The 1153433-nt window shown below is 43.8% G+C and overlaps 2 protein-coding genes and 1 long non-coding RNA gene across 4 annotated transcripts; 1 reads left to right on the top strand and 2 right to left on the bottom strand.

Moving 5' to 3' along the window:
- The first annotated feature begins 42295 nt into the window (after positions 1 to 42295).
- Positions 42296 to 47714, top strand: LOC143996537 (uncharacterized). 2 transcript variants are annotated; one of them, XR_013277568.1, is made up of 4 exons: positions 42306 to 42583; positions 45458 to 45479; positions 46984 to 47281; positions 47442 to 47714. It is a non-coding gene; the product is annotated as an uncharacterized LOC143996537 (long non-coding RNA). The 2 variants fall into 2 exon arrangements; XR_013277567.1 differs by having other exon boundaries at positions 42296 to 42583; positions 46984 to 47714.
- Positions 47715 to 90431: 42717 nt separating this feature from the next.
- On the bottom strand, positions 90432 to 91274 carry LOC143996535 (eukaryotic translation initiation factor 5A-1-like). Its single transcript, XM_077491627.1, has one exon. It carries the CDS (start codon positions 91257 to 91259, stop codon positions 90900 to 90902), a length of 360 nt encoding a protein of 119 aa, XP_077347753.1. The 5' UTR covers positions 91260 to 91274; the 3' UTR covers positions 90432 to 90899.
- Positions 91275 to 345078: 253804 nt separating this feature from the next.
- On the bottom strand, positions 345079 to 1003123 carry NPSR1 (neuropeptide S receptor 1). Its single transcript, XM_077493935.1, has 9 exons — positions 1002804 to 1003123; positions 876279 to 876420; positions 672965 to 673068; positions 661628 to 661721; positions 660202 to 660403; positions 588675 to 588751; positions 403701 to 403790; positions 357816 to 357996; positions 345079 to 345663 (listed from the first exon to the last, which is right to left on the bottom strand). Exons 1-9 carry the CDS (start codon positions 1002948 to 1002950, stop codon positions 345573 to 345575), a joined length of 1128 nt encoding a protein of 375 aa, XP_077350061.1. The 5' UTR covers positions 1002951 to 1003123; the 3' UTR covers positions 345079 to 345572.
- Positions 1003124 to 1153433: the final 150310 nt, after the last annotated feature.

The raw sequence follows: 1153433 nt of genomic DNA, 5'->3' as shown, positions 1-1153433 counted from the left end.
TTTGTTTTGTAGGTGATGTGGAAGAAGAGTCCCGTTTTACCAGTGAAAGTGCCCAGATCTTGATCAGGGAGATAATGGGGTGCCATCGGGATTTGGAAATGGTCCAACAAATCATCAATGATGTTAAAAATAAAGTGAAGAACATCATTGATGTTTTGGGGAGAGTGTGAAACAACAAAAACTAGATAGGGTTTTATTTTTGCTATTTTAAAAACAAAATGTTGTATTTTGCCAAATTAAAAATTTGGAAGATGCACAGAGTGTGTAAACATGCACTATCTCCCATCATGGGGGATCAATGTACGCGTTTTGTGTAAAGTGGCTGAGATGAAGGGGTTGCAGCCCCAAAGCATGTACATTGATCCCCCATGATGGGAGATAGCATATGTTGACACACTGTGTGCATCTTCCAAATTTGTTTTTTTCAGGGGTGACACCCCATGTAATGAAGGCAATATCAGCCCAGTTTGTACATACTCATGTCTGATATTGTCTTCACTTTTCAAAGTTGAACTTTGTAAGTTCCTGTGTTCTGTATTTTACGGTTTAATACATGCCTGTTTTCACAAAAACAACAAGGAAACAAAATTCTGATTAAACTCTGTTTTGGATACACAAAATCTCTTGGTTTGTTGAAAAAACCTTTTCAAAACGCACATGTGAATGTGCTTGTATTAAAAAGTTGAATTCTCAACAATGTGTGGCTTACTTTTTCATTGCGCATAAAATCTATTTGGAGTCAAATTTGAGTTTGTGCTGAGAAGGAGAGTGATTTACTAAAGGCAACTCCACTTTGCACTCCAAGTGCAGTTTCAGGTGTACTTTTGCAGTGCACTTGTAGTGCATAGTGGATGTGCCTTTAGTAAATAACACCCAGAGTGTGGTGTAAATTTGGACAATCATGCCATTTTCCTGCCATGGTGCTGAAAATGAGCACGATTTTGGTCAGTAATGCACTACATACATTAGTTACAAAAAGAAGGTGTGTGTGTAGCAGACCCACAACATAATAACATTATCTGAAGAAGAGACTGTCCCCTCATCTCGCTCTGAACTTGGGTTTGCACTGTTGGTGAAAAAGGCACAACTTAAAAAAAACTGGCAAAGTGGGAGGCCACAGTCTGCCATTCCTGTGGCGTTGAAGGACACTGTGTAGTGAAACAAGAACAAAAACTAGTAATTTGACAAATCAACATTGCAAGCAGATTAGACACCCACATTTTTGGTAAAAATTCTTATAACATTTTGTGAACTGAGTATTTAAAGCCTAAAGTATAAGGTCCCCTTATGAGAGTCATAACCCCCCATCCCCCCCATATGATGGGCCCTTGCTAAAAAATGAGGGGGGATGTTTAGGACAGGTAACCCTCTCCACTTGATTGAGAGCTGAATGCCTAAATAATGTGTGATACTTTGGGAAGCCCCTCCTTACTTACACTATTGGCAGCCCACCGGACAGGTAAGAAGTGTCATAATAACAAAGTGAAAGCACATTTCAACATTCTGCTAGTACATAACAAGAAAATGAATGTGTTAAAAAAATTAAAATAGCATTTGAAAGTATTGAGGCAGGCCCTTACACTACATGCTTTGGTGAATTTGTCCATAAATGTGATCATGAAAAAGGTAGGTATAGTGTGTATTGGGTTTGGTCAAGTCATCATATAGAAGATTGCTATCAGCTGAGGTAGCAGTTGGGGAGAGGGGGGTTACTAATGAGTTTGGCACAACTCCAAAAATAAAAAAAAGGTCACTTTGCATGAATTGAAGCACACACATCACATTTGTAGACATTTTAGGGGGTGTTTAGGGGAAAGCAATACTATGGAGCTGCCAAAAGACATTGTTAAGTGACTAGACTATAGTTTTATGGGCCAAGAAGAGCATGGTGGGGAAGTTAGTGAGGCAAATATGCATGAGGACAAAGGGGCAGGGCATATGAATTAGAGCATATTGCAATGATGGTAATTAGGGAATCAGAAAAGAAATGCAAGACATTAGCAATCATGAAATACATAGAATGTGATGTTTAAGGATAAAACTTAGCATAATATAGTCCTTCTGCAGGAGCTGAATGATGGCAGAACAGGTCTCTGGAATAATGATCCCCAGAGCCTGGGGGGAGATGCCTGTAGAGAACTTGAGGTCCTGAAGACTTCTCCCTGTCGCCAAGTAGCGCAACGTGGCAATGAGCCTCTGCTCCAGAGTGATGGCTTGCCACATGCAGGTATCCTGCCTACTGATATAAGGGGTCAGCAAAGCCAGCAGACGGTGAAAAACGGGGTCCGTCATCCTGAGAAAATTCCTGAAATGATCAGGATTATTCCCGCGGATCTCACGGAGCAAAGGCATGTGCGAGAACTGGTGATGCTGGCGCAACCAATTCTTGGTCCACAAACGCCTCCCCTTCCTGTTCATGGACTGGGCTTGTGTCAAAGTAAGAACCCCAACACGAAGCCCCTGCACAGCACAAACTGTACGACGAGTACGTAGAGGAAACATGGTTTGAAAACGGTCGGCTGGTCAGAACGGACACCAGAAAGCACCGATAAACAGCAAGGCCTGAAAGAACGACCTGAATAGCAGAAGCAAGCAGACAATAAAAAATGCCTTTCAAAGCGTACTATACCAAGATATAGTCCACAATGAGAAACAAATACTGAATGACTGCACGCACTGATTATCAGATACGCAAAGACAAGCACAAAATGAAGAGCGGTAGCGATCTGAATCACAAATCTGAAAAGCGCGAATCCTCTCTCACCAAACTTCTACTAACACGCGATAGACACGAGATCAGCAGAAGGAGCCCAAAGGGTGCAGGACGTGGTGCTGAACTTCCCTTTTCTAGTCCCACCGTACACGGCTTACGTCACCGCGTTCTTGGCAACCGCAAAATCAGACAACTTGGTCCGACCGTGTGTATGCAACAGTTTCGGACACAATCCGTCGGACAAAATCCGACGGACAAAATCCGACGGATTTGGTTGGCAGAATGTCCGACCGTGTGTACAGGGGCTTAGAAAGCCTGAAGGCGGTGCTTGGTTTTTGGGGTCCTGTACGTGGCTAGGCTCCCAAAAAGTCTCACACATGAGTTATCCCCATGCTTATGAGAATGTATTTTGGGGTGTAATTGCACATATAACCATGGCCCGTGTGAGCAATATATCATTTAGTGACAACTTTGTGTAATTTTTATTTTTATTTATTTTTTGTCATTTTTCAATCACTTGTGACAAAAAAATATTCAATGGGCTCAACATGCCCCTCAGCAATTTCCTTGGGGTGTCTATTTTCCAAAATGGGGTCATTTGGGGATGGGAGTTTGTACTGCTCTGCCATTTTAGCACCTCGAGAGATGAGATAGGTAGTCATGAACTAAAAGCTGTGTAAATTCCAGAAAATGTACCCTAGTTTGTAGACGTTATAACTTTTGCGCAAACCAATAAATATACACTTATTGAATTTTTTTTTTTACCAAAGACATGAGGCTGAATACATTTTGGCCTACATTTTTTTTTAAAACAAAAAGTAGAAAATATATTTTTTTTTTTCAAAATTTTTGGGCTTCTTCAGTTTATATCGCAAAAAATAAAAATTGCAGAGGCAATCAAATACCATCAAAAGAAAGCTCTATTTGTGGGGGGAAAAAAAGGACGCAAAATTTTGTTTGGGTACATCATTGCATGACCTTGCAATTACCTTGCAAGTTAAAGCAGCACAGTGACAAATTCTAAAAAGGGCTCTGGTCATTGAGCAGCAAAATCCTCCAGAGCTGAAGTGGTCAAAATAACATACATGTTAAACTTACCTGCCTAGTGCAATTATTTTGCACAGAGTGGCCCTGATCTTCCTCTTCTGGGGTCCCCCACCGGTGCATCAGAGTCCTCCTCTTCTCCGTGTGACACCATTGTAATCCGCTTCTTATGGTGGCATATATGCAGGCTCTACCCTGCCCCCTGCTCTACCATCATTGGATTTTATTAACAGCAGCAGGAGCCAATGGTCTCAGGCACAGCACTGGATCAAGGTTAGGTTCTGTTTTTTTTTTTATCCTTAATGCAGAGAAAGCATTAGGGTAAAAAACCTGAAGCCTTTACAACCAGTTTAACTTTTTTTCTTGGGTTTAGACACCCTCTAACCTTTTCACTAATATTTAACATGATGCTTCATTTTAAAAAGAAATTCAAATATTCTGTTTTGTCACTCATGTTATAATGTGCCAGCGCATAAAGTGTGATTTTTTTTTTACTTCTAGTCTTCCCACTAGTTTAAAAATGTACCCTTTATATTGTTGGGCATGCATTCAAAGTTAACTGGAACAGATTTTTCAGCTGATCTGACATCTTTCAAGAAATTGGATTGTAAGTGAATTTGTGCCTTTCATGCAAATAACAGACAAATACGCTGTATAATACATTTTTAGATCGTAGCTACGTTCATAGAATGGATCAGTTTATGGTAGATATAGAGAATATATATATTTTTCATATAATTTTCACTGTAAAGAATATAATCTGTTTCTCGTTTATTTTTTTTATTTTTTTTCTTGCATTTAAGCATGCAATTAATGCAGTTTCTCTGTCTTTACCAAGATGGCTTGTAAAATGTGGATAATGTAAGCATTCTGTGACTGAAAAGATGATGAGATGAGTAGAAAACATGCACAAAAGAACTGACAGGGAAAAATATTGAACTGTATTGGGTGTAGACCTGCAGATGTACTGTAATGAGAATATGTTCTCTCTTAGTGATGAGGTGAGCATTTTAAAACCAAAAATACAATTTAAGCCATGGTATTGAGTGACATAAATAAACTGTGTTTGTGTTTCTGAAAAAGATCTTAAAGTATGACATACTGATACATCTCATTCTTAGAAATACTCCAATTGGGTGAGGTTCCAAGGAAAGTATGTTGCCACATGTCATGTTATTTGATTACATGCATGAACTGTTTCTGAAGATGAAATAAACCACATCTACAAACAAACATTTTCTTTTTCAAAAATGTTATTAAAAGGTTTAAAATTAATGATACATATTAAAACTGAATATAAACCAAAAGACAGAGTCAAAACAAGAAATGAATGCATTACAGTAACCAATGCAAGTAAGCAATTGGCTGACATCACTTCAAGAAGTTCCAGGTGCTCATCCGAGAATTAGTCTAGAGATTTGACAAATTACCGGGTGCTTCATATGTTAAGTAGTAAGTGGGTGAGTAACATACAGTATAATATGTGTAACATCAGCCTGGAGCTAATACAAACATACATTTTATACGTACAGTACAGTGTTAATTTTTGTCAATCTAAATTTTCATTTTCAGCAAAAATGACTGACTGTAGTAAATTACATAAGTATTTTATTCCATATGACATACAGTGCGAAAAAACACAAATGTATTTTATTAGGATGTTATGTGATAGACCAACACAAAGTGGCACATAATTGTGAAGTGGGAGGAAAATGATAAATGGTTTTCAACATTTTTTACAAATAAATATCTGAAAAGTCTGGCGTACATTTGTATTCAGCCCCCTTTACTCTGATCCCCCTAACTAAAATCTAGTGGAACCAATTGCCTTCAGAAGTCATCTAATTAGTAAATAGAGTTCACTTGTGTATAATTTAATCTCAGTATAAATACAGATGTTATGTGAAGCCCTCAGAGGTTTGTTAGAGAACCTTAGTGAATAAACAGTATAATGAAGGCCAAGAAACACACCAGACAGGTCAGGGATAAAGTTATGGAGAAGTTTAAAGCTGTGTTAGATTTTACAAAATATCCCACGCTTTGAACATCTCACAGAGCACTGTTCAATCCATCATCCTAAAATGGAAAGAGAGTGGCACAACTGCAAACTTACCAAGACATAGCTGTCCACCTAAACTGACAGGCCTGGCAAGGAGAGCATTAATCAGAGAAGCAGCCAAGAGGCGCATAGAGACTCTGGAGGAACTGCAGAGATCCACAACTTAGGTGGGATAATCTCTTCACAGGACAACTATTAGTTGTGCCCTCCACAAATCGGGCCTTAATGGAAGAGTGGCAAAAAGAAAGTCATTGTTGAAAGAAAGCCATAAGAAGTCCTTTTGTCCTGGATGACATTCAAGAAGTCCCAGCTATTTAAAGAGCTTACACAGGGGTCAACATGACCGGATCGTTAACAAACAAGAACTGAGGCAAGTCGAAACCCCCTTAACTTAGAGATAAAGCTATACACTCCAGTCAACTCCCTGAATAAGGGGAGAGAGGGTCCCGTTGGTCTCACTTCCGTTCCACGCAAAAAATGTATGCTCTACTTGCTCCACTTTCGATTTCTAATGCCTTTTCCAAACCACATATCCCCCCTGTACAACCCCCCCCCCTTTTTTTTTTCTCCCTCTCTCCTGTTTTATGGTTTGAGTTATTATTGATTCATGATACTATTGTTACTTTCACTGGTCTTTTCCTAAGAGTGACTACGGGGAACTCTTTTTCCGAAAGATTAACATAATTGTAAATGATTACCTTTTGTGTGCAAAACAACAAAATCCTGCGAGCCTTAACCACTTCCCGACCAGCGCACGACGATGTACGTCGACAGAATGGCACGGGCAGGCATATTGGCGTACATGTACGTCCAATATTCGTTGCCGCCGTGCCATCGGGAGCGCGCCGCCGGCGGCGCGCTCCCGCGCTGGTCGGAACCCCCGTGAGTCCGGTCGCGGGACCCGCGGACTCGATCGCCGCGGGCATCCCCGCGATCGTCTCACGGAGCGGCCGAATGGAGGAAATGCTGTATAAACAACATTTTCCCATTCTGCCTAGCAACTAGTGACGCTGATCTCTGCTCCATGTGATTGGAGCAGAGATCAGTGTACACTAAATGACAGCCCAACCCCCCCACAGTTAGTAACACACCCCTAGGAACACTTAACCCCTACACTGCCACCCACTGGTTAACCCTTTCACTGCCAGTGTCATTTACACAGGAATCACTGCATTTATATAGCAGTGATTACTGTATAAATGACAATGGTCCCAAAAATGTGTCAAAAATGTCCGATGGGTCCCCCACAATGTCGCAGTCACAATAAAAATCGCAGATCGCCGCCATTACTAGTAAAAAAAAAAATAATAAAAAATTATTAATAAAAATGCTATAAAACTATCCCTATTTGTAAACGCTATAACTTTTGCGCAAACCAATCAATAATCGCTTATTGCGATTTTTTTTACCAAAAATATGTAGAAGAATACGTATCGGCCTAAACTGAGGGAAAAAAATGTTTTTTTATATATTTTTGGGGGATATTTATTATTACAAAAAGTAAAAAATAATGCGTTTTTTTCAAAATTATCGCTCTATTTTTGTTTATAGCGCAAAAAATAAAAACCACAGGGGTGATCAAATACCACCAAAAGAAAGCTCTATTTGTGGGAAAAAAAGGACGTTAATTTTGTTTGGGAGCCACGTCGCACGACCGCACAATTGTCAGTTAAAGCGACGCAGTGCCGAATCGCAAAAAGTGGTCTGGTCTTTGACCAGCAAATTGGTCCGGTCTGAAAGTGGTTAAAGAACCCCCTATCTATCTGCCACTAACAAGCTGCAAACGTTAAACATGTATCATACGTTTGTGCACATTAAAACCAAAATTTTATATACGCTGCGCTGGAATGGCTATGCACTGAATAATCTGTATCTTAATCTATAGTTATAGATCCACAAGAATATGATAATGTGCATAAAATAGTAAACATACAACTGGTGTAAAGTGCAAGTGCAAAATATAGCAAAACAAATAACGTGCACAAAATCTGTAAACGCGTAACTAAAGCGCACAACTAAATATAAAGTGCACAAGTGCCAATAAAACTCTGTGAGGTTATTTGGACCCATTAGAGTTACAAGGTGCCATCCCACCGTGAAACATGGTGGTGACATCATCATGTTGTGGGGATGATTTTCTTCAGCAGGGACAGGGAATCTGGTCAAAGTTGATGGGAAGATGGATGGAGTCAAATACAGGGCAATCTTTGAAGAAAACCTGTTAGGGTCTGCAAAAGATTTGGGACTGGGGCGGAGGTTCACCTTCCAACACCACGACGACCCTAAACATACAGCCAGAGCTACAATGTGATGGTTTAGATCAAGGCATATTCATGTCTTAGAATGGCCCAGTCAAAGTCCAGACCTAAATCCAATTGAGAATCTGTGGCAAGACTTGAAAATTGCTGTGCACAGACACTCTCCATCCAATCTAACAGAGCTTGAGCTATTTTGCAAAGAAAAATTTGCAAAAATGTCACTCTGTAGATGTACAAAGCTGGTAGAGACATCCCCAAAAAGACTTGCAGCTGTAATTGCAGAGAAAAGTGGTTCTGCAAAGTATTGGCTCGGGGGCTGAATACAAATGTACACTACACTTTTCAAATATTTATTTGTAAAACATTTTCAAAACAATTTTCCCTTCACTTCACAGCTATGTGCCACGTTGTGTTATGCTCTATCACATAAAATCCCAATAAAATGCATTCACACTTTTGGTTGTAACGTGACAAAATGTGAAAAATGTCAAGGGGTAGGAATACTTTTTCAAGGCACTGTAAATCAATCAAGTTCAAGCTCAAGGTGCATATTTGTTTAAGCAGGACAAAGCAACAGGTGTGTGCCCCAAAATTACATAATTATATTTTATACATTCAGCTCTATTTAGTATTTGGAAGTAAAGAAATTAAGTCATGTGTAAGCTCTATTTGTAGTCTACTTAGGACTGAAAGCACTCACCCCCTCCTTCATGTTGGAGTACTGGACCAACAAGCTATAACTGACCAGATGTGAACAGAGCAGTGAAGGAGTGAAATAAATTAATATGTGCTTACATATAAAATATGATTGCATACACACGGAACTATAACCATGACTTTAGTCAGGCTAGACTTTGGTAGCTATGGTCTTGTACCCATCAGCTCCTCCAAACTCATAGAGAGTTAGATTACTTGTAAAGTCTTATTTTTCTTAAATAACAAACACGTTTATACTTACCTGCTCTGTGCAATAGAATTGCACAGAGCGTCCCCAATCCTCCATATCTGGGGTCCCCCATCAGCGCTTCTGGCTCCTCCTTTTCTCTGTGGGTATCCCATAAGTAGCTGCTTTCCATGGGGGCCCACTTGTGGGCTCGATCCTGAGGTGTGCTGTCTGCATCTGTTGACAGCATGGCTCTGCCCCGGCCCCCCTGCTCTCTTGTCACCGAGTTTGACTGACAGCAATAGGAACCAATGGCTCTCTCTGCCTTAGCAAAGTCTGTGAGAGCAGGGAGAGCCGCTACAGATGGGCACAGCACTGGATCAAGTAAGGATCATTTTGTAATGAGATTAGGAGGAAATACTAGTAATAACATTTTTTTTAATCCTAATTTGGGGACTGCATTAAGGTAAAAAGTGTTAAGGCTTTAGAACCACTTTAAAAAAAAAAAAAAGAGTGTGTGATTATGTAAGAGGTTTGTTAGACTGCCTGTAGCATGTTGTGAGTAAGAATTTGAGTGGCAAATTCATATTTTGGGAGGCATAGAGGATTTCATAAGTGAGTTCAGATGGTATTAATAAAGGGTATGTCATATTTTAATCTGCACTTTTTGCATAACTTATCAAAATGGTATAAATATATCCTGTTTTAGTGGCGCTTTTGCAGAGCTTTTCAGCTCCTGGCGGGGGTATCTTTACCCAAAAAAAGGTAAAAAGTGTCGTTTTGCGGCGCTTTCAAAAAGTTTTGCAGGTGCTTTGGAAGCGCTGTCTATTCATTGCAATGGAAGTGAGTAGAAAATTCTGGACAGCCGCACTCCAAATAATAATAGAGAACCAAAAACATCTGACACGTTTCACACTAAAAGGAAAGTTGGCGCTATACCTTTAAATTTGTCATATATATAAATTCACAAAACTCATTACTCATTTCTAGTGATGGCTGAACAGTTCACCCGGCGGTCGTTTCGCGGCGAATTTCGGCTGTTCGCGATTCGTCCGATCGGCGGACTATTGCCTCTGTTCGCCCGGCGGACTTCCGTGTTTACTGTGTAAAAGAAGTTTGACCTATGATGACACATCCATCATGGGGTACAGGACAGCCAATTGAGACATTACAGCACATGGACACTTGGACATTCCCCCTAACTTATAAATACACCCGATCCGGCGGCCATTTTACATTCTTTCTTCTGTCACTATAGGGAGAGGTTGCTGTATGGAGCAGGGAGAGATTGCAGTGACCCAAATCGCTAGCTATTTGGTACACAAAAGTTCTTTTCAGGACTGGTATAGGTGTTAGGTGTAGTTCAGGATATAGGTTTGAGGCAGTGCTGTGCTAGTGATTGTTGCAGCAGCCTGAGTGTCTTTTGTCAGTTTAGAGAAAGGGACAGGACGGTGTGTGCTGCAGGGACAGTCAGTTTAATCATTTGCTGTTACTATCAGGTCCACAAAAGTGCTATTCCAGTAACCAGTTATTGTTCCAGCAGCCTCTGTTTTGTCAGTTTATATAGGGACAGGCAGGAAGCTGTGTGTGAGGCAGTGAGGGTCAGTTTAATCAGTAGCTGTTACTATATCAGGTCCACAAAGGTTCTTTTCAGGACTGGTATCAGTGGTATAGTAATAGGCTTGTACACATATAATATTCTTTCTTCCAAATATAGAAAGAATATTATACTTGACTGCTGCCCTTCTGCTGCAAGGTCCTTATAAGGACTGGTAACCTGGTGTAGCGTGCTACAGTACATAGGGTTGAGTGAGGTACAGTCTGCTATTCCGTAAGGACTGGTATAGGTCCACAATACATAGGGTTGAGGTGCACTACTGCTGACCGCTGCCCTATATTGCAGCAGTCCTTTATCAGTATAGGGACTGACGTACAGTCTGCTAATCAGTCACACACAACCTACTTGTTCCACAAAGGTCCTTATAAGGACTGGTAAGGTATAGGGTACTACAGTACATAGGGTTGAGTGAGGTACAGTCTGCTATTCTGTAAGGACTGGTATAGGTCCACAATACATAGGGTTGAGGTGCACTACTGCTGACCGCTGCCCTATACTGCAGCAGTCCTTCATCAGTATAGGGACTGACGTACAGTCTGCTAATCAGTCACACACAACCTACTTGTTCCACAAAGGTCCTTATAAGGACTGGTAAGGTATAGGGTACTACAGTACATAGGGTTGAGTGAGGTACAATCTTCTATTCTGTAAGGACTGGTATAGGTCCACAATACATAGGGTTGAGGTGCACTACTGCTGACCGCTGCCCTATACTGCAGCAGCCCTTCATCAGTATAGGGACTGACGTACAGTCTGCTAATCAGTCACACACAACCTACTTGTTCCACAAAGGTCCTTATAAGGACTGGTAAGGTATAGGGTACTACAGTACATAGGGTTGAGTGAGGTACAGTCTGCTATTCTGTAAGGACTGGTATAGGTCCACAATACATAAGGTTGAGGTGCACTACTGCTGACCGCTGCCCTATACTGCAGCAGTCCTTCATCAGTATAGGGACTGAGAGCTTTGTCACAGGGTCATTTAAAAAATGAAAGGCAGAGGAAGAGGCAGGCCCTTCCACAGGGGTGGTAGGGGTAGGGCAGGAGCAACAGGCTTGAGCCAAAGTGGGAAGTTGCAGAAGGTGCATTCAATTACTTTAAAGGACGCACCAAACTTGGTTGAGTGGCTCACTCAGCCTTACTCCTCTGCACCCTCCTCATCCTCTTGATCTGCACCCTCTTCTTCACTCTCTGCTATGTGCACCCCCAAAGACACTACCACCAACAACACCACCACCACCACATACCTTCCGCTTGAGTCACAGGAATTATTTTCCGATCTATATCAAGACATTTCTGATGCGCAGCCACTCTTGGTATTGGATCAGGAAGAGGAGGTAGCAACAACTGCTACTCAGCAGTCTGACGACAGTACCCAGATCAGCCCAAGGAGGAGGTTGGTCCCCGGTGTTGCTGCCTACTCCGAGATCTCTACTTATAGCGGTGGGGAAGGTGATGTCAATGATGACGTGTCTAGTGATGTCACGTGGGTGCCCACAAGAGAGGAAGAGGAGGGGAGTTCAGAGGGAGATATGGACCAGCAGATAGGGAGGAGAAGCAGGAATAACTTACATTGCACAGGAGGGACAAAGCAGACTGAAAATGTATCAGGAGCGAGTCATCGACCATGTATGGTCCCATCTGGCGTTCCCAGGACACCGGCACATGGCTCCGCAGTGTGGGCTTTTTTTAACGTGTCCGCTGCTTACAATAGCGTTGCCATCTGCAATCTTTGCAGTCAACGCATTAGTCGCGGTAAGCCCAACACTCACCTAGGGACGACCGCCTTTATGAAGGCACATGACTAGCCATCACCGAGCCCAGTGGGAGCAACGGAACACACAAAGCCACACTCCAGGCTCTCACCGTCCAGCCTCGTCTTCTACTTCTCCTTCTCCTCTCTCCTCACAATTGTCCTCCACTCCACTTTCCATCACGCCAAGCTCACGTTTTTCTGCAAAAGGGCAGGCTTCCGTGGGCCTAATGTTCGAGCGTAAAAAAATAATGACGCCGGATAACCCTCTTGCCCAACGGTTGACGGCTGGCTTGTCAGAACTGATAGCCCGCCAACTACTGCCATATAAACTGGTGGACTCAGAGGCCTTTAGAAAATTTGTGGCCATTGGAACACCACAATGGAAGGTCCCAGGAAGGAAGCATTTCTCAGAGAAGGGCATCCCAGAGCTATATGGCCATGTTCAGCGGCAAGTGAATCTATCTCTGGCACACAGTGTCGGTGCCAAGATACATCTGACCACAGACACGTGGTCTAGCAAACACGGGCAGGGAAGGTATATCACGTTTACTGCCCACTGGGTGAACCTTCTGACGGCCGTCAAGCATGTAACCCGTGGCACCCATGTAGATTTGATTTTACCGCCACGGATTGCATGCAGGCCTGGCTCTTCTTCTCCTCCTCCTCCTACTCCATCCTCCTCCCTCTCCTCCTCGGCTGACTCCTCCTTTTCCGCTGCTAGCGTCTCTTCCGCTGCGCCGCCCAAGCTCCCCAGAACCTTTTCGACATGCCAGGTGAGACGTTGCCATGCCGCGCTGCGTCTGTTGTGCCTGGAAGCCAAGAGCCACACTGGCCCGGCACTCCTTTCAGCTTTGTGTTCACAGGCAGATCAGTGGCTAACACCGCTCAATTTGACAGTTGGTAAAGTGGTGTGTGACAACAGTGCCAATCTGCTTAGCGCATTGAAACAGGGCAAAATCACGCACGTGCCATGCATGGCACACGTCTTAAACTTGGTCGTACAGCGATTCGTTGTCAAATACCCTGGGTCCAGGACATCTTGCGGCAGGCAAGGAAAATCTCGGCCCATTTCAGAAGATCTTACACGGCCATGGCTCGCCTTGCTGACATTCAGCGGCGACACAATCTGCCGGTCAGACGTTTTATTTGCGATTGCCCGACGCGATGGAACTCAACCTTCTATATGCTTGATAGGCTGCTCCAGCAGAAACGTGTAGTTAACGTCTACCTGTATGAACTCTGTGGCAGAACAGGTTCTGGGGAGCTGGGGTTTTTTTCACCGCGCCAGTGGCTGCTCATGCGCCACGCATGCAGACTTCTGTGCCCATTTGAGGAGATCACCAAACTGGTCAGTCGCAGCCATGGCGCCATCAGTGACATGGTACCTTATGCCTTCTTTATGGAGCGTGCATTGCGTTGTGTCATTGATAAAGCTGTGGAGTAGCAGGAGCGGGAAGATGAGGAAGTTGGAATGCTGGATGAATTCCCAGGGGGGGCTACTCTATCTGAGACAAGTCAACAACAGGAGTCTGAAGAGGAGTCAGAGGAGGATGGTGCCGGAGCGGATGAGGAGGAGCAAGAAGAGCATGCTTTAAACCTTTCTGGGACCCCTGTTGTTGTGCGTGGTTGGGGAGAGGAGAATGAAGAGGACGATATTATCCTGGATGATGAGCAGGAGCCAGGCCACCACACCGCTTCCACTTTAGTGCAAATGGGGGCCTTCATGCTCCGGTGTTTTAATAGGGACCCCCGTATAAAAAGCATAAGGGTCAAGGACCAGGACTGGGTGGCAACGTACTTAGACCCCCGGTACAAACACAAAATGGCGGAAATGCTACCGCTATCACAGAGGGCTGTCAGAATGCAGCACTTCCAGGCCTTGCTTCGAGAAATGCTGCATTCTGCTTTTGCGTGCGCTGGCAGAGGAGCAATTCCCACTCCCAGAGAAGGAGTTGCGGGTACCAATCCAACAGCGCCTGCAAGAAGAGGCCGGTTTGAAGATGTGTTGGTTACTTCGTATATGAGGTCATTCTTTCAGCCGACCCATCGACAGGTGTCATCCGGATCCAGCATCAGGGAACGCCTAGACCGTCAGGTGTCCGACTACATCGGGTTAACGGCCGATGTGGACGCTCTGAGGATTGATGAACCCCTGGACTACTGGGTGGGCAGGCTTGACCTCTGGCCAGAGCTTTCCCAATTTGCAATCGAACTGTTGGCTTGCCCCTCGTCTAGTGTCCTGTCCGAAAGGACGTTCAGCGCAGCAGGGGGGATTGTGACCGATAAGCGTACTCGCCTAGCTCACGACAGAGTTAACGGCGTCACATTTCTAAAAATGAATGAGGCATGGATCTCGGAGGAATTCAACACATGTGACCAGTAGACCATGTATACGTCTATAAACAATTTTTTAAATCGAGCACACAGACCTTCTTTCTTTATTTGGCTCACTTCCTTGTCCAAAGAAAGCACACCGTACTATATGCCTGTACCCTCCTGTTTGAAGAGGTTGAGCGGTGTCATATTTCTACTGGGGCTGCTTATTATGAGGGGCTCCCACCATCCCTGTGCTGTGCTGACTTCCTCCTGGGGCTGCTTATTATGAGGGGATCCCACCATCCCTGTGCTATGCTTATTATGAGGGGCTCCCACCATCCCTGTGCTGTGCTGACTTCCTCCTGGGGCTGCTTATTATGAGGGGCTCCCACCATCCCTGTGCTGTGCTGACTTCCTCCTGGGGCTGCTTATTATGAGGGGCTCCCACCATCCCTGTGCTATGCTGACATCCTCCTGGGGCTGCTTATTATGAGGGGCTCCCACCATCCCTGTGCTATGCTGACATCCTCCTGGGGCTGCTTATTATGAGGGGCTCCCACCATCCCTGTGCTGTGCTGACTTCCTCCTGGGGCTGTACCTCTGCTGTGCATATTATGAGGGGCTCCCACCATCCCTGTGCTATGCTCATTATGAGGGGCTCCCACCATCCCTGTGCTATGCTCATTATGAGGGGCTCCCACCATCCCTCTGCTATGCTCATTATGAGGGGCTCCCACCATCCCTGTGCTATGCTGACTTCCTCCTGGGGCTGCTTACGGTGCAGGTGTCATTGCTGTATGTCACGCTGCTGATGTCAGTGCTCTCTACCACGGTGCTGCTGTCAGTGCTGTATATCACGGTGCTGGTGTTAGTGCTTTATGTCACGCTGATGATGTCAGTACTCTCTATCACGGTGCTGTTGTCAGATCACTCTATCACGGTGCAGGTGTCATTGCTGTATGTCACGCTGCTGATGTCAGTGCTCTCTATCATGGTGCTGCTGTCAGTGCTGTATATCACGGTGCTGGTGTTTGTGCTTTATGTCACGCTGCTGATGTCAGTGCTCTCTATCATGGTGCTGCTGTCAGTGCTGTATATCACGGTGCTGGTGTTAGTGCTTTATGTCACGCTGCTGATGTCAGTGCTCTCTATCGCAGTGCTGTTGTCAGATCACTCTATCACGGTGCAGGTGTCATTGCTGTATGTCACGCTGCTGATGTCAGTGCTCTCTATCACGGTGCTGCTGTCAGTGCTGTATATCACGGTGCTGGTGTTAGTGCTTTATGCCATGCTGCTGATGTCAGTGCTCTCTATCACGGTGCTGTTGTCAGATCACTCTATCACGGTGCAGGTGTCATTGCTGTATGTCACGCTGCTGATGTCAGTGCTCTCTATCACGGTGCTGCTGTCAGATCACTCTATCACGGTGCAGGTGTCATTGCTGTATGTCACGCTGCTGATGTCAGTGCTCTCTATCACGGTGCTGGTGTCAGATGACTCTATCATGGTGCAGGTGTCATTACTGTATGTCACGCTGCTGGTGATCATCTCCTGCACCCTCTTCTTTGCCTACCCTGACCTTCCCTCTCCTCCATTGCCTTCATGCGCTCCACAGTCCTGAATTGTCACAACAATTTCCCATATAAAAAAAGAAGGCTTGTAGTTGTCGATCCCAGATTCACCTCATACATGTGTTATGTCATTGGCCATGTGGTGGGACTGTTTGCACAGCTATTAATTATTTTGTGGCTGCAAATTTGAAACGTCCTGTCGCACGTCCTGTTGGACACGGCCGTCATGTGATCAGGAGGGCCAATCACAGAGCCCTCCTGCCGATCTGAGATGTGCCGTGTCCGGGTGACACGAGCACATCGGGATCGCGCCGCTGCGCGGGCGCGCGCGATACCGCTACTCCTGAAGGACGTTCCTGAACGTCCTATCAGGAGTAGACGGCTCCCACCCGGGCGTATATATGCATTGGCCGGGTGGGAAGTGGTTAAAGACATACTACACTGTGGGCTTCCTTCTTTTTCTATGCAATACATGAATGAGAATTTCCCCGGTGGATGACTAACCAGATTCCCAGGGAGGCACCAGAGTGGCACAGGGGCTAACACTGTGGAGGCGTTTTTTCCCCAGTACGGGTAAGGATCTGGTGAGCGCAATATAATTTAATTTCACCAAAGCGCACCGGGGATTTTCTTTGGATACTTGCACAAGTCACCATTTAGAAATGAAATACTGGTTGTGAACTGTTTTGCATATCACAAAGCATTTGCCAGCATTCTACATTCATAGGAAAAAAGACTGGAGGATTTGAATTTTATTTTTATTTTTCTTGGATCTTTCACTTGCTAATTTTAACAAAAAATTCTTTGGTATCTGATATAATCACTCGGTATAAATGTTAATTAATGTCTTTGTAGCACTAAGGAATTTTCACATACACTTATATATTACACAACTCTTACAGAACTTCTGCAAGCGGCTTCTATCAGATATAGATGGGGCTTCCCTGCGGCACTGATTGCCTCTGCCAATGGCAAAACCTCCGTTCTCAGATTCCCGGAGGACCTGCTACAATTTTGTGCTGACCTGAATGTCACCACGCCGGATCTACCGGGTTGGAGTGATGTCGTCCCGCCACCACCAAAGATCTCCAACCGACAATGGCAGAGAGTGGGACGGAAGCACCATGATGCGGCCCAGGAACCCCAGGCGCACCCCTGAAGGGCGCGCTGTGTGGCCCTTGCCATCTGCCCTACTCCAATTCTCCAATTGGTACGGGAATCTTGGATCCTGCAAGTAAGCTGTTATTTTACTTTTATTTGCAACTGCCTTGTTTATTTGCCTCAGTTTCTCCCCTTCATGTCCATATCTCTGATGCCCTAGACTATTACATGTGATCGGGATATGACGCTATACACGTATACACCTAGCTAGGTGTCTGGGATATTGCCTTACTCTGTAGCAAACCTGTGAGCCCACATGGTGACCTATCTTTGGGCTTGCTCACTCCTCTCCTAACGTGGTCATCAGATGTTGCTTGGACTCGGTTACAGTTCATTGATCCCGTTTGGGCCAATATACCTCTCACGGTTTGTTGTTTACTGTTTTGATTTATTTACTGTTTTTATTTATTGACGTTTTTTTTTTCTTGTCGGAAATGTTACAGTAGTGTGAGACCATTAGAGGTGCCGGTGCCGGACTGCCGTGGCGTGCCCTTGACCCCCCTATGGTGTGGTTACCGCCCGACCGTCCGGCTCCCACCGCCCCTCTTTATGGCGGGGGCCGCCTGGCGCGGGGCCCGCCCTCGCACTGCAGCTCTCTGTGTGCAGTTAGATTTATTGCTATACTGATCTCTTTCTTGCTCTTTTCTTTGCTGTTCTATTTTCCCCTCTGTACTTATCCCTCTTTCTTTTCTCCTCCCTTGGTTGTCCTCTCCTCCCCCGTCCCCGCCCGTACCCATTCTTGTCCCCTTGGTTGTAGGGGGCCCTGTTTGCCTCGGTACTTCTGTAATGTAGGGGTGTGGGAGGCGGTTCCCCTTTCTGTGACCCAATGGCTACGGTGAATCCTGTTTCGTTCAATGTTAGGGGCCTTCACGCTCCTGGGAAAAGACATAATTTGTTTCGAGAACTGAACCGTCTGCGCGGAGATGTGTTTTTTCTCCAAGAGACCCACCTCACTCACTCCACTTTGGTTAAATTGTACTCCCCCAAATACCCTACTTGGTATTACAGCCTGTCAGATATTTCTAAAGCCAAGGGCGTGGCCATTGGGTTTCGGAGGGGCACCACGTTCAAGCTAGAATTTATGTTGAGTGACCCGGCTGGCCGCTTTCTATTTCTGCGGGGTACCCTGGGCAGCATGCCATGCACTCTGGCTACTCTTTATTCTCTCAATAAGGACCAGGCACCATTTATTGCTTCGACTCTTTCCAAACTAGGGGGGTGTGTGGTTCTGACGGGTGATTTCAGTGCAGCTCTGAAACCCACTTTGGACACTTCCAGGGGGAGTTCACCCTTGTCCTATAAAAAATTGAAATATATCCGCACAAAACTCCATGAGCTGCAGTTAATGGACACCTGGAGGATCACGCACCCACGCGACCGTGATTTGACATACTACTCCACGGTACACCGCACGTATTCGAGAATAGACCTCTGTTTTCTTGACCACCAGCATCTGCCTCTCCTAGTACGGTCAACCATAGAAACATCTCCCCTGTCCGATCACGCTCCAACTTTGATTACTCTTAAAGTAGACTCCCTGCCCCTCAAGGCTGCCAACTGAACGAAACCCTCATTTCCGTAGAAGCGGACAGGAAGGTCTTAGGTGAGGAGTTAGATTTTTATTTTCAAACTAATGTGAGTGCCGAGATTTCCCCGGGTGTACTGTGGGAAGAGCACAAAGTCTTTATTAGAGGCAAACTCATTGAGCTGGGCGCCAGGAAGAAAAGGGAGCGATTTGCTCAACAACTTAAGTTGATACAAGAGATTAGGAGTTTAGATCGGATCCATAAACGGAACCTCTCTTTGTCCATCTTACGCACCCTCACCGAAAAACTGGAATCCCTGAAGACCCTCCTACACCTAGATCAGAAGTATAGATCGAGGCTGGTGTCCCAACGTTTCTACGAGTGGGGGGACAGACCCAGTAGATTATTAGCTAATTCCATTAGGCAACGGAAAACCGCCGCGTTCATCCCTAAAATCAGGACCGCCGGGGGGTCCATGGCCTTCACCACTCCACAGATAGCTAGGGAATTCAGGGAGTTTTACCAGCATCTTTATCACGTCCGACAAACTGATGTTGGCGGAAATGATAAACAGAGGCTTATTCAGGACTACCTGAACCGGGCTGCCCTTCCTCAGCTCCTGTCTGAAGCCCTGGTCGCCCTGGAAGGGGAATTTACCTCGGCGGAGTTATTGAGAGCCCTGCGGGGTATGGCGAGGGGCAAAGCTCCGGGTCCTGATGGCCTCACAGTGTCATATTACCGCTCCTATGCAGATAAGCCTTTAAACGGCGGAGCTCTCCGCCTGGAAACTACCCATGCCCATGTTACGGTTATACCTAAAGACGGGAAGGATCCAGCCGATTGTGCTAGCTATCGCCCTATCTCGCTGCTTAATATAGACACTAAAATCTACGCTAAAGCGATTGCGAATAGATTACTACCCCTAGTCCCACAATGGATAACACGGGACCAAACTGGTTTTATACCGGGAAGGGAGGCTCGCGATAATTCCTTGCGCACCTTTACTTTGATGTCGTTTGTGAGGCGTCACTCCCAGCCCACCCTGTTGCTCTCTACAGATGCTGAAAAAGCCTTTGACAGGGTGGACTGGGAGTTTCTTATGGCAACGTTGTCCCACCTCGGTGTCGGCCCTTCCCTTAGGTCAAAAATTTCAGCCCTCTACTGTCAACCCACGGCCAAACTGAGAGTTAACGGTACTCTTAGTGACCCCTTCACCTTATATAATGGCACGCGTCAGGGCTGTCCGATTTCGCCCATACTATTCGCGATCTCGTTGGAGCCCTTCCTGTCCATTGTCCGAAGTAACCCGAACATACATGGTATTACAGTCGGCAAGTCGGAACACAAATACGCTGCGTATGCAGATGATATTTTGTTTTACGTGCAACAACCCCTGGTTTCTCTCCCTAACCTCATATCCGAATTCTCAGCTTTTGGCAGGGTATCTAATTTCAAAATAAATATGTCTAAATCCGAAATACTAAACGTAACGGTCCCCCCACTCGACGCAGCACACATTAAACAAACTTTCCCCTTTACCTGGCAGACACGGCACATGAAATACTTAAGTATTTACTTAACGCCCAACCCACTCGCACTCTTCCGTACCAATTTTCTACCGCTCCTCAACGCACTCAGATCGGACCTTCAGAAATGGTCTCAGCTAGGCCATTCCTGGCTGGGGAGAATTGGGTTGATAAAGATGAATCTGCTGCCCAGGGTGCTCTTCATGCTGCAAATGATCCCATTTGGGGTGCCAGTGGGTTTCTTTACTATATTGAACTCTATGGTATATAAGTATATATGGAACAGGAAGAAACCCAGACTTCCACGGTCCCTACTTTAGCGACCACGAAGCGCTGGGGGCCTGGCAGTACCGTATTTCCGACTGTACTTCCGCTCCGTTGTGCTAACCAGACTGTCGGATTGGAAATATTGTAAGAATACTAAACTGTGGGTCGAATTAGAAACAATACTGGGTGAGACGGACCTTTCCAACCTTATGTGGATACCAAAAAAATGTAGGACTTTGTCTACCAACTCATCACCACTAACAACCTCTTCTCTCGCAGTCTGGGACTTCCTGGGCAAAAAACGGAACTGGCCCTACAATTCACTGTTGATGTCCTTATCGGGTCATAATTACTTTCCACCTGGTAATATGGGACCTCGCTCACATTCCTTTTGGAGTCTAGGGGGTAAGACTCTCCTACATCAGTTCACTGGCCCCTCCGGTGTTCTCCCACTCTCTGTCATCATGGGGGAGTTACCCATTTCATTTATGGACCGCTGGAAATACTGCCAACTAATGGCCTTTGTTCGCTCCCTTCCTAGACCTCTACGTTCCATAGACGAGCTTACGCCTCTGGAGTCCGCTTTCTCAGATGACTTGCCTGTGGAGAGGCCTGTCTCTAATTTTTACCACGCGTTGCTGACCCTGGAGCCTCACAAGACCCCTACTTTCATTCGCAATTGGGAGCTGGACCTAGCTAAAGAACTCACCCCCTACCCAGGTGTCCAACATCCTTACCATGGCACACACCGCTTCAGGCTCCGCAAAAACATCTGAGATGGTCTACAAGTTGTTAACCAGGTGGCACTACACGCCTGTGACACTGCACCAATTTTTCCCCTTAACCTCCCCGTTCTGTTGGAGGGAGTGTGGCGAGTGGGCCACTCATGCTTACATCTGGTGGTTCTGTCCGCGGATACGCCCGTTCTGGCTCGCAGTTCTGTATTGGATTAAGCACATTCAGGGTCAGGAGGTCCCTAATGACCCTTGGTATATCTTGTTTCATTGTTCGGATGAACCAGCAGGCTCATATAAACGCTCAATTACACCCCATCTCCTCAACGCTGCGAAAACTCTTATCCCCACGATACTGGAAGCAGAGGAGGATCCCCACGCTCCGCTGCTGGCTACTCAAAGTCGACCATCTATATTACATGGAAGACTTGACGCTTTCCCTGAGAGGCAAATCTGATCTCGCCACAAAAATATGGGCCTGCTGGGTCGCCTTCAAGTACACCTCTGTATATGCGGATATTGTTTCTCAACCTGTGTGATGTAATGTAACAATGTCTTATCAATGAAAACCTGTTTTAATCTTTAATCGTTAATCTTCACTTTGATGATCAGGGCAGTAATTGGACTCTGTGGAGGCGAATGGACAACCCCCCCCGCTTTCTCTCTGTCTTCTCACCAGACTTTTATAGATAAAACCGGAAGGAGTTATGTGCACTTGGTGAAATGTTACCGTTGGAGTCTCAGTGCACTAAGTGAGGTTACTGCTGCTGCCAGGAGGAATTTTTGAGTTACCTGGTAATCTGTGGCTATGCCCCCCCCCCCCTCCTGGAGGAGAGCCACCGAGCCCTTATCTGCTGTTTCCTCTACTTTTGTATATGATATGACTGTTTATCTGTTTATAATGCTCCTCTGATAATTGATTTGTGATGAGTTGTATGTGCTCCTTTTCATTAATAAAAACTAATTAAAAAAAAAAAGACTGTGTTACTGGAGCTGGTGTGAATGAACTGGTTCTTGCAGTGGTGGACAGCTTCTGTACTATTGCATAAATAATAGTTATTGGGGGGGCGTGGCCGGAAGCGGAGGAGGACAGACGCGCCGTTGTGGAGCTCCGCCTAGCCTCTTCTACATTTATTGCCATCCAAGTCCAGCGCTCCACCAAACGCCAGTCCGTGATCCTGGACACACTAGGGATGACCCGGCGCTGTTATTGGGTGCCCCAGATGACCATCCGTGCAGTTTCCTAGCCCGCGGCCAGCTTCAACAGCAGACGTACCACAGCCATCTTGCCGCCTATCCAGCCTATCCGTCCACCGTGCTCACCTGTGGCGATCTGCAGGACAACAACCCTCCCTGACAGCACCTCTGACAGCCTCCCAAGCCAGGGAGAATGGGACACAGGCTGCCAGACGGACGCCAGAGAAGGCCTGCTGGGCTCAGTCTCTCCGGTACTCAGGTGAGCGGCGGCCATATTGCTACACCTTAGGCCTAAGAGGTGCCTTACCCTCCCTCCTACTCCAGTTTAATCCACCACGGTTCACTTAAAATACCCAGCTCCCTAGAGGGTTGACATGCATTTAAGGAGACTTTCATACTATTAACACCCCCTGGAAAGCCCAAGGCATTATCTTCATAACATATACTTGACGGCCATCTTGCTACACCTAACAATAGTGAGGCTGCAGATGCTCCATCTCCAACAGGCCTACCTTACAATTTGCTCTACTGTTTTCTGTACTCCCTTCTCAGAACAATTGCACAAATCCTGAAAGCTTGTTAAACTAGTGGCACACTCTATAGTGAACCAGAATCAAGCATTTACAGAGACCCACCTCCACCCTCCATAGCCACAAGTGCGATTTGAACGCCACCAGTTCCTGTGCGCTTGCTTACACAGTGCAAAATGCTGGATATGCACAGCTTCTAGACATGCCAGATGGGTGAGACTGGGGCCCTGGTCTCCTGCCATCTCTCCGAGACCCCCGCTAACTATTTTGAAGCTTCAACATACACGGGTGTCAACTCTTCAGCCTCTCATAGCTACTGCACACCCCATTGGTAAAATTGGCGATCAAAGACGCAACTACTCCACAACTATTAAACCTCAGACCTCTCAAGCAATGGAACACTTCCTAAGCAGACCTCCATCCATGGCCTCGGGGGGCTCCCGAAGGCATGCAGACCACAGTGGAGCAATCTGAACTAAACACTAGCCCTAGTATATTTTTTGACATTACCCCCACTCTTATATTGGAGGTCTCCCCCTCACTGACAGTGGAGGTACTAGATGCTAAACTACACTCCTTACTCCAGGCTATCACCCATAATATCACACAGGTGATAGGAAAAGTGGCTAAAGAATTGAGAGGGGAGATTGACCAACTTGGGGAACGTACTGACTCCCTAGAATATAAGTTTGATGAGATGGTACAATATTTAGAGGTACTGGAGGAAGACAATGCCACCATAAAGAACACTCTCACTCAGCTACAGGCTCAGCAGGAAGGAACCCAAGATTTAGAGGCATACCTGAGGCTGTGGAAGATAAAGATCTCCGTGCCTATCTCTTAAGCTTTTTTAGTGTGGTTGCCCCTAATATCCCTGACTAGGGATGAGCTTCGAGTTTGAGTTGAACCCTTCTGATGTAACTGAAACCTGCTGGAAGGCTGCCAGGATTCCCATGGTGTCTCTGATGGAGACAGGATGCGCTGCACATCATCGGGAGAGATCATCCATCGCTGGACCCTGGAGAAGAGATAATCCATCGCTGGATACCAAGAGTGGATTACCACGGCTGGAATCTTTTTTAATTTTTTTAATTTTTAATAAAGGACTTATCCCAACGGTGTCTGTGTGTTTTTTAACAATTTTTTACACTTTGTTTGTGAAATGGTAGGAGTACAATGTACCTGTTACCATTTCAAATTGGGGGCTGGGATCTGGGGGTTCCCTTGTTAAAGGGGGCTTCCAGATTCTGATAAGCCCCCCGCCCGCAGACCCCCACAACCACTGGCCAGGGTTGTGGGGATGAGGCCTTGTCCCCATCAATGGGGACATGGTGCTTTGGATCTATTCTGAATCTGAAATTGTCATTCCCATCAAAGAAATTATGACCCAGATATGTTGGTTCATTTACAGTTGGGCGAAGAATTAACCCAGTGGAATATAAATTGTATTTACCTAAGTCATATAAGATCCATCATATCTTTCACATCTCATTGTTGAAAACCGCTGTGCTATATCCTTTTCTGAATAAGGGCTCAGGACCTCCACCCCCAATTATGATACATGGCTCTGAGGAGTATGAAGTAGAGGCTATCTTCAGGACAAGAGGGGGACCCACCTAGTACTCGATCAAGTGAAATGGCTTACGGACGGAAGAAAATGTGCATGCTTTGGATCTGTTGCAGGCTTTTGCTGCAATACATTCAGTAAGGAGGTCCTGATTGAACATCTGGAGTTGCCCTTAATGTCAGGGGCAATGTCAGGAAAACTGTGCTTAAGCCTATGCTCAAGCTTGTGCTGAAAGGAATGGGCTCAGAACGTAAACTGTGCACAGAATTGCACTCTTGCGTCTATACAAGCATGTGCATGTTTGATGAATTTTGGCACCCAGTGGCCTATTTAAAGCCCTACAGGATCATTGCCGGATGGCCATCAGATCCTACTGCTTGTGACCTGATCCTGTGTACATCCATATTCTGACCCGACTTGTTCCTGAACTTCTGTTTCTAACTCTGTTCTGTGACCCGATCATATTCCCTGCCTGCTCTTCCGGTACCTCCTTTGCTAGCTTGATACTGACCCTGGCCTGGCTCGGACTCTATTTTGTTCTTTGTGTTGGATTTTGAATTTTCCTTATATTATGGAGCATTAGTGGACATAACAAACAGTGGATAAAAGGACTATCAAAGCAAAACTTATTAACTCAGTCTCAAAGAGCTCTGAGAAGCCAGCCAGTGACTATGAACACTGGATTCCACCTATACAGTGTGTAAAATATAATTTTTGGATTATATCACATTTTTTTACTAAAATATACCCCCTACTACTGTTCTGAGATTTTTTGATGCCGATGATCATCAACAAAAAATAAAATACCGGTATAAAAAAATATATATATTTTCTGAAATAGATAAATAGTGCAAAAGGCCTGAAACTGAAAAAGTTCAGAGAGATCTGACAGCATACATTTATGACAGTATGTGATACCCTTTGTATTTGACAGCTGGATCTGGATTCCTGCCCTCTTTGATGATGAAACACCAAACAGTTAATCTGTAATAATAACTGCACATACCAGCAAGGAAGGAAGATTCATTTTTCAAGTGTAACACAGAGAAAGGTAAAAATTCAGGACTCCTGATGAGTTAGAAGGCACACATCTTGCTAAAGAGGAGAAGATGATTCAGCACCCATATTTCAAAAAAGAGAATAGAAGCAAATATAGCCTTTCAAAATAAAATGGCTGAAGTCAATTTAGTGGAATGAGTCACATTCATGACTCATTCAGTAATCCAGATATGAAGGATGATGGTTACAAAAACCACCATTCTAAAGACTAAGCTACATAATTTATTCATTGGCAGCATGATTAAATTTATGTTCACATTAATTTATTTGCAACATATAAATTTCAGTGTTGCAAATAAAATGATTCTTAGCTAGGTTAATCCCATGATACTAAGCACCTGAGAAAATATATCAATCCACAATCTACTGGTTTTATTCAAGAGTGTAACATCAACATACTTGGATTTTTTTAGATAAAGGTGTTCTTTAGATGGGAATGGGGAGTTGTTTTAATGCTTTAGTTGTACATATAAAATACATCTTTTTATTTATAATATGTCAAAACAAGGTGCATAAAAAAGTAAAAATATTGAAGACTAAAACCCCAAATTCCTTCTACCCTTTTCTTTCCTCATTCGATGATTTAATAAATGTATTTTGAAAGTGCTTCAAAAAACCATTTGCTTTTAAAATTAAATTTGAAAGTGAATGTACTTTCTTGAAGAAAAAACACATTCATTGTTAGAAATTCCTTAATTTTTTTTCCCTCCAGGTCCTTTGAATTTTTCTGTATCTGTGGTAAAAGATTAAAAATGTTTATTTGAACCCAGTAACAATTATAAAATCAAATGAATATTCTATTTTTGTTTAATGAATGTTTATTGCACAATTTGACAATAAAACACAAATTATAATCACATTTTTTACAGTACACAAACTGTTATTGATTACATGGTACAAGATACAACATGAATATCAAATCAAAATAAATAAACCGGGGGGCATGGCTACCACGCTGTGCTATGGACATCTGAGGCATGAGCTCCGCTCCAGCGATGGGAACTAACGCTCACTGAGGCATACCACAGCGACCATGCTGACTGAATGGAGAGATTTCTTCTCCCCTAAAGGACGCAGTGATGGCCAAGATGGCGCCGCCGGCTGCTCGCCAGTGTACGCAGGCGGATCTCCCTCGGACACACAGAGCCAGAGTTCTAAAGCAGGCTTCCAGCAGCACTATCGGGCAGCCCAGCTAAATCAAGGCCCCGCATGGCAGAAGACTCATACGGCCATAAGGTTAGTACACCACAGGGATCCATGGAGGACACGAGGGAGATGGCGGATATGATTACCTCCTTCCCCACCACTAAACAGCCCATTTCTGACACCACATTAAAAGACATGTTGGTTTCTCTACGCAGCTCACTACATGCTGAGTTAATGGAATGTATGAGGAATTTTAAGGCTGATGTGAAAGAGCTGGGGGGTAGAATGGATCATGGGGAAAAGAAAATGGGAGAATATGCAGCATCATACAATACATTGGTAGATGCCCACAACGATCAGTCTGATGAGGTGGCCTGGCTGAAAGCCATGGTCGCTGATTTAGAAGACTGATTGGGCAGGAACAATGTGAAGCTGCGGGGCATCCCAGAATCCATTCAACCGACACAATTAAATCAATATGCACAAGAGTTGATATCAGCTTATCTGCCTACACTATCCTCTGCAGATTTGATTATTGACAGAATACACTGACTCCCTAAGCCAACACATCTACCAGGGAACATACCCAGAGATGTTCTAATGCGGGTGCACTTTTTCCACATGAAGGAACAATTCATGCAGGCCTTTAGGAAAAATGCACCACCCCCTGACCAATATTGCACTATACAAGTTTTTGCAGATCTTTCACAGTACACCATGCTGAAGCGCAAATCACTAGTGACCATAACTAAGGCATTGCGCAATCACAACTTTGGATACAAATGGGGGTATCCCACTAAGCTTACAATCACACATAGGGGCACAACCTCTATGGTAACCTGCCTGAATTAAGTATTTGCACTATTACACTCATGGGACATACTTCCAGCACAAATATCGGAGGGATCCTCCCCCTCAACCCGGCTTGACTCAAATAGTGAATGGCAGGTTGTAACCCATAAAAAGAAGTCCAAAAAGCGGCACACACAATTGCCTCGCTAGCCAAAAAACAACTACAAGTTCCCTGATACATTATGGAGGTTAGGGCCCATGAAGTTCCCCTCTAAATAATGTGTAGTTTAACTGCCATCAGATTTCGAATGTAATCAAACTTTTTAAGTTATCTGTTTATGATATTTCTTTCTCCTCCCTCTACCCTATCTTACCCATGATCATACACCCAAGAGGTTGCATGCGAGCAGCACAATGGATGGAAGGCATGTTCCCTGTCGACTCCTCCAACCCTGGGTTATTTTCTGGTTATTAGAACAATTCAATAAACATATACACTACCTGAAAGTAAATAATTACTCCTCAGGTAACCGAGTGGGGAAGCTCCTAGCCAACAGACTGAAAGAATGTAAAGCACAAACAAGAATCCCTTTCCTCATTCACAAGTCAGACAATAGTAAAATCTTTAACTCAAAAGAAATTGCAAATGCATTTGCAGAGTACTACTCCTCTCTTTATAATCTCAAAGAAGACATTGACGTGCCACAACCCTCGGAAGCTACTATTCAAGCTTTCCTGGCAGATCTATCACTCCCCTCCTTATCACAGGAACCCCTTGATTTTCTCAATTCACCACTTACTGTGATCAGCGAGCCATCCTCCGCTCGATCTGTCACATTGCCAGGCTCCATTCCCTGTGAGCGTTGCGACGCACGGGGACAGAGTTCGGCGCCAAATTCAAAAAGTAAAATACACAGTATAGATACAGTATACGGTAATCTTACAGATTACAGTACTGTATCAAATAATTACACATCCCCTTTGTCCCTAGTGGTTTGTCCAGTGTCCTGCATACAGTTTTATTAATACTGTTCTTTATGCCAGGAAACTGGAGATTGTCCATAGCAACTAAAAAATGTCAGTTTACATCAAAAGTGGTTATAGACCAGCTAGAAAACAGCGGAAAGGGAAGGATCCAGAGGCACCCTGACGGAGGTAACTGAGGACTCCTGGTGACCTTGTGAAGCGGAACAGCGTGACGGCGTGGCCGCAGAAAATAGACTGAGATCTTGTGAAGTGGAGGCATCCATCTGTTTGGACTCTGTAGTCCCACAGAGGACTTAAACAAAATAGCTAGCAGAAGATAGAAGACTAAACACTACATCTGTATTGCAAGGCCTTGCATTCAATTACTATAGGAAAGGACTGCATTATAATGCAGGGGGAGCTCCCTAGCAATTGTATTGTATGGTGTTGATAGCTTTGCATTTCTGTGTTTAGTACAGTGTGCTGGAAGTGGGAAGGTGCCCGGAGTTAAGGCATTGTCACTCTGAGCATTGATCCCACTTGAAGACACGTGTGCAGGGGTTATATAAGAATTCTTTACAAGTTAAAATTGTTGTAAATATCTATTGTACTGTCACATTACGTTTGTGTGATGGTGTTGTTATTGTAATTATTGTTTTATACCAGTTTCAGTAAAAACACATTCTGGTTAAGTACAATTGGTGTGCAGTGTTGTTCCTTTTCCTACAGGTGGAGCAACAGATAAACCAGGTAAAGGTAAAGGTATGCTATTGTTGTATTGCACATTGTGGGGTCATCCTCTGTTGTTAGATTCACACCAACACTGCACCACAGCTGTCAAGGGGATTGAGCTAAGTTAATAGGGGTGTAATAGCAGAGTGCAGGCCCAAACAAATACTAGCAGCTCCTTCAGGGTCAGTGTTAGACAAGTGTGAGGCCGCGTACACACGCGGGGACTGTTCGCTCAACTTTGTCCGTCAAACAGTTTCAGCAAACAGTCCGCTCAAAATTAGCATGGACGGACTTGCCCACACACGACGAACGAACAGTTTGCTGAAACCGTGCGCGATGACGTGAACGGCACGTACGACGGGATGGAAAATACAACGTCCTATACACTGCATTACAACTTTCAGCGTGTAAATCCTTTCTGAGCATGCGCGGAACTTAGTTTGACGAACAAGCCTACACACGAGGGGACTGTTCGCTGAAACCAAGTTTCAGCGGACAGTTTTTCGGAAATTCCGAAAAACCTTGTTCAGCAAACTGTTCGCTGAAACTGTCCGCTGAAAGCCCACACACGGGCGGACTGTCCGCCGAAACACTGTTCAGCGGACAAAGTTGGGCGAACAGTCCCCGCGTGTACGTGTACGCGGCCTGACACAAAGCGAAGATCTTCTACCGCTCTCATTGACACACACACAGCCTCTTACCAAACATGATTGACTGATATTTCAGGCAGTCAAACTGCACAGATGATCACCCAGATAGGCAAACAGCAATCAAATTCAAGACTCAGCTAGATTTCCTTCTGGCAACAGCAGCCTCATGCTCATCAATGTGTGTATCTTAACCACTTCCCGACTGGCGCACGCCGATGTATGTTGGCAGAATGGCACGGGCAGGCATATTGGCGTACAGGTACGTCCAATTTTAAATGCCGCCCTGCCATCGCGAGCGCGCCGCCGGCAGCATGCTCGCATGCCGGTCGGGACACCTGTGAGTCCGGTCATGGGTCCCGCAGACTCGATCGCCGCAGGCATACCTGCGATCATCTCACGGGGCGGCTGAACTGGGAGATGCCATTGTAAACAGCATTTCCCAGTTCTGCCTAGCAACAAGTGACACTGATCTCTGCTCCATGTGATTGAAGCACATATCAGTGTTCACTAAAAGAAAGCTCAGCCCCCCACAGTTAGTAACACACCCCTAGGAACACTTAACCCCTACACTGCCCCCACTGGTTAACCCCTTCACTGCCAGTGTCATTTACACAGAAATCACTGCATTTGTATAGCAGTGATTGCTGTATAAATGACAATGGTCCCAAAAATGTGTCAAAAATGTCCGATGTGTCCGCCATAATGTCACAGTCACAATAAAAATCGCTGATCGCCGCCATTACTAGTAAAAAAAAAAATAATAAATATGTCATAAAACTATCCCCTATTTTGTAAACGCTATAACTTTTGCGCAAACCAATCAATAATCGCTTATTGCGATTTTTTTACCAAAAATATGTAGAAGAATATGTATCAGCCTAAACTGAGGGAAAAGATTTTTTTATATATTTTTGGGGGATATTTATTATAACAAAAAGTAAAAAGTAATGCGTTTTTTTTTAAATTGTCGCTCTATTTTTGTTTATATCGCAAAAAATAAAAACCGCAGGGGTGATCAAATACCACCAAAAGAAAGCTCTATTTGTGGGAAAAAAAGGAAGCAATTTTGTTTGGAAGCCACGTCGCATGACCGCGCAATTGTCAGTTAAAGCGACGCAGTGCCGAATCGCAAAAAGTGGTCTGGTCTTTGGCCAGCAAAATGGTCCGGGGCTGAACTGGTTAAAGCGAAAATACACTCTCATGGTGCAGTATATCATTACACAAAAGATTTATGGAAGTAAAAATCAACTAACACGATTTTTTCTAGTCGGAAATATGGTTGTCCTCGGCTCCACTCTATTGCGTGATGATGTCACATAAAAAATATTTAAAGCGTAGCCTATAGAGATTTTTAAATACTGAAGTTTGGCACTGTTCCACGAATGTGTGCAATTTTAAAGTGTGACATGTTAGTTATCTATTTACTCAGAGTAACATCATCTGTTATATTTTACAAAAAAAAGGAATATGTATTGTGTTTTGTTGCGTTAAGATTCATTAAAGTGTATATTTTTGCCAAAAAATTGTGTTTGAAAAAAAAAAAATTCTGCACAAATACCATGTTATGTAACAAATTGCAATAACCACCATTTTATTCTCTAGGGTCCCTGCTAAAAAAACTAAATAATGTTTGTGGGTTCTGAGTAATTTTCTAGCAAAAAAAATAAATTAAAAATTATGATTTTTACATGTAGGAGAGAAATGCCAGAACTGGTCTGGGTGGGAAGTAGTTAAATGATTTGCTCTTATGAAAGTCAATGGCAACACATATAGCTTTATAAATATCTAGTGTTGGGTGAGTGGTTCGGAATGAGCACGTGTTCTGCCCGAACATTGCCGGTTCAGTAAACACCCGAATTTGTGGGGCGCTCTGCGGTTTTTCTGACCAGTATCCCACAAAGCCCTGATTGGGGGAACTTTGGCGAATCAGGCACAGTGAATACCTGGTTGTCAAGGAGCAGGCCATGCAGCCAGCCACTGCATCCTTAGCAATGGATGAGTCATCAGCTGTCAATGGGCTTCCCCGCTGACAGCTAAATAAAAAAAAAACATTTTTGGCAATACAAAAATCTAAAAAACAAAATCAGCATGGGGTCCCCCCAAATACATACCAGGCCCTTTGAATCAGGTATGAATTTTAAGGGGAACCCCATGCCAAACTTAAATAAAATGGCGTGAGCCCCCCAAAATCCATACCAGGCCCTTATCCAAGCATGCAGCCTGGCAGACCCCCACAACCTGTGCTGTGGTTGTGGGGGTCTACGGGCAGGGGGCTTATCAGAATCTTGAAGCCCCTTTAACCACTTGCTTACTGGGCACTTAAACCCCCCTCAGTCCCAGACCAATTTTCAGCTTTCAGCGCTGATGCACTTTGAATGACAATTGCGCGGGCATACAACACTGTACCCAAATGAAATTTTTATCATTTTTTTCCCACAAATAGAGCTTTCTTTTGGTGGTATTTAGTTACAGCTCGGAGTTTTATTTTTTGCTAAACAAACAAAAAAAGATGCAAAAAAAAAAAAATCATGTTTTAATAGTTTGTTATAAAATTTTGCAAACGGGTCATTTTTCTCCTTCATTGAAGTGCGCTGATTAGGCGGCACTGATGGCTGCATTGGTGGGCACTGATGGGCTGCATTGGTGGGCACTGATGGGCTGCATTGGTGGGCACTGATGGGCTGCACTGGTGGGCACTGATAGGCATAGTTAAGGCGGCACTAATAGGCACAGATAAGGCGGCACCGATGGGCACAGATAAGGCGGCACTGATGGGCAAAGATGGGCACAGATAAGATGGCATGGATGGGTGGCACGGATAAGTGGCACGGATGGGTGGCACGGATGGGCACTGATAGGTACCACTGATAGATGGGACTGATGGGCACTGATAGGTGGCACTGCTGGGCACTGATGGGCGGCACTGCTGGGCACTGATGGGCGGCACTGCTGGGCACTGATGGGCGGCACTGGGTCGCAGCACCTTTGAGGCAGATTGTGGGCACTGTGGGTGGCACTGTTGGTGGCACTGCTGGATGGCACTGTGGGTGGCATTGTGGGTGGCACTGTAGGTGGCACTGTGGGCACTATGGGCACTGATGGGGGGCACTGATGGGGGGCACTTACTTTTATTCAGGATGGCACGGCGGTGGGCAGGTGGGCACTGGCAGGGGGCAGGTGGTCAGCTGTATTGCTGGCCGTGATCGGGACTGATGTCACGGCCGCCGGTGATCGGCTTTTTTTTCTCTCCTCGCGCTGTCAGCGCGAGGAGGAATAATAGCTGATTACCGGCTCCGTTCTATCACATGATCAGCTGTCATTGGCTGACAGCTGATCACGTGATAAGGGGTCGGGATCGACCCCTTGCACGGATCGGTGATCAGGCGAGTCTCACGGACTCGCCGATCACAGAGCGCGCCGCGCGCGCCCCTCAGGGGGCGCGCAGGCCGCTCGTATCCGGGACGACGTCAATAGACGTAGTCCCGGAAATGTAGGTCCGCGCTGATGCCGTCATTTGGCAATAGCGCGGATCTGTAGTGGTTAATAAGGGGGCCCCCAGATCCGAGCCATCCTCTATGTAAATCAATATTGGCTACATTGTACCCCTACTCATTTATCAAAAAAGTGTGAAAAGGAAATAAACACACACGCACACAGTTTTTGGATTTTTTTTAATTAAAAATAAAAAAAACAATTTCCCCCATTTAGCTTGATCATGAATCATGATGCCCACCACACTGCCGGCCCCGAAAAAAAAAAAGAAACACTATGCCTGTAACAAATGCTAACGCCAACTGCGTACTCATCTGTTTGATGGTTCTTAATTAGGTAAGGAGTGGAGTCACCCAACCACCGACCCAGCATGCAACGACTGGTGATGGTGACGTCACATAGGGGCAATGCCACCATGTGACATTACCAGGTGGCTCCACCCATTACCTATTTAGGAACTGTCAGATGATGGAGCAGGCAGACGGTGGTTAGTCTTCATCACAGACGGAGTGTTTTTTGGGGGTTTTCTGGTTTGGCAGTGCAGCAGGCGTCATTATTGATGATGGATCTATGGATTGTTTTTATTTATTTTTGACACTTTTTTTGGTGAATGGGTATGTATCCCATACTCATTCACATGGGGGGTGGGATCTGGGTGCCCCTTGTTAAAGTGGGGTTCCATATTCTGATAATCCCACTGCCTGCAGACCCCCACAACCACAGCCCAGGGTTGTCGGGAAGAGTTCCTTGTCCCCGTCATCATTGGGGGCATGTAAAACCATTTTGTAAAAATGGTAAATGTAAAACTATTTTAAACATATACAATATAACATCTAAATCAATTACCACACATATATATATATATATATATATATATATATATATATATATAAAATGCAATGTTCTTATTAATATCCTAATCAAGAAATATTATAAAGAAACTATGATCTTTAACTAAAACGTTTTCATCTTAAAGAGGGAGTCCGCCGGGAGTCGGCGTTTTTTTTTTTAAAAGCCAGCAGCTACAAATACTGCAGCTGCTGACTTTTAAAATAGTGACACTTACCTGTCCAGCGCGCCCACGATGTCGGCACCCGAAGCCGATCTCTCGATCGTCTCTCGGGTGCTGCCGCCGCCATCTTGGGTATGGGAATCAGAAAGTGGAGCCTTTCGGCTTCATTTCCCGGTTCCCTACTGTGCATGCGCGAGTCGCGCTGCGCAATAAGGATGGACCCGCTGCCTCTGGGATCTGTGTGTTTCCCAGCAGGCAGCGGGGGACTTTCGGAAAGGGGCATAATCAACGCCCCTTTCCGCAGAGAGCTATCCCGGAAGTGGGTGCAGATACCTGTACTGTACAGGTACCTGCACCCCCCTCCCCCCTGAAAGGTGCCAATTGTGGCGCCGGAGGGGGGGAGGATTCCAATGAGCGGAAGGTCCACTTTAGGGTGGACCTCCGCTTTAAGTAATATAAAACCTTCCTTCTCACGTGATGGGGGAGGTGAGTATCCTTGGAGAAACCAATTCAGACTAATTACTACCACATGTTAGAGCTCTTTGGAAAAGCATTTGAAGCTTCAAACAAAATGCATATTTTCACAAATATAACAGTCTTATATAATTTCACTTTTTCCATACATAGAAGAAATATATATATATATATAAATATATATATTTATATATATATATATATATATATATATATATATATATATATATATATATATATATATATATATATATATATATATATACACACACACACACACACACAATTCAATTATTATGTAAGACTTTATCCATTCATAAATATTATAACGTTATTGATTAAATAATCTTATAATTTTCTTGCTAAATCCATATATACCTCAAATGCATCACATTTGTATCCATACATACTTTTAGATCTTAAGATAATTGTTTTGGATATATTTTCAATTTTGATTCTATATAAGGAAAAGTGAACTCTGTAAACCTTTGGCTTCATATACCATGAAAAATATTTTCACCCTTATTATCTTTTTATTTTACCAAATAAATCAATCCCCTTAATTTTATAATCCATAAATGTACCCTTGTTGTACAATACTTTGAAGTATGGATATCACTTCAGAAATTGATGTTTTATATTTTCCCTCCAAATTGTGTTTAGCATACACCTATAATTCATACAACCTTTCAAATAATCTTTGTCTAAATTCGAACTTAAAATATGTTTCTTAACTTCAATTCATTCATATATGTGAGATGATTTTTAAAATAATTACATATTACAATGTAAAAGTTAGTCCTTACTTGTTTATATGACTTTAGAAAAATGTACTATTATCTTAATTAGCACCAGATGTTCCTTCTAACTTGAATGACTCTATTGTAAGGACGTTTACCCTTTCAACTCTGAAAACACACTATGTGTGTTTGTAAAAATTGGTGTGTAAAAAATATCTCATCTTAATATGATAAACATATCCAGTCACATAAAAATGTTTATATATATAAAAAAACTGCAATATATATGATGGATAAATTATTTTATCAGTAGTCAAAAATCAAAAGTCAATTGTTTTTAGAAGTTTCTCTATTATTAGAGATCGTGAGTGTTTTTTTTCTTATTATTATTCTTCTTCCTGTATTCTGTAAAGTTGGAAAAAATTTGTTGAACATTAAAACGACAACAATAATTATAACGAATTAAGCTCTTCTTATCAACTCTTCTCCCAGAACTGATATTCTTAAACTTCAAGGTTTCGTTTTCATCTGGAAGGTCTAGAAATATTCAATTTATTTTCTATGGTGACTTACAAGTTACATCCTGAAACAGAATGCAGTATCCTTATTGGGAATTTACTATTGCAAAAAAAAATCTTATTCATTTTACATACCACAATTCTAATATTTTATTATGCCATGAAAGACATATTTTAGTAATAACATTCCTAATTACCTTACTTTACTCTATTTTTCTTAAACTGACCTATACTTCTTAATCTATTATTCTGTGTATTTTAACCACTTGCCTACTGGGCACTTAAACCCCCTCCTACCCAGACCAATTTGAATTATGATTACTCAGCCTCTGGCTTTATTTTTTTTGCGCTATAAATGAAAAAAGACTGAAAATTTTGAAAAAAAATGCATTTTTCTTTATATCTGTGATAACATTTTGCAAATTATTAATTTGCTTCATTAATTTTGGCCACAATTGATACTGCTACATATCTTTCGTAAAAACAACCCAAATTAGTGGATATTATTTGGTCTTTGTGAAAGTTGGAGAGTCTACAAGCTATGATGCAAATCATAAAAAAATTGATCACATCTGATGTAGTGAAGTTTCTTACAAACACCCCCCAAATTACACCTTTTTTGAAAGTAGGCATTCCAAGGTATTTAATAAAATGCATGGGGAGGGTTTGTCATTTTTTCCTACAATGTTTTGCAAAATTAAGTTTTTTTCCCCCCACAAAATTGTCATTGGAATAGGTTATTTCTCTCACATGGCATGTGTATACCACAAATGACACTCCCAAAATACATTCTGCTACTCCTCCTGAGTATTAAGATACCATATGTGTGGTATTTTTTCACAGCCTGGCCACATAGAGAGGCCCAACATGCAGGGAGCACCATTACGTGTTCTAGGAGCATAAATTATACATCTAACTTGTTGACTACCTATTACACTTCTGAAGGCCCTGGAGCACCAGGACAATGACACATTACACTGATGTGGCACTGATGACAGATGGCACTGATATGTGGCACTGATGACAGAAGGCACTAACGACACGTGGCACTAATGACAGGTGGCACTATGTGGCACTGATGACAGATGGCACTAACATGTGGCACTGATGACACTGATGACAGATGGCACTGATACTTGGCACTGATGACACGTGACACTGATAACAGATGGCACATGACACTAACAGGTGGCACTGATGACAGATGGCACTGATACGTGGAATTGATGAAACATGACACTGATAACAGATGGCACGTGGTACTGGGGACAGATGGCACTGGGGGCAGGTGGTAGTGGAGACAGGTGGCAATGGGAACAGATGGCACTGATAGGTGGCACTGGGGACATATGGAGCTTATGGGTGGCACTGGGGAAAGTTGGTGCTGATGGGTGGCACTGGGGTCAGGTGTTACTGGGGACAGATGCCACTGTAGGCACTTTGTTGTGAGATCTTTAACTCACCGCTGCAGCCGTTCGCTCTCCCTCCTCACACGCTGTCTCTGTGTGAGGAGGGAGAGCTGGCGATGAGAGATGATCTCATATGTTTACATACGAGATCATCTGTCATTGGAAGCTCCAATCGCGTGCTAAATGGCTGCTGTGATTGCCCATTTACCACGAGCTGTGATTGGCTGTGTGCAAGGTTCATGGCCAACACAGAATTTCCCCGATGTGCACCTGCGGTGGTGATCATTGTAAGTAAATAAACTGGAGGACGTCCAGGGAAAAAAATGGGCAATATTTGTCATATAATTCTCCTGAATTGATTTTCTTTAAAGAAGAAGTAAACTCTACAGGTTTGAAAATATCAGTTTGTAAATGGATAGAAAATTGTCTAAAAGACTGAATTCAGAGAGTAGTGATTAATGATTCTTACTCTGAATGGTCTAAGGTTATCAATGATGTACCCCAAGATTCAGTGCTGGGACTCTTACTTTTTTAACATCTTTATAAATGATATTGGGTCTGGGATCAAAAGTAACATTTCTGTCTTTGCAGATGACACCAAGATATGCAGTGGGATAACATCCTTACAGGATGTCTCCAATTTACAAGCCGACCTCAATACACTGTCTAATTGGGCGATTATGTGGCAGATGAGTAGGGATGAGCCGAACACCCCCCTGTTCGGTTCGCACCAGAACCTGCGAACAGACCTAAACTTCGTGTGAACTTTAGAACCCTATTAAAGTCTATGGGACTCGAACGTTCACAATCTAAAGTGCTCATTTTAAAGGGTAATATGCAGGTTACTGTCCTAAAAAGTGTTTGGGGACCCGGGTCCTGCCCCAGGGGACATGGATCAATGCAAAAAAAAGTTTTAAAAACGGCCGTTTTTTCAGGAGCAGTGATTTTAATAATGATTAAAGTGAAACAATAAAAGTGTAATATTCCTTTAAATTTACTGTCCCTGCACAAAGTGTCAATTGTGCAGGAAAAAAAGTCTTTTAAAATCACTTGCGGCTAAATTGTCGGGTCTCCATAATACAGAGAACACTCAATGAGTGTTCTCTGTATTAGCCGACAATTCATTCATTCATTGATTAAAAAAATAAAAAAAATAAAATAAAAAAAAAGCGTGGGGGTTCCCCTAAATTAAATTACCAGGCCCTTCAGGTCTGACATGGATATTAAGGGGAACCCCGCATCAAATTAAAAAAAAAAAATTGACGTGGGGTCCCCCTAAAAATCCACATCAGACCCTTTATCCGAGCACGCAACCTGGCAGGCCGCAGGAAAAGAGGGGGGGACGAGAGAGCGGCCCCCCTCCCTCCTGAACCATACCAGGCCACATACCCTCAACATTGGGAGGATGCTTTGGGGGTCTGTGACCCCTCAAAGCACCTTGTCCCCATGTTGATAAGGACAAGGGCCTCATCCTTACAACCCTGGCCGTTGGTTGTGAGGGTCTGCGGGCGGGGGGCTTATCAGAATCTGGAAGCCCCCTTTAACAAGGGGACCCCCAGATCCCGCCCCCCCGTTTGAAATGGTAAGGGGGTACAAAAGCACCCCTACCATTTCACAAAGAAAGTGTCAAAATGGTTAAATAAGACAAACACACTTTTGAAAAATTCCTTTATTAAAAATGAAAAAAATAAAAAAAAGATTCCAGCGGTGCTAATCCACTCTTGCTATCCAGCGACGGGTCTCCGGGGTCCAGCGATGGATGATCATATCCAGCGACGGGGGATCTCTCAGTCCAGCGCTGTCCATACATCCTTCTTCTGTCTCCACTCCGGAGACACTGCAGATAGCCCAGCGCTGACGTTTCTTATATTAGGAAGGCGGGGCCACCCGTCACCTGACCCCGCCCCTCTGACGCTGGAGAGGGAAGCCAGGGGTTCCCCAGTGACGTGTGGGTGACCCCGCCCCCTCTGATGTAACGCAGGTTTCCGTTACATCAGAGGGGGCGGGGTCACCCACACGTCACTGGGGAACCCCTGGCTCCCTTCACCAGCGTCAGAGGGGGCGGGGTCAGGTGACGGGTGGCCCCGCCCTCCTAATATAAGAAACGTCAGCGCTGGGCTCTCTGCAGTGTCTCCGGAGTGGAGACAGAAGAAGGATGTATGGACAGCGCTGGACTGAGAGATCCCCCGTCGCTGGATATGATCATCCATCGCTGGACCCCGGAGATCCGTCGCTGGATAGCAAGAGTGGATTAGCACCGCTGGAATCTTTTTTTTTTTTTTTTTTTTCATTTTTAATAAAGGAATTTTTCAAAAGTGTGTTTGTCTTATTTAACCATTTTGACACTTTCTTTGTGAAATGGTAGGGGTACTTTTGTACCCCCTTACCATTTCAAACAGGGGGGGGGCGGGATCTGGGGGTCCCCTTGTTAAAGGGGGCTTCCAGATTCTGATAAGCCCCCCGCCCGCAGACCCTCACAACCAACGGCCAGGGTTGTGAGGATGAGGCCCTTGTCCTTATCAACATGGGGACAAGGTGCTTTGAGGGGTCACAGACCCCCAAAGCATCCTCCCAATGTTGAGGGTATGTGGCCTGGTACGGTTCAGGAGGGAGGGGGGCGCTCTCTCGCCCCCCCCCCTCTTTTCCTGCGGCCTGCCAGGTTGCGTGCTCGGATAAAGGGTCTGGTATGGATTTTTAGGGGGACCCCCACGTCAATTTTTTTTTTTAATTTGATGCGGGGTTCCCCTTAATATCCATATCAGACCTGAAGGGTCTGGTATGGATATTTGGGGGGACCGCCACGTCAATTTTTTTTTTAATTTGACACGGGGTTCCCCTTAATATCCATGTCAGACCTGAAGGGCCTGGTAATTGAATTTAGGGGAACCCCCACACTTTTTTTTTTTTAATCAATGAATGAATGAATTGTCGGCTAATACAGAGAACACTCATTGAGTGTTCTCTGTATTACGGAGACCCGACAATTTAGCCGCAAGTGATTTTAAAAGACTTTTTTTCCTGCACAAATGATACTTTGTGCAGGGACAGTTCTAAGCACCAGAAACATGTGCCCCTTCACAGGCATACTATAGATACCCCCCAGCTACGAAATTTAAAGGAATATTACACTTTTATTGTTTCACTTTAATCATTATTAAAATCACTGCTCCTGAAAAAACTGCAGTTTTTAAAACTTTTTTTTGCATTGATCCATGTCCCCTGGGGCAGGACCCAGGTCCCCAAACACTTTTTAGGACAGTAACCTGCATATTACCCTTTAAAATGAGCACTTTAGATTTCTCCCATAGACTTGTATAGGGTGTTCCGGCTTTTCGAATTTGCTGCGAACAGCCCAAATTGTTCACTGTTCGCTGAACAGGCGAACAGGCAATGTTCGAGTAGAACATGAGTTTGACTCGAACTCGAAGCTCATCCCTACAGATGAGGTTTAATGTTGATAAATGTAAAGTTATGCACTTGGGGGCTAAGAATATGCATGCATCATACATGCTAGGGGGAGTACAACTGGGGGAATCCATAGTGGAGAAGGATCTGGGGGTTTTGGTAGATCATAAACTCAATAACACCATGCAATGCCAAGCTGCTGTTTCCAAAGCGAGCAAAGTCCTTTCTTGTATTTAGAGAGGTATGGACTCCAGAGGGAGAGATATAATTTTGTCCCTGTTCAAATCATTAGTAAGACCTCACCTGGAATATGCAGTTCAGTTTTGGGCACCGGTTCTCAAAAAGGATACCGGGGAACTGGAGAAAGTGCAGAGAAGGGCAACCAAACTGATAAGAGGCATGGAGGAGCTCAGCTATGAGGAAAGATTAGAGGAACTAAATGTATTCACTCTTGAGAAGAGGAGAATAAGTGGGGATATGATCAACATGTTTAAATATATAAGGGGTCCATATAGTGAACTTGGTGTTGAGTTATTTTCTGTACGTTCAACCCAGAGGACACGGGGGGCACTCTTTACGTCTAGAGGAAAAGAGATTTCATCTTCAAATACGGAAAGGTTTCTTCACAGTAAGAGCTGTGAAAATGTGGAATAGACTCCCACCAGAGGTGGTTCTGGCCAGCTCAGTAGATTGCTTTAAGAAAGGCATGGATACTTTCCTGAATGTACATAATATAACTGGGTACTGACATTTATAGGTTAAGTTGATCCAGGGAAAATCCGATTGCCTCTTGGGAGATCAGAAAGGAATTTTTTTCCCCTGCTGTAGCAAATTGGAGCATGCTCTGCTGGGGTTTTTGTCGCCTTCCTCTGGCTCAATTGTGGGCATAAATTTGGGTATATTGGATTGTATGATTATTTTTTATTTGATTTATTTGTTTTTAAGGTTGAATTGGTTGGACTTGTGTCTTTTTTCAACCTGACTAACTATGTAACTATGTAACTATGAAATGATCCTACTAGATCTCACAATATTTTCTGTTACTTTGACTGCAAAACAAATACTTAAAGTGGTTTTCCAGCCAAAATGTGACTTTTTAAATAAAAATAACCTATCATACACTTATCATACACAAGCTTAAAGCATTCTAGTAAAGTTAGTCTGTAAACAAAGGTCCGTTTTGTTAGGTTATTACAGCATTTTGTAACTTTATAAACTTGCAGCAGACTGTGGCCATCCTTGGTGTGGGCATCTGAAGCCAGACTGTATTTCTTCCTGGATCTCAGCCTTGCAAATCTCGCACATGCTCAGTGCTACACAAGCAGTGAAATAGGTTTCAGGTCAGGTTTCCATAGCAACGGCAGTGCCAGAGGAAGTTGCCGCCCCTTAGCTATGCAAACCCCTCCTCCCTCCAGGAACCAGGAAATATACTGCATTTATAACAGACACCAGCAGCAAAAAGGTAAGAGGCTTAAAAATATACTAATTGTAAACTAAATCATTTGCTTCTGTGCAGATATATCTACATAACAAGAGATATATATCTTGTTTTATATATATATATATATATATATATGTGTGTGTATGTATATAGATATATCTATATCTCTTGTTATACATGTATCTTATATATGTATCTCGTTATATATATGTGTGTGTGTGTGTTTCTCTCTCTCTCTCATATATATATATATATATATATATATATATATATATATATATATATCTATCTATATGTGTGTGTGTGTATATCTACACCCAGCGGCTACTTTTTTCTGTACAGCTTTTCATTAAAAAAATAATTGCAGCAACAAAATTAATATATGCGTTGTTCGATCACCACTTTGCTCACCCATTGCTGCCTGCCAGTCCCGCACTTACCCCATCCACGTCATGGCTACAGTGGCTTACCCCTGCATCTCCCCTGAGTCATGGCGTTTGCTGATTATCACGGCCAATCGGGTCTTAGGTAGGACTCCCACCCAGTTGTGTCTCAGAACCCTTTTCCCATGAATGACCAAGAGGAAATCAGTGTCACAATAATGAGTTTAAATTTGCTAATGTCACACAAGTGGGTGGGCTTTGAGCACGGTGCTCTCTGCGCCATGGTCACCCTTTCTTGAAGCCTATTAGAGCCTTTGGGCTCTAATCCAATGCTTACAAAAATAAACAACCCCACGTTGTAATCCATGCATCCATCAACCTTCATGTAGATATAGGGGCATGGATATGGGGGTGTGGTGCGTTTGCCTCCATTATGGACCATTTGTTATGTGTGTGTTAAAATCCCTACTTCATATGTGAGTTCAGAGTTTTTAATGGTACAGATTTTAGAAAGGCAACATTTACTCAAATAACCACTATTTACAACCAAGGTATGCAGAATACCATCTCTTTATGCCCAACACATTGAAACTTCAAGCAGATGGGCTACAGCAGCAGAAAACCACACTGGGTGCCACTCCAGTCATCTAAGTACATGATGATATTGAGGCTACAGTTGTCACAGATTCACCAAATTTGGTCAATAGAAGATTGAAAAAATGTTGACTGGTCCGATGAGTCTCATTTTCTGTTGTAACATTCAGATGGTAGGGTTTTAAATTTGCATTAAAAAAAAAAAAGTGAAAGCATGAATCAATCCATCCTGCCTTGTATCACGGGGTTCAGGTTGGTGGTGGGGGTGTAATCAGGGCTGGTGCAAGAATTTTTGACACCCTAGGCGAAACCTCATTTTGCTGCCCCCCCCATTGGTTCTGCCCATGGCTCCACTGCCTTTGCAATATGTGACCCGCCCGACCATTACACACACACACACACTGACCCACCTACCTGACACATACACTGACCTACCTGACCATTACACACACACACTGACCCACCTACCAGACACATACACTGACCTACCTACCTATTACACATACACTGACCCACCTACCTGACCATTACACACACACACTGACCCACTTACCTGACACATACACTGATCTACCTGACCATTACACACACACACACACACACACACACACACACACACACACACATACTGACCTACCTACCTGACACATACACTGACCTACCTGACCATTACACACACACGCACTGACCTACCTACTTGACCATTACACACACTGACCCACCAACCTGACACATACATTGACCTACCTGACCATTACACATACACTGACCCACCTACCTGACACACACACACATACACTGACCTACCTGACCATTACACACACACACACACTGACCTACCTACTTGACCATTACACACACTGACCCACCAACCTGACGCATACATTGACCTACCTGACCATTACACACACACACACACACACACACATACACTGACCTACCTGACCATTACACACACACTGACCTACCTGACCATTACACACACACACACTGACCTACCTACCTGACACATACACTGACCTACCTGACCATTACACACACACCCTGACCCACACATTGAGCTACCTGACCATTACACATACACTGACCCACCTACCTGACACACACACACATACACTGACCTACCTGACCATTACAAACACACACACACATACTGACCTACCTAGCTGACTTCTTATTTCCTGCACTACTCTTCCCCCCCCCCCCCTCCCTCCACAGCTCGCTGTAGATAGTGATCCTCCCTCCTCCTTACTTCTGCTTCATCGATCATTACATCCGGGGCTCTCCTCAGCACTGGGCGGTGTTGCTCTGGTGTCGGCTAACAGATGCTGCACCTCTCGATGCTCTGTTCTCCACCGAACCCCCGCCCCTCCTCCCCACACACACACACACACTGCTGTGAGCTTTTACTCTGTGAAGACATTGGGGGATTGGAGGCATACAGAGGTTGTGGCTGCGCCCTGGGGGGTAGTGCGCCCTAGGCGACTGCCTACTCCGCCTAGTGGTAGCACCGGCCCTGGGTGTAATGGTGAGGGGTATATTTTCCTTGCCACACTTTGGACCCCTTAGTACCAATTGAGTATCATTTAAACACCACGGCCTACCTGAGTATTGTTGCGGACCATGTCCATCCCTTTATAGCTGCAGTGTCCCCATCTTCTGATGGCTCCTTCCAGTTCTACACTCAAAACGGTGCTGTGAAAGCTGTACATAATAAAGTGTCCAGTATGTATGTATTTATACCTATACACAAACACTTTTTGTTTCATTATATGTGCGTTACTATACATATTATGTGTGTACATATATACGTTTTTTCTTTACTAACTATACAAAATATAATTTTAGTTATTTCTCATTTAACCCAATTTATAATTTTTTGTGATCTAATAATTTTTTTTATTCTTACATCTAACAGATCTTACTGATAAAAAATAATGGTAAGTAACTTTTTAAATTTCAAAAACAAACTTACGTTTATAATGTAAAAGTTACATGTCTCTACTTCGTATTGTAGTCATGCATGAGCTTGTTTGGCTGTGCTTCTCCCGTTTTCAGCTGGTCTGAAGTCCGCTCTCTGCTGACATCACACAGATCAGTCCAGGCACCGTGTCATCTCGACTCTGGAAGTCTGGATGCGCCAGGTGCTTGGACTGCGAGACATCTCAGTGGAGAACCGCTGAGTGACAGGCAGTAGCTCTCCGATTGGCTTGGTTCTCACGGATCCCCCTTGGCGATGTTTGATCGCTCTATTCTCAGTGCAAGGCACCGGTGGACAGATGCAGCATCGGTCACATGCTGCATCCACCTTGGTAAGTATAACGTACAAAAAAAATCCACCACAATTCTCTTTTAATGTTTTTTTCAGTGTGTGCCAAAAAATAAATGTAAAATCCACAGCTACAAATACAGTAGCTGGTGACTTAATCTATGGACACTTACCTGTCCAGTGAGGCTGCAATGTCTTTTCAGATCAGCTGTTGGTAGCTGCCGCCACCATGACCAGTATGAGAAACTGGCATTGAATCCATTGGGATTCATGGTCATATCCCTAATGTGCAAGCGCAAATCATGATGCACTCTCCAAATGTCATGGGGGCAAAGGAGGGAGGTTCTAACGTTTGATGTACCAAACATCGCCTATATCAGATTGAAGTGTAAATATGTACCTGTCAAAAACAGTTGTGGGAAGGCAGATAAGTGTAGCTATAACTCCAATTGGAGCCTTGCAACTTCACAGCTAGTTTCCCAATGTGCATGCTTAAACCATGTTGCGCTTTGACAATGGAAATGTTGCATGTAAAGGAGGAAGGGGGAGACAAACCTATTGGACAGACCATTTCTCGTACCAATGTTGACTGTGAAGTGTGGTCAAGGAAGCAAGACAGTTAATTCATTGTTTGATTTAAAAAGCCCTCATTTTATTGGCGTAGGTATCTAAGGGATGGGGTAGGTGAGAATACAGGAGGACATTGGATAGGGGGGGTTATTTTCTGAAGGCATTCCTGTAGGCATTACAAGTGCAATCTCTAAGTGTGTGTGTGTGTCCATAAAGAATTGTAAAATTGACAATGCTCTTGATAAGTAGAAAATATCTTTTAATGTAAAAAAATTATTATTAAAACATGGTGCAATACTGCCTCAGATTGAAGTTGAAACCCCCTCTGTTAGCAACTACATGGGAGAGTGTAAGCATTATTAGAAATAGCTTGAGGTATCATGAAGTGTAACATGTGTAATTATAAAATTAAATAAAAAAAAGAACCATGATGAATTACTATCAAACATTATTTATTTAAATTAAAATAAAAAACATCTTTCTTTAAATACATTTTTGCCAAACAAGAATAAATATTAAATCAAAATTCGTAATAAAATTGATTTTATTTATTAACCTATAAAGGATAAATAGGTAAAGAAAATATTTTTTGGTTTATGCTACAGAGACAAATGTTGCTTGAGGAACTATGGTCACAATATACAGAGCCAGAAAACGATCCAGCGTTTCCATGTAATCCATTACAAAAGATTTTCATGCTTCAATCAACAGAAACTAAAGAGGAAGGTGAAACAGAACGTCTTGGGAATAGGAAATGGTGCAAGTGCAGAAAATGCATTCCAATATTACTGATAATCTATAAAAAAAGCCCAAAAAAAAAAAAAAAAAAGTGATCTGTTGGCAGTGTATAAAAAAAATTATAATAATAAGCTGGTGTGGCGACATTCCTAGACTCCAGGACAGGTAAGTGTCCTAATATTAAAAATCTACAGCTGTAGTCTGTAGCTGCTGGCTTTTAGATTTCTGAAAAAGGTAGGCAGACCTACGATTTAACAAATTAAAAGTTCCAATATATAGTGAATTATTTGTTATGCAACTGTAATCATTTTTATTTATTTTTAAGACGATTGCGGAAGACAGCTTATAGAACGTTTACTGCATGGATCTATGGCTACTTGGGAAAGGGAAACCGGAGAGTCATCCCATCTTGTGCTGTTAATGCTGTACGAAACGCTTTGTTCCAGATCCCAACGATTCATGTCGAATTCATGTACTCTAATGCTTATGAAGCCTCAGAACTGGCCTTAGAGTAACATTCAATTTAAATTATTTTATATAATTTTTTTTACATTATGTTAAAAATGTTATGAAAAAAAATAAAAATAGTAAAACTGAATGAGAATATGTATACCTTTTTTCATTTTTTATTTTATACTTACAAGGTTGTTAGATACCACAAACCAGAAATGGATATCCTAGTTTAAATAAAACATATTCGGAATCGGTCTCCTCTCTTGTCTTCCAGTATCAAAGGTATAAATTGTTCAACCATTGGGCTGTGCATTTCAGCATTTCTAAAAGAAGTATAAAAATAAAAAAAATAAAAATGTAAACTCCATAAAAATTTGGAGAATTGTAATATAAGAGCACCTGGATCATAAATCAAAACGGTATTGTCTACAGCAGGGGTGGATCCAGAGCCTAGTCTCAGGAGGGGCACTGCCAGAAAATATGTTTTTTGGGGGTAAATTTATCAGGGAAATTGCTGGTGTTAGCGATTCAATCATCACGGCGCCACGGTTGTTATGGTGTCAGGATGATTGAAGCACATTACTATTATTACATTGTTATAAAAAATTAAATGGTTCAACTTACCATAATGCAGAATCAGTGGGAGCCCCGAGCGTGTCACCTGCTGCTGTCACCTGCCATTGCGGATTGTCACTTGCCACGTCGCCTGTCACCAGATGCAGATTGTCACGCCACCAGATGCAGATTGTCACTTGATACGTCACCAGATGCAGATTGTCACTCACCACGTCCCATGCCACACGTTGCAGAGTGTCACTTGCCACGTCACCTTTCACCAGCTGCAGTTTGTCACATCCCATGCCACACAATGTGGATTGTCACTTGCCATGTCCCATGCCACACAATGCAGATTGTCTCTTGCTCTGTCCCAGGCAGCAGATTACCAGTCAAGCAACAGAGAGATGAAGTAATCTCTCTGCTGCCGTGGCTGCCTGCACACTGCAGTGAGGGCGGAACTGCAGGGATGCAGGGCGGGCGCCTGGCAGTGAGAGATGTCATCTCTTTTCTCCCCCGCCCGCCGGCTCCCTGATTGGCCAGCAGATGCTCAAATACTGTCAGTGAGCTGAGCCAAGCCACCCGCTGTCTCTCAACAGAGCCGCCGGCTCTCTCATCCTCGGCGACACCTGCCCGCCCACTCACATTCTCGGAGGTGGCAATTGTCCCTTTTTTTTTTTTTTTTTAAGGCATTTGGATTGCAGATAGGCTTGTGTAAGCAGATAAAAGTCTGTTTACATATGCCGCTCTATAGAGGTGAATGGAGGGTCCTCATGAAAAACAGACAGGTAGACCTCATCGGACCAATCGTGTGAAAGGGGCCTAAGGCTGCTTTCACACAGATGCATTGTGGTTTTCTTACATCTCAACTGACCTTGATCTTCACTTCTTCCTCAGGATTCCTGCAGCTGGTTGTGGCTGTCCCCCATGTGGCTATAACTGGTGTCTGCTGCTGGCTGTCCTCAAGGGCTGGTACTTCGGACAGGTGCTGGTACTGCTGGCTCTTAGGTCTGATTCACACCTATGGCATTTTTTGTGCTTTTTGCAGATTTGCTCTACAGAACGTGTTCCATTTCAATCCAATGTTAAATGGATGTGGTGCAAATTTGCAAAAAGCACAAAAAAATGCATAGGTGTGAATCAGGCGTTACTGCTGTTGGGCACTGCCTGCTGATACCACCGGCTGGTACTTGTACTGCTGGCTGGTACTGGTGGCGGTTACTGCTGTTTGATACTGGTAATGCTGCTGGGTACTGTTGTTCAAATTGTGGGTTCCCATGCGTTAGTGTGACAGAAAACAGAAGCATGCGGCTGCTGTAGAGAGCAGAAGCGATGCTTCATGTCATAGGCGGGAGTACATTTGGTATCACGCCACCTGAGAAGGAGCCAGCTGGCTTCCTCTAGCGAGGGCTCCATTCTTTGTGCTGATGCTCAAAGATGGAGGGTCGGGAACCCGCGATCTGGGCATGCTGACCCGACATCTCAGAGCAAGACATGGCGGGCCACATCAGAGTGCCAGCGGTTGGGCACCCCTCGAATAGCCCATTGAGCTTATGCGTAGAAAAAAAAAAAAATTTTTTATAGTTGTCACCACACACTTCTGTGATAAAAAGTGTGACCAGGTGCACAACAAAGACTAATAAATTTCCACCCAAAAATATAGCTCCACTCACGAGAGAGAGAGATTTGTTTACTTTCTGGTGTGATATAGAAATACTAAATGTATGTATTCTTAGTGTAACGTGACCTTAGATATAATCTGACCTATAACCATATATTTAAAAAAAAAAAAAAAAACGCACACACAAATGTATGAGAATATAGAATTTTATTTCGAGAGAGAGAGAGAGGAGAGAGAGAGAGAGAGAGAGAGAGAGAGAGAGAGAGAGAGAGTATTATTTAGCTTAGAGTAATGAACCTTTTTCATACTATATTTCTTAATTTTTAGTTTTCCAAAATCATTTGGATCTTCAACCTAGAGGATTAAAATAAAACAAAAATTAAATTATGAATTTAATAAAAATATATACACATTTGTGAATAAATTGCATTATTTTGTTCATTGCTTACCTGTAAATGGCGTAGACCAAGTAAAGATGAATTTCTACAGTCCAACAGCTTCTGCAATAAAAATAAATAAATTCACTGACTATATTTCATCATTCTATGATAAGGGGGTATAGAGACATAAAATCTACCTGCCCAGCACAGCACACGTCCCACCACCGCACATCTGACCCCACACCTCCCCCCACCACACATCTCCCATGTCCCCCAGCACAGCCCACCCCCCCACCACACATGTCCCCCCACCACACAGCACATCTCACCTCACACCACATATCTCCAATGTTCCCCAGCACAGCCCACGTCCCCCAAGCCCATGCCCCCCATCGCACAGCACATGTCATCGCACATGTCCCCCCACCACACAGCACATCTCACCTCACACCACACATCTCCCATGTCCCCCACCGCACATGTCCCCCCAACGCACAACACATTCCCACCGCACAGCACATGTCCCATGTCCCCCCCATCGCACAGCACATGTCCCATGGAGGACAGTGTCAGTAGGGCAGAGGACAGTGTCGGTAGAGTAAATGGTGTCAGTAGGGCAGAGGACAGTGTCAGTAGAGTAAATAGTGTCAGCAGGGCAGAGGACAGTGTCAGTAGAGTAAATAGTGTCAGCAGGGCAGAGGACAGTGTCAGTAGAGTAAATAGTGTCAGCAGGGCAGAGGGCAGTGTCAGCAGGGTAAATGGTGTCAGTAGGGCAGAGGACAGTGTCAGAGTAAATGGTGTCAGCAGGGCAGAGGGCAGTGTCAGCAGGGCAGAGGGCAGTGTCAGCAGAGTAAATGGTGTCAGTAGGGCAGAGGACAGTGTCGGTAGAGTAAATGGTGTCAGCAGGGCAGAGGGCAGTGTCAGCAGGGCAGAGGGCAGTGTCAGCAGGGCAGAGGGCAGTGTCAGCAGACTAAATTGTGTCAGTAGGGCAGAGGACAGTGTCGGTAGACTAAATTGTGTCAGTAGGGCAGAGGACAGTGTCAGTAGGGCAGAGGACAGTGTCGGTAGAGTAAATGGTGTCAGTAGGGCAGAGGACAGTGTCAGTAGAGTAAATAGTGTCAGCAGGGCAGAGGGCAGTGTCAGCAGGGCAGAGGGCAGTGTCAGCAGGGCAGAGGGCAGTGTCAGTAGAGTAAATGGTGTAAGCAGGGCAGAGTCAGCAGGGCAGAGGGCAGTGTCAGTAGAGTAAATGGTGTCAGCAGGGCAGAGGACGGTGTCAGCAGGGCAGCGGACGGTGTCACTTGGTGAGAACAGTATATATGGATGGTGTATGGAGGGGTGTGTATGTATAGTGTATGGTGGGGGAGGGGGGTGTATGGTGAGGGGAGGAGGGTGTACATAGTGTATGGTGGGGGGAGGGGTGTATATAGTGTATGGTTGGGGGGGTTGTATGGTGGGTGGAGGGGTGTATGTATAGTGTATGGTGGGGGGAAGGGTGTATGTGTAGTGTATGGTGGGGGGAGGGGTGTATGTATATAGTGTATGGTGGGGGGGTTGTATGGTGGGGGGAGGGGAGTATGTATAGTGTATGGTGGGGGGAGGGGTGTATGTATAGTGTATGGTGGGAGGAGGGGTGTATGTATAGTGTATGGTGGGGGGGGTGGAGAGGTGAGAGTACTTTGAAATCCTGACAATGAAAAAAATAAAATAAAAAATTACCTTACAAGCTGTGCTGCAGTCTTAGCGATCTTTGCACACATTCCAGAGCAGCAGGGAATGGGGATGTTCCGCCCACCTCCTTGTCCCTTCTGCAGCCATCCAGAGGATTTGAGGAGAGTGCCATGGAGGCTCTGCCACATGTTCCCCCACCACCACCACACAGCACACGTTTCCCCCTCCACCACCACCACACAGCACACGTTTCCCCCTCCACCACCACCACACAGCACACCTTTCCCCCCCCACCACCACCACACAGCACACCTTTCCCCCCCCACCACCACCACACAGCACACCTTTCCCCCCCCACCACCACCACACAGCACACCTTTCCCCCCCCACCACCACCACACAGCACACCTTTCCCCCCCCACCACCACCACCACACCTTTCCCCCCCCACCACCACCACCACACAGCACACCTTTCCCCCCCCCCACCACCACCACACAGCACACCTTTCCCCCCCCCCCACCACCACCACACAGCACACCTTTCTCCCCCCCCCACCACCACACAGCACACCTTTCCCCCCCCCACCACACACAGCACACCTTTCCCCCCCCACCACACACAGCACACCTTTCCCCCCCCCACCACACACAGCACACGTCCCCCCCCCCACCACACACAGCACACGTCCCCCCCCCCCACCACACACAGCACACGTCCCCCCCCCCCACCACACACAGCACACGTCCCCCCCCCCACCACACACAGCACACGTTCCCCCCCCCACCACACAGCACACGTTCCACCGCACAGCACACCACACACACAGCACATGTTCGTCCACCACCGCACAGCACACATGTCACCGCACAGCACACATGTCACCGCACAGCGCCCATGTACTTACCGCTGAGCAGTAGCTTGCTTGCTTCTTTATCTTCCACTAGGCAGGCTCTTGTTCTCCTCAGCAGCGGCGGCGACAACGAGAACGACGCTGCTGCTTAGGGTGATCACATGTCCAAACTGCCATTCAGGGACATCCCCCCATTCCCCCCTCCCAGCATGCATCAGTCGATGATGTCACAAGGGGTGGTGACATCACCGGGTGGCCCCGCCCCTTACTTATTTAAGAAATGACACTCACAGTTGGCGGGGGACCGTGCCTGAGAGTGGAGCAGGGTTTATGTGCTACTTAGTGCCTTAGATAGAAAAAGCATTTGTTTCATGTATGTGAGCTCAATATTGCAGTTACAGGCAGCCCCTTTGTTTCAAAAAGTGCAATTGTTCTTTCAATGTCAGGCTAAGATACATGAAACAAATGCTCTTTATTTCTAAGACAATAAAGTTGCATATAAAAAAAAACCTGTACTTTACACTACAAAAGGAATATAAATGACGTGAGGGATCTAGAGTTAACATTGGACATACACCAACCCACCTGTCCACTACACTAACCTACTACACTGCCCCTACCTGTCCACTACACTGCCCCTTTGCCTGTCCACTACACTGCCCCTTTGCCTGTCCACTACACTGCCCCTTTGCCTGTCCACTACACTGCCCCTTTGCCTGTCCACTACACTGCCCCTTTGCCTGTCCACTACACCGCCCCTTTGCCTGTCCACTACACCGCCCCTTTGCCTGTCCACTACACCGCCCCTTTGCCTGTCCACTACACCGCCCCTTTGCCTGTCCACTACACCGCCCCTTTGCCTGTCCACTACACTAACCCACAACACTGCCCCTGCCTGTCTACTACACCGCCCCTGCCTGTCCACTACACCGCCCCTGCCTGTCCACTACACCGCCCCTGCCTGTCCACTACACCGCCCCTGCCTGTCCACTACACCGCCCCTGCCTGTCCACTACACCGCCCCTGCCTGTCCACTACACCGCCCCTGCCTGTCCACTACACTAACCCACAACACTGCCCCTGCCTGTCCACTACACCGCCCCTGCCTGTCCACTACACTAACCCACAACACTGCCCCTGCCTGTCTACTACACCGCCCCTGCCTGTCCACTACACCGCCCCTGCCTGTCCACTACACCGCCCCTGCCTGTCCACTACACCGCCCCTGCCTGTCCACTACACCGCCCCTGCCTGTCCACTACACTAACCCACAACACTGCCCCTGCCTGTCCACTACACCGCCCCTGCCTGTCCACTACACTAACCCACAACACTGCCCCTGCCTGTCCACTACACTAACCCACTACACTGCCCCTGCCTGTCCACTACACCGCCCCTGCCTGTCCACTACACTGCCCCTGCCTGTCCACTACACTAACCCACTACACTGCCCCTGCCTGTCCACTACACTAACCCACTACACTGCCCCTGCCTGTCCACTACACTAACCCACTACACTGCCCCTGCCTGTCCACTATACTAACCCACTACACTGCCCCTGCCTGTCCACTACACCGCCCCTGCCTGTCCACTACACCGACCCTGCCTGTCCACTACACCGACCCTGCCTGTCCACTACACCGACCCTGCCTGTCCACTACACCGACCCTGCCTGTCCACTACACCGACCCTGCCTGTCCACTACACTAACCCACAACACTGCCCCTACCTGTCCACTACACCGCCCCTGCCTGTCCACTACACTAACCTACTACACTGCCCCTACCTAACCTACCAGTCCACTACACTGCCCCTACCTGTCCACTACACTAACCCACCTGTCCACTAAACTGCCCCCTCCTGTCTACTACACTAACCTACCAGTCCACTACACTGCCCAACCTGATCCCTACATTGACATACATGTCCACTACACTGCCCTACCTACCTTTCTAAACTGCCCCACCTGTCCACTACACTGACATACATGTCAACTACACTGACCTTCCTACCTGACCCACTGCACTCCGTCCTGCACTACTCCCCCACACATGTACAATCCAGGTAGATTTGTGGATTTTGCTTACCTGTCTCCAGGGCCTCCCTCCATGATGATCACCCATCAGATCAGTGCACTCCCCCAGCTGTTCCTCTGTATCCCACGCTGCGTGCACACTCATCTGCGCTAAGCACCGCACCGCACGCACACACCAGCCGCCCGAGTTCCGCACCTGAGGAATCATGGGGAACAGGCTGTACCACAGGAGTCCCTTGGCGGGGGGAGGGTGCTGCGGAGGAGTGCCTTGCCCGGGACATGCCTAACTGAATAAAATTCTAAGGTGGTGGGTGGGGCTGGAGTAAACACTTGCACAGTTGGGCCACTCTTGGGTCAGCAGTAATCATGGCAGCACAGGAATGATGTTGCACTTGGGACAGAGCACTGACCCCCCGTCTATACCATTGGGACTGCCTGGGCCAGATGACATCATCTGTGTCAATACCTACTGCTGCTATAGCTGGATTAACACTGGCAGCAAAGTAAACGTTGCCCTTAATTAAAATGGCGCCGGCCGGCGCCGCCTTGTATAGCGTCATTTCCGGTTTCGAAATAACGCGATACTACGGCCCAGCAGCCCCTATTGCCTTCTGGGATTGATAAAAAACATTTCCCAGGAGGCATAGCAGACGGGGGAAGACGCGCTCGGGCCGCGGCCGGAAACAGGAAGCTGAAACAACTACTAACTAAAAAACTGTGAGTTTAAAAAAAAAAAAAAAAATATATGCCAAATGTGTATAAGGGGCCAGAGAAGAAGGGGATGCAGAGGACTTAAAAAAGAGGGTGGAGCTCCACTTTAACAATTGCTTCATATTTGTGTCAAAAGTATTTTCCATTTTTGTCAAACCTCTGGAGAAAAAAAATATTATTTCCGGTTCACCTTTTTTTAATTGAGACAAAATCACTGAGGTGGAATTCTCAGATACATCAGTATACAAGAGAACAGGCTTTGATATATCAATTTCAATTGCATTTAATGAAGGAGCAATCTGAAAATCTCTTTTCAACATTTTAAAGGCATCTGTCTGTGTTTGACCCCATTGATCAAACACAACATCTTTTTGTTTTAAGAAATCAAATAACGGAAAATTGTATACTCACCTTTCCGTAATTTTCCTTTCCTGACGCATCCCATGGCAGCACACACAGTGGGTTGTGACTCCGCCTCCACAACCTGATAGGACTGGTTAGCTATAAGATTTGAAGAGGAGTCCACCGTTGCATTCTCATTAACTATCACCTTAGAGGGGTGGGATTCTGTGTGCTGCCATGGGATGCGTCAGGAAAGGAAAATTACGGAAAGGTGAGTATACAATTTTCCGTTTTCCTGACGCATCATGGCAGCACACACAGTGGGAAATAACTCGCTACATGGGAGGGTGCCTTTCAGAAGTTTTTTTATTTACTCAAGTACAGGATATGGATGAGTTTGATTGAATAATTGATCTCCCGAACTCAACCGTAGTTAATTGAGCCGGGTCTATTCTATAGTGTGACATGAATGTGGTTTTTGACGACCAGGTTGCTGCCTTGCAAATAGTCTCTGGTGATACTCTGCTGTACGCTGCCCATGAGGTCGCCATCGCTCTCGTTGAATGCGCTTTCAGGTTTTCCGGTATTGGAAGGTGTTGAACTAGATATGCTTTCTTGATGACTTTAATCAACCATGAGGATATTGTCCTTGAAGAAGCCGCTTGGCCTTTTTTGGCGCCATGCGGAATGACCAGGAGGTTTTCTGACTTCCTGAATGGAGTGGTAGCCTCCAGGTAGGCGGATATTGCAGACTTCACGTCCAGAGGGTGTGGATTTCCATCTGTGTTGAGAAAAACAGGAAGATTGATCTCCGGATTAAAGTGGAAGCTAGATGCTACCTTTGGCACAAACTGTTCCGAAGGTCTGAGTACGACCCTGTCTGGGAAAAAGACTAGGTGTGGTTCTTTGATTAATAGAGCTTGCAGCTCGGAGACCCTTTTGGCCGATGTGATTGCAACTAGAAACGATAGTTTTAGTGTCAAGTCCCATAGGGATATTGATCCCCCCGTCGAGAAAGGTTCTTTTGTTAAAGCTTCTAGGACGATCGATAGGTCCCAGGTCGGAAAAATTGGTTTTCTAGGAGGCCTTATTTTTAGGCATGCTTTTTGAAACTGAATGATGAGGGGGTTTAAAGCCCACTTGATTCCTGTCATTGCGGATATGGCAGAGACGTGAACTTTTAAGGTGCTTGACCTTAAACCTTTCTCTAGGCCTAGTTGTAGGAATTCTAACACCTGAGAGACTGATGGAGAAAGGGGATTCCAGGACTGTAGTTGGGCTATTGCAGAATTTTTTTTCCAAATCTTATTATATATGTTGTTTGTCGATTTCTTCCTTGCTTGTTGTAAGGTGGATATTACTCTTAATGAACAACCCTGATCTAGTAACCTTTCCCTTTCAGTTTCCAAGCCGTCAGGTGTAGTCGCTCTGGTGACGGGTGTAGAAATTTCCCCTGTGAGAGCAAGTCTGGGAACAGCGGAAGTGGGAGAGGCTCTTCTGTGTTCAATTGCAGGATGGTCGGAAACCATGGTCTTCTGGGCCAGAAGGGCAACACTGCTATTACCGTGGAAGACGAAGTCCTCAGTCTGGCCAGAAACCTGGCTATCAAGGGCACCGGAGGGAATATGTAACCTAGGCGAAATTCCCAAGGGTGGTGGAGACAGTCGATCCCTGTGGCTGCTGGATAGGCGGTCCTTGCTAAGAAGCGAGTACATTTGCGATTCGCTGGAGTTGCTGCCAGATCCATATCGGGAACACCCCATTTGTGTGTCAGAAGAGTAAAGGCCTTGTGACTGAGAGACCACTCGTTGTTTGAAATAAATATTCGACTTAGATCGTCCGCGAGTTGGTTGTGAATCGCGGGTACGTATACCGCCTTCAGATCCGTCGGGTAGACTTGAGCCCACTCGATTATAGGTCGTACCTCCTGCATTAGGACTTTGCTTCTGGTGCCCCCTTGCCTGTGGACATAGTTCACAGCCACTGTGTTGTCCATACGCAGGAGGACACACTTCCCTGAAAGGAGGGGACTGAAAGTTAGGAGTGCTTGCCATGCAGCCCTGAGCTCCAGAACATTTGAGACTTTCCCTTGTGGACAGAAGGACCAGCGGCCCTGTGCTCCCCGATCTAGATGATACGCTCCCCAGCCAAGGGAACTGGCATCCGACGTTACTATTTCTGGGAGTGGATGAACGATGGGACGACGGCGAGTTAAATTGCTGGTTTGAGTCCACCAACGTACTGACTCCTTGACTGCCCTGGTGATTGTTATTTGTTGTGACATTGACACCCCGTTCCATTGCTTTAGGAACGAATTCTGGAATACCCTCGAGTTCCATTGAGACCACTGAACCATTAGGAAGGTTGATGACATTGAGCCCAGAACACTTAAGCATTTTCTTGCAGACAGGTGGTCTACCGATAGTAGCTTTCTCACTTTGCGGATAAGAGGATGAAGTTTCTCCTGGGGAAGCCCTACTGTGTTGGATCTGGTGTCCAATTCGGCTCCTAGGAAGACCATCTTCTGTACTGGGACCAGGCTGCTCTTCCTCCAATTCACTATCCACCCGAATTGCTGGAGCGTGGAAATCAGAATTGAACGATGTCGTAGAAGTGTTTCTCGACTGTCTGCTAGAAGAAGAATATCGTCGAGATAGTGTAGGACTCTTAGACCCCTTTCTCTCAATAGTGCTATAACCGGAAGTAACACCTTTGTGAAGCTCCTGGGTGCTGTTGATATCCCAAATGGGAGGCTTTTGAATTGAAAATTTTGCCTGCCTATCGCAAAGCGTAGGTACTTTTGAAAGGTTTGATGCACTGGAATGTGTAGATAAGCGTCGGATAAATCGACCGAGAGCATCCAATCTTTCTCCCCTATTGATAGTAATATTGATTGGAGACTCTCCATCCTGAATGATTCGACTAGAATCATTTGGTTTAACTTCTTTAAATCCAACACGGGCCTCAGGTCTCCTGTTTTCTTTGACACCAAGAAAAGGGGAGAGTAAAACCCCTCTCCTCTCTGCTCCTGTGGAACTTCTATGATTGCTTGCTTCTGGAGTAACTCCATAATGTATCTGACCAAAAGCTTTCGTTTTAGGCGCGAAAAGGGGAGTTTGGTAGGTTTGTAGTGGTTTTTTGGCGGTTTTCGCTTGAACTTCCACCTGTGACCTTGCTGAATGGTGGATATCGCCCAGGGTTCCTTTATTTTGTCTATCCAAATTTGGGCAAATAGTCTCAGCCTCGCACCTACTATTGCGGGCTGGGCATGCGTGGCATCAAAAAGATTTTTGTTGGTCTCCCGGCATGGTTGTCTTCGATTTTTGGACTCTCACAAAAGAGGGTTGTGTGCTTCGCCAATTCCGTTTGAATTCTTTCCCAGGTCTATAAGACCTTACGTCCCGGTACCTTTCCGGAAGGTGACGTCTGAAGGGCGGATTTTTCTGTTGCTTGGGTCTTCTGTCCGACGGTATTAGACCCGATTTTCCCCCTGTGACCTTTGATATTGCGGAATCTAATTTTGAACCAAAAAGGTTAGTGCCGTCATAAGGGATCTTACACCAGCTGGATTTGGAAGTCGCATCAGCCACCCAAGGTTTTAGCCAGAGAGCTCTTCTGGAAGTTACTGAGGCCAGCATTGCTCTTGCTGAGGACCGAATGACGTCCACCGCCGCCTCCGCTACGAAATCACCCGCAAGGCTGAGTTCCTGCAGTGCTGAAATAATTTTGTCTTGGTCTGCTGCTTCTGCAATGAATTTTTCAACTCCAGACGTCCAGGAGGTGATGGCTCTACCGACCGCTGCTAGAGCGATTGCTGGCCTACAGGCCCCCCCCCCCCCCGCTGCTGAGTAGGCCTTCTTAAGGTCGAGATCGATTTTGCGATCCATCACATCTTTAAAGGTTACGGCGTCTTTTATTGGTAGGGTTACATGGCGCGCTAAGCGCATCAGTGAGGAGTCTACCACGGGAGCGGAGATAAGAGGGTTCACTGCTGGCTCTTTTAGGGGATAGAGCTTCGCTAATCTGTTGTTTAAGCCGGACTTCTTTTCTGGTTTTTGCCATTCATCTTTTATGAGCTCCTCTAGCTCTTCGATAAAGGGGAAGACCTCAGGGTCTTTTTTTAGGTTAGGGAAGTATTTCCTTAACTTCGGCGGGACATCTCTCTCTTCCTCCCAACCGATCGCTTCCTTAACCGATTTCGCAAAAGAGTTTATTAATGCAAAGTCGAAAACTGTAGGAGTCAGGGGATCCTCATCCTCTGGGGAGTCATCTGGATCCTGAGGGGTGTGAGAGGTTGAGGCTGAGTTGGATGACCTGATTGGATCATAAGCTGTCACCTGTAGGATTGTTTCCTTAACTGAGTCTCTTATAATATTGGAGGCTTCTCTAGCGTCAGCTTCCTTGTCCCGAGTTGCTTCCTCCAGACAGATTTGGCAAACAAGCTTACTAGGTAATGCTTGCGCTCCACAGACCCAGCAGGTATTAACCGCAGGACGGGTATTGTGTTCCTCTCGATGTGAGGATGGCGCTTCTCTGCGATGACGGGAAGACCTTGACCGACTTCGCCGAGAGTGAGAGTGTCTTGAGGGGGAACGTTCCTTTCTTTTAGAATGGGATGACCCCGAAGACCTGCCAGAGCTACCAAAATGAAAGGTATTAGTGGCAGTGCTCTCTTTTTTCTCCTCTTCACTACTTACCAATCCATACATCCCCTTACCTTGCGGTTCTAGGATGGTCTACTAAGGCAGCGGTCTCCATAGGGAAGAATAGAGTACACCTGTGACCAGAGGTTTTCAGTGTAAGAGCCAATGCAGAGTATGGGCAGAAGGTGCAGCACATAAATGAATGGCAAAGTGCATAAAGATGAAAGAAAAGAGGCTTACCAGAGTTCAGGAGGACTTGTCTTGCAAGGCAGCAGGCTGTGTGCAGAGATCAGGATGGTAGATGGTGTGGAAAGCACAAGCAGCACTTCCAAACGAAAATGACATTTTTTAAATAGCCCGCCGTCGCTGGCCGGCTGCGCCGTCCTGCGCCATCTTGGATGCTGGCAAATGCAGAGGGCAAGGGGAAAACGTCACTTCCTGAGCGCCGATCGTCCGAACGGAACCGCCAAGATGGAGAGGTCACAGCGCTGTGGAACTACAGGGCTCAGCGTGCCCAGAGGGGGAAAAAAAGGAGGAAAAGGAAAAAAAAGGTGAAGAAAACTGAGGACTGAAAATGGAAGGTAGGCAGAAAAGGAGACATGCCTGGGAGCACAACAGATAGGAAGGGGGAGACCGCTGCATTCATTACAACCTTTTTAAGGTTTTTCCTTTTAAAAGTCCGCTGCTTTGTAATTTTGAACCTGAGACCACCAGAGTGGGGCTCCCTGCGTTATGGCTCATTTAGAGACCGTACGGACAGGGACTTCCAAGTAGGAGAGGCTGAACCTAGCTGGGGTAGTGCGGTAAGGGGTTCCATGCTAACCGAACTCGAAACGTAATGTCCCATACAGGTGAGGAAAAAAAGGAGAATGCAACGGTGGACTCCTCTTCAAATCTTATAGCTAACCAGTCCTATCAGGTTGTGGAGGCGGAGTCACAACCCACTGTGTGTGCTGCCATGATGCGTCAGGAAAATGGGTTTAACTTTATCATCATATTTCTGTAAAAACTCTTTGCAACAATTTACTTCACTCAAAATTGATATAATGCCTTGGAATTGGAATAGCAGAAATGTTTCTAACTTTTTCCTGTGATAATTGTCTCTGTCCATGACTAATTTGCATATGAAGAAATGTAACTTTACCTTTCATCAACTGAACTGACTCTGTGTTCAATTTCAGCCCTGCTGTTTGTAACAGAGTAAATAACTCCGCTAAAAGAGTGACATGTTCCTCTAAACTTTGTGTAAACAGCAACATTTTGTCCACATGCTGGAAAATACATTTTGGTCTAGAGAATTTTGATAATACTTTCTCCAAATACTTGTGCACTGTCACTAATATCCAATCCTGGAATTATTCTTGTGAATGCATACGTTTCTTTATTAAAGCTGAAGGCAAGTTTATATTGACAGCTTTTAGTTAATCTTACTGAAAAATGACTATTGGCTGGGCAAATGGGAGTACCTGTATGTCCCTCTAAATTTGCCACTGTGCCATTGCTTGAATGCCGGCCAGGACCTCCGTGAGTCGGGTCGCATGTCCCCTGGACTTGATCGCCACAGGGATACCCACGATCGCCTCACGGGGAGGAAGAACGGGGAGATACTAATGTAAACAAGCATCTCCCCGTTCTGCCTAGTGACAGTGTCACTGATCTCTGCTCCCTGTGATCGGCCACATGTAGCCACTCACAGTTAGAAACACTCCCCAGGACACAATTAACCCTTACACTGCCCCCTAGTGGTTAACCCCTTCACTGCCACCAGTCTCATTTACACAGGAATCCATGCATTTGTATAGCACTGATTGCTGTATAAATGACAATGGTCCCAAAAATGTGCGATGTGTCCGCCATAATGTCGCAGTCATGATAAAAATCACTGATTGCTACCATTACTAGTAAAAAAAAAATATTAATAAAAATGCCATAAAACGATTCCCTATTTTTTAAACGCTATAACTTTTATGCAAACCAATCAATAAACGCTTATTGCAATTTATTTTACCAAAAATATGTAGAGGAATACATATCGGCCTAAACTGAGGAAAAAATATGTTTTTTTATATATTTTTGGGGATATGTATTCTAGCAAAATGTAAAACATAATGCGTTTTTGTTTCAAAATCATCACTCTTTTTTTGTTTATAGCACAAAAAATAAAAACCGCAGGGGTGATCAAATACCCACAAAAGAAAGCTCTATTTATGGGGAAAAAATGACATCAATTTTGTTTGGGAACCAAGTTGTACAGCCGCGCAATTGTCAGTTAAAGTGATGGAGTTTCTGGTCAGGAAGGGGGTAGAATCTTCCGGGGGTGAAGTGGTTACATTTAAATTAGGAACAATAGGTTTGCTATTTGTAATGCATTTATTCAGTGATCTTAAATCAACTGATAAAGAATACAAATCATCAGCATTTTTGGTAGGCCAAATACAATTATTTACCACTGATTGTGCCTTCTTTAATATTCCTTGTTGTAAAAATGATTGTACAATGTCAGAAACTGGACCTATTAATTCTTGTGGCAACTTATTTTGAATTTGAGGCTTGGGATCTTTTCCATCAATTTCTATTTCAATATCTTTAACTACTTGCCTACTGAGCAATTAAACTCCCCTCCTGCCCAGACCAATTTTTAGCTTTCAGCACACTTAAATGACAATTACTCAGTCATGTAATACTATACCCACATACATTTTTTGTCCTTTTTTTTCATACAAATAGAGCTTTCTTTTGGGGTATTTGATCACCTCTGGGTTTTTTTTAATTTTTTGCGCTATAAATGAAAAAAGATCGAAAATTTAGAAACAAAAATGCATTTTTCTTTGTTTCTGTGTTAAAATTTTGCAAATTATTAATGTTTCTTCATACATTTTGGCCGCAATTTATACTGCTACATATCTTTGGTAAAAATAATGCAAATTAGTGGATATTATTTGGTCTTTTGATAGTTAGAGAGTCTACAAACCATGGTGCAAATCATAAAAAAATCATCACACCCGATGTACTGGTGGCCTATCACATTTCTTGCGACCATAACAAGCCAGGAAAGTACAAATACCACCAAATGACTCCTTTTTTTAAAGTAGACATTCCAAGGTATTTAGTGAGATGCATGGGAAGGTTTTGTCATTTTTTCCTACAATTGTTTTCAAAATTACATTTTTTTCCCCCACAAAATTGTCATTATAATAGGTTATTTCTCTCACATGGCATGTGTATACCACAAATGACGCCCCAAAATAAATTATGCTACTCCTCCTGAGTATTACGATACCACATGTGTGGAATTTTTTCACAGCATGGCCACATAGAGAGGCCCAACATGCAGGGATCACCATCACGTGTTCTAGGAGCATAAATTATACATCTAACTTGTTGACTACCTATTACACTTTTGAAGGCCCTGGAGCACCAGGACAATGACACGTGACACTGATGTGACACTGATGACAGATGGCACTGATATGTGGCACTGATGGCACGTGACACTGATGTGGCACTGATGACAGATGGCACTAACGACACGTGGCACTGATGACAGATGGCACTAATATGTGCCACTGAGGACAGTTGGCACTAATATGTGGCACTGATGACAGATGCCACTAATATGTGGCACTGGTGACACATGACACTGATGACAGATGGCACTGATATGTGGCACTGATGACAGGTGACACTGACAGGTGGCACTGATATGTGGAATTGATGAAACATGACACTGATAACAGATGGCATGTGGCACTGGGGACAGGTGGCACTGGGGGGCAGGTGGAACTTGAGACAGGTGGCACTGGGGACAGATGGCACTGGAGACAGGTGGCACTGGAGACAGGTGGCACTGGGGACAGATGGCACTGGAGACAGGTGGGACTGGGGACAGATGGTGCTTATGAGTGGCACTGGGGACAGAGGGCACTGACAGGTGGCACTGGGGACAGGTGTTAAAGGGGACAGATGGCACTGTAGGCACTTTGTTGTGAGATTTTCCACTCATGGCTGCAGCCATTCGCTCTTCCTCCTCACACGCTGTTACTGTGTGATGAGGGAGAGCCGGCGATGAGAGATGATCTCATATGTTTACATAAGAGATCATCTCTCATTGGAAGCTCTGATTCCATGCTAAATGGCCGCTGTGATTGGCCATTTAACACGAGCTGTGATTGGCTGTGTCCAAGGGACATGGTCAAAACAGAATTTCCCTGATGTGCCCCTGTGGCGGTGCGCATTGGGGAGGTAAACAGGAGGATGTCCAGGGATGCCCTCCCGGAAATTGGGGTCCTCGCTGTAGACACCTTTTGTCTATAGCGTGGGCACGAAGTGGTTAACTATAACAGGACGTAATTTCTCTTTTCTTGTCATGATTCAAAGCCTTGTTTTCACAAACAAAGAAAGGTTTCAAATCAACCCCAGAAGACTGAAGCAAACTGTATCCATTCACTTCTCCTTTTTAAGATTTAGAGTAATGCGTGCTGTACTGTCATTTTTTGGCATCTTTCAATTCAGCATTTTCTGTAGAATTTTTGCTGAATGACATAACCATTCTTTGGGTAACACATAGTGAGACCTGCTGAATGACTCATAATATTATTACCAAATACTGGCTCAAAGTCTCTTTCAGCACTTGTTCTAAAAATTTACAGGTTTTCTGAATACATTTGACTGAGAATGTTCTGTTACCAAATTTACCTGTATAGTTTTAAATTGTAAAGTTTTTAAAATTGTTATATAATTCTCGTGAATTAATTTTCTTTAATGAGGAAGTAAACCCTGATGGGTTTACTTCCTCTTTGTTGCCCTGCAAAGGTAAAGCATAATATGCTACTATGCATCGCATAGTAGCCCATTATGTGTCACTTACCTGACACAGGAGCCAGCAATGTCACTGCTGTCCCCTCTTCTAGGGAGCATCCATCTTCTTTCCAGGTATCATGCCTCCGGTGCTGTGATTGGCCGGAGCCGTGATGACATCACTCCTGCACATGTGCACAGGAGCCGCCACTAATGGCATATTGCCGTTAGCAGCGGCATACTTAGTGCACCTGCGCGTCGCTGTCTACGACGCATGTGCCGTAGACAGCGATGCCTTTCTTTTTGCAAATGTCTCCTAAACTGTGTAGGTTTAGGAGGTATTTCTTGGACCTATAGGTAAGCTTTAATCTAGGCTTACCTCTAGGTCAAAGTGGTCTGTAAGGGTTTACAACCACTTTAAAACTATTTTAATGACATATAAGGTATCTGTAATATGATCCTACTAGATCTCACAATATTTTCTGTTACTTTGACTGCAAAATAAATACTTAACAATTGCTTCATTATTTGTGTCAAAAGTATTTTCCATTTTTGTCAAACCTCTGGAGAAAAAAAATATTATTTCCGGTTCACCTTATTTTAATTGAGACAAAATCACTGAGGTGGAATTCTCAGATACATCAGTATACAAGAGAACAGGCTTTGATATATCAATTTCAATTGTATTTAATGAAGGAGCATTCTGCAAATCTCTTTTCAACATCTGTCTGGGTTTGACCCCATTGATCAAACACAACATCTTTTTGTTTCAAGAAATCAAATAATGGTTTAACTTTATCATCATATTTCTGTAAACACTCTTTGCAACAATTTACTTCACTCAAAAATTGATATAATGCATTGTAAGATGTTGGAATTGGAATAACAGAAATGTTTCTAACTTTTTCCTGTGATAATTGTCTCTGTCCATGACTAATTTGCATATGAAGAAATCTTTACCTTTCATAAACTGAATTGACTCTGTGTTCAATTTCAGACCTGCTGTTTGTAACAGAGTAAATAACTCCGTCAAAAGAGTGAGGCCGCGTACACACGCGCGGACTGTTCGCCCAACTTTGTCCGTCCAACAGTTTCGGCAAACAGTCCGCTCAAACTTAGCATGGACGGACATGGCCACACACGACGGACGAACAGTTTGCTGAAACCGTGCGCGATGACGTGAACGGCACGTACGACGGGACGGAAAATACGACATCCTATACACTGCATTATAGCTTTCGGCGTGAAAATCCTTTCTGAGCATGCGCGCAACTTTGTTTGACGAACAAGCCTACACACGGGCGGACTGTTCGCTCAAACAAGGTTTCAGCGGACAGTTTTTCGGAAATTCCGAAAAACCTTGTCCGTCCAACTGTCCGCTGAAACTGTTCGCTGAAAGCCCACACACGAGCGGACTGTCCGCCCAAACACTGTTCAGCGGACAAAGTTGGGCGAACAGTCCGCCCGTGTGTACGCGGCCTGACATGTTCCTCTAAACTTTGTGTAAACAGCAACATTTTGTCCACATGTTGGAAAATACATTTTGGTCTAGAGAATTTTGATAATACTTTCTCCAAATACTTGTGCACTGTCACTAATAGGGATGAGCTTCGAGTTCGAGTCGAACTCATATTCTACTCGAACATTGCCTGTTCGCCTGTTCAGCGAACAGTGAACAATTTGGGCTGTTCGCAGCAAATTCGAAAAGCCAGAACACCCTATACAAGTCTATGGGAGAAATCTAAAGTGCTCATTTTAAAGGGTAATATGCAGGTTACTGTCCTAAAAAGTGTTTGGGGACCTGGGTCCTGCCCCAGGGGACATGGATCAATGCAAAAAAAAGTTTTAAAAACGGCCGTTTTTTCAGGAGCAGTGATTTTAATAATGATTAAAGTGAAACAATAAAAGTGTAATATTCCTTTAAATTTCGTAGCTGGGGGGTATCTATAGTATGCCTGTGAAGGGGCGCATGTTTCTGGTGCTTAGAACTGTCGCTGCACAAAGTGTCATTTGTGCAGGAAAAAAAGTCTTTTAAAATCACTTGCGGCTAAATTGTCGGGTCTCCGTAATACAGAGAACACTCAATGAGTGTTCTCTGTATTAGCCGACAATTCATTCATTCATTGATTAAAAAAAAAAAAAAAAAAAAAAAAAGCGTGGGGGTTCCCCTAAATTCAATCAAAAGGCCCTTCAGGTCTGACATGGATATTAAGGGGAACCCCGTGTCAAATTAAAAAAAAAAATTGACGTGGGGGTCCCCCCAAATATCCATACCAGACCCTTCAGGTCTGATATGGATATTAAGGGGAACCCCGCATCAAATTTTAAAAAAAAATTGATGTGGGGGTCCCCCTAAATATCCATACCAGACCCTTTATCCGAGCACGCAACCTGGCAGGCCGCAGGAAAAGAGGGGGGGACGAGAGAGCGGCCCCCCCTCCCTCCTGAACCGTACCAGGCCACATACCCTCAACATTGGGAGGATGCTTTGGGGGTCTGTGACCCCTCAAAGCACCTTGTCCCCATGTTGATAAGGACAAGGGCCTCATCCTCACAACCCTGGCCGTTGGTTGTGAGGGTCTGCGGGCGGGGGGCTTATCAGAATCTGGAAGCCCCCTTTAACAAGGGGACCCCCAGATCCCGGCCCCCCCCCTGTTTGAAATGGTAAGGGGGTACAAAAGTACCCCTACCATTTCACAAAGAAAGTGTCAAAATGGTTAAATAAGACAAACACACTTTTGAAAAATTCCTTTATTAAAAATAAAAAAAATAAAAAAAAAATTCCAGCGGTGCTAATCCACTCTTGCTATCCAGCGACGGGTCTCCGGGGTCCAGCGATGGATGATCATATCCAGCGACGGGGGATCTCTCAGTCCAGCGCTGTCCATACCTCCTTCTTCTGTCTCCACTGCGGAGACACTGCAGAGAGCCGAGCGCTGACATTTCTTATATTGGGAGGGCGGGGCCACCCGTCACCTGACCCCGCCCCTCTGACGCAGGAGAGGGAAGCCAGGGGTTCCCCAGTGACGTGTGGGTGACCCCGCCCCCTCTGATGTAACGGAAACCTGCGTTACATCAGAGGGGGCGGGGTCACCCACACGTCACTGGGGAACCCCTGGCTTCCCTCTCCTGCTTCAGAGGGGCGGGGTCAGGTGACGGGTGGCCCCGCCCTCCCAATATAAGAAATGTCAGCGCTCGGCTCTCTGCAGTGTCTCCGCAGTGGAGACAGAAGAAGGAGGTATGGACAGCGCTGGACTGAGAGATCCCCCGTCGCTGGATATGATCATCCATCGCTGGACCCCGGAGACCCGTCGCTGGATAGCAAGAGTGGATTAGCACCGCTGGAATTTTTTTTTATTTTTTTTTTATTTTTAATAAAGGAATTTTTCAAAAGTGTGTTTGTCTTATTTAACCATTTTGACACTTTCTTTGTGAAATGGTAGGGGTACTTTTGTACCCCCTTACCATTTCAAACAGGGGGGGGGCCGGGATCTGGGGGTCCCCTTGTTAAAGGGGGCTTCCAGATTCTGATAAGCCCCCCGCCCGCAGACCCTCACAACCAACGGCCAGGGTTGTGAGGATGAGGCCCTTGTCCTTATCAACATGGGGACAAGGTGCTTTGAGGGGTCACAGACCCCCAAAGCATCCTCCCAATGTTGAGGGTATGTGGCCTGGTACGGTTCAGGAGGGAGGGGGGGCCGCTCTCTCGTCCCCCCCTCTTTTCCTGCGGCCTGCCAGGTTGCGTGCTCGGATAAAGGGTCTGGTATGGATATTTAGGGGGACCCCCACGTAAAAAATTTTTTTAAATTTGATGCGGGGTTCCCCTTAATATCCATATCAGACCTGAAGGGTCTGGTATGGATATTTGGGGGGACCCCCACGTCATTTTTTTTTTAAAATTTGACACGGGGTTCCCCTTAATATCCATGTCAGACCTGAAGGGCCTTTTGATTGAATTTAGGGGAACCCCCACGCTTTTTTTTTTTTTTTTTTTAATCAATGAATGAATGAATTGTCGGCTAATACAGAGAACACTCATTGAGTGTTCTCTGTATTACGGAGACCCGACAATTTAGCCGCAAGTGATTTTAAAAGACTTTTTTTCCTGCACAAATGACACTTTGTGCAGCGACAGTTCTAAGCACCAGAAACATGCGCCCCTTCACAGGCATACTATAGATACCCCCCAGCTACGAAATTTAGAGGAATATTACACTTTTATTGTTTCACTTTAATCATTATTAAAATCACTGCTCCTGAAAAAACGGCCGTTTTTAAAACTTTTTTTTGCATTGATCCATGTCCCCTGGGGCAGGACCCAGGTCCCCAAACACTTTTTAGGACAGTAACTTTCATATTACCCTTTAAAATGAGCACTTTAGATTGTGAACGTTCGAGTCCCATAGACTTTAATAGGGTTCTAAAGTTCACACGAAGTTTAGGTCTGTTCGCAGGTTCTGGTGCGAACCGAACAGGGGGGTGTTCGGCTCATCCCTAGTCACTAATATCCAATCCTGGAATCATTCTTGTGAATGCATACGTTTCTTTATTAAAGCTGAAGGCAAGTTTATATTGACAGCTTTAGTTAATGGTACTGAAAAATGACTATTGGCTGGGAAAATGGGCGTACCTGTATGTCTCTTTAAATTTGCCACCGTGCCATTGCTTGAATGCGGGCCGGGACCTCCGTGAGTCAGGTCGCATGTCCCGTGGACTTGATCGCCACAGGGATACCCGCGATCGTCTCACGGGGAGGAAGAGCGGGGAGATGCTAATGTAAACAAGCATCTCCCGTTCTGCCTAGTGACAGTGTCACTGATCTCTGCTCCCTGTGATCGGGAGCAGAGATCAGTGATGTGTCACATGTAGCCACGCCCCCCACAGTTAGAAACACTCCCCAGGACACACTTAACCCTTACCCTGCCCCCTAGTGGTTAACCCCTTCACTGCATTTGTATAGCACTGATTGCTGTATAAATGACAATGGTCCCAAAAATGTGTAAAAAATGTCCGATGTGTCCGCCATAATGTCGCAGTCATGATAAAAAAATCACTGATTGCTGCCATTACTAGTAAAAAAAAAATATTAATAAAAATGTCATAAAACTATTCCCTATTTTATAAACGCTATAACTTTTACGTAAACCAATCAATAAACGCTTATTGCAATTTATTTTACCAAAAATATGTAGAAGAATATGTATTGGCCTAAACTGAGGAAAAAAAATATGTTTTTTTACATATTTTTGGGGGGTATGTATTATAGCAAAATGTAAAACATAATGCGTTTTTTTTTCAAAATTGTTGCTCTTTTTTTGTTTATAGCGCAAAAAATAAAAACCGCAGGGGTGATCAAATACCCCCCCAAAAAAGCTCTATTTGTGGGGAAAAAAATGCAGGGCAATTGTCAGTTAAAGAGATGGACTGCCGAATCACAAAAAGTGCTCTGGCCAGGAAGGGGGTAAAATCTTCCGTGGGTGAAGCGGTTACATTTAAATTAGGAACAATAGGTTTGTTATTTGTAATGCATTTATTCAGTGATCTTAACCCTTTCATGACTAAGCCTATTTTTGGAATTTGGTGTTTACAAGTTAAAATCCATATTTTTTTTGCTAGAAAATTACTTGGAACCCCCAAACATTATATATATTTTTTTAGCAGAGACTCTAGAGAATAAAACGGCGATTGTTGCAATATTTTATGTCACACTGTATTTGTGCAGTGGTGTTTTAAACGCAACTTTTTGGGAAAAGGGACACTTTCATGAATAAAAAAAAAACAAAACAGTAAAATTAGCCCAATTCTTTTACGTAATGTGAAAGATAATGTTACGCCGAGTAAATAGATACCAAACATGTCACACTTTATAATTGCGCGCACTTGTAGATTGACGACAAAGTACGGTTCCTAAAAATCTCAATAGGCGATGCTTTAAAAAAAATTTACGGTTACCAGGTTAGCGTTACAGAGGAGTTCTAGTGCTAGAATTATTGCTCTCGCTCTGACGATCGCGGCGATACCTCACATGTGTGATTTGAACACCGTTTACATACGCGGGCGCGACTTCCGTATGCGTTTTCTTTGCTTCGCGAGCTTGCGGGGACGGCGGGCGCTTTAAAAAAATTTTTTTAATTTTTTTATTTATTTTATTTATTTTAAAATGACTAAATTGTTTTAAAAAAATAAAAATAAATGATCACTTTTATTGCTGTCACAAGGAATGTAAACATCCCTTGTGACAGTAATAGGTGGTGACAGGTCCTCTTTATGGAGGGATCGGGGGTCTAAAAGACCCCCCACCCCTCCTTTACACTTCAATGTATTCAGATCGCCGAAAACGGCGATTCTGAATACTGGATATTTTTTTAAAACCGGCGCCATTGGCAGCCGAGTAAACGGGAAGTGACATCATGACATCGCTTCCGTGTTTACGATGAGGAGACTGGAACGAAGCTGATTACGGCTTCGTTCCAGTTCCTCCGCAGCAGCCGGAGGCGTCGGATCACTGATCGGTGCTCCCGATCGAGCGGGAGCACCGGTAAAAGCGGCGAGAGGCGGCGGGAGGGTGGGACGTCCCCTCCCGCTCCTCCGGCATAACAGCCGAGCGGCTTTTAGCCGCATCGGTTGTTATGCCTGGATAGCCAATCGCCCGCTGCAAAAAACGGTACCGGGATGATGCCTGCAGGTGCGGGCATCATCTCAGTATAACCCCCAGAAGCCGAGTACGCATATCTGCGTACGCTCGGTGGGAAAGGGTTAAATAAACTGGTAAAGAATACAAATCATCAGCCTTCTTGGTAGGCCAAATTTGATTATTTACCACATATTCTTTAATATTCCTTGGTATAAAAATTATTGTACAATGCCAGAAACTGGACCTATTGATTCTTGTGGCAACTTATTTTGAATTTGAGGCTTGGGATCTTTTCCATCAATTTCTATTTCAATATCTTTAACCACTTGCCTACTGGGCACTTAAACACCCCTCCTGCCCAGACCAATTTTTAGCTATCAGTGCTCTCACACTTTGAATAACAATTACTCAGTCATGCAACACTGTACCCAAATTAATTTTTGTCCTTTTTTTCCCACAAATAGAGCTTTCTTTTGGTGGTATTGATCACCTCTGGGTTTTTTATTTTCTGCACTATAAATGAAAAAAGACCGAAAATTTTGAAAAAAAAACGCATTCCCTTTGTTTCTGTGATACAATTTTGCAAATTATTAATTTTTCTTCATACATTTTGGCCACAATTTATACTGCTACATATCTTTGGTAAAATAGCCCAAATTAGTGGATATTATTTGGTCTTTGTGAAAGTTAGAGAGTCTACAAGCTGTGGTGCAAATCACACAAAATTTATCACATCTGATGTATCGGTGGCCGATCTCATTTCTTGCGACCCAAACAAGCCAGGAAAGTACAAATACCCCCCAAATTACCCCTTTTTTGAAAGTAGACATTCCAAGGTATTTAGTAAGAGGCATGGTGAGGTTTTTGATGCTGTCTTTTTTTCCCACAATTCTTTGCAAAATGAAGATTTTTTTATTTTATTTACATTTTTTCCATAAAATTGTCATTTTAATAGTTATTTCTCTCACATGGCATGTGTAGACCACAAATAATGCCCCAAAATAAATTCTGCTACTCCTCCTGAGTATTACGATATCACATATGTGGGACTTTTCCACAGCTTGACCACAGAGAGGCTCAACATGCAGGGAGCACCATCACGTGTTCTAGGAGTATAAATTACACATCTAACTTGTTGACTTCCTATTACACTTTTGAAGGCCCTGGAGCACCAGGGCAATGCCATGTGACACCGACATGGCACTGATGACAGATGGCACTGATACGTGGCACTGATACGTGGCACTGATGACAGATGCCACTAATACGTGGCACGGATGGCATGTGACACTGACAGAGACACTGATATGTAGCACTGATGACAGATGGCACTTATACGTGGCACTGATGACACATGGCACTGATGACACATGGCACTAATACATGACACTGATGACAGATGGCACTGATACCTGGCATTGATGACACGTGACACTGATAACAGATGGCACGTGACAATGGCAGGTGGCACTGATGACAGATGGCAATAATATGTGGTGCTGGTGACATGTGACACTGATATGGCACTGATGACAGATGGCACTATGTGGCACTGATGACACCTGGCACTGATGTGGCACTGATGACAGATGGCACTATGTGGCACTGATGACACGTGGCACTGATGTGGCACTGATGACAGGTGGCACTGATGACAGATGGCACTTATATGTGGCACTGGGGACAGAGGGTACTGGGGACAGGTGGCACTGGGGACAGATGGCACTGGGGACAGGTGGCACTGATGACAGGTGGCACTGATGACAGGTGGCAGTGGGGGCAGATGGCACTGACAAGTGGCAGTGGGGGCAGATGGCAGTGGGGGCAGTTGGGACAGGTGGCAGTGGGGACAGATGGGCACTTTTTCGTTTTATTTATTTTTTATTTTATTTTTTTACACTAACCGCTGCATCTCTGCAACGGTTCATCTCTCCTTCCTCACAATCTGTCTGTGTAAGGAGGGAGAGCCGGCGATGAGAGATGATCTCATATGTTTACATATGAGATCATCTCTCATTGGGCACGCTGATCGCGCTGTAAACGGCCGCTGTGATTGGCTGTTTACAGCGATCTGTGACTGGCTGTTTCCGGGGGCCATGGCCAGCACAGAACTTCCCCGATGTGCGCTCACGACGGCGCGCAGAGGGGAAGTTAAAGGGGGGCATCCAGGGACGCCCTCCCAACAGATAGCGTCCGCGCTGTAGCCGTCTTTTGGCTATAGTGCATGTGCAAATTGGTTAAACACTTGCCTACTGCGCACCTAAACTCCCCTCCTGCCCAGACTAAACTCCCCTCCTGCCCAGACCAATTTTCAGCTTTCAGTGCTCTCACACTTTGAATGGCAATTACCCCCTACAGTCATGTAATACTGTACCCAAATGAATTTTTTGTCCTTTTTTTCCTTTTGTCCTTTTTTTCATACAAATAGAGTTTTCTGGTGGTATTTGATCAGCTCTGGGTTTTTTATTTTTTGTGCTATGAATGAAAAAAGATCAAACATTTCTTTGTTTCTGTGACCACAATTTATACTGCTACAGATCTTTGGTAAAATAAGCCAAATTAGTGGATATTATTTGGTCTTTGTGAAAGTTAGAGAGTCTACAAACTATGGTGCAAATCATAAAAAAATTATCACACCTGATGTACTGGTGTCTTCATTTCTTGCGACCCGGAAAATACAAATACCCCCCAAATCACCCCTTTTTTGAAAGTAGACATTCCAAGGTATTTAGTAAGATGCATGGTGAAGTTTTTTATGTTGTATTTTTTTTCTACAATTCTTTGCAAAATTAAGATTTTTTTTCCCACAAAATTGTCATTGTAGTTATTTCTCTCACATGGCATAGTTATACCACAAATGACCCCCCAAAATACATTCTGCTACGCCTCCTGAGTATTATAATACTACATGTGTGGGACTTTTTCACAGTCTAGCCACTTAGAGAGGCCCAACATGCAGGGAGCACCATCAGGTGTTCTAGGAGCATAAATTATACATCTAACTTGTTGACTACCTATTACACTTTTGAAGGCCCTGGAGCACCAAGACAATGACATGGGACAATGATGTGGCACTGATGACAGATGGCACTGATATGTGGCACTGATGGCACGTGACACTGATGACAGATGGCACTTATACATGACACTGACGACATGTGACACTGATGACAGATGGCACTAATATGTGGCACTGATGACAGATGGCACTAATACATGGCACTGAGGACAGATGGCACTAATATGTGGCACTGATGACACATGGCACTGATACATGGCACTGATAACATGTGACATGTGGCCCTGATGACAGATGACACTGATACGGGGCACTGATGACAGATGGCACTGATAACAGATGGTACGTGGCACTGGGGACAGGTGGCACTGGGGGCATGTGGCACTGAAGACAGCTAGCACTGGGGACAGATGGCACTGATAGGTGGCACTGGGGACAGGTGTTACTGGGAACAGATGTTACTGGGGACAGATGGCACTGTAGGCACTATGTTGTGAGATCTTTCACTCACTGCTGCAGCCGTTCGCTCTCCCTCCTCACACGCTGTCTCTGTGTGAGGAGGGAGAGCTGTCGATGAGAGATGATCTCATATGTTTACATACGAGATCATCTGTCATTGGAAGCTCCAATTGCATGCTAAATGGCGTTGTGATTGGTCATTTAGCATTATTATGCAGATTGGGGAAGTAAACAGGAGGAACGTCTATAGCGTGGGCGCGAAGTGGTTAAACAAACCTATATCAATTTTGATCTGACTTCAAATACTTTTATGTTCTCGAACCGATTGTTCCAATACTAGATTGGTTCCTGTATGTGGCCAATTATAATCTGAAGACCCGTCAGTGACTACCGTACAAATATTTCCAACATTACTGTACACTGAAGAATCTATTAACATAGGTTTGGGCCTAGATGAAACCTTCCATATAGTAGAATTACATAAATTAATAATCCAATCTAATTTACTAATCACATCCATGCCTAAAATATTCTCTGTATTTTGGCAAAAGCAGATGTCTATAGTAATTTTCACAATTCCTGGAATATCAAAAGTCACATCAGAAACTTTAGTTGCAACTATATTTTATTTTTCACTGAAACCAATTACATTACATTTTGGAGAATCAATATTCACAGGTAATTTGTGTTTAGTTAGTTTAGCTCCTTAATCATTTAGTTTTCCTACCATTTAATAAACCATGTACCCATGGCCTTCCACCTTCATCTATTAAAATTGAAGCAACGTAGTTCTCAGAAACTTTTTTCTTAAATCTTGATAGCGATGGAAGTAATCCATCCCCCTCATTGTCATCATTGTTTGTCATATTGATTGAACTGTCATTAACAGACAGTGTACTGATCTGTTTGACTTCTGAGGCATAAGGAAAATCAATCAACCTATTGTTTGGAGAAGAAAGAATACATTGCTCAGAAATGTCCTCATTTTCTACTTCCAAAGTTTTTCTTTGTGAATCTATTTTATATTTTAAACTTTCTTTCTGTATATGACCACATTTCTTACAATGTAATCAAGTAACATTTCCTGTCTGCTCTGAAACTTTAATTCCACCTGTGACGTGTATCTTACCATCTCTGGGCGTGGTCATACATGGGGCAACTCTCTGATCGCCATTTTCCTTTTGTCTGTCTAGACTTTGTGTGCATATTGCATCTTTTTTAATTATTTTTAGTTTAAGGGCCGGTTCACACTTGTGCGAGTTGATAACAAATGCGATGCGTTAAACAAAAACTAGATTCGCATGTCATACAAAAAGTAATTGGTTTTCATTACGTTCGTTCACATATATGCGTTGCGATTCCTCTCCGAATGCGATGCGTTAAAAAAAAGGGTCTTGTGCGATTTTAAAGCGTTGCGTTGCGAATTTAGTTTCTATAGACATCAATGAAAATCGTTCTGGAATCGCATTGTTGGTTCAGATAGATGCAAATTCTTCACCTCCAGCTCCTCCTTCCAGTTTAGCCTCCTCACTTCCTGTTTCCTGTCACATGTCCATCTGTAATCAGTCAAGATGGCCCCCAAGCGTCGCAACAGTGTGGACAATGAGGAGCTTATCAGACTCGTCCGTGACAGGCCATATATATGGGACAGCCGGATAGAAGAGTACAAAAATAATGCCATGAAGAGCAGAGGCTGGGATGAGATTTGCAGGAGTCTGTATGCAGACTGGGATGACTTCACACCTCAGGTTCGCAAACACAAACGTAAGTATATTTCCATTTCCCACTGACCACCAATCGAACTCACCACCAATCCCACTGACCACCAATCCCATTGACCACCAATCCCATTGACCACCAATTCCACTGACCACCAATGTAAGGGCATGCATCCCACTGACCACCAATCCCACTGACCACCAATGTAAGGGCATGCATCCCACTGACCACCAATCCCACTGACCACCAATGTAAGGGCATGCATCCCACTGACCACCAATCCCACTGACCACCAATCCCATTGACGACCAATCCCACTGACCACCAATGTAAGGGCATGCATCCCACTGACCACCAATCCCATTGACCACCAATCCCATTGACCACCAATCCCACTGACCACCAATGTAAGGGCATGCATCCCACTGACCACCAATCCCACTGACCACCAATGTAAGGGCATGCATCCCACTGACCACCAATCCCACTGACCACCAATGTAAGGGCATGCATCCCACTGACCACCAATCCCACTGACCACCAATCCCATTGACGACCAATCCCACTGACCACCAATGTAAGGGCATGCATCCCACTGACCACCAATCCCACTGACCACCAATGTAAGGGCATGCATCCCACTGACCACCAATCCCACTGACCACCAATGTAAGGGCATGCATCCCACTGACCACCAATCCCACTGACCACCAATCCCATTGACCACCAATCCCACTGACCACCAATGTAAGGGCATGCATCCCACTGACCACCAATCCCACTGACCACCAATGTAGGGGCATGCATCCCACTGACCACCAATCCCATTGACCACCAATCCCACTGACCACCAATGTAAGGGCATGCATCCCACTGACCACCAATCCCACTGACCACCAATGTAAGGGCATGCATCCCACTGACCACCAATCCCACTGACCACCAATGTAGGGGCATGCATCCCACTGACCACCAATCCCATTGACCACCAATCCCACTGACCACCAATGTAATGTTGTGTAATGATATTGCAAGCTGAGTATGTTGACACAAAGTGCAAAAAATAGATGGACACACTGTTGAACAATAAAACTTAATCACATTTATTGAAAAAGTACAGATAGTAGACAATGCAGGAAAAAAGTTTTGGTGTTTATTGAATTGCATCAAGCTGCCATGATACCTGACCGGCAGGACTCATAAAGAAGTCGGTAAACTTCTCTCGGATGCTGGCCCCTCTGTAATTGCCCCTTGTATGTGTCCAATCTGTGCCTTCCATCTCATCCATCAAAGAGTCCTCGAAAAGGTATCCGTCCCTTTCACGGACAAAATTGTGGAGTGCACAGGCAGCTTTTACTGCAATTATGGCATTTTCCATGTTCATAGTTATTGGGGTGTGAAGAAAACGCCATTTGTTTGCCAGGATTCCAAATGTACACTCCACAACTCTTCTTGCTCTTGTTAGCCGGTAATTAAATACCCTTTTCTCCACAGAGAGTGACCGGTTAGCATATGGCCTGAGCATTTTTTCAGACAGAGCGAAAGCCTCATCACCGACAAATATTAAAGGGAGAGAGGGTTCAGATGTTCCAGGGAGTGGTCGTTCATTTGGGAGGTCAAGTGTGTTCTCCCGAATCATTCTTCCGAAACTGGAGTGGGAAAAAATGCTGGAGTCAGAACTGCTCCCATAAGAGCCAATGTCTATGTAGGTGAACCAGTAGTTTGCATCAGCCACTGCCAGAAGAACAAAAGAAAAATATTTTTTATAATTAAAAAATTTTGTCCCACTACCAACTGGCCTCACAATTCTTATGTGCTTGCCGTCTATGGCACCAACACAGTTAGGGAAGTTGCAGCGCTCCCAAAACAGCTCAGCTTTGGTGTTCCATTCCTCTTTGCTTGGTTTTCTCATGACCACATCTCTTAGGACCTCCCAGATGGCGATACAGGTGTCTCGCACAATTGTGCTCACCGTAGATTTTCCCAACTTGAACTCGTAGTGTAAGCTCGTAAATGAATTTCCAGTTGCTAGGTACCTGTAAAATAATATGAAATTACTTAGTTATTTGTTTTTTTTTTTTATTACAGAAGGTCTCATACGCACTAGGTGGCGGAGCCTCAAGGACACACTTCAGAGACACCAGAGATTGCAACGTGAAGCAAGGAGTGGGTCTGGTGCTGCCCCAAAGCGTCCCTATGCCTTCGCCAGATACATGGATTTTTTGAAGCCAGTTTTAGAATTGAGGAAGTAAGTTATCATACATAAACAGGTAACTCTACAATCTCTATCTAATTAACCTGTGCTACCCCTAACCTTTACTCCCCCTATCAGCTTTATACTTTTTCAATCATAACACAGATTTAATTTTTATTTTTTTGTATTTCAGCACGGAAGCAAGTTGGGAGGAGGAGGAGGAGGAGGAGGAGGAGGAGGAGGAGGAGCATGCTGCTAGTGTTGATGATGAAGAAGGAGTATCATTTGCTTGCACATATCATGAGGAGTCATCTATGGAGCTCCAGGGTGAGCAGAGCGAGTTACATGAGTCCTCTACTCAGGAGCCGGACAATAAGGATAGCAACATTTCAACACCTTCCATCAGAAGGCCAAGGCAAACCTCTACTTCCCGCAGGAAGAAAAGCAGGGCAGTAGAACAGGTTGAAGAACAAGACCAGACCAAAAAATTACTACACATAGTGTCAGGGATCACTGAACAAATCGATGCCCAGCGATTTCCTCACACTTTGTTTGCCATTAGTTTGGTGCCTCTTCTCAAAGAGGTATTGCCAGACCAGTACTTTAATATGAGGATTGCAGTGGAACATTGCATCCATTCCTTCACTGTGCCACGCCATGTTTCTGTGCCAACACACGACCGTCCTAATACCCAAATAATTCCTCCTATTTCTTCAGCCTCAGACACCGTGCTAAACCCTTATCCCTCTAGTTTTGACGAACCCTCTAGTATGTATGAGACCCCAAGATCACGAATACCATATCCCATTCCTTCACCAGTTGCCTCTGTAATTTCACCCCCAAGTAGAACCACGGATATTAGCAGACAAATTGATAAGAGACCACTTGATTCAACATCTTACCATGTCCTGACACAAAACAGACCACTACAGCAATATGAGCAAATAACGTCCCTGCCAAAACAATTCCCTCCTGTAGCAAAACCAATTGAACAGCACAAACCGATAATTCCAAATCATTATCCATATCATAATCAATCTCTTGAATTTCCCTCAAACATGCCTACACCCTATCGACACTATGGACCCCCAAGTGTACTACGGGATGCCGAGATATCACCACCTGAGTCATGCAGGAAATATCCCTCAACACAAGGTGAAGCCTTGCAGCAAACACCACCGAGCTGCTCAACAGCAACACTACAACGGCATGCTGTAACCAAGCCGAATGAACATAGTTCGACAAGTTATTTGAATTTGTAGATGACTACCGCTACCAACTTTATGTTATGTTTTTGTTAAATTATTTTTTGCCATTTTGATGGTTTGTTCAAAAAATGTTATATTTTTTTAAAGGCTCAGGGAAATAGAGATGGAGAGAAAAAAAGATTAGGGGGGAAAGTGGAGATGAAGATGCGAGGGAGGGAGGATGAGAGAGTGGGAGATGACAGGGAGGAGGAGGTGGAGAGGTAGAGTTTCAGTTACTAAACTTTTGAAAGTTAGAATTAATGTTCAGTGCAGTTCAAGACAGACAGACAGTCAGAAGATGCGAGGGAGGGAGGATGAGAGAGTGGGAGATGACAGGGAGGAGGAGGTGGAGAGGTAGAGTTTCAGTTACTAAACTTTTGAAAGTTAGAATTAATGTTCAGTGCAGTTCAAGACAGACAGACAGTCAGAAGATGCGAGGGAGGGAGGATGAGAGAGTGGGAGATGACAGGGAGGAGGAGGTGGAGAGGTAGAGTTTCAGTTACTAAACTTTTGAAAGTTAGAATTAATGTTCAGTGCAGTTCAAGACAGACAGACAGTCAGAAGATGCGAGGGAGGGAGGATGAGAGAGTGGGAGATGACAGGGAGGAGGAGGTGGAGAGGTAGCGTTTCAATTACAAAAGTTTTGAAAGTTAGCATTAAAGTTCAGTGCAGGTAAAGACAGACAGACAGTCAGAAGATGCGAGGGAGGGAGGATGAGAGAGTGGGAGATGACAGGGAGGAGGAGGTGGAGAGGTAGCGTTTCAATTACAAAAGTTTTGAAAGTTAGCATTAAAGTTCAGTGCAGGTAAAGACAGACAGACAGTCAGAAGATGCGAGGGAGGGAGGATGAGAGAGTGGGAGATGACAGGGAGGAGGAGGTGGAGAGGTAGCATTTCAATTACAAAAGTTTTGAAAGTTAGCATTAAAGTTCAGTGCAGGTAAAGACAGACAGTCAGAGGAAGTTAGAGAGTCAGAGGAAGTCAGAGGAAGTTAGAGAGTCAGAGGAAGTCAGAGAGTCAGAGCAAGTCAGAGAGTCAGAGGAAGTCAGAGAGTCAGAGGAAGTCAGAGAGTCAGAGGAAGTTAAAGAGTCAGAGGAAGTTAGAGAGTCAGAGGAAGTTAGAGAGTCAGAGGAAGTCAGAGAGTCAGAGGAAGTTAGAGAGTCAGAGGAAGTCAGAGATTCAGAGGAAGTTAAAGAGTCAGAGGAAGTTAGAGAGTCAGAGGAAGTTAGAGAGTCAGAGGAAGTCAGAGAGTCAGAGGAAGTCAGAGAGTCAGAGGAAGTCAGAGAGTCAGAGGAAGTCAGAGAGTCAGAGGAAGTTAGAGAGTCAGAGGAAGTTGGAGGAGTTAGATTATTTTGAAAATATTTCCTGCAAAATATTTAATTGCTAAATAATTACAAGTTTTTTTAAAAAAATAAAAAAATACTTTTTTGGAAGACACTTTTGTTGTGATATCTGTCTGCATTCTTTGCATTCATTACTAGTGCTTACTATGGTGTATAGCAAAAATTTTAACAAAGTATATCTAAGAAATTTACCTTAATGTAACAAGCAACCTTTCCGCTGGCTCCACACTATTCCGAAAGGTGGTGTTCTGATACTCCAAACGTCTACCAAGCAGCTGAAGCAATTCATCGAAACTAAGAATAAAACCACAATACCAATGTAAGTGACAGGATAAAGCACATACTCATAATCAAATAATATGGTCAGAGACAAGAGTTCTAGTAAAAGGAGAAAAAAGATAGCAAATGGGATTGGTGGTCAGTGGGATGCATGCCCTTACATTGGTGGTCAGTGGGATTGGTGGTCAGTGGGATGCATGCCCTTACATTGGTGGTCAGTGGGATTGGTGGTCAGTGCGATGCATGTCAGTGATTAGAAAGGAGGGAGGAGAAGGAAATGAGGTACAGTTACTAACCTATTTACTGACATCCGGGAATAGTTGAAGAACATCTCCTGATGCTGCCTGAGATCATTGTAGAGGATCCTGAACTGGCCTCTCTCATCCCTATTTTGGATAATAGGATGGACCCAATATCTTCATGTACTCATCAGTCTCTTCCTGCTCCTTTTCCTCCTGGCTTTGGTCATCATCACTGCAGCAGTAGCAGTAACAACTGCTGCCATTATTAACGGCATATGATGGAACATAATGGCCAAAAATCAAAATCCTCTCTCACTACACACAAAGAAACCACACTCACGACACTACTCTCCCCACAAAAGAAAAGCGGGAAGAGCACAGGAACACCCCTTTTTTCTTGCCTTTTTGATTGGCCTGAGCACAAAACGCAACTGTACCTCATTTACATTCTAAGCGCATTGAATTCGCATTAAATTCGCAATACAATCGCGCTGGTAATAACCAAACACGCAATAAAAAAATTACCGTCCCAATCGCATCGCACAAGTGTGAACCGGCACTAAAAAAGCCTTCCTGGTCATGGTCATATTTACCTATAGACGGCTTATCTTGTACAAAAGACTTCTGTTTAGAGTTTGCACTATCATTACTCACTAAACTCTTTACTTTATCCTTTAATTCAGACAACTGAATATCTTTTATTTGAATTGCACTCTGCAAATCATCTATCCACTCAGACAAACATACACTGTTATCCTGTTGAATCCAACAACATTCCTTTCAGTAACTCCTAATATCATTGTGTCAAAACTAGCTTTATCACATTTCTAACCGGTTTGCTGAATTTCTTAAAAGTAAATTTTGACTTTTGCATCTTAATATTTGCTTGTAAGCATTCATTGAACATGTAACTCCATAATTCATCATCTTTAACAAACTTTGACAGATGTTTGAATTCTAATTTATTCTCACTAGACAATACATCAATAAAATCCATACTTACCAATTTAGAAACAGACTTCCTTCATGTAACACGCATTCCCTCTCTTGGCAGGAAATTAAGTTATGAAGAAACTGAATTTTCTTGCACATGTGCAAACGTCTCTCCAATTCTGATAATTCTATGATTCCAAGCTCATTCAATGCTGCCAAAATGAATTTGCTTTTTCAATTTCTCCTGAAAGCTTGACTGAATAGTCAATGTTCATTCTTGAATTTCCTCTCGGCAAGCGGAAGGAGAAATAATTCACAAATTTTCGATATTTGGACAAAATGAAGCTGGCAAAGGCTCGCCAGTGTAATATCGATAATTTTTACAGTAATAATTCAGATATTTCAATAATTCATATTGATGAGGAAAGTTCCAAGAAATTTTGTTCAGTTCTCGTGTAAAAACTCAAAAATGTATTTAATAATAAAAATAGCAAAATATTACAAAATCAATGTAAAAATATCATTCTGTCAGGTCACCTGAGACTAGGTGACAGATGCACTCCGTAGGAGTCAGAAGTGCACTGCTAGGTAGTGGACCTTAGGACTGACTGCTGCGGATTGTACCCAGGGAGATTCAGGACACAGGTCTACAGGATCACTAACACAGATCCCAATGGGAGCTGGAGCATAGATTCCCCAGGGTGCGGAGTCTAAGAGCCAGCAGGTGTTCACCAGAGCCTCCAGTGGTGAGGATGGACTTCGCTGCAGTCTGGCTCCAGGTTGCGGCCCCTAGGGTCTCACAGCTCACGCTCACAGTAGACTACAGGAGAAGGAAGCAGCAGGCTAGAACGACAAGGATAGTAAGGGGATACGGCAGAGGTCAGGGCAACTAGCAGACAGGAACGACAGAGTACATGCCAAAGGTTCAGGGTCACAGGCAGACAGGGATGGTCAGGGACATGCAAAAGGTCAAGGTCACAAGCAGACAGGAATCGTAGAGAACACGCCAAGGTCAGTAACAGAGTCAAACATAGAGCACACGGCAAGCAGGAAACAGGAAGCCAAACACACAATGATACACAATGGTTGATCAGCACTGCTGCCTTGCAGTGCACAGGTTAATATAGGGTTCCCAGATAGGGCCTGGGGTGGAGCCATGCTTAGAGGAGAAGTTATAAAAACCACCAGGTGGAAGTGGCTGGCCTCTTAGTCAGAACACATGAGGGGAGGTAAGCAAACAGAGGAAGATCACTGCATAACTATGACACATTCATAATGTATTAAAGTCTAAAGATAAAGATTAAATCAGATATGTGTGTATGTAGATGTGTGAGAATAGCTGTATCAGCTTCCTTCAATGTCTCATGATATCTGGTGTCTGCTGCAGCATCTGCTGGAGTCCTCTGTTACTAGCTTTCTACTCCTAAAATCAGCCCCTGAAGATAAGCCCCCACCTTTCTAAAAAGGGTTGGTTTGTCTTAAAAGTTTTTAATGCACTTGTCCTATAGAAATTTGCGGGCTTTCCTGAAACATATCTTTCCTCTCACCAGGGTGTTCCTGAGGTGTGGGCTAAGAGTGCTATGTAAAAACATTTTAAACATATACAATATAACATCTAAATCAATTACTACATATAATTATATCAATATATATATCAATATATATATATATATCAATATATATATATATATATCAATATATATATATATATATATATATATATATATATATATATATATATATATATATATATATATATATATATATCAATATATCAATATATATATATATATATATATATATATATATATATATCAATATATATATATATCAATATATCAATATATATATATATATCAATATATATATATATATATATCAATATATCAATATATATCAATATTTATATATATATATATATATATATATATATATATATATATATATATATATATATATATATATATATATATATATATATATTCATTTAAAACTCAATGTTCTTATTAATATCCCAATCAAGAAATATTATAATAGTATATAAAAAACTATGACATTTAACTAAAACTTTAAAACGTTTGCATCTTAAGTAATATAAAACCTTCCCTCTCATGTGATAGGGGAGGTGAGTATCCTTGGAGAAACTAATTCAGACTAATTACTACCACATGTTAGCGCTCTTTAGAAAAGCATTTAAAGCTTCAAACAAAATGTATATTTTCACAAATATAATAGTCTTATATAGTTTCACTTTTTTCATACATAGAAGATATATATTCTAACAAAACAAAATTCATGTTTTGAGTTTGCGAAAAGGCATGTAGGAGACTCACAAAATATTTGGAGGAAGGTGACTGATCTGATGAGACTAAAATTGAACTTTTTGGCCATCAAAGAAAACGCTATGTCTGGTGCAAACCCAACACTAGGCATGTGCATTCGTTTTCGTCCAAATTTCAGGTATTTACGTCATCGTTTTAACAAACGATAACGAAAGTGCAGAATCCGAAAAATGAAAGATCCAACATAAATAAATGCTTTATTTTCATTTTCATTGTGACAACAGTTCGATACAGATAGGAGATTCGACATGACGCTGACAATAACAATCTGTGTCTATCGAACCTGTGGTCGAATGTGCCTAACCTTAACTCTATTAGTCCAAGATTATTCTACATAGAGAGAAAAGATTTGACAGAGAGAAAAGATTCGACAGAGAGAGAAAAGAATCGACAGAGAGAGAGAGAGAGAGAGAGAGAGAGAGAGAGAGAGAAAAGATTTGACAGAGAGAGAAAAGATTCGACAGAGAGAGAAAAGATTGCTGCTGGAATTGGGTGGGGTAAGTGAAATAAAAATAATGATGATGAATGTTATTGGCTGATTGTAACCAAAGAGGAGGAGCAGTAAAATAGCTAGAACTAAGTACACACGTACAGCCAACTTACTTTCACTTACGATTGCTAGCAGAGAGAGACACACACACTGAATCATTTCAGAAGACAGTCAATCTTAACTGGTCCGTTTGTCAGAGATCCTAAATTATTTAGCAATTAAGCATAAGCACAGCAGCAGAACAATAGTGAAGCAAGCTACAGTTTAACTTAACTTTTTCATATTAATCTCCTGCTATTGTGTTTGTGTTGTGAACCTGATAGTGATACTAGTGTTGCTATAGCCTCAGAGGCTGACCGTGATGTTGGGGGGGAGGGATTTATTATTTAGATTCTATATTATAGATTGATATTCTATATAGATTCTATATACCCTATCTTGTTACCTGTCTGATCAGTGATCACTATCACCAGGCCATTTTCTGTTTGAACTATATACATTCAACATGAACGACAAAGATTTGACAAAGCAGCGAAAAACATACAACGTTGAATCTTTGGCTTATGGTGTGTGTCGAAAGTTCTAAGAAGATTCGACGGAGCAGCTAAACTATATGGAGTCATACAGTTTAGCTGCTCCGTCGAACCTTCTTTGAACATTCGACAGACACCATAAGCCTTCAATGACAGATTCAACCTTAATTAATTTGGATTTTTGGACGAATGCATTTTTTTAACGAAAAACAAAATAAATAAAAACGAATTTCGGGAGTAGCTAAATAAATGTATTTTTCGGACAAAAACAAAATTCCGAAATGAAATATTTCCGTGTGCACATGTCCACCCAACACATCACATTACCCAAAGAGCACCATCCCCACAGTGAAACAGGGTGGTGGTAGCATCATGCTGTGGGGATGTTTTTCAGCAGTCGGGACTTGAGTTGAGGGAAAGATGGATAGTGATAAAACAGGGATATTCTTGAGCAAAAGCTGTACCACTCTGTATGTGATTTTAGGCTAGGTTCACCTTCCAGCAGGAAAATGATCCCAAACACACAGCTGGGCAACACTTGAGTGGTTTAAGGGGAAACATGTACTGTAAATGTGTTGCAAAGACCTCATCAAAGTCCAGACCTCAATCCAATAGAAAATTTGTGGTCAGACTTAAAGATTGCTGTTCGCAAGTGCAAAGTGGAGCAGTTTTACAAGGCGGAATGGGCAAAAATCCCAGTGGTAAGATGTGGCAAGCTCATAGAGTCTTATCCAAAGAAACTTGGAGCTGTGATAGCCGCAAAAGTCTATCTGACGCAAGTATTGACTTTAGGGGGGTGAATAGGTATGCACAGTCACTTTTTGTGTTATTTTGTCCTATTTGTTGTTTGCTTCACAATAAAAAAAAATCTTCAAAGTTGTGGGAGCGTTCTGTAAATTAAATGATGCAAATCCTCAAACAATCCATGTTAATTCCAGGTTGTGAGGCAACAAAACACAAACAATTCCAAGGGGGTGAATACTTTTGCAACGATATTCCAAAAAGTAAATTCCACAGAATTCAAAATAATTGTACCCGAGACCTTGATTTTGACAGTCAGGGAGAGCTTCTCAGTACTAAATTCCTTGAGAAACGTTATCAACCTCCTTTAGTGTCTAAAGCCTTTGAACACTATAAAAACCCACCCCAAAAAGAAAAAAAAAGAAAAATCAGTAATACAAAGTTCCATGCCAAATATAAAAATAGGGCAAGACTTACACATTCAAAGAGTTCCACAATTGCTCCAGTGAATATGTGGTCTACTGTTTAATCTGCCCTTGTGGCTTACTATATGTAGGGGGGACTATTCACACCCTGCGTAAACGCTTTGGTGAGCATAGATGGTTTATTGAGAAAGGGTTTGACATGCACAGCGTACCCAAAAATTTTCTAAACAAACACCAAAAATCCACAGCAGGTCTAAAAGTACAAGTGTTCAAGTCGATTTCTAACAGTCAACAGGAGACATTCTGGATTTATTCCCTCAATACACTCAAGCCTGGGGGACTCAATGAAGAGATTGAAATACACACGATATTGTAATATGTATAGTACTAATAATAGTGCATATTTTGCCCAATTTTTTACTGATGTTCCCTTTTCTTGCTACATTATTATTTTTTATCATTATTCCCTACAGCAGATCCTAATGGTCATTTAATCTGGATAGTGTATAGTAGACATGTGTGCCATCAATAAATTTGTTTAGTTTGCTTCCAGTCCATTCAGTATTAGCCGTTAATTCACATTTCATAATTTGTGTCCAAAATTCAGTTTGGATTCGTATGAAATACGAATTTTCATTAGGTTTGTTAACTTTTTGTAACAATTATGAATGTTTGTTATGCTGAATTTATCATTATGAGGGGCTCCCACCATCCCTGTGCTGTGTTCATTATGAGGGGCTCCCACCACCCCTGTGCTGTGCTGACTTCCTGGGTTTTTAACTTCATCATAACGAATAATCATAATTAACGAAAATTCTTATTTTTACGATTCTGAATCTCGCATCGACTACCAGTACCAGTCTCCCACAGTCTTCCCAACCCTCACTTGCAGCAGAAGAAAACCTCTGGTCAACAAAACACCAGTCACGTTTCCATTGTAATGGAATTTGGATCCGAAATTCGTAAACTAAATTTCGTATTTCGTACAAAATTCAGAAGCATAGCAATTCGTATTTCGGATCCTCCTGAAAGTATGAACTTACTTACCCCTTTTTTGTTTCATTTAATTCAATTGATTCTTCCCTTTGGGTTTCTAGTCCAGAGGTTTTGTGTGTGTGTGTGTATATATATATATATATATATATATATATATATATATATAAACACACACACACACACACACACACACACACACACACACACACTGTGCCTTGCAAAAGTGCAAACGTTTTCACCCCTTTGGCTTTTTACCTATTTTGATAGGTTACAGCCTTTAGTTCAATGTTTGTTTTTTATTCTGAATTGTATGTGATGGATCAGAACACAAGTTGGCAAAGTAAAATTAGAAAAATATATACATAAAACTATTTTTCAGAAATAAATAGTGTGTGCGTATGTATTCACCCTTTTTGTTATGAAGCCCATAAAAAGCTCTGGTGCAACCAATTACCTTCAGAAGTCACATAATTTGTGAAATGATGTCCACCTGTGTGCAATCTAAGTGTCACATGAATTATCATTACATATACACACCTTTTTGACAGGCCCAAGAGGCTGCAGGACCTAAGCAAGAGGCACCACTAACCAAACACTGCCATGAAGACCAAGGAACTCTCCAAACAAAAAGTAAGGGGCAATGTTGTTAAGTAAAAATCAGGGTTAGGTTATAAAAAATATCCTACTCTTTGATGATCCCTAGGAGCACATCAAATCTATCATAACCAAATGGAAAGAACATGACACAACAGCAAACCTGCCAAGAGACTGCACACCAAAACTCACGGACCTGGCAAGGAGGGCATTAATCAGAGAGGCAGCATACAGACCTAAGATAACCCTGGGGGAGCTGCAGAGTTTCACAGCAGAGACTGGAGTATCTGTACATAGGATGACAATAAGCCGTACACTCCATACAGTTGGGCTTTATGGCAGAGTGGCCAGAAGAAAGCCATTACTTTCAGCAAAAAACAAAATGGCACAATTTGAGTTTGCAAAAAGGCATGTGGGAGACTCCCAAAATGTATGGGGAAATGTGCTCTGGTCTGATGAGACTAAAATTTTACTTTTCCTCAGGTTTCAGCCAGTCCTGGGACAAGTGCATCAGGTAGTACAGCTGTGCAGGGGCAGTCTTAGCCTTGGTAAAGTGCCAGCCATAGACTCGGTACGCCCTTAAAGCGACAGTCACTCCCAGCCTGGCTTGGAGTTTTGCTTTCCGCCGTTTATTTTTTTTATTTTTTATTTTTTTCCTGGGAAGGTCTTTACTTTAATATTTCAAGATAAATACAATAAAAGAAAAAGAGCAACTGAACTGCATTTTCTTTATTTTTTTCAGTCGGACGACAAAGGCCTCGAGTGAAAATCTATAGCATTTACAACTCGAATCCTCATTTTGTGCCATGTATGCCTGCTGTGTAGAATCACCCAACATACCCATGTGCCTGTGGGCAGGCTTTGACACTATTTTGATAAAGTTACAATATACAAGCCAACATGTTGGCAGGAGAGCACAGAGGTAATACAATTTACTTGCACATGGCCACCAGGAATAGTTCTTTTCTAAGGAAGGGGGCAGGAAAATGCATCAACTGGCAATCTTAAATCACGTTATTTTGAAGTGTCCCAAGCGAATGCATTTGGAAGTTCCAAATGCTGACATGCAAAAGAAATTTTAGATTTGTTTCCATTAACCTAAGCGGAATACAAAGTTGGCTTAACACTAAAATTACCTTTATCACTTTTAGATGCATTCACCCATTACAGGCTTGATCTAAAGTATGCATCACAAGTAAACAGATTCTGAACTCCACTGCAGAGGCGTTTGATCTGTTCATTTGGACTTAATGGCTTTAGGTATGTTAAAGGTAATTTGAGTACTGAAGTTTAAAACTGCAGCGATTTTGGAAATTGCCAGTTAGACTGCATAACCAAAATTTTGACTCCAGCAGTATTTGCAAACAAAAAAAAAAAAAAACGAATGAGGTTTTTGTGAAGGTCATAGCTTTGGTGACAATCAGAACCAAATTTAAGATCTGTGGTTAATCTTGACCTGAGCAGATTGCTCGAGTCTCTGGACCCCTGTTTATTTGGTCATGGCCTTGATGGCTACCGCACATTCTTCTTCCATTGCTTACAAAACCGAGATCATTATCTCATCACCCGCTTCATATCTACCCTCTATTTCCTTTCCCAGGTCTCCGTCTGGCAGCTTGAGATCATCACGAACGTCACCATTGTCACACAACAGGGACAGGTATCCCTCAGTTATTCCAATAAGCTGATAGTCATTTCTTTTTATATTAGGAACATCCATATTGTGGGTGGATGGACAGATATCTTCATACTTCTTTCCAGTGAAGATATCAATACCAACAAGGTGAACCTTGGCATGACCATGCTTGCCAGTTTTGGAAGTTGACATTTCAACAATTTTGCAGGGAAGTGATTTCAAAACCACAAACCCATTCTTATGCAGGGTAGAGCACTGCATAGGGAAGGTGGCAGAAGCCCCAGTATCTCCAGTGTGGAAATCAATATCATCTGACTAGGGATGAGCTGAACACCCCCCGGTTCGGTTCGCACCAGAACTTTCCAACGGACCCCAAATTCGTACGAACTTTAGAACCCCCATTGAAGTCTATGGGACTCGAACATTTGAAATTAAAAGTGCTAATTTTAACGGCTAATATGCAAGATACTGTCCTAAAAAGGGTTTGGGGACCTGGCTCCTGCCCCAGGGGACATGGGTCAATGCCTAAAATGTTTTTAAAAATGGCCGTTTTGGCGGGAGCACTGATTTTAATGACGATTAAAGTGAAAAAAAAGTGAAATATTCCTTTAAATATCGTGCCTGGGGGGTGTCTGTAGTATGCCTGTGAAGTGCCACGTGTTTCCCGTGTTTAGAACAGTCCCTGCACAAAATGACATTAAACGGAAATAACATAATTTAAAACTGCTTGCGGTTTTAATGTTATATCTGGTTCCTGCAATATGGTTGAAAATCATTGAGAAAAATGGCATGGGTAGCCCTCCCTGCCCATTACCAGCCCCTTTGGGTCTTGTATAATTTAAGGGGAACCCCGTACCCATATTAAAAAAGGAAATGCGTGTGGCCCCCAGGCCCTATATACTCAGAACAGCAGTATACAGGCGGTGCAAACAAGACAGGGACTGTGTAGGTTTGTTGTGTTAAGTTGAATCTGTTTGTAATTGTCAACTGGTACATTTTTAAAGTGTAGCTCCAGTCAAAAAAACTATTTTTAAGCTTTTTGGAAAACATAGGGAAGGGTTATCACCCCTGTATAATTTGTTTTGTCGTAAATCTTTTTTCATCTCACTTGCTGTTGTCTCCTTCCGTTTGCAAGTAGGAGATGTTTGTAAGTTGGATGTTTGAAAGTAGGGGCCTGCCCTATATGCTCTGCAGAAATGGCGGAACAAGGTGTTGGTTTTGCCACAACATTGTAAGCCCTCAAAGTGACTGTTGGTGGGCGCTGGAGAGCCCTGCTGTGAACGATTATATCAAGAATTGTAATTACATGCCATTGTTGAACAGTGGTAGAAAAATTGACCTTTGGTGGTTGTGGTGCTGGTGCCACAACACTATAAGTCCTCACAGTTACTCTGGGTGGGCACAGGAACGGGCCCTCCTGGGAAATATTATATCAAAAATTGTAATTAAATGCCCCTGTTAAACAGGGGCAGAAAAATTGGGCCTTAGGCACTGATGCTGGTGCCACGACACTGCAACCTCTCCCATATACTCTAGTTTTATTGCAGAAATTAGCCCTGCTGCAAAGCATTGCATCAAAAATTGTAATTAAACGCCCCTGTTAAACAGGGGTAGAAAAATTGGGCCTTAAGCACTAGTGCTGGTGCCACGACACTGCAACCTCTCCCATATACTCTAGTTTTATTGCAGGAATTAGCCCTGCTGCAAAGCATTGCATCAAAAATTGTAATTAAACTCCCCTGTTAAACAGGGGCAGAAAAAATTGGGCCTTAGGCACTGGTGCTGGTGCCACGACACTGCAACCTCTCCCATATACTCTTGTTTTATTGCAGGAATTAGCCCTGCTGGAAAGCATTGCATCAAAAACTGTAATTAAACGCCCCTGTTAAACAGGGGCAGAAAAATTGGGCTGATGGCATCACCCAGAACCAGAAATGTTCTTCCAACATATCAGCGGAGGAGGAAGAGGATAGACAATCAACATAACAGGACAGTCACTCAGCATCAGCATAGGCAGTCTTGAAGGGATGTGATATTTCCCAAAAAATTATTCGGTTACATCAGCTTCAGGTGCTTGGTAGCTGTGGGTTATCCAAGACTGATTCATCTTGATGAAGGTCAGTCGATCAACTGATTCGGTGGACAGGGGCACCCTGTGATCGGTAACAAAGCCACCAGCAGCACTGAAGGTGTGTTCCGAAAGAACGCTGGATGCAGGACAGGCCAGTAGCTCAATTGCATACTGTGCAAGCTCTGGCCAGTGATCCATCCTCAAGACCCAGTAAGCCAGAGGATTTTCGGTGGGAAAGGTGTCCAAGTCTGACCTTGCCCCTAGGTATTCCTGCACCATGTAAATCAGACGCTGGCGATGGTTGCTGGAACCGATCATACCTTGGGGCTGCGGACTAAAAAATTGTCTGAAAGCATCAGTCAGACGGCCACCTTCTCCACCGCTCCTTCTGACCGATGCCTCAGCAACACGTTGTCCAGGACCAGGAGTTTGTAACCTCACAGTCTCTGGGAACGTGTTGCACAGACCTTTCTGCAAGGCCTACCGGAGATGTCTCATCATCTGCTCCCTCTGCGATGGCAAGATAAGGTCGGCAACCTTACCCTTGTACCGTGGATCAAGGAGAGTGGCCAGCCAGTAATGGTCCCTCTCCTTGATCCGAAGAATACGAGGATCCTTCCGCAGGCTTTGCAGGATCAGGGAGGCCATGCAGCGTAGGTTAGCTGAGGCATTCGGTCCGGAGTCCTCTGGGTCACTAAGGACAACATGATCCGCAGCTACCTCCTCCCAGCCACGTACAAGTCCACGGGTTTCTTGGGACTGTAAATCATCCCTACAAGACTGCTGCTGCTGCTGATGCTGAGTGCCAGCCAGCACCTCCATGCTGACACAATTATCCTCCTCCTCCTCTTCCTCCTCCTCATCCTCTTCCTGTGTGATGGGTGGCACAGCAGGAACACTGTCTGGATAAAGGGGGCCTTGAGAGGCAAGGAAGTCCTCCTCTTCCTGCCTCTGTTCTGCCTCAAGTGCCCTGTCCATTATTCCACGCAGCGTATGCTCCAAGAGGTGGACAAGAGGTACAGTGTCACTGATGCATGCACTGTCCCTGCTCACCATCCTTGTGGCCTCCTCAAACGGTGACAGGACAGTGCATGCATCCCTGATCATGCCCCACTGGCGTGGTGAGAAAAAACCAAGCTCCCCTGATCCTGTCCTGGTGCCGTAGTCGCACAGGTACTCATTGATGGCCCTCTGCTGCATGTGCAGCCGCTGCAGCATGGCCAACGTTGAGTTCCACCTGGTGGGCATGTCACATATAAGGCGGTTCTTGGGCAGGTTCAACTCCTTTTGGAGCTCAGCCAGCCGAGCACAGGCATTAAATGATCGGCGGAAATGCACACAGACTTTCCTGGCCTGCTTCAGGACATCCTGTAAGCCCGGGTACCTGCCCAAGAACCGCTGCACCACCAGGTTAAGGACGTGAGCTACACAGGGCACATGGGTCAGTTGTCCCTGTCGGAGGGCGGAGAGGAGGTTGGTTCCATTGTCGCAAACCACCATTCCTGGCTTAAGCTGGCGTGGCGTCAACCACTTCTCGGCCTGCCCCTGCAGAGCTGACAAAACATCCGCCCCAGTGTGGCTCCTGTCCCCCAAACAAACCAGCGCAAGCACGGCATGGCATCGTTTTGCCTGCGTACTTGCGTAGCCCCTGGAACGCCTACGGAGCACCGCTGGTTCTGAGGACAGAGCACTGGAAGAGGCCATGGAGGAAGAAGAAGAGGAGGGGGAGGAGGAGAGAGGTGTGTCACAACCAATAGTAGCATTTTGGAGGCGTGGTGGCGTAACAACCTCCAACACTACTGCACCTTGTCCTGCATCCTTCCCAGCTGCCAGAAGAGTGACCCAATGGGCCGTGAAAGACAGGTAACGTCCCTGTCTATGCCTGCTGGACCATGAGTCAGCGGTAATATGCACCTTACCGCTGACCGCCCTGTCCAGCGAGGCAAGGACATTGCCTTCCACATGCCGGTAGAGAGCCGGACTCGCCTTCCGTGAGAAAAAGTGGCGTTTGGGGACCTGCCACTGAGGAACCGCACATTGTACAAACTCACGGAAGGGGCAGAGTCTGAAAAGGCAGCAGTTAGGGGCGGACTGACAACTAATGGGGCCCCCGGGCAATAGAAGCTCATGGGGCCCCCTTGGGCGCCACACCTTGCCAGGGAGACAAGGGGGGGAGCACACAGGGGGAAACTGGAGGGAGAACGCACACGCACACACACTCACACAAACACAGGGAGACACACACACACACAGGTGGACACTCACACACCACACACAGGGGGACACACTCTCACACAGGGAGACACACACACGGGGACACTCACACACACACCACACACGGGGGGAGGGCACACACAGGGGGAAAAACTCACGTGCACACACACAGGGGGACACACACACACTCACACGGGGGGGAGGACACACTCTCACACACACACACAGGGGGACACACTCTCACACACACACACACACACAGGGGGGCACACTCTCACACACACACACACACAGGGGGACACACTCTCACACACACACACACACACACACACACGGGGACACACTCTCACACACACACACACACACACACACAGGGGGACACACTCACACAGGGGACACACACACACACACCACACACACACACACACACACACAGGGGGATACACTCACACACACACACAGGGGGATACACTCACACACACACACAGGGGGATACACTCTCACACACACACACACACACACAGGGGGATACACACACACACACACGGGGATACACACACACACACCACACAGGGACACACACACACACACTCACACACATACGGGGACACTCACACATACGGGAACACTCACACACACACACATACGGGGACACTCACACACACACACACATACAGGGACACTCACACACACACATACGGGGACACTCACACACATACGGGGACACTCACACACATACGGGGACACTCACACACATACGGGGACACTCACACACACACACACACACACATACGGGGACACTCACACACAAACACATACGGGGACACTCACACACACACACATACGGGGACACACACACATACGGGGACACTCACACACACACACATACGGGGACACTCACACACTCACACGGGGGGGAGGACACACTCTCACACACACACACAGGGGGACACACTCTCACACACACACACACACACAGGGGGGCACACTCTCACACACACACACACACAGGGGGACACACTCTCACACACACACACACACACACACGGGGACACACTCTCACACACACACACGGGGACACACTCTCACACACACACACACACACACACACACACACACACACGGGGACACACTCTCACACACACACACACACACACACACACACACACACACACACAGGGGGACACACTCACACAGGGGACACACACACACACACCACACACACACACACACACACAGGGGGATACACTCACACACACACACAGGGGGATACACACACACAGGGGGATACACTCTCACACACACACACACACACACACAGGGGGATACACACACACACACACGGGGATACACACACACACACACCACACAGGGACACACACACACACACACTCACACACATACGGGGACACTCACACATACGGGAACACTCACACACACACACATACGGGGACACTCACACACACACACACATACAGGGACACTCACACACACACATACGGGGACACTCACACACATACGGGGACACTCACACACATACGGGGACACTCACACACATACGGGGACACTCACACACACATACGGGGACACTCACACACAAACACATACGGGGACACTCACACACACACACATACGGGGACACACACACATACGGGGACACTCACACACACACACATACGGGGACACTCACACACATACGGGAACACTCACACACATACGGGGACACACACACACGGGAGGGCACAGGGGGACACACACAGGGGAGGACACACACAGGGGAGGACACACACAGGGGAGGACACACACACGGACACACACAGGGGAGGACACACACACGGGGAGGACACACACACGGGGAGGACACACACACACAGGGGGGACACTGGGTTGGGGGGATCCGGGGCCCCATGCATCTGTACCGCCACCCCCCCATCACTTGTGGCAGGCCCAGGCTTCACTTACCGGCGGATGACGATAATACTTTTAACGGCGCAGCTCCCCGTCGGCCCCTGCACTATTCTGCTGTGCCCGTATCTCATGCCGATTACAATACGGCTAACTCCGCGCTGCTCCCCGCTGGCCCCTCCTTCCCTCCCGTCCATCCCAGGTGCTTTTACTGTATGCGTTGTGACATCACCTGGGACGGACGGGAGGGAAGGAGGGGCCGGCGGGGAGCAGCGCGCCGTATTGTAATCGGCATGATCGCAGCATGTGATACGGGCACAGCCGCTTCAAGTGGCCTCTCATGTGGCCGAGACCGGGCCCCTAATGACCTCGGGCACTGGTCAGTCCGCCCCTGGCAGCAGTTGAAGTGCTAGCAATTTAGCCAAGCTAGCATTCAACCGCTGGGCATGTGGATGGCTGGGAGTGAACTTCTTTCGCCGGTCCAGCAGCTGGGGCAGGGACATTTGCCTGCTATAATCGGACGTGGGTGTACTGCTAGCAGAGTGCCCGGAAGCACTTGGCTGTGACACACCTAATTCTACACCTTCATTCCTCTCAGAGCAGGTTTCAGAGAGGACTGAAGGTCTAGTGGGGTTGGAGATGCCAGCTGATGAGGAGCAAGGAGAGGACAAGCGTGTCCCATGGCCATGTGCTTATGACGATGCACCACGTCCACGACCAGCACTGTTGTCTCTAGACACAGAGCCTGCTTGCCCTCTTTTATCGGCTCTCGCCTGTCTGCCTCTCCTTGCTGGCCTTCCAGACATGGTAATGGCCTGAAGGGAGTTGGGTAAAACAGCAATTGGGTAGTGTATATTGTGCTGGAGGCACACAACACCCACTAACTCCTGCAGATGCCTTTATTATAGAACACCAGCAATAAAGGGTAGATCAAGGGGTATACTGTACTGGAGGCACACAACACCCACTCAGCCCTGCAGATGGTTCTATTAGAGAACAGCAATAAAGGGTAGATACAGGTGTATATTGTGCTGGAGGCACACAACACCCACTAACTCCTGCAGATGCCTTTATTATAGAACACCAGCAATAAAGGGTAGATAAAGGGGTATACTGTACTGGAGGCACACAACTTCCAATAACTCCTGCAGATGGCAGATGGCTCAAATAGAGAAGAGCTATGTAGGTGGATATAGCGGTGTGTACTGGGTACAGAGCACGCAGACAGCACGCATAAGCTCCTAACACTGACTGCAAGCTCTATTATAAAATATAGATATATCGCTAGCTATATAAGTGAGGTGAATATAGCGGTGTATACTGCGGTCAGGGCACGCAGACAACAACCACCACAGAAGAGCAAGATCGAAAAATCGGCTGATAACGATCGGTGTATACTGTGTTGAAGGTACACAGAACACCCACTAACTGCTTCAGACGCCAACACACTACACAAGGCCACCGCGCTGGCGGCCTTATATAGTGTGGGGCGTGTACTACACAGCCTGAGCTATGATTGGCTACAGGCATCCTGCCTGTGGCCAATCATGGCTCTCCTCGCTGCCGGCGCTGTGATTGGCCAAGCATGCGGGGTCACAGTGCATGCTTGGCCAATCTTGAGCCAGCAATGCACTGCGCCATTGCAGTGCATTGTGGGCCGTGAGCGCCACACGAATTTGTCGCGAACGGCCCATAACGTTCGGAATTCGCCGAACGGGCGAACAGCCCATGTTCGAGTCGAACGTATGTTCGACTCGAACACGAAGCTCATCCCTACATCTGACATATTGCTGGGTGTCTACTTGTACTTCCAATAAAAAAAAAAGGCCCGATGTTTAGAGTTTATAGTCCCGTGCAGATTCAGGGACCAAGTCACAGTACGCTTGTTTTGGGTCTGCGGTCAGAAAAGAAGACAGTACATCTGCCCAGTCTTTATCCAGGAGATCTGCCCTTGCTGCAACATGTTCAAACATTGCCAGTTATGCTTCCACGTTGTCTGAGGCTGTCATTTTTTGCAGGATCCGCTGCACTACCTTCTGGGGGTCACTCTTTATACTGGGGTCACCGTTTATTTCAGCCTGCTGGGTCACCACCTTTTGTAATTCCACTATCTGTTCACTCAGTAAGTGGTTTGTTTCCTGTTGTACAGCGACTGTCTGTGCCGGAGTCTGCTCCCGCCCAGCCTGGGCCTCCTCATAGCGGGCCTGCGCTTTATTCAGCAAAACAAACTGGCTTTTCTTATTACACAAGTGCAGATATAGGAAAAGTTCAGTCTTTCTAGCCAACAGGCTGGTATGTAGACAAAATACATGGCTCTAGCTAGAGCTACAGTCTCTGATACGGTTTTGCTCACCCCAGCAGGTACACAATCCAGCAAAGGATCCTCTCACACAGCATACTGCTGTGTCTCTCTCTCCAAACACATTGCTCCTCTCTGACATTTTCATCTGGCAATAAGCAGGTCCGAAGGGGAAGTACCCGCCCTCTTCAATTAACCCCTTCTTAACCTCTTAACCCTGCCCCAGGCTGACTCTCTACAATATATATATATATATATATATATATATATATATATATATATATATATATATATATATATATATATATAACCCACCCCCCAGAGCATCCTGGCAAAATGCCCAGACAGTGTCCCTGTTGTTTAGCCTCAGTATCAGCACAGTAGAAGCAATCAGGGTTTCAGAGTGCAGCAGCCAGCAGCCAGCCCCCCTTCTATTGTGCCCTATCCCCTCCGTTTAATAGGGGTCACCCTGAAAAGCATGAAATTACTGAGAGGTCTTAGATGCCAGCAATTGACAGTGCACAGTTGAGGAAACTCCTAGACTCCTCCTCGAGGTATCATATGACACAGCCAAAGGGAGACTGGGGATGCAGAAGTTTCCTACTTCTGTGCCGTGCTGAATCTGAGGTCTGGTAAGTGGGGAGGCATCAATTTTCTGTTTTAGGGAGGAGAAAATAAGAATTCCAGTCTGGGGTAGATTATTTTGATGGGGTAAGGAAAGGGGGTGGGTTTGCGTTTTGGAGAGGGGGGGAGTTTCTAGTAGAGAAGTTTACAGGGGGTGGTTAATGGCAGGGATTTTCTTCTGGGAGGGAGTTTTATTGGATGAAGGGAGATTTTCTTCATAATTATAAATCTATAAAGAGGGTATTGAGGGAGAAATTTTTGCTTTGGTGGGTCGGTTTAGTGACAGAGGGTTTAATTTTTGGGGGGATATTTGAGGGAGGGAGATATTTTACAGTGGGAATCTTTGCTTGGGGAGAGAGGTTTCTTAGGAGGGAGAGGGGGATTTTTTCCTTTAATTATACTTACCTAGGTGGATGGAGCATCGATCCAATGTTGCATCTGTCCCCAGCTGCTTCTAAGCCCATCCACAGAGCGATCAAAGACCGCTGATTACTCAGTTCTCAGCCTTCAGTGAGCAAAGAGGGGTGACTGTCAGTCCCTGGCTCTGCCCTCCCTCCCCTAATCTCTCTGGAATGCCAGACTGTGGAGGGGGGCAGGAGCGGCTGGCTCAGGGTCTCTACAGCTCACTGAGATGCTGAGCGAGCTGCTGGTCCAGGTATCTGGGTGAATCATGACTAAGGATCTTTCCACAGCCTTGACTTGCTGAGCAATGTTATCTGACAGCAGGATATAGCTGGCTGTCGGCTAAAAATAGGTCACAAAATTGCAGGATGAACTGCAATCCTCCCCAGGAGAAGTACAACAAAGCAGCATGCCATCCCTTCAGAGCGAATGCACCAGTGACATCACCTGCTGCTTTCCATGTGAATATCTCCTAAACACCACAAGTTTAGGATATATTCACTATACCTACAGATAAGCGTTATTATAGGCTTACTTGTAGGTACAAGTTCCAAAGCTGGGTTTGCTACAGTTTAATAAAAGCCAACAATATTGACCAGGTGCAAAGGGCACCATCCTGTGTTAGGCAGTGCACACTATTTTTATTTTTTTTCATCTCTTAAAACATTTCATTTTAGGACACTTTTTTTTAAGGATTTGATCAAAGATTGTATGGCTCAGTGCAGTGGGAAACAAAGTCTTACTTTGGAAGTTTGCAGTCATGGTGTCCTAGCTGAGGAGTCCTCCCACACACCAATAGACAAACGGTTATCGAATAAAAGCAGCCGGCAACTCTATACCATCAAGCGTATTTATTTTCAAGCCTTCACAGTGAGTACAGTTAGCAGCAGACTAGTGTCAGCGATAAGCCTTGTTCACAGTACTCCAGTGCTGTGAACAAGGCTTATCGCCGAAACTAGTCTGCTGGTGACTGTACTCACTGTGAAGGCTTGAAAATAAATATGCTTGATGGTGTGGAGTTGCTGGCTGCTTTTATTCAATAAATTTTTTTTTTAAGGTTTAAATAAATCACTGAATTTACTGCCCATCACAATATACTGCCCCTTGCACCTCCTCAACTTGCACAGTAAGGTTAGCTAAAATCCAGTCTTGGGTCTCATTCATATATCCTACATGACCATGGTGCAGCAAGTATACTGCAAATACCTGCATTCGGGATCAGATGCTCTAATATCTGCTCAGCCTGTCCACCAGAGTGATGGGCTGAAAAGAGCCAAGGCTGTCTGATGCTGTAAACTTGTATCCACCTGTATCTTCACATCCAGTGGTTTCCTGCTGGTAGGGATACATTTTTTCTCTGTGATAAAATCTCTCTGCATCAAGGGTCAGAAATGTGTCCCTAACTAGTGATGGCCGAACGGTTCGCCCGGCGGTCGTTTCGCGGCGAATTTCCGACTTTCGCCGTCCGCGGGTTCGAACGCCTTTTTCCGTCGTTCGCCCCGGCGGACTTACGTGTTTAATGTATACAAGAACTTTAACCTTTCGTGACACGTTTATCATGTGTTACAGGACAACCAATTGAGACATGACAGCTCATGGACACTTGGACATTCCCCCTAACCTATAAATACACCCGATCCGGTGGCCATTTTACATTCTTTCTTCTGTCACTGTAGGGAAAGGATCCTGTGTGGAGTAGGGACAGAGAAAACGCTAGCTATTTGGTACACAAAAGTTCTTTTCAGGACTGGTATAGGTGTTAGGTCAGCAGCCTGAGTTTCTTTTGTCAGTTTAGATAAAGGGACAGAGCGCTGTATGCTGCTATTTTAGGGACAGCTCAGCCAGATTAGTCTTTCTTCATCATCATCATCATCATCATCATTAGCTGTTACTATCAGGTCCACAAAAGAGCTGTTCCAGCTAATCGTTCCAGCCTACTCTTTTTTGCCAATTTGTATAGGGACAGGCAGGAAGCAGTGTGTCAGGCAGTGAGGATAATTTTAAAGACTTGCTGTTACTATTAGTTCCACAAAGGTTCTTTTCAGGACTGGTATCAGTGGTACGGTAATAGGCTTGTACACGTATAATATTCTTTCTTCCAAATATAGAAAGAATATTATACTTGACTGCTGCCCTTCTGCTGCAGTCTGCTAATCATTCACAACTCACTTGTTCCACAAAAGTTCTTATAAGGACTGGTAACTTGGTCTGTCTAGGGTGCTACGGTACATAGGCTTGGGTGCGGTACAGTCTGCTGTTCTGTAAGGACCGCTATCGGTCCACAATAGATAGGGTTGCCGTGCACTACTGCTGACCGCTGCCCTATACTGCAGCAGTCCTTCAGCGGTATAGGGACTGACGCACAGTCTGCTAAACACTAATACACAACCTGCTTGGTCCACAAAAGTTCTTATAAGGACTGGTAACTTGGTATAGGGTGCTACGGTACATAGGCCTGAGTGCGTTACAGTCTGCTGTTCTGTAAGGACCGCTATCGGTCCACAATACATAGGGTTGACGTGCACTACTGCTGACCGCTGCCCTATACTGCAGCAGTCCTTCAGCGGTATAGGGACTGACGCACAGTCTGCTAAACACTAACACACAACCTGCTTGGTCCACAAAAGTTCTTATAAGGACTGGTAACTTGGTATAGGGTGCTACGGTACATAGGCCTGAGTGCAGTACAGTCTGCTGTTCTGTAAGGACTGCTATCGGTCCACAATACATAGGGTTGCCGTGCACTACTGCTGACCGCTGCCCTATACTGCAGCAGTCCTTCAGCGGTATAGGGACTGACGCACAGTCTGCTAAACACTAATACACAACCTGCTTGGTCCACAAAAGTTCTTATAAGGACTGGTAACTTGGTATAGGGTGCTACGGTACATAGGCCTGAGTGCGTTACAGTCTGCTGTTCTGTAAGGACCGCTATCGGTCCACAATACATAGGGTTGCCGTGCACTACTGCTGACCGCTGCCCTATACTGCAGCAGTCCTTCATTGGTATAGGGACTGACGTACAGTCTGCTAATCACTAACACACAACCTGCTTGGTCCACAAAAGTTCTTATAAGGACTGGTAACTTGGTATAGGGTGCTACGGTACATAGGCCTGAGTGCGTTACAGTCTGCTGTTCTGTAAGGACCGCTATCGGTCCACAATACATAGGGTTGCCGTGCACTACTGCTGACCGCTGCCCTATACTGCAGCAGTCCTTCATTGGTATAGGGACTGACGTACAGTCTGCTAATCACTAACACACAACCTGCTTGGTCCACAAAAGTTCTTATAAGGACTGGTAACTTGGTATAGGGTGCTACGGTACATAGGCCTGAGTGCGTTACAGTCTGCTGTTCTGTAAGGACCGCTATCGGTCCACAATACATAGGGTTGCCGTGCACTACTGCTGACCGCTGCCCTATACTGCAGCAGTCCTTCATTGGTATAGGGACTGACGTACAGTCTGCTAATCACTAACACACAACCTGCTTGGTCCACAAAAGTTCTTATAAGGACTGGTAACTTGGTATAGGGTGCTACGGTACATAGGCCTGAGTGCGTTACAGTCTGCTGTTCTGTAAGGACCGCTATCGGTCCACAATACATAGGGTTGCCGTGCACTACTGCTGACCGCTGCCCTATACTGCAGCAGTCCTTCAGCGGTATAGGGACTGACGCACAGTCTGCTAAACACTAACACACAACCTGCTTGGTCCACAAAAGTTCTTATAAGGACTGGTAACTTGGTATAGGGTGCTACGGTACATAGGCCTGAGTGCAGTACAGTCTGCTGTTCTGTAAGGACCGCTATCGGTCCACAATACATAGGGTTGCCGTGCACTACTGCTGACCGCTGCCCTATACTGCAGCAGTCCTTCATTGGTATAGGGACTGACGTACAGTCTGCTAATCACTAACACACAACCTGCTTGGTCCACAAAAGTTCTTATAAGGACTGGTAACTTGGTATAGGGTGCTACGGTACATAGGCCTGAGTGCGTTACAGTCTGCTGTTCTGTAAGGACCGCTATCGGTCCACAATACATAGGGTTGACGTGCACTACTGCTGACCGCTGCCCTATACTGCAGCAGTCCTTCATTGGTATAGGGACTGACGTACAGTCTGCTAATCACTAACACACAACCTGCTTGGTCCACAAAAGTTCTTATAAGGACTGGTAACTTGGTATAGGGTGCTACGGTACATAGGCCTGAGTGCAGTACAGTCTGCTGTTCTGTAAGGACCGCTATCGGTCCACAATACATAGGGTTGACGTGCACTACTGCTGACCGCTGCCCTATACTGCAGCAGTCCTTCAGCGGTATAGGGACTAAGAGTTTTGTCACAGGGTGATTTAAAAAATGACAGGCAGAGGAAGAGGCAGGCCCTTCCGCAGGGGTGGTAGGGGTAGGGCAGGAGCAACAGCCTTGAGCCAAAGTGGGAAGTTGCAGAAGGTGCGTTCAATTACTTTAAAGGACGCACCAGACTTGGTTGAGTGGCTCACTCAGCCTTATTCTTCTGCACCCTCCTCATCCTCTCGATCTGCACCCTCTTCTTCACTCTCTGCTATGTGCACCCCCAAAGACACTACCACCAACAACACCACCACCACCACATACCTTCCGCTTGAGTGCAAATGGGGGCCTTCATGCTCCAGTGTTTTAATAGGGACCCCCGTATAAAAAGCATGAGGGTCAAGGACCAGTACTGGGTGGCAACGTACTTAGATCCCCGGTACAAACACAAAATGGCGGAAATGTTACCGCCGTCGCAGAGGGCTGTCAGAATGCAGCACTTCCAGGCCTTGCTTCGAGAAATGCTGCATTCTGCTTTTGCGTGCGCTGGCAGAGGAGCAATTCCCACTCCCAGAGAAGGATTTGCGGGTACCAATCCAACAGCGCCTGCAAGAAGAGGCCGGTTTGAAGATGTGTTGGTGACTTCGGATATGAGGTCATTCTTTCAGCCGACCCATCGACAGGTGTCATCCGGATCCAGCATCAGGGAACGCCTAGACCGTCAGGTGTCCGACTACATTGGGTTAACGGCCGATGTGGACGCTCTGAGGAGTGATGAACCCCTAGACTACTGGGTGGGCAGGCTTGACCTCTGGCCAGAGCTTGCCCAATTTGCAATCGAACTGTTGGCTTGCCCCTCATCCAGTGTCCTGTCCGAAAGGACGTTCAGCGCAGCAGGGGGGATTGTGACCGATAAGCGTACTCGCCTAGCTCACGACAGTGTTAACTACCTCACATTTCTAAAAATGAATGAGGCATGGATCTCGGAGGAATTCAACACATGTGATCAGTAGACCATGTATATGTCTATAAACAATTTTTGGAATCAAGCACACAGACCTTCTTAATTCATTTGGCTCACTTCCCTGACCCAAAAAAGCACACCGTACTATATGCCCCTACCCTCCTCTTTGAAGAGGTTGAGCGGTGTCATATTTCTACTGGGGCTGCTTATTATGAGGGGTTCCCACCATCCCTGTGCTGTGCTGACTTCCTCCTGGGTGTTCTTATTATGAGGGGCTCCCACCATCCCTGTGCTGTGCTGACTTCCTCCTGGGGGTTCTTATTATGAGGGGCTCCCACCATCCCTGTGCTGTGCTGACTTCCTCCTGGGGGTTCTTATTATGAGGGGATCACACCATCCCTGTGCTGTGCTGACTTCCTCCTGGGGCTGCTTACGGTGCTGCTGTCAGCGCTGTATGTCACGGAGCTGCTGTCAGCGCTGTATGTCACGGAGCTGCTGTCAGCGCTGTATGTCACGGAGCTGCTGTCAGCGCTGTATGTCACGGAGCTGCTGTCAGCGCTGTATGTCACGGAGCTGCTGTCAGCGCTGTATGTCACGGAGCTGCTGTCAGCGCTGTATGTCACGGAGCTGCTGTCAGCGCTGTATGTCACGGAGCTGCTGTCAGCGCTGTATGTCACGGAGCTGCTGTCAGCGCTGTATGTCACGGAGCTGCTGTCAGCGCTGTATGTCACGGTGCTGCTGTCAGCGCTGTATGTCACGGAGCTGCTGTCAGCGCTGTATGTCACGGAGCTGCTGTCAGTGCTGTATGTCACGGAGCTGCTGTCAGCGCTGTATGTCACGGAGCTGCTGTCAGCGCTGTATGTCACGGAGCTGCTGTCAGCGCTGTATGTCACGGTGCTGCTGTCAGCGCTGTATGTCACGGAGCTGCTGTCAGCGCTGTATGTCACGGAGCTGCTGTCAGTGCTGTATGTCACGGAGCTGCTGTCAGCGCTGTATGTCACGGAGCTGCTGTCAGCGCTGTATGTCACGGAGCTGCTGTCAGCGCTGTATGTCACGGTGCTGCTGTCAGCGCTGTATGTCACGGAGCTGCTGTCAGCGCTGTATGTCACGGAGCTGCTGTCAGCGCTGTATGTCACGGAGCTGCTGTCAGCGCTGTATGTCACGGAGCTGCTGTCAGCGCTGTATGTCACGGAGCTGCTGTCAGCGCTGTATGTCACGGTGCTGATGTCAGTGCTCTGTATTACGGTGCTGCTGTCAGTGCTCTGTATCTCCTGCACCCTCTTGTTTGCCTACCCTGGTCCCTGACCTTCCCTCTCCTCCATTGCCTTCATTAGCTCCATAGTCCTGAATTGTCAGAACAATTTCCCAAATAAAAAAAAAATGCTTGTAGTTATCGATCCCAAATTCACCTCATACATGTATTATGCTATTGTCCAGGTGGTGGGACTACGTGCTACCCCCTAATAATTACCCCGTGGCCGCAAATTCGACCTAAAGGTTTGCGAAATTCGCCTCCCATTGAAGTCAATGGAGCCCGCGGCGAACGGTCGTTTTCGCGAACGTTTGTGCCCGTTCGCGTTTCGCGTTCGCGAAACGTCCCGTCGGAAGTTCGTCCATCACTATCCCTAACAGCAGGTAACCACTGTGACCCATGGTTTGTTAGTGTGTCGTTCAGGCTCAATTCATGTGGGTAGTAATGTAGATGATACCGAATGTGATGCTGGAGTTGGAAAAAATGTAAACATCTGGGATCCTGGCTGTAGGTATTCATAGTATATTTGCCATTCCATGGCCATTTAGAACATATGAATGAGATCTAAAGCCTGGTTCACATGGTAAGTTTTTTTTATTTAAACAAATAGGGCTGAAGGAAACAAAAAACTAGGGAGTTTAGGAGGCGCTCGCTGTACTAATGAGTACAATACCGCACCACAACTGCATGCATTGCATTCTATTCAGTTGAATGGGGATCATTTTTGCTGCACTACATTGCAAAGTCTCATGACCCCACTCTGCTGTCACATGTTTTTACCATACCTCCCCCAAAATAAAAGTGTAAATGATGCCTTTAAGTTTGAAAGACCTGAACCGCCCCAGGGAAAAACAAATCATCTACGGCCCTGATTATAATTATATATATTATATAAATAAAATATAATATAATATAATATATACACACATACACACACACACACACACACACACACACACACACACTAGACTGCCTGCACTGTGTATATATATATAAGTCTACACTGAATGCAGAGTACGAGATATAGAGATATAGCAATATAGTGGGGATCACCTTTTTTCTGAATGACATTCAGCAAATGGGCACTTTCTTAAAAATCTGGTTTATTTGCAGGAGGTTTGCAAAATAAAACAAACGGTAAATGAAATCCTTGCCGTCCAGTGCTAACTAAATAGTCTCCTCTCTATACAGTGCGGGACTGGTCCCCGTCACCCACAAAACATGTGGAAAAGCAAACCTTTTAGTCCAAAACCCAGAGCTCCTCTCCCTCAGGTTCCTTCCTGAGTCTCAAAACCAGAGTGCCCTGCTGTGCTCTCTTCCTGGATATTTAAAGTCCAGCTGACTGTGGACTCCAGTGGACCCGAACATCCGGACTGGAACTCAGCCTGCCACAGAGGCTGGAAAAACTGGGGCAGATTCCGGTTTAGTCCCTTACAATGAAACAAATGTGAGCTAAAATATACCTATTATCGTGTATCTCACCTCGCATACTGACACATATCCTCCCCCTCTGCTCAAGCCCCTGTGCCTGAGCACTTGACCCAGCCATACAGTGAATGCGAGAGAGGGCATCTGCGTTATTTTTGAATTTTCCCAGCTTGTGCTCCACCGTAAACTGAAAGGGCTGTAAAGCCAGGAGCCACTTTGTCACATGGCCATTTATCTCCCTGTTATCACACATCCCCTTTAGGGGAGTATGGTCGATGCCCAGTTTAAACCACCTCCCCAGTAGGTAATACCTTAATTAGTCTAAGGCCCATTTAATGGCGAGACACCCCATTTAAAGACGAGACACTCCTTTAAATTCTGAAATGCCTCCTCGGCTTCAAGATTCCACTTGACCATGACCGACCCTCTACCCTTCGTCAGGTCATTCAGAGGGGCGGCCATGGTGACAAAGTTGGGTATGAATCTGTAATACCCCGTAATGCCCAGGAAGGCCCTCACTTGTTTTTTATTGATCGGCTGGGGCCTTTTTTGAATTGCGCCAACCTTATTGGTCTGCGGCTTGACCACTCCCCAGCCAATAATGTACCCAAGGTATTTGGCCTCCTCCAGGCCTATGGCACATTTTTTGGGTTAGTCCCTATGGGGCCGCCAAAATAAAGAAAGAGTTTAGGACTTTGTATGAGGTGTGTTCCCAACAGTTGATGCAATGATCATGTCCTAGGTGTGAATACATTGATCCATAAACCAAGGGTAAATGCACGTTTTAAAAGAACACTTTATTAAGGCATCAAATCACGGTTATAGGCAAGTGGATCAAAGCGTTACATTGAAACAATTGCTTCAGCAAAGTTACAATAATAAAACATACAGCAATCAAAACAAAAACAGTGGAGTACATGGTATTAAAATATTGGGGTTGTCGCACAGCATGCTCAACGCCTTTCGTGAACTATCACTCATCAGGAGCAAGCGCCAGCCATCCATCTATAAATAAGATATATATAAAAAGGGAAAACACTGCGCTATAATTTGTGAAAAAATGGCCACAACGGCCACAACAGCAGCCAACACCAAAAACAAACAAAGTTCAACAGGTAAAATAAAAAATATAGTGTAGCGCTTCAATAATAAGTGTAATCAACACAAATTCTATAAAGATAATAGTAGCAAAACAGAGATCACACAGAACCAAATGCCTAGAAATCAAAGTCCAACATAAAACAGTCATTCAACTGTGTTGATGGCGTAGAAGTGACCAAACCGTCACCTAGAAGGACAATGATGTACTGGACGAATGAGTTCATGCGGGTAAACTTAATTGTAAGCATCAAACTGAAAAGTGAATAAATACTTCTTACCGGAACGGTTGGACTCACACAGTCATATGACGGTTGAGTCTAGAAGGCTTGGGGTCACACTCTGGGACCAAAGACTGTAAGGAGAGAGGTCAGTTGGGCTGGTGCAGAAACTCCTGACGGTTGTAGGCTCGAAGGTGGATCCTTTCAGATGAAACCTCAAAGGTCAAGCCCAGACGCAGCTCACTGTACCAACAATCCTGCCACCCCCGAATGGAGAGGGAGGTACTCGTAAAATTTTACACCAAGGCAACGGAGAGGGGAAAAAAGAAAAAAAGGCTCCACATGGTGCGGGTCAAACAATATAAAAAAGTTGATTTATTAAAGTCAAAAAGATAATAAATTGACTTAGTGATCACATAAAAAGCAAAATGAACTAAAAGCAATGTGGGGTACCAACAGCTCGCCCGACGCGTTTCGACATATGTGTCTTCAACTGGGGCATGTTGGAACCCACCACATTGCTAACAAATATATAGAGAATGAGGAAGAGGTCACGCCTAACAAGAGGCGGGGCATCCAATCTCAAACAGTCTCTTAAAGCTACAGTGTACAATTTGATCAAACCAAAGTCTACCAATTCAAACACTATAAACAGATACAAATAACATCCAAAAATGTCATTCATGCAGACTATTAGATAAGTATTAATGGCAATAAAATCTAAAATAAAATAAAAAATATTTTTTTTTTTTTTTTATTTTAGATTTTATTGCCATTAATACTTATCTAATAGTCTGCATGAATGACATTTTTGGATGTTATTTGTATCTGTTTATAGTGTTTGAATTGGTAGACTTTGGTTTGATCAAATTGTACACTGTAGCTTTAAGAGACTGTTTGAGATTGGATGCCCCGCCTCTTGTTAGGCGTGACCTCTTCCTCATTCTCTATATATTTGTTAGCAATGTGGTGGGTTCCAACATGCCCCAGTTGAAGACACATATGTCGAAACGCGTCGGGCGAGCTGTTGGTACCCCACATTGCTTTTAGTTCATTTTGCTTTTTATGTGATCACTAAGTCAATTTATTATCTTTTTGACTTTAATAAATCAACTTTTTTATATTGTTTGACCCGCACCATGTGGAGCCTTTTTTTCTTTTTTCCCCTCTCCGTTGCCTTGGTGTAAAATTTTACGAGTACCTCCCTCTCCATTCGGGGGTGGCAGGATTGTTGGTACAGTGAGCTGCGTCTGGGCTTGACCTTTGAGGTTTCATCTGAAAGGATCCACCTTCGAGCCTACAACCGTCAGGAGTTTCTGCACCAGCCCAACTGACCTCTCTCCTTACAGTCTTTGGTCCCAGAGTGTGACCCCAAGCCTTCTAGACTCAACCGTCATATGACTGTGTGAGTCCAACCGTTCCGGTAAGAAGTATTTATTCACTTTTCAGTTTGATGCTTACAATTAAGTTTACCCGCATGAACTCATTCGTCCAGTACATCATTGTCCTTCTAGGTGACGGTTTGGTCACTTCTACGCCATCAACACAGTTGAATGACTGTTTTATGTTGGACTTTGATTTCTAGGCATTTGGTTCTGTGTGATCTCTGTTTTGCTACTATTATCTTTATAGAATTTGTGTTGATTACACTTATTATTGAAGCGCTACACTATATTTTTTATTTTATTTTATAAATAAGATATGAGTATGCATAAGTACCACTGTATTCACTGTAATCCTGAGGTAAAAGATTAAGCCCAAAAGAGGGAAAGAGTTAAGGAATGGTTAGAGTTACTCACAAAACCGGCTAGCACTGTGAGCACTGAGCTCCGACAACCAACAGGCCATCCAAAAAGTGTCCACCAGGGGAGCTGAGGTGGCCACACTAATGCACACCGGGTTGCAGGTTCTAGACTAAACAGGAGAAACAAGGTATCCATGACAAGATCACCAGTGGTCAATTGACCATCCGTCCTGCTTCCCTAAGGGAATCTATCACTGCTTGTACATGGAGCAGGTGTGATTCCCAATCTGGGCTGTGGATGACCACATCGTCCAAATATGCAGCTGCATATGGGCGATGTGGTCTCAAGGCTTTGCCCATCATTCACTGGAATAAAGCAGGGGCCTCTTGCAGACCAAAAGGCCCTCAGGAGTAGAAAAGGCAGCCTTCTCCTTGGCCGATTCAGTTAGCGGCATTTGCCAAAAGCCTTTTGTTAGGTCTAGGGTCATTATGTAGTGAGCCTGTCCTAACCTGTCCACGAGTTCGTCGACCCGGGGCATTGGGTATGCATCGAACTTGGACACACTGTTGAGTTTCCTGAAGTCATTACAAAACCTGAGAGTACCATAAGGTTTTGGGACCAGCACTATGGGGCTCGGCCACTCACTGTGGGACTCTTCTATCACATCCAACTCTAAACATATTTTTTATTTCCTTCATGACTGTCGCCCTAACATCACTTTGTTGTGCCACGGACAGGGTATCTGTTATGGGGACGTCAGGTGTCACCGGTACCCGGTCTGTTAGAGGTATGGACATGGCCAGTAAAGTCTCTCTGTCCTTCCAGGGCTTTAAGAGATTCACGTGGTAAATTTGGTGTGCTTCCCTTTTCCCTGGCTGGTAGACTTTGTAATTTACCTCCCCCACCCTTTCGACAACCTCAAAGGGACCTTGCCACTTGGCTAGGAACTTACTTTCCACCGTGGAAACCAGTACTAACACTCTGTCCCCGGGGCTGAAAGTATGGACCTTGGCACCCCGGTCATAGACTCTCTTCTGGGCCTCCTGGGATCACTCCATATGTTCCTGCACCAGGAGCAGGACAGCTATGATTCGATCCTGCATCAAGGAGATATGCTCTATGATGCTTCTATATGGGGTGGCCTTCCCTTCCCATGTTTCTTTGGCAAAATCGAGCAGCCCACTGGGATGTCTACCATACAAAAGCTCAAAGGGGGAATAGCCTGTGGATGCCTGCAGAACCTCACGTGTGGCAAACATGAGATATGGTAGCAAAAAATCCCAGTTTCTCCCATCGTTGTCAGCATACTTTTCAAAGTTTTATTAAATCTCTCAACCAGACCATCCGTTTGGGGGTGGTAAACAGAGGTACGGGGATGGGAGATTTTGTATAGTCTGCACAGTTCCTTGGTAACCCTAGACATAAATAGGGTGCCCTGATCGGTTAAGTCTCTTTTGGGATCCTCACTCGACTAGACACCTGCACCAATTCCTTGGTGATAGCCTTAGCGGAAGTGTTGCGCAAGGGTATGGCCTCAGGATAGCGCGTTGCATAGTCTAGGATTACCAGAATATGCTGGTGACCCCAGGCAGATTTCACAACCAACCCCACCAAGTCCAGTCCAATCCTCTTAAAGGGGACCTTGATTATTGGTAGAGGGACAAGAGGGCTGTGAAAATGGGGCGACGGTGCTGACATTTGGCACTCGGGGCACAATTCGCAGTACTCCTTGACATCTGCATGCAACCCGGGCCATAAAAACCTCTGGGCGATTCTCTCCCTGTTTTTTTTTTTATACCAAGTCTAGCACCACCCTACAGAAGGGTTTGGGAACCAGTAGCTACCTCGTCCTCCCCATGTTTTATCACTCGATGCAATAAATTGTTTTTAACGGCCATGTAGGGGAAATACACATCCAATCAGGATCCGCCCGCTCCCCGTACAACATCTTAATGTTAGCTTCTAGGTCCCTTCGGCTTATGACAGGGAAAGGAAGAGGATCCCTGGCTTCCTTGATCCCACCAACAGTATCCCCTTCCCTTTGGCAAAAAGGGTCTGGTGAGAGTTCCCGTGCTTCCCCAGCAGGGGGATCCCTATCTACCAGCCTCCCTTTGCTCTCCCATAAATTCCAAAAATGGGGAAAATCTCTCCCCACTAAAGTTTCATGAAGCAGTGAAGGTACCACCCCCCAATGAATGTGCTACGAATAGTCCTGGGGTGTAGCTTTGTGGGGTTCACACAATCATTCCTGACTAAGGTCACCACACTACCAGAGTCTAGCAAGGCTGTGAGTGGCTTCATCCACTGAAATAACACACATCTGTTTTTCAATGCAACTCTGACATGATGCAGTACATGCGACCTGTGCAAACAGAGGAATGCGCATTTTCATAAAAGCATAATCACATTGCATAAGTTCATCATCTATAGAACAGTTTGCAGCAATATGCCTTAATGCATAGCAATGAAAACACCGTATGTGGCCTACCTCCAGTCCTCTTAACAGCCCCAAAGACCTTCCTGGCTTCTTTGGCCAGTCTCCAGGTCTAGGACCCACAGTCTCATCAGCTGTAAGAGTCTTATCCACCTTCCCCATTCTCTTTAACCCTGGAACAGTCTTACCAGAACCGCTGGGCCATCTTGCACCCCTAGAGACACCAAAGTGGGGCGTAGATGGGTTCACCAAGTCCTCAGTGGTGGTGTACCTCTCCACTAGGTCCACCAACTGGGTTGAAGTTTTGGGGTCTCCCTGTCTGACCATCTTCCTCAGGGCAGCAGGGAGCACATGCAGGTACCAGTCCATTACCACACGCTCCATGATCTGAGGGCTTGTCAAGGCCTCTGGCTGCAACTACTTCCTGGTGAGGTGGACCAGATCAAACATTTGTGAACGGGGTGGCTTGTTGCTGGAGTAGGACCACTGATGCACACACTGGGCCTGGACTGCCATGGTGACATCCAAGCATGCGAGTATCTCTGTCTTTAGAGTTTCATAGTACTGGGCCTTATCTGGTTCTAGATCAAAATAGGCCTTTTGGGGTTCTCCTGTTAGAAATGGGGCCAACAGACCCGCCCACTGCTCTTTTGGCCATCCCCCGTGGACAGCGACTCTCTCAAAGCTCGAAATGTATGCCTTAACATCATCTGCAGGTGTCATCTTTTGCAGGTGGTAAAAGGCCCTTTGGTTCCGCTGACACAGGAGGTGCAGACCCCTTTTTCAGTTCCATCAGAGTCTCTGCAAACTGCCAGTTAATTTCCTGATGGGCCACTTGTTGTTGTGCAGCGGCCTCTGCGACTTGCTGGTGCATCTCCTGATAGGCCACCTGTTGTGCTGCACCAGCCTCTGCGACTTGGCGGTGCTTCTCGCCACCCATTGTGCTGCAGCAGCCTCTGTGTATTGGTGGTTGGTTTCCCACTGAGCTGCATTGGCCTGTAGCAGGGCCTTTATTATTTCCTCCATCTTCAGAAATTGCTCGCTGAATCCACCACGTGTGGGGAATTAGCTTGTGGGGATAATTTTTTTTCTGAATGACAGTCAGCAAACGGACACTTTCTTAAAAATCTGGTTAATGTCAGATTTATTTGCAGGATGTTCCACAAAATAAAACAAACAAACAGTAAATTAAATCCTTGCTGTCCGGCACTAATTAAAAAAATAGTCTCCTCTCTATACAGTGCGGGGTTGGTCCCCGTTTCCCACAAAACATGCGGAAAAGCAAACCTTTTAGTCCAACACCCAGAGCTCTTCTCACTCAAGTTCCTTCCTGAGTCTCAAATGCAGAGCGACCTGCTGTGCTCTCTTCCTGGATATTTAAAGTCCAGCTGACTGTGGACTCCAGTGGACCCGAACATCCAGAGCGGAACCCAGCCTGCCACAGAGGATGGAAAAACCGGGTCGGATTCCAGTTTAGTCCCTTACAATGGAACGAATACGAGGTGAAATGTACCTATTATCATGTATCTCACCTCGCATACCGTCACAATATATATACATTGGGACCATCCCTAATTATCATAAAACATCTATTTTATTTACAATTCATATAAAATTTCATACCATAAAAAACTAGCATCCTATGCATCAAACATAGACACTGTCAGGGTATATAAAGCATTCCCATAAAAATTTGATGTGATTGCTTATAAGCTTTTTTGTCTTTTTTTTTTTTTTTTTTTGCGGTGTACTTCACACTTCAAAGCTTGAATAAAAGTACTAAATCACTGAAAGATGTAACTGTTTAATGACCCCTTTGAATAAATATTTTATTATCTTTATCATTAGCATTCAGCCTGAGAGCAGGTGCCGATCACATGCGATCTCTGAGCAATGTGAGTTCAGCCATACAGTTGTATAGCGGAACTTGCATTGGATTTGCTTGCATTGGATTCGCAACTTGCACTGGATTCGGATGGGTGTTCGCTCTTCAATCTGTGAACTAAATTGCGGGTGTCATTAACTTTGTGGGAACTGCTTGCGGGAGAGGAGCGGTGCAGGAACTGGCGCTGGTTCCCGTATCGCACTAGTGTGAATCTAGGGTTAGTGTTAAGAAACTCTTTTTTGCTGTTTGCATTTGTAACATTGACATCTCATGTTTGGATGCTATGCATACCAGAACTCGAGTAGTTTTTAATGTGTGTGCTTTTATCATATATCTGTAAGCAATAAAGAACTTTTTTTGATATATTCTATTCATTAAATTTTTTTCTAGCTGCCTATAGGCCCTTGGGAATAATTTTTCTAATTAATTATGTTTATCATTTAGCTCATTTAGCTCAAGTAGCAATCTTGCACATTTAGCAATTGAGCTACGCAGTTGTCGCTTAAGTTTTATTTATAACTATGACAAGTGTACAAAAACAGTGCTTACATAGCATGTATTTTTATACAAATTCAGCTAAAATTAGTTACCGGTAAGACAGTATTTGATCAGTACTGTGGAAGTTAACTTTGAGGGAGTTACTAGAAGCACTGTTCCACTTACAGTAAGACATGGATTTGCTCCTTTCTACCTTAGTTCATAAAAATAAATTGACCCGTACTTGATGTAAAAATGTTCATTATGGTTCTGATTGCACTGATATTTATGCTCTAGTGCACAATGAAGAAAACTAAGCATTCATGTAGCTTTTGTATTTAGTAAATTAAAGATCTATTTAGGGAAAAATGAGTCATGGTGGATTTTAAATACATTATAGAATAATTGTTGAAAATACACTCAGTGGAAATGGAAATGTATAACAGTTCATTATCTAAAGTATTCAAATGCATAGTAAAAGCTAGTTGAAATTATGTTTAAAAAGCTCATGAATGAGCTACAATTAACAATTTAAAGTAGATTTGATGTATTTGACACATTTTATCTTGCAATAATTAAGGCTGTGAAGTTAAGCTAATGAATTAAGTGAGCTTTACAGTATGCTGTTTTCACCCCATCGAAAAATACACTTAATTGAGTTCTTACACATAAGTAAAAAGGCTAAATTTAGTTAGAAGCATATAGCTTTCAGAAATGTACTGTATATATTAACCACTTAAATACAGGGCACTTCCCCTCCTTCCTGCCCAGGCTAATTTTCAGCATTTAGTGCTGTCGCATTTTAAATGACAATTGCGCGGTCATTCAACACTGTACCCAAACAAAATTTTTATCATTTTGTTCCCACAAATAGAGCTTTCTTTTGGTGGTATTTGATTACCACTGGGGTTTTTATTTTTTGCTAAATACATTAAAAAAAACAGAAAATTTTGAAAAAAAAATGTTTCTTTGTTTCTGTTATTACATTTTGTAAATAAGTACATTTTCTTCTTCACTGATGGGCACTAATGAGGCTGCACTGACAGGCAATGATAAGGCGGCACTGATGGGCACTGATGAGATGGCACTTATGAGGTGGCACTGATGAGGTGGCACTGATGGTCACTGATGATGAGGAACTAACATGCAACACTGATGTGCACTGACGGGCACTGATGGGCACTGATAGATGGCTCTGATAGGCAGCACCGATGAGGAGGCACTGGGAGACATTACTGATGGGCACTGATTGCCACCTCTAATGGGCACTGATTGGCAACCCTGGTGGTTATGGGTGGGCATACCTGGTGGTTAAGGATGGGCTTTTTATGTTTGGTTTGAACATGAGTTTGACTCGAACACTAGCTGTTTGCCCATTTGCTGAATAGCAAACAATTTGGGGTGTTCGCGGGACATTCGAAAGCCGCGGAACACCCTTTAAAAGTCTATGGGAGAAATCAAAAGTGCTAATTTTAAAGGTTAACATGCAAGTTGTTGTCATAAAAAGTGTTTGGAGACCCGGGTCCTGCCCCAGGGGACATGTATCAATGCAAAAAAAAGTTTTAACCACTTCAATACAGGGCACTTAAACACCTTCCTGCCCAGACCAATTTTGAGCTTTCAGCGCTGTCGCACTTTGAATGACAATTGCGCGGTCATGCTACACTGTACCCAAATGAAATTTTTATCATTTTTTTCCCACAAATAGAGCTTTCTTTTGGTGGTATTTGATCACCTCTACGGTTTTTATTTTTTGCGCTACAAATAAAAAAATACCGAAATTTAAAAAAAAAAAAATGTTTTTTTTTGTTTCAGTTTCAAAACTTTGTAAATAAGTACGTTTTCTCCTTCACTGATGGGCACTGATGGGGCTACACTGATGGGCACTGATAAGGTGGCACTGATGGGCACCAATGTGGCACCAATGAAGTGGCACTGATAGGCGGCACTGATGGGCGACACGGATGGGCGACACGGAATGGGCGACACGGACGGACACTGATAGGTGGCACAAATTGGCACTGATAGCTGGCACAGATGGGAGGCACGGATGGGCGGCACGGATGGGCGGCACGGATGGGCATGGATAGGCGGCACAGGTGGGCATGGATAGGCAGCACAGGTGGGCATGGATAGGCGGCACAGGTGGGCATAGATAGGCGGCACAGGTGGGCATGGATAGGCGGCACAGGTGGGCACTCATAGGCGGCACAGGTGGGCACTCAGGCGGCACAGGTGGGCACTCATAGGCGGCACAGGTGGGCACTCATAGGCGGCATCGGTGTTATAGTAATGGATGCCAATCAGTGCCAAACAATAATGCATGCCAATCAGTGATGCCCATTGTGGCCACTGATTGGCATCCATTATGGGCACTGATTGGCACCCATTGTGCTGACTGGCACCCTGGTGGTCTAGGGAGGATTATGGATTTTTATTACCTTTTCTCTGGTGGTCTAGTGGTGTCCCTGGTGGTCCAGTGTGGGCATCCTCGGGGGGGCTGTGCTGATAATCGATCAGCACAGACCCCCCCTGTCAGAGGAGCAGCCGATCGGCTCTCCTCTACTCGCGTCTGACAGACGCGAGTGAGGGAAAGCCGATCACCGGCTCTTCCCATTTACACTGTGATCAGCCGTGATTGGACACGGCTGATCACATGGTAAAGAGTCTCCGTCGGAGACTCTTTACCGAGATCGTAGTTGCCGGGTGTCAGACTGACACCCCGCAACAACGATCGCCGCGATGCGCGCCCCCGGGGGCGCGCAGCGGCTCATAATCCTAATCACGTCATATGACGTCCGGTTAGGATTATGAAACCACTTTGCCGCCGTCAATTTGTAATAGGGCGGGCGGCAAGTGGTTAAAAACGGGCCTTTTTTCGGATGCAGTGATTTTAATAATGCTTAAAGCGAAACAATAAAAGTGTAATATTCCTTTAAATTTCGTACCTGGGGGGTGTCTATAGTATACCTGTAAAGTGGCGCATGTTTCCCTTTGTTTAGAACAGTCCAAGAGCAAAATGACATTTCTAAAAGGAATACACATAAAAGTAATTGAAAATAAATGGCCTGGGGTTCCCCCACAGTGCATTGCCAGGTCCTTTGGGTCTGGTATGAATATTAAGAGGAACCCCCCGAACCAAAATAAAAAAATTCCTGGGGGCCCCCCTAAATTCCATACCAGGCCCTTCAGGTCTGGTATGGATATTAAGGGGAACCCCATGCCAAAATAAAAAAAAATGGCGTGGGGGTTCACCTCAAAATCCAAATAAATAGATTTTAACCACTTCAGCCCCGGAAGAATTTACCCCCTTCCTGACCAGAGCACTTTTTGCGATTTGGCATTGGGTTGTTTTGACTGACAATTGCAGGGTCGTGAGACGTGGCTTCCAAACAAAATTGACGTCCTTTTTTCCCACAAATAGAGATTTATTTTGGTGGTATTTGATCCCCCCTGCGGTTGTAGTATTCTTCTACATATTTTTGGTAAAAAAAATTGTAATAAGCGTTTATTGATTGGTTTGCTCAAAAGGTACAAAATAGGGGATAGTTTTATGGCATTTTTATTAATTGTATACATTTTTTTTTACTAGTAATGGCAGCGATCAGCAATTTTTATCATGACTGCGACATTATGGTGGAAACATTGGACATTTTTGACACATTTTTGGGACCATTGTCATTTATACAGCAATCAGTGCTATGCAAATGCCTGTGTAAATGACACTGGCAATAAAGGGGTTAATCACTAGGGGGCAGTGTAGGGGTTAAGTGTGTCCTGGGAAGTGTTTCTAACTGTGGGGGGGGGGGCTGGCACGTCACTGATCTCTGCTCCCGATCACAGGTCACTAGGCAGAATGGGGAGATGCTTGTTTACATTAGCATCTCCCGTTCTTCCTCTCCATGAGACAATTGCGGGTCTCCCCGTGGTGATCGAGTCCATGGGACCTGCGTCCTGACTCACGGTGCTTGCTGCGTGCCCACAGGCCGCCTCTTAAAGGGCAACGTACAGGTACATTAGTTTGCCTGTAGGAGCCCTTCTGCTGATGTATATCGGAGTAAGGTGGTCGGCAAGTGGTTAATGGGAACCCCACACTAAAATAAAACAAAAAAATGGCGTGGGGGTCCCACTAAAAATCCATACTAGACCCTTATCTGAGCATGCAACCTGGCAGGCCACAGGAAAAGAGGGGAATGAGAGAGTGCCCCCCCCCCATCCTGAACCATACCAGGCCACATGATCTCAACATAGGGGAGACTGTCCCCATGTTGATGGGGACAAGGGCCTTATTCCCACAACCCGTGTCCGGTGGTTGTGGGGGTATGCCGGCGGGGGCGTATCAGAATCTGAAAGCCCCCTTTAACAAGGGGATCCCCCTGTATGAAATGGTAATGCCTACCATTTCACAAAAAAAGTGTCAAAAATGTAAAAAAAAAAGTAAACAGTTTTTGACAATTTCTTTATTAATCTCTACTTCTTTCTCCGCTTTTTCTTCCATCTTCTTCTGGTCTTCTTTCCATTTTCTTCCTCCATCTTGCTCTACCCCCGCTTCTTCCTCTTCTTTCTCCGATCCTCTTCTTCCTCAGTCTTCTCGTCTGCATCTTCCTCCGGCTTCTTTGTACTCTGGAGTCCGGACTATCCGCCACAATGGGAGGCTCACACTGTGTGACGCTTCTGTTGTTCTGACACTTCTTATATAACTGAGGGGGGCCACCCACCTGACACACGGGAACATCCCTATGTCTTTCCCCATAGTGTCAGAGCGGGTGGGGACACCCAGTTACGTAACGGATGACTCCACCCCCTCTGAAACCACAGGGAAAGACATAGGGAATTCCCTGTGCATCGGAGGGGGTGGGGTCACCAGGTGGTCCCGCCCTCAGTTATATAAGAAAGATGCGGATGAGAAGACCAAAGGAAGAAGAAGAGGACCGGAGAAAAAAGAAGAGGAAGAAGTGGGGAAGAACAGATAGAGGAGGAAAACCAAATGAAGACCAGAAGAAAATGGAAGAAGAAGCAGAGAAAGAAGAAGAGATTAATAAAGGAATTGCCAAAAAATGTCTACTGTCTTTTTTAACATTTTTGATACTTATTTTGTGAAATGATAGGGGTACATTTGTACCCCCATTACCATTTCCCACAGGGGGGCAGGATCTGGGGGTCCCCTTGTTAAAGGGGGCTTCCAGATTACGATAAGCCTGCCGCCCGCAGACCCCCACAACCACCGGGCAAGGGTTGTGGGGATGAGGCCCTTCTCCCCATTCTCCCCATGTTGAGGGCATGTGGCCTGGTATGGTTCAGGGGGGGTGCTCTCTTGTCCCTACCTCTTTTCCTGCAGCCTGCCAGGTTGTGTGCTCAGATAAGGGTCTGGTGTAGATTTTAGGGGGACCCCCAAGTCATTTTTTAATTTTGACGTGGGGTTCCCCTTTATATCCATACCAGAAGGGCCTGGTAATGCACTATGGGGGAACCCCAAGCCTTTTTTTTCAATGGCTTTTATGTGTATTGCAGAGGCCCTAAAATTCATTATAGCCAGCACTGGTGCTAGTACTTTTAAATGGCTTTTTTTTCCTTTAGAAATGTAATTTTGCACTCAGACTTGTGCCACTTTACAGGCATACTATAGACATCCCCCAGGTATGAAATTTAAAGGAATATTACACTTTTATTTTTTATGTCATAATGTAGAGTATAAGATTTCCTATCATTTGAGCCCAGTCTTGCCACAAAGAGTTAATCCAGCTCTGAGCAATCCTCTTTAATTGTTCAGCGAGATAAATCTTGACAAACAGAGAAAAACTTTGTCAAATCCTCCCCCTTGCTGTGAGTGACAGGTGATTTACATATCTTATGCACTAGCCTAAGAGACATGCATTATTTTTAATTCCCTCCCACTCCTTTCTTTTGCTGCTCTGCCAGGATTGAATGTTCCACACCTCAGCATAATTGGGCTTGCTGAAGTCATGTGGTTACTTTCCTGTCTTTTCACTGGATGTTAGAGATCATAGCAGAAGTTGTGTAAGAAATACACAGGAGAAAATACATATTGACAAGGGGAGTGTAGAGGTGGGCGGGGAGTCCACTGACATCATGACTCCACCCACCGAGCTCCAGACAACAGATCCACAAACAGAATCTGCAGTTTTTCATGTCTTATAACAGACAGAGGGGAGACATTTGACAGGAAAGATACATGAAGGAGGCATGTATATCCTTATAGATAACCCCTATGACAGTAGTTTAGAAAGGAGGACATTGGGTTTACATCAACTTTAAGCATTATTAAAGTCACTGCTCCCAAAAAAAGGGACATTTTTAAAACATTTTTTACATTGATACTTGTCCCCTGGGGCCGGACCCGGGTCCCCAAACACTTTTTATGACAATATCATGCATACAATCCTTTAAAATTAGCACTTTTGATTTTTCATGTTCGTGTCCCATAGACTTTGCGTGTTCAAACAAATTTTTGGCCTATTCGCATTTTCTGCTGCGAACCGAACAGGGGGGTGTTCGGCTCATCCCTACTGGTGGTCATGGGTGACATACCTGGTGATCCTGGGTGGGAATTCCTGGTGGGCACGGGTGGGTATCCTGGGTGGGGCTGCACTGATAACCAATCAGCGCAGACCCCCCTGTCAGGAGAGCAGCCGATTGCCTCTCCTCTACTCGCTTCTGCCAGTGCGAGTGGAGAAAAAGTCTGATAAGTGGCTCTTAGTGCCCGTTAACACAGGGGCGACGCGACTTGCAGTGCGACTCACAGACGCGACCTGCACACGACTTCAGCAGCGACTTGCAAAACGACTACTGTATAAAAGTCAATGCAAGTCACCTGAAGTCGCCCCAAAAATAGTACAGGAACCTTTTTCTAAGTCAGAGCGACTTGAGTCGCCCCTATTAGAACGGTTCCATAGTACAGAACGGAGCGCGACTTGTCAGGCGGCTAAGTCGCCTGACAATTCGCGGTAGTGTGAACGGGCACCTCCTGTTTACCCTGTAATCAGCTGTGATTGGACACAGCTGATCACATTCTAAAGAGCCTACGTCAGAGGCTTTTTACCAAGATCAGTGATGCCGTGTGTCAGACTGAAAAACCACACCAACGATCGTCGCGCGGCAGGTTATCCTGCTAAACATCATATGATGCCCAGTCAGGATAACAGAACCACTTTCCAGCCATCATTCTGCTATATGGCAGGTGGGAAGTGGTTAAAGTGTCTGTAAAGGATGAAGGTTTTTTGAACTATTCATGGTAAAATGGTAAAGGTAAAAAGGTAAAAAGGTAAAAATCCTTCAGTGTGCAGTTCCCCCTCAGCCCCCCCCCCCCCACCTAATACTTACCTAAGCCCAATCTCGATCAAGTGATGTGAACGAGACCTGAGGCTCTCCTGGTCTCTCTCTCCTGATTGGATGAGATGTAACAGCAGGAGCCATTGGCTCCTGCTGCTGTCAATCACAGCAAGTGCGGCTGGAGAGGGTGCAGCCCTGAACCGTTCACTCTGTGTTTTATGCAACTATTTTACAGTGTGCCTCAGCTATATTACAGAACAGGGTGCCTCAGAGGAGTATAATAAAAAATTTACACATACTTGAATTTATGGAAAAATATGCAAACTTTATTCATCTGCCATTATCTTCTGAGAATAAACAAGTTAAATGAGTTACAGTTTTGGAATTTTGAAGTCAGGATGTGCCAGTCCCAGACAGAATAGAGAAGATATGGCTTACGTGTTTTGCAGACAGTTTCGCTTCATCAGGGCCTTGAGAGTAGCAGCACAGTGGATATCACATGAATTCTAAAAATGTCAATGAACAATGTGTAAGTGACATGATTTAGCATAGGGAATTACAAATAAATAGAAAATAAAAGAAGAAAAAAGGATATGATGATACACTCATTTCACATAGGTGTATAAAAATATTATATCATATAGAACATTTGTTAATATACCTTATATGTTATATATTACAAGAAATCCAACAGTGTATAGATACACAGTTGTTACATTGCATAAATGAACAGCAGTGTTTTCACGTGCACGCCGCTGTTCGCTGTGCAGGAGACCCAAGAAGAGATGGACTGGGGCTGTTCTGTGCAAAACCACTGTACAGCTCAGGTAAGTAAGGCATGTGTCACCACACAGGCCAGAGTTCTCGGAGAGGATTAGCAATTTCTGAAGAGTCACAGGAGAGATAAATGTTATGGTCTCCTTACTGGACCTTTTTACTATGAAGTTGATGCTTACTTGCTGAAATGTGAGTGCATTTTTTGTGCTGTTAAAAAATTACGCTATTAGTGTTCTTTTTCTCTCTATATATTGATCAGACTATTTCAACAATCCAAAGTGTCTAAGTCAACATCAAGAGGTACAAAGTGGTCTACCCATGGATGCCAAATTTTATTATGCTTGGGGAGGCGGTCAAGGATCTTGGCCTCGATCCTGCAGTGGATCATGGCCTGCGTTACCCTATTCCGAAATGCGGGCAAGGGTAAAGTTGCAGTCTTCCAGGCATGTGCTATAGTTTGTTTCGCTGCTGTGGTGAGTTGGAGGAATAGTTTTAGCTGATTACGGGTGCAGCATTCGGGTGATTTGTTAAGTATAGCGAAGATAGGGTCTGGTTTTAGTATGAACTTAAATAGAGTAGATGCCATTTGGAATATTGCCTCCCAAAACTGCCGGACTATCGGACACGTCCACCAGATGTGCAGATGCGTGCCAATGTCCGTGCAGCCCCTAAAGCACAGCGCTGAGTATCCTGGAACGTACCTGGCAATTCTAGCTGGGACTAGATACCAACGCATTAGCACTTTAAAATTAGCCTCAGAGGCAACAACATTTTGGGATGCGTTTTTGGTATTGATCCAAATCTCGCTCCAGGTCTCAGCGTCTAGATCTCTAGAAAAATCAGTCGACCATCTCGTCGCATAAGCTGGAAGGGAAGGGGGGGGGAGTGTGAGGTGGGCATATAGTTGCGATATAATGCCTGGAGTGTGCGGGTCTGAGTCACATATTTTTCGTAAGATGATGTATGATGCTGAGTAGGACTGGGCTTGGGCAGTGATTGTAAAAAATGTAGAATTTGGAGGTAACGGAAGTATTCCGTATGAGGGAGGTGATATTGATCGTGGAGGTCTTGAAAGGATTTTGGTAAACCACCTTTCAGGAGGTCTGAGACTTTTTCTACGCCTGCTCTGGACCAGGCCACAAAAAGACCTGGTTCCAAAAAAGCTGGGGGAAAGAGCGGGTTACCAAAAATAGATAATAATGGGGAGTGCGTAGATATGAGTGAGGAAGATTTGCGGGTTACGTCCCATATTTTCAAAGAATGTGCTGTAACAGGGTTTACAAGTGAACCTCTCTTGGAAGGGGGTAACCAGAGTAGATTGGAAATGGCAATAGGGTGAAGGTCTACAGCCTCGAGGCTAACCCACAAAGGAACTTCTGATTTAGCATGGTAAAGAGCTAGTTGTGCTATCTGGGCCGCACGATAGTAATGTGAGAAATTGGGCACCCCAAGGCCGCCCTGTGTCCTGTGGCGGAAGAGTATGGATCTAGCGATTCTTGGTCTGGTTGGTTCCCAAATATACTTAAGAGTTCTATTTTGTATAATACGATGAAAGTATGGGGGAACCGTGATAGGAAGGACCCTGTAGAGGTAGAGTAATTTAGGTAGTAGAGATATTTTTATCGCTGTGATTCTACCCAGCCACGAGACACAGAGCGGTTGCCAAGAAGCTAAGATACTTGCAAATTTCCTGAGTAAAGGGAGGTAATTCGATCGATAAAGGGAGGACGGGTCACTTGTCAATTGGATGCCCAGGTAAGGAATAGAGGACGAGGACCATACAAAGGGGAAGTTACTTTGTAACCGTGTGAACTCGTCTGTTGGCAGGGACACATTGAGGGCTCTGGATTTGGCTTGGTTGACTTCTAAGCCTGATATCTTAGCAAAACCATCTAAAAGTTTACAGAGATTAGGTAAAGTAGTATGGGGGGCAGTAATGAAAAGCAGGGCATCATCGGCAAATAAACATAGCTTATGGGTGGTCGAGGCTAGTTCGAGGCCGCGTATATCGGGGTGTGCCCTAATCAGGGCCGCCAGGGGTTCTATCGCCAATGCGAATAGAATGGGGGAGAGGGGGCATCTCTGACGTAGGCTTGGGGTTGAGCATACAAAGCATCTATCCAACGAAGGAAATAAGGGCCAAAACCCCAGCGTTGTAAAATATAGTGAAGGTATTGCCAAGATATCGTGCCGAATGCTTTACGTATATCGAGCGAGAGCAGATGCATAGGGATGTGTCTAGATTTTGGTATATGTTGGAGAAGGATCACGCGACGGATATTATCGCTGGCCTGCCTCCGGGGGATGAACCCCACTTGGTCCTTATGGATCAGCTTACCTATAAGCAGGTTCAAGCGTAGCGCCAAGACCTTAGCAAGGATCTTGACGTCTACGTTGAGCAAGGAAATGGGTCTGAAATTGAACCAAATTGTATGGTCGGAATTGGGTTTGGGGATCATAGTAATGATGGCTGTCAAGGTGTCCCTGCCAAGGGAATGGTCTTGTAGGAGGGAGTTAGTTAGCAGCGGGGCTAGTGTGTCAGAGAATTTTCTGTAGTAGGATGCCGGTAGACCGTCAGGTCCGGGGCGTTTATGTGGTTTGAGGGTTTTGATGGGCGCAAGAACTTCAGTCAATGTGATGGGAGCTTCAATTGAGTCGTGATTTACAGAAGATAACTGGGGAAGTTGTAATGAATGAAGTAAAGCGTCAGCTTGAGAAGTAGAAAAGGGGGTTTTGGCTTCGTATAATTTGGATAATTGAGTGCTGAACTCAGAGAGAATCTTGGCGGGATTACTAGTGGGTCCCTTTTGTGCTATTCGGAGTCTAATGGGTTTGTAAGATTTCTCGGGATTCCGTAAGCGCATCGCCAGAAAAGTGTCGGGTTTGTTGGCTTTGGTATAGGCAGTGTGGGAAGATCTACGGATTTGCTTGTCAGCCTCTTCGGTCAGAAGTAGGTCCAACTCTAATTTCTTCCTTTCAAATGTCAACCTGTTGGATTCAGTAGGGTTGGATTGGAAACGGAGATAGTGATGGTGGAGGGTAGATTCTAGCTGGCTGGATCTCTCCTGTCTGATCTTCTTGAGGTGTGAGGCGACAGAAATACAGGTGCCTCTGATGACCGGCTTATGGGCCTCCCATAGGAGGGTGGGGGAGATGCCTGGGATAGCGTTATGGGAGAGATATTCCGTAAGTGCTACCTGGATATCTAAGCAATATGATTGATTGGAAAGGAGAGCTTCGTTCATGCTCCACTCTCTACCTGCGGACAGAGGGATAATGGAGGAAACGGTCGTGATTGTAGCGCAGTGGTCTGACCATGTGATAGGATGTACACGTGAGTGAAGGAGGGTGGAGGCAGATGTTATGGGTATAAAAATATGATCTATTCTGGAGAAAGACTTATGAGGGTTGGAATAGAAAGTGAAATTTCTTTTGAGGGGATTGCATTCCCTCCAGGTATCCACTAGTGCTGCCTGTTGAAGTTGTTTACGAAGTTTTATAGAGGGGGCAAGATGTTCCGGGGAGTAGGGTGACTTATCCAAATGTGGGTAAAGAATTGGTTAGAGTCGCCGCACATAAAAAGGGCACCTACCCGGTGTACTCGAATGGTCTGGAGGAGGTGGGAGAAAAACGGATTAGGGTTCGTATTAGGGGCATAGTAGGAAACGACCGTGACTTCTGTGTCTTGGAGTAGGCCTGTGACTATAAGGTACCGGCCCTCTGGGTCTCTGATTTCAGTTCTGGGGGTGAACAGAAGGGTATGATGGAAATCGAGGAGGCCGTAAAAACTTGGGGATATTTGGAATGGAAAAATTTGGGGGTAGAGTGTGAGGAGAAATGGGTTTCCTGGAGAGCCACTATACCGACTTTCAGCGAAAGAAAAGTGCAGAAAGCCTTGACCCGTTTCTGGGGTGAGTTGAGTCCTTTAACATTCAAGGACAAGATATTTATGGAGGCCATAGCGTGTGAAAAGAGGTGCGCTTAACAGACCACTGAGGACCCGAGCGGGCCAACCAACCAAGGGGAGGAAGAGGGGCGGGAAGGGAAAAGCAATGGGAAAGAAAAAGTGAGGAGACATGGGTTTGTGTGGGGGAAGGGAGGGAGGTGTGAGGCGGTGCGGGTAAAGTCGCACCACCCAACTTGTAGGTGTTGCAGTCCGCCTGACCACAGACCAGACAGGCGGAGTGTGCATCAACAAATAGGGGGAGCAGTGACAGCTCACCGCCGCGTACCCGTACAACTATCAATGAAAAATGCAAATAAAAGGATTTAAACCTTAACATCAACAAACTCTATCGGTTAAGAGCGACATTTACAGCGTAAATAGAGGGGAGGTCAAAGGATATTGGTCACATTAAAGAAAATTGCTGTGAAGAAACATTATGGAAAATGGAGATAAACCAAAATATATAAAGGAGGGAAGATACAGAAGGCAGCCTTTTCAGTGGAGGGAAAAAAAAAAAAAAGGGGGGGGTTAATTTGGAAGGGGGAAAAAGGGTCCCAAAATTTTTTTTGTGGTTTAGCTTTTGTAAAACAGATAAAAAGACATAGGATGGGTAGAGATGTCTATGTTGAAACAAAATAAACAAAGTCCAGAAGGAAGATCAGGATATGTTAAGTCCCAAAATCTGGCGGTTCAAAAGTGAAAAGACGCCAGAGCAAAAAAGAGAACACAAAAATTGTAGAAGGCGTGCGTCAGCGAGGGACAAATACCTTCTGGCTAGGGAAGCCCAAACTGGAAGAGCGCTTAGGTGTACCTCGCCTGACTGAAGAGGAGCTCGGAGTAGCTTGGTGGTTCCTCCTTGGTGTGGCTGTATAGGTGTAGGGAGCAGGACGTGCTGGCGTGCGAGGAAGAGCTGTTTCTTGAGGTACGGCAAGGTGGAGAGTCTCCAATAGGTTTTGCAAGGTTTCGGATGAAGAGCAGGTATGTTGCTGACCTTGGTAGGAGAAATAGAGCGCAAAAGGAAAGTGCCACGCATATTTTATCTGGTGTTGCATTAATATTTGGAGCTGCGGTTTCATGGCACGCCTCTTCGCAATCGTCGAGGGTGCCAGATCAGTGAAAAGCTGATATGTGTGGCCCTGGAACTGTAGTTCTTGCTTATTTCGTGCCACAGAGATCAATTGCTCTTTCGTTCGGAAATAGTGGAGTTTCACGATGATATCGCGTGGAGGACCTTCAGGTTGACGTCGCGTTAGTGCCCTATGGATCCGATCGAATTCAAGTCGTTCGATCAGTATCGCCGGGGATAGTTCTTGGAAGAGCGTGGTGGTGAAGGACTGAAGGTCGTCCACAGTTTCGGGGATGCCCCGGAGGCGAAGGTTCGACCTCCGTGAACGATTTTCCGTGTCCTCTAAACGAGACAAGAGGACCGCGTTGTCATCACGAAGGCTTGCTTGTTCGCGGGCCAGTTCTTGAAGGGTGAGCTCCGTGTCATCAGCCCTTGTCTCGAGGTCAGCCGTGCGTTGGCCTAGGTCACGAATCTCACGGGTCAGTTTATCTGTGATTTGGTCAGATGTGGCTTTAAGGGCCTTGTGCAGCATGGTCTCCATGTGCTTTAGAAAATCCGTCTGAGACATACCTGTCGGAGGGGGGGATTGCGCCGTATCTGTGCACTCTGCCGGGATGTCCTCCTCCTCGATGCTCTCATGATGGTGCGGGTTGGTGGAGTGCTGGGCGGCCGCTGAGGCCTTTGCCGCCATTTTGGAGGAAGCACGCACCAGTGCTTCTTTTATTGGTTTTGGCTTGTTTTTGCCCCGATGGCCGGTCAGAACCATACCAGGAGGAGCACGGGAGGATCCGCTATGGGGGTCCACAACAGCAGGGGTGATGGCCGCCTGGGACTGCAAGATTATAGCTTGGGATCGCGGCGGTGAGAGCGGAGCCCTAACGGGATGCGTCCGTCATGGTGAGCTTCGCGCATGCACCCCCCAAAAGTGAAAATTTTTAAGGCTAATATGCAAGTTATTGTCATAAAAAGTGTTTGGGGACCCAGGTCCTGTCCCAGGGGACATGAATCAATGCAAAAAAAAAAGTTTTAAAAACGGGCGTTTTTTCAGGAGCAGTGATTTTAATAATGCTTAAAGTGAAACAATAAATGTGAAATATTCCTTTAAATATCTTGCCTGGGGGTGTCTATAGTATGCCTGTAAAGTGGCAAATGTTTCCCCTGTTTAGAACAGTCCCTGCACAAAATTACATTCTAAAGGAATAAAAGTCATTTAAAACTGCTTGCGGCTGTAATGCAATGTTGCCCCCCCCTCCCCAGCCCATTACCAGGCTCTTAGGCCCTTTGGGTCTGGTATGGATATTAAAGTGGAGGGCCACCCTGAAAAACAAAAATACATTAAAATTTAGAAAAAAATCTGATTTTTTTTTTACCAGAAATGCCTGTTGCTAGGCACATCATCCTAATCTGCCTCTTCCTCCTCCGCAGTGATCTTCGGTCTTCTCTCCTCCGTGCGGCGTCTTCTGGGTAATGGGGCGCTGTGTGTTCTGGGAACTGTGTGTCCCAGAACACAGCGCGCCCCATTCACAAAGCGCTGCGCGACTCGCGCATGCACAGTAGGAAACGGGCAGTGAAGCCGCAAGGCTCCACTGCCCGTTTCCCTTAATTAAAATGGCAGAGCCAGGACCCGAGAGCCGAGGGACGGGTCAGCCTCGGGCGGCCGACATCGCGGGCGCCCTGGACAGGTAAGTCTGCTTATTAAAAGTCAGCAGCTACAGTGTTTGCAGCTGCTGACTTTTAAATTTTTTTTTTAAAACTGGCTTTCCTCTTTAAGGTGAACACCACACCCAAATTAATAAAAAAGACATGGGGCCCCAGGCACTATATAATCTGAACAGCAGCAGTATACAAGCTGTCCCCGGGTTACAAACAAGATAGGGACTGTAGGTTTGTTCTTAAGTTGAATCTGTTGTAATTTGGAACAGGTACATTTTAAAAGTGTAGCTCCAGCCAAAAAATCTATTTTTAAGTTTTTTGGATAACATAGGGAAGGGTTATCATCACTGTAAAGCCTCACAGATACTTTTGTTGAGCGCAGGAACAGTTCAAGCTGTGAAATATTGGATCAAAAATTGTAATGACGCGCCCCTGTTAAACAGGGGCATAAAAACTGTGCCTTAAGCGGTGGTGGTGGCAAAACACTGTAAAGCCTCACAGATACTTTTGTTGAGGGCAGGAACAGGCCCTGTTTTGAAATATTAGCTCATAAATTTTAATTACGCACCCCTGTTAAACAGGGGCAGAAAAATTGGGCCTTAGGCAGTGGTGGTGGTGCCACAACACTGCAACCCCTCATAGATACTCTTGTTGCACGCAGGAATGAGACCTGCTGTTAAATATTTGATCAAAAATTGTAATTACGTGTCCCTGTTAAACAGGGGCAGAAAAAATGGCCATTAAGCAGTGGTGGTGGTGCCCTGAACCAAAAATATTCCTAGAAGCTATCATCATTAAGATTGCAGAGGAACAGGATTGTCACTCAGCATAATAGGATAGCCACTCAGCATATGCAGTCTTCAAGGGATCCCACATCCATAGAAAAATCAATCAGTTATATCAGCATGAGGTGCTTGGTAGCTGGTGGTCCAAGACTGATTAGTTTTTATGAATGTGAGCCAATCAGCAAAGTCTGTGGACAGGCGCACTCTGTGATCGGTTACAAAGCCTCCAGCAGCACTAATTTACAATTTACTGGTGCTGGACAACATGTTGCTGAGGCTTTGTGCATTTAGAAATCAAGAACCAGTAACCCAGTGGATGCTCTGGTGGAAAGGTCTCCAAGTTTGATCTTGATCGGACCTGGGCGCTGAGATCTGAAGAATTGTCTGAAGGCATCGGTCAGCTGGCCACCTTCTCCGCCGCTCTTTCTGTGACTGCACAAAGCCTCAGCAACATGTTGTCCACCACCAGTAAATTGTAACCTCCCAGGCTCTGGAAACGCATTGCACAAACCTTTCTGCAAGGCCTCCTGAAGATGTTTCATCCTCTGCTCCCTCTGTGAATGCTGGATAAGTTCTGTCACCTTACCTTTGTAACATGGATCAAGAAGGGTTGCCAGTCACAATCCTCCCCCTCCTCTTCTTGCTGTGATCTGCAGGCCTGCGTAAATACTAGTATCTGGATAAAGGGGGCCTTGAGAAGTAAGGAAGTCCTCCTCTTCCCGCCTCAAGTGCCCTGTCCATTATTCCACGAAGAGTGTGCTCCAACAGGATGACAAGAGAGACAGTATCACTGATGCATGCACTGTCACTGATCACCATCCTAGTGGCCTCCTGAAATGGTGACAGGACAGTGCATGCATCCTTAATCAGTAGCCACTGGCATGGCGAAAAAAACAAGTTCCCCCTTACCCTGTCCTGGTGCCATACTCACACAGGTACTCATTGATGGCCATCTGCTGCATGTGCAGCTACTGCAGCATTGCCAACATTGAGTTCCACCTGGTGGGCATGTCACAAATGAGGTGGTTCTTGGGCAGGTTGCATTCTCTTTGAATGTCAGCCAGCAGATCACTGGCATTATATGACCAGCACAAATGACCACAGACTTTCCTGCCCTGCCTCAGGAGATTCTGTAAGCCTGTGTACCTGCTCAAGAATCGCTGCACCACCAAATTCAGGATGTGAGCCAAACAGGGAACATGGGTCAAGTGTCCCTGTCAGAGGGCGGACAGGAGGTCAGTGCCGTTGTCACATACAACCATTCCCAGCTGAAGCTGGCATGGCGTCAACCACCTCTGAGCCTGCTCCTGCAGAGCTGACATAATATTTGCCCCAGTGTGGCTCCTGGCCCCTAAGCAGACCAACTCAAGCACCGCACGGCATAGCCCCTTGAATGCCTATGGAGCACCGCTAGTTCAGAGGAGAAATCTGCAGAGGAAGAGGCCATAGAGGAAGAAGAGGAGGAAGGGGTGGAGGAGAGAGCTGTGGCAGAATCACCACTAGCATTTTGGAGGTGTGGTGGTGGAACAAGCTCCAACAATATTGAACACTTTCCTGCATCCTTCCCAGCTGCCAGCGGAGTTACCCAGTGCACCGTGAAAGAAAGGTAATAGCCTTCCACATGCTGGTAGAGAGCCAAAATGGTCTCCCGTGAAAATAAATGGTGTTTGGGAACCTGCCACTGAGGTACCGCACATTCCACAAATTCACGAAAGGGGGCAGAGTCTACCAGCTGAAAGGGCAGCAGTCGCAGTGCTAGCAATTTGGCCAAGATAGCATTCAGACACTGAGCATGTGGATGGCTGGGACCAAATTTCTTTTGATGGTTTAGCAACTGGGGTAGGGAAATTTGCCTGCTAAAATCCGATGTTGGTGCACTGCTAGCAGATTTGCCGCAAGTACTTGGGTCACATATTTCTATACCTTCATTCCTCTCAGTGCAGGTTTCTGAGAGGACTGGAGGTATAGTGGGGTTGGAGATCCCAGCTGATAAGGACCAAGGAGAGGATTTAATAAATAACTAAATATTAAATAAATATTACCTATAGTGAATAAATATTGCATTTAGTAAATGTGCTTATTTAATTTACTTGTTTATGGAATGCATAAAAAAAAAAAAACAAACATACTTTTTCTATCTTGATCAGTACTACTTTAAAGTGCTTGTAAACCTTTACATATACTCAGTGAAGTGACTGGCCTCAGGTGATACACAGAAATGAAACAAATCCTCCAAAATTTGTTGGACCTGTTTATCTATAGCCGTCTCTACATTTATTTAAACTGCAGAATTTACACAGGAACTTTTCAGCTGTGAAAAGCAAAGGGTGGAGAGTTAGGGATGAGCTTCAACCCTTCAGGTCTGGTATGGATTTTAAGGGGAACTCCACGCCAAATAAAAAAAAATGGTGTGGAGTTCCCGCTAAAAATCCAAACCAGACCCTTTATTGGAGCATGCAACCTGACAGGCCGCAGGAAAAGAGAGGGGGCCGAGAGAGCACCCCCCCTCCTGAACCGTGCCAGGCCACATGCCCTCAACATTGGGAGGATGCTTTGGGGTTTGTGACCCCTCAAAGCACCTTGTCCCCATGTTGATGAGGACAAGGGCCTCATCCCCACAACCCTGGCCGGTGGTTGTGGGGTCTGCGGACGGGGGGCTTATCGGAATCTGGTAGCCCCCTTTAACAAGGGGACCTCCAGATCCCAGCCCCACTACCATTTCACAAAGAAAGTGTAAAAGAATGTTAAAAAAGACACACACACCATTGCAAAAGTCCTTTATTAAAAAGAATAAAAAAAAAAAAAAAAAAAGATTCCAGTGGTGGTAATCCACTCTTGCTATCCAGTGACGAATGATCATCTCTCCGAGTTCCAGCGATGGCTGATCTGATCCAGCGACGGGTGATCTCTCCCTGATTATTCGTCGCTGGATAGCAAGAGTGGATTACCACCGCTGGAATCATTTTTTATTTTTTTTAAATAAAGGACTTTTGCAAGGGTCTTTTTAAGCACTTGACCACTGGGCACTTTAACACCCTTAATAACTAGACCAATTTTCAGCTTTCCGTGCTCTCAAATGACAATTACTCAGTCATACAACACTGTACCCATATGAAATTTTTGTCCTTTTTTTCACACAAATAGAGCTTTCTTTTTATGGTATTTAATCACCGCTGGCTTTTTAATTTTTTGTGCTATAAAAAAAATAACGAAAATTCTGTAAAAAAATGAATTTTTCTTTGTTTCTGTTATAAAATTTAGCAGATTAGTAATTTTTCTTCGTAAATTTTGGCCAAAATTTATACTACTACATATCTTTGGTAAAAAATAAGTACAAATTGGTGGATATTATTTGGTCTTTGTGAAAGTTATAGAGTCCACAAGCTATAGTGCCAATATCTGAAAATTGATAACACCTGAAGGACTGACGGCCTATCTCATTTCTTGAGACCCTAACATGCCATAAAAGTACAAATACCCCCCAAATGACCCCTTTTTGGAAAGAAGACATTCCAAGGTATTTAGTAAGAGGCATGATTCGTTTTTTGAAGTTGTCATATTTTCCTAAAATTCTTTGCAATATCAAGATTTTTTTTCCTTTTTTTTTCACAAAATTGTCATATTATCAGGTTATTTCTCACCGAAAGCATATGCATACCACAAATTGCACCCCAAAACACATTCTGCTATTACTCCTGAGTATGACGATACCACATGTGTGAGACTTTTACACAGCGTGGCCACATACAGAGGCCCAACATGCAGGGAGCACCATCAGGCGTTCTGGAGCACCCAGGCCAATTCTGACATTTCTCTCGTACATGTAAAAATCATCATTTATTTGCTAGAAAATTACATAGAACCCCAAAACATTATATATGTTTTTTTAGCAAAGACCCTAGAAAACACAATGGTGGTCATTGCAACTTTTTATCATGCATGGTATTTGCGCAGCAATTTTTCAAACATGTTTTTTTTTTGAAAAAAAAAAAAAACAGTTTTGTGCTTAAAAAAAAAACAGTAAACTTAGCCCAATGTTTTTGCATAACGTGAAAGATGAAGTTACGCTGAGTAAATAGATACCTAACATGTCACTCTTCAAAATTGCACACGCTCGTGGAATGGCGCCAAATGTCGCTACTTAAAAATCCCCATAGGCAAAGCTTTAAAAATGTTTACTGGTTGCATGTTTTGAGTTACAGAGGAGGTCTAGGGCCAAAATTATTGCTCACGCTCTAACGTTTGCAGATATACCTTGCATGTGTGGTTTGAACACCGTTTTGTGGGCGGGACTTACGTATGCGTTCACTTCTGCATGCGAGCACATGGGGACAGGGGCGCTTTTAATATATTTTTTTTTTTTTATTGTTCATTTTACTTTATTTATTTTAGTTTGACTTTTTTTCCCCCAAAAACAAACTTTTTGATCACTTTTATTCCTATTACAAGGAATGTAAACATCCCTTGTAATAGGAATATGGCATGAAAGGTCCTCTTTACAGCGAGATATGGGGTCAATAAGACCCTGCATCTCACCTCTAGGCTGGGAAGCCTGAAATAAAAAAAATGAAAAATGGCAGAGTATTGGCAGAGTATTGGCAGGGTATTGCAGAGTATTGGCAGGGTATTGCAGGCTATTGCAGAGTATTGCAGATCATTTCTGGGTATTGCAGAGTATTGGCAGGGTATTGGGTATTGGGTATTGCAGAGTATTGGCAGGGTATTGCAGAATATTGCAGAGTATTGGCAGGGTATTGGGTATTGCAGAGTATTGTAGGGTATTGCAGAGTATTTGCAGGGTATTGCAGGGTATTGCAGAGTATTGGCAGGGTATTGGGTATTGCAGAGTATTGGCAGGGTATTGCGGAGTATTGGCAGGGTATTGGGTATTGCAGAGTATTGCAAGGTATTGCAGACTGAGTAATGCAGGGTATTGGGTATTGCAGAGTATTACAGGTTATTGGGTATTGCAGGTTATTGGATATTGCAGAGTATTGCAGAGTATTGGCAGGTTATTGGGTATTGCAGAGTATTGCAGAGTATTGTAGGGTATTGCAGAGTATTTGCAGGGTATTGCAGGGTATTGCAGAGTATTGGCAGGGTATTGGGTATTGCAGAGTATTGGCAGGGTATTGCGGAGTATTGGCAGGGTATTGGGTATTGCAGAGTATTGCAAGGTATTGCAGACTGAGTAATGCAGGGTATTGGGTATTGCAGAGTATTGCAGGTTATTGGGTATTGCAGGTTATTGGATATTGCAGAGTATTGGCAGGGTATTGGGTATCGCAGAGTATTGGCAGGGTATTGGGTATTGCAGAGTATTGCAGGGTATTGCAGAGTATTGGCAGGGAATTGAGGGGTTCATTTTCAGTGAGCAGCACTGTGGGCACTGCAGGTCCAGCCCACAGCACTGCTGAAACCGATCTCTTCCCCCTCCGCTGTACCGATCGGTACAGAGAGGGGAGGGAGGAACCGGTGTCATAAAATGACACCAGTTTGTTTACAAGTGATCGCTCTGTCATTTGTTTACCGTGATCCGTGATGCCACGGAGGTCACGGATACTCTCGAGTGCGGAATTCTGGGAGGACGTCATATGACGGTCTCTCAGAGTTAAACAACTGCCCTGTAGCCATCATTCAGCTATGGGTCGGTTGTTAAGTGGTTAACATTCTTTTACACTTTGTTTGTGAAATGGTAGGGGTACTTTTGTACCCCCTTACCATTTCAAACAGGGGGGGTGGGATCTGGAGGTCCCCTTGTTAAAGGGGGCTTTCAGATTCTGATAGGCCACCCACCCGCAGACCCCCACAACCACCGACCAGTGTTGTGGGGATGAGGCCCTTGTCCTCATCAACATGGGGACAAGGTGCTTTGAGGGGTCACAGACCCCCAAAGCATCCTCCCAATGTTGAGGGCATGTGGCCTGGTTCGGTTCAGGGGGGGGGCGCTCTCTCATCCCCCCTCTTTTCCTGAAGGGTCTGGTATGGATATTTGGGGGAACCCCACGCCATTTTTTTTTTAAATTTGACGCGGGGTTCCCCTTAATATCCATACCAGACCTGAAGGGCCTGGAAATTGAATTTGGGGGAGCCCCATGTTTTTTTTTTATCAATGAATTTCAATGACTGTTCTCTATATTACGGGAGCCGACAATTCATTATAGCCGCGAGTGATTTTAAATTACTTTTTTTCCTGCAGAAATTACACTTTGTGCAGAGACAGTTCCAAGCATGGGAAACATGCACCCCTTTACAAGCATACTATAGACACCCCCCAGGCACGAAATTTAAAGGAATATTACACTTTTATTGTTTCACTTTAAGCATTATTAAAATCACTCGTCCCAAAAAAACTGCCATTTTTAAAACTTTTTTTTGCATTGATACATATCCCCTGGGACAGGACCCGGGTCCCCAAACACTTTTTAGGACAATAACTTGCATATTAGCCTTTAAAATTAGCACTTTAGATTTTGAACGTTTGAGTCCCATAGACTTTAACCACCTAACAACCGGCCCATAGCCGAATGACGGCTACAGGGCGGTTGTTTAACTCTGGGAGGCCGTCATATGACGTCTTCCCAGAATTCCGCTCTCGCACGCCCCCTTGGGCGCGCACTCGAGAGCATCTGTGACCGCCGGGTCCACAGGACCCGGCGCATCACGGATCACGGTAAACGGCCGCTCATCGCGGTCGTTTACCACGTGATCGCTCCGTCAAATTACGGAGTGATCACTTGTAAACAAACCGGCGTCATAACATCCCCCTCTCCGTACCGATCAGAACAGTGGAGGGGGAAGAGATGGGTGTCAGCAGCGATGTGGGCTGCATCTGCAGTGCCCACATCGCTGCTCACCGAAATTTAACCCCTCAATTCCCTGCCAATACTCTGCATTACTCTGCATTACTCTGCATTACTGTGCAATACTCTGCATTACTCTGCATTACTCTGCAATACCCTGCAACACTCTGCAATACCCTGCAATACCCTGCAACACTCTGCAATACTCTGCAACACTGCAATACCCTGCAACACTCTGCAATGCTCTGCAACACCCGCCAATACCCCGCAACATTCTGCAACACCCGCCAATACCCTGCAACACTCTGCAATGCTCTGCAACACCCGCCAATACCCTGCAACACTCTGCAACACCCACCAATACCCTGCAACACTCTGCAACACCCGCCAATACCCTGCAACACTCTGCAATGCTCTGCAACACCCGCCAATACCCTGCAACACTCTGCAATGCTCTGCAACACCCACCAATACCCTGCAACACTCTGCAATGCTCTGCAACACCCGCCAATACCCTGCAACACTCTGCAATGCTCTGCAACACCCGCCAATACCCTGCAATACTCTGCAACACCGCCAATACCCTGCAACACTCTGCAATGCTCTGCAACATCCAGCAATACCCTGCAACACTCTGCAATGCTCTGCAACACCCGCCAATACCCTGCAACACTCTGTAATGCTCTGCAACACCCGCCAATATCCTGCAATGCTCTGCAACGCAATACTCTGCAACGCCATACTCTGAGATACCCAGCCATAGTCGGTGATACCCTGCAATACCCAGCCATAGACATCCCCCCCCGCCGCCCTCCGGTGCTTCTACCGACTTGCCAATACGATCAAAGCCAGAACCTTTTTTTTGTTTTTTCTTTTAACATATTTTATTAACATGCAATATAGCAGTTACACAGTACAAATCACATGTTGGAGTGCATAATTACAAACCGTTTAGTGACAAAGTAACAAATGCTATACAATCGTAGCGGGCGTCAAAACCCGAACAGTATAACAGGGTGATCACAGAAGGATGCATTATAAAGAAGATGCACAACAAATGTATAGTAAGGAAGGTTATGGGTAAAAAGGCACTTAGGAACGGGGAACGGAGCCTTCCCAAGTTGGAGGGTTGATCCCGAGTAGGGATCATGGTACTGCGTAGCGGGTTATTTTCAGTAAGGGGGGGTATACAGAGGAAAGGGAGAGAAAAGAAGGAAGCAGGAAAGATGGATTGGGGGTAGTAGAGAGGGGGGAGGAGAGTGAAAAGGAGGGGGGGAGGTCGGCCGGCCCGCCCGGGTCCGAGGGCTTAGAATGAACAACGTTTCATACAATGGCGATCAGACTATTTCAACAATCCAATGTGTCTAAGTCAACATCAAGAGGTAAAAAGTGGTCTACCCATGGTTGCCAAATGTTATTATGTTTGGGGAGGCGGTCAAGGATCTTGGCCTCGATCCTGCAGTGGATCATGGCCTGTGTTACCCTATTCCTAAATGCGGGCAAGGGTAGAGTTGCAGTCTTCCAAGCCTGTGCTATAGTTTGTTTCGCTGCTGTGGTGAGTTGGAGGAATAATCTTAGCTGGTTACGGGTGCAGCATTCAGGTGATTTGTTAAGTATAGCGAAGATAGGATCTGGTTGTAGTGTGAACTTAAATAGAGTAGATGCCATTTGGAACACTGCCTCCCAAAACTGCCGGACTATCGGACACGTCCACCAGATGTGCAAATGAGTGCCAATGTCCGTGCAGCCCCTAAAGCACATCGCTGAGTATCCTGGAACGTACTTGGCAATTCTAGCTGGGACTAGATACCAACGCATTAGCACTTTAAAATTAGCCTCAGAGGCAACAACATTTTGGGATGCGTTTTTGGTATTGGTCCAAATCTCGCTCCAGGTCTCAGCATCTAGATCTCTAGAAAAGTCAGTCGATCATCTCGTCGCATAAGCTGGGAGGGAAGGAGGGGGGAGTGTGAAATGGGCATATAGTTGTGATATAATGCCTGGGGCGTGTGGATCTGAGTCACATATTTTTTCGTAAGATGATATATGGTACTGAGTAGGACTGGGCTTAGGCAGTGATTGTAAAAAATTTAGGATTTGGAGATAACGGAAGTATTCCGTATGAGGGAGGTGATATTGATCGTGGAGGTCCTGAAAGGATTTTGGTAAACCACCTTTCAGGAGGTCTGAGACTTTATCCACGCCTGCTCTGGACCAGGCCGCAAAAAGACCTGGTTCCAAGAAAGCCGGGGGAAAGAGCGGATAAAATAGATAGTAACGGGGAGTGCGTAGATATGAGTGGGGAAGATTTGCGGGTTACGTCCCAAATTTTCAAAGAGTGTGCTGTAACAGGGTTTGTAAGAGACCCTCTCTTGGAAGGGGGTAACCAGAGTAGATTAGAAATGGCAATAGGGTGAACGTCTACAGCCTCGAGGCTAACCCACAAAGGAACTTCTGATTTAGCATGGTAAAGAGCTAGTTGGGCTAACTGGGCCGCACGATAGTAATGTGAGAAATTGGGCACCCCAAGGCCGCCCTGTGTCCTGTGGCGGAAGAGTACAGATTTAGCGATTCTAGGTCTAGTAGGTTCCCAAATATACTTAAGAGTTTTATTTTGTATAACACGATGAAAATATGGGGGAACCACGATAGGAAGGACCCTATAGAGATAGAGTAATTTAGGCAGTAGAGACATTTTTATCGCTGTAATTCTACCCAGCCACGAGACACAGAGCGGTTGCCAAGAAGCTAAGATGTTTGCAAATTTTCTGAGTAGAGGGAGGTAGTTCGATCGATAGAGGGAGGACGGGTCACTTGTCAATTGGATGCCCAGGTAAGGGATAGAGGACGAGGACCATAAAAAGGGGAAGTTACTTTGTAGCCGTGTGAACTCGTCCGTTGGCAGGGACACATTGAGGGCTCTGGATTTGGCTTGATTGACTTCTAAGCCTGATATTTTAGCAAAACTATCTAATAGTTTACAAAGATTAGGTAAAGTAGTATGGGGGGCAGTAATGAAAAGCAGGGCATCATCGGCAAATAAGCATAGCTTATGGGAGGCCGAGGCTAGTTCAAGGCCGCGTATACCGGGGTGTGCCCTAATCAGGGCAGCCAGGGGTTCTATCGCCAATGCGAATAGAATGGGGGAGAGGGGGCATCCCTGCCTCGTCCCCCTTTGTATGGGGAAGCATACTGAGCGTGAACCCGCATATCTGACGTAGGCTTGGGGTTGAGCATACAAAGCGTCTATCCAACGAAGGAAATGGGGGCCAAAACCCCAGCGTTGTAAAATATAGTGAAGGTATTGCCAAGATATCGTATCAAATGCTTTACGTATATCGAGAGAGAGCAGATGCATAGGGATGTTTCTAGATTTTGCTATATGTTGGAGAAGAATCACACGACGGACATTATCGCTGGCCTGCCTCTGGGGGATGAACCCCACTTGGTCCTTATGAATCAGCCTACCTATAAGCGGGTTCAAGCGTAGCGCCAAGACCTTAGCAAGGATCTTGACGTCTACGTTGAGCAAGGAAATGGGTCTGAAATTGGACCAAATTGTATGGTCGGAATTGGGTTTGGGGATCATAGTAATAATGGCTGTCAAGGTGTCCCTGCCAAGGGAGTGGTCTTGTAGGAGGAAAATAAAATAGTTAGTTAGAAGCGGGGCTAATGTGTCAGAGAATTCTTTGTAATAGGATGCCGGTAGACCGTCAGGTCCGGGGCGTTTATGTGGTTTGAGGGTTTTGATGGCCGCAAGAACTTCAGTCAATGTGATAGGAACTTCAATTAAGTCGTGAATTACAGAAGATAGCTGGGGAAGTTGCAAAGAATGGAGCAAAGCGTCAGCTTGGGAAGTAGAAAAGGGGGTTTTGGCTTCATATAACTTGGATAATTGAGTGCTGAACTCAGTGAGAATCTTGGTGGGATTACTAGTAGGTCCCTTTTGTGCTATTCGGAGTCTAATGGGTTTGTAAGACTTCTCGGGATTTCTTAAGCGCATTGCCAGAAAAGTGTCGGGCTTGTTGGCTTTGATATAGGCAGTGTGGGAAGATTTACGGATTTGCTTGTCAGCCTCTTCAGTCAGAAGTAGGTCCAACTCTAATTTCGTCCTTTCGAGTGTCAACCTGTTTGAATCAGTAGGGTTGGATTGGAATCGAAGATAGTGTTGGTGGAGGGTAGTCTCTAGTTGGCAGGATCTCTCCTGTCTGATCTTCTTGAGATGTGAGGCTACAGAAATACAGGTGCCTCTGATGACCGGCTTATGGGCCTCCCAGAGGAGGGTGGGGGAGATGCCTGGGGAAGCGTTATGAGTGAGATATTCCGTAAGTGCTACCTGGATATCTAAGCAATACGACTGATTGGAGAGGAGAGCTTCGTTCATGCTCCACTCTCTACCTGCGGACAGAGGGATAATGGAGGAGACAGTCGTGATTGTAGCGCAGTGGTCTGACCATGTGATAGGATGTATACGTGAGTGAAGGAGGGTGGAAGCAGATGTTATGGGTATAAAGATATGATCTATTCTGGAGAAAGACTTATGAGGGTTGGAATAAAAAGTAAAGTTTTTCTTGAGGGGATTACATTCTCTCCAGGTATCTACTAGTGCTGCCTGTTGAAGTTGTTTACGAAGTTTTATGGAGGGGGCAAGATGTTCCGGGGAGTAGGGTGACTTATCCAGATGTGGGTAGAGAACTAGGTTAGAGTTGCCGCACATAAAAAGGGTACCTACCCGATGTACTCGAATGGTCTGGAGGAGGTGGGAGAAAAATGGATTAGGGTTCGTATTAGGGGCGTAGTAGGAAACGACCGTGACTTCCGTGTCTTGGAGTAGGCCTGTGACTATAAGGTACCGGCCCTCTGGGTCTCTGATTTCAGTTCTGGGGGTGAAGAGGAGGGTATGATGGAAAGCGAGGAGAACTCCTCTGTGTTTCGTGTCTGCGGAGGCTGTAAAGACTTGAGGATATTTGGAATGGAAAAATTTGGTACGGAAAGCCTTGACCTGTTTCTGGGGTGAGTTGAGTCCTTTAACATTCAAGGACAAGATATTTAGGGGGGCCATAGCGTGAGAGGAGGGGTGAGTTTAACAGACCACTGAGGACCCGGGCAGGCCAACCAACCAAGGGGAGGAGGAAGGGCAGGATGGGGAAAGCATAGGGATAGAGAAAGTGAGAAGAAAGGAGGTTTGTATGGGGGAAGGAAGAGAAGTGTGAGGCGGTGCGGGTAAGGCCGCATCGCCCAACAAGTAGGTGTTGCAGTCCGCCCGACCGAAGGCCAGACAGGCGGAGTGTGCATCAACAAGAGGGGGGAGCAGTGACAGCTCACCGCCGCGTACCCGTACAACTATCAATGAACAGTGCAAAAAAAAAATTAAACCTTAACATCAACAAACTCTACCGGATAAAAGCGACATTTTCAGCTTAAATAGAGGGGGTCAAAGGATATTGGTCACATTAAAGAAAATTACTGTGAAGAACATTATGGAAAATAAAAATAAACCAGAAGATATAAAGGAGGGAAGATACAGAAGGGAGCCTTTTCTGTGAAAAAAAAAAGGGTCCCAAAAATTTTTGTGGTTTAGCTCTTGTAAAACAGACAAAAAGTCATAGGATGGGTAGAGATGCCTATGTTAAAACAAAATAAACAAAGTCCTGAAGGAAGACCAGGACATGTTAAGTCCCAAAATCTGGCGGTTCGAAGGTGAAAGGACGCCAGAGCAAAAAAAAGAACACAAAAACTGTAGATAACGTGAGTCAGCGAGGGACAAATACCTTCGGGCTAGGGAAGCCCAAACTGGTAGAGCGCTTAGGTGTACCTCGCCTGATGGAAGAGGAGCTCGGTGTAGCTTGGTGGTTCCTCCTCGGTGTGGCTGTATAGGAGTAGGGAGCAGGATGAGCTGGTGTGCGAGGAAGAGCTGTTTCTTGAGGTTCAGGCACGGCAAGGTGGAGTGTCTCCAATAGGTTTTGCAAGGTTTCGGATGAGGAACAGGTATGCTGCTGACCTTGGTAGGAGAAATGGAGCGCAAAAGGAAAGCGCCAAGCATATTTTATCTGGTGTTGCATTAATATTTGGAGCTGAGGTTTCATGGCATGCCTCTTCGCAATCGTGGAAGGTGCCAGATCCGTGAAAAGCTGGTATGTGTGGCCCTGGAACTGTAGGTCTTGCTTATTTCGTGCCGCAGAGATCAGTTGCTCCTTCTGTGCAGTGGAGTTTCACGATTATATCGCGTGGAGGACCCTCGGGTTGACGGCGCGTTAGTGCCCTATGGATCCGATCGAATTCGAGTCGTTCGATCGGTATCGCCGGGGATAGTTCTTGGAAGAGTGCTGTGGTGAAGGACTGAAGGTCGTCCAAGGTCTCGGGGATGCCCGGGAGGCGAAGATTCGACCTCCGTGAGCGATTTTCCGCGCCCTCTAAACGGGACAAGAGGACCGCATTGTCATCACGAAGGCTTGCTTGTTCACGGGCCAGTTCTTGTAGGGTGAGCTCAGTGTCATCAGCCCTTGTCTCGAGGTCAGCCGTGCGCTGGCCTAGGTCACGAATCTCACGGGTGAGTCTATCTGTGATTTGGTCAGATGTGGCTTTAAGGGCCTTGTGCAGCATGGTCTCCATGTGCTTTAGGAAATCTGTCTGAGACATACCTGTCGGAGGGGGAGATTACGCCGTATCTATGCATTCTGCTGGGATGTCCTCCTCCTCGCTACTCTCATGATGGTGCGGGTTGGTGGAGTGCTGGGCGGCCGCTGAGGCTTTCGCCGCCATCTTGGAGGAAGCACGCGCCAGTGCTTCTTTTATCGGTTTTGGCTTGTTTTTGCCCCGATGGCCGGTCAGAACCATACCGGGAGGAGCACGGGGGGATCCGCTACGGGGGTCCACAACAGCAGGGGTGATGGCCGCCTGGGACTGCAAGATTATAGCTCGGGATCGCGGCGGTGAGAGCGGAGCTCTAACGGGATGCGTCCGTCATGGTGAGCTTCGCGCATGCGCCCCCCCTTTTTTTTTGTTTTTTATTTATTTTTATTTTTTCAGGCTTCCCAGCTTAGAGGTGAGATGCGGGGTCTTATTGACCCCATATCTCACTGTAAAGAAGACCTGTCATTCCATATTCCTATTACAAGGGATGTTTACATTTCTTGTAATAGGAATAAAAGTGATTAAAAAATGTATTTTTGGGGAAAAATATGTCAAACTAAAATAAATAAAGTAACATTTTTTAAAGCGCCCCTGTCCCCATGTGCTCGCATGCAGAAGCGAACGCATACGTAAGTCCCGCCCACATATGAAAACGGTGTTCAAACCACACATGTGAGGTATCGATGCGAACGTTAGAGCGAGAGCAATAATTCTAGCCCTAGACCTCCTCTGTGACTCAAAATATATAACAAGTAAAAAAAAATTAAATCGTCACCTATGGGGATTTTTATAGTACCGACGTTTGGCGCCATTTCATGAGCGTGTGCAATTTTGAAGAGTGACATGTTAGGTATCTATTTACTCAGCGTAACTTCATCTTTCACATTATGCAAATATTGGGCTAACTTTACTGTGTTTTTTTTGTTTAAGCACAAAACAGTTTTTTTTCCCAAAAAAAGCATTCAAAAAATTGCTGCGCAAATACCGTGCAAGATAAAAAGTTGCAACGACCACCATTGTATTCTCCAGGGTGTTTGCTAAAAAAACATATATAATGTTTTGGGATTCTATGTAATTTTCTAGCAAATAAATGATGATTTTTAGATGTAGGAGAGAAATGTCAGAATTGTCCTGGGTGCTCCTGATGGCGCTCCCTGCATGTTGGGCCTCTGTATGTGGCCACACTGTGTAAAAGTCTCACACATGTGGTATCACCGTACTCGGGAGTAATAGCAGAATGTGTTTTGGGGTGTAATTTGTGGTATGCATATGCTGTGTGTGAGAAATTAACTGCTAATATGACAATTTTGTGAAAAAAAAAGTAAAAAAAATCTTGATTTTGCAAAGAATTGTGGGAAAAAATGACAACTTCAAAAAACTCATCATGCCTCTTACTAAATACCTTGGAATGTCTTCTTTCCAAAAAGGGGTCATTTGGGGGGTATTTGTACTTTTCTGGCATGTTAGGGTCTCAAGAATTGAAATAGGCCGTCAGTACTTCAGGTGTGATACATTTTCAGATATTGGCACCATAGCTTGTGGACTCTATAACTTTCACAAAGACCAAATAATATCCACCAATTTGTACTTATTTTTACCAAAGATATGTAGTAGTATAAATTTTGGCCAAAATTTATGAAGAAAAAATTACTAATCTGCTAAATTTTATAACAGAAACAAAGAAAAGTTCATTTTTTTACAGAATTTTCAGTATTTTTTCTTTTATAGCACAAAAAATAAAAAAACGAGCGGTGATTAAATACCACCAAAAGAAAGCTCCATTTGTGTGAAAAAAAGGACAAAAATTTAATATAGGTCCAGTGTTGCATGACTGAGCAATTGTCATTCAAAATGTGAGAGCACCGATAGCTGAAAATTGGTCTGTTATTAAGGGTGTTTAAGTGCCCAGTGGTCAAGTGGTTAATAGGGTTCTAAAGTTCACACAAAGTTTAGGTCTGTTCACTGGTTCTGGTGCGAACCGAACCGGGGGGGGTGTTTGGCTTATCCTTAGTGGAGAGCTGAAGTTACATCAGTGAGGAGGAAAATAACACACACCCTTCACACAGCACACAGAAACAGATCAGCTGTGTCAATCAGCTGAAGGTCCCTCCTCTGAAACTATTTTTCTCCTGGTGTCAAGAAAACATAGAGCGGAGGGACGGGGAAGCAGACAGAAATGACACTTAGTGCTCTGGATTGAGACATGCACACACTATAGAGAGATATGCTTTGTTCATATTTAACACTCAGGCCGCGTACACACGCGGGGACTGTTCGCCCAACTTTGTCCGTCAAACAGTTTCGGCAAACAGTCCGCTCAAAATTAGCATGGACGGACATGGCCACACACGACGGACGAACAGTTTGCTGAAACCGTGCGCGATGACGTGAACGGCACGTACGACGGGACGAAAAATACGACGTCCTATACACTGCATTATAACTTTCGGCGTGTAAATCCTTTCTGAGCATGCGCGGAACTTAGTTTGACGAACAAGCCTACACACGAGGGGACTGTTCGCTGAATCAAGGTTTCAGAGGACAGTTTTTCGGAATTTCCGAAAAACCTTGTTCAGCGGACTGTTCGCTGAAACTGTCCGCTGAAAGCCCACACACGAGCGGACTGTTTGCCGAAACACTGTTCAGCGGACAAAGTTGGGCGAACAGTCCCCGCGTGTGTACGCGGCCTCAAGGTTTACAATCATTTAAAACAAAAATAGCATTACTATAGATAAAATGTATTCATTATATTCTATAATTTGTAAAAAAAGTTATTTTACAAATGAAATAAAAATGATGCATTTCAATTAAGCATACTTTGAAAGTAATTAAAGGTTAATGAGGTGTTAAACAGAGCCACATTTTATCATAAAAAATAAAAACTTTTATTCTTTACTTGTCCAATTGCTTAAACTGATATCATAAGAGGACCCAAGCCCATTCCTTTGATCTGCAGATGAATTAAACAGAGTAAATAGAATGATAACAGTGTTATTTTTGTATCTCTTTAAAGTGGTTGTAAAGGCACAAGGTTTTAAAAAACCTCTGTGTGCAGAAGCTCCTCTAATACTTACCCAAACCCCCTCTCAATCCAGTGATGTCCACGAGAGCCTTGCCTCTCCAGGGACTTGCACTCCTGGTTGGCTTTAGGCAGCAGTGGGAGCAATTGGCTCCCACTACTGTTAATCACAACCAGTGAGCCAATCAGGAGAGGGAGGGGCAGAGCTAAACTGTGGCTCCATGTGTGAATGGACACACCGAGCACTGACTTAGTTCGGATGCCCCCATAGCCAGCTGCTTGCTGTGGGGTCACTCAGCAGAAAGAAGGAGCCAGGAGCACCGACGTGGGACCAGGGAAGAGGATAATCTGGGCCACTCCCTGCAAAACCACTGCACAGAGCAGATAAGTATAACATGTTTATTATTGTAGTGAAAAAAAAATGAAATTAAAGCTTTTGAATGAATGACTGAATGAAATACTTATATAGCGCACAATGCGAACTGAATCGCCTCTAGGCGCTGTGGCGAGCTTTGATCATCTGCTAAAAGAGGAAGGTCTTGAGTTTTTTCCTAAAAGCCAGGTGATTTTCTTCCAGGCGGATGTTGATTGGTAGAGCATTCCATAGCCGAGGCCCTTGGACAGCGAATCTCCGATCACCCTTGGATTTATACCGGGCTTTGGGCACGAGGAGGAGGTTTTTGTTGGCTGATCGAAGACTGCGGTTTGGTGTGTAATGATTTATTTTCTTCATTAGGTATTGCGGAGCTTCTCTATGCACGCATTTGTGGGTGAGGCAAAGGGTCTTGAACGTGATCCGATTTTTTACGGTTAGCCAATGTAAGCTCCTCAGTGAAGGAGAAATGGATTCCCAGGGTTTTTTTCCTGTTATCAGCCTTGCCGCCGTGTTTTGGATCAGTTGTAATCGCGCAATTTGATATTGTGGTAATCCTATGTAAAGCGAGTTTGCGTAGTCCAGTCGTGAATTAATGATTGTTCCAACTACCACTGCTTTGTCATTCTTTGGGATAAAAGGGATGAGTCTGTGAAGCATGCGCAGCAGATGGTGAGATCGACTGACTACAGATCCTATTTGCGCATCCATTGACATTTGTGCGTCTAAAATAACCCCGAGACTCTTCGCTTTGGTCTTTGGGGAGATAGTCTGCCCAAAGACGGTTGGTGGAGACCAGGAGGTTTTGGTTGCCGGCTTATGATTTGGATGTAAGATAAGAAGCTCGGTCTTTGATTGGTTCAGCTGGAGGGAGTTGGTGGTCATCCAGTCCTCTATTGATTTGAGGCAGTTTTCAAGTTGTTGTTGGTGATCTTTTTTTCCATTGATCCGGAAATAAAGTTGCGTGTCGTCAGCGTAAGAGTGGAAGCAGAGATCTGAGCATCTGATGATTTGAAGGAGTGGGCGAATGTAAATGTTGAAGAGAACGGGTGACAACGGAGAGCCTTGAGGGACTCCGCAGGTGACTGCCCGAGTTTCGGAGAGGAATTTTCCTAGTTTCACTGTCTGTGACCGATTTCCTAGGAATCAATCACTTTAATTTGCACCTGAATAGTGTTTATAGACCATGGGGTTGATTGAGGCTGGGTTTACATATGTGCATCTGTGGTTTGCAGTTCTGGGGTCTGGTGTGTTTTTGTTCATTAGTTCAGGTGCTATACAAGTGCAAATTTTTGCCTGAATTCGCACCTGAACCAGACACAGGACCCTTTTTTGAAACCGTACCATGGCTCCTTTGGGGGGCCAGTCACATTCACGTGTCATGCGAATTGGATGTAGTTTAAAATGCATCCAATTTTCTCATATGTGAACCCAGCTTGACTATAATTGGAGAGTGCAAAATCTGGTGCAGCCCTGCATAGAAACCAAACAGCTTCCAGGTGTTTTACAAAAGCTTATTTGAACCATGCACACTGCACCAGATTTTACACTCTTCAGTATTAGTAAATCAACCCCAACACACCCAGTGTCCTCAAATAGTTAAGCACAACTAGTAAGACAAGATACATTTGACTGAGCCACAGACCGAACCTATGTACTGTATCGGATGGTCGGTGTAAAGATAATGAGGTCTGATGACCCCAAACAGAGCAGAGAATGGGGCGTTGTACTGAAAATTTGCGAATCTGCCACACAATTTTTTTCAGAACAAATAAGGTTTTGTTTTTGTGACATTGTCTTGCTAAATTGATTTAAAGTTTTGTATGGAATCTATAGACAAAAAAGAAACTAGTTTAAAAAACAGGGAGAGGGAGGGTGCTATTAATTAGCCTTGATGCCCGGCAATACCTTCTAAAGGTTAATTAGCCATCATAAATAATATTAAGGCAGAGCCCGGGAAACCAGGTACCTTTTATTAAACCTATCATAAACGTAATCTAGGCTTATTAAAAAAAAATGATGTTTGAGAGGAAACAAGCCCAGATTGTTAAACCTATTAGTTGTTATCTCTTGAGCCAAGATATAAAGGTTATGGCATAAAGGTATAAGCTTCACAAGGGAATGTACTGTTGAATTCATAAACTGGCAAGATATATATATATATATATATATATATACTTTTTTTACTTTCTTTTTAACTTTTTACTTAAAACACCTTGAGGAAACTTCCTACTGGCTTATTGCTTTTTCTGCAAATTTCTAAGTTAGCTTAAGGTACTTATGGCTTCAAACTCAGCAGGGATGTAGGAGAAAAAAAGCAAGCCAATGAAATTCTATGACAAAAACAATGAAACATTGCTTTCCAATGAACAACTACAGACAAATGTTCTTGTAAGCCATACTTGTCTCAATTTTGCCTCATAGCTTTATTGAAGCATTGCATTTTCTCTCTGTTGTGTATTTGAAAATAAATCCTAAACAATTTTGCTTTCTTTTAGATTGTCTGAAGATAATGCTAGAAAATGTACATTACTCTCCATTATGCCCCTAAGTTAAAATTGAGATAATCATGTCTTATATTCTATCACTTCATTATGGCAACCGAGTCTGCTAAGGTCTCAACAGGTCACAGCAGAGAAGGCAGACACCAGCATTCCAAATAGATTTGGTTGTTTGCTAAACTCCACTTCCACAGTCTGTCCTCCAGCTACAAGTGATCTGGACTTCCAGGAGAGACTGCTAACCAATACAGTATGCCAGACATAACAGATTGTGTGGTGATGGAGTTTAAACCCTATTAACTAACTTGACAAGTAAATATATTTTAGCAACTTCAAAAGGTGATCCCTTCTTTACATGTCGCTATTTAATGGAGAACTGAAATCATGTTTACAATTTCCAATTTTGTCCCCCTTCCCCACCCTTCCTATAGGGTGACCACATTTCCAAACTGCCATTCAGGGACAATTTTGCCAATGACCGAGGTGGGTGGGGATCAGGTGGGGGTTGTTTTGTGTTGAATGTAGTCTCGGGGTTGACAGGATTTTGGTGGCGAGTGATTTGTCGGGTGAATGGCTGGTTTTAGCATTTATATCATCCCAAAATCAACACCCTCCTTATATCATCACTTATATCATTCCAGCACCATACTTTAAATGTATTTCTATTATTACATTGTAATAATAGACCCCCCTCCCTTAGTACAGACCCCTCTCTCCACTAACTATAGACCCCCTCCCTAAGTACGGACCCCCCTCTCCACTATGTATAGACCCCCTCTCTCAGTACAGACCTCCCTCTCCACTAACTATAGACCCCCTCCCTCAGTACAGACCCCTCTCTACACTAACTATAGACCCCCTCCCTCAGTACAGACCCCCCTCTCCATTAACTATAGACCCCCTCCCTCAGTATGGACCCCCTCCACTAAGTATAGACCCCTCCCTCAGTATAGACCCCTCCCTCAGTATAGGCCCTCCTCTCCACTAACTATAGACCCCCTCCCTCAGTACAGACCCCCCTGTCAACTAAGTGTAGACCCCCTCCCTCAGTATAGGCCCCTCTCCACTAAGTATAGACCCCCTCTCTCAGTACAGACCCCCCCACAGTACTGAACCCCCTTCCTCAGTACAGACCCCACCCCCACTACTGACCCCTTCCTACTTGTGCTAGAGAGTCTCAGGGTGGAAAATTCCCTTAAAGCTAAACTCCAGCAAACAGCTTCACACACAGCTGAAATACACATGCAGTTACTGCCTTACCTATGAAAGGATTTGAAATCCTGTCCCCTTACCTTCATACACCTCTGTCAAATAATACAGCCATGTAGGGGACACCGTCTTCTCTGTTCCAGTTAAGGAATACAGTGGAGTCATCTCTCTGCTCCCAGAGTGCAGATTGGACAATAAAGGAACAAACATGCACTGATAAGCTATTGACTCTGATCACTTGTAGGCAGGGCTTACAGTTCTGTACTGCCTGGATTAATGTTTGCTTACTGTGGGGTTAACTGTTAATGGTCGTGACAGTTGTGCGTCAACCTGAGGTTAGGTCATGTGGAGAGCATTCGGCTCGGATGAGGAGAAACTTCTCCACTTTTTATGATGGACAGAGTGAGTAGCGGCTGTGAGGTATTGCAACCAATGGCCACAGTGTCAGGTGGAGCTGGAGGCGGAGTGAGTACCGGCGCTATGGCGGGGTTTGCTTCCTCTGTCAATCTCATTACGGGGCACTGTATTGTCCTGGAATGAAGGTGCCCAGGCCCTGGGACAGACCTGCTAATTGCGGGATTTTCCCGGGCAATCCGGGACATGTGAGCACTCTACCTTCCTAACATGTACATATATCAAAAAAGTCAGGCCTCAGATCATTAACTGTGACTTTCCCCCTAGCAGCATCTTTCTCAATTAGGGATGAGCTGATAGTTTTGGCTGTCCAGATAAGACTCAAACTTTAGGGACATTCCTTGGGATTTGTGCTGTGGAATGTCACATTCTGTCAGGTGTCTTTTGCTTGCAATGTGTTAACTCCTTGACACCGACGTAACGCAAATATGCAGCCTTCGGCTTCAAGGGGTTGTACCAGGGTGATGCCCAGGGGCATTGCTAGGAGGCAAAAAGACCAGGGGCTTCAGCCCGAAGTCAGAGGCCGATATCAGGGGGGCTGGAGGTGGAGGGTGGTGGGATTTTATGGAGGGGGTGGGGTGGTGTTACCTATCTGACATGCACCTCTCTACCCTACCTGACTCACACTGACCTACCTGGCTGACATACACTGACCTACCTGACGCACACTGACCTATCTGACATGCACTGACCTACCTGACACGCACTGACCTACCTGGCTGACATACACTGACCTACATGACCTACCTGACACGCACTGACCTACCTGACATACACTGACCTATCTGACACACACTGACCTACCTGACACATACTGACCTACCGGGCTGACTCGGCTCGGCCGTGAACCTATCCCTGTGACCGGGACCTCGTCATCATACCTAAAGACAGCCATCCATGCACATTTGACCCACTGCCATATGGTATGTGTGTCCACCTCTGCTGGTAAGAGTACATCATTGAGTGTTTTAAGCATTGATGTTCTCCATGTCACAAGTATTACATCCTTGTGTAGTCATCACCTCTGAGACATTACTGTTGATCTTCATTCGGATTTAAATCTTCCAGACAGACTTTCATTCACCAGTTTCACACTGGCAACTGGACTTTCCCTTGCACATTGCACATTATTGTTCACTTTGTGATTTTCATTTATTTTTCACATGGCTATTACAAGCCTTAGAGCTACACATTGTTTGCTTGAGCTCATTTAGAGAAGCATCCAAATGCCAGTTTTTGGCAGGAAAAAGACTGCATCCACCTCCTCCTCCCAGCTACTCCCTTTTCACCTCTACCCTCTTTATACAAGATTCTCTATCAGCAACCTCCAGTGATAGGGATGAAAGTCGTTCATGGGATGTCACAGATTTAACTTATGGCTCTTCCAGTGGGAAAGCGATTCAACAGGTTGCCATACAAGGGGAGGCTTGGCAAAATTGTTGACTTAACAGATCCTACATTTATAGCTGGTGGATTCAGCCACCTTTCATGAATTTACAGGATGTGATTTATCACAGTGGCAGGTTCCCAGCCAGCATTTCTTTGCCCATAGGGCCATCTCTGTCCTCCACCATCATGTGGAAATTAATGAAATGGATGTTTTATATCATTTTCAGCCCACTGAGTACACTGCTGGTAGCCTGAAAGGATGCAAAACAGAGCACGTCATTGGAGCTGGTTGTACCACTGGACCTTACAGCTGTTGATGGTGATAATGCAGTGCAGTGCATCTCCTCTTGCCCTCCTCTGCTTACAGGGTAGGTACATTGGCTTACATGAGGATAATCTGTAGCCATACAGCTATTGTGGCATAACCAGCTAGTGTGCAGATTGTGAAATTTAGAAATATCTGCCACACCATCTGATATGTGACATACCTTTCCAGTGGAACACTACTAGGGATGAGCCGAACACCCCCCGGTTCGGTTCGCACCAGAACTTTCGAACAGACCCCAAATTCGTACGAACTTTAGAACCCCATTGAAGTCTATGGGACTCGAACTTTCGAAATTAAAAGTGCTAATTTTAACGGCTAATATGCAAGATACTGTCCTAAAAAGGGTTTGGGGACCTGGCTCCTACCCCAGGGGACATGGGTCAATGCCTAAAATGTTTTTAAAAATTGCCGTTTTGGCGGGAGCACTGATTTTAATGACGATTAAAGTGAACAAAAAGTGAAATATTCCTTTAAATATGGTACCTGGGGGGTGTCTGTAGTATGCCTGTGAAGTGCCACGTGTTTCCCGTGTTTAGAACAGTCCCTGCACAAAATGACATTAAACGGAAATAACATCATTTAAAACTGCTTGCGGTTTTAATGTTATATCTGGTTCCTGCAATATGGTTGAAAATCATTGAGAAAAATGGCATGGGTAGCCCTCCCTGCCCATTACCAGCCCCTTTGGGTCTTGTACGCATATTAAGGGGAACCCAGTACCCATATTAAAAAAAGGAAATGCGTGTGGCCCCCAGGCCCTATATACTCAGAACAGCAGTATACAGGCGGTGCAAACAAGACAGGGACTGTGTAGGTTTGTTGTATTAAGTTGAATCTGTTTGTAATTTTCAACTGGTACATTTTTAAAGTGTAGCTCCAGTCAAAAAAACTATTTTTAAGCTTTTTGGAAAACATAGGGAAGGGTTATCACCCCTGTATAATTTGTTTTGTCGTACATCTTTTTTCATCTCACTTGCTGTTGTCTCCTTCCGTTTGCAAGTAGGAGATGTTTGTAAGTTGGATGTTTGAAAGTAGGGGCCTGCCCTATATGCTCTGCAGAAATGGCGGAACAAGGTGTTGGTTTTGCCACAACATTGTAAGCCCTCAAAGTGACTCTTGGTGGGCGCTGGAGCGCCCTGCTGTGAACGATTATATCAAGAATTGTAATTATATGCCATTGTTGAACAGTGGTAGAAAAATTGATCTTTGGTGGTTGTGGTGCTGGTGCCACAACACTATAAGGCTGCTTTCACACTGGGGCGGTATTCAGGTGTTACAGCGCTAAAAATAGCGCCTGTGTAGCGCCTGAAAAAAACCGACCCCTTTCACTCCAGTGTGAAAACCGGAGGGCTTTCACACTGGAGCGATGCGCTGGCCGCATCTTTGGAGCGGTGAAGGAGCGGTGTATTCACCGCTCCTACCCATTGAAATCGATGGGACACCGCAGCAATACCGCCGGCAAAGCGCCGCTGCAGCGGTGCTTTGCGGGCGGGTTTAACCCTTTTTCGGCCGCTAGCGGTTTAGCGCCCGCAGACCGCCGCTAAAACGACGGTAAAGCGCCGCTAAAAATAGCGGCACTTTACCGCCGACGCCGCTCCCGCCCCAGTGTGAAAGCAGCCTAAGTCCTCACAGTTACTCTGGGTGGGCACAGGAACGGGCCCTCCTGTGAAATATTATATCAAGAATTGTAATTACATGTCCCTGTTAAACAGGGGCAGAAAAATTGGGCCTTAGGCACTGGTGCTGGTGCCACGACACTGCAACCTCTCCCATATACTCTTGTTTTATTGCAGGAATTAGCCCTGCTGCAAAGCATTGCATCAAAAATTGTAATTAAACGCCCCTGTTAAACAGGGGCAGAAAAATGTTGCCTTAGGCACTGGTGCTGGTGCCACCACACTGCAACCTCTCCCATATATTCTAGTTTTATTGCAGGAATTAGCCCTGCTGCAAAGCATTGCATCAAAAATTGTACTTAAACGCCCCTGTTAAACAGGGGCAGAAAAATTGGGCCTTAGGCACTGGTGCTGGTGCCACGACACTGCAACCTCTCCCATATACTCTTGTTTTATTGCAGGAATTAGCCCTGCTGCAAAGCATTGCATCAAAAATTTTAATTAAACGCCCCTGTTAAACAGGGGCAGAAAAATGTTGCCTTAGGCACTGGTGCTGGTGCCACCACACTGCAACCTCTCCCATATATTCTAGTTTTATTGCAGGAATTAGCCCTGCTGCAAAGCATTGCATCAAAAATTGTACTTAAACGCCCCTGTTAAACAGGGGCAGAAAAATTGGGCCTTAGGCACTGGTGCTGGTGCCACGACACTGCAACCTCTCCCATATACTCTTGTTTTATTGCAGGAATTAGCCCTGCTGCAAAGCATTGCATCAAAAATTTTAATTAAACGCCCCTGTTAAACAGGGGCAGAAAAATTGGGCCTTAGGCACTGGTGCTGGTGCCACCACACTGCAACCTCTCCCATATATTCTAGTTTTATTGCAGGAATTAGCCCTGCTGCAAAGCATTGCATCAAAAATTGTACTTAAACGCCCCTGTTAAACAGGGGCAGAAAAATTGGGCCTTAGGCACTGGTGCTGGTGCCACGACACTGCAACCTCTCCCATATACTCTTGTTTTATTGCAGGAATTAGCCCTGCTGCAAAGCATTGCATCAAAAATTTTAATTAAACGCCCCTGTTAAACAGGGGCAGAAAAATTGGGCCTTAGGCACTGGTGCTGGTGCCACCACACTGCAACCTCTCCCATATACTCTTGTTTTATTGCAGGAATTAGCCCTGCTGCAAAGCATTGCATCAAAAATTGTAATTAAACGCCCCTGTTAAACAGGGGCAGAAAAATTGGGCCTTAGGCACTGGTGCTGGTGCCACCACACTGCAACCTCTCCCATATACTCTATTTTTATTGCAGGAATTAGCCCTGCTGCAAAGCATTGCATCAAAAATTGTAATTAAACGCCCATGTTAAACAGGGGCAGAAAAATTGGGCTGATGGCATCACCCAGAACCAGAAATGTTCTTCCAACATATCAGCGGAGGAGGAAGAGGATAGACAATCAACATAACAGGACAGTCACTCAGCATCAGCATAGGCAGTCTTGAAGGGATGTGATATTTCAAAAAAAACTATTCTGTTACATCAGCTTCAGGTGCTTGGTAGCTGTGGGTGATCCAAGACTGATTCATCTTGATGAAGGTCAGTCGATCAACTGATTCGGTAGACAGGCGCAACCTGTGATCGGTAACAAAGCCACCAGCAGCACTGAAGGTGCGTTCCGAAAGAACGCTGGATGCAGGACAGGCCAGTAGCTCAATTGCATACTGTGCAACCTCTGGCCAGTGATACATCCTCAAGACCCAGTAAGCCAGAGGATTTTCGGTGGGAAAGGTGTCCAAGTCTGACCTTGCCCCTAGGTATTCCTGCACCATGTAAATCAGACACTGGCGATGGTTGCTGGAACCGATCATACCTTGGGGCTGCGGACTAAAAAATTGTCTGAAAGCTTCAGTCAGACGGCCACCTTCTCCACCGCTCCTTCTGACCGATGCCTCAGCAACACGTTGTCGAGGACCAGGAGTTTGTAACCTCCCAGTCTCTGGGAACGCGTTGCACAGACCTTTCTGCAAGGCCTCCCGGAGATGTCTCATCCTCTGCTCCCTCTGCAATGGCAAGATAAGCTCGGCAACCTTACCCTTGTACCGTGGATCAAGGAGAGTGGCCAGCCAGTAATGGTCCCTGTCCTTGATCCGAAGAATACGAGGATCCTTCCGCCGGCTTTGCAGGATCAGGGAGGCCATGCAGTGTAGGTTAGCTGTGGCATTCGGTCCGGAGTCCTCTGGGTCACTAAGGACAACATGATCCGCAGCTACCTCCTCCCAGCCACGTACAAGTCCACGTGTTTCTTGGGACTGTAAATCATCCCTGCAAGACTGCTGCTGCTGATGCTGAGTGACAGCCTCCACCTCCATGCTGACACAATCATCCTCCTCCTCCTCTTCCTCCTCCTCATCTTCTTCCTGTGTGATGGGTGGCACAGCAGGAACACTGTCTGGATAAAGGGGGTCTTGAGAGGCAAGGAAGTCCTCCTCTTCCTGCCTCTGTTCTGCCTCAAGTGCCCTGTCCATTATTCCATGCAGCGTATGCTCCAAGAGGTGGACAATAGGTACAGTGTCACTGATGCATGCACTGTCACTGCTCACCATCCTTGTGGCCTCCTCAAATGGTGACAGGACAGTGCATGCATCCCTGATCATGCCCCACTGGCGTGGTGAGAAAAAACCGAGCTCCCCTGACCCTGTCCTGGTGCCGTAGTCGCACAGGTACTCATTGATGGCCCTCTGCTGCGTGTGCAGCCACTGCAGCATGGCCAACGTTGAGTTCCACCTGGTGGGCATGTCACATATAAGGCGGTTCTTGGGCAGGTTCAACTCCTTTTGGAGCTCAGCCAGCCGAGCACAGGCATTAAATGATTGGCGGAAATGCACACAGACTTTCCTGGCCTGCTTCAGGACATCCTGTAAGCCCGGGTACCTGCCCAAGAACTGCTGCACCACCAGGTTAAGGACGTGAGCTACACAGGGCACATGGATCAGTTGTCCCTGTCGGAGGGCGGAGAGGAGGTTGGTGCCATTGTCGCAAACCACCATTCCTGGCTTAAGCTGGCGTGGCGTCAACCACCTCTCGGCCTGCCCCTGCAGAACTGACAAAACATCCACCCCAGTGTGGCTCCTGTCCCCCAAACAAACCAGTGCAAGCACGGCATGGCATCGCTTTGCCTGCGTACTTGCGTAGCCCCTGGAACGCCTACGGAGCACCGCTGGTTCTGAGGACAGAGCACTGGAACAGGCCATGGAAGAAGAAGAAGAGGAGGGGTGGAGGAGAGAGGTGTGTCACAACCAAAAGTAGCATTTTGGAGGCGTGGTGGCGGAACAACCTCCAACACTACTGCACCTTGTCCTGCATCCTTCCCAGCTGCCAGAAGAGTGACCCAATGGGCCATGAAAGACAGGTAACGTCCCTGTCCATGCCTGCTGGACTATGAGTCTGCGGTAATATGCACCTTACCGCTGACCGCCCTGTCCAGCGAGGCAAGGACATTGCCTTCCACATGCCGGTAGAGAGCCGGAATCGCCTTCCATGAGAAAAAGTGGTGTTTGGGGACCTGCCACTGAGGAACCGCACATTGTACAAACTCACGGAAGGGGGCCGAGTCTACCAACTGAAAAGGCAGCAGTTGAAGTGCTAGCAATTTAGCCAAGCTAGCATTTAACCGCTGGGCATGTGGATGGCTGGGAGTGAACTTCTTTCGCCGGTCCAGCAGCTGGGGCAGGGACATTCGCCTGCTATAATCGGACATGGGTGTACTGCTAGCAGAGTGCCCGGAAGCACTTAGCTGTGACACACCTAATTCTACACCTTCATTCCTCTCAGAGCAGGTTTCAGAGAGGACTGAAGGTCTAGTGGGGTTGGAGATGCCAGCTGATGAGGAGCAAGGAGAGGTCCGCTTTGTTCTTTGGTGTTGGTCTTTGAGGTACGCTTGCCAACGAGCTGCATGGCAGGTCAACATATGTCTGGTCAAGCATGTGGTGCCCAAGCGGCTTATGTTTTAGCCACGCGAGATACGCTTGAGACATATGTTGCAAATAGCAGCGGTGCGATCTGATGCACTCGTCTCAAAAAAGGCCCACACCAAAGAACTTTTAGAATAACGCGCAGAGGCAGCGCCCTGCACAGGCGGAACTCTGCGGTGTGATTCAGTCGGTGTGCTGCCCCTAAACTGGCCCCCGGAGGGCATCCTGCCTTGTTGGACATGTGCCTCCTCCTCCTCCTCCTCCTCCTCTCTCCTACCAGGCACCCACGTGGAGTCAGTGCCCTCATCATCCCCTCCCTCTTCATCGCTGTAGCAAACCTGGCAATATGCTGCAGCTTGTGGAACATGACTGCCAGATTGCTGTCCTTCTTGAGCATCCCCTCTCTCTGCATTCACGCTACTGCCTTCCTCTAGCTGAGTGTCATCATCAGAGCCTACAAAACACTGGGCATCCTCCTGGAGCATGTTCCCAACACTGTGCTCAAAGAGTTCAGGAGACTCCTCAGGAGGACATGGTGGGTCTAGGGAAGGAGTTACTGATGGTGACATTGAGACGAGGGAAGACGATGCGTTGGCAGCTGCTTTGCTTGTACCCTGAGACTGGGTGAGAGAGGATGAGGAGGATGAAGAGGGCTTGGTCATCCACTCTACCAAGTCGTTGGCATGTTGCAGTTCAACATGTCCAGCTGCCGAAAAGAAGGACAAGCGTGTCCCATGGCCACGTGCTGATGACAATGCACCGCGTCCACGACCAGCACTGTTGTCTCTAGACACAGAGCCTGCTTGCCCTCTTTTATCGGCTCGCGCCTGTCTGCCTCTCCTTGCTGACCTTCCAGACATGGTAATGGCCTGAAGGGAGTTGGGTAAAACAGCAGTTGGGTAGTGTATATTGTGCTGGAGGCACACAACACCCACTAACTCCTGCAGATGCCTTTATTATAGAACACCAGAGATAAAGGGGTATACTGTACTGGAGGCACACAACACCCACTAAGCCCTGCAAATGGCTCTATTAAAGAACAGCAATAAAGGGTAGATACAGGTGTATATTGTGCTGGAGGCACACAACACCCACTAACTCCTGCAGATGCCTTTATTCTAGAACACCAGAGATAAAGGGGTATACTGTACTGGAGGCACACAACACCCACTAAGCCCTGCAGATGGCTCTATTAGAGAACAGCAATAAAGGGTAGATACAGGTGTATATTGTGCTGGAGGCACACAACACCCACTAACTCCTGCAGATGCCTTTATTATAGAACACCAGAGATAAAGGGGTATACTGTACTGGAGGCACACAACACCCACTAAGCCCTGCAGATGGCTCTATTAGAGAACAGCAATAAAGGGTAGATACAGGTGTATATTGTGCTGGAGGCACAAAACACCCACTAACTCCTGCAGATGCCTTTATTATAGAACACCAGAGATAAAGGGGTATATAGAGATGTATACTGTGCTGTGCTGGAGGCACACACAACTTCCAATAACTCCTGCAGATGGCTCAAATAGAGAAGAGCTATGTAGGTGGATATAGCGGTGTGTACTGGGTACAGAGCACGCAGACAGCACGCACAAGCTCCTAACACTACTGACTGCAAGCTCTATTATAAAAGATAGATCACTAGCTATATAGGTGAGGTGAATATATCGGTGTATACTGCGGTCAGGGCACGCAGACAACAACCACTACAGAAGAGCAAGATCGAAAATCGGGCGATAACGATCGGTGTATACTGTGTTGAAGGTACACAGAACACCCACTAACTGCTTCAGACGCCAACACACTACACAAGGCCGCCACGCTGGCGGCCTTATATAGTGTGGGGCGTGTACTACACAGCCTGAGCTATGATTGGCCACAGGCATCCTGCCTGTGGCCAATCATGGCTCTCCTCGCTACTGGCGCTGTGATTGGCCAAGCATGCGCGGTCACAGTGCATGCTTGGCCAATCATGAGCCAGCAATGCACTGCGATGACGCAGTGCATTGTGGGCCGTGAGCGCCACACGAATTTGCCACGAACGGCCCATAATGTTCGGAATTCGCCGAACGGGCGAACAGCCGATGTTCGAGTCGAACGTATGTTCGACTCGAACACAAAGCTCATCCCTAAACACTACCTTGGCTATGTTGCACTGAATGCACAAGCATTAGCAGACCATAAATAATCTGTGCTAATAGGCTCAGTGGTATTGGAGTGCACATGCATTAACAGACCATAAATAATTATTTGTGCGAGTATGTCATGAGGACAGGCTCAGTGGTGTTGGAGTGCACATGCATTAGCAAACCATAAATAATTATTTGTGCGAGTATGTCATGAGGACAGGCTCAGTGGTGCTGGGGTTCTTTTCCAGTCATCATTGATCCCTCACACAGAATGCAGGCATCATAATTTAACTGTTTGTGAAAACAACCAGAATGTTGAGCTGTGACAATGCATCGTACAGCTGTTGTCGGTGACAGTTCAGTTGCCTCCATCCTTCTTGCCTTCCACAAGTGAGTCATCCTCTAAACTACATTGCATACAAACAAAAGATTTTCCAGCACACTTACCAGCCAGCTTGCCAAACAACCAATTGGCCCTGTCTGACAGTTTGCATTAAAAACAGAGAGTTTTTCTCATCCTCTCAGGATTTGTTCTTAACTATTAACATGTACATCTATGTTTTCAATATGCTTGCTTTTGTTAGACTAAGCTTCCCAACTGGAAGCAACGACTACATCTACACGAAAATGTAAGTCCTATATTGCTGTTATCTTTTGTGCAAAATTTAATAAAAAATAAGATTTAAAAAAAAAACAGAGAGTTTTGTTTGCACACATTTTCAAATACATGCGTAAGCTGCAGTGTCCATATAAAGGGACCATTGTATATACTGCGACCCTAACTCTAAAATTTACAAAGCCTCCATAGTAGGAGGACATATATCATTGAATAGGTTAAGGGTAGGTGTGCCTGGTGGAAGCGCATCTCTCCTTAAAGGCATAGGAATGCATGTATTGCCCAGCAATAGCACAATGGCAGAGAAGGCATCTAGAGCAACGCACATTGCAAACAAAAGGTTTCCCAGCACACTTACCAGCCAGCCTGCAAAACAACCAATTGGCCTTGTCTAACAATTTATGTTAAAATTAGAAGGTTTTGTTTGCACACAAAAACCCTCTGTTTTAATGCAAACCACCAGCCTACTGCAAGAGTTCAAGAGGCTGGGGGCGCATGCATGGCAGATATGTGAAGGCTCATCTCCAATGCCTGTCGGCACTTCAGAGCACCCGCTCCACCTCACATCACTCACACTGCATTGAAGGCAACCGTTCTTCAATCCTGCTATCCCGGGGAACCCCATGGGAAAGATCGGGTGGCAGAAAAACTCCTCCCTGCCAACTGCAGAGCCATGGGTCCTGCCAAGCATGAACTGCTTTTCCGGTACTGCTTACAACGGAGAATCTGCCTGCTAACACAGAACCCCCTATAGTAGCCATGCATGCTCTGTCTTCAGCCTCCTCTTCTGCAAAACAATCAATATTAACCCCTGAGGGGCTGGATGAAAAGCTGCAGGCTCTGTTACATCAACTAATACGCAGTATTTCTTGGGGAAAATTTCTCAAGAGTTACATGGAGAGATTGCTCAAATAGTTGAGCACACAGAAGATTTAGAAATTAAATTGGTTCAATATGTGCATGTTTTAGAAGTTGAAAATTCAGCGTTAAACCATACTGTCTCCCAGCTTCACTTGCAGCAGGAAGACCTGAAAAAGAGAGAAGCGCCCACCTTTATGACTCATAAAAAAATCACAGATCGAATACAAGGGTGGAAAGCTTCAGATCTTTAGCGACATCTTCCCTATAACTTGCTAAACGGTATAATTTTTTTATGCCCCATCACCAGTCATCTGCAGAATAATGGGATACCTTATCATTGGGGATGGGCCTATCCTTATCACTGGTGCTTTCACTCCCTAAAATATTTAGGAGTTCACTTGACACCTTCCTACGCCACACTTTCTTCTGTAAATTACCCTCCTTTGTTTCAGGAAATTAACTGTTTACTGCAACAATGGGATACCTACTTAATTTCTGCATTGAAGGGTGAATATACTCAAAATGTACATTTTTCCTAAATTGCTTTATTTATTTAACCCCTACCTGTTCCCATTCCCACGATGCAACTTAAATGTCTTCAGTGATGGTTTCTTAACTTCATATAGCATAATACATCTCATCATATTGCTGACTCTGCTTCTTTATATATTGGGGTTGGAAGCTCCTGGTATCAATTACCAATCAAAATATTGTTATGTAATGCACCTCTACACTATTACTTCTTGGTCTAGTCAATATGCTCCTAATAGATCATCAGAAATTGAAATAGGCTCCCTCTACCCCATGCATGTCTGTTCTCTGATATGGTCCTTCTTCATATCTTCCTCTTTCCAATTATTTTTTCAAATTTGTATCCACTTATCCTGGTTAGCTTGTCTTCTGGCATAATACTATATTGTGCTCAAGTGACTCTTTTCCAACTTTGCCACATTGTACACCCTACATCTCATAGACTACATACCTTTGAGGACCCCTGGGCAAAATAAAGTTCCTACAAATATGTTTTTCTCCTATCTTCAGTTTAAACATTACTCTTCATCTATGGTACATCCCTTACCCTGGATAGGCCTATTACATTTGGATATGTGTGTGCCTAGGGCCCTTATCAGTTATGCTTTATTTCTACCATAAATAAAATTCCCCATGAAGCAATGCCTCTTTCAGAGGTATAACCCTTAACCCAATGGGAAAAGATTCGGGCATCAGCTTCAAAAACATCATGATGCTTGGTGCAGAGGGAGACTGCCTTCAAAATTTTGATGTTTTAGTATAGAATACCTGAGGTCGCAACCTGCTCCTCTCCGTGCAGCGCTGGTGGTGTGTGCATGAATTTGTTTCTCATTATCATATTTTCTGGCAATGTTCTTGATACAGCCTTTTTAGGCAATTGTCATGTCATTGCTTCAACGTCTATCTAGCGTGTCCTTTCCCGTGGACCCAATCCATTACTTATTAGGTCTCCCTTTCTCTGGTATCAGTAAATCTGCCAAAAGATTAATTTCTTATGTCCTAGCTGCCAGGAGAGCTATCCCATTGTGCTGGCTGTCTACTGACATACCTTCTCATGCTCTTTTGAATATTATAGCCGATATCAGGAAAATAGAGAATCGTACTGCTATTGCGTCGATACCCTCTGACAATTTAATACAAAATAAGAGGTGTGGAACCTGACTAATATGGTCTTTCCTCTCTCTCGCAGGCACAGCCAACTTCCCTCTTGATATTGTCTACAGTATTCCATTACCATATACCCCTGGTGTGTTTTCTTCCTTTGTAAAACTGCTGTCTTATTTGACTTGTATTAGCTAGGCTTTTGTGTATTGTATTTTGTATGTATTATACGTTGTATTTGAGGTAAACCTCACTCTTGACAGGTCTTTGCTTCTATATACTTTATTAGTGTTTAGAAAACTGAATAGAAAATATAATTTCAAAAAAAGTGCTCAAGAGGCTATGACATTCAATGGCTTAAACATATGCCATGTAATATTTTAGCTGGTATGCCTAGGGAACAGGAGCCATACTGGGGCAGAGATTTATAAGCTCTGAAGTGGTAGGCCAAGAGGTGGTTAACCCCACACCATCTTGTGCTAGGAAAGGTGATGTGTGACAAGGACAGGGAAAGTTCACAAAAATGCTAAATGATTACCTTTCAGAATGTGTCCCAAGGACAGGCTCGGGGGTAAGGGGGTTTTTCTTTCTGCATCTTGTATTGTAACTGTTTGAGATGAAACCAAAATAGTGAGCCGTGACAAAACTGTGGGTATCAGACTCAATATTCTTGTGGTGTTCCTGCTGGAGTAGATGCTGCATGACATTATAGACAAGGGTACAGGAAACACTGCAGCAGGAGGTGGGGACTTCCTGGTGACTTAAACTCACTATATCCAGACACCAGCCCCTGTAAAATCTTAGCAGGTACAGGTGTCTGGTTGCAGTGCCAGTGTTCAGGAGAAGGATGAGGACATGGGGCAGACTTCTAGGGGTGGGATTTTGTCCATCACAAACCCTGGGAGTTGTATGCGGCTGGGGAGGTAACTAAGGACAATGTCATCATTAGCCCTAAAGACTCGGGTTCCTCTGCCTCCAGAAACATATAGTGAATGGGCTTGTTTATATTCCAAAATCTGAGAAAGACCTCCTGAGATTTGTGGCATCAAGGAGAGGGGCTACTACTGGTTGTTGGAAAAAAATATTTCTGGAGGGAATTTTTTAGGCACCAAACATGACAAAATAATAAATACAAAACATTTTAAAACAAATGTTAACTTCCAGCCTCCTATGATGTCACTTCTGGATGTCCTTTGCATTAATATCATTATACACTATGGGGTGGACTTGGATGGAAAGTTCCTAGTTTCACCTGTTTTTGTTACCTCTATGTCAGAAACCATGAATCAGACTGAGACAGAAGTACAGTTAAATCACCGAAGTGATTGGACACAGATGGTTGTATACCCACTGAGTCAATCAAGCCCCAGATGATGTCCAATAGGACGAAACGCGTCGGGAAGGACTGCTGAATCCACTGTTACTGCCTTGTTCAAAGCACTTGATTGTTACCACTAAAATGTGAGTGTCTCTCTTTCTTAATAAATATGCTGTACATTTTCTTACAGAATTACGCTATGTGCCCTCCTTTTTTGTTTTCTCTTCTTTGTTAACTATCCATGTGGCTATTTTAATACAACATTGAAAGTTATCTAACCGTTTCCTGAAACTTGTGGCTGTGGAATTGGTATTACCACTACTCAAGCTTGATTGACCCAGTGGGTGTTCACCCATCTGTGTCCAATCACTCCGGTAAGCCTGCTAATATTCATGGTGGCAGATCTTTCATTACTCCACCCACTGAATATCACCCACTAGACTGCATATTGTTACTTCACTGTTTGAATCACCATCACGATTATTTGCTTCTGGATTTATTTGGACTTTGCCAATAGGATTTTGGATTATCCTTCTGACTACATTTTTTCTCATTGACGAGGACTTTCATAAATTACACCATTATTGTTTTTGCACATATAGAGCACTGGTGTATGTTATATCAAATACTGTCTATTAATTGATTTGCGTCACTTTTCATAGTATTTCACTATTTTCATTTATATGTGATTTTTGGAGCGCTGCACTTTTCTATCTTCTATTACCTTTTGCAATATCGATCCCTTGCTGTGCTGGCGGCTTATTGTTATCTTAATTTAAAGGGACAGCACGGTGTATATACTATATAAATTTTAACCTAAAGTATACCTGCCACCAAAGATCTAAAAAAGCTTACCTGAGCAAATGTCTAAAGTTGTGAATATGCAATATGAAAAATCGGTCCCTTGAAAACATCAGGTGCCTCAAATCAGCCAGTTATGATGCTTCCTCATAGCATAAAGCTTGGTTCACTTCTTGCGTGCCTTTCTTTAGAATAGTAAAAATGTCCACATGCCAATATGTGTAGATGGGAATGGCAGAAAAGGGATGGGTTACCCTTATACACATATATATATATATATATATATATATATATATATATATATATATATATATATATATATATATATATCCGAAATTGTCAGGGATTTGGGAGAACTGTGGCACGTTTGCAGAGTGCTGAGGAAAGTATTGATTGGTTTGCGCAAACGTTATAACATCTACAAATTAGGGGATCGTTTATGGCATTTTTATTGATATTTTTTTTTTACTAGTAATGATGGTGATTAGCATATTTTATCATGACTGTGACATTATGGCGGACACATCGGACAATTTTGACAATTTTTTTGGGCCATTGGCATTAATACAGCGATCAATGCTAAAAAATTGTATTGATTACTGTAAAAATGTCACTGGCAGTGAAGGGGTTAACCACTAGGTGACGCTGTAGGGGTTAAGTGTGTCCTAGGGAGTGATTCTAACTGGGGGAGAGGGGCTGTGTGTGACATGTCACTGATCAGCGCTCTTGATCACAGGGAGACAGTGTCACTAAGCAGAACGGGGAGAGGCTTGTTTACATTAGCATCTCCCTATTCATTCTCAGCGTAAGACGATCGTGGGTATCCCCACAGACATTGGGTCTGCGGGACCCAGCGACCGCGGTCACAGAGCGGCGCACGTGCACCCGCGAACCACCTCACCACCACCAACATACTGGTACGTTAATCTGCCTGTACGTGCCCTTCTGCCACAGTATATCTGCGTGAGGCGGTCAATAATTATTTTTAAAACAGGAAGATTGGTGTATAAATCCATTGGTGTAAGTATGGACTGAGAACAATAAAAATAAATAACATTTATTTTACAGAAGTCACTTAACAAGCACCATAAATAAAAGTTAGATTGGGATTTGAATGGACACTAAGATTTTGCAATGACTTTCTAAAATTGACCCTGTTACAACAGATTTTTATATTACCCTATTTATCTGCGTATAACACACACTTTTTCCCCCTTGAAATCAGGGGAAAATCATGGGTGCGTGTTATACGCCGATCCCCTGCCAATTGTGAGTCTGTAGGCAGCTTTTGGCCACCTTCAGCTGTTCTCTGTGGCTTTTGGCTGCCTTCGGCTGTTCTTGGCAGCTTTCGGTTGCCTTCAGCCGTTCTCGGCGACTTTTGGCTGCCTTCGAGAGCGATCAAAAGTTGCCGAGAATGGCCGAGAGTGTCCAAAAGCCGCAGAGAATGGCCGAAAGCTACCGAGAACGGCCAAAGGCAGCCGAAAGCTCTGTATCTCGGCAGTGCCATTTTTAAATCGCAAAGCTGAAAATAACACTGACAAGGCTGCATGACAAAGCCGAATGACAAGGCTGCAAATGACCCTGACAAAGCTGAATGACAAGGCTGCAAATTACCCTGACAAAGCTGAATGACAAGGCTGCAAATGACCCTGACAAAGCTGAATGACAAGGCTGCAAATGACCCTGACAAAGCTGAATGACAAGGCTGCAAATGACACTGACAAAGCTGAATGACAAGGCTGTAAATGACCCTGACAAGGCTGAATGACAAGGCTGCAAATTACACTGACAAGGCTGCAGATGGACACTGACAAGGCTGCAATGATGGACACTGATAAGGCTGCATTGATGGGCATTTAAATGTAACTCTTTTTCCTTAAACTTCCCTCCTAAACTTGGGGTGCGTGTTATATGCTGATAAATACGGTATCTAAACATTTAGTTCCCCTTCATAGATACCCTAACTAGTTTTATTACATTTGGCAGACAGTAATCTTTATATGGCCACTGACAGTGAACCTGCTGCAGTTAAATTTCCTGGATGGAGTCTGTCTAAATTATGCCAATGAGGCAAATTAAAATAACCAATTAAAAGATAAAGGTGAGATTGCGCTATGGATTGATATTAGAGTGAGTAAAAACACAGTGGGTAAGAGCTGCCTCTACCTTGTATGTCCAATCAATTAAGGTGGACTATGCTGTATGAAAAAAAAAGTGTTAAGTAGAGTTGGTGCTATACCTTTAAATTGTGGATTAAATCTTTCCAATGAAAAGAGATGTTGTGTTCCTTTTTGTGCCGTGATATATACCCTTCCTACTGGGTATTAGAGTGAATAGTTCAATGGTGACAGTGATCGAATATGTCAGGGTATTTTACCCCTTGGAGCCCCAGATGACGTCTTGATGACGAAACGCGTAGGGGTTGGCCATAGGACGTACACTCTCCACAGTAAACAACAGTGGCTGGCAGTGGATTTACATGTATTGTGATTTTTAATTCTTGTCACATGTGAGTAGTTTTATCTCTGTCAGGGATTCTCCCGCGCGGAACGGGCGGATGCGCATGGGTGCGCGCGCGTGTGCACGTTAGCGCGGTTTGGCGCTAGTGGCCCTATTTAAAGGAGGCTGCTGCATCTACTCGGTGCTGTTTGTCTGCAGCTCTGATCGCTAGAGGCGATTCAGTTCGCATTGTGCGCTATACAAGTATTTCATTCATTCATTCATTCAGCTCTGTACCCGAACTACCTGCTATTGCCTGCTGTTGTGATATCTGACCCGGCTACCGTCTGACCTCGCTGACCTCTCCTGCTCTGACCCTGGCCTGCCTGACCTTGCTTTGGACTGTACCTCTGTTGCCGAACCTCTGCCTGCCTGCACTTCTCTTCTGCCTGCTGTACTTACCTGTCTGCTTATCCGTTGTTACCCGGCCCGCCTGACTATTCTTCTGCTGTTCAAGTGTGCTGTACCCGGTCCTTGCTGCCGCTGCCTTGCCTGCTGATCACTACCTGTCTACCGTCTTCTCTGCAGTTCCAGCATCCAGAAGTAACCAGCCGCTGCTTCCAGTCAGACACTCCTACCCCGCTGCGCTCACGGGGCCACTGTCTCCATTCCAGTGGTCCCTGAACCAGAGCTGTAAGAGAAGTCTTCTTCCATCAAGTCGGGCTTATCACCAGTACAAACAGCCATGACTGAGCCTGTGGGAGAAGCTTCTGCCATGAAGGAGATCTGCACCCACCTAGCGGCCCTTACACAGGCTGTGAAGTCGCTCCAAGAGGGATATACCAGACTGGAAGAGCGAGTTCAGCACCTTTCCGGGACCAGTCCTTCTACCTCCGCATCACCTCCTCTTCCTACTCAGCCTGCTACCCAGCCTGCAGTGGTGATGTTCCCTCCTGAACCGAGAGTACCTGTTCCAGAAAGGTTCTCGGGAGACCGATCCAAGTTCCGGGCCTTTCGTAATGCCTGTCAGCTATACTTCGCCCTCCAACCCAGGACTTTTTCACTTGAAGCTACCAAGGTGGGATTTGTGATATCGCTACTACAGGGAGAACCCCAGACGTGGGCTCACCGTCTCCTGGAAGGTGACAGTACTATTACCCATTCTCTTTCTTCATTCTTCGAGGCTATGGCACAGCTTTATGAAGATACTCAGCAAACTGCCACAGCCGAATCCGCTCTGTCTGCGCTCCAGCAGGACCACCGTGCGGCCGAGGACTATGTTACTGACATTCAGCGCTGGAGCGCAGACACCCAATGGAATGACTCTGCTCTAAGACATCAGTTCCGCATGGGCCTCTCTGAGGGACTGAAAGATGAACTGGCCCGTGTCGGTATCCCGGACTCTTTGGAGCAGTTGATCACCTTGGCCATACAGATTGACCATCGACTTCGGGGATGGCGGGCCGAGCGCTCAACTCAGCCCCATCGCTCGAATTGGATGACTGCAAGGGTTCCTATTCCCGCCTTCTGTCCTCAGCCTGCTCTGCAAAGGGACCCTGCCAGTCCTGCTCCTGACACTCCTGAGCCAATGCAGCTGGGATTGATGCGTCCCACCTTGTCTCCAGAGGAATGTGCCCGTCATCGCCAGTTGAACTTGTGTCTTTACTGCGGGGGGTCCGGACATTATGTTAACAATTGCCCTGTTAGGACACGTAAGTGCCTTTCCTCTGTGTCTCCTGTTCCTGTTTCCCTGCCAGCCAGCACAACCCACCTTGCTCTCCCTCTCTCATTGCAGTTCCAGGGAAGGACGGTCTCTACCAGCGCCATCGTTGATTCCGGGGCTTGTAGTTGTTTTGTCGATGCCACCTTTGCCAGTCTGAAAGCCTTGCCCCTTCAGAAGAAAACCCACAGACTGTCTGTGTTCTTGGCTGATGGGTCCCGCATCAAGTCGGGACAAGTAACCCAAGAGACGCTACCCCTGATGGCTTATACCCCTTCCCAGCACAAGGAGCTCCTCACCCTTGATGTGATTTCTTCCCCTCTATTTCCTGTGATCCTGGGCATCCCCTGGCTTCAGGCCCATAATCCCTGCATCAACTGGGCCACAGGGGAGATCAAGTTCCAGTCCAGTTACTGCCAAGAGCACTGTCTTCGTGTGAACTCTGTTGTGCCCTCTACCCTTCTTTGCCTTGATTCTGATCAGGACTTATGCCAGCTGGTGCCTGAAGCATACCATGAATTTTTAGACGTTTTCAGCAAGCGAGGAGCAGACACACTTCCACCTCACCGCCTCTATGACTGCCCCATTGAACTTCTTCGAGGAGCTGAGATCCCGTTTGGGCGTATCTTTCTCCTGTCTGAAAAGGAGCAGGAGGCTTTAAAGGTTTATATTACAGAAAACTTAGAGAAGGGGTGCATTCATCATTCCACCTCCCCAGCAGGCGCTGGAATATTTTTTGTGACCAAGAAAGACCAGCCGCTCCGGCCCTGCGTGGACTATCGTGAGCTTAACAAGATCACGGTCAAGAACCGTTATCCTCTTCCTCTGATGCCGGAGCTCTATCAGAAACTGAGATCAGCCACGGTTTTCTCTAAGTTGTACTTAAGGGGGGCTTACAACCCGGTTCGCATTCGGGCTGGGGACGAGTGGAAGAAATTATTCAGGGCCCGTTTCGGGCATTACAAATACCTGGTCATGCCCTTTGGCCTTTGTAATGCTCCTGCCACCTTCCAGCATCTTATTAATGACGTGTTCAAAGACTTCCTGGACATTTTTGTGATCGTCTACTTGGACGACATTTTGATTTTTTTGGGGTCCCTCGAACAGCATCAGGGTCATGTGGGCAGGGTGTTACTCCGGCTCCGTCAGCATGGACTGTATGCTAAGGCTGAGAAGTGTAGCTTTGAGCAATGGAACATCCAATTCCTTGGGCTTGAGATCTCCCCGGCTGGCATCAAGATGGATCCTCAGAAGGTTTACGCCGTTCTGGACTGGCCTGCACCTACGGATAAAAAGGGGGTACAATGTTTTGTGAGCTTTGCAAATTTTTTAAGAAAATTTATTAAGGGATTTTCCACCATAATTGCCCCCATTACCCAGTTGACAAACAGTGTGTACGCTTCCACTGGGGGTCAGAAGCCCAGGAGGCCTTTGAGAGACTCAAAAGACTGTTCACCTCTGCCCCCATCCTCAGCCACCCAGATCCTTCCCTACCATATATTCTTGAAGTGGACGCTTCCGAAGTAGCTGTGGGGGCAGTTGTGTCCCAGAGGCAAGGCAGCAACGATTTGATGCATCCCGTGGGGTTCTTCTCCCGAAAACTTTCCCCTGCCGAGAAGAACTATGATGTCGGTGACCATGAATTACTCGCTATCAAATCTGCTTTGGAGGAATGGAGGTACTTGTTGGAAGGTGCAGTTCGTTCAGTGCTGATCTACACCAACCACAAGAACCTCGAATACCTGAGGCCTGCCAAGCGTCTGAAGCCCCGACAGGTCCGTTGGGCCCTGTTTTGATCAAAAATGTGAAACCAGACGCGCTCTTGCATATGTACGATTGCCCCAAAGACCTTGCTGCTCCGGACACTATACTACCTGCGAGTACCTTTCTACTTGTGCAACCAGACTTGCTGGCACAGATCAGGGAGGCATCCACTAATTCACTTGCACCACCAGAGGTCACACTGATTTCCAGAGGGGGTCTTCTATGGAAGGAGAGCCAAGTTTTTGTGCCTGAAAGCATCCGGATTAGAGTTCTAGCCCTCCTCCATGATCACCCGTTAGCAGGACACTTTGGGCCCCATAAGACCTTGGAAGTGGTACAGCGTACCTTCTGGTGGGTCGGCCTGAACGAATTCTGCAAGAAGTATGTCGACTCCTGTCCTGTGTGCATCCGGAGCAAGGCAACAAGGAATCGGGCCTGGGGACTACTGAAGCCTCTTTCTACACCTTATCGGCTTTGGAAGATGATCACGATGGACTTTATTGTCGAGCTTCCCTGCACTGAAGGTTGCACAGCCATTTTTGTGGTCATAGATAGACTGACTAAGATGGCCCATTTCTTGCCCTTGAAAGGGACTCCATCTGCTCCAGAGATGGCCCGTGTCTTCATAAAGGAGATAGTCAGGCTGCATGGAGTACCTGCTAACATTGTGTCTGACAGGCGGGTCCAATTCACCTCCCGGTTCTGGAGGGCCCTGTGTGAGTGTTTGAAGATCGAGCTGGCTCTGTCATCTGCCTACCACCCCCAGACCAATGGACAGACTGAGCGTACCAACCAGACCCTGGAGCAGTACATTAGATGCTTCACGTCCTTTGTCCAGGATGATTGGGTATCTCTGCTGCCCCTTGTGGCGTTTGCCTACAACAACACTAGTCACTCAGCCACAGGGCAGTCCCTGTTTTTTGCTAATTACGGGTTTCACTTAACCTTTCAGCCTGACTTTCTTCCGGAGTCACCAGTTCCAGCGGTCCAGGACACTGTGACCTTCCTCAGTCATAACAACCGGGTGTTACAAGAGGCGGTATCCAAAGCTCAAGCAGACAGTAAGAAGACCTTCGATCGTAAGAGAAGAGGGGAAATGAACCTGCAGGTCGGAGATCAGGTATGGCTTTTTTACGAACAATCTTAAATTAGCCTGTCCTTCTAAGAAACTTGCGCCCACATTTTTGGGACCCTTTCCTGTAAAGAGAAGGATTAATGAGGTGTCGTATGAGTTGGTCTTGCCTGATTCAATGAAAATCCACCCGGTCTTTCATGTGTCCTTGCTGAAGCCCTTGGTGCCCAATCCCTTCCTGGGTAGAAGTTCCAGACCACCTGAACCCATTTTTATCGATGGTAGCAAAGAGTATGAGGTGGAGGCTATCCTCAATTGTAGAAGGAGACAAGGTCAGAGACAGTTTTTGGTTAAGTGGAAGGGGTATGGTCCAGAAAGTAATTCGTGGGAACCCGATTGCAAATTGCATGCCAACAGACTGGTCCGTGCCTTTTTCTCCGCTCATCCGGAAAAGAGGCACCTTATGGGCACCCGGGGCAATGTCAGGGTTTTTCCCGCACGGAACGGGCGGATGCACGGGTGCGCGTGCGGCATGCACGCGCGTGTGCGCGTTAGCGCGGTTTGGCGCCAGTGGCCCTATTTAAAGGAGGCTGCTGCATCTACTCGGTGCTGTTTGTCTGCAGCTCTGTACCCGAACTACCTGCTATTGCCTGCTGTTGTGATATCTGACCCGGCTACCGTCTGACCTCGCTGACCACTCCTGCTCTGACCCCGGCCTGCCTGACCTTGCTTTGGACTGTACCTCTGTTGCCGAACCTCTGCCTTCCTGCACTTCCTTTTCTGCCTGCTGTACTTACCTGTCTGCTTATCCGTTGTGACCTGGCCCGCCTGACTATTCTTCTGCTGTTCAAGTGTGCTGCACCCGGTCCTTGCTGCTGCTGCTTTGCCTGCTGATCGCTGCCTGCCTGTCTACCATCTTCTCTGCAGTTCCAGCATCCAGAAGTAACCAGCCGCTGCTTCCAGTCAGACACTCCTACTCCGCTGCGCTCACGGGGCCACTGTCTCCATTCCAGTGGTCCCTGAACCAGAGCTGTAAGAGAAGTCTTCTTTCATCAAGTCGGGCTCATCACCAGGTACCTAACACTCTCTTAATAAATTATTTGTGGAAATATACTACACTATGGATACCCTTCTTTTTTATTAAATATGTGAATGAGGCAATAACACCAGCAGATGAGAAACGAAGCTCCCGGGGAAACACCAGAGAGCGGCACAGGGGCTTACACTGTGAAGGCGAATCTACCCCTGCAGGGGCAGGGTATCTGGCGAGGGCAATATCATTCATTTGCACCGAAAAGCGCATCGGGAGCTCTTTCCATCTTTGGAATAGTTACAGATTGTCTGCACAAGTCACCTTCAATATTATTTTTGGGACTGTTTATGTAGCAATTTAATTCATTTAATTAGTTTTATCTATGTACATTATTATATGCATGCATTCTTGTATAATTAAAAGTTTATTATATACACCATAGGCATGTATGCACGTATATTGGTTGTCAACTGTTATAGATTGGTTATTAGGTATTGATCTTAGACACGTATAATAATTCACTGTTCTACACATTTTTATCACAAAATATTTTTTCTATTTATTTTTTTCCTATTATTTATCTTCATCACATCTTGTAAGCGTCCTTTCTCGGGTTGGGAGGGACGTAAAATCAATTCAGGGGGTAAAATACCCTGACATATTCAATCACGGTCACCATTGAACTATTCACTCTAATACCCAGTAGGAAGGTTATATATCACGCCACAAAAAGGAACACAACATCTCTTTTCATTGGAAAGTTTTTATTCACAATTTAAAGGTATAGCGCCAACTCTACTTAACCCTTTTTTTTTTCATAAAATAACCAATTCACAGGGTGTAAGGGATTCTAATGGGGCAGCAAATCAACCAGAACAAAATTATTGCAACCAGAAAATGACTAGAATGATCAAGAAAAATGGAGAAAGTATATTTCCTGGTTGACAATCAGGAATAATCGATGTGGTGGTGGGGGCAGTTACAGGCATAGATCTCCCTGTATAGCTTTCAATGAAGCACCACTTCTCCTCCTCTCTATCCCACAGCTTCCAGCTGCTTCATTGAAGTTCTACAGGTAGATCAGTGCCTGTAACTGCCCCAACTGATCACCCCCAACTGTCCCTCAGTGTGCTCCTTCAACCTCCCTGTGTCCACCTCCGGGTCCCCCCTCATCCCCCCGCAGTGCTTCCGGCTTCCTCTGCTCTCCCACTGGATGTTGCAGGGGATCTGTCAGGAGAGAGAGCAGAAGAAGGGGCTGGTAAACCTGTAATTCCCTGGCCCTTTATTTTTCTGAATGAGCAGAGTCCGTGATCACTGATTGTCCATTAATAACTGAGTCATCATAAACTGTGTTTGTGATGCTTCAGTTTATAAATGAACAGGAGCCTTTATCTCCTGTTCATTCATCTTCAATGCACCTGACTCTTCAGATAATGGGACTTGGGAATCTCTATCCTCAGTCCCTTTCCCTGCAGCCCCCCCACCCCAAAGCACCTTGTTCCCATGTTGATAAGGACAAGGGCCTCTTCCCGACAACCCTGGCCGTTGGTTGTCGGGGTCTGCGGGTGAGGGGCTTATCGGAATCCAGGAGCCCCCTTTAATAAGGGGGTCCCCAAATCCCGCCCCCCACCCTATGTGAATGAGTTTGGGGTACCTAGTACCCCTACCCATTGATCTGGTGAAAAAAGTGTTAATAAAAAAAAACACACAACAGGTTTTCAAAGTAATTTATTAGGCAACTCCAGGGGTCTTCTTCCGACTTTGGGGGTCTTCTCGCCGGGCTCCTCCGCTATCTTCTTCCAGCTCTTTTACTAGTGGAGGAGCCCGGCTTTCTAAAATGAGTAGCATTGGTTCCCTGCACACCAGCCAGGAGGGAGAAATCCAGCAGTGCTGCAAGGATTTTACAGGCTTCACAAGGCAGTACAGTCAGCTCTCCTCTCCTGCAGGTGTCCGGGCCACTCTTTGGATTGCCTCGGACCCCCTACAGGAGGGCCAGTTGTACTGCCTTATCAGCGGCCCTGCCTGTTAGACCACCAGACATAAAGAACTTGTTTTTAGGTGTGGCAGCCCTTTTCACTCATTTGAAAATCGATCCATGTTGGGTCGATTTTTCAGAAGCATTTGACAGGCAGTAATGAGGTGAAATGTCATCTCTTGGCAGAGTGTTTTACCCTGAAAATGCAGAGTGGTTGTGCCTGTTTTACTGTGTATGGTATATGTATGCCTCAGTAAGTTTTATCAAGAGATGTATACAGCACTGAACGAATAAATCAAAGAAGGATCACATTTAATGTACATTACATCAATACATAAGAAACAAAGCTGAAAAGAAAATTATAGTGCAAGGTAAACAAAAGATGTCTTGACAGATGAAATAAACATGTCAGTTATGTAATCAAGTTTTGTAAGTAAATTTTTATAAATTGCACCTAATAATATGGACAATGGAGTAGAACAATACATGAACATAATAATACAATATTACAAAACAAGAAAACATTTAAGGAAGATCAAGGAAAATTCTTTATTGACCATGTTCTTAAACACCTGTTGCCCGAAGAGTATTAATCCCTGACAATCACTGATTTAGTCAAACAAAATGCATTCTTGCCTCATATTGTTACAAATGGAAGTCTGCATTCTACTGCTTGGAATCTTTTTATTGTGGTATTAAAAGAAAAATATTCAGAACTTCTTTAAAGATTCCACTTTCATTGTACAGAAACAATTTCAAATAGAGCTTGTGGTTTAAAATAAGTAAATATTATGTTGAGAATAATACAGGCTTAGTGCTGATAGCCAGCTGAACAGCTAAAGTCTGATTTTAGACTAGATAAATAGATTAGCTATAATGTTTGCTATATAAGCCAGGAGCTGCAGACGCAGCTTAAGCAGAAGGCTTGCATGAATGGGTTTGACAGGCTAGAATGTAGTAATGTATGCGTTCATTTTAATAGTGTGAATTTAGGACAGGCCTTAACTCATTGGTGGAGAGTAGGGTGGGGTAGGATGTGGTTACAGAGGACTAGTGGGGGGCTTGTCTTTGGCATCAGTTGTTCAGGGGACAGCACCAGACAAGCTACTGTGGAGAACATGGAGGAGATTGAGAATATGCTCACTAGTATCTGGGCGGCAGCAATTGGCAATGGACCCCAATGGTTGCATGCTTAGCTGGCAGGTATGCTGCAGGGATTGGGGCAGGTGTAGCAGGTACCTGCCCCAATCCCTGCAGCATACCTGCCAGCTAGGCACGCACAAGCATGTACAACAATGCACTAGGAGGTCACGGCCGAAGTGGTAGCCGAAGACTTGGGAGCCCCATAGCAGACCCTTCAACCTCATCTGCCAAGAGATTGCCTCACTCTTCGCCAGGTGAGGCTGGGAGGAGTCCCCTTCATAGTCGGGCGCCGCGCCGCGCAGGAGATCTGAATCAGCCTCCTTCTCCCGTCCCTCTCCTGCTGCCAATCATGACCCCACGGCCGGCTCTGCAGGTGTAGTGCCAGAGGGGTAACAATCTCGGGCTCTGCTGCTCGTGCAAGCTACTAAGAAATATCAAGTTTGATTTTTTTTGATTGCGATACTTTTTACTGACACTATTGTGATTTGTTCAGACATAGTTTCCAGGACTTCCTGACGTCTGACCAGATCAGTAGACAGGGTCAATATGGCCAGAATAAAAGTTAACAAGGAGGTGGCAAGGTTTTTTGTCCAAAACGGTGGGCTGGCAATTTGATATTTGGAGTTGAAGAAGGACTCTAAGTCTGCAAGAAGGTATCCAGTGAGCTCTTTAGGTGTGGAGGGCAAAGGGTTTCACGCTGGACATCTGTGGCAGAGGATGCAGGGTTTTTGAAGGCGGGGATGGTTTTCCTTCTTTGGCGAACGATGGGTTGGGCACATCCTCGGTATGGGTGTACCTGCCTGAATAAGTGTCAGAAGTATATGGGATTGGTTAGCTGGCTGTATCAGCTGGAGAATTAATAAACAATTGTCCCAGAGTCAGTGTAGTTGCGGCTGGGGACCGTGGAGATGCAACATTTGGTGCCAGATACAGCTGGGTGGTCATTCAAGTGTGCCTTCAAATGTCCTAAGACTTAGTAGAAGAGCTGGTAATTACATTAGGATGTTATGTTTTGGTTTAATTGTGAATGTAATGTTAATATAATAAAGAGAAATATTATTGATGGTTGTTTAAAGGGCTGCTATGGCCATTTAAACCCATAGAAAGATGTTTGGTCTGCGTTATTATAGTTGTATTAAAGGGATTGTAAGTGGTAGTAAGGGTAATTGGGTAAGTGGCACAACAGCCGTAACATGGGCAATACCACAGTCAAGTGTTTTATATGGCCTTTTCACATACAAATCTGTGCTGGCAATACAAAAGGCATACCTGTATGGCAGCATTTCTGGGCTCTGTGTACATATATGTAGGGTTTCAACCAAGAGGAGAAATATAAATTTGAAAGCATATGTTTAGGCAGACAATATTTTAATGAAGAACTGAACTCTGGAAGCAGGCAGATGGCAAATGACTAGGTATTAGCATTAAAGTCCATAATGATCCTGTGCAAACAAATAAGTATATAAAATGATAATAAGTCTATAAAGTGACAAGTGCTGTTAAAAAAAGGTAAATACATGTGATAAAAATCAGAAAGCAAGCACCATTAATATGTCCATATAAGTGAGTCTCTTAATGGCTTAGATGACACCAAAGGCACTAAAATTGATTCCCATCAAAGAAACAAAAGGCAAAACGAATGCACGGAAAAATATGGGCTCTCAGAACTCTCACCTCCACGCCTTGATTGAACAGCACATCAAGTAAAATAAATGAATCTTCTGTCCATTCTATCATCTACCACCAGGGGGTCTTCTACTATTAGCAGCTTGAAAAATGTGGACAAACCACATTAGACCACCAGGGGGCCGTCCATTCCTGTAGCAGTTGTATTAAGAACCAGGCAGCGACCTCCACAAACGTATGCCACTCAGTACAAAATAGAGGGAAAAGGGAAAGATGCTCCAATAGTGTAGTATTTTTTAAAAACGAAGATTCAATTTATTAAAAATAAAGATTAAACTCTCACATTAAAAATGAATGGAAACTGCACATAAGAAAAATTACTTCCTGGCATCTTCTGCCAGTCTTATGTCATTTCCGGTATTGCGTCTGACTCACGGCCACCCCCTACACGTTACGTCAATCACGTGATTTCATCAGGGGATCCCTTGATGGTCTAATGTGAACGGCCCCCTGGTGGTCTAATGTGGGTGCAGGATCATTATGGACTTTACTTTTATTTTGGTATTATGTGAATACTATTAGATCCAGCTGCATTCTTTAGCACTTCGTTTGCAATTTGCACGTGTATATATTTTATTTTACTTTTTATTGCTGTTAGTGAGTGTTTACTTTATGAGGATTCTCTATAGCACTTTATACGAGCAGTTGTTTGCAATTTTTAATTTTTGTATAGGAAATTTACCATTATTTATTCACCATATACGTAGTTTTCACTTTTAGGTAGTAGTGCGAAGGCTATTTTTATTATTAGTTATTAGCATTGCCTGTTGTCTCCTTGTAGCTAATCTTTCAGCTGATTTACTATGCCATTTTCTTCTCTGTGTAGAGTAAGCCAAATTAGTGAGGGCATGGCTTTGCTTCCTTACATGAGAGACTCTGGGAACAACAGTGAGCAGCACAGAAATTACATCACCATATCTCAACAAGAAAAAAAAATCTTATCAGACTAGGAGTCAGAGGTAGCAGGACCTTAAAGTAGAAGCATAGTTATGTAATTCTTTATAGCTTTAGCAAACTAACTTACCTGTAATGAAGTATGTCCAGTATTGTGTGCTGGATCCTGAAGAAATGTTCTGGGCAGGGATGCCCCATCCTTTTCTTCTTTCTGAACTTCCAGATGCTGTGAGGGTTAAAAGCTTTAGATCTTCTGTGAAGCTGCTGTAAAAATGTTTCTGATATTGACCCCCAACTCTTCACCACTCCTCGATTGAAAGGCATTCTTTTATTGCTTTCACTTCTTGTAACAAGATATGTGAATGGGGGCGAGTCTGATCAGTCACATAATTCTCTCACCCATTCGCAGGTTGTGGTACAGGCAGTGAAAGCAATAACATAATGTTTCCCAATAGAGGAGGGATGAGTGAATCCTTATGAGGAACTTTTTCACAGAAGCTTCAAAAGAAGACCTCCCACAGTGCTGGAAGTTCAGAGATAAGAAGAGGACAGGGCATCCCTGTAATGAAGACTTCCACAGGGTCCAGCTGTCTGCATGATGTGAGGCATCCTTCATTACAGGTGGGTTAGCTCACTAAAGCTATTATTTTTTATGAGTAAACTACAGCTTTATTCTCAAACTGAAGATATACAGCTATGAGGCTTAGGGACCCTCACATTACAGGAAGTGCACTATTTTGTGAGGAGGAAATCAAATAGAAAAGTATTTATTTTTTATGGCGCTGCTTAGGCAATTTAACATCTCTAAGTTTTCCCTATAGCATGTCAGTTCAGTTGCACTTTACGGATAATTCTTTGGCCAGTGTGCATCTATACAATATAGCATTTACGCAGCCTCTTTTTTGTTGCCTGACACTGTTCACAACCGCATGCATGAGAAAAACAAGGAAATAGCATTAGACTGTCAGTATTGCTATCATAGCATTATAATGCTGTATTGTATATAAAATAGTATGTTTTAGATACAGATAGCTTCACTTTCTTTTATGATACTTTAGGGTTGATTTACCAAAGGTAAAAAGGAAATTTTCTCTTAGGTTAGAGAATGAGATGAAGCTCTGCTGACTTCCATCATCTAATCATGTTCAATCAAAAACACTATATTTCCTTTTCAAGTGATTGGATATCCTTTGCGAAGTGTTCTTTTTTACCACATTCGCTAAGCTAAGAGAAAATGCACCAACAGGTCAACATTCCCTTGCAAAAAGATTAGCCTACCTGCCGTGTACCTTATTCTTTCATTTCACAACCAGTTCTGTAAGACCAAAAAGTGATATCTAAAATGTGCTATATTCATGTTATAGCAAATCCAAGTACACAGTACATACAGCACTCTTAGGAGCAGTGCAGAGTCCCTTGGTCCATTGGAACGTTCTAATGTAGACCATCAACAAGGTAGAGGAATGGATGGGGCAACTGGATGGATGAATGGATAGCTGAACAGGAGAGGGGACTGAGACTGGAACCTCTGCAGCTCATGCAGAAGAACTAGATACGATCAACTCAATGTGGAAGAAAATGAACAGCAGGGCACTGAGGTCAGTATCAAATAAAAAAAACACTTTATTAAAAATAAGTAGCCCACTTGAAGTTAGCATGAAACAGCATGGATAGAAAACACCTGAGACCAAGCAGCTGTGATCAGTTTGGGGCTATAGGCATCACTGAGCAAACAGAGACCAAACAGAGACCAAGGATGACAGGGAGCCAGTCAGTTCAAAGTGTGGATATTAGCGGTGGGGTTCTAAGCTGCACACGAGGGTGACAGCAGTCAGAATGCCTGGTGGATGTCGGGAGAGGGGTTGTGCATAATGTTTTTCCAGGGACTTTGCCCTCTTTTTCAAATTCCTTTTTCACACTTTGAATTGGCTGGCTCCCTGTTATCCTCGGTCTCTGTTTGCTCAGTGATGCCTACAGCCTAACACTGATCAGAGCTGCTTGGTCTCAGGTGTTTCCTATCCATGCTATTTCATGCTAACTTCAATGTAATTATGCTGCTTATTTTAATAAAGTGTTTTTTATTTGATATCACTCTCAGCACCCTGCTGTTCATTTTCTTTTATGTTAATTTTATACTCTGTGGGGTTTATTTAATAAAGTAAAATAGACTGTGCACCCTGTAAGTACAGTTGCACTCATGTTCTCCAATATTTAGTAAATGTGGTAAACTTTTGTGGAGTTCCATCATTCAATCACATGCAAGCAAACATTTTTTTCCTTGCACCATGATGCTCTTTACAAAGTGAAGCTTTACTACTTTGACATTTAGATTTAAGAAAAAAAAAATAACCACTGTCCTTGCAAAGTGCACAGTCTATCTGCTTTTAATTAATTAACCCCAGTTTCTCCTACACTGGCTACACAGAATTAACATAATCAAACATTTGATAAGCTTTCAAACAAGTGTTTCAAAGCATCTTTGTTGTCTGCTACATGTTGCCAGATGCACATGACCTGAAAAAGCAAGTGACAGATGAACGGTCAGCGATCCAAAAAAAGTATTCTCAAAAGTAACTAAAAACAAAATGTATATAGGTATAGAAAGGTTCCTGCTAAGTGATTTAACACTTAAATTCTTTTCTGGAAAGCTCAGTGAAAATAAAAGATTGGAACAGAAACAAAAGTCATTACTACAGAAGGTACTTGTGAAAATCCATAAAACATTGCTGCACAGTATAGCATAAAGGAATTGTGTTTGGATACTACTAAAATATAATACATTAGAGAAGTATGGGTTTGTTTTTTCCCCCATCATACTTACCTAGATGGATGCAGAATCAGTCCGATGCTTTATCCGTCACCCTGTGCCTCTGCCCTGAGAACCGAGTGATCAAACACTTGCAAATAATTCAGTGCTTGGAACCCTGCATAGCGGGGGCATCTGGTATTATTCACTTATTTCTTATTGGTGGATCCTGCTACCGATCAATTATGTGCTTGTACAAGCATTAGCACAATCATCTCTATACTCATAATACAGATTTTCAGGGAGAACAATTTTTTTTTATAATACCTCAACCTTATAGCATCTAATCTTTATAGTATACTAATTTTGATTTTATAAAAATGTAACACAGCTATTTTAGCTAAAAGGCATAAACTGTCCTGAGAGTCTGGTCGCTTTATTTATGACTGTTAATCTTTTGATATATTACCATCTACACATAAAATCTTAGCTACAACAATATGTAAATTCATACATAGTGGACCATAATTAAAACATTAATGACACACAAAGAATAAATTGTATACTTAAACTACTACCTGGGTATGTCTTTCCATTTTCGTGCTCTACCTACAGCACCTGTATCTCCCCCTCCCCACCCCATTCCTGTAATTTTCATGGTCTTTAGAGATTATATTGCTGAAAAAAAACCACACTGCCATTACTATTGCCCCAAAAAAGAACCTATCATGGGCACTCATTGTGGAGACTTTACAACCTGTCAGGACGCAGCAGATACTCACGAAAATCCGGTGTTCCTGACAGTATTTTACATGGCCGAAGGAATGTATGCTGTAGCATGGACCAAACTAGTGCCAAATGGCCTTTATAAGGGAGCTAGTTTTTCTCTGTGATTGCTGCTTGATCTTTGGCTCTCCATTGTGTTTGTTCCTGAGTTAACCTGTTACTGACTCGGCTTGCCCCTGGACCTGTCTACTGCCTGCCTCCTGATCTGACCTCAGCTTGTTAAATGGACTGTCTTATCCGGCTCTTCTATGTATGACCTTGGCTACCCTTCCAATAATGCTTGCTCTTGTCCACACCAGGCACCTGACCCTGACATTGAACTGGCTTCTCTCTTGCCTCCTGCTATGCCGGAATCCTGTTACTTCCCACCGGCATCACTGGTCTGCAGACATTATTCTGGTGTTTCATCTGACAATACTCCAGTCAGAGCATTTCTGCACACAACTCCAATAGGCAACCCGTGTTTCTTTGTGCCTGACTCCTGTTCCACATTCAGGGGAGTCTGGAACTCAGCCGCAAGGGAAGCCCTCTCTCCATTGGCCTCCAACACTAGGTATGTGATACAACCTTTTTAATCTAAAATTTATAAAAAATTGTGCGAAAAACAGGCTAAAAAAAAATACACGCAGGAACATGCGTTCCCGCTATGCAAATGTGAATGGGGCCTCAGGGATGGCATATAGTAATGGCTGAGCAGAGATGTCTGTCAGGTGGAGGGAGAGGTGTATTCATTGGCCCCTAACTACAACACTGCAATGGTAGCCAGTGTCTACCTGCAGTTCTAGGTTGGCTCTTGCCACATTCTCCCCCTTTCTGAATCCTGAACTTTTTACACAGCCTGAGAACAAATCCAACATGGGACAGCTTGCTTAATATAGAAACTGGGGGCAAATGAGTAGCATTTATTCCCTGCACACCAGCCAGGAGGGAGAAATCCAGGAGTACTGCAAGAGTTTCACAGGAGCCACAAGGCAATACAGTCAGCTCTCCTCTTTAGCCCCCTACAGGAGGGCCAGTTGTACTGCCTTATCAGTGGCCCTACCTGTTAGACCACCAGATATAAAGAACTTGTTTTTAGGTGTGGCAGCCCTTTTCACTCATTTGAAAATCGATCCATGGTGGGTCGATTTTTCAGGAGCATTTGACAGGCGGTGATGAGATGATATATCATCTCTTTGCAGAGTGTTTTACCTTGAAAATGCAGAGTGAGTGTGCCCGTTTTACTGTGTACAGTATATGTATGCTTCAATAGGTTTTATCCAGAGTGTATACAACACTGTAAGAATAAATCAAAGAAGGAATGAGTTTAAAAGGAACAAATTATCGGTGAGGTATGGTTCACATTTACTGTACATTACATATATATATATAAGAAACAAAACTGAAAAGAAAATTATAGTGCAAGGTAAACAAATGATGTCTTGACAGATGAACTAAACATGTCAGTTATGTAATCAAGTCTTGTAAGTTCATTTTTTTAAATTCAACCTAATAATATGGACAAAGGAGTAGAACAATACATGAATGTAATAATAAAATATAACAGAACAAGAAAACATTTAAGGAAGATCAAGAAACGTTCTTTATTGACCATGTTCTTAAACACCTGGTGCCCGAAGAGTACTAATTCCTGACATTCACTGATTTAGTCAAACAAAATGCATTCTTGCCTCATATTTTTACAAATGGAAGTCTGCATTCTACTGCTTGGAATCTTTTTCTTGGTATTAAAAGAAAATAATTCAGAACTTCTTTAAAGATTCCACTTTCATCGTACAGAAACAATTTCAAATAGATCTTGTGGTTTAAAATAAGTACATATTATGTTGAGAAAAATAGAGGCTTCGTGCTGATAGCCAGCTGAACAGCTAAAGTCTGAGTTTAGACTAGATAAACAATTTAGCTATAATGTTTGAGCATTTTATATGGACTTTTCACATAAAAATCTGTGCTGGCAATACAGAAAGCATACATGTATGGCAGAATTTCTGGGCTCTCTGTACATACCTGTGGGGTTTCAACCAAGGGGAGAAATATACATTTGAAAGCACATGTTTAGGCAGACAATATTTTGGGCATATGTTTAGGGAGAAAATATTTTAATGAGAACTGAACTCTGGAAGCAGGCAGATAGCAAATGACTAGTTATTAGCATTGCCTGTTTTCTCCTTGTAGCTAATCTTTCAGCTGATTTACTATGCCCTTTTCTACTCTGTGTAGAGTAAGCCATATTAGTGAGGGCATGGCTTTGCTTCCTTACATGAGAGACTCCGGGAACAAGTGAGTCAGAGGTAGCAGGACCTTAAAGTAGAAGCATATTTATGTCATTCTTTATAGCTTTAGTGAACTAACTTACCTGTAATGAAGTATGTCCAGTATTGTGTGCTGGATCCTGAAGAAATGTTCTGGGCAGGGATACCCCATCCTTTTCTTGTCTCTGAACTTCCAGGTGCTGTGGGATTTAAAAGCTTTAGATTTTCTGTGAAACTGCTGTAAAAATGTTTCTGATATGGACCCCCAACTCTTCACTACTCCTCCATTGAAAGGCATTCTTTTATTGCTTTCACTTCTTGTAACAAGATATGTGAATGGGGGTAAGTCTGACCAGTCACATAATTCTCTCACCCATTCACAGATTGTGGTACAGGCAGTGAAAGCAATAACATAATGCTCTACGTTATGTTATTGAACGTTCTACTGTATCTGTAGACCATCAACAGGGCAGAGGAATGTATGAGGCAACTGGATGGATGAATGGATGGCTGAACAGGAAAGGGGACTGAGACAGGAACCTCTGTAGCTCCTGCAGAAGAGCTGGATAGGATCACTTCAGTGTGGAAGAAAATGAACAGCAGGGCACTGAGGTCAGTATTAAATAAAAAAAACACTTTGATTAAAATAAGCAGCACACTTACATTGAAGTTGGCTTGAAACAGCATGGATATGAAACACCTGACACCAAGCAGCTGTGATCAGTTTTAGGCTGTAGACATCACTAAGCAATCAGAGACAGGGAAACAGGAAGCCAGCCAGTTCAAAGTGAGGATATTAGCGGTGGGGTTATAAGCTGCACACAAAGATGACAGCAGTCAAAATGCCTGGTGGACGTCGGGAGGGGGAGTGTGCATGACGTGTTTCCAGGGACTTTGCCCTCTTTTTCAAATGCCTTTTTCACACTTTGAGCTGGCTGGCTCCCTGTCATCCTCGTTCATTTTTTTTCCCTTGCACCTGGATGCTCTTTACAAAGTGAAGCTTTACCACATTGACATTTACATTTAAGAAAAAAAAAGTGCAACTGCCCTTGCAAAGTGCACAGTCTATCTGCCTTTAATTAATCAGCCTCAGTGTCTCCTACACTGGCTACACAGAATTCACATAATCAAACATTGTGACAAGCTTTCAAACAAGTGTTCCAAAGCATCTGTGTTGTCTGCTACTTGTTGCCAGATGCAGCTGAACTGAACAAGCAAGTGACAGATGAGCGGTGAGCGATCCAAAAAAAGTATACTCAAAAGTTACTAAAAACTAAATGTTTATAGGTATAGCAAGGTTCCTGCTAAGTGATTTAACACTGAAATTCTTTTCTGGAAAGCTCAGTGAAAATGAAAGATTGGAACAGAAACTAAAGTCATTACTACAGAAGGTACTTGTGAAAAACCATAAAACATTGCTGCACAGTATAGCCAAAAAAGGAATTGTGTTCTCACAGCTCCCTGAGCAAAGAGCTGCTGACTGTCAATCAGAATCTGTCTGCTCTGCTCCTCCATGCTCACTGCAGCGCTGAGCTTTGGAGGGGCGGGGAGCGGCTGTCCCAGGCTCTCAGCAGCTCGCTGAGAGGCTGAGACAGGAGTCAGTGCAGGAACCTGGAGGATCTAGACTTCCATTGTCAGGATGACGTGGTACCTGGACTTATTCCTGTGATGTTAGCAGAGAGCTCTCTGCTGAAAAAGACGTAAAAAATGCTAAGGGGGTAGCTGCGGCGCTCACCTGCTATTAATTAGACCTAGTCCCTGCAGGGATCAATTTAAAATCAAAAAGTGTAACTGAAGTGAATTCTTATTACCAAAATACTTAATTATAATTTTACACACATAAATAATAAAAACATTTTTTGTGCAATATATATAATGACTAACAGATGGCAATATGAAACATGCATGAAAGTGTTATAGAAATCACAGTATGCAAAAATGCCATGTATTAGTGCAAAAAACTTCAATACTCTTTGCACAGTGTTAAAAAGTGCATATGTGCATTTATGCAAATCACAAATGAAAAAAGTGCTAAGTGCTTATAAAGGTGCCACAATTACAATATATACTGTCACAAAAGTGCTACGTGCTTCTATAAGGGCCACAATATGTAAATACAGTGTTTTACACTTTATAAAGTCGCTAGATGGAAAAATACAAATATAAATTGATGAACAAGTCCAAACAGCAGAAATTAATATCAGAAAGTTCCTTTAGAACAGAAGTGACAGTGTGCTTCAGTGCTTAGTGGGTTCCTGGATTGCAACCGGTGCGATTTCCGTGCATAAAGACAATATTCCACACTCACCAGCTCCCCTGCCCCTTAAGGGGTTAATGCGCCTCCACAGTGTTAGCCCCTGTGTCGCTATATAGAGCTGCTAAGGTTACCATCCAGTAATTTCCCTGATTGTAGAACTTTTTTAGACACTGCAGGGACTAGGTATAATTAATAGCAGGTGAGTGCCCCAGCTACCCCCTTAGCATTTTTTACGTCTTTTCATCCTTTTAGGTTGAATATGTAAGGTAGTGGCAGCCCCTCCTTTCACCCCTCTCACTTTATCGTCTCGTTTATACGTTTTCATGTTTTGGTTCTCACCTTTTGTATGGTTTTCTGATCTCAAAATTTTTTTTTGTAATAATTTAGTGTCCATAGCGCACCTTACCCCCCTTTTCTATTGCTCTGCTGAAAAAGGGTCACATGAGTGCAAAATGAATTGCACTCCTGTGATCCATAGGAGAAGTACAACCAATTGAGCTTAGACTGGACTTATTTGCTGGGAATTTAACCAATCTTCAAGATGGAAAAGAAAGTACCACTCAAATGTCACTGTGTACAACCAACTCCGATTCCTCACTGATGCCGCGTTCACACGATCGGAATTTTGGCCTGAAAAAGCTTTGATGGTTTTCCTGATGGAATTCCGACAGGATTTCACAGCTGTCTTGCATACACATGATCACACCAAATTCCAACCTTCAAGAACACGGTGACACACAACACGTATGATGGGACTAGAAAAAAGAAGTTCAATATCCAGTAGCCAATAGCTTCCATCTCCTACTTGAATCTGAGCATGCGTGCGTTTTTGCACTTCGGAATTGCATACAAATGTTCGGAATTTCCGATAGAAAGTTTTTCCATCAGAAAAATTGAGAACATGCTCTCAAAGTTACTTATAAAGTAACCATTCTTATATTTTTTTAATTAATATGATTGATATTAGGGCTATACATGAGCAAGCAGAGGCACAAGCTGAGGCTATACATATGCAGGCATAGAAACAGGAAAAGAAGATTACAGCTTAAGAGTTGGAGACCCAGCTATAAGAACCTAATTAAAAAGAGAGAAAGCAGCAGTCATAACAAGGTTAACCACCTAACAAAAGATATGGAGAGAAAAAAATAGTAAATTCACAGTTTCTGGTAATCCTGCAGGAAGTTAAGCGATATTAAAGGCAATTTTTTGTTGTAAAATAAAAAACATGTCATACCTGTAGTGTGCAACCATATTGCATAGAGAGGTTCCTTACCTCCATTTTAGTGGTCTCCGATTGGTGCTGTCTCCTCTCCTTACTACATGCCCCCCCCCTCCCCCCCTCAGCAAGCCATGTGCTTAAAAAATTTCATATATTTCAGGTTTAAAGCATGTGTCATGATCTACATTCTCTGTCATAGGCATACATCAACAGTACACAGGTTTTTTTTTTACTATATAAACCCAAATCACCTACATATAGGCACCATTTTGACTGCTGTCATAGGCTACATATACATGTAGTATAATAGTGCACCCCCTGTCTGTGGTAGGTGTGTGTGATGCCCACTACCTTCCATGCTCCTTCCAGTGACTGTCCCAGGCGAGTAGCATTCCCTGGCTGTCTGCACCTCCCGTCGGTCCTCTAGTGGCCTCAATCCGCCTGCCCCTGGGGGCTGGAAGTCAAAATTGGGGTTGGAGAGGAGGGCAAACAGCAGTCCCTGGCTGCATGCATCTGCTGCTGGTCCTCCGGGGCCCCGATGCACCTGCTCTCGGGCCCGCTGTCAGAGCTGGGGGTGAAGAGGAGGATGGGTAGCAGCCCCTGGCTGCCTGTGCCTCTCAACAGTCCTCTGAGGGACCCAATCTACCTGCTCTCGGGCCTGCAGTCAGAGCTGGGGTGGAGAGGAGGTTGGACAAATACAGGCTCTTGGTGGCGTCACCGCTGCCATGTCAGGTATGCTGTGCCAGCTTTGCTTCTCCCTGCTCCCACTGCCACCGGTCCTGGCTTTCCCATGACAAGGGGCTCAAGGGGCACCTGCTTTGGGTCCCTCAACAATAAATGGGCCCAGGACAGCTGCCCCTTTTTCCTCACGTTAAAGATGGCCCTGCCCATATGTACGTCCGAGGGTGCCTATTTGGGCCATGTTTGCCCCACCCCACCGTGTCAAACAAATAAAAAAATATATGATAATAAACACACCCTGAAGAGTAAAACTACATGATTTGATTAGCTATATATAGCATGTTACAAAATAGTAATCTAAAATCCCCTAATCCCTTACAAAATAAAACAAGGGAAGTCGCAAAGATAATAAATTACTTCAACTGGTTTTATATCTTCCCCAAAAAAACATTTAAACCAGACTATCCATATAATCCATCCTATCAACAATGGAGATGGAAATATGCATTCAGTGAATTCAAATGTAATTGAGTTCCTCGATTTACTGATTCGTAAAGAAGACTGTAAAATAGTAACAAGTACCTTTAGGAAACTCACAGCGGGTAATACCCTTCTCCACGCCATTGTTCATCTTTATTTAAAACAGCTCTAATCTCTTGTTCCATCCCACTATCAATGTGAAATACCATATCTGGAAATGCGTCAATTACCTACAATCAAATACAACAAAACCACCATACAACAAAAAACAACAAAACAAAAAACTAAGCCGGAGGCAGGGCAGCATACTACACACAGAAAATGACTATCAAAGGGAGGAGGAAGGAAAATCCCACAAAGTATAAAATAAATCCACCAGACTGCAAACCACTAATTACATATTCTACATTATGGTCTGTTCCCCATATAAACAAAGGGGTTAAAAATAGGGGAGGAAATACATGGGGAACCTAAAAGGTTAGACAAGGGGAGACATAGCAATAAAATATATATGCAATGTCAGATAATCTTTAATCCAAGCCTTGCTTGGTAAATTCAGGCAGGACTCAATCATGTATGGGTTAAAAAACACCCAGATCCATATATAGAGACAAAAATGTGAATATATGGGAATCCCACCTCATTTAATATGTAGCACTCACCGATTAATTATGGTGGGGTGTAATCAATGACAGTAGTACATCTAAAGTAAAAAAAATTCTAAAACATATGATAATAAACACACCCTGCATTCAGTGAATTCAAATCAAATTGAGTTCCTCGATTTACTGATTCGTAAAGAAGACTAAAATAGTAACAAGTATCTTTAGGAAACTCACAGCGGGTAATACCCTTCTCCATGCCACCAGCCATCACCCATGGTCACTATTTGGGGGAATCCCAGTGGGACAGTTCCTGCGTATATGCAGGAACTGTTCAAACTTTAGGGATTTCAAAAATGAGAGCAAGGATCTAACCAAAAGATTCAAAAGTAAAGGATATCCAAACTCTGTTATTAGACAGGCAAAATTAAAAGCCGGAAAAAAACGGAGAGAAACTATACTAGGACCGGAAAAGGATAAGGAAAAAACAAATAAAACTGCTCGAGAACAAATGGGACTGGTGACTCACTGGAACCATTTGAAAAATGTATAAACCCTTGTACACACGGTCGAACATTCTGACAACCAAATCCGTTGGATTTTGTCTGACGGATTTTGTCCGACGGATTTTGTCCGAAACTGTTGCATACACACGGTCGGACAAAGTTGTCAGAAAATCCGATTGTACATAACGTGATGACGTTATTTCGTTACGACGGGACTACGTTCAGGCTAGTAGCCAATAGCTTTGGTCTAGGAATTTGATCTGAGCATGCGTGGCACTTTGTCCGTCGGAGTAGGCTACACATGATCGGAGTATGTCCGATCGGAGCATTTTGTCAGAAAATTTTACTGGCAAGTTGGAAAAGCTGGTCCATCGGATATTCCGATGGAAACAGTCCGATGGAGACCACACACATATATCCGACAAAACGGTCCGATAGGACACATTCCGTCGGAATCTCCGACCGTGTGTACAAGGGCTTAGGCAAGCACTGGCATTTGCTTATGCATGATAATAGACTTGGTGCATTGGTCCATAGTGAGTATACACAGAGAGTTAAAAGTAACCCTTGTCTATCATTTGCGCAACAAATTGAGGATATGTATCCATTATGAAGACAAACACTTTCAAGGATTCCACTGGGAAGCAAACATACAGAATAAAATCATTTGTTCTACTACGTATGTGGTGTATCAAATAATTTGTCCCTGCGGTAAAATATACGTAGGATAGACAATAATGCGGCGTACACACGACCAGACTTTTCAACATCAAAAGTCTGACGGAATGATTCCGGCAGACTATTCGATCGTGTGTGGGCTGCAGCGGACTTTTGATTTGCAAAAGTCTGACAGACTTTAGAAATGGAACATGTTTCAAATTTTTCTGCCAGAACTCCGCCGAACCCAGTTCCTACCGAGAAATCCGCTCGTGTGTGTGCTAGTCCGACGGACAAAAACCGATGTGAGGGCAGCTATTGGCTACTGGCTATGAACTTCCTTATTCTAGTCTGGTCGTACGTCATCACATTCAAATCCGTCGGACTTTGGTGTGATTGTGTGTGGCCAAGTCTGTTAATTCGGAAAGTCCATCAGAACTCTGTCAGAACTCCGTCAGAACTCCGTCGAAAGTCTGCCAGACTTAAGTCCGGTCGTGTGTACGCGGCATAAGAGAATTTAAAAAAAAACTGGGGGAACATGTCTCTAGTATACTCACCAGTTATGAAGACTCACCTGTAGCGATACACTTCAGGGATCATCATGAGGCAAAACCTACTGGTCTGCAATGTATGGTTATCTACAAGTTGGAGATGTCCAATAGGAGAGGAGACTGGGACAAGATACTATTACAAAAGGAAGCAAAATGGATATTCCTTTTGAATTCAATGGCCCCTAGGGGGTTAAATAATGACATATCCAAGCAATGTTTCCTGTGAGGGCAAGATAGAAATATATGATAAATATTAAAATTTGTCAATGGGACTACTAATTGTTTTTCTCCTGCGATTTCCCCACCCCTTGGTGTAAATAAATTCATATATTCATCTTTCCCTCTGACGGTCGTTAGCCTTGATTGACCCGTTAACCCATCTATGATACAAAAAATAAGATTTTAATTTATAAGTAAGTGATGATCTGCAGGTATAAAATACATGAGCTCCGTTGTGAAGCATTGAAATGAATATACTAATCTAAAGTTTTTTGTTTATTTTCAGCCCCTATGTAATGAAACCAATACTATTGTGTGTATGATGGTTGAAAATAACCTGCTCTATTGTTTTAAGGAAATAGGTGTGCCGGGGCTCACATTAGTGCTGAGATTTGATTAGCACATATGTGGCAGCGGCAACTAATATGTAGGATATCACAGACAGGATTAGAAATGATGCCTACCTGCGCTGAGTGTTGAGATGGAATCGGTATGTAGATGGACACAGTTATTGTATGTCCTGCATCAGATGGATCTGATTTAGGAAGGGTGCTTCTCAGGGCCAGATTAAGAGCGTCATGTGCTTGGTGCTGAGGATTTTGGTGGACCTTTTACTGGACACCCTTCTGCTTTCCAAGAGCCTGTGCTGGCATGCGCCCAAACTCAAAAGTGCGCAGCTGCACAGGCATAACACTAGGGAAGCCTGGCATTTGATTTGCCAAGTTTCTGTAAGGGCCGTGCATTGGCGTGCACTCTGAGCTGAAAGAGTGCAGCTGCGCAGGCCTAACATTATGGAAGCCCCAGACTTCTGTAAGAGCCTTGCATTGGCATGCCCCAGGCTTCTGTTAGGACTGCTCATGCAGTGCCCATTATCAATCCCATCACCCTGCCCAGGTGGTGCAAGTGGAAAGCAGGGTCCGTCAGGGGAGATCTGTTCCCATTGGCCCATTGCTTTCCATGTCCTTTTTGGGTGGTTGGGCCTATATAAAGGTAGGGGCCTGGAGCTGCAGCTCCAATAGCCCCTACGTTAATCCAGCCCTGGTGCTTCTATTATCCTGATATCCCACTGGATCATATTAATGAATCGTCTATATATATTAAATGGGGGTAAAACGGTTTACTCTTTCCACTCTAGAATTGGCAATTCATTTGCAGGATATTACAGACAGGATTAGGAATGATTCCTGTCAACGCTAGGCTGCATTCTGATACTGAGTTGAAATTGGCATGTATATGGATACAGTGACTGTATGTCTGCATCTCATGGATCTGATTTAGGAGGGGGGTCTTTATAATACTGATATCCCATTATAGGAGAACATAACTGTACTGATATATGATCAACATGTATGTGGACATTGCAACCAATATGCAGGGTATCACAGACAGGACCAGAAATGATCCCTACCTGCTCTGAGGTTTATTTTAGTGCTGGAATGAAATCGGCATGTATATGGACACAGAGATTTTAAGTCCTGCATTCGAAGGACCTGATTTAGGAAAGGAGCTTCTATGGTTCTGATTACATCTCAGCACTAATAGATGAGAGTATACCAGTGAACAGCCTACATATACTTAAAGGGAGATGGATTTAAATGAAAAGTCCACTTATATATTGTGGATGCACATAGAGAAGGCTGGTGGTGATTGTGGTATTATCTATGTGTGTGTGTGTATATATATCTACTCAGCGGTATAAAATGCATATTTTTTTGAGGGACAAATTTGTTCATTATAATTCCAGGAAAATAAGCACTGGATATTTATAGGAAGACTCTCATGTCTGTATAAACAAATACACTACCGTTCAAAAGTTTGGGGTCACATTGAAATGTCCTTATTTTTGAAGGAAAAGCACTGTACTTTTCAATGAAGCTAACTTTAAACTAGTCCTAACTTTAAACAAATATACTCTATACATTGCTAATGTGGTAAATGACTATTCTAACTTCAAATGTCTAGTTTTTGGTGCAATATCTACATAGGTGTATAGAGGCCCATTTCCAGCAACTATCACTCCAGTGTTCTAATGGTACAATGTGTTTGCTCATTGGCTCAGAAGGCTAATTGATGATTAGCAAACCCTTGTGCAATCATGTTCACACATCTAAAAACAGTCTAGCTCCTTCCAGAAGCTACAAAACTGACCTTCCTGTGAGCAGATTGAGTTTCTGGAGCATCACATTTGTGGGGTCAATTAAACGCTCAAAATGGCCAGAAAAAGAGAACTTTCATCTGAAACTCGACAGTCTATTCTTGTTCTTAGAAATGAAGGCTATTCCATGCGAGAAATTGCAAAGAAATTGAAGATTTCCTACAACGGTGTGTACTACTCCCTTCAGAGGACAGCACAAACAGGCTCTAACCAGAGTAGAAAAAGAAGTGGGAGGCCGCGTTGCACAACTAAGCAAGAAGATAAGCACATTAGAGTCTCTAGTTTGAGAAACAGACGCCTCACAGGTCCCCAACTGGCATCTTCATTAAATAGTACCCGCAAAACACCAGTGTCAACATCTACAGTGAAGAGGCGGCTGCAGGATTTTGGGCTTCAGGGCAGAGTGGCAAAGAAAAAGCCATATCTGAGACTGGCCAATAAAAGAAAAAGATTAAGATGGGCAAAAGAACACAGACATTGGACAGAGGAAGACTGGAAAAAAGTGTTGTGGACGGATGAATCCAAGTTTGAGGTGTTTGGATCACAAAGAAGAACGTTTGTGAGACGCAGAACAAATGAAAAGATGCTGGAAGAATGCCTGACGCCATCTGTTAAGCATGGTGGAGGTAATGTGATGGTCTGGGGTTGCTTTGGTGCTGGTAAGGTGGGAGCTTTGTAGTGATGGCCGAACGGTTCGCCCGGCGGTCGTTTCGCGGCGAATTTCCGACTTTCGCCGTCCGCGGGTTCGAACGCCTTTTTCCGTCGTTCGCCCCGGCGGACTTACGTGTTTAATGTATACAAGAACTTTAACCTTTCGTGACACGTTTATCATGTGTTACAGGACAACCAATTGAGACATGACAGCTCATGGACACTTGGACATTCCCCCTAACCTATAAATACACCCGATCCGGTGGCCATTTTACATTCTTTCTTCTGTCACTGTAGGGAAAGGATCCTGTGTGGAGTAGGGACAGAGAAAACGCTAGCTATTTGGTACACAAAAGTTCTTTTCAGGACTGGTATAGGTGTTAGGTCAGCAGCCTGAGTTTCTTTTGTCAGTTTAGATAAAGGGACAGAGCGCTGTATGCTGCTATTTTAGGGACAGCTCAGCCAGATTAGTCTTTCTTCATCATCATCATCATCATCATCATTAGCTGTTACTATCAGGTCCACAAAAGAGCTGTTCCAGCTAATCGTTCCAGCCTACTCTTTTTTGCCAATTTGTATAGGGACAGGCAGGAAGCAGTGTGTCAGGCAGTGAGGATAATTTTAAAGACTTGCTGTTACTATTAGTTCCACAAAGGTTCTTTTCAGGACTGGTATCAGTGGTACGGTAATAGGCTTGTACACGTATAATATTCTTTCTTCCAAATATAGAAAGAATATTATACTTGACTGCTGCCCTTCTGCTGCAGTCTGCTAATCATTCACAACTCACTTGTTCCACAAAGCTCTTTATCAGGACTGGTAACTTGGTCTGTCTAGGGTGCTACGGTACATAGGCTTGGGTGCGGTACAGTCTGCTGTTCTGTAAGGACCGCTATCGGTCCACAATACATAGGGTTGCCGTGCACTACTGCTGACCGCTGCCCTATACTGCAGCAGTCCTTCAGCGGTATAGGGACTGACGCACAGTCTGCTAAACACTAATACACAACCTGCTTGGTCCACAAAAGTTCTTATAAGGACTGGTAACTTGGTATAGGGTGCTACGGTACATAGGCCTGAGTGCAGTACAGTCTGCTGTTCTGTAAGGACCGCTATCGGTCCACAATACATAGGGTTGCCGTGCACTACTGCTGACCGCTGCCCTATACTGCAGCAGTCCTTCATTGGTATAGGGACTGACGTACAGTCTGCTAATCACTAACACACAACCTGCTTGGTCCACAAAAGTTCTTATAAGGACTGGTAACTTGGTATAGGGTGCTACGGTACATAGGCCTGAGTGCAGTACAGTCTGCTGTTCTGTAAGGACCGCTATCGGTCCACAATACATAGGGTTGCCGTGCACTACTGCTGACCGCTGCCCTATACTGCAGCAGTCCTTCATTGGTATAGGGACTGACGTACAGTCTGCTAATCACTAACACACAACCTGCTTGGTCCACAAAAGTTCTTATAAGGACTGGTAACTTGGTATAGGGTGCTACGGTACATAGGCCTGAGTGCGTTACAGTCTGCTGTTCTGTAAGGACCGCTATCGGTCCACAATACATAGGGTTGCCGTGCACTACTGCTGACCGCTGCCCTATACTGCAGCAGTCCTTCAGCGGTATAGGGACTGACGCACAGTCTGCTAAACACTAATACACAACCTGCTTGGTCCACAAAAGTTCTTATAAGGACTGGTAACTTGGTATAGGGTGCTACGGTACATAGGCCTGAGTGCAGTACAGTCTGCTGTTCTGTAAGGACCGCTATCGGTCCACAATACATAGGGTTGCCGTGCACTACTGCTGACCGCTGCCCTATACTGCAGCAGTCCTTCATTGGTATAGGGACTGACGTACAGTCTGCTAATCACTAACACACAACCTGCTTGGTCCACAAAAGTTCTTATAAGGACTGGTAACTTGGTATAGGGTGCTACGGTACATAGGCCTGAGTGCAGTACAGTCTGCTGTTCTGTAAGGACCGCTATCGGTCCACAATACATAGGGTTGCCGTGCACTACTGCTGACCGCTGCCCTATACTGCAGCAGTCCTTCATTGGTATAGGGACTGACGTACAGTCTGCTAATCACTAACACACAACCTGCTTGGTCCACAAAAGTTCTTATAAGGACTGGTAACTTGGTATAGGGTGCTACGGTACATAGGCCTGAGTGCGTTACAGTCTGCTGTTCTGTAAGGACCGCTATCGGTCCACAATACATAGGGTTGCCGTGCACTACTGCTGACCGCTGCCCTATACTGCAGCAGTCCTTCAGCGGTATAGGGACTGACGCACAGTCTGCTAAACACTAACACACAACCTGCTTGGTCCACAAAAGTTTTTATAAGGACTGGTAACTTGGTATAGGGTGCTACGGTACATAGGCCTGAGTGCAGTACAGTCTGCTGTTCTGTAAGGACCGCTATCGGTCCACAATACATAGGGTTGCCGTGCACTACTGCTGACCGCTGCCCTATACTGCAGCAGTCCTTCATTGGTATAGGGACTGACGTACAGTCTGCTAATCACTAACACACAACCTGCTTGGTCCACAAAAGTTCTTATAAGGACTGGTAACTTGGTATAGGGTGCTACGGTACATAGGCCTGAGTGCGTTACAGTCTGCTGTTCTGTAAGGACCGCTATCGGTCCACAATACATAGGGTTGCCGTGCACTACTGCTGACCGCTGCCCTATACTGCAGCAGTCCTTCATTGGTATAGGGACTGACGTACAGTCTGCTAATCACTAACACACAACCTGCTTGGTCCACAAAAGTTCTTATAAGGACTGGTAACTTGGTATAGGGTGCTACGGTACATAGGCCTGAGTGCGTTACAGTCTGCTGTTCTGTAAGGACCGCTATCGGTCCACAATACATAGGGTTGCCGTGCACTACTGCTGACCGCTGCCCTATACTGCAGCAGTCCTTCAGCGGTATAGGGACTGACGTACAGTCTGCTAATCACTAACACACAACCTGCTTGGTCCACAAAAGTTCTTATAAGGACTGGTAACTTGGTATAGGGTGCTACGGTACATAGGCCTGAGTGCGTTACAGTCTGCTGTTCTGTAAGGACCGCTATCGGTCCACAATACATAGGGTTGCCGTGCACTACTGCTGACCGCTGCCCTATACTGCAGCAGTCCTTCAGCGGTATAGGGACTGACGTACAGTCTGCTAATCACTAACACACAACCTGCTTGGTCCACAAAAGTTCTTATAAGGACTGGTAACTTGGTATAGGGTGCTACGGTACATAGGCTTGAGTGCGGTACAGTCTGCTGTTCTGTAAGGACCGCTATCGGTCCACAATAGATAGGGTTGACGTGCACCACTGCTGACCGCTCACCTATACTGCAGCAGTCCTTCAGCGGTATAGGGACTGACGTACAGTCTGCTAATCACTAACACACAACCTGCTTGTTCCACAAAAGTTCTTATAAGGACTGGTAACTTGGTATAGGGTGCTACGGTACATAGGCCTGAGTGCGTTACAGTCTGCTGTTCTGTAAGGACCGCTATCGGTCCACAATACATAGGGTTGCCGTGCACTACTGCTGACCGCTGCCCTATACTGCAGCAGTCCTTCATTGGTATAGGGACTGACGTACAGTCTGCTAATCACTAACACACAACCTGCTTGGTCCACAAAAGTTCTTATAAGGACTGGTAACTTGGTATAGGGTGCTACGGTACATAGGCTTGAGTGCGGTACAGTCTGCTGTTCTGTAAGGACCGCTATCGGTCCACAATAGATAGGGTTGACGTGCACCACTGCTGACCGCTCACCTATACTGCAGCAGTCCTTCAGCGGTATAGGGACTGACGTACAGTCTGCTAAACACTAATACACAACCTGCTTGGTCCACAAAAGTTCTTATAAGGACTGGTAACTTGGTATAGGGTGCTACGGTACATAGGCTTGAGTGCGGTACAGTCTGCTGTTCTGTAAGGACCGCTATAGGTCCACAATAGATAGGGTTGACGTGCACCACTGCTGACCGCTCACCTATACTGCAGCAGTCCTTCAGCGGTATAGGGACTAAGAGTTTTGTCACAGGGTCATTTAAAAAATGACATGCAGAGGAAGAGGCAGGCCCTTCCGCAGGGGTGGTAGGGGTAGGGCAGGAGCAACAGGCTTGAGCCAAAGTGGGAAGTTGCAGAAGGTGCGTTCAATTACTTTAAAGGATGCACCAGACTTGGTTGAGTGGCTCGCTCAGCCTTACTCTTCTGCACCCTCCTCATCCTCTCGATCTGCACCCTCTTCTTCACTCTCTGCTATGTGCACCCCCAAAGACACTACCACCAACAACACGACCACCACCACCACCACCACATACCTTCCGCTTGAGTCACTGGAATTATTTTCCGATCCATATCAAGAGGACATTTCTGATGCGCAGCCACTCTTGGTATTGGATCAGGAAGAGGAGGTAGCAACAAGCGCTACTCAGCAGTCTGACGCCAGTACCCAGATCAGCCCAAGGAGGAGGTTGGTCCCCGGTGTTGCTGCCTACTCTACTTATAGCGGTGGGGAAGGTGACGTTGATGATGACGTGTCTAGTGATGTCACGTGGGTGCCCACAAGAGAGGAAGAGGAGGGGAGTTCAGAGGGAGATATGGACCAGCAGATAGGGAGGAGAAGCAGCAATGACTTACATTGCACAGCAGGGACAAAGCAGACTGCAAATGTATCAGGAGCGAGTCATCGACCATGTACGGTCACATCTGGCGCTCCCAGGACACCGGCACATGGCTCCGCAGTGTGGGCTTTTTTTAACGTGTCCGCTGCTGACAATAGCGTTGCCATCTGCAATCTTTGCAGTCAACGCGTTAGTCGCGGTAAGCCCAATACTCACCTAGGGACGACCGCCTTAAGAAGGCACATGAGCAGCCATCACCGAGCCCAGTGGGAGCAACGGAACACACAAAGCCACACTGCAGGCTCTCACCGTCCAGCCTCGTCTTCTACTTCTCCTTCTCCTCTCTCCTCACAATTGTCCTCCACTCCACCTTCCATCACGCCAAGCTCACATTTTTCTGCAAAAAGGCAGGCTTCCGTGGGCCTAATGTTTGAGCGTAAAAAAATGATGACGCCGGATAACCCTCTTGCCCAACGGTTGGCGGCTGGCTTGTCAGAACTCATAGCCCGCCAACTACTGCCATATAAACTGGTGGACTCGGAGGCCTTTCGCAAATTTGTGGCCATTGGAACACCACAATGGAAGGTCCCAGGAAGGAAGTATTTCTCAGAGAAGGGCATCCCAGAGCTATATGGCCATGTTCAGCGGCAAGTGAATGTATCTCTGGCACACAGTGTCGGTGCCAAGATACATCTGACCACAGACACGTGGTCTAGCAAACACGGGCAGGGAAGGTATATCAGTTTTACTGCCCACTGGGTGAACCTTCTGACGGCCGTCAAGCATGTAACCCGTGGCACCCGTGTAGATTTGGTTTTACCGCCACGGATTGCATGCAGGCCTGACTCTTCTTCTCCTCCTCCTACTCCATCCTCCTCCCTCTCCTCCTCAGCTGCCTCCTCCTTTTCTGCTGCTAGCGTCTCTTCCACTGCACCGCCCAAGCTCCCCAGAACCTATTCCACATGCCAGGTGAGACGTTGCCATGCCGTGCTGCGTCTGTTGTGCCTGGAAGCAAAGAGCCACACTGGCCCGGCACTCCTTTCAGCTTTGCGTTCACAGGCAGATGAGTGGCTAACACCGCTCAATTTGACAGTTGGTAAAGTGGTGTGTGACAACGGTGCCAATCTGCTTAGCGCATTGAAACAGGGCAAAATCACGCACGTGCCGTGCATGGCACACGTCTTAAACTTGGTCGTGCAGCGATTCCTTGTCAAATACCCTGGGGTCCAGGACATCTTGCGGCAGGCAAGGAAAATCTCGGCCCATTTCAGAAGATCTTACACGGCCATGGCTCGCCTTGCTGACATTCAGCGGCGACACCATCTGCCGGTCAGACGTCTTATTTGCGATTGCCCGACGCGATGGAACTCAACCTTCTATATGCTTGATAGGCTGCTCCAGCAGAAACGTGCAGTTAACGTCTACCTGTATGAACTCTGCGAAAGAAACGGTTCTGGGGAGCTGGGTTTTTTTTCACCGCGCCAGTGGCTGCTCATGCGCGACACATGCAGACTTCTGCGGCCATTTGAGGAGATCACCAAACTGGTCAGTCGCAGCCATGGCGCCATCAGTGACATGGTACCTTATGCCTTCTTTCTGGAGCGTGCATTGCGTCGTGTCATTGATCAGGCTGTGGAGGAGCAGGAGCGGGAAGATGAGGAAGTCGCAATGCTGGATGAATTCCCAGGGGGGGCTACTCTATCTGAGACAAGTCAACAACAGGAGTCTGATGAGGAGTCAGAGGAGGATGGTGCCGGGGCGGATGAGCAGGAGCAAGAAGAGCATGCTTTAAACCTTTCTGGGATCCCTGTTGTGCGAGGATGGGGAGAGGAGAATGAAGAGGACGACATTATCCTGGATGATGAGCAGGAGCCAGGCCACCACACCGCTTCCACTTTAGTGCAAATGGGGGCCTTCATGCTCCAGTGTTTTAATAGGGACCCCCGTATAAAAAGCATGAGGGTCAAGGACCAGTACTGGGTGGCAACGTACTTAGACCCCCGGTACAAACACAAAATGGCGGAAATGTTACCGCCGTCGCAGAGGGCTGTCAGAATGCAGCACTTCCAGGCCTTGCTTCGAGAAATGCTGCATTCTGCTTTTGCGTGCGCTGGCAGAGGAGCAATTCCCACTCCCAGAGAAGGATTTGCGGGTACCAATCCAACAGCGCCTGCAAGAAGAGGCCGGTTTGAAGATGTGTTGGTGACTTCGGATATGAGGTCATTCTTTCAGCCGACCCATCGACAGGTGTCATCCGGATCCAGCATCAGGGAACGCCTAGACCGTCAGGTGTCCGACTACATTGGGTTAACGGCCGATGTGGACGCTCTGAGGAGTGATGAACCCCTAGACTACTGGGTGGGCAGGCTTGACCTCTGGCCAGAGCTTGCCCAATTTGCAATCGAACTGTTGGCTTGCCCCTCATCCAGTGTCCTGTCCGAAAGGACGTTCAGCGCAGCAGGGGGGATTGTGACCGATAAGCGTACTCGCCTAGCTCACCACAGTGTTAACTACCTCACATTTCTAAAAATGAATGAGGCATGGATCTCGGAGGAATTCAACACATGTGATCAGTAGACCATGTATATGTCTATAAACAATTTTTGGAATCAAGCACACAGACCTTCTTAATTCATTTGGCTCACTTCCCTGACCCAAAAAAGCACACCGTACTATATGCCCCTACCCTCCTCTTTGAAGAGGTTGAGCGGTGTCATATTTCTACTGGGGCTGCTTATTATGAGGGGTTCCCACCATCCCTGTGCTGTGCTGACTTCCTCCTGGGTGTTCTTATTATGAGGGGCTCCCACCATCCCTGTGCTGTGCTGACTTCCTCCTGGGGGTTCTTATTATGAGGGGATCACACCATCCCTGTGCTGTGCTGACTTCCTCCTGGGGCTGCTTACGGTGCTGCTGTCAGCGCTGTATGTCACGGAGCTGCTGTCAGCGCTGTATGTCACGGAGCTGCTGTCAGCGCTGTATGTCACGGAGCTGCTGTCAGCGCTGTATGTCACGGAGCTGCTGTCAGCGCTGTATGTCACGGAGCTGCTGTCAGCGCTGTATGTCACGGAGCTGCTGTCAGCGCTGTATGTCACGGAGCTGCTGTCAGCGCTGTATGTCACGGAGCTGCTGTCAGCGCTGTATGTCACGGAGCTGCTGTCAGCGCTGTATGTCACGGAGCTGCTGTCAGCGCTGTATGTCACGGAGCTGCTGTCAGCGCTGTATGTCACGGAGCTGCTGTCAGCGCTGTATGTCACGGAGCTGCTGTCAGCGCTGTATGTCACGGTGCTGCTGTCAGCGCTGTATGTCACGGAGCTGCTGTCAGCGCTGTATGTCACGGAGCTGCTGTCAGCGCTGTATGTCACGGAGCTGCTGTCAGCGCTGTATGTCACGGAGCTGCTGTCAGCGCTGTATGTCACGGAGCTGCTGTCAGCGCTGTATGTCACGGTGCTGCTGTCAGCGCTGTATGTCACGGAGCTGCTGTCAGCGCTGTATGTCACGGAGCTGCTGTCAGCGCTGTATGTCACGGAGCTGCTGTCAGCGCTGTATGTCACGGAGCTGCTGTCAGCGCTGTATGTCACGGAGCTGCTGTCAGCGCTGTATGTCACGGTGCTGATGTCAGTGCTCTGTATTACGGTGCTGCTGTCAGTGCTCTGTATCTCCTGCACCCTCTTGTTTGCCTACCCTGGTCCCTGACCTTCCCTCTCCTCCATTGCCTTCATTAGCTCCATAGTCCTGAATTGTCAGAACAATTTCCCAAATAAAAAAAAAATGCTTGTAGTTATCGATCCCAAATTCACCTCATACATGTATTATGCTATTGTCCAGGTGGTGGGACTACGTGCTACCCCCTAATAATTACCCCGTGGCCGCAAATTCGACCTAAAGGTTTGCGAAATTCGCCTCCCATTGAAGTCAATGGAGCCCGCGGCGAACGGTCGTTTTCGCGAACGTTTGTGTCCGTTCGCGTTTCGCGTTCGCGAAACGTCCCGTCGGAAGTTCGTCCATCACTAGAGCTTTGTACAGGGTAAAAGGGATTCTGAATAAGGAAGGCTATCACTCCATTTTGCAACGCCATGCCATACCCAGTGGACAGCGCTTGATTGGAGCCAATTTCATCCTACAACAGGACAATGACCCTAAACACACCTCCAAATTGTGCAAGAACTATTTACAGCAGAAGCAGGCAGCTGGTATTCTATCGGTAATGGAGTGGCCAGCACAGTCACCAGATCTGAACCCCATTGAGCTGTTGTGGGAGCAGCTTGACCGTATGGTACGCCAGAAGTGCCCATCCAACCAATCCAACTTGTGGGAGCTGCTTCTAGAAGCGTGGGGTGCAATTTCTCCAGCTTACCTCAATAAATTAACAGCTAGAATGCCAAAGGTGTGCAATGCTGTAATTGCTGCAAAAGGAGGATTCTTTGACGAAAGCAAAGTTTGATGTAAAAACAATGTTATTTCAAATACAAATCATTATTTCTAACCTTGTCAATGTCTTGACTCTATTTTCTATTCATTTCACAACGTATGGTGGTGAATAAGTGTGACTTTTCATGGAAAACACAAAATTGTTTGGGTGACCCCAAACTTTTGAACGGTAGTGTATATGTTGAAAAGATCTATGTGTGTATGGTGACCTGGGAATTGAATTAAATTACTAGTTAGTTAGTTGAATTAAATTATTAAATTATTAGTAAGTAAGGGTGAATAAAGACACCAGCGTGTGTGTTGTCCCACAATTGTCTACAATTGTCCCCATCACTGTACATTGCACTCACATCGGTCCCTACCCTCAAGGAGCCCACAATCCAAGGTCCCCATTTATATACTAGGGCCAATTTTGGACAGAAGCAAATGAACCTACCTGCATATCTTTGGAGTGTGGGAGGAAACCGGAGTACCCAGAGGAAACCCACGCAGGCTCAGGGAGAACATGCAAACTCCAGGCAGGTAGTGTCGTGGTTGGGACTGACTTCTGACATTCTGGTTATATGTCTATGCACAGGTCTTAAGCTGCTTTAATTGTATCATTCCGTATTGAGCAGTGTAAATAACTCTGTATATCAGCATCACACTACTCTTTACAGGAAAATTCACAGTCCAGTCCTTGCTTAAAGCGGTTCTTCACCCTAAAGCGGAAGTTCCACTCATCTTATCCCTCCCCCCTCCGGTGCCACAATCGGCACCTTTCAGGGGGGAGGGGGGTGCAGTTACCTGGATAATCCAGGTATCTGCACCCACTTCCGGGACAGACAGCCACAGACCGCCGCAGATGCCCTGCCTCCCCGTTGTGTTCTGGGAAACACACAGTTCCCAGGACACAGCGGGGACCAGCAGAGACGTGCAGCGTGACTCGTGCATGCGCAGTAGGGAACCGGGCAGTGAAGCTTTCCGTGACAGAGGATGGCGGCGGGGGCAGCAGAGAGACGAGCGATAGCTCGTCATCTGCCGCTGACATCGCTGGACCCTGGGACAGGTAAGTGTGATTTTATTAAAAGTCAGCAGCTGCAATATTTTTTTTAAAGGTGCAGAACCGCTTTAACCACTTCCCGACCAGCGCACGACGATGTACGTCGACAGAATGGCACGGGCAGGCATATTGGCGTACAGGTACGTCCAATATTCAATGCCGCCCTGCCATCGGGAGCGCGCCGCCGGCGGCGCGCTCCCGCGCTGGTCGGGGCCCCCGTGAGTCCGGTCGTGGGACCCGCGGACTCGATCGCCGCGGGCATCCCCGCGATTGTCTCACGGAGCGGCCGAATGGAGTAAATGCTGTGTAAACAACATTTTTCCATTCTGCCTAGCAACTAGTGACGCTGATCTCTGCTCCATGTGATTGGAGCAGAGATCAGTGTACACTAAATGAAAGCCCAGCCCCCACAGTTAGTAACACACCCCTAGGAACAATTAACCCCTACACTGCCACCCACTGGTTAACCCTTTCACTGCCAGTCTCATTTACACAGGAATCAGTGCATTTATATAGCAGTGATTACTGTATAAATGACAATGGTCCCAAAAATGTGTCAAAAATGTCCGATGGGTCCCCCACAATGTCGCAGTCACAATAAAAATCGCAGATCGCCGCCATTACTAGTAAAAAAAAAAATAATAAAAAATTATTAATAAAAATGCTATAAAACTATCCCTATTTTGTAAACACTATAACTTTTGCGCAAACCAATCAATAATCGCTTATTGCGATTTTTTTTCCCAAAAATATGTAGAAGAATACGTATCGGCCTAAACTGAGGGAAAAAAATATTTTTTTATATATTTTTGGGGGATATTTATTAGAACAAAAAGTAAAAAATAATGCGTTTTTTTTTTTAAATTATCGCTCTATTTTTGTTTATAGCGCAAAAAATAAAAACCGCAGGGGTGATCAAATACCACCAAAAGAAAGCTCTATTTGTGGGAAAAAAAGGACGTCAATTTTGTTTGGGAGCCACGTCGCACGACCGCGCAATTGTCAGTTAAAGCGACGCAGTGCCGAATCGCAAAAAGTGGTCTGGTCTTTGACCAGCAAATTGGTCCGGTCTGAAAGTGGTTAAGGTAGCGGGGGTTAATAATTTAGTTTTTTTTTGGTTTTGGGGAGTGCTCTTTATCAAAGGGAGGGAGGAATTCACTGAATGCATATTTCCATCTCCATTGTGGATAGGATGGATAATATGGATGGTCTGGTTCAAATGTTTTTTGGGGGAGGATATAAAACCAGTGGAAGTCATTTATTATCTTTGCGACTTCCCTTGTTTTATTTTGTAAGGGATTAGGGGATTTTAGATTACTATTTTGTAACTTGCTATATATAGCTAATAAAATCATGTAGTTTTACTCTTCAGGGTGTGTTTATTAGCATTTATTTTTTTATTTTTTTGCTTTGGATGTACTACTGTCATTGATTACACCCCACGATAATTAATCGGTGAGTGCTATATATTAAATGAGGCGGGATTCCCATATATTCACATTTTTGTCTCTATATATAAGGGACCACATGGTGGTAGCCATTTTGTGGATGTCCAGGGAGCCTGACACCAGTTACATAGTTAGTAGTGTTAAATAAAGACACCAGTCCATCCAGTTCAACCTGAGTGAGTGTGGGATAGTGAGAGCAGGAATGGAGCACTTCATCATCATCTGTTAACATGTGATGTAAATTTAGCCACTTTATGATATTTGAGGCATGTGCCCCATAGACTTGGTGCTCTATGTGTTTTTATAGGTTGGGGAGTTCACACCCCTCTCTTTGATAGAGGTGTTGGTTTGTCTTCCTCCATTCCTTCCATCTCAGCCCTGTTCATCTAATGATGTGATGAACTGTGGATCCTAAACAGATCAGGTGGGTCCTATTGTGTGCAGGTAAATTCTCTGTCTGGCTTTAATGACATCATTAGGCAAGACAAGTGTGTTTATTCATTCTCAAACTTACAAATGCTTCTCCTGTTGTATTTGGCAGTTTTTTCAGCCTCATTTGGGATTTATCTGAATGTTTAGTGCCATCTAGTGTTTAATCAGGCTCCCTGCATCCCTTATGCTGATGATGCAGAATTAAGTTGTTTTGACGTGGAATAACATAGGATTATCTAATTAATAGGAAAGGTAATGAACCGAATGATTATTAAAAAAATTCTTATTAATCTCTAGTTTATATCTTTCTTGTATATTGATATATATACGTCATGCTTTATCCCTCCCTGCAGGAGATCTGGCAATTATTTGGGAGGTTCAGACCTGATATATCTGGGCTTCTCTGGGCCACCTGGACAGACTCCTATTTCTGTGTGTTTGGCAATAACTGGATTTTATCAACTGGATCATTGAGGTATGACTCCATTTAGGGAACTCTTGCCAATGGATAAGATGCATTTATGTATCAAATTTATTGTATACGCTATGCATAGTGCCAAAGGCATGATATTTATAGGAACATTTCATTTTTATTGTTTCACTTTAAAGTGGCTGTACACCCTGTACAACCACTTTTACCTACAGGTAAGCCTCCTGTAGGTGCTTGAAATATCTCCTAAACCTCCACGGTTTAGGAGATATTTACTAAAATTACGAATGGCGCTGACTACTGTACATGCACCCTTTAGAAAGGGCACATCATGCCGTTTCTAATCAAGGTCATGCTGTAACGTCATGCGACTCCGGCCAGTCACAAAGCCAGAGTTCGCGGCCCAGGAAGGAAGAGGGACGAAGATGGAAGCTCCCTGCTTGTGGGGACAACAGCAACAGTGTAGGCTTCGGTGTCAAGTAAGTGATACATAATGAGCTACTATGTGATACATAGTAGCCCATTATGCTTTACCTCTGCAGGGAAATAAAGAGGAGGTAAAACCCACCAGGGTTTACTTCCTATTTAAGCATTATTAAAATTAATGCTCCCAAAAAAACTGTCATTTTTTCAACTTTTTTTTGCATTGATACATGTCCCCTGGGGCAGAATCCGGGTCCCCAAACACGTTTTATGACAATAACTTGCATATAAGCTTTTAAAATTAGCCCTTTTGGTTTTCCATGTTAGTGTCCCATAGACTTTAACAGTGTTCCGTGGCTTTTCAAATTTGCTGTGAACACCGCATAATGATCGCTGTTCACCGAACAACCAAAATTTGGCCCAAACTTATGCTCAGGCTGAACCGTTCACCCATCCCTATCCACAATAAAAGTACTACTATAAGTAGTTTAAAATGATAGTAAATATCTGTTGTTTGCATAAAATCAGCAATACCAAAGTGTTTCACAGCATAGTAAAATAAGTCTATCTGGAGAAAATTAAACATATTATATTCAAGTCTGTCTAAACTGTGATACCACAAATGTAATTTATATTTTGGAGTGACCTTGTGGGCTTCATGAATTAAAGACAAGGATGGGAAGTATGTACAAAATACTAGAAAAAGTCTGATTACCCACAGTCTGTCTGAACATTACAGACACATTTGGGAAAGAAATCCTGGGGGTTTAAAAGTATGTGAAATAGAAATGTCAGCTATAATTGAAGGAGTGGGAATGCATTAAAGCCCTTTTAAAAAAAGAGGCAAAGTGGATCTTTTAAATTAATACTCTACACTTAAAGGACTGAATGTAGGGAAACATTTGAAATGCTTTGTAAAGGAACATGAGTTTAGACGTTTAAAAGAAATACAGTAGATATAGTTGCTTATAAGAGAGAACATTTCTAACTGTTGTTGGAAGGATAGTATTTATATACTGTGAGTTTGATGTTATATGCATGTATGTATTTGTTTACAACATTGTGACCTAAACTGAACCCCTGCTTTGCACACGTTGTCCATGTCTTCTACCTTTCCTCTGTTCCAGCCCTGAAGCCTCCTTTAGATTCTTTGTCATTGTATACACATGTGCGATTCAGTAAATGACAAATCTATTTTCATACGAAAGTTAATTATTCGGACATTCAGATATAAGCAAATATACAAATCACAACAGAAATTAATTACAATGAATCCAAAAGAAATTCGGATCCATGTGTATATTCGGATAACATAACCAAATGCAATAGATTTTCAAATTTGTTCGATAATTCTGATTTGGATAATGAATGGATCCACATTTCGTTCCGTTAATTTCATTCAGCTAAACATGGCACCAGTTGAATTTCTAATCAGCTCATGCCACTTCTTTTGGTGGGTTGGACTAGCAGGAATGTATATAAGGCAATGCAAGACAGGCTGTGTGTCCTCAGTCAGACTCTTTGTCTGTAAGGCTGGGTAATAATTGTGTTAATGGATGAGCTGTTTGCAAGCATCCTTAGCAACCATTGACAGCAGGAAGCTGGCATGGTTGTCTGTGCCGAATGCCCTAATCATTTGTTTGGGTGAATGTCCAGACTCAGCTAACCCCTAATGCTGAGGTTGAATCTGAGAGAACAGGAATGTAAGACTGAGAATGTGGAGAGGGGAGCCTAAGAGGATTAAGGAGTACTGTTATTTTCATGTTAGCTAAATCTATGTGATACCAAAACATAACTACTTTCATTGGTTTTCCTTCTCCAATCTGACTCTCTTCTTGTCAAAAACCATGAAATCAGACCGAGACAGAAGTACAGTTAAATTACACATGTTTAATAATAACAGTAAAAAGAGAAAACGTAGTCAAAACATAGCCAAAGTTCAGTAGCTTGAAAAGGCTGTTACACAGTCAGCTGACCTGATTAGAATTTACCCATTACACTATTACATGGGTACTAAGTATGGAAAACTGTTCACCCTTTCTGTGAGGCTTACATTGTTTTGATAGAATCTAGAAAATAACTATGAAATCCACAAAAATAAAACATAAGACATTCAAAAACTCATTTTAATCAGGTTCTTAGGAGGAGGCTTCACATGTCAACCAAGTCAGAGGAAGATCATTTAACCTCCTGGCGGTATTCCCGAGTCTGGCTCAGGGTGAAAATGTTATACCCCGAGCCAGACTCGGGACCGCATCGCTGGATCCAGGGAGAGCTTACTTACCTTGTCTCCTGGATCCAGCAATGTCTCCCCGCTGTACGAGCGAGCCGTCCTCCGCTCGATCTATCACGGAGCCGAGCTCTGTTCCCTGCGAGCGTTGCGATGCATGGGGATGGAGAACGGCGCCGAATTCAAAAAGTGAAACACACAGTATACATACAGTATAATGTAATCTTACAGATCACATTTCTGTAATTATTTCACATCCCCTTTGTCCCTAGTGTTCTATCCAGTGTCCTGAATGCAGTTTTATATTATAAAAACTGTTCTTTATGCCTGGAAACTGGAGATTGTCCATAGCAACCAAACATGTCCCTTTACATCAAAAATAGTTTTAGACCAGCTAGAAAACAGTGATAATAAATTAGAATCACTCGCAGAATTGAGCGATAGCGATTTGTGGGGACATCAGTCATCAAATACTGAAAAGTAATGACATTGACAATTCTGCAACTGAGCAAATTTTAGTGTTTTTGATTTGATTGCATTATTGAATATTTTTTACTATTGTTATATTATTATTTGGTATAATTATTTATAGTTATTTATTATATTATAATTTATAATTTCATTTTTCAAACTTTATCATACCTGCAATGTCTGCTAGACTCTTGTTTGGACAGATTTAAGTGAGTTACAGTATTACTAAGAATTACAGGACTACAATATAAAACGCCAAATTTCCATGCAAAATAATTGTACCACTTTAAGCACCTAAAATCTGAAATAATCATACCGCCAGGGAGGTTAAGAAAAAAGGGCAACATTCAGTTAGCAAAAAGAGCTTACTTGTCAGCAGAGGATTTTCCGATTGACCCAAGATGTTCTTTCTGCTTTTGTCAGGTTTCAGCATCAGCTGTAAGGGATTCTCCCAGTCAGTGAAGCCAAATTATGACTATAGTATTACAATTGCTATAGATTAAAGAGACCCACACCAGCACCAGGAAAAACAAGTCACAAAAATAGTATAAAATGAATGTTAAAGATATAACGTGGAGATTATCTAACAAAATGGCTCCACTTCAGCTAAAGCATGAACTCATTTGCTCTCCAGTGCATACAGTAGTTAGTTAGCTCCCTAGTTATTTAAGAGACACAAAAATATTTATATATATTGAATGGAAGGAAGAATATGTTTGGATTACTTGATTATATACAAGTGTGCCCTCATCCATTCCACACAAATAATGTGTAATGGGGGGGGCGTGGCTTGGACGCCGAAGGGAATGGACGCTGCATGCTGAGCTGAGCTGAGCTCCGCTCCGTCGGACCGTGATACCAGCTTCCCCTCCAGCCATATCGAATCGTGCGACGGACGCCATACCGAATTGTGCGATGGACGCCGCTTGCTGAGCTTTCCCTCCAGCTTTCCCTCCAGCTATAACGAATTGTGCGATGGACATTGCTTGCTGAACCCCCCCTCCAGCTATATCGAATTCTGCGATGGACACCGTTTGCTGAGCTCCCCCTTCAGTTATATCGAATTGTGCGATGGACACCGCTTGCTGAGTTGAGCTGAGCTCCGTCGGATTGTGATACCAGCTTCCTTACCAGCTATATCGAATAGTGCGATGGGCAGACGAGATAGACTGCCTGAGAGTCCTGAACCACAGAGCTCCTATCCCACCTCTGGAGTACGCCGTATAGCGGACATTTTCGACCCTCAAGCACAGAGGATACAGAGGAGTAGGGGCCGCCCTGCTAGTAAGATGGCGCTGAGAAGCCACGAGGTAGAACACAGCGAGGACTCCAGGTCGGCTTCAGAGGATAGGGTAAGGGAGCAGGATTGCTCAGATCACCCTCTTAAGCTCTCAGAAATGACAAAAATAGCGGCTGATATTAAAGGCACTTTGTTTTCTGCTATTAATGACCTAAAGGCTGACTTTTTAGCTCTGTCGGATCGACTGTCCCAGAATGAAAGAGCAGAGGCAAAAAGGGATAGAGCGGTGGAGAGGCTGTGCTCCACTGTCTCATCCCATACCATTCATCTTATTCAGATGAACAAGCACCTCGAGGAACTTGACAATCGGGGGCGCAGACAGAATATTAGAGTGAGGGGGATCCCCGAGAAGATTGAGCCTGCGCAGATAAAACAAGCTTTGCAGTCAGTGTTTAACGGAGTGTTGGAGAGACCTAAGGATACTGATATTGAGTTTGTAAGAGTGCATAGAACGTTAGCATCAAAGCCAAGTGACACAGCCCCCCCAAGGGATATTATATGCTGCCTACAAAGCTACCTACTGAAGGAAGAGATACTGGGGAAAGCAAGGAGGAATGATCAGATCTTTTTTAATGATCATGCTGTGGCACTATACCAGGATCTTTCTTACATCACACTACAGAATAGGCGAGCTTTGCGCCCATTGACTAACGTTCTAAGGGAGAGGGGTATCCCTTATCGATGGCGCTTCCCTTTTGCGTTGAACGCCACGTTTTCGGGAAAACAATATTATCTGCGCATGCCTGAGGATATTTCAAGCTTCTGTGCACAGCTACAAATTCCATTGACTGAAGTACCGGAATGGTATAGGGAGTTTCATTGCCCCCCGCTGGAGACCTCTCCACCGCATACCCCACAGCCATCTCCGTCGAAGCTAGCAGCCAAAAAACCTCGCCCGGATAAACCTCAAAGCTTGAATAGGGGCAGACCTTCACAACTTGGGACAGAGCATTGGCTACAGCCACATGGATAAGCTTAGAGTGGGAGCTTGTCTTCCTTCCTTTTTTTTCCTTTTTTTTGGCTTTTCTCCATACGGACATTTTTTGTAGTTGAATTGAATATGTTTATAAGGAGAATGGTCCGAGTGTTATAAGGATATGATTATTTCTTTTTTCAGATATAGTAAGCTAGGGAAGGAATCACACACCGCTATAAGGGGAATGTGGGGGTGATAAGAGTGGCAGTTGGGGGTATAGTGAGCACTAAGATCAGTCAGAGTATTATGGGTGGTATGGTAGTCGGTGACTATTGCAGTTCTCATTATAGTTTTTATTATAGTTGTTGTTTATTAAAGGCACCTATAGCGCAATATTAAAATAAATCTCATGTACTTAATTTTGTTCATGATCTTATCCTTCTGGCTGGAAGGGTATATATGTGGCCTTAATATGTGCTTAATTTTTGAATCACGGAAGGACTGGAGTGGTTTTTTATTATATTTAAACAGATAATTAATAGTTTTTGTATTTTGGGTTTTATTTTTATTACCATTTTCTGAAGGAAAGTCCTCCCATTGCTTCCACATGTGAATCGCTGACTGGTTTATCCAGACGGGGATTCACAACGTTTTTTTTTTTTTTTTCTTCTCCTCTCCTACAGTTGATAGGCGGAGACATTTTTCCTAGTCACTCCATTTGGGTGTCTATCCACCTGAGTGTTTTTTTTTTTTTTTTTTCTCCCTTCTTGTATTTATTTAGTTATTGTATTTAATATGGCGTACTCTATGCTAGATGAACATGCTTTTGTGATCTCCCATAACGTTAGGGGTCTAAATACACCGGAGAAGCGATTGGCGGTGCTTAGGGAACTCCACAAGCAGAAACCGATAGTGGTGTTTCTTCAGGAGACCCACTTCCGGTCCGGCAAGATTCCTAGATTGCATGATAGACATTATCCATATGTTTTCCATGCAACAAATCCCGAGGCCAAATCTAAGGGGGTGACAATTCTGCTATATAAAAATGCTGATTTCATTGTACATCAGCAGAAGGCGGACATTGCCGGAAGGTATTTATTTTTGAAGGGGATCTGGGCGGGAACTCCGGTTACCTTGGCTAACGTTTACTTCCCCAACACTGCACAGGTTACTTTTTGTCAACATGTGGTAGATGAATTGAAGGGCTTTGCATCTGGATGTGTGGTGCTGGGGGGAGATTTCAACTTAGCGCTAAATCCCCTTCAGGATACATCAGATGGCAGGTCCAGCATTCCGTATAAAAAGTTGCGTAAAATCAAGACACTTCTAGCTTCCCTTACTTTAGTAGATACTTGGCGCTTGGCAAACCCCTCAGGCAGGGACTACACATATTTTTCACCCTTGCATAATAAATTTACACGCATAGACTACATTTTTGTTACTCAAAGGGATATATCCCGTATAAAATCTGCTAAAATAGGTGCGCAGACTCTATCTGACCACGCACCTATATCGTTGCAATTTCACAAAATAAACATACATCGCGGCCCCCACTCGTGGAGACTAAACCCCTACCTGCTCACGGATAAGGACAACACTGACAAAATAGCAGATATAATTAAATTATATTTTACAGAAAATGTCTCTGAAGAATTGTCGCCGTTTACAATTTGGGCGGCCCATAAATGCGCGGTTCGGGGGGAGCTCATACGGCTGGGGGCCACGAGAAAAAGGGTTGCTGAGAGGGAGATTAATGATTTGATACAGACCATTAGAGACCTAGAGGGGAAGCATAAACAATCCTTAGCAACTGATACAGCAGTAACTTTATTAGAATTGAGGAAAAAATTACAAGCCCATTTGAACCTTAAAGCACAAAAGATCCTTTTCTTGAAGAAGGGGTTCTTCTATGAACACAATGATAAAACAGGCAAACTTTTAGCAAAGGCCCTTAAAGAAACATTATTATCGACGAATATTGCTGCAATTAAAACCAGTGACGGTCAGACAACACAGGATGCTGCGAAAATCGCGCAAAGTTTTCAGGAATATTATTCCAATTTGTATAATCTACCGCAGTTACATAAACCTAGCGACCTAAGGGGGACGACAGCAGAGATTACTAATAAATTCCTGGCTGACAGCGGACTCCCCAAACTTACTGAGGAGGAAGCGCTGTCGCTGGAAGAACCGATAACTGAAGGTGAACTCACCGCAGCTATTAAGGAACTAAAAAAGGGGAAAAGCCCTGGACCGGACGGTTTAACAGCCCACTATTATAAAATCTTTATGGAATTATTGATTCCATATATGATTAATACATTTAACCACTTCCGAGACCCACAAACGTTACCAGAAGATTTCCTGAGAGCGCACGTTACAGTATTGCCTAAACCTAATAAAGACCCTCTAGATTGTGCTAGCTATAGGCCGATTTCTTTATTGAATGTGGACCTAAAAATTTATACGAAAATACTAGCGAACAGACTGCGCCCATTGTTGCACAAACTTATAGGTCCCGAGCAGGTAGGTTTTATGCCTGGTAGGGAGGCGAAAGATAACGTGATTAAAGCCCTTAATCTTATACACAGGGCCCAAACAGAACAATTTGAAGGCATGCTCTTATCTACAGATGCAGAGAAAGCCTTCGACCGTGTGTCGTGGGACTTCCTGTATGCGACTTGCTCTCATATAGGTCTGAGAGCACATATGCTATCCTGGATTAAAACTATTTATTATAATCCTACGGCGCAAATTAAGGTGAATGGGACACTGTCAGACAAGGTGCAGATACGGAATGGGACTAGGCAAGGGTGTCCTCTTTCGCCCTTGTTGTTTATACTCACCTTGGAACCATTAATCCGCACAGTTAATTTATCATCCTCTATACATGGCTTCCACGTAGGCGATAAGGAATACAAGTGTGCTGCGTATGCGGATGATTTATTGTTTTTTATAACACAGCCGCATGTTACTATGCCTAATCTGTGCACTATATTTAAGCATTACAGTTATATGGCGAATTTCAAAATTAATTATAAAAAATCTGAGGCCCTCAATCTTACGCTACAAGAGACCACACGGGAGGCTGTTTTACGTAACTGTAAATTTAAGTGGGAATCCCGCTCCCTTAAATATTTAGGAGTTCATTTGACTCCCAGTCTAACTGAGATATATAGCCAAAATTTTTTGCCATTGTTACAAAACGTGAAAAAAGACCTGGAGAGATGGACACTCAAACATTTCTCCTGGTTTGGTAGGGCAGCGATCGTCAAAATGACAATCCTGCCCAGATTTTTGTATTTTTTCCAGACTTTGCCAATATGGCTACCTGCAAAATTTTTTCAGTCATTGAATGCTATTCTTAGACACTTCTTATGGGCATCTAAAAAGCCACGCATAAGCCCTGCAATACTCACTAGAGATAAAGGCAGTGGGGGAATGGGATTCCCCAATTTCAAAAATTATTATAAGGCCACTCATCTTACCAGAATGATTGATTGGACCTGCCATGCGGATAATAAAGATTGGGTGAAACTTGAAAACGATGTAGGTCCTATTCCAGTGACATATTCCCCTTGGATTCCGTGGGACTTGTGCCCTAAACAGCTTAAGCAACATCCCCTTATAGGGACCACTTTAAGATTATTACAAACAGTGGCTCAAACAACGGGTTTGACTACTTCACCTGGCCCATAAACACCGCTAGTAGATAATCCTGACTTTATACCAGGCATGCATAAACCTATCCGGCACTTTATATGTGGGAATCTGCCCTTATTAGCCACTCATTGTCTTGAGGGTAATAAGATTAAATCAATGTTGGACTTACAACATACTTTGGGTTTAACCGTTTTGGGGCAATGGACGTATAGACAAATACATGATTATATTTTGAGCCCGCGGAGGATCAAACATTTTATACGACCATTAACGCCTTTTGAGGCGGTTTGCCTTCGTGCCAAGGCTTCTACGAAAAATATCTCTCTCACGTATGCGTGGTTACAATCCGCAGCACGTCTGGAACCTAATAAACATAAGCTTTTCTGGGAAGCAGCATTAAATGCATCATTTACAAACGACCAATGGCTACAGGCATGTGTATTTGCTCATAAATGTGCAATTAGCACTAGATTACAGGAAACTTCTTTTAAACTTCTGACGAATTGGTATAACACGCCAGTTAAATTGCATAAGTGGTTCCCCGATGTTCCAGACCTATGTTGGCGTTGTAATCAAGCTAAGGGCACTTTACAACATATATGGTGGGAGTGTGACCTAATCAGACCATTTTGGGGCCAAGTGATTAGTATTATACAACAAATAACTGATACACAGATCCCCCTTGATGCTAAATGTTGTCTACTACATATTACTGACCTTTCTATGAGTAAATATAAAAAATCGCTGATTAGATTTCTTCTAACTGCCGCCAAGACAGTGATACCGAGATATTGGAGGAACACTATGACTCCCTCAATTATGGAATGGCTGGGGGAGATAGGATATTTGCATAAAATGGAAGAAATTAGGGCTATAGCCCATGAAAGCATGGGTAAGTATATAGTTATATGGCGACCTTGGGTAGTGTTTAGCAATTCCTCTGTAAACGCCTTTTTGATACAAACATGAGGTGGAGGGGGCGCTGTGTGATCAGGCTAGCAATGCCCGCTTGATTATTTAGGGACAATTGTATTGTCTTTTTTTTTTTTTTTTTTTTTTGTTTTTTTTGTTTTGTTTTGTTTTTGTTTTTTATATCTATTAGTCACATTTGGCCTTTGTATGATAGGCAATAGGGTGTATTTAGAGTGGTATAAAGTTATAAGGCAGATATGCTGGGACAGGCTTTTACAACCCATTGATATATATGTTTAGATCCTATTGACGCTTTGGGAATGGTAGGGTACCTACCCTTTTACTAATGGGCCTTTCCATTTTTTTTGTTTTGGAGGGGCTTATTAGTCTAACAGGGATCTTCTGTCAATCTGTTTATATGCAAACAAGAGGACTAAAAGTATGAGTTTGAGTCTGTAACGCTATTGTTACCCTATGGTACACACAGGCAATTGTATTTGCGCTTGTTATGTATTGCTATATTTGTATTGTAACTGGCTATTTCTTTAATAAAATCTAATTGTAAAAAAAAAAAAAAAAAAAATAATGTGTAATGGTGATCACTTTTTATTTGAATCACTTTCTTTTGACAGTATGTGCTACCTCCTGAAATGTGGTCATGCTATGGGAGCTAAACTTTCTATTTCCCACACCAATCTATACATGGAATAGTGGGAACGGTCCTTAAATTTGGAGGTAGTAACTATTTTAGATTTCATATTAACTTCTATACACTGTATATTAATGATGCATTGTTAATTGGCACTTAAGAATCAATTTTTTTTATTTTTTGGCATATCTGAATGATAGTTAATCAACATTTTGGTTTTACTAGGCAGCTAAAGATAAAAGTCATTTTGTGTTTGGATATCAGTTTGAAAAGGGTTTACAATTCAGTTCAGTTTGGATTGTATAGAAAATCTTGATCCAGAGATTTTTTGTTGTGTGTAGATTCTGGGCATCCTGTGGATAATGTTAAAACATTCCTTTTGAATACTTCATCAAATTACGTCAACTCTGCAGAAATGATGATACATTTAAGTATAAAGCCAAGGCGATGCAAGCTTTTATATTATTGTACTTGGAATTAGAGAGGAAGTCTGGAATGAGATGGCTACATTTTAAAGGTATTCATAGGTTTGGTTCAAATAGGTGTCCAAGTTGTGTATATATAAACATACGAGTAATGGAGTTAAGTCGGTATGTTGTTGCATGTGCAGAAAGTCAGTTTTTACATGTATAAAATGTTGAGTACAATATGTTGGGAGGACTACCTGAAGGTTCAGAAATGTTTTTTAGTGATTATTTGTATGCTATGTATAAAAACAATCCTACAAATATTACAAGAAATTAGTCTATAGTTCAGGTTCCTGTAGTAGTAATATAATTAAGGAAGTGTTGCTCTGTCAAAAAAGTGATATAATGTGGTATGGCTTTCCTTAATAAATATTATCAAAGGATAAAGGAGAAACATTAAAGTCCATCACACACTCCAAATAAACACTGAATGAATGTTAAGGTGATAAAAAAAAACACCAGCAAAAGTCTTTAGGTAAAAAAAGGGTAGTTTCCTTCCAATCAAAAATAGATATGACACCTCGTGTTCCCCAAGGGATAGAAAATATAAAAATATCTTCTTACCAGATATTAAGACCTTTCAAGGCCGATATGCGCATTAGTGAGTAATCACCCCTCACTTCGGCTATATGCCAGCGTTACTGTTCAGCCTGTTAAGGGACACCAATAATGCATATAATGGTCTCATAGCCTCAGACCCCATCTTGCCTTAAGCAATGCAAGGAATAACGGTGATGTCTTAGCACTCGTGAAGAGTATTTGACTGATGGTTTTTTTCTGATATGCTTGTGTAACTAATCTTTGCTGCAAGATGATTTGCTATTAAAACTATTGTGCTTTTAAGTGAACGCTGCACAAAGAGCTTGTTTTCTCTTCTTTCTGGCATATCGCCAGGGCCGTCTTTAATATTAATTGGACCCTGGGCAAAAATTTTCTTAGGGCCCCCCTCCCCCCATGCAATTTCGCTCTCCACCTTCTCTAAGACATACAATAAATAGCAGCTAGACTTAAAATCAGTTTACTGTATCAGATCAGGCAGCGATTGCGATTGGTTGCCAGAAGTTACAGCATATCATTACTGCTTACTGATTGGTTGCTAGAGGTTACAGCACTCCTTAAGGCTCACTGATTAGTTGCTAGAGGTTACAGCACATTTCTGCTTGTTGATTGGCTGCTAGAGATTGCTGTACAGTAATACTGCTCACTGGTTGCTATAGGTTACAGCACATCTTCTCCTCACTGCAGGGGGCATGATATACCTATGAATGCTGCCTTTATTTACATATCAATGCAGTTGGCCTCAGCTATTTTCATATGCATGTCACTGCTATTTACATATGAATACCAGTATTTACATGTAAACACAGGTCTGCAGGTGAGTGACCTGTACACAACAATAGGGCAGAGCTGGGCAGCATTAGTAGCAGCACAGGACTAAAACTTCAAGGGACAAGAGAATGTAAACTGGGATAGTTGGCAAGTATGAGGTAGCTGCTTTGGGCCCCACAACAATGACAGGGCCCAGGGCAGCTGCCCCTTTTGCCCTGCCTTAAAGACGGCCCTGAATATCGCATGATCAGGTCTGAGGCTCCTATGAGACCATTATCCCTTAACAGGCTGAGCAGTAAAACCGCCATATACCGAAGTGAGGGGTAATTACTCACTAATACGCATATAGGCCTTGAAAGGTCTCAATATCTGGCAAGAATATATTTTTATCCTATCTATCACTTGGGGAACATGAGGTGTTGCACCTATTTTGGAAGGAAACTACAATTTTTCACCTAAGGACTTATGCTGGTGTCTTTCTTTTGGACACTTATATCACCTTAACATTCATTCAATGTTTATTTGGAGTATGTGATGGACTTTAATGTTTTTCTTTTATCCTTTGATAATATTTATTAAGGAAGGACATACCACATTATATCACTTTTTTGACAGTGCAACACTTTATTATATTTTCTTATAAGGTGTATACATATTTGTGAGTGCTGCTGTTGTGTCATATAATCACCTTGCTTAGCTCACTAAGCACATTTTTTCCCATTGTGGCAGCACGCAGGTAAAGTCACCTGGTTGTATCCAGGATGGGAAATATGTGTGCCCTAGATTCAGGCTTTATGCAGACTTTTACAATTAGAGGGGAAGAGTTAATGAGCCCAGCTGAAGTAAGTGGGCTCATTAAGACCTCTACAAAAAACCCCAGCATGCTTAGGGAGATGCTCCATCCTGGAACCAGTTTTGTGTGTATAGACTGGGGAGTGTGATACCTGTTCTGTGCGGTGAGTTAACGCCTGTGTGGCAAACCTCTACAACAGAGACAGGGACTGGTGCAGCACAAGGCTGCACTCAGTTGTTAGACAGGGAATCTAAGTGTGTAATTAGAGGTCAAGCTGACCAGGATTTATTTTCATGTTTTATTTTTGTTTGGCTGTTATATGTTTCACTGCATGTAGCATAAATAAACCGCATCTTTTTTTGCACCTACAACGCTGTCTGCTGTGCCTGATTTTGTGTTGTGAACCCATCCAGGGGGTCACACACACCCGCTGCCGAGCTAACCCCTCACAGTTGGTGGAGAATTTTGGCAGTTTTTATTTTTTATTTTTTTTAAGGCCAGCATGGAGGAGATACTGAGACAGCTGGCTCTAGCAAATGCCAATCAGCAGCAAACAAATGCGGGTTTACAAAGGAGCCTTTGTAAACCCGCACAAAGCAGTTTACAAAGCAGCAGACAAATGCAACTTTGCAGCAGAGTCTGGAAGCTCAGCAACAAGCCCAGCAGCAATCTGAAGCCCGCTTCATAGACCTGTTGCAGAAGCAAGAGCAGAATTTTCAACAGAAAATAGAGACATTAATACAGCAACGTCCGCAGACCAATGAAGCAAGTGGTTACAATAATACCGCATCCTTTGGTGTGAGCCGTTTACTGACAAAAATGACGGGAGATGATGATCCGGAGGTGTTTTTGACCACATTTGAAATGACTGCTGAAAGGGAAAAGTGGCCTAAGGAGCAATGGGCTGGACTGGTGGCCCCTCTGTTAACTGGGGAATCGCAGAAAGCTTATTATGACCTAGAGCCTGACCAAGCAAAAGACTATGTGGTGCTAAAAACAGAAATATTGGCACGGCTGGGTGTCACCCTGGCCGTCCGGGCTCAGCGTGTGCATAATTGGACTTTTCAGGTTGGAAAACCTCCCAGCAGGAAGTGGCTGCAGCCAGAGACTTTGACAGCACCAAACATTGTGGAACGTGTTGTCATGGATCGTTTCCTGAGAGCTCTTCCTACTGCCATCCAAAAATGGGTAAGCCATGGAGACCCAGAAAATGCAGATAAACTTGTGGATCTGGTTGAGAGGTACTTGGCTACAGAGAACCTGACCACCTCTTCCAGGGACTCACGGACTTTCTACCCTAAGACCAGATCATCCCCAGTGGCGGGTAAGATGACTCCAAGGGGTGAGGGTGGAGAGAGTGAGAGGGTGGGAGTTCTACCTAAGGTCTGGCGGGAGCAGCCCAGGAAGCCCATGCTGCAAGAGGCAGCGAAAAAGATTATTTGCTACCGCTGCCGCCAAGAGGGACATATTGCAGCCAATTGCCCAGTTGTGGATGAGCCTATGCAATGTGACTTTATAAGGGAGAGATGTCAGTCGCTGTTTGCGACAGTTGCATGCACTGCCATTCGGGGACCTGAGAAACATTTATGTAAAATGTGTATTAATGGTAGAAATGTTGATGTGTTGCTGGATTCAGGTAGCCTGGTAACATTGATAAAAGCTGAATTAGTTACTACAGAGGTCTCTGGGAAGAACAGGGTGGCTGTTATTTGTGTGCATGGGGACACCCGAGAGTATCCTGTAACTTCAGTGTTTTTTGAGACCCCCAAAGGTAACCTCTCTCATCAGGTGGGGTTAGTGTCTCACTTACCACATGATGCTATTGTGGGAAGGGATTTTCCAAAATTCTGGGAACTCTGGGATTGTCCTGAGCCCCCCACTGGTGCCCCTATAAACCAGGAAGATGACCAGAATTCCTCTGGGAGTGGTAAGGACTCTCCTGAATTTCCCTTGTCGGTATTGGCGGGGGAAACTCGAGAAACTGGGGAGGAGCCAACATCCTCAGATGAAAACATGCCGTCTGTGGAGTTTTCGGATCTTGAAGTTCACAGGGAAAATTTTGCCACAGAACAGTTAAAAGACCCCACCCTAATAAAGGCACAGGAAAATGTGGTGAAAATAGATGGCGAGTTAGTGAACCCAGATAAGACTTGCACTTATCCTTACTTCACTATGGAAAGGGACCTGCTGTATCGAGTGGCTCAAAGGGCAGAAGAAACCATTGAGCAACTTGTAGTGCCCAAACCTTACAGGAAGTTGGTGTTAGAATTGGCCCATGGGCACATTCTGGGAGGTCATCTGGGGACAGAGAAAACCAGAGAGAGGATATTGCAGAGATTCTATTGGCCTGGGGTCATGACGGAAATAGAAAATTATTGTTCCTCCTGCCCTGTGTGTCAGAAGTCGGCACCTATGCCACATTTCTGTAACCCGCTGGTACCTCTTCCTATCATTGAGGTCCCCTTTGAAAGGATCGCAATGGATTTGGTAGGTCCGATAATGAAGTCCGCCAGGGGGCATCAGTACATTTTGGTTATATTGGACTATGCCACCCGTTATCCGGAAGCAATTCCTCTTCGAAATACCTCGGCCAAAACCATAGCCAAAGAGCTATCTCTTGTTTTTAGCCGCGTGGGTATTTGTAAGGAACTGCTTACGGACCAAGGTACACCCTTTATGTCCCGGGTTATGAAAGAATTGTGCAAGTTGTACAAAGTGACGCAATTGCGTACATCTGTGTATCACCCCCAAACAGATGGGTTGGTTGAAAGATTCAACAAAACCCTAAAACAAATGTTAAAGAAGGTGGTGGATAGAGATGGAAAGAATTGGGACTGTCTAATACCCTATCTGATGTTTGCCATTAGGGAGGTACCCCAATCCTCTACGGGTTTCTCACCCTTCGAGTTGCTCTATGGGAGACACCCAAGAGGGCTGCTGGATATCGCCAAGGACACTTGGGAAAATGAGAGTTCTCCTCACAGGAGTGTGATTGAGCATGTCGCCCTGATGCAAGATAGAATTGCACAGGTAATGCCAATTGTAAAGGAACATTTAACCCAAGCGCAGTTAGCACAGCAGAGAGTGTACAACCGTGGGGCCAAGACCCGTACTTTTTCCCCGGGGGATAGGGTCTTGGTGCTAGTCCCTACGGTTGAAAGCAAATTTCTGGCCAAATGGCAAGGTCCATATGAAGTAATTGAAAAAATTAGTGAGGTGAACTACAGGGTTAGACAGCCAGGAAGGCGAAAGCCGGAGCAGATCTATCACGTCAATCTGCTGAAAGCCTGGAGGGATAGGGAATCCCTAGTCGCAGAGACTTTGTCACAAGTACAGCCTGATTGCTTAGTCCCTGAGGTTGGAATAGCAGACACATTATCGAAACCCCAACAACAGGAGGTTAAAGAGTTTGTACTTCGTAACAAAGAGATTTTCTCTGAGCTTCCGGAACAAACATCTGGCGTAGAGCATGACATTATCACTCCGCCAGGAGAAAGGGTAAAACTAAAACCTTATAGAATACCAGAGGCCCGACGGGAGGCAATACGTGGGGAGGTTCAAAGGATGTTGGAATTGGGTGTGATAGAGGAGTCCCAGAGTGACTGGTCCAGTCCTATCGTACTAGTGCCCAAACCTGATGGGAGCTGGCGGTTTTGTAACGATTTTCGACAATTAAATAAAGTTACAAAATTTGACACCTACCCCATGCCGCGTATAGATGAGTTGATTGACCGGCTGGGAACAGCCCGATATATGACAACTCTTGATCTCACCAAAGGGTATTGGCAAATTCCCCTGGCCAAGTCGGCCAAGGAGAAAACTGCGTTTGTAACCCCAGATGGGGCATTCCAATATAAGAGAATGTCGTTTGGGTTACAGAATGCACCGGCAACATTCCAGCGGAAAATGGATAAGATTCTGAGGCCCCATCAGAAATATGCTGCAGCTTACCTGGATGATGTGATTATCCATAGCACAGACTGGGTCTCACATTTGCCAAAAGTACAAGCAGTCCTAGACTCTATCCGGAAAGCTGGGTTTACGGCCAATCCAAAGAAGTGTACCATTGGACAGGAGGAGGCCAAATATCTTGGGTACACTATTGGGAGGGGGGTGATAAAACCCCAAGTCAATAAAGTCGAGGCCATACAGAGTTGGCCACGTCCCAACAGCAAGAAACAGGTACGAGCCTTTCTGGGAATCGCTGGCTATTATCGAAGATTCATTCCCCATTTTGCTTCTCAGGCTGTGCCCCTCACCAACCTGACAAAAGGGAAAGAGTCTGTTATGGTTAAATGGTCCCCAGAGGCTGAAGAAGCATTTCAGTCCTTAAAAACAGCCTTATGTAGCCAGCCAGTGTTGTACTCACCAGACTTCTCTAAGGACTTTGTTGTACAAACTGATGCATCAGACGTTGGGTTAGGAGCAGTGTTATCCCAGGTCTGGAACGGGGAAGAGCACCCAGTCATTTACCTCAGCAGGAAGTTGAAGTCCCATGAGGTAAATTACGCCACAAGTGAGAAGGAATGTTTAGCAGTGAAGTGGGCTCTAGATTCCCTTCGGTACTATCTGCTAGGTAGGCACTTTGACCTGGTGACTGATCACGCTCCTTTAAAGTGGATGGCTCAGAACAAGGAGACCAATAGAAGGGTAAATAGGTGGTTCCTGGCCCTACAAGAATTTAACTTTACAGTTAAGCATCGCCCTGGTGTTAAAATGGGGAATGTGGATGCTTTGTCTCGGATACATGCGTGTCTGAATGCTTGTGTTACAACCCCAAGGTTGAAACAAGAGGGGGGGGGGGGGTATGTGGCAGCACGCAGGTAAAGTCACCTGGTTGTATCCAGGATGGGAAATATGTGTGCCCTAGATTCAGGCTTTATGCAGACTTTTACAATTAGAGGGGAAGAGTTAATGAGCCCAGCTGAAGTAAGTGGGCTCATTAAGACCTCTACAAAAAACCCCAGCATGCTTAGGGAGATGCTCCATCCTGGAACCAGTTTTGTGTGTATAGACTGGGGAGTGTGATACCTGTTCTGTGCGGTGATTTAACGCCTGTGTGGCAAACCTCTACAACAGAGACAGGGACTGGTGCAGCACAAGGCTGCACTCAGTTGTTAGACAGGGAATCTAAGTGTGTAATTAGAGGTCAAGCTGACCAGGATTTATTTTCATGTTTTATTTTTGTTTGGCTGTTATATGTTTCACTGCATGTAGCATAAATAAACCGCATCTTTTGTTTTTTTGCACCTACAACGCTGTCTGCTGTGCCTGATTTTGTGTTGTGAACCCATCCAGGGGGTCACACACACCCGCTGCCGAGCTAACCCCTCACACCATATATAGATTTTGTGGTAGTGAACCCTTTTAGAATGCCAACCTAGGGTTCCCTAGGCCAGAGAGTCTAAGCCCCAATCTGCTTCTTCACCAGGGCCACTGATGCTGGGGATGGACTTGCAGCAAGCTGGAAGCAGATCACGGCCCTCATGTACACCCAGCTAACAAAATAGAGGCCACTTACTTATGTAGAACTTCTAGACCACATCTCTCTTCCCACTAACACGGAAAATCTCCCTATCCCTAGATGGACTTATTTCCAACTAAGACACTTCCTCAGGGCCACAGACCGAGATGCTTCGTTATCTAGACAGCTGGCTCCCTTTGAGACTTTATGCTCTCAATCATCACCTCAAAGACATTTAATCTCAGCAACCCACTCTTTACTCTTCTCATCCCTCTCCCCGAAAGAAGGAAAAGCCTGTCAAGCTTAGGAAGGGGAACTTCAATTAAACTTCCATGAGGAGGAGTGGGAAAGAATTCTACTGATTGCTCATAAAGGTTCCCTAAATGTAAATATCCAAGAAAATAATTTCAAACTCCTCTCCAGATGGTATCGAACACCTGACATTATCCACAAATTCCACTCGGAAGTTTCAAATAACTGCTGGAGGTGTCTCAACGAAGTGGGGAAACTCTTACATGTTTGGTGGACTTGCCCAAAGATCCAACAGTTCTGGACCCAGGTACACGCCATAACCTCTTCAATTACGGGCCTTAACATAGAATATTCACCAGCTCGCATGATATTCCACCATACACACACCCCTGCACATATTTACAGAAAATCCCTTAGCCTACATTTACTTAATGCCGCCAAGTTGTGCATCCCAGCTCACTGGGGTTCCTCTGACGTCCCATCCATTCGCGAATGGCTCCATAGTGTGGAGAAGATAGCTGAGATGGAGGAGCTCATACACACAGCAAGAGACTCCCCACACAAATATGCCCAGACCTGGGAAAAATGGACGCGCTACTTAACCAATAGGCCGTTATTCAATGATAACAGTGCTGTAGACACACACAACGCATCTACCTAATCTCCCACTTCACTCCTTCTTTAAGGTCCTCATAACTAACCCTGAACGGAAAACACCTCACATCCCTACATTTAAAGGGAGAGAAGTCAAGACTAATACAACTTATCCATATGCCAGATATCCATTTTCGTACATCACTCCATGCACTTGGAGCCTGGGGGAGACCGAAGAGACGCTTCCTTGCCCCATCCACTCTTCCTACCCCCTGCCCCTCCCCATCAACTCTTCTCCCCACTCTTCTTTTCCTTATCCCCCCTTCTCCTTTCTCTTCTTCTCCCTCTCTCCTACTATCCCCCTATTCCCTCTAAACACACTCTTCTTTTACTATGCTTTATTACTAGTCATGACACTACAGTTACGGACGTCCCAAACAAATGGAGAGCTAATCGACGACATACGACATTGGAACTATACCCCCGATTTCATTCCCGACGATCTCATCTATCGCCCACATGTGACAACCCCTAGCACAATAGATATATCCATGTCGATTCATACCCCATTAACAGACGTACACCTCCAACAGATTCATCTATACAGTCACCTGTTGCTCCGAGAGCCATGATAAGAGACCATTATAATATCCTCTCATATAAACACTATTTTAGATAGGGGTTACCCCTACCCACTTAAGAATTCATAGAGAAAACCATGGCAGTTGTTAATGAAGAACTTTCTGTATCCTGCAGTTGTCATTTGTATTGCATACATTATGTTATTATGTAACCTCATGTTACTGTTTTTTTTTCTTATGAAACTTCCAATAAAACTTTTATGGAAAAAAAAAAAACCCACAATGCCCATAGGTGAGCACAGAAGCAAACTAAAACAACAGTTCCCTTTTCAATGGATATCTAAATCCATTCCATACCTGAGAATTAAATTAGCATTTCCAACATCCTCCACATATAAAGCTAATTTTCCAGCCTTAGAAACTATAACCCATAGCTCTTCCTATGAGTTTTCCTGGTTAGGTGAAATAGTAGCCCTTAAGATGCTTCTCTTGCCTAAACTCATTTATTACTTTAGAACAATACCCGTCTGTCTGCCGGAGTCCTTTTTTTAACTTAACAAATATATTTTTCAGACAGTTTATATGGGAAGAAGGCATGGCTAAAATATCATACTCAATAATCCAGAGATATAGACATAAAGGGGGAGCTAGCTTCCCAGTCATCTGTAACTATTATCTGACAGCAATACTAGACCAAATGAAAGCATGATTTTACCAGAATCTGAGAAACTTTTAGTGAAAATTGAAAAGGCCACATTGAACAATAGGGACGAACCCTCCTTACTACTAGCTAAATTAAGGAATATACAATTAAATTACCCACATTTTTCTTCTGTAACAGTCACTTTATCAGCTTGGGAAAAATGAAACATTCAGATAGACCCTAAATATAAATTACATCAAAATGAACTACTTCTTCAGGTTTATGAATACTTAAATCCAAACCTCAGAATCCATCTATGGTTGCAAGACAACATATTGACATACAAAGAATTACTTTCTAAACAACTGGTGCCACCCTCTTATGCCTTGATCCAAATTCAGCACTTTCATGCCACCCACTCAGATATACATTATGAAATACATAAATACTTATTGCAATATTTGATGACTAATTATGATAAACCTAAAGGGTTGTCTTGATTCTATTCCCTTATTCAAAACAAAAATATTTTTTTCAAAACATCCAATATAACCAATTGGGAAAAAGAACTTGGTTCAGTACACTCCCCTAAAGATGGGCAAGATGCTATTCAATCCTTCTACCGGTATTCCCACTGCACTAATCTATGGGTTTTAAAGCTGAAAATACCTCATAGATCCAATCTTACCCCAGTAAGATTATCTTTAATCTTCCCTTCGGAATCCAACTCCTGTTGGAGATGTGAAGAAAAAAGGTAGCATTACACATACAGTATATTAAGGGAATGTAAAAATATATGCAGCTTTTGATACGCAGTCTTTAAGCAAATTCTCTCAGTAATTGGCCTTATTATTAAACCTACCCCTCATTTAGCTCTACTCAACCTCTCTATTAACAATGTACCAACCCAGTTTAGAAGCATGATAATCCAAATACTCATCATTGCTCATTTAACAATAACAGAGAAATTGAAATCTACCCTATCCCTGAATACTGACAAAGTAATACAAGGGGTTAAAACACAACATTCCTATGAGAGATACTTTGCAACTCAATCTAATAAATGTAAAGGCCTTTAATAGGCAAAGGTTGCCATGGACTTCAAGATTTCCAGATAGTGATTCATTCTTCTGTAATTCTTATAAACAATAACTTAGTGGGCAATTGTGTTATGGTACAGTCTTATTTGTCTTTCTCTTTACTTTATGCCTTTTCACTGTTACTTCTATAGTAGCTTGCTTAACACAGGTGATACATATATTTTTTATAACACTCTAAAGCTAACCTATGCCTAAAGGGTTTGTGGCATGCACATTGTGAAGTAGGACACACATGCCCTCCAAATAAAAGAAATATCCACAGGTGTACTATTATTTAATAAGCTATACTACTGTCGCTTAATATTCCATGAAATGCTACTGTTGTAATTTACAATGTTAAACTTTAATAAAAATCAATTGAAAAGAAAAATGATATTATATGAAAAAATAGAAAAACTTGAAACTATTTTTTTTTTCAGCTTTTATGAGGGGAGGCATATACAGTGCCTTGCGAAAGTATTCGGCCCCCTTGAACTTTTCAACCTTTTGCCACATTTCAGGCTTCAAACATAAAGATATAAAATTTAAATTTTTTGTGAAGAATCATCAACAAGTGGGACACAATTGTGAAGTGGAACGAAATCTAGTGGATATTTTAAACTTTTTTAGCAAATAAAAAACTGAAAAGTGGTGCGTGCAAAATTATTCGGCCCCTTTACTTTCAGTGCAGCAAACTCACTTCAGAAGTTCAGCGAGGATCTCTGAATGATCCAATGTTGTCCTAAATGACTGATGGTGATAAATAGAATCCACCTGTGTGTAATCAAGTCTCTGTATAAATGCACCTGCTCTGTGATAGTCTCAGGGTTCTGTTTAAAGCGCAGAGAGCATCATGAAGACCAAGGAACACACCAGGCAGGTCTGTAATACTGTTGTGGAGAAGTTTAAAGCCAGATTTGGATACAAAAAGATTTCCCAAGCTTTAAACATCCCAAGGAGCACTGTGCAAGCGATCATTTTGAAATGGAAGGAGTATCAGACCACTGCAAATCTACCAAGACCTGGCCGTCCCTCTAAACTTTCAGCTCAGACAAAGGAGAAGACTGATCAGAGATGCAGCCAAGAGGCCCATGATCACTCTGGATGAACTGCAGAGAACTACAGCTGAGGAGGGAGAGTCTGTCCATAGGACAACAATCAGTCGTACACTGCACAAATCTGGCCTTTATGGAAGAGTGGCAAGAAGAAAGCCATTTCTCAAAGATATCCATAAAAAGTCTTGTCTAAAGTTTGCCACAAGCCACCTGGGAGACACACCAAACATGTGGAAGAAGGTGCTCTGGTCAGATGAAACCAAAATCGAACTTTTTGCCCACAATGCAAAACGATATGTTTGGCGTAAAAGCAACACAGCTCATCACCCTCAACACACCATCCCCATTGTCAAACATGGTGGTGGCAGCATCATGGTTTGGGCCTGCTTTTCTTCAACAGGGAAAGGGAAGATGGTTAAAATTGAGGGGAAGATGGATGCAGCCAAATACAGGATGATTCTGGATGAAAACCTGTTGGAGTCTGCAAAAGACCTGAAACTGGGACGGAGATTTATCTTCCAACAAGACAGTAATCCCAAACATACAGCAACATCTACAAAGGAATGGTTCACAAATAAACGTATCCAGGTGTTAGAATGGCCAAGTCAAAGTCCAGACCTGAATCCAATCGAGAATCTGTGGAAAGAGCTGAAAACTGCTGTTCACAAACGCTCTCCATCCAACCTCACTGAGCTCGAGCTGTTTTGCAAGGAAGAATGGGCAAGAATTTCAGTCTCTCGATGTGCAAAACTGATAGAGACATACCCCAAGCGACTTGCAGCTGTAATCGCAGCAAAGGGTGACTCTACAAAGCATTAACGCAAGGGGGCCGAATAATTTTGCACGCCCCACTTTTAATTTTTTTATTAGTTAAAAAAGTTTAAAAAATCCAATAGATTTCGTTCCACTTCACAATTGTGTCCCACTTGTTGGTGATTCTTCACAAAAAATTAAAATTTTATATCTTTATGTTTGAAGCCTGAAATGTGGCAAAAGGTTGAAAAGTTCAAGGGGGCCGAATTCTTTCGCAAGGCATTGTAGGATCTTTTTTAACCACTTGACAACTGGGCACTTAAACCCCCCTCGTAACAGACCAATTTTCCGCTTTTAGTTCTCTCACACTTTGAATGACACTTACTCATTCATGTAACACTGTACCCAAATGTATTTTTTGTCCTTTTTTTCCCACAAATAGAGCTTTCTTTTGGTGGTATTTGATCACCTCTGGGTTTTTTTCATTTTTTGCGCCATAAATTAAAAAAGACCGAACATTTTGAAAAAAAACATTTTTTTTTTGTTTTTGTGGTAAAATTTAGCAAATTATACATTTTTATTCAGAAATTTTGGCCACAATTTATACTGCTACATATCTTTGGTAAAAATAACCCAAATTAGTGGATATAATTTGGTCTTTATGAAAGTTAGAGAGTCTACAAACTGTGGTGCAAATCATACAAAATTGATCACATCTGATGTACTGGTGGCCTATCTCATTTCTTGAGACCCAAACAAGCCAGAAAAGTACAAATAACCCCCAAATGGCCCATTTTTTTCAAAGTAGACATTCCAAGGTATTTAGTAAGAGGCAAGGTGAGCTTTTTGATGTTGTAATTTTTTCCCACAATTCTTTGAAAAATTAAGATTTTTTTTTCCACAAAATTGTCATTGTAATAGGTTATTCCTCTCACGTGGCATGTGTATACCACAAATGATGCCCCAAAATAAATTCTGCTACTCCTCCTGAGTATTACAATACCACATGTGTGGGACTTTTCCACAGCCTAGTCACTCAGAGAGGCCCAACATGCAGGGGGCACCATCAGCTGTTCTAGGAGCATAAATTACACATCTAACTTTTTGACTACCTATTACATTTTTAAAGGCCTTGGAGCACCAGGACAATGACACGTGACACTGACGTGGCACTGATGACAGATGGCACTGATACGTGGCACTGATGACATGTGACACTGATGTGACACTGATGACAGATGGCACTAATATGTGGCACTGATGACACTGATGACAGATGGCACTAATATGTGGCACTGATGACACATGGCACTAACACATGGCACTGATGACAGATGGCACTAATACGTGGCACTGTTGACAGAGGGCACTAATACTTGGCACTTATGACAGATGGCACTGATATGTGGCATTGATGACATGTGACACTGATAACAGATGGCACATGACCCTGACAGGTGCCACTGATGACAGATGGCACTGATACGTGGCACTGATGACAGATGGCACGTGACACTGACAGGTGGCACTGATGACAGATGGCACTGATACGTGGCACTGATGATATGTGACACTGATAAGGCACTGATGACAGATGGCACTATGTGGCACTGATGACACGTGGCACTTATACGTGGCGCTGATGACAGATGGCACTTATACATGGCACTGGGGACTTATGGCATTGGCAGGTGGCACTGGGGTCAAATGGCACTGACAGGTGGCACTGGGGACAAGTGGCACTGAGGACAGGTGGCACTGGGGACAGGTGGAAGTTGGGACAGATGGCACTTACATTTACTTTGGGCACTTTATTTTCAGTTTTTTTTTTTTTTTGCTAATGGCCGCTGCAGCTGTTCATCTCTCCCTCCTGAAACACTGTCTCTGTGTGAGGAGGGAGAGCCGGTGATGAGAGATAATCTCATATGTTTACATATGAGATCACCTCTCATTGGACACGCCGATCGCGCTGTAAATGGTCGCTGTGATTGGCCATTTACAGTGATCTGTGACTGGCTGTGTCCAAGGGACACGGCCAGCATAGAACTTCCCCGATTCGCACTCGCGGGAGCGCGCAACGCGGAAGTAAACAGGAGGAAGTCCAGGGATGGCCTCCCGGCAATTGGTGTCCGCGCTGCAGCCATCTTTCGGCTTTAGCGTGGACACCTAGTGGTTAAGATGATAGAAACCCATGTGGTCTAATCATAAATGGGATGTGTCTTATACTGTATATATTAATTTGTTAATGTGCCTCCCTTATATAAATTCACATCATTATTTTTATTTTATTTATTTATGTCCTCATAAATTGTTTCAGTCGTATGCTCTGGTTCATTTTAGGAATAATATAGATTAGTTGCTTGAAAGTTTTATATAATATTTTTTTTTTTAATTAATCTAAATTGCTTAATGAGAATGTGCAAGCAGACATTACAAGCATAGACAAGAATGTTAATACAATGGTTTGTACATGTGAAAAGAGCATAATGCCATACCGTATATTCTGCATCATTTGAAGAAGTATAACATCTGTACAAGGCATTATAACACATCTTAACCACAAAGAAATTATATTTCTTCCTAACTTAAAATACCAGCTGAGACTAAATTTACAACATCACAAAAAGCAGTGAAAGGAATAAAAAAAAAGTGAATCTTGTATTAAAACTAATAATGTATTAAAGAACTACTACAAACATTCTCATGTCTAAATGCATACAATCAATTAACAGTGATGATCTACTATTTTCACATCCTCAATATGAACTTTGTAATAACCATATAAAATGATCAATACACATGTGCAATTATAATGTATATATTAACTGCACCTTCTATGTGAGGGTTAGAGGGCATGCTCCACATCCTCACATGTAAAACAATTTAAAACCATGGTACAACCATCTATCTCATGTTTTGTGAAATATAACTGCACAGCCCCTATGAATTTAATGAAATAGTAGCATTGACTTCTTTAAGTTGCTAAAAAGTTTTCACCAGGCCGCCATGCACTACATAGGGATGAGCCGAACACCCCCGGTTCGGTTCGCACCAGAACTTTCGAACGGACCCCAAATTCGTACGAACTTTAGAACCCCATTGAAGTCTATGGAACTCGAACGTTCGAAATTAAAAGTGCTAATTTTAACGGCTAATATGCAAGATACTGTCCTAAAAAGGGTTTGGGGACCTGGCTCCTGCCCCAGGGGACATGGGTCAATGCCTAAAATGTTTTTAAAAATGGCCGTTTTGGCGGGAGCACTGATTTTAATGACGATTAAAGTGAAAAAAAGTGAAATATTCCTTTAAATATCGTGCCTGGGGGGTGTCTGTAGTATGCCTGTGAAGTGCCACGTGTTTCCCATGTTTAGAACAGTCCCTGCACAAAATGACATTAAACGGAAATAACATCATTTAAAACTGCTTGCGGTTTTAATGTTATATCTGGTTCCTGCAATATGGTTGAAAATCATTGAGAAAAATGGCATGGGTAGCCCTCCCTGCCCATTACCAGCCCCTTTGGGTCTTGTACGCATATTAAGGGGAACCCCGTACCCATATTAAAAAAAGGAAATGCGTGTGGCCCCCAGGCCCTATATACTCAGAACAGCAGTATACAGGCGGTGCAAACAAGACAGGGACTGTGTTGGTTTGTTGTGTTAAGTTGAATCTGTTTGTAATTTTCAACTGGCACATTTTTAAAGTGTAGCTCCAGTCAAAAAAACAATTTTTAAGCTTTTTGGAAAACATAGGGAAGGGTTATCACCCCCGTATAATTTATTTTGTCGTACATTTTTTTTTCATCTCACTTGCTGTTGTCTCCTTCCGTTTGCAAGTAGGAGATGTTTGTAAGTTGGATGTTTGAAAGTAGGGGCCTGCCCTATATGCTCTGCAGAAATGGCGGAACAAGGTGTTGGTTTTGCCACAACATTGTAAGCCCTGAAAGTGACTCTTGGTGGGCGCTGGAGCGCCCTGCTGTGCACGATTATATCAAGAATTGTAATTAAATGCCATTGTTGAACAGTGGTAGAAAAATTGACCTTTGGTGGTTGTGGTGCTGGTGCCACAACACTATAAGTCCTCACAGTTACTCTGGGTGGGCACAGGAACGGGCCCTCCTGTGAAATATTATATCAAGAATTGTAATTACATGTCCCTGTTAAACAGGGGCAGAAAAATTGGGCCTTAGGCACTGGTACTGGTGCCACCACACTGCAACCTCTCCCATATACTCTAGTTTTATTGCATGAATTAGCCCTGCTGCAAAGCATTGCATCAAAAATTGTACTTAAACGCCCCTGTTAAACAGGGGCAGAAAAATTGGGCCTTAGGCACTGGTGCTGTTGCCACCACACTGCAACCTCTCCCATATACTCTAGTTTTATTGCAGGAATTAGCCCTGCTGCAAAGCATTGCATCAAAAATTGTAATTAAACGCCCCTGTTAAACACAGGCAGAAAAATTGGGCCTTAGGCACTGGTGCTGGTGCCACCACACTGCAACCTATCCCATATACTCTTTTTTTATTGCAGGAATTAGCCCTGCTGCAAAGCATTGCATCAAAAATTGTAATTAAACGCCCCTGTTAAACAGGGGCAGAAAAATTGGACCTTAGGCACTGGTGCTGGTGCCACGACACTGCAACCTCTCCCATATACTCTATTTTTATTGCAGGAATTAGCCCTGCTGCAAAGCATTGCATCAAAAATTGTAATTAAACGCCCCTGTTAAACAGGGGCAGAAAAATTGGGCTGATGGCATCACCCAGAACCAGAAATGTTCTTCCAACATATCAGCGGAGGAGGAAGAGGATAGACAATCAACATAACAGGACAGTCACTCAGCATCAGCATAGGCAGTCTTGAAGGGATGTGATATTTCAAAAAAAACTATTCGGTTACATCAGCTTCAGGTGCTTGGTAGCTGTGGGTGATCCAAGACTGATTCATCTTGATGAAGGTCAGTCGATCAACTGGTTCGGTGGACAGGCGCACCCTGTGATCGGTAACAAAGCCACCAGCAGCACTGAAGGTGCGTTCCGAAAGAACGCTGGATGCAGGACAGGCCAGTAGCTCAATTGCATACTGTGCAAGCTCTGGCCAGTGATCCATCCTCAAGACCCAGTAAGCCAGAGGATTTTCAGTGGGAAAGGTGGTCAAGTCTGACCTTGCCCCTAGGTATTCCTGCACCATGTAAATCAAACGCTGGCGATGGTTGCTGGAACCGATCATACCTTGGGGCTGCGGACTAAAAAATTGTCTGAAAGCATCAGTCAGACGGCCACCTTCTCCACAGCTCCTTCTGACCGATGCCTCAGCAACACGTTGTCCAGGACCAGGAGTTTGTAACCTCCCAGTCTCTGGGAACGCGTTGCACAGACCTTTCTGCAAGGCCTCCCGGAGATGTCTCATCCTCTGCTCCCTCTGCGATGGCAAGATAAGGTCGGAAACCTTACCCTTGTACCGTGGATCAAGGAGAGTGGCCAGCCAGTAATGGTCCCTCTCCTTGATCCGAAGAATACGAGGATCCTTCCGCAGGCTTTGCAGGATCAGGGAGGCCATGCAGCGTAGGTTAGCTGAGGCATTCAGTCTGGAGTCCTTTGGGTCACTAAGGACAACATGATCCGCAGCTACCTCCTCCCAGCCACGTACAAGTCTACGGGTTTCTTGGGACTGTAAATCATCCCTACATGACTGCTGCTGCTGCTGATGCTGAGTGCCAGCCTCCACCTCCATGCTGACACAAGCATCCTCCTCTTCCTCCTCCTCATCCTCTTCCTGTGTGATGGGTGGCACAGCGGGAACACTGTCTGGATAAAGGGGGCCTTGAGAGGCAAGGAAGTCCTCCTCTTTCTGCCTCTGTTCTGCCTCAAGTGCCCTGTCCATTATTCCACGCAGCATATGCTCCAAGAGGTGGACAAGAGGTACAGTGTCACTGATGCATGCACTGTCACTGCTCACCATCCTTGTGGCCTCCTCAAACGGTGACAGGACAGTGCATGCATCCCTGATCATGCCCCACTGGCGTGGTGAGAAAAAACCGAGCTCCCCTGACCCTGTCCTGGTGCCGTAGTCACACAGGTACTCATTGATGGCCCTCTGCTGCGTGTGCAGCCGCTGCAGCATGGCCAACGTTGAGTTCCACCTGGTGGGCATGTCACATATAAGGCGGTTCTTGGACAGGTTCAACTCCTTTTGGAGCTCAGCCAGCCGAGCACAGGCATTAAATGATCGGCGGAAATGCAGACAGACTTTCCTGGCCTGCTTCAGGACATCCTGTAAGCCCGGGTACCTGCCCAAGAACCGCTGCACCACCAGGTTAAGGACGTGAGCTACACTGGACACATGGGTCAGTTGTCCCTGTCGGAGGGCGGAGAGGAGGTTGGTGCCATTGTCGCAAACCACCATTCCTGGCTTAAGCGTCAACCACCTCTCGGCCTACGCCTGCAGAGCTGACAAAACATCCGCTCCAGTGTGGCTCCTGTCCCCCAAACAAACCAGCGCAAGCACGGCATGGCATCGTTTTGCCTGCGTACTTGCGTAGCCCCTGGAACGCCTACGGAGCACCGCTGGTTCTGAGGACAGAGCACTGGAAGAGGCCATGGAGGAAGAAGAAGAGGAGGGGGTGGGGGAGAGAGGTGTGTCACAACCAATAGTAGCATTTTGGAGGCGTGGTGGCGGAACAACCTCCAACACTACTGCACCTTGTCCTGCATCCTTCCCAGCTGCCAGAAGAGTGACCCAATGCAGTGAAAGACAGGTAACGTCCCTGTCCATGCCTGCTGGACCATGAGTCAGCGGTAATATGCACCTTACCGCTGACCGCCCTGTCCAGCGAGGCAAGGACATTGCCTTCCACATGCCGGTAGAGAGCCGGAATCGCCTTCCGTGAGAAAAAGTGGCGTTTGGGGACCTGCCACTGAGGAACCGCACATTGTACAAACTCACGGAAGGGGGCCGAGTCTACCAACTGAAAAGGCAGCAGTTGAAGTGCTAGCAATTTAGCCAAGCTAGCATTCAACCGCTGGGCATGTGGATGGCTGGGAGTGAACTTCTTTCGCCGGTCCAGCAGCTGGGGCAGGGACATTTGCCTGCTATAATCGGACGTGGGTGTACTGCTAGCAGAGTGCCCGGAAGCACTTGGCTGTGACACACCTAATTCTACACCTTCATTCCTCTCAGAGCAGGTTTCAGAGAGGACTGAAGGTCTAGTGGGGTTGGAGATGCCAGCTGATGAGGAGCAAGGAGAGGGCCGCTTTGTTCTTTGGTGTGGGTCTTTGAGGTACGCTTGCCAACGAGCTGCATGGCAGGTCAACATATGTCTGGTCAAGCATGTGGTGCCCAAGCGGCTGATGTTTTGGCCACCCGAGATACGCTGAGACATATGTTGCAAATAGCAGCGGCGCGATCTGATGCACTCGTCTCAAAAAAGGCCCACACCAAAGAACTTAGAATAACGCGCAGAGGCAGCGCCCTTCACAGGCGGAGCTCTGCGGTGTGATTCAGTCGGTGTGCTGCCCCTAATCTGGCCCCCGGAGGGCATCCTGCCTCGTTGGACATGTGCCTCCTCCTCCTCTCTCCTACCAGGCACCCACGTGGAGTCAGTGCCCTCATCATCCCCTCCCTCTTCATCGCTATAGCAAACCTGGCAATATGCTGCAGCTTGTGGAACATGACTGCCAGATTGCTGTCCTTCTTGAGCATCCCCTCTCTCTGCATTCACGCTACTGCCTTCCTCTAGCTCAGTGTCATCATCAGAGGCTACAAAACACTGGGCATCCTCCTGGAGCATGTACCCAACACTGTGCTCAAAGAGTTCAGGAGACTCCTCAGGAGGACATGGTGGGTCTAGGGAAATTGTCACTGATGATGACATTGAGACGAGGGAAGACAATGCGTTGGCAGCTGCTTTGCTAGTACCCTGAGACTGGGTGAGAGAGGATGAGTTGGATGAAGAGGGCTTGGTCATCCACTCTACCAAGTCGTTGGCATGTTGCGGTTCAACATGTCCAGCTGCCGAAAAGAAGGACAAGCGTGTCCCATGGCCACGTGCTGATGACAATGCACCGCGTCCACGACCAGCACTGTTGTCTCTAGACACAGAGCCTGCTTGCCCTCTTTTATCGGCTCGCGCCTGTCTGCCTCTCCTTGCTGGCCTTCCAGACATGGTAATGGCCTGAAGGGAGTTGGGTAAAACAGCAGTTGGGTAGTGTATATTGTGCTGGAGGCACACAACACCCACTAACTCCCGCAGATGCCTTTATTATAGAACACCAGAGATAAAGGGGTATACTGTACTGGAGGCACAAAACACCCACTAAGCCCTGCAGATGGCTCTATTAGAGAACAGCAATAAAGGGTAGATACAGGTGTAAATTGTGCTGGAGGCACACAACACCCACTAACTCCCGCAGATGCCTTTATTATAGAACACCAGAGATAAAGGGGTATACTGTACTGGAGGCACACAACACCCACTAAGCCCTGCAGATGGCTCTATTAGAGAACAGCAATAAAGGGTAGATACAGGTGTATATTGTGCTGGAGGCACACAACACCCACTAACTCCTGCAGATGCCTTTATTATAGAACACCAGAGATAAAGGGGTATACTGTAATGGAGTCACACAACACCCACTAAGCCCTGCAGATGGCTCTATTAGAGAACAGCAATAAAGGGTAGATACAGGTGTATATTGTGCTGGAGGCACAAAACACCCACTAACTCCTGCAGATGCCTTTATTATAGAACACCAGAGATAAAGGGGTATATACAGATGTATACTGTGCTGTGCTGGAGGCACACACAACTTCCAATAACTCCTGCAGATGGCAGATGGCTCAAATAGAGAAGAGCTATGTAGGTGGATATAGCGGTGTGTACTGGGTACAGAGCACGCAGACAGCACGCACAAGCTCCTAACACTACTGACTGCAAGCTCTATCATAAAAGATAGATCACTAGCTATATAGGTGAGGTGAATATAGCGGTGTATACTGCGGTCAGGGCACGCAGACAACAACCACTACAGAAGAGCAAGATCAAAAATCGGCCGATAACGATCAGTGTATACTGTGTTGAAGGTACACAGAACACCCACTAACTGCTTACGACGCCAACACACTACACAAGTCCGCCGCGCTGTTGGCCTTATATAGTGTGGGGCGTGTACTACACAGCCTGAGCAATATTGGCCACAGGCATCCTGCCTGTGGCTAATGATGGCTCTCCTCACTGCTGGCGCTGTGATTGGCCAAGCATGCGGGGTCACAGTGCATGCTTGGCCAATCATGAGCCAGCAATGCACTGCGATGACGCAGTGCATTGTGGGCCGTGAGCGCCACACGAATTTGGCACGAACGGCCCATAATGTTCGGAATTAGCCGAATGGGCGAACAGCCGATGTTCAGCCGAACACGAAGCTCATCCCTAGCACTACATGATGAAGATATATAAGCCTCTATCAATGCCACAAACCAGGGTCAAGGAGCTACTTAAAGTGATTGTAAACTATCACCGTTTAAAACAACCCATTCAGTTTAAAATAGAAATGAAAGGAAAAACATTTGAGTATAGATATATAAAAAAAAACATTATAAATGTGTTTTTGCCTTTTCTATAAGTGATCACATTCCCTCTATTCTCAGCTGCATAAGAGCTGGGGGGAGGAGAAGCAGCAGCACACTGAGCTTCCCAGTGAATGACTGTGCAGTGGGGGCATGTCAGGACAAGTCTGATCATTGGGGTAGAGCATACTGAGTTCCCACCATGGCGAGAACTGACCATGTTGTGCCCCCTTGCTTAGTGTGGTTAGTTTTTAATAGGAAAGCAGAGAAACTGGCAGGATCAGCAGAGATTTCACACAAACAAAGCAATGTAAAGAGAACAGGATACTTCTTCATACAAGTACATGGTACAGAAGGCACATATTAGAAATACAAGTACATGTACATGGTATAGCAGGCACATATTAGAAATATGAAGTGTTGAGGTAACAAACGCTTTCAATTCTGCAAGTTTTATAAGAGGAATATGGGTATGAGGACCAGATACATGTAGCTTATTTAGAGCTAGGTCCCATACCATAAAAGCTTGAGTTAGAAGATAATTTTGCAACTCATATCTGAGAGATAAATTTTTAGTGCCTTTTTTCAGTATCTGAAGTTCCTTGAATCCGTATAGATAAGTGAATCTGTTCCCCTTTGGCCCAATAGTGAATATGGGATAGTGAGGCTGCAATGTAGTACCACCCTTATGTCCCATACATACGATCGGAAATCCTGCCAGCAAAAGTTCAATGAGAGCTTTTGGTCGGAAAATGCGATCATGTGTATGCTCCATCAGATTTTTGCTGGCGGAATTTCGGCCAGCAAAAGATTGAGAGCATGTTCTCAATTTTTCGGTCGGAAAAAGTTCAGATCGGAAATTCCGATCGTCTGTACAAATTCCGACGCTCAAAATTCCTACGCATGCTTGGAAACAATTCGACACATGTTTGGAAACATCGAACTTAATTTCCTTGGCTTGTCATAGTGTTGCACGTCACTGCGTCTTGATGGTCGAAAGTTCAGCGAACTTTTGTGTGACCGCGTATATGCAAGACAGCTTGAGTGAAATCCTGTCAGAATTCCGTCCGACCAAAATTCTGATCGTGTGTATGCGGCATAAGTCTTGTAAAGCTAGACCCCCACTATCCAAGGGATTAGTAAGAAACGCTATTTGAGTTTATGCCTACTTATTCTCCACATAAATGGTTTCAGTTTAGACTCCAGCAATTTAAAATATTAAATTTGTAAATAGACTGGAGAAAGACACAAAATATAAATAATTTTTTGGGAGTAGGATAATCTTTTATAAGATAAATGTAACTTAACACATAGATTCATTGTGATCTGCTACATAATATATATAATTTTTATATAGTACCTACATTGTTTTATATCGTATCACAATGTTTTAATGTGTGTTGGCTTAAGATTTCTAGTACTGAGATTGCAATTTATTGATAGACAACTGAGTTTGGGCTGCTCCCAAGATGTAGTAGGAGTGTAATGAAATAACAAAAAATGATGCTTATCGTATGACAGATCATCCTTTTTTTTTTGTGGTTGCTAGTCTCATATGGAAAATGAAGAGTTTATTAAAGTGATGAAAACTCTCACATGACATTATGGTTGGTAGCGGCGGAGGCGATCGGATTCTTCTCCCTGTACGGTATGGAGACGAGTGAGAGGAGATGGCCCCACCCATCTCCATATCATTGCAGGGCGGAAGCAACTTCAACACGTCACTTCCGCCCATAGCTCTTAAAAAGACATTTTGTTTCCTTCAAATGACATTAAATTATTTTTTATTTAGCGTGTTAGACCAAACTTAGTTGTGAGGTCACACATCCTAAAGTGAGGGCATTACCAAAGGGGAGCACTTATGTTTAGTACTTACTTCCAAGTTTGGATCACTCATCACAAGGATTTTCATAAACGTCTATCCCATAAGGATATTTTTAGCACACTATTCGTTATGGACTTTCACCATTAATGCATGTTTTGCACGTTGAATGCTATTTGAATATAGAGCACATGAGCACTTTATTATAAATAACTGTAATGAGTTTTTTTGTATATGACAACATACCAGGATTACTCCAATGTAGTAGGTTGTTTAGTCATCAGAGAGAATTTTTTCAATGTGACACTTTGCTGTTTAATATTGGAGCACAGGAGCACTTTATTGTATATGTATTGTTTTGATATCTGCATATAGATGTTTTTTAGGATTGCACTTTTTATGCTGCACAGGTATTAGTTATTGATTATTCAGTCAACCAATCAATATACACTCATTGCAATTTTTTTTTATTTTTTTTACCAAAAATATGTAGAATAATACATATCGGCCTAAACTGAGGAATCGTGTTTTTTATATACACTACCGTTCAAAAGTTTGGGGTCACATTGAAATGTCCTTATTTTTGAAGGAAAAGCACTGTACTTTTCAATGAAGCTAACTTTAAACTAGTCCTAACTTTAAACAAATATACTCTATACATTGCTAATGTGGTAAATGACTATTCTAACTGCAAATGTCTAGTTTTTGGTGCAATATCTACATAGGTGTATAGAGGCCCATTTCCAGCAACTATCACTCCAGTGTTCTAATGGTACAATGTGTTTGCTCATTGGCTCAGAAGGCTAATTGATGATTAGCAAACCCTTGTGCAATCATGTTCACACATCTAAAAACAGTCTAACTCCTTCCAGAAGCTACAAAACTGACCTTCCTGTGAGCAGATTGAGTTTCTGGAGCATCACATTTGTGGGGTCAATTAAATGCTCAAAATGGCCAGAAAAAGAGAACTTTCATCTGAAACTCGACAGTCTATTCTTGTTCTTAGAAATGAAGGCTATTCCATGCGAGAAATTGCAAAGAAATTGAAGATTTCCTACAACGGTGTGTACTACTCCCTTCAGAGGACAGCACAAACAGGCTCTAACCAGAGTAGAAAAAGAAGTGGGAGGCCGCGTTGCACAACTAAGCAAGAAGATAAGCACATTAGAGTCTCTAGTTTGAGAAACAGACGCCTCACAGGTCCCCAACTGGCATCTTCATTAAATAAATGAATAAGGAAGGCTATCACTCCATTTTGCAAGGCCATGCCATACCCAGTGGACAGCGCTTGATTGGAGCCAATTTCATCCTACAACAGGACAATGACCCTAAACACACCTCCAAATTGTGCAAGAACTATTTACAGCAGAAGCAGGCAGCTGGTATTCTATCGGTAATGGAGTGGCCAGCACAGTCACCAGATCTGAACCCCATTGAGCTGTTGTGGGAGCAGCTTGACCGTATGGTACGCCAGAAGTGCCCATCCAACCAATCCAACTTGTGGGAGCTGCTTCTAGAAGCGTGGGGTGCAATTTCTCCAGCTTACCTCAATAAATTAACAGCTAGAATGCCAAAGGTGTGCAATGCTGTAATTGCTGCAAAAGGAGGATTCTTTGACGAAAGCAAAGTTTGATGTAAAAACAATGTTATTTCAAATACAAATCATTATTTCTAACCTTGTCAATGTCTTGACTCTATTTTCTATTCATTTCACAACGTATGGTGGTGAATAAGTGTGACTTTTCATGGAAAACACAAAATTGTTTGGGTGACCCCAAACTTTTGAACGGTAGTGTATTTTTAGGTGATATTTATTATAGCAAGAAGTAAAAAATATAGCTTTTTTTTCAAAATTGTCGCTCTTTTTTTGTTTATAGCTCAAAAAATAAAAGCCGAAGAGGTGATCAAATACCACCAAAAGAAAGCTCTATTTGTGGGAAAAAAAGGACTTCAATTTTTTGTTTTGGTGTAACGATGCACAACTGCACAATTGTCAGTTAAAACAATGCAGTGCTGAATCCTAAAAAGTGCTCTGGTCAGGAAGGGGGTAAATTCTTCCCGGGGCTGAAGCGGTTAATAATATGTAACTGTATTTGTTTTTTTTTTATTTCTGCCTGGAGTTTGTTTCCTGCAGCCACAAAACAAGTCCCTGTACTTTTAGAACTTGTTTCATAGTCAGTTTTATAGATAAAAGGCCAAATCATTTTCTAAGCCGGTAAAAATAAAACGCTTTTTATTCCTTGTTCTATGAATGGAGAAACTGATTTGTCCTATATATTCTGAACCACATTGACATTTCTGCAAACAAATTACTACAAATCAATTACAGATGAAAAAAAAAAAAATCTCTGACTGGAAGTCTTTGTGCATTGTCTATGAAAATGACTGTACTCACCTTTAACCACTTTGGTTCCTACATCTGTTTACCCTATATGGAGCAGAATGATTTTTACATTTAAGTTGGGGGCCTATTGATTGGCAATAACTTTCCTATTATAAGACAACAAAGTAACACATATATTGTTTTTTGTGACAAAAATAGTAGGTACTTCCTCTCAAGATTTATTTTATTTTCTATATATTTCCAAGCAAAAAGATGTTAAAAAAAGCATCAACTTTTTTTTATTTATTTTTTAGTTTTACGAATAGTAGTTTTATTAAGTGTTAATGTGTTAATATGTATACAATAATGTGTATAAGTATATGTATATGTTAATGTGTATACCGTATATACTCGAGTATAAGCCGAGATTTTCAGCCTCTTTTTTGAGGCTGAAAGTGCCCCCTCGGCTTATACTCGAGTCACCGCTGTCTGACTGCTCGATCAGCGTATCGAGCAGACAGACGGCGGACATTAAAATTCAAAAGCCGCGCCTCCTTCTCCGCCTCCGCCTGTGATAGGCGGAACACTGAATTTCCCAGCAGTCAGTGTTCCGCCTATCACGGACATCCGCTCATTCTCATACTACGGACGAGTATGAGAGGATGTCCGTGATAGGCGGAACACAGGCTGCTGGGAAATTGAGTGTTCCGCCTATCACAGGCGGAGGCGGAGGCGCGGCTTTTGAATTGTAGAATGGCCGCCGAGAAGAGCGGCGATCCATCGGCACGACACGGGACGGAGGAGGCACGGGACGGAGGAGGCACGGGACGGAGGAGGCACGGGACGGAGGAGGCTCGGGACGACGGCGGCTCGGGACGGAGGCTTGGGACACAGGTAGGCTGGACACACACACAAGGCTGCACGGACACACACACACACACACACACACACACACACACACACACACACACACACACACAGGGATGGATGGATGGATGGATGGATACACACACACACACACACACACAGGGATGGATGGATGGATGAATACACACACACACACACACACACACAGGGATGGATGGATGGATGGATACACACACAGGGATGGATGGACGGACACACACACAGGGATGGATGGATGGATGGATGGATGGACACACACACAGGGATGGATGGACGGACACACACACAGGGATGGACGGACACACAGGGATGGACAGCCATGTCTCACCCTCGGCTTATACACGAGTCAATAAGTTTTCCAGTTTTTTGGGGGTAAATTGGGGGCCTCGGCTTATATTCGGGTCGGCCTATACTCGAGTATATACGGTAAGTGCAAGTGTTAATGTGTATACAAAGTACATATTTGGTGTATATGTTAATGTGTATAAGTGCAAGAGTTGTTTTCCTTTTTTTTATGACTAGAGATGAAATCCAACACTAGCATGGATTTGAGGTGAATTCTTCAGTTTCAGGCCCTGGTGATTTTTGTGCAAATTTGCCCAGGAGAAAATTTTGAAACCATAGTGAACTTCATGATCTCTGAACTATTCCCAACAGGCTTAAAGAATATGTAAACCCAACACTTTGTATTCGTATTCCGGTGTGAGCCTGCTTTACAATGTATGAAAAAGCCTCCTGTTCTTTTTGTATAGCTTCCTTTGTGTGAAATCTCTGGTGTTCCTGCTAGTCCCCCTGCTTTCTTATTAAAAACTGACCACCCTAGGCATCAGAACACAGCCTTGTCAGTTCTCTAGCTGTGCTGGGAATGCAGTGTGCTCTTCTCCATTGATCGGATTATGCTGACATGTCCCCCTGCACAGCCATTCACTGGGAAGTTCAGTATTCTGCTGTTTCTCATCCCCAAGCTTCTTATGCAGCTGAGAACAGAGATTATGTTATCACTTCTAAAAAGGGGAAAAGATTAGGTATAATAGTTTTTGTATATACAGTATCTCACAAACGTGAGTACACCCCTCACATTTTTGTAACTATTTTATTATATCTTTTCATGTGACAACACTGAAGAAATTAAACTTTGCTACATTTTGCCTGTTCTGAGTGGAACCTGTCCTGTTAAATTGCTGTATGGTCCTGCCCACCATGCTGCAGCTCAGTTTCGGGGTCTTGGCAATCTTCTTATAGCTTATGCCATCTTTATGTAGAGCAACATTTTTATTTTTATTTTTTCAGATCCTCAGAGAGTTCTTTGCCATGAGGTCCCATGTTGAACTTCCAGTGACCAGTATTAGAGAGTGAGAGCGATGACACCAAATTTAACACACCTGCTCCCCATTCACACCTGAGACCTTGTAACACTAATGAGTTTCATGACACCGTGAAGGGAAAAAGGTTCATTGGGACCAATTTGGGACCCAATTTGGACAGTTTAACTTGGGGTGTGCTCACTTTTGTTGCCAGTGGTTTAGACATTACTGGTGTTCAGCTATTTTGAGAGGACAGCAAATTGACACTGTTATACAAGCTGTACATTCACTTTACATTGTAGCAAAGTGTGATTTCTTCAGTGCTGTCACGTGAAAAGATATAATAAAATATTTACAAAAAAGTGAGGGGTGTACTCACTTTTGTGAGATACTGTGTGTGTGTATGTGTATATATATATATATATATATATATATATATATATATATATATATATACCAGAAATATGTTACAGCAAGTACCAAAACATTAGTTGCGGCGCTAATCAATCACACTATTTTTAAGTTTGTGATAAAGAGTCCACTTTATAGATAAAATGTGGGTAGTAAATTATCCAACAAGGAAAGTTCATTCAGGGTTAACGCCAGTCGATCACCTTCACCACACTGCATGTGCAACACTCCCCCAAGGTAATCAATTTACCAGATGGCACTACAGTAGGTCATATGCTTGTGTTTAGGCAATCACTGTCAACAAATACTGCATCTCTCCATCTGCACATAGCATAATCCAGTAACTTGTAATTTTTATTAAAAATAATCCCCTTATAAATGTGCACTTACAATTTTTAAAAAGTAAAAAGACATATATCAAGTTATATGTACATCAGAGGATCTTGTCGTTATCTCCTGTCTACCTTTCACCACTCGACTGATCTCTCATACAGTGGTGTTCAGGTGAACAGAGTGTTGCTGCATGCAAAGGAAGCCCTCTCTCCATTGGCCTCCAGCACCAGGTACGTGACAGTAGGCTAACTGATACTGTCACATACCTGGTGCTGGAGGCCAATGGAAGAGAGTCTGCAGGCAGGTGGCACCTATGAGGTGAAACAGGTCTGTAAAGTCACTGAGACAAGGGAGTAGTCAGCACAAGCCAAGATCAGAATCAGGTTTAAAGCGTAGCAGACAAAGTCAGGTGGAAGCTGGGTCAAACAGAAGAAGCAGGCAGAGGGTATCCAGGTATCTATGAGACAAGGCGGGGTCAGGGACCGGAGATAGGCAGACAGGTCAGAAACAAGCTTGGTCAGAAACTAGGGAAACACAGGAGCCATGAATCACAGGAACAGATGTAACAAGCTGAGATTAGTCAGCAGATTCAAGCACTGATATACTTCCTTATAAAGGCCCATGTGATGTGCTGCTGGGGACGCTGGGTTCTAAACACCCTCTCCTGCTGTCAGCGCCCTGACAGGGGGTTGGGTGGGCAATCGATGCGCCACGCCCACATGTCGAGGCTGTGGTGTTATCCAAGGCACCATGCGCTGACACGTTGTTTCTTCCATCTGTGCATTGAATGAGGAGGGTTTTGAGCCCCAATCGCCGAGCGTGAATTGTCACTCAGGAGATGGTGCTGCCCCCCCCCTCCATTACACTGCATGACGTTGGTGGTCCCCTGTGGAGTTTGGAGTTTCCCAGGGTATTTAACCGGTTCCCGACCAGCGCACGCCGATGTATGTCGGTAGAATGGCACGGGCAGGCATATTGGCGTACAGGTACGTCCAATCTTCAATGCCGTGCCACCGGCGGTGTGCTCGCGTGCCGGTCGGGCCCCCCATGAGTCCAGTCGTGGGTCCACCGGACTCGATCGCCGCGGGCATACCCACGATCATCTCACGGGATGGCTGAATGGAGAAGTGCCGTTGTAAACAGCAGTTCTCCATTCTGCCTAGCAACTAGTGACACTGAGCTCTGCTCCATGTGATTGGAGCAGAGATCAGTGTTCACTAAATGAAAGCCCAACCCCCCACAGCTAGTAACACACCCCTAGGAACATTTAACCCCTACACTGCCACCCACTGGTTAACCCCTTCACTGCCAGTGTCATTTACACAGGAATCACTGCATTTGTATAGCAGTGATTGCTGTATAACTGACAATGGTCCCAAAAATGTGTCAAAAATGTCCGATGTGTCTGCCATAATGTCGCAGCCACAATAAAAATTGCTGATCACTGCCATTACTAGTAAAAAAAAATAATAAAAAATTATTAATAAAAATGCCATAAAACTATCCCTATTTTGTAAACGCTATAACTTTTGCGCAAACCAATCAATAATTGCTTATTGCGATTTTTTTACCAAAAATATGTAGAAGAATATGTATCAGCCTAAACTGAGGGAAAAAATTTTTTTTTATATATTTTTGGGGGATATTTATTATAACAAAAAGTAAAAAAATAATGCGTTTTTTTCAAAATTTCCCTCTATTTTTGTTTATAGCGCAAAAAATAAAAACCGCAGGGGTGATTAAATACCACCAAAAGAAAGCTCTGTTTGTGGGAAAAAAAGGACGTCAATTTTGTTTGGGAGCCACGTCGCACGACCGCGCAATTGTCAGTTAAAGCGATGCACTGCCGAATCGCAAAAAGTGGTCTGGTCTTCGACCAGCAAAATGGTCCGGTCTGTAAGTGGTTAAGGTCATCCCAAAGTTTCAGAGAGTGCAATGTGATAAGGTTTTGTATAAAAGTCCTGTCCCTTGGGAGGAGCCATGGTAAACTATCTACTGTATACACAGGGGGTCACAGTCAGCTGCCTCCAAAGAGGAAACATGATATTTAGTAAGAGATGCCAATTGAGCAGCCTGAAAATACTTCTGAAGGTGCAAAAACCCTGGTCCGTCCTGGGGTCTGCTGCAATAAAAAGTATAGCTAGTTAAAGTATTTTGGGTTTGCTGTGGTACCAAATGAATCAAAACACTTGATTTTTCTGTGTGCATGCAACATGTGATGGGATGCACAGGGACAGGACCTAGAAAAGGTATAAAAACCTCAGCAAGTAGGTAATTTTAATTGCCATGATACAACCTAACTAGGATAGAGGAAAGGTGGCATTAACAAGTTTTTTAGTTCATGAAAGAGGGTTGGGTAAATGTTGTATGAGGCAGGGAGATTACTATAATTCCTAAATATGAGAGGCATTTTAGTTTCCACGAGTAGGGGAAAGATGTACGCAATTAAGAGACTAAATGTGGTGGTAAGGAAATGTTCAGAATCTTTGATTTGGTGTGGTTGTTATGGAGACCCAAGAAACTACTAAAATAGGACACAAGAGTTGTAAGGGGGGAGTGACAGTAGGATTGGTGCTGAACATTATAATATTGTGAGCAAAAAGGCTGAGTTTATGTTGATAGTAATTTCAGGGCCTTAATTGTCAGGATGGTGATACAATATCTCACAAAAATGAGTGAACCCTTCACATTTTTGTAAATATTTTATGATATATTTAGCTGAACTGTAGCTCCCCAGTTCCGGCAGCATCCATACAGCCCCAGACCATGACATTCCCACCACCATGCTTGACTGTAGGCAAGACACACTTGTCTTTGTACTCCTCACCTGGTTGCCGCCACAAACACTTGACACCATCTGAACCAAATAAGTTTATCTTGGTCTCATCAGACCAGAGGACATGGTTCCAGTAATGCATACCCTTAGTCTGCTTGTCTATAGCCAACTGTTTGCGGGCTTTCTTGTGCATCATCTTTAAAAGAGGCTTCCTTCTGGGATGACAGCCATGCAGACCAATTTAATGCAGTGTGTGGTGTATGGTCCGAACACTGACAGGCTGACCCCCCACCCCTTCAACCTCTGCAGCAATGCTGGCAGCACACATATGTCTATTTCCCAAAGACAATCTCTGGATATGACGCTGAGCACGTGCACTCAACTTCTTTGGTCAACCATTTTTGAGGCCTGTTCTGAGTAGAACCAGTCCTGTTAAACCACTGTATGGTCTTGGTCACCATGCTGCAGCTCTGTTTTAGCATCTTGGCAATCTTCTTATAGCCTAGGCCATCTTTATGTAGACCAACAATTCTTTTTTCAGATCCTCAGAGAGTTCTTTGCCATGAGGTGCCATGTTGAACATTCAGTGACCAGTATGAAAGAGTGAGAGCGATAACACCAAATTTAACACACCTACTCCTCATTCACACCTGAGAACTTGTAACACTAACGAGTCACATGACATGGAGGGAAAATGGCTATTTGTGCCCAATTTGGACATTTTCACTTAGGGGTGTACTCTTTTTTGTTTCCAGAAGTTTAGAATTAATAGCTGTGTGTTTAGTTATTTTGAGGGGACAGCAAATTGACACTGTTATACAAGCTGTACACTCCTTTACATTGTAGCAAAGTGCCATTTCTTCATTGTTGTCACATGAAAAGATATAATAAAATATTTACAAAAATGTGAGGGGTGTACTCACTTTTGTGAGATACTGTATATACAGTAAGTTGTGCTAAAGGCTCTATAGCAGGGGTCTCAAACTGGCGGTCCTCCAGCTTTTGCAAAACTGTTGCAAAAAGTCCCATCATGCCTCTGCCTGTGGGCATTATGCTTGTAACTGTAAGCCTTGCAATGCCTCATGGGACTGCAACTGCTGGAGGGCCAACAATTTGAGACCCCTCCTCTATAGCTAGCACAAAAAGCAGTGGAGATAAAGGGTAGCCTTGCCATGTACCCCTAAAGACAGGGAAGACAAATGACTGAAACTTGAGCCTGAAGAAAAGAATATATCACAGCTACCCAAGTGCAGAACTGTGCCCCAAAATCGAATTTCTTAAAATGGTCTCCCATCACCCTCATTTTTTTAAGACCCCTACCTTCATAAAGGTGAGTTCTGCACAGTTTAGATACTCCCCCACCCAGTAGATCCAACAGTGTCCAGTGGAGATTCTCCTCTCTTATGGCAGCGCTCAGTCCTGTGCCTCCTTGTTCTACTGTGGCATCATGGAAAGGTATGCTGGCTGTTTCACCCCTGCCTCCTCCCGTTAAGGAGTTGGGCACTTTTTTAATGTCGAGGAATATAAATGGTATGTTACACTTGTGAACAGCTATGATTAAAAGAAGGTCCCGACATATGTTATCTCCTGACTGGTGAACAGGCATGAATCCCACTTATTCATAATGAATAAGACGGCAAATGCAAGGATTAAGCCCAATGGCCAACATTTTTCTAATAGCTCAACATCCATGTATAACAAAGAAATAAGACAGTCATTTTCCCAATTAATTTTATCTGTATTCAGTTTTAGAATTATGCATACTGTAGCCAGGAGGGATTCTGGCCAAAGTGGTGCTCTTGTCACAGGTTATTGAAAGTGTCTACAATCGGGGGCATGACTGGCTGCAGACCAAGACGGGTGGCTGATCTCCAATCTCCACTCAGCTTTAGGACCCATAGCGGCTTTCTGCACCATATATCGCTTTATCTCCCCTCTCTTCTGCACCAGAGGGGTGACACTTCATGCAGCACCTGGGTGGTTTGACGGGCAAGAGGAATAATAACCTTCAGAAACCATGCCACCTCACAGACTTTTTCTGTCCATCTGCCATGAAGAATAGCCAAGATGGTTCTGGAGCAGCACCTCGCTCCTCACCCCTGGAAGCCTGCAACCCACAGGAAGCAAAAGCATACAGGAGGCAATGCACAATGTTACACAAGAGCCCACACTCTCCTATGGATCAAGTTAAGCAGGCAGCACAATCCCTGGCACCCTGTCCCACCAAAGGACCCCTCCATAAGAAACATGCCCTGAAGCTCATGATCCTATCCTTGCAAAATGACCTCGGCAATGAGCTCTGTTCCTCCTCGAATCATCACTCCAGAATTGAGTGGAAGAATGCACAGAGGACCTAGAAAGGTTGATATCCAGGTGGAGGAAATCAGATTCTTACAGGCTAAAGTTGCAGATCTGGAAGACCGATCTAGGAGGAACAATGTTAAGTTTAGGGGCATACCAGAAACCGTCAAACCTCCAGATCTGATCCCTTACATCCAACAACTGTTCCTCAAGCTCATCCAGTAACTACACCAAGATGATCTTATTATAGATCGTGTCCACCGAATTGTCAAACCAATCATTTATCTGCATCAGTCCCTTGTGATGTATTAGTACGCGTCCATTTTTTTCACATCAAGTATATAATGGTTGCAGCCCAAACCATTTCCTCTCTGCCTGATTCTAATGCCGCGTACACACGAGCGGACTTTTCAACATCCAAAGTCCGACGGACTGATTCCGTCAGACTATTCGATCGTGTGTGGGCTGCAATGGACTTTTGATTTACCAAAGTCTGACGGACTTTAGAATATGGAACATGCTTCAAATTTTCCCGACGGAACTCCGCCGGACCCGGTCCCTTCGAAAAATTCGCTCGTGTGTATGCTATTCCGACGGACTAAAACCGACGCTAGGGCAGCTATTGGCTACTGGCTATGAACTTCCTTATTCGAGTCCAGTCGTACGTCATCACGTTCGAATCCATCGGAGTTTAGTGTGATTGTGTGTGGCCAAGTCCGCTCAGTCGAAAAGTCCGTCAGAACTCTGTCGGAACTCCGGCAGAACTCCGGAAGAACTCCTTCGGAAGTCTGTAGGACATAAGTCCTCTCGTGTGTACGGGGCTTTACTCTACCCAAAAACATTGAGAATTTTCCAGAGTCACTACTTTCCTCAGAGAGCATAATGTCTCCTACAAGTGGGGTTTACTTACTAAGTTGGTAGTTACTTACCAAAAACAGTCCATCAGATTGGTAAACTGGGGCCTCCTCACCTTGTCTCCATCTGACCTACAACCACAACATTTTCCTACACATAATCAAGGCTTTATGGGCTCCAACTCCATGCCCTTACACTCTCATAGCTTACTGCGGTCTAGTTCCTGAAAAGCACTACCAGTTACCCATGATGTTATCTCAACATTACTGAAGCTTTGTTTTTGGCACCGACAGCTTTTCTCACATTCTTTCTCTCCCTGAGAAGAAAGGGGTGCCAAGCACTGCAGTGCATGTTTTTTTTTTCTTACCTTTCTGTTTAGGATTTTCTTGATTATTTCAGATACTGTGTGTATTGCTTGCCTTGACATATGGTTCAACTACATTTATTCCTTTCTTGTTTGTCAATTGTATATGGTACTTGTTATATAACTGCTTCTTTTTGTGTGCAATGTTAGAAGGCATCACCTCTCTTTCTCCTACGAAAGCTAACAGGTCTATGACCCATCATGTCCATCAATATCACATCTCTCAATGCTAAGTGTTTAAAATCTACATTTAAAATGAGTTTACTTTGGAAAGAAGCTCTCAGGCATAACTCTGATGTGTTAGGTATTCAGGGGATTCCCTTTTCCCACCAGTAAATCATCCTACCTGCTCTCACAAACAATTCCTGCTCTGTTTCTTTGCCAACTCCCTTAAGAAAAAAATCTGGGGTCTTAATTGGCATACGCTCCTATGTCTCCTTTAAACAGATAAATATACTCTCCAATTGGTTCAAGAAGCCATAATAGGCATCATCCCATGGTCTGACCATGCCATCATCTCTTTAAACTTGTTCCCTACCCATCATAAGAAAGGGTTGACTTGGAGACTCAACGCCTCTCTCATTTCCCAGCCTCACTACCAGAAACATATCGGATCGGAGATTCAGAAGTTTTTTTCATTAAATGCTGGCTCTGTTACCAACCCTACTGTTTTATGGAATACTCAAAAAGCATATATTAGGGGTATTCTTATTCAACTAGCAGCCCACTAGAAAAAAACAACACAATGTCACTACTGGCAAATTTCAAAGCATCCGTACTCTCGAACATGCAAATAAAGCGCAACCCTCTCTCCAATTAGATTCCGAACTATGTCTCACAAGACAATCCCTGCACACCTCCACAATAATTCAATAATTTAAATCTCTCCCTTAAGTGTCATCGGCTACACTTCTACATGCAAACACAACAAACCTGGGGCCTGTCTGGCCAAACAACTTATACGGCGTCTCCACAAAAACCTCATACCTCACCTCCCTCTCCAATGTTTGACTCACTAACCCTCTGGGAAATTGAAAATCTATTTAGTTCTTTCTATGCAAAGCTGTACAACCTTACCACTTCCAGTTCTGTCCCACCCCATCACCAACAGACATCCATCAATTTCTAGACCACCTACACTTGCCACCTACATCTGCCATCAGATCAATTACAATCCCTCTCTTTTCCTCTAAGCCCTTGTACACACGGTCGGACGGGTGTGGGCTCCATCGGACTGTTTCCATCGGAATATCCGACGGACAAAGTTTTAGAGCTGGGCTATAAAACTTTCTGACAACATGATCCGATCGGACTTTGTCCGATTGTGTGTAGAGAATTCTGATCGGACAAAGTGCCACGCATGCTCAGATCAAATTCCTAGACCAAAGCTATTGGCTACTAGCCTGAACGTAGTCCTGTCGTAACGAAAAAAGGTTATCATGTTACGTACGATCGGATTTTCTGACAACTTTGTCCGACCGCGTGAATGCAACACAAGTTTCGGACAAAATCCGTCAGACAAAATCCGTCGGACAAAATCCGACGGATTTTGTTGTTGGAATGTCCGACCGTGTGTACAAGGGCTTACAATATCTGAAATTGAGAAAGCTACCTCTCTCCTACTGCACAAAGCCTCAGGCCCTGATGGGTTCAGTAATGATTACTATAAGCAATTTACCAAATCCCTCAACTCTCATCTTGAATCCCTTGGTCATATTCTAACCACTGGTTCCATTCCCCTGAAATCACTAGAAGCCACTATCACAACCATCCCTAAGTCAGGTAAGCCACTCGATGATCCTCCCAGCTATAGACCCATCTCCTTGTTGAACACTGACACCAAACTCTAGGCTAAATTGCTAGCCACGTTATCCCTCAACTGTTTCATATGGATCAGATGGGGTTTGTGGATGACAGGCAAGCGTCGGATGGCACAAGCCGATTCATTGACTTGTTACAGTGGGTAGAGCACCATCAAATGCCTTCTCTGCTCATCTCTCTTGATGCAGAGAAAGCATTTAATATAATCGATTGGAACTAACTACTCCTACCTCTTGACTTCTCTGACTTAATTTCTCCACTCTCGTTTCCAAACTTCAAAGAGTTGCACATGATCTCTGACATGTCCAAGCTTCCTGGGCAGGCTTTATCTCTCTATTCAAGATGTAGCTCCTACTGCATGTCCTGTATGCCTTTCGCACAATGCCTCTACCCTTTATACAGGCTCACCTTCATAAGATACAAGCTTTAATATACTCCTTTATTTGGAATGGAAAATGTCCCAGAATTAAACACACCAGTTTATGTACACCTAGTGTATGTACACCTATATGTACACCTATAACTTCTATAACTTCTGTAGCTATGGGAGCACCTAACATCTCAACCCACTTTAAAGCAACCATCTTGGACCAAGCTAAGACTTGGTGGAACCCCACACTACAATCAATGTGGCTCCAGATAGAAAGAACTGTCCTTGCAACCCAACCTTGCTGGTCGTTGGCGTCTTATTCTTGCAACGTATTCCTAACTTAGCCCCGTCAACGTGACTATCAAAATATTGTGGGCACTGTATCAATATGTCACGGTTATCCCTCTCCATGCATTAAATTTTATTAAAAGCCCTGCAGCTCATCATCTCATATATATCGCTGTAGGATTGGCGTGCTGCTGGTATCTCTGCTGTTGGAAATCTATTTCAAAGCTCCCTACTACTTTCCTTTCAAAAATTGCAAGCTAAGTATCAATTATCCTTCAAAGACTTTTTCAAGTACCTAAGGCTTTGCTCAGCCCTCTCCCATATACATATATCAGAAAAGCCTTTTCTTCACATACCTCCTCAAATTCTACAAATGGTTATCTCCCCACATTTACAAGCTCCTCACTGACGTTCCTCACTCACCAAAGACCTCTGTGTTGCTATATTGGGGATCAACTGTTACACTGTTCCTATACGTCTCAACAATGGCTACAATCTCTCCAACTACCCCTACAGATTTCTCAATGCATACTCCACTGGGAATCTCTACAGAAAATCTTCTATAAATTATTTCTCACTCCCTCAAAACTCAAATGGATCTACCCTCATATCTCTAACACCTGCTGGAGAAAGTGTGGACTTCCAGGGACTTCTCTGCATATATGGTGGAACTGCCCAGAGCTTATCACTTTCTGGTCCTTACTCAATAAATGTCTCTCCTCTCTGTTCCTGTTCCACTCTCCCCGCAGCTGGTCCTATTGGGTCTAGACTTTGACTTCTGGTCTCACTCTTTCCACAGTATGCTATTCCATGTTTTCATTGCTGTTTGACAGGCTATTGAAAGAAAATGGAAATCTTCCCTTCCCCCTCTATAACAGAGGTCATATCCATTTTAAATAACCATTGCCATATACTGTACATGTTTGCCAGGGCTCACTTTCCAATTCTTGCATTCAATAAAAATGTGTATAAATTTAAACTAAGCTCTCAACTTCCTTGTGGGAAAGATCTTCCCCCACACCCATTACGACCACCTGTCCACTCGCCTCTGCACTTGGGTTCACCCTTTAATATTACAATTGATACTCCTTCGTTTGACCTTAATGTTTTATCACTAGCTGTGTTGACAAATCTTAAATAGCCTATCTCGGTTTATATTTTATTGACCCTGATTGAAAATCATCCATGAATTGTACTCTACACTTTACCTACAGAACCTATTCATGTATTACCTCCTTTTTTGTATTGCATGTTTGTTTGATGTAATACTGTAAAACCTCAATAAACTTTAAGTTTGAAAAAAATGTGTTTTCAAAGAAGGGGGCTAAAAGTTCCCTAGAGTGTTTGTAGTACATTACTTTGAAACCTGGCAGGGCTAGGCATAGGGTGGCAGGGCCAGAGAGTTTTATTTAAAAATAAAGGGAAAAAATACAACAATCATGCAGAGGATTGCAGGAGGGGTGGAGAGATTTAATCGCCACTACAACTTCAGTTAAGTCTATAGGGTCTTCCATTGTTTCCCTAAAATATTCATGTAGATGAGGCAGCTTAATCTGTGCATCAGCTGCTGCCAATGAGAAAGAGTTGTTTGAGGCTTATCAAATAGATAGGGACAAGCAAACTCCAACATGATCTTTGCCAGGTTACATATTAAAGTGCCATCAGTAAGATGAAGGAGGAGTGGCTTCTGCATGGAATCTAGTTTATGAAGTCTGGTTGATCAGAAGCATTAAGGTCTTGCCTAGCTTTATTTATTGCTGCTGAGGGGGTCTCTTTAAAAATGCACATACTCTTTGGTATACTTTGTTATGCATTATACATTTGAGAATAATTTCCCGATTGATAATTATAACAAGTTATTTTATCAATCACATTTCTTTTTAAAAACACACATCAATCAATAGGACTACTGACTAAATAGGGAACATATATATATATTTATTTACAAGACCATAGTTAGATATGGGTGACATAAAAACAAAACAAAATCTTACATAAAATACAAAATTATTTGCAACACTCGCTAATGGGTTTTGCTCAGCAATATGGATGAAAAGTAAGGATTAAAGTGGAGTTCCACCCACTTTTTCATCTGAACACTATCAGTTTCAGAAAAAGCATTGGGCATTTTTTCTCTCCCTTTACCTTGTTTGCATGGTTTAGATTATAGCTTCCTGTTTCTCCCACCTGCGGCTATTTACGTCACCTCCTGTGGCGCACTGGCTACTGGAATCAGTGGGCATCACCGCTATATACAACAGAAGTGACGCTGCATTGCGGCCATCTTGGTACACCCGCAATGGTCCGCAGTAGAGTTAGATGTCGGCAAGTGAACATTTGTATACTCTTGCTTTTCACAGTTATTTTTAAAAGTAAACTCTGCTTATATAGTGAAATACTGTATTTAGAAGATGTCTGCTTGCTGACTTCTAATTCCAGGATTACTGTGGACGAGTGCGGGTATACCAAAATGGCCACGATGCAACGTCACTTCGGCTGTATATTCTGATGGGCAGCGGATTTCTGATAGAACACTGCCTCTTAACATCACCATGGCAACCAGAGACACTCCCTTCGCTGCTCACTGCGTATAATGCACCTTATCCCTGAAAAGAGACCTAGTGGGCTTCACATGCCCAGATGCAAGATGGAAACGCTCAGCATAGGAAAGATAAAGGTTTGTTTAAGAAAAAAAAACAGGAATTACAGCAGCGGTTTTACTGACATCCTCATTTATAAAATGAAATTTATAACAGCAGAATGGGTGCCTTTTAAAAAAAAAATGTGGGGATTCTTCCTGTGGGGGGTCTTGCTTGGTATTTTTCTCAAAGCCGAGACAATCACGGGTTACTTAATAACTAGCTTTGCAGACAATTGTAGGTTTATCTGAAATCACCTGGGGCCTTCACACTCCACTTTCGTGTTAACATCAGGCCAGTTTAATAATTACCCAGGTATGTGAGTAAATCATAAACCATTGTTTCGATCTCCAGTTCGGTAAGCAAACTTGTTTGCAGATTTCCAGCAAGGTGATAAAAATGCAGGACGTTCTGTTTAAAAAAAACTCTATGTGTCTGACCCGAGGCTACCCTTGTTTTTGAGATCTATTCAACTTTACACCTCGATCTGAAATTTATGAAATATGTCTATTTCTTTATCATAGTTCTGACACCTTTTTCAAACTGAGTAGAAGCTAGCCTAATGCATTCCACTCTAATGACTACTTTGTGTGCCTCCCACAGTGTCTAGAGTGACATCAGTGTACCATGGTTATTAGAGAGGTAGTATTGAATGGATTATTACATTTAGGCCCTGGAGGAAACATCTGTTAGAAGAGAGTCATTAAATGAACAGTATCAATCTGTTGGGGCTCCTCACAGAAAGGAGAAGGTAAGAGTGACTGTGTCATGATGGTATTGAGAAATTTTTTTAGATACCATCATAGATATAAAAAAGCATATGCTGTGCAAAAATATGATCAATGAAGAACATTTTATGTGGCTGAGAATAATGTAAAGTCTTTTGTAGCAAGATTCAGTTCCCTCCAACAGCCTTGAGACCATATTGACCGGACAGATCAGGGTAGCAGACTTGTCTTGTGTCGGTTGTGTCGTAATCTTTAAGTCTCTGCAAAAGACAAGTATGAGGTGTGTTCTGGCCAAATTAAAAAGGTTAAAAAAGGTAATTTATTAACCTATGGAGCCTAATGTGTAATTCCCACAGGGTTTTTGATCTTCTTGCTGCACCAAAATTGCATGGCTGTACTGAAACCCCATAGGAACCCTGTATGCATAGTATGATCAAGGGCCAGGAAAGGGGACAAAGGGGTAAAGGAGAAAGAAGTAGAAGAAAAACAAGAAAAGGAACACTGAAAGCTGAAAAAAACATTCAGTATAAAACAAGTCATGAGATACCAACTATGCACTGGTTTTTCCCCTTGCCCATTCGGGTATGCCACTAAACGCCAGACCCAAGGTCTAAAATCAGGGAGACGAGGGGGTAGCAGTGAAACCCTCTCAAACTCCAGGGGCAACTATAGATCAAATAATTTTTAGGATAATCATATTAAGAAGAACACCAAACTCAACCCAAGAAGATGAAGATCTAAGTGTCACCCCCCCCCATCCACCACCATATTGGAAAAATAAAAAAGCAATGCACAGGTAGCCCTCCCAAAAGAGGGTGAAACAGAAGTGTAAGAAGGGGAGGCAGAATCCTGAACAAAGAGGGAATACTGTGATATAAATCAATAATTACAGTATACCAAGTATCTTGTTTCTTTCTCCCTACTGGTGCAGTAGAACAGCACCTCAGATAAGGGCCAGTTAGTAACTATGATTTTATAATAAACAATGTATTACATACAGTCTATATTTTCACACGCTGATCATGGTGATTTATTTTGGTGCATATAAAACATTAATGATTTTTATGGCATGCAATAAATACTGATATTTTTTATTTGTGATTCTATATTGCTCACTTAGTTATACAAAGAAAAGGTATTTGCATGGCACTTCTCTAAAGAACATTTAAGTAAATGTAAATCATAGCTGAGAAAAAATGGTGGGTAAACAGCATAACTTTCTTCCCATTTGTCAACTACGTCCATGCTCTGCCGCAGCAGAAAGATGAAAGACCATTAAGAGAATGGAAGCAGTCATACTGGAAATATCCAGTGGGGAAATTCTGCTGGTTTGCATCTGCTTGTTGTTGGCGAGGGTCTAGGTGTAGAATGTCAGTCTAGATATTCTACTAGACGATGGTGGATATCTGGTTAGTGCCCTGATACTGGCGTTTCTGATATGTGAACCAAAGGTGGAATGGGAAACCTCATCTACAGGGAATAATATGGTGTTCCCAAATCTAGCTAGGAAGGCCAAATCAGCAAAAATATAGTAGTCATGTGCCTGAAAACACAACTTTTCTTGAGCCTGAGCTGCAGACAGTATGCTCTCTTGTGTGCAATAGTACAGGAGTTTGATATTGATGTCTCTAGGTGGACCATCTCATGTCTGACGGGTTAGGGCTCAATGGATTTGATCAAACTCTAAGAGGTTCATTGGTATAACTGGTACATGTTTCTGGAACAGGGCAGTGATGGTCCCCTGCAGATCTATTACTGGAAGCCATGGTGACACAGGTACACCCTGGTGTGCATTCCAAATAGGCTCTACCCACAATGGCCTCCCCTTTTGGATCATCCCTCCTTTGGTGCGGCTCTATGATGTCAGTTCCGGCCATGTGAATGGCCCTGGCTTTCCATCCAACACATCCTGGGCACATGTTCTCCAGCATCTGAGCTCGGGTTTGGCCTGTTTATCGGTGTGGCTCCAGTGACGTCAGTTCAGGGCTCAAGCTCACTGGCTGTATCCCCATTCATACATTCAGGAGGTTATGCCTACATCATGGTAATGGTTTCCCCACACCCCAACAGCCAAGTCACAGCCCAAAAGCTGACAGCTCCCCTCTATAGCATCCCCATCAGGAAAGCCTCCACCACAGGCTATGAGGCTTAAGACATTTTCTTGGGTAGGACCTATGGTTATTGTTCTTACCACCCAGCTCTATGTACATATGAACCATTAGAAGGTATTATTGATAGGAATTTATTGGTTTTATGCATTGAAACTATTCTTTTTAAACATGCTTTCTATATGATCAACTGGAACTTTCATTGACTGAAATATTGCATGCATTATCTCATTGGTGGAGATACAACATATTATGCACCTTATCCAGTTTCTAAGGGATTCATGGATGGTAGCAGTAGTTAGAACTCCTTGAATCTGTTGACTCCAGGGGTTATTCCCAGCAGCTATGAACAGGTGTCTGGGGAGGACACTTCCTGTGTCAGTCCTTGCTCCCATTAGCATCTGATCTTTTTTGTTGCAGGTTTCTTAGTCGGCTGTCCTCTGTGCCAGTTCTCTGATCTTCCTGGTGAGCTTATCAATGATTTGTGTGGAAGCAGCATGCAAGGCATTTTGCAGCATTTGTTCAAATTGGTGTACAGTTCTTGCCTGCCCTGGGTTTTCATGTGGGTCAGAAGGAGCACTTGCATGACTGTCTGTCTCTTCTGCTTTAGAGAGATGCTGTGAATCCATGTGAGTAGGTGGTATATCTTAATCATCCACTGCCATCTTTAAAGCAGCCTGCTGTAAGGCTTCCTTGACCCCCCTAGCGGTAATCCCGAGTCTGGCTCGGGGTAGGAATATACTGATAGGAGCGGTAACCCCCAGCCAGACTGGGGATGGCTTCGCTGGATGCAGGGGAGGACACAGGGAGAGTTACTTACCTTGTCCCCTGGATCCAGCGATGTCCTCCGCGCTGTGTGATCGAACTGTCCTCCGCTCGATTCACAGTGCCGAATGCCACCGAGCTCCGTTCCCTGCGACGTTACGGCGCACGGGAGCGGAGAATGGCGGCAAATTCAAAAAAGTAAAAACACACAAAACACACACAGCACTGTAATCTTACAGATTACAGTGCTGTATTAAAAAATGCACACACCCTTTGTCCCTAGTGGTCTGTGTAATGCCCTGCATGCACTTTTATATTATAAATACTGTTTTTTACTGCCTGGAATTTGGAGATTGTCCATAGCAACCAAAAAGTGTCAATTTTTCTGTGTTTTTGGATTTGATTACATTATTGAATCATTTTTATTATTCTTTATTATATTATAAACTTTATCATACCTGGGATGTCTGCTAGACTCTGGTTTGAACAGATTTAAGAGCGTTATTCCTAAGAATTACAGGACTACAAAATAAAAGCCAGATTTCCGTGCAAAATAATTGTACCGCTTTCAGCACATAATTCCAGACTGAATCATACCGCCAGGGAGGTTAATAGAGCAGGTTTTTGCTTGCTCTGGGTGTTTTGTACCAGCATGTTAGAATCACCAGTTCGCTGCAGGTTTCCCTCGACTATGAGATCGGGTGTAGAGCAACTTTCAAAATGATGTTGCCCCAAGTGCCGTTTGAGAGGGAGCATTCTGCATCTTTCATCATGTTTCTTGGTTTTATGCTGTTCTTTTAAAGGCTTTTCACTTTTTTCACTCTGCTTGTTATGTTGTTATCTGGCCCTTACTTTCTTTTTATAAATTTTATAATCTATAATACTCTATTCTTAATTGCTCCCCTGCTCACATGTTTCTATGTTCTTCTTCTGTTTGCATCATATTGGTTTTGGAGGGGTTCTTCCACTCCTAAAGTAAATTGACCACAACAGAATAAAGCTTGAACCTTAAATTAGTTAAAACGTAATTAATGGTTTGGTAAACATTTAAATGCAATTTAAGAGTAATGCAGGCCATACACGGTCGAATTTCGAACGAATTTTCTTTTCAAAATCAGAAAATTTGTTTTTTTTGTGATCCGATGATGCCACCATTGATTTTCAAAATTAGGCCGACCAAGCCTTCAATTTCACCTCATGTTGCTACAGAAAATAATTTTCTTGGCTGGGAATCTTCTTTTCTCTCCGTAAATTTTCTTTTATCTCCGTACATTTTCTTTTATCTCCGTACATTTTCTTTTCTTATTACGTTTCTCGCACGATTCTCCCATCATTGATTAGAAAATCGTTTGTTTTTCTAAAAATTTCCAACATGTCCGATTCCTCAAATTTTATTTCCGCACGAAAATCGCCTGTTGCTGCAGCCCACTAATGGTGCGAAATTCATACGAAAATTCTTAGATACGATTTTCGAAAGAAAATTCTTTCGAAATTCGAACCGTGTATGGCCGGCATAAGGGTGGCAAATGCAGTTAGGTTTAGGAGATGTTTTTTTTAAGACAAATATGACCAGGGAGTGTTTGATGAACACAGACTTTTAGAAAGGGGTGCATACTTTAAATTACATCTATTGCATTAAAGCTGAGAAACTGTGGTTATAGTCATGTTAGGCCCTTCACCTTTCCTTTTACAGTTGGCCAAGGCAGCAAAAAATAGAAAAGCTACTGACCACTGCCATAGATTCATACTGCAAAATACTGTTTATATGTGCCAATAAACAAGTGAATTTTAAGACTTTTCAACAACTTTGACCTTGGAGGATGATTTATACCTTAGCAATCTGTTGCAATGTGTTAATGCACGTGTTTTAACATGCATTACCTTGAGTGATAATGGGGGTTATTTACGAAATGCAAATCCACTTTGCACTGCAAGTGCGCTTGGAAGTGCAGCCACTCTAAATCTAAGGGGTAGATCTGAAATGAGTGGAAGCTCAGCTGATTTTATCATCCAATCATGTGCAAGCTAAAATGCTGTTTTTTATTTTCCTTGCATGTCCCCCTCAGGTCTACAGCAACTTTATTTCCAAGTGCACTTTCAGTGCAAAGTGGAGTTTCCTTTAGTAAATAACCCCCAATGTGTGTTACATTATGGCAGCCCATTCATTAAAGTGTTACTAAACCTAGGAACCTTCATTCACTATATCCGGTCTCCCACAGAACATGAAAATGCAATTATTTTAGTAAATATAAATGGCTAAATACTAGACATGGGCGCCGTCAATAAATTTGTTTCGTTCCGTTCCGTTCTGGTTCGTGTTAGAATTAAATCGTACTTCGTATATCGTGTCCGAAATTCAATTTCAATTCGTACGAAATACGAATTGTCGTTAGGTTCGTTAACTTGTACGACCGTTCTTTACGATGAATTTAAAGGAAAAAATATATACCTCAATATGACAATATGTCCAAATTTCATTACTACGGAAACAACATGTGACTTGGTTGACCAATCAGAGGTTTTCTTCTGCTGCTGAGGTCTACAGGGCAGGCCCGATCATGTGACTTCCCTTTGTGGGTTAGTTAGTGTAGTGGAGCAGATCACACGATTATTTATCTGTGCATCTGAGCGAATATCTTTGCAATCCTTAGTTTTTCATTGTTCATTTTAGTTTATATCTGTTGTAGTTTGCAAGTGTATCATCTCTTAGTGTTTAGTTTCTGGTTTTATTCATTTTTTGGTTGGTTTTGAGAGATAATTTTTTTTTCATTTCTTGTTTCATTTAGTTAATATTTAGTTATTTTCTGTTTGTATAATTTTTTTTTGTACATTTGGTGATTTTGGTGTTAGTTTGCTGCAATCAAAATCATTTTTTTTTGTCTACATTTTTCTAACTTTTAAAGGAAAAATGAGCAGCAAACAAGGCCAAAAAAGCAGTAAGAGTGCTGCTGGGAGAGGGAGAGCTATGAGCTGTGTACATGAGCAGCAGGCGGGACGTTCTGTCTCTGCTCCCTCTGAGCTCAGCTCAACTCCCATAAAGCTGAGGAGACTGGGAGTGTAGACTGCTGGTGGTAAAAAGCCTGGCAAACAGCAGACATTTGCATGTCGCCAGCTGTTCCAGAATTTACCTCCTAGAACCAGCAGCACAATTCATAGCAAAAGTGGCGCTACCACCTCTCCCACTGCTGCTGGTAACATGCTGCCCATTGGTACCTTTTATGGAAGAGGGCAGGCCAAAGGGGTTCCCAGTGCACATACATTTGTGCAGCCAAAGCTGGAGATCCTGGCCATGCAGCAGGAAACATGTCAGTAGGCCGAGGCTCATGATGATGTCACCACCACCATTGCTGCCAGTACCATCACCATCAGCACTACAGGGAGCTTGGCAGTGGTCAGCAAGGAGACAGAGTTTACTGCTTCTAATGATCACGGTTCCCTTGGCAATGTGAAAGAGGTGGAAGCAGGCTTTCCTGACATTGTTGTAGAAAAATTTAATTTCCAGCCCTCTACCTCTACCCATGTTGGCACCACGACAGCCCAGAAAGTATCTCCCCTCAGTCCCCACTACTTTTTTCTCCTGAAAAGACCCCTGCCCAAGTGCTTTCTAAGCCTTCAGCATCAGAATGGGCCAATGCAACCATTAGACCTCAATCCATCACAGAACTCAAAATACCTGGGATGTTCAGGTCTCTTCCTCCCGCTCCTGCTGAACCTCAGAAAGAGAGTGTGACCACTGCAGTGGAAGGTATTCCATCAGGCAGTGTCCGAGGTGGTGGCTGCCGTTCCAGCATTTGGCAGCATTTTAAAAGAATTGGTGTCGGTCAGAAGGCCAAATGCAATCACTGTGGCAGGGAGGTCAGCCGGGCCGAGACATAGGGCATCTCAGTAATAGTGGCATGAACCAGCACATGCGTGTGCACCACCATGCAGTGCTGTTAGGGGAGAAAAGTATTATGGCCATTCCTCCAAACACCAAAAGGGGAACCAATAGTGGCACCGCCACAGCCACCATGAGTGCCAGCACCCCCAGCCAATATAAGGCAGAAAAGAATGCTGTTACCATCCCACATCCAATCCATACCAGCCAGGCCACCCAGGAAGATTTTGGTGGCTTTCAGAGTAAGGGTATGTCTCGGGCGCAGGTGCATAAAATAACACGTCTGATTGGCCAGCTTGTTGCAGTTGGAGGAGCACCTTTCAACATGGTGGAAGGTGAGCCTTTCAAGCAATTGATGCAGGCTGTTGCACCACAGTACCGTGTGCCATCCCTGTGCTATGCTGACTTCCTCCTGGGGCTGTACCTCTGCTGTGCTCATTATGAGGGGCTCCCACCATCCCTGTGCTATGCTGACTTCCTCCTGGGGCTATACCTCTGCTGTGCTCATTATGAGGGGCTCCCACCATCCCTGTGCTATGCTGACTTCCTCCTGGGGCTGCTTATTATGAGGGGCTCCCACCATCCCTGTGCTGTGCTGACTTCCTCCTGGTGCTGTACCCCTGTTGTGCTCAGTATGTCAGTACAGCACAGGAATGGTGGAAACCCCTCATAATGAGCACAGCAGAGGTACAGCCCCAGGTGGAAGTCAGCACTCAGATCTATTCAACTTTACACCTCGATCTGAAATTTATGAAATATGTCTATTTCTTTATCATAGTTCTGACACCTTTTTCAAACTGAGTAGAAGCTAGCCTAATGCATTCCACTCTAATGACTACTTTGTGTGCCTCCCACAGTGTCTAGAGTGACATCAGTGTACCATGGTTATTAGAGAGGTAGTATTGAATGGATTATTACATTTAGGCCCTGGAGGAAACATCTGTTAGAAGAGAGTCATTAAATGAACAGTATCAATCTGTTGGGGCTCCTCACAGAAAGGAGAAGGTAAGAGTGACTGTGTCATGATGGTATTGAGAAATTTTTTTAGATACCATCATAGATATAAAAAAGCATATGCTGTGCAAAAATATGATCAATGAAGAACATTTTATGTGGCTGAGAATAATGTAAAGTCTTTTGTAGCAAGATTCAGTTCCCTCCAACAGCCTTGAGACCATATTGACCGGACAGATCAGGGTAGCAGACTTGTCTTGTGTCGGTTGTGTCGTAATCTTTAAGTCTCTGCAAAAGACAAGTATGAGGTGTGTTCTGGCCAAATTAAAAAGGTTAAAAAAGGTAATTTATTAACCTATGGAGCCTAATGTGTAATTCCCACAGGGTTTTTGATCTTCTTGCTGCACCAAAATTGCATGGCTGTACTGAAACCCCATAGGAACCCTGTATGCATAGTATGATCAAGGGCCAGGAAAGGGGACAAAGGGGTAAAGGAGAAAGAAGTAGAAGAAAAACAAGAAAAGGAACACTGAAAGCTGAAAAAAACATTCAGTATAAAACAAGTCATGAGATACCAACTATGCACTGGTTTTTCCCCTTGCCCATTCGGGTATGCCACTAAACGCCAGACCCAAGGTCTAAAATCAGGGAGACGAGGGGGTAGCAGTGAAACCCTCTCAAACTCCAGGGGCAACTATAGATCAAATAATTTTTAGGATAATCATATTAAGAAGAACACCAAACTCAACCCAAGAAGATGAAGATCTAAGTGTCACCCCCCCCCATCCACCACCATATTGGAAAAATAAAAAAGCAATGCACAGGTAGCCCTCCCAAAAGAGGGTGAAACAGAAGTGTAAGAAGGGGAGGCAGAATCCTGAACAAAGAGGGAATACTGTGATATAAATCAATAATTACAGTATACCAAGTATCTTGTTTCTTTCTCCCTACTGGTGCAGTAGAACAGCACCTCAGATAAGGGCCAGTTAGTAACTATGATTTTATAATAAACAATGTATTACATACAGTCTATATTTTCACACGCTGATCATGGTGATTTATTTTGGTGCATATAAAACATTAATGATTTTTATGGCATGCAATAAATACTGATATTTTTTATTTGTGATTCTATATTGCTCACTTAGTTATACAAAGAAAAGGTATTTGCATGGCACTTCTCTAAAGAACATTTAAGTAAATGTAAATCATAGCTGAGAAAAAATGGTGGGTAAACAGCATAACTTTCTTCCCATTTGTCAACTACGTCCATGCTCTGCCGCAGCAGAAAGATGAAAGACCATTAAGAGAATGGAAGCAGTCATACTGGAAATATCCAGTGGGGAAATTCTGCTGGTTTGCATCTGCTTGTTGTTGGCGAGGGTCTAGGTGTAGAATGTCAGTCTAGATATTCTACTAGACGATGGTGGATATCTGGTTAGTGCCCTGATACTGGCGTTTCTGATATGTGAACCAAAGGTGGAATGGGAAACCTCATCTACAGGGAATAATATGGTGTTCCCAAATCTAGCTAGGAAGGCCAAATCAGCAAAAATATAGTAGTCATGTGCCTGAAAACACAACTTTTCTTGAGCCTGAGCTGCAGACAGTATGCTCTCTTGTGTGCAATAGTACAGGAGTTTGATATTGATGTCTCTAGGTGGACCATCTCATGTCTGACGGGTTAGGGCTCAATGGATTTGATCAAACTCTAAGAGGTTCATTGGTATAACTGGTACATGTTTCTGGAACAGGGCAGTGATGGTCCCCTGCAGATCTATTACTGGAAGCCATGGTGACACAGGTACACCCTGGTGTGCATTCCAAATAGGCTCTACCCACAATGGCCTCCCCTTTTGGATCATCCCTCCTTTGGTGCGGCTCTATGATGTCAGTTCCGGCCATGTGAATGGCCCTGGCTTTCCATCCAACACATCCTGGGCACATGTTCTCCAGCATCTGAGCTCGGGTTTGGCCTGTTTATCGGTGTGGCTCCAGTGACGTCAGTTCAGGGCTCAAGCTCACTGGCTGTATCCCCATTCATACATTCAGGAGGTTATGCCTACATCATGGTAATGGTTTCCCCACACCCCAACAGCCAAGTCACAGCCCAAAAGCTGACAGCTCCCCTCTATAGCATCCCCATCAGGAAAGCCTCCACCACAGGCTATGAGGCTTAAGACATTTTCTTGGGTAGGACCTATGGTTATTGTTCTTACCACCCAGCTCTATGTACATATGAACCATTAGAAGGTATTATTGATAGGAATTTATTGGTTTTATGCATTGAAACTATTCTTTTTAAACATGCTTTCTATATGATCAACTGGAACTTTCATTGACTGAAATATTGCATGCATTATCTCATTGGTGGAGATACAACATATTATGCACCTTATCCAGTTTCTAAGGGATTCATGGATGGTAGCAGTAGTTAGAACTCCTTGAATCTGTTGACTCCAGGGGTTATTCCCAGCAGCTATGAACAGGTGTCTGGGGAGGACACTTCCTGTGTCAGTCCTTGCTCCCATTAGCATCTGATCTTTTTTGTTGCAGGTTTCTTAGTCGGCTGTCCTCTGTGCCAGTTCTCTGATCTTCCTGGTGAGCTTATCAATGATTTGTGTGGAAGCAGCATGCAAGGCATTTTGCAGCATTTGTTCAAATTGGTGTACAGTTCTTGCCTGCCCTGGGTTTTCATGTGGGTCAGAAGGAGCACTTGCATGACTGTCTGTCTCTTCTGCTTTAGAGAGATGCTGTGAATCCATGTGAGTAGGTGGTATATCTTAATCATCCACTGCCATCTTTAAAGCAGCCTGCTGTAAGGCTTCCTTGACCCCCCTAGCGGTAATCCCGAGTCTGGCTCGGGGTAGGAATATACTGATAGGAGCGGTAACCCCCAGCCAGACTGGGGATGGCTTCGCTGGATGCAGGGGAGGACACAGGGAGAGTTACTTACCTTGTCCCCTGGATCCAGCGATGTCCTCCGCGCTGTGTGATCGAACTGTCCTCCGCTCGATTCACAGTGCCGAATGCCACCGAGCTCCGTTCCCTGCGACGTTACGGCGCACGGGAGCGGAGAATGGCGGCAAATTCAAAAAAGTAAAAACACACAAAACACACACAGCACTGTAATCTTACAGATTACAGTGCTGTATTAAAAAATGCACACACCCTTTGTCCCTAGTGGTCTGTGTAATGCCCTGCATGCACTTTTATATTATAAATACTGTTTTTTACTGCCTGGAATTTGGAGATTGTCCATAGCAACCAAAAAGTGTCAATTTTTCTGTGTTTTTGGATTTGATTACATTATTGAATCATTTTTATTATTCTTTATTATATTATAAACTTTATCATACCTGGGATGTCTGCTAGACTCTGGTTTGAACAGATTTAAGAGCGTTATTCCTAAGAATTACAGGACTACAAAATAAAAGCCAGATTTCCGTGCAAAATAATTGTACCGCTTTCAGCACATAATTCCAGACTGAATCATACCGCCAGGGAGGTTAATAGAGCAGGTTTTTGCTTGCTCTGGGTGTTTTGTACCAGCATGTTAGAATCACCAGTTCGCTGCAGGTTTCCCTCGACTATGAGATCGGGTGTAGAGCAACTTTCAAAATGATGTTGCCCCAAGTGCCGTTTGAGAGGGAGCATTCTGCATCTTTCATCATGTTTCTTGGTTTTATGCTGTTCTTTTAAAGGCTTTTCACTTTTTTCACTCTGCTTGTTATGTTGTTATCTGGCCCTTACTTTCTTTTTATAAATTTTATAATCTATAATACTCTATTCTTAATTGCTCCCCTGCTCACATGTTTCTATGTTCTTCTTCTGTTTGCATCATATTGGTTTTGGAGGGGTTCTTCCACTCCTAAAGTAAATTGACCACAACAGAATAAAGCTTGAACCTTAAATTAGTTAAAACGTAATTAATGGTTTGGTAAACATTTAAATGCAATTTAAGAGTAATGCAGGCCATACACGGTCGAATTTCGAACGAATTTTCTTTTCAAAATCAGAAAATTTGTTTTTTTTGTGATCCGATGATGCCACCATTGATTTTCAAAATTAGGCCGACCAAGCCTTCAATTTCACCTCATGTTGCTACAGAAAATAATTTTCTTGGCTGGGAATCTTCTTTTCTCTCCGTAAATTTTCTTTTATCTCCGTACATTTTCTTTTATCTCCGTACATTTTCTTTTCTTATTACGTTTCTCGCACGATTCTCCCATCATTGATTAGAAAATCGTTTGTTTTTCTAAAAATTTCCAACATGTCCGATTCCTCAAATTTTATTTCCGCACGAAAATCGCCTGTTGCTGCAGCCCACTAATGGTGCGAAATTCATACGAAAATTCTTAGATACGATTTTCGAAAGAAAATTCTTTCGAAATTCGAACCGTGTATGGCCGGCATAAGGGTGGCAAATGCAGTTAGGTTTAGGAGATGTTTTTTTTAAGACAAATATGACCAGGGAGTGTTTGATGAACACAGACTTTTAGAAAGGGGTGCATACTTTAAATTACATCTATTGCATTAAAGCTGAGAAACTGTGGTTATAGTCATGTTAGGCCCTTCACCTTTCCTTTTACAGTTGGCCAAGGCAGCAAAAAATAGAAAAGCTACTGACCACTGCCATAGATTCATACTGCAAAATACTGTTTATATGTGCCAATAAACAAGTGAATTTTAAGACTTTTCAACAACTTTGACCTTGGAGGATGATTTATACCTTAGCAATCTGTTGCAATGTGTTAATGCACGTGTTTTAACATGCATTACCTTGAGTGATAATGGGGGTTATTTACGAAATGCAAATCCACTTTGCACTGCAAGTGCGCTTGGAAGTGCAGCCACTCTAAATCTAAGGGGTAGATCTGAAATGAGTGGAAGCTCAGCTGATTTTATCATCCAATCATGTGCAAGCTAAAATGCTGTTTTTTATTTTCCTTGCATGTCCCCCTCAGGTCTACAGCAACTTTATTTCCAAGTGCACTTTCAGTGCAAAGTGGAGTTTCCTTTAGTAAATAACCCCCAATGTGTGTTACATTATGGCAGCCCATTCATTAAAGTGTTACTAAACCTAGGAACCTTCATTCACTATATCCGGTCTCCCACAGAACATGAAAATGCAATTATTTTAGTAAATATAAATGGCTAAATACTAGACATGGGCGCCGTCAATAAATTTGTTTCGTTCCGTTCCGTTCTGGTTCGTGTTAGAATTAAATCGTACTTCGTATATCGTGTCCGAAATTCAATTTCAATTCGTACGAAATACGAATTGTCGTTAGGTTCGTTAACTTGTACGACCGTTCTTTACGATGAATTTAAAGGAAAAAATATATACCTCAATATGACAATATGTCCAAATTTCATTACTACGGAAACAACATGTGACTTGGTTGACCAATCAGAGGTTTTCTTCTGCTGCTGAGGTCTACAGGGCAGGCCCGATCATGTGACTTCCCTTTGTGGGTTAGTTAGTGTAGTGGAGCAGATCACACGATTATTTATCTGTGCATCTGAGCGAATATCTTTGCAATCCTTAGTTTTTCATTGTTCATTTTAGTTTATATCTGTTGTAGTTTGCAAGTGTATCATCTCTTAGTGTTTAGTTTCTGGTTTTATTCATTTTTTGGTTGGTTTTGAGAGATAATTTTTTTTTCATTTCTTGTTTCATTTAGTTAATATTTAGTTATTTTCTGTTTGTATAATTTTTTTTTGTACATTTGGTGATTTTGGTGTTAGTTTGCTGCAATCAAAATCATTTTTTTTTGTCTACATTTTTCTAACTTTTAAAGGAAAAATGAGCAGCAAACAAGGCCAAAAAAGCAGTAAGAGTGCTGCTGGGAGAGGGAGAGCTATGAGCTGTGTACATGAGCAGCAGGCGGGACGTTCTGTCTCTGCTCCCTCTGAGCTCAGCTCAACTCCCATAAAGCTGAGGAGACTGGGAGTGTAGACTGCTGGTGGTAAAAAGCCTGGCAAACAGCAGACATTTGCATGTCGCCAGCTGTTCCAGAATTTACCTCCTAGAACCAGCAGCACAATTCATAGCAAAAGTGGCGCTACCACCTCTCCCACTGCTGCTGGTAACATGCTGCCCATTGGTACCTTTTATGGAAGAGGGCAGGCCAAAGGGGTTCCCAGTGCACATACATTTGTGCAGCCAAAGCTGGAGATCCTGGCCATGCAGCAGGAAACATGTCAGGAGGCCGAGGCTCATGATGATGTCACCACCACCATTTCTGCCAGTACCATCACCATCAGCACTACAGGGAGCTTGGCAGTGGTCAGCAAGGAGACAGAGTTTACTGCTTCTAATGATCACGGTTCCCTTGGCAATGTGAAAGAGGTGGAAGCAGGCTTTCCTGACATTGTTGTAGAAAAATTTAATTTCCAGCCCTCTACCTCTACCCATGTTGGCACCACGACAGCCCAGAAAGTATCTCCCCTCAGTCCCCACTACTTTTTTCTCCTGAAAAGACCCCTGCCCAAGTGCTTTCTAAGCCTTCAGCATCAGAATGGGCCAATGCAACCATTAGACCTCAATCCATCACAGAACTCAAAATACCTGGGATGTTCAGGTCTCTTCCTCCCGCTCCTGCTGAACCTCAGAAAGAGAGTGTGACCACTGCAGTGGAAGGTATTCCATCAGGCAGTGTCCGAGGTGGTGGCTGCCGTTCCAGCATTTGGCAGCATTTTAAAAGAATTGGTGTCGGTCAGAAGGCCAAATGCAATCACTGTGGCAGGGAGGTCAGCCGGGCCGAGACATAGGGCATCTCAGTAATAGTGGCATGAACCAGCACATGCGTGTGCACCACCATGCAGTGCTGTTAGGGGAGAAAAGTATTATGGCCATTCCTCCAAACACCAAAAGGGGAACCAATAGTGGCACCGCCACAGCCACCATGAGTGCCAGCACCCCCAGCCAATATAAGGCAGAAAAGAATGCTGTTACCATCCCACATCCAATCCATACCAGCCAGGCCACCCAGGAAGATTTTGGTGGCTTTCAGAGTAAGGGTATGTCTCGGGCGCAGGTGCATAAAATAACACGTCTGATTGGCCAGCTTGTTGCAGTTGGAGGAGCACCTTTCAACATGGTGGAAGGTGAGCCTTTCAAGCAATTGATGCAGGCTGTTGCACCACAGTACCGTGTGCCATCCCTGTGCTATGCTGACTTCCTCCTGGGGCTGTACCTCTGCTGTGCTCATTATGAGGGGCTCCCACCATCCCTGTGCTATGCTGACTTCCTCCTGGGGCTATACCTCTGCTGTGCTCATTATGAGGGGCTCCCACCATCCCTGTGCTATGCTGACTTCCTCCTGGGGCTGCTTATTATGAGGGGCTCCCACCATCCCTGTGCTGTGCTGACTTCCTCCTGGTGCTGTACCCCTGTTGTGCTCAGTATGTCAGTACAGCACAGGAATGGTGGAAACCCCTCATAATGAGCACAGCAGAGGTACAGCCCCAGGTGGAAGTCAGCACAGCACAGGAATGGTGGAAACCCCTCATAATGAGCACAGCAGAGGTACAGCCCCAGGAGGAAGTCAGCACAGCACAGGGATGGTGGGAGCCCCTCATAATATGCACAGCAGAGGTACAGCCCCAGGAGGAAGTCAGCACAGTACAGAGATGGTGGGAGCCCCTCATAATATACACAGCAGAGGTACAGCCCCAGGAGGAAGTCAGCATAGCACAGGGATGGTGGGAGCCCCTCATAATAAGCAGCCCCAGGAGGAAGTCAGCATAGCACAGGGATGGTGGGAGCCCCTCATAATAAGCAGCCCCAGGAGGAAGTCAGCATAGCACAGGGATGGTGGGAGCCCCTCATAATAAGCATAATGACTGAGTCGTCGATGCAACGACAACTGATCCGAAATCCTAAATTCGTAAACAAAAGTTCGTATTGCGTACAGAATTCGGACGTATGGCAATTCGTATTTCGGATCCTTCCGAACGTACGAATTTTGGGAAATTCATACGAATTTGAGATTCGTACGAAACGAATCGCACATGTCTACTAAATACCTTTTCTTATCAGCACTTAGAGAAGTCGATTAACCCCTTAGGTATTGCAAGCGAGTATTGCAAGCATGCTTTACTGTATATACAGACTGGTTTTAGTTGTGGGTTTAGAAACACTTTAAGAACAGGCTGCCAACACAACACTTTGGATGAAAAAAAAGTATATGACCCTTTTTGTGCTCTGTATTCTACTGCACATATGTTGGGGTTCCATTGCTATCTATTTCTGCTGCAACACACAAGTGTAAATGGGTCTTAAGTGTTGTGTTTCAATGCAAAGCAAGATGAAGAGATCAAATTATAGGACACCATATCCTCAGTATAAAGAGTTTCAGAAACAAACAGGGCTAAGAGGTAACAAACCTCGGGACTTTCCAGGTGTCAAATGTAAAGGTCTAACCACAATGGGTAAAAAATATAAGAATTTTATTACAAAATAGTAAAAACATGAGAGAAAATCCACAATAATACATCCAAGACAGAGGATAAATTAATCAAATGTGTATACAAGGCACTACCATTCTCGACATGTTTCACTTGTTGGAGTTTCCTCAGGAGATTGATGGTGTGACTCTTTTGTATGCTGAAATCACAAAATACAATATAATAAAACATCTCATAAATGCATACACAGTGAATGCATCGTAGCAAAAAGAGCACATTGGCTTAGCAATCTCAAGACCAAGCAACATTCATAAATAACAATAACAAACATTGAGAATACAAGGACATAGAAACAGATGATCAAAAATAGAAACCGATCTCACCACATTTGCTTAAATTCAACAGATGGATACAGATAAGATGAAAATTTAAAATTTATTGAAAAGAAGAGACAACCGATCAGCCAGCAAAGCCATCTAAATTGCTTGCAGAGATAATGAATCTATAAAAAAATGTATATACACATATGTATTAAATAAGGTGGCTAAGCTGGAAGAAGGAAAAAAGAATTCCCCATTTAGCAATAATTACCTTAAGGTAGGTTCAAAGGTTGAATCAATATAACTGTATTAGATTAAAGCAACGTGCTGGTCTATAGTGGGATGGATAAGGGACAGCAAGAGCACCAGCGTGTGGATGAACCCAAACACTAGTTGCTAAGTGCACCTGAGTAAGGCTTGATTCACACTTATGCATTTTTAGTGCTTTTTGCATTTTACAGATTTGCACTACATTCCATTTAACATGGTTTCCTATTGAACACGTTCTGTAGTGCAAATCTGCAAAATGCAAAAAGCACTAAAAATACATAGGTGTGGCGGACATGTAAGCAGCGCCAGAGAGGAGCTCCTCTGACACCCCTAGATCCTGCACAGCATCCGGGCACAGATTAACACTACCGAGTACACGGGGAGCTCAGGGATACACCCGAGACTATCCACCACCTGAAAAGATGGTTCGGAATGGTCCAGCGGGACCTAAAACAGCCATGGAATGCCAGCTAGCACAGGCCGTGGGAAGAATCAAAGATGGCGCCGGTCATCTGTCCTCATGCAAGAAACCGCCAAGGGACAAATGGCCACTGACTGGTAAGTCTCACTCCCCCACTCATACACAAAACTCCACAGTCTCCACCAAGAAGGGAAAACCCCCAACCACAATAAAAGAACATTTTGCTGATCCCCGCAGAGCCCATGGTTATCAGCCACGCCAGCTTTCCCCGAGGGGGAAGAGTCAGACCCTTGGGAGAATACAGGCATATGGGAGGAGGACAGTGAACTAGGAGGCCCCTCACAACCAGATATGATAGCGGAAGAAGAGGGAGCGGATACCGGGGGTGAATAGGGGCTTACGCTCAAACATGTTATGGATGCAATTCAACAGTGTCAGTCCTCACTAACCACACAGATTGAAACGGTTAGGCTGGACCTTTCTATTGTTAAACATGGCATGCAAAAAATACACTACAGGATCACTGGAGTGGGGCATTGTATTAGGGACATTGAGGACACTATGCAACCTATGTCTGTGAGTCTGAGAATGCAGCAACAGGATTTAAAAGACCAAGCTACAAAACTGCGATTTGTTGGCTTCCCGGAAGGAGCCAAAAGCAGGGAACCGGAATTGTTTTTGGAAAACTGGCTTAAAGCAACTGTGGGACCGGAGAATTTATCCTCCCTGTTTGCAACTGAAAGGGCGCACAGGGTAACCACATGTCCCCTTCCGTGGGAGCTCCTCCGCGACCCCTCCTGGCAAAAATACTGCATTTCAGGGATAAGGAGGTTATTATGCATACAGCCAGAAACGTCTCTGATATTAAATTCAATGGAAAAAAAATATCAATCTTTCTAGACTTTTCGGCTGTTACACAAAAACAAAGAGCAGCATTTACAGTTGTAAAGAGACGTCTTCGGGACAAACAGCTCAGCTACAGTATGTTATACCCTGCTAAACTGAGAGTCATTAACCACTTGAGACCCGTGCTATAGCCGAATGACGGCTACAGCGCGGATCTCCTTTTCCGGGACGACGTCAATAGACGCAGTCCCGTGCACGAACGGCCTGCGCGCCCCCTGAGGGGTGCGCACGGCGCGCTCTGTGATCGGCGAGTCTACGAGACTCGCCTGATCACTGATCCGTGCAAGGGGTCGATCCCGACCCCTTATCACGTGATCAGCTGTCAGCCAATGACAGCTGATCATGTGATATAACGGAGCCGGCAATCGGCTATTATTCCTCCTCGCGCTGACAGCGCGAGGAGAAAAGAAAAAAGCCGATCACCGGCGGCCGTGATCGGAACATCAGTCCCGATCACGGCCAGCCCTGCCAGTGCCCACCTGCCCCCTGCCAGTGCCCACCTGCCCCCTCATAACTACACATAATAAAAAATGAGTGCCCCCCGTCAGTGCCACCCAGCAGTGCCCATAGTGCCACCCAGCAGTGCCCACAGTGCCACCCAGCAGTGCCCACAGTGCCACCCAGCAGTGCCACCCAGCAGTGCCCACAGTGCTACCCAGCAGTGCCCACAATCTGCCTCAACAAAGGTGCTGCACCCCAGTGCCACATATCCGTGCCCATCAGTGTCATCTACCAGTGCCCATCAGTGCCCAGCAGTGCCGCCAATCAGTGCCCAGCAGTGCCACCTATCAGAGCCACCTATCAGTGCCACCTATCAGTGCCCATCAGTCCCATCTATCAGTGGTACCTATCAGTGCCCATCCGTGCCACCCATCCGTGCCACCCATCTGTGCCACCCATCCGTGCCATCTTATCTGTGCCCATCTTTGCCCATCAGTGCCGCCTTATCTGTGCCCATCGGTGCCGCCTTATCTGTGCCTATTAGTGCCGCCTTAACTATGCCTATCAGTGCCCACCAGTGCAGCCTATCAGTGCCCACCAATGCAGCCTATCAGTGCCCACCAATGCAGCCCATTAGTGCCCACCAGTGCAGCCTGTCAGTGCCACCTCATCAGCGCACTTCAATGAAGGAGTAAAATGACCTGTTTGCAAAATTTTATAACAAACTATTAAACATGATTTTTTTTTTTTTGCTTTTTGTTTGTTTAGCAAAAAATAAAACTCCCAGCTGTGATTAAATACCACCAAAAGAAAGCTCTATTTGTGGGGAAAAAAAATGATAAAAATTTCATTTGGGTACAGTGTTGTATGCCCGCGCAATTGTCATTCAAAGTGCATCAGCGCTGAAAGCTGAAAATTGGTCTGGGGCTGAGGGGGGTTTAAGTGCCCAGTAAGCAAGTGGTTAATGATGGTAAAGCTCAATTCTTTCTATCCCCCACGGAGGCTTCGGATTGGCTCGATGGTTTGGGCTAATTCTTTCCATCTTATTGTTGAGTTTTTACTGGATTACTACCTAACCTAGACTGTATATAAAAGGCAACTATTGAACTGATTATGATGGATTGCTTGAATTCTACCTAGTTGTTACTCCACATCCCTTTTGCTACCTCTCCACTCGAGAATCCCTAAGATAAGAAGGAACTATTGATAGAACATGAGGAGCTAAGAGAGGAAATGGTGGAGGTTACATCGTCCTACATAAGTAAGAAAATGAAGATTTGATTCATGGACGGCAAAGCGGTAAGATGTGATGACTGTTCGACAAAATTGAGTGAAGACATTAATGTATTCTATACCTGTCTACGCCTGAGCTAGGGATTACCTGGTTACAGAGGACTCAGTAGCAGAATTTGTGATACAGGATGCACTATTCTGGATTTCATGCTATGGAGGTGTCAATGTTGCTCCCTATGGCACCTATATTTTTCCTTTTCTTTTTTTTTTTCTACTTTTTCTTTGAAACGTAGCATTTCATATACCCCTCTGTTTTTTTTTTTTTTGCGCAGACTACATGGAACTGACACCAGTTTAATTGGGGGATCTTTTTGGTCAACGCACGGGTTACTGTTATGGTTATTGGGACAAGGCTTGTTGAAGTTCGGGACAATGAGCAGGGTGGGGGGAAGGGGAAGTTGGTAGATACTGGTTTGTTTTATTTTGTTTTGAGTTTCTCTTTTTACACTGCACAGAACTGCTCTCAAGGAATATTAATAACAAGCTGTTTCTCATTTGACTGCACTAAGAATATAATAGCCTATGCCATGGTAACTATGGGTAACAATGCACTGTTTACACGGTCCAGGAATTGCAATGTTATATTTTCTGAACTATTTTTATTTATCCCTCTAGATGGGTCTTAGGTGTATTACTTGGAACGTCAGAGGCTTAAACTTGAGGATCAAGCGATCTTTGGTTTTTGACTATCTCAAACGCACAAAGCCACATTTGATCACGGGTTATGGCTCTAAAAAGACCCCACTTCGCTCATGCATTTCATGCAGCATACTCCTCTTATTCCAGGGGGGTATCCATACTAATTCTTAGCCCTTGTACACGCAGTCGGACATTCCGACAACAAAAGCCATCGGATTTTTTCCGACGGATTTTGTCCGAAACTGGTGTTGCATACACACGGTTGGACAAAGTTGTCGGAAAATCGGATCGTTCAGAACGTGATGATGTTCATACATTATGACGGAACTTTGTTCAGGCTAGTAGCCAATAGCTTTGGTCTCATAATTTAATATGAGCATGTGTGGCACTTTGTCCGATCGGAATTCTCTACAAACAATCGGACAAAGCCTGTTTGGATCATGTTGTCAGAAAATTTTATATACAGCTCTCAAACTTTGTTGGTCGGACACTGATGGAAAAAGTCCAATGGAGCCCACACACGGTCGGATTATCCGACAACACGGTCCGATCGGATATTTTCCATCTGAATTTCCGACCGTGTATACAAGGGCAAAGATCTTTACCGATTCAAGTAGTGGAAGTGAAGACTGATCCTCAGGGATGCTACGTTGCTTTGGTATTTAAATATAGGGAGACGTTGTATACTATAGTAAATGTGTATATCCCATCACATTTTGAGTTACAAAAACTAGAAAACTGTATGTCTGCGGTGCTTCCTGTGGTGCAGGGTCACCTCATTATAGGAGGAGACTTCAACAGAGATATGGATGTGGAGCTGGATACACTCAGATGCACTAGACCACAATCTCACGCATTAAGAGATTGGGCTGCTGCCTACGGTCTGATAGATGTGTGGAGATGGAAACACCCAGATAGGAGGGAATTTTCTTGTGCATCAGAGTCTTATAAGACTCTGTCCCGACTGGATATGTTCTTCACTTCACAGGATGTGCTGCAGAAAGTGGAGTAAGTAGCTTATCTCCCAAGAGCATTCTCCAATCATTCTCCCCTGGAGCTCACCATGTGTGAACCAGGACTTTCAGCTGACCGGGTCTGGCGCATGAGTCCATATTGGTTGAAAGAACCAATGGTACTAAGCTCCTGTGTGGAAGCTATAAATACATGAGAATGTTCGGGAGGTGCTGGAACTGATCACATGGGATGCCTTTAAAGTAGTACTGAAGGGAGCATATATGAAAGGGGTTTCAAACCTAAAAAGAGCCAGTGGGGAACAAATGCATACTTTATCTACGGAATTAAAAGAAGCAGAGGAAGATTATGTCAGGGACCCATCTCCAGCCAGATGCCAGATGCTACAGGATGTCTGGAGGATGTACAAGCTGGCACTGGTATCCAAAACCCAGAAATGATTACTATATCAAAGAAAGAGAATTTATGACTCAGGAGACAAGAATGGAAAGATCCTGGCCTTTTTGGCCAAACCGATACATGACCCAATTATCATTTCTTGTGTATATGAGGACTCAGCTACTCTCCAAGATTCCAGGGAGGGGATCACAAAAGCCTTCCTTAAAAGAGATTGAACAGGCCATAAAAACTTTTGCTAAACATAAGACCCCAGCACCAGACAGTCTTCCTATTGAATGGTATATGGAACATAGAGAGGCCATGATACCGAGACTACACAAACTTTATTCCACTATTTTCACACAGAAAAGCCTTCCCTCATCTATGAAAGAGGCTCTAATAGTGTTAATCCCTAAACCCAACAAGGACCCCCTTTATTGTGAATCTTATAGGCCAATCTTGCTAATTAATACAGATTAAAAAATTCTAACAAAAATTTTAGCCTCCCGCATAAGCTCAGTAACTACAACATTAACCCCCCATGGCGGTATTCCCGGGTCTGGCTCGGGGTGGAATTTTTATACCAAAAGCGGTAACCCAGAGCCAGACTCGGGACCGCATCGCTGTATGCAGGGAGAGGTTTACTTACCTTCTCCCTTGGATCCAGCGATGTCCCCGCGCTGAACGAGCGAGCCGCGTCTTGCTCGATCTATCACATCGCCGATCTCCGTGCCCTGCGAGCGTTTCGACGCATTGGGGACGGAGATCCGCGCTAAATTCAAAAAGTGAAACACTCACTATACATACAGTATAATGTAATCTTACAGATTACATTGCTGTATGTAATAATTTCACATTCCTTTTGTCCCTAGTGTTCTGCCCAGTGTCCTGTATGCAGTTTTATATAATAAAAACAGTTTTTTATGCCTGGAAACTGGAGATTGTCCATAGCAACCAAAACTGTCCCTTTACATCAAAAATGATTTTAGACCAGCTAGAAAACAGCGATACTAAATTAGAATCACTCGTAGAATTGAGCGATAACGATTTGTGGGGAGATCCGTCATCAAATATTGAAAAGTAATGACAGTGACAATTCTGCAACTGAGCAAATTTCAGTGTTTTTGATTTGATTACATTATTGAATAATTTTTATTATTGTTATATTATTATTTGGTATAATTATTTATAATTATTTATTATAATATAATTTATGATTTAATTTTTCAAACTTCATCATACCCGGGATGTCGGCTAGACTCTGGTTGGACAGATTTAAGTGAGTTATTGCTAAGAATTACAGGACTACAATATAAAACGCCAAATTTTCATGCAAAATAATTGTACCGGTTTTAGCACCTAAAATCCGAAATAATCATACCGCCAGGGAGGTTAATAAGTTCAGACCAGACCGGTTTCATTCCTGGCAGATCTACGTATAGTAACATACGTAGACTGTTCACCAATCTTCAAGCTCCCAACACGTTATCAATCCCCAGAGCAGTGGTATCTCTCAATGTTCACAAAGCATTCGATTCTGTCAAATGGCCCTATCTTTTTTATATATTAGAGAAATTCGGATTTGGAAGAAATGTTATTAATTGGATCACAATACTGTATGACCAGCCTATCGCCCGTATCAGAATTAATGGAATAATCTCTAAATCATTTATTATTCACAGAGGTACTCGACAGGCATGTCCATTGTCACCATTACTATTCGTGCTCGCTATAGAACCCCTAGCCAGATTACTTTGGTCATCATTAGATATGCAAGGTATGAAAATTGGCACCCTAGAAGAACGCATATCTATGCGGATGATATGCTGCTGTACCCATCTAACCCCCAACACACGATCCCTGTTATGCTTCAGATAATTAGTTAATTTGAAAAATTCTCAGGCCTTAAAATAAATTGGATTAAATCTAATGTCTTTTCAGTAGACCATGCTCTCCCATTTGATCTACCCTCAGACTGCCCATTACAGATGACCTCTAGGCTCTTTCCACTTATATTGCATATAATCTTTTGCCATGTATAGACTCCTTTAAAAGCAAAATAATGAGTTGAGCAAACCTGCCATTAACGTTGATGGGTAGGGTAACCCTTTTTTGGCATTTGGTGTTTACAAGTTAAAATCCATATTTTTTGCTAGAAAATTACTTGGAACCCACAAATATTATATATATTTTTTTAGCAGAGACTCTAGAAAATAAAACGGTGATTGTTGCAATATTTTATGTCACACGGTATTTGCGCAGCAGTGTTTTAAATGCAACTTTTTGGGAAAAGGGACACTTTCATGAATTTTAAAAAAATGAAACAGTAAAATTAGCCAAATTTTTTTGCATAATGTGAAAGATAATGTTATGCTGTGTAAATAGATACCAAACATGTCACACTTTATAATTGCATGCACTCGTGGAATGACGACAAACTACGGTACCTAAAAATCTCAATAGGCACCACTATAAAAAAAAATGTATGTTTACCAGGTTAGAGTTACAGAGGAGGTCAAGTGCTAGAATTATTGCTCTCACTCTGACGATCGCGGCGATACCTCACATGTGTGATTTGAACACCGTTTACATATGCGGGTGTGACTTCCATATGTGTTTTCTTTGCTTCGCGAGCTTGTGGGGACGGCGGGCGCTTTAAAAAAAAATATATTTTTTTTATTTATTTTTTAATTAATAAATTATTATTATTTTTATTTTATTTTTTTATCACTTTTATTGCTGTCACAAGGAATGTAAACATCCCCTGTGACAGTAATAGGTGGTGACAGGTACTCTTTATAGAGGGATTGGGGGTCTAAAAGACCCCCAATCCCTCCTTTACACTTCAATGTATTCAGATGGCTGAAAACGGCGATTCTGAATACTGTATATATTTTTTAAAACTGGCGCCATTGGCAGCCGAGTAAACGGGAAGTGATGTCATGACGTAGCTTCCGTGTTTGTTATTAGGAGACTGGAATGAAGCCACTTACGGCTTCATTCCAGTCCCTGCCCAACAGCCGGAGGCATCCGATCATGCATCGGTGCTCCCGATTGAGCGGGGGCACCGGTAAGAGCGGTGGGAGGCGGCGGGAGGCGGCAGGAGGGGGGATGTCCTCTCCCGCTCCTCCGGCATAACAGCCGAGCGGCTTTTAGCTGCATCAGTTGTTATGGCTGGATAGCTGATCGCCCACTGGGAAAAACGGTACCGGAATGATGCCTGCAGGTGCGGGCATCATGCCAGTATAACCTCCGGAAGCCGAGTACGCACATCTGCGTACGCTCGGCGGGAAGGGGGTGAACCTATTTAAAATGATATTTTTGCATAAATTCTTGTACATTCTTGCAAATAGCCCAGTATATGTCCCTAAAAAAATCTTCCAAGAAATTGATTCTCTACTATCAACTTTCTTATGGTTTCCTAAACACCCTAGAATAGCCTTAAAGACACAGCTCAGGGGGGACTGGCACTGCCAAACTTAAGACTTTACTATTTTGCATCACAGCTAGTCTGCTAGTCTACATGCAATGGTGGCTGTTCTCTCAGATTGAAAACGCTGATACAGCAGCAGAAGCGGCTATACTTTCCTCTTATGAGGCTCTCAATAATTTAATATTCCGAAGAACAACTAGGAATGTAGAGGGCACAAGCATAATTAAAGTATCTCTAGAAATATATAAACAATGTCTCCAGCTGAATCCAGGGGACACTCTGTCAATATCCCCTAATCACCCTATATAGTGTAACCCCACTTTCTCTCACTTTTTAGACCTACCTGATGCTTCCTTGTGGGCTACAAAGGGTTTGACCAGCTATATGACCAAGGGAATTTTAAATCTTTTTCAATACTAGGACAGGAATTTGGGGTGCCAGCTACATGGCACTTAAGATACCTGCAATTAAAACATGCGGCCATGGCTCAGCTGGGACTACGAAATGTCTCCTTTCAAAATTCTCCACTAGAGGGAGCACTAATACAACCTGAACATGCAGGCCTGAACTCTATGTATTATACAGTATTAGGGCAACACGACTCTAGTCAGCTACAGACTTTAAAAAATCACTGGCAGTCAGATATACTGGATCTTTCAGATGATAACTGGAAGGAACTTGTTAATATGTACTTTGTCACTACTCTCTCTGCTAAAGATAAAATTATACAGTTGCGTATCTTTCATAGAGTTTACTACACCCCTCTGCGGCTCTGCGGAAAATAAACAGCCCTACCTGTCATAAATGTAATAAACATACCGGTGACTTGCTCCACATGCTTTGCGCCTGCGAAAAGATACGACCATTTTGGTCACAAGTAATTCAGTTTATTGTGACTAACTTTGACCTACCCAATGTACAGCTCAAAATGGTGCATATTGGCGGTCTTTGAGGATGTGGACTTGGGCACATATCAAAAACTATTTCTACATCTTTTGCTATACTATGCTAGGAAAACTGTGGTTATGCAATGGATATACTCCACACCAATTCCTCTAAACCAGTGGAAAGCATTAATTAACCAGGTATTGCCGATTTACAAACTCACATAATAGGCCAGAGGGTGTGCGGGTAAATTCATGAAGGTCTGGGGGAGGTAGATTGACCTTACGGATACATGTGAATATCCAAAAATGAGCTGAATCCTTGAGAGAATGTAATAAAATGAAATAAAAGGATGGGTCTCCTGGGGCTGATGGGTGGACCGAGATCTCTCTCCAGGTGGGATACCAGTGAAGTGTGAAATATGGTGGCTTCTAAAACCTATTACGGACTGTGCAAAAGTGTAACTACTTAAGGTTGTTAATAATACAAAAATATAAAACCTTTCTTCATCACGGAAATTGGTACCATTGGTTTAATTCTTGTTGCATAGGAGGTGAAGAGGAGCGAAGATACATTTACAGTAAAAGACATAAGTGGTTGATGATTTGATAATTGTATAAGGATTTTTTTCTGTAATATGTTTGCAAATGTATCCTTTATGTTATGAAGAATAATAAAAACAGTATAAAAAAAATGCATAGGTGTGAATCAAGCCTAAAAGAAAACCACTTATGAATTTCATTCCATAACAGAGCCCCCTCAAAATGTTGATGGCGACTCAGACTAAATATGAAGTGAGATACGGCTTGTAAAGATTTCTTACCCGGAGATTGATTAAGTACGGTTCCACGAGCGCAGCAGGGGATATCGCTAGACCCCTCATGCAGCTGTCTGTGACAGAATGTGAAGGTAGGATACTACTGCCTGATATTCACCTACTTTGACTGGCGTCACTGCCGAGTCGCGGGATGCCAACAGGAGGAGTGTTGATTTTCACGCATCCGCAAAAGGCGACCGTGCATGCTCCAAAGACAGCAGACACGTCATCGGTGCACATCTTGCAAACTCCCTTGCCCTCAACTATACGTGAAGAGGGGGGCAGGAACCATGGTGAGTAGATGGGCCCGAAGGTAAGGCCTATCCCAATCATCTGGACGAGAGTCAGCAAGCATCAGGCCGGGCAACAAACAAAACAAAAAGTGAGGCACACCCACGGCCAAGTGATTGATTAGCACTTCGGTCAATGGGATGCCCCGGGCACCCATACAAGCTCTAAGAACAGCTGTAGTTGGCAACAAAAGGGAGTCAATCTTAAAGCAATAAAATGCCATTGGAAATTAAATTCAAATGAATGCAGAAAAATAGCACTAGCATGTGATAAATTCCTAAACGTATATATAACAAGAAGAACAGCAATGTGGAAAAATCATCTTCAACCATCTGTTTATACATAATTAGCAAAAATAATTTACATTTATTACAAAATAAATTGTACAAGTCAGCAAAAATTAAAGGACAATGATGAACATAAATGGAAAAACGCAAAAAAAACTAAGAAACACAGAATCAAAGAAAAAACTCAGGGCATCCTTGAGGCCGGGGGGAGTAAGGGCACCGAGGTCAAAGGTCCAGCGCTCCTCTCGTTGGAGTAAAATGCTGTTATTATCACCTCTTCTATCAGCTGGGGGCACATGTTCAAGTGCAAAAAAGTGCATTAACGTATCATCAAAATTATGATATAAGCCCATATTGATAGGCAATTCCATTTTCTTCCCACATACCAGAGAAACATGGTCCCTGATACAGTGAAAAAAGGACGCTTAGTTTTGCCAATGTAGAAGGCGTCACAGCCGCAAATCATAATGTAAACTATTTCAACCGACTGACAGGTAGCTAAAAAATTAGGTATATACAGTTTACCATTGGGCAGCAAAATATGCTTGGATGCATGTATATAGCGACAAAATTGAACAAGGTTTAGTGCCATATGATTTTGTCTGAGCAGGCGATGAAGGGGCATAGTGACTATGCACTAACGTGTCTCTTAGGGGCCTAGACCTCCTGAACATGATCTCCGGGTGATCCCCAAGATGTTTAGAAACATTCGGATCCCCTTTGAGGAGATACCAATATTTCTTGAAAATGTTTCACACTTGGTGATGTTGACCGGAGAATCGTGTGTTTATTCTAATCCCAGGATCAGATCAAAAAATCCCAAGTTTTTGAACATTTCAGTCCCCAAACCCCCCACTTTGTATGCTTTGCTTAAAATCCATAAGAATGCCATTAATCCACCAGGGCGCCCAATAGTCTCAGTGAAAGGCTGTCTTACTGAGAATGCATCTCATTGGTTGATGATTTCCTTCGACAGCACGTCGAGGGATTGATCTCTTATTTGCAAGATACCAGTGACCTCTTGCTGGATGGAATTTCAGTCCCCGAGGGTTCTTGGCTCGTTGCTCTTGACGTTGAGGCCCTCCATTCCCCATACAACTCCATTCCCCATGATTTGTTTGTCAGACTTGTGGAGGGCTTCATTTCCGAGAGGCACCCAAAAGATACAATGAATTCATTTAGAATTTTCTTAGATTAATTTTGACCAATAATATCTTCCTTTTTGGAGGCTCCCGCTACCTCCAGATGCAGGGGGTGGCTATGGGGACCAAGTGTGCCCCCTCTTATACCAACCTGCATCTGGGGGGGGTGGGAGTGACACCTTTTCCACAGAGATGATATGCAGATCTTTTTCGACCAGATTCCCATTTGGAGACGATACATTGACAATGTCTTCTTCATTTGGACTGGGACTAGAGAGGATCTTTTGGCATTTGTTGACACTTTGAAGATAAATACTTTTAATTTAAAGTTTACTATGGATATGAGCCAATCACATTTGACCTTTTTGGATATGCAAATTTTTGTTAAACCTGATGGCACCATTGGATCTACCCTATACTGTAAATCGTCAGCAGGAAATACCTTGCTGCACGCAACAAGTTCTCATCCGGCTCCATTGGTAGCCAGTGTACCATATGGCCAATACCTCTGGCTTAAAAGAACCTGCAATGAAGAAGCTCAATTTGAATCTGAGGCAAAGAAACACCAGTCGCATTTGCGACTTTGGGGATATAGCAACACATGCCTGAAGAGGTCCTATCTCAAATCCAAGCAGCGAGATAGGTCTGCTCTGATTCATGGTAAGAAAAACACTAGATCTGATCCTGGGATTAGAATAATCACACAATTCTCCGGTCAACATCACCAAGTGCAAAACATTTTCAAGAAATATTGGTATCTCATCAAAGGGGATCCACATGTTTCTAAACATCTTGGGGATCACCCGGAGATCACGTTCAGGAGGTCTAGGTCCCTAAGAGACACGTTAGTGTGTAGTCACTATGCCCCTTTATCGCCCTTTCACAAGTTCAATTTTTGTTGTTATATACATGCATCCAAGCACATTTTACTGCCCAATGGTAAACTGTATAGAGCTACATTTTTAGCTACCTGTCAGTCGGTGGGAATAGTTTACATTGTGATTTGCTGCTGCGACGCCTTCTACATTGGCAAAACTACCATGAATCAGAGCAGACCTATCTTACTGCTTGGATTTGAGATAGGACCTCTTCAGGTATGTTTTTTTTTCCACCATATCAAGGACCATGTTTCTCTGGTACGTGGGAAGTAAATGGAAATGCCTATCAGCTGCTATATGGGCTTATATAATAATTTTGATGATACTTTAATGCACTTTTTTGCACTTGAACATGTGCCCCCAGGCGATAGAGGAGGCAAAAATGACCGCATTTTACTCCAATGAGAGACGCGCTGGACCTTTGACCTTGGTGCCCTTACTCCCCCCGGCCTCAATGATGCCCTGAGTTTGAAGTCTTTTCTTTGATTCTGTTTTTTTTTGCACCTTTTCCATCTATGTTCATCATTGTCCTTTAATTTTCGCTGCCTTTTGTACAATTTATTTTGTAATAAATGTAAATTATTTTTGCTAATTATGTATAAACAGATGGTTGAAGATGATTGAGCCAGGTGTTTTTCCACATTACTGTTCTTTTTGTTATAGATATGTTTAGGAATTTATCACATGCTAGTGCTATTTTTCTGCATGCATTGAATTTAATTTCCAACAGCATTTTATTGCTTTAGATTGACTCCCTTTTGTTGCCAGCTACAGCTGTTTTTAGAGCTTGTGTGGGCGCCTGGGGCATCCCACTGACTGAAGTGCTAATCAATCAGGTGGCCGTGAGTGTGCCTCACTTTTGGTTTTGTTTGTTGCCTGGCTGGATGCTTGCTTATTCTCGTCCAGATGATGGGGATGGGCCTCACCTTCGGGCCCGCCCATCTCCTCACCTTGGCCCCTACCCTCCTCTTCACGTCTAGTTGAGGGCAAGGGAGTTTGCAAGATGGTAGCCGTGCTCCAATAACGTGTCCACTGTCTTTGGAGCATGCATGGTCGCCTTTTTCAGATGCATGCACATCAACACTCCTCCTGATTGTGCCGGCGACTCAGCAGTGACATCAGACACCGCTGAGTCGGAGTAGATCAATATTAGGCAGTAGTATCCTACCTTCACATTCTGTTAGAGACAGCTGCATGAGGGGTCTAGCGATATCCCCTGCTGCGCTCGTGGAGCCATACTTAATCAATCTTCGGGTAAGATATCTTTACAAGCCGTATCTCACTTCGTATTTAGTCTGAGTCACCCTCAACATTTTGAGGGGGCTCTGTTATGGAATGAAATTCATAAGTGGTTTTCTTTTACTCAGGTGCACTTGCCAACTAGTGTTTGGGTTCATTCACACGCTGGTGCTCTTGCTGTCCCTTATCCATCCCACTATAGACCAGAAAGTTGCTTTAATCTAATACAGTTATTGATTCAACTTTTGAACCTACCTTAAGGTAATTATTGCTAAATGGGGAATTCTTTTTTCCTTCCTCCAGCTTAGCCACCTTATTTAATACATATGTGTATATACATTTTTTATAGATTCATTATTAGCATTGCCCTTCTCTGCAAGCAAGTTAGATGGCTTTGCTGGCTGATCGGTTGTCTCTTCTTTTCAATAAATTTTAAATTGTTATCTTATCTTTATCCATCTGTGGAATTTAAGCAAATGTGGTGAGACTGGTTTCTTTTTTGATCATCTGTTTCTATGTCCTTGTATTCTTAATGTTTGTTATTATTATTTATGAATGTTGCTTGGTCTTGAGATTGCTAAGCCAATATGCTCTTTTGCTATGATGCATTTACTGTGTATGCATTTATGAGATGTTGTATTCTATTGTATTTTGTGATTTCAGCATACAAAAGAGTGGAACATGTCAAGAGTGATAGTGCCTTGTATACACGTGTTTTATTAATTTATCCTCTGTCTTGGATGTATTATTGTGGATGTTTTTACGATTTTGTCATAAAATTCTTATATTTTGTACCCATGGTGGTGAGACCTTTATATTTGACACCTGAAAAGTCCAGAGGTTTGTTACCACTTAGCCCTGTTTGTTTGTGAAACTCTTAAGTGTTGTGTTGTTAGGTGCTTATTTTGGTTCTAAGGTATTCCTAACCAGTAGCAATTAAAACAGTTCAAAGAAAGTAAATAATAATAAAAGAGATTCCATATAGAAATAAATTGTTCTGTAAAATTTTTATTAATCATACAAATCCCATACATAGTATCTACTTTTCTATAGAATTGACATTCTAAAAAAAATTACTTTTACTGTATTGCTTTATATTTTTTCATAACAAGTTACATTTGCTTGGCTTTAAAGCACACTATAGCCTACACTTCTTGCTTTCATCATCATCAAACGACAAAAAACAGGGATCATAAAACCAATAGATTTTTTGTGAACATTGTCAGATCTATTTTGCCTTTTATAGTCTAACCTTGCTTCCTGAAAAAGCCCAACATTACAAAAAAGAACATTAAAACATTAAATCATTATTTTTTTTTAAATATCAAGTTCTAAAGCATAAATGCATTTGAGTCCATTCAAGTACAATGTTTGCTATTAATAATTGATTGTGCTGTGTAAATTCATCTGCAAGCATACAGAGATAAGTATTCATCTGCATACATCTGCAAACAAGGGCAATTGGGGGCTTTATGCATTAATTCATGAACATAGCTTGCAAATACAAATATTTTATCTCTAAATTTCTTATTCACATTTCTCTACAGAGTGTTAACAGCATTTTACTTGTCCTTTCGATTTCTATTGACAACTTAGGATTCCAAAGTAAGTATTAGGCAGTGTAACAAGGCATAAAGCAGTAAATGTGACCAAACATTCACTGATGGGAAATCTGTCATTGTCATTTAAAACATGCACCTGTGTGATTCACATGCAGTACATGTTTGGTGAATATCAAATTTACTGATTTATACAAATGTCACATAGTCTTAACTAATAAGGATGTTATTAATATTAATAGGATGATGCTATGACTATGTGCAAGTTGCAGTAATCCATAGCAGGTATTACATGTCTATTTAATGTATTTTACAGGCATGAAAATATATTTTGGTTAAGAATTTTATTAGAAAGGTATCTAGACTAATATTACTGAGCTTTTCTTATTCAGAAATGTAGTTGTCTGACTTTAATGACCTTTGGCTTTGATGCTTTCTAAGCCACTAACAAAAAATAAGCAGGCAGATGTGAAGCTTTGACCTTTTTTTCTGATTCCACTGGCTACTTACATGTTTTGGGTCTGTGAATGAAATTGTTAAAGATAGGGACAGCCACACAACTAGTATTTTTAGAATATAATCTCCCATATTTCTCTCACTGCTGGTTTCTTTAAAAGGTATAGTCAGTCCTCTTATTTACACTGTGGAAATAGCATATCTTGATTTCAGCAAGGCATTTGATACTGTACAGTTCCACATAATGATCTAATGCAAAAGTTGTACAAGCTAGGACTTAACGCTAGGGTGGTTAAGTGGTTATGCATTTGGATAAAGGATAGATACCCGATGTGGTTGTAAATGGGGTTCACTCAGCACAGAGACCAGTCACTAGTGGGGTACCACAAGGCTCTGTACTGGATCCTATTCTATTTAACCTATATCGGAGTTATATATCTAAAGGTTTATTGGACAAGGTATATATTTTTGCTGATGACACAAAGATGTGTAATAGGGTTGATATCCCTGGAGGTGTCTGTAACATGGAACATGATTTTGCATTGCTGGAAGATTGGTCAAAGCAGTGGAGAATGCAGTTCAATATTTCTAAATGTAAAATAATGCACCTAGGGAAAAATAATCCTCTGAGAGATTATAACATTGGGGGTACAGTGTTAGCCAGTACTACAGAAGAAAATGATTTGGGGGGTACTTATTTCAGATGATTGCAACATTACCAAACTTTGTGACCAAGTAGTCTGTAAAGTGAATAGAATACTAGGACGCATCACTAGAGGGATCACCTGCAGGAGGAAGGTGGTCCTGATTCCCTTATATAGATCTTTAGTGTGACATCATTTAGAATACTGTGTCCAGTTCTGGAGACCTCACTTACAGAAAGATATTGATAAGGTAGAATGAGTCCAGAGATGGTTAACAAAAATGGTGAAAGGTGTGGGGGATAAAACAAACCAAGAGTGACTTAAGGAACTTAATATGTACAGTCTGGAGGAAAGAAGGGAAAGGGGAGACATGATTGAAACCTTTAAATACATCAAGGAGTGAATAAGGTTCAGGAAGGCAGTCTTTTTAATATGAAACTAAAATCAAACACATGAGGACATGATCTCAAGCTAACTGTATTGAAGTTCAAAATGAATCTTAGAAAGTATTATATTACTGAAAGAGTAGTTGATGATTGGCATAAACTACAAACAGAGTTAGTGAGACAGTCAACAGTAAATGGCTTCAAACGTGCTTGGGATAAACATAGCTCTATAATCAGACAACAAAGTTAATGAAAAAAAAAAAAACTAAATGTAGAAACATCTTTTACCTCTCCCATTCTAATGATAACCTTCAAGGGAAAAGACAGCTGACATCCTTCAATATGTAGTGGGGGACTTCCGGTTCCGGCGCCACATGAACAGGCTGTGAGTGGACGTAGCTCCCGCCGAACCCCTCTACATCGCTGCCTCCAGTTCTGCTACAACTCCGGGGTTGCTCCCCAAAAGTCCGCCTCACCCACGGGAGACTCATGGACCGCTTCGTGGAGCGGTCTTATGCCCGGGCTGTCTCCTCTTTGCCAGCCTCGGCAGAAGACGCGGCCCTCAGCGCGGCCAAGATGGCGACCACGCTTCCAGCGGACCAGGTCGGGCCCTTGCTCCCAGCAGAACTGCAGGGAAATCACCAACCGGTGGGCATAGCCCAAGAAGTTGTGGCCCTTCTAGGCCCTACTTTAACCGCCACAGTGGATGCAGCCGTACACAAAGGGCTGGAGCAGCTCCATATAGAGCTACAAGTACAAGCGCAACACATCACCCAGACGGAAGATCGGATCTCTTATCTGGAAGATGATACTACGACGCAATCGGCGACGCTCGCCCGCCTCACGGCGGAGACGAGAGACCTGTGGGATAAGATCGATGACCTCGAGAATCGCTCCAGAAGGAACAATCTACGAATCATTGGTCTTCCGGAAACGGTCACCGCGAATCACCTCGCTGACATTTGTGCTAAAATCATACCGGAACAATTGGGTCTCCGCATACCCTGTACGATCGAACGTGCTCATCGCATCGGCCAATATGAGGATACCCGCACTAAGCCTAGGCATGTCATTGTGAGGTATCTCAATTATGCTGACAAGGCAGCGATTTTGCAAGCATTTCGGCGCAATCGTACCTTAACCGTTGATGGAGCTAAACTTCTGCTCTTTGCCGACTATTCAGTTGAGGTCATGAAACGCAGGAAGGCGTTCGCTCCGGTATGTACTACGCTGCACCAACAACAAGTAAAGTTCTCCTTAGCCTACCCTGCTATTCTACGAATGGAAGCGCCTTCGGGAGAACGCCTATCTTTCACGTCACCGGACGAAGCAGCGAGATACTTGGCCCAAGCCACCACGGAAATGGACCATACGGATGCTTCGGTCGGCTCTCCGTCCCGACCTGAACCTGGCGATCGCAGACCACGCTCCAGCCCTAGCAAGCCGCCGTATAAGCGCACCCGACTCACTCAGCTTTCGCATCGTGAAGGAAATCGCGGCCGCTGAAATCGGACGTTTTGGATATGAAGACGACCGCGCTACTGTTCATCACACTGACGATGGAATTGGCCGGAAGAGTACACGTTTGTTTGCTTTTTCTCTCTCTCATGTGCCCACACTTCTACAATCTACGTTATGTTAACAGTTCTTTAGTGTTATGGTTCTGGACTCTTGCTAGCTTACGGCGGATATGAAGTGGTCGCTCAACCTAAGTTCTGTTTCTAATCCTTTACTCTCCGTCTCACTGCGGTGGTAACCTGCTTTTGACTGCTGACCTACGGTGTATACGAGAAGGTTATGTACTTTTAACCCTCCACTCTGATCCCATATGGCACTGCTATATACTATATATCTACAACGGTTGTCCGTTCGGAAGCGGGCTCTTTTAGCGCCCTCGGCCTGGGCCATTCCCACTGCAACCTCTATGCTGTCCCCCACGTGAGGAGCTATACTCGGCTCTTGATCCCTCCTGGACAATACTTAAGAGTGAGGGGGAGGCGGGAGGGTCGGTATCCACGTACGGTCGGATGTGGAAAAAAGAGTAGTACATGATAGATGGTTTAGATACTTTATGGGTATTACTTTGTGCTGTACTCACTACAGGTTATGTTCTACGTTACATGTGGTTTTTTACTTCGTGTTTTTATGAATGTTATATGCCTGTCAGCCTAGCAACGACACGATCTTTGAGTGCTCCCCTATCTGGCGGATCGAGCTTATGGGGGAGATTTCCCCGCTACCTCTTAGAGCTGACATCTGAATTATTACTACTATGGCTTCGTCAGTCGAGGGGAGTCACTTGAAGATCGTGTCGTGGAATGTTAAGGGGCTTCGCTCCCCATGTAAACGCTTGATGATCCTTAGACATTTGAAACGATACGAGCGGATGTGGCTCTATTGCAAGAGACACACCTCTCGAGCGAAGATATGCAACGCCTCCGTAGATTGTGGGTGGGAGAGGTTTTTGGGTCTCCATCTGATGGCCGTAAGGCCGGGGTAGTGATTCTGATACACAAAAAGCTAACCTATACAGTTAAGAACGTACAAGTGGATCAGTTAGGTCGCATGGTCACCATATCACTTAAGTTAGCCCATTCGGATATAGCTATTACTAATGTCTATGCCCCCAACTCACCTGACTCTGCCTTTTTTCGTGATTTGACTACCTGGACGACGATGGTGCCAGAAGCTTTGCACGTTTTGGGAGGGGATTTTAACGCGGTGATGTCCCCCACCCTTGACCGTTCTAACAGATCCGCCAGCATAGGGTCAACTCGGGACAGACCTCTCACCACATCAACGCTCTTAGCCAGAACGGTAGACCAATTACAACTACTAGACCCGTGGAGGATAGCTCATCCGACGGGTAGCGACTTTACGTTTTATTCACCTCCTCACGACTCGTTTTCTCGCATAGATTACTTTTTTGTCACCCAAGCGCTTTTTCCATTGACCCGGGATCCTGAAATCTACGACCCAAGGATTTCGGACCACAGCCCAATAGCCCTTAATTTGCTAGATACTCGCGCGGGAGCCCTGCCGCCTCTGTGGCGATTCCCCTCGTACTTAGCGGACAACGAAGATTTTCGTTCGGTTCTAGAGCTAGCATGGTCGGAATATGTCTCTGACAATAGGGAATACATTTCCAAGCCAAATTTGTTCTGGGAGGCTGGCAAAGCCTTCTTAAGGGGTAAAATCATTTCATATGTCACTCAATTTAAACGTAACGCCAAGCGCCAATATATGGCGGCGAGCGAGAAATTGCGGTGTGCTCACGAACGTTTGGTTTCTAATCGTTCGCAGGCCAATATTAAATTATGGACGAAGGCCAAGGGGGAGTTTGATCTCTGGGCACAGCAGCAGGAATCGGCCAAAACGTCGTACTCCACTCTATATTTTCACAAATTCGGTAACAAGGCGGGTAAGCTACTTGCCAGGATGTGCGCCTGCACTAGAAAACCTACGCGTATTATGTCTATGAAAGATGATGAGGGGGTTCTACACACGTCCTCAGATGAAATTAACAAAATCCTTACGGATTATTACACTCGATTGTACTCGACGGATTCGGTGGATCCGGAGGGAGCAGCGACCCTCCTACGTCAATTACAATTACCTGAACTCACCACTGAAGCTCTGGATGCTCTCAATGCTCCCGTTACGATTGAGGACATTCAGATCACAATTAAATCTTTGGCATCGTCTAAAGCGCCGGGTCCGGACGGCCTCACTGCCGAATTCTATAAAATGACCAAGGACTTTGTCCCGGCCACGTTGCAAGCCGTCTTTAAGTCAATGTGGGAGGGCGGCCCATACCTACCTACGGGAACTTAGGCATATATACGACTTATCGGCAAAAAAGATAGAGATCCTACTCTACCAGGGTCATACCGACCGATATCGTTGATTAACGTAGACGTGAAAATTTTGTCTAAAATTGTCGCCACTCGTCTTGCGTCTCTACTCCCTTCCCTTCTACACCCAGCTCAATCGGGGTTCGTTAAAGGTCGTTCGGCAACGTTAAACATCCGTAAGGTCCTGACGGTTCTAGAGTACGCCAAATCCCACCCGGACAAAGATGTGGCTATTATGTCGCTAGACGCCGAAAAGGCCTTCGACAACATTAGTCTGTCTTGGCTCTTTCAAGTATTGGAAAAGCTGGCGTTCTCCGGTCCGATCCTGCAATTTTTACGTCGTATGTACGAATCCCCGACGGCGCGCTTGGTGACCCCTGACTTTATATCGGCCTCAATCCCCTTGTCGAAGGGGACAAGACAGGGTTGTCCCCTGTCTCCTTTATTGTTCAACTTAGCCGTTGAGCCGTTGTCGAGATTGATTAATTCGCCTAACGGGATTAGTGGAATCAAGTTAGGGGACCACACGCTTCGTTCGGCCTTTTTTGCGGACGATATTTTGTTGTTCTCTACGGATCCGTCGGGAGACTTTAGACGCCTTGCAGACTTATTCCACAAGTTCCGGTCGTACTCTGGACTGCGCATTAATTTTGACAAAAGCGAAATCCTATCCCTTCGACCTAACCTGGCCACTGCCTGGTCCTCTAGCTCCCCCTTGGCCGTAGCAAAACACTATATCACTTACCTCGGGATACGCATTGGCAGGACACCCTCAACTATTTATTCCCTTAATTTCCCCCCGGTGATATCGAAGATTGTACACGAACTAGAGGCTTGGACGGCTCTTCCTCTCTCGCTCTTCGGGAGATGTCATCTTTTTAAAATGGTTTCATTTGCCCGCTTACTGTACCCAATGCAAACCGTCCCTCTCTTAGTTAAACATTCGGATATTAGATTAATTCACTCAGCTTTAACTAAATTTTTATGGGCCGGGAAGAAACCGAGGATTTCTTTGAATAAACTATGCCTCCCGAAGATGGAGGGAGGAGCGAGCCTACCCAATATCCGATTTTACAATCTAGCATGTCTGCTTCGCCAGGGCCTAGATTGGCTTTCAGGAAATTCTAGGTACTCCAATAACTCATTAGAAGCTGCGGTGGTCTCGCCGTTTGCCCTATCGGCTATCCTTCATTCAAATCCAAACAAATTACCCACTCATTTCCGATCTAATCTATTGATTAGAGATACAGTGATAGCGTGGCGGGAGTCGCGCAAATTGATAGGGCTACCGTCCGATATTTCCCGATATTTGCCAATCCAATCAAACCCCATGTTCCCTCCTTCCACAATGCATAGTGTATTTACTTACTGGGCATCTAAAGGTCTCACGAAGGTGTATGATGTTTATTCGAATGTCTCTGGCAAGCCCAAGCCGTTCTCGCTGCTAGCCAGAGAATTCTCCTTGCCGTTAACTCATTCCTTCCACTACCACCAGCTCCTTAGTTACCTGGGTGACAGGCATAGACATATAACGAATCAGTTCCAGAAATCCTTCATAGATACGATCATACACAATGGTGACTATTCTATCTCTACTATTTATACCTCCCTTATTGAATACCACTCTGCCAAACACCGCTTGCAACCTTTCCGGAAATGGGCGGACATTTTTGAGGATGTGGATCTTCCCGGAAAATTGCTAGAGGGTTATGTTAAGACTAGAAAGATTACAGTTTCCGAAACATGGAGAGAAACCCAATTCAAGATTCTTCATAGGGCGTATTACCCCTTCCGTATCAACCGAACTGACCCTAGCCAGGAATGTTGTCCATGGTGCTCAAAACTGCATCCTACGCTTCTCCATCGTTTATGGGAATGCCCACACGTTGTGACCTTTTGGAACTTGGTGCGACAATTTATTCATGATGTGACAAATCGGGACCTGCCCAGGGACCGACTTATATGTCTCTTCGGATATACCACATTGGCTGAACCCCACCTCTCAGATAGCTATACAGCTGTACCCCAATGGGCGCATTTATGTCTACTGGTTGCACGGAGAACTATCCTGACACAATGGATCAAACCCTCACCACCCTCAATACAGGCTGTGAAAAAAGCCCTGGAAGCTCTGTTCTACCTAGAACGATTAGATACTATTCTGCTAAATTTCAAATCAACCTCACGTTTCTTTTCAAGATGGCGCACATTTATGGAACATGTCTTTGCAAAAGAGGATATACACAGGATTATGCAGCCATTCAGATACACAGAATGGTATCTAAAGAGGGATATTACTAATTCTCTGGGACCGCTAAAAATACCCAGGGAAGCACTTGGGGAGGAGCCCCCCAGTCTTGATCTACAGCGTACTGATTCTTAGCTTAAGTCCTATGCTGACTCTGTATTGCTCTACCATGTATTTTTCTCTTTGCTAGGTTGTGTTATCGATCCCATAGACTCTGATGTACACATATAGGCTTTTTAGGCATATGGCTGTTGAGTACGAACCATGTATCGTTATTCAGTGTTTCTTGTATATTTACTGTTTCTGTTTCTTGACTGCTTGTCATTTACAGTAAAAAGCAATAAAAATTTTATTAAAAAAAAAAAATATGTAGTGGGTTGTGAGGCATAGTGGGTGCAAAAGGTGGTGAAATCCATTGGGTGTCAGACACTTCTTGAATGCAAAATAGGTTTTATTTCTTTTAACAGTCCTTTTTATATTTTGCAAGGGAAAGAGGATTAGGGCCAGGACACCTTAAAGTAGTTGCAATTTCAATAGACAGACTCCAAGACTTCAATAGGAAGACACCCATGCAGGAAAAGGCCCCAACAAGGTGCCACTTCTGCACTTGCAGGTTTTCTGTCTCTTATGGCAACACAATCTAACAGTTCCTAACACAAAGTTCAACAGTACTCAGGTTCACTAAAATGTCCACTTGTAGCTCTTCAGCCCCTTGAGCTCCTAGCCCCTCACTGAGCTCTCTGATTCACTGACTCTGAATCCTGTGAGCTCCTCAAGGCTTTTGCAGTGATATCTCCCTCAAGTGTCACCCGCGCTTCCTTGCTGGGTCCCTAGCTTGGCACTCCGGATACCTTTCAAGCTTCACCCCTGCTGACGGGCTTGGTCCCTGGCTTGACACACAAGGCTGCTCTGCAAGTGTCACCTCAGCTGTTTGGGTCTCTGACTTGATTACCGCCTATAGTTTACCTATTCTTTACCACACCCAATTGGTGAGAATGTTGCTCTGGTATTTGCTTCAGTTACAAAACTGTCACTGTTGGTTGGACTGCAAGGCATTGTGCCAACCCTGTGCTTCCCTCTTACTTCTGGATAGGCCCTCACACAGCCTGGCAGACAGATGCCCCTGGGATAGGCCCAATATCTGTCTGGGTGGCACAGAGCATAGATCATCTGACTCCACCGAATATATAGGTTCTCCCAGCAGGCTAAGGGATTCAAGCAAACCCCAGTCCATTGGCTGAGATACCCCATATACCGATGACTTGACCTTGAAATGTCCTTCTCATATCTAATGCCACCAAGTGCCCGGCCACCTAGTGGCAGAAGATAAACATACAATAAGGCCAAACTTAGGGAGAAATCAGTGGATCTCTAAGAACTATCTACAGTAGCTACTCTTGACAAGGAATTTGGTGAGGAGCTCCCTGACTAAATCCCTGTGTGGTACATCCTCCCCCTGCCCAAGAAACGACATCTCTGGGTTTTCAAAACAATTTGAGCTCCCAAGCCTGAGAGTGGATGTCCTGGAAAAAAACTGGGTAAGGAAACAGAGAAGGGGTTAACAGTATAACAGTATAACAAAATGAATGTGGCGTACCACATGAATAAGCATTAGTATCACATGAAAAATAGTCAAGTATGACACTCAAGTATCAAAAATAGTTATGTACATCTTGAAAGCAAATAAGCAATAATACTATCACCTATCTATCTAATATATACAGTCATAGCAATATATAAAGACTTAGTGTTGTCACCCTGATAGATCCCTGTCTCTCCTTAGCAAAGGAAGATGCACCGACACAGCAACACCTGAAAGAGAGAAATCAGAACAATGCAAAAGGTATCCTACCCTATAACTTGCAATATGTACACAAGGGCAGCATGAAAATGTAAAACATCCTAGACATGTCTACGTATTTACATTTTGAAAGCAGGCCCCATTCTCTGTAAAAATGCCACCCCCTTTCATATTCAGTATAGAACTATAAAACTTCAGCAATACTTTCATCCAAAAACAGCCCTGACAGATGTGTTTGAGTCCATTATTTGAAGAAATAGGCAATAACTTTCCTATCACAGCCTATTCTAACTAGCTACATGCTCTATGTCCATGACGGGTTACCGTTCATTTAAAGGGGTTGTAAACTGAAGAATATTATTTATGTCTATATTCTCGTATCTCAGAGGCGTTTCCGAATCAATAGCATTGATAGTCAAACTGACTTAAAAGAAAGTGTGAGTTTATTTGTCACACAGTTGGCATCATAAATACAATGTAAAAAGTATAATAGTTCAGTTCAGTGTAGGTAAAAATATATAAAATTGAATAGTTATAAAGCTGTAATAAGCTTATGAAAACGTGTGTTTCAATGGCTGCTGTCTTGCTGTCTTGTGTGTCCTTCAAGAAGCAACAGGAAATGACATTCTTAGACTTCTGGCAGAATTCAGCTGTCCCAAGTCATCAGTCTCTGTGTGAATATGTCAGGGTGTGTGTGTTTCTGTGAGAGTATGAGGGTACGTGTATGTGTCAGTCAATGAGTGCCCTGTGAGTGTCTTGAGAGCTCTGAAAACATAGGCTTAAATATTACATACGAATGTCATAACCTCACAAACTTAGTACCTTGTATGGCACACATTCATGTCTGCTAACTTCCGCAATGTGCGATCCAAAACGAACTCAGAGAGTCATATGAAGCTTGATTGACAAGCTCACATGTAACACTCCATACTTGACATCATGTGCTGTTCATGTAATGTCATATAACCATACATTTACATAATATGAACACATATTAGCAACTTTACATTAAATAACTATATACTAATATGTATTAACATGACTGAGACTACTCTAAACTTATTTTAACAAGATATAATCCACAATGTATCATTTCTTTGGCTACATAGACACATGTCTATTTTTGTCTTCTCATGACATTCTGTACCAAGATACCATATATGTCATGCTCAAATTGGTTACATCAGAAACTTATTACTAACTCTGCTTTCGATGAGAATATGTTTCACTGAACACTTGATCAAGGTCATTCACACATACTATTTATTATGATTAATCATAAAACCAAATATGTTTTGCAAGCTTGCCATAAATATATTATCACACCTATAAGTGCTGAATTATGAATTTGGAATAATATTCTAACATAAACCCTCATGTCCCTCATGTTTTTTCACCTTAATGCATCCTATGCATTTATAGCATCAGGGCACCCACCATTTATTACCCAATAAAGGTTTAACCCCCTGATCACCCAGCGGGTGATTTCAATTAGATTTTAGGGCCAGGGTCTGCGTCGCCCCAGGCAGCACTAGGTTAGTGATAGTACCGCTAACACCCACGCACAAAGCATACACCTCCCGTAGTGGTATAGAATCTGAACAGATCAATATCTGATCTGATCAGATACTACTAGCGTCCCCAGCAGTTTAGGGTTCCAAAAAAATGCATTGTTAGCGGGATCAGCCCAGATACCTGCTAGCACCTGCGTTTTGCCCCTCCGCCCAGCCCACCCAAGTGCAGTATCAATCAATCACTGTCACTTACAAAACACTAAACACATAACTGCAGCGTTTGCAGAGTCAGGCCTGATCCCTGCGATCGCTAACAGTTTTTTTTTGGTAGCGTTTTATATTTAAATCCTGAAGGCAGTTCTTGGTTTTCAGGGTCCTGTGCGCAGCTAGGCTCCCAAAAAGTCCCCCACATGTGGTATCCCCATACTCAGGAGAAGCAGCAGAATTTATTTTGGGGGGTAATTTCACTTATGCCCATAGCATGTGTGAGCAATATATCATTAAGTGACAACTTTGTGCAAAAAAAAAAAAAAGTAATATTCCTGCAACTTGTGGCAAAATATAAAATATTTCATGGACTCAACATGCCTCTCAGTAAATAGCTTGGGGTGTCTACTTTCCAAAATGGGGTCATTTGGGGGGGTTTGTTTTGTGCTATTTTTGCATTTTATGGCCTTCGAAACTGTGATAGGTAGTGAGGAGTGAAATCAAAAATTTGCACCCTTAGAAATCTTGAAGGCAGTGATTGGTTTTCGGGGTGCCGTACGTGGCTAGGCTCCCAAAAAGTCCCACATATGTGGTATCCCCGTACTCAGGAGAAGCAGCAGAATATATTTTGGGGTGCAATTCCACATATAACTATGGCATGTGTGAGCAATATATCATTTAGTGACAACTTTTTGTAAACTTTTTTTTTGTGTCATTATTCAATCACTTGGGACAAAAAAAAGAAAATATGCAATGGGCTCAAGATGCCCCTCAGCAATTTCCTTGGGGTGTCTACTTTCAAAAATGGGGTCATTTGGGGGGGGGTTTGTGTTATTTTGGCATTTTATGGCCTTCGAAAATGTGAAAGGTAGTGAAGAGTGAAATCAAAAATTTGCACCCTTAGAAATCCTGAAGGCAGTGATTGGTTTCCGGGGTGCCGTACACGACTAGACTCCCAAAAAGTCCCACATATATGGTATCCCCATACTCAGGAGAAGCAGCAGAATATATTTTGGGGTGCAACTCCACATATAACTATGGCATGTGTGAGTAATATATCATTTAGTGACAACTTTTTGTAAACTTTTTTTTTTGTGTGTCATTATACAATCACTTGGGACAAAAAAAAAAAATATGCAATGGGCTCAACATGCCCCTCAGCAATTTCCTTGGGGTGTCTACTTTCCAAAATGGGGTCATTTGGGGGGGTTTTGTGTTATTTTGGCATTTTATGGCCTTCGAAAATGTGAAAGGTAGTGAAGAGTGAAATCAAAAATTTGCACCCTTAGAAATCCTGAAGGCAGTGATTGGTTTCCGGGGTGCCGTACACGACTAGACTCCCAAAAAGTCCCACATATATGGTATCCCCGTACTCAGGAGAAGCAGCAGAATATACTTTGGGGTGCAACTCCACATATAACTATGGCATGTGTGAGTAATATATCATTTAGTGACAACTTTTTGTAAACTTTTTTTTTTGTGTGTCATTATTCAATCACTTGGGACAAAAAAAAATATTCAATGGGCTCAAGATGCCCCTCAGCAATTTCCTTGGGGTGTCTACTTTCCAAAATTGTGTCATTTGGGGGGGTTTGTACTGCCCTGGCATTTTAGCACCTCAAGAAATGAGATCATTCATAAATTAAAAGCTGTGTAAATTCCAGAAAATGTACTCTAGTTTGTAGACGCTATAACTTTTGCGCAAACCAATAAATATACGCTTATTGACATTTTTTTTACTAAAGACATGTGGCTGGCTGAATACATTTTGGCCTAAATGTATGACTAAAATTTAGTTTATTCTATTTTTCTTATAACAAAAAGTAGAAAATATCTTTTTTTTTTTAATTTTCAGTCTTTTTCCTTTTATATCATAAAAAATAAATATCGCAGAGGCAATCAAATGCCATCAAAAGAAAGCTCTATTTGTGGGAAGAAAATTTCATTTGGGTTCAACATTGCATGATCGCGCAATTACCAGTTAAAGCAGTGCAGTGCAAAATTGTAAAAAGACCTCTGGTCCTTAGGCTGACAATTGGTCCGGGGCTTAAGTTGTTAAAGAACACTAAACACCTGGGGACCACCACCTCACTGAACCTCCCCCTGGGAAGAAAGCCAACTAATCATTAGGAAAGGAAAATGATAATGATAATGACCAAGCCATTTTTTGCGATATGGCACTGTGTCGCTTTAACTGACAGTTGCGTGGTCATACAACGTTGTAACCAAACAAAATTGATGTCCTTTTTTTCCCACAAATAGAGCTTTCTTTTGGTGGTATTTGATCATCTCTGCGGTTTTTATTTTTTGCACTATAAACAAAAAAGAGCGTCAATTTTGAAAAAAAAAATATTTTTTACTTTTTGCTATAATAAATGTCCACATTTTAAAAAACAAAAACACATTTCTTCATCAGTTTAGACCAATATGTATTCTTCTACATATTTATGGTTAAAAAAAAATCCCAATAAGTGCAAAATATAGCGTCTACAAAATAGGGGATACATTTATAGCATTTTTATTTAATTTTTACTATTATTATTTTTTTACTAGTAATGACGGTAATATGTAGTGTTTAGTGGGACTGAGCTATTGCGGCCGACAGATTAGATACTTTTGATACATTTTTGGGACCATTGACATTTATACAGCGATCAGTGCTATAAAAATGCACTGATTACTGTATAAATGTCACCGGCAGGGAAGGAGTTAAAACTAGGGGGCGATAAAGAGGTTAAATGTGCTCCCTAGTTAGTGGGACTGACTGGGGGAGGAGACATATCACTGTTCGCAATTACTGCAAAAAGCAGATCTGTCTCTACTCCCTTGTCTGAATGAGGATTTGTGTGTTTACGTACACAAATCCCAATTCTGGCTCTTGTGCCCATGATCGCCGGTGGCCGGCAGCGATCACGCCCATCGGCCATGCACATAGCTTGCCTGCTATGGCTCTTAAAGGAGCTGCCATACATATACAGCGATTTGCACGGGAGAGCGCAGGAGAGCCAACATGCAGCCATATATGCACAGGAGCTGGTCGGCAAGTGGTTAAAGTGAAATAATAAAAATTAAAAATTCATTTAAATATACTGCCTGGGGGGGTCTGCCTGTAATGTGACACACATGTACTGTGTATAGAACCTGCTGTAGCAAAAATTGCATAAATAAAGGCCAAAAAATGAAATTTTCCCCCCAAGCTTTCTTTATTTTATAAACAATGACTTGGAGAGCCAGTCTGTATATTGAGACGTTTGGTCCTCTTTGTTGGCCTCCCAAACATGATAGGGGTGCTTATTACCAAAATGTAATTGTGAAGGGAAAATGTGTACTTGGATGCACTTTAATCAATGGAAATTGGTGATTGGTTCACTTTAACTTGAGTATTTACTACTACTACTAGTAATGTGCCACAGGGAGATGGGGTAGTGTTGAGTTTACGCAGGTGCAAGTAGCTAGTCCAATAAATCTACCTGCACCTGCTTTAACTGAACACCACCCCCATCTCCCTATGGCACATTACTTCCATTTGTGGAAATCCACTGCCTGTCTGCGTTGATAAGTACCAGATTGACGTTCCATCTATTTTGCACTGAGTTTGCTACTTTCAATGTGATCTTCATTAAAATATGGCCGAGGATCTTACCCAGTAAATTTTACCTGCTTCAGCAAAGAGTCCCTTCTTTTTCACATACACTTCTCTCAAGTTGCTGAATAACTTCATCTCTGATTCCTGGACTGTGTAATCACTATACTGACAGGTTTACTGTCCTAGTGCCTGACTGAACCTGGGACTGGCAGTTCATTTTTCATCTACCAGCAATATTTCCTTTATTGGATACCTGATGTGTGATAGTGTGTGTGTGAGCATGAAGGTTTGAGCATGGTGGTTGTAAGTCTGTTACTGACAACGTTGTCAATTTCTACTATGAAATGGTGAAGGTAATTGTGGTTTTATGTACGTTTATGTAATAAAGCAATTTGTACTTTTGCTTGAACCTGCTTACTCCTCATTAATGAGTCTCGTGACGAGTTCTTCCTCCTTTTATTATATGTCAGTGTGTCAGTGAGGGCCTTCATAACAGTGGGGTGAATTTGTGACTGAACAGCTATATTTTATAAACCTGGTGTTGTATTTTAAATGTACAGTGTTTTATATTTTTGGGGAGTTTAAAATAATTCATTGGGGTGCTGGGGGGAATAAAGGCAGCTCTATAACAGACTGTCAGCAACAATTGCTTAAGGCGGTCCAACTAACACAAAGTTAAAATAATGTTGTAAATAAAAATAACATTATAGAAATATACAGATAAAATACAACAAAGGTGCCCCTTTGACAAAGTCTTAGTGACGAAACCGGTCAGAGAGGGGCGACCGGAAGTTACGCCTGTGCACGCTGAAACCCGGACAAACACAGTAAGGGAGCTAGAGCCTGTGTGTAAGCAGCAAGTCGACCCAGGTATTTGCCGGAGTGATTGAGTTGAATACACAATAGGAACAGGGCTGGTGGGCATTATACTGTGTCATCTGACTGTACGGTCCGGTTTGGGATTAGGTGTGCCTTGCTATTTTAATTGTTTAAAAGACTTGTGGCAGTGTGAAGTGTCCATTACACTTGCCTTAATAGAAATTATTTTAGTTTTAATAAAATGAAATAAAAAGGATCCACTCGATGTGGAGTTTATTTCCTTTTATGTGCTGCTGACATTGCTGAATAATGGAGGGGTAAACCACAAGTGGAGTAGTTGATGTGTGAGTTGGAGTAAGGCTCAGTATACGCGTCTCTCTGCTGCCTATTATTTTTGGATGAAGGAAGTGCTCATTAAAAGTGGATGTGATGATCTGACAGTTGGATCAAGGCTCATTTACATAGCTTTCTGGTGAGTTTAACCCCCTGAGGGGACGTGCATGACAGCAGGGTATTGTTATCATTTATTATGTGATGACATCAGGAAAATAATGTCAGATGGAAACTAAGGACTTGTGTTATCTAGCTAAAACTAACAACAGAGCAAGTAATGAGAAATGTATAATATTACCAGGAAAAAGTTGTATTTTTGAAACATGAAACTGGAGTTCTTACACAAACAGCATATTAGAAAACAAGCCATCGTAATATATTTATGCAAGCTGGACCCAGTAATGAAGGGTTCACCCCAATATATCAAAGCTGTAGCGTTATGCAAAGGTGCTATTAGACAAAGTTATAGACATTATTTTGGTCAAGTATGAAATGGTCCCACATTCTGTGCCGCAAATATACAGCGAACTAAATGTTTGTCTAATGAAAGGTTCGAAATATTAATGTGTTTTGTTTGTTTATGTGCAAATCTAACCATGAAAAATGTGGCTGGCACCTTATTGGCTCTATTGGAGGAGGCTGGAAACAAAGAAAGCCACATGTGTTAAATTGATGATGTAGGAATCAGCTGCTGTGAGCCCAGTGCAGAACACACTCCCTGATGACCCAGATATTTAATTTTTTGTAGTTTTTTTGTAGATTTGATACCGGATTTATACTGAGGATGGCAACACCCTTACTGAGTATGCTCTGACCAGTTTAGTCGCACAGACTTCAACTGAGGCTCAGAGAGTTGCTTACATGATACTACAGTGATGACGCTCTGTGCTCCACAGCCCTCCGAGCTCTAACCAGCAGTGAGAGATACTTCCTGCAGGATGAAAGTGCTTCTGGAAACAGCTGAGTATGGGGAGAGCGCCCTCTGCATGCGTTCATTCATTGATGCTGATTACATTTTATGTGATGTACGCAGCTTTTACCTAAGGGATGATTTTATTTGTATGGGGAAGTTTGTTTGAATAAAAGGTATTACTCTATGTGCGAATCTGTTTTGCCTTATATGTTAACCCCCGCATTCCTGGTAAAATATGGTGAGGAGGAAATAGGAAGATTTCTCTGATGTATATTGGATATCTACTTGATGAGAAAAGTCTTTTCCCCTGCACACCTGGTGATCTATGGTGAGGATGAGGAAATGAGACACAGCTAATGGTCTGCAAGCTTTGATTGAGTCCCTCCTTACCCAGTTTTTTCTGGTGAGTTTGCCCCCCAGAGGGAGTGTGCAAGCACATGGTGAATTGCATATTTGGTGACAGGTGCACCCTTTGGTATTAACCCTGAGTTTGCCAGTCTTTACCAACTCTTCATATGAACTGTATATCACTTCATTATACATCTAATTTCGATTTTAAGGTGGATGAGACATTATTGAGGATTTGTGATCCTTCAAATGTATATTCGTTTGGATCCAATACATCTGGTAAGCGTATATCTCGCTTGGTGAAGGGAATACCACGTGGTGCCTGCATGATCTTTGTATGTAAAGAAGGCGGATGGTGATTTCTTGCACACCTGTGGATCAGACACAGATATCACATAAAAGAGACTTTGTATCTCAGTTTTTTTGGACTTCTTCTCTGTTTGGATTTTCTTTTGGTTAAAAATTTTTTTTACTTACCTGTAATTACTATATATATGTGACTTACAGTAAGATTTTATAGGTCACCCCATTTTTTTCACGTTGTTAATGTTTAAGAACACATGTACACATGTTTCATATATGAGTATATATTATTTCATTTAAGGATGGTATAATATGCCTGGTTTTGAGCGCTACACCTTTGTATAGAATCTATAATGTTACACTTTTAAATATCCTTGTGGTGTGTTAGCAGCTTTCTTTTGTTATCATTTTTGTTTTAAAGGATAGCGCAGTGTTTGTTTGATAGTTTGTGACATTATTGAGGATTTTCATGATTGGACTCATCTCTGATTTTTTAGCGCTGTTTTAGTAATTTTATTCTCAGCATTTGCACTGCGTTTATATTTTTTACTAACCCTTTGAGATTTTATATTACATAATTATATTCTCCACAATGGAGTTTTTGCCTCTTTGGCCAGGACTACCCCCACCTAAGCATGTGGAGGTTCCAGGTTAAAGGTGATAGCAGACATGGTTAGTGATCAAAATATTGATCAAAAGAGAGGAGACTGTAGGAAGGAAATTTGTAAGTTCTATATATAATTGTATTATATTTTATATGTATTGCAATCTGCCCTCACTGTGCACACAGCACTAATAATGTTTTCAGTACATGTCCTGATTAGAATTAGCCTGCCTATGTTACGCCCCTTGTTACCATAAAAGTACAATTGTAATATTAATGTGATACCTACTTAATCATGTGTATAAAAACCTTCAATTGTGTCATAATAAATCAGAACAGTTATTTGGAAAGATGCGGAGTGTATCTTTTGAGTCTGTTCCCTACTGCAGTAGTGATTATAAATTTGGAACCACTAATGAATATGATGATAGGAGTTGCCCATTTATAAATTTCCATGTTTCTCCCTTTCACAAAAAAGTTTTATCCCTATTGTGGGGGGTCACCACCAGTATGGTATTTGTAAATTGAAATTATATCCCCTCTCAAGTGTCTCTTCTCCGGAAACAATAAGTTCAGTGCTTGCAACCTTTTTTCATAACTAATATCCTCCAGACCCTTTATTAGCTGTGTTTCCCTTCTTTGTACTCGCTCCAAAAGAAAGCTCTACCTGTCTACAAAAAACAAATGATTAAAATGTCATTTGGGTACAGCATTGCATGACTACGCAATTGTTATTCAAAGTGAAAGGGAAGAAAAAAGGCCTGGACAGGAAGAGGGTGAAAGTGCTTAGAAAGTGGTTAATAAAAAAAACAAAAACAAAAAAAAAAACGAATCTTGAGAGTGTTATTTGATTGAAAAAAAGAAAGAAAAATTGTTCAGTTCACGCCATCTCTTGAGCTCCGCCACCACTCAATTCCTATATCAGGATGTTCTCCATTGCATCCCCCAGTTCATCCTGATGCATTGCACGCTGGCCCATCACTTCCTGGTCGTGAACCTCTGCCATCCCTGAGCACAATGTGGAGCAGGTTCATCAGCCACATTGGCAGATCCAGGACTCACTATTATACCTCAGATTGTAGAAATATGCCTGCGTTTTCTCGTTTAGATGTAAGTCACCTATTGGCATTTTAATAAAAACTGTATTTTAATACTAATTTTAGTTGGAGCCCCCTTGTTTTTGTATACTTACAGAGTTTGCTTTGCTCTATGGGAATGTTACCACTTGTTGTAAAGTTTATATTTATTTACCATGGACTACTATGGGCATTCATTTATATTGACTGTGCTTATTCTGAAAATTGTGCATTGTTGGTAATTGTATGCTATAGACTGCAACAGTTAAACCATTGTCCCAAATCACAAACAATTTGGGTTCTGAACCTGAAGCTCATCCCTATTTTTCACGTTCAATAACCTAAGCTAATTCATCCGGGACACTGTTTTGGCTTTTTATAGCCAGCATTATTTAACCCACTTCCTCTGAGCCCATCTGCCCTGAATGTGCTCTGTCACTGCTTTCTCTTTCTATGCAAAAAAATTAACAGAACTACATGTGAAAATTAACTAGACTTGGTCTTTTTTCTGCCATTACTTCTCCTATGTTTCTATGTTTTAAAACAGCAGCATGCATTTCAGCTCATGTGATGTGATCAGTTCCTTGTTCTGCTTCTTCCTCTAACACTCCAGCCCTACTATACAGAGACTGCAAGGAGCCAATACCAGGTCTATTTCAGGTATTCACAGTGCTTGCCTTTTAAAAAATGCATATAATGATGCATTAACGCTTAAAGAACTGAATTCATGTTTGTTTTTATATCTGCCCAGAGTACAGCTTTAAAAGTGAAACATACAAAGTATCACAAGCAGCATATTAGATAGCACAAGCAGCATATTAGATAGCACCAAGATAACCAAGATAAGTTAACACTAAAGCCCCATACACACTATCAGTTTTTCTGCTGAGTTTTTCCTTCAGATTTACCAAAACCATGTAGTGCAAGGGCCTGCCTGATTTCATACAAATTGAAACTCCTAAGGTTTGACCTCATATTATATGGTTTTGGTAAATCTGAAGGAAAAACTCAGCAGAAAAACTGATAGTGTGTATGGGGCTTAAGGATGAGCCGAACACCCCCCAGTTCGGTTTACACCAGAACATGTGAGCAGGCAAAAAACTTGGACGAACACACAAACACTGTTAAAGTCTATGGGACACTAACATGAAAAATCAAAAGTGCTCATTTTAAAAGATTATATGCAAGTTAGTGTCATAAAAAAATGTTTGGTGACCCGGATCCTGCCCCAGGGGACATGTATCAATGCAAAACATTTTTTTTAAAACTGACGTTTTTTCGGGGACATTGAATATTTTAATGCTTAAAGTGAACCAATAAAAATGAAATAGTCCTTTAAATATCATGCCTGGGGAGGTGTTATTTAAAACTTTTTAAATTGTGGCTGTAATGAATTGTTGGGTCTTGGCAATACGGATAAAACTCATTGAGAAAAATGGCATGGGTTCCCCCCCAGTCCATTAACCAGGCCCTTTGGGTCTGGTATGAATATAAAGGGGTACCCCAAATCCCCCAAAATCCATACCAGGCCCCTCAGGTCTGGAATAGAAATTAAGGTGACCCCATACCAGGCCACATGCCCTCAACATAGGGAGGTTGCTTTGGGGTCTGACCCCAAAGCACCTTGTCCCCATGTTGATAGGGACAAGGGCCTCATCCCCACAAACCTTGCATGGTGGTTGTGGGGGTATATGGATGGGGGGCTTATCGGAATCTGGAAACCCCCAGATCCTGGCCCCTCCATGTGAATTGGTAACGGTACATTTTACCCCTACCATTTTACAAAAAAGTGTTAAAAAATGGTAAAAAAAGACAAGAGACAGCTTTCTTCTTTTCTGGTTTGTCAGGCGGCATTGATTTACATTGCAGGATATTTTTATTTTTTTAATAAAGGACTTGTCCCAAGCTGTCTTTTGTCTTTTTTTACAATCTTTGACACTGTTTTTGTGAGATGATAGGGGTACAATGTACCCCGTAACCAATTCACATAGGGGGGGCTGGGGTCTGGGGGATTCCAATAAGCCCCCACCCTCATACCCCCACAACCACTGTGCAATGGTTATGGGGATGAGGACCTTGTCCCTGTAAACATTGGGACAAGATACTTTGGGGTCAGACCCCAAAGCACCTTCCCCATGTTGAGGGCATGTGGCCTGGTATGATTCAGGAGGGGGGGCACTCTCTCATCCCCCTCTTTTCCTGGGGCCTGCCAGGTTGCATTCTCAGATAAGGGTCTGCTATGGATTTGGGGAACCCCTATGCCATTTTTTTTTTAAATTTGGTGCAGGGTTCCCCTTAATTTCCATACCAGACCTGAAGGGCTAGCTATTGATTTTGGGGGGGGGCACATTTTTTTTTTACATTTTGGTTCGGGGGTCCCCTTTATATTCATACCAGACCCAAAGGACCTGGTAATGGACTGGGGAGGCCATGCCATTTTTTTCAATGAGTTTTATCTATATTGCCAAGACCTGACAATTCATTACAGATCAGTTTTAAATGCAAATTTTTCTTTTAGAAATGTAATTTTACTGTGGTACTGTTCTAAACACATGAAAAATGCGCCAATTTACAGGCATACAATAGACCCCCCCCCCCCCCCCCCCCGGCATGATATTTAAAGGAGTATTTAATTTTTATTGTTTCACTTTAAGTATTAAAAAAATAGCTCCCGAAAAAACGTCAGTTTAAAAAAAAAAAAAAATTTGCATTGATACATGTCCCCTGGGGCAGGACCCAGGTCCAAAAAACACTTTTTATGACACTAACTTGCATCTAATCCTTTAAAATTAGCACTTTTAAATTCTCATGTTAGTGTCTCCTAGACTTTAACGGTGTTCCAGTGGCTTTCGAATTAGCCGCGAACACCGCATATTGTTCGGTGTTTGCTGAACATCTGAACAACCAAAGTTCTGCACAAACTAATGCTCGGGCCGAACCGTTCACCCATCCCTAGTTAACACATGCATAATAAAAGAGAAAAAAGGTAAAAATGAACACTCATCTACCCCATCCAAAATTATTATACAAATGTGTCATCAAAATCAATGGACTTTACTGGCATTAAAGGGGAACACACAAATATTCATGTAAAAGTAAGTAATGCTTTATTACAAAAGATTAAAATACACAAGGCCAGAAGCCATTAAAAACAAAATACAACAATTCACACAGTAATAAATCCAGCTGCCAACTCAATGACCACCTCTTATATTATTAGGTAATAACACTCTAATTTTATGTCTTATAATGATGTATGGTGTGGTCATGAGCCCTCATGAGTCAACACGCTTCTCGTTTCTGCTTCTTCGGGGCGCATGGGAGTTTAGCAGCAATAATTGGACATATAACAAAAAAGAGAAAAAACATATATAGTACATACATTTACTACATAGGCTTCATACAATATATATTTGCATTCCTTAGTTTAAAATAAGGTTGTGCAACAAGCAACTTGTACGTGTGTGCGTATAAGATATGAAGAATCCCCATGGGCACCGGAGTATAAAGAGACTAGACAGGTAGCAAACAAAGTTGTTTATGGAAAGCTCATCTTAATAGTGCAATAATAGTATAGAATCATAATCACATTCTAAAAATCAAAAAAGAAGCTATTAATAGATTAGCGCTTAGGCTTCTTGCATATACCAACCAAAAAAGGGAAATTCGGGAGTTTAACATTAACCTTAAATTGCAACAGACAGCCACTTCAATTCCAAATTTCCAAGGTACAACCATCTATATGAAAAAAATAATAACTTCAAATAATACCAGATTAAAGTATTAAATAAAATCAAACAAATCCACCAACAAATTATATAAATATAAAAACACATGGCGATTAGCGGCACTAAATAGGGATGCAATCCTTCAGGCAAACATGTCTAGTCTATTCAAATTCAGTTACTGTCCCCATAGCTGATCCAGAATTGGTTGCATTGAATAATTAATACATTTTTTAGTAGGTACAGTATAGCCCCATAGTGGCTAATTAGATTTAAATGTGTAATCTCTGGAAACTTAGGTAATCTAACCGGGTAATGTGGATAAGTTCTTCATTTTTTGTGGAGAACTTTATTTCTACAGTTTTTTTTTTGTTTTTTTTGTTTTTATGGGGTTTTGTGTATATGGGATTGTATTTTTTTTTTTTTATTGGTTGAACTAGATGGACTTTGTGTCTTTTTTCAATGTGACTAACTATGTAACTATGTCATTTGTATTTTTTTTATATCTGCCCAGAGTACAGCTTTAAATATGTTAAGTGAAGTTTTAATTAGTTAAAGTGAAACATACAAAAGTATCATAAGCAGCTTATTAGAGCACCAATATATCTTTGACACATGCATAATAAAAAAAAATAAAGGTAGATTAAAAGAATTAGGATTCATGCACACTGAGGTGTTTAGGTATAAAATATGCCTAGCCTATGCCTAGCAGAGAGCTGCGGGTGGGGCACACAGCCAGTCATAAAAATAAATGGCTGTAATGCCCTGCACTTATAAAAATCTAGTTGTGCCTCTGCATTTACCCCTGCATGTGAGTTTAACCACTTGCTTACTGGGCACTTAAACCCCCCTCAGTCCCAGACCAATTTTCAGCTTTCAGCGCTGATGCACTTTGAGTGACAATTACGCGGTCATACAACACTGTACCCAAATGAAATTTTTATCATTTTTTTCCCACAAATAGAGCTTTCTTTTGGTGGTATTTAGTTACAGCTCGGAGTTTTATTTTTTGCTAAACAAACAAAAAAAGATGCAAAAAAAAAAAAAATCATGTTTTAATAGTTTGTTATAAAATTTTGCAAACGGGTCATTTTTCTCCTTCATTGAAGTGCGCTGATTAGGCGGCACTGATAGGCTGCATTGGTGGGCACTGATGGGCTGCATTGGTGGGCACTGATGGGCTGCATTGGTGGGCACTGATAGGCTGCACCGGTGGGCACTGATAGGCATAGTTAAGGCGGCACTAATAGGCACAGATAAGGCGGCACCGATGGGCACAGATAAGGCAGCACTGATGGGCAAAGATGGGCACAGATAAGATGGCACGGATGGGTGGCACGGATAAGTGGCACGGATGGGTGGCACGGATGGGCACTGATAGGTACCACAGATAGATGGGACTGATGGGCACTGATAGGTGGCACTGATAGGTGGCTCTGATAGGTGGCACTGCTGGGCACTGATGGGCGGCACTGCTGGGCACAGATGGGCGGCACTGCTGGGCACTGATGGGCGGCACTGGGGTGCAGCACCTTTGAGGCAGATTGGGTGGCACTGTGGGTGGCACTGTGGGTGGCACTGTGGGGTGGCACTGTGGGTGGCACTGTGGGTGGCACTGTGGGCACTATGGGCACTGACGGGGGGCACTGACGGGGGGCACTTACTTTTGCTTTTATTTTATTTCAGGATGGCACTGCGGGAGGCAGGTGGGCACAGGCAGGTGGCAGGTGGTCCCTTGTATTGATGGCCGTGATCGGGACTGATGTCCGGATCACGGCCGCCGGCGATCGGCTTTTTTTTTCTCTCCTCGCGCTGTCAGCGCGAGGAGGAATAATAGCCGATTACCGGCTCCGTTCTATCACATGATCAGCTGTCATTGGCTGACAGCTGATCACGTGATAAGGGGTCGGGATCGACCCCTTACACGGATCGGTGATCAGGCGAGTCTCACGGACTCGCCGATCACAGAGCGCGCCGCGCGCGCCCCTCAGGGGGCGCGCAGGCCGCTCGTAACCGGGACCACGTCAATAGACGTAGTCCCGGAAATGTAGGTCCGCGCTAATGCCGTCATTTGGCAATAGCGCGGATCTGTAGTGGTTAATGAAATTTGCCTAATGCGACACTTCATGCTGGGGTAACTGCTGATGCAAAGAAGCATCAACATTTACACAAGTACAGGGGTGTACAGCCATTTACTTGTATGGCCAGCTGTACGCCCCACTTTCAGCTCCCTAACTGCAGAAAAATTATTTGTTTTTTTATACTAGGTATATTTTGTACCTAATTATGTCCCTGCGCATGTAGCCTTACCGATAATGCAATGACCTCCAGAATAATGGGACATGCACAAGAAAACAGTCATTAAATTGTTATATCCTTTTATCATATGCTATTGTTCAAATTGGAGAATCTTATATAGTCTTCAGCATATAAAAAAAGAACACAAGTTTTTTTTCTCAGACACATTATGTGCAATACAAGTACTTTTAGTTTAATGGCACATTCTAAACAGCTCTATTTTTACACATCTCTCTCTCTCTCTCTTGTGATGTAGCCATAGATACCTGCATTAGCCACAAAAAAAAAAAAATTAACTTTTAATGGAGACATGAATCATGATCTATCTTTAGTTGAGGAAAGGAAAAGAGTTATCAGGGTCTTCATGAGCTTTATCCAAAAGGAATCCATAGCCGATACTGATGATGTAGTATCTTGTAGGTATCAGTTTCAAGCATTTTAGAGTTTAAAAGAGTATAAATTATTACACATCCCTCTTGGCTAAAGTTAGAGTGGCTGCACACCCTTAAATATACTAATAGTTGAAGTAACCAGCATCAGGTGATACACATAGATGAAAAAAAATCCTTCTACATGAGTTGTACCTGTTTATATGCAGCCATTTCCCCTAGAGAGCCTTGTAAAAAAAAAAAAAAAAACTGAAAGCAGCGGGTGGGGATCTGATGTCACACACACAGAGCTCCATGAAAGCTGATTGGAGAGGACGAAAACACCCCTATCTAACAGGCTCAAAGAATAAACACAGAGCTGAGCCTATGAGTTACCTGCTGTGTGCTGTTGAGGTGTAGAGTTCTGTCAGTAAATTATGCAGATAGCAGAGAGAGGAGAGATCAGAGAAGAACCAGACTCAGTGCTTTGGGTTCAGGTTAGTACACATTAGAGGGATGTGCTTTGTTTACTATTCATGCCTCAGGTTTAAAAGGAATTTAAAGTTTACTATGTGTAAACTTTGATTATGTTTTGATTCTAGTATTGATTATTTGATTTGAGATAGATAGCAGTGGTTGTCACCTCATGGATTCTCATGTTTTTCAGGGACTGCAGTACTGAGGCAGTTTCATTGAGTGTCTTATGATGTTACAATCATAAAGTTACAGTCTTATTTTCACAATAAGAGCAAAAGGTCTCCAAATAGGTCTCCATTACCAGTACCATATTTGCCGGTGTATAAGGCGACCTGGCACATAAGACAACCCCTTAATCTTACAGGACAAAAACGCTTTTAAAACTACTTACCGTATAAGACGACCCGGCTTCCAAGGATTCAGAGACTTCGTATTTCTTCCTTCTTCCTGCTTTTGCTGGAGCCAATCACGGCGAGCAATGTATTCTATTAATGAATACAAAGCCTGCTTGGATCAGCAGAGGCTGTAACATCATCAGCCCGCACCTCTCTGACTCTCAAAGCCAATCCGAGCAGACTACAGAGTAGCCTGCTCGGATTGGCAGAGGTTGTTACTCCAATCCGAGCAGGCTTTGTATTCATTTGAATACATCGCTCACCAGGATTGGCTCAGCGGTATATACTGTATGTAGCCAAAGCTACATACAGTATTACCAAACACCAAGCAGGCATCCAAGGGGCTGAACCGGCGTATAAGATGACCCCTGCTTTTTAGCCAGTTTTTTTACATGTAAAAGGTCGTCTTATACACCAGAAAATACGGTATACATTATTCTGGTAAACACAGGAATCAGCTATTTTTTTTGAAGATAAACAAATGTATATTTCCTGGCCCACTTCACGTCAGCACACAATGGGTTAATGCCTTTTCTGGAGCTCACAGGACTCCCTCTTCATAGCTAAATAAAAGACAGCCCCTCCCCCACTGAAGTGTTCTTTTTTTTGGTAAGGCTCCAGGCCATCTGTGCATTGCAGTTTTGTAGTTGGTAAGTACTTTTTTTGCTGCAAGGATTACCCCCCCCCCCCCCTCCGCCGAACCTACCCCTCCATGGTCAGCCTCTCAGGGAGTTGGAATATCCCAAATATTGGATGGTAAACCCTCCTACATACTGGGTGTCCTTTATGCTGTTACTTAGATAGCACAAATATTCCACAGGTGTGGTGTTACTAAGCTCTGCAATGTCACCATTGGGGTTTTTCTTCAGTCTGGTGGTAGATGATGTCACAAAGTGCACGGAGACGGGCGGCATGGGGTAGTGATCGACAGGCACAAAGCAGCAATTTCTCTCTCCCTCTCTGCAGTCCTGCCAGTTTTCTCCTATGAGGTAAAGACTTGTTGCTGTTTGCTGCCCTGCTATGCTGTGTTCCAGGAGGTTAGACAATCTGTTTTTTGTCTCAGATTCTGTGTCTCCTGTCTGCCTCTGGAAGGCTGCCTGATCTCACCTGCTGCTGCTTCTGAAGTAAGTGGATGAAACCAGATGGGTCTTAAAGGCACAGTGTACCTGTTTTTCTTAGTGAAATTATTTTCCATATTTTCCATATTTTTTTGCATGAGCTCACCACACCTGTTAGTGGCACAGAAGATTAGCAAAATATAGGAGAGGCGGCATGGGACATATATTCAAAAGAGTGCTCAAAGTATGCTCAAGGAATGCAACATATAGTGTTTTTCAAGAATTTAGAAGCCAAAGCCTTAAATGTAAACACTGCAAAAAACATAAGACCTGCCTGAATTCCGGTCTGAATTCTCTCACCTTATTTTGATACTGCTTCCTTCCCTGGGAGCGTCTTTGTTTTGGTTTCACATCTTGCGGGCACATACCTGACTTGCCTGCGGTGATTTTTGAAATCACTGATTCAATTTTATTGCCAAAGAGGGCAGTTCCGTAGAACGGAATGCAACACCAATTTATCTTTGATGATATATCTGCCCTCCACAGCTTAAGCCACAGCGCCCTCCTCGCCATTAATGATGGCTGCATGGCTCTGGCTGAGCAGCGCATGGCATCAATTGCTGCTTTGCCAACAAAGTCACCTAACAGTTTAATGTTGGATAACAATTTGAGAGCTGAGGTCATATCGGTTTCTGATTGCATATCTGCCTCTACGCTCTCTGCCCATGACGTAATGGCTTTGGCCAAAGAAGTAAGTGCCAGGACAGGCCTACATGCATTGCCTGCTGCTATGTAGGCTCTTTTTATGTCTGCATCCATCCTTCTATCTAAAGGCTCCTTGAAGGACACTGCGTTGTCCATGGGAAGGGTTACATGGCGGGCGAGTCTCATAACTGCCGCATCCACGAGATGTGGCGTTTCCAGGGAGTGCATATCCTCCATCTTGAAGGGGTGCATAGGATTACATCTGTTGACTGGGGACAGCTTCTTGTCCACCTTCTCCCACTCTTCCTTGATAATGTATTTTACCGCTTCTATAAGTGGAAACGAGAGGCTTGTTTTTTTCAACTGGGGATAATCCTTCCTTGTTTTAGTGTGTTGTGCTGTCTTTTCTTCTCATTCTAGTGCTTCCCTAACTGCCTTTACCAGAGGCTGTACTGAGGAGTATCTGAAACGTATAGTGTCCTCCTGCTGGGACTCCTTTCCGGGGCTGCCGTCAAGGTCACCCCACTTTCCCTGGGCTGACTAGTTGTGGTCGTTAGGTCTTGTAGAGACTCTTTTACCGTTTGCTTGATTAATCGGACCATTTTGGCTTTTTCGGCTTCATCTGTTGCCGCTTCTAGTAGGCAAACTCTACATAACATTTTCCCTGTAAGGGCTTTTAGTCCACATCCTACACATAGATCATCTCTAGATTCGTCTTCCTGATGTGTATATTCTACTCTGTGCCAGCTTTGTTTGCGGGCCTTTATTGTGTGTAGCTGACTTCTCAGAGCTTGAGGCGTGTTGCTGCTGCGTCTCCCTGCTCTTGGAGGAGTGTTGTGGCTGATAAGGGTTGAAACAGATTACAGCCTGTCAGTATGGGCACTCTTTTTTTTATGATGTCATACAGACACATACACCTACCTTCCCTCACCTTAAGATACGTGGCTGGTCCCTAGGAGACCTCATCTTTGACTCTGAAATTCACATATAGTACTGCCTCAGTCACTTGTCCCAACAATTGGCAATGCAACAAATTTTGATTTGCATGTCTCCTACCTGTGTCCTTTGATCGATTACCGTGGCGCCTGACAACTTCACGCTGGTGCATTTGTGCCTTCACAGACTGCGCACTGTCCTCCACTCCTTGAAGCTATTTAAGTGCTGGGGTGGGCGAGCCCCTCTTGTGGCTTCCTGAGACTCTCCTCGCGCTGTTCTCCAGGATCTTTGGGGGGTGAGGTCTCTACCATATAGGCATTCGTGTCAGTCTTTACAGCGGTGAGCTTCGTCACAGGAGAGGCTTGAACCTGTGTGGCTTGGTCGGAAGTGTCTGACAAGGTGAGGGAAAAATAAAAAAATCCTGCTTTTTCAGCAGCAGCATAACTGGCTGTTAACAGTGAGGAAAAAAGAGAGAATACTGGAGGTAGGGAGGAGACCTAATCTTATAGTATAACCGGGCCTGTGATTGGGCAGGGAGCGGAACCTACCCATGCATATATGCTGTCATGCTTTGTCAGGAACGATCTAATAAGAAGACCAAATTACAGTAAAATGTCTCCAGGCTTTAGCCAATGAAGCTGGCTGATGCATCTTTAATCACTTCAGCCCCGGAAGCATTTGTCCTCTTAATGACCAGGCCATTTTTTTTTTTTGCGATATGGCACTGCGTTGCTTTAGCTGACAATAGTGCGGTGTCAGGTCAGCTGAGACCAGGTGACAGATGCACTCTGTAGGAGACGAAAGTGCACCGCTAGGTAGTGGACCTTAGGACTGACTGCTGCAGATTGTACCCAGGGAGATTCAGAACACAGGTCTACAGGATCACTAACACAGATCCCAATGGGAGCTTGAGCATAGATTCCCCAGGGCGCGGAATCTAAGAGCCAGCGGGTGTTCACCAGAGCCTCCAGTGGTGAGGATGGACTTCGCTGCAGTCTGGCTCCAGGTCGTGACCCCTAGGGTCTCACAGCTCACGCTCACAGTAAAATACAGGAGAAGGAAGCAGCAGGCTGGAACAACAAGGATAGTAAGGGGATATGGCAGAGGTCAGGGCAACTAGCAGACAGGAACAACAGAGTGCACGCCAAAGGTTCAGGGTCACAGGCAGACAGGGATGGTTGGAGACATGCAAAAGGTCAAGGTCGCAAGCAGACAGGAATCGTAGAGAACACGCCAAGGTCGGTAACAGAGTCGTAGAGCACACGGCAAGCAGGAAACAGGAAGCCAAACACACAATGATACACAATGGTTGATCAGCACCGATGGCTTGCAGTGCACAGGTTAATATAGGGTTCCCTGATAGGGCCTGGGGTGGAGCCATGCTTAGAGGAGAGGTTATAAAAACCACCAGGTGGAAGTGGCTGGCCTCTTAGTCTGAACACATGAGGGGAGGTAAGCAAACACAGGAAGATCACTGCATAACCATGACATGTGTAATTGCGACGCTGTACCCAAACAAAATTGACGTCCTTTTTTCCCACAAATAGAGCTTTCTTTTGGTGGTATTGGATCACCTCTGTGTTTTTTATTGTTTGCTCTATAAACAAGAAAAGACTGACACTGTTGAAAAAAAATATATATATTTTTTTACTTTCTGCTATAATATCCCCTAATTTTCTTTTAAAGAACACATTGATTCATCAGTTTAGACCAATATGTATTCTTCTACATATTTTTGGTAAAAAAAAAAAAAAAAATTGCAATAAGTGTATATTGATTGGTTTACGCAAAAAGTATAGCATCTACAAAAAAGGGGATAGATTTATGGCATTTTTATTATTATTATTATTTTTTTACTAGTAATGGCAGAGATCTGCGATTTTTAGCAGGACTGCAACATTGCAGCAGACAGATCGAACACTTTTGGCAGTTTTTCGGGACTATTGACATTTATACAGGGATCAGTGCTTTAAAAATGCACTGATTACTGTGTAAATGTCACTAGGGGGCGATCAAGGGGTTAAATGTGTTCCCTTGTGTATGTTTCTAACTGTGGGGGCAGTGTACTGACTAGAGGAGGAGATAGATCACTGTTCCTAATTACTAGGAACAGACGATCTGTCTTTTCCCTCCTGTCAAAATGGGGATTTGTGTGTTTACATACACAAATCTGGCTGCCGTACATTGTGCCCCCTGGCCACATGCATTGTGTCCACCACGCACCTGCTATGACTCTTAAAGGAGCCGATGTACAGTTACGGCAATTGTGTGTAACGCAGTATATATCAATGCGTTACTGTATGTTTAAAGCAGTATATATCAGTGTGTTACTGCACATTAACGCAGTAGATATCAGTGCCTTACTGTGCATATCAGTGCCTTACTGTGCATTTAACGCAGACTATATTAGTGTCATTGATTAAAGTGCATCCAGGTACACATTTGCACATCTTTATTACATTTATTTATTTATTACATAGGAAGACAACAAATACGTGTCCACAACAAGCAAAGGTGAACGTGGTCCGTCCTCAGGTAGGGCATCATTTCCTCTGTTTAGTGATGTTGTCTGTGCCATCCAGCCACAGCATGCAAAGGAGGTGGTGGACTGGCTTACTAAACCATCCTCCTCTTCCTCATCCATGTCAAACAAGCAGAGACTAGTGCACAGAACACTGTATCAGCCAGAGTGGCTTATTCTGCCTCCTTGTTCACTGGTTCTCCTGCCATGGCCCCAGCAGATGGAGGAGTCAGCTGAGATATTTGAACACAGCATCAGCCACTTACTCCTTGACGTTGCACAACCGTTACTTGATTCAGATCTTGGTTCTGAGGTTGAGGAAGGTAGGAACAGGAGCCTACAGAGAGTGGAGAACACCGGTAAACAACACATTCGCAGTAATGTTCCCCCAGCCACAGTGTATTGCCAAGTTGTCTTCAGTGATAATGAGGATGGAGTGGATGATGAAGATGTCACTTGGGTGCAGAAATGAGGAAAGTGAGGGTGAGGCACAACCCCAAAGAGGCAGCCATCATGGAAGAGTAGAGAGCAGCCACCCTATTCCACTAGATTGTGGAGTGGTTATCTCCCGGCCCATTGCCCACAGCTCAGCTGTTTGGCCCTTTTTTTAGCACACATGCAGCCAATCGCACGGTTGCAATATGCAAACTTTCTAACAAAAAATTGTGTAGCGCTATTCTGCAATAATAAAAAACACAAATGTAGAAATATCAAAAGATATACAGCATATGAAATTTAAATCATATATAGTGTATAAATCAAAAAAGTCAATATTAATATGTGGTAATTTAACCATAACCATTTCCCCACGTGTAAGACCCTTTATAGTACAAAAAAAAGAGTCCAATGGGTAAATGTAGAAGCACCACTTTTACGTGAACTCCTGGAAAGTGAAAGAAACACCACCACCACCGTGAAAAATGGAGGAGGCTTACTGGAACAAATGGACTTAGCTGGGCTTATGCCCCCCAAGTCTCACAAGGCTTGTATACTACAACTGGCCTGGTAAGGGTAAACGGTCCTCCGTCAAAAGCGGCACTTACAAATATTGGGTAATTTTTATTGGAGGATATCAAGAGGATGAATAAGACCGTAAGGGTCCTTATGCCGCATAGCACAGGCCGATCCCACACTCCCCAGTCTGCTCCATCCTGGAACCAGTTCTGTGTTGTGTAGACTGGGGAGTGTGGGATCAGCCTGTGCTGTGCGGCATAAGCCACCCTGGAGCAGAGATTCTCGCAGCTCTTCAGGGGCAAGCCCAGAGGTGCATCATGCCATGCCAGCTGGAGCAAGGAATGGTGGTGTGCAAAAATGCTCAAACCTCCTGTCCTGCCTTAGACAGGAAAAGTTGACACATGTGCCATGCTCAATTTTGTGGTGCTGCATTTTTTAAATAGGTACTTAGGGTTGGAAAATCTACTGAAGCAGGCCAGAAGAGTCTGTGGCCATTTCAGGTGGTCATACACAGCCAGTGCTCGGTTCCCTGAAATTCAACTGCTCATAAACCGCCTCATTTGTGACATGCCCACCAGATAGAGCTTGACTTTGGCAATGCTGCAGCGGCTGCACATGCAGCAGAGGGTTGTCACTGAGTTCCTGTGTGAGTATAGCACAATGACAGGCTCAGGCTTTTTCCCCCACGCCAATGACTGCTGATAAAGGATGCACTATACTGTCACAATTTGAGGAGGCCACAAGGATGGTGAGCTGTGACAATGCATGCATCAGTGACATAATATCTGTTGTGTTCCTGTTGGAACAGACTCTGCATGGCATTATGGACAGGGCACTCACGGCAGAGCAGTGGGAGGAAAAGGAGGACATCCTTTCCTCTCAATGCACGCTTTATGCAGACACCATTCTTGCCATGCCACAGAACATACAAGAGGAGAGGGAGGAGGATGATTTGGAGGCATTAAAGTAGAGCAAGACACATATCAAACTTTAACAGATGGTTTTCCTTCCCATAACTCTTGGAAGTAGCACATGGCTGGGGGGAGGCAGTTCCAGATATTGTTATCCTCAGTGACCCTGAGAGGTCTGTTTCTCATGCCTCCGCAAACTTGCAGTGCATAGACTCCATCATTCTTCAAAGCCTGCAAAAGGACACGAGAATACGTGGCATCAAGGAAAATAATCACTATTGGTTGGCAACCTTCCTAGAATACTGATACAAGGGAAAAGTCTCAGAAGCCATCCTGTCCCCACAAAGTGAGCAGAAGATTAAATCTCTTGAGGACACCCTAAAGAGGAGTTTATGTAATGCCTTTCTCTACTCTGGTAGCTTACTGTCTGGTGGAAAATGTCCTTTTGAGGCTTCTGTTAGTCAAGAGAGGAGTGGTGGAGAAGGGGGGCGCTTCAGTGATGCATTTTTAAAGAATTTTAGTCCTCGGTGCCCAGGGCTGTCAGCTTCCACATCCCATCAACAGTGTCTTCATCATATGGTGGGAGGTTATCTAGAGGCGAAAGATATGGAGAGCTTTCCAGGTGACGATCCACTGAGTTACTGGGTCATGAGAATAGACCACTGGCCAGAACTTGCGAAGTATGCAATAGAGCTGCTGGGCTACCCTGCATCCAGTGTGCTTTCCAAATGGGCATTTAGTGCTGCTGGAGGTTTTGCGACAGATAAGAGAGCACATTGTTCACAGACTCTGTGGTCCGGCTGACATTTATCAAAATGAATCAGTCCTGGATTAGCAGCAGCTATTAAGGCCCTGGTGCCAATGTTGCTGATTAAGTGCTTTCTGGATCTTGAATCTCTGAAAGACTGTCTAGGCTGCCTAGCTTTGTGGGTGTTGATTTCACCTGGAAGAATTTTTTTGGTGAAGGTTTCATGGGCACAATTAACACCCAAGGACCAATTTTTCTGCACCTGTTTGACAGGTGCATATCATTGCACTTTTTGACAGCAAGGCCAACTCTTGCTTTCATCAACAGTATCTCTATGGGGTTACAGCATGAAGGCACCACCAATATTAAAAGCCCAATTCATCAGCACCTGCTTGACAGGGGCATATCATTAAAATTTTTGACAGCATGGCCAATTCTGTCTTTCATACATTTTTCCACACCTGTTACTTCTATCCAAAGTCTGCGAAAGAGACACCAGAATTTATCCAAAAAATCTATAATCTTGTTCTGAGTGCACTAAATTGTGGCCTCATCTTACGGACTGGCTCCCTGAGCCGTAGTTTATAAAATTAAGAAAGTTTGAATGGAATATTGGCTTTATAAATGCCATTATTGCTGCAGCAGACTCTATACACGATACAGATGTGCCACGTTACAGGCAAACTAAGGGGACCCCCCAGGCACTATACTTAAAGGAATTTTTCATTTTTATTGTTATTTCTCATATTGATGGTTTCGCTTTAAGCATCAATAAATCACTGTTCATTTAAAAATTATGTTTTTGTTTTACAAATTTTTTTTTTAAAGATACATGTTTCCCAGGGCAGTACCCGGACCCCATAACCATTGTATGCCCATTTACCTGCATATAAGCCTTTAAAATGGGCACTTTTGATTTTTCCAGCTCGGGTCCCATAGACTTCAATGGGGTTTGTTATTCGGTTCTGAACGTTTGCGATGTTCAAAAGTTCTGCCGCAAACTGAACAGGGGGTCATTCGGCCCATCTCTAACTGGTACATTTTATACAATTCTGGGTTTGATGTGCGAGTTTCACATGCCCTTTATGTATACTGTATGCAACAGCAGTGATTTACTAAAGGAAGACTGTTATCTCATACAAGTAAATGTTTCCTTTGCAAAATGAATGCTTACTTGCTTTATTGAATAAAGTGAAGCTGTGTTCACTTTGAATACTCAATCGTGCAAAAAAAACCCTCAAAAAAGGGTTTTGCTAGCACATGAGCAGATAATTGAATTAAACACAGTAACTCTGGTTGTACTTTTTTGGCAACTCCAACATTTGAATTATTGGGAAAGCTGCTCCTCCATAACAACCTCTTAAAGGAAGGGAAAGGGAGGCATACCTACGTCTAGTATTAAAATACAAGATTCATTGCTCGAGATTAAACAGTAGAAGGAGCTGTGTGCTCGAAGCGTGTAGCCTGTCTTCACGTCCTCTCCATGATCCAGGTCCTGCCAATCCAGCGACGTCACTTCCTCCCATGCAGTCCCCACCGGGTAGCCTGGACTTCGTAGACGCTCCTGGCATCCTAGCTCTCATTTCCACAGCCATCTGGACCCCTGACAGATTTACTGGATATCAGCAGTGCGTTTATTCTGGAGCAATAAATCTTGTATATTAATACTACACTAGGTGCACTACCTTTTCCTTCCTTTATGTTGTTTCTTACAGTCATTGGACACACTCTTGGGATGGCTGCCACCTAAATAATAATTTTAACCATTAATCCTCCTGGACTATGGATACTGTATACCAATAGTATGGACTCTATTTTTCCATGCTATTGAACAACTTATGGATTACTAGCCTAACCTTGAGTGGTAGGCAAATACATTTGGGATGCTCTGGATCAGCGTATATGACAGCATGTTCCAATTCCTGCCAATATCCAGCAACTTAGCACAGCCATTGGATCAGAGGAATGGATCAACATTCCACAGGCCACATGCAACAACCTGATAAGCTCTATGTGATAGAGATAAGCTGCACTACATGACCACATAAAAGTGTGAATGGAGCACAAAGAAAACTGAAACATAGAACTCCACAACTTAAATAAATGAAAACATAATATCAAAACCAATTAATTGTAGCTGCCATGGTTAACTCAATGTGCTAAATAAATCCAGACACCAAACATAAAAATCAATGAAAATTGCGCTGCTATGTAATTAAATTAGGCTTTAAAAACCACATACATAATGTCACTATAAAACATAAGTATATACTGTGCAACATAAACAATGATAACAAATAATCCAATGAAAATCCCAGTATAAAAGGGCTCTCATATAATGTGCTTCTATGGGCAAAAGCAAGTGTTCCACTTAGAGTGCGTATGGTGTCCCCCACATCAACTGACACTTACCACAGGATATTGACCTGCTATTGATAGTTAGGTCACACCACTTTTAGGGTAACATCTTTTTGTTTTTTGTCACCATTTACACTTAACCTGATGATCTTCCACATGTAGTATGCCTCCACTCAGGAAAGAAGATACCAGGGAAGAGGTCTCATAGCATAAAACTGGTCAGTTTGTTTAAAAATACAAAGCAAAAATATTCCACTCACTTGTTACAGTGCATATATAAAACAGTCCCTAGGTGCACACACTTGTGTAGGGGGAAGATAGCAGCTTCTACTCTGATGCCAGAAGCGACGTGCGTTCCACTGGCCCGATGTGACATAGTGGCTCGTAAACAATGCCTCAACACATTTTGGTGATTTTGTGATTGGACATCTTCAGGAAGCCATTGTTGGTGGAACGCATGCCGCTTCTGACATTGGAGAAGCAGTGGCCATCTTCCCCCTATACAAGCTGTGTAGACCTAGTGTTGGTTTTATATAGGCACTGTAACAAGTGAGTAGAATATTTTTACTTAGTTTTTTTAAATAAACTGAAACATTTTATGTAATGAGTCCTCTCCCCTGGTATCTTCTTTTCTGAGTGAAGGTATCCTACAAGTGGAAACACAGCATGATCTAACTAGAAATAGTAGGTCAAATTCCTGTGGTGAGTGTCAGTCCATGTGGGGACAGAAACACTCTGAGTGGAGCACATGTTTTTGTCCATAGAAGAATGAGCACTTTATATTGAGAGCACTGTTATTGAACTTTTATTAGACTATTTATTATTACTGTTTACATTGCACAGCATACAGTTATGTTTTATATTGAAATTATGCATGTTTCTTTTTAATTTAGGTAGATAGCAGTGGCAATTATTTTTAATAAAGAAAACAAGATTGTAATTCACACTACTGCATATGTGTTAATCTTGTTGCCCTAAAGCATGAAAACATCCAAAAGCAAATTGGCAACTCACATGAAGACTATGGAAAGAATACATTTATGTTAATGTATTTGGCCCAATAACCTGTCATAACAGAAACTCCTCTAAATAAAATAATTAGAAACTAAAGACCAACCTTATACCTGGCATGCTCCTCTAAATGAATTCATCACATTTATACCAAAATTCACATATATGATACCTATAATGGGATCCTGTTGACCTAACATCCAGGTGAATAGATGTAGGGTGAGGAGGTTAAAGTGGTTGCAAACCCTTACATATATCCAGTGAAGTGACTAGCCTCAGGTGATACACAGAGATGAAACACATTTGCCTACATACTTTGAACCTGTTTATTTGCAGTGTTCAGAAACAGAGCTGCGGTTGTAAATCACCTGGTGCTCCCTCCCCTGTCAACTTTTTTTCTCTTGGTGTCATAAAAACTTGTCAGACATGATTAATTATAATAGCAGAGGAGCAAAGAAGCAGACAGATGTGACACTTAGCCCTTGTACACACAGTCGGAGATTCCGACAACCAAATCCGTCTGAGTAATTCCGACGGATTAATTCCAGAAGAGGTCCGGAAGTGATGTTGCATACACACGGTCGGACAAAGTTGTCAGAAAATCCGATTGTACATAACGTGATGACGTTATTTCGTTACGACGGGACTACGTTCAGGCTAGTAGCCAATAGCTTTGGTCTAGGAATTTGATCTGAGCATGCATGGCACTTTGTCCGTCGGAGTAGGCTACACATGATCGGAGTATGTCCGATAGGAGCATTTTGTCTGAAAATTTTACTGGCAAGTTGGAAAACTTGGTCCGTTGGACATTCCGATGGAAACAGTCTGATGCAGACCACACACAGCCGGAAAATATCCGACAAAACGGTCCGATAGGAAACATTCCGTCGGAATCTCCCACCGTGTGTACAAGGGCTTAGAGGTTAATTTACTAAAGGCAAATCCACTTTGCACTAAAAGTGCACTTGGAAGTGTAGTCGCTTTAGATCTGAGGGGAAGATCTGAAATGAGGGGAGGCTCTGCTGACTTTATCATGCAATCATGTGCAAGCAAAAATGCATTTTTTTTTAATTTCCTTGCATAACCCCCTCGGATCTACAGTGACTACACTTCCAAGTGCACTTCCAATATATATATATTGTCTAAATAAAATTATTTTATTTTTATTATACCATATGTCTGATAATCCATGCCTTTAAAGTCCCACCCTTATGGGGAAAACTGTGTATTTTACGAATTTGGGATGTTGGCTGGTAAATAGCAGTTTAGTACGTTAAACCTCCATTTTTTTGATAATTCCATTTAAATAATTTATTAAAACACTGATCCTCCTTACAATATTGCAAATAAATCACAACGATCCTGCACTGCTAGCATGTAAATCTCTCACCGCTCAACCGATCCCTCGGAGAGCGGTGTACCCGGTAGACATGTGCAGTTCGTTTTGTTACAAATTGATATTTTTTCATTCTGATATATCCGAATACCCGAATTACAATATAAACTAATTTGACCTAATGCTCCAAATAACATAACAAAATGTGTCCAAATTTTGGAAATTCAGACTGAAATTCGAAAAGAATTTTACATTGAACACCAGTCGAATTCTAACTGCACATATTGCTGAAATCAAAGACTGTGTGTATTATTAGAGTACCGTTTCAAAATAATGCTGTTTTTGTTAAGCCAACGGTGATTTAAAGAGTCATTGTAATCATTTGATGAAGATTTTTATTTTTTTTGTTCACTTTGCTGCATTTGAATCAAAAACAATATAACATTTTCATTTCGACCTATTCGAAAATGTATCAATTTGATTGTTTTGAAGAAATTTGAAAATTCCAAATACAAATTCTGAAAACGAATTTTTAACCACTTCAGCCCCAAAAGGATTTACCCCCTTCCTGACCAAGCCATTTTTTGCGATATGGCACTGCGCCAGTTTAACTGAGAATTACGTGTCGTCAATTGTACCCAAACAAAATTGAGGTCTTTTTTTCCCACAAACAAAGCTTTCTTTTGGTGGTATTTGATCACCTCTGCATTTTTTATTTTTTGCTCTATAAACAGTAGAGCGGTAATTTTGAAAAAGACACAATATTTTTTACTTTTTGCTATAATAAATATCCCAAAATAAAAAAAAAATATTTCATCAGTTAAGGCCGCTATAAATTCTTCTAAACATTTTTGGTAAAAAAAAAAAAATCGCAATAAGCGTATATTGATTGGTTTGCACAAAAGTTATAGCGTCTATAAAATAGAGGTTAGATTTATGGCATTTTTATTTTGTTTATTCTTTTACTAGTAATGGCGGCGATCTGCGATTTATATTGGGACTGCGACATTGTGGCGCACAGATCAGACACTTTTGACACATTTTTTGGACCATTGACATTAATACAGCGATCGGTGCTATAAACATGTACGGATTACTGTATAAATGTTACTGTCAGGGAAGGGGTTAACACTAAGGGACGATCAAGGGGTTAAATATGTCCCCTTACTGTGTGTTCCCAACAGTGGGGGGATGGGACTGACTTGGGGAGGAGACTGATTGTTGTTCCTATATACTAAGTTCACAAAATCTGTCTCCTCTCCTCTGACAGGATGTGGATTAGTGTGTTTACACACACAAATCATTTTTCTTACTCTGTTAGGAGTGATCATGGGTGCCCATCAGAGATTGCATGCACGTGCATTGGCTCCTTAGGGGCACAGCAGGTCCACGCACCTCCGGCCACTGTACAGGTAAGGCGATTTGCGCAGGGAGTGACGGCGGGCAGTCGGCAAGTTGTTGACTAAACAAAATAACTAGGTTAACGAATGAAACTAAACACTAAACACTAAATGAAACTAAATGAAACTAAACACATTTTTCATCATGCACATGTCCAGTACCCTGGTCAAGACAACAGCTGCTTGACAGTCTTGGTAGTTGCGTGGTTACGTACTGATGCACTTTGTCATCATTTTGCCAAAGGGTGTCTGATTGGATTTATGCTGTTGTCTCCACCTAGGTACACCGCTCTCTGAGGGATTGGTTGAGCGGTGAGAGATTTAAAAACTATCAGTGCAGGATCGTAATTTCATGCTTTTATTTACGTTGTTCTTGTAAGTGCAATATTGTAAGGGGGATTGGTGTTTTAATAATCAACTCGGCCAGAACAAGAAGAAAAAAAACATACAACGTTTCCACAACCACCGAGATTTACTCTGGTCCCAATCACCATTGACACCACCAAAACCATCATCAGAAACCTCAGAGACGGCACATTGCCAAACCACATTATTCCCACAAAACTTCTGAAAGAATGTACCAACATCTTGGCACCTATCATAACATATCTCATAAACCAGTCATTAAAAGAAGGAATTGTCCCGAACTCCCTCAAGCAAGGCCCAATCAAACCCTTCCTAAAGAAGCCTAACCTCAATCCCAAAGACCCAAACGACCACAGACCTGTCACAAGCCTCAACACCTTCTCCAAAATTATCGAGGAAGCAGTAGTACAACAGCTATAACTCCATCTGGACACCCATAAACTCTTGGACCCATTACAATCTGGTTTCTGCCTTGGCCACGGGACAAACTGCACTCCTCAAAATCTGGGATGACACCATTGAAGCAGCAGATGAAGGAGAATCATGTCTTGTGGTGCTGCTGAACCTCAGTGCAGTGTTCGACACAGTAGACCACAAAACCCTGCTCACTCATCTCACAGAAGTAACTGGAGTTGCAGACTCAGACTTACCCTGGTATGCATCCTTCCTAGAGAACCAATCTCAGTAAGTGAAACTAGGAATGTTCACTTCGGAAGCACGAAAAAAATTACATGCGGAATCCCTCAAGGATCACCCCTGTCGCCCATGCTCTTTAACGTCTACCTCTGCCAACTCCTCAAAATCATCAGCAACCAGGATCTACTTTATCACTTCTATGACATCCAACTCTACCTATGCATCACCAACAAAAAAGACCAATACTAGGCACTGGAAAACTGTCTCTCATATTGATCGATGATTGAATGGCAGAGAGCTCCCTTATACTCAACAGATCCAAAACAGAACTCCTCTTCCTCCACGCAAACTGAAACAAACCCTGGTACGATGTCAACACCACTCACCATCCTCGGTTAACCCATCACCCCCAGCACTAAAGCCAAAAGCCTCAGTCATCTTTGCCTCAAACATGATGATGGATGCACAAATAGGATCAGTAGTCAGCGGATCCCACTACCTTCTTCATCCTGGAAGGAGATACAGCAGCAGTAGTTGGAACAATCATCAATACCCGACTCCACTATGCAAATTCTCTCTAGCTAGGACTTCCAAAATACCAAATGTCATGTCTACAAACCATCCAGAACACAGCAGCCAGACTGGTAACTGGAAAAAAAACATGGGAATTAATCACACCGTCCCTGAGGACCTTGCATTGGCTAACTGTGAAGGATCGAGTTACATTTAAGACCCTCTATCTCACTCACAAATGTACACAAGGAAAAGCCCCGAAATACCTCTGTGACAAAATAAAGCACTACACACCAGGTCGCACTCTCCGGTCAACTAATCAGAACCTCCTCCACGTCCAAGACCCGTTATAAATTGCAAACGAAGGTTCGCAGTCCAAGGACTACAGCTATGGAATGCTCTACCCGTGGACATCCACTCGGAAGAAAACTATCTGGCCTTCAAGAAGAAGCCCGAGACCCATCTCTTCTGAAAACCCAGATGGACACTGGTGGCAAAAGTTCACATATGTAACGCTATACAAATTATTCATTCATTTATTCATAATTTCTTTAAATGGAATTACGCTATCTGCATACATTTATTGTGCTGAGTGACATATAGACGGAAGCACGCCCCCTGATTTAGAGTACAGATTGCAATACCATTCCATTACCATAGGGGAGAGGTCTCATGAGGTGTGGTGACGGGACCCTAATTGAACTATGGGCATTCAAAACATATTGATATATAGCGTCAAATATATTTATTAAGGGCTGCTAATGTTATATCTTAGATTTAATATATGCATGATTGGTTTTATTTATAGTAGATGCTAATAGTGCTAATTTATCCATATAAGAGGGAGTTCTATGTGTGCTGGGAGTGAAGCATTTTTTAACACTGTTGATTGATTTACTTATTGTGATTTGAGTGTTTAACTCTAGTTACAATTAGGGATGAGCCGAACACCCCCCGGTTCGGTTCGCACCAGAACTTGCGAACGACCCCCGCGTTCGTTACGAACGTTCGAACCCCATTGAAGTCTATGGGACTCGAACGTTTGAAATGGAAAGTGCTAATTTTAACGGCTAATATGCAAGATAGTGTCCTAAAAAGGGTTTGGGGACCTGCCTCCTGCCTCAGGGGACATGGGTCACTGCAAAAAAAAGTTTTAAAAACTGCCGTTTTGGCGGGAGCACTGATTTTAATGACGATTAAAGTGAACAAAAAGGTGAAATATTCCTTTAAATATGGTGCCTGGGGGGTGTCTGTAGTATGCCTGTGAAGTGCCACGTGTTTCCCGTGTTTGGAACAGTCCCTGCACAAAATGACATTAAACGGAAATAACACCATTTAAAACTGCTTGCGGTTTTAATGTTATATCTGGTTCCTGCAATATGGTTGAAAATCATTGAGAAAAATGGCATGGGTAGCCCTCCCTGCCCATTACCAGCCTATTTGGGTCTTGTACGCATATTAAGGGGAACCCCGTACCCATATTAAAAACAGGAAATGCGTGTGGCCCCCAGGCCCTATATACTCAGAACAGCAGTATACAGGCGGTGCAAACAAGACAGGGACTGTGTAGGTTTGTTGTGTTAAGTTGAATCTGTTTGTAATTTTCAACCGGTACATTTTTAAAGTGTAGCTCCAGTCAAACAAACTATTTTTAAGCTTTTTGGAAAACAGAGGGAAGGGTTATCACCCCTGTATAATTTGTTTTGTCGTCCATCTTTTTTCATCTCACTTGCTGCTGTCTCCTTGCGTTTGCAAGTAGGAGATGTTTGTAAGTTGGATGTTTGAAAGTAGGGGCCTGCCCTATATTATAGCGGCATGTACTGGGTACAGAGCACGCAGACAGCACGCACTATCTCCTAACACTACTGACTGCAAGCTCTATTATTAACCACTTGACCACTGGGCACTTAAACACCCTTAATAACCAGACCAATTTTCAGCTTTCGGTGCCCTCACATTTTGAATGACAATTACTCAGTCATGCAACACTGGACCTATAGGAAATGTTTGTCCTTTTTTTCACACAAATAGAGCTTTCTTTTGGTGGTATTTAATCACCTCTCAGTTTTTTATTTTTTGTGCTATAAAAGAAAAAAGACCGAAAATTCTGCGAAAAAATGAATTTTTCTTCGTTTCTGTTATAAAATTTAGCAGATTGGTAATTTTTTCTTCATAAATTTTGGCCAAAATTCATACTACTACATATCTTTGGTAAAAATAAGTACAAATTGGTGGATATTATTTGGTCTTTGTGAAAGTTATAGAGTCCACAAGCTATGGTGCCAATATCTGAAAATTGATCACACCTGAAGTACTGACGGCCTATTTCCTTTTTTTTTTTTTTTTTCACAAAATTGTCATATTATCAGGTTATTTCACACACACAGCATATGCATACCAAAAGACCCTGGAGAATACAATGGTGGTCGTTGCAAATTTTTATCTCACACGGTATTTGCACAGCAATTTTTCAAACGCGTTTTTTGGGGGGAAAAACAGTTTTGTGCTTAAAAAACAAACAAAAAAAACAGTAAAGTTAGCCCAATGTTTGCATAAAGTGAAAGATGAAGTTATGCTGAGTAAATAGATATCAAACATGTCACTCTTCAAAATTGCACATGCCCGTGGAATGGCGCCAAACGTCGCTACTTAAAAAATCCCCATAGGCGACGCTTACATTTTTTTTTTACTGGTTACATGTTTTGAGTTGCAGAGGAGGTCTAGGACTAGAATTATTGCTCTCGCTCTAACGTTCTCGGCGATACCTCACATGTGTGGTTTGAACACCATTTTCATATGTGGGCGGGGCTTACGCATGCGTTCGCTTCTGCATGCGAGCACATGGGGACATGGGCGCTTTAAAAAATTTTTTATTTTTTTATTGTTCATTTTACTTTATTTATTTTAGTTTGACATTTTTTTCCCCAAAAATATATTTTTGATCACTTTTATTCCTATTACAAGGAATGTAAACATCCCTTGTAATAGGAATATGGGGTGACAGGTCCTCTTTACAGTGAAATCTGGGGGTCAATATGACCCCACATCTCACCTCTAGGCTGGGAAGCCTGAAATAAAAAATAAAAAAAAGATTCTGGCTTTGATCGTACTGGCAAGTTGGTAGAAGCACCGGAGGGCGGTGAGGGGTGGGGGGCGTCTATGGCTTGGTATTTCAGGGTATCACAGAGTATGGCTGGGTATCTCCGAGTATGGCTGGGTATGGCAATTTATGGCAGGGTATTGCAGAGTATTGGCGGGGTATTGGCGGGGTACTACAGAGTAATAGCAGGGTACTGCAGAGTATTGGGGGGGACTCCAGAGTAATGGCAGGGTACTGCAGAGTAATGGGGGTTACTGCAGAGTAATGGGGGGTACTGCAGAGTAATGGCAGGGTACTGCAGAGTAATGGCAGGGTACTGCACTGCAGAGTAATGGCGGGGTACTGCAGAGTAATGGCGGGTACTGCAGAGTATTGGGGGGTACTGCAGAGTATTGGGGGGTACTGCAGAGTAATGGGGGGTACTGCAGAGTAATGGCAGGGTACTGCAGAGTAATGGGGGGTACTGCAGAGTAATGGCAGGGTACTGCAGAGTAATGGCAGGGTACTGCACTGCAGAGTAATGGCGGGGTACTGCAGAGTAATGGCGGGTACTGCAGAGTATTGGGGGGGTACTGCAGAGTATTGGGGGGTACTGCAGAGTAATGGGGGGTACTGCAGAGTAATGGCAGGGTACTGCAGAGTAATGGGGGGTACTGCAGAGTAATGGCAGGGTACTGCAGAGTAATGGTGGGGTACTGCACTGCAGAGTAATGGTGGGGTACTGCAGAGTAATGGCGGGGTACTGCAGAGTAATGGCAGGGTACTGCAGAGTATGCACTGGTATTGCAGAGTATTGGCAGGGAATTGAGGGGTTAAATTCGGTGAGCAGCGATGTGGGCACTGCAGATGCAGCCCACATCGCTGCTGACACCGATCTCTTTCCCCTCCGCTGTACCGATCGGTACAGAGAGGGGAGGGAGGAACCGGCGTCATAACATGACGCCGGTTTGTTTACAAGTGATCACTCCGTCATTTGACGGAGCGATCGCGTGGTAAACGGCCGCGACGAGCGGCCGTTTACCGTGATCCGTGATGCGCCGGGTCCTGTGGACCCGGCGGTCACGGATGCTCTCGAGTGCGCGCCCCAGGGGGCGCACAAGAGCAGAATTCTGGGAGGCCGTTAATTAACGGCCTCTCAGAGTTAAACAACCGCCCTGAAGCCGTTAATCGGCAATGGGCAGTTGTTAAGTGGTTAAAGCTAGATCACTAGCTATATAGGTGAGGTGAATATAGTGGTGTATACTGCGGTCAGGGCACAGACAACAACCACTACACAGCAGCAAGATAGGAAATCAGCCAAAAACGATCGGTGTGTACTGTGTTGAAGGTACACAGAACACCCACTGCTTCAGATGCTAACACACTACACGAGGCCGCCTCAAAGGCGGCCTTATATAGTGTGGGGCGTGCACTACACAGCCTGAGCTATGATTGGCCACAGGCAGGATGCCTGTGGCCAATCATGGCTCTCCTCGCTGCTGGCGCTACGATTGGCCAAGCATGCGGGGTCACAGTGCATGCTTGGCCAATCATGAGCCAGCAATGCACTGCGCCACTGCAGTGCATTGTGGTCCGCGCGCGCCACTCTAATTTTGACGCGAACGGCCCAAACGTTCGGAATTCGCCGAACGGCCGAACAGCCAATGTTCGAGTCGAACTTACGTTCGACTCGAACACGAAGCTCATCCCTAGTTACAATTAATAACGAAGCTCTACCTGCACAGTACAGACATGGTTAATTGCAGCAAATACAGATGCTCAGCTCACTCATAAATAAAGAGAATTAATTAGTAGGATTTTCTTTCCTAGAGGGTACAAAAAAAGAGCATAAAAAAGGTAAGCCATGCTATGGGAATTGGAACACGTAACAAATGCAAAGTATGCATTATTCCAAGTTGGCTGCAAAAGTGGTAATACCCTTTAAGGTGTTAAAGGATATATAAATGTTTTTTTTTTTTTAACAAACATGTCATGCTTACCTCCTCTGTGCAGTTTGGTTTTGCACAGAGTGGCCAGAATCCTCCTCTTTTGGGGTCCCTCAGCGGAGCTCCTGTCTCTTTCTCTTCTCAAGTGCCCCATCGGAGAAGCGATCTCCCTCAGGGCACCCATGCAGATGCGCTCCTGTGTCCTGCTGCTGTGTCCATTGACACAGACAACAGGACTCGACTCCGCCCCGACTCCCACGTCATTAGATTTGATTGACAGCAGTCTGAGCAAATAGCTTCGCTGCTATCAATCTATCCAATCAGGACCTGAGACACCAACTGGAGCACGTGTGCTTATCCCCGGCCCAGGAACAATCAAGCTCAGGTAAGTAAAAGGGGGCTCTGGGGGGCTGGTGCATTCTAAGAGGTTTTTCACCTCAGTGCATAGAATGCATTGATTTGAAGAAGCGCAAGGATGTACAACACCTTTTAAGTGCTCATGTTAAGATTAGGTTGGAGAGACCCTTTCATCTTGCCCATTCAGGGTTCAGTTTAAAGCCCATCACCCAACCACCCTATGCTCACTTTCACAGGGGGGAACATGTGACTTCCTCCCATGATTCCATTGCTAGACTCATGTACTGTACATGGTAGAATGAGTGATGTCACTGACCCTTTTAAGCTCTGACACTGGGGTTTTGTAGCAGTAACGATGAAAATTATAATAGGAGAGCGCTGTGAAGGTGAGCATAAGGTGGCTGGGGATTGAGCATTAAACATACCCTTTCCCTCTGCCCTGAATGGGTAAGGTAACAGGGTCTCTTTAATCCCCTGTAAGGGATTTCTGATGGGGCTATAGCCCCAAAAGCCACCCACTAGTAACGCCCTTGTTTGCATGTAATTTTTTTGTTTTCAAAATTTGCCAAACTTTGATGCTTCCAAAAATAAGGAATCCATAAAATTAACCTTTACACGTAAACATAACATTTAAAAGAGAAGGTAACCTACCAGCTGAGTGGGTGGGCCTTGGTGCAAAGTGGCTGCATATTTGTGTCAATTAGTATAAATAAAGCTGTGCTGAGAGCACGCACCCTGCAGGCTCCTGGAGCAGTTACCAGCAGCTAACGGAAAGTTCCCAATTACTAGTTGCGATTGCGAGCTTTCTAATCATGTGTTACATATTATCTTGCAAAGCCCTCCCTTAGCCCAGGCTCACACTGAGCTACAGGAGTGAAGCCGTGCAAGTTCAGCTGAGCTCGCACTATTTCACTCCCGCATGTCAGTCCTGATTTTGTCCACAATTTCAGAGACATCAGTGCAGGTTTCTGCACAGATGTCAATGTAAATCACAGCCTGAAATCGCAAAAAGTAGAACAGAAACTACTTTTTGAAAATGGTGCAGCGCCACAGATGCGGCGTTGCACCTACTAGGACAGTGCCATTGATGGCAATTACCGCCATTTTAACATGTCAAAACGGTCCAGTGTGAACCAGGGCTTATATTCACTGTTTTTCTCTGCACATGACATATAATTTCAAATGATAATGATACAGAAGTATTTGCTCTAGCTGATGAAATAAAAGTGGAGGAAGGGAGCAGGAATTAGTGGCATCCATTCAGTTTTATATATTGTATTATCTACTAAAACCCTACAGTAAATTGCAGCAATAATGGTGAACAAATAGAGTCTGTACATCTGTCAAAAGAGATTGAACCATCATAAATTAATAATTGTAAGATCATATAAAGTCCAGCTCTCTTCAGAATAAAGCAGCCATAAACAATGGAGGATGCTGACAGAACCAAATGTTGCATTTTTTTTTACTGTGGTTCTTATTTTAGCATTTATTTTATGCATTCTCGTGAATAACAAGACTGATGTTAATATACTGTAAACAGGAACTGCAGCAGATTACAAAAAAATATATAAACATTTTTTAAACAGAAATGAACTGTCCTATTTAGAGAAAGGTAAAACTTGAGGAATATTATGCAGGGCTACAGTACAGCTACAGTTTCCATTAGTATGTATGGCCTTTTAACAAATGTGCTATTTCAAAATTTCCCCCAAAAAAACGATTCTTGGAATAAAGAACTTTACAATTTACATATTATTCCTATACTAACAAGGGCTGCGAACTCATCTAATAGCAAACCTAGTACAAACGCAAGCAATCCAAACTGAGGTGGAGATAAAAAAATACATAATCATGGGTTATCCTCTGTGAAGGCTACATAGTAAATACAATTATTAAACTAAAATATATAAGCAACTGAATATGTAAGATTAAACATTTTCCTTAAAAGCAATGTTTGGACTCGCCAATTTAAAGCATCCAAATATAACTTAAACATCACATTCCAAATAATTCCTTAAATGTCACTTTGTGCATTGAAAGAAATATTAAGGCTGGCCATACATTATGCAAATTTATCTTCTTCAACTAAGGGTTGAAGGAAAGAAAATCACTTAATTCCCCCATCAACAGTCAGTGTTTATGAGGGAATCCCTCTCGCTATGCTGTTGTATTCTGACAGCAGGAGGTTTTTCTGGCTGTCATAATACAATGATCACTGCTGCCAGTTATAGCCAGTGGCAGCGATCGTATGAAAAAAAAACTCAACAGGCTTGTACTGAAATCGCTTGATGGATTAACTTCAGTACAACCAGCCTACCCATAGATGGATCGAAATTCGTCCAGTTCCTGCTGAACCAGTCAAATTTCGATCTGTCTATGGCTGGTTTTAGTCAGATAGAGCCCATCTCATTCCCTGGTTATAGGATGTCCAACACTTTTTTTGTCCACCCTAACTGTAAGTGACCCACCCTATTCATGTGTTGTATTTCAGTTCTTTTAAGAGGAGTTTAATTTCAGTTCTTTAGAGGCTCAGCATCACTTGTTGGCATTAGCTAGGTCAGTCTCTAGAAACTCCCACTTCTTCATACTCACATCCACCCATCAAGGCTTTTTGATATTTTGAAAACTCCTTCCAAAAGCCAGCTACCTTCTTGTATCAGGGCTGAGGGCTCTTGAGAGGAGCATTAAAGTTGATATGTGGATAAAGGGGTATCACCTGCCCTCCTGTGTGGGGTCAAGGCCCTATCAGTTCAACAGGGAGGCCAGGTCAACTTTATTGTACAAGCAGTTCCAAAAGCTGCTGGTCACAGCTCAATGCCTCCTTTCTCCTTGCAGTACAGCTGGCGTTATCTCTCTTTCAGAGATTGCTCCCCATCACTCCTATCAAACCCTCTCTTGTCCATGGCCCCCTTCCCCTGCATCTCTAATCCCCCCTGAGTTCCCTCACCCTGCAGTGCTGCCAGCTTCTCCTTCTCTCCCTTCAATTGGATGTCAGCTGCTGTGGGCACAAAGGGGGTTATTTTCAATATGTTCATTCATAACTGAAGCATAGTAAACAATGTTTTCTTTGCTTCCATGTGGTAATAGAAAAGAAGAAAAGATTGTGGATAAATGCTCTCAGTCTCCTTCTTTTACTAAAAAAGAGAGACATCAGGAGTCTGATAAGACTCCCGATATTTCACCAAAGCCCCCCCCCCCCTCCATGATTTCTAACAGTAGTCCTGTTGGCTATACAATGCTAGCTTTTCAAATGAGTGTTCATATAAATATTTGTACAAAAATTCTCATCAGTACATTTAAAGATTTGGCAAAATCCATTTGAAAGTACTTAAAAAAATCTTTTAACTGCCAGCTTCTCCTTTTCTCCCTTTGGTTGGATGTCAGCTGCTGTGGGCACAAAGGGGGGTTATTTTCAATATGTTCATTCACAACTGAAGCATAGGAAACAATGTTTCCTATGCTTCCATGTGGTAATAGAAAAGGAGGAAGGATTGTGGATATATGCTCTCAGTCTCTTTCTTTGTCTAAAAAAGAGAGACATCAGGAGTCTGTTTAGACCCCTGATATTTTCAATGTAATTTTCCATTCTATGCCTTTGAATTTTCTCATTACCGTGGTCTCAAAAACAAAAACCATGATGTTCTTTTAACAAAAAATGTTGAATAAAATTCTACAAGTGTATGGCCAGCTTAAGAAGAGAAGAGGTGCTTTGATGTTTTCAGGAAGCTATTAACAGTACCCTGTTGACCTTTTCCACCAGTCATAATCTGCCTGCAATGTATAGAGAAGCACAGAGACCGATGACACAGATACTGATGACACAACTAGGTCTATATTATTATATGTAATAATAACAGGTTTTATTTAAAAATTTAATTTTGCATGAGAATGGAGGGGGAGGGAGGGGCGGAATCGGGGAGGGTAAAATATATCAGCTTTAGGAAGTATCTTCTTAGACATTTTTCATCATAGGCTCAGTTTAAATTGTCCAGATTTGACCCGTTTATCAATAAATATAAACTTTACAGGTTCTGTAGCTGACTAAATATAGTAAAGTCACTAACCTGCATCTAAATAACCATTAAACTATTATAGTATTCGTCAGCAATCAGAGTAATGAGTTTACAACCTTGTAACTAACAAAGTAGACACTGTATATTTAAAATCCGGTAAGAAACAATTTCACAACTATGAAAACTATTAACATCACAAATGCCCTGTGTGTAAAATTTGCATCTCATTGTGTACTGTAATCAAAGGAGCCAAAGTATGCTCATTTGAATTATAACTTAGTTATATCTTTTGTCTTGATGACAGCCCATGCATTAGATGTATTCTGGCTTGGACACAATTTGCATTTCTACTCCTTCAGTTTTGTCTCTGAGGGTGCCTTGATATTTTCCTGAGCTTCGGTCCCTGTAGGGGAAAACAAACAAACAAATGTAACTCTTAAATTATTATTATTATTATTAATTATCTAAACCCGTGAACAGAAATTTTCAATTTTTTTTTACAAATATGTGAAAAGTATGGCGTGCATTTGTATTCAGCCTCCTTTATTCTGATTTCCCTAACTAAAATCTAGTGGAATCAATCATTTTGAAATTTTCGAAATGTTTTACAAATATGTGAACAGTGTGGTGTGCATTTGTATTCAGCCTCCTTTATTCTGATAGCCCTAACTAAGATCTTGTGGAATCAATTGCCTTCAGAAGTCACCTAATTAGTAAATAAAATCCACCTGTGTGTAATTTAATCTCAATATAAATACAGCTGTTCTGTGAAGCCCTCGGGGGTTTGTTAGAGAACTTTAGGGCCAGTTCACACTATTGCGATGCGAGAATCCTGCGAATCAACTGCGGGTTCCCGCATCGCACCCGACACGCACGGCAGTTCACACTGCCATATGCAAACTGCTGGGGAGTGTCATTATATGTTAACGACACCCCCATTTCAGCTCGCATATCGCACTGCGAACTGACAGTTCAGACATGAATCGGATCGCATATGTTTGAACACACATGCGATCCGATTCTGGTCTGAACATAAAAAAGGGTCCTGTGCGTGTTTGCACCGAATGCGGTGCGATATCAGCCATACTATCTGTATGGCTGACATCGCACCACACAGACATTGCATGTAATGTTAACAGCAGTGCACTGCGAATTACATGCAATGTCTGCCATCACAATAGTGGGACCCTGCCCTTAGTGAACAAACAGCATCATGAAAGCCAAGGAACACACCAGATAGGTCAGGGATAAAGTTGTGGAGAAGTTTAAAGCAGGGTTAGGTTTTAAAATATATCCCAAGCTTTGGAGCACTGTTCAATCCATCCAAAAATGGAAAGCGTATGGTACAACTACAAACCTACCAAGACATGGCCGTCCACTTAAGCTGACAGGCTGGGCAAGAAGAGCATTAATCAGAGAAGCAGGCAACTCTAGAGGAGCTGTGGAGATCCACAGCTCAGGCGGGAGAATCTGTCCAAAGGATAACTATAATGCCGCGTACAAACGACCGGACTTTCCAGCAGAAAAGATCAGGCAGAATCATTCTGTCGGATATTCTGATCATCTATGGGATAATCCGATCATTTTTCTTGAAAAAATTCAGACGGACCTAGAAATAGAACATGCTTTAAATGTTTCCAACGGAATCAATTTCTATTGGGAAAACCTGTATGCTGGTTCGACGAACCAAATATGAAGACAGGGCAGCTATTGGCTACTGGCTATTGAAGTTTCTTTTCTAGTCCCGTCATAAGTCATCGTGTTTGAAATGAACAGACTTTGGTCCGATCATGTGTGGGCAAGTCCATTTGGTCAGAACTGTGTCAGGAAGACTGTCGGAGTTTATTCTGATGGAAAGTCTGGTCGTGTGTACTCGGCATAAGTCATACACTCCACAAATCTGGCCATTATGGAAGAGTGGCAAGGAGAAAGCCAATGTTGAAAATCAATGAGAAGTTCCATTTGCTGTTTGCAAGAAGCCATGTGGGGGACATAGTAAACATGTGGAAGAAGGTGCTCTGGTCAGATGAGGCCAAAATGTAACTTTTTTCCATAAAAGCCATGTGTGGCAGACAACTAACAATGCACATCACCTTGAACACATCATCCCCACTGTGAAACATAGTGGTGGTAGCATCATGTTGTGGGGATGCTTTTCTTCAGCAGGGACAGGGAAGCTGATCAGAGTTGATGGGAAGATGAATGAAGCTTAATACACGGCGATCTTAGAAGAAAACCTGTTATGCCGCATACACATGACTGGACTTTCCGGCAAACTAGGTCTGAGGGGATCAGTCCGTCGGACAATCCGAGCATGTGTGGGCTAATCCGATAGTTTTTTCATGATAAAAATCTGACTGACCTAGAAATAGAACATGTTTCAAATCTGTCCAACAGACTCAATTCCTATCGGGAAAAACGTTTGTCTGTATGCTGGTCCGACGGGCCAAATATGACGCACGGGAAGCTATTGGGTACTGGCTATTGAACTTCCTTGTTTAGTCCCGTCTTACATCATCACATTCAAAACAAACTGACTTTTGAACGGATTTAGTCTGTTCGTGTGTGGCCAAGTCTGTTCGTTCGGAAGTCTGTCGGAACTCCTCTGAAAAGTCAGTCGGAAAGACCGTCAGACCTATTCTGCCGGAAAGTCCGGTTGTGTGTACGCGGCATAAGAGTCTGCAAAAGACTTGAGACTGGAGTGGAGGTTCACCTTCAAGCAGGACAACGACCCTAAACATACAAAATGGTCCAGTCAAAGTCTAGACCTAAATACAATTGAAAATCTGTGACAAGACTTGAAAAATGCTGTTCACAGATGCTATCCATCTGACAGAGATTGAGCTATTTTGCAAAGAAGAATGGACAAAAATTTCACTCTCTAGATGTGCAAAGCTGTTAAAGACATACCCAATAAAACACTTGCAGCTGTATTTGCAGCGAAAAGTAGTTGTACAAAGTATTGACTTGGGGGCTGAATACAAATGCACACCACACTTTTTTCAGATATTTATTTGTAAAAAACGAATTTGAAAACCATTTATCATTTTCCTTAAACTTCACAATTATGCGCCACTTTGCGTTGGTCTGTCACATAAAATTCCAATAAAATAAATGTAAGAAAATAAATGTAAGTTTTTGGTTGTAACATAACAAAATATGGAAAATTTCAATTGGTATGAATACTTTTTCAAGGCACTGCAGGTTTATTGTCCCACCTGAGTAAGGGTCTTTTCACATGGGCTGTTCGATCAGGTCCGCCTTTGATAGTTTTTCAGGTGGACCTGATTGGACCTTGCAGTCACCTCTATGGAGCTGCGGGTGTCAGCAGACACATCTGCTGACATCCGCTGCTATCCAATCCGATCCTGCCTGCAAAATCCAGACAAACACTACATGGCCTGCCTAAAGCCAGCCTATATGTCCCCTCCTAATTCAATTCTGGCACACATGTCAAAAAAATATTATCATTTCCTATTGCCCCATGCTACCTTAGCAGAATACTGTATATGGTTCTAACACAACAGTAAAGGCTTAGTAAGGAAAAACCCTGTTTTATGACACTGAATACAACAACAAACACAAACAAAATGGATAGATATAACTGTTTTTTTTAATTCTCTTTCAACTAAAAAAATCCTACAGCTTTAGTCACACCACTTATCTATAATGAAGTATGTCCATTCACAGGTAACCACGTAACAGAAGAGTCAGTAGAACAATCCAGGGGTCAGAGTCTGGGATAAAGACAGGACAGGTCAAAGGCAAGCCGGGTCAGTAACAGTGAATTCAATAATAGCAAACAAGAGCACAGGAACAGGGAGGGCCGACAGCCATCCAGAAACTTGTGGACCAGACTGTTGTCTCACATTGCACACGACATGGTGCACAGGCATGCCCTATTGCGTGCCACGGCCTGCAGCCGTGCGCGGTTGTGCAGGCATGTGCATTCACACAGAATGTCTGAGCCCATGTCTGAGCAAATTAGCGTGGCCATGCTAAGTGTTGACAGATGTGCCAGTTCTTCTGTGATTCATTCTCTGACATAGAAAGAGGACAGGTGGAAGGGGCGGGGCTTGGGACCGAGACGAATGGTCACCTAACTGCATAGCTCCGTCCTCGGGAGTCCTCCGTGTGACAGCCTGCGAGCCTTTTCTCACTTCCACTATGGGGAGAAGCAAAGGTAAGGGATTGCCATCCCGCTCACGGTCCCCGAGGGGACCCGAATCACAAGCCGGGCGCAACATACCCGAAATCTTCAGGCCCGCTCACGCGAGGCCGAGGCTTCGCCGCAGGCCTGCATGGAGCCTCGCTCCCCCAGTGGAAGCCCGCCGGGAGATGGTGCCAGGCAAGGAGCAGAGAACCCGCCCAAAACACACACGCTGACGATGGCTGATTTCCGGTCAGTCGCGGCAGATATAAAATGCTTCTTCACTGCCGCAATCTCGGAGCTAAGGAGAGATATTCACTCTATGCATATGGGGATGTCTGACCTGGAAGAGGCAGCCGACTGCCATAACACTGCTATACAGCAGCTACATCACACATCCCAGGCCTACAACTCCCAGCTCAGAGAAGTCCACAGGCACTTAGAAGATCTCCATAACAGGGAATGCCGCCACAACCTGCGGATCAGAGGCATCCCTGAAAATGTGGAGCAAGCCAACCTGTCACAAGCCACTGTACAAATATTTAATAACATTCTAGGCAGACCACCCGAGACACCCGTGGAATTTGAGAGGCTGCACAGAGCCCTTAAACCCAAAGGGAGGGACACAGATCCACCGAGAGACGTGATTTGTTGCATTGTTAATTTCAAGCTCAAAGAGGACATTCTGAGAGGAGCCAGGGACCGTCGCAACTTGCTCTTTTAGGGATCAGAGATTAAAATATTTCAGGATCTATCCCCTCTGACCCTCCAGCACAGGAGGGACCTGCGACTGCTACTTGACGTTCTACGCCACAAAGGCATACAGTATCGATGGAGATTTCCATTTTGCTTGTCAGCCTCTGTAGGAGGCTGCACTGCAAACCTGAGGGTCCCGGAGGACCTCAGAGGTTTCTGCACTACACTTCAAATACCGCCTGTGGAGCTCCTAGACTGGTACAAAGTGTTCTGTACAGCTCACCTACAAAGAACCGCCTTGATGGACACCATACCGGAAAGGGATTTCCACATCAGGAGACGCAGATCCTCCTCACCGAGACCACTTACACAGAGGGGTCAGGGGGATAGAGTGTGTCCAAGTCCCACGGCCTCCCCTGCACATAGAAGGGCCAGGCCCGATAACTCTTGAACAGGCATCCTTCAAAGAACTAAGGAGGAAGACAAGGGAAGCATAGATCAACATAAAGCGTGAACCCCTCCAGGTGATCCATGACTGATCCAGATACTCCGGAAGCCCTATGGCGACTGACGACTTTTTTCAGACTCCCGCCACAATGGACATCACCCTCCAACGGAATGAAGACCCAGCAACTCCCCCCATAATCAGCTACTCGTCATCAGCGGACCTTGCAAGGAAACACCGAACCCCTTAGGAACTTCGTTATCCGAGGAACTGATCGCTACCCTTATCTATAAGAAGTCTATCCTGTACAGCGCAAGACTCATCACGGAAAACACTGAGCCCCTTAGGAACTTTGTCCCTCGAGGAACTGATCGTCGTCCTTATCCGTAAAAAATCCAAACTGTACAGCACAAGATTCATCACGGACATCAAGGACCGCATGTCACCCCCCCCCCCCCCATTTTTTTTTTTTTGCTACAGCCAACCTTTGGGCCTACCATCTACCCCCGACTATGTTCTACCAGGTAATCACTTATGTGGGAGGGGGAGAGGCCTAAGAACACCATCTGATATCTGACCCTTAAGCCCCCACAGGCTCGTCTACCAAAGATATGGCCCATCCACACCAAAAGGTACTCGGGAACTGAACCCCCCCTCCCCCCGCCCAGAGATTTCCTCTACTGTTCCTCTACTGATATGGTCCGTTGGTGAACCTCTTTCAATCTGGGGCGAGGAGAGGGGGGGAGGGGGAGAAGGAAGAAAAACAAAAAAGAGAGAAAGGGGGCTACAAAGAGACAGCCAGTCATCTCCCTACACCTTGCAGCCTACCCTCTATTAGATACACAGGCAGACAGCGGATTTGCATCCATACTATGGCAGCACAGTGGTGTAGGGCAGCACAGTGGTGTAGTGGTTAGCACTCTCACCTAGCAGTAAGAAGCGTCGCTGGTTCAAATCCCAACCACGACACTACCTGCCTGGAGTTTTCATGTTGTCCCTGTGCCTGCGTGGGTTTCCTCCGGGTGCTCCGGTTTCCTCCCACAATCCAAAGACATGCAGGTAGGTTAATTGGCTTCTGTCCAAAATTGGCCCTAGTATATGAATTGGGACCTAGGACAGTGGGCTCCTTGAGGGTAGGAACTGATGTGAGTGTGCAATGTACAGGGATAGGGACAATTGTAGACACTTGCTCAGGTTGGACTGGTGTCTTTATTCAACCTTACTAACTATGAAACTATGAAACTCCGTAAGCGACTTGCCACCTTCCCTGAACAAGGCAAATTGCTTACATGCTAACTCCTTACCTGGAGGTGGCTGGCTTTCCTACCCCTAACTGGTCGCACCTATGCCTGGCAAGATGAGATGTTTTTATAGATGTTGTAAATTACACAAACATATCACAATTGTATTGCTGGTTAATGCCCCAATTAACAGAGTAGACCTAATGTCCATCCTTTGAGCTATCAATATATTGCAATGTTGTCAGTCGGGTCACCACAGCTGGCATTACTATGCAACTTACAACCCTATCCATTGATTTGACCAATTACCTGGAGGGGGTAAGTCCATAAGTGGATCCACTTCCCCATCTACCTCCCCCTAGTTTTTCTGATACCTGCCCCTCTCAATCCATTACATCAAGAGGGACTTCTAGACTGTAAACAGTTTGATTACAACTCTCGTGTAATCTCTTTATGCTCATGTTGTTATGTTGTACCTGGTTAACATTTTACTGTTGTTACTGAATCATTTTGTGTTTGAAATATCTTGAGATCTCTGCTTGACTGGACTTAACGCCTCCCCATAGGATGTGTTTACTTTAATAGTAGGCTCCTTCCCTTTATCTAACTGAGAATTAAGAGGACTCCCGTAGGACCGGACGTCACACCCCTTTGTCTCGGACTACCTTCCACACCTCCACACAGCGGAAGAAACGACCCGACCCCGGACTTCTCATCTTGACTTAGGGTAAGGTAGCAGTGCTACACACCCCTCCGATTTCTCTACGCCCCCCTTACTGACTGATCCCTTCCTCTCAAACCCTACCCTTGACTCCTCCCTTCGCACCCTCCCCCTCTCTCCTACCCATCTTGCTTTTCCAACTCCCCTAATACCTGAGCCTGGTCCCTCTGACTCCCGCCGAGACCTTTCGGGCTTCCTGATCAGGACACTCCCCAAAATCGCTCACTCACTCCTGGCCCCCTCTGCTCCCAGATGCACCGAGATACTATAGCCCATATTTCTGGCATTATCAAACATATACCCATATACAACCTGAGCACCATGGCTCCGGCACACCCACAGGCCCGATCAACCACCCTCAAAGTGGTATCGCAAAACGTAAAGGGGTTAAATATACCTGAAAAATGCAGTCAGATCCTAAATATCATGCATGCCCTAAAGGCAGATGTTATATTCCTACAGGAAACCCACTTCTGCTCAAAAAATGTCCCCAAACTGAAACTATAGATACCCCACAGCTTTCCATGCCACCAATCCTCTAGCAAAAACTAAGGGGGTCTCAATTCTAATATCCAAGTCTACCCCATGGCAACTGCTCGACTCTTTTATAGACTCAGAAGGCCGGTACCTATTCCTTAAGGGTACCATTCACAACCGACCCGTCACTCTGGTGAACATTTACAGTCCTATCACTGCCCAAGTCAGCTTTTTTCACTCGGTTACCGAACACCTGACAAACTTCCAATCTGGTATCACTATCCTGGGAGGTGACTTTAATGTGGCACTCCAACCCCTCCTGGATTCCTCCTCAGGCTCTTCCTCTCTCCCCTATAAAACCTTGAGACAGATCAAAATGTTTCTACATAATCTCGCCTTGCATGATTCCTGGCGCACTTTATACCCACACGATAAAGATTACACGTTCTTTCCCGCACCACATAATAGATACTACAGGCTCGATTATCTATTCCTCTCCCAAAAATATCTTCCCTTATTGGAGGCAGCCACCATCGAACCTCTGCTCATAGCAGACCACCACCCTGTTACCCTCCTTCTCTCATTTACTGAGAAGAACTGGTCCACTAAAACCTGGAGACTAGATACCTCACTTCTTACCTTAGAGACTGATATCAACTCGATCCATAGCAGTCTAACCAGTTACTTTCAGGAGAACAACACCCCCGATATTGCACCCCTGACGATATGGAAAGCACATAAGTGTACCATTTGCCGGAAGTTTATCGAACTCACAGCCATTAGGAATAAAGCACATCAAGAGTGTATGACCACATTAATCACTAAAATTAGGGGACTGGAATCATCCCACAAGCATACTCAAGCACAGAATACCCTTCAGGACCTGATAGAAACCAGAAAGCAACTCTTAGAAATACTTGGACGCAAGGCACGTCGCAAACTCACCCTTGCTCACAAACTCTTCTACGAACAAGGCAACAAATGTGGGAGACTACTAGCGAGAGCAATCCAAGCCCAAAAAGCAAGCACAAACATACATACCATTAAAGATTCCCAAGGTATTGCGCACACCTCCCCTAAAGATATAGCGGCCCAGTTCGAGAGATACTACAAAGGGCTATATAATCTCTCCCCCCCCCCACATGTAAACGACAAGGAACACAAACAGAGAGAGACACTCATCACACAATTTTTAACTAAATTTAGCCCTACCAAGTTACCTAGAGAGGTTGCTCAAGACATGGACCACCCAATTACTGAGGAAGAGTTTAAAACGGCTATTAAACAACTTAAACCAGGCAAAAGCCCTAGTCCAGACGGCCTTACAGCTCCTTATTACAAAACCTTCTCAGATATACTAACGAAGCCATTCCTTAGAGCATTCAATTCACTAAACGCAACAGCCCTACCCTTTCACAGGCTATTGGAGGCTCACATCACAGTGATCCCGGAAAGCGGCAAAGACGCCACAGCTGTCACTAACTACAGACCGATTTCATTACTGGACGTAGACCTGAAGCTGTTTGCCAAGATTCTGGTGAACCGCCTTCTTCTTTTTCTCCCCACACTAATTGGCAACCAGCAGGTGGGCTTTGTCCCTTTTCGAAAGGCCAGGGACAACACCATAAAAGCAATCAACCTACATCATTGGTTAACATCCAATAAACAAAAGGGATTCTTCCTGTCCCTGGATGCGGAGAAGGCGTTTGACAGGTTGGCCTGGGACTATTTAGGGGTGGTACTACGCTACCTGGGCTTACCAGACAGGTTATACAATATGATTATGTCCCTATACACCACCCCAACGGGAAGAATCAGGATCAACGGCCACCTGTCAGACGCCTTCCCCATCCAAAACGGAACGAGACAGGGATGCCCTCTCTCCCTAATCCTTTTCATCCTGACACTCGAGCCACTATTACGATGCCTTCAGGCAAACGACAATATCAAAGGAATACACGTAGCTGGACACACTTATAAACTAACGGCATTTGCCGATGATATCCTCCTATTCCTTAGTGACCCGCTAACATCTTTTCCCAACTTATTGAAAGACTTTGAATTATTCAACCTCCTATCTAACCTAAAAATACATTTTTCAAAATCCAACGCCCTGAATATCTCCCTCCCTCCAGACATAGTCATACAATGCCAGGAGAACTTCCCATTTTCCTGGAAGAATGATTCAATTACATATCTAGGTATCCAGCTCCCCTCCCACTTATCTGATCTATTCCCAAAAAATTATCTCCCACTAGCTCGCACAATAGCAGAGGACTTATGCAGATGGGACAAACCCCACTTTTCGTGGTTTGGCCACGCAGCCATTTTAAAAATGAAGGTTCTCCCACGTTTTCTCTACTTGCTACAGACGGTCCCCATCAAGATCCCTAACTCGTTCTTCCAACATATCAAACGCCTATCCCAACAATTCCTCTGGAAGAATAAACAGCGAGGATAAGCTTTTCCCAACTCACAAAACCCAAACACTTGGGTGGCATCGGCCTTCCAAATCTACTGAACGACTCTTTTGCTTGCCACCTGGGTAGAATCGTAGATTGGACAACCCATGAGAAGTCCAAGGGTTGGGTTCATCTTGAGGGCTCGTTCTCAAACCTAGCTATTAAGACTTTACCGTGGATTCTCCCTCCCCACATACCTAAGTTAGCTAAAGAACATCCCCTAGTAGGAGCTACCCTGAATAGCTTCAGGGAAGCCTGCAAACAATTCCAACTATCATCAAACCCAGGACCACTTACACCGATTTGCATGAACCCCGCCTTTATTCCTGGCATGACCAACTGTTTTTTAGAATCTGAATGGCCCCATGAAGATATACAAGCACACCACTTCTACAAGGACGGAAAGCTTTTAGATCACAATGCCCTCCCTACTATACCCGACAGAGAGCCTCTCCCATTTTGGTCCTATTTTCAGATACGCCACTTTCTTAGAGCATCTAACCTAAAGGAAACTCTATCACGGAAATTCACCCCGTTTGAGACTCTTTGTTCCCAAGTCACTCCACAGCAACACTTGATATCGAGTATACACTCTATGCTTTTTTTGCTGAACTCCCCAAAAGATGGGTGGGCCTGTCCTGCATGGGAGAAAGAGTTACAAACGGAATTTTCAGAAGCCAACTGGGAAAGCATTCTAACCATTGCACACAAGGGCTCTCTAAATGTACATACACAAGAAAATAACTACAAAATCCTCTTTAGGTGGTACCGAACACCGACTCTCCTACACAAATTTAACGCAGCAGTACCGGAAAACTGCTGGAGATGCCGGATGGAACTGAGGTCATTCATTCACATCTGGTGGTCATGTCCCAAAATTCAGAATTTCTGGACCCAGGTTCACACGATCACTTCCCAAGTCACGAACCAGCAAATTGAATTCACACCGGCCAGGCTCCTTCTCCACCACTCTTCCACCTCCAGCTCTTCCTATAGAAAGTCCCTGGGCCTGCACATGCTGAACGCAGCCAAGCTATGCATACCGGTACATTGGGGATCTACGGAGATTCTGACCATCCCTGAGTGGCTGAATAGGGTGGGGAGGATAGCGGAAATGGAGGAGCTCATTCATATTGCTCAAGACTCTCCCCACAAATACGCCCATACCTGGGAACGATGGACCCAATTCCGCTCTTCTGCTGGTTTCGGGGCTTTTACAAGCCCCACCGCGCATGACTCCAGGAACAGTCAAACCTCTGAGTAAAATTGATCCCACATACCCCTGATATGGCGGTGCGCCCAGGAGTGGACAGGGCCTCTCATACCAGCCCCAGCACTAACGGGGGAGCCCACCTCCGGAGACAAAGCTACCATACTTGGCCCCCGTCGGTTGTGTTTGTCTCGGTGGGAGTCAGAGAGTCGATCATGAAGGTCCTTATCCTTTCCCTTCCTCTCCTCTCCCTGTTGTCCCTTACACACCCCCCTTATCCCCCTCTCTCCTCCCCTCCCTCATACCCCCTTCCCCTTTCCCTCTTCATTCCAGACACCCCTTCTGTTACCCGCATGCCCTATGACTTGACGCCAGATGCATAATCCCCATACCCATACACAGAAGACCGTCTTGCGCGTGCTAGCTGCCAGGAAAATCTGATGCCACACCACACACTTGATGCCCAGGAGAGACCGCCCTGTAGCACAGGGTTGATCAGGCTGACCCCGATCACGCAGAGCGCCAACGCTTTTTGAATAGACTTTGTTATAGCGTGAATGCCGACATCTAGGCTACCTTTCCTTCCCTCTCTCCCCTCCAAAGCTTATATTCCTATCTTCAGACAGAGTCCTTAGGGTAAGGGGATTTTTCCAGACGATGTGTATTGATTGATCAAAAATCACAAACCTAGAAACATGATTGTTACACAGTTATCAATGTATGGGATACTTGTTTGCTACCTATCTGAATGTAATTCTGGCATACTCTGAAATGAAATCTGTATTTTTTTTTCCTTTATGAAAATAAAAACTTTTATGGAAAAAAAAAAAAGAAAGAGGACAGGCATCCGTGCAGTGAAGATTTTTTTCCAGGATTCAGCTGCCTGCACAACCTGAGTCATACTTCATTACAGGTAAGTGTAAAAGCTGTAGGAATTTTTTTTAGCTAACTTTCAGTTTTAAATATATGCATGGAGTTCATACTGTATGAACAATAGTGCTGACATTTAAAGCAATAATATACAAAAAAATATATATTTCATAGTGATTTACTGAAAATTTGTTTTGTTTTGAAGCCAGCAGGTTTTTAGCATTTACTCACTGACTCTGTAGGATAAATTGCTTACATTATTTAATGTTAATTAATGTCTTACCTGGATAATCTGCAGTGTCTGTTGCTAAATATGCAGTAAATTATTGGATTGACAGCACTGTTTAAAACTGGTAAGTTCTGAATAATTACAGATGCATAGTTTCGCGCTTGAGTCTTTGGTAAAATTTCAAAGTTATCCAGAATGTCAAAAAGGAAATAGGGGCTCCAACACAATATAAAAGCTGTATGAAGAAACACATAGCAAATGTCTTTAAAACATGATCATTTCGGTGTGTTGAATTATTACATTTAGTTTTGAGTTGAGTTTTGGGTTATACAAACCCATTTCAAAATTCTTAAAACCTGAATCTAGTAAAGATGTTTTATTTTGGTTAGTGAAAAGGAAAAGCTTTGGTCAGGTTTTATTGCTGTCTATGCTCAGCCTCCCAGTCCCAATGCTACCTTATGCTAGTGACTACTAGGCTCATTGGAACCTCTTTTGCCTGTTATTGGGGAAAAGGGGATGACGGAGGTCTTATGTACCAACTAGCAATTAGGTCATTGACCTCTTCTAGGTGAACCAATTTTAGTGGTCCCTTGGACACCTAAGCAGTTCCTGTGTTGCTTGCAATAAAACAAAAGTAGATAAAAACAGGACACATAAAATGCCTTATCTAAAATCTATTTTTCCTATAATTTACTTTTTAGGCTCCAGAAATGCTTGAAGGTGCTTATGGAATCTTAGCCAGTGCTAGTTTGGAGGGAAGGGCACCGGCTTCCCTTTTCTTAATACTCAAACTCTGTTTAAATGATGAGGATTTACCTCATCCTTTGAATGCCCATGGAACTTGAGGAGAGAAGTTCCTGGTCCATATTTGGACTAATAACAATAAAGTATGTTCTTTCCATGGCTGACATAGGTGTTTGTGCTGTAAATACTGAATAGGAACAGTAGTTGAAGCAGCACCAACATTCATAACTAATCTGATGCCACTTGATCAAACAGAGGAGATGGATAGTGATTATTCTTACTTATTATTATACAGGATTTATATAGCGCCGCAGTGGGGCAGACAGTACGCTTACAATACAAATCAATACAGGAGGGTTTAGAGGGCCCTGCTCATTAGAGCTTACAATCTAGAAGGGAGGGTCAAGTGGAAATGAAAAGGTAATAACTGTGGTGGGTGGGCTGATGGAGAAAATAAAAATACAGTTGTTAGGTTTGGGTAGGGTAGGCTTCTCTGAAAAGATGGGTTTTCAGTGATTGTCTAAAAGCTAATAGAGTAGGAGATAAGTGGACAGATTGGGGTAAGGCATTCCATAGGATTGCAGAGGCTTTGGAAAGGTCCTGGAGGTGAGCATGGGAGGAGGTGACGAGGGAGCTAGAGAGCAGGAGGTCTTGAGAGGAACGAAGAGAACGAGTAGGTTGGTATTTAGAGACTATGCTAGTGATGTAGTTGGGGGCTAAATTGTGGATGTTTTTGTAAGTAGTTATTAGTATTTTTAATTTAATTTTTTGGCCGAGCGGAAGCCAGTGGAGGGATTGACAGAGAAGGGTAGCAGACACAGAGTGATTGGTAAGGTGGATGAGTCTGGCAGCAGCATTCATGATGGATTGAAGAGGTGATAGACTATGTAGAGGTAAGCCAATGAGAAGGGAGTTGCAGTAGTCGAGGTGAGAGATGACCAGTGAGTGAATTAAGAGCTTTGTTGTAAAGCTCACACTGCAAACGTTGTTTCAACTCGAATATCTGGACACAATCCTATGGAATTTCCACTTCAATGAACGCTTCTTTGCCAGATGGAGAAAATTCATAGAATACACCTATGACACCAAAGAGATATCTTCGATAGTTTACCCATTTCGCTATACTGACTGGTATCTGAAACGGAATATCACCAACTCATTGGGGAAACTAGCGATCCAGAACCACAACAACTCACGCTAACCGGTCTAAGGAAGAGATCCTATTGTTAAGATAATCACATCCAATTGGGTCACCCGACTTGGCATAACCCTCTGAATCAGGCAATTTCTAACACAGAGTATCAGTTATACATAATAGGCCCCCTACAGATAACAATCCTTCAACTAAAATTTGGTCAATCTGGCAAGCCTCCACTCCTACAATAGGCAACGGGGAGGTACTAGTGCAACAAAACATTTGCTCCTCTTTGGCCTCCTCGACCCACGCACAATTAATTGGGATATTGATGCTTACTTGTTATTATAGTGCTCTACTGTACAATTATGTCATGTAAAATGTTAATCAGACCCCGGGTCAACCAGTTCAAGCTTCCTTATTCTATTTCCCATCCCTCCCCCCCTCCCCTTCCCCCCTTATCTAAGTGCTAATAGGGTCTTTTGCTTAACTCTACTGTCCATCTGGGATTGTAAATTAGTTGAAGGGGAATATACCCCCATCTAAATGCTTGCTTGTATTTTATTGTATACCCATAACTTTCAAGGACTCTGTGATTCACTGTATGATGTTTAAAAACCAATAAAAATTGTTATAAAAAAAGATCTTTGTTGTGTCATTGGTTATAAAGGGGCGTATTTTGGAGATGTTGCGGAGATTTAGGCGGCAGGATTTGGACAGTGATTGGACACGGTGCTTAGAGGAGAGTTCAGAGTCCAGGAATACACCTAGAACCTTGGCATGTGGGGATGGGCTTACAGTTGTGCCATCGATTTTGACAGAGAGATCAGGGGAAGGGGCATATGAGGGAGGAAAAATTATAAGTTCCGTTTTGGATAGATTGAGTTTGAGGAAGTGGTGTGACATCCAGACTGATATATCTGATGGTAAATTAGTGATATATGAGGAGACAGAGGTGGGGGACAGGGATGAGCTTTATGTTTGAGTCAAACTCATGTTCGACTAGAACATTGGCTGCTCGCCAGTCCGCCGAACAGCAAACATTTGGGTGTTCAAGTCAAATTCAAAAGCCGCGGAACACCCTTTAAAAGTCTATGGGAGAAATCAAAAGTGCTAAATTTAAAGGCTTATATGCATGGTATTGTCATAAAAAGTGTTTGGGGACCCGGGTCCTGCCCCAGGGGACATGTATCAATGCAAAAAAAAGTTTTAAAAACGGCTGTTCATTTCGGGAGCAGTGATTTTAATAATGCTTAAAGTGAAACCATAAAAGTGTAATATTCCTTTAAATTTTGTACCTGGGGGGTGTCTATAGTATGACTGTAAAGGGGCACATGTTCCCTGTGTTTAGAACAGTCTTACAGCAAAATGACATTTCTAAAGCAAAAAAAAGTAATTTAAAACTACTCGCGGCTACAATGAATTGACGGTCCGCAATACACATAAAAGTTCATTGATAAAAACGGCATGGGGATTTCCCCACAGGGGAACCAACATTTTTAAAAAAATGCGTGGGGGTCCCCCTAAATTCCATACCAGGCCCTTCAGGTCTGGTATGGATATTAATGGGAACCTCGTGACAAAATTTTAAAAAAAATGGCGTGGGGGTCCCCCTCAAAATCCATACCAGAACCTACAGGTTTGGTATGGATTTTAAGGGGAACCCCACACCAAAATAAAAAAAATGGCATGAGGTCCCCCCAAAAATCCATACCAGACCCTTATCAGAGCACACAACCTGGCAGGCCACAAGAAAAGAGGGGGGACAAAAGAGTGGCTCCCCCCTCCTGAACTGTACCAGGCCACATGGCCTCAACATTGGGAGGGTGCTTTGAGACAGCCCCTCAAAGCACCTTGTTCCTATGTTTATGGGGAAAAGGGCCTCATCCTCAGAAGGTCCTTCAGAAGTAGGGGGATCGCATGCCCGCACAGTGGCGCGATCCCGATGCGCTCGTGTCACCTGGACATGCCGCATCTGGGATCGGCAGGAGGGCTCTGTGATTGGCCCTCCTGATCACATGACAGTCCTGTCCAATCACAGCCATCATGTGATGTAAACAAACAGCCGGTTGCTAGGCAATCAGCTCTCCTCTCCAGGCACGTGTCCTGGTATGGATCAGGAGGGGGGGCGCTCATTCGTCCCCACCCCCTTTCCTGGCCGGCCGGGCTGCGTGCTCGGATAGGGGTCTGGTATGGATTTTGGGGGGGACCCCACACCGTTTTTTTCGGCGAAGGGGATTCCCCTTAAAATCCCTACCGGACCTAAGGGCCTGGTATGCCTCCCAAGGGGGAACTCACGCCGTTTTTTTTTACATTTGACGTGGAGTTCTCCCATAGGATTCATACCAAACACAGTGCCTGGTATTGGCGGGAATCCAATTCGGATCCCCGCACCAGTGTCAACCCGGCCAGCGATGCTTGTCGCTTATCGGGAAAGGAAAATAAACATTTTTCCTTTCCCGATGCGAGCCAGCTTAGCGCTGGCTCCCGAGACAGAGCTCATAGGGTGTCAATCTCGCCGCTAGAAGCGGCGAGATTGACACAATATCGGCGGCACCTACTGTAGATCGGACATTCCAACAACAAAATCCATGGATTTTTTCCGATGGATGTTGGTTCAAATTTGTCTTGCATACACACGGTCCCTCAAAGTTGGTCAGAAATTGCGAACGTCAACAACACGTACGACGAGCCGAGAAAAATGAAATTCAATAGCCAGTGCTGCTCTTTTGCTTGATTCCGTGCATGCATGGAACTTTGTGTGTCAGAATTGTGTACACACGATCAGAATTTCTGAAAACGGATTTTGTTGTCGGAAAATTTGAGAACCAGATCTCAAATTTTGTGCGACGGAAATTGTGATGAAAAATGTGATGGAGCCTACACACGCTCCCATCGAATATTTTCCATCAGAAAATCCAACCACGTGCCACAGGCGCACATGAGCACAACTATGTTTTTTCAGACTTCTAGTATCATCTGTTTGCCAAGGTTGAAGGGGTCTGAGCTTGAGTCTGTGTGTAGTGAGGGGAGCCAGTCAGTCCAGTGAGGCTAGAAGTGAAGCATTGTAGACAGAAATGGCTAGGTTGGGGCAGGATAGGGGTGAGATTTTGTTGTAGAGGTTGTCAATAGCAGAGTAAAGAAGAGAAGGGTTGAGATGACGTAGGTTTCTGTGGGTAACTTTTAGGCGGTTGGAGGGAGAGGAAGTGGAGGAGAGGGAGAGAGTTAAACTAATGAGGTTAGTGATGTTAGTGAGGTTAGGAGCTTTCACTTCGGAAGCACGTAAAATTACATGCAGAGTCCCTCAAGGATCACCCCTGTCACTCGTGCTCTTTAACAACTATCCATGCCTCAAAATCATCAGCAACCAGGACCTGCTTTACCACTCCTATACAGATGACATCCAACTCTACCTACACATTTCCCTATCCCAGTTGCTGAACCGTAAAAATGTATTCGGTCCCAGTCATCCACATGCGCATACTCTAAATGCTAGCTTGGCCAAATTGCTAGCATTGCAACTGCAGACTTTTCAGCTGGTAGACTGCGCCCCCTTTCGTTAATTTATATAATGTACTGTACCTCAGTGACAGGTTTCAAAACACCATTTCTTTTCAAGGAAAACTGGAAGGCTCTCTACCGGCATGTGGAAGGCAATGTGTTGTTGGTGCTTTTTCTGCCACAACGCCTCCAAAAATGCTAGTGGTGATTCTGCCACAGCTCTCTCCTCCACCCTCTCCTCTTCTTCTTCCTCTATGGCCTCTTCTGCAGATTTTTCGTCTGAACCAGCGATGTTCAAAGGGCTACGCAATCAGTCAGGCTAAAATATGACATGCGATGCCATGCAGTAAAATATGTATTTATACTACTCTTTATCTGGGCAGAAATTTTTCTATACCCAGGTTGAGTAGAACTAATTCCAGAGAGGGCTTTGAGGGTATTTGTGATATATTTGAGATGGGAAAAGATTTGTCTCCAAAAGGAGCTAAGGGATCTGTGAAACCAGAGGAGGTGTGTTATAGCACCCACGCTGCTGCAGGCCCTCTAACAGGTATTAGGCAAGTTTGGGTATATTTTTGATAGCCTGTAGGGTGTTATGTACCACCTATGCACAGTTTTCTGATAGTTTTTCCAGTGGTTAGAGCAGTGGGATGGCTGTGTGAGAGGATTTGAAGGCCATTTGCCACATAGTAGGGTTCACCTTGACATTTAGTTCTTATTCCCATTTTGAAAGGGTGTTTATTTGGAATTTTGGTAGTTGGTCATTTAGGGCCTCGTTTATCATGGAGATACCATGCTTTGGGTATATGGGTTGGGAGTAGAATCTGTGGAATGTTTTAGGTATAAGGACTGTAGGAGGGAGTTTAGAGGTTTTGAATAAGTGGCTTATCCTTAAATAATTGTAGGGCTCGGAGATAGGTAGACTGAATTTGTTTTGGAGGGCACAAAATGTATTCAGTGATTGCTGGAAACTGAGGTGGCTTAGGGAATTCATTCCATATGTATGCCAGTGTTGGATTTTAAGGTTTGAGATTTGACTTTCTAACACTCTGAGAGGGATGGGGTAGGGGTGTGGGTGGTTGGGGAGGGGGGGGTGTTAAGGGTACTTTTTTTCCAGACCAACAGTGACGCTCTGACCACTAGGGAGAGGGGTGCCATAGGTAGAGAGGAGCCGGCCGTAATGAGAAGGAGGGTATCTAGTAGTTTATTGGTAGTGGGATGGAGGGATTCCATACCTGACTAAGTTTTGTTGGGGAAAGGGTGCATCCAACAGCACATTTAGTCTAAGATTGCTGCGTAGTAATAGGTATGTATGTTGGATAGTCCGACTCCACCTTTATCGCAGTGTCTCACTAGTATATGGTGAGCACATCTGGGTGGTTTCTTATCCCATACGAATCTCATGATTTGTCTTTGTATTGAGGAGAGAAAGTCATGAGGGATCGGTAGTATTACTGTGTGAAAGAGATATATGAGTTTGGGTAGGTAATCATCTTGAAAGAGGCTATTCTTCCCATTTTGGACATACCAGAGACTTGTAGATTCTTAAGTAACTGAAGAAGTTGCTTTTAGAAAGTTTTGTAATTCAGATCAAGGAGTTGGTTTGGGGATTGGTACAGTTTAATCCCTAGGTAAGAAATAGCTTGGTCGGCTCAAGGAAAAGGGAGGTTCATTTTTAAAAGAGATTCTTGCTTGTTAGAGAGGTTTTAGGGATTTGTTGGAGTTAAGTGTGTAAAGGGATACTATACTAAATTGGTGGAGAATTTCCTGAATCGCCTGGAGGGAGTGATTCGGGTTGGAGATCATAAGAATAATGTCATCTGCAAAGAGACTGATTTTGCGGGCTATACAATTACAAGAAATTCCAGAAATACATTGGTCATTTCTAATTTTAGATGTTAGGGGTTCCAGTAGGAGGGCAACCATGATAGGGGAGTAAGGACAACCCTGGCAGGTGCCATTGGAGATCCCAAAGGGTTTAGATAGTGAATCTTCAGTCAACACTCTAGCAGAGGGGTTGGAATATAGAGAGTAGTGTGGCCTGGAACCAGCCATGTATGACAAATTTAGAGAGCACCACCTTCAAAAATCCCCAATGCACTCTGTCAAACGCCTTCTCTGCATCTAGGGATAGAAGCAGAGAAGGCGTCCGTGATTGGTTGGCCTGGTGGATTAGATTTCTGATCTTCCTAGTCACATCAGGAGCTTGTCTATTGGGTATAAACACAAAGAAAGGATGGTGCCCTCTAAGTGCAGCATATACAATAAAACCATTTATTTATAGGGTATAAAAACACTCACATTTGTGTAGTATAATGCCAGCTTATCTGTAATAGTATTTTTCATCCACGCGTTGCATAGTATAGGAAGAGGTCATAGGCTGTAGATGTACATAAAAATCCTGTGTCCCAATAGGTTTCTGGAGGTGCTGCAGGTAATAAACACTTCCTGGTTGGTGGAGCGCAGGAAGGGGACACTCCATGATCCACAGCACTGCAAGGCACAGGGTGGTTGATGTCACTTCCGGGAATGATGCAGGCGGGCAGTGCTCTGGTATAAACCCGACTTGTTCTGGGTGGACTAAGACTGGGAAGAAGGGTATCAATCTGGATGCTACCACTTTGGCGAATAACTTAATGTCAGTGTTAAGAAGAGAGGTAGGTCTGTAGTTAGCCCTGGAGGAAGCATCCTTGTCTGGCTTAGGGATAGTAATAATGATCAAGCGCAACATATCTAATGAAAGAGAACCAGAGGAGGCAGCAAAATTGAAAAGAGTAGTGAGCTGTGGGGAGAGGATGTTGATGAATTGTTTGAAATACTCATTGATCAAAACCATCTTCCCCAGGAGACTTATTTCTGGGAAGGGTTTTAATTGCTTTTATAATTTCATAATTTGTGAATTGCTTGGATAGCTGATGAAGTTGGTCAGGGGCGATGGCTGGGAGGTCAGCTGATGTCATGAATTTTTGGATAAGTGGATCTGTTGGTTGAGGGGTGGTGGGGTCATTGGCAAGGTAACAGAGGGAGGAATAGTAGTCGCTGAAAGCATTTTCTATGTCTTGGGGGTTAGTTAGTAAGCGTTTAGTAGTAGGGTGGTGAAGGGAAGCGATTTTACATTTGGTTCTTTGAGCCTCGAAGAGGTGGGGGAATACAGGACTCAGAAATCATCTATTTTTCTGTATGGAAATGCCTTCTATGGTGACCACTACCCCAATGACTGTGTGAGGACTTGGCTTCTGTGTCAAAGGTCTCCAGATCAGATGTCTCCAATTTTGGTATTTGCCAATGCAAGCCCGTTTGACCCATAGGACATATGTCCTTTTGAGTTCAAACCATTTGGTAAGCCTTCATCCTATCAGTGGTGGACTACTTTAACATATTGTTTCATTACCTATTCACCAATTTTGGATGTCTTAACGATGATATGAACACTTGGCGAACGTCCCTTTAAGGGCCATCCAGTTTCACTTGACCTATGGACTCAATGTTTATTTAATCAATTTGTTTCCTTTTTTGATTTGTTCATACAAAATCACTGAGTAGTAATATCATTAGAGCTTCACATTGTTTGTATTAACTATTGTGAGACCCACTCAATCATCTTTTTAACTTAAAGTTTCAGCGATACACTTTTTATCTTTATTACCAATATTGAAATTGTCCGTTTGCTGTGTTAGCTGCTTTATCATAGGACGCAGTGAGGCATTATACTTGCATGGTTCTTTGAACCTTTGATGGGCAAGTAGAGAGATGGCTCTGTTACCCAAAGCATATAAGTTGGTCTTACTAATTTTAAGATTAGTTTCAAATTTATAGAGAAGTAAAGAGTGGAGTTTTTGCCTCTGGACTAGAAGCTTATTAGCTATGCTATGAGAAAGGGGATCCTTTACTTTCTCCAGCTGGTCAATTTGGAATAGTATCTCTTCAATTTGCTGCATCCTCTGTTTTTTAGTTACTGTGCAATTTAATGAGGATCCCCCACATATATGCTTCGCATGTAGCTCAAAGAACAAAATGGTCAATATCTAGATGGTCACTGAGTTCAAAGAAAGTGCATTGCTCATCGGTAATAGTTTGGGTGATACCAGAGTCTGCAAGAAAAGAGTTGTTTAGTCTCTCAGAGACGAGTCTGGTTTCTCTTTCTCTCATAGTGATTATAATAGGAGCATGGTCAGACCATGCAATGGTTCCGCATGATGAGTCCATAAAATCTTGAAATGTCTGTTAATGAGGAAGAAGTCAATTTGGGAATAGGATAGTTGAGATGAAGAAAAGTAGAAGTCCCTCTCTGAGCCATGATGGCATCTTCAGATGTCGATTTAAGCCAGTTGCTTGAAGAAAACGGTTCAAAGCTGGGTGTTGGTGACAGGTTGTTGTTTTAGTGTCAAAGTCAGGTTAGCGACTATATTGAAGTCAACACCCATAATTATTCTGACTTTTGTGACCTTACATAGTTACATAGTAGGTGAGGTTGAAAAAAGACACAAGTCCATCAAGTCAAACCTATGTTTGTGGTTATATGTCAGTATTACAATGTATATCCCTGTATGTTGCGGTCGTTCAGGTGCTTATCTAATAGTTTTTTGAAACTATCGATGCTCCCTGCAGAAACCACATCCTGTGGAAGGGAATTCCACATCCTTGCCGCTCTTACAGTAAAGAAGGTTCTCCCCCCAGTGTATAGAACTTTTTGAGTAAGCGTTTGTAGAAGCATACTTGCTGCCTATTCAGACCATAGGCATCGACTAGGGCTTACATGACTCCATTGATATTGCAAATTGCAATTAGATAGCGACCCTCTGGGTCTGTGATGGTTTGTTGGAGATGGAAGTGAAGAGAATCTTGTATAGCTATAAAGACTCCATTCTTTTTCTTTGCATTGGAGGCTAAAAGGATCTGGTGGTAGTTTTTCAGCTTGAACTGAGGGGTTTTGGTTAGTGCGAAATGCATTTCCTGCAAAAAGGATATCGGCCTTTTGGGTGTTGTCCTCCTTTAGCAATGCAGATCTCTTCTGAGGGGTGTTCAGGCCTCTAGCATTTACGGACACACTTTTAAATGCCATGGTAGAGTATTGTTGTCCAGGAGTTCTGATGCAGGTTTTTGGTAGATTAAACAAAAATGGTAGGGTAGTAGCTGGTACAGGTATAAGGAAGGTTAAATAAAAAGGGAGAGCTCAAGAAGAAGTGAAGTTCTCAAGCTCAATGGGCAACTGTACGAAATCACCAGGATGGGGGTAGATAGACTTACTGTGGAACAGGTAAGTCTATGATCAACAGTCTAGGCAGACGGGTGCAAATGAACGGAGCTGCAAGTAGTCAGCATCTGTTGAATTAAAGGTAACAGGGTCATAATATAGATTCAGGCATTCTGGTATGCTCCTCCAGTCTCCATTTGGTGGGTTGATTGGTCTTGAGGGTAAGGGGTATCCTTAGGTATTATGCACCAGGCTTTTTTTTTTTTTTTTTCAAAATATTTTTTATTGAGTTTAGTGAACATACAACAATGCAAATAGGCAGTAGGTACAAACGGTACTACAGGTACAACAGGTATGGTAGGTACAATAGGTACAATATAATGTTCATTTTAGTACATAACAGTCTATAATATCAGCTTGTAAACAGCAATGACGAAAAGGAAGGGTGGGAGGTACAGGAGGGAGGGGAGTGGGAGGGGGGAGAGGGGAGGAAGGGGAAGAAAAAGAGGGGGGGGGGAGAAGAGGAGGTGGAAAAAAGGGAGGGGGGAGGATAGGAGGGGAAGAAGCAAGAGAGGATGGAGAGTCATAGTATTATCCAGAGTCAAAGAGTTAATCAAACATTGCGGTAATGGTCATACCATACCGACCAGGGATTCCAGAGAGTTTTAATGCGATGATGGTTGTGTTTCCCTCTAGAGAGGACAATTTCATATGTATAGTGAGTTTGGACTACCATGATAATTTCGTCCAGTGATGGGGCTGTAGTTGTCTTCCATTTTCTTGCTATTAAGAGTTTTGTGGCTAAAAGAATGTGTGTGGTGATTAAACGTAGGTCTGATGGAATGTCGTTGATGGTGATATTGAGGATTGCCAGAGAAGGAGTTAGTGGAATGTGTAGGTGCAGAACTTCATGTAGTAGTGTTTTTACTTTGGACCAGACTTGTTTTATACGCGGGCATGACCAGAAAATATGTAGGAGTGTCCCAGGCAAGTTACATTCTCTCCAACAGGTATGCGTTGTTTGTTTGGTGAATTTGGCCATTCTATATGGTGTCAAGTACCATCTCATTGTAATTTTTGGGGCGAGCTCCCAAAGTGCGGAGCAAGCAGTGTATGTGTAAGTGGACTTAATTGCTTGTTGCCACTGACAATCTGAGAATTGTGTTTCAAGGTCTGTCTCCCAGTCTGTAAGGGGTTTGGACTTGTAAAACATGTGTTTTCCCTGTAAGGTGGAGTATACTATTGAGATCCCTTAAGGCCGCGTACACACGCGGGGACTGTTCGCTCAACTTTGTTCGTCAAACAGTTTCAGCGGACAGTCCGCTCAAAATTAGCATGGACGGACTTGCCCACACACGACGAACGAACAGTCCGCTGAAACCGTGCGCGATGACGTGAACGGCACGTACGACGGGACTAGAAAACGACGTCCTATACACTGCAATGCAACCTTCGGCGTGTAAATTCTTTCTGAGCATGCGCGAGACTTAGTTTGACGAACAAGCCTACACACGGGCGGACTGTCCGCTCAAACCAAGTTTCAGCGGACAGTTTTTCGGAATTTCCGAAAAACTTTGTTCGTCAGACTGTCCGCTGAAACTGTCCGCTGAAGCCCACACACGAGCGGACTGTCCGCCGAAACACTGTTCAGCGGACAAAGTTGAGCGAACAGTCCCCGCGTATGTACGCGGCCTTAGAGTTATGATCGTTAAGAAAGAGGAACTTCCAAATGTTTAGTGGTAAAGAACTTTCTAAAGAAGGGTGAGCAGCGAGGCAATGTCTAATCCTGTAGTATGTTAGATAGTCCGTCATATGAGTGACCGACTGTTGTTGCGTGAGTGTATGTGATTGGATTTAATTAGAGAGCGAAGTTCTGACGTGTAAGTTGCCATGGCAGATATCCAGACAGGAATGTGTAGGTCGGGAGTAAGTAGTTGCAGTGTTTCAAGGGGGACTGGGATGGGTCGCAGGGGAAGATTAGTCCATTTAGTGTAGTGTAATGTTCTCCAAGTTTTAACAGTGGCTTGTATGGTAGGTGAGTATAGAGATAATTGTGGAATCTTAGTGGAGGTGCTAAACAACCAGGTGGATAGATTAGTGCCAGGTGTCATTGTGTTCTCTATAGCTCCCCACAGGGTGTTGGCGTGTGTGTTAAACCATTCTTTCGTTTGGGATATGATGGTAGCAATATAGTAATCCTTAATATCTATGTGTCCCATACCACCCACTGATCTGTGTTTGATGAGCTTTGTATGGTTGCATCGAGGTTTCTTGCCTTGCCAGAGGAAGCGTGTTAATGCAGATTGCAGTGAATTAAGATAAGCAAGCGGTACCGGTATAGGCAGTGTATGAAAGATATATAACAATTTAGGTAATGAATGCACGAAACTAATGCGCTCCACCTGGCTAATATTAAATGTGTAAAAAATACCTACAAAATATATGTATGTGAACCTAAAAAATATCTAAATACGTGTACATATATAGGAAGCCGCCAGCAAAAAATAGTGATCTCAACACCAAAAGAAATAAAAAAAAATGCAAGAAATGCGGCGCTACCTAGAATCAAATACAATACTCAAACACATGTGGTGCAACAGTGAATTCACCTCACTAAAAGTGATAAATGTGCAATATTCAACCGTGAATATTATAGTATCCTGATAAAATAAAGTGTATAAATCTTCAAAACATCATGCATGAAATATTAACAAAATATTAAATGTGAAAATTGCTGAATAAATACTCTTATGGAAACAGTCCGAGAAACGACGGATAATAATAAAATGACAAATAATAAATAAAAAGTGCTTCTCTAATGAAGTCCATGCAATTAAATAGTGAGCATGTATCTCAGTTCATGCAAAATTAATAAAGTGTTCTCCAGATCCGTGACTGTCCACCGATCAACTTCAGTGCCCAATTTCAGTGCCACAACTCCGTGCACCCACTGTTTCCCCCAGCCTCTCACCTCAGAAATCAAATGTATAAGCACTGCAACAAAACCGATATTCACTCGTCCTTAGCAGTCCAGCTTCAGCAGCATACCACTATATATATAGGAATAGTGTTTCTCCAATGTCTTCAAACAGGTGAAATTATCGTTCGTGGTACATAGGAAAGATAAGGGGAGGCTCTCATGGGTAGTAATCAATAGCAGCGTTTTAATAGATAAAATAAATCACTTACCGTATATACTCGAGTATAAGCCGAGATTTTCAGCCTCTTTTTTGAGGCTGAAAGTGCCCCCCTCGGCTTATACTCGAGTCATCGCTGTCTGCCTGCTCGATCAGCGTGTCGAGCAGACAGACAGCGGCCATTCTATAATTCAAAAGCCGCGCCTCCGGCTCCGCCTTCGCCTGTGATAGGCGGAACACTGAATTTCCCAGCAGCCTGTGTTCCGCCTATCACGGACATCGTCTCATCCTCGTACTACGGACGAGGATGAGACGATGTCCGTGATAGGCGGAACACAGGCTGCTGGGAAATTGTGTTCCGCCTATCACAGACAGGGAGGCGCGGCATTTGAACAGGGGAATGGGCGCCGACGAAGAGCGGTGATCCTGGGACGGGACCGGACGGAGGCTCGGCTCGGGACGGGACGGGACCGGACGGAGTCTCGGGACGGGACGGGACCGGACGGAGTCTCGGGACGGGACGGGACCGGACGGAGGCTCGGGACGGGACGGGACCGGACGGAGGCTCGGGACCGGACGGAGGCTCGGGACACAGGTAGGCTGGACACACAAGGCCACACACACACACACACACACACACACACACGGATGGACACACACACACACAGGGATGGATGGATGGATGGACACACACACAGGGATGGATGGATGGATGGATGGACACACACACACACAGGGATGGATGGATGGATGGACACACACACAGGGATGGATGGATGGATGGACACACACACACACAGGGATGGATGGACACACACACACACAGGGATGGATGGATGGATGGACACACACACAGGGATGGACAGGCATATCTCACCCTCGGCTTATACACGAGTCAATAGGTTTCCCAGTTTTTTGGGGGTAAATTGGGGGCCTCGGCTTATACTCGGGTCGGCCTATACTCGAGTATATACGGTACATTAAAGCAAATGACAGCAAACTTCGCAAGTACGAACGGAGCAGATGACAACAAACTACGCAAATACGAACGGAACTTCCGGTCTCGGCCGCGAACGGAAGTGATGAATGCAACACCAAAAGCTCCCTCCCTGACACGTTGCGTCACGACCTCATGACTTTTTCAAAGGGTGAAAAAGTCACGAGGTCGTGACGCAACGCGTCAGGGAGGGAGCTTTTGGTGTTGCATTCATCACTTCCGTTCGCGCCCGAGACCGGAAGTTCCGTTCGTATTTGCGTAGTTTGTTGTCATCTGCTCCGTTCGTACTTGCGAAGTTTGCTGTCATTTGCTTTAATGTAAGTGATTTATTTTATCTATTAAAACGCTGCTATTGATTACTACCCATGAGAGCCTCCCCTTATCTTTCCTATGTACCACGAACGATAATTTCACCTGTTTGAAGACATTGGAGAAACACTATTCCTATATATATAGTGGTATGCTGCTGAAGCTGGACTGCTAAGGACGAGTGAATATCGGTTTTGTTGCAGTGCTTATACATTTGATTTCTGAGGTGAGAGGCTGGGGGAAACAGTGGGTGCACGGAGTTGTGGCACTGAAATTGGGCACTGAAGTTGATCGGTGGACAGTCACGGATCTGGAGAACACTTTATTAATTTTGCATGAACTGAGATACATGCTCACTATTTAATTGCATGGACTTCATTAGAGAAGCACTTTTTATTTATTATTTGTCATTTTATTATTATCCGTCGTTTCTCGGACTGTTTCCATAAGAGTATTTATTCAGCAATTTTCACATTTAATATTTTGTTAATATTTCACGCATGATGTTTTGAAGATTTATACACTTTATTTTATCAGGATACTATAATATTCACGGTTGAATATTGCACATTTATCACTTTTAGTGAGGTGAATTCACTGTTGCACCACATGTGTTTGAGTATTGTATTTGATTCTAGGTAGCGCCGCATTTCTTGCATTTTTTTTTATTTCTTTTGGTGTTGAGATCACTATTTTTTGCTGGCGGCTTCCTATATATGTACACGTATTTAGATATTTTTTAGGTTCACATACATATATTTTGTAGGTATTTTTTACACATTTAATATTAGCCAGGTGGAGCGCATTAGTTTCGTGCATTCATTACCTAAATTGTTATATATCTTTCATACACTGCCTATACCGGTACCGCTTGCTTATCTTAATTCACTGCAATCTGCATTAACACGCTTCCTCTGGCAAGGCAAGAAACCTCGATGCAACCATACAAAGCTCATCAAACACAGATCAGTGGGTGGTATGGGACACATAGATATTAAGGATTACTATATTGCTACCATCATATCCCAAACGAAAGAATGGTTTAACACACACGCCAACACCCTGTGGGGAGCTATAGAGAACACAATGACACCTTTTCACATTTAATATTTTGTTAATATTTCATGCATGATGTTTTGAAGATTTATACACTTTATTTTATCAGGATACTATAATATTCACGGTTGAATATTGCACATTTATCACTTTTAGTGAGGTGAATTCACTGTTGCACCACATGTGTTTGAGTATTGTATTTGATTCTAGGTAGCGCCGCATTTCTTGCATTTTTTTTTTTTTTTTTAACAATTTAGGTAATGCCATCATCTTGAAGGCAGCTAGACGACCTGCCCAAGAAAATTCATGTTTTGATATCTTTTCCATGTCTTGGAGTAGCGTTTGTTTGATGTCAGGGTAGTTACGGGAGAAGAGTAACTTTGTAAATCTAGTAATATGTATACCCAGATAGGGTAAACCAGTGTCAGCCCAAGAGTAAGGGAACACATTTCTAAGAAGGTTACCAGTGGTCGCATCCAAACCCATGTCTAAAATAAGGGATTTATGTTCATTCACTTTATAATATGATATATCACCGAACCTTTTCAATAATGATTGTACCGAAGCCAGGGAAGAAAGGGGATCCGTGATCATCAATATGACGTCATCAGCAAATAAATTAATTTTGTGTTCTGTCTGGCCAATGGTGAGTCCTTTGATGTTGCAATGTGTTCTAATGTGTTTGGCCAGGGGTTCTATTATTAAGTTAAAAACTAGTGGCGATAAGGGGCACCCTTGGCGTGTGCCATTAGTGATCTGGAATGGTCTGGATAACATTTCAGAGGTATATACTTGGGCAGATGGTGACGAGTATAGAGCTAAAATTGCAGAGAGTATCGTATCTTGGAATCCAAACTTAAGTAGGGTTGCTTTCATATATTGCCAGTGTACTCTATCGAACGCCTTCTCTGCATCTAAAGACAGAAGCAGAGAAGACATTCTAGTGAGCTCAGCATGGTGTACTACATTAATTATTCTACGGGTAGCATCAAAGGCTTGTCTCCCCTTGGTAAATCCGGATTGGTCTCTATGTATTAAATGGGGCATTAAGTCTATCAGTCTGTTAGCTATAAGTTTGGCGTAAATCTTGGTGCCTACATTTAGAAGAGAGATTGGCCTAAAATTCTGTGGATGTGATGGGTCCTTCCCTGGCTTCGGCAATGTAATAATTAGAGCAGATAACATTTCTGGAGGTAGAGAGGAGGAGGAGGCAGCGTCGTTGCATACTCTGGAAAAGTAGGGACTGAGGAGTGAGCTAAATGTTTTATAATATTCACCAGTGAGACCGTCTGGGCCTGGAGATTTGTTGGATGGCAGGGCAGAAATGGTGTTAATAATTTCCTGTGGTGTGAATGGTGCATTCAGTGACTGAAGTTGATCACTTGAGAGTCTGGGAAGTTTTATTTCTTGGAGAAAGGAATCTATGTCATGAGGAGAGGGTTGTATGGTATTGGGGTCTGATTTTAAATTGTAGAGGGATTCATAGTAGTGGCTGAATGCGTCTGCTATTGCAGAAGGATCTATTACTTTTTTGTTTGTGGTGGGATGAAATATAAAAGGAATTTTAGTCTTGGAGTAATGACCTTTAATTCTGGTAGCCATGGCTCGGCCAGCTTTGTTACTAGTAGAATAATGTACAGCTCTAAAGTAAGTATGTGCTTTTTGGTAATTATCAAGTAGGTGAGCTCGTAATTCTTGTCTAAGGTGATCTAATTTAAGTTTAGTGGAGGGGTTAGGATTGGATTGATTTTGGTTTTCTAGGATTTTGATGTCTGAAGTAAGCGTGTCTAGTCGCTGTGATCTCCTCCTCCTCTCTTTGGCCCCCAATTGTATAAATACTCCTCTTATGAATGCTTTATGAGCGTTCCATAGTGTGAAATTATCGTTAACAGATTCTTCATTGAGGGAGAAGTACTCCTCCAGTGCTTGTTTGAGATGTTCTGAATATTGCGGGGAGTTAAGAAGTGAGGCATTAGCTCTCCAGAGTCGAGTTTTGGATGTGGTCGGAGAGTCCTCCACAGTTATCATAATCGGTGCATGGTCGGACCATGTAATGGTAGAAATCTCTGAAGCAGATATACGAGGTAATGTCCATTTGTCCACCAAGAAGTAATCTATGCGTGTGTAAGAGTTGTGGCGTGGAGAGAAGTAGGAATAGTCTCTTTCCGTAGTGTGGTGACATCTCCAAACGTCATAGAAATCGTTATTCCTTATGAAGGGTCCCATTTGGGAGGCAGGTCTAGTAGTGTGAGAGGAGGTATCGATGATGATGTCCGGGACTATGTTGAAGTCCGCACAGATTATGAGTTGGCCATGTTTAAATTTATTTATTTTCTTCAGAAGCTTGGAGAGAAAGTTAATTTTGCTTTTTGTTGGGAGCATAAAGGGCCAAAATAGTATATCTGACGTAATTTAAAGAGAAATCTAGTGCAAGATATCTGCCATTGGGATTTACTAGGCTATCGTGTAGCGAAAAGGAGACTGTATTTTTAATTGCTATGAGAACTCTGTTTCTTTTTTCGGGCCCCGAGGCTCGAAAAATATTTGGGAAGTGTTTATTGGTACATGGGGGTTCTGTTGTGATTTTAAAGTGCGTCTCTTGAACGCAAAGGACATCGCAGTGAGAGGATATTGCAGTTTTCCACAGAGATGACCTCTTGGCTGGGTGATTAAGACCCTTAACATTGAGAGATAAGAATTTAGGCATTCTGTGCAATGGTGAAGGAGGGTCGTGAGAGGTGCAGTAGTACTCACAGTTGACGGCTTATCAGGTATTGTCGGTGTAGAAGTTGCGGAGACGATGAATCCACTGGTCGGTTGTTGGAGCAGGTGTGGAAGTCAGTAAAGGTCTGAAGGATGTGCTCTCCAAGGAAAGGATGGGTGGGGGAAATAAGCAGACAGTCAATATACACGAACTGAAATAACAAAAAAATGGAGATAAAAACAATGGAAAGGGGGTGAGATGGTCAGAGGAAGAAAGGTAGCGCTCGGTAGTAAGGTGGTAGAACTACCTAGCAATCTGTGGGGGTAGTGTTCGTGAACAATCTGCAACGAGCAGGCACTGGAACGGAGGTTGTAGTAGGTTTCTAAACAGTTATACCACTAATCTCATGCTCAGTAGCTGGAGTGGATCCTAGGATCAGAAGAGCCATGGAGTTGGGTTTTAGTATGCAGCTGCTGGATTGGCAGTGTTGGTTCAGGGACAATGCCCCATTCACGGAGAAGCTGAATACCTTCTTCAACTGTATGGATGCTGAATTTCTTTCCATTTCTGTTGATCAGGAGTTTGGTGGGGTATCCCCATTGATATGGAATCTTGTGGTTGTTTAGTGGCTTAGTAATGGTGTGCAGTTGGCGCCGTTGCTGGCGCGTGTACTGGGATATATCTGCATAGAATTGCAGTTTTTGGTATGGTGGAGGAAGATGTTCCATTCTTCTGGTTTTGGCTAGAAGCATATCTTTAGTGTGGAAGAAATGTATTCTCATGAGGGTATCTCGTGGGACCTCCACAGATAAGTGATGCGGTTTCGGAAGTCGGTGAATACGATCGATGACCGTTTCAATTGGGGGTAGCTCAGGTAGGATTGAGGAAATCATTTTTCTAGCATAGGATTGTAGATCTGAGGGCAAGATTGTTTTGGGGATCCCCCTGATTTTTATATTGTTGCGCCTCGAGCGGTCTTCAAGGTCTGCCATTTTGGCGCGAACCCATTGTTGTTCTTCTCTGGTGTGGTCGTGAGCATCGACTAAATCATTAACTGTGACAGCCATTGTGCTCATCTGTTGTTCAAGAACATTTACTTTGCTGCTCACGGTGACCATTTCAGATTTGAATGCTGTGACTAGAGAGGCGATATCAGAATGTAGGGAGCTGTGTAGAGAGATCAGCATGTCTTTTAACATGGTGTCTATCACAGGCTGATTAGCAGTGGAGAAGGCCGCAATAGGGGAGGATGCTGGTGTCTGTGTGAGGAGACTGTCCAGAGTAGGCCTTACCTCCAGAGCTGGACTAGTAGCTTCGAGGTTCATTCGTGACTTAGCCGGGCTGTTGGATGCTGACTGGGGTCCCTGGGATGATGTGGAGTTCACATCTTCGTCCTGTGCCTGCGTGTTCAGGACGTCCGCATCAGGCAGATCAGTATAGGCCCGTTCGTTGTGCTGTGAGGTATCGCGGGCACCATTTTGAGAGCTCCCGGAGGAGAAGAAATCCGTCAATTTTTTCGGGTGTCGGTACTCTTTTCGTTTCCGTGATGTTCCGTTCTGGTTCCCGAACGTGTGGGGATCCGGTTGGTTCATTTTTTAGCGGTCGGATTAGCAGTATACAGCCGTTATCACCCGTTCAGTGCAGGAGCTGAGGATTCAGGCTTCCATTCAGCTCGGCAGTTGGCCACGCCCCCCTATGCACCAGGCTTTTAATAGTTGGAGACCCGCAGGGTGCGTTCTCACCGCATGGGTCTTTTTCTCGTGGGTGATAAGTAGTTTGGTGGGAAATCCCTATTTGTAAGGTATTTTGAGGTTCTGGAGTGCATTGGTAATTGTAGCAAGTTGGCAGCGGTTTTCAGTGGTCGCTTTGGAGAGGTCAGCGTAGAGATTGACAGTTAAAAGGGTCTGGAAGCCTGACCGTGCGTTTCGCTGCATACATGATTTTATGTTGTTCATCCTCATGGTCAGTGACTGCGTCAACCATGTCATTATGGGCAGTGTACAAATCACCAACTCTGGACGTTTATCTTGGTGCTGCACTGAAACAGACAATGATGATACAGCTGTGGACAGATCGTTGTACACGGTCTGTCTAAGGGATAGAAGAATCTATGTTTTTCATAGATTGTTCAGAGAGAGGCTGGTCTGAAGCAGGAAGCTATTCCAGCACTGATGACTGCTGAGAAGGAGGGAGAAAGAACAGACAGGAGGCTGTGCTGGGCTGTGTGTGCTCTGGCTCTGTTGTTCTGAGTCTTGATTTAGCTGGGCTTGCTGTGGAGGGTGAGTTAGGAGGAGAAGACTCACCCTGGTCTTCTGTGGTGGAGGGTGTCCCAGTGTTCTGGAGGAATTCTTGTCCTGGAGGAGGTGAGGAGAGTTGAACTGATCTTCCACAGGCCCTGCCGGTGCCATCTTGGCCATTAGTGATACCAGGCAGAGAGAAGACGCTGTCAGCTTTTTAGGAGATTTATACTCCTTCCTCCGTTTTGACACCGTGGTCGGGTGGTGTGGGGGTGGTGAGGAGTAATGTGAGCTGTTTGTTCATCCTGTATATAGTCTCTGTGTGGCAACTTTAGTGGATTTCCTTGAGTTGCTGAGGGATTAGACAGCCATTCACGCGTGGCGTCAAGCCATGCCCCCCCCCATACACTTTTCACGGCAATAACTTGCATATAACCTTTAAAATGAGCACTTTTGATTTTTCATGTTCGTGTCCCATAGACTTTAAAGAGGAAGTAAAGCCTCTTAAAAAAAAAAAATACACCCTGCAAGACAAAGGCATAATGAGCTAGTATGCATAGCATACTAGCTCATTATGAATTACTTACCTGAGATCGAAGCCCCCGCAACGACCCTCAATCACCTCCTCCAATGCCACCATCTATCCCGGAGTGACTTCCAGGTATTGCGGCTCCGATGACGTCACTCCTCCACATGCACGCTGGTGCCGCCACTAACGGCATGAACGGCGTTAAAAACGGCATGCTCAGTGCGTCTGCGCCTGATGTCTACAGCGCATGTGCCATAGACATCGGTACTGCTACTTCTGCAAATATCTCCTAAACCTTTTGGGTTTGGGAGATATTCCTTGCACCTACAGGTAAGCCTTAATCTAGGCTTACCTGTAGGTTAAAGTAGTTGTAATGGGTTTACAACCACTTTAATGGTGTTTGCATAAACTGTTTGCCTGTTCGTATGTTCTGCTGTGAACCGAACCAGGGGGGTGTTCAGCTCATCCCTAATGAGCAGGGCCCTCTGATTCCTCCTGTATTAAATTGTATTGCAACTGTACTGCATACTCTCATGCTGTAAAGCAACTGTGGCACTATATAAATCCTGTATAATAATAATAATAATAATAACATAGATGCTAAAGGGGGACACTACACAAAAAAATGGTGTAGGGATCCCCCCAAAAATACATACCAATACTTTAATCTTGATGTGGGTCTGGTATGGATGTCAAAAGGGACACCACACAAAAAAAAAAAACAGGTGTGAATTTTCCCCCATTTTTAATACCATAATGTTATGCCGTGGGGTCCTGCTGCTTCACTCAGCATACATTTAAATGTATTGGTCCCCACTGCTAACTGTAAACAAAAAGTTGGGGTCTCCTAGATGATGTCATTGATCAAATATAGCCATGGCCATATGGCAATATTTGTTCAGTGATGTCAACACTATCCCTGGCTTTTTGTTTACATGCCTGGGGATTCCCTGCTAGTCAAAGTATGGGACTGGGAAAAGTCACTGATTGCTACAGACAGGTCAGGTGCTAGCTCCCCAACTTCCTTTACAACCATTGACAGGGCTGTCATATTACGCTACTATACTTGACATTCAGACGAATGCCCAGACAGGCAAAGTTCGTTCAAAACCTGTGTTTGGACCTAACCTTGCATTTATCTCTAATCCCAATTTGGGGCAGGTGCTTTGTCAAAAGGGATAATCCTGTATTCCGGTTACTTCAATCTCTAAGAGATTCCTCTACTCTGTGGATGAAAGTTTCAGAGTAAAAAAGTTAGACAGACCTTGATATTTACTAAAGGCATGTAAAAAAGAAAGAGGTTCAACTCTGCTAAAATAGTGGCCACATTCCTGATAGATTGAGAGAAAAAAAACTCCCCTCACATATGGGACTTTAAGGGCTCTAAGGAAGGAGGGTGAAGGAACCTTTATCCTGCCTACCCCCCCCCCCCCCCAAACCACCATATCACCACTACGTCTAATTTATATTGCTGTATATATATATATATACCTATGCATACAATGCATACAGCTACATATATTTTGTTCTTTTTTCAGAGATCCTCAACTAAACAACCAATGTCTGGATACTGTCCATGTGTGGACGCCTTACAGCCTTACATTGTAGAGGACCTCCTCACTAAGGGTAACTCATAAATACTCTCCCTCCGCTGATGAAGGAGTTCAACTATGATCCCCTAGCTACCTTTCTGGCTGAGGCTTTCCCGGTTTATGACAGGCTAATTCTCTCTATGATAAGGTATGTGAGGTTGAACTAAAACATTTACAATTACACACATATACATATATCCCCCCTTCTTCTTTCCCCCCCTGTCCATACCAGGTGATCCCTGTGCACCTCACGTGGCTGTCCAGTAGCCAAGAGGGCCTCATATACTTTTTCTTCTTCTGGTTTTTACTCCAGTTGGATTTATTACAAACATAAATCTTACCATTGGTCAACCCTGCTTTTTTCCTCCACTCTTGCATTTTTTTTGTTTTTCTATTCCTCACTCCCCTCCACCTCTATCCTGTTTTGTCATCAACAGTCAATAATAAAGGCTCTAATATATGTTGTTTTGTAGATTGTAATTATCAAGATTATAAAAAACCTTCCCTGAAGAAGGAGCTATACAGTCTTTGAAACATGTTAGTGTATGTTTTTTCTGTATTAATCTTCAATATTATTACTGAGCAAAACAACCTACATTGACTTGTGGTTTTGACCATTTTTTCATGTGTTTATGTACTGTATTGAGGATACCCTTTAAACTGTTTTTGTAACATATATTTTGATACCAATAAAAATATCTTTCATACAATTTGATTGTTTGCACCTTTGTTAGAGCCCTTAAAGTCCCATATGTGAGGGGAGTTTTCTTTTTCTCCCTTACTAACGACATAAGCACAGGACAAGGAAAGAATATAATTTTAACTACTATATAACAATGTGCTATGATTTTGTGTTGGGGTATTTCCTTTTTAACCTCCTCCCACCAAGTGTATGCACAATTTGGCAGCTTGGAAGTGGGCCCTGTTCCATGCTGCCATATATATGTATATATATATATAAATTGCTGTTTTGTACTGGGAGCATGCTCAAATGGGTGCCCAAAAGCACTGTGGCTGCACTGCAGTGGACAGTTCCCAGTCACACAGGGGTTGATTTACTAAAATTGGAGAGTGTAAAATCTGGTGTAGCTCGACATGAAAACAAATCAGATTCCAGGCTTTATTGCCAAAGCTTAGCTGAGCAAGCTGAAGTTAGAAGCTGATTGGCTACCATGCACAACTGCACCAGATTCTGTGTGCACCAGTTTTAGTAAAGCTACCCCACAGTGACAATAGCAGAAGCTGGTAGGATGAGCTTCCAGTCACATGATCAATGTGAGAGCCAATCAAACTGATTACATGATCAAAAGCCCACAACATTTACATTTCTTAAAAATGCGGTGAGAGCCAATGGGAAGGGGTTAAAATAAAGATTATTGATGTCTGTGCATGTGAATGAGTAAGAAGTCCCTCGTTTACCCATTCACGAATGCAGAAGTAACAATCTCCCCCATATCATGGACATGTAGGTTACAACATGTATTTTGGGGTTGTATAACAGAGCAGCAACATTCTGGATTTGTTTTGGGGACTATTGTTTTTGGATCCTTTTTTAAACTTCCACCTAATGCTCATAAACATCCAAGTTAGGACACAAGGTGGTCTTTTTGATTCTTTCCCCTGGCTATATTGATACTAGTGCTGGTATTACAATAGACAAAGTGCAGTGGAAATACCTGACTTAAAGTGGGAGTCCGCCGGGACTCCGCGTTTTTTTTTTTTTTAAAGCCAGCAGCTACAAATACTGCAGCTGCTGACTTTTAAAATAGTGACACTTACCTGTCCATCACGCCCGAAGCCGATCTCTCGATCGTCTCTCGGGTGCTGCCGCCGCCATCTTGGGTATGGGAATCAGGAAGTGGAGCCTTTCGGCTTCATTTCCTGGTTCCCTACTGCGCATGCGCGAGTCGCGCTGTGCAATAAGGATGGACCCGCTGCCTCTGGGATCTGTGTGTTTCCCAGCAGGCAGCGGGGGACTTTCGGAAAGGGGCATAATCTACGCCCCTTTCCACAGAGAGCTATCCCGGAAGTGGGTGCAGATACCTGTACTGTACAGGTACCTGCACCCCCCTCCCCCCTGAAAGGTGCCATTTGTGGCGCCGGAGGGGGGGAGGGTTCCGATGAGTGGAAGGTCCACTTTAGGGTGGACCTCCGCTTTAATATCCAACCAAAGGACCAAATGTTTGATACTCTTCAACCTGTAGTAGTTATATGTACCTTAAGAGCAATTATGTTAAGTGTCTCCAAGATCATTTGCCTTATAAGCACCACTCCTTTTTCTGAGCGAGGGTGTTAGAATTTGGAAAAGGGTAACATTAGGAGGACAATGGGACCTCAGTACTAGATGCATAAATGAGACTTGGGAACAACGTTTCTAAAATAGCTCATAAGATGAAACTTCTATTTGAAGAAGTGTAACAGTAAGACAGGAAAGGATATATATAGGGGACCGTTTGATTAAAAGAGGATTGACAAACAACAACCAGACATTTGATCTCAGAATAGGGCTGTGATACAAACTAATCAGCAGACTTTGAAGAGAAACAAACATTTATAATGACAATAATAACCCAAAAATCAATACAATGAAAAAGGCAACTTTAGACTGAGATGGGAAAACCAACAGATTTATATGACACAGGGATATGATTTTAAGAACAGCAAGAGGGTCAAGATAGAAAAAAAAAACATACTAAATGCACCAGCAATCACATAGAGAACAGGAATAATTATCCAAAAGACAGAATTCAGACAGATAAGACTAAAAAGCAACAGACAATGAATGAGCAGTTAAATTAAGCCAGGATGCTTGCTGTGCTGCAGTTACAGCAGTAATCTAAAAATCATGTATAGACTTCTAATGCCACATACACACAGATGGAATTTCGGCCATTAAAAGACCGATGAGAGCTTTTTGTCTGAAAATGCGACCGTGTGTATGCGACATGCCTTGGAATTTTGCTGGCCGAATTTCCGTCAGCAAAAGATTGAGAGCAGGTTCGGAAAAAGTTTCTATCAGAAATTTTAATCGTGTGTATACAATTCCATCACGCAAAAACTCACGCATGCTCAGATTCAACTACGAGACGGAAGCTACTGGCTATTGAACTTCCTGTTTCTAGTCCCGTTGTACGTGTTGTACGTCAACACGTTCTTGATGGTCGGAATTTGGTGTGACCACATGTATGCAAGACAGCTTGAGTGAAATCCCATCGAAATTCTATTGGGAAAACCATCAGAGCTTTTTCAAAATTCCGATCAAGTCAAACATTTGAAACTAAACAGGACTTTTATAATGTGCTATTTTTTGGCTTTGTTTTCATTCATTCCAAATTACTTTTAAGGGAATTTGCTTCTAATCTGTTTTAAATTGATCCTAACTGATTAAAATTGGCATTAGTGTGCCGTTTGCATTTTTTGTAAGCTTACATTTACCGAATGTATAATGTAGCATACACACGGTCGGATTTTCCAATGGGAAATGTTGGATGTGAGCTTGTTGTCGGAAAGTCTGACCGTGTGTATGCTCCATCGAACATTTGCTGTCGGACTTTCCCGCAAACAAATGTTTGCTAGCAGGTCCTCAAATTTTCCGCCAACAAAACGTTGTTGTCGGAAAGACCGATCGTGTGTACACAAGTCAGCACACAAAAGTTCACGCATGCTCGGAATCAAGTATGAGCCGGAAGTGCTCAGTCTTGTAAAACTAGTGTTCGTAATGGAGATAACACATTCGTCACGCGGCAGATTTTGAAATCTCTCAATGCAGTGCATTCTCTTCTTCTTTATAATGCTTTAATAATGAAGTTGCTTTGCTGCAGATATTCACAGAGTTTTGTCAAACAGATATTTTATTATTTCTCGTGATCTCCATAATAATTTTTTTTTTTTTTTTTTTCTTGTGATCTCCAGAATAATCTTTTTTTATTTTTTATTTTTTTATCTCGTGATCTCCAGAATAATCTTTTTTGTTTTGTTTTGTTTCTTTTTATGCTCTCCAGAATAATCTTTTTTTTTTCTAGTGATCTCCATCATTTTTTTGGTAGTTTTGTGTGTCAAGTTACCACAACACCTTTATTATCTTGTATTTTTTAACCTCAAAGATACAACTATGTTGGTGTCCCTTGTTAATTTGACATTGTATTTTGGAAATGTACCTGCCTACTCACAAGCAAACTGTCCATTTTGAAGTAAAACACATAGCCAAGTATTTGTCAAAACAAAAATTTGAAATTTAATAAGGGTCATAACAAAATAAAGAGGAAGGCAACACTGAAGAAACAGTTGGAATTGGTGAAGCCATTGTACCCCAGGGCAGACATCAATTATTTGACTGTCAAAATTGGTAACCTGAGGAATCCATTTAATAGGGAGCACAATATGGTCTGGGACTCAGAGAGATCGGGGGGCAGCAGCAGATGACATATATGTCCCGAGGTTGTGGTCTTACAACAGTCCTGTGTTTTTTGCCAGACCACACCAAACCCAGGCCATCACTATCAACACTTCCATGCTTTCTTCCATGTTTCTCTGGTGGGTTGGGTGGCTGTGGTGTTGGTGGTGTTGCTGGAGGTAGTGGAGGAGTATGGTCCAACTCACACAGATGGGTTTTATTTTTGAATTGGTCCGTCATTCTCTTGTTTAGGGCCTTCAAAATGATTTCCTCACAGATTGTGTGTTGGCTCTCCTCCATGCATTCCAGTTTGCTTGCTGTTATACAGCCAAATGCCTCGTGGCCACCAGGGATCGTGTTAAGTGGCGCAGCAGCCTGATGAAGGAAAACAGTCGCTGACTCCTCCAGGTTCCTTGCCTTCCTGGTCCTTTTGGTTGGAGGGCGGCGGGGAGGAACCTGGGATTCCATCAGGCTGCTTGCCATGGCCACCTCCTGGCTAAGACGTTCCTGTGTATGAAAATGGTACATAGTTTTAGTTTTTTGGTCATCAATCACACACAATTTTGAGCTCATGACTGTTGCAAATTGAATGTTAACAAATAGAACAGAGTATCATTCTGACCCCAGCATTTTTCATTCTTGTCCCAATCATTTTTGGCTACTACTGTTCATTGATATGTAAACCACTTTGTTAAATCTTAAATTAGTGATCAATAACATCTAGTTAACATCATTCAATTTTTGACAAGAAATATGTTCAACAATGCTATACCTGGCTCAAGTTGGGCTCCTCCACATCTTCTTCCTGGGTGGAAGGCCCAGGTTGGACTTCAGGTGCCTCAGCTGATGTGGAAGGAAGTGTTGAAGGAAGTGTAGATAGTGATGGCCTGGGTTCCATCTGGTCTGACAAAAAACGCAGTCTATCTTAGTACCACAGCCTGGGTACTGTCAGGAAGGGCATGCCAGCACCCAAGATGGCTGCCGAAGAAAACGACCGGTTACCTCTTCATGTCAGGAAGGGCATGCCAACACCCAAGATGGCTTCTGAAGAAGATGACCTATTACCTCTGAGACAGCTTTTGCCGCTCAAACAGGCTAGGCTATACAAGGCTGCTCTACAGTGTTCCCTGTGTAACCTGCAATTAGATACCTGACTTCTGTTCCTGTTGTGACCTGGCTTGCTTCCTGATGTCCCTGTTTCCTGCCTGCATCCGACCCCGGCTTGTCCCCCACTCAGCACCTGCCTGCTCCTTCTGCCACTCCACTGCCAGCCTGTTAACGACCCGGCCTCTGATTCTGCTTCTGCTTAAGCCCCTGTTCCTGACGTGCCCATTGTGTATGACCCGGCCTGCCTGTACTTGCCTTATCTTCAGCCTTGAGGATGCCACCATCCCTTCTGCTGCATCTGCACTCCTGCCTATGGGGACCAGTTGTCTACTTGTTCCAGCTACCTGCCTACCACTGCTCTGGGATTTCTACAGACACCTCTACAGCCCGGCCGAGTGCTCCGAGCCAGCTCCAGGTTCAGCGATCCCGCCAGGCACTCGTGGGACTCTGCATCTCAGTGCTTCCTGTCAGCTCTATCAGGGGCTCCAAGCCAGAGTTGTAAGAGAGGCTGTCCTCTGCATATCAGGCTCCATCACCAGGTACGTGACAGTAGCAGACAGCCATGTCCGAGCCTGTGCAAGGACCCTCTCCTATGGAGGAACTCTGCCAACACCTAGTCGGTTTAACCCAAGCCGTAAAAGACTTACAACAGGGTTATACCCAGCTGGAAGGCCAAATACAGACCTTGTCTGCCTCTGCTCCTGCTCAAGCACCTTCCACTTCTGGGATGCCAGCAACCCCCACAGTTGTTATGCTACCACCTGAACCCAGAGTTCCAACTCCTGAAAAGTTCCAAGGAGAACGCAAAAAGTTCAGAGCCTTTTGCAACGCATGCAAACTCTATTTTTCGCTACAACCACGCACCTTCTCCCTGGAAGCCACCAAGGTCGGGCTTGTCATTTCCTTGCTTCAGGGGGACCGCAGGCCTGGGCCACCTGCTCCTTGAACAAAAGCCCACATCTCTGACGGACTTAGCCTCTTTTTTAGCCTCTTTTTTTGGAGCCATGGCTCAGTTATATGAAGACCCCCAGCAAGCCGCTACTGCGGAAGCTGCTCTTCACACGCTTCGGCAAGGTAGCAGGGCCGTGGAGGACTATGTTTATGAATTTAGGCGCTGGAGTTCACCATACCAGCTGGAACGATGCTGCCCTGCGCTACCAGTTCGGCATGGGCCTTTCTGATTAGCTCAAGGACGAGCTAGCACGAACAGGTTTCCCTTCCACCTTGGAGACACTTATAAATTTGTCAATCCAGATTGACCGTCGCCTAAGGGAACGTAGGTCGGAACGAGCCACCGACCAATCACGCCCAGTATGGATGCTTCCAAGAGTGCCTGGTTCTTTCAGTCCCACTTCACCTGCTCCAGTCACATCCACTTCAGATGCATCTGAACCCATGCAGCTTGGTCTCCTCCGCCCTTCTTTGACTACGGAAGAATGCCAGCGCAGACGCCAGCTAAATCTTTGCCTGTACTGTGGAGGATCAGGACATTATGTGAGGTCTTGCCCAGTCAAAATCCGTAAGTGCCTCTCAGTTACATCTGCTTCTCCTCCATCTCTACCCAATAACTCTGCTCATCTTGCTCTTTCCATTTTGTTGCAGCTCCCAGGAGGAGTTATCCAGACTCCCGCTATAATTGACTCTGGAGCTTGCAGCTGTTTCATAGATTTAGCTTTTGCTGCCAAACATCACATTCCTCTACTACCCAAGGCTCAGAGACTTTCTGTACATCTGGCAGACGGATCCACCATTAAATCTGGATTGGTTACTCATGAAACCATCCCGTTATCCACCACCATTGCCAAGAACCATCAAGAGCTTCTACGCCTAGGTGCCATTGTCTCCCCTCTGTTCCCAATCATTCTGGGTATGCCTTGGTTAAAAGCTCATAACCCTCACATTAACTGGGTTACAGAAGAAATCAAGTTTCTTTCCCCCTATTTCCTTCAGCATTGCTGGCAAGAGAATCATCAGAACCTGCTGTGCATCCATGTGGAGTCTGAAGCTCGTCAATTTGTTCAAGTGGCATACCACGACTTTTTGGACGTTTTCAGCAAAAAGGGGGCAGAAACGCTTCCTCCTCATAGAGCCTATGACTGTGCAATTGAGCTCCTCCCTGGGGTTGAAGTTCCTTTTGGCAGGATCTTTCCTCTATCTGAATCTGAACTTGTTGCTTTGAAAGACTACATTGATGACAACCTTAAAAAGGGGTTCATTCGCCCTTCCACGTCTCCTGCCGGTGCGGGGATTTTCTTTGTAGAAAAAAAGGACCACTCATTACGCCCCTGTGTGGACTACAGTGAACTTAATAAGATCACTGTAAAAAAACGTTACCCTCTTCCACTTGTGCCTGAACTATTCCAGCGACTCGGTACGGCCACTAATTTTAACGAAATTGGATCTTCGGGGTGTTTATAACCTGGTTCGCATATGAGAGGGGGATGAATGGAAGACGGCGTTCCGCACACGGTTTGGGCATTTTGAATACCTCGTAATGCTCTTTGGACTTTGCAATGCTCCGGCTACTTTTCAGCACTTCATCAACGATGTCTTCCGAGATTTCCTGGATCTTTTTGTTGTCGTTTATCTTGATGATATACTAATCTCTCTAGATCACCACCATAGTCACATCAAGAATGTATTGAGTCGCCTTCGACAACACGGACTTTATGCAAAACCAGAGAAATGTGTATTTGAACGCCAAAGCATCCAATTCCTGGGTTTAATCATTTCCACCAAAGGCATCCAGATGGATCCCCAGAAGGTTACAGCCATCCTGGATTGGCCTGCTCCCAGTGATAAGAAGGGTGTCCAACGTTTCGTGGGGTTTGCAAATTTTTATCGAAAATTCATCAGAAATTTTTCTGCAATCATATCCCCCATTACAAGTTTAACCAAGCAAGGTACACGATTCTCTTGGTCTCTGGAAGCTCAGAAAGCTTTTGACACCCTAAAAAGACTTTTCACATCTGCATCTGTCCTGAAACACCCTGTTTCAGCCCTGCCCTATGTCTTGGAAGTAGATGCATCAGAAACAGCGGTCGGAGCAATATTATCTCAGAGGCAGGGAGCTAAGGCTCTACTGCATCCAGTTGCTTTTTTTTCCCGCAAGCTGTCATGTGCTGAAAGGAACTACGACATCGGGGACCGTGAACTTTTGACCATCAAAGCCACTCTGGAGGAATGGAGGTACCTGCTAGAGGGGGCTGCACACCCAATCTTGATCTATACAGATCATAAGAACCTCGAGTATTTAAGAACAGCAAAAAGATTGAAATCCAGACAAGCCAGTTGGGCACTATTTTTTTCTAGATTCACTTTCCACTTAACATTCAGCCCTGGATCGAAGAATACAAAACCCGATGCGCTATCACGCATGTTCAGCAAACCTGAAGAAATCTCCTCTCCCGATACCATTCTATCCCCTGGGAACTTCATGTTTCTTCAAGGAGAGTTAATAAAACAAATTAAACAAACTCTAGTAAGGAACTCTTCACCAGCTGGGGTCTCTCTACTGGCAAAGGATGGGCTACTTTGGCACGAAGACAAGGTCTTTGTGCCGGAAGACCTCCAAATGGCCAACCTGGGGCGATGCCATGATCATGTGCTGGCAGGTCACTTTGGCATTGGCAAGACAACTGAATTAGTAAAACTGACATTTTGGTGGCCGGGGGTGGAGAAAGATTGTAGGAAATATGTAGAATCTTGTACCACTTGCATCAGCAATAAAACCAGTAGATCCAGAGCCTGGGGTCTGCTAAAACCCTTACCAGTCCCCAGTAGACCTTGGAAGATGATGATTTTATTGTAGAACTCCCCTCATCTGAGGGCCACAACACCATTTTTGTAGTTGTCGATAGGCTGTCTATGATGGCACACTTCCTGCCCATGTTTCTCTGCTCGAGAAATAGCTCAAACCTTTGTTAAGGAGATCGTAAGGCTTCACGGGATTCCAGCCAATATTGTGTCCGACCGTGGGGTGCAGTTTACATCCAGATTCTGGAGAGCCTTATGCGATTCACTCGGGATTAAACTTTCATTTTCTTCTGCATATCACCCACAAACGAATGGGCAAACAGAGAGGACTAATCGGACCCTTGAACAGTACCTGCGATGTTTCTCCTCATTTTCTCAAGACGATTGGGCTTCTCTGCTTCCCCTGGCCGAGTTTTCTTATAACAATTCAGTACACTCTGCTACAAAGCAATCTCCATTTTTTGCAAACTACGGTTTCCACCCTTCTTTTTTGTCTAATACAATTCCAGATTCCCCTGTACCAGCTGTTTCCGAAACTATAAATTTCTTCAACGCCAATAACAAACTGCTACAGGAAACAATGGCCAAGACACAGGTATACAATACAGGCATACTAATTTGAAACTGGCCTGTCGCTCGAAGAAACTGGGCCCTAAATTTATAGGACCCTTTCCGGTGAAGAGAGACGGATCAATGAGGTTGCGTATGAATTAGAGTTGCCTGAGTCTTTTAGAATCCACCCTGTGTTCCACATAACCTTGTTGAAACCTGCCATTCCTGACCCCTTTCCAGGACGAAGTTCCCGGCCCGCCTGAACTTGTAATTATTGACGGGGAGGAAGAGTTTGAGGTAGAAACAATCTTAGGCTGCAGGAAGAGAAGAAATCAGATCCAGTTCCTGATAAAATGGAAAGGATATGGGCCAGAGGACAACTCCTGGGAACCCGAAGGTAATATCCATGCCCGAGATTTGGTTCAGGCTTTTAAGAACTCCCACCCTGACAAGTGGGCCAAGTTGGGCATCTGGAGGCTGCCCTTTGGGGAGGGGCAGCGTCAGGAAGGGCATGCCAGCACCCAAGAGGGCTGCCGAAGAAGATGACCTATTACCTCTGCCCCTGTCAGGATGCCATTGGTGTGCACGCACCATGTGACAGCTTTTGCCGCCCAAACAGGCTATTTAAACTCAGCCAGTTTTCAAGCTCAGTGCTGTCTGCTCTACAGCGTTCCCTGTGTAACCTGCAATTAGCTACCTGATTCTGTTCCTGTCGTGACCCGGCTTGCTTCCTGATGTTCCTGTTTCCTGCCTGCATCCGACCCCGGCTTGTCCCCCCCTCCGCACCTGCCTGCTCCTTCTGCCACTCCGCTGCCAGCCTGTTGACGACCCGGCCTGTAATCTGATTCTGCTTCTGCTTCAGCCCCTGTTCCTGACGTGCCCGTTGTGTATGACCCGGCCTGCCTGTACTTGCCTTCTCTTCAGCCTTGAGGGTGCCACCATCCCTTCTGCTGAATCTGCACTCCTGCCTGTGGGGACAAGTTGTCTACTTGTTCCAGCTACCTGCCTACCACTGCTCTGGGATTTCTACAGACACCTCTACAGCCCGGCCGAGTGCTCCGAGCCAGCTCCAGGTTCAGCGATCCCACCAGGCACTCGTGGGACTCTGCATCTCAGTGCTTCCTGTCAGCTCTATCAGGGGCTCCAAGTCAGAGTTGTAAGAGAGGCCATCCTCTGCATATCAGGCTCCATCAACAGGTACGTGACAGGTACATATACGTCATCTGCTGCTGCTCCAAATCTCATGGAATCCTGGACCCTCTTGCACTCCCTATTATATGTGCTCCTCAGGCTATCAATTTTGGCTTTCAAATAGGTGATGTCTGCCGTGGGAAACACAGGCTTCTCCAATTCCAACAGTTTCTCCAGCACTGCCTTCCTCTTTAGCTTGTTGGAATAGTCCCTGTTTTGGACTTACCAGAGACATGGCTGCTTCCTGTACATTTTTCGGAATTTGGGCAGAAAGTCCAGGTCAGGGAACTTATCCACCATTTTAGCTGCAAGACACAACATAAGACAATGTCAGGCTAAGCTCTCCTAATCTTATCCCAATATAGGCCTCAATCTATAAGCAGTATAGGCCACTAACCACTGATGCCCCAAGTTACACTTGTACCTTCGTTTGAAAGATCAGAGCTTACGATCCCCTGTCCTCCACTCATAGATCGTACGTACGACGCACGCGTGTTATGCTTTATATACACTATGCATACATGAAACTCCGCCCCTGTCCTTCTTTCTAGTATATTTCCCACTTCTTCTCTTTCAGGGCAGTGGGAAAGCACATGGCGGAGACACAGCAGGTGCCTGCAGAGAGCAGACAAGGGCAAGGAAAGCCTGGAGAAAGGCAGTTCCACATCCAGGAGGAGATATAAGGCCCCCAATATGTCAATTGTAGAGATGGTGGAGATGGTGGACATCTTGAAGAGGACAGACTATGATGGGAATCATGGACCGTACAGAAACCCAAATGTAAGAAAGGTCAAGATCATGACTAAAGTTATGAGACGTCTGCACAGGACGTTTGGGGTACGACGATCCAAGAAGCAATTGAAGAAATGCTGGTCAGACCTGAAATTGAGGGAGCACAATCAATATAGAAGGATCAGGAAAGTGCTTATTAAAAGTAAGTATTTGTCGTGTGTTCCTATTATTATTATTACTTTCATGCTAGTCCATGTGCTTTTCTTTACTGTTGTACAGTTAAAATGCTAAGTTTGAGGTTCGTTGGCATAGAAACCGTTCGTATTAAACATTGTTAATTCGCCCACTAATACAATGTTTTTGGCAGATGCAGGATAACTACATTTGTTCATGCCTGTTTGTATTAAAATAAGTTTATTACATTGTTTATTACAATGTTGTCTAGATGTGTTTGAAACTAGAATGAAATGCAAATGCAAACACATTTCAGTGTATAAGGAGAGGAAACTTAGAAGCTGTTTACATATCTGGACACAGGAGCACTAGTGTGGGACACCAGAACAACCTTTTAGGCTGGGTTCACACTGCTGCGGGGGGAGATCCGGATGTGATTCGCACAGCAAATCACATCCGATCTCCGTAGCACTGCGAGTTCAGCCATACAGATAGTATGGCTGAACTCGCAGCTGTCCCGCAGCAAACTCGCACAGGACCCTTTTTTGGGTCCGCAACGGAATCGGATCGCATGGGGGTTCACACCATGCGATCCGATTCCTGTGCGAGTCGGCAGATCGCACTGCGATATGCCGACGGATCTGGGGGTGTCATTAACATAACATTGACACCCCCAGCCGTCCGCATAGGGCAGTGTGAACTGCCGGCGGGAGGTGAGCGATGCGGGAAAACGCCGCGGATTCGCGGCGTTCCCGCATCGCAATAGTGTGAACCTAGCCTTAATGGTGTCCCACGCAGGTGCTCCAGCAGAGGCGGCTCTCTAATTAGGCAAATTAGGTGGTCGCCTTAGGCTTCGCTCCCCACATGGGGCCTCGCTGCTGCCTAATCTGCCCATACTGCAACCTCGATGATTCGCTGAAACCATCCTGCAATATGATCCATTCTCGACGCGGATTCCCAGTGAATAAGAGTCCCGCAATGCCCACGGCTTGTGCGAGGTGTCTCCATTCCTGCACGCCACGAGCTCCACTGTGCATTGCAGCCGGAATCTCTTCCCAGCTGTCTGATACACACAGGGCACTGCGGAGGGAAATGAATGCACTGCGCAATTCATATGTGACCCGAGTGCAGTGCAATTTCAGCCCATTCATGTCTGCGGCATCTGACCATCTCTTGCAGTGGCAGCCCATCCATTAGCCCGGGTTCACACGTATGTGATGCGGGAACCAGTGTGATTACAGCGCCGGTTCCCGCATCACATTTCTCCCGCAGGCAGTTCACACTGCCTTCTGCGAACCGCTGTGGGTGTCAATACATTGTTAATGACATTCTGATATATGGGGGAATTCTGTGCTGGCTGGGTTTTACTAACCTGGCCTTCATGTAAATGGAGAAATATGCATGTAATACTGTATATAATATATATGTAATATATATATTTGATTAAAGAAGAATTGGTTAGAGAAAATTCTATAAAACGGTGAATTCATAGTTCATAGAATTTAAAACTCTTAATATATGCAATTTATACTGTTCATTTTTATTGCTTTAATTATTTTTCCCATTATGGATGTGAATGGGGCCTCATGTCTCAGATTTGCCTAAGGCTTCACAAACCCTAGAGCCGCCTCTGTGCTCCAGTAGATACTAGGGGTCTCTCTGTGCGAAACTTGCACAAAACAGGTAAGTATTCCAGCTTTTGAAAGGGAAAAAATCATGTCTTCAGCTTGGAACTCTGCCAAAACAGACAATTGGACAACACTTCCAAGCAATATTTCATATTATTATTTCTCGCCTCAAATATCTGTCTGCCAAGTATACCTTTTTTGTACTCACATAGGGGAGCAAAGAATCGGGACATCTAAGGACACCAGGAACCCCACACCTCCTAAAGAAGGGGAACTCAGCACACAACCTGAGGATGTTGATGCCGAGGTTCAGGAAGTGGTCAAAATGGTGACCACAACAGTTCAGTGTCTGAGACCACATCTTTTTAAGTGATGTGGATGTTGTGGAAGAAGAAACTCACTTCAACAGTGCAAATACACAAGTCCTCATCAGTGAGATAATGGTGTGCAATCGGGATTTAGAGGAGGTCAAGCAAAAAAGACTGACCAACATAATTGATGTTTTAGCCAAAATCTCAAACCACCCAAAAATGTAAATTTTGTCATTATTGTTTTAAGTTTTTAAAATCCTTTAAAGTAATTACAATGCTAAATTTTGAAGATGCACACAGTGGGGGTTATTTATGAAAGGCAAATTCACTTTGCACTGCAAGTGCACTTGGAAGTGCAGTCGCCCTGAATCTGAGGGGTAGATCTGAAATGAGTGGAAGCTCTGCTGATTTTATCATCCAATCAATGTGCAAGCTAAAATGCTGTTTTTTTATTTTCCTTGCATGTCCCCCTTGGATCTACAGCGACTTTACTTCCAAGTGCACTTGCAGTGCAAAGTAGATTTTCCTTTAGTAAATAACTCCCAGTGTGTCAACATGTGCTATCTGCCATCATAGGATATCAATGTACGCGTTTTGTGGGTGCAACTCCTTCCTTGCAACTAAAGTATGTGAGAGGGAGGGGTTGCACCCCTGAAACACGTCCATTGATGCCACATGATGGGAGCTAGCACATGTTGACACACTGTGGCTTATTTCAAAAAAGCAAAAACTACTTGAAAGTGCATTTGTAGGGCAAAGTAGATTTTCCTTTCTGAAATAAGGCCCAGTGTGTCAACATGTGCTAGCTCCCATCATGGGGGATCAATAGACGTGTTTCGGGGGTGCAACCCCTTCCTCTCACCTACTTTAGTTACGAGGAAGGGGTTGCACCCACAAAATGTGCACATTGATATCCCATGATGTCAGATAGCACATGCTGACACACTGTGTGTTTTGTGGCTTTCAAAAAAATAGATGTAGGGAAAGGACACACATTTTAGGCATGAGATGAGGGAAATACATATTTTGAGACTCAATTTGTGTGCATCTACAAAATGTGGCTTTTACAGGGGGGAGATCACCCCATATGATGAAGGCAAAATCAACAAAGTTTTGACATACTAATGTCTCATATGACCTTCACTTCATAAAAGTTGAACTTTGCAAGTTTCTAAGTTGGGGATGTGTATGTTATGATTTTAAACATACCTGTTAGCCACAAAAAAGACTATATACTGTCAAACATACATGTAATACACCAAAGATGTTAGTTTGTTAAAAAAAAAAACTATTTTAATGCACTTGTGAATGTGCTTGGAGTAAAATGTTTTATACTCAACAATGTGTGGCATCTTCTTTTAATGTTCAATACCAGGTTTTTTAGTAAGTTGGTGTAGTTACAGTGACAGTGGGGGTTATTTACTAAAGACAAATCCACTTTGCATTATAAGTGCACTTTCAGTGCACTTTCAAATGCACTGAAAGTGCACTTTAGTACAAAGTGGATTTGTCTTTAGTAAATAACGCCCACTGTGCGGTAAAATTTCCCAAAATCAGGCCATTTTAGGGACTACAAGCAATTAATTCCTGAAGTTAAAAAGGAGGAATTTTTTTTATCATTAATGCATTACATACATTAGCAATAAAAACATTGTGTGTGTAGCAGACTCACAGCACAACGTAATAGCTGAAAAATAGATTGCCACATCATGTATCAAATAAGTTACGTTTTCACTACTGAAGAACATGGCCAAAAATAAAAGGCCATTGGAGAACCTAGGAAACAGATAAGAAACACAACTAGTAAATCAAATGAAATATGAGTTTAGATTTTTCTTAAAAAATGTATTTGAAACAGCTTAAAGATTCTCTGGCATATCAGTTGGCCCCCTACCCATGAAGTACTCCACATAGCTTTGCCGTACCTCGTTGGCACTTTGGGGGGGGGGGGGGCAAGCCAGGATGGCCATGATCAAGCGCCATCATTGTTTCTGCCGGCGATTGACCTCATTTGCAACTGAGGCCAGATAGTTGGCTGCATTCTTATGCAGAAAATTATGCAGAATGCAGCAGCTTAAAATTATGTGATTCAGTTTGTATTCCGCCATGTTTATGGCCATTTGGAATAGCCGGAACAGGTTGGCCATTATGCCAAATTAATTAAATAAAATAATTAAAAACCCTCTGGTCTGGTGTCAGGGTTCTCACGGGGAATGGCCTCATTGAATGCTCCCCCAGTGCAAAGGCCTCATCTGCCACAAAGACAAATGGGAGGCCCGCCACTTTATCCACTGGAGGTGGCATGACCAAGCTGTCATTCTGGAGCCATCTGTAAAATTCAGTCTGGGCGATGACTCCTCCATCGGATATACAGCCATTCTTCTCCACATCCAGATACAGAAACTCATAAGCCACCGACACCACTGCCAACAACACAATACTACTGTACCCCTTGTAGTTATAGTAGTATGACCCCGAGTTGGGGGGTGGGATGATCCGGACATGCTTCCCATCCATCACACCACTACAGTTGGGAAAGTCCCACTTCTGGTGGAATCGGGAGGCAACAGTCTGCCATTCCTGTGGGTTGGAAGGAAACTGTGGAGTCAAACAGGAAAATAAAAAATAGTACTTTTGCACATAACATTGCAAGCAGATCAGACACAAACATTCTTGGCCAACATGAGTATAACTAAAACATTTATTGAAATTAGTATTTAAAGACAAAAGTATAAGGTCCACTTATCAAATACCCCCCCCCCCCCCCGATGGCCCATTGGAAAACTTTTATGGTGGGGGGAAGATGTTTTGGACAGGTAATCGTCTCCACTTCATTGAGAGCTGAATGCATAAATAATGTGTGTTACTTTGGCCAGCCCCTCCTTACTTACACTATTGGCAGCCCACTGGACAGGAGAAGTTTCATAATCCAAAAACATGAATACACACTGTACAAATTGAAGCACATTTTTACACATTACATTCTGCAATTACCTATCAAGATAATAGGAGAACAAAACGTTAAACAGTACCATTTGAAAGTATTCAGGCAGGCCCTTGCACTACATGCTTTGGTGAATTCATCCATAAATCTGAAATAAATATGAATGAAGGACAAAAAGGAGCAGTAAAAGCTTACAGCATGCATGAGGACAAAGATGACATTCACAGCATATTACAATCAAGGTAATAATGGAATGAAGAAATTAATACAATACATTAGCAAACATTAAATACATAGAATGTGATGTTAAAGGATAAAACTTACCTTAATACAGTCCTTCTGCGGGACCTGTATGATGGCAGAACAGGTCTCTGGAATAATGATTCCCAGAGCCTGGGGGGAGATCCCAGTCGTGAACTTAATATCCTGGAGGCTTCTCCCCATTGGCAAGTACCGCAAAGTGGCGACAAGCCTTTGCTCGTGAGTGATGGCTTGCCGCATGCAGGTGTCCTGCTTGGTAATATAGGGAGACAGCAAAGCCAACATACGGTGAAAAATGGGGTCCGTCATCTGGAGATAGTTCCTGAAATCTTCAGGATTATTCTTCTGGAACTCTCGCAGCAAAGGCATATGAGAGAATTGGTCATGATTAAGTAACCAATTCTTGGTCCATGAACTCCTCCTCCCCCTGTTCATGGACTGGACTTGGATCAAAGCAAGAACTCCAACACCAAGCCCAACAACAGATCAAACTCTACTATGAGTACATAACCACAACATGGCTGCTTAGAACGAACTGACAGAACGCACTGAAAATCAGAAAGGACCTGAAAAGAATGAACTGAAAATCAGAAACAAGCAGACAAGAATGCACTGAAAAACGGAAGCGAACTATAAATAGAATGCACTGAAAGAAGGAACGAACTGACAACACCTACTGAAGAACAGATACGAACCGACAAGCACAAACTGATAAGCAGAAACAAACTAAAAAGCACGAAGCTGAAAAGCGCGAATCGTCTCTCACCAACTTCTACTAGCATGAGATTGTGGCGCAATGGCAATTGAACTTCCTTTTTATCGGCTCGTCATACGTGTTGTACATCACTGCGTTCTCATGTTTGTTATTGTTGCCCAACATTTGTGTGACCGTGTGTATGCAAGACAAGTTTGAGCCAACAACCTTCAAACTAAAATCCACAGTTTTGTTGTGGGAAAGTTCTTGTGTACGAGGCACAAGAGTGAAATAGAACTTTCATAAGCTGAAACAATTTGCCACTGCATAATGTACTGTAGTTTTCTGCTCTTTGTATGTGCTAACAAAGGAAACCCCCATATTCACATTATTAGAACAGTTGGGTTAACATTTTGAGTTTTTTTATATTTCATTATGAATGTGCTGGATCGGTTCTTTTTATTTTAGGCTACAGAACAATCCAAAAGCAACATTTGTTAGAAGCTTGATGCAAATGCTACATAGGAGAGTAGACAAACAACTTTTCTTTTCTAGCTCCACAAACTGTACATCTGAAAGTGATGTAGTTAAAGAAAAGCAAGCAGAGCACACTGCTGCATTGTGCATAGTATTGTGCATAGCATAAATAATGATTACATTGCACTTGTTAAGTGAAGACTCAATCAGAGCATATCAACAGACACAGAATTCCTTTTTAATATCAGGTCACAAGGAAGCAGATCTATCTGTAGGCAGATGCTTTATTGTCATTGTTGTAGTGTGGTTATTCAGGGACTAATTTATGCTGGGGTGTAGCTTCCCACTCTGTGTGTCTCTTCTTGTTTGGAGAAGATACAGTGAGGGAAAAAGGTATTTGATTCCCTGCTGATTTTGTATGTTTGCCCACTGACAAAGAAATTATCAGTCTATATTTTTAATGGTCGGTTTATTTTACCAGTGAAAGACAGAATAACAACAAAAATATCCAGAAAAAATGCATTTCAGAACAGTTATAAATTGATATGCATTTTAATGAGTGAAACATGACTTAGTACATAGTTACATAGTTACATAGTTACATAGTTAGCCAGGTTGAAAAAAGACACAAGTCCATCCAGTTCAACCTTAAAAACAAATAAATAAAATAAAAAATAATCGTACAATCCAGATACCCAATTTTATGCCCACAATTGATCCAGAGGAAGGCGAAAAAAAACCCCAGCAGAGCATGCTCCAATTTACTACAGCAGGGGAAAAAAATTCCTTCCTGATCCCCCAATAGGCGATCGGATTTTCCCTGGATCAACTTTACCTATGTTAGTACCTAGTTATATTATGTACCATCAGGAAAGTATCCAAGCCTTTCTTAAAGCAATCTACTGAACTGGCCAGAACCACCTCTGGTGGGAGTCTATTCCACATTTTCACTGCTCTAACTGTGAAGAAACCTTTCCATACTTGAAGCTGAAATCTCTTTTCCTCTAGACGTAAAGAGTGCCCCCGTGTCCTCTGGGTTGACCGTACAGAGAACAACTCAACACCAAGTTCACTATATGGACCCCTAATATATTTGAACATGTTAATCATATCCCCCCTTAATCTCCTCTTCTCAAGAGTGAATAAATTTAGTTCCTCTAATCTCTCCTCATAGCTGAGTTCCTCCATGCCTCTTATCAGTTTGGTTGCCCTTCTCTGCACTTTCTCCAGTTCCCCGATATCCTTTTTGAGAACTGGTGCCCAAAACTGAACGGCATATTCCAGGTGAGGTCTTACTAATGATTTGAACAGGGGCAAAATTATATCTCTTTCTCTGGAGTCCATACCTCTCTTAATACAAGAAAGGACTTTGCTCGCTTTGCAAACAGCAGCTTGGCATTGCATGTTGTTATTGAGCTTATGGTCTACCAAAACCCCCAGATCCTTCTCCACTATGGATTCCCCCAGTTGTACTCCCCCTAGCATGTATGATGCATGCATATTCTTAGGCCCCAAGTGCATAACTTTACATTTATCAACATTAAACCTCATCTGCCACATAGTCGCCCAATTAGACAGTGTATTGAGGTCGGCTTGTAAATTGGAGACATCCTGTAAAGACGTTATTCCACTGCATATCTTGGTGTCATCTGCAAAGACAGAAATATTACTTTTGATGCCAGACCCAATATCATTTATAAAGATGTTAAAAAGTAAGGGTCCCAACACTGAACCTTGGGGTACACCACTGATAACCTTAGACCATTCAGAGTAAGAGTCATTAACCACGACTCTTTGAATTCTGTCTTCTAGCCAATTTTCTATCCATTTACAAACTGATATTTCCAAACCTGTAGACTTTACCTTACACATGAGCCGTGTGTGCGGAACTGTATCGAATGCTTTTGCAAAATCCAAGTATACCACGTCCACCGCCACCCCTCTGTCCAAGGTTTTACTTACCTCCTCATAAAAAGAAATCAGATTTGTCTGACAACTTCTGTCTTTCATGAATCCATGCTGTCTGTTGCTTAAAGTGTTATTGTTCAGCAAGAACTCGTCGATGTGGTCTTTTATTAAACGCTCCAGTATCTTCCCAGCTATAGAAGTTAAGCTAACAGGTCTATAGTTACTTGGTAAAGACTTTGATCCCTTTTTAAATATAGGCACCACGTTCGCCCTGCGCCAATCCAGTGGGACTATTCCCGTCATTAATGAGTCCCTAAAAATTAGATACAATGGCTCTGAAATTACAGAGCTCAATTCTTTTAGGATCCGTGGGTGGATGCCATCAGGTCCAGGTGCTTTATCCACCTTTATTCTGTCTAAGTATTTCTGGACCATATCCCTTTTGAGCCATTGTGGATCATTTGGGGCTGTGTCACTACCACCCCCATTATGGACATGAGCTCCCCCATGCTCTTTTGTGTACACAGAGCTGAAGAAAGTGTTTAATAAATTAGCCTTCTCTTTGTCCCCAGTCACCAACTCTAGATTGTTTTGTAAAGGGCCTACATGCTCAGACTTGACCTTTTTACTATTAATATATTTGAAGTACTTGGTGGAAAAAACCTTGTTGGCAATCACAGAGGTCAGATGTTTCTTGTAGTTGTCCATCAGGTTCACACACATCTCAGGAGGGATTTTATCCCACTTCTCAGCAGATCCTCTCCAAGTCATTAAGGTTTTGAGGCTGACGTTTGGTAACTCGAACCTTCAGCTCTCTCCACATATTTTCTATGGGATTAAGGTCTGGAGACTGACTAGGCCACTCCGGGTCCTTAATGGGCTTCTTCTTGAGACACTTTTTTGTTGCCTTGGCTGTGTGTTTTGGGTCATTGTCATGCTGGAATTACCATGCATGACACATTTTCAATACCCTGACTGAGGGAAGGAAGTTCTCACCAAAGATTTTACAAAACATGGCCCCGTCCATTGACCCTTTAATGTGGTAAAGTTGTCCTGTCCCCTTAGCAGAAAAACACCCCCAAAACATAATGTTTCTACCTCCATGTTTGACAGTGGGCATCATGTTCTTGTGGTTATAGGCAGCATTCTTCCTCCTCCAAACATGGCGAGTTAAGGTAATGCCAAAGAGATTGATTTTGATTTCATCTGACCACAACACTTTCACACAGTTCTCCTCTGAATCATTCAGATGTTCATTAGCAAACTTCATATGGGCCTGTACATGTGCTTTCTTGAGCAGGGGGACCTTACGGGTGCTTCAAGATTTCAGTCCTTCATGGCATAGTGTGTTAGCAATTGTTTTCTTGGTGACTATGGTCCCAGCTACCTTGAGATCATTGACAAGATTCTCCTGTGTAGTTCTGGGCTGATTTCTCACCATCATCATATGATCATTGAAACTCCAAGAAGTGAGCCCCAGACTGAGGGAGATTGACAGTTATTTTGTGTTTCTTCCATTTGTGAATAAACCCACAAACTGTTGATACCCTCTCACCAAGCTGCTTAGCGATGGTCTTGTAGCTCATTCCAGCCTTGTGTAGATCAACAATCTTGTCCCTGACATCCTTGGACAGCTCTTTGATCTTGGCCATGGTGGAGAGATTGGGATCTGATTAATTGCTTCTGTGGACAGGTGTCTTTTATACAGGTAACAAGCTGAGATTAGGAGCACTCCCTTAAAGGGAGTGCTCCTAATCTCAGTTTGTTACCGGTATAGAAGACACCTGTGAGCCAGAAATCTTGCTGATTGATAGGGGATCAATAATTTAGTTTATACATTAAAATTCAAATCAGTTTATAACTTTTTTTAAATGCGTTTTATGGATATTTTTGTTGTTATACTGTCTCTCACTGTTAAAATAAACCTACCATTAAAATTATAGACTGATCATTTCTTTGTCAGTGGGCAAATGTACAAAATCAGCAGGGGATCAAATACCTTTTCCCTTCACTGTATATGTAGGAGGACAACACTGAAGAAATTACACTTTGCTACAATGTAAAGTAGTGAGTGAAAACTGGGCCGCAGGGCAGTATTCCAACATGATAACGACCCCAAACACACCTCCAAGATGACCACTGTCTTGCTAAAGAAGCTGAGGGTAATGGTGATAGACTGGCTAAGAATGTCTCCCAACGTAAATCCTATTGAGCATCTGTGGGGCATCCTCAAATGGAAGGTGGAGGAGCGCAAGGTCTTTAACATCCACCAGCTCTGTCATGTCATCATGGAGGAGTGGAAGAGGACTTCAGTGGCAACCTGTGAAGCTCTGATGGACTCCATGCCCAAGAGGGTTAAAGTGCTGGAAAATAATGGTGGCCACACAAAATATTGACACTTTGGGCCCAATTTGGACATTTTCACTTAGGGGTGTACTCACATTTGTTGCCAGCAGTTTGGACATTAATGGCTGTGTGTTGAGTTATTTTGATGTGACAGCAAAGTTGTACACGCACTACTTTACATTGTAGCAAAGTGTAATTTCTTCATTGTTGTCACATGAAAAGATATAATAAAATATTTACAAAAATGTGAGGGGTGTACTTTTGTGAGATACTGTATTTAGCTGCTTGGTTTCAATTATTTTTAATGCTAGATGATTTGTAGTTACTTACCAAGGATGACCACAATGCTATATTTGATAGCTTTCATTTTTGCCTTTGATATGAGACCTCGATGATTGTAACTTGCACAGAACTTTCCATCTAGATAAAACAAAACCAGCAAATTGTTTAAAAAAACAAGAAAAAATAGTTGGTCACATGGTTGATGCTACCAAAAATAAAGACAACTCTAACTACCAAAATAACACTCATGTGTATGCTGCTGCTCCAGATGGGTCCGGCACACGGTTCCTTTCACCTCTAGTGTATTCAGGTGCAAGCACTGCTCATTTAGTTATGTGGAACAAATGCAATGGGATCCAAAGGGCTGCACACTTGAAAACTGCTTCCACTTTATTGATAATCTTTAAACTGCCATATACAGCAAAGAGTAGACACAGTGGGAGCAAGGAAATACAGTAATTTTCCGCTGTTAGCTCTTATTCAGGATTCACAGAGCACAGGAGCGACCACTCTTTAAAAAGCTGTACCCTCAGCCAGTGGCATAACTAGAACCTTCAGGGCCCCGATGCAGGAAACCATGGCGGGCCCCCCCCTCCCCCCGACCTCCGGACAGGGCTCTTTTCTTCGAGCCCGATGGTTGAACACCAGGGCCCAGTCCCAAGTGGGTGGCCGCATTTAAAGGAACCGATTTAAAAAACATCAATTACAGCCACTGTGCCCATCAAACGTCACTACTGTGCCCATCAAACGTCACTACTGTGCCCATCAAACTCTGCCGCTGTGCCATCAAACTCTGACGCTGTGCCCATCAAATGCCACCAGTGTACCCATCAAATGCTGCCACTGTGCCCATCAAATGCTGCCACTGTGCCCATCAAATGCCGCTACTGTGCCCATCAAATGCCGCTACTGTGCCCATCAAATGCTGCCACTGTGAATCCCCATAGCCCGCTCGATGTCTGCCCGCCACTTACCCTGTCTTGGTGGGGCAGTGGGTAATGGCCATGAGCGGGGTCCTCCATACATCTCCTGCCATCCTCATCTCCCGTCCTCTCCTCCTGATGGGCGTCCAATACCTGTGTCTATCGTTTCAGCCAATCGGGTGATGGGTAACAGACCTGCACAACTGATTGGTGGAGAGGCGGTTCAGTGTTAGGAAAGTGAATATTAATTAACTTTTTTAACACGCCTGGGTAGACTGTGAGCGTCAAGCATGGTGCTCGCAGTTCACCTATTTTGAAGCCTATTAGAGCCCATGGCTCTAATAAGGTGCTGCAAAAACACCCCCCCCCCCCCCCCGCCGCTGTAATTCAGGCACCCCAAAAGGGACCAGACACCTAAATATGGGGGTGGCAGCGGTGGCCATGGATAGATTCATGCTCACACACACACATGCACATACAAGCATGCTCACACGCACATACAAGCATGTTCATACACGCACATACAAGCATGCTCACACACGCACATACAAGCATGCTCACACACATACAAGCATACTCACACACACACACATGCACATACAAGCATGCTCACACACACACACACACACACACACACACACACACACACACACACACAAGCATGCTCACACACACAAATACAAGCATACTCACACACACACATGCACACACAAGCATGCTCACACACACACACACACACAAGAATGCTCACACACACACACAAGCATGCTCACACACATACATACAAGCATGCGCACACACACACACAAGCATGCTCACACACAAGCATGCTCACTCACACACACACACACACACACACACACACACACACACAAGCATGCTCACAAACACACACACACAAGCATGCTCACACACACACACACATACAAATACAGTAGCTAGTGGGCTGGTGGCACTGGAGGGCAGATGGTGGCACTGGAGGGGGGTGGCACAGTCTAGAGGGGTGGAGGTGGCACTGGAGGGGGGTGGTGGCACTGGAGAGGGAGTGGTGGGCTGGTGGCACTGAAGGGGGGTGGTGGCTGGCACAATCTGGAGGGGGGGTGGTGACTTACCACCAATCAATCGATGATCGATCGATTCCCCCTCCTCAGAATCCTGCAGACGCAAAGTTCCTCCACAAAGCGTGCCTCCTCCAGGAATGCCTTGCTTCAGAGAGCTCCTCCCCGCCTTCACTGAATTGGCACCCCCGGCCGGACAGTCAGGTGGGCCCCCCAGGTGGTGGGCGGCGTGCGGGCGAGCTGCCGGTGGGCCCCCTGAAGTGGCAGAGAATTACAGGGCCCCGTCGCACTTGCGACTGTTGCGACCCTGATAATTCCGCCACTGCCCTCAGCACATTCATTAGCAGCAGCTGTGATTGATCCCTCCTGGCTCCACTTCCTTCTTTGCATAATTTGTGCACAAGATACATATATACAAATAAAACTTGAACTTAACCTGAAAACAAGTTACATAGTTACATAGTTACATAGTTAGTCAGGTTGAAAAAAAGACACAAGTCCATCCAGTTCAACCTTAAAAGTGGTTCTAAAGCCTAAACATTTTCTACCTTATTGCCTTTATTTTCATTAAGATAAAAGATGTTTAGGCATCAATTTTGGCCCATCAGCCCACCTGAGCCCTCATTCGATCCAGAGCCATGTACATCTTCTGCTCTTCCATCCCCTTACTTCCATGTCCCACTGGCTTTAATTAAAAATGTGACAAATGAGTCAACACATCCAGTAGCACATTATACTACACAATATACTATAGTACACATATACATGTTACATGTTACCCTTTAAATATTTGTACTCTTTTAATATATGTAACATGTTTGATATCACACCCCATTTTTTAATGGCACCCATTCAAAACAGTGGGATTTAAGTCTCAGCGACTATGAAAAAGTGCCTGCACTACTTTGGTTCTACTTAGACGCATTGAGTGTCAAGTTGAATCTAAAACGCATCAAAGGTGTACTCCAAATCGTGCAACTTTTGAGATGCGATACTGTGAATGGAGCCTTAAAGAGCAGTCTCTCCTGTGTTCTGTACACCATGAATGAGCATTAGCAGTACAAAACATATTGACTGTGTTATGATGCTTTAAAGATAATCAATAAAGTGGATGGAGTTTTCAAGTGTGCCCTCTTTTGATTCCTATTGTATTTGTTCCATTAAAATAGCACTGTTGGACCTGCTATTAGTACTACCAAAGTATTTTTTAATGGCCTCCTGGGGAGGGGTATTCCTCCACTGCATTACAAGGAAGATTACTAAAAAAAACCATAAATAACGTACATGAATTCAATTTGAAAGGAATACTTAAAGAGAATGTACTAAATTATTATATTCAGGAATAAAGCATTACTTTTTTTTTATTTATAAGCCAGCTAAGTACTGTAAAATATAACCTATAAATATTTAATATTTATTTTGTTTCAGAAAAAAGTTGGAGACTCCTTTTCATATGCTAGCCAGGTTAATCTTAAAGGGGTTGTAAAGGGGTTGTAAAGGTTATACTTACCTCCTCCTCTTCTGGGGGTACCCCGTTGGTGCTCCCCTTCATTGGGTGCTCCCACAGAAAGCCGCTTTCCATGGGTGCACCCTTGTGGGCGGGCTCCCTAGTCCCCCACAGAAAATATGACTTGGCCCCGACCCAGCTCCCATGTCACTGAATTTGATTGACAAAATCTATACAATGAGGACAGAGACAGCAGCTGGAGCTTGTGCACATTGCTGGAACAGATGAGCTCGGGTAAGAAAAAAGGGGGCACTATGGGCAGCTGCAGCACAGAAGGTTTTTCACCTTATTGCAAAGAATGCATTCAGGTGAAAAACCTTCAAACTTTACAACCTGTTTAACTTCTTTGCTAAAAAAAAAGAAAAACAAAGTCTGTTGTTATTTACAATGCAATGCTTTATGGAATATTTCCAGTTTTGCAGTAAAAATTTCAGAAAATTCCACTATATTTTTGTATCTGTTTCCATTCCCACATAATACCTAAAAAATGGATGTTTCTAAGTATCTTGGCTTATTCTAAGAATTTCTGAATAATCTTGCAGTATTTGTCCCTTTTACCATACCCCATTAGCATACAATGCAGGGTGGTTTCTACATTTTTATTGCTGTGTTATCAGGAACATGTAAAGTTGTCCATAGATGGATCGAATCTAGGCTTTTATAGCAAGGACCAGCCGAGATTTGATCCGTCTTTAAGCAGGCTGATTGTATCCAAGTAGGTCCATAAATTGATTTGAGTACAACCAGCATGTTGGGATTCTTAGAACTTGATTATTGCCAGCTGCTATAGCTGCTAGCAGTAATCACTCTGTCCTCCTGGCCAGGGCTGTCTTTAAGGCGGGGCAAATAGGGCAGCTGCCCTGGGCCCAAGCATTGTTGTAGGACCCACAATCTGGCCACATAGTGCAGCTACAGCTGAAGAGAAAAAGAAGCAGTAAGCAGCACCATGGCTGACAGCTAGCCGAGTGGAGAGAAACACTGACAAACAGATGCAGGGGTTGGAGGAGTATCACAGAGAGGAGGCAATGACATTCTTCAGGCGAGATGGATGAGCGGAAAGCTGGTGGGTGGTGAGAGTTCTGACGCTGAATGAGGATGTGTACTTAGTTGATCTGATGTTTGTCTCAGCAGTCAGCAGCAGATAGGAGGACAGATCTTATGCTTCTCTGTGCAGCAAGAGCACCCCTCTTCTCCACCTCCCCTGATCTCAGCATTCAGCAAAATGTGGTCCTCCTCCAGAAGCCTGCGATGAAATTGAATTTGACACCACTGCCACATAGGATCCCCTAGTCGCCAAAACACAGACTAAAGAAGACTTTCACTATAACCATCACAAATACAAACTTGGACTCAACTTCAACTTGAGCGCTTGCCCTATTGCTATTAAACCTGATTAAATATTAGCCTTTAAAGATACTAAGTCGGGAGGGCATGGCGCAGCGTCTGCGCTCCTGTCAGGGCTGGGCTCAGCCCTTCCTTCTCTGGGCTCAGCCCTTCCTTCTCTGGGCTGGCTTCTCATCTGTTGGCTAATTACCAGCTCCTATCTCTCCACAGTGACTCACCTGTTGATATCCTGAGCTCATCAGTCCTGACAACTTAAGCCATCCAGTCCAGATGATCTCTGCCTTCGCCTTGGTTACATCTCTAGAGACACTCTCCTGTGTTCCTGTTAAAGACTTGTTTGGCTGACATTCCTTCTAGCTCCAGATCCTGCTTGCTGTTCTTTGGCTCCCTGACATTTTGGCCTGTCTGACATTCCATTCCGGTTCCTGAACTCTGGCTATGTTTTGACTACATTTACTCTGTTTTCCTTTTTTTATTATTATTAAACAAGTGTGATTTAACTGTACTTCTGTCTCAGTCTGATAGATCCTGCCAGCTATCCACCCGCCATTCTGTCACTTCTGCCTCACAGGTAGTTCAGGCCGCGTCTGTTTCTCCCTTGTTATAAAGGAAGCAGATCTCTGGGAAGCTGAGGGGGACTGAGGGGCTGATGACAGGCTTAAGAGAACCTCACATACAGGAGAGCCTGCAGAGGGGGAAGAAGTGAATGATTCTGCAGGAGAAGGGCTCACCCTCAAACATATTATGGAGGCTTTACACTCATGTCAGATTGTTTTAACCACCCAGATTGAAATGGTCTGGCTGAATCTTTCTATTGTTAAACATGATGTGCAAAAATCCATTCCAGAATCACTACAGCTGAACAGAGGATCAGGGATATTGAGGACACAGTGACCCCTCGGTCAGTGCATTCTCACTTAAATTATTTTTTATTAAAGAATATGTTCAGCACATTACAAGTAGTAATTGAACAAACAACATTATCCATGTACATATAGCAATAGGACAATTACCCTTCATAGCTCAATATTTTGCCAGTTATACATATAAGTATATCTGCATATTATTATTCTACTATGGATGGAGACCTGTCATATGATGTCAATCACAGTGTATAAAAGACAGTAGGGTGAGGACGTATATATTAGTGGGTATCAGGGTATGACTAGGGAAGAATATAAAACAACATAATAATAAGCTAAATAAAAATAAAAACAAAAACTAAAGTTTACCACCGTTAAAATGCTATTAAGTATCATTACATTGTATGCTGGCAATAATACAAGTATATCAAGGAGGAGTCTGGAAATCTTGTGGACCATATAAGCCATTTTACTGTAAATTGGGAGACTGTGTTAGATGAATAAGCAAAGAACTTTTTGTAGAGATGTTGGGTTTTTACTCTATTTATTATGTAGATTACATTATGTGTTTTATCAGTTCTCCAAATTAATGTAATGGTTAGGCGTGCTGCTATGACATGAGTGACTGGACATGTGTGATTACACATCTATGTTGCGTGGGTATATTTTCGATCCCTAGGCTGAGAAGGGCTAATTCGGGATTAGAAGGGAGGATATTTCCTGTCATTTTTGCCGATAAGGAGAATATTGAGTTCCAGAAGCTCCTCACAAATTTACACTCCCACAATAAGTGGAATAGTGATCTTTTGGAACCGCAATCCCTCCAACAGGAACTAGTAGCATCCTTAAAAATGTGTGATAGTCTCACAGGTGTTAAGTAGCTCCTGTGGAGAAGTTTGAGGGCTAAGTGCCAATGATTCATGCAGTGAGCATGTTTGTAGTTAGACTGAATTGCTCTATTCCATTCTGACAGAGCATACGTGGCATTTATCTACCAGTTTATCATACTTGAGGTTTTACTATAGTTATAGTTATTTTGTAGTTTTTGGCAAAACCAAGAAAGGCCTTTGGGTTTATGAAATGAGGTAGTCAGGTATTCCCATATGTCTGGTTGTAAAGTGCAGAAGGAATTTGGGTTATTATTATGGCAATTATGTAGTTGATTGTCTGCAAAGGATGCTTTGGGGGGGAGGGGGGGGGGGCGTTTCAGGAAAATTATATATATGTGGTTTCCTTTGTGAAGGATCTGCTAGTTATTTTCAAGGCGGGGATAAGATATTCGTAAACTCCCAAGGTGAGATCTTTCCTATGTAAGGATTTACTATGATTTGTTTGTTTGTTTAGAGCCCTCCAAACGAATATCGTTGCATCAATGGAGGGAAACTTGGGGTAAAATATTGGTCTTTGAGTTAATGCTACCAGTAAGAGTGAGGGTAGATCTCTTTGTATAACTATTGTGCATTCTATCTGCACCCATAGTTTATCAATGTCTTGGTTAAATCATGACTTTGCCTGATCTAGCAATGCTGCATAATAATATTTGTGCAGGTTGGGAAACCCTGCTGCCCCTCTCTGTCTTTGTTTAAGTAGTATAGGGTAAGAGAGCTTTGCTATTTTACCAGCCCATATAAAATTTCATGAACATTTTGTCGACAGTAGTGAAAAAAGTTTCGGGTAAACGGATGGGGATAGTGCGAAAAATAGCAGATTATTTTTGACAACAATGTCATTTTTAAGGCAGCTATTTTCCCTAGCCAGGTAAATTAATGGGAAGAGATATGTGCTAGATTGTTTTTGATTGTATTTAAAAGGGTGAAATGTAGTGTTGGAAGGGTAGGAAAGGTTAATCCCTAGATATTGTAGACCTTTATTAGCCCATTGAAATGGAAATTTCAGTTTTAATTTGTTTAGAGTTGGGGCGAGTAAGTGCATAGGGAGAATAGAGGATTTAGTGAGGCTAAGTTTATCCCTTTCATGACTAAGCCTATTTTTGGCATTTGGTGTTTACAAGTTAAAATCCATATTTTTTGCTCGAAAATTACTTGGAACCCCCAAACATTATATATTTTTTTAGCAGAGACTCTAGAGAATAAAACGGCGATTGTTGCAATATTTTATGTCACACGGTATTTGCACAGCGGTGTTTTAGACGCAACTTTTTGGGAAAATGGACACTTTCATTAATTAAAAAAAAACGAAACAGTCAAATTAGCCCAATTTTTTTGCATAATGTGAAAGATAATGTTACACTGAGTAAATAGATACCAAACATGTCACACTTTATAATTGCACGCACTCGTGGAATGACAACAAACTACGGTACCTTAAAATCTCAATAGGCGATGCTTTAAAAAAAAATTCCAGTTACCCAGTTAGAGTTACAGAGGAGGTCTAGTGCTAGAATTATTGTTCTCGCTCTGACGATCGCAGCAATACCTCACATGTGTGATTTGAACACCATTTACATATGTGGGCGTGACTTCCGTATGCGTTTTCTTTGCTTCGCGAGCTCGCGGGGACGGCGGGCACTTTAAAAAAAATAATTTATTTTAAAATTAATAAATTGTTTAAAAAAAATAAATACAATTTTGATCACTTTTATTGCTGTCACAAGGAATGTAAACATCCCTTGTGACAGTAATAGGTGGTGACAAGTACTCTTTATGGAGGGATCCGATCCCTCCTTTACACTTCAAACTATTCAGATCGCCATTTTCTGTGATTCTGAATAGTGTATTTTTTTTTTAATCCAGCGCCATTGGCAGCCGAGTAAACGGGAAGTGACGTCATGATGTCGCTTCCGTGTTTACCATTAGGAGACTGGAATGAAGCCACTTACGCCTGCCCAACCGCCGGAGGAATCGGATGCCGATTGAACAGGAGCACTGGTAAGAGCGGTGGGAGGCGGCGAGTCCCCTCCCGCTCCTCCAGCATAACAGCGGCTTTTAGTCGCATCGGTTGTTATGGCTGGAAAGCCAATTGCTCGCTCTGAAAAACGGTATCGGGATGATGCCTGCAGGTGCGGGCATCATCCCGGTATAACCCCCGGAAGCCGAGTACGCACATCTGCGTAAGCTCAACGGCAAGGGGATAAAGTACGATACTCACCCAAAGTGAGTCAGTAAGTTACCTTTGTGTCATGTCGAGGGAGCTAAGTTTAAGGTCAGTACCACATCATCCGTGAATAAGCTGATTTTGTGGTCCATGTCAGCTACTGAATGCCCTTAATAAGAGCATCCCGCCTAATTACTTCCACCAGGAGCTCCATCACCAATGAAAAAATTTAAGGGAACAGAGGGCATCCCTGGCAAGTACCATTAGTCATATAGAATTTATCTGACATAGCACTAGAGGTATACACACGCGCAGTCGGCACAGTATACAGTGCCGAGATAGCTGAATGAATAAGACAGATAAAAAGTCAAACTTGTTGTTTCACTTTTAGGAACTCCCAGTGAACCCAATCAAATGCTTTTTCAGCATCAAGTGTCAGGAACACTGTGGGCACCTTGTGAGTCTCCACAATTTTGAGTTTATACATTCTACGAGTGCCATCTGGGGCCTGTCTACCCTTCACAAATCCCACTTGATCTGCTTTGATTAAGTGGGGAGTAACGTCTTCTAACCTTTTGGCTAGAATTTTTAATACATTTTCAAGTCAGTGTTGAGGAGGAATATAGGTCAGAAGTTTTGGGGAGTATATGGTTTTTTCTCTGGTTTTGGAAGGGCCACTATCACAGCTTGAAACATCTCTTCTGGAAATGAGGTGGAGGATGTAGCCTTGTGAAAGAACTTGCTCATGTATGGAACTAGTATGTTTTGGAAGGCCTTGTAATACTCGGCCGAGAAGCCACCAGCTTCTGGTGAATTATTGGGAGGTAGTGAATGAATTGCTTGGAGAATTTCACTGTCGGAAATGGCAGAGTTTTAGGACTGCAACATATGAGCATTTATGGATGGGCGTTTGATAGAACACAGGATGTCATTGATATTTATATCGGTGGGTTGAGGTGTTGAGGTGTTGAGGGATCTGACTATAAATTATATAGTTGTTTATAATATGTGCAGAATGCGTTGGCAATGTCTATAGGGTGATATACAGGTTTGGCCGTGTTGGGATCAATCATATGGGAAAGTTTAGTCTTTTGCTGTTTCTTGCGAATATAAGCAGCTAAAAATGTGCCAGCTTTGTTTCCCTGAGTATAGTGAGTGGCTTTGAGTCTTTGCAAGTAAGATTGGTGATCGAAAATTAAATGCATACGTATATCCTGTCTGGTCTGGAACAATGCAGATTGTACAAGAGGGGTTGGGTTAGATTTGTCCTGCACTTCAAGGGATTTAAATTTACTCAATAGTGTAGTCAATACCTGTAATTTCCGCTTTTTTCCCTTAATGCTGCCTGAAGTAGTAAGCCTCTGCTGTACGCTTTATGGGCGCACCACAGAGAGAAAATAGAAGTGTCAGGCAGATCATTGTAAAGGAAAAAGTCCTTGATCTGAACTTGCAATCGGCTCTTATATTGTGGATTATTCCATATAGCCGTATTGTTGCACCACAAATGCACTGGCCCCACAATATTTTGTTCTTTGTTTTTATGGACAGGGAGACCGGTGCATGATCAGACCATGTGATTGAATGAATGTTGGCTAACAAAACATTTTTTAAAAGCGACAAATCAGAAGCAAATAAATCAATACTTGAATATGATTTGTGCAGAGCAGAATAGTAAGTAAAATTTTCCCGGAATTAACACAATGCCATATATCATACAAGTCAGAGGAATATAAAAAAGGTTGGCGTTCACTTTGTGCTGAACTCTGTGGAGTGGAGCATTCCACCTATCTGTTGGGTACACAGTTGAAGTCTCCACAGTACAGCAGTAAACCCTTCTTAATTTTTATCAACTTTTTTTTTTAAGGGCATATAGAAAGGGCAATTGTCCACAATTGGGAGCATAGAGGTTGACTAAAGTGTACATGACATTGTTCAGTTCACAAACAAGTATGATAAATCTCCCCACTTTGTCCTTGATCATATCATGAAGGCGGAAAGCCATGGGGTGGCTAACAGCAATTAACACTCCACTTTTTTTTTGGGCTGGATGCTGTGAAAATTTAGGAGAATAGTTTGTTGGTGCACAAAGGTTGTTTCTGCTATGCAAAGTGAGTCTCCTGTATGCACAGAATGTCACCTTTAAGGTATTTTGCCTGTGGCCCTTCTTTTAAATGGGCTGTTTAGTCCATGTGCATTCATTGACACACAATTAAGGACCATTGTCCATTAAAGAGGAAATGCTGTGCAGAGGTAGCTTAAGAGTCAATGGCGGGAGCTCATAGATATGGGTATCTTTGGGTGGAGATTCAATGTCCCTAGAGCAGATGCAAGGAAGTTCCTGTAGTGGAGGACAGTGATGAGCAGATTCCAGAGAGATGTCATCAAGTTTTCCATGTAGGACTGTAGGTGGTAGAACAGGGGAAGGAAAAACAAAAATGTCAATAACAAAACAATAGAGGTAACATAAAAATGTGAGAAAGTGAACCTCAATGTGCGAGAAGTTTCACATAAGAGCAACTGGGGACATTAGCTCTTAGGCCGCGTACACACGCGGGGACTGTTCGCCCAACTTTGTCCGTCAAACAGTTTCAGCAAACAGTCCGCTCAAAATGAGCATGGACGGACATGGCCACACACGACGAACGAACAGTTTGCTGAAACCGTGCGCGATGACGTGAACGGCACATACGACGGGACGAAAAATACGACGTCCTATACACTGCATTATAACTTTCGGCGTGTAAATCCTTTCTGAGCATGCGCGGAACTTAGTTTGACGAACAAGCCTACACATGAGGGGACTGTTCGCTGAAACAAAGTTTCAGCGGACAGTTTTTCGGAATTTCCGAAAAACCTTGTTCAGCGGACTGTTCGCTGAAACTGTCCGCTGAAAGCCCACACACGGGCGGACTTCCGCCGAAACACTGTTCAGCGGACAAAGTTGGCCGAACAGTCCCCGCGTGTGTATGCGGCCTTAGTATCCAACTTCAACCTTTGCATTTATTAAGCAGTGAACCTTCATGGGTCCACAAAATGAAAGCTGAGAGAGTAGGTTCAAGTTGCATCTATTTGTCTCTATTCTGATGAAATGCACCCGGGAATGGTGTTGCTTGTGCGGTCTCCTCCTCACGTGGGAGTAAACCCCATTTTTTGGTGAGTTGAAGACCCTCTTCCAAGTATCTGATAGCATAGGTGCGACCGTCCTTGATAACGAGTAATTTGGTTGGAAAACACCAAGAGTATGCAAGGTGGTTGTTTCGCAGTAGTTTATTAAGCAGCACTAGTCTTTTGTGTGCCAGCATGGTGTGTTAGGAAAGGTCAGCGTATATGGCAATTCCTGAGTATAGATTAGGCAATGGAGAGTGTTGTCTCACAATCTGCATCATGTCATCCTTTACTGTACGTGGAAAAAGTGTGTGCTGGCTATGACGTCTCGCAGGATTTTGTCTGGAAGATGTTGTGACTTAGGCAGTCTATGGGCCCGATCTACAATGATTTTGCCAGCTGGTGTGTCAGGGAGTAAGTCATTTATTAGCTGCTGCACATAGTGCCGGAGGCAATAGGGGGGCAAGGATTCCGCCACTCCATGGAGTTTAATATTATTTCTGTGGGACCTGTCCTCCAGGTCCGCCATTTTGTTTTTTTAGGGCCTCCATTTCCTCATCTTTATCATTATGTGCATCCACAAATTCATTGTGAGCTGATGCAAATTCTGACATTTTGTTTTCCACATGACTGACGCGGTCCCCCACTTCAGCTATATCAGACTTCATTTGCGAAACTCATTCCATGAGGTCCCTGTGCATAGATCCCCCTAGAGATACCAGCATTTCTTCCATGGTACTGTCGCTAAGGGGTTGCCCAGTATTTGGGAATTCATGTATTTGCGTTTTGGTGCTGCTTTTTGTGGGCTGTGCAATGGGGTATTACATAAGGAGGAGCAGCTGCTGTGGCTGGGTGATATGGAGGCAAGTTTATTTCTGCTCCTCTCATCCCCTCGTGTGCGGTCTTGTGACTTTGGTGTGCTAGCCAATGTAAAAAAGTCCATTAGTTTGCCGGGCGGTCCTGGGTCTTTGCTTACCCATGTCTTCTGGGTCATTGGCGGGGTTCTCAGGGACCCAGGTATACTGCCATCATCGGCCCACTTTGCTGTTGGCAGATTGGGAGAGCTGGAAGACACAGAGCTCTCTCCTTAAGCCGCCATCTCCGTTGGCTGCCGGCCACGCCCCCCCCCCCCCCCAGCCAATGTGCGTTCTCAACAGCATGATTTAAAGGAACATTTTGCCAAACCGGGAGATTTAGTGGACCATCTCCGCAGAAATAATTTATGTTTCATTGGATTCCCAGAAGGAGGGAGGGTAAATACCCAGAAGTTTTGCTTGAGACCTGTCTGAAATCCATAGTGGGTACAGATAACTTATCTGCATTGTTTGCGATTGAGCGAGCACACATGGTCCCTATATGACCTCCGCCCCACCCTCTGGAGCTCCTCTGAGACCCTTGCTGGCAAAACTACTTCAGAGATAAAGAAAATATTTATAAGTTTAATGGCAACCAGATCTCTATTTTCCCGGACTTCTCTGCTGCCACCCAGAAAGTTTTCTTTCACTGTGGTTAAACGTTGCCTTTGTTACAAACAACTCAATTACAGCATACTATATCCGGCTGCGGGTAATTAATGATGGTAAAGCGCAATTCTTCTTGTCTCTTTTGGAAGCATCTGATTGGCTGGATGTTTTGGGATGATCGCTCATATCACACATGGTGTCCTAGATTGCTATATTCTGGAATCTTTGCAGTTGTTATCACAGTCATGAATATATTTCTACTAAAAGTATCTTTCTACAGAGCTTATTAACATTTTGGAAATTGCTCTCTTAGCTTTGCCTTAGCCATTTACTCAACGGTTGATCCTTTCTGGAATTTTTACACTATAATGCTCTGTACACACAGTCGGACTTTCCACCGGAAAATGTGGGATCATATCTTGTTGTCGGAAAATCTGATCGTGTCTGGGCTCTATCGGACTTTTTCCGTCTGAATTTCTGACACACAAAGTTTGAGAGCAGGATCTAAAATTTTCCGACAACAAAATCCGATTGTTTAAATTCCGATCATGTGTAGACAATTCCGATGGACAAAGTGCCATGCATGCTCAGAATAAATTACGAGACAAAAGCTATTGGCTAGTGCCCTCTTTATAGTCCCGTTGTACGTGTTCTATGTCACTGCGTTCTGAAAGATCGGATTTTCCAAAAACTTTGTGTGACTGTGTTTGGGCCAAAATCCATCAGAAAAAATCTGATGGATTTTGTAGTCGGACTGTCCGACCATGTGTACAGGACATTAGGGTAATGGTGCTCTGTTGCCTATGGGCGAATGGCTGGGCCTTGTTATGCTTTGGGATAGACGACATTCCTAGACTACTTAGAAATGGAGATGATGGATCACTTATATTGTCTCTATGGTTATCTGCTGAAGGCCTGAAGTCTAAGACAGGAGATCTTGGGTGGATAGAGGTGGATAGAGGTGTGTATATATACTATATCTTAGATGGGTGCCTTGCCCACTCATCTTGAACTGAGAACACTTTTCTTATTACAGTAAAAACAAATAGATTTTTTTTAACCCTAACTTTTTGCTAGGACTGCATAAGGGTTATGTGTTTTGATAGTTAAGAGATCTGCTTTGACATGTCTCCCAATGTTCTTGGGTCAAAGCTTGTTTTGGGCAAACAGCGGGGAGTGGGGAATGGGTGGTTCTTGTTTTTCTTTTTTTTTTGTTATTTTTGTGATACACAGCTACTCTACAGGTTTGCATTGACTATTTGCAGGTCTAGTGACAAGTTTTTCATGGGGCACCAGGTTTATTTTGTTCAAGATAATTGTATTATTCAGGCAATAATATTTACTCTCATTTGGGTTACTATCATTTTTGAGTAATTTCTCTTTGTGCTCCTATCATGAGTCTTGGCATACTTACATGGAAATTCAGGGGCCTGAACTCTAAAATAAAGAGGTCTCTTTATCAAAGGCTATCTGACTGTATGACTAAAATTCTTCCCATGGTACAGGGTACTCTCATTATAGGGGGTGATTGTAACATGGTTATGAACATGGAATTGGATAGACTGCGCTGTTCTAAACCTCAGTCTTTCCTATTGCGAGAATGGGCAAATGATTATCACTTAGAGGAAGTATGGCGGTGGAAACACCCAGATAATAGATAATACTCATGTTCATTGGATAATTATAAGTCTCTTTCTAGACTTGATATGTTCTTTATCTCTCAATATGTGTTACATAAGGTTGATGAGGTATCTTATTTGCCTAGAACAATATCTGACCACTCTCCACTAGAACTTACAATTCCTGTAGTTAGTTCCAGTGATAACCAGGTTTGGCGTAGGAGCCCCTACTGGCTTGCTGAACCTATGGTTCTTTATACTTGTGTAGACTCCATTGCCAGGTACTGGGTGGAGAATGCTCAGGGCGTAGATGATTTGATGACTTGGGATGACTTTAAGGCAGTGATGAGGGGTGCCTATATGACAGATCTTAAGAAAGCTATCAAAGAACAGATATCCCACTTGACTGGTAGGCTATGAGAACCGGAGGATTCCTATGATCGGTACCCTTCCCCTCTACATTATCAGCTATGGGGGGATGTGTACAGAGCGTATGAATTGGCTCTGGTGGCTAAGACACAGAAACTGCTTCTTTATCAGCATCAAAGTGTCTTTGATCCAGGAGACAAAAATGGGTGGCTCCTGGCCTTTTTGGCCAAGACAATACCAGACTTGATTACTGTTTCTAGAATTTATGACAGTTCTGCTACTCTCCATGTATCTCAAGAAAGGATAGTAGATTCCTTCCTACAATTTTACTCAGAACTTTATAGATCCCAAGCTCATTACACCCAACCAGAACTTTACGAGTAGACTTTATCCCTTTTCGTAGGTTGACGCAGGAACAACAAATGTCCCTGGACAAATCCATCTCGGTAGAAGAAATAAATAGGGCACTTAAGGCTTTTGCCAAACATAAAATGCATGGCCCAGATGAGTTTCCCAATTGAATGGCTTTGACTCATAGAGACACATTGGTTCCCAGGTTAACCATTAGAGATCCGCGCTATAGCCGAATGACAGCTACAGTGCGGACCTGCTTTGCCGGAACTACATCTATTGACGTCGTCCCGTGCACGAGCGGCCTGCGCGCCCCGTGATCGGCGAGTCTATGAGACTCGCCTGATCACGGATCCGAGCAAGGGGTCGATCACGACCCCTTACCACGTGATCAGCTGTCAGCCAATGACAGCTGATCATGTGACAAAACAGAGCCGGTAATCGGCTATTTTTCCTCCTCGCTCTGACAGCGTGAGGAGAGAAAAAAAAAGCCGATCACCGACGGCCGTGTTTGGGACATCAGTCCCGATCACGGCCAACTTATCAGTGCCCACCTGCCCCCTGCAAGTACCAGACAGTTATTAATAAAAGTGCCACCCAGCAGTGCCACCCATCAGTGCCCATAGTGCCATACATCAGTGCCATACATCAGTGCCCACAGTGCCATACATCAGTGCCCATAGTGCCATACATCAGTACCCACAGTGCCACCTATCAGTGCCCACAGTGCCACCTATAAGTGCCCACAATCTGCCTCAACAACAGTGCTGCACCTCAGTGCCACATATCCGTGCCCATCAGTGTCATCTACCAGTGTCCATCAGTGCCGCCCATCAGTGCCCAGCAGTGCCACTTATCAGAGCCACCTATCAGTGCCCATCAGTCCCATCAATCAGTGGTACCTATCAGTGCCCCTTAGTGCCACCTATCAGTGCAATCTTATCTGTGCCCATCTTTGCCCATCAGTGCCGCCTTATTTGTGCACATCAGTACTGCCTTAACTGTCAGTGCCCACCAGTGCAGCCTATCAGTGCCCACCAGTGCCGCCTATCAGTGCCCACCAGTGCCGCCTCATCAGCGCATTTCAATGAAGGAGAAAAATGACCTGTTTGCAACATTTTATAACAAACTATTAAACGTGATTTTTATTTTATTTTTGCTTTTTTTTTTTTGTTTGTTTAGCAAAAAATAAAACTCCCAGCTGTAATTAAATACCACCAAAAGAAAGCTCTATTTGTGGGAAAAAAATGATAAAAATTTCATTTGGGTACAGTGTTGTATGACCGCGCAATTGTCATTCAAAGTGCATCAGTGCTGAAAGCTGAAAATTGGTCTGGGCAGGAGGGGGGTTTAAGTGCCCAGTAAGCAAGTGGTTAAGAAACCTTTATTCAGTCATTTTTTAAAAATGTAACACTCCCCCTCATCTAAGCGTGAAGCGCTAGTAATTTTGATCCTTAAACCTAACAAAAACCCCCTCTATTGTGAATCATATTGATCTTAACATATCCTTAATAAACATAATAAATAAACACGACTCTCAAGATTATTTCTAAAATATTAGCCATTCATCTAAATTTGGTGATCACAACATTAATTAACCAAATCAAACTGGCTTCACCACTGGGCACTCCACACATTAATATCCATAGATTATTCACTATTCTTCAATCTCCTAATGCATTAGACATACTTCGGGCAGTTGTGATCCTCGATACACATAAAGCACTTGACTCTGTTGAATGGCCCTATCTGTTATATATATTAGACAAATTTGGATTTGGCCCTAATTTTCCTAAATGGATCCATGTTTTGTATGATCAACCCTTAGCCAGGCTTCATATAAATGGTAACATTTCTAGACCCTTCACTATCCACCGTGGCACTAGGTAAGGTTGCCCACTTTCCCCGTTATTATTTGCCCTTGCCATAGAACCCCTGGAGCAGCTTCTTAGGTCTTCCCTGGACGTGCAAAGGATGTGGATAGGATCAAGAACGGGTCTCCCTATACGCGGACGACATGTTGCTATATCTTTCTAATCCTCAAGTTACCATTCCTATAGTACTGCAACTCATTACTGGTTTCAGAGCTTTCTCCAGATTTAAGGTAAATTGCACTAAGTCTAGTGTTTTCTCTGCAGACCGCTCCCTTCCATTTGATCTTCCTCCAAATTGCCCCCTCCAAATTGCTTCCTCAAAGTATTTAGGAATTACAGTAAATTTAGCAATTTCTACTTATATTGCAAACAACTTTCAACCATGCATAGCCTCTTTTAAACATAAATCAACTAGTTGGGCTACATTACCATTGATATTGGTGGGACAAGTTAATCTCTTTAAGATCATTTTTCTACCCAAATTTTTGTATATTGCCCGAAATATATACCTAAATGAATCTTTCGGGAGACTGACTTTCTCCTATCAACCTTTCTTTGGTACCACAAGCACCCCAGAATTTCCTTAGAGACACTGCAGTTGCTTGATTGTGGATCCCCGGCAGATGCCGGGGATCCTAGATACTGTACCCTTCGGGACGCCGAGGGAGCCACACCAAAATGGCTGATAGGAGCCACTGGGACAGCTGGGTTAAGGGATGGGGGGGGGGGGGGGGTGAGTGCTGTGGCAGTTGAGGCCAATTGCCTCACTAAAATGTAATATATATATATATATCACTCAGACTCCAGTTGATCCGTCTGAGATCCCTGGAAGGCTGTATAATCTATGGGTACACTGACATATTATCTCTCAAGGCAAGCTACACAGGCAGACCATTTTTTTTTTATAGATTTTGCTTGTTGGCTTTTTGATTCAACTAAAATATAGACCTATTTAGAATTTTTATGTATTTTTACCTTTGTTTTAGAGCTACAGAATAGATATGGATGAACTTCCGACGGGACGTTTCGCAAACGCGAACCGGGAACGTGGCCGAAAGTTTGCAAACCGCAAAGTTTGCAGCGGGCCCCATTGACTTCAATGGCAGACGAACTTTAAAAACCTACAGGTCATATTTCCAGCCAAAAAATAATTACTAGCTGTGCACACATAGTCCCACCACATGGCCACTGACATAACACATGTATGAAGTGAATCTGGGATCGACAACTACAAGCATTCTTTTTATATATGTGAAAGTTTGACCATTCAGGACTCAGGAGCGCATGAAGGCAATGGAGGAGAGGAAAGGTCAGGGTAGGCTATGAAGAGGGTGCAGGAGATGATCACCAGCACCGTGATATAGAGCACTGACACCAGCACCGTGATAGAGTGCACTGACACCAGCACCGTGATATAGAGCACTGGCACCAGCAGCGTGATAGAGTGCACTGACACCAGCACCGTGATATAGAGCACTGACACCAGCACCGTGATATAGAGCACTGACACCAGCACCGTGATATAGAGCACTGACACCAGCACCATGATATAGAGCACTGACACCAGCACCGTGATAGAGAGCACTGAGACCAGCACCGTGATAGAGAGCACTGAGACCAGCACTGTGATATAGAGCACCGACACCAGCACCGAGATATAGAGCACTGACACCAGCACCGTGATAGAGTGCACTGACATCAGCACCATGATATAGAGAACTGACACCAGCACCGTGATATAGAGCACTGACACCAGCACCGTGATAGAGTGCACTGACACCAGCACTGTGATATAGAGCACTTACACCAGCACTGTGATATAGAGCACTTACACCAGCACCGTGATAGAGTGCACTGACACCAGCACCATGATAGAGAGCACTGACACCCCACCAGCACCAAGATAGAGAGCACTGACACCACACCAGCACCATGATAGAGAACGCTGACACCAGCACTGAGATAGAGTGCACTGACACCAGCACCGTGATATAGAGCACTGACACCAGCACCGTGATATAGAGAACTGACACCAGCACCAAGATATAGAGCACTGACACCAGCACCGAGATATAGAGCACTGACACCAGCACCCTGATATAGAGCACTGACACCAGCACCGTGATAGAGTGCACTGACACCAGCACCGTGATACAGAGCACTGACACCAGCACCATGATAGAGAGCACTGACACCCCACCAGCACCGAGATAGAGAGCACTGACACCACACCAGCACCATGATAGAGAGCACTGACACCAGCACCAAGATAGAGAGCACTGACACCACACCAGCACCGCGATAGAGAGCACTGACACCAGCACCGAGATAAAGAGCACTGACACCACATCAGCACCATGATAGAGAGCACTGACACCAGCACGTGATAGAGAGCACTGACACCACACCAGCACCATGATAGAGAGCACTGACACCAGCACCGAGATAGAGAGCACTGACACCACACCAGCACCGCGATAGAGAGCACTGACACCAGCACCGATATAAAGAGCACTGACACCAGCACCGAGATAAAAAGCACTGACACCAGCACCGTGATAGAGAGCACTGACACCAGCACCGAGATAGAGAGCACTGACACCATACCAGCACAGTGATAAAGAGCACTGACACCAGCACCGTGATAGAGAGCACTGAGACAAGCACTGAGATAGAGTGCACTGACACCAGCACCGTGATATAGAGCACTGACACCAGCACCGTGATATAGAGCACTGACACCAGCACCGTGATGTAGAGCACTGACACCAGCACCAAGATATAGTGCACTGACACCAGCACTGTGATATAGAGCACTGACACCAGCACCGTGATATAGAGCACTAACACTAGCACCGAGATAGAGAGCACTGACAACTCGCTGCTGGGCCCCAAAAATATGACACCGCTCAACCTCTTGAAACAGGAGGGTGCCCGTACCCTGTACGGTGTGCTTTTTTTGTACAAGGGAGTGAGCCAAATGTAGAAAAAAGGTCTGTGTGCTTGATTAAATAAATCGTTTATAGAGATATACATGGTCTACTGGTCACATGTGTTGAGATCCATGTCTCATTCATTTTTAGAAATGTGAGGTAGTCAACACTGTCGTGAGCTAGGCGAGTGTGCTTATCGGTCACGATCCCCACTGCTGCGCTGAGCGTCCTTTCGGACAGGACACTGGATGAGGGGCAAGCCAACGGTTCCATTGCAAATTGGGCAAGCTCTGGCCAGAGGTCAAGCCTACCCACCCAGTAGTCCAGGGGTTCATCACTCCTCAGAGCGTCCCGATGTAGTCGGACACCTGACGGTCTAGGCGTTCCCTGATGCTGGATCCAGATGACACCTGTAGATGGGTCGGCTGAAAGAATGACCTCATATCAGAAGTCACCAACACATCTTCAAACCGGCCTCTTCTTGCAGGCGCTGTTGGATTGGTACCCGCAACTCTTTCTCTGGGAGAGGGAATTAATCCTCTGCCAGTGCACGCAAAAGCAGAATGCAGCATTTCTCGAAGGAAGGCCTGGAAGTGCTCCATTCTGACAGCCCTCTGTGACGGCGGTAACATTTCCGCCATTTTGTGTTTGTACCGGGGGTCTAAGTACGTTGCCACCCAGTACTGGTCCTTGACCCTTATGCTTTTTATACGGGGTCCCTGTTAAAACACTGGAGCATGAAGGCCCCATTTTGCAATAAACTGGAAGCAGTGTGGTAGCCTGGCTCCTGCTCATCATCCAGGATAATGTCGTCCGAGGGAGCCACGCCAAAATGGCTGATAGGAGCCACTGGGACAGCTGGGTTAAGGGATGGGGGGGGGTGAGTGCTGTGGCAGTTGAGGCCAATTGCCTCACTAAAATGTAATATATATATATATATATATATATATCACCCAGACTCCAGTTGATCCGTCTGAGATCCCTGGAAGGCTGTGTAATCTATGGGCACACTGACATATTATCTGTCAAGGCAAGCTACACAGGCAGACCATTTTTTTTTATAGATTTTGCTTGTTGGCTTTTTGATTCAACTAAAATATAGACCTATTTAGAATTTTTATGTATTTTTACCTTTGTTTTAGAGCTACAGAATAGATATGGATGAACTTCCGATGGGACGTTTCGCAAACGCGAACCGGGAACGCGGATGAAAGTTTGCAAACCGCAAAGTTTGCAGCGGGCCCCATTGACTTCAATGTCAGATGAACTTTAAAAACCTACAGGTCATATTTCCAGCCACAAAATAATTACTAGCTGTGCACACATAGTCCCACCACATGGCCACTGACATGTCATTAGCGGACATGTTAAAAAAAGGCCATACTGCGGAGCCATGTGCCGGCGTTCTGGGAGCGCCAGATGTGACCGTACATGGATGATGCCTTGCTCCTGATGTATTCGCATTCTGCTTCGTCCCTCCTGTGCAATCTAAGTTCTTCCTGCTTCTCCTCCCTATCTGATGTTCCATATCTCCCTCTGAACTCCCCTCCTCTTCCTCTCTTGTGGGCACTCACGTGGCATCACTAGACACATCATCATCAACGTCACCTTCCCCACCATTATAATTAGAGATCTCGGAGTAGGCAGCAACAGCGGGGACAAACCTCCTCCTTGGGCTGATCTGGGTACTGTCGTCAGACTGCTGAGCGGCGGTTGTTGCTACCTCCTCTTCCTGATCCAATGCCAAGAGTGGCTGTGCATCAGAAATGTCTTGATATGGATCAGAAAATAGTTCCTGTGACTCAAGCGGAAGGTATATGGTGGTGGTGGTGTTGGTGGTAGTGTCTTTGGGGGTGCACACAGCAGAGAGTGAAGAAGAGGGTGTAGATCGAGAGGATGAGGAGGGTGCAGAAGAGTAAGGCTGAGTGAGCCACCCAACCAAGTCTGGCGCATCCTTTGATGCAATCGCACGCACCTTCTGCAATTTGCCACTTTGGCTCAAGTCTGTTGGTCCTGCCCTACCCCTACCACCCCTGCGGAAAGGCCTGTCTCTTCCTCTGCCTGTCATTTTTTAAATGACCCTGTGACAAAAGTCTCTAGAGAAGTGCTGTATGTATGTGGAAGAAGGTATATAACACCCCGCTTCAATCTGTTGTTTTTGGGGGGCACTGGTCTATCACACCAGTTATAATACTTTTTTTATTGCGTTTGTCACGATTTGTAGTATCGCTGTAGAACCGCTCAGCAGTCACAATGCTGCACAGTGGAAATGCACTATACTATGCTTTCTATATGTGCAAGTATTTTATACGTGTATTACACACCTATATACTGCACACCAAATAGTACACCTATACCAGTCCTTACAAGGACCTTTGTGGACCTAGTAGCTAGTGATTTGCAGACTGTACCTCAGTCCCTACACTGATAAAGGTCTGCTGCAGAAAAGGACAGCAGTCAGCAGCAGTGCACCACAACCCTATATATTGTACACCTATACCATTCCTTACAAGGACCTTTGTGGACCTAGTAGCAAGTGATTTGCAGAATGCACCTCAGTCCCTACACTGATAAAGGACTGATGCAGAATAGGGCAGTAATCTGCAGCACAGCTCTGCACTAGAACCATATATATTGTACACCTATACCAGTCCTTACAAAGACCTTTGTGGACCTAGTAGCTAGTGATTTGCAGATTGTATCTCAGTCCCTACACTGATAAAGGACTGCTGCAGAATAGGGCAGTAATCTGCAGCAGTGCACCACAACCCTAAATATTGTACACCTATACCAGTCCTTACAAGGACCTTTGTGGACCTAGTAGCTAGTGATTTGCAGACTGTACCTCAGTCCCTACACTAATAATGGACTGCTGCATTAATAGGGCAGCAGTCAGCAGCAGTGCACTACAACCCTATATATTGTACACCTATACCAGTCCTTACAAGGACCGTTGTGGACCTAGTAGCTAGTGATTTGCAGACTATACCTCAGTCCCTACACTGATAAAGGACTGCTGCAGAATAGGGCAGTAATCTACAGCAGTGCACCACAACCCTATATATTGTACACCTATACCAGTCCCTACAAGGACCTTTGTGGACCTAGTAGCTAGTGATTTGCAGATTGTATCTCAGTCCCTACACTGATAAAGGACTGCTGCAGAATAGGGCAGTAATCTGCAGCAGTGCACCACAACCCTAAATATTGTACACCTATACCAGTCCTTACAAGGACCATTGTGGACCTAGTAGCTAGTGATTTGCAGATATACCTCAGTCCCTACACTGATAAAAGACTGCTGCAGAATAGGGCAGTAATCTACAGAAGTGCACCAGCACCCTGTATATTGTACACCTATACCAGTCCTTACAAGGACAATTGTGTACCTAGTAGCTAGTGATTTGCAGACTGTACCTCAGTCTCTACACTGATAAAGGACTGCTGCAGAATAGGGCAGTAATCTGCAGCAGTGCACCACAACCCTATATATTGTACACATATACCAGTCCTTACAAGGACCTTTTTGGACTTAGTAGCTAGTGATTTGCAGACTGTACCTCAGCCCCTACACTGATAAATGACTTCTGCAGAATAGGGCAGTAATCTGCAGCAGTGCACCACAACCCTATATATTGTACACCTATACCAGTCCTTACAAGGACCTTTGTGAACCTAGTAGCTAGTGATTTGCAGACTGCACCTCAGTTCCCTACACTGATAATGGACTGCTGCAGAATAGGGCAGCAGTCAGCAGCAGTGCACCACAACCCTACATATTGTACACCTATACCAGTCCTTACAAGGACCTTTGTGGACCTAGTAGCTAGTGATTTGCAGACTATACCTCAGTCCCTACACTGATAAAGGACTGCTGCAAAATAGGGCAGTAATCTACAGCACAGCTCTGCACTAGAACCATATATATTGTACACCTATACCAGTCCTTACAAGGACCTTTGTGGACCTAGTAGCTAGTGATTTGCAGATTGTATATCAGTCCCTACACTGATAAAGGACTGTTGCAGAATAGGGCAGTAATCTGCAGCAGTGCACCACAACCCTATATATTGTACACCTATACCAGTCCTTACAAGGACCTTTGTGGACCTAGTAGCTAGTGATTTGCAGACTGTACCTCAGTCCCTACACTGATAAAGGACTGATGCAGAATAGGGCAGTGATCTACAGCAGTGCACCAGCACTCTATATATTGTACACTTATACCAGTCCTTACAAGGACCTTTGTGGACCTAGTAGCTAGTGATTTGCAGACTGTACCTCAGTCCCTACACTGATAATGGACTGCTGCAGAACAGGGCAGCAGTCAGCAGCAGTGCACCATAACCCCATATATTGTACACCTATACCAGTCCTTACAAGGACCTTTGTGGACCTAGTAGCTAGTGATTTGCAGATTATACCTCAGTCCCTACACTGATAAAGGACTGCTGCAGAATAGGGCAGTAATCTACAGCAGTGCACCAGCACCCTATATATTGTACACCTATACCAGTCCTTACAAGGACCTTTGTGGACCTAGTAGCTAGTGATTTGCAGACTGTACCTCAGTCCCTACACTGATAATGGACTGCTTCAGAATAGGGCAGCAGTAAGCAGCAGTGCACCACAACCCTATATATTGTACACCTATACCAGTCTTTACAAGGACCTTTGTGGACCTAGTAGCTAGTGATTTGCAGATATACCTCAGTCCCTACACTGATAAAAGACTGCTGCAGAATAGGGCAGTAATCTACAGAAGTGCACCAGCACCCTGTATATTGTACACCTATACCAGTCCTTACAAGGACATTTGTGTACCTAGTAGCTAGTGATTTGCAGACTGTACCTCAGTCTCTACACTGATAAAGGACTGCTGCAGAATAGGGCAGTAATCTGCAGCAGTGCACCACAACCCTATATATTGTACACATATACCAGTCCTTACAAGGACCTTTTTGGACTTAGTAGCTAGTGATTTGCAGACTGTACCTCAGCCCCTACACTGATAAATGACTTCTGCAGAATAGGGCAGTAATCTGCAGCAGTGCACCACAACCCTATATATTGTACACCTATACCAGTCCTTACAAGGACCTTTGTGAACCTAGTAGCTAGTGATTTGCAGACTGCACCTCAGTTCCCTACACTGATAATGGACTGCTGCAGAATAGGGCAGCAGTCAGCAGCAGTGCACCACAACCCTACATATTGTACACCTATACCAGTCCTTACAAGGACCTTTGTGGACCTAGTAGCTAGTGATTTGCAGACTATACCTCAGTCCCTACACTGATAAAGGACTGCTGCAGAATAGGGCAGTAATCTACAGCACAGCTCTGCACTAGAACCATATATATTGTACACCTATACCAGTCCTTACAAGGACCTTTGTGGACCTAGTAGCTAGTGATTTGCAGATTGTATATCAGTCCCTACACTGATAAAGGACTGCTGCAGAATAGGGCAGTAATCTGCAGCAGTGCACCACAACCCTATATATTGTACACCTATACCAGTCCTTACAAGGACCTTTGTGGACCTAGTAGCTAGTGATTTCCAGACTGTACCTCAGTCCCTACACTGATAAAGGACTGATGCAGAATAGGGCAGTGATCTACAGCAGTGCACCAGCACTCTATATATTGTACACTTATACCAGTCCTTACAAGGACCTTTGTGGACCTAGTAGCTAGTGATTTGCAGACTGTACCTTAGTCCCTACACTGATAATGGACTGCTGCAGAATAGGGCAGCAGTCAGCAACAGTGCACCACAACCCTATATATTGTACACCTATACCAGTCCTTACAAGGACCCTTGTGGACCTAGTAGCTAGTGATTTGCAGACTATACCTCAGTCCCTACACTGATAAAGGACTGCTGAAGAATAGGGCAGTAATCTACAGCAGTGCACCAGCACCCTATATATTGTACACATATACCAGTCCTTACAAGGACCTTTGTGGACCTAGTAGCTAGTGATTTGCAGACTGTACCTCAGTCCCTACAATGATAAAGGACTGCTGCAGAATAGGACAGCAGTCAGCAGCAGTGCACCACAACCCTATATATTGTACACATATACCAGTCCTTACAAGGACCTTTGTGGAACTAGTAGCTAGTGATTTGCAGACTGTACCTCAGTCCCTACACTGATAAAAGACTGCTGTGGAATAGGGCAGTAATCTAAAGCAGTGCACCAGCACCATATATATTGAACACCTATACCAGTCCTTACAAGGACCTTTGTGGACCTAGTAGCTAGTGATTTGCAGACTGTACCTCAGTCCCTACACTGATAAAGGACTGCTGCAGAATAGGACTGCAGTCAGCAGCAGTGCACCACAACCCTATATATTGTACACCTATACCAGTCCTTACAAGGACCTTTGTGTACCTAGTAGCTAGTGATTTGCAGACTGTACCTCAGTCTCTACACTGATAAAGGACTGCTGCAGAATAGGGCAGTAATCTGCAGCAGTGCACCACAACCCTATATATTGTAAACATATACCAGTCCTTACAGGGACCCTTTTGGACTTAGTAGCTAGTGATTTGCAGACTGTACCTCAGCCCCTACACTGATAAATGACTTCTGCAGAATAGGGCAGTAATCTGCAGCAGTGCACCACAACCCTATATATTGTACACCTAAACCAGTCCTTACAAGGACCTTTGAGGACCTAGTAGCTAGTGATTTGCAGACTGTACCTCAGTCCCTACACTGATAAAGGACTGCTGTGGAATAGGGCAGTAATCTAAAGCAGTGCACCAGCACCATATATATTGTACACCTATACCAGTCCTTACAAGGACCTTTGTGGACCTAGTAGCTAGTGATTTGCAGACTGTACCTCAGTCCCTACACTGATAAAGGACTGCTGCAGAATAGGACTGCAGTCAGCAGCAGTGCACCACAACCTTATATATTGTACACCTATACCATTCCTTACAAGGACCTTTGTGGACCTAGTAGCTAGTGATTTGCAGACTGTACCTCAGTCCCTACACTGATAAAGGACTGCTGCAGAATAGGGTAGTAATCTGCAGCACAGCTCTGCACTAGAACCATATATATTGTACACCTATACCAGTCCTTACAAGGACCTTTGTGGACCTAGTATCTAGTGATTTGCAGATTGCATCTCAGTCCCTACACTGATAAAGGACTGCTGCAGAATAGGGCAGTAATATGCAGCAGTGCACCACAACCCTATATATTGTACACCTATACCAGTCCTTACAAGGACCTTTGTGGACCTAGTAGCTAGTGATTTGCAGACTATACCTCAGTCCCTACACTGATAAAGGACTGCTGCAGAATAGGGCAGTAATCTGCAGCAGTGCACCACAACCCTATATATTGTACACCTATACCAGTCCTTACAAGGACCTTTGTGGACCTAGTAGCTAGTGATTTGCAGATTGTATCTCAGTCCCTACACTGATAAAGGACTGCTGCAGAATAGGGCAGTAATCTACAGCAGTGCATCAGCACCTTATATATTGTACACCCATACCAGTCCTTACAAGGACCTTTGTGGACCTAGTAGCTAGTGATTTGCAGACTGTACCTCAGTCTCTACACTGATAAAGGACTGCTGCAGAATAGGGCAGTAATCTGCAGCAGTGCACCACAACCCTATATATTGTACACCTATACCAGTCCTTACAAGGACCTCTGTGGACCTAGTAGCTAGTGATTTGCAGACTGTACCTCAGTCCCTACACTGATAAATGACTTCTGCAGAATAGGGCAGTAATCTGCAGCAGTGCACCACAACCCTATATATTGTACACCTATACCAGTCCTTACAAGGACCTTTGTGGACCTAGTAGCTAGTGATTTGCAGTCTGTACCTCAGTCCCTACACTGATAAAGGACTGCTGCAGAATAGGGCAGTAATCTACAGCAGTGCACCAGCACCCTATATATTGCACACCTATACCAGTCCTTACAAGGACCTTTGTGGACCTAGTAGCTAGTGATTTGCAGACTGTACCTCAGTCCCTACAATGATAAAGAACTGCTGCAGAATAGGACAGCAGTCAGCAGCAGTGCACCACAACCCTATATATTGTACACCTATACCAGTCCTTACAAGGACCTTTGTGGACCTATTAGCTAGTGATTTGCAGACTGTACCTCAGTCCCTACACTGATAATGGACTGCTGCAGAATAGGGCAGTAATCTGCAGCAGTGCACCACAACCCTATATATTGTACACCTATACCAGTCCTTACAAGGACCTTTGTGGACCTAGTAGCTAGTGATTTGCAGATTGTATCTCAGTCCCTACACTGATAAAGGACTGCTGCAGAATAGGGCAGTAATCTACAGCAGTGCATCAGCACCTTATATATTGTACACCCATACCAGTCCTTACAAGGACCTTTGTGGACCTAGTAGCTAGTGATTTGCAGACTGTACCTCAGTCTCTACACTGATAAAGGACTGCTGCAGAATAGGGCAGTAATCTGCAGCAGTGCACCACAACCCTATATATTGTACACCTATACCAGTCCTTACAAGGACCTCTGTGGACCTAGTAGCTAGTGATTTGCAGACTGTACCTCAGTCCCTACACTGATAAATGACTTCTGCAGAATAGGGCAGTAATATGCAGCAGTGCACCACAACCCTATATATTGTACACCTATACCAGTCCTTACAAGGACCTTTGTGGACCTAGTAGCTAGTGATTTGCAGATTGTATCTCAGTCCCTACACTGATAAAGGACTGCTGCAGAATAGGGCAGTAATCTGCAGCAGTGCACCACAACCCTATATATTGTACACCTATACCAGTCCTTACAAGGACCTTTGTGGACCTAGTAGCTAGTGATTTGCAGACTGTACCTCAGTCCCTACAATGATAAAGGACTGCTGCAGAATAGGACAGCAGTCAGCAGCAGTGCACCACAACCCTATATATTGTACACATATACCAGTCCTTACAAGGACCTTTGTGGAACTAGTAGCTAGTGATTTGCAGACTGTACCTCAGTCCCTACACTGATAAAAGACTGCTGTGGAATAGGGCAGTAATCTAAAGCAGTGCACCAGCACCATATATATTGTACACCTATACCAGTCCTTACAAGGACCTTTGTGGACCTAGTAGCTAGTGATTTGCAGACTGTACCTCAGTCCCTACACTGATAAAGGACTGCTGCAGAATAGGACTGCAGTCAGCAGCAGTGCACCACAACCCTATATATTGTACACCTATACCAGTCCTTACAAGGACCTTTGTGTACCTAGTAGCTAGTGATTTGCAGACTGTACCTCAGTCTCTACACTGATAAAGGACTGCTGCAGAATAGGGCAGTAATCTGCAGCAGTGCACCACAACCCTATATATTGTACACATATACCAGTCCTTACAGGGACCCTTTTGGACTTAGTAGCTAGTGATTTGCAGACTGTACCTCAGCCCCTACACTGATAAATGACTTCTGCAGAATAGGGCAGTAATCTGCAGCAGTGCACCACAACCCTATATATTGTACACCTAAACCAGTCCTTACAAGGACCTTTGAGGACCTAGTAGCTAGTGATTTGCAGACTGTACCTCAGTCCCTACACTGATAAAGGACTGCTGTGGAATAGGGCAGTAATCTAAAGCAGTGCACCAGCACCATATATATTGTACACCTATACCAGTCCTTACAAGGACCTTTGTGGACCTAGTAGCTAGTGATTTGCAGACTGTACCTCAGTCCCTACACTGATAAAGGACTGCTGCAGAATAGGACTGCAGTCAGCAGCAGTGCACCACAACCTTATATATTGTACACCTATACCATTCCTTACAAGGACCTTTGTGGACCTAGTAGCTAGTGATTTGCAGACTGTACCTCAGTCCCTACACTGATAAAGGACTGCTGCAGAATAGGGCAGTAATCTGCAGCACAGCTCTGCACTAGAACCATATATATTGTACACCTATACCAGTCCTTACAAGGACCTTTGTGGACCTAGTATCTAGTGATTTGCAGATTGCATCTCAGTCCCTACACTGATAAAGGACTGCTGCAGAATAGGGCAGTAATCTGCAGCAGTGCACCACAACCCTATATATTGTACACCTATACCAGTCCTTACAAGGACCTTTGTGGACCTAGTAGCTAGTGATTTGCAGACTATACCTCAGTCCCTACACTGATAAAGGACTGCTGCAGAATAGGGCAGTAATCTGCAGCAGTGCACCACAACCCTATATATTGTACACCTATACCAGTCCTTACAAGGACCTTTGTGGACCTAGTAGCTAGTGATTTGCAGATTGTATCTCAGTCCCTACACTGATAAAGGACTGCTGCAGAATAGGGCAGTAATCTACAGCAGTGCATCAGCACCTTATATATTGTACACCCATACCAGTCCTTACAAGGACCATTGTGGACCTAGTAGCTAGTGATTTGCAGACTGTACCTCAGTCTCTACACTGATAAAGGACTGCTGCAGAATAGGGCAGTAATCTGCAGCAGTGCACCACAACCCTATATATTGTACACCTATACCAGTCCTTACAAGGACCTCTGTGGACCTAGTAGCTAGTGATTTGCAGACTGTACCTCAGTCCCTACACTGATAAATGACTTCTGCAGAATAGGGCAGTAATATGCAGCAGTGCACCACAACCCTATATATTGTACACCTATACCAGACCTTACAAGGACCTTTGTGGACCTAGTAGCTAGTGATTTGCAGATTGTATCTCAGTCCCTACACTGATAAAGGACTGCTGCAGAATAGGGCAGTAATCTGCAGCAGTGCACCACAACCCTATATATTGTACACCTATACCAGTCCTTACAAGGACCTTTGTGGACCTAGTAGCTAGTGATTTGCAGTCTGTACCTCAGTCCCTACACTGATAAAGGACTGCTGCAGAATAGGGCAGTAATCTACAGCAGTGCACCAGCACCCTATATATTGCACACCTATACCAGTCCTTACAAGGACCTTTGTGGACCTAGTAGCTAGTGATTTGCAGACTGTACCTCAGTCCCTACAATGATAAAGAACTGCTGCAGAATAGGACAGCAGTCAGCAGCAGTGCACCACAACCCTATATATTGTACACCTATACCAGTCCTTACAAGGACCTTTGTGGACCTATTAGCTAGTGATTTGCAGACTGTACCTCAGTCCCTACACTGATAATGGACTGCTGCAGAATAGGGCAGTAATCTGCAGCAGTGCACCACAACCCTATATATTGTACACCTATACCAGTCCTTACAAGGACCTTTGTGGACCTAGTAGCTAGTGATTTGCAGATTGTATCTCAGTCCCTACACTGATAAAGGACTGCTGCAGAATAGGGCAGTAATCTACAGCAGTGCATCAGCACCTTATATATTGTACACCCATACCAGTCCTTACAAGGACCTTTGTGGACCTAGTAGCTAGTGATTTGCAGACTGTACCTCAGTCTCTACACTGATAAAGGACTGCTGCAGAATAGGGCAGTAATCTGCAGCAGTGCACCACAACCCTATATATTGTACACCTATACCAGTCCTTACAAGGACCTCTGTGGACCTAGTAGCTAGTGATTTGCAGACTGTACCTCAGTCCCTACACTGATAAATGACTTCTGCAGAATAGGGCAGTAATATGCAGCAGTGCACCACAACCCTATATATTGTACACCTATACCAGTCCTTACAAGGACCTTTGTGGACCTAGTAGCTAGTGATTTGCAGATTGTATCTCAGTCCCTACACTGATAAAGGACTGCTGCAGAATAGGGCAGTAATCTGCAGCAGTGCACCACAACCCTATATATTGTACACCTATACCAGTCCTTACAAGGACCTTTGTGGACCTAGTAGCTAGTGATTTGCAGTCTGTACCTCAGTCCCTACACTGATAAAGGACTGCTGCAGAATAGGGCAGTAATCTACAGCAGTGCACCAGCACCCTATATATTGCACACCTATACCAGTCCTTACAAGGACCTTTGTGGACCTAGTAGCTAGTGATTTGCAGACTGTACCTCAGTCCCTACACTGATAATGGACTGTTGCAGAATAGGGCAGTAATCTGCAGCAGTGCACCACAACCCTATATATTGTACACCTATACCAGTCCTTACAAGGACCTTTGTGGACCTAGTAGCTAGTGATTTGCAGACTGTACCTCAGCCCCTACAGTGATAAAGGACTTCTGCAGAATAGGGCAGTAATCTGCAGCAGTGCACCACAACCCTATATATTGTACACCTATACCAGTCCTTACAAGGACCTTTGTGGACCTATTAGCTAGTGATTTGCAGACTGTACCTCAGTCCCTACACTGATAATGGACTGCTGCAGAATAGGGCAGTGATCTACAGCAGTGCACCAGCACCCTATATATTGTACACCTATACCAGTCCTTACAAGGACCTTTGTGGACCTAGTAGCTAGTGATTTGCAGACTGTACCTCAGTCCCTACACTGATAATGGACTGCTGCAGAATAGGGCAGCAGTCAGCAGCAGTGCACCACAACCCTATATATTGTACACCTATACCAGTCCTTACAAGGACCTTTGTGGACCTAGTAGCTAGTGATTTGCAGACTATACCTCAGTCCCTACACTGATAAAGGACTGCAGCAGAATAGGGCAGTAATCTACAGCAGTGCACCAGCACCCTATATATTGTACACCTATACCAGTCCTTACAAGGACCTTTGTGGACCTAGTAGCTAGTGATTTGCAGACTGTACCTCAGTCCCTACAATGATAAAGGACTGCTGCAGAATAGGACAGCAGTCAGCAGTAGTGCACCACAACCCTATATATTGTACACATATACCAGTCCTTACAAGGACCTTTTTGGACTTAGTAGCTAGTGATTTGCAGACTGTACTTCAGCCCCTACACTGATAAATGACTGCTGCAGAATAGGGCAGTAATCTACAGCAGTGCACCAGCACCCTATATATTGTACACCTATAACAGTCCTTACAAGGACCTTTGTGTACCTAGTAGCTAGTGATTTGCAGACTGTGCCTCAGTCTCTACACTGATAAAGGACTGCTGCAGAATAGGGCAGTAATCTGCAGCAGTGCACCACAACCCTATATATTGTACACATATACCAGTCCTTACAAGGACCTTTTTGGACTTAGTAGCTAGTGATTTTCAGACTGTACCTCAGCCCCTACACTGATAAAGGACTGCTTCAGAATAAGGCAGCAGTCAGCAGCAGTGCACCACAACCCTATATATTGTACCCCTAAACCAGTCCTTACAAGGACCTTTGTGGACCTAGTAGCTAGTGATTTGCAGATATACCTCAGTCCCTACACTGATAAAGGTCTGCTGCAGAATAGGGCAGTAATCTACAGCAGTGCACCAGCACCCTATATATTGTACACCTATACCAGTCCTTACAAGGACCTTTGTGGACCTAGTAGGTAGTGATTTGCAGACTGTACCTCAGCCCCTACACTGATAAAGGACTGCTTCAGAATAAGGCAGCGGTCAGCAGCAGTGCACCACAACCCTATATATTGTACCCCTAAACCAGTCCTTACAAGGACCTTTGTGGACCTAGTAGCTAGTGATTTGCAGTCTGTACCTCAGTCCCTACACTGATAAAGGACTGCTGCAGAATAGGGCAGTAATCTACAGCAGTGCACCAGCACCCTATATATTGCACACCTATACCAGTCCTTACAAGGACCTTTGTGGACCTAGTAGCTAGTGATTTGCAGACTGTACCTCAGTCCCTACAATGATAAAGAACTGCTGCAGAATAGGACAGCAGTCAGCAGCAGTGCACCACAACCCTATATATTGTACACCTATACCAGTCCTTACAAGGACCTTTGTGGACCTATTAGCTAGTGATTTGCAGACTGTACCTCAGTCCCTACACTGATAATGGACTGCTGCAGAATAGGGCAGTAATCTGCAGCAGTGCACCACAACCCTATATATTGTACACCTATACCAGTCCTTACAAGGACCTTTGTGGACCTAGTAGCTAGTGATTTGCAGATTGTATCTCAGTCCCTACACTGATAAAGGACTGCTGCAGAATAGGGCAGTAATCTACAGCAGTGCATCAGCACCTTATATATTGTACACCCATACCAGTCCTTACAAGGACCTTTGTGGACCTAGTAGCTAGTGATTTGCAGACTGTACCTCAGTCTCTACACTGATAAAGGACTGCTGCAGAATAGGGCAGTAATCTGCAGCAGTGCACCACAACCCTATATATTGTACACCTATACCAGTCCTTACAAGGACCTCTGTGGACCTAGTAGCTAGTGATTTGCAGACTGTACCTCAGTCCCTACACTGATAAATGACTTCTGCAGAATAGGGCAGTAATATGCAGCAGTGCACCACAACCCTATATATTGTACACCTATACCAGTCCTTACAAGGACCTTTGTGGACCTAGTAGCTAGTGATTTGCAGATTGTATCTCAGTCCCTACACTGATAAAGGACTGCTGCAGAATAGGGCAGTAATCTGCAGCAGTGCACCACAACCCTATATATTGTACACCTATACCAGTCCTTACAAGGACCTTTGTGGACCTAGTAGCTAGTGATTTGCAGACTGTACCTCAGTCCCTACAATGATAAAGGACTGCTGCAGAATAGGACAGCAGTCAGCAGCAGTGCACCACAACCCTATATATTGTACACATATACCAGTCCTTACAAGGACCTTTGTGGAACTAGTAGCTAGTGATTTGCAGACTGTACCTCAGTCCCTACACTGATAAAAGACTGCTGTGGAATAGGGCAGTAATCTAAAGCAGTGCACCAGCACCATATATATTGTACACCTATACCAGTCCTTACAAGGACCTTTGTGGACCTAGTAGCTAGTGATTTGCAGACTGTACCTCAGTCCCTACACTGATAAAGGACTGCTGCAGAATAGGACTGCAGTCAGCAGCAGTGCACCACAACCCTATATATTGTACACCTATACCAGTCCTTACAAGGACCTTTGTGTACCTAGTAGCTAGTGATTTGCAGACTGTACCTCAGTCTCTACACTGATAAAGGACTGCTGCAGAATAGGGCAGTAATCTGCAGCAGTGCACCACAACCCTATATATTGTACACATATACCAGTCCTTACAGGGACCCTTTTGGACTTAGTAGCTAGTGATTTGCAGACTGTACCTCAGCCCCTACACTGATAAATGACTTCTGCAGAATAGGGCAGTAATCTGCAGCAGTGCACCACAACCCTATATATTGTACACCTAAACCAGTCCTTACAAGGACCTTTGAGGACCTAGTAGCTAGTGATTTGCAGACTGTACCTCAGTCCCTACACTGATAAAGGACTGCTGTGGAATAGGGCAGTAATCTAAAGCAGTGCACCAGCACCATATATATTGTACACCTATACCAGTCCTTACAAGGACCTTTGTGGACCTAGTAGCTAGTGATTTGCAGACTGTACCTCAGTCCCTACACTGATAAAGGACTGCTGCAGAATAGGACTGCAGTCAGCAGCAGTGCACCACAACCTTATATATTGTACACCTATACCATTCCTTACAAGGACCTTTGTGGACCTAGTAGCTAGTGATTTGCAGACTGTACCTCAGTCCCTACACTGATAAAGGACTGCTGCAGAATAGGGCAGTAATCTGCAGCACAGCTCTGCACTAGAACCATATATATTGTACACCTATACCAGTCCTTACAAGGACCTTTGTGGACCTAGTATCTAGTGATTTGCAGATTGCATCTCAGTCCCTACACTGATAAAGGACTGCTGCAGAATAGGGCAGTAATCTGCAGCAGTGCACCACAACCCTATATATTGTACACCTATACCAGTCCTTACAAGGACCTTTGTGGACCTAGTAGCTAGTGATTTGCAGACTATACCTCAGTCCCTACACTGATAAAGGACTGCTGCAGAATAGGGCAGTAATCTGCAGCAGTGCACCACAACCCTATATATTGTACACCTATACCAGTCCTTACAAGGACCTTTGTGGACCTAGTAGCTAGTGATTTGCAGATTGTATCTCAGTCCCTACACTGATAAAGGACTGCTGCAGAATAGGGCAGTAATCTACAGCAGTGCATCAGCACCTTATATATTGTACACCCATACCAGTCCTTACAAGGACCTTTGTGGACCTAGTAGCTAGTGATTTGCAGACTGTACCTCAGTCTCTACACTGATAAAGGACTGCTGCAGAATAGGGCAGTAATCTGCAGCAGTGCACCACAACCCTATATATTGTACACCTATACCAGTCCTTACAAGGACCTCTGTGGACCTAGTAGCTAGTGATTTGCAGACTGTACCTCAGTCCCTACACTGATAAATGACTTCTGCAGAATAGGGCAGTAATATGCAGCAGTGCACCACAACCCTATATATTGTACACCTATACCAGACCTTACAAGGACCTTTGTGGACCTAGTAGCTAGTGATTTGCAGATTGTATCTCAGTCCCTACACTGATAAAGGACTGCTGCAGAATAGGGCAGTAATCTGCAGCAGTGCACCACAACCCTATATATTGTACACCTATACCAGTCCTTACAAGGACCTTTGTGGACCTAGTAGCTAGTGATTTGCAGTCTGTACCTCAGTCCCTACACTGATAAAGGACTGCTGCAGAATAGGGCAGTAATCTACAGCAGTGCACCAGCACCCTATATATTGCACACCTATACCAGTCCTTACAAGGACCTTTGTGGACCTAGTAGCTAGTGATTTGCAGACTGTACCTCAGTCCCTACAATGATAAAGAACTGCTGCAGAATAGGACAGCAGTCAGCAGCAGTGCACCACAACCCTATATATTGTACACCTATACCAGTCCTTACAAGGACCTTTGTGGACCTATTAGCTAGTGATTTGCAGACTGTACCTCAGTCCCTACACTGATAATGGACTGCTGCAGAATAGGGCAGTAATCTGCAGCAGTGCACCACAACCCTATATATTGTACACCTATACCAGTCCTTACAAGGACCTTTGTGGACCTAGTAGCTAGTGATTTGCAGATTGTACCTCAGTCCCTACACTGATAAAGGACTGCTGCAGAATAGGGCAGTAATCTACAGCAGTGCATCAGCACCTTATATATTGTACACCCATACCAGTCCTTACAAGGACCTTTGTGGACCTAGTAGCTAGTGATTTGCAGACTGTACCTCAGTCTCTACACTGATAAAGGACTGCTGCAGAATAGGGCAGTAATCTGCAGCAGTGCACCACAACCCTATATATTGTACACCTATACCAGTCCTTACAAGGACCTCTGTGGACCTAGTAGCTAGTGATTTGCAGACTGTACCTCAGTCCCTACACTGATAAATGACTTCTGCAGAATAGGGCAGTAATATGCAGCAGTGCACCACAACCCTATATATTGTACACCTATACCAGTCCTTACAAGGACCTTTGTGGACCTAGTAGCTAGTGATTTGCAGATTGTATCTCAGTCCCTACACTGATAAAGGACTGCTGCAGAATAGGGCAGTAATCTGCAGCAGTGCACCACAACCCTATATATTGTACACCTATACCAGTCCTTACAAGGACCTTTGTGGACCTAGTAGCTAGTGATTTGCAGTCTGTACCTCAGTCCCTACACTGATAAAGGACTGCTGCAGAATAGGGCAGTAATCTACAGCAGTGCACCAGCACCCTATATATTGCACACCTATACCAGTCCTTACAAGGACCTTTGTGGACCTAGTAGCTAGTGATTTGCAGACTGTACCTCAGTCCCTACACTGATAATGGACTGTTGCAGAATAGGGCAGTAATCTGCAGCAGTGCACCACAACCCTATATATTGTACACCTATACCAGTCCTTACAAGGACCTTTGTGGACCTAGTAGCTAGTGATTTGCAGACTGTACCTCAGCCCCTACAGTGATAAAGGACTTCTGCAGAATAGGGCAGTAATCTGCAGCAGTGCACCACAACCCTATATATTGTACACCTATACCAGTCCTTACAAGGACCTTTGTGGACCTATTAGCTAGTGATTTGCAGACTGTACCTCAGTCCCTACACTGATAATGGACTGCTGCAGAATAGGGCAGTGATCTACAGCAGTGCACCAGCACCCTATATATTGTACACCTATACCAGTCCTTACAAGGACCTTTGTGGACCTAGTAGCTAGTGATTTGCAGACTGTACCTCAGTCCCTACACTGATAATGGACTGCTGCAGAATAGGGCAGCAGTCAGCAGCAGTGCACCACAACCCTATATATTGTACACCTATACCAGTCCTTACAAGGACCTTTGTGGACCTAGTAGCTAGTGATTTGCAGACTATACCTCAGTCCCTACACTGATAAAGGACTGCAGCAGAATAGGGCAGTAATCTACAGCAGTGCACCAGCACCCTATATATTGTACACCTATACCAGTCCTTACAAGGACCTTTGTGGACCTAGTAGCTAGTGATTTGCAGACTGTACCTCAGTCCCTACAATGATAAAGGACTGCTGCAGAATAGGACAGCAGTCAGCAGTAGTGCACCACAACCCTATATATTGTACACATATACCAGTCCTTACAAGGACCTTTTTGGACTTAGTAGCTAGTGATTTGCAGACTGTACTTCAGCCCCTACACTGATAAATGACTGCTGCAGAATAGGGCAGTAATCTACAGCAGTGCACCAGCACCCTATATATTGTACACCTATAACAGTCCTTACAAGGACCTTTGTGTACCTAGTAGCTAGTGATTTGCAGACTGTGCCTCAGTCTCTACACTGATAAAGGACTGCTGCAGAATAGGGCAGTAATCTGCAGCAGTGCACCACAACCCTATATATTGTACACATATACCAGTCCTTACAAGGACCTTTTTGGACTTAGTAGCTAGTGATTTTCAGACTGTACCTCAGCCCCTACACTGATAAAGGACTGCTTCAGAATAAGGCAGCAGTCAGCAGCAGTGCACCACAACCCTATATATTGTACCCCTAAACCAGTCCTTACAAGGACCTTTGTGGACCTAGTAGCTAGTGATTTGCAGATATACCTCAGTCCCTACACTGATAAAGGTCTGCTGCAGAATAGGGCAGTAATCTACAGCAGTGCACCAGCACCCTATATATTGTACACCTATACCAGTCCTTACAAGGACCTTTGTGTACCTAGTAGCTAGTGATTTGCAGACTGTACCTCAGTCTCTACACTGATAAAGGACTGCTGCAGAATAGGGCAGTAATCTGCAGCAGTGCACCACAACCCTATATATTGTCCACATATACCAGTCCTTACAAGGACCCTTTTGGACTTAGTAGCTAGTGATTTGCAGACTGTACCTCAGCCCCTACACTGATAAATGACTTCTGCAGAATAGGGCAGTAATCTGCAGCAGTGCACCACAACCCTATATATTGTACACCTATACCAGTCCTTACAAGGACCTTTGTGGACCTAGTAGGTAGTGATTTGCAGACTGTACCTCAGTCCCTACACTGATAAAGGACTGCTGCAGAATAGGACTGCAGTCAGCAGCAGTGCACTACAACCCTATATATTGTACACCTATACCAGTCCTTACAAGGACCTTTGTGGACCTAGTAGCTAGTGATTTGCAGATATACCTCAGTCCCTACACTGATAAAGGTCTGCTGCAGAATAGGGCAGTAATCTACAGCAGTGCACCAGCACCCTATATATTGTACACCTATAACAGTCCTTACAAGGACCTTTGTGTACCTAGTAGCTAGTGATTTGCAGACTGTGCCTCAGTCTCTACACTGATAAAGGACTGCTGCAGAATAGGGCAGTAATCTGCAGCAGTGCACCACAACCCTATATATTGTACACATATACCAGTCCTTACAAGGACCTTTTTGGACTTAGTAGCTAGTGATTTTCAGACTGTACCTCAGCCCCTACACTGATAAAGGACTGCTTCAGAATAAGGCAGCAGTCAGCAGCAGTGCACCACAACCCTATATATTGTACCCCTAAACCAGTCCTTACAAGGACCTTTGTGGATCTAGTAGCTAGTGATTTGCAGATATACCTCAGTCCCTACACTGATAAAGGTCTGCTGCAGAATAGGGCAGTAATCTACAGCAGTGCACCAGCACCCTATATATTGTACACCTATACCAGTCCTTACAAGGACCTTTGTGTACCTAGTAGCTAGTGATTTGCAGACTGTACCTCAGTCTCTACACTGATAAAGGACTGCTGCAGAATAGGGCAGTAATCTGCAGCAGTGCACCACAACCCTATATATTGTCCACATATACCAGTCCTTACAAGGACCCTTTTGGACTTAGTAGCTAGTGATTTGCAGACTGTACCTCAGCCCCTACACTGATAAATGACTTCTGCAGAATAGGGCAGTAATCTGCAGCAGTGCACCACAACCCTATATATTGTACACCTATACCAGTCCTTACAAGGACCTTTGTGGACCTAGTAGGTAGTGATTTGCAGACTGTACCTCAGTCCCTACACTGATAAAGGACTGCTGCAGAATAGGACTGCAGTCAGCAGCAGTGCACTACAACCCTATATATTGTACACCTATACCAGTCCTTACAAGGACCTTTGTGTACCTAGTAGCTAGTGATTTGCAGACTGTACCTCAGTCTCTACACTGATAAAGGACTGCTGCAGAATAGGGCAGTAATCTGCAGCAGTGCACCACAACCCTATATATTGTACACATATACCAGTCCTTACAGGGGCCCTTTTGGACTTAGTAGCTAGTGATTTGCAGACTGTACCTCAGCCCCTACACTGATAAAGGACTGCTGCAGAATAGGGCAGTAATCTGCAGCAGTGCACCAGCACCCTATATATTGTACACCTATACCAGTCCTCACAAGGACCTTTGTGGACCTAGTAGTTAGTGATTTGCAGACTGCACCTCAGTCCCTACACTGATAAAGGACTGCTGCAGAATAGGGCAGTAATCTACAGCAGTGCACCAGCACCCTATATATTGCACACCTATACCAGTCCTTACAAGGACCTTTGTGGACCTAGTAGCTAGTGATTTGCAGACTATACCTTAGTCCCTACACTGATAAAGGACTGCTGCAGAATAGGGCAGTAATCTACAGCAGTGCACCAGCACCTTATATATTGTACACCCATACCAGTCCTTACAAGGACCTTTGTGGACCTAGTAGCTAGTGATTTGCAGACTGTACCTCAGTCTCTACACTGATAAAAGACTGCTGCAGAATAGGGCAGTAATCTGCAGCAGTGCACCACAACCCTATATATTGTACACCTATACCAGTCCTTACAAGGACCTTTGTGGACCTAGTAGCTAGTGATTTGCAGACTGTACCTCAGTCCCTACACTGATAAATGACTTCTGCAGAATAGGGCAGTAATCTGCAGCAGTGCACCACAACCCTATATATTGTACACCTATACCAGTCCTTACAAGGACCTTTGTGGACCTAGTAGCTAGTGATTTGCAGATTGTATCTCAGTCCCTACACCGATAATGGACTGCTGCAGAATAGGGCAGTAATCTGCAGCAGTGCACCACAACCCTATATATTGTACACCTATATCAGTCCTTACAAGGACCTTTGTGGACCTAGTAGCTAGTGATTTGCAGTCTGTACCTCAGTCCCTACACTGATAAAGGACTTCTGCAGAATAGGGCAGTAATCTACAGCAGTGCACCAGCACCCTATATATTGCACACCTATACCAGTCCTTACAAGGACCTTTGTGGACCTAGTAGCTAGTGATTTGCAGTCTGTACCTCAGTCCCTACACTGATAAAGGACTTCTGCAGAATAGGGCAGTAATCTACAGCAGTGCACCAGCACCCTATATATTGCACACCTATACCAGTCCTTACAAGGACCTTTGTGGACCTAGTAGCTAGTGATTTGCAGACTGTACCTCAGTCCCTACACTGATAATGGACTGTTGCAGAATAGGGCAGTAATCTGCAGCAGTGCACCACAACCCTATATATTGTACACCTATACCAGTCCTTACAAGGACCTTTGTGGACCTAGTAGCTAGTGATTTGCAGACTGTACCTCAGCCCCTACACTGATAAAGGACTTCTGCAGAATAGGGCAGTAATCTGCAGCAGTGCACCACAACCCTATATATTGTACACCTATACCAGTCCTTACAAGGACCTTTGTGGACCTATTAGCTAGTGATTTGCAGACTGTACCTCAGTCCCTACACTGATAAAGGACTGCTGTGGAATAGGGCAGTAATCTAAAGCAGTGCACCAGCACCCTATATATTGTACCCCTATACCAGTCCTTACAAGGACCTTTGTGGACCTAGTAGCTAGTGATTTGCAGACTGTACCTCAGTCCCTACACTGATAAAGGACTGCTGCAGAATAGGACAGCAGTCAGCAGCAGTGCATCACAACCCTATATATTGTACACCTATACCATTCCTTACAAGGACCTTTGTGGACCTAGCAGCTAGTGATTTGCAGACTGCACCTCAGTCCCTACACTGATAAAGGACTTTTGCAGAATAGGGCAGTAATCTGCAGCACAGCTCTGCACTAGAACCATATATATTGTACACCTATACCAGTCCTTACAAGGGCCTTTGTGGACCTAGTAGCTAGTGATTTACAGATTGTATCTCAGTCCCTACACTGATAAAGGACTGCTGCAGAATAGGGACGTAATCTGCAGCAGTGCACCACAACCCTATATATTGTACACCTATACCAGTCCTTACAAGGACCTTTGTGGACCTAGTAGCTAGTGATTTGCAGACTGTACCTCAGTCCCTACACTGATAAAGGACTGCTGCAGAATAGGGCAGTAATCTACAGCAGTGCACCAGCACCCTATATATTGTACACCTATACCAGTCCTTACAAGGACCTTTGTGGACCTAGTAGCTAGTGATTTGCAGACTGTATCTCAGTCCCTATACTGATAATGGACTGCTGCAGAATAGGGCAGCAGTCAGCAGCAGTGCACCACAACCCTATATATTGCACACCTATACCAGTCCTTACAAGGACCTTTGTGGACCTAGTAGCTAGTGATTTGCAGACTGTACCTCAGTCCCTACACTGATGAAGGACTGCTGCGGAATAGGGCAGTAATCTAAAGCAGTGCAGCAGCACCCTATATAGTGTACACCTATACCAGTCCTTACAAGGACCTTTGTGGACCTAGTATCTAGTGATTTGCAGATTGTATCTCAGTCCCTACACTGATAAAGGACTGCTGCAGAATAGGGCAGTAATCTGCAGCAGTGCACCACAACCCTATATATTGTACACCTATACCAGTCCTTAGAAGGACCTTTGTGGACGTAGTAGCTAGTGATTTGCAGACTCTACCTCAGTCCCTACACTGATAAAGGACTGCTGCAGAATAAAGCAGTAATCTACAGCAGTGCACCAGCATCCTATTTATTGTATAGCTATACCAGTCCTTACAAGGACCTTTGTGGACCTAGTAGCTAGTGATTTGCAGACTGTACCTCAGTCCCTACAATGATAATGGACTGTTGCAGAATAGGGCAGTAATCTGCAGCAGTGCACCACAACCTTATATATTGTACACCTATACCAGTCCTTACAAGGACCTTTTGGACCTAGTAGCTAGTGATTTGCAGACTGTACCTCAGCCCCTACACTGATAAAGGACTTCTGCAGAAAAGGGCAGTAATCTGCAGCAGTGCACCACAACCCTATATATTGTACACCTATACCAGTCCTTACCAGGACCTTTGTGGACCTATTAGCTAGTGATTTGCAGACTGTACCTCAGTCCCTACACTGATAAAGGAGTGCTGCAGAATAGGGCAGTAATCTGCAGCAGTGCACCAGCACCCTATATATTGTACACATATACCAGTCCTTACAAGGACCTTTGTCAACCTAGTAGCTAGTGATTTGGAGATTGTACCTCAGTCCCTACACTGATAAAGGACTGCTGCAGAATAGGGCAGCAGTCAAGTATAATATTCTTTCTATATTTGGAAGAAAGTATATTATACGTGTACAACCCTATATACTGTACACCTATATCAGTCCTTAATTTCAATAAATTTTTATTGAATATCACAAATTCACAGTATCATACAAAAGTCAGGTATTTATACATTCAATGCTTACAAGAACCCATCATGGGGTAATAGCCAGTGATATTCGGTAACACAAGAACATTGAAAGAAAATCATGAAAAATTAAAATAAAAGAAGATAAGAAAACTGGATGCCTATTTCGTTTTTGTGTTTTTTTTTTTTAAGAAATATATACTATATTTTGCGTAAGTGCATGTAGACATATGATATCAGCAAAAACTTTACTACAAGATTTCTAAGAAAATAGTTTAACCCAGATGCATTCAATAGTATTAGCAAGAAGCAGATTTATTCCAATCTATCCAGGGCTGCCATAAGACTCGTTTGGTTGCTAGGTTGCCTTGAGATGCTGCAAACATTAATTCGTACCGTATGTGTAAGTCCACCTCTCTAATGATCTCCCCTAGCTGTGGTACGTCTTCGGTCCTCCATCGTCTTAGTATCGCTAGTCTAGTGCTCGCTAATATGTGAAAGACTACCAGTCTGTATTTTTTCGGGAATCTATCTATCCCTAGTGTTAACACCGCTAGGCCAGGGTCCCCACCTGTAAGGACACCTGTTATTGTGGAAATCAAGTTGAACACCTGGCGCCACACCATATTTAGTTTTGGGCACATCCAAAGTATGTGACCCAGCGACCCCCTACAACCGCAAAGTCTCCAGCATAGCGGCGAGGCCTGGGGATGAAAACCCGCCAGCCTCACCGGAGTTAGATACCATCTTAGAAAGATCTTAGTAGAAAGTTCCCACAGGTTTGCTGATTTAGTTGCCAAGTATACAACCTTTATAGATTCTTCCCATTGTTCCTGAGAATAGGGAGACCCCAACTCTAGTTCCCAAGATCTCATAGATGGAGACCTCCGGAACTCAGATTTGTGGTTTAAGAGGTTATAAAACAATGATATGCCTTTAATTTTTGTCTGTTCATTTCGGTAGTACATATATACTCTCACCGGGAGGGGTATTTCGGTTGTAGGGATTGTACTAAGGAGATGTACTATCTGCATGTAAGTGTATTGATCCCTAGGCTCCAACCCAAACTCTAGTTGTAACGCTCTGAATGTTTTAATACCTGGGCCTAACATAATATCTTGCACTGATAAAATCCCCCTCCTCTGCCAGCTTCCAACGGATATTTGAGGGATGAGGAGTCGTAGACTTGATAGTGGTAAAGGGATTGCCTTGGTGGGTTGATCTGGGATGGCATTGTCTAGAAGTATTTTCCAGGCCGCCAGCGTGGCTCTCATAGGGGGAGACAGGATACCCACCAACCTCGGGATGAGTGAGCTCGTTAACAATAGATCTGCAATGGAATGCTGTGGGCATTGAGCTTGTTCTATTTCTAACCATCTAGGACCCTTGCCCTAAACAAACCAATACCTTGCCTGAGCCAAGATAGCCGCCAGGTAATAATCTCGCAGCAGAACATGTCCCGCTCCTCCCACTCTTTTCGTATGAATCAGTTCCTTGAAGGCGCACCTAGCTTTTTTACCTTGCCATAAAAAGGAGTTAATCCTAGATTGTGCTTTAGCGAAAAAGTCGTTCGGAACCGGAATAGGAAGGGTCCTAAATATATATAATATTTGGGGTAATATCATCATCTTAAAAGCAGCTAATCTACCTGACCAAGTCAATTCTTTTTTAGAAATAGACAACAGTTTGAATTCTAGACCCTCCAGGAATGGCACATAGTTGTCGTTGTACAATTTACCTATTTTCTCAGAGAGCACTATACCCAAATATTTGATACCAGTGGAGCTCCAAGCATAAGGGAAGATCCGCTGCAGTCTGGACTTTATTACATCATCTATCCCCAGTCCCAGTATCTGGGATTTTCCCTCGTTTACCTTGTAATACGAAACCCGGTTGAACAGTGTTAGAGATTCATGTGCCTCAGCCAGGGAAGTCTCCACATTAGTCAACATCAATATCACATCATCAGCAAACAGGCTGATACTATGACTCCCCGACCCCACTCCGAAGCCCACTATACGTGGATGAGATCTAATGTGGATTGCCAGGGGTTCCATCAGTAGATTAATTATCAATGGAGAGAGAGGGCACCCCTGCCGTGTTCCATTCGAAATAGAAAATGGGGAGGACATAACCCCTGATACAAAAACTCTAGCCGAGGGTTTAAAATATAGTGCCTTAATTGCCGAATCGATGCCGCCTTCAAATCCAAAAGCCCTCAGAACCTCACCGAGATACTGCCAGTGAATGCGGTCAAAGGCCTTCTCTGCGTCCAGTGATAGAAGCAGAGAAGGCCTCCCCTCCGTCTCGGCTAGGTGGATTAAGTTAACAAGTCTACGGGTCACATTCGAGGCTTGTCTATTTTTTGTGAAGCCCGTCTGATCGGGATGAATGATCGTAGGTAGTATATCCACCATACGAGCGGCAATTATTTTGGCATATAGTTTCAAATCACTATTGAGTAAAGAAATTGGCCTAAAGTTTGGCGGAGAAATTGGATCCTTCCCGGGCTTAGGCAAAGTTATGATCAGAGCTTCCAACATCTCTGGCGGGAAAGAGGCAGAGGCAGCAGCTTTATTGAAAATTGTAGTAAGGTGCGGGGTGAGAGTGTTTTTGAACAGTTTATAGTATTCACCACTAAAGCCGTCCGGTCCAGGGGATTTATTGGACGGTAAGGAATTAATGGATGTCTGGACTTCAGCATCAGTAAATGGGGCATTGAGCAAATCCAATTGCTCCTGGGTTAATCGCGGGATTGGGAGTTGGGAAAGGAAATCCACAATGTGTTCCTGATTTGGCTGGTGAATCGTGGGGTCGTCTTTAAGGTTATAAAGCGAGCTATAATAGGAGCTAAAAGCGTCCGCAATTTTCTTAGGGTGGGTTTCTTTTATGTTAGAAGTAGGGGGGATGATATATGGGATTTTAGTTCTATATCTGTGACCTTTGATTTTATGGGCTAGGAGTTTACCAGCCTTATTGTCATAGGCATAAAACGTCATTTTCCTACGTTTGCTATATTTCTCAAAGTTTTCAAGTAGTAGTACACGCAAATCATGTCTATGCTGAGCTAGTTTTTGGGATAGGAGGACTGTCGGTTTAGTCTTGTTAAGTGCCTCTAGTTTCTCGATGTCCGACAATAAGCCTGTAAGTTTGCTTTGCCTCTGCCTCTTTAACCTCGCTCCCATTTGAATACAAATTCCCCTCATAAACGCCTTATGGGCATTCCATAACACAAATGGATCTGTAACGGAATTAACATTGTCATTAAAAATTCAGTCAGATGCTTCTGGAGAACCTCCTCTCTCTGCAGCACGTAGGTGTTGATTCTCCACAGTGGGCTTGCATTAACAGCTGCCGAGCCCTCCACGGAGAGCACCACCGGTGCATGATCAGACCAAGTCATTGGTTTGATAGCCACCGAAGATGTCCGCATCAGAGTCTGCTGGTCAACCAAAAACAGGTCTATTCTAGAATATACCTGGTGTGGGGGGAAAAGTAGGTAAAGTCTCGCTCGTTTGCGTGCAGGCATCTCCAAGCGTCATATAGACCGTGTTGATGTATAGCGGGCTGCATAGCTGGGCGCAGTCGTGTGGACTGAGACGTAGAATCCGAAGCAGGGTCTGGGGTCAAGTTGAAATCCCCACACATTAACAGCAATCCTTTTTGAATTTTCCGTATTTTTCGCATCAGGCTGTTAAAAAATCTCACCTGGTGATTGTTAGGGGAGTATACGTTTACAATTGTGTAGGTAGTCAAGTTTACATCACAGATCAATATCAAGAATCTGCCATGGGGATCACTAATAGCTTCGTGCAGTTGAAAGGCCACAGAGTCCCTGATAGCTGTTAGGACCCCTTTCCTTTTGGTTGTTGCATTAGCTGTGAATATGTGCGGGAAATTTTTGTGCGAGCACTTGGGAGCTTTGGCAGTCACAAAGTGAGTCTCCTGGGCACAGACAATGTCGCATTTGTGCGATTCCGCTTCTTTCCAGAGCGAGTGACGTTTCACGGGGTGGTTGAGCCCCTTAGTGTTAATAGATAAGATATTTAGAGCCATAGAGGGAATGGGTGCAAGGAATGCAGAAAAGTGTGCTGATCAGCCCCACCATATATGGGCTCTCCTCTCCATGGGGGATCCATATCCCCTCCAAGTATGCCACATGGGCTGTTAGGTAAACAGTGCTCACTATTGCGAGGAGGAATGTTCCGATCCTGGTGCCGTGTAGGTCCTTTGATTCTTTCTATGAAGCAATCTGTGATGTCTGTCAAAGCACCCATCCTCCATACGGTAAGCAGGCTACAGTTAGCAAGTGGTGTAGCATCCAAACAAAAAAAATAAAAAAATAAAAGAACGTAACAGAAGAAATTAAAATAGCACATTAATTAGTGAACGAATTAGCAACGCCCGCTCTATGAGTTCTAGAGCAGGTCTAACAAAGTAAAACCGTGGGCAGCGGGTGCTGCAAAGTTAACTGGGGGGAAGAGTTCAGCCTGAGGCTCCTCAGTAACAGTGACAATGGGAACTCAATGTTAGATGAATACATCCATCCCAACTCACGAATGCGATTTGGCGTTCCTTGACGTGACGGTTTTCCATTCCTGGTCAACCAATTTCGGAGCAGAAGACAGTGCTGCGCTTACTTCCAAGTCCGAAAGTATGCCCCACTCTCGTAAGAGGGTACTGCCTTTGTCCAACGAGGTAATGGAGTATGTGCGATTGTCCTTAATCACAGACAGTTTCGTAGGGAATCCCCACTTGTATACAATTTTATGGTTTCTCAAAGCTTTGGTAATGGTATTCAGGTTTCTCCTCTTCTGAAGAGTATATTGTGAAAGGTCTGTGAAAAACTGCAAGTGCTGAAGTTGTGGCGGAATACGTTCTTTTCGACGCATGGCTGCCATAAGGTCCTCTTTCACATGGAAGAATTGTAGGCTTAAAAGTACATCTCTCGGGACCTGATCAGACAAGTGAGTCGGTTTGGGAAGACCATGAATCCTGTCGATCGTCACATCAAGATCCAACACCTCTGGAAGTATTTGTTTAAACACCGTCACCACATGTGCGTGTAGGTCGGCCTGTAAGATCGTTTCGGGGATACCCCTGATTTTGATATTGTTTCTTCGTGATCTATCTTCCAGGTCTGCTAATTTCTCCTTAAGCTTCTCCACCTCCCCCTCCCTCTCCTCATGTGCATCCACTAGATCGTTTATGGTCCCAGCATATTCTCCCATCTTAGTTTCTATGTGATCCACTCTATCTCCAATAGCATTAAGATCTTTATGAAACCGTGCATGCAGGCTGCCATGTCCGACTGGATGGTGCTGCGGAGCGATAATAACATGTCTTTCAGAACAGTATCAACCACCGGTTGATTCTGAGTGGGAGAGGATTCGATGGGTTCGGGTAACTCCCGGGTGTCATCCCCTGAGTCTGCGGATGGGCTGCCCTCCCCACTCAATCCGCTGCCATCCAGCCTGGGTTTCGACTTAGCCGGGCTGCTAGTGGAAGGGGAGGAGGGGTAGGAGTGCTGGCCAGTGGTGGAGGCCTGTTTGTGCTGCCGGTTACCTGGTTCTGCTCCCCTCGTGCGTGGTGAAGCTCTCTGCGGAGAGTAGGCCCGGGCGCCATCTTGGGACTCCCTGTCAGGGAGCCTAGCATAGAAGTCCGTGAGCCGTTGCGGTTTACCCGCACCTCGGCGCTTACCGGGCATGGTCCCGAGGGGTTGGGGAGATCGTCCGCTGCCAGGTGAGGCTTCCAAAGGGCACGGATGATGTCGCTTTTAGCCGCTTAGATCCCCTGTCACCGGAGCTCCGGGATTATGCGACCATCCGGAACTTGCGTCAGGCCACGCCCCCCACCTATACCAGTCCTTAAAAGGACTAGCATGCTAGTGATTAAACTGACTGCCCCTGCTGCACACAGCGTCCTGTCCCTCCATGCACTGACAAAAGACAGACTGCTGCAATCACCAACACAGCAGTGCACTGAACCCTATATACTGTACACCTATACCATTCCTTAAAAGGACCTCTGTGGACCTAATAGTAATAGCTAGTGATTAAACTGACTGTCCCTGCTGCACACAGCGTCTTGTCCCTCCCTGCACTGACAAAAGACAGGCTGCTGCAATCACCAGCACAGCAGTGCACTCAACTCTATATACTGTACTCCATTTATACCATACCAGTCCTTAAAAGGACTTCTGTGGACCTAATAGCCAGCGATTTGTGTCACTACAGTCTCTCCCTGCTCCACACAGCATCCTGTCCCTACACTGAAATAAGACAGAATGTAAAATGGCCGCCAGATCAGGTCTATTTTTAAGGTAGGGGAAATGTCCAATTGTCCATGTGCTGAAATGTCTCAATTGGCTGTCCTGTACCCCGTGATGGATGTGTCATCATGGGTCAAAGTTCTTTCACACTGTAAACACATATGTCCACCGGGCGAACAGCGGCAATAGTCCGCCGATCGGGCAAATCGCGAGCATGCAAAATTCGCCGTGAAACGACCGCCGGGCGAACAGTTCGGCCATCCCTACTACAGAAGCTGGTGTAAGGCTCTAATGGCTGCAACACTAAATAACATCCGATTGTGTGTAGGCGGCATAACAGTTTTTTTGGTAGCGTTTGAAGCAGTTGCTGACAGTCAGGTGCTCTTTTTTCCTGCGACTCTCACTAGTTGTACCAGTAAATTTAGAAAATGTCCAATCGAAGATACACTAGTGAAGAGGCCTACACGTTTCTGAGCATGATAGATGAGACTGAAGAGGAGCTCACCCATCTGTCAGATTCAGGCTCAGAATACGAACCTGTAGACAGAAGCGGCATGCTGACAGATAGCTCTGATGATGGAGTAGTGGCCCCTGCCAAGGTCAGGCATACCCAACCCCATTCTTCTGCTGTTGAGGTGCAAAAACGGCAGGGCTCTCGTATGGAGCAGAGAGCCAGTACTAGTGCCGCTCATCCTTCTGGTGAACTGGAAAGCACCAGCGCCCTAGTACTTTCTGGTCATACATCCAGCACTGCAGTCTCGTGTGGGGACATGGTGAGTCCCATAAGTGCAGTTCAAGCCGGTGAGGTGGCTAGCTCAACTATTGTCCAGCTGCCACCAAAAAGACAAAGACAGATCCATCGAGCCCATAGTGCCCTTCCTGCTGCATTTGCCAATCTGAATTGGGAGCCCACCACTTCTGCAGCACCTGTACTTCCCCCATTCACTGGCCAACCCAGAATTCAGGTTGAAACAGTTGATTGTACGTCACTTGATTTTTATTCGCTGTTTTTCACGGAAGATCTCTATAGATCTATTGTGGGCCAAAGCATTTTGTAAGCTGGTCAATTCACTGCCGCCCCAATTGACCCTTGCGAAAATTGAACCTTGCCAAAATGAAAAATTATTATGAAAAATGAATAAAAAATAAAAAATAATAATAATAAAAAAATAAAAGTAAAAAATAATGATGATAATGAAATTATGATGAAAATCTCATTATCATCATTATTTTTTATTATTATTATTTTTTATATTTTATTATTTTTTTATTCATTTTTCATTATTATTATTATTATTTTTTTCGCCTAATACATACAGAGATATATATCACCTTTAAATATACTAGCTAGGTCCACTGTACTCCTCTTCTATTTATTTTTTCCCCACATTATCCCCTAGATTAGTCTACGTGAAAAATTTTTCCATATGTGTCACTCTTAGCTACATATATTTTTTTTTATACTGGCTTGCTGATTTTATATGATATAATAATTTTTCATTGCATATATGACACTGGCTATTTATTTGTCTTTCACTATTCTTTATACATGTAGTATTTATTGGGAGTTTTATTATTTTTTATCAATATTTATCATTTTTTTTTGTTATTTTTTTGTATTTTTTTCTTTTCTTTCTTATTATTTGTATTTTTATTAATATTTTTCCACCAAGTTTTTTAAGTTTTCCCATATACTGTAACCCATTTTGGTTCATGGTTTTTATGTATCGGCTCAGCATTTATTGTTTTCCACTTCCTGCCCCATTTTCATATTTGTATTTTCCTCCTTCACTGGCCCCGCCCCCTCTTTCCCCGTCTCCGCTACTTATTCTCTCTTCTTGATCCCGAACGGCCAGCTTGACAAAGGAGCGCAGCCGTCGCATCATCCACGGCTCTGCTGGATCAGGAAACGCGTCGCATCCCTCGTGACATCATCTCCCCTCGCCTGAAGTTCTTTTTGCGTTCCGGCTTGTATGGACATTAGCATGGCCACAACGAGCGGAAACATTCTGACAGGACCCTACAGCGCTTTGGAATGACCCCACTGAGGCTTCTCTTCCCCTCTGTTATATGGGATCAGTACACCGCGTGATTGTAACTGCTAAAATGTGAGTTTTTTTATCATGGATCTCTGATATGTATATGTAATTTACCAATAGCATATTTTTTATGCTTTTAGGTCTACATTTTGAGCACTGTATTATTATCGGTTTTCATTGTGAAAATTACGGTAGATTGTTGCTTTATTTTTTAGCGCCATATACTTGTATATACCCACATTTTAATCTGCAGGGCCATTGTTTTAAAAAATATATAAAATGTTTGGGGGTTCAAAGTAATTTTCTAGCAAAAAAAATATATTCTTTCATGTAAACAAAAAGTGTCAGAAAGGGCTTTGTCTTCAAGTGGTTAGAAGAGTGGGTGATGTGTGACATAAGCTTCTAATGTTGTGCATAAAATGGAAGGACAGTTCAACCCCCCCCCCCCCCCATGACCCCTTTTTGTAAAGTAGATACCCCAAGCTATTTGATGTTGAGTCCATGGAATATTTTATATTTTGCCAAAGGTTTCGGATAAACGATAAACTTTTTTTTGCACAAAGTTTTCACCAAATGATATATTGCTCACACGTGCCATGGTCATCTGTGGAATTACACCCCAAAAAACATGGCATGTTTGAGCAATATATTATTTAGTGACAACTTTGTGCAAAAAAAAATAAAAGTTTGTAATTTTCCTGCGACTCGTAGCCAAATATAAAATATTCCATGGACTCAACATGCCTCTCATCAAATAGCTTTGGGGGGTTGTGCTATCTTGGCATCTTATGGTCTTTGAAACTGTGATAGGTAGTGAGAAGTGAAATCAAAAATTTACACTTTAGAAATCCTGAAGGCAGTGCTTGGTTTTTGGGGTCCTGTACACGGCTAGGCTGGCTCCCAAAAAGTCTCACACATGAGGTATCCTCATACTCAGGAGAAGCAGCAGAATGTATTTTGTGGTATAATTCCACATATAACTATGGCACGTGTGAGCAATAATGATATTTTCTACTTTTTGTTATAAAAAAAAAATCCAACAAACAAAATTTTAGTCAAATATTTAGGTCAAAATGTATTCAGCCACAAGTCTTTGGTAGGAAAAATGTCACTAAGCATTTCTTTATTGGTTTGTGAAAAAAATATAGCGTCTACAAACTAGGGTACATTTTCTGGAATTTACACAGCTTTTAGTTTATGACTGCCTTCTCATTTCTTGAAGTGCTAAAATGACAGGGCAGTACAAACCTCCCTAAATTACCCCTTTTTTGAAAGAAGACACCCCAAGCTGAGAGGCATGCTGAGCCCATTGTATATTTTAAATTTTTTTGTCACAAGTGATTGAAATATTACAAAACAAAATTATACAAAATTGTGACTAAATTATATTTTTTTCAAAATGTTTGGTATTTTTCCATTTATATCGCAAAAAATAAAAATCACATAGGCAGTCAAATACCATCTAAAGAAGGCTCTATTTGTGCGAAAAAATAGACACACATTTTGTTTGGGTACATGACCGCACAATTACTAGTTAAGGCAACGATGTGCCAAATTGTAAAACGTGCTCTGGTCATTGAGCAGCCAAATCCTCTGGGGCTGTTTTGGTTAACCGCTTCCCGACCAGCGCACGATGATGTACGTTGGCAGAATGGCATGGACAGGCAAATTGGCTTTCAGGTACGTCCATTTAAAATTGCCGCCATGCCATCACGTGCACGCCACCGGTGGCACACGAGTGCCGGTCGGGGCCCCTGTGAGTCCGACCTGCGGGTCCTGCAATCGTCTCACGGGGAGGGAGAACATGGAGATGCCGATGTAAACAGCATCTCCCCATTCTGCTTAGCAACAAGTGACGCTGATCTCTGCTCCCTGTGATTCGAGCAGAGATCAGTGATCTGTAAATCACAGCCATGCCTCCCACAGTTAGAAACACACCCCTAGGACACAATTAACCCCTACACTGCCACCCCCTGGTTAACCCCTTCACTGCCAGTGTCATTTACCCAGGAGTGCATTTGTATAGCACTGATTGCTGTATAAATGACAATGGTCCCAAAAATGTGTCAAAAATGTCCGATGTGTCTGCCATAATGTCACAGTTACAATAAAAATTTCTGGTAAAAAAAAAATTATTAATAGAAATGCCATAAAACTATCCCCTGTTTTGTAAACACTATAACTTTTGCGCCAACCAACCAATAATCGCTTATTGATTTTTTTTACCAAAAATATGTAGAAAAATACGTATCGGCCTAAACTGAGGAAAAAAATGTTTTTTTAATATATTTTTTGGGGATATTAATTATAGCAAAAATAATGTTTTTTTCAAAATTGTTGCTCTTTTTTTGTTTATAGCGCAAAAAATAAAAACCGCAGAGGTGATCAAATACCACCAAAAGAATGCTCTATTTGTGGGAAAAAAAGGACATCAATTTTGTTTGGGAGCCACATCGCACGACCGCACAATTGTCAGTTAAACCGATGCAGTGCCGAATCGCAAAAAGTGGTCTGGTCTTAAGCCAGCAAAATGGTCCGGGGCTTAAATGGTTAAAATGAATCGAAACACATGGAAGTGTTTTATTCTCAAGGTATTTATATTTCTCACATAAGAATCATACATAATACTTGTGAGTTGTGCTTATGCGATAGGAAGAATCAATGTTATCAACAACAGTTCTAATTGTCAATTTAAATTCATAGGAAAAATGCACAGGCTACAACAACAAATGCCATTAGTATGTGAAACTATAACAACCTCCACTTTTTATCAATTCCTCTCTCTCTTAGCATTGACAGATTTGACAATAGAGGTAAATATCACACTAATGAAAAAGAAATAGATCAGTAACTGTCAAAAAGGGCAGCCTTAAGTCAGGGTCCTGCCCCTAGTAGTCATTTTAGTGTGATATTTACCTTTATTGTCATTGTGAATGCTGAGAGAGAGAGAGAGAGAGAGAGAGAGAGTGAGGAGTTGATAAAAAGTGGTGACTGTTAAAATCTACACACTAATGGCATTATTGTAGACTGTGTATTTTTTTCTTTGAATGTATCTAAGAATTAGAACTGTTGAAATAATAAACTTATTGTTTTGCTGTGTTTTAAAAACCCCAAAAAATCTTTGCGTGATGAAGCCAGTGCCACTATGTAGTGCACATTTCCATGAACTTTAACAGTTCAAGAAACTGAACAGAACTTCTGTTTGGTTTCTTGAACTGTTAAAGTTAATGGAACTTTCAAGGTGGCTTCATCATGCTAAGATTTATTTTTTTCTTATTTTAATGTTACACATCTGTCAAAAAAGCAATATTCTTGTACCAAAGCTTTTTGTTTAACCCCTAAGGACCAGAAGGATTTCTCCCCTTAACCAGTTGCCGACCGCCGCACGCCGATGTACGTCGGTAGAATGGCACGGGCAGGCATAAGGACATACATGTACGTCCCTTGCCTCCCGCGGGTTGGGGGCCCGATCGGGCCCCCGCCCGGTGCCTGCGGCGGTCGGTTTTCGTCCGGGAGCGATCCGGGACGAGGGGGCGGCCATTCATTCATGGCCACCCCCTCGCGATCGCTCCCGACGAATAGAAATCCCCGGTGACATCACTTCCTCTCCTGTAATGTAAACACAGGAGAGGAAGTGATGTATTCTCTCCTCCGTGTCGGTATTTTTCGTTCCGACACGGAGGAGAGCGGATCGGTGAGTTGCACCAACACTCTACACACACAGTAGAACATGCCAGGCACATTCACACCCCCCCTTTACCCCCTGATCACCCCCCCAATTACCCCTGCCCCCCAGTCACAGTGACACCAATGTCATTTTTTTTTTTTTTTTTGCATTGGTGTCATTTGTGACTGTAATAACTGTTAGGGCAGTTAGAGTTAGCCCCCTTTAGTTCTAATGTACCCCCCTAACCCCCCCAATAAAGGTTTAACCCCGTGATCACCCCCCGTCGCCAGTGTCACTAAGGCTGGGTTCACATTGCAGCGGTTTATGAGAACGAATGTGATTCGCACCGCACTGCAGTGCAAATCACATCCGATCTCTGTGCGATTCGAGTTCAGCCATTCGCCGCACCCGCCACACCCGCCGCACCCGCCGCAAATTTGCACGGGACCCTTTTTTTGGCCCGCAGCAGAATCGGATCGCATGGGTGTTCACACCATGCGATCCGAGTTTGCAGATCGCACTGCGATATGCGAACTGATCTGGGGGTGTCAGTAACATTTCACTGACACTCCCAGCAGTTCGCATAGGGCAGTGTGAACTGCCGCCGGGAGGCATGCGATGCGGGAACCCGCCGCGGATTCGCGGCGTTTCCGCATCGCTCCAGTGTGAACCCAGCCTAATAAGCGATCATTTTTCTGATCGCCGTATTAGTGTCACAGGTGACGCTAGTTAGGCAGGTAGGTATTTAGGTTCGCTGCAGCTTTTTATAGCGCCAGGGACCCCCATATACTACCGCATAAAGCCCCCTGATTGCCCCCTAGTTAACCCTTTCACCAGTGATCACCATATAACTGTTACAGGTGACGCTGGTTGGTTAGTTATTTTTTTATAGTTTCAGGGCACCCGCCATTTATTACCTAATAAAGGTTTAACCCCCTGATCACCCGGCGGGTGTCATTTGTGACTAATAACTGTTAGGGCAGTTAGGGTTAGCCCCCTTTAGTTCTAAGGTACCCCCCTAACCCCCCAATAAAGGTTTAATCCCGTGATCACCCCCCGTCGCCAGTGTCACTAAGGCTGGGTTCACATTACAGCGGTTTATGAGAACGGATGTGATTCGCACCGCACTGCAGTGCAAATCACATCCGATCTCTGTGCGATTCGAGTTCAGCCATTCGCCGCACCCGCCGCAAATTCGCACGGGACCCTTTTTTTGGCCCGCAGCAGAATCGGATCGCATGGGTGTTCACACCATGCGATCCGAGTTTGCAGATCGCACTGCGATATGCGAACTGATCTGGGGGTGTCAGTAACATTTCACTGACACTCCCAGCAGTTCGCATAGGGCAGTGTGAACTGCCGCCGGGAGGCATGCGATGCGGGAACCCGCCGCGCATTCGTGGCGTTCCCGCATCGCTCCAGTGTGAACCCAGCCTAATAAGCGATCGTTTTTCTGATCGCTGTATTAGTGTCACAGGTGACGCTAGTTAGGCAGGTAGGTATTTAGGTTCGCTGCAGCTTTTTATAGCGCCAGGGACCCCCATATACTACCGCATAAAGCCCCCTAATTGCCCCCTAGTTAACCCTTTCACCAGTGATCACCATATAACTGTTACAGGTGACGCTGGTTGGTTAGTTATTTTTTTATAGTTTCAGGGCACCCGCCATTTATTACCTAGTCTCACTAGTGTACCCCTAAATTTAGGGGTGTCTACTTTCCAAAATGGGGTCATTTGGGGGGGGTTTGTGCCATCTTGGCATTTTATGGCCTTCAAAACTGTAACGCCCTTAGAAAGCCAGAAGGCGGTGCTTGGTTTTCGGGGCCCCGTACGCGGCTAGGCTCCCAAAAAGTCCCACATATGTGGTATCCTCGTACTCAGGAGAAGCAGCAGAATTTATTTTGGGGTGTCGTTTCACATATGCCCATGGCATGCGTGAGCAATATATCATTTAGTGACAACTTTGTGAAAAAAAAAAAAAAAGTTTGTAATTTTCCCGCAACTTGTGGCAAAATATAAAATATTCCATGGACTCAACATGCCTCTCAGCAAATAGCTTGGGGTGTCTACTTTCTAAAATGGGGTCATTTGTGGGGGTTTTGTGCCATCTTGGCATTTTATGGCCTTCAAAACTGTAATAGGTAGTGAGAAGTGAACTCAAAAATTTACGCCCTTAGAAAGCCTGAAGGCGGTGCTTGGTTTTCGGGGCCCCGTACGCGGCTAGGCTCCCAAAAAGTCCCACATATGTGGTATCCCCGTACTCAGAAGAAGCAGCAGAATTTATTTTGGGGTGTCATTTCACATATGCCCAATGGCATGCATGAGCAATATATCATTTAGTGACAACTTTGTTAAAAAAAAAAAAAAAAAAAAAAGTTTGTAATTTTCCCGCAACTTGTGGCAAAATATAAAATATTCCATGAACTCAACATGCCTCTCAGCAAATAGCTTGGGGTGTCTACTTTCTAAAATGGGGTCATTTGTGGGGGTTTTGTGCCATCTTGGCATTTTATGGCCTTCAAAACTGTAATAGGTAGTGAGAAGTGAACTCAAAAATTTACGCCCTTAGAAAGCCTGAAGGCGGTGCTTGGTTTTCGGGGCCCCGTACGCGGCTAGGCTCCCAAAAAGTCCCACATATGTGGTATCCCCATACTCAGGAGAAGCAGCAGAATTTATTTTGGGGTGTCATTTCACATACGCCCATAGCATGTGTGAGCAATATATCATTTAGTGACAACTTTGTGTAAAAAAAAAAAAAAAATTTTTTTTTGTCATTATTCAATCGCTTGAGGCAAAAAAATTAAATATTCAATGGGCTCAACATGCCTCTTATCAATTTCCTTAGGGGGTCTACTTTCCAAAATGGGGTCATTTGGGGGGGTTTTGTACTGCCCTGCCATTTTAGCACCTCAAGAAATGAGATAGGCAGTCGTAAACTAAAAGCTGCGTAAATTCCAGAAAACGTACCTTAGTTTGTAGATGTGACAACTTTTGCGCAAACCAATAAATATACAATTATTGACTTTTTTTTTACCAAAGACATGTGGCTGAATACATTTTGGCCTAAATGTATGACTAAAATTGAGTTTATTGGATTTTTCTAATAACAAAAAGTAGAAAATATCATTTTTTTTCAAAATTTGCGGTCTTTTTACGTTTATATCGCAAAAAATAAAAATTGCAGAGGCAATCAAATACCATCAAAAGAAAGCTCTATTTGTGGGAAGAAAAGGACGCAAATTTTGTTTGGGTACAACATTGCATGACCGCGCAATTACCAGTTAAAGCAGCGCAGTGCCAAAGTGTAAAAAGACCTCTGGTCATTTACCAGCAAAATGGTCCGGTCTGAAAGTGGTTAAGGACCAGGGCATTTTTTGCTTTTTTGTGATAGGGCACTGCGTCACTTTAACTGACAATTGCACAGTGACGCAACATTGTACCCAAACAAAAAAATTTTGCGCTACAAACAAAAAATGCAACAATTCTGAAAAAAAATTATATATATATATATATATATATATATATATATATATATATATATATATATGTATATATACCCTGCTTCCCCTAAAATAAGACCTAGCGTGATTGTCGGTGTTGGCTGCAATATAAGCCCTACCACCCAAATAAGCCCTACTCTGTTTCCTCAAAAATAAGCCCTACCCTGAAAAGAAGACCTACAAGGACTTTAACTAGGGCTTATTTGGGGGGTAGGGCCTTTATTGCAGCTATCACCGACAATCACACTAGGTCTTATTTTAGGGAAAACAGGGTATATATATATATATATATATATATATATATATATATATATATATATTTTTTTTACTTTTTGCTATAATAATATATATATATATATATATATATATATATATATATATATATATATATATATATATATATATATATATATATATATATATTTAAAAAAAATGTCTTCATGAGTTTAGGCCAATATATATTCTTCTACATATTTTTGGTAAAAAAATCTAAAAAATTCGCAATAAGCGTATATTGAGTGCTTTGCGCAAAAGTAATGGCATCTACAAAATAGGGAATAGATTTATGGCGTTTTTTTTACACTAGTAATGGTGGTGATCTGTGATTTTTAGCGGGACTGCGACATTGTTGAGGACAGTTTGGACACTTTTGACACATTTTTAGGTCCATTGACATAAAAATGCACTGATTACTGTGTAAATGTCACTGGCAGGGAAGGGGTCAACACTACTGAGCAATAAGGGGTTAAATGTGTTCCCTGGGACATGTTTCTAACTGTGGGGGATGGGACTGACTGGAGAAGGAGAGAGATCGCTGTACCTGATCACTAGGAACAGCAGGTCTGTCTCTCCTCCCCTGTCAGAATGGGGATCTGTCTGTTTACATTGATAAATCCCTGTTCTGGCTCTCTTTCCCACAATCGCAGGTGGCCGGCAGATATCAAAGCTGCTGGCTACGCGATGCGTGTCCCTCTCCATGCAGCGGGCGCACCCACCTGCTATGGCTCTCAAAGGAGCGGGCGTACAGGTACGGCGATTCGCTGGAACATGCCAACCTGCCGTATAATGATGGTGGCTGGTCAGCAAATGGTCAAATAAATACATTGTATAAACACTAGATCTGTGTCTGTAGTGCATGTTCAAACCTTAATACCATAAATAATAATATATTAGATTTTTCACTCTAGGAGTGTATAATGAGTTTGGATATTGTAGAGAAATGCTTATATAATGCATTTCAATCAAAATTAGTTTTAGTGAACTAAAATGTACTGGAGATTGTAGTCGACTAAAATGTAATGGAGATTTTAGTCGACTAAATACGACTAAAACTAAAACAATTGCAGATGACTAAAACACAAATGGCATGTTAGACTAATGCCGTGTACACACGGTCAGACTTTCCGGCAGAAAAAGTAGAACGGAATCTCTTCATTGGTTATTCCGATTGTGTGTGGGCCTCATCTGACTTTTTTTTTTCGAAAATTCGGAAAGACCTAGAAATAGAACATGTTTTAAAACTTTGTCTCTGTATGCTGTTCCGACGGCCAAAAATTACGCATGGCCAGCTATTGGCTACTGGCTATTGAACTTCCTTTTTATAGTCCCGTCGTACGCGTTGTACGTCACTGCGTTCTAGACAATCGGAACGGACTTTGGTGTGATCGTGTGTAGGCAAGACCATTTCAGAGGAACTCCATCGGAACTCCGTCGGAACTCCGTCGGAACTCCGTCGGAAAAACCGTCAGAGTTTATTGTGATGGAAAACCTGGCCGTGTGTACGTGGCATAAGACTAAAACTAAAGCCCCATACACACTATCATATTTTCTGCTGATTTTTTCCCTTAGATTTACCAAAACCATATAATATGAGGTATAACCTTAGGAATTTCAATTTGTATGCAATCAGGCAGGCCCTTACAAGACATGGTTTTAGTAAATCTAAAAACATAGATCAGCAGAAAATCTGATAGCGTGTATGGGGCTTAAATCAAAATTTGCTGCCAAAATGAACACTGTCTAAGCACTCCGATCATGTGTAGAGAATTCCGGTCGGACAAAGTGCCACGCATGCTCAGATCAAATTCCTACATCAAAGCTATTGGCTACTAGCCTGAACGTAGTCCCATCGTAAAGAAATTACGTCATCACGTTCTGAAAGATCAGATTTTTCGACAACTTTGTCCGACCGTGTGTATGCAACAGTTTCGGACACAATCCGACAGACAAAATCCGTCGGACAAAATCCGACAGATTTGGTTGGCAGAATGTCCGACCGTGTGTACGGGGGCTTCCAGTACCTATTTCTGTTTTTCAACTCTCTTCCTGGATATATAATTGCTCCTTTATAATTTTAGTGGTATTCAGTATGTTGAAGATCTCTATTTAAACAGTGATCTCAAATCTTTTACCGATCACCAAAGACAGTTTCACCTATCCATTACAGAACACTATAGATATATCCAGATATCGCAATGTATTAAAAGCAGTTCAAATCATCCAGTTAAAACTGAATTGGAAAGTGTGGCATTACTATAAACCTGAGCAAATTAAAGTAGTATAACCAATTTTATTGTAAAGAAAAAAAAAATGATAAAACAAAGTTTTATTGAATGAAAGTTGTACCATTATATGCTTGTAGCATGAATATAGTAATGAGTGCAAACATTCACATAAGTAATTGTTGAAAGATAATAAATGCAATGCGAATTGACAGATTAATCAGTAGAAACTCCTTCTACAACCTTAACAATATATGACTGATCACCAATAATACTTTGTTTTATAATTCACTTCAGAATAAATTTGCTTTATAAAAAAACCCTTCCTTTGAAAAGGGGAAAAATAAATAGGCTTTCAGTACACAGTATCTCAATGACACACAGGTATTTTAGCAACATACAAATCTAGGTCTAGTACCAATTTGTAAGACCACTCACCAAAAAAAAAAAAATCACACTAAGGTGGAATTTAACACCTTTTTGCATCTGTAAATTTGATGTTAACACCTCTCCAGAATGCTGGAGAGGTTTCCTGCTTGTGAAGTGGCACATGGTACAACCTACTTCAGCAAAACTAAATAACAATGTTGCCAAATGACAGTTTTGGCCACTTTACTTTTGTTGGCAAACAAATGTCAGGGGATCTTCATTTATACCAGACCTTTATCCTAGATGAGGGTCTGATATAGATGTTATAACAAAAATAAATCTCATTGGAATTAGATTGCTGCTTGAGTTGATTCAGCTGTTGTATTTTATTTTATTTATGTATTTATTTTTTTGATATTTAAATATTTTTATTTAGTTTTCCACATTTACAAAAGACAGTAAAAAATATTTCTTATACATACTATTACAAATCACTTTGTTTAGCATTCATGATATTTCAATATTATCAACATTCATAAAAAAATAAAGAATAAGAAAGTACACATTGGGTACCCGATCCTTAATATACCTCTAAGAAAAAAAAAAGGGGCGGGGAAGCTATCTTCACCCTAGTGATCTAAGTTATCCTCTTGTGATCTTATCTTACCCTTACTATTTCCTCTCCCCCGTGACTCCTTTTCTTAATTTTAATATGTGATATATATATAAGGTGTAGATTCCTCTCCCCCCCCCCCCCCCGAAGAAAAAAAAAAAGCCATGAGTTATAGAGACAGCTGTTGTAGACATTAGACTATCATGAAATTAGTGTAGCTATCATTTAGTTTACCATATTAGAGGGTAGGTTTTCATAAACTGTAATTGTACTTTAATTAACAAAACAATGAGGGTTATTTACGAAAGGCAAATCCACTTGGAAGTGCAGTCGCTCTAAATCTAAGGGGTAGATCTGAAATTAGTGGAAGCTCTGCTGATTTTATCATCCAATCATGTGCAAGCTAAAATGCTGTTTGTTTTTTATTTTCCTTGCATGTCCCCCTCGGATCTACAGTGACTTTACTTCCAAGTGCACTTGCAGTGCAAAGAATATTTTCCTTTAGTAAATAACCCCCAATGTGTACTGTTAATTGCTGGAATTCCTACAAGATGATTTACCTGTGTACAAAACAGGACATCATCTTTGTAATTTTTTAGGCTAAATTTTTGACAGACTGAAAAAAGATGACATTTATTCATCTATTCTTTAGAAAAGAAATGCTTAAATTGGAAGTAAAGCCTCATATAAGTCATGTTAAAAACATTGCTTCCCCATTCCTCATACCTATGCTGTATACTGTAAAAGTGTAATTGTAAAAGATATCAGTGTAAATATATATTTTTTTATCAGCTTTGGTGCAGTCATATAACCAAAAATCTCTGGCTCCTCTGTGTCAGCATTTAGCTGCTGCAGGGGACAGAAGGGAGCACCGTCAATAGCAGTTATTGTCACAGCTCTTTGAATTCACCCCTGTTGTTGAGTGTGTGTGTTAGACGTGGTGAGGCTACAGTGACATACAGTCCAGATGTAATAGAGAGAACTTGTATTGCAGTCAAAGTATAACAGTTCACAACAAGCCTGGCGGGAAGGCAGCCCAAATGGGAGCACTCACATATGAACAGAAGATTGTAACAGAGCAGATCTTAGCCGAACTGGCAGCGTAGGTCTTGAGGGGTGGAATGTGGCCCGGTTGGTCTGTTCCCAAGTAGGGAGATTTTCAGGAAAAGTGGAAGATTCCTAAGCTATCCCTACTTGTCTAGAACCTTTCACTGCCACTGTTAGTATCCCTGACAGATGGGTGACCTGTCCCTACACTAGCCACACGAAAAAATGCATAACAAAACTCAGGAGCCAAGGTCTTAAATAGACTCTGCCTGACCCAAGATGCCTGTCAGAGTCACATGGGCTGTAAGCATCCAATCAAATTGCTGCCCCAGTGACGCAGGAAACCATAGAGGATTCATGTTCCTCTTGATTTTCTCTCCTTCTGCATTGCTGAGGCAGTTGAGCACCATGTGCAGTTAAATGTTTAATTGGGCTTATATTAGCCTTTGCTTCTTCTTTAAGTTTATTTTTACATACTGTCTCACTCTGTCTTGCTTACGTGTTGCCAGCATCCCAAGATCATAAATCATATAAAGAAAGTACCCCCCCCCCCCCCATAGAAATATTAAGGGACTTTAAGGGCAACTGATCAAATGACAAAATATGAAAAAATGAAAATGTATTATTAATATAAAATATGTGGTGCATACATCACCATGAATCGAATAAATAAAAACAAAAAGCAGAATTAGATCATGTAAATGCAGTTCCTTCAATATTGGGCCCGACACGTTTCAGGACCTATGTACAGTCCTTTATTCAGGGGCATGCTATGCAAAATGTTACTGCTATACAACATTGTACAATGCAACAAAGTTACATATCAAAATCAACATCAGGGACAGAGAAATTTGCATAATTGAAGCCAAGTCTAGAAACGCATACCAATCAAATGTGGGATCTGCAATAAGGTACCACCTGATACAAAGCCGAAGATGTAAACAGGCTCGAATGTTACAGGGAAACTTGGAGGAATATGGGACCTGGAAGAGTGATCATGTATATTGAAGTGTTTGCGGACAGCAGATAAGTTTGAATCGGTAGAAAGCCATTTTTCAAAAACGCAAACCTAAACGGTGTTGCTGATTATTGGTAATGTTAACAAATGCCCAAGGAACAGAAATGTTGCTGTGAAAAGAGCAGATTTTTAGTAAAAACATAGTTGGCTATTAGCAAATTAGCTAATATTGAATGGTATATTTAGCAGTAGAGATATTATTGATAGTATATCATGATTGATAGTATAGCATTTAAGTAAAAAACGGGTTATACGCTGGTTTAAAAAGTGCTGTGCTATTATCATATGGATGAAATGTGGACAGCCTGAGCCCTATGAGGGGGTTCTTTAAGGTCAGGGTATTGCAGGGTATTGCAGAGTATGGCAGGGTATTGCAGAGTATTGCAGAGTATGGCAGGGTATTGCAAAGTATTGCAGGGTATTGCAGAGTATGGCAGAGTATTGCAGAGGCTTATTTATTTTAAAAAAATACACAATAATTACATTAATTTCCCCCACTTTGCTAGCAAATTTTGCCATGAGTTGTAAAAGTTATTATATTTAAGATACAGTATGTGAAAAAAGTGGTTGGAAAACTGTCAAGAGAAAGATAGAAAGAATGAGTAACTCATGGTTTAGTGATGTGCAAACTATCGACTAATATTTTGCAGCATAAGTTTATTATACCTTTGTTAAGTCAATCTACAAACCAACTTTTCTTGGTTATTTTGATTAATTGTTTTAAAAATGTGAAGAAAAACTATCTAGATTGGGTAAAACTGCTGGAGACTATATTTTCCATAATAAAATAGACAACATACTAATTTCGACATCCTGGGCTTGATTTACTAAAGGTGTGTAGAGCATGTTCATTTTCAAAGTGTATTGCCATCTATCCTAATGAATGAGGTGAGGCAAAGCGAACATATTCTACTCCTATAGTAAATGACAATCATTAGATTAGTGCACCAAGACCAGATGGTCTCTACATTGGCTTGTCTGAGTTGACATGACCTATAAAAAATGTTGCTCTGAAAGGTGAATTATTTTATATGAAATTATTGTGGACAACAATGTAAAGTCTTGTAACGATTTATAATTATGCTGCAACTGCCCCTGTGCTCTTAGGGTGACATTTTCAATGACTGCACTTTTGCTTCAAGAATGTACATATCAAGTAAATAGTTATTTTTATAAAGGTCACATCTGAGACTCATTCAAGATTGACATATAGTAGGAATGGTTAAACTGTGGAAAACTTTATCAAAGGGGGTAGTGGTAGCAAAAAAATAATGGGATTAAAAAAAAAGAATTTGATGACTTTTTTCATATAATAACCACAGTTATAGATAAAAAAAAAATGATAGTGTAATTTTATTCTGGGAATTGCCTCCCCAGCAGTTACTTTGTTTTTTCTGCTGCGAAAGTCTGAATTAGACATCCCTCTTACCTGAGTTACCATCTGAGGACAAATAATTTGTCTAATTTATAAAGGATGTTTGCTTTCCTGTTTCACCAACACCTTCGCCCACCCAACCCCTATATCACTACTGTACTGTAATAATATACAGGCCTGTGGGAAGAACCACAGCTGTGGATGTAGACAACAGAGACTTCCAGAAGTTCTGAATACTGAACACTTTAACCCCTTCCCATCTGTGCTATATCCAAAAGATGGCTACAGTGTGGCTACAGTGTGGCTCTCCAGCACATGAATGTACCCATAGAAGGACACCTCCTGATCACCCCCTGGGGGGTGCATCAAGTGTGCTCTTTGACTGTTGTGTCCTTTAGACCCAGCTCATCACAGATCGTGGTAAAGGATCAATCACAGTGCCCATTTACCATGTGACAGCTGGTCACATGTAAACAGACTTGGCAGTTATCAGTCCCTTCCTCACATGCTGTCTCTGTGTGAGGAAAGGAGAGCCAATAACGGGCTGACAGGGCACAGTGAGTACATCCTTTACACTGATAATCGTGGCACTGATAATCAGTGCTGTGATTAAAGTAGAAGTAAACTCCCCTATCGTTTTCAGCCAAGGAAGCTGCCATCTTTGCCTCTGTTTAATCTTAAACTGGTGCTGCACATGTGATTCATTATGACACCAGCCATTGGATAGTTTGATAGTTTGGCTGAGAGCACAGCCAATGTGCAGTTAGCATTCCCGGCATGCCTTTTTTTTTAACTGTTTAAATCGATGGGTTTACTTCCACTTTAACAGTGCAGCACATCAGTTTTAATCAGTGTCCATCAGTGTAGATTAGTGAAGCTTATCAGAGCCCATCAGTGCAACTTATCAGTGCTCATCAATGCTGCCTCATTAGTGCAGCCTCATCAGTGCAGCTTATCAGTACCCATCAGTGCTACCTCATCAATGCAGCCTCATCAGTGCAGCCTCATCAGTGCCCATCAGTGTAGCCTCATCAGTGCCCATAAGTGTAGCCTCATCAGTGCCCATCAGTGCAACCTATCAGTGCCCGTCAGTGCAGCCTCATCGTTGCCCATCAGTGCAGCCTCATCAGTGCACATCAGGGAAGAAGACAAATTATTTATTTGCAAAATTTTATAACAGAAACCAAATAAAACTCTTTTTTTTTGTTTAGCAAGAAAAAAATCCAGTGGTAATTAAATACCACTAAAAGAAAGCTATATCTGTCTCAAAAAATACTAAAAATATATTTTGAGTACAGTGTTGCATGTCTATGCAATTGTCAAAATGCAACAGACCTGAAAGCTGAAAATTGGCCTGGGCAGGAAATGGGTGAAAGTGTCTGGTATTGAATTGGATAGGCAAGGCCACAATGCTGGAACACAAAGGGATTTGAACTCACTGCCCACCAAAGAGGTAAGTAGTCATTGTCTTCTATTGCAAGACAAATGCTTTTGATTTTTAGCTGTAGCACTACCTCTTTGGCACTCTGATCAACCTAAACAGTAGCAAGGCTACCTCAAGTGCAGCAGTAAGTGGTAGTAAAGTTTAATCTACTGAGTGCTGGAAATATACTGCCAAAGCGCATTTATGGTGGCACTGCTAGTTCGAGTGCATTGGTACACTTAACAACAGTCCCAGTTAACACGCATGCAGTATAGGTACAGTATACAGTAGGTATGGTATAGTCCCAGTACAGGTAAAAAGGTAAATGGTAATGTCTGGATGCTGTCTGCAATAAAAGCTCACAAAGACCTGGCATTTCTGCCAGTATCCTATATGGCACAGGAATATGTGCAGGCACATAATGAAAGCCACACCTGCCCTCATCCTGGATTGACACAAAATGGCCTTTATAAAGGGAGTTAGCTGCCTCCCTGCCTCCAGAGATTGCTGATTGATCTTCAAATCTCTAGTGTTCTTGTTCCGGTGAACTTGGTATCTGTGGATTCCCCATTCCTGGCTTGGCTTGCTCCTGGACCCATCTTCTGTCTTCTCCATGATATTACCCGGGCTTGTTCAATGAACTTGCTTGTTTGACTCTCCTGTGTATGACTCTGGATTACCCTCCTAATTATGAGTAGCACTGACCCCTCGAAGGAGCTGCTGAATTTGTTTGGGCCTGTACTCTGCTGGTGAACCCCCAAATTTGGTGTGAAGCTAATGGTGAAGAATGACCACACAATATGCAATATAATAACAGTATACCTTTGTTATTACCTGGGTATCCAATGGCTCCACCTGCTTGAAAAGTAACAACAATCCACACCAGTTGTACTTAACCAAGAATGTATATTTACTGAGGTTAGTGTAAAATAGAAATTACAGCGTTGGCACTGTCACACCAACATAATGCGACAGCACAGTAGGAACACACAAAAGTATGCACATGTACAGTTGTTTTAAGTGATCCCTGAGAATGTGTCTCCAATTGGGATTAGTGCTCAGAGTGACTATGCCTTACTCTAGGCACCTTGTCACTTCCAGCAAACTCTAGTAGCTATAGAAATGCAGGATCAATAATAAATTACAACACAATCCCTAAAGAGGTCCCCCTACTTTAATAGGATGCAAGGCCTTGCAATAAAGGATGCAGTCTTTGATCGTCTTTCTTCTGCTAGCTATAGTTGTTGTAACAATTGTAATCCAACAGTAATCCGACAGTGGAACAACAAGGGTTAACGTGAGATGAATATTAGAACTGTTCCTGTAGTGTGATACACCTGTAATTGCCTCTGGTATAACACAGTGTTAATATTGAAGTACAGGATAGGCTTGAGGCCTGCTTAAACTCAGTCTGTCTATTAGATTCTCCTTCGTGGGACTACAGGTCCCAGTAACACTGCGTTAAAGTCTAGGTGTATGCAAGTGTATAAGAAACTGTGGGCAACAGTCCTCTCACCAAACTGGGTTTGAAGAATAAGTCAGCTCCACTCCACTGATCTCAATCCATTTGCTGCGGCCATGCTGTTCTGCTTCACAAGGTCACCAGGAGCTCTCAGTTACCTCTGTCAGGGTGCCTCTGGATCCTTCCCGATCTGACCACACTGCTGTCCCAGCACTCTGTGGTGTGAAGTCCTCCCCTGGCTTTAGATTGCTGCTCCGCAGACTGCAGTTCTCTGGAGACCTTACAGGTCCTCACAGGCAGGTCATATGTCCAGAAGAGAAAGAAAATGGCCGCATGGCTCTTTTATAGCCTACCGAGCATGCAGTTCTGTGCAAGGGCACCATGGGTAGGTCATCTGGCATTCTGGGTAGGCAAAGGTCAAATAAAAGGAACATAAACATAGTCACTTCCTGTGATGCTTTTCAACATTATGAAAAGGAAAATCATCTAAGTCCATTTCTAGTTTTGGTCACTAGATGGCAACAAATACTAAGTAATAACATTGTCCATAGGTTTACATTGTATTCACATTAACATTGCATTAGAAGGCAAAAATGTCAGCGCTACATATGCTTCTCTACGCCTACACCTGGTACCTGACTTGGCATTGAATCGGCTACTACTTCTGGCTTCCACTCTGCTTGAGACCTGCTACTTACCATGGCTGCCACCTGCCTCCAGTCACTGTGTTGTAGAATCTCATATTAGCCAATATATTTCATATTATTCACATGGATTTACATATGTTTTATTGATAATATAATTATTGTTATTATTATTATATAGTAGTGGTCTTATCAATACTGTTGTTAAATAGTAAAACAATAATTATTCATCTTTATTAATGTATAAATATAGAGAATTTTTTTAAATACTGAACTGTAGATGACCTCTCTGCTTCTTTCTCATACTTTTTATTAGATGAAAGTTCATTAGAATAGATTTAAGTTATATAGAACTGCCCCGAGTCCTTGAAATGCGTATAATTAAACAGATAAGATAACAAAACAGGTGAGTAAAATAATTATGTGGAATACCGGAAAGTTATGTACAGAACATTAATTACGTTGGACAGGGTCAAACAAAGGTCTGTTTTTGCCCTCATTAAAACTGTTAAAATACATACATATAGTGAGACATATAACACATCTGGTGGGGTTATTGAAAGTTCATGCTCCCAAAAGTCGTAAATCTGTAGTTCTTGAACTTAGTTACATCTTATCTAGAGGAGGAGAGTTTGATAACACAGCTGGGTGTCAAACTGTCTCTACAGGTGTTTTTAATTATACAAAAGCAGTTATGAATCACTTTAATGAACATATAGGAATTTTGGGAATAACTTTGTCTGGTTATAGAACAGGTGTCAGATTTATGGTTAGTTACACTGACACTGAACTTAGCGACCAATCACATGTAGGAGAGATGATTAAGATAAAGCTTGTAAAAAGGGTATACAAATGCAAGCTCTACAATTGTTAGTCAGACAAGTCAGATAGGCATCTATCAGGCAGACTGTTTGTCTATGCAGCCCTATTGCAAGGGTGGCAGACGGTCAGAACCAATAGGCAAATATCTGTCCGTAACTTGTCTCCTTGTATGAGTCAGAGAAGACTTCTTAACTTGTTCCAGAGTGTGATCTTGGGTGAATTTCCCTCACGAACTTGGTCGAGCTGGAACCCAGAACTCTGTGAGGGGACCGGACCACTGGTCGACCGACTGGTCCCTATCAGGTGATGGGTTCCCAAGAATTGTCAGAAAAGACCTTATTCTGGTTCAGGGTGAGAACAATTCACAATTGTTTCAATTTGGTTAGAGAATAAGAATACCTATATCTAATATGCTTGCATTGTAAGAAACTGTATACGTTAGACCTGTATCTTGTAATACTTTGACTATAAACCAGTATGTTATCAGCTGTTAATAAACCTGCATTGCTGAAGTTCTGCCTGGTTTGATATTTTACTATTCTACTTCAACTGCTTCAGTGCCTCGGTTGACTATCTGTATGTCTTGCCCAACAACACTCCAGTCAGAACATCCTAACAAGCAGGTTCAGCAGGCAACCCATACTTCTTTGAGCCTAGCACCTCCTGTTCTGACCTTCAGGGGTGCCTGGAGCTTAGCCGCAAGGGAACGCCTCTCATCATTTGGCCTCCAACCAGGTGCGTGATAGGTAAAGGTTCAGTATAATGCAGAATAGGGTTGTTATAGGTGCATTCTAGGTTTGGAATGTGTGTAGTATATAGTGCAGTATGGGTGTGGTATATATTTGGTACACTTGGTGCTACTCTCAGTTGTTCAGTCCCTTCTAGCAGTATCAGCAATGGGCAGATAGCCTTCTCACCAGTCCCTGAGATTCTGCAGTGACTTCTCATTTTAGAAGAGGGGCCCCGAAAAGCCATGGGAGCAGTGGGAATCAGATAGTGAGTGGATGCTCCAGTCTCTCTGTAGCAGTGGTGCAGGTGCTGTTATGTGGACGGTGCTGTGCTGCCCCAATTGTCCTCATTCCCAGTTTCAGCTCTCAGAGCTCTTAGATCTCAGCTTGTATGGTCTCCCATTGGCAGGAAAATATTCAGACAGAGGTGCTCTCTTTCTAACTCCCTTGGTGCTAAGTGTCAGAAACCATGAAATCCGGCAGAGACAGAAGTACAGTTAAATCAGTTGTTTTATAATAAAAGTAATAAAAAATTAATAAAAGTATTTGTTTAAGAACAAAACGTAGTCAAAACATAGCTATAGTTCAGTAACCGAAGCCGATAGTCAGCCAATCCAGAAGTCAGGTATCAATGTAGTGGGACAGCAAGCAGAATCTGGAGCCAAAAAGGATGTCAGCAAAGCAAGTCTTGAACAGGATCGCAGGAAATAGTTTCTGTGATGTTGACCAAGGCAAAGGCAGAGATCCTCTGGACTGGACTGACTAAGTAGGCAGGACTGACCAGCAGGATATCATCAACAGCTGAGTAAATGTGCAGAGATAGGAGCTGGCAATTAGCCGACAGCTGAGCTGCCAGCTTAGAGAAGGAAGGGCTGAACCTAGCCCTGACACCAAGAGAATGAATGTTCCTGAGCAGTTTAATAAAAATAATTTTTCACTCCTCTTACTGCCCAGTGTCTATTGGGATCTGTAATGTAAGCCAATTGGTCCCATTTAATGGCTGCAGTCTCAAACCGCAGCATGATTCTCTGTGCTCTGCACAGAAGTATGGGCTTGCTTGGATTTAGAACTCTCCCTGCTGACCAGAGGTGAATGGCAAGCATAACATCAGCATCTCGGTAGCGTGTGAGGAAAAAAAAGGCAATTTCTCCTTCTCTATATTGTTGTAGCCCTGCACCTGGCTACATAGCTTTTAAAGCAAAGTAATAACATTGGCTGGGTTTATAAAATGCAAAGGTTACAACAAGGTTCATCCATTAACATGTTCTACTACAAACTCAGGAATTTTGATTAATTGTACATAAAGTGATAAAATAAAGACTCTGTGGGTACATTTTTCAAAGCTATAGCTTAGCCTTATTGTGTGAGTATATGTACAGTACATGTCTATTTAGTGTAGTTTAGACTGTAGACTCCTTGGGGCAAGAGCTGGTATAAATAGTTCAGTGCACTAAAGTGCTGCTTAATAAGTTGGAGCTGTATAATTAAATTGAATAAATAAACTATTTTCATGTTTCAAGGGAAAAATGTACATTGTATGACATGAGTCATGAATAATTTAACATTCTAGGAAAAATGCATTTATTTACTTCTACCATTACAGGCAGAAATAAGAAAAACTGATTCCCTTTTGGTCTGTTGTTTAAATGAGAAGCACAGCCAACTCTTTTTTGCAGATGACATGAGTGCAGTTCACTCTGCACTCCTGTGACCCGTTTTTCAGCTGACAGAGGGTTAAAGCCTACTGTCGGCTGACATTACAGAGCTGATTCAGGCTGGGGAAAGATCACAAGTCGGGATCCACCCAGAAGTCTGGAACGGCACCTGGCTCAGGCTCTTAGCAAGCTACTGAGAGCCTGAGCCAGACACTGAGCCACCCTCCACATCCTAGTACTCCAGTGAGCGTGGGGAAGGGAGGGACAGAACAGACAGCTCAACAAAAGTGAGTAAGTCCCTAAGAGAAAATGTCCAAATTGGGACCAATGTGTCAATATTTTGTGTGGCCACCATTATTTTCCAGCACTGTCTTAACCCTCTTGGGAATGGAGTTCACCAGAGCTTCACAGATTGCAACTGGAGTCCTCTTCCACTCCTCCACAACGACATCATGGAGCTGGTGGATGTTGGAGACCTTGCGCTCCTTCCCCTTCCATTTCAGGATGCCCCATAGATGCTCAATAGGGTTTAGGTCTGGAGACATGCTTGGCCAGTCCATCACCTTTACCCTCAGCTTCTTTAGCAAGGCAGTGATCATCTTGGAGGTGTTTTTGGGGTCATTATCATGTTGAAATACTGCCCTGCGGCCCAGTCTCTGAAGGGAGGGGATCATGCTCTGCTTCAGTATGTCACAGTACATGTTGGCATTTATGGTCCCCTCAATGAACTGTAAGCTCCCCAGCGCCAGCAGCACTCATGCAGCCCCAGACCATGACACTCCCACCACTATGCTTGACTTTAGGCAAGACACACTTGTCTTGTCCTTGTACTCCTCACCTGGTTGCTGCCACACACACTTGACACCATCTAAACCAAATATGTTTTTCTTGCTCTCATCAGACTGCAGGACATGGTTCCGGTAATCCATGGCCTTAGTCTGCTTGTCTTCAGAAAACTGTTTGTGGGCCTTCTTGTGTATTGTTTTCAGAAGAGGCTTCCTTCTGGGATGACAGCCATGTAGACCAATTTGATGCAGTGTGCAGCGTATGGTCTAAGCACTGACAGGCTGATCCCCCCACCCCTTTAACCTCTGCAGCAATGCTGGCAGCACTCATACATCTATTTCCCAAAGACAACCTCTGGATATGACGCTGACCATATGCACTCAACTTCTTTGGTTGACCATGGCGAGGCCTGTTTTGAGTGGAACCTGTTCTGTTAAACTGGTGTATGGTCTTGGCCACCATGCTGCAGCTCAGTTTCATGGTCTTGACAATCTTCTTATAGTCTAGGCCTTCTTTATGTAGAGCAACAATTCTTTTTTCAGATCCTCAGAGACTCCTTTACCCTGAGGTGCCATGTTGAACTTCCAGTGACCCGTATGAGAGAGTGAGAGCGATAACACTAAATTTAACACACCTGCTACTCCTTCACACCTGAGACCTTGTAACATTAACGAGTCACATGACACTGGGGAGGGAAAATGGCTAATTGGGCCCAATTCAGATATTTTCACTTAGGGGTGTACTCACTCCCTTCGTCAGCTGTTTAGACATTAATGACTATGTGTTGAGTTATTTTGAGGGGACAGCAAATGTACACTGTTATACAAGTTGTACACTAACTACTTTACATTTTAGCAAAGTGTAATTTCTTCAGTGTTGTCACATGAAAAGATATAATAAAGTATTTACAAAAATGTGTGATACTGTGTGTGTGTGTGTGTGTGTGTGTGTGTGTGTGTATGTATATATATATATATATATATATATATATATATATAATTCCATACAAATTGGGCAAAATTTATTGTACTCAGGCTTTATTCTCAGCGGAACTGAGAATGTGTAAATGGGGGAAAGTACCCCAATAGAGCCACTAGATGGTGCTGACTATCATAGAAAATAAGTATGTGAAAGTGAAACAAACTCCAACAAGAAGTTCAAACCACAACTTTAGGTAGACATCAAAAGAACTAGAAGGTAATGTGTTTTGAGGCGTGAAAGAATCTTGTAAAGAGCCCCCCTAATATTTTCACTGCTTTGTGCTATTACTCCTTTAAATGTATTATTGCTCTGAAGTTAGAAGTAGTAGATATGTTTCCATAGAGAAAAAGGAAGTCTTATTTTAGACTGGGTAACCACAAAACTAGCATCTGGGTCAAAGTGATGTGATAGCCTGTGTCTGTGCCTGGTATAAAAACTGTCAGTACATTGTCAGGCGAGAATATTCTATGAATAAATGTATATATGTGAAGGAGTGTTTAGCCTAGCTTGGATTGGTAATGACCAATGGGTGGGCTATGTCTTGATTGTATACTATAAATATGCTCTACTCGGAACAATAAATTTAGCAGTGTATAGATCTGATCTGTGTTGGGTCATTATTATTATATATACTGTTACCTGTGCAGATCTTAGTGTGGCAGAATGCTGGCAACTAAGGTAAGGTAACGTTGACAGTAATAAGGTGATAGCTAGTGATAGAAGTATAGGATAACAGTATGGTGTTGGCCCTTGTACACACGGTCGGAGAATCCGTTGGAATGTGTGCTATTGGACCGTGTTGTCGGATAATCCGACTGTGTGTGGTATGCATTGGACTGTTTCCGTCGGAATATCCGTCGGACCCAATTTTCCAACTTGTTGGAAATATTTTCCGACAAACTGGACCGATCGGACATACTCCGATCGTGTGTAGAGAATTCCGATTGGACAAAGTGCCACGCATGCTCAGATCAAATTCCTACACCAAAGCTATTGGCTACTAGCCTGAACGTAGTCCCGTCGTAACGAAATAACGTCATCACGTTCTGAACGATCGGATTTTCCGACAACTTGGTACGACCGTGTGTATGCAACAGTTTCGGACACAATCCGTCTGACAAAATCCAACGAATTTGGTTGGCAGAATGTCCGACTGTGTGTACAAGGGCTTAGAAGTGGGACAAGATGTCAACATTTACACTGATTCCAAATACGCACATGGTATGACAAAGGACTTAGGAAGAGAAGGGGCTTTGTTGCAGCATATGGGAAAGGCATATCACATGCATCGCTACTACTCACTGATCCTTTGGATGCTATATACAAGCCAAGGTCTATTGCAGTGTTCAAAGGCAAAGCACATACCACTTCTATTTATCCTGTAGCTTTGGGAAATGCCTTGGCAGACAGAGAAGCTAGAAAGGCTGCTCAACTGCACATAAGACCCCAAGTTAGTGTCTATTTGGCCATGTTAGAACCACCACAATTCCAGAACATCAACTTTTACAGGAACTTCAAATCACTGCCACACAGGCTGATATTGAATATTGGAACAAGAAAGGTTTGTCGTTTAGATCCACATGCCCTTATGACAAAATGGGAGATAATAGGCATACCCCAACACAGTGCACCCATATTGATTGCACAGTTCCATGGTATAGGACACATCAGTTGATATTGCAGGAACATTGAACATGAACATTTCACACCTCCACAAGGAAATTGTTCCCAGATGGGGTTGTCCTAAAAACCATAAATTCAGACAGCTGTTACCTTACAGGCAACATGGACAGTCTCAAAACTAATGGCAATTAATTGGAAATTTTACATTCCCTATCATCCTTGATTGAAAAAAGCCACAGGTGGAACATTTGTAAAGTGGGAAACATATTTACCTGTTGTCCTAACAGACATAAGACTCCTAATAAAGCATCCAAATTGTCACCTTTTGACATTTTGATGGGGAGATCTTTTCCCACACCTTGGACCACTGGTCCCACAAAGGTTTGTAAAATAGGGAAATGTTATATTTATTAGGGTATAGAAAGAACTTTGATGCATTTATAGGTTTACAGTATGTTTTATTACATGTTTGTTTTTTGGTTTGGTTGTTGAGAAGTCTCCAACAAATATTGGTAAATATAGAATGTGATGGGCACATAGTATTAAGCCCATACCCAATGCACTGCTTAATTGGAATTATATGTGGAGAATGAGACTTCACTACTAAATTATATGTATTTAATGGTACCAAATTTCCTCTGCTGAGGAATCTGTACACATCTGAGCCACATATAGGTGGGGATACCCCTTGGCTGTCATTGTTAAAAAGGAAAGACAGAGTTATACCCTACGAGATCCTGCGCAACTGCCCAAACTTTTTGGTTTTCTGGGAGTAGAGGCGATTGAAGTACCAAATTGGACAGAACTACCAGCATTAATGGAACAAGTCCCCCAGGACCAACAGGGACGATAGAAAATACGGCATATGAATAATGACAGAGTGACAGAAGTTATAGTATGTGGACTGCCTTTACCAGAATCTTTCCTTTATGCCAAATAATAATTTAGGATGGAAAGAGACAGAAAGATTTTTTTTTCCCCCTTTTATCCCGCAAGGTTCGTTTTCCTCCTGATGTGAGGCTGAATAATGAGTTTGTTCCTTTTCTGGTGTTAAATGCGGGGTGGAGGAGAGAGGGAAAAATTATTTTCCTTTTGCTTTTTTTTTTTTGAGCTTTGCGTTATGGTGGAATGAATAAGAGAAATAACAAATAAAGATTTAATAGGGGGGAGGGGTGGGATAGCTGGATTGGATAATGCCTTTACGTGTTTAGTTTTTGATGGAGGGGGACACATAAGAAGTATCTAATAATAAAATTTGATTTTTTTTTTTTTCTCTCTCTCTTTTTTCTCTCCCTGTATTTTTCCCTGATATTAGTGGGACAGCGGTGAGGGGTGCATGGCTGATTGACTTATATTTATAATATGACACATATGACACATATGTATAGGTTAAATTATTATTATTATTTTTTTATGTGATTATGTGAAATATAAATGACTGGGGAGAACACTTTATAGGGTGTGGTGCCAATTTACAATAAAGATAATTACAGGGGTTATAGGGGTAGACACTAGAGTGAGGATGAATGTAGAACACTAAAGTAAAAAATAAAGCAAAAAGTAACTTAATATTAGGATGATTATGTATATATATTATTATTATAATTTTTTTTCCGTTTCCTCACGGGGGGGGGGGTGTTCGTTTAAAAATATTACAAACCTGTTAGCTGCGCTGAAAAAATGTTTCATACATAACTTATGACACCAAAAAAAAAATTATTTGTGCAAATATGCTTGTGGCCGGTCAGTGAAACGACACAATCTCCAAGATAATTAATAATTTAGGAAATAGCTATACACACATTCCCAAACATCCGATCAAACAAATGAAAGAAATAAAAAAGTCCTTTAAATGTGCCTGTATCCTTAAAAGTCCATACCTCGTGACATCACATAATAAATGTGCACCCGAAAAGTGATGACCCATTTCAAGAAAGAGATCCTCCACCTCTATTCACACTGTCGCTTACCAGATTTTATGATCTCTTTTTAGGGAGATCTACACAGGCGTAGAAACCTTTTCACAGGCAGGGGTTCACTTTAAGGATCTGAAGTATGGCTTGCACAGAGACGTCGCAGGTGGCACTGAGATATTCTAGGCAATATTTCTCCCCCATGTGGAAAACAAGAATGCCTCCATAGTGTAATTCATACATACAACAATTTATTAAAAATAAAGAATTGCACTTACATGCATATTCTTTCTCATACGCGTTCAAGTTAAAAATAAACAAGCCGGCTGGCTCAATTAGACGCTGGACGTGTCTTCCGGGTCCATCGCAGTACAAGGTGATATCAGCACGTCGCTCCTCCCTATGCCGTTTCATCACAACTGACGTTCTTCCAGGTGCCCAGCATCGTGATATAGAGCACTGACACCAGCACCGTGATAGATTGCACTGACACCAGCACCGTGAGAGCACTGACACCAGCACCGTGATAGAGAGCACTGACACCAGCACCGAGATAGAGAGCACTGACACCAGCACCGTGATAGAGAGCACTGACACCAGCACTGAGATAGAGAGCACTGACAGCAGCACTGATACCAGCAACTCGCTGCTGGGCCCCAAAAATATGACACGCTCAACCTCTTGAAACAGGAGGGTACGTGGATATAGTACGGTGTGCTTTTTTTGTACAAGGAAGTGAGCCAAATGTAGAAAAAAGGTCTGTGTGCTCGATTAAATAAATCATTTATAGAGATATACATGGTCTACTGGTCACATGTGTTGAATTCCTCCGAGATCCATGCCTCATTCATTTTTAGAAATGTGAGGTAGTCAACACTGTCTTAAGCTAGGCGAGTGCTCTTATTGGTCACGATCCCCCCTGCTGCGCTGAACGTCCTTTCGGACAGGACACTGGATGAGGGGCAAGCCAACAGTTCCATTGCAAATTGGGCAAGCTCTGGCCAGAGGTCAAGCCTGCCCACCCAGTAGTCCAGGGGTTCATTACTCCTCAGAGCGTCCATATCGGCCATTAACCCGATGTAGTCGGACACCTGTCGGTCTAGGCGTTCCCTGATGCTGGATCCGGATGAGACCTGTCGATGGGTCGGCTGAAAGAATGATCTCATATCAGAAGTCACCAACACATCTTCAAACCACCCTCTTCTTGCAGGCGCTGATGGATTGGTACCCGCAACTCTTTCTCTGGGAGTGGGAATTCCTCCTCTGCCAGTGCACACAAAAGCAGAATGCGGCATTTCTCGAAGCAAGGCCTGGAAGTGCTCCATTCTGACAGCCCTCTGTGACGGTGGTAACATTTCCGCCATTTTGTGTTTGTACCGGGGGTCTAAGTACGTTGCCACCCACTACTGGTCCTTGACCCTTATGCTTTTTATATGGGGGTCCCTGTTAAAACACTGAAGCATGAAGAACAAGATAGAGTAGCCCCCCCTGGAAATTCATCCAGCATTGCGACTTCCTCATCTTCCCGCTCCTGCTCCTCCACGGCTTGATCAATGACACAACGCAATGCACGCTCCATAAAGAAGGCATAAGGTACCATGTCACTGATGGCGCCATGGCTGTGACTGACCAGTTTGGTGATCTCATCAAATGGCCGCAGAAGTCTGCATGCATCGCCCATGAGCAGCCACTGGCGCTGTGAAAAAAAACCCAGCTCTCCAGAACCTGTTCTGCTGCAGAGTTCATACAGGTAGACGTTAACTGCACGTTTCTGCTGGAGCAGCCTATCAAATATATAGAATGTTGAGTTCCATCGTGTCGGGCAATCGCAAATAAGACGTCTGACCAGCAGATTGTATCACCACTGAATGTCAGCAAGGCGAGCCATGGGCGTGTAAGATCTTCTGAAATGGGCCGAAATTTTCCTTGCCTGCCGCAAGATGTCCTGAACCCCAGGGTATTTGACAACGAATTGCTGCACGACCAAGTTTAAGACATGTGCCATGCATGGCACATGCATAATTTTGCCCTGTTTCAATGAGCTAAGCAGATTGGCACCGTTGTCACACACCATTTTACCAACTGTCAAATTGAGCGGTGTTAGCCACTGATCTGCCTGTGAACGCAAAGCTGAAAGGAGTGCAGGGCCAGTGTGGCTCTTGGCTTCCAGGCACAACAGATGCAGCACAGCATGGCAACGTCTCACCTGGCATGTCAACTAGGTTCTGGGGAGCTTGGGTGGCGCAGCGTAAGAGACGCTAGCAGCGGAAAAGGAGGAGTCAGCCGAGGAGAAGAGGAAGGAGGATGGAGTAGGAGGAGGAGAAGAAGAGGCAGGCCTGCATGCAATCCGTGGCGGTAAAACCAAATCTACACGGGTGCCACGGGTTACATGCTTGACGGCCGTCAGAAGGTTCACCCAGTGGGCAGTAAAAGTTATATACCTTCCCTGCCTGTGTTTGCTAGATCACGTGTCTCACTTGCCGCTGAACATATAGCTCTGGGATGCCCTTCTGTGAGAAATACTTCCTTCCTGGGACCTTCCATTGTGGTGTTTCAATGGCCACAAATTTTCGAAAGGCCTCCGAGTCCACCAGTTTATATGGCAGTAGTTGGTGGGCTATCAGTTCTGACAAGCCAGACGTCAACCGTTGGGCAAGAGGGTTATCCGGTGTCATAATTTTTTTATGTTTGAACATTTGGCCCACGGAAGCCTGCCTTTTAGCATAAAAACGTGAGCTTGGCATGATGGAAGGTGGAGTGGAGGACAATTGTGAGGAGAGAGGAGAAGGAGAAGTAGAAGACAAGGCTGAACGGTGAGAGCCTGGAATGTGGCTTTGTGTGTTCCGTTGCTCCCACTGGGCTCGGTGATGGCAGCTCATGTGCCTTCTTAAGGAGGTCATCCCTAGGTGAGTGTTGGGCTTAACGCGACTTATGCGTCGTCTGCAAAGATTGCAGATGGCAACACTATCGTCAGCAGCGGACACATTAAAAAAATCCCACACTGCGGAGCCATGTGCCGGCGTCCTGGGAGCACCAGATTTGACCGTACATGGTTGATGCCTCGCTCCTGATACATTCGCAGTCTGCTTTGTCCCTCCTGTGCAATGTAAGTTCTTCCTGCTTCTCCTCCCTATCTGCTGGTCCATATCTCCCTCTGAACTCCCCTCCTCTTCCTCTCTTGTGGGCACCCACGTGACATCACTAGACACGTCATCATCGATGTCACCTTCCCCACCTCTATAATTAGAGATCTCAGAGTAGGCAGCAACAACGGGGACCAACCTCCTCCTTGGGCTGATCTGGGTACTGTCGTCAGACTGCTGAGTGGCGGTTGTTGCTACCTCCTCTTCCTGATCCAATGCCAAGAGTGGCTGCGCATCGGAAATGTCTTGATATGGATCGGAAAATAATTCCTGTGACTCAAGCGGAAGGTATATGGTGGTGGTGGTGTTGGTGTTGGTGGTAGTGTCTTTGGAGGTGCACATAGTGAAGTAGAGGGTGCAGATCGAGAGGATGAGGAGGGTGCAGAAGAGTAAGGCTGAGTGAGCCACTCAACCAAGTCTGGTGCGTCCTTTGACGTAATCGCACGCACCTTCTGCAATTTCCCACTTTTGCTCAAGCCTGTTGCTCCTGCCCTACCCCTACCACCCCTGCGGAAGGGCCTGCCTCTTCCTCTGCCTGTCATTTTTTTTTTTCAATTGTATTTTTATTGAAAAATTTTCAGAGAGAATATACAAAGGGAAGTACAACAACAAATAATTGTCAGTGTCAACAATGTTACAGACAAAAGGCCAAAGAGCAAGAAAAAGAAAATAAACACAAAAAATGTGATGGTTAGGCAATATCTAGTCACAGGCACAATTAAAGCAGTAATTCATCCAATAACAGGAGGGACAGGGGGGGGGAGTGTCAGGAGGAGGGGGGGTAGGAAAGGATCCAATGGGTGGGTAGGCCAGATATCTAAGTGTCTGCAAAGGAAGCATAGCCAACCATCGGATCTGGGGTACGCTCATTTCCCGGAGGAGCCTATACCAGACTGAGACAGCCTCGGGGAGAGACATATACAGGCGGGAGGGTAAGGGAAAACATCAAGTAATCTTGAACGGTCTATAGGAAGGGGGGTAATGGGACTGCCCCCTCCTACCTCCGCTCAAGAGGGTCAGCAATGTTAGGGGGGGCTGTAGGGAGTCCTGGATTAAGCTGGGAATGGTCCCATAAGTCCCAAACTCAGAAGAACCTAGGTAGTGTGTCGTGAATAACAGCGGTAAGGTTCTCCATTCTACGGATCTGTTCCAGAGTTTGTAATACCTGTGGGAGCGTTGGCGGAGACTGCAATAACCATCTGACTGGTATGGCCCGTCTCGCTGCCAGTAGAATAAAACCTAAAAGTTTCTGAGTGTTTGCAGGCAAGTCAGGAATAGGTAAGCCTAAAAGAAAGTGGATTGGGGTTAGAGGGAGGGTAATGTCAAAAAAGGTCTTGCAAATATACATGGACAGCAGACCAAAAAGGTTGTATGACCGAACATTCCCAGAAAATGTGAAAAAGAGATCCAGTAGCCTTCCGACATCTCCAGCAGAGTGGGGAAACCCCAGCATAGTATTTATGTAGGATCTTCGGGGTCCTGTACCGAAACATTCAAATTTTATAGATTGTCTCTTTTTGTTCTACACATCGAGACGATTTAGAGGCTGTCTCCCAAATTTTCAGCCATTGGGGGGTGGTAATGGCCTGGCCAAGAAGCCAAGACCATTTCTGCATATAGAGGTGACCTGGGCCAGAAAGAGAGGGGGAGGCATGTAGGTATTTGTAAATCTCGGAGATGAGTCGCGTTTGGTATGGACCTTGGGAACAAAGAAGTTCAAAAGGGGTAGGATTGTTCAGAGTAAGGGTGGGGTTTTTGGAGCTAAAGTAGTGTCTGATTTGAAGATAGGAGTAAAATAGACCTTTGGGGATCTGAAATTTACGTTGGATATCAGCGAAGGACAGGAGCGAATGTGTAAGTGGGTGTACCAAATTACGAAGTTGGAAGATACCCGCACGTGTCCAAGGGAGCATGCGTGAGTAAGACAGGCTGTCTGGAATGTCAGGGTTAAACAATATGTTTAATAGAGGTGAACAGGAAGAGGCAAGGGAAAAACGCTGGGCACATTTCTTCCATATAGAAAGAGTAAAGAGCATGGGGTGCAGACAAAGGTTCCTAAGCTGGTGTATGGAGGTTTCCAATCCTGCCCAAACCATCGAGCAGGGGTGGACCGGGGTAGTAATGCTCATTTCAATGTCAGACCACACACTGGACGACATTCTATGTGACCATACCGTGATCGGTTTCAAGTGTGTAGCAAAATAATATTTAAGGAGGTCCGGGGCCCCCAGTCCACCTCCAGCTCTAGGAGTGAGCACTACGGAACTAGCTATCCTGTGAGCCTTATAGCGCCAGATGAAGTTAAGGAAGGACCTCTGGGTCGCTTTAAGTTGGAACATGGGAACGGGGATCGGTAACGTTTCAAATAGGTATAAGAGTCGTGGCATAATAGACATCTTCAAGACATTGATGCGACCCAAGAGAGATATGGGATATGAGTCCCATTGTCGCAAGAGACGGTCAATATCCCGAAAGAGTGGTGGGAAATTAGCTTGATACAGACTAGAGTAGGAAGATGTGAGGTTGACCCCTAGGTATTTGAGGGAATCTGTACACCAATGATAGGTGTAGTTGCTCTGCAAAGGGACAAGGTCTGCGGGGGGAATAAGGATAGGTAAAGCTTCTGTCTTGTTGGTGTTGATTTTCTATCCAGAGAGTGAGCTAAATTGGTGCAAGAGGGCATGGAGAGAGGGAAGGGAGATATGGGGTCTGGTCAAGGTCAGCAGAATATCGTCAGCATATAGAGACAATTTATACTCTGTTTGGCGAAGTTGCACCCCTCGAATATCAGGGTGACTATGAATAGCAGCTGCCAGAGGTTCCAAACAGAGAATAAAGAGCAAGGGGGACAACGGACAGCCCTGCCTAGTGCCATTACTGAGGGAGAAGGAAGGTGATAGGTAGGAGGATAGCTGAACTTGCGAAGAGGGTCTGGAATACAGTGCCCTAAGGGCAGCAATAAAGGGACCTTCAATGCCAAAGTGGGAGAGCGTGGCAAACATAAAAGGCCAGCTGAGTCTATCGAACGCCTTTTGAGCGTCAAGGCTCAGTATCAGAGCTGGGCGGTTCGTTTTATTTAGTAAGTCAATCAAATCTACGGTGCGTCTAGTATTGTCCCCTGCATGTCTAGCCAGTACAAAACCTACTTGGTCCTTGTGGATGAGCTGTGGGGTTAAACGGGATAGTCTATTTGCCAAGATTTTGGTAAAGATTTTGTAATCAGAATTTAGCAAGGCAATAGGCCTGTAATTATCTGGGAGGGAGGGGTCTTTACCCGGTTTTGGAATCACAGAAACGTGGGCATGAAGAAACTGGGGGTCAGGAATGGTGCCTTTCAGTAAGGAGGAGAATAGGGAAAGTAGGTGTGGACTCAGAAACGGAAGAAAGGTTTTGTAGTAGGAATATGGTAGGCCATCAGGGCCAGGGGCTTTTTGGTTGGGAAGATTCTCCACCACCTCAGCTAATTCCTCAGTGGAGATAGCGGAGTTCAGGGATGGGAGCTTGGGAAGGGGCAATGACTCCACGAAGGAGTTGAATTTCTCCTGTGTGAAAGCGTATTGATCATCAGTGAGTAAACAGTTATACAACTTATGGTAGAATTGGCCAAATATTTTGGACATGGTGAGAGGGCAGTAAGAGGGGGAACCATCAAGTTGTTTAAGGGAATCAGGATATGCTTGGAAGGGTCTAGGTTTAAGTTTGTTTACTAGTATCCTGTGGGGCTTGTTAGAGTACTCGTAAAATTTCTGTTTAGACCATAGGAGGGATTTATCTATTTTCTGCATATCCAATGATCTAAGGTGGTTGCGTAAGTAGACAACAGTCCTAAGCCCTGACACCGTGGGAGAAGAGAACAAACAGTCCTCGGCCTTGCGAAGCCTGAGAAGAGCGAGGCTCGTTGGTGTGTGGCATTTCTTTCGAGTCGGGAGCTCATTGCAATACAATGCCCCCTGAACACAGGTTTATGTGCCTCCCACAGAGTCGAGGGCTCGGAGACGGTGCCAGTGTTGAGCTCAAAATACTCAGTAAGGCAAGCGGACAGTTGAGCCTTAGTCTCAGGGTTACGCAGAAGAGTCTCATTGAGCCGCCAGTGACAGGTGCGGGGGAAGGCCGAGGATAGGGAGAGTTCCAGATGGACAGAGGAATGATCCGACCAGGGAACGGGATTAATTTCCGAGGAGACTGCAGCTGTCAAGAGGGGTGTGGAGATGAAAAAATGGTCTAGTCTAGAGAAGAGTTTATGAGGGTGGGAGTAGAAAGTATAGTTTTTCTGAGTGGGGTGTTTAATCCTCCATATACAGTGGTGTGAAAAAAGTGTTTGCCCCCTTCCTCATTTCCTGTTCCTTTGCATGTTTGTCACACTTAAGTGTTTTGGAACATCAAACCAATTTAAACAATAGTCAAGGACAACACAAGTAAACACAAAATGCAATTTGTAAATGAAGGTGTTTATTATTAAAGGTGAAAAAAAATCCAAACCATCATGGCCCTGTGTGAAAAAGTGATTGCCCCCTTGTTAAAACATACTATAACTGTGGTTGTCCACACCTGAGTTCAATTTCTCTAGCCACGCCCAGGCCTGATTATTGCCACACCTGTTCACAATCAAGGCATCACTTAAATAGGAGCTGCTTGACACAGCAAGGTCCACCAGAAGATCCTTAAAAGCTACACATCATGCCGAGACCCAAAGAAATTCAGGAACAATTGAGAAAGAAAGTAATTGAGATCTATCAGTCTGGAAAGGGTTATAAAGCCATTTCCAAAGCTTTGGGAATCCAGCGAACCACAGTGAGAGCCATTATCCACAAATGGCGAAGACATGGAACAGTGGTGAACCTTCCCAGGAGTGGCCGGCCGCCCAAAATTACCCCAAGAGCGCAGCGACGACTCATCCAAGAGGTCACAAAAGACCCCACAACAACGTCCAAGGAACTGCAGGCCTCACTTGCCTCAGTTAAGGTCAGCGTTCATGCCTCCACCATCAGGAAAAGACTGGGCAAAAATGGCCTGCATGGCAGAGTTCCAAGGAGAAAACCACTGCTGAGCAAAAAGAACATCAAAGCTCGTCTCAATTTCTCCACAACACATCTTGATGATCCCCAAGACTTTTGGGACAACATTCTGTGGACCGATGAGACAAAAGTGGAACTCTTTGGAAGGTGTGTGTCCAAGTATATCTGGCGTAGAAGGAACACTGCATTTCATAAAAAGAACATTATACCAACCGTAAAATATGGTGGTGGTAGTGTGATGGTCTGGGGCTGTTTTGCTGCTTCAGGACCTGGAAGACTTGCCGTGATAAAAGGAACTATGAATTCTGCTGTCTACCAAGAGATCCTGAAGGAGAATGTCCGACCATCTGTTCGTGTACTCAAGCTGAAACGAACTTGGGTTCTGCAGCAGGACAATGATCCTAAACACACCAGCAAGTCCACCACCGAATGGCTGAAGAAAAACAAAATGAAGACTTTGGAGTGGCCTAGCCAAAGTCCTGACCTGAATCCTATTGAGATGTTGTGGTATGACCTTAAAAAGGCCGTTCATGCTCGAAAACCCTCTAATGTAACTGAATTAGGACAATTCTGCAAAGATGAGTGGGCCAAAATTCCTCCAGGACGCTGTAAAAGCCTCATTGCACGTTATCGCAAACACTTGGTTGCAGTTGTTGCTGCTAAGGGTGGCCCAACCAGTTATTAAGTTTAGGGGGCAATCACTTTTTCACACAGGGCCATGATGGTTTGGATTTTTTTTCACCTTTAATAATAAACACCTTCATTTACAAATTGCATTTTGTGTTTACTTGTGTTGTCCTTGACTATTATTTAAATTGGTTTGATGTTCCGAAACACTTAAGTGTGACAAACATGCAAAGGAACAGGAAATGAGGAAGGGGGCAAACACTTTTTCACACCACTGTATCTAATAAACGTCGGGCTCTGATAAGTCTGCGGAACGATTTGGAAAGGGAGTCTACATTGGAGGGGGTCTTAGAGGGGAACAAGACATCTTTACCAGGGGACATGACCATATTAAAATCTCCACCAATCACTGTAAAAGGGTGTGCATATTTATCTAACATGTCAAAGACAACATTGAGAAAGCGTACCTGACCTGAGTTGGGAGCATATACATTCAGGATTGTGAGAGGTTGAGAATGAAATGTGCAATCCAGAATAATAAATCTGCCCTGGGGGTCCAGGTAAGAGGATTGAATTCGCAACTGGCAGGAACGGCCAATCAGGACCGCCACGCCTGCCTTGCCAGACAGATCCGAAGCCAGAAAAGAGGTTGGAAATGCTTTGCTGGCAAATTTAAGGGAGCCCCCAAAACGGAAGTGTGTCTCCTGGATCAGTATCACTTCAGCCCTGGAAGCTTTAAACTCTTTCAGAGCCAACCACCTCTTCCGAACAGAGTTTAAACCTTTCACATTACTGGTAAAAAATTTCAGCGACATATCAAAGAAGACTGGTGAAAAAGCATAGAAAGAATTACAGAACAATCAGCGGGTACTGAGTCCCAAGTGGTAGGGAGTAAGAAGCAAGAGGAGAAGAGGGAGAGCCTGACACTCTGGGGTACATTGATATAACAGCAATATTGACAATGACATTCATCTAAAAAATTGCGGCTATCGGTCACCAAGAAATACAAAGGAGACCGAGGCCTGAACAAAAGGGACTTCCCGAAAAACTTAATGTAAAATTGAGCGGCATCACAAGGATATGTGAAGCACCGGGAAAAATCTGTAGACAAAAAACAAAAACTAAAAGAAACAAAAAAAACAGCCTATGGGGAGACTAATGTGGCAGCAGGCAGGTGAAGTCACCTGGTTGTATCCAGGATGGTAAATATGTGTGTCCTAGATTCAGGCTTTATGCAGACTTTTACAATTAGAGGGGAAGAGTTAATGAGCCCAGCTGAAGTAAGTGGGCTCATTAAGGCCTCTACAAAAAACCCCAGCATGCATAGGGAGATGCTCCATCCTGGAACCAGTTTTGTGTTGTATAGACTGGGGAGTGTGTCACCTGTACTGTGCGGTGAGTTAACGCCTGTGTGGCAAAACCTTTACAACAAAGGCAGGGACTGGTACAGCACAAGGCTGTACCCAGTTGTTAGACAGGGAGTCTATGTGTGTAGTTAGAGGTCAAGCTGACCAGGATTTATTTTCTTGTTTTATTTTGTTTGGCTGTTATATGTATCACTGCATGGAGCATAAATAAACCGGATCTTTTGTTTTTTGAACCTACACCGCTGTCTGCTGTGCCTGACTTTGTTGTAAAGGTTTTGCCACACAGGCGTTAACGCACCGCACAGTACAAGTGACACACTCCCCAGTCTATACAACACAAAACTGGTTCCAGGATGGAGCATCTCCCTATGCATGCTGGGGTTTTTTGTAGAGGCCTTAATGAGCCCACTTACTTCAGCTGGGCTCATTAACTCTTCCCCTCTAATTGTAAAAGTCTGCATAAAGCCTGAATCTAGGACACACATATTTACCATCCTGGATACAACCAGGTGACTTCACCTGCCTGCTGCCACACTAACAAAAGAAAAAAACAGAAAAAAAGAAAAACCAAAAATAGAAATGACATCCGAAGAGAAACCTGGAGAAAAATAACCTCCAGGAAGCCCAGGTCTGAGCCCGGGACCAGAGCGGGGGCCACGAGGACCACCTAGTATGGGGGAGGGGAGCCTAGAGGCCACCCCCGCCTTCTATAGCTGGAAAAATGAAGTCAGCCAGCGTTCAAAAAAGAGCCAAGCAACTGTGTAAGAAAATGTAAAAAAAAGATAAAATAACAGTCAAAATGCAATATACCAGAGCTGTAAACAGTAAATAATGAACAATGAACAATGAACAGTGCACCCCGTGGGTGTCAGGGGAATAGGTATGGGGGATCCACCACGGTATAACAGCAAAAGATTGCACCATGGAAAATCCAACAAAGCCCCAGCAGAGGGGGTAGATAAACTCAATAGTGTTCCGATGCGGTGTCCCTCAAGTCGGGGGTCTGAAGGACAGTCTCCGTTGAGGGGTGAGGTTGGATCTAGAAGGCTTTGGTCGAACTGGGGTCCAAATCCGGGCTGGAAGTGCGGACGGCCGAGGTGTAGAGGGAAGCGGAGCAGGCTCTTCATCTGGAGAAGGAGGGAGGCCAAGGTTGCGCAGGAAGGCGTCGCTTTCATGTAGATCGTGAAGAGAGAATTGAGTGCCTTCTCGGGTTACTGAGAGGCGGAAGGGAAAACCCCATCTGTATGGAATCTTGTGGGTTTGGAGATGAAGCGTCAGTGGACGGAGGTTCCTTCGTCTCGCTAAGGTAATGGGCGAGAGATCATTGAATATTTGAATTTTGGCTCCTTTAAAGTCCAGCCTGGGTTGATTACGAGTGGCGAGCGTAAGTGCTTCCTTGCTGTCAAAGAAGTGGAACCGAACCACCACGTCCCTTGGGTTAGCACCAGCAGGGGGTTTAGGCGCCAGTGATCTATGAGCCCTGTCTAATCGCCAATCAATATCCGGAACTTGGGGGGCTACCACGTTAAACAAGCTCAAAAGGTAGGAGCGGAGATCCCTGTCCTCTACCGCTTCAGGGATGCCTCTGATCCGCAGGTTTTGTCTGCGTTCACGATTTTCGAGGTCTTCTTGTTGAGTTTGGAGTTGAGAAAAAGAGTGTTTAACAGCAGCGTTATCTTCCTCCAATACTTGAACATATTGAACCAGTTCATCAAATTTAGTCTCTAGGGTGTCCATTCGGCCGCCCAATTGGTCAATCTCCCCCCTCAGCTCCTTGGCAAGCTTCCCAACTTCCTGCGTTATGGAGTGTGTGATAGCTTTGAGCAGGGATTGGAGCTTAGCGTCTAGGACATCTGCCGTCAGCAAAGTGGGTGAACCCTGGTCTAGGGTGGGCGAAAGAGCGTCCGAGACGTTTAAATCTGGTTCATGGCGAGGATGAGGGTCTGATGCAGGGTCTCCCTCCAGTTGGGAGGAGGGGGTGGGTTTGTGTAGAAAATGGTCCATGGTGGATGAAGCTTGGGGGAGAAGTGAAGAAGCGTAGGACTTTCTTTGGTCTCCTATTTTCCCCATGGGGTGCACGGCTGGGCTGAGTGGGTGAGGATGCGACTACCGGAGGTAGTAAAGCTGCAAAATGTTGAACAGGAGTCTCAGGAAGGCGGGGTGAGGGCATGGTTTCAAAATCACATGGTTGTCATAGTAGAGGGGTGCTCACATGTTCTGAGAGGCAATAGGCCTGGTCAGATTGGCACAGGGGTTGAAGGGGGGGCAGGGGAGGCACAGGGAGACTCGGGGGGTGGGGGCAAAGCAATTAGCCCAGGTGAACATGGGGGGAGGCAAGGGCACAGGGGGGAATGAGGGGGGGGGGGGTGGATGCAGGAGAGTACCTGGTTAGAAGGCCGGAACACTGTGCTGTATCAATGAGTCCAGGCAGGGTCAGGTGCGATGGGGGAGAACAATCCGGTATCCTCTAGGGCCCTCTGACAGGCTGCACCACAGATGGAGGGTGGTGGTGGATGTAGACCACCACAACAGAGGCCCCCAGCACCTCCGCTGGGTGAGTGGGCTGTACAGGCCTGAGGTCTAAAGATGGCGGCCGGCCGTGTGTGGATGGGGCTCCCGCAATAGGCCTCAGTGCGGCCGGATCGTCCGGAGTTGTTTCAGGCCAGCTCTGCTTGTTGGCCTCTTCCCCGACGGCCGTGGGGAGGCGTCCACCGCGCCGGAGAACACCGGAGGCAGCACGGAGGTCCGGAGGTGAGGTAGGCCCCAAGATGGCGGCGGTGGTCCGGCAGACAGGAGTAGGCTGTGAGCCTGAACGGGGCTCGAGCGGCCAACGAGGCAAACAAACCCCCCCCCCCCCGGGATGGTGCGGGGGTGTTCCGGTACCCAGCGGGGGGAGTCTAGGGCTCTCTCCCCACGCGGATCGCCCCGATGGCGGCAGAATAGGCGGCGGCTGTGTCGGAGCTGTGGCACAGCACGTCCGCTCCCATCGACTTCCGGTCACGCCCCCTTTGCCTGTCATTTTTTATTTTCAAAAATAATTTAATTGCGATATATCACGATAACAAGCATACGACATAAACATATTGTACACTACGTGCTGTAAGGCATTGAATTTTAGAACAAGTTGTACATTAACACACTAAATATTCATTAGAGAACGCAGGCTGCTAGTACCTGAGAACACGGGCTTAGAGCCCTTCTGCTAAATTCCGCAGTCTCTGCATGGTGAGGTCCGGTAATTCCGGTAGTGTCTCATCCCCCCCAAACACCCATATGGGCTGTGTCCTGGGGGGATGCGACACCATTGAGCAATGAAGAGACAAATCTGACCATGGGTAAAACATAGTCCCATAATGTGGAAGAGGTGACTGAGAGAAATAACCAGGAGCTTCAAGTGAAATACAGCTAACTTATCAATGCTAGGCCGTCTCCGTCTGGTCTGGGTGAGATGCTAAAAGAGGTCATGTAAGTTTTATGCAACCTGGGAGTGTCAACCAGGAAGGTTCTATCATGTTTACTTTAGAAAAAAGAAATTCCATGCGACAGTGTTCATTGAGGGTAGTTATGAGCTCATGAAGGGTTGGGGGGAGGGGTTTTTTCCACGCATTGGGCTATGAGCAGGCATGCTGAGATTAGTATATGATGTACCAGAGGTAGACTGGTGGTGGGCCAGTGGTGGGAGTCCAGACCAAAGAGAGCCATACGTGAAGTCAGCTGTTGGGGAGAGTTGGTCAGAGACTGAACAAAGGAGGAAACTTGGTACCAAAAGGTAGCGATAATAGGGCAGCTCCACCAGATGTGGAACATATCCCCTGTTGAGTCACAGTTCCTCCAACACTTTGGAGAATGTGTGGGAAAGATGGTTGCTAATTTGTCGGGTGTGTAATACCACTTATGAAAGATTTTCATGAGCGTTTCCCAATGTGTGATGTTCTTGGAGATGACTAGTGGGGTAAGTAGAACTCGATGCCAATCATCTGAGGAGAAAGAGTGTTGTAACTTCGATTCCCAGTAGGTTACATTCGAAGGTTTAGGAGAAGAGGTAGATCTGGAGAGAAGGGTGTAAATGAAGGATATGCCTTTGGTAGTACTAGAGGAACGGTTGTAGTATTTGAGGAGCTCCTTAGAGGTGGCATCTGTAGAAGTCAAAATTTTGGAGAGGATATGTCTGATTCTGAGGTATATGTAAAAGTCTTTATACGAGAGTCTGAATTCCGAGGTCAGTCATTGAAAACTCTTTAGGTCCGACTGAAGGTAAAGATCTCCAATGGTTTTGATTCCAGCATCATACCAGTGTTGGATAGAGAGGTCTGGGGATAGTAGTTGTAGCGCCAAAAAAGGTAGACTTTTCAATGAGTCTCCATGGATACCCCATGGGACAAGTCATATTGCGGCCCATTGCATTAAATAAGCACGAACTGTGGGGAGGATAGACCGTGTGATGGGCAGAGACATCCAGATTGCTGCTAAAGTCAATTGTGGACTATCGGGAAATGCTACCGATTCTATTTGTTGCCACCTTGCGTCTGAATTGTGCGACCATAGTTGCTTCCCTTGATCCAATAGCACTGCCTTGTAATATTTTTTAACATCTGGTGCCCCCATCCCACCAGAAACAGTGGGTGTACATAGGACGGAGGACTTCAAGCGGGGCTTACGCCCAGCCCATATGAATGAGTCTAGGATACGCTGGATTTTAGATAGATCCGCTGTAAGAATGGGGAGTGGAAGAGTCCTAAAAAAATAGAGTACATGCGGGAGGAGAAACATTTTGGTTAGAGCTATCCTACCAACTCATGAAGCTTTTATGGAGGTCAAATTCGAGGACAGGTTGTTTAACTTCACCAACAGAGAGGCAAGATTGTTTCTAAGCATTGCAGAGGAGGGGGAAACCAGTTGGATGCCCAAATATATCATAGAGGAACTGGGGGCCCAGGAGAAGGGAGAGATTTTGGATATTTCTGATTTTAGCGCTGGAGGAATCCCAATACCAAGCATGGCAGATTTCGTGTGGTTCAATTTGTACATGGACACCTCACTAAAATTATGCAAAACTTCAGTCAAGGCGGGCAAGGACTTAACCGGGTCAGTGAGAGCTATGATTACATCATCTGCGTATAACCCTATCTTATGGCATGCATCCTTCACCTTGATACCTTCAATATTAGGATGTGAGCGAATCATCTTTGCCAGTGGTTCCATTACCAGAGCAAAAATCAAGGGTGAAAGTGGGCATCCCTGTCGAGTGCTGTTAGTGATTCTAAAGGGGTTGGAAAAATGCCCGAGGTACGAATCCACGCAGTAGGTGATGAGTATAGGCCCAAAATAGCTTTCAAAAAGTTGCCCTCTACACCACATTTTTTCTGGACTGCTTCAAGGTATCCCCAATGAACTCTGTCAAACACCTTCTCTGCATCTAAAGAAATCAGCAGAGAAGGCGTTCGACTATGTTCAGCCCAGTGGATGAGATCCACAAACCTACGGGTACCATCTGAGGCCTGACGTCGGGGGATGAACCCTACTTGGTCCGGGTGTATAAGGTGAGTCATGTGTTGTGACAGACGTGTGGCCAGGAGTTTGGCAAACATTTTCAGGTCGGAGTTGAGAAGTGAGATAGGACGGTAGTTTGCTGGGTCGTGTGGCACTTTCCCTGGTTTGTGTATAGTGGAAATAGTGGCTTCTAGGGATTCTGTGGGGATCTCCCCGGTGGTGAGCATTCGATTAAAGGAGTTACATAAATGCAGGATTAGTGTTCCTACAAATGTTTTGTAATATTTGTTTCCAAAGCCTTCCGGGCCCGGTGCCTTGTGTAATGGTAGGTCTTTAATGGCGTTCTTAATTTCTTGGGTCGAAAAAGGTAGAGCTAAGTCAGCTGACTGTGAAGGGGATAAAGAGGGGAGAGAAACATTGGAGAGAAAAGTCTGGATATTTGTGGTAATGGGCTGTGTCTCAGTTGGGGAGTCTTTTAAGTTGTATAATTGTTGATAAAACGAACCAAAACAGTTGGCTATATCCTTGGGATTGGTAAGTCTGTCGCCCTTAGGATCTTCCAGGTATGGGATTGTGGATTGGGCTGTCTTAGGTTTGTATTGTTGGGCTAGGGTTTTCCCTGTTTTGTTTCCCTGTGAGTACCATGTAAGCTTAAGTTTTCGTAGGTAGAACTCATGTTTGTTCTGAAGGTAAGTACTCAGTTCTGACCTCAGTTTGCCGAGTTCAGTGTGGGTGGAGTCAGAGGGTGAAAGCATGTTTCGTTTCTCTAGGGACTTTATTTTGTCTAGGAGGGTGTTAAAAGTCGCAGAGCGTTTTTTCTTCTCCTGGCCCCCCAGTTTTAGTATAACCCATCGTATGACCGCCTTATGGGCATTCCAATATGTAGTGTCATTGGAGACAGAATGTCGGTTCAAAGTAAAGTACTCATCTATGGCAGATTTGACCTGTTCCTTACTGTCCTTAGTGCTGATTAAGTTGGCGTTTAAACGCCACAATGTGATTGGGGTAGTAGATGGGGATAAATTGAGAACCATTGAGAGAGAGGCGTGGTCTGACCACAAAATTACTCCAATACTGGTGGAGGAAACTGCTTGGAGCAACACTTTGGATGTCAAGAACAGGTCAATCCTGGAATATGATCTCTGGGCATTAGAGTAGAACGTGTAATCTCTCTCATTACCATGTTGACACTTCCAAGGGTCATAGAAGTCTTCTAAGCGTAGCAAGGAGGAGAGGGCGGTAGACCGTCTCCTGCGAGTGGTTGAGGAATCAAGCGTGTGATCTATCACCGCATTGAAGTCCCCGCATAAAATAATTTGATCTTTCGGATAGTGTTGAATTTTAGCAAGAATGGACTTGAGAAAGGGCTTTTGATGCGAATTAGGAGCGTATATGTTGACAATTACCAAGGGCTTTTTATTGAAACGTGCAGCTAATATTAGGAACCTACCTTCAGGGTCTTGTTCTATGTTGGAGACTGTGAGTGCGACAGTGGCTCGCACTGCTATCAATACTCCTCTGACTTTTTTGTTTGTGCGGGGGGGGAAGATATGTGGGCACAGTTTATTGGTACATTGGGGGGGGTTCTGTGAGGACAGGTGGGTCTCCTGGACGCATAAAATGTCAGATCGGGAAGTAGTTGCTTCCCTCCATAAGAGGGATCGCTTGAAAGGACTATTCATTCCCTTAACGTTTAGGGATGTGATTGTAAGGGACGTGATATATTAAGTGCAGTTGTCAAGATGGTACTGAGGTTGATTGAACCTTATAAGGAGGCAAGTAGTGATTAGTTACACAATATGCATAAACAAATCCGTAAACTTTAGCCGAAGCTAGCAGTTGTCACAAGAAATAACAAGAAATCAATACAGAAAAAAAGACTGTGTTCAAGCTTCTATATCGCTAACCGGGTGATATAGAGGCGTAAGTAACTCAATTAAACGGTTCCTGTAGGAACAACAGAAGGAGAAAAACAAGGTTGAATGGGAACACGGATGAAAAAAAAAAAAAAAAAAAAGAATGCCGTGTGCTTAGCACACAGTGGCAGGTTGGCGTGGAAGGTTCGAGGGAAATGAGATTGTCATCCACACGCACATGTTAACAGAAAACCAGCTAATAAAGAGGGTGACCAAAAAGGTTACCCTAATGTCCTCGGAGAGTTATGATTTAACTTTAGTAGCCCATTTAGTAGGGATCCTGGTGGATCTAGCATTTAAAGGTGGCACCGGGGGTATGTTGGGTGAGATGCCCCAGTTATGCAGCTGTTTGAACCCGTCTTTGGGAGTTAGGAAGGCGACCTGTTGTTGCTGGTAGCTTACCAGAAGCTTAGTGGGGAATCCCCATTTGTATGCGATTTTGTGTTCTATGAGGATCGCAGTGATCTGTGAGAATGCTCTGCGCGCCTGTGAGGTGGCAGCCGAGATATCGTTATACAGCTGAATTTTAGTGAAGGGTTCAGGAAGGTTGCGTATGGTTCTCGCTGCCCTCATGATCAGTTCCTTAGAGTTAAAGAAGTGTATCCTAGCCAGGATATCTCTGGGTATTGAGTCAGGCAGGTGCGGCAGTTTGTGGATCCTATGCTCTCTATCGATGAGGAGATCCTGCGGTGTTAAGGTAGGTACAATCTTACGAAACAGTTAATGCAGGTATGGGATTATATCAGGAGATGACACATTTTCTGGCACCCCTCGGATTTTAATATTATTCCACCTTGAGCGGTCTTCGTGGTCTGCGACTTTAAGATGCAGCTGGTGGATAGCTGCAGAGTGTTCATCCTGAATGTCAACCATAGTGTTGTGGGAACTGGTGGCTGCAGAGAGATGGTGCTCAATGTGATCAATACGATTTTCCATGTCATCAACTCTGTCTAATAAATGGTTAATGGATGATCTAAGTTACTTCTGCGTGTCTACTTGCAAAGAAAGTAACATGGCCTTCAGGGTATGTTCAGAAGCAGGGCTGTCAGATGTGTTGTAAGCTGCTAGAGAGGAGTTAGATTCTCCTGGTGCTGCTGTGGGACTACAGGTGTCAGCGCCATGTTGTCTCTTCACTAGGGGAGGCTTAGAGGGAGAGTGTGCTGGAGATATCGCTGATCTCTTACCTCTATCAGCCGGTGACATGTTTGGCGGTCGCTGTTGTACCCCAGATTCCTCCATGTCAGAGAGGGGGTCCTCCGTGAGTGTTAGGGCTGCCGAGGCCGCGGGTGTCTCCTGAGGCGCAGGGAGTCCGTCCCGCTCGGCGCCATCTTGGGCCTGCACGCTGGCGGGCTTCATGTAAAACTCTGTGAGTTTTCTTGCTCCGTGGGCGGTGGATCTACCGCGGGTCATGTCCCCGGTAATGTGGGGTGATTTCTGTCTCTCCGTGGGACGGATCGGTGAGGCTGATGGCGCTGGATGCTAATTATTGCTCGGTGGATGTGAGGAGCTCTGTGACTATGCGGCCATTCCGGTCTGCGGCCAAGCCACGCCCCTGCCTGTAATTTTTTAACCACTTGCCGCCCGCCCTATAGCAAATGGACGGCGGCAAAGTGGTTTCATAATCCTGACCGGATGTCATATGACGTGATCTGGATTATGAGCCGCTGCGCGCCCCCGGGGGCGCGCATCGCGGCGATCGTTGTTGCGGGGTGTCAGTCTGACACCCGGCAACTACGATCTCGGTAAAGAGTCTCCGACAGAGACTCTTTACCACGTGATTAGCCGTGTCCAATCACGGCTGATCACAGTGTAAATAGGAAAAGCCGGTGATCGGCTTTTCCTCACTCGCGTCTGTCAGACGCGAGTAGAGGAGAGCCGATCGGCTGCTCCTCTGACAGGGGGGTCTGTGCTGATCGATTATCAGCACAGCCCCCCCGAGGATGCCCACACTGGACCACCAGGGATGCCACCAGACCACCAGGGATGCCAAGGTAAAGGTATGCCACCCTAGACCACCAGGGATTCTAGTCAGTGCCACAATGGATGCCAATCAGTGCCCATAATGGATGCAAATCAGTGCCCACAATGGGCATCACTGATTGGCATGCATTATTGATTGGCACTGATTGGCATCCATTAGTGCAATATATTATAATACAATGCCACCTATCAGTTCCCATCTGTGCCGCCTATCAGTGCCTACCCATGCCCACCTGTGCCGCCTACCCATGCCCACTTGTGCCGCCTACCCATGCCCACCTGTGCCGCCTACCCATGCCCACCTGTGCCGCCTAACCCATGCCCACCTGTGCCACTTATCCATGCCCATCCATGCCAATCCGTGCCAATTTGTGCCACCTATCAGTGCCCATCCGTGTCGCCCATCAGTGCCACCCATCAGTGCCGCCTATCAGTGCCACATATCGGTGTCCATCAATGCCACCTCATCAGTGCCACTTCATTGGTGCCACCTCATCGGTGCCCATCAGTGCCGCCTTATCATTGCCCATCAGTGTAACCCCATCAGTGCCCATCAGTGAAGGAGAAAATTTACTTATTTGCAAAGTTTTGAAACTGAAACAAAAAAAAAACATTTTTTTTTTCAAAATTTTCGGTATTTTTTTATTTGTTTAGCAAAAAATAAAAACCGTAGAGGTGATCAAATACCACCAAAAGAAAGCTCTATTTGTGGGAAAAAAATGATACAAATTTCATTTGGGTACAGTGTAGCATGACCGCGCAATTGTCATTCAAAGTGCGACAGCGCTGAAAGCTCAAAATTGGTCTGGGCAGGAAGGTGTTTAAGTGCCCGGTATTGAAGTGGTTAAATGACCCTGTGACAAAAGTCTCTAGAGAAGCGCAGTATGTATGTGGAAGAAGGTATATAACACCCCGCTTCAATCTGTCATTTTTGGGGGCCACTGGTCTATCACACCAGTTATAATACTTTTTTTTATTGCGTTTGTCACTCTTTGTAGTATAGCTGCAGAACTGCTCAGCAGTCACAATGCTGCACAGTGGAAATGCACTATACTATTTTTTCTATTTGGGCAAGTATTTTATACGTGTATTACACACCTATATACTGCACACCAAATAGTACACCTATACCAGTTCTTAAAAGGACCTTTGTGGACCTAGTATCTAGTGATTTGCAGACTATCTCTCAGTCCCTACAATGATAAAGGACTGCTGCAGAATAGGGCAGTAATCTGCAGCACAGCCCTGCACCAGCACCCTATATATTGTACACCTATACCAGTCCTTACAAGGACCTTTGTGGACCTAGTAGCTAGTGATTTGCAGACTGTTCCTCAGTCCCTACACTGATAAAAGACTGCTGCAGAATAGGGCAGTAATCTGCAGCAGTGCACCAGCACCCTATATATTGTACACCTATACCAGTCCTTAAAAGGACCTTTGTGGACCTAGTAGCTAGTGATTTGCAGACTGTCCCTCAGTCCCTACACTGATAAAAGACTTCTGCAGAATCGGGCAGCAGTCAAGTATAATATTCTTTCTATATTTGGAAGAAAGTATATTATACGTGTACAACCCTAGGAAACCCACGCAGGCACAGGGAGAACATGCAAACTCCAGGCTGGTAGTGGGATGGTTGTTGGGATTTGAACCAGCGACCCTTCTTACCGCTAGGTGAGAGTGCTAACCACTACACCACTGTGCTGCCGGCTCTCCTGAGTATAAAAGGATATTTGGGTGAACAAAAGGTCACACTAGTTAACCTATATCTACCGAATGAGGACCAAGGTACAGCACTGGAGACATATTTAAATGTAGTACATCAAAATAAATAAGAGACCCTGAAATTGGGAGGAGACCTGAATATGGCACTGGATCCGAGTCTGGACGTTTCAAGGGGGGCCTCACATCTCTCATATGCAAAACTGTGCAGAGCCAGGAGGCTACTTCAGGATTTACAATTAATGGACAGCTGGAGAACCTTCCATGTACACGACAGGGACTATACATTTTTTTCTCCAAGACACAAGACATACAGTAGAATTGATTACATTTTTATATCTCAAGATGCCCTGATGTGTATATCTGAGGCCTCCATAGGTTAATTTACATTGTCGGATCATGCACCAACTAACTGTGTAATTGAATGGGGAGATTCAGGTCCCCAGGAATGGAATTGGAAGATCAATGAAACATTATTGAGGGATAAGAAAAGATAGCCCGAGAATTGGAATTCTTCTTTGTAACTAATGAATCTGATGAAATAACCCCACTATGTTTAAGGAATCTCATAAATGTTACATGAGAGGAGTTCTCATTTCTTTGGGAGCGTATAGGAAACGGACTCTGAGTGCTAAGTAGGCTTGTGCAATTTGTTTTGTAACGAATGGAAATTCGGCCGAATTTTGCATCTTTCGGACATTCGGATGCATCCGAATGTCCGAATAAAAATAATAACGAATAACAACGAATACGAAAGAAATATAACGAATGAATTCGAATGAATTCAACATGATTCGGTAATTCTTTAAAGATCTAATGAAACAAAAGGTCAGCTCAAAGTAAATCTTATAGTCCAATCAGCTAATTAATTTTGTGCCGGAGGATGGATTACTGGCAAAGTGCATTCCTGAGAACTGAGTTAGAAGGGTGTTATATTGTATTTGAGCCGAGGAGAAGAGACGTTGTCATTGTGTGTGTTAAAAGATTCAATAAACAAACGACTTTCCAAACTACGAATCATTATCACGAATGTCTATACATACATAAATAGCGAATTTCAACGAATACGAACAAATTAATTTGACACTCTACGAACAATAACGAATTATCCGAAAACGTATTAATGTAACATAACTAATATAACAGAACGAAATGATGTATTTTACGAATGACAACGAACCGAAACTAAACAAAATTTTCCGTTGTGCACAAGTCTAGTGCTAAGTTAGATTCCTTGCTCAGTGAAATCCGGGTATTGGAGTCGACACATAAGAAGTCCCTGGCACAGCAGACCGAGGAGAAGCTCGCACAGTTACGGGAAGAATTAAATATGCTATTAATGGATAAAGCAAAAGCCAAGTTAACCAGATGTAGGCATGTTTTTTATGAATATGGGAACAAACCGAGTAAGATGTTGGCTAACACACTCAGAGAGACGAGAGCACGAAATCACATTGAGCGTATCAAAACTCAGGGTGATGTATTAGTTAACTCCTCACAGTCCAGACCAAGTGGAGTTTACACCTGGTAGAGAAGGCAGAGAAAATATGCAGAGGGTCGTAAGCGCAATACACTTCTCCCAACATCATCAGAAACCGTTAGTACTTGTATCTACAGATGCAGAAAAAGCATTTGATAGGGTGAATTGGACATTCCTGAAAGCCACGTTACAACATATAGGATTGGAAAGGGGGCTGCTGAACTGGATTACAAGCTTATAATCGGCCCCTCAGGCAAGAGTTAAGATAAATAATACAATGTCGGAACCTTTTCTATATGTAACGGGACATGACAGGGGTGTCCACCCTCGCCTATCATTTTTATTTTAACATTGGAACCTTTGTTAAGAACTGTACGAGCCAACCCAAATATTGGGGGAATCGCAATAAAGGGAAAATAACACAAATTGGCTGCATATGCAGACGATTTGTTATTTTTTATAACTTCTCTACTTATATCTCTTCCTTCTTTAATATCTGAAATACGCATGTATTGGGTAATGTCCAACTTTAAGGTAAATTATGGTAAATCAGACGTGATGGGAGTGGGAGTGAATGCTGATTTTTACAATCAGCTATCCTCAGACTTTGCCTTTAGATGGACAGACTCCCATATATGCTACTTAGGGACGAAAATACCAAACTAATTAAGTAGAGTATTTAAATTAAATTTTTTACCACTGGCATAGCAGATTAAAGTAGACTTCCAGCGATGGGATAAGGAAACCTTTACTTGGTTTGGTAGAATTAATATTATAAAAATGAACATAATGCCAAGAATACTATATCTATTCCAGACCTTGCCGATTAAGATATCCCGTGGATTCCTAGAGGACCTGAGAACTAGGCTTATGTGATTTATTTGGGCAGGAAAACCTGTACGAGTCCGTAGAGATATCTTAACCCTGCCAAAAGAAAGAGGAGGGGTCAGATCCCCAGACCCAGTTGGTTATTGAAGCCCCGCATTTAGCACGAGTACTGGACTGGTGTGTAGGCCAAAAAGATAAGCCGTGGATACATATGGAACAAGCATTTATTGGTCTACCTCTGGAGGGAATTGCATGGCTTAGGGATGAAGAAATACCTTACATGGCAAAGAAACACCGATAGTGGGCGCCACGCTGCGAATTATCAAAAAAATATTTAAGAAAACCGGAGTGTCAAATTATCCAAGTCCTTTGATTCCAATATTGGGCAATCCGGGGTTTGAACCAGGCGTGGTAGATCAGGGCTTTAACCACTTTCAGACCGGACCAATTTGCTGGTCAAAGACCAGACCACTTTTTGCAATTCGGCACTGCGTCGCTTTAACTGACAATTGCGCGGTCGTGCAACGTGGCTCCCAAACAAAATTGACGTCCTTTTTTCCCCACAAATAGAGCTTTCTTTTGGTGGTATTTGATCACCCCTGCGGTTTTTATTTTTTGCGCTATAAACAAAAATAGAGCGACAATTTTGAAAAAAACGCATTATTTTTTACTTTTTGTTATAATAAATATCCCCCAAAAATATATAAAAAAACTTTTTTTCACTCAGTTTAGGCCGATACGTATTCTTCTACACATTTTTGGTAAAAAAAATCGCAATAAGCGATTATTGATTGGTTTGCGCAAAAGTTATAGCGTTTACAAAATAGGGATAGTTTTATAGCATTTTTATTAATTATTTTTTATTATTTTTTTTTTACTAGTAATGGCGGCGATCAGCGATTTTTATTGTGACTGCGACATTGTGGGGGACCCATCGGACATTTTTGACACATTTTTGGGACCATTGTCATTGATACAGTAATCACTGCTATATAAATGCAATTGATTCCTGTGTAAATGACACTGGCAGTGAAGGGGTTAACCAGTGGGTGGCAGTGTAGGGGTTCAGTGTTCCTAGGGGTGTGTTAATAACTGTGGGGGGGTTGGGCTTTCATTTAGTGAACACTGATCTCTGCTCCAATCACATGGAGCAGAGATCAGCGTCACTAGTTGCTAGGCAGAATGGAGAAATGCTGTTTACAACGGCATTTCTTAATTTGGCCGCTCCGTGAGACGATCGCGGGTATGCCCGTGGCGATCGAGTCCGCGGGTCCCGCGACCGGACTCACGGGGGTCCCGACCAGCGCGGGAGCGCACCACCAGCGGCACGCTCCCGATGGCAGGGCGGCAAATTTAAAGGGACGTACATGTACGCCCATTTGCCTGCCCGTGCCATTCTGTCGACGTACATCGGCGTGAGCTGGTCGGCAAGTGGTTAAAGACTTGAGGCGGTGGGGAATTAGCAGGGCTTTGCACTTCTCAGTAGACAACCATATGATGGCAAATGAGGAGCTTAATCAGGCGATGGGAGAGGAATTAGAACCATTTAGACGAACAAGTTCGAGCAAATACGTTTAAAGGGGGAACCAGTGAGGCATTCACTATCTTTAATATACTCCCTGTTAATTGAGCTGCAAGCCCCACAAGAACTGGTGTTTGTCCAAGCATGGGAAAGGGAGCTAGGTGTAACATTTTCTAAAGCACAGAAAAATAAGATTCTTTTGTTTACGCATAAGGCCTCAATGGCTACTTGATACCAAAAGGGGGTTATAAAATCTTGACTAGATGGTACAGAACCCCAACAGTATTGAACCGGATATCACCACAGGTATCGAATTTATGTTGGTGATGCCGGGGGGCTGAGGGCTCTATGGTACACATATTTTTGTGCCCGAGATTAAAAGAATTTTGGAGGGTGATCTCTGATACAATTCAGGAAATTACGGAAGTGTCTCTAGGAGAAAATTCAGTAGCTTTCCTACTAATTGATATTCCAGTATCTATTGATAAATACCAAAACTCTCTCTTAAGGCATTTGCTGACGGCAGCAAAAGCATGTATCCTCGTTCTCTGGAAAAATACTGCATCTCCAACCAGATCACAATGGCTAGGTAGAATATCAGAAATCCAGCAAATGGAAAATCTTACTATGATGCTGAGAGAGCAGAAGGATAAATATTGGAAAGTTTGGACGCCCTATATTAAATATAGGGAACAAAATCCCTAAATAAAATCAGTACCAAAGAATTTTGGGGTGCGCATTCAGGACGACAGAAGATGGGGGGATGGAGGAGGGAAGAGGTAGGGGATAGATTATACAGAATTTTTTTTTTGTTTGTTTGTTAGTTATTTTTGGAGAGTGGAGGAAGGAAAAGGGAACAAGGGTAGAAAGAAAATAGTCATAGAGGGAATTATATGGAAATGACAGATTAAATATAAGACAACATCATTATAGTAATTCATTTCAGTGTGAGGAAGAATGGGATAAACAGAGGAGATGTTGTATAGCTGTACTCATATGCAATGTTGTATTAGTATCCTTGTTAAAAAAATTAAGAATTTATAAAAAAGAAATCTGTACAACTATAAAGTAGAAATATTTAAAAGGTTAAGATAATTGCAAAATACACATTTTAAGAACAAAAATAAAAATGCTCTAATAATAAGAGGTTTTATTTCTTTAACCACTTGCTTACAGGGCACTTAAACACCTTCCTGCCCAGACCAATTTTCAGCTTTCGGTGCTCTCACAATTTGAATGACAATTACTCAGTCATGCAACACTGTACCCAAATGAATTTTTTGTCCTTTTTTTCCCACAAATAGAGCTTTCTTTTGGTGGTATTTGATCACCTCTGGGGTTTTTATTTTTTGCGCTATAAATGAAAAAAGACCGAAAATTTTGAAAAAAAACGCATATTTCTTTGTTTCTGTGACAGAATTATGCAAATTATTAATTTTTCTTCATAAATTTTGGTCACAATTTATACTGCTACATGTCTTTGGTAAAAATAACCCAAATTAGTGGATATTATTTGGTCTTTGTGAAAGTTAGAGAGTCTACAAGCTGTGGTGCGAATCGCACAAAATTGATCACATCTGATGTACTGGTGGCCTATCTCGCTTCTTGTGACCCGAACAAGTCAGGAAAGTACAAATACCCCCCAAATGACCCCTTTTTGGAAAGTAGACATTCCAAGGTATTTAGTAAGAGGTATAGTGAGCTTTTTGATGTTGTCATTTTTTTCCCACAATTCTTTGCAAAATTAAGATTTTTCATTTTTTTTTTTTTCTCCACAAAATTGTCATTGTAATAGGTTATTTCTCTCACGTGGCATGTGTATACCACAAATGACACCCCCCAAAAAATTCTGCTACTCCTCCTGAGTATTACAATACCACATGTGTGGGACTTTTTCACAGCCTGGCCACATAGAGAGGCCCAACATGCAGGGAGCGCCATCATGTGTTCTAGGAACATAAGTTACACATCTAACTTGTTGACTATTTATTACACTTTTGAAGCACCAGGACAATGACACGTGACACTGATGACAGATGGCACTGATACGTGGCAATGATGACAGGTGGCACTGATGACAGATGGCACTAATATGTGGCACTGATGACAGATGGCACTAATATGTGGCACTGATGACGCGTGGCACTTATACGTGGCACTGATGACACGTGGCACTAATACGTGGCACTGATGACACGTGGCACTGAAACGTGGCACCGATGACAGATGGCACTAATACGTGGCACTAATATGTGCCACCGATGACAGATGGCACTAATACATGGCACCGATGACGCGTGACACTGATGACAGATGGCACTGATAAGTGGCATTGATGACACGTGACACTGACAACAGATGGCACGTGACACTGACAGGTGGCACTGATGACAAATGGCACTGATACGTGGCACTGATGACAGATGGCACTATGTGGCACTGATGACACGTGGCACTGACGGCAGGTGGCACTGACGGCAGGTGGCACTGACGGCAGGTGGCACTGGGGGCAGGTGGCACTGGGGGCAGGTGGCACTGACGGCAGGTGGCACTGGGGTGGATGGCACTGGGGGCAGGTAGCACTGGGGTGGATGGCACTGGGGGCAGGTAGCACTGGGGTGGATGGCACTGGGGGCAGGTAGCACTGGGGTGGATGGCACTGGGGGCAGGTGGCACTGGGGTGGATGGCACTGGGGCAGATAGCACTGCTGGGGGCGGATGGCACTGCTGGGGGCGGATGGCACTGCTGGGGGCGGATGGCACTTTTTATTTCATTTTTTTAATTTTTTTTTTTCCAGAATCAGAACGGCTGCCGCTGCAGCCGTTCATCTCTCCCCTCTCGCACTGTCTGTGCGAGGAAGGAGAGCGGCGCTGCGAGATGATCTCATATATTTACATATGAGATCATCTCCCATTGGACACGCCGATCACGCTGTAAACGGCCGCTGTGATTGGCCGTTTACAGCGATCTGTGTTTGCCTGTCCCCGGGGGACACGGCGAACACAGAACTTCCGCGATGCGCGCCCGCGGCGGCGCGCATTGCGGAAGTAAACATCAGGCCGTCCAGGGACGACCGCCCAAATGAACGCGCCTGCTCTACGGCCGTAATTCGGCTATAGGGCGGGCGCGAGGAGGTTAAAATCTTAAAATTGAGGTAGGCAAGATGGCACCGGCCGTTCATCCACCCCGGCCCACAACACACACTCCACCCCTGCTACCTCTGCATCTTTTTCACCAAAAATAGTGGGTCTCCGAACAGCCAGCAATCCTACGCTATTACCCCTCAGTCTGCAAGCCCAGCTAAAGCCAAATTCCGTATGGATTGCACTGGATGCTGCCCCACAGCTAGTCCTAGCACTGACTCTGGGGAGGACACTAGAGAGCTGCCTGACAGCATAGAGGTGTTCCCAATGAATAATCAGCCAGTTATGGACACAGTGATAAAAGACATGTTACTGTCCCTAAGGAGCTCAATCCAAACTGACATGATGTCTTGCATGCAAAATTTCAATAAGGAGATACAGGCTGTAAAATCCAGAGTGGGGCACATTGAAAACAAGATGGGGGAGTTTGCAGATACTGTGAACAATTTAGTAGATGCTCAAAAGAGAAGGTAATAGAAGGGCTCAAATCTAAAATGGCTGACATGGAGGACATAAATAGAAGGAACAATCTAAAAATCAGATCCCAGAGTCTGTACAGCTAGGAGATCTGCATGAGTACGCCACTTCTCTGTTTAAAGAAATCCTTCCTGACCTTACGGATCTAGATGTAATCATAGACAGGATCCATCGCCTGCTTAAACCTTCATACCTCCCCGATCAGATCCCTAGGGATGTAATACTACAGTTAAATTTTTACCATGCAAAAGAAAAATTAATGTCTGCAATGCGTGCTAAGGATAATATCCCTCCACAGCATCAAAATCTGCAATTTTTTGCAGATCTAACGCAATACACTCTCCAAAAAAGAAGAAGCCTCACCACAATTACCAAAGCCCTCAGGAATCATAGGATCAACTACAGATGGGGTTTCTCCACAAAAATCACGATTACCAAAGAGGGTCATACCTTCGACATAGACTCCCTGGAAAAAGGTCTGTCCCTGCTCAAAGAATGGCAGATACTTCCAGAGCCTGTCAGCGGGCCTGACTCCCCTAGGAGCATTCCCCATGCAGATCCTGGATGGCAAAATATAATGGCTAAAAATGCTAAAGGGCACTGAATACCTGGAAAGCTAATAAGTATTATCTTCTGTTCTATGACAAGAGTAGCCTCTCTCAGCTCACAACGTCACCCCCATGATACTACTTGAGCAGCAAAATGCTGCATACGGGTATGCAATACCCATACTTGGATCAAAATTTTCACTTGAAAAGTTTAAACATGTTATTCAAAGTTCAAGTTTTATGTTCATAGTGAGTTTTATTTTCTTCTTGTTATATTTTTCCAACACAGTCAGAATTTACAGACTACTTTACAGTTCTCAGATGAAGCCACTACTGTTTCTCCCAGGTCAACACCTCTAAGCCCACGTACACACGGTCGGAGATTTTGCCAACCAAATCCGTCGGATTTTGCCTGTCGGATTTAGTCCGACGGATTGTGTCCGAAACTGTTGCATACACACGGTCGGGCCAAGTTGGTGAAAAATCAGATCTTTCAGAATGTGATGATGTAATTTCGTTACGATGGGACTACATTCAGGCTAGTAGCCAATAGCTTTGATGTAGGAATTTGATCTGAGCATGCGTGGCACTTGGTCCGATGAAAATGCTCTACACATGATCGGATTAGGTCCGTCTGGCCCAGTTGGTCGGGAAATATTTCCAACATGTTGGAAAATTGGGTCGGCGGAGATTCGGACGGAATCAGTCCGATACATACCACACACAGTCGGATTATCTGACGACACGGTCCGATAAGACTCATTCCGACAGATTCTCCGACCGTGTGTACAAGGGCTAAAGAGACTTCACCAACACAGCCAGGCTGGAAAGATGCCTACACTTCTAAATGTGAATACAACAACTCTCTGGTCTGCACTAGCACTTAACAATATAATCTATACCATCTCTGACCACTTGAGGGAACTCTCTACTCACAAAAGAATTTACATGAACATAGAATGTCAAACATCTAAACCTATGTTTTCTACATGGGGGTGACATTTCTTTCTATAAATACCAAAGGACTTAACCACCCTGTCAAGCATAAATCATTATGGAAGGAAGCTCAACAATTCAAAAGCGATGACCTATGTGCTCAGGAAATGCATTTTAACAGTTCATCCTCCCCAAAATGTACAAAAAAAAAGATCTCCCATATCTTTACTGCAAACGCAGATTCAAAAAAAAGAGGAGTTCTTATTGCAATAAGGGACACATTTCAACTCCATGAAGTGATTGCAGAACCACAAGGACGGATCATAATATTAATTTGCAGTATCAACTCCTCAACGTACACTATTGTGAAGCTTTATGCCCCAAATTCCAACCAAATACGTTTTATTAACCACTTAACCCCCGGACCATTTTCCAGCTAAAGGACCAAGCCCCTTTTTGCCATTTGGCACTGTGTCGCTTTAACTGACAACTGCGCGGTCGTGCGACGTGGCTCCCAAACAAAATTGGCATCCTTTTTTTTGCCACAAATAGAGCTTTCTTTTGGTGATATTTGATTACCTCTGCGGTTTTTATTTTTTGCACTATAAACAAAAATATCTACAATTTTGAAAAAAAATTCAATATTTTTTACTTTTTGCTATAATAAATATCCCCCAAAAATATATAAAAAATAAATACATTTCCCTCAGTTTAGGCCGATACGTATTCTTCTACATATTTTTGGTAAAAAAATTGCAATAAGCATTTATTGATTGGTTTGCGCAAAAGTTATAGCGTCTACAAAATAGGGGATAGTTTTATGCCATTTTTATTAATAATTTTTTTTTACTAGTAATGGCAGCGATCAGCGATTTTTATTTGACTGCGACATTATGGCGGACATGTCGGACAATTTTGTCCCATTTTTGGGACCATTGTCATTAATATAGCAATCAGTGAGATACGCTACCAATAAACAAGTCCCCAGGTCCTGATGGATATATAGGAGAATACTACAAAACATTCAGGTACATCCTCACACCCCACCTAACCAATATTTTCAACGCTGCAGCTGCCTCTTCCTCCTTCCCATCAGAAATGTTGAAAGCACTTATAATCACCCTGCCCAAACCAGGGAAGGAACTATCTCTTCCACAGGATTTCAGGCCAATATTATTACTTAATAACGACCTGAAACTATATGCCAAACCGATCGCACTAAGGCTGATAGACATACTTCCACAGCTAATACATATGGATCAATCCGGATTTACAAAAGGACGTCAAACCACTGATGCCACTAGGCACCTAATATAATCCATCACGCAAATCTGAAGGGAACGCCTTCTCTGCTCCTAGCTTTGGATGCATTTCATATTACAAATGGAACTCACCAGGGGTGCCCACTTTCACCGTTAATTTTCAACTTTCTCATGGAACCTCTGGCGAGTTACATATGCAACCACCCTCAAATTACAGGACAAAGGTTTAACAACTCAGCACACACCATCAGTCTATTTGCTGATGATGTTATACTCATGATCAGAGACGTAATGACCTCATTAGCCTCGATACATCAAACACTCAAAATGTTCAACGGTATATCCTACTACAAAGTAAACAACACTAATTCATACATCCTTGGCATCAATATACCTCCTAAAACTAGGCGCAAAATGGAACAATTATACCCATACACGTGGAACACCACCCGTATAAATTACTTAGGCATCACCTTAACACCTAAGACAGAGGAATTGTTCAAAGCAAATTACTCCATTTTCTTAGATAAACTACACCCTAAACACCAAGATCTAGCAAAAACAGAATTATCCTGGTCCAGGAGACTGGCAGCCTTTAAAATGGTACTGCTACCGCAATTTCTATACCTATTTAGGACCATCCCTATCCCAGTGCCTAACATCTTCTTTATTAAAGCCCAATCTATTATTAACACATAAAAAATGCACTGTAAAAATTTCACTGGCAGTGAAGGGGTTAACCACTAGGGGGCAGTGTAGGGGTTAAGTGTGTGTGGTTTTTTTTACTGTAGGGGGCGTGGCTTGGTGTCTGATGTCACTGATCGTCTTTCCCTATAACAGGGAACAGCCACACTAAGAAGCACGAGGAGAGGTTTGTTTACACTTACCTCTCCTCGTTCTTCAACTCTGTGACCCACGCATGACCCACGGCTGGGCATTTAAAGGCAACGTACAGGTACGTAATTGTGCCCAGCCGTGCCATTCTGCCAACGTATATTGGCGTAAGGCGGTCCTTAAACGGTTAACAAAACTTTTCGGAAGATACGGGCCCACAAAAAAGGAGCCCTGGTGATATGTGGGGACTTCAACCTTATCCCAGACTCACACCTTGATTCCACTTCTACCCCCATCAGAAAAACCCAAATGCTTCAAAACACCATACATCTGCAAAATGTATTCGACGCCTGGAGATGTCTTCACACACAGGAAAAATACTTTTTTTTCTTCACCACACAGGTCATACTCACGAATTGATCTATTCTTAGTAGATCAATGGACCTTGTCCAGAACTGTAGCAGTATCCATAAATGATATTACGTGGTCAGATCATGCGTCTGTAGTGCTGACAATCAGTGACTCATTTTCCTCGAACCCTGTTCCGATCTGGAGAGCTAACCTGCTTCTTTTACATGAGAAACCTACTCAAACTATAATGGAACAACATTTAATACAATATTTTAGCGATAATGTGAATTCTGTGGATGATAAGTTTACATTGTAGAATGCCCATAAGGTGTTCATGAGGGGTATCTTTATTAAACTGGGGGCAAGGAGGAAGAGACAGAACCAACACCCTCAATTGCTAAACAATTATCCCAACACAATTATGATCTTCGATTGCTGCTATTAGAACATTTTGAAAAGTCTACTAGATGTCTAAATATGAACTATTATGTAAATAGTAACAGGACGGGGAAACTCCTAGCACAACGCTTACGGGGCTGCAGGTACAAAACCAAGATACCATACATCCAACACCCAATCACTAACCCTTTCATGACTAAGCCTATTTTTGGCATTTGGTATTTACAAGTTAAAATCCATATTTTTTGCTAGAAAATTACTTGGAACCCCCAAACATTATATATATATATGTTTTTAGCAGAGACTCTAGAGAATAAAACGGCGATTGTTGCAATATTTTATGTCACACGGTATTTGCTCAGTGGTGTTTTAAACGCAACTTTTTGGGAAAAGGGACACTTTCATGAATTTAAAAAAAACGAAACAGTAAAATTAGCCCACTTTTTTGCATAATATGAAAGATAATGTTACGCCGAGTAAATAGATACCAAACATGTCACACTTTATAATTGCACGCACTCGTGGAATGACGACAAAGTACGGTACCTAAAAATCTCAATAGGTGACACTTACATTTTTTTTTACGGTTACCAGGTTAGCGTTACAGAGGCCGTCTAGTGCTAGAATTATTGCTCTCACTCTGACGATCGCGGTGATACCTCACATGTGTGATTTGAACACCGTTTATATATGCGGGCGCGACTTTCGTATGCGTTTTCTTTGCTTCGCAAGCTCGAGGGGACGGCGGGCGCTTTAAAAAATATATTTTTTTTTTTTAAATGAATAAATAGTTTTTAAAAAAAAAATGTGATCACTTTTATTGCTGTCACAGGGAATGTAAACATCCCTTGTGACAGTAATAGGTGGTGACAGGTACTCTTTATGGAGGGATCGGGGGTCTAAAAGACCCCCGATCCCTCCTTTACACTTCAAAGTATTCAGATTGCCGAAAACAGCAATTCTGAATACTGTATATTTTTTTAAAACCGGCGCCATTGGCAGCCGAGTAAATGGGAAGTGACGTCATGATGTCGCTTCCGTGTTTTCTATTAGGAGACTGGAATGAAGCTGCTTACGGCTTCATTCCAGTCCCTGCCCAGCAGCCGGAGGCATCAAATCGTGAATCGTTGCTCCTGATTGAGCGGGAGCGCTGGTAACAGCGGCGGGAGGGGGGGACGTCCCCTCCGCTCCTCCGGCATAACTGCCGAGCGGCTTTTAGCCGCATTGGTTGTTATGGCTGGATAACCAATCGCCCACTGTGAAAAACCGTACCGGGATGATGCCTGCAGGTGCGGGCATATCCGGTATAACCCCCGGAAGCCGAGTACACACATCTGCATACGCTCGGCGGGAAGGTTATAGATAAACATCAACACCCACAAAAAATTGCTGACACATTTAGCCATTATGATGGATCTCTGTACAACTTGGCAGATGATCCAAATACCATTCAACCGACCCCTGAGGCTATACAGGGCTTTCTGAAGAAAGCGTCTCTTCCCCAATTAACCCCTATACAACTACAGCACCTTAATTCTCCCTTCACAAACCAGGAGGTGTCTCATGCTATAGATACGCTACCAATAAACAAGTCCCCAGGTCCTGATGGATACATAGGAGAATACTACAAAAAATTCAGGTACATCCTCACACCCCACCAAACCAATATTTTCAACGCTGCAGCTGCCTCTTCCTCCTTCCCATCAGAAATGTTGAAAGCACTTGTAATCACCCTGCCCAAACCAGGGAAGGAACCATCTCTTCCACAGGATTTCAGGCCAATATTATTACTTAATAACGACCTGAAACTATATGCCAAACTGACTGCATTAAGGCTGATAGACATACTTCCATAGCTAATACATATGGATCAATCCGGATTTACAAAAGGACGTCAAACCACTGATGCCACTAGGCACCTAATTAATATAATCCACCACACAAATCTGAAGGGAACGCCTTCTCTGCTCCTAGCTTTGGATGCATTTAATATTACAAATGGAACTCACCAGGGGTGCCCACTTTCACCGTTAATTTTCAACCTTCTTATGGACCTCTGGCGAGTTACATATGCAACCACCCTCAAATTACAGGACATAGGTTTAACAACTCAGCACACACCATCAGTCTATTTGCTGATGAGGTTATACTCATGATCAGAGACGTAATGACCTCATTAGCCTCGATACATCAAACACTCAAAATGTTCAACGGTATATCCTACTACAAAGTAAACAACACTAATTCATACATCCTTGGCATCAATATACCTCCTAAAACTAGGCGCAAAATGGAACAATTATACCCATACACGTGGAACACCACCCGTATAAATTACTTAGGCATCACCTTAACACCTAAGACAGAGGAATTGTTCAAAGCAAATGACTCCATATTCTTAGATAAACTACACCCCAAACTCCAAGATCTAGCAAAAACAGAATTATCCTGGTACGGGAGACTGGCAGCCTTTAAAAGGGTACTGCTACCACAATTTCTATACCTATTTAGGACCATCCCTATCCCAGTGCCTAACATCTTCTTTATTAAAGCCCAATCTATGATCAACAGATATCTTTGGCAAGAAAAGTGGGCGAGGTGTGCATTCTCCAAACTAATCAATACTAGGAAGGCGGGAGTAGTGGGCTTAGTAGTGCTTAAAGACTACTACATTGCCTCAATATTGGAGCAAATTAAAACTTGGTTCCCCCAAAGCCCCAATACCAGATGGAATGAATTGAAAATATACAACCTAAAGCAATATTTATCACTTTCTTCTTACTAGCCAACAATACACCCCTAGATAGCATTGCTTTCTCCCACCATCACAGCATCATGTTATGCCTGGAGAGCTTTGTTAAACACTCCATCTCAGGACTCCATTACCTCCATGCTATCAATGCCAACCTATAGCTTGACACACATCATACCTGACTTAAACGTCTCAAGCTCAGTGGAAAAGGGGATAGTAAACATTGAAGATATGATGATAGGTCCAACACCAAAAACCTTCAGGTCCTTACAAATAGAATACAACCTAGCTAACTCAGAATATTACACATACCATAGAATTTCACATCTACTACGCTCCAACTTGAAAACAAATATTGAGATTAGTGATGGCCTTGCGGTTCGCCCGGCGGTCGGTTTGCTGCAAATTTTGCATGTTCGCGATTCGCCAAACCGGCGGACTTCTGGCACTGTTCGCCCGGTGGACATATGCGTTTACATTGTGAAAAAACTTTGACCCATGATGACACATCCATCATGGGGTACAGGACAGCCATTTGAGACATTTCAGCACATGGACAATTGGACATTCCCCCTACCTTATAAATAGACCTGATCTGGCGGCCATTTTACATTCTGTCTTTTGTCAGTGTAGGGAGAGGTTGCTGTGTGGAGCAGGGACAGACTGTTGTGACACAAATCACTAGCTATTAGGTCCACAAAAGTCCTTTTAAGGACTGGTATAGGTGTACAGTATATAGGGTTCTGGTGCACTGCTGCTGACTGCTGTGCTGCTGATTGCTGAGTGCACTGCTGACCGATTCTGCAGCTGTCTTTTGTCAGTGTAGGGACAGGATGCTGTGGGCACCAGGGACAGTCAGTTTAATCACTAGCTATTACTATTAGGTCCACAAAGGTCCTTTTAATGTCTGGTAAAGGTGTACAGTATATAGGGTTGTACACGTATAATATACTTTCTTTCAAATATAGAAAGCCTATTTCACTTGACTGCTGAGTTGAGTGCTGACTGATTCTGCAGCTGTCTTTTATCAGTGTAGGGACTGAGGGACAGTCTGCAAATCACTATCTACTAGGTCCACAAAGGTCCTTTTAAGGACTGGTATAGGTGTACAGTATATAGGGTTGTATACATATAATATACTTTCTTTCAAATATAGAAAGCCTATTATACTTGACTGCTGAGCTGAGTGCTGACTGATTCTGCAGCTGTCTTTTATCAGTTTAGGGACTGAGGGACAGTCTGAAAATCACTAGCTACTAGGTCCACAGAGGTCATTTTAAGGACTGGTATAGGTGTACAGTATATAGGGTTCTGGGGACTGCTGCTGACTGCTGTGCTGCTGATTGCCGAGTGCACTGCTGACCGATTCTGCAGCTGTCTTTTGTCAGTGTAGGGACAGGACACTGTGCGGAGCAGGGACAGTCAGTTTAATCACTAGCTATTACTATTAGGTCCACAAAGGTCCCTTTAAGGACTGTGTGGCAGCAGGCAGGTGAAGTCACCTGGTTGTATCCAGGATGGTAAATATGTGTGTCCTAGATTCAGGCTTTATGCAGACTTTTACAATTAGAGGGGAAGAGTTAATGAGCCCAGCTGAAGCAAGTGGGCTCATTAAGGCCTCTACAAAAAACCCCAGCATGCATAGGGAGATGCTCCATCCTGGAACCAGTTTTGTGTTGTATAGACTGGGGAGTGTGTCACCTGTACTGTGCGGTGAGTTAACGCCTGTGTGGCAAAACCTTTACAACAAAGGCAGGGACTGGTACAGCACAAGGCTGTACCCAGTTGTTAGACAGGGAGTCTATGTGTGTAGTTAGAGGTCAAGCTGACCAGGATTTATTTTCTTGTTTTATTTTGTTTGGCTGTTATATGTATCACTGCATGGAGCATAAATAAACCGGATCTTTTGTTTTTTGAACCTACACCGCTGTCTGCTGTGCCTGACTTTGTGTTGTGAACCCAATCCAGGGGGTCACACACACCCGCTGCCGAGCTAACCCCTCACAGTTGGTGGAGAATGCGGGCACTTTTTTTTTTTTTGTTAAGGCCAGCATGGAGGAGATACTGAGACAGCTGGCTCTAGCAAATGCAAACCAGCAACAAGCAAATGCAAATCAGCAGCAAACAAATGCAGGTTTACAAAAGAGCCTTGCAGCTCAACAACAGAGCCTTGCAGCCCAGCAGCAGACAAATGCAACTTTGCAGCAGAGTTTGGAAAATCAGCAGAAGGCTCACCAGCAGAGTTTGGAAGCTCAGCAACAAGCCCAGCAGCGATCTGAAGCCCGCTTCATAGACCTGTTGCAGAAGCAAGAGCAGAATTTTCAACAGAAAATAGAGACATTAATACAGCAACGTCCGCAGACCAATGAAGCAAGTGGTTACAATAATACCGCATCCTTTACTGACAAAAATGACTGGAGAGGATGATCCGGAGGTGTTTTTGACCACATTTGAAAGGACTGCTGAAAGGGAAAAGTGGCCTAAGGAGCAATGGGCTGGACTGGTGGCCCCTCTGTTAACTGGGGAATCGCAGAAAGCTTATTATGACCTAGAGCCTGACCAAGCAAAAGACTATGTGGTGCTAAAAGCAGAAATATTGGCACGGCTGGGTGTCACCCTGGCCGTCCGGGCTCAGCGTGTGCATAACTGGACTTTTCAGGTTGGAAAACCTCCCAGGTCTCAAATGTATGATCTCATTCACCTGAGCAGGAAGTGGCTGCAGCCAGAGACTTTGACTGCACCAAACATTGTGGAACGTGTGGTTATGGATCGTTTCCTGAGAGCTCTTCCTACTGCCATCCAAAAATGGGTAAGCCATGGAGACCCAGAAAATGCAGATAAACTTGTGGATCTGGTTGAGAGGTACTTGGCTACAGAGAACCTGACCACCTCTTCCAGGGACTCACGGACTTTCCCCCCTAAGACCAGATCATCCCCAGTGGCGGGTAAGATGACTCCAAGGGGTGAGGGTGCAGAGAGTGAGAGGGTGGGAGTTCTACCTAAGGTCTGGCGGGAGCAGCCCAGGAAGCCCATGCTGCAAGAGGCAGCGAAAAAGATTATTTGCTACCGCTGCCGGCAAGAGGGACATATTGCAGCCAATTGCCCAGTTGTGGATGAGCCTATGCAATGTGACTTTATAAGGGAGAGACGTCAGTCGCTGTTTGCGACAGTTGCATGCACTGCCATTCGGGGACCTGAGAAACATTTATGTAAAATGTGTATTAATGGTAGACATGTTGATGTGTTGCTAGATTCAGGTAGCCTGGTAACATTGATAAAAGCTGAATTAGTTACTACAGAGGTCTCTGGGAAGAACAGGGTGGCTGTTATTTGTGTGCATGGGGACACCCGAGAGTATCCTGTAACTTCAGTGTTTTTTGAGACCCCCAAAGGTAACCTCTCTCATCAGGTGGGGTTAGTGGCTCACTTACCACATGATGCTATTGTGGGAAGGGATTTTCCAAAATTCTGGGAACTCTGGGATTGTACTGAGGCCCCCATTGGTGCCCCTATAAACCAGGAAGATGACCAGAATTCCTCTGGGAGTGGTGAGGACTCTCCTGAATTTCCCTTGTCGGTATTGGCGGGGGAAACTCGAGAAACTGGGGAGGAGCCAACATCCTCAGATGAAAACATGCCGTCTGTGGAGTTTTCGGATCTTGAGGTTCACAGGGAAAATTTTGCCACAGAACAGTTAAAAGACCCCACCCTAATAAAGGCACGGGAAAATGTGGTGAAAATAGATGGCGAGTTAGTGAACCCAGATAAGACTTGCCCTTATCCTTACTTCACTATGGAAAGGGACCTGCTATATCGAGTGGCTCAAAGGGCAGAAGAAACCATTGAGCAACTTGTAGTGCCCAAACCTTACAGGAAGTTGGTGTTAGAATTGGCTCATGGACACATTCTGGGAGGTCATCTGGGGACAGAGAAAACCAGAGAGAGGGTACTGCAGAGATTCTATTGGCCTGGGGTCATGAAGGAAATAGAAAAGTATTGTTCCTCCTGCCCTGTGTGTCAGAAGTCGGCACCTATGCCACATTTCCGTAACCCACTGGTACCTCTTCCTATCATTGAGGTCCCCTTTGAGAGGATCGCAATGGATTTGGTAGGTCCGATAATGAAGTCGGCTAGGGGGCATCAGTACATTTTGGTTATTTTGGACTATGCCACCCGTTATCCGGAAGCAATTCCTCTCCGAAATACCTCGGCCAAAACCATAGCCAAAGAGCTATCTCTTGTTTTTAGCCGCGTGGGTATTTGTAAGGAACTGCTTACGGACCAAGGTACACCCTTTATGTCCCGGGTTATGAAAGAATTATGCAAGTTGTACAAAGTGAAGCAATTGCGTACATCTGTGTATCACCCCCAAACAGATGGGTTGGTTGAAAGATTCAACAAAACCCTAAAACAAATGTTAAAGAAGGTGGTGGATAGAGATGGAAAGAATTGGGATTGTCTAATACCCTATCTGATGTTTGCCATTAGGGAGGTACCCCAATCCTCTACGGGTTTCTCACCCTTCGAGTTGCTCTATGGGAGACACCCAAGAGGGCTGCTGGATATCGCCAAGGAAACTTGGGAAAATGAGAGTTCTCCTCACAGGAGTGTGATTGAGCATGTCGCCCTGATGCAAGATAGAATTGCACAGGTAATGCCAATTGTAAAGGAACATTTAACCCAAGCGCAGTTAGCACAGCAGAGAGTGTACAACCGTGGGGCCAAGACCCGTACTTTTTCCCCGGGGGATAGGGTCTTGGTGCTAGTCCCTACGGTTGAAAGCAAATTTCTGGCCAAATGGCAAGGTCCATATGAAGTAATTGAAAAAATTAGTGAGGTGAACTACAGGGTTAGACAGCCAGGAAGGCGAAAGCCGGAGCAGATCTATCACGTCAATCTGCTGAATGCCTGGAGGGATAGGGAATCCCTAGTCGCAGAGACTTTGTCACAAGTACAGCCTGATTGCTTAGTTCCTGAGGTTGGAATAGCAGACACCTTATCGAAACCCCAACAACAGGAGGTTAAAGAGTTTGTACTTCGTAACAAAGAGATTTTCTCTGAGCTTCCGGGACAAACATCTGGCGTAGAGCATGACATTATCACCCCGCCAGGAGAAAGGGTAAAACTAAAACCTTATAGAATACCAGAGGCCCGACGGGAGGCAATACGTGGGGAGGTTCAAAGGATGCTGGAATTGGGTGTGATAGAGGAGTCCCAGAGTGACTGGTCCAGTCCTATCGTACTAGTGCCCAAACCTGATGGGAGCTGGCGGTTTTGTAACGATTTTAGACAATTAAATAAAGTTACAAAATTTGACACCTACCCCATGCCACGTATAGATGAGTTGATTGACCGGCTGGGAACAGCCCAATATATGACAACTCTTGATCTCACCAAAGGGTATTGGCAAATTCCCCTGGCCGAGTCAGCCAACGAGAAAACTGCGTTTGTAACCCCAGATGGGGCATTCCAATATAAGAGAATGCCGTTTGGGTTACAGAATGCACCGGCAACATTCCAGCGGAAAATGGATACGATTCTGAGGCCCCATCAGAAATATGCTGCAGCTTACCTGGATGATGTGATTATCCATAGCACAGACTGGGTCTCACATTTGCCAAAAGTACAAGCAGTCCTAGACTCTATCCGGGAAGCTGGGTTTACGGCCAATCCAAAGAAGTGTACCATTGGACAGGAGGAGGCCAAATATCTTGGGTACACTATTGGGAGGGGGGTGATAAAACCCCAAGTCAATAAAGTCGAGGCCATACAGAGTTGGCCACGTCCCAACAGCAAGAAACAGGTACGAGCCTTTCTGGGAATCGCTGGCTATTATCGACGATTCATTCCCCATTTTGCTTCTCAGGCTGTGCCCCTCACCAACCTGACAAAAGGGAAAGAGTCGGTTATGGTTAAATGGTCCCCAGAGGCTGAGGAAGCATTTCAGTCCTTAAAAACAGCCTTATGTAGCCAGCCAGTGTTGTACTCACCAGACTTCTCTAAGGACTTCGTGGTACAAACTGATGCATCAGACGTTGGGTTAGGAGCAGTGTTATCCCAGGTCTGGAAGGCGGAAGAGCACCCAGTCATTTACCTCAGCAGGAAGTTAAAGTCCCATGAGGTAAATTACTCCACGATTGAGAAGGAATGTTTAGCAGTGAAGTGGGCTCTAGATTCCCTTCGGTACTATCTGCTAGGTAGGCACTTTGACCTGGTGATCACGCTCCTTTAAAGTGGATGGCTCAGAACAAGGAGACCAATAGAAGAGTAAATAGGTGGTTCCTAGCCCTACAGGAATTTAACTTTACAGTTAAGCATCGCCCTGGTGTTAAAATGGGGAATGTGGATGCTTTGTCTCGGATACATGCGTGTCTGACTGCTGGTGTTACAACCCCAAGGTTGAAACAAGAGGGGGGGGGTATGTGGCAGCAGGCAGGTGAAGTCACCTGGTTGTATCCAGGATGGTAAATATGTGTGTCCTAGATTCAGGCTTTATGCAGACTTTTACAATTAGAGGGGAAGAGTTAATGAGCCCAGCTGAAGCAAGTGGGCTCATTAAGGCCTCTACAAAAAACCCCAGCATGCATAGGGAGATGCTCCATCCTGGAACCAGTTTTGTGTTGTATAGACTGGGGAGTGTGTCACCTGTACTGTGCGGTGAGTTAACGCCTGTGTGGCAAAACCTTTACAACAAAGGCAGGGACTGGTACAGCACAAGGCTGTACCCAGTTGTTAGACAGGGAGTCTATGTGTGTAGTTAGAGGTCAAGCTGACCAGGATTTATTTTCTTGTTTTATTTTGTTTGGCTGTTATATGTATCACTGCATGGAGCATAAATAAACCGGATCTTTTGTTTTTTGAACCTACACCGCTGTCTGCTGTGCCTGACTTTGTGTTGTGAACCCAATCCAGGGGGTCACACACACCCGCTGCCGAGCTAACCCCTCACAACTGGTATAGGTGTACAGTATATAGGGTTGCACACGTATAATATACTTTCTTTCAAATATAGAAAGCCTATTATATTTGACTGCTGAGCTGAGTGCTGACTGATTCTGAAGCTGTCTTTTATCAGTGTAGGGACTGAGGGACAGTCTGCAAATCACTATCTACTAGGTCCACAAAGGTCCTTTTAAGGACTGGTATAGGTGTACAGTATATATGGTTGTACACATATAATATACTTTCTTTCAAATATAGAAAGCCTACTATACTTAGCTGCAGAATCGGTCAGCCCTCAGTTCAGCAGTCGTCTTTTATCAGTGTAGGGACTGAGGGACAGTCTGCAAATCACTAGCTACTAGGTTCACAAATGTCCTTTTATAGTATAGTATAGTATAGTGCATTTCCACTGTGCAGCACTGTGACTGCTGAGCGGTTCTGCAGGAAAACTACAAAGAGTGACAAACGTAATTTAAAAAAAAGTATTACAACTGGTATGATAGACCAGTGGCCCCCAAAAACAACAGATTGAAGCGGGGTATTATATGCCTTCTTCCACATACATACTGCACTTCTCTAGAGACTTTTGTCACAGGGTCATTTAAAAAATGACAGGCAGAGGAAGAGGCAGGCCCTTCCGCAGGGGTGGTAGGGGTAGGGCAGGAGCAACAGACTTGAGCCAAAGTGGCAAATTGCAGAAGGTGCGTGCGATTACGTCAAAGGACGCACCAGACTTGGTTGAGTGGCTCACTCAGCCTTACTCTTCTCCACCCTTCTCATCCTCTCAATCTACACCCTCTTCATTCTCTGCTGTGTGCACCCCCAAAGACACTACCACCAACACCACCACCACCATATACCCTCCGCTTGAGTCACAGGAATTATTTTCCGATCCATCACAAGACATTTCCAATGCGCAGCCATTCTTGGCATTGGATCAGGAAGAGGAGGTAGCAACAACCGCCACTCAGCAGTCTGACGACAGTACCCAGATCAGCCCAAGGAGGTTGGTCCCCACTGTTGCTGCCTACTCCGAGATCTCTAATTATAGAGGTGGGGAAGGTGACGTTGATGATGACGTTTCTAGTGATGTCTCATGGGTGCCCACAAGAGAGGAAGAGGAGGGGAGTTCAGAGGGAGATATGGACCAGCAGATAGGGAAGAGAAGCAGGTGGAACTTGGATTTCACAGGAGGGACAAAGCAGACTGCTAATGTATCAGGAGTGAGGCATCAACCATGTACGGTCACATCTGGTGCTCCAGAACGCCTGCACATGGCTCCGCAGTGTGGGTTTTTTTTTAACATGTCCACTGCTGACAATAGTGTTGCCAACTGCAATCTTTGCAGTCAACGCAAAAGTCGCGGTAAGCCCAACACTCAACTAGGGACGACCGCCTTAAGAAGGCACATGAGCTGCCATCACTGAGCCAAGTGAGAGCAATGGAAGTTGGAACCCACAAAGCCACACTCCAGGCTCTCATCGTCCAGCCTCGTCTTCTACTTCTCCTTCTCCTCTCTCCTCACAATTGTCCTCCACTCCACCTTGCATCATGCCGTCCTCACGTTTTTCTGCAAAAAGGCAGGCTTCTGTGGGCCAAATGTTCGAGCGTAAAAAAATGATGACGCCAGATAACCCTCTTGCCCAACGGTTGATGGCTGGCTTGTCAGAACTGACAGCCCGCCAACTATTGCCAAATAAACTGGTGGACTCGGAGGCCTTTTGAAAATGTGTGGCCATTGGAACACCACAATGGAAGGTCCTGGGTAGGGATGAGCCGAACACCCACCGGTTCGGTTCGCACCAGAACTTTCGAACGGACCCCAAATTCGTGCGAACTTTAGAACCCCATTGAAGTCTATGGGACTCGAACGTTCGAAATTAAAAGTGCTAATTTTAACGGCTAATATGCAAGATACTGTCCTAAAAAGGGTTTGGGGACCTGGCTCCTGCCCCAGGGGACATGGGTCAATGCCTAAAATGTTTTTAAAAATGGCCGTTTTGGCGGGAGCACTGATTTCAATGACGATTAAAAGGGAAAAAAAAGGGAAATATTCCTTTAAATATGGTGCCTGGGGAGTGTTTGTAGTATGCCTGTGAAGTGCCACGTGTTTCCCATGTTTAGAACAGTCCCTGCACAAAATGACATTAAACGGAAATAACATCATTTAAAACTGCTTGCGGTTTTAATGTTATATCTGGTTCCTGCAATATGGTTGGTTGAAAATCATTGAGAAAAATGGCATGGGTAGCCCTCCATGCCCATTACCAGCCCCTTTGGGTCTTGTACGCATATTAAGGGGAACTCCGTACCCATATTAAAAAAAGGAAATGCGTGTGGCCCCCAGGCCCTATATACTCAGAACAGCAGTATACAGGCGGTGCAAACAAGACAGGGACTGTGTAGGTTTGTTGTGTTAAGTTGAATCTGTTTGTAATTTTCAACTGGTACATTTTTAAAGTGTAGCTCCAGTCAAAAAAACTATTTTTAAGCTTTTTGGAAAACATAGGGAAGGGTCATCACCCCTGTATAATTTGTTTTGTCGTCCATCTTTTTTCATCTCACTTGCTGTTGTCTCCTTCCGTTTGCAAGTAGGAGTTGTTTGTAAGTTGGATGTTTGAAAGTAGGGGCCTGCCCTATATGCTCTGCAGAAATGGAAGAACAAGGTGTTGGTTTTGCCACAACATTGTAAGCCCTCAAAGTGACTCTTGGTGGGCGCTGGAGCGCCCTGCTGTGAACGATTATATCAAGAATTGTAATTACATGCCATTGTTGAACAGTGGTAGAAAAATTGACCTTTGGTGGTTGTGGTGCTGGTGCCACAACACTATAAGTCCTCACAGTTACTCTGGGTGGGCACAGGAACGGGCCCTCCTGTGAAATATTATATCAAGAATTGTAATTACATGTCCCTGTTAAACAGGGGCAGAAAAATTGGGCCTTAGGCACTGGTGCTGGTGCCACCACACTGCAACCTCTCCCATATACTCTTGTTTTATTGCAGGAATTAGCCCTGCTGCAAAGCATTGCATCAAAATTGTAATTAAACGCCCCTGTTAAACAGGGGCAGAAAAATTGGGCCTTAGGCACTGGTGCTGGTGCCACCACACTGCAACCTCTCCCATATACTCTAGTTTTATTGCAGGAATTAGCCCTGCTGCAAAGCATTGCATCAAAAATTGTAATTAAACGCCCCTGTTAAACAGGGGCAGAAAAATTGGGCTGATGGCATCACCCAGAGCCAGAAATGTTCTTCCAACATATCAGCGGAGGAGGAAGAGGATAGACAATCAACATAACAGGACAGTCACTCAGCATCGGCATAGGCAGTCTTGAAGGGATGTGATATTTCAAAAAAAATTATTCGGTTACATCAGCTTCAGGTGCTTGGTAGCTGTGGGTGATCCAAGACTGATTCATCTTGATGAAGGTCAGTCGATCAACTGATTTGGTGGACAGGCACCCTGTGATCGGTAACAAAGCCACCAGCAGCACTGAAGGTGCGTTCCAAAAGAACGCTGGATGCAGGACAGGCCAGTAGCTCAATTGCATACTGTGCAAGCTCTGGCCAGTGATCCATCCTCAAGACCCAATAAGCCAGAGGATTTTCGGTAGGAAAGGTGTCCAAGTCTGACCTTGCCCCTAGGTATTCCTGTACCATGTATATCAGACGCTGGCAATGGTTGCTGGAACCGATCATACCTTGGGGCTGCGGACTAAAAAATTGTCTGAAAGCATTAGTCAGACAGCCACCTTCTCCACCGCTCCTTCTGACCAATGCCTCAGCAACACGTTGTCCAGGACCAGGAGTTTGTAACCTCCCAGTCTCTGGGAACGCATTGCACAGACCTTTCTGCAAGGCCTCCCAGAGATGTCTCATCCTCTGCTCCCTCTGCGATGGCAAGATAAGGTCGGCAACCTTACCCTTGTACCGTGGATTAAAGGAGAGTGGCCAGCCAGTAATGGTCCCTCTCCTTGATCCGAAGAATACGAGGATCCTTCCGCAGGCTTTGCAGGATCAGGGAGGCTGTGCAGCATAGGTTAGCTGAGGCATTCGGTCCGGAGTCCTCTGGGTCACTAAGGAGCTACCTCCTCCCAGCCATGTACAAGTCCACGTGTTTCTTGGGACTGTAAATCATCCCTACAAGACTGCTGCTGCTGCTGCTGATGCTGAGTTCCAGCCTCCACCTCCATGCTGACACAATCATCCTCCTCCTCCTCTTCCTCCTCCTCATTCTCTTCCTGTGTGATGGGTGGCACAGCAGGAACACTGTCTGGATAAAGGGGGCCTTGAGAGGCAAGGAAGTCCTCCTCTTCCTGCCTTTGTTCTGCCTCAAGTGCCCTGTCCATTATTCCACGCAGCGTATGCTCCAAGAGGTGGAAAAGAGGTACAGTGTCACTGATGCATGCACTGTCACTGCTCACCATCCTTGTGGCCTCCTCAAACGGTGACAGGACAGTGCATGCATCCCTGATCATGCCCCACTGGCGTGGTGAAAAAACCGAGCTCCCCTGACCCTGTCCTGGTGCCGTAGTCGCACAGGTACTCATTGATGGCCCTCTGCTGCGTGTGCAGCCACTGCAGCATGGCCAACGTTGAGTTCCACCTGGTGGGCATGTCACATATAAGGCGGTTCTTGGGCAGGTTCAACTCCTTTTGAAGCTTAGCCAGCCGAGCACAGGCATTAAATGATCGGCGGAAATGCACACAGACTTTCCTGGCCTGCTTCAGGACATCCTGTAAGCCGGGGTACCTGCCCAAGAACCGCTGCACCACCAGGTTAAGGATGTGAGCTACACAGGGCACATGGGTCAGTTGTCCCTGTCGGAGGGCGGAGAGGAGGTTGGTGCCATTGTCGCAAACCACCATTCCTGGCTTAAGCTGGCGTGGCATCAACCACCTCTCGGCCTGCCCCTGCAGAGCTGACAAAACATCCGCCCTAGTGTGGCTCCTGTCCCTCAAACAAACCAGCGCAAGCACGGCATGGCATCGTTTTGCCTGCGTACTTGCGTAGCCCCTGAAACGCCTACGGAGCACCGCTGGTTCTGAGGACAGAGCACTGGAAGAGGCCATGGAGGAAGAAGAAGAAGAGGGGGTGGAGGAGAGAGGTGTGTCACAACCAATAGTAGCATTTTGGAGGCATGGTGGCGGAACAACCTCCAACACTACTGCACCTTGTCCTGCATCCTTCCCAGCTGCCAGAAGAGTGACCCAATGGGCCGTGAAAGACAGGTAACGTCCCTGTCCATGCCTGCTGGACCATGAGTCAGCGGTAATATGCACCTTACCAATGACCGCCCTGTCCAGCGAGGCAAGGACATTGCCTTCCACATGTCGGTAGAGAGCCGGAATCGCCTTCCGTGAGAAAAAGTGGCGTTTGGGGACCTGCCACTGAGAAACCGAACATTGTACAAACTCACGGAAGGGGGCCGATTCTACCAACTGAAAAGGCAGCAGTTGAAGTGCTAGCAATTTAGCCAAGCTAGCATTCAACCGCTGGGCATGTGGATGGCTGGGAGTGAACTTCTTTCGCCGGTCCAGCAGCTGGGGCAAGGACATTTGCCTGCTATAATCGGACGTGGGTGTACTGCTATCAGAGTGCCCGGAAGCACTTGGTTGTGACACACCTAATTCTACACCTTCATTCCTCTCAGAGCAGGTTTCAGAGAGGACTGAAGGTCTAGTGGGGTTGGAGATACCAGCTGATGAGGAGCAAGGAGAGGTCCGCTTTGTTCTTTGGTGTGGGTCTTTGAGGTACGCTTGCCAACGAGCTGCATGGCAGGTCAACATATGTCTGGTCAAGCATGTGGTGCCCAAGCGGCTGATGTTTTGGCCATGCGAGATACGCTTGAGACATATGTTGCAAATAGCAGCGGTGCGATCTGATGCACTGGTCTCAAAAAAGGCCCACACCAAAGAACTTTTAGAATAACGCGCAGAGGCAGCGCCCTGCACAGGCGGAGCTCTACGGTGTGATTCAGTCGGTGTGCTGCCCCTAAGCTGGCCCCCGGAGGGCATCCTGCCTCGTTGGACATGTGCCTCCTCCTCCTCCTCCTCCTCCTCCTCCTCTCTCCTACCAGGCACCCACGTGAAGTCAGTGCCCTCATCATCCCCTCCCTCTTCATCGCTGTAGCAAACCTGGCAATATGCTGCAGCTTGTGGAACATGACTGCCAGATTGCTGTCCTTCTTGAGCATCCCCTCTCTCTGCATTCACGCTACTGCCTTCCTCTAGCTGAGTGTCATCATCAGAGGCTACAAAACACTGGGCATCCTCCTGGAGCATGTACCCAACACTGTGCTCAAAGAGTTCAGGAGACTCCTCAGGAGGACGTGGTGGGTATAGGGAAGGAGTCACTGATGATGACATTGAGACCAGGGAAGACGATGCGTTGGCAGCTGCTTTGCTAGTACCCTGAGACTGGGTGAGAGAGGATGAGGAGGATGAAGAGGGCTTGGTCATCCACTTTACCAAGTCATTGGCATGTTGCAGATGCCTTTATTATAGAACACCAGAGATAAAGGGGTATACTGTAATGGAGTCACACAACACCCACTAAGCCCTGCAGATGCCTTTATTATAGAACACCAGAGATAAAGGGGTATACTGTAATGGAGTCACACAACACCCACTAAGCCCTGCAGATGGCTCTATTAGAGAACAGCAATAAAGGGTAGATACAGGTGTATATTGTGCTGGAGGCACAAAACACCCACTAACTCCTGCAGATGCCTTTTTTATAGAACACCAGAGATAAAGGGGTATATACAGATGTATACTGTGCTGTGCTGGAGGCACACACAACTTCCAATAACTGCTGCAGATGGCAAGTGGGCTCAAATAGAGAAGAGCTATGTAGGTGGATATAGCGATGTGTACAGGGTACAGAGCATGCAGACAGCACGCACAAGCTCCTAACACTACTGACTGCAAGCTCTATTATAAAAGATAGATCACTAGCTATATAGGTGAGGTGAATATAGCGGTGTATACTGCGGTCAGAGCACACAGACAACAACCACTACAGAAGAGCAAGATCGAAAATCGCCCGATAACGATCGGTGTATACTGTGTTGAAGGTACACAGAACACCCACTAACTGCTTCAGACGCCAACACACTACACAAGGCCGCCACGCTGGCGGCCTTATATAGTGTGGGGCGTGTACTATACAGCCTGAGCTATGATTGGCCACAGGCATCCTGCCTGTGGCCAATCATGGCTCTCCTCGCTGCTGGAGCTGTGATTGGCCAAGCATGCAGGGTCACAGTGCATGCTTGGCCAATCATGAGCCAGCAATGCACTGCGATGACGCAGTGCATTGTGGGCCGTGAGCGCCACATGAATTTGGCGCGAACAGCCCATAACGTTCGGACTTCGCCGAACGGGCGAACAGCCGATGTTCGAGTCGAACGTATGTTCGACTCGAACACGAAGCTCATCCCTAGTCCTGGGAAGGAAGTATTTCTCACAGAAGGGCATCCCAAAATACTATTGGGCTAGTCTCCTGGGTAGAATTGTGGACTGGAATGTCCACTCCAACACTAAAGCTTGGGTGCAGGTGGAAAACGCCTTCTCTTGTACTCCGATCAAATATCTACCATGGCTGAAGCCTGAACATGTCCCAACACCTTGCAAACTTCACCCTCTAATTACCAGTACTTTACAGGCCTTTCGTTCTGCATGCTTCGCACACCGCATTTCCACCACCCATAGTCCGATGACCCCAATAAAACATAATCCAGCGTTCCCTGCAGGAAGTTCGGACACTTTTCTTTCAGGTCTGTGGCCCTCTTCTGATATTAGGGCTCTACTCTTCTTTTCAAATACTCAATTCCGGCCTCTTTCAGAACTCCCCACTCTTCCCTCGGGACGCTCCTTTCCGTTGTGGGTGTATTTCCAAATTAGACACTTTTTACTGGACAGACATTACACACTCGATTTCTCTAGACAACTCACGCCATTTAAAACATTATGCAACCAAACAGAACCTCAACGTCATGTCATATCCAACATTTATGGGATGTTTTTTGCCTCAGGCAGCCCAAAAGCTAACTTAGCCGTTCGCAGTTGGGAAACAGACATCTCCCAATCGTTTCGGTTCAGGAAACTAATTTTAAAATTTTCACTCAATGGTATCTCACGCCTGTCAAGCTTCATAAACGCGACGCCGGTATTACACCCTCTTGCTGGAGATGTTCAGATAATATAGGCTCCTTTCTACATGTATGGTGGGCCTGCCCCCGCCTCCAGCCTTTTTGGAAGGAGATTCACCGCCTCGTATGTCATATCACCATGTTCTCCATAGATTTCTCCCCTGCAGCAATGCTCCTACACCACTCAACTATCACTCTGAAAACGTACCACCGCTCTCTAGCACAACACCTGCTAAATGCCGCTAAGATGTGCATTCCACCGTTGTGGAAATCCACTTCTTCCCCTTCTGTCTCTGATTGGATTAAGAGAGTATCCAAAATAGAAGAAATGGAAAACTTGATTTGCCAAGCCAAAGACACTCCATCTAAATTCTGGGCTACTTGGGCTTGCTGGCACCACTTTAGAACCTCAAATGATTGCACTCAACTACTAAATGGAGTCCCCCCACCTTAAAACCGGGAAGCAGTTTTTACTTATTTGTGGGATCCTATCCCGCTTATCCGGTCCCCTCCCCTAGACGTCCCGATTTACTGTGGTCCCCCCCCTTTTTTTTTTTTTCTTTTTGATGCTAATATTCGTTGGCTCAAGATTCAATTAGACAATTGGATAATGTTAGTTTTTCATTGGTTAGGTTCTTCCCCTCCATTTTATTTCCAGATAGGTGTTTTCGTGGAATAAGCTTCCGGGGGAAGTGCACCAAGCCTCTACATCGGCACATAATAGTTACGCATTTGCAACTTGTCGAATTTATAGTGCTGTTTGATTGCCAATCACAGGTCTCTATGTTGTTTAAGCACCTTTGTAGGTTATGTTCCGAGCTAAAATGTGGCCCCTTTTCTTTTACTTACCTTTGTCGACTGTGTTTATTGTAACCCTTAATAAAAGACTTTTGGAACAGAAGGGCATCCCAGAGCTATATGGCCATGTTCAACGGCAAGTGAATGTATCTCTGGCACACAGTGTCGGTGCCAAGATACATCTGACCACAGACACGTGGTCTAGCAAACACGGGCAGGGAAGGTATATAACTTTTACTGCCCACTGGGTGAACCTTCTGACGGGCGTCAAGCATGTAACCCGTGGCACCCGTGTAGATTTGGTTTTACCGCCACTGAGTGCATGCAGGCCTGCCTCCTCTTCTCTTCCTCCTACTCCATCCTCCTCCCTCTCCTCCTCGGCTGACTCCTCCTTTTCCGCTGCTAGTGTCTCTTCTGCTGCGCCGCTCAAGCTCCCCAGAACCTATTTGACATGCCAGGTGAGACGTTGCCATGCTGTGCTGCGTCTGTTGTGCCTGGAAGCCAAGAACCACACTGGCACTGCACTCCTTTCAGGTTTGCGTTCACAGGCAGATCAGTGGCTAACACCGCTCAATTTGACAGTTGGTAAAGTGGTGTGTGACAACGGTGCCAATCTGCTTAGCGCATTGAAACAGGGCAAAATTACGCACGTGCCATGCATGGCACACGTCTTAAACTTGGTCGTGCAGCGATTCGTTGTCAAATACCCTGGGGTCCAGGACATCTTGCAGCAAGCAAGGAAAATCTCGGCCCATTTCAGAAGATCTTACAGCGCCATGGCTCGCCTTGCTGACATTCATCTGCGACACAATCTGCCGGTCAGATGTCTTATTTGCGATTGCCCCACGCGATGGAACTCAACCTTCTATATGCTTTATAGGCTGCTCTATCAGAAACGTGCAGTTAACGACTACCTGTACGAACTCTGCAGCAGAACAGGTTCTGGGGAGCTTGGTTTTTTTTCACCGTGCCAGTGGCTGCTCATGCGTGACGCATGCAGACTTCTGCGCCCATTTGATGAGATCACCAAACTGGTCAGTCGCAGCCATGGCACCATCAGTGACATGGTACCTTATGCCTTCTTTATGGAGCGTGCATTGCATCATGTCATTGATCAAGCCATGGAGGAGCAGGAGCAGGAAGATGAGCAAGTCCCAATGCTGGATGAATTTCCAGGGGGGCTACTCTATCTGAGACAAGTCAACAACAGGAGTCTGAAGAGGAGTCAGAGGAGGATGGTGGGCCTTCATGCTCCAGTGTTTTAACAGGGACCCCCGTATAAAAAGCATAAGGGTCAAGGACCAGTACTGGGTGGCAACGTACTTAGACCCCCGGTACAAACACAAAATGGCGGAAATGTTACCACCGTCACAGAGGGCTGTCAGAATGGAGCACTTCTAGGCCTTGCTTCGAGAAATGCTGCATTCTGCTTTTGCATGAACTGGCAGAGGAGGAATTCCCACTCCCAGAGAAAGAGTTGCGGGTACCAATCCAACAGCGTCTGCAAGAAGAGGGTGGTTTGAAGATGTGTTGGTGACTTCTGATATGAGGTCATTCTTTTAGCCGACCCATCGACAGGTCTCCCATCGGGTTAACGGCCAATGTGGACGCTCTGAGGAGTGATGAACCCCTGGACTACGGGGTGGGCAGGCTTGACCTTTGGCCAGAGCTTGCCCAATTTGCAATGGAACTGTTGGCTTTCCCCTCATCCAGTGTCCTGTCCGAAAGGACATTCAGCGCAGCAGGGGGGATCGTGACCAATAAGCGCACTCGCCTAGCTTACGACAGTGTTGACTACCTCACATTTATAAAAATGAATGAGGCATGGATCTCAGAGGAATTCAACACATGTGACCAGTAGACCATGTATATGCATAACTCTATAAATGATTTATTTAATCAAGCACACGGACCTTCTGTTTGAAGAGGTTGAGCGGTGTCATATTTTTGGGTGCAAGTTGCTGGTATCAGTGCTGCTGTCAGTACTCTCTATCTCGGTGCTGGTGTCAGTGCTCTCTCTCTATCTCAGCGCTGGTGTGGTCTCAGTGCTCTCTATCTCGCTGCTGGTGTGGTCTCAGTGCTCTCTATTATGGTGCTGATGTGGTGTCAGTGCTCTCTATCTCGCTGCTAGTGACAGTGCTCTCTCTCTATCTCGGTGCTGGTGTCAGTGCTCTCTCTCTATCTCGGTGCTGGTGTGGTGTCAGTGCTCTCTATCTCATTGCTGGTGTGGTCTCAGTGCTCTCTATCATGGTGCTGGTGTCAGTGCTCTTTATCACGGTGCTTGTGTCAGTGCTCTCTATCATGGTGCCGGTGTCAGTGCTCTCTATCTCAGTGCTGGTGTCAGCGCTCTCTATCTCGGTGCTGGTGTCAGTGCTCTCTATCACGGTGCTGGTGTCAGTGCTCAGTCTCTATCGCGGTGCTGATTTCAGACAGTGAGGGAGATAGCAGCGGAGAAGCCAATCAGCAGGCATGGCTGAGGATCAGCACTGGACTGTCACCTCCAGACCACTGCAGTGGAGCCCTGGGTGGGGGTAAGAGCCGGGCAGAGGGAGGGGCTCAAGCACAGGTTGGCACACTGGCACACTGGCAAAGGACTGCGCTGCCCTGACTGTGGCACTGATTATCTCCTGCACCCCTTCATAGCCTGCCCTGACCTTGCCTCTCCTCCATGGCCTTCATGCGCTCTTGAATTGTCAAAATTTCACAGATAAAAAAAGAATGCTTGTCGTTGTCGATCCTAGATTCACTTAATACTTTTGTTATGTCAGTGTCCATGTTGTGGGACTATAGGTGCACAGCTAGTAAGTATTTTGTGGCTGAAAATATGACCTGTAGGTTTTTAAGGTTCGCCTGCCATTAAAGTCAATGGGGTCTGCCACAAACTTTGCGGTTTGCAAACTTTTGGCCGCGAAACATCCCGTTGGAAGTTCGTCCATCACTAATTGAGATGCCATGGAGAGTACTCCAATACTACACAAACCCTACCACCAAGATTAAAGGTATATTGTTGTTCTATAATATACTGAAAATAAGGATATACCCTTGACAATAACTCATATGATTGCCTGGGAGAAGGACTTAGATACTTCTTACTCCCTGGAACAATGGCGAAAGGCACTTCACATCATTTATGCTGCAACAAAGAGTGTAAACTTATGGATATTTTTGAAGGAAATCCTCTTCAGATGGTATCTGACACCCCATAGCATAGCTAAATTCTCACCACAAAGTTCCAATACCTGCTGGAAGAACTGCTGGGAACATTGTACCATATAGGCTGGGCTTGCCCTACTATAATCCCCTTTTGGAAAGGAGTATATGGAGTAATTTCACAAATATTGAATATTAAAGTACCCATGCCAATGCAATTTTATCCTTATACATAGAGTTAATTTCACCAGAATACAGGACCATAGCCATGCACATTCTTCTGAGTGCACAATTAACGATAATGCGCCATTGGAGAGATCAACAAACCCCTTCTCTACATGAAGTAATAAATATGACTAACACTCATGCAGCATACAAGATGTTATATGCATCAACCCAAAACAATTACAGTAAAGCCCAAAAAATATGGGAACAATGGGTAGATTGGTACACAATGAAACATAAGACCTAAATGTATCATTTATAAACCATATTGTACTACCAAAGAGAAGTAACTATCTGGCTGTGTTTTTTTTTTCTTTTTTTCCTAATTTTATTTTATATTATTTTATACTTTTATATTTTATAGTTCTTACTTTTTTCTTTTTCGAAACATGTATTTTTCATATACTACTTAGTCTAACACTAAAAATTATCTAACAATGAAAACAATACAACAACCCCCAAAAGAGGGCTGGGGGTCGCCGCTCTCCTCTTGAGCGCAGTTTTCCCAGTTGGGGTGCCTGGGCAGAGGAGTGGTGTTCCTCACTCTATATAAAGATATACTTTATATATCACATTTTTTACCTTGGTTTACATGTCTGTTGTATACAGACTTTGTTATAGAATAATCCTCAAGACTGCGCAACAAGCTGAAGAAGTGCATGTCTGAGTGACTATTTTTCTACATGTTCTTCCACTTATGTTCTGTAAAATATTCAATAAAAAAATATTGATTTAAAAAAAAATCTTAATTTTTTTTTGATTAACATGTCTTGTGAAATTAGGAAGTTAATTTGATGCAGCCAGTCTCAAACCACAAGTAAGACATTTTGAAATGGATATATAACAAGGTGTGAAAAGCTTAAAAAGGGTAGCATTAAAGAGGAAGTAAACCCTGATGAGTTTACTTCCTCTTTCATTCCCTGCAAAGGCAAAGCATAATGGACTACTATGCATCGCATAGTAGTCCATTATGTGTCACTTACCTGACACAGGAGCCTGACACAGGAGCCAGCGAAGTCGCCGCTGTCCCATGTAGTCCGCTGCATCCATCTTCTTGGTGGGGTCTCGCAGCTCCACCGCTGTCATCCGATGACGTATCTCCCACGCATGCGCACGTGAGCCGACACGCGCGGCAGCTCCGCCTCTGAGAATGTCGCGCTCAGTGCACCTGCGCGCCGCTGTCTATGGCGCATGTGCCATAGACAGCGGTGCCTGTCTTCGGGAAAATATCTCCTAAACCGTATAGGTTTAGGAGATATTTCTTGGACCTACAGGTAAGCCTTAATCTAGTCTTACCTGTAGGTCAAAGTGGTTTGTAAGGGTTTACAACCACTTTAAGTAGAATGTTCTACTGTACTGACTACTGAAATAATACAATTTTAAATTATAGCTGGGATATAAGTGTTTTTAAAAAAAAAATTATTTCCAGTGCTCAAATTGTCGCAAATCTGGAGGGATAGTACTTTTATTTTAAAGGTATCTGGGGTACTGCATACATGATTTGAGCAATAATCACCTAATTCTAGCACATGTAATATTGCCAATTTGCCATGTTATATTTTATATTTAACATTGGAAATTAAATAGAGATTTAATTATTCCATAATATGTATTCAGTGTAAAGCAACACTCACATTGATATACATATTTTTAATAGGTTTTGGGGGAAAAAAAAGAGTAAAGAACCTCAGTCTTAGTTAAACATTTATATATTTAAAAGAAATTATGTTTGAAAGTATTGTGACAATAAGCCCATGTGTTATTATTAAAACTAGGAAAAAGAAGAACTTGACATTGGACAAAAACATTGCCTGTTACAAGACATAGAAAATATTTTATTTGTGCAAATGTTTGTTTTTAAAAATAGTAATAATAATTATGTTTCAGCTGTTATGCATAGGAATTCAAAAATCTGTGACATACAGAGGGTCCTAGGCATGAAGTGTCTAAATTGTGTTGTTAACCTATACCGGTGATGGCGAACCTTGGCACCCCAGATGTTTTGGAACTACATTTCCCATGATGCTCAACTACACTGCAGAGTGCATGAGCATCATGGGAAATGTAGTTCCAAAAGATCTGGGGTGCCAAGGTTCACCATCACTGACCTATACTATTGGAAAGTTGATAGCGTTCATACAATTGATGTAATTTTGGTGAAATAAAAAAAAAAGGGGGATTTGTGATATACTGTAAATATAGCAGAAATATGTCAGAATACATTCTAAATGAATAGATGAATGGAAGGGCCAGTGAATGCGAATGAAGGAATGAGAAGATGTTTTATTGTATCAAGAAAAAATGAGTTATGGTTTATGGATTCACATTTAATGATTGAAATACCTAAGGCAAGCTTATTTTATGTACTGTACAGTTGCAAATAAAATTATGTGAACCCTTTTGGAATGATATGGATTTCTGCACAAATTGGTCATAAAATGTGATCTGATCTTCATCTAAGTCACAACAATAGACAATCACAGTCTGCTTAAACTAATAAACACACAAATAATTAAATGTTACTATTTTTTATTGAACACACCATGTAAACATTCACAGTGCAGGTGGGAAAAGTATGTGAACCCTTGGATTTAACAACTGGTTGAACCTCCTTTGGCAGCAAGAACTTCAACCAAACGTTTCCTGTAGTTGCAGATCAGACGTGCGCAATGGTCAGGAGTAATTTTTGACTATTCCTCTTTACAGAACTGTTTCAGTTCAGCAATATTCGTGTGATGTCTGGTGCAAATCGCTTTCTTGAGGTCATGCCACAGCATGTCAATCGGGTTGAGGTAAGGACTCTGACTGGGCCACTCCAGAAGGCATATTTTCTTCTGTTTAAGCCATTCTGTTGTTGATTTACTTCTATGCTTTGGGTCTTTGTCCTGTTGCAACACCAATCTTCTGTTGAGCTTCAGCTGGTGGACAGATGGCCTTAAATTCTCCTGCAAAATGTCTTGGTAAATTTGGAATTAATTTTTCCTTCAATGATAGCCATCCGTCCAGGCCCTGACGCAGCAAAGCAGCAGCAAACCATTATGCCCCCACCACCATACTTAACAGTTGGGATGAGATTTTTAGGTTGGTGTGCTTCTTCCAAACAACTTAACTTTAGTTTCATCTGTCCACAGAATATTTTGCTAGTACTGCTGTGGAACATTCAGGTGCTCTTGTGCAAACTGTAAACGTGCAGCAATGTTTTTTTTTTTGGACAGCAGTGGCTTCCTCTATGGTATCCTGCCATGAAATGCACTCTTGTTTAGTGTTTTACGTATCGTAGATTCACTAACAAGGATGTTAGCATATGCCAGAGACTTTTGTAAGTCTTTAGCTGACACTCTAGGATTCTTCTTCACCTCATTGAGCAGTCTACGCTGTGCTCTTGCAGTCATATTTACAGGACGCCCACTCCTAGGGAGAGTAGTAGCAGTGCTGAACTTTCTCCATTTATAGACAATTTGTCTTTCCATGACGAACAGCAAGGCTTTTGGAGATACTTTTATAACCCTTTCCAGCTTTATGCAAGTCAAAAATTCTTAAATTCTTAGGCCGCGTACACACGGGCGGACTGTTCGCCCAACCTTGTCCGCTGAACAGTGTTTGGGCGGACAGTCCGCTCGTGTGTGGGCTTTCAGCGGACAGTTTCAGCGGACAGTTTGACGGACAAAGTCTTTCGGAAATTCCGAAAAACTGTCCGCTGAAACTGTGTTTGAGCGAACAGTCCGCCCGTGTGTAGGCTACTTTCGAAAAGAGCAAACTGTTCCCACTCGGAGGAAAGTCTGCTCATTTCGAGCGCGTGTGAAGGTAGGCGGGGCCCGCGACGGAGACGTCGCGGGCTCCGCCGCCTGGAATGGGCTTAAAGGGGAACCCCAACGCCGAAAAAAATCGGCGTGGGGGTTCCCCCCAAAGTCCACAACAGACCCTTGTCCGAGCACGCTACCCGGCCGGCCAGGAAAGGGGGGCGAGCGAGCGCGCCCCCCCTATTGAGCCGTACCAGGCCGCGTGCCCTCAACATGGGGGTGCCTTGGGGAAGGGGGGGGCCGCGCGGCCCCCCCACCCCAAAGCACCTTGTCCCCATGTTGATGAGGACAAGGGCCTCTTCCCGACAACCCTGGCCGTTGGTTGTCGGGGTCTGCGGGCGGGGGGCTTATCGGAATCCGGGAGCCCCCTTTAAGAAGGGGGCCCCCGGATACCGGCCCCCCACCCTATGTGAATGAGTATGGGGTACAATGTACCCCTACCCATTCACCTGTGAAATAAAGTACAAAAAAAAACACAACACAGAGAAAAAATATTTTATTGCACAGCTCCGGGGGTCTTCTCGCCGGACTCCTCCGCTATCTTCGTGTAGCTCTTTTACTAGCGGAGGAGCCCGGCTTTCTTCCTCCCCGCCGCCGGCCTCTTCTCCCGACTTCGGGGGTCTTGTCCCCCTCTTCGGTTCTTCTGCCGGGCCACCGCGCCTTCTTGTAGCTCTTTTGCAGGCGGTGGCCCGGTCTTCTGTCGCCGCTGCCTTCCGTTCTTCTGTCGCCGCCTTCGGTTCTTCTGCCGGGCCACCGCGCCTTCTTGTAGCTCTTTTACAGGCGGTGGCCCGGTCTTCTGTCGCCGCTGTCGCTGTCGCCGTCGCCGCCTTCCGTTCTTCTTCTTCTTCTTGTTCTTCTTCTTCTTCCCCAGGAGATGTTGACACGTCGCTCTCTCCGGCCGGAATGCCAGAGCCGCGCTGTGCGGTCACTTATATAGTGACAATGGGGCGGTGTCACATGGTATATGTCACATGGGTTGGTCACATGGGTTGATGTCACATGGGGACTATGACATCGTAAGGGGGCGGGGTCACCATGTGACCAACCCATGTGACATATACCATGTGACACCGCCCCATTGTCACTATATAAGTGACCGCACAGCGCGGCTCTGGCATTCCGGCCGGAGAGAGCGACGTGTCAACATCTCCTGGGGAAGAAGAAGAAGAACAAGAAGAAGAAGAAGAACGGAAGGCGGCGACGGCGACAGCGACAGCGGCGACAGAAGACCGGGCCACCGCCTGTAAAAGAGCTACAAGAAGGCGCGGTGGCCCGGCAGAAGAACCGAAGGCGGCGACAGAAGAACGGAAGGCAGCGGCGACAGAAGACCGGGCCACCGCCTGCAAAAGAGCTACAAGAAGGCGCGGTGGCCCGGCAGAAGAACCGAAGAGGGGGACAAGACCCCCGAAGTCGGGAGAAGAGGCCGGCGGCGGGGAGGAAGAAAGCCGGGCTCCTCCGCTAGTAAAAGAGCTACACGAAGATAGCGGAGGAGTCCGGCGAGAAGACCCCCGAAGACGGAAGACCCCCGGAGCTGTGCAATAAAATATTTTTTCTCTGTGTTGTGTTTTTTTTTGTACTTTATTTCACAGGTGAATGGGTAGGGGTACATTGTACCCCATACTCATTCACATAGGGTGGGGGGCCGGTATCCGGGGGCCCCCTTCTTAAAGGGGGCTCCCGGATTCCGATAAGCCCCCCGCCCGCAGACCCCGACAACCAACGGCCAGGGTTGTCGGGAAGAGGCCCTTGTCCTCATCAACATGGGGACAAGGTGCTTTGGGGTGGGGGGGCCGCGTGGCCCCCCCTTCCCCAAGGCACCCCCTCATGTTGAGGGCACGCGGCCTGGTACGGCTCAGGAGGGGGGGCGCGCTCACTCGCCCCCCTTTCCTGGCCGGCCGGGTAGCGTGCTCGGACAAGGGTCTGTTGTGGACTTTGGGGGGACCCCACGCCGATTTTTTTCGGCGTTGGGGTTCCCCTTTAAGTCCATTCCAGGCGGCGGAGCCCGCGACGTCTCCTTCGCGGGCCCCGCCTACCTGTACACGCGCTCGAAATGGGCGGATTTGCCTCCGCCTTACGTGGGCGAGTCCGTTCATTTCAAAAGTTGAGCGAACTGTTTGGCAAACAGTTCGCTGAAACAGTCCGCTCAAAAAGTGCCGTGTGTGGCCATGTCCGTCCATGCTAATTTTGAGCGGACTGTTTGCCGAAACTGTTTGACAAACAAAGTTGGGCGAACAGTCCGCCCGTGTGTACGCGGCCTTAATCGTAGGTCTTCTGAGAGCTCTTTTGTGCGAGGCATCATTCACATCAGGCCGCGTACACACGCGGGGACTGTTCGCTCAACTTTGTCCGTCAAACAGTTTCAGCGGACAGTCCGCTCAAAATTAGCATGGACGGACTTGGCCACACACGACGAACGAACAGTCCGCTGAAACCGTGCGCGATGACGTGAACGGCACGTACGACGGGACTAGAAAACGACGTCCTATACACTGCAATGCAAACTTCGGCGTGTAAATCCTTTCTGAGCATGCGCGGAACTTAGTTTGACGAACAAGCCTACACACGAGGGGACTGTTCGCTGAAACTTTGTTTCAGCGGACAGTTTTTCGGAATTTCCGAAAAACTTTGTTCAGCAGACTGTCCGCTGAAACTGTCCGCTGAAAGCCCACACACGAGCGGACTGTCCGCCGAAACACTGTTCAGCGGACAAAGTTGAGCGAACAGTCCCCGCGTGTGTACGCGGCCTTAGGCAATGCTTCTTGTGAAAAGCAAACCCAGAACTGGTGTGTGTTTTTTTATAGGGCAGGGCAGCTGTAACCAACACCTTCAATCTTATCTCATTGACTGAACTCCAGTTGGCTGACACCTCACTCCAATTAGCTCTTGGAGATCTTATTAGTATAGGGGTTCACATACTTTTTCTGCCGGCACTGCAAATGTTTACATGGTGTGTTCAATAAAAACATGGTAAAATGTAATTCTTTGTGTGTTATTAGTTTAAGCAGACTGTTATTGTCTATTGTTGTGACTTAGATGAAGATCAGATCACATTTTATGACCAATTTGTGCAGAAATCCATATCATTCCAAAAGGGTTCACTTTTTTTAAACCTTTGTTTGCAATTCCAGAGATCATATGTTTCCTGTAGTTCTTTACTGCAGTAGTGATTTTGGCACACTCCTACATACAGACCTTCTCCGGATCCTTCAGGTTTCGGGGCCATCGCTGGGCAATACGGACTTTCAGCTCCCTCCAAAGATTTTCTATTGGGTTCAGGTCTGGAGACTGGCTATGCCACTCCAGGAACATGAGATTCTTCTTATGGAGCCACTCCTTAGTTGCCCTGGCTGTGTGCTTTGGGTTGTTGTCATGCTGGAAGACCTAGCCACAACTCATCTTCAATGCACTTACTGAGGGAAGTAGGTTGTTGGCCAAGATCTCACAATATATGGCCCCATCCATCCTCCCCTCAATACGGTGCAGCCATCCTGTCCCCTTTGCAGAAAAGCAGCCCCAAAGAATGATGTTTCCACCTCCATGCTTCACGGTTGGGATGGTGTTCTTGGGATTGTACTCATCCTTTTTCCTCCAAACACAGCAAGTGGAGTTTAGACCAAAAAGCTCTATTTTGTCTCATCAGACCACATGACTTTCTCCCATTCCCACTCTGGATCATTCAGATGGTCATTGGCAAACTTCAGATGGGCCTGGACATGTGCTGGCTTGAGCAGGGGAACATTGAGTGTACTGTAGGATTTTAATCCATGACCTGTAACATGACATGTTACTAATGGTTTTCAGCCTTCCATGGGGGCACCTGATGAAGAGGAGATGCCTGGAGTGTCAGCAGGGGACCCCAGAAGAAGAGGATCAGGGCTGCTCTGTGCAAAACCATTGCACAGAGCAGGTAAGTATAAGCAGATAAGTATAAGTGGTTTACAGCCACTTTAAACACCCGCTTGCTGTACTTGCAACACACATGCTCTGGAGTATGTCTTAAAGTGCTTGCTGACCAGATTATGTTGACAGTTTATCAAAATAACAAAGTCTTAATGCACATTTGGTTGTATTACACTGTACAACCACTGTAATTCCAACTCCATGGGTGTGGCTTCAGTGAATTGTAAGATAAACTTTCATTCAGTTTATAAGCATAAATGGATTGTGTCTGACATACTGTATGTCTGTAACCACAAGCTATGCCTAAGTGTATAAATACAGTACATACAGATACATGCTTATGGCGCAGCTGAAAAGTCTGTCATTGAGTTGTACAAGTTGAGCAGGTGCCACTGTTTGCAGCAACCAGGTATCCTGACTGCAGATATCTGAAGATATATTTACACATTATGTAAGTTTAGCACATGTGAATGAAGCCTAAGTGGCAGTTCACACCAGAAGGCTGTATGGGAAACCCATGTTCCATGCACGTTTTTCACACCGCATTCAAAATACACTGCATTTGCAATCTGCAGAAGGGGTCAGTGTTATCTGCTTGCCGATCGTCTCACGCCAATATACGTTGGCAGAAGGGCTCGTACAGGCAAACTAACATACCTGTACGTTGCCCTTTAAGAGGCGGCCTGCAGACTTGATAACTCCATGTCCGCGGTGATACCCGCGATCGTCTCATAGAGAGGAAGAACGGGGAGATGCTAATGTAAACAAGCATCTCTCCATTCTGCCTAGTGACAGTGTCATTGATCTCTGCTCCCTTTGATAGGGAGCAGAGATCAGTCACATGCCACACGTAGCCACCCCCCCCCACAGTTAGAATCACTCCCCAGGACATATTTAACCCCTACACTGCCCCTTAGTGGTTAACCCCTTCACTGCCAGTGTTATTTACACAGGAATCAGTGCATTTGTATAGCACTGATTGCTGAATAAATGGCAATGGTCCCAAAAATGTGTCAAAAATGTCCAATGTGTTCACCCTAATATCGCAGTCATGCTAAAAATCGCTGATTGCCGCCATTACTAGTAAAAAATAATAATAAAAATGACATAAAACTATCCCCTATTTTGTAAATGCTATAACTTTTGCACAAACCAGTCAATAAACGCTTATTGCGTTTTTTTTTTTATACCAAAAATATGTAGAAGAATACGTATCAGCCTAAACTGAAGGAAAAATTTTTTTTTTTATATACTTATTTATTATAGAAAATTGTTAAAAAAATGTGTTTTCGCTCAAAATTATCGCTCTTTTTTTCTTTATAGCGCAAAAAATAAAAAATGCTGGGGTGATAAAATACCACCAAAAGAAAGTTCTATTTGTGGGAAAAAAAGGACATCAATTTTGTTTGGGAGCCATGTCGCACAACCGTGCAATTATCAGTTAAAGCGTTGCAGTGTCGAATCGCAAAAAAGTGCTCTGGTCTTTGGGCAGCAAAATGGTTAAAGACAACCCAAATGCAGGCCACAAACACAGTGTGTTTGCCTGCACTGGCTCTCATGGTACAGTAGTGCAAAGCGATCTGGTTGCTTTGCATTTTTTAAAGCAGTGCATGCACTACTTTTGGTGTGGTCCAGGCCGATTTCAGCCCATGCAAATGAATGCTAAATCATGGATATATTATATAATTATTTTTGTATTTGAACTGTAAACATTACATCTCTGTGCTCAATTTTTTCTCCTCAGTTTCCTCTTTAACTGCATTCATTTTCATTATTCTTTTGCCTTTACAAAAATATACACGATTTCGTTTAAAAAAAAAAAAGAATACAATGTAGTTATTACAAGAATAATTGAAGTTCAAAATACAATTCTAAAGTCAGCTTTAAAAGTTATACTGTCATGACCGGTGTCCAATTATAAAACTGGCTAGCATTGTGTTAGAACAGAGTAAAAATGTATAGTTATTTTACAGCTGATTATAATATACCATTTTGCAGAGTGAAATGTCAGACTGCAGATTCACTGCACTGACAGGTATTAAAGGGAACTTCAATTTAAACCAGGAATGACAAACTTAGAGCGAAAGACCTCCTAAAATCTTTTCTGTCTATACTTTACTGTCAGTTAATTTAATCTTCTGCATTCCCCAATGTAATGTGCAAGCTAGCTTTAGACAGAAATGTATTTATTATTCATCATACTTTATAGGACTCAGGATCGGAGTCTTATGGCCCGTACACACACTCGGACTTTCCGTCAGACTTGGTGCGGTGGACCGGAATCCTTCAGACAATTCGATCGTGTGTGGGCTCCGTCTGACTTTTTTTCCCCAAAAGTCCGACGGACCTAGAAATAGAACATGTTTTAAATGTTCCCGCCAGACCAAACACGATGCACAGGCAGCTACAGTACCTGCCCGCAAGAATGTTTCCAGCGCGATCCTATCACGCTGGTTCTCTGCGACAGGGTACTCTACATCTCGAGCTGGCTGCAATAGGAAAAACACCTTTTCCTATTACAGTGAGCGTGAGGGGACATGCCCCTCCAGGGGCATACCAGGCCCTTAGGTCTGGTATGACTTTTAAGTGGAACCCCTACGCCAAAAAAAACGGTGTGGGGGCCCTCCAAAGTCCATACCAGACCCTTATCCGAGCACGCAGCCCGGCTGGTCAGGAAAGGGGGTGGGGACGAGCGAGCACCCCCCTCCTGAACTGTACCAGGCCGCGCCCTGCTGGCCCCCCACCCCAAAGCACCTTGTCCCCATGCTGATGAGGACAAGGGCCTCTTCCCGACAACTCTGGCCGTTGGTTGTCGGGCTTTGCGGGCGGGGGCTTATCGGAATTTGGGAGCCCCTTTAATAAAGGGGCTCCAAGATCCAAGCCCCCACCCTATGTGAATGAGTATAGGGTACACCGTACCCCTACCCATTCACCTGGGGGAAAAAGTGTCAATAAAAAAAACACACTACACAGGTTTTTAAAGTACTTTATTAGGCAGCTCCGGGGGTCTTCTTCCGACTTCGGGGGTCCCTTCTGACTTCTCCATGCTTTCCGGTTCTTCTCACGCTCTCTGGCCTCTTCTCCCGATCTCTGATCTTCTTCTTCTGATGTTGACATGACGCTCTCTCCAACTGTAATGCTGTGGACACGGTGAGCAACGACTTATATAGGCATAAGGGACGGGGTCACAGGGTGATGTAGCCCGGTGACCCCACCCCTTATGATGTCACAGTCCCGGGGCATGCCCAGTGACCCTGCTCCTTATGCCTATATAAGCCATTGCTCACCGTGTCTATGGCATTGCAGTAGGAGTAAGCGTTGTGTCAAAATCGGAAGAGCAGAAGAAGGAAGAAGAAGAAGAAGATGGCGACGACGGCAACGGTGACAACAAAGGAGAAAGCCGGGCCACCGCTAGCAAAAGAGCAGTAAAAGAGCAGAAGATAGAGGAAGAGCCTGGCAGAAGAATCGGAAAGTGCAGAGAAGTCAGAAGGGACCCCCAAAGTCAGAAGAAGACCCCAGGAGCTGCCTAATAAACTACCTTAAAAACATGTGTAGTGTGTTTTTTTACTGACACTTTTTCCCCCAGGTGAATGGATAGGGATACGATGTACCCCATACTCATTCACATAGGGTGCGGGGCCGGGATCTGGGGGTCCCCTTATTAAAGGGGGCTCCTGAATTCCAATAAGCCCCCCGTCCGCAGACCCCGACAATCAATGGCCAGGGTTGTCGGGTGGTGCTTTGCGGTGGGGGGGGCAAACCACACATCACCCTATGTTGAAGGCATGGGGCCTGGTATGGTTCAGGGTGGGGGGGAGCTCGCTCGTGCCAACCCTATTTCCTGACCAGCCAGGCTGCGTGCTCAGATAAGGGTCTGGTATGGACTTTGGGGGGGGACCATTTTTTTCGGTGTAGAGGGTTTCCCTTAAAATCCATACCAGGCAATGGGGCTCGCAAGGTGTCAATCTCGCCGATGAAAGCGGTGAGATTGACTTCCCTTTCTAGTCCCATCAGGGCCGGCGCTACCACTAGGCGAAGTAGGCAGCCGCCTAGGGCGCACTACCACCTAGGGCGCAACCACGGCCTCTGTCCAGTGTGGGCTCCTCTTCTGATCTCTCACCCCCCACCGTAGTGGGCCACCGGCGCCACCAATCCCCCATGTTTCCCGCTGAGCGCCCCACCGTGCTCACATGTGTTTATCTCACAGCGCCGCTCCGGGACTCCTTTGCTCCAGCCTGTCCCTCTGGAGCGGCGCTGTGTGTCTATGTGAGTGCAGCGGAGGGGCGGGGCTCAGCGGAAATGGGAGCATTGAGAGGTTGGTCAGCTGACCTCCTGCCCGGCGGGGACATCGTGGAGCGGGGTGGACGGCGCTGGCCTGGTCCCGGCGGGGATATGATGGAGGCGGAGCGGGTGCACGGCGCTGGCGTGGCCCCGCGGAGTGGGTGTTCTGTGTTCCCCGGTGGAGTGGGTGTGGAATTCTGCACACCCAGTGCGGAGTAGTCGGAGAGGCCCGGATGATGGTCGCTGAAGGCAGCATCAAAGAGCAGAGGTAAGGAGGAGGATGGATCCATTGAGCTGTATGGAGGGGGTTTGTGTGTGAGTAATGCAGGGAGTAGGAGTCAGGTAGGTCAGTGTGATGTGTGTCAGTGTGATGTGTGTCAGTGTATGTGTCAGTGCCATTGTATGTGTCAGTGTATGTGTCAGTGCCAGTGTATGTGTCAGTGTGATGGTCAGTGCATGTGTCAGTGTGATGCCTCAGTGTATGTGTCAGTGTATGCGTCAGTGTGATGGTCAGTGTATGTGTCAGTGTCAGTGCATGTGTCAGTGCATGTGCCAGTGTATGTGTTAGTGTATGTGTCAGTGCCAGTGTATGTGTCAGTGTGATGTGTCATGGTATGTGTATGTGTCAGTGTGATGTGTCAGTGTCACGGTATGTGTCAGTGTGATGGGTCAGTGTGATGGGTAAGTGTGATGGGTCAATGTATGCGTCAGTGTATGCGTCAGTGTGATGGTCAGTGTGATGTGTCAGTGTGATGGTCAGTGCGATGTGTCAGTGTGATGCGTCAGTGTATGCGTCATTGTATGCGTCAGTGTGAGGGTCAGTGCGATGTGTCAGTGCGATGTTTCAGTGTGATGGTCAGTGTGATGGTCAGTGCGATGTGTCAGTGTATGCGTCATTGTATGCATCATTGTATGCGTCAGTGTATGCGTCAGTGTGAGGGTCAGTGCGATGGGTCAGTGCGATGGGTCAGTGCGATGGGTCAGTGTATGCGTCAGTGTGATGGTCAGTGTGATGGTCAGTGTATGCGTCAGTGTGATGGTCATTGTATGCGTCAGTGTGATGGTCAGTGTATGCGTCAGTGTGATGGTCAGTGTATGCGTCAGTGTGATGGTCAGTGTATGCGTCAGTGTGATGATCAGTGTATGCGTCAGTGTGATGGTCAGTGTAGGTGTCAGTGTGATGGTCAGTGTATGTGTCAGTGTGATGTGTCAGGGTATGTGTATGTGTCAGTGTATGTGTCAGTGTATGTGTCAGTGTATGTGTCAGTGCGACTGGTCAGTGCGATGTGTCAGTGTATGCGTCAGTGTATGCGTCATTGTATGCGTCAGTGTGAGGGTCAGTGTATGCGTCAGTGTGATGGTCAGTGTATGCGTCAGTGTGATGGTCAGTGTATGTGTCAGTGTCGGTGCATGTGTCAGTGTATGTGTCAGTGTATGTGTCAGTGCCAGTGTATGTGTCAGTGTATGTGTCAGTGTCAGTGCCATTGTATGTGTTAGTGTATGTGTCAGTGTATGTGTCAGTGTATGTGTCAGTGTCAGTGTATGTGTCAGTGTCAGTGTACGTGTCAGTGTGATGTGTCAGAGTCAGGGTATGTGTCAGGGTATGTGTTTTCAGGGTATGTGTTTTCAGGGTATGTGTCAGTGTGATGTGTCAGTGTGATGGGCCAGGGTGATGGGCCAGGGTGATGGGTCAGGGTGATGTGTCAGAGTCAGGGTATGTGTCAGTGTAATGTGTCAGTGTAATGTGTTTTCAGTGTATGTGTTTTCAGGGTGATGTGTCAGGGTGATGTGTCAGAGTCAGTGTAATGTGTCAAAGTCAGTGTAATGTGTCAGAGTCAGTGTATGTGTTGTCAGGGTATGTGTCAGTGTATGTGTTGTCAGTGTATGTGTTGTCAGGGTATGTGTTGTCAGGGTATGTGTTGTCAGGGTATGTGTCAGTGTATGTGTTGTCAGGGTATGTGTCAGTGTATGTGTCAGGGTAGGTGTCAGTGTGATTGTCAGGGTATGTGTCAGTGTAGGTGTCAGTGTGATTGTCAAGGTATGTGTCAGGGTATGTGTCAGCGTGATTGTCAGGGTATGTGTCAGCGTGATGGTCAGTATAGGTGTCAGCGTGATGGTCAGTGTCAGTGTAATTGGCAGTGTAGGTGTCAGGTGGGTTAGTGTAGGTGTCAGGTAGGTCGGTGTAATTATCAGGTAGGTCAGTGTAGGGGGTCAGTGTGATGTGAGTAGTGCAGGAAGTAGGAGTCAGGTGGATTAGTTTATGTGTCAAGGGGTCAGTGTAGGGGTCAGATAGGTCATGTGTAGCAAGGGCAGGGTAAGGTGGAGTCATGGGCGCAGCCGGGGGGGGGGGGGCGTCAAAATTAGGTTTCGCCTAGGGTGTCAACGATCCTTGCACCAGCCCTGAGTCCCATCATACCTTGAGTCATGTTCAAAATTAATGGACTTTAGTCCATGTGTGGGCAAGTCCAGTCTGGCGGAACGCTGCTGAAAGTCAGTCAGGTAGTCCGTCAGATCTAGTCTGGCGGAAAGTCCGTTTGTGTGTGCCCAAGTCCGCTCGTTCGGAAAGTCAGTCGAACCTAGTCTGCTGGAAAGTCTGGGCGTGTGTACATGGCATTAAACTATGGAATACGCAGCTGCCTTCAGGTGACTGGGCACTGAAAAACAAAGCTATAACAGCAGCCCCAACATAACTCCTTCCACTCTGAGCCAAGCCATTTTTTGCTAGCATCCTTAGGTGTTCGGTTGCATTCCCTCTTCTCTGAGGTAAGAAACCATTAGCTTTAATTGTCTTATTTTTCCATTATTATTTTTCCAGCAAATTTACTAACTGCTACACAGCCACTGTGGCCTCCACCTTGCAGCTTGACAGATGAGTTTACTTTTTGGCTGCCTGTTGGCGGATCATACTAGGACCCCACCTTGTAGAAGAGTTGCTTTGTCACTGGATCCTGCATTAAGTGCTTACCTAGCCATGTAATACAATGTGATGAGTTAGCTAGAGGGGGCTATGCTGGATCTGATGGAGGAACACTGTCCCTGATGACACCCTAAGGTGTAGGGGAGGGCAAAGATTTAGATGTGACCTAGTCCTTAATATCCATTCTTGACTGCTGGAAAGACCACAAGACTGCAATAGTAAATCAGGGCTGCGTTTTTTTTTTTGGAATCCCTGTTTGCTTTTGTCCCAAAAGGGTTACTATGAAGCAGGTTGTTTTTTCACTTGAAATTTTTAAATTTGGTGCCCATTTTTTGTTGGTATCCCATGAACCTATGCAGGCTGGGGAATTCATTGTGCTTGTGAGGCCTCTTTCTCATGGAGACTTTCTGTATATTGCATGCCATTTTGTTCTCAAGCACATGGATCACCGTTTCTCAGCTCCTATACTCTCTCTTGCCATACAGTACAGTGATCCTTGGATGTTATTGAGCCTACAGTGACTAGTCACAAAAGGCTTAAAGTAGTTGTAGAGCTCTGTCATAAAATCTGCACAAAGCACATACTAAAGATATACAATGTTTACTTATCTCCAAAGCTTTAAGTGTCGTTTCTCTCTGGTACTTCATTCCTCTGTTATCAGCATGAGTCATTTCTGAAAAGTTTTCCCAACACATAAGATAAATGTGTGATGGGGAGGGAGCACAGCACACAGCTTGTCTATTCAGAGCACAACACTGTATCCTTCCTTTGTTCCTGTGCAGTGTGTGGAGAGGAGTGTGTCCTTTTCCTCAAATCAGCTCTCACATACTGTAACTGCAGCTCACCACCCCTCCTCTCTGCTCCTCACAGATGCAGAAGAATTTTATCACAAATCTGCACTTTTGAACAAATGTAGAGAAGCAAACACTACGGATAAACAAGTAAAATGCATGTAGTAAGATTTGTTTCATCTCTGTGTATCACCTGATTCTATTGACTTCATTGGCTATATGAGAGGGTTTAGAACCACTTTAACCCTTTATATTCTGCAGTACAGGTCATGAGTACCCCTTGTGGGACAACCCTCACTATACATATATATCATAGGCACAATGGGAGTGAAATAAGATGCAGTGCAATCCAAAAAAACAATATTATAAAGACATATAAATCATAGGGTTTATTTACTAAAACTAGAGCATGCAAAATCTAGTGCAGTTGTGCATGGTAGCCAATCGGCTTCTAACTTCAGCTTGTTCAATTAAGCTTTGACAATAAAACCTGGAAGCTGATTGGTTACTATGCAGAGCTGCACCAGATTTTGCACTCTCCAATTTTAGTAAGTCAACCCCCTTATGTAATACCACTTAACCACTTGCTGACCGGCTCACACTGATATACGTCTGCAAAGTGGCACATTCCTATGAAACCCCACACGGTACGTCTTCCCCTTTAAGAGCCACCAGAGGCATGCAAACGCCACTGGGGAACAACGATATGTCTCCTCCCCCAGTCAGTCCTATCCCCATACAGTTAGAACACACCCCGGGAACACACATTTAACCCCTTGATCACTCCTAGTGTTAACCCCTTTTCTGCCAGTGACATTTGCACACTAATCAGTGCATTTTTATAGCTCTGATCACTGCATAAATGTCAATGGTCCCAAAAATTTGCCAAAGTGTCCAATCTGTCCGCCACAATGTTGCAGTACCACTAAAAATCACCGACATTACTAGTAAAAAAAAAAATTATAAATATGTCATAAAAATGCCATAAATATTTATCATAGTTTGTAGTCGCTATAACTTTTGCATAAACCAATCAATATACGTTTCTTGCAATTTTTTTACAAAAAATATGTAGAAGAATATATATCGGCTTAAACTGATGAAGAAATTTGTGTTTTAAAAACATTATGGGCATATTTATTATACTTTTTTATTTTTAGAATTGTCATTATTTTTTTGTTTATAGAGCAAAAAATAAAAAACGCAGAGTTGATCAAATACCATCAAAAGAATGCTCTATTTGTGGGGAAAAAAAGGACATCAATTTTGTTTGGGTACAACGTTGCACGACCACGCAATTGTTAGTTAAACTGATGCAGTGCCGTATCACAAAAAATGGCCTGGTCATTAAACAGCCAAATCTTCCTGTCTGTAAGCATTTGAAGCACCACTAACAAAAAATAATTATGATGCAAATAAATAAAATGTGGGTATATGAATGGTGGTGAAACCCTCTGTATCTAAACACCTCTCAATCAATTCAATTCTAATCCATTCAAATCAATTTTGCAACAAAAAGAGTTATGTATTTAAAATATGCGTACATGGAGAATATTCCTCTATGGAACTTTAAGGCTGGGTTCACACCGCTGCGGGGGGAGAACCGGATGTGATTCGCACAGCAAATCACATCCGATCTCCGTAGCGCTGCGAGTTCAGCCATACAGATAGTATGGCTGAACTCGCAGCGGTCCCGCAGCAAACTCGCACGGGACCCTTTTTTGGGTCCGCAACGGAATCGGATCGCATGGGGGTTCACACCATGCGATCCGATTCCTGTGCGAGTCGGCAGATCGCACTGCGATATGCCGACGGATCTGGGGGTGTCATTAACATAACATTGACACCCCCAGCCGTCCGCATAGGGCAGTGTGAACTGCCGGCGGGAGGTATGCGATGCGGGAAAACGCTGCGGATTCGCGGCGTTCCCGCATCGCAGCAATGTGAACCTAGCCTAAAGGGAACAGACAACTACTAAGTGTAATAATGTGTAGTAAAGTAATGAGAAGAAAAGTATATAGGTGAACAGCCTACAACTGCAAAAAGTTTTTAATTATTATTTTATTCATGTAGTGCTCCCCAGACCTCCAGTTGCTGTCCCCCTCGCTTTTGTTGTTTGCCTACATTTGCTCTCACTGCTCCGCCCCCAGGCCCCCTTTTATCCTTGTTAATGAGGTGTGGGTTCTACCTGCCCTCCCCCCGCAGATATCTCCACACACTCCAGTCAAGCAGCTCTGGTCAACTGCATAGTTCCTATACCCAGGGGGCTGGCCCGTAGTGATGGACGAACTTCCGACGGGACATTTCGCGAACGCGGACCGCGAACGATAGAGTCATCTGACACCAGCACCGTGATAGAGAGCACTGACATCAGCAGCGTGACATAAAGCACTAACACCAGCACTGTGATATACAGCACTGACAGAAGCACCGAGATAGAGAGTACTGACATCAGCAGCTTGACATACAGCAATGACACCTGCACCGTGATAGAGTCATCTGACACCAGCACCGTGATAGAGAGCACTGACATCAGCAGCGTGACATACAGCAATGACACCTGCACCGTGATAGAGTGATCTGACAACAACACCGTGATAGAGAGCACTGACATCAGCAGCGTGACATAAAGCACTAACACCAGCACCGTGATATACAGCACTGACAGCAGCACCGTGATAGAGAGTACTGACATCAGCACTGTGATATACAGCACTGACACCTCCACTGTAAGCAGCCCCAGGAGGAAGTCAGCATAGCACAGGGATGGTGTGAGCCCCTCATAATGAGCATAGCACAGGGATGGTGGGAGCCCCTCATAATGAGCATAGCACAGGGATGGTGGGAGCCCCTCATAATATGCACAGCAGAGGTACAGCCCCAGGAGGAAGTCAGCACAGCACAGGGATGGTGGGAGCCCCTCATAATAAGCAGCCCCAGGAGGAAGTCAGCAGAGCACAGGGATGGTGGGAGCCCCTCATAATAAGCATCCCCAGGAGGATGTCAGCATAGCACAGGGATGGTGGGAGCCCCTCATAATAAGCAGCCCCAGGAGGATGTCAGCATAGCACAGGGATGGTGGGAGCCCCTCATAATATGCACAGCAGAGGTACAGCCCCAGGAGGAAGTCAGCACAGCACAGGGATGGTGGGAGACCCTCATAATAAGCAGCCCCAGTAGAAATATGACACCGCTCAACCTCTTCAAACAGGAGGGTACGGGCATATAGTACGGTGTGCTTTTTTTGGACAAGGAAGTGAGCCAAATGAAGAAAGAAGGTCTGTGTGCTTGATTAAAAAAATTGTTTATAGACATATACATGGTCTACTGGTCACATGTGTTGAATTCCTCCGAGATCCATGCCTCATTCATTTTTAGAAATGTGAGGTAGTTAACACTGTCGTGAGCTAGGCGAGTACGCTTATCGGTCACGATTCCCCCTGCTGCGCTGAACGTCCTTTCGGACAGGACACTGGATGAGGGGCAAGCCAACAGTTCCATTGCAAATTGGGCAAGCTCTGGCCAGAGGTCCAGCCTGCCCACCCAGTAGTCCATGGGTTCATCACTCCTCAGAGCGTCCACATCGGCCGTTAACCCGATGTAGTCGGACACCTGATGGTCTAGGCGTTCCCTGATGCTGGATCCGGATGACACCTGTCGATGGGTCGGCTGAAAGAATGACCTCATATCCAAAGTCACCAACACATCTTCAAACCGGCCTCTTCTTGCAGGCACTGTTGGATTGGTACCCGCAACTCCTTCTCTGGGAGTGGGAATTGCTCCTCTGCCAGCACACGCAAAAGCAGAATGCAGCATTTCTCAAAGCAAGGCTTGGAAGTGCTGCATTCTGACAGCCCTCTGTGACGGCGGTAACATTTCTGCCATTTTGTGTTTATACCGGGGGTCTAAGTACGTTGCCACCCAGTACTGGTCCTTGACCCTTATGCTTTTTATACGGGGGTCCCTATTAAAACACTGGAGCATGAAGGCCCCCATTTGCACAAAACTGGAAGCGGTGTGGTGGACTGACTCCTGCTCATCATCCAGGATAATGTCGTCCTCTTCATTCTCCTCTCCCCATCCACTCACAACAGGGATCCCAGAAAGGTTTAAAGCATGCTGTTCTTGCTCCTCCTCATCCGCCCCGACACCATCCTCCTCTGACTCCTCTTCAGACTCCTGTTGTTCACTTGTCTCAGATAGAGTAGCCCCCCCTGGGAATTCATCCAGCCTTGCGACTTCCTCATCTTCCCACTCCTGCTCCTCCACAGCTTGATCAATGACACAACGCAATGCACGCTCCATAAAGAAGGCATAAGGTACCATGTCACTGATGGCGCCATGGCTGCGACTGACCAGTTTGGTGATCTCCTCAAATGGCCGCAGAAGTCTGCATGCGTCGCGCATGAGCAGCCACTGGCGCGGTGAAAAAAACCCTCAGCTCCCTAGAACCTGTTCTGCCGCAGAGTTCATACAGGTAGACGTTAACTGCACGTTTCTGCTGGAGCAGCCTATCAAGCATATAGAAGGCTGAGTTCCATCGCGTCGGGCAATCGCAAATAAGACGTCTGACCGGCAGATTGTGTCGCCCCTGAATGTCAGCAAGGCGAGCCATTGCCATGTAAGATCTTCTGAAATGGGCCGAGATTTTCCTTGCCTGCCGCAAGATGTCCTGGACCCCAGGGTATTTGACAACGAATCGCTGCACGACCACGTTTAAGATGTGTGCCATGCATGGCACGTGCGTGATTTTGCCCTGTTTCAATGCGCTAAGCAGATTGGCACCGTTGTCACACACCACCTTACCAACTGTCAAATTGAGCGGTGTTAGCCACTAATCTGCCTGTGAACGCAAAGCTGAAAGGAGTGCCGGGCCAGTGTGGCTCTTGGCTTCCAGGCACAACAGACGCAGCACGGCATGGCAACGTCTCACCTGGTATGTCAAATAGAGAGCTTGGGCGGCGCAGCAGAAGAGACGCTAGCAGCGGAAAAGGAGGAGTCAGCCGAGGAGGAGAGGGAGGAGGATGGAGTAGGAGGAGGAGGAGGAGAAGAAGAGCCAGGCCTGCATGCAATCCGTGGAGGTAAAACCAAATCTACACGGGTGCCACGGGTTAGATGCTTGACGGCCGTCAGAAGGTTCACCCAGTGGGCAGTAAAAGTGATATACCTTCCCTGCCCGTGTTTGCTAGACCACGTGTCTGTGGTCAGATGTATCTTGGCACCGACACTGTGTGCCAGAGATACATTCACTTGCTGCTGAACATGGCCATATAGCTCTGGGATGCCCTTCTCTGAGAAATACTTCCTTCCTGGGACCTTCCATTGTGGTGTTCCAATGGCCACAAATTTTCAAAAAGGCCTCCGAGTCCACCAGTTTATATGGCAGTAAATGGCGGGCTATGAGTTCTGACAAGCCAGCCGTCAACCGTTGGGCAAGAGGGTTATCCGGTGTCATCATTTTTTTACGCTCGAACATTTGGCCCATGGAAGCCTGCCTTTTTGCAGAAAAACGTGAGCTTGGCGTGATGGAAGGTGGAGTGGAGGACAATTGTGAGGAGAGAGGAGAAGTAGAAGACGAGGCTGGATGGTGAGAGCCTGGAGTGTGGCTTTGTGTTTTCCGTTGCTCCCACTGGGCTCGGTGATGGCAGCTCATGTGCCTTCTTAAGGCGGTCCTCCCTAGGTGAGTGTTGGGCTTACCGCGACTAATGCGTTGACTGCAAAGATTGCAGATGGCAACGCTATTGTCAGCAGTGGACACGTTAAAAAAAGCCCACAGTGCAGAGCCATGTGCCGTGTCCTGGGAGCACCAGATGTGACCGTACATGGTCGATGACTCGCTCCTGATACATTAGCAGTCTGCTTTGTCCCTCCTGTGCAATGTAAGTTATTCCTGCTTCTCCTCCCTATCTGATGGTCCATATCTCCCTCTGAACTCCCCTCCTCTTCCTCTGTTGTGGGCACCCACGTGACATCACTAGACACGTCATCATCGATGTCACCTTCCCCACCGCTATAAGTAGAGATCTCGGAGTAGGCAGCAACCCCGGGGACCAACCTCCTCCTTGGGCTGATCTGGGTACTGTCGTCAGACTGCTGAGTAGCGGTTGTTGCTACCTCCTCTTCCTGATCCAATACCAAGAGTGGCTGCGCATCAGAAATGTCTTGATATGGATCGAAAAATAATTCCTGTGACTCAAGCGGAAGGTATGTGGTAGTGGTGGTGTTGTTGGTGGTAGTGTCTTTGGGGATGCACATAGCAGAGAGTGAAGAAGAGGGTGCAGATCGAGAGGATGAGGAGGGTGCAGAAGAGTAAGGCTGAGTGAGCCACTCAACCAAGTCTGGTGCGTCCTTTAAAGTAATTGAACGCACCTTCTGCAACTTCCCACTTTGGCTCACACCTGTTGCTCCTGCCCTACCCCTACCACCCCTGTGGAAGGGCCTGCCTCTTCCTCTGCCTGTCATTTTTTAAATGACCCTGTGACAAAACTCTCAGTCCCTATACTGATGAAGGACTGCTGCAGTATAGGGCAGCAGTCAGCAGTAGTGCACCTCAACCCCATGTATTGTGGACCTATATCAGTCCTTAAGGAATTGCAGACTGTACCTCACTCAAACCTATGTACTGTAGCACCCTAGACCTTACCAGTCCTTATAAGGACCTTTGTGGAACAAGTAGGTTGTGAATGATTAGCAGACTGTACGTCAGTCCCTATACTGATGAAGGACTGCTGCAGTATAGGGCAGCAGTCAGCAGTAGTGCACCTCAACCCCATGTATTGTGGACCTATACCAGTCCTTAACGAATAGCAGACTGTACCTCACTCAACCCTATGTACTGTAGCACCCTAGACCTTACCAGTCCTTATAAGGACCTTTGTGGAACAAGTAGGTTGTGAATGATTAGCAGACTGTACGTCAGTCCCTATACTGATGAAGGACTGCTGCAGTATAGGGCAGCAGTCAGCAGTAGTGCACCTCAACCCTATGTATTGTGGACCTATACCAGTCCTTAACGAATAGCAGACTGTACCTCACTCAACCCTATGTACTGTAGCACCCTAGACCTTACCAGTCCTTATAAGGACCTTTGTGGAACAAGTAGGTTGTGAATGATTAGCAGACTGTACGTCAGTCCCTATACTGATGAAAGACTGCTGCAGTATAGGGCAGCAGTCAGCAGTAGTGCACCTCAACCCTATGTATTGTGGACCTATACCAGTATTTAACGAACAGCAGACTGTACCTCACTTAACCCTATGTACTGTAGCACCCTAGACCTTACCAGTCCTTATAAGGACCTTTGTGGAACAAGTAGGTTGTGAATGATTAGCAGACTGTACGTCAGTCCCTATACTGATGAAGGACTGCTGCAGTATAGGGCAGCAGTCAGCAGTAGTGCACCTCAATCCTATGTATTGTGGACCTATACCAGTCCTTAACGAATAGCAGACTGTACCTCACTCAACCCTATGTACTGTAGCACCCTAGACCTTACCAGTCCTTATAAGGACCTTTGTGGAACAAGTAGGTTGTGAATGATTAGCAGACTGTACGTCAGTCCCTATACTGATGAAGGACTGCTGCAGTATATGGCAGCAGTCAGCAGTAGTGCACCTCAACCCTATGTATTGTGGACCTATACCAGTCCTTAACGAATAGCAGACTGTACCTCACTTAACCCTATGTACTGTAGCACCCTAGACCTTACCAGTCCTTATAAGGACCTTTGTGGAACAAGTAGGTTGTGAATGATTAGCAGACTGTACATCAGTCCCTATACTGATGAAGGACTGCTGCAGTATAGGGCAGCAGTCAGCAGTAGTGCACCTCAACCCTATGTATTGTGGACCTATACCAGTCCTTAACGAATAGCAGACTGTACCTCACTCAACCCTATGTACTGTAGCACCCTAGACCTTACCAGTCCTTTTAAGGACCTTTGTGGAACAAGTAGGTTGTGAATGATTAGCAGACTGTACGTCAGTCCCTATACTGATGAAGGACTGCTGCAGTATATGGCAGCAGTCAGCAGTAGTGCACCTCAACCCTATGTATTGTGGACCTATACCAGTCCTTAACGAATAGCAGACTGTACCTCACTTAACCCTATGTACTGTAGCACCCTAGACCTTACCAGTCCTTATAAGGACCTTTGTGGAACAAGTAGGTTGTGAATGATTAGCAGACTGTACATCAGTCCCTATACTGATGAAGGACTGCTGCAGTATAGGGCAGCAGTCAGCAGTAGTGCACCTCAACCCTATGTATTGTGGACCTATACCAGTCCTTAACGAATAGCAGACTGTACCTCATTCAACCCTATGTACTGTAGCACCCTAGACCTTACCAGTCCTTATAAGGACCTTTGTGGAACAAGTAGGTTGTGAATGATTAGCAGACTGTACGTCAGTCCCTATACTGATGAAAGACTGCTGCAGTATAGGGCAGCAGTCAGCAGTAGTGCACCTCAACCCTATGTATTGTGGACCTATACCAGTCCTTAACAAATAGCAGACTGTACCTCACTCAACCCTATGTACTGTAGCACCCTAGACCTTACCAGTCCTTATAAGGACCTTTGTGGAACAAGTAGGCTGTGAATGATTAGCAAACTGTACGTCAGTCCCTATACTGATGAAGGACTGCTGCAGTATAGGGCAGCAGTCAGCAGTAGTGCACCTCAACCCTATGTATTGTGGACCTATACCAGTCCTTAACGAATAGCAGACTGTACCTCACTCAACCCTATGTACTGTAGCACCCTAGACCTTACCAGTCCTTATAAGGACCTTTGTGGAACAAGTAGGTTGTGAATGATTAGCAGACTGCAGCAGAAGGGCAGCAGTCAAGTATAAATTTCTTTCTATATTTGAAAGAAAGAATATTATACGTGTACAGGCCTATTACCATACCAGTCCTGAAAAGAACCTTTGTGGACCTAATAGTCACAGCTACTGATTAAACTGACTGTCCCTCACTGCCTCACACAAGGCTTCCTGCCTGTCCCTATTTAAACTGACAAAACAGAGGCTGCTGGAACAATAACTTGAATAGCACTTTTGTGGACCTAATAGTAACAGCTAATGATTAAACTGACTGTCCCTGCAGCACACAGCGTCCTGTCCCTCTCTCTACACTGACAAAAGACACTCAGGCTGCTGCAACAATCAGTAGCACAGCAGTGCCTCAAACCTATATCCTGAACTACACCTAACACCTATACCAGTCCTGAAAAGAACTTTTGTGGACCAAATAGCTAGCGATTTGGGTCACTGCAATCTCTCCCTGCTCCACACAGCAACCTCTCTCTATAGTGATAGAAGAAAGAATGTAAAATGGCCGCCGGATCGGGTCTATTTATAAGTTAGGGGGAATGTCCAAGTGTCCATGTGCTGTAATGTCTCAATTGGCTGTCCTGTACCCCATGATGGATGTGTCATCATAGGTCAAAGTTCTTTTACACAGTAAACACGGAAGTCCGCCGGGCGAACGGCGGCAATAGTCTGCCGATCGGGCGGACGGCGAACAGCCGAAATTCGCCGCGAAACGACCGCCGGGCGAACCGTTCAACCATCCCTACTGGCCCATGTGCCACCGACCCGGGAGGCGTCACCCCTTCCACCCTCGGTCATTGGCAACCCAGCCCACCATCCCTATTTATGGCCATTAGCAACACTACACACAGGCCTGCTGCATGACCATTTCCACCTGGATTACTGCTGCAACCCAGATCTCAGGTGCAGTTGATTTAAGTGTTTTTGAATCTTCTAATATTCCTTAGCCCCACCCCCCTCTTTTTGCTGATATGTTGGATCATTGTTTATTTTGATGCCAATTAGCACTGCAACAATTGCTGTTTTTTATTCCATCTCTCTAGATCCATTAACAATTAAATTTATTGTAGGTATCATGGGTGTCCTAACACTTGTATTGGGCATTTTATGCCTCTTCAGCTGAGCCAGCTATTTACGCGTTCATACCTACCTGTAACCCAACTGGACCCACATAACAGGTACCTCCCTTTCTTGTATTGCTATACCAATCTTCCCTAATGGTCCTTTCATGCACACCTATTATATTTTCACTTACCATCACCTTTTTAGGTATTGTCTGGGTCCCTGTCCTGTTTCATTACAGACCCCTTTCAGCAGTCTCCAGTCCTCCTTTAACATAACATTTAACCTGACCACATTTTTTGCTATCTCTAGCACACCGTCTTGGCCTTATATCAGTTATTCTTTGTCTGATTAGCTACTTCCTAACATGATGTTCTGCTGCCTTTTACTACTTATCGTATTGACTGTGGCTATTAAGTTTTGGATACACTATGATGATTGCTAGATACATCACAGGGTCAGTATATATGTTTCAATCTACCTAAGATGTGTGCGTACTTGATCACCTATCATTGTGCTTACCTTTATATATGTACCAGCCATGTCTTTCTTACGCTGTTTTTTCTTTATAGATACATATATTTTCCGGGATGTGGGTCAGACCTAATCCAGACCAATCCTAGCACCTCCTTCTAATCTCATTAGTTTACGGGTAATAAATACCCATTCCTCCTCGCTTGGTGCGCAGGTGGCCAGTACATATTAATTACTTTGCTTTATATAATCTCTTCCAACATCACCATGACCAATTACGGCAATAAGAATTGGGACAGTGTTATGTCCGGACACTACAAAAACTTTTCACAAAAAGAGCAAAAGGACACTGAACTATCTTCAGTCTTCTTCAATCTAAAAAAATTATTGGAAGAAAAATCCCTCAACCACTGGCACGTTCACTCCTTTGAACAATATATGGCCAAAAATATAAATCCCTTTGGCCTTAGAATTCAGATTTTCCCAACTATGGAGAACATCAACCCCAATTTTAAAAAAGAATGGGAGGAGAATCTCTTGGCTTGCTCCAATAAATTGATGGCCCTCCTTATTGATGAATACAAAAAAACAATCAGGGAACTTGACAAAGAACTTGACCCCCTGTATGCACAACTAGCCACTTTCAAAACTCATACTTTATATAACCAACTGGACAAAGCGCTCAACGAGCACTTGGAACAGTTTAATGTGACATACTTATAAAAAAGGAAAAGAAGCTTCTGAGAGACTCAAAAGCCTTCCAGGAATCTAAAGCCTACAACTGGAAAAATTCCAATTTCTGTAATTGGTCTAACCCCAAATCCTCTACATTTATGAATGATCCCAACTTTTCGGATGCTTCTTCAGCATCATCTGTTTCCTCTAGAAGGCAATGTAACTATAATAGACCCAAGAAATCCAAAAGGAATTCCCAGGGAGTAGTTCCCACGGTATTTCCCAGAAAAAACAGCACATAATTATCTGTATCCAATATACCACATCATGATTCTGTGGTCCCCGCCAACACTGCTCCACCCCTTTACTCTATGTTTCAATCTGACACTAACACTCTACTCCTGAGAATCTCATTATCAGGTACAAAAGCCTTACCTCTAAACACATCTCGGGAAGATCCCACCATCGGAACCACCCAAAACTCCGAAGGCACATGACAATCAGGTCAGGTAAGGACCGAACTTTCTTTAACTATTGATCCTGTAGCAGAAAACCTGCACGTTGTTAATTTATCTTCATACAAATTATCCAATCTACAAATGCAAGTCCTGGCTAGGGGGCTAAGCTTTTGCCCCAACCAGGATATAGACCGATTTTAAGTTGTTAAAGACATTCAACTCTTTGCAAGGAAACTCATCCTAAAACAAATGTATACGAAAGAAATCCTCACTCAATCAGATTTCCAACCGTATGAATTGGAAGCACTGGAAAAACTTGTAAAGTTGCTAGAGGAAAATGAAACACCTGATCTCATTGATCAAATAGACCTGGAGTAACTCCTGGGTCGTTTTGATCAGTCTGATCTCCCCACTCCACCACCTCCTCCTGTAAAAAAGAAGTCCGATAAGTTCCCCAATCTAAATACGAGCCCTAATTGTTAAACTAGTCACCCAAGACATATGCAAGATCAAATCATCGGTTCGCAATAAGGACAACCTGTCTGGACCCGAACGGGAAGCCCTGAGCTCTCTTAAGATGTCGAGGCAATGTATAGTTCAATTCCGCATGACAAGGGCCTTGCATGTATAAGACATGTCCTTTTTCAAAATAGCCAGCTTAACCCCAACACAAATGAGTTTCTCCTGGCAGCTCTTGAATTTATCTTGTTTCATAATTACTTCACTTTCAATGGTTCCCACTACCTCCAGGTGCAGGGGGTGGATATGGGGACTTCCTGTGCCCCATCATACGCCAACCTGTACCTGGGGGAGTGGGAACAAATGATTCAGCACTCAGCGCCCTTGGTCCAATACATGGAAAATGTTGCAATGTGGTTCCGATACATTGATGACATGCTCCTAGTTTGGAATGGACCCACAGAGCTATTACCCACCTTTCTCGAACAACTCAATATCAACTTGTTCAATTTGTCATTTACCATGACGTGGAACAAGGAAACCATTACCTTTCTTGACACCACGGTCCAAAAAGATCCCCAAGGCACACTCTCAATGGGACTGTTCAGGAAACCCTCTGATGGGAACTCAATACTCCACGCCAGCAGCTTTCACCCTCAACTTCTCATTTCTTCAATCCTATATAGTCAATACTTACGCATTAGGCATAACTGCATGGGTGACACCGTGTTCAAGGAGGAAGCTGATTCATTGAGATCCCGCCTATTGGCACAAGGATACTCACAGAAATGCCTCAAAAGAGCCTATAAAAGGGCCCTTGGGAGAATCTGCGCCAATATACTTTACAACCCCTTATCTAAAAAGAGCAAACCCCACCCAATTTCCATCATTACTACCTTTTCTAACCAACGCCGGGCCATCAAACGGGCTCTTACAAAATATTGGCACATGATAACAATGGACCCACAGATAGGTCCATTTGTGCTAGTGGCCCACGTGCTCACGTACAGGCAAGCTCACTCTCTTTAAGATCGGCTCATCTGTAGTGTGTTTAGGAGTGGCGGAACGTGTGACCCCTGCAGGAACAAGGGGACGTTTTCTTGCGGGGGATGCAACTATTGCAGATTTCTCATTACATCCCACAATATTACCCTACCCAATGGTGAAAAATGTACCCCAAGACACTATGCTAACTGCCAGACCTGTGGGGTGGTATATCTTCTTGTATGTGAATGTTACAGCTTTTACGTGGGTAAAACCATTCAAAAATTCTGGCACAGAGCATACAAACATATCCTTTCAATGAAAACATGCAACCCAAACCTACCCCTGGGCAGACATGTTACTAGGGTACATGAAAGTATTTGCCCAAAATTTTCCTTCTTGATCTTGGACTGAGTGCATGATGGCATTCACGGAAGAGACACTAACAAAATACTACTTCAATTAGAACAGAGGTGGATTTTTAGGCTTAAAGCCCCCCAACCACCTGGATTGAACAGTGCCATATCTTTTAAACTCTTTTTGGAGGGTTTCACCTCTGGAGGCTTGGAATGGGAACCCCATGAATAGCAAGCCTCCCCCTCCCCTTCTGTTTTTTTTTCTTTCTCCGCCTTCTTGTACGTACTTATTTACATTGTTTACATTGGATGTTTATGCTGCTCTGCAAAAAGTTTTTAATTATCCTTTTATTCATATAGTGCTCCCCAGACCTCCAGCTGCTGTCCCCCTCACTTTTGTTGTTTGCCTACATTTGCTCTCACTATTCCACCCCCAGGCCAACCTTTTGTGGTCTGATGAGACCAAGATAAACTTATTTGGTTCAGAAGATGTCAAGCATGTGAAGGCAACCAGGTGAGGAGTACAAAGGCACGCGTGTCTTGCCTACAGTCAAACATGTTAGTGGGAGTATTATGGTCTGGGGCTGCATGAGTGCTACTGACACCGAGGAGCTACAGCTCATTGAGGGAACCATGAATGCCAACATGTACTGTGACATACTGAAGCAGGGCATGATCCCGTCCCTTCGGAGACTGGGCCACTTGGCAGTATTCCAACATGATAACGACCCCGAACACCCCTTCAAGACAACCACTGCTTTGTTAAAGAAACTGAGGGTAAAGGTGATGGACTGGCCAAGCAGGTCTCCAGGCCTAAACCCTATTGAGCATATGTGCCGCATCATCAAATGGAAGGTGGAGGAGCACAAGCTCTCTAACATCCACCAGCTCTGTGATGTCATCATGAAGGAGTGGAAGAGGACTGCAGTGCCAACCTGTGAAGCTCTGGTGAACTCCATACCCAAGAGGGTTAAGGTGATGGAAAATAATGGTGATCTCACAAAATATTGACACTTTGGGTCCAATGTGGACATTTTCACTTAGGGGATGTATTCATTTTTGTTGCCAGCGGTTTAGACCTTAATAGCTGTGTGTTAAGAGAGCAAATTTACACTGTTATACAAGCTGTACACTCACTACTTTACATTGTAGTAAAGTGTCATCTCTTCAGTGTTGTCACATGAAAAAAATATAATAAAATATTTACAAAAATGTGAGGGGTGTACACACTTTTGTGAGATACTGTATGAATCCATGACTTGACTTCACCAAATCTTCAGTGTAAACAGGGATAATTCCAATAATGTGTGTGATAAGTCTAACCACTCACCAGAAAGTGGAAAAAAAATCCAGCATGAAATAAACATCACCCAATGTGCTTGGGAACAATTTAACAATACACTCACCAGATGGCAAATTATATTGAGCCTTAGGTCATTACTCTGAAGTGAAGAGACATCTTGCCCTGGTATACTGGTAGAATGGTCGCCCTCAATAAAGACAGGTACTGTGCAAAAGAAGCTCACCCATAGGAGCCCAAATGATGCTCATATAGTATAGTAGTTTATTAAACTTAAAATCAAGTACAAAAGCTGCAGCATAAAAACAAATAAAGCCAAAAAACTTATATAATCAGCCACGGATCCTACCACGAGGATGTGGTGGCAATGACTTCAGCACGTAGGCCCCTCCCAACGTGTTTTGTGCTCATGCATGTTCTCAAGTGTGAGTAAATTCAATTTATATTTAAATAAATTTGGATATCAAATTATTATTTTTTTGTTTTGTTTTTTTACATACTGTTCCTGATCACCACCATGCCAGTCATATTATGATGCTAAACTGCACTGTTGACAGTATGTAAAAAAAATTGTGGAAAAAAAAAACACATTTTATTGAATTTCTTCATTTTCAAAAAAACGTTGACAAAAAAAATTACAAATTAAAATAACTTGCCATACTGTTACTAAATGTCATTTGGGGGATATTTGTACTATTTTGTACATCAGGATTGATCAATTTTCAAATATACACTATATAAGCAAAAGTATTGGGACACCTGCCTTTACACTCACATGATCTTTAATGGCATCCCAGTCTTAGTCCACAGGGTTTAATATTAATATTGAGTTGCAGCTATAACAGCTTCAAGTCTTCTGGGAAGGCTGTCCACAAGTTTTAGGAGTGTGTCTATGGGAATGTTTGACCATTCTCCCAGAAGCGCATTTGTGAGGTCAGGCACTGATCGGACGAGAAGGCCTGGCTCGCAGTCTTCGCTCTAATTTATCCCTATGGTGTTCTGTTGGGTTGAGATCAGGACTCTGTGCAGGCCAGTCAAGTTCCTCTGCCCCAAACTCGCTCACTCAGGAAAGCTAATCCTCTGATGTTCGTTGGAAGTGAATTCCAGAAGGCTCTGGATAGCAGGCAACAGGCAGGATAGCAGGCACGCGCGCACTCACCATGTACAGCGTGACCGTGCCTGCTGGACTGGCAGACTTGATGTCAACCGGTCTCCTAGCAATCATGTCACAGAGCCTCAGAATGGGGAGGTGCCTATGTAAACAAGGCACTTTCCATTCTGGCTCGTGTCATGACATCAAGAGCAGTGATCACTGTTATGTGACTAGTAGCCCATCCCCCCACAGTTAGAATCACTCCCTAGGACATACTTAACCCCTTCATCACCCCCTAGTGGTTAACCCCTTCACTGCCAGTGTCATTTACACAGTAATAAATGCATTTTATAGCACTGATCGCTGTATAAATGACAATGGTCCCAAAATAGAGTAAAAAACGTCTGATGGGTCTGCCATAATGTCGCAGTCCCGATAAAAATAGCAGATTGTCGTCATTACAAAAAAAAAAATAATAATAATAAAAATGCCATAAAACTATCCCCTATTTTGTAGATGCTATAACTTTCGCGCAAATCAATCAATATACGCTTATTGCAACTTTTTTTTTTACCAAAAATATGTAGAAGAATACATATCGGCCTAAACTGAGGAAAAAAAATTGGAGTTACTTACTGGTAACATCTTTTCCGGGAGTCTTTCAGGACAGCAACCTATGAGAGACATTGGCTCCTCCTTTTTCAGGAAACACCGCCCAGCCTAGATTTAAAAGGCATGCTTACCTGCCAGATTTTCAGTTCTTCAAGAGCAACTCCGGCCAGCTGGGGAGACACAAGAACACATCATACACCATAAATAGCTTTTTTGATGGTTCCTGAGTGGGGAACCCAAAAGGAAAAACCAACAAGGGTGTGTACTTGGTACTGTCCTGAAAGATTCCCGGAAAAGACGTTACCAGTAAGGAAATTTTCCCATATCGTCTTTCAGGACAGCAACCTATGAGAGGATAAGTGAGCACTTACCCTTAGGTTGGGACTAAGACTTACAGGACTCTGTGTCCAAAGAGCCTGATCCCTTTGCTGACAACTAGAGATGGACAAACTTCCGACGGGACGTTTCGCGAGCACGAACTGCGAACGTGGCCGAAAGTTTGCAAACCACAAAGTTCGCGGCGGGCCCCATTGACTTCAATGGCAGGCAAACTTTAAAAACTTACAGGTCATATTTCCAGCCACAAAATAATTACTAGCTCACACATAGTCCCACCACATGGCCACTGACATAACACATGTATGAAGTGAATCTGGAATCGGCAACTACAAGCATTCTTTTTTTATATGTGAAATTTTGACAATTCAGGTCTCAGGAGCGCATGAAGGCAATGGAGGAGAGGAAAGATCAGGGTAGGCTTTGAAGAGGGTGCAGGAGATGATCACTAGCACTGTGATATAGAGCACTGACACCAGCACCATGATAGAGTGCACTTACACCAGCACCATGATAGAGTGCACTGACACCAGCATCGTGATATAGAGCACTGACACCAGCACTGAAATATAGAGCACTGACACCAGCACCGTGATATAGATCACTGACACCAGCACCATGATATAGAGCACTGACACCAGCACCGTGATATAGAGCACTGACACCAGCACCGTGATATAGAGCACTGACACCAGCACCATGATATAGAGCACTGACACCAGCACTGAGATAGAGAGCACTGACACCAGCACCGTGATAGAGTGCACTGACACCAGCACCGTGATATAGAGCACTGACACCAGAACCGTGATATAGAGCACTGACACCAGCACCGAGATATAGAGCACTGACACCAGCACCAAGATATAGAGCACTGACACCAGCACCGTGATATAGATCACTGACACCAGCACTGTGATATAGAGCACTGACACCAACACCGAGATAGAGAGCACTGACACCAGCACCGTGATAGAGAGCACTGAGCGGAGGGTGCAGAAGAGTAAGGCTGAGTGAGCCACTCAACCAAGTCTGGTGTGTCCTTTGATGTAATCGCACGCACCTTCTGCAATTTGCCACTTTGGCTCAAGTCTGTTGCTTCTGCCCTACCCCTACCACCCCTGCGGAAGGGCCTGCCTCTTCCTCTGCCTGTCATTTTTTAAATAACCCTGTGACAAAAGTCTCTAGAGAAGTGCAGTATGTATGTGGAAGAAGGTATATAACACCCCACTTCAATCTGTTGTTTTTGGGGGCCACTGGTCTATCACACCAGTTATAATACTTTTTTTTAATTGCGTTTGTCACTCTTTGTAGTATCGCTGCAGGACCGCTCAGCAGTCACAATGCTGCACAATGGAAATGCACTATACTATGCTTTCTATATGTGAAAGTATTTTATACGTGTATTACACACCTATATACTGAACACCAAATAGTACACCTATACCAGTCCTTACAAGGACCTTTGTGGGCCTAATAGCTAGTGATTTTCAGACTGTACCTCAGTTGCTACACTGATAAAGGACTGCTGCAGAATAGGGCAGTAGTCAGCAGCAGTGCACCACAACCCTATATATTGTACACAAAAAGAAAAACAACTGGTCTATAATAACGTGTAGTGAGTAATGAGTGGGATTGTCCTCTAACCTCCAACACAGTATCAATAAAAAGATTGTGTGGGTCCCCATAGAAGGGTGACCCTAGAAAAAAGTGAGGATCACTGAGGACAATAACAACTAGTACATAGCCATTTCCAAAAGTTTAATTCATAAAAAATGTCTTTACTATCCAACATAGATTATGGAAATTCATAAATGTATCACTAAAACACGTAGGACATAATATGTGGAAGGGCCACCTTAGAAAAGAACCTTTATAAAGTTAACTGCCAGGATTCGGAAGCAGTCTCCGATCCTGGCAGGCACTGACCTAGGGGGGACATAAACACACAGACAAACCCGTGTTAACAAAAAACATAAAACATATACAAAGTCCGGACGCCAGTGGGATCTGACGCTGGTCCCAAATGCGCATAGAAAATTAAAAATTGAGTCTTAAATTAAGCCAGGGGGCTGAATGATCAGCATAGACCTGGCAATATGGGGCCAGAATCGGATCCCCCCAGTGGCTCGAGCCGAAAAAAAGAAAAATTAGACAGAGGCTGGCCAGGAGAATATTCAAAATGACACTATACTACCAAATATAAACCATAACCCCCTTAATGCAACTGGCATAATTTTATATCCACACTAATTACTATTATGTCGTCAGTCAATGTAGAGCAACAGATTGCATATTGGACCTATATGGATATTGGGACACTGATAGTAAGAGTCTAGAAACATGCCTCTATATATAGTCATATCAAAGTTCCAAATGTGGATGACTTTTGCTTTTTCAACGGAAGTGTAATGTCTTATACCAGGTGTTTAACCGCTGATGCATGCATGTCCATAACATCCACAACAGTCACAGCGTTGACATGAACAAGTTAGCTGTATTGAGATATGGGTACTTAGGTGGATCACCGACTCCTCTCGGTCTTGAATAAAACATTTAGGTCACGAATTGCCACACAGAGGTGCCTCACCTAGCGCAGCAATCCTGCATGCGCTGATATACAGATACCAGCATAGATAGACTCCTGGTAAGCTCGTATTCAGTCCTGTGTCCTATACCGGTCGGCTCACAGCCTCATGGGGGATCCCCTCTGCTGCTTCGCAGCGTGACGTCCGGGCGGAAATGACGTCAAAAGCGTTTCACAAACAATAGTGTGTAGCTTCATCTGGACGTAATGAGCATGCGAGGGTACTCCCTTATATTCGGTCCACCTCCCGCAGCAATTCTTAATTATTGAAATCTAAAGGAGTATTCCCCGCCAGTGCAAAAAAGGAAGCATACCTTAAACTTCAGCAGAGCAAAGTCCATGTTCATATTTTATCAGAGAACCTCTTCATCATATCCAAATACAGTAGTCACAAGTCTATGGTACATTAACTATTGTTAATATTTTCCCCAATTTCTTATGGGATTATTCTGAGGGACACATGCCAGAATTTACAAATGCCAGACATGATTGTTAAATCCCATGTGAGCAGATCAAGTAAACAGCTTCCATATAAAGTATCTATAACAGGGAAAGTATAAGCAAAAGCATGAGAAAAGGACAGAAAGGAAAGAGTGACACAGATCAGACAAACCAACGGACAGGATAGTGACAGTGAATTATACCGTAGCACTTCAAACTGTATGGTTATTGAACAATTGTTTAAATCTACAATATATGTATATTGGCCAACTAATTATAATGGAATATTACAAAAAGAAAATTGTCTAAATTCCACAATGAAGGACCACCGTTAACTCAGTATACACATATTATTTTGATGAAAATCTACCCATTACCGTATTTATCATATATAAACCAACAACAACTGAAGTTATCATAGATGTTAAAACAGCTGATCAAATGGGATATCAATATTCACCAAAAAGATTCTGTCACGTATCAATGTCCTGAATTTATACAGAAAGAAATGGTTGTAAACTCAATTCCGTGTTTAACCCCCGCGGGGTAAGTGTACCTAAACGGAATATACATTTCTTTTCTTTCTGTTATAATATCGGCAAGTGGACAAGTTTAGGGCATAAATCCCTTTAACTTACATGCCCTTTAGTCTTCCCTGGTGAAATTGCGCAAAGTGCCGGGAAACAGGTTTGTCTGGGTTTTTTTCAAGGATTTCCCTCATATGTTCCCCAATGCGGATTCTAAATTGCCTTTTGGTTTTCCCTATGTATAATTTATTGCATGGACAGGTCAACATGTAAACTATTTTCGTTCTGGCACAATTAATCAGACTTTGAATTTCAAAGCTTTTTTTATTCTGTGCGTCGCTGAAACCTGAAGTCCGATGTACAAAGGGACAAACCTGGCAATGTCCGCATGGGAACATCCCCTTACTTCATGGAAACTGGGATAACCATGACTCATCTGTACCCCTAACGTATTCCTAAGCAATAAACCGTTCGCCTAGATTTCTTGCCCATCTAGCCACCATTGTGGGTTTCGGACCCATGATTTTGGCAATACCTGGTTTGCTTGTGAGAATATCCCAATGTTTCTGAAGGATTGAGCGTACTGTTTCCCATTCTGCACCAAAATGAGTGGATTATCCTAACAGGGGATCCTTCAACCTCTGTAGAAGGGATTTCGGGGGTATTCTTCTCTAGAGGAGAGGATCGATTCCTCTCTCCTGCTTTCCGTTTTGCTCTTCTAATTTGTTTATGTGGATACCCCCTTTCCCGGAATCGTTTGTAAAGTTCGTCGCTTTCTCGTTTGTAATCCTCTGCATTTGAACAGTTTTGTTTAATACAAAGAAACTGTCCCACTGGGATACCGTTTTTTAGCCACTGTGGATGGTGACTATCAGCCATCAACAGTGTATTCGCCGAGGTATCTTTCCGGAAAGTTTGAGTAGATAGAGAGAGATCAGACATGCTGATCGATAGATCTAAAAATGAAATTCTTTCCGGATCCCATACATACGTTAATCTGATATTGCGATCATTGATATTGAGGAAATCCATAAACTCCCTGAGGGAATGTTCATCTCCCTTCCAGATCATCAGGACATCATCTATGTACCTGAGATCTGGCATCCGGACGTTGTATATGTTTTATGTTTTTTGTTAACACGGGTTTGTCTGTGTGTTTATGTCCCCCCTAGGTCAGTGCCTGCCAGGATCAGAGACTGCTTCCGAATCCTGGCAGTTAATTTTATAAAGGTTCTTTTCTAAGGTGGCCCTTCCACATATGTCCTATGTGTTTTAGTGATACACCTATATATTGTACACCTATACCAGTCCTTTACAAGGACCTTTGTGGACTTAGTAGCTAGTGATTTGCAGACTGTCCCTCAGTCCCTACACTGAAAAAGAACTGATGCAGAATAGGGCAGTAATCTGCAGGAGTGCACCACCACCCTATATATTGTACACCTATACCAGTCCTTACAAGGACCTTTGTGGACCTAGTAGCTAGTGATTTGCAGACTGTACCTCAGTCCATACACTGATAAAGGACTGCTGCAGAATAGGGCAGTAATCTACAGCAGTGCACCACAACCCTATATATTGTACACCTATACCAGTCCTTACAAGGACCTTTTTGGACCTAGTAGCTAGTGATTTGCAGACTGTACCTCAGTCCCTACACTGATAAAGGACTGCTGCAGAATAGGGCAGTAATCTGCAGCACAGCCCTGCACCAGCACCCTATATATTGTACACCTATACCAGTCCTTACAAGGACCTTTGTGGACCTAGTAGCTAGTGATTTGCAGACTGTACCTCAGTCCCTACACTGATAAAGGACTGCTGCAGAATAGGGCAGTAATCTGCAGCAGTGCACCACAACCCTATATATTGTACACTTATACCAGTCCTTACAAGGACCTTTATGGACCTAGTAGCTAGTGATTTGCAGACTGTACCTCAGTCCCTACACTGATAAAGGACTGCTGCAGAACAGGGCAGTAATCTGCAGCAGTGCACCACAACCCTATATATTGTACACCTATACCAGTCCTTACAAGGACCTTTGTGGACCTAGTAGCTAGTGATTTGCAGACTGTACCTCAGTCCCTACACTGATAAAGGACTGCTGCAGAATAGGGCAGCAGTCAAGTATAATATTCTTTCTATATTTGGAAGAAAGTATAATATACGTGTACAGCCCTATATACTGTACACCTATACCAGTCCTTACAAGGACCTTTGATGACCTAATAGTAATAGCTAGTGATTAAACTGACTGTCCCTGCTGCACACAGCGTCCTATCCCTCCCTGCACTGACAAAAGACAGGCTGCTGCAATCACCAGCATAGCAGTGTACTCAACCCTATATATTGTACTACACCTATACCATACCAGTCCTTAAAAGGACTTTTGTGGACCTAATAGCTAGCGATTTGTGTCACCACAGTTTCTCCCTGCTCCACACAGCATCCTCTCTCTATAATGACATAAGACAGAATGTAAAATGGCTGCCAGATCAGGTCTATTTATAAGGTAGTGGGAAATGTCCAATTGCCCATGTGCTGAAATGTCTCAATTGGCTGTCCTGTACCCCATGATGGATGTGTCATCATGGGTCAAAGTTCTTTCACACTGTAAACACATATGTCCGCCAGGCAAACAGCGGCAATAGTCCGCCGATCGGGCGAATCACGAACACTCAAAATTCACCGTGAAACGACCGCCAGGCGAACAGTTCGGCCATCCCTACTGACAACAAGATCCGCCTCTAGTGTCAGGTAAAAGGTGAGCTGAATCACGTTGCTGCTGTACAGATCTGGCATGGAGTAGCATCAGGGTCTCTGAGATCTCCCTACATATAGGCTTGTCTGATTGTTAGCTAATGTCATCTTCACCAGGTACTGCTAGAGATTTTAACCCTTACTTTTTAGGAAGGAAACTCCACTCTGCCTGTCTGCCAACTGCAAGTACCTGTTTGCTTTGCTCAGTTCAGTTAACATTGTGTATAAGTCCTGGGGTCAACCAAGTACCAGTAGGCCTGCTTGCCTTATGGGAAAGGGGGCTGCTATAGGTGAAGAACACAATAACTAGCTATAATATCTGACCACCTGCATTAGGGATAAGCATGACACGTGGGAGAAATTTTTGGATCTAGAAGTCTCAATTCGACCCTTATATTCACACAATGGTCCTTCCAAACATGATAATAAATAGTCAGGCCAGAACATTTCTACCTACGCTAAAGTCTCCACAGGACTGCCTTCATTGGTTGCAAGTGGTTATTTTGAGTTCTTAATATGGCAAATGTGTCAAGGGAAGATGAAAGCACATGATTAAGGGCATCTATTTTGTGAACAAGGGTGTCAGAAATGGAGATGCAGAGTAGGGAGGAATTAACAGAATTAGTAAAAATGTGGGCTGATCAATAGAAGCCCAGTTGCGGTAATTTACAGATTGAGACAGGGAGGTGTTGGAAACAGCTAATTCCAGATTGAAAAGAATTGCTAGGTGGTCAGACAGCCCTAAGTCAAGAGAAAAGCAGTCAGACAAATGAGTGATTGGCAATCATAGGGTCCAGGGTGTGTTCTTTGATATGCTTGGGGATGCAAACAAATTGAGTTAGTTTAAAGCATCCCTGCAAAGTCAGAAAATCTTTTGCAAAATTGGAAGTCCTGGAATTAATGTGTATATTAAACTATCCAAGGATAAGGATTATCTTAAAACTAAGGCAAAAAAAAAAAGAAAGCAAGTCAGCAAATTCACTTAAGAAAGCTTTACAAGACTTGTGTTGTCGGAAAATAGCAGCAATAACATGGGAGTGGGGGGCACAGACCTTGAGAACAAGGCATTTAAATAAAGAGAGAGTGTACATTAACAGGATAAATTGTGGAGCAAGCTGTAAATTACAATTGTACCTCCACCCTTACATACCCAAACAATCCATACCCCAGAAGGGTGAGTTGGTTGAAAAGGATGGCATCAATTAGTTTGTACAAAGAAGGGGAAGGCGCACTGACCTAGTGCATTACCATAAAACAGCTTTATTTAAAATTGAATCAAATAGCAAAATGGCTACTCACAAACGAGTAATGATCACAGGCAAAATCAATACAAATAAATCCATCGCACCAAACGTTTGGCGACTCCAGACCAGATGTCCGAGGAATTTGATGAGTACCTCTACGGAAATGGCTAACGCGTTTCGGGAGTGACCCCCTTTCTTCAGAGCCAAAGAGGGCTATGGTCTCTCGCTGGAGGCTGCCAGTAAATATATATAAAAAGACCTCTAAGCCCATGAGGTAGAAAAGGTCAGAAAACTCCACCCCAGGTCAGACAGGTCAGAAAGCTCCACCCCCCAAAAAAAAAAAAAAAGGAGGGAGAGAGGCGACTACAAGTGTCGCATCTTATGCGGAAACGCACGCGTGTGCTCATGCACACGTGTGTGGATATACATATGTACTCCTGTTCAAGAATAATACTAACCGCCACATACGATAGAGATTTTTTGTGTTAATATCTGCCACATAGAAATTACTGATGATCTTAGTGGTACACTCGAGGGGGAAGGTGCTACACCGAATTTCATTTTATTTTATTTTATTGAAATACATTTAGTGCTGTACACAACCTGTATGTGTGCAAAGGTGATGTCCTCGTGGAACGCTATCTGCTGGCTGGAGCGCACCTGGTTTCTTGTAGCAGGAAGTGCGGGTGGATATGCGTTCCACCCGCAACTTCCTGCTACAAGAAACCAGGTGCGCTCCAGCCAGCAGATAGCGTTCCACGAGGACATCACCTTTGCACACATACAGGTTGTGTACAGCACTAAATGTATTTCAATAAAATAAAATAAAATGAAATTCGGTGTAGCACCTTCCCCCTGTAAGGTTTGGGGACACTAGCTCCGCTGGACCAATAAGGCTTTTCTTCAGCATACAAAACGTAAATTAAAGTCCGCTTATCTTCAGCACAAATAATAAGAAAAGAAAGCACCTACAGTTCTGTAGTCTGGTCTTCACCCCAAAGTTTTCAGAGTCCTTACAGAGATCTTTTGCACCCTCCAAAACAGCAAAACAGCAAGATAGCTCCTCAGACAGGTGTTAATCTCCTTATCCTCCTCACCACCACCTCTCTACTACGTCCTGTCTTATGGGCTGTCTTCTTGGAGGCCTTTAACCCCCTGTGTGCCTAATCCCTGTGTTCAGGGAGGGAGGCTCTTTTCCACCCAAATGTCACTTCAGAGCCCCCCAAATTCCGGGTCCCAACTATCTCTCTTAATATAGAGAGGACCGCGAAGTCCTCTCCTAAAAACTATCCCTGGAATTTGTCACCCATTTTTGGGTGACCCCCTGAGGCCTACCAGGATTCCCTTAAAGGGACCACAACCCTTGAAGTGCCCTGGGGATCTGGGAGGGGCGGCCCTGCCGGACTTCGCCCTGTATTACCTGGCGGCCCAGGTGTCCCACTTTTTCCACCTGGACAAACAGGACAGGGATAGGTATTTAGCATTTATTTGCCCCAGGCGTGGACACTTGATCACCCATCCCTTCCAAATGCTCTTTAAAGCCTGCGCCTCGGCGGACTTCCGGGGAGGTCGCAGAGGACTCCTTTATGCACATTGCAGGATTTGGGAGGTGGTGGGTAGGAAGCTGGCTTTTCCTGAGACCCACTCCCACACCCCACTTTGGGATAACCCCGGCCTGGGCGAATTGCGCCTGCTTCCGGGATACTCGGTCTGGCTCACGCATGGGATTAGATTTCTCTCCGACTTATACCGAGATCGGGTGCTAAAATCGTTTCAAGAACTTAAGGAGGAATTTGCACTCCCGAACTCCATGCTCTACAGGTACCTCCAGCTTCGCCATGCTCTTCAGGCACAATTTGGGCAGTCCCCACCTGGGGTGGGGAGCCTGGCGGTGGTGGATGTGCTCTTGGGGCAGGACCCACGTAAACTGATCTCTAGCGTATACAATCTTTTGACTCGACCCCCGGCGATTGTACTGTCAGAGGCCCTTAGGAGGAGGTGGTTGGAGGATGTTGGGGGACTTGAGGTTGATGAATGGGAAGATGCCCTGGATGCTGGTAAAAAGGTCTCACCTAGACTCTCAGATCGGTTCACCCACCTGAATATTCTACATAGAACGTACTTGACCCCGATGCGCATTGCTAAATATAAACCAGCTTACAGCCCCCTCTGCCCCAGGTGTGGTAGCCTACAAAGCACCTTTTTTCATATCCTGTGGTCTTGCCCGGTGATTCAATGTTTCTGGTCTCAAATTGTCAGATTTATCCACGACAAGATGGGATCACCTCTGACACTATGCCCCAAACAGTGCCTTTTGGGGGTTTTCCCTGATCCAGACTCGGACAAGTACCACAAGATATTTTTACATGAATCTTTATGTATGGCTAGGTTACTGGTGGCGAGAAAATGGCTACAAGTCCAGCCCCCCACGTTTCAGGAATGGGTGGCTGCGATCAATCAGGTACTCCCGTACAAGAAAGAACTATATGCCCATAGGGGTTGTCACTCTAAGTATGCTAAAGTCTGGGACACATGGTTGAATGAAGCCGCCACTTGCGATGAGCTTCCCTCACAAGGGCTAGGTGACCCTGCGTAATTGGACCGAAGAGGGTCGGCACTGCACTGCGCAATGAGAATATTGCAATGGTGAAACCTATGATCCCCTGATGTAATGTCCCCTTGGATTCGCCTTATGGACCCGTTCCCCCTGCTGCTTATGTATACTTTCGTTTCTGTTTTTATGCGTTTCTTTCAGTATCTTGCTCCTATTGATGTATTGGGGACCTGCGCGCCCCCCTTGCCACACAGAATGCATTTCTTCTAAGTTTCCCACTGTCGCGTTCTTTGTATTGACCAATGTCTGTACAATATCTTTTTTGTATGTTACATTCTCAATAAACCACCACGTTGTTTGTAAAAAAAGGGACCACAACCCGAATATAGGTGCTACATAGGACCCGTCCAGGACCCAAACTTGGCGTCCTGTACATATCCCCCTCCTCTGCCTCAACGTGGAGGTGTTGGAGGCACCACTTGACACCATACAGTGGACCCAGGAGAGGGCATCGGCATTCTGATGTAGTCTCCCGGATCTGTGCTCTACCACAAAATTGAACTCCTGGAGAGACAGGAACTACCTCGTTACCCTGGCATTAGTGTGCTTATTTTGCCTCATCCAGGTCAGTGGGGCATGGTCGGATACCAGGCGAAACCTTCTGCCTAGGAGGAAATACCGCAAGGAGTCCAAGGCCCACTTAATGGCAAGACACTCCCGCTCCACCACCGCATAGTTTTTCTCCGCTGCCGTCAGCTTTCTACTTAGAAAAACGACAGGGTGCTATTCCCCGTTGATTACCTGTGACAGGACTGCTCCTAACCCTTCATTTGAAGCATCTGTCTGTACTACAAAATCCTTAGTAAAGTCCGGAGCAACGAGCACCGGATCCTGGCACAATGCCGTCTTAAGCTTCTGAAAAGCTTTTTTGGCATCATCATTTCATTTTACCATCACCGACTTTCTGCCTTTGGTCAGGTCAATCAATGGTGCAGCAATGGTGGCAAAGTTGGGGATAAACCTCCGGTAGTAGCCAACTATGCCCAAAAACGCTCTGACCTGCTTCTTGGTTAGGGGACGGGGCCAGTCCTGTATGGCTTTCACTTTACTCATTTGGGGCTTTACCAGCCCTCTACCCACAATGTACCCTAGGTACTTGGCTTCCTCCACCCCAACTGCACATTTTTTGGGTTTGATGGTAAATCCTGCTCTTCTTAGGGAGTCTACGAATGCCTGAACTCGGGGAAGATGGGACTCCCAAATCAGGACTGAAGATGACGATGTCATCCAAATAAACTGAAGCGTACCGATGATGTGGACGCAAAGTTTTGTCCATGGCCCTTTGGAACGTAGCGGGGGCAGAGTGTAAACCAAATGGCATTCTTTTGTATTGGAAGTGGCCTTTCGGGGTAGAGAAGGCCATTTTCTCCCTAGCTTCCTTGGTCAGGGGAATCTGCCAGTACCCTTTTGTGAGGTCCAACGTGGTAATATACCTGGCAGGACCCAACCTCTCAATGAGCTCATCTACCCGTGGCATGGGGTAAGCATCAAACTTGGAGATTTCATTAAGTTTTCTAAAGTCATTGCAGAAGCGAAGAGTGCCATTGGGTTTGGGTACCAACACAATTGGACTTGACCACCCGCTCTGCGACTCCTCGACATCAAGCTCGAGCATTCTTTTGACCTCTTCAGACACTGCCACTCTATGAGCTTCTGGGATACGGTAAGGCGTTAACCGAATTTTTACATTGGGTTCAGTTACGATGTCATGCTTGATGACATTGGTGAGTCCCAGCAACCCTGAAAACATGTCCCTATTTCTTTGGAGGAACTCTTTTGCTTGCTGGGTTTGGGGCCTAGTTAAGGTAGCAGCCACCTGCACCAGGTCGATCCCTGCATGGTCTCCTGACTGTACCGCTACCACCGTGGACACCTGGTCTCTGTCTCTCCAGGGTTTCAACAAATTCACGTGATAGATCTGGTATGGTTTTCTTTTCCCTGGCTGGTGTACTTTGTAGTTTACCTCCCTCACTTTTTCCACTATCTCAAATGGACCTTGCCACTTGGCCAAGAGCTTTCTCTCCACTGTGGGTATTAGGACAGCCAGCCGGTCTCCTACTTGAAACTGTCTGACTTTTGCAGATCGGTTATACACCCTTCTTTGGACTTCTTGAGCCTTCTGCATGTGCTCCCTCACCAGCGGCATCACCTTTCGCATTTGAGAGATATGCTCTACCACGGTTTTGTGTGGTGAGGACTCACTTTCCCACGTTTCCTTTACAAGATTCAGCAACCCCCGGGGCCGTCGCCCATGCACTAGCTCAAATGGTGAGAAGCCCATGGACGCTTGTGGAACCTCCCGGATGGCAAACAAGAGGGCAGGGAGTAACATATCCCAATCCTTCCCGTCTTTCTGGACCACTCTTTTTAGCATGGACTTTAGGGTTTTATTAAACCTCTCAACTAGGCCATTGGTCTGCGGGTGATAGACGGATGTCCACAACTGCTTAATCTGAAACAGTTTGCACAAGTCCGCCATCACCTTAGACATAAAAGGGGTGCCCTGGTCCGTTAGTATCTCCTTGGGAAATCCAGTTCGTGAAAACATTTGAAATAGTTCCCGGGCAATGGCTTTAGAGGAAGTTTTCCTCAAAGGAACTGCTTCTGGATACCTGGTTGCGTAGTCCAGAATGACTAATATATATTGGTGCCCCCTTGCCGACTTTACCAGGGGTCCCATGATATCCATAGCGATCCGCTCGAATGGAACCTCAATAATTGGCAAGGGTACCAGAGGGCTTCTATAGTGGGGCACTGGGGTAGTTAACTAGAAAATGGGACAAGATGCACAATATCTTTTAACCTCAACCTTCACCCCTGGCCAGTAAAACCAGTCGGTTATCCTGGCCTCTGTTTTCTCTGCCCCCAAGTGTCCTCCCAGTGCGTCGTTGTGGGTTAGATCAAGTAGCATCCGCCTATACGGTTGAGGAACCAGCAACTGCTCTATAGTTTCCCCACGGCTTTCAGCCACTCGATAAAGCAAGTCCCCCTTCAACGCAAAATGAGGAAACCTCTGATCTGCTCCTGGCATTTGTGAGATCCCATCCACAACAGAAACCTGCTCTCGGGCATTGACCAAGGTAGGATCCCGCACCTGGGCGGTGCCAAACGCACCCCTGGGTACATCTAGGTCTGGGTGCACTGGCCTTGAGGATGTTTCCCCTTCACCCTCCTCAACCGGGAACTGCAATGGGGAGAGCTCCTCATCATCCTCCCCCAGGATAACCTGTAACAAGAAGACTTGCCCCCCCTCAGAGTATAACTTAACTTAACATTCTCTGCAGTATCATTATCAGTAATCGGTATCTCCGTATCAGTGGGGTGTGTTGTGGGGGTTTCAGGCCCAGGTCCCTCAGACTCTGTCTCTTCCAGGCTCAGTGTCCCCAGTTCTCCTGGCTGTCCTGGCAGCCTCATCTGTACCTGGCTCCACAGTTCGAAAAATAGTGGACAGTCCTTCCCCACTATAATGTCATGTATTAGGCTTCTCACTACCCCGACCTCTTGGGTCACTGAGGTATGGCCATAGGACACAGTCACCAAAACCAAGGGGTACTCCTTGGTGTCCCCATGGATGTACACTAACCGTAGGATTTTCCTTTATGGGGCCAAGTCTCCCAATCACCCTGGCATGTACAAGTGTTACCATGATACCAGAGTCCAGTAGCGGCCTGGCAGGAAGGTGGTTCACCCACACTTCACACTCGAACTGTCCTGCAATTGGATCCAGATGAGTGGTGCAGACTCTTTGCACGTAGAAGGAGCTTCTCCGACCACTCCTGCAGTCCATAGGCTCCTCCTGAAGTGGGCATTGCGCCGGGTATGTCCCCAGGACCGACATCGCCAACACTGTAGGTCTCCTGTTCTTGGGACAGGAACCACCCTTTGAGGCTCTGTAGCAGACGATGCAGTTTTGCGGGTCCCAGGATCTGGCAGGACTTCTCTTCTAGGTGCTATGGCTGGCCTGGTTGCCCTTGGTGGGAGTTCTCTACGCTTGGCAGGCCCAAGCAGGTCCTCCACTATGGTGTACCTTTCAACCAACTCAACCAGCTGGTCAGCGGTTGCAGGGTCTCCATGGCTTACCCAGCTCTGTAGGTCATCTGGCAGGGACCGCAGGTACCAGTCCATTACTATTCGTTCCACCATCTGTGAGCCTGACAGTTTTTCTGGCGGCAGCCATTTTTTAACCAGCTGTACCAGTTCATGCATTTGCGACCTGGGTGATCGGTCAGGTTTGTACCGCCAGCGATGCACCCTCTGAGCCCGGACAGCTGTGGTCCTAGGCGGGCCAGGATCTCTGCCTTCAGACGCTCATAGTCGCTGATATTTTCCATTGGGAGGTCAAAATAGGCCTTTTGCAGGGTCACCGGTGATAAAAGGGGAGATAATGCTGGCCCATTGGTCACGGGGCCACCCCTCTCTCTCCGCTATCCTCTCAAAGGTGGTGAGAAAGGCCTCTAGATCATCACTAGGTGTTCGTTTTTGTAAAAAATGTCTGGCCCTCACAGACACCTGGTTGCCAGCAGCGACAGCCGCTTGTTCTCGTCCCTGAGCCAGCCGCTGTACTGCCTCCTGCAAGGCAGCCACCTATGCTTGAGTGGACTCCTGCTGAGCAGTAAACTGGGCAGCTAGTAGCCGTGTGCTTTCCTGCTGTGCAGCTATGGCCTGTGCTAGGGCCTGCTGCTGCTGAGCCATCACTTTCTCATGGCGAGGGTTTGCATCTGCTGAAGCTTGCTGCTGGGTACAGGTGGCTTGTGCCAAAGCCCTGATGACCTCCTCCATGTCTTTGCCTGCTGCTTGCAGCGTCTAAGCTGACTTCACCCAAGACATGCAATTTGTACACAGTCTCTTTTAAATGTCAGTTTTTAAACGGTTTTTGCGGCTGCAAATGCACTTTTGCCAGCATCCAAGACACCAGTTGAAATGTTTGGGGATACTAGCTCCGTGGGATCAAGTGCATAAACCGGTAAAAGGTGAAACCAAAAATACTTTTATTTATAATTAAGTAAAAAATAAGGCTTTTCTTCAGCATACAAAATGTAAATTAAAGTCTGCTTATCTTCAGCACAAATAATAAGAAAAGAAAGCACCTACAGTTCTGTAGTCGGGTCTTCACCCCAAAGTTTTCAGAGTCCTTACAGGGATCTTTTGCAGCCTCCAAAACTGCAAAACTTCCTTCATCCCAGTTGAAGTCACGTGACAGTGACGTAACGTGTAGGACACTGGAAGTGACATTCGCACACGAGCAGGACGCTCGTTATTGTACTGTGTTATATGCATCTTCAATTTGTGAGTAGTTTTAATCTCAATTAAATTAGTGTTTTTTGTAAAACTACTACACTATGGTGGGCTTTATGTTTATCTCCTGGGCATCTCCTTTGAGTTAACTCGAGGATTAACCCCGTATTGGGAGGCAGTGAGGTTACAAGAGATCGAGGCTCCTTCCCTGGTTTCCCCTTAGAAGGCTATATACATGCTGTATACCTTACAGCTGTAAGGTAATCACCCAGTGTGCTCAGTGAACACCCGGATATCACCGTTGTTGCTTTGGATATTTCTTGCCACATATGTGTGTTTCACTATTGTGTGGAGGATGTTATCCACTGTGTCATAGATTTTCACTTTGAGTGACACTTTCACTTGGACTATTTATTTATTGATTATATGGATTTTTCACTTTGAGTGACACCATCACTTTGCTTTTATTTTTTTGTTTATTTGTTTCCTCCGTTGTCCACTACATAATTTTACTCATTTATTCTTTATGTATATTTTATGATATTTATGGGTGGGTTTATTTATTTTATGTAGTGATTTGTTATGCACATCAGCACTTTTTTGGTTTTGAACACCAACATAATTGCACACGTGACACATTTGTTTTTATATTTGAGATTGGTTTATTAATAATAATGATTGGTCTTCTTTTGTGATATTTATATATATATTCACGTGTGGGAGCGCAACACCACTTTTATTATCACCATAGGTGCTACATAGCACCCGTCCAGGACCCAACCTTGGTGTCCTGTACAATATATATATATATATATATATATATATATATATATATATATATATATATATATATATATATATATATATATATATACATTTATATGTTTTTTTTAGCAGAGACCATAGAGAATAAAATGGCGATTGTTGCAATATTTTATGTTACATGCTTAAACACTTACCTGTATTCATTCTCAATCCAGCACTGTTCCATCTGCAGCATCTCTTCTCCCCTTTTCCCTCTATCCCAGGCTTGGCTGAGAGCTGCAGAAACCATTGGCTCCTGCTGTTGTCAGTCAAATCCTGTTAGTCACACTATGTATCAATAAACGCTCACAGCCCAGCTCAGAAGTGCACCTACACATCAGCCCCCATAGCAAGTGGTTTGTTACGGGGGCAGATGGGGAAGAGGAGGAACAGACAGCTGCAGGGGCCCCAAAGGGACAGGTTTGGGGCCACTCTGTGCAAAACCGTTGCACACATCAGGTAAGAATGACATGTTTGTTATTTTTTTTCAAAGGAGTGAACCTTTACAATGCCTTTAACCTCCACCAGACAATTATGTGGGGCATCTTTAACTGCTTTACCAAAATTCAACTATATCACATCAGTAGGATTTCCTACAAAAATTTACTCCCTCATAAAAAGAAAATTATGTTATTTAGATACAACAGATCGTTGAAAAACCTCTGCTAATTATCTGTTATTAGATTGCTTCCTTCAGAATAACTGTAAAAAATACACATACTAAAAGATAAAAGGTACCTATAGACATGACTGAATGAATGGGTCATCAGACCTCAGTAAAATGCCTTTTTACTATAGTATTAAGCATAAGCTAGTCATTGTCATGATATAATATACTGAGCTCATTAGTAAGCCACAGTGAAATATTTTCCCTTCAGATTGGGTCTAGACATTAGATGTCATGATTTAAATATCTTTACATAAACATATACATTCACTTCAACTACAGTGAATGTTTATGTGCAACTACAGTTTATGTATTTAATAGACATTCCTGGATTTAGGTCAGGGAAACAACAATGATCATTTGGAAAAATCCATTTTAGATGATATGTATTTTTTTCACTCAGAATTGATCATACAGGAGATGACTACAAAGGGTACAGAGTGTTCAATATATGCCACAGTTTCATGCCTGTGGGCAGTCTTACGTTGTAATCAGTCAATACTTTAATCAATCACTGTCACTAACCAAACTGGTGTAATTTCTGAGAAATTTGAACTGCTCGTGGTCCTTGCAGACTTGCAGACTTTTATTGGGGAATAGATTATTACTATGTAAACTGTCCACAGCAGAAACAAAGGGATATACTGTATTTATAATGTTCTGTTAAACATAATCCAAAAGAATGCAGCAAAGTTTTTAAAATTATTTTTCACAATAGTCTGAAAAGCCAATAAAAAAAAATTTTATTAATGTCGAAATTCCATCAGTCAAACCTTTCAATAAACTGAATATCATTTTTAAATGTAATTAATGAAAAATTATGTAACTGTATTTCTTTGGCTTTTTTTTATTTATTTAATTTAAAAACAAATTAATAATCAAAGCTACATTTTCAGGCTCACTGTTTAATTTTGGACAGATATAATCAATAATTCTCTTGTTGATAATAAAGTTTATTTTATAATAAGAAGTAACTATTTATATGGAAGTTTTCAGTGTTATAATGCTATATGCTATATATGCTAATGCTATAAGAATTGTATGAATTCTTAGGCACTTAGTGCCCGCCTGCAATGTACTGTGGATGAGCGGCCGTTATAGGCAAACCGATGTACCTATACGTTGTTGCCTACTTCTAGGTTTAGGGAGCGTATATGCATGCCCTCACCAGCATCCACTTTGATTGTACACAGCGGGAGCCTGTCATCAAGTCCCAGCAAATGATTTATGGCTGGGACCTGCTGATCGGCTGTGTGCATTCAAAACCCACAATCACAATCACACAAAGCTATGTACAGAGGGAATGATCTCTGTGCAAAGCATGGATGAGAAAATTAGAGATCAATTAATAAAAGAAGCACACACTTTACACACATTACACATAGTTAACTACACATTAACCCCTTGATCGCCCTAGATGTTAAGCTCTTCCATTATTAGTGTATAGCATTATCACTTATCACTGTATTAATATCACTAGTAATGTCAATGGCAGTTAGTCTGTTCCCCCCGTCAGTTAGTGTCAGATTGCCTAAAAATGAAAATTCCCCTACATACCCCATAGTTTGTAAATGCTTTAACGTTCACACAAACCAATGAATATGCACTTATTGAGATTTTTTTAATCAAAAGTATGTAGTTAAATACAATTTGGCCAACATTTATGAAGAAATTCGATTTTTTAAATGTTTTTATTGGATATGTTTTATAGCAGAAAGTAAAAAAATATATATTTTTTTTACAAAATGTTTGTTCTTTTTTCAATATGACTATTACAAATTATACAAGAGAATTTCCTTACCAGTACAGTTGGAAATTATCACGGAATGTGATTTACTCTTTGCCCATATAGTTCTGATCACAATGAAATAAATGACACTGTTGGAGAAAAAAAAAGTAAATTTTTTTTTACCATACTGTCTGATTGATTAGTAATTAAGTAAATTTTAAGTAAATATTACATGGTATAATTGATAGTAATTGTGTTGTGTAATCTTGTGTTAAAACGTAAAAAAAATTGACCCCTTAGTTCCCCATAATGTAATTATTCCACATTCTTTCTCTGGTGGCTACCTATATTTAAAAAAATCAGTGAGCCTTCCTGACCCAAGATGATAAGATAACGGAAAATTGAATTCAAATACTTACTGAATTGAATTCAAATACTTACTTAATTTCCCTTTCCCGACGAGCTTCATGGCAGTACAGCTGGGGTATAGGCCCCGCTCCCCATGCCTCCAGGACTTAACTCAAATACATTTGAGCCCACCTACAGCCTCTGCATTCTGTAACTAGTCCTACCAAGCTGGATGGGATCTGTGCTGCCATGAAGCTCATCAGGAAAGGAAAATTACGGTAATATTTGAATTCAATTTTCCATTTTCCTGACGCTCTATGTCAGCACAGCTGGGAACCATCTAGCCAAAACAGGGGAAGGATAATGCTACACACCCCTCAATTGTGACTTAAAAAAAAACAGAAGCCAGGATTCCTCTGCCAAACTCAACTATCATTAAGCCATGAATATTTTGGTGCCCACATACAGTAGCTGCCTTGCAGTTTCAGACACTCAGCATGCTGACACTCTCAAGGTCGAGACCCTTCTAGTGAACGGTGCCATTATTCTCCTGGCACGGCCAACTCTTTCAACTTGTAGGCCAAGGAGATGAGCTTTACCAACCAAGAGGCAATAATCTTGCTGGAAGCCCTTAAAATCATTGTGTTCCACCTGGAATGACAAACAGATGCTCCAACTTCCTGATGGCAGAAGTCGCCTTGATTAAACATTTTAAAGCTTGGCCCACATCCAATGGGCTAATTATTTGAGTACTCCTAAAAAGGAATGTAGGAGGACAACCTCTTGTGTGATATGGACTCTGAAGGTCAGTTCAGGCACAAAATTTGAGCATTGGCGCGAGTACCACCCTGTCTGGAACTACGCGAGTATGGGTTCTTTAAACCCAAAGGCCACCAATGCTGATTCTTCTGGCTGATGTTATTGCCACCAGTAAAGCAGTTTTCATTGAGAGGTACCACAGGGTGATTGAAGGCATCTGATGCAATAACGTCCAACAGCGATGGAAGATCCCATTTCGGAAACAATCCCAAAATAACAGAAAGCATCCTGACATGGAACTCTTTATTGACTTACTGCGTTAGCTTCCCAGTTTTTCCTGGACTCCCAGACAGAAATGCAGAAGCTAACCTCTCTGGAGTGAGAGTGAGCGTATAAACTGACACTTGAGTTTTTCGGTCTCCTTTAACTCAGTAGACATTAATCTTGAGGCAGGCCAAACTGCCCACTATTAAATTTAGGCTTGACCTTCTATGACCAAGACAAATGCAGTGATAGCATTTGTCCTTGAAGGCCACAACATCTGATGGTAAGGACATGCATTTGGCCAATCCCACAAGGGACAAACACTGACCAGAGGGGTGATCCCAACCCCTAGACATCTTTCAGTTTAAAAGAGCATAACTTTCACATCCTGCTGTGATGACATACCCCAATCTTTTACACCAAGCACTTGACCCATCTAACATAAGAGAATTGTCAAGCTGTCCTCTGGAGGTACTTCAAATACTTCCAAACCTTCACTTCTATTTAAAGGCATTTCACCAATCATACCAATTTGGACAAAGGTCCTCATCTTCCTGTTCAGAAGAGACTGAAGAGGATTGATTGGCTTGAGAAGGCCCTGAATAGAAGACTGGACATTGCCAGAATAGATGGCCCTGGCAGAAGATGAATTCAACAATTCCTTTAGAGTGTATTGACCATATGCTTAATTTTGACAACTTGGTCGCCATCATCTTAATCACAGCCTGCCTGACACAAAGTAGGAATTACATTTATTGCCCTCTACTTGGGAAGAACAACAACCGGATAGGTGTTGTTGTCATCTTTATCCTTGGTCAAGGTTGATCCTTGAACAGGGCAACATTCTTGCAGTCATTCTCATCTGTCTTCTCTTTGGAAGAATCCGAAGCAGATTGCTTGCTTGGGAAGGCTTGAGACTGCTCAGTAACCCTTTCACAGGGCGAGTGGAAACACTCCTTTAGAGTGTATTGACCACAGGCTTAATGAATGTGACAACCTGTTAGGTGGCATCATCCTTATTATTGGTTGCTTGAACAAAGCAGAATTATGCAGTCATGTCCATCCGGAAATTCAGAAAACAGCTGTTTCACCTGGTATTGCTAAGCAGCTTCTCATTGCCAGAGCAGGTAACCCTTTCAAATGGTGAGCAGAAAACACTTTAGACTTTAGAGTCTATTGACAATGTGTTTATTGAATGTGACATCCTATTAGGTGCCATCCTTATCCCTGGCTGCTTGAGCCAGTAGGGATACATACTGTTATGCCCATCTGTGTATTCCTCTTAGAGTCTTAAGAGGGATGTTTTGCTTGGGAAAGCTGTGAGACTGCTCCTTACCAGAGAATTCAACCCCTTCACAGGGTAAGTGGGAATAACTCCTTTGAGTGTATTGGCCACTTGTTTAATAAATAAGACAACCTGTATCATCATCCTCATCTCTGGTTGCTTAATCAAAGCAAAATTCACACAGTCATGTTCCTCCACATCTTCCCCTTTGGAGAGTCTGAAGAGGCTGATTTGCCTGTGAAGGCTATTAGACTGGTCATTGCCAGAGCATATAACCATATAAAAGCAAGACTAGATACAGCCATGTTCATCCACATCTTCTATAGTGAAGAGCCTGAAGAGGGCTGTTTTGCTCTGAGACTGGTAATTACCAATAGATAACCTTTCCACAAGGCTTGCGTGCCATTTAACAAACCAGCCCATAAAAATAATTAAATGTGGTAAAATAGTTAGCTTAGTAAAAAAAAAAAAAAACCTAAAGGGTTAACCACTGCTAGAGGGAGACTGAAGCCTCCATCTACAGCCCTGATTCAGCAGGTGGTTCATGAGCTAAACCTAGCCCTGCCAGGAATCAGGATATAATGAAAAAGTTTGTTCAGAACAGTGACAAAAAAGGTAAGAATTTTCAATAGAATTACAATATTCTGCAATGTACACAAATCAAGAGAATTGTAGACATCATAAACATGCTTCTCCCCATTTTGTTTTTGCTTGAAAAACTGGAGAGCACATAGAAATATAAAACGATATCCCATATCTCAACAGGCCAAGGCTGGCTCCAGTAGTCATCCACAGGTGACTCCTCTACCTTCTCTGGAAATGCTAGTCTTTTGAGGGGTTGGCATAATGGCAACAGTAAAGTAAACATGAGAAGTCACCAACAGGTTATTGCCATGCGTGAACAGACAAAGTGTTACTTTGTGTACCTGGTATGCAGAGTACTCCCTGTGCAGGAGCTTAGGCTATGTATAGAGGCTGCAGGGATCAAGGCACCACAATACCCAGCAATGCAGCATTCATTTGGATACAAAACATTTTTCATATTTAGCTCACTCATCCTCTGTCATCCGACCATAAACAGCGGCACAGAGCAGGTATGCGTGCATAGGGGAGACTCTGCCAACACCGCTGCCCACTTTACATAGACACAGTGGACCCCAGACAAGGCTGTTAGCCCTGACAAAAGCTGCCCCAAGGACCAGCAGCAGGGTTCCCTGGATTATGGGTCATTTAGCGGAGACAACAGGGACTGTCTCCAGTCTAGTCCACACATGGACGGACGGCCGGCCAGCCATTTAGACCAGCCAGGTAGAGGAGCACACCCAGATCTTGCGCATAGAAGGAAAAAAGAAGAACGCCAAGGCTGTAGGTGGGTTCAAATTTGTATGAGTCAGGAAAAAATCTTAGACACATAAAAAGCCCATTACTTGCCAGACAGACCAGAGATGGATATGCATTAAAAGTTAGGACCAGCGAAAACGAAACAAAGCTTTTTATTAAAAAATATACCAACTAATCACCTGTGTGTTCTTAAAAATGATAAATATTACTTAGGTATGCAAACTAGTCAAATAATTATTGTCAAGTAAACTGATGCATGCTGCTAAATTTTATCTGGGCATCTTAACATCAATCACCTTTTGGGCATGAAAGAGTTAAAGTGCAACTAAAGACAAAACTTTTTTTTCAGTCTTGGATGGGGGGGGGGGGGGGGGTGTGGATTAGAATGCCTGTCAATTTTTATTGCTGTCTGTGCCCCCACTAGAAAGATTCAGCCTCTCTATTTGTCCTGCTTCCCACTATCATTGAACGTGAAAGTATAGAAAATCTCATATTTTGGGTTGTCCCAAAAAAGCAACAGAGAGGAAACATTCCAATGGGGACACTAGTTCTGGTGACCTGCAGGTCCCCAATAGATTTCCTTAATTTGCAGGGATTTCCTCTCACTTCCTGTTTGGCTATGGGACAGGAAGTGAAGATACATTTCTCCGGTGGGACAAAGATGGCAAAAAAAAACCTTACAGGGGTTGGTATAACCCTCCCTTACTCTATCCAAAATGAAAAAATATATTTTGTCTATAGTTCTATAGTAATAAAAAATAATTTTATTTATGCAAAGATTTAATTTGCTTATTATATTAGATGCAAACAACGATGTGCCCAGGCGTGGCCCGTCCATTAGGGGCACCCGGGTGCTGCCCTCATCCTCTCTACCCCCTATATGTAGTGGATATATTCATGCATACCATGAATCTATCCATGGCAGCTGCGGCCACCCCCTATTCATGTGTCCGGCCCCTTTTGGGTCACCAGGCATATGAATTAGAGTGGCCAGGGTTGGTTTTGAAGAACCTGATTAGAGCCATAGGCTCTAATAGGCTTCAAAATAGGGTGGACTCAGGATGCAGAGCATTGTGTCTGGAGCTCACCCAGGTGTGTTGCAACAGCAAATGAAAATTCAGTGTTGCAACACTGATCCTCCTCCAGGTCAATCGGGAAGCATGTATGAAACCTGTTTCCCAATTGACCAAAACGTCAGGCGATTCTATTGGGTGCCTAGCACCGGGAGGAGGAGAGAGGAGAACCGCGGAAGCTGAGCCAGGAAAGGACAGCGGTCACCGGAGCAGCTTTCCCCGAGCCTGCCACGCTCTCACTACCCGCATCCTTGGTAAGGAAAGTGGGGTGGTGGTGGGGGGGACTGTGTTAGTGTTGCGGGTGGGAGTAGTGACGCTTCACCGGTGGCCCTGGGGGGGTGTTTTCCTTAGTTTTTAACTAAATTGGTAACCACCTCTTCTAGAGGCTGTCTTAAATTGGTCTCTAGGGCTGGGCTCATTGAGAATTTAGTTGCTAATCAGCACCACCTGGGTATGAGCTGGCTAGCGTTTGCTCAGTCTATGGAGGTAAGGTAGGACAACAACTACTAATAGTAGGGTGTCCAACTATTTTAGGATTTGTTCCTTCACTGGTGGTGAAGGTTTAGTATCTACAGCACAGGCTATGCCTATGAAATAAATTGCCTGTTGGTTATTTCATAAAGGGATAGACCATGACTCCTCATTGGCTGCACACCAGTAGACCTCAGTAGTGAAGGTTTGTCCTTGCTGGGATGTTTTTGTGGCACAACAGAAATACACATTGAGATTTGTGACATCTCTGCTCATAAGGGCTATATTGGTGTACATCAGAAATGTGCTGCACTGAAGCTTGTTTGCTGTCCTTTATATCCTAAAGGTACTGCTTTATTTGGCTACAGATCAGAAAAATACAACAGTGAAGGTGGTCTGTACTTTCTGGTTTTGTGCTGCACAGCATAAATGCACATCATTGAGTCTGGTGACATCTCTGCTCATAATGGTTATATTGCTGCACATCAGACATACACAAGATTGAGGTCTGTCTGTGGGGCTTTGTGTCCTGTATTACTGCCTTGTTGGTTACTTATCAGAAAGGCAGCAGTGAAGTCTGATGGTCCTGATTTGAGTGGCATTGTTCTGATTCAGACAGTGCTATTAACGGCAATGGCTGCTGAGTTTAAACATGCGATTTGACATGTTGAGTCGCATGACAAATCATTTCAATATGGATGTGCTATCTCTATTCAGAGTGTTTTATTTTTGCACATCAGACATATACAGGATTAAGGTCTGTGAGGTTTTGTGTCCTGTATTACTGCCTTATCAGAAAGGCAGCAGTGAAAATTGATGGTTCGAATTTGTTGGGCTACATAGCAGAAATACAAATTGAACCCCTGCCAGGTGTAGTACATATACTGCCTTTGGTAATCCGTGTAGCACCACAAAGTGGTGTTGTGCTGATTTTAGCCATGCGATTTGACATGTTGAGTCGCAAGGCCAAATCACTTCAATATGGATGTGCTATCTCTATTCAGAATTGTTATATTGTTGCACATCAGACATATACAAGATTGAAGGTTGTCTGTCCTTTATGTCTTGCATATACTGCCTTATTGGCTGCATATCAGAAAGGACACAGCAGTGAAGATTGCTTGTCTTTTTCTGATTTTGTTTTTGCTGCTCAGTTGAGAGACACATTGAGGATGGTGGCATCCCTGCTCAGTATTGGTATATTGCTACACATCAGACATACACAAAGATTGAATATTTGTGTCCTGTATGTCCTATATTTACCGCCTTATCATTTGTATATCAGGTACAGCAGTGAGTAGTGTTTCTCATTGATCTACCTTTCTGCATCTTAGGGATACACAGCAGGGGTTTGTTGGTTGCAATCCTCCAGGGAGTCACAGCATTGGGGACCCCTTACTTGTTTGACCTGAAAATTGCTATTTTTCTCCTTGCGACCTGTGTAATCTTGAGGTCTGTGGATCCAGGAATCAGGGACTGCTGCAGTCGCACAGACACAAATGGTACCCATTGGAAGCCATAGTGTATGACTTCTCATGCTTCTTGCAGTCCCCAGTCGCAGGTTGGGTCGCACGGGTGTGGGAACCCTAAACTTATCTGTCCCTTCTGATTGAGGTTTTGCTACACAGCAGGAATACTCATCATGGCATTATTGTTTTTTTTTGCAGCAGACCAGAAAGATTGCAGCTGTAAAGGCTGTCTGTCTTTTTCCTCAGTGTCTGCTTTTATGTTGTTGCACAGCAGAAATACTCAAGATTGAAGCTTGTTGGTGCTTTCTGTTTCAGAAAAACACAATGCTGCAGGTTGCTTGTGTCCTTTCTCAGTGTTGGTTCTATCTGAACTACACTACAGAAGTGCATGACAGAAAGGATTGTCTTGTGTTCCATATTTTACCCTGTGGCATAGCAGAAATGCACAACACGGGAGTTGGTGTTCATATTGATCTTATATTTGGTGGTTTGTCAGAAATACACAACATAGAAGTAAAGGGGGTTCCTGTCCTTTCTGTATTTATATATCAGTTATGACCTAGCTAGCTGCACTAAAGAAATACGCAGCATTTAGGGTTTGCTTGTGTCTTAATGTTTTTACGTCTTGGCAGCACATCAGAAAACCAGACTGTGAGGACTGTTTGTCTACATTGAGGTTCAGATTTGGGTCTCTTCCCATATTTGATATATGGGTTTAGCTAGTCACACTCAGGCACACAACATTGTTGTCTATGCTTGTGTCCTTTCTGTCTAAATCTATTGTGCCGTGCCCACAATCTATGATCATTTTATTTGTGATATTAATAACACATAAAAAGTACCAGTACAGCGCAGATAAAAATTAACAAAAATAAATATAAATATAGTGCGTATAGAACGGTCTCTAAATGAAATATAGGATAGAGTAAATAGATTTTCAAGAAGAATCCGCTTGTGCAGTGTGTCTTCAATCAGCAAAAACAGGTGATGATGTGATCCCTTCCACCAAAGAGCAACTCCCATTATATATAGCCTGCCGAAAATACACAAGGATTGTGTTAGTCCTCCCGGCAGGCTTATAGTTAATGGCATTGATTCCATCACTTCTAGGGTGGGTCAATATATTGATAGTTTTCTACAGCCCCTAGTGTCAAAAACCAAGGCATTCCTCAAGGATACCAAACACATTATTCAAATTCTTGAATCATTAGAGTGTTCGGCATCATGTTTTCTGGTTACTGCTGACGTAGGCTCTCTTTACACTATCATTGGGCATGATGATGCGCTGGCTTTGGTACAGTGGGCCATGTCCAGATATTCTGATCTCTCTGAGGGCCACAAAAAAGTACCTCCGCAAGTGTCTAGATTTTTGTTTGACTAGAAATTATTTTTGGTTTAATCAACAGTTTTACTTGCAGACAAGAGGGGTGGCTATGGGGGCCAGGTTCGCTCCCAGTGTGGCCAATTTATTTATGGCCCACTGGGAGGAGGATGTCGTTTTCCATGGCCGCCCCCCTGAATTAATCTGTTACAAAAGATTTATTGATGACTTGATCATGATATGGGAGGGTGATCGTTCTGTTTTGGATAGGTTTGTTGGGAACATGAATGCTAATAATAAGAATATTCAGTTGTCCTGGAATATCAGTCAAGAAAAGATGGTCTTCTTGGACCTTGAGATTAGCAGAGATGTAGATGGGTTGTTGTTGCTAAAAAAATTATTTTAAACCAACCGAACGTAACTCGTACATTCCTCTGGGGAGTTGCCACCATAAGTCTTGGTTGTGCAATATCCCCAGAGGACAATATGTGAGACTGAGGCGTAACTGTTCCAATGTGGATGATTTTGTGCGTCAGTCTCAGATTTTGTCCTCTAGATTTCAGGAGAAAGGTTATGACAAACCTGGTCTTGACCATGAAGTTGCTCAAGTTAAACAGTTGGACAGATCTCTATTGGTTGGTGATAGAGTAAAAGAACCAATAGGAGAAGGTGTTAATTTTAGAATGGTCTTGGACTATAATGTACAGTACAAAAAATTTGAAAAATTGGTGGCCAAAAACTGGTCCATATTGAAGCAGGATCGGGTATTGGGACCTCTCTTACCTGAACGCCCTTCTTTTATATACAAAAAGGCCCCCTCATTACGTGATCAGATAGCCCCTAGTGTTATAGATCCCGCTGTGCAAACAGAAAGTAGGTTATTTTTGTCTGGTTTTTATGCGTGCGGTCGGTGTACAACATTCCAGATGTAATATAAAAAAGAGAAAATCTTTTGTTGCTGCAAGTAATAAGAGGGAGTATATAATTGATCAGTTGATTACGTGTTCTACGGTAGGGGTTGTGTATATGCTCCAATGTGGCTGTGGTCTTCAATATATTGGTAGTACCTTTAGGCCCCTTCATGTTAGGCTTGGTGAGCATGTTAACAATAGCAAGAAGGGCCTTAGAACACACAATGTGTCCCATCACTTTAAATTGGTACATGCTCAGAACCCAAAAATCTTGAGTTTTTGGGGGATTGAAAAAGTTACGAAACATTGGCGTGGAGGTAACTTCATACGCCAATTAAGTCGGCGAGAATCATACTGGATTCATGAAACCAAGGTTCTTGCCCTGAGGGGCTTGAACGTTGAGTTTGATTTAAATTGTTTCATTTCAGATAGGTGATGTATTTTTTTTTTTATATATATTTATATTTATTTTTATTTTCATTATACATATTTTTCTCTTTTTATTTTTATTTTATTTTTTATATTTTATTTTTTATTTATCATTCATTTATTTTTTGTACTAAATTTTTCTTGGCAGTATACTTTATTTTTATTTGGACATGTATTCATTTATTTTTTTCTTCTTTATATATTCTTTCTATTTACTGTACGGATTTTTTATGAATGTTTACTTCTCTGTTATATAGATATATATTTTTCTGTTGAAGTTTTGCCTCATGCGCGGATCAGTGTTGCTATGGGTGATGTTAGCGGCTATGTGGTTTTACTTATAGTTTTTGCAGGTTAGGACTGATCGGTTGAGGGATTTATATACCCCCGTTTAGTGCAAACACTGCGTGAAAATTTTCAGCGGCAATATAATATTTTACTGCTATTTCGGTGTGGGATATGTGTTTAAACTGCACCTTTTAAGGGCAGCTGGAGGTGTAGTGTGTACTGTGTACTAATCACCACCAATTATTACGCTCTTTGTGTATCCCTCCGGTGTTTTTTATCATTTAGCTTTTAGTTATTTTTGTATCTCCTCTCTCTCTCTACTCATTGTGTGTGCATTGGGCTTCCGGGGTCACGATTGTTGTATCTGCCCCGTGTAGCTGTCTTGCGCACACTTGCTTTTTTTATTGGTCATCTATCAGTGTGTGTTAACTTAAAAGCGGCTGTCCGACGTCACGCCGTCGCCGCTGATGAAGTCCCGCCTACTTTCGGGGACGCAATGCGTACGGACCACGTGACTCAAGCCGTGACGTCACCCGCAAGCCGCAACACTGATCCGTGCATGGAAATCTGATTGCTCCTATTTTTATGCTTACCACTCGGCACTGGAGATCAGTGCAAAAAAATGTGAGTGTACCATTTTATTTTGTTTCTCTTTTAATAAATCCTTCATAAACGGAGAGCACTAGATCTTGTCTTTTATGCTTTTATGTGGAATCATGCTGGTATTTGGGACATGAAAAGGATCCACCTCCGGAGTACTCCCATTATGTTTGCTGATTGCTGTGATTAACCCTTGATGGGAATATGCTTTTTTGACCTGTCTGATTTATCAGGGGTCCAGTATTTGAGGTGAGAGTCCATCTTGCTCTTTGGTGGAAGGGATCACATCATCGCCTGTTTTTGCTGATTGAAGACACACTGCACACACGGATTCTTCTTGAAAATCTATTTACTCTATCCTATATTTCATTTAGAGACTTTTCTATACGCACTATATTTATATTTATTTTTTGTTATTTTTTATCTGCGCTGTACTGGTACGTTTTATTTGCAATGTGGGATTTGGTATTTTGACCTATAGTATTCTAGCTGCAGTATTTATTTATTTTTCTATTTTATTTTATTTTGTTCAGCGCTGATTGATTTTGTTTAAAATATTAATAACACATGTATCACCTTTTGTATTTCAGCCTTCTTTTCCATGGAGGGGCCAGGAGTTCGGGCTGCAGATGCCACATATCAGAAAACCTTGACCACTTACATTCAGGGATGCCAGAACCATTTCCTAGGGTTGAAGCCCTGTAGGGTTATGGGACACTGGAGGAAGGGGATAATGAATCGCCCTGTTTAGTAAGAACTTGGAGAGTTCCGTTCAGAGGAGTATTAGGGCCTGAGGCTGATGTATAAAGATGTATACCCGATCGAATAGGTTTCGGCTCGGTGCATGGTCTTCATTTCGCCCTTTTAGCAAAACTAGATGTAGCAATATGGGTAGTCTACTCCTGCTAGTGGCTTTAATCTCCTGAAGTATATAGGAAAAAACTAGTGCGCTCCACCTAAAATCTCATAAGGAAAGAAATAATGTATCAAGGAAGCAGCCAGCATAAAAAAGTGATCTCTACACCAAAAATGAATATAAATAAGTAAAAAATGCGGCGCTACCAAAAAAGTGCTAAAACCAATCCGTGAATAATACTCTTAAAAAAATATATATAAATCAACTAATTTCCACTGAGTGTAACATAAATACCATAAAATAAATCAATATCGATAATTCAAAAATTCTCGTGTATATAATACATGTGCAACAATTAGTGAGCAAAAATCCGTGAAGAAAAAATTAAACACCTAAAATGATCCACATAAATAATCCAAAACATGTAAAATTACAAATTAAGTGTAAAAATGGTGAAGAGAAAATACGTGAAAAAATAAAAAATTGATCAAACAATCAATATATACACGTGATAGTCCATAATTAACGTGCACTAATAACTGATGCCATTGCAAAATATATAAATAAAGTTCATGCAAAAAGATGTGCAAAGATGATTCCCACGGGTGACAAATCACTGCAAACTTCAGTGCATTAAATGGGTGCACCACCTATTTCCCCCAGCCTCTCACCTCCAATAACTGGTAAACAGGCACTGTGTATAGGGATAACTGCAGGCTTCTACTTCGTTCACACTGCTCCACCGCTGATTGTTTTTCACTGTGATATTGAATATTAAATGCCCTCCCAATAGCTCCAGGATATCCAGATCATACAAGGTGGAAAAACACAGAGGGCTCTCATGTGCAGTAACTTCAATATTTATTGAAAACAACAGTAACAGTTCACTTACATTTAAAACTACAGCAGAGTGTGCAGCAGACAGTTACGTTTGTAACGCAACGCGTCAGGGAAGGAATTCGGTGTCGGACCCATTACTTCCGGTTTACGGCCGAAACCGGAAGTCCGCGTCTGCTGCACACTCTGCTGTAGTTTTAAATGTAAGTGAACTGTTACTGTTGTTTTCAATAAATATTGAAGTTACTGCACATGAGAGCCCTCTGTGTTTTTCCACCTTGTATGATCTGGATATCCTGGAGCTATTGGGAGGGCATTTAATATTCAATATCACAGTGAAAAACAATCAGCGGTGGAGCAGTGTGAACGAAGTAGAAGCCTGCAGTTATCCCTATACACAGTGCCTGTTTACCAGTTATTGGAGGTGAGAGGCTGGGGGAAATAGGTGGTGCACCCATTTAATGCACTGAAGTTTGCAGTGATTTGTCACCCGTGGGAATCATCTTTGCACATCTTTTTGCATGAACTTTATTTATATATTTTGCAATGGCATCAGTTATTAGTGCACGTTAATTATGGACTATCACGTGTATATATTGATTGTTTGATCAATTTTTTATTTTTTCACGTATTTTCTCTTCACCATTTTTACACTTAATTTGTAATTTTACATGTTTTGGATTATTTATGTGGATCATTTTAGGTGTTTAATTTTTTCTTCACGGATTTTTGCTCACTAATTGTTGCACATGTATTATATACACGAGAATTTTTGAATTATCGATATTGATTTATTTTATGGTATTTATGTTACACTCAGTGGAAATTAGTTGATTTATATATATTTTTTTAAGAGTATTATTCACGGATTGGTTTTAGCACTTTTTTGGTAGCGCCGCATTTTTTACTTATTTATAATCTCCTGAAGTAGGCTCTCAGGCGTAAGTAAAGATATAGATTGGGCATGCCTTAAACCCAGGGATCAAGCTTTTGTTAATCTATTTCCCTTAAGTAGGCTTCCCTTTAGTCTTTGCTGACATAAAAATAGAAAAGGAACAAAAAAAATTGTCTGTCAGGGCCCCCCCTTTTTTTTTGCAGTTTTATTTCTCTGAACAGGGTAGTGTTAAGACAGGCCCTCTTATTGATTAATGTAGTGTCCTTGTCTTACACAGGTCTCTTAGGCCGCGTACACACGGGCGGATTGTCTGCCCAACTAAGTTCGTCAGACAATCCGACAGACAGTCCATTCAAAATTTGCATGAACGGACTTGACCACACACGATGAGCAGACAGTCCGCTGAAAGCGTGTGCGATGACGTGTACAGCACGTACGACGGGACTAGAAAAACGACGTCCTATACACTGCAATGCAACCTTCGGCCGTGTAAATCCTTTCTGAGCATGCGCCATACTTAGTCCGTCCAACTTGCCTACACACGAGCGGACTGTCCGCTGAAACCAAGTTTGGACGGACAAAACCAAGTTTGAACGGACAAAATTTCGGAAATTCCGTAAGACTTTGTTTGTCAGACAGTCCGCTGAAAAAGTCAGCTGAAGCCCACACACGAGCGGATTGTCCGCTGAAACACGGTTCAGCGGACTAAGTTGGACAGACAATCCGCCCGTGTGTACGCGGCCTTTTTTATCTTTTTAGTGGTTCTAAGTAGCACCTACAGGCACAATAGGCCATGGTTGTTAGATTTGTGAGATGGGCAACATTGCTAACCTACAAGTTTAACATGTTTTCTGATTCCATCTTTAAGAGCCCATTTCACCTAGATACTGCATCCGAAGCGTAAAAGGCAGGGACATCTGTGGAGCAGACCTGCAGATCAGCCGTATGAGCCAGCTAAGATACCTTCATCAAGCATATGAGCATAAGGAGTGGAGGTAAAGCTCACTGCAGAACCAAGGTTCGCCAAGAGGGACTTGCAGTGGCCCCACCCTAAGGTAGGCCTGAGGTACTTGTTTATCCTCTCATGGCTTGAGAAAGGTACCAGTTACTTACCAGTAACTGTCTTTCTGGGAAATCTTCCAGGACGGCAGGCCTACTTCCCGCCCATTGGAGAAGGGAAAATTCTAGAACACTAGAAGGTGAGTACCTATGAGGAATAATTTCCCTTGTGAACCGGGTTCAGGAGTTACTTCTCTACAAACTGAGGATCAAGGGGAAGGGTGGGGACTTAAAACAGCTGTCGATTGATTGTGTTTCCTGTAGGGAGGAGCCTCTCATCTCTCAGGTGTGGAAGATTTCCCAGAAAGACAGTTACCGGTAAGTAACTGGTACCTTTTATAAAATGTTGGGCAAGGTAGGGTTTTAACCTTGCCACCTGTGTCCCATTGGAGCTATTTCTGTTGACTTCATGTTCTTTAGCCATAAAACAAAGTGAGAGGAAATTTTAGGAGGAATCTCTGAAGTCACCAGGGTCACCACAACTAGTGTTCCCACTCATAGATTTTCCTTCTATTCATGTTCTGGTGACCACTTCAAATTTGAGACTTTATTTTACTCTAACTGATAATGGTCACCAGGAAAAATCTCCCTAATGGTGACTCAAACACTAATACAAACCAGAAAGGGTTTCTAATTCCTCTAGGGATAGGCCAAATGACCCCCTGTTCGGTTCGCACCAGAACTTTGGAACATCTGGAAAGTTCAGAACCGAATAACAAACCCTATTGAAGTCTATGGGACCCAAACTTATATGCCAGCAATTGTACATACAATGGTTATGGAGGTCTGAGTACTGCCCTGGAAGACATGTATCAATGAAAACAAAAGTTTGTAAAAAGCTTAATTTTTAAATGAGCAATAATTTATTGATGCTTAAAGTGAAAAGTATAAAAATTAAAAATTCCTTTCAATATAGTGCCTGGGGGTCCCCTTAGTCCACATTTAAGGTGTCACATCTCCATTGTGTATAGAAGCTGCTACAATAATAATTGCATTTATAAAACCCAAAAAATTACATTCTCCCTGCAAGCTTTCTTTATTTTGTGAGCAACGGCTCGGGGAGTCAGTCTGCATGATGAGGCCACAATGTAGTGCACTGGGAACAAGATTAGAGTTTTTTGGATAAATTCTGGTGTCTTTACCATAGACTTTGGATTTCTACTTTAAGCTTGTCAAAGCTGCTGGCTCTACAACTTCTGCCTTTCCGTCTGGTGGATTCTGACTCCTTCCGTGAATCTGCAGAATGTGTTGTGCCACAATGACAGGTTCCCAGTCGCTATTTCTTTTCATGTAAGACCACTCCAGCTCTCTACCATCACGTGGATTAGGCTTGTGTGATTCATTCGTAACAAATTGAAATTCGGACGAAATATTACAAATAACAACGAATTCCACATGGACTCCACCGCGGGTACCAAGAGACATGCCTCACCACTGCGCAAATTCATCTATTCAAACGATTTGTTCGACATGTGGAGATGTTGTCACGCGAGTGAACGTGAATATACATACCCATCACCGCGATACAACACCTACTCACGCATAGATTTATTTCTTTCTGATAAATGACTGCTTCAAAAAGTTTCAGCTTCGGGAATCCATACTACCACCTGGTCTGACAACGCCCCTATTAGTATCACTATTGATGCCAAATCATCCCAATCCAATTCATACCTATGGAGAACTAACTACCTCCTCCACAATCCATCCATTGCTAATAATCTTCAACAACACTTAGAAGAATTTTTCTCCACTAACTCGCAATCAGTATCTGACCCAGTGGTGGTGTGGAGTGCCCACAAAGCTGTCATCAGGGGTGTCTTTATTCAATTAGGGGCTAGAGAAAAGAAAAGGAGATCACAAAAATTAGACCAACTCACGACTAACATTCCCTCTTCTCCAAACGAAAAATTTCAAACGACGTCATGAGTTGCGCTCGCTACTACTGGAATCATTTGAAAAAGCATTTACCAAACTTAGGGCAAATACCTATTCAACGGGTAACAAAGCAGGGAAACCGATGGCACTAAGATTGAAAGGTTATAGAACCAAATCCAAAATCCCATATATACAGTATATTCCACCCCCATACAAAAGAAAAACTACTGAAACCTCACGAGATTGCAAATGCGTTCAGCTCCTACTATAATGATCTTTACAATATTAAGGAAGACAAGCACACTATACAACCCTCCCTAGATGAACTAAATTACTTCCTAGCACAAATTAAACTCCCTTCCATCTCACCAGCACAGCTCTCTACTATTAACGATCCTTTCACAGTCCCCAAAATACTAAACGTATATATACCCATTCACTTAAAATCCCCGGGGCCAGACGGATTCAATGAGGAATATTAGAAAAAATTCCAACAAATCTTAGCTCCCACACTTTGCAAAGTATATAACTCTGCTGTGACCTCCTCCTCTTTCCCCTCAGAAATGTTAAGTGCAATAGTAGTTACACTCCAAAAACCTGGAAAAGAACCGACTACTCCCCAAAATTTCTGCCCCATTTCCCTACTTAATGTAGATGTCAAGATCTACGCGGAACGGATAGCCAACAGACTAATTGACATTATCCCCACCCTTATCCACAAGGACCAATCAAGATTCACGAAGGGCCGCCAATCTTCAGACGCCACTAGAAGGTTGATAGACATCATCCATCAAGCGGGGAACTCAGGTACCCCCTCTGTACTCTTGTCCCTGGATGCTGAAAAAGCATTTGACAGAGTACATTGGGGGTACCTTTTTTCTATATTAAAAAAGTTTGGATTCACCGGACCAATACATAATGCTATTATGGCATTATACTCCTCTCTCTCAGCCTGGGTGTATTCAGCTGAGTCACTATCTTCCCCATTCGATATCTCCAATGGTACTAGGCAGGGGTGCCCCCTGTCCCCTCTAATATTTAACTTAATAATGGAACCCCTTGCACAAACGATCCGTACGAATGAACAAATAAAAGGAATAACCATAGGAGACCAAAAAACATAAAATCAGTCTATTCATGGATGATGTGATACTCATGAATTCTGACCCTATTACCTCCCTCCCGGCAGTTCAGAAGATGCTAGCCTGGTTCAGCAACGTATCCTACTACAAAGTCAACGATACAAAATCCTACATTTTGAACTTAGTAGTTGACTCCACTGCCAGCTTGATTTTACAACAACTACTATTCACATGGGCAGATAAAAGCATAACTTACCTTGGAGTTCAACCAACTAAAACAACTGCAGAACTTTACTCCGACAATTTTATTCCCTTTTGTAGTAAACTTCAAGAAGACTTGCGCAGGCTGGCGTCCTTTCAGCTGTTGTGGATGGGCCGTCTAGCAGCCTTTAAAATGCTACATCTCCCCCAAATTTTATAACTATTTAGGACACTACCAATCGTCATCCCTAGTAATTACTTCGGATCACTACAAATCATACTTTCCTCTTTCCTATGGCAAGGTAAGAAAGCCAGAAGTGCGCATACAAAACTGATCAAACTCCGTATGGCCGGAGATGCAGGATTTGTTGATTTCCAGGACTATTATATGGCATCAGTATTAACTCAAGCTGGGGATTGGTTTTCACCCTCCCAACACACTATTTGGGGACAAGTGGAAGCTTCTCTCATCCCAGGGAAAAATGTATCTGTATGGCTACTTTTTAATCTACCCCATTAAACACACCGTACCAACCCCCCTGCTGGTATTGAAAAACAAAATAGACCTAGTATCCTTCAAAAATTGGCAGAAAAAAGGCATCTTGTACATCAATGATCTCTTCATCAACTACAAGCTTAATACCTTCCATGACCTACAAAGAGAATTTCAAATTCCCAACTCTAACCTCTATCTATATCTCCGAACACAACACTATCTACAGTACATATATCACCAACATGGTCACATGAAATCCCCCAACCTGCAGGGACATTTATCAAAAACCATTCAGATAACCATAAGGGTAGCTCTCTTTTCTATAACATACTTCAGCAGAAAAGTATATTCACCAAATCCAAGCCTATACTTACATGGGAATCAGACTTAGGCCACACTTACATGACAGAACAATGGGCTAAAGCATGCAACTCCACCTTCAGTCACCAGATGCTCCAACCTTTGGGAACTATCCATCAAGATAACACAATGATGGTACCTGACCCCCGCAAGGATATCAAAATTCTGTAAAACTCAAGGTGCCCAATGCTGGAGACATTGTGGTAAAAAAGGGGATATGCTCCACACATTCTGGAGCTGCCCCAGTTTGTTACCCTTTTGGGAGTCAACGTTCCACCTAATGTCTGAAATGGCCCAAACAAAAATAACCCCACAACCCAGTCTAGCACTTCTATCCCTAGATCTGGACAAATATCCAAAACAAATGAATGATGTAATTTCACACATCTTTCTCTCCACTAGAATGTGGAAAAATCCTACACCACCCACATTGGGAGAGGTGGTGCGAACAACTCGCTTACATTTTATATATGAACAGATGGTTGCACTCAGTCACAGTAACCGGAAACGCATCTCCCAGGTATGGCTTCCATGGTCAACGTGGGTCAATAGCAACAATTTAATCCCCATAAAATGAACGCGACCCCCACAACCTGGTTACGGATGTCAAGGTGTAGAGCCAGCAGATCCAAAGTTCTTTGCATTAAAGTTGTGTTATCGTTCCTTCGTATTGTGTTTTTCAGCTGAATCAATAGAAAAAAACAAATGGAATTATTTCCGCTATCGGAGGGATGGGCTCGCTTCCTAGGCACAGTCTTGATCCCGCAAGGGGTGCCTGGGATGGGAGCCCGCATCTCCCTTTAACCGCTCTTGGTGACAAGATAATACATATATTGTTGTTCAAAGGATTTCAGTAGAGGAAAATATAAGGATCTCAAAAGAGGACATCTATGAGCAACCAAGAGGGGAGGAGGGGGGACTATTGCGGTACCAAAGAAATAGAATTATTTGGAAAAAGTATTTTTCTAAAAATACATTTATTCAAAATATTAATGGACACTGACATCACAAAAAAAGGAAAACAATTCCAAAAGACAAACATACATCTCAAAGAATACTACATAGACATTACAAAGATATATTACAGCAAAGTATAATGCTCTTTCAGAGGAGGCAAAGGTCATTGGATACAGGGTTTTTTGACGTATTTCCTCAACTAGTTTCGCGACAGAGCGTCGCTTTCTCAAGAGGTGTCACCCGTACAATCCATGTAAACAGACAGATCCAAAAAAAGGCAGAGGGGGCAATTTAGTGAGGTGCCCTGAAACAAAGGACAGGGACACCCCCCTGGGGACGGACAAGGGGGGTAAAACAGAAGTAGCGGCAAAGGCAGTTATCAGCCCATATAATTCGAGAAATAGCTCGCAGCTGGAACGGCTAGAGTTTGTATAGATGCAATAGATAGGGACTTGGCATCAAAATTCAGGGTATCCAAGGCTGACTCTAAAGTGGAGGTGTGCGATCGTTCGCCCAGCTGCTGCCGCTCTTACTCCCCTTAACCTATCCATGGCGTTGTTCCACCGCCGTTAGTCATACAATTGTTTTTGTATTCTCTTACCAATGTATTGAAATATTTTTCTGTACTAAATGTTCAAATTTCAATAAAAGTCTATATTAAAAAATAAAAAATAAATGAAGGGGGAATCATAAATTACATACTGAAAACTGGTGCCAAATGTGGTAGTTTCTTGAAATGATTCTGAGATTAAACAGAACTCGCATCAAGAGGAATGGACAAGAAAATAAAACACATGTCTCTTGGCTGGCTGCCATAAACCCCAAATGAAAGGAAGCATTAATATGACCACAGTGTCCTCACGTGAAGAAGAAAATACCAGGGAGATGTTTACTGTTGGAGACAGGGTAAAAGCTCTAAAGCCAAGTGATATTTTTCCTAAGTCACGCATGGTAAAGTACTGCATTTAATTCCTACCTTTGAGTGTGCTATATGTAGGGGTCAGGAAAAAGTGAAGTTGGTATATGCATTGGAGGAGTGATGAAGTGGGATGCACATGCACACACTGCAGGATATGGTGGTTTTATCTTTGGATACAGACCACAAATTAGTGTGCACTCTGCAAAGCCTCAATTCCCCCATTTTTAGAGCAGCAGAAGAGGTGCCAGAAGCACCTGCTTTAAAAACCTGGCTAGGATGTCATATCTGGTCCATTTTCTCTCCACTCTCATCCAATGTTTGTGCTACTGCCAGCATAACTGAAATCAGATGCATTATAATGTAAGCTTGATGGTTTAGGTGCTATTACACCCTGCCCCTTCCCCCCCTACACAGACACATAGCTCCCACACGCTATGACAACTATTTTATCCCCAACAGTCACCTCCTCTGAATTATATATCTAAGAGGTGTGGTAGTCGAAAAAGGCATTTTGCTGAGAATCTCATTTTAAACTCATGATCCACCAAGTCAACTCTTCAAAATTTGTATTTTTGTCATTGTCATTTTTTATTTTTTTGCTGGTGCTACCCCGGTCCTCTTTTTTCCAAAGAAAAAAAAACACGTAGAATGCAAACCAAACAAAATTAGAATTATTCTTTGGGGAAAAATAAATCTTCTTTTTTATAATATTTCTTCTCCGGGCAGCTTATATACTCATTTAGACTTCAGGATGTCAGTGAATTGTATAAGTACTTAGAAGTCCAGAGTAGGGTACAAGTTTGTGCTATTAACTGGATTGTGGAAGGAATTTGGTGAATTTCAGCAGGATCATTTGGGGTTCATGCAGAAAGGTGAGATCTTTCTCTTATGTTACCCCAATGAAACATCCCAGTAAAAATCAGCTTTACCTCAGAGAATAAAAGGGTGCAGATTCATGCACCTTTTTTACCATATTATTTCCTGTTTATTATTATGTAATAACTGTCATCAATAAAGCAATACAAAATTTTAAAAAAGAGAGGAGTGGTGGAGAAGGTGGCCGCCTAAGTGATGCATTTCTGAATTTATTTAGTACTCGATACCCAGGGTTGTCAGCTTCCACAGCCCATTGGCAGTGTCTGCATCATATGGTGGACCATTATCTAGGGTTGAAAACAGAGATGGGGAGTTTTCTAATTGACGATCCACTTTCTGAATGGGCATTCAGTGCTGCTGGAGGTTTTGTTACTGATCATGTAACGTGTCTGTCCATAGACTCCCTGGAATGTCTGCCTTTATCAAAATGAATCAGTCCTGGATTACCAGCAGCTATGAAGCCCCTGATGCCGATGTTGTTGATTAAGTGTTTTTGGGATGTTGAATCTCTGCAGGACTTCTAGGCTGCCTAGTGTTGTGGGTGTTGATTTCATTTTGAAGAATATTTTTGGTGTAGGTTTATATTGGCACAATTAGCACTCAAAGAACAATTTTTCCACAACTGTTTGAAAGGGACTGTATTTTTTTCTGCTGCAGCAGATGGGGCAGAGAAATTTGCCGGCTATAGTCTAGAGCTGGTGGTGTGCTGCTGGCAGATGTGCTGCAGGGACCTGGGACACCCTGTGCCATACCATCATCCCTGTCAGTGGAGGCTGCTGAGAGGTCATGAGGTATAGCAGGAACAGACTGAGGTGAGTAAGGAGGAGGGACAGATTTGTGCCCCTTTTTTGTGGCTTTTAGTTGCTCTTGCCAAAAGGCTAAGTAGTGGGAGGTCAAATGCCTTGATAAGCACGAGGTACCCAAATGGTTTGTGTTTTGCCACGTTTGATGCGCTTGAGACAAAGTTTGCAAATAGCAACATTGTGATCAGCTGTGCCTGTACTAAAAAAGGCCCAGACAGCTGAGCTGCGGGAAGTGGGCCGGGAAATAACAGCTCCACAATGTTATTGAATAGGATGGCTGCTCTCTACTCTTCCATGATGGATGCCTCATTGGGGTTGTGGATGCACTTTATTCAATGGAAAGTGGTGTTTGGTGCACTTTAATTTGAGTATTCACAATACAGACACACTCCATGGATACACTATAATATACTGTGTCAAACGTGCAGTAATGCACAGAACTATATGGTTAAAGTTGCAGTAACCCACAGAACTATACGGCGGTAAAGTTGCAATAACGCACAGAACTATGTGGCATTAAACTTACAGTAACACACAGAACTATATGGCATTAAACGTGCAGTAATGCAATGAAGAAATATATGGCGTTAAACTTGCAGTAACCCACAGAAATATATGGCATTAAAATTGCAGTAACGCAAAGAAATATACAGCTTTAAACTTGCAGTAATGCAATGAAATATACAGCGGTAAACTTGTAGTAGCTCAATGAAATATACATTGTTAAACTTGCGGTAACACAGTGAAATATACGGCATTAAACTTGAAGTAATGCACAGAACTATATGGTGTTAAACTTGCAGTAACAATATGAAATACACGGCTTTAATAGATTACTACACTAATACCGACTGAACTATCCCTACATTCACACTAATGTAAAGATGAATGGTCATACTACACTCACACTGAACTATCCTTAGATGCACACTAAACTGATATTCTACACTGATAATAGAGTCAGAATAGAACACTATAGCACACTAACTGACTAATAGCACTGAATAGAGCCCTTTTCTATCTCTCTCCACGCAGCTAGCACACTACAAATGGCCGCTATGGAAAGAATACTTTAACCTCCCTGGCGGTATGATTATTTCGGAATTTAGGTGCTAAAAGCGGTACAATTATTTTGCATGAAAATTTGGTGTTGTATATTGTAGTCCTGTAATTCTTAGGAATAACTCTCTTAAATCTGTTCAAACCAGAGTCTAGCAGACATCCCGGATATGATCAAGTTTGAAAAATGAAATCATAAATTATAATATAATAAATAACTATAAATAATTATACCAAATAATAATATGACAATAATAAAAATTATTCAATAATGTAATCAAATCAAAAACACTGAAATTTGCTCAGTTGCAGAATTGTCACTGTCATTACTTTTCAATATTTGATGAGGGATCTCCGCACAAATCGCTATCGCTCAATTCTGCGAGTGATTCCAATTTATTATGGCTGTTTTCTAGCTAGTCTAAAATCATTTTTGATGTAAAGTGACAGTTTTGGTTGCTATGGACAATCTCCAGTTTCCAGCCATAAAGAACAGCTTTTATAATATAAAATTGCATGCAGGACACTGGACAGACCACTAGGGACAAAGGGGATGTGAAATAATTACATACAGCAATGTAATCTGTAAGATTACATTTTACTGTATGTATACTGTGTGTTTCACTTTTTGAATTTGGCGCCGATCTCCGTCCCGGTGCGTCGCAACGCTCGTAGGGAACCGAGATCGGCTCCGTGATAGATCCGGCGGAGGACGGGCCGCTCGTACAGCGGGGCAACATCGCTGGATCCAGGGGAGAAGGTAAGTAATCTCCTCCTGCATTCAGCGATGCGGTCCCGAGTCTGGCTCGGGGTTACCGCTTTTGGTACAAAATCTCCACCCCGAGCCAGACTTGGGAACACAGCCAGGGGGGTTAATAGTGTGGGGCAGAATTAAGAGCAATGAGCCATGATTAGATACAGTCATCATGACAGTGTCCAATCACGGCTCTGACAATGCTCTGTGCCCTGATTTGGTGACGCTTTCAGGGATTTCAATGCACTGTGCGATGGGCATAGTGCATTATGGTTGTTTGGAAGGCTGAACAAATGGTCAAACGACTCTATAATTTGGTTGTTCCGGGAACTTTCGAACAGCCAATGTTTGGACCGGACTCATGCTCGGGCTGAACGGTTCGCCCATCCATACTCTCTATTCTACTTAAAACAAAAAAAACAAAAACATTTTTTCTTCAATTACACTTTAACATTAACATTAAAATATTACTGAATTGTATAGCATTTTTGCATTACAGTTCATATCAGACAAAATATGTTCAGTATTTCAAAATACCCAGTCAATAGACAAGACTCTTGTTTTCAGAAAGTGTTATGTTGCCATGGTTAAAAATCAAGGATCATAGCATCTATGAAGTTGTAACTTAGCAACATGTGATGATAATGTAGTAAAACAGATTTCAATCTAATAAGCCTTTATGGTATTCAGTTGAAAAATATGCACCCTTAGGTATGTTTTACATTTAGAAAGAAATCATCAAAACTCTGCTCTACTTGTGGTTAAAAGTTGATTCCAACTTTCTGTTCACTGGAGCCAAATGGAATGATCAATTCTAACTTAGATCATACCTCTGTACCATGACACTCAGTTGTCTACAGATCCCATGATATTCTGGGTTTAGTTGTGGCTTTGTGTCATGTGACACTCTGCATATCCTGCTAATAGACTGTTCCTTCCACAGCCACTTCCTACAGTGATCAGAGTCGGCACACTCCCCTTTCTAGTCTTTCAGACTGTAAATTATGTAATTTCACTCACAGCTCTGATGATGGGTGAGATTGAATACATCCTAATTAGCATCACACCTGTAGAAAGTTTCCAAATCTCCCAAGTTCCACCTTACAGATCACATCATTATTAAAGAAGGAAACCCCTTCACATAATATACATAAAATGCTGTGAAAGATAGCTGTGCTGATGCTGGGAGTGTTTGAATAGATCATAATTAGTCCTGGTTAACACTAGTGTGGCATGAAAGTTGTTCGACTTCCATCGCAACTTTGCTGTATGACTTCTCCATAAGCAGGTACAACTTCAAAGCAATTTTATTGATAAGAAGCATTCCTATGCCACGTTGATGGAGCAGTTTTTTTTTTTTCTTTAAAACTCACCTCTCCTCGCAGGTCATCCTTGCTGCCTAAAAACTTGATTGGGTTTGCTCTCTGCAAAAACTATTAATCAGAGCAGGTAAGTATAATGTTTATTGTTTTTAAAAAGTTTCTGTGAACTTGTCCTTTTTTTTTTGTGTGGAATTCTCTCAAACATGGAATAGAATTAATGGGGTCTCATGCCATTTTATTTAGTTTTAGTTTTTTGGGTCACCCTTAAAAATCAATGAATACTTGAAGGGCCTGGTATGAATGAGGATAACCTGCACATCATTTTTTTGTGAGGGGTCCCCCATTAACACCTATGCCAGAACCACATCTAAGATAAGAGTCTGGTTAAAATGAAGGGAATCCTGCCTGTTTTGTTTATAAACAGAATAAAGTGGTTAGGAGCTGTCATTTTGCTGGCAATCCAAACATATATTTTTCTATATAATTGTCAATAATGCTGTTGTACATATCCATTACTTAACAGACAGGTTCTGTGAATTCTTGTAAAAGCATAGTGTTGCACCCCACCAACTAATTTGTTTTAGTATATGTTCCCAGGGCAGTGCCCAGATCCCCCAACTGCTGCACTAGGGTGTTGCTTTGATGAGATCGGAATGCTTTTGGGATCCATGCCTGTCTTCTGCTGTGTTCTATGAAGATCATATTTTTCCCTTGGCTCATTGGAACTCATATGTTTATTACATTTGATGCTTGTTCTTATATTATTTAACATATTATTTGCACAATTTAGTCAGGCTGGAAGTTGATTTACGAGTTTTTACACATATGTATCAATCAATATTTGACTATTATTAATACATATATGAGTATAACGTTTTTAATGCTGCACTCTTGTTAATCCAGAAGCCGCACTAATTTGAATTCGATACAAACAATAGCTTGCAGAAATCACAATATACTCAATTGGCAAATCTCGACAAATACCAAAGTGAAGGTCCCTAAAAGGATTGGCTAATCAAATAAATTCAATTAAATGTGTGAAGTAGTCCAAAAAATAAAAAAAATACATGAACCAGTCCAAAACAGCAAATAATGCAAAATATAACACAAAAAAGAATGTGTTTACTTAAAGTCCAAACTTATGTATATAATCAATCCAGTGCTTGAACAAGTGAAGATAAATACACCCCGTGACTTTATCTTAAAAAAATGCACCATCACCTTGTGGAAAACATGCTTACCATAAAGTAAGCCAAATACGCAGATGGCTTTAGCTCAGCCCTGGCCTTTTGTTTGCAAGAAGACACAATAATGCAATGTAATCGTTGCAAGCTTCTTAGCACAGGTTAACGTAGATTCCACAAATCATGATCAACCCAAAGGAGAAAAATATATATATACTATAGCGTAATATTGTCAAATTTCAATATACAATATATGCAATTGCACTTACAGTGTAAAACAGGAAGTGTGTAAACAAAAAACACCCAGTGAGTGAATCAAGGGCCTCCTTGCCAAATGACAAGTCAAAAATATAGATATCCCCTCAGGCAGAGGAATTCTCAGCTGTATATAAGCAATTAATGGATGGATGGAGGGAGCCATTCGTTCCCCATTGAAAACTTAAATTCATGACGAAAGGTGTCTGAGCAGGTACGTGCTGACGTCCCCGTGCCGTGTCTCATTGAAGAGGATGGGAGCTTTGTCTTGTAGTCGGCGGCTTCATTTATGCAACATTTTATTGTATCTTTGTAAGTATATCCTTTTTTTTTTTTACTTTATTAAATCAATTTTTGACACTATTACAATATCGTCTATTATATTCTTTTTTGGTCTGATATCTATTATGATCCATGGGATATACGGAGCATTTGGTTCACTGCTGGGAGGTTCCCTCCATCCATTAATTCCATGCTTGTATCCAGCTGAGGATTCATCTGCCTGAGGGGATATCTGTATTTTTGGCTTGTCATTTGGTAAGAAGGCCCTCTGTGTGGTGTCGGTGCACTGAATTTGATTCACTCACTGAGTGTTTTTTGTTTGCACACTTCCTGTTTTTACACTGTAAGTGCAATTGCATATATTGTATATTGAAATTTGACAATATACGTCACGGGTAGGGATGGGCTATCTGTTCGAGTCAAACATGAGTTTGGCTCGAACATTGGCTGTTGACAAATTCAAAAAGCCACGGAACACCCTTTAAAAGTCTATGGGAGAAATCTAAAGTGCTAATTTTAAAGGTTAATATACAAGTTATTGTCAGAAAAAGTTTTTGGGGACCTGGGTCCTGCCCCAGGGGATATGTATCAATGCAAAAAAAGTTTTAAAAACTGCAGTTTTTTCAGGAGCAGTGATTTTAATAATGCTTAAAGTGAAACAATAAAATCGAAAAAAAATTCCTTTAAATTTGTACTGGGGGGGGGGGGGGGGGGTCTATAGTATGCCTGTAAAGTGGCACATGTTTCCCGTGTTTATAGCAGTCCGAGAGCAAAATTAAATTTCTAAAGGAAAAAAAGTCATTTATAGTACTAGCGCTAGTGCCGGCTATTAATGAATTGTCGGTCCCAAAAATTCACATAAAAGTTCCTGAAGGGTCTGGTATGGGTTTTAAGAGGAACTCCATGCCAAGATTTAAAAAAAATGCGTGGGGTTCCCCCAAAAATCCACACCAGACCCTTATCCAAGCACGCAACCTGGCAGGCCGCAGGAAAAGGGGGGGGGATGAGAGAGCGTCCTCCCTCCAGAACGATACCAGGCCACATGCCCTCAACATGGGGAGGATGTCCCCATGTTGATGGGGACAAAGGCCTCATCCCCACAACCCTTGCCCGGTGGTTGTGGGGGTCTGCAGGTGGGGGCTTATCGGAATCTGGAAACCACCTTTAACAAGGGGACCCCCAGATCCCAGGCCCCTCCTGTTTGAAATGGTAATGGGTACATTGTACCCCTACCATTTCACAAAAAGAAAGTGTCAAAATGGTAAAAAAAAAAAACACACACCATGGGAGAAGTCCTTTATTAAAAATAAAAAAGTGATTCCAGTGATGTAATCCAATAAATACATGCTCCTACTCCAGCGATGTAATCCAATTTTCGAGATCCAGCGATGGATGATCTCCAGCGGCTCCAGCGAGGAACACGCACAGGTCCTGCCTCCACCCAGCCAATGATGCGACGCCATCTTGACACTACTTATGTAGAAGAGGGCGGGGCCATATGTCACGTGACCCTGCCCCCTCTGACAAGCGGAAACACCGGGGTTTCCCAGGGATGTGTGTGGGTGACTCCGCCCCCCTCTGATGCAACGGAATTCCTGCGTTGCATCAGAGCTCCTGAAAAAATGTGTTGCATAAGAGCTCCAATCACTGCTCCTGAAAAAAATGCCGTCCTCGGCTTCTCGTCACTCCTGTGGGCCCCCGGGGGCCCGCAGCATGGCGGGCAGGGATGATCCATGTAAAGAGACAATAAAAAATGGCTATTTACCACGTGACCAGCTGTGTCCAATCACAGCTGGTCACATGTACTGTCCACGTGCCAATTTCATTTACAGCCGGTCACAGAATATCCACAAACCACGGTAACAAGATGTTACCGGGTTCTCCTCCTCACACACAGATTGTGTGTGAGAAGGAGATTGCAGTAACATCTCGGTACCACTCACAATGTACACAAAACACACTGATTGCCCCCCTAATAAAGAGGACCTGTCACCAGCCATCAAGGTACCGGTCACCAGCCATCAAAGTACCGGTCACCAGCCATCAAAGTACCGGTCACCAGCCATCAATGTACCGGTCACCAGCCATCAATGTACCGGTCACCAGCCATCAATGTACCGGTCACCAGCCATCAAAGTACCTGTCCTCCCCCATCAAAGTACCTGTCCTCCCCCATTAAAGTACCTGTCCTCCCCCATTAAAGTACCTGTCACAGTCCATCTGAGTACCTGAGGACCTCAGTACCTGTCACAGTTGATCTGAGTACCTGAGGACCTGACTTGTGTAAAAAAAAAAAAAAGAACTATTCAAAAGACTCATAATGCTTCATAGAATATACGTTGGGGTGTTGGTTTTCCAAAATGGGGTCATTTTGTGGGTAATTCCATTGTCCTGGTGCTCCAGGGCCTTCAAAAGTGTAAAAGGCCATTAGGAAATTAGGCATAATTTATGCTCCAGAACACCTGACAGTGCTCCCTGCATGTTGGGCCTCTGTATGGGTCCAGGCTGTGTAAAAGTCTCCCACATGTGATATTGCCAGTAGCAGAATGTGTTTTGGGGTGTCATTTTTGCTATATACATTCTTAATTTCCCCAAGAATTGTGGGAAAAAATTACAACTACAAAACACTCACCATGCCTCTTACTAAATATCTTTGACTGTCTGCTTTTCAAAAAGGGCTCATTGTAATTTCCTGACATTTCAAGAAATGAGATATGCCATCAGTGCATCAGGTGGGATCAATTTTCAATGATTTGCACCATAGCTTGTGGACTCTATAACTTTCACAGAGACTAAATAATATCCACTAAGTTTGGTTATTATAGATGTAGCAGTATACATTTTGGCATACATTTATGAACAAAAATGAATTATTATTCTACTTACATAGAAACTAAAAAAAAGTGTTTTATTTTTTCAAAATTGTTGCACTTTTTTCACTTATGTTGCAAAAAATGAAAAAAACCCAGTGATGATTAAATACCACCAAAAGAAAGCTCTATTTGTATGAAAATGTATAACAATTTTGTTTGGGTACAGTGTTACATGACTGAGTAATTGCCATTCAAAGTGTGAGAGTGCTGAAAGCTAAAAATTGTTCTGGGCAGGAAGGATGTATAAATGTCCTGTATTGAAGTGTTTAATGGTTTCAGACATGGGAGGCAATGACAAGGCCGATGACAAACAACTGAAAATATGGTGAAACTTTCTTAAAGTCACAACCTAATTCTTAGAATTATTCTTGCTCTAAAATCTTTGAATGTTGCTTGCACACAAATAATGATAATAATAATAATAATAATAATAATAATAATAATAATAATAATGATAATAATAAGATACGGTGAGGTACAGAACTATTCTAAAACAAAAAACATCTTGTTTTTTATTCTGTTTGGCCTTGCTTCTTGATACACTATGTCTGACCTGTATCCAATGTATCTGTGCCTGACCTAATTTTGTTTTCTTTTGCTTACAGTTGGTCTGCCCCACAATTTGACTCTTGACCTCCAACTGCACTTGACCCTGCTACCTAATTAACACTATTCAGGTCTCTCTGTGTTTTACCTTTACCCTTTTGATCCAAGGTACTACCCAGTCTTGTTCTGGCTAGGTCCTGTCTCTGGCACTACTTGCACTCTTTTGCTGTTTGTAGTTGGTATTTCAGAATAGGACATCTCATGGGCTGCCACCGAACAAGTTAGGCCTGATTCACACCTATGCAGATTACAGTTTGCATATTGCAGATTCATTTAGCATTTTTTCCTCCACGTTTTGATTCATTGAAGTCTATGGAACCAAAAATCAGAAAAAAGTCTCTGCCCCTTTCCATAATAATGCACAGATGTGAACTACGTCCATAAGAAACCATTGTAAATGGACTGTAGTGCGTTTCTGCAAAACTGTAAATGCACTGAAAAATGCATAGGTGTGAACCAGGCCTTGAGGTGGGGGAGGGGGTAGTTTAAGGGGGAGGAGGATATGGTCAGGTACTGTGGTGGTGAGAACAAGGAAAAAGATATGCAGTCATGGAGTTGAGAGGAGGGTGCAGGCATGGTGTTGAAAGTTGGAGGTAAGTGAGGGCTAGGATGCAGGTGTGTACATCATAGTGGTGAGACTGGGGATCAGGAGTGTGAGAACAGGGGTATTGACCATGCAGGTGGAGTGGTAAACAGGGAAGTGCCGAAGCTGCACACTCATAGGAGGGATGAGAAAGGCTACTCTGTACCCCACATGTGTTTGTGTTAACCACCATAATTGCTGGCTGATTTTACTCTACGTGCGTGAATTTGAAATAATTTGCGATTTTTTATGAGCAACAAACTGTTTTCTTGTGGGAACATCTCTTCTAGGCAGTGATGTAAACCCTCCAAATCCTGCCCATTTGTTTACATGGCCTGAAATTCGATTGGGCTGAGTGATGCTAGTGGTTGGCAAAGAAGCACTTGCTTCTTCTTTGACAAGCATTGACAGCCCAACGTTGAACTCCTTAGCATTCAGCATTTAGACTAACGTCCAAACAGCAAGTGTACATTTAAAGAAAAAAAAATGGATGGCAGAGAATGCAAGTGCACTTGGAAGTGCAGTCACTCTAAATCTAAAAAAGGGGTAGATCTGAAATGAGTGGAAGCTCTGCTGATTTTATCATCCAATCATGTGCAAGCTAAAATGCTGTTTTTTATTTTCCTTGCATGTCTCCCTCGGATCTACAGCGACTTTGCTTCCAAGTGCACTTTCAGTGCAAAGTGGATTTTCCTTTAGTAAATAACCCCCAATAAGCCTTTAATGACAGATTCAACCTTAATTATTTTAGATTTTCGGACGAATGCATTTTTTAACAAAACAAAACAAATAAAAACTAATTTCTGGAGTAACAAAATAAATTTATTTTTCAGACGAAAACAAAATTCCAAAACAAAATATATCAGTGTGCACATGTCTATAATACAGGACATCAAGGCCAGGTTCACACTTGTATGATACGACAGTTGTTCTACTTTGGAACCAACTTTGCCCTGTGACTTGAAGTCCGACATGCATCTGACTTTAATGAACAGGGATCTGACTTTGATCCCCAACAATACCAGGCACTGTGTCTGGTATGAATCTTTAGTGGGAACGCCATGCAAAATGTTAAAAAAACGGCATGGGTTCCCCCTCAAAGAACATACCAGGTCCTTCAGTCTGGTGTGGATTTTAAGGTAAACCCCCACACCAAAAAAAGGCATGGGGTCTCCCCCAAAATCCATACCAGACCCTTATTAGAGCACACAACCTGGCAGGTCAGGAAAGGGGGTGGGGAAGAGCGAGCACCCCCCCCCCCCCTGAACCTACCAGGCTGCATGCCCACCCCAAAGCACCTTGTCTCCATGTTGATGAAGGCCTCTTCCCAACAACCCTGGCCATTGATTGCCGGGGTCTGCAGGCGGGAGCTTATCAGAATCTAGAAGCCCCCTTTAACAGATTCCATCCCCCCACCCTATGTGAATGAGTATGAGTAGCCCTACTCATTCACCTAAAAAAAGTGTCAAAAAAAAAACATATTACACATTTTTCTAAAGTAATTTATTAAGGCAGCATTATTGGCATGGGGAGGGGTCACCAGGTGTTGTAATTCGGAGGCTCCACCCCTTATAATGTCACGACTCCATAATGCCTCCAGTGACCCTGCCCCATGCCAATGTAAGTAGTGGCACACCGTGCATCCAGCATTAGAGTGGGAGAGAGCCAGCATTGAAAGAAGGACAGAGGGAGAAGACAGCGGAGAAGACCCATCAAAAGAGCGAGAAGATAGCGGAGAAGACCAAGCAGAGGCAGAAGACAGCAGACAGAGTGAGAAGAACCGGAGAGGGCTAGAAGCCATCAATGTCGAGCAGAGACAACCCAGAGAGGGGAATAGAACCCGCAGAGACAGAAGACGTCAGTGGAGAAGGCAGAAGAGCCGGAGTGGGGAGAAGAGATCAGAAGAGACGACGAAGCTGTCTTAATAAATTACTTTAAAAACATGTGTAATGTGTTTTATTTTTGACACTTTTTTAGGTGAATGGGTAGGGGTACAATGTATGGATTTTGGGGGGGGGGGGCATGCCATATTTTTGGTGTGGGGGTTCCTCTTAAAATCCATACCAGACTGAAGGGCCTGGTATGCTCTTGGAGGGGGAACCCATTTTTTTATTTGATGTGAAGTTCCCCTTCAAGATCATCAGCGCACAAGTCGCATGCCAAATTCAGATCAGTTAGGACAACGACTTTGATCCGACTTCAGTGATATTCCATGGGCTAAAGTAGGGTCAAAGTCGGACCAAAGTAGTGCAGGGAGCATTTTCAAAGTCGGACCGACTTGTGTCGGACCAGTTAAGACAACTCTCATAGGGAAATATTGATTTTCACACGTCATGCGACAGGAGCTCCCAATGTCAGAGCGCTTGTCGAACCAGTGTGAACCCGATCTTAGGCCATGTCATTATTTTACCATTTTAAATGTATTGATCTTTAAAACAAGAGAAACTAAAGAAAACTAAATGCATTCAGAAAACAAAAGCAGTAAAAACTACATTCCAGTGAGACTTTTTGGAGGTATATCCCATAAATGATATATAAATCTAAGTTTCATTCAACATTCATATGCATAAAAATAATATTATTTTAAAGCACTGATTTACTGACATGTGTCTTACACAGATAAAATCTATTTCTGTGTACAATCAAAACCTTCAGCTTAACCGGTTCCCGACCGGTGCACGCCGATGTACGTCGGCAAAATGGCACGGGCAGGCATATTGGCGTACAGGTATGTCCAATCTTTAATGCCGCCCTGCCATCGTGAGTGCGTCGGGACCCCCGTGAGTCCGGTCGCGGGTCCCGCGGACTCGATTGCCGCGGGCATACCCGCAATCATCTCACAGGGTGGCTGAACGGAGAAATGCCATTGTAAACAGCATTTCCTCGTTCTGCCTAGCAACTAGTGACGCTGATCTCTGCTCGATGTGATTGGAGATCAGTGTTCACTAAATGAAAGCCCAGCCCCCCATAGTAACACACCCCTAGGAACACTTAACCCCTACACTGCCACCCACTGGTTAACCCCTTCACTGCCAGTGTCATTTACACAGGAATCACTGCATTTATATAGCAGTGATTGCTGTATAAATGACAATGGTCCCAAAAATGTGTCAAAAATGTCCGATGTGTCCGCCATAATGTCGCAGTCACAATAAAAATCACTGATCGCCGGCATTACTAGCAAAAAAAAAAATATTAATAAAAATGCCATAAAACTATTCCCTATTTTGTAAACGCTATAGGTTTTGCGCAAACCAATCAATAATCGCTTATTGCGATTTTCTTTTTTTTTACCAAAAATATGTAGAAGAATACGTATCGGCCTAAACTGAGGGAAAAAAATGTTCTTTTATATATTTTTGGGGGATATTTATTATAACAAAAAGTAAAAAATAATGCGTTTTTTTCAAAATTGTCTCTCTATTTTTGTTTATAGCGCAAAAAATAAAAACCGCAGAGGTGATCAAATACCACCAAAAGAAAGCTCTATTTGTGGGAAAAAAAGGACGCCAATTTTGTTCGGGAGCAACGTTGCATGGCCATGCAATTGTCAGTTAAAGTGACGCAGTGCCGAATCGCAAAAAGTGGTCTGGTCTTTGACCAGCAAAATGGTCCAGGGCTGAAGTGGCTAAACAATGATTATGTGAACTTGCAAGATGCACAGACCGTTTCACAAATTTCAGCACGTTTCGGGAAAAAAAGGTACTTAATCAGAAGTTGATGGATTTTGTTCATGAAAAAGCATTAAAATAAAAATAAAATAAAAATCTCTCTATTTTCAAGGCTAATACTGTAGGCAGGAGACTGTCAAAAGAAATACCAGGAGGATATGTACTAATACGAAAAATAAAATAAAATAAATAATGGGGAGCAGCACTTTTAAAAAGGGCTAAGGTGTCCATTTTATGAAGCAGTGAAATTTATTCACTGCTTCATTCTCCAGCATTCACAGAAGAGATGTTTCTCCTCTGTGTGCCTGTTTTTGAAGCAGAGTAGATCTCTCTTCACTCCCCGATTCTCCACCTCTGAGCTGGTGAATCTGGGAGGGTGAACTCTGAATTTGCCAGTGAAGCGCTGAGATTGCAGCTTCCTTTTAAACATTTTATTGAAGACAATACAGTACATATTATTAGTACATATTTTACAATAAAATATGATATATAATATGAATAGAGAAACTTCTCAAATAAACATATAAGAGTAAAAATAATAAATGAATGTCTTAAAGATAAGGTATATGTGTAAACTTTTCTGCACTTTTCAAATTATAATTATTATTGTTAGTACAATACTTGGTGAGGTTAAGATTAAACAAGAAGAATAATAGTACAATATTTATAAAGATTGATTAAAAAAAGTATTATCTATTTATGACAGTTCATCAGTCCATCCAAATGGGGCCAGGTTCCAGCTATTGGCCTGGTTTGTCCTATATGGATGGACAATGATCCCGGCCATCACAAGTATGTAACTTTACCTATAGTAATAAATAAAAATCTATAATCTATATGGTTGAATAATATAAGATGGAATGAAAGAGTTTAATGTAATGTAAGAGAGGGGGAGAGGGGGGAGGAGGGATCATCAGAAGAATCAATAAATCAATGATGTTATGGATCATATAGCAGTAATGGGGGTGAATATCAAGCGATCTCAAAGTAAGAGGAGTGAATTATTAAATCCTGGTGGTAGATCGTTTTTAATCCAGGGGGACCACATTTTTTCAAACTTAGCAATATTATCAAGTAAGGTCGCTTCCATTTTGGCATGAATCATAGCTTGTTTTACACTCTATTTAACTGACACAACGCAAAGTGTATTTGATTTCCAAGCCTTCGCAATGGATTGTTTAGCAGCCGTTGTAACATACAGTAGAAGCTTGAATTGACAATGTGTTAGATTAGATGGTTTGCTGTTTAAAAGCGCCACCAGTGGATCAGGTAATATGTTTATTGCAAACATTGTAGAAAGTATATTAAATATTTTTGACCAAAAGGTTTGAACAATGGGACAGGTCCACCAAATATGAATATGGGCACCAGGGTCACAACAGCCTCGAAAGCATTAGGAGGGATATTGGTGAATACATTTGGATATTCTTGCAGGAACTAGATACCACCTAGTAAGAACCTTGTAGTTTGTTTCAAGGGCTACAATGTTTGGAGAAGCTGACTTTGGGTCAAGTTGGAGATTTAACTCATTCTCCCATTTAGATGTGTAGGATGGGGGGGGGGGGGGGATGTTGTGTGTGAGAGTAGCTGTGTATATAAATCTGAAATGAGTCATCGTCTATGGGGGTCTGTTGTACAAGATCTTTCAAAGATTGTAAAATTAGGAGATGTCAAATTTGAGGGAGAATATTGTGACAGGAAAATCTTAATTTGTAAATATCTAAAAGTTTCATTATGTGGTAAGCTGTGGGTATTATAAAGTGTAGGAAAGGGTGTGATTTTGTAAGATACATAAAAGTGATGGGCTCGCGTAAGATCAGCATTAAGCCAGGCGGAGAAGGAGGATGGAGAGGTCCAAGCTGGATAAAAGGAGGGATTATTCAGGAAAGAAAGAAGTGGGTTATGCTGAGATTGGAGACCAAAACGTGTTTTAAGTCTATCCCAAATTGAGAGGCTATGTTTAGTAATGGGATTTGTGATTGTACGGCGTTGAGTTGGTATAAGCCAAAGTAAATTTGATACAGAAAGAGGATCACATTCAACTGATTCAATTGCTACCCAAAGTGGAATTTCTTTAGTAGCATGATATTTGGGTAATTGAGCAAGTTGTGAGGCGTAATAATATTTTGAAAAAATTGGAACACTCAGACCTCCTTTAATTCGGGGCATGTACAGTGTAGGTTGTGGTAAACGAGGTTTAAGTTTGCCCCAAATAAATTGAACTATCTTGCATTGGAGGATCCGTAAAAAAATGTGCAGGAACCTGGATAGGGAGCAGCCCAAATAAGTATAAAATCTTAGGCAATATTGACATTTTTACCACAGAGATTCTACCCAACCAAACCAGTGGTAAGGATGACCATTTTTTCAGTAAAGAGGAAAGATGAGCTAGCATGGGTTGGTAGTTTGCTGAGAATACGTTGTCAGGATTAGCTGTGAGTGAGACTCCTAAATAAGTTATATGTGTTGTTGCCCAAGTAAATGGAGGGAGTTTTGTAGCTGTGTTTGTAATTCTGGTGTGAGTGAAATATTCAGGACTTTAGATTTATGTGGATTCATTTTGAGGCCTGATATTGAACCAAATTTATTAAATGTATCAATGAGATTTGGGGCTGATATTAGTGGAGATGTAAGGAATATCAAAACATCATTGGAAAATAGACATAATTTGTGTTAGTGTCCTCCTAATTCAAGGCCCTTTATGTTTGTATTGGATCTTATACGTTGGGCAAGGGGTTCTATTGCCAGGGCAAAAAGAAGAGGGCACAAGGGGCATCCCTGCCTAGTTCCCCTTTCAATATGGAAGGGATCAGAGCGAAATCCCAAGTAGGATATCTATGCTTTCGGGTTATGATAAAGAAAGGATACCCATGTCAGGAACTGCGCTCCAAACCCCAATTTGTGAAGAATAGCATCAAAATAAGGCCATGACAGAGAATTGACAGGATGCAGGCAGGGATGTGGCGTTTTCGGGCTATATGGGTTAGTAAGGTAGCACGACAAATGTTGTCACCTGTGCATCTGGAGGGAATGAACCCAGTTTGATCCTAATGTATTAGGGTTCCTATAACCGGATTTAGACGATTAGTGAGGATCTTAGCTAGTATTTTGACATCCAAGTTTAATATGAGATTGGTCTATAATTGGATCAGGGTGAATCGTCAGAATGTGGTTTAGGAATCATAGCTATAGATGCATATAACGATTCTGTTTGGAAGGAATTTCTTTCCAAGAGAGAATTGAAAGCGCCAATCATTAATAGGGAGTGTAGGCTAATAAATCGTTTATAGTAGGTTCAAAAGAAAAGCTGTGCTGAAAATCTAATATATATATTATATGCATAAGTGTACGTGATAAGTTATACACTTATATAACAATAAGTGCTACAAATTGCAGTATGAATAAACACTGCTACCGTGCAAAAATATTAATCAATCAAAATCACATTTGTGTAATTTTTCAATGACCAACGTGAAATAAACCGTGTAAATAAATCAAAAAATGTACAAATATAATTGAATAACAAGTGCACGTAGTCCACAGTTTAATTGGAGTAAAGAAATGTAAAGGTAGATCTTCAATCTTCTCTAGTGACACTGCACACAACACCCTCAAAAAGTGACAGAATACACCAAGGGGGAGATCCTCCACCAATAAATCTACTGCAGCTTACCAGCTGGCTAGATCTCTTTTTAGGGAGATCCAACGTGCCTATGGCTTATCCCCCAGCCTGGGTCTTTGTGCAGGATTGCATACGATGGTCCACTTGGATCCAAATACCTCCTGCTTTAATCTCTACTCCCAGCCATATTAGTATATGATCATTTGAGCAGATAAAAACAGAAAAGATCCCATAGCGTAAATTCACAAATAAGTTTAATAAAACACGTATGCGTCAATTATGCACTTACAGTTAAGCTGTATTAAAAAAGTGTGTATCCAAATAACGAGCCAGCCGGCTCTCTCTCAATGCCTGTCACTTCCTGGACAGACGGGGAATGGTGGCGACATCAGCACGCCGCTCAACCCTACGTAATTTCATCAAAGTTGACTTCTTCCTGGGTCACGGGCGGCGCGCTGACCCACCGCCTTAAGTACATAATAGACACGATTAGAGATGCCCATCTCTGAGATCCTGGTTTGCCTCCCCTAATCTACCATTTTGGAGTAGGGCAAATGCCCACAACCCCAAAAGTAAATGTTGAAATAACATAAATTATCACCCGGCCACACACTTGGGTATATGTTTGGCATATTCGGGGACGTCCGGCTCATAGCTCTCGGTTCGCCTCCATCAGTCAACCATTTTAAAATAGGGCAAATGCCCATACCTTAAGCCTATATTGAAAATATATAAATTAACCTACCAATTCTATATCTACAGGGTAACCATATCGAATAGATCACAATAATTGAGAGTATGAACATTCAATAAAAACACTCAATTATTTAAATTATTTAAATCAAGATGAATGCTTAGTTCAAATGAGAGACATATACCATCTTTATTAAAGCTACCACCTATTGGTTACCTGGCCCTTGTTCAAACAGGACTCTTATAATCGTGGCACTAAATACTTTACTTTATTGTTAAAAATAAAATATATATATTTTTTTTTTTATAAAATTATATAAAGGAAGGGGATGATTTATTTCCCCTTCTCTCTGATATCAACCCCTTAATAACTAATATAAAAAATAAAATATAAAAAAGAGGAAAAATAATTTATATATCATAAAAAAGGAAAATATCTTAATAATTTAAATCCTGATATATGACAAAAATATAAATATTATAATAAAAAAATATATATATAAGTCATGCTCGTTCAAAGCAATAACCCTCCCAATATTTTTCTCACATCCATCCTATAAAAGGAAAGATGATGTGAGTTGAAAAAAATATATACAAAAATGGAGAGCAGACTAAAATCAATGACAGAAAATTCTTAAATGTCATCCCCACTCTACAGGGAAGATATCCGCTACCCTGATTTCAATCTTAATCTATACTCACATGCGTGTTAAGTATACATACCCCCCCTTTCTCTCCCCACCTAGGAACTCAGAGTTGGTTCACATCATAAAAGCCTAACTGTTGTCTATGAAGGCGTTTAAGTACACATCAACGTTAAGGCCATACGGGGTGTAACAACGTACCCTGTGTATCCACGCCATTTCCAATCTAGACAGATCCCACACTAGGGAGCTACCCCTCCAATGAGCATTGAACTTGTCTATTCCCATAAAACGTGTATTTGCAGGGTTACGGTTATGGTGCAAAGCATAATGTTTAGATACTGAATGGAATCAGTATCCACTCTTGATATTCGTAATATGCTCCCCCAAGCGAACCTGCATAGCTCGCTTGGTCCTGCCTGCATGGACATTGCAAAAGGTACACAACACCCTTTGAACTGCATGTTATGAAAGGCTCAATTTTGTGTTCTCCCAAGGTGCTAGTGGAGATGAATGATTTAGTTTTTCTCTGTTTGTAATTCTTTTCGGAATTGATTTCAGCCAGGAGTTATGATGGCAACATACTACCGGTATAAAGGAAGTCCTATCAGTCTTCTTAAAATAAGAGACCGTTTTAAACATACCCTCACTCTTACTGATTGTCAAATCTAAAAAAATAATGCTCTCCTGGCTGGCCTCCAATGAGAATTTAATACCCCTATCATTGTTATTGATACTAGTGAAGAATTCCTCCAATTGGGGCATGGTCCCTTCCCATAGGAGGAGGATGTCATCTATGTACCTCGCCCAGAAGGTCAAAAAAGGGCTTCGGTCCTTATAGATGATCTCCTCCTCCCACTTGGCCATGAACAAGTTTGCCAAGCTGGGGGCATACTTAGCTCCCATTGCCACACCTCGAATTTGTTGATAATATTGCTGTTCAATCCAAAAATAATTGTGGCCTGCCGCATATTCAAGCAATTCTATTTGAACGGTATTGTATTGTGTGTATCTCACATTAAGTTGCAGCAGAAATTAATTTTATTTATAATTTTTGTATTTGTTTACTATCTTTTAGGATTATTAGACAGCGCTGTTTTTCCACTAATCACGGTTTATAGTAGGTGGCTGAAAAGCCATCTGGACCTGGGCGTTTGTGTAATTTAAGGGTTTTGATTGCTTCTTTGACTTTCAAATCAGTTATATGTTATCTAATATTTCTTGATGGGTAATGGGGAGAGTAGGAAGTTGGATGGATGATAGTAGAGTATCAAATTGTTTTTAATCAAATTTATGTGTGTTTTTATATAATCTTATGAGTTTCCTGCAAAATTCGTTGAGTATCTTCAGTGGGTTACTAGTATAAGTATTTGCATTTATTTTAAGTTTTACTGGTTTTGGAATGTGTTCAGTTCTTCGTAGTTGTAGGGCTAAGAATGTGTTTGGTTTGTTTGCCTTCATGTAAAGACTATGTTTGGATTTCCCATGGACCTGCACTGCCGAGTCTGTTAGAAAGAGATCCAGTTCTAATTTAGCTTTATCATAATCAAGTTTAGTTGATGAAGAAGGTTTATTTTGGAAATTTTCAGAGGCTTTATAGAAGGCATCTTCAAGTTGTTTATGTAGTTGTCTTTTTTTTATGATGATGATATGTTTCACTTATACAGACTCCCAGAATAGTTGGTTTTAGAGCCTCCCATAATGTTAGGGGATTCGTGTCTGTGGATGAATTATTAGAGATATAATCTTGAATGGTAGTTTCTAAAGTTTGTCTGTAAGTTGGATTTTCCAATAAATTGTCATTAATGCACCAAGATCTATGTTTAGATTTTGGGATTAGAGAAGAGAAGGTAGTCATGACTGCATTGTGGGATTATAAAAGAATTCAGTATACAATGGTGATCTATACGGGAAAACTTGCTTGTGGGGGGAGGACTGTAAGGAAAATGTGTTTCCTGAAAGCAAAGAACATGGGCAGAGAGTGTTGAGTATGAATGAAAAGCTTTAGTTCTTTTGGGAGGGGAATTGAGACCTTGGACATTATGGGTGATCACATTCAATGACATCATTGACTAGTATGTGAGCAAATATAAGATCTTAAGTTGTTTACCTAGGAATGAGTTAGAATTTCTAGGGGGGGGGGGGGGAAATAGGGAGTTTAAACTTGAGGGAAAAGATATATGTAGATTCGTAATATAAATATTATCAGGTGTTAAGGCAGAAAAAGAGAAGTTTTATTTGAATAGATAGGAATATTTTTCCCAAGTGGAGCTAGTATCCAGAGAGTGATGAAAAGTCACCAATCCAGGGATACAGTGTGTCCAAAGAGTATCCGATCAATAAGATCGGCTATTCGAGGACTAAGTGGGAGGTGCAGTGAACTGTCTCCAGGACAAAGACAGCCTCTTTTAAAAAGTACTTAGTAATTATAAAATTAACGATTCACTATTTAAAAAGGAAAAATAAAATAATAAATAAAACCATATCAATTAGATATATTTATAAACCGGTATTTGAACAAATAGGGTACAGAAAATGTGATAAATATCACGTTATCAAGATAAATAAAATAAAGAAATAAATAGAGTATATAGAATGAAATAAAGTAAATGACCTGAAAATACACTAAAGATATATAGGAGATATGAGGGGATAGTATTTAGGGAAGGTATGAAGATATAAATCAGTGTATGTGCAGGTGGCAGTTAACATTGCTGAAAAAATTAATAAAAAGAAATACCTCACAAAGGATTTTAATTTCTTTAGATATGATGAGTTAGGGAAATAATGTAAAGCTCATGACATCTCAAGAAACACCAAATCTGTTATGTGTGGAAAGAAAGTAATAGCAATTTTAAGAGCATATTTATGTGTCCTAAAATTAAAGAACAATTGGGGAATAGAGAATATATTCCCATTTAAGGATTACATATATTTTGTCATTCTAAATGTTATGTCAATAAGTATACATTTAACTTATAGGGTCCCCAAGAAGAAAAATTCATCCCATTTGATCTTAGTATACAAAAAAAACAGATATCTATGGAGGGACTTATGGACTTTAGAGGCACCAATACAGAACAATAATTCTTTTTATTAAACAATTTTATTACAAAAATACAAAAATGCAATTAAAAACTAGAAACAGATGATATGTTCATTAATGGAGACCTCAATCAGCTCTTAGTCCCTCCCCACACTATAAAAACATTCTCCCCATATCGGGCATTTGCAGTGTGATATTGGCGTGGAGAGAGATAGAACAGGTCTCTGTTCAGTGCTACTAGTGAATTTGTGTGCTATATTGTTTCTAATATAGTGTTTTTGTAATTCAGTGTAGATTATCAGTTTAGTGTGAATCTAGTGATAGTGTAGTGTGAGTGTAATGTGACCATGCATTCTTACTTTAGTGTCAGTTTATTTTGTCAGGGTAGGTTTCCTGCAGTATATTTCAGTGTGTTAGTGATTGTTTAACGCAGTATAATTCAGTGCGTTACTGCATATTTAAAGCAGTATATTTCAGTGTGTCACTGCACATTTAATGCAGTATATTTCAGTGCATTAGTGCATGTTTAACGCAGTATATTTCAGTGCGTTAGTGCACGTTTAACGCAGTATATTTCCGTGCATCACTGCACATTTACTGCAGTATATCTCAGTGTGTTAGTGCACGTTTACTGCAGTATATTTCAGTGCAGTACTGCAAGTTTAACACAGTATATTTTAGTGCATTAGTGCATATTTACCACAGTTTATTGCAATGCGTTAGGGCACATTTAACACAGTATGTTTCAGTGCATTGGTGCGTTTAACAAACTATATTGCAGTGCATTAGTGCATGTTTAACACACTAAGGGGGTTGTTTACGAAAGGCAAATTCACTTTATACTGCAATAAAAGTGCACTTGGAAGTCCAGCCACTCTAAATCTACAGGGTAGATCTGAAATGAGTGGAAGCTCTGCTGATTTTTTTTTTTTTCAACAAGTTTTTATTGAAGTATACAGAAAAATACAACTGAAAGCCAAAGTAACAGGAACCGTTTTGACAAGATATAACATTACAACTTGTGCAAACATGAAGTAACAACCGTGTGTTATTTATGCTAAGTTCAAGACTTCATTAAACAGCTTGAGGAGTATAAGGTCACATACTATAAATGGTGCATGTAAAAAATTCGTTTTTCAAATGGGTGGGGGGGGGGGGAGTGGCTCCACCCAGACACCCCGACAGGGAGCTGGACTGTGTCCAAGCGGAGGCAGACCCAACCCCCCACCATAAATTCCTGTTAGTCTTATTACGGCTTGTTAACCGACACATAGGTCAAAGGCAGCGACTTTGAATCCGAATATGTATAAAAGAACAGCCTCAGTTAAGCTAGAAGAACTGAATAGCATAATAAAAAAAAAAATAATAATTTGACAACCTGTGAGGCTCATTAATGTGAACCGTGAGATGCGTGAGTGTAACCACAACCTAAGACCACCGGAAGCTATCTCCACAGTTTATCTTGTAGCCTAATGGGTGGTGTATAACCAGGATACTATCATCTACAAGTATAGAAAAAATCTCTTCAGAGACAAGTTTTCTTGTGAAGAGGGGATCTAAATCTCTCCTCAGGGAGAAAAGAGGCTCCCCGGAGTTCTGAGGTTAGGGCTCCATCGTAAGAGGGAGCAGAAACAGAGACAAAAAAGGGGGAAGAATACAGGAAAGGAAAATTAAGAAAGATATAAGAAGTAAGAAGTCTGTCCATCGACTCCGCACCTTCTACCCACTATGATGTGTGAGCGATTTATATTCAGGGGTAGAAAGGAAGTGGAACCAACAAGCCCAGGTAGAGGTGAATTTTTCTGGTTTGTCATGGGCTTGATGAATCAAGTCCTCCATTTCCGCAGTTTTGCGGACTCTCGCCAGCCATTCTGCGATCGTGGGTGGATCGGAATTGCGCCATTTGGTCGGTACACAAAGTTTGGCTGCATTTAACATGTGCATTGGTAATGAGCGAAAATAATGTTTTTTGGGAATAGAGGGCAAGCCTAATAGAAATTGTGAAGGTCGGAAGGCCAAGTCAAAGGTGGTAACCTGTTTGATCACCCTGTGGACTTCTTTCCAAAACGGTTGTAATTTGGGGCAAGACCACCAAATATGTAAGAAAGATCCTATTCTGTCTAAGCAGCGCCAACAGTGTGGGGAGAGGTGTGGAACAAAACGTTGTATTTGGAGAGGTGTTCTGTACCATCGTGAGATTATTTTAAATGCATTCTCCTGTGTGTGAGAGTTCAGGGTCCCTTTATGAGCCATCTTGAATATAGTTTCCCAGTCTTCTACTGAAAAGGACTGGGACAAGTCATCTTCCCACTTCTGTTTCAGTCTATCGAAAACCGACTTAAGAGGTGATAATAGCAGCGCATAGATCTGTGAAGTGAGGTGTCGTTGTGGTTCTGTTAGCGTACATAGTTGTTCGAATGTAGTTAAGGGGGGAGACCATTGATAAGGGGATGGAGCCGTCTGGAGGAAGTGTCTCAACTGAACGTAAGACCAGAAGGGGACAGAATTCGTCTGTGTCATCGCTACTAAGGATTCGTATGATTTCATTTTATCCCCCACATAAAAGTGTCGAACTTGCAGGGGATCCTGAAAGCAAACATCGTTCAAGAAGTTTGTCTCCAAACCTGGGACAAAATCGGGGTTACCTCTGACGGGTGTTAAGGGGCTGTGAAGGGAGGACACTGCATATTTTGTGAAGCTTTCTTTGGATGCTATTAACGTGGGACCAATTAGGGGATGGTTTCGTATGGCGAGCGGTATGTGCTTTGTATGTATCCAGGGAAGTGACCCCAGTAGCGATGGGATTAGGGATTTCTCAAGTTGTACCCAATCCTTCCCTTGAGCGTGTAAGTTCCAATCGAGGACCCTGGTGAGATGGCTAGAGAGGTAGTATTTATAAATGTCTGGAAGACCCAGACCTCCCACATCCTTAGGGGCGGTGAGTTTCAGGAAACTAAGTCGGGGAGGTGCCTGTCTCCAAATAAACGAAGTGCAAAGTCTACGCAGAGAGGCAAAAAACATGTTTGGGACTGTAATGGGGAGAGCTTGTAAGACGTATAACACCCTAGGAAGAATATTCATCTTGATTATAGCTACTCTCCCGAACCAAGAGAACAACCCTCCCGACCACTTGGAAAGATCTTTGGTAATAGATCGGAGTAGCGGTAGAAAGTTAGAGGCATACCAATCTTGGATAGACGTGGTAAGGTGAAGTCCCAGGTATTTGATGTCATGTGTACTCCAAATGAATGGGAATTTAGCTTTGCATTGATTACAGGTCTCTTTTGAAAGAGTCAGGTTAAGAGCAGTGGACTTTGAATAATTAATTTGAAGGTTGGACAGGATATGGTAATGTTGTAGTGTGGAAAGCAGGGCAGGGATAGTTGACAGGGGATCTGTTAAAAATAAGAGGATATCGTCTGCAAAGGCCGCTGTTTTAAACTGACGATGGTGTATTTGTATCCCTTTAATGGCCTGGTCCGCTCTAATGCAGTTGAGGAGGGGTTCAAGTGTAAGAATAAAAATTAGTGGGGATAGCGGACAGCCCTGGCGGGTACCATTTGCGATGGGGAAGGCGTCTGACAGGTGGCCATTCACTCTAACTTTAGCCATGGGGTTAGAGTAAAGGGTCTTGATCAAGTTTAACATCGATGGTGGTAAGCCCAGGGATTCCAGCGTTTGAAACATAAAGTCCCAGGCCACCCTGTCAAACGCCTTCTCCGCATCGAGGGACAGAAAAAACCCTGGGAGACCCTGGGATTGCAGCCAATGGTGAATATTGAGAGCCTTGATTGTGTTATCCCTCGCTTCCCTGCCGGGAATGAAGCCAACCTGGTCTAGATTAATAGATTGAGGAAGCAAAGGGAGTAATCTGTTGGCCAGAATTTTTGCGAACCATTTTAAATCAACATTAAGTAGGGAAATCGGACGATAGTTCGCTACCTTCGTCACATCCCTGTCCGGTTTGGGAATGACCACAATGTGGGCAGTAAGTAAGTCTCGTGGGGGAGTCTGGGGAGAGGAGCAAGAGTTAAAAGCTAAGAGGAAATGTTTTATAAGGTTATCTTGGAACGCTTTATAGTAGCCCGTAGTCAGCCCATCGGGGCCTGGGCTTTTACCCGACTTCATTTGTTTTAGAGCCAGGGTCGCTTCCTCCGCTGATAGAGGGGCTTGGAGTTTCAAGCATTCTTCAGTCGATAGTTTGGAAGTAGCGTGAGTCTGCAAAAATTCCGATATCAAAGCCTTCCTATCTGTCAGCGGGTTAGCCGGCGAGGCAGGGGAAAGATTGTATAATTGTTTGTAGAAGGAGACAAATTGGGAGGCTATATCTGGGTTCGATGTGAGCTTATGACCCGAATTGTCTGTAATAGAATGTATCGTCACAGCTGCTTTTTTTGCCTGGAGGGCTCTGGCTAAACCTTTACTAGCTTTGTTGCCGTATTCATAGAAGAATTTCTGAGAGAGGATATATTTACGTTTAATCTGTTTTCCCAAAAGATCCAACATGTCCTGTCTGGCCTGGATCAGCAGGGTCAGGGATTGTAGAGCCTGGGTCTGTTTGTGTGCTTTCTCAAGAATAGAAATTTTGGCCAACAGATCACTAAATTGTTTTTGTCTGGCTTTTCTACGCTGGGACATTTCTGCTATAAGTATACCTCGGATCACACATTTGTGGGCTTCCCAGTTGGTCAGAGGGGAAGTGTCAGTGGGTTTGTTGTCTTCGAAGAATTGCTGGATGCCCGTTTTGATTTTATCTAGTGTAGCCATGTCCGTCAGTAGGGAGGGATCTAGACGCCAAATCGCGGCTGTGGGCGGGTTGTCAGCGGTAAATATGGACATAGAGATCGGGTGGTGATCGGAAAGAATTTGAGGATCGATCGAGGCATGGTGAAGTGAATGGAGATCTTTTTGAGACAGAAAGAAGTAATCTATACGGGAATATTTATTGTGCGGGGGGGAAAAGAACGTGTAGTCTCTGGAATCGGGGTGTAGGGTCCTCCACGAATCATGTAACAATAAGTCTTGCAGCTGGGTCTTGATGGAGCGCAAAGCCGCGTAGGGGATAGTCGATTTCCGTGTTGATGTAACAAGGATAGGGTTCAACGGGGTGTTGAAGTCCCCTCCAAGAATTAGGGTACCCTCTACAAAGGGGATCAAAGCTTGGGCGAGAGATTTAAAAAAGGAGACCTGCTTTGAGTTTGGTGCGTATATGTTCGCTATGGTATACGTGGTGTGTCCTATTTTGCCCTTCAGGAAGAGGTATCTACCTCTTGGATCTGCTAATTTGTCTAAAATGAGGAATTTGCATCGCGATGCAATGAGTATGGAAACCCCCTTTGATTTGGCCTCCGGATTCGTGGCGTGAAACACCACCGGGAAGTATCTAGAATGGAGTTTCGGAATTGCATTTGACCTGAAGTGCGTTTCTTGAACGAGTAGGAAATCAGGATGAGATTTTTGCATTTGGAGTAGCATTTGTCTCCGTTTTTCAGGTAAGTTTAAACCTCGAGCGTTAAAGGACGTGAACGTGAGTTTGGGCCTGGCGGGAGTCGGCATCTTGCGCTACTACAAATTGTCAAGGGAGGAACACTGAGGTTAATGAAAGCCAGGAAGAGCACTAGGGTACGGAGTCAACGGACAGAGGGGTCCCCAAGACAGAGAAGGACAGATTAGAAGTCAAAAAGGAAAGGGAGGGGAACCAGAGTAGGGGAAGGGGAAGGAAAGGGGATGGGTTGGTTTGTAAACACCGACTGTAGGGACGTACCTACTGTCCCTCCTAGATAATTACAAAAAGTCGGTATAGATTGGGTGAACTGCACGAAAAGAGCTACTTTTTAATGATAGGTTTCGAATCGTGTCAGTTCACCTTGTGGGAGGTGGGAGTACCGTGAGGAAAGTGTATCTAAGAACAACCATCGGACCTGCGACCTATATTTAATGTAAAGGCCTGATAGCATAATGCTTGGGGTTGTAGCCCTTTATATAGCAGCAACCTGGGATAGCAACAGGGACGGACAATTAAGGGCTAATTATTCAGCAAGGCAGTATGCTAGGGGTAAGAAACTGACTATGGTATCCTTGCGTTGAGGGTCATTATAAAAGTACATAAAAGGTCTAATTCAAAACCTAAAAAATCATTTTAACATACGGAACATATGCAGACAGTATTAGTCATTCATCATAGCAAAGCAATAGGGGAAAGTCTTGTAGCAACGGAAACTGTGCGTATCTTGCTCCCATGCCAGGGCGAGTGGACAATAAAGCGACAGGAGTTCCGAGCAGCCAGCAGGCAGCTGGTTCGAGATCAATGTCGCTCCTAGCATAACGAACAAGACCCGACAGTTGAGCGTAGAAGGCGTACTGAATCGTAAATATAGTCACTTTACCCAGGGGTATCAATAAGAGCAAAAACATGAAAAAAGAAAATTAAGAAATAAAAATTATTAGAGAACATTGACCATTAGTTACCCTTCCTCCCCCATGAAGCCTGTTAGTAGTCCTTCAGACGGAATGTCTTGCTGCTGTAGACCTCCTTCCCTATGCATAGGCCGTCTAGTACATACTCACAGGGACGTATATTGTTGATCGAAGGGATCTAAGGCTTCGTCAATCTGAACAAAGGAGTAGCGTGTGCGTCCGAACGACGGGAACCTATAGTTGTGGAATAGGTGGTACGACTTAAATGTCGGATCGTGGTTCGTTCGTCCGACTAATAGAGGTAGAGAATAAACATCGGGAAACACAGTAATATAAGCTAGAAAATGTCAACGATGACCGAACAAGAAAAACTTGCGGGAAGTTGATGTCCCTCCAACCGAACGAGTGGCTATGCTCGCAGAAACAGAACAGAGCAAGGCTTCAGGCCTTGGTCAAAGGCGTTGAACTGTAGTCTCACCTAACGATCCTTTCGCGCGCGGCGCGGTGTCGGACCGGACGGAGATCTGCGATCTGGTTGCCGTTGATGAGCCTGGTTTCTGTCGTTCAGAATCGGAGACGGGGAACGTCGTCTTCTGTAGGAAACCTCCGACACATCCATCCTTTCTTCCCTGACTCGATGTTGTGGTCTGGAGCGGGCAAAGTCCGCGTACCAATTAGGGAGCTCGACAAACGGGAGATCCAAGGAGTGACAGAAGTCGTCTAGATCTTCCGGGACCTTGAGTATGGCAGTGCGATCGTGATAGGAAGCCTGTAGTCCGAACGGAAATTTCCACTTGTAGGGAATGCCCTTACGTCTGAGAACGTCTAACAACGGACGTAAGTCCCTGCGATTTTTCAAGGTGATGGCTGACAGATCTTGAAATATATGGATGATATGGCCCTCATAGGTGATATCCTCTTTTGCTCTGGCCTGACGTAGAATTTCTTCCTTTATGGCATAGTCTACAAGGCAGCATATGATATCCCTGGGCGGATCGTTATCCCTGCCCCTGGGCCTAAGCGCTCTGTGGATTCTCTCCATGATTAAAGGCGTCTGTGGGGGTCTGTCCAATATACCATTAAAAATGGTTGTCACAGTGTGTGATAGCTGGTCACTACTCACTGTTTCAGGCAGGCCTCGTATCCTCAGGTTGTGTCTCCTTCCCCGGTTATCAAGGTCCTCGACGTGCCTTTGGAGATCCCTGAGATACAGACTGTGCGTGGTGGTCTTCCGATCCAGGTCTCTCAGGATTCCTTGATGGCGGTCAGTAGTTTTTTCTACCGCGTGTACTCTTCCCGCTATTTCCTGGAGTTCCTGGCGCAGGTCAGATATTGCCGCCGTAAGCGTGTCCTTTATGTCTGAGGCGACTGCCCTGAGGTCCGCTAAGCATAACGGTTGAGATGCAGGAGGAGTGGATGGCAAGGGCAGTCGTGTGGGGTTGTGTTCTGAGGGAGTGAGAACAATGGAGTCGTTGTTCCTCACCGCATGAGGGGAGCCCTCCGCCAAATTGGGCCTCTGTGTGCGGAACATCTCCGGGATGTTGTAGGTCGCACGGTTACCTGGGCCCCTCGGGGACCTGGAGCGGGAGCCCGAAGTGCCGCGGGAAGAAGTCCCCATGTGTAGGAGAGTAGAAGAACGCCGCTCGGCAGGGAAAGGCAGAAGAATAGGCCGTGGTCCGACGGAGCTATGGAGTTAGGCAGCCATCTTCCTCGGCCGGCAAGCCACGCCCCCCGAAGCTCTGCTGATTTTATCATCCAATCATGTGCAAGCTAAAATGCTGTTTTTTATTTTCCTTGCATGTCCCCCTTGGATCTACAGCGACTTTACCCCCAATTGCACTTTCAGTGAACTTTCAAGTGTACTTGCAGTGCAAAGTGGATTTTCCTTTAGTAAATAACCTCCTATATTTCAGTGCGTAGGTGCACGTTTAATGCACTATATTTCAGTGCATTTGTGAACATTTACCACAGTATATTGCAGTGCATCAGTGCAGTTTTACTGCAATATATTGCAGTGTGTCAGTGGAGTGTGTCTGTGTGAGTACTCAAGTTAAAGGGCACCAAACACCACTTTCTATTGAATAAAGTGCATCCACGTACACATTTCTATATCTTTATAAAATGTTGTTAATAAGCAACCCCCCCCCCCATGTCTGGGAGGCCAACAAGGAGAGGAAGATATTCCCATGGAACTGTGAGGGGGGAGAAGCATATGTGTCCACAGGCAACGGTGGACATGGTCCATCCTCAGGCAGAGCATCATTTCCTTTTATTTAATGATGTTGTCCATGCTATTCAGCCACAGCATGCAGCCAAGGTGGTGGACTGGCTTACTAAACTATTCTCATCCTCCCCAACCTCAGTCTCCCAAGCAGAGACTAGTGTGCAGTCCACTGCAGCTGCCAGAGTGGCCTATTCTGCCTCCTTGTCCACAGCTACTCCGGTCATAGCCCCAGCATCAGGCATAGAGGAGTTAGCTGAGTTATTTGAACACAGCGTCAGCCACTTGCTCTTTGAAGCTGGACAGCCATTACTTGATACAGATCTTGGTTCTGAGGTTGAAGAAGGTAGAAACATGAGCCTACAGAGAGGGGAAAACACAGTTAAACAACAAATTGGCAGGCATGTTACCCCAGCTGCCAAGTTGTTCTTGATTGAGAATGAGGATGAAGGGGATGATGGTGCCATACAGAGCAGAGGAGGAAAGTGAGGGTGAGGCACAACCCCAAAGAGGCAACCATCATGAAAGAGTAGAGAGTAGCCACCCTATTCTACCAGATTGTGGAGCTGTTATATCCCGGCCCACTTCCCACAGCTCAGCTGTTTGGGCTTTTTTAAGCACTGTTGCAATTTTCAAACTTTGCCTCAAGCACTTCAAGTGTGTCAAAAACACTAGCCATTTGGGTACCACATGCTTGACAAGGCATTTAACCTCCCACCCATTGGCAAGAGCACCTGAAAGCCACACAAAAGGGATGCAATCCTGCTCCTCCTCACTCCTCACCTTTCCAGTCTACCTCCCTGGCTATACCTCATGATCTCTCAGCAGCCTCCACTGACAGGGATAATGGTATAAAGCAGGGTGTCCCAGGTCCTTGCAGTATGTCTGCCAACACATCATCAGCTGTAGACTATAGCAAGGAAGGCAACTGACGCATGGTCCAGTAAGCATGGTCAGGGACAACATATTTCATTCACAGCACACTGAGTAACTCTGCTTGCAACTTGGAAGGATACAGAACAGGGCTTAGTGCAGCAGCTTGTTGAGCTGCCACGTCTTTATACAGCTAGTGGTGATGATGCAAGATTTGTCAGCTCCACCCCATCCTCCTCCTCCTCCTCCATGCCCTCCTCTGCTGAATTGTCCTATGAATCACAAGTACCCCCTAAGTGTTCAAGGGGCTATTCAATGAGTCAGGCTAAAAGGTGCCATTTAGTGCTTCAGCTGGTCTGTTTAGGGGAAAGGAGCAACACCAGAGCAGGGATTCTTACACCTCTGCAGGAGCTGGTCCAGAGGTGGTTTGTGTCATGCCAGCTGTTGCTAGGAATCGTGGTGTGGATAATGGCTCCTGTCCACCCTTAGACAGGGAAAGTTGACACATGTGCCATGCCTGGCAAATGTCCTCAATTTGGTGATGCAGCATTTCCTAAATAGGTGCCCAGGGTTGGAAGATCTGCGAAAGCATGCCAAAAGAGTCTATGCTGCAGTGGCTGCACATGCAGCAGAGGACACCTTAAAGAGGAGTTTATGTAATGCATGTTGGTTGAGTTATTTCTCATTTTTATGGTTTCACTTAAATCATCAGTAAATCACTGCTCATTTAAAAATAATATTTTTTACAAACTTTTTTTCAGTGCCCGGGCCCCCATAACCACTGTATGCCCAATTACTTACATATAACCCTTCAAAATGGATTTTTCCAGTTCAGGTCCTAGACTTCAATGGGGTTCGTTATTCCCTTTGGAACACTTGCGATGTTCAAAAGTTCTGATGCAAACCAAACAGGGGGTCATTCGGCCTATGTCTATATCGTATTTGAAAATTATTTATCATCATTTAAGGATGTTTGCCTTTTATTATTCTATCAATCAAAACCTTGCACACAAAACCATCGAAATATCAAGGTAAATGATTCATGCAGTTGTGAATAGGAACAGATGACATATCTATTTATCAATCTAAAAGAAGTATTATTTCTGATAGGACATACTGTGTGTGTTTGTGCTTTATCTATTGTAAAGGGATTGCACACTTTTTACATACTTCAATTCCTTTTTTTTCTCCCAGTATTTTTTGTCCTTCTGTAAAATACAATTTCCCCAAGAATAATAAGCTTAGTATATGGTGAAGAGAAGAAAAGAAATAAACTAATCTGGATGTCACTTGGTTACAATGGCACAACATGATGTACAATATTAAAATGTTTGGAGAGTTTTTTTTATCTTATACTGTACTGTACATTTGATGTTATGCTGCATTCACTACAGATAAAGAGTTTGTTAATTCTTAGATCCCAATGGTGTTTAAACTTTTATACAGTATGTGCAAATGATATAGTTCAACAGGATGATTATATGATGATATGAATGTATTAATTAATATTTACTTACGTTAGCTCATTTAAAAAAGCAAGCAAGATCCGGTAGAAGAATATTTTAATGAGACAGGGTGAGTTAGCTGAAAACTGGCAAGTTTGTGAGCACCTTAATAACTGCTATTTTGCTTTTCCATCATTTGTGCCAAATATAAGTCCTTAAGCATATTTCACATGCACAGCAAGCTGATGCAGTGATGAGTGTGGATCTTTTTAATTTCCTCACTGAATATCAGCTTTACATTCGTTATACAACAGATCCATGCACCAAGTAGTGATGGACGAACTTCCGACGGGACGTTTCGCGAACGCGAAACGCGAACGGACACAAACGTTCGCGAAAACGACCGTTCGCCGCGGGCTCCATTGACTTCAATGGGAGGCGAATTTCGCAAACCTTTAGGTCGAATTTGCGGCCACGGGGTAATTATTAGGGGGTAGCACGTAGTCCCACCACCTGGACAATAGCATAATACATGTATGAGGTGAATTTGGGATCGATAACTACAAGCATTTTTTTTTTATTTGGGAAATTGTTCTGACAATTCAGGACTATGGAGCTAATGAAGGCAATGGAGGAGAGGGAAGGTCAGGGACCAGGGTAGGCAAACAAGAGGGTGCAGGAGATACAGAGCACTGACAGCAGCACCGTAATACAGAGCACTGACATCAGCACCGTGACATACAGCGCTGACAGCAGCTCCGTGACATACAGCGCTGACAGCAGCTCCGTGACATACAGCGCTGACAGCAGCTCCGTGACATACAGCGCTGACAGCAGCTCCGTGACATACAGCGCTGACAGCAGCTCCGTGACATACAGCGCTGACAGCAGCACCGTGACATACAGCGCTGACAGCAGCTCCGTGACATACAGCGCTGACAGCAGCTCCGTGACATACAGCGCTGACAGCAGCTCCGTGACATACAGCACTGACAGCAGCTCCGTGACATACAGCGCTGACAGCAGCTCCGTGACATACAGCGCTGACAGCAGCACCGTGACATACAGCGCTGACAGCAGCTCCGTGACATACAGCGCTGACAGCAGCTCCGTGACATACAGCGCTGACAGCAGCTCCGTGACATACAGCGCTGACAGCAGCTCCGTGACATACAGCGCTGACAGCAGCTCCGTGACATACAGCGCTGACAGCAGCTCCGTGACATACAGCGCTGACAGCAGCTCCGTGACATACAGCGCTGACAGCAGCTCCGTGACATACAGCGCTGACAGCAGCTCCGTGACATACAGCGCTGACAGCAGCTCCGTGACATACAGCGCTGACAGCAGCTCCGTGACATACAGCGCTGACAGCAGCACCGTAAGCAGCCCCAGGAGGAAGTCAGCACAGCACAGGGATGGTGTGATCCCCTCATAATAAGAACCCCCAGGAGGAAGTCAGCACAGCACAGGGATGGTGGGAGCCCCTCATAATAAGAACACCCAGGAGGAAGTCAGCACAGCACAGGGATGGTGGGAACCCCTCATAATAAGCAGCCCCAGTAGAAATATGACACCGCTCAACCTCTTCAAAGAGGAGGGTAGGGGCATATAGTACGGTGTGCTTTTTTGGGTCAGGGAAGTGAGCCAAATGAATTAAGAAGGTCTGTGTGCTTGATTCCAAAAATTGTTTATAGACATATACATGGTCTACTGATCACATGTGTTGAATTCCTCCGAGATCCATGCCTCATTCATTTTTAGAAATGTGAGGTAGTTAACACTGTGGTGAGCTAGGCGAGTACGCTTATCGGTCACAATCCCCCCTGCTGCGCTGAACGTCCTTTCGGACAGGACACTGGATGAGGGGCAAGCCAACAGTTCGATTGCAAATTGGGCAAGCTCTGGCCAGAGGTCAAGCCTGCCCACCCAGTAGTCTAGGGGTTCATCACTCCTCAGAGCGTCCACATCGGCCGTTAACCCAATGTAGTCGGACACCTGACGGTCTAGGCGTTCCCTGATGCTGGATCCGGATGACACCTGTCGATGGGTCGGCTGAAAGAATGACCTCATATCCGAAGTCACCAACACATCTTCAAACCGGCCTCTTCTTGCAGGCGCTGTTGGATTGGTACCCGCAAATCCTTCTCTGGGAGTGGGAATTGCTCCTCTGCCAGCGCACGCAAAAGCAGAATGCAGCATTTCTCGAAGCAAGGCCTGGAAGTGCTGCATTCTGACAGCCCTCTGCGACGGCGGTAACATTTCCGCCATTTTGTGTTTGTACCGGGGGTCTAAGTACGTTGCCACCCAGTACTGGTCCTTGACCCTCATGCTTTTTATACGGGGGTCCCTATTAAAACACTGGAGCATGAAGGCCCCCATTTGCACTAAAGTGGAAGCGGTGTGGTGGCCTGGCTCCTGCTCATCATCCAGGATAATGTCGTCCTCTTCATTCTCCTCTCCCCATCCTCGCACAACAGGGATCCCAGAAAGGTTTAAAGCATGCTCTTCTTGCTCCTGCTCATCCGCCCCGGCACCATCCTCCTCTGACTCCTCATCAGACTCCTGTTGTTGACTTGTCTCAGATAGAGTAGCCCCCCCTGGGAATTCATCCAGCATTGCGACTTCCTCATCTTCCCGCTCCTGCTCCTCCACAGCCTGATCAATGACACGACGCAATGCACGCTCCAGAAAGAAGGCATAAGGTACCATGTCACTGATGGCGCCATGGCTGCGACTGACCAGTTTGGTGATCTCCTCAAATGGCCGCAGAAGTCTGCATGTGTCGCGCATGAGCAGCCACTGGCGCGGTGAAAAAAAACCCAGCTCCCCAGAACCGTTTCTTTCGCAGAGTTCATACAGGTAGACGTTAACTGCACGTTTCTGCTGGAGCAGCCTATCAAGCATATAGAAGGTTGAGTTCCATCGCGTCGGGCAATCGCAAATAAGACGTCTGACCGGCAGATGGTGTCGCCGCTGAATGTCAGCAAGGCGAGCCATGGCCGTGTAAGATCTTCTGAAATGGGCCGAGATTTTCCTTGCCTGCCGCAAGATGTCCTGGACCCCAGGGTATTTGACAAGGAATCGCTGCACGACCAAGTTTAAGACGTGTGCCATGCACGGCACGTGCGTGATTTTGCCCTGTTTCAATGCGCTAAGCAGATTGGCACCGTTGTCACACACCACTTTACCAACTGTCAAATTGAGCGGTGTTAGCCACTCATCTGCCTGTGAACGCAAAGCTGAAAGGAGTGCCGGGCCAGTGTGGCTCTTTGCTTCCAGGCACAACAGACGCAACACGGCATGGCAACGTCTCACCTGGCATGTGGAATAGGTTCTGGGGAGCTTGGGCGGTGCAGTGGAAGAGACGCTAGCAGCGGAAAAGGAGGAGGCAGCTGAGGAGGAGAGGGAGGAGGATGGAGTAGGAGGAGGAGAAGAAGAGTCAGGCCTGCATGCAATCCGTGGCGGTAAAACCAAATCTACACGGGTGCCACGGGTTACATGCTTGACGGCCGTCAGAAGGTTCACCCAGTGGGCAGTAAAACTGATATACCTTCCCTGCCCGTGTTTGCTAGACCACGTGTCTGTGGTCAGATGTATCTTGGCACCGACACTGTGTGCCAGAGATACATTCACTTGCCGCTGAACATGGCCATATAGCTCTGGGATGCCCTTCTCTGAGAAATACTTCCTTCCTGGGACCTTCCATTGTGGTGTTCCAATGGCCACAAATTTGCGAAAGGCCTCCGAGTCCACCAGTTTATATGGCAGTAGTTGGCGGGCTATGAGTTCTGACAAGCCAGCCGCCAACCGTTGGGCAAGAGGGTTATCCGGCGTCATCATTTTTTTACGCTCAAACATTAGGCCCACGGAAGCCTGCCTTTTTGCAGAAAAATGTGAGCTTGGCGTGATGGAAGGTGGAGTGGAGGACAATTGTGAGGAGAGAGGAGAAGGAGAAGTAGAAGACGAGGCTGGACGGTGAGAGCCTGCAGTGTGGCTTTGTGTGTTCCGTTGCTCCCACTGGGCTCGGTGATGGCTGCTCATGTGCCTTCTTAAGGCGGTCGTCCCTAGGTGAGTATTGGGCTTACCGCGACTAACGCGTTGACTGCAAAGATTGCAGATGGCAACGCTATTGTCAGCAGCGGACACGTTAAAAAAAGCCCACACTGCGGAGCCATGTGCCGGTGTCCTGGGAGCGCCAGATGTGACCGTACATGGTCGATGACTCGCTCCTGATACATTTGCAGTCTGCTTTGTCCCTGCTGTGCAATGTAAGTCATTGCTGCTTCTCCTCCCTATCTGCTGGTCCATATCTCCCTCTGAACTCCCCTCCTCTTCCTCTCTTGTGGGCACCCACGTGACATCACTAGACACGTCATCATCAACGTCACCTTCCCCACCGCTATAAGTAGAGTAGGCAGCAACACCGGGGACCAACCTCCTCCTTGGGCTGATCTGGGTACTGGCGTCAGACTGCTGAGTAGCGCTTGTTGCTACCTCCTCTTCCTGATCCAATACCAAGAGTGGCTGCGCATCAGAAATGTCCTCTTGATATGGATCGGAAAATAATTCCAGTGACTCAAGCGGAAGGTATGTGGTGGTGGTGGTGGTGGTCGTGTTGTTGGTGGTAGTGTCTTTGGGGGTGCACATAGCAGAGAGTGAAGAAGAGGGTGCAGATCGAGAGGATGAGGAGGGTGCAGAAGAGTAAGGCTGAGCGAGCCACTCAACCAAGTCTGGTGCATCCTTTAAAGTAATTGAACGCACCTTCTGCAACTTCCCACTTTGGCTCAAGCCTGTTGCTCCTGCCCTACCCCTACCACCCCTGCGGAAGGGCCTGCCTCTTCCTCTGCATGTCATTTTTTAAATGACCCTGTGACAAAACTCTTAGTCCCTATACCGCTGAAGGACTGCTGCAGTATAGGTGAGCGGTCAGCAGTGGTGCACGTCAACCCTATCTATTGTGGACCTATAGCGGTCCTTACAGAACAGCAGACTGTACCGCACTCAAGCCTATGTACCGTAGCACCCTATACCAAGTTACCAGTCCTTATAAGAACTTTTGTGGACCAAGCAGGTTGTGTATTAGTGTTTAGCAGACTGTACGTCAGTCCCTATACCGCTGAAGGACTGCTGCAGTATAGGGCAGCGGTCAGCAGTGGTGCACGTCAACCCTATCTATTGTGGACCGATAGCGGTCCTTACAGAACAGCAGACTGTACCGCACTCAAGCCTATGTACCGTAGCACCCTATACCAAGTTACCAGTCCTTATAAGAACTTTTGTGGACCAAGCAGGTTGTGTATTAGTGTTTAGCAGACTGTACGTCAGTCCCTATACCGCTGAAGGACTGCTGCAGTATAGGGCAGCGGTCAGCAGTGGTGCACGTCAACCCTATCTATTGTGGACCGATAGCGGTCCTTACAGAACAGCAGACTGTACCGCACTCAAGCCTATGTACCGTAGCACCCTATACCAAGTTACCAGTCCTTATAAGAACTTTTGTGGAACAAGCAGGTTGTGTGTTAGTGATTAGCAGACTGTACGTCAGTCCCTATACCGCTGAAGGACTGCTGCAGTATAGGTGAGCGGTCAGCAGTGGTGCACGTCAACCCTATCTATTGTGGACCGATAGCGGTCCTTACAGAACAGCAGACTGTACCGCACTCAAGCCTATGTACCGTAGCACCCTATACCAAGTTACCAGTCCTTATAAGAACTTTTGTGGAACAAGCAGGTTGTGTGTTAGTGATTAGCAGACTGTACGTCAGTCCCTATACCGCTGAAGGACTGCTGCAGTATAGGTGAGCGGTCAGCAGTGGTGCACGTCAACCCTATCTATTGTGGACCGATAGCGGTCCTTACAGAACAGCAGACTGTACCGCACTCAAGCCTATGTACCGTAGCACCCTATACCAAGTTACCAGTCCTTATAAGAACTTTTGTGGACCAAGCAGGTTGTGTATTAGTGTTTAGCAGACTGTACGTCAGTCCCTATACCGCTGAAGGACTGCTGCAGTATAGGGCAGCGGTCAGCAGTGGTGCACGTCAACCCTATCTATTGTGGACCGATAGCGGTCCTTACAGAACAGCAGACTGTACCGCACTCAAGCCTATGTACCGTAGCACCCTATACCAAGTTACCAGTCCTTATAAGAACTTTTGTGGAACAAGCAGGTTGTGTGTTAGTGATTAGCAGACTGTACGTCAGTCCCTATACCGCTGAAGGACTGCTGCAGTATAGGTGAGCGGTCAGCAGTGGTGCACGTCAACCCTATCTATTGTGGACCGATAGCGGTCCTTACAGAACAGCAGACTGTACCGCACTCAAGCCTATGTACCGTAGCACCCTATACCAAGTTACCAGTCCTTATAAGAACTTTTGTGGAACAAGCAGGTTGTGTGTTAGTGATTAGCAGACTGTACGTCAGTCCCTATACCGCTGAAGGACTGCTGCAGTATAGGTGAGCGGTCAGCAGTGGTGCACGTCAACCCTATCTATTGTGGACCGATAGCGGTCCTTACAGAACAGCAGACTGTACCGCACTCAAGCCTATGTACCGTAGCACCCTATACCAAGTTACCAGTCCTTATAAGAACTTTTGTGGACCAAGCAGGTTGTGTATTAGTGTTTAGCAGACTGTACGTCAGTCCCTATACCGCTGAAGGACTGCTGCAGTATAGGGCAGCGGTCAGCAGTGGTGCACGTCAACCCTATCTATTGTGGACCGATAGCGGTCCTTACAGAACAGCAGACTGTACCGCACTCAAGCCTATGTACCGTAGCACCCTATACCAAGTTACCAGTCCTTATAAGAACTTTTGTGGAACAAGCAGGTTGTGTGTTAGTGATTAGCAGACTGTACGTCAGTCCCTATACCGCTGAAGGACTGCTGCAGTATAGGGCAGCGGTCAGCAGTGGTGCACGTCAACCCTATCTATTGTGGACCGATAGCGGTCCTTACAGAACAGCAGACTGTACCGCACTCAAGCCTATGTACCGTAGCACCCTATACCAAGTTACCAGTCCTTATAAGAACTTTTGTGGAACAAGCAGGTTGTGTGTTAGTGATTAGCAGACTGTACGTCAGTCCCTATACCGCTGAAGGACTGCTGCAGTATAGGTGAGCGGTCAGCAGTGGTGCACGTCAACCCTATCTATTGTGGACCGATAGCGGTCCTTACAGAACAGCAGACTGTACCGCACTCAAGCCTATGTACCGTAGCACCCTATACCAAGTTACCAGTCCTTATAAGAACTTTTGTGGACCAAGCAGGTTGTGTATTAGTGTTTAGCAGACTGTACGTCAGTCCCTATACCGCTGAAGGACTGCTGCAGTATAGGGCAGCGGTCAGCAGTGGTGCACGTCAACCCTATCTATTGTGGACCGATAGCGGTCCTTACAGAACAGCAGACTGTACCGCACTCAAGCCTATGTACCGTAGCACCCTATACCAAGTTACCAGTCCTTATAAGAACTTTTGTGGAACAAGCAGGTTGTGTGTTAGTGATTAGCAGACTGTACGTCAGTCCCTATACCGCTGAAGGACTGCTGCAGTATAGGGCAGCGGTCAGCAGTGGTGCACGTCAACCCTATCTATTGTGGACCGATAGCGGTCCTTACAGAACAGCAGACTGTACCGCACTCAAGCCTATGTACCGTAGCACCCTATACCAAGTTACCAGTCCTTATAAGAACTTTTGTGGAACAAGTGAGTTGTGAATGTTTAGCAGACTGCAGCAGAAGGGCAGCAGTCAAGTATAATATCCTTTCTATATTTGGAAGAAAGAATATTATACATGTACAAGCCTATTACTGTACCACTGATACCAGTCCTGAAAAGAACCTTTGTGGAACTAATAATAACAGCAAGTCTTTAAAATTACCCTCACTGCCTGACAACACTGCTTCCTTCCTGTCCCTATACAAATTGGCAAAAAAAGAGAACGATTAGTGGTTACTGGAACAGCTCTTTTGTGGACCTTGATAGTAACAGCTAATGATGATGATGATGATGATGATGATGAAAGACTAATCTGGCTGTCCCTGTAGCATACACCGTCCTTTCCCTTTCTCTAAACTAACAAAAGACACTCAGGCTGCTGCAAGAATCAGCAGCACAGCAAACCTATCAACACCTAACACCTATACCAGTCCTGAAAAGAACTTTTGTGTACCAAATAGCTAGTGGTTTATCTCTCCCTACTCCACACAGGAACCTGTCCCTATCTTAACAGAAGAAAGAATGTAAAATGGCCACCGGATCGGGTGTATTTATAGGTTAGGGGGAATGTACAAGTGTCCATGTGCTGTCATGTCTCAATTGGCTGTCCTGTATCACATGATAAACGTGTCACCAAAGGTTAAAGTTCTTGTATACATTAAACACGTAAGTCCGCCGCGGCGAACGACGGAAAAAGGCGTTCGAACGTGCGGACCGCGAATGTCGGAAATTCGCCGCGAAACGACCGCCGGGCGAACCGTTCGGCCATCACTAGCACCAAGGGTTGGAATTCTATATTGCCTGAAAGTGTGAGTCCCTCACCCTGCTGACTGTAGTGTAACACCTCCCTTCATAGGGACATTGTGTTACATTTTTGTAACTGACATATGCATATTAAAGGTTGACTTAAGTGTTACTAAACCCAGGCGCCTGCATTCACTATATCTGGTCTCCCACAGTGCACTGAACATGGAAATGTAATTATTTTGCTAAGTATAAACTGCTAAATACCTTTTCTCATGAGCAGTATATAGTAGTCTTGCGACTTCTATCAGTGTCTGGCTAAAGCTTGTAGGAGAAGTTTTCATTTCTCTAAATGTCCTATGAGGCCACAGGACCCTTGAACCTCTGTCTGGAAAGTGGCACAGGACCAATCAGCAATCACATGCACCCTCTCAAGAAAAAAACAACTCTCTAGCAATAGAGCATGTACACAGTGACCCCAACGGCTCTGTCTTATAAGGAGTTGGTTAGGGGACAGTGGAAGAAGGGAAAGATCAGAGAAAACAGGATCAAACACAATGAGGAGGATTAACCCCTTAGGTTTTGCAGTGAGCATAACAAGCATGCTTTACTGCATATACAGACTGATTTTACTGTTGTGGGTTTAATAACACATTAACAACAACTTTGTTCTTAGCAGGGAACAGAAGATTCTTAATAAGAGCAACAACAAAAATGTTGTAAATTGTTGTCAATTTTATAACACATTGAACAAATCCTGCAAATAAAAGTATTTTTTCAGATTTTTTTTTGTATTTCTTCACAATTTTATAGCCACCCCCTTCAATAATCTGCACATTGCACGTGTATTTTACAATAATGTATCAAAATAAACAGCAGTCCAAAGTAGATCTTAGAAAAGGTTAAGAGTTAAGTGTGAAAGTAAAAAAATCAGTGATGGCATTTAGAGTAATGGAATAGAATAGATAGAAAGTTTTGGTCTCTATTACAATTTTGGACATGCCACATTCATCCATATACTACAATAACTTTCACAGCTGTTTTAATGAAGATAAAATATAACTAAATTATGTACTGGCAATGATTGAATAAATGAATAATTTTACACTGGCTTAACAAACAAAATGTCAATTTCATATACTTAATTATTATAACAGGACATCAAAGAGACAGAGACAGAGATTTTATCTAAATATAATTAGATGTTTAACTTTTATGAAAAAGAGGCCATTTACAGTTTACTCGTTTACCATATTAACATAACTGTTCTGTTTCAACTTATCTACGAATGTAAATTTTAAATGATTAGAACATACCGTATATACTCGAGTATAAGCCGAGATTTTCAGACCCTTTTTTTAGGCTGAAAGTGCCCCCCACGGCTTATACTCGAGTCACGCAGATCAGGTAGGCAGACGGCAGCCATTCCACTATTCAAAAGCCGCGCCTCCCTGTCTGTGATAGGCGGAACACTCAATTTCCCAGCAGTCAGTGTTCCACCTATCACGGACATCCGCTCATTCTCATACTACGGAAGAGGATGAAAGGATGTCCGTGATAGGCGGAACACTGACTGCTGGGAAATTGAGTGTTCTGCCTATCACAGACAGAGAGGCGCGGCTTTTGAACAGTGGAATGGCCGCCGTCTGTCAGACGAGGAGGAGAGGTGCGGCATGGCACACAGAGGCTGCAGAAGGCAAAGAGGCTGCAGATTGGCACAGGTAGGCTGCGATGGACACAGGGATGGACGGGACACAGGGATGGACACAGGGAGGGACGGGACACAGGGATGGACACAGGGAGGGACGGGACACAGGGATGGACACAGGGAGGGACGGGACACAGGGATGGACGGGACACAGGGATGGACGGGACACATGGATGGACACGACACAGGGATGGACGGGACACAGGGATGGACGGGACACATGGATGGACACAGGGATGGACGGGACACAGGGATGGACACAGGGATGGACACAGGGAGGGACACAGGGATGGACACAGGGATGGACACAGGGAGGTATGCAGCTGCAGATGGGCATTGTTGACCCTCTTTTCCACTCTTTTAAGCTGTAACAGTAGCTGCTGCATGTCTCACCCTCGGCTTATACACGAGTCAATAAGTTTTCCCAGTTTGTGGTAAATTAGGGGCCTCGGCTTATATCCGGATCGACCTATACTCGAGTATATACGGTAATAAAAGGTGTGCAAATAGGCACAAAGCAAGCCTAAAGGAAACCAGTTTTGATTGCAGACCTCTGCTTCTAAAATTGGGCCTTATATTTTTCTCATGACAAGTTTGCTTTTCATGACATATGAAAAAAAAGAAACATTCAAGCTTTCTTTGCTGATCACCTGCTTAAAATAATATTTGCCTGTTTGTTTATTTCTGCAGTTCTTCGTAAGTCACTGAAGCCAAAGGAATTGACCATCATGCTAGCAAGGGAATTAGTATTTTCAGAAGAGAAGGTCAGAATCGACAGCCTCCATGCTTCTTGTGGCTTTGGGTCCATGCATATTGGCTTAGAAATCACTGCTTGTACATGAGTGTTGTGTTTTTCCTGTAGAAGCAGCTCAATGTTATCCAATGTGTCCATTCACATTAGTATGATTAGAGGCATATTCTAATCTCAGCGTTTAAAGCCAGGGAAAAAAAATAGCTTTTTTGATTGGAGCTTTCTGCCAGAAAAAAAGTTAAGCTCACCTAAACTGTGAACAACATTTTTTTCTGCCAAGGGAAATAGATTTTTTTTTTAAGCCCAGTGTGCATGGAGCCTAAAGCCTTGTAAACGCAATCAGATTTTCGGATGAAGGTTCATCTGTTTTTTGTTGCATGCTAGTCTCATATTGAAAGTGAAGAAGTTACTCAACATATGAAAATCCTCGTATGACAGAATTCAACTTCAGAAATGATGTAATGTGTTGAATTGTTTTGTATGTATTTAGTTTACGAGCATGCATAATTTGCTCTTACAATTTTTTTGAACAAAAACTCTACTTATCAAATGAAAATCAGACATTACATTCACGTACTATTATAATTGTATAGCCTGTACATTCAGTTTTTGTTGTATGGAATTTCAGAATCGGTTGTCGAAAGCACCATATTAACGATCCGAAAATTGTCAGATCATTCGTTTGACGAAATTTAACTTCCTATTTCTTATCGTGTGTACAAGCCTTATATGTGGACTTTTTATATGTGGACTACATTTTCATAACCCATTCATTTTAATTTACAAATGAATAATGTTTTAGGAGGAGAATGTGCAAAACACTTTACAATTTACAATAACCTTGAAAAACATACACTGCATATTTTATTGAATGTTAAAAATGTCTTATTGTTAGGCATATTTGCTTCTTTTGATCATACAAAAATTTGCTTGAGTGTTTTGATAATTGTCACATATACATGATCTGAGCAATCAAAAATGTATTTTACCGGCTTTGGGGGCGTGGCTTGAGCGCGCGCGGCGATGGACGCTTAGACTGAGAGCTCCGCTATCCAGACCGGACAAATAGCGACTACCGGATGATCGCTTCGCCGCCATCAGCTCCAAAAGCATATACGTATCTCCCCCGGACCTCCGCCACAGCGATGTCTCGCAAGCGGTACCAGGAAAGAGGCCCGAAACGCCTGGAATCCTTCTCCTTTCAGCCGCGCAACAAGGCCCAAGATGGCGCCGCCAGCACAGCACGGGCAGCCCTGAGTTACACGGACCTCCCTGATGACCATCCTCAGGACATTTCGTCTGATATGCAAACGACTTATCCTCCTGACTCATCTCCTTCAACCCCGGCATCGCAGAGCCCAGGGAAATCGAAGATGCGGATGGATCCTCACAACCAGGCCTCAGGCACAGTGAGTAACGGCCTACATAATGAAGCTGCTATATCAGATTTACAATCATCCATTGCTCAATTCCCCACTACTGGTCAACCGGTTCTTGACACGACTATGAAAGATATGCTTTTATCTTTACAATCGTCCCTAATGTCCAATCTCTCATCTCTGATCAATACTTTCTCCCTAGAGCTGAAACATGTGGACAATAGAATGCAGTGCTTAGAGACTAAGATGGGGGAATGTACTGACACGGTCAATGAACTGATTGATGCATATGCTGAACAAAGAGATGTTTTTGGATCAAAGCTAAACTCGCGGACCTCGAGGACCGCTCACGAAGAAATAATATAAAAATACGCGGTATTCCGGAATCTATCCAACCCGCTGAACTGCATAACTTTGCATCCACAATGTTTTCCAGCATGATACCTGAGCTCACGCCTGTTGAACTCACCATTGATAGAATTCACAGACTGCCAAAACCACGCCATCTTGAGGCGGATATACCCCGAGACGTGCTCCTCAGGGTCCACTTCTTTCAGGCGAAGGAACAATTACTTCAAAAGGCTAGAGAGCTGTCTCCATTACCTGCGCCATACTCCACTATCCAACTGTATGCAGACCTGTCTCAGCATACACTGCAATTGAGGAGGCAGTTACGTACCATAACTAAAGCCCTGAACAACCATAAGATAGCCTACAAATGGCGTCACCCAGCGACCATCCTGACCAGCCATAATGGTATTCCACACACCATCTCTACACTAGAAGGTGGATTGAAGCTCCTCCACGCATGGGGTATCCTAATAGACCCCCCTCGCCCTCAACAGGGTCCTGATGGCCAACACAATCCATTTGTCTTTGGCCCCTCTCGGGAGAAAAACAAACCTGCACGGCGGTGAATGACATGTCCACCCTACTATGTTCCACAAATATTATAGTCCGGTCTGGAGCTGCGGCTATACACCTGTTTATTGAACTTTTCCCCACAAAATAGTCAGTTGCTCGCGAAAGCGGTTAGATACTGACATCCTTGCATTTTCTTTTGTTTTTATTGTGTTTTATTTTTCATCACTTGTTCATAGTCCAGTGTTTTCTTCTCCGTTGGTACATTTTTTTTTTACTATCATTCGGAAACTGCCGATATCGAAGGTCCTCCTTGAGTGTTTGACACACACACTCCAAACCTACGGCCTGCTACTATCCTGACACCTTACCTGGTATTTTCATTTTTATTCCAACTGCACTGCCGTTCTCTTCCATTTTGTTTCACTAGGTCTTTTTGAACCTGCTCCTATCGGACCCGCTACTACCAGCTACTATCCTAGACTGGGAGCTGCTACACCCGGCTACTGTAAGTACTCAAGCTAACAACACACATCCCTCCAGCATACCATGGGCATCACCATCCTTTCTCTTAACGCTAACGGACTCAACCACCCTGTAAAACGTAACTCTCTTTGGAAATCAGCTCTGGCACGCAACTGTGATGTTTTATGTGTCCAGGAAACCCACTTTGCTGCAGACGCCACACCTAAATATCAACACAGACTGTTCCCACATGTCTTCCACTCCTCTTCCTCAGAGAAGAAGCGGGGAGTATTGATAGCTATAAAGAACACGGTATTATTCACGATGCACGATTACATTGCGGACACGGATGGGAGATATATTATACTGAACTGTACAATTAACAATGTATCCTATACTCTTGTTACAATTTACGCTCCTAACCAGGGTCAAATGACCTTTCTTAGGAAAACATTGAAAAAAGTAAGAAAAGTGCAAAAAGGTCTTTTACTAATATGCGGGGACTTTAATCGAGTCCCAAATAACTCAATGGACTCCACAGCGGGATCCAAACGGTATGACTCCCCCTTGGAGTCTTTTATTGTTTCTAATGACTTGTATGATGTTTGGAGGTGTTGTCATGCGAGCGAGAGAGATTTTACGTTCCTCTCGCCGCGTCACAACACCTACTCACGTATTGATTTGTTTTTAGCGGATAAACGAGTTCTCCAGAGAACTTTGGGTTCCAGCATCCCCACCACCACCTGGTCGGACCATGCCCCCGTTAGCATTACCATCTCGGATGACTCCTACCATTCAGATTCTTTTATATGGAGAGTAAACAATTACCTCCTTACTTCACCACAATTCTCCGGTCAACTCAAAAAAAGTTTAGAAGAATACTTTCTGATTAATCAATCCTCAGTTTCCGACCCGGGGGTGGTGTGGAATGCTCACAAAGCGGTCATGAGAGGTGTGTTCCTCCAATTGGGGGCGAAAGCCAAAAAACAAAGAACCCAGAGGTTAGATACACTCACGCATGACATTGCCTCCGCTGAATCCCTAAACAAAACCAACCCCTCCCAAGCAATCCAAGCTAAAATATTTACATTACGTAACGAACTTCGATCACTGTTACTGGAAAGACAGGTAAAAACGTACAAATTACTTAAGGCCACATCCTACAGTACCAGTAATAAAGCGGGTAAAATAATGTCACTAAAAATCAAAGGACATAGAGATAAAACGAAAATCCCGTATCTTTACCATCCACACTCAAACGAAAAGCTACTTAAACCTAAATCCATAGCTGATGCATTTAGCACTTACTACCAAGACCTTTACAACCTTAGCGAAGACTCAAGCAGCACCCAACCTACCCCTGAATTAATTCAATCATTTCTAAAAAACTTGTCCCTCCCGACTGTGTCTCCAGAACAACTCTCAGAATTAAATTTGCCCTTTTCGATCACTGAGATCATAGCAGTGATAAACAAACTTCCTTGTGCCAAATCCCCAGGCCCGGACGGCTTCACGGGGGAATATTACAAACAATTCAAAGACATACTAGCGCCTGCTCTATCCCAAACACTCAATCTAGCAGCCAAGTCCGCATCCTTTCCAAAAGAAATGCTTACTGCCATGATAGTGACCTTGCCCAAACCAGGGAAAGAACCTATATCTCCTAAGAACTTCCGTCCCATCTCATTACTAAATATTGACTTAAAAATCTACGCAAAAATGATAGCCAATAGACTTGAAGACATCCTACCCTCCTTAATCTCCTTAGATCAATCTGGATTCACCAAGGGCCGCCAAACGTCAGACGCCACAAGACGATTACTTAATATCATACACCACGCAGAATCCTCTAAACTCCCCGCCATTCTCCTATCCCTTGATGCCGAAAAGGCCTTTGACAGGGTCCATTGGGGTTACTTAGCAGCGGTACTAACCAAATTTGGAATTATTGGCCCAATACAAGATGCTATACTGGCTCTATATTCTTCTCCCTCGGCCAGAGTATTCTCTGCGGATGTCCTTTCAGCACCTTTTCAAATCTCTCATGGCACAAGACAGGGCTGCCCACTCTCACCCATCATTTTTAATCTAATTATGGAACCTCTTGCCGAAAGAATTCGAACGAATACTGAAATTACTGGCATTCCCCTCGCTGGAATGGTCCACAAAATTAACCTATTTGCGGACGACGTGATCCTTATGGTAACTAACCCTGAACGATCCCTCCCGGTCATCCAAAAGACACTCGCCTGGTTCAGCGCTGTGTCGTATTATAAGGTAAACGAATCCAAATCATATATCTTGGATTTAGGTCTAGACCCTTCCGTTAGCACCCGTATCAAATCATCCTTCCCTTTCACCTGGGCAGAAAAGAGCATAACATACTTAGGTATCCAGTTGACCCAAACTACAAAATCTCTATTTGCTGCCAATTATCTACCACTCCGAACCAAACTACAATCAGACCTCACCAAATTAGCGACCCTTGAATTCTCTTGGACAGGGCGCCTAGCGGCGTTCAAAATGCTACACCTTCCTCAAATTCTTTATTTATTCCGCACCTTACCCATCCCGCTTCCCCTTAGCTATTTTAGATCTCTCCAATCACTACTATCCAAATATGTCTGGCAAGGTAAGCGTGCCAGATGCAGACACTCCCAACTAATCAAACACCGCCTAGCTGGAGGCACAGGCTACATTGACTTCCAGGACTACTACATGGCCTCTATCCTGACACAATCCAAAGCATGGTCCCCACTATCTCCTAGCTCTTCCCTATGGGGAAAAATGGAAGCTTCTCTGATTCCAGGAGGCAACTTATACTTGTGGCTATTTGCCACAGGCTTAGGGGCCAAAACCCCTAACAAAATCTCTCTGCCCATGGTAGCAACAATTAAAACCTGGATAAGATTCACCCAATCAGTAAAATCTCACTCCACAGGGGTAACAGTTCATATCCCTATAGAAACCCTACATCTACTGATGCAATCGACATCCTACGAGTGCTGGAAGTCCAAAGGTATAACTTCTCTAACAGATCTTATCGACGGCGAAACCATAAAATCATTTCCGACGTTACAAACAGAATTCCGCCTCCCAAACTCCGATATCTTCTTGTATCTGCGCACCAAACACTGCCTCGCGTCACTTAAATCATGGGAATGTACGCTGCCCCGTGCAGTATGGCTTTTCTACAAATCCGCCACGGTACGTACCAAAGGTATCTCCCTCTTTTACAAATTACTCCAACATAAAACTACTTTTATTAAAACAGCGGCACTACTACACTGGGAAAGAATTCTGGACCGCACATTTACGTTGGAACAATGGGAGATAGCTTGCCAATCCACCTATGAAGCCACATGTTGTGCCTCCCTATGGGAATTAGCATACAAACTAAACTACGGTTGGTATTTGACCCCTGACAAACTCTCTAAATTCGACTCGAACAATGATGGAACATGTTGGCGAAAATGTGGTCACTATGGGAACTTAATTCATACCTTTTGGAGCTGCCCCAAACTCCAGGGCTTCTGGCACTCAGTATTCAACCTCATCTATGTAGTTACCAAACAATCTGTACCAGAATCTCCCCATTTAGCCCTCTTATCCTTGACTATTGATCAATTCCCTAACCCGACAAGAAATATCATAATTCATATACTGTTAGCGGCGAGGTTAACTATAGCTCGAAAATGGAAGAACATTGATCCTCCCACGCTACTGGAGGTAGTTCAAACTACCCAGTCGCATTACTCACATGAAACTATACTAGCAATTAAACAAGGTCCTAAAAGTAAACTTTTTTCCAGATGGCAACAGTGGAGAGACTGGGTCAGCTCCTCTGACCTAACTTCTCTCTTTAAATCCTAAATCTTTGAAATGACATAAAAAAAAGCAAACATAAGCAGAGAGGCGGGTGACCTCGCTCGGACACAGCATAGATCCCTTAGGGGGTGCCTGGGCGAACATCCTCCTTTTCTCAGGTAATGGCCAATTTTCACCGCTTTCCTGACCCAGTCTACCACTGTCCTAGATACCAGCTAGCTCATCAACACTTCTTTGTATCTCAGGGGTGATACTCACCCCACTGTGTGCGTCCCAGGTTATTATTACTATCCTAGTTAACGGACTAGAAAACTCCTGTTATGTCTCACTAGCGTTTTCTCAACAATGAAGATGTTCTATGTTCTTGTTTTTTATCTTTTCCTCTCTTATGTTATCTCTCGTTTATCTATGTTCAACAGTTCTATTTCTTAAGAACAAACGAACCATATTACTCATTGTATAACTTCATTTGGACTATATGGTTACCAGATTCTATGGATATATCGCTTATGATGTTGTGACTTATCACATGTGCTACCGTTTGGTTAAACATGAATGTATATCCACTGTCACCTACTCATTGTATTATGAAAAACTGAATAAAATCTTTTGAGAAAAAAAAAAAAATGTATTTTACCAAGCAGCAACATACGGTAAGTTCAAAGAATGTTTCTCTTTGTTTCTGTTGCAACCTATTTTGTGCGAGTAAAAACATTTGAGTAAGCATTATATTGTTTAGTTGCACAATCTTTTGTTGTAATAAACAGTCTGTTTGGATTTTGTACATTTACAGAAGTTCATTGGGATATTTACCTTATAATGATCAAAGGGATAAAATATATCAGCAAGGCCACGGTTGTCATATAGGGTTTCCAGTAAGAATCATCTGGCCAAATGGCCCAGCACTGAATTTCTCCATTTGGCAGTTGTATCTTTCTGAAAATTATCAATGTGGGAATTGAAAACAGGAACGAAAGTGTCCAAGCAACTACAATTAAAACCTTTGCTTGTTTTTCTGTGGGAAAAAAAAAGAAGCTGATGTATTATCTACCATTCAACAATGTAGTAACTTTTAGAACATTTCAAACTGTAGGTTATGTTAATGAATTTAATACATAATTATTAAAACGTGAACAATAGTTTAAGACTATTGGAGATCATGGGAACATAACTGCTTTAGAAATCATCTTTCCTTCATCGCATTTCTTTTTAAAGAAAAATAGAATAGATGGAAAAACATACAGTTGCCTTGCTGCATCAATAATTCAAAGTTGCATAGTCAAGTTGAAAAAGATACAAGTCAATCTAGTTCAACCAGCAGAAAAAATAAACAAATAAAAACCTCCGTATACAGATTCTCTTTACCTATATTAACATAACTTGTTCTGCATCAGTAAACAATTGCTTCAGGTTGTACCTTTTAAAGCTATTGTTTTTTAGATCTTTTTTAGGTTTAAGAAATATTTGTTTCCTGAGTTGTTCTCTAAGTAGTCTGCTTTTGTGATTCGTCTCATCAACAATTTTAGGAATATTAGGCTACCAACAATGTCATATGCATAGCATGATCTTCTATTGGACTCAATAAAGGTAAAAATTCTGAATACTGACTTTTTTAATTGTCACAAATATTTCATTTTTCAAAAGACACATTGCAGGGATCCATATTAATAAATATGTAAAAGCCAGTTCTTAAAAATCATGCGAAAAATAGAATATATCACAATACTCATAATTTTTTGTCAGAAATGCACATTTCTAAAGTCATGTTACTTATAAAAAAAGTATGCATTTGGAGGAGATTTACTAAAACAGGGGCACACAGAATCTGGTACAGCTATGCATAGTAACCAATTAACTTCTAACCTCAAGCTTGTTCATTTAAGCTTTGACAATCAAACCTGAAAGATGATTGGTTGCTATGCACAGCTGCAACAGATTCTGTGTGCATCAGTTTTAGGAAATCCAACCCATGATCTATATCACAATCATACTAACAAATAAATAAATTACCTATCTAAGATAATTTTTGAGAAGATTTTTTTTTATATAATAATATATTATCATACAGAGCTTATATAAATCCATTATTTGTTTAATATAGTTGCATTTAAAGCATATGTAAAGTAGTTAAAAATGTAAATCACTGTAATGGTCAATTTATGATATAGACCTGAACAGGGTTTCATTTACAAAAATCCCTCAAAATCTGCATATACATAATAGTATATGTCTATCTTACCTCCTTGAAGAAACTTCATTGGATGAACTATTGCATGGTATCTGTCTATACTGAGAGACACAAGTACATAGGTAGATGCATATAAAAGCACAACCTAAGCAAGGAAAAACAATAGGTTACCCATGCCACATTTCAAAAATGTAATGTCATATATAGTTATTTTACATGAATTCAAAACTTTGTGAATATAAAAAAAAAAAAAAAAACATTAAAAACATATTGGAATAAATACAGTGTTTACATTGATGACCTCCTCTAAGGAATACTAGGTACCTGGCTGGTATGTCTAAGCCCTTGTACACATGGTTCCATTCCGACCACAAAATCCGTCTGATTTTTTCAGATGGATTTTGGCCAAAACTGTTGTTGCATACATGCACACGTGATGATGTTCATTCGTTACAATGTGACAACGTTCAGGCTAGTAGCCAATAGTTTTGGTCTCGTAATTAGATCTGAGCATGTGTGGCACTTTGTCCGATCGGAATTCTCTACAAGCGATCGGACGTCCGATCGGATCATGTTGTCGGAAAATTTTATATCCAGCTCTCAAACTTTGTTGGTTGGAATTTCCAATGGAAAAAGTCCGACCATCAGAATGTCCGACCGTGTGTACAAGGGCTTAGGCTTCATTTGTATCATACCTGCATAAAAACTGAATAAAATATGCAGATTTAACTTACAGAGACAAGAGTGTACTTTTGTTTTCAGACATGTTTCAGTGAGTTTTTATGCATGTTGACATCAGTTTTCATGCATGCCTTTTTTATGCATAGACTAACATCACACTCTGTGTCCTCTTTCTGTCATCAGCACCCACCATTCTGTTCTCATCATCAGTGCCCATCATTCTGTCTGCTCCATCAGTGCCCACCATTCTGCCCATCTCATCAATGCCCATCACTCTTTCCTCCTAATCTGTGCCCATCAATCCTCATCTTTGCTGCCATTCTGTCCCCCACCATCTCGCTTTTTTATCTGTACCAGGGATGGAAGTATATGACTCTACCCAGTCACTTCCTCATTTAAAGTCCCACCCACCCCACCTTCTCAACCAGTATACAGGGATGGAGGCACACGGCTGTTTAGTTCATGGTTTACAAAGTTCATGCATGAGCAGGTTCCTCCCCCTGTCCCTGCACAATAAGCCTTTAAAAAATTAGCACTTTAGATTTCTCCCATAGACTTTTAAAGGGTGTTCCGCGGCTTTTCGAATTTGCTGCGAACACCCCAAATTGTTTTCTGTTCGGCGAACAGGCAATGTCCGAGTCGAACATGAGTTTGACTTGAACTCAAAGCTCATCCCTAGCTGTGATATGTATGTACCATGTGTTACTAAAGAGCAATACTACTTATTCTATTTTTTTCATTACCTCATAGCTGTGTGCTTCATCTAAAGTCCCAAATTTCCCTTTTCTTTTTTCTATCCCCTGCCATTAGTGTCTCCTGCCATTCTGTTCCCCACCATCAGTGTCCGGCAACATAAGCATCAGCATTATCCCAGCCGGGATCCGACATGAGGAAATGTTGGTGGGTAGTATAAACACAGAGAACCACTTTGCTTTCTGTAGGAAGGCAACATGGTTTAGTATGATTGTTCTGGAGTTTCTTTCTGGTTGATACAACCAAGTTGGAATGCAACAAGTTGCACATCAAAGCTTTGTAGCATATCAGAATATTCAGAGATCAGGCCTCAATCAAGGCTGAACAAAAGCTTGGCTCCTGATCGACTGGTGAGACTGATAACATGGAAATCCTTGATTAGCCCTCTGCAAGCAAGCTTCAAAAGGACCATAACTGACAAGATGATTGATGAATGTCCTGCTACAAGGATCAAAGGATCAACAGTCACTGAACTGACCCAGGATACATAGACATGACACATGGACAAGTCTGCCCCTAGAAGCCAATACAGCAGGATGGACAGTGATATAATATATTGATAAGGACTGCCCTGAAACCAGGGGAGAACTGACCAGTTGGGCACCACCCGAGGGCCCGAGGGCCCGAGGCCATTAGTAATAATAATATAATAACACTGCTAATGGCGCGGTGTTCCCCGGTGCCACCTCCTTCCCTCCCATCCATCCCAGGTGCTTGTACTGTATGCCTTGTGACATCACCTGGGACGGATGAAAAAGTGGAGGGACCAGCAGGGAGCAGTGGGCCATTAGCAGTATTATTAGCAGCATCGGGTGACTCGGTGAGTGAAGCTGGGACATCAGGGCCGTCATCGGGGTTCGGCATACAGATGTATGGGGCCCCGGCCCCAACATGACCGCAGGAAGGCCCATGATACTCTCTTCATCCCCCCACCCCCACAGTGTCCCCCTGCGTGCACTCTCACTTCAGTGTTCCCCTGTGTGAGCTCTCCCTCCAGTGTCTCCCTGTGTGTGTGTGTGCTCTCCCTCCAGTGTCCCCCTGTGTGAGCTCTCCCTCCAGTGTCTCCCTGTGTGTGTGTGTGCTCTCCCTCCAGTGTCCCCCTGTGTGTGTACTCTCCCTCCAGTGTCCCCCTGTGTGTGCTCTCCCTCCAGTGTCCCCCTGTGTGTGTGTGTGTGCTCTCCCTGGAGTACCCCCCTCTGTGTGCTAACTCCCTCCAGTGTCCCCCAGTGTGTGCTCTCTAGACATGTTCTTTTGTTTTCGTCCGAATGCATTTTCGTCCGAATTTCAGCTATTTTCGTTTTCGTTTTGACAAACGATAACGAAAGCACAGAATCCGAAAAATGAAAGATCCGACATAAATAAATGCTTTATTTTCATTTTCGTTGTTACAACAGTTCGATATAGAATAGGAGATTCGACGTGACTCTGACAATAACAATCTGTGTCTATAGAACCTGTAGTCAAATGTGCCTAACCTTACCTCTATTAGTCCAAGATTATATAGAGAAAATATTCGACAGAGAAAAAAGATTTGACAGAGAGAAAAGATTCTGCAAGTTACTGTCCTAAAAAGTGTTTGGGGACCTAAGTCCTGCCCCAGGGGACATGTATCAATACATTGTTTTCAGTTCAGTGACGTTTTTTCGGGAGCAGTGATTTTAATAATGATTAAAGTGAAACAATAAAAGTGTAATATTCCTTTAAATTTCGTACGGTGGGGGGTGTCTATAGTGTGCCTGTGAAGGGGCACATGTTTCCCGTGCTTAGAACTGTCCCTGCACAAAGTGTCATTTATGCAGGAAAAAAAGTCCTTTAAAATCACACACAGCTATTATGAATTGTCGGCTCCGTAATACAGAGAACACTCATTGAAAGTCATTAATAAAAAAAAAAAAAGCGTGGGGGTCCCCCAAATTCAATTACCAGGCCCTTCAGATCTGGTATAGATATTAAGGGGAACCCTGCGTCAAATGTAAAAAAAATTGGCGCGGTGGTCCCCCTAAAAATCCATACCAGACCCTTTATCCGAGCACACAACCTGGCAGGCCGCAGGAAAAGAGGGGGGACGAGAGAGCGGCCCCCCTCCCTCCTGAACCGTACCAGACCACATGCCCTCAACATTGGGAGGATGCTTTGGGGGTCTGTGACCCCTCAGAGCACCTTGTCCCCATGTTGATGCGGAGAAGGGCCTCATCCCCACAACCCTGGCCGGTGGTTGTGGGGGTCTGCGGGCGGGGGGCTTATCAGAATCTAGAAGCCCCCTTTAACAAGGGGACCCCCAGATCCCAGCCCCCCCTGTTTGAAATGGTAAGGGGGTACAAAAGTACCCCTACCATTTGACAAAGAAAGTGTAAAAAATAGTTAAATAAGACAAACACACTTTTGAAAAATTCCTTTATTAAAAAAAATAAAAAATAAAAAAAAGATTCCAGCGGTGGTAATCCACTCTTGCTACCCCCCCCCCCCCCTACGAAATTTAAAGGAATATTACACTTTTATTTTCACTTTAATCATTATTAAAATCACTGCTCCCCAAAAAACGGCCGTTTTTAAAACTTTTTTTTGCATTGATACATGTCCCCTGGGGCAGGACCCGGGTCCCCAAACACTTTTTAGGACAGTAACTTGCATATTAGCATTTTTAACGTTGGAGGCCCATAGACTTTAATAGGGTTCTAAAGTTCACACGAAGTATGCTATATACTAGCTCAGTCGAATCTTCTTTATACATTCGACAGACACCATAAGCCTTCAAAGACAGATTCAACCGTAATTCATGTGGATTTTCGGACGAATACAATTTTTGAATGAAAAACAAAATAAATAAAAACAAATTTCGAGAGTAACTAAATAAATAAATTTTTCGTACAAAAACGAAATTCGGAAACAAAATATTTTATTCTGCACATGTCTAGTGCTCTCTCCCTCCAGTGTCCCCTTGTGTGTGGGTGCTCTCCCTCCAGTGTCCCCCTGTATGTGTGTGTGTGCTCTCCCTCCAGTGTCCCCCTGTGTGCGCTTTCTTTTCAGTGTCCCCCTGTGTGTGCGCTCTCCCTCCACTGTCCCCCTTTGTGTGTGTACGCTCTCCCTTCAGTGTCCCCCTGTGTGTGCTCTTCCTCCATTGCCCCCCTGTATGTGTGTGCTCTCCTTCCAGTCTCTCCCTGTGTGTGTGCACTCTCCCTCCAGTGTCCCCCTGTATGTGTGTGTGCTCTCCCTCCAGTTTCCACATGTGTGTGCGCCCCAGCCCCAACATGACCGCAGGAAGGCTCATGATACTCTCCTCATCCCCCCACCCCCACAGTGTCCCCCTGCGTGCACTCTCACTTCAGTGTTCCCCTGTGTGTGTGCTCTCCTTCCAGTGTCCCCCTGTGTGTGTGTGTGCTCTCCCTCCAGTGTACCCCTGTGTGTGTGTGTGCTCTCCCTCCAGTGTACCCCTGTGTGTGTGCGCTCTCCCTCCAGTGTCCCCCTGTGTGTGTGTGCACGCTCTCCCTCCAGTGTCCCTCTGCGTGTGCTCTACCTTCAGTGTCCCCGTGTGTGTGTGCTCTCCCTTCAGTGTCCCCCTGTGTGTGCTCTTCCTCCAGTGCCCCCCTGTGTGTGTGTGCTCTCCCTCCAGTGTCCCACTGGGTGTGCTCTCCCTCCAGTGTCCCCCTGTGTGTGTGTGCTCTCCCTGGAGTGCCCCCCTCTGTGTGCTATCTCCCTCCAGTGTCCCCCAGTGTGTGCTCTCTCCCTCCAGTGGCCCCTTGTGTGGTGGTGCTCTCCCTCCAGTGTCCCCCTGTGTGTGTTCTCTCCTTCCAATATCCCCCTATGTGTGCTCTCGCTCCAGTGTCCCCCTGTGTGCGCTCTCTTTTCAGTGTCCCCCTGTGTGTGCGCTCTCCCTCCAGTGTCCCCCTTTGTGTGTGTACGCTCTCCCTTCAGTGTCCACCTGTGTGTGCTCTCCCTCCAGTGCCCCCTGTATGTGTGAGCTCTCCCTCCAGTGTCTCCCTGTGTGTGTGCACTCTCCCTCCAGTGTCCCCCTGTGTGTGTGCTCTCCCTCCAGTGTCCCCATGTGTGTGCGCCCCGGCCCCAACATGACAGCAGGAAGGCTCATGATACTCTCCTCATCCCCCCACCCCCACAGTGTCCCCCTGCGTGCACTCTCCCTTCAGTGTTCCCCTGTGTGAGCTCTCCCTCCAGTGTCTCCCTGTGTGTGTGTTCTCCCTCCAGTGTCCCCCTGTGTGTGTGTGTGCTCTCCCTCCAGTGTCCCCCTGTGTGTGCTCTTCCTCCAGTGTCCCCCTGTGTGTGTGTGCTCTCCCTCCAGTATCCCCCTGTGTGTACTCTCCCTCCAGTGTCCCCGTGTGTGTGTGTGCTCTCCCTGGAGTGCCCCCCTCTGTGTGCTATCTCTCTCCAGTGTCCCCCTGTGTGTGCTCTCTCCCTCCAGTGTCCCCCAGTGTGTGGGTGCTCTCCCTCCAGTGTCCCCCTGTGTGTATGTGTGTGTGTTCTCCTTCCAGTGCCCCCCTATGTGTGCTCTCCCTCCAGTGTCCCCCTGTGTGCACTCTTTTCAGTGTCCCCCTGTGTGTGTGCACTCTCCCTCCAGTGTCCCCTGTGTGTGCTCTCCCTGCAGTGTCCCCCTGTGCGTGTTTGTGTGTGCTCTCCCTCCAGTGTCCCCATGTGTGTGTGCTCTCTCCCTCCAGTGTCCCCATGTGTGTGTGCTCTCTCTCTCCAGTGTCCCTTTGTGTGTGTGTGCTCTCACCCTCCAGTATCCCCCTGTGTGTGTGTGTGCGCTCTCCCTCCAGTGTCCCCCTGTGTGTGTGTGTGTGCGCACTCTCCCTCCAGTGTCCCTCTGCATGTTCTCTACCTCCATTGTCCCCCTGTGTGTGTGTGCGCTCTCCCTTGTGTGCTCTCCCTCCAGTGTTCCCTGTTTGTGTGTACTCTCCCTCCAGTGTCCCCCTGTGTGTGTGCGCTCTCCCTCTGGTGTCCCCTGTGTGTGCTCTCCCTCCAGTGTCCCCCTGTGTGTGTGTGTGTGCTCTCCCTCCAGTGTCCCCCTGTGTGTGTGTGCTCTCCCTCCAGTAACCCTGTGTGTGGTCTTCTTTCACTGTCCCCTTGTGAGTGTGTGCTCTCTCCCTCCAGTATCCCCATGTGTGTGCTTGTGCCCTCCCTCCAGTGTCCCCCTATTTGCACTCTCCCTCCAGTGTAGGGGGCCCACGTGTCCCGGATTGCCTGGGACATTCCGGCAATTAGCAGATCTGTCCCACGACCCGGGCACCTTCATTCAAGGACAATACAGTGTCCCGGAATGAAATTAACAGAGCGAGCAAGCCTGCTATAGTGCTGGGGCTCGCTCTGCCTCCAGCTCCATCTACCTCCAGCAGAGGGGAGCTGAGACTGCCCCTCCACCCGAGCACAGCCAAGCCTGCACGAGCCGAGGGGTGCTAAGACCACCCCCCCACCCAAGCACAGCTGAGCCCGCCTGAGCCGAGGGGAGCTGAGACTGCCCCTGCCTGAGCATAGCCGAGCACACTCGAGCCAAGGGCAGCTGAGACCGCCCCCCGCCTGAGAGTAAGGGGGTCTGTACTTAGCGGGGAAGTCTGTACTGAGGAGGGGTCTGCACTGAGGGGGGTCTGTACTTAGCGGGAGGTCTGTACTGAGGGGAGTCTGTACTGAGGGGGGTCTGTACTGAGGGGGGTCTGTACTTAGCGGGGGTCTGTACTGAGGGGGGTCTGTACTTAATGGGGGTTCTATACATATTGAGGGAGTCCGTACTGAGGGAGGGGGTCTGTACTGAGGGGGGTCTGTACTGAGGGGTGTCTATACTGAGGGGATCTGTACTTATTGGGGGCTCTATACATATTGGGGGAGTCTGTACATAATGGGGAGGGGGGTCTGTACTGAGGGAGGGGGATCTTTACTGAGGGAGGGAATCTATACTGAGGGAGGGGGGTCTGTACTGAGGGTGGGGGGTCTGTACTGAGGGAGGGGGATCTATACTGAGGGAGGGGGTCTATACTTAATGAAGGGTGGTCTGTACTGAGGGGGGACTTTACTTGGCAGGGGGGGACACCATGTTTTACCGCACCAGTGGGGTGACACCAACCCTAGCAAAGCCACTGCCACCCACCTCCTCTATCTTCTCTGGGCCCAATCCAGCATGCTCTAAAACAGGTCCCCAGGCCGCACTGCCACAGTGGCAAGTGACACGCTGCATCTGGTAGCAGGTGACGTGGCATGCTGCATCTGGTGGCAAGTGGCAAGCTCAGGTTTCCCACTGATTATGCATTATGGTGATGGTATGGTTGAAGTATTTAATTATTTATTACAATGTAGTAATATAAATAATATGATTTGATCATCCTGATGCCATATCAAGCATGGTGTTGGGATGATATAAGTGCTAAAACCAGCCATTCACCTGACAAATCACTCGCCCCTGAAATCCCTGTCAACTCTGAGACTACATTCAACACCCACCCCTCGGTCCTTGGCAAAATTGTCCCTGAATGGCAGTTTGGAAATGTGGTCACCCTAGCATATACATACATAGACAGCTTAAGCGAAATCCTGTTGGAATTCCATCGGGAAAACCATCAGAGTTTTTTCCAACCAGAATGCCAATCGTGTGTATGCGGCTTAATATTTTTGCAGGCTAATGTAGGTTTCAAATGTATTCAAATTGCGGGTAGAGGCATATTTTAAGCCTCTGTCTAATACCTTAATTTCATCCTCGTTAAGGGATGTTCCACTAAGGTAACATATCCCTGCTTCTACTGGGGTTTTACCCTTTTGAACTCGCCTACCTCCTCTTCTTCCTCTCTGGATTTTCTTTTTCTTATTTGTCCATTGTCTGTTATGGTGGCTGCAATGATGTCATGTCATTTTAGCAATTTTAAAAAATGTATACGTTTTATTTGCTGATCACATATCATTTTGGTAAACAAAAATGCTGGCTCTTGTCTGTGTGTTTTTTGCTGGAATCCCTAGTGTGGGTTGCACATGGCTATGTGCTGTCATGGTTATGCAATAGTTTGTCTGCTTACCTGTTCCCATGTGTTCATCTAGAGACCAGCTGACCCTCACCTGTCTGCTTTTGTAATCCATCCTCTGGCATGGCTCCACCCTAGCTCCTATCAGGGAGCTCTATATTAACCTGTGCACTGCAAGGCAACCCTGCTGATCAACCTTTGTGTGTTAGCTTCCTGTTACCTGCCGTGTGCTCTGCTGTTATTCCGTTACCAACTTTGGCGTGTCCTTGACTATCCCTGTTTGCCTGTGATCCTGACCTTTTGGCGTGTCCCTGACTATTCCTGTCTGCTTGTGGCCCCGACCTTGGCTTTGTCCCTCACATCCCTATCCTCCTGTTGCCTACTGTGGGTGTGAGCTGGGGGACCCTGGGGGTCGCGACCTGGAGCCAGTTGCAGCCAAGTCCATCCTTACCACCAGAAGCGCTGGTGAACACCTGCTGGCTCTTAGACTCTGCGCCACCAAGGGAATCTTATGCTCTAACCCCAGTGGGATCTGTCCCCCTTCTGCAGCAGTCAGCCGTAAGGTCCACAACCTTACGGTGCACTCCTGATCCCTACGGTGTGCATCTGTCACCTCGCCTCAAGGTGACCTGACATGTGCACTGTCTGGCTTTGGTGTCCCCTATTGTAAAGTCAGATGTGCGCTGGTGGAATGCATAGCTGGACAGGAGTTGTATCCAGGCAATGTTTTTCACATAGAGGGTTGGCTTTAACTAGTGTAGTTTACCTCCTGATCATCCTAGTGTGAGGTCTGAGTCATGTGTTAGTTGTCACATGACCCGTCTTAGTGCCGTTGTTGTCGCCAATGTTACCATGCCGACAGATTGAGCTAACAGGAAGTGAACACCTAACCTTCGGGTGTCTTGAAGCTGATTGGTCTGAGTCATGTGTCAGCTGATTTGAGCTAACAGGAAGTGAACACTTAACCTTCGGGTGTCTTGAAGCTGATTGGGCTGAGTCACATGTTAGCTGACTTGAGACCCAGTGTTATGCCGTTATTGATGCCGAGGTTGCTATACCAATGGACGGAATGAATAGGAAGTGAATGCTTAACCTCCAGATGTTTGAAGCTGATTGGACAGCGCAAGCCTTAGGAGGTGGAGTGTATAAGTGCAATTACATAGTTAGCTTACTATATAAAAGATAAACTTACGGGCCTCCATTATCACTGAGGAAGTCTCACTTAGGGAAGATACATGTGTGAGAGGACTTTGTGACGTCACTGCAGCCACCTTATCCACTTATGTATACCGACAATACTACATGCCATTCATCTTAGCACTGGGGTTACAGTGATTTTTATAGTGACAACTAGGGATGAGCCAAACCCCCCCTGTTTGGTTCGCCCCAGAACATGCGAACAGGCAAATTTGATTTCTCCCATAGACTTTTAAAAGGTGTTCCATGGCTTTCGAATTTGCCGCAAACACCCAAAATTGTTCGCTGTTCGGCGAACTGTAAACAGCCAATGTTCAAGTCGAACATGAATTTGACTAGAACATAAAGCTCATCCCTGGTGACAATGTGCGACTGTTAAAAGTGGTAGGACATCGTATCTTATTCATCTGTGTCCACTTTAAGTGGTGAACGCCTGTTTGACCCATCTGTTTGCTCAGGGGTCCAGTGATTGAGGTGAGCGGTTTGGCTAGCTGGTGGAGGAATCACTGATTAGAAGATATCACATGAATGTCTATGAACACCCTTATCACCGCTGAGGAGATCTTATCTGCCAACTTTTATATCCATCTTTTATACCAAAGGGCACTTTTTAACATTTTATGCTATGAGCAATTTGTTATTTTGTTTCTGTATATATTCTTAGCGCTGCACTGTTATTTACCTATTACATGTTCAGAAGGATTTTCATTTATTGATCTTTTAGTATACAGCTGCTTTAATTTTGTGATTTTATGTATATCGTCTTGCGCTGGCTGAACCCCCATATATTACATATACTATAATCTTGTATCTGTTAGCTTTGTGTACCCCACATTTTCCTTATACCTAGGTAATGACATTCCTGATTTAGTTACTGTTACTTGTAAGCTGATATAGTGTATTTAGTCTCCTTCCACTTTCAGACCCTCCAATATGACCCACTCCAGTAGGTACAAAACACAGTGCATTTGATTCTTCCTATATTATTTTGATTAATCTCATGAACCAAGTTAAGGTGTTTACTTAAAGTGTAAATAACCCCTGTCAATTATTAATGTTTTTGCCCTGTGGTCTATTAAAAATACCACTGAAAGTGTTACTTGCTGAATTTGTGCTATACAAGTTATCTCTGCAAGTTTAAGACACTTCCCCTTTTGCTATGACAATATGTAGAGGGGAATGTGTTCTGCAGTCTAAACACACTTCTTGTTCTAGAGTTACAATACTATTCCTTCTTAGATAGGGTAGAGTGAAAAGAAGTGAAACTGTAGAAGAGATCACCAGATAAAAACCAATGTAGAAAGAATAAACCTAATGCAGCTACCACATCTATGGACTGGGATAATGCAACAAACAAGCATTATACCAGTCCTTATACCATTTTTATTCTTGGCTTTAGAAATACTTAAAATATCAATGTATTGTTATCTTCCAGATAGTCATGGTCTATAAACCATAACAAGCTGTGGCTAGGCCTGGAAGCATGTCTAAATCCAAGGCAATATTTTTATGGGTATCAGTAAGTCTTTGTAAATGTACTTTTAAGTATGCCTGTCGTAAAAAGAATAAAAAGGCTGTCATACTGCATTGCTAACAATGTTTTTTTTATTGTAAATGCTAGTTGCCCAGTTGCCTTACAGGTTTTACTTTAGAGCCAGAAAAAGTATAAATATTGTTCTGACATTCCTTCTACAATCAAGGTAGACATCCTTTTTAATATCTGGGTCAAGCTTTACCCTGGGCTCTATATTTGTAACAAAATAAGGCAAATAAGAGTTTTTACAATAGTGTTTATTCAACTCACCTGCAAATACCTCACAACCCTGCACACAATATCTGGAGCCATGAAATTGCCAGTATATCTCCATATTATATCAGTCATGATACTTATAATTCCTGTGAGGCCATCTTGAATACAAAAAAAAAAACATTTATTGCTAGTAAAATATAAACTGAACAACAGTTTGACAATAATATTGTAACATAATTCAGTCCATCTTCAGAAATTGTCAATAGCTATTCTGTAGCAAAAAATAAAAATAAATATTTAATTTTATTCATCAGTGTCTTCACCTCAACCCAAGTGTTACACAGTTACACTCACCTGGTGCTTCCATAATAACTATTGGCTGAAGAAGCCATCAGGCATAATAACTTTAGAAAGCCACTACTGAATATGGTATTCGAATGAGCTAAAAATCCAACACTTGGACATACGAACATAGCAAAATTCAGTCCAAACCTGTGTTCTAGTCAAACCAAGAACTTATCCCTACTAACCATTATATGTTTTTATAACTAATATTTTTAAACTAGAGAAGAACCCAAATCACCAGCTTATAGTTTCAAAGAATTTTAACCCTATAGTTCAGCCTATTATGAACTGCTTCTCCTAAATGGTAGGATCTATTCAACAATACCCAGCTATTACTAAGGCTTTAAAAAAATATCACTTGCAACAACTGAGATTGGTGGATCCATGGAGGTAGGTAAATCATTAACCTCGTCATATACATTCCATTCCTTGATTCATAATTTTTCCTCATGGATTGATTATATACTTTTAAGTTCCTCATTGCTGACTAGTTTTTAAAATTCTCAAATGTGTCCCTGTGCAGGGTCAGACCATTAAATGTTTCAAACTGATCTCTCCTTTCCTGTTACCAGATGAAAGCCATTTCTCTGGAGACTGAATAAATTCCAACCTTATTTTCAGTATTCTATGAAGGATAAACTAACTGCTTCTTCTCTACTAATGATATGCCACAAGTTTCTAGGAATATCATATATAGAAGTGACTTTTTCTGAAGCTAGTTTATATGGCAGCTTTCTCAGTTAATGGTTGGAGCACCACATAAATATCATGAAAAAAAATCTACACCAGGTGTTTATCCGAGCATGCAGCCTGGAAGATCAGGAAAGGGAGAGAGTGTGTGGCCCCTTCCTGAAATACCAGGCAACCTGTCTTCAAAATGAGGGGAAACCTCACTAGGGGGATCCCCACAGTAAAGCACATTGTCCCCATGTTGATGAGGATAAGAGCTTTTCCCCACAACCCTGGCTTGATGGTTGTGGGGGTCTGTGGGCAGAAGCTTATCAAAATCTGGCATGTAGATCCAGGACCACGCCCTATGGGAATGAGTAATGGAAGTATAGTGTCCCTACTCATTGAAAATAGATAAATAAAAGCATACACAGTTTTTGATAAGTCCTTCAATTAAAAAAGAAAGTTACATGATGTATTTTCAAGTGCACTTGCAGTGCACTTGTAGTGCAAAGGGGATTTACCTTTCGTAAATAACCCCTATTGCATCATTTCACATGTATAAGTAAATTTAGTAAGGATTTGTTTTTATCTGGTATACAGTATATTGTTTTTAATAGTATGATTGTGGACAATTACTATACTTCCCAATTTTGAAAAAGCAGTATTTTCATGAAACAACTTTATACAGGACATGTATCAAAATTTTATTTGTATAATAAAAACATATGGTTTATTGTGATTATCTTTGTGTATTGGTTTCTTATATTTTCCTGCCAGCACATTTAAAGTATTATTAGTTATGTTAAAGTTTCTACTCATAAATTGTGATTAAATGGTGCTCCCATGAAAATAATCTGTAAGTATTTAATTTTTGATTTGACGATTCCACTAATTGTGTAATATGAGTTTCACATAAGATTCAGTTAGAAAAACAAATACATCTTGAGTAAAATTTGTATGAACCTTGAGTGAAAACATTGATAAATAGACCTCCTAAATGTGGTGGCTGCACTAGTTTTCTTTTGTTAAAGCGGAGGTCCACCCTAAAATGGACCTCCGCTCATCGGAATCCCCCCCCCTCCGGCGCCACAATTGGCACCTTTCAGGGGGGAGGGGGGTGCAGTTACCTGGATAATCCAGGTAACTGCACCCACTTCCGGGATAGCTGTCTGCGGAAAGGGGCGTAGATTACGCCCCTTTCCGCAACTGCCCGCCCCTTTGCGCAAGTGCCCCGATGCCTGCTGAGAAACACACAGTTCCCAGAGGCAGCGGGGACCGTCCAGATTGCGCCGCGTGGCTCGCGCATGCGCAGTAGGGAACCGGGAAATGAAGCCGAAAGGCTCCATTTCCTGATTCCCATACCCAAGATGGCGGCGGCAGGACCCGACAGACGACCTAGCGATCGGCTTCGGGTGCCGACATCGCAGGCGCGCTGGACAGGTAAGTGTCACTATTTTAAAAGTCAGCAGCTGCAGTATTTGTAGCTGCTGGCTTTTAAAAAAAAAAAAAAAAAACGCGGAGTCCCGGTGGACTCCCGCTTTAAATCTTTTTTCATTTTACTTTCACCAGTTGATTTTTTTCAGTAACACATTCTACTGTATAATGAGGTGAAAATGCTTACCCACTGCAAGGTACCTTTGTCAGCCTAGAACTGGAATACAGAAATATTGCCCACTTCTCTTCTCCCTAAACAGGAGTTCTGTAGTTCATTGTTAATATTTACATATACTTTAACATATAAAAAACAACCATACATGCAGTTATCCCTTTAAAACTGGCCAATAATAGTATCTATCATATGCATGCTTGTATTTAAAGTGATTTTAAATACTCAGTCTCTATATCTTTAATTTATTTTTTTGTATCCATGTTTATATATTCTACAAAAATGTATACGTATTTCTTTTAATAAATGAACAGTAAGTTACACAACTTTTTTAAAACGAATTAACTACTCTAAAATGAACAAGATTTTTTTTTTAAAGAATATAAATATATATTTACAAACTGTAGTGCAAACTAAATCCAATTTCCCCAATTATTTTCCTTCTGTACTTTTAGCTAATTAGGACAATAATTTAACAATATTATATTCCAATCTTAATTGTGTTCATTAGAAAATGTTTACTATAAAAATTACCCAGGATGTAAGATTCTCATTTAGATGTGTGGATAGCTAGAAATATTTAATTGCTTAGTATGTTTGCTATATAATGGGAATGGAGAAGGACTGGCTTGCATACCGGCTTAACATTTATTTATGTTGTCTGTAAAAATGTAATTTTTAAGCTGCTGCACTGATTGTTTGCAGAATGTTATTCTATATTCCAAACTTTTTGTTGTATTTATGTCACCTAATAAGCAGAAGTTTCATATCTGAAAGAATCAGTTATGCCCCGTACACACGAGCGGACTTTTCGACATCCAAACTCCGACGGACTGAGTCCGGCGGACTATCCGATCGTGTGTGGGCTGCAACGGACTTTAGCGAAGCTAAAGTCTGACGGACTTTAGAAATGAAGCATGCTTTAAATTTTCCCGACGGAACTCCGCCGGACCCGGTCCCCTTTGAAAAATCCGCTCGTGTGTGTGCTACTCCGACGGACTAAAACCGACGCTAGGGCAGCTATTGGCTACTGTCTAGGAACTTCCTACGTCGAATCCAGTCGTACGTCATCACGTTCGACTCCGTCGGAGTTTGGTGTGATGGTGTGTGGTCAAGTCCGTTCGGTCGAAAAGTCCGCCAGAACTCCGTCGGAACTCCGGCGGAACTCCGGCGGAACTCCTTTGGAGGTCTGTCAGACTTAATCCCTCTCGTGTGTACGGGGCATAACGCTGTTTGAAAATAATCTGGATTATAGATGAATTTTTTTTTTAGCCCACACTTAATAGAGGTTTAAAGAGAGTGACACAATTTATATGATAGAGAGGAATGCTGATGATAATAAAAAGCAGCATATTCTAGAGCCCCGGTGCTTAACATACAGCCCACAATCCTCTGCATGCTATTGGCACCAGTCAGGCAGCAGGGTGCTGGATGCTGGAATGCTCTCTGTGTTCCAGCACCCAGCACTTAAAGAAAGACTATGCTGTCTGTCAGGCAGAGTTTTCTCCACCCACAGTACAAGTAAAGTCCTATCCTCGGAGTGGCATTGGAACCTGTAGCCAGGTAATAACTACCAATGGGGTTATTAAGGCCAGCCATAGATTGTTTAAACATTTGGCCGGTTCAGCAGGAATTTCAATTTGACTATGGGCAGGCTGGTTGGATGGATCAAATTCAGTACAACCAGCCTGTCAGTTTTTTTGTGTGATCACTGCTGGGGGCTATAGCTGTTGGTAGTGATCATAGTATTCTTATGGCTGGGAAATCTCCCGCTGTCTGGGTACAATAACACAGTGGGAGGGATTCCTCCATCAATACTGACTGTGATGATGAGGGAATTGAGCAATTTCACAAAGAAAATTGTATAATGTATGGCTTTCTTAACTTTCACTGTCACTGACCAATGGGTGGGGGTTAACTTTTTTTACTGCTATTGGCCACCAATACAGGAGGGGGGCTAATTATGACTGCAATGACCACCGATATGGGGGGGGGGTTAATGTTCACTGCCACTGACCACCAATGAGAGGAGAAGGGGAGTTAACTTTCACTGCCACTGACCACCAATATAAGGGGGTTTCAAATTGACTGCCACTGAGCACCAATGTAGGGGAGTGGGAACTTAAGTTTCACTGCCACTGACCACCAATATGGGGGGGGGGGATTAATAGTATTGACACCAGTGGTGGGGGTTATTGTTAGATAATGAGTTTATTTTAAATCCCCATTAACAGATGTAAATAATATTGTAATTAGAAACATATTTTAGTTAGAATATAATATATTTAAACCACTAAGTGTGTTTCAGTATTATACCATCACCAGCTTCTCAGTTGGTGTTACTATAAATATTTTCCTCTTTAAAGGTCTGGTCATTGTTTTTCCTTATTACAGCTCACATGGATTGTAAACAGCAGCCTTATTTGAATCTCCCAATTAGGCTGCGCCCAATATACATTTGCTAGGCACTGTGACCAATTAAGGTGCATTATATGGTAGCCTCTGTACAGAAAGGAGTGGGGGTTAAAATGTACTGTTTTCTTCAAAGAAAAGCTGTGTTGCAATTTGTGAAAAACTATGTGGTTTTCAAACCCATATATTACAAAAATTAATAATTAATATTATAAATAAACCTCATTCAATCACCATATAACATTGACACATGTAGCATAAATTATATGGATAATAGTGCAAGAATTCATTCAAATGCAAATTTTAAAAACCAGATAATTCATAGAGTCCAAAAAAATGTATCTCTAAAAAACACTCTGTAAATGAGGGGTTAATTAGTCCACTCTCCAAATTCAACAGTGTTTCATAGGACCTCCACAGTGATGTTAAACACAACACCCACAAAGAAGTGCTATAGGAAAGTAAAGGGATCCTCCACCAATGAAAATACTGCCACTTACCAGCTGATCTGATCCCTTATGAGAGATCTGATGTTGCATGTGGCTTATCCCCCAGCCAGGGTCTCTGTATCAAAGATGACAAGCCCCGTTTTCCACAGCTCCACTTATGAAGGTAATAATTATCCTCCAGTGCACACTGCTCATTGCCCATATATAAGAAAAGGGAACCACCATAGCGTAATGCTGCAAACTACTTTAATATTAAAAAGCAACCATATTGCACTTACATGTCTTTTGTATGAAAAGTGTACAAAATTCAAGCCGGCCAGCTACACTATCACTGCCTGTTGCTTCCAGGACTAGCGTGAATTTGTGATGATGTCAGCACGCCGCTCCTCCCTATGCCATTTTGTCAAAAGTGACATCTTGAATTGTTACCAAACTGTGCTTTCTCTTAGTCCCTGAACACACAAGCACTCAGTATGACCAGACCTGAAGCTCAGGTAGACTACCTCCATACGTGTAGTCTACATTGAATTGTAAATATGGTTTTGTGTGTAATATTCCATGTAACCTGCTGTATTTATAGTTTTATAAATACTGTTTAGTGTGTATTTTGTATACAATATATTAGAACTACAGTACCTCTTTTGTCCAAGAATCTTCAGATCTAGCTGTATATCTGAAATATTCCTATAATGATTGGAGTGTAGCCACACATGCACTTAAACTAGTTAACAAATGGTGACTACTCATTGGATGTAAATTTGGTAGTCTTTTCAGCAATATTGGTTGTGGTTGTGGTTGTAATATTTACAAAAGCACATTGGTGAAGGGTTTTCTATTAAATGCTAACAATGAACATTGGGTGCTCTATATGCTTGATATAGAAATGGGCTATAACAAAATGTATGGTGCAAATTGTATTCAATTGGTAGCCTACTGGCAATATATTAAGTAATACATAACTTTAGTTGTACATTTTAAATGCTAAATATGATATAGAATGTGTATATAAAGAGTACAGATCCACGATAATGAGATGAAATATTCTATTCTATTTCTAAAAAAAAATATTCCCTGCATATGATGAATTGCATGTATGCAGTTCAACAGGAATTGATAACATAGCACAAAAGATGGATAGTGAGCACAGGCAGTTTTTAGAAAATGTTATAAGTATAGCTAATAATATTGGTGAACTAATGGCAGGAGTGCACTTAACATTTTACGCAGACAATGTCTTGTAACAATGTAAGTTACTAGGAGTTACCAACCCCAGTGATCAGGTAAAGGTTGTACTGTTAACAGTTGAATTGGCCACATGGTTTTCCTTACCAGACCATTTTAAGGCAGGAAAAGGGAATTCCAATGAAACTGTAGATGAACTGTTAAAAGTATTACACGCAGGTTTAAAAGCAGCGTATAGAACAAAGCAGAAAAATAATGAGAATCCACTTTATGCAAACAGGCTACGGTCAGCCTGCTATGTAGACAAAAGAAGGACGGAGCACAGAGGGGTCAAGAGTACAAAGCCCTGCTAATACCTAATGCTCAATCTAAATTCAAAGCTAAAACCTGGTACACAGCCCGATACACACTAGAAGTTTTAGCAGGTTGAACATAAAAAAAAACATTTGAGAGATCATCATATTAAAACAAGCAATGTTAGTGCGGTTATCTCCCCTCACTGTGCAATTAACTATGTTAAAAATTATCAAAAACAAAGGAACTATAGGAACTGCTAAATCTACATGAAATGTATATATCAGCAGCTAGCATCACATTTGTTGATTACAAATAAATAATGAATATATAGAACATGCAGCCCATTATACAAGTCTGTATAGCAGAATATAGAAAAAAGTCCTTTGTAAAAAAGAGAGAGTATCCCAGCACCCGCCTCCGGGATTAGCTTAGCTGTTATTCAGGAAACAATTCATATCCCATTATACATTGAGCCCCAATGGAACATAGGACTTGAGCCCATAAATTCAGTGGGTTGCCATCCTAGAAATCTCCTGCTGGATAAAGCTCCTCCTCCAATGAGGAGTAAACTTATCTATAGCGAGAAAAAGGGTACCCTCAAGATTTTTTGCATGGTGCTGGGCATAGTGCCTAGAGACACTGTACCCAGGAAAGCCCTTTCTGATATTAGCTATGAAACGTTAACTGTTTCCTGAATAACAGCTAAGCTAATTTTAGGTTCATGAGTTTTCGTATATATTTATATATAGTTATCTTTTACTGTCTTTATAATTGTGCCTTATTTCCATTACAAACATGGTTATTTATTGTTATTTTTTTTTCTTAGTAGGTTATTTAAATTAAAATGTATGATTTGTCTAATTTTGATGGCATTATTTAATTTTGATGTCATTATTTAATATGTATTGTATAAGGGTGAAGTTCATGTTGCATCCACAAGAAGGCGCCAAAAGGATCTCTCTATGAGGTCTTGAATGAGGAAGACATGTTATTTTTTATTTTATTATATTGATGTATATTTTTTACTTTTTAATCTTTTCCTCTTCTTCTGATCAGTATTGATCGCTGATTTTTATATAGCTAATGACATCATGATTGATTTTTCTTTCGGATGTCTCTGCTTGATCCCGAGAGGTATATGGACTTTTGGAACACATCTGTGGCTGCACATAACTCCGGTTTTGTCACTTCGTGTTATTTAATGCATGCTTGCGAGTGCTTGGCACGCCTCTGACAACGTCACTTCATGAAGAAATGCATAAGTTGGGACACTGGGCATGACGCAAGCATGCCGAATGCCGCAGCTTTTATAATTGTATACACATAGCGCTTACTGATTGTACTACACGTGAGTGTGCATTTTTTACAATAAAGATACCATTGATATTTAGTACATATTGCACTATGGTCACAACTTGATGTGTGTTTGACTGCTGGAGATTGGAGCTCTATGAGGTGGCCTTTGGGGTATTGTCTTTATTTTCCCTGTTGGAGTCTCACATATGAAGTGTTACTGCTCCTCTGGATTGAGGGTTCAATCCAGCCAGTTTGACCTCCCTATAATATGAGGGCCTACTCCTGGTAAGGAGAATTACTTGATCACTGTGGTGGTGTGTGGTTCCATCTGTCACACTGAGGCTGGTGCTGGGAAACTCTCTTCTGGCTGTTTTTTTCCTCAAGGACTTTTTCTATATTCTGCTTTGTGGACTTGTATCAAGCGCTGCATGTTCTATATATTTATCTTAAAATTAGCTTGAACCAATAAAGTCCAAAATTAGTAATTATGAAAATACCAATTCAATAATGGAGATATCACAACATTCACTCAAAGTAAAATATGAAGTGTGCCATGCAGACATGGTGCAGTGCAGGAATTTTGTTGAATTGTCAAAATTACACAGAAAACAGATGGTGTCATATAAACAGAAAATGCAGGAGAGAGACCCAACATATCTATACTATCTGCTAGGATTTCACATTACTAGAACCCAAACATGAATATAAGCAATGTAGAAACACCATGTGAGATAACAGGTATAATGCTGGATAAGATACCAGATATAATGGGCGATTCAGATGCCTATGGTCTGATTATTTTATCTTTACCAGATCAAAGCGGGAATATCAGTGGCCATATACCAATCTAGAACCACAATTCCTAAAAAGTTGGGACACAGTAAAATCTATATAAAAACAGAATGCAATGATTTCTTACAATGCCATGTTTTATTCACAAAAGAAAATAGAAAACATATCAAATGTTTAAACTGAGAAAATTTAACATTTTAAGAAACAGGGGAGTGGAATGGCGTCCCATTCTTGCCCGATAAAGGATTCTAACTGCTCAACAGTTCTGGGTTTTCGTTGTCATATTTTTAGGTTAAAGATGTGCTAAATAGTTGCAATAGGTGAAAGATATGGACTGCAGGAAGGCCAGTTAATCACCTGGACTCTTCTACTACAAAGCAATGCTGTTGTCATAGAAGCAGTATGTGGTTTAGCATGGTCCTCCTGAAATATGCGATGTCTTCCCTGCAAAAGATGTTATCTGAAAGGGAGCATATGCTGCTCTAAAACCTGGATATATCTTTCGGCATTGATGGTGTCTTTCCATATTAATATTATTGTTATACAGTGCCAACCATTTGTTCAGCACTTTACAAAATTAAGGCAGGCATTATGGTTACAATACAGTTTGAAACAAGAGGAATCAGAGGACCCTGCTTGTTAAAGCTTACAATCAAAGAGGGAAGGTCAAAGGATACAAAAGGTAATAACTATGGGGATAAGCTGATGGAGAACGTAAAATCACAGTGAATTGGTTAGAAGCAGGATAGGATTCTTTAAAGAGAAGGTTTTCAGGGATCATCTTAATATGGATAGATTAGGACCTAGAAGGACAGATTGGGGTAGGGGATTCCAATGATTGGGAGAAGCTTGGGAGAAGTCCTGGAGGCAAGCATGGGAGGAATTGACAAGGAAGCTAGAGAGTAGGAGGTCTTGGGAGGACCGAATAAAGTGGTATGGATGATATTTTAAAACAAGGTTAATGATGTAGCTGGGGGCAGAGTTGTGGCTGGCTTTGTAAGTTGTTGTTAGTACTTTGAATTTTATTCATTTGGTGAGTGAAAGCCAGTGGAGGGATTGGCAGAGAGGGGTACTAGACACTAAACGGTTGGTACAGTGAATGAGCCTGGCAGCAGCATTCATGATGGACTGAAGGGGCTAAAATTGCTGCTTCCAGCAAAAAAGATGAGTTTTAAAAATTGTCTTTGTTTGGTGTATGTTCCACAGGGCACTACCTATTAGCCTAGAAAATGTCCATTACTGTCTTTTAACATTTTACTCCTATTGACTTCAAGGGGGTTTGGCTTCTTTAATTTAGCTTTTGTCATGTTCTGGGAAATGGGAACCTGCTTCAAATCACACCAAGGTACATTCAGCTTACCCCTAGCTAAAACACTCAGACCATAACACCCCCCCCCCCCCCAACACTCCATGCTGAAGCCACCAGCATATAGGTGTATGTGATTTGGAGTTGGACTTGTGTCACCAACTACTGTGAGAGGACGTGTATCCAGACAAGCATGCATGCTACTGGCTCTTGTGTGAAGTATAATGCCGTGTACACACGACCGGATTTTCTGGCAGACTAGGTCCAACGGTCTTCCCGACGGACTTTCGGCAGAGGTCCGACGGACTTCCCGAATGAATGAACTTGGCCACACACGAACGCACTAAGTCTGTTCTAAAGTCCGTTGGTTTTGAATGTGATGACATAAGATAACGTAAGACTAAAACAGGAAGTTCAATAACCAGTAGCCAATAGCTTCCCTTGCGTCATATTTGGTCCGTCGGACCAGCATACAGACGAACGGTTTTCCCGATAGGAGTTGAGTCCATTGGACAGATTTGAAACATGTTCTATTTCTAGGTCCGTCTGATTTTTTAAATGAAAAACTCGGATTGCCTGACGGACTGATTCCGTAGGACCTAATCTGCCGGAAATTCCGGTCGTGTGTACGTGGCATAAGTCTCCTTTCCCCAGCCTGCCAGGGGTGTTAATGAGGATTATTCTGAAGCTACTGTTCATTCCTGCATCACTGCCCATGATGTTTGCTTTCATTCTCATTTGACTTGTGATGATTTGCATGCTCTTCTGTCCACAGACAAATGTGAGTGCAATGTTTTCTTCTGTTTTTATCCATAGTGCACTTCCCAATCTTTTCTCCTCTTACAGCCTTCAGAGTCATCTTTCCAGAATTCCCTGTGCCATTAAAAAGGATCAGTCACTAAAGGGCACTTGTAACAGTCTGAATCAAACTTACAGTGCATCCTTACCTCTCAGGGATAATCTTTTTATTTTATCGTTTACTTTATTTCTGTTGGTGAGGGCAGAAATATTAGGCTCTGTGATATCATTTATAGACATCCTATCTCCAATCTGAGCTTATTGCTGATAACTTACATGTAATCACTGTCATAAGACAAAGCTGTTGTCGGGGTTACATGAAAAGAAGCTAAAGGCTTTGCTAATTGACAGCTTCACCCTCCTTTAGCAGCATGGAGATTGTGCCATTTTCCCTGACATTATTGTCAGTACTCTTAGTTTAAGCTGGCAGCTTTTGTGGTGGCCTTACAGACTGAAAAAAGGACTGATATTTCTTTTCTGACTAAGATATCACAGTTAAAAAAAAAAACACATACACACCTATCCCTGAGTGGCAAAATTGACCTCTTGACTTGTTATCTTTAAGATCATTCTTAATCATTGTACATAAATGGCCAGACAGCTGCTTCCTGAGGGTGGAAGGCTTTTTTTTTTTAAATGGGTTCCCTTTTGTGGTGCTTGTGCATGCCCTCTAGCACATACACAAGCACACTCTGTGATTGATGTGTTCACTGAATACAGAAGATCAGAGTAGAATACTGGGCTAATGAAATCGGCCTTATACTATGTAATCGCTGTGACCAATTACACATGTAAGTAAAGCCTGCATTTTGCAGGCAGCAGTCTGATTCCTCTCACACATAGATCAGTTGAAAGAGGAAACAGTTTCCTACAGTGATCAGCCACATTGTCCCTGATCGATATCCACACCAGTCGCAATGTCATCAAACCAGTGTAAACAAGCAAGAGTGGCCTTGAACCACCATATCAGTGCCAGTGTCACTAGACCAGTGAAACTAGCAACATTGTTCCTGATTACTGCCACAGTGGTGACAGTGCCACCATGTTAGATTGCTAACCGCACTAGTGCCAGTGTTGCCAGTGCCAGTATAAGCCAGCAACAGTTTTCTGATTGCCACCACTTCAATACAAGTCAACAGAGCAATTGTAAGCCAGCAACATTGTTCTGATCACAGTCACACCAGTACAGTGTCAACAGAGCAAGTATAAGCAAGCAACAGTGTTCTGATCACTAGCCACACCAGTGCCAGTATCACCAGTAGGGATGAGCTTCGTGTTCGGCCTGTTCGGCGAATTCCGAACATTATGGGCCGTTCGCACCAAATTCGTGTGGCGCTCACGTCCCACAATGCATCGCAGTGCATTGCTGGCTCATGATTGGCCAAGCATGCACTGTGACCCCGCATGCTTGGCCAATCACAGCGCCGGCAGCGAGGAGAGCCATGATTGGCCACAGGCAGTGTAGTACAGCGCGGCGGCCTTGTGTAGTGTGTTGGCGTCTGTAGGAGTTAGTGGGTGTTCTGTGTACTTTCAACACAGTATACACCAATCATTATCGGACGATTTTTCGTTCTTGCTCTTCTGTAGTGGTTGTCTGCGTTCCCTGACCGCAGTATACACCGCTATATTCACCTATATAGCTAGCTATATTTCTCTTTTTTAATAAAGCTTGCAGTCAGTGGTAGGAGATTGTGCGTGCTGTCTGCGTGCTCTGAACCCAGTATACACCACTATATCCACCTATATAGCTAGCTACAGTGCCTTGCGAAGGTATTCGGCCCTCTTGAACTTTTCAACCTTTTGCCACATTTCAGGCTTCAAACATAAAGATATAAAATTTAAATTTTTTGTGAAGAATCACCAACAAGTGGCAAACAATTGTGAAGTGGAACGAAATCTATTGGATATTTTAAACTTTTTTAGCAAATAAAAAACTGAAAAGTGGTGCGTGCAAAATTATTCGGCCCCTTTACTTTCAGTGCAGCAAACTCACTCCAGAAGTTCAGCGAGGATCTCTGAATGATCCAATGTTGTCCTAAATGACTGATGGTGATAAATAGAATCCACCTGTGTGTAATCAAGTCTCTGTATAAATGCACCTGCTCTGTGATAGTCTCAGGGTTCTGTTGAAAGCGCAGAGAGCATCATGAAGACCAAGGAACACACCAGGCAGGTTCGAAATACTGTTGTGGAGAAGTTTAAAGCCGGATTTGGATACAAAAAGATTTCCCAAGCTTTAAACATCCCAAGGAGCACTGTGCAAGCGATCATTTTGAAATGGAAGGAGTATCAGACCACTGCAAATCTACCAAGACCTGGCCGTCCCTCTAAACTTTCAGCTCAGACAAGGAGAAGACTGATCAGAGATGCAGCCAAGAGGCCCATGATCACTCTGGATGAACTGCAGAGAACTACAGCTGAGGTGGGAGAGTCTGTCCATAGGACAACAATCAGTCGTACACTGCACAAATCTGGCCTTAATGGAAGAGTGGCATGAAGAAAGCCATTTCTCAAAGATATCCATAAAAAGTATCGTCTAAAGTGTGCCACAAGCCACCTGGGAGACACACCAAACATGTGGAAGAAGGTGCTCTGGTCAGATGAAACGAACTTTTTGCCCACAATGCAAAACAATTTGTTTGGCGTAAAAGCAACACAGCTCATCACCCTCAACACACCATCCCCACTGTCAAACATGGTGGTGGCAGCATCATGGCTTGGGCCTGCTTTTCTTCAGCAGGGACAGGGAAGATGGTTAAAATTGAGGGGAAGATGGATGCAGCCAAATACAGGACCATTTTGGATGAACACCTGTTGGAGTCTGCAAAAGACCTGAAACTGGGACGGAGATTTATCTTCCAACAAGACAATGATCCCAAACCTACAGCAAAATCTACAAAGGAATGGCTCACAAATAAACGTATCCAGGTGTTAGAATGGCCAAGTCAAAGTCCAGACCTGAATCCAATTGAGAATCTGTGGAAAGAGCTGAAAACTGCTGTTCACAAACGCTCTCCATCCAACCTCACTGGGCTCGAGCTGTTTTGCAAGGAAGAATGGGCAAGAATTTCAGTCTCTCAATGTGCAAAACTGATAGAGACATACCCCAAGCAACTTGCAGCTGTAATCGCAGCAAAAGGTGGCTCTACAAAGTATTAACGCAACGGGGCCGAATAACTTTTCATTTTTTTATTAGTTAAAAAAGTTTCAAAAATCCAATAGATTTCATTCCACTTCAGAATTGTGTCCCACTTGTTGGTAATTCTTCATAAAAAAAAAAATGTTTTATATCTTTATGTTTGAAGCCTGAAATGTGGCAAAAGGTTGAAAAGTTCAAGGGGGGCGAATACTTTCGCAAGGCACTGTATCTTGCTCGTTTTAAATAGAGCTTGCAGTCAGTGGTAGGAGATTGTGCATGCTGTCTGCGTGCTCTGAACCCAGTATACACCACTATATCCACCTATAAAGCTAACTATCTTGCTCGTTTTAAATAGAGCTTGCAGTCAGTGGTAGAAGATTGTGCGTGCTGTCTGCGTGCTCTGAACCCAGTATACACCGCTATAGCCATCTATATAGCTAGCTATCTTGCTCATTTTAAATAGAGCTTGCAGTCAGTGGTAGGAGATTGTGCGTGCTGTCTGCGTGCTCTGAACCCAGTATACACCGCTATATCCATCTATATAGCTAGCTATCTTGCTCGTTTTAAATAGAGCTTGCAGTCAGTGGTAGGAGATTGTGCGTGCTGTCTGCGTGCTCTGAACCCAGTATACACCGCTATATCCATCTATATAGCTAGCTATCTTGCTTGTTTTAAATAGAGCTTGAATTCAGTGGTAGGAGATTGTGCGTGCTGTCTGCGTGCTCTGAACCCAGTATACACCGTTATATCCACCTACATAGCTCTTATCTAATTGAGCCATCTGCCATCTGCAGGAGTTAGTGGATGTTGTGTGTGCCTCCAGCACAATATACACTACCGAATTGCTGGTTTTCCCAACTCCCTTCAGGCCATTACCATGTCTGGAAGGCCAGCAAGGAGAGGCAGAAAGGCGCGAGCCAATAAAAGAGGGCAAGCAGGCTCTGTGTCTAGAGACAACAGTGCTGGTCGTGGACGCGGTGCATCGTCATCATCAGCACGTGGCCATGGGACACGCTTGTCCTTTTTGGCAGCTGGACATGTTGAGCCGCAACATGCCAACGACTTGGTAGAGTGGATGACCAAGCCTCCTTCATACTCCTCATCCTCTCTCACCCAGTCTCAGAGTACTAGCAAAGCAGCTGCCAACGCATCGTCTTCCCTCGTCTCAATGTCATCATCAGTGACTCCTTCCCTAGACCCACCACGTCCTCCTGAGGAGTCTCCTGAACTCTTTGAGCACAGTGTTGGGTACATGCTCCAGGAGGATGCCCAGTGTTTTGTAGGCTCTGATGATGATACTCAGCTAGAGGAAGGCAGTAGCGTGAATGCAGAGAAAGGGGATGCTCAAGAAGGACAGCAATCTGGCAGTCATGTTCCACAAGCTGCAGCATACTGCCAGGTTTGCTACAGCGATGAAGAGGGAGGGGATGATGAGGGCACTGACTCCACGTGGGTGCCTGGTAGGAGAGAGGAGGAGGAGGAGGCACATGTTCAACGAGGCAGGATGCCCTCCGGGGGCCAGCTTAGGGGCAGCACACCGACTGAATCACACCGCAGAGCTCTGCCTGTGCAGGGCGCTGCCTCTGCGCGTTATTCTAAAAGTTCTTTGGTGTGGGCCTTTTTTGAGACGAGTGCATCAGATCGCACCGCTGCTATTTGCAACATATGTCTCAAGCGTATCTCGCGTCGCCAAAACCTCAGCCGCTTGGGCACCACATGCTTGACCAGACATATGTTGACCTGCCATGCAGCTCGTTGGCAAGCGTACCTCAAAGACCCACACCAAAGAACAAAGCGGACCTCTCCTTGCTCCTCATCAGCTGGAATCTCCAACCCCACTAGACCTTCAGTCCTCTCTGAAACCTGCTCTGAGAGGAATGAAGGTGTACAATTAGGTGTGTCACAGCCAAGTGCTTCCGGGCACTCTGCTAGCAGTACACAAACGGCCGATTATAGCAGGCATATGTCCCTACCCCAGCTGCTGGACTGGCGAAAAGTTCACTCCCAGCCATCCACATGCCCAGCGGTTGAATGCTAGCTTGGCTAAATTGCTAGCACTTCAACTGCTGCCTTTTCAGTTGGTAGACTCGGCCCCCTTCCGTGAGTTTGTACAATGTGCGGTTCCTCAGTGGCAGGTCCCAAAACGCCACTTTTTCTCACGGAAGGCGATTCCGGCTCTCTACAGGCATGTGGAAGGCAATGTCCTTGCCTCAATGGACATGGCGGTCAGAAGTAAGGTGCATATTACCGCTGACTCATGGTCCAGCAGGCATGGACAGGGACGTTACCTGTCTTTCACGGCCCATTGGGTCACTCTTCTGGCAGCTGGGAAGGATGCAGGACAAGGTGCAGTAGTGTTGGAGGTTGTTCCACCACCACGCCTCCAAAATGCTACTATTGGTTGTGACACACCTCTCTCCTCCACCCCCTCCTCTCCTTCTTCCCCCATGGCCTCATCCAGTGCTCTGTCCTGAGAACCAGCGGTGCTTCGTAGGCGTTCCAGGGGCTACACAAGTACGCAGGCAAAACTATGCCATGCTGCGCTGGTTTGTTTGGGGGACAGGAGCCACACTGGGGCGGATGTTTTGTCAGCTCTGCAGGAGCAGGCCGAGAGGTGGTTGACGCCACGCCAGCTTAAGCCAGGAATGGTGGTTTGCGACAATGGCACCAATCTCCTCTCCGCCCTCCGACAGGGACAACTGACCCATGTGCCCTGTGTAGCTCACGTCCTTAACCTGGTGGTTCAGCGGTTCTTGGGCAGGTACCCGGGCTTACAGGATGTCCTGAAGCAGGCCAGGAAAGTCTGTGTGCATTTCCGCCGATCATTTAATGCCTGTGCTCGGCTGGCTCCAAAAGGAGTTGAACCTGCCCAAGAACCGCCTTATATGTGACATGCCCACCAGGTGGAACTCAACGCTGGCCATGCTGCAGTGGCTGCACATGCAGCAGAGGGCCATCAATGAGTACCTGTCAACTACGGCACCAGGACAGGGTCAGGGGAGCTCGGTTTTTTCTCACCATGCCAGTGGGGCATGATCAGGGATGCATGCGCTGTCCTGTCACTGTTTGAGGAGGCCACAAGGATGGTGAGCAGTGACAGTGCATGCATCAGTGACACTGTACCTCTTGTCCACCTCTTGGAGCATAGGCTGCGTGGAATAATGGACAGGACACTTGAGGCAGAACAGAGGCAGGAAGAGGAGGACTTCCTTGCCTCTCAAGGCTCCCTTTATCCAGACAGTGTTCCTGCTGTGCCACCCATCACACAGGAAGAGGATGTGGAGGAGGAGGAGGAGGAGGATAATGATTGTGTCAGCATGGAGGTGGAGGCTGGCACTCAACATCAGCAGCAGCAGCAGTCTTGTAGGGATGATTTACAGTCCCAAGAAACCCGTGGACTTGTACGTGGCTGGGAGCAGGTAGCTGCGGATCATGTTGTCCTTAGTGACCCAGAGGACTCCGGACCTAATGCCTCAGCTAACCTACGCTGCATGGCCTCCCTAAACCTGCAAAGCCTTCGGAAGGATCCTCGTATTCTTCGGATCAAGGAGAGGGACCATTACTGGCTGGCCACTCTCCAAGATCCACGGTACAAGGGTAAGGTTGCCGACCTTATCTTGCCGTCGCAGAGGGAGCAGAGGATGAGACATCTCCGGGAGGCCTTGCAGAAAGGTCTGTGCAACGCGTTCCCAGAGACTGGGAGGTTACAAACTCCTGGTCCTGGACAACGTGTTGCTGAGGCATCAGTCAGAAGGAGCAGTGGATAAGGTGGCCGTCTGACCGATGCTTTCAGACAATTTTTTAGCCTGCAGCCCCAAGGTATGATCGGTTCCAGCAACCATCGCCAGCGTCTGATTTACATGGTGCAGGAATACCTAGGGGCAAGGTCAGACTTGGACACCTTTCCCCCCGAAAATCCTCTGGCTTACTGGGTCTTGAGGATGGATCACTGGCCAGAGCTTGCAAAGTATGCAATTGAGCTACTGGCCTGTCCTGCATCCAGCGTTCTTTCGGAATGCACCTTCAGTGCTGCTGGTGGCTTTGTTACCGATCACAGGGTGCGCCTGTCCACCGAATCAGTTGATCGACTGACCTTCATCCAGATGAATCAGTCTTGGATCACCCATAGCTACCAAGCACCTGAAGCTGATGTAACCGAATAATTTTTTTTAAAATATCACATCCCTTCAAGACTGCCTATGCTGATGCTGAGTGACTGTCCTGTTATGTCGATTGTCTATCCTCTTCCTCCTCCGCTGATATGTTGGAAGAACATTTTTGGTTCTGGGTGATGCCATCAGCCCAATTTTTCTGCCCCTGTTTAACAGGGGCGTTTAATTACAATTTTTGATGCAATGCTTTGCAGCAGGGCTAATTCCTGCACTAAAACTAGAGTATATGGGAGAGGTTGCAGTGTCGTGGCACCAGCACCAGTGCCTAAGGCCCAATTTTTCTGCCCCTGTTTAACACGGGCATTTAATTAAAATTTTTGATGCAATTCTTTGCAGCAGGGCCAATTCCTGCACTAAAACTAGAGTATATGGGAGAGGTTGCAGTGTCGTGGCACCAGTGCCTAAGGCCCAATTTTTCTGCCCCTGCTTAACAGGGGCGTTTAATTACAATTTTTGATGCAATGCTTTGCAGCAGGGCTAATTCCTGCACTAAAACTAGAGTATATGGGAGAGGTTGCAGTGTCGTGGAACCAGCACCAGTGCCTAAGGCCCAATTTTTCTGCCCCTGTTTAACAAGGACATGTAATTACAATTCTTGATTTAATATTTCACAGGAGGGCCCGTTCCTGTGCCCACCCAGAGTAACTGTGAGGACTTATAGTGTTGTGGCACCAGCACCACAACCACCAAAGGTCAATTTTTCTACCACTGTTCAACAATGGCATGTAATTACAATTCTTGATATAATCGTTCACAGCAGGGCGCTCCAGCGCCCACCAAGAGTCACTTTGAGGGCTTACAATGTTGTGGCAAAACCAACACCTTGTTCCGCCATTTCTTCAGAGCATATAGGGCAGGCCCCTACTTTCAAACATCCAATTTACAAACATCTCCTACTTGCAAACGGAAGGAGACAACAGCAAGTGAGATGAAAAAAGATGGACGGCAAAAAAAATTATACAGGGGTGATAACCCTTCCCTATGTATTCCAAAAAGCTTACAAATAGTTTTTTTGACTGGAGCTACACTTTAAAAATGTACCAGTTGAAAATTACAAACAGATTCAACTTAACACAACAAATCTACACAGTCCCTGTCTTGTTTGCACCACCTGTATACTGCTGTTCTGAGTATATAGGACCTGGGGGGGCCACACGTATTTCCTTTTTTTAATATGGGTACGGGGTTCCCCTTAATATCCGTACAAGACCCAAAGGGGCTGGTAATGGGCAGGGAGGGCTACCCATGCCATTTTTCTCAATGATTTTCAACCATATTGCAGGAACCAGATATAACATTAAAACCGCAAGCAGTTTTAAATGACGTTATTTTACGTTAAATGTCATTTTGTGCAAGGACTGTTCTAAACACAGGAAACACGTGGTACTTCACAGGCATACTATAGACACCCCCAGGCACGATATTTAAAGGAATATTTCACTTTTTTTCACTTTAATCGTCATTAAAATCAGTGCTCCCGCCAAAATGGACGTTTTTAAAACTTTTTTTTGCATTGACCCATGTCCCCTGGGGCAGGAGCCAGGTCCCCAAACCCTTTTTAGGACAGTATCTTGCATATTAGCAGTTCTGGTGCGAACCGAATCGGGGGGGGGGGGGGGGTGTTCGGCTCATCCCTAATCACCAGTGCCAGTGAAGCTGCCTTGGTCACTGCCACACCAGGTAAAGTGTTACTAGAGCCAGTGTAAGCTATAAACAGTGCCAAGATCGCTGCCAATGCCAAACTAGTAAATGTCATATAGTACCAGCGATAGCCGTTAACGGGTACCAGGTAAAACCACTGCCAAAAGCATCCAAAAAATGTACATAGTGAGCAGGACTGTCTTAATAGCATCATGGTCCTCTGGGCAAAGGAATGCACTGTACCACTGTACCCATACCAGCTTGCTCCAATTTACACACCTACTTTCAAAGTGATATAAATAGTTAATAGAATTAAACATATATTCATTAGAACTTTCAATAAAAACGATATTACAAAAAAGGAAAACGTTCCATAAATCAAAGACTAGTCAACACAAAGGGCATAGCACAGGGGGCACAATACTGGGAACAGGAGGGCACAGTGTATGGGGGGGTCAGGGGGCGTAATACTGGGATCAGGAGGGCACAGTGTACGGGGGGTCAGGAGAGCACAATACTGTGATCAGGAGGGCACAGTGTATAGGGGGGTCAGGAGGGCACAATACTGGGATCAGGAGGGCACAGTGTACAGGGGGGGTCAGGAGGGAATACTGGCATCAGGAGGGCACAGCACAGGGGGACTCAGGAGGGCACAATACTGGGATCAGGAGGGCACAGTACAGGGGGGGTCAGGAGGGCACAATACTGGGATCAGGAGGGCACAGTACAGGAGGGGGGGACAGGAAGACACAATAATGGGATCAGGAGGGCACAGTACAGGGGGAGCAGGAGGGCACAATACTGGGATCAGGAGGGCACAGTACGGGGAGGTCAGGAGGGCACAATACTGGGATCAGGAGGGCACAGTACAGGATGGGGGATCAGGAGGGCACAATACTGGGATCAGGAGGGCACAGTGTACAGGGAGGGTCAGGAGGGCACAATACTGGGATCAGGAGGGCACAGTATAGGTTCTGGGACGCTTCCCGGGACACAAAAATATCGGGACAGTTTTAGTAAAAAGCAAATCAGTTAGCAAGTATGATGTAATGCATTTTTTTGTGCCCAGAATTGCCCTTGCATTAAGATGGCCCTGATAGTGAGGTGGTCTTTCATATTTTGAGCATGACTAATGAGAGTAGAAGGGAGGCCTTACAGTCATATTTAAATCTGGAGAATGAACCTGAGGAATGCAGTGGTTCATTAACAGCCATTTCTGATTCAATGGATTTAGGGATGCCTGCTAAAAGAGTCAGATCTACTATGTCATCAAGCCCCAAACTTCCCACTGAATTGCAGAAGTCAAGCACCAGCAGTGCAGGACATCCTGGTGAAAAATGTGATAGGTAGTTGCATTAGATGTGTAATTTATGTCCCTTAAAAGCCCGAAGGTGCTTTTTTGGATTTTGATCCCTTTATGTGACAAGGCTGTGAAACAGTTTCACAAAGGTGGCATTCCCATATTTGGGAGGAGTATAATGAGTTTTTTTAAATATGCTTATATTGTGTGTGAGAAATAAAGCTGAGTTTCACCCAAAAATGGAACTTGTGATTTTTGGATTCCTCCCCCCTTCCGGTGTTCACATTTGGCACCTTTCGGGGGGAGGGGGGAGCAGTCTAATTCAGGTATTTGCTCCCACTTCTGAGCATAGATCGCCGCAGGCTCCGCGGTGATTTATGCCATGTCCAGCCCCTCCTCCATCCCCCCGCTGTCTTCTGGGAGACACATACAGTGGGGATCGAAAGTTTGGGCACCCCAGGTAAAATGTGTATTAATGTGCATAACGAAGCCAAGGAAAGATGGAAAAATCTCCAAATGGTATCAAATTACAGATTAGACATTCTTATAATATGTCAAAAAAAAGTTAGATTTTATTTCCATAATTTACACTTTCAAAATGACAGAAAACAAAAAAATGGCATCTGCAAAAGTTTGGGCACCCTGCAGAATTTGTAGCATGCACTGCCCCCTTTGCAAAGCTGAGACCTGCCAGTGTCATGGATTGTTCTCAATCATTGTCTGGGAATACCAGGTGATGTCAATCTCAAAGGTTTTAAATGGCCAGACTCATCTGACCTTGCCCCAACAATCAGCACCATGGGTTCTTCTAAGCAGTTGTCTAGAAAACTGAAACTGAAAATAGTTGACGCTCACAAAGCTGGAGAAGGCTATAAGAAGATAGCAAAGCGTATTCAGATGTCAATATCCTCTGTTCAGAATGTAATTAAGAAATGGCAATCATCAGCAACAGTGGAAGTTAAAGCAAGATCTGGAAGACCAAGAAAAATATCAGACAGAACAGCTCGCAGGATTGTGAGAAAAGCAATTCAAAATCCACGTTTGACTGCATGATCCCTCCAGAAAGATCTGGCAGACACTGGGGTTGTGGTACGCTATTCCACTATAAAGAGATACAATTTCTGTGGACCGATGAGGTTAAAATAGAACTTTTTGGCCAGAATGAGCAAAGGTACGTTTGGAGAAGAAAGGGCACAGAATTTAATGAAAAGAACCTCTGTCCAACTGTTAAGCATGGGGGTGGATCAATCATGCTTTGGGGTTGTATTGCAGCCAGTGGCACAGGGAACATTTCACGAGTAGAAGGAAAAATTGATTCAATAAAAATTTCAGCAAATTTTGGATGGTAACTTGATGCCATCTGTGAAAAAGCTGAAGTTAAAGAGAGGATGGCTTCTACAAATGGATAATGATCTTAAACACACCTCAAAATCCACGGGGGATTACATCAAGAGGCGTAAACTGAAGGTTTTGCCATTGCCTTCACAATCTCCTGACCTCAACATTATTGAAAATTTATAGATAGACCTTAAAAGAGCAGTGCGTGACAGACAGCCCAGAAATCTCAAAGAACTGGAACACTTTTGTAAGGAGGAATGGGCAAAGATACCTCAAACAAGAATTGAAAGACTCTTGGCTGGCTACAAAAAAAGTTTACAAGCTGTGATACTTGCCAAAGGGGGCAGTACAAGATATTAACTCTGCAGGGTGCCCAAACTTTTGCAGACGCCATTTTTTTGTTTTTTGTCATTTTGAAAGTGTAAATGATGGAAATAAAATCTAACTTTTTTTGACATATTATAAGAATGTCTAATCTGTAATTTGATGCTATTTGGAGATTTTTCCATCTTTCCTTGGCTTCGTTATGCACATTAATACACATTTTTACCTGGGGTGCCCAAACTTTCGATCCCCACTGTAGGTCCCAGAAGACAGCAGAGACCAGTGAGGATGCACAGCATGACTCATGCATGCACAGTAGAGATCCAGGCTGTAAAGTCGCAAAGGCTTCACTTCCTGATTTCCTTACCAAAGATGGCGGCGCCTCCACCCGAGAGCCGAGGGACAGATCGGCTTTGGGTGAGTACATTGCGGGCACCCTGGACAGGTAAGTGTCCATATTTTAAAAGTCAGCAACTGCAGTATTTGTAGCTGTTGACTTTTAAAAAAAACTGTTTTTGGAGAAACTCCGCTTTAACATAAATTGACAACTTTGTGGCAAATAAAAAAAAAAAAATTCTGAAAAATTGACTTAACTGAGCCGACTTTGAGCCCATTGATTTGAATGGAAGTCATCATGATCTGACTTGTGGCATGTGACTTGTGCTCTGAGGATCTTGAAGGGGAACCCTTACCAGATCCATACCAGGCCCTTCAAGTTTGCTTTGGATCAAGTTTGCTATGGATCTTGAAAGGATCCCAAAAATATAGTGTGGTGTCAACCCAAAATCCATATCAGACCTTTATTCTGAGCATGCAGCCAGGCAGGTCAGGAAAGGGGGGACGAGAGAGTGCCCCCCAAAACATTGCCGGGAGGAAGAAGACCAGAGGAAGAAGGTACGTTGAAGCTATGATGGGGGACATTCTTCATTTTTAATAAAAGACTTGTCAAACCGTCTTTTGTATTTATTTACACTACACTGCCTTTTTTGGCTCATTCACATGGGGGTGAGGGGATAAGGGGGCTTCCAGATTCCGATAAGCACCCTGACTGAAGACCCCCACAACCACTGCCCAGGGCCCTTGTCCCCATCAAGGTGCTGTGGGGTGGCGCCGCAGAGCCCCCACCTGCCAAAGCACCCACCCACATAAACATGTGGAAGGTATGTGGCCTGGTATGATCTAGGAAGGGGGAAGCTTGCTCATCCCCCCCTTTCCTGACCTGCCTGGTCGGATAAAGGTCTGGATATTTGGGGGGGCACGCTTTTTTTTTTTGGCGTGGTATTTCCCCTCAAAATCCTTACCAGACCGAAGGGTCTGGTATGGTTTTGGGGGGGACCCATGTCGTTTTATTTTCATTTTGGGGTGGGGTTCCCTTTAAAGATCCATACCAGACGCAAAGGGCCTGGTATGAATCTTGGGTCATCTTGAAGCGGAACCCCATGCCAAAATGAAGAAAAAAGACGGCATGGGGTTTCCCTTCAAGACACTCAGAGTTGCATGCCACAAGTCATGATGGTCCGACTTGGATGCGACTTCCAATCAAATCAACGGGCTGAAAATTGTAACAATTAAGATGACTCTCATAGGAAACCATTCATTTTGACATGTCAAAAAAAACCGCTTAACTACTTGCCGACCGCTGTCGGCATATATACGTCGGCAGAATGGCACGGCTGGGCAAAGTAACGTAAGCGTACATTACTTCGAATTTGCGGGTGTGCGTGTGCGCGCGCCTGCCGCGAGCTCCGTGCCCGTGCCCGCGGGTCCCGCAGACTCGATCACTGCGGGGATACCTGGAATCGTGTCACGGAGCTCAAGAACGGGGAGATGCCGATGTAAACAGCATCTCCCCGTTCTGCCTAATGACAGGACACTGATCGTCTGCTCCTTGTCATCGGGAGCAGCGATCAGTGTCCATGTCACACAAGCCCATCCCCAGACAGTTAGAAACACTCCCATAGGACACACTTAACCCTCCCCGCCCCCTAGTGGTTAACTTCTTCACTGCCAGTGAAATTTTTACAGTAATCAATTCAATATTAAAGCATTGATCGCTGTATTAATGCCAATGATCCCAAAAATGTGTCAAAATTGTCCAATGTGTCTGCCATAATGTCACAGTCATGATAAAAATCGCTGATTGCCACCATTACTAGTAAAAAAAAAATATTAATAAAAATGCCATAAAACTATCCCCTATTTTGTAGACGCTATAACTTTTGCGCAAACCAATCAATAAATGCTTATTGCAATTTTTTTTACTAAAAATATGTAAAAGAATACGTGTCGGCCTAAACTGAGGAAAAAAATGTTTTTTTTAATATATTTTGGAGGATATTTATTATAGCAAAATGTAAAAAAGAATGCATTTTTTTTAAATTGTCGCTATTTTTTTGTTTATAGCGCAAAAAATAAAAACTGCAGAGGTGATAAAATACCACCAAAAAGAATGCTCTATTTGTGGGAAAAAAAGGATGCCAACTTTGTTTGGGAGCCACGTCACACTTAGGCACTGGTGTCACAACACTGCAACACCTCACAGAAACTCTAGTTGGAGTGCAGGAATGAGCCCTGCTGCAAAGTATTGCATCAAAATGTTTAGTTACACGCCCCTGTTAAACAGAGGCTGAAAAAATTGGCATTAGGCACTGGTGCTGGTGCCATGACACTGCAACCCCTCACAGATACTCTAGTTTGAGCGCAGGAATGAGCCCTGCTGCAAAGTATTGCATCAAAAATTTTAACTACATGCCCCTGTTAAACACTGGTGGCGGCACCCAGAGCCAAAAATGTTCTTCCATGCTATCAGCAAGATCATTGAGAAGGAAGAGGATAGTAAGTCAGCATAACAGGGCATCAGCATAGGCAGTCTTGAAGGGATGTTACATTTCAAAAAAAATATTCGGTTACATCAGCTTCAGGTTCTTGGTAGCTGGTGGTGATCCAAGACTGATTCATCTTTATGAAGGTCAGTCGATCAACCGAGTCAGTGGACAGGCACACCCTGTGATCGGTTACAAAGCCTCCAGCAGCACTGAAGGTGCATTCTGAAAGAACGCTGGATGCAGGACAGGCCATTAGCTCAACTGCATACTGTGCAAGCTCTGGCCAGTGATCCATCCTCAAGACCCAGTAACCCAGAGGATTTTCGGTAGGAAAGGTGTCCAAGTCTGATCTTGTGCCTAGGTATTCCTGCACCATGTAAATCAGACGCTGGCGATGGTTGCTGGAACCGATTATACCTTGGGGCTGCGGACTAAAACATTGTCTGAACGCATCGGTCAGATGGCCACCTTCTCCACTGCTCCTTCTGTGACTGATCAAAGCCTCAGCAACACATTGTCCAGGACCAGGAATTTGTAACATCCTAGTCTCTTTGAACGCATTGCACAGGCCTTTTTGCAAGGCCTCCCGGAGATGTCTCATCCTCTGCTCCCTCTGCGATGGCAAGATAAGGTCTGCAACCTTACCCTTGTACCGTGGATCAAGGAGAGCTGCCAGCCAGTAATGATCCCTCTCCTTGGTCTGCTGAATACGAGGATCCTTCCACAGGCTTTGCAGGATCAGGGAGGCCATGCAGCGTAGGTTAACTGAGGCATTCGGTCCAGAGTCTTCTGGGTCACTAAGGACGACATGATCTGCAGACACCTCCTCCCAGCCATGTACAAGTCCATGGGTTTCTTGGGACTGTAAATCATCCCTAAAAGACTGCTGCTGATGCTGAGTGCCAGGCTCCCTCGCCATGCTGACACAATCCACCTCCTCCTCCTCCTCTTCTTCCTGTGTGATCGGCGGGACAGCAGGAACACTGTCTGGATAAAGGGGGCCTTGAGAGGCAAAGAAGTCCTGCTCTTCCTGCCTCTGTTCTGCCTCAAGTGCCCTGTCCATTGATCCACGCAGTGTGTGCTCCAACAGGTGGACAAGAGGTACAGTGTCACTGATGCATGCACTGACATTGCTCCCCATCCTCATGGCCTCCTCAAATGGTGACAGGACAGTGCATGCATCCCAGATCATGGCCCACTGGCGTGGGGGAAAAAAGTAGCTCCCCTGACCCTGTCCTGGTGCAGGTCCTCAGTCACACAGGTACTCATTGATGGCCCTTTGCTGCGTGTTCAGCCTCTGCAGCATGGCCAACGTTGAGTTCCACCTGGTGGGCATGTCACAGATAAGGTGGTTCTTGGGCAGGTTCAATTCCTTTTGGAGCTCAGCCAGCCGAGCACTGGCATTATATGACCAGCGGAAATGCACACAGACTTTCCTGGCCTGCCTCAGGACATCCTGTAAGCTTGGGTACCTGCCCAAGAACTGTTGCACCACCAAGTTAAGGATATGAGCCACACAGGGCACATGGGTCATTTGTCACTGTCCGAGGGCAGAGAGGAGGTTGGAACCATTGTCGCAAACCACCATTCCTGGCTTAAACTGGCATGGCGCCAACCACCTCTCAGCCTGCCCCTGCAGAGCTGACAGAATATCTGATCCAGTGTGGCTCCTGTCCCCCAAGCACACCAGCGCAAGCATGGCATGGCATCTTTTTGCCTTCGTACTTGCGTAGCCCCTTGAACGCCTACGGAGCACTGCTGGTTCTGAGGACAAAGCACAGGAAGAGGCCATGGAGGAAGAAGAACAGGGGGGGGGGGGGGTGGAGGAGAGTGGTGTGTCACAACCATTAGTAGCATTCTGTAGGTGTGGTGGCGGAACAACCTCAAACCCTACTGCACCTTGTCCTGCATCCTTCCCAGCTGTCAGAAAAGTCGCCCACTGAAAGATAGGTAACGTCCCTGTCCATGCCAGCTGGACCATGAGTCAGTGGTAATAGGCACCTTACTGCTGACTGCCCTGTACAGATGTTTTGGCCACGCCAGATACGCTTGAGACATATGTTGCAAATAGCAGCGGTGTGATTTGATGCACTCATCTCAAAAAAGGCCCACACCAAAGAACTTTTGGAATAACCCTCAAAGGCAGCACCTTGCAGAGGCGGAGCTCTGTGGTGTGATTCAGCCGGTGTGCTGCCCTTAAGCTGGCCACTTGAGAGCATCCTGCCTCGCTGGAGATGTGCCTCCTCCTTGCACAATACACTGACTGTTATTACTGCAGCTGCCTGTGGTATATGACCAGAACAACACCAGCAATTGGGGTATGCAGCATGCCAGTGATGTCATCATCCTCCGCCTGTGTTCCTCCACCTGCTCTAGCCACAGCAGTTTCTTGGATTTGACAGCTTCCAGTGTCTCAGCCGGCAGGATGTGCAGACTGATCTGATGACTCCCACTCCCTGGATTGTTTTATCCATCGCACTTTTTTAATCTTTGAAATGTGAGTTTTTTAACTTTATGTGATTAAAACTGTTTTTAAATCTGCACCCCGAGAAGCGCCTCTCCTTTTGTGTATCTGTAACTGCTGCAGCTGCCTGTGGTATAGGACCAGAACAACACCAGCAATTGAAGTAGCTTCAGGTGTACACTGTGCAGGTGGCACACTACATTTACTGTAACTGCTGCAGCTGCCGGTGGTATAGGACCAGAACAACACCAGCAATTGGGGTAGCTTCAGGTGTACACTGTGCAGGTGGCACAATGCACCGACTATAACTGCTACAGCTGCCTGTGTAATAGGACCAGAACAACACCAACAATTGGGGTAGCTTCAGGTGTACACTGTGCAGGTGGCACAATACACCGACTGTAACTGCTGCAGCTGTCTGTGGTATAGGACCAGAACAACACCAGCAATTGGAGTAGCTTCAAGTGTACACTGTGCAGGTGGCACAATACACCGACTGTAACTGCTGCAGCTGCCTGTGGTATAGGACCAGAACAACACCAGCAATTGGGGTAGCTTCGGGTGTACACTGTGCAGGGGCGCAATACACCGACTGTAATTGCAATAGGTTCAAAGGAAATGAAGACACTTTCTCTGTGTCTATCTGTCTCTATGAGCTACCACGTAGGTGGCCTTATACAGTGTGGGATGTGTAATAAACCCCTGAACCCTTATTGGCCACAGGCATCCTGCCTGTGGCCAATTATGTCTCTCCTCGCTGACGGCGCTGTCATTGGCTAAGCATGTGGGTCATAGTGCATGCTTGGCCAATCATCAGCCAGCAATGCACTGTCACTCGAATTTGGTGCGAACGGCCCATAAAGTTCTTGTTTCACCGAACGGGCGAACAGCCAGTGTTAGAGTCGAACATGCATTTGACTCAAACACCCAGCTCATCCCTACTGATAATAGAACTTGTCTGTCCACAGATCGGTGGACCGTCTGACATTTATCAAAATGAATCAGTCTTGGATTACCAGCAGCTATAAAGCCCCTAATGCCGATTAATGCTGCGTACACACGATCAGATTTTCCAACAACAAATGTTCAAATGCTTGTTGTTGGAAATTCCAACCGTGTGTAGGCTCCATTGGACATTTTTTGTTGGAATTGCCAACAACAAAAATTTGAGAGCTGGTTCTCAAATTTTCCGACAACAAAATCCTTTGTCGGAAATTCCTAGTGTGTGTAAACAATTCCGACGCTCAAAATTCCACGCATGCTCTGACTCAAGTACAAGATGCAAGCTCTCGGTCTGGTAAAACTAGCGTTCCTAATGGAGATACTGTAGCACATTCGTCATGCTACACATTTTGAAATCTTTCAATGCAGCGCATTCTCTTATTCTTTATAATGCTAGAATTATGAAGTTGTTTTGCTGCTCACATTCGCACAGAGTTTTCGCAAACTGATTTCTTTTTATTCTTTCTTGTGATCACATGAATAATACTTTATATTTTTTCACCAGATCTCCAGAATAATGTTTATAATTTTTATTTCTAGTGATCTCCTTTTAAAAAAAAAAAAAATCAAGATCTGTTTTTTTTTTCTAGTGATCTCCATAATAATTTTTCTCATTTTGTGTGTTAAGTTACCACAACACCATTATGATCATGCATTTTTTTTAACCTCAAAGAGATTGGTTGGTTTTGGTGCCCCTTGTTAATTTCACATTGTCTTTTTAAAATGTACCTGCCTACTCACAAACAAACTCTACTTTTTTAATTATAACACATAGCCATTGATTTAAGAAAAAAATATATATATTTATTAGGGGTCATAACAAAATAAAGAGGAAGGCAACACTGGATAAACTGCTGAAATTAGCAAAGCCTTTGTACCCCAGGGCACACATCAACTATTTGACAGGCAAATTTGGGAACCTGAGGAGTCCATTTAATAGGGAGCACAATCCGGTCCAGGACTCCGAGAGATCAGGAACAGCAATAGGTGACATATATCCCAAGGCTGTGTGCTTACAACAGCCTGAGTCTTTTGTCCGACCAGACAGAACCCAGGCCATCACTCTCTTGTCTTCCTTACATGTTTGCTTCCACGCTTGCTTCTGGTGTTGGAGTTGTGGCAGGAGGTAGAGGAGGTGGAGGAAGAGGAGGAGGAGGATGGTCCAACTCACACAGATGGATTTTCCTTGTGAGTTTGCCCCTAGGGCCATATAGATAACTTCCTCACAAAAGAGGCATTGGCCCACCTCCATTTCCTCCATTTTGTTGGCAGCCATGCAGGCATAGGCCTCCATAAGACTGGGGGGGGGGGGGTTCTGAGGGCCGGAGAAGCCTGCCAAATTAACCCAAGTGATGACTTCTCCACGCTCCTCCCTTTCCTGGGCCTTTTTTGTTGAATATGGAGGGGAGGGACCTGGCATTCAGTCAGGCTACTGGGCCCTGCCACCTCCTGGCTGCCACTTACCCCCAGCACCTCCTGGCTTCCACTTACCCCGCCATCTCCTGGCTGCCACTTTCTGCAGCCTCCTCCTGGCTGAGGATTTCCTGTGTATGAAAAAGGGACATAATTTTAGTTTACTGTTCATCAATCACACACAATTTTGAGAAATATGTTGAACGATGCAATACCTGACTCAAACTGGGCTTCTCCACATCTTCTTCCTGGGTGGAAGGCCCAGGTTGGATGTCAGAAGTCTCAGCTGGGGTGGAAGGAAGAGTGGAAAGAAGAGTGGAAGGAAGGGTTGAGAGTGAGGGCCTGATTTCAGTCTGGTCTGACAGAAAACGCAGTCTTTCGTAGTACCACAGCCTGAGGACATAAATGTCATCTGCTGCTGCTCCTGATCTCTGGGAATCCTGGACCTTCTTGAGCTCCATATTATGTGTGATCCTCAGGCCACCAATTTTGCACTTCAAATAGTTGATGTTTGCCGTGTGGATCTGCGGTTTCACAAATTCCAGAAATGTATCCAGTGCTGCCTTCCTCTTTAGTCGATTTGTATAAAAGGGGTGTTTTGTCTGCCACAGACAGGGCAGCTCTCTATACAAATCAATGAATTGGGGGAGGAAATCATGATCGTTGATCCATTTTATCTGCAAGACATAACACAAGACAAACCCTAACGTCAGGCTAAACTTGCATAATCTTGTCCCAATATAGGCCTCAATCTATAAGCAGTATAGGCCACTGATGCCCCAAGTTAAAATTGTACCTTCATTAGAACGATCGATGCTTCTGCTACTCCGTCCTCCTCTCACAGATCATACTCAGGACACACACGTGTTACGCTTTATATACACTGCACATGCGTGAAACTCTGCCCGCCCCTGATCTTCTTTCTAGTCTATTCCCTGCCCCTTGCCTTTCGGCGCAGTGGGAGAGCACATGGCTGAGAAAGAAGCGCATGAAGACAGCAGCAATGATGAAAGCCTGGAGGCACGAATGTCCCGATCCCAGAGGAGATTTAAGGCCTCTAATATGTCCTTTGTAGAGATGGTGGAGATGGTGGACATCTTGAAGAGGGCTGACTATGACGGGAAGCAAGGACCATACCCAAACCCAAATGTGAGAAAAGCCAAGATCATGGTTAAAGTTGTGAAAAGTCTGCAGAATAATTTTGGGGTATGGCGATCCAAGGATCAACTGAGGAAACAATGGTCAGACCTCATATTGAGGGAGCAGGATCAGTACAGATGAATCAAGAGAGTGCTGTAAAAAAGTAAGTATTTGTTGTGTGTTCCTATTATTCTTATTATGTCCGTGCTGCTTCATGTGCTTTTCTTTACTGTTGTACAGTTTAAAATGGCAATTTTCAGGTTCGTGGGCACAGTAATCGTTCATAGTATGTAAAGTAGGTACTCCTGCGCTAAAAGGAATCTATAGATATGGTATATTGAAAAGATAGGTGCTGCATACACCGTAAGGACCAAACTCGTGTCCAAGTGTGTACGTAATCAGAAAAAAAGGGGGGTGGTGTTGCGCTCCTTTCAGAAGATTATATATTTTTTCTTATATATAGTATATTATTAGAATTATCAGGTTGTATTTATAGCTAGCCAACGTTCATCAGTTTAACTAACCAAATAAAGTGCAAAAAGAGTATACTAAAATGTTACCATAAATTAATTAGCATACACGTTAAAGGGGACATGAGCAATCATCATAAAAAAAAATCCTATTGTGCAATAAACATATTTAAAAACAAAATATAAAACATATATCCGGCATGTGCAATATTACGTAAACAGGTAAGTAGTGTAAATACATGTGGTTTCAAAATTGTGCAACATACGCAAAAAGTGAATAATTCAGAAAGTGACTTATTTCATCAAGGAGAAACACAAATTATGTATACAAAACAAATTAGAGATATATAAATAAATAAAATAATTTTAGCAAGCTGAGTGTATCAAGTCTCTAGTGCAATATTGGATGCTATTTCCGGTCCAGTGTGCAACAGTAGTGCAAATGTGCAAGTGTTTCACAGGAACACTGTGTGCTGCTATACTGACATTCAGTGTTACTGTGCCTTTAAGTGCAAAGGAATGAGTCTTCAGTGTCACTGACACCCGTGGTTAAAATAAATGATTACCTTACTGCTGTAAGGTAAACAGCATGTAGTGAGGTTTAGGGGGAGGGATCCCTTCGGATCAGTCTGTTCCTAGGCGTTCATACTGTGTATGGGGTAAAGCCGGGGGGGGATCCTTTCCTTTCCTCTCTTTCCACTGGGCGGTAGTTACTTGGATCACTCAGGACGTTTAGATGCTCAATTTATCAAGGTATAAGATAGATAAAAAAGAGGCCTTGCAGACTGCTCAGAGTCCCTTCTTCTACAGTATGTACATGGTAGGGAAACTACACTTCCGTTCATAGTAAACATCGTTGGTTTGCCCACTAATACAATGTTTTTGGCAGGTGCAGGTTAACTACATTTGTATTAAAATAAGTTTGTTGTCTAGGTGGGTTTGTAACTAGAATGAAATGCAAACTTGATTCAGTGTAAGCAGAGGACACTCAGCAGCTGTTTACACATATGGATGCAGGAGCACTAGTGTGGGACACGATAACCAAATATTTAGGTTGATCACGAGAAATAATAAAGAAATCAGTTTGTGAGAACTCTGTGTGAATATGAGCAGCAAAACAACTTTATAATTCTTGTTACCACCCAAATCTCTATATGTGGTGGGAAAAGGGCATACATTTAATTTGAGTACTATATCGCAGGAGCGCGCAATTGCTAGTTAAATCTGCATAACGCTAAATAGCAAAATATGGCCTGGTCAGAAAGGGGGCATAACCTACAGGTGAGCAAGTGGAACGTAAAAACACTTACTGCTTATCAGTTTAGTGATAAGAACAAATAACACCATGGAAATATTCTTCTCACAATGATCGTGGCGATAATATGCAACATGTGCAAACTATGCTTTCATGGATAGGCTAGGCACACCTATGCACAAATTAGGTTTTTCACAGGAGGGAGTATGATTTGAAAATAATTTTTTCCTTAAAAAAAAAAAAAAAAAATCACTTAACTTTACTGACATCACATGTGTTAGGAGGGGGCATAATATATTTTTAAAATGTAAAAAAATAAAATAATCAGACACTTTTCTTACCGTTTTATGTCCCTGAATTTTTACAACAGGCAGACAGGTCACTCTGATGGTGCTACATCTCAACTTTTCTGGAGATCTGCTCCCACTTCTCCTGCTTCCACTCCAAAGTGGTCTACCTGAAGTGGGTGCTACACAGCTGCATCCAGAAAGGAAGCGGTTCCCTTACAAGGACCTGGGACTCAATTTAAGTCCACGTAAGGTTACACTTCCTGCTGGTTGCAGCTTGTGTCTCTCTCCTGCACTTTTTTGATGGTGGTGGCGCTGCTGCTGCTGCCGCCTCCATAGAAGGGCCAGGAACCTCCATGGGGTTGAACTTCCTGGAGCCACCGTCGGATGCTGCTATTGCACTTGAACCAGAACCATCAAGAGCGCAGAGCAAACAGGAAGGGAGTTATATGCTTGAATTTCAATACAACGCAATTCCATTGGCTGACTGTTGGGGTAGATCGTTCGACATGAACAGAAACAAACAAGTATAGTATCATTCAATACGATCAAAAATATGGATAGTATGGTTCGACGTGAAGATTCGATGAAGCAGCTAAAAACATACGATCGCAGTGAGAGGACATTTACGGTCAAATGCTTTGCCCATAGGCTATAGAAGAATTCTAATAATGTTTGACCAGTAATAATAATTAATAATTATAGTACTACTAGACAAACAACATTAGAATTCTACTATAGCTTTCGAGCGGTGCGAACCCCGTGCCAAAATGGAAAAAAAATGGCATGGGGTCCCTCCAAAAATCCATACCAGACCCTTATCTGAGCACACAACATGGCAGGCTGCAGGAAAAGAGGGGGGACGAGAGAACGCCCCCCATCCTGAACCGTACCAGGCCACATGCCCTCAACATGGGGAGGGTGCTTTGGGGTAGCCTCAAAAGCACCTTGTCCCTATGTTGATGGGCAGAAGGGCCTCATCCCCAAAGCCCTTGCCTGGTGGTTGTGGGGGTCTGCTTATCGGAATCTGGAAGCCCCCTTTAACAACGGGATTCCAAGATCCCGCCCCCCCTGTGTAAAATGGTAATGGGGTACAAATGTACCCCTACAATTTCACAAAAAATGTGTGAAAATGGTAAAATAAAAAAAGACACGGCTTTCCCACGAAGTCCATTCATCTTCTTCTTCTCTCGTTCCGATGTACCAAAAAAAAAAAAAAAGTCCCACACCGACACGGATCTGCCTCCATATGGGAGGCACCCGCCGTAATGACTGCCTCGACCAGGTGACATCATCGTGTGGCCCCACCCTCAGTTATAAAAGCGCTGCCACCTGAGAGGCGGTCATTACGGCGGGCGCCTCCCATGGAGGCAGATCCGTGTCGGCGTGCAGCTTTTTTTTCTTTTTCATCCGTTGGAGCGAGAGAAGAAGAAGATGAATAGAGACACTTTTATTTTTTTATTTTTTCATAAAGGAATTGTCCCAAGCCGTGTCTTGTGTTTTTTTACCATTTTCACAAATTTTTTGTAAAATGGTAGGGGTACATTTATACCCCGTTACCATTTCATACGGGGGGGGTGGGATCTGTGGGTCCCCTTGTTAAAGGGGGCTTCCAGATTCCGATAAGCCCCCTGCCCGCAGACCCCCACAACCACCAGGCAAGAGTTGTGGGGATGAGGCCCTTCTCCCCATCAACATGGGACAAGGTGCTTTGGGGGCTACCCCAAAGCACCCTCCCCATGTTGAGGGCCTGTGGCCTGGTACGAATCAGGAGGAGGGGGCGCTCTCTCATCCCCCCTCTTTTCCTGCAGCCTGCCAGGTTGAATGCTTGGATAAAGGGTCTGGTATATATTTTTGGGGGGACACCATGCCATTTTTATTTATTTATTTATTTTTGGTTCGGGGGTTCCCCTGTGGGGGAATCCCATGCTGTTTTTTTCGATGGCTTTTATGTGTATTACCGGGACTGACAATTCAGTGGTTTTAAATTAATTTTTTTCCTTTAGAAATGTCATTTTGCTCTCAGACTGTTCTAGACATGGGAAACATGCACCACTTTACAGGCATACTATAGACACCCCCCAGGTACAAAATTTAAAGGAATATTTCACTTTTACTGTTTCACTTTAATCATTATTAAAATCACTGCTCCCGAAAAAACGTCAGTTTTTAAAACTTTTTTTGCATTGATACATGTCCCCTGGGGTAGGACCGGGGTCCCCAAACACTTTTTATGACAATACCATGCATATAAGCCTTTACAATTATCAATTTTAATTTCTCCCACAGACTTTTAAAGGCTGTTCTGCGGCTTTTGAATTTGCCGCAAAAACCCCAAATTGTTCGCTATTCGGCGAACAGGCGAAAAGCCAATGTTCGAGTTGAACTCATGTTCAACCCAAACATAAAACTCATCCCTATTCCTGAGATCCTGGTTGACCTCAGGTTTCTACTTATTAACTGCTTCTGGATAAGCCACCACAGTTATACTGCAGCAGGTTGGCTCCCCTGCGCGAGCTGTCATGGTTGTATGTCAGATCTTTAACTACTTGACCACTGGGCACTTAAACCCCCTTAATACCCAGACCAATTTTGAATGACAATTACTCAGTCATGCAACACTGTACCTATATGAGATTTTTGTCCTTTTTTTCACACAAATCTTTCTTTTGGTGGTATTTAATCACCACTGGGTTTTTTTATTTTTTGTGCTATAAAAGAAAAAAAGACCGAACATTCTGTAAAAAAAAAAATAATAATTTTTCTTTGTTTCTGTTATAAAATTTAGCAAATTAGTAATTTTTCTTCATAAATTTTGGCCAAAATTTATACTACTACATATCTTTGGTGAAAATAAGTACAAATTGGTGCATATTATTTGGTCTGTGTGAAAGTTATAGAGTCCACAAGCTATGGTGCCAATATCTGAAAATTGACCAAACCTCTCCTTTCTTGAGACCCTAACATGCCGGAAAAGTACAAATACTCCCCAAATTACCCCTTTTTGGAAAGAAGACATTCAAAGGTATTTAGTAAGAGGAATGGTGAGTTTTTTGAAGTTGTAATTTTTTCCCACAATTCTTTGCAAAATCAAGATTTTTATTTCTTTTTTTTTTTCCACAAAATTTTCATATTATCAGGTTATTTCTCACACACTGCATATGCATACCACAAATTACACCCCAAAACACATTCTGCTATTACTTCTGAGTATGGCAATACCACATGTGTGAGACTTTTACACAGTGTGACCACATGTAGGGAGCACCATCAGGCGTTCTGGAGCACCCAGGTCAATTCTGACATTTCTCTTCTACATGTAAAAATCATCATTTATTTGCTAGAAAATTACATAGAACCCCAAAACATTATATATGTTTTTTAGCAAAGACCCTAGAGAATAAAATGGCGCGTTGTTGCAACTTTTTTTGCACAGTATTTGCGTAGACATTTTTTGAACAATTTTTTGCGGAAAAAAAACTGTTTTGTTAGCCCAATGTTTTTACATAATGTAAAAGATGAAGTTATGCCAAGTAAATAGATACCTAACATGTCACCCTTCAAAATTGCACACACTCGTGGAATGGCGCCAAACTTTGCTACTTAAAAATTCCCATAGGCGAAGATTAATTTTTTTTTACTGGTTACATGTTTTGAGTTACAAAGGTCTAGGGCCAAAATTATTGCTCTCCCTCTAAAGTTCGCAGTGATAACTCAAATGTGTATTTTGAACACCATTTTCATATGTGGGCAGGACTTACTTATGCGTTTGCTTTGGCATGTGAGCACACGGGGACAGGGGCGCTTTAAATTTTTATTGTTCATTTTGCTTTATTTATTTTAGTTTGACACTTATTTCCCCAAAAATATTTTTTTTGATCACTTTTATTCCTATTACAAGATATGTAAACATCCCTTGTAATAGGAATATGGCCTGACAGGTCCTCTTTACAGTGAGCTATAGGATCAATAAGATCCCACATCTCACCTCTAGACTGGGAAGACTGAAATAAAAAAAGATTCTAACTTCGATTGTAGCAGTGAGTCAGTAGAAGCACCGGAGAGCGGAGGGAGTGGGGTTTGTCCCCTCTCGCCTCCCGTAAGAACGATCAAGCAGTGGAACAGCCACTATGATCATTCTTATAGTGTAGGGAATCGCTGGCTGAAAAAGCTGATATCTGAGTGATGTCTGTAGCTGCACCCATCATTCAGATATCCCCGTACAAATTCAAGGACATCATATGACGGCCGGCAGGCGGGAAGTGGTTAAAATGCATTTTTTTAACACAAAGTTGTCCATTTATACAATGTTTCTAACACACAGCATGTACATACCAAAAATGACAACCCAAAATAGATTCTCCTACTCCTCCTGAGTACAGAGATACCACATGTGTGAGACTTCCACAGCCTGGTCACATATAGAGGCCGAGTAGAGCCAAGCATTGCTGAGCATGGCCTAGTATGGCCCAGTATGGCTGAGTATCACCGAGTATGGCTGGGTATTGCAGGGTATCACCGAGTATGGCTGAGCATGGCCGAGTATGGCTGGGTATTGCAGGGTATCACCGAGTATGGCTGAGCATGCCCGAGTATGGCTGGATATTGCAGAGTATGGCTGGGTATTGCAAGGTATCACCGAGTATGGCTGGGTATTGCAGAGTATGGCTGGGTATTGCTGGGTATGGCAGGGTATTGCTGGGTATGGCAGAGTATTGGCAGGGTATTGCTGGGTATTGCTGGGTATTGCAGAGTATTGGCAGTGTATTGCAGAATATTTGCAGGGTATTGCAGAGTATTACTGGGTATTGGCAGGGTATTGCAGAGTATTGGCAGGACATTGCTGGGTATTGCAGAGTATTGGCAGGGTATTGCAGAGTATTGGCAGGGTATTGCTGGGTATTGCAGAGTATTTGCAGGGCATTGCTGGGTATTGCAGAGTATTTGCAGGGTATTGCAGAGTATTGGCAGGGCATTGCTGGGTATTGCGGAGTATTGGCAGGGCATTGCTGGGTATTGCGGAGTATTGGCAGGGCATTGCTGGGTATTGCAGAGTATTGGCAGGGCATTGCTGGGTATTGCAGTGTATTAGCAGGGTATTGCAGAGTATTGGCAGGGCATTGCTGGGTATTGCGGAGTATTGGCAGGGCATTGCTGGGTATTGCGGAGTATTGGCAGGGCATTGCTGGGTATTGCAGAGTATTGGCAGGGCATTGCTGGGTATTGCAGTGTATTAGCAGGGTATTGCAGAGCATTGGCAGGGTATTGCAGAGTATTGGCAGAGTATTGCTGGGTATTGCAGAGTATTGGCAGGGTATTGCAGGGTTAATAGTCAGTGAGCAGCACTGTGAGCACTACCGATCTAGCCCACAGCGCTGCTGCCACGATCTCTCCCCTCTCACACTGTACCGATCGGAACAGAGAGGGGAGGGAGGAACCGGCGTCATGTCAAGTGATCGCTCTGTCATTTGATGGAGCGATCACGTGGTAAACGGCTGCGATGAGCACGGGTGTTCTCGTGTGCGCGCCCCGGGGGCACGCGAGAGTGGAATTCTGGAAGGACATCATAGTACGTACTCCCAGAGTTAAGCAACCGCCCTGTAGCCATCATTCGGCTATGGGCCGGTTGTTAAGTGGTTAAAATGCTTTAGCAGGTGCGTGCGCGCCTGCAGCATGTCCCCGGAGTCGATGCGCGTACCCGGTGGGAGCGATGGCCACCAGGCACCTGCGATCACTCATGACAGAGTGAGAACCAGGATCTGTTTATGTAAACACACAAATCCCAGTTCTCTCAGGGGGGTAGAGACAGATTGCGTGCTCCTAAGCTACTACGTAGGAACACCGATTGGTCTCCTCCCCTAGTCAGTCCCACCCCCCCCACAGTTAGAACACACCTAGGGAACACAGTTAACCCCTTGATCGCCCCCTAGTGTTAACCCATTCCCTGCCAATGACATGTATACAGTTATCAAAGGCTATTTTTAGCTCTGATCACTGTATAAATGTCAATGGTCCCAAAAAAGTGTCAAAAGTCGCAGTCATGATAAAAATTGCTGATCAACGCTATTACTAGTAAAAAAAAAAAAATTCTAAAAATTCTAAAAATGCCATAAATCTATCCCCTATTTTGTAGATGCTATAAGTTTTGTGCAAACCAATCGATATATTCTTACTGCGATTTCTTTACCAAACATATGTAGAAGAATACATATTGGCCTAAACTGAGGAATTTTTATTTTTTTAAAGTTGGGATATTTATTATAGCAAAAAGTACAAAATAGTGTTTTTTTCTAAATTGTCGGTTTTTTTTTTTGTTTATAGCGCAAAAAATAAAAACCAAAGCTCTATTTGAGGGGAAAAAAGGACATCAATTTTGTTTGGGAACAGCATCGTACGACGTGCAATTGTCAGTTAAAGTGACGTAGTGCCGTATCACAAAAATGGCATGGACAGGAAGGGGGTAAATTCTTCCTGGGCTGAAGTGGTTAATAATTCTGCTTACTTGGTCTCTCCTGGAGCATATCTTTTGTGGCTGTTTATTTATTTGTTCTAGCGTTCTGACCTTGGTTTTCTCTACCATGTCTATGTGCTAGCCACTTGACTTTTTTATTTTTGTTATGAGCAAATTATCCCTTTGACTCATTATGGCCCTAAAACTAATGCAGTTTAATGTGAAGGGTCTGAACTCTATGAGAATGCCGGTTAGAGCTGAGGGAGTTCAACTCCTCTAATGCTGACATTATCTTCATACTGGAAACACATTTAAAAAAGGGAGACTCCTATAAATTTGCTGTAAAAAATATTCCCCATGGTTTTATAGTCTATTGACGAAACTGGTAAAGCTGGTGTGGCAATCCTTATAAAAACCACACACCCCTTAAAATTGATCTCTTCCTCTTTAGTTCCCCATGGTCGCTATGTTTTATTAGACTGCAGATTCCTGGATAAGCCTTTGACACTGCTAAATGTTAAACCAAATTGCTTATTCTCACAGCTTCTGAAGAAACATTCATGCTTCTTTAACCCATTCACTATTATTGGAAGGGATTTCAAAATGGTCATGTCTCCCTCCAGAGATAGACAGGCCCTCTCTGGGAATCTGCCCTCTAAACAGACACTCAGTCAATCCACATCCTTCTGAAAGCTGTTGAGAATTGATCACCTACTAAACTTGTGTAGATTAAGTACCGGCACCACAAACAATACAAAACATTTCTTTTTCCTAGCCCATAGGATATATTGAAGGTTAGAACATTTTTTTATTTCTTATTCTAAGTGGCAATCACTGGTCTCTTCTGAAATTGAGAATATTACATGGTCTGATCACTCCTTTGTCTTGCTAGAGGAATTGTTGACTAATTCTAACCCATGGTCCAGTCATTGGTGCCTTAATGGTGGTATTTGATCACCTCTGCATTTTTAAATTTTTGCATATAAACAAAAAAAGATCGGCAATTTTGAAAAAAATACAATATTTATTTTCTGCTATCAAACACATTCAATAAAAAAAAAAAAAATCTTCATCAATTTAAGGCAATATGTATTCTACTACATTTGTTTGGTAAAAAAAAAAAAAGTCCCAATAAACATGTATTAATTGGTTAGTGCAAAAGTTATAGTGTCTACAAACTATTGGATATAATTATGGAGGGTTTATTTATTTACTTATTTTACTAGTAATTTCAGTGATCTGTGACTTAAATCACACACTTATAACACTTTTGACACTTTTTTGGGGACCAGTGACACTAATACAGTGATCAGTGCTAAACATATGCACTGTCATTGTACAAATGACACTGTCAGGGAAGGGGTTGACATCAGGGGTGATCAAGGGGTTAAATGTGTTCCTAGGGAGTGCTTGTTAACTGTGGGGAGGTTATTGTACTATTGGGAAGGTAGAGATATATGGCCCTGCTTAGCAAAACGCAGGATCATTACCTTCCCTACTGACATAACGATGATCTGCCTTGTGTACATAGGCAGACTGCTGTTCTGCTTCTCTTGGGAATGATCAGCGGGTCCCAGTGGACATAGAGTCCACTGGACATGCTGATTGGCTCCAGGTGTGTCCAATCACAGCGAAGGCAGGTGTGCATGCCCCAGACCTGGAAGTGCAAAATTAGGTATCTGTATGTGATTTTGCACAGGAGGGCCATATATGTACTGTATACAGTCGGCAATCAGTTAAACCATGTCTGCTTTATATTCATCCCCTGCAGTGCAAGTTAACCACTTCAGCCCCAGAAAATTTGGCTGCCCAAAGACCAGAGCGTTTTTTGCGATTCTGCACTGCGTCGCTTTAACTGACAATTGCACGGTCATGCGACATGACTCCCAAACAAAATTGACGTCCTTTTTTACCCACAAATACAGTGGTGTGAAAAAGTGTTTGCCCCCTTCCTCATTTCCTGTTCCTTTGCATGTTTGTCACACTTAAGTGTTTCGGAACATCAAACCAATTTAAACAATAGTCAAGGACAACACAAGTAAACACAAAATACAATTTGTAAATGAAGGTGTTTATTATTAAAGGTGAAAAAAAATCCAAACCATCATGGCCCTGTGTGAAAAAGTGATTGCCCCCTAAACCTAATAACTGGTTGGGCCACCCTTAGCAGCAACAACTGCAACCAAGCGTTTGCGATAACGTGCAATGAGGCTTTTACAGCGTCCTGGAGGAATTTTGGCCCACTCATCTTTGCAGAATTGTCCTAATTCAGTTACATTAGAGGGTTTTCGAGCATGAACGGCCTTTTTAAGGTCATACCACAACATCTCAATAGGATTCAGGTCAGGACTTTGGCTAGGCCACTCCAAATTCTTCATTTTGTTTTTCTTCAGCCATTCGGTGGTGGACTTGCTGGTGTGTTTAGGATCATTGTCCTGCTGCAGAACCCAAGTTCGTTTCAGCTTGAGTACACGAACAGATGGTCGGACATTCTCCTTCAGGATCTCTTGGTAGACAGCAGAATTCATAGTTTCTTTTATCACGGCAAGTCTTCCAGGTCCTGAAGCAGCAAAACAGCCCCAGACCATCACACTACCAGCACCATATTTTACTGTTGGTATAATGTTCTTGTTATGAAATGCAGTGTTCCTTCTACGCCAGATATACTTGGACACACACCTTTCAAAGAGTTCCACTTTTGTCTCATCGGTCCACAGAATGTTGTCCCAAAAGTCTTGGGGATCATCAAGATGTGTTGTGGAGAAATTGAGACGAGCTTTGATGTTCTTTTTGCTCAGCAGTGGTTTTCTCCTTGGAACTCTACCATGCAGGCCATTTTTGCCCAGTCTTTTCCTGATGGCGGAGGCATGAACGCTGACCTTAACTGAGGCAAGTGAGGCCTGCAGTTCCTTGGACGTTGTTGTGGGGTCTTTTGTGACCTCTTGGATGAGTCGTCGCTGCGCTCTTGGGGTAATTTTGGGCGGCCGGCCACTCCTGGGAAGGTTCACCACTGTTCCATGTCTTCGCCATTTGTGGATAATGGCTCTCACTGTGGTTCGCTGGATTCCCAAAGCTTTGGAAATGGCTTTATAACCCTTTCCAGACTGATAGATCTCAATTACTTTCTTTCTCAATTGTTCCTGAATTTCTTTGGGTCTCGGCATGATGTGTAGCTTTTAAGGATCTTCTGGTGGACCTTACTGTGTCAAGCAGCTCCTATTTAAGTGATGCCTTGATTGTGAACAGGTGTGGCAATAATCAGGCCTGGGTGTGGCTAGAGAAATTGAACTCAGGTGTGGACAACCACAGTTATAGTATGTTTTAACAAGGGGGGCAATCACTTTTTTACACAGGGCCATGATGGTTTGGATTTTTTTTCACCTTTAATAATAAACACCTTCATTTACAAATTGCATTTTGTGTTTACTTGTGTTGTCCTTGACTATTGTTTAAATTGGTTTGATGTTCCGAAACACTTAAGTGTGACAAACATGCAAAGGAACAGGAAATGAGGAAGGGGGCAAACACTTTTTCACACCACTGTAGAACTTTCTTTTGGTGGTATTTGATCTCTGCGGTTTTTATTTTTTGCGCTATAAACAAAAATATAGCAACAATTTTGAAAAAACACACTATTTTTTACTTTTTACTATAATCAATATCCTCAAAAAATATCTAAAACAAACATTTTTTTTCCTCAGTTTAGGCCGATATATATTCTTCTTTATATTTTTGGTATAAAAAAATCGCGGTAAGCGTTTATTGATTGGTTTGCGCAAAAGTTATAGCATCTACAAAATAGGGGATCGTTTTATGGCATTTTTATAATTATTTTTTGTATTAGTAATGGTGGCGACCTGAGATTTTTATTGAGACTTCGACATTATGGCAGACACATCGAACACTTTTGGCACTATTTTGGGACCATTCACATTTATACAACGGTCAGTTAAAAATGCACTGATTACTGTGTAAATGTGACTGGCAGTGAATGGATAAACCACTAGGGGGCGCTGCAGGGGTTAAGTGTGTCCTAGAGAGTTATTCTAGTGGGGGGATGGGCTACATGTGACATGACACTGATCACCACTCCTGATCAGAGGGAGCGGTGATCAGTGTCTGTGTCACTAGGCAGAATGGGGAAATGCTGATCTACATCAGCATTTCCCAATTCTTCCTCTCCGTGTCTGCGGGGATAAGATCACACTCATGGAGCTCACGGCAGGGTCGCGCATGTGCCGCTGGTGCTGCGCGCGTGACCGCACGGCGGCAAGTTTAAAGGGACGTACCTGTACACCCATTTGCCTGTCCGTGCCATTCTGCAGATGTAAATGTTCGTGGTCGGTAAGCGGTTAAACTACCTCACACCTCCTCTGCCTCACTTTGTTTATAAATTGTAACAAAACAGGGTTTCTGCCTTATTCCCTTGCTATTTGTTATTTGTTTAGAACCCCTGACAGCCACTATTAGATCTCATAAGGACATTCAAGGTATTACAGTAAATCCTGAATATAAACTATCACATTTTGTTGATTACATTTTGCTTACGTTGACTCTTTCTGGTTATAAAATCCTTATAAATCAACACATTAAAAGTGCAGTTATCTTTTAATGGTAACAAATGTGCATTGGACTGCCAAAATCTTTACAAACCTGCTTTATGCTGTGCTATTATATTTTAGTTATGCAAAACCAACACAAAAAAAAAATCAGTCATTGTATTATTATAATATTCCTTTTTATTATTTACCAAGAAACATTTAGTATAATGTGTGGCTGCCGTTTTTGGTTATAAAACATATATATTGAAGTATAATTTACATGTATTTTCCAATGTCTTTTGTCATGTATATGAAATTAGAGTCATGCTCTGTTTTTCAATAGCCATTTATAGAGCCTTCAGTACTTTGCTTCAAAGTCAAAATGATTACCCAACAATTATCAAAGGCTAGAGGTTGGAATTGTGTTTTAGAGAACACCGGAACAAATAGGTCTATGATCACAACACCGCATGACCAATCTCCCCACAATACACAATTTCTCAAAAAAATATTGCATCATAGTAACTAGTATGGAAACCTATTAATCAAAGTTAAATAAATACATGAATGTACATATTTTATATATAATGTATGGAACCTTGTGGATTTGTTTCAATACAGTCATGATCACTATACTCTTCTGTTCCTTGCCCTTGGAGTATCTTCAAGCAAGAGGTATATCACTTTCAGTTCTTAATTAGATGCATGAGCAAGATCAATGTGCAAATTGCAGTAGCTAATTAGAGTCAGTCAAAATTATCCTTCTTTGATGTGACTACATGAGTGTAGATGTCTTAAGAAATGTCACAGTTAACTACACTTGATTACTTTTTGTTCAATGTTATACGGCTCATGTGTAAGGTAAAGTATACAGGCTTGGAAATATCAGTTTGTAAATGGATAGAAAACTGTCTAAAATACAGAATTCAGAGATTAGTGGTTAATGATTCTTACTCTGAATGGTCTAAGACTATCAGTGGTGTACCCCAAGATGGCAGGACCCTTACTTTTATCTTAATATCTTTATAAATGATATTGGGTCTTGGATTAAATGTAAAATGTCTGTCTTTGCAGATGACACTAAGCTATGCAGTGGAATAAGGTCTAATAGGGCAACTATGTGGCAGATGAGGTATAATGTTGATAAATGTAAAGTTATGCACTTGGGGGCTAAGAATATGCATGCATCATACTTACTGGGGGGGGGGGGGGGTACAATTGAGAGAATCCATAGTGGAGAAGGATCTGGGAGTTTTGGTAGATCATAAGCTCAATAATAGCATGCAATGCCAAGCTGCAGTTTCCAAAGCGAGCAAAGTCATTTCTTGTATTAAGAGAGGTATGGACTCCAGAGAAAGAGAGATATCATTTTGCCCCTGTGCAAATCATTAGTAAGACCTCATCTGGAATATGCAGTTCAGTTTTGGGCACCAGTTCTCAAAAAGGATATTGGGGGGAACTGGAGAAAGTGCAGAGAAGGGCAACCAAACTGATAAGAAGCATGGAGGAGCTCAGCTATGAGGAAATATTAGAGGAACTGAATTTATTCACTCTTGAGAAGAGGAGATTAAGGGGGGATACGATCACCATGTATAAATATATAAGGGATCCATATAGTGAACTTGGTGTTAAGTTATTAATTTCACGGTCAACACTGAGGACAATGGGGCATGCTTTACATCTAGAGGAAAAAAGGTTTCCTCAAAGTAAGAGCTGTACAAATGTGGAATAGACTCCCTCCAGAGTTGGTTCTGGCCAGCTCAGTTTATTGCTTTAAGAAAGGCCTGGATTCTTTCCTAAATGTACACAATATAATTGGGTACTTTCATTTATAGGTAAAGTTGATCCAGGGAAAATCTGATTGTTTCTCTGTGCTTTTTCCCCTGCTTTAGCAAATTGGATCCTGCTTTTCTGGGGAGGGTTTTTGCCTTCCTCTGGATCAACTGTGGGTATAGGAATTTGTATATGGGATTGTATGATATATTTTTTTTTTATGGTTGAACTAGATGGACTTGTGTCTTTTTCAAGCTGACTAACTATGTAACTATGTTATTACAAAGTATCTGTGCTGAAGGAATATGGAGACAAAACCCTCTGAAAAGTTTAGTTACATGTGTCATGTCATGCTGATATAATTAACAACCTCATTACTGATTCACCAACCTGTTACAAGCATGAATATCTGGAGATCTGACTTCACTAGCTGCATACTTCTTCTGTAAAATTGCTTGTTCTGTGAGCCTCTTAAAGCAAGAATATGAAACAGGCATTGACTAAAAGAGGTTATCAGTGGAAGGAACCATATTTTCTTAGCACAGGTCAGATCAGAAAGGAATATAAATAAAGGAACACGTTCTATAGGCCTTGGACTAAAGCTGACACAAAAAAAGATAACACCCAATCAATGACCAGGGATGAGCTTTATGTTTGAGTCAAACTCATGTTCGACTTCGAACATTGGCTGTTCGTCAGTTCGCCGAAGACCAAAAATTTTGGGTGTTTGTGGCAAATTTAAAAGCCGCGGAACACCCTTTAAAAGTCTATGGGAGAAATCAAAAGTGCTAATTTTAAAGGCTTAGATGCATGATATTGTCATAAAAAGTGTTTGAGGACCTGGGTCCTGCCCCAGGGGACATGTATCAATGCAAAAAAAACGTTTTAAAACCAGAAGTTTTTTCAGGAGCAGTGATTTTAATAATGCTTAAAGTGAAACAATAAAAGTGTAATATTCCTTTAAATTTCGTGCCTGGGGGTTGTCTATAGCATGCCTGTAAAGGGGTGCATGTTTCCCATGTTTAGAACAGTCTGACAGCAATATGACATTTCTAAAGAAAAAAAAAAGTCATTTAAAACTACTCGCGGTGTTGTGGAAATTATGAAAACCTTCTCATGGGATTTGAGACATGTTCTCTGTGTCTGTGGATGTTTGTTGGTTTGTAGGTACCAAGCGCAATGCTCTGGGCTTCCTGTCTTCAAATGACTATGTGCATTAGAGAAGCGAAGTCCACATAACGAGATAAACATATTATTTTATCTCTGTGTGGCTACGTTATCACTTTTGGATACATATCTGCTTTAATAAGAGGACATTGGTATCTGCCTTGTTAATATACTCATACCGTATATTGACAACACCAGTAGCAATGTCCCCGTAGATTGTCTCAAGCCTGTAAGAACCAGTAGAATGAGCTTACTAGATACTGTTTACTTTGAAATAGTATTGTCTGGGCTGCATCCTGACTAAAAGGGGACGTCTGCACTTCCTCTTGTGAGTGCCCTCCCTTTTAATGTATGTCATTTCCTGTGATGTCATTTCCCATGTAAGAAGTGATTGTCTAGAATCTGCACTTCCTGTTTGTAAAAGCTTTTGTGATAATAAAAGGCCATGCTGGTTGGTGTGAAGGCATGCAGGCTGATGGAACTAAGAACGTAAGAAGGCTGGTCATGTCTGTTCATTGGGATGAGTGTGTTGAAATGTGTTGCGATGCATAGCAGCCAATTATGCTTTACCTTTGCAGGGAAATAAAGAGGAAGTAAAATCCACCAGGGTTTACTTCCTCTTTAAGAGTTCCCCAGTTCCAGGTCAGAAAAACAAACTGATGTTAACTGATGTTAACTGATTGGATGATTACACAGGGCTATTATATTTTAAACTCTCAGTGGGCAACACAGTGGGCAACACAGTGGGCAACACACTGGGCAACACACTGTTGAATGATACTAGTTTCCACCCTATCCCCTAAAAAAGAGTTACTCCAGTAGGATATCAAGAAACAGTTTTAGAGATGAGAATTTTTAAGGAAGAGGCAAAGAAACTTACAGTATGCATCCCGCAGAGAGAATATAAAAATCCCCATTTCTGTATAACATATAAAAAGGGTAAAGGAGAGATGATCTTGTGATGGGAGAGATCATTTGCAATCCAGAGATTACAATAATTACCGTACACTAAACTGAGACTGATTACTACATATTTTAAATGCAACAATGAATTATCTACTTGCTGACAATCCTATGGCAGATTTACTGCTTTAGCCCTATAGTAGATTTACTACAGGGCAGCCGTTCTGTGCAGAATCACATATATACTGTATACGTGATTCTGCACTTCAGGGTAGGGGACATGCGTGCGCCGCTTCTGCTGTGATTAGTCAGAGCAAAAGCCAATCAGCAGGTGCCAGCCAAAGTATGTCCGCTGGCACTCACTGATTGTCGAGGAGGGAGGCTGGATGGAGCTCTGCATATGTAAACAATGCAGAGCTCTGTCCTGACAGCAGGGATGTGATGTATTTTCTTTCCCTGCAAAGCAGGGGAAAACATCCATCAAATCCCTTAGTTAAAGCAGCACACATAGTACACATAAACACTGGTTAGACATGCATTGACCACTTTGGTCACTCTAGATGTTTAATAATTTCACAGCCAGTGTCATTAGTAGAGTGACAGTGCATATTTTAAGCACTGATCACTGTTTTTTCACTTTGTTCCCACAAAATGTCAAAAGTGTCACTGATCGCCAACCATTACTAGTATTAAAAAAATACTTCTTCAACTCAGCCAGGGAAGCTGCAGGCTGGATGAATGTCAATGAGCCCTTTCTCTGTGCCAGACACTGATGCCGCGTACACACGGGCGGACTGTATGGCGTACTTAGTCCGTCGAAACACATTTCAGTGGACAGTCCGCTCGTGTGTGGGCTTCAGCTGACTTTTTCAGCGTGCAGTCCGGCGTACTAAGAATTTCGGATTTTTCAAAATTCTGTCCGTCGTACTTTGGTTTCAGCGGACAATCCGCTCGTCAGTATGCTAGTTCGACGGACTAAGAATGGCGCATGCCCAGAAAGGATTTACACGGCGGAAGGGTGCTTTGCTGTGTATTGGACTTCCTATTTCTAGTCCCGTCATACGTGCTGTACACGTCATCGCGCAAGCTTTCGACGGACTGTTTGGGTATCCGTGTGTGGTCAAGTCCGTTCAGTGGAAAGTACGACGGACTGTCCGTCGGATTGTATGACGAACTAAGTACGCCATACAGTCCGCCCGTGTGTACACGGCATAAGACAACGCTGATACCTGAGATTGTTTTCTTATTCTTCCTCTACAAACGGATGCATACCTTTGATTCAGTGGTTCTGAAGGGCGCTGCACCCTTTTACTGGAGTCAGTAAATTGTAGCTATGTTTACCGATAAGATCAGATTCAGGCACCCCCTCATCAGGGATCCTGAAAAGCTCTCTGCAAGATGCCACCAATGGGAGTGCATCTTTTTATCTTTTTGAAAGCTTTGACTGAAAGGCACTACTACAATTATGGTTTTGTTTAATTGATACCCATATCCGGGAAGAACTTTTTTTCAACCCTCTCGGCCCGGGTTGTTTATGAGCTAATATTTGGTATTTTTCGTGAGATTTTTTTGTTTTCTGCACTTCCGGAGCTATCTTGTTCATCTAAAATACTTACTAGGCCTAAGCAGGTACTTTAGTAGTATGAGATGCAGGTGCATCTCAAATGCCACATTGCATAAGATCTTATCATTAGTCACATGACGGGCATACCTTGTGTTACCTGCATTATTGCAGGTTTACCACAGTACATTGCAGTGCATTACTGCACGTTAAACATAATATACTGCACTGCACACATTAAATTGTCTGTTGTGCCTCCTCTGATTTACCAAACAGTGGAAAGCGTAGGTTAACACAGATCAATCAATCCCCAAACACGTTTTGCTGATACCAGTAAATTGACATAATATCCTTACTAAACAAGCGTAAACATTATAGAAATGCACAAAGTGCACTACTGGTGCATTAAGAGTTATAACACTGGACAAAGTAAAGAATGCATTCACAAGTGTTTCATAGGCATACACCTATCACAGTAAACACAAATATTGCATTCAATTACAAATGGAGAGTTTTGCACAAGTCACAGCCTCTGGATGTAGTAACTCAGCGTATGGTTTCCAGTGGTAAAGTACAAACAGAAGGCCTTTGCGTTCATTTGTATCCATATGAAAGGGTCCACAGCACAGCAAAGATGACAACTTAGTGGTCCTTTACAACCTCCAGATAGCTGACAGGCTAGGGAAAGATGACGCACCACCACTAAACAGAACTCTGTGCAAGGGCTCACAGGTAGCAGCCCCTGTAAAGCAAGTAAGTGCTCATGATGACCACCCACATTTTCTGGATAGCCTCAATGGTATCCTAGGCAACATGTTTTGGGGTGGGTCACCCTTTCTCAAGCCTGTCAGCATATGGAGATGGAGCTTACAGCTGTGGGCCAAAAGGTTTGAGAATGACACAAATATTAACTTTCACAAAGTCTGCTGCCTCAGTTTTTATGATGACAATTTGCATATTCTCCAGAATGTTACGAAGAGTGATCAGATTAATTTCAATGAATTGCAAAAGTCTCTCTTTGCCATGAAAATTAACTTAATTCTATAAAAATAATTCCAATACATTTGTGAAGAAGGCTTCAGGGCGCCCAAGAAAGTCCAGCAAGCGCCAGGATCATCTCCTACAGTTGATTCAGCTGCGGGATCAGGGAACCATCAGTGCAGTGCTTGCTCAGGAATAGCAGCAGGCAGGTGTGAATGTATCTGTACACACAGTGAGGCAAAGACTTTTGGAGGATGGCCTGGTTTCTCTCCAGGAAAAACATCAGGACAGACCGATGTTCTGAAAAAGGTGCAGGGATTGGACTGCTGAGGACTGGGGTAAAGTAATCTTCTCTGATGAATCCCCTTTCTGATTGTTTGGGGAATCCAGAAAAAAACCTTGTCCAGGGGGAGAAAAGGTGAGTGCTAGCATCAGTCCTGTCTCTTGAAAAAAAGTAAAGCATCCTGAGACCATTCATGTGTGGGTTTCTTCTCAGCCAAGGGAGTGGGCTCCTAAGAACACAGCCTTGAATAAAGAATGGTACAAAAACATCCTTCATGAGCAACTTCTCCCAACCATCCAAGAACAGTTTGATGACGGCCATAAGGCAAAAGTGATAACTAAGTGGCTTGGAGAAGAAAACATTTTGGGTCCATGGCCAGGAAATTCCCCAAACCTTAATCCCATTGAGAACTTGTGGTCAATCCTCAAGAGGTGGGTGAACAAAAAAAAAAACCCCATGAATTCAGAAAAACTCGAAGCATTGATTATGCAAGAATGGGCTGCCATCAGTGAGGACGTGGCCCAAAATTTGATTGACAGCATGCCAGGGCGAATTGCAAAGGTCAAGGGTCAACACTGCAAATATTGACTCTTTGCATAAACTTCATGTAATTGTCAATAAAATCCTTTGATATCTATAAAATGCTTGTAATTATACTTCAGTGTACCATAGTAACTTCTGCCAAAAATATCTAAAAACACTGAAGCAGCAGACTTTGTGAAAATTAATATTTGCCTCATTCTCAAAACTTTTGGCCACAGCTGTATATTGGAACTCTGGATTGTGCATAAAGCTTAGGGATGAACATGCTTTCAAAATATAATTTATATTACAAAATAATACATCCACAATACACTTTATGTATAGGGGTTGATAGATCTCTGGCCAGTTTGTGGGTGGTGATGGCTTACCAAATATTTCTTATCCTCAATGTACCAATAAAATATTAAAGCAATATGTGAAGAGTTACTATGTAGCTGTGTTGTTTCTTATGTGCTAGAAAATATCACAAACAGATGCTATAAGATGGAACTGATTTTAATCTCTATATTTAAGCCTTTTGGGGCCATACTATTCGGCACAATAAAAGTTAATTGTATGGAGCAGTTGATACATTGCTAGATTTTATAGCATTTTACCTAAGTGTAATTAAAAAAAAATTAGCCCATAGAAAATAAATTGGCATGTTAAACACTTTAATCTTACAACAGTAGGTCCTTTGGATATTCAGAAAAGTTGGCATGTCAGTGATAGGTGATTTGGACTCTTTTGAATTGCTAAGAGTGATGCATTTTTTTATATTCCTTGCTCTCACTGTAATTGCTGTGGGTCTTTTAGGGAGGGATTTCTCTAATTTGGGATCTTGTAATAAAATAGACCAATAAAATGCTTGTAAATTATTTTGTTAAATGTCCAATGCCTATTATTATTATGGTTAATTATGTCAGGGATACTGTTGTTTTTGGGGGGTTTCTTACTTCTGAGGAGTTCCTGGGCCAATTCAAATATCTTTCTAAAGCTTCATGAACATATTTCTCTGCGTATCTTTTTCCAAAAACAATGTTTTTAATATAACACTTTGTTCCAAATAGTCCTATTTTTTTTATCCAATTCCTTCTTAGCTTTTGAAATTGACTGAACAGGATATGCTTTTTTTAATGGGGATAATGGCAACTGGTTTGATGTGTGTAGGGGTTGCCAGCTGTTGTTTTTCAAATGAAATTTCTGAATTACAATAGTAACGAATTTAAACAAATCTGAAATAATGAATTAAAATTTCAGATAAAATTTGAACGCAAATAATTTTCATATAGAATTTGAATAATTTTTGAATCGTTTTAGAATTTCTAATAATTTTTTTAATCAAATTTAAATTTCCAAAGAGAATAAAATTAAAATAGAAAATAGAAGATTACAATAGAAAAGAATATAATAGAATAGAAAATAATAGAATAGAAAACAAAAGAATATAATTTAATAGAGTAAAACAGAATACAAAATAAAATAATACAAAAAAATTGAATACAAAAAAGGGATAGAATAGAAAATAAAATAGTAGAGTAAAACAGAACAAAATAAAACAACAGAATCAAATAGAATCAAAATAAAGGAATAGAATAAAAATAGAATATAATAGAATAGAACCACCTTTTTAAATTTGAATTTCAAATAAAATAAATTTGAACACAATAGAAAATAAAAATAAAAAAAATAACCATTTCCCAAACTTTGAATAAAATACATTTTAAATCAAATAGAACAGAAAATAATAGATTCGAATGGAATAGAAAATAAGAAGATAGAATAGAAAGAATTTAGCCATCATCTGAAATTCAAATTTGAATAGAATACATTTCAATTTGAATAAAATAGAATAGAAAATATTAAAATAGAAAAAAAATAGAATAGAATAATCATTAGAAAGGAATAGAATAGAAAGGAATAGAATTAATTCTAATAGAATAATATTCTAATTCATCTAATCAAATTATTTTATAGAATAGAAAATAATAGAATAGAAAACAAAAGAAGATAAAATATAAGAATAGAATGGAAAAAAAAAACAATAGAATAGAATGGAATAGAAAGAATATAGCCATCTTCCAAATTTGAATTTCAAATAGAATAAATTTGATTTTGAATTTAATTCGAAGGCAATGTGAATGGAATTGAAAAAAATTGGATGAATTCTAATTTGAGTAAATGAAACATATTCTAAAAACAAATTAAATGAATTAAACAAATTTAACTAAACAAATGTATTTAAATAATAATCCGAAACAAAACAAAACACATTTTTTCACTGCACATGTCTAGTTTTGGAAATTAAATTCTCTGCTTCATCAGACAATACTACTAAGTCAAGGAACAGCAGAGATTAGGGATCTTCCACATGTGCAAAACGGATGTTGTGTTAAGTATTAGAACAATACTGTACATATAAATGATATGGTTGCAAATCGTCCATCCTAAATAACAAAATGTTGTCTATTTAACAACAATAAAATACCAGATGTTCGGCAAATGAGTTGTTAGACCCAATTATGTAGTGTGCCTAAAAGAGAAAAATAAGTTTTAATATAAGTGTGCACTGAGATCACCATGAGCTGCAGGATAAAAATCGATGTACTGTGAAATGTTGATGGTTAAACCAACCTTATTAGTGATAATCAATCATCCTGGGGGACATAATGTAATTTTATGAACTTTTGGAATGCGATAGAGTATGTGTGCTAAGTATGAACATAAATAATATCCTTTCTGCCTTGTTTACAATGCCCGTTGGTATGCTGTTTTTAAGCAAATAATTTAATTTGGGTTTATGTAATGGTAGGAGGTCTTTTTTATTTTTTATATTGTTAGTGTCTAATAATAGCATCTCTGCTTCTACCAAATAATCCGTCCTGTCCTGGATATCTGTTGGGCTAATAATTAGTTGTGAATTGTCTTTGAGTGCCTGCAACTCATTTTTGGAAAAATTCTTAGTGTAAATTCTTAACATAAACCACTGCATAATATGTTTTCATAAATTATCTTTTAACATGTTGTGGGTTAAAAAAAATGATGCACAACATTTAGCGTGGGTCCCTGAAATGTTAGTAGGTATGTCTGATGGGTCATATTCTTCATTCAACAGAGTATAGAGAGCTTCAAATGCTTCAGGTAAACAAATTGGAAGAGGTAGTTGCTCCATCTTCTTCCACAAGTATAGTGTGTGAAGTACAATCTCCCAATAAACATTTATAAGGGGTACCCATTCTCCCAAAGTGAAAAAAAGAAACAAAAAGGAGAATTCAAACATTGGGGGGAAAATCCAAAACATCTACCAAAAAATGTTTCTTTCAAATATGTTTATTGAAATTTCCATACAGGTACAATAAAAACACAGCAGAAATCATGTATATAGATACAACAGACAATCCATAAACTGATGGATAAAGAACAATATTTGAGAGTCATCGGTAATGTAGATAACATTAGAAGGTATGACCTAACGTGAAGCATGAAGGCCTTGCATCAACCTTTATGGCAGTAGATTTAAATTTCCCTAACACACCTATAGGGAGCAAACTGTGTTCGGGATATGCTATCAGCAGGATACAGGCAACAATTAGCTTGAGGTCTTGAAGATGTGACTAAGGATAGTATGATCAACAAAGTCATACTTCTACTGAAAGCCAAAAAATAAAATAACTATAACATAAGCAACATACAACTTAAAGGGGAAAGGTAAGGGAACACGCTGTTACCAACATGCCAGGCTAATAATACTTATTCAATAGTATTAAGGTTTAAGGTCTCTAGCTGCATCAGAGTGAAGAAACCAGGACTGCCATTTATGTATGAATTGGGGCACCTTACGTTTTTTAAATGCCAATAATTTATCATCTTGGCATTGTATGTTTATCCTTGTAATTACGTCTCTCTTAGTAGGTATATCAGGAGATTTCCATTTACTCACTATTGCAGTCCTAGCTGCGAAGAGGACACGAGCAATTACCGTTTTACTGAAGTATGATAGAAATTCAGTCCTATATGTAAGAGAGCTAATTCCGGGGATAACGGTATAAAGTGACCTGTGACTTCAGCAACTTTTTTAGAAGTCTTTATATATTTTTGACAGCATATATGGTGTCATATTCCACCTATGGTAAATCTTTTGGTAGTTGTCCCAGTGTTCGACACAAGCGGGAATACTAAAACTAGAATTTATGGTTTTCCTCCATTGGTGTAGGGAAAATTCTTTCTGCAATTCTTTCTCCCATTTGCACATGTCGGTCATTTTAGCCGAAAGTGTGGGACCAGTCAAGAAGTTCTAGAAGAAAGAAATCCCATGAGTCGATTTGGGTGATTTCCCTTGAAGAAATTCCCATATAGAATTTGCAACTTCTACCTGTTCCTTGCATTTAGTGGTTGAATGAAAGTGTCTAATTTGTAATGACCTATAAGTATCCCTAGGTAAGCCGCTTTTATGCAAACTGTTTAAGAAGTAGATACCTCGGTTATGGCAATCTCTTGTGTCAATCTCCTTAATTAGCCATTTATATGTTTTGATCCGAATATTACGTTTATGTGGGTTGCTTATGTTTGGTGTACTGGAAATTAAAGCGCGCCATGCAATAAGGGTGGCTTCCAACGTGGGATGGGGCACTATGGAGATGGTGGACAAAAGCTGGTTGAAATTAGTGCCATAGAGTGAGCTAGTGGGATAGGAGAGCTGGATACCTGAGTAAGTGATAGATTTAGTACCCCAGTTATAGGGGAATTCATTTTTTAGCTGTTGTAATTGGCATTCGGGTAAGCCCATTTCTAGTAATTGACACTTATTGGAATTGACCTTGTAGTAGGACGCCTCTCCAAATTCTGCGATCAGTTGTTGGTTCTATGTAGGGATGTAAAGGGGTTTGATAATGATAGAATAATATCATCCGTGAACAAGCCTATTTTGTGTTCGCAGCGGCCTACACACAGTCCTTGTATAAGGGGATCATTTCTAATAGCTTCCACAAAGGGTTCGATAGCAAGGGAAAAGATAATTGGTGACAAGGGGCACCCTTGTCTCATACCATTCGAAATTTCGAATGTTCTGGACAAGATGCCATCAACATATACCCTTGCCAAGGGATTATGATATAAGGTCATAATAGCTGAGTAAATTGTCCCAGAGAACCCAAACTTGTGGAGCACTTGGGAAAGATATTCCCAATGAACTCTGTCTAATGCCTTCTCCGCATCCAAGGCAAGGAGCAGAGAAGGCACCCGATCTGATGGATTAGGTTGATCATCCTTCTTGTACCATCTGGAGCCTGCCTCCCTCGTACAAAACCAACCTGTTCTGGACCCAGAAGGGATGGTTTTAGTTCTAAACAGTTTGGAGTATATTTTTAAGTCAGAATTTAAAAGTGAAATGGGTCTGAAGTTTTGTGGATGATTGGGCTCCTTACCCGGTTTAGGAAGAGTCACAATGATTGCTTCTAACATTTCTTTAGGGAAGTGTCCCTTTCAAATAGCTTGATTATAAAGTTCCACCAAATAAGGGTATAAAGTTGGGGTAAGAGCTTTATAATACTCTGGGGAGAGGCCATCTATGCCGGGTGCTTTGCCTGAAGGGAGGGAAGTAATAACATTTAGAATTTCTTCTTGTCTATAGGGTGATTGAGGTGGTTCAGTGAGGTAGAGTCTAGTTTTGGTAATTTTACTTTTTTAAGGAAATTGGAGATGATCTCAGCGTTGGGCTGAGGGATGGTATGATCATCAGTCAGGTTGTATAACTCAGCGTAGTAATCTCTGAATGTTTGTGCTATGCCGGTTGGGTCGAGGGCGTATTTGCCAGTTTTATGGTCACAGACTTGTGTTACTTTCTCCATGGCTCTTTTATGCTTCAATTGTATTGCCATTCTTTTCCCTGCTTTATTATTTTGTGAGCAATCTGTTAGTTTAAGACAATTGATATATTTATCATGTTCAGATATCAAGACTGTTTTGAGTTCCTCTCTGAGAGCCGTAAGTTTAGACAATACTACAGGTTGGGGAGGTTTTTTTATGTTGAGTTTCCAGCACAGCTATTTCAGAGAGAAGATTGGAAATCTGTAATTTCCTATTTTTCTTTTCTCTGGATGCCATCTGGATCAACACGCCCCTAGAAAAGGCCTTATGAGTCCACCAGAGATTGAATATACTATTGGAGGATTCCTCATTAAGGGAAAAGAACTCCTCCAATTGTATTCCTAGTTCCTTTACTATTTCTGGATGAGACAATATATAAGTATTGTTTCTCCAATTTACTAGTGCAACCCTCTACAAGTTCCAATGAGATAGGGGCATGGTCTGACCATGTGATGTTGTGTATGGATGCTTTTACAACCTGTTGGAGAAGAAATCTATCTGTAATACGGGAATAAATGTTATGGGGAATAGAGAAAAAGGTATAGTCTCTTTCTGTTGTGTGATGGTAGCGACAGGGGTCATGGAGATCCTCTTGCAGCAGAACCTGCTTGAGACCAGGTCTCCCCATTGAGTTCCTAGAACTGGTGTCTATGCCGGGTTCCATAGGAATGTTGAAGTCACCGCAAATTAAAAGTTGGCCTCTCTGGATGGAGCAGGCTTTGGTCAGAGATTTTCTGATGAACTTCACTGGATGTCTGTTGGGGGCATAAATATTAACGATGGTATATATAGCTCCGTTAAATTCTGCAACGAGAATTATATATCTGCCTTCGGCATCTAACAGGGATGCAAGTAACTTAAAGGAGTTTGAACTTCTTATTGCTACTATAACACCCCTTTTCTTTGTCTTATAATTGACTTGATAGATGTAAGTGAAGTTTTTATGGGTACAACTGGGAGGTTTTCCAGCCAAAAAGTGGGATTCTTGCACACAAAAAACATCGCAATGGTGATTTTCATCTTCCTTCCACAACACCCTTCTCTTGTATGGGCTATTAAGCCCTTTGGGGTTCAATATTAGGAACTTAAGAACCATCAAAGACCTTTAGAGTGCGAATGTATGGTTCATCAACTAGATAAAATAGTGGTTGTGTGAGTAAGAGGCGAACGTGGTAACAGTAAAAAACAACAACGAAAGGGAAGAAGAAAAAAAACAGGTTACTTGCATTGTTGTAGACCCTTAATAGAGAACAGCGGGTGATTGTCAGGGTACAGATAGTTCCTGTACTAATATCCAACAGGGGTATAAAGTCCAACTGGACAGGATCCTAGGTTGCTGTATGGTGGTGACTTAGGATTACCAGAACTGTAAACTGGGTAATTGCCAGAGCTGTGGAATAAAGCAGGTCTCAAGTGTTCAGGTGGTAGTCGGTGGGTCCGCTATATCCTCTTCGTCCTGTGGGAGGAGTCCCCAGGTCTTCATTAGCTTCAAGCCTTCCTGTAAAGTAGTTATAGTCAAGGTGTGGTTGTTTCTTTCAATGGACAATTTTGTTAGAAACTTCCATTTGTAAAGAATATTGTTATCCCTCAATATCTTGGTAATGGTGATGAGGTTTTTGCTCGCTTTTACATCAAAAGCGTTTATTGAACAAAGCAGAAAACAATAACATGAAATACAAAATCACAACTGAGACTAGCGGTACATAAAGGTATATAAAGGCTTACAGACTCTTGGCCACACTATTGCTCATCACTATTACTGTAATGAAATACAGTTTACACAATGCCAGGTGTTGAGTTGGCTCAGGTTCTGGGTGTTCGAGAACGAATCTCCTGTAAGACTGTACAACAACTTCCTAAACCTACTGAAGGGACAATATCGCACCATTATGGGTCATGTGTCTCATGCTATTTTCCCTTCGTCTAATTATAGAGCCAGAACCTTGTGATAGGAGGCAGCTGTGGGTCTGTGTGAACCTCTTGTACCAAGCTGTTATCCTGTAAATATTCTTTGGTGACATCTGAGATTATACAAAGAAAAGAAAATAGGTAAGTTTGATGAAGCCAGAGAAAGTTAGGGTTGGACAGTCTACGTGAGCGAATAATATCTCAATTATCTTTATGGATATCTGCATACTTTTTGGAGTATCGGAACATAATCCAAGGTGTCCAAGTGTCATGGAATTTTCCACAGATTCATGGGCTTGGGCCACCGTTTCTTCCATTGCATAGGTATCGGCTACCTTATTCAACCATTCTATCACTGTAGGGAATCTGGAGGAACGTCAGTACATCGGCACCAGCGCTTTGGCCGCATTAAGGAGATGTTTAAGCAGTGAATTTTTGTATCTCTTCAGGGGTATCAGTTGTCCCAGTAGGGAGTCAGCTTGGGACAGCTCCACCAAATATGTGTGAGTGTCCCCACATCTCCTTGGCATCTCCAGCACATTTTTGAGACCTGTGGGAACCATCTATGTAATTTGTCTGGTGTGTGGTACCATTTTGTCAGCAGCTTGTAGCACATCTCTTGTGTTTTTATGCTAATTGAACACTTGTGAGCCAATGCCCCTTCATTGTGAGTCTGTGATATTCCTCTGGAGCTCAAGAGACCATTTTCTGCTGAAGCTGTCTTCAGCGTGTCTAGTTAGGTTCTGTAGCCAATTGTAGGATACTGAGGTCGCCCTATAAAGTCTCTCGCCAGACGCACAGACTGACTCGAAATCAGTCAATTGTTTTTTTGTGTCTTGGAGAATTAGAAAAACTTCTAATCTGGAAGTATGTCCAAAGAGGGATTCTAGGTTCCACCCAGTCTCTCCTAAGTGCGTCTAAATCTTTCATTTTGCCATGGGAGAAGCAGTCTTTCACTAATCTCGGGGTGTCAGAGGTTGTGTTGTGGAAGAGGGAATTTCCCCTCCCCGGGATGAAGTCAGGATTGTCCTGGAGCGGTGTCAAACGACTAAGTGGGGTGGTCAAAGCAAAGTGTTTTATAGTTGCGTGTAGCACTGACAATGTATTCTCTGTTAGGGGATTTAGGCTGCCTATTTCTTTAAGCCTGCCCAGGGGAATCCACAGAGAAAAGTGTAGTCGGTTATCAGTGAGTGTATCTTCCAGTCGCACCCAGTCCTTATCATCCCTATGACAGTTCCAGTCAATTATCCTGGTCACTTGTGCTGCTAATTGGTATTTCTTAAAGTCTGGTATCCCCATCCCTCCCAATTCCTTGGGCTTCGTCAGTAAAGCAAATCTAATCCTCACTCTCTTATTGTTCCTTAGGAATCGCAGGACCAGCGAATTTAGTTTATGGAAAAAACTTCTTGGAATGTGAACTGGTAACGCTCTGAACAGGTAGATCAGCCTCTGCAATATTGACATCTTAAAATAATAATCATAAAACACCTCAAGAGATAGACAACCTATCACCATAAATTGAAAAACATAAGACAATTGCAAAAAAATTTAGATATATAGTGATAATGTGTTAAAGTCCCATTTAGATGCTAGGAAAACAACATATATCCACAGTCCATAAAGTGATTCATTTAGTGAAAAACTCTGTCTATATCCATATGTCAGAAGGCGGCTGAAATCTTCTACAAGAATGTGACACGTCCCTTCACCAAATTTTGGACACAGACAACACCCCAACCGTGAAGATAAAGTTGTCTTTTTACCAGATGATGTTGACTACTTTACTTAAAAAGATAGTCAAATGAGCTTATGCAGGTGATTCCCTGCTCACATGGAATAAGATGGACCTCTTATGGAAAAAAACCTTCTCCTCATAGACTCAGACAGGTCATAAAAAAAGAGAGCAAACAGAATCCATAGTGTGACACCGTTTAATTATAAAAATTTAAAAAACATAAAGCCAAATGGCTGCTTACATATGCCGGTGCCCGACCTGGCACTGGGGCTGCTTGCTTAAAACAATCGTTTCATGGTAGATGCGTAGTTCCTCGTTGTGTACAGCGTGCGTTCCACCAAAAAGCAGCCGACAACCAAAAACGTCCGGAACTGTACGTGTACGAACGTGACTAGGTACCGCCTCGACGTACGTTTCGTATGAAACGTCATCAGGAAGCGTACCTAGTCACAGAGTCAACGCTCTTTATGGTGTCCCGATCGATCGAAAAGACCAATGGAGAAACACTAAATTTTGTACGCAGCCTCAGTCCCACTCAAGGCTTAACGGATAATCCATTGTTCATAGAACATAACTGGCTTCCATAATACAAAACAAATAAAAACTAAACATAGTTCACCCTAAATCACAGGGAAAAAGAAAACTTTTTTTAAATACCGTATTTGCCAGCATATAAGACGGCCCGGCATATAAGACGACCCCCCTAACTGTGCAGGTTTTTAAAATGTTTTGCCCGTACTCACCGTTTAAGACGACCCCCCATTCCGAGGCTTCTGACGCTTCATATCCCTCTTCTTCGTTCTTGCTGGAGCCATTTCCTTCTTCCTTCTTGCTGGTGCTGGAGCCAATCACGGCGAGCAATGTATTCTATTAATGAATAAAAAGCCTGCTGGGATTGGCGGAGGCTGTTACATCATCAGCCCGCGCCTCACTCTCAAAGCCAATCGGAGCAGGCTACTGTGTGTAGCCTGCTCGGATTGGTAGAGATTGCTACTCCAATCCGAGCAGGCTCTGTATTCATTTGAATACATCGCTCACTGGGATTGGTTCAGTGGTATATACTGTATGTAGCCGAAGCTACATACAGTATTACCGGACATCCAGAAGGCATCCCAGCAACTGACCCGGCGTATAAGACGACCCCTCCTTTTTGCTCAGTTTTTTTAAGTGTAAAAGGTCGTCTTATACGCCGGCAAATACGGTATTTAAAAAATAATAATAAAAATCCTGTCAATTAATTCCCATTAGAAGAAAGGAGAGGGAATTGTTTTCTTGTAATTTACAAGATTAACCTCTAGATGTCAGTCTATAGGCGAAGGTATCTAATACCACTCATTGAACAGAAAATGACTTTTAAACCTGAATATTTAATTGCACTTTTTATAAGATTTATTAGTACTATTCCCCAAAAAATTATATTGGTAATCTTATCTATATATGTAAGGAAAACAAAACCCTACATCATAAGATAAAATTCCAATTAAAGAGAGACCCTCTAGAGTGAAAAAAAGTTTCAATCATTGGACAAAAAACAATTCAAATCAAGCTCTATGTTCATTCCTAAAGGCTGCATTGTCTTTAATTTATATATCCATTTTGTTTCATTCTTTGATATTTCCCTTTTCATGTGTGTTCCTCTCCAATGTTTTGAAATCTTGTCAATCCCATAAAATTTACAAAGTGAAGGATCGCTATCATGATGTGATTTAAAGTGTCTTGACACACTATGATTGGGAAAACCTTTCTTGATATTTGTGAGATGTTCATTAATTCTAGTTTTTAACTGTCTGGTGGTTCGGCCTACATACTGTATAGAGCATGGGCATTCTAGCACATAAGTTACATGATCCGAGTTACATGTAATTAATGGTTTGATTTTATACTCCATCTTAGTGACTTGAGATTGGAACTGAGTAACCTTTTTTGATGAGCCAGGTTTTCTAGTTAACTTGCAGGCTTTACATCTAGTACAATAATGAAAACCAGACCCATCCAGAAAGGTTGAAAGCTTTTTTGAGGGGTCTGGAACATTACGGGCTAATTGGTTTCTCAAACCCGGTGCCCTTCTGTAAATGAATTTGGGGTTCTGTGGAATTATAGATGCCAGATCCTTATCTTGCTGTAAAATGGGCCAATACTTTTTAAAAATGGTTTCTACCTGTCTATACTGTCTATTGAACCCTGTCACAAAGGCTGTAGCTCCTTGGTGCTCTGGTTTAGCTTTTGATACCAATAAAGTTTGTCTATCCATCTGGGACACCTGTGTTACAACTTTCTCTAGGGTTTTTTGGGAGTAACCTTTTTTCTAGGAACCTATTAGTTAGAACCTGGGCTTGTAAGTGGAAATCAGAATCTTCCTTGCAGTTCCGTTTTAATCGCATATATTGTCCTTTCGGAACTGCTCCTATCCACTGTGGGTGGTGACAACTGTGTGTGGGCACATACCCATTTCTATCTGTAGCTTTAAAATAAGTTTTTGTGACAAACTTATTATGCTTTTTAGTAATAGTGAGGTCTAAATAGTTCACTTCCACCTTGCTGTATTCGGCTGTGAACTTCAAGCAATATTGATTACCGTTCATTTTATTAAAAAATTCCTTAAAACTATCCAAAGTACCTTTCCAAAAAAGAATTACATCATCAATATATCTTTTATAAAAAATAAGGGATTTGTTCATGTTTTTATAGATGGTTTCTGATCCCCATCTATTCAGAACAATATTGGCTACACTAGGAGCATAACGTGCTCCCATGGCCACTCCTGCTATTTGATTATAATAATTATTATTGGCCCAGAAAAAATTATTACTCATAGCGAGATCAATGCCTTTAATCAAAAAATTTATCTGAACCTTCTTGAGTTTGGATTCTTTTGTTAGTGCCCATTTTATTGCTGTAAGTGCATCCTTATGTTGGATATTAGTGTACAGTGACTCAATATCCACCGTAATCATGATGATGTCTTCTGATGCTACTAAATCCTGTAGAAGCACTAACAGATCTCTGCTATCTTTCAAATAGGAAGGACTTTTGGTCACTAGTGGTTTAAAAAAACCATCTAGATATTTCCCTAGTCTTGCAAACAGGGACTCCATCCCACTTACTATAGGTCGACCCGGTGGGCGCTCATTGTTTTTGTGTATTTTTGGCAAAATATACATTACTGGAATTTTTGGAGCATGAGGTATAAGGTAATCAGCTTCCTTTTGGTTAAGGATATCTTTATATAGGCCCTCTGTTACCCAATCTGTGAGTTGTGTTTTTAATTTTAAAGTCGGATCACCATTTCATTTTTTATAGGTGTTTGTATCATTTAATAATCGTCCCATCTCATGATAATAATAGTCACGAGATAATATCACCAGACCTCCCCCCTTGTCTGCTGCTCGTATCACTATCTGTTTGTTTTCCTCTATCATTTTTATACCCTCCCATATGGTTTTATTTTTAGCCTGTCTTTTAATTTCTAAATTCCTCACATCATGCTGTACCATATTTTTGAAAACTTCTATATGGTGATGCATTCCTTTTGGGATTGAACATAGAATTGTTTTTTAACCCACTATGTACATATAATGACTCTGTAGTGGGAATACTTGTTTTTATATTGGGGTTTGCAAAATATTTTTTAATATTGAGTTTCCTCACATATTTCTCGATGTCCACAAATAATTCAAACTTGTCCACATCTTTATTTGGTGCAAATTTTAAACCCTGATTTAGTACTTCTAATTCTTTTTCTGAAAGCTCAACCCCTGCCAGATTAAAAATACCCTCATTTAATTGTCTCTCTTTCTTTCTCCTGCCTCCTCTCCTTCCTCGTTTTCTATAGATTCTTGTGGAGGGTGGGGGATAGTGGAAGGAATACGGTAAGGTCCTTTCCATCCTCTCCCTCCCCCCCCCTGGTGTTGGTTTCGATAGGGCCCCGGTCTCCCTCTGAAATTACCTCTAAAAGAACCTCTAGGGGGTCTCGGAGGATAATGATTCCTCGGCGGTTCATAGTAGTTGTAATCGGGATGTCTATTATCCAAAGGGCCGTATCTATTGTAGGTATGTATTGGACGGGGAGAAGAGTGGGGATAGGGATTGGAAGGTGGATAATAATGGGTGAAACTTCAGGCGAAAGAGAACCTGTTTTAGAATCATTAGCCAAAGCTAAACAGGTCTCTAGCACCCCCAAGAAAATAATTAGTAAACAAGGAGGAAATCCAAAACCTGAACCTCTGATGAATGGCTCGAGGGATAAGATGAACAGAAGGGGTGACAAGGGGCATCCCTCTCTAGTCCCGTTCGCAATAGTCACCGGGTCCGACAATCCTCAACCTGGCTATGGGATTTTGATAAATTGCTGAGATCCATGACATCATCCGTGCCTTCAGCCCTACTTGTCTGCACGTAACCATCATATAATCCCACGCCTCCCGATCGAAGGCCTTCTCTGCGTCCGTGGACAGGAGAAGGCCCCCGATCTTCCCTGAACGAGCCATCTGCATCAGCAAAAGCATTTTAATGATGTTATCTTTGGCCTTCCTCCCTGGCATAAAGCCAACCTGCTCCTGCCCAATCAGCTCAGACAAAAGTGGACTCAATCTGTTAGCCAGGATTTTAAGATCCAGGTTAATGAGCGATATTGACCTGTAATTTGCACATGAAGTTGAATCCTTATTGGGTTTGGGTAACAGCGCTATATGAGCCGACAAAAAAATCCGGGGTGACCTGTCTTGTCGTGGACAGGGAGTTCAAGGCTTTTTTCAGTGGGACTGTGAGGATATCTAAAAATGTTTTGTAATAGATGGCCGTATAGCCGTCCGGCACCGGACTTTTCCCTGTCTTCAAGTCGGCTATAGCTCGCTTAACTTTATCGTCTGAAATCTGTTCATCAAGTGAGGTCAAGTCCGATTCCTCAAGGGCTGGGAGCCCACTCTCTTGTAGAAAATGTTTAATCATTTGGATTCTATTTCCTTCCAGACTCATGGGTTGAGAGAGAGAGAGAGAGAGAGAGAGAGAGAGAGAGCCTTCAATTATTTGCCGTGCCATTGACATCCTATAGGGTATAACATGTGCTCAGGACTAAGGATGAGCCGAACATCCTCCTGTTCGTTTCGCACCAGAACCTGCGAACAGACCTAAACTTCGTGTGAACTTTAGAACCCTATTAAAGTCTATGGGACTCGAACGTTCACAATCTAAAGTGCTAATTTGAAAGGCTAATATGCAAGTTACTGTCCTAAAAAGTGTCTGGGGACCTGGGTCCTGCCCCAGGGGACATGAATCAATGCAAAAAAAAGTTTTAAAAACTGACGTTTTTTCAGGAGCAGTGATTTTAATAATGATTAAAGTGAAACAATAAAAGTGTAATATTCCTTTAAATTTCATACCTGGGGGGTGTCTATAGTATGCCTGTGAAGGGGCACATGTTTCCCGTGCTTAGAACTGTCCCTGCACAAAGTGTCATTTCGCAAGGAAAAAAGTCTTTTAAAATCACTTTCCATTGTCGGCTCCCGTAATACAGAGAACACTCAATGAATGCTCTCTGTATTAGCCGACAATTCATTCATTGATAAAAAATTAAAAAATAAAAGCGTGGGGGTTCCCCTAAATTCAATTACCGGGCCCTTCAGGTTTGGTATGGATATTAAGGGGAACCCCGTGTCAAATTTAAAAAAAAAATTGACGTGGGGGTCCCCCTAAATATCCATACCAGACCCTTCAGGTCTGGTATGGATATTAAGGGGAACTCCGCATCAAATAAAAAAAAACATTTGACGTGGGGGCCCCCCTAAAAATCCATATCAGACCCTTTATCCGAGCACGCAACCTGGCAGGCCGCAGGAAAGGAGGGGGGGTGAGAGGGCGCCCCCCCTCCGGAAATGTACCAGGCCACATGCCCTCAACATTGGGAGGATGCTTTGGGTGTCTGTGACCCTGCAAAGCACCATGTCGCCATGTTGATGTGGAGAAGGGCCATATCCCCACAACCCTGAGCGGTGGTTGTGGGGGTCTGCGGGCGGGGGGCTTATCAGAATCTGGAAGCCCCCTTTAACAAGGGGACCCCAGATCCTGCCCCCCTATTTGAAATGGTAAGGGGGTACAAAAGTACCCCTACCATTTCACAAAGAAAGTGTAAAAATTGTTAAATAAGACAAACACACTTTTAAAAAATTGCTTTATTAAAAATAAAAAAAATAAAAAAAGATTCCAGCGGTGCTAACCCATTCTTGCTATCCAGCGATGAATGATCATCTCTCCGGGGTCCAGCGACGGGGGATCTCTTAGTCCAGCGCTGTCCATACATGCATCCGTCTTCTGACGTAGACGTTCTGACGTATGGGTGACCCCACCCCCTCTGATGTAACGGAAACCTGCTTTACATCAGAGGGGGGCGGGGTCACCCATATGTCACTGGGGAACCCCATGGCTTTCCTCACCAGCGTCAGAGGGGGCGGGGTCAGGTGACGAGTGGCCCGCCCTCCTAATATAATAAACGTCAGCGCTTGGATCCCTGCAATGTCTCCGCAGTGGAGACAAAAGACGGATGCATGTATGGACAGCGCTGGACCGAGAGATCCCCCGTCGCTGGATCAGATCAGCCATTGCTGGACCCCGGAGAGATGATCATCTGTCGCTGGATAGCAAGAGTGGATTACCACCGCTGGAATCTTTTTTTTTTTTAATAAAGGAATTTTTCAAAAGTGTGTTTGTCTTATTTAACCATTTTTACACTTTCTTTGTGAAATGGTAGGGGTACTTTTGTACCCCCTTACCATTTCAAACGGGGGGGGTGGGATCTGGGTGTCCCCTTGTTAAAGGGGGCTTCCATATTCTGATAAGCCCCCCGTCCGCAGACCCCCACAACCATCGCTCAGGGTTGTGGGGATGAGGCCATTCTCCACATCAACATAGGGACATGGTGCTTTGAGGGGTCACAGACCCCCAAAGCATCCTCCCAATGTTGAGGGCATGTGGCCTGGTACGGTTCAGGAGGGGGGGCGCACTCTCATCCCCCCTCTTTTCCTGAGGTCTGACAGGTTGCGTGCTCGGATAAAGGGTCTGGTATGGATTTTTAGGGGGACCCCCACATCAATTTTTTTTTATTTGATGCGGGTTCCCCTTAATATCCATACCAGACATGAAGGGCCTGGTAATTGAATTTAGGGGAACCCCCACGCTTTTTTTTTTTTTTTTTTATCAATGAATGAATTGTCGGCTAATACAGAGAACACTCATTGAGTGTTCTCTGTATTACGGGAGCCGACAATGGAAAGTGATTTTAAAAGACTTTTTTTCCTTGCGAAATGACACTTTTTGCAGGGACAGTTCTAAGCACGGAAACTTGCGCCCCTTCACAGGCATACTATAGACACCCCCCAGGTACGAAATTTAAAGGAATATTACACTTTTATTGTTTCACTTTAATCATTATTAAAATCCCTGCTCCTGAAAAAAATTCAATTTTTAAAACTTTTTTTGAATGAATGAATGAATGAATGAATGAATGAAATACTTATATAGCGCACAATGCGAACTGAATCGCCTCTAGGCGCTGTGGCGAGCTTTGATCATCTGCTAAAAGAGGAAGGTCTTGAGTTTTTTCCTAAAAGCCAGGTGATTTTCTTCCAGGCGGATGTTGATTGGTAGAGCATTCCATAGCCGAGGCCCTTGGACAGCGAATCTCCGATCCCCCTTGGATTTATACCGGGCTTTGGGCACGAGGAGGAGGTTTTTGTTGGCTGATCGAAGACTGCGGTTTGGTGTGTAATGATTTATTTTCTCCATTAGGTATTGCGGAGCTTCTCTATGCACGCATTTGTGGGTGAGGCAAAGGGTCTTGAACGTGATCCGATTTTTTACGGTTAGCCAATGTAAGCTCCTCAGTGAAGGAGAAATGGATTCCCAGGGTTTTTTTCCTGTTATCAGCCTTGCCGCTGTGTTTTGGATCAGTTGTAATCGCGCAAGTTGATATTGTGGTAATCCTATGTAAAGCGAGTTTGCGTAGTCCAGTCGTGAATTAATGATTGTTCCAACTACCACTGCTTTGTCATTCTTTGGGATAAAAGGGATGAGTCTGCGAAGCATTCGCAGCAGATGGTGAGATCGACTGACTACTGCTCCTATTTGCGCATCCATTGACATTTGTGCGTCTAAAATAACCCCGAGACTCTTCGCTTTGGTCTTTGGGGAGATAGTCTGCCCAAAGACGGTTGGTGGAGACCAGGAGGTTTTGGTTGCGGGCTTATGATTTTGGTGTAAGATAAGAAGCTCTGTCTTTGATTGGTTCAGCTGGAGGGAGTTGGTGGTCATCCAGTCCTCTATTGATTTGAGGCAGTTTTCAAGTTGTTGTTGGTGATCTTTTTTTCCATTGATCCGGAAATAAAGTTGCGTGTCGTCAGCGTAAGAGTGGAAGCAGAGATCTGAGCATCTGATGATCCATGTCCCTTGGGGCAGGACCCAGGTCCCCAAACACTTTTTAGGACAGTAACTTGCATATTAGCCTTTAAAATTAGCCCTTTAGATTTCTCCCATAGACTTGTACAGGGTGTTCCGGCTTTTCGAATTTGCAGCGAACAGCCCAAATTGTTCACTGTTCGCTGAACAGGCAAACAGGCAATCTTCGAGTCGAACATGAGTTCGACTCGAACTTGAAGCTCATCCTTACTCGGGACTATGGCGCAGATAGTATACAATGTGTGTGATAAGAAATGACAACGGGTTAGCTGCTAGTCTTCAGTGGCTATAATCCCTTGAAATCCTGTGACAGTACTGTTCAAAACCGTAACATCTTGTGTGGACGCTCAAATAGCTCCCCGGGGATGGCGACCATCAGTAGATGTAACAGTAATTTAGCCTTGGCCCTCCTCTTTGGCTCTGGATGGTGTAGGTCTGGAATTAGGGGTGCCCATGTTGGAGTGATTCCCTCTGTTATTCCTCATGCGCTTCGGCAGGCATTTTTTGAGTGTGGAGAAAGGTGGACTGGGAGGGCTCTTGTTACCCAGTGGCAACGTGAACTCCTGGTACCAATCAAGTAATGACACCGGGTCTATGTGCAGGGCCTCACAAAAATTCCGATAGGTCTTGGGGGATGCGAAGAGAGATCTGTTTACCTCCATGCATGATTACCAGTGCAAAAGAAAAGCACCACGTGTACCGGATCTCTTTTTCCCTAAGGATTTCCAGCAGGGGGCGCAGAGCTCTCCTGTTATGTAGTGTGATTTGTGATAGGTCTTGAAAGAGCATAATGGCTTCTCAATTAAAGATTATGCAGTCATTCCTCCTGGCTCTACGCATTATGTCCTCCTTGAGGGGGAAGCTCTGGAGGCAACATATTATGTCTCTGGGGGGTGCCGAATTGGGGCCTTTTGCCCTGAGTGCTCTGTGTGCTCGCACAAATTCTATTGCAGTGTCCTCCTGTCTGTCCAATAAACTGTTAAAGAGTCTCTGCAGAGCTGGTACAATTTGATCGGTTTCCACAGATTCGGGTATCCCCCGTATCCTAATATTTATCCTCCTCCCCCTGTTGTCTAAGTCCTCTAAGTGGCGATTCATCTCGATAAAGTGTGAGGAATGTGCCACAGCCACTGACTCCAGTGCATGAATGTTTTTGTCCCTTTGTTTTCCTGCCGCCTCCACTGCCGTGATTTTTTCTGTGAGGACTAGTAGGTTGGACTTTAAGTCCGTGATGGCTGCCGAAAATGTGGACTTTATTTTGGCTGCGAAGCCTGACATGTGCTCATAGGTGAGGGGTTTGGAGGGGTGTGAGTGACTCCTACCTGCGTCCTCAGTTGTAGACTGGGAGTCCTCACTGAATTCATCCTCCTCGCCATGTGCCCGTGTCATCTTGTGATCCGGCCCGCTCGATCTCTTCATGGATTGCATTCGGATGATCTCGTTAATGTTCCTGGTGGTGCCGCTAGTCAAGGTCTGCCGGGCACTCGAGTGAGGGGTAAGCTGGGTTTTCCAACCCATTTCAGACTGCAGGTGCTTGACAGTATAGGCTCTTTGCCGCTTCTCTCCCTGAAGCTCAGCTAGTGCGCTGCCATCCTCGCCGCTGGCCAAGCCACGCCCCCCTTTTGCTGGCTTTTATGGTGGGCTGTGAGAAGTCTATGTATAGTGATATTCTGGAATAAGGCTCTGGTAAAGAATTGCATTTGCAGGAGAAGTCCATAAGCTGGTCCTTAATGTGGAAGTAGTGGATCCTAGCTATCACGTCTCTCAGTACTCGGTCAGGTAGATACGATGGCTTTGGAAGGCGATGGGCCCTATCTATGGCCAATTCATGAGCTTTTATCATAGGGAGTAATTTGGCTATCATTTTTTGTAGATATGTGCGGAGTTCTCCCGGAGGGGCCAATTCAGGAACTCCTCTAAATTTCACATTGTTCCTTCGGGAACAGTCTTCAATATCCGCCATTTTGATTTTCATATTACGGATTTCTTCTGCGAGATCATTATAAGCATTTATCATTTCATTATGGGCCAGTGTGTAATCACTCATATTGTTCTCTAAGCGACCCACCCTGTCTCCTAAGGCTGCTATATCTCTATTAGTCTGCTTTATAAAGTTAGGTATGTCATGCTGTAGTGCTCCATGTAATGTAATCAGCATATCCTTAAGAGCAGAATCTAGAATAGCTTGTTCCATTGTTGGGAAAGTATCTAGCTTTTCACCAAAGCCATTAATGTCTACTTGCTGATCAGTGACAAGGGAGGTGTCAGTCCCTGTGACTCCATCATCGATCAGTTTCCTCCTCTGCTTGACTGGGCTGTTAAATGTGGATAGAGGAGAACGGCTGCCCGTAACAAAAACAGCTGGGTCATGCTGCTGATTTGTATTCTTGGCCGCTGCAGCCGCCTCAGCTCTCCTCAGTGAGCGAGCACCGGCACCATCTTGTGACTGCCATGTGTCCGATGGCCTGTAAAAGTCTGTGAGTTTGCAGGGCCCTTCCCGTTCTTTCCTCTTCCCTGCATGCCTCCCCTAACTCTCTGAGAGTTCATCTGCTGAAGGTGAGTGATTTTCAGTCTCACCTCTGCTTGTAAGTCGCCTGTCGGATCCCACAAAGCTGGAGCTCAGTTATTGAGTGGCCATCTCCTCAGGCAGCGCCCCCCCCCCCCCCACCAAAAAATGTTTCAATCAATCTTTACAAAAACAGAGTGATAGGGATTTCTTTATTTCAGGAAAGTTTAAACTTCACCCCTAGTACAGAGCCCAATCTTTTGGAGCTTTTTAGGAATTTGCAGAAGTTTCCAGTGCTGGAAGTCTGCCTAACCATAGACAGAAACTGTTAATTGCCCTGAGGCGATTTCATTTGCATATGTAACGCTATACAAGTTATTCATTCATCATTCATTTGTGACTGAATAAGGTCCAAATAGAAGCTGCACTCCTCAGTACTCGACCTTGTATTAATTAGTTTTCAAAGTGAATGCCACGGATGGTGCCATGCCAAAATCCAAAGTCACCAGCCCTCCAAATAAATGCGTTTAACATATTTATTGTAAAGACATTGTCACATAAGGCATAAGAAACTATGGCCTCATGGGGTCCCTTTAACAAGGCAATATAATGGTTACTGGTGAGTGCTGATAACTTTGCATCCTCAGTACTGTTACGGAGTCTCCAGAAAATAATATTTTATATTAACCACTTGACAACTGGACACTTAAACCCCCTTCCTAACCAGACCAATTTTCAGCTTTCTGTGCTCTCACACTTTGAATGACAATTACTCAGTTATGCAACACTGGACCTATATGACATTTTTGTCCTTTTTTCAAACAAATAGAGCTTTCTATTGGTGGTATTTAATCACTGCTGTTTTTTTTTTTTTTTTGCGCTATGAATCAAAAAAGACTGAAAATTCGGTAAAAAATAAATAAAAATTATTTGTATTGTAGTATTGGCGAGTATTACAGTGTTGCAGAGTATTGGCAGAGTATTACAGAGTATTGCACAGTGTTACAGAGTATTGGCAGAGTATTGCACAGTGTTGCAGAGTATTGGCAGATCATTGCAGAGTATGGGCAGAGTACTGAATATTATTGTCACTGAGCAGCACTGTGGGCAGTACACATCCAGCCCACAGTGCTGCTGCCATCTCTCCCCCTCTCCCCTCACTGTACTGATCAGTACAGAGAGGGGAGGGAGGAACCGGCATCATGACATGACGCTGGTTTGTTTACAAGGGATCGCTCCATCATTTGACCGAGCAATCACGTGTTAAACGACTGCTGCCAGCGACCATTTACCGCGATCCGTGATCCTCTGGGGCTTCCGGACCCATCGGTCATGGATGTTTGCGGGGGGGGGGGGGGCTCGAGAGCAAGATTCTGGGAGGACGTCCATGGATGCCCTACCAGAAAAACACGACCGTGCTGTAGCCATCTTTCGGATATGGCCCGGTCGGCAAGTGGTTAAAGACAGTATCATTTTTCATTATAGAAAAAAAATCACATTGAAAAAGAAAACACATGTATGGGTTCCAGAAAATAATAAAATGATTGTTTGAATACTTGAGTAGACTTGTTAAAAGATGATGATTTAAATGGTAACTCCACTTTCATGGGGAAAAAAAAGCAAATAAAGAACACATACTATAGCGCATATAATTACAACACTAATCATTTTGTGATTTAATACTATTAAAAATGACCTTTCCGTTTCAATCTGCAGCCAATGTAAATTTCTGAGAATACATTGCAATATTGCTACCTGGAGTTGTACTGTACACAGAGTGTGTACAGACCACTCCCCAGAAACATAATTTCCTGCTTGTGTGATTGGCTCACCAATTTTCCTAGAAGTCTGCCTTAGATACAAGTCAGATTTCAGGCATCCCTTGCAACAAAATTTTCATTTTTTTTTTTGAGAGATAATTTCAATAGGAATACCTCTAAAGGGGTGGAGGCCCAGCAGATTTCCTCATTAGTGCCCAGTAGCTCTACACCTGACAGTTAATTATGAAACCACTCCCATTAGACCTACTCAGAACAGAGGCACAGAGAAACACACAGGGATTTATTCAGAATAACACAAGGTAGGAATCACCAACAAAGTTTGTTTTAATCCTTGCAATGTACATAGATCACCCAGAGGGTTTTTTTTTTCCTCAACAGAAGTGGTTACGCTTTAAGAAAAAATGTTTGCACTAAACTAAAATTCATCTACAGTATTTGTAAAAACAAATACGTTCACAACATTTTAAAGGATAAGTTAACCCTTCAAGAAAATATACATCTTTGCACATAAAAAATGTGCCATTTTTTTTTTTTAACATTGCAGCCTGTGAAGCATTGCACCCTCATGCATCGCAGATACAATGTCAGGATCCTGCCAACTCTGAGTCAGCTGTCTGACCATACCTCCCGTACAAGCAGACAGGTAATGAACTTGCCTCACAGTTCATAAATAACTTCAAGCCCCCTGCTGTGATACTTGTAGTTCATTCATTCACAGGAAACTGCAAATGAATGGCACGGCTGTGTGGGAGGAGCCCCGCACAGCCGCACTGCTTTCTGTTTCAAAACCTTTTTATAAATTTTCATTGAAATAAACAACAGTACAAAACATCCACAATCACATATAACATTCCTACATCCACAATTACATATAACATATAACATTCCTAGAGTAAGTATACTACAAAAATATTTTAAATATCCTTTAACCACTTAAGACCCAGAAAATGTGCCCCCTTAATGACCTGGCAATTTTTTTCGATACAGCACTGCGTCACTTTAACTGACAATTGCGTGGTTGTGTGGTGCTGTACCCAAACAAAATCAAAAAATTTCCCCCCACAAATAAAGCTTTCTTTTGGTGGTATTTGATCACCTCTGCGGTGATATAAACAAAAACAGAGTGACAATTTAGAATAAAACCAATATTTTTTACTTTTGCTGTAATATATATCCCTCACCCTCAAAAATATTTTTTATTTATTTAAGGGTGAATACTAAGGGAGCTACATATAGCTATCAACCAGATTCACCTAAATACAAGTGTCCCCTTACCAAATATTTATTCCTAATGAATTCCTAAATCCTAGTGAGAGAGAGAAAGAAAACATACAAGCACGCCCCTTTTTTTAGGCTTAAAAACCTCATGAAATATAAAAGTGATTCATTATTGATTTCATTTGAATAAGGGGGAATACTGAAACAGCTACATATAGTTATCAACCAGTGTCCCCTTACAAAATATTTACCCCACTTACGCTACTTCCTAGTGAATTCCTAAATTCACAACCACACTGTTTTCATTGTGACAGCAGTTGTTTGGAAAAGATCCTCCCCCTGCTGTCACAGAGCAGAGAACACTGGTGGCAGAAGGTGAGTGTATAGCAACTTGTTACACCTTAAATATGGGTGAACTTAGCCTTTAAGCTGTCAGAAACCATGAAATCAGACCGAGACAGAAGTACAATTAAATCACACTTGTTTAATAATAATAGTAAATAGAACAAACATAGTCAAAACATTGCCAGAGTTCAGGAACCAGAATCAATAGTCAGACAAGTCAAACGTCAGGGAGCCGGAGATAAGAGTAGTAAAATAGCAAGCAGGATATGGAGCCAGAAGGGATGTCAATCAAGTAAGTATTTTAACAGGAATGCAGGAATGAAACTATGATGTTGACTAAGGCAAACGCAGAGCTCCTCTGGCCTGGATGGCTTAAGTAGGCAGGACTGACAAGCAAGATATCATTAACAGCTGTGTACCGGTGGAGCGATAGGAGCTGTCAATTGGCCAGCTCAGAGAAGGAAGGGCTGAACCCAGCCCTGACATAAGCAAAGTTTAATTCAGGTATTTATTTTTTTATGTTTATATATGATTAAACTGTTTTATGCTTCCTGGATGAAATAAGTAAAGGAGTGATGTACACGATAAGAAAAGTAATTAAAAGGTTAACTAGCTACTCAAATTGTAAATTTTTAATTAGATTGATAAGTTAATAAATAAATCTTAAACATGTTTACTTTACTAAGGCACTTATTGTAAATAAGTGCCTCAAATAAATTCAATTAATCATCACCATTAATGAATATGCCTAGGAATATTGTTCATTATTGAAATCCCATGTGATGAAAGCAAACATAGGTAAGGGCATATGTTATATTATATATCTATTGCTATTATGCTATCTACTTTATTGCTATTATTCTATCTACCATACAATGTATTCTCTTGCTATCCACAGTATAAAACGAATTTACATATTGAAAATATAAAAAAAAAGTGGTAAACAATCATAATCACATGATAATGTTAACAAAATAGCCGTTTATATTTATAAAATATATTTATAAGAATACATATATATTCTAGAATCATAAAAAAAAAAAAAAATACGTACTAGACCTGTGCACTAGCGAAAAATTTGTTTCGTTTCATTTTCGTTTCTTTTTTTTTCAAATGTTGGATCATTCGTTATGATCGGCATTCGTTACTTTGGATAATTCTTAACCACTTGCTTACTGGGCACTTAAACCCCCCTCCTGCCCAAAGCAATTTTCAGCTTTCAGCGCTGATGCACTTTGAATGACAATTGCGCGGGCATACAACACTGTACCCAAATGAAATTTTTATCATTTTTTTCCCACAAATAGAGCTTTCTTTTGGTGGTATTTATTTACAGCTGGGAGTTTTATTTTTTGCTAAACAAACAAAAAAAGATGCAAAATAAAAAAAATAAAAAAATCATGTTTAATAGTTTGTTATAAAATTTTGCAAACAGGTCATTTTTCTTCTTCATTGAAGTGCACTGATGAGGCGGCACTGATAGGCTGCACTGGTGGGCACTGATAGGCTACACTGGTGGGCACTGATAGGCATAGTTAAGGTGGCGCCAATAGGCATAGTTAAGGTGGCACCGATAGGCACAGATAAGGTAGTACTGATGGGCACAGATAAGGCGGCACTGATGGGCACAGATAGCACGGATGGGTGGCAGGAATGGGTGGCACAGATGGATGGCACTAAGGGGCACTGATAGATGGGACTGATGGGCACTGATAGTTGGCACAGATAGGTGGCTCTGATAGGTGGCACTGCTGGGCACTGATGGGCACTGATGGGCACTGGTAGATGACACTGAAGGGCACGGATATGTAGCACTGGGGTGCAGCACCGTTGTTGAGGCAGATTGCGGGCACTGCTGGGTGGCACTGACGGGGGGCACTTATTTATTGATGGGTGGCACTGGCAGGGGGCAGATGGGCACTGGCAGGGCTGGCCGTGATCGGGACTGATGTCCCGATCACGGCCGCCGGTGATCGGCTATTTTTTTCTCCTCGTGCTAACAGCGCGAGGAGGAATAATAGCCGATTACCGGCTCCGTTGTATCACATGATCAGCTGTCATTGGCTGACAGCTGATCACATGGTAAGGGGTCGGGATCGACCCCTTGCTCGGATCGGTGATCAGGCGAGTCTCATAGCCTCAGGGGGTGCGCAGGCCGCTCGTGCACGGGACGACGTCAATAGACGTAGTCCCGGCAAAGGAGGTCCGCACTGTAGCTGTCATTTGGCTATAGCGCGGATCTCAACTGGTTAAACTTTGGATGAGTTTGTATTTGTTCTGTTCAATTTGTTTCGATGCGGCATTCATTACTTCGGATAATTCATAACTTTGGATGCATTCATATTTGTTCCGTTCCATTCGTTTAGATACGGCATTCGTTACTTCGAGTAATTTCTAACTTCTTATGCATTCATATTTATTACATTCACTAACAGTTACTTTAGCCAAATTTGAAAGGAAATTCCAGTAAAAATGTAAATCTAATCTATCTCAAATTAGCTGCTATGGTGCAGAGACCTGAATAGAAGAATTATTATCCTCAGCAATTTTACCTATAATTTAATAGTTTATAATAATACATAATAAATAATAATAATAATAATAATAATAATAATAAAAACTATAATAATAGTTATTAATTGAATTATAATACAAAATACGAAAAAACTAAATTATCTGAATGTAATTGATTTGTTAAACTCATAGTTTGAATCTTTTTTTGTTCTTTCGGGTTTTTGTATTTTCGGATTTCCGCTCTTTGAGATTTTCATTCTTTTGGGTTTTCATTCTTTTTGGATTTTTGTTATTTTTGACAATTCATTTTCGTATTCATTCATTCATTAAGAGACTTTCATTCATTCAGATGTTTCAAGAATGAACGAATATGCCGAATTCTGTCAAAAAACAAATTAGTAGCGAGCCTAATTGCACGTGTCTAATACCTACCATCATGTCTTTGGAGTGTGGGATGGACCCAAAGCAAGCACAGGGAGAACATCCAAACTCTATGCATAAAGAGTTCTGGTTGGGTTGTGAACCAAGGGTTGCAGTACTGTAAGTCCAGTGGGATAACCACTAAGCCACTGACAAGCATAAAGGACAAGAAGCATTTGCATTTTAGGGCCTAGGAGTGCTCTGGGTCATTTTGGAACCTAGAATTAAAATATTTTGTTTCGGAATTTTGTTTTCATCCGAAAAATAAATTTATTTAGTTACTCCCGAAATTAGTTTTTACTTCTTTTGTTTTTCGTAAAAAATTGCATTCGTCTGAAAATCCAAATGAATTAAGGTCGAATCTGTCATCGAAGGCTTAGGGTGTATGTCGAATGTTCAAAGAAGATTCGACTGAGCAGCTAAACTGTATGACTCCGTATAGTTTAGCTGCTCCGTCGAATCTTCTTAGAACTTTCGACAGACACCGTTAGCCAAAGATTCAACGTTTGTATGTTTTTCGCTGTCCAATCTTTGTCGTTCATGTTGAATGTATATAGTTCAAACAGAAAATGGACTGGTGATAGTGATCACTGATCAGACAGGTAACAAGATAGATATATAGAATCTATACAGAATCTCAATCGATAATATAGAATCTATAATAATAAATCCCCCCCCCCACAACATGGGCAGCCTCTGAGGCTATCACAACACTAGCAACACTAGTATCACTATCAAGTTCACAAAACTAACACAATAGCAGCAGATTATTATGAAAAAGTTAAGTTGACCTGTAGCTTGCTTCACTATTGTTCTGCTGCTGCGCTTATGCTTAATTGCTAAATAATTTAGGTTTTCTGACAAATGGACCAGCTAAGATTGACTGTCTTCTGAAATGATTCAGTGTGTGTGTCTCGTAAGTGAAAGTAAGTTGGCTGTAAGTGTGTACTATTTCACCGCTCCTCCTCTTTGGTTACAATCAGTCAATAACATTCATCGTCAACATTATTTATATTTTACTTGCCCCACCCAATTCCAGGAGCGATCTTTCCTCTCTATGTTGAATCTTTCCTCTCTATGTCAAATCTTTTCTATATATATATATATATATATATATATATATAGAACAATCCTGAACAAATAGAGTTAAGGTTAGGCACATTCAACCACAGGTTCGATAGACACAGATTGTTGTTGTCAGCATCATGTCAAATCTCCTATTTATAATCGAACTGTTGTCACAATGAAAATGAAAATAAAGCATTTGTTTATGTCGGATCTTTCGTTTTTTGGATTCTGCACTTTCATTATCGTTTGTTAAAATGATAACAAAAATACTTGAAATTCGGACGAAAATTAATGCACGTCTAGTAATAATGTTAAAATGTGTGCATAGTGCACAGTCTTGATTGGTTCTCTCTAGTTTGGCACTTTTCCCTGCAGTGTAATAGTAGAAAACATTGGATTTCACAAATAAAGGTGAAAAAACTGAGACAACTAAACTTTTATAACAAGATAATGCATGTATTCTGCTAAAATTAAGCATGGTATACATATTGGAGGCTGCAATATTACTGTAAATCCAATGTTAAGAAATTAAGTGTAAATCCAGGACAAATTACAAAAAATAAAAAATAAATAAAGGAGAAAGAACAATATAGTATCCTGACATTTAAGGTAATGGGTAGGTGATGTTCTGGTGATAAAAAAAAAATGACCAAATCAGAGCAAGGTCACGTAATATCAAAAATTGCAAAGAAATACATTGAGAGATGAGTGATAAAAAAGAACTATAGAAGAGATAAGGACTGATAGCAAAGAATGATCTTTATAGAACCAATAAGGTAAAAAAATGTAGTAAAGGGGGGTGTAAGAATCTTAATGTTAGTAGTGCTTTATTACTGTAAGATATAAAAAAGCTATTTCTGGAGGGACACAAATTGCAAGCCATAATATTTTCTAACAAGAAAAGCACACAAAAGCACCTGCTTTGGGACTATCAGCCTATTATTCTCAGACATTTCAGTTTCTTCCATCTAACATCTGCAGATACAGTATAGAGTGTTGGTATAATTTATTTTTATTTTTTTTAAAGAATCTTGAGAGAGAAAAAATTGTAATACATAAACAGTAGAATTGGATGATCATTGTGATTGTTTTCTTGTTTGTTTTCTATATTTTTGAACAGTACATTCTGTTCGTATGCATATGGTTAGGGGCTTTTCTCATAATCACAAACAATAAGAAGTTGACTAGTAATTGCAAAAACAGATGACTGATACAAAGAGAGCCATCAACAAAGCTGTATACAGTTCTTATCATGTGTTATTGTGATTAGCATTAGTAGGGATGAGCCGAACACCCCCCGGTTCGGTTCGCACCAGAACTTTCGAACGGACCCCAAATTCGAACGAACGTTAGAACCCCATTGAAGTCTATGGGACTCGAACGTTCGAAATGAAAAGTGCTAATTTTAATGGCTAATATGCAAGATACTGTCCTAAAAAGGGTTTGGGGACCTGGCTCCTGCCCCAGGGGACATGGGTCAATGCCTAAAATGTTTTTAAAAATGGCCGTTTTGGCGGGAGCACTGATTTTAATGACGATTAAAGTGAAAAAAAAAAGTGAAATATTCCTTTAAATATGGTGCCTGGGGGTGTCTGTAGTATGCCTGTGAAGTGCCACGTGTTTCCCGTGTTTAGAACAGTCCCTGCACAAAATGACATTAAACGGAAATAACACCATTTAAAATTGCTTGCGGTTTTAATGTTATATCTGGTTCCTGCAATATGGTTGAAAATCATTGAGAAAAATGGCATGGGTAGCCCTCCCTGCCCATTACCAGCCTATTTGGGTCTTGTACGCATATTAAGGGGAACCCCATACCCATATTAAAAAAAGGAAATGCGTGTGGCCCCCAGGCCCTATATACTCAGAACAGCAGTATACAGGCGGTGCAAACAAGACAGGGACTGTGTAGGTTTGTTGTGTTAAGTTGAATCTGTTTGTAATTTTCAACTGGTACATTTTTAAAGTGTAGCTCCAGTCAAAAAAACTATTTTAAAGCTTTTTGGAAAGCATAGGGAAGGGTTATCACCCCTGTATAATTTGTTTTATCGTCCATCTTTTTTCATCTCACTTGCTGTTGTCTCCTTCCGTTTGCAAGTAGGAGATGTTTGTAAATTGGATGTTTGAAAGTAGGGTCCTGCCCTATATGCTCTGCAGAAATGGCGGAACAAGGTGTTGGTTTTGCCACAACATTGTAAGCCCTCAAAGTGACTCTTGGTGGGCGCTGGAGCGCCCTGCTGTGAATGATTATATCAAGAATTGTAATTACATGCCATTGTTGAACAGTGGTAGAAAAATTGGGCCTTTGGTGGTTGTGGTGCTGGTGCCACAACACTATAAGTCCTCACCGTTACTCTGGGTGGGCACAGGAAGGGGCCCTCCTGTGAAATATTATATCAAGAATTGTAATTACATGTCCCTGTTAAACAGGGGCAGAAAAATTTGGCCTTAGGCACTGCTGCTGGTGCCACCACACTGCAACCTCTTCCATATACTCTAGTTTTATTGCAGGAATTAGCCCTGCTGCAAAGCATTGCATCAAAAATTGTACTTAAACGCCCCTGTTAAACAGGGGCAGAAAAATTGGGCCTTAGGCACTGGTGCTGGTGCCACCACACTGCAACCTCTCCCATATACTCTTGTTTGATTGCAGGAATTAGCCCTGCTGCAAAGCATTGCATCAAAAATTGTAATTAAATGTCCCTGTTAAACAGGGGCAGAAAAATTGGGCTGATGGCATCAACCAGAACCAGAAATGTTCTTCCAACATATCAGCGGAGGAGGAAGAGGATAGACAATCAACATAACAGGACAGTCACTCAGCATCAGCATAGGCAGTCTTGAAGGGATGTGGTATTTCAAAAAAAATTATTCGGTTACATCAGCTTCAGGTGCTTGGTAGCTGTGGGTGATCCAAGACTGATTCATCCTGATGAAGGTCAGTCGATCAACTGATTCGGTGGACAGGCGCACCCTATGATCGGTAACAAAGCCACCAGCAGCACTGAAGGTGCGTTCCGAAAGAACGCTGGATGCAGGACAGGCCAGTAGCTCAATTGCATACTGTGCAAGCTCTGGCCAGTGATCCATCCTCAAGACCCAGTAAGCCAGAGGATTTTCGGTGGGAAAGGTGTCCAAGTCTGACCTTGCCCCTAGGTATTCCTGCACCATGTAAATCAGACGCTGGCGATGGGTGCTGGAACCAATCATACCTTGGGGCTGCGGACTAAAAAATTGTCTGAAAGCATCAGTCAGACAGCCACCTTCTCCACCGCTCCTTCTGACCGATGCCTCAGCAACACGTTGTCCAGGACCAGGAGTTTGGAACCTCCCAGTCTCTGGGAACGCATTGCACAGACCTTTCTGCAAGGCCTCCCGGAGATGTCTCATCCTCTGCTCCCTCTGCGATGGCAAGATAAGGTCGGCAACCTTACCCTTGTACTGTGGATCAAGGAGAGTGGCCAGCCAGTAATGGTCCCTCTCCTTGATCCGAAGAATACGAGGATCCTTCCGCAGGCTTTGCAGGATCAGGGAGGCCATGCAGCGTAGGTTAGCTGAGGCATTCGGTCCGGAGTCCTCTGGGTCACTAAGGACAACATGATCCGCAGCTACCTCCTCCCAGCCACGTACAAGTCCACGTGCTTCTTGGGACTGTAAATCATCCCTACAGGACTGCTGCTGCTGATGCTGAGTGCCAGCCTCAACCTCCATGCTGACACAATCATCCTCCTCCTCCTCTTCCTCCTCCTCATCCTCTTCCTGTGTGATGGGTGGCACAGCAGGAACACTGTCTGGATAAAGGGGGCCTTGAGAGGCAAGGAAGTCCTCCTCTTCCTGCCTCTGTTCTGCCTCAAGTGCCCTGTCCATTATTCCACACAGCGTATGCTCCAAGAGGTGGACAAGAGGTACAGTGTCACTGATGCATGCACTGTCACTGCTCACCATCCTTGTGGCCTCCTCAAACGATGACAGGACAGTGCATGCATCCCTGATCATGCCCCACTGGCGTGGTGAGAAAAAACCAAGCTCCCCTGACCCTGTCCTGGTGCCGTAGTCGCACAGGTACTCATTGATGGCCCTCTGCTGCGTGTGCAGCCGCTGCAGCATGGCCAATGTTGAGTTCCATCTGGTGGGCATGTCACATATAAGGCGGTTCTTGGGCAGGTTCAACTCCTTTTGGAGCTTAGCCAGCCGAGCACAGGCATTAAATGATCGGCTGAAATGCACACAGACTTTCCTGGCCTGCTTCAGGACATCCTGTAAGCCGGGGTACCTGCCCAAGAACCGCTGCACCACCAGGTTAAGGACGTGAGCTACACAGGGCACATGGGTCAGTTGTCCCTGTCGGAGGGCGAAGAGGAGGTTGGTGCCATTGTCGCAAACCACCATTCCTGGCTTAAGCTGGCGTGGCGTCAACCACCTCTCGGCCTGCCCCTGCAGAGCTGACAAAACATCCGCCCCAGTGTGGCTCCTGTCCCCCAAACAAACCAGCGCAAGCACGCCATGGCATCGTTTTGCCTGCGTACTTGCGTAGCCCCTGGAACGCCTACGGAGCACCGCTGGTTCTGAGGACAGAGCACTGGAAGAGGCCATGGAGGAAGAAGAAGAGGAGGGGGTGGAGGAGAGAGGTGTGTCACAACCAATAGTAGCATTTTGGAGGCTTGGTGGTGGAACAACCTCCAACACTACTGCACCTTGTCCTGCATCCTTCCCAGCTGCCAGAAGAGTGACCCAATGGGCCGTGAAAGACAGGTAACGTCCCTGTCCATGCCTGCTGGACCATGAGTCAGCGGTAATATGCACCTTACCGCTGACCGCCCTGTCCAGCGAGGCAAGGACATTGCCTTCCACATGCCGGTAGAGAGACGGAATCGCCTTCCGTGAGAAAAAGTGGCGTTTGGGGACCTGCCACTGAGGAACCGCACATTGTACAAACTCACGGAAGGGGGCCGAGTCTACCAACTGAAAAGGCAGCAGTTGAAGTGCTAGCAATTTAGCCAAGCTAGCATTCAACCGCTGGGCATGTGGATGGCTGGGAGTGAACTTCTTCCGCCGGTCCAGCAGCTGGGGCAGGGACATTTGCCTGCTATAATCGGACGTGGGTGTACCGCTAGCAGAATTCCCGGAAGCACTTGGCTGTGACACTCCTAATTCTACACCTTCATTCCTCTCAGAGCAGGTTTCAGAGAGGACTGAAGGTCTAGTGGGGTTGGAGATTCCAGCTGATGAGGAGCAAGGAGAGGTCCGCTTTGTTCTTTGGTGTGGGTCTTTGAGGTACGCTTGCCAACGAGCTGCATGGCAGGTCAACATATGTCTGGTCAAGCATGTGGTGCCCAAGCGGCTGATGTTTTGGCCACGTGAGATACGCTTGAGACATATGTTGCAAATAGCAGCGGTGCAATCTGATGCACTCGTCTCAAAAAAGGCCCACACCAAAGAACTTTTAGAATAACGCGCAGAGGCAGCGCTCTGCACAGGCGGAGCTCTGCGGTGTGATTCAGTCGGTGTGCTGCCCCTAAGCTGGCCCCCGGAGGGCATCCTGCCTCGTTGGACATGTGCCTCCTCCTCCTCCTCCCTCCTTCCAGGCACCCACGTGGAGTCAGTGCCCTCATCATCCCCTCCCTCTTCATCGCTGTAGCAAACCTGGCAGTATGCTGCAGCTTGTGGAACATGACTGCCAGATTGCTGTCCTTCTTGAGCATCCCCTCTGTCTGCGCTCACGCTACTGCCTTCCTCTAGCTGAGTGTCATCATCAGAGCCCACAAAACACTGGGCATCCTCCTGGAGCATGTACCCAAAACTGTGCTCAAAGAGTTCAGGAGACTCCTCAGGAGGACGTGGTGGGTCTAGGGAAGGAGTCACTGATGATGACATTGAGAGGAGGGAAGACGATGCGTTGGCAGCTGCTTTGCTACTACCCTGAGACTGGGTGAGAGAGGATGACGGAGGATGAAGAGGGCTTGGTCATCCACTCTACCAAGTCGTTGGCATGTTGCGGTTCAACATGTCCAGCTGCCGAAAAGAAGGACAAGCATGTCCCATGGCCACGTGCTGATGACAATGCACCGCGTCCACGACCAGCACTGTTGTCTCTAGACACAGAGCCTGCTTGCCCTCTTTTATCGGCTCGCGCCTGTCTGCCTCTCCTTGCTGGCCTTCCAGACATGGTAATGGCCTGAAGGGAGTTGGGTAAAACAGCAGTTGGGTAGTGTATATTGTGCTGGAGGCACACAACACCCACTAACTCCTGCAGATGCCTTTATTATAGAACACCAGAGATAAAGGGGTATATACAGATGTATACTGTGCTGTGCTGGAGGCACACACAACTTACAATAACTCCTGCAGATGGCAAGTGGGCTCAAATAGAGAACAGCTATGTAGGTGGATATAGCGGTATGTACTGGGTACAGAGCACGCAGACAGCACGCACTATCTCCTAACACTACTGGGTACAGAGCACGCAGACAGCACGCACTATCTCCTAACACTACTGACTGCAAGCTCTATTATAAAAGATAGATCACTACTACTAGCTATATAGGTGAGGTGAATATAGCGGTGTATACTGCGGTCAGGGCACGCAGACAATAACCAGAGAACACCAGAGATAAAGGGGTATATACAGATGTATACTGTGCTGTGCTGGAGGCACACACAACTTCCAATAACTCCTGCAGATGGCAAGTGGGCTCAAATAGAGAAGAGCTATGTAGGTGGATATAACGGTATGTACTGGGTACAGAGCATGCAGACAGCACGCACTAGCTATATAGGTGAGGTGAATATAGCGGTGTATACTGCGGTCAGGGCACGCAGACAATAACCACTACACAACAGCAAGATAGAAAATCGGCCGAAAACGATCGGTGTGTACTGTGTTGAAGGTACACAGAACACCCACTGCTTCAGACGCCAACACACTACACGAGGCCGCCGCGATGGCGGCCTTATATAGTGTGGGGCGTGCACTACACAGCCTGAGCTATGATTGGCCACAGGCATCCTGCCTGTGGCCAATCATGGCTCTCCTCGCTGCTGGCGCTGCGATTGGCCAAGCATGCGGGGTCACAGTGCATGCTTGGCCAATCATGATCCTAGGTATCGATCAGTGAAGCTCTGCCCTGGTACCATGTGATCAATGGGATCAATAGCATGTCCAGTAGTAAACATGGCTGCCATTCATTTAGCCATTAAGAACTACTGTGAGTACAAAAAATATTTAACATTTATTGAAAAATTCATATAGTATAAAGACCAGAGACATGAAAGAAATAATGATAAAAATCACATATGGAAATCAATACATGATGTGAGCCCTAATGCATCTACGCGTTTCGTTTGTACACTTCTTCGGGACACATTTGGGGTTCAGAAATTTCAAAAAAGAGAAGGATCTCACTATCTTGCAGGGGGATCACGTAAATATGTGTTAATCAATTAGTGATTGGAAGAAAAAAGTTTTCCAATAGAGAAAAACATATAAGAAATTAGAGGCAATCGAAGCTGAATATTGCCGAAATCTATACAGGCCCCCTGTGGGCTGATCATCAAAATCTTATTGAACAGGGGATATTGGATGGGAGATGTTGTGTGCCGTGGGCCATGGTGAATAGATCAAAAAGGATCCTTAGGTCACAAAAAAGACCATAGGTAGAAGCCTAACTATTTATCCAATACAGTGTATCCAGATCCCAGCTAGCATCATCCCAAATAAGTATTTGGTGGTATCGCAAAAATCCCCTAGGAGAGAGTGAACAACTCTTCTTGTAGACACATTAGGGCTCACATCATGTATTGATTTCTATCTCCATATGTGATTTTTATCATTATTTCTTTCATGTCTCTGGTCTTTATACTATACAGTATGTATTATTCAATAAATGTTAAATATTTTTTGTACTCCCAGTGTTTGTTTTGCTTTTAAAGTCTGACCACAGGTTTTCTTTGAATTCCTTTTTTTGTTTTCTTTTTGTTCCCGATATTTGCAGATGAGGCAATGTGAGTGCTTTTTCTCTTTTTTATTCAAGAACTACTGTGGTCTCTGTGATTGATCACAGTGATCACATAGTATAGGGCCAATCATCGCCTTCATATACCATGTGATCACAATGATCACATGGTATAGGGCCAATCATCGCCTTCATATACCATGTGATCACTGTGGCCAATCACAGAGATCACAGTAGTTTTCAATGGCTGTATAAATGCAGCAGAGAACTGTCAGAAAGTAACCCCTTCAGCCCCGGAAGAATTTACTCTGTACTCTGCAGCTATGGGTGTCTAATATATGATTCCTTCCTGCTACTTCCTGTCCAGCCTCTCATGTGCTTCTCTATTTTAAATCCCTTTCAAACCAGATACTGATTGCTTGAGCAACTTTGTTTCTGAGCTCCCTTCATGTAACCTGTTTTACCTGACCTAGACCTAGCCTAGCCAAGTCTGTGTGTGTATATATATATATATATATATATATATATATATATATATATATATATATATATATATATATATATATATGTAGCACTAGCTCCTGACGAGTGTGCGCTATATATTTTTCGAAGTTAATTCTCCTGAAACCACAGTTGGGTTTTGGGGCTAATTTTACTAAATTTATGGTTTCAGTACCAGTCTGGCTGGGTTGTACTGGGTTCTCCTTGATTGCAGGTGTTGCTATCACCGCCGGCAAGTGTGAGAACACAGTCTAGCTGGGTGTATTGAATGCCATGTTTCTTTCGGGAACCAGCCCAGTGGGAGTGTCTCCTGCTGTGCATTCCGGGAGGTGGTATTTAAGGTATTGACATCACGTGCTTGGGGGGGGGGTTCCAGTCCAGAGAATATTGTCTGTCTGTTTGGTTCTGGTCCTCCTGACCAGCCCCCATGGCCCTCCTGGCCTAGGGTGCGGAACCATGCATTTCCAAGTCTCGGGGCTGGCTAGCCTGAGGCGACGCTACTGCAGGGACAGGCCTGAATGGATATCGGGTCCTATTGATTCAAAGGTGGTCCGGTGTCGTCTCATCTAAGGGAGAGGCCCAGCAACTGGAAAAGAATCCAGGGGAGGACTCTTCAGGAGAAGGCCGTGCGCAAGGCTGGCTTCTCTCAAGGAGCTTGGAGCCTCAGTTGAAGGACACTTCATGGATCTACACTCATACGGTATCGCCAGACCTGCTGAGAGATACTGGTACCATATGATAACTCTTTAAATTTTAATGTCCCTCAGTTACACTCAAGTCTGTGGCAGAGACTTTTCTCAAGTATTTTACATTCAAGTCTGTGGCAGAGATGTTACTTAACACCCCACTGGCTGCTAGGCCTAGTGAGAGGTTGAAAAATCCAGCTGTGAAACGGTTATTCTCTGGATTTCTTCTATAAGAGACTTGTCATTTTTGCAGTCCAATGTATCTGAACTTAATCTTTTTTTTTTTTTTTTCACAATCGAGGTTTTATTGGGTTCAAAAGTGGTAAACAATGATGTAGTAAATAGATAACATACAAATGAAAAACAAGATCAGTTTGGTTCATTACAATATAAGTTGCTGATAAGAAAACATATAGAGCACAATGAGTCAAACAGTAAATGGTTGGAGGGGATATTAGGGAGTTGGGATTGTGGTGGGGGAAAGGAAATAAAAATTGCAAAAAAGAATAAAGGTAATAATGGAGATAATAATAAAAGAGAAAGAAAAAGATAAAGACAAGGGAATGGGTGGGGAAGGGATTATAGTGTTTGGAGACTCCACAGGGGAGCGGCATGTAAAAGAACAAGACATGCTTGTACAGTGTATCAGATTGTCAACAAAATACATATCATATATCATGTAAAGATAAGTCTTACACGTTTAGAGAAAAATATAGTAAAACAGAGGGGGAGCGATGTTTAACAGAGTACAAAATATTAGGGATATTCCAGTTAATATAAAGAGCTGTCACCTGTCATGCAAGGATAATTTGATATTCATTTGAGAGGGTGAAGAGCAACCAGGGTTGCCAAGTTTCATGGAAGGTATTACTACTTTCCCTTTTCATTGCCAAGATTTCTTCCATCTTATGTATATATTGTATTCTTTCAACCCATTCTTTAATTGTTGGAACCCTAGGAGTTTTCCAGTGTAGGGGGATTAAGCTTTTAGCTGCCGTTAGAAGATGTCTACATAATGACTTTTTGTATTTGCTTGTTGTGTAGGTATTAATGTGTAGAAGACAAGCTGCTGCATCTAGGTTCATTGTCGTGTTAGTTATTTGTCTAATCCACTTAGAGATTTCATTCCAATAAGTCCTGATTACACTACATTCCCACCAAATGTGAAAGAGCCTATCTCATTCCCACAGCGCCAGCATGTGTCTGAGGCTGTGGGAAGCCATTTTTTGGTGTTTAGTGGCGTTAAATACCATTGCGTGAGGATCTTATATGAAATTTCTTGGTATTTGGTGCTAAGTGAGCACTTATGTGTGAAAATGCAGGCTTTCTCCCATTGTGTATCTTGAAAATGAGTGTTTAGATCAAGTTCCCATTTTTCTTTGTGTTTGTTTCTTTCATTGTGCGTTGGGAGGGTCAACCATCTATATGCGATCGATGTTGTTTTAGAAATCTGGGCGCCCTTATAACAAATGTCTTCCAGTGGTGTCAGACGTTGGGTGAAGGAGAGTTTAAATGTGCTGTTAAGTAAAAAGTCTTTTATTTGAATATAAAACCAAGGGTTTATAAAGGATGCACCATATTCAGAATTAAGGGTGTTTAGCGACTTAAGTTTGTTCTGGTAAAAACAATGTGCGGCTAGAAGCTTCTTGGTAAGATCTGGGGTTGGTAAAGTTTTATGGTATAGTCCAGGGAGGAAGTCTGGGTTATTGATCAGGGGAGTCAACGGGCCTGGTATGGTTGCCAATTTGAATTGTTGGGCGATCTTGTGCCAGATACTTAAAGTGTTGGCTACCAAAGGATTCTTCATGTGTCTTGTAGATTTAGAATGTAACGTCCAAGGATAAAATAGTGTCTGTCTTGTGTTACTAGCTAGTTCGAGGTGTACCCAGTCCTTAATTTTGGAGTGACAGTGCCAGTCAATAAGTCTAGTGATGTGGGTGGCGTAATGATATTTTTTGAAATCTGGTAAGCCCAATCCTCCTGCATTTTTTGGGAGAGTAAGGGTCCAGAAATTAGTTCTAGGTCTCTTGTTAGCCCAGAGGAATTTTCTTTGCAACACGTAATTTGGAGAAAAAAGAATTGGGTATCGTAATAGGCAATGCGTTGAAAACGTATAGTAATTTGGGGAGAATGGTCATTTTTAGGATGGCAGCTCTACCGAACCAGGAAAATGATTTGGTAGTCCATCGAGTGAGGTCTTTGGCTATGGAATTTAATAGAGGGGCGTAGTTAACTGCATAAAGAGACTCTAATGAGCGGGTAAGTTTGATTCCCAGATAATGAAGAGTGTTTTGTTCCCATTTAAATTTGTAATTCCCTTTGAGGTTGTCGAATTCTGCTGGTGGGAGGGTGAGATTAAGGGCTTCTGATTTTGTGTAGTTAATTTTAAAATTTGAGATGAAACCGAATGTCTCAAACATTTTCAGGAGATTCGGGAGGGAAATGTGGGGTTGCGTAATGAAAAATAAAAGATCGTCTGCGTAAGCGGCAAGTTTATATTCGCGTCCGTGGGCCTTAAAGCCTTTGATAGAGGTTGATGGTTCTGATAAGTGGTTCCAAAGTTAAGATAAATAGGATAGGGGACAATGGGCATCCTTGGCGGGTGCCGTTGGAAATCTGGATCGGGTGAGATAGGATATTATTAATCTTAATTTTAGCCTGTGGGGACTTGTAGAGGGCCTTGATCCAGTTCAGCATTCCCCCGCCTATGCCTATATGAGCACAGGTGGAGAACATGTAGTCCCAGGAGACCCTATCGAAGGCCTTCTCGGCGTCTGTTGACACCAAGAGGCCTCCCGTTGTAGAACCCCCTCTGCGGTGGATCAGATTCAAGGCTTAAGAATGTTGTCTCTAGCCTCTCTTCCAGGCATGAAACCAGCTTGTTCGGGGCCGATAATTTTTGAAAGTAGGGGTTTTAGCCGATTCGTGATGATTTTGCCAGTAGTTTCACGTCAATATTCAAAAGTGAAATTGGTCTAAAATTAGCACAATAGGATGGGTCTTTATTTGGTTTAGGTATAACCGCTATATGCGCCATGAGGAAGGAGTTGGATTCATTTTCATTGCTGGCTAAATGATTAAATGCCTTTAAAAGGGGTTTGGAGAGTAACTGTGAAAACGTTTTGTAATACTGGGATGTGAACCCGTCTGGGCCTGGGCTTTTACCAGATTTCAAGTCTTGTATTGCAGTTTGTATTTCAATTGTAGTGATTGGGTCGTTTAGTTGTTTGGCGTCAGAGGGAGATAGAGAAGGGATTTCACTCTTTAAGAGGAACGTTTGGATCATCTCCTCACGTGTGTGTGGTATATGGACAGGTCTATGTTGTGGGGGGAGCCTGTACAGTTTGGAGTAGAACTCTTGGAAGAGGTCTGCGATTTTTTCAGGTGTGTGTTCGAGGAGGCCTCTATCATTCCGTATCGCATGAATGTGGTTAGCCATCTTTGCATCCCTTAGGGCGCTGGCGAGCTGTTTTCCGCTCTTATCGCTGTTTTCGTAAAATATGCTCTTACGAAAAAAAGAGTGCTTTCTGAGTTTGAATTTGTAGCAATTGTAGTAAGGAATGCCTGCAGTGGGCGAGCTCTTCTGTCGCTTTGGCCGTAAGGGATTGCTTGTGTTGTGCTTCGAGTATTGAGATTTTATTGGCTAACTCCATTATACCGGCTATTCATTCTTTTTTCCTCCTGGCACCCCACTTTATAAATTCGCCTCTAATTACGCTTTTATGGGCTTCCCAATTAGTAAGTGGGTTGGTATCAGAATCATCATTGTTAAGAAAATATGTATTGATGGATTCGTGAATATCATCGCAAATGATTGGGTCTGTCAGTAGTGCGGCATTAAGTTTCCAATTAAAAAATTTATGTTTGCGGGAAGTCAGTTTAAGAGTGACGGCAGTGGGGGCGTGGTCTGAAATAGTAATAATACCAATGTCTGCCCTATCTAAGTGAATGAGGTCCCTCTGAGAAACAAAAATCAGATCAATCCTGGAATATTTTTTGTGTGGTGCTGAGTAAAAGGTATAGTCTTTCCCTGTTGGGTGCACGGATCTCCATAAATCCACCAGGGAAATAGAACTCAATAGAAATTTAATTCTCTTTAGAATTTTGTACGAAATGTGAGTGTGGCCCGTAGACGAGTCCTGAAGTGGGGACAAAGGTATATTGAAGTCCCCTCCCAGAACAATGCAACCCTCAGCAAAACAATTCAGTTCATTTATAATGACATTGCAAAAGGTAATATGAGCCTTATTCGGGAAATATACATTCGCTAATGTAATTGGGGCTCCTTCCCAAGTGCCTTTAAGAAAAATATAGCGTCCCTCCGGGTCAATTAGTTGGTTGGTCAGATCAAATGGTGCATGTTTGTGCAGGAGGATGGAAACCCCTTTTGTCTTAGCTTGAGAATTCGTGGCGTGGAAAGCTTTGGTGTAAAGATTGTCAGTAAGTTTGGGGATGTTTTGACCCTTGAAGTGCGTTTCTTGTAATAAAACTATTGAAGGGTTCGATTTCTTGAGCTCTTTTAGTAATTTGGTTCTCTTCTCGGGGATATTGAGTCCGTTAATGTTGTGCGAAATTAGGGTTGGAGACTTGCCTAAAAAGGAGTAGGCCATGATAGTGGGGGTGGAAGTAGAAAAGAGAAAAAAAAAAAAGAAAAGGGGGGGGGAGGAGGGGGAAGGAGAGGGAAAGGTTAGATTAGGGGTGGTGTGGGGAGTAGGTTAAAGGAGTGTTGTAGACCAAATGGGGGATGTAATGAGATGGATTGAGAGTGTCTCTCTGGAGTCGGGTTACTGATCTACGTCAACAGCTGACGTGATATCAGTGAAAAGGTGTGGCCAGCCAAACACCTAGGTCGACTCTTGGGGGAGAGTGGGAGGCGTACCGGTGGACGGAAGGTGGGGTCTTATTAACAGGACGTCCAAAACATGGAGTGGAGGACCCCTGGGGACTCGAGTAGAGAGCAAAATAAAAGAAATTGCTAAGTCTCTTGGGACTTTGAAAGATCAGTGTAATGTTTGCCAAGAAAATAAAAATAAATTTGCACGTTATGCATATTCTGTTCCTCAAAGTTATGGGGGAGAGATCCTGGAATAGCTGTACAATAACGCCATTAAAGGTTATTTGCTCGTTTGCTCTGGCCTTCAAAAGTATTTCCTCCTTCAGGGGGAAATTAGGCAGGCAGCATATTATGTCCCTTGGTGGATTGTTGTCAGGTGCCTTGGGTCTCAGAGCCCTATGTGCTCTGTCGAACTCTATGGGTGAGTCGTCAGGCCTTTCTATGAGTCTGTTGAAAATGGCGGACAGGGCCGGTTTGATTTGTTCTGGAGTAATAGATTCAGGTACGCCTCTCACTCTGATATTATGTCTCCTTCCTCTGTTATCGAGGTCTTCGATCTGCCTATTCACTTCAACCATCTGTTGGGAGTGAGTTGTGGTAATGTCATCTAATCTCACTAGTGCTCTGTCTCTCCTCTTGCCAGCCCTGTCAGTAACCGCCATTTGTTCAGACAGTCTAAGCAGTTCAGATTTGATGTCTGTGATAGCTGCTGAAAAGGATTTTTTAATATCTGCAGCGATTTCAGTCATTATTGCATAGGTCAGAGGGGGGTCATTGGTATCAGTACCTCTGAAGGAATCCTCCGACGCTGGAATGGATATATCGTCGTCCTCCCTGTCATCTCTGCCTTCCCTCTCCACAGGTCTGTGTGCCGGCGCCATCTTGGGACTGCAGCTCCCGTCGTTGTACCGGTATTTACTGAGGTTTGCCGGTGATGGCTTACTTTTCGCTGTGCCCGATGAGCGGAGGGGACGCATGTGTGCCCCTTTCTTCATGTGGTTTGGCATTAGCGGTCCGTTTTCGAGCCGAATCCCCAGTGTCCTCGGAGCTCCTCTATTCAGCGTCCATCCACGCTGCGCGCCAAGCCACGTCCCCTTAATCTTAACCTCTGCCCTTAACTGAGAGACTCTGTTTATACTTCAAATAACTCAAAAGAAGATTCAGTGTCAGTTTCCAAATTTCTTTGGGCCATATACCACGGGAAACCCTGAGGAAGTCACGTGATTGGTGACGATACGCATCGGAATAGGAGGAACTAGGATACCGGAAGTGACGTCCATATTACGAGCTGAACGCTCGGTTGTTTTTAAAGCTGTTTCTGTTACCTGTTTTGCGAGTACCTTTTCAATATAATTTTTAAATAAATTTACATACATACTTCACTATCGGAGCATACTTCTCTCTTTCCTATGAGATCCTTGTGGAAAACATTGAGCAGTAATATCTGTGTGGAAGCTATTGAGTTACAAAACATCAGCCGTGGGGGCCAGCACTTACCTGCCAGGAATAGGGATATAATCCCTGGATCTTGTTACTTGTTTGCTCTGCTGTTTACCTTACAGCAGTAAGGTAAGGGGCCATTCCACCTGGTGTTCCGTGAACAATGGAGATATAAGAGTTAAAGACACGGTTTTTGGCACCTAATCTGGAGAAGCACTGAATAAGCCACTGATCACTTTATTCATTTAAGCCCACATAAAGACTTTACTATCTTGTTTTTTTGCGTAGCTTGCAATGTGTGTTCCACATTTGTGTACAAGAAAAGTTTCATGTATTTTTCTTGATTTTCTTACTTTTGAGATATTTGCTTGAATATTTAAAGCACAAGACACTTTATTATTTGTTTATTTCTGCTGCTATATCTAATCACTGGACACTTTACTCACTTACTTGATTGTTCACGATTTAATTTGCTTGAGACACTTTATATATCTTGAACCATTCTTTATATACTGTGCAATATATAATTGTCCAGCTTAGGGTGATTCTGCTACACCCATCTAATAGGAGGAGACATTATCCCTGTTAGTCTGTTATCTAGCACTATTGATAGTATACACTTATGCACAAGGCACTGTAGTTTAGTTTAATTTCTGAAGGTAGTGCAACACCATTTATTTGATTTTCACGTTATTGTTATTTGGGGGGTAGGGCTTAAACCCCTTTTGGTGGTCTGCTGCAACCTACCCTTAGTGATAGCCTATACCCTTGATAATAGCGCGGGGATACCTTAACTTACTTTACTATATTTGTAGCACTAACCCCTGAATGAGCTGCTGGTTTTATTGGGCTTACTGTTATCTTCTGGTGTGCCACTCCATCTAGGGATTCCCGTGGTAGATGGCCCAAAGAAATGTCTTTCAATGTAGGGTAGAGGGTTAGGAGTACGTTCAGGTACTTTAGACTGCAAAAGTGGAAAGTCTTTTATAGAAAAATCCAGAGAATAGCAACCATTTCACAACTGGATTTTACAACCCCCGGATAGACCTCCTCTTACTAGGCCCAGCAGCCCATAGGGTGTTTGGCAAATTCTCTGCCACAGACTTGAGTGTAGGATGTTTGACAGTCACTGCCACAGACTTGAGTGTAGGATATTTGACAAAGTCTCTGTCACAGACTTGTGCGTTACACTAAGGGACGTAGACAAATTTAGAGAGCTATCATACGGTACCAGTATCTCTCAGCCGACCCGGTGATACTGTATGAGTGTTGATCCAGGTTGCGTCCTTCAATGAATCCTCCAGGCTCCTTCAGAGAAGCCAGCCTTGCACACGGCCTTCTCCTGAAGAGTCCTCCCCTGGGGATCTTCAGTTTCTGAGCCTCTCCCTTCAGATGAGACAGCAACGGACCACCCTTGGATCAATAGGCCTCGAAATCCACTCGGCCTGTCCCTGCAGTTGCGTTGTCTCGGGCCAGCCAGCTGTGAGACTTGAAATGCATGGTTTCGCACCCCAGACCAGGAGGGCCATGGGGCTGGGTCAGGAGGACCACCAGAACTGAACAGACAGAAAATAGTCTCCGGAACCAGAACACCAAAGCACGTGATGTCGGTACCCTAAATACCACCTCCCAGAATGCACAGCAGGAGAACACTCCCACTGGGCTGGTTCCGAGAGAACAGTGGCATTCAATACACCCAGATAAACTGCCTTCTCACACTTGCCGGCGGTGAGGAGAACCCAGTGCAACCCAGCTGGACTGGTACTGAAACCAGAAATTTAGAAAATGAACCCCAAAACCCAACTGTGGTTTCAGGAAAATTAACTTTGAAAAAGACATAGAGTGTTCCCGGCTCCTGAAGAGCACACGCTATGTGTTTTTAAAAGTTAAGGTTATACCTGAACTGCAGTTTGGTTTGGGTACAATTGTCAAAATTTGGACTTCAGCATCAGTCTGACTGGACTATGAGATGTTCAGCCTGACCACAGGGTGCTGTGTCTCTTCTGGCAGGCATGGAACTATGGTCTGGTTGGGTGCGTAGGTTACTCTCTCTTGGAGCCCACCCAGTAGGAGTGGCGCTCTTGCTGTGCTTTCTAGGAGAGGTCATTTAAATGCGGACGTCACGTGGTTTGGGGGTTCAGGTCCAGAAGGTTGTACTGACTTCTTGGTCCTGGTCCTCCTGACCAGCCCCCAGGAAGGCTATGGCCTAGGGTGTGGATCCACCCGATCTTGATGTCTCACGGCTGGCTAGCCCGAGGCAAGGAAATTAAAAGGAGGATTCTGAGGTGTTTGGGTGCCGTTTCCGGTTTGGGAGAGACCCAGTGACTTCATGCTATCCAGGGGAGGACTCTTCAGAAGAAGGCCACGTATGGGTTGGTTTCTTAGCAAGAGCCTGGAGGAGCTGAAGTACCCAAGAGAATCTGGTCTTGTGGCTATCGCCAATCTGGCTGAAAGATCCAGGTATCCCACGAGTGTTCTACAAGTTTAGTTTTCCTACGTGTTCTACAACAACGTCTGTGGCAGAGACTTATCTTGTATGTTCTACAACAACATCTGTGGCAGAGACTTGGTCCTGAGTAAGCACCTTGTTGGCTGCTAGGTCTTGTGAGAGAGGGACTGTCCAACTTGAGTGAACATCCAGTTGCGAATGGCTATTCTATGGATGCGGTCAAAGTAAGCAAACTTCTTCAATATTGACTTTGACACTAACAGCTACCTGAACTTCCTTTCTAACCCTCTGATCCCAATTTAAGAGACTGTTCATTGTCTACGTTTTTGCAAATAAAACCCATTTAAGTGGATCTGTTGTCAGTCTCTCAAGTTACTGGGCCATTTACCACGGGACACCCCTAGACATGAAGTGAGGAAGAAGAAGGTAATGGTAAGCCCAATCTAACCAGCAGCTCCTTAGGGGGTTAGTGCTACACACACATATATATACAAAGCCGGGATGTATATATACACACTATACACTGCAGCTATCTAACTGTGTCGCCTGCCTGAAGTATATTAGCAACAGTACACACCAGGAACAGTCTGCAGTGAGATCTACCTAAACTATATACCGTGGATAGAGATAGAGATAGAGATAGAGATAGAGAAAACCAGGTTGCATAATATATATATATATATATATATATATATATATATATATATATATACACACACACACACACACACACACACACAATATACACTTCAGCTATCTAACTGTCCCACCTGCCTGCCTGAAGTATATTAGCAACAGAACATCAGGAAGGAATTGCTTGCCTGCTGAAACTAAATGAAATGACAGTCTCTCTATTTCACAAACGCCACCAACACACTACACACGACCATCGTGTGTAGTGAGGGGCGTGTACTTAACCCCCTGAGCCATAATTGGCTACAGGCACTCTGCCTTTGGCCAATTATGGCTCTGTTTTCTTACAGCGCTGTGATTGGCCAAAGCGGGTCATAGTGCATGCTTGGCCAATCATCAGCCACCAATGCACTGCGGTGACGCAGTGTATTATGGGCCATGACGTGCCGCTCGAATTTGGCGTGAACAGCCCATAATGTTCGATCTTCATCGAACAATCGAACAGCCGACGATCGACTCAAACTCGAAGCTCATCCCTAGTGGAGATATCCAGTCTGTATCTACACTTGGACTCTGTGCCTACAGTATCTATGCCTATCTATTCTTAGCTTCTGCTTTGCTAGCTATTGCTTATTAGGGATGGCCGAACGGTTCGCCCGGCGGTCGTTTCTCTGCGAATTTCGGCTGTTCGCCATCAGCCCGATCGGCGGACTATTGCCGCCGTTCGCCGGGCGGACTTTCGTGTTTACTGTGTAAAAGAACTTTGACCTATGATGACACATCCATCATGGGGTACAGGACAGCCAATTGAGACATTACAGCACATGGACACTTGGATATTCCCCCTAACTTATAAATAGACCCGATCCGGCGGCCATTTTACATTCTTTCTTCTGTCACTATAGGGAGAGGTTGCTGTGTGGAGCAGGGAGAGACTGCAGTGACCCAAATCGCTAGCTATTTGGTCCACAAAAGTTATTTTCAGGACTGATAGGGTGTTAGGTGTAGTTCAGGATATAGGTTTGAGGCACTGCTGTGCTACTGATTTTTGCAGCAGCCTGTCTTGTCAGTGTAGAGAGAGGGACAGGACGCTGTGTGCTGCAGGGACAGTCAGTTTAATCATTAGCTGTTACTATTAGGTCCACAAAAGTGCTATTCAGGTTATTTTTCCAGCGGCCTCTGTTTTGTCAGTTTAATTAGGGACAGGCAGGAAGCTGTGTATGGCAGTGAGGGACAGTCAGTTTAATCAGTAGCTGTTACTATTAGGTCCACAAAGGTTCTTTTCAGGACTGGTATAGTAATAGGCTTGAATACGTATAATATTCTTTCTTTCAAATATAGAAAGAATATTATACTTGACTGCTGCCCTTCTGCTGCAGTAGTCCTTTATCAGTATAGGGAATGAGGTGCAGTCTGCTAATCATTCACAACCTACTTGTTCCACAAGGGTCCTTATAAGGACTGGTAAGGTCTAGGGTACTACAGTAAATAGGGTTGAGTGAGGTACAGTCTGCTATTCCTTAAGGACTGGTATAGGTCCACAATACATAGGGTTGAGGTGCACTACTGCTGACTGCGGCCCTTCTGCTGCAGTAGTCCTTTATCAGTATAGGGACTGAGGTACAGTCTGCTAATCATTCACAACCTACTTGTTCCACAAAGGTCCTTATAAGGACTGGTAAGGTCTAGGGTACTACAGTACATAGGGTTGAGTGAGGTACAGTCTGCTATTCCTTAAGGACTGGTATAGGTCCACAATACATAGGGTTGAGGTGCACTACTGCTGACTGCTGCCCTTCTGCTGCAGTAGTCCTTTATCAGTATAGGGACTGAGGTACAGTCTGCTAATCATTCACAACCTACTTGTTCCACAAAGGTCCTTATAAGGACTGGTAAGGTCTAGGGTACTACAGTACATAGGGTTGAGTGAGGTACAGTCTGCTATTCCTTAAGGACTGGTATAGGTCCACAATACATAGGGTTGAGGTGCACTACTGCTGACTGCTGCCCTTCTGCTGCAGTAGTCCTTTATCAGTATAGGGACTGAGGTACAGTCAGCTAATCATTCACAACCTACTTGTTCCACAAAGGTCCTTATAAGGACTGGTAAGGTCTAGGGTACTACAGTACATAGGGTTGAGTGAGGTACAGTCTGCTATTCCTTAAGGACTGGTATAGGTCCACAATACATGGGGTTGAGGTGCACTACTGCTGACTGCTGCCCTTCTGCTGCAGCAGTCCTTTATCAGTATAGGGACTGAGGTACAGTCTTCTAATCCCTAGCAACTAGTTCCACAAAGGTCCTTAAGGACTGGTATAGGTGTACTATTTGTTGTGCAGTATATAGTTGTGTAATACACGTATAAAATACTTGCACATACTTGACTTCCTCCTGGGGCTGCTTATTATGAGGGGCTCCCACCATCCCTGTGCTGTGTTGACTTCCTCCTGGGGCTGTACCTCTGCTGTGCATATTATGAGGGGCTCCCACCATCCCTGTGCTATGCTCATTATGAGGGGCTCCCACCATCCCTGTGCTGTGCTGACCTTCTCCTGGGGCTGCTTATTATGAGGGGCTCCCACCACCCCTGTGCTATGCTGACATCCTCCTGGGGCTGCTTATTATGAGGGGCTCCCACCATCCCTGTGCTGTGCTGACTTCCTCCTGGGGCTGCTTATATGAGGGGCTTCCACCATCCCTGTGCTATGCTGACATCCTCCTGGGGTTGCTTATTATGAGGGGCTCCCACCATCCCTGTGCTGTGCTGACTTCCTCCTGGGGCTGTACCTCTGCTGTGCATATTATGAGAGGCTCCCACCATCCCTTTGCTATGCTCATTATGAGGGGCTCCCACCATCCCTGTGCTATGCTCATTATGAGGGGCTCCCACCATCCCTGTGCTATGCTGACTTCCTCCTGGGGCTGCTTACGGTGCAGGTGTCAGTGCTGTATATCACGGTGCTGGTGTCAGTGCTGTATATCACGGTGCTGGTGTTAGTGCTTTATGTCACGCTGCTGATGACAGTGCTCTCTATCACGGTGCTGGTGTCAGATCACTCTATCACGGTGCAGGTGTCATTGCTGTATGTCACGCTGCTGATGTCAGTGCTCTCTATCACGGTGCTGCTGTCAGTGCTGTATATCACGGTGCTGGTGTCAGTGCTTTATGTCACGCTGCTGATGTCAGTGCTCTCTATCACGGTGCTGGTGTCAGATCACTCTATCACGGTGCAGGTGTCATTGCTGTATGTCACGCTGCTGGTGATCATCTCCTGCACCCTCTTCTTTGCCTACCCTGACCTTCCCTAAATAGTCTGAATAGTAAACGCTATTTAAATGCACCTTTACTCTGCATCTTTATCTGCATACTTTTTCTGAATACCTGCTTCTATTGCTATCTGCGTAACCACTTCTCTGCCAATTAGTAAAATTTGGTATACTTGTTCATATATAAATATTGTTTTTCCCCTTTTCCACTCATATTTTGAGTAAATGATTTGACTGGCCTTAGCAGGTGAGATGCATGAAATAAATCATTGAGGAGGAACTGGTTTCATCTTATAGCTTACAGCTACTGCAGCAATTGCTTTATCGTTTCCTTTTGCTTGAAAAAAATTGCTTTGTGGACTGTCCTGACCTGTGCTTCAAAAAATTTGTATACTCTGAGTGGTCATATCACTATAGGCCTTTTGCTTAAATACGTTTTATAGATCTGGTTTATCAGCCATCATATATGCTTCTTAACCACTTAAATATAGGGCACTTATACACCTTCCTGCCCAGACCAATTTTCAGCTTTCAGCGCTGTCACACTTTGAATGACAATTGCGCAGTCATGCTACACTGTACCCAAATTTTTATCATTTTTTTCCCACAAATAGAGCTTTCTTTTGGTGTTATCTGATCACCTCTGCCGTTTTTATTTTTTGCTAAACAAATAAAATAAGACAGAAAATTTTGAAAAAAAATTAAAGTTTTGCTTTTGTTTCTGTTATAAAATGTTGTAAATAAGTACGTTTTCTCTTTCGCTAATGGACACTGATAAGGCGGCACTGACAAGCACTTATAAGGTGGCACCGATGAGGTGGCACCAATGAGCAGGTAATGATGGGCACTGATATGCGACACTGATGGGCACTGGTAGGCATCACTGATATCCAGCACTGGTGGGCATTGATAGGCGGCACTGATGGGCACTCATGGGTAGCACTGGTGGGCACTGATGGGCAATGATAGGCAACACTGGGCACTGAAAGGCTTCAAAGATGGGTACTGATAGGCGGCACTGCTGGGCACTGATGGGCACTCATAGGCGGCACAGCTGGGCATTGATATGTGGCACTGATGGGCACTGATACGCGGCACTGACATGAGGCACTGAAAGGCATGCTTGGTGGCACTGGTAGTGGTAGACATTGTGAGTGGCAGCTGCCTGGACATTCATTGTCAGATGCCTGGGCACAGATTTGCATTTCCCTTGGGGTCTAGGGGGGCATACTTGGTGGTCCAGTGTGGATTTGAGGGGGTCTGCACTGATAAACAATCAGCACAGGAGAGCATCTGATTGGCTATCCTCTACTTGCGTCTGCGATCACCGGCTCTTCCTGTTCACATTGTGATCAGCCATGATTGGTCATGGCTGATCATGTGGTAAAGAGTCTCTGTCAGAGTTGCGATGTGTCAGACTGACACACCGCAACAACGATTGCTATGGGGCGCACCCCCGGGGGTGTGCATTGGCTTAATATTCTGAGGACATCATATGATGACCCAATCAGGATATTGAAACCACTTTGCTGCCACCTGCAATTATTATTATTTATTAATTATTTATTTATTCATTATTTATTCATTAGATCATTATATTCTTATGTACTGTATTGTTAAAAGAATGCAAGCTTTATACAAGGTTTGATAATAGCTTAACTCGTGAGACGGCAAGTGTACTACAAGTGAGAAAAGGAAATATGGGTAGAAAGGGAGTAAAAAACAATCAAGCAGATAGCCAGAATTGCAATTCTATAAAAACGTACATGGTACAAGATAAAGCTGATCAAAGATTGGAACAAGTAGTAGAAAGAGTAGAGGGAATAATCTCACCCCCAGAAGATCAAATGAAGGAAAACAATGGAGTTGGGGAAGAAAGAATTCAGAAGAAAGATGAACAACAACCTTTAATGGAAAGAGGAAAAGATATGGAGAACTTACAGGCGTTACAGGCGTTTCCTACAAAGCAGGATATGGCTAACCATTTTGCTGGCCAAAGACCAGAGCACTTTTTGCGATTCGGCACTGCGTCGCTTTAACTGTCAATTGTGCGGTCACGTGACATGGCTCCCAAACAAAATTTACCTCCCAAATAGAGCGTTCCTTTGGTGGTATTTAATCACCCCTGCGGTTTTTATTTTTTGCGCTATAAACAAAAAAAGAGCGACAATTTTGAAAAAAAACGCACAATTTTTAACATTTTGCTATAATAAATATCCCCAAAAAATATATAAAACATTTTTTTTTCCTCAGTGTAGGCCAATATGTATTCTTTTACGTATTTTTGGTAAAAAAATTGCAATAAGCATTTATTGATTGGTTTGCGCAAAAGTTATAGCATTTACAAAATAGGAGATCGTTTTATGGCATTTTTATTAATATTTTTTTTTACTAGTAATGGGGCAATCTGCGATTTTTATCATGACTGTGACATGCAATATGGCAGACACATTGGATATTTTTTACACATTTTTGGGACCATTGTTATTTATACAGCAATCAGTGCTATACAAATGCACCAATTCCTGTGTAAATGACACTGGCTGTGAAGGGGTTACCATTAGGGGGCAGTGTAGGGGTTAAATATGTCCTGGGGAGTGATTCTAACTCTGGGGGAGCATGGCTATGTGTGACACGTCACTGATCTCTGCTCCCGCTCACAAGGAGCAGAGATCAGTGACACTGTCACAAGGCAGAACGGGTAGATGCTTGTTTAAATTAGTATTTCCCCGTTCTTCCTCTCTGTGAGAAGATCACAGGTATCCCCACAGACATCGAGTCCGCATGACCTACGACCTGACTCATGGAGTTTGCCGTGGGCCGCCTCTTAAAGAGCAACGTACAGGTATGTTAGTTTTCCTGTATGAGCCCTTCTGCCGATGTATATCGGCGTGAGGCAGTCAGTCGGCAAGCGCTTAAGGGATCCCTGTTGAATATTGAATACACATTAGTTAACATATACTACCCAAATATTCCCCCGTGCCTCTTTTTGATAAAGGTAATGAATAACTTAGAATATTTTAAAGAGGGTTAAGTAATTATGGCAGGGGGATTCAATTTTGTACTTGACCCAACCTTGGATACCCAACCCCTCTCTTTACGTTCAGAGGGTAACACCTCAAGGTAGTTAAACAAAATTTACACCAACAGCAGCTTGTGGAAGTATGGAGAATCCTTCATCCAAAGGGGAGGGACTTTACATACTATTCTCAAGTACACTCCTCCTACTCAAGAATCGATTATGTATATTTAGACCATCAGTTCCTAGAGGGGTTATTAAAGGTAGAAGTGAAATCCTTCACCCTCTCTGATCATGCCCCAGTTATAGCTAGCCTGGAATTTACCGGATAGGCAAAGGTCCTGGAGGTTGGATGAATCACTTTTATATGATCATGGTATAAAATATTGTGCAAACTGTTCTATGGGAAACACATAAAGTATTTATGAGAGGGAGATTGATAGTAGAAGGAGTTAAGAGGAAAAAAGGTGGACAGGTTAGATTGCAACTTTATGCTGTGGGCATTATATAAATGTGGTATGGGCCCACTAATGCTGAGGTGGATAGAGGCATTATACTCTAACCCTAAGGTCAAAATTCAAGTTCTGTTTTTTGGAGCTGCCCAGCTCTCAGAACCCTCTGGCAGAAAGTGCAGGACAGAGTGTCGGGTATCATTGGCACCCCTGTCACGCTTACCTTCCAAATGTGCCTCTTTTTTGCTGATATCCCCGGATCTACCCCCCCAGAGCAAAAGCTCTCCCATACTCTCTTTAGTGCAGTACACTGGTCGATTGCCTTATTCTGGCGTTCGCCTATGGTTGCATGGGAACGGGTGCTCAAGAGGATGGCTGCAATACAGTTAATGGAGAGGATTTCCCATACAATTTTGGACACCATGCCGGTATACGACCTTAAATGGAAGTCTTGGTCCCCCTGAGACCCTATGCCTTCGGGCTGGGACTGTCTGGGAGTCTGCTCGCCCCCAAACGGGGTTCAGACCTAGGTTGAGGATCTTGTAGTTCCGTACCCTTTTTGAGCATTTATTTCATTATTTCAGTTTTAGTTATTGTTTTGTGCTATGATTCCTGTTTTTCTTTGGTTTTCTTTGGCATTTCCATACTTGTTGTTATTCGATGTTACAGTCACTACTCCAGTGCTTGGTATAGTGGGGGATACTTTATCTCTGTTTGATGCTTTGCTCTTTGTACCCCCATGAACAATGACTACTGTGTTGGATGGCAGCTATTTATCAACCATTACTCTGTTTTGTACTTGAATGCCTGCTATTCCATTACTGCAAGCAATGTATTGTTGTTTACTCTGTGTACTGTACTTTGATGTTAGTATCCTGGAGCACTCAGTCGCTCATTGTATGTGCCTATTTTTTTCTCTTTATGTCTCAATAAAAGTTCGTATTAAAAAAAAAAAAAAAATTCAAGTTCTGAGACAATCCAGCTTTATAATGGTACATGCCAGGAGTGTCCCCTCTCCCCTTACTCTTTGTGTTTTCCTTGGAACCCTTTCAAGCTTCTATAAGAGCTAATTATAAAATTAAAGGTATAGAGGTCACAAGTCAAGAACTTAAGACATCCGCGTTCATGGATTATATTGTGCTATATATATAACAAATCCTACACAAACACTCTCAGAGATTTTGCTTGAACTGAGTGACTATGGGGCTGTTTCAAATACCAAGATTAATACAGAGAAAACTGAGATATTAGAAATCTCTGTTTCCTCAGATGAAGGAATTGATCTTAGGCCGCGTACACACGGGCGGACTGTTCGCCCAACCTTGTCCGCTGAACAGTGTTTGGGCGGACAGTCCGCTCGTGTGTGGGCTTTCAGCGGACAGTTTCAGCGGACAGTTGGACGGACAAAGTCTTTCGGAAATTCCGAAAAACTGTCCGCTGAAACTGTGTTTGAGCGAACAGTCCGCCCGTGTGTGGGCTTGTCCGCTGTACTTTCGAAATGAGCGGACTGTTCCCGCTCGGAAAGTCCGCCCATTTCGAGCGCGTGTACAGGTAGGCGGGGCCCGCGAAGGAGACGTCGCGGGCTCCGCCGCCTGGAATGGGCTTAAAGGGGAACCCCAACGCCGAAAAAAATCGGCGTGGGGGTTCCCCCCAAGTCCAGACCAGACCCTTGTCCGAGCACGCTACCCGGCCGGCCAGGAAAGGGGGGCGAGCGAGCGCGCCCCCCCTCCTGAGCCGTACCAGGCCGCGTGCCCTCAACATGGGGGGTGCCTTGGGGAAGGGGGGGCCGCGCGGCCCCCCCACCCCAAAGCACCTTGTCCCCATGTTGATGAGGACAAGGGCCTCTTCCCGACAACCCTGGCCGTTGGTTGTCGGGGTCTGCGGGCGGGGGGCTTATCGGAATCCGGGAGCCCCCTTTAAGAAGGGGGCCCCCGGATACCGGCCCCCCACCCTATGTGAATGAGTATGGGGTACAATGTACCCCTACCCATTCACCTGTGAAATAAAGTACAAAAAAAAACACAACACATGGAAAAAGTATTTTATTGCACAGCTCCGGGGGTCTTCCGTCTTCGGGGGTCTTCTCGCCGGACTCCTCCGCTATGTGTGTGTAGCTCTTTTACTAGCGGAGGAGTCCGGCTTTCTTCCTCCCCGCCGCCGGCCTCTTCTCCCGACTTCGGGGGTCTTGTCCCCCTCTTCGGTTCTTCTGCCGGGCCACCGCGCCTGGTCCGGTGGCCCGGTCTTCTGTCGCCGTCTTCCGTTCTTCTGTCGCCGCCTTCGGTTCTTCTGCCGGGCCACCGCGCCTTCTTGTAGCTCTTTTACAGGCGGTGGCCCGGTCTTCTGTCGCCGCCGCTGTCGTCGTCGTCGCCGCCGCCGCCGCCGCCGCCTTCCGTTCTTGTTCTTCTTCTTGTTCTTCTTCTTGTTTTTCTCCTGGAGATGTTGACTCGACGATCTCTCCGGCCGGAATGCCAGAGCCGCGCTGTGCGGTCACTTATATAGTGACAATGGGGCGGTGTCACATGGTATATGTCACATGGGTTGGTCACATGGTGACCCCGCCCCCTTACGATGTCATAGTCCCCATGTGACATCAACCCATGTGACCAACCCATGTGACATATACCATGTGACACCGCCCCATTGTCACTATATAAGTGGCAGCGGAGCGTGTCCCTGGCATTCCGGCCGGAGAGCTCGTCGAGTCAACATCTCTAGGAGAAGAAGAAGAAGAACAAGAAGAAGAACAAGAACGGAAGGCGGCGGCGGCGGCGGCGGCGACGACGACGACAGCGGCGGCGACAGAAGACCGGGCCACCGCCTGTAAAAGAGCTACAAGAAGGCGCGGTGGCCCGGCAGAAGAACCGAAGGCGGCGACAGAAGAACGGAAGATGGCGACAGAAGACCGGGCCACCGGACTAGGCGCGGTGGCCCGGCAGAAGAACCGAAGAGGGGGACAAGACCCCCGAAGTCGGGAGAAGAGGCCGGCGGGGGGGAGGAAGAAAGCCGGACTCCTCCGCTAGTAAAAGAGCTACACACACATAGCGGAGGAGTCCGGCGAGAAGACCCCCGAAGACGGAAGACCCCCGGAGCTGTGCAATAAAATACTTTTTCCATGTGTTGTGTTTTTTTTTGTACTTTATTTCACAGGTGAATGGGTAGGGGTACATTGTACCCCATACTCATTCACATAGGGTGGGGGGCCGGTATCCGGGGGCCCCCTTCTTAAAGGGGGCTCCCGGATTCCGATAAGCCCCCCGCCCGCAGACCCCGACAACCAACGGCCAGGGTTGTCGGGAAGAGGCCCTTGTCCTCATCAACATGGGGACAAGGTGCTTTGGGGTGGGGGGGCCGCGCGGCCCCCCCTTCCCCAAGGCACCCCCCATGTTGAGGGCACGCGGCCTGGTACGGCTCAGGAGGGGGGGCGCGCTCGCTCGCCCCCCTTTCCTGGCCGGCCGGGTAGCGTGCTCGGACAAGGGTCTGGTCTGGACTTGGGGGGAACCCCCACGCCGATTTTTTTCGGCGTTGGGGTTCCCCTTTAAGCCCATTCCAGGCGGCGGAGCCCGCGACGTCTCCTTCGCGGGCCCCGCCTACCTGTACACGCGCTCGAAATGGGCGGATTTGCCTCCTCCTTACGTGGGCGAGTCCGTTCATTTCAAAAGTTGAGCGAACTGTTTGCCCAACCTTGTTCGTCAAACAGTCCGCTCGTGTGTGGGCAAGTCCGCTCATGCAAATTTTGAGCGGACTGTTTGCCGAAACTGTTTGACGAACAAGGTTGGGCAAACAGTCCGCGCGTGTGTACGCGGCCTTAGATTTTTGTATCCCTTTAAGTAGAGGAAGAGGGGATTGAAATATCTGGGAGTGTTTTTGTCAACATCAACAATGGATTTATATCAGGACAATTACTTACCTTTACTGAATAAAATGAAACAAGAATTGAGAGTATACCCTGCACATAGACTATCTTGGTTTGGCAGGATGTGTCATCAAAATAATGACTCTCCCGAAAGCCTTGTATATCTTTCAGTGTCTTCAGATAGATATTCCTATGGCTTATTTTAAAACACTAAGCCCTTGTACACACAGTCGGACATTCCGACAACAAAATCCATCTGATTTTTTCCGACGGATTTTGTCCGAAACTGGTGTTGCATACACACAGTAGGACAAATTTGTCGGAAAATCCAATCGTTCAGAACGCGATTCACCATTAGTTGCGACGGGACTACGTTGCGGCTAGTAGCCAATAGCTTTGGTCTCATAATTTGATCTGAGCATGCGTGGCACTTTGATCGGAATTCTCTACAAACCTTGTTGTTGGAAAATTTCATATCCAGCTCTCAAACTTTGTTGGTCGAACATTCCAATGGAAAAAGTCTGATGTAGCCCACACATGGTCGGATTATCTGACAACATTTTCCGCCGGAATTTCCTACCGTGTGTACAAGGGCTTGATACTACAAAAGTTTATGTGGAATAATAGGGGCAATCGTATTGCTTATAACATTTTGAGGAGACCAAAGGAAAGGGGAGGATTATTCCTTCTAGATAGGGATGAGCTGCCTGTTCAGCAAACAGTGAACAATTTGGGCTGTTTGCGGCAAATTCTAAAAGTCGGAAAAAACCCTGTACAAGTCTATGGGAGAAATCTAAAGTGCTCATTTTAAAGGCTAATATGCAAGTTACTGTCCTAAAAAAGTGTATGAATGTGTACCTGTGTATTGTAAGTACATGAGTGCTGCAAGTACCTTAGCTAAACGACGCTGCATGGCCTCCCTGATCCTGCAAAGCCTGTGGAAGGATACTCATATTCTTCGGATCAAGGAGAGGGACCATTACTGGCTGACCACTCTCCTTGATCAACGGTACAAGGGTAAGGTTGCGGACCTTATCTTGCTGTCGCAGAGGGAGCAAAGGATTAGACATCTCCGGGAGGCCTTGCAGAAAGGTCTGTGCAATGCGTTCCCAGAGACTGGGAGGTTACAAACTCCTGGTCCTGGACAACGTTTTGCTGAGGCTTCGGTCGGTCACAGAAGGGGCGGTGGAGAAGGTGGCCGTCTGACCGATGCGTTCAAACAATTTTTTAGTCCGCAGCTCCAAGGTATGATCAGTTCCAGCAACCATTGCCAGTGTCTGATTTACATGGTGGAGGAATACCTAGGGGCAAGATTAGACTTGGACACCTTTCCCACCGAAAATCCTCTGGCTTACTGGGTTTTGAGGATGGATCACTGGCCAGAGCTTGCACAGTATGCAATTGAGCTACTGGCCTGTCCTGCATCCAGCGTTCTTTTGGAATGCACCTTCAGTGCTGCTGGTGGCTTTGTAACCAATCACACTCTGTTTATCGACTGACCTTCATAAAGATTAATCAGTCTTGGATCACCAAGCACCTGAAGCTGATGTAAGCAAATCATTTTTTTGAAATGTCAAATCCCTTCAAGACTGCCTATGCTGATGCTGAGTGACTGTCCTGTTATGTTGACTGACTATCCTCTTCCTCCTCAATGATCCCGCTGATATCTTGGAAGAGCATTTTTGGTTCTGGGTGATGCCACCAGCCCAATTTTTCAGCCCCTGTTTAACAGGGGCGTGTAATTACAATTTTTGATGCAATGCTTTGCAGCAGGGCTCATTCCTCCACTCCAAATAGAGTATATGGGAGAGGTTGCAGTGTCATGGCACCAGTGCATAAGGCCCAATTTTTCAGCCCCTGTTTAACAGGGGCATGTAATTAAAATTCTTGATATAATATTTCACAGCAGGGACCGTTCGTGCGCCCACCGAGAGTAACTGTGAGGACTTATAGTGTTGTGGCACCAGCACCACCACCACAACCACCAAAGGCCCAATTTTTCTACCACTGTTCAACAATGGCATGTAATTACAATTCTTGATATAATCGTTCACAGCAAGGTGCTCCAGCGCCCACCAAGAGTCACTTTGAGGGCTTACAGTGTTGTGGCAACACCAACACCTTAGGCCCCCATTTCTGCACAGCATATAGGGCAGGCCCCTACTTTCAAACATCCAACTTATAAACATCTCCTACTTGCAAATGGAAGGAGACAATAGGAAGTGAGATGAAAAAAGACGTATAGTGTAACAAACACCGCGCTGCCCAAACAATACTAGCTGCCAACACCGCAGACCTACTGCAAAAATAAGACAACACTGGTATAAATAAAGTGCAGAGCTATAGACTTTGAATATAATAATTCAAGTCAATCCCAAAAATGAGATAATATTGAAAAATATCAAATAAAATAGTGATCTATATATATAATGTATTATATCATAGATTAAGTGCCCATCACGTCCGGAGTGCACGCGATGGCATGGCGGCAAAATTAAAGGGACGTAGAGGTACGCCCATTTGCCCAGCTGTGGCATTCTGCCAACGTATATTGGCGTGCGTCAGTTGGGAAGTGGTTAACAGGTTATTTTTCTCACATGGCATTGTATTGCCACTAACCGTGCTGTAGCTGCCATTCAGCTATGGCCCCATCAGTGAGTGGTTAAATATAGGCATCACATTGGCCTTGAACCCATGCAAATCAGGCTAATCCATGATGGATCTATGCTATAATACATTATATATATATATATATATATATATATATATATATATATATATATATGGATCACTATTTTATTTGATATTTTGCAATATTATATCATTTTTGGGATTGACTTGAATTATTATATTCAAAGTCTATAGCGCTGCACTTTATTTATACCAGAGATGAAAAAAGACGGACTGCAAAAAAAAATTATACAGGGGTGATAACCCTTCCCTATGTTTTTCAAAAAGCTTAAAAATTGATTTTTTGACTGGAGCTACACTTTAAAAATGTACCAGTTCAAAATTACAAACAGTTTCTACTTAACACAACAAACCTACACAGTCCCTGTCTTGTTTGCACCGCCTGTATACTGCTGTTCTGAGTATGTAGGGCCTGGGGGCCCCACGCTTTTCCTTTTTTTAATTTGGGCACGGGGTTCCCCTTAATATCCGTACAAGACCCTCTGCGGAGGCTAAGTACAAAGCAGAAGGAGATTCAGAAAATCTCACACGCCGTGAGTCGAGGTGCAAGCCCCACCATCCAAGTGGACATAGGGCTGCACATATTAGAGGGCCCCTCGCGGGCTCGCTTCTCTTGCCGTGCTTCGGGCACGGCCTCGCTGTGCTAGCCTCTTTTTATTCTAAATATGTCCACTTGGATGGTGGGGCTAGAACCTGAACTCACGGCGCAGGCGCTGTTCATCTTCGGCTACAGTATTTTCGGAATGTGCTTGTCTTGTGTACTGCGCATGTGCAGTACACAGCGGACAATATCCGACGGGGGACACTATCCGTCAGGACACCGGAACCAGATATTACATTAAAACCGCAAGCAGTTTTAAATTACTTTTTTTTCCGTTAAATGTCATTTTGTGCAGGGACTGTTCTAAACACGGGAAACACGTGGCACTTCACATGCATACTATAGACACCCCCCAGGCACGATATTTAGGGGGGGTCTATAGTATGCATGTGAAGTGCCACGTGTTTCCCGTGTTTAGAACAGTCCCTGCACATCCATACTATAGACACCCCCCAGGCACGATATTTAAAGGAATATTTCACTTTTTTTTTTTTTTTCACTTTAATCATTAAAATCAGTGCTCCCAAAAAAAGTCTGTTTTTAAAAAAAATGTTGGCATTGACCCATGTCCCCTGGGGCAGGAGCCGGGTCCCCATACCCTTTTTAGGACAATATCTTGCATATTAGCCATAAAATTAGCACTTTTTTATTTCGAACGTTCGAGTCCCATAGACTTCAATGGGGTTCTAAAGTTCGCACAAATTTATGGTCCGTTCGAAAGTTCTGGTGCGAACTGAAGCTGGGGGTATTCAGCTCATCCCTAGTTGCAAATAGAGGTATAATCACTCTATTGCCCCACTGTAGGCAACCAGCATTAGTCACAAGCTCACATTTTCTGTCAAACTGTGGACCAAATTCACCTGGGACTTTCTTTGGCCATCCAGCCTGAACATACAAGAATATCTGAGACAGGAAGGGATCTGTGGCTGTATGCCTGGAAATAAGGGAGGTGGACATGCAGAACCATGGCCTGTGTACTTCCACTATGCGTATGTCTCTAGGTGGGTGGTCTCCAGTTTGCAATCTGGAAAATGCATCTGCATTGCCATGGGCCTCATGGGAGCGGTACCTGATAGAATAAGCTCCCAAGAACAAAGCTTGTTGTAGTGGTTGTTGTAGAAATTCCTTTCTGAAGATTCAGTATTGACAGCAGAAGTTTGTGGTCAGTGATAAGTGAGAACTCCCTACCATAGATGTACGTGTGAAATTTTTGTGTGGCCCATACATTGGCCAAAGCTTCATTCTGGGAGTAGTTTTGTTCTGCTGAGGTTAAATACCTGGAGGCAAAAGAAATGGGGCGCTCTGTGACATGACATGAGAAAGCATGTCACCCACTCCATAAGGCAAGGCGTAACAAGTCAAGGTGACTTGTTTCTTTAAATCATAGTGGACCAGAACAGGAGAGGACAGAATGAGCACTTTAGAAAGCCGAAGAGCGTATTTACATGTGTCTGTCCAAATCCATTTAGCTCTTGCATCCAGTAATCAATGTAATTGTTAGAGCTGGTGTGTTAGGTTCAGCAAGAAACAGTGGTAATGATTTAGGAGGCCAAGGTAGGACCTGAGCTGTGTGACATTCTGGGGAGTAGGGGCATGGGTAAAGGCTTTAACCTTTCCTTCAGTAGTGTGTAACCATGTCAGTCCACAGTGTGGGCACAAAATTCCAGTTGAGACTTGAGAAATTTGCATTTTGAAAGATTGACACATAAACCATACCATTGGAGTCTCTCTAGCACAGCTTCAACATTCTTTCTGTGTTCTTCATCAGTGGGACCAGTGATAAGCATGTCATCTAGTAGACATTGGGTGAAAGGTATGCATGACAGGACCTCATCCATTATCTGTTGCCAGATGGCTGGCGCTGGGGCTATGCCAAAAACCATGCGGTTATATTGCAATAATCCTTTATGGGTGTTAATGGTCAACAGATGGCGTGGATCTGGGTGTACTTACAGTTGCGGGTAAACTTGCTTTAAGTCTATTTTTGTAAACTTTTGCCCCCCAGCCAGTGACCCAAATTGATCTTCAAGTCGAGGTAATGGGTTGGTTGTTCAGGGCAACCCTGAAATCCCCACAAATTCTAAGGTCTCCATTCTTTTTCTTGACAGGCACAATTGGTGATGCCCATTCCCTTCTATCAACTTTAATTATGATTTTTTTAGCCAATAGATGGTCCAGCTCTGGTTCTACTTTCTTCCGCAAGGCAAAGGGTACTGATCTTGCCTTAGAAAAACAAAGTGTAGAACTAGACTTTAAGAGAAGATGGGCCATTTTTCCTTTTACTGAGCCCAAAGAGTCCTCAAAAACCTCCATAAAGTGTGACTTCAGGGATTCCACCTAATGGTGGAAAGCAATGTACATTGGGCAATGGCAAGAGGGGGCATGCCCAGGGTAATTTATCAAAACTAGAGCAGCCAGAATTTTGAACAGCTATGCATGGCAACCAATCAGCTCATAGCTTTCATTTTTAAAGCTGAACAAGCTGAAGATAGGAGCTGATGGGTTGCCATGCACAGCTGTACCAAATTCTGACTGCATCAGTTTTCATAAATTCCCCTCACTGTGTTTTACATTTCTTACTCCTGACTACTGCATTCTAAGTACAACACATTCTTTGTTAAAGTGGTTGTAAAGGCACAACGTTTTTAATCTTCATGCATTCTGTGTGTTCTATTCTGTGTGCAGCATCCTCCCCAGCCCCACCTAATTCTTACCTGAGCTCCCTCTCGATCCAGCAGAGTGCACAAGAGCCTTGACTCTCCAGGGACTTGCACTCCTGATTTGACTTTAAACAGATGAATTGGCTTACACTGCTGTCAATCACAGCCAGTGAGCCAATCAGATGAGGGAGCGAGCTGTTTCGAGTCATGGCTAGGTGTGTGAATTGATACACAGAGCCGCAGCTCAGAAGCGTGCCTGCTTGGGTGCCCCCATAGTAAGCAGATTGCTGTGAGGGCACCCAGAAAGAGGGAGGGGCCAGGAGTGCTAGCGAGGGACCCAAGAAGAGGAGGATCCAGACTGCTCTGTGCAAACCACTACACCGAGCAGGTAAGTATAACATGTTTATTATTTAGGGAAAAAAAGCAAGACTTTAATATCACTTTAAGGTTTGCTGTGTGTAGTAAAGAATATGCAATAGAACAGTTGTATTTTATTAATTATTATTATTATTGTACTGAGGTTTGTACTTTCTGTTACATATTCACTTGTAGCACAGTCATTAAAACATATGGCTATTTAAGCTCCTCCCCACTATTGATGTACTCCGACCACACCCACGGTGTTGGCATGGTGCCTCTAAATTGCCACATACCATTTTTCTTGGGGGGGCAAAAAAAAATGATGCCGCCCCAGGTGTCAGATGTGCTAGCTACGCCACTGCACTCAAGGATAGAGTTTCAGGCAGCTGCATCATTCATAAAGCCATGTTGTAACTGCTAGTGGCTCTGCTTCAAATTTCCCACCCAAACAACCCTTCAAGTACAGTATTGACTGCACACTAGGGTAGATGGGGGGGGGGGGGGGGGGCTATCTCCTATCCCATTCATGCAGGGGGAACTATTATGGCTCCACACTGTGAGTAGCACCAGGGGCGTTGCTAGATCTAGAAAAAAATCCAGGGCTAGTTCCCATAGCAGCGAAGTAAAGAAAGTCATACGCTATAGAATATACGTGTGTGTGTGTGTGTGTGTGTAAATATATATATATATATATATATATATATATATATATATATATATATATATATATATATATATATATAGTATATACTATCGTTACATATCTGAGTGTGGATTCACCCTTACATCAGGGTCCCTAGAGAGCCTACCTACATCAGGGTCCCCAGAGAGCCCCCCCTCTTACATCAGGGTCCCCAGAGAGCCTCCGCCTTTACATCGGTAGCACTTACCCCCGAAGAAGCTGCTGGTTTTAACTGAGCCTGCACTCTACCTAGAAACCCCACTTACTCAATCCCCTTGACACAGCTGTGGTGCAATGTAATACAGTACAATATACGACAATGCAAAGTACCTGTATTGTACCCTCAGGATCCACTGGCTCCACCTGGTGGGGAAAAACAGTACGCCACACAACTGGATACTAAACCAGAAATATTGTTTACTGTGAAATATCTCAATAGGTGGTTACTAGACTTGTGCACAACGGAAAATTTTGTTTAGTTTCGGTTCGTTGTCATTCGTAAAATACATCATTTCGTTCTGTTATATTCGTTATGTTACGTTAATAAGTTTTCGGATAATTCGTTATTATTCGTAGAGTGTTGAATTCATTCGTTCGTATTCGTTGAAATTCTCTATTTATGTATGTATAGACATTCGTGATAATGATTCGTAGTTTGGAAAGTCGTTTGTTTATTGAATCTTTTATCACACACAATGACAACGTCTCTTCTCCTCGGCTCAAATACAATACAACACCCTTCTAACTCAGTTCTCAGGAATGCACTTTGCCAGTAATCCATCCTCCGGCACAAAATTAATTAGCTGATTGGACTATAAGATTTACTTTGAGCTGACCTTTTGTTTCATTAGATCTTTAAATTACTGAATCATGTTGAATTTATTCTAATTCATTCGTTATATTTCTTTCATATTCGTTGTTATTCGTTATTTCATTATTCGGACATTCGGATGGATCCGAATGTCCGAAAGATGCAAAATTCGGCCGAATTTCGATTTGTTACGAAATGCATTGCACAAGCCTAGTGGTTACAGTAATTGTGCTGACGTCCAATATAGGATGACAGCACAATATACTTCAATATAACAGATTATAACAGATGTATACAAATGTATTTATATGAACCTGGGAGCTCCCCTTGTTTTAAAGGCTATACGTGAGGCCTCACTAAAAGTACTTTAATCCGGGGTCTTTTTTCTTCGCTAGCTCAAGGCACTCCTTTGTATTTGTAATCCAAAGTAAGGTGGAATATTGAGCTGAAATGCTCCTGGTGTAATTTCAGTAACTTATTTACATGCGCTGAGGCACCAAAGTAAAAAGGCCTCAATCCTGTTCAGTGTCAGTGGCTCTGCTATGCCTCCGTGGAACTGCAGATTCCAGTGAGGCCTGTATGTGAGTCTAACTGTATGCAAAAGTTAACAAACAGTGGGCCGTAGCCCACTCACCAACTGAATCAGAGTTCCGTGTGATCACTTTGGTCCGGTTACAGTAGGTTGTTTTTCCGTCAGCTAGGCCAGACGCTCTGTATCACTCCGCTGAATCGATCCGGTTCTCCAATTCCCTGCCGAGTGCCTTTGGACCTTCTCAATCCAGCTACCATCTTTTAGGCTCCGTCAGGTCACCTCACAAACGCGAGCCATCTGGCGCTCCGCAATAGCTATTAGCCGCTGCCTCTCGGGACACCCTCCACAGATCCGCACAGGCAGGTAAAGTGGTCCCAAGAGACCTAAAATGGCCGCTGCTGTCCCTTATATCCCCTACCCAGCATGCACTGCATAAGAGAGTGTTCATGGGTAAGTCACACATGGACTCCAGGGTAATGAGGTCAACCTTCAGAATCCAAACAGTCACTTCCTGTAAAAGTCTTTAGGTTGTTCTGAGGTAAATGATAAACAGGTGCGTTACCCATATTTAGCCACTAGATGGCTCTAGTATGAAACCACAGTAATGTCCATATACCTCATATTAAAGCATGCATAATCACATCAGTAAGCAAGGATGTCAGCGCTACACCCTCCCCGTACTTTAACTATTTGGTCCCCAAAGAGGCTCAAATTGCTGGCTCTATCCTGTATCTTAGCATCTATACGATCATACAGTAAGGACAGATTAGCTTCCCACCAGTTGTCATATGGTGAGGAGCTATCCTGTGCACTCACAGCTGATACTACCATATCTTGTACAGATGTGCCAAGGGGTAAGAGTAGGGATGACTTGACTCGAACACCGGGTGTTCGCCCGTTCGGCGAAGCCAGAACTCTGTGGGCCATTCCCGCCAAATTCACATGGCACTCACGGCCCACAATGCACAGTGCATTGCTGGCTCATGATTGGCCAATTCATGCACTGTGACCCCGCATGCTTGGCCAATCACAGCGCCGGCAGTGAGGAGAGCCATAATGGATGCCTGTGGCCAATTATAGCTCAGGGGGTTTAGTACATGCCCCACACTATGTAAGTCCACCAGCACGGCGGCCTTGTATAGTGTGTTCCGGTGTGCAGGGAGAGAAGGATAAGCAGGGACAGTTTGTTCTTTTCTTAAGCATCTACAGGAGTTAGTGGGTGTTGTGTGCCTCCATCGCAGTATACACCTGTATCTACCCTTTATTGCTGTTGTTCTCTAATACAGCCATCTGCTGGAGTTACTGGGTGTTGTGTGCCTCCAGCGCAGTATACATCTGTATCTACCCTTTATTGCTGTTGTTCTGTAATACAGCCATCTTCAAGAATTAGTGGGTGCTGTGTGCCTCCAGAGCAATATGCACCTTTATCTACCCTTTATTGCTGTTTTTCTCAAATACAGCCATCTGCAGGAGTTAGTGGGTGTTGTGTGCCTCCAGCACAGTATACACCTGCATCTACCCTTTATTGCTGGTGTTCTCTCATACAGGCATCTGCAGTAGTTAGTGGGTAGGGATGAGCTTGGTGTTCGAGTCGAACATCTGCTGTTCGCCCGTTCGGCAAAGCCAGAACTCTGTGGGCCATTTGCTCCAAATTCGTGTGGGGCTCACGGCCCACAATGCACTGCGCCATTGCAGTGCATTGCTGGCTCATGATTGGCCAAGCATGCACTGTGACCCCACATGCTTGGTCAATCACAGCGCCGGCAGCGAGGAGAGCCATTATTGGCCACAGGCAGGATGCCTGTGGCCCATCATAGCTCAGGCTGTGTAGTACATGCCCCACACTATATAAGGCCACCAGCGCGGCGGCCTTGTGTAGTGTTCTGGTGTCTGCAGAAGTTAGTGGGTGTTGTCTGTGTACCTTCAGCGCAGTATACACCTGTATCTACATATTTTGCTTTATTGCTCTTCTGTAATTGAGCTATCAGCCATCTGCAGGAGTTTATGGGTATTGTCTGTGTGCCCTGAGTGCAGTATACACCTGTATCTACCAATATAGCTATATTGCTTTTCTGTAATTGAGCTATCAGCCATCTGCAGGAGTTTGTGGGTGTTGTCTGTGTGCCTTGAGCAAAGTATACACCTGTATCTACCTATATAGCTATATTGCTCTTCTGTAATTGAGCCATCAGCCTGCTGCAGGAGTTTGTGGGTGTTGTCTGTGTGTCTTGAGCGCAGTATACACCTGTATCTACCTATATTGCTCTTCTCTAATTGAGCCATCTGCCATCTGCAGGAGTTAGTTGGTGTTGTGTGCCTCCAGCACAGCACAGTATACACCGGTACCTACCCTTTAATTCCCGTTCTATAATAAAGCAATCTGCAGGAGTTAGTGGGTGGTGTGTGCCTCCAGCACAGCACAATATACACCTCTATCTACCCTTTATTGCTGGTGTTCTATAATAAAGGCATCTGCAGGAGTCAGTGGGTGTTTTGTGCCTCCAGCACAATATACACTACCCATTTGCTGGTTTTCCCCATCTCCCTTCAGGCCATTACCATGTCTGGAAGGCCAACAAGGAGAGGCAGACAGGCACGAGACAATAAAAGAGGGCAAGCAGGCTCTGTGTCTAGAGACAACAGTGCTGCTCTTAGACACGGTGCATCATCATCAGCACGTGGCCATGGGGCACGCTTGTCCTTATTTTCGGCAGCTGGACGTGTTGAGCCGCATCCTGCCGAAGACTTGGTAGAGTGGATGACCAAGCCCTCTTCATTCTCTTCCTCCTCTCTCACCCAAGCTCAGGGTACTAGCAAAGCAGCTGTCAACGCACCCTGTTCCCTTGTCTCAATGTCATCATCAGTGACTCCTTCCCTAGACCCACCACATCCTCCTGAGGAGTCCCCTGAACTCTTTGAGCAAGGTTTTGTGTACATGCTCTAGGAGGATGTCCAGTGTTTTGAAGGCTCTGATGATGAAACTCAGCTAGAGGAAGGCAGTAGTATGAGCGCAGAGAGAGGGGATGCTCAAGAAGGACAGCAATCTAGCAGTCATGTTCCACAAGCTGCAGCATACTGCCAGGTTTGCTCCAGTGATGAAGAGGTAGGGGATGATGAGGGCACTGACTCCATGTGGATGCCTGGTAGGAGAGAAGAGGAGGAGGAGGAGGCACATGTCCAATGAGGCAGGATGCCCTCCGGGGGCCAGCTTAGGGGGCATCACACCGAATGAATCACACCGCAGAGCTCCGCCTGTGCAGGGTGCTGCCTCTGCGTGTTATTCTAAAAGTTCTTTGGTGTGGGCCTTTTTTGAGACGAGTGCATCAGATCGCACCGCTGCTATTTGCAACATATGTCTCAAGCGTATCTCGCGTGGCCAAAACATCAGCCTCTTGGGCACCACATGCTTGACCAGACATATGTTGACCTGCCATGCAGCTCGTTGGCAAGCTTATCTCAAAGACCCACACCAAAGAACAAAGCGGACCTCTCCTTGCTCCTCATCAGCTGGGATCTCCAACCCCACTAGACCTTCAGTCCTCTCTGAAACCTACACTGAGAGTAATGAAAGTGTATAATTAGGTGTGTCAAAGCCAAGTGCTTGCGGGCACTGTGCTAGCAGTACACCCAAGTCCAATTGTAGCAGGCAAATTTCCCTGCCCCAGCTACTGGACCATAGTAAGAAGTTCACTCCCAGCCATCCACATGCCCAGTGGTTGAATGCTAGCTTGGCTAAATTGCTAGCACTTCAACTGCTACCTTTTCAGTTGGTAGACTGACAAACCTACACAGTCCCTGTCTTGTTTGCAACGCCTATATACTGCTGTTCTGAGTATATAGGGCCGGGGGCCCCATGCCCTTCCTTTTTTTAATATGGGTACGGGGTTCCCCTTAGTATCCTTACAAGACCCAAAGGGGCTCGTAATGGACAGGGGGGCTACCCATGCCATTTTTCTCAATGATTTTCATCCATATTTCCAGAACCAGATATTAAATTAAAACCGCAAGCAGTTTTAAATTAAAATTACTTTTTTTCCGTTAAACGTCAATTTGTGCAGGGACTGTTCTAAGCACGGGAAACACGTGCCACTTCACACGCATACTATAGACACCCCCCAGGCATGATGTTTAAAGGAATATTTCACTTTTTTTTCACTTTAATCGTCATTAAAATCAGTGTACCCGAAAAAAAACTTTTTAAAAACAATATTGGCATTGACTCATGTCCCCTGGGGCAGGAGCCAGGTCCCAAAACCCTTTTTAGGACAATATCTTGCATATTAGCCATTAAAATTAGCACTTTTTATTTTGAACGTTCGAGTCCCATAGACTTCAATAGGGTTCTAAAGTTCGCACTAATTTTCGGTCTGTTCAAAAGTTCTGGTGCAAACCGAACTGGGTGGTGTTCGGCTCATCGCTAGGGTTGAGGTGGAGCTATCCCCTACTGAATCAGTAGTAGAGGGACGAGGTAGTTCAGAGTTTCTTTTGCTGACAAACTGTGAGGCTTCAAAGCATTCGCCCAATGTATCATAAGTCAGTCTTGGAGGAGGGCGAATGTCTCTCTTTGCTCTTGGTACTTTCGGGGTTTCCATTTCCTTCTGAGAAGTATCTTTAACCTCTTCCTCAATGTCTGCAGGTGGGGAGCCGTTTGAAGTACTAAGCTCCTCTGTAGGATAAGTTGTTGGTACCAATTCTGGAGCCTCTGCTCTGAGAGTCCCATAAGTTTCTTCTCCCACCTCTGAAGAGATGTCAGCATTTACTTCTAAAGTTTCTGTAGGCCACAACCAACTAATTTCTACTTCTTCATCTTCCTCTGCAGAAGGCACAGGCTGAGATATGGTTGTTGGCCTGCTCACATCGGTGGATGAGGGTTCATCCTCTGTACTTATCCTAACTGCTCCAGTGAGGGGCAAGAGGTGATTCCTGTGCCAAGTCTTCACTGGTCCAGTGTTTCCTTCTGGCTTTTTCTCATACACTGGGAGCCCTGGAAGCTTTTTGCACACAACATAAGGCTGCAACCTCCAGTGATCAGCCAGCTTATGTTTGCCTGGAATGCCTAGATTCCTTAGTAGAACCCGATCACCTGGTTGAAGATCTTTGACTCTCACTTTCAGGTCAAAGTTCCTCTTTTTTTTCCGGTTCTCCCTGGAGTTCGATGTGGCTTTGGCCTGCTTATAAGCAATTTTTAAATTCCTCCTCAGCCTATCCACATATCCTCTATGGGGTTCCAAAAGCCAGATCCACTGGTAATCGGGCTTCACGGCTTAACATCAGTCAATAGGGTGAATACCAAGTGGTGTCACTTTTGGTGCTGTTGTATGCATGGACCAGTGCCACAATGTGTCTACTCGATTGGGGCTTTTGCTCTGCTGTTAATATTCCCAACATATTCAGGAGGGTCCTGTTGAACCTCTCTGGCTTATGGTCCCCTTGTGGGTGATAAGGAGCAGTCCTGGACTTCTGCATGCCTAGTAAATCCAGCAGCCTTTTGATCAACCTGCTCTCGAAGTCTCTCCCTTGGTCCGAATGTATCCTTCCAGGTAAGCCATAATGGACAAAAAAACTTTTCAACAGGAGTCTTTGCCGCTGTGGTTGCCTGCTGATCTCTAGTGGGAAAGGCCTGGGCATAACTAAGCAGAGTAAGTCTATGCAAGTCCATTTGGCCCGTACTCTCCAGATGGCCCATTGGGGCAGCCCTTTGAGGCAATGTCTTCCACTGTATGCACCTGAGGCAGGAATGACAGTAACTCTCCACTTCTTTCCTCATATAGGGCCAGTAGAATCTGTCCTTTACCAACTGAAGTGTCCTTTCTGCTCCCAAATGGCCATGGTGGTTGTGCAGAGCAATCAATACTCTCTCTCTCTGTGCCTTTCCGGCAAGAAAAACTGCCATTTCTCTTCTGAATCGTCAGAGGGGCTCTTCGGTAGACAACCCCCTGTTGCAATTGCAACCGATCCCATTCCTTCAAGAGCAGCCGTGCTTTATTACTGGGACTCTTCCTCAGTACCTCAGACTGTTTGTGTTCCAATTGCCTTTAGCACCATTCCGCACAATGGGTCTTCCTCTTGATCTCTCCTGAGATCCTTCCTGGTTTAGTATGGGAAGACCTTCTTGCACAACCTGGGAGACATTGCAATAGCACCTGGGGACTCCCACTGAGGACACTCCTATTTCTACGGCTCTGGGCCCACCTTTCCCAGATTGGCTCATCCCTTCACACAGGGCCCTTGCCCCTTCTGGGATAAGCCGAGTCCAGTCTCCTGAGGGATCTTGAGGGTCGTGGGGCCTTCTGGACAGAGCATCCGCATCTCGGTTACTAGCTCCTTGTCTGTAATTCAGGCTGAAGGTAAATGCCGAAAGAGCGGCTAGCCACCTGTGACCAGTGGCGTCCAGCTTCACAGTGGGGAGCAAGTAAGTAAGGGGGTTGTTGTCTGTCTTCACTTTGAATTTAGCCCTGTACAGGTAGTCCTTCAGCTTGTCTACCACTGCCCACTTCAGAGCCAGAAATTCAAGCTTGTGAGTTGGATAGTTTCTTTCAGCGGGAATCAAACTTCTGCTCGCATAGGCAATTGGTCGCAGATGCCCTTCATGCTCCTGGTAGAGCATCCCTCCCAGGCCGTCTCGGCTGGCATCTACGTGTAGTTCGTAAGGCTTGGCAGGATCGGCATAGTCTAAGACTGGGCCTTGCTGACTGATCTGGGTTTTCATTGGCCTTTTCCTGATTCTTCAGAAGCTCAGTGAGTGGGTGGGCTATCTTTCACGAACCTTCTATAGTAGGAGCAGAATCCTAAGAAAGACCTAAGTTCAATTAGGTTGGTAGGCCTGGGCCAAGAAGTGACAGCTTCTAACTTCTTGGGATCAGTCGCTACTCCCTCTTCAGACACAATGTGTCCCAGGTAATTCACTGAGGGCTGGTAGAACTGACATTTCTCCATAGAGAGTTTCAGGCCTTCCTCGTGAAGTCTCTTCAGGACCTTTTCCAGGCGTTCTTAATGTTCTTCCAACGTTCTTCCAAACACTATTATGTCATCCAGGTAGACCAGTACTTCTATTAGTTTCATGTCTCCCACAGTTTTTTCCATCAATCTCTGGAAAGTCGCTGGGGCCCCAGACAGTCCTTGCGGCATCCGGTTGAACTTGAACCCCACTGGGGTGATGAAAGCAGTCTTCTCTCTATGTTCAGGGCACATGGGGATCTGATAGTACCCGTTTTTTCAGGTCCAGCACACTGAACCACTTCACCCCCGTCAGGCTCTGCAGGGCATCTTCTATCTGAGGTGTGGTGTATTGGTCAGGAATGGTCCTCCGATTCAGGGTCCTATAATCAATGCATAGGCATAGAGGCCCGTTCTTCTTCCTCACCACTATGATTGGGGAGGCATAAGGACTGCTAGACTCACGGATAATGCCCATTTTCTTGAGTTCAGCCAGGTGCTCTCTCAGATCTTCCAGATCTCCCAGTGGGATTCACCTGACCCTTTCTCTGAAAGGCTTGTCCTCCTCCAGTCGAATCTGATGAGTGGCACTTTTGGCTAATCCCACATCAACCTCCTTCTTGAGAAAGCGTCTGTCAGGAAAGGTTCCCTCCGCTGGTAATATCAATCATTTGGCATGCAGTACTGCGATCCACCAGCAGGTGTCTCCTGCTGGAATTATGCCATCTTTGGTCCGCAGTACTGGTGTCCACTAGCGGAGGGATCCTGGCAGTATGGAGCAGGTATTGCCCTCTGCAGTCAGGCGTCACATGACTGACAGCAGCCATTATAAATACCCTGCAGCCTGTTTGATACCTGTTACCTGTTACCTGTTACCTGATACCTGTTACCTGATACCTGATACCTGTTACCTGATACCTGATACCTGATACCTGATACCTGTTACCTGATACCTGTTACCTGATACCTGTTACCTGATACCTGATACCTGATACCTGATACCTGATACCTGTTACCTGTTACCTGTTACCTGTTACCTGTTACCTGATCCCCGATCCCCGATCCCTGTTTCCTGTATCCTGCCTCTTGTACCTGTTCCCTCTCTCCTTGTCCCCCTATTCTGCTTACCTCCTATTTATGACCCCGGCCTGGCTTGACTACGATTCTGGTTCTCCCTTTTGTTACATTATACTGGTTTACTTGCTTATCTGCACTGTTTGGTTGTTAGTTTGTTCACTTAGTTTGTATTGGTGGTGTGTTCACATTTATATGCATTTGCTTAATAAATTTACCTTCACTTATTTGTGTCTGGTTCACTTGTCGCAGTCACACAGTTCTGGTCACATCTGGTTCATGACAGAATACCAGGGCCATTCCTGACCAGAAGTGGCTGCACAGGGGAACCATTTGCTTTAGTTTGGTTGCAAACATGAATGCTGGTGAGATCATTTATTTTTCTCTGCTGGCATCTGAGAGTGGTGATTATTGCCGCCAGGTTTTGAAAGAATGGTCTAGTGACCAGTTGTTTGCAGCTATGCGTTTGGCTCACTCCCTGGTCGATCAGGGTTATACATTGTTTGAGGAGGTGCAGCCTTTGATAAAGATCTGTACTGAGCTAGCCCTGCCCTGTATCCCAGATGGCCGTGATGATTTCACTCCTCCTTTTGATATGAATCAGGTTGTATCTTTAGTATGGCTTTTTGAAGATGATCCTTCTGATTTTTGTGAACACTACTCAGCCTGTTCCCCACAGGTGATTGCTGAGTGCATTGTATCTGCTCAGTCTTTGGTTAGACAGGGAGGCTTAAAACTTCAGTTTGTACAACCCATACTTTCAGCATGGTCTGACATGGTGCAATCATCCCCAGCCAAACAATCCACCTCTGCCATCAGGTATGAGCCTACCCAAAAGTATGTTTCCCCACCAGCCATGTCAGCCTCAGTTGCAGCCCAGTACACGCTGCTCCCAACCAAATACTCCTATCCAGTCTCTACTCCCTGTACTTATCCTGCATTCAACCCACCTGCTTCCTCTCCGCTGTCTACAAACCCACAAGTTCTTTCCCCAGCTACTGGTACCTCTTCTCTGCCATATCACAATCCTCATTTCCAGTCTGCTGCACCCCTTATTTACAGTCCTGTAGTCACCTACAGAGCTTCAGTGGCTAAGCCAAAGAAAAAACAAAAGTTTTTCCCAATCAAAATGGTCTTACCATTAACCCAACCTGCCTCCACACCTACCAATCTGTCCCAGCCCGGAGTGCCAGAGCCAGAGCTCCAGCCCGGAGTGCCAGAGCCAGAGCTCCAGCCCGGAGTGCCAGAGCCAGAGTTCCAGCCTGACGCCTTCCAGCCTGATGTCCCGGCCTTCCAGCCTGACGCCTTCCAGCCTGATGTCCCGGCCTTCCAGCCTGACGCCTTCCAGCCGGACGCCTTCCAGCCTGATGTCCCGGCCTTCCAGCCAGACGCCTTCCAGCCTGATGTCCCGGCCTTCCAGCCAGACGCCTTCCAGCCTGATGTCCCGGCCTTCCAGCCAGACGCCTTCCAGCCTGATGTCCCGGCCTTCCAGCCAGACGCCTTCCAGCCTGATGTCCCGGCCTTCCAGCCAGACGCCTTCCAGCCTGATGTCCCGGCCTTCCAGCCAGACGCCTTCCAGCCTGACGTCTTGCAGTCTGATGTCCCGGCCTTCCAGTCTGACGTCTTGCAGTCTGATGTCTCGGCCTTCCAGTCTGACGTCTTGCAGTCTGATGTCTCGGCCTTCCAGTCTGACGTCTTGCAGTCCGATGTCTCGGCCTTCCAGTCTGATATCTTGCAGTCTGATGTCCCGGCCTTCCAGTCTGATGTCTTGCAGTCCGATGTCTCGGCCTTCCAGTCTGATATCTTGCAGTCTGATGTCCCGGCCTTCCAGTCTGATGTCTTGCAGTCTGATGTCCCGGCCTTCCAGTCTGATGTCTTGCAGTCTGATGTCTTGCAGTCCGATGTCCCGGCCTTCCAGTCTGACGTCTTGCAGTCCGATGTCCCGGCCTTCCAGTCTGATGTTTTGCAGTCCGATGTCCCGGCCTTCCAGTCTGACGTCTTGCAGTCTGATGTCCCGGCCTTCCAGTCTGATGTCTTGCAGTCTGATGTCCCGGCCTTCCAGTCTGATGTCTTGCAGTCTGATGTCCCGGCCTTCCAGTCTGATGTCTTGCAGCCTGATGTCCCGGCCTTCCAGTCTGATGTCTTGCAGTCTGATGTCTTGCAGTTTTATGTCCCGGCCTTCCAGTCTGATGTCTTGCAGTTTGATGTCCCGGCCTTCCAGTCTGATGCCTTCCAGTCTGATGCCCCGGCCTTCCAGTCTGATGCCTTCCAGTCTGATGCCTTCCAGTCTGATGCCCTGGCCTTCCAGTCTGATGCCCCGGCCTTCCAGTCTGATGTCCCGGCCTTCCAGTCTGATGTCCCGGCCTTCCAGTCTGATGCCCCGGCCTTCCAGTCTGACGTCCCGGCCTTCCAGTCTGATGCCTTCCAGTCTGATGTCCCGGCCTTCCAGTCTGATGCCTTCCAGTCTGATGTCCCGGCCTTGCAGTCTGATGCCTTCCAGTCTGATGTTCCGGCCTTCCAGTCCGATGCCTTCCAATCTGATGTTCCGGCCTTGCAGTCTGATGCCTTCCAGTCTGATGTTCCGGCCTTGCAGTCCGATGCCTTCCAGTCTGATGCCCCGGCCTTCCAGTCCGATGCCTTCCAGTCTGATGCCCCGGCCTTCCAGTCTGATGCCTTCCAGTCTGATGCCCCGGCCTTCCAGTCTGATGCCTTCCAGTCTGATGCCCCGGCCTTCCAGTCTGATGCCTTCCAGTCTGATGCCCCGGCCTTCCAGTCTGATGCCTTCCAGTATGATGCCCCGGCCTTCCAGTCTGATGCCTTCCAGTCTGATGCCCCGGCCTTCCAGTCTGATGTCCCGGCCTTGCAGTCTGATGCCTTCCAGTCTGATGTCCCGGCCTTGCAGTCTGATGCCTTCCAGTCTGATGTTCCGGCCTCGCAGTCTGATTCTTTCCAGTCTGATGTCCCGGCCTCGCAGTCTGATTCCTTCCAGTCTGATGTCCCGGCCTCGCAGTCCGACGCCTTCCAGTCTGATGTCCCGGCCTCGCAGTCCGACGCCTTCCAGTCTGATGTCCCGGCCTTGCAGTCCGACGCCTTCCAGTCTGATGTCCCGGCCTTGCAGTCCGACGCCTTCCAGTCTGATGTCCCGGCCTCGCAGTCCGACGCCTTCCAGTCTGATGTCCCGGCCTTGCAGTCCGACGCCTTCCAGTCTGATGTCCCGGCCTTGCAGTCTGACGCCTTCCAGTCTGATGTCCCGGCCTTGCAGTCCGACGCCTTCCAGTCTGATGTCCCGGCCTTGCAGTCCGACGCCTTCCAGTCTGATGTCCCGGCCTTGCAGTCCGATGCCTTCCAGTCTGATGTGCCTGCTGTCCAGCCTGATGTGCCTGCCTTCCAGCCTGACGTGCCGCTGCCCGCCTTCCAGCCTGACGTGCCGCTGCTCGCCTTCCAGCCTGACGTGCCGCTGCCCGCCTTCCAGCCTGACGTGCCGCTGCCCGCCTTCCAGTCTGACGTGCCAGCTTCCCGGCCCGATGTGGTTCTGTCTGCTGCCCTGCTTGAAGTGTCTGTTACCCAACCTAATGTGACTTTGCCCATAGCCCAGCTTGACGCAGTGGACTTTCCCCAGCAACTGCTAGTTGGAGCGTCCGGAGGTCGCTCCTTTGAGGGGGGTACTGTCAGGAAAGGTTCCCTCCGCTGGTAATATCAATCATTTGGCATGCAGTACTGCGATCCACCAGCAGGTGTCTCCTGCTGGAATTATGTCATCTTTGGTCCGCAGTACTGGTGTCCACCAGCGGAGGGATCCTGGCAGTATGGAGCAGGCATTGCCCTCTGCAGTCAGGCGTCACATGACTGACAGCAGCCATTATAAATACCCGGCAAGTTCATATACACTTCGCCCTGGTATTGTCCTTGAGCCCTGACCTGCAGCTTGTTTGATATATGTTACCTGTTACCTGATACCTGTTACCTGTTACCTGATACCTGTTACCTGATACCTGATACCTGATACCTGTTACCTGTTACCTGATACCTGACACCTGTTACCTGTTACCTGATACCTGTTACCTGATACCTGATACCTGATACCTGTTACCTGATACCTGACACCTGTTACCTGATACCTGACACCTGTTACCTGTTACCTGATACCTGTTACCTGATACCTGATACCTGATACCTGTTTCCTGATACCTGACACCTGTTACCTGATACCTGATACCTGTTACCTGATACCTGATACCTGATACCTGTTACCTGTTACCTGTTACCTGATACCTGATACCTGATACCTGTTACCTGTTACCTGATACCTGTTACCTGATACCTGATACCTGTTACCTGATACCTGATACCTGTTACCTGATACCTGATACCTGTTACCTGATACCTGACACCTGTTACCTGTTACCTGTTACCTGTTACCTGATACCTGATACCTGTTACCTGTTACCTGATACCTGTTACCTGATACCTGATACCTGTTACCTGATACCTGATACCTGATACCTGTTTCCTGATACCTGACACCTGTTACCTGATACCTGATACCTGTTACCTGATACCTGACACCTGACACCTGACACCTGATACCTGTTACCTGTTACCTGTTACCTGATACCTGATACCTGTTACCTGTTACCTGATACCTGTTACCTGATACCTGATACCTGTTACCTGATACCTGATACCTGTTACCTGATACCTGATACCTGTTACCTGATACCTGACACCTGTTACCTGTTACCTGATACCTGACACCTGACACCTGATACCTGATACCTGTTACCTGTTACCTGTTACCTGTTACCTGTTACCTGATACCTGATACCTGTTACCTGTTACCTGTTACCTGTTACCTGTTACCTGATACCTGTTACCTGTTACCTGTTACCTGATCCCCGATCCCCGATCCCTGTATCCTGCCTCTTGTACCTGTTCCCTCTCTCCTTGTCCCCCTATTCTGCTTACTTCCTATTTATGACCCCGGCCTGGCTTGACTACGATTCTGGTTCTCCCTTTTGTTACATTATACTGGTTTACTTGCTTATCTGCACTGTTTGGTTGTTAGTTTGTTCACTTAGTTTGTATTGGTGGTGTGTTCACATTTATATGCGTTTGCTTAATAAATTTACCTTCACTTATTTGTGTCTGGTTCACTTGTCGCAGTCACACAGTTCTGGTCACATCTGGTTCATGACAGCGTTCCTCCATCTTGAGAGTTGGGCCTTAGCTCTTTCCCTCCAGGCAGGGTTAAGGGGCGTGTCCTTGAGACAGAACTCTTCTTGAGGAATATCTGTTGCCAATCCTTCCTTCAGGCTACATACTGAAGCTGGGGTGGCTGGACTAACCTGCCCCAGCAGTAATCTGGATGGCACCCTCAGTGGTGCAGCTTCTATGTTCCGGACAGTGACAGAAACCCTGCCGTGAGTCCTCTTCAAAGCCCTGGTAGGTAACACTTCTGGGATGCGTTCTAGTCCCTTCTTGTCTCCCTCTCTTGTATCTTCGAGGACAATGAAAGGACCTGGCTTCTTCCAACTCAACTTGACAAAAGCCCTCAAGCAGAAAACTTCCCCGGACTGGACCCATTTCCTTCCCCTATCCAAGAGCCAGATTTTTCCCACTCCCTCTTCAGGAGCCTTCTCTTCCTGCTTCAAGTCTCGGTATGTCTGTGCCAGCATCGGATGTATTTTAGTGGGGGGGTCCCTTCTGGAGCACCAGTGGTGCAAGAAGCCTTCTCACCAAGTCGGTATTCATCCCAATAATAAGGGAACTTTTTTCGGCCGCCGGGGGGCAGGGACACACTATGACCAGTGTGTCGTACGTCTAAGCCTCTCCTGCTGTACTTGGGTCAAGTGCGAGTCTGACCGACAGGTAGCCATCGTATGTGAAGTTCTGAGTGCCTAAACCCCATATTTCCAGTTCTTCCGGTTTCTGTAACGGCAGGTGCTTGAGATGTCAGTCATAGAAGTCCTTGTACAAGAGGGTCACTTGGGCTGCAGTATTCAGCAGTGCCTTTGTATAAATCCCCATTGTCCCCATCCACTTGAATGGGGACAATCGGGGAGGGCCCCACCAGCTTGGGAGGTATCCCACTAGACGTGGTATTTTTGGCCTGTTTGGTGGCCTGTACTTTCACCCTAGGTTTTGGGGGGCCTCTTTCTCTTCCGCCATTGTTTCTCTATACCTCCTGAGATGTTTGGCGTGGGAGTCAGTGTGGATTCAATAACAGCAACCGGGCGCCCAGTCGACTCTTTCACTGGGGCCCTCCAAAGTTTTCCGCCGGCTGCTTGAACTTGGCCTCAGCTACTGGGCTTGGGCACATTCGTCTGAAATGTCCTACTCCTCCACATTTGAAACAGATTTTCTGTACTGGTTTCGTGGGCAGCTGGGGGTTTCCTGAGACATTTTTAGGGTGGCCTCTTCTGTCTGGGTGTTTGCCAGCATTGCCATCTCCAGTATCTTTACAGCCCAGTCTTGCTAGCAGAGATGTGTTGAGGGGGCGACAGCCATGACCCTTGTTCAGTGCCCGCTGCCAAAACACTGAGTTCCAAGGTATCCGAGGGGACATCTACCTGCTGTACTTTGACACTGGGAGCGTTGGGGGGACTGGAGCTTCCTCTGTTTTTGGTCCCTCTCCATCTCCATCTTATCTGCTTCATTCATCTTCCCGATAAGTACCTCATCTGGAGAGGAGAGATCTTCCAAATACTGTTTCAGAGCCATCTTGATATTATCACTCCTCAACCCGGTAGTCACAGATCTCCGGATTTTTTTCTGGATTAATTCCACTCCATAGTGTTCTCCCATTCCCTCCTCCTGACTTGCAGACAGCAGGCGGTCTTTAAGCTCAATAGCCCGGAACAGGAAGTTCTGAGGAGTCTCTTTGATATCCTGAGTTATGTTCATCAATCTGTGATACAGTTCAGCAGTGTCTTCCTCCTCATAGTAGCTCTTCAGTATTCTCATTAACTGATTCAAGGCCATTCCAGTCTTCCTTTACAACATGTCTCTGACACTTGAGCCTGGGCTGATGGCATGGATAACAGCCTCTTGGATTTCGGATTCCAAGTATCCTTTCTGTAACCCTAACTCTACCTGGTGTAGAAGACTGGTGTAGGACAGTTTTTCCTTCTGTCCCTTTTCTCCTATATGACCATCAATACGGAAGTCTTTCCGGATGGTTACTTCCTGCAAGCGGCCCCCGGTTGAGTCTTTTTTGTCTCTTCACAGGGTTAAGCATCACTTGGTCATCCGTCTGATCTTCCAGAGAGGCATGTACTTCACTGATGCGCTCAGCCATTAATCTGGAGGTTTCCTGAAATGTATCTTGTATATCGCAATACTGTGTCTTCAGGTGAGCCAACTGTTGCTCTGCCTGTGATTTTCCAGAAACCCCAACTTGTTGGATTGGGTGTGTCAGTTGGAGTTCTGTTCTTTCAGACAACTTTATACTAGCACCATGGAAGTTTTCGGGGATACCCTGTCCCCACTCTATCAATGCGTAGGTGCAACCAGTGCTGTGGTCTGTTTTCACTGCGACTACATGTGTCTTCCTGTCTGGGGACAATACTTGGACCACCTCTTTGACTTGTTTCCTACCCCAGTCATGCTCGCTTCTGCGCGTGTCCCTTCTGCTTCACACCATTGGATTTCTTTGGCTGGATCCATGGTGATACCAAGGGGGGCAGGCTTGCTAGTAGAGTGATAGTATCCCGGACGAGCCCCCATGTGTAGCACTTACCCCCGAAGGAGCTGCTGGTTTTAATTGGGCCTGCACTCTACCTAGAAACCCCACTGACTTGACTCAATACCCTTGACACAGCTGTGGTGCAATCTAATACAGTACATTATACGACAATGCAAAGTACCTGTATTGTACCCTCAGGATCCACTGGCTCCACCTGGTGGGGAAAAACAGTACGCCACACAACTGGATACTTAACCAGAAATATTGTTTACTGTGAAATATTTCAATAGGTGGTTACAGTAATTGTGCTGTCGTCCCAATATAGAATGACAGCACAATATATTTCAATATAGCAGAATATAACAGATTATAATAGATGTATACAAATGTATTTATATGAACCTGGGAGCTCCCCTTGTTTTAAAGGCTATACGTGAGGCCTCCCTTAAAGTACTTTAATCCGGGGTTTTTTTTCTTTGCTAGCTCAAGTCACTCATTTGTATTTGTAATCCAAAGTAAGGTGGAAGATTAAGCTGAAATGCTCCTGGTGTAATTTCAGTAACTTATTTACATGCGCTGAGGCACCAAAGTAAATAGGCCTCAATTCTGTTCAGTGTCAGTGGCTCTGCTACGCCTCCGTGGAACTGCAGATTCCAGTGAGGCCTGTATGTGAATCTAACTGTAGGCAAATGTTAACAAATGGTGGGTCGTAGCCCACTCACCAACTGGATCAGAGTTCTGTGTGATCACTTTGGTCCGGTTACAGTAGGTTGTCTTTCCGTCAGCTTGGCCAGACGCTCTGTATCGCTCTGCTGAATCAATCCGATTCTCCGCCAAGTGCCTTTGGACCTTCTCAATCCGGCTACTGTCTTTTAGGCTCCATCAGGTCACCTCACAAACGTGAGCTGTCTGGTGCTCTGCAATAGCTATTGGCTGCTGCCTCTCAGGACACCCCTCCACAGATCTGCACAGGCAGGTAACGTGGTCCCAAGAGACCTAAAATTATGGCTGCTGTCCCTTATATCCCCTACCCAGCATGCACTGCGTAAGAGAGCGTTCATGGGTAGGTCACACACGGACTCCTGGGTAACAAGGTCAACCTTCAGAATCCAGTCACTTCCTGTACAAGTCTTTAGGTTATTCTAAGGTAAATGATAAACAGGTGCGTTACCCATATTTAGCCACTAGCTGGCTCTAGTACGAAACCACAGTAATGTCCATATACCTCATATTAAAGCATGCATAATCACATCAGCAAAGCAAGGATGTCAGCGCTACACATCAGGGTCCCCAGAGCCCCCCTTACATCAGGGTCCCCAGAAAGCCCCAAGGCTCAGGAGCTGGCTACATAAAGAATGCAGGGCTCAGCTGTGCCCATCTATGCAGCCTCACCAGTGCTCAGGAAGGCAGCCTCACCTATGCCCAGCACTGCACCCCCCCCCCCCCCCCCCACTGTAGTGTCCACTGTCCCCTGCACCCCAACCCACTGCACCATTCCCATCCAACCCTGTGATAATGTCTGTGGGCCGGGTGCCCGCATTCAGTGGTGGCTGGCCAAGTGCCGACCCCTGCCCTAGAGACTTGGGGCTATGGGCCCCAGATTCAGGTCTATAGCCACCCCCTAGCGATGCCTCTGAGTACCACAGAAACTCAGCTAAAGCTCAAATAAGACAGGTGCATTCAGCCGCCCACATTTTTACTGTCAGCTTCTTCCATCCACAAACGTTTACAAACATGATAAATCAGGCTATTGTTTTACAAATTGTCTGTAAAAATACAAATGGTTGGCAACCTTGAGAGGGGCGTTGAGGTAAACTGTGGGTATGGTGTGCACAATCACTGCAGCTACTCGTACAGTAATTGACGTTTTCTTCTCCAGTAACTGTACTTTTTTTATATTATAAAAGATGTACTGATTAGCAGCATTGTCATCTAGGCTGCTTGCTTCTAATTTGGACTATGAAACACCTCACCTCCTCCTCATATTCATGGCAGAGGAGTAAGTGTTTTATAGTCCACAGAAGTGGACAGGGTTGATAACATTGCTTGGGATTTCAGTATAGCAGAGTTGTCAACTCCCTACACCAGGGATAATGAATTAAAATTCAAGGAGGTCCGGTCGCCAAAATTTTCTTTGGGCGGAGGTCCGAATCTCAAGTCCTGGCTATGACTCAGAAAGATATACAGTGACTACAATCTATCAAAAACATGAGAAATGTACAATTTCCTTAGCATTTCAACAATATTTATTGTCAAGTTTCAGTTACAATATTAAACATGTGGACAGTTGGAACTAGGATAGCTTTACATTTGCTCTTGTCTTTGTATGGAAAACAAACAACTATTTTTAACAAAAACAATATGGAAACAAATTAATAACTCTTTAATAAAACATAAAAAGCACATCCATTTTTCAAGTAAAAGAAAAAAGCACTTCCTGACTTTATTTCAATTTTTTACCACCCAAAAACCTGTCTAGTGAGAAAAATTGGCTTTTGATTGTCCTGCCAGTAGTTTGAATCTTGGCTTAAATTAAGTTACTGCCATTCTCATGCAAATATGTAGGTGCTCATTGGTGAGTTTGGAACGATACTTTGTTTTAATAATGTTCATAGTGGAGAAAGCTGACTCACAGCTATACGTAGATCCAAACATGGTCAAGGTGTGTAGTGCTACCTTGATTAGACAAGGGAAATCAGTCTCAGGCACAGTCTGTAGCCAGAAGTTAGCCGGATCAGTTCCTCCAAAGTGCTCTCTTAGTGCAACATTTGTTTGCAGGTCAATCATTTCTGTCTGTAGAGATGCCTCATGTGCCCACTTGAAGGTCTGCATCACCTCCTTTGAAAACACTCTGACATCTTTAATGAGGAATGGATTGTGAATGAACAGGCGGATCTGATGTCCAAGACTGAAGCTATCAAACCTTTTACTGAAGTTTCCAATGAGTTTATTTATGAAGTCAACAAAAGGAGAAACATCTCTTTCCTTGACTCTGTTCTTTCACCTTTGTGAAATGCAAGCACTCTCCTTGCAGATCTTCCTTGAACAAATCCAGTTTTCTCTGGAAGGAGCGGAAAGCAGTCATCACATCACAGATGGAATTGTTCTTGCCCTGGAGCTTTAAATTGAGTTTGTTAAGGTGTGATGTTATATCCACTAGGAAAGCGATATTATCCATTGTGCTCTCATCTTGTAAAAACAGTGAAACCTGTCTTGCTTTCTGACTTTTGAGTTGCACTAAGAAAGCTGCTACTTCTGTTCGAATGGACCAAAAGCATTCCAATACATTGCCTTTACTTAGCCATCTAACATTGTTGTGAAGTAAAAGGTCATTTGCATTTGCCTCAACTTCTTTAAGAAACTCTCTTAGTAAACGATGTTGATGGGATGAGGATACCCTGAGGAAGTTGATGAGTTTCATCATTGTGTCCTTGATTTCTGCAAACGTGTCCGATAGAATGGCACACAGGACAGTCTGGTGAATAATGCAGTGGTAAGAAATAAGGTCAGGGTTGTCCTCTTTCAGTCGTGCCACAGCTCCTCTCTCCTTTCCTACCATGGCAGGGGCACCATCTGTGGTAACCGAGACCACTTTTTTCAGATCCATCTTCCTCTTTCTCAGAATCTCCTTAATGGCCTCATATATGTCTTGTCCTCTTGTGTGTGTCTCAAGTGGTGTTACGCCTAACAGGTCCTCACAAAGTTCTTTTGTTTCTTTGTGAAAAAATCTTACATACACCAAAAGCTGGGCATTATCAGTTATATCCGTTGATTCATCAATGGCTAAAGAAATGCATACTGCACTCTGAATTGCTGCATCAAGTTGTCCCAATACATCCTCTGTTAATATTTCAGTCTTTTTTTGTTGCTGTTGATGCTGACAGTGGGATCTGGTTGATTTTTCCACACAACTCATCTCTTTGTTTACCCTCAAGTAAAGTTTCAGCAACAGCATTCAAACACTCCTTTACAAATGTACCATCGGTAAATGGTCTTTTGTGTTGCCCCAAAATCCATGCTACTTTAAGTGAACATTCATTTACACGCTGCTGGGCTGTAAATGAATGTGAGAGGACTTTGGTAGATCTGTCATACTGGGCTTTCAGTTCCGTTATTTTACGTGCCCTCACCTCGGAATGCTGTGGATATGTTTGCGCAAACGAACTGTGTTTTGTTTTTTCGTAGTGACGCTTCACATTGCTACTTTTTATTAACGCAACGGTTTCACAACAAATGAGACAAACCGGTTTTAAACTTCCCACAGGAAGAATGAACATATACTGGTCTGTCCATTCATCTTTGAAGACTCGGTTTTCAGTGTCTACCTTCCTTTTCTTGGCACACACCATGCTCTCTGTCGCTTTTGCTATGGTTTCCTCCACACACTTTGGTAATATTCTGTAAATGTAAATGTCCCCATTAGTTTTCCCCCTTACATCAGTTGCCCCTATTGAAGCAATTCATTACATTGGGTGCCCCATCAGACTACCCCCAAAAATCAGTTGCCAAAGGAAGAGTACACTCTTATATCAGGTATTCTTGTCAGAGTGCCCACTTACATCAGGTTTCTGCAATGGAAAGCCCCCTTACAGCTGGTGTTTCCCATCAGTGTGCCCTCCTATATAATTTGTCACCATCAGAGTGGCCCATTATATAAAGGTGCCCCCTTACATTAGGTGTCACCATAAGTGTGACTCCTTACATCAGGTGTTCCCACCAGATCAGGTGTGCCCATCATAGTGCACTTTAAATTAGGTGTGTTCTTCACAGTGCCCCTTTACATCAATTGTCCCCATCACAGTACCCCTTTACATCAGGTGTCCCCACCACAGTGCTTCTTTAAATCAGGTGTCCCCATCACAGTGCTTCTTTAAATCTGGTGTCCCCATCACAGTGCCCCTTTACATCAGGTGTCCCCATCACAGTGCCCCTGTACATCAGGTGTCCCCATCACAGTGCCCCTGTACATCAGGTGTCCCCATCACAGTGCCCCTGTACATCAGGTGTCCCCATCACAGTGCCCCTGTACATCAGGTGTCCCCATCACAGTGCCCCTGTACATCAGGTGTCCCCATCACAGTGCCCCTTTACATCAGGTGTCCCCATCACAGTGCCCCTTTACATCAGGTGTCCCCATCACAGTGCCCCTTTACATCAGGTGTCCCCATCACAATGCCCCTTTACATCAGGTGTCCCCATCACAGTGCCCATTTACATCAGGTGTCCCCATCACAGTGCCCCTTTACATCAGGTGTCCCCATCACAGTGCCCCTTTACATCAGGTGTCCCCATCACAGTGCCCCTTTACATGAGGTGTCCCCATCACAGTGCCCCTTTACATCAGGTGCCCCCCTCACAGTGTGTCTTTAAATTGGGTGCCCCCATCACAGTGCCCCTTTACATCAGGCATTCCTGTCAGAGTGTCCCCTTACATCAGATGTCCCCATCAGAGTCCCCCTTAACATAAAATAAGGGTCATGCTGATGGGCACATTTTATATTAAGGGGCACTCTGATGGATACAACAAAAGGCGCCCCTTAACTTAAAATTTGCCCATCAAAGTGCCCCTTTTAATATAAAATGTACCCATCAGTGTTGCTCTTAAAATAAAATATGCCCATTAGCGTGCCCCTTAACATGAAATAAGGGTCACACTGATGGCCGCCTATTATGTTAGGAGGCACTCTGATGGACAAATTTTATTTTAAGGGGCATGCTGATGGGTATATTTTTAATGTGCACATCGATGGGCATATTTTGTAGGGCACATTTTGTTGTGCTCATCAGCATGCCCCTTAACAAAATATGCCCATTGATGTGCACATTAAAAATATACCTATCAGCATGCCCCATAAAATAAAATTTGTCCATCGGAGTACCCCTTAACATAAAAGGTGCCCATCAGCGTGACCCTTATTTTATGTTGTTAAGGGGCACGCTGATGGGCAAATTTTATGTTAAAGGGCACTCTGATGGGCACATTTTATTTTAAGGGGCACGCTGATGGGTATATTTTTAATGTGCACACCGATGGGTATATTTTGTTAAGGGGCACCTTAACAAAACATGCTGATGGAACTCCGCTCAAGCTGTCTTGCCTACACACGGTCACACCAAATTCTGATCATTTATAACGCGGTGACGTACAACACGTACGATGGGACTAGAAAAAGGAAGTTCAAAAGCCAGTAGCCAATAGCTTCTGTCTCGTAGTTGAATCTGAGCATGTGTGATTTTGGCGTGTCGGAATTGCATACACACAATCCGTTGGGAAAATTGAGAACATGCTATCAATTTTTGGCTGGTGGAAATTTGGACAGCTAAATTTCCGATGGAGCATACACACGGTCGCATTTTCCGATTGAAAAGCTCTCATCGGTCTTTTTCTGGCCGGAATTCCGATCATGTGTACGCGGCATTATACAATGTATGATGCAATCTTTTGATTAGTTAGATCCATGCTACAATTGTTATAGTTAAACTACTTTTAGTTTATGTTGGGAATACAACTCAATATTATTACCATATACAGTATAAGATCTTTTTTTTTGCTGTCACCATATGTACTTATGTATACTAATTTTTAAAATGCAATAAACAAATTTGACAAGGACAAATAGTACATAATGTAAGCAGGCTATGCAAAAGTTAATTGTTTGCTTTTAAAATGACATTACCCTCATGTAAACAGTTAATTATATTCCACCATGCAAGATTATAATGGATAGACAAGCATATGAACATGGTTATCAACAAGTCTAAAGGGAAATTCAATGCTTTTAGATTTATTTGTTATGGATTTCTAATGCTTTCACCTGCCATATTATAAAGATAAAATTAACATAAATGAAATCTCTTCACAGACTGAAAGACGAATTTCCAGAAATGCCTTTTCAAAAAATGATCTTTACATTTTATTCACTTATTAAAACATATTTCCCTATGCCATTTTCCTTGTAAGTGTTTTGTTCATGCATATTTATGATGAATACACATTTTCTTGTGCAGATAAATTGAACAACTTTTATTTGTGGTGTTCAAGTAAAATAGGTTTAAATGTAAAATCATTTTCTCAAGAGTTTTTGCCTGGTTAAACAGTTATAACTGAGATCTCATCAGCAGTAGGGTCCTTACCTTGGATCACTTCTTGTACTAACTTTTATTATTTCTAATTAAATTGCTTTAGAATGCTTTAATATAGTTCCACTTGTACGAAAGTCTATTATTTCAGATTTAATGACTGTGTTACTTGCTGAAAAGTAATTTAAAAAAGGCATTTATACTTTTCAATGATGTGATCACCATTACATCTTACCCACTGCCTGATGTTGGAGAAACAGAAGAAGGGGCAACAGCAATAGTCACAATAAAGGTATATTGTGCTTAAGAATGGGTTTGGGGGAGAAAGTGAAAATGTTAGAAAAGTAGATTTTCACATTTTTTAATGATACATGACTCAAGTATCCAGACAAGTTGCAGTATGCAAAGAGTAGATAAAGCGGAGACTAGGGATGAGCCGAACACGCCCCGGTTCGGTTCGCACCAGAACTTTCGAACGGACCCCAAATTCGTACGAACGTTAGAACCCCATTGAAGTCTATGGGACTCGAACATTCGAAATTAAAAGTGCTAATTTTAACGGCTAATATGCAAGATACTGTCCTAAAAAGGGTTTGGGGACCTGGCTCCTGCCCCAGGGGACATGGGTCAATGCAAAAAAAAGTTTTAAAAACGGCCGTTTTGGCGGGAGCACTGATTTTAATGACGATTAAAGTGGAAAAAAAAGTGAAATATTCCTTTAAATATGGTGCCTGGGGGGTGTCTGTAGTATGCCTGTGAAGTGCCACGTGTTTCCCGTGTTTAGAACAGTCCCTGCACAAAATGACATTTAACGGAAATAACGTTAATTAAAGCTGCTTGCGGTTTTAATGTTATATCTGGTTCCTGCAATATGGTTGAAAATCATTGAGAAAAATGGCATGGGTATCCCTCCCTGCCCATTACCAGCCCCTTTGGGTCTTGTACGCATATTAAGGGGAACCCCGTACCCATATTAAAAAAAGGAAATGTGTTTTTGCCCCCAGGCCCTATATACTCAGAACAGCAGTATACAGGCGGTGCAAACAAGACAGGGACTGTGTAGGTTTGTTGTGTTAAGTTGAATCTGTTTGTAATTTTCAACTGTAAGGCTGCGTACACACGGGCGGACTGTTCGCTCAACTTTGTCCGCTGAACAGTGTTTCAGCGGACAGTCCGCTCGTGTGTGGGCTTCAGCGGACAGTTTCAGTGGACTGTCTGACGAACAAAGTTTTTCGGAATTTCCGTAAAACTGTCCGCTGAAACTTGGTTTGAGCGGACAGTCCGCTCGTGTGTAGGCTTGTTCGTCAAACTAAGTCTCGCGCATGCTCAGAAAGAATTTACAGGGCGGACAGGGCGGAAGCGCTTTGGTCTTGTAAAACTAGTGTTCGTATTGAAGCTAGCATATTCGTCATGCTGCTAATTTTGTGGTTTTTTAATATAGCCCGTTCTTTTCTTCTTCGTAATGCAAGAAAAGTGAAGTAGCTTTGCTGCTTATATTCACACAGAGTTATACCACATGTTTTTATTCATCCTCATCCTATGATTAATCTTCCAATTATAGAAAAAATATATTCAAAATTTTTAAAAAAACAAAAAAAAACCCTATAAAAAAAAAAAAAATTATATATATATATATTTCTTAAAAAAAAAAAAAATTAGAATTTATCTATTACTCTATATTTTTGGAACTACTATTGTCATATTTTTTATTGTTTTTTTTTGGGGGGGGGGGGGGGGGTTGAAACAAGATTGACTTGCATTTTTTTTGGCCAAGCAGGACTATGCAAGTAGAGATAGATAGATAGATAGATAGATAGATAGATAGATAGATAGATAGATAGATAGATAGATAGATAGATAGATAGATAGATAGATAGATAGAGATAGATAGAGATACCCAAACCAGCATTTTAGCTTACACATGATTGCATGTTCAAAATCAGCAGAGCTTCCCCTCATTTCAAATGTTAAGCCTCAAATTTACAGCGACTGCACTTCCAAGTGCACTTGCAGTGCTTTAAAAATTGCACTTGAAGTTAGCATATTTACATGAACGTGTGTTTTGTAAATAACCCCCAGAGTCTTTTGACATGTATCTGCCTACTCACAAATAAACTTTGTTTAAGCCAAAATTAAAAAAAAATATAAAAAAAATATAAAAAAAAAACATACAAGATTTTTTTGAAATAATAATTTTTTATTTTTCCTCAGAACAAAAATAAATCAAGAGGGAGGCAACACTGGAGACAATTTTGACGTTTGTGAAGCCTTTTGTCCCCCAGGCACACATCAAGTGATTGGCCACCAAAATTCCGAACCTGCGTAGCATGTAAATAGGGAGCACAACCAGGTCCTAGAATCCCAAAGACCAGGAACAGCAGCAGATGAGATCTATGTCCCCAGACTGTGGTACTACAACAGCCTGCGTCTTCTTTCAGAGCAGACTGAAGCCAGGCAGTCACTTGCGACTCTTCCGTCTAGCCTTCCCTCCACGCGTCGCTGGAGGCTGTGCCTCTGGTGGTGGAGTTGTGGTAGGAGGAGGAGGAGGAGGAGGAGGAGGAGGAAGAGGAGCAGTAGCGTCTGCGTTGTAAAGCTTAGTGGTGGGTGTGAGCTCACCCTTCAGACCCCGTTGGATGGCATCAAAAAAGATTGCTTCACACAAGTTTCGCTGTGGTTTGTCCATTTCTTGTAGCTTACTAGCCAGATAAGTGGCATAGGCCTCCTCCGGATTGGGGGGTTTTGACAAAACTTGTGTGGCTTGGCGTATAAGCACCAAGGACTCCTCCTCTGTACGGCTCATCCTCCTGGGCCTTTTGCTGGCTAGGCGGAGGGGAGGGACCTGGCTTTCAGTCCGACTCCTGCTGAGCCCAGCTAGCTCTTGTGTGGCTGGTCCCGGCCTCCTCCTCCATACCACTGGTCCCGGCCTCCTCCTGGGTGAGCTCATCCTGTGTAAAAAAACAAAGAAATCAATAAATAAAATATGTCTATATTTTGAAATCATCAATCACTAACAATTTTACAGTTCTCACTTGCAAATACATTTGTCTTGAAATACAAAAGGCTATCATTTTGACACCATCATTTTTCCATCAGTTCACCAAGATTTGAGCCACATTTGTGTAAACTACTGTATCCTTCTATCTAATTTAATTTGTGATGAAATCCTAGATTTGGAAGCAATTCAAACATTGAACTTGACATCATTAATATTTGAGCAATCCAAACTTTAGAAAATAAAATATACCTGGCTCCAGCTGGGCGCATCAACTTCGTCCAGCAAGGAAGGGTCTGGATCTTCCAGGGATGGCTCACCTGAGGCGGAGGGAAGGGTGGAGGGACGGGTAGACGGAAGAGTCGAAAGTGACTGCCTGGCTTCTGACGTGTCATAATACCACAGCTTAGGTACATATATCTGATCTGCTGCTGCTCCTGATGTTTGGGACTCTAGGATCTTTCTTTGCTCCCGCCTATACCCGCTACGCAGGTTCTTAATTTTGGCGTTCACAAAGTCAGTGTCTGCCTGGGGGAGTCGGGTTTTCACAAACGCCAAAACTGTCTCCAGTGTCTTCTTCCGGGCAGCACGGCTTGAATATTGGGGGTGTTTTGAATCCCAAAGATTGCTGTGCGACTCAACTAAATCAAGAAATGTTGAGAGGAACCTTTGCATTTTCTGAAAAAAAAAAAAAAGTCAGACCAAATGCACACTATATTGTGACAATGTAGGCGACACACACACTACCACACACGCTACCCCCCCACACACACACACACACTACCCCCCACACACACACACACACTACCCCTCCCACACACACACTACCCCTCCCACACACACACACTACCCCTCCCACACACACACAAACACTACCCCCCCCCACACACACACACTACTGCCCCATACACATACACACACACACACACACACACTACTGCCCCATACACACACACACACACACACACACACACACACACACACAAACACACACTACTGCCCCATACACATACACACACACACACACACACACACACACACTACTGTCCCATACACATACACACACACACACACACACACACTACCCCTCCCACACACACAAACACTACCCCCCCCCCCCCCCCCCCACACACACACACACACTACACACACTACTGCCCCATACACATACACACACACACACACACACACACACACACTACCCCTCCCACACACACAAACACTACCCCTCCCCCCCCCCCACACACACACACACACACACACTACACACACTACTGCCCCATACACATACACACACACACACACACTACCCCTCCCACACACACAAACACTACCCCCCCCCCCCCCCCACACACGCACACACACACACACACACACACACTACTGCCCCATAGACATACACACACACACACACACACACACACACACACACACACTACCCCCATCCCCCCTATACACCCACCTCCACCCCCACACTACCACACAAAACACCAACCCCACTCAGCCACCAACCCACATAAAAATCAAGTAAACATCAATAAGAATAAAATTCAATATGCACATCCCCAACGCAGGCTTTAAATTAAACGAAAATAAACCGATAACTATCTTACTGACGCGTGTAGCACTCGCTGCTTCCGTTCGGACAAGCGTACGGCCTCGCGGTAATGCTTTACATACAGCGCATGCGCTCAGGCTCCGCCTGCGTCGCCCGCCCCTGACGTTCCTTGTGACCGTGTTTCCCCGCCCCTTTTACCCTCGTTCCGCTGTGGGTAAATGATAGGAGAAAATGGCGGACGCAAATTCTATGAGCAGCGTGAGCAGCGCGGAGGAAAGCCATGGACCCCATGCTTCCGGAGCAAGGAGGAGATATAAGGCCACCAATATGGCCTTTGAAGAGATGGTGGAGATGGTGGCTGTATTAAAAAGGGAGGATTGTGATGGGGAACATGGCCCGTACCCCAAACCTAATGTCCGGAAAAGCGCCATCTTGGATGAGGTTGTGACATCGTTGGAGAACAAATTTGGGGTACGAAGAAGCAAGGACCAGCTCCGGAAACGATGGTCCGACATCAAGTCCAGGGAGCCGGACCAATATTACCGCATCAAAAAGGCCCTGAAAAAAAGTGAGTAAACTCCGCGTTTCTCGTGACTGTCGGACATAATCGTTCGTGTAGGCATTGAAAATCTGGCGGATTTGTTCGTAATCGTTCGTGTAGGTAGTGTATGTAAATCTGGCGTATTTGATCGTAATCGTTCGTGTAGGTAGTGTCTGAAGATCTGGCGGATTTGATCGTAATCGTTCGTGTAGGTAGTGTATGTAAATCTGGCGGATTTGATCGTAATCGTTCGTGTAGGTAGTTTATGTAAATCTGGCGGATTTGATCGTTCGTGTAGTTGATAGTTCATGTAATGAGCGCATGTGGTTGTTCGTATATGTGGGCGTAAATAGCATGAATTTGTGTATGGTGTAAATTTATCTGGTGTTGGATTAGATTTTAATTAGTTATTAATTTTTTTGTATTGTTCATGATAAACTGAATTGTCACGCTCAGTTTATAGGATATAAATTTTTACTAAAGTTTCATAAATTTATTCAGTGCAATGTAGACTCAATTCAAAAAATGAGATAGATAGATAAAATGCTGGTTCAACATCTGGACTGGGAAACATTTAAGTGTAGTTTGGGACATCATAGAACATTTTTTGACATAATCACACACAGGTACTCCAGGGGATGATTCGAGTGTGTCCGTCTGTGAAACTTGGACAAAAGATATAAAGTATCACAGTTTGGTTAAAGGCTAGGTTCACATTGCTGCAATGTACGAGATCAAATGTGATTTGCACTGCGGTGCAAATCACATGTGATCTCTGTGTGATGCGATTTCAGCCATACATATAGTATGGCTGAATTCGCATCGCATCCGGCCCAAACTTGTACATGGCCCTTTTTTTAGTCCACAGCCGAATCGGATCACATGGGTGTTCACACCATGTGTTCCGATTCCTGTCTGAGTTTAAAGATTGCACTGTGAAATGAGAACTAATTTGGAGGTGTCAATAAAACTTTACACTGATACTCCCAGCAGGTCACATAGGGCAGTGCGAACTGTGCATGCGATGCATGAAACCACAGTAGATTTGCAGCGTTCGCACATCGCAGCAGTCTGAATACAGCCTAACTAAAAAAAAGTCATTTTAAGGATGTATTAAACTAGGATCTTGTAATAACCAGCTAATAATTGTACACCACTTCAAACCAATGTTTCATATTCAAATTTCTGAACTCAAATATCACTATGCTTAAAAGTATTTTTTTATTTTTATTTTTTTTTATTTTTTTTCATTCTCATAGGGGAACAACGACTCAGACAAGAGGCGGAGCAGCCCAGGACCCCCCGACCTCGCCAGCCTGATTGGGCAATTAGCCCCAGCCCCGTGTCGGTGATGGAGCCATCCAGCCCCGTGTCGGTGATGGAGCCATCCAGCCCCGTGTCGGTGATGGAGCCATCCAGCCCCGTGTCGGTGATGGAGCCATCCAGCCCCGTGTCCCAGCTGGAGCAGCCAAGCCCAGGGCTAGATGTGGAGGAGGAAGAGGTGGTGGAGATACGCACCCCACAAAGTGAGTGTCTGACAATCCAGCTTAAGGTAAACAATTAATGGCTGTATATGTTAACCAATTTTTTATCTACACATGCTTTTAGGTGAGGATCTTGTTGTGAAAGGACAACAAGCTGCAGAGCCGTTTTCAAGCGACAGTGCCCAGAGGCTGATAGGGCAGATCATGGCCTGGAATGCCAGGATGGATTTAATGGAGAGCAACATCCAGGCCATGCAACACCAAATACATGCCATACAACAGCAGCTGGTCCCTATGAGGCAGGAAATGAAGAACATGATCGATGTTTTAGGGAGAATCTAAGCCCCTTTTCCCTAAAACACAATCGATCATGTTCTTCATTTCCTTGCCAAAAAGTTTTTAATGTTTTTACAAGATTGTTTTTAGAGGCCAAATTTTGAAGATGCACACGGTGTGTCAACATGTGCTATGTGCCATCAGAGGATCGCAATGGACGCATTTGGTGTTTGCAAACCCTTCCTCATTCTAGTATGTGAGAGGAAGGGATTGCACACACCAAACACGTCCATTGATCACTCATGATGGTACATAGCACATGTTGACATTACCAATTTTTGTTGTGCATCTTCAAAATTTGGCTTTACCCCTTGTTTTATGTAAATAGTTAAAAATCTGATTTTATTTTTTTATTTTTGTGATAATTGTATTTTAGATATATCTATATATTTCTATGTTTACCAAAAAAAAAAAAATAAAAAAAAAAAAAAAGAATTTATAACAAAAAGAAAAAAAAAAACAATTTAAAAAAAACAATTTCCCAAAAAAAAAAAAAACACACAAAAAACAAAAAAGATCTAAAAAAGAGGCACTGGTTGGAATGTGCACTATTAAAAAATCAAAAAAAAGATGTGTGTGTGTGTGTGTGTCTACTTCTTTCAATACTCAATACCAGTTTGGGAAGTCATTTTGTGTTTTCTGTCACAAAGGGCCTTATTTCCTATTGTCAAAAACCACTTTGCTATACAAATGCACTAGGACAGGAATATGCAATTAGTGGAAATCCAGCTGTTGCAGAACTACAAGTCCCATGAAGCATAGCAAGACTGACAGCCACAAGCATGAGACCCAGAGGCATGATTGACTTGTAGTTTTGCACCAGCTGGAGGTTGGCCAATTGCATATCCCTGAATTAGGACAATGTAGGAGACAAGCAACGTGAAAAGCAAACAAGAACCAAACTTAAAAATTTGAACAGACAAGACATATTTCCAGAAAAATACATTTTTATTGCTCAGCTGGCATTGGAATAGCCCCCCTACCATTAAAATAGCTGACATAGCGGTCACGCACCTCACGTGCTGTTTGGGGGGCTAAGCCAGGAAGGGCATGATCCAACCCTGTCAGTTCTGGAAGTCTGAGTCCGGCCTCAGGCCCAATAGGCTGCAGGTACTGGTTACCTGAAAATTTCCTTAGAAAATTGTGCAGAATGCAGCAGCACAGAATAACATAGTTCAGTTTATATTCTGCAAGGTTGATGGCTGTCAGTAACAGACGGAACCGGCAGCCATAATGCCAAAGGCACTCTCCACAACCCTTCTTGCTCTGGCCAGCCGGTAATTAAAAACCCTCTTCTCCGGGGTGAGGGTCCTTTGGGGGAAGGGTCTCATAAGATGTTCACTCAGACCGAACGCTTCATCAGCCAGAAAAACAAACGGTAGCCCCTCCACATTCTCGGCATCTGGTGGCAAGTCCAGGCCACCAGTGATAAGACGGTGGCAGAACTCGGTCTGCCTAAAGACTCCTCCGTCAGACATCCGGCCATTCTTCCCCACATCCACATAAAGAAAGTCACATTGTGCCGACACCACCGCCATTAGCACCACACTATGGAACCCCTTATAATTCCAATAGTAGGACCCCGAATGGGGTGGGGGCACAATCCTCACATGTTTCCCGTCGATCGCCCCTCCGCAGTTGGGGGAAGTCCCAACGGGCAGCGAACTGGGAAGCCACAGTCTGCCATTCCTGTGGCGTGGAAGGACACTGGGGAGTCAAACACATGAAAAAAAAAAAATTGTCATTAAATAAAAACAATTCATAACAAATAAAACTCATAAACATTTTGGAACAACAGTTAAACAGAAATATTGCAAATTTGTTTTCTGACAAAAAAAAAAAAAAAAAAGTAGGCGGACCAATTCACAGATTAATCAGCCCTCTGATGGACCAGGGGACATAAATTAGGTGGGTAAGTGGGGTGGGGGGACAAATTAATGAGTATCCAACACCTGCAAGCAATTTGAGTGGGGGGACTAATTAATGAGTTGACAATCCATATATCTATATCTATATATCTCTATCTATATATCTATATATCTATCTCTATCTATCTATCTATCTATCTACACACACACAGGGTGTATACAAAGAGTATACAAAGGGTGGGGGGGGCAAGTAAAATAGTACAATGGAGCTGACAATATGAATTATAGCGAAAAACAGTCTCGGCTGTGGGTGTATATGGGGCCCAGGATCGAATGCTGAGGACGTTAATGAAAGCAAATATGCACGTGGGACACAAAAAGGTAAAAAGCTCCAAAAAAATGACACAAAAAAAAAAAAATTTAAACAAAAAAATCTAAAAAAAAAAAAAAATGGGTGGCCCAATTTACAGATTAATCAGCCCTCTGATGGACCCGGGGACATAAATTAGGTGGGTAAGTGGGGTGGGGGGACTAATTAATGAGTATCCAACACCTGCAAGCAATTTGAGTGGGGTGGGGGGACTAATTAATAAGTATCCAACACCTGCAAGCAATTTGAGTGGGGTGGGGGGACTAATTAATAAGTATCCAACACCTGCAAGCAATTTGAGTGGGGTGGGGGGACTAATTAATAAGTATCCAACACCTGCAAGCAATTTGAGTGGGGGGAATAATTAATGAGTTGACAATCCATATCTATATATCTATATCTATATCTCTATATCTCTATATATCTCTATATATCTATCTCTCTCTCTCTCTATCTACACACACAGGGTGTATACAAAGAGTATACAAAGGGTGGGGGGGCAAGTAAAATAGTACAATGGAGCTGACAATATGAATTATAGATAAAAACAGTCTCGGCTGTGGGTGTATATGGGGCCCAGGATTGAATGCTGAGGACGTTAATGAAAGCAAATATGCATGTGGGACACAAAAAAGGTAAAAAGCTCAAAAAAAAATGACACAAAAAATAAAAATAAAAAAAATAAATAAAATGCATGCATTCATATAAAAGGGACATTCACATCATATTCCTGTCATGGATATTAAAAGTCATGATGAAATGAATACAAAACATACAATGCATATAATGCATATAATGCAATATTAAAAGAACAAACTTACCTTCATATATTCCTTCTGCAGGACCCGAATAATGGCAGAACAGGTCTCTGGAATAATGATCCCCAGAGCCTGGGGGGAGATGCCTGTCGAGAACTTGAGGTCCTGAAGGCTTCTCCCTGTCGCCAAGTAGAGCAACGTGGCGACGAGCCTCTGCTCCGGAGTGATGGCTTGCCGCATGCAGGTATCCTGCCTGCTGATATAAGGGGTCAGCAAAGCCAGCAGACGGTGAAAAACGGGGTCCGTCATCCTGAGATAATTCCTGAAATCATCAGGATTATTCTCACGGATCTCACGGAGTAAAGGCATATGCGAGAATTGGTCACGCTGGCGCAACCAATTCTTTGTCCATGAACTCCTCCTCACCCTGTTCACAGACTGGGCTCGGGTCAAAGTATTAACCCCAACACCAAGCCCCAATATAGCACGAACTCGTTCCCGAGTACGTCCACACTCCATGGCTTTGAAACGGTCGGCTGGACAGACAAGCTCAACTGAACGCACTGAAGAACAGCCAGACCTATGAAGAACGACCTGAAACCCAGAAACGAGCGGACCAGAAGCGCCTAATAACAGGTACAACTGATCCACGCGTACCGAAAGACAGATACAAACCTCACAGGTAGACTGCGCCGCAGTGAACGGACAAATTAAGCTGAAGTCTGAAAAGCGCTAATCGTCTCTAACCAAACTTCTACTAACGCAAAGTCAGCAGAAGGAGCCCAAAGGGTGCTTTGCTGTGTCTTGGACTTCCTATTTCTAGTCCCGTCGTACGTGACGTACGTCATCGCGCACGGTTTCAGCGGACTGTTCGTTCATCGTGTGTAGTCAAGTCCGTTCATGCTAATTTTGAGCGGACTGTTTGTCAAACTGTTTGACGAACAAAGTTGAGCGAACAGTCCGCCCGTGTGTACGCGGCCTTACATTTTTAAAGTGTAGCTCCAGTCAAAAAAATTTTTTTTAAGCTTTTTGGAAAACATAGGGAAGGGTTATCACCCCTGTATAATTTGTTTTGTCGTCCATCTTTTTTCATCTCACTTGCTGTTGTCTCCTTCCGTTTGCAAGTAGGAGAAGTTTGTAAATTGGATGTTTGAAAGTAGGGGCCTGCCCTATATGCTCTGCAGAAATGGCGGAACAAGGTGTTGGTTTTGCCACAACATTGTAAGCCCTCAAAGTGACTCTTGGTGGGCGCTGGAGCGCCCTGCTGTGAACGATTATATCAAGAATTGTAATTACATGCCATTGTTGAACAGTGGTAGAAAAATTTACCTTTGGTGGTTGTGGTGCTGTTGCCACAACACTATAAGTCCTCACAGTTACTCTGGGTGGGCACAGGAACGGGCCCTCCTGTGAAATATTATATCAAGAATTGTAATTACATGTCCCTGTTAAACAGGGGCAGAAAAATTGGGCCTTCGGCACTGGTGCTGGTGCCACCACACTGCAACCTCTCCCATATACTCTAGTTTTATTGCAGGAATTAGCCCTGCTGCAAAGCATTGCATCAAAAATTGTACTTAAGCGCCCCTGTTAAACAGGGGCAGAAAAATTGGGCCTTAGGCACTGGTGCTGGTGCCACGACACTGCAACCTCTCCCATATACTCTAGTTTTAGTGCAGGAATTAGCCCTGCTGCAAAGCATTGCATCAAAAATTGTACTTAAACGCCCCTGTTAAACAGGGGCAGAAAAATTGGGCTGATGGCATCACCCAGAAACAGAAATGTTCTTCCAACATATCATCGGAGGAGGAAGAGGATAGACAATCAACATAACAGGACAGTCACTCAGCATCAGCATAGGCAGTCTTGAAGGGATGTGATATTTCCCAAAAAATTATTCGGTTACATCAGCTTCAGGTGCTTGGTAGCTGTGGGTGATCCAAGACTGATTCATCTTGATGAAGGTCAGTCGATCAACTGATTCGGTAGACAGCCGCACCCTGTGATCGGTAACAAAGCCACCAGCAGCACTGAAGGTGTGTTCCGAAAGAACGCTGGCTGCAAGACACGCCAGTAGCTCAATTGCATACTGTGCAAGCTCTGGCCAGTGATCCATCCTCAAGACCCAGTAAGCCAGAGGATTTTCGGTGGGAAAGGTGTCCAAGTCTGACCTTGCCCCTAGGTATTCCTGCACCATGTAAATCAGACGCTGGCGATGGTTGCTGGAACCGATCATACCTTGGGGCTGCGGACTAAAAAATTGTCTGAAAGCATCAGTCAGACGGCCACCTTCTCCACCGCTCCTTCTGACCGAAGCCTCAGCAACACGTTGTCCAGGACCAGGAGTTTGTAACCTCCCAATCTCTGGGAACGTGTTGCACAGACCTTTCTGCAAGGCCTCCCGGAGATGTCTCATCCTCTGCTCCCTCTGCGATGGCAAGATAAGGTCGGCAACCTTACCCTTGTACCGTGGATCAAGGAGAGTGGCCAGCCAGTAATGGTCCCTCTCCTTCATCCGAAGAATACGAGGATCCTTCCGCAGGCTTTGCAGGATCAGGGAGGCCATGCAGCGTAGGTTAGCTGAGGCATTCAGTCCGGAGTCCTCTGGGTCACTAAGGACAACATGATCCGCAGCTACCTCCTCCCAGCCACGTACAAGTCCACGTGTTTCTTGGGACTGTAAATCATCCCTACAAGACTGCTGCTGCTGCTGATGCTGAGTGCCAGCCTCCACCTCCATGCTGACACAATCATCCTCCTCCTCCTCCTCTTCCTCCTCCTCATCCTCTTCCTGTGTGATGGGTGGCACAGCAGGAACACTGTCTGGATAAAGGGGGCCTTGAGAGGCAAAGAAGTCCTCCTCTTCCTGCCTCTGTTCTGCCTCAAGTGCCCTGTCCATTATTCCACGCAGCGTATGCTCCAAGAGGTGGACAAGAGGTACAGTGTCACTGATGCATGCACTGTCACCATCCTTGTGGCCTCCTCAAACGGTGACAGGACAGTGCATGCATCCCTGATCATGCCCCACTGGCGTGGTGAGAAAAATCCGAGCTCCCCTGACCCTGTCCTGGTGCCGTAGTCGCACAGGTACTCATTGATGGCCCTCTGCTGCGTGTGCAGCCACTGCAGCATGGCCAACGTTGAAAATCAGTGGAAAAGAAGTATTCCTGCGCCACGTCAGGGAAATAGAGGGAGATAGGGTACTGCTGCACACACTGAAAGGGAAATATCTGAACCCCGGGGAATAATGAGTAAGAAAGATAGTGGTGCGCTGTACACAAGAAGGATATATCTATTGATAAAAGCAGTATATAAAATTCGCAATGGGGGGATATCCAGTAAACAATACAGGTCTGGGTATGTCTATGTGACTAGTTTAAACAGCAACACTCATTTCTACTAATAGTCCACAACATAAATACATAAAATAGTGAAAATTCATATAAAATCCAAAGTGCAACGTGTTGCAATCCTGTAGTCGCATAAAAGTGCAAATATTCCAATGTGCCGCTGTGGCTGATAAAACAATAATGTTTGTTGCTATTAGTGTAAAATCTACAACATAAAACCGTGAAATAATAAAAACAAGAAAAAAAAAGAAGAAAAAACACAATATAACATTTCAAAGTGCAGCGTGTTGCGATCTTAAAATCGCATAAAGTGCAGGTGTTCTGCTGTGGTGCACATAGGCAAACCTTCAAACATAAATAATAATTCAGTGACAAAAAATATAAGTGTATCAGACAAAAAGTCAGTTTTCAGTGCAAAGTGCTGCGATTATTCTCAAAATCGCATAGGATGTGACTTCTTAAACAAGATATAAGATGTGGAGCTGTTGCAATGGGAAGGGCAGTGGTGCTGGTGGAAGGGGATGTGGCCTTGGTGGTCCCGTATATACCAGTAATGGATGTCCCCTTACCTTACCGCTGTAAGGTAACAGCGTATATATAGAGAGCTTTTTGGGATCCTTCAGCAGAATTTTCCCTTTAATGTGGGGTGCCCAGGTCCTGACCAATGATATGGTCCCTTTAAGGGGGTTTCCTCTGTGGTATTGCAGTCAGGGTTCCTCAGTGGTATGGCATATACATGGGTTTAAGCAGAGATGGAGGAAGAATACTATATAGTGTAAGATGCTTCAAAAGGTTTATTGTTATTAAAACAGTTTAAAAATACTCACAAACAAACAGTCTGTACAAGCAGTGTATAAACGAGCTGCGGGCTCGGTCTACGTCACTTCCTGGTTGCTGTGTCCCGACGCGTGTTCGTCACGGGTCACATGACTTCATCAGGGGATAAACACAACAGTAGGAAGTGTCCTTAAATAGCTTAAACAGTGCTAGTATATGGCAGCCATTATTATGGAGACCCGGAAGTCAGCCGGCGGCCATTTTGTTGTTGATAATGTCGCCGGACAGGGCACCACGGCCATTTTTTTGGTGTCTGGCATACTTATTGTGTTTTAAAACCCGGAAATGGATAGAAGGCACCCCACCCATCTATCTATTAAACAGGAAATGCGGCCTACGCCATTGATATGGTTAGTTATATGTCACAGAATGGTTAGTGAACATACTGGATATAAAGGACCGTTTTACATATGTAAATATAAATAAAGAAATGTGAACACAGATAAAACAAGCAAGATTGCTAGTTAAGGGACGTATTGAGTTATGTGGCACTGAATAAACCGTTAAAATATGAAAAATATATTAATAGATATGTGTATGTATATACCAATAGGTATATATATAATTATAAGGGGAAAATAAAAATCCAAATAAAAATACATTTAATATAATCGGAGGGGAAAGGAAAGAAATTATTAAAAATTCCTGGAAAAAAATCTTTAAAATATTAGAGGAATTTTTTTAAATTAATAAAGCACTAGCGTAAAAGTCGCATAATTAATAAATATATCAAAATTTTTTAATATAGACGTACCCGGAAATGACGTATATCGCCGAGTGAATAAAACCATTCATCTAACAGTTATATTAAAACGTGAGAAAGATAATGGACATAATAACAATCATTAGGGGGGGAGGGGGAGGGGAGGATAACTATAAAAAGACGTGAAAAGCCTATCCATAGTGGCGAGAGTGCCCCAAATATGCCTACGATTCTCCTATATTCAATAAACCACCTGAGGCAAAGTAGATTGATTTTCCTGGAAAAAAAATAAAAAAAATTGCTGGTGCGATTTTAAAAGTCGCTAATAAAACAATTGAAGCCTATCCATAGTGGGGGGAGTGTTTTCATCGATTTCATCGACCAAAAGATTACAGAAGTAGCAAAACTAAGTCGTGAAAACCTGATAAAGGAGAAATCCAACAAAGCGACACCACAGAATACGATTCCAATTATCTTGGATTATAACATCCAACATAAACAGATTGAAAGGATTATTAAGCACAATTGGAAAATACTAAAAGCCGATAAACTATTGAACGACATTTTACCCACTTGCCCTAAATTCATCTATAAAAGAGCCCCTACCATTAGGGACAGGATTGTGAAGAGCATCCCAGATCCCCCAGGGAGAGGACTTACTTTTTTTCACAGGGAAGGGTTTCTTCCCCTGTAAGGCCGTGTACACACGGGCGGACTGTATGGCCTACTTAGTCCGTCGAAACACATTTCAGCGGACAGTCCGCTCGTGTGTGGGCTTCAGCGGACTTTTTCAGCATGCAGTCTGGCGTACTAAGTATTTCGGATTTTTCAAAATTCTGTCCATCATACTTTGGTTTCAGCAGACAATCCGCTCGTGTGTGGGCTAGTTCGACGGACTAAGAATGGCGCATGCTCAGAAAGGATTTACACGGCGGAAGGTTGCATTGCTGTGTATTGGACTTCCTATTTCTAGTCCCGTCGTACGTGCTGTACACGTCATCGCGCAAGCTCTCGGCGGACTGTTTGTGCATCCGTGTGTGGTCAAGTCCGTTCATTCGAAAGTATGACGGACTGTCCGTGGGATTGTATGACGGACTAAGTAGGCCATACAGTCCGCCCGTGTGTACGCGGCCTAAGACGTGTTTTGCCTGCACAAAAACTAAGCGCCCCAACGAAAAGAAAAAGGAGTTCACTTCCACAAGCACTGGTGATACCTATACCATCAACGAATTCATCTGCTGCAACACAGTGGGTGCCGTATATGCCTTGGAGTGCAGTTGTGGACTGCAGTACATTGGGCGCACGAAAAGGCCACTAAGAACATGCATAAAAGAACACGTGCAAAACATATTAAAGGGCTTCGACAAACACAACGTGTCCAAACATTTCTTAATCCACCACAACAAAGACCCGTCACAACTAAAATTTTGGGGGATTGAGCCCTACGTGAAACATTGGCGTGGTGGACATAAGGTCCGCACCTTGAGCCAACTCGAATCCAAATGGATATATACAATAGATACATTGACGCCAAATGGATTGAACATTGAGTTTGACCTCAATTGCTTTATTAGCGACTTTTAAATCGCACCAGCAAGTTTTTTCCAGGAAAACAGAAAAATCTATCTACTCTTCCTTAGGTGGTTTATTGAATATAGGAGAATCGTAGGCACATTCGTAACACTCCCCCCACTATGGATAGGCTTCAATTGTTTTATTAGTGACTTTTAAAATCGCACCAGCAAGTTTTTTTTTTTTTTTCCAGGAAAATCAATCTACTTTGCCTCAGGTGGTTTATTGAATATAGGAGAATCGTAGGCATATTTGGGGCACTCCCCCCACTATGGATAGGCTTTTCACGTCTTTTTATAGTTATCCTCCCCTCCCCCTCCCCCCTAATGATTGTTATTATGTCCATTATCTTTCTCACGTTTTAATATAACTGTTAGATGAATGGTTTTATTCACTCAGGGTTATACGTCATTTCCGGGTACGTCTATATTAAAAAATTTTGATATATTTATTAATTATGCGACTTTTACGCTAGTGCTTTATTAATTTAAAAAAATTCCTCTAATATTTTAAAGATTTTTTTCCAGGAATTTTTAATAATTTCTTTCCTTTCCCCTCCGATTATATTAAATGTATTTTTATTTGGATTTTTATTTTCCCCTTATAATTATATATATACCGATTGGTATATACATACACATATCTATTAATATATTTTTCATATTTTAACGGTTTATTCAGTGCCACATAACTCAATACGTTCCTTAACTAGCAATCTTGCTTGTTTTATCTGTGTTCACATTTCTTTATTTATATTTACATATGTAAAACGGTCCTTTATATCCAGTATGTTCACTAACCATTCTGTGACATATAACTAACCATATCAATGGCGTCGGCCGCATTTCCTGTTTAATGGATAGATGGGCGGGTGCCTTCTATCCATTTCCGGGTTTTAAAACACAATAAGTATGCCAGACACCAAAAAAATGGCCGTGGTGCCCTGTCCGGCGACATTATCAACAACAAAATGGCCGCCGGCTGACTTCCGGGTCTCCATAATAATGGCTGCCATATACTAGCACTGTTTAAGCTATTTAAGGACACTTCCTACTGTTGTGTTTATCCCCTGATGAAGTCATGTGACCCGTGACGAACACGCGTCGGGACACAGCAACCAGGAAGTGACGTAGACCGAGCCCGCAGCTCGTTTATACACTGCTTGTACAGACTGTTTGTTTGTGAGTATTTTTAAACTGTTTTAATAACAATAAACCTGTTGAAGCATCTTACACTATGGAGTATTCTTCCTCCATCTCTGCTTAAACCCATGTATATGCCATACCACTGAGGAACCCTGACTGCAATACCACAGAGGAAACCCCCTTAAAGGGACCATATCATTGGTCAGGACCTGGGCACCCCACATTAAAGGGAAAATTCTGCTGAAGGATCCCAAAAAGCTCTCTATATATACGCTGTTACCTTACAGCGGTAAGGTAAGGGGACATCCATTACTGGTATATACGGGACCACCAAGGCCACATCCCCTTCCACCAGCACCACTGCCCTTCCCATTGCAACAGCTCCACATCTTATATCTTGTTTAAGAAGTCACATCCTATGCGATTTTGAGAATAATCGCAGCACTTTGCACTGAAAACTGACTTTTTGTCTGATACACTTATATTTTTTGTCACTGAATTATTATTTATGTTTGAAGGTTTGCCTATGTGCACCACAGCAGAACACCTGCACTTTATGCGATTTTAAGATCGCAACACGCTGCACTTTTGAATGTTATATTGTGTTTTTTCTTCTTTTTTTTTCTTGTTTTTATTATTTCACGGTTTTATGTTGTAGATTTTACACTAATAGCAACAAACATTATTGTTTTATCAGCCACAGCGGCACATTGGAATATTTGCACTTTTATGCGACTACAGGATTGCAACACGTTGCACTTTGGATTTTATATGAATTTTCACTATTTTATGTATTTATGTTGTGGACTATTAGTAGAAATGAGTGTTGCTGTTTAAACTAGTCACATAGACATACCCAGACCTGTATTGTTTACTGGATATCCCCCCATTGCGAATTTTATATACTGCTTTTATCAATAGATATATCCTCCTTGTGTACAGCGCACCACTACCTTTCTTACTCATTATGGCCAACGTTGAGTTCCACCTGGTGGGCATGTCACATATAAGGCGGTTCTTGGGCAGGTTCAACTCCTTTTGGAGCTCAGCCAGCCGAGCACAGGCATTAAATGATCGGCGGAAATGCACACAGACTTGCCTGGCCTGCTTCAGGACATCCTGTAAGCCGGGGTACCTGCCCAAGAACCGCTGCACCACCAGGTTAAGGACGTGAGCTACACAGGGCACATGGGTCAGTTGTCCCTGTGGGAGGGCGGAGAGGAGGTTGGTGCCATTGTCGCAAACCACCATTCCTGGCTTAAGCTGGCGTGGCGTCAACCACCTCTCGGCCTGCCCCTGCAGAGCTGACAAAACATCCGCCCCAGTGTGGCTCCTGTCCCCCAAACAAACCAGCGCAAGCACGGCATGGCATCGTTTTGCCTGCGTACTTGTGTAGCCCCTGGAACGCCTACGGAGCACCGCTGGTTCTGAGGACAGAGCACTGGAAGAGGCCATGGAGGAAGAAGAAGAGGAGGGGGTGGAGGAGAGAGGTGTGTCACAACCAATAGTAGCATTTTGGAGGCGTGGTGGCGGAACAACCTCCAACACTACTGCACCTTGTCCTGCATCCTTCCCAGCTGCCAGAAGAGTGACCCAATGGGCCGTGAAAGACAGGTAACGTCCCTGTCCATGCCTGCTGGATCATGAGTCAGCGGTAATATGCACCTTACCGCTGACCGCCCTGTCCAGCGAGGCAAGGACATTGCCTTCCACATGCTGGTAGAGAGCCGGAATTGCCTTCCGTGAGAAAAAGCGTTTGGGGACCTGCCACTGAGGAACCGCACATTGTACAAACTCACGGAAGGGGGCCGAGTCTACCAACTGCCGAAAAGAAGGACAAGCGTGTCCCATGGCCATGTGCTGATGACAATGCACCGCGTCCACGACCAGCACTGTTGTCTCTAGACACAGAGCCTGCTTGCCCTCTTTTATCGGCTCGTGCCTGTCTGCCTCTTCTTGTTGGCCTTCCAGACATGGTAATGGCCTGAAGGGAGTTGGGTAAAAAAGCAGTTGGGTAGTGTATATTGTGCTAGAGGCACACAACACCCACTAACTCCTGCAGATGCCTTTATTATAGAACACCAGAGATAAAGGGGTATATACAGATGTATACTGTGCTGTGCTGGAGGCACACACAACTTCCAATAACTCCTGCAGATGGCAAGTGGGCTCAAATAGAGAACAGCTATGTAGGTGGATATAGCGGTATGTACTGGGCACAGAGCATGCAGACAGCACGCACTAGCTCCTAACACTGACTGCAAGCTCTATTATAAAAGATAGATCACTAGCTATATAGGTGAGGTGAATATAGCGGTGTATACTGCGGTCAGGGCACGCAGACAACCACTACACAACAGCAAGATCGAAAATCGGCCGAAAACGATCGGTGTGTACTGTGTTGAAGGTACACAGAACACCCACTGCTTCAGACGTCAACACACTACACAAGGCCGCCGCGCTGGCGGCCTTATATAGTGTGGGGCGTGCACTACACAGCCTGAGCTACGATTGGCCACAGGCACAGGGGTCACAGTGCATGCTTGGCCAATCATGAGCCAGCAATGCACTGCGCCATCGCAGTGCATTGTGGGCCGTGAGCGCCACACGAATTTGGCGCGAACAGACCAAAATGTTCGGACTTCGCCGAACGGATGAACAGCAGATGTTCGAGTCGAGCGTATGTTCGACTCGAACACGAAGCTCATCCCTAGCGGAGACCTAAGTTGCTGCCAAGCTATGTTTGATGCACTATATCCCTTCATGTTATTATTGGGGGTTTTTTCCTAGGTTATCCCCAGGATTGATAAAAAAAAACAAGTATTGACTTTATTTTCAAGCTTTCATCTTTGACGTTCATGATAATTATGAGGAGATAGGCACGCTCCTCTTGAAACAACCAACCCAACCTCTCCAGCAGTGCATTGCACCACCTGGGGCTAAAGATAGAATACAGGTTTCACTGATAATTTATTTGTTTTTTAGAGTAATATCATTTGGTTAACATCTGGTGGAAACTGCACTCCTCCACCTCACCTGGTTTTGCATATAACTTCCACCCCCTCTGTTGTAAGGCTCTGCTCCTGGATGACCAGGCCTTTCCCTTACCAGTGGTGCTTAGGGACTCCTTGCTTAGTGATTCTAGTGTCACCCAAATCAGTGAGTCAGTTGTTTATGGATACTTTCTGCTTAATGCTTCATCTGTTAGTTCCCCATTCACTCTATAACAGGCCCAAAAGGCTACACTTTGGGCCGTACTAATTCAACATTCTTCTTAAAAAAAGAAAAGCAAAGTATCCAGGATTAAGGAGCCAGAATCATAATGTGCCCTAACATACCCATTTGGAATGTCACCAGACAAGATAACAGGTCAGAACTTTTCCACATTAAAACAGAATTAAATCTGTGCCTGACTTACCAATTGGAAAAGTACCTTCATTGGGCACAACCCTTAGGCCACAGAAAAAAAAACAGGCCTTTGAAACTATGTAATGGCATAGTCCTATTTATTTTCATGATCCTCTATTGGATCAGATGTCACCTTATTACCATCTCTAACATCTCTAACATCTCTAGTCTCTGCAAAAAGACTATCATCTTTCACTAGAAAAGATCCTGGATGATAAACATTACATTGACAGATCCCCTTTAAAACCCCTTTTGTGTTTCTAAACCTCATACCCCTGGAGTGATTTCCTTCCTTGTGTGTTCAACAGTTACAAAAATGCATTCTTCTCTCCCTTCACATGCTGCTTCACTTCATGAATAAATATGACATTGTTTGAGCCCCATGGATAGACTTTTTCTACCAAGTTTCCATACTGACACTGTGAACCAAAGCTATTTAATGCCTTTTGTTATGCTGTGGGGTCTCTCTGTTTGTGCTGTTAAAAACGTTTGCATAGAAATTAATAAAATAAAATAAAAAAATTCACAGTACAAAACACAGGCTACTTTAATGGCTGAGTTGATCTTTTTAAAAAAATGCACATATTATTTAAGGTAACAAAATGTGCATTTTTTTTCAGGAGTCTGCAGAGCATTGCACCAGAACATATCATATCAATGACTCATGAGTGCAATGTCAGGTTCCTGTATGCACTTCCTACAGTTCTGTGTCCAATGCCATATCTCTGTGTAGGCTGTCAGTTTCAAAGCTGCAGGAAGAGTTAATGGCCTACGAGGATGCTCTCCAGTGGTAGAGAACTTTTTGTTCATTCATCCCCAGATCTATATGAATGAATAACGTGGATGTGGGAGCGGAACACAGCCACGCTGATTTTAAAATGTGACCGTGGCTAGCGTGGGAGGTTGGGGGTGATTTGACACTGGCAGATAAGGAAAGCCACAGACACAACCTCCTTATAACCACCCCTGCTCCTTGTTAGCCTTAGTTCATTGCTATCATCCACTTCCCTTTAGGCTGCATTCACACCTGAGCATTTTCAGCAGCCAAAATGCCAGAAAAAATGCCCAAAGAATGCCCAACAAGCAAAATCCCAATCATTTAAATAACCACTGTTCACATCTGAATGTTTTGTAGCCTGTAGCAAGTCACCTGAAGCTCAAAAATGTGCACAAGCTCCTTTTTGGGCAGATTACAGGCATTTTTTGAAAAATTGTGGCAAAAATGCAGTTCAATTCACAGCATTTAGTTGGTATTTAGTGCAATGTGCAGAGTTAGCAGGTGGATGCTTTACAGATCCAGGAGACATGTTCTGCCTGGTGCAGAGCCCAATTTTGTGGCCCCCTAGGAGGTATGCTTATGCTCTGGGGCAAAGCCAAGAGGGAGTTATATCCTTGCTAAACTTTCTGGAGGTACTGTGAAGGGTTCTGGCATGGCCAAGGCCTGTGGTGGGTGGACACCATTTTGTTGTCTTTTTGGAGGGTGCCTGGTGTGGCTCTGTTGTGCTGTGCACTCCCCTAAATGATGGAGTACTGCACCTGTTTGAATGAGTACTACTACACCTCTGTAGCATGAAGCACATGGTGTGCCTGTGCACTGTGTCATTCCTGAAAGGTTATTGCAATTGGGCACCATTTCCTGGTTCTCCTATCTGAGGCACATTGATGGCAGTTTAGACCCAGATCCTGAATTACAACAGCCTATAGCTGCTTTCATCGAAGCATCACCCCTCCTGCTCCACTGCTATGGAGATCACAAGTACTCTTCTAGAAATTTTGCTCATTAAGATTGCAGACCATAAACACAGAAATAAGGGGTCAGAGAGATAGGTCCAATAGCTCAGGTTAAGCCTTTAAATGCTTTGCAGGTTGTAATACATTTGTGCAAGGTTCAAGTATCCTTTTTTTTCTGCCGCTTGCCTGCATTCTCGCTTTCTTCCGTTGGTCATTTGGCTGGGCAATCAATCACATCAGCCTTATCCTTTTTAACTTTTTTTTATTTTATTAACTTTTTACCTTTTTTTTTTTTTTTAATATCCTATCATCAGGGTAGTTCACCGTAGTGATACTGTACTACTCTTGGGGGGGGACAAGTATCATGTGATAGTGCCACAACACTAAGTAAGCAATCATGAATGGAAACAATTCATAACTGTTTTGTTTACATAGTAATCATGTGATCACTATGAGTAATCATAGTGATCACATGATACCCTGGCCTCTCATAGCTTCCGGGTACCGGTAACGTTAAGGGCCCTTTCACATGGGTGGAGTGATTGGATCCACTTGTCAGTTTTTCAGGCAGACCCAGGCGGACCCTCCAGTCTCCTCTATGGAGTAGCGGGTATCAACAGACATGTGTCTGTTGACAACTGATGAGATTAGATCTGATCCTGTCTGCTAAAAACTGATGGATGGGGATCAGTTCCCTATCCATTTGGTGAGTTGTATGTCAGTCAGGATTAAACGAACAGGCAGTCCATTTACATCCGATTGCCCATAGAAAGGAGTTGGGCTGTGTCTGTGTCCATTCTGCATAATCAGAGCAAACTCGGACCACCCATGAGCAGGGAGACTCCAAGGGAGCCCGCCCTGTATGTAAGGGGCCTAATCCATTGTGTCACAGGAGCAACGCGTTGCGTGCACATGCACAGCTGACATACATGTATATAACTGTGCCTGTACCTGCTGCCTGCTCATAGTATAATTATTGTGTGCAGTCACCAGATGGTTAAAAAGATATAAGGTGTGTGGGGGATTTATTGGAATCTGGGAATCCTCTTTATAAAAAGAAGTCCCAGATATATGTACCTTAAGGAAATAAGTATGGATTACATTAGTACCCCTTATTATTTCCCAAAAATATAAAAAAGAAATAAAATAAATAAGGACACCCACATCCTGAAAAAGTTCCTTATTGTAAATTTTGAAAAATAATAAGCAACGTCCCATGATGTAAATCAATGGAAATCCTGGATAATGTAATTGACTAAATATGGTCATGACCATGTTATGTTAATGACATCATCCAGGATTCCCAAATGGTTTATTTACAGTCAGCAGCTGGTTAGAGACCTGTCATTTAAAGGCACCATCATTGCAAAAAGACAGATGTTCAGCCTGTTCCTATTTATAAAAAAAACAACCCTGGGACTGCAGCAGCTGGCCAGGGATCTGGTATTTTCCAGTGATAATGCAACTTATTAGGGCAGCAAAGCAATATTGTAAGGTGGTGCGTGATGGGTCTCGGCGGCAAGTCATTGTGATTGATGATGGATCATTGCTGGATCATGTGATTGATGATGATACATTTTTGTTTAAATTACCGGGATTCCCCGGTCATATAAGCAAATAGGCGGGGAATAGAGTTACATAATTACCTAAATATGGCCACATAATCATATTCTGGCAATGCTGTCAATTGTTAATAAATTAGTGACTGCTGGCGGTGGTTGCATCCTAACCAACCACTGAAGTCACCTGGCCCATTCATTTTCATGACTGGAAATCCCTGGCCATGTCAGCAAATGGGTGGGGAAAGAAGCCCTTCATCACCTAAATATGGCCACATGAACATGTTTGGAAAAGATGTTACCATTAGAGATGGGCTGAATGACCCCCAGTTTGGGCTAGGGCTCTGGAACATTGTTAAAATTGTGAGCTGAATAACTAACCCCATTGAAGTCTATGGGACTAACGCACGTCAATATACTGCAGTAAACATGCACTAATGCACCTCAATGTACTGCAGTACATGGGCACTAACACAGTTCAATATAATACAGTAAATGTGCACTAATGCACAACAATATACTGCAGTAAATGTGAATTAGTGCACGTCAATATAGTGCAGTGAATGTGTACTAATGTGGTTTAATATACCGCAGTAAATATGCACTAACACACTTCAATATGATGCAGTAAACCTGCCCTGAAACACTAAACTGACACTGAAGTAAAAATTAATGGTTGCACTACACTCACACTGCGCTATCACTAAAGTCACAGTAAGCTGACACTCTACACTCACAATAGAATCACAGAAGCCCAGTATAACACATTAACTTGCTAGTAGAAATGAACAGAGCCCTGTTCTATCTACCTCCACTCCAATATCACACTGCAAATGGCTGCTGTGGGAAGGATAATTTTATAGAGGGGGTGGGTCTATGAGCAATGAACCATGATTAGGCCCAATCATTATTACTTTCTCCAATTATGAGCACAGAGCACAGAGTGTTCTGTGCTCTGATTGGGCAAATCCTTAATTGCCTCAACCAATCGGGGCTTCCAATGCACTGTGTGGCCCGCAATGCATCTTGGGGCTTTCAGCAGTCCAAACAAATGGTTGAACGCCCTGGAAATTTGGGGTGTTCGTCAAACAGGTGAACAGCTCATTTTGAATTTATGCTTGGGCCAAACTGTTCGCCCAACACTAGTTACCTCTAGTCCACCCCTTCCTTTATATAGCCAATGACAGCTTAGGAGGTGTTACCATTGCAGATCAATTGTGTGCAGTGGGTCATTGGATTTGTTTTCAACATGACAGTAGCGGTGGGCATTGTAGTTGACTCATTTGTTATTTTTTTTAATAACGAATATTTGGGTAACTTTATTTGTAATCTACAACGGTTTACAATGTACCTCATACCCATTCATGTATCTGGAGGCCCCCTTGTTATTAAAGGGGACTTCCACACTCTGATAAGCCCTCTGCCCACAGGCATGTGTCCTGATATGGTTGAGAAGGGGGAGCTCCATGCTTGTTCTCCTCCTTCCTAGCCAGCAAGGCAGCAAACTTGGATTATTGATCTGGTAGAAGTTCTTTGGGGAACCTCATGCATTTTTTTTTTTTTAATTCATACCAAACTCTAGGGATCAGGCATGTATTTTGAGGGGACTCTATGCAATTTCTTTTTTCCTTTTTGCCCCCTTGCATATTAGCCCAGAATGTGTTTAATTTGACAGCTTTGGTTCACATTGATTTTATTGGGGCTCAGCATATGAACTTCTTTAAGGTTTGTCGAACCCAGGTCAGTTTGGCTCATTGCTATTAACTGGTTCCCAACTGGCTTGTGTACTTATACTGTGGCACAATGGCACCTCTGCGTGAAACCCCATACGGGTACAGGGATCCAGAGGGACACGCATGCAACCATTGCATGGCGGGGGACTCGATGCGCTTGGCCTCCTGCCACGATCACCACCAGCCATGTGCGATTGTGTGCATGAGCACCAGCATGGGGATTTGTGTGTGTAAAAATACAAATCCCTCTGCTGTCAGAGGAGAGGAGACATGTTGTTTGTTCCTAATAAGTAGTAACAGCGAAATATCTCCTCTCCTACTCAGTCCTATCCCCATACAGTTAGAACACACTGAGGGAACACACATTTAATCCCTTAATCGCCCCTTAGTGTTAACCCCTTCCCTACCAGTGTCATTTAAACAGTAAACAGTGCATTTTTATAGCAGTGATTTCTGTATAAATGTCGATGGTCCAAAAAATATGTCAAAAGTGTCCAATCTGTCCACCGCAATGTTGCAATACCACTAAAAATCGCAGATCACCGTCATTACTATTAAAAAATTAAAAATTAAAAATGCCATAAATCTTTCCCATAGTTTGTAACAACCAAAAAAGGTTTTTTTACATAGTCTTGTGAAGCAAATTTTAAAGTTGCATGACCCTTGTTTGAAAATTTTCTTGGGGCGTGGCTTGGCTGCAGAGAGGAATTGCTACAAGATCCTTCTGCTTTTGTCCCTGAAGGAGATTTACTGCTGCTCCAAGGCAGAGAGAATCACCGCACACCAATCCCACCAGCATAATACAAGGGTCATGTCCAAGAAGAAATACAATCACCCGGTTCCCCAAAACTCAGCTGGCAATGGGGACCCAAGATGGCACAGATTCCGTGGACTCCCTGGACACCACACGAGCTGCCTGACTACACTGCACAGCCTGAGATGGAAACTGCTGACCTGGGAGAGCAGCCCTGCTCCTTTCCCCATGCTGCTGACAGGCACAAGAGGGCTTCTGATTTACCAGCTCATTCTCCTCTCATGTAAGTAACAAACACATGAGGGAGGATGGCTCCATCAGTAGTCAGGAGGGTGGTGAATTAGACTCTCTGGCCACCATACCTGCATCTAGCTAACCTGTATCTGAGCATTTTTTTAAAAGCAATGCTCCTCACTCTGCATAAAGAAATTCAAGCAGAATTCCGCTTCAAAATGATCACATTATCTCCTAACAGGACTAAGGATGAGCCGAACACCCCCGGGTTCTGTTTGCACCAGGACCTGCGAACGGACCGAAAGTTCGTGGGAACTTTAGAACCTAGTTAAGGTCTATGGGACTCAGCCTTTAAAATTAGCACTTTTGATTTCAAACGTTTATCTAATATGCAAGTTATTGTCCTAAAAAGGATTTGGGGACCCAGGTCCTGCCCCAGGGGACATGTATCAATGCAAAAAAAAGTTTTAAAAACGGCAGTTTTTTTGGGAGCAGTGATTTTAATGATGCTTAAAGAGAATAAAAGTGAAATGTTCCTTTAAATATCATACCTGGGGGGTGTCTATAGTATGCCTGTAAAGTGGCGCGTGTTTGCCGTGCTTAGAAAAGTGCCTGCACAAAATGAAATTTTTAAGGGAATAAAAGTCATTTAAAACTGCTTGCGGCTCTAATGTAATGTCTGGTCCCAGCAACATGGATGAAAATCAGTGAGAAAAACAGCATGGGTACCCCCAAATCCATTACCAGGCCCTTGGGTCTTGTATGGATATTAAGGGGAACCCTGCACCCAATTTAAAAAAAGGAAAGGTGTGGGGCCCCCAGGCCCTATATACTCTGAACAGCAGTATACAGATGGTGCAAACAAGACAGGGACTGTAGGTTTGTTGTTAAGTAGAATCTGTTTGTAATTTTGAACTGGTACATTTTTAAAGTGTAGCTCCAGCCAAAAAATCTATTTTTAAGCTTTTTGGAAAACATAAGGAAGGGTTATCACCCCTGTGACATTTGTATTGCTGTCTGTGCAGCTCTTCAGAAGATTTCACCTCACTTTCTGTCCCAATGACAAATGTTTTTTGAAAATGTGGGGGTTTTAGTGAAACAAAGATTGGTGATAAAGCATCAGAGAGGAGACACGTTTTTCCCATATTAGCTCTTACAGGAGTGAATTTCCTTTCCTAAGGATAGATTTCATCTCACTTCCTGTTCTCTCCTTCCTTTTGCAAGTAGAAGTCGTTTGTAAGTTGGATGTTTGAAAATAGGGGCCTGCCCTATATACTCTGCAGAAATTTGGGCCTTAGGTGTTGGTGCTGCCACAACACTGTAAGCCCTCACAGTTACTCTTGGTGGGCACTGGAACACCCTGCTGTGAACTATTATATCAAGAATTATAATTACATGCCATTGTTGAACAGTGGTAGAAAAATTGGGCCTTTGGCAGTGGTGGTGGTGGTGTTGCTAGTGCCACAACACTGTAAGTCCTCACAGTTACTCTTGGTGGGCGCTGGAACGGGCCCTGCTGTGAAATATTATATCAAGAATTGTATTTACATTCACCTCTTGAACAGGTGCAGAAAAATTGGGCCTTTGGTAGTGGTGGTGGTATTGCCACAACACTGTAAGCCCTCACAGTTACTCTTGGTGGGTGCAGGAATGGGACCTGCTGTGAAATATTATATCAAGAATTGTAATTGCATGTCCCTGTTGAACATGGGCAGAAAAATTGGGCCTTAGGCACTGGTGCTACAACACTGCAACACCTCACAGAAACTCTATTTGGAGCGCAAGAATGAGCCCTGCTGAAAAGTATTACATCAAAAATTGTAATTACACGCCCCTGTTAAACAGGGGCAGAAAAATTGGGCCTTAGGCACTGGTGCTGGTGCCACAACACTGCAACCCCTCACAGATACTCTAGTTGGAGTGCAGGAATGAGCCCTGCTGAAAAGTATTGCATCAAAAATTGTAATTACATGCCCCTGTTAAACAGGGGCTAAAAAATTGGGCCTTAGCCACTGGTGGCGGCGCCCAGAACCAAAAATGTTCTTACAAGCTATTAGCATGATCATTGAGGAGAAAGAGGATAGTCACTCAGCACAACAGGATAGTCACTCAGCATCAGCATAGGCAGTCTTTAAGGGATCTGACATTTAAAAAAAAAAAATATTCGGTTACATCAGCATCAGGTGCTTGGTAGCTGGTGGTGATCCAAGACTGATTCATTTTTATGAAGGTCAGTCGATCAACCGAGTCGGTGGACAGGCGCACCCTGTGATCGGTTCCAAAGCCTCCAGCAGCACTGAATGTGCATTCCAAAAGAACGCTGAATGCAGGACAGGCCAGTAGCTCAATTGCATACTGTGCAAACTCTGGCCAGTAATCCATCCTCAAGACCCAGTAACCCAGAGGATTTTCGGTGGGAAAGGTGTCCAAGTCTGATCTTGCCCCTTGGTATTGCTGCATCATGTAAATCAGACACTGGCAATGGTTGCTGGAACCAATCATACCTTGGGGCTGTGGACTAAAAATTTGTCTCAACGCATCGGTCAGACGGCCACTTTCTCCACGAATCCTTCTGTTACTGACCAAAGCCTCAGCAACACATTGTCCAGGACCAGGAATTTGTAACCTCCCGTCTTTTGCAAGGCCTCTCAAAGATGTTTCATCCTCTGCTCTTTCTGTGATGGCAAGATAAGGTCCGCAACCTTACCCTTGTAACGTGGATCAAAGAGGGTTTCCAGCCAGTAATGATTCCTCTCCTTGATCTGACGAATATGAGGATCCTTCCACAGGCTTTGCAGAATCAGGCCATGCAGCGTGGGTTAGCTGAGACAATGAGTCCCCTGGGTCACTAAGGATGACATGATCCGCAGCCATCTCCTCTCAGCCACATACAAGTCCATGGGTTTTTTGGGACTGTAAATGATCCCTTAAAGACTGTTGCTGATGCTGAGTGCTAGGCTCCTCCCCCATGCTGACACAATTCTCCTCCTCCTCGTCCTCTTCATGTGTTATTGGCGGGCCAGAAGGAACACTGTCTGGATAAAGGGGACCTTGAGAGGTAAGGAAGTCCTCCTCTTCCTGCCTCTGTTCTGCCTCAAGTGCCCTGTTCATTATTCCATGTGCTCCAACAGGTGGACAAGAGGGACAGTGTCACTGATACAACAGGAAACAAATAAATCAAGTACGGCGCTGTCACATCCTATCCAGTTCCTCCAGAATACCTCTGCACAATATATATTGCTTGCTACATCCACTCTGGGTGTTGCTGCTCTTATTAAAGTCCACTGGGTGGCAGACAAACCTAAAAAGCACAGAGAAACAGAGCGCACACCAGCCCTAGTGCATTAAAGTTTATTTAACTCAGTAAAAGGTTAAAAAAGCCAGGTATGTCACTCACAAACATCCGTTGAGTAGTAGCATTGGTATTTACAGCCTCCACTGTTGCCTCCTTCCCCGATTTTAGGCTCCCTGCAGTAGCTAGCAATACGGATGGTTAAGTACTCGGTTCGCTTGCTGGCTGCAGGTACACTCTCTCTCCACGCCTCACACGCATGGACCTGCCGGCTCTGGGTGACGTCACTCGCAACGGGGGGGCGGATCTCTCAACGTGTGTACTGACTCTGACGCTGGCTATAACAGTTCCCAAGACAACATGTTTCGGAGGCGTGGCCTCCTTCTTCAGGTGACGCCCTAATGTGTGCTTACAGCATAAATACGCTGACACCCTCCCCCCTGCTAGTGCCAATCACAGGGAGCCTAACATCTAGGGGAGGAGACAAGCCCATCTACCAATCAAGAAGAGCGACAAGGAAACAAGGATATTATAAGACTACTATTACAATCATAGCTATTAGAAGTTCTTTCAATGTATATCTGCATGTAACCATAACAAGGAAATAAAATAAAATTATATATACATAAAATTAAGATAATACTAAAGACTGAACCAACAAAATTAGTATATATAAGGAATTAAATTAGAAAAAAGAATTTTATATCAAATTAAAATTAAAAAAATAATAATAATAAAAATAAGAATTAATAAAATAAAATGAAATAAAAATAAAAATAAATATAAAAAAATATAAAAATAAAAAAATATAAAAATAAGAATGAAAAATTAAAAATAAAATTAATATAAATAAAAATAAAAATAAATATAAAAATAAACACAAAAACAAAAAAAAAAAAAATATATATATATATATATATATATATATATATATATATATATATATATATATATATATATATATATATATATATATATATATATATATATATATATATATATATATATACATACATACATACACATATATACACATGTACATATATATACATACACACACATGCACCTGGAAAAAATTTTTGCAAATGGATGAATGAACTATATGAATTTTTTAAAAAAGGATAAAAGATTAACAAAAAATTTTTTTTGAAATATATATATAAATTAGAAGTCTATTAGAGGGGACTAGTACAGATGGGTTTCTGAGATATATAGATATATAAATTTTCTTCATATGGAGACAAGAGCTATTTCTTTGTAGCAAGTGTATATATATACATAACAAATACATCATATATATACATTATATTATATATAATATACAAATATTCTGCATATATATCTCTCTCTGTATATACTTGCACCTCTGCATACCAGCATGCATGTTATCAGCTTGAACACTCCTTTCATCTGGTGGGCGGTATAGATAGCCTAGGGTTATATGAGGGCCCCAATTTCCAGCTCCTCGTTTAGCCCTTCCGGTGCCATACTATTTAACGTAAAAATCCAGAAGGATTCACGTTTGCACAATCTGTCAAACCGTTCACCCTCCGGTATGGACATCGGTATGGCTTCTATACCAAACAGTTCTAACCCTTTGGTGCTACCGTCATGCTTGTGTTTAAAGTGGCAGGGTACACTATGTTTCTCTATTTTCTTCTCTATAAATCTCCTGTGTTCACCGAAGGGAGTTCTCATTTCGCGTACTGTCCTACCCACATAGAGGAACCCACAAGGGCACCTTAGCCCATAGATTACAAACTGTGTACTGCAACATATGAATTGTTTAATCTGAAACTTACGGCCATCCTTGCAGCTAAATGTTGTTAATCCATGTGTGCTAAATCTGCATGCCTTACATTTTTTACTTTTACATTTAAAGCTGCCTATAATATCAAAAAGCTGGGGTATAGTACGCATATTTTGATTGTGACTTTTCACCTTTTTGATACGACTGGGGGCAATAATACTCTTTATGTTTTTAGCGCGTCTAAACACTACCTGAGGTTTTTTTGGGAGAATTTTACCCAAAATTTTATCCTGGCCCAAAATAGGCCAATACTTTTGTACTGCTCTCTTTATAGCCCAGTGTTGGTCATTAAAGGTGGTGATAAATGGTATATCACGCTGATCTTTTTCCCACATATTTTCCTTCTTGTTATCAGGGATTCCGTTCATATAGCGGTTTTTTGCTTCTTCTATGGCCGCGTACACACGGGCGGACTGTTCGCCCAACTTTGTCCGTCCAACAGTTTCGGCAAACAGTCCGCTCAAAATTAGCATGGACGGACATGGCCACACACAACGAACGAACAGTTTGCTGAAACCGTGCGCGATGACGTATGTCACGTACGACGGGACTAGAAATAGGAGGTCCAAGACACAGCAAAGCACCCTTTGGGCTCCTTCTGCTGACTTTGCGTTAGTAGAAGTTTGGTTAGAGACGATTCGCGCTTTTCAGACTTCAGCTTAATTTGTCCGTTCACTGCGGCGCAGTCTACCTGTGAGGTTTGTATCTGTCTTTCGGTATGCGTGGATCAGTTGTACCTGTTATTAGGCGCTTCTGGTCCGCTCGTTTCTGGGTTTCAGGTCGTTCTTCATAGGTCTGGCTGTTCTTCAGTGCGTTCAGTTGAGCTTGTCTGTCCAGCCGACCGTTTCAAAGCCATGGAGTGTGGACGTACTCGGGAACGAGTTCGTGCTATATGGGGGCTTGGTGTTGGGGTTAATACTTTGACCCGAGCCCAGTCTGTGAACAGGGTGAGGAGGAGTTCATGGACAAAGAATTGGTTGCGCCAGCGTGACCAGTTCTCTCATATGTCTTTACTCCGTGAGATCCGTGAGAATAATCCTGATGATTTCAGGAATTATCTCAGGATGATGGACCCCGTTTTTCACCGTCTGCTGGCTTTGCTGACCCCTTATACCTGCATGCGGCAAGCCACCACTCCGGAGCAGAGGCTCGTCGCCACGTTGCGCTACTTGGCGACAGGGAGAAGCCTTCAGGACCTCGAGAGAGAGAGAGAGAGAGAGAGAGAGAGAGAGAGAGATGGATTGTCAACTCATTAATTTAATTATTCCCCCCACTCAAATTTGTTTCATGTGTTGTATACTTAGTAATTAGCCCCCCCCCCCCCACCCCACTTACCCACCTAATTTATGTCCCCTGGTCCATCAGAGGGCTGATTAATCTGTGAATTGGTCCGCCTATTTATATTATTATTTTTTTTTTTTTGGTGTCTTTATTTTTTCTTTAAATGTTTTTTTGTTTTGTGTCACTTTTTTTTTTCTTTAAATGTGTTTTTTTTTTTTTTTTTTTTTTTTTTTTAGCTTTTTACCTTTTTTGTGTATACATCCTGTGTGGAGAGAGAGAGAGATATATAGAGAGAGATATATAGAGAGAGATATATAGAGAGAGATATATAGAGAGAGATATATAGAGAGAGATATATAGAGAGAGATATATAGAGAGAGATATATAGAGAGAGATATATAGAGAGAGATATATAGAGAGAGATATATAGAGAGAGATATATAGAGAGAGATATATAGAGAGAGATATATAGAGAGAGATATATAGAGAGAGATATATAGAGAGAGATGTATAGAGAGAGATATGGATTGTCAACTCATTAATTATTCCCCCCACTCAAATTATGTTCATGTGTTGTATACTTAGTAATTAGTCCCCACCCCACTCAAATTATGTTCATGTGTTGTATACTTAGTAATTAGTCCCCACCCCACTCAAATTATGTTCATGTGTTGTATACTTAGTAATTAGTCCCCACCCCACTCAAATTATGTTCATGTGTTGTATACTTAGTAATTAGTCCCCACCCCACTCAAATTAGGTTCATGTGTTGTATACTTAGTAATTAGTCCCCACCCCACTCAAATTAGGTTCATGTGTTGTATACTTAGTAATTAGTCCCCCCCCCCCCACCCCACTTACCCACCTAATTTATGTCCCCTGGTCCATCAGAGGGCTGATTAATCTGTGAATTGGTCCGCCTACTTTTTTTTTTTTCTTGGCAGAAAACAAATTAGCAAGATTTCTGTTTAACTGTTGTTCCAAAATGTTTTTGAATTTTCTTTGTTATGAATTGTTTTTATTTAATGACTAATTTTTTTTTTTTTATTTTTTTTTTGTTTCAGCTTCCTTCAACGCCACAGGAATGGCAGACTGTGGCTTCCCAGTTCGCTGCCCGTTGGGACTTCCTCAACTGCGGAGGGGCCATCGACGGGAAACATGTGAGGATTGTGCCCCCACCCCATTCGGGGTCCTACTATTGGAATTATAAGGGGTTCCATAGTGTGGTGCTAATGGCGGTGGTGTCGGCACAATGTGACTTCCTTTATGTGGATGTGGGGAAGAACGGCCGGATGTCTGACGGAGGAGTCTTTAGGCAGACCGAGTTCTGCCACCGTCTTACCACTGGTGGCCTGGACTTGCCACCAGATGCCGAAAATGTGGAGGGGCTCCCGTTTGTTTTTCTGGCTGACGAAGCGTTTGGTCTGAGTGAACATCTCATGAGACCCTTCCCCCCAAAGGACCCTCACCCCGGAGAGGAGGATTTTTAATTACCGGCTGGCCAGAGCAAGAAGGGTTGTGGAGAGTGCCTTTGGCATTATGGCCAGCCAGTTCCGTCTGTTGCTGACAGCCATCAACCTGGCAGAATATAAACTCAACTATGTTGTTCTGTGCTGCTGCATTCTGCACAATTTTTTAAGGAAATTTTCTGGTAACCAGTACCTGCAGCCTATTGGGCCTGAGGCCGGACTCAGGCTTCCAGAACTGACAGGGCTGGATCATGCCCTTCCTGGCTTAGCCCCCCAAACAGCACGTGAGGTGCGTGACCGCTATGTCAGCTATTTTAATGGTAGGGGGGCTATTCCAATGCCAGCTGACCAATAAAAAAAATATTTTCTTGAAATATGTCTTGTCTGTTCAAATTTTTAAGTTTGGTTCTTGTTTGCTTTTCACGTTGCTTGTATCCTACATTGACCTAATTCAGGGATATGCAATTGGCCAACCTCCGGCTGGTGCAAAACTACAAGTCAATCATGCCTCTGGGTCTCATGCTTGTGGCTGTCAGTCTTGCTATGCTTCATGGGACTTGTAGTTCTGCAACAGCTGGATTTTCACTAATTGCATATTCCTGTCCTAGTGCATTTGTATAGCAAAGTGGTTTTTGACAATAGGAAATAAGGCCCTTTGTGACAGAAAACACAAAATGACTTTACAAACTGGTATTGAGTATTGAAAGAAGTAGACACACACATTTTTTTATTTTTTTTTTATTTTTTAATAGTGCACATTCAAACCAGTGCCTCTTATTTCGATCTTTTTTTTGTGTTTTTTTTTATTTTTTTATTTTTTTTTTATTTTTTTTTGTGAAATTGGTTTTTAAAAATTTTTTTTTTTTTGTTTTTACCAAAAAAAAAAAAAAATAATAATTTTTAAACATAGAAATATATAAATATATCAAAAATACAATTATCACAAAAATTTAAAATAATAAAATCAGATTTTTAACTATTTACATAAAAGGGGTTGGTAATGTCAACATGTGCTATGTACCATCATGAGTGATCAATGGACGTGTTTGGTGTGTGCAATCCCTTCCTCTCTCATACTAGAAGGAGGAAGGGTTTGCAAACACCAAATGCGTCCATTGCGATCCTCTGATGGCACATAGCACATGTTGACACACCGTGTGCATCTTCAAAATTTGGCCTCTAAAAAGCTTGTAAAAACCTTAAAAACTTTTGGGCAAGGAAATGAAGGACATGATCGATTATGGTTTAGGGGAAAAGGGGCTTATATTCTCCCTAAAACATCGATCATGTCCTTCATTTCCTGCCTCATAGGGACCAGCTGCTGTTGAATGCCCAGGATTCGTTGTTGCGTGGCCAGGATTTCTTGTTGCATGGCCTGGATGTTGCTCTCCATTAAGTCGATCCTGGCATTCCAGGCCATGATCTGCCCTATCAGCCTCTGGGCACTTTCCGCTGAAAAGGGCTCCGCAGCTTCTCCTACCACCACCAGATAATCACCTAAAAACATGTGTAGATAAAAAATTGGTTAAAATATACAGCCATTAATTGTTTACCTTAAGCTGGGTTGTCAGACACTCACTTTCACTTTGTGGGGTGTGTAACGCCACCTGCTCTTCCTCCTCCACATCTAGCCCTGGGCTGGGCTCATCCAGTGGAGCTACGGAGCTTGGTCCAGCAGAGGATACCGAGCTCCGTAGCTCCCTCGCAGATACAGGACTGGGCAGCTCCAATACCGACGCAGGGCTGGGGTTGGGGCTGGGGCTGGGGCTAATTGCCCAATCAGGCTGGCGAGGTCGGGGGGTCCTGGGCTGCTCCGCCTCTTGTCTGAGTCTTTGTTTCCCTATGAGAATGAAAAAAAAAAAAAAATACTTTTAAGCATAGTGATATTTGAGTTCAGAAATTTGAATATGAAACATTGGTTTGAAGTGGTGTAAAATTATTAGCTGGTTATTACAAGATCCTAGTTTAATACATCCTTAAAATGACTTTTTTTTAGTTAGGCTGTGTTCAGACTGCTGCGATGTGTGAACGCTGCAAATCTACTGTGGTTTCACGCATCGCATGCGGAGTTCGCACTGCCCTATGTGACCTGCTGGGAGTATCAGTGTAAAGTTTTATTGACACCTCCAAATTAGTTATCATTTCACAGTGCAATCTTTAAACTCGGACAGGAATCGGACCACATGGTGTGAACACCCATGTGTTCCGATTTGGCTGTGGACTAAAAAAAGGGCCATGTACAAGTTTGGTCCGGATGCGATGTAAATTCAGCCATACTACATGCATGGCTGAAATCGCATCACACAGAGATCACATGTGATTTGCACTGCAGTGCGGTGCAAATCACATTTGATCTCGTACATTGCAGCAATGTGAACCTAGCCTTTAACCAAACTGTGATACTGTATATATCTTTTGTCCAAGTTTCACAGACGGACACACTCGAATCAACGCCTGGAGTACCCTTCAGTTTATCATGAAAAAAAAAAAAAAAAAAAACTAATTAAAATCTAATCCAACACCAGATAAATTTACACCATACACAAATTCATGCTATTTACGCCCACATATACGAACAACCATATGCGCCATATTTTCATAAACTACCTACACGAACGATTACGATCTAATCCGCCAGATTTACACCGCCTACACAAACGATTAATATAAATCCGCCAGATTTCCAGTCACTATCTACATGAACGATTACGATCAAATCCGCCAGTTTTACATACACTATCTATACGTACGATTACGATCAAATCCGCCAGTTTTACATACACTATCTATACGTACGATTACGATCAAATCCGCCAGTTTTACATACACTATCTATACGTACGATTACGATCAAATCCGCCAGTTTTACATACACTATCTACACGAACGATTACGATCAAATCAAACGATTATGTCCGACAGTCACGAGAAACGCAGAGTTTACTCACTTTTTTTCAGGACCTTTTTGATGCGGTCATATTGGTCCGGCTCCCTGGACTTGATGTCCGACCATCTTTTCCGCAGCTGGTCCTTTCCTCTCCGTACCCCGAATTTTGACTCCAAGGCTGTGACCACCTCGTCCAAGATGGCGCTTTTCCTTATATTTGGTTTTGGGTAAGGGCCATGTTCCCCATCATAATCCTCCCTTTGAAGGATAGCTACCATCTCCACCATCTCTTCGAACGCCATATTGGTGGCCTTATATCTCCTCCTTGCTTGGGGCCCACGGCTTTCCTCCGCGCTGCTCACGCTGCTAATTGAGCTTGCATCCGCCATTTTCCACTCTCATACACCCACAGCGGAAGGAGGGTAAAAGGGGCGGGGAAACACGGTCGCAAGGAACGTCAGGGGCGGGCGACGCAGGCGGAGCCTGAGCGCATGCGCCGTGTATAAAGCGGTACCACGAGGCCGTACGCTTGTCCGAACGGGAGCAGCGAGTGCTACACGCGACGGTAAGATAGTTATCATTTTATTTTCGGTTAATTTAAAGCCTGCGTTAGGGATATCCATATTGAATTTTATTCTTATTGATGTTTAATTGATTTCTATGTGGGTTGGTGGTTGAGTGGGCTTGGTGTTTTGTGTGGTAGTGTGGGGGTGGGTGTATAGGGGGTGGGGCTAGTGTGTGTGTGTGTGTGTGTGTGGGGGGGGGGGGGAGTGTTTGTGTGGGGGGGGGGGCAGTAGTGTGTGTGTGTGTGTGTGGGAGGGGTAGTGTGTGTGTGTGTGTGGGAGTGTTTGTGTGTGTGTGGGAGGGGTAGTGTGTGTGTGTGTGTGGGGGGGGGGGGGGGGGTAGCGTGTGTAGTAGTGTGTGTCTCGCCTACATTGTCACAATATAGTGTGCATTTGGTCTGACTTTTTTTTTTTTTTTTTTCAGAAAATGAAAAAGTATAGTGCAGACCCCTTTAAAGAGGAGGCCTTCCTCTCCACCTTTATAGATCTAGTGGAGTCCCACAGCAGTCTGTGGGATACAAAACACCCCCAATACCCAATCCGTGCTGCCCGGAAGAAGACACTGGAGACAGTTTTGGCGTTTGTGAGAACCCGAGTCCCCCAGGCAGACACTACCTTTGTGAACGCCAAAATTCAGAACCTGCGTAGCGCGTATAGGCGGGAGCAAAGAAAGATCCTAGAGTCCCAAACATCAGGATCAGCAGCAGGTCAGGTCTATGTACCTAGGCTGTGGTATTATGACAGGCTGCGTTTTCTGGATGACACGTCAGAAGCCAGGCAGTCACTTTCGACTCTTCCGTCTACCCGTCCCTCCACCCTTCCCTCCGCCTCAGGTGAGCCATCCCTGGAAGATCCAGACCCTTCCTTGCTGGACGAGGTTGATGCGCCCAGCTGGAGCCAGGTATATTTTAGTTTCTAACGTTTGGATTGCTCAAATATTAATGATGTCAAGTTCAATGTTTGAATTGCTTCCAAATCTAGGATTTCATCACAAATTAAATTAGATAGAAGGATACAGTAGTTTCCACAAATGTGGCTCAAATCTTAATGAACTGATGGAAAAATGATGGTGTCAAAATGATAGCCTTTTGTATTTCAAGACAAATGTATTTGCAAGTGAGAACTGTAAAATTGTTAGTGATTGATGATTTCTAAATATAGACATATTTTAGTTATTGATTGCTTTGTTTTTTTACACAGGATGAGCTCACCCAGGAGGAGGCCGGGACCAGTGGTATGGAGGAGGAGGCCGGGACCAGCCACACGCAGGAGCTAGCTGGGCCCAGCAGGAGTAGGACTGAGAGCCAGGTCCCTCCCCTCCGCCTAGCCAGCAAAAGGCCCAGGAGGATGAGCCGTACAGAGGAGGAGTCCTTGGTGCTGATACGGCAAGCCACCCAGATTTTGACCAAACCCCCCAATCCGCAGGAGGCCTATGCCACTTATCTGGCTAGCAAGCTCCAAGAAATGGACAAACCCCAAAGAGACATGTGTGAGGCAATCTTCTTTGATGCCATACAACTGGGTCTGAAGGGTGAGCTCACACCCACCACGAAGCTCTACAAAACAGACCCTACTGCTCCTCCTCCTCCTCCTCCTCCTCCTCCTCCTACCACAACTCCACCACCAGAGGCACAGCCTCCAGCGAAGCGTGGAGGGAAGGCTAGACGGAAGAGTCGCAAGTGACTGCCTGGCTTCAGTCTGCTCTGAAAGAAGACGCAGGCTGTTGTAGTACCACAGTCTGGGGACATAGATCTCATCTGCTGCTGTTCCTGGTCTTTGGGATTCTAGGACCTGGTTGTGCTCCCTATGTACATGCTACGCAGGTTCGGAATTTTGGTGTCCACTCACTTGATGTGTGCCTGGGGGACAAAAGGCTTCACAAACGTCAAAATTGTCTCCAGTGTTGCCTCCCTCTTGATTTATTTTGGTTATGAGGAAAAATAAAAAATTTTGATTTAAAAAAAAAATTGTATGTTTTCTTTTTTTTTCTTTTTTTTTATCAATATTTTTGTATAATTTTGGGTTAAAAAAAACAAAGTTTATTTGTGAGTAGGCAGATACATGTCAAAAGACTCTGGGGGTTATTTACAAAACACATGTTCATGTAAATATGCTAACTTCAAGTGCAATTTTTAAAGCACTGCAAGTGCACTTGGAAGTGCAGTCGCTGTAAATTTGAGGCTTAACATTTGAAATGAGGGGAAGCTCTGCTGATTTTGAACATGCAATCATGTGTAGGCTAAAATGATGGTTTGGGTATCTATCTATCTATCTATCTATCTATCTATCTATCTTATCTATCTTATCTATCTTATCTATCTTATCTATCTTATCTATCTTATCTATCTTATCTATCTTATCTATCTTATCTATCTTATCTATCTTATCTATCTTATCTATCTTATCTATCTTATCTATCTTATCTATCTTATCTATCTACATAGTCCTGCTTGGCCCAAAAAAATGAAAGTCCATCTTGTTTCAAACCCCCCACCCAAAAAAAACCCAAAAAAAAAAAAAAACAATAGTAGTTCCAAAAATATATAGTAATAGATTTTTTTTTTCTGAAATAAATAAATTATATATATATAATTTTTTTTTTTTTTTTTTTATATAAATTGGGAATATATTTTTGATATAATTGGAAGATTAATCATAGGATGAGGATGAATAAAAACATGTAGTATAACTCTGTGTGAATATAAGCAGCAAAGCTACTTCACTTTTCTTGCATTACGAAGAAGAAAAGAACGGGCTATATTAAAAAAACCACAAAATTAGCAGCATGACGAATATGCTAGCTTCAATACGAACACTAGTTTTACAAGACCGAGCGCTTCCGCCCTGTAAATTCTTTCTGAGTATGCGCGGAACTTAGTTTGTCGAACAAGCCTACACACGGGCGGACTGTTCGCTGAAACAAGGTTTCAGCGGACAGTTTTTCGGAATTTCCGAAAAACCTTGTTCGTCCAACTGTCCGCTGAAACTGTCCGCTGAAAGCCCACACACGAGCGGACTGTCCGCCCAAACACTGTTCAGCGGACAAGGTTGGGCGAACAGTCCGCCCGTGTGTACGCGGCCTATTTGTTTTTCATCATATCCCTTTTCCAAGAATTTTTTAGACAATATGGCCGCCTGAGCTTCATAGTCCTTAATATCGCTACAGTTTCTCCGTAGTCTACAGAATTGGCTATGGGGTATATTTTCTTTCCATCTGGGATGGTGGCAGCTCTTACGATGTAAATAGGAGTTGCCTGCTGTTTCTTTAAAATGTGTTTTTGACATGATGTTACCATATGTGTCATAGCTAACATCATGTCAAAAACACATTTTAAAGAAACAGCAGGCAACTCCTATTTACATCGTAAGAGCTGCCACCATCCCAGATGGAAAGAAAATATACCAACACTGGGCTATAAAGAGAGCAGTACAAAAGTATTGGCCTATTTTGGGCCAGGATAAAATTTTGGGTAAAATTCTCCCAAAAAAACCTCAGGTAGTGTTTAGACGCGCTAAAAACATAAAGAGTATTATTGCCCCCAGTCGTATCAAAAAGGTGAAAAGTCACAATCAAAATATGCGTACTATACCCCAGCTTTTTGATATTATAGGCAGCTTTAAATGTAAAAGTAAAAAATGTAAGGCATGCAGATTTAGCACACATGGATTAACAACATTTAGCTGCAAGGATGGCCGTAAGTTTCAGATTAAACAATTCATATGTTGCAGTACACAGTTTGTAATCTATGGGCTAAGGTGCCCTTGTGGGTTCCTCTATGTGGGTAGGACAGTACGCGAAATGAGAACTCCCTTCGGTGAACACAGGAGATTTATAGAGAAGAAAATAGAGAAACATAGTGTACCCTGCCACTTTAAACACAAGCATGACGGTAGCACCAAAGGGTTAGAACTGTTTGGTATAGAAGCCATTCCGATGTCCATACCGGAGGGTGAACGGTTTGACAGATTGTGCAAACGTGAATCCTTCTGGATTTTTACGTTAAATAGTATGGCACCGGAAGGGCTAAACGAGGAGCTGGAAATTGGGGCCCTCATATAACCCTAGGCTATCTATACCGCCCACCAGATGAAAGGAGTGTTCAAGCTGATAACATGCATGCTGGTATGCAGAGGTGCAAGTATATACAGAGAGAGATATATATGCAGAATATTTGTATATTATATATAATATAATGTATATATATGATGTATTTGTTATGTATATATATATATACACTTGCTACAAAGAAATAGCTCTTGTCTCCATATGAAGAAAATTTATATATCTATATATCTCAGAAACCCATCTGTACTAGTCCCCTCTAATAGACTTCTAATTTATATATATATTTCAAAAAAAAATTTTTGTTAATCTTTTATCCTTTTTTAAAAAATTCATATAGTTCATTCATCCATTTGCAAAAAAAATTTCCAGGTGCATGTGTGTGTATGTATATATATATATGTATATGTGTATGTATATATATATATATATATATATATATAATTATATATATTTTTTGTGTTTATTTTTATATTTATTTTTATATTTATTTTTATTTTTATTTATATTAATTTTATTTTTTATTTTTCATTCTTATTTTTATATTTTTTTTATTTTTATATTTTTTTATTTTTATTTCATTTTATTTTATTTATTCTTATTTTTATTATTATTATTTTTTTAATTTTAATTTGATATAAAATTCTTTTTTCTAATTTAATTCCTTTATATATACTAATTTTGTTGGTTCAGTCTTTAGTATTATCTTAATTTTATGTATATATAATTTTATTTTATTTCCTTGTTATGGTTACATGCAGATATACATTGAAAGAACTTCTAATAGCTATGATTGTAATAGTAGTCTTATAATATCCTTGTTTCCTTGTCGCTCTTCTTGATTGGTAGATGGGCTTGTCTCCTCCCCTAGATGTTAGGCTCCCTGTGATTGGCACTAGCAGGGAGGGCGGGGAGGGTGTCAGCGTATTTATGCTGTAAGCACACATTAGGGCGTCACCTGAAGAAGGAGGCCACGCCTCCGAAACATGTTGTCTTGGGAACTGTTATAGCCAGCGTCAGAGTCAGTACACACGTTGAGAGATCCGCCCCCCCCGTTGCGAGTGACGTCATCCAGAGCCGGCAGGTCCGTGCGTGTGAGGCGTGGAGAGAGAGTGTACCTGCAGCCAGCAAGCGAACCGAGTACTTAACCATCCGTATTGCTAGCTACTGCAGGGAGCCTAAAATCGGGGAAGGAGGCAACAGTGGAGGCTGTAAATACCAATGCTACTACTCAACGGATGTTTGTGAGTGACATACCTGGCTTTTTTAACCTTTTACTGAGTTAAATAAACTTTAATGCACTAGGGCTGGTGTGCGCTCTGTTTCTCTGTGCCTTTTAACAGTGTCACTGATGCATGCTCACCATCCTCGTGGCCTCCTCAAATGGTGACAGGACAGTGCATGCATCCCTGATCATGGCCAACTGGCGTGGGGGAAAAAACAAACTCCCCTGACCCTGTCCTGGTGCCATCGTCACACAGGTGCTCATTGATGGCCCTCTGCTGCATGTGCAGCCGCTGCAGCATGGCCAATGTTGAGTTCCCCCTGGTGGGCATATCACAGATTAGGCGGGTCTTGAACAGGTTAAATTCCTTTTGGAGGTCAGGAGCAGAGCACTGGCATTATATGACCGGCAGGAATGCACACAGACTTTCCTGGCCTGCCTCAGGACATTCTGTAAGCCCGGGTACCTGCCCAAGAACTTCTGCACCACCAAGTTAAGGACATGAGCCAAACAGGGCACATGGGTCAGCTGTCCCTGTCGGAGGGCGGAGAGGAGGTTGGTGCCATTGTCGCAAACCACCATTTCTGGCTTAAGCTGGTGTGGTGTCAACCACCTCTGCCTGCGTACTTGCGTAGCCCCTTGAATGCCTACGAAGCACCGCTGGTTTAGATTACAAAGCACAGGAAGAAGAGGAAGGGGTGGAGGAGAGAGGTGTGTCAGAATCACCAGTAGTAGCATTTTGGAGGCGTGGTGGCGGAAAAACCTCCAACACTACTGCACCTTGTCCTGCATCCTTCCCAGCTGCCAGCAGATTCACCCAATGAGCCATGAAAGATAGGTAATGTCCCTGTCCATGCATGCTGGACCATGAGACAGCGGTAATATGCACCTTACTGCTGACCGCCCTGTCCAGCGGGGCCGAGACATTGCCTTCCACATGCCGGTAAAGAGCCGGAATTGCCTTCCGTGAGAAAAAGTGGCATTTGGGAACCTGCCACTGAGGAACTGCACATTACAGAAACTCACGGAAGGGGGCAGAGTCTACCAACTGAAAAGGCAACAGTTGAAGTGGCAGCAATTTAGCCAAGCTAGCATTCAACCGCTGGGCATGTGGATGGCTGGGAGCGAATTTCTTTCGGCGGTGCAGCAGCCAGGGCATGGAAATTTGCCTGCTACAATCTGATGTCGGTGTACCAATATTAGATTGCCCGCAAGTACTTGGCTGTGACACATGTAATTCTACACCTTCATTCCTCTCAGTGCAGGTTTCAGAGAGGACTGAACGACAAGAGGACAAGATACCCTTGAGACATATGTTGCAAATAGCAGCGGTGCGATCTGATGCACTCGTCTCAAAAAAGACCCACACCAAAGAACTTTTGGAATAACGTGCAGAGACAGCAGCGCCCTGCACATGCAGAGCTCTGTGGTGTGATGCAGTTTGTGTTCTGCCCTTAAGCTTGCCCCTGGATGGCATCCTGCCTCATTGGAGATGTGCCTCCTCCTCTCTCCTATCGGGTACCTATGTGGAGTCCGTGACCTCACCATCCCCTCCCTCCTCATCACTGGAGCAAACCTGACAGTATGCTGCAGCTGGGGGAACATGACTGCCAAATTGCTGTCCTTCTTGGGCACCCCCTCTCTCTGAGCTCATGCTACTGCCTTCCTCTAGCTTGGTACCATCATCAGAGCCTTCAAAACGCTGGGCATCCTCCTGGAGTACCCAGCACTGTGGTCAAACAGTTTGGGGGAGTCCTCAGGAGGACATGGTGGGGCTAGGGAAGGAGTGACTGATGCCATTGAGCCGAGGGAAGAGGCCGCATTGGCAGCTGCTTTGCCAGACAAAGTACCCTGAGCCTGGGTGAGAGAGGATGAGGAGGATGATGATGGCTTGGTCATCCACTCTACCAAATCTTTGGCATGTTGTGGCTCAACATGGCCAGCTGCCAATAAAAAGGACAAGCGTGTCCCATGGCCACATGCTAATGAGGATGCAGCGTGTCCACGACCAGCACTGTTGCGTTTAGACACAGAGCCTGCTTGCCATCTTTCATTGGCTCGTGACTGTCTGCCTCTCCTTGTTGGCCTTTCAGTCATACTAATGGCCTGCAAGGAGATGTAGCTGTGCAAAGCTGGGATTTATATATATATATATATATATATATATATATATATATATATATATATATATATATATATATATATATACTGATTATACTGCAGCTAACAGAATCAATTGCCTACCTGTAGTATTATACGTATGAGAACACCAGCAATTGTCTTCAGTTAGCTTTACTTGCACACTGTGCAGAGGACACAGTATACTAACTGAAAATACTGCAGCTGTGGTATTAGTATGAGAACACCATCAATTGTATTCAGGTAATCTTTAAGCCCCGTACACACGAGAGGACTTATGTCCGACAGACTTCCGAAGGAGTTCTGCTGGAGTTCTGCCGGAGTTCCGACAGAGTTCTGACTGACTTTTCGGCTGAGCGGACTTGGCCACACACAATCACACTAAACTCCGACGGATTCGAACGTGATGACGTACGACTGGATTCGAATAAGGAAGTTCATAGCCAGTAGCCAATAGCTGCCCTAGCGTCGGTTTTAGTCCGTCGGAATAGCATACACACGAGCAAATTTTTCGAAGGGACCGGGTCCGGCGGAGTTCCGTCGGAAAAATTTGAAGCATGTTCCATATTCTAAAGTCCGTCAGACTTTGGTGAATCAAAAGTCCGTTGCAGCCCACACACGATCGAATAGTCTGACGGAATCAGTCCGTCGGACTTTGGATGTTGAAAAGTCCGCTCGTGTGTACGGGGCATTAGGTGCACACTCTGCAAAGGACACTAAAACAAAATACTGCAGCTCCCTGCCTGTATTTGTATGAGAACACCAGCAATTATATTCAGGTAAGCTTTACATGCACACCATGCAAAGGACACTAAAACAAAATACTGCAGCTCCCTGCCTGTAATTGTATGAGAACACCAGCAATTTTATTCAGGTAAGCTTTAGGCGCAAACTGTGCGAAGGACACTAAATCAAAATACTGCAGCTCCCTGCCTGTAATTGTATGAGAACACCGGCAATTTTATTCAGGTAAGCTTTAGGCGCAAACTGTGCGAAGGACACTAAATCAAAATACTGCAGCTCCCTGCCTGTAATGGTATGAGAACACCGGCAATTGTATTTAGGTAAGCTTTAGGTGCACACTCTGCAAAGGACACTAAATCAAAATACTGCAGCTTCCTGCCTGTATTTGTATGAGAACACTAGCAATTGTATTCAGGTAAGCTTTAGCTGCACACTGTACAAAGGACACTAAAACAAAATACTGCAGCTCCCTGCCTGTATTTGTATGAGAACACCAGCAATTATATTCAGGTAAGCTTTAGGTGCACACTGTGCAAAGGACACTAAAACAAAATACTGCAGCTCCCTGCCTATATTTGTATGAGAACACCGGCAATTTTATTCAGGTAAGCTTTAGGTGCAAACTGTGCAAAGGACACTAAAACAAAATACTGCAGCTCCCTGCCTGTAATTGTATGAGAATGCCAGCAATTGTATTCAGGTAAACTTTAGGTGCACACTGTGCAAAGGAAACTAAAACAAAATACTGCAGCTCCCTGCCTGTATTTGTATGAGAACACCAGCAATTATATTCAGGTAAGCTTTAGGTGCACACTGTGCAAAGGACACTAAAACAAAATACTGCAGCTCCCTGCCTATATTTGTATGAGAACACCGGCAATTTTATTCAGGTAAGCTTTAGGTGCAAACTGTGCAAAGGACACTAAAACAAAATACTGCAGCTCCCTGCCTGTAATTGTATGAGAACACTGGCAATTGTATTCAGGTAAGCTTTAGCTGCACACTGTACAAAGGACACTAAAACAAAATACTGCAGCTCCCTGCCTGTATTTTTATGAGAATGCCAGCAATTGTATTCAGGTAAACTTTAGGTGCACACTGTGCAAAGGAAACTAAAACAAAATAATGCAGCTCCCTGCCTGTATTTGTATGAGAACGCTGGCAATTGTATTCAGGTAAGCTTTAGATGCACACTATGCAAAGGACACTAAAACAAAATACTGAAGCTTCCTGCCTGTATTTGTATGAGAACACTAGCAATTGTATTCAGGTAAGCTTTAGGTGCACACTGTACAAAGGACACTAAAACAAAATACTGCAGCTCCCTGCCTGTATTTGTATGAGAACACTAGCAATTGTATTCCGGTAAGCTTTAGGTGCACACTGTGCAAAGGACACAGTACACTAAGTGAAAATACTGCAGCTCCCTGCCTTTCAGTATATTACGAAGAGAATAACAGGAATGGATCTAGCTAAACTAGTGAATACAGTGTATGAATACAGTTGCAAAAAAAGTATGTGACCCCTTTTGGAATGATATGGATTTCTGCACAAATTGGTCATAAAATGTGATCTAATCATCATCTAAGTCACAACAATAGACAATCACAGTCTGCTTAAACTAATACAGGATAATATGGCGCTCACTGGGAATCCCCCCCCCCCCCCCCAAAAAAAAAGGTATAGTGCAATAAGTTAAAATATTAAGATATAAAATGAACAATAAATCATGTCTATATAGCAAGCGTATATAGATTTATTTGTGTGGGTTTTAAATGTATCCACACACCAATGTCCACGATGAAGGGTTCAGAGTCTATGTAGATCATCAAGGTGGTCCATAAGGAGGGTCCATAGTACAAGCTGTACCCTAATGGGCTGCCAGTCTTAAAGCAAGAAGTTTCTCTAGGAAACAATAAATAGAGAAAGAGACGGCGCCCTCTAAGTGCAGAAATAAAGTTACTCAAATTTATTAAAAATGGTTTAAAAACACTCACATTAAATTAGTGGTGTAAAGGCACATCATAGATACAATGTCTCATCATTAAAAGCCTGATGAAGGAGCATGCATGCTCCGAAGCGCCGCTTATTCCAGCCCGTCTCCTGAGGACACAGACTCCTTGAACATCAGATCAAGGGCACTACAGTGACCAGCACTACCTCGACCACTCTGACCATCCCGAGGAAATCCATTTTGGCTTTGGCCAATTACGGCTCTCCGTTTTTTTCTGCGCTGTGATTGGCCAAAGCATGCGGGTCATAGTGCATGTTTGGCCAATCAGCAGCCAGCAATGCACTGCGATGCCGCAATGAATTATAGGCTGTGACGCGCCACTGGAATTTGGCGCAAACGGCCCCTAATGTTCGGAATTGCTGCACAGAAAGCCCCTTCCTATCACCACAAATCATCCCCTCACTTTTTTGCCTCCGCAGAGTCCAAAAAGAGAGGCGTTATTTCAGATCCTAATATCAAACTTCTAATCCTATCAGCTATTTTTAACAATCAACCCCTAGTCCTAACAACAAAACTGTTTTGTGTCTTGATACAGGTTTTACACTATTTGGAGCCTTTTACATCTTTTGCATGCCACGTATATCCATCTATGGGTTTAAATCTAAACGAGATGATCTGAGGAGTAGTGGCCCTGCTTGCTGCGCTGTATCATCCCCATAGGAGATTGGATTGGAAGACCAGCGGCTTTGCTTGGTGAGTTCTGTTGATTGTACCATTACTGCAGGCTTTCCCTGATTCTCTGAAACTTGGGATCATGGGCTTCTGTAAGGAGTAACTCTCTCTGTATAGCGATGGTGGATTCAGCACAGTCCTTTTTATACCAGATTTCACATGAGCATTTGAAGATTAATTTTTAATTATGGATGGACTTTAATTTATTTGATTTTATTTCTGCATGGGTGGATGCCATATATATTTGAAGTGTATATATGATTAGCACTTGGTACAATTGTTCACATTTTTTAACGTATATTTGTCACATTTAAGCTATATAGTTTTGCAGAAATTGTGTCTTCATCAATTGATGGTTCACAAATGTGATTTCATTCATGCTTTTTCTTTTTTTTTTTTTTTTTAACAATCTTTTTATTAAAGTTTCGAAAAAATGACATTCCACATATTCATACACAAATAAAGTAAGCCATAAGAGGATTACATAGCGCATATAAGATCATAGAAATATAAAATATGAAATACAAAAATACAACAGAACCTATAAAGTCGTAATCAGTGAGAATGCTGTATGTGAATGAATAGAATGAAGGACAAACATAAAATGAAAGAGGCGTCCAACGGGAGAGACAACGACAGAATTCCAGATAATTCACAACAACTTTATCAAATATAGTCAAACAACAGTGTGATAACGTTTCCTAAATTTGTCCCATAACGCCCATTTTTGAAAAAAGGATTTTAGTCTGTCTTCCTGTAACGCTACAGTTCTTTCAAATTCAAACGAGTGATCCACTATCGTAACAACTTCTGATACCAAAGGAGATACATTCGACTTCCATTTTCTTGTAATGCTCAACCGAGCGGCAAACAAAATATATATCACTAAAGTGCGAGCTGGGATAGGATATATATCCAAATTCACCCCCAGGAGGGCTTGCTCTATTCTAAGGGGGTTCAGAATTCCTGTCAATTTGGCAATTAATTTGCCTATTTCTCCCCAAAAGCTTCGTACGGATATGCAGAACCAAAAAATATGAGTCAGGTTTCCTATCTGGCCACAACCCCTCCAACACAAATTCGATTGCTCATGTGCATATTTCGCTATTATGTAAGGTGTCCTGTACCACCTAAGTCGTAATTTGTGTGCGCCGTCCCTAAAGTTGGAGCAGCGGGTGGAACTATAACTGTCTTTAATAGCTCTCATCCATTGGTCCGGGGAGATAGTAATATGTAATTCCTCCTCCCACTTAGTCAGCTGAGTAAACATTTCAAAATGCATTTTGCCATGTAAGAGATTGTATATGGCCGTAATCCCTTTCTTGTGAGCCGATGTGGGTTGCCATAAGTCCCAAATACATTCCGGGAGGCTAAAATACCCCGTATGTTCTCTAGGGATCATGCTAATCAATCTAGCGAAATTCAGATATTCGGTTTTGGGGATACCCTGAGTGGCCATTAAATTCCCAAATGTCTGAGTGCGGCCTTGTGTTAAAAGTTGGTGGGTATAACAGAGGCCATAGCGTGCCCAGTGTGTTACTTGTAAGTCTGGGGTGAGAAAGGACAAGGCTGAGAGGGGGATAGGGAGGTATTTAAGGTCAGTATTGGACGGTTGATGTTTACGTAAGTAGGTCCAGGCCCTCAACGTAGCATTTATAATGGGGTGATGTGTATGAGCTTTAGGGTCGCCTATCATTGTGGCATACAGGAGCCCCGTTAGATCCCCTTGCTGAGTTTGTTCCAGTTCACATAAGTGCCACCGTTTCACCCCCGGAACATGGAACCATACTCTGAGTTGGTCCAAGATGGCCGCCATGTGATAGTCTCTTAGTTCGGGAACACCCATTCCACCCACCTTTCTATGTTTAATTAGGACTTTAAAACTGCTTCGAGCGGGTCTCCCATCCCATAGGAACCTATTTAATTGGCGTTGCAGCGTCGCATAGAAGGAGGCTGGGAGCACAATTGGAAGTGTTCTAAAAAGATAAAGGAGTTTGGGTAGTAAAAACATTTTGTATGCTGCAAGTCTTCCCGACCAAGAGAGGTAAAACTGTTTAAATCGAGACAACTCTCTTTCAAAACTGGACGGAATAGATTCAAAATTACATCTATAAAGTTGAGATAGGGAACTAGTTAATTTAATGCCTAAATACTGGATAGATTCAGATGCCCATGTGTAAGGTAGAGAGAGCTTAATCCGGTTCTGCATATCCAAAGGGATATTAATGCCCAATATGCTAGACTTGGTGGCATTAATTTTGTAGTAAGAAATCTCATTAAAGGTCTCTAAAACATCATATACTGCTTTCAGGGATTCCTCCGGGTCGGCAAGAGACAAAATCACATCGTCCGCGTATAGGGTAATGGGGTGCCTCGTCAGACCAGAGCTAATACCTCTTATGCCTGGATGGGTCCTGATCCTCTCCGCCAGAGGCTCCATCACCAAGGCAAAGATCAGGGGCGACAAAGGGCACCCCTGTCTTGTGCCATTGGTGATAGAAAACTGTTCAGAAAAAAGGCCTTCCGTGAACACATGTGCTGACGGTGTGGTGTACAGTGCAGAAATGGCAGAGAGGACCGGCCCCGTAAAGCCAAACCTCGAAAGTACCGCAGAAAGATACCCCCAGTGGACCCTGTCGAAAGCCTTTTCGGCGTCCAGCGAGAGGAGGACCGCTGCCCCCCCCCCGCCGGACGCCGAATGAATCAAGTTCAGCACCCTCCTAGTGGCGTCCGGAGCCTGCCTCCCAGCCACAAAGCCAACCTGGTCAGGCTGTACTAACTGAGGCAGAACTCCAGACAACCTATTAGCCAAAATCTTAGCATATATCTTCAGGTCCACATTTAATAAAGATATGGGCCTGAAGTTTTGAACTTTGTCTGGATCCTTTCCTGGCTTGGGTAACGTGACTATAGTGGCCGAAAGCATCTCTGATGGAAAAGAGGCTGAGGAGGCAGCTGCATGGAACACCCTCTGCATGTAAGTGGATAAAATATCAGAAAATGTTCTATAATATTCCGAGGAGTAACCATCTGGGCCGGGAGATTTATTTTTAGGGAGGGCGTTTATAGTTTTTTGTATTTCGGCTATCGAAAATGGAGCATTTAGTTGCTCTAAGTGCAATGGTTGTAATTTCGGGAGATTAAGCGTCTGAAGGAAACTCTCTATGGCGTCAGGTGAGGGTTGTATAGTGGAGGTATCCTCTCTTAAATTATATAGGCTACTATAATACCAGCCAAAAGCATCTGCAATTTCTTTAGGATTGGTAAGCCTCGATCCTGTATCAGGATGGACTATATAGGGTATTTTTTGTTTAAGTACCTTCTCTTTAAGCTGCATGGCCAATAATTTCCCAGCCTTATTACCATGAGTGTAGCAATTGGCTCTGAGTCTATGCATAGACTTGGCATGTTGGGTTACCAATAAGGTGCGGAGGTCGTTGCGAGCTTTAGTAAGTTTGTTGCTGGTGGAACAGGAGGGGGCAGCTTTATTCACGATTTCTAAATCACGTATTTCTGCCAAAAGGCTATCCATACGCTGCCTCCGCCTCTTATTCACTCCTGCACTAATCTTAATCAGCAGACCCCTTATACAGGCTTTGTGAGAATTCCATAAGGTAAACGGGTCTATACCCTCAACATCATTAAACAGAAAGAATTCTTTCAGTGCAGTTTCAACCTCCTGCAGCACCTCCGGGGTCCCGAACAACTGCGGGTCACACCTCCACCGGTTTGCTCTGGTGGTGAAGGCGCCACCCCCAACCGTCATAGACACCGGAGCATGATCCGTCCATGAAATGGTACCGATCTCTGATCCAGATACCCGTTGTAATAGAAATTTATCAATCAAAAACATATCAATCCTAGAATAAGACAAATGAACCTGAGAGAAAAAAGAAAAGTCCCGTTCAGTGGAGTGTTGACATCTCCAAACATCATATAAGTCAGCCGAACTTATGAATTTTGCGATCTCAGGCCTGCAGGAGAGCCTCGGGGAGGGATTAGATACATCTAGTATTTTATCTGGAACTGCATTCAAGTCTCCACACAGAATAACATGCCCTTTAGCCACCGTTTGTATCCTCTTCCATAACTTGTTAAGAAAATGTACCTGTCGGGCATTAGGGGCATAAGCGTTGATTATAGTGTAAGCTACATTGTTAATTTCGCAGTTGAGTATCAGATATCTCCCCTCACTGTCTTGATGATGGGAAATATACTTATAGGCAACTGAGTGTTTAACGAGAATTGCTACTCCCCTTTTTTTTGTCGGGGCATTGCTTAGAAAAATCGTGGGGAAGTGTTTGTTGGTCAATTTGGGAAAATTGCCTTCTTTGAAGTGGGTCTCCTGCAAGCATAAGATATCGCAATGAAGCCGCTGTGCCTCCTTCCATAACATATGGCGTTTTTGCGGGCTATTCAGGCCATTAACATTTAAAGAGGACAATTTGAATGCCATACTGAGGAATTTGCAACGTTTCCAACAATGGAAAACAGTACCTCCAGAGATAAAAAAAAAAAACAAAAAAAAAACCTCTATACACTCCTCTATATACACCCAGAGATTGAACTAAAATGCACGATAGTGAGCTTGTATAGGAAGTCTTGTTGCAAGAGAAAATGAATGCACAATGAAAAGGAAAAAAAAAAAAAAAAAAAGACGTTTAGCAGAACAGTGGTGTGTGGAACCTTTGTTTCAAAAAAATATAGAAAAAGTGGTGAGTAAAAAAAAATGTAGTAACTGATTCCTAAGAACCAAGCCAACAGTGGCTAATAAAGATGGGGGAAAACAAGTCTCAATGCCGATGGGGTCATCCAGACTAAAGTGCAGTGAGTACAAACCAGACACGGAGTGCGGGAAAAGTCGCTTCAGGTCTCAGGGGTGTCCTTTGCTGCTTGATGGACCGGAAGGTTCCTAGGGGACTGCTGCTCCTTTTCAATGATGTCCCACTTCCTCAACAGGTGCAAGCCATCTTCTAGCGTGTTGATGCGATAATCTCTGTCCCCTTTGGTAATAATTAGGGTAGCCGGGTGATTCCATTTGTATGGTATCTTGTGATTCCTGAGCGCTTTAGTAATAGACAAGAGGTTACGTCTCCGTTGCATGGTATGAGCAGACAAATCTGCAAAGAACGTAAGTCCCTGAATGCAATCTGGGGGATGATCTGCTTGCCTTATAGCATACATTAGCTTCTCCTTTACCCTGTAATAATGTATCCTTGCTATAGTGTCTCTGGGAAGTTTCGCCTGAATGTGTTGTGGCTTGGGCAGCCTATGGATGCGGTCAATGGTCAGTTCTTCTAGCGACACATCTGGTAAGATTTCACGCATAATAGAAGTGAGGTGTGCCATTAATTCTTGGGGTTTAACCGTCTCCGGAATACCTCTGATTTTGACATTATTTCTTCTCGAGCGGTCTTCCAAGTCCGCCACTTTAGTTTTAAGCCAGGATATGTCCTCATCATGTTCGTTGTGAGCATCCACCATATTGTTAAACGTGTCTGTAAATTCTCCCATCTTGTGTTCAATATGGGAGACCCTGTCACTGACCGCTCTAACTTCAGATTTACATTGTGACACCAGCTGTAACATGTCAGTGTGGATTGCCCCCCTCAAAGACACTAACATATCCTTCAAGATGGAGTCCATGACTGGCTGGTTATTTGTAGGGAAGGCAGCAATTGCATCCTGAAATTCAAGCGTGTCATCTATAATAGGAGCTGTAACTCTATCTTCCCTGTCAGCAGTGCCTTGTGTAAGCTTAGGTTTAGATTTAGCAGGGCTGCTAGTGCTGGAGGAAGACGGGGACACAGCCTGTGGTGCTTTATGTTTGTGCTTGTTCCTACTCACAGTTTCCCATCCGTCTTCAGCGTCCTCCTTGCGGGCCTCCTCTGCGGCCTGTGATACACGTGCGCGCTCAGCGCCATCTTGCCCGCCTGTATGGCCTGGCCGGCCGAAAAAGTCCGTCATTTTCCCGGGCTGGGAGCGCTCCCTTCTCTTCCGCGACATGACCGGACACTTCCCTGGATCTTCCCCAGTGAGGATCTGCCGCGCGTCCGTGTCTGTAGTCGCTGTGAACGGCGCTGGATGTCCCGTGTGGCGAGGAGCTCAGACCTCACACGTCCATGCTCCTTGCGCGCCGGCTCCGCCCCCCCATTCATGCTTTTTCACTTATGTTTTGTTTTTGTGATTCATGGTTTTATAACATAACACCATGCACTGTTACACGTGTCTGTAATTCACGCTGATTCTGGGTAGTGCCATGATTTACACATTTAGGTTTACAGGTTTACGCAATTCTATTTTTATTTACTGTATTAGTGTTATGCAGGAGAATTGCTGCTTCCATTAGTTTTGCATAGAAACTCTTTAATATTAGGTGCACCCCATTGGGTGTATCTACATATCTTAGCACAGTTTCATTTTCCTTTTTCCCACTAGTCTAAGAACATGGTCTGATCATGCTCCAGTCACACTGGAGATAGGTGCTTCAATATCTAAAAGACCACAAATGATTTGGAGACTAAATCCCACCCTCCTCTCCCAACCAATCCACCAGAAGATTAAGTTTAAGATCCACCATTTCTCTGAAGCTAATTCTGATACTGTTCTGCTTTGGAACACGCACAATGCTTACAGTATATCAGGGGCCTTTTGATCTAAATACGTGCACAGGAGAACAAAACAACACATTTCTAAATTACTACAAGATATTAGAACAGTTGAATGCTCTCATAAGTCTACTCTTAAAGTGGGGTACCCCCTTAAAAAAAAAAAAAAATTAAAGTCAGCAGCTACAAATACTGCAGCTGCTGACTTTTAATAATCGGACACTTACCTGTCCCAGAGTCCAGCGATGTGGGGGAATGAAGCCCCCCCTTCTTCCCCGCTCCACTCGCGGCGCCGTCATGCGTACTGTGGGCACCCGGCTGTGGCTTCACAGCCGGGCACCCACTGCGCATGCGCGAGCGGCGCAGGGCGCCGTGATACGCCGTACAGTCACCTGGGACATGTGACAGGTCCCAGGTGAATGTGCGGCGCAAAGGGAAGTGATGTCACCAGCCCGGCAGTAAAACATTTTTTATTTTTTTTTCCAATTATTATTATTATTATTATTATTATTATTATTATTATTATTATTATTTATTTATTTTTAAAGAATTTTAAGAAACTTTTTTTTTTTTTGGGTGGCAACACCACTTTAATCCCCAAGATGAGGCAGATCTACATAAATTGAGACCACAATTGCATGTACTGGTACACGCTAATTATGACTTTTATGTTAAAACATATGCACCACGTGGTATGCCCAGGGCAACAAACTAGGTGCTATCCTGGCTAGGCAATACAAATGAGAAATGGCACAATCCAAAATCCAATTTTTATTAGATTTCCAGGGCATAAAATTATCTAACCCCAAGACATTGCCAGCAGCTTCAGTGAATTTTATTACAAGCTATATAGTTCTCTCTCCACTGGATCCTCACCCCACTCCTAAAACCATTCAGAAATGTGTATCCTCTATTAACTTGCCCTCCCTCCAACCTGACTAACTGAACAATCTCTCTAATCCCTTTACAATTGCTGAAATCGCCAAATCAATCTCCATACTACCCCTTCACAAAGCTCCAGGGCCAGGTGGGCTCAGCAATGAATATTATAAAGTCTTTAAATATATTGAATGAATGAATGAATGAAATACTTATATAGCGCACAATGCGAACTGAATCGCCTGAAGATGTCACTCCATCTTCAAAAAAACCTTCATCAGCTTTTTCATCAATGGTAACACCCCAAACAGTCCTTAGAGGCACTTATTGTGACAACCCCCAAACCTAAAAAATCCAAAGAGAATCCTACCAATTACAGACCCATTTCACTTCTGAACTCAGATACTAAAATCTATGCAAAAATACTAGCGTCTAGGACTTCCCAATATATCCTGAAACTTGTTCATAAAGATCATGTAGGGTTTTTTAGAGGGCAACAAGCCCCTGGTGGAACTCACCGATTTTATAGACTTGATTTAATGGGCAGAGTGTACTCTAAGGCCTTCTCTGCTCTTATCACTAGATGCAGAGAAAGCCTTTGATAGGGTTCATTGGACATATTTAAGAGAGATGCCCATACAATTTATAAGATACTATCCTCTCAGCGATTTTGGACCTATATTCACCAACTAGTGCCAGAGCCTGGACCACAGGGCTTTTGTCCAATGCCTTTAACATCATCAATGGCACTCGCCAAGGTTGCCCACTCTCTCCAATCATATTTGCTTTAATCATGGAACCCTTGGCAGCATCAATTAGGTCCAACCCTAATATCTCAGGTATTAGGGTTGGCTCAGCGGAATTTAACATAGCACGCTATACAAATGATGTCCTCTTATCCCTGTCTAAGCCCCTGGTGTCGCTCCCTGCTATACAACACACCCTGGAGACTTTTGGCTCTGTTTCCCCATATAAAATGAGTTATTCCAAATCTAATATGATCAACATTAACGTAGACATTTCTCTTAAAACCTAATTCTCCAGTCATACTCCATTCTCCTGGGGACCAAATAACACTCTGTCGTACCTTGGTGCAAGCTAACTGCGCCTTCCAGTAATATCTTAGTCACTAACTTTAATCGTCTAGTCAAAAGTTAATAAATATTTCTCAAGATCCGAAGAACGGCAACGTTTCATGGGCCAGACAGATAGCCCTTGTAAAGATATTCCTACTACCCCACATACTATATTTTTTCAGAACTTTATCCCTTCCGCTATTACAACAACATCTGTGAAAATTACAGTTTACCTTAAACTCCTTCATCTGGAACAAAAAACATTCACGCATGAAATCATCCTTTCTCTGTACTCCCTCTACCCTGGTGGGCCTTGGGGCTCATAACATTGCAGCCTATTATAAAACAGTCACCCTATCAAGCACTGGTGGTTCTCTCGTGACCCGCCTGCATGGATACTGAATGAGAGGCTTGCTCTTCACTCTCAACCTAAGAATGTGCTCTCAGCAATGATACTCAAATACAAGCCACCTTATTATGGCTTAAGCTCTATTGTAGGCTCTATATGCCCCTGGTCCTCTATAATGCAGCTGACCACAAGCCTTCCCATTCATATCCTACGATCACTCCCCATTGAAGTGATGGAATTGCTATCTCCGGCCCTTAAAATTTCACTACTTGGACTCAGGGTGGTATCCAGAAAATCACATTTCTTTATAACAGCTCTCTTCTCCTATCCTTCCAGGAACTGCAACAAAAATTTAACATTGATTGATTTCTATAAGTACTTGAGTATCAGATTAATCCTTCAAGCTCTTCAACACAAAGATAATAATCTTCTATCAGACATTCTATCATTTTATGACTCTTCAATTTCAGCCAGGAAAGGAATCTCATACCTTTATCACATAATTACGAATCAGTCATATAAAAGCAAATAAATACCCATCCATGTTATATTGGGAACAACTACTTTGATTCTCCATCCCTCTATGCCAGTGGCATATCTCCCTGCAACTACCTTTAAAGATTTCATAATGTATTTTACATTGGGAATCCATACATAAAATCTTCCATAAATGGTATTACACCCCGACCAGACTCACCTCTATCTTCCCAGATCATTTGCCAAACTGCTGGTGAATATGCAGACAACTTGGAACACTATACCATATCTGGTGGGACTGTTCACATATCTCCTTATACTGGCTAACAATCTCAGACTTTGTAACATCTTCGCAGAGCCACTCCATCCACAAATTATGTGGTGTGGGAATCACAGACCCACATTCCCACCTCAGAATTTTTATTTCATATATTCTCATAGCAGCCAGGCTGGCTTTAGCGTGTAAATTTAACCAGAAATCCCCTTCTTCTTTTAATGAACTTATAAGGACACCTTAACAATCACTTCCTAATGGAATTCTCATTTGCCAAAGCTCATTTATGAATCCCAACAATTATGACAAATTGGGACCTCTGTGATCAAGGATCGCAGAAGTTCCTCCATTCAGAACCTTTGACTCCTATTATTGCCTACTTACAAGTCTCATAAATGGCTGCCTTACCTGGACAATTTATTCTTGCCGCAAACCATGCACCTTTCAAACTGTTAGAACCATCTGAACACAAGCATCAGTGGGTCTACCTTTCAAACTTGTGTGTTTATGCAACCCATTCCCCTCCCCCTCCAAACTTACAATGACTAAGGTGACACTTTTTCTCTCGCTTTTCCCTCCTAATCCCATTGCTTATGCAAACGTTCTTTGATATCTATTTGCTGCTTATGTTTTCTTATACTATACTGTATAATCTGCATGATATTTGTATACCATTTTGTACCTTCTTTATCTTTAAAAATTTATAAAAATCTATTGTAAAAAAAATAAAAATAAAAGTTCAGGTAATAATAATCTCTGAAACATCTCCCTGTAATTATTTCAGAGTTGGCTAGAAAATAAAAGCTGAATAATAGCTGTGAGTAATACCCCTACTTTTTAATCTCTTGTTTTTCATATAATACCCCTGATAAATTAATATTGTTTTAAAAATAGCTACACACAAATTATTTGCTTCCAATGAAAACAAATGGTGTCACGTATAGAGAAGTCAACAAAACAGGAAATAAAATACAAATATCAATATGTCACCACACAGTGAAAACTTAAAGAGGTTGTAAATCTCCCATTACACTTTGTACCTATAGGCAGCGCTTTTTCTGGTGTAACGCACCGCAACTGTGTTCCGCCACCTATTTCAGGAATTCTGTCTATAAAATTCGAATCTGTATAGCCTGTGCCCTGACTCTCACTAAAGCAGTGTTTCTCAAATCCAGTTCTCATGCCCCCCCAACAGGTCATGTTTTCAGGATTTCCCTCAGATGAAACGGGTGTGGTAATTGCTAAGGCAGTAAAACTGATCAAATCACCTGTGAAAAATAATGGAAAACCTGAAAACATGACCTGTTGGGGGGGCCTGAGGACTGGATTTGAGAAACACTGCACTAAAGGAACACAGATAAACCTGCTTACAGTTGTGTAGTCCCATGCCGGCTCCTCTTCCTGATGCACACTGCCCCAAGGGATGGAACGGAGTGGGTGAGAGCGGAATGCGGAGTGATTTGTACTCCGTAGGTCTGCCCCGCCCCTCAGTGCTGTGCGGGAGATTGGTTTGGCACCATGTGTCGGATGTGGATAGTGGAAGTAAGTCTTCCTTCACCTCCTCACTAGCCCCAGGTGTGGTGTAAAAAAAACATGCTCAGTGGGGTTGTGCTGTGTGGTCTCCTGACTGGGCTGGGCACTCTCTTTCCCTGGACACTCTTTGCTGGGCACTCTTTTTCCCTGAGCACTGTTTGCTGGGCAGTCTTTTTCCCTGGGCACTGTTTGCTGGGCAGTCTCTTTCCTGGACAGTCTCTTTATTGGGCAGTATCTTTCCTGGGTGACCTCTTTGCTGGGCAGTCTCTTTGCTGGGCAGTCTCTTTGCTGGGCAGTCTCTTTGCTGGGCAGTCTTTTTGCTGGACTAATCTGGGCAGTCTCTTTGCTGGGCAGTCTTTTTGCTGGACTAAATTGGGTGGTCTCTTTGCTGGGTGGTCTTTTTTTGGACTAATCTGGGAAATCTCTTTGCTGAGCAGTCTCTTTACTGGGCAGTCTTTTTGCTGGACTAATCTGGACGGTCTCTTTGCTGGGCAGTCTCTTTACTGGGCAGTCTTTTTGCTGGACTAATCTGAGCGGCCTCTTTGCTGGACTATTCTGAGCGGTCTCTTTTCTGGGCTGATTGGTCTCTTTGCTGGGCGGTCTCTTTGCTGGGAAGACCTTTTGCTGGGCGGTCTCTTTGCTGGGCAGATCTTTTGCTGGGCAGTCTTTTTGCTGGACTAATCTTGGCGGTCTCTTTGCTGGACTACGTTGGGCGGTCTTTTTGCTGACTGTCTCTTTGCTGGGCTGGGCGTTCTCTTTGCTGGGTTGCCTTTTTTCTGGCGGTCTCTTTTCTGAACTAAGCTGGGTGGTCTCTTTGCTGGGAATGTCTCTCTGCTGCACATTTGGGAATGTCTCTTTGCTCAATATATGGGGGTTCGTGCTTTGGTCCATGTGAGTTGCAGGCCTAAGCTGGGCAGTCTCTTTTCCAGACTAAGCTGGGTGGTCTCTTTGGACTAAGCTGGATGGTCTCTTTGCTGGGCTGGAGGGTTTTTGCCAGGTAGTCTCTTTTCTGGACTGGTCTCTTTACTAGGTAGTCCTCTTTGCTGGACTAAGCTGGGTGGTCTCTTTGCTGGGCTGGATAGTCTCTTCGCTGGACTAGGCGGTCTCTTTGCTGGACTGGGCAGTCTCTAATGCACTGGGAATTTTTTGCTACACATTTGGGAATGTCTCTGCTGCACATTTGGGAATGTCTCTGTGCTGCACATCTGGAAATGTCTCTGAGCTTACTTTTGGTAAGTATTCCAATTGTTTTGCACATTTTACTGCATTGCTTTTTATTTAATTCCATACAATTACTTTTATAGCCCCCCACATTTTACTTGCATCCCTGTTCTCTAAAGGGGTGGTTCTAGGGGCGGTCCTAGGGGTGGGTAGGGGAGGAGAGGGGAGTTCCACCACCTTTTCTTTGAGGAAAAAAAGCCCTGCCTATAGGTAAGCCTAGAATAAGGCTCCCCTATAGGTATTGTAAATATCTCCTAAACGTGTGCCAATATATTTACAGTATACTGTGCCGATTATGTCATTGGTGCATGTACTCTGAAGAAGGGAAACAAGGTATTTATAATGTTTTTTTTTTTTAGCTATACAAAAATGATTTGCCTTTTGTCTCTGTTTTAAACTATAATAGGTTGTTTTACAGGGTGATTGTTTACAATCACTTTAACTGGAGGCACATGCGTGGCAGCTGCCTGAATGGCCTTGGTGCCAAGATGCGCTATTTAAAGGAGCCTGACGCCTTGTTGCCTTGCTGTCTGGTCTACAGCGTTTCCTGAGACCCTTGCTACTTGTTATTCTGAACATCTGATTCCTGTTTGATCCAGCTTGTTCTTGACCATCCCTCCCTGCTGCCCATCTCCGATGCCGGTTTGTCCTGACTACTCTTCTGCTGCTCCTTTGGCCTGTTTGCTTCTCGCCTGCTACCGACCCGGCTAGTACTTTGACTCCTCTTTGGCATCTGTTCCTGTACCTGATCTGCTTGCCAGTGTTTGACACAGCCTGCCTGCACCTGCTTGAGATCTGAACTACAGAACACCTCCCTACTATCTGTGTCCTGCCTCCTGCCTGACCACTGCTCCAGCCTGCCACCAGCTGCAGGCACTTGTGCCCCTTTGCACTCCTGAGCCACTTTCTGCTCTATCAGGGATTCTCAAGTAAGAGGTATACGAGAGGCCGCTCCCTGCATACTGGGCTCAACCACCAGGTACGTGACAGGGACTTTTCCCCACAAAGCACAAGTGACCACACTAGCGATAGGTGGTCCACATCCAGGGTGAGTGCACATCCATTTTGGGCACATTGTCTGAACACTGAACACCGAAGCACCAATTTTATATTATAGCACGAGCACTTTATTCCCTACTGTGAGACTTTTTATTAGCATTGTATATATATTTTTTATTAGAATTGTACACTGTGTTGGCCTAATCATTTTCACACAGTAAAATTAGAATACATATTAAAGTGGTTGTATACTCTTTTTTGTAACTTTTACCTACAGGAAAGCCTATAATAAGGCTTACCTGTAGGGTAAGAAAAATATCTCCTAAACCTGTACGGTTTAGGAGATATTCCCCTCGGTATGCGCCACTGACTGCAGCGGCGCATGCGCACGAGGGGATTCTCGGCCTGAAAATCCGGCAGTGGCCGGCGGCCGGAAAGAAATCTCCCGCGCGCATGCGCGGGAGTGACGCTATCGCGGCTCCGGCCACTCACAGCGCCGGAGCCGTGATACCCGGAAGAAACGCCGAGGGAGCATGTCAGCTCCCTCGGCGTGGATCGTGCCAGATGTCGGGGCCTCGTTCTAAGGTAAGTATTTCATAATGAGCTAGTATGCGGTGCATACTAGCTCATTATGCCTTTTGCTTTGCAGGTGTTAAAAAAAAAAAAATAGCGGGTTTACTACCGCTTTAAGTGAGACACCTAAGAAACAATAGAAATGTACTGTTTTCTAAAAGTTATGTAAATTTCTACCTGTAATGGCAAGCTGTATAACAAAAAATGTCATTCGAGATTTCCTCTTCCGAACCCTCTCCTTCGTTGTTAAGTACAAGACTACTGAATTTCCAATTATGATGATGACAAATAAAATCCAAAGTGTGATTAACTGTTCCATCTAAATAAAACAAAAATTTGAAAAATTTATTACTTGATATAATATTACCAGCTAGAGTAGGAGTTTATTGAGCAAGAACATTACAAAAATATTTACATATAAAGCATTTCACAAAAAAAAAAAAAAAAATATATATATATATATATATATATATATAATAGTGCCTTGCGAAAGTATTCGGCCCCCTTGAATTTTTCAACCTTTTGCCACATTTCAGGCTTCAAACATAAAGATATAAAATTGTAATTTTTTGTGAAGAATCACCAAAAAGTGGGACACAATTGTGAAGTGGAACGAAATCTATTGGATAATTTAAACTTTTTTAGCAAATAAAAAACTGAAAAGTGGTGCGTGCAAAATTATTCGTCCCCTTTACTTTCAGTGCAGCAAACTCACTCCAGAAGTTCAGCGAGGATCTCTGAATGATCCAATGTTGTCCTAAATGACTGATGGTGACAAATAGAATCCAATTGTGTGTAATCAAGTCTCTGTATAAATGCACCTGCTCTGTGATAGTCTCAGGGTTCTGTTGAAAGCGCAGAGAGCATCATGAAGACCAAGGAACACACCAGGCAGGTCCGTAATACTGTTGTGGAGAAGTTTAAAGCCGGATTTGGATACAAAAAGATTTCCCAAGCTTTAAACATCCCAAGGAGCACTGTGCAAGCGATCATTTTGAAATGGAAGGAGTATCAGACCACTGCAAATCTACCAAGACCTGGCCGTCCCTCTAAACTTTCAGCTCAGACAAGGAGAAGACTGATCAGAGATGCAGCCAAGAGGCCCATGATCACTCTGGATGAACTGCAGAGAACTACAGCTGAGGTGGGAGAGTCTGTCCATAGGACAACAATCAGTCGTACACTGCACAAATCTGGCCTTTATGGAAGAGTGGCAAGAAGAAAGCCATTTCTCAAAGATATCCATAAAAAGTCTCGTCTAAAGTTTGCCACAAGCCACCTGGGAGACACACCAAATATGTGGAAGAAGGTGCTCTGGTCAGATGAAACCAAAAACGAACTTTTTGCCCACAATGCAAAACGATATGTTTGGCGTAAAAGCAACACAGCTCATCACCCTCAACACACCATCCCCACTGTCAAACATGGTGGTGGCAGCATCATGGTTTGGGCCTGCTTTTCTTCAGCAGGGACAAGGAAGATGGTTAAAATTGAGGGGAAGATGGATGCAGGCAAATACAGGACCATTCTGGAGGAAAACCTGTTGGAGTCTGCAAAAGACCTGAAACTGGGACGGAGATTTATCTTCCAACAAGACAATGATCCCAAGCATGCAGCAAAATCTACAAAGGAATGGTTCACAAATAAACGTATCCAGGTGTTAGAATGGCCAAGTCAAAGTCCAGACCTGAATTTAATTGAGAATCTGTGGAAAGAGCTGAAAACTGCTGTTCACAAACGCTCTCCATCCAACCTCACTGAGCTCGAGCTGTTTTGCAAGGAAGAATGGGCAAGAATTTCAGTCTCTCCACGTGCAAAACTGATAGAGACATACCCCAAGCGACTTGCAGCTGTAATCGCAGCAAAAGGTGGCTCTACAAAGTATTAACGCAAGGGGGCCGAATAATTTTGCATGCCCCACTTTTCATTTTTTTATTAGTTAAAAAAGTTTCAAAAATCCAATAGATTTCGTTCCACTTCACAATTGTGTCCCACTTGTTAGTGATTCTTCACAAAAAATAAAAATGTTATATCTTTATGTTTGAAGCCTGAAATGTGGCAAAAGGTTGAAAAATTCAAGGGGGCCAAATACTTTCGCAAGGCACTATATATATATATATATATATATATATATATATATATATATATATATATATATATATATATATATATATATATATATATATATATATATTATAATTTTTTTTTTTTTCTGGTTTTAACCTCTAAATATGTCATTTCTTTTTTAATATTATAGAAATACACACAGACACACACATAAACACATACATATAAAATGATACACATGAACTACAATATATATTTTTTGTTTGATTTGTATCTACTGCTTAGTGCACTTGTAAGTGCAGTCGCAATAGATCTGAGGGGGGCATGCAAGAAATATAAAAAAAAAACAGCACTTTTGCTTGCACATGATTGGATGATAAAATCAGCAGAGCTTCCCCTTATTTTAGAGCTTTCCCTCGGATCTACAGCGATCTACAGCGACTGCACTTACTTTTTTTTTTAAATTGTATTTTTATTGAAAATATAAAGAAAACAGAACAATACACTTATAAAAGTGCGCAGTTAAACAGTAAGAATTGCATATAATACAAATCATAAAGGGGGGGGGGGATTTAAGGAAAGGGGACGGGAGGGGGAAAGAAAAAAGAGGAAGAGAGGGACAAAAGAAGTTCCAGTACAGTCATTATACCATCAAAATAATAGATGTTTACAGCACATATCACAGATCGCTATAGCTATGTATGTCAAAGAAGGTAGGGAATAAGGATATTTCTCTCCTGCAGGAGGATATTTAACTAATAAGTATGCCAATTTAAGCATGTAACATGTCTTTAGAGGGTGCAGAGTACGAACCAGGATTAAGTTCAGAGTGATCCCATAGGTCTCAAGTCCTAGAGAACTGTGATAGAGTGTCATGAACTAGTGCCGTGAGCCACTCCATACAGCAAATGTGTTCCAGGTTCTGTAAAACTTGGGAGAGAGCGGGTGGAGTATGGGAGAGCTATCGTACAGGAATGGAAGGGAAATTTCAAACAGATCCTGGATGAAGGTCTGAACTGTTAGCCAAAATGGGCAGATCAGGGGGCAATCCCAGAAAATGTGAAAGTGAGATCCTGTGTCTCCCTAGCATCTCCAGCACACCTTAGGGGTTTTGGGGTCATATTTGTGCATCATTTCAGGCGTTTTATACCAAAGTAGTATATTATAGGCCATCTCTTTCTGTTTCACACAGCGTGATGACTTGGAAATGACTTCCCATATTTTCTGCCACTGCGGGAGTGGTACGGGATGTTTTAGCACCTTGGTCCATCTCCGCATGTAAGAATAGGAAGAGTCAGTAATGAGCGTAGAGTCGTGGAGTAGTCTATAAATGTCAGAGATTAAATGAGCCTGATATGGACCTTGAGTGCATAGAAGTTCAAATGGGGTTGGTTTGTCAAGATTTGGGTGGGGGATTTGGAGGCAAAATAATGTCTGATTTGCAAATAGGAGTGGAAAAGCTGTTTGGGGATCTGGTGCTGTTTTTGCAACTCTGCGAATGATAGAAATGTTCTGGTAAGGGGGCATACTATGTTGCAGAGTTGAAATATACCCACCTGGGACCACGGGAGCATTCTATCATACGCCAGGCTGTCGGGGATATCTGGGTTGAACAGTATGTTTATCAATGGATGGCACAGAGAGACAAGAGAGAATAATCTCGAGCACTTCCTCCAGATGTCCAAGGAAAACAGCAACGGAGCTAGACATATGCTTCTAAGTGGACACATAGAGGTTATAAGATCTGTCCAAATCATGGCACAGATGTGTGCTGGTTTAGTGATGCTCATCTCAATTTCTGCCCACACAGTAGGGGCTTTCCTGGATGACCAGGTAATAATTGGTTTGAGGTGTGTAGCGTAGTAATTGTTAATCAAATCTGGAGCTCCCAGTCCACCACGCCATCTCGGAGCCAGCATCACCGAACTTGCAACCCTATGGACCCGGTAGTGCCAGATAAAGTTGAGGAAAGTTCAACTGACCTGACAGTTTGATCAAACATGGACCTGGCTGATGTGCCGCTTCCTGCAGTGGATCCTTTGCAGGGCATAGTTCGGAGACTCAAGACCCAGGAATCTAATCAGACTCAGGTGATGCGATTCCTTCAAGATCTGGCTTCCCGCTTTCAGCAGCTACAGGCTTCCTTGGGAACCCCAAACCTGCAGCCTCAAGTACAGTCAGCAGCTGCACCTATCGCACCAGTCACATCCACGCATTCATTATTACTGCCAGCTCCATCCCGTTTCTCTGGGGACTCCAAGGCCTACAGGGGCTTCCTCAGCCAATGCACCATTCATTTTGAGCTCCAGCCTCAAAAATTTCTGTCTGATCGGGCAAAGGTAACCTATATAATTTCCCTCCTCTCCGGTGAAGCTTTAGCCTGGGTTGCTCCCCTGCGGGAGAAAAATGATCTGGAGGTTTCCAGCCTGTCTGACTTCTTGAAGCTCTTTCATAATACCTTTTGAGGAGCCAGCTCGGGTTTCTTCTGCAGCTAGTGCCCTTTTACGCCTTAGACAAGAATCTTGTTCAGTGGGACAATATGCAATTCAGTTCCGTATCCTCACAGCTGAATTGAGCTGGAACAATGAGGCCCTGGTCGCAACCTTTTTACATGGCCTCTCTGACCGAGTGAAGGACAAATTAGCAGGAAGAGCTATCCCCGCCGGTCTGGACGATGTAATTTCCTTATGCAATCAGATTGACATTCGTTTCCAGGAGAGTTCCTTAGAAAAAAGACGCCAGCACCCCCTAGGTCCTAGTTAGCCTGAACTCTTTCCCCATCACCCTGTAGAACATCCTCTGCCTGCTGAGGAACCCATGCAGCTGGACCGGACCAGACTAACCCCCGAAAAACGTGCTAGATGCAGCACTCTGGGCTTGTGTCTTTATTGTGGGGGCAAGGGTCATTTTCGTGACTCCTGCTTGTTTCGTCCGGGAAATGCTTGGGTCTAATACATTTGGAAGGTGGAGTATTGGACCCAGAAACATCACCTTCTCATCTTCTTCTTCCGGTGTTCCTCAATGTAGGCACTTCTCCCCAATCGGTCCTAGCATATCTGGACTCTAGGGCTGCCGGCAATTTTATGGACTGGAGAACTGCTTCTTCTATGAAGCTTAAACTTTCTCCCCTCGCTACACCACTGGTAGTCTCGGCAATTGATGGCACTGTGCTCCCAGGGGGCCCTATTCGTTTCCAGACACTACCTATTAGGATGTCGGTAGGGATACTCCACCAGGAGTGGATCTCCTTCCTCATCCTACCCAAGGCCTCTACCCCCATTGTATTAGGCCTTCCTTGGCTACAGCTCCAATCTCCACATGTGGACTGGGTCTCTGAGCAGATCCTGGCTTGGGGTCCTTCGTGTTTCTCATCCTGTCTTTTCAAGGTGACCCCCAAGGGGAAACTTCCCATTGCTACCACATCCGTATCGTCTGATCTTTTCGCGGCATACAGCGATTTCCGGGATGTGTTCTGTAAGAAGTCTGCTGAGGTGCTTCCTCCCCACAGATCTTTTGACTGTGCTATTGACCTTGTCCCTGGAGCAACCCTGCCCAGGTGTCGTACCTACCCTCTGTCCATTCCACAGACCCAGGCCATGTCTGAGTATGTCGCCGAGAATCTGGAGAGAGGTTTCATCCAAATCCTGGGGACCCATTTTTTATTGAAGTAGACGCTTCTTCGATGGGGGTGGGAGCTGTGCTTCTTCAGTTCTTTGAGAAGAAACATCAACCATGTGCATTGACAATAGAGGAAGGGGACGAGGTGGGCAACGTCAGAATGCCCCCCCTCTCCCCCACACATATGCCCAAGCCCCCTCTCCTTATTATGGTCAGGCTGCCCCCCCTCCAAACTGGGGACAGGAGAGACCGTTTGTACCTCCCCCTGGATGGATGGGAAGCTTTGCTTCTAAACAGGGTTATTTTCCATCTCCTACTTATAATCAATTACCCCTCCCTTCTCAATATCCAAAACCTAACCCACCAACAGCTTATAATAACAGCCAAGTGGTACATTATGATGTGGACTACCAATCTCAATTTAATATTCCTACACAAAACAGCTTTTTGCCTTTACAGGATTCGGGGTTTCCACCTATGGAGGGTATGACTAACCTGAGGCCCAACAATATGGGTCCCTACAGTGACATGAATAAGTTCCAAACATACATGGATATTCATAGGTATGTGAGAAAACTTAATATCCAAAGATATGTAGCTTCAAACCCTACCAATTTTCTTAGAAATGCCTCTGGTGACTATTGTCACTCGGGGCTTTCTAACCCATCACTTTTCAACCCACCTGGGCATCTGTGTCCCTCTTTAAAAGTCTTTCGTGATCTGGCCCTCAAAGACCTTGAAGACTTGCGTATAAAAAAAGTTAGAAATAAAGAGGTGATTGATGCTGGCATTGAATCCCTCTGCAACAATAAAAATGTGGTCATCCGCCCAGCGGACAAAGGGGGGGCATAGTCATCCTTAATAAGGATGACTATATAGGCGAGATGAATCGGATTTTGGGAGATAGGGCTACTTACATCTCCCTACCCTCTAATCCAAATGCACAATACAAAAGAACTTTGGAGTCCCTTGTTGCAGAGGGATTCGATCAGGGAATCTTAAATAAGAAAGAAAAGGCCTTTCTTGTCCCAAAAACTCCTAGAATCCCTATAATTTACTACTTACCTAAGGTCCATAAGAGTCTAACCTGCCCCCCGGGACGACCCATCATTAGTGGGATCGATTCTATCACTTCCCGGGTGGGCAGGTATATAGATTTCTTTCTACAACCTCTAGTGCGTCGAATGCCATCATTTATTAAAGACACGAGGCATATAATTAACCTTCTCGGGGGATATCATCCCAAACAAGGGACTCTGCTGGTGACTGCAGATGTTGCGTCACTTTATACAAGCATACCCCAAAAGTATGGGCCTAGAGGCCGTCTCGGATTCCCTAGAGAGGTTTTCTGATCTCCCCTCAGAACAAATAATTTTTATTATGAAACTTTTAGACTATGCGGCTACGCATAACTTTTTTTGGTTTGGAGGGGATTTTTTTCGCCAGATTAAAGGGGTCGCAATGGGGGCAAAATATGCCCCTAGTTTGGCGAATTTGTTTATGGCGAAATGGGAGGAGGATGTCGTCTATGCTCGTGTCAGGCCGCAGCTGACCTTTTGGGCCAGGTACATAGACGACATCCTCCTCCTATGGGATGGGAGTGAATCGGATCTCTCCCTGTTTATGAGTGAGCTTAACGCCAACACCAGGGGTATACACCTCACTTATGAAGCCAGTCTTACCAAAATTAATTTTTTAGACCTTACTATCACTATTAAAGGAGAACGTTTTATTACATCAACTTTCTTTAAAACCACCGATAGGAACTCCTTTATACCTACTACTAGTTGCCATCATCCATCTTGGCTCAAATCAGTACCTAGAAGCCAGCTCTTAAGATTGAGACGTAACTGCACAGAACAGGATGTTTTTATACAACAGGCCCGTGTTCTCACTCAGAGGTTCATTGATAAAGGCTATCCATCTGAACCCTTGACACGTCTGATAGATGAGATTAGTCAAGTTGAAAGATCCGATTTACTAAAGGAACGAGAAGGAGGTCGTCAAAACAATTTTCGTTACCCCTTCATCACCAATTATTCTTGCCAACACACTAGGATCAAACATATACTTAAAAAACATTGGCATGTACTTAGGAACGACTCGGTATTGGGAACTATTTTGCCTGACAGACCCCAAGTAGTATATAGAGGCGTAACATCTTTGAGGGACAGGGTGGCCCCTAATGTTTTGGACCCACCCACTAATCGTCCGCATTTTTTCTCGAACCTTACTGGGTACTATCAATGCAGGAAATGCACGGTATGTAGCTTAAATGGCTGTCGGTCTAGGAGAAGTACTACCTTTAGATCTACGGTCACATCTAGGTCTTACACCATAGAACCTTTTATCACTTGCTGCTCAGAGGCAGTGGTCTACATGCTGGAGTGCCCTTGTGGCCTCCAGTATGTAGGGCGGACCAAACGTGCTTTACATGTACGTTTGAACGAACATATTGGGAATATCCGTAGAGGATATACCCAGCATTCGGTCTCCAAACACTACCTGCTGGCACACAATAGAGACCCTACCAACACAATCTTTATGAGAATTGACAAGTTCAATCCCCATTGGAGGGGAACCCATTTGGTAAGAAGCATTTCCAAGCTTGAAATGATGTGGATACACAGATTAAAAAGTTACGTCCCTCATGGTCTTAATATTGAAGTAGACGTAAATGCGTTTATTGACAACTCTTGAATAATATATGATTGGTTGGAATAGTTTATATAGCTTAGGCTTCCTGTGGTTGTTGTTGCTTTTTTAACTGTAAACTTGGTGTGAGTTCCATGAGTCCTTGATGAGGTTTTTTGCCTTTATCATTTTTTTCTGTATTTGTGGTCTTACTACTAAAAAAAGTTTCCAATTTCCACTGGTATATAAAAAAATTTTTTTTTAATGAAGAACGTATTAGTATCTGGACATACAGGACAGTACATATCTTTACTACAAAAGCTGTTTTGTTTATTCGTTTGGACTGTTTTGTTTGTGCCTAACATTTTTTTATCTCATTGGATACCTTCTGATAAATATACTTTTCAATTGATATTTGAAAGGAATTTTTTTAATTCCTTTTTTCCCTTAATGCACTTTTATGATAATTTTGTATTTTTAATTTATGGTTCTTAAAAGAATCTGGAGGGTTATGATTATGAGTTTGCCTCTGCGTAATGGTAGGGCAAATTTTTACCCTTTTTTCCTTATGTAAAATGGTGGACTGGGTGATAATATGGGCATTCCAGTCCTCTTTCCCTCACCTAACATGGTGGATTGAGAGGACAACATGGAGCTCAGACCGAGGCTGTTTGTTTAGGATTTTGTATATAGGCGGTGCGTCAGAACGCCGTCCCGCATCCCGTGAACACGTCCGTTCGTGACGAAACGCGCGTAGGGAGATAGGCGTTCTGACGTCTCCGCGTTCTACGCCCAACCAGGAAGTGCGGGCGGCACACGAGTCCGGCCGGCTCGTTTTTTATGTGATCGTTTTTTCTTTACGTATGTGAGTGTACATTTTTTTAAATTCTACTTTATTAAACCAAGTGGTTTTACGCTATGCGAGTGTCTTTGATCTTTTATATATGATCCACGATACCCTCGTTTCCTGATTGGAGGCTTCGTACTGGAGATAGAGACAGCGTGGTGTCAGCTATCTACGACACCTTCGTTCCCCGATTGGAGCCTTCGTATTGGAGATGTAGATGGTGGGATGCCTGTGACGGTTCACCCAGAAACCTCTGTGCTGTTGCCTTACTGATCTCACTAACACTGGGATCTAAAGCTCTGGTAAGCGGCCCCTCTTCTCACTGGTGGAGGATTGTTTTGAATATTTTCTATATACACGCATTTGTGGATATTTTTGCACCCTAATATCAAGTTTGAAGAATCAATAATATTTTTGGACTAAAAAATTTTTTTTTTTTTCCTTCATCACATAAGAACTTTTTATGGTTTTTGAATATTATTTTTGTTAATTTTATTCGTTTAGATTTAGCACACATTATTATTTTTTGTTTCGATTTACATTAATTATTGTGGGGTTTTTTCTATATTATTTATACTAATTTCATTTTAGATCTAGTATACACTTTATTCACTCTATGATGATATGATAGTATTCATGTATACTATTTATTAATCACATTTTTGTCAATTCAATATTGTTTTTCACGTTTATTGGTATAGGTTTTGATTAGGTTTTAGGTGTTTGATTAATTTTTAATTTTTAATTTTTTGTTGTTTTTAGCGCAGCTCATTTTGTTCACCTATTTAGTTTGATATCGGAGTATTACGATTAGGGTTGCTGCTTATAGGTTGCTTTCTTTTGTTGTTTGAGTAGCGCGGTTTACCCTTTGTACCGCAACCATGTGCATTCTTCTACCAAAAAAATTCTCAGGCAGAGAGAAATTATGCCATTGGTGATCGGGAACTTCTCGCAATTAAATTAGCGTTGGAGGAGTGGCGTCATCTCTTGGAAGGTTCCCCTCACTCCATAACGATCTTTACTGATCACAAGAATCTACAATACCTACAGAATGCTAAACGTCTGAACCCCAGACAGGCCAGGTGGAGTCTTTTTTTCCCGTTTTAAATTCACGATTATGTACAAACCTGGTTCCTGCAACGGTCGAGCTGATGCGCTCTCTAGGTCATTTGACACTTTGGACGAGGAGTCCACCCCTGATCCTAAGTCGATCATTCCTACCTCATGCATTGTTGCCCATTCTACCACCCTGGAATCAAAAATTCCTCCTGGCAAGACCTTTGTTCCCACAGAGCTAAGAGCTAAGATCCTTCATTGGGGACATGGTTCCAAGGTGGCAGGTCATGCTGGGTTCCTCCGATCCTTCCTGCTCATCAGCCGTCACTACTGGTGGCCTAATCTCCGCTCGGATGTTAAAGACTATGTTAAGGCTTGTCATGTCTGTGCTCAGTCTAAATCTTCCACTCAAGCCCCTGCTGGTCTTCTCATGCCCTTGCCCATTCCTAAGGAGCCCTGGTCTTATATCGCCATGGATGTTATCACTGATCTTCCACTGTCGGAGAATAATACAGCCATTTGGGTGGTAATCGATCGGTTCTCCAAGATGGCTCATTTTGTTCCTTTTCCTGGTCTCCCTTCTGCCACTGCCTTGGTTCCCATTTTTGTACAAGAGATTTTCCGCCTTCATGGTGTTCCTTCTCATGTCGTTTCGGACAGAGGTGTGCAGTTTACTTCTCGTTTTTGGAGAGCCTTTTGCAAATCCCTCGATACCTTGGATTTTACCTCTTCTTTTCATCCCCAATCCAATGGCCAGACTGAGAGAGTTAATCAGGAGTTTGAGGTCTTTCTCCGTACCTTGGTCTCTGCCCATCATGAGTATTGGGCATCACTATTACCGTGGGCTGAGTTCTCCCACAATAATCATGTCAACATCAGTTCTCAGAAAACACCCTTTGTCACTGTTTATGGAAGACATCCTCAACTCCCTCTTCCTATGACTTGTTCTTCTGACATTCCAGCTTTGGCTACTGTTCAGAAATCATTAAATTCCATGTGGGCTGACGTTCATGATTCCCTCCAGGAAGCTGCCAACAAATTCAAGAGTTTTGCTGACCGTCGCAGGCGTAAGCCACCTTCTCTTCAGCCAGGAGACAAAGTCTGGCTCTCCACCAGGAACATCAAACTCCAGGTTCCTTCTCTAAAATTTGCCCCAGAATTCATTGGTCCGTACACCATAACTTCTAAACTGAATCCGGTTTGTTTCAAGCTTCAGATTCCCAAAAGCCTCAACATCTCTAACTCCTTCCATGTTGCCCTTCTGAAGCCTTTAGTCCTCAATACATTCTCTCGTCCTCTCTCTACCATAGCACAGGTCTCTGAGGATGATCAGGAGTATGAGGTTAGCCAAATTTTGGATTCCTGACTCTGTAGAGGCATTCTCAAGTACCTCGTGCACTGGAAAGGGTTTGGTCCTGAGGAGAGGTCGTGGATTTCGGCTTCCGAGGTCTTTGCACCTCGTCTGTTGAGGAAGTTTCATTTGAAGTTCACCTATAAACCTGGTCCCATGCGAGGAAGGGGGAGGCCTCTTAAGAGGGGGGGTACTGTCATGGTTATGCAATAAAGTTTGTCTGCTTACCCGTCTCCATGTGTTCATCTCTAGAGACCAGCCGACCCTCACCTGACTGCTTTTGTAATCCATCCTCTGGCATGGCTCCACCCTAGCTCCTATCAGAGAACTCTATATTAACCTGTCCACTGCAGGCCAACCCTGCTGATCTACCTTTGTGTGTTTGTTTGGCTTCCTGTTACCTGCCGTGTGCTCTTCTGTTGTTCTGTTACCGACTTTGGTGTGTCCCTGACTATCCCTGCTTGCCTGTGATCCTGACCTTTTGGCGTGTCCCTGACTTTCCCTGTTTGCTTGTGGCCCCGACCTGGGTTGGAAGGGGCGTGGTTTCAACCTCTTTACTAGTAGTTTGTGGGGTTTATTTGAAAATTCATAAAATTTCTGTTTGGACCATAGAAGAGATTTGTCTATTTTGCTCATGGCTAGAGACCTAAGTTGGTTTTGCAGCGATACAACCGCCCGGAGTCTGTCCACTGTGGGGGAGACCAACAGTGTTCTCTCTGCTGAATGTAATTTAGTCACAATAGTAGAGTGTTGGGAGGCTGTGTTCTTTTTAAGACGGGACTCTAGGGCTATGCATTGTCCACGAAAAACAGCTTTGTGGGCCTCCCAAAGAGTGGAGGACTCCGTAACTGAGTCTTTGTTAAGTTGGAAGTATTCCGTTAGGCCGTTGGCTAAAAGATTTTTAGTTTCTGGGGGGCAAAGGAATGTTTCATTCAGCCTCCAGTGACAGATCTTAGGAAAGGTAGATGAGAGGTGGATATCTAGTTGAACGGAAGAGTGATCTGACCATGTAATAGGGTTAATTTCGGAGGAGACAGCCAATGTTAAGAGGGGTGTGGAGATAAAGAAATGATCCAGCCTGGAATAAAATTTGTGAGGTTGTGAAAAGAATGTATATTGTTTGTGAGTAGGATGTTTTATCCTCCAAATGTTTGACAAGCGGATCTAATTAGCTTACGGAATGATTTGGATAGGCGGTTGACTCTAGGAGGTGAGTTTGATGAGAATAGAGTATGTCTGTCTCTGTCTGAGGAAATGGTCATATTAAAGTATCTTCCTATTACCATAAAGGGTTGGGAGAATCGGTCCACCGCTTCAAATACAGAGGACAAAAAGCTAATCTGACCTGAATTGGGGCATAAACGTTAACAATTGTGAGAGATTAAGTGAGATGGGAACAGTTTAAGATGAGGAACCTACCTTGGGGGTCTAAGTGGGATGACTTAACTCTTAGCGGGCAGAGCCGGTTAATCAAGATAGCTACGCCCGCCTTGCCCGACGGGTCAGATGCCAGAAAGGAGGTCGGGAAATGTTTGCTAGCAAATTTGAGAGAATCCCCAGCACGGAAATGGGTCTCTTGGACCAAAATCACGTCTGCTTTGGAAAGCTTTAAACTCATTCAAAGCCAACCATCTTTTTTCAATGGAGTTTAAACCTTTAACATTATAGGTTAGAAATTTCAGCGCCATAGCAATTCAATTAGGAATGAGAGCATTACAGGATTCATCACATATGTAGTAAGGGAAACATATCGGAGAACCCAAAACAAATACATATTAAATATCAGAGCAATACTCATAGCAATGATAGCAGTGTGACTGTTTAGGAGGAACTGTACCAAAATTAACCAGTACATGTGGAAAAAAAGGAAAAAACTGAGACCTTATAAAAAGGGGAAAAAAATGAATTATAAAAAGAAAAAGAAAAAAATGGAAAATTGGGGTCAAAATAAGGGGTCGATAGTTAACGACCAACAAGTAGAAACCTGAATGGCTAAGCGCCACCAGGAAGCCCAGGTCTAAGCCATGGGTCAGGAGTGGAGACATGTGTATCTCCAAAAACGGAACCACGGGGGTCCCCCACCTCTCTCTGAGGAAAAAGAGACAAAGTTGCCCTCAGTTGTAAACAAGAAACCTCGGTTGTGAAGCAAAGCTTCATAGAAGACCAGCTGATTCGAAAAAAAGAAAAAAAAATTCAGATAAAAATGTCACAACCTGTTGAGGAAAGAAAAAAAAACTTGATTTAAACATGAGGCAGCTATGGTAAGTTCGGCCGCCTACCCCCTGGGCCAGGGGGTAAATAAACCCACTAAAGGGTGTTGCCTACCCACAACAACTGGGATTCAAAGAAAGTAATGCATCCAGAATGAACTAGGAGGAAAATGTTCAGGTTGGGAGTCTGGAGGCACAACGTTTCTGGGGTGTAAAATTAGACTTGGACGGTTTCTGCCTCACTGGGGTCCAAATGCGACTTGGGGCCAGCGGTGGTTTGGGTGTAGCTGGAAGAGATGGGGAGTCCTCTTCTGGAAGAGATGGACACCCCAAGTTGCACAGAAAGGTGTCACTTTCTTGCAGATCCTGTCGAGAATATTGAATTCCTTCCCTGGAGTCGGATAGGAGAAAGGGGAAGCCCCACTGATAAGCCACTTTATGGGACTGAAGATGCAAAGTTAGTGGACGGAGGGTCCTCCTCCTTGCCAGGGTGATGGGTGAGAGATCACTGAAAACTTGGAACTTGGAGCCTTTAAATTCAACTCTGGACTGATTGCGAGATGCTAGAGTCAGGGCTTCTTTGCTATCATAGTAATGAAAACAAACAATCACATCTCTTGGATCGGTGTGCTCTATTCAGGCGCCAATCTATGTCCGGGATGTTGGGAGCTACTAGATTGAAAAGGCTCAGGAGATAGACACGTAGATCTTTATCTTCTACAGTTTCAGGAATGCCCCTGAATCTCAGGTTCTGTCTGCGTTCTCTGTTTTCCAGATCTTCCTGCTGGGCTTGTAGTTGAGTTATGGTATTTTTAATGGCAGCATTGTACTCCTCGAGAACCTGGAAATAATGCACCATTTCATCAAATTTCTATTCAAGAGAGTCAGTGCGTTCTCTGTTCTTTAGCCACTTTTCCTACTTCCTGTGCAATGGTATGAGTGATAGCTTGTAATAGGGAATGTAGTTTAGTGTCCAGTATCTCCACTGTCAGGGGGGGGGGGGGGGGGGGGGAGTATAGATGTAAGCGTGGATGTTTCATAAAAGAGTAGGCTAGTGCTAAGGTCAGATTGCTCTGGTGTGATCTGTGAGCTCTTGGGGGCCCCCGAGACCGCTTGAGAAGGCCTGCTCAAGTAGCGATCCATCGCTATAGAGGTCTGTGGTTTAATAGAAGAGGAATAATTACGTCTTTGATCCCCAATTTTGCCCATGGGGTGTACGGCTAGGCAAAATAATTTGTAGAAAGGACACCCGCGTATGTAGAAGCTCACATAGGAAAAAAGCGGGGATCACGGAGAGATGGTGGGGGGGGCAGGCCCCAGTCTCATCTGTCTGTCATATCTATAAGCTGTGCATGACCAGTATTGTGTACAATGGAAGCAAGTGTAAAGACACAGATGGAGTGCAAAATGCTCTCAAGGCTATGAGGGGGGTGAGGGGGAGAGGAAGTCCTGTAAATGCTTAGCACCCTTGTTTGCTTGAGAGCGTGGCAATATTAGCAAGATTCCAGGGGTTGTGGAACACACCTAGGACATGTGCAACACACCTAACACATATGTTTAGAGGACAGTTCAATAAACTTTGAGATAAATCTGTACCAGAAAGAGCAATTGCAGTTTCACTGATATTAGGTGGTGCAAGATGGCCGCTGGGTGTATGTTATATAATGAGAGCCTTGTATAGTCCAGGGGACAGTAGAGGTACAGAAATCACTGCAGATGAATAATAAGAGCTGTGTCTCTGGTAGCTAGATAGGGCAATTTAGTGTAGGTGGGTTATGCAAGCTTGCAAGGGAGGGGGGAGCTCCGTTCAAGCCTAGGGTGTAGCAAGATGGCCGTCGTCGCTCACTTGGACTCCAGCTGTTCTCAAGGCCGCCTTTTAGCTCCTTTAGCTCCCGGGTGGTCTGCGTTCTGTGCCCATCGATCAGGGGAACCTCTGGGTGGTCCGCAGGGATAGCGGAGGCCTCGCAGAGTGCCACAGGCTAGCGGTGAGTCCCTCTGCCTAGTAGGCCGCAAGATGGCGGTGCCCCGCCTAGCGTTGTGGCCCTCCGCGGGTCGGGAGATGGTGTAGGGGCACTGGGTTGCTCCCTGTATGCCCGGGATCCTGGATGGGCGGTAGGGAGCCTCTGCGGAGATCGCTGGCTGTGGATGGCCATGAGCGACTGCACTTACTGCATTTGCAGTGCACTTGTAGTGCAAAGTGCCTTTAACCCCCCTGTCCAGTAGCTGTCTCTTGTTCCATTCTTCTGTTATCAGCCTGATAACTTCTAACGAGTTCTATGTCAAATATGATAAAAGCAGACTTGTTTTGGAGAAGATTCTATAAAGAGATTAGCACAGAGCTGAATGAATCAAGGGACAGAGCTGAAAGTATCTACCTATGAGGAGAGGGGGTGGGTGTCCTTTCTCCAATCAGCTGTCTTGGCTGTATGCCCAGGCTTCACTGCAGTGTGCAACAGGAAGAGAAAATTTCCTAACACGATGTGCATGTTCTAAGCAGTGTATAAAGCTGAAGACAGCAGATATACATGTAAAACTTATATAGGGAGATTTTTTTCATCCCTGTGTATCATCTGAGGCTGTTTACTTCACTGGGTACATGTGAGGCTTTGCATCCATTTTATTAAGGTGTATTCTAGCCTACAAGCTTCTAAACCAATAAATTCACATCGGTGCTACTTTTATAAAATGGCTACAAATTAAAGTCATTATTTGCAATGTTTTTCAATGTTTTCTATTTACAGGTCAGCGAGGAAGCTGATTTTTTAGGCTGGCTGATGTTCATCAGCTTTAAATCTATTTATTGCAGTAAAAGAACACAATTATTGATGGGGTATTGCAATGTAGAATCAGTGCTGTGGTCCCATTATTTAGAATTTCACCCCAAAGTACATTGCAAACATACCCAAATGCATGAATACATAATTATTCTCCATGATCTTGCACAGTTTTGCATTGCACACAGACCCTCATATGAGTCTCCTTTTTTTGTTACCGCTTTATACCTTTAGTTTATGCTGCTGTTGTTATTCTTACTGCTAGTTTGTTTTGACATCAACCAGAGGTCTAGGACTTGCCCGTGCACACTATACTCTTACAGAGTCCAACGGTTAGCATCAATAGGTTTACTGACATTGCATTAACCACTTGAGACCCGCGCTATAGCCGAATGATGGCTACAGCGCGGACCTCCTTTGCCGGGACTACGTCTATTGACGTCGTCCCATGCATGAGCGACCTGCGTGTCCCCTGAGGGGCGTGCGCGGCGCGCTCTGTGATCGGCGAGTCTATGAGACTCGCCTGATCACTGATCCGAGCAAGGGGCCGATCCCGACCCCTTATCACGTGATCAGCTGTCAGCCAATGACAGCTGATCATGTGATACAACGGAGCTGGTAATCGGCTATTCCTCCTCGCGCTGACAGCGCGAGGAGAAAAAAAAGAGCCGATCACCGGCGGCCGTGATCGGGACATCAGTCCCGATCACGGCCAGCCCTGCCAATGCCCACCTGCCCCCTACCAGTGCCCACCTGCCCCCTGCCAGTGCCACCTCATTAAAAAATAAGTGCCCCCGTCAGTGCCACCCAGCAGTGCCCATAGTGCCACCCAGCAGTGCCACCCAGCAGTGCCCACAGTGCCACCCAGCAGTGCCCACAGTGCCACCCAGCAGTGCCCACAATCTGCCTCAACAAAGGTGCTGCACCCCAGTGCCACATATCCATGCCCATCTACCAGTGCCCAGCAGTGACGCCCATCAGTGCCCAGCAGTGCCACCTATCAGAGCCACCTATCAGAGCCACCTATCAGAGCCACCTATCAGAGCCACCTATCAGTGCCACCTATCAGTGCCCATCAGTCCCATCTATCAGTGGTACCTATCAGTGCCCCTTAGTGCCACCCATCTGTGCCACCCTATCTGTGCCATCTTATCTGTGCCCATCTTTGCCCATCGGTGCCGCCTTATCTGTGCCTATTAGTGCCGCCTTAACTATGCCTATCAGTGCCCACCAATGCAGCCTATCAGTGCCGCCTCATCAGCGCACTTCAATGAAGGAGAAAAATGACCTGTTTGCAAAATTTTATAACAAACTATTAAACATGATTTTTTTATTTTTTTTGCATCTTTTTTTGTTTAGCAAAAAATAAAACTCCCAGCTGTAATTAAATACCACCAAAAGAAAGCTCTATTTGTGGGAAAAAAATGATAAAAATTTCATTTGGGTACAGTGCTGTATGCCCGCGCAATTGTCATTCAAAATGCATCAGCGCTGAAAGCTGAAAATTTGTCTGGGCAGGAGGGGGGTTTAAAGAGGAAGTAAACCCTGATGGGTTTACTTCCTCTTTTTTTCCCTGCAAAGGTAAAGCATAATGGACTACTATGCATCGCATAGTAGCTCATTATGTGTCACTTACCTGACACAGGAGCCAGCGAAGTCGCCGCTGTCCCCTGTAGTCCGCCGCATCCATGTTGCTTGTGGCGTCTCGCAGCTCCGACGAATCACAGCGGCGCAACCGCGATGACGTCACTCCCGCGCATGGATTTGCCGCATTTAGTGCGCCTGCGCGCCGCTGTCTACGGCGCATGCGCCGTAGACAGCGGTGCCCATTTTCGGGCAAATATCTCCTAAACCATATAGGTTTAGGAGATATTGCTTGGACCTACAGGTAAGCCTTAATCTAGGCTTACCTATAGGTCCAAGTTGTTTGGAAGGGTTTACTTCCTCTTTAAGTGCCCAGTAAGCAAGTGGTTAAAGTCTTTCACCTTCTTACTGTATGGGATTCAAAATTCTTTCAATCAATACTAATGCTAAATCACAGAGAAATTCAATCTGGAAATTGAATAGCTGCAATGTCTTATCTTTACAAGAGACACACTTTAAAAAAAAAAAAACAAAGATCTCCACTTTTATATACAAGATTTTCCCTCATGGAAAATGTGCCCAGGCAATAAGGGTTATTAATTCCTATGAAAAACTCTGTCTCCTTCATGCTCTCTGAGCTCACCATAGATTAATGTGGCATATTATTTTGACATGCTCAATCAACAACAAGCCATATATATGCTCCAAAGCAGTGACAATTTAGTTTCTCAATGGACTGCTTAAAAAAGATGAAAAACTAAATCAGAGATCATTTATTATATGTGGAGGTTTCAGTCTCATTAATGATTCTCAATTAGATACCTCCATAGCTATTAAAATAACTTTTCTTACTATACAATCTTCTCTATTTAGAGAAGATTTCTTAGATGTGTAGAGGTGCCACAGAAAACGACTTTTTTCTCCCATACACATAACTCTTACTCGAGGCTTGAAGAGTTTTTTTTGCAGAGGATTTCAACTTTTAAAATGAATATTACATGGTCAGATCATTGGCTGCTTTCTATTACTGTAAATTATGAATTTAACACTAAATCTAATCACCTTTAGTGTAACATTTCCTATATGATACAATTGCCAAGCAACACTGTGGGGGTTATTTACTAAAAGCAAATCCAAGCAAATATAAGCATTTTAGCTTGTATATGATTGGATGATAAAATCAGCAGAGCTTCCCCTCATTTCAGATATTCCCCTCAGATTTACAGCGACTGCACTTCCAAGTGCACTTGCAGTGCAAAGTAGATTTGCCTTTCGTAAATAACCCCCTGTGTCTCCTGAACAGCAGAAAGTTTACTAAAGATAACCAGGCTGTGTAATTTGCAAGGAAAATTTCAGTTTGCATGGAAATGTTCCCTAGAGCTTAGTGAATTTGGTGAAAAAATGCTGTAATCCATCTGATCATGTGCAAGCAAAAATACTGTATTTTTTTTAATTATCCTTATATGTGAGTGGATATTCTTTGCAAAGTGAAATTACACTACACCCACTAAGCTCTAGGGAAAATTCTCTTGCAAAGGGAACTGGCTATTTTCTTTTAGCAAATCAACTCATAGTTACATATATATATTTGGCAAAGTTGAATAAAGACATCATTCCATCCAGTCCAATGTGTGTGTGTGTGTGTATATGCATTATATTACCAAACGTATTGGGGCGCCAGCCTTTACACACACATGATATTTAATGGCATCCCAGTCTTAGTCCGCATGGTTCAATATTGAGTTGGCCCACCCATTGCAGCTATAACAGCCTCAACTCATCTTGGAAGGCTTTCCACAGGGTTTAGGAGTGTGTCTATGGGAATGTTTGATCATTCCAGAAGAGTATTTGTGAGGTCAGGTGCTGATGTGGACATCATACAACAAATGCCATAACATTAATGAACACTATAAATGCAAAAATAAATTGCAAAAAGTCAATAGTGCAGTTAATAAAGGCGAATGAGCCCAGAACAGTCAATAGTGCTGGTAGTAAAGGTAAATGAGCCCAAAAACAGTCAATAACAATATTGTTCAGCAGGGCTTTTTTCCCTCAAACAATAGGTGCTGGAACTCAACCACAACCCCCCCAAAACCCCTCCCATCCCCCACACACCCTCCAAATCACATCAAATAGTGAGTCGGTATACTGCTGTTCTCTGTCTCTTGCCATCTCCATCCCCATTCAAACGACTTTTGCCAAGCCTCCCCCCCTTCATCACAAGGAGTCTCCACCCACAGCACTTTAAGACCCTAATGCAGCCGAGTACAGAGTTCATGTGATCCCTTTCATTTTAAGCACATCATTCACCTTAGTGACATCAACTAGCTCCCAGTGAAGTCATTACCCCAGAGTTACTTAAACTTCACATAAAATAGATTAAAATTGAGCCTGACCATAGTGCGTTTAGCACTGTGGACTTCAGGAAAAAATGCCTCTTATTACTCAAATTATGTATATAGCCCTACAGAACAGACAGTGCAAAGTCCAAATGTGGTTTATCTGCTGCTTAACTGCAAACAGGAACAGGAAAGTTTTATTAAGGAAAAATACATACAGTTTAGTCCTAGATGCAGCTACAAACCTTTAACCACTGCCATCTACTGGCTGATGTAGTTGTTGCATAAAATACATGAACAATGTATTTCAACACCTCCATTCAACAACTACTCCTTATGTTAGTCATTTTCGGATCTAAGTTTTATAAATTTTGTTCTTGTAAGTGGATTTGTCAAAACATCTGCAATCTTCATCAGCAGTTCTGATCCACTTTTGTTTCTTATGAGTTGGGAGGCTTTACATCTCATCCCATGAATCTGGGTCTGGCTTTAATGCTAAGCTTGAACATAGGAAAGATGTTTGGCTGAGATGCCTTTATTGCTTCTGGTGGATATCCAGATTGAGGCCTCCTGCAGCCTGGTTTCTTATTTTAGAATATTTGGATTGTCTGTATTCATTTATATGTCTGTGTCACTTTGTTGCTTAGCTTCATGTGACACTGATGCTGTCCTGAGAGTAGACTGAAATTACGAGGTCACCCTTTCTTGTATCTCCAGCCCAGACCCCAATGGGAGTGAAACAGAGGGTGCAGAGGGACAGGAAGGTCAGAGAACTTGCAGGAGGAGACACGGTTCCAAGACCGCAGAAAAACAATCAGATCAGAAACAGTAGTCGTGCACAGTAGCTCAGCTGAGGTTAAGGTAGCACTCTACTTGCGCTTTGGGGCCAGAACGTGTGGATGATTAGAAATCTCAGCAGACTTGCAGCAGGAACATTCAGCAGGGTGCAGAACTGCAGCAGCAGACAGCCAGGCAGACACTCGAACAGGATGGTAAGCTAAGATCAGAGACAGAAGCACGGTCATAGGATTAGCCAGGGTCCTCAACAGGCAGGCAACAAGGTACCAAATCAGGAGCAGAGTCAAAGTCAGGAATGAGCCGGGTCAGGAACGAGCAGGGTCAGTAACTAGCGACAAGACAGAAGCAGGATCTAAGACCAGATCAAAAGTAAGCTGGGTCAGCAACCAAAGGGACATACTGGAGGTGCACAGGACACAGGGGACAGCTGAAGACCAGTCAGCATTTGAGCACAGGCAGAAACATCCTTAAATAGTCTGTCTGGTGCCAACATACATCATGCACGTACCCGTACATGTGCACGCATTTGTGTGCATATGCACATTCCTGATAGCCGTTCTGCAGGGATTTATGCGTGCATGCAGATTTCTTTTAGCCAAATATCTTCATGCATACACATTTCTATTAGGTAAATGGCTGCTTGTTATTCTCTGACAGATGTGGAATTTCCCTCAGTTTGAAGTGTTTGTGTTAATTCATGAAATTCTGAACACACTGAAGTTTCATCCATGAGTACACTGCTACTGATGATTACCTTATTTGTGCCTTGGTGTAGAATTCTGTGTCCCTTTTGAGATTTCATTCCACAAGTAGACCTTCCTTTGCATCTCCTTTTATAAGTTTTTCTTTTGGCATGTGCACATAGGCTTTGCTTCCAAAAATGTTTAGATGGTTTAAATTCAAGGGCTTTTCCATTCCACAGTTCATATGGAGTTTTCTAAGGCTTTTGCTGATTTTCTTGGTAGTCAATTTTGAAGGTAGAATGAGGTCATACTTGCCTCCCCTCAGTATGTGTTTGGCATATTTACATCAAACAGCATGGTTCTTCCACTCTCACATAGAGTATGGTTCAATGTTTCTGCACTCCCGTTTTTTTCTGGGTTGTATGGTACAATAGTTTGAAATATTATGCCATGCTTTCTGAGAATTGCCTTTGTGTTATCACCTGTATATTCAGTTCCATGGTCTGTACACAATACACTTGTCAATTTGTCAAATTTGTTGCTTACTTGATCCAAATACTGTTCAAGTTTCTATGGTACTTCACTTTTGTTGTATAACAGATATTTAGGGGGTTATTTATGAAAGGCAAATCCACTTTGCACTACAAGTGCAAACTACAAGTGCAAAGTGCACTTGAAATTGTAGATCCGAGGGGGACATGCACGGAGAATAAAAACAGCATTTTGCTTGCACATGATTGGATGATAAAATCAGCAGCATTTCCCCTCATTTCAGATCTACCCCTCAGATTTACAGCAACTCCACTTCCAAGTGCACTTTCGGTGCCATTTCAAGTGCTCTTTCAGTGAAATTTCAAGTGCACTTTGCACTCATAGTGCATAGTGGATTTGCCTTTCGTAAATAACCCCCATAGTGTAGTACCTGGAGTAATCATATAAAAAAGTGAGAAAATACCTCTTTCCTTGAGTCTTTCCTTGAGTCAATTTTTCCAATGGACCTCAAGATCTGAATAAAGTAAATCCAGAGATTTCTTAGCTTTGCTGTTACTTTGCTTGAAAGAAGGCGTTTCCTGGACTTTCCCCTTTATGCAGCTAGTGCATTCCATTTTTTGATCAAAAAAGGGGGGGAACAAAGGGAACAAGGGGGACATTGGGACTTTACATGCAGTATGTGGTAGCAAGAGAGTACAAGGTGAACTAATAGGAATTTTATTAATCGTTGCAATTGGATTTACAAGAAATAAATACAATGATAGACAAAGTAATAAACAATACATGATAATGGTAATAGTCATAATAATAGTACAGCATGACAATAACATGAATATCACAAAGTATCATAATAAAACTCCAAAGTTCACCGCAGCAGGATTGAATAGAAGCATATGTAGCATAATGCCTGCAGGACCAAGGTCTTTTTGCATCAATTAGGGTAATGTATAGTAACGTCAGAATCTGAATGTATTCAAAAGAAGCACGGCATATGATAGCTCTACGCACGTTTCGTGGCCTTTATACCACTCATCAGGAGCAGAACACGTGTTCAATCTATAATAAAGAGTAATATGATATTCAGAAGTAAGGTAAATGAAAAATAAAAATAATAATAAAAATGCATGAAAAAAGGTGGGGTAAACAAGTCACCCACACCTAATACATGCTTACTCACTGGGTGGGTGCCGCAAGCCGTCCGATATACACCCCCAACCCAGATGGACTCATTTATATTCCACTTGACAAATCCCAGAAGATTGCCTAGCCACTAAAGAGAGTGCAGCATGACTCGCACATGCGCAGTGCGTGCCCAGCTGTAAATCTGTAAGCTGTCATAGCCGGGCAACCACAGTTGCAATGATGGCACTGCGGAGAGGAGGGTGAGAGGAGTGAAGCTTTGGGTGGCCGCATCGCTGGACCGTAGAGTGTACAAATGGTCGGATTTTCCACCAACAGCCTGTCGTCACACATTTCCTGTCAGAAAATCTGATTGTGTGTACAAGGCTCAATACTACTAAAGATAACACTGCAGAGTACATAGAACTAGGGATGGGCAAATGTTTCTGGATCTAATCACAAAGAAAGTGTTAAAAATAGTTAAAAAAGACACACACACCATTGCAAAAGCCTTTATTAAAAATAAAAAAAAGGTGGCAATCCACTCTTGCTATTCAGCAACGGATGATCATCTCTCCGGTGTCCAGCGATGGGTGATCTCTCCCTCCAGCGCATCCATCCTCTGTCTCCACCGGGGATCCCGGCAGCCCGTCACTTCTTATATGAGGAGGACCCCACCCCCCTCTGATGTAACGGAAACCTAATCATCCATTGCTGGATAGCAAGAGTGGATTACCACTGCTGGAATCTTTTTTTCATTTTTAATAAAGGACTTTTGCAATGGTGTGTGTGTCTTTTTAAACTATTTTTTACACTTTCTTTGTGAAATGGTAGGGGCACTTTGTACCACCTTACCATTTTAAACAAGGGGGGCCGGGATCTGGGGGTCCCCTTGTTAAAGGGGGCTTCCAGATTCTGATAAGCCCCCCGACCGTAGACCCTCACAACCACCGGCCAGGGTTGTGGGGATGAGGCCCTTGTCCTCATCAACATGGGGACAAGGTGCTTTGGGGGGGACCCCAAAGCATCCTCCCAATGTTGAGGGCATGTGGCCTGGTACGGTTCAGGAGGGGGATATTTATTATAGAAAAATTTAAAAAATAATGAGTTTTTTTTCAAAATTGTCGCTCTTTTCTTGTTTATAGCACAAAAAATAAAAATCGCAGCAGTGATCAAATACCACCAAAAGAAAGTTCTATTTGTGGGAAAAAAAGGACGCCAATTTTCTTTCCGAGCCACGTCGCACGACCGCACAATTGTCAGTTAAAGCGAAACAGTGCCAAAAAGGGGCTTGGTCCTTTAGCTGGAAAATGGTCCGGGGCTTAAGTGGTTAAAGGAGTTGTAAAGACAGAAGGTTTTTTATCGTAATGCATTTTATGTGTGCAGCAGCCCCCCTTAGCCCACCTAATACTTACCTGAGCCCCATCTCTATCTAACAGTGTCCACAAGTCCCTTGGCCATCCAGGAGTCTCCCTCTATATTGGCTGAGACACAGCAAAGGCACCATTGGCTCCCGCTGCTGTCAACGTAAGTCAGTTAGCCAATCAGGCGAGAGAGAGGGGGTGGGGCCAAACTGCAGCTCCATGTCTAAATGGGCACATGGAGCTGCAGCTCATAGCAAGCTGCTTGTTGTGGGGGCACGGGAGGGAGGGCCCAGGAGCAGCAAAGAGGGACACAAAAAGTGGAGGATCTGGGCTGTTCTGTGCAAATCCACTGCACAGGGCAGGTAAGTATGTTTTTTTTTCAGTTTTTTGTTTACAATCAAGTTAAGCACTTGTGGAGCACCCATATCACCACCAGTATTTAGAATTTGGGATTCCTCTGTCTATATCATTTACCAGTTTTTATGCTTTACACAGAATAATTTGTACTTTAATTGAAAATATTCAATCTGTATACCTTACTTGCCACTTTATGTCCATGACTGAGTATTCAAAATGAACACAACTGCAATTTGTTAAGCAAAGATTCTCAACTTCTTTAGTAAATTAGCCTCTGTTTCAGAGCTGTTTTCTGAACTGGATCCATAAATTAAGTACTTACACAGTCAAATAAATGATGATCTTCTGTGGGGATTCACATGACGTTTATTTTCTCTGTATTTTGCCAGTATGTATTTTTTAAATATTAATAGTAGGGATGAGCTTCGTGTTCGAGTCGAACATACGTTCGTCTCGAACATCGGCTATTCGCCCGTTCGGCGAATTCCGAACGTTATGGGCCATTCGCGCCAAATTCGTGTGGCGCTCACGGCCCACAATGCACTGCAATGGCGCAGTGCATTGCTGGCTCATGATTGGCCAAGCATGCACTGTGACACCGCATGCTTGACCAATCACAGCACCGGCAGCGAGGAGAGCCATGATTGGCCACAGGCAGGATGCATAGCTCAGGCTGTGTAGTACATGCCCCACACTATATAAGTGGCGTGGCGGCCTTGTGTAGTGTGTTGGTGTCTGTAGCAGTTAGTGGGTGTTCTGTGTACCTTCAACACAGTATACACCGATCGTTATCGGCCGATTTTTCGTTCTTGCTCTTCTGTAGTGGTTGTTGTCTGCGTGCCCTGACCGCAGTATACACCGCTATATTCACCTATATAGCTAGCTATATTTCTCTTTTTTAATAGAGCTTGCAGTCAGTGTTAGGAGATTGTGTGTGCTGTCTGCGTGCTCTGAACCCAGTATACACCGCTATATCCACCTATATAGCTAACTATCTTGCTCGTTTTAAATAGAGCTTGCAGTCAGTGTTAGGAGATTGTGCATGCTGTCTGCGTGCTCTGAACCCAGTATACACCGCTATATCCACCTATATAGCTAACTATCTTGCTCGTTTCAAATAGAGCTTGCAGTCAGTGTTAGGAGATTGTGCATGCTGTCTGCGTGCTCTGAACCCAGTATACACCGCTATATCCACCTATATAGCTAACTATCTTGCTCGTTTCAAATAGAGCTTGCAGTCAGTGTTAGGAGATTGTGCGTGCTGTCTGCGTGCTCTGAACCCAGTATACACCGCTATATCCACCTATATAGCTAACTATCTTCCTCGTTTTAAATAGAGCTTGCATTCAGTGTTAGGAGATTGTGTGTGCTCTGAACCCAGTATACACCGCTGTATCCTCCTACATAACTCTTCTCTATTTAAGCCATCTGCCATCTGCAGGAGTTAGTGGAAGTTGTGTGTGCCTCCAGCACAATATACACTACCCAATTGCTGGTTTTCCCAACTCCCTTCAGGCCATTACCATGTCTGGAAGGCCAGCAAGGAGAGGCAGACAGGCGCGAGCCGATAAAAGAGGGCAAGCAGGCTCTGTGTCTAGAGACAACAGTGCTGGTCGTGGACGCGGTGCATCGTCATCATCAGCACGTGGCCATGGGACACGCTTGTCCTTCTTTTCGGCAGCTGGACATGTTGAGCCGCAACATGCCAATGACTTGGTAGAGTGGATGACCAAGCCCTCTTCATCCTCCTCATCGTCTCTCACCCAGGCTCAGGGTACTAGCAAAGCAGCTGCCAACGCATCGTCTTCCCTCCTCTCAATGTCATCATCAGTGACTCCTTCCCTAGACCCACCACGTCCTCCTGAGGAGTCTCCTGAACTCTTTGAGCACAGTGTTGGGTACATGCTCCAGGAGGATGCCCAGTTTTTTGTAGGCTCTGATAATGATACTCAGCTAGAGGAAGGCAGTAGCGTGAATGCAGAGAGAGGGGATGCTCAAGAAGGACAGCAATCTGGCAGTCATGTTCCACAGGCTGCAGCATACTGCCAGGTTTGCTCCAGCGATGAAGAGGGAGGGGATGATGAGGGCACTGACTCCACGTGGGTGCCTGGTAGGAGAGAGGAGGAGGAGGAGGCACATGTCCAACGAGGCAGGATGCCCTCCGGGGGCCAGCTTAGGGGCAACACACCGACTGAATCACACCGCAGAGCTCTGCCTGTGCAGGGCGCTGCCTCTGCGCGTTATTCTAAAAGTTCTTTGGTGTGGGCCTTTTTTGAGACGAGTGCATCAGATCGCACCGCTGCTATTTGCAACATATGTCTCAAGCATATCTCGCTTGGCCAAAACATCAGCCGCTTGGGCACCACATGCTTGACCAGACATATGTTGACCTGCCATGCAGCTCGTTGGCAAGCGTACCTCAAAGACCCACACCAAAGAACAAAGTGGACCTCTCTTTGCTCCTCATCAGCTGCCATCTCCAACCCCACTAGACCTTCAGTCTTCTCTGAAACCTGCTCTGAGAGGAATGAAGGTGTAGAATTAGGTGTGTCAGAGCCAAGTGCTTCCGGGCACTCTGCTAGCAGTACACCCACGTCCGATTATAGCAGGCAAATGTCCCTGCCCCAGCTGCTGGACCGGCGGAAGAAGTTCACTCCCAGCCATCCACATGCCCAGCGGTTGAATGCTAGCTTGGCTAAATTGCTAGCACTTCAACTGCTGCCTTTTCAGTTGGTAGACTCGGCCCCCTTCCGTGAGTTTGTACAATGTGCAGTTCCTCAGTGGCAGGTCCCCAAACGCCACTTTTTCTCACGGAAGGCGATTCCGGCTCTCTACTGGCATGTGGAAGGCAATGTCCTTGCCTCGCTGGACAGGGCGGTCAGCGGTAAGGTGCATATTACCGCTGACTCATGGTCCAGCAGGCATGGACAGGGACGTTGCCTGTCTTTCACGGCCCATTGGGTCACTCTTCTGGCAGCTGGGAAGGATGCAGGACAAGGTGCAGTAGTGTTGGAGGTTGTTGCGCCACCACGCCTCCAAAATGCTACTATTGGTTGTGACACACCTCTCTCCTCCACCCCCTCCTCTTCTTCTTCCTCCATGGCCTCTTCCAGTGCTCTGTCCTCATAACCAGCGGTGCTCCGTAGGCATTCCAGGGGCTACGCAAGTACACAGGCAAAACGATGCCATGCCATGCTTGCACTGGTTTGTTTGGGGGACAGGAGCCACACTGATTTTTTGTCAGCTCTGCAGGGGCAGGCCGAGAGGTGGTTGACGCCACGCCAGCTCAAGCCAGGAATGGTGGTTTGCGACAATGGCACCAACCTCCTCTCCGCTCTCCGACAGGGACAACTGACCCATGTGCCCTGTGTAGCTCACATCCTTAACCTGGTGGTGCAGCGGTTTTTTGGGCAGGTACCCGGGCTTACAGGATGTCCTGAAGCAGGCCAGGAAAGTCTGTGTGCATTTCTGCCGATCATTTAATGCCTGTGCTCGGCTGGCTGAGCTCCAAAAGGAGTTGAACCTGCCCAAGAACCGCCTTATATGTGACATGCCCACCAGGTGGAACTCAACGTTGGCCATGCTGCAGTAGCTGCACACGCAGCAGAGGGCCATCAATGAGTACCTGTGCTACTACGGCACCAGGACAGGGTCAGGGGAGCTCGGTTTTTTCTCACCACGCCAGTGGGGCATGATCAGGGATGCGTGCACTGTCCTGTCACTGTTTGAGGAGGCCACAAGGATGGTGAGCAGTGACAGTGCATGCATCAGTGACACTGTACCTCTTGTCCACCTCTTGGAGCATACGCTGCGTGGAATAATGGACAGGGCACTTGAGGCAGAACAGAGGCAGGAAGAGGAGGACTTCCTTGCCTCTCAAGGCCCCCTTTATCCAGACAGTGTTCCTGCTGTGCCACCCATCACACAGGAAGAGGATGAGGAGGAGGAGGATGATTGTGTCAGCATGGAGGTGGAGGCTGGCACTCAGCATCATCAGCAGCAGCAGTCTTGTAGGGATGATTTACAGTCCCAAGAAACCTGTGGACTTGTACGTGACTGGGAGGAGGTAGCTGCGGATCATGTTGTCCTTAGTGACCCAGAGGACTCCGGACCAAATGGCTCAGCTGCCTCCCTGATCCTGCAAAGCCTGCGGAAGGATCCTTGTATTCTTCAGATCAAGGAGAGGGACCATTACTGGCTGGCCACTCTCCTTGATCCACGGTACAAGGGTAAGGTTGCCGACCTTATCTTGCCATCGCAGAGGGAGCAGAGGATGAGACATCTCCGGGAGGCCTTGCAGAAAGGTCTGTGCAATGCGTTTTTCCGGAGACTGGGAGGTTACAAACTCCTGGTCCTGGACAACGTGTTGCTGAGGCATCGGTCAGAAGGAGCGGTGGAGAAGGTGGCCGTCTGACCGATGCTTTCAGGCAATTTTTTAGTCCGCAGCCCCAAGGTATGATCGGTTCCAGCAACCATCGCCAGCGTCTGATTTACATGGTGCAGGAATACCTAGGGGCAAGGCCAGACTTGGACACCTTTCCCACCGAAAATCCTCTGGCTTACTGGGTCTTGAGGATGGATCATTGGCCAGAGCTTGCACAGTATGCAATTGAGCTACTGGCCTGTCCTGCATCGAGCGTTCTTTCGGAACGCACCTTCAGTGCTGCTGGTGGCTTTGTTACCGATCACAGGGTGCGCCTGTCCACTGAATCAGTTGATCGACTGACCTTCATCAAGATGAATCAGTCTTGGATCACCCACAGCTACCAAGCACCTGAAGCTGATGTAACCGAATATTTTTTTTTAGAAATATCACATCCCTTCAAGACTGCCTATGCTGATGCTGAGTGACTGTCCTGTTATGTTGATTGTCTATCCTCTTCCTCCTCCGCTGATATGTTGGAAGAACATTTTTGGTTCTGGGTGATGCCACCAGCCCAACTTTTCTGCCCCTGTTTAACAGGGGCGTTTAATTACAATTTTTGATGCAATGCTTTGCAGCAGGGCTAATTCCTGCACTAAAACTAGAGCATATGGGAGAGGTTGCAGTGTCGTGGCACCAGCACCAGTGCCTAAGGCCCAATTTTTCTGCCCCTGTTTAACAGGGACATGTAATTACAATTCTTGATATAATATTTCACAGGAGGGCCTGTTCCTGTGCCCACCTAGAGTAACTGTGAGGACTTAGTGTTGTGGCACCAGCACCACAACCACCAAAGGTAAATTTTTCTAATACTGTTCAACAATGGCATGTAATTACAATTCTTGATATAATAGTTCACAGCAGGGCGCTCCAGCACCCACCAAGAGTCACTTTGAGGGCTTACAATGTTGTGGCAAAACCAACACCTTGTTCCGCCATTTCTGCAGAGCATATAGGGCAGGCCCCTACTTTCAAATATCCAACTTACAAACATCTCCTACTGCAAACGGAAGGAGACAACAGCAAGTGAGATGAAAAAAGATGGACGGCAAAACAAATTATACAGGGGTGATAACCCTTCCCTATGTTTTCCAAAAAGGTTAAAAATAGTTTTTTGACTGGAGCTACACTTTAAAAATGTACCAGTTGAAAATTACAAACAAATTCAACTTAACACAACAAATCTACAGTCCCTGTCTTGCTTGCACCACCTGTATACTGCTGTTCTGAGTATATAGGGCCTGGGGGCCACACGTATTTCCTTTTTTTAATATGGGTACGGGGTTCCCCTTAATATCCGTACACGACCCAAAGGGGCTGGTAATGGGCAGGGAGGGCTACCCATGCCATTTTTCTCAATGATTTTCAACCATATTGCAGGAACCAGATATAACATTAAAACCGCAAGCAGTTTGAAATTACATTATTTCTGTTAAATGTCATTTTGTGCAGGGACTGTTCTAAACACGGAAAACAGGTGGCACTTCACAGGCATACTATAGACACCCCCCAGGCACGATATTTAACCACTTGCCGACCGCCGCACAACGATATACGTCGACAGAATGGCACGGGCAGGCATATGGGCGTACCTGTACGTCCCTGCCTTCCTGCGGGTGGGGGGCCCGATCGGGCCCCCCCCGGTGCCTGCGGCGGTCGGTATTCGTTCGGGAGCGATCCGGGATGAGGGGGCGGCCATTCATTCATGGCCACCCCCTCGCGATCGCTCCTGACGAATGGAAATGCTCCGTGACATCACTTCCTCTCCTGTAATGTAAACACAGGCAGAGGAAGTGATGTAATCTCTCCTCGTGTCGGTCTTTTTCGTTCCGGCACCGAGGAGAGAGGAACTGTGAGTTGCACCTAACACTACACTAACAGTAGAACACGCCAGGCACACTTTTCACCCCCCGATCACCCCCCCAATCACCCCTGCACCCCCAGTCACAGTGACACCAATTGCATTTTTTTTTTTTGCATTGGTGTCATTTGTGACTGTAATAACTGTTAGGGCAGTTAGGGTTAGCCCCCTTTAGCTCTAGGGTTCCCCCCTAACCCCCCCAATAAAGGTTTAACCCCGTGATCACCCCCCGTCGCCAGTGTCACTAATAAGCGATCGTTTTTCTGATCGCTGTATTAGTGTCACAGGTGACGCTAGTTAGGCAGGTAAGTATTTAGGTTCGCCGCAGCTTTTTATAGCGTCAGGTACCCCCATATACTACCGCATAAAGCCCCCTGATTGCCCCCCCAGTTAACCCTTTCACCAGTGATCACCATATAACTGTTACAGGTGACGCTGGTTGGTTAGTTATTTTTTTTTTGTTTCAGGGCACCCGCCATTTATTACCTAATAAAGGTTTAACCCCCTGATCACCCGGCGGGTGATATAAGTTTGAGGGTCAGATAAGGTCTGCGTCGCCCCAGCGTCAGGTTAGTGCCATTACCACTAACACCCACGCGCAAAGCATACACCTCCCTTAGTAATATAGTATCTGATCAGATCTATATTAGCGTTGCCAGCATTTTAGGTTTCCCAAAAGGCATTGTTAGCGGGATCAGCCCAGATACCTGCTAGCACCTGCGTTTAGCCCCTCCGCCAAGCCCAGCCCAGCCCACCCAAGTGCAGTATCGATCGATCACTGTCACTTACAAAACACAACACACATAACTGCAGCGTTCGCAGAGTCAGGCTTGATCCCTGCGATCGCTAACAGTTTTTTTTGTAGCGTTTTGAAACAGTCGCTGACAGGCTAGGTGCTTTTTTACCTGTGAGTCTCACTAGTGTACCCCTAAATTTAGAGCCCAAAATGGCAAAGCGAAGGTACACTAGTGAAGAGGCCTACACGTTTCTGAGCATGACAGATAGTGAAGAGGACGTCACTCATCTGTCAGATTCAGGCTCAGAATACGATCCTGTAGAGGACAGCGGCTCCATGACAGATAGCTCTGACGACGGAGATGAGGTCCCTGTTAAGGACAGGTGTGCCCGATCCCGAATGTATTCTGTTGTTCAGGTGCAGGAACCGCAGGTCACTCATATGGAGCAGAGACGTACTAGAGCCGCTCATCCTTCTGGTGAACTGGCAAGCACCAGCGGCCTAGTACACCCTGGACGTACATCCAGCACTGCAGTAACTCGTGGTGACGTGGCGAGTCCCATAAGTGCAGTTCAAGCTGGCGAGGTGGCAAGCACAAGTAGTGTCCCGCTGCCACCAAGACAAAGACAAAGACAGGCCCGTCGTACCCATAGTGCCCTTCCTGCAGAATTCTCCAATCATAATTGGGTGCCCACCACTTCTGCAGAACCCGTACTTCCCCCATTCACTGGCCAACCTGGCATTAACGTGGAAACAGTTGATTTTACGACACTTGACTTTTACTCACTGTTTTTCACCGAAGATCTCTATAGATCTATTGTGGACCAAACCAATTTGTACGCTGGTCAACACATCGCCACTATTCCCCAGTCCGCCCTTGCCAGACAATGGAAACCAGTTACGGTTTCCGAATTTAAAATCTTTCTAGGCCTCTCCCTCAACATGGGCATAACCAAAAAGAGTGAGTTGCGGTCATATTGGTCCACTGACCCAATTCACCATATGCGCGTGTTCTCTGCTTCCATGTCCAGGGCACGATACGAGATGATTTTGCGGTTCATGCACTTCAGCGACAATGAACTCTGTCGTCCTTGTGGAGACCCTGAATACGATCGGCTCTACAAAATTCGGCCCCTCATAAACCACTTCAACCAACGTTTTGCAGACTTGTTTACTCCCCATCAAGTTGTCTGCGTTGATGAGTCCCTGATTAAGTTTTCTGGTCGCTTGTCATTCAAACAATACGTCCCCAACAAGCGTTCCAGATACGGGGTCAAGATGTATAAGCTCTGTGACAGGGCCACAGGCTATACATGTAGTTTTATGGTTTATGAGGGTAAAGATAGTCACGTAGAGCCGGAGAACTGCCCTGACTACATAGGAAGCGCTGGCAAGATAGTGTGGGACATGGTGTCACCCTTATTCGGAAAGGGGTACCACTTGTACGTGGACAATTATTACACAAGCGTGCCACTGTTTAGTCACTTGTTTGGTCAGCAGATTGGAGCATGTGGCACCGTGCAACCTAATCACCAGGGCTTTCCCCAGCGGCTTGTAGAGTCCCGTCTTAGGCTGGGGGAGAGAGCCTGCTTGCGCAGTAATAATTTGCTCGCTATGAAGTGGAGGGATAATAAGAATGTTTTCGTTCTTACCTCCCTTCATGCAGACACGACGGTCCAAATTCCTACGGCGACTGGTATTGTGGAGAAACCCCTGTGTCCACAAATATAACCTTAACATGGGAGGGGTGGACCTCAATGACCAGTTGTTGGCGCCGTATCTAGTTGCCCGTAAGGCCAGACGCTGGTACAAAAAAGTGTCTGTTTATTTATTCCAATTGGCTATACTGAATGCTTATGTACTACACAAAGCTTCAGGACGGACTGGATCCTTCCTTAAATTCCAGGAGGATATCGTCAGAGCCCTTCTGTATCCAGGCGGTGCTCCACCTCACGTTCCCCAACCAGATGCAGTAAGCCGGCTGCATGAGAGGCATTATCCTTATGTCATCCCGAGAACCCCTACCCAACGAGCCCCCCAAAGAAAATGTCGTGTCTGCAGAAAGCGCGGATATAGGCGTGACTCCCGTTATTGTTGTCCCCGCTGTCCTGACAATCCTGGTCTTTGCATTGGTGAATGTTTTGAACGCTACCATGAACTAGTTGAGTTTTAGAGTAGGGTACAGCATTGCACAGGCTAGGCACACGTTCACAGGGTCTCCCAAGATGCCATCGCATTTTGAGAGACCCAAACCGCTGGAACCGTTACAATGGAAGTGTTAAAGTTACATAAAAAAGTGTTTAAAAAAAAAAAAGTAAAAAAAATAAATAAAAAATAGTTGTCGTTTTATTGTTCTCTCTCTCTCTCTATTCTCTCTCTATTGTTCTGCTCCTTTGTACTGTATTCTATTCTGTAATGTTTTATTGTTAACCATTTTTTGTTTTCAGGTACGCCATTCTGCTGCAGCATGGATTTATTTATCTTGACAGCAACAGCGTTTGCTCCCACGATACGTAAAGCCGCGACTCCAGCACTGTCGGAGGTGATTTCACCACCACAGTTAAAAAAGAGCATATATGCCGAAGCATGGGGGCATACGGGGTGGAGGAGCGATCTGCTCCTATCTTTTGCGGGAGGATGCCCCCATGCTTCGGCATATATATATTTTAGGCACAGATTGTGTTAAATGTGTTATTTTTTGCTATTTTTTTTTGTATTTGCTTTGCAGGTATGGTACGTCTTACTGTTATACTGTAATGTTACTTTGTTTTATTGTTAACCATCATTTGCTTAGCAGGTACTCCATTCAGTTGCAGTGCGGATTTATTTATCTTGACAGCAACAGCGTTTGCTCCCACGATACATAAAGCCGCGACTCCAGCACTGTCGGGGGTGATTTCACCACCACAGTTAAAAAAGAGCATATATGCCGAAGCATAGGGGCATAAGGGGTGGAGGAGCGATCTGCTCCTACCTTTTGCGGGAGGATGCCATCATGCTTCGGCATATATAAATGGTGCATGTATGCCCACCATTAGAAGTGGGTGGATGAAGGGAGGTATCTAATGGTGGGCATACCCACCGATCAATATTTTTTTTTCGTTCAGCCCACAGGCTGCATGAAAAAAAAATTACAATATATGCCCAACCAGTTCCAGCAACATACTGGTATGTTGCTGGACTTTGAGTGCTTATACCAGAATGATGCCTGCAGGTTTAGGTATCATCTTGGTATCATTCTTTTCAGCCAGCGGTCGGCTTTTATGTAAAAGCAATCCTAGCAGCTAATTAGCCTCTAGACTACTTTTACAAGCAGTGGGAGGGAATGTCTCCCCCCCCCGCACCATCTTCCATGGTTTTCTCAGGCTCTCCTGTCCCAACAGGGAACCTGAAAATGCAGCCGGTGGTTCCGCCAGCTGACCATAGAGCTGATCAGAGACCAGAATGGCTCCAATCATCTCTATGGCCTAAGACACCGGAAGCTACGAGCATTTCATGACTTAGATTTTGCGGGATGTAAACAGCGCCATTGGGAAATTGGGAAAGCATTTTATCACACCGATCTTGGTGTGGTCAGATGCTTTGAGGACAGAGGAGAGATCTATGGTCTGATGGACCCTAATTTTTTCAAAAAAGAGTACCTGTCACTACCTATTGCAATCATAGGGGATATTTACATTCCCTGAGATAACAATAAAAATCATAAAAAAATATATATAAATGAAAGGAACAGTTTAAAAATAAAATAAAAAAGCAAAATAAATAATAATAAAAAAAAAAAAAAAAAAACACCCCTGTCCCCCCTTGCTAAGGCACAACGTCGAACGCAAGCGTTGGTCTGGTGTCATATGTAAACAGCAATTGCACCATGCATGTGAGGTATCACCACGAAGGTCAGATCGAGGGTACTAATTTTAGCAGTAGACCTCTTCCGGAAATCTAAAGTGGTCACCTGTAAAGGCATTTAAAGGCTTTTAAAAATGTACGTAGTTTGTCGCCGCTGCACGTTTCTGCGCAATTTTAAAGCATGTCGTGTTTGGTATCCATGTACTCGGCCTAAGATCATATTTTTTATTTCATCAAACATTTGGGCAATATAGTGATTTTTAGTGCATTAAAATAAAAAAAAGTGTGTTTTTTCCCCAAAAAATGCGTTTGAAAATATTCGCTGCGCAAATATCGTGTGAAAAAAAAAATGAAACACCCACCATTTTAATCGGTAGGGCTTTTGCTTTAAAAAAACACTTCATGTTTGGGGGTTCAAAGTAATTTTCTTGCAAAAAAATTTTTTTTTTCATGTAAACAAAAAGTGTCAGAAAGGGCTTTTTCTTCAAGTGGTTAGAAGAGTGGGTGATGTGTGACATAAGCTTCTAAATGTTGTGTATAAAATGCCAGGACAGTTCAAAACCTCCCCAAATGACCCCATTTTAGAAGGTAGACACCCCAAGCTATTTGCTGAGAGGTATGTCGAGTCCATGGAATATTTTATATTTTGACAAAAGTTGTGGAAAAAATACATTATTATTATTATTTTTTTTTTTTTTTGCACAAAGTTGTCATTAAATGATATATTGCTCAAACATGCCATGGTTATATGTAAAATTACACCCCAAAATACATTCTGTTGCTTCTCCTGAGTACGGGGATACCACAAGTGTGAGACCTTTTGGGAGCCTAACCGCGTACGGTACCCCAAAATCCAAGCACCACCTTCAGGATTTCTAAGGGTGTAAATTTTTGATTTCATTCCTCACTGCCTATCACAGTTTCGGAGGCCATGGAATGCCCAGATAGCACAAAATCCCCCCAAGTGACCCCATTTCGGAAAGGAGACAGCCCAAGCTATTTGCCGAGAGGTATGGTGAGTATTTTGCAGACCTTCATTTTTGTCACAAAGTTTTGAAAATTGAAAAAAAGAAAAAAAATATACATTATTTTTTTTTTCTTCATTTTCAAAAACAAATGAGAGCTGCAAAATACTCACCATGCCTCTCGGCAAATAGCTTGGGGTGTCTACTTTCCAAAATAGGGTCATTTTGGGGGGTTTTGTGCTATTTTGGCATTTTATGGCCTTCAAAACTGTGATAGGTAGTGAGGTGTGAAATCAAAAATTTACACCCTTAGAAATCCTGAAGGCGGTTCTTGGTTTTCGGGGCCCCGTACGCGACTAGGCTCCCAAAAAGTCCCACACATGTGGTATCCCCGTACTCAGGAGAAGCAGCAAAATTTATTTTGGGGTGTCATTTCACATATGCCCCTGGCATGTGTGAGCAATATATCATTTAGTGACAACTTTGTGAAAAAAAAATAACAAAAAATAAAAGTTTGTAATTTTCCCGCAACTTGTGGCAAAATATAAAATATTCCATGGACTCAACATGCCTCTCAGCAAATAGCTTGGGGTGTCTACTTTCTAAAATGGGGTCATTTGTGGGGGTTTTGTGCCATATTGGCATTTTATGGCCTTCAAAACTGTAATAGGTAGTGAGGCGTGAAATCAAAAATTTACGCCCTTAGAAAGCCTGAAGGCGGTTCTTGACTTTCGGGTTCCCGTACGCAGCTAGGCTCCCAAAAAATCCCACACATGTGGTATCCCCGTACCCAGGAGAAGCAGCAGAATTTATTTTGGGGTGTCATTTCACATATGCCCATGGCATGCGTGAGCAATATATCATTTAGTGACAACTTTGTGAAAAAAAAAAAAAAAAGTTTGTAATTTTCCACAACTTGCGGCAAAATATAAAATATTCCATGGACTCAACATGCCTCTCAGCAAATAGCTTGGGGTATCTACTTTCTAAAATGGGGTCATTTGGGGGGGTTTGTGCCATCTTGGCATTTTATGGCCTTCAAAACTGTAATAGGTAGTGAGGAGTGAAATGAAAAATTTACGCCCTTAGAAAGCCTGAAGGCGGTGCTTGGTTTTCGGGGCCCCGTACGCGGCTAGGCTCCCAAAAAATCCCACACATGTGGTATCCCCGTACTCAGGAGAAGCAGCAGAATTTATTTTGGGGTGTAATTTCACATATGCCCATAGCATGTGTGAGCAATATATCATTTAGTGACAACTTTGTGAAAAATTAATAAAGTTTTGTAATTTTCCCGCAACTTGTGGCAAAATATAAAATGTTCCATGGACTCAACATGCCTCTCAGCAAATAGCTTGGGGTGTCTACTTTCTAAAATGGGGTCATTTGTGGGGGTTTTGTGCCATCTTGGCATTTTATGGCCTTCAAAACTGTGATAGGTAGTGAGGAGTAAAATGACATATATATGCCCTTAGAAATCCTGAAGGCGGTGCTTGGCGTACACGGCTAGGCTTCCAAAAAGTCAACCACATGTGGTATCCCCGTACTCAGGAGAAGCAGCAGAATGTATTTTGGGGTACAATTCCACATATAACCATGGCATGTGTGAGCAATATATCATTTAGTGACAACTTTGTGTAAAAAAAAAAAAAATTTTTTTTTGGTCATTATTCAATCGCATTTGCGGGGGTTTTGTACTGCCCTGCCATTTTAGCACCTCAAGAAATGAGATAGGCAGTCATAAACTAAAAGCTGCGTAAATTCCAGAAAATGTACCTTAGTTTGTAGATGTGACAACTTTTGCGCAAACCAATAAATATACAGTTATTGACTTTTTTTTTACCAAAGACATGTGGCTGAATACATTTTGGCCTAAATGTATGACTAAAATTGAGTTTATTGGATTTTTCTAATAACAAAAAGTAGAAAATATCATTTTTTTTCAAAATTTGCGGTCTTTTTACGTTTATATCGCAAAAAATAAAAATCGCAGAGTCAGTCAAATACCTTTAAAAGAAAGCTCTATTTGTGGGAAGAAAAGGTCGCAAATTTCGTTTGGGTACAACATTGCATGACCACGCAATTACCAGTTAAAGCAGCGCAGTGCCAAATTGTAAAAAGACCTCTGGTCATTTACCAGCAAAATGGTCCGGTCTGAAAGTGGTTAAAGGAATATTTCACTTTTTTTTTTCACTTTAATCGTCATTAAAATCAATGCTCCCGCCAAAACGGCCATTTTTAAAACTTTTTTTTTGCATTGACCCATGTACCCTGGGGCAGAAGCCATGTCCCCAAACCCTTTTTAGGACAGTATCTTGCATATTAGCCATTAAAATTAGCACTTTTAATTTCGAACATTCGAGTCCCATAGACTTCAATGGGGTTCTAACGTTCGTACGAATTTGGGGTCCGTTCGAAAGTTCTGGTGCGAACCGAACCGTGGGGTGTTTGGCTCATCCCTAATTAATAGCATTTCAACTATCTACTTACAAAAAATCCATTGAAATTGTTTCATTTTCTACCATTGTTGATATTCTTTTACACTACACAAACATTTTTCAAAGTAGCTATATCTAGTTTCAAATCCACAATATATAATAAGGTACAGGTTACTTCTCAAATTATAAATTATGCTAAGATTAGCACATAGAAATTCAAGACCAAAAAAATCAACACTATATTTTTTTCCGCCCCATGTGTTCCAACAGAGGTTTGTTTGACAGCACACAGGCAAATATGACAGCTTGACTTGTCTTTACAGTTGTAATTATAATCACATTATTGTGTGTCTTGTTTAGCATAGGTGTTGAATGTGTCATATTACAGATGCAGGGGCCTGTTTTGACTTGCAGAGAGGACTATCTGTTTACTAGGAAATGTCATCACCAATAAATTATGTTATATTATTTTTGTTTTTGAAGTACAGTATATTACAAACAAAGAAATGCAGAGGAGTTTGAAGAAGAAATGCTGTCAGCAGGGTTGCTAACTGTCCGTAAATTTATGGACAGTCTGTAAATTGTAACCATTTACGCACTGTCTGTAAATGTCTATTTATGGATGATGGTCGTCTGTGAAAAAAAAAAAATAAAAATTTTGAATTTATTCTGCACATGTGCAGTGCCAGAGATGACCGAATGATATATTGAGCAGCAGATCAGATCTACATTACATTGCGCGTTGCATGCGCAGTGGTCATTTTAGTGATGTCATCACCCACGGCTCAGGATCTGTGTTTGTGAATTTGTGTACTACTAAACTACTAAACTATTAAACTATTGCCTCCACTGACATTATTTTGGCCATTTGGTGTGCACTAAGTTCAGTTTGAGAGCGCAAAAAGGCCACACCGCTTGCCTGCCTAACTCTGCTGGCAGAGGCCACATGATGTATGTGATATTGTTAATGAATGTGTACTACTACTACCAGAGGCGTAACTATAACCTTCAGGGCCCCGGTGCAAGAAACCTTGGGGGGCCCCCCTGACCCTCCTCCCTCATTTCATTGCTCTGCTCCCTGGGCTATTTTCTTCGTCATGGCCCTTCCCACTGATCCTGGGGCCCTTTACTCCTTTTGTGGGGCCCCTTATTATATTCTGCAGTTGGTCCCCCCTTCCTACCATTGTCGGCCCACCCCACAGTGGCAGAAAGCACACCATGGAATATATAAGTGTCCAATGCAGTGACTGAACTACCAGGGTTGCAAATGTCACACTTGCAATCCGGCCCTGGCGTTTTGCCACCGTGGGCAATCCCAGCCCCCTCTTGATGTCATGCCTCTATTGACAGCGCTGGTCTGGTGTTTCTGTCCCCATGTCAGTGGTGGCAGTCTATTAGCATCCAGTGCTGGTTACATTATGGGGCTGATGAGTGCATAGGGTTGGCTACTTCACCCCACCCCCCTTTTTTTGTTTTCATTATTGTGCTGGGAGGTTGGATTTCCCTGCCCTTCCTGGACTATGGACTCACAATCATAACAGCTCTTAGACTACGGTACCACCATTGCTGCTACCTAAGAAGTACCACCAGGTGCCTGCAGTGCCAATCCTGCCTGTTGCAACTATTGGGAAACATTCCCTTGGCTTCTATTACTACTACTGTACTGGTAGCAATGAGATGATTTTGGACATTTTGTGTGCACTAAGTTCAGTTTGCTTGGCCACTGACCACTATCATGTTTGCTTTTCTCCTTCACCCTCCCTCCTTGCATATTTTTTCTTTGTCCTGTTAGGTTGGATTTCCCTGGACTGTGGACTCCCAATTATGACAGCTCCCATACAATGGTGCCACCACTGCCGCTACCATCAAGAACTATAACCCACCTGCTTGCTGCAATTCCAATTATTAGCTTTGTTACAAGATCCTAGTTTAAGACATAATTAAAATTCCCTTTTAACCAAACTGCAATACTTTACATCTTTTGGCTAAGTTTCACTGATGGAGACACCCGAACCATCCCCTGGAGTCCCTTTGTGGGTTACCCTAAAAAATGTTCTATGATGTCCCACACTATACTAGTGCCCCTGAGTCCAGATGTTGAAACAGCTGCTGTGTCCTCTCCTTACATTACACTGAATAAAGTTCTAAAACATTCTAGCTCTAAAGACATCTATACAACAATATCCTAAACTGTGTGTAATAATACAATTTATCCTGACAATAATGAAAATATACCGTAACCCTGTAGCAGCTAAATACAGCTAATTTATTTATGACAAATGAACATTATTTATCAAACACTGTATGTATTATCTGCAAATCAACGCTATTTACATACATTTGTCTATACGAACGATATTTACGAATGATCACGGACGTATAAATGAAAAGTCCATGGATCAGCACGGAAGTTAAGTATTAGCATAAGAGCGCACAACGAGTACTTACTTTTTTTAAGTGCCTTTTTGATTCTTCTATACTGATCGGGGTCCCTCGTTTTTATATCGGACCAGCGCTTCCTCAATTGATCTTTAGCCCGTTGTACACCAAATTTCTGCTCCAGAGTGCTCACAACTAAAGACATTATTTGGTCCTTCCGCAAATTGGGTCGGGGGTAGGAGACCATTTTTGCCATCATAGTCCCCCCTCCTCAAGATGTCCACCATCTCCACCATTTCTTCAAATGCCATGTTGGTGGCCTTAAATCTCCTCCTGGATCCGGATGTATGGGATTCTGAGCTTTCCTCCACGCTACTTGCTGAAAATGTGTCTGCCATCTTTCTGTATTTACTCTCCCACTGCGTAATGAAGGGAAAAGGGGCAGGGAAATTTCATCACAAGGAACGTCAGGGGCAGGCGACGTGGTTGACGCAGGCAGAGCTTGACGCATGCGCAGTGTATATAAAGCTAATACGCTGCCGTACATATGTCCGAATGGAAGTAGTAGTGAGCATTCTAAATGAAGGTAAGATTCTAACATGGCACATCACAATGGTATGGTTTATACTGTTTTAAATTTTAGGCCTACACTGAGACAAAATGTTGAGGCTTTGCATTGACCATAGATGTTTTAGATTCTTGTGGTGTGTGTGTGTGTGTGTGTGTGTGTGTGTGTGTGTGTGTGTGTGTGTGGTGTGCGTGTGTTTGTCGCCTATGTTGTGAGGAAAATAATACTGTGAGTTTGGACTGATATTAGTGTTTTTGTCCTGTGTATTGTCTTTCGGAATAAAAAATTTCAACATTTAACCCTAACCCCTTTAAGGGGGAGTCTTTTATGACCCAGTTCATTGAACTGTATCACACACACGGAAACCTGTGGGAGGTAAAGCACCCTTTGTATTCAAACCGAGAAACACGGAACGCAGCACTGGGGACACTTTTGGAGTTTGTGATGACTCGACTCCCCGAGGCAGACATTAGGTTTGTGGAAGCTAAAATTGGGATCGTGCGTAATATGTATAGGCGGGAGCACAACAAGATCATGAAGTCCCGCACATCAGGAGTAGCAGCAGATCAGATTTATGTACCCAAGCTGTGGTACTACAACAAACTCAGTTTTCTGAATGACTAGACGGAAGCCAGGCAATCACTTTCAACCCTTCCCTCCACCCCAGGTGAGGCATCCCAGGAAGAACCAGGCCCTTCCATCCTGGAAGAAGTTGATGCTCCCAGCTGGAGCCAGGTATATTTTATTTTAGCAAATATTGATTGTCCTAATATTAATGATGTAAAGTAACATCTTATATTATATTATGTATACATATAACTATACAGTAGTGGCCAAAAATGTGGATAAAATATTGGTGAACAGCTTGAAAAATGCTGGGGTCAAAATGATAGCCTTTTTGATTTCTGGAAAAATCTATTTGCAAGTGAGACACGGAAAATTGTCTGTGATTGATGAAGCAAAAAAAAAACTATGTCTGCTTTTTTATACATGGGATGAGCTCACCCAGGAGGGGGCCGGGACCAGTGGTATGGAGGAGGAGGCCGGGACCAGCCGCAGGTAGGAGATGGCTGCAGGGCCGTCTTTAATACTGATTGGACCCTGGGCAAAAATTTTCTTGGGGCCCCCCCCCCATGCAGTTTTGCTCTCCACCCGCTCTGAGACATACAATAAATAGCAGCTAGACTTAAAATCAGTTTACTGTATCAGATCAGGCAGCAATTGCAGCATATCATTACTGCTTAATGACTGGTTGCTAGAGGTTACAACACACATTACGGCTCACTGATTAGTTGCTTGAGGTTACAGCAAATGATTTCTGCTTGTTATTTGGTTACTAGAGATTACTGTAAAGTAATACTGCTCACTGATTGGTTGCTGGAGGTTACAGCACATCATCTCCTCACTGCAGGGGACCATGATACACATATGAATGCCACCTTTATTTACATATCAATGCTGCCGGCCACATCTATTTACTTAGTAATGCCGCCACAATTTACATATGAGTGTCGGTTATTTACATGTAAACACAGGGTCTGCAGGTGAGTTATCTGTACACAACAATAGGGCAGAGCTGGGCAGCATTAGTAGCAGCACTTCACACTGAGATATCATGACACAGCACAGGACTAAAACTTCAAGGGACAAGGGAATTTACACTGGGATAGTTGGCAAGTATGAGGCAGCTGCTTTGGGCCCCACAACAATGACAGGGCCCAGGGCAGCTGCCCCTTTTTCACTGCCTTAAAGACGGCCCTGGATGTCTGGGCCCAGCAGGAGCCTGACTGAAAGCCAAGTCCCTCCCCTCCGCATAACCACCAGAAGGCCCAGGAGAATGACACAAACTGGGGAGGAATCACTTTCTCTAATTCGTGAGGCTAGTCAATTCCTGAGCCAACCCCCCAATGCTGAAGAGGCCTATGGAACATACTTGGCCAGCAGGTTGCTGGAGATGGAGAAGGGCCAACGACAATTGTGCAAGGGTATTTTTTTGATGCCCTTCAGAGGGGTAGGAGGGGTGAACTTACACCAAACACCCGTCAATATGATGCAGACCCTACTGCTACTCCACTCCAACCCCTCCTCTTCCTCCTCCTCCTCCTACCACAAGTCCACCACCAGAGGCACGGCCTCCAAGGAAGCGTGGAGGAAAAACTGCAGGGCAGCGTGGAGGAAAGGGCTGCACCGAAGTCAGAAGTGATTGCCTGGCTTCAGTCTGGTCTGACAGAAGACGCAGGCTGTTGTAGTACCACAGCCTGGGGACATAGATATCATCTGCTGCTGTTCCTGGTCTGTGGGATTCCTGGACCATGTTGTGCTCCCTATTTTATTGACTACGCACGATCCCAATTTTGTTGGCCCCTGACTTGAAGTGTGCCCTGGGGGACAAAAGGCTTCATAAACTCCAAAAGTGTCTCCAGTGTTGCCTTCCTCTTTATTTTGTTTTAACCAGAATAAATGGACATTTAATTTTCCCCAAATAATGTAATGTGTTTTTATTCCAAATCCATAGTTTGTTTGTGAGTAGGCAGGTACATGTCAAAAGACTATGGGGGTTATTTACAAAAGGCACATTCATTTTGCAATACAAGTGCAAAGTGCATTTGAAATTGCACTGTGAGTGCATTTTTAAGTGCAGTCGCTGTAAATCTGAGGGCGACATCTGAAATGAGGGGAAGCTCTGCTGATTTTATCATCCAATCATGTGTAAGCTAAAATGCTGTTTTTTTTAATATATATATATATATATATATATATATATATATATATATATATATATATATATATATATATATATATATATATATATATATATATATATATATTATTATTATTATTATTATTATTATTATTATTATTATTATTATTATTATTATTATTATTATTATTATTATTATTCATGAGGATAAATAATGAAGAAAGATGTTTGTGATAACTCTGTGTGAATATAAGCAGCAAAGCAACTTCATTCTTCTAGCATTATAAAGACGAAAATAATGCACCGTATTAAAAGATCACAGAATTAGCTGTGTGAGGAATGTGCTAGCTTCAATACGAACACTAGTTTTACCAGACCGAGCGATTCTGTCCTGTACTTGCTTCTGAGCATGCGTCATTTTTGGTCCACCGTACTAGCACACAGACGAACGAATTGTCTGCTAGAAAGCCAAGTCCGGAAGACAATTTTGAGTCAAGACTTCTTTCAAAGTCTGCCGGACTTTTGGGAAGAAAAAGTCCACTGGAGCCCACACACGATCGTCCGCCAGACTCTGGTCCGTCAGATAATCCGATCGTGTGTACGTGGCATTAAAACACAAAGCAATTGCTGCAGTGCAGCCAGGCAAGCCAACTCTTGAATTGTTGTTTGCTAAAAAAAAAAAAAAAAAAAAATGCCACTACAGTTGTTAGATGATCTTACTAATAGCAAATAACATGGCTAAATGGCTTGCAAATTCCAAGATTGCAAGTTCCCTTTTTGTTTAATGCGTAACAAAGGGTCCATGCTAATTAAAAATTGTCAAGTATAATAAACAGCTGTTGTGTCACAAACATTCCTCTTGTTTCTTTTCATTACTGATTGAATCAGACACCTTGACAACCAAAAAATTAGCCATGGTGATCATTTATTTTAACCATTTGACCACACTGTGCACTTAAACCCCCTTCCTAATCAGACCAATTTTCAGCTTTCGGTGCTCTCACACTTTGAATGACAATGACTCAGTCATGCAACACTGTACCTATATGAAATTTTTGTCCTTTTTTTCACACAAATAGAGATTTCTTTTGGTGGTATTTAATCACCGCTGGGTTTTTTATTTTTTGCGCTATAAATCAAAAAAGACTGAACATTCGGTAAAAAAAAAAAAATCGTTGTTTCTGTTAAAATGTATTGCAGAGTATTGGAGAGTATTGGCAGAGTATTTCAGTATTGCACAGTATTGGCAGAGTATTGCACAGTATGGGGAGAGTATTGGCACAGAGTAGTGCTGTGGGCACTACACATCCAGCCCACAGCACTGCTGCCATCTCTCCCCTCTCCCCTCGCACTGTACCAATTGGTACAGAGAGGGGAGGGAGGACGGAGGAGGACATGTCATTGACGGAGCGAGCACATGGTAAACGCCCGCTACCAGTGGCTGTTTACCGTAATCTGTGATGCGTCGGGTCTTCCGGACCCGGCGGTCGTGGATGTTTGTGGGTGCACACCCCTGGGGGGCACGTGAGAGCAAGATTCTAGGAGGATGTCCATGGACGCCCACCCAGAAAAACTTGACCGCGCTGTAGCCGTCTTTCAGCTATGGCCCGGTCGGAAAGTGGTTAATGAACATGCTGGCTAAACCCAGTAGCAGTTCTACCGCTTTGTTGATCTCACTGAAGCTACTACTAATGCAATTTTTGAGCAAATTAGGCAATGTCTTGTGAAAGATGGTATTCCCCTGAAAAATGTTATGGCACTTGGTACAGATAATGGAACTGTGAAGTTTGATCCAAAACACTCTGTACTATCCTGCTTCAAAATGGAGCAGCCATTCATCTTTCATATTTATTGTACCTGCCAAATCACTGCCTTGTGTGCTGCAGCTGACTGTACAGTCATACCTAAAACTGTTCAGCAACTTTTCAGAGGCATACATAACCACATTGCACATACTGTAGTTGCAAATGCATACAATTGTATAACAAATTTCAGGAATTTGTTGAGGCAGATTCTTTGAAGATTCTACAGCTTTGTTCTACCAGTGGCTCTCTATGCTATGTGTCAACTGCATTCTCAATCAATAAGAACCCCTGTTAAGTTATTTTCAGTCAAGTGATGATGTATACTGTGTTACTTTCTCTTCCTCCAAGCAGTTCTGCCAAATGTCAACCAATTCAATTACATTTTCCAGAGCAATCCCCCTATGCTACCTGACTTGTACTTGAAGTACTGCCAACTGCTTAAAAATCTTATGAGCTACTTTATTAGACCAGACCTCTTAGTTGCTCTTGAAAATGATGCACTGATTACATTTGACCACACTAAGCCCTTGTACACACGGTCGGAGAATCCATCGGACCGTTTTGTCAGATAATCCGACTTTGTGTGGTATGCATCGGACTGTTTCCATCGGAATATCCGTCGGACCAAATTTTCCAACTTGCTGGAAATATTTTCCGACAAACTGGTCCGATCGGACATACTTCTGATCATGTGTAGAGAATTACGATCGGACCAAGTGCCACACTTGCTCAGATCAAATTCCTACATCAAATCTATTGGCTACTAGCCTGAACGTAGTCCCATCGTAACAAAATTACGTCATCACGTTCTGAACGATCGGATTTTCCGACAACTTTGTCCGACCGTGTGTATGCAACAGTTTCGGACAAGATCCGTCGGATTTGGTTGTCGGAATCTCCGACCATGTGTACAAGGGCTTACAGTGCTAGTTTCAAATCATCAGATATCATTTTCATAGGCTACGAACAAGGGAACATCTGTCTACAGTAGATGATTGGTCAGCTGTTCAGCAGTTCATGGGCCAAGCAGAAACATTATACATGAGAGCTAAAACCTTCAAACGGGTCTACTGCAAAATAGGTGGACCTTCTGGAAGTATGTTCCACAGATTGAATTTGACACACTGCATACTCAATTAATTCAATACCAAGTAACAGAGTTCACTGATATTCCCCAGAGTCAGACAGTGACTCTCACATGTAATGCTTATTGGCACATGGTAGGACAAAGCTGTATCCTTTAAGACAATCTGCAAGTACCTAGATTCCCACTTCTGGTTACATTTTCAAAAACTATGCTTTCGCTCCCCCATGGGACTGCTGAGGGAGATCATGTGTTTTCCTCTGTCAAGTTTATGAAATTGATCTTGGGAACAAACTTTTAACTAACATGTTGAAAGGACAGCTGTCAGCAAAGAGTGGTCCATAGAGAATAACTCAGGAAATGCTTAAACATGATTACACAATGTATGACCACAAGTCTGAATATGCATCGAAGGCTAAACGTAAACCGCTGGGTGTTTCTTCTGCTGCTGGTAATAACATGTCTAAGGGGGGGGGGGCTATAATCATGTGGTGGAGTAGGACTATTACAGACAGTCAAAATTTCCATTCCTTCCAGTTATGGCCACTCTGGGTCTAAATATATTTCTGTGTATCTGAGTCTTGATTCCTGCAGCAGTTTTCACTGGAACAGGTGGTGATGGGAAACCTTCACATAGGGACACCTGTTCCACTGAAAACAGCATGTTTTCTGAAAAAGTTGCCTAATGCTACCTACACTAGGTTGGACTTTCAGACAGAAAAGGTCAGACGGAATCATTCCATCGGATATTCCAATCGTGTGTGGGCTTCAGCTGACTTTTTCTTTCGAAAATTCTGATGGACCTAGAAATAGAACATGTTTTAAATCTTTCCAACGGAATCAATTTCTATAGGGAAAACCATTCGTCTGTATGCTATTCCAACGGACCAAAAACGACGCAAGGGTAGCTATTGGCTACTGGCCATTTAACTTCTTTTCTAGTCCCGTCATATGTGTTGTACGTCACCGTGTTCTAAACTATCGGACTTTGGTGTGATCATGTGTACACAAGTCTGTTTCAGCGAAACTCCATCAGAAAAACCGTCAGTTTATTCTGACGGAAAAAACGGTCATGTGTACCTAAATGTTTTTTATATACAGTATCTTGCAGAAGTTTTCACTGTGATGGTGAGGGGAACCTTCACATGGGGGCACCTGTTCCAGTGAAAACAGTGTGACATCTATTCTGAAAATGTTGGTTACTGTGGCAAGCTCCTTTTAACACATTTTTTATTTGAACAATGCATTGGCACTACTGTCTCTTTAGTAACTGCTATGCCAGTTTTTTACAGAACAGATCTATACTATTGATCCTGGGATTTCCCTTCAATTTCTTTTGTGGCTAATTGTTTATGGGACTGAAAATGAAGGGAAATCTCACCAGCTGGACACAGGTGAGCTGCTGGGTTATATTAACCTGACCTTTGTGGAATGGAGAAACATGCTTTGACTTTTCTTATAACTTACATACATTGCTAATAGCACTAGCTATATGTTTGGGGCTTATACATTGATAGTTGCACTACTATGCAATTAAAATATAAATGTTATCTCCTTTTTTGAAGTGTCAGTAAAAATGTGTCTCTTTCAACACATTTCTTGATTTTTGTCAGTAAAAAAATTGGTGCTGTTTGTAAAGTAAAATTTTGAGTTTCCTGTCAGTAATTGTCACTTTGGGTGGTTAACATCACTGGCTGTCATTTCATCAATCACTCTTGAAGTGAAGATGAAGTGAAATACTGTATATTGGTAACTTTATTACTACTGGGAAAAATAAGTATTGTTATATATTTGTTTTAGATATCATAGAATAATACAGAATAGTAGCTATACCAGCCATTTTCAACCAGGGTGCCCAGGCACCCTGGGATGCCTTGTGGCTTTTTTAGGAGTGCCTTCAAAATGCCTAAAAAATGACCAAAAATAGTATACAAGTCAGCAGGTGGATCAAGCCTGCCTTTTATTTACACAAAGCCACAGGTTTTTATTGTGCACCATTACAAACTTCTAACTGCCATCGTTCAAACAACCAATGATTTCATGGGTTGACAAGGAGGACATCAGGCCCCTGCACAGCATTCTTGTTTGCCCCTTCCTTGCTTTGCTGTGTTTGCTTTGAAAGAATAAAACTCCTTTAACATTGGGTGTCCCATGTGTGTGGATGTTGCTGCATTATATAAAACTATTAGAGTCTAGACATGTGCACACTGAAATATTTTGTTTCAGAATTTTGTACATTTATTTAGTTACTCCCGAAATTTTGTTTTTATTTATTTTTTTTTTCGTAAAAAATTGCATTCGTCCGAAAATCCAAAATAATTAAGGTCAAATCTGTCACTGAAGTCGATGGAGCACTGTGTTTGTGACCTGCCTTTGGGGTCTTGTTAACTTTGAATTGACATCCGCCGCAGATCGCAAAACACAGTGTGATTGCAATGTGGTATGGGAAACGTATAGGGATATCTGTGTTTTCTTCACTGCATACAGTATGTGTGGACCAGGGCTGAAACTGTGAAGCAGTCCTATCCAGCCCGGGATGGTGGAGCAGGGAACTCTGTCAAGGACCATTCAAACATCAACACAGGGTGGGAAACTGGCTTTCCCTGCATGTTTCCTGCACTGCATTCCAAATGCACTGCCCTTGCAATCTGCAGTTGGTATCAGTGTAATGTTAATGACACCCCAAATGCAGGTCGCAAACACAGTGTGTTTGCCTTCACCTGATTTCATGGTACCAGGGGTGTCGCTATGGGGGTGTGGACCACCACCAGAGGGGTGACACCATCCCGAGGGTGGCGAGGGGGAGGCATAGCTTTTGTTCAAACAGAACATGGTGGAACACAGTTCCGCCACCTCTGGTGCTAGCCCCGTGTGTCTTTTCCTCTCAGGCTTTCACAGCTGTCACTTCTAAATACAGAAGCCTACTGCCTGGATTCTGCATTTAGAAGTGACGTTGCAACTACCCAGGTGGCGCGGCTCACAGCTGCACTGAATGCTCCCCTGATTGGTGAGCTGGTGTGATGAAAGGGGGGGTGGCCAATTGCATCGCTGGTGCGTGTAGGGTTGACATCCAATCCATGCAATCCATGCAGGCATGTTGCTGCGTTGTTGACCCACAGCATCTTCCTTGTGGCCATTATCTTATCCAGGCAGATCCCATGATGACATCTCATCGGTGGTCCTGGGCATCCATTCAGGGTTTGCCTTCCCTGGAACCTGTGACGTGTCACAGATGATTGCCTAGAGGGAGGGGGAGCTTATCTCCCTTCCTGCGCCGAGGGAAGTGATGTCAGGAGCCCAGGCGCCAAAGGAGGCAGATTACGAGGGACCCCCTAGCAACAGGCATTAAAGAGGTGAGTAAAACATTTTTTTTCTCCAAATGTTTTTTTTTTTTCATGCACATTCATAAATGTTTTTTTTTTTGGGGTGGAGCTCCACTTTAAGGAATTTTTTTTAACCAACATCAGAGCTATGTGACATTTACAAGGGTAATCAACCAGTTTTGTTCTCCCGCCTGTACACCCCCTATACACCATAGCAATATTTACATTTTACAGGGGTTAACAAGGGGTTACATATGAAAATAGTTTTTTTTTGTTATTTTATTTGTCTGATTGCTTTAATTGACATCATTAACTCTGTGAAGCTTTTGAAATATTGTATGTAAAGGAGCCCTTAAAGTGAACTGAAAGTCCTAGTTATACATTTTCAGATTTTGCCCTGCTGTGAAATAACTGTGAAATAATACGTTTTTCAATTACTAGAGTAGTTTAAAACTATAAATATGAACTGAATGTAAATACTATTCAATCCCTATTTAAAATTCTATTCTGTCTTGAGGGAAGAATTGTTCTCCTCCTGTAATAAACATATAGTGGACTATCCATGAACAATGAATTCATTCTCCATATACTCAGTAAAACAGGTGACCTTATGTTCTGCACAAATGTTTTGATATTTTATGGCATGAGTAGAATCAGCTAACTGACAACTTTCTCAGTTACAACAACATGATAGTGATGATGTTTTAATTAAAGGCCTTTCTATTTAACTTTTAGATATATTTATTGCCTTTTGTTGACCTGTAGGTCGAAACGCGTCGGGAGGACTCCGCTGCCTATTTCCTCTGATATGCTTTATTGAACATTCTGGAAATGTGAGTTTGAATTATTTTTTATTAAAGGGTTTTTTTTTAAAACGTTATTATGCCATGTTGGCTTTGTTTCTTCATCTTCCATGCCTGAGCTGTTGTCGGAGTTGTTCATGTATATGAAAAACAGTGATCACACCCAGTCGTCTGTGCGAACCGTATGTGGCACGATTGGAACATCCAATTCGGGACTACTTTAGCCAAGATTACAAGCTCTGGTTGACCCCTGAGGTGTATGTCTGCTAGGGTCATATTGATTCGGTAAGCCTGCACCCTGCAAGGTGGTGGGATCGTCACAGGGTGGAATATCTTTTTTGGTCACAACAATACAGGATTTCGGTTGATATCGTAACACATTGGGACTGACATCCTGCACGTCTCTTTATAGACTTTATATTTTGCACGTCTTATTATGGACTTTATCACTTTTACCAGTTATATTTTTATGTGTTTATGCTGATTGGTTTTTGTTCTGTTTCTCTCATCACTGGGATAAGCATTTATACAGCCTTCAATTGATTTTATGCACATTTTTTTCACTTTTTATCTTATCAATTTTTTCAATATATATATTAGTATTGTCCCCATCTCTTTCGGGGTCATTTCACACACATTTTGTCACACATGTGTACACACACGTTTGTATTACTCTAAGAGTCATATACAGTGACTACAAGTAGTATTCAACCCCCTGCAGATTTAGCAGGTTTGATAAGATTTTAAACATAAAAGTGTGGGTCAATTATTATTCAACCCCTAGGTTTAATATTTTTTGGAATAACCCTTGTTTGCAATTACAGCTAATAATCGTCTTTTATAAGACCTGATCAGGCCGGCACAGGTCTCTGGAGTTATCTTGGCCCACTCCTCCATGCAGATCTTCTCCAAGTTATCTAGGTTCTTTGGGTGTCTTTGGGTGTCTCATGTGGACTTTAATCTTGAGCTCCTTCCACAAGTTTTCAATTGGGTTAAGGTCAGGAGACTGACTAGGCCACTGCAACACCTTGATTTTTTCCCTCTTGAACCAGGCCTTGGTTTTCTTGGCTGTGTGCTTTGGGTCGTTGTCTTGTTGGAAGATGAAATGACGACCCATCTTAAGGTCCTTGATGGAGGAGCGGAGGTTCTTGGCCAAAATCTCCAGGTAGGCCGTGCTATCCATCTTCCCATGGATGCGGACCAGATGGCCAGGCCCCTTGGCTGAGAAGCAGCCACACAGCATGATGCTGCCACCACCATGCTTGACTGTAGGGATGGTATTCTTTGGGTCGTATGCAGTGCCATCCAGTCTCCAAACGTCACGTGTGTGGTTGGCACCAAAGATCTCGATCTTGGTCTCATCAGACCAGAGAACCTTGAACCAGTCTGTCTCAGAGTCCTCCAAGTGATCATGAGCAAACTGTAGATGAGCCTTGACATGACGCTTTGAAAGTAAAGGTACCTTACGGGCTCGTCTGGAATGGAGACCATTGCGGTGGAGTACGTTACTTATGGTATTGACTGAAACCAATGTCCCCACTGCCATGAGATCTTCCCGGAGCTCCTTCCTTGTTGTCCTTGGGTTAGCCTTGACTCTTCGGACAAGCCTGGCCTCGGCACGGGAGGAAACTTTCAAAGGCTGTCCAGCCCGTGGAAGGCTAACAGTAGTTCCATAAGCCTTCCACTTCCGGATGATACTCCCAACAGTGGAGACAGGTAGGCCCAACTCCTTGGAAAGGGTTTTGTACCCCTTGCCAGCCTTGTGACCCTCCACGATCTTGTCTCTGATGGCCTTGGAATGCTCCTTTGTCTTTCCCATGTTGACCATGTATGAGTGCTGTTCACAAGTTTGGGGAGGGTCTTAAATAGTCAGAAAAGGCTGGAAAAACAGATAATTAATCCAAACATGTGAAGCTCATTGTTCTTTGTGCCTGAACTACTTCTTAATACTTTAGGGGAACCAAATAGAATTCTGTTGAATTGAGGGGTTGAATAATAATTGACCCTCTGAATAAACTTTTCACTATTTAAAAAAAATTAAACAAAGAAATAACATTCTTTTTTGCTGCAGTGCATTTCACACTTCCAGGCTGATCTACAGTCCAAATGTCACAATGCCAAGTTAATTCCGAATGTGTAAACCTGCTAAATCTGCAGGGGGTTGAATACTACTTGTAGGCACTGTATATATAAGTTTGGCGCTTACACTTTATTTTTGACATTTTTCCCAGCTAAAAAGATCCCAATTTTAGCGTGTCAGCAGCCTTTAGCTTATCCTTATTTCTTTTTAGCCGACCATTGCGCAGTATTGTTGTTACATAGTCTTTCTTGCCTTTTGTTGTGGAATGATTATTTGAACTGTAAGTGCTTTCCTGCAAATGTAGCAACAGCAATTTTAAAGTGACTCTATTGTCAGACCATTAATTTTAACAACACTCTTCCCATAAGATTATATCTGCATTTAACCACCTCAGTACAGTGCAGTTACACCCCCTTCCTGACCAGACCAATTTTCAGCTTTCAGCGCTCTCACACTTTGAATGACAATTACTCAGTCATCCAACACAGTATCCATATGAAACTTGCGTCCTTTTTTCCACACAAATAGAGCTTTCTTTTAGTGGTATTTAATCACTAGTGGGTTTTTTATTTTTTGTGCTATAAATAAAATAAAACGTAAATTTTGTGAAAAAAATGCCTTTTTCTTCGTTTCTGTCATAAATTTTTGCTAATTAGTAATTTTTCTTCATAAATTTTGGCCAAAATTTATACTGCTACATATCTTTGGTAAAAATAACCCACATTAGTATATATTATTTGGTCTTTGTGAAAGTTATAGAGTCTACAATCTATGGTGCCAATCACTGAAAATTCATCACTTCTGATCAGGCCTTCAGTACATCAGGTGTATCTCATTTCTTGAGACTCTAACTAGTCAGGAAAGTACAAATACCCCCCAAATGACCCCTTTTTACAAAGTAGACATCCCAAGGTATTAAGTAAGTAGCATGGTGAGTTTTTTTAAGTTGTCATTTTTTCCCACAATTCTTTGCAAAATGAAGATTTTTTATTTTTTTTTATTTTTTTTTACTAAATTGTCATATTATCAGGTTATTTCTCTCACACAGCATATGTATACAACAAATTACCCCCCAAAATACATTCTGCTACTCTTCCCGAGTACGGCGATACCACATGTGTGAGACTTTTACACAACCTGGCCACATACAGAGCACCAACATTGATGTAGTACCTTCAGACGTTCTACGAGCAAAAATGACGCATCTCATTTCTCAACCACCTATTACACTTTTGAAGGCCCTGGAGTACCAGGACAATGGAATTTCCCATAAAATTATCCCATTTTGGAAAGCTAACACCCCAACGTATAATCTGTGAGGCATAATGAGTCTTTTGAATGGTTAATTTTTTTCCAGAAGTTTTTGGAATATGTGGAAAAAAATTAAAACGCATTTTTTTTTACACAAAATTGTCAATTTATAAGATATTTCTAACACATAGCATGTATATAGCAAAAATTACACCCCAAAATACATTCTGCTACTCTTCCCGAGTACGGCGATACCACGTGTGTGAGACTTTTACACAGCCTGGCCACATACAGAGCACTAACATTGATGTAGTACCTTCAGACGTTCTATGAGCAAAAATGACGCATCTCATTTCTCAACCACCTATTACACTTTTGAAGGCCCTGGAGTACCAGGACAATGGAATTTCCCATAAAATCACCCCATTTTGGAAAGCTAACACCCCAACGTATAATCTGTGAGGCATAATGAGTCTTTTGAACGGTTCATTTTTTTCCAGAAGTTTTTGGAATATGTGGAAAAAAATTAAAACACATTTTTTTTTACACAAAATTGTCAATTTATAAGATATTTCTAGCACATAGCATGTATATAGCAAAAATTACACCCCAAAATACATTCTGCGACTCCTCCCGAGTATGGCAATACCACATGTGTAGGACTTTTACACAGCCTGGCCACATAGATGGGCCAAACATTGAAGTAGTACGTTCTAGGAGCATAAATGACACATCTCATTTCATTCCTACCCATCACACTTTTGAAGGTCCTGGACCACCAGGACAGTGAAATTACCCACAAAATGACCCCATTTTGGAAAGTAAACACCCCAACGTATATTCTATGAGACATGGGCTGCAAATAGGTACTCGGGTACTCTGATGGGCTGGAGATAGGTACTCGGGTACTCAGGTGGACTGTGACAGGTACTCGGGTACTCAGGTGGACTGGAACAGGTACTCGGGTACTCTGATTGCCTGGTGACAGGTACTCGGGTACTCTGATGGCCTGGTGACAGGTACTCGAGTACTCTGATGGCCTGGTGACAGGTACTCGGGTACTCTGATGGCCTGGTGACAGGTACTCGGGTACTCTGATGGCCTGGTGACAGGTACTCGGGTACTCTGATGGCCTGGTGACAGGTACTCGGGTACTCTGATGGCCTGGTGACAAGTACTCAGGTACTCTGATGGCCTGGTGACAGGTACTCTGATGGTTTGGTGACTGGTATTTGGGTACTCTGAAGGGCGGTGACAGGTACTCAGATGAACTGTGACAGGTACTCGGGTACTCAGATGGGCTGTGACAGGTACTCGGTACTCTAATGGACTGTGACAGGTACTCGGTACTCTAATGGACTGTGACAGGTACTCGGTACTCTAATGGACTGTGACAGGTACTCGGTACTCTGATGGACTGTGACAGGTACTCGGGTACCCTGATGGGCCGTGACAGGTACTCGGGTACCCTGATGGGCCGTGACAGGTACTCGGGTACCCTGATGGGCCGTGACAGGTACTCGGGTACTCTGATGGGCCGTGACAGGTACTCGGGTACTCTGATGGGCCGTGACAGGTACTCGGGTACTCTGATGGGCCGTGACAGGTACTCGGGTACTCTGATGGGCCGTGACAGGTACTCGGGTACTCTGATGGGCCGTGACAGGTACTCGGGTACTCTGATGGGCCGTGACAGGTACTCGGGTACTCTGATGGGCCGGGACAGGTACTCGGGTACTCAGATGGGCCGGGACAGGTACTCGGGTACTCTGATGGGCCGGGACAGGTACTCGGGTACTCTGATGGGCCGGGACAGGTACTCGGGTACTCTGATGGGCTGGGACAGGTACTCTGATGGGCTGGGACAGGTACTCGGGTACTCAGATGTGCCGGGACAGGTACTCGGGTACTCTGATGGGCCGGGACAGGTACTCGGGTACTCTGATGGGCTGGGACAGGTACTCGGGTACTCTGATGGGCTGGGACAGGTACTCGGGTACTCTGATGGGCTGGGACAGGTACTCGGGTACTCTGATGGGCTGGGACAGGTACTCGGGTACTCTGATGGGCTGGGACAGGTACTCGGGTACTCTGATGGGCTGGGACAGGTACTCAAATACTCTGATGGGCTGTGACAGGTACTCTGATGGACTGTGATTGACAGGTACTATGAGGGGTGGTGACAGGTCCTCTTTATTGGGGGGGGGGGGCAATCAGTATGTTTGGTGTACACTGTATGCGGTAACGAGATGTTACCGCAATCTCCTCCTCACACACGATCGGTGTGTGAGGAGGAGAACCCGGTAACATCCCGTTACCGCGGTTTGTTTACATTTTAGTGATCGGCTGTGAAAGGATCACAGCCGATCACGTGGGTAAACAGCCAGCCAATGGCTGTTTACCAGTGTCGGTGACGAGCAGTGTTCCCGGGGAACACGCCGCCACCGACGTGCACGCGCAGCGCGCTCGCGATCGCGCGCATGCGCCGTGCACGTAGGGGGTGTGACCATCTGTGATCGGCCGTGACTTCATCACGGCCGATCACGTGGTAAACAGCCATAACGAATGGCTGTTCACCCCCTTCGGTGGCGAGCGGTGTCTCCGTGACACGCCGCCACCGAAGAAACAGGGATGCGCGCGCACGATCGCGCGCATCCCTGTTTAAACGGGAGGCCGTCATATGACGGCCTCCCGCCGCAATAGCTGCGCCGCCTGGCCGTCATTTGACGGCCGGCGGTCAGGAACTGGTTAAATGGGTTGTAAAGTCAAAAGAATTTTTGTTATCTTAATGCATTCTATGCAGTAAGATAAAAAGCCTTCTGCGTGCAGACAGGAAGGAGGGGCCAGGAGCACAGAAGAGGCACTCGAGAAGAGGAGGATGCGGGCTGTTCTGTGCAAATCCACTGCAGCAGTGCAGGTAAGTATAACATGTTTGTTATTTTTATAGAAAAAGAATAAGACTTTACAATCACTTTGACATATTGTAGACATGTTTGAACTGAAAAAAAGTTAATTACATACTCCTAGAACCGGAGAGTGTTAATAAAGCCAGGGGGCTGTACACTGGAATTGACTCGATCAAATTTACTAGCAAGTTCAGAGGCATCTTACTGTATCAATAAAAAAAAAAAAGTTTTTTGGAAAAACTGTAAGTATTTAAAATATGTGATTTATCTATGCTTTTACCTGCATTTTTTTAAGTTGGTGATGGGGGTCCCTTTAAAACAAATCTGTACCTTGTCCATGAATGCCAAAACAATTGGTTACTTTAACCCTTTCACTGCCACTGACATAGAAACTACATCAGTAACAGCTGGGGCTTTACACATATTCCCAGTGGCTGCAGCTGCTGGGAATGTATGTTTCTTTGACAAGTCAACTGCCGGCTGTGAGATGGAAGTGATCCAGTGGCTGAGCAGCTATCCAGTTTCTTCCAAACACCCCCAGTAATGGCTGCTCCCCTCCCCCCCCAACTCACCTTCACCATGTATTCCAGGCTCCGCATGCCCATCAGTGTGCCCGAGACCAGTATGGCGGGTGACACTGGATAGACAGGAGTGAGCAGAGTGGACATCCATCTGCTTTCGCTACGCTTCTTTTTGCTGACTCAGAAGCAAGGTGTAAAACATCACTTATGGTTTCTCCCTTAACTTTCAGTCTGCATTTTCCAGCCTCATTGGAGGACAGATAAAACATAAGGGGTATTTTAAAGAGAACCTGTCATTAAAGCGGTAGTAAACCCGCATTTTTTTTTTTTTTTTTTTTTAAACCTGCAAAGCAAAAGGCATAATGAGCTAGCATACCGCATACTAGCTCATTATGAAATACTTACCTTAGAACGAGGCCCCGACATCTCGCCCGATCCACGCCGAGGAAGCCGACATGCTCCCTCGGCGTCTCTTCCGGGTATCGCGGCTCCGGCGCTGTGAGTGGCCGGAGCCGTGATATCGTCACTCCCGCGCATGCGCGCGGGAGATTTAAATCCAGCCGGACGAGCGCTGCCGGATTTTCGCGGAGAGAACCCCCTTGTGCGCATGCGCCGCTGCAGTCAGCGGCGCATACCGAGGGGAATATCTCCTAAACCGTACAGGTTTAGGAGATATTTTTTTTACCTACAGGTAAGCCTTATTATAGGCTTTCCTGTAGGTAAAAGTTAAAAAAGTGGGTTTACTTCCACTTTAAAGAGCACCTGTCACCAAAAACCATCACTTTTTGTCCCCTATGTGATGAAAAAAAAGTTAAGTAAAAAAAGTTTACAAAAAAAAAAAATATATAGTTACATGCACTTAAAATCCCCCCAAAATCTTTTGAGGTCCTCCCACATACATACACATATGAATGTAAATACACACACACGGGGGCCCCTAAGCAAAAAAACACTGATTGCCCTGCACATGTTACATATTCCCACACATGCCCAACTAAGAGCAATATTTCTGGCACCAAAGCGCCTGTGTAACTCTAAACTGTTGACATAGGGTACCAAAGTTTGTTGCCATTTAACAGGTGCACACTTATTTAAGGTTTGACATGCTGGGTGTCTATTTATTTGGCAAAACCTCATCGTTTACACTTTAGCATAAAATTGGGAAATACTGTATATTCTGTTTGTGTGTCCTAAAATTAATTTTAGTGCACAGTATACTGAATTTTTTATTTCCTAAAACATTTCAATACTGTGTAACATAAACAATTGGAATTGCCACTGTTTTATTCTCTAAGGTGTCTGCTTTCAGAAGATATATACTGTTTGTGAGTTTTATGTAATCTTTAGGGTTAAAAAAAAATTTTTTAAACATGTATGCAAAAAACATGCAAACGGTTCTGGCAGAAAAAGGGTTCAAGCCTGATTTCCTAGTAGCATACGTATGTTTACCTTTCTTTTTTCACTTTCATGGGAGTGAAGAAAATACCCCTACTTCCAGGTTTGGAAGAGCATGTGACTGACTCCATGTGACAGCATTGCCTAGTGCCACCACAATAATGTTGCCCATGTAAATTAATGTCTTAAACTTTTTTTTTTATATCTATGAGGTATATAAAAAGTGAAAACAGGTCTACATCCACTACCTCGGCGCTTATGGAACCTTCAACTTTAAAACATATATATTTCCAATATTTCCAAAAGATAGCAGCTGCTTAAATTCGTAAACTGTATAAATAAAAAATAGTAAATATCCACAGGCACCTCAATAGGTACCTATATATACTGTAGTAGTGCTACTGTCATTAATTGTTATGACCAGCTTTCATACGGTATTCGCATATGAGAAAATATGTATAACAGAGGGGGATAGCCAGTCCAAAAGACACAGGTGGTGGTATAAATGTGGAACTTGTTGACGTGCACCTCACACCAGAGATCCTCAAACCATGCGTCACACTCACCCTAGAGGTTCACATTCACCAGAGAGTTAAAAACATCAAGCATTGGAATGTTTTTAAATGACCGTCATCATCCGTCCTGGATAGTTTCAGCACTGCAAATCATCTCCACTGTGTAACTGTAAGTGGAACGCAGACCATATGGATTAAGAAAAAGGATCATGTGTAGCTGGAAGCAAAAGGGTGGAGAAATTTGGCAGTGGGTGGCTACCCACTGCCACAGTTTCTGACGCATGGTTTGAGAATCTTTGGTGTGAGGTGCACTTCACACATTTATATCACCACCTGTGTCTTTTGGACTGGCTATCACCCTCTGGTATACATCATTTTTTCATATGTGAATACCGTATGAAAGCTGGTCATAACAATTAATGACATAACAATTAATGACAGTCGCACTGCTATGGTATATATAGGTACCTATTGAGGTGCCTGTGGACATTTACTATTTTTTATTTATATAATATCTATGAGGTGTTTAATTATACAGTATGTTCCCAGTTTTTGCATCATTTTTGATTATACTGTATATGTACATGGGTGCAACGATATTTTATCATTGCACACACAGGCTCTGCGTCCTCGTTTGCAGCGTTAGACAATGGTTGTAATTTACTACCACTTCTCACAATACGAGTCTTTGGGGTCTATTTGTGAAGTATTTACTGAGAAAACAAACCAGATGAATCCTTTCTCACATTCACCCAATGATGAATGATGCGATTTGATTGCTTTTGCCCTGGATTCCACAGTCACACACACCCTATTTACAGCTGGATGAATATGCACAAGGTGAATGCTGCAGCTCTAATATATAATATATAGTATCTGTGAAGAATAGGATTTTCCCAACAAGCAAATCTGCCAACAATACATAAACTCTCTGTGGTGCTGAAACTCGATACGTGATTCTCAACACTAGGAGGGCTATGTGTTATATTTTAAGTTAAACAAACATTAAAGACGAGCTGTCATTATATGTTTTGTTATAGTTCCGCCCCCTTTTGGACAAAATAGATATTGCACTGTGTCCCATGTTGCAAAGTTGTTTCTAATCGTTGTTATGAGGTATGACCTGCTTTCTTACCCTCCTGCCATGGCTGATCTGACAACAGCTTTGAAGGAAACAGTTGATTCATAAGTGCAGCTTGTCTCGGCTGTGAACACTTTCTGCAGACAAACAGGGGCAAGAAAAATGCAGAGGCTGACACATCCTGTCTATGAAAAGGGCTCGCAGCTGAGACAAGCTGCACTCATGAATCCCCTGTCTTCTTCAAATTTGTTGTTAGATTGGCCATGGCAGGAGGGGAGGGGGCAGGTCAGACCCATAACTATAACTATGGTTAGAAAGCACCTAAAACATAAGAAAAAGTACTATATACTTTAAAACTTTGCCTACAGGGGACAGAAGTGGAACAAAATCTTTAAAATATAGATCTTCTTTAAAAAAGGTGTTTCTCTCCCACTCCAGACTAACCAGCCCAATTTGCCAGGCTAGTGGGATGATATCCCCAAGCAAGGGATCAAGTGAAACAAGACATTACTTTTAAGAGAAACTTTACTTTACTTTTACTTTACCTTTTAATTGTTGTTTTATGTATGTTTGTCTCTACCTAAATATATGCAATCTTGGATTTACAAATACAATTTTATAAATTTCAATGCATCCTCAGAGAGCTAGGGGTTAAATAAAGTGAAGTTGCGATGAAAGCTGCCTGTCTTGAGGAAAGATTTGCTTAATTAAAGCCTTAATCTTTCATTTAGGGATAGCTCATTACTCTCACACATTTAGCCTAAACTACTTAGATTTGTAAACAACAAAATGTTGAAAGTTGAGATAGCTTACAGTGTAAAAAAGGAGATAAAATTTCCACCCACTGTTTTGAAAGGAGAATGTAAGATATTAATATGCATTATTTTTATTTAATTGATTAAAAAATGTATAAATCCAGATCAAATTTTCTTTAAGCAAGAGGTTCTGAATAAAAAAAAAGAAAGCATGTTATACAGTCTCGGGTGTTCAGGTACATTTGGGGCTCAACTAAACCCAGGGTTCCGAGATCTATTCTTCTCCGGGATAGAAGTAGGGGAGGCCTTGGTATACCTAACTTTGCTCGTTATTATCAAGCTGCCCAGTTGGCTCAGGTGACCCTGTTTCATGCTACTACGGAAATACCCCTATGGGTCAGTTTGGAAGCGATAGAGGTATTTCCTTTACTGATGCACAACCTATTATGGCTTCCACCTTCGACACGTAGCCCTATAACTAATCCTGTCACAAAACACTCTCTAAAGATTTGGGACAGATTGCGTGGCCCCTTTGGGCTGGCCTCTCGGCATACCCCCTTACTCTCTTTCTTCGGCCACCCCCGTTTTCACCCAGCTATGGCGGAGCCTGGGTCATTTACTCTATGGTCCCAAGCTGGTCTCTGTCGAATACTTGATGTTGTTACTGATACCTCCCTTAGATCTTTCTCAGCCCTTCAGACCCAACACGGCTTGCCTCCCTCTGAATTCTACCGTTACCTCCAAATAGCCCACTTTGTTCAATCAATAATTGGATCCGCCACATCTCTCACCAATATGTCTTTTTTCGAGAAAACTTGCTCCTCAGACCCTCATGCCCCGGGTACTATCTCAGCTATCTATGCCCACCTAAACAACTCCTCTACTACCCTTCCCTCCTATGCTGCGCAGTGGTCCAAGGACCTACACCTGACCCTTGATACGGAAAGCTGGTCTCATGTGTGGGCTATGACTAAATTGTCTACTCAAAACATAGTAGCCCTAGAAGCTAACTATAAAGTACTCATGAGGTGGTATCTAGTCCCAGCTAGGATCTCCAAATTCCTACCAAATTACTCTCCAGTATGTTTCCGAGGCTGTGGGGAAGGGGGTACACATGTTCATATTTGGTGGACATGCCCGATAGTACAGCGCTTCTGGCTGGCAATTTTCCAAATTGCTTCAACACTGTTACATGATACCTTAGCCCCCGACCCGGCCATAGCGCTCCTAAATCATATCCCGGAAGACTATAACAAATCGCAATGCCGTCTCCTCCTCCAATTGACTACGGCCGCAAAACAGACTATTGCTAAAGCTTGGAAGACCCCGAATCTTCATATTACTGAAACTAAGCATAGAGTGACTCGTGCCATGATCCATAGCAAGATCGAAGCGACGTTGCTGGACCGTGTCCCTCGCCACTCGCGAATTTGGGCCCCATGGGTGGAAAACTTTCTCCCCCAAGATTTTGACCAAACCCTTCTTGTACCATGAAATGAGTTCACACTCTGACTGTTTGATCTGATGGCTGCCTGGGGCCCCGGGCGCTCCTACCGACGCCGACCACTCCCCTCCCCCCCCCCACCTCCACTTCCATTCGGTCCCCCCTTTACTTGCTATCTTTTTCTCCCCACTCTGTCCCCCCCTCCCTTTTTTCTATTCTATTTTTCTTTTTCCTTTTCTTCTCCTTTTTCTTAGCCCATGGCTTCATACAATATATTTGAGTTCTTTTTGTGCCATGAACAAGGTCTGTGTGCTAACGAATTTACTGTTCTTATGTTTTCTTATATCCCAACATAGTAGTTTTGTTGGTTATGTTGTAATTTGGTGGGGGGTTCTTCCCCCTATACCAGTTCCTACTCAATGATATTTATTATTCTCCTTGTTCTAACTTGAAGAGAGCTAGCGTAATACTCTTTGCTATGTATGCTCTGTGTCTAATAAGTTATGCTTTCTTTGTTTATGTTTTTGACTTATATCCCTGTTAAACTAATGTCATGCGCTGTATCTTCAGTCTTGAATGTGTCTGGCTGTAACCTTTATTCTTATGTTTCTATTCAATAAAAAATTTGAACAGAAAAAAAAGAAAGCAATAAGACACTAACATTTAAAACACAAGAAACACATTTTGTTTTATAGAAAGCTATGCTAACACTAATATACTGCATCTATGGTTATAGGTAATCTAAATGCCCTTAGTAATCCTCTGTGGAAGTGCAGCAAAAGGAAATGATTTCTGCAAAAAACTATAAGTTCTCTGTAATATCATGCTTGAATTGGTTGCATCCCTTGGAATCTGAGTGTATATGAGCACCCTGCCAGTACTCATTTCACCAAACAAATCTTTCAGGATAAATCCATGCCCCAAGCTGGTATATTGGTAGATTATCATTTCACTCCAAGACTGACAGCAGGAGATAAACTGTTTGAAAAGAAAGAAGATATGAAACAGCAGAGGTGCAAATTTATATCTGTAAGGACCATTGCTGCATAGTTGTAACAATTGGAATCTCCTAAAAATTCCAATCACCAACACACATTCTTCTTTATCCCTTAATATACTTTTAGACTTGGGAAAACAAAATATTAAACATATTGGTCTAGGTTCTTTTACAGTATAATATACTGGAGGTTGACCTAAGGTTATGCTTATTTAATTTCATGATGTATAACAGCGTTTATAAATACATTATATGTGTACATGTTTTTTTTTTTGTATTTTTAAAATGTCAACATGTGCCTATTTTCAGTTATATAAATCAAATTATTTATAACAGGATATCAAGATGTGATTTTAGATGTTCTGCTGTTTCTGCAAAATTTTAAACCAGGGACAAATACTTTTGCCTACCTTTCAGGCATCTAGTTTTCTCCATCTCTCTTTCTTTACATATGGTATGATGTATTTATACATCATTATTATGTTGCAGGATCTATTGTTTCTTTTAAGTTATGGCAAGCTACAAAAAGCTTACTATCTACAGAGAAACAAAAAACCAACAAAGGAAGAATTGTCAATTATATTGTGATATGTAAGTCTTCTATGTAAGGAAAAATGTACCGTTTCTGGAAACTGATTAAAGTGGAAATGTGGAACGTTGGCCATATGTAAAGAAATATATTGTTTGGCATCAAGACAGTAAGCTGGGCTCAATGGGAAGATATCAGTCAGCTTTGAATCATGGAAATGTACTCCTTAGATTTCAGCTATTTTCCATTTTAAAGCGAAACTGTTGAAAGTACTTAAAAACAATGTTAGAAAATATATTCAATCAATTCCCATGCTAGCTGCAATTATTTGATTTCAGATTTATGTTGTTGAAAATGGTTAATAAAATGATCAAATATATGGCTAGGATAATAAACTACATAGTTACATAGTTAATCTGGTTGGAAAAAGACACTAGTCCACCCAGTTCAACTAAGATACTGTAGAACACACACACAAATGAAAAACCCCCATATACACAATCCTATACCCAGAATTGATCCAGGGGAAGGCAAAAAAAAACAAAACAAAGCTTGATCCAATTTGGTCCAGTGGGTGGGGATTCCTCCCTTATACCCAAGAGGTGATCAGATATTCCCTGGATAAACTTTACTTATAAATATTAATATCCAGTTATATTATGTGCATTTAAGAAAGAATACAGGCCTTTTCTTAAAACAATCCTAGACATGTGCAGAGTAAAATATTTTGTTTCGGAATTTAGTTTTCGTCCGAAAAATTAATTTATTTAGTTACTCCCGAAATTCGTTTTTATTAATTTAGTTTTTCGTTCAAAAATATCATTCGTCCGAAAATCCACATGAATTACGGTCGAATCTGTCTTTGAAGACTTATGGTGTCTGTCGAATGTATAAAGAAGATTCGACGGAGCTAGTATATAGCATACTTCGTGTGAACTTTAGAACCCTATTAAAGTCTATGGGACTCCAACGTTCAAAATCTAAAGTGCTAATTTTAAAGGGTAATATGCAAGTTACTGTCCTAAAAAGTGTTTGGGGACCCGGGTCCTGCCCCAGGGGACATGTATCAATGCAAAAAAAGTTTTAAAAACTACAGTTTTTTCGGGAGCAGTGATTTTAATAATGATTAAAGTGAAACAATAAAAGTGTAATAGTACTTAGAACTGTCCCTGCACAAAGTGTCATTTATGCAGGAAAAAAAGTCCTTTAAAATGAATTGCAGGACAGTGCTCATGCGCGAGGGATCCAAGATGGCCGCTAGCACCTGATCCTCCGCACCACACCGGACCAACGGAGCTCACAGAGCGGCCAAACACGACCAAGGGAAGTGACAATCCGTAGCTTCCGACACCCGAATACCCAGGGATCTCCCCCGGATGACCGCCACCGCAACCAGACGTGATCTGGGGCCACAATTCGAAGCGGCCTCCCGAGCAGGGTGTACCAAGATGGCCGCCGCCGCTGAAGCACACAGGCAGCCTCATGCTCACAGCGGGGATATCAATTTGGATCACAGTCAAGTTCTCTCCCCGGCCATCCTGAATTACACCGCTGTCCTTCATGGGAACTTCCCCCAGCTGGGAACCCCCTCGCCGGCCTCCACAGAGTCCCTTATAGGACTGACCATGGCAGACCAGGCCCTCTCTCCCATGGATGCATTCAGGCCCTCTCCCCCGGGACCCCCAACGGCAGAACAGCTTCCCCAGGAGCAAAACCTATCCACAACGGACCTTTTTGTAAAGCTATCTATGCTGTTAGAAAGGGGACTGGCCTCTACAGCAGCAAAAATTACAGGTGACATTAACTCACACCTACAAAACATTGGCCATAGAACAGAGGCAATAGAATCTAAACTGGACATTACAGCCGCAGTTGTTAATCAGCACTCTGATATGATCCATTCTATGCAGGATCAGCTGGACACAGCTTTATCGCGTATCGATGACCTTGAGAACAGGTCGAGGCGGTACAACTTCAGGATCAGAGGGTTACCGGAAACAATCACGGACGTGACTGCTGCGACACAAGACCTGATCAAATCGCTATTGCCCAAAATCAACCCTCAGCGCCTGGAATTGGATAGAGCGCATAGAGCCCTGGGCCCCCCCAGGAAAGATGGCCTCCCCAGAGACATAATTGTCAAACCACATCATTATGCAGTTAAAGAAGAAGTGATGAAGCAGGCCCGGTCCGCTCCCCATGTGACATGCCAAGGGCATGCGATTCAAATCTTTGCAGATCTTGCCCCTTCAACCATTCAACGTAGACGTGCCTTGAAACCATTATTGAGCGCACTAGTTCAGAAGGATTTCAAATATAAATGGGCGTTCCCCTTTGCGGTAAAGTTCACATACAAGAGCCAAAACTACTCCTTTGCCAACTTTCCCTCTGGAGAACAAATCCTTCTTCGCTTGAAAATGATTTCCCAAGACGCGGGAATGGACACGACTGCTGCTCCATCGAGCTCTGTGAAAAGACCTCCCCAGTCAGCCCTTCAATTCCACTCTGGTCCAAACCCAAATCAAGACGCTCTGGAGACACTGGCCACACCTGAAGATCCTTCGGAACGATCCCCGGTTGCAACATACCTGTTCGGGAATGGTCGCTTAATCCGACCCACTCTCTGTTGACTTCCTCTGGATAGCCCAATCTCAGAGTTTTCCCCTTTATGGAGGGGTCCTGAATCCCCCTCCCCTGCCACTTTTTTTTTTTTAAGGAGTTTAAGGAGTTTAAGGAAACTTACTCCGGTGATTCTGTCTGTTAACTAAAGAAGTCCGAACATTTACGAGACTAGTTCCCAGAGGTGCTAGCAGATCGAGAACTTTACCAAAAAAAAAACCTTTTTTTTTTTTTGGGTTTTGTTTGTTTTTGCTACCAATTCCAGTTGCGGGGTTATATGCATAAATTACTCAAAAGTAGTTTTTCAATTACACTACTTATCACCCTGGTAGAATTTACACGCATAAGTTGCTAAATTGCCGTTTTATTACCATTCTAATCTAATTTTCAGGAGCCCCTTGGTCCGGGGCGGTACACATGTGCCTTTGCCTTCCCCCTGTAATCCTTCGGGCTTTCAGGGGCTAGGACTTCCGAGAGTTCACTCTCGGAGATTGTTCGATCCTTTTTGGAGATATCCATCTCCGGAGTTTCTTTCTCCCCTCCAGAGTCCGACGCTTTTCTTGGGCTATGTGCTATCTAGACTGCCTATACTAATTATTGTATACTTTACAGATGCTCATCACCAAGCGATGCTTTACAGCCCGATCCCCACAGAGTCAGGGAGGTACCTCACCAGACCCAAAAGAATTCTCCCGATGGTAAGTGAAGGTGAATGTTTACGCGCGATCTGACCCTCTGCTCCCATGGCTAACACCACACCTACGCTACTGAAGCTGGCCTCTCATAATGTACAAGGGCTAAATTCCCCCCTTAAACGTAAGAAACTGTTCAGCCTGTATAAATCCCTTCGATTAGATATTCCTACAGGAGATGCACTTCCCGATCCGGTACAGCCCGTCCTTCATACACACTCATTATCCTAATTTTTTCCTTGCGAACGCTGAAAACAAGACGAGGGGGGTCGCGGTCCTTCTCTCTAAGAACTGCGGCTTCTCTATGACTTCAGTCTTCAGGGACAATGAAGGCAGGTTTATTTTAGTAAAAGGTCTGTTAGAAGGGCAAATGTACTCACTAGTATCATACTATGCCCCAAACAAGAGGCAAGATAAGTTCTTTGCGAGCCTTTCCACACCGTCAACCCCATGCTAGAAGGTAAAGTAATATTGGGAGGGGATTCAAACGTCACATTTGAACAGGAATTAGTTAGAACTAAACCTCTGGGACAACAGCTCATTCACCCACGCAAAGTCAGCCATAGAATAGCAAAACTGTTGCATTCCCAGGGCCTGACGGATGCATGGAGGGAACTGAATCCGACCGCTAGGGACTACACACATTACTCAGCCCCCCATAATACTTTTGCAAGAATAGACCACCTTCTCATACAAATTCATTTACTTCCCTTTGCTGAGCGTTCACAGATTAGAGACACTGTTCTCTCAGACCATGCGTTAGTGATGATGTACTTACGCCTCACGAACCATTCCCCAAGCTTCAAACCCTGGAGACTCAAAGAATCCCTCCTCACGGACCCTAGCAGGATCCCCATTATAGAAAAGCTCTAGAGGAATACTTTAAACTGAACACGACTAAAGACACATCTATGGAGACAGTTTGGGCGGCGCACAAGGCTTTTATTAGGGGAGAATTCATAAGATTGGCCACACAATTGAAAAAAGAAAGATCCGCCGACATCGATAGACTAGAGAAGGAATATGCAGCTCTGAGAGCAAAACATAAGAGAAACCCCCTGAGAGAAAACATTCCCCAAATAGATAAAATAAAATTGGAACTTAACCTAGCCCTCACGACCCGGGCAGAAAAAAGCATCAGATGGAGTAAAAATAAATACTACACTCAGAAAGATAAAATTGGCACTATGCTCGCCTCCAAACTGACCACCAGACCAAGATCTCACAATATGCCCCGTATAAGAATCCCAGGGTCAGGCCTATCGTCCAATCCAGTGAAAATTCTGGAGGCCTTCCAATCCTTTTACTCTAACCTCTATTCTGCTCCCTCGTCTAACCATAAGGAGGCCATCAACTCCTTTCTAGACAAACTACCCATCCCACGTATTTCCAAAGAACACAGGGACATTCTTGAAGCCCCCTTCTTGGAAGAGGAAGTACTTGACACTATAAAGGGATTAAAATGCAATTCAGCCCCCGGTCCAGATGGGTTACCCAACCCCTACTATAAAACTTTTGCAAACACTTTAGCCCCGCACCTGGCCAAATTTTGTAACTCCAAGACAAAGGGGGATCCGCTTGACCCGCTCCTGAACTCAGCTTTTATCTCCGTGATCCCCAAACCAGACAAGAACCCGGAAATAGTGGACAATTATCGTCCGATTTCTCTTATTATTGGGACCTTAAGATCTTAACTAAAATGCTAGCGAAGAGACTGGCTTCCTTCATGTCCCTATATGTCAATAAAAATCAAGTGGGATTCATACCTGGTAGGCAAGGGCCAGACCAAATCAGAAGAGCCATTGATATTATTTCTATCCTACAATCTAATTGGGGCGGTGGGCCTAAACAAGAGGGCATGTTCCTATCGTTGGACTTAAAAAAAGCCTTTGGCTCGGTTTCTTGGAGCTACCTCCTGTCACTCTTGGAAAGGTGGGGATTCGGAGATAGATTCCAGGGGCTGATCAAATCCCTCTATTCTACCCCCCAAGCCAGGATTAGGCTTCAGGGCCATTACTCAGAACCTATACAGATTGCGAGAGGGACCAGACAGGGTTGCCCTCTCTCCCCGCTGATATTTGCCCTGGCAATTCGAAACACTAGCTATCGCACTGAGGGAAAACCAAAATATAAAGGGTGTGAACTGCAGGTCTCAAATACATAAATGTGGGTTATACGCGGATGACATCCTTTTATTCCTCACCTCCCCTATCACCTCCCTTCCGAATCTTCTTCACACCCTTGGGGAATACTCTAAGATCTCTGGGTTGCTAGTGAACTATAACAAATCCCTTGCTATGAACATTTCTCTCCCTCCGCAAACGGTTGCCCAGCTACGCCAATCCTTTCCCTTCGAATGGAATGACACAGCCATCAAATATCTGGGGGTATACTTAACGCCTAAAATTGAATCCCTTTACAAAACCAATTATCCCCCTATGTTCAAAAAGCTATCCACAGATCTCAACACATAGGCCGGTAACAATCTCTCATTGTTAGGAAAGATTAACTCTATCAAAATGACCCTCCTGCCCAGACTTCTATACTTATTTCGTTCCCTGCCCATCCCAGTCATCAGAAGTCACATAAAGTCGTTTCAGAGTAAGATACTTCAGTTCGTCTGGGGCAAGAAGGGATACAGGATACCCCAAAGCATTTTATATCATCATAGGAAGAAAGGAGGACTCGGTCTTCCCAACCTCCAACACTATTTCGTTGCGGCCAGGTTATCTCAGATCTCGATAATTTACTCAAGGTTTGAAAAACCGGACTGGGTAGGGATAGAGAGACAAGCAACTCCGCGCCACACTTTGGACTTTCTAATGTGGTCATCCCCAAAAAAGAGGCCCCCAATATTAGCGCCCACCCTATCACACTCTCTAGCCCTCTGGGACAGGACACGCAATTTGAGCTCCATCTCATCTCCTATTACCCCACTAGCACACCTGTTCAATAACCCGGCTTTCCCTCCGGGTCAAAATATATCAGCATTTAAATGGTGGCTGGACAAAGGGCTGTACCGGATTGGGCATTTCTTCTCTAGGACAGGCCCCTTCCCACTCAAACACTTCATTAAGAAACTGGAACTACCAATGACGGAGCGATTCAGATTCCATCACATTTCTCACTTCCTACACTCCATTTGGACTGAAAAACCTCTCCCTCCTAGCTTCACAGATTATGAAATTTGGTGTGGACAGGGCCTGGAGCAGAGGGGAGGTATCTCTAGCATTTATTCTTCACTGACGCAGCCAAAATCGAAATCTTCCATTATGGAAAAATGGGAAGAAGAATTGCAGTTTAATTGGGACCTGGGGTCCTGGCACACGGCGGTCTTTACATCTTACAAAGGGATCCTAAACACATCTCTTGCAGAGGCCAGTTTAAAAGTCATCCTGCGATGGTACTACACTCCAGTCAGGTTGGCCAACATATACCCCTCGGCAGACCCGCTGTGCTATATAGGCTGTCACCTCACAGGCACTCTGATCCACATCTGGTGGGAGTGCCCAAGGTTACGCCCCTTTTGGAGGAAAATCTTCAAAATTATTGATGGTTCTCCGGGTGCCGTGTCCCCAGGTCCCCTACCATTGCTCTGCTTAATGAACCAATTCCCAAGACCCCCAGGCGTACCAGGAAATTGATCCATTTTATCCTAATAGGGGCCAAACTCACCATCGCAAAAGCTTGGGAACAACCCTCCGTCTATGTTAAGTCCGCTCAGAGAAAGATCTCATGGATAATGGCCCAAGAAAAACTGTCTAGTATACTCTCTGATACCCGCTCCAAATTTGATATTATTTGGGAACCTTGGGCCCTTCATATGGGCACCTCCCTGACACACACCCCTTTGGGGTGATGAGCACTTGCAGTATGGTCAAGAACGATGGTAATCGGGCAGATAGCACGGTCCTATTTACTTTTGGTTTGACTCTACTGGGTCCCTCACCCTTCCCTCTCTCACTCTCTCTACCCTTTCTTCTTTCCTATCTCTTCTTTCCTTTCATTAATGGCCCAGGTGGCTGACGGTTGACCTCAAGTTAAACATAAGTTGAAGCAGACATAACAGGAGGGTTCCTATGGGCGATAATAGGGGCGAGAGGGGTGGTCCCTCGGGAGCAGGGGGTTCCCTGGTCGAGTCCCTCACTCGGCACAGCTTGATCCCGTGAGGGGTGCTGAGTGACTCAGGGGCCGCTGAGGTTCTTCCTCTGCCCCGCCGGAAGTGATTTACAGCAGGCACCACGGTATCTCGCTTCTACCTTAGACAGTGCTCTTATAGAATCGCGGAAAACCCTTTGTTGGGTTTGATCTGCTTTTTTTGTCCAATTTTCTTTTCTTTTTTTTGTTACCTTGGAGTAGCCTTGACTTGGTATCTCGGCAGAAGCTCCCTTGACTGAGCACTAGCTAAGGTAGTTTTAGTGGTACTCCTGTAGCCATAGGTGGGTGGATTCAGCACAATTGTTAATAAGGTTTTATTGAGAAATTGTTTAACTCTGCTTTGTATATGTGCTGTATCAAGTCATCTGTTGGCCATGCAGGCCTATGTCATTTTCCTTTTGTTTTGAAAATAAAATATTTTGAAAGTAAAATCACTCGCAGCTATTATGAATTGTCGGCTCCGTAATACAGAGAACACTCATTGAAAGTCATTGATAAAAAAAATAAAAAATAAAAAATTAAAAAAAAGCGTGGGGGTCCCCCAAATTCAATTACCAGGCTCTTCAGGTCTGGTATGGATATTAGGGGGAACCCTGCACCAAATAAAAAAAAAATTGACATGGGGGTCCCCCTAAAAATCCATACCAGACCCTTTATCTGAGCACGCAACCTGGCAGATCGCAGTAAAAGAGGGGGGGACGAGAGAGCGGCCCTCCTGAACCGTTCCAGGCCACATGCCCTCAACATTGGGAGGATGCTTTGGGGGTCTGTGACCCCTCAAAGCACCTTGTCCCCATGTTGATGCGGAGAAGGGCCTCATCCCCACAACCCTGGCCGGTGGTTGTGGGGGTCTGCGGGTGGGGGCTTATCAGAATCTGGAAGCCCCCTTTAACAAGGGACCCCCAGATCCCACCCCCCCTGTTTGAAATGGTAAGGGGGTACAAAAGTACCCCTACCATTTCACAAAGAAAGTGTAAAAAATTGTTAAATACACACATTTGAAAAATTCCTTTATTAAAAATAAAAAATAAATAAAAAAAAGATCCCAGCGGTGGTAATCCACTCTTGCTATCCAGCGACGGACGATCATCTCTCCAGGGTCTAGCGATGGCTCATCTGAATCAGCACAGCGAATCCATCCATCTTCTGTCTCCACGGAGGAGACACTGCGGGGATTCCGGAGGCCTGACGTTTGTTATATGCGGAGGGCGGGGCCACCCATCACCTGACCCCGTCCCCCTCTGATGTAACGGAAACCTGCCTGTGTTACATCAGAGGGGTGTGGGGTCACCCCTACGTCACGGGAAAGCCCGGGTTTCCCCTTGTGTCAGGGGGGGCGGGGTCTGGTGACGGGTGGCCCCGCCCTCCGCATATAACAAACGTCAGGCCGCCGAAATCCCCGCAGTGTCTCCTCTGTGGAGACAGAAGATGGATGGATTCGCTGCGCTGATTCAGATGAGCCATCGCTGGACCCCGGAGAGAGGATCATCCGTCGCTGGATAGCAAGAGTGGATTACCACCGCTGGAATCTTTTTTTTTATTTTTAATAAAGGAATTTTTCAAAAGTGTGTTTGTCTTATTTAACTATTTTTTACACTTTCTTTGTGAAATGGTAGGGGTACTTTTGTACCCCCTTACCATTTCAAATGGGGGGGGCCATGATCTGGGGGTCACCTTGTTAAAGGGGGCTTCCAGATTCTGATAAGCCCCCCGCCCGCAGACCCCCCAACCACTGACCAGGGTTGTGGGGATGAGGCCCTTCTCCGCATCAACATGGGGACAAGGTGCTTTGAGGGGTCACAGACCCCCAAAGCATCCTCCCAATGTTGAGGGCATGTGGCCTGGTACGGTTCAGGAGGGAGGGGGGGCTGCTCTCTCATCCCCCCCTCTTTTCCTGCGGCCTGCCAGGTTGCGTGCTCGGATAAAGAGTCTGGTATGGATATTTAGGGGGATCCCCACGTCAATTTTTTTTTTTAATTTGACGCAGGGTTCCCCTTAATATCCATATCAGAGCTGAAGGGCTTTTTTTATTAAATGTATTTATTTTATCAATGACTTTCAATGAGTGTTCTCTGTATTATGGAGCCAACAATTCATAATAGCTGCGAGTGATTTTAAAGGACTTTTTTTTTCCTGCATAAATTACACTTTGTGCAGGGACAGTTCTAAGCACCAGAAACATGCGCCCCTTCACAGGCATACTATAGACACCCCCCCCCCCTATGAAATTTAAAGGAATATTACACTTTTATTGTTTCACTTTAATCATTATTAAAATCACTGCTTCCGAAAAAACTTCCATTTTTAAAACTTTTTTTGGCATTGATACATGTCCCCTTGGACAGTAACTTGCAGAATCTTTTCTCTCTGTCGAATATTTTCTCTATATAATCTTGGACTAATAGAGGTAAGGTTAGGCACATTCGCGCCTCTGTGGCTCTGTGTCTACTGGTCATGGCACATCCTCAGCACGTGGGGCACACTTTCCCTTTTGTTCAGCAGCTGGCCGAGTTGAGCCACAACATGCTGAAGAGTTGGTAGAGTGGATGATTAAGCATCCTCATCCGCCTCATCCTCTGTCACCCAGGCTCAGAGTACGTTGGCTGCCTATGCAGCTGCCAAAGGGGCCTCTTCCATCGGTTCAATGTCATCACATCTCACTGCACCATCATTCCCTGAGGAGTCCCCCGAACTGTTCGACCACAGTGTTGGGTACGTGCTGCAGGAGGATGCGCAGTGTTTTGAAGGCTCCGATGATGGTACCCAGATTGAGCCCAGAGAGAGGGAGTGCCCAAGAAGGACAACAAACTGGAAGTCATGTTCCCCCAGCTGCAGCATACTGCCAGGTTTGCTTCAGTGACGAGGAGGGAGGGGATGATGAGGTCACTGACTCTACGTAGGTGCTTTATAGGAGAGAAGAGGAGGAGGAGGATGGGGAGGAGGCACATCTCCAACAAGGCAGGATGCCCTCCAGGGGCCAACTTAAGGGCAGCCACCTGACTGCATCACACCGCAGAGGTCCGCATGTGCAGGGCACTGCTAACTCCGAAAGTTTTTCCAAAAGTTCTTTGGTGTGGGCTTTTTTGAGACGTGTGCAGCAGATCACACCCTTGCTGTTTGCAACATATGTCTGAAGCGTATCAAGCGTGGCCAAAACAGCAGACGCTTGGGCACCACATGCTTGACCAGACATATGTCGAACTCCCATGCAGTCCATTGGCAAGCGTACTTAAAAGACCTTCAGTTCTCTCAGAAACCTGCACTAAGAGGACTGAAGGTTTAGAATTAGGTGTGCCAAGTACTTGCGGGCAATCTACTATCGCTACACCTATGTCCGCTAGTAACAGGCAGATTTCCCAGTCCCAGCCATCCACATGCCCAGCGGCTGAATGCTAGCTTTGCTAAATTGCTAGCACCCCAACTGCTGCTTTTTCGTGAATTTGTGGAATGTGCGGTACCTTAGTGGCAGGTTCCCAAACGCCACTTTTTTCACGGTAGGCGATTCCGGCTCTCTACCGGCATGTGGAAGGCAATGTCTTGGCCGTGCTGGACAGGACGGTCAGTGGTAAGGTGCATATTACCACTGACTCATGGTCCAGCAGGCATGGACAGGGACGTTAACTATCTTTCACAGTGCACTGGATGACCCTGCTGGCAGCTGGGAAGGATGCAGGACAGGGTGCAGTATTGATGGAGCTTGTTCCACCACCATGCCTCCAAAATGCTACTAGTGGTGATTCTGACACACCTCTCTCCTCCACCCCCTCCTCTTCTTGCTCCATGGCCTCTTCCTCTATAGATTTGTCCTCTGAACCAGCGGTGCTCCACAGGTGTTCAAGGGGCTACGCAAGCACTCAGGCAAAAAGATGCCATGCGGTGCTTGATCTGGTGTGCTTAGGGGACACTAGCCACACTGGGACAGAGATTCTGTCAGCTCTGAAGGGGCAGGCTCAGAGGGGGTCGACTCCATGCCAACTTCAGGCAGGAATGGTGGTTTACGACAATGGCACCAACCTGCTCTCTGCCCTCTGATAGGGACACTTCACCCATGTTCCCTGTTTGGCTCACATCCTTAATTTGGTGGTGCAGCGGTTCTTGTGCAGGTACCCGGGCTTACATGATCTCCTGAGGCAGGCCAGGAAAGTCTATGTGCATTTTCGCCGGTCATATAATGCCAGTGCTCGGATGGCTGACCTCCAAAAGGAATACAACCTGCCCAAGAACCGCCTAATCTGTGACATGCCCACCAGATGGAACTCAACTTTGGCCATGCTGCAGTAGCTGCACACACAGCAGAGGGCCATCAATGAGTACCTGTGCGACTATGGCACCAGGACAGGGTCAGGGGAGCTTGGATTATTTTTTTGCCACGCCAGTGGCTTATGATCAAGGATGCATGCACTGTCCTGTCACCATTTGAGGAGGCCACGAGGATAGTGAGCAGTGACAGTGCCTGCATCAGTGATACTGCCCCTCTTGTCTACCTGTTGGAGCACACGTATCGTGGAATAATGGACAGGGCAATTGAGGTAGAACAGAGGGAGGAAGAGGAGGACCTCCTTACCTCTCAAGGCCCCCTTTATCCAGACAGTGTTCCTGCGGGCCCGCCGATCACACAGGAAGAGGAGGAGGAGGATTATTGTGTCAGAATGGAGGTGGAGCCTAGCACTCAGCATCAGCAGCAGTCTTTAAGAGATCGTTTAAAGTCCCAAGAAACCCATAGACTTTTAGGTGGTTGGGAGGATGTGGCTGCGGATCAGGTAATCCTTAGTGACCCAGAGGACTCCAGACCAAATGCATCAGCAAACCTACGCTGCATATCCTCCCTGATTCTGCAAATCCTGCAAAAGGACCCTCGGATTTGTGGTATCAAGGAGAGGGATTAGTACTGGCTGGCAACCCTCCTTGATCCACGTTACAAGGGTAAGGTTGCAGAATTTATCCAGCTATCGCAGAGGGAGCAGAGGATGAAACCTTGCAGAAAGGTTTGTGCAACGTGTTTCCAGAGCCTGGGAGGCTACAAATTCCTGGTCCTCGACAACGTGTTGCTGAGGCTTCGATCAGTCACAGAACGAGCGGTGGAGAAGGTGCCCGTCTGACAGATGTGTTCAAACTGTTTTTTAGTCTGCAGCCCCAAGGTCTGATCGGTTCCAGCAACCTTCGCCAGCATCTGATTTACATGGTGCAGGAATGCCTAGGTGCAAGATCAGACTTGCAGACCTTTCCAACCGAAAATCCTCTGGGTTACTGGCTCTTGAGGATGGATCACTGGCCACAGCTTGCGCAGTATGCAATTGAGCTACTGGCCTGTCCTGCATCCAGTGTTATTTTGGAATGCACATACAGTGCTGCTGGAGGCTTTGTAACCGATCACAGAGTGTGCCTGTCCACTGATTCGATTGATTGGCTCACCTTCAAAAAAATTTTCAGTCTTGGATCACTAGCTACCAAGCACCTGATGCTGATATAACCGAATCATTTTTTTATGAATGTGAGATTGCTTCAAGACTGCCTATACTGATGCTGAGTGACTATCCTATTCCTCCTCAATGTTCTTATTGATAGCTTGTGAGAACATTTTTGGTTCTGGGCACCACCACCAGTGGCAAATTTTTCTGCCCCTGTTCAACAGGGGCCAGTAATTACAATTTTTGCAGTAATATTTTGCAGCAGGGCTTGTTCCTGTGCTCAACTAGAGTATCTGTGAGGGGTTGCAGTGTTTTGGCACCAGCACTAGTGCCTAAAGCCCAATTTTTCTGCCCTTGTTTAACAGGGGCATTTAATTACAATTTTTGATCTAATATTTTACAGCAGGGCCCGTTCCTGTGCCCACCAAGAGTAACTTTGAGGGCTTACAGTGTTGTGCCAACACCACCACACCACCACCAAAGGCCCAATTTTTCTGACGATGTTCAACAGGGGCATGTAGTTACAATTCTTGATATAATAATTCACAGCAAGGCCTGTTCCAGCCCCCACCAAGAGTAATTGTGAGGGCTTATAGTGTTCTGGTACCACCAATACCTAAGGCCTACATTTTTGCAGAGTATATAGGGCTGGCCCCACCTTTCAAACATCCGACTTACAAACGACTCCTACTTACAAACGGAGGGAGACAACAGGAAATGTGAGGAAATCTATCCCTAGGAAGGGAAATTCTCTCTTGTAAGAGTTAATATGCTAAAAAGGTGTCTCCTCCACTGATGCTTTATCATCAATCCTAGTTTCCCTAAAACCCCACATTTTCAAAATCCAATTGTCATTGGGACAGAAAGTGAGGTGAAATTTTCTGAATGGGGCACAGACAGCAAAAGAAATGTTACAGGGGTGATCATAGCCCTTCCCTATGTTTTCCAAAAAGCTTAAAATAGATTATTTTTGACCCCCTTCTGGAGACAAGCACTGGGGATCATCTATAAGCTTACCGAAGTAGAACTCCAGGATAACCCAGCAGCAATTTCCTTAACCTGACCCCTATGTCTAGTAAGCGATATTGCAAAGCCCTGCTGAAGCACCTCTTGAACGTGGCTAGGGCGTGCATCCCCAGTGCTTGGAAGCAGCAATCACCTCTGATGGTGGCACAGTGGTTTACGAGGGTTCGTGATATTCAGCAGATAGAGCATCTTACAGCTGCCTTAAGGGAAAAAGAGGAGGAACACAACACCCATTGGACACACTGGGACCTGTTTCGATTCTCAGATTAATATAAAGCCTACATTTAAGTATCCTTGCTAAGGATAATTAGGCGCCTTGGGTCGTTGGCCTTGCTGGTACCCCAGAACCAGCTCCCTTTCCACATAACTCCCTATCTCTGTTCCCCCTCCCTTCCTTTCTTAGCCTTCCCCCTTGGACACTACTGGTGTCATTCATTCTTCTTTTCTCTGAAAAATAAAAAACCCCACCGGATTGCAGGAACATTCGGGCACCACTCCTAGAAACTAGGATGGAGTGCCTCAACTCATAAGTAACATGATGTTCTGGATCAGACCACTAAACAATAATAGCTTGGTATTTGACCAAGGAGGATAAGCTCGCTTTACTTTCCCTCACTAGGGATCTTACAAAAAGGTTTACACACATCCTCTAAAATTTTGGCTTTATACAGGCTGGAAAGTCTCCTGTTTCGGCCCGAATGGCAAAGTTCACCTATTATAAAGTACAGCCAGTACGTTGAACTATACAGTTTTGAGTTAACCTCGAAAGATGACTCAGTAATGTACACCGACTTATTTGATGTTTCATTGTATTAAGCTTAATTACAGACTAAGTTAATTGCCAGGTTTGATCCTTTGCATTATTGTATTATCCGCATTACTTAAATATAGATTAAAAAAAAATAGACTATTTTGTTGGAGCTACACTTACAAAATGTACCTGTTCCAAATTACAAACTGATTCAAATTAAGAACAAACCTACAGTCCCTGTATTTCTGGGAACCCCTGTATACTGCTGTTCAGAGTATGTAGGACCATGGGGCCCCACACCTTTTCTTTTTTTAATTTGGGTGAGGGGTTCCCCTTAATATCCATTCAAGAGCCAAAGGGCCTGGTAATGGGCTGGTGGGTTACCCATGTTGTTTTTCTCAATAATTTTCATCCATATTGCCGGAACCTGACATTACATTACAGCCGCAAGCAGTTTTAAATGACTTTTATCCCTTTAGAAATGTCATTTGGTGCAGGGACTGTTCTAAACATGGGAAGCACATGCCACTCTACAGGCATACTATAGACACCAACCAGGTACGATATTTAAAGGAATAATTCACTTTTATTTTTTCACTTTAAGCATCATTAAAATCACTGGCCCAAAAAAACGGGCGTTTAAAACTTTTTTTTTGCATTGATACATGTCCCCCGGAGCAGGACCCGGGTCCCAAACCCTTTTTAGGACAATAACTTGCATATTAGCCTCTAAAATTCACACTTTTCATTTCTCATGTTCGAGTCCCATAGACTTTAACGTTGTTCGAGAGTTTGCGCAAACTTTTGGTCTGTTCGCATGTTCTGGATGCAAACCGAACCGGGGGTGTTCGGCTCATCCATACTCTTTAGTAACCTGCTAACTAATCAGAATTTTCCACCAAAATTTCCATTTTACAGCTGTTGTTGTCTTCTCCTGGAAGTCAGACATATTTAAGTATTTAAACTGATTGCCTATGGGAATAAATATTGCAATGTGCTTACATACAGTAAGCTAAAAACTTTAGCATTTCAGTCGAGTGTCCTTTGATATAATTTTTCTTCCCAGTCTACGTTTTGAGGATCAGCCCTCATCTATGGAAAATGTGTATTCCTAAATTGTTTTTGCCTTTCTAGTATTTGCTTGTTTGTTTAAAATGTAAATTAATTTAAAATACTGTACAGTATGCTGTGGTCATTGCTACCTAGATTTGCTGTTGTATGAATATTTTGAATAAGCTCTGCACTGCCTTCAATTAACAGGTCCCTCTGCATTTTTAATTAAGGCTTCTGTAAACTGTTCTATAACAAAGTCTTATAATACGTTTTTACATTTCTACCCTTTTTACTGCTTCAATAGTGCCATTACATCATTCAATTTGATTGTCTGTTTCACCGCTAGGGATATTTTCTCTTTATTTTACTTCTTTTGGCCACTATCACAGGATGGAAAGGGAATAAAATTCCCCCTTTTTAAATTGTTACCAGAACAAGAAAAGAGGAGAATCTTCTAAAACACTAGTTACACTAACTGTGTAAAAGGGGATTCCTCTCACTTTGGAGAGATGTTCTCTCATTTTACAATCTCTCTACAATAAATAAAGTGAAGGGAAATCCCTTAAATGGAACACAGATGGACTGACAAAAATTGGTTTTAACCATTCCCTAATATTTAAAAAGGGAAATGCTTCTAATGCTGCGTACACATGACCAGACTTTTCGATGGACTTGGTCCAGCAGACTGGAATCCGTCGGACAATTCGATCGTGTGTGGGGTCCAGCAAACTTTTTCTTCCCAAAAGTCTGCATACCTAGAAATAAAACTTGCTTCAAATGTTTCTGACAGACTCGAGTCCGGTCGAAAAAAACAGTGGTCTGTGTGCTAGTCTGACGGACTAAAACCGACGCTAGGGCAGCTATTGGCTACTGGCTAGGAGCTTCCTTATTCTACGTCATCACGTTCAAATCCGTTGGACTTTTGGAGTGATCGTGTGTGGCCAAGTCCATTTGTTTGAAAGTCCGACGGACCTCAGCTGCAAAGTCCGTCAGATTGTCCGCCGGACCAAGTCCATCAAAGTCCGGTCATGTGTGCGCCGCATTACTCTTCCAGAAGAGGATCTCCCAGACTTCTGGAATTTGTGAACAAAAATGAAAAGGGTATCTGGTATCAACCTTTTGCAGTCACTGCATAGTGATACAAGTATTATTATATATTTAATAATAGTTTTAAGACAATAGTAAAGGATTATTTGCTAATGTTAGATCATTTATATAACAGTTTACTAGAAATTTGGAGAAAGTGTTAAAATAACAGTCTTTGGAATGTCTTTTTAAAATATCTTTGGTAGGTCTTGAGTGAAATTCTATGTTGTTTAAATAAAACTGAAATTGTGTTTCTTGTAATTGCCTATGTGCAACTTGCAAATTGTTAAAGGATACACTCATCTTTAGAGCATGTTACACGTTAGATCCTTATTTAGGGTATAACATGTAACATGTTCTAGCATTCCTCCTCTCACCACCCGGGATCCCCCTTGTGGAAGTGGGTGAGGATTCCTCTCCTGAATAGTCATTGTCACAATTAAAATTGTCAGGGATCTGTGAATGAATAAACTACTAACTACTAAGTTCGGTCTTCCACCATGGGCACTCAAAGTCCATTGACACTTCCTGCAGCTTTCTAATTAAATCCTGTATTAGGATACAGGCAGAAAGCTAGAGGATGTGCCTGCAGGAGCCTAACATTGCATGCACGACCCATTGATCATGGGAACAATGCGTTTCAGGCTTCTGTGGGAAAAAAATTATAAATGCTAATTTTTCCTGCAAAAAACATGCATTTATTATTTTTTCCCTAAAAATATTTTTTCCCTCAGATCTAAAGAACGATTTCTCATGTAAAATGTTTTTGGTGGTCCTACATCGGTCTTAGATCTGGAGCTTAAAATGTGTTTCTGTAAAGACGCCAGGTCTTGGCACATCAACTATGTTTGACTTCCAGTCTCTTTAATTTTAATCTTTGCTTAATAAATCTTCTCTTTAGAAAGAGCAGAAGTCTTTGTTTTCCTTATTAAAAATGTATTAGGAAGAGAAATTAGAGAGACAGAGGGATGAACTCATCACTCTGCTGCTTCTCTTTTTACTGTTCAGTCAAAGGCTTTGACAGGTTAAAGATGACCTGGGCTGGAGGAAATGGATTGAAAGATGCTGACCAACAGACTGAGAACATCTTGCAACAAACGAAAATACCATGGGGGAAACCTCTGGAAAGATGGTGAATATTGCTGCTAATGCCAGTTTTGTTATTCTATCTTTTAATAGACCAGTCAATTCTATCTTATTGTTTTGCCTAGAGTTTTGATGTAAGTCAGACAGTAGTTGTTTTGTGCATCACAATATGGGTTTGGACAGGGTAAAAAAATGATAAGTAATGAGTTTGTTATGGCATGCAAAAAAATTGATTTACTTTTTCAGTAGTGAAAGGGCATGAAAGAAGAAGCAGCTGAGAATGAAGAATTGATAGTTTAGCAAGCAGAAGAGTTCTGGAAGAGAAAAGTACTTCAGCAGAATATAAATAATACTGATATTCAAGTTAGAGAGTAAATAGGCCAAGATCAATTATGTAATTAGAAAATGTATTTAAGGGTCAGAGCCCTTTCGTATTCTCAGATACTTGATGAATATGAAACTGAAAAAATACACATACAAGGACATTTGGAAATATAGAAAATTTGAACTAGTGCTGGCTAGATGTGTGTTTGTCTCATCAAGAGTAACAGGCAGAGATCCGCTAGCTCTCAGCTAATGTATGTGTTCTCTGGGAGAAGGGATGTAGCAAAACAAAATAAATAAATACATCCATTTGGCAGGGAGTGTGCAAAGAATGTGAGCTGGGTGACCCAAAAAATGTTGGGAGACATGGCAGCATGTTGTTCAGAATTCATACTCAGCCATGAAAGTTCTTTTTTAAGCAGCAGAACATGGCTAATCTGATACAATTAAACGTTTAGCTACATTCCAGAACATCCGTATCAGTCCATTGAGAGGACAAAGCAGACTCTCTGAACCAAAAGCGTAACTCCCAGGTGAGCAACAGTCGTGCTTGCGAGAGGGCTCTGACGTTGCGCTGCTGTGGGGGGCCCCAAGACCTGGCATCTCCCCCTGTAGCTCCGGCTGGCAGCTAACCATACAGTGGAGGGGGGAGTTTGGCAGCTCTATAGTGTCCGCGGGATGTCCCTCCGGCTAACAGTTCACTTCCCAAGTTTATACAGTGGAGAGGGGGGGGGCCTCTGACCCCAGCAGGCACCAGCTTCAGTGCACAAGTGAGTCGCTCTGCTTGTACACGCTTACCGATACCTGCTTGGGCCAGGGGCTCCTCCCCTCTCCCCTGTATACACTCAGGAAGTGAACTGCTAGCCAGAGGGACATCCCACGGACACTACAGAGAATACAGTATGTACAAGGGGTGTATTCATTGTTTCATACAGAACTGTGAGTGAAGTCATCTAATCTGTGTGTCCTACTGTAACAGCGCCCCTCTAATATCACACTGCCCATCTGTCACACTGTCCTCCCACCTGTCACAGTGCCCCCCACCTGTCACACTGCCACCTCATACTGTCCCCCACCTGTCACACTGCCCTTGTCACAACATCCCCCTGCATACTCACTCCCCTCTTGTTACACTGCCCCTCCATAATTCTGCCAACTTGTCACACCCCCACTTGAGATGACTTCTGTCATACTTCACTTCCCTCCTATCACACTACCCCTGTCATACTGCCCCCTCTTGTTACACTGCCCCCCTCCTTTTATAGTGCTCCTTCATCACACTGCCCCACTCTTTTTACACTGCTCCCCTTCTTCACACTGTCCGCCACCTGTCACACTTCCCGGGCACGCTTCTCCTGTCACACTGCCCCCCTCTTGTCACAATGCCCTGTCATACTGCTCCACTTTTATCACACTGTCCCCCTGTCATACTGCCCCTACTTGTCACACTGCCCCCCTCATTATACAGTGCCCCCTCTTATCACATTACCCCCTGCTGTCACACTTCCCGGATACCTTTCTCCTGTCACACTGCCCCCCAGCCCACCTGTCACACTGCCCCCCCCCTCCTGTCACAACTCCTCTGTCATACTGCACCCTCCTGTCACAATATCCCCCATCATACTGCTTTCCTGTCACACTACTGCCCCTTTAATACTACCACCCCTATCATACTACCCCCTTCTTGTTACACTTTCCCCTCCTTTCACAGTGCCCCGCTCCAGACCCTTCCTTTTCTGAATGGACACAGTGAGTAATCAGTACCGCACTCACTGTGTCCATTCATAACTGAAACATAGTAACTGTGTTTCAGTTTACGGGAAGCTCTATTGCAGCTGAGGCTGCAGAGATGGAGATTAATGCTCGTGGACTCCGAGGAAAGGGCCCCTGCCAGGGTTGAGGAGGCCCTTCATGGTTTCTTGCACCTGGGCCCTGAAGGTTCTAGTTATGCCTCTGCTCTCAGCTCTATTAACTAACATATCTAAGATCAGAACAAAGCAGGGTAACCAGATAACCTTTTAATTTAGCCCATCTACACCCCATTAACAGGACAATATGCATCCTTGAATAGTTCTAAGAGCTGTCATAAAACTGTCAAGACCAGGCTTAAGTAATTCCTCATCTTAAGCAGCTGCCCTGGAGACCCACCCATTTAAAAAAAAGTTTAGCTGGTGTAATTAGCGAATATGCATTTCTTTCTATCTTCATGAAAAATCAAACTTCAGTATATGTCATAATGCCTAAGATAATAACAGTAACACCAGAATAAGGATGTATTTACATGTATCAATTAATTATGAGCATTTAATCCCAAACACCACTATATTAGAAGGTGCTGAAATGGCCCTGATATACCCATCATATTTGTATTCATTCAAACCATAATTTCATGTTGGATAATAATATACAAGTTACCGGACTGCAACCTGTGGGTATTCCAAGACAGTAACATATGTAGAAAACTGATTTAGGCAGGATATCTAAATACTCCTAAAGACTGTGATATCACAACAGTCACTCCTCAGACCTTCTCATTGGTCAGCTCATTTCTGCCAACATCCTCTGCAGGGATCAGAAATGATACATATTGCTCATTGATTGGGTTTTGCCATACCTACAGAACCAGTGTTTGTTATGTACCCTTGTTAATTCTCTGTTGTATTATTGTATATTTTTCATCTGTAATATCCTTTTACTGTAAATATTTTTACAGTTTTACCTGCTTACTTAATAAACAATATTTTTTCATAAAGTTATCTCTGATGCACTAAAACAGAAAAAGAATTCCTGTCTCTTTGAAAAGTGCTACAGTCTGGTAAATTCTTGTATATACCTGTCATAGTGATAATGTGTGTTACAGATGATAATAAATCATAAGTGTTGTCTCTAATATTGTGAACATTGATATTTATGAAAAATATCCGGTGGCAACTGATTTGGGGTATAAAGGGTTAACTTCTAAGTTAACAAAACTCAGTGATTAATGTTCTCAGTATGCTGGCACTTAAATTGTGGTCCTGTGAGCTTGAAAATGTTTGTGCTAGGTGAGGCTGAGAGTGTCATTGTCATGTATCAGTTACAACGCTGTGTGAGTTTGACCACCAACTTGTGAAAGTTGGTGAAGGTGGCTGGAGTCAATCACCATGTCCGTCTGGTCTCAGCAAAGCCTGTGAGACCAGGAAGAGAAGGAGTGAAGATCTGCATTGTTGAATTAAGACAGGAGTCTGGTAAGTGTTATGAAGGGGGATAGGGGGACCAAATAGTGGAAGGTTTTTTACCCTAATGCAGGGCATGCATTAAGATAAAAAAAACCTTCAGGCAGTGTTAACGTGTATGTGAATTGGATAGAGATTTCCCCGCATTCAATTCACATGATAGGCAAGTGTGACTGGCTCTCAATGGAGCCATTTCACACATGGGTGTGGTCCGAATTGAAAAAGGGTCCGGTGTGTCTTTGGGTCTGGTTCAGGTGCGAATTCAGGCAAAAATTCTGCTCTGAATCGCACCTAAATCATTGAACAGACACGCCCCGGACCCCAGACCCTGCAGACGCACATGTGGGCACCCGACCATAGACTTTAGAGCCACTTTATTGATTATAAAGATATGCAATTTTACTGTTGTCACCATGCTAGCTGAATAAAAACATTGGACACATTTCTATACTCAAGTACAGTAGTATATCCTCTGCAAAATCTCTACTATTCTAATGTATTTTTGGCTGGTTCCTGATCACCCCAGTGCCATACCTTCAGCTATAGCAGCCAACACAGCTCTTGTATGTAAAATGTATTTGCTTTTGATATAGTTTATCCAGAAGGTTTATTCCCTGCACTGCTGCTCCTCTATAGCAATGTCTATCCTGCCTTTTTTTTTTTACTACTCCCTGGCCCCAATATTAAGATCTCCCCCTCACTTCCTTTCCTGTTTGACAATGTTTAATCAAACAGAAAGAGGAAATATTTGCCATAGGAATATGTAGAAATACTGAAAAGATCAATCATAAAGTGGCTTTATCATTCCCTTAATATCCTAAAGAAAGCCATTATTATTTCAGTCTGTGTTTCCTACTTGAGATTTCAAGTCAATTTGTCTATTAAAATATTATTATTAGAACAGGATTTGATGTGACCTCTCCCACACAACAGTTCCAAACATACAGGAGTTATAAGCCTTAGCTAAAATAGAATCCAAAAATAAAATGAACCCTTTGTGTGGACATATGCTTTAAGATCTATTACACCATTTTCTCACTTAACACTGCAAGGTGCCACACAGAGTAGTCGCTGGGATGCCCCAGAAAAATTTAGTTGCATGAATTATAGTTACACTCCTGCTGGTGGGAATTTACTATTGGAATATATTATATTTACCTTGTCATTATTTAAGTTTGGTAAATGATGTGTGCAACAAAAGTTAACAAAAATGTACAATAAAACATATAACATGAAAATGTAAGATGATATTTAAAGCAGCAAGCACACATTCTGAACCTACACTAAGATAAGGCACATTTACATTAGTTTTAGGGAATGAGGAGATTTCATGCTGACTTTAAACATCCAATAATATTGTAGAAATAATTTTGCTTAAAAAGTTTGTGGGTACCAGGTTTGGGTACTATTTAGAAAGTGATTAATCATTGTATTTAAAAAAAAAAAAAGAAAGCTAAAAGAAAATTCAAACTGAATGTTGTCAAATTCTTTAGTTCTGGGGGGGCGTGGCTTGCCGACACAGCGGATAGCTGCTTGAACTCTGTGCTCCGCACAGCACCCGGCTATTAGTGGCTCCACAGCAGAGAAAATGGGACAAAATACACCCAACCATCCCCACAATAGGTCACACAATGACCAGGCACAATGCTGAAGAGGAGAAAGCAGCTTAACATGCCACAGAAGCTGACAGATTTCTTCTTTCTTCTCACTGGCGGAGCGGGCTGAGAACAAGATGGTACCGGCACTTCACACAGATCTGCAGCTCAGCTCTCCCCTCATGCTGGCGGCGGTGGACCACAATGCCCAGCCTTTCCCACACTGGCAGACTGGTAGTACTCTCCACCCCATTCACCTTCCTCTGCTTCTTCAGTTAAATCTAAGCCCAAGAGAGAGGATGACACCCCAGGACAAAGCCCCAGTATACCCTTCATCCTGCCTCCACCTAATATCCATCATCCCCCAGCCACTTTCCTGCCTCAGACCAGCCCATCTCTGAGCAAACAATGAAGAACATGCTAATATCCCATAAGCAGACACTGTACTCAGATCTCTCATCTGCAGTGTCCTCGCTGGCTAATATAGTACAGCACCAGGACCAGCGTCTTCACCACATTGAAAACAAAATGTCTGATCTCTTCACTGCCCATAATGATATAGTGCAGTGATGGGGAACCTTGGCACCCCAGATGTTTTGGAACTACTGTACATTTTCCATAATGCTCAACTGCACTTCAGAGTGCATGAGCATCATGGGAAATGTAGTTCCAAAACATCTGGGGTGCTAAGGTTTTCCATCACTGATATAGTGGATGTATGCACAGAACATGAAAATGAAATGCAGGCGATTAACCTTAAATTGGCAGATCTCAAGGACCATTCACGCCGGAACAATATTAAATTCTGCAACATACCCAAATCGGTACAAAGACCCGATCTGGTGTGATTCCTGCAATCTTTAATGCGAGCGCTGGTACCTGATTTAAAGAGAGATTCCACCAAAAAAAAAAATATTAAAAGCCAGCAGCTATAAATACTACAGCTGCTAACTTTTAATAAATGGACACTCACCTGTCCCGGGTTCCAGCGATGCCGGCAGTCGAGGCCGATCGATCGCTCGGCTTTCGGCTGCTGCCGCCACCATTCTAGGTGAGGGAATCAGGAAGTGAAGCGAATTGGCTTTACTTCCCGGTTCCCTACTGCGCATGCGTGAGTCGCGCAGTGCAATAGGAAATCTCTGCGCTGTCACTGGGACCCGTGTGTGTCCCAGCAGACAGCGCGGCAGGGCAGGAAATGGCGTAGACTCCCACGGGAGTCTATGCCCGGAAGTGGGTGTAAATACCTGTCTTTGACAGGTATCTCCACCCCCCTCCCCCTTGAAAGGTGTCAATTGTGACACCGGAGGGGGGGAGGGATCCGATCAGCGGAGGTTCCACTTTAGGGTGGAATCCCGCTTTAACTTTAAAATTGACAGAGCCCATAGGCTGCCAAAACCACATCACCTCCCGCCAGAGAAATCACAAGATTTATTAGCGCACATACATTCTATAATGCAAAGGAAAAAGTGATGTTTGCCGCCAAGTGAGCTTCAAACCTCCCTGACCCATTTACTGCAATTGCACCATATACAGATCTCTCTAAAGAAACAATGGAGAATCATCGACAACTAACCACGATCACAAAAGCACTCCAAAACTACCATATACCATACAAATGGGGGTTTCCCACCAAGCTAATGATCACATTCCAGGGTAAAATCCATGTTGTGTGCACACTCCAGGCTGGCCTCCAACTACTGAGGCTCTGGCACATAATCCCTGAGGAAAACCCATGACCACCCCCATCTCCTCCTTCACAAATGGAAGCTGACTGGTCACTTCAAGATGCCTGAAATATCCCGTCCGCACACATGACCCCAGGGGATCACTGCCTCTTCCAAGCCTTCCTTTCACTCCATTGGCTCCGAGTTCTGGGACGCCACTAGAGGAAATTCCCCCATTTGAAATTTGTCAGCAGAAATTCTGCACATTGAACCCATATTATTAAGGGGATCTCCCTTTTTACTTCCCTCCCTGTTGCACACCAGCCTCCAACTGATCCTTGACCTTACTCTACCAACTCACATTTCTATGGACTGGACTGTTCCAATCTCCCAAGACCACATTCTTCTGCCAATAACCGCTCCTGTCAAGAGCTTTCCCATGCCCACCATTGTAGACATGCCATAAGGAGCTACTGTCAACTGCCTTAAAATGCAGATGAAACTGACTTCCCTAAATGTAAAGGGCCTGAACAGCCTGCACAAACAAGCCAATGTGCAAAAGGAAATGACCAAACAAAATGCAGACATTGCATTCATACAGGAGAGGCACTTTGCGGGATCTAAAGCCCCAAAGTTCAGACTCAAGGAATATGACACTGTCTACCTTGCCTTGGGCCCGAAGTAGTGAGTGATGACAGCTGTCTGAGATACTCTTCAGTTTCAACATCACCAAACCTATGCCGATCCGCAGGGCTGATACCGTATACTCATCTGCACCATTGCACAAACCACCTACACCTTGGTCAATATATAGGGCCCAAGCTCCAGACAAATCCACTTCTTTTGACACTTCTACAAGAAGGTTAACAGCCTGCGACAAGGAAATAAAGTACTGGGAGGCAACCTCAATGTAATTGCCGATCCCTCCATGGACACCTCCACTAACAAAGGCCAAAGCCGGCTGGCTTTAAACCCCCTACTAAACAACCTAGATCTTTTTGATGTATGGAGAGCAAAGCATGGCTCAGAACGTGACTACACATACTTTTCTCACTCACAGCTGTCTTATGAATTGATTCTTTCCTGGTAGATAAATGGACCCCACAAAACGTACAATACAATTTGACATCAGTCTCATATCATGGTCAGACCATGCCCCCATTTCCATAACCCAGGGCAACCTACAACCTGGACCACCGAGACTATGGAGACTAGACCCCTCCTTATTAGAGGACCCTAAAGTCCAGCAAGAAATTGAAACCGAGCACCAATATTTCTTTGAAATTAATGAACTGCCTGATACTGACAAATTTACGCTCTGGTCAGCTTACCTCTGAGGAATTTTCATAAAGCTGAGTAAAAGAGCGAGAAACGCCTGAGGACCCAGCAGATTGATGAGGTTAAAAAGAAATTACGCACCCCTGCTTCACAAATTTGAACACAACTTCAAATTCTCCAAGGCCAAATTTTATGCACTAGGGAATAGAGCTGGGTCACTTCTAGTGAAACAAGTTAAGGCCCAATGTACGAGAGCCAAAATTCTCTCTCTCCGCCACCCTACTTCAAAGCAACTCTGAACCAACCCTCAGGAAATTGCTAACACATTTAGTGAATATTACGCATCCCTACATAATACCTATATAATCTTAAACAGGACCCTCTCACCCCAAAACCAACTGCAGAGAAAATACATAGCTTTCTTACCCTGATAAATCTTCCCAAGATCTCAGAGTCCCAATTCAACTATATCTTTAAACCATTCACTTTAGAGGAAGTCCTTAGAGCAATTAAGGTGAGGATGGCTTCACTAATATCTTTTACAAAACAATTGCCGACATCTTAGTCCCTAGACTGATGGACCTATTCAATGCTGCTATGTTATGGTTGATCACAACCACCATCCCAAAGCCTGGGAAAGATACCTCTGTTGCCTCTAACTAAAGACCAATATCTCTCTTGAACACTGACATCTACTCACTAAAGTTATTGCCAACAGACTGATGGTGTTTCTCCCAGAGTACACACAAACCAGGTTGGGTTTGTTCCAGGTAGGCAGGTTTCAGACCCAACCCGAAGGGTCCTCAACCTCATCCAACATGCTGGACAAACTCAAACGTCAAGAGTCTGCTGGACTTTCCTTCAAGCAGTACTGACTAAATTTGGTATTACAGGGTGGTTCCAAGATGTAATCCTATCCTTATTCTCCAACCCATTGGCTAAAGTACTCACTGGAGGGACTCTATCCACCCCTTTCGAGATTACTAACGGTACACGACAGGGATGCCCCCTCTACCCACTTATTTTTACCCTATTGATGAAACCTTTGGCCTCTAAAATTAGATCTGATCCACAAATAATAGGTATTCCCTACAACGGCATGGACCACAAAATTAGCTTATTTGCTGACGAAGTGATTTTAATGACCACTGACTCCATCCAGTCCCTACAAGCAATACAAAATACCCTCCACCAATTTAGCTCTGTATCCTACTATAAACTCAATGCCACAAAATCAATAGTCCTCACCATACATCTTCTGCCACGAATGCCTGCCTAGCTGAAATCCAACATACCCTACATTTGGGCGAGCACATCTATCCCATATCTGGGAATTCAGATTTCTCCAAACCCAAAATGACTGATTGACTTAAACTGCCTAAACTTCTCTCAAAACGTACCCACCCTACTGAAATCACTACACAGCATAGGCCTGTCTACTTTAGGTCATATTGCTACCTTTAAAATGATTATACTGACCAAGCTTCTCTAACTATTTCAAACACTCATTCTGCCTCTTCCCCACTCCCTCCTAACCTCAATCCAGAGTCAACTGAGTAAATATATTTGGAACTCTAAACCACCTAGATGTGCTGGCTACATACTCACTAGGTGCCATAGCAAAGGCGGGGTGGGCTTACCCCATATCGGCAACTACTACTATGCCTCAATCTTAGACCAACTTTACTTTTGGTGGCACCATACACCCGAAAAAATAGGTCCACCATAGAAGCCTCTTACCCACATCCTGCTATCCCTATCAGACTACCTCTTACTAACCACAGCTGCATACTCTCCAACCCTTCGGATAATTAACCCAATGATCTCTGCCTCAACGTTGGCCTGGAGAAAACTTTTAAATATATGACCTGGTCATGAACCTTGGAATTCTGAAGTATTTCTCTTTTGATTCTATTACACAGTGGTGGGTCTTCCGAACTGTCTTAAGGCTAACCCCCTCCAGACAGCTCTGTGGTCTGGAAGAAATGCATTTTTATGTGTTTGACCATTTGTTTATGTATTTTAATTATTTCCTGGGAATAATGTGTCATTACACATATCAGTCCTCCTATTCAAGCTATTGAACCAATCCCTGCTGATCCTGTTTCAAGTCCTCATTTGCATGGCCAAGAGGACCTAAGTGAGGACTAGAGTTTACTTTACAATTGACCAATAGGAAAGTGGTTGTTGGGGTGGGGTGTTCAAACTGCTAAGTTTTCTATCTTGACGCTTTGATGTCTTCCTTGTCTTCCTACCAGTACGCTTCCCTTTAACAACCTTCCCAATTGATTGGCACTTGGTCCAGCTGTCTTATGCTGCGTACACACGGTCGGAGAATCTGTCGGAATGCGTCTTATCGGACCGTGTCGTCAGATAATCCGACTGTGTGTGGTATGCATCGGACTGATTCAGTCCGAATCTCCGTCGGACCCAATTTTCCAACATGTTGGAAATATTTCCCAACCAACTGGGCGGGTCGGACATACTCCGATCATGTGTAGCGAATTTTGATCGGACCAAGTGCCGCACATGCTCAGATCAAATTCCTACATCAAAGCTATTGGCTACTAGCCTGAATGTAGTCCCATCGTAATGAAATTACGTCACCGCGTTCTTGGCAACCGCTAAATCAGACAACTTGGCCCGACCATGTGTATGCAACAGTTTTGGACACAATCCGTCGGACTAAATCCGACAGACAAAATCCGACGGATTTGGTTGGCAAAATCTCCGACCGTGTGTACGTGGGCTTAGACACAGCTGACTGGGAACGACCAACATCTTTTGCAACATTCAATGATGATTTACCTTCTAGAGTAAGTTTTATAATCCTCTCTTTTGTTTCAACTGACATCTCTCATGTTGGAGCCATGAATCATGTCAATCAGATTGGTGCAACAGCTCACAAAGTTGTGCAAGCACACTTTTTTAACTGCAGACTAATTAGCATATGTAATCTGATGCAGATGTTTGCTTGATCTGCAAAAAGAGTTGCAATTAACTACAGGTTTCTATCCTTTTTTAAGTGTTTCTTAAAGTCAGAAGGTTGGAATGTTAAATGAACCAGAAGTTGGCCATCTTGGAAGCCAAAGTCTAACCTTCAGGGGGAAAAGTATCTTAAGCCAAAGTATAACTTTAAGGGGAAATGCTTGTTTAAAGAATCAGTTGTTTCTATGTGCATTGGATGAAGTACACTTATTTTGTGAGTAAGATTTTAACCCTTTGTTTTAATGAATTAAAAGAGGAGGGAGATTTGGGACTTTAAATGAAGCACACGGCTATAATGTGATAAAAAAAATCGATATATCGGGAGTGTGATCTGCCAGCGAGCATGATGGATGCATAGTCACAGCACTCTGGGAACCAGGGAGGACACCGGAGCGACACAGGCCCAATCCACACACAATCCATGGCCATCCTGCCTCACTATGCATCTGACACCCTCTTGGGAGGATAACTGCCTGAAAAAGCTAACAGCTTTCCTCTTCAAAACGGTGCCTAAGGTCAGTGACAACCAAGATGGCCCAGTGAAGGCCATGGCCCACGGCTCCTACACAGATCTCCCTGATGATTAACAGGGAGATCAGGAACCTCAATCCCTGTCTACTTCTCATGGCAACTCAGCAGGAGGGAACCTGCTTTCATGCAGCCCAGCAAAAGCCAAAACGAGAATGGATGAGCTTCTATTTTCTGACAGCACTGCGGCCTCCCCATTCCTCCCCTTTTAATCCAGCCAGGGCCTACAATCTTCAATGGCATCCTTCCCCATCACAGGACAGCCTGTACTAACACTAAAGGACATGCTCCTTTCATTACAGTCATCCCTGATGTCTGATCTAACTTCTCATCACAAAATTCTCCTCTGATATACATGACCTGGAAGTAAAGTTTGACAGTTAATGACCTATTAGATGCTTGGTCAAAGAGGACCAATCATGGACAGGGGGCATGGCAACCGGACTCCAAGATGGATGCTTAATCCAGGAGCTCCACTCACACACCAGAGATAATCAGCAACCTTCAGAGCCCACTGGCGAATCCCGCAGCCCTACACACAGCTACCTGATCGGGGAACCCCTTCTGGCCCTAGTGAAGATGACCAGGGATCGAAAGAACCCATAACAGCCATGGAAGCCGGACACCTTCTTCGGAGTGGCTTTGCACGGGCTACCACAAAATGGTGGCAGCGCTCGGGACACACAGCAGAGACAGAGGCCCAGAGCACAAACCCTGGAGAACACAGGATGCCACCAGACACATCCAGCCTGGCCACACCACTCTGAGCCCTCCTCTGGGACATCCAGCCCTGCAACAAGAAGCCTGGCTAAATCCAATCCGAGGAGGGACCTAGGCCGCAGAACGAGCTGACAATGGAGGTAAGCAGGCCCATTACTGCTACCACAAGCCAGTACACACAGGGAGGGGACCCCATTGCAGAATGTCCAACAGCGGACAGGGTGGTGTCAGATACAATGCTAAAGGACATTGCTAAAAGACGCTGCTGTCCTTGAGATCATCCCTACAAGCGGACATATTCCGGGGGATGAACAAGTGTCAGAGGGAAGTTCAAGCCCTAGGCCATAGAATGAGTCATGTGGAAACCAAAATGAAAGAATATACTTCTTCATACAATTTGATGGTGGAAGCTCACACAGCACAGGGGGGAGATATAGCATGGATTAAGGACAAAATGGCGGACCTCGAGGACAGGTCCAAAAGAAATAACCTCAAGCTGTGAGGCATACCAGAATCTGTCCCCCCCAACCAGCTCCTACGATTTGCTCAGACCCTGTTTTCTACACTAATGCCCAGTGCAACAGCACATGATCTCATTGTGGATAAGATCCACAGGGTTCCCAAACCACCATTCCTTCCTGACGACACTCCCAGAGATGTACTACTGAGGGTACACTTTTACCATATCAAAGACCATATTGGAATATTGGAAGCCTTTACGTAAGCCAGAAAACATTCCTCCACAATATGCCAACATCAGATTGCTCCCTGATCTCTCCAGACACACTCTGCAATGCCGTCACAATCTGTTGAAATCACCAAAGCACTGAGGAATGACAACATCCTCCACAAATGGAAATACCCTGCAACCCTCTCCATTACCCACAATGGAGTCACCATCTCTGTATCCAAGTTAGAGGAAGGACTAGCAGCCCTACACCAATGGGGCATAATTCCTGCCCCATCTACTCAACCATCTTCCTCCGCAGGCCTACAACCCATACAAAATGAATGGCATGTGGTATCCCACAAACGCTCTTCCAAGAAAAAAACGGTGGGCATTCATAAATACGAGCCACGATTCTCCTTGTAGAAAGAAGCATGCAAATAAGGGGCTGATATTCTCTGCGTACAGGAAACACATTTCCAGCTAAATAACACCCCAAAATGTACGCACAAAGACTACCCATCCGTATACATGACTTGTACGCCCAATAGAAAAAAAAGAGGACCAATCATGGATCAGAGCCAAATTGGTGGACCTGGAAGACAGGTCTCACCATAATAACGTGAAAATATGAAGAATACTTGAATCCGTAGCAGCTGCTGACCTCCAAAAGTGTTTAGTTTGAGCTCATGCAAGCTGTCCTTCCCAATGCCACACCACTTTAAATCTCAATAGATCGGATGCACAGGATCTCCAAACCACCTCATCTAGCAGCCCCTGTCCCAAGAGATGTACTAATGAGAGTACTCTTTCTCTGAGTGAAATAAATGCTTTTATTGGCCTCCAGAACCTCAGGAACCCTCCCCACTCCATTTGTGAAGATACAGACCTCTCTCTCTGCACAGACAACTAAATCCGGCCAATAAAACACTGCTCTATACAAATGGCGCTACCCTGCAACTCTAATGATTACAAAAAATGACAAAGGCCACATTGTCACCACACTCACTGGAGGAATGAAATTGCTCTACACATGGGGCATCATTCTGGAACAACCTCTGAAGCATGGCCATCCCTTGCCGAGCATTTACACAACTGTAGCATTCAAGGGAAGCACACTGAATAAGCATGCGACACCATGCCCATGGATGGGACTTGTACATCTTAAATATTCTCTCTTTAGTTCACAGCTCCATGTCTTATTATCCAATAGTTCTATTTTATTGCCCCCCCCCCCCCCCACAGCGGATATGCTAAACATAGATTATTTGATTTGTCACAGTACACTAATTAGTCTCAAACTAATTTTCCATTTGTTCTACGTTTACTGGCTTGAGTTTAATATCTAGCTTTTCAGTTTCCTGAAACCCTCGCAGCAAGAAGCAGCCATCAACTTAGACATCGTAGCAACAGAAGAACAACAGGTCTGTTTCCTATACAACTACTAGATCTACTAGCCTTGGCCAACATGCTGCAACTCAGTTTCAGGGTCTTGGCAATCTTCATATAGCCTAGGCCATCTTTATGTAGAGCAACAATTATTTTTTCAGTTCCTCAGAGAGTTCTGTGCTATGAGGTGCCATGTTGAACTTTCAGGAACAAGTAAGGAACGAGTGAGATTGATAACACCAAATTTAACACACCTGCTCTGCATTCACACCTAAGACCTGGTAGCACTAATTAGTCACATGACACTGGGGAGCGAAAATGGCTAATTGGGCTGAATTTGGACATTTTCACTTAGTGGTGTACTCACCTTTGTTGCCAATGGTTTAGACATTAATGGCTGTGTGTTGAGTTATTTTGAGGGGACAGTAGCTGGTGCTGGTAGAAAGAGATAGCAAAGCGACACAGAAATAGCTTGTTAATTTGTTGCATTCCTTTTCACTGCTCAGTCACAGGCAGGGGAAAAAGTTCATGATACTTAACTCCAGTGGTAAAAAAAAAAAACAAGTTTTTGTCCTGCCAGGCTGGGCTGCTTTGTATAGCAGACCCTTGGCAGATAACATTGCTCCATTATGTGAATATCATCTTTGTATTTGCAGTAGCTCTCTGCCAGAAATGTTGCTTAACGTTTTCCAAGTTTATGTTGAAGTTGTAGTATTTCTTGTTTAGCAATATGTTAAACTGTGAGTAGCACAAATAGTTACATTTCCATGACTCATGAAAAATTGTGCTTCAGTAAAGTGTATGTATAGCTAAAACTATTTATAATTCACTTTTGGATAAAATAGAGAAAAATGTTTATTAGGCTAGATGTGTGGTCTTTGTAAGTTATCCGGTTATAATGTTTCTAATAATAATAATAATATATTGGCGTAAGTAATAATTTCAACTAAAGGATATGTCAATTTGAAAAATGGATTCTACCAATTGAAAAACTTTATTAGTTACTAAAAATATATATATTTTAACAGCAGTTCATGGACTTTTACGGGCACAACTCCAACAGGTAAAATACAATACAATACAAACTTTAAAAATATACATTAGAATATTTATGAATGGATTGGGTCCCTGAGAATAATGGACTTGGATACATTTAAATATTTATATTTGTGTTTTGGATATGGAAAAGTGAAATATATAGACTTTTATATATTTATGTAAGTATACATTTTGTTTGAAGCTTCAAATGCTTTTCTAAAGAGCTCTAAGCCCACGTACACACGGTCGGAGATTTTGCCAGCCAAATCCGTCAAATTTTGTCTGTCGGATTTAGTCTGACGGATTGTGTCCGAAACTGTTGCATACACACGGTCGGGCCAAGTTGTCTGATTTAGTGGTTGCCAAGAACGCGGTGGTGTAATTTCGTTACGATGGGACTACATTCAGGCTTTGATGTAGGAATTTGATTTGAGCATGCGTGGCACTTGGTCCGATCGAAATTCGCTACATATGATCGGATTAGGTCCGACCGGCCCAGTTGGTCGGGAAATATTTCCAACATGTTGGAAAATTGGGTCAGACGGAGATTCGGACGGAATCAGTCCGATGCATACCACACACAGTCGGATTATCTGACGACACGGTCCGATAAGACGCATTCCGACAGATTCTCCGACCGTGTGTACGCGGCATGTGCTAGTAATTAAGTGTGAGCTGAGCTCACCTCCCCCCATGAGATGAGAAGGAAAGTTTCACATTATTTAAGATGCTAAAGTTTTGATGTTAGTTAAAGATCTTAGTTTCTTATACAATATTTCTTGATTAGGATAAGAACATTGCGTTTTAAATGAATATAATTAATATATATATAGATAGATAGATAGATAAATAGATAGATATAAGTATATAAGTATATGTAGTAATTGATTTATATGTTATATTGTATGTTTAAAATGACTTTACATGTATCACTCTTAGCCCACACCTCTGGAATATTGACCCCCACCCTTGTGATATGAGGGACGAAATATAACTCGATTTATTTCAATATATGTTATCAAATATATATTAAAAAACATCTAATTTTAAAAACTTAATAGCATTTAGCACCATGTAAAGATAGGGGTGGTGGTCCACAATTAGTGGAAGTATGTCTAATAATGTAGCATCAGATTGGGAATGCAAACATTAAATAGTACAGGACTCAATAATCCCTTCATTTAAGGCTCAACATGTTTCACATATCACGATTTCTCGGGAGCTAAAGACGTTACAATAATGCTACATTAGTTAAAGTGGGTGTTGTGTGCCTCCAGCACAGTATACACCTGAAGCTACCCTTTATTGCTGGTTTTCTGTAATACAGGAATCTGCAGCAGTTAAAGTGGGTGTTGTGTGCCTCCAGCACAGTATACACCTGAAGCTACCCTTTATTACTGGTGTTCTGTAATACAGGCATCTGCAGCAGTTAAAGTGGGTGTTGTGTGCCTGCAGCACAGTATACACCTGAAGTTACCCTTTATTACTGGTGTTCTGTAATACAGGAACCTGCAGCAATTAGAGTGGATGTTGTGTGCCTCCTGCACAGTATACACCTGAAGCTACCCCTTATTGCTGGTGTTGTTCTGTTTCTGTAACAGTCAGGCAGCTGCAGTAATTACAGTCGGTGTACTGTGTCATCTGCTCAGTGTGCACCTAAAGCTACCCAATTGCTGGTTTTCCCATCTCCCTGCAGGCCATTACTATGTCTGGAAGGCCAACAAGGAGAGGCAGACAGTCAGGAGCCAATAAAAGAGGGCAAGCAGGCTCTGTGTCTAGAGACAATAGTGCTGGTCGTGGACGCAGTGCATCGTCATCAGCACGTGGCCATGGGACACGATTGTCCTTATTTTCATCAGCTGGATGTGTTAAACCGCATCATGCCGAAGACTTGGTAGAGTGGATGACCAAGCCTTCCTCATCCTCCTCATCCTCTCTCACCCAGGCTAGAGGTACTAGCAAAGCAGCTGCCAACGCGTCCTCTTCCCTTGTCTCAATGTCATCAGTCACTCCTTCCCTAGACACACCATGTCCTGAGGAGTCCCCGAACTGTTTGACCACAGTGTTGGGTACATGCTCCAGGAGGATTCCCAGCGTTTTGAAGGCTCTGATGATGATACCCAACTAGAGGAAGGCAGTAGCGTGAGCGCAGAGAGAGGGGATGCTCAAGAAGGACAGCAATTTGGCAGTCATGTTCCATCAGCTGCAGCATACTGCCAGGTTTGCTCCAGTGATGAAGAGGTAGAGGATGATGAGGTCACTGACTCCACGTGGGTGCCTGATAGGAGAGAGGAGGAGGAGGCACATCTCCAACGAGGCAGGATGCCCTCTGGGGGCCAGCTTAGGGACAGCACACCGACTGAATCACACCGCAGAGCTCCGCCTGTGCAGAGCGCTGCCTCTGCATGTTATTCCAAAAGTTCTTTGGTGCAGGCCTTTTTTGAGACAAGTCCTTCAGATTGCACCACTGCTATCTACAACATATATATCAGCGTATCTCACGTGGCCAAAACATCAGCTGCTTGGGCACCACATACTTGACCAGATATATGTTGACCTGCCATGCAGCTCATTGGCAAGCATACCTTAAATACCCACACCAAAGAACAAAGCAGACCTCTCCTTGCTCCTCAGAAACCTGCACTGAGAGGAATGAAGGTGTAGAATTAGGTGTGTCACAGCTAAGTACTTGCGGGCACTCTGCTAGCAGTACATCAACGTCAGATTGTACCAAGCAAATTTCCCTGCCCCAGCTGCTGGACCGTCGAAAGAAGTTCACTCCCAACCATCCACATGCCCAGCGGTTGAATGCTAGCTTGGCTAAATTGCTAGCATTTCAACTGCAGCCTTTTCAGTTTGTAGACTTGGCCCCCTCCCGTGAGTTTGTGCAATGTGCGGTCCCTCATTTGCAGGTCCCCAAATGCCACTTTTTCTCATGGAAGAGGATTCCTTCTCTCTACCGACATGTAGAAGGCAATGACCATGCCTCGCTGGACAGGGCGGTCAGCGGTAAGTTGCATATTACCGCTGACTCATGATCCAGCAGGCATGGACAGGGACGTTACCTATCTTTCACGGCCCATTGGGTCACTCTCATGGCAGCTGGGAAGGATGCAGGACAAGGTGCAGTAGTGTTGGAGGTTGTTCCGCCCACCATGCCTCCAAAATGCTACTACTGGTTGTGACACACCTCTCTCCTTCACCCCCTCCTCTTCTTCTTCCTCCATGGCCTCTTCCAGTGCTTTGTCCTTGGAGCCAGCGGTGCTCTGTTTGCGTTCAAGGGGCTATGCAAATACGCAGGCAAAAAGATGCCATGCCATGCTTGCGCTGGTTTGTTTGGGGGACAGGAGCCACACTGGGTCAGATATTTTGTCAGCTCTGTAGGGGGAGGCCGAGAGCTGGTTGACGTCATGCCAGCTTAAGCCAGGAATGGTGGTTTGTGACAATGGCACCAACCTCCTCTCCGCCCTCCAACAGGGACAACTGACCCATGTGCCCTGTGTGGCTCATGTCCTTAACCTGGTTGTGCAGTGGTTCTTGGGCAGGTACCCGGGCTTACAGGATGTCCTGAGGCAGGCCAGGAAAGTCTGTATGCATTTCCACTGGTCATTTAATGCCAGTGCTCGGCTGGCTGAGCTCCAAAAGGAGTTGAAGCTGCCCAAGAACCGCCTTATATGTGACATGCCCACCAGGTGGAATTCAACATTGGCCATGCTGCAGCGGCTGCACATGCAGCAGAGGGCCATCAATGAGTACCTGTGTGACTACGGCCCCCAAGCCGTAGTCACACAGAGGCCCCCAAGCCAGTGGGGCATGATCAGGGATACATGCACTGTCCTGTCACCATTTGAGGAGGCCACGAGGATGGTGAGTAGTGACAGTGCATGCATCAGTGACACTGTACCTCTTGTCCACCTTTTTGGAGCATATGTTGCATGGAATAATGGACAGGGCACTTGAGGAAGAACAGAGGCAGGAAGAGGAGGACTTCCTTGCCTCTCAAGGCCCCCTTTATCCAGACAGTGTTCCTGCTGTCCCACCCATCACACAGGAAGAGGACGAGGAGGAGGCTTGTGTCAGCATGGAGGTGGAGCCTTGCACTCAGCATCAGCACCAGCAGCATTTTAGGGATGATTTACAGTCCCAAGAAACCTGTGGACTTGTCCGTGGCTGGGAGGAGGTGGCTGCGGATTATGTTGTCCTTAGTGGCCCAGAGGACTCCAGACTGAATGCCTCAGCTAACCTACGCTACTTGGCCTCCCTGATCCTGCAAAGCCTGCGGAAGGATCCTCGTATTCTTCGGATCAAGGAGAGGGACCATTACTGGCTGGCCACTCTCCTTGATCCACGGTACAAGGGTAAGGTTGCAGGCCTTATCTTGCCGTCGCAGAGGGAGCAGAGGATGAGACATCTCTGGGAGGCCTTGCAGAAAGGTCTGTGCAACGCTTTCCCAGAGACTGGGATATTACAAACTCCTGGTCCTGGACAACGTGTTGCTGAGGCTTTGGTCAGTCACAAAAGGAGCGGTGGAGAAGGTGGCCGTCTGACCGATGCATTCAGACAATTTTTTAGTCCGCAGGCCCAAGGTATGATCAGTTCCAGCAACCAGCAAAAGCGTCTGATTTACATGGTGCAGGAATACCTAGGGGCAAGGTCAGACTTGGACACCTTTCCCACTGAAAATCCTCTGGCTTACTGGGTCTTGAGGATGGATCACTGGCCAGAGCTTGCACAGTATGCAATTGAGCTACTGGCCTGTCCTGCATCCAGCGTTCTTTCGGAATGCACCTTCAGTGCTGCTGGTGGCTTTGTAACCGATCACAGGGTGAGCCTGTCCACCGACTTGGTTGATCGATTAACCTTCATAAAGATTTATCAGTCTTGGATCACCACCAGCTACCAAGCACCTGAAGCTGATGTAACTGAATAATTTTTTTTGAAATATCACATCCCTTCAAGACTGCCTATGCTGATGCTGAGTGACTGTCCTGTTGACTGACTATCCTCTTCCTCCTCAATGATCCTGCTGATAGTTTGAAAGAACATTTTTGGTTCTGGGTAAAGCCACCAGTGGCTAAGGCCCAATTTTTCAGCCCCTGTTTAACAGGGGATGTGTAATTACAATTTTTTTTATGCAATGCTTTGCAGCAGGGCTCATTCCTGCACTCCAACTAGAGTATCTAGGAGAGGTTGCAGTGTTGTGGCACCAGCACCAGTGCCTAAGGCCCAATTTTTCAGCCCCTGTTTAACAGAGGCATGTAATTACAATTTTTGATATAATATTTCATAGCAGGGCCATTTCTGTGCCCACCGAGAGTAACTGTGAGGACTTATAGTGTTGTGGCACCAGCAACACAACCACCAAAGGCCCAATTTTTCTACCACTGTTCAACAATGGCATGTAATTACAATTCTTGATATAATCGTTCACAGCAGGGCTCCAGCGCCTACCAAGAGTCACTTTGAGGGCTTACAAACAGATTCTACTTAATATAACAAACATACACAGGCCCTGTTTTGTTTGCACTGCCTGTATACTACAATTAGGATATAAACAATCACCGCCCTTTCTATACACCCCTCCACGCTTTATGGACCTTAAAAATGAAAGATTACAGCAGCTGCAAGATTTCAAATTGGCAATAAAATAGAAACTACGATTGCAGAGTCCACACTGATAATAAGTCTCGATAAAATTGCAGCAGCGCTATATCTTTTTTAGCACATATGTGTTCATATAATGTGATCAAAGATGCAGAATAGAAGAAAAAGTCTCTTGTGATTTATGCAGCTTCCACCACGATTCACCGTGTGTGGTAAATAAATCCCCTTTTGGGGATACACTCCCCAGACCAAATGAGTAAATGCACCTTGAAAACACAAGCTTTGACACATCACACTCCAGAATTCCACCACCATCCACTAGATGTCAGGATTAGTATCATCAGGGCTCCGAGAAATATATGAAAAACAATAATGTCCACATAGTGTGATTCCGTTTTAAATTATTTTATTTGTATAGCCCAATAACCCTTTTTAAAATATGCGTACCAAATAAATATAACATAGAGCATGTAATTAGAAAGTGCACTGTTCCTGTATATCGAATCGTCCGCCGGAACACTAGGACTATCCGTCCGTGTAGAAACACAGGAAGTATCCCTTCTCATCTGGTATGCTGGATCGTCTCGTGAGGCGCAGGCGTCACTTCCGGTGGGTCACAAGAGACTTTTTCTTCTATTCTGCATCTTTGATCACATTATATGAACACATATGTGCTAAAAAAAGATATAGCGCTGCTGCAATTTTATTGAGACTTATTATCAGTGTGGACTCTGCAATCGTAGTTTCTATTTTATTGCCAATTTGAAACCGCCTGTATACTGCTGTTCTGAGTATATAGGGCCTGGGGGCCCCAGCCTTTCCTTTTTTTAATTTGGGTACGGGGTTCCCCTTAATATCCATACAAGACCCAAAGGGGCTGGTAATGGGCAAGGGGGGGGGGCTACCCATGCCATTTTTTTCTCAATGATTTTCATCTGTATTGCTGGAACCAGACATTACATTAAAACCGCAAGTAGTTTTAAATTACTTCTTTTTCCGTTAAATGTCATTTTGTGCAGGGACTGTTCTAAACACGGGGAAACACATGCCACTTCACAGGCATACTGTAGACACCCCCCAGGCACGATATTTAAAGGAATATTTCACGTTTTTTTTCCACTTTCATCGTCATTAAATCAGTGCTCCTGAAAAAACAGCAGTTTTAAAAAAAAAAATTGGCATTCATCCATGTCATCTGGGACAGGAGCCGGGTCCCAAAACCCTTTTTAGGACAATATCTTGCATATTAGCCATTAAAATTAGCACAATTTCAAACGTTCAAGTCCCATAGACTTCAACAGGGTTCTAAAGTTGATACGAATTTTCGGTCCGTTCGAAAAATTCTGGTGAAGACCGAACTGGGGGTGTTTGGCTCCTCCCTACCGCTGCCAAACAAACCATAGCCAAGGCACGGAAGACCAATACACTGATTGTGACGGAAGCCAAACATAGAATGAACAAGGCCCTCATATTCGCTAAACTGATAGCTATTGAAGACAATAGTATTAATAAATTGCATATGATTTGGCAGCCATGGGTTAACCACTTAAGCCCTGGACCATTTTGCTGGCTTAAAAACAGAGTGCTTTTTGCGATTTGGTACTGCGTCGCTTTAACTGACAGTTGTGCGGTCGTGCAATGTGGCTCCCAAACAAAATTGACGTCCTTTTTTCCCACAAATAGAGCTTTCTTTTGGTAGTATTTGATCACCTCTGCAGTTTTTATGTTTTGCGCTATAAACAAAAAAAAGAGCCACAATTTTGAAAAAAAAGCATTATTTTTTACTTTTTGCTATAATAAATATCCCCCAAAAATATATATAAAAATGTTTTTTTCCTCAGTTTAGGCTGATATGTATTCTTCTACGTATTTTTGGTAAAAAAATCACAATAAGCAATTATTGATTGGTTTGCACAAAAGTTATAGCGTTTACAAAATCGAGGGTTAGTTTTATGGCATTTTTATTAATATTTTTTTTTTTACTAGTAATGGCAGCAATCGGCAATTTTTATTGTGACTGCAACATTATGGCAGACACATTGGACATTTTTGACACATTTTTGGGACCATTGTCATTTATACAGCAATCAGTGCTATACAAATGCACTGATTCCTGTGTAAATGACACTGGCAGTGAAGAGGTTAACCAGGAGGTGGCAGTGTAGGGGTTAAATGTGTCCTAGGGATGTGTTTCTAACTTTGGGGGGCGTGGCTGTGATTTACAGATCACTGATCTCTGCTCCAATCACAGGGAGCAGAGATCAGTGTCACTTGTTGCTAGGCAGAATGGGGAGATGCTGTTTACATTGGCATCTCCCCATTCTTCCTCACCGTGAGACGATCACAGCGATCAAGTTTGTGGGACCCGTGGTCGGACTTACGGGGGTCCTGACTGGCATGCACATGTACCGCCGCTGACGCGCACGCGATGGCATGGTGACAATTTGAAAGGGATGTACCTGTACGCCCATTTGCCTGTCTGTGCCATTCTGCCGACGTACATCGTCGTGCGCTGGTCAGGAATCGGTTAAGCACTTCTTTTCTTCTGATTTTGACCAGTCATTGATGTTACCCTATTAGAATTCTTGTTGTATTAATGTATTATTACTTATCCGTGTCGAGAGCCGGGTCACCACTTTGAGAGATTCTTTCCTTTCTTCTCTTCTTTTCTTGTCTTACTATATGACTTACTAGGATTTCTTCAATATGTAGGGCAAACCTGTGTAATCCTTATTTGATATTCAACGCTAATGTTGTATTGCCTGTATAGTTCTTATATTCTATACTCTTCTTACTCTACTTATTTTTCTTTTCTTATTTACTATGCAAATGACAATTTTGGGTTACCTTAACATGTTACTTAATGACTCATATCTCATTAATAATGAGTGATGCTTTTATGAGTGTTAGATTATTACATTTTTTTTACTCTTTAAATAAGTTATATACCATTAACAATGTGTAAGGAGAGTTACTCCTTTCTCTTTTTTTATTTTTATTTTCTCTATCTTTTCCTCTCAGATATATTGAATGGCCCAATTATTGTTTGCATCAACATTTTTAATTTCAAATAACCATGCCCCACCCATCCACAGCTTGAGCCCATAGGAGGTGGAAAGGTGGTCTTGAGGCATGCTTTATATCTCTCATATATATCTTTTGACCTCTATTTAGGTCCTCACATTTATAACTAATTCATATTATATCTATTATCTTTGATTCCACCTCTACTGTGAGGTTAGTTATAGTAGTGAATATATAGATATGATTCTACTGTTCATATGTGTATCCCATGTTACAATAATTGTTATACTTTATCTTCTCTTATACAAATTTCAATAAAAATATTGAACAAGGAAATGTATCTTACTCAAAACATGTTATCATGAAAAAGGAATACATCTAGGAAAGCTGGTTAAGTCTGAAATGACAGTTGTAGAGCCATGATTTTTTGCGTTTGAAACGCATTTTTATGCATTATAAATTTCACAAAAGATCCATTCAAATGACTCATGAGAGGCATAAAGCAGCAGTTGTAATCATCAAACAGTGGTTGCAAAAGTCTGATGGTTAGGAACTGATCAAGAGGTAAAGTATAAAGGTGAATAGTGATAGACAAACTTCTGATGGGACGTTTCGCGAACACGATCCGCAAACGTGCCTATGTTCACGAACCTTGCGGTTCGCGGCGGACCCCATTGACTTTAATGGCAGGCGAACCTTAAAAACCTCCAGGTCATATTTTCAGCCACAAAATACTTACTAGCTGTGCACACATAGTCCCACAACATGGACACTGACATACCAGAAGTATTAAGTGAATCTGGGATCAACAACGACAAGCATTCTTTTTTTATCTGTGAAATTTTGTCAATTCAGGAGCGCATGAAGGCCATGGAGGAGAGGCAAGGTCAGGCCAGGCTATGAAGGGGGTGCAGGAGATGATCGGTGCCACAGTCAGGGCAGCGCAGTCCTGTGCCAGTTTCCCAGTGTGCCAACCTGTGCTTGAGCCCCTGACCCCTCCCTCTGCCCAGCCCCCACCTATGCAGGGCTCCACTGCGGTGGTCCAGAGGTGCCAGTCCAGTGCTGATCCTCAGCCATGATGCTGGCACTGCCTGCTGATTGGCTTCTCTGCTGCTATCTCCCTCACTGACACCAGCACTGAGATAGAACACTGACACCAGCACCACGATAGAGACTGAGCACTGACACCAGCAACGAGATAGAGAGCACTGACACCAGCACCGTGATAGAGAGCACTGACACCAGCACCAGGATCGAGAGCACTGACGCCAGCACCGAGATATAGAGCACTGACACCAGCACCATGATAGAGAGCACTGACACCAGCACCGAGATAGAGAGCACTGACACCAGCACCGTGATAGAGAGCACTGACACCAGCACCGTGATAGAGAGCACTGACACCAGCACCGTGATAGAGAGCACTGACACCAGCACCGTGATAGAGAGCACTGACACCAGCACCGAGATAGAGAGCACTGACACCACACCAGCACCGTGATAGAGAGAACTGACACCACACCATCTGCCTGTGAATGCAAAGCTGCAAGGAGTGCAGGGCCAGTGTGGCTCTTGGCTTCCAGGCACAACAGACGCAGTACAGCATGGCAACGTCTCACCTGGCATGTCAAATAGGTTCTGGGGATCTTGGGTGGAGCAGCGGAAGAGAGGCTAGCAGCGGAAAAGGAGGAGTCAGCCGAGGAGGAGAGGGAGGATGGAGTAGGAGGAGGAGAAGAAGAGGCAGGCCTGCATGCAATCCGTGGCAGTAAAACCAAATCTACACGGGTGTCACAGGTTACATGCTTGACAGCCGTCAGATGGCTCACCCAGTGGGCAGTAAAAGTCATATACCTTCCCTCCCCGTGTTTGCTAGACCACGTGTCTGTGGTCAGATGTATCTTGGCACCGACACTGTGTGCCAGAGATACATTCACTTGCCGCTGAACATGGCCATATAGCTCTGGGATGCCCTTCTGTGAGAAATACTTCCTTCCTGGGACCTTCCATTGTGGTGTTCCAATGGCCACAAATTTTCAGTCCACCAGTTTATATGGCAATAATTGGTGGGCTATTAGTTCTGACAAGCCAGCCATCAACCGTTGGGCAAGAGGGTTATCCGGTGTCATCATTTTTTTACGCTTGAACATTTGGCCCACGGAAGCCTGCCTTTTTCCAGAAAAAAGCGAGGACAGCATGATGGAAGGTGGAGTGGAGGACAATTCTGAGGAGAGAGGAGAAGGAGAAGTAGAAGAGGCTGGATGGTGAGAGCCTGGAGTGTAACTTTGTGGGTTCCATTGCTCCCACTTGGCTTGGTGATGGCAGCTCATGTGCCTTCTTAAGGCGGTCGTCCCTAGGTGAGTGTTGGGCTTACCGCCACTTATGCGTTGACTGCAAAGGCTGCAGATGGCAACACTATTGTCAGCTGTGGACACGTTAAAAAAAGCCCACACTGCAGAGCCATGTGCTGGTGTTCAGGGAGCACCAGATGTGACCGTACATGGTTAATGCCTCGCTACTGATACATTAGCAGTCTGGTTTGTCCCCCCCTGTGCAATGTAAGTTCTGCCTGCTTCTCCTCCCTATCTGCTGGTCCATATCTCCCTCTGAACTCCCCTCCTCATCCCTAGACACGCCATCATTAACGTCACCTTCCCCACCGCTATAATTAGAGATCTCGGAGTAGGCAGCAACACCGGGGACCGACCTCCTTGAGCTGATCTGGGTACTGTCGTCAGACTGCTGAATGGCGGTTGTTGCTACCTCCTCTTCCTGATCCAATGCCACGAATGGCTGCGCATCGGAATGTCTTGTGATGGATCGGAAAATAATTCCTGTGACTCAAGCGGAGGGTATATGGTGGTGGTGGTGGTGTTGGTGGTAGTGTCTTTGGGGGTGCACACAGCAGAGAGTGAAGAGGGTGCAGATCGAGAGGATGAGGAGGGTGCAGAAGAGTAAGGCTGAGTGAGCCACTCAACCAAGTCTGGTGCATTCTTTGACATAATCGCATGCACCTTCTGCAATTTGCCACTTTGGCTCAAGCCTGTTGCTCCTGCCCTACCCCTACCACCCCTGCGGAAGAGCCTGCCTCTTCCTCTGCTTGTCATTCTGTGACAAAAGTCTCTAGAGATGTGCAGTATATGTGGAAGAAGGTATATAACACCCCACTTCAATCTGTCGTTTTGGGGGGGGCCACTGGTATCACACCAGTTATAATACTTTTTTCTAATTGCATTTGTCACTCTTTGTAGTATCGCTGCAGAACCGCTGAGCAGTCACAATGCTGTACAGTGGAAATGCACTATACTATGCTTTCTATATTTGAAAGTATTTTATACGTGTATTACACCCCTATATACTGCACACCAAATAGTACACCTATACCAGTCCTTAAAAGGACATTTGTGGACCTAATAGTAGCTAGCTAGTAGCTAGTGAATTACAGACTGTCCCTGCTTCAAACAGCAAACTCTATCCCTACACTGAGAAAAGACAGCTGCAGAATCGGTCAGCACTGCAGTGCACTATAATATGCTTTCTATATTTGAAAGAAAGTATATTATACATGTATTACAACCCTATATACTGTACACATATACCAGTCCTTAAAAGGACGTTTGTGGACCTAATAGTAATAGCTAGTGATTACAGACTGACTGTCCCTGCTCCACACAGCGTCCTTTCCCTACACTGACAAAAGACAGAATGTAAAATGGCCGCCAGATCAGGTCTATTTAAAAGGTAGGGGGTATGTCCATGTGCTCAATGTCTCAATTGGCTGTCCTGTACTTAAAAGGACGTTTGTGGACCTAATAGTAGCTAGCTAGTAGCTAGTGAATTACAGACTGTCCCTGCTCCAAACATCAAACTGTGCCTATACTGAGAAACGACAGCTGCAGAATCAGTCAGCACTGCAGTACACTATAATATGCTTTCTATATTTGAAAGAAAGTATATTATAAGTGTATTTCAACCCTATATACTGTACACTTATATCAGTCCTTAAAATGACTTTTGTGGACCTAATAATAGCTAGCTAGTGATTACAGACAGACTGTCCCTGCTCCAAACACCAAACTGTCCCTACACTAAGAAAAGACAGCTGCAGAATTGGTCAGCACTGCAGTGCACTATAATATGCTTTCTATATTTGAAAGAAAGTATATTATAAGTGTATTACAACCCTATATACTGTACACCTTTACCAGTCCTTGAAAGGACTTTTGTGGACCTAATAGTAATAGCTAGTGATTACAGACTGTCCCTGCTCCAAACACCAAACTGTCCCTACACTGAGAAAAGACAGCTGCAGAATCGTTCAGCACTGCAGTGCACTATAATATGCTTTCTATGTTTGAAAGAAAGTATATTATAAGCGTATTACAACCCTATATACTGTACACCTATACCAGTCCTTAAAAGGACGTTTGTGGACCTAATAGTAATAGCTAGTGATTACAGACTGACTGTCCCTGCTCCACACAGCGTCCTTTCCCTACACTGACAAAAGACAGAATGTAAAATGGCCGCCAGATCAGGTCTATTTAAAAGGTAAGGGGTATGTCCATGTGCTCAATGTCTCAATTGGCTGTCCTGTACCCCATGATGGATGTAACATGGGTTAAAATTCTTCACAATGTAAACAAATATCTCTGCCACGAACAGCGCCAGAATCGCGAACAAGCAAAGTTTGCCACGAACCGACGCCGGGCGAACCGCAAGGCCATCTCTAAAGTTAGATATTGTAGACCAGGAACATGCAATTAGCGGACCTCTAGCTGTTGCAGAACTACAAGTCCCATGAGGCATAGCAAGACTCTGACAGCCACAAGCATTACACCCAGAGGCAGAGGCATGATTGGACTTGTAGTTTTGTAACAGCTGGAGGTCCGCTAATTGCATTTCCCTGTTGTAGACTATTTTTTTATGATTCTATATATTTTACTGCGCACAGACAGGCAGGAATTTACTAAACCAATTTTTAAAGTACACACCTTTTTTCTTGCAGCAGTCAAAACTTAATTTAAATTAAATTAATTTGAGCACACCATAGCACAATAGGTACACTTATAGAATCTAAGCATACACTGCAAAAAAAACACACATAGGGGGTGCAAACACCTAGTGCATTACCCGAGATTTATTAACAAGAAAAACAAAAAAACAAATGAATGCTCACAAATGACAGATGTAACATGCATGACAACACACTCCAATGACCATCAGTGCGGCAAAAAGTGACCAGATTGTGGCAATGTTGGCAAGCTGACGTGTTTTGGGGATGCATCTCCTTCCTTAGAGCTCCAAGTTTTTTTTAAATAAATCTCAGCTAATGCACTGGCATTTGCACCCCCTGTGAATTTTTTCAAAATTTTGCTTTTTATAGATTTGAGTTGTATAACACCAAGACACCACCCTTTAATGGTTGTAGAATATTATTCACTGTGGCAGCAGGTAAAGATCCTTTGGTGTTTGTTTGACAGCCCCCCCCCCCCCCCCCCCCCTCCGTTTGCAAGGAGAGATAGTTGCTTATTCCTGAAACTACTATCTTAATCCACAGAGACAGGCAATGTTTTGGAAAATTCCAAAGCAGTCATGCCGCGTACACACAATTGGACTATCCGCCGGACTTTGCAACGGAGGTCCGCCGGACTTTCTGAGTGAGCAGACTTGCACCCACAAGACCACACACGAACGGAATAAAGTCCATTAATTTTGAACGTGACTTCAGGTACGACGGGACTAGAGAAGGAAGTCAATCTCGCCGCTTCCATCAGCGAGATTGACACCTTGCGAGCCCCGTCACCTGGTATGGGTTTTAAGGGTAACCCCTATGCCGAAAAACGGTGTGGGGGTCCCCCCAAAGTCCATACCAGACCCTTATCCGAGCACGCAGCCCAGCCGGTCAGGAAAGGGGGCGGGGACGAGCAAGCACCCCCCCCTACTGAACTGTAACAGGCCACACACCCTCAACCCCTCAACATGGGGGGTGGGTGCTTTGGGGAAGGGGGGCGCTCTGTGGCCCCCCACCCCAAAGCACCTTGTCCCCATGTTGATGAGGACAAGGGCCTCTTCCTGACAAACCTGGCCGTTGGTTGTCAGGGTCTGCCCAGTAGCTGAGGGAGCCCTGAGTGCAGACTACCATACACAACAGCCCGAGTGTTTTTTTTTTCCCGACAGATCAATAGGCTGTAAAGTCTCTCTGTGTCCCAGCGGTTAAGATTTCTCCGCCTAATAGTGAGGAGACGCGATACTACGGCAGGGATTGGCCGGGTTGCCTGTCCATCTTCTCCGCAACGCCAGTGACGGTGGATGTGAATCGGCCATGTTTTTCCGAGACCATCGGCAGACCTCTGGGTTATCCGGAGTTATCTGAGGATAGGGACGTCCTACGAGTGAGTTCCTGGTTTGTTTTGGAGGAAAGTGCGGACACGGAGGATCTGTCCACCCCCGGAGAGGGTATCTCCATCTACGCTGTTGACTCTGCTCGTGAGGGAGTCCATCGGCTCCAGTAAGGACCCACACTCATTAGAGATACCAGAAAAAGCTGTTTCTCAAGATTTGGGATAAACATCTGATCTGATAAATGGATTGAGAGTTTATTTTTTATTTTTCATTTTTGGTTTTTCATATTTAAAGGGGTTGTAAAGGTAAATGTTTTTTCACCTTAATGCATTCTATGCATTAAGGTGAAAAAACATCTGACAGTGCCTGCGCCCCCCAGTCCCCCCGTTTTACTTACCCGACCCCTCGAAAGTCCCGCGCTCGTCCCCCGACGTCCTTTCCACTGTTCAGCCTGGCCACTGATTGGCTGGAGTGGATGGATGGAAAGCAGCACAGCCATTGGCTCGTGCTGCTGTCAATCATATCCACCGACGCGGAGCGCCGGGCGGCGGGGCCGTGTGATACAGGGAGCTCGCATGAATGTGAGAAGCACCTGTGGGAGGAAGCAGAGACAGACGCCGAGGGACCCCAGAAGAGGAGGTTCGGGGCCACTCTGTGCAAAACGAGCTGCACAGTGGAGGTAAGTATAACATGTTTGTTATTTAAAAAAAATAAATAATTCACTTTACAATCCCTTTAAATTTTTGTCACTATTTATTCTATTTTTGGACTAATATAGGATTAATTTATTTTTGGTCGTTTATGCAGTTCATGGACTATTCACAAAGATATATGAAAGTTCATACAGCTTATGAATTATTCACATGTTTTATATAGGTTTATGTATCACTATATGTATCACTATAATTAAGCTCATTTGGGTGTGTTCACAACACGTATTGTTAGCGCAGCAATATTTTTATTTTTTATGTTTGTTATCCATGTTGATATTTAATGGTGTTTTGCTGCAGCTTGTTCTTCTTTTCTAAAGTTTTTTATAGCGTGGTATTTTATTTATTTTTAGTATTACTAGGGTAGGACCCAATAATTTGGAGTACTTTGACGCAGTAAGTGGGCTTAGCACTATATAACCATATAGTGTGACCAAACCCCCGTATTTTTTTAATATGTTCAGGTGTTTTTAACCACTTGCTTACTGGGCACTTAAACCCCCCTCAGGCCGCGTACACACGGGCGGACTGTTCGCCCAACTTTGTTTGTCAAACAGTTTCGGCAAACAGTCCGCTCAAAATTAGCATGGACGGACATGGCCACACACTGCACTTTTTGAGCGGACTGTTTCAGCGAACTGTTTGCCAAACAGTTCGCTCAACTTTTGAAATGAACGGACTCGCCCACGTAAGGCGGAGGCAAATCCGCCCATTTCGAGCGCGTGTACAGGTAGGCGGGGCCCGCGAAGGAGACGTCGCGAGCTCCGCCGCCTGGAATGGACTTAAAGGGGAACCCCAACGCCGAAAAAAATCGGCGTGGGGGTTCCCCCAAAGTCCACAACAGACCCTTGTCCGAGCACGCTACCCGGCCGGCCAGGAAAGGGGGGCGAGCGAGCGCGCCCCCCCTCCTGAGCCGTACCAGGCCGCGTGCCCTCAACATGGGGGGTGCCTTGGGGAAGGGGGGGGCGCGCGGCCCCCCCACCCCAAAGCACCTTGTCCCCATGTTGATGAGGACAAGGGCCTCTTCCCGACAACCCTGGCCGTTGGTTGTCGGGGTCTGCGGGCGGGGGGCTTATCGGAATCCGGGAGCCCCCTTTAAGAAGGGGGCCCCCGGATACCGGCCCCCCACCCTATGTGAATGAGTATGGGGTACAATGTACCCCTACCCATTCACCTGTGAAATAAAGTACAAAAAAAAACACAACACAGAGAAAAAATATTTTATTGCACAGCTCCGGGGGTCTTCCGTCTTCGGGGGTCTTCTCGCCGGACTCCTCCGCTATCTTCGTGTAGCTCTTTTACTAGCGGAGGAGCCCGGCTTTCTTCCTCCCCGCCGCCGGCCTCTTCTCCCGACTTCGGGGGTCTTGTCCCCCTCTTCGGTTCTTCTGCCGGGCCACCGCGCCTTCTTGTAGCTCTTTTACAGGCGGTGGCCCGGTCTTCTGTCGCCGCTGCCTTCCGTTCTTCTGTCGCCGCCTTCGGTTCTTCTGCCGGGCCACCGCGCCTTCTTGTAGCTCTTTTACAGGCGGTGGCCCGGTCTTCTGTCGCCGCTGTCGCTGTCGCCGTCGCCGCCTTCCGTTCTTCTTCTTCTTCTTGTTCTTCTTCTTCTTCCCCAGGAGATGTTGACACGTCGCTCTCTCCGGCCGGAATGCCAGAGCCGCGCTGTGCGGTCACTTATATAGTGACAATGGGGCGGTGTCACATGGTATATGTCACATGGGTTGGTCACATGGTGACCCCGCCCCCTTACGATGTCATAGTCCCCATGTGACATCAACCCATGTGACCAACCCATGTGACATATACCATGTGACACCGCCCCATTGTCACTATATAAGTGACCGCACAGCGCGGCTCTGGCATTCCGGCCGGAGAGAGCGACGTGTCAACATCTCCTTGGGAAGAAGAAGAACAAGAAGAAGAAGAAGAACGGAAGGCGGCGACGGCGACAGCGGCGACAGAAGACCGGGCCACCGCCTGTAAAAGAGCTACAAGAAGGCGCGGTGGCCCGGCAGAAGAACCGAAGGCGGCGACAGAAGAACGGAAGGCAGCGGCGACAGAAGACCGGGCCGCCGCCTGTAAAAGAGCTACAAGAAGGCGCGGTGGCCCGGCAGAAGAACCGAAGAGGGGGACAAGACCCCCGAAGTCGGGAGAAGAGGCCGGCGGCGGGGAGGAAGAAAGCTGGGCTCCTCCGCTAGTAAAAGAGCTACACAAAGATAGCAGAGGAGTCCGGCGAGAAGACCCCCGAAGACGGAAGACCCCCGGAGCTGTGCAATAAAATATTTTTTCTCTGTGTTGTGTTTTTTTTTGTACTTTATTTCACAGGTGAATGGGTAGGGGTACATTGTACCCCATACTCATTCACATAGGGTGGGGGGGCCGGTATCCGGGGGCCCCCTTCTTAAAGGGGGCTCCCGGATTCCGATAAGCCCCCCGCCCGCAGACCCCGACAACCAACGGCCAGGGTTGTCGGGAAGAGGCCCTTGTCCTCATCAACATGGGGACAAGGTGCTTTGGGGTGGGGGGGGCGCGCGGCCCCCCTTCCCCAAGGCACCCCCCCATGTTGAGGGCACACGGCCTGGTACGGCTCAGGAGGGGGGGCGCGCTCGCTCGCCCCCCTTTCCTGGCCGGCCGGGTAGCGTGCTCGGACAAGGGTCTGTTGTGGACTTTGGGGGAACCCCCACGCCGATTTTTTTTCGGCGTTGGGGTTCCCCTTTAAGCCCATTCCAGGCGGCGGAGCCCGCGACGTCTCCGTAGCGGGCCCCGCCTACCTTCACACGCGCTCCAAATGAGCAGACTTTCCTCCGAGCGGGAACAGTTTGCTCATTTTGAAAGTAGCCTACACACGGGCGGACTGTTCGCTCAAACACAGTTTCAGCGGACAGTTTTTCGGAATTTCCGAAAGACTTTGTCCGTCAAACTGTCCGCTGAAACTGTCCGCTGAAAGCCCACACACGAGCGGACTGTCCGCCCAAACACTGTTCAGCGGACAAGGTTGGGCGAACAGTCCGCCCGTGTGTACGCGGCCTCAGTCCCAGACCAATTTTCAGCTTTCAGCACTGATGCACTTTGAATGACAATTGCGCGGTTATACAACACTGTACCCAAATGAAATTTTTATCATTTTTTTCCCACAAATAGAGCTTTCTTTTGGTGGTATTTAGTTACAGCTCGGAGTTTTATTTTTTGCTAAACAAACAAAAAAAGATGCAAAAAAATAAAAAATAAATAAATCATGTTTTAATAGTTTGTTATAAAATTTTGCAAACGGGTCATTTTTCTCCTTCATTGAAGTGCGCTGATTAGGCGGCACTGATGGCTGCATTGGTGGGCACTGATGGGCTGCATTGGTGGGCACTGATGGGCTGCATTGGTGGGCACTGATGGGCTGCACTGGTGGGCACTGATAGGCATAGTTAAGGCGGCACTAATAGGCACAGATAAGGCGGCACTGATGGGCACAGATAAGGCGGCACTGATGGGCAAAGATGGGCACAGATAAGATGGCATGGATGGGTGGCACGGATAAGTGGCACGGATGGGTGGCACGGATGGGCACTGATAGGTACCACTGATAGATGGGACTGATGGGCACTGATAGGTGGCACTGATAGGTGGCTCTGATAGGTGGCACTGCTGGGCACTGATGGACGGCACTGCTGGGCACTGATGGGCGGCACTGCTGGGCACTGATGGGCGGCACTGGGTCGCAGCACCTTTGAGGCAGATTGTGGGCACTGTGGGTGGCACTGTTGGTGGCACTGCTGGATGGCACTGTGGGTGGCATTGTGGGTGGCACTGTAGGTGGCACTGTGGGCACTATGGGCACTGATGGGGGGCACTGATGGGGGGCACTTACTTTTATTCAGGATGGCACGGCGGTGGGCAGGTGGGCACTGGCAGGGGGCAGGTGGTCAGCTGTATTGCTGGCCGTGATCGGGACTGATGTCCCGATCACGGCCGCCGGTGATCGGCTTTTTTTTTCTCTCCTCGCGCTGTCAGCGCGAGGAGGAATAATAGCCGATTACCGGCTCCGTTCTATCACATGATCAGCTGTCATTGGCTGACAGCTGATCACGTGATAAGGGGTCGGGATCGACCCCTTGCACGGATCGGTGATCAGGCGAGTCTCACGGACTCGCCGATCACAGAGCGCGCCGCGCGCGCCCCTCAGGGGGCGCGCAGGCCGCTCGTATCCGGGACGACGTCAATAGACGTAGTCCCGGAAATGTAGGTCCGCGCTGATGCCGTCATTTGGCAATAGCGTGGATCTGTAGTGGTTAACTAGCCTTCTGGAAATGTCATTCTTGAATGCGTGCGCTGTAATATGTTCTGTCCCAAACAAAGTTAGCGTCCTTTTTTTCCCACAAATAGAGCTTTCTTTTGGTGATATTTGATCACCTCTGCGCTTTTTATTTTTTGCTCTATAAACAAAAAAACATCGTCAATTTTGAAAAAAATTGCATTATTTTTAACTTTTTGCTATAATAAATATCCCCCAAAAATATATAATTTTTTTTCCTCAGTTTAGGCCGATACATATTCTTCTACATATTTTTGGCAAAAAAAATAACAAAAAGGTTTTATTGATTAGTTTGCGCAACAATTATAGCGTCTACAAAATAGGGGATAGATTTATGGTATTTTTACAATTTTTTTTTTACTAGTAATGGCGGTGATCAGCGATTTTTATCATGACTGTGACATTATGGCAGTCACGTAGGACAATTTTGACAAATTTTTGGGACCATTGACATTAATAAAGTGATCAGTGCGATTAAAATTGCATTGATTACTGTAAAAATGTCACTAGCAGTGAAGGTGTTAACACTAGAGGGTAGGGGAGGGGTTAATGTGTATTCTATTTTGTGTTCTAACTGAAGGGGGTATGGGACTGTGCAGGGAAACTAACAGATCGCTGTCCATACTCTGTATGAACAGATGATCTGACAGTTCCCTGCTCAGAGAACTGGAAACTGTGTGTTTACACACACAGCTGCCGGTTCTCCGTGTGCCCCGAGCCATCACGGGAGCCTGGCGGCAATTGAGACCGCTGGGCACCCCCTAGTGGGCGTTTATTTTACAGAAGTATCATAACGTTTCGTGCAGCCGAGCCATGCTGCCACAGTACAACTGCGGCGCCTGGTCGGCATGTGGTTAAAGAGTAAGTTCACCTTTGTTCTCTTTTTTTTCTAAATTCCAGCCCCCCCATGATACACTAATAGAGCATTCATGTACTGTTTTTGCAAAAATATCAACGCTTCCCATAAAATCTACAGACACTTACCTTGCTGTCCTCCATCCATGCTTACAAATGTATCTATTGCTTCTGTCTTACTTCTTTACAGATTTTAGGTTATGACACAGGAAGGATTTGACCAGCTGACCTCATTAGCACCCTGCATCATCCACTCACCCATTCCCAGCTGCATGTTTTTAAGTGAAATGCAATCAATTAGTGATCACCCTTCTCACTAAATATACCTGTGTCATTAGCTACAGTCTGTAAAGAAGTAAGAAAGAAGCAATAGATACATTTGGAAACATGGATGAGGACAGTGAAGTAAGTGTCTGTAGATTTTAGGGAAAGCTTTCATATTTTTGCAAAAAAAAGTACATGAATGCCATATTCGTGCATAGGGAAGCTGGAATTTTTTTAAAAAAGTGAACTTATCCTTTAAGGCACAAAGGTTAACTATTGGTTACATTTATTTGCTAATTCCTTCTAGCATTCTCTAGAATTGTTACATTTTGTCTCTTGTTACAAAGATGTATGTATTTCATATGCTCCTCAGCTCCATCTAGTGGCAATAATGGCTATTTTACTACTAACAAAAATAAATAAACATTGGTTCAGAAGGGAAAATCATGCGGAATTAATTTACATAAAGGTATTCTGAATGAATGGCTATGCATTTTTTTTATATAAATGTGTGTGCCAGAAACAACTTAATTTCCTTTTTTAGCTGCTTTATTTTTTGTTTGGTGCATTATTGTTTTTGTTTTTATATTTTCAGATTTGTTCTTTAGCCACTTAAGGACCGAGCCTCTTTTTGAGATGTGTAGTTTACAAGTTTAAAACCTTTTTTTTGCTAGAAAATTACTTCGAGCCCCTAAACATAATATTTTTTTTCTAACACCCTAGAGAATAAAATGGCAGCCATTGCAATACTTTCTGCCACACTGTATTTGCGCAGCAGTCTTTCAAGCGCACTTTTTTGGAAAAAAGACACCAGCAAAGTTAGCCCAATTTTTTTAAGTTTGTGAAAGGTTATGTTACACCTAGTGAATTGATACCCAACATGTCACGCTTCAAAATTGTGCCTGCTCGTGGAATGGCGACACACTTTTACCCTTAAAAATCTCCATAGGCAAAGTTTAAAAATGTGTACAGGTTGCATGTTTTAAGTTAGAGAGGAGATCTAAAATTATTGCTCTTGCTCTACCGATCGCAGCGATACCTCACATGTGTGGTTTCAACACCGTTTTCAAATGCAGGCGCTACTCACATATGCGTTCACTTCTGCATGCGAGCTTGGCAGGATGGGGCATGTTTAAATTTTTTTAAATTATTATTTATTTAACTATTTATTTTTACACTGTTTTAAAAAAAAAAAACTTTGTTACTTTTATTCCTATTACAAGGAATGCAAACATCACTTGTAATAGAAAAAAAGCATGCCAGGACCTCTTAAATATGAGATCTGGGGTCAAAAATACCCCTCTCCCGCCGCCGATAAAAGTGAATCCGCCACAGAGACCACTATTATCGGAAACTGGACTGCTGGCCGAACAAGAGTACCAGGGTTATTGCAGCTAGCTGCTGCCATAACAACACTATCCCCCTTCACAGTTAGGATGCATATCGGCGGAGGTCTGGTAGAGGTTAGCGCCTATTTACAATAGGAACTGCATGTGAGTCGCAAAGGAACTCTGTGTGGCTCTTGTGAGATTCACATACTAATTCATAATGGGCTGAAATCTCACCGAACCAAAAGTAATGCATGCGCTACATTTTAAAACACATGGCAAACACATTGCATGGTACTTTTGTACCACGCAGTCTGGTGCAGGCAAATGAACTGTGTTTGTGGTCTGCATTTGAAGTGTCATTAACTTTGCACTGACCCCCACAGCAGATCACAAGGGCAGTGCGATTGTAATGTGGTATGGGAAATCGCACCGGAATGCAGCTTTCCTGCACTGCATTCTAGTGTGAATAGCTCTTTACTTTCAGTTAGGTGAAACAAGCTGAGGTTCACTTTTTCGTTTTAGGATTTTGGTTTAGTGTGTTAGGTTTCCTTTTTTTAAGAGACTTACAGTTTATTTTGGAATATATATTGGCTAGGGTCCTTTATTTTAGAACATGAATTGCAGCATGAACTTCATCTGCATCTGCAAATTAAAAAAATCTGCCTGGTCTTTCCCTTTGAAAATGCAGCCTAATAAAATTGTCCAATTTCTGGACTTTTGATTTCTTGATTAATACCTGGCTGGTTTCTCACATAGAAATTTTGACCTAATAAGGTTTCATGCACATTGGCATGAAAAATGCCAAAAATTGGCATGAAAAATTACTATTTTATGCCTCTGAATGTAGCTGCGTGATATGTAATGTGCCTTCATGCTGTCTACTCAAAATTTATTTCAATCCCTTATCCAATATCCATTGGATACAAGTCTAGTATGGATTTTAGGGGGACCCTAAGTTGTTTTTACAAGCAAAATGAAGTTAGCAATTAACTGTAAATTTAGTGGCAATAGTTTTTTTTTCTAAATGCCATTTAATTTGCATGTGTTTTAAAGGATTACTTTTATTTCTTATTGTTATCCTTTAAGCCAATCTTAAATCTATTTCTTTTTTTTGCATTGATACATTATCCCTCATGGTAAAAGCTTTGCAAATTGTCATTGAAAAAGGCCAGAAAAAAAACAAGATTTGGCTTCAATAGATATCAATATAGTTCAAGCACTATGTTTATGGATTGCAGAATTCCCACTGAGTTCATGGGACGCCCAGAAAACTGAACTTTGTTTGGTTCACTCACTCTACAGTGGATGGGTCAGGCCAAAAATATTAAACCCAAGAGTCACCTGCTGGGTCCTGGCTCTCCAAGATTTCCCTTTTAAGTTGAGCATTGAGCAGCTTTTCATCAGAAAATTCAGATATGCCCAATAGCCCCTTTTTTGTCCAATGCAGAGTTAAGCATGGGGTTTACTAGAAAAAAGAACATATGACTGAGTGGCATGGTTGTCACCATTCCTGTAATCTATGCTAAATATCAATCGACCTCTTTTGAGACTTTGAAGGCAACCAATATAATATTGCTATTGTTAAAAATAGATCATTCTTTATTGTTGCTTTCTGCTATCTTTTTTTTTTCTTTTTTAAATCACCTATAAAAACATTTGTGATTATGTTTCTCCAACCATATTACAATACGCAACTGCAGTTATTCTTGGAGCTTTAGAGGGCAATCCAATATGGAGGAGGACTTCAGATGGGATGTACTTTTTCATGTGAATGGTCATAACATCTGAGGCCGCGTACACACGGGCGGACTGTTCGCCCAACTTTGTCCGCTGAACAGTGTTTGGGCGGACAGTCCGCTCGTGTGTGGGCTTTCAGCGGACAGTTTCAGCGGACAGTTTGACGAACAAGGTTTTTCGGAAATTCCGTAAAACTGTCCGCTGAAACCTTGTTTCAGCGAACAGTCCGCTCGTGTGTAGGCTTGTTCGTCAAACAAAGTTGCGCGCATGCTCAGAAAGGATTTTCACGCCGAAAGTTATAATGCAGTGTATAGGATGTCGTATTTTTCGTCCCGTCGTACGTGCCGTTCACGTCATCGCGCACGGTTTCAGCAAACTGTTCGTTCGTCGTGTGTGGCCATGTCCGTCCATGCTAATTTTGAGCGGACTGTTTGCCGAAACTGTTTGACGGACAAAGTTGGGCTAACAGTCCGCGCGTGTGTACGCGGCCTGACAGTTGTCATGGAGACTCATTTTCAACATTTGTGGGTCAATTCAGTGTTCCTTGTCTATCATGGGAATGATCTTGGCTGTAGTGGTCTACAGTCTTTTTTGACGACATGGGTGAACACTTGGGTCTAACAAGATAGCATATTATAGTGGTATTATATCATTACTAAGTCACTACTGTAGCATGTAATGGAAGAACCACTGAGCACTGCAAAGGAACCTAGGAGATTGTTTTCTTGCAGGTATAACATTTTAAAATATACTTTTAGCAAGCAATGGAGTCTCTTTAGGAAGAGAATTAAAACATTTACCTTTCTTAAAAAATAATCTTTTCCAGTATTTTCTCAGCACTAGTTACATTATTAAAGACTGGAATCTTGGTCGTGGAATCTCTGAAGAATATAGTGTTTGGACTGGCTGATCTTTTCCTTTAGATATATCATTTATGCAAGTTTCTAAACCATTGTGCATGTAGCCAGTACTGAATGGAGGCTGGAGCAGCATTTTTTTAAGAGAGAGTATGCTTTTAACCAGAGGACATGAACTCTGAAAGCTATAGTCACAAAAGATCTGATAATTTGTTGAAAGATCTGGTAATTTAGAACACAATTGGGGAGATCCATGCAATGCAAATTCCTTTCCAGCAAGCTGCACAATAGTTACATCACAAAATTTTACTCCAAGTCTCCTAAAATTGGTAAACAGCTATGAAGCTGTTGGAACATGAGTGTCCTTACATTCCAGAATTCAAATTACTATTCTATGGAAGAATTAAAAAGGAAATGTAACATTTTCAGGGCACTGCTTAGGGATAATTAATATGTTTTGTTGTTCACTATAACATAATAAATCTTCACTTTTTGAGTTTGGGTCTATTTAAACTCTGCTCTTCAACCTTTGAGTTATGTCTGCTTTAGCTCTGTAAAGATATGCTAGTTTAAAAGTTACAACATAGCAAACCGATTGAGAAGTGGGTACTTAACAGAAGATGTAATAAACCAAAACAAATCAAAGGTGTTTGCGATTTGTCCATGGTGAGTACATTTTTAACTGTGGAATGAGGATTTGTAGACATAAAAAGTACTGATGTGTCCTTAAGGCTGCATGCTAAGCTAATATGAAATACCATGTATTACATTCATTAATGTTTACATTTCTTAAGTGCTGCCAGGCTGACATATATGTGTCCATTGTGTTTATACCATGTGTGCATATATATATATATATATATATATATATATATATATATATATATATATATATATATATATATATATATATATATGAAAATACTTTTTTACTAGTGTTACGAATAAAAAATGTTTACTAAATACTTTACCTCCACAAGCCAATTGCCTCATTTAAAGTCCCACATTCTCTTATGTACTTGAACTCGGGATGGAAGTACATATTTTGTGCCTCATTTAAAGTCCCAAACGCCCCCCTCTTGGCTTAAGGCTGCATTTAAACATTTCTTGTGGGTTTTCACTGCAGGCAGACATGTGAGCATTTTAAGCATAAAATGCTTATGGATACACTGTTATGTAGACATTGGCGAACTTTGGCCAGTTGTGGAAATGTGGGTGGCTCCATGCTGTGATAAAGAAAAGCAAAATCTGCTATTTTAAATTTCTTATAGAAATCTAAAAAAAAACAATTAATGCTGAACCACATGTTCACCATATAAAGTCTGTTGCAGTAAAAAACGAATGTGACCGCACAATGATATGTATTATTTGCCATATATTTAATGTTATACTGTATGTGTATCATGTAATGCAAATAGCTATTTAGTATTTTCTCCTAACAATATTCTTTTGATGTATGCAAAATTAGTCTGAATACATGCATTTTTCTTATATACAGTTTTCTATTTTTAAAATATACCATTTTAGTTATCAGTCATTTATAAGATCAGTGGGGTATCGTTGCAAGCACTGGAAGGCTACAGAAGTAGCTGCTCTAATTCTGTAGATATCACACAGTACCTGTTGCACATTTAGCTGACATATTGAACAAAAACCTGTATCTTGGCTTGCTTTTGTGGCTCGAACATTTTCTAAATATAGACTGAAATCAACAGTTTATGCAGAAGTGGCTAAAATCAATCAATGATAAATAATATAGGTAAAAATAAGAAACAAATTAGGTAACTTTTAATCTCATATCCATGTTATCTGCAGCAACTTATTGTACCAGTTAAAGCATGTTGAATTGATAAAAGTTTTGATGATAATAGGCAGCTAGTTTAACAGTATATCTATCTATCTATCTATCTATCTATCTATCTATCTATCTATCTATCTATCTATCTATCTATCTATCTATCTATCTATCTATCTATCTTTTATTCTGTCTGTCTATCTTAAAGTGTGTGTGTGTCTCTAAGTAATTTTAGATACACAAGAATTATATACTTATATACTTACTAATTTATATTTATGATTTAGTAAGTATTTCGTTTTAAAATGTTTGCTTATCTATCTATCTATCTATCTATCTATCTATCTATCTATCTATCTATCTATCTATCTATCTATCTATCTATCTATCTATCTATCTATCTATGTGTGCCTGTACATTATTATAGATATACAATAATAATAAATGTTCAATATACAGTGATGCTGATTTACTAAAGCTGGAGTGTGCAAAATCAGGCTCACTTCTGCAAAGAAATGTTTCAATGTTTTATTTCCAAAGTTTAATTGAACAAGTTGAGGTTAGAAGCTGATTGCCTACCGTGCACAGTTCCACCAGATTCTGAGTGCACCGGTTTTAGTAAATCTCCCCCAATATCAGGATTAGGTGGTGTTTTTCTTTATTACCCATGGACAAAATAGGGTTCTGAAGAAATTATTAAATAAATAGCAACATATACCTTAAGTAGAATAGAATGGATATGACTGACAGATAGTCATTTATTTAAGTTACAGTATGTAAAATAGTTAGTAAACAATATATATGATATCAATGGCAAAGTACACATTTGGCTATTACAATCAACTGCATATGTGACATATTTATTTCTGCATATAAATTGTAATGATGCAATAATGGTGTACCTTAAAAGAAGTGTAAAATGATGGCCATTCATCTTCTTCTGTCAACTCTGTAGCAGAAATTGTTGATGTGCAAGTTGTAATAATTAAATCCAGTGCTTCCGTGCTTCTGTTTGAATCAATGTTTGCTTCTGTAAAATTAACTTGCATTGCGAGGTCTGGCTGTGTAGCAGATAACCACTGCTCTTCTTTGGCATGAATCAGAACAGAAAAAGCAAAAACAAAAATGTGAACACAGCTTCTTTGCTCTACCAGTGACTAACTGAGGCATACAGCTTTAGAACAGCTTCATTTGAGCAGAAACAGGAGTCCCTCTTCAAGCTGTATTTATCACTGACAGTATACTGTGACGGAGAAGAAAGGGGAAAAAAAAAAAAAGATAGCCACATATTTTTACACAGCAGCAAACACTAGCCTCATGAAATGCAGCACCGTCTTCTTTGCATACGTATGGCATGCATTATTCTGCAGATGCACACTTTGGATCCATTGGGATGTACATTATTTATTTGCTATTATATTACAGAATAAATGCAAATGATATCTATCTATCTATCTATCTATCTATCTATCTATCTATCTATCTATCTATCTATCTATCTATCTCTTTTTGTGCATCATAGGTACAGTACAAAAGAGATATTTCTGAATTAGTAGGTCTTTACTTTTACTGCTTTTGCATATCTATCTACTTATTCAGATTCAACCTACCATCTATTATTCCTATATGTAGTGCCAATATACTGTAAGTAATGCTGTATAATAATTATTCAAGCTGCAACTCCTGCCAAAACTTTTTTTTATAAGAGAGAGTGCAGAAGAAATAGTTAAAAATCATTGCCAGCTTTTTTTGTTGCTGTCTCTGTCCCAGCTTGAGCAAATAACAAAACAAATGCATATGTTAAGAAGAAAGGGATTACTTAATTATTTCAGTTTATCATCTCAAAAAATTTAAGAAAATAAAGGGGCTAAATTACTAACTCCCTACAATTCATTCATAACACCTAACAACTGACAGGTCAAGTGAATAACACCGATTATCTGGTAACATCTGAAAGTTGGTAGGATATATTAGGCAACAAGTAAACATGTTGTCCCTGAAGTTTTTGTGTTGAAAGTAGAAAAAATGGGCATCACAGTTTGTGTATGGAGCACTCTCTTGTGTTTGTTGTCTATGTCATGCTGCCTGTGCTGACCTGTGTCCACAGCCAAAAGCGCCTACAATGGGCATGTGAGCATCAGAACTGGATTAATGGAAGAAGGTGGACTAATCTGATTAATCATGTTTTCTTTTTTGTCATGTGGATGGCTGGGTGTGTGTGCATCACTTACTTGGGGAAGAGATGGCACCAAGGTGTGGTATGGGAAGAAGGTAAGCCAGCAGAGGCAGTGTGATGCTTTGGGCAATGTTCATGTTCTGCTGGGAAATCTTGGTTCTGCAACTTATGTGGATGTTACTTGACATGTACCACTTTCCTAAACATTGTTGCTGACCAAGCACACTCCTTTCTTGGAGATGGTATTCCCTGATAGCAGTGGCCTTTTTCAGCAGGATAATGCACTGCCAAAATGCAAAAATGGTTCAGAATGGTTTAAGGAACACAACAACGAGTTTGAGATGTTGACTTGGCTTTCAAATTCTCCAGACCTCAATCCATTTAGCATCTGTTGGATGTGCTGGAAAAGCAAATCCAACCCATGGAGGCCCCACATTGCAACTTACAAGACTTACATACAGTGGCGTCAGTAGGGTTGGTGTCACCTGGTATGATAAAACATGGTATCACCCCCCCCCCCCCCAATAATTTTTTTGCCCATATAACACTGTAAATATTGGCAATAGTAGAATAGTAGTGTTGTTAACAACAATCAAGCAACTAGCAAATTTGATTTGCTATAATAAGGCTTACTGGTAGGTAAAATGAATATCTCCTAAATGAGCACCATGTAGGAGATATTCATTATTCATTATTATTCATTATTGTGCTCTGAAGGTCCGGCATACTGTGCTGGACTGTCAAGCACTGTGCCATAACCGAGGGCTCCCTCACACCTGTGCGGGAATGACGCTATTGCAGCTCTGCCCATACTTTGCATTATCTGCTGTCCTCAAGGACAGATCCGATCCAGAGATGCCACTGTATGGCAATCTCTGAATTGGATCTGTCCCTGAAGAAAGCAGATAATGGCATCAGTGGCCTTGATGATTTGATTTGGATTTTGGAACTGACCTGCTGATACTGTGTGTTGCATGCTGGATGTGATCAGAGAAAATGGCAAGATGCTGTGACCTGCCGACAACAAGGGGTGTTGTTTGCTGGACTGTGGTGGACAGTATCTGATAGCCACAGCCAGGGAAGATGGCAAGATGCTGCTGCGACCTTCTGCTCACTGAACGGATCTGTCTGTGTACACCTGGGCTTGGGACACCCCCTCCCTTATCAGATCAGCTTAGGGTGGCTTAGCTCAGCTACTATACCCAGGTACAGTAACAGGCTGCAGGGTGTCCGCCAGAGCCGCCGCCCCAAGGTAAGGTGTGCTAGGTGAGTGAGGTTGCCATGGTGTTGCCACGCAGACCCAGTTAAACCTGAGCCGCTCAGAGCTGGTGTAATAAAAGGGAGGAGTGTATGTGTCTGGTTCCCTAAGCTGGTCTTATAAGGGGGGAGTTTGTTTTTGCTGCTGCACAAAGCTATATATTTTATATATAATATAATATAGCGGCTGTGTACAGCAACACCCTCCACCTCCCTTATTAGGAGTGGGGGGGGGGCTTCTGTACACAGCTGCTATATCCACCCCCCTTATCAGACCAGCTTAGGGCACCAGACACATACACTCCTCCCTTTTTTTACACCAGCTCTGAGCAGTTTAGATATAACTGGGTATGGGTGGCGACACCATGGCAACCCCCCACCATCTATCACACCTCACTTTGTTGCAGTGATACTGGCAGCACCCCTCATCGCATGCCACCAACCCTCACCTATTCCTGTTCCAGCTTTGGGACAGGGCAGGGCAGGCGGCTCAGGTAAATGGTATGGCTGAGCAGCAGCTGGACAGGAGAGGACAGTGTGCACCACCCGGGTGGAGATAGTGACATGCTCAGCATCGGAGTAGGAGGAGGAAGACACAGCGGCGCTGAAAAAAAAATGCCAAAGGGAGCAAGGGCCTTTGTCATCCTTGGGAAGATGCCACCCCTCTGGCAGGTGTTACCTGGGTGCGGCTAGTACCCCCGTCCCCCCTAGCAACGCCACTGCTTACATGATCTGCTATTGACAGCTTGGTACCAGATGCAACAGCATACCCTCAGAGGTCTAGTGGTGTCCATGCCTCGACGGATAAGTGCTGTATTGGTGACAAAAGGGGGATTGGCTCAATATATACATAATATATATATATATATATATATATATATATATATATATATATATATATACACATGAATCTGTTCAAATAACAATATTACAAGATAAAAGCAAAAGCGTTATTAAATGGTCAAAAATAAATATTTTAAAGGCTCATCTATTGGTCGAAATGCAAAATAATTTATTCATTTTCACATAGAATTTTAACCATTTCTTGTCCACTCCTATTAATCTGAATGATCTTTACGTTTGTAAACTTAGTTTGTGAAGACCCCCACACATTTAATTTCTGGAATTCTGTGACACACATTCATTATGCGCTATTAGTAAGCACTGATCTGTCACAGAATTCACAGAGTCTGCCTTCTGAACTACAGAAATGCTGAGAGGAGGGGCTTTAAAAGGCAGAGTGAATACAGGAGTCACTGCTTGTAGGCAGCAAGGTACCATGGGATATATAGTCCTTTCCTTAGAAATTGACAGTATATGTATACAGCAGAGGAGAAGCTGCAAAGCATCCAGGGAATCCATCATGTTGTGGAAAGAGATGCAGGCAGGAAGCACTCACAACATGAAAGGAGATTTTTTCAAGTGAACTTACATTGGATTGTGGATAATAACTATTGCTTGTATTACTATTACAATGCTGATGTAATAAAAGAAAAGCGTATTCTGTGATCATATAATTGCTTAAAAGGAAGCAGTAAAATGTGTCAAAAGTGTGCGATCTGTCCGCCATAATGTTGTAGTCCTGATTAAAAATCGCTGAACACTGCTATAACTAGTAAGAAAAATAATAATAATAAAAAATGCCATGAATCTTTCCCCTAGATGTAGATGCTATAACTTTTGTACAAAGCAATCAATATACGATTATTGCAATTTTTATTACCAAAAATATGTAGAAGAAGACATATCGGCCTAAACTGAGGAAAAAATTAGCTTTTTTTTAAAAAATTGTGGATATTTATAATAGCAAAAAGTACAAAATATTGTTTTTTTCAAAATTGACACACTTTTTTTGTTTATAGCTAAAAAAATAAATGCAGAGATGATCAAATACCACCAAAAGAAAGCTCTATTTGTAGGAAAAAAAGGACGTCAATTTTGTTTAGGTAGAACGTTGCACGACTGTGCAATTGTCAGTTATTTTTCACTATTTTATTAAACAAAATCGTTTATACACCCTTGGAAAATAATAACTATAAAGTGTTTATATGCTTTGCAGTTAAATTATGCATACTGTATATAGGGCATCCAATGGTGTCAGGTGCTAAATATTTGGGAGGGGGGAGGAAAACGAATGCCATCAATCCACCCCCCGAGGAGACAGACAGGAAAGTGGCATTCAAACCCGTATGGGAGATGGACGGCAGATAGGAAGTTTGCAATCACCGAAAGCACACCAATGACCCCCCTGAGCATTAGATGGATTAGACACCACCTCCTGTGGGAGACTAACCTTAACATAGGAGGCAAGGGAAATGAAGAGCTGGGCCATTGCTTCTCCTCCAGGCTGAACAAAAAGTTCCTGAGACACGATTGGCCAGTATGTCCTGAGACATTAAAAGGATAATCAGGAAAAACAATAGTGAATATTAATTTGCTATTGTCATAAAACTGCCCACTCTTTCTTGAAGCCAATTGGAGCCTCAGGTTCTAATCATGTGCTTCAAAAAAAACAAAAAAACTCATTGGAATCCATGCGTCTGAAGCCCTGCATGTAGATTAGGGGCTAAACGCATGGATTAGGGGACGGTGCCCCTGTTCCCTGTCCGCCACTGAGGGCATCCTACTATCTAAAGGACTTAATGCCAAGAAATATAGTACCATATACAGTACCTGGAAAAAGTATTGGAAAGAGTATTCATACCCCTTGAAATGTTCCACATTGTGTCATGTTACAGCCAAAAACCTAAATGTATTTAATTGGGATTTTATGTGATAGATCAACACAAAGTGGCACATAATTGTGAAGTGGAAGGACAATGATAAATGTTTTTCAGAATTGTTTACAAATAAACATGTGAGAAGTATGGCGTGCATTTCTATTCAGCCCCCTGATACATCTAACTAAAGAGAAAAGTAAAGAAAGAGACACAGCTCTTTCAGAAGAAATGGGATGTTTGGATTGAGATACTAGGTCTGTTAATAAGGTAAGCACCAAGAACAACAAGTCAATAAAAAGATATAAATGTATTAATAATATCTAAAATACAGCCATAATACACATTTGAGACCGTAGGTGGATGCTTGAAAATCAGATGCGTAGAAATGCACAATATGCTGACATGTTTCGCAAAAATGCTTCATCAGGGCTCTGCATCTAACAGTGATTTCATCTACATTACATAAGACATAAACATGTCAGTAGTATAGTGTCAAATATACATTGATACATTCATTGATAATATAACAAACCTTTTATTACATATAATATATCAAAAACATCAATTAGGTGATCACCTGGTCTTCTAAAACATTGGATTCGCTACTACACCCCAAATGATTATCCATTGCCAGCGTGGGAAGGATGTGAGGAGGGAGAAAAGGAAATCTCCCTCCTCGCATCCTTCCCACGCTGGCTCAGCGTGGGACTGTTGGCGCTGCACCATAACCACTAGTAGGTGCTGGTGCGCATGTGCACCTCCAGGGACGCCCGGACCGGAAGTGATGTCAGGGGTCGGCATTGACCCATCAAATCCGGTGGGGTTGTGGACTCTTAATATGGTGGTGTCGGCATCACGCCGACACATACATCTTGTTGTCCGGGGTGCAGTGCGCTGCACATCACTGCTGCTGTTCGTTTATCAGGGGACTTCCTACAAGAGTGTCATTTCATTTTACCAGGTAAGAATGACCACTTTTAGCATTTAGGCTTATTATGTAGGATAAAATTATATAGCTGCAGTGGTTAATGATTATATAGGATGGTAATGAATGGTTTAGGTAATGCAATTTATAACCAAAGTACTAACTATGGAATACATATTTTATTGTGTAGATTCATACTTTAATTTATTATATATATATATATATATATATATATATATATATATATATATATATATATATATATATATATATATATATATATATATATATATATATATATATATATATATATATATAAATTAATTTCCCTAAAAGTGCTTTCCTGCCTTACTATGCTACCTAGAAATGAGGATTACACTAATTATTCCTAAACTATAGGCTCCTCTAATATATTCTACTAATTCCTAATAATATGTTATGCGCAGCCTGATGTCATACCTCTTGGTTTTGTATAGTAACTCACTTATAGGGACTACATTTATATATATATAAATTCAGTAGCAGCACGATCCAACTTCCCCACTGGCTGTCCTGTGTGGATCTGGCTTCCATCAGGAATCAGCCCTAGTCTGGGTGTCCACTAATGGGCGGTCATGGTGTTGGGGGTGCAGTAGCGAATCCAATGTTTTAGAAGACCAAGTGAGCACCTAATTGATGTTGATACAATATATTATACCGTATATACTCGAGTATAAGCCGAGATTTTCAGCCTCTTTTTTGAGGCTGAAAGTGCCCCCTCGGCTTATACTCGAGTCACCGCTGTCTGACTGCTCGATCAGCGTATCGAGCAGACAGACGGCGGACATTAAAATTCAAAAGCCGCGCCTCCTTCTCCGCCTCCGCCTGTGATAGGCGGAACACTGAATTTCCCAGCAGTCAGTGTTCCGCCTATCACGGACATCCGTTCATTCTCATACTACGGACGAGTATGAGAGGATGTCCGTGATAGGCGGAACACAGGCTGCTGGGAAATTGAGTGTTCCGCCTATCACAGGCGGAGGACGGAGGCGCGGCTTTTGAATTGTAGAATGGCCGCCGAGAAGAGCGGCGATCCATCGGCACGACACGGGACGGAGGAGGCACGGGACGGAGGAGGCACGGGACAGAGGAGGCACGGGACAGAGGAGGCACGGGACAGAGGAGGCACGGGACAGAGGAGGCTCGGGACGACGGCGGCTCGGGATGGAGGCTTGGGACACAGGTAGGCTGGACACACACACAAGGCTGCACGGACACACACACACACACACACACACACACACACACACACACACACACACACACACACACACACACACACACAGGGATGGATGGATGGATGGATGGATGGATACACACACACACACACACAGGGATGGATGGATGGATGGATGGATACACACACACACACACACACACACAGGGATGGATGGATGGATGAATACACACACACACACACACACACACACACACAGGGATGGATGGATGGATGGATACACACACAGGGATGGATGGACGGACACACACACAGGGATGGATGGATGGATGGATGGATGGACACACACACAGGGATGGATGGACGGACACACACACAGGGATGGACGGACACACAGGGATGGACAGCCATGTCTCACCCTCGGCTTATACACGAGTCAATAAGTTTTCCAGTTTTTTGGGGGTAAATTGGGGGCCTCGGCTTATATTCGGGTCGGCCTATACTCGGTATATAATAAAAGGTTTGTTATATTATCAATGAATGTATCAATGTATATTTGACACTATACTACTGGCATGTTTATGTCTTATGTAATGTAGATGAAATCACTATTAGACACAGAGCCCTGATGAAGCATTTTTGCAAAACATGTTGGCATATCCTGCATTTCTATGCATCTGATTTTCAAGCATGCACCATCGGTCTCAAATGTGTATTATGGATGTATTTTAGATGATATTAATACATTTATATATTTTTTATTGACTTGTTGTTCTTGGTGTTTACTTTAACAACATAGTATCTTAAACCAAACATCCCATTTCTTCTGAAAGAGCTGTGTCTCTTTCTTTACTTTTCTCTTGCAATTAATACAGGGAGTGTGAGATTTTGTCTGTTGCTGGAAACTGTCCAAATAATTATGTTTCAAACCTCTAACTAAAATCTAGTAGAACCAATTGCCTTCAGAAGTCACATTAATAGTAAAAATATACCTCCTGTATGGAATTTAATCTCAGTATAAATACAGCTGTTTAGAGAACCTTAGTGAACAAACAGCATCATGAATGCCAAGAAATACCAAGAAATACACCAGACAGGTCTGGGATAAAGTTGTGGAGAAGTTAAAAGCAGGGTTATGTTATTAAAAAAAAAAACTACCCCGAACTTTGAACATCTCACAGAGCACTGTTCAATCCGTCATCCAAAATTTTAAAGAGTATGGCACAATTGCAAACCTACCAAGACATGGCCATCCACATAAACTGACAGGAGAGCATAATCAGAGAAGCAGCCAAGAGGCCCATGGTAACTCTGGAGTAGCTGCAGAGATCCACAGCTAAGATGGGAGAATCTGTCCACAAGGACAACTATTAATTGTGCACTCCACAAATCTGGCCTTTAAAGAAAAGTGGCAAAAAGAAAGCCCCTGTCATAAACCAGGTGTGACCAGATTGTGTGAATTGCAAAGAGGAAACCAAAACGCATGTAAGTGAATATAAAAAGTTTATTAAGATGAGTGATCTATAAATACACAAACACCTCCAATATCAAACAGTGATAATGAACCAAACAGTGACTCACAAATAACAAACAACTATACACAGTAGATGGGGAATACGATAATCGAGAACGGAAGCCAGGCCAGGGTCATACACAAAGGATAGCAGATAAACAAGGGCAGTTCCAGAATCACAAACGTAAGCCAAGCCAGGGTCATACACAGCATTCAGCAGATGGGGAAAGGTGAATGGAAATCAGGGCACAAGGCAAGGATGACAGGGAACTGGAACACAGGAGGGACAGGATCAGGACACGCTTGGGATGGGGATTACATACAGGATTGGGTACAGGTTCAGGTCACAGGCTGGCAGGCTAGGGCACAGGGACAATACAAAGGCAAACATGTGATCACAGGCATACATATTTATATGTATGTCTGTGATTAGCTTTAAGTGACACCTGAATGTAGGAGGTACTGTCTGCTCCACACTGCAAGGAAACACCCGCTGGCGGACACCGGTACTACAGCCCAAGGATCCAACAGTGCCACCAACAGGTGAATCCCTCCAATACAGATCCTGAGTGTTGGAAGACACCCAATGGTGGACACTGGTACTGCGATCTAAGAGACCGACAGTGCCACCAATGGTAGAACCCTTTCCTGACAGCCATTGTTGAAAGAAAGCTATAAGAAGTCCAGTTTGCAGGTTGCGAGAAGCCATGTAGGGGACACATGTGGAAAAAGGTGCTCTGGTCAGATGAGACCAAAATGTAACTTTTTGGCCTAAAAGCAAAACGCTATGTTTAGGGTAAAACTAACACTGCACATTAACCGGAACACACCACCCCCACTGTGAAACATGATGGTGGCAACATCATGTTGTGTGAATGCTTTTCTTCAGCAGGGACAGGGAAGCTGGTCAGAGTTGATCGGAAAATGGGTGGAGCCAAATACAGATCAATCTTAGCCCTTGAATAGTAATGATGGGCTAATGGCGCTACCTCAAACCTTATATTACCTTTTATCTTCCCTATAGGCTCTGTGCAACCCAATATGTGTTTGCTATAATGTCCCAATTTTTTGTGTTTATGTCCAACTAATTTTTTCTGTTAACCCAAATTCAACCACGTGCCACTACAAACTAGTTGTATTGATTACCCTACGTTGAGTAACCTCGAAAAAGGTGGACACGTTCAGTTATTCACTAACGTGATCAATCAATCAATCAGAATCCCAAAGGGATAATTAATAAATAAATTAAACCCTAAAGCACCCAAAACCACATATGAAATCCAAGAATCCCAAACAGTGTTCAAACTATTTTTGTGATACTAATTTTTGTGATAATAAAAAAATATTAGTATACTAAACAAAAACAAACGCACTCCGTGTACAAAGACCCTTATAGGGGAAAATATAACACCTATAATCGCACTGCGTTTGCGTAGTTCCTGTGCTAATAATTACTTCCACTGTGCACAATTTATATTTCCACTAAAATACCCCAGTGAATGAAAAAATATTGCAATAAAGAAACAAAGACAACCAAAACCATGAAAAATACAAAAATAAAAAAATAAAAAATGAGATGAAAAATAAAACGAATGTGTGGGGTAATTTCTAACCCCCTTAAGAATGTAAAAAATACAAAAGCCTGGAAGAAATGTGAATAAGATCAAAATATCAATAGATATATATATATATAAAGTCCACAAAAAAGTCTCTTATCAGGTATTTTCAACCATGCGATTATTCTTTTTCAAATAACAGGAAGGTGACTTTTGTGATTAGGCCTGCTTATTGGTGACTTCCGTGCTCGTTCCCCCTCAAGGGTCCCCACTCACCGAATCCACGCACCCCCTAGGGGGTATAGTGCCTGTAATCTGTGTTCCACTAGGTTGAGGATTCTTCTAATTAGCTCTGTCTTCAGCTGGTCCTCCCCAGGGTTTATTGGAAATGATGAAAGAAGGAGGCTTTGTTATCCACCAATGGGTCCTCAAGAAAGAAAAAATCTGCTCATGGTGTAGTATTCTCAATAACTGACCACTTGAGAGAAAGGGAAACGGGCTACAAAAAAGGTTCTTCAAAAAGGCTTCTACAAAGTAATAGCTTCTGCAAAAATGTATATGCCTTATTGATATGTATATAGCAGAGGACTAATGATCACTTAAAATATGCTTTATTACAAAAATGTTATATAATTACAAAAAAGAGAGCTTTTGCATATGCTAAAAAATTATTTTACAGCGCTTTGTGCAAAAAAGGTTTTTCTACAAAAAAAGTCCCCTTAAACCAAAGGTGCGATCTACACCAATTGCACTATGAGCCTGTAAATTTAGTATATATGTACCAATGATGCAGCTCAAAAGAGTATACCAAAAAATGACACAATAAAATAAAATAAAAGTCAGAAAAAATCAAAAAAAAACAAAAAAATATTAAAAATAAAGTAAAAAATATATGCTTAAAAAACAGCAGTACAATCCCTTTTTTTTTTTTTGTGTGCAAACCAGCACTATACACAGGTATATGGAGCCTAAGTCCCCAATTCTCTGTCCTTCTCCCAAAGTTTTAGGGGGTCCTGTTTTTTAGGCACTGCAGGCTGCCCATATACTGGATGCAAAGCTACTTATCTTCATCAAGCAGTTATCCTCCTTGCATGGACAGAGGCTTGAAAGAATTTTAGCACCAGCCCGGTTCGCCAATCCACAAGGGTAGTCACCCTGATCGAACGGCGTGCGCTCCAGCTGCGCTCCACCGGGTCAGGCGCACCGGAAGTGACGTGGTGTACGTAATGACGCTGTACGCGTTTCGTCATAGACGTCCTCAGCAGCGATATCACGTACACCTATACCCACGTCTTTAAAGGTACCTGTACCGCACATTCCCAGCCTCCAGCCAATCGCTGGTCTGGGTGGGTCTACAGGTTTGTTTACATATTGCGTTCCTCATTATATCATGCGAGCTAATCTTTGTGACCATACTCCTAATGCTTATATGCTAAGAAGATGATTTCTACTATCATAAGGGGACATATAAGAATAATGGTGAATGTATTCTCAATACTCCTTACTTTGTACATAATGCTCTTAAGGAGAAAGAGAACCGGACTTACACAGGAAAAAAGGGGAGTTTTTTTAGTAGAATCTTTAGTGTATCCACGTAGCTCATTTATATTAATTTTAATTTCTATTTTACTTATGTTAATTTTATTTCAAAGAAAGGGTTTTTTTTTTTTTTTTTTTTTAATATATTTACTTTACAGATAGGTTCTACATTGCCCTCTGGATTGTTTATGAGCATGGAATGGTCCCTGCTTTATTTTGCTACAGAAAATGCTCATCCCGGGTATCCCAGTAGTTTAACCCGGTATCATTTTGTAAAACTAATATTAGTCAGGGAATTTTTGTATTTAATTAAAAAAAATTTTTAGATTTTAAATATGAACCTCTTATCAATATTCAGAAAGTTCTTCCTACTTTAATAACCATATTAACCTCTTCATTCCCAGATAATATCCTATAAACCTCAAATGGGGGGCTCAGATTACTTGTTCTCATTATAATGGGTTATATTTATGTTCATAACATGATTATTCGCATATCATTAAGATTTAGGCTCATCCTTAATCCTATTCTATATTTCCAATGTTAAATGGTTAATATTTGCAAATATATATATATACATATATATTATCATCAATGTACACATCTATATTATCATCAATCTATGTCTGACGCTGGAAATCATCTAAAACCACCTTTTTTGGTTCAGTCCATTACATAGTCAATTAAAGAACTATACCATATAATGAATCAAAAGAAATGAGAGAATATAAACAGCCCTAAATAGGTGTATTCTAAATTTACATGTGCCACATTCTAGCAGGTCCGGTCCACCTCCACCTACCACATATAATTTCATGTGTGTATATATAGGGGGAACTCTAGAACTGTCTGGCAGACAGTGGACCCTGGGCAAAAGTATATCCCACCTTACTATCTATGGATTTGCTATAAAGCAATTAAGATCTATATCGATATTTAACCCTTTGGGGGCCAAGGTGTTCAATCTATATATCCAGCTAGTCTCATTCTGAGATATAAGGGTGGTCATATTGCCCCCTCTCCAGTTTTGTTTTATGCAATCAATACCATAAAATACCATTTTAGAAGGATCTCTTTGATGGAAAAGATCAAAATGTCTAGATACATTATGATTAGGAAACCCCTTCTTGATGTTATTAACATGTTCCCTAATCCTAATGTATAGTGGTCTAGTGGTTCTGCCCACATATTGTAAATTGCATGGACATTCCAACACGTATGTAACGTGTGTACTGCGACATGTAATGAGTTCTCTAATTTTGTATTCTGTGTGGTCTGTTTTGGATCTAAATGTTTTCCTCCTTCGAGGTTGGGGTTTACTAACCCTACAGGCCAAGCATTTGTTACACTTATAAAACCCTTTCAATTCTTCCAGAAAGGTGCTATTCTTAGGGCCATCGACTACATTGTGTGCTAACATATTACGTAGTGTCGGCGCTCTCCTATAGATAAATTTTGGTTTCTTTGGGAGGATTGTTGACAAAACTTTGTCTTCTTGGAGGATAGGCCAATATTTTTTTATTATTTTCTCTATTTCATAATACTGTACATTATATCCGGTAATAAATGCTAGATCAAATTTTTGTTTTTCTTTTATGGTTTTCCTTATCAGGGTATTTCTATCCGTATTCCCAACTTCATTTTTTATTTTAACCAACGGTTCATACTTATATCCCTTTTCGATGAATTGTGCGACCAATTTGTCTGCTTGGGAAGAGAAATCCTCAATAGAGTTACAGTTCCTCCTAATTCTTAAAAGCTGTCCTTTTGGAATATTTGCTTTCCATTTTGGATGATGGCAGCTTGAAGTGGGGATGTAGCTGTTTCTATCCGTTTCTTTGAAGAAGGTTTTTGTATGAAGGACATCATTCTTCTTAAAGATTTCTAAATCAAGGAATTCTATCTTTTGTTTGTCACATTTCCCACTAAAAGTGAGTCCATACTTGTTGTTATTCAGATTAGATAGAAATCTTTCAAAATCCTCTGGGGTTCCATCCCATAAAATCACCAAGTCATCGATATACCGTCGAAAGAACTTTAGCTGGGGTATCTTCCTTGAGTATATATACTCCTCCTCCCACAGGTTCATGAGCAGGTTGGCGACACTTGGTGCATACCGTGCACCCATAGCCACTCCTGTGGTTTGTACATAATAATGGTGTCCATACCAAAAATAATTACAGGCCATGGCCATCTTAAGGCCCTCTAAGATGTATTGCACTTGTTCTTGTTTCATGTTCGTGTGTTCATGTAGTGCTCTTTCTACCCCTATTAAGCCGTCCTCCTGCACAATGCTTGTATATAGCGAATTTACATCTATGGTTGCTAATAGATATTGATCTGTGCCTTGGATGTTATTCAGAAGCTCTATAAGTTGGGCACTATCCCTAAGGTAGGACTTGCCCTTCAATACCAACGGCTTCAAAAAGATATCTAGATATTCCCCCAATCTTGAGAAAACAGAATTTATACCACTGATGATTGGCCTTCCAGGTGGTTTATCTAATCTCTTATGTATTTTTGGATTGTAATACATAACAGGTGTTTTCGTTGAATTTGACACCAAATATTCGGCCTCTTTTTCATTAAGGATCCCCATTGTCTGCCCTTTTTTCACATAGGCTTTCAATTGATCTTCATATCTTAATTTGGGGTTACCCTTCAGTTTTTTATATGTATTCTCGACTTGTAATAGATTTTTCATTTCCTCTTGATAGTCATTCTTATTCAGAATAACTAGGCCTCCTCCCTTGTCTGCCGGCCTTATCACTACTTCTTTATTATCCCCCAGTTGTTTGATCGTTTTCCATACGTTGTTTGATCTCTTATTTTTACTATCTTTAAGTTTTCTCAAATCATTTTCTACCATTTTACTAAAGGCTGTTAGACATTGATTTCCTGCTGTATTTGGGTTGAACACTGATTTATTTTTCAGTTCTGTTTGGGTGTATAATGATACCGTTCTCACTTTGCTTTCCGTATTCATTGCAAAGTGTTTTTTTAAATTTAATTTTCTCATAAATTTTTTGAGGTCTATAAATGTTTCAAATTTATTCAGGTGTTTTTCCGGGGCATATTTTAAACCTAAATCCAAAATTTTCATTTCGTCTTCACTAAATTCTACTTTACTTAGATTATATATCCCTTTTCCTATTAAGTTCTTCTTCTTTTTCTTGTTCTTTCCTCCTCGACATCCCCTATATTTTCCTCTCTTTCGCCATAACCTTGAAAATCTTCCGTTCTCCTCCTGTATTGGTTGTTCCAATTCCCTCTCGGAATCCATTGTCCCCTGTCCTCTCTGTGATCTTCCCTGTGTTGTTCTCTCCTGTACGGGCCTTCTCTGAACTGTCTTCTCTCTACATTGCCTCCTCTCCATCTCAGGGTTCTGTAGGGTACCCTTGCAGTCCATCTGCCCGGTGGTCTGTCTCTGGGGCCGTTCCCACGAAAATCCCCATAGCCTCTCATTGGCTTCCTAGGTGGATGTCTAAATTCTCTCCTATATTGAACATCCTCCTGCGGGTGTGTGTTGTATGTGTATTCTCTTAAAGGGGAAAAATGGTTACGGGTAGGGATATTATATCTAGGTGTTTCCTGTTCAAGCATTTCCTGATAGTCATTACTCCTATTTTCCACCCTATAGTTCCCCTGATTAGGAGTTTTGAGTATGGGTCTTCTTCTAGGTGTTGTGTTATAGTTCCTCTGCATTATTGGTAACTCAGTCTCTGCTCCCATTGTTTCCATAAGGCCTTCATTAAGATCCTCTATTGACTCATCTTCCTGTTCGTTCCTATCCTCCTGCATAGATGTCTGCCACTTGTATACTTTCATTTCGTTATAGTCAGCGACATCTCTCTTAAATTTTTTCTGTTTCTTTGTTTGGAGGTCTGCATCATATTTTTTTATAGCTTCTTGTAGTTCATGTTCCTTATCTTTGTATTCTTTATGCTCGGTAAAGGGTGCAAGCTGATTTTTAATATCTACTATAGTACTTTCTACCATTTTCAATTTTAATTCTCTTCTCCTAATTATTTTATGTAATAATTCGTTTTCACTTTTGTTAAAAAATAAGTACCAGTCCTCCATTAACTCAGGATCTTCAATACTATCATTAGGGTTAATGTCCCACCTGAGACTTCTGGGGGTCATTTTTGCATTAATATACATTTCCATGGTGGCTATATCCCACCATACTCTCAGCTGTTTTTCCATACTGTGCTTTAGTTGTTTCATCAAGCTTTGTAGGTCCTGAGAGCTAGTTACTACTTCTTGATTGAAAATTCCCTTCACATCTATTTTCCTGTTATTCATGTAGCCAAATATATCCATAGCTGCAGCTTATATAGGGTGTTCCCAAATCTGGGAACCACCTATAGATAAGTCAATTGTACACGGAAGGCCGCGCTTATGGAATAGGTCACAGTCAAAACAGGGATATATGTGAATGCCTGTGCCTCCCCCAGGCTCTATTGATAATGTATTACTAGTTTCAGTTTTTATAAGGTATAACAATGTAGAAAATACATATATAAAAAATACATATATAAAAATTGGACCTATTTATATTAATCGCTATGAGGTTGCTGCCTCCCTAAGAACACAATCTGCAAACCAGGTTATGTTTAAAAATTGAATAGTAATGATGGGCTAATGGCGCTACCTCAAACCTTATATTACCTTTTATCTTCCCTATAGGCTCTGTGCAACCCAATATGTGTTTGCTATAATGTCCCAATTTTTTGTGTTTATGTCCAACTAATTTTTTCTGTTAACCCAAATTCAACCACGTGCCACTACAAACTAGTTGTATTGATTACCCTACGTTGAGTAACCTCGAAAAAGGTGGACACGTTCAGTTATTCACTAACGTGATCAATCAATCAATCAGAATCCCAAAGGGATAATTAATAAATAAATTAAACCCTAAAGCACCCAAAACCACATATGAAATCCAAGAATCCCAAACAGTGTTCAAACTATTTTTGTGATACTAATTTTTGTGATAATAAAAAAATATTAGTATACTAAACAAAAACAAACGCACTCCGTGTACAAAGCCCCTTATAGGGGAAAATATAACACCTATAATCGCACTGCGTTTGCGTAGTTCCTGTGCTAATAATTACTTCCACTGTGCACAATTTATATTTCCACTAAAATACCCCAGTGAATGAAAAAATATTGCAATAAAGAAACAAAGACAACCAAAACCATGAAAAATACAAAAATAAAAAAATAAAAAATGAGATGAAAAATAAAACGAATGTGTGGGGTAATTTCTAACCCCCTTAAGAATGTAAAAAATACAAAAGCCTGGAAGAAATGTGAATAAGATCAAAATATCAATAGATATATATATATAAAGTCCACAAAAAAGTCTCTTATCAGGTATTTTCAACCATGCGATTATTCTTTTTCAAATAACAGGAAGGTGACTTTTGTGATTAGGCCTGCTTATTGGTGACTTCCGTGCTCGTTCCCCCTCAAGGGTCCCCACTCACCGAATCCACGCACCCCCTAGGGGGTATAGTGCCTGTAATCTGTGTTCCACTAGGTTGAGGATTCTTCTAATTAGCTCTGTCTTCAGCTGGTCCTCCCCAGGGTTTATTGGAAATGATGAAAGAAGGAGGCTTTGTTATCCACCAATGGGTCCTCAAGAAAGAAAAAATCTGCTCATGGTGTAGTATTCTCAATAACTGACCACTTGAGAGAAAGGGAAACGGGCTACAAAAAAGGTTCTTCAAAAAGGCTTCTACAAAGTAATAGCTTCTGCAAAAATTTATATGCCTTATTGATATGTATATAGCAGAGGACTAATGATCACTTAAAATATGCTTTATTACAAAAATGTTATATAATTACAAAAAAGAGAGCTTTTGCATATGCTAAAAAATTATTTTACAGCGCTTTGTGCAAAAAAGGTTTTTCTACAAAAAAAGTCCCCTTAAACCAAAGGTGCGATCTACACCAATTGCACTATGAGCCTGTAAATTTAGTATATATGTACCAATGATGCAGCTCAAAAGAGTATACCAAAAAATGACACAATAAAATAAAATAAAAGTCAGAAAAAATCAAAAAAAACTAAAAAATATTAAAAATAAAGTAAAAAATATATGCTTAAAAAACAGCAGTACAATCCCTTTTTTTTTTTTGTGTGCAAACCAGCACTATACACAGGTATATGAAGCCTAAGTCCCCAATTCTCTGTCCTTCTCCCAAAGTTTTAGGGGGTCCTGTTTTTTAGGCACTGCAGGCTGCCCATATACTGGATGCAAAGCTACTTATCTTCATCAAGCAGTTATCCTCCTTGCATGGACAGAGGCTTGAAAGAATTTTAGCACCAGCCCGGTTCGCCAATCCACAAGGGTAGTCACCCTGATCGAACGGCGTGCGCTCCAGCTGCGCTCCACCGGGTCAGGCGCACCGGAAGTGACGTGGTGTACGTAATGACGCTGTACGCGTTTCGTCATAGACGTCCTCAGCAGCGATATCACGTACACCTATACCCACGTCTTTAAAGGTACCTGTACCGCCCATTCCCAGCCTCCAGCCAATCGCTGGTCTGGGTGGGTCTACAGGTTTGTTTACATATTGCGTTCCTCATTATATCATGCGAGCTAATCTTTGTGACCATACTCCTAATGCTTATATGCTAAGAAGATGATTTCTACTATCATAAGGGGACATATAAGAATAATGGTGAATGTATTCTCAATACTCCTTACTTTGTACATAATGCTCTTAAGGAGAAAGAGAACCGGACTTACACAGGAAAAAAGGGGAGTTTTTTTAGTAGAATCTTTAGTGTATCCACGTAGCTCATTTATATTAATTTTTATTTCTATTTTACTTATGTTAATTTTATTTCAAAGAAAGGGGTTTTTTTTTTTTTTTTTAATATATTTACTTTACAGATAGGTTCTACATTGCCCTCTGGATTGTTTATGAGCATGGAATGGTCCCTGCTTTATTTTGCTACAGAAAATGCTCATCCCGGGTATCCCAGTAGTTTAACCCGGTATCATTTTAAATCTAATAGTAAATCAAAGAGGTGCTGGTTTCAATGTTAAATTTCCTATGGTTTCTTGAATTATTTTCCCTATTTATTATCCCATTCTAATAGTTTCACAAAGATTCCTATTTATTATTTTATATCCCAGATATTACCTTGTAAAACTAATATTAGTCAGGGAATTTTTGTATTTAATAAAAAAAAATTTTTAGATTTTAAATATGAACCTCTTATCAATATTCAGAAAGTTCTTCCTACTTTAATAACCATATTAACCTCTTCATTCCCAGATAATATCCTATAAACCTCAAATGGGGGGCTCAGATTACTTGTTCTCATTATAATGGGTTATATTTATGTTCATAACATGATTATTCGCATATCATTAAGATTTAGGCTCATCCTTAATCCTATTCTATATTTCCAATGTTAAATGGTTAATATTTGCAAATATATATATATACATATATATTATCATCAATGTACACATCTATATTATCATCAATCTATGTCTGACGCTGGAAATCATCTAAAACCACCTTTTTTGGTTCAGTCCATTACATAGTCAATTAAAGAACTATACCATATAATGAATCAAAAGAAATGAGAGAATATAAACAGCCCTAAATAGGTGTATTCTAAATTTACATGTGCCACATTCTAGCAGGTCCGGTCCACCTCCACCTACCACATATAATTTCATGTGTGTATATATAGGGGGAACTCTAGAACTGTCTGGCAGACAGTGGACCCTGGGCAAAAGTATATCCCACCTTACTATCTATGGATTTGCTATAAAGCAATTAAGATCTATATCGATATTTAACCCTTTGGGGGCCAAGGTGTTCAATCTATATATCCAGCTAGTCTCATTCTGAGATATAAGGGTGGTCATATTGCCCCCTCTCCAGTTTTGTTTTATGCAATCAATACCATAAAATACCATTTTAGAAGGATCTCTTTGATGGAAAAGATCAAAATGTCTAGATACATTATGATTAGGGAACCCCTTCTTGATGTTATTAACATGTTCCCTAATCCTAATGTATAGTGGTCTAGTGGTTCTGCCCACATATTGTAAATTGCATGGACATTCCAACACGTATGTAACGTGTGTACTGCGACATGTAATGAGTTCTCTAATTTTGTATTCTGTGTGGTCTGTTTTGGATCTAAATGTTTTCCTCCTTCGAGGTTGGGGTTTACTAACCCTACAGGCCAAGCATTTGTTACACTTATAAAACCCTTTCAATTCTTCCAGAAAGGTGCTATTCTTAGGGCCATCGACTACATTGTGTGCTAACATATTACGTAGTGTCGGCGCTGTCCTATAGATAAATTTTGGTTTCTTTGGGAGGATTGTTGACAAAACTTTGTCTTCTTGGAGGATAGGCCAATATTTTTTTATTATTTTCTCTATTTCATAATACTGTACATTATATCCGGTAATAAATGCTAGATCAAATTTTAGTTTTTCTTTTATGGTTTTCCTTATCAGGGTATTTCTATCCGTATTCCCAACTTCATTTTTTATTTTAACCAACGGTTCATACTTATATCCCTTTTCGATGAATTGTGCGACCAATTTGTCTGCTTGGGAAGAGAAATCCTCAATAGAGTTACAGTTCCTCCTAATTCTTAAAAGCTGTCCTTTTGGAATATTTGCTTTCCATTTTGGATGATGGCAGCTTGAAGTGGGGATGTAGCTGTTTCTATCCGTTTCTTTGAAGAAGGTTTTTGTATGAAGGACATCATTCTTCTTAAAGATTTCTAAATCAAGGAATTCTATCTTTTGTTTGTCACATTTCCCACTAAAAGTGAGTCCATACTTGTTGTTATTCAGATTAGATAGAAATCTTTCAAAATCCTCTGGGGTTCCATCCCATAAAATCACCAAGTCATCGATATACCGTCGAAAGAACTTTAGCTGGGGTATCTTCCTTGAGTATATATACTCCTCCTCCCACAGGTTCATGAGCAGGTTGGCGACACTTGGTGCATACCGTGCACCCATAGCCACTCCTGTGGTTTGTACATAATAATGGTGTCCATACCAAAAATAATTACAGGCCATGGCCATCTTAAGGCCCTCTAAGATGTATTGCACTTGTTCTTGTTTCATGTTCGTGTGTTCATGTAGTGCTCTTTCTACCCCTATTAAGCCGTCCTCCTGCACAATGCTTGTATATAGCGAATTTACATCTATGGTTGCTAATAGATATTGATCTGTACCTTGGATGTTATTCAGAAGCTCTATAAGTTGGGCACTATCCCTGAGGCCGCGTACACACGCGCGGACTGTTCACCCAACCTTGTCCGCTGAACAGTGTTTGGGCGGACAGTCCGCTCGTGTGTGGGGCTTCAGCGGACAGTTTCAGCGGACAGTTGGCCGAACAAGGTCTTACGGAAATTCCGAAAAACTGTCCGCTGAAACAAGGTTTCAGCGGACTGTTCGCTCGTGTGTAGGCTTGTTCGGCCAACTAAGTCTCGCGCATGCTCAGAAAGGATTTCCACGTCGGAAGGTTGCATTGCAGTGTATAGGACGTCGTATTTTTCGTCCCGTCGTACGTGCCGTTCACGTCATCGCGCACGGTTTCAGCAAACTGTTCGTCCGTCGTGTGTGGCCATGTCCGTCCATGCTAAGTTTGAGCGGACTGTTCGCTCAAACTGTTGGACGGACAAAGTTGGGCCAACAGTCCGCGCGTGTGTACGCGGCCTCAGGTAGGACTTGCCCTTCAATACCAACGGCTTCAAAAAGATATCTAGATATTCCCCCAATCTTGAGAAAACGGAATTTATACCACTGATGATTGGCCTTCCAGGTGGTTTATCTAATCTCTTATGTATTTTTGGATTGTAATACATAACAGGTGTTTTCGTTGAATTTGACACCAAATATTCGGCCTCTTTTTCATTAAGGATCCCCATTGTCTGCCCTTTTTTCACATAGGCTTTCAATTGATCTTCATATCTTAATTTGGGGTTACCCTTCAGTTTTTTATATGTATTCTCGACTTGTAATAGATTTTTCATTTCCTCTTGATAGTCATTCTTATTCAGAATAACTAGGCCTCCTCCCTTGTCTGCCGGCCTTATCACTACTTCTTTATTATCCCCCAGTTGTTTGATCGTTTTCCATACGTTGTTTGATCTCTTATTTTTACTATCTTTAAGTTTTCTCAAATCATTTTCTACCATTTTACTAAAGGCTGTTAGACATTGATTTCCTGCTGTATTTGGGTTGAACACTGATTTATTTTTCAGTTCTGTTTGGGTGTATAATGATACCGTTCTCACTTTGCTTTCCGTATTCATTGCAAAGTGTTTTTTTAAATTTAATTTTCTCATAAATTTTTTGAGGTCTATAAATGTTTCAAATTTATTCAGGTGTTTTTCCGGGGCATATTTTAAACCTAAATCCAAAATTTTCATTTCGTCTTCACTAAATTCTACTTTACTTAGATTATATATCCCTTTTCCTATTAAGTTCTTCTTCTTTTTCTTGTTCTTTCCTCCTCGACATCCCCTATATTTTCCTCTCTTTCGCCATAACCTTGAAAATCTTCCGTTCTCCTCCTGTATTGGTTGTTCCAATTCCCTCTCGGAATCCATTGTCCCCTGTCCTCTCTGTGATCTTCCCTGTGTTGTTCTCTCCTGTACGGGCCTTCTCTGAACTGTCTTCTCTCTACATTGCCTCCTCTCCATCTCGGGGTTCTGTAGGGTACCCTTGCAGTCCATCTGCCCGGTGGTCTGTCTCTGGGGCCGTTCCCACGAAAATCCCCATAGCCTCTCATTGGCTTCCTAGGTGGATGTCTAAATTCTCTCCTATATTGAACATCCTCCTGCGGGTGTGTGTTGTATGTGTATTCTCTTAAAGGGGAAAAATGGTTACGGGTAGGGATATTATATCTAGGTGTTTCCTGTTCAAGCATTTCCTGATAGTCATTACTCCTATTTTCCACCCTATAGTTCCCCTGATTAGGAGTTTTGAGTATGGGTCTTCTTCTAGGTGTTGTGTTATAGTTCCTCTGCATTATTGGTAACTCAGTCTCTGCTCCCATTGTTTCCATAAGGCCTTCATTAAGATCCTCTATTGACTCATCTTCCTGTTCGTTCCTATCCTCCTGCATAGATGTCTGCCACTTGTATACTTTCATTTCGTTATAGTCAGCGACATTGGAGGTCTGCATCATATTTTTTTATAGCTTCTTGTAGTTCATGTTCCTTATCTTTGTATTCTTTATGCTCGGTAAAGGGTGCAAGCTGATTTTTAATATCTACTATAGTACTTTCTACCATTTTCAATTTAAATTCTCTTCTCCTAATTATTTTATGTAATAATTCGTTTTCACTTTTGTTAAAAAATAAGTACCAGTCCTCCATTAACTCAGGATCTTCAATACTATCATTAGGGTTAATGTCCCACCTGAGACTTCTGGGGGTCATTTTTGCATTAATATACATTTCCATGGTGGCTATATCCCACCATACTCTCAGCTGTTTTTCCATACTGTGCTTTAGTTGTTTCATCAAGCTTTGTAGGTCCTGAGAGCTAGTTACTACTTCTTGATTGAAAATTCCCTTCACATCTATTTTCCTGTTATTCATGTAGCCAAATATATCCATAGCTGCAGCTTATATAGGGTGTTCCCAAATCTGGGAACCACCTATAGATAAGTCAATTGTACACGGAAGGCCGCGCTTATGGAATAGGTCACAGTCAAAACAGGGATATATGTGAATGCCTGTGCCTCCCCCAGGCTCTATTGATAATGTATTACTAGTTTCAGTTTTTATAAGGTATAACAATGTAGAAAATACATATATAAAAAATACATATATAAAAATTGGACCTATTTATATTAATCGCTATGAGGTTGCTGCCTCCCTAAGAACACAATCTGCAAACCAGGTTATGTTTAAAAATTGAATAGTAATGATGGGCTAATGGCGCTACCTCAAACCTTATATTACCTTTTATCTTCCCTATAGGCTCTGTGCAACCCAATATGTGTTTGCTATAATGTCCCAATTTTTTGTGTTTATGTCCAACTAATTTTTTCTGTTAACCCAAATTCAACCACGTGCCACTACAAACTAGTTGTATTGATTACCCTACGTTGAGTAACCTCGAAAAAGGTGGACACGTTCAGTTATTCACTAACGTGATCAATCAATCAATCAGAATCCCAAAGGGATAATTAATAAATAAATTAAACCCTAAAGCACCCAAAACCACATATGAAATCCAAGAATCCCAAACAGTGTTCAAACTATTTTTGTGATACTAATTTTTGTGATAATAAAAAAATATTAGTATACTAAACAAAAACAAACGCACTCCGTGTACAAAGCCCCTTATAGGGGAAAATATAACACCTATAATCGCACTGCGTTTGCGTAGTTCCTGTGCTAATAATTACTTCCACTGTGCACAATTTATATTTCCACTAAAATACCCCAGTGAATGAAAAAATATTGCAATAAAGAAACAAAGACAACCAAAACCATGAAAAATACAAAAATAAAAAAATAAAAAATGAGATGAAAAATAAAACGAATGTGTGGGGTAATTTCTAACCCCCTTAAGAATGTAAAAAATACAAAAGCCTGGAAGAAATGTGAATAAGATCAAAATATCAATAGATATATATATATAAAGTCCACAAAAAAGTCTCTTATCAGGTATTTTCAACCATGCGATTATTCTTTTTCAAATAACAGGAAGGTGACTTTTGTGATTAGGCCTGCTTATTGGTGACTTCCGTGCTCGTTCCCCCTCAAGGGTCCCCACTCACCGAATCCACGCACCCCCTAGGGGGTATAGTGCCTGTAATCTGTGTTCCACTAGGTTGAGGATTCTTCTAATTAGCTCTGTCTTCAGCTGGTCCTCCCCAGGGTTTATTGGAAATGATGAAAGAAGGAGGCTTTGTTATCCACCAATGGGTCCTCAAGAAAGAAAAAATCTGCTCATGGTGTAGTATTCTCAATAACTGACCACTTGAGAGAAAGGGAAACGGGCTACAAAAAAGGTTCTTCAAAAAGGCTTCTACAAAGTAATAGCTTCTGCAAAAATTTATATGCCTTATTGATATGTATATAGCAGAGGACTAATGATCACTTAAAATATGCTTTATTACAAAAATGTTATATAATTACAAAAAAGAGAGCTTTTGCATATGCTAAAAAATTATTTTACAGCGCTTTGTGCAAAAAAGGTTTTTCTACAAAAAAAGTCCCCTTAAACCAAAGGTGCGATCTACACCAATTGCACTATGAGCCTGTAAATTTAGTATATATGTACCAATGATGCAGCTCAAAAGAGTATACCAAAAAATGACACAATAAAATAAAATAAAAGTCAGAAAAAATCAAAAAAAACTAAAAAATATTAAAAATAAAGTAAAAAATATATGCTTAAAAAACAGCAGTACAATCCCTTTTTTTTTTTTGTGTGCAAACCAGCACTATACACAGGTATATGAAGCCTAAGTCCCCAATTCTCTGTCCTTCTCCCAAAGTTTTAGGGGGTCCTGTTTTTTAGGCACTGCAGGCTGCCCATATACTGGATGCAAAGCTACTTATCTTCATCAAGCAGTTATCCTCCTTGCATGGACAGAGGCTTGAAAGAATTTTAGCACCAGCCCGGTTCGCCAATCCACAAGGGTAGTCACCCTGATCGAACGGCGTGCGCTCCAGCTGCGCTCCACCGGGTCAGGCGCACCGGAAGTGACGTGGTGTACGTAATGACGCTGTACGCGTTTCGTCATAGACGTCCTCAGCAGCGATATCACGTACACCTATACCCACGTCTTTAAAGGTACCTGTACCGCCCATTCCCAGCCTCCAGCCAATCGCTGGTCTGGGTGGGTCTACAGGTTTGTTTACATATTGCGTTCCTCATTATATCATGCGAGCTAATCTTTGTGACCATACTCCTAATGCTTATATGCTAAGAAGATGATTTCTACTATCATAAGGGGACATATAAGAATAATGGTGAATGTATTCTCAATACTCCTTACTTTGTACATAATGCTCTTAAGGAGAAAGAGAACCGGACTTACACAGGAAAAAAGGGGAGTTTTTTTAGTAGAATCTTTAGTGTATCCACGTAGCTCATTTATATTAATTTTTATTTCTATTTTACTTATGTTAATTTTATTTCAAAGAAAGGGGTTTTTTTTTTTTTTTTTAATATATTTACTTTACAGATAGGTTCTACATTGCCCTCTGGATTGTTTATGAGCATGGAATGGTCCCTGCTTTATTTTGCTACAGAAAATGCTCATCCCGGGTATCCCAGTAGTTTAACCCGGTATCATTTTAAATCTAATAGTAAATCAAAGAGGTGCTGGTTTCAATGTTAAATTTCCTATGGTTTCTTGAATTATTTTCCCTATTTATTATCCCATTCTAATAGTTTCACAAAGATTCCTATTTATTATTTTATATCCCAGATATTACCTTGTAAAACTAATATTAGTCAGGGAATTTTTGTATTTAATAAAAAAAAATTTTTAGATTTTAAATATGAACCTCTTATCAATATTCAGAAAGTTCTTCCTACTTTAATAACCATATTAACCTCTTCATTCCCAGATAATATCCTATAAACCTCAAATGGGGGGCTCAGATTACTTGTTCTCATTATAATGGGTTATATTTATGTTCATAACATGATTATTCGCATATCATTAAGATTTAGGCTCATCCTTAATCCTATTCTATATTTCCAATGTTAAATGGTTAATATTTGCAAATATATATATATACATATATATTATCATCAATGTACACATCTATATTATCATCAATCTATGTCTGACGCTGGAAATCATCTAAAACCACCTTTTTTGGTTCAGTCCATTACATAGTCAATTAAAGAACTATACCATATAATGAATCAAAAGAAATGAGAGAATATAAACAGCCCTAAATAGGTGTATTCTAAATTTACATGTGCCACATTCTAGCAGGTCCGGTCCACCTCCACCTACCACATATAATTTCATGTGTGTATATATAGGGGGAACTCTAGAACTGTCTGGCAGACAGTGGACCCTGGGCAAAAGTATATCCCACCTTACTATCTATGGATTTGCTATAAAGCAATTAAGATCTATATCGATATTTAACCCTTTGGGGGCCAAGGTGTTCAATCTATATATCCAGCTAGTCTCATTCTGAGATATAAGGGTGGTCATATTGCCCCCTCTCCAGTTTTGTTTTATGCAATCAATACCATAAAATACCATTTTAGAAGGATCTCTTTGATGGAAAAGATCAAAATGTCTAGATACATTATGATTAGGGAACCCCTTCTTGATGTTATTAACATGTTCCCTAATCCTAATGTATAGTGGTCTAGTGGTTCTGCCCACATATTGTAAATTGCATGGACATTCCAACACGTATGTAACGTGTGTACTGCGACATGTAATGAGTTCTCTAATTTTGTATTCTGTGTGGTCTGTTTTGGATCTAAATGTTTTCCTCCTTCGAGGTTGGGGTTTACTAACCCTACAGGCCAAGCATTTGTTACACTTATAAAACCCTTTCAATTCTTCCAGAAAGGTGCTATTCTTAGGGCCATCGACTACATTGTGTGCTAACATATTACGTAGTGTCGGCGCTGTCCTATAGATAAATTTTGGTTTCTTTGGGAGGATTGTTGACAAAACTTTGTCTTCTTGGAGGATAGGCCAATATTTTTTTATTATTTTCTCTATTTCATAATACTGTACATTATATCCGGTAATAAATGCTAGATCAAATTTTAGTTTTTCTTTTATGGTTTTCCTTATCAGGGTATTTCTATCCGTATTCCCAACTTCATTTTTTATTTTAACCAACGGTTCATACTTATATCCCTTTTCGATGAATTGTGCGACCAATTTGTCTGCTTGGGAAGAGAAATCCTCAATAGAGTTACAGTTCCTCCTAATTCTTAAAAGCTGTCCTTTTGGAATATTTGCTTTCCATTTTGGATGATGGCAGCTTGAAGTGGGGATGTAGCTGTTTCTATCCGTTTCTTTGAAGAAGGTTTTTGTATGAAGGACATCATTCTTCTTAAAGATTTCTAAATCAAGGAATTCTATCTTTTGTTTGTCACATTTCCCACTAAAAGTGAGTCCATACTTGTTGTTATTCAGATTAGATAGAAATCTTTCAAAATCCTCTGGGGTTCCATCCCATAAAATCACCAAGTCATCGATATACCGTCGAAAGAACTTTAGCTGGGGTATCTTCCTTGAGTATATATACTCCTCCTCCCACAGGTTCATGAGCAGGTTGGCGACACTTGGTGCATACCGTGCACCCATAGCCACTCCTGTGGTTTGTACATAATAATGGTGTCCATACCAAAAATAATTACAGGCCATGGCCATCTTAAGGCCCTCTAAGATGTATTGCACTTGTTCTTGTTTCATGTTCGTGTGTTCATGTAGTGCTCTTTCTACCCCTATTAAGCCGTCCTCCTGCACAATGCTTGTATATAGCGAATTTACATCTATGGTTGCTAATAGATATTGATCTGTACCTTGGATGTTATTCAGAAGCTCTATAAGTTGGGCACTATCCCTGAGGCCGCGTACACACGCGCGGACTGTTCACCCAACCTTGTCCGCTGAACAGTGTTTGGGCGGACAGTCCGCTCGTGTGTGGGGCTTCAGCGGACAGTTTCAGCGGACAGTTGGCCGAACAAGGTCTTACGGAAATTCCGAAAAACTGTCCGCTGAAACAAGGTTTCAGCGGACTGTTCGCTCGTGTGTAGGCTTGTTCGGCCAACTAAGTCTCGCGCATGCTCAGAAAGGATTTCCACGTCGGAAGGTTGCATTGCAGTGTATAGGACGTCGTATTTTTCGTCCCGTCGTACGTGCCGTTCACGTCATCGCGCACGGTTTCAGCAAACTGTTCGTCCGTCGTGTGTGGCCATGTCCGTCCATGCTAAGTTTGAGCGGACTGTTCGCTCAAACTGTTGGACGGACAAAGTTGGGCCAACAGTCCGCGCGTGTGTACGCGGCCTCAGGTAGGACTTGCCCTTCAATACCAACGGCTTCAAAAAGATATCTAGATATTCCCCCAATCTTGAGAAAACGGAATTTATACCACTGATGATTGGCCTTCCAGGTGGTTTATCTAATCTCTTATGTATTTTTGGATTGTAATACATAACAGGTGTTTTCGTTGAATTTGACACCAAATATTCGGCCTCTTTTTCATTAAGGATCCCCATTGTCTGCCCTTTTTTCACATAGGCTTTCAATTGATCTTCATATCTTAATTTGGGGTTACCCTTCAGTTTTTTATATGTATTCTCGACTTGTAATAGATTTTTCATTTCCTCTTGATAGTCATTCTTATTCAGAATAACTAGGCCTCCTCCCTTGTCTGCCGGCCTTATCACTACTTCTTTATTATCCCCCAGTTGTTTGATCGTTTTCCATACGTTGTTTGATCTCTTATTTTTACTATCTTTAAGTTTTCTCAAATCATTTTCTACCATTTTACTAAAGGCTGTTAGACATTGATTTCCTGCTGTATTTGGGTTGAACACTGATTTATTTTTCAGTTCTGTTTGGGTGTATAATGATACCGTTCTCACTTTGCTTTCCGTATTCATTGCAAAGTGTTTTTTTAAATTTAATTTTCTCATAAATTTTTTGAGGTCTATAAATGTTTCAAATTTATTCAGGTGTTTTTCCGGGGCATATTTTAAACCTAAATCCAAAATTTTCATTTCGTCTTCACTAAATTCTACTTTACTTAGATTATATATCCCTTTTCCTATTAAGTTCTTCTTCTTTTTCTTGTTCTTTCCTCCTCGACATCCCCTATATTTTCCTCTCTTTCGCCATAACCTTGAAAATCTTCCGTTCTCCTCCTGTATTGGTTGTTCCAATTCCCTCTCGGAATCCATTGTCCCCTGTCCTCTCTGTGATCTTCCCTGTGTTGTTCTCTCCTGTACGGGCCTTCTCTGAACTGTCTTCTCTCTACATTGCCTCCTCTCCATCTCGGGGTTCTGTAGGGTACCCTTGCAGTCCATCTGCCCGGTGGTCTGTCTCTGGGGCCGTTCCCACGAAAATCCCCATAGCCTCTCATTGGCTTCCTAGGTGGATGTCTAAATTCTCTCCTATATTGAACATCCTCCTGCGGGTGTGTGTTGTATGTGTATTCTCTTAAAGGGGAAAAATGGTTACGGGTAGGGATATTATATCTAGGTGTTTCCTGTTCAAGCATTTCCTGATAGTCATTACTCCTATTTTCCACCCTATAGTTCCCCTGATTAGGAGTTTTGAGTATGGGTCTTCTTCTAGGTGTTGTGTTATAGTTCCTCTGCATTATTGGTAACTCAGTCTCTGCTCCCATTGTTTCCATAAGGCCTTCATTAAGATCCTCTATTGACTCATCTTCCTGTTCGTTCCTATCCTCCTGCATAGATGTCTGCCACTTGTATACTTTCATTTCGTTATAGTCAGCGACATTGGAGGTCTGCATCATATTTTTTTATAGCTTCTTGTAGTTCATGTTCCTTATCTTTGTATTCTTTATGCTCGGTAAAGGGTGCAAGCTGATTTTTAATATCTACTATAGTACTTTCTACCATTTTCAATTTAAATTCTCTTCTCCTAATTATTTTATGTAATAATTCGTTTTCACTTTTGTTAAAAAATAAGTACCAGTCCTCCATTAACTCAGGATCTTCAATACTATCATTAGGGTTAATGTCCCACCTGAGACTTCTGGGGGTCATTTTTGCATTAATATACATTTCCATGGTGGCTATATCCCACCATACTCTCAGCTGTTTTTCCATACTGTGCTTTAGTTGTTTCATCAAGCTTTGTAGGTCCTGAGAGCTAGTTACTACTTCTTGATTGAAAATTCCCTTCACATCTATTTTCCTGTTATTCATGTAGCCAAATATATCCATAGCTGCAGCTTATATAGGGTGTTCCCAAATCTGGGAACCACCTATAGATAAGTCAATTGTACACGGAAGGCCGCGCTTATGGAATAGGTCACAGTCAAAACAGGGATATATGTGAATGCCTGTGCCTCCCCCAGGCTCTATTGATAATGTATTACTAGTTTCAGTTTTTATAAGGTATAACAATGTAGAAAATACATATATAAAAAATACATATATAAAAATTGGACCTATTTATATTAATCGCTATGAGGTTGCTGCCTCCCTAAGAACACAATCTGCAAACCAGGTTATGTTTAAAATTTTTGTAATAAAGCATATTTTAAGTGATCATTAGTCCTCTGCTATATACATATCAATAAGGCATATAAATTTTTGCAGAAGCTATTACTTTGTAGAAGCCTTTTTGAAGAACCTTTTTTGTAGCCCGTTTCCCTTTCTCTCAAGTGGTCAGTTATTGAGAATACTACACCATGAGCAGATTTTTTCTTTCTTGAGGACCCATTGGTGGATAACAAAGCCTCCTTCTTTCATCATTTCCAATAAACCCTGGGGAGGACCAGCTGAAGACAGAGCTAATTAGAAGAATCCTCAACCTAGTGGAACACAGATTACAGGCACTATACCCCCTAGGGGGTGCGTGGATTCGGTGAGTGGGGACCCTTGAGGGGGAACGAGCACGGAAGTCACCAATAAGCAGGCCTAATCACAAAAGTCACCTTCCTGTTATTTGAAAAAGAATAATCGCATGGTTGAAAATACCTGATAAGAGACTTTTTTGTGGACTTTATATATATATATATATCTATTGATATTTTGATCTTATTCACATTTCTTCCAGGCTTTTGTATTTTTTACATTCTTAAGGGGGTTAGAAATTACCCCACACATTCGTTTTATTTTTCATCTCATTTTTTATTTTTTTATTTTTGTATTTTTCATGGTTTTGGTTGTCTTTGTTTCTTTATTGCAATATTTTTTCATTCACTGGGGTATTTTAGTGGAAATATAAATTGTGCACAGTGGAAGTAATTATTAGCACAGGAACTACGCAAACGCAGTGCGATTATAGGTGTTATATTTTCCCCTATAAGGGGCTTTGTACACGGAGTGCGTTTGTTTTTGTTTAGTATACTAATATTTTTTTATTATCACAAAAATTAGTATCACAAAAATAGTTTGAACACTGTTTGGGATTCTTGGATTTCATATGTGGTTTTGGGTGCTTTAGGGTTTAATTTATTTATTAATTATCCCTTTGGGATTCTGATTGATTGATTGATCACGTTAGTGAATAACTGAACGTGTCCACCTTTTTCGAGGTTACTCAACGTAGGGTAATCAATACAACTAGTTTGTAGTGGCACGTGGTTGAATTTGGGTTAACAGAAAAAATTAGTTGGACATAAACACAAAAAATTGGGACATTATAGCAAACACATATTGGGTTGCACAGAGCCTATAGGGAAGATAAAAGGTAATATAAGGTTTGAGGTAGCGCCATTAGCCCATCATTACTATTCAATTTTTAAACATAACCTGGTTTGCAGATTGTGTTCTTAGGGAGGCAGCAACCTCATAGCGATTAATATAAATAGGTCCAATTTTTATATATGTATTTTTTATATATGTATTTTCTACATTGTTATACCTTATAAAAACTGAAACTAGTAATACATTATCAATAGAGCCTGGGGGAGGCACAGGCATTCACATATATCCCTGTTTTGACTGTGACCTATTCCATAAGCGCGGCCTTCCGTGTACAATTGATCAATCTTAGCCCTTGTACACATGGTCGACACATTCCGACAACAAAATCCGTTGGATTTTTCCCAATGGATTTTGTCCAAAACCGGTGTTGCATACACACGGTCGGACAAAGTTGTCGGAAAATCCGACCGTTCGTAACGTGATGACGTTATTTAGTTACGGGACTACGTTCAGGCTAGTAGCCAATATCTTTGGTCTAGGAATTTTATCTGAGCATGCGTGGCACTTTGACCGATCTGAATTCTCTACAAACGATCGGACAAAGTCCGATCGGATCATGTTGTCGGAATTTTTTTATATCCAGCTCTCAAACTATGTTGGTCAGACATTCCGACGGAAAAAGTCAGATGAAGCCCACACACGGTCAGCTGTTCCGACAACACGGTCCGATCGGACATTTTCCATCGGAATGTCCGACTGTGTGTACAAGGGCTCAGAAGAAAACCTGTTAGAGTATGCAAAAGACTTGAGACTGGGGCAGAGGTTAACCTTCCAGCAGGACAACAACCCTAAACATACATTCATTGGAATGGTTTAGATCAAACCATATTCATGTGTTAGAATGGCCCAGTCAAAGTCCAGACCTAAATCCAATTGAGAATCTGTGGCAAGACTTCAAAATTGCTGTTCTAGAGAGGCTCTCCATCCAATCTGACAGAGCTTGAGCTATTTTGCAAAGAAGAATGGGCAAAAATGTCACTCTCTAGATGTGCAAAGCTGGTAGAGACATCCCCAAAAAGACCTGCAGCTGTAATTTCAGGGAAAGGTGGTTCTACAAAGTATTGATGCAGGAGGGCTGAATACAAATGCACGCCACACTTTTCACATATTTATTTGCAAAAAAAATTTGAAAACCATTTATCATTTTCCTTCCACTTCAAAATTAGGTGACACTTTGTGTTGGTCTATCACATAAAATCACAATAAAATACATGTATGTTTTTGGTTTCTAACATGAGGGATGTGAATGCTTTTTCAAGGCACTATATATGTGTTATCATAAAACACACAAGTCTCATTACGGCTTACAGTACACACCAATCACACTGATTGCCCCCCCCCCCCCATAAAGAGGACCTGTCACCACCCATCATAGTACCTGTCACTCACAGTCCATCAGAGTACCTGTCACAATCCATCTGAGTACCTGTCCCAGTCCATCAGAGTACCCGAGTACCTGTCCCAGTCCATCTGAGTACCCGAGTACCTGTCACAGTCCATCAGAGTACCCGAGTACCTGTCACAGTCCATCAGAGCACTGAGGGGGGTGAACAGCCATTGGGTATGGCTGTTTACCATGTGATCGGCCTTGATGAAGTCACAGCCGATCACAGATGTTTCCACCCCCACTGTGCACAGTACTTGCAAGCGCATTGCGCGTGCACGTTGGTGGTGGCATGTTCCCGGGAACACTGCTCATCACCAACGCTGGTAAACAGCCATTGGCCGGCTGTTTACCCACGTGATTGGCTGTGATCCTTTCACAGCCGATCACTAAATGTAAACAAACCGCGGTAACGAGATGTTACCGGGTTCTCCTCCTCACACGCCCATCGTGTGTGAGGAGGAGATTGCGGTAACATCTCATTACCGCTTACAGTACACACCAATCACATTGATTGCCCCCCCATAAAGAGGACCTGTCACCACCCATCATAGTACCTGTCACTCACAGTCCATCAGAGTACCTGTCACAATCCATCTGAGTACCTGTCACAGTCCATCAGCGTACCCGAGTACCTGTCCCAGTCCATCAGAGTACCAGAGTACCTGTCCCAGTCCATCAGCGTACCCGAGTACCTGTCCCAGTCCGACAGAGTACCAGAGCACCTGTCCCAGTCCATCAGAGTACCCGAGTACCTGTCCCAGTCTATCTGAGTACCCAAATACCTGTCACAATCCATCAGAGTCCCCGAGTTACAGTACCTGTCACAGTCCATCAGAGTACCCGAATACCTGTCCCAGTCTATCAGAGTACCAAGTACCTGTCCCAGTCCATCTGAGTACCCGAGTACCTGCCACAGTTCATCTGAGTACCTGAGTACCTGTCAGTCCATCTGAGTACCTGAGTACCTGAGTACCTGTCACAGTCCATATGAGTACCTGAGTACCTGTCACAGTTCATCTGAGTACCCGAGTACCTGTCATAGTCCATATGAGTACCTGAGTACCTATCAGCACTCTTGTGAGTACCCAAATACCAGTCACCAGGCCCTCAGAGTACCTGTCATTAGACCATCAGAGTAACCGAGTACCAGTCACCAGGCCATCAGAGTACCTGTCATTAGGCCATCAGACTACCCGAATACCTGTCACAGTCCATCAGAGTACCCGAGTACCTGTCGCAGTCCATCAGAGTACCTGAGTACCTGTCACCAGCCCATCAGAGTACCTAAGTATCTGCCACCAGCCCATCAGAGTTACCAAGTACAAATCTGCAGCCCATCAGAGTACCCCAGTACCTATTTGCAGCCAATACTGCATAGAATATACGTTGGGGTGTGTGCTTTCCAAAATTGGGTAATTTTGTGGGTAATTGCACTGCCCTGGTGCTCCAGAACCTTCCAAAGTGTGATGGGTAAGAATGAAATCAGATGTGTAATTTATGCTCCTAGAACGCCTGAAGGTACTAATTCAATGTTCGCCCTCTCTATGTGGCCAGGCTGTGTAAAAGTAACACACATGTGGTATTGCCATACTTGGGAATAGTAGCAGAATGTGTTTTGGAGTATAATTTTTGCTATATACATGCTATGTGTTAGAAATATCTTATAAATGGACAACTTTGTGTAAAAAAAAAAAATGTGTTTTTATTTTTTTTCCACATTTTCCAAAAACATCTGGAAAAAAAGGAACCGTTCAAAAGACTCATTTTGCCTCACAGATTATACATTGGGGTGTTTTCTTTCCAAAATGGGGTAATTTTGTGGGTAATTCCATTGTCCTGGTGATTGTGAAATGAGATGTGTCATTTTTTCTTGTAGAACGCCTGAAGGTGCTACTTCAATTTTGGTCCTCTGTATGTGGCCATGCTGTGTAAAAGTCTCACACATGTGGTATCATCATACTCCTGAAGAGTAGCAGAATGTATTTTGGGGTGTAATTTGTTGTATGCATATGCTGTGTGTGAGAAATAACCTGAAAATATGACAATTGTATAAAAAAATGAAATAAACAAAATCTTAATTTTTCAAAGAATTGTGGGAAAAATTACAACTTAAAAAAACTCACCATGCTCCTTACTTAATACATTGGAATGTCTACTTTCTAAAAAGGGGTCATTTGGGGGGTATTTGTACTTTCTTGACTTGTTAGGCTGGATTCACACCTATGCAGTTTTAGTGCTTTTTCCATTTTGCAGATTTGCACTACAGAACGTGTTCCATAGGAAACCATGTTAAATGGACTGTAGTGCAAATCTGCAAAATGCAAAAAGCACTAAAACTGCAGAGGTCTGAATCCAGCTTAAGTGTCTCAAGGCCTGATCAGAAGTGATCAATTTTCAATGATTGGCACCATAGTTTGTAGACTCTATAACTTTCACAAAGACCAAATAATATACACTAATTTGGGTTATTTTTACCAAAGATATATAGCAGTATAAATTTTGGCCAAAATGTATGAAGAAAAATGACCAATTAGCAAAATTTTATGACAGAAACAAAGAAAAGGGCATTTTTTTCACAAAGTTTACGTTTTTTTTATTTATAGCACAAAAAATAAAAAAAACACTAGTGATTAAATACCACTAAAAGAAAGCTCTATTTGTGTGGAAAAAAGGATGCACGCCACATTCCATGCCCTACTCCTGGCTGAGGTATTCCTGTGTATGAAAAAGGGACATACTTTTAGTTTTTGGTTCATCAATCACACCCAAATTTCAGCTCGTGACTGTTGCAAACTGAATGTTAATAAAGAGAAAAGACTATCATTGTGACTCCAGGATTTTTCATTCTTGTCACACAAATTTTTATGTGTGTATGCAATTCCGAGGCGCAAAAACTCATGCATGCTCAGATTCAACTATGAGATGGAAGCGATCGATCTGGTAAAAATATTGTTCGTAATGGACATAGCACATTCGTCACGCTTAATTTGTTTTAATAGTTTAATGCAGTGCATTCTCATCTTCTTTACAATGCTAGAAGAATGAAGTTGTTTTGCTGCTTATATTCACACAGAGTTCTCACAAACTTCTTTCTTTATTATTTCTCCTGATCTCATGAATAATCTTTTTTGGTTTTAAAGACAGATCTCCATACTATTGTTTGGATTTTTTTTTATTGTTTTTTATTTTTTATTTTTAATCAAGGACTCAGTTTTTTTGGAATATTTTGAAATGATTTTCTTTTTTTTTTTTTGTTTGTCAAGTTTACACAACAACATTAATATTTCGTCTTTATAAAGCTCAAGGAGGTTGGTTGGTGTCCCTTGTTAATTTGACATTGTATTTTTTAAATGTACCTGTCCACTCACAAACAAACTGTCCTATTTGAAGAAAAACACATAGGCAAGCATTTAAAAAAAAAAATCTCCATTTATTCTGGCTGATAACAAAATAAAGAAGGCAACTCTGGAGAAACTGCTGGAATTTGCAAAGCCTTTCTACCCCAGGGCACACATCAACTATTTTGAAAATAAAATTGGTAGCTTGAGAAGTCCATATAATGGGGAGCACAATCTGGTCTAGGACTCCCAGAGATCATGAACAGCAGTAGGAGACATATATGTACCCAGGCTGCGGTACTACCACAGCCTGCGTCTTCTGTCAGACCAGACTGAACCCAGGCCGTCACTTTCTTGTCTTCCTTGCAGCCTTCCCTGCAGCCTTTCTTGGAGGCTGTGGCTCTGGAGGTGGACTTGTGGCAGAAGGAGTAGGAGGAAGAGGAGGATGGGCGAGCATACATAAGTGCATGTTATCATTTATTTTGGCCACTCAAGCCCTTCTGAATGGCCTCAAAAATATATTTCTCACACCTGAGGTGTTGGCCCTCCTCCATTTGCAGCAATTTAGCAGCTACATAGCAGCCATAGGCCTCTACAGCATTGGGGGGGGGGCTTTTCAGGGCCACATTAGCATCCTTAATGAGGCCCAGTGCTACCTCTTCCACTTTACTCCCCTTCCTGACCCTTTTTCTTGGAAGGCGGAGGGGAGGCACCTGGGATTGGGTGAGGCTATAGGACCCTGCCACCTCCTGGCTGACACTTACTCCTGACCCCTCTTGGCTGACACTTACCCCCGCCTCCTCCTGTCTGCCACATTCCAGGAGCTCGTCCTGGCTAAGGTCTTCCTGTGTATGAAAAAGGGACATACTTTTAGTTTTTGGTTCATCAATCACACCCAAATTTCAGCTCATGACTGTTGCAAATTGAATGTTAATAAATAGAAAAGACTATCATTCTGACCGCAGCATTTGCATTCTTGTCCCACTAATTTTTGGCCCCTACTGTCAATTGATATGTCAAACACTTTTTGTTAAATCATTCATTTGTTAGCAAGAATAACATCTAGTTAACAACAATCATGGAATCATGGTGGATGGAAGTGTAGGTCTTCCAGAAACCGCATCCTGCTGTAGTACCAGAGACTGGGTACATACACATCCTCTGCTGCAGCTCCTGATCTCATGGAAACTCCTTCCTATATGTGCTTCTCAATCTATCAATTTTTCTGTCTAAAAACTCGATGTCTGCACCAGGGACCTGCGTCTTGACATATTCCAGCAGTTTCTCCAGCGATTCCTTCCTAGCTGGTTTATTTCGATATAAGGGGTTTTTAACCTCCCACAAATTTCACATATTCCTGCATTTGTCTATGAATTGGCCCATGAATTCAGGGTCTTTGAATTGTTTCATATTTGCTGCAAGACAAAACACAAGACAAAAATACTAAATATCAGGCTAAACTCTCCTAATCTTATCTCAATATAGGCCTCAATCTAGAATCAGTATAGGCAACTGATGTACCAAAGTTAAGATGTTACCTTCTTTAGAACGTTCGTCCTCCTTCCTCAGCACAGCAAACGTCACATGCGGCTTAACTTTATATACACTGCGCATATGTGAAACTCCACTTGCGTCCCCGCCCCTGACATTTTTTCTCGAAGATTCCCCGCCCGTCTCTTTCGTTGCAGTGAGAGAGAAACATGGCGGAGACACAGCAGGTGGCCACTACTACTAGTAGTAACAAAGAGGAAAGCCCGGAGGCCAAAACGTCCTGATCCAGGAGGAGGTTTAAGGCTTCCAATATGTCCTTTGAAGAGATGGTAGAGATGGTCAACATATTAAAGACTATTGAAACTATGATGGCAAGAATGGACCGTGCCCAAACCCCAATCTGCAAAAGGCCAAAATCATGACGAAAGTGGTGAAGAGTCTGTGGCAGAAATTTGGGATACAACGATCCAAGGAGCAATTAAGGAAATGCTAGTCAGACCTAAAATTAAAGTGGTTGTAAACCCTTACAAACCACTTTGGCCTACAGGTAAGCCTAGATTAAGGCTTACCTGTAGGTCCAAGCAATATCTCCTAAACCTATATGGTTTAGGGGATATTTGCCCGAGAACGGGCACCGCTGTCTACGGCGCATGCGCCGTAGACAGCGGCGCGCAGGCGCACTGAGCACGGCATTCTCAGTGACGGAGCTGCCGCACGTGTCGGCTCCCGTGCACATGCGCGTTAGTGACGTCATCGCGGCTTCACCGAATGACAGCGGCGGAGCTGCGAGACCCCACCAACAAGATGGATGCGGCGGACTACAAGGGACAGCGACGACTTCGCTGGCTCCTGTGTCAGGTAAGTGACACATAATGGGCTACTATGTGATGCATAGTAGTCCATTATGCTTTGCCTTTGCAGGGAATGAAAGAGGAAGTAAACTCATCAGGGTTTACTTCCTCTTTAAGGGAGCAGGATCAGTACAGAAGGATAAAGAAAGTGCTTCAAAAAAGTAAGTAATTGTCATGTGTTCCTATTATGATTATTAACTTGCATGCTGCTCTGTGTGCTTTTCTTTACTGTTGTACATCGTGGGCACAGTAATCGTTTGTAGGAAACATTGTCGTTTGCCAACTAAATACAGTGTTTTGGCTGATACAGGGTTAACTACATTTGGTCATGCTAATGTGTATTAAAAGAAGTTTAGGACATTGTTGTCTAGATGTCTTTGAAACTAGAATGAATTGCAAACTTGATTCAGTGTAATGTAAGGAGATAACACTCAGCAGCTGTTTGTGGTACCTCAGGATGTGGAGGAAGGAGAGGTGGAAGAAGTTCTGGAATTTAGCACCACAACAGGTCAGTGTCGGACACCACAGATTCAGGTAATATATGTTTGCCTGCATATTTTTAATACATGGTGTGTATTTTTATTTTAGGTGATGTTCATGTTGTGGTACCAAAATCCAGTCAATCCCCAGTGACAGTGCACAGTGGCTTATCCACAAAATCATGTCTTATAGTCAGGATTTGGACCTTATCAAAGAAAAAACCCAAGGAGATTGAACAAAGACTGAAGAACATGATTGAAGTACTAGGGAGAATCTAAATACTAAAAAGATTTCTGTTTTTTTTTATTTTTTTCCTAAAAATGTTATCTAAAGTTTTAATACAGTTTAAAAGCCAAATTTGGAAGATGCACACAGTGTGTCAGCATGTGCTATCTGCCATCAGGGGATTTCAATGTATGCGTTTTGTGAGTACAACCCCTTCCTCCCAACTCTAGTAGGTGAGAGGAAGGGGTTGCACCCCCAAAACATCCATTGATCCCCCCATGATGGGAGATAGCACATGTTGACATTAGGTATGGGATCAAAAACAAAATCCCCATTTTGACTTACAATTTGTGTGCATCTTCTAAATTTGGCTTTTACAGGGGTGATTTCACCCCATCTGATGAAGGCAAGATCAAGACCTTTTTAACATTATAAAATATCTGATATTGCCTTCTTTTTTGCAATGTGGAACTTTGTAAGTTCCAGAGTTGTGTATGTTATGTTTGGAAACATGTCTGTTTCTGTATTTTTTTTTAAATTTCAAGGTAAAACTTTGAAAAAAAAATATGTGTTTTATTTACTGCCAAATGTTTTATAAAATACACATGTGAATGTGCACAGAGTAAAAGGCTTTTTACTCAACAATGTGTGGCTTCTTCTTTCAATGCTCAATAACACTTTTTGTATTGAGTTGGTGTTTACAGTGACAATAGGTGTTATTTAAATAATGTGAAAACCACTTGGCACTACAAGTGCACTAGAAGACAGATAAAAGAAACACAAGCAGTAAATCCAAATCAAGATTTTATCAGATCATTTTTTTTATTTAAAAAATATTTACAAATTAGCTGGCATAGCAATGGCCCGCCTACCCGTAAAATATTCCACATATTTTTCACGCACTTCACTGGCTCTTTGGGGGGGCAAGCCAGGACGGACAGCTTCCAAGGCCATCAGTGTTGTTTCCTGAAGTCTGGCCTCAGACCCAACTAAGGCTATATAATTTGGAGAATTTCTTTTTACATTTTTTGTGCAGGATGCAGCAGCAGAAAACAATGTGGTTCAGTTTGTACTCCGCCAGGTTGATTGCCATTATAAATAGGCAGAACCGGCTGGCCATTATTCCAAAGGTATTCTCCATAACTCTTCGGGCTCTGGCCAGCTGGTAATTAAAAACTCTCTTCTCCGGGGTGAGGGTCCACAGGAGGAATGGTCTCATCACGTGATTGCCCAGACCAAATGCTTCATCAGCAATAAAAACAAACGGAAGTCCTTTGACATTCTCTTCTGTAGGTGGCAATCCCAAGCCACCGCTCTGGAGACGTCTGTATAACTCGGTCTGGACAAAGACACCACCCGACATCCAGCTATTCTTCCCCATCTATTGCCCCAGTTGGGAAAGTCACAACGATGGGCAAAGTGGGATGCCACAGTCTGCCATTCCTGTGGCTTTGAAGGAAACTGTGGAGTCAAAACAGAATTTTTTTTTTTTTATTTTGCACATAAATATTGCAATCAGTTTAGACACAAACATACTTGCCCAACATCAGTATAACATTGATTTTAATGTGTATTTAAAGACAAAAAAATAAGGTCCACTTATCAGATTCCTCACCCCCTCTGACGGCCCATTGTCCAAATTTTAGGGGGTGGAGGATTCTAAATGAGTTTGTGAGCCCAAAAAAAGCCTCTGACACTCTGCATGAATTTAAGGACAATAATAACATTTGTACACATTGTAGGGGGTGTTTAGGGTAAAGCACTACAACGGAGTTGACAAAATACATTGTTAAGTGACTAAGCTAGGGGTGTATGGGCCCAGGAGAGCATGCTGGGGAGGTTAGTGCAAGCAAATATGCATGTAGGCAAAAAAAGGAGCTTTAAAAGATTCAAGCATGCATGAGGACAAAGAGGACAGCATATTACAATCAGGATAATTATGGAATGAGGAAATAAATGCAAAACATTAGCAAACATTAAATATATAGAATGTGATGTTAAAGGATAAAACGTATCCTAATATAGTCCTTCTGCAGGACCTGAATAATAGCAGAACAGGTCTCTGGAATAATGATCCCCAGAGCCTGGGGGGAGATGCCTGTAGAGAACTTGAGGTCCTGTAGACTTCTCCCAGTCTCCAAGTACCACAAGGTGGTGACTAGCCTCTGCTCGGGAGTGATGGCTAGCTGCATGCAGGTGTACTGCCTGCTAATATAAGGGGTGAGCAAAGTCAACACATGGTGAAAAATGGGGCCCGTCATCCAGAGAAAATTCCCAAAATCATCAGGGTTATTCTCCTGGATCTCACGCAGCAGAGACAAATGAGAGACAACAAGGGAGTTCCGGGTACCGATCATTAGTACAATGCTCAGGGGCTCTCCTTGAGACTCCGGTCTCTGTGCTGGTAATAACCAGAAATATTTTTTTTCCTTTGATAATAGAAAAAAATCAGGAGATGTCCACTACTATTTACCTGCAAAAGAAAGCCAAATTTGTCCTGAAAACAAGAAGGTATAATCCAACTGGACACACTAGGTAGTTGTGATGATATGTACAGTTTTATTAACACATGTCAAAGTTGAAAAATTGTGTTCAAGCATTAACATTTGTTATACCCTCCATCACAAAGGGGTTAAGATGATAGTATATTAAAGATTAATATCACAAATAATATTATCCCCATCGGTGACTGCATCTATGCACACTATGATGAGGATAACATATTTAGATAAAACTATTAATATTCTAGATACAGTTTAGTTGGAATACTTAAATTTTTTTAAAGAAGACCTGAAATAGGAATTCCTAGTCTCAGAGCACCATCTGGTATGCCTATACAGACATTGGGCTAATTTAAAGTGGAGCTCCACCCTAAAGGGGAACTTCCGCTCATCGGAACCCCCCCTCCATATAATACAGGTATCTGCACTCACTTCTGCCCATAGAGAGCTGCAGAATCTGTGGGAATTTACGCCACTTCCTGTCATCCCCCTGCTGTATGCTGGGAAACACACGGATCCCAGAGACAGCAGGGACTGTCCGTATTGTGCATCGCGACTCGCGCATGTGCATTAGAGAACCGGGAAGTGAAGCCGCAAGGCCACTTCCCGGTAATAATGCTATGCTATGGGGCTGGTATGAAATGATTTCCAGAAATAACGTATATATCATACAATCATTACATAAACGCACACCACATAGATTGTATATATAATTTGAGGAAAATACACTTATAAAATAGTTTACTTTTTGCCAATAAAAAAAAAATGTCCCGGATTTCATCTTAAAAATATGGTCACCTTACGATAGGACAGACTTTGTTGTCTGCTAGTTTAGTCCAATTTCTTGTATTCTGAGATAGTGGTTAAGGTACTTTCCGAATGAAATATCAATTATCTATTTCATTCTAAGGCTTAGATCTTTAGTCGGACTAATTATTGCATGGAGGCATGATATTAACTTAACTGTGTCTATGTTATACAATAAATCAGACTTATATATATTTGATTGTTAGTGACTTGGCAGTGAATACATTGTTATTTATTTTATTGTCACAGAATCCACACTTTCACCGATAAGTTTATTGTTCTATAAAAAATCTCTACACAGAGTAAACAGACTCAGGGAATTAATTAACTCAGTGCGGTTATACTGTATCTATTCATTTTAGTTTATGTAATATGTAACATGCCAGAAGGTTGGATACACTGTTTTATATCGATTACAAAATAATCAATATTGCTGACTTGATTAATTGTGTAAAGTTCCAGACATTCTAAAGGCATTAGGCTTTTTTATCTTAATGCATTCTCTGCATTGAGGTAAAAAATCTTCCATGATCAGTTCCCCCTGCCCCTCTTTAAATACCTACCTGGCTCCTCTTTCAATCCACTGCTATGCCCATCTGCAACAACTTTGCTCTCTTCCTGTATTCACAGGACACAGATGCAGCAACAGGCGCCATTGGAGTGGGGTCAGTGCCAAGCTGCACTGTGTGTGTCTATAGACATACACAGCCCGGCTCAGGAGTGAGCCTGCATGAGTGTCCCCATAGCAAGCGGCTTGCTGTTGGAGCACTCCGAGAAGATGAGGAGCATACAGTGCTGGCACAGCCAAGAGGGGGCATAGCTACCAAACTGTTTTTGTGCGTAAGCACTCTTTGTCATGGTAATACTTGCAAAATCAAAGTGTGGTTGCATTTTTACCACTTCAAGCCCATAGGACGTACCTGTACATCCGTGGGTTGAAGTGGTTATACTGGGATAATGAGTGCAGCTACAGTCAACATCCCAGTACCAACATTTTCATTCAGAAATAGGTTTTACTGCAGAAGTGATCCAAGCAGCTCTTCAGCCATTCAATCATTTCTATAGGTTGTGGAAGGGGGCCCCCTCAAACCACTGCCCATTGCTTTTAGGGGACTCTTCTGAGTGACCGGGGAGCCAGTTACCACTGCTGCTCAGACCCCGGGCAAACTGAGAGGGGAGGACAGTACATCCATAACCACCTCCACACTGAGATGTAAGAAACCTGAAGCAACAAGGATTTTTTCACTTCAGGTTTTGATTTGATGTTTACAAGCAGGTAGCACTTGTAAACTGATCTTGGTTTGATCAGATACTTTTGAAGAAAGAGGAGAGATCTGGGGTATATAAGAGGACCTGTCATTGCCCATGCTATCCCTCATAATAGCAATGAAGTTGATCTAAAAAACATTTCACCTCCCTGGCGGTATGATTATGTCAGCTTTTTGCGTCTCAAAGTGGTACAATTATTTTGCATAGAAATTTGGCGTTTTATATTGTAGGGCTGTAATTCTTAGCAATAACACACTTAGATCTGTCCAAACAAGAGTCTAGTAGATATCCCAGGTATGATAAAGTTTGAAACACAAAATCATTAATTATAATATAATAAATAAATATAAATAATTATAAAAAATAATAATATAATAATAAAATGAATTTCTCCACGATTCACTATTGCTCAATTCTGCAAGTGTTCTAATTTACTATCGCTGTTTTATAACTGGTCTAAAACCACTTTTGACATAAAGGGACACTTTTTGGTTGCTATGGACAATCTCAAGTTTCCAGGCAGAAATATAATATAATACAATATAATACTGCATGCAGGGCATTGGACACAGCACTGGGGACAAAAGGGAGGTGAAATGATTTCATACAGTACTGTAATCTGTAAGATTACAGTGTACTGTATGTGTTATGATTTAAAAAAAATGTATTTGCCGCCGGGCTTCAGCCCCGTGCATTGCGATGCTCACAGGAAATGGAGCCTGGCACACAGAGGCATCCGGCAGAGGACAGAGCCCACAGACAGAGCAGGGGGACATGCAGGATCCCGGGGACAAGGTAAGTATACTGCACCAGGATTCTGCAATGCAATCCCGAGTGTGGCTAAGGGTTACCACTAATGGTACTGAAATTTAACCCCCGAGCCACACTCGGAAAAACCTCCAGGGAGGTTAAGAAATGGCATAAAAATAGTTTTGAATAAATAATACAATTATGAGAAAAATGGTGCTAACACACAAATTTACATACATAAGTCATGCACCTGTATATAAATGGTTCGAACTTCAGAGTTAGAGCAATAATTCTAAGACCAGAGCTGTTTAGCTCTAATAAAAGTAAAATAGTAACCTATAAAGGCTTTTAAAGTGTTGCATGCACATATTTTTAGGTACCATAGTTCATTGTCATTCCACAGACATATGCAATTTTAGAACATGACAAGTAACTATTGTCTCACTGTGACATCATCTATAGTTTCATAAACTTTTTATTAAAATTTATTAGACAAATATTACAGAAAAGAACAGTAATGACCTGTACACACAGTCGGACTTTCCGACAGAAAATGTGCGATTGGATTATGTTGTCAGAAAATCTGATCATGTGTGGGCTCCATCTGACTTTTTCCGTCGGAATTTCTGACACACAAAGTTTGAGAGCAGGATCTAAAATTTTCCGACAACAAAATCCGATCGTTTAAATTCTGATCGTATGTTGACAAATCCGACAGACAAAGTGCCACGCATGCTCAGAATAAGTTATGAGACAAAAGCTATTGGCTACTGCCCTCTTTATAGTCCCATTGTACGTGTTGTACGTCACTTCATTCTGAATGATCAGATTTTCCGACAACTTTGTTTGACCGTGTGTATGCAAGACAAGTTTGGGCCAAAATCCGTTGGAATGTCCGACTGTGTGTACAGGGCATAACTATGGTAAAGTAACAAAAGAAAAGATATTGGTGACATACCCATCTCGATTGACCATTTTGCACAAAATGTGTAATAGGGCTCACAAGGATATGAGACATGAAATGGATATAGCAGAAAAAGAAAAAAATCTGTAAGGATACGCCAGTAGTATACTACTCATAAGCATAACATTGAGAAGAGCATAGTAAAAAAAAAACTCATACGAAGAACCTCAGAGTTCGAAAGGTTTAGAAATACAATCAACATTTGGGAACATATTTAAGAGAGAAAGGAGCCATCACTGCTGGAGTTAACATGGTTAGACCTAAAATAACATCAGGATCATCGGCTTCTAAAATAAAAATTATAAATAAGCTCAGCTCTAAATATCCAAATATGAAAAACATTAAAAATGGAAAACAAAATGATTATTATCCAATCAGTGAGGTCCAAATGTGATAATTCAAGCTGTAATGCCAAATAAAATATAAATTAAATAAAGTCCTTTTAGAGAGAATAAAGCCTGTGTTGAAAGACAGAATGGGATTGACTTCCAAATTATAAGAAGTCTGAATATCACAGACAAGTATATAGTTCCACACGAGAGTGAGATCTATGCACTTCAATACTATTCACTCCAGGGTCATACTCGTCATACTAAAGGCCCATACACACGATCAGACTTTTTGACAACAAACATGCAAATTAGCTGTTTTGGAGCAACGTCCGACCGTGTGTACGCTCCATCGGACAAACTTTTTTGGTTTTCATCGGACTTTTGTTGGCTGTGCGAACGGACAAACTTTCTGGCAACAAAAGTCCAATGGAGCAAAGTCTGATCGTGTGTACAGAAAACCATAGGACTTTTGTACAAAGTACAAACAGGCATGCTCAGAACCAATGCAAAAGATCAGACAACATTACAGAAGTTGACCAAAGGTGGCGGTAAAGAGCAGAAAAACCACGTGATTTTGTGAAAGTTGGCTGAAAAAGTCCTACTGTGTGTATGCAATACAAGTTCAGGGCCGACGCCCTTTGTACAAAAATCCAAGGGAAAGTTTGTACAAAGTCCTATCGTGTGTATGAGGCTTTAGAACAGTTCATGTATGCTGATCTATTTTTGTATCATTTTTTTTCATTATTTTTTGTTGTTTTTATCTAAACTCTTGCTCACAATCAGTTAATTTGTTTCATTGTGCATGTACCAGCACACCTGTTTTATTTAGTAGTGCACCTTTGGCTTTTTAGCACAGGTGTAGCACAGGTATTATGTAAATTCCTCAAGAATTACGTATGTGAAAAAAGAAAATAAACAAAGTAAAACTTGCCTCTTTGGGCATTTCTTCAAATGTGTTGAATGCAGAAACGTGATGTACATCTTGTAAAAACAATTAAAAGAGATGGATACCACCAATGTCACAAACCAAAAAAAGAAAAAGAAAAAGGGGGGTATGAAAGGGGGAAGAAAAAATAAAAATAAATAAAGGAACAGGGAACGGAAAGGGGTGGAGGGGGAATATTCAGGGCGATCCTCCCAACCACTGGGACTCTTAATAATTATTTTTTATTGAGAAATTTGTATAAAATATATACAGAAATAATTGAAAATAAAGAAAATAAGAGGTCAAAACATATAACAAAGAAAACAAGGGGTGTGTACATTTCACTAAGTTGAAAAAAGTACATAGTTTATTTGTCAGAGCATGAGCATCAGATACATTTCACATTAGGTTCCATCCGGAAAGCGTAAGTTATTAACCAAAGCTTTACATTACTCTTACCTAAGCCTATTATTGTTAGGCACCATTCTTAATTTTTACAGAACATTGTCATTACTCTGATTGTGAACAATAGAGAATTATTGGGGACAAGAGGGAGGGGGAGGGAGAGGGGGAGGAAAGGGGGGAAGAGGGGAGGGGGGGAAGGGAGGGGGTTGGTGGGCCATTGGTCCAGTGGTCTCCTCCACCTGCTCCTTTTGCAACAGTAATAAATATGGATAAGAGAATCAACCAGTTTTGTACCAGTTTGTCCACGCCTGCCATTTTCCTACCAACTTCCTTCTATTACCTTGCCTACTGGCAACTAGGGTTTCATATACAAAGTGAGTTTGGGTGGTTATTAAGACTTCAGACACTCTTGGAGCAATGTCGGATTTCCAATGTTTTGCTATGAGTGTGCGAGCTACCAAGAGGATGTGTGTAATTACTACCCTGAATTCAGGGGGAAAGTTGTTTATTCCAATATTCAATATCCTGAGATACTGGAGACGATGCGGAACATGGAGTTCCAGAAGCTAGTCAAGCTCCTACAACTCCAAAACATATGGTATAGGTTCCCAATATCTCCACACTTCCTCCAGCACAACGGGGATCCCTTGCGGTCAAACTTAGAGATTTTATAAGGTGTGAGATACCATTTTAGGGCATCTTTTTGTGATAATTCCCAGTGATTGATGGATTTAGAGGACACGTAAATTGCTCGGTAAGCCTCCTTCCATTGCTGGAACGTGAATGTGGTGTTCAGATCTCTTTCCCAATTTACGTAGGGGCGAGACCTTGTAAATTCCAATTTATTTTGGAATAAGTTGTAAAAAAGGGAAATCCCACCTCGGGCTGGGGAGCTAGAGCTATAGAACTTCCATGCTTCTTTCGGAATGAATACCTGGTGGGATCGCATGGGCCCTTAACAATGCATCACTTGATAGTGTGTATATTTGTCTAAGGGTAGGAGGCCATATTGGCACAGAGTATGGTTTTAGGGCATCCAGGAGAAGCATTAGCTTCAGTTCGCTTGTCGGGCATAGAACTTTTACTAATGCAACCCAAGGTGTGTCAGAGGAGGGATTAAGCCAGTTTTTAAGTTGTGTGAGGAGTGAGGCCCTATAATAATCCTGGGTGTCTACTAAGCCCATACCGGAAGCTAATCTGTGTTTCACCAGCAGTGATTTTGCGCATCTTGGCCTTTTACCTCTCCAGATAAACTGCTTAAGTAATGCATTGAAGGGTCCTATATGGGTATCTCTCAGGGGGACTGGGAGAGTGCGGAACATATACAAGATTTGTGGTAAAATAATCATTTTAAAGGTGGCCAGTCGCCCTGACCAGGTCAATTCTGTCCTACTCAGTTGAACGGTTTCCTTTTTAAGTTTTGCCAGTAGGGATGAATAGTTAGTAGGGGCTAATTGTTTTAAATCTGCCGTTAACTTAATACCCAAGTAAGTGATATAGCCCCTGCTCCAACTATAGGGAAATTCTTTTTTCAATATATCCTCTAGGGGAGGGGGATGTCCAACCACTGGGACTCTTGATGTACAAGTATAGGTAAAGAGTTGTAGCATATTATCAGGCATCCTGATTTAGAGATTGTAGAGCTGCATTATTTTATTTGTATCTGCCTGGTGTTCAGGTGTAACTTAAAAATGCTGTGAAAAACATCTTCCATTTGCCTTTGGCTGCAAACAAACACATACTTTAAGTGTTTGTTTGTTTTTTATACCATATATTTGAAGGGAGAATTGTTCCTGCTGTTTATAGCAGACAATTTGATTTTACCTTTATTCATCTGTACTGATGTGGGAGAAAACAAATATGAATGGTGGCAGTGAACAAAAAGTTTCAACAGTTCATGCTTCCATTGATAAATATGATGCAATGGTTTGTTTAAAGTGGGTTGAGGAAAATAATTGCCCTGCTGCTATATTTTAATGGCAATCCCACTTCCCTTAATGTAAGCGATGGATATAAAAAAAACTGTTTACTGGAAGACTTCTTACAAAATACTAAAATGTTACAAAATACTAAAATGCAGTTTTTGGAAACCTTAATGCCATCTGTTGTCTGCCATAAAGATAAAAAGGATACTGAAAAAATGATGACTGATGCTTTTAAACCATTGAAAAATGGTTAACTTGCAGATGTGCCATTTTTTTAGAAAAAGGTAATGTATTTTTGGAAACAGACACACCTGCTGGGATGGAGCAAATCTTAGGAACTTTTAGAAAAGCGTGGAAATAAGTGTACATTGAACATATAGCAACAGCAACCAAATATTGTTGATTCCCATAGGAAAATAGCTGTATTACATAGTTTTAACATAGACAACAATTGTTTGGTATAGCAGTGAAAGATAGTTAATACTTAAAAAAAAGTAAAGCTAATGTTATTAACTTCATACAAATTGCTAAATATTATCCAAACAAGTAGCATTAACAGTCACATTACCAAAATGTCAACCCAGAGGGCATTCAAAATTACAAACCCACAAATCAAAATGAGACGGTTGCTAAGTGCCATGTTTCAGAGTCCATGGCTAAACATATGGCACAATGACTTAAGAATATATAAGCAGTTTGATTGGTGCCTGATGTATCAATATATAAGGGGCACAAAAGTCTTCTTTTTTAAAAGAAATAATAGCATATAATATTTTAAACTTTTAAATATTGTATAAACTCTCTGCACATTATACTGCTTTTGTAAGCTTTTGTACTTTGCCACTGTGTTAGAGAAAGAATGGAAGCATATGTAATTTTTTGGGCTAGGCCACAATTTCTAATGGAGAGAGCAGGCACATTGAACCTGAAATAAGTATGTATTTTTTAGGAGACTGAGTATGGAAAAGTGTTTAAAGATTGAATCACTGACATGAAGCCTGTATAGTCTGGCTAAAGAACTAGGGTTTTCATTTTACTGAGCAAGAAAACATTATACAGTTTAGTACCACAGCTTAAATTATTTCTGGACAGGCTTTGATTTCTTAGAGATTAAGCATGCATTTTGCATCTGGGAATAAACAAATTGTGTCTTTAAATTTAAAAGAAAACAACTGCGCACATGTGCAGCACACTTTTGATAGAGCCCTATTACTGAGGGCATGAGCCAGCATATTACAGGTATAATTTACAAATGTATGTCATGCTTTGGATACTAAAGATGCAAAATGTTTACAGATGTGTCCCAGTTATTAAGCTTATACAATTTATATTGTCAGGCTGCAATATTTGAGCATCTGATTGGGCATCTTGCGTTTGTAAATAAAAAACTAGGGTTTAATTTATTTTTGTAACTGGGAAAAGAACAATTTTACAGTTTAACACCACAGATATTAGGGCTATATGGTCAGGCTTTAATTTATGAGTGACTGAGGGGGCACATCCGGATATTTAATAAAATTGTGTTTTTTTGTGTTAAAGTGAAAATAAAAAACATGAACAAATTTGTACCACACTTTTGAAGTATTTATTGGATAGGCAACAATTTCTGAGGGATAGAGCATCTGGAAATTAAAAAAAGTGTCTTGTTTCAAAATAATAATATGAGAAAAGGTTCGATATTTGAACCTGTATGGACAGGATGCAATTTCTGAGTGACTAAGTTTGCATATTGCATATAGAGCAATAAAGTAGGTTCTTTCTGAAGCAAAAGATTTTCTTTCTTTTTCCACCGACTGAACAGGGAAAAGTTGATAAATTTTCTGCTAACTTTGTAATCCTTTTTAGGCAGGCCACTTTTTCTGAGCAAGAGAAGTAGATTGCAGAAAGAAATAAACAACTTTTTTTTCCAATATGTTTTTTTTTATAAATCCTTTATTTAAGGTTATTCAGTGTTCATGTACAACAAGAACATGGTTACAAAACTGGTTACAATACCAAATGTTGAAGTCTCAGCAAAATAAACATAATCAGACATGACACAGATATACATATACATGTACAAAGTCAAATTGATAAAATCCTATACAATGGAATCAATGATTTTGAACGCACCATTTTATCAGAGATTGATTAAGTACAGCCCCGTATAGACTATGCAAAAAAAAGTACAACTTCAAAAAACTCACCATGCCTCTTACTAAATACTTTGGAATGTCTACTTTCCAAAAAGGGGTAATTTTGGGGGTATTTGGACTTTCCTGGCTTGTTAGTGTCTCAAGAAATGAGATCCTCAGATGTGATCAATTTTCAGTGATTGTCACCATAGCTTGTAGACTCTATAGCTTTCACAAAGAACAAATACTATACACTGATTTTGGTTATTTTTACCAAAGATATATAGCAGTATAACTTTTGGCCAAAATTATGAAGAAAAATAACAAATTTGCTAAACTCTCACTCTTAACGTACACCCAAATCAGACATTTTCTGGATACCAAAGCTAAGAGCTTAGAATGGTCGAGACGTCAGACACCATTTGAAGAAATGTGTATACGTAAAGCGCCCCAAAGGCACTTAATATCATTCACATATAACCTACTGTTCACAAACAAACAACTCTCTGACAACTGGGCCCATAATAAGTGGCAAGAAGAACTTTCTATTAACTTTACGGAAAGGCACTGGGAAAACATTTACACAATTGTCCATAAAGCATCCCTAAATGTATACGCTCAAGAAAACGCTTACAAATTACTCTCAAGATGGTATAGAACACCCCTCAAACTACATAACATTTACCCGACAACCTCCCCACTCTGTTGGAGATGCAAACGAGAGAACGGATCCCTGTTGCACATATGGTGGTCCTGCTCCAAACTTCAACTATACTGGAAATAAGTTCATAGACTTACTCAACAAATCACCACATACACTTTGGAATACTCCCCTGAACAACTCTTATTGCACAGAACGCCTCCACCACATCGCGCATACCTAAAATCCCTAATCATGCACATGATTATGGCAGCAAACATGTGCATTCCCTCTAAATGGAAATCGTCGGAACCACCTTATTTAAAAGACTGGTTTTGTCGCATTAACAAAACGGAAATGGAGGAACAGAAATTGAGGAATTAATTCACCAGGCTAGAGACACACCTTTCAATTACACTCAAGTTTGGTCATGCTGGCTACATTTCCGTACAACAGACGAATATAGTATTATAGTCACATAACCTCACAGTGGGAGCTGTGGTGACCCCCTGGAGAAACTAGATAGCAACAAAACAAGCTAGGCTCAACAGTTCATACTCTTTTCCCAATAGATGTATCACAATGGAAACGTAATGCTCTTCTTATACGAATACCACACAGATTAAATATATTAACAACAAACCCCATCAACTACTGTAACAAACACCTTCCTGACAATGCCCCATGTGATTTTGTTTGACCATTGATTTCTCATAGGCAAATTTTCATTCATTCAACCCCAAAATTCACCAATCAACATTAATCCAGGTGTAAATGATGATACTATTATGAACATGTAGGCACTTTGGACTAACTATCGAATTTCATGTTAAGTTTAAATTGCTAGTCTTACTGTTATCAATATGCTTAACCAAACCGTACGATCTACGTTTTCTGTTGTACAAGGCATTTAGCGGCTGCATCCGCAATTGTTTATTCCTGTTATGCTTTTCAAATCTCAATAAAATGTTTCTAACGAAAATAACAAATTTGATAATGTTTTAACAAAAATAAAGAAAAACGCATTTAAAAAAAAACAGATTGGTCTTTTTTCTAGAGCAAAAAATAAAACACCCAGTGGTAATTAAATACCACCAAAATAAAGCTCCCTTGTGTGAAAAAAAGGGACACCAAGTAATTGTCATTTAAAATGTGAGAGCACTGAAAGCTAAAAATTGGCCTGGTTAGGAAGGGGTGTCCAGTGGGCAAGTGGACAAAAAGGGATCAAAATCTTTACCAAGTAACTACAGACCAGTTGGTTTAACGTCTATGGTCGGGAAGATACTTGAGTGTTTGATAAAAGACCATATATTGTAGAAGAATTTTTGCTAGAAAATAATATTTTCATGGATTCTCAAAAGACTGAAGTTATCAAACAATCTGATGTCTTTATTTGAGATGCTAAGCAAAAACTTTGACAAAGAAGTGGCTGTGGATTTAGTGTATCTGAGTTTTGCCAAATCATTTGACACAGTTAAAGTCTAAAGGCTTAGAAAATTCAGTTTGTAAATGGTTAGAAAACTGGCTAAAAGTTCCAAGTAGTGAGTAATGATTCATACTCTTAATGGTCTAAAATACAGCAGTCCCCAACATTTTTGGCACCGGGGACCACTTTCACGGCAGCCAATTTACCTGGGACCAGGGGGTGGGGTATTTGGTGGGTGGGATGTTCATGGAGTCTGTCCTCATAGCCCCCCTTTATATCAGTGCCCTCAGTTCCCCTTCACATCTCAGGCCCCCTATTACATTACAGTGTCCCCTTTACAGTGCAGTCACCTTTACAACACAGCTTTCCTTTACATTATTGTAAAAGGGGCACTGTAATGTAAACGGGCACTGTAATGTAAAGGGGGACTGCACTGTAAAGGGGGCACTGTGATGTAAACAGGGCTGTACTGCAATGACTACATTGTCCCCATTACAGTGCAATCCCATTTATATTACAGTGCCCCTTTTACAGTGCAATTCCCTTTATATTACAGTGCCCCTTTACAAACAGTGCCCTTTATATTACAGTGCCCTCTTTCTGTGTAGGATATTTATCACATAGCGTTATTGTTTATACTATTAACAGATGCCGAATTTCTGATGAAATAAAAGGCTTTGTAACATGGAGTGCTGGATTGTTTCTTGTAAAATACAGAAGAATAGATATGATAAAAGTATGTAGAGTACAAGAAAGAAAGGAAAATAAGAGTAAAAAGAAGAAAGGGAATGAAAAAAAGAGTCGCCTGGGATACGGTAGGGACAGGGGGTCACCTCACTGGTTGGGACCCTTATCAGAAAATATGAACATATATTCCAATAAAGCCACATTTTAGAGTAGGTGTTACATTTGTTTTGAGAGGAGAGAATCAAATCTTCCATTGTGTTCAATTTCCCACCTTTGAGATCCATAGTGGTAAAGAGGGAGGGTGTAAGTATTTCCATTAGAATGGAATGTTTGATTTGGCAGCATTAAAGAGATGACAGAGTATTTTTTTGTACATTTTGGTAGGAATATCTGAGAGGCAACCTGCATACAGAGGGTCTGGAGTTCTTTTTTAGTATTAACCTCTAACGTGTATGTATGGGTCAATTCTGTGTTTTGTATGGCCACCAGTAAGGAAGAAAGTTTGGCTTCCCTTTCCTATTTAAGTCAAATACCATGTTCAATAAGAACTCCCTTGATGACAGTCTTGTGGGCTTCCCATATTATACCCTGGTTATTGTGCAGGGGAATCATAAGTTTGAAAGTCAAAGCAAATTTCTTTACCTATGAGGGGTCTTCAAAAAGTTTATGTATTTTTATATACACAGTATAACTTTGTTTAAAACTATGTGGAAACTTTTTGAAGAACTTTCGTAAATACTCCAAGACGGAGCTGTCTTGCAGCAGACTTTCATTTATTTGACAGTTACAGGCTTTAGGATGAGGCATTTTGAAAGCTAATCAGGGCCGTCTTTAATGCAGGGCAAATGGGGCAGCTGCCCTGGGCCATATCATTGTTGTGGGGCCGATTGCAGCTGCCACCTGAGCCTCCGATGCCCGCAAATATTTTTCCACATGTAGTGAGTGCAGCTGATCCCCCGCTTGCTCTCTGAGCCCATTAATTGAATTGGCTACGCTGTGACAGGAGATAGGCACAGCTGTGGGCTGTACGTGCCACAAATTATGCTTCTCACTCTGTTAGAACTTGAGCTACTGTAACAGGAAGTGAGACAGAGCAGCTCTGTGTTCCTCCCGCTCACCCCCCTTCTTCAGTCAGCAGCGTGGAGATCAAAAACACAGACCGGGCTGTGTGTGGATTCTTCTCTTGTCAGCAGGAAAGAGATTAATAGCAGGGGCAGAACTGGACCAGATAAACTTGCAAAAAAGGACACAGAGTAAGTTGCTGGCAATTAGTGAATAGTGTTAATGTGTAGAAACCTCTCTAGCAACCAATAAGTATATGGTATTAATGTGCAGTAACCACTAGCAACCAGTCAGGGGTGGTATTAATGTGCAGTAACCTCTCTAGCAACCAGTCAGGGAATGGTAATAACATGCAGTAACCTATCTAGCAACCAATCAGTGAATGGTATTAATGCGCACTAACCTCTAGCAACCAAATAGTGAATGGTAATCATGCTCAGTAACCTCTCTAGCAACCAAATAGTGAATGGTAATAATGTGTAGTAACCTCTAGCAACCAATCAGTAAATGGTATTAATGTGCAGTAACTTCTAGCAACCAATCAGGGAATGGTATTAATGCACAGTAACCTCCCTAGCAACCAATTAGTAAATGGTATTAATGTGCAGTAACCTCTAGCAACCAAATAGGGAATGGTAATAATGTGCAGTAACCTCTCTAGCAACCAATTAGTATATGGTATTAATGTGCAGTAACCTCTAGCAGCCAATCAGGGAATGGCATTAATGTGAAGTAACCTCTAGCAAGCAATCAGGGAATGGTAATAACGTGCAATAAGTCAATCAAGTGAATGTTAATCTAATATTGAGATGTTTTCTTTACTATCCTGTTTTGTCTCTGAGACAGGAGCTAAAGGAAAAGAAACAATCTCCACAATAGTGATAATGCAGTAATTGATAGTAGAAATGTAAAGATCAGATGTTGGAAAAAAAAAAAATCAATTCTTAAACGTTGTGGTCCCACTTGCTTCCACCATTCAAAATCCACCAGATCACAGCAGGTCTAACAGTGCTTTGGTAAATAAATTCTTAATAGCAGATCACCTTCCAATCTCCACTCTCCCCTCTTTAGAGCAACAAACCAGGGATAGGATTTAAAGGCAACAATTGGGGATAATAAATATAAAGAGCTCTCCCACTGTGCTGTATAAGTCCTCCTCCTCGCAATTCCATTAAAAAAAACTTGATTTACTGCATAGTAGAAACTTACATCTAAGATACAGAACACTCAGCATCGATACATTAAAAAAAATACAAAAAAATCAATAATAATAATAAAGAAATAAAAAATTACATTGGTATTCAAAGGTTTTAAAGTATATTTTAAGAGCAAACGTATTTTTATTTTATTTTTGGATAGAGCTGAGGCTCTGATGACAACAAATGTTTGGCTTTCCCCTCACTTTCTGTAATATTGACAATGGTAATCAGGACAAACAAAGTGGTGAATCTTTCCAGTGGAGATACAGACAGTATTAATACAGTGGATGCGGGTATAACCCTTCCCCACTCAAAATAAAAATGCATTTACCTACACTTTAGCCATTTCTTACGCTATACAAAGAACAAACGTTTTAACTTTAGACACACTTTAATTTAGTTTTTGCAATAAAGGGGAATTCACACTGTTCACCCTGCTAAATCATAGAGCAGCCAGAGCGATTCAGCGCTGTGGTGGCAGAAAACAAACACTGCTGTGCACAAGTGGATTAGCAGATGGACTCAATTTTGTAGTAAAAATGCCACAGGCCTTGCTGCCCTCAGGGATAGGAGTATCCTAGCAATCAAAGAGAAAAAGAAAGAAAGGGTGCACCAGCCTGTTGCATTATCCTTAGATGTATTTTATTAAAGTAGAATAAAAACTGCTCACAGACCTATGGTATAAAACTCGCATTACAAATAATCCCCAGACGACAGCAATAAGTCTAAGTGACAACAGACTCCAGATGATAATGGAGGAGATTTCAGAGGCCACTGTTGACTGACGCATTTCAAAAGGACAACCTTCTTCCTTAGAGTCCAGCATTGTTACATCCTTCAGCTTCCCATGTGCGTATGTGTATGTGCATATATATATATATATATATATATATATATATATATATATATATATATATATATATATATATATGTGTGTATGTGCATGTATATGGGTGTAGCACTGACCCCCGAAGGAGCTGCTGGTTTTATTGGGCTTACCGTTACCTTCTTGTTTACCTCTCCATCTAGGGGTTCCCGTGGTAGATGGCCCAAAGAATGTGTTAGCTGACACTGAATCTTCTTTTGGGTTATTTATTTGTAACAGAAACAGAGTCTTTCAAAAAAGGGTAGAGGGCTAGGAATGAGTTCAGGTACTTAGATTGCAGAAATTATGGAAGTCTTTAGAGAAAATCCAGAGGATAAAGACTGTTTCACAGCTGGATTTAACAACCCCCGGATAGACCTCCTCTCACTAGCCCTAGCAGCCGATAGGGTGCTCGACAAAGTCTCTGCCACAGACTTGTGATGTACACTTGAGCGTTACTGAGGGACGTAGATAAATTTAAAGAGCTAACATACGGTACCAGGTTCTCTCAGCCGATCCAGCGATACCATATGTGAGTTGATCCAGGTTGCGTCCTTCAACTAAGCCTCCAGGCTCCTTCAGAGAAGCCAGCCTTGCACACAGCCTTCTCCTAAAGAGTCCTCCCCCGGGGTTCCTCAGTTGTTGGGCCTCTCGCTTCAGATGAGACGGCACCGAACCACCCTTGGATCAGTAGGCCCCGAAATCCAGTCAGGCCTGTCCCTGCAGTTGCATCACCTTGGGCCAGCCAGCCCCGAGACTTAGGATGCATGGTTCCACACCCCAGGCCAGGAGGGACCACCAGAACCAAACAGACAGAAAATCAAAAGCTCCAACTCCAAACCATGTGGCGTCCGTACTTTAAATACCACCCCGCCAGAATGCACAGTAGGAAAACACTCCCACTGGGCTGGTTCCGAGAGAACTAGTGGCATTCAATGCACCCAGCTAAACCGCATTTCTACTCTTGCCGGCGGTGACAGGGACATATGCGGTCAAGGAGAACCCAGTGCAACCAAGCTGGATTGGTACTGAAACCAAAAATTTTGAGAAATAGTCCTGAAACCCAACAGTGGTTTCAGGCAAATTAACTTTTCAAAAACAATAGTGCCTGCTCGTTAGGAGTAAGCATTACATGGGTGTATATACATATTTATTTTTCTCGAAAGATAATCATTTCTCTAGTAATTACTAATTTTTAATTTCTAATTTAGCTATCATTGTCATTTTGGATATTGATAAGATTCCAATTGATCTTTTACTTATTTTAATTGATTTATATACCATTTGATTTACTTGATAATTTATCAATTTATGTAGCTGGCTTGTCTTGTTCTTCACAGTGTATGTATGCACACACAGTTTGTATTTTTATTGTATATACATTGTGTATACAGTCCGTGCATTTACACTGTGCAGAAGTATACACATTTTTTACACCTTCAGCTTTGGTTTTGGGCACGTGCACATAGCCTTTGTGCATGTGCGCATACACGTGTGTGTATATGTGTGCACCTTTGTATGTGCTTCTATGCCCTCCTGTCTTTGAGCAGAGAGTATGCTTCATATTTTGTTTAGATGGCAGGTGTATCCTAGAGGGACCCAGGGATTGCCTTCCTTTCTATTGCCTATTGGGGGCAGTATGTGTGGTTTTGACCAGGGTAACTGCTTGTTCCCTCCTCAGGTTATTTTTTTCTGATTCATATTTATTAAACTGTCCATTATTGCCCTCTATGTCATTTTCTTCAACAAAATGGCGGCGACCGACTGCTGCCTGTGACGTCAGCAGTGCGCGACGGTGGATGCATAGGATATGACATCTGTCCCGAATTGCCTGTTGCCTGGAACACAAACAATACGGCGTGCATTCCAGAAATCAGGAGCGGGGCATGAGGAGAGCCACTAAATGGAGGAGAGATCCTCCAGATTCAGGTGACGTTTTAAGGTTTTAAACTAGTAACCAGTATTATGGTGGGGCATTGGTTCTGATCCCCCCTGGTGGTTGTGTGTGGTGGGGACTGGCAAGCTAATGATAAGGTGATCCTTATGATACATGAACCAGGAAATTATTGTGATCATCCGACTCCTCACCTGTCAACAATATCGTTCCACACTACTGGTGCTTTTTTGACTGCGGTTTTTGATTGAGTTTTTTTGATTGTGTTTTTTTTTTTATTGCGTGTGTATTGTATATATGATCGCCATTTCTTATACCTGTCTTAAACCTCTTATACCACTCTTTGTAATTAGAATGGACTAATATTAGTTTATAGACACAGACTGGTATTAAACCTACTACATGATGTCAACACACTGCCCCCTGTTTATGAATTTAATCAATTGTTTTTTTCTTTCAAAGCATTTATTGGTTTTGAACAGTAAAATAAACAGAAAGTACAATCATTGCAAAGTTATGGATACAATTCTTTATGGCCACAAAGATGTGGAAGTGTTATGGAACGAAACAGTCATCCTGTCAATTCAAAGTTCCCGACACTTGCTTGGGCGTTTGAACTGGATCATTGGGAGAAGGCCTCCGGCACCCCAAATGGGAGCAATCTATGCCTGGAGGCTTCCCCCTTGATCCCACAAAATACCCTTGACCTCGTGGCCGGTAAAAAAACTATTAACGAAACACCATGTTGCCCTGCAGGGGAAGCTAAGTGACAGAATATCATGTCTGGTGCAGACCAGGCTAAAAGGCCATAATCAGTCATAAAGTACTTACAAAGGGAGGAGAAGGGGAGAAGAGAGTGAAAAGAAAGAGGCACAGAGAGAGTCAGGGAAGAAGAGTGAAATCTGGTCTTACCAGGGGCGATCTGGGGGGATTTTGTCATGATGTCCTGGTCGGGCCTGGAAACCCGGTCGCAGTGGAGCACCCACATACAGGGACCAGGGTTCCCATATGGCTTCGAACTTCGGGACTGTGTCCGTTAATATGCTGACAAGTTTCTCCTGTGACATAATCCAGGAGATCTTACTCTTGACTGCAGAGAGGGGTACTGAGGGTTGTTTCCATGCTTTAGCAATGGTCATCTTGGCTCCTAGCAACATGAAGTGTATTAATCTGCAGCTTGCCTTAGGAATGCCAGGTATATTGGCGTTCAGGAGAGCTCCTGAGGAGGACCTTGAGAGTTGGTGAGTAGTTACTTTCTGGATCAGGGTGAACACTCTGCTCCAGAATGTCCTGATTCTCGGGCACTCACACCAAATATGGACCATGGATCCCATAAGCTGGCATCCACGGAAAGAGAGTGGACTAGCTGTGGGGAAAAAGGAGGCTAATTTCGAGGGGGGGAGGTACCATCTAGTAAAGACCTTGATGTTTGATTCCATTAGGGAAATGTTTCTCACCCCCTTGAATGCTCTGGAAAACGAGGACTGCCATCTCTCAAGGTCCCAGTCAATCTGGAGATCATTTTCCCATGTGAGCATGTACGAGGATTTGGAGGATGGGAGAGCAAGTGATTGGTAAATAATGGAGATTCCGCCCCTCTGATCCCTAGCCTGATCACATCACATCTCATATGGTGTAAATTTTGGTGGCATAGGTTTCCCCCTCCAGAGTCTGTGAAGAAAAGGCTGTATCTGTTGAAACCTGAAATGTTCTGAGGTTGGCATCTCTAGGTTTTGCACACAAAATTTCTGGGAGACTGGGCCTGAGGGGGTGAAAAAATGCCCGATGCGATACAGCCCCTTATCCAGCCACCATTGGAAGGACTTGATGGCTTGGCCTGGGGGAAAATCTGGGTTGCAAAATATGTGTGCCAGGGGTCTACATTCCGAAGAGAGGGGTGTGAGAGATCTCATCTTGTCCCACAGAGACAGGGACTGTGAAAGGATAGGTGATAATATCGGGGAGCGGTCCTTGGTTGGGGACCACAGGAGGTAGTCCAGGGTGAGCGTTGGGACAGCCTGTCTCTCTATGGTGACCCAATCTGGTTTTTCAAACTTGGTATATATCATGGATAGTTGTGCTATTCTTGCCGCTTGGAAGTACCAATGGAGGCAGGGGAGTCCCAACCCGCCCCGAGACCTAGAGTGGAATAGTGTTTTTTGTGGCTGTCTGTAACCCGATCCTCCCCAGATAAATTTGGTTACCTTGCCTTGAAGAGATTTTAGGTGGACCTTTCTAATGTTTATGGGGAGGGATCGAAATAAATATAGAAGTCTGGGGAGAAGGGTAATTTTTACTGAATTAATCCTCCCCAACCAGGACAAACCCTCCCTGTCCTAGTTTGTCAGGTGAGACGCAAGTTTCCGATACATGGGAGGGAAGTTTGAGGGGTACAAGTGCTCAATTTTGGCTGTAAGAATAATCCCCAGATACTTAATAAAGGAAGCGCTCCATTCGAACTTAAAAGAGCCTTGTAGCGCAGCGTCTACTTCTGGTTTGAGGGAGATATTAAGTGCCTGGGATTTTGTATAATTTACTTTAAGACCTGATATGACGGAAAACTCGTTCAGGAGTTTGCAGAGGTTGGGGAGAGTAGTGGTCAGTGAGGCCAAATCCCCATCGCTCCATGAGGGCAAAGATGTAGGGCCAGGTCACAGAGTCAAATGCTTTGTGTAAATCCAGAAAGAGCAACATGCCTTCCTGTTTGGGGCTGAGGTCCCATCCAGACTGTAGGAGGGAGATAATGTCTACAGCCCTTCTAACCTGATCGGGCCCTGTCTTCCTGGAGTGAACCCAACCTGGTCCTTGTGGACGTACTGACTGATGAACAAAGCCAAACGGTTGACCAGGATCTTTGTTAGGATCTTGAGATTGTTGTTTATGAGGGATATGAGTTTATAATAGCTTATCTCCTCTAAATTTTTGTCTGGTTTGGGTATAACAGTTATAAAGACTGTGTTAAGTTGGGGGTCTAAGGGAACGCCCTGGGTTTTGGCATTGAAAAATCTTGCCTTATAAGGGGCCAGAGTATCAGCAAATGTCTTATAGTATGGCACTGAAAGACCGTCAGGGCCTGGTGCCGTTCCCTTCTTAAGATCCTTAATAACCTCCAGAATCTCCTCCGACGAGAAGGGGCTCTCTAGGAAATTTTTGTGCTCTAGATAGGGAAGGGAGGGGAAGGCCCTTTAGGAATTCCCATCTGCTGGGGGTGAACTATAGAGCTGGGAGAAGAAGTACCGGAAAGCCTGCAGGATTTTTATTGGGTTGGCTGTTGGGGGCTGTCCCACTATCCTAATCAGGGGGACGGCTTGAGTGCGATACCTAGGGGATAGTTTAGAGGCCAACATGTCTCCCATGTTATCTCTCTGAGTGTAAAATTTCACTCCACTCCAGCGAATTTGTTTTTCCACTTTTGCCGTGAGGGCGAGATTGAGTTCTAAACACGAGGCGTCTAGCTGTTCCATGGAGGTTTTAGTGGGGGAGAGCTTGTGTTTAAGCTTTAGGGTCTGAAAGGCCCTCTAGTCTCTCTATGTCTATTTGTCTCTCCCTTTTGGCCCGGGAAGCCAAGCTAATTAATTTGCCTCTTACAGTTGCTTTGTGGGCCACCCACAGGAGTTCTGGGAGATGTAATTTCCTTGACTTTTATGGGATCGCTGAGAAGCGATTTGTTGAGTCTCCAGTGTGTTCCTATACGGGGTGTGAGGAGGTTGTGAAGGGAGAGGAATACCAGGGAATGGTCAGACCATGCAATGTCCTTAATGGACGAGGCCTATGTGGTCGCGATTAGGTTCGGGGAGACCAGGACATTGTCAATCTTGGCATATGTCTGGTGTAGGCAGGAATAGTGGTTGTAGTCCATCTTGTTTGGGTTCATCTCCCTCCAGATTTTAAGACTGGTTTTAGTGGGGTGAGTTAGTTGAGCCCCAGGAGGTCTTGATCTGTCCAGACCCTGGTCGAAGGCTACGTTCGAGTCCCCACCGAAGATGACCTTGCCCTCCAGGAGCGGGACGATGGTTTTGAAGAGAGAACGTAAAAATTGCGTCTGAGCTGTGTTGGGGGCATAATAGGACACAACGGAGTATAAAGAGCCTTCCATGTTGTCCTTGACCGATATGAATCTACCCTCCGGGTCTCTGTGGACAGCTGTTATGGCAAATTTGCTACGTTTGGAGAATAGAATTGCTATCCCTTTTGTTTTGTTTACCGCGTTTGCCGTGTAGAATGTGGGGTACTGGGCATGTAGGAAATTAGGGCTGAACCACATCGGGAAATGGGTTTCCTGAAGCATCACTATGTCCAGCTTCAGGGAGTGATAATAATCAAAAGCCTTTCTTCTTTTGAGGGGAGAATTCAAACCCTGGGCATTGTGTGTGGCTATCCTGAGAAGAGATTCCGGGGAATGTACGCTAGCCATTGGGATAGAGGCACGTAATGCTGTCACCAATACCATCACTTACCCCCTGCCGTTTTGTTCGATTATGAGTGGATGCATGGGTGTGAAATTCAACCGACCACAGTTGAATGAAGTCCCGGATCTTCCCCAGCAGACCAGCTAGAAAAAATAGAAAAGTTAGAGAAAGAATGAGAGAGAGTGATAAGAGAAAACAAAATAGGACTAGGGGTCTTCTAGGAAGACCTAATGAGTTTGGCATAATACGAGTCTGCCAAACTCCAACCAAACAAAGTTGGTGGCCCTGCAAAGGGGTCCGACTACCCATCCCACAGCCACAGGGAAACTGCAGCAGTAGGAGAGGTGGAGGCACATGTGTGTCACCCCGGACCCCGACACTCTATGAAAAAGTAATTCAAACAAAAAATTGACTAGAAAATTATCGATACACTTGGTATAAGAAAGCTATAAGAAACTAGGAACCGCCCTCAACCCCATGAAACTATCAACGACCATACTCGATACCCTCAAGTCTCATAGAAAGAACACAAAATTCCGAGCACCTGGTACTCTGAGGGGTCCCCGAACCCTCCCATGGGAAGGTGCCAAGAGTCATCAGGGGCAATCTTCTTAGTTTTTTGTGGCCCAAGGGAGGAGGAGAAAAAAAGGAGGGGAGGGTCTCCCAGACACTGAGAGCTACGAGGGCCATGAGCTGAGACCGATAGGGATAAGGTGGGATTGAAGACATCCGGTGGGTACGATTTGCGTGGAGGAAAAAGTCTGCTTGAAGTCCAGACTTCTAGACTTTCCGGTAGAGGACAATTGCTTGAGTTTGGAACCGCAGTAAATATGAAAAAAGAAAAATATGGAGAACAAAAACAGTACCAAAAACTTCACAGGAACCAATTGTCGCTAGGGCTAGGAGCTTTCAGCTCCATCAATGGATAAAGTCTCCCTCAAAGTTGAAGGGAAATAAGGATAGGAGGTAGAAAATAGGACTTGCTTATTGTCTTAATGGGGTTTGCCGTCCTTTGATCGTTTGTGCATTCCTTTGTTCCAAACCGGAGAGATCGGGTTTATTGGCGGGGGACGCTTAGAGGAACTCGCTGCTGCATTGGAGCAATCCATGGGTGCTTCTTGGGAGATGAGTTTGAGGTTGAAGAAAATCTTCTCGCCATCTGGCAAGCTTGAGAAGGAGTGCATTTTGCCATTTAAAGTAAATTTTACGGCAAACAGGAAGGCCCACTTGTATTTGATGTCCCATTGTGATCGGACAGTCAAAAGTGGTTTCAGTGACCTCCACTTTTGGATCGTTGAGGGGGAGAGGTCAGCAAAAATTTGAACTTGATGGCCCTGGCAGGTTACCTTAGGCAGAGAATGTGACTGTCACATGACCTCTTCCTTCACTGCATAAAAGTGAGGCTTCACAACAATGTCCCTGGGGGATCCGTACTTCCGGGGGGGATCCCAGGGCTCTGTGGGCTCTGTCTGATTCTAGACGATGATGAGGAATATTAGGGATTAGGGCCCTGGTGAGGTCCTGGACTGCGGCGTTCACGTAGGCCACGTAGTCTGAAGTTATATCTTCTGGACCTATTCTCCACGTCGTCGATTCTGGATAGGGTTGTATCAAGCTGATCTTGTAGGACCTGTATGTGGTCTGAGTTTTGGTTGGTTCTGGATACTGTGAAGTCTAGTTTACCTTCTATGGCCTCCATTCTGGATCCAAGGTTTTGAAAGTCAGATTTAATGTCTCTGGTTATTTGAGCAGCCGTGCTGGCCAGACCCCTCTCCAGTAGCTCTGAGAGCCTGAGGAACAAGCCTGGAGGTGGTGTGGCAGGGTCAGGGTCCAAGTATCCCGGGAATGGGGATGCCATCAGATGCGTATGGTTAGGCCCATGGGTAGGCCCGAGCGGGGAGAGAGCAAAATCCTCCATGGTGCGGCCTAGCAGGGATTCTGTGGAGGCCGGTGAGGGGGCCAAGGGAGGCTGGTGAGTCCCCTGTGTAACCTGAGAATAAGTGAGGGTGGCTGAGGCTATGACTTGCCTCTGTTTAACATTATCCTCCATTTGAGCTTTGTGGCTGAGTGCTTGTGGGGACAGCGGCCATCTTGGTACACCCTCCCCTCGCCGTCGAGTCCAATTGCGGCCCGAGGTCTCGCTTGGCAAGCGGGCCGACATCCAGGGGTGTAAGCAGGGGTCTCCGGTGCTCTGTGGCACCCGTTGCAGCTTTTGTAGGTGGCTGTGGGGGCTGCTATATGTGCCGATGGTCCAGGGTGGGGCGGAGCTCCTGGCTTACATGGCCACCTTGAAGCTCTGGCGCATGCGCACTGGTGTTAATCAATTGTTTTATTCCATCAACTGTTTTAATCGATTATCTATTTATGTGGGATTTACTACCACTACCAGGTGTTGGTGGGCATTACCCTTTGGCCCTGGACCACCCACTATTATGGGTGGTATCTCTGGGTCACTTTGGGAGGTGCATTTTTGGATACATAATGGCACATATGTGTATATACAGGTATATGGTAAGCTGAAGGATGTAACACTGCCGGGATCAGAGGAAGAAGGTTGTCTTTCAAAACTTGCCAGCCAGCAGTGGACCCTGAAATCTCCTCTGTTATCATCTGGAGTCTTTTGTCACTTAGACCTATTGCTGTCTTCTGGGGATTATTTGTAATGCGAGTTTTCTTCTTCTCTGTGAGTAGTTTTTCATTCTACTAATAAAATACTTCTAAAGATAATGCACAAGGCTGGTGCCCTCTTTTTTTCTTTTCTCTTTCAGCGCTTTAGTTGCTCTGTGTTTCCAGCTGTTAGGGGGCAGTGTGGTGCACAATTCCAAACATCGCATTGCTCCCTTTTTTTGTATGCGCTTTATTTGAAGTGTACAAAACGTACACTTCAATCAACATGCACTGCGCAGCCTGACATTGCAATGCGATTCGGGCCAGTGCGCTGCGATAAAATATAGCATACCTACATTTTATCACAGCATGTCGTGAATGGGACACATAGGAAACAATTGTTTCCTGTGTGTCCCTGCAGTGACATGGCACATAGTGTAAATGGGCCCTAAAAGTTTCTGCAATCCTTACAATGCATATAATTTAACTGAACAGCTGTTCTTTTTTGGGTTTCTTTTTTGGTTTCTCATTTGATACATTATATTTAACGCCTAACTCAAACATAGTAGAGTAAGCTTTAGAATGCATGCTAAGTGTTAAACTATGTAAAATGTAGACATGTGTAATTCCTTTCGTACGAATCAAAAATTCGTACGATTTTCCGGAAATTCGTATATTTGTACGAATCTGAAATACAAATCTTTATGCTTATGAATTTCATACGAAATTTCGGATCCAAATTAACAGAAACATGACTAGTGTTTTGTTCACCAATCAGAGGAAGTCAGCACAGCACAGGGATGGTGGGAACCCCTCATAATGGACACTCAGCAGGCGTATAGACCCAGGAAGTAGGAACTCAGCACAGGGACGTAATGATAAATTCATCATAACGAACATTCGTAATTGTTACGAAAAGTTAACAAACCTAAAAGTTAAGAACCCAGGAAGTCAGCACAGCACAGGATGGTGGGAACCCCTCATAATGATAAATTCATCATGACAAACTTTCGTTATTTAACGAAAAGTTTACGAATCGAACGAAAATTCGTATTTCGTACGAATCCGAATTAAGTTTCGTACACAAATTACGAAATACGATTTTTTTTTTCATACAGAACAAAACAGAACGAAGCGAAACAAATTTTTTGATGGCACCCATGTCTAGTAAAATGTTAAACTATTACAGAATGTTTGATGACTGGGAAGGTAATTTGCGACAGTAAGGATACCAACATGCCTTGTAAGTTGCAACTACGGATGAGCTTCGTGTTCGAGTCGAACATACGTTCGACTCGAACATCGGCTGTTCGCCCGTTCCGGGAATTCCGAACGTTATAGGCCATTCGCGCCAAATTCGTGTGGCGCTCACGGCCCACAATGCACTGCGTCATCGCAGTGCATTGCTGGCTCATGATTGGCCAAGCATGCACTGTGACCCCGCATGCTTGGCCAATCACAGCGCCAGCAGCGAGGAGAGCCATGATTGGCCACAGGCAGGATGCCTGTGGCCAATCATAGCTCAGGCTGTGTAGTACACGCCCCACACTATATAAGGCCGCCAGCGCGGTGGCCTAGTGTAGTGTGTTGTCGTCTGAAGCAGTTAGTGGGTGTTCTGTGTACCTTCAACACAGTACACACCGATCGTTTTCGGCTGATTTTCGAGCTTGCTGTTGTGTAGTAGTTGTTGTCTGTGTGCCCTGACCGCAGTATACACCGCTATATTCACCTCACCTATATAGCTAGTGATCTATCTTTTATAATAGAGCTTGCAGTCAGTAGTGTTAGGAGCTTGTGCGTGCTGTCTGCGTGCTCTGTACCCAGTACACACCGCTATATCCACCTACATAGCTCTTCTCTATTTGAGCCCACTTGCCATCTGCAGGAGTTATTGGAAGTTGTGTGTGCCTCCAGCACAGCACAGTATACATCTGTATATACCCCTTTATCTCTGGTGTTCTATAAAAAAGGCATCTGCAGGAGTTAGTGGGTTTTTTGTGCCTCCAGCACAATATACACCTGTATCTACCCTTTATTGCTGTTCTTTAATAGAGCCATCTGCAGGGCTTAGTGGGTGTTGTGTAACTCAATTACAGTATACCCCTTTATCTCTGGTGTTCTATAATAAAGGCATCTGCATGAGTTAGTGGGTGTTGTGTGACTCCAGCACAATATACACCTGTATCTACCGTTTATTGCTGTTCTCTAATAGAGCCATCTGCAGGGCTTAGTGGGTGTTGTGTGACTCCATTACACTGCTGTTTTACCCAACTCCCTTCTTGTCCTGATTTTCGGTAGCTGGACATGTTGAACCGCAACATGCCAACGACTTGGTAGAGTGGATGACCAAGCCCTCTTCATCCTCCTCATCTTCTCTCACCCAGTCTCAGGGTACTAGCAAAGCAGCTGCCAATGCATCGTCTTCCCTCCTCTCAATGTCATCATCAGTGACTCCTTCCCTAGACCCACCACGTCCTCCTGAGGAGTCTCTTGAACTCTTTGAGCACAGTGTTGGGTACATGCTCCAGGAGGATGCCCAGTGTTTTGTGGGCTCTGATGATGACACTCAGCTAGAGGAAGGCAGTAGCGTGAGCGCAGAGAGAGGGGATGCTCAAGAAGGACAGCAATCTGACAGTCATGTTCCACAAGCTGCAGCATACTGCCAGGTTTGCTACAGCGATGAAGAGGGAGGGGATGATGAGGGCACTGACTCCACGTGGGTGCCTGGTAGGAGAGAGGAGGAGGAGGAGGAGGAGGCACATGTCCTACGAGGCAGGATGCCCTCCGGGGGCCAGCTTAGGGGCAGCACACCGACTGAATCACACCGCAGAGCTCCGCCTGTGCAGGGTGCTGCCTCTGCGCGTTATTCTAAAAGTTCTTTGGTGTGGGCCTTTTTTGAGACGAGTGCATCAGATCGCACCGCTGCTATTTGCAACATATGTCTCAAGCGTATCTCGCGTGGCCAAAACATCAGCCGCTTGGGCACCACATGCTTGACCAGACATATGTTGACCTGCCATGCAGCTCGTTGGCAAGCGTACCTCAAAGACCCACACCAAAGAACAAAGCGGACCTCTCCTTGCTCCTCATCAGCTGGCATTAGGTGTGTCACAGCCAAGTGCTTCCGGGAACTCTGCTAGCGGTACACCCATTATAGCAGGCAAATGTCCCTTCCCCAGCTGCTGGACCGGCGAAAGAAGTTCACTCCCAGCCATCCACATGCCCAGCGGTTGAATGCTAGCTTGGCTAAATTGCTAGCACTTCAACTGCTGCCTTTTCAGTTGGTAGACTCGGCGCCCTTCCGTGAGTTTGTACAATGTGCGGTTCCTCAGTGGCAGGTCCCCAAACGCCACTTTTTCTCACGGAAGGCGATTCCGGCTCTCTACCGGCATGTGGAAGGCAATATCCTTGCCTCGCTGGACAGGGCGGTCAGCGGTAAGGTGCATATTACCACTGACTCATGGTCCAGCAGGCATGGACAGGGACATTACCTGTCTTGCACAGCCCATTGGGTCACTCTTCTGGCAGCTGGGAAGGATGCAGGACAAGGTGCAGTAGTGTTGGAGGTTGTTCCGCCACCACGCCTCCAAAATGCTACTATTGGTTGTGACACACCTCTCTCCTCCACCCCTCCTCTTCTTCTTCCTCCATGGCCTCTTCCAGTGCTCTGTCCTCAGAACCAGCGGTGCTCCGTAGGCGTTCCAGGGGCTACGCAAGTACGCAGGCAAAACGATGCCATGCCGTGCTTGCGCTGGTTTGTTTGGGGGACAGGAGCCACACTGGGGCGGATGTTTTGTCAGCTCTGCAGGGGCAGGCTGAGAGGTGGTTGACGCCACGCCAGCTTAAGCCAGGAATGGTGGTTTGTGACAATGGCACCAACCTCCTCTCCGCCCTTCGACAGGGACAACTGACCCATGTGCCCTGTGTAGCTCACGTCCTTAACCTGGTGGTGCAGCGGTTCTTGGGCAGGTACCCCGGCTTACAGGATGTACTGAAGCAGGCCAGGAAAGTCTGTGTGCATTTCCGCCGATCATTTAATGCCTGTGCTCAGCTGGCTGAGCTCCAAAAGGAGTTGAACCTGCCCAAGAACCGCCTTATATGTGACATGCCCACCAGGTGGAACTCAACGTTGGCCATGCTGCAGCGGCTGCACACGCAGCAGAGGGCCATCAATGAGTACCTGTGCGACTACGACACCAGGACAGGGTCAGGGGAGCTCGGTTTTTTTCTCACCACGCCAGTGGGGCATGATCAGGGATGCATGCACTGTCCTGTCACCGTTTGAGGAGGCCACAAGGATGGTGAGCAGTGATAGTGCATGCATCAGTGACACTGTACCTCTTGGAGCATACGCTGCGTGGAATAATGGACAGGGCACTTGAGGCAGAACAGAGGCAGGAAGAGGAGGACTTCCTTGCCTCTCAAGGCCCCCTTTATCTAGACAGTGTTCCTGCTGTGCCACCCATCACACAGGAAGAGGATGAGGAGGAGGAAGAGGAGGAGGAGGATGATTGTGTCAGCATGGAGATGGAGGATGGCACTCAGCATCAGCAGAAGCAGCAGCAGCAGTCTTGTAGGGATGATTTACAGTCCCAAGAAACACGTGGACTTGTACGTGGCTGGGAGGAGGTAGCTGCGGATCATGTTGCCCTTAGTGACCCAGAGGACTCCAGACCGAATGCCTCAGCTAACCTACGCTGCATGGCCTCCCTGATCCTGCAAAGCCTGCGGAAGGATCCTCGTATTCTTCGGATCAAGGAGAGGGACCATTACTGGCTGGCCACTCTCCTTGATCCACGGTACAAGGGTAAGGTTGCCTTATCTTGCCGTCGCAGAGGGAGCAGAGGATGAGACATCTCCGGGAGGCCTTGCAGAAAGGTCTGTGCAATGCGTTCCCAGAGACTGGGAGGTTACAAACTCCTGGTCCTGGACAACGTGTTGCTGAGGCATCGGTCAGAAGGAGCGGTGGAGAAGGTGGCCGTCTGACTGATGCTTTCAGACAATTTTTTAGTCCGCAGCCCCAAGGTATGATCGGTTCCAGCAACTATCGCCAGCGTCTGATTTACATGGTGCAGGAATACCTAGGGGCAAGGTCAGACTTGGACACCTTTCCCACCGAAAATCCTCTGGCTTACTGGGTCTTGAGGATGGATCACTGGCCAGAGCTTGCACAGTATGCAATTGAGCTACTGGCCTGTCCTGCATCCAGCGTTCTTTCGGAACGCACCTTCAGTGCTGCTGGTGGCTTTGTTACCGATCACAGGGTGCGCCTGTCCACCGAATCAGTTGATCGACTGACCTTCATCAAGATGAATCAGTCTTGGATCACCCACAGCTACCAAGCACCTGAAGCTGATGTAACCGAATAATTTTTTTTGAAATATCACATCCCTTCAAGACTGCCTATGCTGATGCTGAGTGACTGTCCTGTTATGTTGATTGTCTATCCTCTTCCTCCTCCGCTGATATGTTGGAAGAACATTTCTGGTTCTGGGTGATGCCATTAGCCCAATTTTTCTGCCCCTGTTCAACAGGGGCGTTTAAGTACAATTTTTGATGCAATGCTTTGCAGCAGGGCTAATTCCTGCAATAAAACTAGAGTATATGGGAGAGGTTGCAGTGTTGTGGCACCAGCACCAGTGCCTAAGGCCCAATTTTTCTGCCCCTGTTTAACAGGGGCGTTTAAGTACAATTTTTGATGCAATGCTTTGTAGCAGGGCTAATTCCTGTAATAAAACTAGAGTATATGGGAGAGGTTGCAGTGTGGTGGCACCAGCACCAGTGCCTAAGGCCCATTTTTTCTGCCCCTGTTTAACAGGGGCGTTTAATTACAATTTTTGATGCAATGCTTTGCAGCAGGGCTAATTCCTGCAATAAAACTAGAGTATATGGGAGAGGTTGCAGTGTCGTGGCAACAGCACCAGTGCCTAAGGCCCAATTTTTCTGCCCCTGTTTAACAGGGACATGTAATTACAATTCTTGATATAATATTTCACAGGAGGGCCCCTTCCTGTGCCCACCCAGAGTAACTGTGAGGACTTATAGTGTTGTGGCACCAGCACCACAACCCCCAAAGGTCAATTTTTCTACCACTGTTCAACAATGGCATGTAATTACAATTCTTGATATAATCGTTCACAGCAGGGCGCTCCAGCGCCCAGCAAGAGTCACTTTGAGGGCTTACAATGTTGTGGCAAAACCAACACCTTGTTCCGCCATTTCTGCAGAGCATATAGGGCAGGCCCCTACTTTCAAACATCCAACTTACAAACATCTCCTACTTGCAAACGGAAGGAGACAACAGCAAGTGAGATGAAAAAAGATGGACGACAAAACAAATTATACAGGGGTGATAACCCTTCCCTATGTTTTCCAAAAAGCTTAAAAATTGTTTTTTTGACTGGAGCTACACTTTAAAAATGTACCAGTTGAAAATTACAAACAGATTCAACTTAACACAACAAACCTACACAGTCCCTGTCTTGTTTGCACCACCTGTATACTGCTGTTCTGAGTATATAGGGCCTGGGGGCCACACGCATTTCCTTTTTTTAATATGGGTACAGGGTTCCCCTTGATATGCGTACAAGAACCCAAAGGGGCTGGTAATGGGCAGGGAGGGCTACCCATGCCATTTTTCTCAATGGTTTTCAACCATATTGCAGGAACCAGATATAACATTAAAACCGCAAGCAGTTTTCAATGATGTTATTTCTGTTTAATGTCATTTTGTGCAGGGACTGTTCTAAACACAGGAAACACGTGGCACTTCACAGGCATACTACAGACACCCCCAGGCACCATATTTAAAGGAATATTTCACTTTTTTTTTCACTTTAATCATCATTAAAATCAGTGCTCACGCCAAAACGGCCATTTTTAAAAACATTTTAGGCATTGACCCATGTCCCCTGGGGCAGGAGCCAGGTCCCCAAACCCTTTTTAGGACAGTATCTTGCATATTAGCCGTTAAAATTAGCACTTTTAATTTCAAACGTTCGAGTCCCATAGACGTCAATGGGGTTCTAAAGTTCGTTCGAATTTGGGGTCCGTTCGAAAGTTCTGGTGCAAACCGAACCGGGGGGGGGTGTTCGGCTCATCCCTAGTTGCAACACATAGAAAATATAAAAGCTTAAATGGGACTTTTAAGGTACCTGGTATGTATGACATCAGATAGTAGATACTGTAGATTATTAAAACATACTGTACATCTTTTATTATGATCCATTAAATTGCTTAAAAATTAGTAAAAAAAATACCACAGATACAGATTCCTGTAGTACAGTCAAAATCGCCTCTCCAAAGTTGCAGCAAGAGACCATACATGAATATTTTTTTTTCTTCTATCAAAGAGTTGCAGCTATTCTGGGTTCTCTGTACATATTGTGTACTTATTCAGGAGAAAGTTGGAGTTACATAACCCATAAATATATAGTCAGTGTTTTGTGTGTGAACAATCCATTATTTTACATCACATAGGTGTATAATCACTCAATACCCATAATCAGTTGCTTAAACATCATCAAAAGTATTATCTCTGAGATAGCACCTCCATGCATATTCTAGACTAGAAGATACTGCCCAAGTCTTAGTTAATCACTTTTAAAGGGCTAACGACACTACAGCTTTCCACATTAGAGCACAGAAAATACATCTCCTGATTAGTAATGAATCTGTCACTCCTATTTATAATAAGTATGCAATAAGTCCGGTGAAATAAAGAGCTATTTCTTCACAGCAACAAAAGTTAGGAATGTGCTACAAAGTTCATGAAAAACCCTGTAAGTGGAGGTTTCTCTTTAAATCTGAGTTTTGCATGCTTTGTTCAACAAAACCCCTCACATCCAATCTATTCCCTACAATCATCACTTGCATAAAATGCAACTGTTATAATGAGGAAAGCTTTCTGAATAAAGCAAATGCTTTGAGAGACATGCCAGGCATGGCTTTCTGGGCAGACACAGCAGTGAACAGACAGCGAGAAGATATATAAAAGTGGAAATTTTTAACTTCTCCATGATGTTCTATACCAATAGCAGACTTCCTATTGGCTAAGGTTTCACCCACTGCTTGGTGTCAATCAGAAGTGATAGCAGACCTGATGGGGAACTAGTGTCTGTGAAACCCCACCAGGATCCACCCACTCAGCTTTAAAAGGGCCTTATTTCCCCCCCATATACCTTGTGGACCTTGTGGACATATATCCTAGTCTAGGCTATATAGGAGTACTTGTTTTAGAGCTGCTACACTTGACAGTGTTTTAGGCAAGTGATTCCTATAGTATTGCTTTTTGTGATGTGACAGACTATGTATTTATGTGTGGAACACATTAACTGAAATCATATATACAAGGTAACTCAAAAGTCTAATGTAGGCTTATTATTTTCTATGTTTTAAAGCTAAACTCCAGCAAAAAGCTGAACTCCAGCAAAATGGCTAAATACACAGATAAAATACATACAGTATATGACAGCTGTTTTACCGGCCAAAGTATTTGTATTTATGTCTATCTAGTCAGGAGATTTACACAGAGAAACCTGATTTTTCTATTTTCCAGTTAAATAACACTTGCAACTGACTTTCCTGTGACACTTCTCCCCCTTGAAGTCTGAGGTTTGTTGCACTGGGGATTGCAAGAGGCTAATATCAAGTCAAATGGAGGTAATTACTAGGGATGGGCGAACGGTTCGGGCCGAGCATACGTTCAGGCTGAACTTTGGTTGTTAGGGTGTTCTGCAGAACACCGAACATTATGCGGTGTTCGGGGGAAAATTTGAAAGCCGCCAGAACACCATTAAAGTTTATGGGACATTAATAAGAAAAATCAAAAGTGTTCATTTTAAAGGCTTTTATGCAAGTTATTGTCATGAAAAGTGTTTGGGGATCTGGGTCCTGCCCCAGGGGACATGTATCAATGCAAAAAAAAGTTTTAAAAACGTCAGTTTTTTTGGGAGCAGTGATTTTAATCATGCTTAAGGTGAAACAATAAAAGTGAAATATTCCTTTAAAATTCGTACCTGGGGGTGTCTATAGTATACTCCAAAAGAAAAAAACAAGAAAGAAATTGATACTAATACACCCCAAAGAGTTAAATTACCAACATTTATTAAGCTATCAATAGCAAAGATAAATAACAAGCATATAAAAATCCCTAAATCCCCAATACTGACTCCATACATAAAAATCCCTCTACCACCATCCCTATACAAAGATGTAACCCATTCCTCAATAAACCATATCTGTATAAAATGTTAGAAATAAACCCCCCTCACAAAGGAGGGGAGGAATATGGTTACCAGGATGAGAGCAGCAGTCATTGTCCCTACTATGGCAAAGATCGTGATGAGTCAGTATAACCATGCAGTGCCTGTTTTTCAATTTCATCCAGTCTGATTGCACTAAAAGAAATTTATGTTGGTAATACATACAAGAAGTCTTTCATCTTACAACATAGGACTATCAAGAGAAAAAGAGCATTCTATATAGCATTTTATGCCTGTTCTCCTATAGAAGGAACTGTCTCTTTTCCAGCTGGAGATATCTCTTGACGGACGACTGACTGTTTGACTTATTATTAATGTTTCCCGGGTCAATTTGGAAGGCAATAGCATTGATTGACATCCATGGTTTGGAGCTACACTGCTGCCCTCTGAAATTGTACAGATTCTGCTCGCATTATAGGTGGATTGTGGGGGTTTATATAAGTGTTAGACTGGGGGTGTCAAATATTAGAAGAGGGTGGTAATCATCCACTGTATCATGTATTCCTCCCCTCCTTTGTGAGGGTGGTTTATCTGCTCCACCACCATCCCGGAAAAAACAGCTGGGGCTACGCACCCCTTGCCTGGTGGAATGTGCCCACCGCATCAGTCAGCCATCAGAATTATGCTCCAGACCCAGGCCAGTGATTGACAGATATCTTAATTATGCAGACAAACACACCATACTTCAAAAATTCTGCTGAGTGTGCAACTTAACTGTTGATGACCATCCACTGCTACTCTTTGCTGACTACTCCATTGAAGTTATGGGCCAGTGCACGGCCTTCTCCGCAGTCTGCTCCATGCTTCATAACCACCATATAAAGGAGAAAAAAGGAGAAACATTTTCCTTCTCCTCCTCTCCCATCTATTGGACAAATAATGATAAACCTCCAAATGGGGACACAAACAGCAAATTTACATACTTCTATGTTCTTTGCAATACTAAACAAATCCTAATTATTATAAATAAAATTAGGTCTTTGTCTCTATTTAAAGCAATATTGATTGTAATTATACCCTTGTTTTGCTATCTACGAAATTTGTATCCTTGAAATTAGAGCATGAAAATAAGTAATTTACCACGTACACTTGTTGGGGTCGATGTCACTGTTTATGAGGACATTTTCCTGGTCACTACCATCCCTGGTGGCTGATTAACTGACATTTAAATTATCTTGCACATTTTCAAAATTACTTTGGCCTTTTCATTTGTGCCATGTAATGAAAATGGAACAAAACAACGATGTCCATTTTATGCGTGTAAAAATATAGAGCATATTGAACATTATCTTGACACACAAATGAAGTGGACAACCCTGATGATAGACTGATCAATACGTGAATGAAATATTAAAAGGAAAGAAATAGGTTGAAATTCTTGTTTCATTTAACTCAGATGTGTGACTTGAATATCATTTTACAAAAGCAGATTAATGTAATATTCAATTGTAGCAATGATACATTAAAACAAATACAACAACGTGCAAAAAAAATAAAAAGACAAGAAATCTTCATCAAAGTATATCCAAAGCCCAATTTTTTTTGCCATTTGGGTTTGGGAAGACTTTCAATCAGTTACTGCACTTTATAGTGTATATAAGAGGAAATTAGAGAATATATTTACAGTTTTAGGTAAATTTCCTCTTAAACAGTTGTCACGGGAACAAGCATTCCCATTGGAAGATTCCCCTCTATTTCTGTTCTGTGGCTACTTATAATTTTGGATTTACCCTTACTTTCATTTTTAATGAATTAATGTTATCAAGACAGTTGGAACGAGGGAGCACAGCCAGCTTTAGAACAGGTTGGTCAAACCAGCTGCTGAATGTCTTTTTTTTTTTACAATAAACCACATTCAGTGCATACACTCACTAGCCACTTTATTAGGTACTCCTGTTCAATTGCTTGGTAACACAAATTGCTAATAAGCCAATTACATGGCAGCAACTCAATGGAGTTAGACATCTAGACGTGATGAAAACTACTTGCTGAAATTCAAACTGCGCATCAGAATAGCGAAGAAAGGGGATTTAGATAACTTTGAATGGGATTGTTGGTGCCAGACGGGCTGGTCTGAATATTTAAAAAAAACTGCTGCTCTACTGGGATTTACGCACACAACCATCATAGGGTTTACAGAAAACTGTCCAAAAAAGAGAAAATATCTGAGCGGCAGCTATGTGAACAAAAATGCCTTGTTGATGTCAGAGGTCAGAGAATGGACAGATTGATTCAAGATGATAGAAAGGCAACAATAACTCAAATTACCATTCGTTACAACCAAGGTATGCAGAATACTATCTCTAAACACACAACACTTTGAACCTTGAAGCAGATGGGCTACAGCAGCATAAGACCACTCCAGGTGCCACTCCTGTCAGTGAAGAACAGGAAACGGAGGCTACAATTTGCACAGGCATAACAAAATTGTATAATAAATGACTGAAAAAATGTTGTCTGGTCTGATAAATCTCAATTTCAGCTGCAACATTCAGATAGTAGGGTTAGAATTTGGTATAAATAACATGAAAGCACAGATCATTCCTGCCTTGTATCAATGGTTCAGGCTTGTGGTGTAATGGTGTGGGGGATATTTTCTTGGTACACTTTGGGCCCCTTAGTACCAATTGAGCATTGTTTAAGTCTAACTGAGAATTGTTGCTGACCATGTCCATCCCTTTATGACTACAGTGTACCAATCTTCTGGTGGCTACTTCCAGCAGGATAATGCACCATGTCACGAAGCTCAAATCATCTCAAACTAGTTTCTTGAACATGAAAATGAGTTCACAGTACTTCAATGGCTTCCACATCAATCAGATCTCAATCCAATAGAGTACTTTTGGGATGTGGTGGAAGATTCACATCATGGATGTGCAGCTGACAAATCTGCAGCAACTGTCTGATGCTATCGTGTCAGTATGGACCAAAATCTCTGAGGAATGTTTCCAACACCTTGTTGAATCTATGACATGAAGAATGAAGGCACTTCTGAGGGCAAAAGGGCATCCAACCTGGTACTAGCAAGGTATATCTAATAAAGTGGCCGGTGAGTGCATATCACCATCCAAGCCTCACATGAATAGATCCCACAACTTCAAAAGCCCTGATGAAGGGGAAATGTGTGACCCCGAAACACATTGGCTCTTGTACTCAGTAGAGGTTGTGCAAAGGATTCGGCCTGGTGTACGCCCCACTAAATGCCCTGCAATGCACTGCATGCTGCACAGAGCATTTTGCGCCCTGATTGGTATAAGCTGATATTAAGGAGTGGGGCCAGGAAGCAGGCCTTGGCATCCTTAACAACCAATGAGTCATCAGCTGTCAAAGTGCAATCCCCCCAAAATCCATACCAGACCCTTATCTGGGCATGCAGCCTGGCAGGCCAGGAAAGGGGGTGAGAGCGAGCACTCCCCTACTTGAACCATACCAGGCCACATGCCCTCAACATGGGGAGGTGCTTTGGGGCATGTTTAGCACCCCTAAGCACCTTGTTCCCTTGTTGATGGGGATGAAGGCCTCATCCCCACAACTGTGGCTGGTGGTTGTGGGGGTCTGCGGGTAGGGGGCTTATCAGAATCTGGTAGTCCCTCTTTAACAAGAGGGGCCCCAGATCCTGCCCCCCATGTGAATGAGTATGGGGTACACAGTACCGCTACCCATTCCCCAAAAAAGTGTAAAAAAGTAATAAGAACACACACAGTTTTTGACAATTCCTTTATTAAAAAAAACAGCATCCTTCGATGTAAATCCATCATCAATCCCTCTGCCTGCCGCTCAGTAAAAAACAAAAAATAAAATAAAAACACGTATCAGTGTTCTCCCCTCTCTGTATGCTCATGTTATTCCTTTCCTCTACCTCAGAACCAAAATCACAATCAAGTAATAATAAAATGGAGCTGCACGATGGTGCCGTTCCAAGATGGACATGTAGAACTGGAGCTCCCATCCACAAGGTCCAGCTACTTCAGCTTTTCAGCTCATTAAACAGCCTAATAATGGTGAGAACATCCTGCAGTGCCTCAGGAACAAGATCCCGATCTCCACATAGACAAGAAACGCATCTCACAGGCACATCCCGGAGATCTTCCGTTCGCAACCTAGGGATAGGATGCAGGCATCGCAAGGATCCTCCTCATGTGAGTTCTGCTCCCCGAGTGAAAGCCCCCACCGCTCTGAAGCTCGGAGCTCGGCTGGAGTACTCACAGAGCAGAGACACTCCCATGCTGTGAATCTTGATGACTTCCACAGTGTCGCGGCTGACATGAAAAATGCACTTATAGCAGCCATCACCAACATGAGGTCTTAAATTCAAGCTATGTCACTCAGAGTTGAAGAGGTGGAAATAACCTAAGCGAGCCATGATTCCTCACTATGTCATGTGCAGCAGATAACTGAATCACAGGCAGTCTATCTTAGAGAAATTAAACGCCACATGGATGACCACGACAACCTCAGAAGACATCGCAACCTCTGGGTAAGAGGAGTTCCAGAATCGATCGATTCCAACCAGCTTTCCCAAATGGTCACTACCATCTTTAATGATCTACTGGAAAGACCCCAGACACACCAATGTCCTTTGAGCGAATTCACAGAGCACTGCGCCCGAGGAGGGAGATACTGACCCCCCTCCCCCCAAGACACAGAGTCTGTTGCCTCATGGATTTTCCACTAAAGGAAGAAATCCTCCGCTCAGCCAGAAATTCCAATCAGCTGTCCTTCCAGGGCTCAGTGATTAAGATATACTAGGACCTGTCTAACATCACCCTGCCGTGCAGGAGGGAACTGAGGGTGCCTGAAGACCTGGATTACTTTTGTTCCACCTTTGATATCCTGCTATTAGAACTGCCAGATTGGTACAGCGACTTCCGCCTCTCTTCCCTCAAACGAGCTATCTCCATGAAAGGCATTGTTGAGGCAGGCAACTTCAGTATTGGTTGCCGCCGCTCTCATCCGTTACCTCCTTGCTCCCCATTGAGAGACCCAGGCGCACCACAGAATGACAGCCTTACAGCCTCTCCAGCCCACTGCAGGGCACATATCACATAACAAGGTAATTGTGATTTCCTTCATTCTCATACAGACCTCAACTCCTTATTTTACATCCCACCTCCTGTGTTAAAAACGCATGACTTTGAACTGTAATACCTGTTTGAGATGACCTAAACTGCTGGCATTCACGCTGACTCAGTCTCAGGAAACAGATAAAACCCCTGTAATATGGACTGGCTACAATATCAAACTGAATTCCAACTAATCTTCATACCCTACTTTCAACATTGTATCAGACTGAGACATAGACAAAACATTCTCAATTTATTCAACCCAATATGGGTGGAGCAACAAACCCCGCCAAGAACTCTTTCTACTACCTCCTCTTCACCCGTGAACCCTGCCCTATGCTCTTTTTTTACTGATAAGAGTACACATCGCCTGTATTTACTGGAGCCCGGGACATCTATCTCAAATTACCTATCCTGTACCATTCACACCAGATGGCGAGGCAGTTTGCTGTTTGCAGTTTACACATATTTCCCACACGCAAAAAGAAGACTTGCACTCCAATGTGGCATCATGTTCACCCACATAAATCTCCAACCACGAAAGAGACTACAATCCTCATTTGGTATTTATGTCATCTCACAGAAGGTCCGCCTTGCCTGGGTTCCCGTGTAATCGGAGAAAACATTTCCAATACTAATTCTAGATTGATCCGAGAAGCAAAACTCTTCTCTAAACCTATTTCTCCCTACTCCTCTTACCTCTACCCTCCCCTGCCCCTTCTAAACAGTGGCAAGCCTGTCCCAACCCCCCCCCCCCCCCTTTATCTTTCCCTCTTTTCATCTTCCTACTGCTCCTCTCATTTATAGTAATTTTATGCTACTATGTCCGGTCATAATACATTTTACTTATCGTTTGTTTTCCCTACCCTAGATAATCCTGTCTTTTAGATTCCCAAAATCCTTGGTATCAAATAAAACGTCGGATTCTGAGGGATATATGCTCAGGTAAGAAGTCCACAACACTCCCTTCCATTCACAGACATATAATACCTACAGGAGCAAATTCTTTCTCCTAATTAGTATACAACACCCACATTCCCATTCAAACTAGAGGGAGTTTTACACTATGTGTAACCCCTTGGACCAGGGCTGAGCATATCCCCCTCGGACTCGAGAGTGTTAGTCCAAAAATGATTCTCCGTTATTCTCACAGGTATATTAACAATATGAACATTTTTCACAACCTCTAATATTGCTGTTATGTTTACAAGTTATGATTTTGACTTGCATTCACTTTCCCACTCCCATGGCCATGTAACTCTTAGCCCTTGTATGCACAGTCGGACATTCCAACAACAAAATCCGTTGGATTTTGTCTGACGGATTTTGTCCGAAACTTGTGTTGCATACGCACGGTCAGACAAAGTTGTCGGAAAAATGTATAGCCCAGCTCTAAAACTTTGTCGGTCGGATATTCCGATGGAAACAGTCCGATGGAGTCCACACATGGTCGGATTATCTGACAACACGGTCCGATCTTACATTTTCCGTTGGAATGTCCAACCGTGTGTACAAGGGCTAAGTCCTTCAGTTAAAAATGTATTTGTTAATTATCTTCTCAGACCTCAAGTTTCAAGTTATAAAAACACTGGTTTATTAATTTGATGCCTTGTACATCTCTGTGCATTCATTCTCTTCACACCAAATCCATCCACGCTCATAGCCCATATTTGACTGGAAACTCCATTTGTGCAAAAGATTGATCACACTGACTGACCAGAGGAGATTCATTTTCCTTAAAGGTACCCTCAGGAACAGATCAATCACGCTAGCAAACATATATAGCCCAATACATCCCAAGTCCCCTTTCTCCGAGCAGTAACAACACAGCTGACCTCCTTCCAGGAAGGCATCTTAATGCTAGGAGAAGACTTTAATGTTTCATTAGACCCTTTCCTAGACACCGCCGCAGGTAAATCCCATTTACCGTACAGGGCACTGAGGCAAATCAGATGCTGTCTCCAAGACCTGACACTCCATGACACCTGGCGAATGCTCCATCCAAAAGATAAGGACTTCACCTACTTCTCTGCCACCCACAACAAATATTCATGCATTGATTACCTGTTCCTCATGCAACAAGACCTCCCTACCTTAAGGACAGCAACCACAGACCCAATGACGCTTTCTGACCACCGCCCTATTTCAATGACAGTCACCTTCCCTGACAAACTTAATCACACATACATTTGGAAGCTAGACCCCTCTATCCTGACTGACAAGATAAATGAACAAGAGATCCGTAATTGTTTTACTAACTATTTTAATGAAAATGATACCCCAGTAGGGACGAGCTTCGAGTTCGAGTCAAACTCATGTTCAACTCGAACATTGCCTGTTCGCCGAACAGCGAACAATTTGGGGCGTTCACGGCAAATTCGAAAAGCCGCGGAACACCCTGTAAAAGTCTATGAGAGAAATCGAAAGTGCTTTTAAAAACGGTCGTTTTTTCGTGAGCAGTCATTTTAATAATGCTTAATGTGAAACAATAAAAGTGTAATATTCCTTTAAATTTCGTACCTTGGGGGTGTCTAGAGTATGCCTGTAAAGGGGTGCACGTTTCCCGTGCTTAGAACTGTCCCTTCACAAAGTGTCATTTCTGCAGGAAAAAAAGTAATTTAAAAGCACTCGCGGCTAAAATGAATTGTCGGCTCCCGATAATACAGAGAACAGTCATTGATAAAAAAAAAAATTCAATTACCAGGTCCTTCAGGTCTGGTATGGATTTTAAGGGGAACTCCATGGCAAATAAAAAAAATGCAGTGGAGTTCCCCCCAAAAATTCATACCAGACCCTTTATCCGAGCACGCAACCTGGCAGGCTGCAGGAAAAGAGGGGGGGACAAGAGAGTGCCCCCCCTGAACCATACCAGGGCACATGCCCTCAACATTGGGAGGATGCTTTGGGGGTCTGTGACCCCTCACAGCACCATGTCCCCATGTTGATGGGGACAAGGGCCTCATCCCCACAACCCTGGCAGGTGGTTGTGGGGGTCTGCAGGCGGGGGGCTTATCAGAATCTGTAAGCCCCTTTAACAAAGGGACCCCCAGATCCCGGCCCCCCTTTTGAAATGGTAAGGGAGTACATTTGTACCCCTACCATTTCACAAAGAAAGTGTAAAAATTTTTTAAAAAACACACACACACCGTTGGGAAAAGTCCTTTATTAAAAAAAAAAAAAAAAAAATATCCCAGCGGTGATAATCCACTCTTGCTATCCAGCAATGGCTGATCTCTTTTCCGGGGTCCAGCGATGCCTGATCTCTTCTCCGGGGTCCAGTGATGGGTGATCTCTCCCGATGGTCCAGTGCAGCGCATCCATCCTGTCTCCGCTGGAGACACTGCAGGAATCCCAGCAGCATGAGAGGCTTTAGCTGAGGAGGATGCAAGGTGAAACCCAGGCTTCCCCAATGATGTAAGGGTGACCCCGCCCCCCCACTGATGTAATGCAGGTTTCCATTACATCAGAGGTGGGCGCGGTCACCCGCACATCACTGGGGAAGCTCGGCTTTGCTGGACCCCGGAGAAGAGATCAGCCATCGCTGGATAGCAAGAGTGGATTACCACTGCCGGAATCCTTTTATTTATTTTTTATTTTTAATAAAGGACTTTTCCCAGTGGTGTGTGTGTGTGTTTTAACAATTTTTTATACTTTCTTTGTGAAATGGTAGGGATACTTTTGTACACCCTTACCATTTCAAACAGGGGGCTGGGATCTGGGGGTCCCCTTATTAAAGGGGGCTTTCAGATTCTGATAAGCCCCCCACCCACAGACCCTTACAACCACCTGCCAGGGTTGTGGGGATGAGGCTCTTGTCCTCATCAACATGGGGACATGGACCCCCAAAGCATCCTCCCAATGTTGAGGGCATGTGGCCTGGTATGGTTCAGGAGGGAGGGGGCGCTCTCTTGCCCCCTCCTCTTTTCCTGCGGGCTGCCAGGTTGTGTGCTCAGATAAAGGGTCTGGTATGGATATTTGGGGGGAACCCCATGCTTTTTTTTTTTATCAATGACTTTCAATGACTGTTCTCTGTATTACGGGGAGCTGAAAATTCATTATAGCCGCGAGTGCTTTTAAATGACTTTTTTTTCCTTTGACACTTTGTGCAGGGACAGTTCTAAGCATGGGAAACATGCGCCCCTTTACAGGCATACTATAGACACCCCCCAGGTAGGAAATTTAAAGGAATATTACACTTTTATTGTTTCACTTTAAGCATTATTAAAATCACTGCTCCTGAAAAAACTTCAGTTTTTAAAACTTTTTTTTGCATTGATACATGTCCCCAAACACTTTTTAAGGACAATAACTTGCACATAAGCCTTTAAAATTAGCACTTTTGATTTTAAACGTTCAAGTCCCATAGACTTTAATAGGGTTCTAAAGTTCACACGAAGTTTAGGTCTGTTCGCAGGTTCTAGTGCAAACCAAACCAAGGGGTGTTCGGCTCATCCTTATACCCCAGACATAGCAAAGCTGATACAATGACAAACACACCAATGTGTTGTACGAGGCAAACTGATCTCTCTAGCAGCTACACTTAAAAAAGCAAAGAAAGCTAAACTCGCTAGCTTATTCACCAAACTGAAAAAAAAACTAGAAGCTCTACATATTCGTAACCTAGCCCAACAGATACACTGTGAACTGTTTGAGATTTGTGCACTCATTCAAGAAGAATTGAATCATAACCTTAGGAAAATTACATTTTATTCCAAAAAAAACTTTTACGAGTACGGAAATAAGACAGGCCATCTCCTCGCACAGGCACTGCGTAAGAAAAGAACCAACAACATGATACACCAAATACACTCTCCCACAGGTAAAATCCTCTCAAACAATAATGACATAGCGAAAGAATTTGAAAAATAATATTCCTCCCTATATGACCTCAATATATCAGACCCCTTCACCATCTCTCCCTCAATTAGATCCAAAAAACATTATCTTGTTCCTAGACCGGTTTGCCCCAGGGAAAATTTTCAAAGACGCAGCAGCAACTCTAGAATCACTGATCACCATTTCAGAGTGGGAGCAGACTATTAAACAACTAAAGCCCGGAAAGAGCCCAGGGCCAGACGGTCTATCCACAGTGTACTACGAGCCATTCTTAAAAACCCTTCAAACACCCTTTTTAAAAGCCTTCAACTCTCTTTCCCCCACAAATCCTCTCACTCTGGGAATGTTGGAGGCCCACATTGTGGTCATCCCAAAAGATGAAATAGGATCCCACCCAAACCGGAAACTACAGTCCAATCCTACTGTTAAACACAGACATTAAGCTATTTTCCAAGATACTAGCAAACAGACTCCTATCACTCCTTCCCTCTATCGTTTCTCAAGACCAAGTAGGATTCATCCCTGGACACGAAGCCAGGGATAACACAATCAAAGTGATCAATCTACATCATCTGATTACCCAATCAAAAAGGCTTCTTGCTCTCACTAGATGCGGAGAAGGCATTTGACAGAGTGTCTAGGGACTACATGACAGCGGTTCTACAAGCCATAGGCATAGGCCCTCATATGACCAGGCTAGTGCTCACTATACGCAAGCCCATTAGCCAAAGTATGGGTCAACAGCACTCTGTCAAATACCTTCACCATCCGCAATGGGATGAGGCAGGGATGCCCTCTATCCCCTGTGCTCTTCGTGTTAACTCTTGAACCATTCCTCTGCAAATTGAGGCTCCACTCAGACATACAGTGAATCTGTTTGCCCAAGAAGGAGTACAAATATGCTGCATTCTCAGATGACATACTGCTATTCCTCACAAACCCACTGACTACTCTACCGATAATTAGAGATGGCCTTGCGGTTCAACAAGCAGTTGGTTCGTGGCGAACTTTGCTCGTTCGTGATTCGCGCGGCTGACATATGCGTTTACATTGTGAAGAACTTTGACCCATGACACATCCATCATGGGGTACAGGACAGCTAATTTAGACATTTAAGCACATGCACAATTGGACATACCCCCTACCTTATAATTAGACTTGATCTGGGGGCCATTTTACATTCTGTCTTTTGTCAGTGTAGGGAAAGGACTCTGTGTGGAGCAGGGACAGTCAGTCTAATCACTAGCTAGCTAATTAGCTATTACTATTAGGTCCACAAAAGTCCTTTTAAGGACTGGTATAGGTGTACAGTATATAGGGTTGTACACGTATAATATACTTTCTTTCAAATATAGAAAGTATATTATGGTGCACTGCTGACTGCTGTGCTGCTGAGTGCTGACCGATTTTGCAGCTGTCTTTTATCAGTGTAGGGACTGAGGGACAGTTTGGTGTTTGGAGCAGTGACAGTCTGCAAATCACTAGCTACTAGGTCCACAAAGGTCCTTTTAAGGACTGGTATAGGTGTACAGTATATAGGGTTGTAATACACGTATAATATATATTTTTTCAAATATAGAAAGCATATTATAGTGCCATATAAGTATAAGAGAAGCAACAACCGCCACTCAGCAGTCTGACGACAGTACCCAGATCAGCCCAAGGAGGAGGTTGGTCCCCGGTGTTGCTGCCTACTCCGAGATCTCTAATTATAGCGGGAGGGTGACATCGATGATGACGTGTCTAGTGATGTCACGTGGGTGCCCACAAGAGAGGAAGAGGAGGGGAGTTCTGAGGCATATATAGACCAGCAGATAGGGAGGAGAAGCAGGCGGAACTTAGATTGCTCTGGAGGGACAAACCAGACTGCTAATGTATCAGGAGCGAGGCATCAACCATGTACGGTCACATCTGGCGCTCCCAGGATGCCGGAACATGGCTCCGCAGTGTGGGTTTTTTTTAATGTGTCCGCTGCTGACAATAGTGTTGCCATCTGCAGCCTTTGCAGCCAACACATAAGTCGCGGTAAGCCCAACACTCACCTAGGGATGACCACCATAAGAAGGCACATGAGCTGCCATCACCGAGCCCAGTAGGAGCAATGGAACCCACAAAGCCACACTCCAGGCTCTCACCATCCAGCCCCGTCTTCTACTTCTCCTTCTCCTCTCTCCTCAGAATTGTCCTCCACTCCACCTTCCATCATGCCATCCTCACGTTTTTCTGGAAAAAGGCAGGCTTCCATGGGCCAAATGTTCGAGTGTAAAAAAATGATGACGCCGGATAACCCTCTTGCCCAACGGTTGATGGCTGGCTTGTCAGAACTCATAGCCCGACAACTACTGCCATATAAACTGGTGGACTCGGAGGCGTTTAGAAAATTTGTGGCCATTGGAACACCACAATGGAAGGTCCCAGGAAGGAAGTATTTCTCACAGAAGGGCATCCCAGAGCTATATGGCCATGTTCAGCGGCAAGTGAATGTATCTCTGGCACACAGTGTCGGTGCCAAGATACATCTGACCACAGACATGTGGTCTAGCAAACACGGGGCAGGGAAGGTATATAACTTTTACTGCCCACTGGGTGAACCTTCTGACGGTCATCAAGCATGTAACCCGTGGAACCCGTGTAGATTTGGTTTTACCGCCATGGATTGCATGCAGGCCTGGCTCTTCTTCTCCTCCTCCATCCTCCTCCCTCTCCTCCTTGGCTGACTCCTCCTTCTCCGCTGCTAGCGTCTCTTCCACTGCGCCGCCCAAGCTCCCAGAACCTATTCGACATGCCAGGTGAGATGTTGCTATGCTGTGCTGCGTCTGTTGTGCGTCTTATTTGTGATTGCCCAACGTGATGGACCTCAACCTTCTATATACTTAAAAGGCCACTCCAGCAGAAACATGCAGTTAACGACTACCTGTACAAACTCTATGGCAGAACAGGTTCTGGGAGCTTGTTTTTTTTTACCGCGTCAGTGGCTGCTCATGCGCGACGCATGCAGACTTCTGCGGCCATTTGATGAGATCACCAAACTGGTCAGTCGCAGCCATGACGCCATCAGTGACATGGTACCTTATGCCTTCTTTATGGAGCGTGCATTGCATCGTGTCATTGATCAAGCCATGGAGGAGCAGAAGCAGGAAGATGAGGAAGGCGCAATGCTGGATGAATTCCCAGGGGGGCTACTCTATCTGAGACAAGTGAACAACAGGAGTCTGAAGAGGAGTCAGAGGAGGATGGTGCCGGGGCGGATGAGTATATACCCGTACCCTCCTGTTTGAAGAGGTTGAGCGGTGTCATATTTTTGGGTCCCGCAGCGAGTTGCTGGTATCAGTGCTCTCTATCACGATGCTGGTGTCAGTGCTCTCTATCACGATGCTGCTGTCAGCGCTCTATATCACATTGCTGTTGTCAGTATTCTCTGTCTCGGTGCTGGTGTCAGTACTCTCTATCATGGTGCTGGTGCTGGTGTCAGTGATCTCTATATCGGTGCTGGTGTCAGTGCTCTCTATCTCGGTACTGGTGTCAGTGCTCTCTATCTCGGTACTGGTGTCAATTCTCTCTATCTCGGTGCTGGTGTGGTCTCAGTGCTCTCTATCATGGTGCTGGTGTCAGTGTTCTCACGGTGCTGGTGTAAGTGCTCTCTATCATAGTGCTGGTGTCAGTGCTCAGTCTCTTTTGTGGTGCTGGTTTCAGACAGTGAGGGAGATAGCAATGGAGAAGCCAATCAGCAGGCAGTGCCAGCACCATGGCTGAGGATCAGTACTTGACTGGCACCTCCAGACCACCGCAGTAGAGCCCTGCATAGATGGGGTAAGGGCCAGGCAGAGGGAGGGGCTTAAGCACAGGTTGGCACACTGGGACACTGGCACAGGACTGCACTGCCCTGACTGTGGCACTGATCCTCTCCTGCACCCCCTTCATAGCCTGCCCTGACCTTGCCTCTCCTCCATGGCCTTCATGCGCTCCTGAATTGTCAAAATTTCACAGATAAAAAAGGAATGCTTGTCGTTATCGATCCCAGATTCACTTAATACTTTTGTTATGTCAGTGTCCATGTTGTGGGACTATGTGTGCACAGCTAGTAAGTATTTTGTGGATGAAAATAGGACCTGGAGGTTTTTAAGGTTCGCCTGCCATTATAGTTTATGGGGTCCTAACTTTTGGGCGCGTTTGCGATTCGCGTTTGCGAAACGTCCCTTCGGAAGTTCGTCCATCACTATTGACTTCCTTCGCTAGTCCCGTCTACCTGGAGCCACGTTCAAAATTAACAGACTTTCCTCCGTGTGTGGGCAAGTCCATTCATTTCAAAAGTCCGGCCATAGTGCGGCGGTTTGTCCGCCGCACCTAGTCTGCTGGAAAAGTCAGTCCGGTCGCGTGTGGGCAGGTCCACTCGTTTGGAAAGTCCGGCGGACCTCAGCTTCAAAGTCCGGAGGTTTGTCCGCCGGACTAAGCCCTTGTACACACGGTCAGAGATTCCGACGGAATGTCTCCTATCGGAGCGTTTTGTCGGATATTCCGACTGTGTGTGGTCTGCATCGAACTGTTTCCGTCGGAATATCTGACGGACCAACTTTTCCAACTTGCTGGTAAAATTTTCCAACCAAATGCTCCGATCGGACATACTCCGATCATGTGTAGCCTACTACGACGGACAAAGTGCCACGCATGCTCACAATCAAATTCCGACACGCTCGCTCAGGTAAAACTACTGCTCGTAATCGATATAGCACAATCGTCACGCTGCAATGTTAAAAATTCTTTCCTGAAGTGCATTCTCTTGTTCTTTACAATTAGGGATGAGCTTCGTGTTCGAGTCGAACGTACGTTCGACTCGTACATTGGCTGTTCGGCGAATTCCCAACGTTTGGGCCGTTCGCGTCAAAATTCGAGTGACGCGCGGTGGCGCAGTGCATTGCTGCCCCATGATTGGCCAAGCATGCACTGTGACCCCGCATGCTTGGCCAATCGCAGCGCCGGCAGCGAGGAGAGCCATGATTGGCCACAGGCATCCTGCCTGTGGCCAATCATAGCTCAGGCTGTGTAGTGCACGCCCCACACTATATAAGGCCGCCTTTGAGGCGGCCTCGTGTAGTGTGTTACTTAGCATCTGAAGCAGTGGGTGTTCTGTGTACCTTCAACACAGTACACACCGATCGTTTTTGGCTGATTTCCTATCTTGCTGCTGTGTAGTGGTTGTTGTCTGTGCCCTGACTGCAGTATACACCACTATATTCACCTCACCTATATAGCTAGTGATCTAGCTTTAACCACTTAACAACTGCCCATTGCCGATTAACGGCTTCAGGGTGGTTGTTTAACTCTGAGAGGCCGTTAATTAACGGCCTCCCAGAATTCTGCTCTCGCGTGCCCCGAGGCGGCCGTTTACCACGTGATTGCTCCGTCAAATGACGGAGTGATCACTTGGAAACAAACCGGCGTCATGTTATGACGCCGGTTCCTCCCTCCCCTCTCTGTACCGATCGGTACAGCGGAGGGGAAAGAGATCGGTGTCAGCAGCGATGTGGGCTGCATCTGCAGTGCCCACATCGCTGCTCACCGAATTTAACCCCTCAATTCCCTGCTAATACTCTGCAATACCAGTGCATACTCTGCAGTACCCTGCCATTACTCTGCAGTACCCCGCCATTACTCTGCAGTACCCCGCCATTACTCTGCAGTGCAGTACCCCGCCATTACTCTGCAGTACCCTGCCATTACTCTGCAGTGCAGTACCCCCCATTACTCTGCAGTACCCTGCCATTACTCTGCAGTACCCCCATTACTCTGCAGTAACCCCCATTACTCTGCAGTAACCCCCATTACTCTGCAGTACCCCCCAATACTCTGCAGTACCCGCCATTACTCTGCAGTACCCGCCATTACTCTGCAGTACCCCCAATACTCTGCAGTACCCTGCCATTACTCTGTAGTACCCCCCAATACTCTGCAGTACCCTGCTATTACTCTGTAGTACCCCGCCAATACCCCACCAATACTCTGTAATACCCTGCCATAAATTGCCATACCCAGTCATACTCAGAGATACCCAGCCATACTCGGTGATACCCTGAAATACCCAGCCATAGACGCCCCCCACCCCTTACCGCCCTCCGGTGCTTCTACCAACTCGCCAGTACGATCAAAGCCAGAATCTTTTTTTTTTTTTATTTCAGGCTTCCCAGCCTAAAGGTGAGATGTGGGGTCATATTGACCCCCCAGATTTCACTGTAAAGAGGACCTGTCACCCCATATTCCTATTACAAGGGATGTTTACATTTCTTGTAATAGGAATAAAAGTGATCAAAAATATATTTTTGGGGAAAAAAATGTCAAACTAAAATAAATAAAGTAAAATGAACAATAAAAAAAAAAAAAATAATTAAAGCGCCCATGTCCCCATGTGCTCGCATGTGCCACACATGTGAGGTATCGCCGAGAATGTTAGAGCGAGAGCAATAATTCTAGTCCTAGACCTCCTCTGCAACTCAAAACATGTAACCAGTAAAAAAAAATTTAAAGCGTCGCCTATGGGGATTTTTTAAGTAGCGACGTTTGGCGCCATTCCACGGGCATGTGCAATTTTGAAGAGTGACATGTTTGATATCTATTTACTCAGCATAACTTCATCTTTCACTTTATGCAAACATTGGGCTAACTTTACTGTTTTTTTTGTTTGTTTTTTAAGCACAAAACAGTTTTTTCCCCCAAAAAAACGCGTTTGAAAAATTGCTGTGCAAATACCGTGTGAGATAAAAATTTGCAACGACCACCATTGTATTCTCCAGGGTCTTTGCTAAAAAAAAATATATATATATATATATATATAATGTTTTGGGGTTCTCTGTAATTTTCTAGCAAATAAATGATGATTTTTACATGTAGGAGAGAAATGTCAGAATTGGCCTGGGTGCTCCAGAACGCCTGATGGCGCTCCCTGCATGTTGGGCCTCTGTATGTGGCCACGCTGTGTAAAAGTCTCACACATGTGGTATCGCCGTACTCGGGAGTAATAGCAGAATGTGTTTTGGGGTGTAATTTGTGGTATGCATATGCTGTGTGTGTGAAAAAAACCTGATAATATGACAATTTTGTGGAAAAAAAAAAAAAGGAAATAGGCCGTCAGTACTTCAGTGTGATCAATTTTCAGATATTGGCACCATAGCTTGTGGACTCTATAACTTTCACAAAGACCAAATAATATCCAACAATTTTTACTTATTTTTACCAAAGATATGTAGTAGTATGAATTTTGGCCAAAATTTATGAAGAAAAAATGACTAATCTGCTAAATTTTATAACAGAAACGAAGAAAAATTCATTTTTTCGCAGAATTTTCGGTCTTTTTTTCTTTTATAGCACAAAAAATAAAAAACCCAGCAGTGATTAAATACCACCAAAAGAAAGCTCTATTTGTGTGAAAAATGGACAAACATTTCCTATAGGTCCAGTGTTGCATGACTGAGTAATTGTCATTCAAAATGTGAGGGCACCGAAAGCTGAAAATTGGTCTGGTTATTAAGGGTGTTTAAGTGCCCAGTGGTCAAGTGGTTAATAATAGAGCTTGCAGTCAGTAGTGTTAGGAGATAGTGCGTGCTATCTGCGTGCTCTGTACCCAGTACATACCGCTATAATATAGGGCAGGCCCCTACTTTCAAACATCCAACTTACAAACATCTCCTACTTGCACACGCAAGGAGACAGCAGCAAGTGAGATGAAAAAAGATGGACGACAAAACAAATTATACAGGGGTGATAACCCTTCCCTATGTTTTCCAAAAAGCTTAAAAATCGTTTTTTTTACTGGAGCTACACTTTAAAAATGTACCGGTTGAAAATGACAAACAGATTCAACTTAACACAACAAACCTACACAGTCCCTGTCTTGTTTGCACCGCCTGTATACTGCTGTTCTGAGTATATAGGGCCTGGGGGCCACACGCATTTCCTTTTTTTAATATGGGTACGGGGTTCCCCTTAATATGCGTACAAGACCCAAATAGGCTGGTAATGGGCAGGGAGGGCTACCCATGCCATGTTTCTCAATGATTTTCAACCATATTGCAGGGTCCAGATATAACATTAAAACCGCAAGCAGTTTTAAATGGTGTTATTTCCGTTTAATGTCATTTTGTGCAGGGACTGTTCTAAACACGGGAAACACGTGGCACTTCACAGGCATACTACAGACACCCCCCAGGCACCATATTTAAAGGAATATTTCACTTTTTTTTTTCACTTTAATCGTCATTAAAATCAGTGCTCCCGCCAAAACGGCAGTTTTTAAAACTTTTTTTTGCAGTGACCCATGTCCCCTGAGGCAGGAGGCAGGTCCCCAAACCCTTTTTAGGACACTATCTTGCATATTAGCCGTTAAAATTAGCACTTTCCATTTCGAACGTTCGAGTCCCATAGACTTCAATGGGGTTCTAACGTTCGTACCGAACGCGGGGGTCGTTCGCAAGTTCTGGTGCGAACCGAACCGGGGGGTGTTCGGCTCATCCCTATTTACAATGCTGCAAGAAGGGACTTCTTTTGATGCTCATAGTCACACACACTTCTCCCGAACGTATTTCCTGACTCTTTTTTTACTCATTTCAGCAATACAATTTTTGAATTCGTCACATCTACACAATTTTTTTTTTTATTGTTTTTTGGGTGAATTTTGTGGATGGGGGTTTTCAGAAACATCTCCTTTTTTGACAGTTTGCTCATCTTTCCATTTTTTGTGGTTTGTTTTGTGTGTAAACTTACCACAACAACATTATTATTATTTTTTATATTTAGTTTTTTCTTTTTTAATCTACAGGAGGTTGTTTAGTGTTGGTACCCCTTGTTATTCATTTCACTTTGTATTTTTGAAATGTACCTGCATGCTCACAAATAAACTGGCCTTTTTGAAGTAAAACACATACGCAAGTATTTCTTCAAACAAACAAAACCTTTATTTAGGTGTCAGTAACAGATAAAGAGGGAGGCAGTGATGGAGAAACTGGGGAGATTAGCGAAGCCTTTGGCCCCCAGGGCATACATCAACTATTTAAATGCAAAACTTGGTGGCCTGAGGAGTACATGTCTGAAGGAGAGAAGTCTGGTCCTGAAGTCCAAGAAACCCGGAACAGCAGCAGATGACATCTATGTTCCCAGGCTGTGGTACTACAACAGGCTGCATCTTCTGTCAGACCAGACTGAACCCAGGTCATCACACTCTGGTGTTCCTTCCATGCTTCCTTCCAGGCTGTGGCTGTGGTGCTGGAGGTGTGGCAGAAGGAGGAGGAGGAGGAGGAAGAGGAGGGGCATGGGCCAAATCACACAAGTGTGTTGTTTGCGTCATTTGGCCCAACAGACCCTTGTTGAGGGTGTGTATAATTACCTCCTCACACAAGAGCTGTTGCCCCTCCTCCATTTTCTCCAGTTTGCATGCAGCCAAGGCGGCAAAGGCTTCTTGATAGGTGGGTTTGGCTTGGAGGGCCGCTGATGCCTCCCCAATCAGCCTCAGAGCTGACTCCTCCACATTCCTCCCCTTTCTCGCCCTTTTGCATGGAAGGCGGAGGGGAGGGACCTGGCATTCTGTCAGACTCCTTTGCCCGCCCACCGCCTGGCTGCCGCTTACCCCCCTCCTCCTGGCTGCCACTTTCCACAGCCACCTCCTGGCTGCTGCATTCTACACCCTCCTCCTGGCTGATGTCTTCCTGTGTATGAAAAAGTGACATATGAAGATTCACACTCAGCATTACAACTCGTGACTTAACTTTTCTGATCTTCCTATACCCCAACACGACCAAACTCCCCTTATTGGGTCCCCCCCTAGAGAATATCAGATATCACGAATCCTCGACCCTTAAGCTTCCAATGACCATTAACCTAGATGCACCGCCACAGAACCCACTCGCCTACCATCTAATTTTTCTCGCCACACACTCATGATTGAGGGCAACGGAGGCTAACCCATCACCCCTCCCCTCTTATCCCCTGCCCCCCTTCCCTCTGCCTTTTCCTCCCCCCCTCTTTCCGCCCCCCCCCCTTGAGAGAAAATTATAATCAGACGCTTACCGATACAAAAAGAAATGCATCCAACGGACTCCCATACAGATGACTGTCTAAGCAACCTATACTGTCTAGTTGGACCAATAGCAGTGTTTAGATCTTTAAAGTTGTTGTTTGATTTTCGCTACCATACGAATTACCACACGTGTAACAGGTTCTATGTGACTTACCATTTGTAACAGATGTTAAACATATGTTTTTACTTGCTGTATTCTCCTTTTACTCAATAAAATCTTTTGGAAAAGAAAAGAAAAAGTGACATAGTTTTAGTTTTTGGTTCATCAAACACGCACAATTTTCACATCAAGACTGTTGTAAATTGTTAACCAATAGAAAAGACTATCATTCTGAGCCCAGCATTTTTATTTCTTGTCCCAAAGGTTTTGGCCACTACTGTCTATTGATGTGTGAAACACTTTCTAAAATCAGCAATTAGTGAGCAAAAATCAAGTTAACATCATTCATTTTTCCCAAAATATGTACAACAATACTATACCTGGCTCAAGCTGGGCTCCCCCAGTTCTTCCTGAGTGGAAGGCCCAGGTTGGGCGTCGGAAGACTCAGCGGGTGTGGAATGTAGCATAGGACGCGTGGAAGGAAGAGTAGAGAGTGATTCTCTGGCCTCAGCCTGGTCTGACATAAACTGCATCCTGTTATAATACCACAGCCTGGGGACATAAACGTCATCTGCTGAAGCACCAGATTGCATGGACTTCAGCACCTTCTTCCTCTCCTTCATATAAGTACTCCTCAGGCCACCGATTTTCACTTTTAAATAGTTGACATCTGCCTTTGGGACCACCGGCTTCACAAACTCAACCAGTTTCTCCATTGCTGCCTGCCTCTCTTGTCTGTTACTATAATGAGGGTGTGTCGCTTGCCACAGGCAGGGCATCTCCCTGTATTTATCGATGAACAGAGGGAGGAAGCTATGATCATTGAAACCGTCCATAATGTCTGCAAGACACAACACAAGACAAACCCTAATGTCAGGCTAAACTCCACTAATGCAGGCCTCAATCTAGAAGCAGTATAGTCTAGTGATGTACCAAGTTCAAAATTTTACCTTCGTTTGCATGATCGTCGCGTCAGCTTCTCCCTCTGTTCACAGATCGTACGGACGACACACGCATGTTGTGTTTTATATACAGTGCACATGCGTGAAACTCCGCCCGCCCCTGACGTTCTTTCTAGACTATTACCCGCCTCTTCACTTTCGGTGCAGTGGGGAGAGCACATGGCAGAGAGAACGCAGGTGCGCAATCAGAGTTCCACTAACGAGGAGGAGGGTGAGGAAAGCCCGGAGCCTGAAACGTCCCGATCCAGGAAGAGAAGATTTAAGGCCTCAAATATGTCTTTTGTAGAGATGTTGGAGATGGTGGACATATTGAACAGGACAGACTATGATGGGAAGCATATCATATCAAAGAAGTTGTGAAGAGTCTTCAGAAGAATTTTGGGGTACGCCGATCCATGGATCAACTGAGAAAATGCTGGTCAGACCTGAAACTGAGGGAGCACGAGCAGTACAGAAGGATCAAGCGTGTTCTTGAAAAAAGTAAGTAGTTGTCGTGTGTTCATATGATTATTCTTGCTTGCATACATGCTCCATGTGCTTTGATTTCATGTTGTGCATTTTAAAATGGCCACTTTCAAGTTCATGGTTTAATTCGTTCGTAAGAAACATCGTTCTGCAGGTAAGTATTCCAGCTTAACAAAGTGTCCACAATAATGTTCTCACCTTTGAACTCAGCCAAAAAACACAATTGTACAACACTTCCAAGCAATGTTTCATATTCCTATTTCTGCCCTCTGTGTCCTAATTATTATTTTTTTACATTCTCATAGGGGAGAGAAGACTCGGCAAGTATGAGGACACCAGGGACCCCACCCCTCCCAAAGAAGGCAAAATTCCAAAACCAGAAGCAGAGGAGCAGGAGGAGGAGGAGGAGGAAGGAGAGATCGTTGAAGTTGGACAAATTGTCACCACAACAGGTTAGTGTCGGAGAACACAGCTTCCGATAAGCTCATCAATGTATGTCACCATATTTATAATACATGGTGTGTTTTTTTGCTTTGTTTTGTAGGTGATGTGGAAGAAGAATCCCATTTACCAGTGAAAGTGCCCAGATCCTGATTGGGGAGATAATAGGGTGCAATCGGGATTTAGAAAATATACAGCAAAACATCAATGATGTTAAAAATAAAATGAAGAACATCATTGATGGTTTGGGGAGAGTGTGAAACAGCCCAAACTAGATAGGGTTTTATTTTTTGGCTTTTAAACCACAAATTTTTTATTTTATAAAAATCAAAATTTGGAAGATGCACAGAGTGTGTAAACATGCGCTATCTCCCATCATGGGGGATCAATGTACCTGTTTTGTGGAAAGTGGCTGAGATGAAGGGGTTGCAGCCCCAAAACATGTACATTGATCCCCCATGATGGGAGATAGCACATGTTGACACACTCTGTGCATCTTCCAAAATTGGATTTTCCAGGGGTGACACCCCATGTGATGAAGGCAATATCAGCCCATTTTGTACATACTCATGTCTGATATTGTCTTCACTTTTCAAAGTTGAACGTTGTAAGTTCCTGTGTTCTGTATGTTACGCTTTGATACATGCCTGTTTACACAAAAACACAAAGTTAAAAAAAAAATTACCTGAAAGAATGTTTTTGATACACCCAATTTGTTGGTTTGTTGTAAAACCCTTTTCTAAACGCACATGTGAATGTGCTTTGAATAAAAGGTTAAATTATCAACAATGTGTGACTTCCTTTTTCATTGCGCAAAAGATGTATTTGAAGTAAAATTGTTGTTTTCAGTGACAATGGGTTATTTGCTAAAGGTAACTCCACCTTGCACTCCAAGTGCAGTTTCAGGTGTACTTTTGCAGTGCACTTGTACGGCATAGTGGATGTGCCTTTAGTAAATAGGGATGGCCGAACGGTTCGCCCGGCGGTCGGTTTGTGGCGAATTTCGGCTGTTTGCGGTCCGCCCGATCGCCGGCCTATTGCCGCTGTTTGCCCGGTGGACTTATGTGTTTACTGTGTAAAAGAACTTTGACCTATGATGATACATCCATCATGGGGTACAGGACAGCCAATTGAGACATTACAGCACATGGACACCTGGACATTCCCACTAACTTATAAAAGAACTTTCGAACGGACCCCAAATTCGTACGAACTTTAGAACCCCATTGAAGTCTATGGGGCTCGAACGTTCGAAATTAAAAGTGCTAATTTTAACGGCTAATATGCAAGATACTGTCCTAAAAAGGGTTTGGGGACCTGGCTCCTGCCCCAGGGGACATGGGTCAATGCCTAAAATGTTTTTAAAAATGGCCGTTTTGGCGGGAGCACTGATTTTAATGACGATTAAAGTGAAAAAAAGTGAAATATTCCTTTAAATATGGTGCCTGGGGGGTGTCTGTAGTATGCCTGTGAAGTGCCACGTGTTTCCCGTGTTTAGAACAGTCCCTGCACAAAATGACATTAAACGGAAATAACATCATTTAAAACTGCTTGCGGTTTTAATGTTATATCTGGTTCCTGCAATATGGTTGAAAATCATTGAGAAAAATGGCATGGGTAGCCCTCCCTGCCCATTACCAGCCCCTTTGGGTCTTGTACGCATATTAAGGGGAACCCAGTACCCATATTAAAAAAAGGAAATGCGTGTGGCCCCCAGGCCCTATATACTCAGAACAGCAGTATACAGGCGGTGCAAACAAGACAGGGACTGTGTAGGTTTGTTGTGTTAAGTTGAATCTGTTTGTAATTTTCAACTGGTACATTTTTAAAGTGTAGCTCCAGTCAAAAAAACTATTTTTAAGCTTTTTGAAAAACATAGGGAAGGGTTATCACCCCTGTATAATTTGTTTTGTCGTACATCTTTTTTCATCTTACTTGCTATTGTCTCCTTCCGTTTGCAAGTAGGAAATGTTTGTAAGTTGGATGTTTGAATATAGGGGCCTGCCCTATATGCTCTGCAGAAATGGCGGAACAAGGTGTTGGTTTTGCCACAACATTGTAAGCCCTCAAAGTGACTCTTGGTGGGCGCTGGAGCGCCCTGCTGTGAACGATTATATCAAGAATTGTAATTACATGCCATTGTTGAACAGTGACCTTTGGTGGTTGTGGTGCTGGTGCCACAACACTATAAGTCCTCACAGTTACTCTGGGTGCGCACAGGAATGGGCCCTCCTGTGAAATATTATATCAAGAATTGTAATTACATGTCCCTGTTAAACAGGGGCAGAAAAGTTGGGCCTTAGGCACTGGTGCTGGTGCCACGACACTGCAACCTCTCCCATATACTCTAGTTTTATTGCAGGAATTAGCCCTGCTGCAAAGCATTGCATAAACAGGGGCAGAAAAATTGGGCCTTATGCCGCGTACACACGAGCGGACTTTTCAACATCCAAAGTCCGACGGACTGATTCCGTCAGACTATTCGATCGTGTGTGGGCTGCAACGGACTTTTGATTCGCAAAAGTCTGACGGACTTTAGAAATGGAACATGCTTCAAATTTTTCCGACGGAACTCCGCCGGACCCGGTCCCTTCGAAAAATTCGCTCGTGTGTATGCTATTCCGACGGACTAAAACCGACGCTAGGGCAGCTATTGGCTACTGGCTATGAACTTCCTTATTCGAGTCCAGTCGTACGTCATCACGTTCGAATCCGTCGGAGTTTGGTGTGATTGTGTGTGGCCAAGTCCGCTCAGTCGAAAAGTCCGTCAGAACTCTGTCGGAACTCCGGCAGAACTCCGGCAAGACTCCTTCAAAAGTCTGTCGGAAATAAATCCTCTCGTGTGTATGGGGCTTTAGGCACTGGTGCTGGTGCCACCACACTGCAACCTCTCCCATATACTCTAGTTTTATTGCAGGAATTAGCCCTGCTGCAAAGTATTGCATCAAAAATTGTAATTAAACGCCCCTGTTAAACAGGGGCAGAATAATTGGGCCTTAGGCACTGGTGCTGGTGCCACGACACTGCAACCTCTCCCATATACTCTATTTTTATTGCAGGAATTAGCCCTGCTGCAAAGCATTGCATCAAAAATTGTAATTAAACGCCCCTGTTAAACAGGGGCAGAAAAATTGGGCTGATGGCATCACCCAGAACCAGAAATGTTCTTCCAACATATCAGCAGAGGAGGAAGAGGATAGACAATCAACATAACAGGACAGTCACTCAGCATCAGCATAGGCAGTCTTGAAGGGATGTGATATTTCAAAAAAAATTATTCGGTTTCATCAGCTTCAGGTGCTTGGTAGCGTTGGGTGATCCAAGACTGATTCATCTTGATGAAGGTCAGTCGATCAACTGATTCGGTGGACAGGCGCACCCTGTGATCGGTAACAAAGCCACCAGCAGCACTGAAGGTGCGTTCCGAAAGGACGCTGGATGCAGGACAGGCCAGTAGCTCAATTGCATACTGTGCAAGCTCTGGCCAGTGATCCATCCTCAAGACCCAGTAAGCCAGAGGATTATCGGTGGGAAAGGTGTCCAAGTCTGACCTTGCCCATAGGTATTCCTGCACCATGTAAATCAGACGCTGACGATGGTTGCTGGAACTGATCATACCTTGGGGCTGCGGACTAAAAAATTGTCTGAAAGCATCAGTCAGACAGCCACCTTTTCCACCGCTCCTTCTGACCGATGCCTCAGCAACACGTTGTCCAGGACCAGGAGTTTGTAACCTCCCAGTCTCTGGGAACGCGTTGCACAGACCTTTCTGCAAGGCCTCCCGGAGATGTCTCTGATCCTCTGCTCCCTCTGCGATGGCAAGATAAGGTCGGCAACCTTACCCTTGTACCGTGGATCAAGGAGAGTGGCCAGCCAGTAATGGTCCCTCTCCTTGATCCGAAGAATACGAGGATCCTTCTGCAGGCTTTGCAGGATCAGGGAGGCCATGCAGCATAGGTTAGCTGAGGCATTCAGTCCAGGGTGCTCTGGGTCACTAAGGACAACATGATCCGCAGCTACCCCCTCCCAGCCACGTACAAGTCCACATGTTTCTTGGGACTGTAAATCATCCCTACAAGACTGCTGCTGCTGATGCTGAGTGCCAGCCTCCACCTCCATGCTGACACAATCATCCTCCTCCTCCTCTTCCTCCTCCTCATCCTCTTCCTGTGTGATGGGTAGCACAGGAGGAACACTGTCTGGATAAAGGGGGCCTTGAGAGGCAAGGAAGTCCTCCTCTTCCTGCCTCTGTTCTGCCTCAAGTGCTCTGTCCATTATTCCACGCAGCGTATGCTCCAAGAGGTGGACAAGAGGTACAGTGTCACTGATGCATGCACTGTCACTGCTAACCATCCTTGTGGCCTCCTCAAACGGTGACAGGACAGTGCATGCATCCCTGATCATGCCCCACTGGCGTGGTGAGAAAAAACCGAGCTCCCCTGACCCTGTCCTGGTGCCGTAATTGCACAGGTACTCATTGATGGCCCTCTGCTGCGTGTGCAGCCGCAGCAGCATGGCCAACGTTGAGTTCCACCTGGTGGGCATGTCACATACAAGGCGGTTCTTGGGCAGGTTCAACTCCTTTTGGAGCTCAGCCAGCCGAGCACAGGCATTAAATGATCGGCGGAAATGCACACAGACTTTCCTGGCCTGCTTCAGGACATCCTGTAAGCCCGGGTACCTGCCCAAGAACCGCTGCACCACCAGGTTAAGGACGTGAGCTACACAGGGCACATGGGTCAGTTGTCCCTGTCAGAGGGCGGAGAGGAGGTTGGTGCCATTGTCGCAAACCACCATTCCTGGCTTAAGCTGGCATGGCGTCAACCACCTCTCGGCCTGCCCCTGCAGAGCTGACAAAACATCCGCCCCAGTGTGGCTCCTGTCCCCCAAACAAACCAGCGCAAGCACGGCATGGCATCGGTTTGCTCGCGTATTTGCGTAGCCCCTGGAACGCCTACGGAGCACCGCTGGTTCTGAGGACAGAGCACTGGAAGAGGCCATGGAGGAAGAAGAAGAGGAGGGGGTGGAGGAGAGAGGTGTGTCACAACCAATAGTAGCATTTTGGAGGTGTGGTGGCGGAACAACCTCCAACACTACTGCACCTTGTCCTGCATCCTTCCCAGCTGCCAGAAGAGTGACCCAATGGGCCGTGAAAGACAGGTAACGTCCATGTCCATGCCTGCTGGACCATGAGTCAGCGATAATATGCACCTTACCGCTGACCGCCCTGTCCAGCGAGGTGAGGAGATTGCCTTCCACATGCCGGTAGAGAGCCGGAATCACCTTCCGTCTGAAAAAGTGGCATTTGGGGACCTGCCACTGAGGAACCGCACATTGTACAAACTCACGGAAGGGGGCAGAGTCTACCAACTGAAAAGGCAGCAGTTGAAGTGCTAGCAATTTAGCCAAGCTAGCATTCAACCGCTGGGCATGTGGATGGCTGGGAGTGAACTTCTTTCGCCGGTCCAGCAGCTGGGGCAGGGACATTTGCCTGCTATAATCGGACGTGGGTGTACTGCTAGCAGAGTGCCCGGAAGCACTTGGCTGTGACACACCTAATTCTACACCTTCATTCCTCTCAGAGCAGGTTTCAGAGAGGACTGAAGGTCTAGTGGGGTTGGAGATGGCAGCTGATGAGGAGCAAGGAGAGGTCCGCTTTGTTCTTTGGTGTGGGTCTTTGAGGTACGCTTGCCAACGAGCTGCATGGCAGGTCAACATATGTCTGGTCAAGCATGTGGTGCCCAAGCGGCTGATGTTTTGGCCACGTGAGATACGCTTGAGACATATGTTGCAAATAGCAGCGGTGCTATCTGATGCACTCGTCTCAAAAAAGGCCCACACCAAAGAACTTTTAGAATAACGAGCAGAGGCAGCGCCCTGCACAGGCGGAGCTCTGCGGTGTTATTCAGTCGGTGTGCTGCCCCTAAGCTGGCCCCCGGAGGGCATCCTGCCTCGTTGGACATGTGCCTCCTCCTCCTCTCTCCTACCAGGCACCCACGTGGAGTCAGTGCCCTCATCATCCCCTCCCTCTTCATCGCTGTAGCAAACCTGGCAATATGCTGAAGCTTGTGGAACATGACTGCCAGATTGCTGTCCTTCTTGAGCATCCCATCTCTCTGCATTCACGCTACTGCCTTCCTCTAGCTGAGTGTCATCATCAGAGCCTACAAAACACTGGGCATCCTCCTGGAGCATGTACCCAACACTGTGCTCAAAGAGTTCAGGAGACTCCTCAGGAGGACGTGGTGGGTCTAGGGAAGGAGTCACTGATGATGACATTAAGACTAGGGAAGACGATGCGTTAGCAGCTGCTTTGCTAGTACCCTGAGACTGGGTGAGGGGGATGAAGAGGGCTTGGTCATCCACTCTACCAAGTCATTGGCATGTTGCGGTTCAACATGTCCAGCTGCCGAAAAGAAGGACAAGCGTGTCCCATGGCCACGTGCTGATGACAATGCACCGCGTCCACGACCAGCACTGTTGTCTCTAGACACAGAGCCTGCTTGCCCTCTTTTATCGGCTCGCCTCTGTCTGCCTCTCCTTGCTGGCCTTCCAGACATGGTAATGGCCTGAAGGGAGTTGGGTAAAACAGCAGTTGGGTAGTGTATATTTTGCTGGAGGCACACAACACCCACTAACTCCTGCAGATGCCTTTATTATAGAACACCAGAGATAAAGGGGTATACTGTACTGGAGGCACACAACACCCACTAAGCCCTGCAGATGGCTCTATTAGAGAACAGCAATAAAGGGTAGATACAGGTGTATATTGTGCTGGAGGCACACAACACCCACTAACTCCTGCAGATGCCTTTATTATAGAACACCAGAGATAAAGGGGTATACTGTACTGGAGGCACACAGCACCCACTAAGCCCTGCAGGTGGCTCTATTAGAAAACAGCAATAAAGGGTAGATACAGGTGTATATTGTGCTGGAGGCACACAACACCCACTAACTCCTGCAGATGCCTTTATTATAGAACACCAGAGATAAAGGGGTATACTGTAATGGAGGCACACCACACCCACTAAGCCCTGCAGATGGCTCTATTAGAGAACAGCAATAAAGGGTAGATACAGGTGTATATTGTGCTGGAGGCACACAACACCCACTAACTCCTGCAGATGCCTTTATTATAGAACACCAGAGATAAAGGGGTATACTGTAATGGAGGCACACCACACCCACTAAGCCCTGCAGATGGCTCTATTAGAGAACAGCAATAAAGGGTAGATACAGGTGTATATTGTACTGGAGGCACAAAACACCCACTAACTCCTGCAGATGCCTTTATTATAGAACACCAGAGATAAAGGGGTATATACAGATGTATACTGTGCTGTGCTGGAGGCACACACAACTTCCAATAACTCCTGCAGATGGCAGATGGCTCAAATAGAGAAGAGCTATGTAGGTGGATATAGCAGTGTGTACTGGGTACAGAGCACGCAGACAGCACGCACAAGCTCCTAACACTACTGACTGCAAGCTCTATTATAAAAGATAGATCACTAGCTATATAGGTGAGGTGAATATAGCGGTGTATACTGCGGTCAGGGCACTCAGACAACAACCACTACAGAAGAGCAAGATCGAAAATCGGCCGATAACGATCGGTGTATACTGTGTTGAAGGTACACAGAACACCCACTAACTGCTTCAGACGCCAACACACTACACAAGGCCGCCGCGCTGGCGGCCTTATATAGTGTGGGGCGTGTACTACACAGCCTGAGCTATGATTGGCCACAGGCATCCTGCCTGTGGCCAATCATGGCTCTCCTCGCTGCTGGCGCTGTGATTGGCCAAGCATGCGGGGTCACAGTGCATGCTTGGCCAATCATGAGCCAGCAATGCACTGTGATGACGCAGTGCATTGTGGGCCGTGAGCGCCACACGAATTTGGCGCGAACGGCCCATAACGTTCGGAATTCGCCGAACGGGCGAACAGCCGATGTTCGAGTCGAACGTATGTTCGACTCGAACACGAAGCTCATCCCTAATAAGGAGAGGTTTCTGTGTGGAGCAGGGAGATACTGCAGTGACCCAAATCGCTAGCTATTAAGTCCACAAAAGTTCTTTTAAGGACTGGTATGGTATAGGTGTAGTTCAAGATATAGGTTTGAGGCACTGCTATTCAAGTCATTGTTGCAGCAGATTGTCTTTTCTCAGTGCAGACAGGGTCAGACAGGACGCTGTGTGTTGCAGAGAGGAACAGTCAGTTTAATCATTAGCTGTTACTATTAGGTCCAGAAAGGTCCTTTTCAGGACTGGTATGGTGTAGTAGTACAGGATATAGTTTTGAGTGCTATTCAAGTTATTGTTGCAGCAGCCTGTGTTTTGTCAGTTTAAATAGGGACAGACAGGAAGCTGTGTGTAGCAGTGAGGGACAGTTAGTTTAATCATTAGCTGTTACTTTTAGGTCCACAAAGGTCCTTTTCAGGACTGGTATGGTAATAGGGTTGTACACGTATAATATTCTTTCTTCCAAATATAGAAAGAATATTATACTTGACTGCTGCCCTTCTGCTGCAGTAGTCCTTTATGAGTATAGGGACTGAGGTACAGTCTGCTAATCACAACCTACTAGTTCCACAAAGGTCCTTCTATGGACTGGTAAGGTATAGCGTACTAGAGTATATAGGGTTGAGTGAGGTACAGTCTGCTAATCCTTAAGGACTGGTATAGGTCCACAATATATAGGGTTGAGGTGCACTACTGCTGACTGCTGCCCTATTCTGCAGCAGGCCTTTATCAGTATAGGGACTGAGGTACAGTCTGCTAATCACAACCTACTAGTTCCACAAAGGTCCTTATAAGGACTGTTAAGGTATAGCGTACTACAGTATATAGGGTTGAGTGAGGTACAGTCTGCTAATCACAACCTACTAGTTCCACAAAGGTCCTTCTAAGGACTGGTAAGGTATAGCGTACTAGAGTATATAGGGTTGAGTGAGGTACAGTCTGCTAATATCCTTAAGGACTGGTATAGGTCCACAATATATAGGGTTGAGGTGCACTACTGCTGACTGCTGCCCTATTCTGCAGCAGTCCTTTATCAGTATAGGGACTGAGGTACAGTCTGCTAATCACAACCTACTAGTTCCACAAAGGTCCTTCTAAGGACTGGTAAGGTATAGCGTACTAGAGTATATAGGGTTGAGTGAGGTACAGTCTGCTAATCCTTAAGGACTGGTATAGGTACACAATATATAGGGTTGAGGTGTACTACTGCTGACTGCTGCTCTATTCTGCAGCAGTCCTTTATCAGTATAGGGACTGAGGTACAGTCTGCTAATCACAACCTACTAGTTCCACAAAGGTCCTTCTAAGGACTGGTAAGGTATAGCGTACTAGAGTATATAGGGTTGAGTGAGGTACAGTCTGCTAATCCTTAAGGACTGGTATAGGTACACAATATATAGGGTTGAGGTGTACTACTGCTGACTGCTGCTCTATTCTGCAACAGTCCTTTATCAGTATAGGGACTGAGAGTTTTGCAACAGGGTCATTTAATTTAATTTAATAAATGACAGGCAGAGGAAGAGGCAGGCCCTTCCGCAGGGGTGGTAGGGGTAGGGCAGGAGCAACAGGCTTGAGCCAAAGTGGGAAATTGCAGAAGGTGCGATTACGTCAAAGGAAGCACCAGAATTGGCTGACTGGCTCACTCAGCCTTACTCTTCTGCACCCTCCTCATCCTCTCGATCTGCACTCTCTTCTTCACTCTCTGCTATGTGCACCCCCAAAGATACTACCACCAACAACACCACCACCACCACCACCACCACATACCTTCCGCTTGAGTCACAGGAATTATTTTCCGATCCATATCAAGACATTTCTGATGCGCAGCCACTCTTAGCATTGGATCAGGAAGAGGAGGTAGCAACAACTGCTACTCTGCAGTCTGGCGACAGTACCCAGATCAGCCCAAAGAGGAGGTTGGTCACCGGTGTTGCTGCCTACTCCGAGATCTCTAATTATAGCGGTGGGGAAGGTGACGTCGATGATGACGTGTCTAGTGATGTCACGTGGGTGTCCCCACAAGAGAGGAAGAGGAGGGGAGTTCAGAGGGAGATATGGACCAGCAGATAGGGAGGAGAAGCAGGAATAACTTACATTGCACAGGAGGGACAAAGCAGACTGCTAATGTATCAGGAGCGAGTCATCGACAATGTAAGGTCACATCTGGCACTCCCAGGACGCCGACACATGGCTCCGCAGTGTGGACATTTTTTAACGTGTCCGCAGCTGACAATAGTGTTGCCATCTGCAATCTTTGCAGTCAACGCATTAGTCACGGAAAGCCCAAAACTCACCTAGGGACAACCGCCTTAAGAAGGCACATGAGCTGCCATCACCGAGCCCAGTGGGAGCAATGGAACACACAAAGCCACACTCCAGGCTCTCACCGTCCAGCCTCATCTTCTACTTCTCCTTCTCCTCTCTCCTCACAATTGTCCTCCGCTCCACCTTCCATCACACCAAGCTCACGTTTTTCTGCAAAAAGGCAGTCTTCCGTGGGCCTAATGTTCGAGCGTAAAAAAATGATGACGCTGGATAACCCTCTTGCCCAACGGTTGACGGCTGGCTTGTCAGAACTCATAGCCCGCCAACTACTGCCATTTAAACTGGTGGACTCGGAGGCCTTGCAAATTTGTGGCCATTGGAACACCACAATGGAAGGTCCCAGGAAGGAAATATTTCTCACAGAAGGGCATCCCAGAGCTATATGGCCATCTTCAGCGGCAAGTGAATGTATCTCTGTCACACAGTGTCGGTGCTTATCGCATTGAAACAGGGCAAAATCACGCACGTGCCATGCATGGCACACGTCTTAAACTTGGTCGTGCAGCGATTCCTTGTCAAATACCCTGGGGTCCAGGACATCTTGTGGCAGGCAAGGAAAATCTCGGCCCATTTCAGAAGATCTTACACGGCCATGGCTCGCCTTGCTGACATTCAGCGGCGACACAATCTGCCGGTCAGACGTCTTATTTGCGATTGCCCGACGCGATGGAACTCAACCTTCTATATGCTTGATAGGCTGCTCCAGCAGAAACGTGCAGTTAACGTCTACCTGTATGAACTCTGTGGCAGAACCGGTTCTGGGGAGACTTCTGCGCCCATTTGAGGAGATCACCAAACTGGTCAGTCGCAGCCATGACGCCATCAGTGACATGGTACCTTATGCCTTCTTTATGGAGCGTGCATTGTGTTGTGTCATTGATAAAGCTGTGGAGTAGCAGGAGCGGGAAGATGAGGAAGTCGCAATGCTGGATGAATTCCCAGGGGGGGCTACTCTATCTGAGACAAGTGAACAACAGGAGTCTAAAGAGGAGTCAGAGGAGGATGGTGCCGGGGCGGATCAGGAGGAGCAAGAAGAGCATGCTTTAAACCTTTCTGGGATCCCTGTTGTGCGTGGATGGGGAGAGGAGAATGAAGAGGACGACATTATCCTGGATGATGAGCAGGAGCCAGGCCACCACACCGCTTCCACTTTAGTGCAAATGGGGGCCTTCATGCTCCAGTGTTTTAATAGGGACCCCCGTATAAATAACATAAGTGTCAAGGACCAGTACTGGGTGGCAATGTACTTAGACCCCCGGTACAAACACAAAATGGCGGAAATGTTACCGCCGTCACAGAGGGCTGTCAGAATGCAGCACTTCCAGGCCTTGCTTCGAGAAATGCTGCATTCTGCTTTTGTGTGCGCTGGCAGAGGAGCAATTCCCACTTCCAGAGAAGGAGTTGCGGGTACCAATCCAACAGCGCCTGCAAGAAGAGGCCGGTTTGAAGATGTGTTGGTGACTTTGGATATGAGGTCATTCTTTCAGCCGACCCATCGACAGGTGTCATCCGGATCCAGCATCAGGGAACGCCTAGACCGCCAGGTGTCCGACTACATCGGGTTAACGGCCGATGTGGATGCTCTGAGGAGTGATGAAACCCTGGACTACTGGGTGGGCAGCCTTGACCTCTGGCCAGAGCTTGCTCAATTTGCAATCGAACTGTTGGCTTGCCCCTCATCCAGTGTCCTGTCCGAATGGACGTTCAGCGCAGCAGGGGGGATCGTGACCGATAAGCGTACTCGCCTAGCTCACAACAGTGTTAACTACCTCACATTTCTAAAAATGAATGAGGCATGGATCTCAGAGGAATTCAACACATGTGACCAGTAGACCATGTATATGTCTATAAACAATTTTTTTAATCGAGCACAGAGACCTTCTTTCTTCATTTGGCTCACTTCCTTGTCCAAAAAAAAGCACACCATACTATATGCCCGTACCCTCCTCTTTGAAGAGGTTGAGCGGTGTCATATTTCTACTGGGGCTGCTTATTATGAGGGGCTCCCACCATCCCTGTGCTGTGCTGACTTCCTCCTGGGGCTGTACCTCTGCTGTGCATATTATGAAGGGCTCCCACCATCTCTGAGCTGTGCTGACTTCCTCCTTTGGCTGTACCTCTGCTGTGCATATTTTGAGGTGCTCCCACCATCCCTGTGCTATGCTCATTATGAGGGGCTCCCACCATCCCTGTGCTGTGCTGACTTACTCCTGGGGCTGCTTATTATGAGGGGCTCACACCATCCCTGTGCTATGCTGACATCCTCCTGGGGCTGCTTATTATGAGGGGCTCCCACCATCCCTGTGCTATGCTGACATCCTCCTGGGGCTGCTTATTATGAGGAGCTCCCACCATCCCTGTGCTATGCTGACATCCTCCTGGGGCTGCTTATTATGAGGGGCTCCCACCATCCCTGTGCTATGCTGACATCCTCCTGGGGCTGCTTATTATGAGGGGCTCCCACCATCCCTGTGCTATGCTCATTATGAGGGGCTCCCACCATCCCTGTGCTATGCTGACTTCCTCCTGGGGCTGCTTACGGTGCAGGTGTCAGTGCTGTATATCACGGTGCTGATGTCAGTGCTCTCTGTCACGGTGCTGCTGTCAGTGCTGTATATCACGGTGCTGGTGTGAGTGCTTTATGGCACGCTGCTGATGTCAGTGCTCTCTATCACGGTGCTGCTGTCAGTGCTGTATATCACGTTGCTGGTGTGAGTGCTTTATGTCACGCTGCTGATGTCAGTGCTCTCTATCACGGTGCTGCTGTCAGTGCTGTATATCACGGTGCTGGTGTGAGTGCTTTATGTCACGCTGCTGATGTCAGTGCTCTCTATCACGGTGCTGCTGTCAGTGCTGTATATCACGGTGCTGGTGTGAGTGCTTTATGTCACGCTGCTGATGTCAGTGCTCTCTATCACGGTGCTGCTGTCAGTGCTGTATATCACGGTGCTGGTGTGAGTGCTTTATGTCACGCTGCTGATGTCAGTGCTCTCTATCACGGTGCTGTTGTCAGATCACTCTATCACGGTGCAGGTGTCATTGCTGTATGTCACGCTGCTGATGTCAGTGCTCTCTATCACGGTGCTGCTGTCAGATGACTCTATCACGGTGCAGGTGTCATTGCTGTATGTCAGGCTGCTGGTGATCATCTCCTGCACCCTCTTCTTTGCCTACCCTGGTCCCTGACCTTCCCTCTCCTCCATTGCCTTCATGCGCTCCACAGTCCTGAATTGTCACAACAATTTCCCATATAAAAAAAGAATGCTTGTAGTTGTCGATCCCAGATTCACCTCATACATGTGTTATGTCATTGGCCATGTGGTGGGACTATGTTTGCACAGCTATTAATTATTTTGTGGCTGCAAATTTGACCTGTAGGTTTGCGAAGTTCGCCCCCCGTTGAAGTCAATGGGGCCTGCCACAAACGTTCCGGTTCGCGAACTATCGGCCGCGTTCGCGGTCTGCGTTCGCAAAACGTCCCGTCGGAAGTTCATCCATCACTAGTCAGAATTTCACATTTAAAATAAGAATGCTTGTAGTTGTCGATCCCAGATTCACCTCATACACGTGTTATGTCATTGGCCATGTGGTGGGACTATGTGTGCACAGCTAGCAATTATTTGGTGGCTGCAAATATGACCTGTAGGTTTGTAAAGTTCGCCTCCCATTGAAGTCAATGGGGCCCGCTGCGAACGTTATGGTCCGCGAACTATCGGCCGCATTCGCGGTTCGCGTTCGCGAAACGTCCCGTCGGAAGTTCGTCCATCACTATTAGTAAATAACACCCACAGTAATGTGTTAATTTTCACAATCATGCCATTTTCCTGCCATGGTGCTCAAAATGAGCATGATTTTTGTCAGTAATGCACTACATACATTAGTTACCAAAAACAAGGTGTGTGTGTAGCAGACCCACAACATAATAAGATTATCTGAAGAAGAGACTGTCCCCTCATCTCGCTCAGAACTTGGGTTTGCACTGTTGTTGAAAAAGGCACAACAAGAAAAAACATACATTTACCTAGGAGACACCTAAAACCAAGCCAAGCAGTAAATGAAAACAAATAATGGAGTTTCAAAGAAAAATGGATTCCTAAAATGCCGCTCAGACATTGTCTGGCATATCAATGGCCCCCCTACCCACAAAGTAGTCCATGTATTGGGTTCGGACCTCACGGGCGCTTTGGGGGGGGGGGGGGCAAGCCAGGATGAGCAGCTTCAAGGCCTGTGAGGTTCTCATTTTCCAAGTCTGCTTCTTGGCCAACTGAGACCGCATAGTTTGCAGAATGTCTTTTTAGGAAATTGTGAAGAACATAGCATGCCAGCACAATGTGATTGATTTTGTATTCCGCCATGTGGAAAAATGGCGGAACCAGCTGGCCAGTATTCCAAAGGTGTTCTTCTCCACTCTTCGGGCTCTGGACAGGTAGAAATTAAAAATCCTCAGGTCCGGGGTGAGGGTTCTCATCGGGAAAGGCCGCATCAGCTGGTTTGCCAGGGCAAACGCCTCATCCGCGTCGAAGACAAACGGGAGTCCTTCCTGATTCTCTTCTGGGGTGGCAAGCCCAGACTGCCACTCTGGAGACGCCAGTAGAACTCCGTCCGTGCGAACACTCCACCATCCAACATCCATCCATTTTGTCCCACGTCCACATACAAGAAGTCATAGGTCACAGACACCACCGCCAACATCACAATACTATTAAACCCCTTGTAGTTAAAATAGTATGATCCCGAGTTGGGTGGTTGCACCTCCACAATTGGGAAAGTCCCAACGACTGGCAAAGTGGGAGGCCACAGTCTGCCATTCCTGTGGCGTTGAAGGACACTGTGTAGTGAAACAAGACCAAAAATTTGTAATTTTTCAAATCAACATTGCAAGCAGATTAGACACAAACATTTTTGGCCAAGATCAGTATAACATTTTGGGAACTGAGTATTTAAAGCCTAAAGTATAATCCCCTTATCAAAGTCATCACCCCCCCCCTCCCTCCACCACCCCCCATCCCCCTCATCTGATGGGCCCTTGCTAAAAAATGAGGGGGGGACGTTTTGGACAGGTAACCCTCTCCACTTGACTGAGAGCTGAATGCTTAAATAATGTGTGATACTTTGGGAAGCCTCTCCTTACTTACACTATTGGCAGCCCACTGGACAGGTAATAAGTGTCATAATACCAAAAAGAAAAGAAAAATGGAAGCACATTTTGACATTCTGCTATTACATATCAAGATAATAGCGGGGTAAAAAAATAAAAAATATAGCATTTGAAAGTATTGAGGCAGGCCCTTGCACTACATGCTTTGGTAAATTCATCCATAAATGTGACCATCAAAAAGGTAGATATAGTGTGTATTGGGTTTGGTAAAGTCAGCAGATCTAGGATTGCTAGCAGCTGAGCTAGCAATGGGGGGTTCCTAATGAGTTTGGCACAGCCCAAAAAAAATGTCACTCTGCATGAATTGAAGCACACACATCACATTTGTAGACATGTTAGTGGGTGTTTAGGGGAAAGCAATACTATGGAGCTGACAAAAGACATTGGTAAGTGATTAGACTATAGTTTTATGGGCCCAGAAGAGCATGGTGGGGAAGTTAGTGAGGCAAATATGCATGAGGACAAAGGGGCACAGCATATCAATTAGAGTATATTGCAATGATGGTAAATAGGGAATGAGGAAAGAAATGCAAGACATTAGCAATCATTAAATACATAGAATGTGATGTTAAGGGGGGGCGCATGCGCGAGGCTCAGCGTGATGGACGTACCTCACTAGAGCTCCACACTCTCCGCCGTATTCCCGGGACTCGTTCTGCTCCCTGAAGCGAGATCTCAGCCCTGCACCTACCGGGATCGCAGCGGGCATCTCTCAGGCACACTCGGCGATGGTCCTTACCGGCCATCGAGGCAAAACGAAGCCGAAACCGATCAAGGAGGCGCTCGCCCGGGCCTCCTCCAAGATGGCGGCGAAGGCTCAGGCTCAGGCTCAAGCACAACAGCGAGCGCAGCAGCAGCGTGACAGCCCCTCTCATTCGGAGGATCAGCACAGCGATGAGGATGAGGACAATATCCCAGCACAAGATGACTCTCCTAACCTCTCCTCAGCAGGTATGTCACAAGCTGACTTTCTAATGCACATGGACACTATGCTAAAAAAAGCTCTTAAAACGACCTCTGACCAAATTACCAACAAATTAACAAGGGAGATTAGGGAACTCGGACAGAGGACTGCTGATCTTGAGACCCGTGCTGATGATATGGAGCTAACTCTCCGTGAACATGCACAAGAGCTATCATCACTCCGTGAAGAGAACGCCATGTTGCTTTCCCGCTATGAGGACTCAGAGAATCGTTCCGCAGGTCGAATCTGCGCCTCCGGGGAATTCCAGAATCAGTCGATGACTTGCAAGCATTTACATTAGCTTTGTTCCAAGAACTTTCGCCCTCAATTCCGGTGGAACGATTGGAATTCGACAGAATTCACAGGGCCCTCACCCATCGCCAAACGGACGGACCCCCGCGTGATATAATCATCAAATTCTACTTTTTCAAGACAAAGGAACAACTTCTTGCTTCTGCTCGCAATAAGGATAACCTCACCTTCCAGGGACATTCTTACCAATTATTTACTGACTTGGCCCCCCTTACCATTGCGAAACGTCGCGCCATGAAACCGCACTTGCAAATTCTTACTCAGCAACAAATTAAATACACATGGCGTTTCCCTTTCGCCTTACAATTCTTTTATAAAGGTCAGCAACATGTTGTTACAACTCCAGAGGCCCTTCAGAACTTACTGGAATCGCTCCATCTGTCTCCTCCGGTTCAACTCTCGGACACTGTCCTTCCACGCACCCCAGCCCGACCGGGTCCTTATCCTTATGCGGCTACCCCCAAACGGGGCCCCCGTGACTGTCCGACTCCATCAGCAATCCGTAAGGGCACCCCCTTACGCGCAGAGGCTACAAGTTATGTCAGTCCTAAAGTATTTGTGCCCCGTTGAGTGGTTTATATCTAGCCAAGTCACCTCACCTGTCCTTTGGTGAGCTTTTGTAATTTGCTTTCTCCCGATGTGGGGAGATAACATGACACATGTCCCCGCTGTTCTCTAGTAAATTATAATCTGATTATGGTCCTCTATTCCTAAGATAGTAACCATATTTACCTCTTTCCTCTCCCTTCCCCCCCCCCTTTCCCTTTCTTCTTTTTCCCCATCCCCCCCTTCCCTCTCCCTTTCCCTCCTCTTCCCCCCTTTCCCCCTCTTTCCCCTTTTCCCCTTCTCTCCCCCTTTCCCCCTTTTCCCTTCCTCCCCTTTAGGGAGGATTTCTTTATGGTTGTCTATGTTATGTTATTTTCTGCATATGTCTGATTGTCGCATACTTTTATATGTTATGGTTACTTGATAACATGATACAATGATCTCAAACACGCTTTTACTTATGTCCCGGTATTCGGCGGAGAGCTGTCACTGCTCCCCCTATAGTTTAGTACACCCTCTGCCTGATCTGATTTTGGGGCCGGGAAGACGGTGTACACTTCTGTCGGGCGTGTTTAGTCTGACGTGTTTCAGTATAATGGTTCATATATACGCCTTACATGAATTCCTCTCCTTATTCTACTTCTTTTCTTTTTCTTTCTTTCCCTCTGCTTCTTCTCCCCCCCTCTCCTCCTCTTATCCCCTTAGCCGGGCGACCCGTGAGTCCCCATGGGTATATCAGCCTTCCTCCCTCTCGGAACGAACATGGCCCCCCTGAATGTTTTGTCGCTTAATGTTAAAGGGCTAAACTCTCCTAACAAGAGAGTCAAAGCATTTCGCTCTTTTGCGGCTTTGCGGGCGAGCATAGTTGCGCTTCAAGAGACCCATTTTTCATCCCATAATACCCCTAGGTCATTCAGTTATAAGTATCCACAAGTTTACACCGCCTCAGCGGCAACTAAACAAAGGGGTGTTCTTTTAGCCTTACACCGCTCGCTACCCTTTACCCTTATCTCTGAAATTAAGGACCCAGAAGGCCGTTATATTATTCTAGTTGGTCTCTTACAATACACGGAAGTCACTCTTGTGTCATATTATGCCCCAAACAGAAACCCAGTTCCTTTTTTTTCACATCTTTTTCAAACGATTAAGGCCCATTCCAAGGGTACCCTGCTAGTATGTGGTGACTCTAATTTGGTAATCCACCCCCATTTGGATAGGTCTCCTTACACCCCAGAGCATTCTTCAGCTTCGTCCCAGTTTCGCACTTTACTACAACAGGCCTCCCTTCTTGATTCCTGGAGAGAATGCAATCCGATTAAGAAAAATTTCACATTTTACTCTTATCCCCATAACTCATTTTCCAGGATTTATCATATATTCCTACCTGTGACCTCTTCTCCCGTTTTGCTACAATCTCACATACATCCGATCTCCTGGTCAGATCATTGCGCTGTCGTTACCACAATCACCTCTCTGATCCCTCAATCTACCGATAGGACTTGGTGTATTAGCGATAAACATCTGGCTAATCAGTCATTTTGTCTGGATATTCAAGTGGCCCTAGCGGAATACATTCAGTATAACGCCACCCCGGGTATATCTCCCATCCTCCTTTGGGAGGCACATAAGCCAGTGATCCGAGGCAAATGCATTTCCATTGCTACACATCTTAAGAGGGATAAGCTTCTCCAAGCACAGCGTTTAGAGGCCAATTATAATAGGAATCTCTTCCAGTTTCAAGCTTCGCCGACAGCCGACAATAAGTTGGCCATGGAGAATGCAAAATTAGAACTGGACCTGCTTCTGGCGGAAGCAGCCGACAAATCTATTCGCAGCTCTAAACACAATATTTATATGAAGGCCAACAAACCTGACACCTTTTTAGCCTTACGTCTTAGGAACCCAGAACGCTCCTTCAAACCTGTTCGGTTAAGGGTGGGTAAAAACTCCCTCACCAGTAATCCAGTTAAAATAGTGTCTGAATTTAGTAAACAATTGGCTGAATTATATGAAGCTAATACCCCCTGTCCCAGGGAATCTGCTGATTCTCTTTTTCGGGATCTGCGGATTCCCTCTTTATCTAATTCTAACCGGGAAATAATGGAGGCCCCTATCACCTCACAGGAAATACTTTCTGCTATCCGTACTTTGAAACCACATAAACGACCGGGCCCGGATGGCCTCTCTAACTCCTATTATAGAAAATTTGCGGATACTTTGGCCCCGTTATTAGCTAATGCATTTAACGCTCTTCTAAAAGATGGATCCTTTGGTAGAGACACGCTGACCGCTATCATTTCAATGATTCCCAAGCCTAACAGTGATAACACGCTTTGGTCCAACTACAGTCCCATATCTCTTTTAAATACCGACATAAAGTTATTAGCAAAAGTACTAGCTCTACGCCTTAATCGATTTATTGGTAATTTGGTTCACAAAGACCAAGTGGGATTTATCCCTAGTTGGCAAGCTAGTGACAATATACGTCGAGTGGTTCTGTTGCAACATGTTGCCAGAACTCGTAAAATACCTATGCACCTGCTTTCACTGGATATTCGTAAAGCCTCTGATACACTATCCTGGCCATATTTGCAGTATGTGCTACAGTTTTGGGGCTTTGGCCCGCATTTTTTACAGTGGGTCCAGGCCCTTTATACCCATCCACAGGCATATGTTAAATACTCGGGCTTCATCTCCCATAGATTCCCTATTCAGCGTGGAACCAGGCAAGGATGCCCTCTTTCCCTGCTGATTTTTGCTCTTGCCATAGAGCCCTTAGCGGCTTTAATTAGAGCGGATCCCAATATCAAAGGTCTGGACGTCGCCTCAGTGCCGCACAAGCTTTGCTTATTCGCTGACAATGCTCTCTTATTTATTACTTCACCCCACACCTCGCTCCCTAACCTTTGTCACCTTTTGGATAAATTTGCTTCGATCTCGGGATTAGAGGTAAACCAATCTAAATCACGGGCCCTCGACGTGTCTCTGCCATCGGAAATCTTCCAAAATTTAAAGGAAAATTATCCCTTTCAATGGTCAACATCTTCTATTCCATATCTGGGTGTTAAACTAACCAGCGACCCAACCCAATTGTATCAGTCCAATTATCTCCCCGCACTACGTAACCTTTCATCCCTTATGGCCTCATGGCAACCACTCTGTGTTTCATGGTTGGGGAGGATCGCGGCCGTGAAAATAACGCTGTTGCCCAAACTGCTATATCTTTTTAGGGTACTCCCGGTCACGGTCCACCCGTATTTCCACCGTGTCATGCAGAGTCGTATCTTCAAGTATATCTGGGGTTCAACAAGGCCCAGAGTCTCTAGGCAGACTCTGTTTCGCCATAAGACGCAGGGAGGATTGGGTGTACCCAATCTTCGGTTTTACTTTTATGCAGCACAATTGGCCCAATTGGCCCTTTATCATGCGACAGTTGAGACACCCTTGTGGGTCAGTCTTGAAGCTGTAGATGCCCATCCCCTAATCATATCCAACCTGCTGTGGTTACCACCCCAGGCTAGAAAGTCGATTTGTAACCCTGTCACCCGTTTCTCACTGGGGTTGTGGGATAGGTTGAAGTCTACCTATAAATTACAATCATCTCATTCCCCCTTACTCTCCTTTTCTGGCCACCCACATTTTATGCCCGCTTATTCGGATCCCGCCTTATTCGATGCCTGGTCCCAAAGGGGCTTGGCTAGAGTATGCGATCTGGTATCGAATAACGCAATCATAAAGTTCCCGGTTCTGCAAGCCAAAACGAAGCTCCCCCATAAAGAGTGTTTCCGATACCTCCAAATAATTCATTTTGTCCAAATGAACACGAAGTCATGCACAGATCTAGGCCGCCTGTCCCCCTTTGAGACAATTTGTAAAACAGATCCGCACTCTCCAGGAATCATATCTTGCCTCTACTCCTACCTTTCCTCTAGTCTGAGCTCCCCCCTATTGTATGCTAGTGCCTGGTCCCATGATCTTTCTCTCAGTATTAATCCTGAAGAATGGGGTAGAGTTTGGCTCAACACTAAAATCGCTACCCAGAATATAATTGCGGCTGAGGCCAATTATAAAGTTTTAATGCGCTGGTACCTGGTCCCAGCCAGGATTTCTAGATTTGTGCCAAACTACTCCCCAAATTGCTTCCGGGGGTGTAATGAGGTTGGCACACATCTCCATATTTGGTGGGCCTGTCCAGTAGTGACAGAATTTTGGAAACAAATTTTTAGCATCCTATCCAGACTCTTCCAATGTACTCTATCGCCAGATCCAACGATTGCCCTATTAAATCTAATACCTAGCAGGTTTACCCGACACCGGGCTTGGCTCTTTCTGCAGATAGTCACAGCTGCCAAACAGACCATCGCATGGAAATCCGCAACCCTTAGCATCCCCGAAGTTAAGAACCGGGTTACCCAGGCCATGATTCACAGCAAAATTGAAGCAATTATTCTAGACAGACTCCCTCTCCATTGTAAGATTTGGCAACCATGGGTGGACCACTTTTTACCCCCAAATTTTGACCCCCAACTTTTAGTACTGTAACCCGCATAGTAACCTTTGGTCCCTTACTGAGACCCATGGGGACCTCGGACCGCCCGCCGTCCCTTCTCTGTCCCGTTTCTTCCCTGTGCTTTCTTGCACTTTTTCTATACTTCTCCTGTCCTTACCTCTGTTCTCCTTTCTGTTTTTCTCTTTCTTTATGGCTGGTTGACTTTACTAGTCTCTTTATGTTTTCCTTTATGATTACACTACAGTAGGGTATTTCTTTGTTGTAAGTTTTCTGCTCCCCAGTTTTGGGGGTGATTAACCCTACTTGGGGACCCCCTCTTAGTGGGACTCCCCTTACGGTTTGCCCTAGATCCAAAGTGATTATTTTTTGCCAAAACGATCTGTTGGGGTTTTAATGGATCTTGGATGTTTTCATATGGTATTTATGACTCAATCGTTGGCCTTGTACTGTAAGTGTTGCCTGCATTTCGATGTTATAGTATCTCTCTACTATGCGACCTTCTGTACTTGTGTACTGTTACCCCTTTTTTTTATATGTTAATAAAATATTTGAAAAGAAGAATGTGATGTTAAAGGAGAAAACTTACCTTCATATAGTCCTTCTGCAGGACCTGAATGATGGCAGAACAGGTCTCTGGAATAATGATCCCCAGAGCCTGGGGGGAGATGCCTGTAGAGAACTTGAGGTCCTGAAGGCTTCTCCCAGTCGCCAAGTAGCGCAACGTGGTGATGAGCCTCTGCTCCGGAGTGATGGCTTGCCGCATGCAGGTATCCTGCCTGCTGATATAAGGGGTCAGCAAAGCCAGCAGGCGGTGAAAAACGGGGTCCGTCACCCGGAGATAATTCCTGAAATCATCAGGATTATTCTCCCGGATCTCACGGAGCAAAGGCATGTGCGAGAACTGGTCACGCTGGCGCAACCAATTCTTGGTCCACAAACGCCTCCCCTCCCTGTTCATGGAGTGGGCTTGTGTCAAAGTAAGAACCCCAACACGAAGCCCCTGCACAGCACAAACTCTATGACGAGTACGTAGACGAAACATGGTTTCAAAACGGTCGGCTGGTCAGAACGGACAACAGAAAGCACCGATAAACAGCAATGCCTGAAAGAACAACCTGAATAGCAGAAGCAAGCAGACAATAAGCAATGCAAATCAAAGCGTACTATACCAAGATATAGTCCACAATGAGAAACAAATACTTACTGACTACACGCACTGATTATCAGATACGCAAAGACAAGCAGAAACTGAAGAGCAGTAGCGAACTGAATCACAAATCTGAAAAGCGCGAATCGTCTCTCACCAAACTTCTACTAACACGCGATACACACGAGATCAGCAGAAGGAGCCCAAAGGGTGCCGGACGTGGTGCTGAACTTCCCTTTTCTAGTCCTGCCGTACGTGGCTTACGTCACTGCGTTCTTGGCAACCTGAAATTCCGACAACTTGGTCCGACCGTGTTTATGCAACATCACTTCCGGACCTCGTCCGGAATTAATCCGTCTGAATAACTCAGACGGATTTGGTTGTCGGAATCTCCGACCGTGTGTACAAGGGCTAAGTCCACCGGATAGTTCGATCATGTGTACGCGGCATAACAGTTCCTCTCTTGCTTTCAAAAGGTCGGAGAGAGAACTGTTAGCCAGAGAGAGTTTGTGAGCATGTTCGGGCAGATAGTTCTTCAATGCAAGCTTTCCTAAGTTTGTTTCTTTTGGCCACTAAAGAGATTAGTACCCCTCTAATGACACATTTATGGGTGGCCCACATAACTGTAGACAATGTATCCCCAGTGACATTTTCTGTGAAATATTGAGTGAGCTATTCGGCTAAAGTTTTGGTATTGTCCAGATCCAATAGTAGAGAATCGTCTAGGTGCCAGATCACGGATTTATTGTGTGGTATTGGGAGGTCTTAAAGTCCCAGGGGTGTTGGTCCGAAATTAGCATGTGTTCAATTGTGGCCTCTGCGGGCATTGTAAGATCAGTTTATGAAATAAGAAAATGGTCAATTCTTGAATATTTATTATGTGGAGGAGAGAAGAAGGTAAACTCTTTCACATTTGGGTATAGTGTGCACCAGGAGTTATGCAGGGTTAAGTTGGCGCAAATTGCCCTATACGTTAGGCAGGAGGATCCATTGGAAGTGTCTTGAGAGGGTGTCGGGGGAACATTGAAGTCCCCGCCTATGATCAGAGTGCCTGTTGAAAAGCGGTGAGGTGGTGAAAGGTGTTGCGGAAGAAGGGAACTTTCTGTGAGTTTGGGGCATAGATGTATGCAATAATGATGGGTTTGCCGTGAAGCATTCCTTTAAAGCGGTTGTATACCCACTGAATTTTTTATTTTTTTTCCTCACCTGCAAAGCAAAAGGCATAATGAGCTAGTATGCACCGCATACTAGCTCATTATGAAATACTTGCCTTAGAACGAGGCCCCGACACCGATACATGTTCCCTCTGCGTTTCTTCCGGATATCGCGGCTCCGGCGCTGTGAGTGGCCGGAGACGCGATATCGTTACTCCCGCACATGCGCGCGGGAGATTTCTCTCTGGCAGGGTCCTTCCAGCCGGGAATCCCCTGTGCGCATACGCCGCTGCAGTCAGCGGCGCATTGCGAGGGGAATATCTCCTAAACCGTACAGGTGTCCGAAAAACAACAGGAAATAGAGGGGGAATGTCTTAATGTGTGTTAGGTAACAGTGGTGTGTTATTATTGTAACCAATATTCCGATGAGGGGGAGGAGAAAGTCCAACCATCTCTAAGTGGGGGTCAAATCGGAGAGGTACAGAGCACAGAGGGTGAGCTTGCGCCAGCCGGCACACTCGCATCACTATACGTTACTGTGTGGGGATTGGCAAGGATGTAGCTACGAAGAAGTTTCAGATATCTATAGTTGTATAGGTATAGAAGTGAGGTGGCCCGCCACCCCAGGAATTTCTAAGTGGGTAATGATTAGTGAGTAGGCTCATCCTCTAGTAGGGTTCAGGGGAGGATAATATATTGTGTATAAATGAGAATAACCCAAGTAGGGAGGGGGATTGGAACACTGAAAATCAGCGCTGTTACCTAAGTAAGGCTCGCAGTATGTATGCAATACATTGATAGTTCTGCTTTTGCGTGTCCCATTGCTGGGGCACGCACCACTTAACGGTGTGGGCAGACCAGAAGGGGGACAAGTTGACTATGTTCAAGTCCTGTATCCCAGGTCTGTGTGAACAAATGTAACATGCAGATATAACAACTGATAGAATCAAACAACACTAAAGCCGCGTACACACGTAGCCGTCTGTCCGAAGGACTTAGACTGGTGGACTTCCCCACCAGACTGTCCGTCGGACTTTCCGAACGGGCTACTTGCCCACACACGGCACTTTTTCAGCGGACTAATACGGCATACTAAGTCCGCCGTACTATCCGCCCTACTTTTGAAATAAACGGACTCGCCCACACACGCGGAGGAAAGTCCGCTCATTTTGAGCGCTTCTCCAGGTAGGCGGGGCCCGCGAAGGAGACGCCGCTGGCCCCGCCACCTGGTATGGACTTAAAGGTGAACCCCAACGCCAAAAAAAATCGGCGTGGGGGTCCCCCCAAAGTTCACAACAGACCCTTGTCCGAGCACGCTACCTGGCCGGCCAGGAAAGGAGGGGCGAGGGAGCACCCCCCCTCCTGAGCCGTACCAGGCCCTCAACATGCGGGGTGCCTTGGGGAAGGGGGGACAGCGTGGCCCCCCCACCCCAAAGCACCTTGTCCCCATGTTGATGAGGACAAGGGCCTCTTCCCGACAACCCTGGCCGTGGGTTGTCGGGGTCTGCGGGCGAGGAGCTTATCGGAATCCGGGAGCCCCCTTTAATAAGGGGGCCCCGGATACCGGTGTTCTGCCGTATAGTGTCCGGCCATGAAATAGTGTCCGCTCCGTACTGCGCAGACGAAGCTTCGGAAAATCTCTGAAGCTGAACGGCGCCTGCGCCGTGAGTGGAGGTGGTAGCACCACCATCCAAGTGGACATAGGGTTGTGAATTTTAGAGGGCCCCTCGGGGGCGAGCTTCGCTCGCCATGCTTCGGACTCGGTCTCGCTGCGCTCGGCTCTTTTTTATTCCTACTCTATGTCCACTTGGATAGTGGGGATAGAACCTGGACTCACGGCGCAGGTGGCGTTCATCCTCGGCAATTTTCGGAATCTGTGTTGCTGTGTACTGCGCATGCGCAGTACGCAGCGGACACTATCCGATGGAGGACGTTATTTGACAAGACACCGGCCCCCCACCCTATGTGAATGAGTATGGGGTACAATGTACCCCTACCCATTCACCTGTGAAAAAAAGTACAAAAAAAAAAACAACACACAAGATAAAATAATTTATTGTACAGCTCCGGGGGTCTTCCGTCTTCAGGGGTCTTCTCGCCGGACTCCTCCGCTATCTTCGTGTAGCTCTTTTGCTAGCGGAGGAGCCAGGCATTCTTCTTCATTGCCGCGGCCTCTTCTTCCAACTTTGGGGGTCTTGCCCCCCTCTTCGGTTCTTCTGCCGGGCCACCGCGCCTTCTTATAGCTCTTTTACAGGCGGTGGCCCGGTCTTCTGTCGCCGCCGCCGCCTTCCGTTTTTCTTCTTCTTCTCCTTCTTCTCCTGGAGATGTTGACTCGACGCTCTCTCCGGCCGCAATGCCAGGGACGCGCTGCGCGGCCACCTATATAGGGACAAGGGGCGGGGTCATCGGTTGATGTCAGATGGGTTGATGTCACATGGTGACCCCGCCCCCTTACGATGTCACAGTCCCGGAGGATGCTGGGACTGTCACCATGTGACATCAACCCATGTGACATCAACCGATGACCCCGCCCATTGTCCCTATATAAGTCCCCGTGCAGCGCGTCCCTGGCATTGCGCCGGAGAGAGCTTCGAGTCAACATCTCCAGGAGAAGAAGGAGAAGAAGAACGGAAGGCGGCGGCGGCGGTGACAGAAGACCGGGCCACCGCCTGTAAAAGAGCTATAAGAAGGCGCGGTGGCCCGGCAGAAGAACCGAAGAGGGGGACAAGACCCCCGAAGTCGGAAGAAGAATGCCGGGCTCCTCCGCTAGCAAAAGAGCTACAAGAAGATAGCGGAGGAGTCCGGCGAGAAGACCCCCGAAAGCGGAAGACCCCCGGAGCTGTGCAATAAATTATTTTATCTTGTGTGGTTTTTTTTTTGTACTTTTTTTCACAGGTGAATGGGTAGGGGTACATTGTACCCCATACTCATTCACATAGGGTGGGGGGCCGGTATCCGGGGGCCCCCTTATTAAAGGGGGCTCCCGGATTTCGATAAGCCCCTCGTCCACAGACCCCGAGAACCAACGGCTAGGGTTGTCGGGAAGAGGCCCTTGTCCTCATCAACATGGGGACAAGGTGCTTTGGGGTGGGGGGGCCGCGCGGCCCCCCTTCCCCAAGGCACCCCCCATGTTGAGGGCACACGGCCTGGTACGGCTCAGGAGGGGGGGCTCTCACTCGCTCCCCCCCCTTTCCTGGCGGGCCGGGTAGCGTGCTCGGACAAGGGTTTGATGTGGACCTGGGGGGACCCCCACGCCGATTTTTTTCGGCGTTGGGGTTCCCCTTTAAGTCCATACCAGGCGGCGGGGCCAGCGACGTATCCTTCGCGGGCCCGCCTACCTGGAGACCCGCTCGAAATGAGCGGACTTTTCTCCGGGTGGGAAAAGTCCATTCATTTCAAAAGTACGGCTGACTGGCATACACACGGCCAGATTGTCCGCCGAAATGCGAGTCCGGCGGGAAGATTGGAGTGTAAAACTACTTTCTAAGTCCGCCGTACTTTCGGGTCAAAAAAGTATGCCGGAGGCTACACACGGGGGGATTGTCTGGCGGACTTCAGTTTGCCGGACTTTTCCACCCGCTTGTTTGATCGTGTGTACGCGGCATAAGTGGAACAGGTAATAGATGGAACAATAACATGTAACCAGTATCCGAGGTTCCTAACATTTTCTGTCTATTTTAACACAAATGCCATATACCTACTGCAAAATTCCCTTAAGTGCCGGGCAGGGACTGTCTGTGAGGGACAAAGGAGGGTTCGGAGTATGTTAAGCATACACAAAGGTGTGGTAAAGCATGTGAGAGCATACTTCAGTAAGTTTTGGTAAGGCAGAGAGCTTCCGTCAGTGCATTTGCTTGTGCTCTGGGTAGAGAAAGGATGTGCGTTGGAGTCGCAAGACACTCAGGGGTGTGTGGAGAAGTTTTATTTGCAGATGCGGATTCCCTGGGCAGCTCTGCCTATTGTGCTTTCCGCCCAGATAGAAAATGCTTTAGAGGGAGCACAATGGTGAAGAAAGGAGAAGATTCAGTAATTGGATGCCCTGTTTTATGCCGCTCCGGGATCATGGTGCATTCCTTGTCTTAAGCAGGTGGTGTCTATATTGCTGAGGGGATAGGGCTGGGGATAAAGAGGTAGTCTTGTCAGTAGACATGTGCAGAGTAAAATATTTCGTTTCGGAATTTCGTTTTCTCCGAAAACTTAATTTATTTAGTTACTCCCGAAATTCGTTTTTATTTATTTCGTTTTTCGTTCAAAAATTGCATTTGTCCGAAAATCCACATGAATTACGGTCGAATCTGTCTTTGAAGGCTTATGGTGTCTGTCGAATGTACAGTGGTGTGAAAAAGTGTTTGCCCCCTTCCTCAGTTCCTGTTCCTTTGCATGTTTGTCACACTTAAGTGTTTCGGAACATCAAACCAATTTAAACAATAGTCAAGGACAACACAAGTAAACACAAAATGCAATTTGTAAATGAAGGTGTTTATTATTAAAGGTGAAAAAAAATCCAAACCATCATGGCCCTGTGTGAAAAAGTGATTGCCCCCCTTGTTAAAACATACTATAACTGTGGTTGTCCACACCTGAGTTCAATTTCTCTAGCCACACCCAGGCCTGATTATTGCCACACCTGTTCACAATCAAGGCATCACTTAAACAGGAGCTGCTTGACACAGTAAGGTCCACCAGAAGATCCTTAAAAGCTACACATCATGCCGAGACCCAAAGAAATTCAGGAACAATTGAGAAAGAAAGTAATTGAGATCTATCAGTCTGGAAAGGGTTTTAAAGCCATTTCCAAAGCTTTGGGAATCCAGCAAACCACAGTGAGAGCCATTATCCACAAATGGTGAAGACATGGAACAGTGGTGAACCTTCCCAGGAGTGGCCGGCCGCCCAAAATTACCCCAAGAGCGCAGCGACGACTCATCCAAGAGGTCACAAAAGACCCCACAACAACGTCCAAGGAACTGCAGGCCTCACTTGCCTCAGTTAAGGTCAGCGTTCATGCCTCCACCATCAGGAGAAAACCACTGCTGAGCAAAAAGAACATCAAAGCTTGTCTCAATTTCTCCACAACACATCTTGATGATCCCCAAGACTTTTGGGACAACACTCTGTGGACCGATGAGACAAAAGTGGAACTCTTTGGAAGGTGTGTGTCCAAGTATATCTGGCGTAGAAGGAACACTGCATTTCATAAAAAGAACATTATACCAACAGTAAAATATGGTGGTGGTAGTGTGATGGTCTGGGGCTGTTTTGCTGCTTCAGGACCTGGAAGACTTGCCGTGATAAAAGGAACTATGAATTCTGCGGTCTACCAAGAGATCCTGAAGGAGAATGTCCGACCATCTGTTCGTGTACTCAAGCTGAAACGAACTTGGGTTCTGCAGCAGGACAATGATCCTAAACACACCAGCAAGTCCACCACCGAATGGCTGAAGAAAAACAAAATGAAGACTTTGGAGTGGACTAGCCAAATTCCTGACCTGAATCCTATTGAGATGTTGTGGTATGACCTTAAAAAGGCCGTTCATGCTCGAAAACCCTCTAATGTAACTGAATTAGGACAATTCTGCAAAGATGAGTGGGCCAAAATTCCTCCAGGACGCTGTAAAAGCCTCATTGCACGTTATCGCAAACGCTTGGTTGCAGTTGTTGCTGCTAAGGGTGGCCCAACCAGTTATTAGGTTTAGGGGGCAATCACTTTTTCACACAGGGCCATGATGGTTTGGATTTTTTTTCACCTTTAATAATAAACACCTTCATTTACAAATTGCATTTTGTGTTTACTTGTGTTGTCCTTGACTATTTTTTAAATTGGTTTGATGTTCCGAAACACTTAAGTGTGACAAACATGCAAAGGAACAGGAAATGAGGAAGGGGGCAAACACTTTTTCACACCACTGTATGTTGCTTGGTAAATCAGCGGCCCCGCCGCCCTCTCCTGGCTCACGGAGAGATAGAAGGCCTGTGTTCCTGGTGTGGGTTGCGGGATGCGGTGTGGCGTCTGTGAGCTGATAGGGATTGGTGCCTTCGGTACCCGGTCTCTTGAACTTCCGTGGGTTCTTCCAGTGGCTTGTCCCTTTTGCTAACTGCGTGTCTGAATTCCGCATACCATCCAGGGACATCCATAAGGGGAATGTCTAGGGCATGACAAAAATGAGGCAGATCTTCTGGCACTTTAAGTAATGCAATGCGTCCTTGATGTCTGGCAGAAAGGCAAAAAGGAACTTCATTTGTAACGTATGCCCTTAGAGGGTAGCTAGCAGAGGTTTCAGCTCACGTCTGTGTTGTAATGTGATACCCGATAAATCTTGAAAGATTTGTATAGGGGTCGTTTCATAAGTGATTTGCTGCTGTCCTATTGCCTGTCTCCGAATCTGTTCCTTAAGTTTATAGTGAACCAAAAAGAAGACTATGTCTCTGGGGGGATCTGTATCTCTGCCCTTGGGTCTCAGGGCTGGGTGGATTCTTTCCATAGCAATCACTTCTTGCAGTGGTCTATTGAGCAGGTTATTGAAAAGGCTGGTAACTGCCGGTGTGATCTGATTTCCTTCAACTGATTCCGGCAGTCCCCTCACTCTCAGGTTATGCCTTCTTCCTCGATATTCCATGTGGCGCTGCATATCTCTGAGTTGGAGGGTATGGGCATCAATCTTTCTTGTAGCTCGGTGGATAACCGTATCATGTCTCTCTGTCACTGTCTCCACTCGTTGCACTCTGTCAGCTATAGCATGAATTTCTTTGTGGAGTTCCATGATGGCCACTGACAGTGTGTCTTTGATATCCGCAGCATTGGTTCTTAAATCTTGTATATTCAGCTGAGGTTGAGGTAGGGCATCTATTCCTCTGTTTCCCAGAGTGTTTGGTTGGGAAGGAGCCGATTGTGAGTCAGTTAGGGAGATCTCTGTGAGGGGTAGTGACTGTGCCTCAGAGCGGCCCTGAGTGTGGCTGTGGCGGGAAGACGCCAAGTTACCTCTAGTGATCCGGAACATTTCGGGGATATTCTGGCTCACATCTCTGTTCTGTTCACAGGGGGAACAGGATCCTGACGAGTGTCTGGAGGCATTTCCCATAGTTTGAGCTGGGTTTGGGGTGGATGTACCTCCGTTATTGAGTGATAAAGTCCTGAGGTGGCAGGAGCTGTCGGTTCAAGCGTCCATCTTCTAGCTAGGTCAGGCCCTGCCCCCAACCGATTACAGTTTTGAAGGTCCTTGAGCACCAGGACAATGGAATTGCCCACATAAGGGGTTTTTCTTTACTAAAGAGAGGATCCTGCGATCATCCACCACTTTTGTCTTCCGTGGATGTCCAGGCCTTTTTATGTTGCTGAGCTCACCCGTGCATTCTTTTTTCCTCAGAATGTACCAAACTGTTGATTTGGTCACTCCTAATGTTGGTGCTATCCCTCTGATGGATTTGTTTTGTTTTTGAAGCCTTCTGCCTCGATCGGACATACAGACAACAAAATCCCATGTTTTTTTCCCAACGGAAGTTGACTCAAACTTGTCTTGCATACACACGGTCGCAGAAAATTTTCGAAATTGATGAATGCGGTGACTTACAACATGTACGACAGGACTAGAAAAGGGAAGTTCAATACCAAGTGTGCCACCCTTTGAGCTCCTTCTGCTAATCTCATGTTAGTATAAGTTTGGTGACAGACTCGTGCTTTGCTGATCATTACTGCTCTTCAGTTTGTGCTTGTGGGTTTGTAGCTGGTCTTCAGTGCATGTACTCAGTTCGTATCTGCTTTTTCAGTGCATTCTTGTTAGCTCGTATCTGTATTTCAGCTCGTTCTTCTCAAGCCTTGTTGTTTTTCAGTGCGTTCTGTTAGTTTGTTCTGACCAGCCAACCATTTTGAAGCCATGTTGCATGTACATACTCATCGTAGAGTTCGTGCTGTGCAGGGGCTTGGTGTTGGGGTTCTTACTGTGACCCAAGCCCAGTCCATGAACAGGGCGAGAAGGAGTTCATGGACCAAGAATTGGTTGCTCCAGCATGACCAATACTCTCATATGCCTTTTTTGCGGGAGATCCGTGAGAATAATCCTGATGATTTTAGGAATTATCTCCAGATGACGGACCCCATTTTTCACCATCTGTTGGCTTTGCTGTCCCCTTATATTACAAAGCAGGACACCTGCATGCGGCAAGCCTTTACTCCTGAACAGAGGCTGGTCGCCACCTTCCGGTACTTGACAATGAGGAGAAATCTGCAGGATATCAAGTTCTTGACAGTTATCTCCCCCCAGGCTCTGGGGATCATTATTCCAGAGACCTGTTCTGCCATCATTCAGGTCCTGCAGAAGGACTATATTAGGGTAAGTTTTCTAATTTAACATCACATTCTATGTATTTAATGATTGCTAATGTATTGGATTTCTTTCATCATTCCATTATTACCATGATTGTAATATGCTGTGAAAGTTCCCTCTATCCTCATGCATGCTGGATTTTTTAAACTTCCTTTTTTGTCCTTCACGCATATTTACCTTCATTAACCTCCCCAGCATGATATACTGGGCCCATACACACCTAGCCTAGTCACTTAACAATGTATTTTGTCAGCTCCATAGTAGTGCTTTACTCAAAGCAACACCTAAAATGTGTACAAATGTTATTTGTGTCCTTAAATTCATGCAGAGTGCCAGAGGCTTTTTTTGGGGTCTCAAAATAATTTCAAACCCTCCCTGCCCCCAATCGCTAAGTCAACCGATACCAATCCTCTATCTGCTGACTTTGCCACACTATACCTACCTCTTTTGTGGTCAGATTTATGGATGAATTCCCCAAAGCATGTAATGAAAGGGCCTGCCTGAATACTTTCAAATGGCACTGTTTAAAGTTCTGTTCTCCTATTATCTTGGTAGGTAATTGCAGAATGTAAAAATGTGCAGTGTGTATTTATATTTTTGTATTATAACACTTCTTACCTGTCCAGTGGGCTGCCAATAGTGTAAGGAGGGGCTGGCCAAAGTAACATACATTATTCATGCATTCTGCTTTCAATGCAGTGGAGATGATTACCTGTTCAAAACACCCCCCCTAAAAAATTTTTACAATGCGTCATCGTGGGGGGAACGAATCTGATAAGTGGACCTTATACTTTTGTCTTTAAATACTCCTTAAAATAAATGTTATACTGATGTTGGCCAAGAATGTTTGTGTCAAATCTGCTTGCAATATTTATGTGTAAAATTAAAAAAAAAAATGTCTTATTTGACTCCACAGTTTCCTTCAATGCCAAAGGAATGGCAGACTATGGCATCCCACTTTGCCGATCATTGGGAATTTCCCAACTGTGGAGGGGCAATTGATGGGAAGCACGTCCACATAGTTTCACCCCCCAACTCGGGGTCATACTATTATAACTATAAGGGTCTTAATAGTATTGTGATGTTGGCAGTGGTGTCAGCGACATATGAGCTCCTCTATGTGGACGTGGGGAAGAATGGCCAGATGTCGGATGATGGAGTCATCCCATTTGTGTTTGTTGCTGATGAAGCATTTTGTCAGGGTGAACACCTGTTCCCAATGAGGACCCTCACCCCGGAGCAGAGGGTTTTTAATTACCGGCTGGCCAGAGCCAGAAGGGAGGTGGAGAATGCTTTCGGGATAATGGCCAGCTGGTTCCGCCTATTCCTCACTCCAATTAATATGGCGGAATATAAACTCAATCATATAATCCTTTCTTGCTGTTGTCTCCACAACTTTTTAAGGAGAAATTCTTTGAACTATGTTGCCTCAGTTGGGCCTGAGGCCGGCCTTATTACTGAACAAACCCCGACTGTTCTTGAAGCTGGCAGTCCTGGCTTGCCCCCCAAAGTGCCCGCGAGGTCCGTGCAAAATACATGGAATACTTTACGGGTAGGTGGGCCCTTGATATGCCAGCAAATGTCAGACATATTTTTAATAAATATATTTTTGAAACAGGACTAATATTTGCTTTGATTACTGCTTGGGTTTCTTTTAACTGTCTCCTAAGTTATCTAATGGTCTTTTGTTTGGCCATTTTCTTCAATAGTGCAATGAAATTGAGGTGACATGAGGTAACAATCTCACAGCCTGCTGCTGTTCCTGATCTCTTGTAGTCCTGGACCGGATTGTACTCACTATTATAAGGACTCCTCAGGCCACCAATTTTGGCTGGCAAATAATTGACCCTGGGGTACAAAGGCTTCGCCAATTTCAGCAGTTTCTCCAGCGTTACCTTCCTTTTCATTTTGTTATGACCCATAATAAAGGGATATTTCTTTTTCACAAATGCTTGCCTATGTGTTTTACTTAAAAAATTACAGTTTATTTGTGAGCAGGAAGGTACATTTCTAAAATACAAAGTAAAATTAAGGGACACGATACAACCTCCTTGAGGTTAAAAAATACAAGATAATATAGGTGTTGTAGTAACTTGACACACAAAACCCACAAAAGAAATTAGGGAGATCACCAAAAAAAAAACAAATAAAAAAACAGGAGATCTTGATTAAAAAACAACCCAAAAAAATTCACTATATAAAAAAAATGATATTCATTAAATCACGAGCAATAATAAAGAAATCAGTTTATGAGAACAACTTCATTCTTCTAGCATTATAAAGAAGATAATATGCTGCATTAAAAGATTTAAAAATTTGCAGCGTGGCGAATGTGCTATGTCCATTACGAATGCTAGTTTTACCAGACCGAGCGCTTCTATCTCGCAATTTTTTCTGAGCATGCGTGTCACTTTGTGTGTCGGAATTGTCTACACACGATCGGAATTTCCGCAAACGGATTTTGTTGTAGGAAAATTTTAAATCCAGCTCTCAAATTTTGTGCAACGGAAATTCCGATGGAAACTGTCTGATGGAGCCTACACACAGTCTGAATTTTCTGACAACAAGCTCCGATCGCACATTTCCCGTCGGAAAAAGTACGACCATGTGTACGCAGCATTCCAATGGCCTGTTTCATTTGCATGGACTACTCCTTTGAGCACATGATATAGGCTCACAGCAATAGATTCCAAATGCAAATACCACACTTAGAATCAACTCCAGACCTCTCACCTGCTTAATTGATGAAGAAAAAACAAAGGAGTAGCCCACACCTGGCCATGAAACAGCTTTTGATTCAATTATCTAATTACTTTTGTTCCCTTGAAAAAGGGGGGATGGCTATTCTTAAGAGCTGTAATTCCTGAAAGTTTCCTCTGATTTGGATGTACATATCCTCAAATTAAACCTGAGAGAGTGCACTTTCAGCCCATATCCATTATATAACTAGAGCTTGAATATGTTTTAGTAAATTTCTGAATTTTTTTTTAATTGTGCCTGTGTCCAAATATATATGGACCTAACTGTATATTTTTGTTTATTTTAGTAATAAAAGTCACATATGTTTACTTTTTCAGCTTTATATACTTATTGCCATGGGAATAAGTTCATTAAAATATAAAAAAAAAAACGTAATGAAAATGTTCTGTTTATGTTTTGTGTATTTTGTTAATGGTACTTCAGCCCAATTTATGTGCTGGAGAGCAGCCCTTAGTGTTCAGAAATTGTCTCTCTAAGGCCGCGTACACACGGGCGGATTGTCTGTCCAACTTAGTCAGTATATATATATATTTTAATAAATACATAAATACTGAACTTCTAAAATGTTTGCCTCCATGCCATCTTTGTACCCAAGAACCAGCTTCAAAGACAACACCATAGTGTATAGCATACATATGCATCCACCTTACCAACCATTCAGTGTTTGCTACCCCTCTCTGCCAATCCTTCCCCTGGCTTCAGTTCCCCCATCATCTCCTATCCTCTGGAACTCCCTACCCCAATCTTTCTGACTATCTCCTATCCTGTCCACATTTAGGTGATCCCCAAAAACCCTTCTCTTTAAGTAAGCCTATCCTGTCCGCACCTAACAACTGTACTTTTATTTTCTCCATCCCTACTGCCTGTCCTCATGTTGTAAAGTGCTGCGCAAAATGGTGGTGCTATATAAATTCTGTATAATAATAATATTAATATAAAAACAGTTTGGTAACCAAGGTTTTCATTATATTACTTCATAAGCAGAAATTATATCAATGTATTGTAAAATTCATCAAATCTTGTTTCTCCACCATATACAGTAAATGTGCTTTTCTTTATATAGGTATAGTCTGGCCCTAACCAGGAAATAGATCAACTAAAATAGTTTTTTCTTGGTGGTTCTAAGTGCACCTAATAGTCCATTTAAAGGTATTACACATGCACTGTCCAGAAATTCATAGTGTTTACAGTAGTCTGAAAACTCTCAACACCAACCCCCCTAGCTCCATAAAGATCTTTGCCTTTGTTTGTATTGCTAATTTAATCTGCTCCCTGTGATCGTCCACAACCCAGGGGAGGAAATTCCTGCTTACCACTGCAAGGGGGTACCAGCTATAGGTAGACAGGCATTACCACTTTCAAATGAAAACCTTACCCCCTCCACACATCGGTGTCTGACCTCATCGGCCACAATTCCTACACTGTCAGATCGGCTCTGGCTGCTTCTGTAGCTTTCTGCTGCTGTTGGTTCTGCCCTCCTCTGCTCCGTATTTTTACTACCTGGCCTGGGCTTCAGAGACAGTGCCAGATTAAGAACATCATGGGCCTGGTGCTGAGGATTTTGGTGGGGCCTTTTATAAACAATAAATAAGTAAAAATGCTAACTATTTTTTGTTATAACAAATTCAATTAAAGAGAGAGAGGGAGGATGAGAGAGCGAGAGAAAGACAGATAGAGAGAAAGGGGGTGAAAGAGGTGTGAGGGGTAAGGGAGGATGAGAGAGAAAGGGGGGGTGAGAGAAAGAGGATGCACATGAGCATGTGTGGGAGTGACATCAACACAGCCTGGCCAAGGCAAGTGACCGAAGGCACAGAACCCAGAAGGAAGACCGGGTGAAGATGGAAGTGCCGCCGGATTGATCACAGCACAGCACTGGAGGGCTCAATCTGACAATTTAAGTGTACGTTAATGTGCTAATATGCTGGGCATACTTGTACATCATGGCATAACCTACCCCAGGGCCTCTAAAAAGTAGTAATTTTAGAAAAGTTTACTACTGCTTTAATATCACAGGAGCCTATCATGGGGCCCCTACTTACCCTGTGGCCCTTGGGCAGTGCCTAAGTGCATAGTTGTCAACATTTTAAAAATAATTTCAGGGACACTTTTTTTCTACAGGTGCTATATTTAGAGTAGCTGACATCCCCTATGTTCCTCTATACATCACAATAGTAATTACAAAATTAAATAAGTACTAATAATGGGGCAGAACAAATATGAGGACTGTGATATTTCCTTTAGTTGAACTGACAAAAGTGTGCCCATTCTAGAGCTGGTAACATTGAGGATATTCAGCATAATTTTAAAGAACAGTTTTTGTGGGTAAGAGGCATAGGGGAGGAGTATGGATGGTATAAAAGTGGGAAGTATGTGCAGGTGAGGGAGAGGAATGTAGAGGGTCTAACAGTGGGCACTATGTACAGGAGAGGAGTGTGGAGGGTATGGCAGAAGGCACTATGTACAGGAGAGGAGTGTGAGGGGTATGACAGTGGGCAGTATGCACAGCAGAGGAGTGTAGAGGGTATGACATTGGGCACTATGTATAGGAGAGGAGTGTGGAGGGTATGACAGTGAGTAGTATGTACAGGAGAGGAGTGTGGAGGGTATGACAGTGGGCACTATGTATAGGAGAGAAGTGTTGGAGGTATGACAGTGGGCACTATGTATAGGAGAGGATTGTGGAGGGTATGACAGTGAGTAGTATGTACAGGAGAGGAGTGTGGAGGGTATGACAGCGGGCATTATGTATAGGAGAGAAGTGTTGGAGGTATGACAGTGGGCACTATGTATAGGAGAGGAGTGTGAAGGGTATGACAGTGGGCACTATATATAGGAGAGAAGTGTGGAGAGTATGACAGTGGGCACTTGTATAGGAGAGGATGATGAAGTAATCTGGGAAGGAAAAGGTTTGTGGAAGGATGTTTAGGGGCTGTGTAGTGGTTAAGCGGTCCATACATGGATTGAAATTACACCAATTAAGCAGAGACCAGCCATAGTCGATCTATGTATGGGCTAGCTGGTTTTACACAAGTCAACCTATTAACTGACTTGAGTACAACCAGCCTGTCAGGTTTTCCCCAAAACAATCAGTGCTGCCAGCTATAGTTAGCAACACTAATCATTGTATTCACTGGCAGAACACAATAACACTGCGGAAGTGATTGCCCCATTCACAGGTCAGCAGGTGAGAGGGTGTGTGGGTGTGTGGGGACAGGCTGGGGAGAGATACTAGTCAGTCCCTGGGTAGGCACTGGTTAGTATCAGAGCCAGATACACACAGGTTACATACGCTATGATCGTTAGAGCGAGAGCAATAATTCTAGCACTAGACCTCCTCTGTAACTCTAAACATGTAACCTGTAAAAAAATGTAAAGCATCGCTTAGTACACAACAAAAAATCATGCTAACTTTAGTGTTTTTTTTATGAATGAAACAGTTTCTTTCCAAAAAAAAGTTTGAAAAATTGCTGCGCAAATATCGTGTAACATAAAAAGTTGCAAAGACCACCATTTTATTCCATAGGGTGTCTGCTAAAACAATATATAATGCTTGGGGGTTCTGAGTAATTTTCTAGCATAAAAAAATGATGATTTTTACATGTAGGAGAGAAGTCTCAGAATGGCCCGGGTGGCAAGGGCTTAATTATCATAAGTAATATACAAATAATTATTATAAGCTCTGTGAGTTCATCCTCTCAGTCTGCTGCAGAGTGTTCCAGCTTGTATTTATACTGTCGCTCTGTATGTAGCTTCTGACAGGCAGCGCAAGGAGCCCCGTATCTCCGGAACCATAGATGATAGCAGCCCCATATTTTAACCAGTGTTGAAGTGGGTATTTAGCTACCTACCCCCCAAATATGGGGTCTCTGTGACACCTGATTGCCGAGCTACAATCCTCGAAGTCGATCTTTTTTTGATTTTTTTTTTTTTTTTGGGCATATGGGCCTATCTTGAGAAAGGGGCCTGGAGCTGCAGCTCCAATAGCCCCTATGTTAATCCGGCCCTGTCCAGAGATGATGACCTTGTTGTACATGATGTGCTCTTTTTAGTCTCACAATATGTGAGTGACCATTCGTGATTTTGGTAATAAATGATCAATCTCTTGCACTTAGACATGCCCTCTTGTCTCCCTTTACAATATTACAGTGGAGTGTGGCTTTATGGTTGATATTTTGATGCCGATTACAAGCTGTGTTGTATAAGTTAATAATATTTTAAATAAACCTTAGTAAGTTGGTTAGTACACTATAGAGCTTTTTGTATTTCTTTATGTATGATTGTGGGCCTGGCTGCTGTGAGCTATTGTGGGAACAATTACCGATGCGTGTAACCTTGGAGGATCTGCTAGATCTTTAACCTCTGGTAAGCAGTCTGAGTGCTAATGTGGCAGGTGATGGTGCACAGAAGTAACTGCTAATAGTTAACAGAGAATTCACTCCATTTTGAATTGTGCTGATTTGATATCTTAATAGGAGACACTTGTTTTACACACAGCACTTTTTTTTATGATTATGTAAAGAATGTATAAAAATACACACCCCTCAAAAATAAAGCTTATATTATATAGTTTATATGATATGTCCAGCTGCAGCAGCAACCTGGAACCAAAATCCTGCTCTGAAAAGGGGACACATTTCCTAGAACACTGCCTGTACAGCAGATGGGAAGTAAAACACAGTAACTTGTTTCTGGTGGAAACTTCCTTCAGTTGCACCCTTTTCCCCCAGAGTAATGTATGTGCCATGTGTCTTACTGGTAAGAAATATCAAATCCAGGACCATAACTAGCAATAAAATAATTTAGTGCCACAGTGTAATATGAGAACAAACTGTATGATTTTTATTGTACTTTTGCAATGTTTCTGTTATTCAGAAGTATTTGAGACTATATGTTCACAGTTTTATGTATGTTTGCTGTATTTTATGATTGTTTTGTTCAGTCGCACCCTGCTCCCCCAGAGTAATGTATGTCCCATGTTTCCTGCAGCTACCATCTATTAAATTCCCCAATTTCACCCGCCCGTATCGCACTGTGGAATTTATTTATTCATCATAAGTGCAACAATTGCAGTTGATGTTATATTTACTTTCAGTACGTTTTGCACAGTTTTTTTGGGATCATATATTTATGTATTTAAAAGGGACAGAGCATCTATCATTTTATAAATGTTTATGACTATGGTACATGCAGTAGTTAGGTATCGATTCACTAATCAGTCTATTGACCTTTTTAAAACATTAGGCCCATGTAACAACTACTTCACCCTAAATAGCATGCCGGGCAGTTTCAAGTGAACTTAATAGTCCATTTAAAGGTGTAAATAATATACTCCGTCAAAAAGTCTGCAGTAATCCCAAAACCTTCAGAGAATTGTATATGCAGAGATAATCTTTATCCATAACTGGATCAGTTTATCCAAAATACAGAAGATAAAATCCCCACCATATTTATCAATACAAGCAGGTCAGTCACTGCTCACCTCTTTATCGCCATAAATCCTTTTACTCATCATGGGACCCATATTTTTTATATTTTCATACATTCAGATGGAAACAGTATGCTAATTTGCCTAACAATCTTATTTTCTCTTTTATGTATGCCTTTTCTGATAGAAGGAAGTAACCAACTTTTTTGAGGTGAATCTCCACCTGATAGAGAGAAGCACATCTGATAGAGTGATTGTGTAACATAGGTGATAGTCACCATATTATAAGTAGAATAGGCCCCCATTCACATTAGAGTTATTTGTCATGCAATTTGACAGGTCAAATCAATTGCTTGACAAGTTGTAGCTTAGTGCCGGCAATGGCACTGTTCAAATCGGTGTGACGCCGACTTTGCAAAAGTAGTTCCTGCACTACTTTTGGCAATTTTGGTTGTGACTTGAATAGACATATTATGTGCATGAAGCTGCAGGTGTCTTCCAAGCCCCATCCGGAGTCGTACTGACATGTAGCTTTGAAATTGTGCAATTTTAGATGAAGTCACACAATTTCAAAGCTGTAGTCAATGTGAGTGATAGTTTTTCCATGTTATAACAGATGTTGCCAAATGTCAGGGATTTTCTTTTTAATAGGTAAATATTGGACCAAAGTACACTTAAGTACATGGAAATAGGATTTAAGGATAGGGTAACCTATTTTCCAGTGAAATTTGTTTGAAAGTTGGACAAATCTTTTTTTAAATATTCTCCAAAGCATACATGTCAATATGTTCACTCACTGAAAATATGTATTTTACTTTCAAAAGTTTTTATTTATTTCAGAATAACATCCGTATATCAAACATTGACATCATAGCATCTCATTTGTACATACAAAGAGTAGAAAGTATGTAATAAGGCACAGCGTTAGGTATTAACAGGTTCGAGCAGGCCCTGAACTGTAGGGAAACCGTGTGGCCTAACAATCAGGTATGTCTGGTCATGGTTAACTTAACTGTTAGAAGTGAGGTAGAACGGATCACCGCACAGCTCCCCGACACCCCAATTGGGATCACTCTGTGTCGAAGGAGGCCGGCGTCCTAATCCCACAAGAAGGGGGTGTCAAACCATTACCAGGGCGAACCTCTCTAGCCAGCCTATCAGCCCATTGAAGACTCATCAGCTCATCTGCTGGGTAGAGGATGTGTTTGCGTGTCTCCGAGGGCTCTGGTTGCGTACAATCAAGCAGTGCCTATGAGACACTTATATATAAGTACAGTCCTTTCTGGACTAACCTTAGGACAGAGAAAAGAGAGAGAGAGAGAGGGAAAGTTGAGACAGAAGGGAAGAAGAAGAGTGGAAAAGGAGGGAGGGAGGTAAAGGAGAAGCATCACTACTCGCTGACAGTTCTATGAGAGAAGGTCACACGTAAGGAAAGTTGGATAGTCCCATTAATCGGGCCCACGGCTCCCAGGTGGCTATAAATCTATCAGATGAGTCCTCCAGCAGGCTGGCCAGCCTCTCCTGAGACATTACCCAGGATATCTTTCTCTTAGCTTTGGTGAAAGAGACCACTGGTTCCTTCCAGTTTCTGGCTATGGTGAGCGAATGGGAAGGCCCATTTGTAGTTAATATCCTTTTGGGCCATGGCCAACAAGAGCGGCTTCAAGGATCTTCTCCTTTGGATGGTAGAGGGGCAGATGTCTGCAAATATTTGCACTGGATGTCCTTGGCAGGAGATTTGCGGAAAGGTTCTAGCTTGTTTCATCACCGCCTCCTTCACTGCATAGTAAAGAGGTTTAGCAATGATGTCTCTGGGAGATCCGTCCTTCCTGGGGGGGTCCCATGGCTCTGTGGACTCTGTCTAGCTCCAGGCGAGCTGTTGGTATATTTGGGACCAGAGCCCGGATTAAATCCTGTGTTGCAGTTGCGACGTCTGTGACAGATTCTGGCAGGCTTCGAATTCTGAAGTTCAGTCTCCTAGACCTATTTTCCAGGTCATCAATGCGTGTAAACGCTGTGTCTAATTGATCCTGTAGTGTTTGGATGAGACCAGTATTTTGATGGGTAATTGCCAAGGTTTGTTCTATCTTGTCTTCAATGGCATCCATCCTGGATCCAATATTTTGCAAATCTGCTCTGATTTCTCCTGTGATGGCTGCTGCGTTCGCAGTGAGACCCCTGTCCAGGAGTGTTGAGAACTTAATAAATAGATCATCCAGGAAGAGCTGGGAAATTTGGGTGATTGGACCCTGAGGGACAGAGGTGATCAAGGCGGGGGGGCCAGCCGGGGATAAGGCCTGATCCCCAAAGGCTTGGTTGAGAAGTGATTCTGTCGAGGCAGGGGAGGGGGTCTGGGCGGGGGGCCCCAGGCAGTGCGGCCCTGATGTGAAGTGAAGAATATCCGGAGATAGGACAGATTTGTGATCTGGAGTAATATCCAGATGCTGGGGAGAGGGCTGAGAGGCTGCAGCAGCTGCAGTGGCCATCTTGTGACACCCTGTTTGTGTGGTGGAGCTGAACTCCCTCTGCAGGTTCCTCCTGGCCCCCGTTCTGTGCATACAAGGGGGTCTTAGTGGATAGGGGGGTAGTGTGTACCTCTGAAAGCATCCGTTTGAACCTCTGGTTCAGTGTGAGCTTTCCCTCGTCGGTTATTAGAGTCCGGCAGCCATCTTAGTACACCCTGCGGTGTAACACTCGGCCTTCTCTGGGTTAGCGGCCGGCCTGGGGTGCCGGAATAGTATCAGAATGGTCACCGGGAAGTAGAGGTCCCGGTGTGCGGTGCGCAGATCCGGTAGCGGGGCTGGGTGGCCTGCTAGCAGTGCTGGAGATGCGGCGTGGCGCGGAGCTCCCGGCTTACGTGGCCATATTGGAACCCTCGCGCATGCGCACTCGAAAATATGTATTTTATGACTAAAAAATATGTTTTTTATTTCATATTTAAGTCACCATATAATATTTAAGTTGCTTATACCAGCATATCATAATGACTTCCTGATTTTTTTTTTTTTATGTAAGATGAATCAGCTTATACCCCACAGACCCTATGATTGTGCTATTGATTCCAAGGTGTCAGCATTTTGAGATGTTGGGTATCCCCCCCACCCTCCACCTACCTGAAACGAAGGTAATGTCTGAATACACCGGTGAAATGTTAAAAAGGGGTTCATCTTCCTCCCCTGCTGGGGCTGTGTTCTTCTTTATAGAGAAGAAAAATGCCTTTCTTCATGCCTGTATAGACTATTAAACACGATTGTAGTAAAAAATGCTACTCATTACAGCTGATTATAGAACTATTTAACTGACTCCAGGGAACTCAGATCTTTATGAAACTAGACATGGATGGCACCTACAATCCCATTCACATGAAAAAAGGCGATGACTGTAAAACAGCCTTTTCCACCAGGGTTGGTGACTATGAGTATATTGTAATGCCTTTTAATATATGTAATGCCTCAGTTATTTTTCAGTACTTCAAGAACAAGATCCTAAATTACTCTCTATATGCCTGCATAGTTGTTTACCTGCACAACAAATGTTTTCATCCAGATCTCCCTACACATGCACTACATGTCCTGGACAGTTCTTCAGTATCTTTGGGACAACAGGTTTTATGCTAAGGTGGAAAAGTAGCATTTTGTACTTCCCCAAGTAGCAAGTTCTAGGCTACATCTTTTCTATAAATAGAGTCTCCATGGATCCAGAAAAGGCAGCGACCATCGCTAACTGGTCTTTGTCCAGTGGCTTCAAGATTACTCAGTGTTTCCTTTCATTTAAGAATATCAAACCTGATAATTAGACTCCTAAAGTGATGGAAGTGTTTCGACCCCTTAAGCAAGCCTTCCTCCCTGGCCATGTTCTCTTGAGGCCAGATTTAACATATCCCTTTCTTTCTTTGAGCTGGATATCTCTTCTGTAGGAGTTGGATCCTTTCTCTCCTAGTTCCCCAGTGGAGCTAGGCTTCCCTGCACCTATTCCAGAGTTTCGGAATTATTTGCCATCAAGCTGCTCCTGGAAAAGTGGTGATACCTTACCAGACTGCCAAACCAGATTATAATCTGCACACATTTAAAAAATCTACACAAATCTTAAAACTGTGAAGTAACTACATATAACTCAATTCAACCCCAGACAAGCCCGCTGATCACTATTCCTTTCCCAGTTTGATTTTGTCATTACGTTCAAATTGGGGATAGCCATTCCTTTAATCCACATAATTCTAAAACATTAGCTAAGCTAAAATGTAACATCCTCTAGGCTCAGACTTCCATCTGGTTCCAAGATTTCCAGACAGCCTGGGGTCCACAGAACCTTTGCCTTCCTCACACACCAATACTAGTGGGCAGGCCTCTATAAGGATGTAGAGGAGTATGTGAAAATATGTTCAATCTGTGCCCAGATCAAATCTCCCTCTTTAGCACCAAAAGGATCTCCACCTTCCATTACCTGTTCCCAAAGAGCCACATTGCAAAGGGTTTCATTACAGACCCCAATTTGATTTCAGGGCTGTACCGTGATCTGGGTGGTCTTTAACCATTTCTCCAAGATTACATATTTTGTACCTCTCCTTGTCACTGACTTCATTGGCAGCCATGATGCCAATCTTCATGTGGGAGGTCTTCAGACTACATGGTATTCCCACATTCATTGTCTCCAATCATGAATTAAAATTCACCTTGCGATTTTTGAGTGGCCTCTGAACATCTTTAGAAGTATCCTTATAGTTATCCTCCACCTATCACTTTCAATCCACGAGGCAAACAAAAATAACTAACCAGTTTCTAGAGAAATTTCTCCAAGCCTTTGTGTTTGTACACCAGAACAACTGGGCTGCCCCTCTGCAGTGGGCAGAGTTAACCCATAATGATTACCTATCACTATCACTTAAAATCTCTTAGGCCGCGTACACACGCGGGGACTGTCTGCCGAAACTAAGTTCGTCAAACAGTCCGCTCAAACTTTTGAATGAACGAACACGCCCACACACGGCACTTTTTGAGCGGACAAATACGGCAAACTTTGTTCGTCGTACTAAGTCCGCGCAACTTTTGAAATGAACGGACTCGCCCACACACGAGGCAACAGTCCGCTCATTTCGAGCGCGTGTGCAGGTAGGCGGGGCCCGCGACGGAGACGTCGCGGGCTCCGCCGCCTGGAATGTACTTAAAGGGGAACCCCAACGCCGAAAAAAATCGGCGTGGGGGTCCCCCCAAAGTCCACAACAGACCCTTGTCCGAGCACGCTACCCGGCCGGCCAGGAAAGGGGGGCGAGCGAGCGCGCCCCCCCTCCCGAGCCGTACCAGGCCGTGTGCCCTCAACATGGGGGGTGCCTTGGGGAAGGGGGGGCCGCGCGGCCCCCCCCACCCCAAAGCACCTTGTCCCCATGTTGATGAGGACAAGGGCCTCTTCCCGACAACCCTGGCCGTTGGTTGTCGGGGTCTGCGGGCGGGGGGGCTTATCGGAATCCGGGAGCCCCCTTTAATAAGGGGGCCCCCGGATACCGGCCCCCCACCCTATGTGAATGAGTATGGGGTACAATGTACCCCTACCCATTCACCTGTAAAATAAAAGTACCCAAAAAAAAAACACAACACACGAGATAAAATATTTTATTGCACAGCTCCGGGGGTCTTCCGTCTTCAGGGGTCTTCTCGCCGGACTCCTCCGCTATCTTCTTGTAGCTCTTTTGCTAGCGGAGGAGTCCGGCTTTCTTCCTCCCCGCCGCCGGCCTCTTCTCCCGACTTCGGGGGTCTTGTCCCCCTCTTCGGTTCTTCTGCCGGGCCACCGCGCCTTCTTATAGCTCTTTTGCAGGCGGTGGCCCGGTCTTCTGTCGCCGCCGCCTTCCGTTCTTCTGCCGGGCCACCGCGCCTTCTTATAGCTCTTTTAGAGGCGGTGGCCCGGTCTTCTGTCGCCGCTGTCGCCTTCCGGTCGCCTTCCGTTCTTCTTTTTGTTCTTCTTCTTCTTCTCCAGGAGATGTTGACACGTCGCTCTCTCCGGCCAGAATGCCAGAGCCGCGCTGTGCGGCCACTTATATAGTGACAATGGGGCGGTATCACATGGTATATGTCACATGGGTTGGTCACATGGGTTGATGTCACATGGGGACTATGACATCGTAAGGGGGCGGGGTCACCATGTGACCAACCCATGTGACATATACCATGTGACACCGCCCCATTGTCACTATATAAGTGGCCGCACAGCGCGGCTCTGGCATTCCGGCCGGAGAGAGCGACGTGTCAACATCTCCTGGAGAAGAAGAAGAAGAAGAACAAGAAGAAGAACGGAAGGCGACCGGAAGGCGACAGCGGCGACAGAAGACCGGGCCACCGCCTGCAAAAGAGCTATAAGAAGGCGCGGTGGCCCGGCAGAAGAACCGAAGAGGGGGACAAGACCCCCGAAGTCGGGAGAAGAGGCCGGCGACGGGGAGGAAGAAAGCCGGACTCCTCCGCTAGCAAAAGAGCTACAAGAAGATAGCGGAGGAGTCCGGCGAGAAGACCCCCGAAGACGGAAGACCCCCGGAGCTGTGCAATAAAATATTTTATCTCGTCTGTTGTGTTTTTTTTTGGGGTACTTTTATTTTACAGGTGAATGGGTAGGGGTACATTGTACCCCATACTCATTCACATAGGGTGGGGGGCCGGTATCCGGGGGCCCCCTTATTAAAGGGGGCTCCCGTATTCCGATAAGCCCCCCGCCCGCAGACCCCGACAACCAACGGCCAGGGTTGTCGGGAAGAGGCCCTTGTCCTCATCAACATGGGGACAAGGTGCTTTGGGGTGGGGGGGCCGCGCGGCCCCCCCTTCCCCAAGGCACCCCCCATGTTGAGGGCACGCGGCCTGGTACGGCTCGGGAGGGGGGGCGCGCTCGCTCGCCCCCCTTTCCTGGCCGGCCGGGTAGCGTGCTCGGACAAGGGTCTGTTGTGGACTTTGGGGGGACCCCCATGCCGATTTTTTTCGGCGTTGGGGTTCCCCTTTAAGTCCATACCAGGCGGCGGGGCCCGCGACGTCTCCTTCGCGGGCCCCGCCTACCTGGAGACGCGCTCGAAATGAGCAGACTTTCCTCCGAGCGGGAACAGTTTGCTCATTTCGAAAGTGGCCTACACACGGGCGGACTGTCCGCTCAAACCAAGTTTCAGCGGACAGTTTTTCGGAATTTCCGAAAAACTTTGTTCGTCAAACTGTCCACTGAAACTGTCCGCTGAAGCCCCACACACGAGCGGACTGTCCGCTGAAACACTGTTCAGCGGACAAAGTTGAGCGAACAGTCCGCCCGTGTGTACGCGGCCTTACTCCTTATGCCAGCATCTGGGATTTGGCTTTTTCATTCTCACTGTCTGTGTCTACGTGCAAGGTGATTGATGTGGTCAGTCACCAGTTATAAGCAAGCCAAACGCTCAGTCCCATGCTTGTGATAGTGAGTGATACCTGTGTTGTTCCTGCTCAAGCTCCCTGTCTGTCTGCCCTGCTTTACTAGCTTGGATTTCCCTGTTTGACTTTAGACCGGATAATTGGACTATTCCATGAACTCAGCCTGCCTTTTACCTCAACTGTCATAGAACCATGCTACCTGTCTTCTAACTGCAAGTATCTCTTGGCTTTGGTCAGTTTGCATCTGCCCTGGTGTGGTGGCCAGGCACTATAGCATTGTGTATAAGTCCTGGGGGCAACCAAGTACTGGTAGGCCTGCTTGCCTTAAGGGAAAAGGGGCTGCTATAGGTGAAGCACACAGTAGCTAGCTATAGTGTCTGACCACCTGCATTGGGGTAGATGTGACACGTGCATTCTCTTGCCAATGCCTTGTGCCATGGAAGTTGTATGCAGAGGAACATAAGTCAGATATGATCCCAAGTACAAGAACAACTTAGGAAAGCTATGGGTAGGCACAAAAGATTTGTATGATGGGCATTAGTGAAAGGCTCCTAAACTGAAAGCTAGTTACAAGGTTTGGCTGGTAACAAAGAACATCTGTCTTAAGGTGCCTTCTATTAAGTTTGATTCTCTTTACATCAGCCCTATGTTGTCACTCCTAGAATCAATTCTTTTTGTTACATACTTTGTTTTACACCACAGCTGAAGATTCCTATATCTTAAGAAGTTGGTATTTAATACATGTTCTCATTCTTTTTCTCTGGCGTTTCTTACTAGCAACTCATTTTAAAAATATGAGGTCTGCCAAATGTAAATCTCCATTACTTGAAATATTGAGAAGGCTGTGGCCCCAAAGAATGGTCTTGGGTCTTAGCTTCTCACATTTCTGCATTTCACCTGGTAAAGAGGTCCAACCTCATTTACCTTTGAACCTGGGCCATAGCGAACAGAAAAGACCTAAGAGGCTCAGGGGAGGTAAAATCACACTCACCAGCTACATTTTGCAGTGCTGCTTCTTGCCCTCTGTGTGGCAGTTGACTTCCTGTCTCTACCACTTCTGCAGCTGATCACAAGGGAGCACACTTAAAGGGCTAGTGTGCACATTACTTGGCACTCAAGCAATTCATTCAAGCAATTCATCCTCATGCCAGCAGTCAGATCCAATACATTCTCTGTGACTTCCATTTACACCGATGTTTAAATTCTGAAAAGTCCTCTAGCATAAAACTCCTAGCACTTTCATACTACCAGTGAACTGAAGCTGCCATGTACTGTACAACCACACATACAAGTGAATGGCCGTATGTGGCTATACTGTTGTAAATGCTGATGCTCCTTTGCAGCATTGGGAGGAGCACAGCAGACTTTATCAGGGGAGTCTGACCACCTGTCTGCAGCAGCTATCCTTAAAGATGCACAGGTCTTAAGATTCTAATCTTCAGATCTATTATTCAAATCTTAGGGTTTATTCTTTTTGCTTTAGTCCTCTGCATTGTAGGTGCCCAACACTCCATTTCATCACATTGTTCCGGCTACACTCGCCAGCACTGAAGACCTCGGAGGACTTGCCAAGAAAAAAAATTGAGCCTGCAGTCCCCCACAAGCTGCCAGAATTCTTCTCCCGGCCACCAATGGAGTCCCAAGATGGCGCCGGCCCCTGCCTCCACCACAGCCTGACTGCTCTTCCAAAGCCCTCATGGAGGAAACCTCCCTGGGATATCAGCGTTGCTCCTCTCCCCATGCCGCTGACAGGCACAAAAGGTCTGCTGATTCATCAGCTCACTCTCCTCTGAAGGCTCCAGTAAGTAAAAAGCTCATGGAGGATGATAATTATATTATTAGCCAGGAAGGGGGTGGCCCAGGATCCCTAGCCTCTATTCCAGTTACTAGCTATCCTGTTTCTAAGGCTGGGTTCACATATGAGCACGGAGCGTCTCACTGCAGGAGTCCTATGCATTCTTGTTCACCGTTTTAGGCCCGATTTCAGCCCAAATTTTTGGCTGAATTTGGACCTGAAACAGACCAAAAGATGCACAGGGCTCCTGTGCATATCGCACCAGAGCCACTGCGCAGAGCTGTTTACAATCTTCTGCTGTGAGAATTGGATGCAGGTGGTCAGGTGTAAATGGGGATTTAGGCTTGATTCACATCTATGCAGGTTGCTTTTGAGCGTTTCTGCAGTGCTTTTTGCAGTGCTTGCCATATTTTTGGACATATGTTTTTACCACGATTTTGATATGATTTGCGATTTTATTTTTCACTGTACATAGCTGGTTGCTAAGGAGGGGGCCGGGAAGCCAGCCTCCATGTCCTTGACAACCGATGAGCCATCAGCCGTCAGCGTGCTTCCCTGCTGACAGCTGAATATGAAAAAAAAGAATTGGCGGCTAAAAATAAAATTGTGAAAAAAATCAGCATGGGGTCCGCCCCCCCCCCCCCCCCCCCGGTCCATAGCAGGCCCTTGGGTCTAGTATGGATTCAGAGGGAACCCCCCTCCCACACCAATTCGTTTTTTTTTAAATGGCATTTGGTGCCCCCAAAATCAATACCAGACCCTTAGCCGACCATGCAGCCTGGCAGGTCAGGAAAGGGAAGGGACGAGCGAGCACCCCCATCCTGAACTATACCAGGCCACGTGCCCTCAACATGGGGGGGGGTGAGCCTTCCATCCCAAAGTGCCTTGCTCCCATGTTAATGGGGACAAGGGCCTCTTCCCGGCAACACTAGCTGGTGGTTGTCAGGGTCTGCAAATGGGGGACTTATCAGAATCTGGAAGCCCCCTTTAACACCCAGATCCCAGCCCCCCCATTTGAATGAGTATGTGGTATATTGTACCCCTACCTATTCACCAAAAAAAAGTAGTGTAGTGTGAAAAAATACAGCAGACAGTTTTTGACAAGTCTTTTATTAAAAATATCTTCATCCTCTGTTCTTCCTGCATCTTCTCCCACATCTTCCTCCTCCGGGCTTCTCCTTCTCCCGCTTCATCTTGTTTCTCCTGTCTTATTAGTCCGGTGTGCTTCTTCCTCTGCCACCAGTCCTGCGAACGACCCTCCTCTGATGCTGCTTCCAGGTGATCTGTCCGCTCCGATGTCAAGCATATCCAAGATAACGATATGGGGTGTGGCCATCAGATTACATAATACGGAGGCCCTGCCCCTTGTGACATCACCGCCAAGGTCATGATGGGTCAGTGACGTCACTAGGGGGTGGGGTGTCTTGATGATGTCATCCAATGGCCACGCCCCATCATTATCTAAGAAATACTTTACATTGGCGTGGACAGATTAGCGGGACGCATCGTCAGAGGAGGGTTAGCGGCAGCAGAAGAAGTAGAACACTGGACAAAGAAGAAGAGTGGAAGAAGAAGCAGGAGAAGGAGAAGCCCGGAGGAGGAAGATGCAGAAGAAGATGGAAGAAGACCGGAGGAAGAAGTGGGAGAAGATATTTTTAATAAAAGACTTGTCAAAAACTGTCTACTGTATTTTTTCACACTACCTTACTTTTTTTTGGTGAATGGGTAGGGGTACAATGTACCCTATACTCATTCACATAGGGGGGAGGCCAGGATCTGTGGGCCCCCTTGTTAAAAGGGGCTTCCAGATGCCGATAAGCCCCCCAACCATCGACCAGGGTTGTCGGGAAGAGGCCCTTGTTTCCATCAACATGGGGGCAAGTTGCTTTGGGGTGGGAGGGCACAGCCCCCCCCATGTTGAGAGCATGTGGCCTGGTATGGTTCAGGGGGGCACTCGCTTGTCCCCTCCCTTTCCTGACCTGCCAGGATGCATGCTTGAATAGGGGTCTGCTAGATACCCCCAAAGTATCCTGGGTTCTTACTGCCCCACATACTTTACTTCTTTAGGACCTTACCACTCCCACTTCTCCCCCAACAATTGGGGAAACTACATGCTTTTGTGACTTTGATCATATGGAACAGAAAGCAACCTCATATAATATATTCCCTCTTCTGTACTCCTTCCTCTGTGGCAGGCCTTGGTGCATTAAACATAGTAACTACAAAGTGGTTATCTTACATCAGACTATATATTGGTGGCTCTCCTCAGACCCACCTTCCTGGATTCAGATCAAGAGCTCATTCCTCCTTTTTCCTCAACTAAAGATACTCTCTCCACAATACTACTAAGTATTACCCCCCTCATCTCAACCTGAGGAAAACTGTTTCTACCACATGCATATGGTCCCCTTGATGCAACCAGCTGCAAGCTCCCCACTCAACATTCTTAATTTCTTTCCTCTAGAAGCTACACTGCTCCTATCTCCAGACCTTGACGTTAGTACTTGGATTCAGAGTGGTATAAGACAGATTGGCAACCTCTACAATAACTCTCACTTTCTCTCCTTTCATAAGCTCCAGCAAAAATTCAATGACTTCTTCAAATACCTTTTCCAAAAATGTAAGATAATGACC

This window comes from Lithobates pipiens, unplaced genomic scaffold (genome assembly GCF_037356315.1).
Source record: "Lithobates pipiens isolate NorthernLeopardFrog02 unplaced genomic scaffold, aLitPip1_a1.2 Scaffold_19, whole genome shotgun sequence".
Lineage (NCBI taxonomy): Eukaryota > Metazoa > Chordata > Amphibia > Anura > Ranidae > Lithobates > Lithobates pipiens.
This window is presented reverse-complemented; position numbering and strand designations above follow the sequence as displayed.

Bases quoted from the DNA above. Each gene is read 5' to 3' on its own strand.
- LOC143996535 (XM_077491627.1), bottom strand. From the start codon at position 91,259: ATGCAGTGCTCTACCCTGCATAAGAATGGGTTTGTGGTTTTGAAATCA.
- NPSR1 (XM_077493935.1), bottom strand. From the start codon at position 1,002,950: ATGCAAGTTAATTTTACAGAAGCAAACATTGATTCAAACAGAAGCACG. The intron at 876,421-1,002,803 runs GTACACCATTAT...TGTTTTATTTAG, and splicing joins CATTTTACACTTCTTTTAAG to ATGGAACAGTTAATCACACT. The intron at 357,997-403,700 runs GTAAGTAACTAC...TTCTTCATACAG, and splicing joins TAGCATTGTGGTCATCCTTG to CTTTTATATTGTGTTGGAGC.